This window comes from Ornithorhynchus anatinus, chromosome 2, assembly GCF_004115215.2.
Source record: "Ornithorhynchus anatinus isolate Pmale09 chromosome 2, mOrnAna1.pri.v4, whole genome shotgun sequence".
Classification (NCBI taxonomy): Eukaryota; Metazoa; Chordata; class Mammalia; order Monotremata; family Ornithorhynchidae; genus Ornithorhynchus; species Ornithorhynchus anatinus.
The window spans coordinates 75,358,013-76,470,797 of record NC_041729.1 but is presented as its reverse complement, the minus strand read 5'-3'; the positions used below and the strand labels follow the sequence as shown (position 1 = coordinate 76,470,797).

General features: G+C 41.8%; 3 protein-coding genes and 4 non-coding genes across 26 annotated transcripts; 5 read left to right on the top strand and 2 right to left on the bottom strand.

The window, feature by feature from the left end:
• Positions 1 to 41,080: 41,080 nt before the first annotated feature.
• On the top strand, positions 41,081 to 108,936 carry CCDC170 (coiled-coil domain containing 170). 2 transcript variants are annotated; one of them, XM_039911147.1, is made up of 11 exons: positions 41,081 to 41,332; positions 49,745 to 49,873; positions 51,009 to 51,184; positions 53,119 to 53,263; positions 56,172 to 56,357; positions 67,461 to 67,778; positions 83,508 to 83,708; positions 90,320 to 90,493; positions 99,064 to 99,306; positions 102,638 to 102,874; positions 108,182 to 108,936. In XM_039911147.1, exons 1-11 carry the CDS (start codon positions 41,234 to 41,236, stop codon positions 108,356 to 108,358), a joined length of 2,085 nt encoding a protein of 694 aa, XP_039767081.1. In that variant the 5' UTR covers positions 41,081 to 41,233; the 3' UTR covers positions 108,359 to 108,936. The 2 variants fall into 2 exon arrangements, with proteins under 2 accessions (XP_039767081.1, XP_028913284.1); XM_029057451.2 differs by having other exon boundaries at positions 41,082 to 41,332; positions 51,009 to 51,265.
• Positions 108,937 to 250,187: 141,251 nt separating this feature from the next.
• Positions 250,188 to 250,325, top strand: LOC114809601. The gene has a single exon (XR_003757377.1). It is a non-coding gene; the product is annotated as a small nucleolar RNA SNORA7 (small nucleolar RNA).
• Positions 250,326 to 251,069: 744 nt separating this feature from the next.
• Positions 251,070 to 527,827, top strand: ESR1 (estrogen receptor 1). 7 transcript variants are annotated; one of them, XM_029057453.2, is made up of 9 exons: positions 251,070 to 251,162; positions 264,253 to 264,793; positions 306,357 to 306,553; positions 344,478 to 344,594; positions 378,694 to 379,029; positions 451,757 to 451,895; positions 478,704 to 478,837; positions 516,809 to 516,992; positions 523,446 to 527,827. In XM_029057453.2, the coding sequence occupies exons 2-9, from the start codon at positions 264,327 to 264,329 to the stop codon at positions 523,672 to 523,674; spliced, it is 1,803 nt and encodes a 600-aa protein (XP_028913286.1). In that variant the 5' UTR covers positions 251,070 to 251,162; positions 264,253 to 264,326; the 3' UTR covers positions 523,675 to 527,827. The 7 variants fall into 7 exon arrangements, with proteins under 7 accessions (XP_028913286.1, XP_039767079.1, XP_039767080.1 ...); XM_039911144.1 differs by lacking the exon at positions 251,070 to 251,162 and adding an exon at positions 261,026 to 261,315 and having other exon boundaries at positions 344,478 to 344,591; XM_029057452.2 differs by lacking the exon at positions 251,070 to 251,162 and adding an exon at positions 261,028 to 261,315.
• A 13,328-nt stretch (positions 527,828 to 541,155) lies between these two features.
• On the bottom strand, positions 541,156 to 1,059,762 carry SYNE1 (spectrin repeat containing nuclear envelope protein 1). 13 transcript variants are annotated; one of them, XM_029048032.2, is made up of 146 exons: positions 1,059,269 to 1,059,762; positions 1,041,728 to 1,042,024; positions 970,697 to 970,758; positions 946,871 to 946,966; positions 940,790 to 940,873; positions 935,016 to 935,036; positions 934,458 to 934,550; positions 933,423 to 933,601; positions 928,873 to 929,069; positions 927,803 to 927,912; positions 918,983 to 919,090; positions 915,092 to 915,229; positions 909,532 to 909,696; positions 904,747 to 904,859; positions 904,040 to 904,208; positions 898,707 to 898,803; positions 896,870 to 897,072; positions 892,178 to 892,342; positions 885,975 to 886,127; positions 884,838 to 884,981; positions 884,059 to 884,232; positions 880,653 to 880,811; positions 880,120 to 880,284; positions 877,527 to 877,661; positions 873,200 to 873,358; positions 872,567 to 872,775; positions 871,336 to 871,444; positions 870,214 to 870,378; positions 866,583 to 866,750; positions 865,629 to 865,796; positions 863,480 to 863,620; positions 858,505 to 858,665; positions 855,112 to 855,262; positions 852,146 to 852,373; positions 851,676 to 851,774; positions 847,350 to 847,537; positions 843,292 to 843,415; positions 840,376 to 840,542; positions 838,794 to 838,947; positions 836,090 to 836,718; positions 835,017 to 835,196; positions 834,432 to 834,582; positions 833,803 to 833,961; positions 832,357 to 832,539; positions 830,239 to 830,340; positions 829,551 to 829,754; positions 828,401 to 828,608; positions 827,647 to 827,759; positions 826,937 to 827,142; positions 822,978 to 823,133; positions 817,612 to 817,903; positions 813,722 to 813,894; positions 810,636 to 810,945; positions 806,684 to 806,848; positions 804,940 to 805,296; positions 799,777 to 799,913; positions 798,311 to 798,488; positions 797,021 to 797,203; positions 794,561 to 794,704; positions 794,059 to 794,214; positions 792,859 to 793,023; positions 791,695 to 791,867; positions 787,891 to 788,044; positions 785,747 to 785,890; positions 783,317 to 783,481; positions 779,924 to 780,241; positions 776,772 to 776,927; positions 776,467 to 776,637; positions 775,368 to 775,694; positions 773,356 to 773,508; positions 772,357 to 772,524; positions 769,875 to 770,051; positions 764,312 to 764,458; positions 763,039 to 763,164; positions 760,730 to 760,906; positions 757,929 to 758,194; positions 754,039 to 756,199; positions 751,602 to 751,939; positions 751,261 to 751,405; positions 750,117 to 750,335; positions 748,285 to 748,547; positions 747,705 to 747,870; positions 747,235 to 747,390; positions 746,964 to 747,116; positions 745,421 to 745,603; positions 743,586 to 743,723; positions 740,962 to 741,147; positions 738,120 to 738,242; positions 734,619 to 734,801; positions 732,556 to 732,699; positions 729,875 to 730,057; positions 728,564 to 728,704; positions 718,836 to 719,003; positions 715,137 to 715,298; positions 711,149 to 711,343; positions 707,986 to 708,159; positions 700,226 to 700,417; positions 693,029 to 693,160; positions 691,309 to 691,415; positions 685,768 to 685,924; positions 682,060 to 682,191; positions 679,436 to 679,591; positions 678,646 to 678,855; positions 675,116 to 675,217; positions 674,240 to 674,359; positions 670,418 to 670,618; positions 666,673 to 666,846; positions 665,857 to 665,988; positions 664,833 to 665,029; positions 661,794 to 661,926; positions 661,241 to 661,423; positions 660,504 to 660,653; positions 659,232 to 659,408; positions 658,516 to 658,671; positions 655,203 to 655,358; positions 654,187 to 654,357; positions 652,568 to 652,701; positions 651,660 to 651,864; positions 650,823 to 651,005; positions 650,028 to 650,174; positions 646,422 to 646,576; positions 644,811 to 644,958; positions 641,896 to 641,990; positions 637,518 to 637,752; positions 635,745 to 635,939; positions 634,080 to 634,205; positions 628,397 to 628,552; positions 617,822 to 617,980; positions 615,167 to 615,333; positions 590,179 to 590,341; positions 578,473 to 578,660; positions 577,537 to 577,687; positions 571,189 to 571,371; positions 570,773 to 570,910; positions 569,376 to 569,567; positions 567,780 to 568,113; positions 565,659 to 565,727; positions 563,891 to 564,033; positions 562,673 to 562,799; positions 559,116 to 559,327; positions 554,265 to 554,465; positions 553,537 to 553,665; positions 552,538 to 552,750; positions 551,733 to 551,825; positions 550,205 to 550,263; positions 541,156 to 542,251 (listed from the first exon to the last, which is right to left on the bottom strand). In XM_029048032.2, the coding sequence occupies exons 2-146, from the start codon at positions 1,041,792 to 1,041,794 to the stop codon at positions 542,011 to 542,013; spliced, it is 26,421 nt and encodes an 8,806-aa protein (XP_028903865.1). In that variant the 5' UTR covers positions 1,041,795 to 1,042,024; positions 1,059,269 to 1,059,762; the 3' UTR covers positions 541,156 to 542,010. The 13 variants fall into 13 exon arrangements, with proteins under 13 accessions (XP_028903865.1, XP_028903880.1, XP_028903920.1 ...); XM_029048047.2 differs by having other exon boundaries at positions 718,836 to 718,967; XM_029048078.2 differs by lacking the exon at positions 541,156 to 542,251 and adding an exon at positions 546,451 to 548,745.
• On the top strand, positions 614,739 to 614,876 carry LOC114809548. Its single transcript, XR_003757325.1, has one exon. It is a non-coding gene; the product is annotated as a small nucleolar RNA SNORA7 (small nucleolar RNA).
• LOC114809659 lies at positions 814,818 to 814,955 on the bottom strand. The gene has a single exon (XR_003757436.1). It is a non-coding gene; the product is annotated as a small nucleolar RNA SNORA7 (small nucleolar RNA).
• Positions 1,006,752 to 1,006,888, top strand: LOC114809628. The gene has a single exon (XR_003757404.1). It is a non-coding gene; the product is annotated as a small nucleolar RNA SNORA7 (small nucleolar RNA).
• Positions 1,059,763 to 1,112,785: the final 53,023 nt, after the last annotated feature.

The following is a 1,112,785-nucleotide window of genomic DNA, read 5'->3' as shown; positions in this document are numbered from 1 at the left end:
ATTCCTTGCCCATAACAAGCTTACAGTCTAGAGGGGGAGACAGACATTAATATAAATAAGTCCTGGATATGTACATACGTTGCTGTTACATCTGATATTTTGGAGTCGCTTTGCCTGCCTAAACCTACTTTGTTTACCCTGGAATTTTCAAACGTTGGTTTTGACTGGAAAGCTTTCTTCTCATGCTTTAAGTTGAGACGAATGTACTTCTTACTTGAGGCTAGCCAATTCTTTCTTTCAGTGATGAATTTAGTTGTGTGCTGTTTAATATTGCGATTTAAAAATCTATTTTTGCTTTAAAAATGCAAACGGAAATAGAAAATATGTCTGAACATGTCTTTGTGTGGCTTAGATTAATAAAATGAATGGCAGTGAAATGGAAACAAAAGCAACTAGAATAAAACCAAATAGGGAAAGTGGCGAAAGTAAAAGGAACACTAGAACGGTACAGCGCTAACACGGTAATTCATTAGGATGGAGACTAAAAAGTGTGATAATGGGTACTGCTAAGAGTATTCCTTATTTAACATGATATAAAACTGAGGTGGTGGTTTGTTTCCTTTGCCAGAATTTTCTTTCAATGTTTTTATATAAGGTGACACACCTAGTTTATTTAAAGTATTTACTTAGGCATGTTTTGATTAACATGTTTGGCTGTCAAAGGTAATTGTAGATTATGGTCCTACAAAGTTGGAATGGAGTTAGCCAGTTCCGGTTATTCTGAGCACAGCACAGAATTTGTATTTTGCAGCTGCAGTGCAGACTGTAGAATGCCATCGATTATATTTTGCTAGAAAAAACAAAATATAGAAGGGTTGGACAGATCTATTAGAAAACCTTTGACTCATAACCTGAATTTGAGAAATAGGAGGTATTTTTCATGTTAATCTTGCATACTTTTCTATTGAGGTTTTTTAAAGCCTGCCACATAAAAGATGCTAAATTGTTAAATTCTTATATGGCTTAAATAAAATGTGATTTTTGCATCTGAAAATCAATCTAGTTTCATTTTTTTGCTTCTCTAACAAGAAACCTTTATTTTTGCTCTCCCTCAGAGTTCCTACTCTTCACTACATATCTTTAGTCGATACATGTTACAGAAACGCCAAGATGAATTTTCGTGAAGTAGAAAGGAAAGAGAATGAGTATAGGTTGGGGGAAGAGGATAATTGTTTCTCGATTAAGCTCATCGTTGGCAGGGAATGTGTCTGGATTGTACTCGTTAATTCATTCAGTCGTATTTACTGAGTGCTTGCCGTTTGCAGACCACCGTATTAATGTTTGGGTGAGTACAGTACAACAATAAGCAGACACATTCCCTGCCTACAACGAGCCTACAGTCTAGAAGGGGAGACAGACATTAATATGAATAAATAAATTGCAGATATTTGCATAAGTGCGGCAAATATAAGTAATCAGTAAATACCACTGACTAGAAAATGAAAATTCAGCTGTCATTTGGAAGCTGTTTCCCTCGAGGGTCTGAAAGGAGTCTCACTTCCCCTTCCCTTCCCACATCACATAATAACGATGATGTTGGTATTTGTTAAGTGCCTACTATGTGCAGAGCACTGTTCTAAGTGCTGGGGGAGATACAGGGTCATCAGGTCATCCCACGTGAGGCTCACAGTTAATCCCCATTTTACAGATGAGGTAAATGAGGCACAGAGAAGTGAAGTGACTCGCCCACAGTCACACAGTTGACAGGTGGCAGAGCCTGAGACTGAGACTGAGAAGCAGCGTGGCTCAGTGGAAAGAGCGTGGGCTTTGGAGTCAGGGCTCATGAGTTCGAATCCCAGCTCTGCCACTTGTCGGCTGTGTGACTGTGGGCAAGTCACTTAACTTCTCGGTGCCTCAGTTCCCTCATCTGTAAAATGGGGATGAAGACTGTGAGCCCCACGTGGGACAACCTGATTCCCCTATGTCTACCCCAGCGCTTAGAACAGTGCTCGGCACATAGTAAGCGCTTAACAAATACCAACATTATTATTATTATTAGAGCCGGGAGTCGAACCCGTGACCTCTGACTCCGAAGCCCAGGTTCTTTCCACTGAGCCACGCTGCTTCCCATATCTGCTACATATCTGCTACATAGGTAGCAGTTATTGTCCTAAAGTTCCTGAAGAGGTGGAGTTGGTTCCAGGATACTAATCCAGAGTTACAAATGGTTCCCAAACCGAACTACACTCCAGGACTTGGTCAATAATCTCCTGAACCCGAGGGAGAAGACATTCCACTGGATTTTCTTTTTGACACTGGTCTGGACCCCTGGGGCCTTGTGGCTGATAGGTCCCCAAGGGGATCCCCAGGCCAAACTGACCTTATTTTGAGAACTGCAGGAAGGGAAATGGCAACTTCATAGTTATGCAGCTATCAGTTTCCATTCACTCAATCAGTCGTATTTATTGAGCGCTTACCGTGTGCAGAGCGCTTTGCTAAGTGCTTGGGAGAAGCAACTGGTTATCTTTAGGGAAATAGTATGTTACATTGCTCGGCCTCATGCTGCACATCAGTAGTGAGGTCAGCTGGGTGATTTTTGTGCTTACTACAGTGCTCAGCACACAGTAAGTGCTCAGTAAATACTACTGATGGATGGATTTTTGTCTTTCCCAAAATTTGAAATATCGTGTTCCATTAGTGACCGTAAGGTGTTCTGCTTTTCTAAAGTTGGAATTTTCCTTATTACGGAGTTTTAAAATTTTTGTTATGCCTTTTTCTGTCGCTATTTCCTGTTTCCTTTGCAAGTTCCATCAACATATAGCACATATAGCACATTCTTCAACACACATTGTATTGGCTTCTGACACTTCTTTGAGTAGATAAAATCAAAATAGACGTTTTTGTAAAGAATTTACAGATGCTAAAGATGATTGACGTAGATATTTCATAAGGTAGTATTCGAATGCTTTGTGTAATCCAAGAAAGAAATGGCAATTATTCAAAAGGTCTTAGTTAATGGAAAGAAAAGTTAGTTCCTAAATGCTATTTATTCATTCACTCAAATGTGTTTATTGAGCACTTACTGTGTGCAGGGCACTGTACTGAGTGCTTGGGAGAGTATAATATATCAATAAACAGACACATTCCCTGACCCCAGGAAGCTATGTTTTCCTCTATTTACCTTCGTTAAAATGCCAATTTTTACATCAGATTGACAGTATATTTCTCATTCTTTCTCCCTTTTTGCATTTTATTTCCTTGTCCATTTTTCTACCATTGTTCTCTTTGTTGTTGACCTTTGCCTCTAGCCTTTTCTCCTCCCCCCGCCCCCCCCCTCCTATTTATCTCTTTTCTCTCTCTGCCTGTGATATCTTATTTGCATTTGTAGCTGTGACACTCCATGTATATCCTGGGTCTTTCTATATTCCCCGCTCTGTAGTCATCGTCGTTTGGGGTTCTAGGCATGACTCTGGATGTCTCTGCATGTGTTTCCTATGTGACTTTGTAGGTATATGTAGATGTTCGGGCTGTGTGGGAAAAGATGTGCTTATCTGGCTAAGTAGATATATGATTAGTGCTTTGGGTATTGTAGCATCATCATCATTAACGATATTCACTGAGCGTTTACTGTGTTCAGAGCATGGTAATAGATATAGAGCATGGTAATAGACGCCTGGGAGAGTACAACTAGTTGGTAGACACGTTCGCTGCCCAAAATGAGTTTACAATCCAGGGGGGAGACAGACGTTACTATTAATAACTAATTGATAATATATAATCGTACACCATTTTTGCATGATTGCCTCCACTGCATAATTTTTCCACCCCGATTTGTGAGGATGAAATGCTAGATTATTTTTATACGCACGTTGTACGCAGCGATAGTATGCACTGGGGAAAGAAGAAAAGGATCGGAAGGTGGTTTCGGTTATGTATCCTACTCTCCCAAGCACTTAGTACAATGTTCTGCCCGCAGTAAGTGCTCAATAAATACCATCGATGGATTACAGTGGAACCAGCTCGAGCCAGGGGATGGAGAATTTCTTATTTGAAACGGGTGTGCTCCAGGAGAGGATATACTTTGAGGAAGACAAGAATAGGGATTGGGTACCATAATTCACTGAGTGTACACGGAATGCCACACTTGAGAGAATGTAATAGAGGTAAGAAGATCAGTCTCATGTCCTCACCTTTCTCTTCTTTCTCCCCTCATTCTTTCCTCGTTTCTTTGCCTCTTTTTTTCTTGCCACTCTTATTGCTAGATCTAACTATTATATGACCTCATATAAGTCCCCATCCTTCCCAACAATTCATTCATTCAATAGTATTTATTGAGCGCTTACTCTGTGCAGAGCACTGTACTAAGCGCTTGGAATGTACAATTCGGCAACAGATAGAGACAATCCCTGCGCAATGACGGGCTCACGGTCTAATCGGGGGAGACAGACGGCAGAGCCAAACAGAACGAAACAAAAACAAGACAACATAATCACGATAAATAGAATCAAGGAGAGGTACACCTCAATAACAAAATAAATAAGATAATAAATAATATATACAAATGAGCCCAGTGCTGTAAAACCAGGGAATTAGCGTACCATATCTACTACCATGAATTGTATCGATTTTGGCATAATTTCTGTGGTATAAAAACAGTGGTGGGGCTCCTCTTATTGCTAGACCCCACCATTGTTTTTCTAACACAGAAATTATGCCAAAATAGATACAATTCATCCTAGTATTCATTCATTCATTCAATAGTATTTATTGAGCGCTTACTATGTGCAGAGCACTGTACTAAGCGCTTGGGATGAACAAGTCGGCAACAGATAGAGACAGTCCCTGCCGTTTGACGGGCTTACGGTCTAATCGGGGGAGACGGACAGAGTAGATATGGTATGTGTGGCGATATATGTTTGTGAAACAGGAGAAAGGTACGATTGTATGAGTGAAATCTGCTACACCTAGATCCCCTATTGAGGGAGGAATCTGCCCTTCTCCTCAGAGACCTGGAGAGGAGTACATACATTGACCCAGCCCCACGAGTTGTCTCTGAGACACCGCTTCAGCACAGAGTGGCAGGAGCAGAAGGTGAGAGAAACGTCAGGTAAGTGCAGCTTCTACCGCCAAGAGCTCCCGCCTCTGCGGTCGTTATTGTTGGGAAGGATGGGGAAAGTTCCCCCTTTCTCGAGACTAGCTTGGGAGCATAGGCTCGGCTACTTTGGAGAAAGGGGGTAGGGTGACCAGTGGTCAGTCCTCCCCATCTAGGGCTATTCATTCAATAATATTTATTGAGCGCTTACTATGTGCAGAGCACTGTACTAAGCGCTTGGAATGAACAAGTCGGCAACAGATAGAGACGGTCCCTGCCGTTTGACGGGCTTACGGTCTAATCGGGGGAGAACAATGGCAATAAATAGAGTCGAGGGGAAGAACATCTCGTAAAAACGATGGCAACTAAATAGAATCGAGGCGATGTACATTTCATTAACAAAATAAATAGGGTAATGAAAATATATACAGTTGAGCGGACGAGTGCAGTGCTGAGGGGATGGGAAGGGAGAGGGGGAGAAGCGGAGGGAAATGGGGGGAAAAGCTGCGGAGAGGTGAAGGGGGGCCGGTAGAGGGAGAAGGGGAGCTCAGTCTGGGAAGGCCTCTTGGAGGAGGTGAGTTTGAAGTAGGGTTTTGAAGAGGGGAAGAGAATCAGTTTGGCGGAGGTGAGGAGGGAGGGCGTTCCGGGACCGCGGGAGGACGTGACCCAGGGGTCGACGGCGGGACAGGCGAGACCGAGGGACGGTGAGGAGGTGGGCGCTTCTGCACACTGGTGAGAGGATTGTGTACCACCTCGGTATACTACCATGCCCTTGTCTTCCCATCTACTCACACCGGCTGAACTGTCTCTAAGAGTGATGGGGATCCAAATAGCAGGGGATCCTATTTATAGAATATATGAATTGTGTGCGGGTATCTTAGCCATCTAAATACAATTCAGCAACCAGAAGAACATCATTTTTAAAAAGTCCTTGAATAGCTATAGAGGAGATTTGGTGGTGCTGGGGATGACTATGTGCTGCTCTAGAGTAAATGAAAAAGTAAAATAAAAGACCATGTGCTCCCCTAGAGTGATAACTACATGGTAGTCTAGAGCTATATAAGAAGATAAGGAATTCCCATTATTGGGCCAGACCTTTCGAGCCTCTCCATGTTCTCACAGCCATCTATATCTCCTGAGCAGCGTGGCTCAGTGAAAAGAGCCCGGGTTGGGAGTCAGAGGTCATGGGTTCGAATCCTGGCGCTGCCACTTGTCAGCTGTGTGACTGTGGGCAAGTCACTTCACTTCTCTGGGCCTCAGTTCCTTCATCTGTAAAATGGGGATTAACTGTGAGCCTCACGGGGGACAACCTGATCACCCTGTATCTCCCCCAGCGCTTAGAACAGTGCTCTGCACATAGTAAGCGCTTAACAAATACCAACATTACTCCATTTCCTAAGCATGCACCACTTTTCTTCTTCTCCCTATGTTTAAATGCTTTTATTGCAGGGTTCTGCAACATTTTTGTGCTGATGAGTTAAAAAAAAAAAAGTGAAGCCCTGGACCTGTTGCTGCCCAAAAAGCCAGTTATTCAAATTAAACACATATAAACTTTAACAAGACTGACTTCATTGTGGAGGTGCAACTGTGATTTAATATTGGAAAGGGGAGAATATCGGGAGCAGGAGAGCCTAAAAGAAAGAGCACAGGATTGAGGAGTTGGAGTCTGTTCCTAACTCTGACACTTGCTTACTAGGTGACCTTGGGCCAGTGACTTTTCTGTGCCACAGGTTCCCTCTCTGTAAGGTGGATATAAAGCAGAGAAGCAGCGTGGCTCAGTGGAAAGAGCCCGGGCTTGGGAGTCAGAGGTCACGGATTCTAATCTCCGCTCCGCCGCTTGTCAGCTGTGTGATTTTGGGCAAGTCGCTGAACTGTGCCTCAGTTACCTCGTCTAGAAAATGGGGATTAAGACTGTGAGCCCCACGTGGGACAACCTGATCACCTTGAATTCCCCTCCACATCGCTTAAAACAGTACTTCACACATTGCGCTTAACAAATGCCATCATTATTATTATTATAAAACGCCTATTCTGTTTGTTAGATTATAAGGCCTGCCGAGACCATGTTCAGTCTGATTATCTTGTATCTATCCCAGGTCTTGGTACATCGCTTAATAGATGACAATATTGTGTATTATTAGGGTGTGGAAAAGAGAGAGGGAGAGCTTTCATTCCGTTGTATTTATTGAGAGCTTACTGTGCACAGAACACTGTACTACAAGCGCTTGGGAGAGCACAATACGACACTAAACAGACACATTCCGTGCCCGCAACGAGCAAAACAGCCGGTTTCTGTTCTGTAAGGCTCCTTCTCTCCCTCTTGGCAGGGTGGGTACCAGCGTTAAAAAGCACCGTATTTACACAGGTTTACGTGTTTCAAAGATGTTAGGATCAGTAGTGATTCAAATTGGGATCCTTCACTGTGGGAAAGTCGTTCTTGTCTATTCATTTATTGCGGTACTTTGGGTTTCAGGAAGGAAAGGCTGGCCGGCTATGATTTAAACAGTTGGCAGCAGGCATGCTTGTGGCTTCAACCGTCAAAATCATTCTGGGCTAGTTATCTTCACTGCAAGACATTTCGTGTTGGATTTTTTATTTTTTATTCTTAATATGAACTCATCTTCATCCTCCTGTTTTCCTAGCAAATCATCTGCAAAAGACAAGATTCTGATTCTTTGTGGCTGGCAAGAGGAGAATCCAAGAATACCAAAATGAGTCATAAAAAGTTAAAGGTGAGTTTGAGAGAAGAGGAATTCAACCGAGTAGAGCCGCAGTAGCATAAAAACAGGAAAGAGCATTTCTTTGGCCTCGTAAAGAGAAATACTCTCAAAAAATCTCTAGTGTATTGGTACAACAGGGAATGAAATACTATTCGCGGTTGCATAACCCTTCCTGGGTGTTGTGCATTTCAACCGTGACTGAAAAAAAGTAAGCAGAACTAAAGCTAGTTACACTACGGGCCGATCATTCTTTATTAGAATGGCTACTAAGCTGGTTTTATATCGTACAGTCCAGTTTTTTAAGGGTATTTGTTAAGCACTTACTCTGCATCAAGCAATATCCCAAGGGCTGGGGTAGATAGAGATTAATCAGGTTGTACACATCCTGTCCCTCATGGGACTCAGAGTCTAAGTAGGACGGAGTAGGATTTAATCCCCATTTTATAGATGAGGAAGCCAGGGTCACAGACACGTGGCTTGAGTCAGGATTTGAATCCAGGTCATCTGACTTCCAGGCCCGGGTTTTTTCCACTAGGTCGTGCGGCTTCTCGACTGGTCTGCCCCCCGTCTGGCGCTGATATGGCACCGGGCACCTTTATGTCAAGTATTTTTATTTGAAACTCTCCGCTTCCCTCTACCTTGGTTCCTGCCGCCGAGTTCCAAGATTTAGAAGTAGTTCCTGTGTTTCGAGGGACTGGGAGAGGAATCCAGTGACTCTGGAGCAAGGATGGGGATCAGGGTCCTCTCAGCGACCCGTTTTAGATTATCCGGCTTACCATCGGGGAACTTTTTGTGTGTCCTCAGGATGCCACGTCACGATGAATCATAACGTGCCTCCGCTGCTTCTGAATTGGCAGTATCCAGTATTCTCAACTACAGTAAGTGGTCACCTAACGCTCTTATTAAGGCATCATGGCAGCCCTGAGATTCAGTGATTCCCCCGTATCTCATTTCACGCTTGTGGTTTATGGGTCACCGCAGGAAGCCATTTATTCATTCGTTCACTATAGGCGTCCACTGGCTTACAGTCACTCTATAGGTACAATCAATGTTTGATGCCTAACCAATGCAGTTAATAGGCCCTGACATCCCTCTGAGGGCTGCAAGTAAGAAAATCCCTCCTCGTTGCCTCCCTATCTAATCCATCAATAATGAATGGATCTCGGAGAAAGCTTTGCTTGTAATTTTTATCAGATCTTTATGTCACGGTGGATAGAGCACGGACCTGAGAGTCAGAAGGTCATGGGCTCTAATCCCAGCTCTGCCACTTGTCTGCTGTGTGACCTTGGGCAAGTCACTTCACTACTCTGACCCTCCATTACCCCATCTGTAAAATGGGGATTGAGACCGGGAGCCTCACGTGGGGGCTGTGTTCAACTCCATTTGCTTGTATCCGCCGCTTAGTCCACTTAACAAATCCCACAAGTGTTATCCCGTTATTGAAGAGACTGCTGAGCCGAGAACTAAAGAGCTCCTCGAACTGGAAAGGTAACAATTTAGAAATGGATGATGCAGCTCTCAATGGGTTTATTGCATTTCGGTAAGAGGGATCATGCCCAAAATCACTTCTGAAAATCCGATGCATCACTTCTGTAAGATGCTGAAAGAGATGAAGAAGCAGTCGTAGTCTCTCCGCAATTATGTTCAGTAAAGAGGGTGAGCTTATAAATAATTGACGAGGTCCCTAACAGAGAAGTATAAAGGTGCAGAGAGGTATTCTGAAGGAGCTCACCCGCTGCAATCTGATTTAGGGAAGAAAACTGTTACCTCTCCTGTTCAAGCTAAATTGGACACATTTTTCACTAAAACAGAAAAATCAGTAACTCAGTGGTATTTATTGAGTGCTTGCTGCATACAGAGCACTTTACTAAGCTCTTGGGAGAGTACGAGATAGCAGAGTTAGCAGACAGGTTTCTGCACGAGTTTACAGGTTACAGGGACCACTACCAGTCAGTGGAACCGAGTTTCTGCAGCCTCCTGCAAAGACCCGTAATCGTATTCCACCTACGATAATATTGGGATCAGTTTTGAATTACTTTTAGTGAACATTAAGCACTAGGTTTGTGGCACTTATTATTCTAGTATGTAAAATAATTTTACCTTCCTCCTCCTATCTAAATTATTGGAGTCTGTATCCTCCACTAGGTTATAAGCTTGTCCAACTCTGTTGTGCTCTCCTAAGCGCTTGGCTCAGTACCCTGCACAAAGTAGATGCTCATTGAGTATTATTGATTGGTAGGTTTTGGAACGGATTCCAATTATTTGTTACACAGCAATCTATGGGAAAACATCCATGATATCACCATTGACAATAAAATGGAATTTTCAAGGTCCGCGACTATGTCGTATCATAGGGTATGAGTGTGAGATTTATTGAACAGCCATTGTGTGCACGGCATCTGTACCGAGGAGCGGAAAAGGTACGAGTCGGATAACTTAGACCATTCCTGAACCGCAGGGACCCACTCCAACTATGAATAAAGGGTAGGAGGGATTGCCAATTGAAATGATAGAAACACCAAAACAAAAGAAAGCAAGGTCAACAATATATTCAGTAAGAGCTCAGAACATTGCACTAAGATAGTCTTCTAGACTCTAAGTTTGTTGTGGGCCGAGAATGTGTCTGTTATACTGTACTCTCCCAAGCGCTTAGTACCATGCTCTGTACACGGGAAGTGCTCAATAAATGTGATGAACTGACTACATAGAGTCCAACAATCCCAAGAGCCAAAAAACTTCTAATGTCAGGTGGTGGAGGAGCTGTCAAGATAGTGTGCTGCACTTCCACCACCACGATCAGTGCTTTGATTTTCCTTGTTTTAGTGGGAAAACTGATGACTTCACCTGGGAGCGCTATCCCAGCACTTAGAACAGTGCTTGGCACATAGTAAGTGCTTAACAAATACCAAAATTATTATTTTCCCAACATATACCTGAGTTCAGAAATAGCAGCAGGTGGTGGATGGTGGGGAAAACCACAGCATTTATGTACGTACCTGTAATTTATTTAATCTATTTTATCTATCTATATTAATGTCAGTCTCCCCCTCTAGACTGTAAGCTCATTATGGGCAGCGAATCTGTTTATTGTTGTACTCTGCCAAGCTCTTAGTATAGTAGCTTTGCACACAGTAAGTACTCAATAAATAAGATTGGATGAATAAATGGGATGAGGCATAGATCCAAAATTATGCTTCAGGGCCCCACTAACTTTTGTCTGCTCTGAATATTTTTGGGATATGTGGTCTAGATATGCAGTTCCTTTACCAGACAGTGTTTCTAGGACTAGAAGAAGTTGCTCGCTCCATCTGAACACTCTCTTTCCAATCATCTCTGAAAGATGTTAAAATCGCTAATAGCTCCCATCTTAGCAGTACTCCAATTTTTTATTCTTGCCCATCTTCAAAAGTGGCCATTTATCGCCTCCCTTTGTTTCCTATATTTCAGCCAGTTTTCTAGCTGACTGAACAAACCCTCCAATTTCGTAATTATTCTATTTTTAAAAATGACCTTTAATGTAGCGTTCACCCGGAGTTCCACAGATTCCTCTCCGACTACCTTAAGAACGCTTGGGTGAGTGCCATTCAGTCGTAACTTGTTTATATCGAGTTTATCAGTTTGGTCTGAAACTCCTGTATGGTCACCGTAATTTGACTGAGTTCCTTCGATTCATCTGCTATTTAAAAAGCAGTTGAGGTGTGGGAGGAGGAAAATGTTAGTTTGATCACACTGATGAGACGGTTAGACCGAACTGCCGAAATCACCGAGCCTGTTGGCGATCTCCTGCTCGTCAAATGGCTCCTCTGATTCCCTAGCCTACTTCTGACTTTCGATGTTTTTGAAAAATACTTTATGAGCTTTGGCCCTCAGTGCAAATACTTGTCAACCTTCTCTTTTGGCCCACCACGTTTCCCATTTGCACCTAAGATACTGCTCCTTATGGACTTGGCTCCTAACAATCGAGATTAATGGAATTCATTTTCCAAAATTAAAAAGTCCTCATTGTTTGGCAGGTCCAAGTGTTAGATTCTACTGAGTCGTGGTGACTATTGAGGAGCGACTCTTCCACATAAATCTCCTGCCCTAGGAAAAGCCCATCCAAGAGCCGTTTCTATTTTTTGGAAGGGAAAATGTGATCACTGACATATATTTATTTATCCAGAGTGCTGTCATATCTCATTTTAGGGTCAAAACTGTACCTCATTGTTTGTACTAGACCAAGTGTTACTGATGGAAAAGATGTTTCCCTAAAAAAAATGTAGCCTACTGGTTAGCTCCTTGTAGGCAGGGATAGAATCTACCAACCCTGTTGTATTGTCCTTTCCCAAGTGTTGAGTACAGTGCTCTGCACACGGTAAGTGCTCAATAAATAAGACTGATTATTAAAGACAGTGGATGTACAGATATTTACCGAAGAGGGGCTATTGTCAGGGCATTTTTTTTTAAATAGCAGACGAACCTTTCGGAGATTTTCGGAGAGGGGGGAAATGGTTTGATGATCTCTCTCAGTGTAAAGAGAGCTGAGACTTAAAGAGAGCAGTTCCACTTCTTACCCTAAACTCTTATAAATCCCCAAAACGATTTGGATGAGGTTCCCCGTCTGCTTGTTCACAGCACAGTGTTAACTTGTCCTGCTGGCTATCAAATGATGCGGATGATGCAGAATTTTGTTATTCATATTTTTTGTTCCAGCTGGAAATTTTTGTTCTGTATGAAGGGAAAGTTTTTTAGTTGATAACTTTTCTAGAGGTATTTTGAGCCTATGTTTGTGTTTTTCTTTCTCCACCAATTCTCAGTGGACTCATTACCACAGTTTAAAATGTTAACTGCACAAAGCACTAGATTAGACTTTCTGGAAGAACTACTGACACATTTAGGTCACTGTAAGAACATGGGAGACAATTTTTTAATACAACCATTGTACGAATTATTTGACTTCCTTGGTCTGCCCTTTTCTGTTTTTCCTCAGGAAGCAATTTGACCCCACCAGATTTAGGACTAATAATAAAGCCTTACAAATAGTGTTTTTACTAAGGCCAAATTTGCACATCACCCAGAGATGAAAAGCTCTTTCCAAAATATTTAATGAGATTAATTTGTTTTTATGATGTTGTTGGAAGAAATAGATGAGTATCTCTCCATAGATAGGGTTGGCTGAACCTCAATTTGAAATAAAATCTAGGCTGGCCCGAATTTTGAAAAATCATCAAAAACTCTTCTAGTGTTTTTGCCAAAACCTCGGCAGGATGTTACAATCGACATGAAGAAGCCAGAGAAGTGCATAAGAGGAAGAAACACTCTGCCCTCCACCCCATTTTAATTTTTTATTATCGTGAATTATTCTTTTCTGAAAGGAACTTGGCTGCCTTTTAAAAGAAGCCCCAGAGCATGTCGAGCAGGGGCTCAGTAAAATCCCACACTCCCCCACAAACATGGGATTAAAAAAAAAGTATCTGGTCATCCAGAAGTTACTGAGGGCCTCCCTAATTTAGAAACAGCAATTACTTCTTGAACACGACAATACATCATACTTTTTACCTAAGCCTCTCACAGACCGTTGGGAAGCTTTATCATTAGTCTTTGAGAATTGGAACACGGTTACCGAAGAAACGACCTAAAAGGCTCATTAATTTCCTGCAGCTGGTCTTAAAGCCGATGAGCTAGGGTAGCTGAGAGATGAGTTAATCTATTCAGTCTTATATTTCCACTCCTAGATACTCCCTTCTGAAGACCTGGTTTTGAACTGCTGACTGCTTTAAGATTTAGATTTTTATAAATGACTGCAGCTTTCATTAGTGCAAACCTCTGATAGTAGCCTCCAAAATCAAAATAACCGGGAGGCAAGAATGGAGGCCAGAAAATGAACTTTTAATTTGGACACGCTCCAGTTCCCGTCCTCATGGGGATAATGCTTGATACTTTGCATCTTGAAATATATATTTCATATATATATATATAATACGTTGTAATTTTGAATAGTCTCAGGAATAGCAGTTGCATCATTATTTTTTTTTAGGGTATTTGGTAAGCGCTTAAATATGTAACAGGCTCTGTACTGAATGCTAGGGTAGAGATCACAGCGGTAGCAACAGCCAGCCACGTGTCTCTCCCTGTCCCGAGCACCAGGCGCCATTCTGCCACCAGGAACAACGCACAGAGACGGGGGTCGCGGGACGGACTGTACGCTCAATGTGGACAGTGACCATGTCTACCAACTCTGCTGTACTGTATTCTCCCGAGAGCTGTATACAGAGCTCTGCACGCGGCCCTAAGCTCCCTGTGGGCAGGGAACATGGCTACCAACTCTGCTATACTGTACTCTCCCAAGCTCAGTGCTCTGCACACATCCCAGCTCCGCCACTGAAGATGCTGTGCGACCTCGGAGGAATCACTTAACCTCTCTGGGCCTCATCTGGAAACTGGAAATTCAGCACCCGTTCTCCCTCCTACTTAGACCGCGAACCCCATGAGGGACAGGGGATGTATCTGATGATTTTGTATCTACCCCAGTGCTCGGCCCCTAGGATGTGCTTAATTAGTTACCTCATCTTTGAAATGGGGATGGAGACTGTGAGCCTCACATGGGACAGTCTGATTGCCCTGTATCTACCCCAGCACTTCGAACAGTGCTCTGCACATGGTAAGCGCTTAACAAATATCAACATTATTATTATTATTATTATATATTACGGCCCTATTTATTTTGTTAATGAGGTGTACATCCCCTTGATTCTATTTATTTCGATGATGTTGTTTTTGTTTTGTTCTGTTTTGCTTTGCTGTCTGACTCCCCCATTTAGGCTGAGAGCCCATCATTGGGCAGGGATCGTCTCTAACCGTTGCCGAATTGTACATTCCAAGCGCTTAGTACAGTGCTCTGCACATAGTAAGCGCTCAATAAATACTATTGAATGAATGAATACATGGTAGTAGGGATGATAACGTTGATTTGGAAAGTCATGTGCAGGAACCGATCTCCTGGTGCTCTTGTTTGTTGGGCGGTGAAGGGTGGTCACCGATGGCCGTTGTTGTTTTAGCTGACATTCTTTCATTCAGTCAGTCACTCGATCATATTTAGTAAGCATTTACTGTGCTAAGCGCTGGGGAGAGTACAACAGTAAAAAGACACCCAGAAGCGTGTGCTGTCACGTGCTTTACGCCGGGCCCGTAGCGTAACCTGACAGTGTTCCATGTGCCACTTGGGCGAAACACCCCGATTTTCCACGGGCCTAGAGTGTTTTTCAGGGGGACCCATGAACCGCCCGCTTGACCCAGAGCTTCCACGTTCCCCTCCCAGGCCCATATGGATTCTGGTGTCCTGCCCGAGCCGTAGAACCCAGCCGCGGGACCTGTGGCGGAGGGAAATTCGAGGCTGAACATTTTTTAGCGTCCAGTTTTGTATGAGTTCCAGGCAGGATTTCAGACCAGCCAAAAACCGGGCCGTCTCCTATAAAATTGGGTCAATGGGCACCCGAGGCTCAAATGCCCCATTCCGTGGTCAATCAGGCTGTCGGAGAGATTGGCCTTTTCAGGCCTGTAAAATCGGTGGATGATATTGCCCTCCTGCTCTTGATAGAAATTGTGAGGGTGAGGAATTATTGCCATTTTCCTCCGTTGTCGGTGTTAATATGTTAAAGTGAATTATCGACGAGTACAATAAATATCTCATTTTCGTTTTCTTCTATCTATGGACCTTCCAGAGTGCGACATGTGACTATGTGGCACTATGTGAGATAGGAAAAGACGAGTTCTTTACTTATGATCTAAATGAGAGTTAGCGATAATGAGAGGACAAAACAAAAACTGCGGCGTACGTTCGAGTAGAAATAAAGTACTACGCTAAATCTGTTTTCCTTGTTAAGACAGAAAGCCAAATCCGCCACCTGCCCAAAAAGATGGACAAATAGACCACGTTGTTATTCGTTTCAGATTCCCAAGTCAAATGTATTTTTTTGTTTTCATTTCTTCTCGTTCTTTGAACCAGCTCCTTTCTGGTACGTCACTAGAAGCAAATCAGACCCTTATGGGAGCTAATTAGTTCCACCAGGGAGGACGCAGGGTGACCATCTGCAAGCAAAGAATATTTTACTGCGGCCTTTTAGGGGACTACTAAATATTATAATGGCTCTACCCACCCGGTCACCGCTGGCTCCTAGCCCGGTACCCCGTCTTCCTCCTCGTGCCACTTCTGCCCAAGTCTGAGCAGATGCACAATTAGCACAGGGGCAGAGCTTTACGCATTTGGCCACTCTGACATGAGGCAAAAACCATCTCTCCCCGCATTTGACATGGTGCCATGGCATCACGTTGTGTATCACAGCATGCTGATCCCATCTCCCCAAGATGTACACGCGGCCAGTGTAACCTAGTGACTTTACATGCGACATTTCGTCGGTTACCGTTTCTCTATTGCCGCTCTTCTCCTGCCTGCCCCTGGGGCAGCTCGGCTCCGGGACCTCAGGCAGCACTTCCACCAACTCTGTTGTATTGGACTCTCCCAAACGCTTTGCACAGTGGTCTGCACACAGAAAGCGCTCAATAATTACGATCGACCGATTGATTGACTGATCGACTTACACCCCGGATAACTCCTGACTCTCTGTCTTCTTTGAAAAGGGCGGCGCCCCGCCAGTTTATAAAAGGGCAGTGGGGTGGCCATCTTGTTAATGAGCTGTACATCACCTTGATTCTGTTATTTTGTTAATGAGATGTACATCACCTTGATTCTGTCACGTGGCTCAGTGGAAAGAGCACGGGCTGGGGAGTCAGAGGTCATGGGTTCGGATCCTGGCTCTACAGCTGTGTGACTGTGGGCAAGTCACTTCACTTCTCTGTGCCTCAGTTCCCTCATCTGCAAAAATGAGGATGAAGACTGTGAGCCTCACGTGGGACTACCTGATTATCCTGTATCTCCCCCAGCGCTTAGAACGGTGCTCTGCACATAGTAAGCGCTTAACAAATGCCAACATTATTATTATTATTATTTATTTGCTATTGTTTTAATGAGCTGTTCATCCCCTTGATTCTATTTATTGCTATTGTTTTTGTCTGTCCGTCTCCCCCGATGAGACCGTAAGCCCGTCAGAGGGCGGGGACCGTCTCTATCTGTTACCGATTTGTCCATTCCAAGCGCTTAGTACAGTGCTCTGCACATAGTAAGCGCTCAATAAATACTATTGAATGAATGAATCTTTGAGAGAAGTTTTACGACGGCCATCTTCGAGAAGGACTGGCGGTCACACCATCTTTGAAGTTGCCCATGCAGCTGATGTCTTTGGGAGGATGTGTCTAGTACAGCGCTCTGCCCAGAGTAAGCCTCAATAAATACTATTCTTTTCCTCCTAACCTTCTCATCTTTCTCTCCCTCGTTTATCTTCTAAGAGACTCTTCAACAGCCAAGTTTGCGATAGTATTGACATTAAGTTTCACTCTACAACAGTTGTTCACGATTGCAGAGCTCCTGGCCAGGAAACTGACTTGCTGCCATCAAGTGACAGTTGACAGCAGTGATATGGGAGCGATTGTGAAGGCGGGTACCGTGGCCATAAAGAAATCCCGTCAACGCTGCCCTAAGCTGCGGTGACTACATGTGAGAAACACTGAGCTAATTAGCAGGTCGTCCAACTGGAGAACGATTCTATACGGGATGGAAAGAACTCTTGAGTTAGGAGTGTTCATATCCTGACTTAGAAAGAGCATGGCCTAGGAGAGAAATAGAGCACGGGCCTGGGAGTCGGGGGACCTGGGTTCTCTTCCTGGCTCCATCACTCGTTTGCTGTGTGGTCATGGACAAGTCACTTAATTTGTCTGTGCCTAGGTCACCTCATCTACAAAATGGGCATTGACTGAGAGCCCCAGGTGGGACATGGACTGGGTCCGATCTTATTAACTTATATCTATCCCAGCACTTAGTACAGTGCCTGGCACGTAGTAAGTGCTGGAACGCCCTCCCTCCTCACCTCCGCCAAACCAACTCTCTTCCCCTCTTCAAAGCCCTACTGAGAGCTCACCTCCCCCGAGAGGCCTTCCCAGACTGAGCTTCCCCTTTTCCCTCTGCCCCCTCCCCCTTCCCCCCTTCACCTCCCCTCAGCTAAGCCCCCTTTCCCTCTGCTCCTCCCCCTCTCCCTTCCCCTCCCCTCAGCACCGTGCTCATTTGTATAGATTTTTATTACCCTGTTTATTTTGTTAATGAGGTGTACGTCCCCTTGATTCTATCTATCGTGATGATGTCGTTTTTGACCGTCTGTCTCCCCCGATTAGACACTGAGCCCCGTCATTGGGCAGGGATGGTCTCTATCTGTTGCCGAAGTGTATGTTCGAAGCGCTTAGTACAGTGCTCTGCACATAGTAAGCTCTCAAAAAATACAATTGAATGAATGAACAAATACCATTAAATATCTCTATATACATATATATAAATGTGTATATATGTATATATATATATATAATTGAAGGCCTCTGCCCCCAAAGAGAGAGGTTCATAACCCTAAATGTTGCACTCAAGGTTCCCCTAATTCCACCGACACCTTCCCACCGCAACTCTCCGCCCCCTTTCCTCCTCACTCCGTTCCTAACCTAGTTACAGCTAGTGAGCCCCCCACGAGACCGGGTCCGTGTCTTATTCCCGTTTCAGTATTCTCTCCCAGTGCTTAGTACAGTGCTCTGCACACAGATGCTTAATAAACGCTGCTGCTTACTACTAGCGAACTCTCTTCCCGTCTTCAAAGCCCCGCCGAGAGCTCACCCCCTCCAGGAGGCCTTCCCAGACTGAGCCCTCCCTTTCCCTCTGCCCCTCCTCCCCTCCCCATTCCCCCCTTCTCCCACCCTCTGCTCTACCCCCTCCCCACAGCACTTGGGTATATTTGTATATAATGATTTATTACTCTATTAATGATGTGCATACATCTATGATTCGATCTGATCTATTTTGATGGTATTGATGCCTACCTGTTTTGTTTTGCTGTCTGTCCCCTTTTAGACTGTGAGCCCGTGGCTGGGCAGGGATGGTCTCTATCTGTTGACGAATTGTACATTCGAAGCGCTTGGTACAGTGCTCTGCACACGGTAAGCGCTCAGTAAATACGACTGAATGAATGAACAGCTCAATAGCTGCAGGCGCCGTGTTTAAAATTAGGGAGTTTGGCACAGGCCCTGAACTGTGTGACCTTGGGTAGTCAATGTGGGTTTTGTTCTCGGTAGAACAGAGATATCTATCTTCTCAAGGATGGTGTGATGATGTAATAAATATCTGTGAAAGTGATTAAGGCTCTTAGGAAGGTGCTATTTTTCTGCTGTGTGACCTTGGGCAAGTCACTTCACTTCTCTGGGCCTCAGTTACCTCATCTGTAAAATGGGGATAAAGACTGTGAGCCCCACGTGGGACAACCTGATTCCCCTGTGTCTACCCCAGCGCTTAGAACAGTGCTCTGCACATAGTAAGCGCTTAACAAATACCAACATTATTATTATTATTATTTTAATCCAGTTTATTAGTATTAGTTGCAACCGGCGAAATACCTAATATCTACTCCTGGCTTCGCCGCTCGCCTGCCAAGTGACCTTGGGCGAGTCACTTAACTGCTCTCTGCCTAGGTTACCTCATCTGTAAAGTGGGGATTTAAGACCGTGATCCCACTTGCACAGTGCGGGCAGATGATAAGCGCTTACCAAATACCATTAAGGAAAACAAAGTTGTTTTTCTTGGATTTTGTTTTTGTGTACTCCCAATTCATTCCTTCGGTATCCCCCTCAGTAACCTTATTCTCTCCCAATCGCCCTCCTACGTTCCTACTTGGTTCTTCTGTCTCCTCCTGACCGGCTTCCCTCCCGCACAGACACAAGCATTTTGCGAAGGGTGGAAGGGCAATAAAAAATTGGATTAATTATTTTGACTCTGGTGCACACTGGGTCAGGGAACGAGACCTCAGGGCCAAAGGAATCAACATGCTTCTGTCGATGTCTGACACAACTTGAAAGTGACTTTGGTGTGGGCTGACTAAAACCCACACCTTGACCCATCATCCGTGGTTAGGAATGAAAGGTTACTCCCCATTTGAAATAGAAAACGGTCAGAGAAGCGGCGTGGCTCAGTGGAAAGAGCCCGGGCTTGGGAGCCAGAGGTCACAAGTTCGAATCCCGGCTCTGCCACGTGTCAGCTGTGTGACTGTGGGCGAGTCGCTTAACTTCTCTGTGCCTCAGTTCCCCCATCTGTGAAATGGGGATGAAAACGGTGAGCTTCACATGGGGCAACCTGATCACCTTGTATCCCCCAGCGCTTAGAACAGTGCTTTGCACATAGTAAGCGCTTAACAGATACCAAATTATTATTATTATCATTATTGCTTCCTGACGGTCATGTGGTGAGCTGTAACCTTTTCTCACTAATTCTGATATGTTTGATTTAATGCACAGACTCATTGCTACTGTAAAATGTGGCTCATATTTTGATATGCGACAGTAGGTTTCATTGTGTAAAACTGGGCTGTGACCCCTAAGATTGTTTTTACACTGAGAATAATTTAGAGGGGGGAAAAAGTAGCTGAGATTCTGGGCCTTTTTTTTTTTTCTTACCAAGAGCTCATAGTGCAGTCATGAACGTTGTCCTATTTGTTCGTTTTCTCTCTCTCTCACCTTAAGGGAGATTTGAAGCAAGTATTATGTCATTTCTCGAGGTGGGGAAAGAAGGGTTTCTAATCAGGGCTCTAAACACTACTTCCTGCCTGCTTAATAAGAGAATAAATCTACTTTTGGTCTCACAAGTTCCAATTTAGAGTAAAGGTCACTTCTTTCCTTTGTCATTAGCTACAGTTGACATGATGATGATTGAAAGTGTCATGTATTCATCAATTCATTCGTTCAGTTGTATTTACTGTGCTCTTACGGTGTGCAGAGCACTGTACTAAGCCCTTGCGAAGTACAATTCAGCAACAAATAGAGACAATCCCTGCCCACAACGGGCTCACAGTCTAGAAGGGGGGGAGACAGACATCAAAAGAAGTAAGCAGGCATCAGTAGCGTCATTATAAATAAAAAGAATTATAGATATATACACATCGTAAGAACAAATAGAATTATAGTTATAAATATGTACATATATTCACAAGTGCTGTGGGGCGGGGGGGGGGTAGAGCAAAGGGAGGGAGTCGGGACAATGGGGAGGGGTGCGGGAGCTGAGGAAAAGTGGGATCTGAATCTGGGAAGGCCTCCCGGAGGAGGTGAGCTAGTACAGAGTTACTATTTTGGGCTTTGGAAATGGGGCACATTTTTGTGCAGTGTCCTCTAGATAATAACGATGATGATATTTGTTAAGCGCTTACTCTGTGCAAAACACTGTTCTAAGCGCTGGGGGCCATACAAGGTGATCAGGTTGTCCCAGGTGGGGCTCACAGTCTTAATCCCCATTTTACAGATGAGGTTACTGAGGCCCGGAGAAGTGAAGTGACCTGCCCACAGTCACCCAGCCGACAAGTGGCGGAGCAGGGATTCGAACCCGTGACTCTGTCTCCCAAGCCCGGGCTCTTGCCACTGAGCCACGCTGCTTCGAACTGGCCACGTACACAACTGAGCAAGGATGCGGTGCTGCCGTGAGCTAGAAGGCTGAAGCAACTCCAGCGTAACCACTGAATCAACCAAATGGAGGTCAGTTTTACCGGTTGTCGCTGTACTGATTAGCCTGGACCCGGAAGGAACAGTCCGTCGGGGTATCGAGATCGGTGATTAACAACTGCAATTCTTGCATATGAGGTGCGAAGAGCCGATGTGTGGCGGAAATGCTGGGTTCAGTGGGGAAGCAGCGTGGCTCGGCGGAAAGAGCCCGGGCTGGGGAGTCAGAGATCATGGGTTCGAATCCCGACTCGGCCCCTTGTCAGCTGTGTGACTGTGGGCGAGTCACTTCACTTCTCTGGGCCTCAGTGACCTCCTCTGTAAAATGGGGATGAAGACTGTGAGCCCCACCTGGGACAACCTGATCACCCTCTATCTCCCCCAGCGCTTAGAACAGTGCTCTGCCCGTAGTAAGCGCTTAAAAAAATACCAACATTATTATTATCACTCAGAAGGGGATGAAGAGCGGTTGCTGGAAAGTCAACGGAGGCTATTAATAGAGGGTCTGTGAAAGATTCTTTTAGATCAGTGCTCTGCACATAGTAAGTGCTTAACAAATACCAACATTATTATTATTATTATTATTATTGTTCAGAAGGGGATGAAGAGCGGTTGCTGGAAAGTCAACGGAGGCTATTAATAGAGGATCTGTGAAAGATTCTTTAACTTGGCGACTGTTATTCATCTTTGAAGGTGTTTATTGAATTTTCCAGTCGAGTAACAATGCAGACAAAATAAACAAAACTCTAACAAAGGTTTCAGTGCTGTTCAACCTGGCATAAACAACAGCTGTCTGAGAACTGGAGTCCTTTCAAAAATCATAACTGTTTGTTTTTATATGTGCTGCCACCAATTCTTACTGAGCTCAAATTTGCCTTATATTGAAATGCACGGAATTTCAGATTCCTGGAGGGGAAAAGTGTAATAAACTAGAACACTCTTGTAATTTCTGTGTGTTTACAACGCACTTGGCCCGTGCAATCCTATATTACTGAATCTATTATGCAAGATAAGGGAGAATGCACGATGTTAGCTATCACCCATTCTAGTCATCGAAAGACTGTTCAGCCAATAAGCTAAGAAAACCTCATGCTACTCTTTTACACGGTCATGTTGAAAATTCACATTTTAAGGACGAAATAATTTCTGTAAGTTCTGCTTGACTGCAAGGCCAAAACTTCTATAGTCTTACAGATTAAAAAAAAAAAAAAATCTCGTTTGCCTCCAGAAGTTGCTTAGGTGCTCATCTATCTCACTGGCCTCCTCACCCAAAAGTCACTTGCAGGCATAAAGACAAGCCGTTGCAATCAACCTTAGTTCTAGAGGTATTCCAGGTCTAAAACACTGCATCCGGAATTTGCGTCTGTTGAGTTTGAGCCTGTTGAGTTATAAAGTAACTGTATAAAAAATTGTAAGCTTGTTCCTCTAGACTGTAACTTGGTCGAGGGCAGGGCCCATATCTACCCACTCTGTCGTTTCGTACTCTCCCACGCGGTTCGTGCAGTGCCCTGCACACAGTGAGCGCTCCATAAATACCACCGACCGATGGATCGCCTAGGACCAAATCCAGCGGGGAGACTTGATGAAATCCTGGGGCTAAAGTCATTTTCACAATTACACCATTACCTATACACCGTGGTTCACAGAGACCTTGAGCCATCCAGGCTCTGGTGGTGTGAAATCTGGGTTTCTGCAGGACACGCAATCCCTGCACAGCAGCAGACCAGGGTTTGATTACTTGTTCATCAGGACTGAGACGCAGCATGGCCTAGTGGGCAGAGCACGGGCCTGGGAGTCAGAAGGATCTGAGTTCTAATCCCAGCTCTTCTACTTGTCTCCTGTGTGACCTTGGGCAAGGCACTGAACACCTTTGCACCTCAGTTACCTCATCTGTAACATGGGTTTTAAGACCATGAGCCCCATTCTGGACATCCACCCCAGCACTAAAAGCAACGCTTGATGTATGACAAGCACTAACCAGTACTATTATTATGATTATGATCTAGTGGAAAGAGCGAGGACTTGGGAGTCAGAGGATGTGGGTTCTAATCCCGGCTCTGCCACTTGCTTGCTGTGTGACCTTGGGCAAGTCACTTCACTTCTTTGTGCCTCAGGTTCCTCAATTGTAAAATGGGAGTTACATTCATTCAATCCTATTTATTGAGCGCTTACTGTGTGCAGAGCACTGGACTAAGCGCTTGGAAAGTACAATGCGACAACAGATAGAGACAATCCCCGCCCAACAGTGGGCTCACAGTCTAGGAGGGGGTGACGGACAAAAAACCAAAACAAGTATTCATTCATTCATTCAATAATATTTATTGAGCGCTTACATGTGCAGAGCACTGTACTAAGCGCTTGGGATGAACAAGTCGGCAACAGATAGAGACGGTCCCTGCCGTTCGACGGGCTTACGGTCTAATCGGGGGAGACGGACAGACGAGAACGGTGGCGATGAATAGAGTCGAGGGGAAGAACATCTCGTAAAAACCGATGGCAGCTAAATAGAATCGAGGCGATGTACAATGCATTAACAAAATAAATAGGGTAACGGAAATATATACAGTTGAGCGGACGAGTACGGTGCTGAGGGCATGGGAAGGGAGAGGTGGAGGAGCTGAGGGAAAAGGGGAAAAAGAGGGTTTAGCTGCGGAGTAGGCATCAATACTATCTAAATAGAATCATATATACGTATCATTAATAAATAGAGTAATCAATCATCTATACAGATATACCCAAGTGCTGAGGGGAGGGGAAGGGGTAGAGCAGAGGGAGGGAGTAGGGGCGATGGAGAGGAGGGGCAGAGGGAAGGGGAGGGCTCAGCCTGGGAAGGCCTCCCGGAGGAGGTGAGCTCTCAATAGGGTTTTGAAGAGGGGAAGAGAGTTCGTTCGGCGGAGGCGAGGAGGGAGGACGTTCCGGGCCGTTGGACAGGCGCGACTGAGGCCCAGTGAGGAGGTGAGCGGCAGAGGAGCGGAGTGTACGGGGTGGGCTGTAGACGGAGAGAAGGGAGGCGAGGTAGGAGGGGGCAAGAGGGTGGAGAGCTTTGAAGCCAACAGTGAAGAGTTTTGGCTTCACGCGCAGGAGATTGGTGAGGAGAGGAGGGACAGGCCCAGAGCGTTTCTGTAGAAAGATCATCCTGGCAGCGGAGCGAAGTATAGACCGCAGCGGGGAGAGACACAGGAGGATGGGAGATCAGAGAGGAGGCTGACGCAATAATCCAGTGGGGATATTAGGAGAGATCGTACCAGCACGGTAGCCGTTGGGATGGAGAGGAGGGGATGGAGAGGAGGGGACGGATCTTGTGGACGTCGTGAAGGTGAGACCGGCAGGTTTTGGTGACGGATTGGATGCGTGGGGTGAAGGAGAGAGCAGAGTCAAGGAGGACACCGAGGTGGCGGGCCCGGGAGACGGGAAGGACGGTCGTGCCGTCCACGGTGACGGGGGAGTCGGGGAGAGGACAGGGTTCGGGAGGGAAGATGAGGAGCTCGGCCTTGCTCCCGTCGAGTTTTAGGTGGCGGGCCGACATCCGGGTGGAGACGTCCCGGAGGCGGCAGGAGATGCGAGCCCGGAGGGAGGGGGAGAGAAGAGGGGCGGAGATGTCGATTCGGGTGTCGTCTGCGGAGAGGTGAGAGTTAAAGCCGTGGGAGCGAATGAGTTGATGCTACTCCCTCCTACTGGGACCGCGAGCCCCAGGTGCAGCAGGGACTGTGCCGGCTCTGCCGCTCGTCCGCTGCGTGACTGTGGGCGAGTCACTTCACTTCTCTGGGCCTCAGTTACCTCGTCTGTAAAATGGGGATGAAGACTGCGGGCCTCACCCGGGACAACCCGATGACCCTGGATCGCCCCCCAGCGCTTAGAACAGTGCTCGGCACTTAGTAAGCGCTTAACAGATACCAACGTTATATTCTTACAACCTCCTTTCTGAGTACGGGATTTCCTCCTGGGAGGAGCTCAGCGGGTTAGGCGGAACTTCGAAATTTTAACCACAGACAGGTTTGGGCTTTTGTCTTTCCTCCTCCTTCGTCTCTCTCGGCCTCTGTAGGGACAGGGATCACGTTTAATTCCCACCTTGGTACACTTTCTCAGTGCTTAGTACAGGGCTCTGCACACTGTAAGCACTTAAGTGCTTTTACTATTACTCCTCTCTTCCCCTCCCTCCCTTGTGTTAATCATATTGGTATTTGTTAAGCGCTTACTCGGTGCAGAGCACCGTTCTAAGCGCTGGGGTAGACACAGGGGAATCAGGTGGTCCCACGCGGGGCTCCCAGTCATCATCCCCATTTGACAGATGAGGTGACCGAGGCCCAGAGGAGTGAAGCGACTCGCCCACAGTCACCCGGCTGACAAGGGGCGGAGCGGGCGTTCGAACTCATGACCTCCGACTCCCCAGCCCGGGCTCTTTCCACTGAGCCACGCTGTTCTGATGCAGCTCTCCTTCTCCAAGCACCTGGGCTCAATTCCAGAAGGCCGGGGCAATCATTGCATTTTATGTACAGTGCTCTGCACATAGTAAGCGCTCAATAAATACTCTTGAATGAATGAATGAATGAATGAACGAATGAATATCTCTTCGGAAGGGGGAGAACGCGGATTTAGCCTCTCACTTCTCTTTCTCTCCACCTAACACGGTGAGAGATGATTTGTCCATTCCAGGCGCTTAGTACGGCGCTCTGCACGTAGGAAGCGCTCGATAAATACTATCGAATGAATGAACGCCGGGAGAACGGCGAGAGCAAACGTGAACTGTTTCCACGATTCTTCCCCCCCACCCCCCTCGTCGATCGAGGTCGATCTACTTGCACGAAATAGCACCGGGATTAAAGCCCTGATCCTGTGCGGGGGAGGCAGGGTAGGCTCAGCGGAAAGAGCCCGGGCTTTGGAGTCAGAGGTCATGGGTTCGACTCCCGGCTCGGCCCCTTGTCGGCTGTGGGACCGTGGGCGAGTCGCTTCACTTCTCTGGGCCTCAGTTCCCCCGTCTGGAAAATGGGGATGAAGACCGGGAGCCTCACAGGGGGACAACCCGATGACCCTGGATCTCCCCCAGCGCTTAGAACGGGGCTCGGCACGTAGTAAGCGCTTAACCAGTACCAACGTTATTATTATTAGAGAAGCAGCGTGGCGCAGTGGAAAGAGCACGGGCTTTGGAGTCAGGGCTCATGAGTTCGAATCCCAGCTCTGCCACTTGTCGGCTGTGTGACTGTGGGCAAGTCACTTCACTTCTCTGGGCCTCAGTTCCCTCCTCTGTAAAATGGGGATTAAGGGATTAAGACTGTGAGCCCCAAGTGGGACAACCTGATTCCCCTGTGTTTACCCCAGCGCTTAGAACAGTGCTCTGCACCTAGTAAGCGCTTAACAAATACCAACATTATTATTATTATTCTCTGTACCTCAGTTCCCTCCTCTGTAAAATGGGGGGCTTAAAACAGTGAGCGCGTAACAGGTACCAACATTCTTAAAAAGGGGGGGGGACTTAATCTGGGAAGGCCTCCTGGAGGAAGCCCACTCCCACCCGCCCCGCCCCCACAAGCCCCGCCCACCACAAGCCCGTCTCCTCCAATCGAGCGCCTCCCCCTACAGGCCCCGCCCCCTCCAAGCCCCTCCCCCAATCCGGCACCGTCCCTCCCAAGCCCCGCCCCTTACAAGCCCCTCTCCTCCAATCCGGCGCCTCCCCCTCCAAGCCCCGCCCCCACAAGCCCCGCCCCCTCCAAGCCTCTCCAGTCCGGCACCGCTTCGACAAGCCCCGCCCCCTCAACCCCCCGCCCCTTACAAGCCCCTCAACTCCAACCCGGCACCGCCTCTACAAGCCCCGCCCATGCAAGCCCCGCCCCCTCCAAGCCCTTCTCCTCCAATCCGGCGTCGCCCCTCCAAGCCCCGCCCCCTCCAAGCCCCTCTCCTCCAATCCGGAGCCTCCCCCTTCGAGCCCCGCCCACACAAGCCCCGCCCCCTCCAAGCCCCTCTCCTTCAATCCGGCATCGCCCCTCCAAGCTCCGCCCCCTCCAAGCCCCTCCCTCCAATCCGGCACCGTCCCCCCCAAGCCCCGCCCCCTCCAAGCCCCTCTCCTCCAATCCGGCGCCTCCCCCTCCAAGCCCCGCCCACACAAGCCCCGCCCCCTCCAATCCGGAGTCTCCCCCTTCAAGCCCCGCCCACTCAAGCCCCGCCCCCTCCAAACCCCTCTCCTCCAATCCGGCGTCGCCCCTCCAAGCCCCGCCCACACCAGCCCCGCCCCCTCCAAACCCCTCTCCTCCAATTCGGCGTCGCCCCTCCAAGCCCCGCCCCCTCCAAGCCCCTCTCCTCCAATCAGGCGCCTCCCCCTCCAAGCCCCGCCCCCTCCAAGCCCCTCTCCTCCAATCTGGCACCGCCCCTCCAAGCCCCGCCCCCTCCACCCCCTCCTCCAATCCGCCGCCGCCTCTCCAAACCCCGTCCGTGCAAGCCCCGCCCCCTATAACGGCCTCCTCCAATCCGGCGCCTCCATGCGAGCCCCGCCCCCCGGGCCGCCTCCTCCTCCTCCTCCTCCTCCTCCAATGGGGCGTCGTCCCCGGCCGCCCCGCCCCGCCCCGCCCCGCCCCCCCGCTCCCTCCCCGCGGGTCTCCCCGGGCTGCGGCCCGAGCGTCCGCCGCCCGTCCCCTGCCGCCCGTCCCCCGCCGCCTCCGGCCTCGGCGTCCTCCACCTCGCCGGCGACGCGCTCCTCCGAGGTAGCTGCCGGACGCCCCGCTCCGCGCCCCGACCAGCGCTTAGCACAGTGCTCGGCACCCGGGGAGTGCTCAATTTGGTATCTGTGAAGCGCTTACTACGTGCCGAGCACTGTGCTAAGCGCTGGGGGAGACACAGGGTCATCGGGTCGTCCCACGTGGGGCTCCCCGTCTTCATCCCCATTTGACAGATGAGGGAACTGAGGCCCAGAGAATAAGAATAATAATGTTGGTATCTGTGAAGCGCTTACTACGTGCCGAGCACTGTGCTAAGCGCTGGGCGGAGACACAGGGGAATCGGGTCGTCCCACGTGGGGCTCCCCGTCTTCATCCCCATTTGACAGATGAGGGAACTGAGGCACAGAGAAGTGAAGTGACTTGCCCACAGTCACACAGCCGACAAGTGGCAGAGCCGGGATTCGAACTCATGAGCCCTGACTCCAAAGCCCGGGCTCGTTCCACGGCGCCACGCTGCTTCTCAGGAACTGTATCTGTTACCCATTTGTCCATTCCGAGCGCTTAGTCCAGTGCTCTGCACACAGTAAGCGCTCAATAAATACTATTGGATGAATGAATGAATGAATGTTGCCCAATCGTCCATTCCAAGCGCTTAGTCCAGCGCTCTGCACACAGTAAGCGCTCGATAAATACTATTGGATGAATGAATGAATGTTGCCCAATCGTCCATTCCAAGCGCTTAGTCCAGTGCTCTGCACACAGTAAGCGCTCGATAAATACTATTGGATGAATGAATGAATGAATGAATGTTGCCCAATCGTCCATTCCAAGCGCTTAGTCCAGCGCTCTGCACACAGTAAGCGCTCAATAAATGCTATTGGATGAATGAATGAATGAATGAATGTTGCCCAATCGTCCATTCCAAGCGCTTAGTCCAGTGCTCTGCACACAGTAAGCGCTCAATAAATACTATTGGATGAATGAATGAATGTTGCCCAATCGTCCATTCCAAGCGCTTAGTCCAGCGCTCTGCACACAGTAAGCGCTCGATAAATACTATTGGATGAATGAATGAATGAATGTTGCCCAATCGTCCATTCCAAGCGCTTAGTCCAGCGCTCTGCACACAGTAAGCGCTCGATAAATGCTATTGGATGAATGAATGAATGAATGTTGCCCAATCGTCCATTCCAAGCGCTTAGTCCAGCGCTCTGCACACAGTAAGCGCTCGATAAATGCTATTGGATGAATGAATGAATGAATGTTGCCCAATCGTCCATTCCAAGCGCTTAGTCCAGCGCTCTGCACACAGTAAGCGCTCGATAAATGCTATTGGATGAATGAATGAATGTTGCCCAATCGTCCATTCCAAGCGCTTAGTCCAGCGCTCTGCACACAGTAAGCGCTCGATAAATGCTATTGGATGAATGAATGAATGAATGTTGCCCAATCGTCCATTCCAAGCGCTTAGTCCAGCGCTCTGCACACAGTAAGCGCTCGATAAATACTATTGGATGAATGAATGAATGAATGAATGTTGCCCAATCGTCCATTCCAAGCGCTTAGTCCAGTGCTCTGCACACAGTAAGCGCTCGATAAATGCTATTGGATGAATGAATGAATGAATGTTGCCCAATCGTCCATTCCAAGCGCTTAGTCCAGCGCTCTGCACACAGTAAGCGCTCGATAAATGCTATTGGATGAATGAATGAATGAATGTTGCCCAATCGTCCATTCCAAGCGCTTAGTCCAGTGCTCTGCACACAGTAAGCGCTCGATAAATGCTATTGGATGAATGAATGAATGAATGTTGCCCAATCGTCCATTCCAAGCGCTTAGTCCAGCGCTCTGCACACAGTAAGCGCTCGATAAATACTATTGGATGAATGAATGAATGAATGAATGTTGCCCAATCGTCCATTCCAAGCGCTTAGTCCAGCGCTCTGCACACAGTAAGCGCTCAATAAATGCTATTGGATGAATGAATGAATGAATGTTGCCCAATCGTCCATTCCAAGCGCTTAGTCCAGTGCTCTGCACACAGTAAGCGCTCAATAAATACTATTGGATGAATGAATGAATGTTGCCCAATCGTCCATTCCAAGCGCTTAGTCCAGCGCTCTGCACACAGTAAGCGCTCGATAAATACTATTGGATGAATGAATGAATGAATGAATGTTGCCCAATCGTCCATTCCAAGCGCTTAGTCCAGCGCTCTGCACACAGTAAGCGCTCGATAAATGCTATTGGATGAATGAATGAATGAATGTTGCCCAATCGTCCATTCCAAGCGCTTAGTCCAGTGCTCTGCACACAGTAAGCGCTCGATAAATGCTATTGGATGAATGAATGAATGAATGTTGCCCAATCGTCCATTCCAAGCGCTTAGTCCAGCGCTCTGCACACAGTAAGCGCTCGATAAATGCTATTGGATGAATGAATGAATGAATGTTGCCCAATCGTCCATTCCAAGCGCTTAGTCCAGCGCTCTGCACACAGTAAGCGCTCGATAAATACTATTGGATGAATGAATGAATGTTGCCCAATCGTCCATTCCAAGCGCTTAGTCCAGTGCTCTGCACACAGTAAGCGCTCGATAAATACTATTGGATGAATGAATGAATGAATGAATGTTGCCCAATCGTCCATTCCAAGCGCTTAGTCCAGCGCTCTGCACACAGTAAGCGCTCAATAAATGCTATTGGATGAATGAATGAATGAATGTTGCCCAATCGTCCATTCCAAGCGCTTAGTCCAGTGCTCTGCACACAGTAAGCGCTCAATAAATACTATTGGATGAATGAATGAATGAATGTTGCCCAATCGTCCATTCCAAACGCTTAGTCCAGCGCTCTGCACACAGTAAGCGCTCGATAAATACTATTGGATGAATGAATGAATGAATGAATGAATGAATGTTGCCCAATCGTCCATTCCAAGCGCTTAGTCCAGCGCTCTGCACACAGTAAGCGCTCAATAAATACTATTGGATGAATGAATGAATGTTGCCCAATCGTCCATTCCAAGCGCTTAGTCCAGCGCTCTGCACACAGTAAGCGCTCGATAAATATTTATTGCCGGTGTTCTCGTCTGTCCGTCTCCCCCGATTAGACCGTAAGCCCGTCGAACGGCAGGGACCGTCTCTATCTACTGCCGACTTGTTCATTCCACGCGCTTAGTCCAGTGCTCTGCACGTAGTAAGCGCTCAATAAATGCTATTGGATGAATGAATGAATAAATAGGAAGGAACGAGCGAATGGACAACGGGGCCACAGATAGAGACCATCGCTGCCCAACGACGGGCTCCCGGTCTAAACGGGGGAGGCGGACAGAAAAACCCAACAAGAAGTCAGGCATCGATACCATCGAGTTGAATAGAATCATAGATATAATAGTAATGTTGGTATTTGTGAAGCGCTTACTATGTGCCGAGCACTGTTCTAAGCGCTGGGGGAGAGACAGGGTCATCAGGTGGTCCCACGTGGGGCTCCCAGTCTTCATCCCCATTTGACAGATGAGGGAACTGAGGCCCAGAGAAGTGAAGCGACTCGCCCACAGTCACCCAGCTGACAGGGGGCAGAGCCGGGAGTCGAACCCACGACCCCTGACTCCAAAGCCCGGGCTCTTGCCACCGAGCCACGCTGCTTCCAAATATATATATGAGCATCATTAATAAAATAGAGTCGTAAATAATATATAGAAATATGCACAAGTGCTGGGGGGAGGGGAAGGGGGAAGAGTAGAGGGTGGGAGAAGGGGGGGAAATGGGGAGGGGAGGAGGGGCAGAGGGAAAGGGAGGGCTCAGTCTGGGAAGGCCTCCTGGAGGAGGTGAGCTCTCGGCGGGGCTTTGAAGAGGGGAAGAGAGTCGGTTTGTCGGAGGTGAGGAGGGAGGCCGCGGCCCAAGGGGGATGATGGTGGGACAGGCGAGGCCGAGGCCCAGTGAGCGGCTAATTCCGATTTTTGCCACTTGTCCGCTGTGGGACTTTAAGTGACTTTTCTTCCTCAATCAGTGGCATTTATGGAGCACTTACTGTGCGCAGAGCACTGGACTGAGCGCTTGGGAGAGTAGAATACGAGAGACCCAGTTCCCTGCCCGTAAGGACTTCACGGCCTAGAAGATGAGAAGCAGCGTGGCTCAGTGGAAAGAGCCCGGGCGTGGGAGTCAGAGGTCATGAGTTCGAATCCCGGCTCCGCCCCTTGTCAGCCGGGTGACTGTGGGCGAGTCACTTCGCTTCTCTGGGCCTCAGTCACCTCATCTGTAAAATGGGGATGAAGACTGGGGGCCCCACGTGGGACAACCTGATTCCCTTGTGTCTACCCCAGCGCTTAGAACGGTGCTCGGCACACGGTAAGCGCTTAATAAATACCAACGTTATTATTATTAAGTCGCTCCCCCCGATTCTCATCTAAAATGATGATGATCATGCTATTTGTTAAGCGCTTGGTAGTTGCCGAGCACTGTTCCAAGCGCTTTGCTTTGTGGAAGATGGGGCAGGTCGCTCATCTGTCAAATAAGGATTAAGACCGCGAGCCCCGTGAGGGACAGGGTCTGTGTCCAACCCCATTTGCTTGTATCCACCCCGGTGCTTAGTGATGATAATAATAACGTGGGTATTTGTTAAGCGCTTACTACGTGCAGAGCACTGTTCTAAGCGCCGGGGTGGATACAGGGGAATCGGGTTGTCCCGCGTGAGGCTCCCAGTCTTCACCCCCATCTTACAGATGAGGGAACTGAGGCCCGGAGAAGTGAAGTGACCCGCCCACAGTCACACGGCTGACGAGCGGCAGAGCCGGGAGTCGAACCCACGACCTCTGACTCCCAAGCCCGGGCTCTTTCTGCTGAGCCACGCCGCTTCCCAGTGCCTGGCACGTAGTAAGCGCTTTACAGATATCACCCACTCGTGTTGGACTCTCCCGAGTTCTTCCTACAGGGCCCTGCACATAGTAAGCGCTCACTAAATACCACTGATTGATGGATTATGAATTCGTGGCGGGCAGGGAACGACTCCGCTAACTGTTGTTTTGGACTCTCCCGAGCGCTCAGTACAGTCCTCTGCAAACAGTAAGCACTCAATAAATACCACGGATCGATTGATCCCGGCGCTTAGAACGGTGCTCGGCACCTAGGAAGCGCTTAACAAATACCGACGTTATTATTGCAAGCTCGTGGTGAAGAGGGAACGTGACTGCTAACTCTGTTTTACTGGTCTCTCCCAAGCGCTTAGTACAGTGCTCTGCACACAGCAAGCGCTCAATAAATATCACTGATTGATGGATAGCAAGTGTGCAAAAGGACAAGGTTTCTGCTCCCTCATAAATATCCGGGTGAAGACCCTGGTTTATGGGTGTGGCCCAACAGTGACATATTTTGTCATTTTCTGGGTATGAGGGTGTTTATGCTGGTTGCCTCTTATTTCACATATATATGTATTATATATAATATATTAACATATATTGATTATATATGATTCTGTTACTGATATGTGCATTACTGGTGGGCAGGACAGAATTTGGGTGGGGTAGATTAACTTCAAGGAACTCTGGCCGGGCTGTGGAGGTCGTATTTGTCAAACAGTTGTATTTATTGAGCATTTACTGTGTGCAGAGCACTGTATTGAGCGCTTGGAAAGTACAGTACGACAGAGTTGGCGGACACGGTTCCCTGCCCATGAAAGACTTTAAGGCCTAGAGGAATTTTAAAGGGAGGTTAAAGTTGCTCCTGATTCTCCTCTAAAGTGGTGTGAAGGAATTGCTTTGCGGAACATGAGGCAATGTATTTTTCTGAGATTCGTATTAAATCGGGAGGGATTGATTTTTATTGGGGTAGATTTGCTAATACTTTGGAATACAGGAATTTAAGCCAACGAATGGAAAGTAATTTGGGGAAATTAGCCCTGTGAATACACAGAATTAAATTCTTTACAGTTGAAAGATTTCAGGTCTTTTCAGGCTATCCTTTCATGGAAGTTGCTTTTGTGAGAACAGAATCATTTTACATTTTTCCTTTCCTTCATCTACTACTAATTTCAATTTATTCAATGGGAAATTAACACTGTAGCAAGTTTAAAGAATGATTAAAGGATTGAAAATAATACTAATGAATAAAACTTAGAGGCATCCGATTTGTTGTGCCGGAAAAACCCTCCGACTGAAAAACTCCTGCTACCCTCAATCAATCCTTTAATCATTTTCATTGTCCTCCTGGACACACTTTCCATATCTCACCAAAAGAGAAAAAAAGGGATTTAAAATCAGCCCGATCATTTCTGGGGGGGGAGGGGGGGCGGGGATAAAAAATTGTATTATTGTCTCTACATCCCATTTGGACCAGAATTTCATGAGACAAACCCGAATCTTAGATTTTTACACCTATTTCAAGCCCTGGCCCCTGAGGCCTCATCAGATTATTAACGCTACTAGACAACAGCGTGATCTGCTTGTATAAAACTTCACTTTTATCAAGAGTACAAGATAAGACATGTTACCTGGGTATTAAAGGGCTTTGACTGTAAGCCCGTCAAAGGGCAGGGACCGTCTCTATCTGTTGCCGACTTGTACGTTCCAAGCGCTTAGTACAGCGCTCTGCACATAGTGAGCGCTCAAGAAATACTATTGAATGAATAAAGAAGAATGAGCTGAATGGCTGGCAAGGAAAATAAGCAAACACTTCTTTTCTTAGTACTTATTCCAACCAGGTAGGGTAGAGTTAGAGCATTAACCAGCCAGATAGCAGAAATAATATGAGACGGGCACCAAATAAGATTATTCTTCTTTATCAGCAGTATCAAGCTGTCAGATTCCCAGGTCAACCGGGAGCCACGTTCCCGGATGCATTTTACAGATAAACTGGCTTTTAACATTTCGCACAAATGGGGTCCAGCTGATCCAATACACATCACGACACCCGTAACTAGCCGCGAATTCCACCCCATTGGATTGAAAATGAGACAGCTCACTTTTATGCCAATAATAATTGGATAATAATGAATTTCTGTGGCCCTTTCATTCCAAGAAAGCACTTTCGCATCCCGGATCTCAATTGATCTATACTTTTTCTCTCTGAGACAGGGAGGAGGCAGACACATTATGTTCATTTTAGGACGAAGACCCCGAGGTCCAGAGAGGTTAAACAGGCAAAGAAGTATGTTAATCGGCCGATCCATCCATCAGTGTTATTTATTGAGTACTTTCTGGGTGGCTGACACTGTACTAAGCCCTTGGGAGAGTACAGTGCACTAGATTTGGTAGGTATGACCTCTGCCCTCAAGGAATTTACAATTCATTCGTTCATTCAATAGTATTTATTGAGCGCTTACTATGTGCAGAGCACTGGACTAGGCGCTTGGAACGTACAATTCGCAAAACAGATCCCTGTGGGGCAGGGACAATCCCTGCCCAATAACGGGCTCACAATCTAGTGTGGAGGACATTAAAATAGATTATAGATAGGGAAAGTGACATTAACATTAACAAAATAAATAAGGTAATGAAAATATATACAGTCGAGCGGACGAGTACAGTGCTGAGGGGATGGCAAGGGAGGGGGGAGGAGCAGAGGGAAATGGGGGGAAAAGAGGGTTAAGCTACGGAGAGGTGAAGGGGGGGTGGTGGAGTAGAGGGAGAAGAGGAGCTCAGTCTGGGAAGGCCTCTTGGAGGAGGTGAGTTTGAAGTAGGGTTTCGAAGAGGGGAAGAGAATCAGTTTGGCGGAGGTGAGGAGGGAGGGCATTACCGGACCACGGGAGGACGCGGCCCAGGGGTCGACGGCGGGATAGGCGAGACCGAGGGACGGTGAGGAGGTGGGCGGCAGAGGAGCGGAGCGTGCGGGGTGGGCGGTAGAAAGAGAGAAGGGAGGAGAGGTAGGAAGGGGCAAGGTGACGGAGAGCCTCGAAGCCTAGAGTGAGGAGTTTTTGTTTGGAGCGGAGGTCGATAGGCAACCACTGGAGGTTTTTAAGGAGGGGAGTGACATGCCCAGAGCGTTTCTGTACTAAGCACTGAGGTAGCTACACAGGGGTCTTACACAGGGCCTGCAATCCAAGTAGGAGGTAGAACAGGTACTGAATCCCTATTTTGCAGATGAGGGAACTGAGGCACCGAGAAGTTCATAAGTGCTGTGTGGCTGGGGGTGGGGTGAGTATCAGAGTGCTTCAGACCCGTGGACTTAGGCAATGCAGAAGGGAGGATGAATAGCTTGGGGAAATGAGTGGTTAGAGGAGTCTTTTGGGAAAAATAAGATTTTAATAGGGCTTTGAAGACGGGGAGCGGCGGGGGAGGGAGTTCCAGGTAGGAGGAGGGATGTGAGCAATAGGTCGATGGCGAGAGAGACGAGATCCAGGTACAGTAAATAGGTTGGTATTAAAGAAGTGAAATATATGAGTTATAGTGGGAGATGAGTGAAGTTAGGTAGGAGGGAGGGAGCTGGTGGAGCCTTAAAGCCAGTAATTCCTATTGCAGCTGAAATGGATATAATAATGTTGGTATTTGTTAAGCACTTACTGTGTGCAGAGCTCTGTTCATTCATTCATTCATTCAATGGTATTTATTGAGCGCTCACTATGTGCAGAGCACTGTACTAAGCGCTTGGAATGTACAATTAGGCAACAGAGATATCCGATTGTCTATGGGTCCGATCGCCAAAACAAGATGACCTCATTAATTCATCCATTTAACCCTACTGAGCACTTACTGTGTGCAGAGCACTGGACTAAGCGCTTGGAACAAGGTTAGGAGACATATGTCCTGCCCACTGTTCTAAGCGCTGGGGTAGATGATAATAATGTTGGTATTTGTTAAGCGCTTACTATGTGCAGAGCACTGTTCTAAGCGCTGGGGGAGATACAGGGGAATCAGGCCGTCCCACGTGAGGCTCACAGTTAATCCTCATTTTACAGATGAGGTAACTGAGGCACAGAGAAGTGAAGTGACTCGCCCCCAGTCACACAGCTGACAAGGAGCAGAGCCGGGAGTCGAACTCATGACCTCTGACTCCAAAGCCCAGGCTCTTTTCCACTGAGCCACGCTGCTTCCCTAGATACAGGGTAATCAAGTTGTCCCATGTGAGGTTCACAGTCTTAATCCCCATTTTACAGATGAGGTAACTGGCACAGAGAAGTGAAGTGACTTGCCCACAGTCACCCAGCTGACAAGTGGCAGAGGCGGGATTCGAACCCATGACCTCTGACTCCCAAGCCCGGGCTCTTTCCACTGAGCCACGCTGCTGCTCCCTCACCCTTGCCTGTAGGCCGCCTCGGCCTCAGGTAGTCTGGGCAGACGAGGGGGTGAGGTGAGTGGATGGATGGTTTGTCCACGGCCCCAGAACCTGGTGATGGCGTGTGGCGATGTCGGCTATGTTGACCTTCCTCTCCCTTTCCTGTTTTCCCTTTCTACGCTCTCTAATTCCTTTCCCTCTAGCTCCCTTTGCCCCTCTTTTTCTCCCCTATTCTACCTCCTTACTCTGTTCCTCTGCCTCTCCAAGCTATTCCCCTCAGTGCCCCACTCCAAGTTCTTTCCCGCTCTCAGAATGAAAAGTTGGTCTCCTTTAGAGGTCCCAGAAGATGGTGTAGACTCCCGGGCCAGGCAGGAGGCCAAGAGAATAGCCTGCCAATCCCGTGCCCGAAATACACATCTGCAAATCCTCAATCAAATGAATTTCCGTCTATTTGGAAACATCACTGCCCGGGGAGCGGGTTATTTGATTGAAAACAGGGCCAGAAACATTTTCACCCCCACCCTAAAATGGGAGGATGGGAGTTCTATTTCAAACTAAGGTTACTTTTGCCCATATAAAGAGCGCCGTCAAGTCACATTTAACAGGATATTTAACTTTTCTGACTCTTAAAAGGCACCAGATTAAACAGTCGTACATTTGACTCTCAGGTGTTGGGCGGTTTTAACGGGGCTCAACTTTCTTTAAATTTTAACCATTTGTCTTTATTACTATTTAGCCCGGCACAATTGGAGATGGATGACATACTTTTGGGGCAGCGTGTCGGTCAGTCAGTGATATTTCATAAGGTAAACCAGAAGAGAGGTGCCAGAGGGTGGTCCTGCAGTGTGTCTGGGATAATTCACATTGCAACAAGAATAAGGGAGCAAAGGAGGAAAGCCTAGGCAGAGAGAAATAAGGAAGAGGGAACTATACAGAGGCTAGAAATAGTTTCTGAAATTTTGTGTGGTCCTCAGTCCCCATTCGGAAGACACAGACTGAGTCCCTTTTAGGTAGATGTGACCAGGTGTGACCTCTGGTTCACTCATTCATTCATTCAGTAGTATTTATTGAGCGCTTACTATGTGCAGAGCACTGTACTAAGCGCTTGGAATGGACAAATCGGCCACAGATAGAGACAGTCCCTGCCCACAGACGGGCTTACAGTCTAATCGACTCTGGCGATTCACAGATGGGCAGTATTCAGGATGGGGCCTTAAATCTGCGCTTCTCTTTCCGTGGTCTCCTAGCTTCTTCAGATCTGTCTTGTTGCTTTACTGAGATCACCAGTACCTGAAGTTTTTCAAAGAAAAGGGTCTATTTCCTTAATAAAGGCCCAAGAATGTGGGACTGGATCCTGCCTGGAGAACTGAGACTGAAGGAAAGCTGAATTTATTATTTAATCATATTTATGCAACAATAGAGCAGGAGCATGTTCTAGTGGATAGAGCGTGGGCCTGGGAGTCAGAGGGACCTGGGTTCTAATCCTGTCTCCGACACTGGTCTGCTGTGTGACCTCGGTCAAGTCACTCAACTTCTCTGGGCCTCAGTTCCCTCATCCGTAAAAATGAGAATTAAGACTTTGAGCCCTATGCGGGACAGGGACTGTGTCCAATTTGATTAATCTGTATCTGCCCCAGCGCTCAATACAGTGCCTGGTACAGAGTTAGTGCTTAAGGAATACCATAAAAAAAATCCAAGATAGGAAATTCTTGAATATACCCAGTACATTCCATTATTTGTGATGTGAAATAGTAATTGGAGAAAACCCTTGAAAGTACCCTTTCAATTTTGTGCCGCCTGGAGAAGTGTTAAATAACCTTTCTGAATTTGTTTTTAATGAAGAATGATTCTTGCGATGCTAAAATTAAATACTTTACAATTCTTTGGGATGAAAGCCAGCCATCTTTATTGATTGGTTTATTCATTTCAGTTGTTAATTTCAACTAACGGCCTGCATTTAATCCCCCTCGACATCCACGTATTTGTTGTTAGTTTGTAATGTGTGCGTAAGGTTGAAAAGGTACAGGTACTAGCCCAGCAATTGCAGATGTTTCCAAATGAAAACTAATATACCATTTTGTTTTTATTTTTTGACTGATGAATTTCATCAGCTCTAACAACTATCAGGTATTAAGTAGCATAAACTATAGAGATTGCTGCAATTTACATTTGAATCTGGTTTGAGCTTAAAAGCTTATTTTTTTCAAGTTCAGATCTTTTCAAGGACAACTCTTTTTTGTTCTGTTGAATTAGAGAAGGGAGTAAATTACTGGACCAAGAATTATTTACAGTATGTTGTTATCCAAGGTTTCTTTCCTTTAATTTCTTTGTTTTCCTTCCAAATTCTTTCTTTGAAATGGTAGTTTGGTGACTTTGATCTAAAGCAAAAGAGTTCCAAAGATATTGCTTAGTCATTCCCTTTTCATTCTCTCATCGACACCACCAAATTACTGAAAAACATAGCTACTGTGTAGGTTTTAGGACGTTTTCTAAATGTTTTTAAATATTGCAGTAATAATTGTGACATTTGAAAAGTCCTTACTATGTGCCGAGCACTGGGGTAGATACAGGATAAGCAGATCGGACCAATTCCTCGTCCCTTTTGGGGCTCACGGTGGCAAAGACAGAATATCAGTTTCCTGAATCCCAGGACCATGCTCTTCCCACTAGGCCACTCTACAGAATCATCTACCAACTGGAGAGCACTTAAGCTTCTGAATTACTTTTTTGGTATTTGGAGTTTATTTATTTTAGAGTTAAATTATAGGTGTTCATCGATGCTTTCTGGTCACTTCTGCTAGCTACATTTTCAATCTCGATATCCAGTGATCTAATCAAGCTTGAATGTGAGAACAGACAACATTATAATAATATTATTTTTTGAGCAACAAAGTGTGAGGACTGGGTTGTCATAGCGAGGTAAATTAAGGGGAGGTAAACTAATTGAGTACTTTAAAGCCAATAAACAGGAGTTTCTGTTTGATGTGGAGGTGAATGGGCAACCACTGGAGGTTCTCGAACAGACCTGGACGGAATTTTTTTTTAAGAAAGACGATCCAGGCAGCAGAGTGAAGTATGGACCGGAGTGGGAAGAGACAGGAGGCAGGGAGGTCAGCGAGGAGGGGGAGGCAGTAGCCAAGGCGGAATATGATAAACACTTGTATCAGCATAGCAGCAGTTTGGTTGGAAAGGAAATGGTGCATTTTAGCGATATTGTGAAGGTAGAACCCGCAGGATTTGGTGACAGATTAAGCATGTGGGTTGAGTGAGAGAGATGAGTTGAGGATATTGCCAAGGTTAGGGGGACTGTGAGATAGGGAGAGTAATGGTGTTATCTCCGGTGATGGGAAAGATAGGGAGGACAGCGTTGGGAAAGATGGGGAGTTCTGTTTTGGACGTGTGTTTGTAGTAATAGCAGATCTGCTAGAGCAAGGTTTTTTTTGCCAGTTAGAATGTAAAAAGCTAACACCATGAAAACTAAATATTGTAGTTCCATACATATAATAGTGATGGCATTTGTTAAGCTCTTACTATGTGCAAAGCACTGTTCTAAGCGCTGGATATACATATATACGTAACAGATCATTTCTTCTGACACCACCTTCTGTTGAATAGAGATAGATGTGTTTTGTCAGAAGAATGTTATGCATTTCTACCCTTTTGTGTCTCTGGGAGTCTCCAGGTGAGAAGGCTAGAATCCCCTGAGGACCCCCTACATTGAAATGGATCCAGGGAGAGCGGACTTGGGCTAGGATTTAACCACCAGAGGGCTTCACTTGCTTACATGTTGATTTAAGGATGAAGCCAATGTGCCTGCTTTATTTACACTGGGACCTTAGTGTGAAAACTGCACTGATGTAGTTGTTGTATCCAGAAACGGGGATTAAAGCTCCGCAGACACGCAGCAGTGTTTTATGGACTCGGAGGAGAACGAGGAGAGGTTGAGCTGGAAATAGAGGAAAAGAAGCTGGAGGGGTCAGCTAGGCGGGTGAAGAAGTTTACTGAGGAGTGAGGAGGGTCAGTCTGAATGCCAGACCTCAGATACTTCACTGCCCGGCAAGTCCCGGAGGTTCAAAAGAGCCCTTGGTGGAGTCTTGGAAGGTTTTCCAGCCTGGACCAGCTCCAGGTGAGTCCACGTTCACTTCTAGATTGGCTCCAGTCATTGAGCCAACTGTCTAGGAGCGACCACCCCTAGAGCTCTTTGAGTTTGACGCCCAGACTTGCCCGTCAATCCACCAGTGGTATCTAGAAGCACTTACTGTGTTCAGGGCACTGTACTACACCCGTGGCAGAGTAGACTATAACAGAGTTGGTTGACATGTCCCCCGCCCTCAAGGAGCTTACGGTCTAGAGGGAGAGACGGACATTAAAATAAATTATGAGAATGTACAGAGGTGCTGTGGGGCTGATGGAGTGGATAGACCGTAATCTCACTGTGGGCAGGGATGTGTTTACCAATTCCTTATTGTACTCTCCCAAGCATTTAGTACAGTGCTGCGCATAGAGTAACCATTCAATAAATATAATTGAGGCTGCTGCTGATGAATAGCAAGTGCTTAAAGGGTACGGATCCAACGGCATAGGTGATGCAAAAAGGAGAGGGAGTAGGGGAAAAGATGCTTTAATCGGAGAAGGGCTCTTGGAGGAGATGTGTGATTTTAATAAAGCCTTTGAAGGTGGGGAGAGTGGCGGTCTTTTGTACATGAGAAGGGTGGGAGTCCCAGGGCAGAGAGAGGACGTGGGCAGGGGCTCGGTGGCAAGATAGACAAGATGGAAACACAGCGAGTAGGTTGGCATTGGAAGAGTGAAGTGTGTGGGCTGGGTTGTAGTTGGAAAACAATAATAATAATGATGGTATTTGTTAAATGCTTGCTGTGTGCCAGGCACTGTACTAAGCCCTGGGGTAGATATAAGATAATCAGGTTCGTCACAATCACCGTCCTACACTGGACTCACAGTCTTAATCCCCGTTTTACAGATGAGGTACCTGAGGCCCAGAAAAGTGAAGTGACTTGCCCACGGTCACACAGTAGAGAAGTGGCAGAGCCGGGATTAGAACCCATGCCCTTCTGGCTCACAGACCTGTGCTCTATCCACTAGACCATGCAGTTCCTACATGCTGGGGAGCTGAGACTCCTGTGTTGCGGGTCCAGTACGTTGGAATCTTTTTTTTTTAATTGTTATTTGTTAAGTGCATACTATGTGCCAGACACTGCCCTAAACACTGGGGTAGATTCAAGAAAAGCAGGTTGGACACAGTCTGTGTCCCACAGTATTAATCCCCATTTTATAGATGAGGTAAGAGGCACAGAGAAGTTCAGTGACCTACCCAAGGTCAACAGCAGACATGTGACAGAGCTGGGATTAGAACCCAGGTCTTTTTTTTTTTTAATGGTCCAGTTAAGCTTTTATTCATTCATTCAATAGTATTTATTGAGTGCTTACTATGTGCAGAGCACTGTACTAAGCGCTTGGGATGAACAAGTCGGCAACAGATAGAGACAGTCCCTCCCGTTTGACGGGCTTACGGTCTAATCGGGGGAGACGGACAGACGAGAACAATGGCGATAAATAGAGTCGAGGGGAAGAACATCTCGTAAAAACAATAGCGACTAAATAGAATCGAGGCAATGTACAATTCATTAACAAAATAAATAGGGTAATGGAAATATATACAGTTGAGCAGACGAGTACAGTGCTGTGGGGATGGGAAGGGAGAGGGGGAGGAGCAGAGGGAAAAGGGGGCAAAAGAGGGTTAAGCTGCGGAGAGGTAAAGGAGGGGTGGCAGAGGGAGTAGAGGGAGAAGAGGAGCTCAGTCTGGGAAGGCCTCTTGGAGGAGGTGAGTTTGAAGTAGGGTTTTGAAGAGGGGAAGAGAATCAGTTTGGCGGAGGTGAGGAGGGAGGGCGTTTCAGGACCGCGGGAGGACGTGACCCGGGGGTCGACGGCGGGATGGGCGAGACCGAGAGACGGTGAGGAGGTGGGCGGCGGAGGAGCGGAGCGTGCGGGGTGGGCGGTAGAAAGAGAGAAGGGAGGAGAGGTAGGAAGGGGCAAGGTGATGGAGAGCCTAGAAGCCTAGAGTGAGGGGTTTTTGTTTGGAGCGGAGGTTGATAGGCAACCACTGGAGTTGTTTGAGAAGGGGAGTGACATGCCCAGATCGTTTCCGCGGGAAGATGAGCCGGGCAGCGGAGTAAAGAATAGACTGGAGCTTGGCGAGAGGAGGGAGATCAGAGAGAACGCTGACACAGTAGTCTAGCCGGATATAACGAGAGCCCGTAGCAGTAAGGTAGCCGTCTGGGTGGAGAGGAAAGGGCGGATCTTGGCGATATTGTAGAGGTGAAACCGGCAGGTCTCGGTGACGGATAGGATGCGTGGGGTGAACGAGAGAGACGAGTCAAGGATGACACCGAGATCGCGGGCCCGAGAGACGGGAAGGATGGTCGCGCCATCCACGATGATAGGGAAGTCTGGGAGAGGACCGGGCTTGGGAGGGAAGATGAGGAGCTCAGTCTTGCTCATGTTGAGTTTAGGTGGCGGGCCGACATCCGGGTGGAGACGTCCCGGAGGCGGGAGGAGATGCGAGCCCGAAGGGAGGGGGAGAGGACAGGGGCGGAGATGTAGATCTGCGTGTCATCTGCGTAGAGATGGTAGTCTTTTACTATGTGCCAGACATCACACAAAGTCCTTCTGACTCCCAGGCCCAAGCTCTATCCACTAGTCCACACTGCTTCCCCTGCTTCCACACCTCTTGCTGTCTTCAGCTCTGGTGTCGCTGAGGGATTTGGTTCCGACATGGGTCCCGTACACAGGAGTGTTCAGCTCTGGCGCGGCTGGTGGTTTTTACTCCTAATGATAACAGTTATAATGGCGATTGTGGTATTTGTTAAGTGCTTACGATGTGCCGGGCACTGTACCAAGCGCCGGGGTGGATCCAAGCAAATCGGGTTGGACGCAGTCCCTGTTCCACATGGGGCTCGCAGTCTCAATCCTCATTTTACAGATGAGGTAACTGAGGCACAGAGAAATGACGTGATTTGCTCGAGGTCATACAGCAGACAAGTGGTGGAGCAGGGATTAGAACCCGTGACCTCCGACTCCTAGGCCTGTGCTCTATCTGCTACGCCATGTATGGGACCTGCACAATGGAGCCTTCAGCTCTGGTATGGCTAGATGCTTCACACTGGAGTCTTTAGCTCCTTTGTGTCTGAGGGAGTTTCTGTTCCTTGTGGAGGTGGATGGGCCACCACTGGAGGTTCTTGAGGAGTGGGGAGAATGGGGAATGGATTTTTTATAGAAAAGTGATCCAGTCAGCAGAGTGAATTATGGACTGGAGTGGGGAGAAACAGAAGTCGGGGAGGTCAGTCAGCAGAGAGGTTGATAGAGCAATCCAAGTGGGAGAGGATAAGTGATTGAATTAATTTAAAGTGTGAGCCCCGTGTGTGACAGCGACCGTGTCCAACCTGATATACTTGTATCTATTCTAGAGCTTGGAACTGTTTAGAAAATAGAGTCATAGCGATTTAGAGTGGACTATTCATTTGATCACTGAGCAGGGTTGATGGAGTGCTTGGTAGGACAGGGTGGTTTTGTGGAGAAGTACAGAATACACAGAAGCATATACTTTGCGTGCACTGTGATGGGTAAACACCAGCAGTTACTAAGTAAATTGGAGGTTTTGTTTTGCTACTTTTCTATTGCGACATAACAGTCTAAAAGGCTCCTTGGAAAGCTTGAGTGGTTTCAGCGGAGATTTGCATTCATTATCCTTCAAACAATAGTTTCAGGCAGCTGAATGACTGTGCTGTCAGAAACAAATCTTACTGGTACTTCTTAGAGTGCCACTTAGATGTTTCAAGTAAACCTACCTTATGGGACTTCTTAAAGGGAAAATTATTTGCCAATTCGAAATAGTATCCCTCGTGAAATATGAGAACATTCTGGAGACCTCATGGGAGTAGGTTTAAGTGGTTGCCCAAGTTGAGAATAGACTCTTGGAGACAGTAAACGTTTTGATATCTGTGGGCTTGGGGTTATGGTTTTGTAAGGGAAAGTTGTCAAAAGAGAATGGTTCATTCATTTCTAAACCCGCAGCTCCCATTCGAAATGGCAGAAGGCGTTGTTTAGCAACCAGAAAGATGAGTTTATAGCCTCAATCTGGTGTGCTATGGGATATTTATCGTACACTGCTTCATAGCACGTTAATTGATTCCCTCAAGAACCTCGGCCAAGAATGGAGTCTGCTTCACTGATTCAGAAATAAAACACAATAATGAATCATCAACTGTAAGTCAGATTGATTTTAAAAAAAGGCACAGGCATAGAAAAAAAATATTTTAACAACCTGTAAAACTGAACATAATGTGTTCCCAACGGATCGTAAATTAGGGTATCAGCAGATACACCTGAAACATCACTAGTATTTTATTCCTCCTTTCTGACTTCTCACTCTGTTTCTCTTGTCCATTCTGAACATTTTCTTTCTCGCCTTCCACTGAAAGGTTTTCTTTTCTTAGTTGCTTCATGTCCCTCACCTCCTCCTCATTCTTAGGTCCTTTCCTCATCATCTACCTCATTTTCCATTCTCCCCCTCTGACTACCCTTTTCCTGCTCTCTCCTTTCCCAGATTCTCCAAACTCCCTCCATAACTTTTTAATAATGTCGGTATTTGTTAAGCACTTACTATGTGCAGAGCACTGTTCTAAGCGCTGGGGTAGATATGGGGGAATCAGGTTGTCCCACGTGGGGCTCACAGTCTTCATCCTCATTTTATAGATGAGGTAACTGAGGCCCAGAGAAGTGAAGTGACTTGCCCACAGTCACCCAGCTGACAAGTGGCAGAGTCGGCATTCGAACCCATGACCTCTGACTCCAAAGCCCGTGCTCTTTCCACTCAGCCACGTTGCCTCCTCTGTTCCTGAAAAACAAATATAATGTTGTCTTTCCACCCAAGATCTACCTCTTCTCCTTCTGTCTTATCCTCATTCCCCCGTCTGACTCTTCCTCTTTTATTTTCACCTTCCCAGATTTCTTCCCTCAGACCCCCTGCTCTCCTCCTCTCCCGGTTGTTTATTCCAACGCTTCTTGAGGTATTTCTGTCATTCCCTCTCCTCTGGTCCTCCTTCCCTCTTCTTCACTCTCTCCCCCTTATACAACTCCTCACTCTAGGCTTCAAGGCTCTCCATCACCTTGCCCCTTCCTACCTCTCCTCCCTTCTCTCTTTCTACCGCCCACCCCGCACGCTCCGCTCCTCCGCCGACCACCTCCTCACCGTCCCTCGGTCTCGCCTATCCCGCCGTCGACCCCTGGGCCATGTCCTCCCGCGGTCCTGGAACGCCCTCCCTCCTCACCTCCGCCAAACCGATTCTCTTTCCCTCTTCAAAACCCTACTTAAAACTCACCTCCTCCAAGAGGCCTTCCCAGACTGAGCTCCTCTTCTCCCTCTACTCCCTCTGCCATCCCCCCTTTACCTCTCCGCAGCTAAACCCTCATTTTCCCCTTTTCCCTCTGCTCCTCCACCTCTCCCTTCCCATCCCCACAGCACTGTACTTGTCCGCTCAACTGTATATATTTTCGTTACCCTATTTATTTTGTTAATGAATTGTACATCGCCTCGATTCTATTTAGTTGCCATTGTTTTTACGAGATGTTCTTCCCCTTGACTCTGTTTATTGCCATTGTTCTCGTCTGTCTGTCTCCCCCGATTAGACCGTAAGCCCGTCAAACGGGAGGGACTGTCTCTATCTGTTGCCGACTTGTTCATCCCAAGCGCTTAGTACAGTGCTCTGCACATAGTAAGCGCTCAATAAATACTATTGAATGAATGAATGAACTCTCATTTACCTACTGCAATTCACGCCCTCAATAGTTACTTCTAATAAGATTGAAATGGTGGGCACTTCAATTTCACCATTTGGTGGCACCGTTTTATGTTCTCATATGGCATTTTTTGAGTGCTTACTATGTGCCGGGCACTGTACTAAGTGCTGCGGTAGGGACAGATTAATCTGATTAGACACAGTCCCTGACCCACAGTAGGAAGCAGCATGGAGTAGTGGATAGAGCAAGGAAGGGCCTGGGAGTCATAAAGTGGTGAGTTCTAATTCCGGCTCTACCACTTGCCTGCTGTGTGACCTTCGACAAGTCACTTCACTTATCTAGGCCTCAGTTCCCTCATCTGCAAAAGGGGTTTGAGACTCTGAGCCCCATGTGGGACAGGGACTGTGTCCAACCTGATTTGCTTGAATCCACCGCAGCGCTTAATACAGTGCCTGGCACATAGTAAGCCTTAACAAATGCCATAATTATTATTAGTACTGTTAAGGCTCACAATCTTAATCCCCATTTTACAAATGAGGTAACTGAGGCACAGAGAAGTGAAGTGACTTGCCCAGGAGCACACAGCAGAGAAGAGATGGAGCTGGATTTAGAACCCAGGTCCTTCTGACTCCCAGGCTCATGCTTTATCCACAAGGACACACTGCTTCTGGTTTTGATAACCAGAGGACATCTGAATCTCAATTACATCTTTGGGTGAGTTTGAGAGGACCCCGAGACCACTGTAAAATTCAAGTATCTCTTAGGTCTTGGTCTTCATTTCCCTCCTGAAGATGAACCCTTCAGGATACCCAGGGCCTCATTTCTGACATTGGAATGAGCATGAAGAGGCTTCTCTGGCATTCACTTCAGGGTTGGAAATGGGCCTGTGAAGCCTCCATCGCTCCCATAGACTCCAAAGAAGGTCTACCAAGATTGAAGGGTGGCCCAGGGCCCCATTTCTGATTCTGGGATGGATTTCAGAATAACCCCCTCAGATTAGAAACAGGAATCAAGCAGTCCTTGGTTTTCCTGTAGCTCCAACGTCCATGGAGGGAGGAACTAGCTGGCAGGGTAGTCTTGGAGAGGTTCTCCCCAGGCTTCATTCCAAAGACAGAAATGGAATCTGCACAATATTCTAAAGAGAAACAGTGTGGCTCAGTGGAAAGAGCCCGGGCTTGGGAGTTGGGGGTCATGGGTTCAAATCCGAGCTCTGCCACCTGTCAGCTGTGTGACTGTGGACAAGTCACTTAACTTCTCTGTGCCTCAGTTCCCTCATCTGTAAAATGGGGATGAAGACTGTGAGCCTCATGTGGGACAACCTGATTGCCCTGTATCTACCCCAGCGCTTAGAACAGTGCTCTGCACATAGTAAGAGCTTAACAAATGCCAACATTATTATTATTATTATTAAATACACCAGAACAGTCCAAAATACCCTTCCAGTCAATCAGACAGTTGGTGGAATTTATCGAGCTCTTGGGAGAGCTCGAGACAGCAGAGTTGATAGACACATTCCCTGCCCACCAGGAGCTCGCCCCTTCCTACCTCACCTCGCTACTCTCCTACTACAACCCAGCCGGCACCCTTCGCTCTTCTAATGCTAACCTTCTCATTGTACCTCCACCTCGACTATCTTGCCACCGACCTCTCACCCACGTCTGCCTCTGGCCTGAAACATCCTCCCTCCTCACGTCCGACAGACAGTGACTCTCCCACCTTTCAAAGCCTTATTGAAGGCACATCTCCTCTAAGAGGCCTTCCCCAACTAAGCCCTCTTTTCCTTTTCACCCAGTCCCCTTATGCATCACCCTGACTTGCTCCCTTTATTCATCCCCCCTCCCAGTCCCACAGCACTCATGTCCACATCTATTTAATTTTTTCAATTAATGTCTGTCTCCCCCTCTAGGCTGTACGCTCGTTGTGGGCAGGGAGTGTGCCTGTTTATTTTTATATTGTACCCTCCCAAGTGCTTAGTACAGTGCACACAGTAAGCGCTCAATAAATATGATTGAATGAATGAATGGAGGGAAGAAAAAAGTCAGAAAGTGTCTGCAGGTCTCAGACTTCATTCATTCATTTTTTTTTTTTTTGAGATTTATAACCACAAAAAAAATCATGGATCGAAGTTACCTCTGAGCTAGGGACAGCCTTCCAAGTGTAAGAAAAAGTCCAAAATGGGTGTCCTTAGGTGAAAGGGAAGCAGTGGCAGGGAAGAGCAGCAGTGTCGGGGTGGGAGAGCGAGGGGGTGCTTCTGCTTACTTGGGGGTGGGATACAGCCCCGCCTCTTCCATTCCTGGGATCTTATCTAATGGCTGGAGAGGCGGGGATGTGGCAGGGGACCAAGAAGATTGAACAGAGGGCAAACTCCTCACTTCTCACCCCCTCACCATGGCTATCCCTACCACCGGTGTTCTGGATAATCACTTCTTCTTCACTTTTTGGGTCCATAGGTCTATTTGCTCCCCTGCTTTTTCTGTCTTTCCCTTTTCCCTCCCCATCCCTTTAAATCATGCACACTTTTTATTTATTCACCAGCCAATATCTTCGCGTTAGCCATTCTCTCAGAGGTTACTCACTGACCGTTGAAGAATTTTAACGTAATTAGAGCCCAAAGACTATTTTCAACCAACTTCAGGCTAATTCCAACCACACAACAAACCGAAAGTAAAAGGACACTGTGAATTTGATAGCTGGTGCCCTTATTTATGTTTTTTGTCCTACTCAGGAAAGTTATGATCATCTACTGAATGCATCTGGTACTCGTGATCAGACGAGCCACTATCGTGCTGCCGCTGAAAATGCTCGCAGTGAACTTGCCGCGTCTCTGGTCAAGTTTGAGTGTGCTCAGTCTGAGGTAAGTTTGAAAGAAGCACTTCACTGGTTTGGGCCTGATTCTAATCTTATGACTGCGAAATGATCCCACCTCATTCCTGTGGAGTAGTTGGTAAATAGGACTGGAATTAGAGGAACAGGCCCCAGAGTTTGTGGCCAGTCCTGATATAAGTGATGTTCCCCTGGGACATTAGTGCCCAGCTGGGAAGCGGTGCCAGGAGAACTTCAGGGGAGCTGTGGGCTTTTAGCCATAAATCCATTCCAAGGTTCCCTTCAGCTCAGTTCCTAGATACTGGTTCCACTCAGGTACATGCTGTGGTTTCCGAGTTCTGCCCACAGACCTGATGCACTCGAGCTGAAGATTTTGGGCGGAATTTGATCCAACATTTTTTTTTCCCCACGAAAAGCTTCTATCTTGTTTCTTTCTGGGCACTGGAGGAAAATAAGTAGTTAACGTTTGTGGGTCAACTAGTCTATGCTTATTTCATGCCAGTGAGACAGAGAATACCAGCAAAAAACATTCTTTTTCATTTTATTTAATTTTTTTAGCAGCCACTTTGACATTAATCGCATAGTTTAGATTTGCGAATTGGGTTGGCCATCACTGAACACTTTACTTGTCTGTGAATCGGTCCAAGTAGACTGACCTATTCATTTCACTTTAATAGGAAGACCAAAGTGTAGGTTTTCATTTTTTTCCCCTGATAATGCAGATTCAGCAACAAAAGGTTAGGAGTAATAATAATAATCATGTTGGTATTTGTTAGGCGCTTACTCTGTGCAGAGCACTGTTCTAAGCACTGGGGTAGATACAGGGTCATCAGGTTGTCCCACGTGAGGCTCACAGTCTTAATCCCCATTTTACAGATGAGGTAACTGAGGCACAGAGCGGTGAAGTGACTTGCCCACAGTCACCCAGCTGACAAGTGGCAGAGCCGGGATTCAAACCTATGACCTCTGACTCCCAAGCCCGTGCTCTTTCCACTGAGCCACGCTGCTTCTCAAGTGGAGTAGTAGGAGTAAGTGAGTAGGGGTAATCACTGCCAAATGAGCATGCTGTTGTTTTTTAAATAGGTGAAATTCTAGTGATGGAATACTGACAGATGTCCCCATAAATTCAGTGAGTTTAATTCTGCTGCCCTTTGTTCCTCCCGTAGATTGTAGATCTCCGGTCCAAGATGGTCTCTAAAGAAGTCTCGTGCCAAGAACTGAAGACTGAAATGGAGAGCTATAAAGAAAACAACACCAGACAGTCTTCTCTCCTCATCTCCCTCAGAGAGCGGGTTCAAGAGATGGAGGAAGAGTCAGCGGTGCTTGCTACTTCCAAAATGCGGTCAGAGAAAATAGCTCTCGCGGCACTCCAGGAGAACCAGGAATTAAAGAAAAAAATCCTGGAATTAGAAGCGAAATTATCGTAAGAGATCTTTTGAGGAAGTAGTCGTGTCTGTTGTTAAGTCCCTGATAAGTGCTTCCAAATATTTGCTAGCGCCTTAATAAGAGCAAAGACCATTGAAACCACCGTTCTCGGTCGTGATTGCAAGCGGATTAAAACGTTATTCGTCTTTCATCACTATGCAAAATTTTCACAAGTCTTTTCCAACATTGGCACTCCAAAATATAGGATTAGCGTTGCCTGCCAGATTTTGGAATTTGGTAGTCGTCATAGTAGTGGTAATGGAAGTCATTAAGAGCTTACCATGTACTAAGTGCTGGGAGCGAAAACACAGGAGCAAATTTAATTAGAATTTGTCCTTTGGCTTTGAGGCTTAAGGATTATGGAGGAAATCTTGCGTATAACTGCATACAGGTTATATCCATGAATGTTTACATCTCAGAAGGGTGCTTTCCAAGAAGAGACTCGTACTCTGGTGTAGTGGATAAAGCAAGGGCCTGGGAGTCAGACGCTCACGGGTTCTAACCCCTGCTTCACCACTTGTCTGCTGAGTGACCTTGGGCAAGTCACTTCACTTCCTCCGTGCCTCCGTTACTTCCTCTTTAAAATGGGGATCGAGACCGGGAGCCCCACGTGGGACAAGGACTGTGTCTAACCCGATTGGCTTATATCCGCCCCAGCGCTTAGTACAGTGGCCAGCACAAAGTAAGCACCTAACAAAGAAGGTTAGGTTAGAGAAGCCGTGTGGCTCAGCGGAAAGAGCACGGGCTTTGGAGTCAGAGGTCATGGGTTCGAATCCCAGCTCTACCACTTGTCAGCTGTGTGACTTTGGGCAAGTCACTTAACTTCTCCGTGCCTCAGTTAACTCATCTGTAAAATGGAGATTAATACTGTGAGTCCCATGTGGGATAACCTGATTCCCCTGTGTCTACCCCAGCGCTTAGAACAGTGCTCTGCACATAGTAAGCGCTTAACAAACACCAACATTGTTATTATTATTAACAAACACCAGAATTATCATCACTCATTTTTTAATGTGACTTCTTCTGGGTAAATAAGAAAACAAAACAACATTTGGACTGGGCTAAGATCTTAATGCATGTTTCCCATTTTTTTTAGGGAACGTTCTCTAGCTGTAAGGAGGACTAGAGGTCTGACTGAAGGACCTCCTCTTCCCCCTAGGACCATATCCTGGAATTTTGGGCCAAGGATGGGGTGGGGGGGGAACAGAGGTTATTCTCGGTTCCGCCACCAGCTGCCTCTTGCTGTCACTTTCTCACTCTGCTGATCAACCAGTAGTATTTATTAGTCACTGTACTAAGCCCTTGGGAGAGTACAAGAGGGTTAGTAGTCATGATCCTTGACCTCAAAGAGCTTATAACCTAGAGGAGGAACTGAAAATGTAATGGTGATGATGACCCCTTTAGTGCTGCTAATGAAGGAAGCAGTGTCTTCTCCAAGGTCGTAGCTGTTGAGACTGAGCCAAATGAGCAGTTTTACTGGGGGATTAATGAAAGGGATGGCACGTTGTCTCCAGACTGTAGGCTCATTTTGGGTAGGGAATGTTGTACTGTGTTTTCCCAAACACTTAGTACAGTGCTCTGCACACAGTGAGCGCTCAATAATTATGATCGAAGGAATTAATTGAGGATGGCAGCTCGGGCTTGAAGTGACCGCATAGTTCATATAGGCGATGCTGAGGACCCCAGAGACCAATCTAAGGGTGAAGGAGTGTGAGAGAGAGGAAGACACAGAGAGAAAGAGACATCCTCCCCCGACCGTGAAGTCCATGTATCAGGGGCTCTATTTTTCTGGAGAAATACTGTTTCCGAATGTGTGTTCCACTCAGGTGTGTTTGCTATTTTGCCGTCTAGAAAGTGCCTCAGGGAAAATGAAGAGAGCAAGAATCAAGCTTCTAAGAACAGCAGGAAACACATGGAATTTCTAGTTGAACTCTCTTGGTGTCTGGACATGGATATCACAAACAGAGAGGAGCCGCAGCAGGATTTAATTTCAAAGGTGCTTATCTTGAGAAATAACACATAATGGAGATCTGCAAGACAGTTTATCTCATATTCCTTTCCAGGAACATAATCTCTGCCCAAGCTGGTCTCAGAAAACTCAAATGGTTGGCCATCCACCTCTGTATCAAACAAAAACTCATCTCCGTTGGCTTTAAAGCATGCCTTCAGCTTGCCTTCTCCTACCTCACCTCGCTTCTCTCCTTCAACAACCCATCTGCACACTTTGCTTCTCTAGTGCTAACCTTCTCACTGTGCCTCGAACTCTCCTGTCTCGCCACCGATCCCTAGCCCTTGTCCTGCCTCTGGCTTGGAACGTGCTCCCTCCTCTATTCTGCCAGACAATCACTCTCCCCGGCTTTAAAGCCTTACTGAAGGCACATCTCCTCCAAGAGGCCTTCCCAGACTAAACCCCGATTTCCTCATCTCCCACTCTCTTCTGCGTCACTCTGACTCGCTCCCTTTGGTCTCCCCCACCTCCCAGCCCCAAAGCACTTATGTACATATCTGATTTTATTTACTTGTATCGATGTCTGTCTACCCCACTGTAGACTTTGAACTTTTTGTGGGCAGGGCAGGTCACTGTTTATTATTGCACTTTCCCAAGCGCTTAGTAATAATAATTATGGTATTTGTTAAATGCTTACTGTGTGCCAAGCACTGTTGTAAATGCTGGGGTAGATACGGGGTAATCAGGTTGTCTCATGTGGGGCTTGCACTTTTAATCCCCCTTTTACAGATGAGGTGACTGAGGCCCAGAGAAGTTAGGTGACTTGCCCAAGGTCACACAGCAGACAAGTGGTGGAGACGGGATTAGAACCCACGTCCTCTGACTCCCAAGCCCGTGCTCTTTCCACTAAGCTACACTGCTTCTCTGCACAGTGCTATGCACACAGTAAGCTCTCAATAAATACGATTGAATGAATAATATGAAAGAGAGAGAGAGAGATATGGGGGAGGAAAGGGACCTTGAAAAACAGGTTTCAGAGCAGGTGACCGTGCCATCACTAGCATTTTTGTCTCTTCTTCCGTGCCAGTCTCTCTGGCTCTACCTGCTGCCCTACACTCCTGGGCACTTTGCTTATAACGTTCTTGTCCAGCGAGCCCGAGGGGCCAAAGTAGTGTGCTGACATCCCCTAAGACCCTCCATTTATGAGTGGAGAGTCCCTGTCTTGGACTTGACAGGGGACTCAGCACTGTTCTTTTGATAGGGAATAGTCTGAGGGTGATCAGATATTTTCTGTATTATTTATAGGATGGTTTAAAAGTAGTAATATGGCCTTTTTCATTAGTAGTTTTTCCTTCTAGTGAAAGACAAAACTTTGTCCACATAATACAGAGATAAAACTTGACTCTGGACCTTCCGGAATTCAGGTCAAATTTTAAAAACTTTTAAGAAGTGTCTTGATGTCAGGTGGCGTGTCCACCAAAGGCAGGACAGCTAAAACATTGGCCCACATTTTCTGTTGCAACATAATTGTTCTTTAAACCGTTTCCTTTAAGATTCTTTTAGAAAATTGAAATGTTCTCATCGTCCATCAAGCCCCAACTTTCACTTAGACCTCGGGGGAGCAGTTCGTAGACTTACCCTCTCTGTGTGGGCTGTTCTTGACCTTGGTCCCCGACTCAATTTTCCGCATTCTACTTTTTCCCAAGAGGATTCTCCCCTTTGTCTCTCACACCTTACCGGCTTCCTCCCAAGCCGTTTCGCAAAAGCTTCTTCCTCCCTGGTCCGGATGAAACTCCATCCTGCAGAGTTAAGAGCGGCTCACTCACCCTTGTCTGATGCTGACATTTGGACCTTATGGGATTCTGCCTGCTGTTCAGAGAAACAAAAATATTCAGGGTCCATCCTCTTTACCTCATCTGTAAAAATGGGGATTAACTGTGAGCCTCACATGGGACAACCTGATTACCCTGTATCCACCCCAGCGCTTAGAACAGTGCTCGGCACGTAGTAAGCGCTTAACAAATACCAACATTATTATTAACAGCAACAGGGCCTGAAAAATCTCATTGCCGGCCTCTTTCTTGGCCTGGTGGTCCCAGGATGGAGGAGTGAAGCGTGACCAGACATCTTTCCCATGCACTTGACCCACGCTGCACAGCAGCTTGTGGGAGAGTGTGGCATCAATTCCCTGATTAGCTCAGGTGATGATCGCCTTTTAAGGAAATTTTCAAAACACAGTGGCCTGTCTCTGGGTTACAGCCTCTGCTATTCCCTGCATATATTCCCCTCCTCCTCTTCTCCCTCGTAAGCCACCCATACCCACACATTTTTTTTACTTCTTAATGGCAGTCTGGTGGGGAAAGAGTCCTTAATATTGGCAAGAGTCTGGACTGGTCAACTTGCCCATTCTCCTGCCCCGTGATGACCTTGGAATGGGATTACTTGCAAAGTATATTCTCCTTCCAGGTGCCCCCAACAGTAATCTACACCGCCACCATTTCCTCAATTCCCGTAGCCACTGACTTGCACAGAGTCCAGGGGGTGTCACTGCATTTCAGTGAAATCCTCGCCAAGAATCTCCAGTAACCGGAGTGTGTGTTCGGTGGTTGGAAAGCACTGCAAAGTCGTGTTGGGAAATTCCTGACATCCATGAGATTTAACCGAGGTGGTATTTGCTGTAATGTTTATTTGAACCTTAGTGACTCTGCTTTTTCCAAACTTCATTTCCCAAGAGCTACCTTGGGAGCGATTTTAATTTGGCCTTCGAGTATGCACACACACCAGGAGGATTTAGAGGCTGACTTAAAAAATATGGCCTTTGGGATTTGGGTAGAGCCTGTGTTTTTATTGCATCGATTAGGTCATGCATTGAAATGCGTACATAAAAGTTGTTTACAGGAAGCACTGTAAGAAGTTGTTAATTTTTATTGGCTAGCTTTAATTGCTCTCTGTCTAGGTTAGTGAGCTGTGCAAGGAAAATGCATTTGTGAAAGGACAGATTGTTGCTCTTGAAGAGACTATAAATGTCCATGAGATGGAGTCAAAAGCTAGCAGAGAGACCATCATGAGACTGGTTTCGGAAGTAAGCAGAGAGCAGAAAAGAGCTGCCTCATGTATCAAGGAGAAAGAAACACTAAACAAGGTATAGTATATGCAAAGTGAACATGTATCTGTGTTTGTGAAACAGAGATGGGAAAACCAGAGTATAAGTAGAGTACTATAACCTGTGAAATTCATTCATTCAGTGGTATTTATTGAGCTCTTACTGTGTGCACAGCAAATAAGGGCATCCCCTTGTTTTATAGAGAACAGTTACTGGGAAGGTGGGCCTACCTGGCAAAACTGAAGTGGATTATTATTATTATTATTATTATCGTTATTATTATTATATTTGTTGTTTACTGTGTGCCAAGCACCACATTAAATTCTGGGCAAAATATGAGTTTATTAGATGGGTCACAGCCCCTGTCCCATATGAGGCTTACAGTTTAAGAAAGAGGGAGAACAAGTATTGAATCCCCATTTCACAGATGAGGAAACCGAGGCACCATGAAGGTAAGTATTTTAATAATAATAATAATAATAATTATGGTATTTGTTAAGCACTTACTATGTGCAGAGCACTGTTCTAAGCGCTGGGGTAGATACAGGGTAATCAGATTGTCCCACATGGGGCTCACATTTTTTAATCCCCATTTTTACAGATGAGGTAATTGAGGCACAGAGAAGTGAAGTGACTTGCCCAAGGTCACCCAGCAGACAAGTGGTGGAGCAGGGATTAGAACCCAAGACCTCTGACTCCCAAGCCCGGGTTCTTTCCACTAAGCCACGCTGCTTCTCCAGTATTTTGCTCAGGGTCACACAGCATGTAACTGGCAGAGCTGAGATTAGAATCGACTCAATTCAATCAGAAATATAAATCACCTAATACTTTCTTTTGAAAGGAAATGTTTCATTTATAACTTCATTTTTTGGTAGGACTGTAAGGAAATAAGGACTATTTCTAAATTTTCATCAAGGAAGCAGAACTCAGAAACAATTACATCATATTTACTTTTTGCCTTCATAAAGTTTTGATGCACACGAATGATTTCAAAGTCGTGTTTAATGTCTTTAGGCACAGATTTTTAAAAAATAATTTTCTGAAGGAGTTTTTCTCCATCAGGATGCAAGACCCGCTTGCTTTAATAATAATAATTAGTTTTCGGAAGTACCCATCTTTAAGATGGTGTCTTTAATACCAAAACAAAAAAGAAAATGAAATAAAAGGAAAAATGGCCTGAGAGGAGCCCATTTAGCTGAAGATGACATAGATATAAGAAGAAACTGGAGGGGCCCTGGTCAGGAAGGAGTCTGCAATTTGTAAGTTTGAGGAATTTCCCCTAGCTAGGGGAAACTGAAAGCACTGAAAACATAACTTTATGACTGTCCCCACCTGACACACTGCTATCCCTGTAGATTTGGTAGAAAATGATGGTGGTGCCCAGGGATTAGTCCAAAGTATTTATCATTCATTGGAATTACTTTTTAGGATTCCCCCTGCAATAATCAACTCCTTTTTCCAGTGACCTGTACCTGTTCTCTGCCTCTTAGTTTGATTAGCAGCATCTCTTCTCCCTCTTTCGCTGGCCGGAGATGAGGAAGCCAAATAATAGGAAAATCGGTATTAAAGGAGAATCATTTTACTGCCTTTTGCATGTGTCTGTGGGATTGGATTCTTGGTAATAATGATGATATTTGTTAAGCGCTTACCATGTGCCAAGCACTGTTCTAAGCACTGGGGTAGATACAAGGTAATCAGGTTGTCCCACGGGGGGCTCACAGTCTTCGTCTCCATTTTACAGATGAGGTAACTGAGGTTCAGAGAAGTTCAGTGACTTGCCCAAAGTCACACAACTGACAAGTGGTGGACCCGGGATTAGAACCCACAACCTCTAACTCCCAAGCCCAGGCTCCTTCCACTAAGCCACGCTGCTTCCCTTGATGACATCAGCTGGGCAGAAGGTTTAGTCCAGCCCATTATATTCCACCTGCCTTTTAAAAAAAAAAATCTGCCCTCCCCCAAAACTAAATTTAAGTTTTGATAGAAGAGTAGTAGTGACAGCCATCTCTAAGTGTAAGTGATTTTACCCTAGTATTTAAAATAAACACTGTAGATACTTGGCGCAGTGGAAAGAGCACGGGCTTTGGAGTCAGGGCTCATGAGTTCGAATCCCAGCTCTGCCACTTGTCAGCTGTGTGACTGTGGGCAAGTCACTTAACTTCTCTGTGCCTCAGTTCCCTCATCTGTAAAATGGGGATTAAGACTGTGAGCCCCACGTGGGACAACCTGATTCCCCTGTGTTTACCCCAGCGCTTAGAACAGTGCTGTGCACATAGTAAGCGCTTAACAAATACCAACATTATTATTATTATTAACCATTGCTGAAGAATACCCTGGCAATAGAGCATGCAAAGCAAGTATCCGTGACAGTATTCTGTAGTTAATAAGGATGGAACTTGACCTCAATCCTTTAATTATTCAACTCTTTTTGCCTTCAAATCAGGAAGGCCTGAATATTTAATTATAAAAATCCAACTTTTGTGTTAAGATTAATGAGTCAAATATTAAAAGATGCTATATTCATGTTTAAAAAATTCAAACTTTATCCTTCCTCTCCCAACCACATTTTGTTCAAAATTACTGATGCAGCATTGTTCACACTCTGCAAATGCATTCAGATCTGGTGTGAAATTTCTGGCAAAACAGAAATTTTGTAAAAAAATCACCAGCGACCAGAAAGGTGATTTTCTGAGGTCTAGAGGAAAGTGCTCATTCATGGGATTAGGTCTGTAATGGTTTACAATAGAAAAATAGTCAAGTGGCTCCACTGACATGTTAATGAACTCAGGGCGGGTGCCCAGAGACTTTCTAAATGTTCTGTTCCTAGGATAGGAATAGTTTAATAGCTAAGAACAGAACAACTGAAGAGGCAGAAGTAACCATAAGATCTTAAAATCTGAGCTACGTTTATGTTATTACCACTAAACCCGCCAAATCTTTGTCCTAATGTCTATGCCCCAGGACATTTTATTTAAACATTTGACAGTGGTTGCAAAGAATGAAGTAAGAAAACTGTTAGTTTTTTTGACGTTTACAATGATCATTAAAATAATTTGAAAATAGTGTACTAATGGAAAATATTGGTAATTACATTTAATTGGGAATTATTTTTAATTCGTTTAAAGATTATTGCAATGTGTATAGATGAAAGACATTCTTTCTTTGACTTACACAAAATAAGGCACATCAATATCTCCAATAACACAGTGACTGTGTTCTTATAAAATGCTTTTTTAAGAAAACTCTCCCTGTGGTTTTCATTCCTTCCAATGCTGCTTGCATAGGCACAAGACCATTCCTACCAACACTCTTAGTGCTGAATCCATACACAGGCTCATTCATTCATTCAATCGTATTTATTGAGCGCTTACTGTGGGCAAAGCCCTGTACTAAGCTCCTGGGAGAGTACAGTATAGCAACAGACACATTCCTGCCCACAGCGAGTTCACAGTGTAGAGACAAGCTCACGTTATCGGATGAATATTCCCTAATTCTGTAACAGCAATCTAATCGATGTTTAATGAAAACAGGTAATGGCATAACTGAGTTTACGCTAAATATATAGAATGTCAAGCTTAAAATGAGTGCTATTGCTTCTTCAAGACCAGACAGATTTTACAATAATCCTAGACTAAGTGGCAAGTCTCCAAGGGAGGGACTTTTCTTCTTTCCTGTCCAGCCTCTGTTAGTCACGCTCATCAAATCTAAGCAACCCCCGGTTTCATTCTGGGGCAGCAAGCTCCTACCTTCTAACCAGACTTTATTTCCCTGGACACTTCCAGCTCCACGGAATGATATGCTAAACCCTTTCTTGAAGGCAGCAGGAGTGTAGAGATGGTTCACAGGTTGAAGAAGCATTCATTCATTCATTCAATCGTATTTATTGAGAACTTACTTTGTGCAGAGCACTGCACTAAGCACTTGAGAGAGTACAATATAACAATAAACAGACACCTTCCCTACTCTCAGTGAGTTTACAGTCTACGGGGGGAAGCTTACGGTATAGAGGGGGAATATAATGCAGGAGCATGATAAAAATAGCACTAATAGGGAACTTACCTGAAGATGGTTCTACTGGGCTGCTCCACCTCTGAGCACCACCAGTAGCCAGGATGGAGGCTGGACCCCAAATTTGGGGCTCCACATGGTATCTGGTCTAACTTTTCTAGTACTTATTATTCTGTCACTCAATCAATGATATTTATTGAGTACTGCGTACAGTACTGAGTACCAGGAAAAGTACAGTCTGCCAGAGTTGGTAGACACATTTCCTGACCACAAGGACTTACGTCTAGAGGGGGCGGTGAGGTAGACAAAACTGTAGTCCAGTGAATATACTGGCGTTTGAGGAGAGAAGCAAGTGGGTTGGGTTCTAAGAGGAATTTGGCCGAGTTAAGGTAGGAGGGGACAAGGTGATTAAAGCCAATGGTGAGGAGTTTCTTTTTGATGCAGAGGTGGATGGGCAACCACTGGAGGTTCTTGAGGAGTGGGAAACATGGCCTGAACGGTTTTGTAGAAAACGGGTAGCAGAGTGCAGTATGGACTGAAATGAGGAGAGGCAGGAAGCGGAGAGGTTAGCGAGGAGGCCACTACTCTACTCAGTTAGCTGTCAGTGGTATGAAGCATTCATTTTCATCAACCTTTACTCCTGGACACCTGCTAAATTTGCACAGCAAGGATGTTTAATCAATCGATCATGTTTATTGAGCGCTTACTGTGTGCCGAGCACTGTATTTTGCACTTCGGAGGGTATGATATAACAGTTGGTAGACTTTTCCCTGTCCTCAATGAGCTCGAAACTCCTCTGTGTGTGTCAGGAATTTCTGACTAACTAATGTTCACCCTGTTACTCCTCCAAGGAGCCGCAGAAGTGGGGAGAAAGCCAGCACTGGGAAGATTTGGGGAAAAGCCGCAGGACGGGCTTGAAACAGACCTGGCTAGAGAAACAGCATGGCCCAGTGGCAAGAGCATGGGCTTGAGAGTCAGAGGATGTGTGTTCTATTCCTGGTTCCATCACTTGTCTGCTGTGTGACATTAGGCAAGTGACTTAACTTCTCTGTCCTTCAGTTACCTCATCTGTAAAATGGGAATTAAGACTGTGAGCCCCATGTGAGACAGGGACGTGTCCAACCTGATTACCTGGTATCTAAGCACTTAACAAATACCATAATTATTATTATTATCTAGGGGATCCCCACAGCTCGGTCTCTCACAGAGCCATTCCATGTCTCTTCACTGGAGTATCCAAGGTAGGTTTTACGTAGCTGTCTTTCTGGGTGGATCTGGGGGAGGGTTCCCCAGGCAGAGCAGTATGAACCAACCTCTCCAGCCCCTGGGGACCCCTCAAAATAGGAAACTATTCCTGTGGCTTCTTGGGGATTGGTGCTCACCCACCCACCATCCAGGAGTCCCCAGCAGGGTTGCCTTTGGCTAGCAGGCACTCCAAGATTTTACCGATTGCTGACTCTCTCCCCTAGCTCTCCCGTCTCCCACTCTTCTTTTTAGTCTCCTCCCCCATCTTCCCTTCCCCATATCGCATCCGATTATTGTTATTATTATTATCATCATCATTCTCTTCCTTTTCCACTTTTCTTTCCCTCCCTTTTCCCATTCCTGCTGGCAGCAATAGCTGTTGCTGTGAAACATCCTGGTGGCGCAATGACATGATCACGTTGAGGCAGCATGGCCTAATGTAAAGAGCACAGGACTTGGAGTCAGGAGACTTGGGTTCTAGTTCCGGCTCCACCACTTGGCTGCTGTGGGACGTTGAGCAAGTCACTTAACTTTTATGCTCCTCAGTTCGCTCATTGGTAAAATGGGGAATAAACAGTTGTTCTCCCTTAGACTTTGGTCCTCATGAAGTTTGGGCCTTGCTAGTTTGACCCACCTCAAGAAGCGATAGTTTCTGGACGACCTTCTTTGATCACAATCCATCAATTAAAAACGTTGCATTAGGGGACACCTCTGATTGCCTCTGATTGTTGCCGACTTGTTCATCCCAAGCGCTTAGTACAGTGCTCTGCACATAGTAAGCACTCAATAAATACTATTGAATGAAATAAATACTATTGAATGAATGATTGGTTCCCCCAGACGGGATCTGTTTGTCAGGGGTGGGGGAGAGGGGAGAACATGGCGGCAGGGGCACCATCACCATACCGTTTTGGTGACAGTATCCGTCACTGTCGCCTGTCAGGTTTTTGTTTCAAAATATACATAGTGAAAATTTTGCACTATCACTGGATCGGAGCAGGAAACGGGGACTCTGCTAGCACAGTTTGGGTTCAAATCTTGCTCCCAGGGGGTGGCAATTCTCCAGATTGCAGTGGCTGCAGCATGTGCAGGGGAAGATGAGGGGTGGCTGGTATAAAAGAGGGAGAAAGAGGGAGGTTTGACCCTGCCTGCCTTCCCCTGACTTGGCCCTTCTTTTGAAGTACAGTTGAAAGCAGATGTTTAAAGGACTTGGCAGAGCACTGAGCTGTCCCGCTGTGCTGGCCTCATGGCCACCCGTCTTTAAGGGATTTACCTAATAGCAGGATTGCTGTCCAATAAGGTGCAGTTCCTTCATGGAACCATGAGGACCTGGGTTCTAATCTTACCAATCTGTTGTGTGACTTTGGGCAAGACATTTAACTTCCCATTACCTCAGTTTCCTCATCTGTAAAATGAGGACAAAACACCTGTACTCTCTCTGTTTTAGTTTATGGAGCCCCACGAGTGACAGGGATTGTGTCTGACCTGATTATCTTGTATTTATCTAGCAATTAGTGCAATGCCTGGCAGATCCCTCTAGTCTGTGCACAGGGATCACTGATACCTACTCTTTTGTACTGTACTGCCGAAGTGCTTGTACAGTACTCTGCATACAATAAATGCTCGATAAGTACCATTGATTGATTGATAGTAAGAGTTTAACAAATACAGTTATTATCGTTACACACATCTGAATATCCTTGTCCAAGTTCTTCAGCATTTAGTTCTATATTTTGCACAAAGCCAGGGCTTAACACATTTAATAAATAATAATTAAACTTTATTCACTTTTTCAAGCGTTTGTCAGAACAGTTAAGCAAAAAGTGCTTAACTTGTATGCGGATATTGAACTGTTTATAACTGAGCAGCTGTTGCATTCCCCTCTGAAAGAAAATATTCAAATTGTGCTAAAATGTCCTTGATTCTTTCCCGTAATAGTCATAATCAAATTAATACAAGAGTGGGGCTGCCAATAGTCCTGCTTTAGAGTGAAAAAGAGGAAATTAATCTTTTATCAGGAAGATATTTTTAGAAATGGTTTCTCCAATTAGCCTGTTTATTACCTTGCTAGGTTCAGCGGCGAACTGTGGCTCCTTGCCTACATTTTGAGTGAGATTTTAGATTACTATATTTATTTTTACATTTTATTTTGAGCACGAGAAACATATAACGTAAAAATCACCATATGTGAAGTACATTTATGTGATCCAAATCGAGCATTTCAATTACCTATACTGTCCAGGATTTGATAAGTAAACACGTCTTTTCTGTTTGTAATCTGTTATTGGTGGTAAAGTCATTGGTATTGGTACTGACACTGATAATAACCCAGGTATAACACATCAATTTCTAACAGCTGTCTTATAATGTCATCTGTGGTGAGGTCTTGCCTATGGGGATTGTTACCAGACCTTAATATCCCTTTAAAATAACAGGGTATTTCTACAGGTTGATTAATCAACTCTAATGATTATAGTTTGTGTTCATATATTTCATTGGAATTTAAGCATTTTTTATCCATTAATTTTTTTTAACTTTTCAATTTCTCAGAACTGCCCTGTCTCATGCAAAGGGGTAAAATAGAAGCACATAAGTGGACTTCACTGCACCATTCAGAATTTTTATGAACCATATTATACTCATTATATTCTTTGAAATTACTCTTCACAGAATGGCCCTTTATCTCTCATCCCTGTCCTTTTCTCCTTTGTGCTTTTTATCCTGACATTCACCATTTCTAGTTATTGTGTTGCCTTTCTTTAGACTCATTTTATATTAGCTGTAACTTGTGGTATGAGTGACTGAAGATGGAGTGAATATTGGAAATTATGTCTAGTTCTATTTCAAATAATGATATAATTTTTTTCAGTATGCTGTTCTTCCCTTTATCATCATCCTGGCATCATATTTACTTGGCTGATTCCTGCTGCACATTAAAGCATCTTTTTCAATGAGATAAAGGTGATCAGATTTCCCATCACTCAAGGAGGGAAGAAGGCAGGGCTGAAAAGAATATCATTGATTGATAGAGGAGACCCTCAATCAACTCTCTTCTTGACCCACTAAAATCAAGTTTTTAAACCTTCCGCTTCACTCTACCGAGATCACATTCAGCTCATCGAAGCCTTTCTCATGGCTAAGTCCAGTGGGTTGTACTCTGTACTAATCCTCCTTGACCTATTGGCCACCTTTTTTTCTTCTTTAAATGGTATTTGTTAAGTGCTTATTATGTGTCAGGCTCTATTAATAATAATCATAGTCATGGTATTTGTTAAGCACTTACTATGTGCCAAGCACTGTTCTAAGCACTGGGGTAAAAACAAGGTAATTAGGTTGTCCCTCGTGGGGCTCACAGTCTTCATTCCCATTTTACAGATGAGGTCACTGAGGCTCAAAGAAGTTAAGTGATTTGCCCAAAGTCACACAGCTGACAAGTGGTGGACTCAGGATCGGAACCCATGACCTCTGACTCCCAAGCCCGTGCTCTTTCCACTAAGCCACGCTGCTTTTCTGAGCTCTGGGGTAGATACAAGGTTGAACACAATCCCTCTCTCCACATGGGGCTCACAGTCCAAGTAGGATGGAGAATAGACACTGAATCTCCATTTTGCCGTTGAAGAAACTGAAGCAAAGAGATGTCAAATCACTTTCCCAAGGTAACACAGCAGGCAGTGGCAGAGCTGGGATTAGAACCCAGGTCCTCTGGCTCCCAGGCCTACCCTTGCTTGCTGCTTCTTTTGCGGCCATGCTGCTTCTTATGCTGCTTCAACCCTTTTGATTACTCCATCCTCCTTAGTTTCACTGATATAGCATTCACAAGTTCTCTTATTCTGACTGTTCCTTCTCAGTTTCAGTGGTTAGCTCTTCTTCCACTTCTCATTCCCAAAATATGGGTGTCCCTTGGACAACTGTTCTAGGACCCTAACGTTTCAACTCCCTCGGAGAGCTCACCCTCTTGCACGGCTTCTTGTGGAAGCAGCTTGGCTCAGTGGAAAGAGCGTGGGCTTTGGAGTCAGGGTTCATGAGTTCGAATCCCAGCTCTGCCACTTGTCAGCTGTGTGACTGTGGGCAAGTCACTTAACTTCTCTGTGCCTCAGTTCCCTCATCTGTAAAATGGGGATTAAGACTGTGAGCCCCACGTGGGACAACCTGATTCCCCTATGTCTACCCCAGCGCTTAGAACAGTGCTCGGCACATAGTAAGCGCTTAACAAATACAAACAAATACCAACATATAGATACCACCTCTTTGTGACCTACTCCCAAATCTACGTCACCAGGTGCAATCTCACATTTCCCCTTGCCTCCCAGATAGTGCCCCATCTCACAGATGCTGTCAGTCTTCCAAAGCAAGTCCTTGGAGTTTCTGGAGCAGATGGAAACCCTATCAACTGAGTTGTGCTGGAAACTCCAAATATCCTGGAATGTGCTAGAATAGTCACGGCACCATTGCTAAAGAAGAGGAGGAAGCCCGGAGCCTCTCCTCCACTCCTCCTTCCTGCCGTCATGCCACCACATCTGCTTCGGTGACTGAGGGGTGCTTTCCCACCATCCTAGCTGAAAATGGGACGGGTCCCACCTGAGCCTTTCAGGGGGTGGAACAAGCCCCTACAAACCATGTTGGTCCTGCCAAAAGCAGGATTAATCAGTCAATCGTATTTATTGAGCACTTACTCTGTGCAGAGCACTATCCTAAGCACTTGGGAGAAGACAACAGAGTTGGAAGACATTTTCCCTGCCTACAAAGAGGTTACTTTCTAGAGGAGGAGACGGACATTAAAATGAATGAGATATATTCTTAAATGCTGGGGGGCTGAGGGCGGGGTGAATAAAAGGTGCTAATCCAAATGCAAGGATGAAGCAGAAGGGGGAGGGGGCAGGGGAAATGAGGGCTAAATTGGGAAAAGCCTCTTGGAGGAGATGTGATTTTAATGTGCTTTGAAAAGGTCGGCAGTGAGATAGGATTGAAGTACAGTGAGTAGGTTGGCATCAAGGAGCAGAGTGGGCTGTGTTGTAGTAGGAAATATGTGAGGTAAAATAGGAGGGTGCAAACTGATTGAGTGCATTAAAGTTGACGGTAAGGAGTTTTTGTTTGATGTGGAGGTGTATGGACAACTATTGGAGGTTCTTGAGGAGTGGGTAGACATGGACACCTAGAAAAAGGATTCAGGCAGCAGAATGAAGTATGGACTGGAATGGAAAGAGACAGGAGGTAAGGAGGTCAGTAAGGAGGCTGATACAGTAGTCAAGGTGGGATTGGATAAGTGCTTGGATTAGCATAATGGCAGTTTGAATGGAGAAGAAAGGACATATTTTACTCATGTTGTGAATGTTGAACAGGCAGGATTTGCTGGCAAATTGAATATATGGGTTGAATAAGAGAGATGTCAGCACATTTGGTTAAATTAACTGAACTCTCTCATGTCCATCACATTAGTCGGAATTCCAAACTCATCTTTGAATGTACCATTTTGAGACTGATGATTATTTGCCATTGCCTGATTTGCTTGTAGTTAGCAGCACAATGTGAAGAACACTGTGATAGGCTTTGAGAACACCCAACAGTGTATATTTTCATTAGAATTAAGCACAGATTCTTGAATTTATATACTGACCTAATTTGGTTTCTGTGAAAGCAGATTTTCTTATCATTCTTCTTTAGTTGTCTTCTGAACTAGACACATTTCTTTGTGAATTTAATAGCCATTTCAAGGGAGGAAAATAGATTTAGGGATGCAAAAAAACAAACGAAATAGCTCAATTATTAATGAGCAAAGTCAGCATAGTATTACCAAAATCGAATTCATCCTTAAGTCACTTGCTCGTAACTCCCTGACACTTCATGCTCCCAGCTACAAGGTCCTCTCTGTTTTTGCTTGTCATGTTGTAGGATTTGGACAGTGCTGTAGCAGCCAGACAGCAGCTTGAGAGAGAAGTCAGAATCGTCCAAGAAAGGCTGGTGGCTGGGCAGCGGGTCTGGGATGCCTCCATGAGGGAGCTGAGCCTCCTAAAGAAGAGTTCTTGTGGACTGGAGGGGAGTCTGAAGAGCAGCAAGGAGGATGCTAAGGCTGCTCACAGCCTGTTCAATGTATTTAAAGAGCAAATTGCAGACCTTCTCAGCAGCAACTTGGTCACAGTCAAGCCCTCAGAGGAGGCCATTGTGGAGAGGATCCGAGAAGTGGGCAACATGGAAGAAAGCAGGAAAAACGTAAGTGGACAGGTGTTTTCTCAACTCTCCGGGCACTCTGATTTTCCAGATCCTTATTTATAATCCCATGGGGAATTATTATCATTCATTCATTCATTCATTCAATCGTATTTATTAAGTGCTTACTGTGTGCAGAGCACTCTTACTACGCTCTTGGAAAGTACAATTCAGCAATAAAAAGAGAGACAATCCCTGCTCACAGTGGGCTTGCAATCTAGAAGTGGGGAGACAGATATCAAAACAAATAAACATCAATAGCATCAGTATAAATAAAAAGAATTATAGATATATATACATCAAAACAAGTAAACAGGCATTAATATAAATAGAATTATAGGTATGTACATATACTTACAAGAGAAGAGAAGCAGCGTGGCTCAGTGGAAAGAGCACGGGTTGGGGCGTGAGAGATCATGGGTTCAATTTCCGGCTCGGCCACTTGTCAGCTGCGCGACTTTGGGCAAGTCACTTCACTTCTCTGTGCCTCAGTTACCTCATCTGTAAAATGGGGATTAAGACTGTGAGCCCCACGTGGGACAACCTGATCACCTTATATCCTCCCCAGTGCTTAGAACAGTGCTTTGCACATAGTAGGCGCTTAACAAATGCCAACATTAATTAATTAATTAATTAAGTGCTGTGGGGCAGGGAGAGGGGGTAGAGAAAGAGAGTGAATCAAGGTGATGGGGAGGGGAGGGGGAGCTGAGGAAAAGGAGGGCTTAATCTGGGAAGGCCTATAGGAGGAGGTGAGCCTTCAGTAGGGCTTTGAAAGGGGGAAAGTTTGGTGGATTGTTTGGTGGATATGAGGAGGGAAGGCATTCCAGGTCAAAGGTAGGATGTGGGCCAGGGGTTGACGGCGGGACAGGCGAGAACAAGGCACAGTGAGAAGGTTAGCACCAGAGGAGCGGAGAGTGCGGGCTGGGATGTAGAAGGAGAGAAGGGAGGTGAGATAGGAGGGGGCAAGGTGATGGAGAGGTTTGAAGCAAATAATGAAGAGTTTTTGCTTGATTTGGAAGTTGATTGGCAACCACTGGAGATTTTTGAGGAGGGGGTGGTGACATACCCAGAACGTTTCTGTAGAAAGATAATCCAGGCAGCAGAGTGAAGTACAGACTGAAGAGGGGAGAGACAGGAGGTTGGAAGGTCAGAAAGGATGCTGTTGCAATAATACAGTCGGGATAGGATGAGTGATTGTACTAACATGGTAGTGGTGTGGACGGAGGGGAAAGGGCAGATCTTGGCGATGTTGTGAAGGTGAGACCGGCAGGCTTTGGTGACAGACTGGATATGTGTGGTGAATGAGAGAGAGGAGTCAAGGATGACAGCAAGGTTTCAGGCCTGTGAAATGAGTAGGATGGTGGTGCCATCCACAGTGACGGGAAAGTCAGGGAGAGGACAGGGTTTGGGAGGGAAGATAAAGATCTCTGTCTTGGACATTTTGAGTTTTAGGTGATGGGAGGACATCCAAGTAGAGATGTCCTGAAAGCAGGAGGATATGTGAGCCTGGAGGGAAGGAGAAGGAACAGGGCAGGAGATATAGATTTGGGTGTCATCTGCTTACAGATGGTAATTGAAGCTGTGGAAGTGAATGAGTTCACCAAGAGAGTGAGCGTAGATGGCGAATAGAAGGGGACCAATAACTGACCCTTGAGGAACCCCTACAGTTAGTGGATGGGAGGGGGAGGAGGAGCCAGCAAAGGAGACTGAGAATAAATGGCCAGAGAGATAAATGGAGAACCAGGAGAGGATGGAGTCAGTGAAGCCAAGGTTGGATAATGTGTTGAGGAGAAGGGGATGGTTGACAGTGGCAAAGGCAGCCGAGAGTTCGAGGAGGATTAGGATGGAGTAGGAGCTGTTGGATTTGACAAGAAGGAGGTCATTGGTGGCCTTTGAGGGGGCGGTTTCAGTGGCGTGGAGGGGACGGAAGCCAGATTGGAGGGGGTCCAGGAGAGAGTTGGAGGAGAAGAATTTGAGACGAGTGTAGATGACTCGCTCTAGGAGTTTGGAAAAGAAGGGTAGGAGGGAGATGGGATGATAACTGGAAGGGGCTGTGGGGTCAAGGGAGGACTTTTTTTAGGATGGGGGAGACATGGGCATGTTTGAAGGCAGAGGGGAAGAAGCCGTTGGAGAGTGAGTGGTTGAAGATGGAAGTTAAGGAGGGGAGGAGGGAAGGGGTGAGAGCTTTTATAAGGTGAGAAGGAATGGGATCTGATGCGCATGTGCAGGGGGTGGCACTTGAGAGAAGAGATAAGATCTCTGAAGATACTGCTGGGAAGGACGGGAAAGTAGATGAGGGGGTTGAGAGGAGGGAGGATGGGGGAGGGGGAATTTTGGGAAGCTCAGACCTGATGATGTTAATTTTCCTAACGAAGTAGGTAGCCACATAGTTGGGGGTGAGGGATGGGGAAAGGGGAGGGATGGGGGCCTGAGGAGGGAGTTAAATGTCCGGAACAACTGATGAGGATGATGGGCATAAGGGAAGAGAAATCGTTCTGCCTGGCAGAGGAGAGGGCAGAGTTAAGGCAAGAAAGGACAAATTCAAAGTGGAAAAGGTTGGCCTGGTGTTTAGATTTCCACCAGCGGCGTTCAGCAGCTCGAGAATAAAAACTAAAGGGACAGACAATGGAGGTGATCCAGGGCTATGGGTTAGTGGTGCAAAAGCATTCCTCTCCACCCCCACACCCTGAGGCTGGTACATTTAAAATACCCTTCTAAAAACACTTCCTGGCAGGAAATAATGTGGTTTTTCCTATCTTTTCATTTTGCAAAAAAAAAAAAAAATCCTCATTACTAACTAAAGGCATAATCTTTTTCTCGGAATTACTCCTTTCCATGTGCAGAATGCCATCTAAATTGAAAGAGCTCATCCAACACCTCAGGAGTGTGAAACAAGAATATTATGATGTTTGTTCAGTTCTCTTTCCTCCCTTGAAGATGCCTCCAAGAGCCAGTTGCCTAGCCCTATTAGATATGAAAATTTGAATAGTGATTTTATTTTTTCAAGTCACTTTTGCATCTCGTCTCATTTTATCTTCACATTATCCCTGTGAGTTATAGAAAAACAGGTATTATCCCAATTTTACAAAAGGAGGAGCAGGCACGGAAAGGTTAAGTGCCTGAGGTCACCCACCTGGACACTCACTAGCAGGAATAGGACTGGATCTCAAATCGTCTGATCCCCAGACCCATGTTTATTTCCTCTTGATCATGCTGCCTTCAAATGTTGTCAAAGTGTGGCTTGATGCTATTTGTCCTTTGCTCATTTTCTTCTTTCTTTAATCTATTTCTTTTTTTTTTCTCTTTTTTCCCTGTGTGCCATTTATTACCTTCTTTCTCCAGTCCCCAGAAAAATAGGAAAAAAGCAAATCAAAGGCAGAAAACTAGAAAGTTGAAAACAAAAAAAACCACCAATCCCACCGCACAAAACTTAGTGATATGAAAACAACTCTTTGTTCGTCTAGGGCTACCAGGGTTAATTTGGATCATTTTTAGTAGGGAGGTTAAGGCTATCCAACAGCTGCCCTTAACAATCAATCACTGGTATTTGCTGAGCACTTATTGTGTACAGAGCACTTTACTAAGCGCTTAGGAGAGTACAACAGAGCTGATAGACCCATTCCCTGCCCCTAAGGAACTTACAGTCTAGCCGGGGAGACAGACAATAAAACAAATTATGTATATTTTCATTAGTGTTGTGAAGCTGAGGATGAGGTGGTATTCCATACTTAAAGGGTGCAGATTCAAGTACATAGTTGATGCAGAAGGGGGAGGGAGTAGGGGAAATGAGGGCTTGGTTGGGGAAGGTCTCTTGCAGGAGATTTGATTTTAATAAGGTTTTGAAGATAGTGAGAGTGGTGCTCTGTAGAAAGTAATAATAATAATAATGATGGTATTTGTTAAGCACCTACTCTGTGCCAAGCACTGTTCTAAGCACTGGGATAGATACAAGGTAATCAGGTTGTCCCACGTGGGGCTCACAGTCTTATTCCCCATTTCACAGATGAGGTAACTGAGACACAGAGAAGTGAAGTGACTAGCCCGAGGTCGCACAGCAGAAAAGTGGCAGAGCAGGGATTAGAACCCACATCCTCTCAAGCCCGGGTTCTTTCAGAGGGAGGATGTGGGCAAAGGAACAGAATTGAGATAGATGATACCGAGATACAGTGACTAGGTTGGCGTTAGAGGAGTGAAGTGAACCGGCTGGATTGTAGTAGGAAATCAATGAGCTAAGGTCGGAGGGCAAGCTAATTGCTTTAAAGCCAGTGGTAAGGAGTTTACCACTTTACCACGGAGGAGGACGGGCAACCACTAGAGGTTCTGGGTGAGTGGGGAAATGTGGACCCTATTTTTTTTTAGAAAAATGATCTAGGCAACAGAGTGAATTATGGAATAGAGTGGGGAGAGACAGGTTGCGGGGAGGTCAGCAAGGAGGCGGATGCAGTAGTCAAGGTGGGATATAAGTGCTTGAATCAGCTTGGTAGCAGTTTGGACGGAGAGGAAAGGCTGGATTTTAGGAATGTTGTGAAGGTAGAACCAACGGGACTTTACGACAGATGGAATATATGGGATGAACGAGAGAGATGAGTCCGAGGATAATGCCAAGCTTATGGGCTTATGAGACAGGGAGAATAAAGGTGTTGTCTACAGTGATGACAAAAACAGGGGAAAGACAGGCAGAGGACAGGGTTTGGGTAGGAGGGTGAGTTTTGTTTGGGACATGTTTGAGATGTCAGCGGATCATCCAACTAGAGCTGCCCTGAAGGCAGTAGGAAATGTGAGATTGCAGACAGTGAGAGGTCAGGGCTGAAGAGTTAGATTAGAATCATCCCCGTAGAGGTGGTAAGTGAAGCTGTGGGAGAGAATATGTTCTCCAGGGGCATCGGTGTATGTGGAGAATAGAAGGGGACCCAGAATTGAGCCTTGAGGGACTCCCACAGTCAGGGGGTGGGAGGCAGAGAGGAGGAGCCTACAGAACAGACTGCAAAAGAATGAGGGGCCAGAGAGATCAGAGAACCAAGAGAGGACAGTATTGGTAAATTCGAGGTTAGCCAATGTTTCCAGAAGGAGGGGCTGGTTTATACTGTCGGAGGCCACAGAGAGATCAAAAAAGATTAGGATGGAGAGGGGCCGCTGCATTAGGCAAGAAGGAGGTCATTGGTGACATTAGAGAGGGCAGTTTCCGTGGAGCGAAGGGAACGGAAGCCAGATTGAAGAGGGTCAAGGAGAAAACTAGAGAGGAAGTGCAACTATTTTTTACCCTTTTATCTATTCTCCTTGCCTAAGCATTTATGCCTATTCTTGACTTAAAATAACATTGACATATGTATATATCTGCATAAAATATATGCCATATTCCTTCCATCAGCAGTTGTAGCACTGTTTCCCTTTCTTCCTCTAGCTATTTGTGAATGGCTTGCATCTGCTAGTTTCTTCTCATAGATTTTAAGCATTTTACAAGAAGAAACTGCCTCTTATTCTTCCGAGAGGCCCTCCCCAATTAAGCCTTCTTTTCTCCAACTCCATCTCCCTTTCTGCATCACATGTGCACTTGGATCTGTACCCTTGAAGTACTTGTTATTCACTCCTCCCTCAGCCCCATAGCACTTATGTACATATCCTTAATTTGTTTTTTATACTAATGTCTCTTTCCTTCTCTAGAATGAAAGTTCCTTGTGCGGAGGGTACCTTTCTGCCAGCTCTCTTGAATTGTAGTCTCCCAAGAGCTTAGTATAATGCTCTGCACATAGTAAGTGCTCAATAAATGTCATTGATTGATTCGTATTATCTCAAACAGTAGAATGCTTTGTTCACAGCAGGTGCTCAGTAATTCTGTGGTTTGATTTATAGCTTGAAGTAGTCCCATCTAGATGACTCTAGTCACTCCAATCTCTCTTGGAGCCACTTAATGAACTTAATCCTCCCTCCTCTCAAGTTATTAAGCATGAAACATACATCTAGATGTATGTCTGTAATTAGGTCTGTGTTTTCTGCTTCTGTCCCTAGATTTGTTTTTACTTGGCTTGTCCCTTCATCACATTTTCAGCTTTGAGGGCAGGAACTGTGTCTTCTCTTCCTTTGAAGCTCCCATAGTGTCTACTCTGGTGCTCTGAGCACAGTGGATTTTTAATAACTATTTAGTTGCTTCTCCCATATCTTGGGTTTTCATTATGTATTTTGGATAGAACGTTCTTGGAGAATTAAGACATGCTCATCCAACATGTCTATCTTGATTGACCAGGACGCAATGTCAGAAAAAAGGCATATGAGTGCGGCGTCAGTCTGAGCTTGGGTGGCCATTGATGGTACCAAAGAATTCTAGACACTTTTTTTACAAATCCTGTAACGTGTTGTGATATGCAACCTAAGTAAGGGTGTCATGTGGACACACCCAAAAAGGGTCTTTATGAAAGTTTGTAATAATAATAATGATAGTATTTCCTAAATGCTTACTATGTGCCATGAAATGTACTAAGCGCTGGGGTGGGTACAAACAAATGGAGTTGGACACAGTCCCTGTCCTATGAGGGGCTCACCGTCTCAATTCCCATTTTACAGATGCACAGAGTGAAGTGACTTGCCCAAGATCACACAGCAGACAAGTGGCGGATCTAGGATTAGAATCCATCACCTTCTGACTCCCAGGTCATGCTCTATCCACTACACTATGCTGCTCCATATATAACATATATAGTTACTGAGTAGGCCAGGGAAAGACCTCTGGCTCTCTCTATTGCTCCAAAGCTGTTATATAATAGCTTTGGAGCCACGGGACTTGGTGTCAGGAGCTGAGGCGGATGGAGGCTCGGTGTTTAAAAATAAAATTGCTAGACATAGAAGCATCCAGTACAGGTACAGTACTAGGCAAAGGACAGACTACACACTTGGTTTTGTACCCCTAAGCATTTCTATACTCATCCCACTCAACCACCGCAACACTTGCATACATATCGGTATACTCTATTGCTTCCCCTACCTACCTAGTGGTGAGAACATGGGCCTGGGAGTCAGAAGGTCTTGGATTCTAGTCCCGGCTCCATCAGTTTTTTACTGTGTGATCTTGGGCAAGTCATTTGATTTTTCTGTGTCTGTTACCTCACCTGTAAAATGGGGATTGAGTCTGTGATCTCTATGTGGGACAGGGGCAGTGCAAAAACTGATTAGCTTGTATCTACTCCCGGGCTTAGAACAGTGCTTGACACAGAATAAATGCTAAACAAATACCGTTATTATTATTTTAATGTCTGCCCCACTAGATTGTAAGCTCCTGGAGAGCAGGGATTATTACTTTCCCAAACACTCAATTTAGTATTGGTTTAAATTTAGATGGATGATCACCACTATAAAACCAGATAACGGAAACTCAAGTTCTCTCAACTACTGTTTCTAGGAGAACTGACTTTCATTGTTTACTCTAACGATTGAACCACTATTGCTATGGGCTACGTTTTCAATTTTTATGAACGTTTTTATTTGTTCACAGCAAGATTTCTTTCAGGGATGAGTTAAGTATTTTTAAGCCACAGACCAACAGGACATGGCTTATTTGAATAGCTTTTTATATTCTAAATTTAAGTGCTTCGATAAATATATTTTTTTATGAACCAATTGGAAGAGAAACATTTTCATCAAATTATTTCCAGCAAATATCAATGGAAAAAGCTTTCCTAGGAAACATTAATATTCTCCCATATGTAGTGATTTGCTTCATTATATAGTATTAGTCCATGAACAACGGAAGAAAAGCAACCAGAACCTATTCATTTTCCTTACTTAACCTGAGTAAAATGTGTTAAAAGCCCACACGTAGGCTAGCAAGTATGTCTTTAACATTTCTGTAAATTTTATTTCACTGAGTTGTTATGAGAAATCGAGTGCAGGATGTTTTTAATGCGGTGTGATTTAAATTCAGACTTCGTTCTCCAAAGTATAGCCCTCCTGTTGTTTTCTAATCGGAATGATGACTAGGTTGTAAATATTTCTATAGTTTGCTTATAGATTTGTTCTGCCTGTCCAAGTTCAACAATTTCATTTTTCCTTTGAAAGCTTAACTTGGTTATAAAAGTTCATTCTGGGGTTACTTTATAAACGGAGAAAAAAATTGGGTTATAAACATCTTTTAATTGAGGAAAACTAATGAAATGCTTTCCTGTTCCGTTGAGTGCAGATGTCCTTCAACGTTTACTGATTTAATGTTGTTTCTATCATTTCACTCCAGTCCCATTTTTTCTCCAAGGGTTTATCTTTGAAACTATTTTTGTTCCAGTAAGTAAAATTGGCAAAAAAAAAACCCAAAACAAAAACTCATCAGCTTGATGTGTATATTTTCCAAAGCAAAATGATTTAAATTGGTTTGGCTGGTTTCTCCTGTCCTTCTCTCGTCTCCTCCTGCCCTCTGCCCATCCCCTTCAGTAAAAAATTAGAATGATTCAGTGCCATGTTATTGGCTTTCTCTAGCTTTCCTACCCAGTAATCTTTTTCAATAGCTCCTCTCCCTATTTAAAAGCCTAAAATCAAGCATATAGCTACTGTCTGTCTTGGGTGACTCATTTCCAAGTAAAATCAGGAGAAAATAAGCTTTATGTCTCATGGCTAGAGTGTTTCTCCAGGGCTGATGCTTCACAGATTTGTGATCTGTTCGATGAAGAGGCAGCACGTTCGCTTCCAGCTGCCATGGCCAATATCCAATAAAGAGCTGGGTAATACTAATGTAAAGCCCAAACAGCAGGTTCAGGCTTTATCCGGAAAACTGCAACTTCCACTAATTCCTGCTTGTTACTTTCTGAACGTTGTGTTGTCGACCTTTACAATGTCCCATGCCCCATTTATGCTTACCTCTACCTGTGGTCCACATTAAAGTAGAGGTGACTTATATTTTCTTCGCTCAGTCATATCCGTGTCATCTGGGCCTTTCTGGAAATGGCAAGTAATGATTTTTTTCAAAATGTTTCTATTCTGTTCGGGATATAGGAATCTGCTGGATGCTCTTGAATTTTGAGTGCTTGAGACTAAATTAAAATGTTTTAGGTTTCTGACTTTTTAAAGAAAAGGCTACTGATGAACTCATGTGAATTTTAAGTGCGTAGTTGAGACAATTTAAAAAAGTGGGAATTTAGCCTTACAGAGTCAGCATTATGAAAATAGGACTTGTGGCTCAGCAAGGTATAAATTAGAAAACTGCCATACTGCAGATTCCAGCTCAGATTTTTTTAGGTGAAACATTTTGTTCCTTCTACATCCAATTGTTCAAGTGCTTACTCTGTGCAGAACATTGTATTAAATGCTTGGGAGAGCGCAGTACAACTAAGGTGGTAGACACCCTTCTTGCCCCCAAGGAATCTACAGTCTAAAGTCTACATCCTTTATTAATTGCCAATCTAATGGCTTAAAGTTAATTTTTAGATAATTTAAATAACTAAGTATATTATCCTCTCTGTTATCGCTGTCGTCTTTTAAATACTGAAAAAGAGCATCTAAAAATATAGAAGCAGCGTGGCTCAGTGGAAAAAAGCCTGGGCTTCGGAATCAGAGGTCATGAGTTCGACTCCCGGCTCTGCCACTTGTTAGCTGTGTGACTGGGGGCAAGTCACTTCACTTCTCTGTGCCTCAGTTCCCTCATCTGTAAAATGGGGATTAACTGTGAGCCTCAGCGTGGGACAACCTGATTACCCTGTATCTCCCCCAGCGCTTAGAACAGTGCTCGGCACATAGTAAGCGCTTAACAAATACCAACATTATTATTAAATATATAGGTTAAGATTGTTCTTTAAGGCCTACATGGCCCGTTGTTGACAAAATAATGATCAGATGTTCAATCAATCACAAAATAAGCCCTGGGGTAGATACAAGCTAATCAGATTGGACACAATTATTCATTCAATCATATTTATTGAGTACTTACTGTGTGCAGAGCACTGTACCAAATGCTTGGGAGAGTACAGTATACAATAAACAGACATATTTCCTGCCCCTGAAATCTAGCTTACAGTCTAGATGTCCCACATGGGGCAGTCTTAATCCCCATTTTACAAATGAGGTAACAGGCACTAGAAGTTAAGTGACTTGCCCGAGGTCACATAGTCCAAGTGGCAGAGCCGGGATTAGAACCCAGGTCCCCTGCCTCCCAGACCCATACTTTCCACTTGGGCCTGCTGGACTTTCTTTTCTTTGAACTCACCCAGGATTCCAATTCATTCTATGCATCACATCAACTCATTTCAGTTGGGCTGTTTTCCATAAAAGTAAGACTGATTTGATTCCTCCCCTGTCGTAGTTTTAGAGAGATTTTATGCTAGTTGCAAAATATCTCTAAATGCTCAATGTTTTTTAGCAGCCGCGTTATTTTCTTGTGACACGAGCATCTACCCTCATGTCTGTCTGTCTCCCCCGAATAGACTGTAAGCCCGTCAAACGGCAGGGACTGTCTCTATCTGTTGCCGACTTGTTCATTCCAAGCGCTTAGTACAGTGCTCTGCACATAGTAAGCGCTCAATAAATACTATTGAATGAATGAATGAATTATTAATGATGAAACTTCAGTAACAACGAACATCACCCTGAAAATCCAGCGTCAGTTTGGGAACAAAGTCCCGTTTTCAGTTTTTGTTAAAGTGATTACTTGCTCATTCTCTTAGGCTTTGAGTTGTGGGTCAAGATAATTTGTCTGATGGGTTTGGGGATCATAAGTAGTCTTTTGGATGCAAAATAATTGGGGTTGAGATGATCTGTAGTTAGAGGAGTATTGCTTTGCGTCATTTATTCCCAAGCTCCTATATTATAGATTTGAATGTAAAGTGAGGAGAGTAGAAAACCAAGAGCCGAGCCTTGAGTAACACCCATAGTTAGGGAGTCAGAAGCAAAATGAGATCTAGTAAAAGGGCCTGAGGAGTAAGTGGAGAATCAGAAAATCTAGAAGAGAACTGTGTCATTAAAACAGATGTTGGATGATGTTTCCAGGAGAAATAATAATAATAATAGTATTTGTTAAGTGCTTACTCCGTGTCAAGCACTGTTCTAAGCGCTGGGGTAGATACAAGCTAATCAGGTTGGACACAGTCCCTGTCTCACCTGGTGCTCACCTTCTTAATCCCCATTTAATAGATGAGGTAACTGAGGTACAGAGAAATGAAGTGACTCACGCAAGGTCACACAGCAGACAAGTGGTGGAGGCAGGATTAGAATCTAGGTCCTTCTGACTCCCTGGCCCATGCTCTATCCACTAGGCCAGAAGATATTATCAATAGAAGATATTATCAATATTATCAAAGTATTATCAATAGTTCATGAGGAGCAGTGTGGCCTGGGTTCTAATGCGTGACTAATGCTTAATTAAAATCTAATGCCTTATTAAAATCACATCTCTTCCAAGAGAACTTTCCTGACTAACCCCTCATTGCTCCTACAACCTCTCCCTTCCATGTTAGGTTCTGATCCTAACTACACCATTTGCCTATTGTCTGACCTTGGGCAAGTCATCTAACTGCTCTGTGCCTCAATTTCCTCATCTGTAAAATGGGAATGAAATGCCTGTTCTCCCTCCCCCTTCAACTCTGAGCCCCAGAGTTGGAAAGGAATTGTGTCCAAACTGATTATCTTGTATTCATTCATTTTTTGAGCACTTACTGTGTGCAAAGTACTGTACTAAGCGCTTGGGAGGTTACACTATAACAATAAACAGACACATTCCCTGCCCACAGCCAGCTCACAGTGTAGAGGGACTGTATCAACCCAGCGCTTATTTCAGGGGTTGGCACATAGTAAGCATTTAGCAAGCGCTACAATTATTTTTATTATAGGCAGCCAAGATGTCAGTAGGATTATTTTGAGCATGATTTGTTCATTCATTCAATCGTATTTTTTGAGCACTTACTATGTGCAAAGCACTGAACTAAGCGCTTGTTAGAATATCAAGGTTAAATCTCATTTTACAGAGTAGGAGAACTGAATCCCATGTTATTCTTTCTCTTTCAACTCAACAGGTAAAAACAGTAAGGAGAATAAAGCCCGTTCTCTGAAATCTGCTGCTTCCTCTCTCTGAAATTTATTTTAATGTCTGTGTCCCCCTTAAGCAGGTAAACTCTACCAACTGTACTGTACTCTTCCAAGCTCTTAGTACAGTTCTCTACCCACAGTAAGAGCTCAGTAAATACCACTGATTCTTTTGAGGATCATTAGAGAAATTGAAGGGCTCATGAAAAGACTTAGGTGGGAGAAGATTTGTAGCACAGGAGAATATAGTTCACCAGAAAAGAAGCATTTATCCTCACCCCTCAGCGAGTTTTGTGTCTAGGGAACCGGAAGTTTTTAATTTTTTTAATGGTGTTTTTTAAGCGCTTACCATGTACCAGGAACTCTAATAATATAGGTATTTGGTAAACGCTTACTATGTGCTGAGCACTGTTCTAAGCGCTGGGGGAGATACAAGGTAATCAGGTTGTCCCACATAAGGCTCACAGTTTTAATCCCCATTTTACAGATGAGGTCACAGAGGCACCGAGGAGTGAAGTGACTTGCCCACAGTCACACAGCTGCCAAGTGGCAGAGCGGGGATTCGAACCCATGACCTCTGACTCCCAAGCCCGGGCTCTTTCCACCGAGCCACACTGCTTAGCAAATCAGTTTGGATACAGTCCCTCTCCCTCGTGGGGCTCACAGTCTTAATTCCCATTTTACAGATGAGGTAACAGAGGGACATAGAAGTGAAGTGACTTGTCCAAGGTCACACAGCAAACAAGTGGCAGAACTGGAATTAGAGTCCAGGTCCTCTAACTCTCAGGCTTGTGTTCTATCCACTAAGACACTCTGCTTCTCACTTGGGGTTGGAGATCTCAGAGTTGGAGCAACCGGGCTCAGAGAGGAGGGATGGACCACAAACTTGTCTTTCGGTGAAACTAAAGCGGCTCGTAGCCTGCACTAGCTCCAGAACAGCACTGCTTTTTGGCAGGAGCACTGGCTTCACTGAAGCAGTTGGTGGGGTGAAGATCGCACTCTCCTGGGGCTAGGGGAAGCCTTTTGCTTTAGTAAATTGGTTTTTCTGATTCCGGAGCAGGGCTCTGACTCCCTCCAGTTATCACCCCATTTCCCTCTTACCATTCCGGTTCAAACTCTTGTCTACACCTGCTTCCTTCAATTGCTGTCCTCCGGTTTTCTCCTTGACCCTCTCCGATCTAACTTCCGCCCCCTTCACGCCTTGGAAACTGCCCTGTCTAGGATCAGTGACTTCCTTCTTGCCTAATCTAATGGCCTCTACTCCGTCCTAATCTTTATTAAAATCACATCTCCTTCAAGAGGACTTTCCTAATTAATGCCTAATTAAAATTCTAGTACCTTATTAAAATCAAATCTTCTCCAACAGGACTTCCCTGACTAAGCCTTCATTTCTCCTACTCCCTATCCATACGATGTTACCTAAGCACTTGGATCTGTACTTGATAGTCATCTCACCCCTTATGTGTACATATCCATTATCTATTTTAACATCTGCCTCTGCCTCTAGACCATAAGCTCTTTAAGGACCAAGAATGTTTTTACCAATTTCTACTCTCTCAAGCATTTAGTACACGGTGCTCTGTACACAGTAAGCACTCAATCAATACCATTGATTGTTTGATTCCTGCTAGTGCTCTTGCCTGACATGAAGCTTGCCCTCAGAGTGGAACGGTCTGAGGAACACTGGGATGCTGCAGAGGTGAGGTCGGTCAGTCAGTCAATCGTATTTATTGAGCACTTAGTGTGTGGAGAACACTGTACTAAGCACTGGGGAAAGACCAATATAGCAGGCATATTCCCTGCCCACATTGAGTTTATAGTCTTGAGGGAGAGACAGACATTAACATAAATAAATAAAATTACAGATATGTATGTAAATGGTGTGGGGCTGGGAGGAGAAATGAAGAAAGGGAGCACGTCAAGGCAGCCCAGAAGGAAGTCGGAGAAGTGGAAAGGAGGGCTTAGGGAAGGTCTCGTGGAGGAGATGTGCCTTCAATAAGGCTTTGAAGGTGAAGAGAGTAGTTGCCTGTTGGATGTGAGGAGGGAGGGCGTTTCAGGCCAGAGGCAGGACATAGGTGAGATGTCGGTGATGAAATAGACAAGATGAAGGCATGGTGAGTAGGTTGGCCCCAGAGGAGCAAAGTGTGCAGGCTGGGTTGTAGTAGGAGAGTAGCGAGTTGAGGTAGGATGGGACAAGGTGATTTAATGATTGAAACTGATGGTAAGGAGTTTCTGTTTGATGCAGGGGGAGCCACTGTACCAGACAGTTTGGTTTTTACTGGTCTGTCCCCTTATGATATGGATTTAGTGCCCAGGTGTCTATATGACCAGTGTGTTTATTTTCAGCTCCCAGCCTGCCATCAAGTTCCTGATCCTGGAAGAGGTGCCAGGGTTCAGAGCAATCTGGAAGGGGAATGCAAAAGACTTTGGAGGAAGTGACCTTGGGCAAGTCGTTTAGCTTCTCTGTGCCGCAGTTATCTCATCTGTAAAATGGGGATTGAGACTGTAGGCCCCATGTGGGACATGGACTACGTCCAGCCTGATTAACCTGTACATGCCGCCACTGCTTACTGCCTGGCACATAGTAAGCAAATACCAAATACCATTAAAAAAAGTTTGACTGGAGAAATTGGGTAATCAAGAGGGGCTTGTCTAAGTAATGTTAGTGATCATGAATTGCTCTTTGGTTATGTTGGTTGCTTGCAATTGGATGGCTATCCTAAAACCTTGAAAGACAGATATTGAGCAGGAATATCAGAGTGAATTATTGTTCTCATTCTATTTTAAAATTAAAATAGAAATTCCTCGATTTGGAGGGCCTTTAAATGTGAAATGTCGGATAGGAGCACTTTAGTCTGTCTGGCTCACTATTGCCTAATTAAAGGAACTTTGAAGCTTCAAGCTGTCAAACTCAGCTTCAAGTTTCCACTTTAAGAAATTAGTGCCCCAAAATAAATTCACTGGGATGTGACATATTTCTTTTTTCTTCTTTCTTAAGTGCCTTTTGGTCATTATTGGTCAGATGATATAAACTTGTTTTTCTAAAAGCATTCTTCCCATAACTTGTAAAGTAAAGGCATTTCTGTCAGGCAGTAAACAGGGCCGTTGCAAAGGTTGCCCAACTGGTTTCTTTGAGGCTCTGGGCTATCGCTGCAGCAGATTTCCTTGAAACAGCCACTCTTACCGAAAACCCCCCAAAAATCTGTCATAGTGATGCAGGTCCAACTCCCCTGAGCCTCCCTGGTCCAGGAGCAGTAGTGGCCATGACACAAAAGAAAGGTTTCTGGTGATGACAGTAGAGTCCGTCCTGAGGGTTTCTAGGATTTTTAGTCCTAAAAACAGAGCCCATCGAAGGCAAAGTCATAGAAGTACCCTTGATCCTGGGGCTTCACTCTCACTTTTTCTACCAGCCCTCCTCATTCCGCTGGTGGAGGCTCTAGAAGTAAGTCTTACTGTTTAGGCGACTGTTGAGCTAAAAACCGCCCGGAAGCATTAATCGGGAAATAAGGAGCCCTACAGAGAACTGACGTGTGATGAGAAGAAAGCCCATCTTTTTCAAAGAGGTAAATCTGGTGGCTAACGGTTTGTTTTGGTTTGGTTTTTATGAATTTTTGTTTTTTTAAGGCACCAAGTGATTTAAATCTTGATGCGAATGATATAGTCTTGTTGCTGACAAGCAGCAGATTTGAACAGTTTCTTGCGACCCGGACTAAGTTCCATCTCATCGTGTTTGTTTGTTTCCAGATGGTGTCCCAGCTTGAAGCCCAGGTAGCCAAACTGATTGAACAGTTGGAGCATCAGACTGGGTTGCACCAGCAGACTCTGCAGCGGGCTCAGAATGCCGAAATCCAGTTTGAGACTCTTCGGGGTGAGGTGACCCACCTGGAGGAGGAGCTGCTATCCGGAGACGTGATGAGAGACAGCTTGAGCCTTGAAAAACAAAAAGTAATAACTTAGTTTGTATTTCAATTGGTAGAAATGTCTTTCGCAAGATAAGACTTTGCCTAAAGGTAATGTAACCTGTTCTCGGAAACTGGGTCTTCATTTTAGCTTATTGTATTATTATTGTCATTGTTATTGTAAGTGGTCACTGTGTGTCAAGCACTGTTCTAAGCAGTGAGGTTTGATACAAGTTAATCACGTTGGACACAGTCCCTGTCCCATGTGGGACTCACAGCCCAAGTAAGTCTGAGGACAAAGAATCTCCCCCTCTAGATTTTAAGCTTGGTGGGAGCAGGGAACATGTCTACCAGCTCTGTTATATTGTACTTTGTAGAGGAGCAGTGTGGCTCAGTGGAAAGAGCCCAGGCTTGGGAGTCACAGGTCATGGGTTTGAATCCCGGCTCTGCCACTTGTCAGCTGTGTGACTGTGGGCAAGTCACTTAACTTCTCTGTGCCTCAGTTCCCTCATCGGTAAAATGAGGATTAACTGTAAGCCTCACGTGGGACAACCTGATTACCCTTTATCTACCCCAGCGCTTAGAACAGTGCTCGGCACATAGTAAGCGCTTAACAAATACCAACATTATTATTATTATTACTCTCCCTAGTGCTAAGTACAGTGCTCTGCACACAATAAGCGCTCAATAAGTACAATTGATGGATTGAATGAGTCAGATCATACAGAAATCTGAAGACATTGCTTTTGGGTTCTGGATTTTCACTGAGCCTTGCTCTCCCCATCCTCAAGCAGAAAACTGGACACTTTAAAACATGGGATTATCCTCTGAGTCCTAAGGAGGTTTAAGGCTTACATCATGGCCAGGAACTGTGTGTTCAACTACTTGTCCAGGTGATGGTGGTGATTAGCTGGGGTTGGGGAAGGTGGGGCTGATTCTGCTACTGTGTAGCCTGGGCTCGAATGCTCCTTTATGCATTGTGACAGGACTCCATTTTGGGCTGCGTAGCTGGAACGTGAAGTTTCTAGAGTTCCCAACCCTCTGTTGGGCGCTGGGTATGGTACTGTCGTGATTATATGCCCCGGTAATACTTGGGAAATAGAAGTATCCTCCCTTCTCATCCCCCTTCTCTTCCCTCGCTCTCCTTGGGACAGTGGGGCTTGACAGAGACTCAGAATCCAAAGCTCTGGCTTGAGATGCATACACTTAGGGTGAGGGTGAATCAGGAGCATCGGACCAGCAAGGCCTTTCCTCTGATTCACACTTCAAATGAAGTGTCATTTCAAGAATTAGGAATGGCCGGATTGGCAAAGAGATAGGGGAAGCTTGTAGTCCCCTCTCCATCATCAGGGACATGGTGCTTTGTCCTGAGAAGTGAGGAGGGTTCAACAAAATGAAAGGTAAAAAATGTAGTGGACCTAAAGTCCTTTAATGTAGATTCAGCAGAGTTATAATGATAATTGTGGTATTTGTTATTATCATTCTTCTTCTTCTTACTACTACTACTACTATTTGTGGTACCTGGTCTAAGTGCTGGTGTGGATACTAAGAGAAGCAGCGTGGCTCAGTGGAAAGAGCCCGAGCTTGGGAGTCAGAGGTCATGAGTTCGAATCCCGGCTCTGCTACTTGTCAGCTGTGTGACTGGGGGCAAGTCACTTAACTTCTCTGTGCCTCAGTTCCCTCATCTGTAAAATGGGGATTAAGTGTGAGCCTCACATGGCTCATTGATTACCCTGTACCTACCCCAGTGCTTAGAACAGTGCTCTGCACATAGTAAGCGCTTAACAAATACCGACATTATTATTATTATTAGTTAATCAGGATGGACTCAGGCCCTGTCCCATATGGGGCTCACATTCTTAATCCCCATTTTACAGATGAGGGAATTGAGATCCAGAGAAGTGAAGTGACTTGCCCATGATCACACAGCAGGCAAGTGGTGGAGATGTGAATAGAAACCAAGTCCTTCTGACTCCCAGGCCCATGCTCTATCCACTAAGCCATGCACTTTGTGCCCAACACTGTTCTTAGAGCTGGGGAAGATGTAGGATGATCAGGTCAAGAAGCAGCATAGCTTAGTGGATAGAGCACAGGGCTGGGAATCAGAAGGACCAGGGTTCTAATCCCAGCTCTGCCACATATCAGCTGTGTGACCTTGGCCAAGTCACTTAATTTATCTGTGTCTCTGGTATCTCATCTTTAAAATGGGGTTTAAGAGAGTGAGCCCTATGTGGGACAGGAAATGTGTCCAATCTGATTAACTTGTATCTATCCTACATCTTAGAACAGTGCATAGCACATAGTAAGCACTTAACAAATACCAGAATTATTATTATTATTGTCGTCACATCAGACATAGGGGACTCACAGTCTTAACAGGAGGGAGAACAGGTATTGAATCTCCATTTTACAGATGAGGTAATTGAGGCACAGAGGTGTTATAATAATAATAATAATAATGTTGGTATTTGTTAAGCGCTTACTATGTGCAGAGCACTGTTCTAAGCGCTGGGGTAGATACAGGGTAATCAGGGTGTCCCACGTGAGGGTCACAGTTAATTCCCATTTTACAGATGAGGTAACTGAGGCACAGAGAAGTTGAGTGACTTGCCCGCAGTCACACAGCTGACAAGTTATGAAAAACTAATTTACAGGATTCTAAAATAATTGAGGGAGAATAATTATGGTAGAGGCACCTGAATGTCGAGTCTGTGAGGGGAAAAACTGGCGTCACTTTCAAAAAATTGCATGTTGTAATGATTTAATGATTATTTAATCATTATTAAATCATTAGCCTTAATGATTTCAGCTCCACTAGAGAGCGGTTGATTTAGGATTTGCTAATAGGATCTGATAAAGAAATGGCTTAAAAAGGAAGTGACTAATTTCAAGTTGTTGACAAATTACTATTGTCAGCAGGTCCAAAAATGGAAAAGTTGGCAATATTAATCCCGGCCCACCCACCCCCGACTGTAAGCTTGTTGTGGTCAGGGAATATATCTGTGTTATTATCCTATTGTACTCTCCCAAGTGCTCTGCGTGCAGTAAATGGTCAATAAATGCTATTTACTGATGGACTGACTTACTGCTGAAAGGTAAATAGAGCACTAACTGTATGCCAATATATTACTGCTGCTGATGTCTCTCCTACCCTCCTTTCCAAAGCTGCCATAGTTCCTTCTGTTCTGCCCTTGCTACTGCCATGGCTTTTCCTCTCCTGTGTTCTTCCTTTTCATCTACTTCCTCTTTTTCTGTTTCTGCTGTTGCAGTTCCTGTTCCTCCCAAAGGCTTCTGTTTCCCTTTCCTCTTCTTTTTCCTCTTCTTCTGCTGTCCTGTTACTATTACCACTTCTAATATTGCGATGACTTCTGTTCTTGTGTCAGTTTCCTTTATGCGGCACTTAAGTGGTCAGAGAAGTAGGCTGGCTTTGCGTCTCCAGCAAAGCGTCAAGAGTAGAAACCATCTCAGTATTGCAAGGAAATACAGGAGGGGGAAGAGAAGCGGAAAAATCAATCCATCAGTGATATTTATTAAGCGCTTACTATGTGCAGAGAGAATACAATACAACAGAGTTGGTAGACACATTCCCTGCTCAAATGAGCTTACAGTCTAGAGAAATGTAAAAAGAACAGAAGAAGAGCCATAGTGGCAGTGGGAGAAGGAGGAGCCATGGTGGTTTGGGGGTGTGGGCAGGGACTGGGTCTACCAAGTTTGTTATTTTGTACTTGCCAAGCATTTAGTACAGTGCGATGCACACATTTAGTGATCAAAAAATACAATTGATTGGTCAGGAAGTACTTAAAGGCTAGTTACTGGCAAATTCCAATCATCAACGCTTCCAAATTAGCTCTTTTGTATGTTTAGACTGCGAGCCCGTTATTGGGCAGGGCTTGTCTCCATCTGATGCCGAATTGTACGGTCCAAACACTTAGTACAGTGCTCTGCACAGAGTAAGCGCTCAATAAATACTATTGAATGAGTGCATCTCAGTAATTATAATTATGGTATTGGTTAAGTCCTTATTATATGTCAAGCTGTGCTAAGTGCCGTAGTAGATACAAGATAATCAGGTCAGAAACAGTTCCTGTCCAGCAAAGGGGGCTCACAGTCTGAATAGGAGCAGCAACAGATACTGAATTCCCATTTTACAGATGAGGAAACTGAAGCAAGAAAAGCTAAGCAGCATGCCCAAGGTCACACAGCAGGCAGTTGGCAAAGCTGTGATTAGAATTCAGGGCCTCTGACTCCCAGGTCCATGTTTTCTCCACTTGGTCATATTGCTCTTCTAGTATTGAAAAATCTAGGTCATCATTAATAAAGCCTGCTGTACTCCTCTCTATTGCTATTTGGGGCATGGATCCCCAACTTGGATGGATTTAAGGTAAGCCAGAGTTCCTATGTGGTCCTGATATTTTGTGTCCTGCCAGTGATCTGGATGGGGAAAATTTCCTGCTTGATATTAACTATTATTGATACAAAATTTTCCAGCACACAAAGTAGTTTCAAGTGGTTAAAAATAACACGAATAAACCACCAGTTATTTGTCTATATATGCCCAAAGAAACAACCCACAAATACAACTGATCTGTAATTCTCACTCAAAGATACAGATCATTCATTCATTCATGGATTCAATGATATTTATTGAGTGCTTACTACTACTACTACTAATGTTGGTATTTGTTAAGCGCTTACTATGTGCAGAGCACTGTTCTGAGCGCTGGGGTAGATACAGGGTAAGCAGGTTGTCCCACGTGAGGCTCACAGTCTAAATTCCCATTTTTACAGATGAGGGAACTGAGGCACAGAGAAGTTAAGTGACTTGTCCACAGTCACTCAGCTGACAAGTGGCAGAGTTACTGTGTGCAGAACACTGAACTAAGCAGTTCATTCATTCAATAGTATTTATTGAGCGCATACTATGTGCAGAGCACCGTTCTAAGCACTTGGAATGTACAAATCGGCAACAGATAGAGACAGTCCCTGCCCTTTGACGGGTTTACAGTCTAATCGACTGTTGGGAAAGTACACTACAACAATATACAGTGACACTCCCTACTCACATTTTACAGTCTAATCGACTGTTGGGAAAGTACAATACAACAATAAACAGTGACACTCCCTACTCACATGAGCTTACAGTCTAGAGGAGGGGAGTCAGGCATCAATACAAATAAATAAAATTACAGATATCAGTCACACCGCAGACAAAGTGGTAGAGCTGGGATTAGAATCCATGACCTTCTGACTCCCAGGCCCATGGTCTGTCCACTACACCATGCTGCTTCTCAAACGATGGCTCAGTACACACATGGAATTTTGGGGTGTACCTCATTTAAGTTGGAGGATTTCACCGGAAATAGTGCCCACTTCAGTCTATACTTCACTCTGCTTCCTGGATTATCTTTCTACAGAAACGCTCTGGGCATGTCACTCCCCTCCTCAAAAACCTCCAGTGGTTGCCTATCAACCTTTGCATGAAACAAAAACTCCTCACTCTTGGCTTCAAAGCTCTCCATCACCTTGCCCCCTCCTACCTCACCTCCCTTCTCTCCTTCTACAGCCCAACTCGTACACTCCGCTTCTCTGCCGCTCACCTCCCCACGGTCCCTCCTTCTCTCCTGTCCCACTGTTGACCCCTGGCCCACGTCCTACCTCTGGCCTGGAATGCCCTCCCTCCTCACATCCGCCAAACTAGCGCACTTCCCCCGCTTAAAGCCCTACTGAGAGCTCACCTTCTCCAGGAGGCCTTCCCAGACTGAGCCCTCTCTTTCCCTCTGCTCCTCCTCCCCTCCCCATCATCCTGTCTCCCTCCCTCTGCTCTACCCCCCTCCCCACCCCACGGCACTTGTGTATATATGTACATATTTATTATTCTATTTACTTTATTAATGATGTGTGTATATCTATAATTCTATTTATTTATATTGATGCTATTGATGCCTGTCTACTTGTTTTGTTTTCTATCTCCCTCCCTTATAGACCGTAAGTCCATTGTTGGGTGGGGATTGTCTCTGTTGCCGAATTGTACTTTTCAAGCGTTTAGTACAGTGCTCTGCACACAGTAAGCACTCAGTAAATACGATTGAATGAACGAATACCCCACAAGACCTCCAAAACATATAGGAGAGAGGCATCAATTCGGCAGACTTCCTAAAGACTGAAATGAAGCACAGACTGATGAGGGAACACTCACTTCTCTAAGGGACCTGGACATCCTCAGAATACAGGCAGGCATTTTGCAAGGCAGCACTTCTAAATGTTTTAATTCAGCGAAGATTGTGTTCACTGACTAACAGCTGGAGGAAAATCTCAGAGCAGCTCGGGGGGGGGGGGGGGGGGGGGGGCGGGGATGTCATTCAAAGCAAAAGAATCCATGGATCCTTGATAAAAGTTTGGTTCTTACACAGTTTTGTCTTTAGGCTAGAAAAGAATAGACGTTCCTTTCATTGAACCTCTTCCCATTTTTCTAGTTCATTTTATATTGAAGTTACTTTGCAGGTTTTTATTTTGGGTATATTACATATATTTTAACCATTACAAAATGAAAAATGCTTTAGTGACCTATCAATTTGAGAACAGGAAGGATGTGGTTCTGGTAAGGCTATCCATCCATTGACTCCCATTTCCTGTCTTCACTTTTGTTCTTGGGTTTAGTATCTCCGATTTATGGATCAGCTCTCTGAGAAGATGAAACTGGACCAGGTGGCTGCCGAACTTGGCTTTGACATGCGACTGGATGCATTTCTCGCTCGTGCAGAACAGCTGGTCCGATTAGAAAGCAGTGCAGTTATTGAAAGCAAGACCATGGCCCACAGCCTACAGAGGAAGGTAGCACAAGAAATGGTATCTTGTCTGTGTCAAAAATGCCCTTCTAGGAAACTCATATACACATAGGAAAAAACAAAAAGAAATTCTCTTTATCCTAGTTTTGATGTTTCCTGGAAAAATAGACTTGAAAAGTGCTCTTCGTCTTTGAAATATTGCAATGTTTTTTATCATATTTTTCAATTATATGGTATAAAACATTTATATTAATGCCTGTCTCCCCCTGTAGACTATAAGCTCATTGTGGGCAGTAAATATGCCTGGCGGCTCTGTTGTATTCTCCCAAATGCTTAGAATAGTACACTGCATATAGTAAGTGCTCAATGAATACCACTGATTGATTATCATTCTGCCATTGTCATTCCATAATATTACACTAATTCTTCTAGATGTCTTTAATTTTTTTTACTACTTTACAGATATGGAGCAGTTAAAAATCAGATATTAGGAAACATTTAGTGACTGTATTGCTGTATAGTCAGTCAGTCAATTATATTTACTGAGTGCTTACTATGTGCAGAACACTGTACTAAGCACTAGGGAGAGTCCAATATAACAATATAACTGACACATTCCCTGCCCATAACGAGCTTAGAGTCTAGAGGGAGAGCCAGACGTTAGTATAAATAAAACTACGGTTACGTACATAAGTACTGTGTGGCTCAGAGGTGGGATTGAATAATGGGAATAAGTGAGGGCATCACAAAAAAAAGTGGACAAAGAGGAAAGGAGCAAAGGGATATAAGCCATTTTCTGCAGCTCTGTCATTCTGTCAATCAGTTGTATTTACTGGTACCTACTCTGGCCAGAGCACTATACTCGCCTAAAATGGCATGTGAGATTAAAACCACTATCATATCACAGAGGTGCCAAATTTTTCTTTTGAGAAGGGGGTGATTTCAAAGAGTTAATGTCATAAAGCCACTATTTTTGATCTCTTCAGCCCTGACTGGAAACTCTCAAGCCTTGTCAGACACCTGGGATGAGCAAGTGTGGGAGTCTAGCTTAGAAAACTGAGGGGACGAGCTTCCCGTCGTTCTTGTGGAGTAGGCACCTAGTCCAAAAGAAATAATAATAGTGGTATTTGTTAAGCATTTCCTATGTGCCAAGCACTGTACTAAGTACTGGGGTGGATACAAGCAAAGTTGGTTTTCATATTTGTGGGTTAATATGGTTTTCTGCTGCATTTTGTTTCACTCCTATGGGGCTCAATTCTCCATCTCTTGAAGAGGGTGATTGGGTCATCGTACAACTGCTTAGAGATGTCAGAGTGTTCCTTTGCTTCTCTGTGAAGGGGGTGAGGAGTGCTCCCATGCTCTACTCCTTCACACAAAACTATGATGCTGTCCCTCTTCATGGAAGAGCAGCTGGGGCTGCTTGCTCCCCCAAATAGGGCTTTAATACCTGCTCTTCCTCCATCTTAGATTGTGACCCCCTTGTGGGATGGGGATTGGGTCAATCAATCGATCGTATTTATTGAGCACTTACTGTGTGCAGAGCACCGGTTACCTCTACATCTACACCTGCACCGGCTCTGCCACTTGTCAGCTGTGTGACTGTGGCCAAGTCACTTAACTTCTTTGTGCCTCAGTTACCTCATCTGTCAATTGGGGATTAACTGTGAGCCTCATGTGGGGCAACCTGATTCCCCTGTATCTCCCCCAGTGCTTAGAACAGTGCTCTGCACATAGTAAGCGCTTAACAACTACCAACATTATTATTATTATAGTGCCAGTGACATAGGTAACTGTTTAAAAAAAGATGCCATTTGAGGGTGTGTCCAGAGCCAGAAATGGAAGAGTGCGCCCCCGGTATTCTCTGGGATTTGCTCACCAACCTCCTTGCTCCCGCTTTTTCCTATGCACCGTTCTATGCACATCAAGCACTCTCAATTGCCTCCTGAAGCTGCCTAAGCCTGAGCCTGGTTACAGGAATTAACCTGCTGATTCACTCAATCAATTAATCAGTGGTGGTTTTTGAGTCCTTCCCGTGTGCCGAGCACTGTATAGAGTTCTCGGGAAAGTACAGTATGACAGATCGGTAAGATCGGTGCCCATAAGAAGCCACCCTAGGCTGCACTCCAGGACTGAGACTGGGGGCCTGCGGTGTCAGGGTGTGTGAGGGAAGGGACCGGTGTATCTGGACCACCGGAGCCTGTCGGACAGCGGAGCAGGGCCCCAGGACTGGTAGGGGGCAGGAGTCATTGCCCGTGGGCACGGATGTCCCTGCTGAACATCGCGGAGGTGCTCTGAAGTGACGGCAGCTCAGGCCCTTGGTGGGCACCGCAGACAAGAAGGGACGAGGGACTGGGAGTGGCTTCAGCAGCTCGGGCCACAGGAGTGACAACGCGAGGCTTGAATCTCCCCCCACCACCGTGAAGCTCAACCCCAACCACGGTGTGGACCAGATCACGGTATGGAGCCGGGGAAGGGGAAGGAGAAGGAGCAGGAAGGGGAGAAAACTGTCACAGCAGCCCAAGGACATCCTGCGACAGGACAGGCTCTTTGCTCAGTAAAAGCACCCCAGGCCTCACCTCTCTGCCACAGAGCCTGAGCCAAGGAGGACAAGGATTTTTTCTTATTATTACCTGGTATTTGTTAAGTGTTTACTATTTGCCAAGCACTCTTCTAAATGCTGGGGTAGATACAGATGAGAAACGATCCCTGTCCCATACGGCGGCTCACAGTCTAAATAGGAGGGAGAACAGGAAAGCAGACTGAGGAAACTGAAATACAGAGAAGCTAAGTGACTTAACTCAAAGTAAAAGAACAAGTAAGTGGTGGAGTAAGGATTAGAACCCAGATCTTCTGATTCCCAGGTCCATGCTCTTTCCACTAGGTCACACTGTAGAGACGGGAGGAAGGAGTTCCAGGCCCAAGGGAGAACATGGGCAAGGGGTCGGTGGCTATTAGAGGAGAGAAGTGTGAGGGCTGGGATGCAGTAGGAAATCAGCGAGATAAAATAAGAGGGGGTGAACTGAATGAGTGCTTTACAGCCGATGGTAAGGAGTTCCTTTTTGATGTGGAGGTGGATGGGCAACCAATGGAGGTTCTTCAGCTGCAGGAGAGCATTAGTTTGGCTGTGGACAGAGCACACGGGAGTGGTGTAATTCCATTTCTCTGCAGTTCCCCAGTACAAACTGCTGTGCTCCCAGAAATTACAAGAGGAAATCTGAATTATATTGAATTAATTCTTTAGGGTGCTTACATCCAGTAGTGATTCTATTACCTAGAATGCAATTTCAAGATATAAGATAGGACTAAAAATTAAAAGCTGTTATTAAAAGAAAGAAAAAGAATAAAATTTCATATCATTTTTGCTTTAACTCCCCACATCTTTTAGAAAACGATTCCTTCCCACTGTTTCTTGCAGTTTGGGCAAACATGAGGAGTGGTCTAGAGAAACGCTCCAGCGTCACTTCATTCCAGGCCCGGAGGGAAAGGGGTGGGCATGTCTGCCAGTGAAGTATGCCTGGAAATAAAAAAGATGCTCATGGATAGTCTTGGGAAAATGTATGGGAGTATGTCAGCACAATAAATAAGTGCTCAGGACTGTCAACTCACTCTGGTGTGCATGGGGAATGTTGGCTGGGAACCACTGACTTCAGTTTCTTTTTTCTTTTCATTTTCTTCCCTCCTGACCATCATCTTCAACTGTTCACTCTCCATTGCTTTCTTCCCCACTGCTTTCAAATTTGTTCATGTATTCCCTAACCTTAAAAAAAAAAAAACCTCTCCCTTGACCCCACAGCTCCCTCCAGCATATCACCTTCTCCTAAACTTCCTCTCCAAACTTCTTGAGTGAGTTGTCAACACCCGCTGCTTCCACTTCCTCTCCTCCAGTTCTCTTCTTGACTCTCTCCAATTCGACTTCTGCCCCCGTCACTTCACGGAAGCTGCCCTTTCAAAGATCTCCTTCTTGCCAAATCCAGCAACCTCTACCCCATACTAATCTTTCTCAATCTCTCAGCTGTCTTTGACACTGTGGACTACCCCCTTCTCCTAGAAACATTGTCCAATTTTGGCTTCGCTGACATTGTCCTCTCCTGATTCTCTTCCTATCTCTCTGCTTGCTCATTCACAGTCTCTTTTGCGGGCTCATCCTCTGCCTCCCATACCCTAACTGTGGGAGTCCCTCAGGGCTCAGTTCTGGGGCCCCTTCTATTCTCCGTTTACACCTACTCCCTTGGAGAACTCATTCACTCCATGGCTTCAACTACCACCTGTATGCAGATGATTCCCAAATCTACCTCTCCATCCCTGATCTTTCTCCTTCCCTTCATTCTCGTATTTCCTCATGTCTTCAGGACATCTCTACTTGGATGTCCTGCTGACACCTCAAATTTAACACATCCAAAACAAGAACTCCTCATCTTCCCACCCATCACTGACTTTCTCTGACATTCCCATCACTGTAGACAGCACCACCATTCTCCCTGCCTCACAAGCCCGTAACTTTGGTGATATCCTCAACTCATCCCTCTCATTCGACCCCAAATATTCAGTCTGTCATCGGATCCTGTCCATTTAGTACAAAATATTCCATCTGTCACCAGATCCTGCCCATTCTACTTCCACCACATAGCTAAAATCTGACCTTTCCTCTCCACTGAAACTGCTGCCATGTTGATCCAAGCACTTACCCTATTCCACCTTGATTACTCCATCAGTCTCCTTGCTGACCTCCTTACCTCTTGGCTCTCTCCAATCCAATCCATGGTTCATTCTGCTGCCTGGATCGTTTTTGTAGGAAACTGTTCAGTCTATGTTTCCCCAATTCTCAAGAACCTCCAGTGGTTGCCCATACACCTCCACATCCAACAGGAACTCCTTTCTGTAGTCTTTAATCACCTTGTCAATTACCTGGCCCCCTTCTGTCTTAACTCACTGATTTAATACTACAACCCAGCCCATATACTTTGCTCTTCTATTGCCAGCCTATTCACTCTACCTCTGTCTCATCTATCTCTCTGCTAACCCCTAGCCTACGTCCTACCGCTGTCCTGGAACTCCCTCCTCCTTCATGTCTGACAGACCATCACTCTCCCCACCTTCAAAGTCTTATTAAAATCACATCTCCTTCAAGAGGCTTTCCCCTACTAAGCTCTCATTTCCTCTACTCCCTCTCCCTTTTGCTTCTTTCTGTTCTCCTTGGATTTGCACCCTTTATTTCCCTGAACGCAGCCCCACAACAGTTATCCATAATTTATTTACATGTATGTTCATGTGTGTCTCCCCTGGTAGACGGTAACCTCCTTGTGGGCAGGGAAGGTGTCTACCAACTCTGCTTATATTGTATTCACTCAAGTGCTTAGCACAGTGCTCTGCCCAAAGTAAGCACTCAGTGAATATGCTTGATTGATTTTTTAGTCAGAGTAAAAAAAATAAAATGGAGAGTGTGCTTTTTTTTAAAAAAAGGAAATACATTTCTAACTTATTTTAGAAATGATTTATTGTTTAGCACTCCCCCCTTAAGGGCATTTTATATAAGAATCTTGGCAGTGAAGACTATAAAACATCCTGTCACTAATAAAACTAGAATGAATTACTCTCCTTTGCAGGGTAATAACCAGGTAGTATATCTTACTTTCTCAACATGCATCCACTGTTGTTTTATTTGTTTTTTTTTATCTCAAGCTACTGATTCAGATGAGGCACATTCCTCAGAATTACTTAAGAATCAGAATTTGTCTGAGGAAGTAAAGAAATAAATTTTTAACCCTACATTTCAGTGTATTTTTTCACATTTCCTAAAGCTTTCATTCTCAAATTCCTAGTACTTAGTATAGAAAGTCTGATTGCCTTCAGTGCTGGATGCCAGTTAATCAAGAGGTCTGAGGCGACTGCCATAATAATACACAGATTCTTACTTTTGAAGTGTGATGCAAGAAAGTTTGATTTCTTTTTCCCCCTTGAATATCATGATCTCTTTATTTACATCTGTGAGAATTGTTCTCACCTCATTATCTTATCTCATAAGAAAATTAGCAGAGGTCTAAAAATCAAATATTTTAGTTCCATAAATTACCTCTCAGTGAAATCCTTTTATGGTTGAAAATAATCAGATTTTCCAGTGTCAGAGATCCAATAGAAATCATTGTTTTGGAACCATAAACGTTCACATAAGAAAACTGCAAGAGAGAACCAAGCTGCTTAGGCATAGCTGGTATTGTAGAAAGTCTGTGGTTTAGCACCTATTAATTATAAAATTAATTGAAATGGCATAGCTTAGTGGAAAGAGCACGGGCTTGGGAGTCAGAGGTTGTGGGTTCTAATCCTGGCTCCGCCACTCGTCATCTGTGTGACTTTGGGCAAGTCACTTCACTTCTTCGTGCCTCAGTGACCTCATCTGTAAAATGGGAATGAAGACTGTGAGCCCCACGTGGGACAACCTGATTACCTTGTATCTATCCCAGCACTTAGAACAGTGCTTGGCACATAGTAAGTGCTTCACAAATATTACCATTATTATAAAACAAAGGTTTTTTTCTTCAAACATGACTCACTATTTAGGATCTAAGAAACCAAAACCATATGTGTACTGTTAAACAATTTTCACTGTAGCAAAATAGTGTATGGAGGCAGTAAATTGAAAGGACAAGACATGGTCTTAGGCTGCTTCCTCATTCATGGAAAATCATGAAAGCTTGACAGACAACCAGCAACCCCTTTTTCTACATGTCTTCCAGCCCAAGAAGTTAGTCTGGTAATAGACCTTGCCCTTTCCCCCGTAGTCCTAGCACTTCTTCCTTCCATCCCTATACTCTCCCTGCCCCATTCTCTTCCCTGCTCATTCATTTTGAGAAGCAGCATGGTGTAGTGGATAGAGCACAGGCCTAGGAATCAGAAAGTCATGTGTTCTGATTCTGGCTCCACCACTTGTGTGCTGTATGACCTTGGGTAAGTCACTTCACTTCTCTGGGCCTCAGTTACCTTATCTGGAAAGTGGGGATTAAGACTGAGCCCCACATGGGACAGGGACTATGTTCAACCTGATTTGCTTGTATCTACCACAGGGCTTGGCACATAGTAAGCGTTTAATGGATACCATCATTATTATTATCTTGCTATGCTGCATGCTATGTGGTGAACGGAAATCTTGTGGTCTGACTGCTGACTAGCTTTAGCTATTAAATCTACACCTGACCAGATTACACTCTCCTAAAGCATTTGCTTTTTGACCTCGCTGGGTTCCGTGCTTCACTTTACCCAAACATGTACATATTTAGATATTCTTGCCATTTGATTTATAGAAAAAGCAGCAGTGACTTGATTTGGAAGCTCTGGATAACAGATACATTAATATTCCCCTTTTCTGGAGAATGAAGATCCTGCACAATGACAGTACTTGGTCCGGGGGAAATAATCAGTCAGTCGTTCAGTAATATTTATTAAGTGCTTACACTGTGCAGAGAACTGTACCGAGGACTTTATTAAGTAAGTGCTTGGGAGAGCCCAATAGAGTTAGTAAACACAATCCCTATTCTTAAGGGGTTTACAATCTAGTGGAAAATACTTATGGCGGATGATGGTAAAGTGGTGATGATAGTATAGCATTATAGGGTCTGGACATCTCTAACTACTTTCTAATTGTAAGGTCCTTGTACTCTATTGTACTCTTCCAAGCCCTCTGTAAAGTAGTCAGAAAACCTGTAAAAATCTTAAATAATTCATGTTAGGGGCAAGTCACCACAAAATTGCTTTGATAAAACAAATCTTACAAAGTCAGTAAAAAAGAATCAGCAGCATAAAAGTAAAGCAAATATGCAAAATTGAAAAAGCATGTCAAAATCATTAGGTTTATATTATGCAGTTAAGTACAGCAAAAAAATACAATATATTTTTGCGGCTGCTTTTTCAACCCAATGGACATTTAAAATTACAGTACTTGAAACCACAACAACAAAAATCCTCCTTCACCATTCTGCACAGATTAAGCACTCAGTAAACACTACTGACTAATTAATTCATTGATGAGGAACTTTCCTGGCTAGTTTGGATGAAGACTTGATTAGGGACCTGATTCAGGATAAGATTATCCCATGAGGTCTCTTTGATAAGTACTTTTTCCCTTAAATGTGGCCTAAGCCTCTTTAAATTCAAAGAATTTCCTTAGCACTTTTAATTTTTCTGAAGCAACTGTCATTTTGGGCACCTTTTAATAAATCACTAAATTGCTCAAATAATTGGTACACAGCTGAATTCAGTTGAGTACTTTCAGTTCCTTAGTTGGGTATGGGTTTGCTGGTTGTTAGGCTATGTGTTATTATATGCTGGCTGTGAAAATCCATTTTAGTAGTTTTAAGTGCAATTTCACATTTTCATTATGATTCATCTAATCAAATGTCGAAAGCCTGTCTGCTCTGCACATTTTCTGTAGCACTTTTGTCCAGTTCTTCTCAGATGCCTAGAATAATGCCTGGAAAAAATATGAATGAAAGCGTACAATCAGGCAAAAAAAAAAATCCAATAACAAATCAGTCTTATTGAAATGTAGATAAAGATCAGCATTACAGTAATAATCCACTTAGATTTGCCGAATGTTGAGTTTTTTAAATCCTCTTTTCCAATCAGCTCAAGACGCAGAAAGAAAAACTTGAGAGCAGAGAGCTACACATGAACCTTCTGCGGCAGAAACTAGTCCAAATGGAAGAGGAGAAGCAAGGGCGAACCGCCTTAGCAGCGGAGAAGGACGAGGCCCATCTAACAGCTAGGAAGTTGCAGAAAAAGGTGGAGAGGTTACAGAAGGAGCTCGGCATGGCCAGAGAATCAGTGACAGAGCTCAAGGCCAAACTCTCTGATGCTAACGAACTCAAGGCACGTACCAACCTTACATGTCTTTACTGCTCTTTACTGGTCATGGCAAAAGTTGTTTTCTAGCTGCAGTCGCTTCCCAGTGCTCACTTGAGGAAAGAACACCATTTGGAGGAGATTGAAGCATCTCTAGAGTAGTTCCAGGTGTAGGGAAAAGCAAGACACGACTTCAACTCTTTTACTTTTCCTTCCAGACTTGATACTCAAAATATGAAATTATGGCTCTGTCTACACAAGCTAGATACAGTTCCAAAACACACTACGCTCTTAGTTGCAAAAAGTCTGCCATTCCCTCTTCCAACACTTTTCCTCATCTCTCTCTCGGTATTGTGTGCCAATAGGGAGCAATAGGGGGAGTTACAGACAGATGTGGTCCAATCCTAAGGTTTTCATTTAGGATCTTTACTCAGTTCAGCAGAGCGTACTGGTTTAAAAGTAACATTTTGATGAAACTATTTGTAGGGTAGAAGTAATACCCATATCAAAAAACACGAATTTCCTACCCACACTAATGAACTCCTTTCCAAAACATTCGTTTGCTTTTAAGTAGATTTAGCCAAACACATGATTATGATCATCAGATGTGCTTGGGTCCCTTTAAAACAGGATAATGCAGAACATCTAATTTAATTGCCTGGTCTAGTTAAATTATAATCCATAATCCACCCATAATCCTTTTCAATTGCTAGGATATTAAGTGTCCATATTCTTTCGCACCAAACTTTACTCTGATGAAGGTAGAAATAACTGTTCAATTTAGTTCTGAAAAGAGCAGCTCCATTTTAATTCTTTCCCAGCCTTTTTAGATGAAAAAAAGAGAAGCAGTAATGAAAAGTATAAGCCTGTCTGTTAAGTGGAAAAACCATAAAACATCTAATCCACGTTGGACAGCTTTCAAAGCCTTCTCTGCTTGAATCATGCAGCCGACCCTCGACTGGGGTAGAGTGCTCACGTTTGCTCACTTTCAAAATGATTTCAGTCTGGATTCTGATACCATTCTGCCGACAGAAGGAACACTGCAATCAATCAATCCATCAATAGTATTTATTGAGCACTTACCCTGTCCTGAGTACTATATTTTGAGAGTGTAGAAGGAGTTTACATTCTAGTCTATTTTCCCATTTCCATTAGAAAAAGATCCTGGATCTTTCAACTGTCCTTCCCAGTGTAAGCCCTTCTCACATTTTGAACCTAACATAAAGGCAAGTGTATTTTTCTGTCCTCTTTTATTTTATGGAATTCGTTAAGCGCTTACTATGTGCCCGACACTGTATTAAGCAGTGAGGTAGGTACAAGCTAATCAGGTTGGATACAATCCATGTCCCCATTTTAAAGATGAGGAAATTGAGGCAGACAGAATTTAAGTGATCTGCCCAAGGTCCCACAGCAGAAAGGTTGCTGAGCTGGGATTAGAAACTAGGTCTTTCTAACTTCCAGGCTAGTTCCCTATCCGTTAGGCTATGTTACTTCTCTTGAAGTACTTCTGTCTCCCCCTCAAGACAGTAACCTCATTTTGGGCAGGGAACATGACTGCTAATTCTGTTGTATTCTCCCAACCGCTTAGTACAGTGCTCTGCACATAATAAGCATCATTAAATACTACTCATTAATTACATGAAGTGGGTTCTCAGATCTGGCAACTTTTTTAGTAGCTATGAAGAGAGGGCTGAGAAGGTCACTGATGATTAGATTGTTAGATTTTCTGTTGTGTATCAGTTTTATCAAAACTTGAAGAGTACTCCTTTTATTTTCCTTTTAGCTAGAATATCCTGCTGTGTAATTTCAGTTCACTGTTAAAGCTAAAGGGAGAATGAAAAAAAAAAATCCACTTTACTATGGAGGCCACAACTGTCAGTTTAGTTCTACTAGAGTGTAGCTTTGCTAGGGTCCCTAACTTTTACCTAACTTTTAAAACCCACTTGTGGTGTTTTAACCTTCATTCATTCATTCATTCAATGGTATTTATTGAGCGCTTACTATGTGCAGAGCACTGTATTTAGCGCTTGGAATGTACAAACCGGCAACAGATAGAGACAGTCCCTGCCCAACCTTCATCTTTCTCTTTTTGGAAATGGGAGAAATCTCTGAATTACCTCTGGAGAGTTTTAAAATCTCTGGACTTCCACATTTGGGGTCTGGAGCGTTCAAGGGTGTTTGTTGGATCACGCTCAGTACTTCATATTATGACTGGGATAAAAAAATTTAAATTGTGGTCCACATGTGGGACAGAAACCATGTCAATTTTATCTTGTATCTACCCCAGGGCTTAGCACATAGTATGCCCTTACTAAATTATTAATTATAATTGTATTAATTCAGTTGTATTTATTGAGCACTTACTGTGGTGCAGAGCATTGTACTAAGAAATTGGGAGAGTACAGTGTAACAATCAACAGACACATTCCCTGCCCACAACAAGCTTACAGTCATAATATCACTGCTTTATTATTCTTACTGAGGATCTTACTCTATTCCTCACCCTGCCCTCTTTCTCCCCAATGTCAGGCTTGCTGAAGTGCTAGAATGCAGAATTTCTGCTACCTGAACTCTGTAACTGGTTCACCAGCAAGTCTTCTCTCTCCACTTCTCCAAATTTTAATTTTTGATTTTTTAATGGTATTTGTTAAGCACATACTATGTTCCAGGCACTATTCTAAGCACTGGGGTAGATACAAAGTAATCAGGTTGGACGCAGTCCATGTCCCACATGGGGTTTACAGTCTTAATACCCATTTTACAGATGAGGTAACTGAGGCACAAGAAATTAAGTGACTTGCTCAAGGTCATACAGCAGACAAGTGGCAGAGTCAGGATTAGAACTCAGGTCCTTCTGTCTCCCAGGCCCGGGATCTAACCCCTAGGCCTTGCTGCTTCTACAGAGAACCTCTTGATTTTATTCATGATTACATCTTTGGTCTACGAAAAAGGTATTTGTAGTGCTTTTGTCATCTTGGTCTTTTTAAGATTTACAGGTGAGGAAACTGAGATTCTGGGAACTTTAGTGATTTACCTAGAATCCTACATCAAGACAACTTTAAAACTCGGGCCAAGAACTTCCTTTTCATAATCCTCTCATTGGCTGAGCCAAGTTGCTTAGGGTTTATCTCGTTAATGATGGGCACAATAACACGCTAATTTTGAGATGTCTAAACACAGTACCTTGCAGATGAAAATATCAACATAGAATGTGATTAAATTTGGGAGTTCTCTGCCTTATTTCTGGGTCTGCATTATGTTTCGTTCAATAGGTGAATCTCAGTTACTCCTGATCTGACTTACTAAGCAAAGACATCCTCATTTTCCTATTTGTCTGATTATACTGGTTCATTTTTAGATTAAAACTCTCGAACAGACCAAGGCCATAGAAGATCTAAACAAGTCCAGAGACAGACTGGAAAAGATGAAGGAGAAAGCTGAGAAGAAGTTAACCTCTGTAAAATCAGAACTGGATTTTATTACGCACGAGGCTAAGGAAGATAAAGAAAGGGCCAGGAGCACGTTAGAGGTGGTGACCAGTGAAGTGAAGACCCTGAAAAGAACAATGGAAGAAATGACAAAGAGGGAAAGTCAGGTATGTATACTTTTTTGGAGAAACTGGTGTGTCTAGCGGATTTTTTTTTTATGGCTCATGATACCAAATTTGGAATAGCTACAAAGTATAGGTACCAACTCCATGAAGGAGAGAGGAACCATGGTCCCTACAGCTGTTTGAGCTGGACTCTCAGCCTTGTTCACCCCAGGTCTCTAATAAGACCGGAGAGTGGTCTAGTGGAGAGAACACGGGCCTGTGAGTCAGAAGACCCTGGGTTCCAATCCTGCCTCCACCACTTGTCTGTGGCGTGACCTTGGTCAAGTGACCTAATTCCTCTGTGCCCCAGTTACCTCATCTGTAAAATTGGGATTAAGACTGAGAGCCTTATATGGGACAGGGACTGTGTCCAACCTGATTAACTTGTATCTATTCCAGCTTTTCTTACCATGCCTAGCACAAAATAAGCGTCTTAACAAATAACCATTTTAAAAAAACCAACCCAGGATGGTTGCTTTCTGGCCCATTCTTTGAAGCCTGTCCCCTGCCAGTATCCCTTCCCCACCAAATTCCTGCTCCATTTTTAGCAGTGCATGCAAAATGAAAAGTTGGTCTTTATGCTAGAGATAAAAACTTATTAAGAAGTGTATCCTCTTCTTTCCTGTGCATATTAAAAACTTCTTAATAAACAGAAACAAAATTGAAGCTCACAGAATCAAATAGTGCATTTGAGACTGAAGTTATTCCGCATTTTACAACATTCGGAATCAGCTGTGAAGAAAACATTTGCTAACTAGGATTAGAGTTATCTGAAATGAACAAGTATTTTGTTAATTTGGTCAACGTAGATAGCTTAATTCAAATCCTAATGCGCATTTTTGGAACTAAATGGTCTTGAATTTTAACTAGACAATTGCCACCTCCTCTGGGTCACCTGGTGCAATTACACATAATGTTTTAAGTTGCAGGGGAGATTTTAGAAAACCCCAGAACCTCCTATTCAGGAAATCTGCAATTATATATGTACAATTAATCCCAAACACATAGTCTGAATGGCACCTGACTTGAAGCGAATTAGTAGTTTAAAGAAGTTATAGAGATAGGCTGATCGATAGGTGGATAGATACATTGATAGGCAGGTAAGTAAAGCCATTACGAACGAATGTACCGGAGCAGTGTACCAGCACCTCCCGTCTCTACCACTCGCCTGCTCTGTGACCTTGGGCACATCACTTAACTCCTCTCTGCCTCAGTTCCCTCATCTGCAAAATAGGGATTCAATACCTGTCCTCTCTTCCTCCTTAGACTGTGAGCTCCATGTGGGACCTGATTATCTGGTATCTACCTCAGTGCTTAGCATATAGTAAGCACTTAACAAATACTACAATTATTATAAATGAGGAAGATGAAAAAACAAGTGGCTGTGTCGAAATGAGATAAGCGCTTAGTACAGTGTTCTGCACACAGTAAGCATGCAATAAATATGGTTAAATGAATTTCATTCCTTTCTGACTTATAGCTGGTGGAAGTGAATTCCATGGTCCTACCCCAACACTTATAGGAAAAATCCCATGAAGGCAGGGTGGAGAATTTTGGCTCCACTTACCACTGGACCCCTCAGGGCCCAGCTAGAAACCAGGATGTTAGTGGCCCCACATGGCTGACAAGCGTGGCTCAGTGGAAAGAGCACGGGCTTTGGAGTCAGGGCTCATGAGTTCGAATCCCAGCTCTGCCACTTGTCAGCTGTGTGACTGTGGGCAAGTCACTTAACTTCTCTGTGCCTCAGTTCCCTCATCTGTAAAATGGGGGTTAAGACTGTGAGCCCCACGTAGGACAACCTGATTCCCCTATGTCTACCCCAGCGCTTAGAACAGTGCTCGGCACATAGTAAGCGCTTAACAAATACCAACATCATCACTTGTCAGGGACTAGTTCCTTGCTCTGCCTCGGGACCTCATTTAACCTAGACGAGCTGGTTTGGTTGGGAGCTCTTGATTTTGTCTCCATGGCATTGGAGAGGAGAAAAGAGTTGGAAGAAGGGGAAAGGAAAGGGCAAAATGAACCTAGAAATATGTAGGGAAGTGTGATTAGGCACAGGGACACTTGCACAGGAACACAGAAACAGGTTAACTCTGCATGCAAAGCTGAGAAAGTTGTTGATGGTGACTGGTTTTGTTTTGTTGTCTGTCTCTCCCTTCTAGATTGTGAGCCCATTGTTGTGTAGGGATTGTCTCATCTGTTGCCCAATTGCACTTTCCAAGCGCTTAGTACAGTGGTCTGTAAGCACTCAATAAATGCTATTGAATGAATGATAGAGTCTCCTATTTTAGAAGGACAAATCCAAATAAACAGGTGTATTTCGCTGTCCTTCCTCTGGTCTGCCTCAAGATTTAATGAACATAATAAATTAAGCAAAACCATTATGCGTCAGCACAATGGTCCATACAGCCAAATATTCTGTCTCCAGCAGTAATAATAATAATGCTGGTATTTGTTAAGTGCTTACTATGTGCAGAGCACTGTTCTGAGCGCTGGGGTAGATGCAGGGTAATCAGGTTATCCCACATGAGGCTCACAGTCTTAATCTCCATTTTACAGATGAGGTAACTGAGGCACAGAGAAGTGAAGTGACTTGCCCACAGTCACACAGCTGAGAAGTGGCAGAGCCAGGATTCGAACCCATGACCTCTGACTCCCAAGCCTGGGCTCTTTCCACTGAGCCACACTGCTTCTCTAACAAGATGCTTTCAGAATCACTGTGATGGTTTTCCCCTTGACATCCAAAGCCTAACTGAATGATTCTTTTTACTTTAGCCTTCAGAATAAGTATCTTCTTTTTATTCATCATTTTTTCCTTCTGGCACTTTTTTTGCCAGCTCAAGAGAAATTTAAGCTTAGGTAACTTTGGTGATTTTGAAGTTTGAGTGTCTATATCAGAGCTTGAGATGACTTTTTTTTTAGCAAAAATCTGATTTTTCATCCCCAGTTGTTTTTTTTTAGCTGAAAAGCATTCTCTCCTAGTGCTATTACTTTGATGTGTTCTACTACGACACATCTAAAATGATTTCCAATCCTTTTAGATAGGCAGGATAAGTGCACTGCATGACCAGAAATGGGACTAGGCAGCGAGGCGCGATCGAAGAGCTTCAGATCTGAAAGCCTGAGGCCCCAGGTTCGAGTCCTGGCTCTGATACCCGTTTCCTGTGTGTGGTTCTGGGCAGGTCACTTAACTGTCCGAAGCCTCAGTTTCCCCAGCTGTAAATTGGGGGTAATAATACCTGAACCCTATCTCGCAGGGTTGTTGCGATGAGTAAATAACTAAATAATGTAAGGCACTTCGGTAATAAAAGCACTACCTAGAAATGCTGGGAAGCATCCTGGCTTAGTGGAAAGAGCCCAGGCTTGGGAATTAGAGATCATGGCTTCTAATCCCGTCTCCACCTCTTGTCAGCTGTGTGACTTTGGTCAAATCGCTTAACTTCTCTGTGCCTCAGTTACCTTATCTGTAAAATGGGGATTAAGACTGTGAGCCCCACATGGGACAACCTGTATGTACCCCAGTGCTCAATGCTTGGCACATAGTAAGTGCTTAACAAATACCGTTATTGTGATCACTGTTATTTTATAGGTCTGTGAGATGATATTCAGTGGTCACTTCCCTTCCGTAGGAGAGAAAGGGTCTGATTTCAGTGTGAGCCTGAGAATTTGGGTCGGAATGGGACAGATTCTGGTTCAGAACTGGCTAGTCTGGGGGGATCCCTCCAGCCAGTGTTGGTTGCCTAAGACTGCTCTCCACAGACCACCCCCCCCGCCTCCCCAACACACACCCACCAAGAGGGTCCCAAATTGGTTCTGTTCCAACCTAAACCCATGTGTTAGTGCGGAACCACTCTCAATCTAAAGTTTCAGGGAAGGAAGAGACTAGCTCACAGCTGACTTTCCCTTCAGTGTTACAGAATTGATCCATTAGGTTCCTCTGAGCCTATTTGCAACAAAATGAATTACTTATGAAGAAGCTTTTGTCATAACAGAAATCTTGTTTTCCCGAGGATGGAAAAACTATGATTGCTGTCTTCTTGCTTGTATGAGGTTGCTATCGTACATTACTGTAGAGCACAGAGTGGTATTTCCATTTTTTTCTGATGTGCGTTAAGCGCTTGCTATGTTCACTGTCCTAAGCACTGGGGCAGATATAAACTAATCAGGTTGGACACCATCCATGTCCCACATGGAGCTCACAGTCTTAATAACCCATTTTACAGATGAGGTAACTGAGGCCCAGAGAAGTTGAGTGACTTGCCCAAGGTCAAACAGCAGACAAGCAACAGAGCCTGGATTCTCTGTCCATTTGAGATGCCTGCAGTAAAATGAACTCTTCCCCCGGCAGACACTGTGTAAAAATAGTGGGAAAAAGAAAGGGTAGTGGAAGCCCTCTTAATGAACTGGAAACCCTGAGGACGATCCAGTTTGGTGTGTTCTACACGCTGCATTTGAATGGTTCCATATGGGATCTTGTGACGCCTTTGATTTGATTTCTTAAGTGGCCAGGTTTTCTACAGTTAACCGATCAGGAGAGAGATGTATTCTTAACAGTGATGCACAAACAATGGAAGAGCAAGTGCATATGCAACTCATAAAAAAGCACTCACTCATTTGCTAGTTGCAAGGAAGAGAGTTTTATCTGGCCCGTACATCAGGAGGTCAGTCACAAAAAGAAACATGTACTGGGCAGCCTGACCCCCATTGTTTTTGGCTTTAATCTCTCTGCTTTGCTGAAGCTTAAAGGGCCACAGAGTGGACTGCTGATCTTAGAACTGGTCTTTTTTTCTTTGGTCGTTGGCTCTGCTTGTACTCACATGTCAGGCAGAGTAGCGAGTGTTGAGTCTCTAGACCCGAGGTGCTTCGGAAAGAAAATCTTGGAAGAAAGGATGATCTTGACCCTAAGTGATAGGGAGAGGGCTGGGGGAGAGAAGAGGCTCTGGGGAATTTCTCCCCTTTCTTCCACTTGAGTGAGTCATGTTGGCAAGAGTTCTGTGTTTCCCAAATTTGAGAGTCTGGCAGTGAAATGGAGATTGAAAGATAAGGGTACAGTCAGAAGTCTTTCTTAGTTGGCACATTTAAGCCATAAGTTATTTTATTCCTATTTTGGCTATGACAATACCCTTTGTCTCCTTCAGAAACTGTAGGTGTCATTGACTGTGATTCCCACAGGGTAGTCTGCCTATCCCTCACATTCTGTCAGTGTAGGTCCCTTGCAGATGTTCGGGTTTTCCAGAACTTACTGTTGAGTGTGACTTTGCAGTAGGATTTTTCCTCTCTGGTTGATCATTTGGTTGTTTGGAATTGCAGCTTGTGGATTTCAGGGAGGTGGTTTCCCGGATGTTGGGCCTGAATATTGCCAGTCTCGCTCTCCCCGACTATGAGATCATCAAATCTCTTGAGAAGCTGATTCATTTTCATCAGCATCACCATCTTACCTGTGGCTGCATTAAGGACATTGCTGTGTGGCAAGATGGATCCTCATAGAACCACTTTCAACTTCTTCACTGAACATCTCCTTTGTTGCAAGGTGAAAGACAGATGCCACAACACTGGTGATTTTTTTTTACTGTCCATGTCTTGTTCCCTCTTTGTACAAGATGTATCCGATATTGTGTACTGACATCTGATCTTACAGGCTCTAAAATGTCCCTGGTAAAATCCCCCAAACTTCAAACATGTCTTTAGAAATATACAAAGTCAAGTGGAGATTTCATCGTTATTCTGTAAATGAGAACCATATAGACAAACCTATCAGATAAATTCAAGCAATAAAAAAATCCTCCTTGGATCCAGAATTTGCTTGATCAGGTCCATGAATTAAAATAGTCAATCAACTGACAAATTTCTGTTTTTCTCAGGGACATATGGTTCAGCGTGTGCTGAAACATTGGACCAAAATAGTGCTGTGCCTAAGATCTAATATTTTTCTGTTTTAAAACTGCACTATTACCTGTGTGCCGTGACTTTGTGATACAGTTAATGAAGACATTTCTCCTTTCCCTCTCCATCAGTGTTTATTAATAATAATAATAATAATTACGGTATTTGTTAAGCACTTACTCTGTGCCAGGCACTGTACTAAGCTCTCTGGTGGACAAGCAGATCGGGTTGGATACAAATCCCTGTCCCACGAGGGGCTCACAGTCTCAATCCCCATTTTCCAGATGAAGTAACTGAGGCACAGAGAAGTAAACTGACTTGCCCAAGGTCACACAGCAGACGAGTGTCGGGGCCGAGATTAGAACCATGACCCTCTGACTCCCAGGCCCATGCTCTATCCACTAGGACATGCTGCTTGCTTTCTGAGGTTTAAATAGAGAAAGAGTCCAGATCTTCATCTTTTTAGTGGACAGAGGAAAAAAGCGCTGGGAAAACATTGCTCCCATTCCTACTGAAGCTCTGCTTAGCGTTCAATAAATACCACTGATTGATTAGAAGGCAAAAAGCCCTAAAATATTATTTTTAATGTGTTAATGTATTTTTAACTCAGAGAGATTCTGCAGCTCAAAATGAAAAGCAGGTTTAGCAATTTTACAATTAAATTGAACAATATAGCTGTAGTCTGGATAATTCAGATCAACGATCTAGGCCCTCTAGACTGTAAACTCGTCCCCCTAGGCAGTAGGTTTATCGCGGACAAGTAACATGTCTACTAACTCTATCATACTGTACTCTTCCAAGCACTACTGCAGTGCTCTGAACACAGTAAGCACTAAATAAATATGATTGATTTGTTGATTGATTAGGCCCCACCAAATGGATTTTTTTTCACCTGAGTTATCTGGGTTGACGGTCTTTGTTGATCAACTTTGCTAAATCTCCATTGCACTTTGAGCTTTGAAAAGCCTATAAAAGCCTATAAAAGCCTATAAAAATCTTTATAAAGTGAACACAGTTCACCAAACTTCTGTGGGTAAAAGATGGAGTTTTCAAAACCAAAGAGTTTTTATCATGACAAGGATTAATAGTAGCAATTCCATTAGTGTCATATAAGAGCCATACTCAAGATCAAATGATAAGACAAGATCACGGACAATGACATTCTAGAATGAATGCTGGAATGCTCACCTTAACACAGCTATGCTGGTTGGAACTTTAGAAGAAGCAGTGACTCTTCACTATCAGATGCAAGATACTAAATCAGTTCTTTTCCCCCCACTTATCTTCACTCCTCTCCAAGCCTGCACACATCGCTCCTCTATTATCAACTTACTCACTGTCGTCCGCAATCTCCTCACCTGACTTCAACCCTTTATTCAGTTCCTACCTCTTTTCTTTAAACCATCCCCAAATACGGCTGATGGAGCAGCTCTCTCGTGGTCTTCAAAGCTCTACTAAAAATCATACCTACTCCAGGATGCCTTCCCTGACTCATTTCTCATTCCCCTACCCTATTTTCCTTCCCTACTTTCTCACTCAAGCCCTTAGTTCCACCCCTAAGCACTTTGGTACTCACTCCACCTCCAGTCCCCACAGCACTTATGTCCATATCCTTCTACTTGGATGCTTCCCTTTGGTATAATTTATTTTAATATCTGTCTCCCGTGCTAGACTGTAAGTTTTTCGAAGGCAGCGATTGTGTCTGCCAACTGCAATGTGCTCTCCCAAACTCTTAATACGATGACCTGGACCTGGACAGGATAAGTGATTGATTGATTGACCGAGCAGTAAACCCAAACAGCTGCTGTTTGGAGAGCTTAAATTGAGAAACTGAAAACAAGTAGGGCAGAGGAAGCATTTTAAGGATACGGTAAAACCAAGCCCCTGACATGCTTCATCTCACCTGAAAACTGGGAGTCATTTGCTAAGGTGAGACAGCAAGGTGCATCATCACTAAGAAGGGAGTGTCTCTCTTTGATCAAAAGCTTGATTATCATTATTAGTATTATTATTTTTATTATTGTACTTGTTAAGCACTTACTCTGTGTCCAACACTCTTTTAAGTGCTGGGATAGACAGGAGTTAACCAGGCCGGTTACAGTCCCTGTCTCACATGGGGCTCACTGTCTAAGTAGGAAGAACAGACATTGAATCCCCATTTTGCACAGGGGATTCTGAGGAACAGAGAAGTTAAGGGAATTGCCCCAGGTACACAGTGGGCAGTTGTGGCAGAGCTGGGATCAGAACCCAGGGCCTCTAGTTCCTAGAGCTGTTCTTTCTCCTCTAGGCCAGGCTGCTTCCCCAGGAAAGAGAGACAAGAAGACAAAGCGGAAACAGTCCTAGGCACCACAGACATTAGGGATCACAAGGGGCAACCTTTTTGTTTGCCTAATGTGAAAGGGACTGTGGATCCCTCATTGGTCTTGGCAGCAACAGGCATTTATAGGTGAAGTTCACGATCAGCGTTGTCTTCTTTGAAAATGAAGAACAACAATTTATATATTTGGTATGTTGAAACCAAGTTATTTCTTTTTTTTCTTATAACTCAGCTTTTGTTTCTTTCCTAGCAACATGTGAAATTGTTAAGGAATCTCTTATCTTCATTGAAAAAGATGTCATAAGCTTTCTTTATTTTTCTTTATATGACTTCTGTATTCTGGCTGTCACGGTGATTGGGAAAGTTGCAATTAATAACCAGAGAAAATTAAACCCATTACATGACAACATTAAAACTAGAAAGGAAAACTGAAATAATTATCAAAAGAAAGGAAAGAAAAAAAATTATCAGTTGCTACAGTGTGGTGGTCTTCTGGTTAACTGATTTTTATAATTTTCCACTGGGGTAGATTACAAATTAATCAGGTTGATTACAATCCCTGGATTAGGAGGTGGCTGTTGGTGAGAGAAAGGCAGAATTGTACTCTAAGGATACCTGGCGATTGCTTGCTGGTTTGTGGTGCTAAAGCACAGCATTGGCACTGGATTGCCATAACTTTACCTCAAGTGTACTTCACAGTGTGATGTACCCTCGCCTGCTTTTTGGTTTGTTGCACTCTGTGTCCAGTAGGAACATGACTGGTAGGGACCAAATTGTGCCAGTGACACCACACAGACCATTATCATGGCCTTCAATTCCTTTGAGAAGCAGCACAGTGGAGTGGATGGAGCACGGGCCTGGGAATCATAAGGTCATGGGTTCTAATCCCAGCTCTGCCACTTGTCCGCTGTGTGACCTTGGGCAGGTCGCTTCACTTCTCTGATCCTCATTTCGCTCATATGTAAAATGGGAAGTGAGACAGTGAGACCCATGAGGGACAGGGACTGTGTCCAACCCGATTTGCTTGTAATCACCCCAGCGTTTAGTACAGTAGCTGGCACATAGTAAACCCTTAAATACATCATTACTATTACTTTGCCCAGGTTCTCAGTCATGAAATCTCTGTGATAGGACTGAGGCTAATCCATCATTCATGACAGGAGACTACCTTTCTCTGGCCAAATCAGAATATTCCTTTTTCCCAAATACCCAAATAAATGTCTTGACTGAGAACAGTGTTATATTGCAGTGAATACAACCAGTGGCCATGAGTTAGAAATGAAAGGTGACCACCAAAAGTTGGGCCATTAGCAGGCAGGAAGAATCAGATTAGTTCATTCTTTTTTTGCTCTGCTGTGTACATTGCCCATTGGGGAAATGATATCCGGGAGCCTCCTTTAGGAGTACAAATTAGCCGGGCTCTTAAAAGAGATTAAACGGGAAGATTTCACAGGCAAATGTGCTTGCATGACAGAGTGTACCGCTATTGGAGTATTTCTGGGAGTGAGGAGGTCATGGGTTCTAATCCCGACTCCACCACTTGTCTGCTGTGTGACCTTGGGCAAATCACTTCACTTCTCTGTGCCTCAGTCCCTCATCTGGAAAATGGGGATTAAAACTGTGAACCCTAGGTGGGACAGAGACTGTGTCCAACCCGATTTTCTTGTTTCTACCCTAGCGCTTAGAACAGTGCCTGACACATAGTAAGCACTTAACAAATACCATAATTATTATTATTGTTATTTCTTCATCTGTAAAGTGCAGTCAAGTCAATACTTCCATGTTTCTCTAGGACAACTGGAATTGTTTTTAAACCAAGTGAAAGTTAGAAGTCACTTCACTTCTCTGTGCTTCAGTTCCCTCATCTGGAAAATGGGGATTAAGACTCCTTATGGGGCAGGGACTGTATCCAACCTGATTGCCTCTACCCCATTGTTTCGTTCAGTGCCTTAACAAATATCATAAAGACATAGTTTCTGAACTAATTTTAGTAAATCCTTTTTACTTTTATTTACAATCCTATTGACCTTTTCTTAATGGTGTGTAGTCATCAAATGTAGAGGATATTTCTTTCCTCTGATATTTCAGATATGGACTACTTAAGGAAGCAGAAAGATTGCCTTTGGTGATCCTTCCACTTAGCATAGCAAAACTCATAATCAGTTTAAAAGAAATTAAGTGAAGGCAAGGATTTTAAACCTTTTAAAAGATTATAAAATGCCCAGGCTGGATTACATTCTAAATATGGTCCCATTGTGTCAATATACTTGTATGGTCTCAGTCAGAAGAGAGTAAAAAATTATTTCTTGCCAAAATCATGGCTTCAGATTTTTGGCAAGAATCCAAAGCGCCAGCTGCCTCGTGATGCATGATAATCATAATAAAAATAATGATTGTGGTATTTGTTAAGTGCTTACTATGTGGCAACCACTATACTAAATAGTAATAATTATGATATTTGTTAAGCATTTACTCTCCAGGCACTGTACTAAGCTCTGGAGTGGATACAAGCAAATCAGGTTGGACACAGTGCCAGTCCCATATGAGGTGCACAGTCTTAATCCCCATTTTCCAGATGAGGGAACTGAGGCCCAGAGAAGTTAAGTGGCTTGCTCAAGGTCACACAGCAGACAAGTGGCAGAGCCGGACCTAGAACCCATGTCCTCTAACTCCCAAGCCCATGCTCTTGCCACTAGGCCATGCTGTTTCTCTAAATACCGAAGAAGATACCAGTTAATCAGGTTGGACGCCGTCCCTGTCCCTCAATAGGCTCCAAGTCTAAGTAGGAGGGTGAATAGGCATCGAATCCCCTTTTACAGATGAGGAAACTGAGACGCCGACAGGTTAAGTGAGTTGCCCAAGATCACACATCAAGCAAGTGGCAGAGCTGGGATTAGAACTCAGGTCCAGGGTCTTTACACTAGGTGTTGCTGCTTATTCTGTGATGCAGGATGCCAGCAGAGCATGATATGGTGTCATCATGTGAAGTATTTTGTGGAAGAACATTTCTTAGCTAGTGACCCTCTTGTTGCATTGGTGCCGCTACCGTGCGGATTCTGTTCTGACCATCCGAGTGCCCTTACGGTCTCTCAAATCATGCTCTGCAGCCACAGAAGCAGCGTGGCTCAGTGGAAAGAGCACGGGCTTTGGAGTCAGAGGTCATGGGTTCGAATCACGGCTCGGCCACTTGTCAGCTGTGTGACTTTGGGCAAGTCACTTAACTTCTCGGTGCCTCAGTTACCTCATCTGTAAAATGGGGATGAAGACTGTGAGCCCCACGTGGGACAACCTGATTCCCCTGTGTCTACCCCAGCGCTTAGAACAGTGCTCGGCACATAGTAAGCGCTTAACAAATACCAACATTATTATTACTCCAGAGCAGCCTCCCTTCCTAGAATTGGCCAGACCACCGGGTGGGCTCCAGCCAGGCTCAAGCCGGATTCTTCTCACTCCTGACTAATCTCTCATCTCCTCACCCTGTTTTCCCTCTATCCTGTGTCAGCCAAGCATTTGAATCCTCACCTTCCTACCCTTGCAACAGTTAACAACTATGTTGCATCCCCTACCTGGAATTAATCCAGCTACAGGGAGTTAGAGCGTAAGCTTCTTGTTTATGGGGATTGTATCTACCTACACTATGGTACATTTTTCAAGTGCTCAGTACAGTGCTCTGAATATAGTAAGAATTCAACTTGTATACAGGACAGGACACATCATCCCCTCTCCCACCTGAAGTTTAGTGAGGTAGCATTTGTTCCTGGAGGGTCCTTCTTGCCTCATGGGCCAAAGTAGTCAAACCCAAAGACTGCCTGAGGGTTTTCAACTTTAGTTAACAGGTAAATAGCTCTAGGTGAATTCCTGCCTATTAATATTATTAACGGGAGGAAGTTATTGAATAAAACGGCAGAAGGGGCCTGGTTGTTTCCGAAAGATAGGCACATTTACACATTGATCTTTTTATGTTATGGCAATGTGCTAAAGACTGAGTTGCTGCAGGAAATCGAAGGAAGAGTGATTTCGGCACATTCTGAGACCAATCAGGAACCAAAACTGAAAAATACAATCGCACAGAACTAAAAGCTCTTTTCCCCTGCTGCAACCCTCATTACTCCACATCCCCCACTGCCAACCCGGGGCTTCTGACAGGGAAAGGGGAAGGGAGAAGTTCAGGGGCATTCTGATATCAACGTTGGTATCTCAGATGGACACTCCTCTTCTCCAGGGCAAGGACAACCCTACTTTGCTTCCCGCCCCCTCACTCCCTGGGTGACCTGGCCACGTGGGACTTATTGCCACTTCTCTTCCTTGCCCCCAAGGTACCTATGCCCGTGCTACCATCTTTCCATCGGTCCCTTTTTGGGCTGGAGTATGTGGTCAGTCTGTTACTGGTGGGGGCAGTGGGATGGTTGTAAACACGTCCCTCCATTCATTCTTTTAATTGTATTTATTGAGCACTTACTGTGTGCAGAGCACTGTATTAAGTACTTGGGAAAGTACAATAAACAATAAATGGTGATATTCCCTGCCCACAATGAGCTCACGGCCTAGAGTGGGGGGGACAGACATCAATACAAATAAAATCATAGATCTGTACATAAGTGGTCTGGGGCTGGGAGGGAGGAAGAGCATTGGGATAAATAAAAGGACAGATATGTACATAAGTGCTTGGGGCCTGCGTGGGGGGAAGAGCAGAGGGAACAAGTCAGGGCAACGTAGAAAGGACTAGAAGATGAGGAAAAGTGGGGCTTAGTCTGGGAAGGCCTCTTGGAGGAGATGTGCCTTCAGTAAGGCTTTGAAGCGGGTGAGAGTGGTTGTCGGATTAGAGGAGGGAGGGCATTCCGGGCCAGAGCTCGTTATGGGTGGGGAACGTGTCCACTAATTCTGTTGTATTGTAGTCTCCAAAGTGCTTAGTATGGTGCTTTACCCAGAGTAAGCGCTCAATAAATACTAATAATTGATTGAATTTTTCCCTTTCCCCAAATAGAGCAGTCCTCTTATCCCTTTATCCCCTTATCTCCCTGCTCAGAGCTATGCTGTGCTCACTGTGGGAGCAGATGGCACTGCTGAGGGTAACTGGGCTGCCCGCCTGGCCCCATTCTACCAGCATCAGACTGGAGCCGGTGTCGTGTCGGGATACAAGTCCATTCCTTTACACATACAAGTCTGTTCCTTTTCAAAGAGGGCCCCCAAACCAGCAGTGGTGAAAGTAAACCGGTCACAGTTGATCCAACTGTCACAGTTGATCCAACCCCCACTCTGCCATGGAGTCCCTGGTCCAGAGCTCTGATCAGCTGTGCGTGGAGGGAGTCTGAGTGCTAGCATCAAAAAAGCATCCGTTTTGAAATAATTCAGACCAGAAAGTACACACAGACACTTCTTTTATTACTGGTGTGTCATTCCAGTGTCATTATGACTTAGCTTCACCTTTGGTTTCAATACTAGTTCGAGACTCTGAAAATTCTTACAATACTAATGGAGGTTTTACTTTAATACGGGGTCATTCTGCTGGGAATAGAAAATCCAATGTTCAGATGTATTTGCAAGCTGGGATGTGGTTGAGTAGTTCCATTTACATGGACACATGGTTAGAGCTTAGGTTGTGAACCAAATTTATTGTCCTTTTTATATGTACCCATTTTATAAACATAGTACACTGTACTATCATAGGAGCAGCCCTTAATTTGAATTCGTGTGTGGCAACATAGATGTGTGTATCTGCATATGAGAAATATTCAAAAGGATTTTATAATGCCTGTGTTTCAAAAAACTTGATGGTTCATAGTACCATACTTGTTTTTCTTTTAGCATCTTCTTTAGCCAAAACCAATAAAAAGTAAAAGAAACAGTAGTTTAAAATGAGCAAAGTTCAGGGTGATTTTTCACCTAAGTGCTTAATTTTATTGCTTTTAGAACAAAGGTTAAGCTGACACATAAACTGACAGTGCCTATAACATATGATATTTGGGGCTTTGGTTCCTGAAAATTTGAGAAGCTGGGTTGATTTTTTTTTTTTTTGGCTAAGACAATTGGTTAATTTTAAATCCTTTGAGTCGCAGTTTTGTGTAAACCTATATTTGTGGTTTTAAAATAGAGACAGGGTGAAACACTCTTTTCTGAAGTGCATTTTACTGTTGTGTTTCAACAAAACTCTTCTTTACCAGGCATTCTTCACTGGCATAGGGTCTGTGGTGCCATGCTGGTCAAACATGTATGGAATTTCTAAGAAGTGTTGCATTTATATATAGTGAGTTGAATCCTTTAATGAACCAGTATAAAGAAGTACTTGGAGGCAGGTAAGTTCTAGTCACCTCCTCCTTTCCCACTGAAATTAGTCTTTCCTGTGCCAGTTTCTGTGGAGGGAGTTTTGGCTATATCACATCTGGTGTGACCATAATACTTAGATGAATTATTGCCGTATCTATGCTAGCATGAAATGTGTGGGTTGGAACAAACATTATTAGTAATGCTTGATCTCAAGCAAGAGATCAATATTGAGTCTCCTATTTATAAAGAAATTAAGTTAAAGATTGAGAAGGTGGAGGAGGGGAGAGAGAAGAAAAAGTAATCCTTTAAAACACTGTAAATGGAAAGCAGCTGAAGAACCATCTGCAAAATCAATGAAAACCAAATGCTGAAAAGTCAACTGTCACCAAATTCATCTGTCACCAAATCCATCATCTCACGCTCAGTCTTTGACAGTCTGATCTTCGACAAAGCCAATCCTTGCCACGTAGGTCTAACCCCATTCCCTATCCTCAGTCCTTTCAAAAGCCCTAACCTTCATGCTAATCCCTACCTTAGCCCTCACCCTGACACTATTGGCAGTTTTGGATGAGTGAGGTGAACAACAGTTTGGTTTTGAGTTTTGGAAACATCACAGTTAGACTTGGGTGTTTGGTTTTAGGCAATTTGTCGCTGCCCCCTGACCAAAGAACTGCCAGGTGAACTGGCCACTTGGAAAGCCAACAAGAGAACTTAGTGAATGTTTGAAAAACCTGGGCTAGCCTAACTTCTCCAAACCAAACTTGTGTTTCACATCAACAAGTGAAGCAAACATCTCTGACTAAGAAACATTTGCCAGTAAAGTTAGTGTTTGCAATTGGAACAAGTGTTTGAACTGTTATAATCCAGTAAAATAAAATATATGTTTGCTGAAACAAATGTTTTATTTGAAAAGTGCTCATGAAGGCAAATGTAATGTGATTTGTTTATTCAGCATGCATTTATGTTAGACATGGACCTCATAATTGCTAAACCTGGCAGAATTTGGTTCAGTGTGATAAATGTTATGCAAATAAAATATTGAGATTTATTTTTTCCTTTGATGGCTAAGTGATTATAATTGACATAATAAACTCTTGTAACCTGAAAGCTGCATTTTTTTCGGGGGAGGGGAGAAGAAGGGGGTGGCATGAAGTTGCCTTGACATAGGATGTCCCATGTTTAGAAAATAGTCTAGCAATGATGCATGCTCTCTTCTATCCTGCTTTCCTGAAAGGATTTTTAATCCCAGGGATAATGTGAAATGCGGGCAGTAGTTTGATTGCAAACCACAAATTAGAAGGTAAGTAGTTATTTATCTCAAGAATTGGGTAAAAACAATTGCAGTCAATTTTTCCCATTTTTAAAAATTGAAGTTGTCCACAAAGTTTATATGTTATACCACAAGTTTTAGCATTATACTGGTACAAAACGTATATTTTTATTTTCCATAAACAGGCAAGCAATAGACTGAAAAACATCAGTCAAGTTGTGACATAATATTTAAGAAGGCCATCCATATCAATTTATTCTCAAATCAGATGTATGAAAGGCAGTGTTCAATCAAGGGGTAATTAGCATACATATTAGGAGAGTAGCATACATATTAGGAGAGTAGCGTGGTGAGGAAGGAGGGATCAAGGTAATGGACTGCTTTAAAGCCAATGGGGAGATGCTTTTGTTTGATATGGAGTTGGATGGGCAACCACTGGAGTTTTTTGAGGAGCAGGGTGATGTGTCCTGAATGTTTTTGTAAAAAAAAAAGATCTGGGCAGCACAGCGAAGTAAGGAGCTGTACATCCCCTTGATTCTATTTATTGCTATTGTTTTTGTCTGTCTTTCTCCCCCAATTAGACTGTAAGCCCGTCAATGGGCAGGAACTGTCTCTATCTGTTGCCGATTTGTACATTCCAAGTGCTTAGTACAGTGCTCTGCACATAGTAAGTGCTCAATAAATACTATTATTGAATGAATGAATGAATGAATGAATGACTGAAGTGGGGAGAGAGAGGCTGGGAAGTCAGCAAGGAGATTGCAGCAGGAATGCAGGTGTGAGCAGATAGGTGATTGTATCAGCATGGTAACAGTTTGGATGGAGAGGAAAGGGTGATTTTAGTGATGCTGTGAAGGCAGGAGTGGCAGGATTTAGTGATGGATTGAATATGTGGGTTGAATGAGAGAGAGGAGTCAACGATAACTCCAAGGTTATGGGCTCGTGAGACAGGAAGGGGTGGTGATGCTCAGATATCAAGGGGTGCTTTCAAGAAGAACTGCTAACCCTTCAGTAATCAAGCAATGAATAATAGGCTTTCCAGTTACATGGCACTTTAGCTTATGGCTGGATCGAGACCCTTGGTGGGGAGAAAAGACTATTCTATCCTGAGGATCGGCTCAAGTTATTTTGATACTCTCAGCAAAGGAAGGAAAGAGGAAGGTAGTTAAACAGCAAAGCGAAAAGTGGAATTTAGAAAGAGAAGAGGAGTGGTCCATGATGAATAGCACCCTAGGGAATTGTCTAGTTTGGCTATCAACTGTCAAAAGATCCGGTTCCTGTTAAGCTGAATCATCCACCCGCTCAAACTCAATCCCCTTGTGACCAATAGTATATCCTTTGAAGACATCAATTATCATGTGGATAGAAGAGAAGTAAAAAAAAGCTGTTTCTACTTCCTCTTGGACTCTCTCCACCAAAGCTGAGCACAGCAACCGTGGTAACTCCCACCTTACCTCCCACCATGAGGGCCTTTGCTTCTGACACACTGTGTAATAACCATGCTGCTTGCCAGGGAACCTCCATTGGCTCTCCTCCGTGCCATGGAAGAGATTCCATCCCAGCCCACCTCCCACCACCCTATCACGAGGCCTCCAGAAATCCTTGGAAAGATGGGGGCTGCTATAGCAGTCACTGTGGCGCTGGGTGTGCTTTGGATTCTGAGACACAAGGAACCTGGATTTCTGCTCCTCTAACCACTGAACTGCTGATTTTTTTTGTGTGTGTGTGTGTGTGTGTTTGAATTTCTCTTATTGATGCATCACTCCTGATGTGTCTGGTTCCAAACCCTTCGCCTCTAATTATATTCTTAGAAGGACAGGGATCGTGTCTAAATTCCTACCTGTTTACTGTTTTCCAGTGCTTAGTACAGTGCTCTGTACACAGAAAGTGAGAAGCAGCCTGGCATAGTGGGTAGAACACTGGCCTTGGAGTCAGGAGGACCTGGGTTCTAATCCCAGCTCTGCCACTTGTCTGCTGTGTGACCTTGGGGAAGTCACATCACTTCTCTGTGCCTCAGCTTCCTCATTTGTAAAATGGAGATTGAGACTGTGATTCCAATGTGGGACATGGAGTGTCCAACCCAATTTCCTTGTATCCACCCCAGAGCTTAGTACAGTACTTGGCACATAGTAAGTACTTAACAAATGCCACACTTATTGTTAATTAATACTATTACTACTACTACAAGAATTAGTAGGCAATTGATATTTATATTTTCAAAATATATTAAACAGGGCTGCTTATCATAGACTTTAAAAATACTGAATTTTTTTTTTTTAATAAGAAAGAGGAGTTCATCTTGGAAAGAAAATTATCCAAACAGTAGGAAACAAAAGCTGGCCTCTTTTCTCGAATAGGGAGGCTTCCCAGGGATTAATGCTAAGAGTCATTCTAGTTAACATAGGGTGAAATCTCTAAGTTTGACAAACTAGTTGGTTAGTACAAGTCAATGAAATGATTTGTTGAGGAGGATATACAGCAGAAAGAATGCATAAAGCAGTTGACAGAAAAGTGGGGTAGACAAATTTTCCAGAACGTTAGGAAAAATTATGTAAGGATAAAAATAATCTAATTTGCAAAGTTAGAGCCAAAGACTCTTAGCTATGATTCTCAGGAAATAATTTTGGTATTTATTAAGTTCTTACCCTGTGCCAGGCACTGAACTAAGCACTGAGGGAAGGTAATCAGGTTGGGCACAGTCCCTGTCACAAACAGGGCTCACTGTCTTAATACCCATTTTGCAGATGAGGTAACTGACACACAGAGAAGTTAAGTGACTTATCCAAGGTCACACAGCAGACAAGTGGCAGAGCTGGGATTAGAACCCAGGTCCTCCTGACTCTCAGGTCCATGCTTTATCTACTAGGTCATGTATTTCACAAGAGCTCTTGGACTTTTTATTGAGGATCTCCTCACAGTACCAAATGGTTGTATGCTGGCTATCAAAACAACAGCTGAATGCTGGGTGTCAGCAGGAAGGGCCCTGGAAAAAACTGAGACACTGTAGTTTTAAAATGATAAAAGTACCACAGTATGTTCACCTCTGAATTGTTCTTTGCATTTCTTGTCTCTGGTTCATTCATTCTTTCATACTTTTTTGATGACGTATGAAGATTGAGTCTCTTAACAAGTGACAGACAAGTCTGGGTCCAGTTAAATAGATTTCAAGCTTGAGAACACGCACAGAGGAATGGATTAGAGCAAGAGTGGTTTGCACGGTGCCATCTCACTCTCTCATCCCTCTCAGTTGTGTCCTTGCAGTGGCTGCAACAAGCGAGTTGGCAGGCAGGAGTGCTCAACACATTGAGAAGTACAAGCAAGACTTATTTATGTAATAATAATAATAATAATTGTGGTGTTTGTTAAGCATTTATTATGTGCCAGGCACTGTACTAATCACTGGGGTGGGTACAAGCAAATCGGGTGGGATACAGTCCCTGTCCCACATGGGCCTCACAATCGCAATTCCCATTTTACAGATGAGGTAATTGAGGCCCAAGGAAGTGAAGTGATTTGCCCAAGGTCACACAGCAGACAAGTGGCGGAGCCAGAATTAGATCCCCTGACCTTACAAAATCCAGTCAACAACCAGCATGACAACATCAATTGTCACTGCTGTGCCGTAGGGCCCTAGACCTGCTGGTGGTTGACAAGACTGCCGAATGCAGGCGGCAGACTTAAAAAAAATGGAAATATGTCCTCACCCAGCAGAAATTAAGTACATAGAATTCATTTCTGCAGGAAAGTGTGCACACAAGAAACAGTCATATGTTCAAAATTGGTTAAGATAAATTCATATACAGTAGCTTGTAATGAATTGGTACGACGGAAATGTGATGGATGTTAGGAGACTCCAGAACGGTGTAGAGTCATTCATTCACTCATTCATTGAATCATTATTTACTGAGCATCCGTAGTGTGCAGGGCAGCTAAGCGCTAAGCGCTGGAGTAGATACACGATAATCAAGACCGACACAGTACCTGTCTCACAGGAAGCTCAATCTAAATAGGCCAGAGTGGGAAACTGGAATTAGCATACATGTCTCTACTAAATCCACTTTACTAAAGATCAAAATCTTCAGATTAAAGCTATTCCAACTCTAATGGGCAGACTACAATACTTTGAACTTGGGTTATATTTGTATATTAGTATTTTATGAATATTTTCTTATATTCACATGAAAGAATTGAGGTCTTTGTGCTAAATGGTGATATAACTTGGGAGGTATATGGCTTGAGAGTAGGTGATTTGGATTTATTTTGATTTTATGGCTATGTTTAAACTAGTGATTAATTGTGGATGAAGTAGACTGTAAGCTGGTTGTGGGCAAGGAATGGGTCTGTTTACTGCACTGTACTCTCCCAAGTGCTTAGTAGAATGCTCTACACAATAATAATGCTGTATTTGTTAAGCGCTTACTATGTGCAGAGCACTGTTCTAAATGCTGAGGGAGATACAGGGTAATCAAGTTGTCCCACGTGAGGCTCACAGTTAATCCCCATTTTACAGATGAGGGAATTTAGGTCCAGAGAAGTTAAGTGACTTGCCCACAGTCACACAGCTGACAAGTGGCAGAGCTGGGATTCGAACCCATGACCTCTGACTCCCAAGCTCGGGCTCTTTCCGCTGAGCCACGCTGCTTCCCAAGTAAGCACTCCTCTCCCAAGTGCTTAGTAGAGTGCTCTACACAAAGTAAGCACTCAGTAAATAAGATTGAATGAGTGAAATAGTCTGTGTTCAAAGGTGGCACCACGATGACTACAGTCATACCTAAAGGGTTAGGCTCTGTTCTCTTAAACAGCAGTTCACTTTTCATTCATTCATTCAATCATATTAATTGAGCACACACTGTGTGCGGAGCACCATACTAAGCACTTGGAAAGTACAATACAGCAATAAAGAGAGGTAATCCCTGCCCACAACAGGCTCACAGTCTAGAGGGGGAAGGTCTTCCTTCTCTTTCACCCTTCCTGGATCACGGTGATAGAATGACAAAGGAACACAATTAGAGACAACTGTGTAGCACTGGTGAATGTAAAACTCTCTTGTTCACATTATGGCATTTTTCCTTAAACTTTAGAAAAATCTAATTGCCAAAATAACACATTAATATTTGAAGTTAGATGAAAGTTTAAGAAAATATCCATAATGCAAACAAAAAAGTTTTACATTCACCAGCACTACTGAGCCGTCACAATTTTGTCCATATCTTTTCACCTAAATTCAAATATTAGTGTTGTCATTTTAGCAATTAAGAGACTTTGCTAGAATATATGGAGTTCTCAATTAGATAAAGACAAGTTTTCCCTTTAACAGTATTTCTTTTTGCCCAAACTGGACCTTTTTGGAGAGAAAAAAAATTCTATGAATATTATACTTTGCAACCTAATTTGTATATTAGAAACCTTTGAAAAATATGGATACTCTTTGAGATGTGAATTGTATAAATAAAATAGCTACTATGACCCTTGAATATCAAGTTTGGACCATCTTTCAAATGTTTCATTAGGTCTTAATGGTAAAATTACTGGGGAAATTAACTCGGCCTCACACATTTCTCCTCTCTTATTACCAAAAATATTATCCCATTATTGAAAACACTGATGCTGTGAGAAAGTAACAAAATTCTATAAAGAAAATATCACCGTACCCTTTTCGTGTAAAAACTAGGACACAATCGAAAAATCAAAGTGAGTCCTGGCATGTTGCAATCACATTAATAAATGACTGCTGTTTTGAAAGCTATGAAAGGTGACATTACCCAGAATGGCACGTAGACTAATATGTGGCTGCCGCTATGTATCACTTAGTCTGTATTGGCAAGGTATCTTCCTTTTAAATAACTTGAATACACTTTGTATTTATTACATTCATGACTATGTTATGAGATTAGTGGATATTTATAGTCTCTTTCTATCTTATGATGTACATGTATCACTGAATTTGTTGCGCTGTCAGCCGGAGATAGTTTATTAAGTTTCAGACACCTGTGACATAATGTTTCGCACATCTTAGGGAACTATTTCTGGGAGACACGGTCACAGATCATACATGGATCAATCAATCAATCAATTTTATTAAGTGCTTGCTTATTGAGGACTTACTAAGCATTTACGGTGTGCAGGGTACTGTAATAGGTGCTAGGAGAGTACAATATAACAGAGGGTACACGCATTCCCTACCCACAGGGAGCTTACAGTCTGGAGGTTGAGACGGAGACAGATATTATTATGAATAAATTCCAGATATGTACACAGTGCTGTGGGGCTGAAGGCGAGGTGACTATCAAGTGCTTGTAGGCCATAGATCCGTGTGCCTAGGTAATGGAGAGGGAGTAGGAGAAAAGAGGGCTTACTTGTGGAAGGCCACTTGGAGGATATGTAATTGTAATATGTATGACTTGGAGAAAGTTCTTAGAAATGTTTTACTCATCAACCTGTATTCAAACTTCATAAGTGTGCATGAGGCTGATCTACAAATATCTTCCCACTCTTCAAAACCCCTGATAATATTGCCCATTTCTCTCTTCTCCCATTCTTCGTCTTCCAGTGGACTCACCCTCTTCAGAAAGTCCCATATTCAATCATAAAGTCATTCTAGTATATGTATCCATACTTTACCCAGTACATATGGGATTTATTTTTATGTCTGTCTTCCCCCTAGATTGTGTGCTCCTTGAGTTAAGGGATCGTATCTGTTTGTTCTATTGTACTGTCCCCAAATAATAAATACTATTGATTGATTGATCAATTGTGCTGAAGAAATATTCTTTAGCATTTGGCTGCTGACCTCTTACTAATTTTAAGTTTACTTTGCTCAAGTGGAAATTGTTGCTTATTTTGAAATAAAAGTTGGGAATTTTTCTCCCTGGGAATGGACCTCTTTTGAAAAGAACTGCTAGGGTCAACTAACACTGTCTAATCTCTGAGTTGCTCCTAGAAGCATTTCTTTGTGTGACGAAAGTACTAATATTGAAAACCAAAATGAAAATCTGCTTGCAAATTTTGGAGGATTTAGTGTTCAAGCATTATTTTTTCTTTAAAAGTAAAAAAAAAAATCAGGCAGGAGGCTAGAAATTCAGGAGTTTTTTTCAAATAAAACATCATCATAGAGTCATTTGCTTTGAGGTTCAGTATGTGAATTGACCACTTTTAGCAATTCTTCTTTTTTTTTTTTTAGGTTAATGGTCCATCTACTGACCTTTGGAAAATAGTTACTTTTGAAAGCATTACGTGCTTTCACTCAGTAGACAGTACTTATCAGAGTGCAAAAATGACTTTTAAGGCACGTCATCAGTAGCTGAGCAACTTTCTTAGTTTTGTCCAAAAAAAATATTTGCTTAATAGATTTTTATTATGGTAGGTTTGAAACCTGAAGCTTTTGGATCCCCTTGAATCTTATCTTTTCCTCATCTGACGGGAGATTGTATTCTCTTCCAAAGAGGTAACCGATGATTTATTTTGTATTTTTCATTCAATTTGATAGTAAATTCTAGTTGCTCTGACAGTATTTTGACAAATCAAATCAGACCCATTATACTAAATGCTACAACAGAGAATAATGAGTTTCCTTTAAAAATTATGCTAAGACCTAAATGTTGAGAATTTGTAAAATATCTTACTCAGAGCCTGGACATTCCTTATTCCATCCCTCTTCCCAGTCAAAGCTATAACCTTTAGGGTGAATATTAGTGAGAGTGCATAAACTAGAAACAGATGGAAAATTAACTTCTTGGGGTGAGAATAAGATAATCAAAAGCATACTGGGGCATTTTCATCCTATCATGCCAGCAGAGAGCTATTCCTGTCCCAAACTGTAATGCTACTAATCTGTTGGATTGCATACAAGGAACTAGGCAGTCTTGCTATGATTCTTTGCAAAAGGAAATATGATTAACTTGTCCATCTGGATGTCTGACGTTAGAAATCAGACTTTATTTATGTAATTATTGACATTTCATAATTTAAAAAATATCCGCATTGGCACTTTTTATTTGAGAGTGAACAGAATACAGCTGCATCCAAAATCACAAGAAGGACCATTTTTCTAAAGAATGGGTAAAATGGACCAAACCAGGATGCCTCAAGCACAGCTATCCCTGTGAAAATCTAAATCTTAAAGCAAAGCAAAGTTCTAAAGCAGTAAAAATGACCAAAATGAAATTCCCTGACATTATCGACCCCCTGTCGAAAGAGTGATATGAATTCTAAATCAGCTAAAATATGAAGACAACTAGAACTCCTTATTGATAAAATTGGGCTTTAGACTCCTATGCCCTTTTTGAGGTCCAAAGACATTAAGTTGGTAAAGACTGTGTTGCAAAATGATCTTAGCTGCAACTTTAGAAAACCATATTGTCTTTCCAAAAAAATGCAAAAATGCCTAGCTTTCTGAAAGAATTGGTTCAAGGACCGGTGTTTCCATGATATTGACATTTTATACCAACCATCTCTATAATTTCATAAATTTCACTTTTCTATGGTTTCAGGTCTCAATTATAATGAACATCATTTCTGTAGTTCTATTTGGTTGGAATCAACATTTCCATATGAACTGGAAATTACTGAATTTAACCAAGCCCCCTTGGAGTTTGCATCTTATTTAGATGCCCTTATTGATATCATTATTATCGTAGATGTAATCAAATATCACAATTTACACACTTAGAAGCAGCATGTCCTAGTGGAAAGAGCATGGCTTGGGAGTCAGAGGACCTGGGTTCTAATTCTGGTTCCCTCATTTCCCTGCTGTGACTTGGGTAAGTCACTTATCTTCCCTATGCCTCAGTTCCCTCATCTGCAGAATGGGGATTCAATACCATTTCTCTCTCCTACTTAGACTATGAGCCCCCTGTGGAAACTGATTATCTCAAATCTCATTAGAGAAGCAGCGTGGCTCAGTGGAAAGATCATGGGCTTGGGAGTCAGAGGTCATGGGTTCAAATCCCACTTGTCAGCTGTGTGACTGTGGGCAAGTTACTTAACTTGTCTGTGCCTCAGTTACCTCATCGGTAAAATGGGGATTAAGACTGTGAGCCTCATGTGGGACAACCTGATTACCCTGCATCTAGCCCAGCGCTTAGAACAGTGCTCTGCACATAGTAAGCACTTAACAAATACCAACATTATTATTATTATATCTAGCACAATGCTTAGTACAGTGTTTAGGACATAGTAAGCACTTAATAAACACCACAATTATCATCACTGTTATTATTATCATCATCGTTATTGGGCAGAGAGCATGTCTATCAATTCTGTTGTATTGTACTCTCTGAAGTACTTAGTATAGTGCTCTGTATGTAATAGGCACTAAATAAATACCATTTATAATTATTATTTAACCATGATGATGATGATGTTTAAAAGCAGGAAATTCACCAGATGTTAAACGGAGTCTATTCCTGCACATGGTTCTGATCCTCTTCAAGTCACTCTCCTTTTAGTCTCCTGACATTTCTGGTACAAGGCACTTTCCCTATGCTGACTGTGGTCTGACTGAATAGTTTGGTCATGAACCAGCAGGCCTGGTATCAAGATGCTCATCCTTAGATAGGAGGTGACGCATCATAGAGCTCTGCCCTACTCAAATGCCAAAGGCCGAGTTCATTTGGGTCCCACGTTGCCGACGGTAGTAGGAAGCAACCCCGATAATAATAATAACTGTGGTCTTTGTTAAGCGATTACTATGTGCCAGCCTCTGTTCTAAGTGCTGGGCTGGATACAAACAAGTCAGGTTGGACCCAATCCCTGTCCCCCACAGGGCTCACAGTCTTAATCCCCATTTTACAGATGAGGAGACTGAGGCACAGAGAAGTGAACTGATTTGCCCAAGGTCACAGAGCAGACACGAGGCAGAGCCGGGATCAGAACCCAGACTCCCAGGTCAGAGCAACAGTGAAATAGTGGTGGCAGAGGCAATAGGAGAGAGAGTGGCGGAGAGGCTGCCCCGATTCTCTCTTCTATTTTCCTTGGTAGTAGCAGGAGTTGGCCCCTTTTCCAGTAATAATAATAATAATAATAATAATAGTAATGCTATTTGTTAAGCTCTTACTATGTGCCAAGAACTGTTCTAAGCCCTTAGAGTGACATTAGCCCTTTGCCTCTCTTCAGTCATACACACCTCTGGTGGAAATGATGTTTCATTGAGCAATCTGAGCAAAATATTTCAGCTGGTTTTTGAGATGCAAATTTCAATATTGGCTCCCACAATTTGCACACCTACACACAAGAGTGGTTCTAGACATGCATATTCGCACTCAGAAAGGCCCCAGTGTCTTTGCACACATGCCCTTTCACAGGTATAGCCATTCATGCCCACTCTCTTCTCCCCTGGGAAATTTGAGGGTCTGCACGAACAGGGCCTTATGCTGGAGAATGGCTCCTTGTTTTAGTGCTGAAGGAAGGGAAGATCAAGTTAGGGCTGTTGACTCTGGCCTTTCCCAGAGAATGCTGAAGCTCGGGAAATGTTATATATTATAAATAATTTATTTTACATGAATGTCTATCTCCCCTCTAGACTATAAGCTCAGTGTGGCAGGAAACATGTCTACCAACTCTATTGTATTGTGCTCTCCCAAGTGCTTAGTACAGTGCTCTGCACACAGAAGTGCTCAATAAATATGATTATTGATGCAGCTGCTGATGCCCTTGAGCCTGGTGGAGCTTCCTTTCCTTTCATTCTATGCCAGCCATACCTGCCACCATCTTTCTCAAAGGGGTTCAATTTGTTTGTGACTTGTCTAGTTAGTATTTCTCTAAAAATTGGTTTATGATTAGTCATGAATAGAGACAAATACTTTTTTTATTAAAAAAAAGCTTATGATGTTGTGTATTGAAAGTTATGTACCCAGTGCTTAGGAGGTAGTTTCTGGACCTGTACTAATAAGATGTTTTAAAAGTAACAATTGCACGATGATACTTTTCTGCAGAATTTTTAAAGTAACCCAATCTATGTGAAGTGGAATTGATGAAGGCAAGTATCAATTTCCACTCATTGAGTTCTCAGTGGCCCTAAGTAGCAAAATATTTTCTGAAAAGCAATACTCTTGAAAACAAGTAATGAAAATCACATTGGCTTTAGTTGGAAGAATAGCTCTATTCAAAGCAAAGCTGATCTAACAGGTTGATCTCAAGCCTGAGTTCAGGAAAATCAGTCTCAACACTTAAATCAAGACTGATTCATGCCTTGAGCAAGAAACGTGACTTTTCAGTGTTTCCCTGTCTCCGGTACATCTTTTCTTCTCCCTCATTTGTCATTCCCTCTATTCCTTTTCTTCTCCCTATTGCCCCGTAACACTTTCAGTTGTCATGTTTTGCAGGTGATGGAGTTTACAAAGACTGTCTATCAATCAATCAATGATATTTATTGAGTACTTAACTGTGTGCAGAGCACTCTACTAAGCACTTGGGAGAGTAGATACAACAGAACTGATAGACCAGTTCCCTGTCCGCAAGGAGCTTACTATCTGGAGGGGAGACAGACATTAATATAAATGAATAAATTTGGATGTGTACCTAAGCACTGTAGGGCTGAGAGTGGGGTGAAGGTGTATATCATGTGCTAAAAGGGTACATATCTATATTCTTAGGTGATGCAGAAGAGAGAGGGAATAGGGAAAATGAGTGTTTAGATGGGGAAGGCCCCTTGGAGGAAATACAATTTTAGTAAGGCTTTGAAGATAGGGAGAATGGTAGTTTTTCATATATGGAAGGGGAACGAGTTCCAGGTCAGAGGGAGGATGTGTCCAAGGGGTTGGTGGCAAGATAGATGAGATTAAAAAGAGTAAACTGGCATTGGAGGAGCAAAGTGTGTGGATTGGGTAGTATTAGGAAATCAGTGAGGGGCAAGGGGCAAGCTGATTAAGTTGTTTCAAGCCAATGGTAAGGAGTTTCTGTTTGATGCAGAGGTGAGTGGGCAATCACCAGAGGTCCTTGAGGAGTAGGGGGAGGTGGATGGAACATTTTTTTTTTAAATGATCCAGGCAGTAGAGTGAAGTATGGACTGAGGGGAGAGGAGATAGACGGAAGGCAGAGAGGTCAGGAAGGAGACCGATGCAGTAGTCAAGGTGGGATATGACAAGGGCTTGGATCAGCATAGTAGCAGTTTGGATGGAGAGGAAAAGGTGCATTTCAGCAATGTCGTGAAGGTAGAATGAACAGGATTTGGTGACAGCTTGAATAAGAGTGATGGGTCAGTAAAAATGCCGAGGTTATGGGTTTGTGAGACAGGGAGGACAGTGGCGTTGTCTACCGTGATGGGAAAGACAGGAAAGATAGTGGGAGGACAAGAACAGGGTCTAGAAAGTCATCAGTCAATAAATGGTATTTACTGAGTCCTTACTCTGTGCAGAGCACTGTGCTAAGTACTTGGGAGGGTACAATACAACAGAGATGGTAGGCGTGTTCCCTGCCAACAAGGAACTTACAGTCTAGAGGAGAGTGTCATGAGGACAGACTTGCCTGTGAGTGGATTCCACTGAATGTCTTCTCTCCAGCCACATCCTCTTCAGCTTTGAACTACACTGAATTAATTCTCAGGGCTTTTGCTTCTGCCTTTCTTAGAAGGGGTACTGTGAGGAGTAAGGCCTTATTGGAACTTTCCAATACATGTCCTAAGTACCAGAAATGTTCAATTCACATTGAGCTTTTGCCCTTAAATATTTAGCAAAGATATTCCTGGTTTTATCATTGTGGTTTAAGTTTCTGTCAATGATAGTTAACAAGAAGCATCATGGCTTTTTATTTTGTTAGCTTATTATGATGGTCTCTAAAAGTTTTCTGCAAAATACATATTCAACAATGAAGTATTAGTATACGGTAATCTTTCACTGAATTCATAAAGGACAAATATCATGATTATTTTTGCTAAAAACAATGACTGCATTGTTTCAATTGTCAGGAACTGAAAAAATGACTGAATTAGAAAAGGAAGTCAATAGCAATAATGCTTCATGTTGAAATATTTTAAATTTGCAGAAGAATTTAAGAAGGGAATGTATCAGTTTGAACACTGTGAGCCTATTTCAGTATTTGTCATTTATATTCATTATCATCTTTGAGGAATCATCACTGCTAATATTTATTGAGTGTTATGATGTATGAAGGAGGAACTTTTTAAAAGATATTCCAAAATGTGAGGATCATTATAACCAAAATGCAGTTATCTGGCAGGGATTCAGTGCATGTAGTTAGACTGAGACTTGCCAAGAGGAAGAGGGGAAAGAGAAGGAGGAAGAAAAAAAGAAGCAAGGGAGAGAGAGAGGAGAGGAAAAAGAGACCTCTGAGTCCCGCTTCCAATTTCCAGTGGAGATCCCAGGATCAGAAATAGGACACAAATATTCTGAGTCCCCTGCAGTTCTAGTCTCCTAGAAGGAGGTAAGTAGGCTCCTTTCTCTCATTGGATTATAGAAAGCAGGAATTCCCAGGTCCCATTTTTGACCCTTTGTGAATGTGAAGGAACCATCAAAGTCATAATCGTAATTGTGATATTTTTTAAGCGCTTACTTTGTGTCAGGCACTGTACTAAGCGCTGCGGTGGATATAAGCAAATCAGGCTGGGCACAGTTCCTGTCCCACATGGGGCTCACAGTCTCAATCCCCATTTTCAGATGAGGTAACTGAGGCATCGAGAAGCTAAGTGACTTGACCAAAGCCACACAGCAGACAAGTGGCAGAGCTGGGATTAGAATCCAAGTCCTTCTGATGCCAAGCCCCATGCTCCATCCACTGCTCCTTCTCATCAAAATGTATACTGAAAGCTTATTGAACTAAGTGCTTTGAAGAGTAGATGAGAAGCAAGATATGTCATTCCTTCTGTAATTTTTTAATTTTTTTAATTTTCTTTTAATGGAGTGGACAGATAGGAAAAAATATTTGCAAGTAATAGTAGGCAGAGAAAAAGATATAGCAGGGAATAGTACAAATCTTATGGGATTAAATGGTTGAATATGATAATATGACACAAAAAGATATGCATGGGAAATCAAATAAACATAAGGGTGAGGTCATGTTGACACAACCGGGATGGTGTGAATTAATCATGGAGGTCCCTCTGAGCCTACCCCAGAGTCAAAAATAATGTTCAGACATAATTTGGGCCTTCAGCAGCTCTGTCTCCAGGAGACCAAAAATTAGACCCCTTCCTGCACCCCTAGACTGAGGCTGAGAAGACCATGGATATGCCTGGTCCTTATCTTTAATTTTAGGGTGAAGTCTTGAGCGCTCTCTTCGGGGCCAGAGACAAGATCCAGATATGGTCTTGTTTCCCTCAGCCCCAGTTTCTAGTTAGAGATGTATTGAACAAGGCTGCAGAGAATACCTGGCTATCATTTTAAAAACTGCGTTATGATTCTTGAGAGTTGAAAATGGAACCCAACCACCCCTTTATTACAGTCATCATTTTGATTTCCCCCAAAGCAGCCTTCCAGAAGAAGTGACAACAAGCGAATCCATGGGGCTGGTTAGCATGGCAGGGGTGAGAGACAAAGAGGGTAGAGGAATCTGGAGGAGGAGTAGGAGGAATGAGAGAAATAGGTCAAGGGGATGGGTCAAGAAGAAGAAGAATGGAGGCTTAGGACAATTGGGAGGAGATAGATGTCAGAGGAGAGAAGAGATTCCTTCAGTTGTATTTACTGAGCACTTACTGTGTGCAGAGCACTCTACTAAGTGCTTCGGAGAGTACAATACAACAATAAACAGACGTAGTCCCTGCCCCAAACGAGCTTATAGTCTAAAGGGGGGAGACAGACATTAATATAAATTAATAAATTACAGATATATACATAAGTGCTTTGGGGTTGGGAGGGGGGAAGAAGGGAAGAACAAAGGGAGCAAATCACGACAATGCAGAAGGGAGTAAGAGAAGAGGAAAGGGGGACTTAGTTAGGGAAGACCTCTCCAGGGCCTTCAAAAAGGATTTGAAATGGGACAGAGTAATTGTCAGATCAGAGGAGGGAGGGAGTTCCAGGCCAGAGGCAGGACATAAGCAAGGGGTGGGAGGTGAGATAGAGGAGACTGAAGAACAGTGAGAAGGTTAGCATTAAAAAGGAAGTGTGAGGGCTGGATTGTAGTAGGAGAGTAGCTAGGTGACGTAGGAGGGGACGTGGTGATTGGAGACATGAGAGAGACTGGGAGGGAGAGGGACATGGATAGAGATAAAGGGCTGGGAAGGCATGAGGAAAGTTAGAGGAAGAGGGCTCGAGAAAAAGTCAGGGGTAGGGTTGACTGATATACTGGAACAGGGTATGGACCAGAACAATGTCTGGCCATTCTAATAAGATTGGGTGTATTATGATGGAGGCAGAGAAGTGGCAGAGCAAGGTATTTCAAACCCTAGAGACGGTGAAAGCCTCCAGCCTGGACTTGGGTCCAGGCAGGAGTCTGTGTCCCTCAGCCCAAAAGAATGGGAGCAACAGACACGACCCAGATGAGGCCTTGCCCCACTCTGTGGTCTTGTATGGGGGCCTGTGCCACCCTGGGGCCAAATCCCCAGCCCAGCTAGCCGGGCACTGAGATTCCCCTATCCCCATATGGAAAAGGTCTGCTTTAAAATGCATCCCCTGTAACAGGTGATCTGGTACTTATTCTTTTATTGGTGCTCAAAACTGGACCATTCCACCAGAATGGTCGTGGTGAAATGGATAGGCCAATATCAGAACCATTGTTCCAGACTCCTAACCCCAAGGGGTCCCTGTCTCTCCCTGGGAGTAGGGCCTCAGAGAGTTGTCGCCTTATGCTGGTATAGGAGGAGGGTGGCAGTGGTCATGGGTCCAAGTCACTAGCATATCAACCATTCATCCTCTCTCCCTGGAATCTTCTTTTTTATGTATTTGTTAAGCGCTTACTGTGTGCTATAGTGTGTTCTAAGCACTGGGGTAGATACAAGTTTAACAGGTTGGACAAAGATCATGTGCTACTTGGGGCTCACAGTCTTAGTCCTTATTTTACAAATGAGGTAACTGAGACTCAGAGAAGTTCAGTGACTTGCCCAAGGTCACTCAGCTGGCAGCTGGCAGGGCCAGGATAAGAACCCAGATTCTTCTGACTCCCAGGCCCATTCTGTACCCATTAGGCCATGTTGCTTCTCTTTCGAGTCCTGCCCCCTGCTAGGGCAAAGCTCACTAGGGCACAAGGCCTGGGGCAGTTCAGAGTCCTGCTGGAATGGGTGGGGAGGAGGTGACAACGGGTCAGTCTAGAGTGGGGGAGGGTAAATGACGACCATCCTTCCCGTCTCTCAGGCCCGCAATCTCAGTGTCATCCTTGACTCGTCTCTCTCGTTCACCCCACACATCCTATCCGTTACCAAGACCTGCCGGTTTCACCTCTACAATATCGCCAAGATCCGCCCTTTCCTCTCCACCCAAACGGCTACCTTACTGCTACGGGCTCTCGTTATATCCCGGCTAGACTACCGTGTCGGCCTTCTCTCTGACCTCCCTTCCTCCTCTCTCGCCCCGCTCCGGTCTATTCTTCACTCCGCTGCCCGGCTCATCTTCCTGCAGAAACGATCTGGGCATGTCACTCCCCTTCTTAAACAACTCCAGTGGTTGCCTATCAACCTCTGCTCCAAACAAAAACTCCTCACTCTAGGCTTCAAGGCTCTCCATCACCTTGCCCCTTCCTACCTCTCCTCCCTTCTCTCTTTCTACCGCCCACCCCGCACGCTCCTCTCCTCTGCCGCCCACCTCCTCACCGTCCCTCGGTCTCGCCTATCCCGCCGTCGACCCCTGGGTCACGTCCTCCCGTGGTCCTGGAACGCCCTCCCTCCTCACCTCCGCCAAACTGATTCTCTTTCCCTCTTCAAAACCTTACTTAAAAATCACCTCCTCCAAGAGGCCTTCCCAGACTGAGCTCCTCTTCCCCCTCTACTCCCTCTGCCATCCCCCCTTTACCTCTCCGCAGCTAAACCCTCATTTTCCCCTTTTCCCTCTGCTCCTCCACCTCTCCCTTCCCATCCCCACAGCACTGTACTCATCCGCTCAACTGTATATATTTTCGTTACCCTATTTATTTTGTTAATGAATTGTACATCGCCTTGATTCTATTTAGTTGCCATTGTTTTTACGAGATGTTCTTCCCCTTGACGCTGTTTATTGCCATTGTTCTTGTCTGTCCGTCTCCCCCAATTAGACTGTAAGCCCGTCAGACGGCAGGGACTGTCTCTATCAGTTGCCGACTTGTTCATCCCAAGCGCTTAGTACAGTGCTCTGCACATAGTAAGCGCTCAATAAATACTATTGAATGAATGAATGAATGATAGAATTTCTGTTCTTCGAACCTCCTGATTCAGTGAGGGACCCAGAGAATTGTAGTTGTCCTGCATCTACAGTTCTTCTTTCCCTCACCTCAGCCCAGTGAAGAAGAGAGTCTCAGACATGCTCAGACATCAATAAATTCTGGAAACCTCAATATTTGGTTTACTAACAGATAACTACTGAGTTTTAGTTCCAGCTCTGCCACTCGTTTGCTATGTGACCTTGGGCAAATCACATACCTTTTCTGGGCTTCAGTTACCTCATCTGTAAAATGGTGATTAAGACTTGGAGCCCCATGTGGGACAGGGACTGCGTCCAACCTGATTTGCTTGTGTTCACCCCAGCGCTTAGTATAGTGCCTGGCACATAGTAAGCACTTAACAAATACCACAGTTACTATTATTACCAGCTGGATTCAGATTTATTTTGATTGACTTTATGGCTTAGAAGAAGGTCACCCATCTGAAAGAGCAAGCAATCAGGGATATTTTTTCTGCATGTTATCAAATGAATTAATGGTATTAGCAAATCTTTGAATTACAATCTATTTTTAAATTCTCAGTGTCAGTGAAGAAGTGACTATTTAAAAATGTATCAAGACATGATAAGGATGAAGCCAGAGATAGCACATGAAGATATGTTTTCTTTATACAGAAACATACTGGACACAGATTTATCTTTGACAGAGTGACCAGAGTGAATTACTAATATTCAGCCTATCTGATAAAGATCAACTATTGAACACCCAAACCAGTTGGTACATGCAGCACCTGCTTTTCTAAAACAGTTATATTGTTTTCCTTCAGTTGAACTCTATATTTTCTTTCAAGAGACTTAAAAAAACTACTGTAAACTAAATTTCACTTCCACCAGCTTAATTTGGCATTTTTTATTTTTTACTTACACGACAAATCTTCCTTTAAACACGCCCCCCCACTAATGTAGCACTTAGAGCATTGAAATTCTTAAAATAAATCTTTCATTTCTCTTCCCTCATTTTAATCATCAAGTTCAAGCCTCAGGACTTTACAGTCCATTAATTGAAGGATGAAACTGTGAAGAAAGCTTGTGAGTCATTTTTAAAATGACTTTTTATCTAATAAATGAGATACATCTCCACACACTGGAATGTTACCAACTTCTTGTGCTTTTAAAGTAACCTTTTAGCAGACCAAGGTGATTCGAAGGTATGATCACTTTAAACCCAGTAACAATACATAGGATATAGTTCAGCAGCTGTGATTAACTCTGCCTCACTGATAAATTGAAAAAATAACCTATCATTTTGCAAAAGAATTATTCCACCCTGCCAAATTTTCTCTAGTGCTTCAAACATTATCACAGTAAAAATTCCTCTGATGGTAGTGATCACTGGGTGCCTGAAGAAATACATATCAGGATTGCAGGTCATATTTTCAGTTTTGAAAAACAAATTACCCACTCCCAATTTGATTTTATATAGTTCTAGCCTAATTCTTTTCAGGTCTTGGTCCTGAACTAATTTGTGTGGCTGGATTATCTCTCATGGACAGAGCAACCTAGAGAACGTGGTGAAGCTGGGAAATCCTTTAACTCCTAGTCCAGCATTTAGCAGCATGGCTCAGTGGAAAGAGCCTTCCCCCCATTTCCCTCTGCTCCTCCCCCTCTCCCTTCCCATCCCCTCAGCACTGTACTCGTCCGCTCAACTGTATATATTTTCATTACCCTATTTATTTTGTTAATGAAATGTACATCGCCTCGATTCTATTTAGTTGCCATTGTTTTTACGAGATGTTCTTCCCCTCGACTCTATTTATTGCCATTGTTCTCGTCTGTCCATCTCCCCTGATTAGACTGTAAGCCCATCAAAGGGCAGGAACTGTCTCTATCTGTTGCCGACTTGTTCATTCCAAGTGCTTAGTACAGTGCTCTGCACATAGTAAGCGCTCAATAAATACTATTGAATGAATGAATGAGTCAGAGGTCATGGGTTCGAATCCCAGCTCTGTCACTTGTCAGCTGTGTGACCTTGGGCAAGTCACTTAACTTCTCTGTGCCTCAGTTCCCTCGTGTGTAAAATGGAGATTAAGACTGTGAGCCTCACGTGGGACAACCTGATTCCCCTGAATCTCCCCCAGTGCTTAGAACAGTGCTCGGCACATAGTAAGCACTTAACAAATACCAACATTATTATTCTTATTTATCTATTTTGGTGGGATGTGTAGACTTAACATTTACATCACATTTAGTGTTTTTAATTAATATTAAATGGGCCCCCAGGATTATTTTATTCTAGGAAAGAAATGTAGTGAGAACAAAAGCACATGAATTTTAAGCCCTCCTTTAAACCATCTCAGTAGTTATAACTCTAGAGTGTAAGCTTGCTGTGGGCAGGGAATGTGTCTACCAATTCTGCTATACTGTAGTCTCCCAAGCACTTAGTACAGTGTTCTGCAAAGAGTAAGTGCTCAATAAATACAATTGATTGACTCATTGATTTACACAGTTCCAAACACTGCAAATCACTTCAGGAAGATTTATCAATTTTAAATGAAAGGTTTAGTATGCCTTTGAGTAGAAGGCATACTAAGAGGCTAGCCTGTTTTCATGTTATATTCTCTTTCAGGTTCGCAGGAGGCATTACTGAGAAATTATAACGGTACTGAAAAATTATTGCCCCCAGACACAAAGACGAGTACAGAATTGTCACAGCACTTTATTTTCGCATGCTTTATAGTTGTTTTATTTAATTGTGTTTTCTCTCATTTTTTTCCCACTTCCTTGGAAAGTTCTCTTAATCTATATTTTTCATCTATCACCACCCAAGATTCACATTTTCTTTATAAAGGACCAATGAATCACATTTAATGCCAAAGATTAAATTTATGGAGACCAACATCCCCTTGATTCTATTTATTGCTATTGTTCTTGTCTGTCCGTCTTCCCCGATTAGACTGTAAGCCCGTCAAAGGGCAGGAACTGTTTCTATCTGTTACCGATTTGTACATTCCAAGGGCTTACTACAGTGCTCTGCACATAGTAAGCGCTCAATAAATACTATTGAATGAATGAATGAGTGAACTCCAGCGATAAGAAGAAATAGATATAGGAATAGAAATAGGAAGCAGCGTGGCTCATTGGAAAGAGCCCGGGCTTGGGAGTCAGAGGTCTTGGGTTCTAATCCCGGCTCTGCCACTTGTCAGCTCTGTGACTTTGGGCAAGTCACTTAACTTCTCTGTGACTCAGTAAGATCATCTGTAAAATGGGGATTAAGACGGTGAGCCTCACGTGGGACAACCTGATTACCCTGTATCTACTCCAGCGCTTAGAACAGTGCTCTGCACATAGTAAGCGCTTAACAAATACCAACATTATTATCATTAGATGACTTTTAATGTATTTTTGCTCATTTAAGAAAATCATTGCAATGGATCTCTGTTGCAATTAACTGACATTATATGAAATTCATGTAACAGGCAAGTTAAAAAGAAAAACTAAACTGAAGAAAATTAGGGTTAACTCCCCAAACCCCAGAGGTAGTAAAATGTTCCGGATCTGAAATCAGGCAGGAAATCACACGACCTCAGATCCAGTTCCTTTTTTATGTGGGAGTGAGGGAAGGAAGGATGGGGGGAAAAATGACCTTGATGGGTCAGAGGAAGAGTGGCCCAATAATCTTTCTTTTAACCCTTAATCTGCTGGATCTGATTAAAAATGCAATAATATCACCCTCAACTAATATTTAAGTATACATTAATGAATTGGGTGTATTTTCAGTGGGCTTTTTTTCTATAGGAATATAAAGGAAGAAGTATTCACTGTTAAGGAAAAATATTTAATAAGATATATATCCTAGAAGTGAAATAACTGCTTTGGTCCTAAATCAAGAAACAATCAATAAGGGAGGAAGTTTTGGATGAATTATTCTACCCCTATCACCACCAAACAAGTGTTCAGTGCTCCTACTCACTGGTCCCTAAAACAAGTATTGATGAGGAATCTAACTAGTTTTGTTCACCCTTCTCTGTTTTCTCCGTTTCACAGTCGGGGTGGAGTCCTAGAGGCACTGTTTTGAAGGTTTTATTGGAGAAAAAAAGTGCTGAATTCTATTCTGTCTCTTGTATTTTATATCTATTTGTAAATGTATCTGTATTCATCTGGCTCCGCTAGTCAAGTGGAAATTTCTTGATGTCAAGAAGCATGTCAGAGAAGCAGCGTGGCCTAGTGGATAGAGCACAGGCTTGGGAGTCAGAAGGACTGGGGTTCTAATCCCAATTTTGCCACTTGTCTGCTGTGTGACCTTGGGCAAGACACATTACTTCTCTGTGCCTGTTACCTCATCTGCAAAATGGAGATTAAGACTGTGAGCCCCATGTGGGACAGGGAGCCTGTTACCTCATCTGCAAAATGGAGATTAAGATTGTGAGCCCCATGTGGGACAGGGACTGTGTCCAACCAGATTTTCCTGTATCCATCCCAGTGCTTAGTACAGTGCCTGGAGCATGGTAAGTGCTTAACAAGAACCATAATTATGATTGTTAATTATTAAATACTCATTCACCTTTTAATTCACTTGCTTTCTTCCACCTATCTATTAATTTAGTGCCTATCTCTCCCCTGCTAGATTATAAACTCCTGAAGGATAAGAATCAAGCCTGCTAACTATAGGGTTCTCTCACAAACACATAATACAGTGCTATTATTTAGTAATAGAGTGCATACAAAAGCTCTACAGTGGGTTGTATTACCTACTTAGCAGGGACGTGTTGAGGGAGAATTGGAGAGGAGAAATCAGGGAAAACTACTTGGAGGAGGTATGATTTTCGAAGGTGTTGAAGATGGGGTGTCCTGTGGTCTGGCAGATATGAAGGGAGAGGGAGCTCCAGGTAGGAGGAAGGGTGGTAAAGATAAGAATGAGGCACAGCGAATATGTTAGCTTTAGAGATAGATGAAAGCAAGCTAGATTTTAGTAGAAGAGAGCTGATAAATAGTAGGAAGAAAACTCCAAGACAGTGGTCAGGAATTTCTGCTTCATGAGAACGAAAATGGGCAACTAACCATTAGAGATTTTTGAGGAGTTGGGAGATGTTTGCAGAATGAAGTTTTAGAAAAATAGTTTGAGCAGCAGAGTGAAGTATGGACTTGAGAGGGGAGAGAGTGGAGACAGGGAAACCTGTGTGGAGGCTAATGTGCAGTAGTCACACTAGGAAACAAGTGCCCAGACTAGCATAGTGGCCTTTTGTTTGGAAAGGAAGGGGCAGGTCTTTTAAAGGTTGTGAGGAAAAACCGACTGGATTTAATGACAGATTGAATATGGGACACAAAAGAGATGGTGGAGTTAACCTATTCACACGAAAGTGCCCAAGCCAACCCACTCTCTATGCCTCGGGCTTGTCTCTCACTGGAGCGCTCACACCTGGAACTCCCTTCCCATTCACATCCTGCAGATCACTGTTTCCCCAACTTCAAAGTCCTTCTAAAATCACACCTCCTCCGAGAGGCTTTCCTTGATTAATTTATCATCTTCCCATCCTATTTCCCACATATCCAATCCGTCACCAAATCCTGTTGGCCCAACTTTCCCAACACCGCTAAAATCCACCCTTTCCTCTCCATTCAATCTGCTACCACGTTAATACAATCACTCATCCTGCCTGGATTACTGCATCAGCCTCCTTGCTGACCTGCCAGACTCTTGTCTCTCTCCACTTCAGTCAATTCTTCATTCTGTTGCCCGGATCATTTTTCTACAAAAATATTCAGGACATGTCTCTCCAATCCTCGAAAAACTCCAGTTGTTGCCCATCCACCTTCGTATCAGACAAAAACTCTTCACCATTGGCTTTAAAACACTTCATCACCTTGCCCCCTCCTACCTCACCTTGCTTCTCTCCTACAACTCAGCCAGCACACTTGGCTCCTCTAGTGCTAACCTTCTCACTGGGCCTCGATCTTACCTGTCTTGTCACCAACCCCTAGCCCACATCCTGTCTCTGGCCTGGAGACCCTCCCACCTTAAATCCAAAAGACAATTACTCTACCCCCCTTCAAAGCCTTACTGAAGGCACATCTCCAAGAGGCCTTCCCCGACTAAGCCCCACTTTTCCTCATCTCCCACTCCCTTCTGATTTGCCCTGACTTTCTCCCTTTGCTCTTCCCCCTCACCCAGTTGCATGGCACTTATGTACATATCTGTAATTTTATTCATTTATATTGATGTATGTCTCCCCCAGCCCCTCCCCAGACTGTGAGCTCGTTGTTTGGCAGGGAATGCCACTGTTTGTTGTTGTATTGTAATTTCCCACGTGCTTAATATAGTGCTCTGCACCCAGTAAGCACTCAATGCATATATTGAATGAATGAATAAATGAATGAATGAATTTCCACCCCATCTGGACATTCCAGCATTTCCACATCATTTAAAAAACTTGTGTACTAACGCCCAGCTACACCCATAGCACTTTAAATTCTGTTGCTTCCTCCCACTTATAAGTCTTTTAAAGATCTGTATCCCTCAAAAGGTTGTAAATTTCTCGGGGGATAGGGATTGTATCTACTAACTCTATTGTACTCTCCTAAGTGCCTAGTACAGTCCTCTGTCCAGAATAAGTGCTAAATACCCATTGTTGGGTAGGGATTGACACTCTCTGTTGCTGAAATGTACTTTCCAAGTGCTTAGTTTGGTGAATATGATTGAATGAAGGAAGGAAGGAAGGAATACATACTATTAATTATTTGGAGACAAGGATAGTGTCCAGTTTGTGGGGCTTCAGAGATGAGAAGAACTGTGGTGTTGTCAACTTGAGAAGTATGGCCTCTCACCTTTTAATTCACTTGCCTTCTTTCATCTATCAATTATTTTAGTGCCTGTGTCTCCCCTGCTAGATTATAAACTCCTTGAGGGTAGGGATCAGGTCTGCTAACTCTAGTGTACTCTCCCAAACACTTGGGTTCTAATCCTGGATCCAGCAAGTCACTAAACTTCTCTGGACCTCAGTTACCTCAGCTGTAAAATGGGGATTAATACCATGAGCCCCATGTGGGACATGCACTGTTTTCAACCTAACTTGTATCTACCCCAGTGGTTAGTATAGTGATTAGGACTTCAGTTTTAGACACTGTGAGCTTCAAGTAGGGATGTTCTGGAGTGAGGGTAAAGTGAGAAGAGAAGCGGTCTCAGAATAGAGTCTTGAGGGATGCCCGTAGTTAGAAGGACAGAAATGGAGGAAGTGCTAATAAGGGAGATTGAGAAGATGCTGCCTGGTAAAATGAGAACTAGCAACTTTCTGCAGGGTTGAAGCTATTAAGAAGTATCTCACTAATGCCCAGCCAGGCAGGCATAGCATTAAGGCAAATAATAATAATGATACTACTACTAATGATGATAATAATAATAACAGAAAAGTGCTTACTATATGCCAAGCACTGTTCTAGATACAAGATAATCAGGTTAGGTACAGTTTCTGTCCTACCTTGGGCTCACAGTTTAAGTAGGAAGGAGAAGTCTTCAGAGTGAAGGAGGTAAACCAGGATGTTTTAGGTTAGTCTCTAGACTGTAAGCTCGTTGTGGGCAGGGAATATGTCTGTTATATTGTTATATTGTACTCTCCCAAGCGCTTAGTATATTCATTCAATAATATTTATTGAGCACTTACTATGTGCAGAGCACTGTACTAAGTGCTGGGAATGTACAATTCGGACAGTGTTCTTCACTCTGTAAGTGCTACATAGATACAATTGACTAACTGACTGACTCTAGGGTTGAGACAATCAAATTAAAAAAGGAACACAAAAATACCACACATACTTCTAAGAATGCCTTACTGTGGGAAATTACTTGCTTGTATTGCCTTGCTTGCCTTACTGAGGGAAATTGGCAAATGGATTTTGCTCGTGCTACAGTCGCTCCCGTCTCAAAGAATCGATTCTTTTTACATAGTTCTATTTACTGCTCTTATTTTCTAGGCTTATGTATACATCTGTAATTAATTTATTTATTTCTGTGTATTAATGTCTTTCTGTCCCTCTGGACTGTGAGCTCATAATGGGCAGGGAATGTGCCTGTTTATTGTTATATTGTACTCTCCCAAGTGTTTAGTGCAGTGCTTTGCACACAGTAAGTGCTCAATTAATACGATTGAATGAATGAAGGAATTCCCATTTTACAGATGCTGAGACACAGAGAAAATAAATGACTTATCCATGGTCACATAGGTCCTCTGACTTTCAAATCCATGTTCTATCCATTAGGCCACACTGCTTCTCTTGCAACATTAGGATCAGTATCTTGGGGCATTAGCACAAATGAATATGTATGTGTGTGACTTTTGCAAGTGGGTAAAAGACTTGAGTTGACATGCCTTTTATAATCATTGCATCTACCCTTGGAGGATCAGAAGGGAAGGCAGTTAGCCCTTTTAAGGGCTAATGGCTATGGGCTGTTTCCTAAATTCTATAAAGAACCTGGGAAAAGTAGGAGCTGAATATTTTCTGTGATTGATCAATTCTGGTGTAACAGGGTCTAATTTCCTGTCCTTTGAAGCTTTTAAAAGTGCCTTCTTTGTTCAGCATATCCAATCAATTAATAAAACACTAGTAATATTTCACACTTTCAATTTTGAAAATAATAAATCAGTGGCATTTCTAGAGCACTTACTATGCAGAGAGCACTTGGTAGGTACAATATAACAGAGTTAGCAGACACGTTCCCTGCCCACAGCGAGCTCACAGTGAAGGGGGGAGACAGACATTAATAGAAAGACTACATTATAATAGAGGCATAACTCATTACTACCTGCTGTCCCATGGCCCCTATTATAAATACAAGAATTGTTTCTGTCCCGCCAAATGTTCAGGAGAACATTAAGCTTTAGAATCAATATTTGAGGATTGACTTTTGGTTAGAGTCAAAGAATCAAATTTACAGCTTTCTTCTTCCACTTCCTTGAAGCTATTTCTTCTAAGGCCAAAACACTTCTTTAAAGTCATTCCTTCTCTCTGGTGATCTGCAGTTGAAGAAATTTTGTGTTTGTCCATTTTCATTATCGTTATCATCATGCTGTGCTCATTAGTGGGCAGCCAAACACAGAGGTGAAGAGTTACTCTTCAGTCTCTGAGTTGGCACAGCTAACTGTAAGAGGATTGACTTTCACTGCCTTAGGAACCTCCTTGGTTTTGCTTTGAACCCTTTTTGGTTAAACTAGATGAAGCTACAGACCCTACCCCTTTTCCCACTCCAGTGGGGGTCCCTGGATTTCTGCAATCCAAACTCACCCCTTCTGTCCTCCTGGACCCCTTCCTCAAACTCACCCAAACAGTCCGTCAAAAGTATTTACTGAGCATTTACTGCAAGCAGAGCACTGTACTGAGTACAGTGGAATTAGTAGACATAATAATCATAGCATTTCTTTAACACTTACTATGTGGGATAGATACATTTTAAGCAGATTGGACACAGTCACCGTTCGGCATAGCCCTCACAATCTAAATGGGAGGGAGAACAGGTATTTAAGCCCATTTTACAGATGAGGAAACAGACACAAAAGAGTTAAGTGACTTGTCCAAGGTCACACAGCAAGCAAGTGGCAGAGTCAGAATTAGGACCTAGGTCCTCTGATTCCCAAGACTGTGCTCTTTCCACCAGGCCATATTGCTTCTCATATCCCTGTCTGCTATCCTCTGTCATCAGGTACTGCTTCCCCGTGAGGAAGGACTCCATTGCTGCTGCAGAGCTTGTCCCCATTGGACCCCCCTACCACCTAGTCCCCATAACCATGATAGCAAAGTGAGGGAACAACACCCAGAAAGTAAGGAAGCAGGTGGGAGAGAACAAAGAGGGTTTGAGTCCTTCCCTGCCTTCTCTCTTCTTCCTCTGAGCCCCCCTGACACTGTAGGCTTTCCACCCTCAAAACTCTCTTCCCCATTTCCTCCATCTTCCCCCGATTCTTCACAGAACCAGTGAAATGGATCAGGATCTGATAGCTGCTGGTAAAGTGGGTATCGTTGTATCCTCAATGTTTCATGACTACAAGGTATGGGGGGCTGCGCAGGGCAGGTCAAAGGCTCGGGAGAGAAAGTAGTGGCAGAGTAAATGGGAGCAACGTGGAAGGCCCTGTTTCCCTGAACTTCAACCTGCAAGAAAGGGGATGGCTGGGCTAGGAAGGATGGGGTGGGACTTGCCTCCTGATCCAATTTAATGAAGCAGATATTTCACCTACTCTGAGTCAGAAAAGAGAGGATTTCTGCCTCTATGGTGTACACACCTCTTGCTGAACAAGGAACCCCTTAGGGTTGGTATCTTGATAGGTCTTCCTTTTCACCATGGAAAGTACTGATGCTAATTACTATATTAAGTAAATGAGTGAGACAGACTTCCTAGGGGATGTTGAATATAAAATCTGTATCTTGTAAAATCTGTAAAATTGGGATTCAGTGCCAGTTCTCCCTCCTACTTAGGCTATTAGCCCCATGTGGGACAGGGGTAAGTCTGACCTGATTAACTTGTATTTACCCCAGCACTTAGAATGGTGCTTGGCAAATATGTGCCAAATACTTGGCAAATGAGTGCTTAACAAATATGATGATGATGAAAAAATACTTGGAAAATGAGTGCTTAACAAATATGATGATGATGAAAAAACATTGAGTGGGAAAGGGAGATGAGAACTGTAAGTGTGGGAAGCAAGAACAATTTCTTAATAGTGGAGTTTTAGCCATTATTTGTCCTTAAAGAGCAGTCCTCTGTAAAGGTAGGTACTCACTAAACATTGTTAAAATGATGAGGAAAAAATATATTGGATAATTTTCACAAAAAAACTTTTGTAAGAAAGTGTTTAATTGTTTAACAATTATTAGCCATGGCAGCAACAGAGTGTCAGGAATCTTGCTTTCAAGTTTTGCCTAGGCCTAAAGGCTTGTATCTGTCTAAATGCTACAGGGTTGGTGGTGGTGACAGGTCTCATTCATTCAATGTCCCATTACTAAAATGGAGATCATAGATTTCACTTATCATTCTTGCATCTATGCAATTGAAACACTTCATGCGTGACTAGTTCTGGCTGTCCTGTAAGCCACAGGGTGAAGTGAATGAGTGTGCAAACAAGCTAAAACATTTTTGTTAATAGAGTTCAGTTTGTCCAGTCTTTCTCGAGTGAATAGAACATATAACCAGGAAAATGGTCTCAATCTGTATTGTTCTGGTTGGCTATTTGTAAATCTTTTGAATGATTATATAGTATTCATTCTCTATTGTTTAAAATACTTGGCTTTAGAAATCAGACTATAGCCCTTCTTTCTCTGCTGGTATTGTTCTTTTCCACTTGGCAAAGGTTGATTGATTTCTTTTTCTTTTTTGAAGCTGGGCTCCTTAGTAGCCTGAAATGAACTTGGTTGTTTGTGCTTACCTCTTTACCAACATTGTCAATAACAAAACTGCTTTAGGGTGAGATTTGCAATATAACTTATACTTCATCATCAGCAGTGGGTGTCAGGCTAGTTATAGATCTGAAATACTGTTTTTGTCAAACACCCATTTCTTCTGGTCATGAAATCACTTCTCTAGTGTTTTGCATTTTCACTGTTAGAAATTTACATTTATCCTCTTCTAAGATCACATTTAAATAAGTTAAACATGATTTTATCAATCAAGTAGACTTTAACAACAATGTATTCGAAGTCCATTAAAGTTAGAAGCACACTGTCTTTGAGGGGGGATGAGTATTTATGAAGAAAGGGCCTGGTTTGTGGGGTAGAGATAAAGGAAAAATCACTCAATCGGTAGTATTTATTAAGCACTTACTACATGCAGAGCACTGTTGTAAAGCATTAAGAGAATGATTAGATGGGAAAGGTGAGAAAGTGGGCCTTGAAAGAAACTTCTTTCAGTAGGTTTTCTGGCACAGCTGCTGCCATTTGCCGCAATTCATTTTCCTGATACTCCTTATACTTTTGTGTTTTTTGCCCAATGAGAATGTAGCCAGCTTTAGAGCCATCTTTATACTTACTGAGGATCTGTAACTATAGGCTTTGTGGAAACAAAGAATGGAATATTATTAGGGTGAAAATATTGTTTGGAACCATAACCCTATTAAAATATCAGTACCTGATCCTTCTGTGACTGAGTACTTAACCTTAAACCCTGTGTAAGATTAATAAACTCTTCTAAGGCACTAGCATTTACCACCTTTGGAAAAAAAATTGTCAGTGTTCAGCCTTATGAGGTATTTTACTCTTATGGAGTTTCCTCTTTTCTTCCATTTGATGAAATGTGGCAGTGTAGGAAACCCCAAAATAACAACACTGATCACACAAGGAAACTGAATGATGATTCACTCTTAAAGCTTTGTTTAATAAACAAGAGAAACAAGGCCACTGAACGAGAGTTTGTCGCTCTTTCACCATGTGTGGCCAAACCCCCCACACCAAAAATACTAATTAGGCTAGTTGAAGGTTTAGACATTTAGAATTCTTCTATCTTAATAATCTAAACCAGCCTTGAAAATTAGTACACCCACATATTTTGAGAAATCAGGAAATTTGGGATCCTAAGAAATGGAATGAGCTTTGTCCTTTTCAATTCAATTCAAGTTAATTCAATTCGATCGTATATTGAGTGCTTACTGTTTGCAGAGCACTGTACTAAGTACTTGGGAGAGTACAGTACGATAGTAAGCAGACACATTCTCTGCCCGCAAGGAGCTAAAAGTCTAGAGTTGGGGAGACAGACAGTAATATAAATAAATAAATTACAGAAATGTACATAAGTGCTGTGGGGCTGGAAGGGGCGAAGAACAAAGGGAGCAAATTAGGGTGATGTAGAAGTGGGAGAAGAGGAAAATGGGGGCTTAGTCAGGGAAGGCCTCCTGGAGGACATGGGCCTTCAATAAGGTTTTGAAGTGGGGGGAGAGTAACTGTCTGTCGGATTTGAGGAGGGAGGATGTTCCAGGTCAGAGGAAGGATGTGGTCAAAGGGTTGGCGGCAAGATGGAGGCACGGTGCAAAGGTTACCATTAGAGGAGCAAAGTGTGTGGGCTGTGATGTAGTAGGAGAGTAGCAAGGTAAGGTAGGAGGGGGCAAGGTGATGGAGTGCTTTAATGCCAGTGGCGAGGATATTTTTGTTAGCTTTGAACATGTATTGTGGGTAAGGTAGTCTTTAGAGAAGCTGGAGAAGCAGCGTGGCTCAGTGGAAAGTGCACGGGCTTTCGAGTTTGGACTCATGAGTTCGAATCCCAGCTCTGCCACTTGTCAGCTGTGTGACTGTGGGCAAGTCACTTAACTTCTCTGTGCCTCAGTTTCCTCATCTGTAAAATGGGGATTAAGACTGTGAGCCCCATGTGGGACAACCTGATTCCCCTATGTCTACCCCAGCGCTTAAAACAGTGCTCTGCACATAGTAAGCGCTTAACAAATACCAACATTATTAGAAGTCTCTCCAGACTGCTCTATTCCACCTCTCCACATGTCCTTTCAAAGGGAAAAGAGATGCCTATTTTTTCATTGTCTGTGGCCCCGCCTCTGTTAGAGATAAGCTCTAGAGGAAAGTGGGAGGTGAAGGCGAAGGGAGGTAAGAAGCAGTCTGAACTAAAAGAAAAACTGTTCCTTAAATGTAGAGATAAGTGGAAGGTCTTCAAGCATATTACTTAGCGCTTTTTAAGTAGAAAACTCTTTAACTGCTTCTAAAAAGCACAGTAACCCATATTTGCCAAAGTCATCTTCATCTTCCTACAGCCTTATCTACCCTTCGTCATCAGTGGTATTTATTACATGCTTACTGTGTGCAGAACACTGTACTAAGTGCTTGGGAGAGTACAACACAGCAGAGATGGTAGATATTCCCCATCCTGTCTAGATCGGGAGACAGCACCATAGTGGGCAGAGATTGTCTCTCTTTATTGGTGCATTGTACTTTCTAAGCGTTTAGTACAGTGCCCTGCACACAATAAGTGCTCAATAAATATGACTGGATGAATGAATAAACATTAAATAAATAATTTTTACTATATAATGTATAAATATATACATAAGTGGTGTGGGGCTGAGGGTGAAGTGAGTATCATGCCCAAAGGTCACAGATTCAAGGCATAAACCATACAGTTGAATGAATGAATGAATGATTGAATGAACACAGACTACTTTCTCCTCAGCATTACCTGGGAAAGACATCAGAGGCATAAACCAGTTCTGGTATATCGATATATCAAGTTCTGGGGGCAGAGAACGTGTCTGCGAACTCCACTGTGTTGTACTGTCCCAAGCGCTTAGTACAGTGCCCTACACATGGTGAACACTTAATAAATACGATTGATTGATTGATTGAAGCAGCCTTTAGAGCTAAAGCTTTGGATATGCTGGATCTGGAAGGAACAAATCCAGCTTTTGGGATCTTTATCCATATAGGGCACTGGAGGATACTGTTTCATTCCAAGGACCCTAGATGTCTGTGGTAGGGAGTAGGGAGTCTGCATAAAAAGTTATCTTTGTGAATTCCGCCTTTTTTTTGGATCTCCATGATAAAGACAGCTGTGGGGGAAAGGGGTGACCACAGTGGCTGGGGACTGTGTTTGAACTCTTTAATATAATAGTTCATTTCGGAAAAAAAGACAAAACCCTTTCTCTTCACCCTCTGAAGTATAACTTAACTTTCTCCTGGCGATCTCTTCTCATGGACACGTAAATCATGACCAAAACCACTTTGGGGTTCTGCCTCCCTTCCTTTAGTTAGATCCACAGATCCAGCTGCCTATGTTGATCTAGGACTGAGGCTCCTCAATAATTCTCCATTCACTATTTTCACAAGAACCTTTTGTGGGCCTTCAGTGCCTGCCAAAATTAAAACCAAATTTCCATTTCATTCAAAACCCTACTTGATGTGGTTGAGGGACAAATGGGACGAGGTGGTCAGAGTGAAGCTTTGGAGTGTTAGGAATGGAAGAACTTTTGCTTGACCATGTTCTAAAGCTGGGCAATGCAATAATAATAATAAAAATAATGATAATAATGATAAATCTGTTAAGCTCTTATTATGTGCCAAGCTATTCCTTATCTATGGCACCTACCAATGAAAAATGGCAAACTGTTATTTGTATTCAGTGTATTCAGTTCCAGCCCATTCTCATTGGTGCCCTACATAATAAAAATGTTCATATTTGTTAAGGGGTTACTATGTGCCAAGCACTGTTCTAAACGCTGGGGTAGATACAAGGTCATCACATTGTCCCACATGGGGCTCACAGTCTTAATCCCCATTTTACAGATGAAGTAACTGAGGCCCAGAGAAGTTAAGTGACTAACCCAAAGTCACACAACTGACAAGTAGTGGAGTCAGGATTAGAACCCACAACCTCTGATTCCTAAGCCCAGGCTCTTTCCTCTGAGCCACGTTACGTTCCATTCTTGTTTCAGTTCATTTAGGCCTTTTGAGATGTAACTCTCTCTTTCAAGGGCAAGTATTCACTCTTAATATTCAGGAGCAAATCCAGAGTGATTTTTTCTTTTTTTTGCACAGATCAGTTTTTACCAGCTGGTTTATTGGCTGTCTTCTTGTTTCCTGAACTTTTACCTCAATAGTCATTTCTCCATTACTTTTCCGATCATTTTCTCCCAATCCCACTGACCACGCTCGTCTCCTAGAAATATCTAACCTACAGTTTTACCTTGCCTCAAGGACATTTCCCTGTAGATAATTCTTTTATACTCTCCTAAGTGCTCAGTACAGTGCTGTGCACATATCATTGACTGATTGATTGGATGTCCCACCAGCATGTTAAGTTAACATTACCAGAACCAAAATTCTCATGTTCCCTCTTAACCATACTCCTCATAATTTCCCCATCACAGTCAATCATAGCCCCATCCTTTCTGTCCTGGAAGCTCATAGCCATGGTGTCATACACTTCCCCCGGATCATGGCATCCCAATAGCCACTCTTAGCACTTTCAATCAAGGGTATTTATTCATTTCTTCAGTGATATTTATTGAACTCTTACTGTGTGCAGAGCACTGTACTAAGCATTTGGGAGAGTACAATATAACAAAACTGGTAAGCATGTTCCCTGCTCTCAGTGAGCTTACAGTCTAGAGGATTGTATGTGCAGTTTACATATTCCATTTATTTAATCATACATTTATTCATTTACTCATTTTCCCTACTCTTGCTATTACCAGTTGTATCTGTGTTTTTCTTTTTGCTTCCACTATATGTAATTGATTGTATCTGCCTCTCTCCTGTTAAATTGTAAGTTCTTCAAGTGCTGGCACCAAATCTTTTCCTTGTTATACCCTCGATCATTGGTATTTATTGAGCACTTACTGTGCGCAGAGCACTGTATTAGACACTTGGCATAGTGCTCTGCGCATGGTAGGGTAGATATAAGCAGGGTAGATACAATATACTCTGCCCCACATGGATCTCACAAACTAAGAGTAGGGAAGAACAGGTATTCTACCCCATTTTATAGCTGAGGAAGCTTAGTGGGGAAAGGACCTTTCACCCTCCAAACAACACACACTGCTAGCAGTATCAGGTGGGCAGCATGCACCCCACCTCCATGGTGAATCTCTATACTGGCCACTGCAGGTATGCCAGTCCAGAGTGGCAGCTTCATAGCCCAGGAGGAAGAAAGCCATAGTCCAGAATTTAGATAGAGCTCTGCCCTGAATCAGTGGTCCAGTAAACCTTCTGGCCAGAGCTATTTTTTCCTGAATCTCCCTTAAAGATGCTGGTGAAAACCAACATTAGGCGCTCACCCCAGCTCAGGGTCCAATGGGTAGAACACAGGCCTTGGAGTCAGAAGGATCTTGGTTCTAAACCTGACTCTGCCACTTGTCTGTTGTGTGACATGGGGCAAGTCACTTCACTTTTCTGAGCTTCAGTTACCTCATCTTTAAAATGGGGATTAAGACTGGGAGCCCCATATGGGACAGGGATTAGGGCTAATCTGATTATCTTGTGTTCATTCAATCTTGCTTATTCAGCGCTCACTATGTGCAGATATCATCTACCCCAGCACTTAGTACCATATCTGGCACACAGTAAGCACTTAACAAATACCATAAAAAATTCTGAATATCAGGAGAACAAATACTTGGGAAAAGAAAAGATTAATGGAGAAAGAGGATGTTTTCCAAGACTCTGCCCAATCCTGTGATTCCCAGACAGTTGTTCAGAGCCCCCCAAACCAACATTCTTCCCCTGTTTTCCACTCTGGTCTCATTGCTAGGCCAAAATCGAGTTCCAGTATTTTTCTGTGGGGGATGGAAAATGGGACTGCCTGCCTAAGAGACTCTAGACAAAGAGCTCTTTGTAGACAGGGAGCATCTCTCCCAACTCTGTTGTATACTCTCCCAAGCACTTAATACACAGTGCTCTGCACACAGTAAGTGCACAGTAAATACCACTGATTGATTGCCTGGCTCATGCTCAGGTCATGTGGGAGGTGAGATGGTGGTGGTGGTAGTCAATTAGAAGCAGCATGACATGGTGAATAGAGCACGGGCATGGCAGTCAGAACATCATGAGTTCTAATCCTGGCTCCGCCACTTGTCTGCTGTGTGACCTTGGGCAAGTCACTTCACTTCTCTGTGCTTCAGTTCCCTCATCTGTATAAAGGGATTGAGACTGGGAGCCCCATGTGGGACAGGGACTGAGTCCAACCCAGTTCGCTTGAATTCATCCCAGCACTTAGTACAGTGCCTGGTGTCGACTCCTGGCCCACGTCCTACCACTGACCTGGAATGCCCTCCCTCCTCACATCTGCCAAACTAACTCTTTTCCTCTCTTCAAAACCTTACTGAGAGCTCACCTCCTCCAGGAGGCCTTCCCAGACTGAGCCCTCCCTTTCCCTCTGCCCATCCTCCCCTCCCCATTGCCCCTACTCCCTCCCTCTGCTCTACCCCCTTTCCCTCCCCACACCACTTGTGTACACTTGTATATATTATTTATTACTCTATTTTATTAATGATGTGAATATATCTATGATTCTATTGATCTATATTGATGGTATTGATGTCTGACTATTTCTTTTGTTTTGCTGTCTGTCTCCTCCTTTTAGATTGCGAGCCCGTTGTTGGGCGGAGATTGTCTCTGTTGCCAAATTGTACATTCCAATCACTCAGTACAGTGCTCTGCACAAAGTATGTGCTCAATAAATACAATAGAATGAATCAGTGAATCAATGAAAGTGCTTAACAAATATCACAATTATTATTATTATTACTACGAAGAGAGAGTGCGGCCTTCTCAAGAAAATTCCTAGTCCCTTTTGTTTTTCTAATAAGAATTTCCCCAAGTGTCATTTACCTTAAAATAACAACAGCTCCATTTTATCTGAAATCCAATGTTTCTGAAGTAGGGACCTGTTTGTCAGAGAGTTAAGAAACGAATTAATCGTATTTACTGAGTGCTTACTCTGTTACACTATACTATTGCTTGGGAGAGTATGATGTAATAATGTAACAGACATATTCCCTGCCCACAAAAGTTTACAGTCTAGAGGGGGATACAGACATTATTATAAATAAATTATTGATATGTACATATGTATAGAGATACAGCATGGTGTAGTGGATAGAGCATGGGCCTGGGAGTCAGAAGGTTGTGGGTTCTAATCCTGACTCCTCCACTTGTCTGCTGTGTGACCTTGGGCAAGTCACTTAACTTCTCTGGGCCTCAGTTACCTCATCTGTAAAATGGGGAGCAAGTCTGTGAGCCCCTCATAGGACAGGACTGTGTCCAACACAATTTGCTTGTATTTACCCTAGCGCTTAGTACAGTGTCTGGCATATAGGAAGCAATTAAATAGAATTATTATTATTATTGTTATTACATAGTGCTATGGAGCTGAGGGAGGGGTGAATAAAGGGTGCAAACAGAAACAATATATTTTGTTTCCTCCAGGTAACTTCTGGTCTGATTCATGCCCTCTTCTGAGTTGCTAAACACAAATTTTGCTAGATATTGAGTATTTCTTTGGGAGATTGAATTTACTAATCTCTTTACAGGGGTGTTTTCATGGCTGGCATTGTTAATTTCATAAAGAGAGAAAATGTCTGGAGTTGAAGCTATATCTTTATATAGTCTCTCAAACTGTTATAGTCCTTGGGTACTGGCCATTGTATGAGTTGTGACTGTTTTCAAATATATGTCATTCTAGCCTAGTTCCCAGGTGTAATGTGGTTGGTGACAACATCTAAAATTGCCTCAAGTTATGTCTCATCTATGCAGAGAGATTGTACCAAAAATGCTATTAGATAGACTGGATGGAAAGCAATCTCAGAGCAACTTTGGTAGTAAAAATAGCGCTGAGCAATTGTTTTCTGCCTGGCTCTTTTGCCAGGACTGGATCATCAAAGCCAAGCAGAGGGTTGGGACAATTACAGTGCAGATTATGACTCCAAATGATGGACTCAGAACCCACCATTATCTGGGTCACTTAGACCAAAGCCCCAAGATAGCCTGAATAAAAACCCTGAGAAAGGAGGATTTGGATGGGGTGACCTGGAAATATGCCTCGGTTCTGTATTCCGCTTGGCTAATGGAGGCTTGGTCTTTGGGGAGGATCACCAATGGACTTGATGAGAGGAAGGGAACAAAAAGATGTCATAATAATTATGTAATAATATTTTCAATTGTTTACTATGTGTCAAGAATTGTACTAAGCACAGGGGTAGATGCAAGTTGACTCCCACGCCTGCCAGTTGTTTCAGATGTTTACCCTGCCACCCCTGTCCCCATCTCTTGCCCCTAGTCACCTGGCCATGTACTTTATTGAGAAAATTGAAACCATCGGGTGTGCTCTCCCTAAATTCTGCCCTGCTCTTCTCCACTCTCTCCCTCCTCCTACTCCTTATTCAACTCTCCTATCTTTGCCAGCAGTATCTCCAGAGAAGATCTGCTCCTCCTCTCAGAACCCACCCCCTCCACCGGCACCTCCGACCCCACCCCTTCATACTTTATCGAAGAGCTTGTCCCTTCCCTCCTTCCCTTCTTGACCACCATCAACTATTTACTCTTCAGTGACTTCTTCCCCATGGCTTTCAAGCATGCTAATGTGTCCCCATCCTAAAAAAACACCATAAAACACCCTTGTTTGACCCCATGGGTCCCTCCTTTTATCACCCCATCTCCCTTCTACCATTACTCTCCAAACTCCTTGAGTGAGTTGTCTACACCTGCTGTCTCCATTTCCTCTGCTCTAATTTTCTCCCCTCCAATCTGGCTTTTGCCCTCTTCAGTCCAAAGAAACTGCCCTGTCATGGATCACAAATGATCTCATTCTTGCCTCTACTCCACCCTAACCCTTCTTGACCTTTCAGCTGCCTTCAAATCTATTGACCACCCCCTTCTAGAAACAATATTCAACCTTGGCTTCACTGGCACTGTCCTCTCCTAGTGCTCCTCTTTTCTCTCTGGACGCTCATACTCAATCTCTTTTGCAGGCTCCTCCTCTGCTCCCCACTTCATTTCTCCCCACTCCTCAAAAACCTCTAGTGATTATCCATCCACCTCTGCATTAAACAGAAACTTCCTGCAGTCAGTTTTAAAGCATTCAATTTTTCATCTGGCTAATAAATGTGTATTAGGAAAGCATTCTGAGCAAGGTATTTGCCTTGAAATTGTGTTTATATGATTGCTTTTGTTCTGCAAGAATATCATAAATGTCATTACTAAATCAGATTAACAGTCCATCCAACGTACTGTTCTGTCTCTTGTAAGTGATAGATACACGATCTGACATTTCTTACTTTTCCCTGTACAGCCCTAATTTTCCCTCTAGTGACTCCATTATGGAATTCCACAATCCAAATCCAATATTCAAAACCTTTTTGAAATATCAGATATCTTTAGGCTATACAACATCCAATGTAATGGGCGTACATCTTGGTTTTTTAATGGCATTTGTTAAATAATTGCTCTCTGACAGGGATTGTACTAAGCGCTGGGGTGGATACAAGATACAAGGTGTTTATAAAGAAATCTTCCCTTGAGTTTATTTTGAATCTACCACCTTCATTTCTATAATTCTGCTCTTTCTTCCATTCAGTAGCAGTAGCAATAGTATTCATTTATTTTCAGTAGTTATTTGCTAGGTGAAGAGCACTGTACTAATTCATATTGTTTATATTCATATTAATATCTATCTCCCCCCCGAGACGTAAGCTTGTTTTGGGCAAGGAACGTGCCTGCTAATTCTGTGGTATTGTACTTTCCTAAGTGCTTAATACAGTGTTCTGCACATAGTAAGTTCTCAATAAATACGATTGATTACCATTAGCTGGGAGAGATTATACAGGTGGGAATTACACATGGTCCCTGTCTCTCAGGGAAACCCATAATCTGAGGGAAAAATTGGGAAGAAGGGACATCAGGAGACATCCGAAATGATAAAACAATAAAATAAAACACAGACATATACCCAAATAAAAACAAAAATCAGTAGGTTGTAAGACTAAGTCACACCTGTAGCGACAGTAACCGCTACAGCACTCATTAGTCTTCCGGGGGTTTTGTGGAGGCCTCATTCTGTGGGTGCTTTTCTCTTTCCTGCATGGCACTCTATTTATTTTGTTAATGATGTGTATATATCTATGATTCTATTTACCTTGAGGATATCTACACCAGACTACTTGTTTTGTTTTGTTCTGTTTTGCTTTACTGTCTGTCTCCCCAGTTTAGACTGTGAGCCCATTGTTAGGCAGGGATTGTCTCTATCTGTTGCCGAATTGTACATTCCAAGCACTTAGTACAGTGCTCTGCACATAGTAAGCACTCAATAAATACGATTGAGTGAATGAATGGTGGAGGGTCAGATGGGATGGAGTCTCCTCGATGATGTGGAGGAGAACCAGTGCTGGATCCCAGGAAGGCTGTGAGGATGGCTGTCCAGTGGAGGTGGTGCCAAGAGCACCAGGTAGCAGCTTTCCTCCTCGGCCCGATAAACACAGTAGAGGCCAGGAGGGAGGTTCTTAGTTGGTGGGAGGGAATGTGGTAGTTACCACAGGGGCCACTGAGAAGAGGTTCTTGTCATTTTCCTGATTTACTCGTAACAATTACTGTCTGTCAGGCAGGCAGACATGCTGATTCAGCATTCCTGAAATGAGCTCTGAGGTGGAACTACAGGTAAATGTCTCCAAAATGTTGCCTTGCTTCACAACATGATCCATGAAAATATAATCAATTCATTCATTCATTCAGTAGTATTTATTGAGCGTTTACTATGTGCAGAGCACTGTACTAAGTGCTTGGAATGTACAAATCGGTAACAGAGACTGTCCCTGCCCTTTGACGGGCTTACAGTCTAATCAAATCAATCATACTTATTGAGTACTTGATCTGTGCAAAGCACTGTACTAAAAGCTTGGGAGAGTACAATACAACAGAGTTGGTAGACACATTCTCTGCCCACAAGAGCTTATCGTCTAGAGGGGGAGACCAGGAAGATTAAACTCTCCCCATGCAGATATCCTGTACCAGACTATTCAACTGGAAAAATCCTTTCCCCAAAGCATGCCAGCTCAGGGCCAACTTGGACAGAGATTCAAACTATAGTCTAAGTGAAAATGCTAATAGGGATTAGAAGGCCAAATTATGTCCCCATACAACAGATCACTCCCATGTCTTAAATCATGCTGTCAGACCCAAAATGGCTATGTTCACAGATTGTGCAACTGAATAAACGAAAATACGTTTGCATAGCTCACCAATTCTTAGCTCAAAAGTTCTTGTAAGTGAAATGATTAAGGATTTGGTGCAGAACACGTTTACAATGTTGCTCTGCAAAAATTTCCTCTCAGGCATTATTACCTGACCTTTCTTAAGGAGCTCTTGCAGAGGACATAAATCAATAAAAAGCATACATCAAGTTGGGCAAGAAGAAGTCAGGCATTTCTGAGAATTGTCATAACCAGATTTTCTCCCCTGTATTGCACACAAACACATCTTCTAGGAAGTAACTTTTTGAAGGTGTGTATTTAAATGATATAAAATTCAGTGCAATTTATTTTGCATTTAAAATGTTTTGTTGCCTAGTATATCTCATGAAATTTGAGAAAGCCAGCTATGATTTTATAATACTTTAGGGGCATAAGTTTAAAACCACTGATTGTGATACATTTTAGTGATGATACAATGAATATCAATGTAAATATTATAGCATATCATAAATAATACACCCAGATAAAGAATTCCACTTATCCTTCCTTTTAACCTCAAGAGGCTGGTTTCCTTTCATTATTTCATCAGTTCCAGACACCCTTCCATTTTGATTAGCATCTCTATTTAACAGTGGCAACTTGCATTTGGAGATTCTGGGAAACAGAAAAGTTGAATAGAGGAGGCAGAAACTCATTCCCTCTAACCTATACTCCTTCCATCACTTCTGTAGTCCTCCCACCACTCCTGTTTAAAATAATTAAAAAACCCACAAAAAACCCAAAACCCAAAAAACACCCAACTCTCTTCCAACTTTTATAGAAGAATAAAGTTCATAAAAGTTTTTCAAAAGCCTTTAAAATATACACAGCCAAATCATACGTATACCACAAACAGATTATAGAAGCGGCTTAAATAGTGAGACGTTTTTTACACCACTTTCTACCTCAGGATGTTAATCTCCGTGTCAGAGGGAAACTTAAAATGTTTCAGGAAATGCCAGACAGTTATGGAAAGATCATATGACAGAGGGAAGGGCTTAAGAGTAAGGGAGAAGCTAACGTCTTCCAGGTTTACTGCTGTTAAGCATCCAATTAATCACTGACAAGAGGACTGAGAATGGATTGGTGAGTGAGTGGACACTTAAGAGATTTAAAATGCCCTCATCCAGGGTATTTTTGGCAACTTTTTAACAGCATTCAATTTTATTTTACAAAATTTGTGAGCCAAATGAAAGCATTTCTTTTAGAAGCACATCTGCTAACTCTCCAGGATTTATTAGAAGTAGAACACTAGCGGGGCTGGTTTGACAGTTTCGTAACAGATTACTAACAGGAGTAACCTACCCACTTGTATAATGTCTTTGCTAACCGAAGTCCTAAAAAAGTTAAAAATCAGGCCCTGCGTGTAGCAAGTCGGCTTCTCGAAGGCCTTCGATTGTTTTTAGAGATTTTTCCAGTCCTAGTCAAACGGTGGTGCTAGTTCTTTATTTTTGAGTTACCAAGCTTCCTCATTTCATGGTCATACCAACCTCTGGGGTTCTGCCACAATACGGATTTCATCAAAACTGAAAATGCAAGCCCACATGCACAGACGCTGTTCATTGGGCTAGAAAGGTTAATAGTCCATTTTCCTGCATGTGCTTTTACATGAGAAGACAGGCTGTGAGTCAAATCCTCCTGGTCAAGTAGGTACGCTTATTTCTTCTCTTTTTCGTGCGTGGTTGTTTACAAGCGGGTAGTAACTTTAGAGCTCACTTCGAATGTCAGAAGGGGTTCATTTCATATCGCTGAATTCACTTGAGATGAAATTTTCAGAGTTATTGCCAAGAGGATTATTTCTTTAAGAGGGTAAGACTAAACTAAGAACAGTGGAAATTCACGTTTGAAACACAATCAGCTGAGTCAGAGGGCAACAAGGGTACCTCTTCCATGCTTTTCCCCTGCCCCAGACAAAATATATTTATTAGACACAGCTCTGAGTTGGAAGCCCTGTATTCCAGAATTATACTCCTACCACATAAGCATTTTGCCTGGGGCTGATTGAGTAGTATTAATTTAAGCTCACATTAGCATACTCTTTTTTATATACAACTTATAAACAATATAACTTATGTGAGTTTACACTAATTAGGGTACCAAGCCCTTATTAGTTTATTGAAGTCAGTAAACACTACCAAGGGGCAGCATAATTTAGTAAAATACAAACAGGATAGACCTATGTCCCTGGTTTGCTACAAGACTTTAGACAAGCTATTTAGTTTTTCTTGACCTCACTTTTCCCAAGTATGAATAATATGGGAACACCAGAATTGTTCGAGTTAACTCATTAGTGAATTGGGTACAATTAGCTATAATACTGTACCTAAGGTGATCAAGAAATTGCATGGCAAGCACCAAGTAAGCAGTCTCCTTTGAGTTGAGAGGAATCCAAATAGTTTCAGGAAATACAAATTTATTTACTAAAATTGTAAATTTATAACTGCAACAAGACAATAACAGGCTTCAGTTCCATCAGATATACCCATCTAAATTGGCAAACACCTCCCAAGGGTTGGGCATTATCAGGAGTTGAAATCATGGCATTGGCTTGGGTTTGAAGTGCCAAATTTCAAAATACTTTATGGATAGGAGTTAATGGACTTGCAGAGCAACTTTGAGAACAAGGTTACTCTGTGAATGGTTTTATTCTGGCTGTGATTTCTTTCTGAAGTAGTGAGTTTATGTCAGAGAAATGGTAGAAAAGAAAGGTGGGCTAAATAGATTATCATGCCCTGCTGTTAAATGTTTGTAAGTGCACAGAAACTGTCAGAGAGGGGAAAGGCTGTGAGATTTAGGTGACAGAACATTAGACTTGAATATATGGGAATGTTTAAAAATCATTAGGGTGGTTTTTTTTTGAATTAGCAGTCTACATGTGAAATAAGAGCAATGTTCTTGATTCTGGTTTTTGTATCTGGAACCTAGGTTTTGGGGCTTTGGGGTGCTCAAATGGATTAAAATATGGATATTGAATTTCAAGGAAAAATGAAATGCATTGACCTATCTCCCAGGAATGTTTAAGCAGTGATGAATAGTAATGACAAATAATTTACTACTATCACAAGGAGTAGGGAAAGAGAAAATGGGGGGTTTTACTTAAAACAGGATCTCCAGCTTTGAAAAATAGGGTAGTGGTCTCAAGAGAGCAGAAGATATTTGTTTTGTTTTAATATTTTTGATATAATCTGGGAAAAAGGTAGAACATATGCACCTTACTAGCAAGGACTGCCCAGTTTCATAACTGCCTCTATTCATTTGAACTCTATTTACTAAAATTCGATTTGAGGACCTGTTGCTTAGGAAGCAACTGACAGAATAGAAGGAATAATTGGGCTGATAGTGACAGTAGAATAGATTCCTTGTCTGACTTTCAGTAAAATCCTCTCATTTTCTTCACATTTCTGTTTTAGATATTTTATCTGATTCTGTGACTAATTTGGTATTCTCTGAAATTATAGTGTTTTATATGTTCCTTTGTTCAGCATTTTCTTCTGGATGGGTTTGTATTTATTCTGCCTAAATTACTGTTCTTCTTCCAGCTTTTCTTTTCTCCTTCTTTGTAGCGTAAGATCCTTGAAGGCAGAAAACGTGTTTTACTACTGCTGTACTCTCCCAACTGCTTAATACAATGCTTAACACTCAATTGTTCAAAAAATGTCATCAATTTATTGATAAATGGAAGGTTCACCTCATTTATTCTAGGGCCCTAATCTAGAGAAATGGAACAAAATCATCCTCCTCCTCCCCTTCCTCCTCCTCCTCCTCCTCCTCCTCATGAAGCATCTACTGAATACTATGAAGGAGTGTGCAACTAGACACCTTGGGACAAACAAAATTTTGGTTAAATGGAATTTGTATCCATCTAGGAATTTATATTTTATTGTAGAGATAGCATGCACAAATTAAATGAATACAGTAAAAGTTTGACTGAAATTCATATATACAAAACTCAGAATGTATAAGTTAAATCAATTCCTACTAGCAAATGTACACCTTAGTGAGGATGGGGTTGAGGGTAATGGGTCAGGGTTAAACAGAGAAAGTTTCTTGGAGGACATGGGTTTTCAGCTGAATGCTAAAAGGATTGGAAAGTTTAGAAGTTTGCAAAATTTGATAGATGGAAAGGGGGCTGATTGCTACAGGCATATCAGGAAGCTTAAAATGAAGGCTCAGAGTCGACGGGGAAAGGTGTCTCCACAGAGTGGGAGACAAAAATGCTACTCTCTGTACTGCATTTTGTGGAATGAATGTTTTATGCACTCAGTGCCTACGGGAAACACTTCAAAAACCTGTCTCGCCTCACCTACTTCTAAACACACAGATGCATTTAGTCACTCTTTAAATTTTATTGAAAACAGCATTTTATTAGCCTTTTTTCAGAATTTATTGTCTTGATGCTTTTTAAGATTAATAGCAGAATCCTATGTTGAATAAAATTTTAGCTTGGAATCAGTAGGAGAAATATTATTTTTCCCAAACTATGTTTAGTATTATGGTCAGAATAAGTAAGCCTTTTATCATTCTTTAACACTTATTAAGCACCTATTGTCAGATGCATCTTTCATGTTAAATTCTCTCAACTGCATAGTTCAGTGCTCTGCACAAAGTAAGCACTCAGTGAATATGATTGATTTACTGATGTAGGACAGAACCAATATCTACCTATATAGAAAAGTTCTTCCAAAGTAGCCCATTAGATTGTCAGTTCCTTGGGAGCAGAAATTATGTCTTGCTTCTGTTGTACCATTCCAAGCACTTGGCAGAGTGTTTTGCACTCTGTAGATGATCAATAAATACCACTGACAGACTGGAGAAGCTCTTTGCCAAGAAAGACAATGGAAGGGTTTCACGTTTTATCAGAAAACTCTAGATGAAGGCTGACTTTCCCTAAGTAATTCTGACCAGCAATACTCATCTTTGTACACTATTGAGGCTCCCACATGGGATTTAGGAGCCCAGAGCATGAAGAGAAATATTGGAGAAGCAATTTTCTAGTCAGAAACTCAAGAAAAAACAAAGAAATTGTTCACCATCACGTGCACCTCTACAGACTTCTGACCTTTAACGTCACCACCTCTAAGAAGTGGAAATGAAAAAAGCTAATAGGGAAAAATAGAGACTTACTGAGGTGAATGGATTCATATTGAGCCGATTTCTCCCCTTTCTGCTCCAGAAGCTGCGGCACCGTGCTTCCCAAATCTGTGGAGGTTTGAACATCCTCCCTTCACACCTCTCATGTTTTCTCCACTTTAACACCTCCCATAGTCTCTCTACTTTAACCAGACTCACTTTATCTGAAAAGAGACTCTTCCCTTCTAGACAGTAAATTCAGTGTGGGCAGGGAACGCGTCTACCAACTCTGTTATATTGTACTTTCCCAAGAGCTTAGTACAGTGCTTTGCACACAGTAAGCACTCAATATATGATTGATTTGTCTGGTAGACTCTGCAGCTATACACAAAATAGCTTGTGTAAACAACTCACTAGATAGACACGGAAACTGGTTTAAGGGATGCACAGGGACTGTTCTCAGAGTGGATTCCCAGATGTGTGATCCCTCCACTCCATCCAAATGACACATACTAGAAGACTGTGCTTTGGTTGCATCCTTCTGTTCATAAGCAGTTCAAAGAGTAGGACTTCTTGGCCACGTCTCCATGGCCCAAGAATATTCTCTGCAAGCCATTTTTTTGCAGAAAAGTCTGATTTTGGGGCAAATCTGTAGGGCAGAGACAAAGTATGATTTGCCAAGTTGTTTTGGGGAACTCAGCTGTGCACACAAAACTTTAGTCCCATTCCAATACACCTGGCTCAAAGCTTGCTCTGGGACCCATGGCATTAACATAGGTGACTGCGCGCATTTCAGGCTTTTCTATCCCCCTCATCCAATATTCTTCCACATCCACCTTGAAGGCTCTCAGGTCACTTCCAGAGAACAGGTAGTCTAGAGGTAGGGTGGCATGGAATGTAGCTTCCTCATCTGTAAAATGGGAATCCAATAGCTATTCTCTCCCTTCTACTTAGATTCTGAGCCCCATGTGGGACAGGGACCCTGTCTGACCTGATTATCTTGCATCTGTCCCCAATGCTTAGAACAGAGTTTGACACATAATAGGTATTTAACAAATACCAGAACAACAATAAAACCAAACCAAAATGTTAACAGCCCTGCCAACACCTCAGGCATAGCTTCTACCTGTGGGTAAATACTCTCCCAAGTGCTCAGTACAGTGCTCTGCATATAATAAGTGCTTACTATTCATTCATTCAGTAGTATTTATTGAGCGCTTACTATGTGCAGAGCACTGTACTAAGCGCTTGGGATGTACAAATCAGCAACAGATAGAGACAGTCCCTGCCCTTTGACGGGCTTACAGTCTAATCGGAGGGGACAGGCAGACAAGAACAATGGCAATAAATAGAGTCAAGCTTAATAAATACCAAAAGCACGTCAGCTCATGGAGAAATACCCTGTTTGCATCAGCTCCAGTTAATATTTAAGTTCTCCGAGACTAAGAGTGATAACAAGAACCTAGATCATATTTTTCCAACTTTAGTTGGATTTTTTTTTTTTTTGGCATTTGATAAGCATTTACTGCATGCCAGGCTCTGTACTAAGTGCTGGGGTAGATACAAGCTAAATAGGTTGGACCCAGTTCATGTCCCATATGGAGCGCACAGTCTTAATCCCCATTTTAAAGATGAGGGAACTGAAATATGGAGAAGTTAAATGACTTACCCAAGGTCACACAGCAGACAAGTGGGAGAGTCAGGAATAGGGCCCAGGTCTTTCTGATTCCCAGGCCTGGGATCTATCTATCCAATAGGCCATGCTACTTCTGGATTTTAGTCTTAGATGGATTTCATGAAAGCTGCTGTGCAGACATAACTCATGCAGGGTTAAAAGAAGAAAATCCCAGGACAATATTTCTTGGTTGTAGCCTTGCGGGTTGTCCTTGCCATACATGGAATCTTCAGCCCAGCAAAAGGCAGTTTAGCTGGTTTATTTGAATTGGACTTGGCACTTGCAAGAGGCCTTGTTTCCACCACAGATTTCCCTACCACAGCCAGGGGAAAACTCATATTGGACATGGCAGACCCTTCTGCCACATAGCACCGAGGGCATTTGTGGTGGTGAAGAAGCAATATATCCATATGAAGAATCCATATCCCTAGGGACCTCTGATTGCCTCTACCAATCCCTCGACCTGATGCTTCTGGGATATGTAGTCTCAGGAAGGCAGCCTCCTTGCCAAAAAGAGTTGGGAGGTTTACCAAGAAATCAGAGTGTCCTAGCGGATAGACTATGGGCCCAGGAATCAGAAGGACCTGGATTCCAATCCCGGCTCCACTGCTTTTCTGGTGTGTGACCTTGGGCAAGTCACTTCACTACTCTGGGCCTCAGTTACCCCATCTGTAAAATGGGGATTAAGACTGTGAGCTCCACATGGGGCATGGACTGTGGTCAAATTTACTAGCTTCTAGCTACACCCAAGCTTAGTACAGTGCCTGGCATGTAGTAAGCACTTAACAAATACCCTAAATAAATTCCTAACATTCTACAAGACATTACACAAATAGAAAGTGACCTATTTTAGGATAATTTGCCTGGATTTTAATGGAGTTTTGCAACCATAAATTAATCTGTTTAGTATAGATGTGCCCTTACCTGCTTGTTTATTAATTTGCACTTTTTAATTTTTATGCTATTCACACACACACATTAAATATTCATCAATTTATTAATGCTTATCTTCCACACTAGTATGTAAGTTTCTTGAGAGCAGTGAGTATGTCTTCTACTTTTTATGTATACTCACTAAGCATCTAGAAAAGTGCATGGTGCAGTGTCAGCACTCAGTAAATACTGCTGCTGCTGCTGATAGATTTTTGGAAAATTCAGCATTTGTTTTCTTTAAACAGTTCTTGGGCCCAGATGAAATGATCAATCATCCTTCCAAACCCATTTTCAAGTCAACGGAATAGGGATTCAGAAAAATGAACACAGGTTAGGTATTAAGAAGCAGCTAATTAGAATACTTAGAATACCACCTTTTCAAATTTTTAAGCCATGTGGCCTATTGGAAGTAACATGGACCTGGGAATCGGAGAAGCTGGCTGCCATCCTGGCTCTGCTACCTGCCTGCTGATGGACCTTGGGCAGTTTCTTAACTTCTCTGTGCCTCAGTTTACTCATCTGCAAAATGGGGATTAACTACCTATTCCCCTACTAGACTGTGTGCCTCATGTAGTACGGGGACTGTTTTCAATCTGCATATACTGCAACACTCCGGTGCTTAGTACAGTGCTTAGTGCATGGAATACACTTAACAAATACCATGATAATTATTAGTATTATTATCATCATAATCATTATTATATTTGTTAAGCACTTACTAGGTGTCAAGTACTGTATTAAGTACTCAGGTAAATATAAATTAATCAGGTTGGACACAGTCCCTGTCCCACATGGGGCTCACAGTCTTAGTAGGAGGGAGAACAGCTATTGAATCCCCATTTTACAGTTGAGGAAACTGAGTCACAGAGAAGTGAAGTGACTTGCCCAAGGTCACACAGCAAGCAACTGGAAAATTCAGGATTGGAACCGCAGTCCTCTGAATCCCATACTCTTTCCACTAGCCCATGCTGGTTCTCAATCCTAGAGGAAATGTAATGTTCTGATGCCACTGAAAGCTGGTCAACCTTTGAATTCAGGATCATCTTAGTTTTATATGTTTTTCTGTCATGGCCTTATGACTAAATTGTAATCTTTCAATTTTTCACAGTGGAAAGAGCACGGGCTTTGGAGTCAGAGCTCGTGAGTTCGAATCCCAGCTCTGCCACTTGTCGGCTGTGTGACTGTGGGCAAGTCACTTAACTTCTCTGTGCCTCAGTTCCCTCATCTGTAAAATGGGGATTAAGACTGTGAGCCCCATGTGGGACAACCTGATTCCCCTATGTCTACCCCAGCGCTTAGAACAGTGCTCGGCACATAGTAAGCGCTTAACAAATACCAACATTATTATAGAGAAGCAGCGTGGCTCAGTGGAAAAAGCACGGGCTTTGGAGGCAGAGGTCATGGGTTCGAATCCCCGCACGGCCACTTGTCAGCTGTGTGACTTTGGGCAAGTCACTTAACTTCTCGGTGCCTCAGTTACCTCATCTGTAAAATGGGGATTAAGATTGTGAGCCCCACGTGGGACAACCTGATTCCCCTGTGTCTACCCCAGTGCTTAGAACAGTGCTCGGCACATAGTAAGCGCTTAACAAATACCAATATTATTATTATTATATATCCAGAAGAAATAATGAACAATGATCTAATTAATTTTGGCAGTATAAGCAACCAAATTGGATATTTCTGAATCTAAAAAGTGATTTTTCAGAGCTGATGAGGGAAAAAAAACTGGGCAAAGATCATGCTTTCCCTCTTAAATGATCCAGTCTGGCTGTCTACATAGCCAGTATTCACTAAGTAATCACCTCACTTCTTGCCATTTAATTTTGGCCTAAAGCCTAGAAGAAAAGTGATCTGTCTGCCTAATTGGTGTAGTGCTAGTGTGGATTATTCTATTGTGATATTTTTAAGGGTCTTCTGCACTCCTAGCTTTAACTAGTCCAAGGGATAGTTTTCAACCCCAGAAAGGGTAGAGATGGGGATGATGGGGAAAGGGATGATTTCACAATCTAATGTAGTATATTTGATCCTTAGAGTCTTCTTTAGGTACTAAGTAATTAACCTTCCCCAGTCCCTGTTGGAGAACCCTGCTGAAATTAAATGTGGGCTATTGCTTTTCCCATCTTCCTCTCCCTCACTCCGTTTTTCCTGCACAAACTTATGGTGTCCCTTTGCTAGAGGCTGTTTTCTTGAATTGTATTTATTCCTCACATGGAAGTTTTCCTTCTCCCTTAGATTTTAGAGGAAGATAGAGAAAGTGGTTCAAATCAGGGAAATGTGTATTCCTTGAAACCAAAATGATCTTGGGTAATGGACTAACGTGGTATTTCCTGATCTGACAAAACTGCCTCCTTGGAGCAGATGTTTCCCAGTCTCACAGATGAAGATATCAGCCCATCACTTCCTGTAAATCTGTCAGTGTGTACCTGCTAATTTTGAAGACTCCTAAATTCAATGCTAAACTTTCCATTTGTTCTTTTATTGGGAAGACATAAATTAGATCACTGCTGTCTAGATCACAGACATTCTAATGCTTCAGATGGAAAAACAAAAGTTAAGAGGCTAAACAGTCCTTTTTCTTTCACTCCCTAATGCCCTGTCCATTTGGAGGACAGCTGGAACAAGGACTCACAGTCTAAGTAGGAGGGAGACAAGGCATTGCATCCCCATTTACAGATGAGGAAACTGAGGCACAGAGCAATTAAGTGACTTGCCCAAGGTCCCAGAGCAGGAAGCGAAAGACCAGGGATTAGAACCTCTGACTCTCAGGCCTGCGTTCTTTCCATTAAGCCAGGCGGCTCCTGGTAATGTATATATCACTGTCCCATACTGCATTCAGCTGCATTCTCTGCATGCTTTTCCTTCTGGTGCCTGCACCTCCCAATGAGCATCACTTCCTTAGTCGTGCTTCTGGCCACTGAGCCTGCAAATCCCACACTGAAATGAGATGTGTTGTCAACCGCTGCAGAAAGTACATTTCTGAAGTCCTTCATGACTGGCAGAACTCTTCCTTTAAATGATGAAATCCATGTTCATGGAAGCAGACATACTTACCTGTCTGCTCTCCTGTCTCTCAAAATGTAATAATAATAATACTAATAATAATAACAACGGTGTTTGTTAAGCACTTACTGTGGCCAAGCACTGTTCTAAGTGCTGGGGAGATACAAGGTTATCAGGTTGTCCCACGTGGGGCTCACAGTCCCCATTTTCCAGATGAGGTAACTGAGGCAGAGAGAAGGTAAGTGACTTGCCCAAAGTCACACAGCTGACAAGTGGCCGAATCGGGATTAGAACCCACGACCTCTGACTCCCAAGCCCGTGCTCTCTCCAGTAAGCCATGCTGCTTCAGTGACCATGGACTGATTGAAGTACTCATAAACGCCTCTTTTAGAAACTATGGAGAAAACGTTAATGAAATTTGATCTGAACAGCCCAGTGAAAATGGATTTTTTTGCTCGTTGTGGGCTGGGAACATATCTGCCAATTTTGTTGTATTGTACTCTCCCAAGCGCTAAGTGCTCTGTGCATAGTAGGCACTCAATAAATACCACTGTTCGATTGTTTTTGCTGTTTGCTGAGAAGATGGAGACAAATCATTCTCTGAGTTGTTTGGAACACCACTGATTCATTGCCCCTCATAACAGAGAAATCAAATCAGGAATTAAGAATAGTAATCCCTTTTTTGATCAACAATAATTTTGATCATTATGTATTAATGACCTTTGTCTCTTTTCAAAAAAGAACTGAATCCAAAGCTAAAGAATGCAAGTCCTGTATTTTGGGGTGCACAAAGTAGAAATGAGGGCAGGACCGTGGCTTGTGGATGAAAAGGCAGAAGGAAATAGAAAGATAGAGAAATAAAAATTCAGGGGAAGAACTAAAGGCCAAGTGTGACGAGGAGGACAGAATGAGAGAGACACATGAAAAGAGATCAAATAGGCTGTCATATTTATTGAGTGCTTACTGTGTGCAGAGCTAAATGGTTGGGAGAGTACATTATAACAGTATAACAGGGAAAGCAGTATAGCCTAGTGGCCTATAGCACAGGACTGGGAGGCATGAGTCCTGGGTTCTAATCCTAGCTCAGCTGCTGAGTATCTTTGGGCAAGTCATTTACTTCTCTGGGCCTCAGTTTCCTCATATGCAAAATGGGGATTCAATACCTATTCTCTCTCCTCCTTAGACCAGGAGCCCTCTGTGGGACAGGGACGATGTCCATCTGATAATACTCTTTCTTCCTTAGTGCTTAACTCAGGGCTTGGTGTATAGTAAGTGCTTAACAAATACCAAAATTATTATTGTGATCATTATTAAGAGGTCAGGACTGCCACACACTACCATGGTCACTTGTGCTTAACTGTACCATCCACCGCTATCTTTTCAGGCACAACCACCTCGATTTGCTTCTAATCGTGTGGCACAAAGTGGACAGGGAAGGGCAGGGATGGCAGTAGAGAAGGATGGCATTTATTTTTGTGGCATTTGTTAAGTGCTTACCATGTGCCAGGCACTGTACTAAGTGCTGGGATAGATACAAGCTGATCAAATTGGACACAGTCCATGCCCCACATGGGGCTCGCAGTCTTAATCTCCATTTTACGACTGAGGTGACAGGCACAGAGAAGTGAAATGACTGGACCAAGGTCATACAGCAGACCAGTGGAAGAGCTGGGATTAGAACCAGTCTTCTGATTTCTCGGCCTATGCTCTTTCCATTAAGCCACACTGCCTCTCCATGTTCCTGTTAGACCCCCCATGGTGGCCAGCATGTTACCTCAACAAGTAGTTATGATCTTATGCAGCTCTATGGCTCATACAGAGCCCTCAGATTTGTAATCATAATAATGTTGGTATTTGTTAAGTGCTTACTATGTGCAGAGCACTGTTCTAAGCGCTGGATAGATACAGGGTAATCAGGTTGTCCCATGCGAAGCTCCCAGTTAATCCTCATTTTACAGATGAGGTAACTGAGGCAAAGAGAAGTTGAGTGACTTGCCCACAGTCACACAGCTGACAGATGGAGAGCCGGGATTCAAGCCCATGACCTCTGACTCCCAAGCCTGGGCTCTTTCCACCGAGTCAGGCTGTTTCTCTACCTGCCTATTCCAGGACACTTGGTCACCTTTATCTTAAAGCTCTGAAATTTTAGAGTTATAAGGAATATTTAATTGCCAAAGAACCATCAGTGTGAGCCCGGGAGCCTCGCTCATCCTTTCTTGATTCTGTCTTCCAAACTATCTTTCTCTCTTCATTATAAAGTTCACCGCTAAGTTCATCACTAAGATTAGAATTGATTCTTTTTCATCAAGGCACCTTAATTATGAAACAAAATGTTACAAAGTCTGGAAAACAGCATCTTAAAATATGCTACGTTCTATTCGATTCCCCCCCCCCCCCCCCCCCCCCCCCCCGACCCCGGAGAGAGACATGATCTCACATAAACTTAGGCTAGAATGGGGTAACCCAATAATACAAGGCAGGGGGTGGGTAGCACCTCTAAAAGAGAATTGTTTTGCAGTTCTATGTAGTTCTAGCGTAGATAGCCCCCAGTGGTGTGGGACATAGGAGGGCTAGAGCCAAAGAGAATCTTCTCCGCTCCCCCTGTCTGCTTGGACTTCCCCATCCTCTGTGATTTCACACTGTGTGAGCACAATAGTGCTTAATTTGTACTGGAATACGTGCCGGGGCACAGAACACCGACACCTCTCCCTGTGCCATCCTGCCCAAGCTCCACGGTTCTGTCGCCGAATCAGTCCTGTGGTGTGGAAGCTTTTCTGCATCTGGGATCTAGTGCTGCAGGTAGCATCTGTCCCAGCTTTGGAGCCCAGAAATCAAACGTCTTTAGGGAAGCAGCCCAGAAGCCAAGGTTCATTAGAGAAGCAGCCCAGCCTGGTGGATAGAGCGCTGCTTTCCAGTTCTTCTAATTATGTTAATAATAATGTTGGTATTTGTTAAGTGCTTACTATGTGCAGAGCACTGTTCTAAGCGCTGGGGGAGATACAGGGTCATCAGGCTGTCCCACGTGAGGCTCACAGTTAATCCCCATTTTACAGATGAGGTAACTGAGGCACAGAGAAGTGAAGTGACTTGCCCACAGTCACACAGCTGACAAGGGGCAGAGCTGGAATTCGAACTCATGACCTCTGACTCCGAAGCCCAGGCTCTTTCCACTGAGCCACGCTGCTTCCCCTACCACTCCTGTCCTCTCCATCGGAAAAGCAGAAACTGCGGAAGGGAATGAAGAGGGAGGGGAACAGTTTGAATCTGACCAGGAGGGTGTCTGAGCTGAGCCACAGTCGCTGCCACTGTGCCACAGTCGCTGCCACTGTTCCACAGTGTGCCGCAGTCATGGGTTCTCATCCTGCTCTGCCACAGATCTGCTGTGTGACCTTGGGCAAATCGCTTCACTTCTCTGTGCCTCAGTTACCTCATCTGTAAAATGAGGATTGAAACTGTGAGCCCCCATGTGGAACAGGGACTGTGTCTAGCGCTTATTAGGGTGTTTGGTACATAGTAAGTGCTTAACAAACATCACAACTATTTAGGAGCATGGGCCTATATTCTAGCACATATCACTGGGCTTTGCCTACAGGTGTCAGAGTTGAGCCCCTGAAGTGGGTTGCTGCTATCGATCAGAAGTGTGGCTCCCAGATGGTCCTGATTATTCGTCTGGGTACACAATAGGCCTGAGGTTTGCTATTGCACCACAATAGAGCACTGGCCTGGGACTCAGAAGGTCATGGGTTCTAATCCTGTTTCCGCCACTTGTCTGCTGTGTGACTTTGGACAAGTCACTTTACTTCTCTGTGCCTGTAACCTCATCTGTAAAATGGGGATTGAGACTGTGAGCCCCAAGTGAGAAAGGGACTGTGTCCAACACGATTTGCTTGCATCCACCCCAGAATTTAGTACGGTGCCTGGCACGTAGTAGGTTCTTAAACATCACAATTATTATAAATGAATGTCATTCAGAGTCTTCCGATTAAAACATTTCTTTACGATCTGCTCCTCCTCCCATTTCTGAGTGTTTCCTCCCAAGCAACATCTTATTGATGGGCAAATCTGTCTGTTAAGTTCTCGCCACAGTCTGATTGCTGGGAAAATCTGCTTATTGAGTGGCCTGTGTCGGTGATGCAATGCGCTCTCTCATTTTGAACATGGAAGGGTGGGCATAGTGGACACTCAACGTCCACTTTATCTTGGCTTCTCATGCCAGCAGACACTGCCTTTCAGGTCTTCTGACTACCACTCCATCCTCTTTCCATCGCAACAGCAGAAATTGAGGAGGGAGGGGAACAGTTTGGATCTGATCAGGAGGGTGTCTGAGTCAGGCATACTACCACTTTTCCACAATGTGCTGCAGTGACGAGAGCCCAACACAGCTTTTAGGGAGATTAGGAAAGGCTCTGGACAGCGTGGAGCTCCCTTGCACTCTTCTTCTCCCTCTCATGGGGCCTCCTTGAATCCTCCCAGCTTCCATAGGATTTCCAACTTGGTCCCCAGCCCCGTAACCATGTTCAGGGGAAGAGGAGCAAGTCTAAAATCCAAAGGGAGGCTCCTCCAGAGAGGGGAATTGAATCCCTTGGGAAATCCAGGGGGTGTCCCTTTGAACCTCCAGACACTGGTCCCAGCCCAGCTACCGCAAGTTTTACTTTGTCTCCTTCCCCTGCCCCAACCCTCGCTTGCTAGATTTGCTGAAACCAAGTCTTAGTATAATCGAGAAAGGCTATAGTTGTTTTGTAAAGCCATCTAGAAGGTGTTGGAGCTTAGGGAAGTCGCCAGACAGGGGGATCTACTTCCATAAATTCAGATTAGCTTCATGCCACTCTTCTTTTTTCTGCCGAGATGAAAATCAAGATGAAGAGGAGAATCTGGGAATCGGGCTGAGGAAGCCCAGAGAACATGTGATCTAGATGACAGTATTGTAAGCCTGGAATTGGGATGTATTTCCACTTTAAATGTGGACCAAAATCTGTTTAAAACTACCTCAATTATTTGTGCTATCAGAGAAAAGAGAGGATGAGTAACTGAAATTGACAAGATAATTTCAAATTTTCATTTCATTCATTAGTTTTCATCTCCTCCTCCAATTGTTACCAACTCCAGTTGGTAACAATTAGCAGTATTTCCTGATTTGAGTTTCATAACCTATTGCTTCCTTTGACGGATGCCTAGCACTAGAAACCAGTGCAGAGGAATATTTATCATCACCCTAAGAAAAGGGAGAGGCATGAGTCTGGTCTCTTGTTTGTCACTCAAATTTCACCCCATTTCCCTTTACAGAGAGAAACGTCTCTTATATTCTGCACCACCAGAAGGGGGTTGAATTTAATTTTAAACCTGGAAAACTTTAGAGCTGCACTTGTATAAAAAAGTCATTTAGATGGGCAAGCAGCCATTTCACTAATATTTATGTAGTGGTTGCGAAATAGCCACACTCAGTTTCTTTTTCCTTGTTCAAACGTTGTAAAAGAAAAAATTTGCTTGCAGGCAAAGACCTTGTTTATTTGTTGTACTTTTTTTCCCCTCAAAGGACATTTTTAAGACAAGGTTACAAGCCTTCAGAAAAGCAGTGTGGATTAAAATAAAAGGACTAGCACCTGTCTTGCGCTGTCCTGGTAAGCTATCCTTCATTTAACATTTTGCACATACTGTAATAGATGCATCATGATACTGCCTCTCAAAAGTCCTTCTGGTTTGTAAATGCAATTCAAATTTTCAAAGTTACAAAGAGATCTATTCCTCAATGACTGCAAGAGATGCAATTTTCTTTTCATTTAACTTGCTTTCTGCTGCATATATGTGCTTGATGTGGACATGGGCTTTACGGACATTTTTGGAAGCTGCAAACTGATCTTTCTGGGTTTAATTGGTAGTCTCTTAAGAGTAAAACTGATCTATTCTAATGAAACATTGCAGTCAAATAATTAGTTGGGGCTGGACTGTTGTAACAAAGTGAAAGGTAGTTTTCAGACCAAGTAATTAATTAGTGACTAATGAAAATGGCCCAAACTGATGCTTTGTAATTGGTGTATTGCTAGGGTAAATTTTACCAATCAGCTATCAACTGAAAAACAGCGTAACATAGTGGATTGACCATGGACCTGGAAGTCATAGGACCTAGCTGTGGCATTTGTTAAGTGCTTACTGTCAGTCACTGTTTTAAGAACTTGGATGGATATAAGCAAGTTGGGTTGGGCATAGTTCCGGTCCCATATGGGGCAGACAGTCTTAATCACCATTTCATAGATGAGATAACAGACTCAGAGAAGTTAAGTGACTTCCCCAAGGTCACATAGCAGATAAGTGGCAGAACTGGGATTAGAACTCCTTTTTGCTTCCTGGCCCAGGCTCTATCCACTACGCCCTGCTACTTCTCAAATCGCTGAAGCAGAGAAAAATTGAGCACTCATACAGAGCACGGTAATAAGGGCTTTGGAGAATCCAGTTCTCCAGAGCTAGAAGACACGTTCCCTGTCCCCAGTGAGCCAATCCTCTCCACACTGCCTCCTTGCCCCATTTACTGTTCCTGCTCCACCACCACCAACTCTGACAGTGCTCCCTGGGGCAACTACCTCACTGCATTCTTTCTTTTTCTTTTTCTGATGGTATTTTTTAAGCACTTACTATGTGCCAAGCACTGTACTAAGTGCTGGGGTAGATACAGGATAATCTGGTTGGATACAGTTAGTATCCCAGATAGGGCTCACAGTCTTAATCCCCATTTTGCAGATGAGGTAACTGAGGAATTGAGAAGTGCAGTGACATGTCCAAGGTCACACAGCAGACAAGTGGCAAAGTCAGGATTGGAACCCAGGTCCTTCCAACTCCAAGTCATATGCTCTTTCCACTAGGCCACTCTGCTTCAAGGATTAAGCTGTCTGGAACCATTCTGGAGGAGGACACAACTAGCTCCTACCCCGAGGCCTCTTCTGGAGGGAATACTGTTGGGCTGTTGGGGAGGGCTTTGAGATCTTGACGGTCCCGATTCTGAGATGGAAGCAGGGGTGGGACCGGTGCCAGCTTATTATTACACAGTACTCTCCCAAGCGCTTAGTACAGTGCTCTGCACACAGTAAGCATTCAATAAATACGATTGATTCACCGACTGGTCTGCACTGGAGAACCCGTTTGGGCAATAAGATAATTTATACAGGCAAACAATAAGCTTGCTATTTCACTGTGAAACTCGTGATAGTGAGCAAAAGAAAAAAGTGTTTGGGCTAAATAGCATTTAGATTCTTTTTTGTATAGAATGGTCAAAGAGGTAAACTGTCAAAGATGTATACATCGACAATGTATAAATGTTTTGGTAAAATATGACGTATGCAATTGTGGGCAGCAGAGTTTGATCATAAGATCTAGCTCCTCTTCTTTATCTCATCTTGTTTGAAAAACAATCATTTCTGATGAGTTGAAAATTCCTCAAGCCAAAGTTTGGGGGAACCTGTGTGGCCAATAAGAGAGGTGGCATTCTTTAACACTTTCTCCTTTCTTCCCTTGCTGTTCCCCTTCTTCACCATTCCTCTTTTCTCTTTTCCTCCTTCCCATCCTCTCCACTCTGCCTCACCAGCTCTGGGTGGACAAGCAACACAGAGGAAGAAAAGAACATTTTGGGCGAAATAAAAAAAAATTGCTTCCTTTGGGTTCTTTTTTTCCTGAAAATCATGATTTCGTTTTAAGGTCTAAATGCTTATTTGTCTGGGGACCTGGAGGACTGATCCAATGAAGCTAAAGAGTGTCTTGCACTTGTTCCTGGCTTGTGCAGCAAAGGAGAGTATTGGTTTGGTATCTCAGGGACTCTCCCTATTTAATCTTCCCATTACGCCTCCCTAAAGTGTCCCTGGTGGTCTCTAGGCCAGTATTGACTCCACTTCTTTAGTCCAAATAAACACTCCTGCTGTAGATAGCACTATTTCATTTACATGCTATGTGCTTCATTTGAATTATGGGTTTTTGAAAAATGCAAATTTGAACAAAATAGTAAGTATAAAAATGTGTGTTTGGATTTACTAGGAAAAAAATATGGCAGCCATACCCCTTGTGCCCACCTTTTCATACACTCTCTTTATTTTGTCTTTTTTTTTCCATTCTTCTTGGAATCTGTTTACTGTTCTTCCTCCAGGTGTTGACTCTAAAATGTTGCTTTAATCATGTTTCCATGTCAATTACACTCAGGGAGGTATCTTCTGGCATTGTTTATCACAATACTGTGATGATTTCTGTAACCCTGAGATAGTCTTAACTGTCCTATTTTGAAGTCCTAGAATTGGGAATAAAAAAAATTCAAGTATAAAATCTTTCAAAATCTCAGAAACCATATAAAAGGCCAAGGGCACCATTATCATGCATTTAACCGTTTCAAAATAGATTTTGTTGTTCATCTTCTTACACACTAATTTATAGTATAGCAAATCTTGGGTAGAATTACCCTCTGCATTTTATTTCAGAATTAACCCTATTGTTTCTCAATAAAAGTTAAATGTTAAGACTAAATGGGTATTTGTTTCTGAAAGTAGTGTAAGAGGTATATTATCACTTTCTGGGAAGAGACACAAATTTTCAGTAAAATTCTCTGCCTTTCACACAGATCAAGTGTGCAGACAATTTCTTCAAATTACCTTGGCAACGGAAATTAGCCTAGTTTGTAAAACTTCACCTGTGTGTTCAATGATTTTTTTTTCCCCCCTCAGCTACATGGTAGCCTGGGAGAAATGAGCAGTCTGGAATCCTAGTGCACAGCTGGGCACAAAAGTCCTTCTAAGTACTGATAACAATAATAATGATAATTGTGGTATTTGTCAAGTACTTACTCTCTGCCAAGTACTGTACTAAGCACTGAGACAATCCAGGCAAATCGGGTTGGACACAAGTGGGGCTCTCAGACTTCATCCCCATTTTACAGATGAGGTAACTGAGGTGCAGAGAAGTAAAGTGGCTTGCCTAAGGTCACACAGCAGACAAGTGGTGAAGCCGGGATTAGAAGCCCTGACCTTCTGTCTTCCAGGCCCGTACTCTATCCACTATGCTATACTGCTTCTCCTGAAGTGGGTGGAGGGGGCACTCCTTTGGGATTTACCTGGTAGCAAATAGGGTCATTTTTAGTGAAGATGTTCTGAAAGAAGAGCAGGGACTACTAGATGTCCTTGTTCTGCCTTTGGGTCTCATCAGGCAGATCCCTTTGATGCTGACTTGTTTGCTTTCTCCATGTGTGCATCCTTGCTTGGAATATCCTTTCTACCCTTTGTCAGTCAGTGGTACATGTAGTTTCCTGGTTTCCAGTTATTCAGTAGAGCTCCAGAAATCTACTGTGGCCAGAAATCTTAGTTAACAGATTAAAAAACTTTATGCAGAGGGGATAATTTTTGCACCAGCACTCGTTTTCATTTCAGGGGATCTTTTGGGTGCAGTGTCTGTGAGAGTTGCTTTTCTGAATGATGAAACTTCAGCCTTGGAATTGGGCAATTTTTAAAAATGATATTTTTTAGTGTTTGCAATGTGTCAAGCACTATAATAATAATAACTGTGATATTTGTTAAGTGCTTAGTATAAAACGGGCAATGTTCTAAGCACTGGGGAGGATACAAGCTAATCAGGTTAGACACCGTCCCTGTCCTACTTGGGGCTCACCGTCTTATTCCCCACTTTGCAGATGAGGTAGGTACCTGAGGCACAGAGAATTTAAGTGACTTTCCCAAGGTCAAACAGCAGTTATGTGGTGGAGCAGGGATTAGAACCCAGGTCCTTCTGACTCCCAGGCCTGTGCTTACCCATTAGGCAATTCTGTTCTAAATTCTGGGGTAGATACAAGTTAACCAGGTCGGACACAGTCCTTGTCCCACATGTGGTTCACGGTCTAAATGGGAGGGAGAACAGATATTGAATTTCCATTTTATAGGTGTGGAAACTGAGGCATAGAAAAGTTAAGTGACTCGTTCAAGGTTACATAATAGGCAAGTGGCAGAACTTGGATTAGAACCCAAGTCCTCTGATTCCCCGCTCTGGGCTATTTCCACTAGGCCACCCTGTTTCCCCATTGATTATACTACTTGTCTTGAGTGACACTGGCTGTCAGTCTTTAAACCATGCCTCTATTTTTATCCAGAAAATAGATGGCAGATGAAGCCCTTGTAACATGTAGTCCTGTCACTGTTGGCCCAGTGGAAAGAGCCCGAGCTTGGGAGTCAGAGTTCATGGGTTCGATTGCCGGCTCTGCCACTTGTCAGCTGTGTGTCTGTGGGCAAGTCACTTAACTTCTCTGGGCCTCAGTTACCTCATCTGTAAAATGGTGAATACCTGTGAGCCTCACGTGGGACAACCTGATTACTCTGTATCTCCCCCAGTGCTTAGAACAGTGCTTTGCACATAGTAAGTGCTTAACAAATACCAACATTATTATTATTATTATTATTCTAACTGAAAAAATTCGAGGCCAAAACTGGTCTTCTGCACATGGACTTGCCAAGGTTTGAAAGAGATTTGTCCATCCTTCTTTCAGCTTCCCTTTTAGATTTAAACAATAGAGTAGAGATAACATTTTGGAGAACTAGATGTGCTAATAATAGGCTGACCGTATTGTTTTTGTTGAAAGCCAGGACATTATCCCAAAGTTTGCACTTCTTCCCCTTTCCTCTCAGTAGTAGTGATAGTCGGGGAGGGAGAACTCAGTTAAAGTTCCCCAGCATTCTGGTATATCCGTACTGTGAATCCCCAAATTCTGTGGGACCGAAACTGTGTTCATCCAATATTTAAAGTGAACCAGAGCATCTGAGATATCAGTGTGCAAGGTAAGCTCAGAAGTTTAATCACAACAGTCCCAATCCGGGGACATTTAGGTACTATATTATTTTACATTGCAGGATTAAAATATCTAATTTATCCAGCCTAGCTAGCTAGTAAGCATTTCCAGTGGAAGAGTATTTTTTGCTTTGAAAGTCACTGGATTTTTTTTTATGAGAAAATTTATTGAGAATTCTCAGAAGGGCTATCCATTTATAAAATTCATGAAATTCCCGCCATTTATTAATAAACCTGTGGGTATAAAAATCCCACAGGGGTAAATAAAATGGATATTATAACTACTGCACCATTCTTGTCAGACTGATAACCTGAACAGTGGATTAGCTTTTCACTGCCATTCAGTTAAATCTTTCTGACTTAATAGATCTCCTGGCTAAGGAGCGTAAAGCCCTTTTACCTTTCGAAAGGGATTTAGCTTTAAATCAGTTTGTTTGCTCTAGTGTTTTATTAGCATATCCTGTTTTAGTTTTTCAGAGCTGGCTTCAGACATCTGGCCCCCTTCTTGTGTTCCATGCCACATCATAATGTTGTGCTGTGACCATACTGTTCAGTAGACACCAACATGTCACACTGCTTTGCACACACATTGCTCTGTGTGAGCAAAAGAGAATGATGCCTTATGGAAGCCTATTCAAATCCCTGACGCTGGAACCTTTATCCAGGTAAACTCCTGACTTGACCACACATTGCCTCTGCTCTTATGACTCGAGCTAATGCTTTTACATTTTCCACCCCTGCCGCGTATGGGTCCTCTCTGATATTGCACCCACACTGCCACCCACCCTCTGCCTAACGACTGATCCTCTTCCTCCCTCCCTGTCAATCAGTCAGTCAATCACTGCACTATGAGCTTGGGAGAGTACCATACAGCAAGTTCCCTGCCCAGGACATTCTTTGTTCACTTGGGCTGTGAGCCCCTGTGGGACGGACTGTGTCCAGGCTAATTAACTTGTACCTAGTGCTTAGCAGCGTGGCTCAGTGGAAAGAACCTGGGCTTTGGAGTCAGAGGTCATGGGTTCGAATCCCAGCTCTGCCACTTGTCAGCTGTGTGACTGTGGGCAAGTCACTTAACTTCTCTGTGCCTCAGTTACCTCATCTGTAAAATGGGGATTAAGACTGTGAGCCTCATGTGGGACAAGCTGCTTCCCCTGTGTCTACCCCAGCGCTTAGAACAGTGCTCTGCACATAGTAAGCGCTTAACAGATACCAACATTATTATTATTATTATTACATGGTAAGCACTTAACAAATAGCATGAAAACAGAGCTCACAGTCTAAAGGGGAAGGCAGACTTTTAATATAAGTAAATAAATTATAGATATGTATTTAAGTGCAATGGGGCTGAGGGAGAGGTGAATGAAGGGTACAAATCCAAATGCCAGGGCAATGCAGAAGGGATTGGGGGAAAAAGAGACGAAGGTTTAGTCGGGGAAGGCCTCTTGGAAGAGATGGGCCTTCAGTAAGTTTTGAAAGTGGGGAGAGTGATCTGTCAGTTATGAAGCTGTGAAATATATTCTTGTTCTTCTCTCACTACAATTCAGTCCTAACACTTCAATCCTCTTACACCTACTTTTTGTCCCTCACTCTCATCTACCTCTCTGCTGACCTCTTGCTCATGTTCTCTCTCCTGCCTGGAGATCCCTCCCGCTACTTCATATCCGATATCCACCACACTCCCCATCTTCCAAGTCCTACTAACATCTCATCTCCCTCAGACAACATTTCCTGACTAATCCTTTTATCTCCCTACCCTATTTTCCCTCCCTACTGCATCACTTATGTACATAGTACTAACTCCTCAGCACTTGGGTGCTCATCTCATCCCCATCCACAGCAATTATGTACATATCCTGAACTTGTTGTGGGCAGGGAATATGTCTGTTTATTGTCGTATTGTACTCCCCCAAGGGCTTAGTACAGTGCTTTGCACACAGTAGGCACTCAATAAATATGATTGAATTGAATTGAATTGAATAGTTGGTTGATTCCCTATCTGTAATTTATTTTTACTCTACCCCAATAGATTGAAGTGCCTTGAGGACAGGGATTATGTCTGCTTATTCTATTGTATTCTCCCAAGCACTTAGTATAGTGCTCTGCACACAGTAAGTGCTCAAAAAATGCCACTGATTGATTGCTCCGTAAGAGTTGAGTTTGAAGTTGTGAGTCTCAACAAATGGAAGAATATATAAAAACAAACAGATGTAAATGTTAATTTTTTCCAATTTTAGGTGTCTCATTTTAATTATAAAACTTGGTTTGGAACCAGAAATTTTTTTTCTCAGAATCCCCAATGTTACTAAGGGAGTTAAAAGACTTCACTTTTGGTTCACGTCATTTAAGCATCTCTATATTCAGTAATGAGGCAAAGAAACCTAGGGGAGCCTTAGTGAATACCAAAGCAATCTTCTTCCAAAACTATGTGAAGAGAGAATGAGATTAAAAGATGTACAAAATTTTAAGATTGAAGGGCTCGCTGTCACTATTTACGAGCAGGACTACATTACTAGGGGGTTTTCTATTTTGGGCTTGGAGGGTCATGTGACTCTGCCAACCAATGAATTTCACAATAATTCTCATCTTAAAACCTAGTAAAAGGAAGGGAACATTACAAAGAATTTGGGAATCACATGATTTCACTCAGCCTATTGGATTCTGTTTGGAAATCTAAGCACATTGGTATGTTTTGTGTGTATGTATAGAAAGATCTAGTTATATAAACCATAATACACAAAAGTAAAAAGTTAATACATATTTTTTGATCATGAAAGTGAGTTTCCCCTTCATAAAGAGACAGTACATTTACTGAAACATTTTTCTTTGCTTCTCTTTTAACAACTCGGGCCAATCTAATTCAGAGTCAACTATCATTAATCATGTGTGTCACTGTTTGAGAGCTAAATATAGGGATAGTAAAATCAGGACCGACCTTATTACTCATTTGGAATATGTAGAACTAGTAAAGATTTTGGAGGAACAAACTAAAATGGTGAAGATGTAGCATTTTTTGGATAAACAAGAATGTTATGAAGCATTTTTCTTTACAAAAAGGAGTGTTCTCAATGAACTGAAGGAGGTACTAGTTGCAAAGTAGCCAATAATCTAATTTTTTGCAATGAATGCGAAAAATTTTAGTGTGTTTCTGTGTTTTAGTGTTTTTCTGTGAAGCTAGAATGTTTTCTAGAGCAATACTGTGTGATTTTTCCTGACATATTCATAGGATGATTTAAAAAATATTCATACTAATATTCTCATGCTGAGTGGCCAGTCATCTTGTTTTAAACCAGACGGACCTGTTTTCAGCTGGTTTGTTCCCTGTCCAGTATTGATATGACACATGATGCCTTTTATCCTGTATTTTTATGTTAAATGCTGAACCTTCCACCACTCTGCTACCAAATTCCATGGCTAAGAAGGGGCACCAGTATATTCAGAGGCCTAAAAGAAGGATATCTGGCTCTAGAGTAAGTATGAGGCTGTCACAGGAGTCTTTCCTCCTCCTCCACCCAACCAGGAGCACACTCATGGTTCTGCAGATTTCCAAAAAAAGGTTCCCTATGAAGTCATTACTTGGCATAACCTGCACAAGTCAGGGAAAAGCAGTGTGGCCAGATGGATAGAGCATGGTTCTGGGAGTCAGAAGGACCAGGGTTCTAACCCTGGCTCCATCACTTGTCTGCCTTGGACAAGTTATTGAACTCCTCTGGGGCTCAGTTACCTCACCTGTAAAACAGGGATTAAGATTCTAAGTCCCATTAAAACTGTGTCCATCCTGTTGGATTTACTCTAGCATTTAGTTCAGTGCCTGGCACACAGTAAGTGCTTAACAACTACCATAAAAACAAACAAAACAAAACCCCAAGTAACATTATTGTAACTTCTAGGTTGGGAAAGACAAGTTTGGAATCTGCAAATGCGGTCTGTAGTCCCTCTGTTTTCAAACGAGGTGCCAGAGCCACTGTTGTATTGTCGTAAGACCCCTCTAGCAATAGGCAGGACAGTCGGGGGATGAACAAGGTGGCTCTTCACAAGCAGAGGCTTCAGGAAGAATTGAAAATAATAATAATAATAATAATAATAATGTTGGTATTTGTTAAGCGCTTACTATGTGCCGAGCACTGTTCTAAGCGCTGGGGTAGACACAGGGGAATCAGGTTGTCCCACATGGGGCTCACAGTCTTAATCCTCATTTTACAGATGAGGTAACCGAGGCACCGAGAAGTTAAGTGACTTGCCCAAAGTCACACAGCTGACAAGTGGCCGAGCCGGGATTCGAACCCATGATCTCTGACTCCAAAGCCCGTGCTTTTCCACTGAGCCACACTGCTTCTCTAAGTGGAAAACAGCACCAAGTGCTACCCAGAGCAAAACCAATCAATCATTCTGCAAATGACAATCTTCTGAATTTGATAGCATGGCAAAGACTGTGAAGGTGGCCTAGTGGATAGAGTAGAGGCTGGGAGTCAGAAGAACCTGGGTTTTAATCCCAGCATTGACACTTGGTTCTTCTGTCTCCCCGGCCCATACTGCAACAGTTGACAGGCACATTCTCTTCCCAAAGAGGGCTTACGATCCAGGGGGAGATGGGCATTAAATAAATAAATTATTTATAATATATAAAATTTGAAGATAGGTACAAAAGTGCTTTGGGGTCGATACTGGGGTGAATATAGAATGCCCTAAGGTCACAAATCCAAGTGTGTCAATGACACAGAAGGGAGAGAGCGCCAGGGAAAAGAGGACTTAATCGGGGAAGGCCTCTCAGAGGAGATGTGAACTTAATAATGCTACTAAGGTGGGGAAAGTGGTGGTTTGGCATATATGGAGGGAGAGGTAGGCTCCAGACCAGGGGAACTATTCCAGCTATTCCTATGTTGCCACTGAACATCAGTCTCACATATGTGTTGCTTTTGATACCAGCAATGTCAGTCTCAAGTATGTGGGGTTTAGTTTTGTTAGGAGCTCAGAGATTTGGAGTGGGACCCTTTGAAGCTTGCTTCCTTGACTAGATAAATGCAGGTGGAAGGATTTCTAAAATATCCCTGAGTCCACATGAGATAAGATGGATTTAATACCCTTTTTTGGCCAATAAAGCTCTTCCAAAAAGAGTATTATGGCCTGTTAGATGCTTGTGTTTGCAGGTTAAAATAAAGTTAGTTAAAATAAAGTTTCAATAGATAAATAGTTATTTCAGGGAATAACCTTCCAAATTTTTGCTTAAATGGCTGGCCTTGTGTTTGAGGAAAAAAATGCCCTTTCTTCACTGGCCTGGAAATAAAGAGACCTGGTCCTTCCTTAGATATCACATCTTAAAACCCCAAAAAACCTCACAAACTTATTAAATATATGAAACTTGTTAAAGCTTCTCACAGAAGTTCACCATCAACCTGGATATTCCTGTCAGAGAATTCCCACATTGTCCTCCAGAAGGCTCCCTAGGATCCTCTTTGGATCTCTGTTTAGTAGTGAAGTCCAAGTGACTTTATAATGGAATTGTAGCTTATCCTTAATACTCTGTCTAACCCTAGCCCTTTCAGAATTAGTACTATTAAGAGCCTTTTGAAAGATGTTATTTTCAGAGTACTGATGGTACACTTATGTGGATTTGTTCCTTTCTTTGCTTTAAGAATCCTACAGCTTAAAAACTTGGACTTTTGGCATTTGCTTTTATTGTTATTATTATTATTGTTATTACATCTGTTAAGCACTTACTATGTACCAGGCAGTGTACTAAAGTGATGGAGTAGATATAAGTTAATCTGATTGGACACAGTCCATGTTCCATTTTAGTTTCCATTTTACAGAGGAGGTAATTTAGGCACAGAGAAGTGAAGTGACTTACCCATGGTCACACAGAGGACAAGCGGCCGAGGCAGGATTAGAACCTAGGTCCTTCTGAGTCCCAGGCCCATGATCTATCCAGTAGTCATCCTGCTCCTCTACTCTATTTGCTCTCTTTGTTTTCAGTGTTTGAGTTGGGAGGTGACCCATTAATATCTTTTTATACACTGTGTGGGCCAGTGCCAATTTATCTATGCATTGGCAACAAATATGATTTTCCATGAAACTATCAAATTCTACATTTTGGTTTTCAAAGTTACTTGTATGTGATGTTGCCTTACTCTGCATCTTCCAATATTCTATTTCCCTTCTGTATCTTCATGATTCCCGAATTCTTCATCTCCAGCCCTGATCTCTTTCCTTCTTGGCAGCCTCATTACCTCATGACTTCAGGACATCTCTACTTGGATGTTCTGCCAACTCGTCAAATTTAAGATGTCCAAAACAGAACTCAGTGTCTTCCCACTCAAACCCTCTCCTCCCCATGACTTTCCCATCACTGTAGACAGCACCACTAACCTTCCTGTCTCACAAAGCCATAACCTTGGTGTTAACTTCTACTCATCTCTCTCATTCAACCCATCTATTCAAACTGTCACTAAATCCTGTCAGTAAACCTTCCCAACATCTCTAAAATCTGCCTTTTCCTCTCCATCCAAACTATTACCATGCTAATCCAAGCACTTATCTGATCCCACCTAGATTACTGTATCAGCATCTTGCTGACCTCCCTGCCTCCTTGTCTTTTCTTCTGCTGTCGAGCCATCTCTGACCCATAGCGATGTCATAGACACATCTCTTCCAGAATGCCCCACCTCCACCTGCAATCATTCTGGTAGTGTATCCTTAGAGTTTTTCTGGTAAAAATACAGAAGTGGCTTACCATTGCCCCCTTCCGCACAGTAAACTTGAGTCTCTTCCCTCGACTCTCACCCATACCTCTGCTGCCCAGCGTGGGTGAATTTTGACTTGTAGCAGATTGCCTTCCACTCACTAGACACTACCTATGATAGGAATGGAAAGGGTATCCCTCTGTTTGACTCTCCCTCCCATAGCCGAGACTGGTAGAGTACAGGAAACTTTCCAGGTGTGACCCTAAGAGGGCTCGTTGCCTCCTATCTCTCCCCGTTCCAGTCCATACTTGCATTTATCCCTGATTAATCTCCCACCTTTCCAGTTACACCATCCCATCAACCACATCAGCATTCATCTTATCACACCTCAACATGTGATCCTTGCCCTCAAGGAGCTTAATGAAGGTCAAAGTAGGCATAAATAGTCTATTAGCTATTCATTTGTATATATTCTAGTTCTTAGTTAAGGTATATTTGTCAATTTAAATTTATTTTCTCTATTACATTTTAAACTCCCTTAGTTCAAGGAGTTTCTACAAGCCCCTTATGGGTGTTCTCCAAGAACCTAGTATAGTGCCATATACTAAGGCTTCAATAAATATACTGCTCCTGATATTCATGTGTCACTTTGTGCATAAACGATTCCATCCAATCTTACAAATTAAAAATGCTACCAATACTTTTTCTAAGAACTGGAAAATTCATCATCTGGCTCCTGATGATGATGAAAATTTGCATGGCAGTACTTTTCAGCAAGTCTAATATTAATGTGAAATTATAGATCAAAGGGGATGACCAGGGCTCTAATTACATTTGGTATCCAATGTTGGTAACCCTAACCCACTAATGCAAAACTTCCCTTGCTGATTTCAAACTTATTAGGATGATGTAAGCCAATGGAGAGTCTTGAATCCCTTTCAAACATCTTAATCACATTTCCTCCTCTCTACCTTGATAGGCACTAGCTGTTCTTAGTGAGAAGAATCCTCTTCTGATTACTCCACACCAAAGTCAGGTCTACACAAGTAAGTTATCCAGATATTTAGATCAAAGAAGTCATTGCTATGAGTCCCCTGTGGGACAGGGACCATGTTTAATTTCCACACTTGTATTCTGCCCCAGCACTAAGTACGGTGCTCTGCACATAGTTAGCACTTAATAAATACTATTACAGCAGCGTGGCTTAGTGGAAAGAGCCCGGGCTTGGGAGTCAAAGGTCGTGGGTTTTAATCCCAGCTCTGCCACTTGTCTACTGTATGACCTTGGGCAAGTCACTTAACTTCTCTGTGCCTCAGTTACTTAAATGGGGATTAAAAAATGTGAGCCCCACGTGGGACAATCTGATTACCCTGTAGATCTACCCCAGCACTTAGTAAGCGCTTAACAAATACCATAATTACTATTATTATCATTACTACTACTACTGTAGACCTTGCCAAAATGTTCCCTGACCCTAGTCCTGAAAGTGGTTCCGCGGTAGTTTTGATTTACTTCATCTGAAGAACTACATTCTCACTCAGTAATTACAGCATGTCTGCTGTACCGGTCTCTTCTATTCCCATTTTTGTTTCACTTTGGTATTATATTTCTGTCTATTACTGGCAGAGAGGGAAGCTATTTAAAAACTAACAGACACTTTCTGTCTTAAATAAATCTGTGCTCACTGGAAATTATATAGATTTATGTGCTATTTTATATTTTCTGACTCCATATGAAGAGCACTATCTCAAGCCACCCAACCTGTGTTTGATGGGATGTGTCCTAATTAATCATTCATTCATTCATTCATTCAATAGTACTTCTTGATCGCTTACTATTTGCAGAGCACTGCACTAAGCGCTTGGAATGTACAAATCGGTAACAGATAGAGACAGTCCCTGCCCTTTGACGGGCTTACAGTCTAACCGGGGGAGACAATCAATCAATCAATCAATCAATCAATTGTATTTATTGGGTGCCTACTGTGTGCAGAGCACTGTACCTAGCACTTGGGAGAGTACAGTAAAACAAACAGAGTTGGTAGGCAAGTTACTTGCCCACATGGAGCTTACAGTCTAGAAGGAGAGCAGGCATTACAATAAATTTTGGATATGTATATGAATGCTGTGGGGCTGAGGGTGAGTGAATATTAAGTGCTTAAAGCATACCTTTGGATCCAAGTTCATATGTGATGCAGAAGGGTGAGGGAGAAGGGGAAATGAGGGCCTAATAGGGGAAGGCCTCTTGGAGCAGATGAGATTTTAATAAGAGATGAGTGGAAGATAATGCTAAGGTTACAAGCATGTGAGGCAGGAAGGATAGTAATGTTGTCCACAGTTATGGGAAAGTTATGGGAAGCAAAGGGTTTGGGTGGGACAATGAGGAGTTCTTTTTGGACATGTTAGGATAGGGTGACCACTGATAGTACTACAGAATTCTGGACAACAGAAGTAACTTAATATTATCAAATAGTTGCTTTACGGAATTATCAGAACCCACACAGTTGCTCAGTTATTGCCCTCATCCACACCATTGATCCAGAGATCCTTGCATACCCCTTCCAGGTCCCTGTAAATTCAGGCATCACTTATGAGTCACAGGAGGCTGAGCTTTTAAAATAAAAATATGGGGTATGAAAATATACAGTGCCATATCAGTACCAGCTATAAAATCCACATTTGGCCACCCTAGACCTGGTACTTTAAATTTGTTCTTCTCTCCATTGTTTTCTTCAGAAACAATTCCAAATGTCCTCCCAATTTCTAATTTGTCTTCACCCCTCATTTTTGCATCTTTCCTTTTCTTTGCAGTTTAGCCCAGGTGCAGTTGGTAGTCCAACTAGTCCAAAGGGAGGTTGCCAGATTTCTGAGTTCAGACCCTACTTCATGGGCAGCTGCTTCCAATCTCCACACTCTTTTCTTTTTTTTTTTGGTGGGGGTAGTGGTAGTTGATGTTTTTGTTTTAAAAAGGTATTTGTTAAGTGCTTACTATGTGCGAGGCACTGTACTAAGTTCTGGGTAGATAGAAGCTAATCAGGTTGGACACAGTCCATGTCCCACATAGGTCTCATAGTCTTAATTTCCATTTTACAGATGAGGGAACTGAGGCACAGACAAGTGAAGTGACTTGTCCAAGGTCACACAGCAGACAAGTGGCGGAGCCAGGATTAGAACCCTGGTCCTTCTGTCATCCAAGTTGGTTCTCTATCCTAGGTCATGCTGCTTTGGATCCAGGACCCCAAAATCCCCTGCTATCCTAGAGCAAGTAGAACAGTTGTAGGAAAACAGCAAAGTAAACTCAGGGTGCTGTGGGTTCCAAGAGCACGGGCAGTGGGGCTGTGGGATCCAGGATTTGAGATGATAGGTTTGGCATCGAACCTTGAAACAAGTGGTGTGGGTCCCAGAAGTTGTGGCAACAGAACCTGGATAAATCCAACCAATCAATCAGTGGTACTTACTGAGCTCTTACTCTGGGCAGAGTGCTGTACTAAGCATTTGGGAGACTACAATACAATAGGGTTAGTAGACATGTTTCCTACTCACAAGGAGCTTACAGTCTAGAGGGGCAGTCAGGCATTAATATGAATAAACAATTTATAATATATGATGCTTAGAAAGTGCATAAGTGCTGTGGAACTGAAGGTAGGGCAAATAGCAAGTGTCCAAAAGTCACAGATCCAAGTGCATAGACGATCCAGAGAGGTAGCGCAGGTAACTGAAGCTTAGCAATGAGAAGAGACTGTAGACAGGTAGGTCAAAGTTCTGGCTGTCCACCCCTGGGCATATTGGGCCTGAGATTGTTGACAGATTTATTTTAAACTTATCTCATCTCTCTTTCTTCAACCCCCTCTCTCTAGCTTGCTGTATTTTTCTCTCTCTCCTGCCAACTTTCTCTCTCCCCTACCCTACTCTTTCTCTTCTCTCTGTCATTGGCTTTTCTTTCTCCTCTTATTTTATTTTCATTTGATTGTAGTATTTTTTGAACAATCTACTCTGAGAGCACTACTCTTTGCGCATGGGAGAATACACTATGTATACAATCTATGTAAACTGGAGGAAAAATATAGATACAAAGTAATTGCTTTTCTTCTCTTCTCTGACTTCCTTTAATTTAATATTTCCTGTTTCTTCTTCCTTATCCTTGTGTATCCTCAGCTAGAATTGACTCCACTAAATGAATAATAAAAAGTTTATCAGTAAGTCAACCGTATATATTGAGTGCTTACTGTGTGCAGAGCACTGTACTAAGCACTTGGGAGAGTACAATATAATAGACACATTCCCTGCCCACAGCAAGCTTACAGTTTAGTTATCAATATTAACTACTTCCACTTTGGGTTTCATTCGGATACCTTGTTAGGGTTATGAAGTGATATTTTATTCTCAATTTTCATAGAAATGACAGAGCATCATCAATCACTAAGTTACTTAAAGTTATGAAGAACTTAACTGACTGCCATAGGATTTAGGCAAACCTTCAGGAATATAGTTACAGTTATAGTCATTCGACTCTAAGATCATGGTGGGCAGGGATCTTGTCTCTCATCTCTATTATACTGTACTCTCCAAAGCACTTAGTCCAGTGTTTTATGCATAGTAAGTGCTCAATAAATATGATTGATTGATTGATTATAGTTAATACCCAGCTCACCTAAGGGATAAAGTAGTGGAGGTGAAGGAGATTCTTCCACCTTTGGGGAAATGTTGATCCTGATTATAATCTACATTTTTAAAATGCCCTGCATATTGGGATGCTGAAACTTTAAAAAATAATTTATGTTTGCATGTTACCTGTCTCAGCAAATAATGATTATGCTGGTATTTGTTAAGCGCTTACTATGTGCCAAGCACTGTTCTAAGCACTAGGGTAGAGACAAGGTAATCAGGTTCTCCCTCATGGGGTTTACAGTCTTAATCCCCACAGTCTTAATCCCCATTTACAGATGAGGTAACTGAGGCACAGAGAAATTAAGTGACTTGCCCAAAGTCACACAGCTGACAAGTGGCGGAGCTAGAATTAGAACCCGCAACCGCTGACTCCCAGGCCTGTGCTTTTTCCACTAAGCCACACTGCTTCCCTAACAAATGTCTTCAACAAGTATTTTAAATTTAAAGTCTGCTATAGCTGCACTGGGAAAGATCTCTACATAAATACCTTATTCCTAATGGCCCTTTTTTTCTCAACAGAGATCTTGGGTGGGATGTCTATAAATGGATTTCATCCCATTATCATCTCCATTTTCAGAAAAGGAATAAGGTGGAGTTTAAATTATTGACTACCTCTAAATAGAACACAGGAGCGGTCTACAACCCTTCAACTAATCTTAAAGGTGTATTACCAGTCACCATGAAATAGGTCAAAGATGAAATGAAAGGCAAGTGATTGTCAGGGACCATGAATATTTGGAAACTTGCACAACCCAGTTCATTTGAAGTTAGGGAACGTGCCTCTTCAAATTGGCCATCAGAACATTTCCAGTGTTGTGGTTTTTAGGACTTCTTAACCTAATGCCTCAGGGCCTCTTTAAAGAGTTAGCATGTGAAAACTTAAGCAGCGTCAAGTTTCTGTTGAATTCTTTTTTTATGAAGGAATTGAAAAACAAATGTTCTTTTTCTTCTGGAACAACTCTTGTATTTCACCTATAAAACGGCCACTATAAATAGCCAAACTAACCACTGGATATTAATCTAGGTTGACCGTTCATTTAAACTGTAAAAATAGGATGAGTCAAAATAAAATGGCACAAATGTAAGCAGTATACCGTATGTTGTTTCATCACATGCATTCACTTTGACTAGAAAGGAGAACAGGGATTTTTTTTTCCTCCTCTATTTCCAGTAAATAATTGAACTAGCATATAAGTCCTATTTAAACTGTTAAATTAGGAAAAGGAAACCATTACTATTTTCCCACGTATTCAGATAAATCCAGCAATGGATCTTGCATCGACAAAACCTGGCTAATACCAGTAACAGAAAAACTTAAATTTTAAAATTTAAACAAAACTATTATTGCTTCCATTGATTTTCCATTGCTTATAATTACTTAGCACACGAGTCAAAGATTCCGTGATTAAGGTGGAGAGAGAGACTGTGGAGAGAGACTGTAAGCTCGATGGGGGCAGGGAGTGTGTCTGTTTATTGTTATATTGTACACTACCAAGCACTTAATACAGTGCTCTGCACACCAGAAGTGCTCAATAAATAGGATTGATTGATTGCCCAGAGCCTGGTAGATAACAGTTATTAGTAAGTGTCGAGGGTGATAGAGAATGATAATATAGGATTCAAAGTAAGCTTGGTATGGGCAGGGAACAGGCCTACCAACTCTTCTATATTCTACCCTCCCAAATGCTTAGTACTGTGCTCTGTACACAGTAAGTGCTCAATAAATATCATTGATTGATTCAAAGAAAGAGGAGGTGAGAGACGGAGGGGGTGTTGTAGAGCAAAAGCAGTATTAGAGTACGAGGACCAGGCCAACTCCACCCTCTGAAAGCCTGGGCATATGGGAGAAGATGAAGCCTCTTCAAGAGAGGGCAGCCGAGAAGGCTGTATTATTGGAGGAGAGTCAAGTCTCCATGATGGCAAGGGGGAGAGGTGAATGGGTCAGGAGCAGGAAGATGATGAAGGGGGTCTGCCCAAGATGGTATCGGGGTTCCACACACAGTGGAATTGAGTTGTTGAAGTGTGACGTGGGGTTGGAGAGGCAAGGGTCAGAGGCGAGGTGTTGGAGGAAATTGAGAGAGGAGGAGGGCTTAAGGCAATGGTGGGAGAAGATAGTAGAGATAGTCAATCAACTGATGGTATTAAGCCCTTACTGAATATAGAACACTGTAATAGGCCCTTGGGAGATTGCAGTAGGTAGGTAAATACAATCCTGGCTTTCAAGGAGATAAGAAGTGGGAAGAAGGAGGAGACATGCTGAGAGAGACCAATCAATGATGTTGGAGTGCTGCTGCTCTCTCTTTTTAAAAAAATGGTATTTGTTATGAATTTACAATGTTCCAGACACTGATCTAAGCTCAGGGGTAGATACAAGTTAATCAGGTTGGACACAGTCCATGTCCCACAAGAGGCCCACAGTCTTAATCCCCATTTTACAGTTGAGGTAGCCGAGGCATAGAGAAGTTACCTGACTTGCCCAGTGTCACACACAGCAGACAAGTGGCAGAGCCGGGATTAGATTTCCAGGGCAGTGGTCTATCCAATGGGTCTCCTTCTATTCTCCATCTACACCCACTCACTTGGAGAACTCATTTTCTCCTGTGGCTTCAACTACCATCTCTATGCAGATGATTCCCAAATCTACATCTCTAGTCCTGAGCTTTCTCCATCTCTGCAATCTCGCATTTCCCCTTGCCTTCAAGACATCTCTACTTGGATCTCCTCCCCTCACCTCAAGGGTAACAAGTCGAAAACAGAACTCATCTTCCCACCCAAACTCTGTCTTCTCCCTGACTTTCCCTCCACTGTAGGCGGCACTAACATCCTTCCTGTCTCACAAGCCCATAACCTTGGTGTTATCCCCGACTCCTCCCTCTTATTCAACCCACATATTCAATCCATCATTAAATCCTGTCAGTCCCACCTTAACATCCCTAACATCTGCCCTTTCCTCTCCATCCAAACTGCTACCACATTAATGAAGTCACTCATCCTATCCAGCCTGGATTACTGCATCAGTCTCCTTGCTGACCTTTTCATTCATTCATTCAATAGTATTTATTGAGCGCTTACTATGTGCAGAGCACTGTACAAAGCGCTTGGAACGTACAAATCATTGATAGATAGAGACAGTCCCTGCCCTTTGTTGGGCTTACAGTCTTATAGGGGGAGACGGACAGACAAGAACAATAGCAATAAATAGACCTTCCAGCCTCTTGTCTCTTCTCACTTCAGTTCACATTTCACTCTGTTGCCCGGATCATTTTTCTTTACCCCACTCCTCAAAACCTCCAGTGGCTGTCCATCCTCCTCTGCATCAGTCAAAAACTCCTCACCATTGGCTTTAAAGCACTCAATCATCCTGTCCCCTCCTACCTCACCTCACAACTCTCTTCCTACAATCCAGCCTGCACAGTTGGATCCTCTGCTGCTAGTCTTCTCAGTGTGCCTCAATCTCACCTATCTTGCTGCCAACCCCTCATCCACACCCTGCCTCTGGCTTGGAAAGCCAGCCCTCCTCAAATCCAACAGACAATCACTCTCCCCGCTGCTTCAAGGGTTTATTGAAGGCACATCTCCTCCAACAGGCCTTCCCTGACTTAGTTCCTCCTTTCCTCTTCTCCCACTCCCTTCTGCAGAGCCCTTACTTGCTCCCTTTGCTCTTCCTCCTCCCAGATCCAAAGCACTTACGTACCTATCTGTAGTTTAATTTACTCATATGGATGTCTGTCTCCCACCCTCGAGACTGTAAGCTCGTTGTGGGCAGGGAATGTGTCATTTATGGTTGTATTGTACTCTCCCAAGTTCTTAATACAGTACTCTGCACACAGTAAGCGCTCAATAAATACGATTGATTGAATGAATGAAAGTACTGTCCTAAGCACTGTGGGAGATATACATTAAACAGGTTGAACAATTCAAGTCCTACATGAGGCTCATAATCTAAGTAAGTGGAAAAAAAGGCATTGAATCCCCATTTTCCAGATGAGGTAACTGAGGCACAGATAAATTAAGTGACTTGCCTGAGGTCACACAGCAGACAACTGTCAGAGGCAGGATTAGAAGCCAGGTCCTCTGATTCCCAGGGCCGTGCTTTTTCCACTAGGCTACGCTGCTCCTCAATGTCAAATAAGGCAGATAGAACAAAGGAGATGCAGGAAAGATTAGCAGAGACTTTAGATAATTAATCATGAATCAAATTACATGCTGTCAAGCATATTGCAGATACGAAAGTATTCTTATTAGGCAATCCTTCATTGGGCAAGAATGGTGTCTTACCTTTGACCTGCTACTCACATTTTTATGTCCTTTACTCATATTTCCCAGTGTAATGCCTGGCTCTGGGTTGTTAATTTGGCCTGCTACTGTTGAACCTGGTTTTCTCTTGCCTATTGTCATGGCATTGGAAATATTGGTATTCCTTCAGACTCCTCTACTAGATTCTGGAAATCACTCTCTCACAAGTTGGTCCCAGGGTAGGATGTCTTCAGAAGATTTCATTTTGGAGTTTAGATTTTTTCTAATGGCAACCGTTAATCAATCAATGGGATTTTTTGAGCATTTACTATATGCAGAGCATTGTACTAAGCACTTGGAAGAGTACTCGCCATGAAAGTTAGCAGATGCATTCCCTGCCCATAATGCAGAGTGCTTACTACTGTAATGAGTACTGGGATAGATACAAGATAATTATGTTGGACACAGTTCCTGTCCCACATGAGGCTCATATCCCCATTTTACAAATGAGGAAACTAAAGCACAGAAAAGTTGTGAGTTGTCCAAGGTCACAATGGGAGCAATTGGTAGAGCTGAGATTAGAATCTAGGTCCTCTACTCCACTTCTCTACTCTACTTGAGAATATAAATTTACTGTGAGCAGGGAATGTGTTTACTGACTCTGTAAGTAGTTAGTATAGTACTCGGCACACAGCCAGCACTCAATAGATACCACTGATTGATGGACTTGGAGCAAGCAAACTTTAATAATGGCTTTAAGTAGATATTTGTACTTGGAAGTATCTCCTTCAGCACTTCACAGTTAACAGAATCGGAGACTTAGGGGTTCAAAAAAGGCACTGTTGTTAAGTTTATGCTGACAACTTTTGGTTTTATAACTGGCAAGAAGTTTGACTCATATTAACATGTTTCTTAATGGCCTAAACCAACACTGAAATTCCAAAAGGAGCTCTTTGGCAAGATGAAAGTCAGGGTTCATGATTTTTGTGCATTTCTCTATTCTCAATAAAGATTTCATCACTGACTTTATCAACTCTGAGTTTTTTTATCATTCCTTTGATGGCTTGCCTCGCCTCACCAAGGATTGTCAGAATTCCAAGAGTAACCATGGTGGTGAATTATGGGATAGAGTTGAAACTGTTTTCACTGATCACAAAACCTTTAGAAATGCTCCTTGAAGCATGTGTTGAAAAGTTCCCTCTTAATGAACAGGTCTTCTTCATCCTTAATTCCTTCAGACCAAAGGCAGCTTTGTTGGCATGCCATTTTGTTAATTTTTTTAAAAAAATTTCTTTTGTCTGGCTATTATTCATTTCACGGCTGCATCCTTGACCATTAAGTTGGCTTGCAGTTTTTCCTTTGGAATTGGTGTCATAGTCAATTGCTAAGCCATGGACATGTAGACTGTGTTTCCAGTTTCGTCATATCAGCCTTGAATTTTCTTAGGAGAGAAATCAACTGTTTTTCTGCAGGCACTGATGGCAGATTTTGGGGACACTCCAAGGACATATGACCCTCTCCCTATTTAGAAGTTATTCATATTTAATTGAAGGTTTAGTGAAAGTGATCTTTCTTGGATGGGCCCCTAACTCCTTCGTCATCAGTACCCTGCCAACATAAGTTCTTCCTTGTAGCCACCATTTTGGGATTATAAATTTAAAGGACATAACGGGGTGAATGAATCAGTGCTAATTTCTGACTGCAAGTACTAATATGAACCTTGTGTGAATAATAATTATAATAAAAAATGTGGTATTTATTAAGCACTTACTATTTGCCAGGCATCAACCAAGTGCTGGGGTAGATACAGTCAGGTTGGAAGCAGTCCCTGTCCCACAAAAGGGTCACAGTCTTAATCCCCATTTTACAAATAAGGAAACTGAGGCACAGAGAAGTTAAGTGACTTGTCCAAAGTCACACAGCAGAAATGTGGCAGAGCTGGGATAAGAACCTAGTTTCTTCTTACTCCCAGGTCCTTGCTGTATATACTAGATCAAGCTGGTAACTTCCCAAGATGTGTCCTACCAGGTGGGTGTCAACAATCAATCAATCACTTGTATTTACTGATCACTTACTGTGTGCATAGCACTGTACTAAGCACTTTGAAGAGTACACTATTACAGAGTTGATAGACATATTCCCTGCCCACAATGATCTTATAGTCTAGGGAGGATCCATTACCTAATACCACCTAGACTCATTTGAGAATGACCCAGAGATCAATGTGTTACTTGTGATGAAGCAGGTAATCCCCATACATTTGCAGGTCTTTGCACTCCAGACAGAAGGGAAGCAACCAACATTTTCTGTGACATGCAGACCAAATTTTTTTTCACAGTATTCATTAAGTGCTTGTTTTGTGCCAGACACTGTACTAAGAGCTGTAATAGATACAAGCAAATCAGGTTGGATAGAGTCCCAGTACCACACAGAGGTCACAGTCTTAATCCACATTTGACAGATGAGCTCACTGAGGCACAGAGAAGTGAAGTGACTTCCCCAAAATCACACTAGGCCAGGCCGCTTTCCAATTAAAAAACGGAAAAGCCCATGTGGTCAGAAATAGGATACAAAGGATGAAATATTGTGGGAGTCTCCAGCCTACTAACAAAATAAATCTGCCAAAGTACCATTAGGAGCTTGCCCTAGAGGAGGTTTGACTGGTATCCTGTACATTTTTCTCATATAGATTTGGAGATTTTATTCTTAAAGCTTCATTCCAATAGCAGTCCTTTTTAGCTTTATATTTTTCAGTAATCTTTTCTTGTTCAGACCCACTGCTCGTTTTGGGACTCTTTATTGTGTTCTATCTCTAGACTGTAAGTTCTTCATGGGCGGCAAACATGTCAACTAACTCTGTTATACTGTACTCTCTGAAGTGTTTAGTGTAGTGCTCTGCACCCAGTAAGAGCTCAATAAATATGATTGAATAAATGAATGAAATTTCATCCTCTATGAATGGTTCTTAAGGTAATCTTGAGTTCACTGGTTAAATGAGCATCCCCTACTTAGCCCTGGATGAGAAGACACAGACATGATCTCTGCCGAGTTTTGGCCACTTGAGAATGCAAGGAATGTTATAGCTTCAGATCTAGTTCTTGGCCACTGTTGCAAGATATTTCTATCCTAATTCCATTTTTTACTAGGGACAGGGTTGATACCAAGAAATCTGGGTCAGACGGTAGTCCAGTGAATAATTGTCTTATGCCGTCAAGTCATCTCCGACCCATAGCGACGCCATGGACACATCTCTCCCAGAACACTCTACCTCCAATGGCAATCGCTCTCGTAGTGTATCCATAACGTTTTCTAGGTAAAAATACAGAAGTGTTTTACCTTGTCTCTTTCCGCACAGTAAACCTGAGTCTTGGGCCTTGATTCTCTCCCATGCCACTGCTGCCCAGCACAGGTGAGTTTTGACTTGTAGCAGATTGCCTTCTACTTGCTAGCCACTGGCCAAGCTAGGAGTGGAATAGACAGGCCTCTGCTGGACTCTCCCTCCCATAGTCGGAAACTGATAGAGTACTGGAAACTCTCCAGGTATGACCCTGAGAGGGACCAACGAATACTGCATCTTTGAATGTGAATTAATTCAGTTCTATCATTGAAGCTGCATTAATGTTGGGAATATTCCAAATATTTATGCTTTTATTTTTGCTTTTGCTTTTGGTCTCTCCCTCCATACTTAATTTTATGTTTGATGACAAACTCATCAGTATGACAAACTCATCAGTTTTCATTCATATGAGGTGTTTTTATTTTTCAAATACCTTAGTTTTGCTCACACTGATAAAGACACCGTTAAAATTAAACAACTATGCAGATTAAAAAATTACAATTAAATAAAGTGAAGTTGGAGCCTGAAGTTATGTATGTATGTATATATATGTGCTTAGGTGAGCCAAATTTATTTCATTTATACATATATAGATATATATACATATACATCTTTATCTCTATATTTATCAGAAATTTGGCTCACATCAGTTGATAATGATAATAGAGACTAAGTATCTTCTGCATTAACTACATTGAATGGTTTAATTTCAGGTTTTATGTTTGGCTTAGACATCAGTACACAAACACATTCTGGTGCTGTTCTTCTGGCAAAAAAAATTGAGATTTTCACAAAATATAGATTGGGCTAACTTACAAACATCCTTAAACTCTTTTTCAATCATAAAGGTTGGAAACTGAGAACCCATGTGTACTTTCAGAATATTTATTGGACGTCTATATTGAAAAATGGCAAAGGATACCACTGTATTCATTAAATGGTTAAAACAATGATTTGAACTAAAAGCTTGAAACTGTATTCCCTCACATTTTGATCATTCATTTCTTCATTAATTGAGATTTAGAGTGTATGGACTTAATCAGAGTTTCATAAACAGATAATAGCCTGAATACAAAGGGAGCACCAGGAAATTCAATGACTACATTCTAAATATGTTCTTGTTTGCATGTAAGAGAGTCTCTAAATGAATGAATCATTGATTAAACAGATGGGTTGTGGGTGGTAAATCCTGACCAAGGTTCTTGTTTCTTTTACAACAGAAATGTTTCCCAAGAGTGCACACTTTAGATGCTTTACACCAACTCAGATTAGTTGTGCATTCACAGCATTGATGATTGTCTTTCTTGAAAATCTACCATTTTGCAATCCAGGTAATGAAGCTCTTAGGCTATTTTAATAATGTTGGTATTTGTTAAGCGCTTATTATGTGCCGAGCACTGTTCTAAGCGCTGGGGTAGACACAGGGGAATCAGGTTGTCCTACGTGGGGCTCACAGTCTTAACCCCCATTTTACAGATGAGGGAACTGAGGCACAGAGAAGTTAAGTGACTTGCCCACAGTCACACAGCTGACAAGTGGCAGAGCTGGGATTCGAACTCAGGACCTATGACTCCAAAGCCCGTGCTCTTTCCACTGAGCCATGCTGCTTCTCTACTCTACTCTCTACTCTATTTTGAAGCAGATTCTGTGCTAAAGGGGATTAGGAATAAAAAGATTTGTGAATTCCATGTATATTCCAACTCTGTCATTTAGCCTCCCACAAAACCTTTTATCTAAAATAGTCTCCCTTGCACCAAGAGTCACTATGATATTTTAGACACAATTTCCATCCTCAGTGGTCAGATTGCCCAATGTAAATTTTATCCTCTGATAGAGGTGCTAATGAGCAGCCAAAGGGTCAAAGGCAAGAAAGAGGAGGAGGAAAAAGTAAAGGCACTCATAATCCACAAATTGGTCAGCCAGCTTTTAGATAATCAAAAATTGATTTACTGTATAATTTGGAACATAACTATTTCCACCCATCCTCCCAAATCCTTATAGTCAATTCAAGAAAATGGTTGCAATTTTCAAAGGACTATAGTTAATCCGTTCTTAATTTCCACCCATGTATTTTCTTACAATGCTCTGTACAAAATAAGCATTAAATAAATACTATTACTAACATTCCTAACTGGAGCCCCACTTCCTTGGACAAATGTCCCCAGCATTAGTTCACCTACCAATAAGATGCTCTTTTCAGTGTTTCATATATTGACTGAAGAATTGTGTAAGCGCTTAAAGGAGATTGTAAGCTCCTTGAGAGCAGGGAGTTTGTCTTATTTCAAGTGCTTAATATATTGCTCTCACAGTAGTTACTTAAAAAATGCTATCAATTAAATTAAGCAGTACTTCCTCTCCATGTTTTTAGATCTTGGCCGGGGTGCCATGTAGAATCTCTGCTTTGTAGGGCTTCATGTTTGACAGTAGAATGCAGTTCAAAAGAATGTTTGTGAGTCACTGCCATCCATCCCTGCAAATTCCCATCGTCATGCTTAATTCCATTTATTGCATTCAGAACAGTGTATTAAGCAATTTGGAGAATATAAAAGATTTAGAAAACATGGTCTTTGCCCTGCAGGAGTGTACATTTTAGTACATACAGAGGAAATAACATGAGAGGCAGCATGGCCCAGTGTAAAGAGCATGAGCCTGGGAGTCAGAGGACCTGGGTTCTAATCCCAGCTCTGCCACTTGTCTGCTGTGTGACCTTGGGCCAACCACTTCACTTCTCTGTGCCTCAGTGTCCTCAACTGCAAAAGTGGGAGTCAATGCCTGTTCTTCCTTCTAGTTAGACTGTGAGCCCCATGAAAGACCTGATATCTTGTATCTACCCTAGGACAGTGCTTGGCACATAGTAGTTAGTAAATACTGTTATTATCATTATTATTATCCATACTATTGGCAATTGTAAAACTCTATTTGAATATATGGACTCTTTTGAATTTTTCTGCCAAAGGTATAAAATGAAATTGTTGTAAGTAGTTGTGTGAACTAATTATGGAACGTTTCCAGAAAAGTTGTAGTTTTCAAGGAGGCATCCAAGTTTAAAGAACAGACTTCCCAGTGAATGGAGGAGAGAAAAGAGAAATGAGATATCAGAACACTAGTAAAACTCAAATATTTAAGTATCAAATCAAATAAATGAATAATGGTTTAGAGATTGGGACTAAATATATGCACTATAATCATTGAATGTACAATATTAAGTTATTGTTTTAATATAATTTGCCTCTTAGGCTGTCCAATCCATTTTTTTCATGTCTATAGTTATTCATATCAGTACATTATATAAACATTCATGCTTGTATATTCAAAAGGCAGTTCTAAGAATTGAAATTTCAGTTAATCGATAATATTTACTGAGTACTTACTGCATGCAGAGCAGTACTTGGGAGAGTTCAATAGAGTTTGCATACATGGTTTCTGTGCTGAAGAGAGGGAAAAATGGATGGAGAGATAAGAGATTAGTCAAAGAGACTTCCTGAAGGAGCCGTGATTTTAGAAGTACTTTGAAGGTGGGAGAATGATACCTCTAGGCAGGATGGATGACATGAACAGAGGTTGTTGACCTAGGTGGCATGCTTCTAGGATTGGAACAGTTTGCCAGAGTAATGGAAGCATAGTCTAACACGAATGCTCTGATTTCTTCTTGCGTCCTTTCAGCATGGCAGCTTAGAATAAGTCAAATACCACCAGATCATCAGTACCCAAGGAATTAGTGTCAAGATGAGGGGAACACACAGATCTAGGGAAGAGTGAAGGAAAAGAGAAAGTCCCCAGAATTTATTTCAGGCCTTCATAAAGCATTTGCAAACAGTTAGAAGAACTGTGATATAGTGGATTAGAATTGAATTTCCATGAAAATGGTGGCCTGACAGACTCAATGCACCAATCAAAATGCCAATTTTTCCATTTAGAAAATAGCTTCATACATAGTAAAATATGACTCAAGAACTAAGTACAGGAATCATTTTTTTGATGTTTGTTAAGCATTTACTATGTGCCAGGCACTGTAGTAAGCACTGGGGTAGATAAGAGCTAATCAGGTTGGACACAATCCATGTCCCGCGTGAGGTTCACAGTCCTAATTCTCATTTAAAAAATGAAATACATGAGTCACAGAGAAGCTAAGTGACATGTTCAAGGTCACACAGCAGACAAGTAACCTTGTCTAGCAACATATATAGTAGTTCTGTCATATAGAGAAGTAGTGTGGCTCAGTGGAAAGAGCCCAGGCTTGGGAGTCAGAGGTCATGGGTTCTAATCCCGACTCTGCCACTTGTCAGCTGTGTGACTTTGGGCAAGTCACTTAACTTCTCTGGGCCTCAGTTACCTCATCTGTAAAATGGGGATTGAAACTGTGAGCCCCACGTGGGATAGGGACTGTGTCCAACCCAATCTGCTTGTATCCACCCCAGCACTTAGTATAGTGCCTGACACATAGTTAAGCGCTTAACAAATGCCATAATTATTATTATCATTATTATTACATGCTTAATACAGTGCTCTGCAAACGTGTAAGCACTCAGTAAATATGGATTCACTGATTGAAGTGGCAGAGCTGGGATTAGAACACAGGTCTTCTTTCTCCCAGTCCCGTGCTTTATCCACTAGGCCAAACTGCTTCTTCACTATAGAAAAAAAGAGTTTAATTTGGAACCTTAAATTAAATATTGCTAGAAGTGCTTTGCCTACTTTAAGCATTCAATACATTTATCAACAAAAACATTCAGTTCATGTTTCCCCACTCCTCAAGAACTCCAACTGCTGCCCATCTACCCTCACATTAAAGAGAAACTCTTTACCACTGGCTTGAAAGCACTTAATCAGCTTGCCCCATTCTATCTCTCCTCAAGAATCTCCTACTTCAACCCAGCCTGCACCCTCTGCTCCTCTAGTGTTCACTGTTCCCCTAGCTCTTCTATCTCACAACTGATCCCTTTCCTGTTTTCCCCATATTCTAGAGCTCCCTCCCCCTCCATATAGACCAGACAACCACTCTTGCAACCTTCAAAGCATTACTAAGGTCTTATCTTCTCTAAGAGGCCTTCTCCGATTAAACTCTCTTTTCCTCGGCTCGCTCTCCCTTCGTCCGTATAATTCAATCTATTACCTTTGAACATTTGATATTTGCCCCACCCCAGCCCCACAGCACTTATGTACAAGTCTTATAGTATATACTAAAAATTACTTATTAATTTATATTCTTATCTGTCTCCCCCTCTAGACTGTAAGCTCATTATGGGCTGGGAACGTGTCTGCTGATTCTGTTATTATACTCTACCAAGACCTTATTATAGTTCTGTGCATATAATAAGCACTCAATAAATATGATTGATTGATGAATGCTATATGAAAATAATAGAGTCCCTCTATCGATCAATGAATGTGATTGTATAGGAAAACAAAGTAAATAATGTACACATAATGTAATATAATTTCAGTGGGTTAATATCTAGGAATCAAAGGTTGCCACATGCTACAGATTGGGCTTTCATCTAAATGATATTAGCTATGAAAAATATTTAACATTTATTAAGGTCTGAATTCCATGTTACTACACAAAAGTAGCTATTTAAGGAGTGTTTATTTACATATATCACCCCTCCCTCAACCCCAGAGCACTTAATGTCTGTCTCCCCCTCTAGACTGTAAGCTCATTATGGGCAGGGAACATGTTTGCTAATTCTCTTCCCAAGCATTTAGAACAATACTTTGGACATAATAAGTGCTCGATAAATATTGTTCACTGATTGTTATTCAGTGATTGACCAATGGATTGATATATGGATATATGTATATACATATATACATATATTTATTGAAGGGGGGGAGTTAGCCCATGTTCTCGTTAGGCATATAGTGCTTAAAGGTTATTTTGACAAAAGACGATGTGACCCTTGCTTTACTGCTGAGGAAATTTTCCTCCAAAAGCCAGCTTTTAGCAGGTACCAAATTTGCTAAAAGCAACTCTGTCCAATTAGTAGTGAGTATTCATGCATCTGTAGCTACCAAGCACTCAACACTTCCTGAACCTTAGTCTCATCATTCTTTTTCAAAGAAAATCTTACTTTAAAAAAGAAACAAGGAGCAATTAGAATTGGCACAGAGGAAACTTTCTTAGACTCTTCATTACTCAAAATCGAAAGCATTTGTAAAAATTGCCAAGCATTCTTGAAGAGAATAGTTTTCAGCTTCTGCAGTCCTTCAGGTACTGCTTTCACACTGTTTAAGGCAAGATTCTGAATTTCATTCCCAGAGGTGTTGGTTATAGAAAGCTAGAAATAAATCTTTTTTTCTTTACAGAATTTGTTGACTTCTTCAATTTACGTATTCCTAGTCTTTCTCAACTAAGTTTAGTTCATGCAGGCAGGCAGAGGGTAGGAATTGACTGGGAAAATATTTCTTGAACTCATCTATTCATCTTTCCAGCTTGTGTCTTTTATCAAAATGAAACTGACCTGCCCTCAAAACATTATTTTTTTAAAACACAGTACATATTTTAAAGTGTTTTTTCTGCAATATTTTCCTCAAACATTTTGGCATTCTGTTTCTCCAGATATTGCTTTTTTAAAAAAAGGAGGATTCTGGGCAGGGTAGCGTTTATTTCTTACACTTTACTACTCTGCTTCTGAAGGAAATTGTAGGCGTGAGCCATCTGTCGTCAACCACTTGCTGAGCTGTGTAAAGTGAGCCCTGCTGAAGATATTGAGCAGATTTATTTAACTGGACTAGTGAGGCCTAGTGGAAAGACCATGGGCCTGGGAGTCAGAGGACCTGGGTTCTAATTTCCACTCCATCGCTTGTCTGCTGTGTGACCATGGGCAAGACACTTAACTGCTCAATTCCTCCATTACTTGACCTAGTGAGAAGTGGCATGGCCTAGTGGCAACAGCATGGGTTTGGGAGTCAAAGGACATGGATTCTAATTCCAGGTCTGCCACTTGTCTGCTGAGTGACCTTGTGCAAGTCATTTAACTACCCTGTGCTTCAGTTACCTCATCTGTAAAATGGAGATTAAGACTGTGATCCCCGTGTGGTACAGGTACTGTGTCCAACCTGATTACCTTGTATCTACCCCAGAGCATAGAACAGTGCTTGGCACATAATGAGCGCTTAACAAATACCATAATTATTATTACTCCGTCCTATTCCTTTCTACTTAGACTGTGAACCCCAATGAGAGACATGGATTGTGTCCAACTTGATTAACTTGAATCTACCCCAAGACTTAGAAGAGTGTTTGACACATAGTAAGAACTTAACAAATACCGAAAATAAAATGAAATTAGGCTTCCTCTTCTTTGTAATCTTCATTTTTCTTATAGGGCGCAGCTCATCAATTAGTGATTAATAAATCTAAATATGTAATATTGAATACTTCTATTTGCAGGATTATTTATTGAGTATCCTAAAGATTAAAAAAGCAGATAAGAAACCATGTAATAAGGGTTTCATGCTATTTGAATGCACTGAAATGTTTTATACGATGATTTGGTAGTGACCCCAAGAGTGAATAATTGAATAGTGAGCCCACAAAAATCTTTCATGATATAATGACCTAGATTTATGCATCCATGTATGGAAGGATAGTGGAAATCTAGATATGCGAAACTCCCTAAATCAGAATTTGTTAAGACTCTGAAAATATGAGATTACCACTTTGACTAAGTCCAGGTTTAAAGTGCAGCTTTGGAAGGTAGAGAAAATATATCTTCTCCATCCAGAGCTTAACTCTCAAAGTTGATACTTTTTTCACTTGCCTGCCTGTTCTTAGAATTCATTATTTTCTGCCTGTGACATCAGTCTGTTGCTGTGGGAATGGCTAGAGTTTTACAATGGCTGAGATCAAAACAGATTATGCTATCTCAGTGTGAGAAAGGAGAGAGGAATGGATGGTGGTAAAGGGAACACAGGGACTGTGATGAAAGGCAAGGAATCTGTGATTCTCCCACCTGAGCATCTGTAAGTGCTCAATAAATACGATTGAATGAAAATTGTAGAATTAGCCATCAGGAAATAAAACTGAAAGAACAAAGACAAAATTGTGGAAGGAAAACAGATTTACATTTTTGATTCCCTAATCATATTCAGAAATAGAAAAAAAAATCCATTTTCAATCCAAAAAAACAGAAAATGCTACCTTCTTAGATCTACATGAGAAAACAAAAACAATTTCTTTGAAAAATGGGTCAGTCTGGTTTCATCTAAACTTGCTGGTCTTATTTTCTTCCTCAACAAGTTAGATAAAAAATGCAGCATGGCTTAGTGGCAAAAGCCCGGGCTTGAGAGTCAGAGTACATGGGTTCTAATCCTAGCTCCACCACTTGTCTGCTGTGTCACCTTGGACAGGCTCTTAACTTTTCTGTGCCTCAGGTACCTCATCTGTAAAATGGGGATTAAGACTGTGAGTCCCATGTGGGACAACCTGCTTGCCTTGTATCTACAACAGCACTTAGAACAGTGCTTGGCATATAGTGAGCGCTGAACAAATACCAAAATTATTAATTATTATTATTATTGAATGCACTTTAGCAGCATTTGCAAGCAGTCCTGACATCCATTTTTTTCTGTAAGTTTTTTTTAACAGGATGGTCGTTGCAGAGGAAAGTGTTCACCCTTCTCTCAGCCTTTGGCTTGCAAACTGAACCTTGCTAACCAAAGGTTCATTAATGATGTTTTTATGATGTTGGGTATCCAGTCACCATGAAATGATCTAAGATCTTTGACCATGTTAACTCTAGCCCCAGTCAGACTATACTAACTTTCCTCCTTTACCTGCTTTTAGATTGCAACTGGTGATTTTTATGGTCAGGGCATAAGGCAAACAGCATCTCACAGTACGTCACCATTTTTGAAGGGCTCAGAAAAGATGGGCAAAACATATCCTCATCTGGCATTAGGTTTGGGATTGGAGAGAATAATCTGGTGCCATTAAAAGACCTGATTGTTTTCCATTAGCGATTCCCTGAGCCAAACTCAACCCTATTTACTGTGAACTAAATTGGGATCAGGACTTAGATTGGCTTTCACTAATGCTGAAGTTGTTTTAATTTAGCTTTTTCATTTAAAATGCAAAGTCAGGCAGTATTCCTTTATTTGTGACCTTGAAAAACCCCCCATTTTATAATCGCTTAAAGGAAGGGTTGAAAATGCTTGCCAGCCACAATCTTGTATTACTCATTTCTATAAAGAGACTTTAAAGTACATATTAAAATGTTTCCATTTCTCTAGACTATTTTTCCTTCTCAATTGTCCTCCTGTGCACCAGAGATGAAGAGGATGAGGCATGGAGAGTAATTCTAAGGAAATTGCTCATAGTAACACCTCAGGCTAGAAAACCCTGTTCCCCTTACATCTAGTCTGCTAAGCAAACCACTCTCTGAAACATTCAGGACAAAGAATTGGTGTCCTTCCACATATTTTAATTTCTGTTTTTTGGTGGCACTGATGCAGAAGTGATCATTTTCCCTTGACCACTTCATTCTTAAAGATGCTCAGTGGTACCTGTTGGAAGGTAAAACTTGCAGGATCCTAGAAATGAACAGGAGTTGGGAAGTCATGTGGTCATATTCCTCATCCTTGGTATAATTTATGACTATTAGGCAGTGAGGAGCAGATGGTACCCTCATAAAGGTTGGATACCTGGATGGGCAGTTGAACTAAATGCTTCACCACTGACATTGATGTGGTTGAGAAATTGCCAAGACAAGTACAGACAAGTATACTAGGTGCTTAGGAGAGTACACAGATGATCTCTGCCCTCAAGGAGCTTACAATCTAGTGAGGCACAAGCAGGAATTCAGAGGAGGATATCAAGAGCAGCAGCAGCAATGATGTCTGTTGTATCCCTCTAGGATCATAGATAGCTCATGCCCCACCCATCCCTCAACCCCCTCCAAATCCAACTCACACCTGACCACTGTGAGAACTGAAACACTCAGAATGAGGGACTAAGCAGTTCAGTACACGTGTTATCCATTCTTCTTGTAAAGCTCTCAGGGAGTAGAGACTTCTTAATCAATTATACAATCAATGGTATTGATCACTTACTATGTACAGAGCACTGTACTGAACACATGGGGAAATACAGTACAAGAGATTTAGTGGGCAAATTCCCTGCCCAAGAGGAGCTTACAGCCCTTGGTAGGTTTCTTTTTATGATAATCGTCTCTTGTTTTGCCTCATGCCAGTTTTTTTCTACTTTATATCTTCTGTGCCGTGAAAAGCAACTGATCAACATCCTCCTCCCCATAAGAACGCTTCAATTTTTTCAAGGTCTTTCTTTATCATCTTCTTTTAAACACTTACTCTACCAAGCCTTGATATAATACTCTGCATGCGTTGATTAATTGATTAATTTAAAGTCACTTTACCTTCTCTTAATGCTAAACCACCCCAGTTCTCCTAGCTTGTCCTTATATTGCCCATCCACTTGACAATTTCAGTTTCTCTTTACTGGACCTTCTGAAATTTCTTGACAGTTTGGCAGTAGGATGATCAAAACTGTGCACAGTGCTAATAAGGGTCTGACCAATGCAAAGAATAAAGGAAGGATTTCTTTTTAATTCTTGTATATCATTGTCAGATGTAATTTTCTTCAGGGTCATGCCAGGTTTCTGTCCCAGAACATTTTGAATTGGAATTCTGAAAATGTATTATTACAATTTATAAAATGTGAAGTCATAAACAAAATCACAATGTTTTGAGCATTGAAATTTTTACCATTTACTATCTAAATGGAAGAGGAAACTTTGTAATAGATCCAAATATCAAAATCCATTCTAATTCATATTACCAAACTGGGACATTTTTGAGGCTGGGGCATTTGAGATTGCTGGAATAAAGGCCAATTTAAATAATTGTTTGTAAAAACTGTCACTCAGCAATTTGAAGGGAAGGTAATGGATTGTGATCCTTCACGCCTGATGGGCAGTACTGTTTGATCTGGCTCATTTCCCTTTCCCCTCCCCCCCGGAGTGTCTACTATGTGCTAACACTAATATAATCACTGGTGTATTATAAAATAATCAAGTTAGACACTGTCACTGTTCCACATGGAGTTCACAGTCTAAGGAGGAGGGAGAATAGGTATTTAATATGTATATAGATGAGGAAATGGAGGCACAGAGAAGTTGAAGGATTTGCTAAAGGTCACACAACTTGCCAGTGGTGGAGCCAGGGATTAGAGTCCAGGTTCTCTAACTCCCAGGACCCTGCTCTTTCCACTAAACTATGCAAAGACAATCCCAGCAGTTCATATGCCTATTCATTACATTCTGGAATCATGTTGGTTTTTAAAAAATAACGACCCTGTAGTGCATTGCTGATTTTAACTAAGCATAAATTGAATATTTTCTGATGTACTTGTGGCTAAACTGGGTTTACCCCAATAAGAATTTATGTTGTTTTTTTGGCCCTAAGTGTTCTACTTTGCACTTGCTCTTATTGAATTTCATAAGCACTGAATGACATCTCCACTCCTGAAGAAGCAGTCCAAGGAACCAGAAAAAGATGTAGTCGAATCCAGTAAATGCAGCTCTCAATTTTGGGGATTTTTGGAGCTAAAAACACAACTAACTCCTAATGAATGTCAGAATCCAGTAATATGCCCTCGAATTTTCTGTCACTAAGCAGGTCTCTGCACCTGACTAATTAGCTTATCAGGCACACTTACATTCATGTTTGCTATCTCTAAGTGTTGGCTGTTTTAGAGTGTATCTCTCTCTCTGGTACTAGGAAACAGGGATGTGATTTTTTTGTAATGATATTTGTTTAGCGCTTACTATGTGCCAGGAACTATACTAAGCGCCGGGGTAGATTCTACTTAATCAGGTTGGACACAGTCCCTGTCCCACACAGGACTCATTGTCTTAATCCCCATTTTACAGGTGAGGAAACTAAGGCCCAGAGAAGTTAAGTGACTTGCCCAAGGTCACACAGCAGATACGTGGCGGAGCCAGAATTAGAACCCAGATCCCTCTGACTCCCAGGCCCATGTTCTATCCACTAAGCCATGCTGATTCTCATGTGATTATAGAAGCCCAAAGGTTGGCAAAATTTCTGATGGAGTAAGGATGTTTGGAATCCAGTATTTTTATGTAGTTTGTAATGGTGTGTCTACAGTCATTAGTAATCTCTAGGGTCATCTGCCCAATTTTGGAGTGAATGTGTTTGTCATATCTTGGCTCGACTACTGAATCAGCCTCCTTGCTGACCTTCCTGTCTTCTGCATGGATCATTTTCCTAAAACAATATTCTGAATATGTTTCCCCATTCCTCCAAAACCTCCAGTGGTTTCCCATTTCTCCCTGCATCAAGAAGAATCTTTGACCGTTGATTTTAAAGCACTCAATCAGCTCTCTTCCTCCTACTTCTTCACTGTCTTCTTCCACTGGACCCCAGTTCACACTTTTCATTTTTCTCAAGCTAACCTACTCATCATGCTTTGCTCTTGTCATTCCTTCCACTGTCTGAATTTCCCTCTTCCTTCATGTCCATCAGAACACAGATCTCACTAATATCTACATTATATATGTGAATGCAAAGTCCCAGGTCAGGTTTTTTTGCATCTATGAAGCACAGCTCCCCATAAAATGATGTATGTATCATACATATTCTATTTCTTCCTCCCATCTACAATCTACTAAAGTATCTATCTCCCCAACTAGATCTCAGGGCTCATGTCTCCTAATTTTACTGAAGCCTCCAAGCAGTTAGTACCATGCTGTACCAATGGTCGGTACCATAAACTATTAATTGATTGATTGATTTTGGAAGTTGTGTGTTTTTTAGAATGATGCAGTGAGAATATCACTGAGTGGCAAGATACTTTTGTTAGTACTGAGGCCATGAGGGGAATATTTTAAAGAAGATAAGTAGAGTGTGCTTTCTTGACAGTGGAACTTGTATTGCTTTCTTCGGATCCTTTTATGCAGGACTTTCATGTGCCCTTCAATTTGATTTACCTGTCACAGGTTTGCCATAATTCTGCAATAAGAACCTAAAAAGTATGAGCATTTTCCTGAAGATACCGCTGAAACTCTCTTCTATATATTCTGGTTATAGGTCTACATTAAAAAATGCTTTAAAAGTTGGAATAAAAAATACCATGACATATCTTGTGTGATTTGACCAGAATCATGAATGAAAGGAACAACCAAAGAGAATCTCTGTCGTGTTTTTGTTTTTTTTGTTTGTTTTTATGGTATCTGTTAAGTGCTTACTATATATCAAGCACTGTTCTAAGCACTGGGGTAAATACAAGTTAATCAGACCGGATACAGTCCCTGTTCCACATGCAGTTTAGAGTCTAGGTAGGAAGGAGATCAGGTAATGAATCCCCATATTTCAGCTGAGGAAACTGAGGCACAGATAAGCTAAATGACTTGCCCAAGGTCACACAGCAGCCAAGAGGTGGACCCAGAATTAGAACCTAGGTACTCTAGTTCTCATGTCTATATTTTATCCACTAGGCTATGCTGTTTTCCTGAAATAGTGTTCTATTTCAGCAAAGACATTATCCTGGTAAAACATTGAAAAAAATGTGCTTGTCAATTTAATTTTTCAACACAATTTGGAAGAAAAAAAACTAACAAATCATCATTTCATATTGGAGATGAGATCAGAACACCCTGAATGTTGTGCTATCACATCCTCCTTTATCCTCCACCATCAGAACACCACCTTGTAGTTGAAACCTAGGCCATGGCAGCCTCCTCAAAATGTTTGCCTCACTGGCAAAAATACACATGCACTTAAGATGAAACATGCAAACAATTTTGCATTTATAATATCCTGACACAAATATCTATTGAAATAAGGGCCATCTAAAACAACATAAAGCACCAAGTGCTCTGCACACAGTAAGCTTTCAATAAATATGACTATGTGTTGGTATTAAATATAAAAAGTTTTAGACAAGCCCAAAAAAGGGAACTTATAAATCTTGTATTTAATCAGTCTGTATGTATTTTACTCAGTTGTAAGATACTTGAATTTTAAGGAAGGTGTCATCCATTATTTAATGATGTAAAAAGTGAAGTTTTGTTTTTCCTTCTATGAAAGTTACTAGAGTACCAGAGATACATACTTAAAGATTGACAAGAAGCAGCACAAAATCATTTGCAGTATTCTCCAGTGCTGTTATTCTAAGAACAGTGTATGTCATGGTATTAAGGCTTCTGAAAGTTTTCACATACAGCAAACACAGGGAAGAGAAGGGCGGTTGAGGGAGGAAGAGAAAAGATGGCTCCCTCCAGTCACTGCCCCATGTCCCTCCTACCTGTCATCTCCAAACTCCTCTACACAGGCTCCATGTTAACCCACGCTAATCCAAACACTTATCCTACCCCACCTTGATTCCTTCATCAGCCTCCCTGCTTCCTGTCTCTCCCCACTCCAGTCCATATTTACTCTGCTGCCCAGATCATTTTTCTCACATTTCCCCACTCTTTAAGAACCTCCATTGGTTGCCCATCTACCTATGCATCTAGCCAAACCTCCTTACCATTGTCTTTAAAATACTCAATCACCTCGCCCCTTCCTACCTTACCTTACCTTTCTGGCCTCCTACTACAATCCAGCCTGCACATTTCACTCCTCTAAAGCCAACCTACTCACTGTACCTCAGTCTCATCTTTCTGGAACCCTCTGTTCACATGCAATTGACAGTTACTCTCCCCACCTTCAAAGCCTTATATAAACACATCTCCTCCAAGAGGCCTTCCCCCACTAAGCCCTCAGTTCCCTTTCTTCCACTCCCTTCTGCATCTTGGATTTGCACCCATTATTCACCCCTCCCTCAGCCCCACAGAACTTCTGTACATATCTATAATTTATTTATATTCATGCATATCTTCCCCTCTAGAATATAAGCTCCCTGTGGGCAGTGGATGTGTCTACCAAGCCTATTATAATACACTCTCCCAAGCACTTAGAACAGTGCTCTGCACACAGTAAGTGCCCAGTAAATACCAATGATTGGTTGATGGAGGTGGTTGCTTTGCTCCTGTGGGCAGACTCTGCAAGTACCTCAGAATGACATGAATGGACAACCACAATTAAGCAAACTTGCACCAGGACAGGGGCATGACTCACTTAAGCTGCATCTGGCTACATTCCCAGGTTTGACATTAGGGTTCCCACATTGATGCTAATCAAAATATAAGCAGGTAGGGGGCTACTCAGGGGAAAGAGGACCGGGCTATAGGTAGCAGATGAAATCTTATGGGAGCGAAGCTGGAAGCTGAAGTCACAGAGCAGGGTTGGAGAAGTGGTGGTGGACTTGAAAGGAGCTTGGCCATTAGGAGTGAGCAAAGAGGACATGGGGCACTGAGGAAAACTGGAGCAAGGAGAAGGCTTGGGCCAACTGAGGGGGCAGCTGGTGTAGTGAGGGAGAGATCTGGCCAGATTGGCGCAGAGAGTTCTCCAAATAATGTTCCCAGCACCTGCCCTTTTGCTAAAAATCTTCCCTTTCTAAGCTAAAGATGAAGAATTTGTGAGCAAAGAGATTGTGAGCGCTTCAAGGAGCAGGGTCCATGTCTCATTCCCATCTGCGTACCCTTTCCCAAATACAGCACTTTGTGTACATTAAGCATTTAGTAGATACTGATATTATTATTACTACTAAAGTCCCCTTCCTCTCCTGTCAGTCAATCAATGATACTTATTTAGTATGCACTTTCTGTATGCAGAGCATTGTACTAAGCCTTTGGGAGAGTACAATGTAACAGAGTAGTTAGACATGATCCCTGCCCACAAGGAAGGTCCCCTTCCACCTTCTCTTCTCTGCTGGAATATAGGAGTGGGATGGGCTGCAGATCAGAGACACATCTCCTGCAAGAGGCCTTCCCTGACTAAACCCCCCTTTCCTCTTCTCCCACTCCCTTCTGTATTGCCCTGACTTGCTCCTTTTATTCATCCCCACCTCCCAGCCCCACGGCACCTATGTACATATCTGTAATTGATTTATTTATATTAATGTCTTTCTCTCCCTCTAGACTGTAAACTCACTATGGGCAGGGAATGTGTCTGCCTATTGTTATATTGTACTCTCCCAAATGCTTAGTACAGTGCTCTGCACATGGTAAGCACTCAATAATTATGACTGAATGAATGACTCAGAGGAATATAGCAGACCTGTTGAGTTCTCCTTCTAGTACCAGATTATTGTGCCAGATTTTTCACTAACTCAGAAGGGAAGGTAGAGAGCTCAGCATTTAGGCTGATGCTTGTTATCACACATCCCCTACAACACCGAGGTAGAGCAGTTTGAACAGAGAGACTACTTAGATAAAGTTCCTCCGCTGCGGTGGCTGCTGGAGTGGAAGAGGTGGCTCCAATGGGTAAAATCCTCTTCTAATAAGAATAAATATGGTTTTTAAGGGCTATGTTCAAAGCACTGTACTGAGAGCTGGAGTAAGTGATAATCAGCATGGCTTAGTGGATAGAGCATGGACCTGGGAGTAAGAAAGACCTGGGATCTAATCTTGACTCTGCCACATGTCTGCTATTGACCTTGGGCAAGTTACTTCACTTCTCTGGGCCACAGTTCTCTCATTAGTAAAATAGGGATTAAGTCTGTGAAACCCCAGGTGGGATAGGGACAGTGTCCAACCTGATCAGCTTGTATCTACCCCAGTGCCTGGAACATAGTAAGAGCTTAAACAAGTACCCTTAAAAAAAGTGATAAAAAACCCATGACATATCATGAGGGTTCAGGGTCTCCAGGACCCAGAACACTGTGGAGAAAATAATAATAATAATGTGGTATTTGTTAAGCACTTACTGTATGCCAGGCACTGTATCAAGCACTGAGGAGGATACAAGCAAATTGGATTGGATGCAGTCCCTGTCCCCCGAGGGGCTCACAATCTCAATCCCCATTTTATTGATGAGGTAACTGAGGCACCGAGAAGTGAAGTGACATGCCAAAGGTCAGAGCAGATAAATGGCGGAGCCACGATAAGAACCCATGCTTGACCTTCTGACTCCCAGGACCATGCTCTATCCACTACACCATGCTGTTTCTCAGGGAAGGTAGGGGGAAACTGTAGGGCACCCACTTTAAAGAAGGGTGGGTTGAAGGGGGATGGGGGACAGGTGAAGGGAGTGGGGACAGGTAAATTAAAATCAAATGAATAGCCTACCTGGAAACAGCTGGCAGTGACAAAGAGATTTACACCGGGCTTACAAACTCATATCTCTTCCACTTATCTACTTAGACGAGAAGAGTGTAATAAGGGGATGGTTTCCAACACTACCAGATTCCTGATGTATTCAAAGGAAGAGAGGATGGGGAATATCAGACACCTTCCGGCTCTACTGCAGGCCTCTTCAGACAGCTGAAATATGTCTGAAGACGCAACCTCTTCACTGCAGATGGCTTAAATGATTTCTTCAGTCTGGGTAAGGTAGCAAAGCCAGGCAAGAGGCAAGAGAGTGTTGGTCCGATCCCAAATATGTCAAATTTAAAGTGAAATACTTTTTTAAATGGCTATGTTACATCATCTTTCATTTCGCCCAACTCTCATTTTGACACAAAGGATGACTAGAATGGCCAGTGAGGCTTTAAATTGTGCGCTTTGAAGGGAATTGAAGCCAGGCTAGAAACTACATCCCCAACTCCCTCCGCCCCTTCTGCCAGCATTAACCTCTCCCAGCATTTTCTTTGGGATTTCTATTTAATGTCTGAGAGAGTGAGATACGTTATCTGCCTCAACCTGAATTCTCACCCCCAAGGCTCTTTGACTTCCTACTTTCTAGAATTATTGATCAGTGGAAAACAATGTTCTCTCCAAAGGGAAACTTTCTTAATAGGAAAGAAGAGATGTTTCATTTTATATTAAAAAGGTCAAAATGAAGAGGAGCCAGTCTCAGAAATAATGAATTGTGCTGTGTCCATAGCTATGGTTTAACTTCTGTTAGCATTCATAAATTTGTAGTGTATGTATCAATATTTTGACTACTTTTGTTTATATTATTAATCAGAAATGTATATTTTCAAGCTGAAAAAATAAGTTGCTGTCTGCTTTGGAAAGTAATAAAACTAGATATTTATTAATTCCTCTAGACTGGAAGCTCAGGTGGACAGAGAATGTGTCTGTTTATTGTTCTATTGTACTTTCCCAGGTGCTTAGTACAGTGCTCTGCACACAGTAAGTGCTCAGTAATTCGATCGATTGAGTTATAATGCATTGGGTTCATCTGGTAAGGTACTGCTCATTATGTACCTGAGGATACATTTTGAGAGTCCTTGTGGCATGGTGTCTCTCTTTTACACTGTGGTTCTTTGCGTGGGAAGAAGATATATTTTTAAATTATGAGTGTCTGATTGGGGTTCGATGTTCGGCTCATTTTTTCCCTGTTTCTATTCAGAGTTAAGTCTTATTAAATCACAGATATTTTAAATGCCATTTCCATGGGGGTAAGAACTTTTTCCTTTCATGTTCTTTAGTAGTGAATTGCATCAGCTTCATTTGGCCATCGTTGTCATCCTCCTCCTTTGTGCCCTCTGTCATCATTCCACATGTTTTGATGCCAAGGTTAATCAAAAAAGACGTCCTCCAACACTCTCGGAGTAGGGACTCATACAACAGTAGCAAGGGGATGAGAATAGTGTAGCCACTGGTGGTTCTTATGAATACCGGACGAGGCTATGTACGTGATATCACGTGCATAATTTCTGGCAAGCAGTGGAACTTGATGGGATCACGTGTCATTTTGTAGAAGTATGCCAATTTTGTATGATTCTGGAGCATTTTTCTTGGGGAACCTCTGACTTTCTTTCTTGCTTCAGAGCCTTTGCATTCCCCTCCCTGGTCTTCATGAACTTTGGAGTCACATCATAGCTGTGGAACCGCGGGACAGGAACGATGATGGAGGGAAACTCAGCCCTGAAAATATAAAGAACATTCGATCAATCAATTGTATTTTTTGAGCACTTACTGTGTGCAGAACCCTGTACCAAGTTCTTAGACTAAAGGCATCCAGAATCCTATAAATCCTAGATGGGCGGTGGGCCAGATGAAACTAGACTACCCAGTCACAAACTGACAACCATAGTTGAGGAACAGAACAGACACAAAAAAGATGATGCTTTCCGGTATTAAAAAACAGGCATTTTTTTTAAACACCAGTTTTATAGATTTTTAAGATTCTTTTCCCCCTCCCCTTGCATTGTGTTTGGTCAGAGGGATTGATGAGGTGAGAAAAGGTTTATCGAGAAGAGAGCAAAGGAAGAGGTTCAGAATGTTTGGTGATTGGATGCATGAGATGTAACTATTGCAGCAGTGAGAGTGCTCAGAACCTTAATAGAGTCAAAATGAAGTTCTATTGCTTGGATTTTTTTCCTGATTGGCAGTTTTTAATCAGAGACTCCATTTCTTTAATACTTAATCTTCTTTCTTCAAATAGAATTTCAAATATAAAATTTTGGAATTATAATGCCTTTTTTGCTTGTCTTGGTTTCACAGCCCCAAAGTGCAACTTTAAGTTGTCATGGAACTTCAAAAATGTATCCTTTCAGATTCTCCCGGATCTGAACAATTTTCAGTTTCTGCAATCTTCTTGGTGATAGAGCTCTTTCATGCAAATAATAATTATGGTATTTGTTAAGTGCTTACTATGTGCCCAGCACTGTACTAAGCACTGGGGCGGATACAAGCAAATTGGGTTGGACACAGTCCCCGTCCTACATCGGGCTCACAATCTCAAGCCCCATTTTACAGATGAGGGAACTGAAGCAAAGAGAAGTGAAGTGACTTGCCCAGGGTCACACAGCAGACAGGTGGCAGAGCTGGGAGTGGAACCCATGACCTTCTGACTCCCAGCCACGTGCTCTATCCACTACACCCTGCTGCTTCTACTACGCCACGCTGCTTCTGCTGCAAACGCTACCATAATGTAAACACCAAGCTCCCCCTATTTGAAACAACTCATCTCCTTATGTGGATTTTAGGAATTATGGTCTGAGAACAATTTAATGAGTCAAATGGTTAGTTCACCTGCCATCTCAGCTCCTGTCGGCTGAGCCTGGGTCTGGCTAAACTGCAGAATGGACCCCCGTGTCCACTCTGGCCTCAGCGTTCCTGGCCCGGTGTCAAGTCTTTCCTGCTTTGTAGGGCTGCGAGGAGGCCCACTTGGACCTGGGAATAGCCCAGGTACCCCAGAGTCCTTTGCTCAGCTGAGAATGGACTTGGACCCCTGGATTAACGTGGACTCTCACCCCATGCAGACTCAGCTGTTTTGCCTGTGTATTTCCTCACTGTTTGTACAGCTGACTGTCTCTTGTGGGGTTTTCAGATTAGGGAGGTCCCAGGGCTGGTACGGGTCCTGTTGAGGCTTTTGCCCTTGGAGGTGACACCACCCCTTCCCCACAGCCAAGATTACCCCAGACTGATCCTGCACTTCAGGACGTGATCACAACTGAACTGGCTTTTGGAGGGATAGGGAAGACAGGGGCCAAGATGAATACCATTTACTATGGTCAATTTTTCTTGTCATTTTGTCCCAGCCCCACAACATTTGTCTACATATCTGTAATTTATTTATATTAATGTCTGTCTCCCCCTCTAGACTAAGCTCACTGTGGCCAGGGAATGTATCTGTTTACTGTCATATTGTTCTTTCCCAAGTGCTTAATACAGTGCCCTGCACACAGTAAACACTCAAAAAATACGATTGAATGAATGAATGAATCCTAAGGAATGTGAACCACTTGTCCCCCAGCTTGTTCTAAATCTCTGCAGCACTGATTCTTCTTTTGAAATTTTAAAGGAAATATATCTGTACAAGGATGCTCAGAGCTTCTGTAAGAGGAGCACAGTACATTCTTTTAAGTTGTTTGGTTCAAAGTTGGAAAAGGAGCTTGGATTTTTGGCCAGCACAAAATTGAATGTGAAAATGTGGTAGAGCACAGTGGATGCTCAATAAATATTTGGATGATATTTATAATGGTGATGAAATGGGCTACAAGAAGGACCATTTCTTTTTCATTCTTGGGGACTGGAGGAAGAAACTACTTCTGTGAGGTTGATACCTTTTTCCTCTACAAACTGAGAAAACTGCTAGTTTTCTTGCTCTGATGTTCACCTTTCCACTCCAGATAAAAAGCTATCAAGCTTGTTCCACTTTTTAATTCCTAGTATATCACACACTAATGGCATACAAATTCAACCCAAATTTAGAAGGATTGGTAGTTAAGATATTTGAAAATAATGAACAGAGTCACTTTGGCACCCCCTGCCCCATATTTGATTATTGATTATTTGTTTAGCAGAACGAGTTTCCATACTATCCAAATAATACAATAAACATCAGCCATGCCCTATTGTAATTTTAGGCCTTTATGCATCTTTGCACTCTAATATCAACAGATCATTTATCATTTTGAACTCCATTATAAAAGGCAGAATTTAAATCACCTACTTCTAGATATGAAAGATGTCATTGGGAAGGTAATACCATCAGTGTTATTGAAAATAATAATAATAATAATGTTGGTATTAGTTAAGCGCTTACTATGTGCAGAGAACTGTTCTAAGCACTGGGGTAGATACAGGGTAATCAGGTTGTCCCACGTGAGGCTCACAGTTAATCCCCATTTTACAGATGAGGTAACTGAGGCACAGAGAAGTGAAGTGACTTGCCCACAGTCACACAACTGACAAGTGGCAGAGCCGGGAGTCAAGCTCATGACCTCTGACTCCGAAGCCCAGGCTCTTTTCCACTGAGCCACGCTGCTTCCTGGGTACCAGAAAAGAATTGAGTGCTACCTAATAGTGCACTCTACGTCGAAGAATATTAACAGCACCATCTGTGGGCAACAATCCTGCTTTTTAGGGCAGAGAGAGAAGACAGGCTGGCAACCCACTCACTCACAACCTTTGAATGGGGTGAGTTCAGAGTTAGACTTGGTGGAGACATGAGGCAATAGAATCATGGAGAAAGCCTTCCACTTTGGCCTATCCATCGATTTCCTCTCTGGATCTACACAATGTCCTTGAGGTCAGGTTGTTGCTCTGCCTTCTCTTGCTACCTCACGGTAAGATAGTGCTCCTCACTACGTGGAGCTGTGCTGGCTGCTGTACCAATCCAATTCAGAGAGCAGTGGTCTCTGATTTCCAGTTGCTTTCTGTTGGAAATAGGCATCCTTGAAACAGATAAGCGCATAAGAGGATAGGCAGACAACTGTATAAGCAGTGAAGCAATGTATAAACAAAGTGGCTGAGGCTCCACAGGGCAGATATTGAGGAGGATTTTTCCACTTGACATTTTCATTTCTGACCCAGATCTGTCCCACTCAGACCTAACATTTGGTGACAGTAGCCGAAAGAGAACAGGACAAGCACTACTTTAGGCACAAACTCAAGTTACCACTTGCTGCCCAGGTCATTCATTCAATCGCATTTATTCATTCATTCAATAGCATTTATTGAGCGCTTATTGCAGAGCACTGTACTAAGCATTGGAATGTACAATTTGGCAACAGATAGAGACAATCCCTGCCCAATAACGGGCTCACAGTTTAAACAGGGGAGACAGACAGCAAAGCAAAACAGAACAAAACAAAAACAAGACAACATCATCAAGATATATAGAATCAAGAAGACGTACACCTCATTATCAAAATTAATAGGGTAATAAATAATATATACAAATGAGCACAGTGCTGAGGGGAGGGGAAGGGGGAGGAGTAGGAGGAGGGGGAAAGGGGAAGAGAAGGAGAGGGAAAGGGGGGGCTCAATTTGGGAAGGCCTCCTGGAGGAGGTGAGCTCTCAGTAGGGCTTTGAAGAGGGGAAGAGAGTTGGTTTGGTGGATGTGAGGAGGGAGGGCATTATTTATTGAGTATTATGTGCAGAGCACTGTACTAAGCACTTGGGAGATTACAATACAACAAACAGAAACACTCCCTGCCCACAAGTTTAGTCTCTCTTCCCCTCTTCAAAGCCCTACTGAGAGCTCACCTCCTCCAGGAGGCCTTCCCAGACTGAGCACCCCTCAGCACTCACCTCCCCTCAGCACTGTGCTCATTTGTATATATTATTTATTACCCTGTTTATTTTGATAATGAGGTGTACGTCTTCTTGATTCTATTTATCTTGATGATGTCTTGTTTTTGTTTTGTTCTGTTTTGCTTTGCTGTCTGCAGGAGTAATATTTATAGAATCATATACCACTAGCCTTACCTCAGAGACCTGCCTGGGTAACATAATACCATACCCCCTTGATTGATATAGAAGATATAGCTCCAGGCTCATCCCCTCTCTGCACCTCCCTAATCAATCAATCAATGGTATTTATTGAGGGCTTAATAATAATAATAATGATAATAATAATAATGTTGGAATTTGTTAAGTGCTTACTATGTGCTGAGCACTGTTCTAAGCACTGGGGTAGGTATAGGGTAATCAGGTTGTCCCACCTGAGGCTCACAGTCTTAATCCCCATTTTACAGATGAGGTAACTGAGGCACCGAAAGTTAAGTGACTTGCCCAAAGTCACACAGCTGACAGGTGGCGGAGTAGGAATTAGAACTCATGACCCCTGACTCCTAAACCTGTGCTCTTGCCACTGAACCACGCTGCTTCTCTGGGTCTGAGAGTAGAGTGAACATCAAATGCTTAAAGGGTGCAGATGGAAGTGTATAGGTGACACAGAAGGGAGGGTGAATAGGGGAAATGAGCATTTAGTCAGGAAAGGCCTCTTGGAGGAGATGTAATTTTAGTAGGACTCTAAAGATGAGGAGGGTGGTGGTCTATCAGATATGAAAGGTATGGAAGTTCCAGGCCAGAGAGAAGATGTGGCCAAGGCGTTAGGTGCAAAATAGACACGATTGAGAGTCAATGAATAGGTTAGTGTTAGAGGAACACAGTGTGCAAGTTTGATGTAGTAGGGGGATGAGTGAGGTCAGTAGGAGGGGAAGATCTGAATGACTTCCTTAAAGCCCATCTGTCACCAATCACTAGAACCTGGGTTTGGGGATCTGACTTTCACCCTCAGTATGAGCCAGGGTTAAACAGACCAGTCACATCTAGACGATAAGAATGCAAGAGTCTTTATTCAGCTGCTCATTTTCACAGTATCAGAAGAGCAGAAACATAGAAAGAATAAAGTTGCCGACACCCAACACAGTGGCTGACTGAAGCCACTCATAGTCGTCCTCTTCACTGGGAAGACACCAGGTTTCTAGACCTGTGAACCCCAACATTAATACTGAGAACATGGCTTTCCCAAAGAGAGAGAAACAAAAGTGAAGAGACAGAAACAAGGGTAAAGCTGACATAACCCATTACTGAGGGTAATAATAATAATAATAATAATAATGTTGGTATTTGTTAAGCGCTTACTATGTGCAGAGCACTGTTCTAAGCGCTGAGGGAGATACAGGGAAATCATGTTGTCCCATGTGAGGTTTACAATTAATCCCCATTTTACAGATGAGGTAACTGAGGCACAGAGAAGTGAAGTGACTTGCCCACAGTCACACAGCTGACAAGTGGCAGAGCCAGGATTCGAACCCATGACCTCTGATTCCAAAGCCCGGGCTCTTTCCACTGAGCCATGCTGCTTCTACTATAGGTAAACACCAACTATCAGGTCCTTAAGGGTAACAACTAATGGTTCGCACGTGTGCTCAGCCCAAGAGGGACACCTAGCTCTATTCTAGGTCAACCATAAGGGAGACTCACATTCCTAATGGGTTCCTCAGGAAGTTATAGTACTGGCCATCACAGAGCGGGAGCCCCATGCTCTGGTTAGGAGTCTCGTTCCACTATGAAGAGCTGTCTCCTGGGCACCTGTTTTATAGCATATCTGGCCCTGTTATATTTCTCACTCCGGGTGGGGTGCTGATGGTGTGCTCTCAGTCAGGGCAGGTATGGTCGAATGCTACCTCTCTGGGGTCTTTTCCATTTGCTGTCAACAATATCAGCTGAGGATTGTTCCATTGATCAGCTGACAGCACTTCTGGTGGCACATCACTTCCCATTTCCTGGGGGCCTTCCATTCACTGTCAGCAATATCGGCTGAGGGTCACTCCATCAACCTGCGAACTGTACCTAGGGATGTGATGTTCTAGCTTGGAGCTAATGGCAGGTCTGGCCGACGGAATGGAGTCGATTCTGTCAAGCCTGTTGCATAATGGCCAGGAGTTTCTGTTTGATCAGTCAATCAATCAGTTGTGTATATCGAACATTTAATATGTGCTGGGCACTTGGGTGAATTCACTAGAACAGTGTTGGTTGTTTCCCTGCTCATGAAGAGTTTACATTCTAGAGGAGGAAACTGACATAAATATAAATAAATTAATTAAATTATGGATATGTACATAAGTACTATGGGACTGAGGAAGGGGGAATAAAGGAGGCAAATCTTAGAGCAGGGGTGACGCAGAAAGGGGTGGGAGAAGAGGTCTTAGTTGGGGAAGGCCTCTTGGAGGATATATGTTTTTAGTAAGGCTTTGAAGGGATGGATGGGCAACTGTTGGAGGTTTTTGAGGAGCGGGGAGATGTGGACTGAATGTTTTATAGAAAAATGATCCATGCAGCAGAGGAAATTATGGACTGGAGAGGGGAGAGACAGGAGGCAGAGTGGTCAGCAAGGAGGCCTATGCAGTAGTCAAGGTGAGATAGAATAATGCTTGGATCAGCCTAGTAGCAGTATGGATGGAAAGAAACATCTAGAGATGCAGTGAAGGTAGAGCCAACGGGATTGGCATATTGAATGTGTGGACTGAGTGAGAACAATGAGTTGAGGTTAACGCCAAAGTTATAGGCTTGTGAGACAAGGAGGATGGTAGGGGTGGCCACATGGAGAAGTCTAGGAGAGGAAAGGGTTTGGGCGGGAAATGAGGAGTTTGTTCTGGTCATGTTAAATTTGAGGTGTTGGTGAGACATTGAAGTAGGGATGTCCTGAAGGCAGGAGGAAATGCAAGATTGCAGAAGAGAGAGGTCAGGTTTGGAGAGCTAAATTTGGAAGTCATCCACATAGAGATGGTAGTCAACTGCCATGGGAGCCATGGGAGCAAATGAGTTCTCCAAGGAAGTGATTGTAGATGGAGAATAGAAGGGGACTTAAAACTGAGCCTTGAAGGACTCCCATAGTTAAGTGGTAAAAGTCAAGGGAGGACCCAACAAAAGTGACTGAGAAGTGTCCAGAGAGCTAAAAGAGCTAGTTGAAGACAGTGAAGTCAGTTAGACAGTGTTTCCAGTAAACAGAGGTCATCCATGATAAGTCAAGGATGACTACAATGGAGTAGAGGCCTTTGTATTTGGCAAGAAGTGGCAATTTCCATGGAGTGGAATAGGTGGAAGTCAGATTGCACAGAATCAAAGAAAGAATTGGAGGAGAGGAAGTGGAATCTGAGGTGAGGTGGAGCAGGAGGTCAGTGGATTTGAGGAATGAAAGGAAGCAAGCAACAGAAAGGTAGTCAGGAACACCCATGTGACTGGTGAAGTCCCTGCAGAGCTTTCTGACTGTTCTTCTAGTCCAGGCAGGTTGGGAACTGACAGGATGGGGTGAGGGTCAGAACCAATGCTCCTGTGTAGCAGCAGCCAACTAGGTAGACTTGCAGGGCAGTCTGAAGGCATGTCTGAGCATGCCCTCACTGATCCAGAAAGCCCTGCATTCTCAGGGTCCAATCGACTGTTGCCTGATCCAAAACAATTCCAACAAATGAGCTAATTGCAAATCCCCTTTTCTTTAGGTCCATCATTAAGAAAGATTAAGGTCATGAAGAAAACATGGGCTTGGGAGTGTGAAGAGGGGGCTGAGAAAGTTGAATGATCAGACTGGGGCATAAATCAACTGATTTCCAGTTGGCAAAGATATTGAGGCAGAGATTTCAGGACTTCTCTTTATGACAGAAGGGAAGCGGCTCCATGGGAGAGTATGAGGCTCCAGCTTTGAGAAAGATAATGAAAGTATTCTCAGAGATGAGAGTGAGGTGACTGGAAGGAGCAGGGTGTGTGTCTGGAAGAAGCAAAGCAGCCAGGCCAGAAAGAAGGAGAGACAAGTGAGAGAGCCAAACTATACTTGGGAATTCCAAACGAGGTGATTGAACCAGCTGTAAAGATCTGCAGGACCAAGCCTGCTGGGCTTTTCCATTAAACTGACTGGCTAGTTGAGAAAAAAATCATGGGTTCTGACAATGTCTTACGATACTGGGAGTATCCAATTCATTAGCCAGGTGAGAGTAGGAGGATTCGCACCTAGAATCTGTGGCTGTAAATTAGGATCTGTAGCTGAAAAGCAGTGGGTTGGACAGATACAATTAAATGCAGTGTTTGCTTAGGACTGTGTCTCCTTGCATGCTTCCTTTGACCTCTGGGAGCCTGCCTTGATCCTGTTCCTGCCCAAGATTCTGGGACTGCTAGAAGGCCACCCTAAATTGTGAGAGAAGGATAGAAAGGTAAGGGTGAAGGTTGTGGGAAAAATTGCAAAATGCATCTGCCAGTCAAGTGAATGGGATCACGTCAAGGTTCCCAAGGAGGACCCAGGGAGGGCACAGAGTGGTTAACTCAATTTGCCCAGATTAGGCCCCCAAATGGATAGTTTTTTAAATGGAAAAATTCTTATTAAAAAAAATACTTGTCCTATGCTGTCACATCTTCTGTTTGGTCTTAGGTAATGCAATTCAGTTCTCCATACCCTTTATTCCTTATTCGTGAGGTGGAATGAAAACAGAAGATTTGGCACCTATTGCCTAGGAAGAGCAATGGGAGGATCGATTAAATCAATCTAGTAAAACTCTATATGATAAAAAGATCACCACAAATATTTGATCGATTCAGATGAGGCTTTCCCAAAGTGCTCATTACATATTTTTATGATTACACATCATAGAGTGTCTAGGCATAATTTGAAGATATAAAACAGTACAATAAAAGAAGGAAAAAGACAAGAAAATATAATGTTGCGGGGAATCATAAAATTACAACCCTCCTGCCAGATCTACACTAGCAGAATGAAGTCATTAATTGTGATAATTTTCCAAATATATTTTGGAACCCAAAACCTTGGCAAATCAAAGTCAAAGCAAAGTTTTAGATTTGAATAAATTAATAAATCTATCATATTTATTGAGTGCCTACTCTGTGCAAAACACTGTTCTTAGCAGCATGGTCAAGTAGATAGAGCACAGGCCTGGGAGTCAGAAAGACCTGGGTTGTAATTCAGGCTCCACCACTTATCTGCTTTGTGACTTTGGACAAGTAACTTAACTTCTCTGTGTTTCAGTTACTTCATCTGTAAAATGGGGATTAAGAATGTGAGCTCCATACAGGACAGGGACTGAGTCTAACCTGATTAGCTCATATCAACCCTAGAGCTTAGAACAGTGCCTGGAACATCGTAAGTGCTTAAGAAACACTATTATTATTACCATTATTATTATTATTATTCTGCACTTGGGAGAGTACAATATAACAGAGTTGGCAGACAAATTCCCTGCCTACAATGAGCTTACAGTCTAGAGGATATTTCAGCTAATTATTTATAACAACGCCTATTGGCAAGAGCACAGGCTTGGGAGCCAGAGGACATGGGTTCTAATCCTCACTCTGCCATTTGCTGCTGCGTGACCTTGGTCAAGTCACTTAATTTCTCTGTGTTTCAGATACCTCTTCTGTGAAATGGAGATTAAGTCTGTGAGCCTAATGTAGGACAAACTGATTACCTTGTATCTACCCCAGTGCTTGGCATGTAGTAAGCGCTTAACAAATACCATAATAATAGTTATTATTGTCGTAACAGACTCAAACCAAGTAAAAAGTGATATAGGGTCAGGACCTAAAATTTGTGTCTGTTCTGCAGCAAGCTTTGCTAGAAAAGATGTGTCCTGTGGTCAGATTTGACATTATACTTAATACTGGGGAGTGCTTAAATTTTAAGGAAGGAACAAAACCTAGTCTCTGGCCCACTCTATTAGGATATGCAGGGAAAGAGAGACTTTGGATATGAGGCTTTCTCCCAACCTGAAGTAAAAATCTGAAAACCAATAAATAGCACCTAATTTGTGCTGGGGTTGAGGCTGAAGTGCTGAAAGCTGACAAGCTGGGACTCCTTGAATCTATCAGTCAAAATAGTATTTATTGAGTGATGACTGAAGAACACTGTAAGAAGTCGTGGCTCAGCGGCAAGAGCCCGGGCTTGGGAGTCAGAGGTCATGAGTTCTAATCCTGCCTCCGCCGCTTGCCAGCTGTGTGACTTTAGGCAAGTCGCTTAACTTCTCTGTGCCTCAGTTCCCTCATCTGTAAAATGGGGATTAAATCTGTGAGCCCCACGTGGGACAACGTGATCACCTTGTATCCCCCCAGCGCTTAGAACAGTGCTCTGCACATAGTAAGCGCTTAACAAATACCAACATTAATTCAGTAGAGTCAGTAGACAGGATCCCTGCCTTTAAAGACTTAACAGTCTAGCCTGGGAGACAGACACAAAAATGAACTACAGGTAGGAGGAAGTAATAGAGTGAAAAGTTATGTACATAAGTGCAGTCATCATCATCAATGGTATTTATTGAGCATTTATTACTATGAACTAAGTGCTTGGGAAAGCAAAATACAGCAAGAGTTGGCAGATATTTTCCCTACCCACAATGAGCTGACGTGGCAGTTAAGGGGAAATAGTGTGGGGAGATGAGAGATTAATCAGGGAAGGACTCTTGGAAGCGACGTGACTTCAGAAGGGCCTGGAAAATGTGGTACAGTGGTCTGCCAGATAACAGTAATAATAGTAATAATAATTGCAATACTACTACTGCTTGTCTTATGCCATCGAGTCGTTTTCGACCCACAGTGACTCCACAGACACGGCTCTCCCAGAACACCCCACCTCCATCTGCAATCGTTCTGGTAGTGTATCCACAGTTTTCTTGGTAAAAATCCAGAAGTGGTTTACCATTGCCGCCTTCTGAGCAGTAAACTCGAGTCTCCACCCTCGACTCTCTCCCGTGCCTCTGCTGCCCAGCATGGGAGAGTTTCGGCTTGTAGCAGATTGCCTTCCACTCGCTAGCCACTGCCCGCCCAAGCTAGGAATTGAATGGGTATTGGAAGGCACGTGGCTTAGTGAAAAAAGCATGGGCTTGGGAGTCAGAGGATGTGGGTTCTAATCCCAGCTCTGCCACTTGTCTGCTGTGTGACCTTGGGTAAGTCACTTCACTTCTCTGGGCTTCAATTACCTCATCTGTAAAATGGGATTAAGAGTGAGCCCCCTGTGGGACAACCTGATTATCTTGTGTCTACCCCAGCACTTAGAACAGTGCTTGGCACATAGTAAGTGCTTAACAAATACCATAATTATTATTACAGTCCTCTGCTTGACTCTCCCTCCCCTAGCCAAGACTGGTAGAGTACTAAAAACTCTCCAGGTGCGACCGTGAGAGGGCCTAGTACTAAGAGTAATAATTGTAGTATTTGTTAAGCACTTACTGTGTAACAAGCATTGTACTAAGCACTGGGGTAGATATGAGGTAATCAGGTCCTCCATGGGGCTCACTGTCTTAGTAGGGGCTAACAGGTATTGAAACCCCACTTGCAGTTGAGGAAACTGAGGCATAGAGAAGTGATTTGCCCAAAGTCATAGAGTAAACAAGTGGCAGAGCTGGGATTAGAACTCAGGTCCTCTGGCTCCCAGGTCTGTGCTTCATCCACTAGAAGGGGAGTTTCAAGCAGTAAGGTGGCCATGAGCAAGAGGCTGACAGCAAGAGAGATGGAAGCAACACAGTAAGTTGGCTGGAAAGGAACAAAGCTGGAAAGGAAGGATGTATTGGGAGAAGAGTGAGAATAAATGGAGGGAAGAGAGCTGATTGAATGCCATAAAGCCAGTGGCCAGGAGTTTCTGCTTAATTGCAGAAAGGAAAGGGCAAGCACTGGGTCACAAGCCCCTGGTTTGTGCCAACCAGAACCTTCCTGGATCGGGGGAGCTTCAGTGACACATAGTAGAAGTCAAACCACACCTCAGATCACCATGATTAATGTGTAAACTTTTTTTACTTAGTTTTACCAACATGCAAGGGAGCAACACGTACACATACTCACTCTACATACTCACTCTACTCCACCATGGATCCAGTACCAGTCTGTGGTGAAAGGAGCCCAATCTGCCAGTGCTTCTTCTTTCTTCTTCTAAGTTCTGCTGCCTTCTGCTGCTTCTGCTGCTCCAATGCTTACTTCTCTCTCTGTCTCAGTGTGCCTCTGTTTCCATGCTTCTGCTCCTGATGCCCCAGGTACCTCTGTGATTCAAAGTGACCACCTTTTATCTGCCTAGGCGTCACAGCTGGGGCTTTAAATGTCAGTCAGTGATTGCTCCAGGCCAAGCTAGGAATGGAACGGATAGTCCTCTGCTGGACCGGATAGAATTTGGAAAGCCATGCCTCCCTCCATGTTCCACCCCCACAGGCTCACAATCCCAAGCCCTCAAAGTCCATCAGTGCCTTTGCAAAGTCTCTCCCTTGTTGTTGCTGGCAGGATCACAAACAGTCACTAAAATGGGCAGCTTGTTGTGGGCTCACCACACACTGGAGGTTTTTGAGAAATTAATCAATGGTATTTATGGAGCATTTACTACGTGTGCAGAGCACTGGGAGAGTACAGTGCAACAGAGTTGGTAGACACCTTCCCTGCCCACAAAGTGCTTACAGTCTAGAGGGGGAGACAGACAATATAAAGCCCCCCCTTTCCTCTTCCACTCTCTTCTGCATCACCCTAACTTGCTCCCTTTGTCCATCCCCCTCTCCCAGCCCCACAGCACTTATGTATATATCTGTAATTTATTTATTTATATTAATGTCTCCCCCACTTCAGGCTATAAACTCATTGTGGGCAGGGAATATATTGTTTATTGTTTTATTGAACTCTCCCAAGCACTTAATACAGGGCTAGGCACACAGTAAGTGCTCAATAAATACGATTCAATGAATGAATGAATAAATACATTAATAGGTCACTGATATGTACAAAGGGAATGGGAAGTGTGCACAGAACAACACTTTAGGAAAAATATCCAGACAGCAGACTGAAGTATGGAGAGGATAAGGGGAGGCTGGAGTCAGGAAGGTCTGGAAGGAGGCTGATGCAGAAGTCAAGTCAGGATATGATGATTCAGGATATTTCTTCCCTTGGCTTGGGAGGTTTCAGACTTGGGCAGGAAGGTAGAGGGATTTTGAAGGCTGTCCACTACTTGTAACTGCCTGAATCCCATGCAGCTTCAGAGCCTCTCACTGGCCTCGGTCCTCTGGATCATATCAGTCCTAACTCACTGCAGATCTGGGAAGCACTCCTCCTGGGGCTCAAAAGATCTGTAAACACTTGCCAAAGATTCCAGGTCTCGGGCAGAGGCTCCGCTGTTAAGTCCTGGCTTAAGCGGTTCCACCAACTAAAATTACAGTCGTCTATTACTACTTGTGAGGGAGTAATTGCATGAGTGTGTGTGCCTTTCTGGGAACTTTATTATTCAAGCCACTTGAGAACTGACATCATTTAGAAATTTTTAAATCTTGATAATGCAGAGAAAAAAAGTAATTTGGTTCTAATACAGTATATATTGTTGAAACCCCGAAAATGTAGAGAAAGACTGAATTCTTGCAAAGAGAGGTCCAGATTTCCCCACTTGGAATGACTGGAAGTAGGTTCTGGTTCAACTGCTGGCAAGAGGCATTTTCTAAGCACCCAATTCCATCTGTGATGATGGCAGAAGAGTCTCATATAGGAAACAAAGGCCCTTGTGACCCAGAATCTGTGTGAAGGAATTGATTAAAGGGAGAGAGGTATGTGCAACTTCATAGAACTCATTCACTCCTGCCAGTTGCTTTCCTGCTGGGAAAAGCAAATCAAGGGCATCTCCTGATGGTGGAAGGATAGTCTTCTCCACTCCCATGAAAAGGCAGCTCCATTTATCTTTCCTAGCTGAAGAGAGACCTTTCAACAGCACCCATGATGTCTGAGCTGCCTAATTAATATTAATATTGTAGGACCCTTTTCCTGGCCCTGAAAGGTTGAGGCCAGAAATGTGGTCCTCCTACATTAATATTGATAATGATTGGTTAGGGCATATTATGTGTCAGTAATAATAATATTTATGGTATTTGTTAAGTACTGTGTGTCAAACACTGTTCTAAATCTGGGATAGAGAAACAAGTTAATCAGGTCAGATGCAGTTAATGTCCCACGTAGGGCTCACAGTCAAAGTAGGAGGGAGAGCAAGTATTGAATCCCCATTCACAAATAAGGAAACTAAGGCACAGAGAAGTGAAGTGACTTTCCCAAGGTCACACAGAAGACAAGTGGTGGAGCTGGGATTGGAACCCAGATTCTCTGAATCCCTGGCCCATACTCTCTGCACTAATCTATGCTGCTTCTCTGTACTCAACACTGTTCTAGGCACTGGGATAGATAAATTATAAACAGACTGGATACAGTCCCTGTCCCTCATGGAACACATAGTCTTAATAGGAAAGAGCAGATATCTTACTGATGTGGAAATTGAGGCACATAGAAAGTAAGGGACTCAGCCAACATTATATAAATGGCAAATGGCAGAGCTGGGATTAGAACACAGGTCTCTCGATTCACAGTTCTGTGATTTTCCACTAGGCCATGCTTCATAGCATAGCATAGCATAGAGAAACAGCATGGCTTAGTGGATAGAGCACAGATCTGGAAGTCAGAAGGATGTGGGTTCTAATTCCAGTTCTGCCACTTGTCTGCTGTGTGACCTTGGGCAAGTCACTTTTCTGTGCCTCAGCTATCACATCTGTAAAATGGAGGTTAAGACTGTGAGCCCCATGTAGTACAGGGACTCTGTCCAACCTGGTTAACTTGCATCTAGCCCAGGGCTTAGTAGAGTGCCAGACACATAGTAATAAATGCCATCATCGTAGGTATAGTAGACAAGTGAGCAGTAAGAGATTTTCTCGCAATAGAACACAGGCATGTTTAAAAATCTCAGTGTAATCTTTGACCAAGAAATGCAGCTGATATATATATGCACACAAAGAAATGTATGCATATATATCCCACCACCTACCCCTTGCCCTCATTCTTCCTCTGGCCTGAAACTCTCTCCCCCTTCACATTCCACAGACTACCACTCTACTCGCTTTCAAAGTACTCCTAAAATCATATCTTCAAGAGACCTTTCCCGAATAAACCCTCTCACATGGCTTATGTCCTCCTTACCCTTTAAGCATTTGATATTCATCTCACCTCAGTCCATAGCACTTACGTACATATATCCATATACTTTGCCATTTCCTCTATCTACCTGCAATCTCCCTCTCTAGACTGTAAGCTCCTTGAGGGCAGGAATGTGCCTTTCAGTTCTACTGTATCATAATTGTGAGATACCATAATACCACACCATAATTATTATTACTGTACTATACTCTCCAAAGCACTTAACACACAGTAAGTGCTCAATAAAAAACAGTGATTGATGAAATGAACTGATCTACATTAATAAAACTACACATTTAATATACATATATAATAGTATAAAACAGTTGTGATTTACAAGTGATTTGCTTAACACATTCAGAGTGCATTTTGGCAGTTCTTTGCAGATGGAGATTTTGCCTTCCATGTTATTAGAGTGTCAGGGTTGTCTTTCTCTCTCTCCTACTCTGCCCAAAAGCTATAGCGCTGTATCCATTTCTGTTGTTATCAGGCTGATGGGAATTCAAGTAATCGAAAGAGTTTATATCTTTATAGCAGAAAAAAATTGGGCACTTGGAAGCATTGAAACATCCACCTTTGTCCGTAGCACAGACGATGCTGAAATCTCTGCCTTAATGGTTCTGAAATCTCTGCCTTAGCTGTTGATATTTGTCAGCACCAGAAATGAAGTGGGAATATCTTAGGGGAATGTTCAATTGAGACCATGTGGTTCCATCCTTGTTTACATCTCACTACTTCCTCGGAAAAATTTTACATTTCAAAAACAAATTGGGGAAAGGAATAACTTGAGGTGGAATCCATTTTAAATATCTAATTCACCAGCAGTTTACTCGATTCTTTTCCCCCTTTGCTAAAGTAACACTTCCCTGCCTTTCATGGGGAACTGTCTTGAAAAGGTAGAGCAAACATTTCCATCGAAGAGAACAGCTCAACCTCCCCACCTCCTGCCTAAATTCCTCATTTTGGTTTTTGTTAGTAATAAAGGCTACCTGTAGATCTTTGAGGCCCATCAGACAATGTGGGTGTTTGGAAGGATGGTGCACCCCATCATGATGAATGCAAAACATGGGTTTTAATTAAATCAGTAAAGTAGAGCAGGAAGGGAGGTATGAAACCATAAAGTGAGGTGCTTGTAGAGTTTCAGACATACTGGGCACAGTGACACGGTCACCCCAAAGTGTAATTGAAGGGTTTAAGTTTTGGTACACATAAAGGTCTCTCCCAACTTTTTTCCCTCTACAACAGTGAGAAAGGAGAAAGAGAAGGATAACCAAATTCTGCCCTGCAGGGTTATGTATCTTGTGTTATGGACATAGGGTGCTTTGAGAGACTAAATATTAGACCCATTAATCAGGACTCAGTCCCAAATTGGCATATGGTGCTGCTTTTCTGTCTGACCCTGGTTTTATTGGGTCAACAGAAATAAAATGTCTACTACAAAGCCCCCTTCTAGCCACTGAAAAGAGGGTATAGAAGGAAGAAGAGGCATAGTCCATGTTCCCTTCATTCTTGGAATTTCATCATCATCATCCTCATCAGTGGTATTTACTGAGTGCTCACTATGTGCAGAACACTGTACTAAGTGCTTGGGAGAGTACAATGCAACAGAGTTTGCAAACACGTTCCCTGCCTAAAATGAGATAGGATAAAGGCAAGTATGCAGGGTTGCAAAAAAATAGAAAAGACAAGTTAAGCATAAAAGAAATCATGTAATATACAGAAACATTTTTCATATCATTTATTGATCTATAGCTGAATGCAGTGGTTTTGGGTGGAGTGGAGTGACTGGAGCCATCTCAGGTATGTCTTGGCCAGCTTCATGGAAAAGATATGTTTTTGGTGGAGTTTTGAAGGAAGGGCAGGTGTAGGGGCTTGTCCTTTCTAGGTACCAGTTGTTTATGGAGGTGTGTGTCTCAGTGAGCTCTTTGTGGGCAGGGATTGTGTGGACCTTCTCTATTATACTATACTCACCAAACTGCTTTGCACATGTTAAAGACATGTTAACCAATATCATTGATTGATTGATTGCTCCTTCAACAGCATACCTAATCCATATAGACCACTATCTATTTCTCTCAACAGAGTCTTTTTGAAGGATATTCATGAGAAAGGATGGATGCTTCCACGTAAAGCATCATGAATCCAAATGAATCATGGAATAGTCCTACTGACTTTGGAAAGCCCAGCACAAGAAATAATCAAAAGTATCATTTTCAAATGGGTGGCAAAATATAAATAATATACATCTTAACATGATTATTATAAAGATCATCATGATAGATGTCTATAAAACACTTTGGAAATATGCAGTGCTATAGTCACACACATGCAATTGCCATGATAATGTTAATTGTAGTGGCATTTATTAAACATTTACTATGTGCCCAGAACTCTACTAAGCACTGGGTCAGATACAAAATAATCATGTTGGACAGTACCCATCTCACAGGGGACTCAACAGTCTTATGGAGCTGCAGTACAGGTATTGAATCTTCATTTTACAGATGAGTAAAATGACAGAGAAGTTAAGTGATTTGTCCAAGGTCACTCACACAGCAGACAAGTGTCAGTGTCAGAGGACTTACAGACCCATGGTCTTTTCATTTCCATGCTACTTCTCCAGGCCAGCCTGCTTTTCATGATGCAAGATGCCTTTAGAGGCTCCATGGCCGTGCTTTGAATCTGGAACAGGACTTGCGAGACTGAAGTCTATTCTTGCTTGATGTTGCTGCCAAGAAATGACAGCCTTTCTGTTCTTCTGATGCTTTTGGCCTCAAATGATCCCTTTGCCATCCCTTTGGCCTGCTCTCACTGAGTTTTAAAACTCCTTTCTACCTCTCTGCAGCAGCAAAGACTTTAGTCAGGGACCTGCAATCTTTAGACACTTAGAAAATACTGATTAACTCCCCGCCTGACTCCTGGAATAGTACTGTTTCTGATAGCACAGTTCTTGCTAATCCAGCCAAGGGAGTGGATTAGAAGAAGAAACTCCATGGGTTTAATTGTCTATCTTGTTCCATGTTGTTAGATAGACTCTAGAGAGCAAACAGGAGCTCAGTGCCTTCCCAAGGAAGGAAGAGGGAGTGCCAATCAAGAAGACAAAGACTCGGTCTAATGCTGATTGAAAGGAGTAAATCTCCTTCTCCCAAGCACTGGGTGACAAGCTCGAGGACATGATATCACCCTCTCTTCACTAATCTTTCACCTAAGAAGGAGTCTTGGCATCACCTCCTCAGATCTAAAAAAAAAGAAAAAAATGGTATTTGTTAAACGCTTATTATGTGTCAGGCTCTGTACTCAGCACTGGGATATAGATACAAGCTAATCATCTTGGACACAGTCCATGTCCTACATGGGGCTCACAATTTTAACCCCCATTTTATGGGTGAGGTACCTGAAGCACAGAGAAGTGATGTGACTTGCCCAAGTTCTCACAGCAGACAAGTAACGATTAGAACCCAGTTCCTTCTGACTCCGAGGCCTGTGCTCTTGCTTCCTGAGCGAGTCCAAGAATCTAAAGAACAACTAGATCCTGAAAAATGTCTTTTCTTCTTTTTGGACTGCAGCCATTAGGTAGAGGAATTGATCCGTGAAGTCTACTTACCCAAGTATTAATGGGTGTATCGCTGTTACCATAATTGATGTTATGCTGAGGTGTTAGGAAGCTTAGTCAAATCACCACACCTCAACCTTAGCATAATAAGAAGTATTTCAACAGAACAAAATACAGACCTAAGGAGGTTCATTGAAAGAGATGATGTATTAAAGAGTCAAAAATTGTTTCTTACTGTCATTTTTCCATCTGTACCCGTTCATTGTAATACCATCCTTGTCTGGATTCTGGAGTTTTTTCAAGTATCTCCCTTTTTTGAAAAAACAACAACAACAAACTTCATGCATTTGGGGCTGAGTAGAAGTCTCTGCTCTGGTTTCAAGTATTTGTTCAAAATACTTTCAAGTATTTGTTTCAAGTATTTGTTCAAAATCCTGTCCCCAAAATTGTGTCCCAGGCCATGTTCAGACAGTTAAGAAATTACATTTATTTCTGCCTTCAGTATGCTTTTATTACTATTCATTTTGTATGAAGATTCTGTATCTCCAAATGTTCACTCTTGGTAGCTGGCCATAGACGAAGACTTAGCTCCCAATTGTAATGCTTCCTTCTTTTCTTTCATGACTTTGGCCATGCTTCATCTAGGTAATTTTTTGTAAGGAAGCAAGAATCCTTGGCCAGAGAGAATGCTGGTCCCCTGGAAGTCTGAATTGACATTGCAAATCTTCCCACAGACTTTTGCATTCCATAGACCTTTTGCTCTAATTATGCAGCATTTGCTTATAAAGCTGAGAGTGTAATTAAAGAGAATTAAGACTTCTTTCTCCTCCCTAGATGTCAAAGTCATTGGGGATTCTGTGGAAATTTCAAGCTTTCTTAAGAAGCGCATCTAACAGTAGTGATGGAGAATGCCTTCAATCTTGCGTCTCTGATAACCTCACTATTACTTTCTGCTGGTGGGACTTGGAGTGTTATTATTCTCAGTAGTAGTTCCAGGGCAATGCCCTGGAAAAGTCAAGGTGGTAACGGCAGCCACCTCTGCATCCTCCCCAAGTCTTTGAATGAAGCGGGACACCTCAAAGCCATCTTGAGGGTCTTTTCCTGGAGGCAGACAGCTCAAGGAGGGGGAAATCCAGACTGAGATGGTTCCTGATTCAGAGACCTACCTCTGGGAGAGGGTGGACTGATTTTCCAAAACCATCCCAGCCTGGAGATTGGAATCTCCAATCAGGAACTCACATGGCCTGATTTCCCTTTGGGGCATCTGCAGTCAAGAGCAAAGCCTCTCATTGGCTTTGCAAACTTCTGGTGGGCACGGGTTCTGGGCTCTTCTAGGTGCTGGAGTTCTTAGGGACTTGTGGTGCTGTATATCCTTAGCAGCACAGTCCCCAGTTAGCTGTGTTCCGTCCCAGGGCCCACCGACCACTGCCAGCCCAGCTCGTGGTTCCTTACTTACATTCCTCCTGTTTATTTTAATATCAACTGCCAAAGATACACAAACAATAGCCATTTGAAAAAGAACGGGAGGAAACTCGCCATTTTGTCAAATTAAACATCATAAAATGGATTGTAGACACCTCCAATTACCAGAGTTTCTTGAAATTGAAATTAACCCAATTTCCACCTCAACCACCTCAATCATTCAAAAATCCAAGTGACATCAATAAGGGTGATAAGCTCGTTGTGATCAGGGAATTTCACTGTTTATTGTTGTATTGTACTTTCCCAAGTGCTTAATTCAGTGTTCTGCATATAGTAAGCATTCAATAAATATGACTGAATGAATGAGAGGAACCAGTTCTTCCCAGGGTGGTCAGTGGTAAGGGAAATGAGGAAAACCGCCACATGACTCGGCAGGCATGATTCTCTTTCAGCCAACAGATTATCACTCGTGTATTTCTGTTTATTCATTTAATTGTCTATCTTGTTTTTTTTTCAAGATTGTCATCACCTCAGTGGCATGAACAATGTCTTTTAATTCTTTTGTATGTTTCCGAGTGCCAGCGGGTGCTCCTGAACACAGACGGCACTCAGTAATTGTTGCTGCCAAAGATGAGAGAAAGGAAAGACCAGTTTCATTCCTTTCACCACCCACTCCTTCGAGTGAACCCCAAGCTGGGCATTTAATCTTTCTTCCAGTCTGGAGTAACAATAGTATTTATTAAGTGACTAACGATATGCAAAGCCCTGTACAAAGAGCAGGGAAAGAAATTCACAGTTGAGATATTGACTGATTTATATCAATGTCTGTCACCCCCCTCTAGACTGTAAGCTTGTTGTGGGCAGGGAATGTGTCTGTTATACTGTTATAATATACTCTCCCAAATGCTTAGTACGCTGCTCTGCACACAGTAAGCATTCAATTAGTACGAATGACTGACTGAAACAGTCCCTGCCACCCAAGGTACTCACGATTTAAGAGTAAGTAGAGAGTGATTGGCAGCAGACAAGTAAGGAAAGTTAGGCAAATATAAAAAGACAAAGACGACGATAATGTGAAAGGAGCAGCAGGATTTCAGGCTAGTCATAGCCCTGTTCATTCATTCATTCAATCATATTTATTGAGTGCTTACTGTGTGCAAAACACTGTACTAAGCGCTTGGGAGAGTACACTATAAAACAGACACAACAAGCTCACAGTCTGGAGGGGGAGACAGACATTAATATCAATAAACAGATTAAATAAGTAAATTGCAATAAATCACATAATAACTAAATAAATTACAATGTGGCCTACTGGAAAGAGCACAGTTCCGCGTGTCAGAGGACCTGGGTTCCAATCTAGGCTCTACCACCTGCCTGCAAGTCACTTAACTTTTGTGCCTCAGTTACTTCATTTTTAAAATGGGGATTAAGACTGTGAGCCCTGTGTGGGATAGGGACTGTGTCCAACCTCATTTCCTTGAATCTACCCCAGTGCTTGGTAGAGTGCCTGGCACATAGCACTTAATAAATACCATTTAAAAAGAAAAAAATAAAAGGGGAAGCACAGATAGGGTCTTTATAATTCAATTTGTGGCAACAACAGCATTAGTTGTAGTAGTAGTAGTAGAACTAATTATAATAATTATAGCATTTAAGCATTTACTATGTGCCAAGCACTGCGCTAAGCTCAAGATAATCAGATCCTACATGAGGTTCACATTTCAAGTAAGAGGGAGAACAGATATTGATTCCCCATTTTGAAGGTGAAGGAACTGAGGCACAGAGAAGCCAAGTGACTTGCTCAAGGTCAAACAACAGGCAAGTGATGGAGCCTGGACTGGAACCCAGGTCCTCTGACTCCCAGAGCCATACATTTTCCACTAGGGCACGCTTATTCCTGATAGTAATAATGGTACTTACTGAGCCTTCATTGGGTGCACTACACTGTACTACATGCTAAGCAAAGTACCGCAGAATTGCAGGATTAGTAGTAGCAGAAGACCAACAAAGACCAACAGCTCCAAAGACCAACATTACTGAGACTCTCTTAATGTTCTGAAAGTCGAGAAGGCCACGTGCTGTCAGTGGTCGGATCCTTCCAGAGCAGGAACAGAGACTGATGGAAGTTCCCATGTCACAGTGGTGGGGCAGCATCTCTCCCGTATGGCTGGGTCCTAAAGGTCAGGTGAAAGGGGAATGGAGGATGGCTCACGTGATTGCTGCTTCTACAGTACTGCTTCAATTTAACGTAAAGAATCAGTTATGGGCTAGACACGGCATTAAATAGCAAGGCAAGATCACATATACCTGGGAAAACTCAGAGAAGGCCAGCCCAGAGGCTGGGGAGGGGTCTTGAGAGCAAAGGATTCAGAAAGAGCAGGGAACTCATGGTCCAATCATCTCTGGGAGATGAAGCGAGGAGACCGAGTCCTAGAGAAAGACCCAGGGCCACCTGCCCAGGGTGAAGATACAGAGGGCTTCTGCTTATCAAGACCCAATCATTAACCTGCAGAGAGATCAGGATCATCTGCAAGATATAAGGGGTGAATGTATGTGGCACAGGGACTGTATCCAACCTGATTATCTTGTATCTAACCGAGCCTTTAGTACAGTGCTTGGCGCACAGTAAGCACCACACAAATACCACAGTTACTATTATTATGTGTCAGTGTGCTTGCTCATTAGGAGTCAGAGCATCACAAAAAGCAGGTTGGGTATAAATGCTGGAATGTGTGGGAAAAAAAGACCTTGTGGTCACAGGGAACTGTCCGTCATTTGGGTGCTAGCCTTCTGGTGAGGTGTCACCCGACTGGTGAAGTCTGAAGCCCTCTAAAAAGCCTAGGATCCTACTGGATGGAAAACCATACAAAACTCCATCTATGACAACTGGCTGTTGAATCTGATGGGTGAGATCAGCGCTCACTGGAGAGTCCTTGGGGTTAGCAAGGGAAAAAGGCTTGCCACCCAGCCTCATTTCCCACCAATCAGTCAATCAATGGAATTTATTGATTGCTTACTGAGTAAGCTCTTGGGAGAGTACGATAGAGTAGGTAGGCACTATCCCTGCCCACAAGGAGCTTACCAGTTAGACTGTGATGCCAGCCTTTTGTTTTTCTCAACATCTCTTAGAGTTCACCTTTCATTCAGAGGGGCACCCACCTATTGGAAAGGGTCTCTGAATGACCAGGGCCACTTTCCAGTACCCACAGGGAGCAGCGAGAGCCTGAAAAATTAGAGCGGGACTCCCACATCTTGGAGGAGGCCCATCTCTCACCTTAATGGAAATTGACAGATCCCAATCGTATGAAGCTCTACCCGTCCCTTGCCCTGAAAGCACTGTGTGGCAAGTCACCTCTTTCTAAGGCATGGGCAAGGGATTCATTCATTCATTCATTCAATAGTATTTATTGAGCGCTTACTATGTGCAGAGCACTGTACTAGGCGCTTGGGATGAACAAGTCGGCAACAGATAGAGACAGTCCCTGCCGTCTGACGGGCTTACAGTCTAATCGGGGGAGACGGACAGACGAGAACAATGGCAATAAATAGAGTCAAGGGGAAGAACATCTCGTAAAAACAATGGCAACTAGATAGAATCAAGGCGATGTACAATTCATTAACAAAATAAATAGGGTAATGAAAATATATACAGTTGAGCGGACGAGTACAGTGCTGTGGGGATGGGAAGGGAGAGGTGGAGGAGCAGAGGGAAAAGGGGAAAAAGAGGGTTTAGCTGCGGAGAGGTAAAGGGGGGATGGCAGAGGGAGTAGAGGGAGAAGAGGAGCTCAGTCTCACCTCTTGGAGGAGGTGAGTTTTAAGTAGGGTTTTGAAGAGGGAAAGAGAATCAGTTTGGCGGAGGTGAGGATGGAGGGCGTTCCAGGACCGCGGGAGGACGTGACCCGGGGGTCGACGGCGGGATAGGCGAGACCGAGGGATGGTGACGAGGTGGGCGGCAGAGGAGCGCAGAGTGCGGGGTGGGCGGTAGAAAGAGAGAAGGGAGGAGAGTAGGAAGGGGCAAGGTGATGGAGAGCCTCGAAGCCTAGAGTGAGGAGTTTTTGTTTGGAGCGGAGGTTGATAGGCAACCACTGGAGTTGTTTAAGAAGGGGAGTGACATGCCCAGATCGTTTCTGCAGGAAGATGAGCCGGGCAGCGGAGTGAAGAATAGACTGGAGCGGGGCGAGAGAGGAGGAAGGGAGGTCAGAGAGAAGGCTGATACAGTAGTCTAGCCGGGATATAACGAGAGCCCGTAACAGTAAGGTAGCCGTTTGGGTGGAGAGGAAAGGGCGGATCTTGGCGATATTGTAGAGGTGAAACCGGCAGGTCTTGGTAACGGATAGGATGCGTGGGGTGAACGAGAGAGACGAGTCAAGGATGACACCGAGATTGCGGGCCTGAGAGACGGGAAGGATGGTCGTGCCATCAACGGTGATAGAGAAGTCTGGGAGAGGACCGGGTTTGGGAGGGAAGATGAGGAGCTCAGTCTTGCTCATGTTGAGTTTTAGGTGGCGGGCCGACATCCAGGTGGAGACGTCCCGGAGGCAGGAGGAGATGCGAGCCTGAAGGGAGGGGGAGAGGACAGGGGCGGAGATGTAGATCTGCGTGTCATCTGCGTAGAGATGGTAGTCAAAGCCGTGAGAGCGAATGAGTTCACCGAGGGAGTGAGTGTAAATGGAGAACAGAAGAGGGCCAAGAACTGACCCCTGAGGAACTCCAACAGTTAAAGGATGGGAGGGGGAGGAGGCGCCAGCGAAGGAGACTGAGAATGACCGGCCAGAGAGGTAAGAGGAGAACCAGGAGAGGACAGAGTCCGTGAAGCCAAGGTGAGATAAGGTATGGAGGAGGAGGGGATGGTCGACAGTGTCAAAGGCAGCAGAGAGGTCAAGGAGGAGCAGAATGGAGTAGGAGCCATTGGATTTGGCAAGAAGGAGGTCATGGGTGACCTTAGAGAGAGCAGTCTCGGTAGAGTGGAGGGGACGGAAGCCAGATTGGAGGGGGTCTAGGAGAGAATGGGAGTTAAGGAATTCTAGGCATCGATTGTAGACGACTCATTCTAGGATTTTGGAAAGGAAGGGTAGTAGGGAGATAGGGCGATAACTGGAGGGGGAAGTGGGGTCAAGAGCGGGTTTTTTTAGGATGGGGGAGACATGGGCATGTTTGAAGGCAGAGGGGAAGGAGCTCTTGGAGATTGAGTGGTTAAAAATAGAAGTTAAGGGATGCCTGTTCAGATTATAGGACCAGGTCCAATCTCGCATCTGCTTCTGTGCCGATGACTGATTTGAATGAAAACTGGACTGTCAGCAGTTTAACATTAGTGATATGTCAACACAATCAAAAACTGGACTGTCGGCAGTTTAACATTAGTGATATGTCAACGCGATCAGTCGATACTTTAATTTGAGATGATTAGTTAGAAAACCAAATGTGTGTAGACTTTATGCTTCAGAAGAAAGACGAAAAGTCTAATCTATGATGTATATCTCATAGTTAAGTTTGTATTTTTTCTGAGGGATGACAATTTTCAGTCCTTTTTCTATTTTGTAACTGTAAAAGAAGCTCAGGGTCTGAAGAGAGGGAAGAAACTGAGAATTCTGTTTCTGGATAACATACTGTAGACACTGCCGGATACTGGAGGACATTTCACTGTAATAATAATAATAATGATAATAATAACGATGGTATTTGTTAAACGCTTACTATGTGTCAAGCACTGAACTGATGCACAAAGAAGTTAAGTGTCTTGCCCAAGGTCACACAGCAGACAAGTAGCAGAGCCGGGATTAGAATCCAGTTCCTTCTGACTCCCAGGCCTGTGCTCTATCCACTAGGCCATGCTGCTTCCCCTGCTAACCAGCCTGCAGATCAATCTTCACAGCAGACCCATTGTAGGGTTGTACTAAGTATTACCTCTTTGGGAAGGGTGCCATCTTGCAGAAAACAATGTAGGTGGGAAGGGAAAATAAATGAGTGTTCTGAAATAATGAATAACTTTGACATTTTGTTTGATGTTAAGTTGCGTCCTTTGAACTTCTCTGTCCCTGCACACGGCAACATCTGCCAAGTAAGAGCGACAGTTACTGGATCACTGGGGACCCATTTGTCACGGTTGAGAGATAACAGTGCATTGTGGTCTTCCTCTTACATCTCAAACTTTCAGCAGCCAGTAAGAGGCACTGGCTTTGGTCCAGCCTACTTAGTCAGTGTGAATTAGCATGGATGGTTGAGTTTCACCACTTCTTGTCCACGGAAGCTGCCATCTGGGCATTCTTTGGTTTTGATCGACATGCGGTTGGAGATTGCTTTGTTAAATATTACCCCGAGTGCTTCATTGAAAATATATCATCTTTATCATCAGTGTTGCGAATTTGTGGATGTTTTTAGAGAAAGAGGAAATCAACATACTTCACCATGAATCTTCTTATCTCTGTCGCTAAGAACGTTCGCTAAGCAGCGTAGAACTTGCTGAAAGAGCCATCAAACACTAAATACCTTAGGAACTCCTTCAATGATAGAATCTCGGGGCTGGAAAGGACCTTGAGAAGCCATTTATTTAGTCTGTGTATCTTCAGTTGAGATCAGGTTTCTAGAGTCATCCAAATTACAGTTGAGGGGATAGGAAAAGTATCAGAGAAGGAGATGTCAGGTGGGTGTGCATGTGTGTGTGAAAAAGAGAGGGAGATTATGTGAAAGAGAGAAACAAATGGGAAAGGAAGAAAATGCCTAGATATGTGCAAACAGACTGATCCTTCTTCCGTCTTTCTTAGAATCCCATGCCATACCTACATTGTTCTGGGAGAGGCGTGGGTGCTGAACCCTGGCACCTGGTGGATTTTCAAAGAAAATCTCTTCTCTTAGGACTAAGCACACACCTCTTCTACATAGGACTAAGGATTTAGGACTTTGCACCTGGCCCCAGATGGTGCTTCCTTAAAGCTATGTGAACCATAGAGATCTTGGAGCTCTGCCCAAAGTTGCCAGGGTTTCTAAACAAGGCCCAGGATCTGCTCTTATGTGCAGGGCTGAGCCTGGCAAAGCCCAGCAGAAGTAAGCCCTGACTGCATACTATAACTAATGAGAACAAACACCTCAATTTAATCTTCTTGGTAACACATCCCCACATAAATGAGCTGGGATGCACTATTAAAAGTGAGAATGGTAGGGCCACACAGTTCAGCAGGCTTTAGACTATGGATTAGTGGATAGATCTTGGGCATGGGAGTCAGGAGGACCTGGGTTCTAATCCCAGCTCCGTCACTGGTTTTCTGTGAGTTGGGTAAGTCACTTCTCTTCTCTGTGCCTCAGTTACCTCATCTGTAAAATGGGGATTGAGACTGTGAGCCCCAAGTGGGGCTCAGACTGTACACTGACTCAGCTGACTGTCGATCAGACTGTAAGCCCGTCAGTGGGCAGAGATTGTCTCTATGTGTCACCAAATTGTACATTCCAAGCGCTTAGTACAGTGCTCTGCACATAGTAAGTGCTTAATAAATACTATTGAATGAATGAATGAATGTGGGACATGAACTGTTTCCAACCTAATTTAGCTTGTATCCACCTCAACGCTTAGTACAGTTTCTGGCACATAGTATGCATTCAACAAATACCAAAAAAAAAGAATGCACCTTGGCATGCTGTAGAACTGGAACCTGAAAAGAACCAGTGAGAGGATCTTGAAGGATCTAGAAGCAGATTAGCCTTCTGGAGAGAGCATAGGCCTGGGAGTCAGAAGGAACTGGGTTTTAATTCTGGCTCTGCAACCTGTCTGCTGTGTGACCTTGGGCAGATCACTTCACTTCTCTGTGGCTCAGTTACCTCATCTGAAAATAGGGGTTAAGACTATGAGACCCATATGGGACATTGGGTCCAACCTGATTAGCTTCCATCTACCCAGTGCTTATTATAGTGCCTGACACATACTAAATATTTAACAAATACCATAAAATGAGAGAAAGAGAGAAAGGGGGGTGTCCTGGGAGTTTGAGGCAAACATGGTGCAGACAATTTCTGCTTATCACACCAGAGTTTCAGTTTTCAGAGAGCCTCTCTGTAGAAAGTTTGGTGCTCCAAAGTCCAAATGATGGGTTTGTCATGCCAAAGGGATTTGAGGTTACAAGTACTAAGGACCTCACCTGCTTGTTAGATATACAGGGCATTATCTGGCTCTGCCATGAGCACCTGTCTAATGAAACATGGGAAAAAGCCAATGGACATAACACTGAGAGTCTCTGGAACAAACATTTTCAGATTATTGGTTTGGTAGGTGGGGTTTTGACGTTGTATAGTCCTGATCTTTTGGAAATCAAAGACCCATGGAGATATATTCTTGCACATATCTCAAACTCTGATACTTTCTTAGGATTTGCATTGAGTCCACCTTAATTAACCAGCTTCTTCTTCAGGTTGCCATCTTGAGATCTGTGGTAACCATTGGAAACCTAGTGACATACATAATTTTAGAGTTGGGTTGGATAATTCTAAATGATCCTAAACTAAAATCACCTTAGAAATAAGCCTAAATGTATTTTCATGTTCTGTCTTCAATAGGTACAAAGTCATATCTCCTGTATAATTCATATGTTGGGAGGCCAATATTTAGTTGTCTCATCTTTTCCAGATTGCATGATCCTAGTTTCTTTAGCCTTTCCTTAAAACCTCATTCCAGTCCTTTGGTCAAGTTTATGGGCCTTTTCTGGAACATCTCCAAAATCTCCATATTCTCCATATTACTTAGCTTTGGATTGTTGAACTGGACTGTGATCCTCTAGGAAGGGTGACCAGTGCAACACTTAGGAAAGTGATCTGAATAGTAGGAGGATTGTGTGCTATACTCCCTTTTGGCATCTTAGATTTTTGCTTGAATTTATTTTACCTTGGCTCTACACTGCTGACTTGTGCTCAGCTGGTAATCTCCTTAGATACCTCGATCCCTTTCTGACAAACATATGTAAATAATGATTTTCTCTCTTGTGTTTGAGCCATTTGTTTCACATTTAAAATGTGAAATACAGTTATCCCAAATGAATCCTCTTGAAATACCAAGTATTCATATTTTTCTTTTCAGAGTGATCAAACAAAGATCCTTGTTTTAATTTTGTTTACCAGAATACTTAGCTGCCATCTCAAGGTCCTATCAGAATTTCTCCAGTGCTTCTTTTTCTGTTTCATCTCTTTTGAAACCATATATTCCCTTGCTTCTTCATACCAGAGTTTCCCCAAATGTGTACCAAATGGGTCAGAATGACTCCAATTTTTTATTTGATAAAAAGCAAGGGCATAAAGTCAGAAAAATACATTTTACAATCAAATCCTGCCAAATATGCTGTATATTATGCTGCACAAAGGATGTATTCTGGGATGGGATTTACTTCTCCAACTTAAAATTCCAGCGTAGCAACCTTACTAGCTCATGCCAATAATTGAAGTCATCATTTTGTGTGTGAATATCCTTTTTAAATAAAACAATTGGATTTTTTGTTTCCAATTTTAATCTTTCAGAGTGTGAATCAGGAGTGACTATTGAGGCAGATTTTCACACTGCCCAAGTGGCACCAGGTGGTAATTTGGGCATTTTTATGTCCACAACAACTGAAGCCCCCAGGTGATTACGCTTTAGTGATTTGCAGCAGTAAGGATCAGTTTAGGCCATAGTTTTTTAACCTTCTGAGTTTGTCATTATAGATATAAAGTTTCTTTTATTGCACATTCTGATTTTTTTAAAGAACATTATTATTGGTCTTAATTCACATCTCTCTTCTTCCATCAGTATAGCTTCTGGGGCACTTCATAGAATTGCTCTGAATTAAGAACTCCAATATGACATAGTGGTATTATCTGCATTTCCTAAACTCTGAACTTCCTCCCAGGGGAAAAATTTAGGAAAAAAACTCAGGACCTGGCACACTGTGACTTAGGAAATTTCAGAGGAAACACCAAATTTAAGATCAGTTTCATTAGTATATATTGTATTGTCTTAGATGAGTTGTGATAAAAATACTAATTAACACCTAGAAGGAAAAAGTCAACCTAGGATCTGAAAGATTAGGTATAAAAAAGTGCTATTATCAGGTATGAAGGATGAGGTGAAGTTGAATCATGTTGAATATGAAATTTAGAGATTCTAAGTTTATGACCTTTTAAAAGAAAATCCTTTACTTTGGCATGATGTCAGAGATCACTGTGACCTTTATTCATGGTGATACAGCCTTGAAAAAGTAAAGGAGATGATCTGATTGGTTTGGGCAGCAATTGCTCACTCAAGGTTATACAAATATACTGATTATTGGACCATTTCCTTTTCAAGTGTAAACAGAGTCCTAATGGAGGGTTAAATAACGTTCCAGAACATCGTAGCATAATGCCAACTGTGTGCCAGAGGAGCAACAAATAAGATTCCCACCAGGCAGTGTCAGTTCTCTTAGATAGTGAGGGGCCCTACTCTCACATCCCCAAATCACAGGAGAGCTTCAAATGTTCCTGAGAAGAGCCTGTATATGAAGGTTAAACCAGGGAGGGCCCTGATATCTGTTCTAGTGTGGAGTCTCTCTGGGGAGTCTGCTCTCAGTCTGAGCTACTTCTGGAAGTCTGGAAGATTCCCATGTGCATGTTTGGTATCTTCTCTGAGTGCTGATATCGTCAGGAGGAAGTGCATGGAAATTGGAAGAACTTCCCAGAAAGGTCTCCAGAGAACCCAGGACAAACTGGGATCCCTGCTATTTCCCTGGGGATGCCCGAGGACCCACCTACCTGCCTGGGGAAACTCCAGACCAAGACCAATCCAGTTTCAGGGTCAACTCGAATGAGGGCAACTTGACACTCGATTGAGTTTGCCCAACCCTGCTTAGGTCTAGGTCTACAAACCCCGAGACTCTCCAGATGCCTTGTCATTTATGGTTGTGCCTGGGAGGTAAAGGCAGAAGCAGCTATAGCTTCTGGGGTGCTGGTGGTTCTGTGTGGTGTTCGTGCTGGGTTGTGCCTAATGGATATTGTTGTCCTTCATATTCAAAGAAGACACCACTCACGGTGATATTCATCTGTGAATGTTTGTGTGGCTGAGAATCGTAATAATAATAATAGTAGTATTTGTTAAGTACTTACTATGTGATAGACACTGTACTAAGAGCTGTGGTAGATACAAGCAAATTGAGATGGACACAGTCCCTGTCCCATGTAGGGCTCACAGTCTCAATCTCCATTTTGCAGATGAGGTAACTGAGTCACAGAGAAGTGAGCTGACTTTCCCAAGGTCGCACAACAGACAAGTGGAAGAGCCAGGATTAGAACCTATGGCTTTCTGATCCCCAGGCCTCTGCTCTATCCACTACCACCGTGGTGCTGAAGGCCAATGCGAATATACTGTTCTGGCCACAGTGCAATCAATGAATTGAGACAGGGAGTATGGTAGTGCTGTCTACAGTGAGGAGAAAGTCTAGGGGAAGACAGGGTTCAGGTGGGTAGAGGAGGATTTCTGTTACGGACACGTTATGTTTTGCTGTTTGTTCTACTGTGTCTTCAAAGTGTTTCCTCTACCTTTCTTGCATTCGGTTTCCCACTTCAGCTCTCTATATAGCAGCAGTTTGGGCATCCTCTGTCCTTCATTCTTCTCACATGTCCCACCCAGCCGAGCTAGTTTAGAAGATGCTAGGAGACAGACTACATTCCAGAACTTCACTGTTTGAGATGTTGTCTTGTCATTTGACATTGAGTAGGGCCTGTAAATGGTGATTAAAGCTGTTCACCTGGTATGAAGCCGCTTGAATAGCCAGAAATTTCTAAAGGGCAGAGGTCCCTGGACTGTGGGCCTCCTTGTTCAAATCATGGGACTATAGGCTAGGGTCCTCTCTGAGGGACTCAATCTGTGGGTCTGTCACACCTCAGCCTCCTTCCTTTCCCATCACTCCAGGGCCAGAGGACAGGACCAAATTTCCTGGTCCCCAAATCCAAAATGATAAGTGCCCTCCTTCAAAAATAGTATTTGTGAGACCCCACCCCAAGATGCTGGACTGATTCAGAGTCTAGAACCCTTACAGACCCTTTGTCTTTGAAACTTTAAAAGAATAAGCCCTTTAAAGGATTCTCAATGAAGAACTATCTTAAGTATTTTATGTGGTAGACAGGCTCACCCCTCTCAGGGTTGCACCTAGAGAGTTTCCAGTACTCTGCCAGTCTTGGCTACGGGAGGGAGAGTCCAGCAGAGGCCTATCCATTCCATTCCTAGCTTGGGCAGTGGCTAGCGAGTGGAAGGCAATCTGCTTCAAGTCAAAACTCACCTGTGCTGGACAGCAGTGATATGGGAGAGAGTCAAGGGCGGAGACTCAAGTTTACTGCGAGGAAGGGGGCAATGGTAAACCACTTCCATGTTTTTACTAAGAAAACTCTATAGATACACTACCAGAAAGATTGCAGATGGGGGTGGGGCATTCTGGGAGAGATGTGTCCATGGCATCACAATGGGTCGGAGACGACTCGATGGCATAAGACAAGACGGTCTCACCAGGATTCCTGAAAATAGCTGGCTAATAGCAGTGAGGACTGCCTTGGCTACTGTGTCAAATTCTCATCCATGTATTATTTCCCATAACTTTGCATGGAGTAAGTGCTTAAAAATACTATAACTATTACTACTACAAGATGACTACTCTCACCACAGGCACAGAATTGGCACTATGCTGTGGTTACTTCATCTAGAAATGGGTTTTGTATGTAAAATTCTTTCATACCCTTTTTAAGATTTTATTTTATGGTCTTTGTTAAACAGCCTACTATGTGTCAAACACTGTTTTAAGCACCGGAGTAGATAGAAGTTTATCAGGTTGGATGCAGTCTCTGTACCAAATGGGTTCACAGTCTAAATTGGAGGAAGGAGGATTTAATCCCCATTTTAAAGACAGGGTAACTGAGACACAGACAAGTTGAGTGAATTGCCCAAGGTCAAATATCAACCAATTGGTAGAGTTGAGATTAGAACTCAGGTCCTGTCTCACTGGCTTGTTCTTTTTCTATTAGGCCATGTATCCTCCAGAAAGACTCACAAGGATGAGAAAATGTGGATGGTGCTGCACAAATCTAAATCACTACAACTGATACCCCGGTGCAGGTACTCATTCTTAATAGTCTCAGGACCTAGAGTGATCCCTAGTTCTTAATGTGAGACTCCATCCATCCAACTATCCTGTGACAGCAGGATACCCAACCAACTGTTGAAATTGGGAAACTGCAACAGCAGAGAGAACTGAAAAAAAATGTTTCCAGGACACAGTAAAACAAAGCCTCAGACAATGTTGCAGCCCAGCTGAAAACCTGGTAGATAATTGCCGCGGATAGACCAGCATGACATACTCCTGTACCTGCAATGGTCTTTTCAGTCACATATGCATTCCTAGGTGAATTTCAGCACCAGTAGGATGTTTTCAGCTGCAAAAAACTCTATCTATGCACCTACAAATTGAAATTATGAGAATCATGAATAATGCTGATGATTTTTAGGAGAGATGAACCATGTCAAGTGAAAAAAAGCCTGTAGGTTAAGCCAGTAGAATTTCCCAACATCTGAACTATAAAGGATTCTAGCCTGTAAGCTTGTTGTGCGCAGGGAATGTGTCTGTTTATAGTGATATTGTACTCTCGCAAGCACTTAGTACAGTGCTCTGCACATAGCTAGTGCTCAATAAATACGTTTGAATGAACGAATGAATAAAGGACTTCCATCCACTTTTATGACTACTGCTGATACTTTTGGCAGTAAGAATTAGAGATATGATCAAAGGAAAATTTCCTTGTTTAGAAATTTCCAGCATCACAGCTGGACTCTTTGTGAGAGGTCACTATTGTATCAGTAACACATTTTACAAAAACTGTCTGTGTATTTCAGCTGCACATCAAAGCAACGTGTTACTAGTCATTTGACAATTTGTTACAAAGTATTTTTCCTCTTTACAAAAGCCTAGGCCTTTTTCATGCATTGAAAGAAAAGATTGTGTCAACAATCACCCTCTTATTTACTGCGGTTTAAAATCTGGTGATGGATATTTACTTGCACTGTGTAATGGCTCAGTGGGAGAGGGGAAAGGAGTTTAACGACACTGTTAAAGGAAAGGAAAGGAACAACAGTATTCACTTGGTAAACAGGCATTTCAAAGCTTTAACTCAAAAAGCACATTGGATTAGCCAGTGACCTCTATTTATCAGCTTTAACTATCTAATGATGCCCAGGAATGCTGAATTCCATTCCTCTGCCACATTGGTTACTTGGGTCATATTTTATGGCTGGATTAAAAACACCTATTTGCCCTGAATTTCAGTGAATTTTTGTAAGCAAACACCTAGGGGTGGTCACTTAAAGACAGCTTTCTGGGATCCTCTGCAGCTCTTAAAGACAACAGTGCCGAATCTGATCTCCCACTGGTGTTTTTAACTATACTGAAAATTAGCAATGTCAATTTCACCCCTTTATTGCTCTTCACGTTGATTGAGGAATGGATGGCCAAAATTCATGTACGCAGCATACATTCGTCTCGCTATATTCAGTGTGACTCAGCCCTCTCAGGGATGAAATGTCAATCCACAATCCTATATCTAAACTTAAAAATTTGTCACAACATGACCCAGAGACAGTCAAGGTTTGATAGTTTTCAGAAAATAATAGACTTGCAAGAATTCCTAATCCCTATGGAGCTTCTGAGCCAAAGGTGAATGATGGGGTTTTGTCTGTGGTGAAAAATACGTTTTGAAATCTGTGTTCTGTGTTGTGGGTTTTTGTATTCTCCTCTGCAAATCCTGTTTCAGGAATGAAGCCTGACCAAATTGATCCAGCAAGAATTCTGTATTGTTCCATTGCATGAGAGAACATTCTGGAAAGGAGTTATTTAAGATGAACTTGACTATTCACATTTCATATATAAGTAAAACAGATGCTAATGAATGGAAGTTGTTACATTTGGGACCAAATTGTCAGCTATCTTTATATTTAAAAGAGCTTGTGGATAATTACTGTTAATAAATGTTGCAAATAAAGTAAATTTATAGGTTTTTCATGAATGGTTTAGCCTCCAGTTTCCCCTAGTGATATTTTTAAGTGCTTTTATTTTACATGTTTAAGGTTTGAACTTCCAAGGGCCAAATCTCCGCAATTCATACCTGCCTAAAACCTATGTGCTCTGATAATCACTGTATTGCCAACTCAGAAAAAGGCTCATGCATTAAGGCTAGGCCTAGAGTAAACACCCGGAAAACTCAAATCTCCCAAATCAAACAGTGGATTCATTTATCCAGCAATTCTGGACAAAGAGTTTGAATGTTGTCATGTTACTATTAAAAATCCCATCTGAAAATAACTTTTAGGTTGGGTCTTTTCTACAGAATTGTATTTAAGTCAGGTCCCCCAATTCTCCCAAACTACTTTAGCCTGAAATATCTGAAACATTTAAATATCCAGATCACTCTTGGTCTAGATTTCCTATTGGCATGTTCTTGTCATTTAATAGTTATGGGAATGATTAGAAGTTTCCTTGGGTATCACAGTTCTTTATTTAGTATTAAAGGCATATACGGTGAGGCTCAGTTTACCAGTTTATCGTTGATTATTCTTGGGAGAAAGGGAGCTTGATGAGGCCCGCATCTCTAAGTATAAACTGTCCAACAATCCCTCAACATTTGATACCATACGTTTCAGTGCCTTTCATGCCTCTTATGTTTAGGCTGTGACCTTTCTGAGTAAACCTGTTTTTCTTAATTCAGCTTCTAGTGAAACTTCACTTCCTTTATTCATTTCCATGATTTCACAGATAAAAGATCTCTATTAAAATATTTCAAAATAGTGTTGGACATCACCCTGAGTTGTCTTTATCTGACTTTTGGGACAAACGTAACATCTAAATGTCCTGTGCACATCTTCTTGGGATTGACTTTTGCGGCTGCTGTTTGCTCACCATCACACAACCATCATATAGGGGATGTTAATTTTAGATGTTAATCAATCCCAGGCTGAACAAAGCATACTCCACTCAGAAGAGTAGTCAGTAACCACTTCCCAACTTAGCCTTACTTTTAGGGTGTTTTGGACAACAGAGTCACAACTGACTTTTTCTAACTTCATTCAAAAATACAATGCAAGGCAGGACTTTCTTTCTGTAAAGACGGGACATAGCTTTCAAACTGTAGGCCCAGAAATGCTTTTGGAAGAAAAATTCATTCTCAAATGTACTGCAGAATTTTAATACAGTGAGCTATTTGCTCAGCTCACAAGGATTCTGGTTAGCGTTAAGCAGAATGGATTCCATATTTTTTAAACATCTTTCCGAGCTGTCATATTCCTCATTTAGAAAGGGAATTCATGTCAATAAAGAATCACTCTAATGATGTTAGGTGCCATTAATGCACCTTTTTTTGTAATTCTGCGACAACTATTTGCACCACAACATTTATTTATTCCTTGGCTAAGAGTTAGTGAAATAAGCTAAAATTTTTGGTTGGCAGACTGAACGTTCCCATTAGCTACTCTTGTTTATGAGTCTATGAGGAATTAGCATTCCAACTTGGAGGGCAGAGTTCACTGGGAACTCATATTATATTTTACATTCTCAGAAAAAGCCAGAATAAAGAAATATTGACAATGCTCTCTTAATAATTCAGAGTCTTTTATGTTCATATACAAGTTTACCTGAGCACAATTTATGAAATGTTTTCAGGCTAATCTCTGGAAGGTAATAGGTAAGATCAAGAATTGCAATTACTGGATTTCAAAATCCCAAAGTTCCAATGGTCTGATAAGGGGTAGAATAAACATTTTCTCATGTGTCTATTTTTTATTTCATCTCTTGTCTCTCTGGGCAGTCTCATTACAATTTGGGGGCATTATTCCTGTGCAGAAACCACAGAAAGCTTCCTAAACTCTAATTGAACATACTGGGGAAGGAGTACCTTTCTAGGGGAACTAGAGATGAGGGAAGAGAGGGGAGATGGCTACTGCAATCACTTGGAGCCCGATTTGGGTCACTCAGACTCAAACCACTGATTTTAGGGAAGCAACTCTGGGGGATCATCTGGACTTGGCATTCACATCACCAAATCCTGTGGGTGCAGGACCTCTGATGTAGCAGCTCCTATAGTCTTGAGCTACTATAGAAGCTTCTCTCTTCTCAATCAATCAATCAACAAACCAATCAATCATATTTATTGAGCACTATACTAAGCACTCAGGAGAGTACGGTATAACAGAATTGGTAGACACGTTCCCCTACCCACAGTGAGCTTACTGTCTAGAGGGGAAGACAGACATTAATAAAAATACATAAATTATAGATATGTACATAAGTACTGTGGGCCTGAGGGAGGGGAAGATTTCTCTCTCCCTGTTGTATGGAACCCAGTAGATCAACAATTAGGCTGAGAAGGGAATGGGGCATTTCCATTCTGGATGGAGACCAGGGTTTCCCACCCTGGTTTAGAACTCTGAGAGCTCTCCTGTGTTTTGCGCGGAGAAGCTGTAAGGTGAGAGCCAAGAATCCTTCCTCGTAATCAATCACTAGTATTTACTGAGCACCTTCCCTGCTAACCATCCTACCAACCACTTGGGAGATTACAAGTGAGACACAATCCTTGCCCTGAGAGAATTTACAATCTGGAGACAGACACAAAGTAATTTGCATGTAAGAAGAAACGTGGATTGGTGAATAAATTAATGTTTAAATTCCCACAGTTCGCTCTTCTAAATTGGAGCATAGAGGTATAAAGTTCCGTGCCCTGGTAATGTACCAGATCAGGGCATTCTTCCAGAGAGAGCCATTTCAGTGGCTGTGCTTACCAGGCATTAATTCAAACAGGTGCTCAAGGAAACTTTTTCTTTCATTTATACTTTTCTTAGCCTTTGGCTACCATAAGACGGCACATATTTGCAATCCTTTTCCTTTGAGGCCTAAGGAATGGTTTTCTGGAAGCCCTGTTACTGTTCAATCATCACTTTATTGTGATGATCTCCTTTTCCACAGCATTTCAAATTGTTAGAGTGGAAGCTCTTTTAGGGCAGGGAACATGTGTTTTACTTCTCTGCACTCAGAAGACACTCAATAAATACTAATAATGCATTTATAGTTTACATGACCCTGGGGAGTGGGGTCTCTTCCATTGTGCAATCCACGGCTTAGTGGAAAGAGCCTGGGCTTGGGAGTCAGAGGTCGTGGGTTCTAATCCTGGCTCTGCCACGTCAGCTGTGTGACCTTGGGCAAATCACTTAACTTCTCTGTGCCTCAGTTACCTCATCTGTAAAATGGGGATGAAGACCGTGAGCCCCACGTGAGACCACCTGATTACCTGTATCTACCCCAGTGCTTAGAACAGTGCTTGGCATATAGTAAGCGCTTAAGAAATACCAACATTGTTATTATTATTCTTACTCCCTGGGAAGGTCTGTATGAACAATGCCTGGCTGCCTAGATCCATAATTTAGAGACAGAAGAGCCATTTCCAACTGTTTTCACCATGTGCTTTAATCACAAGTGGCGAAAAGATTGGAGCCAACCATTCTGGTCACAAATTCAATTGCTAGCAGTGATACAAACAGACGTGCAGTTATGACCTCTGTTACGTCTGCCACCCCTTGGCCATTTTAGCCAACTAATTTGAGCTGCCTATTTCACAAGACTCTGTCCTATCACTCCTAGCAAGTGTTTTCTGTGTTTTACCCTATCGACTCTACTGGAGAGTGAGTTAATAGTCTACTTTCACTTGAGATATTATTTATTCAGGGCTCAGGTACCTCATTCTGATTCATTAAGTCATCACCTTTCCTGTTTTAAAAACTTCTCTGCCTCATAACGAAGTACTGCATCGTTATGATGGTATTTGTGAAGCACTTACTATGTGCCAGGCACTGTTCTAAGCACTGGGGTAGATACAAGATAATCGGGTGGGACACAGTCCCTGTCCCACATAGGGCTCACAGTCTTAATCCCCATTTTACAGATGAAGGGACTGCAGCCTGGAGATGTTAAGTTACCCACCCGAGGTCACACAGCAGACAAGTGCCAGGACGAGGATTAGAACCCAGTTCCTTCTGACTCTCGGGTCCGTGCCCTATCCATTAGGCCTTGCTGTTTCTTTACATCAATCTCTGCTGGTGCTTGGGGCTAGTCAATTTTATTAGCCCTTCTCCCCCCGACCACGTGGTGCATGGCAGCTTCATATCACACAGCACATGAGGTAGGTGGGCACTGGCAGGAGTGAAAGGGAGGATGAGAAAGAGCAAAAAGAGAGGAGAGACAGAGAGGGAGGGAGGGAGCAGGAGCTCTCTCTGGACTGGCTTTCTCTCTTCCTCAAACCCTTAAACAGATTTCACTGTGGGCAGGAAGGTGGAGCATAAAAGATTCTCTCGGACATCCAGGTTTCTCTAGCAGCCCCCTTAGCCTCAGCAGCATTCCTTTTCATCTCCCCAGGCCCAGCTCTTGAGCTCCATGAAGGGTAGATCTGCTTGCAGGCAGAACAAGTGTGGGACCACTGAATAGGACAGACTGTGTCCCCCTGGGACCATTCATTCATTCAATAGTATTTATTGAGCGCTTACTATGTGCAGACCACTATACTAAGCGCTTGGAATGGACAATTCAGCAGTAGATAGAGACAATCCCTGCCCAATGACGGGCTCACAGTCTAAATGGGGGAGACAGAAAAGCAAAACAGAACAAAACAAAAACAAGACAATATCATCAAGATAAATAGAATCAAGGGCAAGTACACCTCACTAACAAAATAGATAGCGTAATAAATAACATATACAAACGAACACAGTGCTGAGGGGAGGGGAAGGGGGAAGAGCAGAGGATGGAGGGGAAGGGGAGCAGAGGGAAAAGGGGGGCTCAGTCTGGGAAGGCCTCCTGGAGGAGGTGAATACAGACCAATAAGCCAGCCATGGTCCTCCAGCCTGCATCACCAAATTCCTGACTTGAGGAAAACATAGAGCAATGTCTTTCCCAGCTTTCTTTTCTTTCCTTTATTTCCCACTGGTCATGAATTTGTAGACCCTCCCTGGGACAGCAGCTGCTGGAGACTACCATTCTGGGAGACCAAGTGTTCCCAGGCAAGGAAGTCTCTGGATGGGAGCAATCCCAGGCAGAATATTCATAATAATAATACATAGTAATAATAACTGTGGTGTTTGTTACGTGCTTAATGTGTGCCAGGCACTGTACTACGCATTGGGGTGGATTCAAAGAAATCAGGTTGGACACAGTCCCTGTCCTGCATGGGGCTCACTGTCTTAATCCCCATTTTACAGATGAGGGAAATGAGGCACAGATAAGTGAAGTGACTTGCCCAAGGCCACACAGCAGACAAGTGGTGGAGCCAGGATTAAAACCCATGACCTTATCACTCCCAGGCCTATGCTCTACCAACTTTGCTATGTTGCTTAGGCCCCCCCACCCTGGCCAACCTGTGGCCTCTGTTGTCTCCTTTCCCAAATATGTCGCCTCCCTTACCTGTCTGCTTCTTGTATCTTCATCTCCCCATTGCCCCACCCTGCCCTTCCCTGGCCTTATATCTTCCCACCCAAGCAGGAGCCAGTCATCCGCCCATCACATGCTGGATTTGTTCCCAGAAACTGACTAAAGTTTCTTGAAGGGGAGGGAGTCCCTGCATGGGTTGGGGAGTGATTGTGGGAAAAATGCCCTCCATTTGACTGCCTTTTTATGGTATTTGTTAAGTGCTTATTCCCACATGGAGCTCATAATGTTAATCCCCATCTTACAGATGAAGTAACTTGAGGCACCGAGAAGTTAAATGACTTGCCTGAGGTCACCCAGCAGACAAGGGGAAGAGCTGGGATTACAATCCAGTTCCTTCTGCATTTGAGGACCGTTTCTGTGGAGAGTGTAGTGGAGGCAGCAGCTTGAGTGGTTGGGAAGGGGTAGGGCAAAATGTGGGATGTTCAGACACCCTAGACTTTCAGGTCCCTAAGTCCCTACCTTAAGATGGACCTGCCCTGGGCTATTGGTTTTTTGTTGGGTTTTTTTTGGTATAGCTTGGTAATACTCTTTGAAGTCTAAAAAAGAGATAGCAAGGGAAAACTTCCGATAACTGGCAGCTACTGCTAAAATTCAGGTGTTTTTATTTGGGCTGGTAGACTATTTGGAACTACCGGTTCCTCCCATTCTAACTTTGTCTTTGCTGATGGGGCTGGTTTTTCAGAAACGAAAGGCAGAATGTCACAGAAATAGTCAGCTTCTTAAACATGTATAGTGTGACTGGATGGCATCTAAAACGACGAGGGTGGTGGGCATTCTGGGAAAATTTTGAAAGTCTGGATGCTGCAATGAAAGCGCTATAAATACGGTCCATAATATGTTTTGTAAATGGTCACCCAGTCACCCAAACCACAGACTTTTTTCAAGAGGTCTTTATTGTTCTTCCATTTTAGAATAAAATTGTTGATGTCAAATAAACATTCAAGAACCAGCATTTAGATTCAGAACCGTAATTAACTTGAACAATGCCAAACCACCTGTGTGAGCGGGAAAGAACCAATTGTGATAGCATTATGATCTGTTTTAAAAATGACACCAACTCCATTTAGTCCAGTTGTAAAAGGCAATAACATTTTTAATATCACCAATAAGATTCTAATAGAGAAGAAATTGGACCTGTTTGGCTCAGAATCTCTCTAGGAGTGAAGTGGAAACCTGGTTTCAAAAGCTGCAGCCCTGAGCCTCATCTCCATCTATGCATTCTATTTGAGCCTATGGTCAAAGTCACCAAAAGGATTCATTTTTTTTTTTTTTAAACATTCTGCGATAGAGAAGACCTAGCAAAGAAGGAAATAGGTCTCTTACCTGCGAACTTAATTTTTAGAGGGGCAAGTCAGCTATAGGGAAACAATTTGAAGTGTGTAGAAAGGGTATTCCCTTTATTCTCTCCTTAAAATAAGTGAAGTGTGGTATTCATTGAAGGAAGGCATTTTTCTCTCTCTCCTCATGCAAGAGGCCGAGGAAATGATCCTCAAAGAATCACAAAGCATTGAAATGGAGGGCTAAGGGACCACAGATGGATTGGAAAAATTGCCTTTATTGGACATCCCTTACTGACTTGGACTACTTTGTTTGGAATGCACTGTGCCTATGACAAGATATCCAGGCTTCTCATGCTCCCAAATGGAAACGGGAATCTTGATGGTTCTTCTTTTTTCTTTTTTCCTAAAATCTCCATATGGTGACCACATGTCCAGAGGGGTCCTGTGCCTATTACCCAGAGGAACCCCTTTTTACTGCCTATCATTACTGTGACTTTGGGACCAGCTTGCTAAATCGACATTTGCAGGAGGCTAAGGGACATCTCTGCTCAACATCAACTCTATTTGGCGGGGCCGGTGGGGTTGGGGGGGAGGAAAATAAGATTTAAAACAATTACACCCATGCTGTCCTAAATTCCAGTCATTACTCTTCTAAGTTTTATTTCGGTTGTCTACAAGACAGTCCACTGAGTGTTTTCATGGCAAGTTTTGTGGGCTTGGAGAGAGGTGAGAGGAAAAGGAGGGAAGATTTAATTCATCTATAGGCCCATCGCTAGAATTCTGAGACATTTATTTGAAACCCTAACTGCTTGGCACAATTAGAGGCATTTTGGCACCCGGGGAAGAGTTTTTCTATATTGATTCTAGGGGAACACTCATTCAAACAGCATTGTGGAAAGCTTTTGATGTTAAATCATACTTCAGAAAAAAAAAAAGAAAAAAGAAAACCCTAAAAAGCACCCCTGTCACATTTGGCAAACTTGATTTGTTTGTCCTTTTAACTAACTTGCTTTTCTGAGCAGAGTCCATTATTGTCAGCGGGACTGTTTCTGCTCGTGCCTTCGGTAGCGGTCGAAAGCAGAGGGTACTGCCAGGTGCCAGGGGTGTGGTGTGGAGCAGAACCGGAAATGAACGGACCCCCAGTTTCTGTTCTCATTGTGCACGATTTACGATCGCTGCCCCATGTTGCTCTCCGTGGGCAGCAAGCAACCTTAAACTCACAGCTGCCATTCACTCTGCTCTGTAGAGCAGCAGAGCTGCTGTGCCTAGTGTTCAGAAAGCTGCCAGGCACCCTGCCTGCTGGCTTTCTTACAAACCCCAGCTATTTCACACAGACCCACACGCACACAAACACACACACACCCACACCGTGCAGAGACACACGTACATATACTCCTTTCCTCATCTCACTCCGAGCCCTCCCGTTCTGCACATCCATGGAACATTTCTGGAAAGACGCTCTCTATCTGGTCTGGTAGGATTGTTTTGGATTTTTTTCTTTGTTGTTATCTCAACCTGCTTTGAATAAGCCTTACCTTTTCCTATCTATATCTGGAGTGTGACAAGAAGGGGAAAACCCCATTGTGTGTGTATGTGTGTGTGTGCGCGCGCGCTGTATATATATATATATATATATATTTATGTCACCGCCAAGCTTGTAGGCATGTCAGTTTTATATCCTAGATTTTAAAGAGATGTGTGTATATTTTTAGAGTCAAAATCAATGTATTGTCAAAAATGTGAGGCATGACTTTCTGAAAGGAAACAATTTAAAGAAAGTTGCTTGGAAAAGTATTTAGAGTTAGAGGGAAAAACTTATAGGTTTAACTTTCCAGAGAATTTTAAAAACCTCTTGCTGACTGTCCTTAGCTCTTTATCCTAATTGCAGTGTGGGGTCAATTTAAAATGATTAGTACTTGTATTTTTCCAGAGTGGAGAGCTCTAAACACTGATTTTCTTGTTTGAATGATTTGATTTATACATTTATGCCTTTGCCCATAAAGTATATGGATTTTAGCGATGAGGGAGAGTAAGCTATGAATTCCATTGGACTATTTAGGTAGGGGAAGAGCGAATTGCAGAGCAGAAATGACACTAGATTTTGGCTACACGCTTTATTGTAATGCCCCCCACCCCCCACCCCCTGCTGCCGCACACCTCCACATCTTTTTTGTTATACTGAGTTTCCTTTAGATGAACTAATAATCTACAGTAACTCGGAACTTTTTCTCCGTTTCTCTATTTTGGTCTACTTAGATTTTTCTTGGTACGTCTGATTCTGGGGATAATTAATAATCAGCCTCGTATCCCAGCCCAAGTAAAATGGGTGTTAAATCGAGGATGAAGGGGATAAAATGCAAATGTCGGATTTATGATCGCGGTATTTTGTTTACGCTTAAGACCACAATTTCAGCTTCATTTTGTTTTCCACGATCTTGGCTAGTGGGCTGAGATCTCATTTCAGGGGGGAAAAAAAGTCATGTTTCATCTCAGGCTTCTTGAACTTTAAGTTGTGCAGGCTGAAAAAGTTGCGTGAACAAACTGACACGTGCAGCTGATCAAAGGTTTTTGCGACTCATCATTCACGTGAAAAAAAAATCAATCCACCAGCATTCTAGTCTGTATACTTTTTTTTTTCCCCTTCCCTGCCAAGATTTGTCCATCGATCCATGCCGCTGCCAGAGTCTAACCTCTACCTTGTGCCTGGCTGCAGGAGCAACGGCATATTCCCTTCCCTGCCTGAGCTCGGTTACAGAATAGCCCTCTCCAGGGTCATTCTATGTACACACTACATATTTCTGGCGGACGTGAAAAGTGAATCAAACAGAGAGAGAGAGACAAACAGAGATAAATTGGAGCCTGGCAGGGGCTTAAGAGGCAGTGCGTTGGAGAGGGGCTACGGGCCACTGAATTAGCCTGCCCCGTTGGGCCTACTCCCGGCTCCGCCGCTTGTCTGCTGGGTGACCTTGGGCAAGCCACTTAACTTTTCTGTGCCTCAGTTAGCTCCTCTGGAAAATGGGCACTGAGACCGTGAGACCCACGTGGGTCAACCTGATTACCTTGCATCTACCCCAGCGCTTAGAACTGTGCTTGGCACATAGTAAGCGCTTAACGAAAACCATAATGATTATTCCCTCTAGACCGTGAGCCCGCTGTGGAGCGGGATTGTCACTCTTTATAGCTGTCTTGTACTTCCCAAGCGCTTAGTACAGTGCCCGGCATGCAATAAGTGCTCATTAAGTATGACTGAATTGAATGGATGATATTATTATTATTATTACTCCCCTGACCCACCTTTCATTCATTCATTCATTCATTCAGTCAGTCAATCAGTCAGTCAGTCAGTATTTATTGAGAGCTTACTGCTTGCAGAGCACTGTACTAAACAGCGTGCCTCAGTGGAAAGAGCACGGGCTTGGGAATCAGAGGTCATGGGTTCGAATTCCAGCTCCGCCACTTGTCAGCTGTGTGACTTTGGACAAGTCACTTCACTCCTCCGTGCCCTCAGTTCCCTCAGCTGTCAAATGGGGATGAAGACTGTGAGCCCCATGTGGGACAACCTGATGACCTTGGGTCTACGCCAGCGCTGAAAACAGTGCATGGCACATAGTAAGCGCTTACTAAATACTATTATTATTATTCTTCATTCAGTCGGTCATATTTATTGAGCGCCTACTATGTGCAGAGCACCGTACTAAGCGCTTGAGATGTACCATTCGGCAACAGATAAGAGACAATCCCTGCCCCACAACGGGCTCACAGTATTATCAGACGCTCGGAAAGTACAATTTGGCAACGGAGAGAGGCAATCCCTACCTCGGGGCGAGATCCCCGGGGCTCCCCGGATCTCCCATCCGATGTCTTCCCCTCCCCGGGTCCCGAGGAAGGAACTGCAGAGCGATGGTGATGCTCTCGCTGCCCGTCTCCTGGTGTGGTCTTGTCGTCCGTCTCCCCTCCCTTCCACACCGTGAGCGTTTAGTGGGGCAGGGGTCGCCCCTATCTGTTGCCGGCTCGTCCTTCCCGAGCGCTCAGTCCACTCGGCAAGCGCTCGATAAATCCGGTGGGAGGAATGAATGGAAAAAGCCAAGTTGGGGAGAGGGGCAAACCGTCCTCTGGGCCGGTCCCTTGGGCGAGCAGTGCCCCGGGGCGACGTTTAAAGCCCCCGTCGGCGCCGGGCAACAGCCCCTGGCCCTCGGCCAGTCCTTTTGTCATGCATATTAGGTGGGATGAGGAGTACTTAAAGTAGAGCGGTCGGTGCAGCTCTCCCGGGCTTGGCCATCCCGGACTGGACTGGACGCCTCTCCATCCCCGGCCTTCGGGGTGGGCCTTCTTTCGGGGCGGGCCTTCGGGGAGGGGGGGGGGGGGTTCTCCGTCCCGGGCTGACGGCCTGCCCCTTCTGCTCTTTCCCCAGGTGGGCCTCCCACCCCCTCTCCGCCCGCGGTCGCTGAGCTCCCCGTCCCTCCCCGCCGCCCGAGGTCGTCGACCATGACCATGACCCTTCACACCAAAACGTCGGGGATGGCCCTGCTGCACCAGATGCAGGGCACCGAGCTGGAGCCCCTCGGTCGCCCGCAGCTGAAGATGCCCCTGGACCACCCTCTGGGGGATGTCTTCGGGGAAGGAGGAGGAGGAGGAGGAGGAGGAGGAGGAGGTGGCAAAGGGGCAACCTTCAGCTACCCCGAGGGTGCGGCCTACGACCTGGCGGCCGCCTCGACGCCCGTCTATGGCTCCGCCGGCCTCGGCTACGCCCCAGGCCCCGAGCCCTTCGGCCCCGCCGGCCTCGGGGGCTTCCACTCTCTCAACAACGTGTCTCCCAGCCCTCTGGTCCTCTTGCACCCCGCGCCCCAGCTGTCTCCCTTCCTCCATCACCACGGCCAGCAGCTGCCCTACTATCTGGACAACGAGCAGGGCGGCTACCCCGTCCGGGACACCGCGCCCCCGGCTTTCTACAGGTAAACCATCCCCGGAGCATTATTCATCGATATGATTAGTGATGACGTTGGTATTGGTTAAGGCTTCGCCAGGTGGTCCCACGCGAGGCTCACCGTCTTCATCCCCAGTTTCATTCACTCAATAGTATTTATTGAGCGCTTACTATGTGCCGAGCACTGTTCTAAGCGCTGGGGGAGATACAGGGTCACCAGGTGGTCCCAGGCGAGGTTCACCGTCTCTTCATCCCCATTTTCATTCATGCGATAATATTTATTGAGCGCTTACTATGTGCAGAGCACTGCTCTAAGCGCTGGGGGAGATACAGGGTCACCAGGTGGTCCCACGCGAGGCTCACCGTCTTCATCCCCGTTTGCATTCACTCAATAGTATTTATTGAGCGCTTACTATGTGCCGAGCACTGTTCTAAGCGCTGGGGGAGATACAGGGTCATCAGGTGGTCCCACGCGAGGCTCACCGTCTTCATCCCCAGTTTCATTCACTCGATAATATTTATTGAGCGCTTACTATGTGCAGAACACTGCTCTAAGCGCTGGGGGAGATACAGGGTCACCAGGTGGTCCCACGCGAGGTTCACCGTCTCTTCATCCCCATTTTCATTCATGCGATAATATTTATTGAGCGCTTACTATGTGCCGAGCACTGCTCTAAGCGCTGGGGGAGATACAGGGTCACCAGGTGGTCCCACGCGAGGCTCACCGTCTTCATCCCCAGTTTCATTCACTCAATAGTATTTATTGAGCGCTTACTATGTGCCGAGCACTGTTCTAAGCACTGGGGGAGAAGATACAGGGTCACCAGGTGGTCCCACGCGAGGTTCACCGTCTTCATCCCCATTTTCATTCATTCAATAATATTTATTGAGCGCTTACTATGTGCAGAGCATTGCTCTAAGCGCTGGGGGAGTTACAGGGTCACCAGGTGGTCCCACGCGAGGCTCACCGTCTTCATCCCCAGTTTCATTCACTCAATAGTATTTATTGAGCGCTTACTATGTGCCGAGCACTGTTCTAAGCGCTGGGGGAGATACAGGGTCACCAGGTGGTCCCAGGCGAGGTTCACCGTCTCTTCATCCCCATTTTCATTCATGCGATAATATTTATTGAGCGCTTACTATGTGCAGAGCACTGCTCTAAGCGCTGGGGGAGATACAGGGTCACCAGGTGGTCCCACGCGAGGCTCACCGTCTTCATCCCCGTTTGCATTCACTCAATAGTATTTATTGAGCGCTTACTATGTGCCGAGCACTGTTCTAAGCGCTGGGGGAGATACAGGGTCATCAGGTGGTCCCACGCGAGGCTCACCGTCTTCATCCCCAGTTTCATTCACTCGATAATATTTATTGAGCGCTTACTATGTGCAGAGCACTGCTCTAAGCGCTGGGGGAGTTACAGGGTCACCAGGTGGTCCCACGCGAGGCTCACCGTCTTCATCCCCAGTTTCATTCACTCAATAGTATTTATTGAGCGCTTACTATGTGCAGAGCACTGCTCTAAGCGCTGGGGGAGATACAGGGTCACCAGGTGGTCCCAGGCGAGGTTCACCGTCTCTTCATCCCCGTTTTCATTCATTCGATAATATTTATTGAGCGCTTACTATGTGCAGAGCACTGTTCTAAGCGCTGGGGGAGATACAGGGTCACCAGGTGGTCCCACGCGAGGTTCACCGTCTCTTCATCCCCATTTTCATTCATGCGATAATATTTATTGAGCGCTTACTATGTGCAGAGCACTGCTCTAAGCGCTGCGGGAGATACAGGGTCATCAGGTGGTCCCACGCGAGGCTCCCCGTCTTCATCCCCATTTGCATTCACTCGATAATATTTATTGAGCGCTTACTATGTGCAGAGCACTGCTCTAAGCGCTGGGGGAGATACAGGGTCACCAGGTGGTCCCACGCGAGGCTCACCGTCTTCATCCCCAGTTTCATTCACTCGATAATATTTATTGAACGCTTACTATGTGCAGAACACTGCTCTAAGCGCTGGGGGAGATACAGGGTCACCAGGTGGTCCCAGGCGAAGTTCACCGTCTCTTCATCCCCATTTTCATTCATGCGATAATATTTATTGAGCGCTTACTATGTGCAGAGCACTGCTCTAAGCGCTGGGGGAGATATAGGGTCACCAGGTGGTCCCACGCGAGGCTCCCCGTCTTCATCCCCATTTTCATTCACTCGATAATATTTATTGAGCGCTTACCATGTGCCGAGCACTGCTCTAAGCGCTGGGGGAGATACAGGGTCACCAGGTGGTCCCACGCGAGGCTCACCGTCTTCATCCCCATTTGCATTCACTCGATAATACTTATTGAGCGCTTACTATGTGCAGAGCACTGTTCTAAGCGCTGGGGGAGATACAGGGTCACCAGGTGGTCCCACGCGAGGCTCACCGTCTTCATCCCCATTTGCGTTCACTCGATAATACTTATTGAGCGCTTACTATGTGCAGAGCACTGCTCTAAGCGCTGGGGTAGATACAGGGTCATCAGGTGGTCCCACGTGAGGCTCACAGTCTTCATCCCCATTTTCGTTCACTCAGTAGTATTTATTGAGCGCTTACTATGTGCAGAGCACTGCTCTAAGCGCTGGGGGAGATACAGGGTCACCAGGTGGTCCCACGTGAGGCTCACAGTTTTCATCCCCATTTTCCAGATGAGGGAACTGAGGCCCAGAGAAGTGAAGTTCAATAGGATTTATTTAGTATTTATTTATACCTGTTATATCGTTACCGATTTGTACATTCCAAGCGCTTAGTACAGTGCTCTGCACATAGTAAGCACTCAATAAATACTATTGAATGAATGAAAGTGAAGTGACTTGCCCAGTCACACAGCTTTCAAGCGGCGGAGCTGGGATTCGAACCCATGACCTCTGACTCCCAAGCCCGGGCTCTTTCCACTGAGCCATATTATTGATGATGATAACGGTGATGGTCTTGGGGAAGCGTCCACACGGTGCCAGGCACTCTGCCAAGCGCTGGGCTGCACAGGAGCACCACGAGTTGGACGCGGTCCCCGTCCCGCAAAGGGCTCCCAGTCTTTGTACCCGTTTTACACGAGGAAACTGAGGCACGGAGAGGTTATGTGACTTTATTAGTATTGTTATTATAGTACTTAAGCGCTTATTACGTGCCAGGCACTGGGCTAAGCGCTGGGGTGGATAGGAGCACCTCGAGTTGGACACGGTCCCCGTCCCGAGGAGGGCTCCCAGTCTTTGTCCCCATTTTACTCATGAGGAAACTGAGGCACGGAGAGGTTATGTGACTTAATTATTATTATAGTACTTGTTAAGCGCTTACTATGTGCCAGGCACTGTGCTAAGCGCCGGGGTGGATAGGAGCACCTCGAGTTGGACCCGGTCCCCGTCCCGCAAAGGGCTCCCAGTCTTCGTCCTCGTTTTACACATGAGGAAACTGAGGCACGAAGAGGTTATGTGACTTTATTATTATTATTATAGTACCTGTTAAGTGCTTACTATGTGCCAGGCACTGTGCTAAGCGCTGGGGTGGGTATGAGCATACGTTGGACACGGTCCCCGTCCCCTTAAAGGACTCCCCGTCTTCATCCCCGTTTTATGCATGAGGAACCTGAGGCACGGTTATTATTATAGAATTTGTTAAGCGCTTACAAGGTGCCAGGCTCTGTGCTAAGCGCTGGGGTGGATAGGAGCACATCGAGTTGGACACGGTCCCCGTCCCACAAAAGGCCCCCAGTCTTCGTCCCCTTCCCAGTCTTGGTCCCCATTTTACACATGAGGAAACTGAGGCACGGAGAGGTCAAGTAACTTAATAATAATAATAATTATAGTATTTGTTAAGCGCTTACTATGTACCAGGCACTGTGCTAAACGTTGGGGTGGATAGGAGCACCTAGAGTTGGACACGGTCCCCGTCCCACAAAGAGCTCCCAGTCTTCGTCCCCATTTTACGTATGAGGAAACTGAGGCACGGAGAAGTTATGTGACATTATTATTATTATAGTACTTGTTAAGCGCTTACTATGTGCCAGGCATTGTGCTAAGCGCTGAGGTGGATAGGAGTACCACGAGATGGACACGGACCCCGTCCCCCAAAGGGCTCCCAGTCTTCACCCCCGTTTTATGCATGAGGAAACTGAGGCATGGAGAGGTTAAGTGACTTAATAATAATAATAATAATTATTATTATAGTATTTAAGTGCTTACTATGTGCCAGGCACTGTGCTAAGCATGGGCTACATAGGAGCACCTCGAGGTGGACACGGTCCCCGTTTTGCAAAGGGCTCCCAGTCTTCATCCCCATTTTACACATGAGGAAACTGAGGCACGGAGAAGTTATGTGACAATAATAATAATTACTACAGTATTTGTTAAGCGCTTACTAGATGCCAAGCACTGTTCTAAGCACTGGGGTAGATACAAGGTAGTCAAGTTGTCCCAACGTAGGGCTCGCAGTCTTACTCCCCATTTTCCCGATGAGGTAACTGAAGCACAGAAAAGTTAAGGGACTTGCCCAAGGTCACACAGCAGACAAGTGGCAGAGCGGGATTAGAACCCAGGTCCTCCGACTCCCAACCCCGTGCTCTTTCTACTCAGCTGCCACATGCCCAGCAGACAAGTGGTGGAGTGGAATTAGAACCCATGACCTTCTGCCTCCCAGGCCCGGGCTCTATCCACTCTGCCATGCTGGGGAGGGGGGAAGGCATGCGTGTGTTTGTGTGTCCCTCCAAAAGTGTGTCAGTGGTGTTTGTGTGACTACACAGGAGTGTATATGTGCGCCCACGTGGGCATCAGAGAAGCCGCGTGGCTCAGTGGAAAGAGCCCGGGCTTGGGAGTCAGAGGTCATGGGTTCGAGTCCCGGATCTGCCACTTGTCAGCTGTGTGATTGTGGGCAAGTCACTTCACTTCTCTGGGCCTCAATTCCCTCATCTGTAAAATGGGGATTAAGATTGTGAGCCTCACGTGGGACAACCTGATGACCCTGTATCAACCCCAGCGCTTAGAACAGTGCGCTGCACATAGTAAGCGCTTAACAAATACCAACATTATTATATTATTATGGCAGGGGCTGAGCTTACAGATCGGTAAACGGTGCGTTTGGGAGCGCATTCATTCATTCATCCCATTGTATTTATTGAGCGCTTACTATGTGCAGAGCACTGTACCAAGCGCTTGGCATGGACAGTTGGGCCACAGAGAGAGACCCTCCCTGCCCAACAACGGGCTCACAGTCTAAAAGGGGGAGACGGACAACAAAATAAAACAAGTATTCATTCCATCGTATTTATTGAGCTCTCACTATGTGCAGAGCACTGTACCAAACGCTTGGCATGGACAGTTGGGCCACAGAGAGAGACCCTCCCTGCCCAATGACGGGCTCACAGTCTAGAAGGGGGAGACGGACAACAAAACAAGAAATCATTCGATCGTATTTATTGAGCTCTCACTATGTGCAGAGTACTGTACTAAACGCTTGGCATGGACAGTTGGGCCACAGAGAGAGACCCTCCCTGCCCAATGACGGGCTCACAGTCTAAAAGGGGGAGACGGACAACAAAATAAAACAAGTATTCATTCCATCGTATTTATTGAGCTCTCACTATGGGCAGAGCACTGTACTAAACGCTTGGCATGGACAGTTGGGCCACAGAGAGAGACCCTCCCTGCCCAATGACGGGCTCACAGTCTAGAAGGGGGAGACGGACAACAAAACAAGAAATCATCCCGTCGTATTTATTGAGCGCTCACTGTGTGCACAACACTCTGCTAAGCGCTTGGAATGGATAATTGGGCCAGAGAGAGAGACCCTCCCTGCCCCAAAACGGGCTCCCAGTCCTAAAAGGGGTGAGGGTGTGTATGTGCCTGTGTGTGGGGCATATGTGTGTGTGCATAGAGAAGCAGTGTGACTCAGTGGAAAGAGCACGGGTTTAGAAGTCGGAGGTCATGGGTTCTAATCCCGGCTCCGCCACCTGTCAGCTGAGTGACTTTGGGCAAGTCACTTCGCTTCTCGGTGCCTCAGTTCCCTCATCTGTAAAATGGGGATGAAGACGGTGAGCCTCCCGTGGGACAACCTGATGACCCTGTATCTCCCCCAGCGCGTAGAACAGGGCTCGGCACAGAGTAGGCGCTTAACAAATACCAACATTATTATTATGTATGTAGGTCTGTGTGTCCGAGCTCGCCTGGGTAGACTTGGAGAGGGCCCAGCCCCCTTGGTAGGACGTGGGGACATGACAGCAGGACAGAGAGGGCACCAGGGCCACAGACGTGGGACTTCAACCCCTCCTGCCCTCCCCTCCCAAGGACCTGTAAAACGTGGGCAACTACTGTCAGGGACCCCCTCGGTGGTAATAATAGTAATAATAATGATAATGATAACATTTAAGTGCTTACTATATGAGAAGCACTGTTCTATTCGCTGGGGAGAATAGTGGGTGAGGTGACTGAGGCCCAGAGAAGTTAAGTGACTTGCCCAAAGCCACCCAGCGCTTAGAACAGTGCTTTGCACAGAGTAAGCGCTTAACAAATGCCATCATTATCATTATTCAGCGTGGCTCAGTGGAAAGAGCCCGGGCTTGGGAGTCAGAGGTCATGGGTTCGAATCCCGGCTCTGCCACTTGTCAGCTGTGTGACTTTGGGCAAGTCACTTAACTTCCCGGTGCCTCAGTTCCCTCATCTGTAAAATGGGGAGGCAGACTGTGAGCCCCACGTGGGACGACCCGATTCCCCTGTGTCTACCCCAGCGCTTAGACAGTGCTCGGCACATAGTACGCGCTTAACAAATACCAACATTATTATTATTATTATTGTTCAGTGGCGGAGGCAGGATTAGAACCCACGACCTCTGACTCCCGAGCCCGGGCTCTTTCCACTGAGCCACGCTGCTTTGCAAACCTACCGGCAGCAGTCACTAGGGGGGAAAATTGTCACACAGAAGCGCAAGCCTGAGGAGCTCTGAATGCATTCATTAAATCACTTATTCAGTCCTATTTATTGAGCGCTTACTGTGTGCAGAGCCATGTACTAAACGCTTGGGAAGTACAATACAGCAATGAAGAGAGTCCATCCCTGCCCACAACGGCCTTACGGTTTAGCAGTAATAATAATGATGGTATGTGTTAAGCCCTTACTATGTGCCGAGCACTGTTCTAAGCGCTGGGGTAATAATAATAATAATAATAATAATGTTGGTATTTGTTAAGCGCTTACTGTGTGCAGCGCACTGTTCTAAGCGCTGGGGTAGGTAGAGGGTAATCAGGTTGTCCCACGTGAGGCTCACAGTCTTCATTCCCATTTTACAGATGAGGGAACTGAGGCCCAGAGAAGTGAAGTGACTTGCCCACAATCACACAGCTGACAGGTGGCAGATCCGGGACTCGAACCCATCACCTCTGACTCCCAAGCCCGGGCTCTTTCCACTGAGCCACGCCGCTTCCCCAGTAATAATGATGATGGCATTTGTTAAGCGCTTACCATGTGCAAAGCACTGTTCTAAGCGCCGGAGGGGCTACAAGGTCAGCAGGTTGTCCCACGTGGGGCTCCCAGTCTTAATCCCCATTTTACAGATGAGGTAACCGAGGCACAGAGGAGTCAAGTGACTTGTCCAAAGCCACACAGCTGACAAGTGGCGGACACTATACCGGCAATAATAATAAGGATGGCATTTGTTAAGCGCTTACTATGTGCAAAGCACCGTTCTAAGCGGGGAGGAGCGGAATTAGAACCCACGACCTCTGACTCCCAAGCCCGTGCTCTTCCCACTAAGCCACGCTGCTCCTCAGTGTATCCATCCAGCTGTCAGAAACGTCCAGGGAATTTTACTTCTCCCAGTTATAATGGCCTGGGAAGGCGGGTTAGACCTGTATTTTATTATTTGGGGCTTTTACCGCAATTCTGCCCTCCACCCCAATTTTTATCTCTTCCCGGGCAGCCCGAGGTGGAGTAGTCGGAGGAACGCGCTTCGCACACAGTAAGAGCTCAATCAATACGACTGAAAGACTGTGGAATGGGACAGGCCCGAAAACGGAGGGAATTTATGGGGGCCTTGTGGCTTTAAAAGCATACCCCGTCATCTGTCTCTCACATAATAATAATAATAATGGTATTTATTAAGCGCTTACTATGTGCCAAGTACTGTTCTAAGCGCAGGGTAATCAGGTTGTCCCACGTGGGATGGGTTACGTTCATTCAATCGTATTTATTGAGCGCTTATGTTGGAGACTTGCACCGTTGTAGCCTCCCTCGACCACACCCCGGGAGAAGAAGTAGAATTAATAACAATAATAAGAAGGGTATTTGTTAAGCGCTTACTATGTGCCAAGCACTGTTCCAAGCGCTGGGGTAGATACAGGGTAACCAGGTTGTCCCACGTGGGGCTCACAGTTTTAATCCCCATTTTACAGATGAGGTAGCTGAGGCACAGAGAAATTAAGTGACTTGCCCAAAGTCACACAACTGACAAGGGGCGGATTCGGGATTAGAACCCACGTCCTCTGACTCCCAAGCCCGGGCTCTTTCATTCAGTCGTATTTATTGAGCGCTGTGTGCAGAGCACCGTACTAAGCGCCCTTTCAACTAAGCCTCCAACCTAACTCTCTTCCCCTCTTCTAAGCCCCGCTGAGAGCTCACCTCCTCCAGGAGGCCTTCCCAGACTGAGCCCTCCTTTTCCCTCTGCTCCTCCTCCCCTCCCCATCGCCCCGACTCCCTCCCTCTGCTCTACCCCCTTCCCCTCCCCACACCACCTGTGTATATTTGCACAGATTTGTTGCTCTATTTATTTTATTAATGATGTGCATTTATCTGTGGTTCTAGAGAAGCAGCGTGGCGCAGTGGAAAGAGCACGGGTCCTGGAGTCAGGGCTCATGAGTTCGAATCCCAGCTCTGCCACTTGTCAGCTGTGTGACTGTGGGCAAGTCACTTCACTTCTCTGGGCCTCAGTTCCCTCATCTGTAAAATGGGGATCAAGACTGTGAGCCCCACGTGGGACAACCTGATTCCCTTGTGTCTACCCCAGCGCTTAGAACAGTGCTCGGCACATAGTAAGCACTTAACAAATACCAACATTATTATTACCTATTTTGATGGTAATGATGCTTATTTTGTTGTCTGTCTCCCCCTTCTACACTGTGAGCCCGTTGTTGGGGAGGGATTGTCTCTCTCCGTTGCCGGATTGTACTTTCCAAGCGCTTAGTACAGTGCTCTGCACACAGTAAACGCCCAATAAATACGACTGAATGAATAAGCCAGGTTGCTTTTCTCTTGTGGGGGCCCGGGGGAAAATGTCTTTTCTTCTTTCTTCCCTGGGGGAGAGGAAACCTCTCCTTCCTCTCTCCTCCTCCCAAGGATTTCCTTCCCCCTTGTTCCTCCCCCGGGCGGCCCTGGAGGAGGTCGCCCAGGTGTTGCGAGGGTGGTGCTTAGTGTTAAGTGGAATAAGGTGCCACACCTGGAGAAAAAAACTCGTGCCCCTTTTCTGCCTCCGCCTCATCTTCCACTAGAGTACTGAGCAAAGCGGTGTGACCATCAGATCTGCGTCCTTCCAGGGGTTGGGGAACTGGGGTTTCCGATTCCCTCTTCCCCACCCAAAGGATCACCCCAAGAGGAGGGTGAACTCTTCCCAGCTGGGCAGTGTCCAGCCCTGGCTGGGCCTCTCGGCTCTGGGTTCAAGAGGTTCCCCCCAACTGGGGGCGGAGCAGAGGGTCAGCCAGCCCAGGCCCGTCGCCCCCTTGAAGAGGGCCATGGAGCGGTCACCACCTGAAGCCCCATTCTGGGTATTTCATGCATTTAATAATATTTTTTGAGCGCTTACTATGTGCAGATCACTGTACTAAGCGCTTGGAATTGTCTTTTTGTTCTTCCCTCGGGATAAGTGGGGCGCTCCGGTCACCCTTGGAGCCTGGTTTAATGGAGGAGGGAGGGGAAGGAAGGAATCAAAGCATCTTCCCTTACTTGAAAATCTTCAGAGGGGAAAGTAAAGGAGCAAACTTCCAGAGGGGACGAAGGAATGCCGAGAGTCGAGCCAAGCGTCTGAAGGTTTTAGGCCTCAAATCACTGCTGCCTTAATGCCTCCGACCTATTCTAGGTAGAGAAATTTTAGGAGTCTTTAGCTCTCTAACTGTCCCCATTTCCCATAGGAAGGGGATTACGGTCTTGATCTCTGTAATTTATAGCGGGCGCGTTTCCTTGGAGCTCTTGCTAAGGGGGAAGAAGCAGGGGTGATGCGAATACAATCGGGGGCTTGCATGTCGATTTTTTTCCGCTCACCGTTCCCCGTACTTCTCTGGCAAAATAAACCCACCTCATTTCAATGAACACTAATGAGAGTGCCCTTTGGAGATATTTATCTGCCGTGTGATAATTACCACGTGAACTTGGTCGAAACGAATTTTACTTTGCATTTCTGAAGCTCTTATCTTTTCTCTGACGAATCGCTCTATCTTGCCAGCCGTATCTTCTCATCTAAAACTGCTAGGGCAGTTGGTGATCATTTTAAGATTTTTGATGACGAACCGGACCGTATCGTAGGATATTCAATTTTGAGGGACTTTAAAGAAAATCAGGGTTAAGGGCTCTTGGTAAGAAACCAGAGAAATTCAGCTCAGAAAAATATTTCCCTCATATTTTTTCCATCCTTCATTCTAAGCAAATGTCTTTCATTAAGAGTGACCATTTTATTACCGCCAGAGATCACTACATATATGATTGATATGAACTAAAGGATAGATGTGGTTTGAGCTGCAGTTTCTATTCTGAATTTTAACTATTTGCATTAGTTTCATCTCTCCTTATGTCTCTGTCTCCTAACTCTTCACTTAAAGTCTTAGATTGTGAGCCCCAAGGGGGACAGGGACCAAGTCTAATTCCAATCTGCGTAGTCTCTCCCGACGTTTAGTACAGTCCTCTGCAAAGAAGTACTTAATGAATACCATTTCTAATTTTTTATTCCAGGGAATGTAAGTGAATTGATAAGATTATTTCCAACCATGTAACCTTTCAGAGGCAGGGATGAAAAGCTAACAATAAAAATGGCCACTGCAGCAATATTCTGAGTTCCCGATCCACTTTACCCCTAACTTTTTAAGTGATTCTAGGGCAAGTTACTCACTTCCTCTGCATCCTTTTTTTTCCCCCTTCTCTTCTAAAATAATTATTTGGGATATTGAGAAGATACAGGTAGGTTGAAGAACACTTGATCTTAAAATGCTCTGAACAGTTCTTTGTCTCGTACCGTGAAACCAAAGAACTTATCCAAGCTCAATTCTCACTGTTACTTGAATAGCATAGAGGAACAATGAGTGTGGCACAAGGAAAGGATGCAAAGTAAAATTCCTTAAAATTCAAAAAATATATATTAGGGGGTGAAGCAGGTAATGAGAAGCTTGATGGAGGTAAACCTGTTTTTGTTGAAGTCCATTCATTTTTAATGTTAAGGATATGATTGGGAGACAAACTCACTAGTTTCTTTCTAAAACGAAACTAAGAATAGGTTGGAGTTTAGCAAATTAAAGGATAATGAAATTAAGAATATAGCTAGACACATTCATCTTCTGTGAAATGCAGCATACTTAGCCGTAAATGGACACACACATTTTTTTTTTTATCATATCTGGTTAATTTTTTCTCTCCCCATTTGAGTAAATCTTTTGAAACTCAATTTAGGAGTATTTTTTCCAACTTGATGCTTCTTTAAAAGGTTTTTTTGCCTGTTTAGCTTAAGACTTGGAAAAGTCAAACATTTCCCCTTTTTCTTTTGACTGTATTTTTGCATTTACTGTAGTGTAGAGGGGAAAAAGTAAAATTAGGGGAAATTCAGTAAAGTTTCCTTTTATTTCCCTATTTACTACATTTTTTTTTTTGTTCCCACTCCCGGGCCCTCATTCCCCAACCATATATATTTTTCTGTAAATTTAGGGATTTATCAGCAAGGGTATATTTAACTTTTTTGAGGGAAGGAGGAGGTACAAGAGACTAAAGTGCTATACAACATCTGTCTAGATTTGTCCATAGATACAAAACTTGATTCTCAACTTTGTATGTAAAATACTCTTTAGAGCAAACTTTTACTCCAAAACCTATTCCCTTCCTTGCATTTGGAATGAGTAATCTATCATTCCTCTTATGACTCTTTAACCTTTTCCCATAATTTAAGGTATTGCTGGTTAGCTCAGACTTTTGGCTGGTTTCAGAGCAAATTGATTAAGCCCAACAATCTTACTTGAGGAGGAAGATATTCTTGGGTACGAAACTAACCACATGTATGCTCTCTCTTTCATTTTCACCTATATTATGTGGCTGGCATCTGAGGGATAACTGGGTTTTTCTTCAAAACTAATAGTCCTGATGCCACCCCACCATGAGTTAATTTATATCCTGTCTTTTAATTACATTATATTTTGCTTCTGTGAATGTTTGGTCCATAAATATAGCTGATAGAAATTTCATAATTTAGGAAAATGCAAATCCTGGACCTGCGGGTTTTTTGTTTTTTTTTTTGAAGAGTACAAGAGCTAAGTAGGAAAAAATGATAGTGGTGATGAAAGGATGATACCACTGATTGATACCAAGAGAAACTGTAAGGTCGCAGGGCAGGAGAGTCAGTTTGATGGTTTACTAATGTGTATTCTGGTGCCTGAGCAGTTAACCTGAAGAGAGATCCAGGTCTGGGTAAGCTGGTTACTCACATGTGTCCAACAAAAGCAGTAGTTGAAAAGAAGAGTTACAAGGGAAATAGATATTTTTCTTTTGCCAAATATACTTCCAAAAAGGTCCCTAAAGCTGGGCGAGCTTATCATATTGGTGGAAGTGTATCTCCGTGCCTCTTAGTTAATATTGTTTTAGAAGAGAGACAAAATATATAGGAGGAGCCAGCTCACCACCACCTACCTTTGCCTCAAGTATGAATCGTACCTTACAAAGACGTTCATTTTTCGTTTGGAGAGAGCATCAAAGCCAGAAGTTGCGAGCTCCCACTGTGGTGCCACAGCTAACTCGCTGGGCGAACTCGAACAGTTCACTTAGCCATTCTTCCTAAATCAAAAGTGATCTTCTCGAGTTAACATTATCATAATGATATTGTGGAATTTATTAGATCGTGCCTGAAAGTTTGAAGAGCTTGTCACAATGAAAGTTATCTGGAAATACAAGACATCCAGCTGTTTTGAAGCCAGCAGAAAACCAGAGGATATGCGGTGGGGGCTGATGCGTAGGCGGCCATTGGGCTCAGTAAACAGTTTCGTTTTCCCCTCCAAACTCTACTCAGGCATTACTACGGAGTAGCGGTATTTAGTCTGTTTTAGTGTGTGGCTCTATCCCTGCCTGCCTTGCCATTTTCGTACTGCTGTGCTACCCACTGCATCCCTCAACCCTCGGTCCCCATGACCTCAGGGCCACATGTGGGATGGAGGTGGTGGTAACCCACTGGAAGGCACTTACGTGGTATCTTGACATTTAAACCCTCACTTAGGGGAAACAAATCACCACTGTCATTTTAAGGCATGACTTTGGTAACCTGAGAGTTCAAGCCAGGGAGGGTACGTTATTGGGAATTGAGAGTGGAACTACACATGTAGTCATATTGAGGAACACTTTCAAAGCTTAATTCTTCTCCTTTAAAGCCTGCTCATTCAAGTGAGGCAGATGGAAAGATGTATATGGATCATGCTGCTTTTGTATCTTCAACTCCTGTCTCTCTCTCCTATATTATGATTTTAAGAAGTTTAATATTATTGTCGCATATATGGAGTGCTTACTGTGCAGAGCACTGTACTAAGCGCTTGGGATACATTTCCTGCCCACAACGAGCTTACAGTCCAGAGGATGAGCTTACGGTCTAGAGGATCACCACTGGTGTTACCGTGATTTTGTCTTTCATGCTCATTGCTGTTCGAAGCACATATAATATTTTAGAGGTAGTATAATTTGCATGAAGCTTATATGAACAGAGTTTGTTTTCACCTTGGCTTTATTAAACATGTGGTGATGAATTTCTTCCTACCAGCTTAATTTTACATCTTTTAATATCTAGAGTTTCCTGAATCTTGGATGTCAGGTAAGAGTTGCAACTCTTTCTATGATGTTGGGGGAGCAAATCCATTTATCTTTCAGCGTATTTTATTTGAATGATGCCACAGAACTGCATAATTGCTTAGTATAGTGATCTGTACATAGGAATCACTCACTAAAAGCCACTGGTTGCGAAAGAAAAAATTGCTGGACTGGGTGCATTTAGTAACTATGGTATATATTGAGCACTTTGTGGCAAAACATTTGCGATGTACTACTGTAGTTTCTGGATATTGAGTTTAGACACAGCCCTTACCCCTCACAGTGCTCATAGCTTAAGAACTAGGAGAACAGGCAGAAAAATGATATTTAAGCACGTATTATGTGCCAGACACTGTACGAAGTGCTGGGGTGAATAGAAGTAAATCAATTTGCACACAGTCCCTGTCCCATGAGCGGCTCACAGCCTCAATCCCCATATTACAAATGAGGTAACTGAGATCCAGAGAAGTGAAGTGACTTGCCCAAGGTCACATAGAAGTGGTGGATCCAGGTTAAGTGAGGAAACTGAGTCTCAGAGAGGTGATGGGACTTGCCCAAAGTCAGCAGACCAGTAGCTGAATTATAGTCTGGAGCCCTGTTCTCTGGCTTACAAGTCTCATGCTTAATCAATCAATGGTATTTATTGAACAATGAGTGAAAAACCCTCATGGGGAAGTCAGTAAAGGTAAAACATATGTTCCCAAGATGCTTACAGACTTAGGCGGGGGGCAGACATAAAATGATTTACAATTAGTTGGAGTAAGAGGGAGAAAAACGTGAGTGAAAATATGCCAGGTTCAATATCAGAATAAATATTGAATAATATAATTCAATATTTTTGTGAAAATGCAGTGTATGGGTAATCTTCCCCAACATGACACCAGAGGATGTGTGGAGGATTGGTGAAGGTTGCTTCTTTCATTTTTGGCCTTATGCTTAGGAGTGTTCCTTCCGATGGGCAATTGGCCCATTATTAATCTAAACCTTTTTGAATTCTTCAAACTTCTCTAAATTTCCCCTCTAACATAACAACCTTGCACCCCAATAACCATTATGGAAGTCTCATCTTGATTCTACTGGTTTCCGGCCTGTGTTCTGGGGGCAATTAATGTCATATGCTTACTACCTGCTGGACATTGACCTGGTTTGAACACTACATACTCTTGCCTATCCTTTGTGTGTTTTCCTTTTGTTCTGTCTCATTTTTTATTACTATATGTGACATAATGGATACTTAATGCAATATACTCTATTACAGGCGCGTTTATGGTAACAATAATTGTATTTAAGTATCTAGTATGCCTAACACTGAATTAAGAGCTGGGGTAGATACCCTGAGCTGACTGGACTCGGCTCTTCCCCTCCCATGGGGCTCACGGTCTGTGGGACTGTTCATCCACTTTAGAGTCAAAGGAACTGAGGCAGGGAAAAGTTACGTGACTCACCAGAGATTTCAGAGCAGGCAAGTGGTGGAGCTGGGATTAGAACCCAGGTTTCCAGGCTCCCAGGCATGTGCTCTTTCAACTAGCCCATGCAGCTCTGAATGCTGATGACAGAGGAGGCTTGGAAAAGGGGTGCCACCCTATGGAGCCCCTGGACCCCATTCGAGGGAGAGTTCTGGGCCAGGTAGAGGCAGGCCTATCTTTTTTCCTTGGTTCTATTTTCTTGTTTTCACCTCTCTTTCTTTCCTGTTTTTTTTTTCTTTCTCCATTATTTTTTCTTTCTTTTTTTGTATATTGGTCCCTGGCTCTCCTCCTGCCCCTTCTCCCCTCACCGCTTTACTCCATGTGCTTATTTTCAAGGCATTGTATGACGAAGGCTGGGAAAGCATGGGAAGATGAACATATTGTAATAATTTGGCCCAGCATCTACAGTTGCATGAGCTAGAATGAAAATTATAAGAACTATTAGTTCTCATATATCAGGATGTCAGGAAAAAAGGATCTTTTGGAACTGCATTACACAACTGATCAGAAGGATTGTGCACGTTTTACATCTTTCTGTTGCATCTGGCTTATAAACTATATCATATTAGATATAAATTTCCCTATTATACTATTCAGTTCCTATTTCTCACAAGACAGAACTGGGTGGGTTTATACTTGGAGGATTATAAAGTTTGACAGATTATACCTGAATTGTAAATAGGCTTATTTTTGAACAAGTATATCAAATCTTAATCCATCAAATATATGTTTGCTTCCAAAGGCAAAATGTACATTTATATTTATGTAAATTATAGAATGCTCAAGTACTCATCATTTCACTCCTAACCTGTCCTCTGAAATTAAATTATGACTACATATTTTGAGATCCATTTCTGATGATAGTATATTTACAAATAACTCTCTAACATTTGTTTTTAGAATTAGTTCTGTTCATCGCCTTGCTTTCTGTTTAATCTACTTTTGGGTTGCAGCCTTAGAACATAATTCAGAAATTTATTGGCAAGCACTGCTTGGCAGAGCTCTCTGTAAGTGTAGAGAAGAAATATATACCCAATCCCCTTCTAGACCGGGGGAAGTGTGTCTGTTATATTAGTGTGGCTTAGCAGAAAGAGCACAGGCTTGGGAATCAGAGGTCGTGGGTTCTAATCCCGGCTCTGCCACTTGTCAGCTGTGTGACTTTGGGCAAGTCACTTAACTTCTCTGGGCCTCAATTATCTCATCTGTAAAATGGGGATTAAGACTGTGAGCTCCACAGGGGACAACCTGATTACCCCGTATCTACCCCAGTGCTTAACACATAGTAAGTGCTTAAGTACCAGTACTCCACACAGTAAGCACTCAATAATACCCTATTTATACCCTATTTATACCAATAATACCCTAAATAATACCCTATTTATTTTGTTAATGAGATGTACATCACCTTGATTCTATTTATTTGCTATTGTTTTAATGAGATGTTCTTCCCCTCGATTCTATTTATTGCCATTGTTCTTGTCTGTCTGTCTCCCCCAATTAGACTGTAAGCCCGTCAAAGGGCAGGGACTGTTTCTATCTGTTACCGATTTGTACATTCCCAGCACTTAGTACAGTGCTCTGCACATAGTAAGTGCTCAATAAATACTGTTGAATGAATGAATAATACAATTGATTGAATTTAGAAGAATTCCAGAAACAAGGAGATGCAATGAGAATGGTGGAAAAGAAGATCGTTCTGGCAAGCAGGATTTTAAATGGGGTGGGTGGAGAAACAAATGTAGGCTGGTGACCTTTTCTGAGAGGAAGACTGAACCTCATGTGAGGTTCAGGGTGGCTGGGGACCAGCTTGGTGATGAGGACAAAGTACTCAGATGTCACTGACTTGATTATTCTCTTCACTGAATTAAAGGGTAGAGAGGAGAGCAACTGTATCATGAATTTTGGCTGGAACACTTAGATAATTGGAGGTAAATGTGCCTCTTTTCCATATTATCTGAACTTTGGTTTTTGGTTGAATTAGCCAGATGATTACAACTTCCTACACCTCTTTGCCTGTTTAGACATGCTCTTAGTGAACTAGATTTAGATTCTTGTCTGATCTCATTACCTTAATGAAGGAAGAGGAAAGGCATGGGAGTGAGAGAGAAATTAAATCTAGAAAATAAGGTGAAGAAGATTTGGAGAAATTTGGCAGATGAATAAATTATTCTAGCTCCTCCCCTTCCCCCTCCATGGCTGGAATATTATCCCCGATTCCTAAAGGCTTTCTAGTGGCATAAACTTTCTTTCTTTCATACTAATGGTATTTGAGTGCTTACTGGGTTCAGAGCACTGAACTAAGCACTTGGTAGAGTATGATATAAGAGATATGTTGCCCACCAGGATCTTACTGATTTCCTGTTTCTTCTTTCTAACTTTAACTAGGGCTTAACAACTGGGATTTTCCTTCCTTCCGTCCTTCCTTCCTTCCTTCCTTCCTTCCTTCCTTCCTTCCTTCCTTCCTTCCTTCCTTCCTTCCTTCCGTCCTTCCTTCCGTCCTTCCGTCCGTCCTTCCTTCCGTCCTTCCGTCCTTCCGTCCTTCCGTCCTTCCTTCCTTCCTTCCTTCCTTCCTTCCTTCCTTCCTTCCTTCCTTCCTTCCTTCCTTCCTTCCTTCCTTCCTTCCTTCCTTCCTTCCTTCCTTCCTTCCTTCCTTCCTTCCTTCCTTCCTTCCTTCCTTCCTTCCTTCCTTCCTTCCTTCCTTCCTTCCTCCCTCCCTCCCTCCCTCCCTCCCTCCCTCCCTCCCTCCCTCCCTCCCTCCCTCTCTCCCTCTCTCCCTCTCTCCCTCTCTCCCTCCTTCCCTTCCTCCCTTCCTCCCTTCCTTCTGGTATTTAAGCACTTACTATGTGCTAGGCACTGTACTAAGTGCTGGGGTGGGATATGAGCAAATTGGGTTGGATACAACCCATGTTCCATGTAGGGCTCATAGTCGTAATCCCCATTTTACAGAAGAGGAAACTGAGGCTCAGCCAAATGAAGTCACTAACCCAAGGTCACACAACATACAAGTGACGGAGCTGGGATTATAACCCAGGTCTTTCAGACTCCTAAACCTGGGGTCCATCCACTAGGCCATGCTGCTTCCTTCTCTTGCTTAACCCTCAGATGACAAAACTGACAGTAGGCGGTATTATTCAACTAATGGTCAGTGAAGGATTATAACTACGGGCAAGACCTATATTTAGCTCTGTTTTGTTTAACACCTAAGCCATCACTAATGCTCACGGAGCACTATGCCCTTCAGGTCCTGTCAGTCCCTTAGTGATGCATTTGTTCTTTCTTGAAACCTGGTTTACCACTACTAGTGCACTATATTCATATTCCCTCAAATAGCTTAGGAAGAGGCAAGGCAGATGTCTCATGTAGGCAGGACTGCTTTAATGATTCAAGAGATGGAGCAGCTGCCTGGTCAGCTCAGGAGCTTCCCTGGCCATAAGGTAGCTCACTGCAGTTTCCTGAGTCCTCCCTGACAACAGCCTCCCCTAACTTCTGTTGTTGCTGTTAGGCCACTAAAAGGAGAACACATTCCTCTTGAGAGGGCAAGAAATAGTGAAATTTGTTGTGAGGACCCTCACTGGTCTCCCTCTACCTTGTGCCCTCCAGGACTTTAATACAACCCCTTAATTTTAGATTCTGAGGAATTTTTAGATTGCGAGGCACCCCGCCCCATGAAACTGGGACTGTGTCTAATTCCCACATGGTTATTCTTTTCCAGCACTTAGTAATAATAATAATGTTGGTATTGGTTAAGTGCTTACTATGTGCTGAGCACTGTTCTAAGCACTGGGGTAGATACAGGGTAATCAGGTTGTCCCACGCAAGGCTCACAGTCAATCCCCATTTTACAGATGAGGTAGGTAACTGAGGTACAGAGAAGTTAAGTGACTTGCCCACAGTCACACAGCTGCCAAGTGGCAGAGCTGGGATTCAAACCCATGACATCTGACTCCCAAGCCCGGGCTCTTGACACTGAGCTAAGCTGCTTCAGTGCTCGATGACCAGTAAATAAATACTAACTACCTAATCTGAATCTCTGGGAGCATATACTTCTGTTTGTGGCAGACTCAGTAGTCATGCTGGCCCTGTTTCTGGCCTGCCCTGCCCTGGCAATTAGCCCTATCATGCTACGTGCTGGACCATCTGCATAACCTATCATAGTTACTCCTTATCATAGAGCCATGGAAAGGGACTTTTCTAGGCCAAGTGAGAAGTGGCAGATTTTTCCATTAGTTCAACATAAGGTAAGTGCTTTCTTTAGATTGTAAGCTCCTGGTGGGCAGGGAGCATGTCTACCAACTCTGTTGTATTGCATTCTCCCAAGCGCTTAGTATGGTGTTCTTCACACGATAATTGCTCAATAAATGCCATTTAAATGGGACTGTCTGGTTTCCGGCTGATGTGCCCCCTATTTGGAACTGGGTGTGGGGACATGGGCTTCCAAGGGGTTGGTAAAACAGTGCTGTCCGTGGCTATTCTGGGCTCATTGGTCTAAGGTGGCAAATTCTGAGACTGTGTCTACCTCTAAGAACCCCAACCACACTACCTCCCCAACCTATTCAATTTAATCATATTTACTGAGTGCTTACTATGTGAAAGCACTGTACTAAGCACTTGGGAGAGTTCAGTAAAACAATAGACACTTTCCCTGCCCACAGTGAGCTTATAGTCTAGAGACTAACCTAAGCTTCCATGGTTGGAGCCAGCAGTTTCAGAACTAAGGATGTCTGTTCGAATCCCTGAGGGTCTCTTCCTGGCATTATATCTTTTCTTTTATATCATTTTTCTTTTGGAAAGACTCACCTTATTAATGCTCCCTGGAGATGCAGTCACTACTTCAAGATCCCTGTACTACTGACCTGTGTTTTCAGTAATGGCTTGTTTAATTGTAATTATATCACTTAGAGCAGGACTTGATCTAGTCTGGCGCCTCTTGTTTTATGGACATGAAACACAACTGAAGTTTAGTAGCTTGACCTATAGTTCTAAGGGAACACCTGCCTTGAGGGACTGATTACATAACTCAATCAGTGTTGAGCACAATCTAATTACTATTAAACGTGTTTAAATGGTGCCAGAAAATGAAATGCAAGTTTAATAAGAATAGTAATTGAGGGAGCCATATGTTGTATGTTGAATTAGTTTCTATGAATCTCCTTTTGACGAACTGATGTTTTGATGGTTATATCTCTTCCTGTAGAGTTTTATATCCCGAACAAAAATATTTATGGACTGTGTGCAGCGCACTATACTAGATGCTTGGGAACTCTTAATTTGTGAATGTATATAAAATGTAATAGATATAATTCCTGTCCTCAAAGATCTTATTTAATTTGTCATAAATTTACAAACATGCCAAAATTGAGAGAAGATATAAATGATAGAAATAAGTGAATGCTTAGATTAAGTACCTGAATGGTGAAGTGCTCTGCCACTTGTCAGCTGTGTGACTGTGGGCAAGTCACTTAACTTCTCTGTTCCTCAGTTACCTCATCTGTAAAATGGGGATTAAGACTGTGAACCTCACGTGGGACAACCTGATTACCCTGAATCTACCCCAGGGCTTAGAACAGTGCTCTGCACATAGTAAGCGCTTAACAAATACCAACATTAAGTGGCTGTTGGGTTGCCAGTTGCCATGACTGAGAAGGTGAGAGTAATGATTAGGGAATGCTTCCTGGAGGAAGTGACTTTTTAGAAAATTTTTGAAGGAGGGGAGATATATTGTTTAGTAAAGGTTGATGGGAGACTTATGGGTGAGGGATATGTAGGTGGTTTGCTTGAAAGGAATGATGAGCATGAGTGAGGTATCACATGGGAGAAAAATAAGTAGAGAGCCTTTAAGCTGATAGTCTAGAGTTTTTTGTTATGTGCAAGAAGTGATGGGGAGCCTGTGAAGAAGTAATGTGCTCTTGTGCTTTGGAAAGATGATAGGTGCAGCTATGTGTGAGATATAAAAAGTAGAGGAGAGGCTTCTGGAAACAGGAAGGCCTGTGAAAAGGTTTGTACAAGAATCCACTTAGAAAAGAATAAAACCCCTGTAATAGTTTGGAGGTTGTAAGGTGAAAAGGACGAATTGGTCAATAAAAGATTAGAGGAAGAACTGGCAGGATTTAAAGAGAAACTGAAAAGGGAATTAAATGAGAGAAGAATTTAAAAAAGTACACCAAGATTGTTAGCTTGTGAAAGGATGATGGTGGTGTCAGTTACGATGCCAAAAGAAATTAAGAGGAAAGGGTAGAGCAGGGAAGATGAGTAGTTCCAGTTTGGACATTGAGGGACTTAAGGATGATCAGGGATTGGTGCAATTAAATTTGGTAGACAGGTGTTACAGTTTTGGTTCAATGAGGATTATTTGCCATCTGGTTAGGGTTGGAGAAAAAAAAATCTTTGACTTATTGCCCCAGGCCTCTGCCCCACAGGAACCATGTTGGTTTGTGACTTTAGCAGTTGGTGGCTGATGGCTCCCTAGTGTCCTCTTGTCCCACCGCTAACCTTCATCCCCCTCTCCCCGTCCAGGGCCCCGCCACCTCCTTCCCATCCAAACCCTCCCCTCCCCCCGCCCTTCCCCCCCTCCCTCCCTTGCACCCACAGCTACTTTCAAGTGTGGCCTCTGGAACCCCCGCTCTGTTACAGGTAAGCTACCTTTCATCCATGACCTTTTCCTCTCTCGCTCTCTCCTCCAGCGTGGCTCAGTGGAAAGAGCACGGGCTTTGGAGTCAGGGCTCATGAGTTCGAATCCCAGCTCTGCCACTTGTCGGCTGTGTGACTGTGGGCAAGTCACTTAACTTCTCTGGGCCTCAGTTCCCTCATCTGTAAAATGGGGATTAAGACTGTGAGCCCCACGTGGGACAACCTGATTCCCCTATGTCTACCCCAGCGCTTAGAACAGTGCTCGGCACATAGTAAGCGCTTAACAAATACCAACATTATTATTATTATTATCCTCCTCCTCGCCCTTTCGGAAACGTGGCTCTCTCCCGAAGACACGGTCTCCGCCGCTGCTCTCTCCAGCGGAGGCCTCTCCTTCTCCCACTCCCCCAGACTCACCGGTAAGGGAGGAGGCGTCGGCTTCCTCCTCTCGCCCCGTTGCCGCTTCCACACTATCCCTCCTCCCCCCTCCCTCTCCTTCCCCTCCTCCCCCCTCCCTCTCCTTCCCCTCCTTCGAAGCCCATATCATTCGCCTCTACCACCCACTCCAGTTACTTGTCGCCATCATCTACCGCCCTCCCGGTCCCACCTCCGACTTCTTCAACCACCTTGACCCCTTTCTCACCTTCTTTCTCTCCTCTCTGCCCACTCTGATCCTTGGAGACTTCAACATCCATACGGATGTACCCGATGACTCCTCTGCCGCCCGCCTGCTATCCCTCCTCGACTCTGCCGACCTCCTCCTCCACCATACCGCGCCCACTCACCGACTTGGTCACACCCTCGATCTCGTCATCTCCTACCGCTGCACTATCTCCTCCCTCACCAACTCTGAAATCCCTCTCTCTGACCATAACCTTCTCACCTGCCTCATCTCTCACACTCCCTCCCCCTGCAAATCTTCGCTACTGCCCCACAGAGACCTCCGCTCTCTCGATCCCATCCGTCTTTCCAATAGCATCTCGCCTCACCTTGCCGCCCTGTCCTCTCTTCCCACTCTCGACGAGCGGGTCTCCGCTCTCAACTCCACCCTCTCTACTCATCTCGACTCTCTCGCCCCCCTTTCCCTCCGCCGCTCTCGCTCCACTAACCCACAGCCCTGGATCACCTCCTCCGTCCGCCTCCTACGCTCCTATGCTCGAGCTGCTGAGCGCTGCTGGCGAAAGTCCAAGCACCAAGCCGACCTCACACACTTCAAATTTATCCTTTCCTGCCTTAACTCTGCCCTCTCCTCCGCCAGGCAAAGCTTCTTCTCCTCCCTCATCGACACCCATGCCCGTCACCCCCGCCGATTGTTCCGGACCTTTAACTCTCTCCTTAGGCCCCCTGTTCCTCCCCCTCCCCCATCTCTCACCCCCAATGATCTGGCCACCTATTTCCTCACGAAAATCAACACGATCAGGTCTGAGCTCCCCAAAGTCACCCCTCCGCCTCTCCCCTCCCCCCCACCAACCCCCTCCCCTACTTTCCCATCCTTCCCTGCAGTATCCTCAGAGGAGATCTCCTCCCTCCTCGCAAGTGCCACCCCCTCCACCTGCGCCTCAGACCCCATTCTCTCTCACCGTCTTAAAACCATCGCCCCTGCCCTCCTACCTTCCTTAACTTCTATTTTTAACCACTCAATCTCCAAGGGCTCCTTCCCCTCTGCCTTCAAACATGCCCACATCTCCCCCATCCTAAAAAAACCCGCTCTTGACCCCACTTCCCCCTCCAGTTATCGTCCTATCTCCCTACTACCCTTCCTTTCCAAAATCCTAGAACGAGTCGTCTACAATCGATGCTTAGAATTCCTTAACTCCCATTCTCTCCTAGACCCCCTCCAATCTGGCTTCCGTCCCCTCCACTCTACCGAGACTGCTCTCTCTAAGGTCACCCATGACCTCCTTCTTGCCAAATCCAATGGCTCCTACTCCATTCTGCTCCTCCTTGACCTCTCTGCTGCCTTTGACACTGTCGACCATCCCCTCCTCCTCCATACCTTATCTCACCTTGGCTTCACGGACTCTGTCCTCTCCCGGTTCTCCTCTTACCTCTCTGGCCAATCATTCTCGGTCTCCTTCGCTGGCGCCTCCTCCCCCTCCCATCCTTTAACTGTTGGAGTTCCTCAAGGGTCAGTTCTTGGCCCTCTTCTGTTCTCCATTTACACTCACTCCCTCGGTGAACTCATCCGCTCTCGCGGCTTTGACTACCATCTCTACGCAGATGACACGCAGATCTACATCTCCGCCCCTGGCCTCTCCCCCTCCCTTCAGGCTCACATCTCCTCCTGCCTCCGGGACGTCTCCACCTGGATGTCGGCCCGCCACCTAAAACTCAACATGAGCGAGACTGAGCTCCTCATCTTCCCTCCCAAACCCGGTCCTCTCCCAGACTTCTCTATCACCGTGGATGGCACGACCATCCTTCCCGTCTCTCAGGCCCGCGATCTCGGTGTCATCCTTGACTCGTCCCTCTCGTTCACCCCACACATCCTATCCGTTACCGAGACCTGCCGGTTTCACCTCTACAATATCGCCAAGATCTGCCCTTTCCTCTCCACCCAAATGGCTACCTTACTATTACGGGCTCTCGTTATATCCCGGCTAGACTACTGTGTCAGCCTTCTCTCTGACCTCCCTTCCTCCTCTCTCGCCCCGCTCCGGTCTATTCTTCACTCCGCTGCCCGGCTCATCTTCCTGCAGAAACGATCCGGGCATGTCACTCCCCTTCTTAAACAACTCCAGTGGTTGCCTATCGACCTCCGCTCCAAACAAAAACTCCTCACTCTAGGCTTCAAGGCTCTCCATCACCTTGCCCCTTCCTACCTCTCCTCCCTTCTCTCTTTCTACCGCCCACCCCGCATGCTCCGCTCCTCTGCCGCCCACCTCCTCACCATCCCTCGGTCTCGCCTATCCCGCCGTCGACCCCTGGGTCACGTCCTCCCGCGGTCCTGGAACGCCCTCCCTCCTCACCTCCGCCAAACTGATTCTCTTTCCCTCTTCAAAACCCTACTTAAAAATCACCTCCTCCAAGAGGCGTTCCCAGACTGAGCTCCTCTTCCCCCTCTACTCCCTCTGCCATTCCCCCTTTACCTCTCCACAGCTAAAGCCTCATTTTCCCCTTTTCCCTCTGTTCCTCCACCTCTCCCTTCCCATCCCCACAGCACTGTACTCGTCCGCTCAACTGTATATATTTTCGTTACCCTATTTATTTTGTTAATGAATTGTACATCGCCTTGATTCTATTTAGTTGCCATCGGTTTTTACGAGATGTTCTTCCCCTTGACGCTGTTTATTGCCATTGTTCTTGTCTGTCCGTCTCCCCCGATTAGACTGTAAGCCCGTCAAACGGCAGGGACTGTCTCTATCTGTTGCCGACTTGTTCATCCCAAGCGCTTAGTACAGTGCTCTGCACATAGTAAGCGCTCAATAAATACTATTGAATGAATGAATGAATGATGGCTCCCTAGTGCAGTGTGGTTTGTATCCACACTATGGACTCTGGCAGAGACCACAGTGGCCTTGGCAAGGCCAAAACGGATTTTTTTTTCCATCTGGGCGTCGGAGAAGAGGCAAGGAAAGTATGTATTTTTGTTTCCAATAGGATCCATTCTGCACCATTTTGCCTTATTTCTGCTCCTCCATCTAGTACACTTTATGATTAACTACCACTCAGCCCTCACACATTTTTTTTTTATAACGGTATTTATTAAGCACTTACTGTATGCCAGGCATTGTACTATGCCCTGATATAGATACATGTTAGTCAGGTTGGACAAAATTCATTCATTCAATAGTATTTATTGAGCGCTTACTATGTGCAGAGCACTGTACTAAGCGCTTGGAATGTACAAATCAGTAACAGATAGAGACAGTCCCTCCCCTTCGACGGGCTTACAGTCTAATCGGGGGAGACAGACAGACAAGAACAATAGCAAATAAATAGAATCAAGGTGATGTACATCTTATTAACAAAATAAATAGGGTAATGAAAATATATACAGCTGAGTGGACGAGTACAGTGCTGAGGGGATGGGAAGGGAGGGGGGAGGAGCAGAGGCTAAGGGGGGAAAGGAGGGTTTAGCTGCGGAGAGGTGAAGGGTGGGGTAGAGGGCGCAGAGGGAAAAGGGCAGCTCAGTCTGGGAAGGCCTCTTGGAGGAGGTGAGCTTTAAATAGGGTTTTGAAGAGGGGAAGAGAATTAGTTTGGCAGAGGTGAGGAGGGGGGCATTTCAGGACCGCGGGAATGCATGTCAGACATAGGACTCACAGTCTTAATCCCTATTTTTATTTTCATGGTATTTGATAAGTGCTTACTGTCAAACACTGTTCTAAGCATTGAGGTAGTTGCAGGTCAATTAGGTTGGACACAGTCCCTGCCCCGCATGGGGCTCACATTCTAAGTAGGAGGGAGAACAGATATGAATCCCCATTTTCAGATGAGGTAGCTGGGCCACAGAGAAATTAACTTGCCCAAGGTCATACAGTAGACAAGTGGAGGAGCTGGGATTAGAACCCAGGTCCTCTGATTCTCAGGCCTGTGGTCTTTTCACTAGCCAATGCTCCTTGGAATTCTGTGCTTTGAATTGTCAGCAACCTCTTGCTCACTCTCTCCCTCCTGCCTAAAACACCCTCCCCATTCATGATAGACCACTATTCTCCTCATCTTCAAAGCTCCTTCTGAAAGCCTTCTCTGACTGATCTCTCATCTCCCTACCCCATTGTCCCTCCTTTCTGCATCACGTACACACTTAAGTTTATTCTCTCTATACCCTTTAAGCACTTTGATACTCATTCAGTCCACTCAGCACTTGGGTACATTCAGCACTTGGGTACATACCCTTATACCCTGTACCTTGCCCTCAACTTGCAGTTTTTTATATATCTTCCCTGCTAGATTGTAAGCTCCTTAAGCACAGGACCATGTCTAACTCAAAAAAATTGTGGTAGTTAAGCGCTTACTAAGGGCCAAGCACCGTACTAAGCGTTGGTGTAGATACGAGTTAATCAGGTGGGACACAATCCCTTGTCCTACGTGGGGCTCAAGTCTAAGTAGGAGGGAGAGTACATTTTTAACCCTCATTTTACATAAGTAAACTCATTCAAAAGCTTACTACAGCCTGCATACAGTAATTGCTCCATAAATATCAATGACTGACTGAGACCATCTTTAGCATTCAGTAAGTGCTCAATAAGTGGATTGATTGGTTAAGGAACTGTAAGCTTAGCAACAAAGTTTTCCTTCAAACAGGTATCTCTGAGTAAGAGAACTGAGATGTTTATCTTGTCACTACCCCAAGAGCTTAGCACATACTTAACACATAGTAAGTACTTAATATCATAATTAGCAACAAGCACTCCTCCTTGCCCCCTCTCAAACGTCTACCGTGAACATGCAACCCCTGCATTTTTCCATTCCACCCTTTGTCATTCAAGCAGCATGGCCTAGTGGATGGAGCATGGACTTGGGAGTCTGTGGACCTGGATTCTAATCCTGACTCTACTATTTGTTTGCTGTGTGATGTTGGGCAAGTCATTTCACTTGTGCTTCAGTTACTTCATCTGTAAAATGGAGATTAAGACCATGAGCCCTATGTAGGACAGGGACTATGTCCAACTAGAGAAGCAGCGTGGCTCAGTGGAAAGAGCACGGGCTTTGGAGTCAGAGTTCATGGGTTCGAATCCCGGCTCGGCCACTTGTCTGCTGTGTGACTTTGGGCAAGTCACTTAACTTCTCTGTGCCTCAGTTCCCTCATCTGTAAAATGGGGATTAAGACTGTGAGCCCCACGTGGGACAACCTGATTCCCCTGTGTCTACCCCAGCGCTTAGAACAGTGCTCGGCACATAGTAAGCGCTTAACAAATACCAACATTATTATTATTATCTTATATGTACCCCAGTGTTCGGTGGAGTGCATGACAGATAGCAAGCATTTAACAAATACCAACCCCCCCCCCCCCCCACCACAAACCACCAGTATCAGCACTTTGTATATTTGCCCAGCTTTCTCAGGAAATTGGGTCCTTACTTTCTCAGGAAATTGGGTCCTAATGAACCCCTGGTCTTGTCTTATTCCGTCCAGTCATTTTCAGGCCATAGGGACTCTGTGGACACATCTCTCCCAGAACACCCCACCTCCATCTGCAGTCATTCTGTTAGTATATTCATAGAGTTTTCTTGGTAAAAATACTAAGTGGTTTATCATTGCTTCCTTCTGTGCTGTAAACTTGAATCTCAGGCCTTGACTGTTTCCCATGCCACTGCTGCCCAGTGCTGGTGAGTTTTGACTTGTAGGAGATTACTTTCAACCTGCTAACCACTGCCTAAGCTAGGAATGGAATGGGTATGCCTCTGCTTGACTCTCCCTCCCATAACCAAGAGTGATAGGTGCGATTCTGAATGGGGAGAACCCTTGGTATTCACCCCCTTTTGTTTCCTGATAAGTTGTTAAAGAACATAATCATCCATCTCTCTCATCAAGTGAAAGAGGTAGATGGTCATAATAATAATAATGATGGCATTTGTTAGGCGCTTACTATGTGCAAAGCACTGTTCTAAGCACTGGAGAGGATACAAGATGATCAGGTTGTCCCATATGGGGCTCACATTCTTAATGCCCATTTTACAGATGAGGTAACTGAGGCGCAGGGAAGTTAAGTGACTTGCCCAAAGTCACACAGCTGGCAAGCGGCGGAGCTGGAATTTGAACCCATGACCTCTGACTCCCCAGCCCTTGCTCTTTCCACTGAGCCACGCTGCTTTCTTGGTCCAAGTGTTGAGAGGAGGGTCTTTCAGGAATGTCTCTCAGAGGTGATTGAATTCTAAGGTTCCAAATAACTTCCATTCCTTGTGGTTCCCTGAACCAGTGAGAAATGGTGTGACCTAGAAGAAAGAACAAGAGCAGGAGGACCTGGGTTATAATTCCAGCTCTGCCATTGCCTGCTGTGTGACTATGGGTCATTCAGCTTCTCTGTGCCTCAGTTTTCCCATCTGTAAATTGGGAATTAAATGCTTGCTTTCTCCTCTCCTTAGATTGAATGACTTGGTTATTTTATGTCTACACCAGCACTAAATGTAGCACTAGGCATAAAGTAATCCAATCAAAGTAGGAGAGAGAGTGTTTTTAACTCTCATTTTACATCTAAGGAAACTCATCCAAAAGCTTACTACAGTCTGCACACAGGGCTCAATAAATATCAGTGACTGAGACAGTCCTTTGCATACAGTAAGTGCTCAATAAATGGATTGATTGGTTAAGGAAATGTAGGCAATAAAGTGTTCCCTCAAATAGGTACCTCTGAATAAGAGAACGGAGTTGTTTATCTTGTCTCTACCCCAAGCAATTAGTATTACTATGAATGTCTCCTTGATACTTCTGTCCAGTTTGGGGGCTTTAACAGGCCAGGATATCAAGTTTCCCTTTCTTTTCTTAGACGAAGGGCAGCCTCTCCTCTCCATCCGATATTGGGGTTATTTTGGTAACTTACAGTTTAAAGGGCCCCAGTGGAAGGAGCAGAGTTGTGTGGCTGGAGGCATTAGGAAGGCAGGAGGAAATTGTCTCCAACTTATAGAGTCATATCATTATCACTATTTTTACATGTCCAGGTTGTTATTGTCAAGCTAGGGAAGGTTTACAATGGAATCATGAACCCAAATTTGATCTTCTGCATTATTTCATAATCCCAATTCCAATCTATGCCTAAACATTCATTATTCCTCTTATGGGAATCCTGCAACCCACATACATTACTCTGTCACCTGGGGCATAACCATTATAAATAATAATGGGGAATGTAATAATAGTAATAATAAAGGTATTTACTTATGTGCCAAGCACTGGAGTAGATTATGAGTGGGGATCACAATCTAAGGAGGGAGAAGAGCTATTTTTTTTTAATGGTATTGGTTAAGCTCTTAGGCACTGTTCTAAGCACTGGGGTAGATACAAGGTAATCAGGTTGGACCCAATCCATGTCCCACATGGGTCACACAATTGTAATCCCCATTTTACAGATGAGGTAACTGAGGCACAGAGAAGTGAAGTGACTTGCCTGAGGTCACACAGCAGACAAGTAGTAGAGCTGGGATTAGAATCCATGACCTTCTGATTCCCAGGCCCATGCTCTCTCCACTATGCCATGCTGCACAGAAATGAGAAATCCAGGTGGGAGAATAGAGGAATCCACTGATTATGGGGACCACAGGAGGATGAATTAAAAAAAAAAAGGCCTGGGTTGAATTTGGATTTAAACTTGATTATCCATTGCTGTTTAGTAGCAGTTGGGGTAAACAGTGAATTCATTTCCTAAAATAACTTCCTCAAGCTGATTGTGTCTCTTCAAAGCTTCTTCTATCATGTTTTCTAGTATTACAGGCAATACCCCTAAAGTGTTTTAAAAATATGGAGAGGTTTAAAAAGAGCTGCATGGATACAGATTGAATAATATGTTAGTACAAATCAGTTCAGGAGCACCTTTGGGTGATTGTGTAGATTCAGTATGTCAAATCTGGTAGTCATTACATAGCTCCTTTTTGGTTTGCCCATGCAAATATTAGGAGTGAATTGTGAAAAATCAGTTCAAATTTTTGACAAAGGCCAGGTGAGGAATTTAGGGAAACTGATGAATTCCATAAATTAGTAATATTGAGTATACCTAATTTAATTATGGTATTTATGGTAAATCTACTCCCTCCAACTGAACCTTGCACATTATCAAAACACGTGGCCCCTCCCTTCTTCCCTTAGGATTTATGTGTATATAACCATTCTAAGAACTTATATATATATGTACATATATAGAGAGAGGGTCCCATCTTTAATACTCTTGCTACTACCACTTGTATTGGAGTGAGGGCTCGTGAGTTCGAATCCCAGCTCTGCCACTTGTCAGCTGTGTGACTGTGGGCAAGTCACTTCACTTCTCTGTGCCTCAGTTCCCTCATCTGTAAAATGGGGATTAAGACTGTGAGCCCCACGTGGGACAACCTGCTTCCCCTGTGTCTACCCCAGCGCTTAGAACAGTGCTCGGCATATAGTAAGCGCTTAACAAATACCAACATTATTATTATTATTATTATTCTTTTTCTTCCAGCTTGCACTGTTTTTAAATAATGTGTCTTTGTCCATTTCTTCCATTAAATGGTAAACACCCTCAGGGCAGGGACCATATTCATTCAATTATATTTATTGAGCATTTACTGTGTGCAGAAGACTGTACTAAGTGATTGGGAAAGTACAATAAGCAGTTACATTCCCTGTCCACAAGCTCAAAGACTAGAATGGGGGAGACAGACTTCAATACGAATAAATAAATTACAGATATGTACATAAGTACTTCCGAGCTGCGAGGGGGGAAGAGCAAAGGGGTAAATAAAATTACAGATACGTATATAAGTAATTTGGGACTGGGGGGTGGGGAAGAGCAAAGGGACCAAGTCAGGGTGACGAAGTAGGGAGTGGGAGATGAGGAAAAGTGGGACTTAGTCTAGGAAGGCCTCTTGGAGCAGATGTGCCTTCAGTAGGGCTTTGAAGCCGCGGAGAGTGGTTGTATGTCGGATTAGAGGAGGGAGGGCGTTCCAGGCCGGAAGCAGGCTGTGGGCTAGCAGCTGGCGGTGAGACAGGTGAGATCGAGGCACACTGAGAAGGTTACCACTAAAGGATTGAAGTGTGTGGGCTGGCTTGTAGAAGGAGAGAAGCGAGTGAGGTAAGAAAAGGCAGGGTGATGGAATGCCTTAAAGCCAGTGGAGAGGAGGTTTTGTTGTTGTTTTTTTGGATACGGAGGTGGAAAACCACCGGAGTTTTTTGGGAAGCGGGGACGTGTCCAGATGTTTTTGTAGAAAAAAGATCTGAGCAGCAGAGTGAAGTATGGAGTGGGGAAAGACAGGAGGGTTGGGAGGTCAGCAAGGAGGCTAATGCAGTAATCAGGAGGGGGGTTAGGATGAGTTATTGTATTAATGTGGTAGTCATATCCTTTTGCTTCTGTTTTATTTTCCCAAGTAGTGCTCTGCACATAATAGGTACTTAATAATGTTGGGATTTGTTAAGCGCTTACTATGTCCCAAGCACTGTTGTAAGCACTGGGGTAGACACAAGGGAGTCAGGTTGTCCCACTTGGGGCTCACAGTGTTAATCCCCATTTTACAGATGAGGTAACTGAGGCACCGAGAAGTTAAGTGACTTGCCCAAAGTCACACAGCTGACAAATGGCCGAGCCGGGATTTGAACCCATGACCTCTGACTCCAAAGCCCGGGCTCTTTCCACTGAGCCACGCTGCTTAATAAATCATCAATTGATAGTTTGAAAGTATTTTAATAATCTAAACTAGCCTCGGTTTGACTGATGGTTTTGGCTAGTCTACTGTGTGTTAGGTATGATTTATTATTGTGTGACCTTGGGCAGGATGATGTAATAGAGCATGGGCCTGGTAGCCAGAAGGTCCTGGGTTCTAATTCTGGCCCTGCCACTTGTCAGCTATGTGACTTTGGGCAAGTCCCTTCACTTTTCTGGGCCTCAGTTACCTCATCTGGAAAATGGGGATTTAAACTGTGAGCCCTATGTGGGACAGAGTGTGCTAAACCCAATTATCTTGTATCTACCCTAGGGTTTAGTACAGTGCCTGGCACATAGAGAGCCCTTAACAAACACCAGTATTATTATTTTGATTATTGCAAATTTTTTTTTTCTTTCTCCTCTCTGTTATTTCTTTCCCTATTACTTGCTCACTCTTTTCTCTAGTAGGAAAAACACTTATCTGTGGTGAAGTCATACTATTTGATAGACGGCCACAGAGCAATATGGACCACTGTCTCACACTGAATGCCAGTCACTGTTGACAAGATAAACCTGAACAGCTCTGAATTTGTGTCCCCCAAATTATTTTTTGTGTGTGGGTGGGAGTGGTGGGTTGGGTGGGAGAGCTCAGAAGAAAAGGGTTCACACTCTTGACACTTACATTCCAGCTGCCTCCAGATGCTGAAGCTGGTTATCCTTGCAGCAATCAATCTCACTTCATAAACACATTTAATCCTGTAATTTTTTTAAATTACAGCTCTGTGTTTCCAAATGCAGGCTATTCCCCAGCAAAAATAGACTTTTTTCCCCACTTTGTTGTTCTGGCCAACTGAGTGGATTTATTAAGTGGTCGCCTCATGTTTCTAGCCAGAGGGACCCTCTTCGGATTCCCCCATCAAAACAAAATGAAGTTCAGGAAAATGCTTCTTTTGGAATTTCAAAAGCATATGTCTTATTGTGGGTAGCCTTCAATGTGGCTGTCTACTGTTCTTGTTCCTGACTAATTTACCAAAGGCTAATATTCTCCAAAGAACCCTTGCCATAATTAACTTAAAATTCTGCATGTAAATTGGTCTAAGTTCTTCAGTTGTGATACTATAATTCATTTGGAAGTTTCTTTTTTCTCAGGGTTGTATTCAAATATCTTTTCATGTATTTGTGATCCCAAACTGCTGTCATTTCTGTAAAGTAACTATCTCATGCATGGATTAGTTATTCTCTTAATTTCTCCTTCTCCCACCCGCCTGTCTTTTAGGACATTTCATTTAACTGCTTGCAAACACTTTCACAAGTTGAGAAAAGAAGAGAGCAAAGGAAAAGCTGAATTAATCAATTTTACAATTTTTAAGTAGCTCTGATAAGACTGATATTGGATGATATTAAGTTAACTCGGGATTTCAGGCCATCTTTATCTCTTCACTAGCTTAGAAAATCAAGATTTAGTGGTATCTTTCATTGAAGACACTTTTTTCTTAAGTGAGCAAAAAACTCTAAATATCTTTACATTAGCTTTTGCCTTATGGATGATCTCTGCCCCTGTGATGACATAGCAGTGCTCTTGAATACTAACATTCTTTTTCAATTTTGCCTATTTTTTACAACAATTACAGAGTTTTAGCAGAAATGACTGTCAGTAGTTTCAGTAGCCATTCATTCACATGTACACAGCCCCTTTTTATTTTTGTTTCCTAGTTTCTAAATTTTCTTATGTAATTACATTAATTTTAGTCATTGATAGATTGTTGAAAGCAGTGGTTACAGTCTAGTTTTACTACATATTTCCTCTATTTGAGGAAATAGTACTTGGAAACTTTATTGCCTCAAGGCTAATTATATTAAGCATTCAAATCCCATTGATCAATTGATAAGCTTCCCAGCAAGGATTACAGTGAAAATTCATGTAGGGTTTCTTGAACTACACTGAGTGGAGTAGAGCAGACAAAAATCTGAAGTAGTCCAAAGAGGGTTGACTAAACTGTAAGCTCATTGTGGGTAGGGAACCTTTCTACCAACTTTGTTGTATTCTCCCAAGCACTTAGCACAGTGCTCTGCACACAGTAAGCACTCAGTAAATACCAGTGATTGACTGAGAAGAAGAGCTTTACGGCCCTGAAACAGAGGTGGATGAAGAAAGAACGCTTGTGAGAGATGTGGACTCATGTGAAGCCCCAACTCTTACTACGGGCCCTGATATATAGTGAGGGCTTAACAAATACCATTTAAAAGATACAGTGAATAACTCTGCTCACTTATTCCTACTTTAACTTCTAGGATCAGATATTCAACACTCACTGTCTACAAGATTCTTTGAGATGATAACGTTGCAAAAAGTACTTTTTTCTCAAATAGAAGTTATAGGAAAATGTTGACAGTTGCCAAGGGAAGCTTAAATTTTTCTCTTAGATTGACTAGGATGGGCATGGCTTACATTCACATTTTGGATCTTTTGACCAGGCATATATTAGAAATATGTTTATTCCATACTTCCTGAAACAAATTGGACTCTAAACATCCAGAAAGTGTGACCCCCTCCATGTAGTTATGCACAGCTGCTTCCTATTGGCATGAGTCAGTTATAGAACACAGACAAACAAGCATTAAGCCAGTTTGGGAGGTAGGAGAAGCAGAATGTGTGTGGAGTTGGAAGCCAGGACCCTCACTGGGACATTTTTAAAAACAAAAAAGTCCTATCTGATGATGCCAACATGGCATCACAATTATTTAGGGTGGACTAGATTGGCAAAACCAAACTTTGCTTATCACAAGAAGCTAGACTCTTATAAATTTCATCCGCAAAGGGAATGTAATAGTTCAGTCAAAAATTAAATTTGGCTTGTGTGTCTGGGAGTTGGGCTGGCAGACTGCTGGGCTGGAGGATGAAAAGGTGGAATTTGGGAGTGGGAGTAACAGGTAACTTCCTGGAAATTTGGGCAGGAAACTCAGCAAGAAATAAGAACCTGCTGCAGTGAAGAAGGTGAAACTGAGATATCAATGGGAAACAGCAGATGGAGAAGGCAGTTCTTTGCAAGATAATATTGCAGGAGAGAAAAGTAGTTTGAAAGAATCAATATTACACTGAGGCAGGTGACAGAATTTCCATATCCACCTCAGATGAACAAAAGACCTGGAAAAGAGGGAACCCAAGTGTTCTCATTGTAAAATACAAAAAGGGTTCAACACTTAAGTCACTTTTTTTTTTGGTCTATTATCAGCTGTTTGAGAGGAGTATAGGAAAGAACTCCAAGAAAAGATGAAACCCCAGAATAGTCCAGTGAGTCAAGGCACATATTTAGGATTTAAAGATGTGGAATTATCAGGGGGAAGGTGTATTTTTTTTCAAAGGGCTTAACCAGTTGGGAGAAGGAAAAAAAATCTGTTTTTGACCCAGTTCTGCAAGAGGGCAAAATTCTACCTTGGTGCAAAGTAGAGTTATCCTTCCTTCGAAGACAACTTTGCTGTCACGTATCCATAGATGTAGATATCGCCCTGAAAATATCTTGCGCATGTTCTGCACTGCTCCCATGAAAACCCAGTTATGTTCCTTTTCTGGCCCCTTGCTCTTCATTCAATCATGTTTTTTGAGTACTTACTGTGTACAAAGTACTGTATTAAACCCTTGGGAGAGTACAGTCTAGTAGTAGGCACAATTCCTGCCCACAACGATTCAGCTGAGCTTTGCTCAGATACCAGGAGGGGAATTTAGTTTATCCTACTGCAAGCAGAACATGTTCATCCTCGTTATGGGCAAGGACTTGGCCACTAATTCTTTTGTACTCTTCCAAGTGCGTAGTACAGGGCTTGGCACATAATAACTCAATAAATGCTACTGATCAGTTTATGTGGTAGTGATGATGGTTTACATTGAGGTATCCACAGACAATTTACTCCTCCCAGCTTCAAAGCCTTATTGAAGGCACATCTCCTCCAAGAGCCCTTCCCTAAATCCTCCTTTCCTCTCCCAATCCCTTCTCTGTTGCCTTGACTTACTCCCTTTATTCATCCCTCCTCCCAGCCCCAAAGCACTTATGTACGTATCTAATTTTATTTATATTAATGTCTGTCTACCCCTCTAGATTGTAAACTCATTGTGGGCAGGGAATGTCACTGTTATATTGTTCTTTTGTACTCAAGTGCTTAGTACCGTGCTCTGCACACAATAGATGCTCAGTAAATACAACTGACAGACTCTTTCCTGCTCCCACTATTACCAGGTGCATATATTGCATGATAGCTAAGAGGGAGAAGAGCAACAGTGTGGTCATGAAACTTCTACTGCTTCAAACACCAATTGATCATTGGTATTTATTGAGCGTTTCCTATGTGCAATGCACTGTACAAGAGCTCGGGAGAGTATAATACAACAGAATTAGCAGACACATTCCCTGCCCATAATGAATTTATGCACCACACTGCCCTCACACCAATCTATATTTTGTAAACCATCTAAGTCCTCAAAGTGGCTTAGAGTTGTAAATGGTGGTTCCTGAATCGAAGTTGTAACCCTATTTTTACTAAGATTGCCTAGAATTGTGTAGAGTATTATAATTACATTAAAAGATTTATGTTGACAAGTTTTGTCATAAAAGAGCCAACTTTTACTTAAACGGGAGTAAAATGGATATCACCCATTCCCAGTGACTCAATAGTCAACCAAGTGATCCCACTCCTTCTCTGCCCACCCCCCCACCCTCTCCTGTTTTGTTGCACCTGCCCACCCATCAAGGCTTTCAAAATGATTTTCCCCTCAACTTCCATGCATACATTTCATTTCCCCACATCGCCAGTGCCCCAGGCTTAGTGTCAGGAGGAGGCTAGTGTGAAGTTGAAACTGATGTGTTGTAAAATTGAAATATGGGCTAAATTTAGAAGTGTTCTAAGTGCTGTTTGTTATAATTTGAAATGTCTTAAGGGAACCACATGTATTCAATTACCTATTCAGTGATTTCATCCTGACAATTTGTACTGTCTGTCCTCCTCCTCCCATTATTTGTAAACAATTTTTTGTCTGCCTCCCCATGAGATTGTACTCTCCCCGAGGGCAGGAAATGTATCTTGCTTTGATTGTACACTCTTTCTAGCACTTTCTATGGTGCTTTGCATTTAGTAGGTGTTCTATAAATAGCACTGATGGATGAATTGCTGTAACTTCCTCTCTTTCCCTTTGAACAAAACAGGAACAGAGGACTTGTTTAGCCCCTTGTTTACCAAAGAAGTGTTTCTTCCTTAGAAAGATACAAATCTAAATTTTAAATGGACTTATCAATCAGCCATCAGTGGTATTTTATTGAGTGCTATCTTTGTGCCAAACACTGTACTAGGCACTTGGGAAGTAGAACTGATAAGTTCCTGCCCACAAGGAGCTAGATGGTAAAATAGACCAATAGACTAAAGCTGAGTAGGTGAGTCTCTTGGGTAGTTTAATGAGCCCCTGGTAGGGTCACAGAGCTGTAAAGTGTTCAAACAGGAATTTGGGGGTATTTTCTTTCCCTAGAGATTTATTAATCAACTGTAGCTCCCAGTTGCTCGAGGGGTAGGATTAATTGAAAACTCTGTCATCCATTTTGTAAGCCACCTGAGTAGGTCCTCAAAAAGGCTTAGCCTTATTAATGGGGAGGCTTCTGAATCAAAGTTGTAACTCTATTTTTACTAAGAATACCTAGAATTATGTACTCGATCAGTGATACAATTACTTTAAACTCATCTAGAAGACAAGAAGGACTTTAAAATAAATTACAGTTTGGGAAAATTAGATGAGTGAATGAGAACTCTCGGAATTTATTGAGCACTTATGCAAAGCAGTATACTAAGCATTTGGGAGAGTCCAATAGTTAGACATGATCCCTGCCCTTTGGGAAGGCTTCTGAAGGAGATTTGATTTTAGTAGGGCCTTGCAGATAGGGAGAGTAGTGGTTGGCTGGATGTGGAGGGAGAGGGGGTTGCAAGCAGGAGAGGGATCCTAAGTAAGAGGTTGACAGCAACACACCATGTGTAGGAATGAAGTGTCTGGGTTTGGTTTTGGTGTAAGAGGGGAGAGGGTAAGTAACAGTAGTTTTCAATTAGTCCCGCCACTGGAGCAGTTTGGGAACTGTGGATGAGGAGTCAATCTCTCAAGAAACAAAATACCTCAAATTCCTGTTGGAACACTTTACAGTTCTGGGAATCCAACAGGAGCTACACGACCCAAGAGACTTACCTACTCGGCCCGGATGAAATTAGAGTGGAAAAAAAAATCACCCCTTCCCCATCCCTTTACTACCTTTCAGGTTACAATATTTCAGTAATATGAGCTTGTTGTCAGGTTCCCGTTGAATGCATCAAGGGACTGATGTGTTTCTCCTCAATCAAATAGATTTCAGACATTCCTTGTTAAAGTGAGACGAAAAAAAAGCATTACTTACAAATTTCCCACTTGTTCAGCTGAGAATGAAGTTGAAAATATTTGTGCTGTCTAGATGTGGTTTTTGCAAAATTTTTGTCATTTATAGAATTGCTTTGCTCCATGGAGATTCTTATAATCTTACCTGTCAGTAGCTTCTTGAAGAGAGTTCCTTCCATGTCTTAATATCCTTTTCTTTAAAATGAAGCTATTAATAATAATACATTCACAGAGTGCATGCAAGATGTTATATGAAATCATTCTGGAAATTTAAAGTCATATACTTTATAGTAGGAGCTACAGAATTAGAATGTCACCTTTACAATATCACCAAGATCCGCCCTTTCCTCTCAATCCAAACGGCTATCTTACTGGTACAAACTCTCATAATATCCTGGCTGGATTGTCGTGTCAGCCTTCTCTCTGATCTCCCTCCTGTCTGTCCCTGCTCCAGTCTATTCTTTATTTCTCTGCCCAGATCATCTTCCTGCAGAAACGCTCTGGGCATGTCACTACCCTCCTTAAAATCCTCTAGTGGTTGCCCATCAACCTCCTCACGCAACAAAAACTTTTCAGTCTGGGTTTCAAGGCTCTCCATCACCTTGCCCCCTCCTACCTCACCTCCCTTCTCTCTTTCTCCTGCCCACCCCATACACTCCACTCCTCTGCTGCTCACCTCCTCACTGTCCCCCGTTCATGCCTATCCCATTGTCGATCCCTGGCCCACATCCTTCCGCTGTCTGGAACGCCCTCCCTCCTCTTCTCTGCCAAACTAACTCTCTTCCCCTCTTCAAAGCCCTACTGAGAGCTCACCTCCTCCAAGAGGCCTTCCCAGACTCAGCTTCCCCTTTTTCCCTCTGCTCCCTCTCTGCCCCCCCTTCACCTCCCCTCAACTAAACACCCTTTCTCCCCTTTCCCTCTGCTCCTCCCCCTCTCCCTTCCCGTCCCCTCGGCACTGTGATCATTTGTATATATTTTATTACCCTATTTATTTTGTTAATGAGGTGTACATCCCCTTGATTCTATTAATCGTGATTAAGTTGTCTTGTTTTTGTCCGTCTGTCTCCCCCGATTAGACTGTAAGCGCATCAATGGGCAGGGATTGTCTCTAACTGTTGCCAAATTGTACATTCCAAGCGCTTAGTACAGTGCTCTGCACATAGTAAACACTCAATAAATACTAGTGAATGAATGAATAAATGTAATAAAATTAAATCTGTAATCTTATGAGTCAAGCAAAAATTTCTTTGTGTCCATATGCTGTTGACCACGCTCAAAGAAGGCATCACCAGTGATAAAATCCAATTTCAACCAAAATTTAAGTGGTGACAACAGTATGTTGTCTGAATTATCATCTTGAAGAAATGCACTTAGATCATTTTAAAATGTAATGAATCCTTAAGTAATATTAATGCCATAGGGGTTCTTTCTTTGACCTTTATTAAATTCAGAATTCAGTCAAATTAGATAATTTTGTAAAAAGTGTAATTAGCAGTCCAGTTCTAGATAAATTAAACTTTATTGGTTTTCATAAATGAATTCCAGCCTAACTGATATCTCAGACTGCCAATTTGGGTCTGCTTTTTTGCATTCATTTGTCCTCAAGGTGCCGAAATGTCACCATTAATTGACATGAAGTTTGTTCCTTTGCATTTAAGGATGGGGTACTGCAAAATTGCCATGGGTACAAGTTTGGCTGAAAGAAATGATGTGTGATCTGGATTCCCTTCCACGGTGATCACACACAGTCTCTCCTTCTGTTGGAATATCTTCGCACTGGCTAATAGACAAATGTTATCTTGTTATCTTGCATGTAACCTTAGAAATATGAGCTTTCTCTAAAGTTGATAAACATTATAAAATTTAAGCATTAGTAGGTCCAGTTCTCTAAGCTGCAATTAAAAAAGGCAAGTATTGTAAGTTTGCATTGTTATTGTTTGCTCACGCTTTGTTTTAAGATGCAACATGACCTAGGGAAGAGAGCATGGACCTGGGATCCAGAAGGACCTGGGTTTTAATCCCGGCTCCACCATCTATCTTCTGGGTGACTTTGGGCAAGTCACTTGACTTCTCTGTGCCTCAGTAACCTCATCTGAGAAATGAGGTTTAAGAAAGTGAGCCTCAAGAGGGACAGGGACTGTTTCCAACCCAGTTTTTAAAATCCACCCTGGCACTTTGTAGAATGCCTGGCACACAGTAAGTGTTTAACAAACACCACAACTATTATTATTTACTGTTGTGATAACCCTTTAATTTACAACATTCACTGAGATAGCTAACTTGTCAAAAAGGCTTTTGAATATTTTTTAGTTTAGATTTACCAGATGATCTAATGTTGATCAAAGGCATGGATTTTGTGTTTAAATTCAATTACATCGAATGTAGGTGGTCCTCCAGTTCAAATGCAGTGTTGTTCCAAATGGTCCAGTTTTTTTTTTTGTTTCGGTCTGCTTCCTAGAACTCCCTTATGTGACCTGGGATTAGAATGTGCGTGACCTTTAGTTACTATGGAATTAATTGTGAAGCCATTAATAGAGTTCTGGGCCCAGAATCAGTTTTCTTACTAAGTCCCCAGTAAGCCATTTTCCGTCAAGGTTAATATAATAGACAAACACCTTTAATTGCAGAAGCCAGAGAGAAGCAAAGGAAGATTGTTTTATGTGATGATTCATTATTTAAAATGTCAAAAGAAAGTGGATCAGCCTCACTGTTAAGGCCTATGCTTCTTCAGGGGGAGAAAGACTTCTTTTGCTTTTTCTAATGTCAGTTGATTCATTGCATGCTTATATTTCAGGCCCAGTTCAGATACCCGGCGCCAAGGTGGCAGGGAGAGGCTGGCCAGCACCGGTGACAAGGGGAGCCTGGCAATGGAATCCACCAAGGAGACCCGCTACTGTGCGGTGTGCAACGATTACGCCTCGGGCTACCATTATGGGGTCTGGTCCTGCGAGGGCTGCAAAGCCTTTTTCAAAAGAAGCATTCAAGGTAATAGTGTGTTGAAAACAACTAGCAGATTTTTCTTTTTCCTTCAGATCTAGTTCAGGAGTGGTATGGGAAGGTCATAATCAGCTGGGTGCTTGAATTCATGTGGTCCCCCGGTTACTAGACTGGGTATTGGGAGCAGAGGTACCCTAAATTGAAAGAGCACAGGCTTGGGAGTCAGAGGGTCTGGGTTTTAATCGCAGCTCAGCCACTTATCTGCCATGTGACCTTGGGCAAGTCAGTCGATCAACCAATCAATCATTTATTGAGTGCTTACCATATGCAGAGCATTATACTAAGCACTTGGGAGAGTACAATATAACAGCAACACTCCCTGCCCACAATGACCTTACAGCTTAGCGGGAGTTTACAGTCTAGAGTCACTCTAAGAGTCACTTAACTTCTCTGTGCTTCAGTTTCCTCATCTGTAAAATGGGGATAAAGACTGTGAGCCCCACTTGACATGGCTTGTGTCCAATCTGATTATCTTGAATCTACCCCAGTGCTTAGTACAGTGCCTGGAACATAGTAAGCCCTTAACCAATACCATAAAAAAAGTAATTGGAAGCAAGAGCAGCTAGATATAGTAGGTGGAGGATGGGGACTATTTTTTGCACTCCTCTAACCCATTCACAAAATCTGCCAAGCAGGTAAGGGTTAGAATAATAATAATCATGTTATTTGTTAAGCACTTACTATGTGCCAAGCACTATTCTAAGCCCTTAGGGTAGATACAAGTTAATCAGGTTGGAAACAATCCCTGTCCCACACTGGGTTCACATTTTAGTCCCCATTTTACAGATGAGGTAACTGAGGCCCAGAAAAATTAAATGACTTGCCCAAGGTCACCCAGAAGACAAATGGTGCAGCCGGGATTAGAACCCCTGTCCTCTGACTCCCAAACCCTTGCTCTTGCCACTAGGCCATGCTGCTTGAAAGCACTCAGTGCTGTCTTTCTAGGTAAAATCCAAATAGCTCTACTTAGCAGTGGCAGAAATAAAACTACTGGATGCATGCCGACGACTTTAGGAGAACTGTAATTTTTTCGTTATCACCACAACTTTTTTGCCTATGGGATTACATAAAATCAAAATTCTGGTATTTCTATTGGAGTACATCGGAATTACTCAGTATGATTTCATAGACTCAGAAGATGAGGGAAAAAAAACCCCACCCAGCACAGGAAAAGGTAAGTAGTGCAGGTTGTTATTTTTTTTTTTTTTTAGTTTGGGTTTTTATTCATCATTACCCTGCAAATTCCAAGTAATGGCACAAAGCACTCCAATTCAGGGGTCTGGGTCTGGGCCCGCTTTGCCCATACGATAGTGGTCAGTTGCTCTGGTCAGTTCATTCAATAGTATTTATTCATTCAATAGTATTTATTGACCGCTTACTATGTGCAGAGCACTGTACTAAGCGCTTGGGATGAACAAGTCGGCAACAGATAGAGACAGTCCCTGCCGTTTGACGGGCTTACAGTCTAATCGGGGGAGACGGACAGACAAGAACAATGGCAATAAATAGAGTCAAGGGGAAGAACAACTCGTAAAAACAATGGCCACTAAATAGAATCGAGGCAATGTACATTTCATTAACAAAATAAATAGGGTAATGAAAATATATAAGTTGAGCGGACGAGTACAGTGCTGAGGGGATGGGAAGGGAGGGGGGAGGAGCAGAGGGAAATGGGGGGAAAAGAGGGTTAAGCTGCAGAGAGGTGAAGGGGGAGTGGTAGAAGGAGTAGAGGAAGAAGGGGAGCTCAGTCTGGGAAGGCCTCTTGGAGGAGGTGAGTTTTAAGTAGGGTTTTGAAGAGGGAAAGAGAATCAGTTTGGCGGAGGTGAGGAGGGAGGGCGTTCCAGGACCGCGGGAGGACGTGACCCAGGGGTCGACGGCGGGATAGGCGAGACCGAGGGACGGTGAGGAGGTGGGCGGCAGAGGAGCGGAGCGTGCGGGGTGGGCGGTAGAAAGAGAGAAGGGAGGAGAGGTAGGAAGGGGCAAGGTGATGGAGAGCCTCGAAGCCTAGAGTGAGGAGTTTTTGTTTGGAGCGGAGGTCGATAGGCAACCACTGGAGTTGTTTAAGAAGGGGAGTGACATGCCCAGATCGTTTCTGCAGGAAGATGAGCCGGGCAGCGGAGTGAAGAATAGACCAGAGCGGGGCGAGAGAGGACGAAGGGAGGTCAGAGAGAAGGCTGACACGGTAGTCTAGCCGGGATATAACGAGAGCCCGTAACAGTAAGGTAGCCGTTTGGGTGGAGAGGAAAGGGCAGATCTTGGCGATATTGTAGAGGTGAAACCGGCAGGTCTTGGTAACGGATAGGATGTGTGGGGTGAACGAGAGAAACGAGTCAAGGATGACACCGAGATTGCGGGCCTGCGGGACGGGAAGGATGGTCGTGCCATCCACGGTGATGGAGAAGTCCGGGAGAGGACCGGGTTTGGGAGGGAAGATGAGGAGCTCAGTCTTGCTCATGTTGAGTTTTAGGTGGCGGGCCGACATCCAGGTGGAGACGTCCCGGAGGCAGGAGGAGATGCGAGCCTGAAGGGAGGGCGAGAGGACAGGGGCGGAGATGTAGATCTGCGTGTCATCTGCGTAGAGATGGTAGTCAAAGCCGTGAGAGTGGATGAGTTCACCGAGGGAGTGAGTGTAAATGGAGAACAGAAGAGGGCCAAGAACTGACCCTTGAGGAACTCCAACAGTTAAAGGATGGGAGGGGGAGGAGGCTCCAGCGTAGGAGACCGAGAATGATCGGCCAGAGAGGTAAGAGGAGAACCAGGAGAGGACAGAGTCCGTGAAGCCAAGGTGAGATAAGGTATGGAGGAGGAGTGGTTGGTCGACAGTGTCAAAGGCAGCAGAGAGGTCAAGGAGGATCAGAATGGAGTAGGAGCCATTGGATTTGGCAAGAAGGAGGTCATGGGTGACCTTAGAGAGAGCAGTCTCGGTAGAGTGGAGGGGACGGAAGCCAGATTGGAGGGGGTCTAGGAGAGAATGGGAGTTAAGGAATTCTAGGCATCGATTGTAGACGACTCGTTCTAGGATTTTGGAAAGGAAGGGTAGTAGGGAGATAGGACGATAACTGGAGGGGGAAGTGGGGTCAAGAGCGGGTTTTTTTAGGATGGGGGAGACGTGGGCGGGGCAGCCCCCAGTGACCATAAGGAAGACTCTCCTCTTTAAAGGGAGGTCTTTGCGGCCATCCCATCAACACCTCTCATCTTCAACATGGTTGCTCTTCTGGCTTAAAAAGAAGACCAGCTGCTTCTTGGAGAGGTAGACTGTAAGGCTGTTGTGGGCAGGGAACATGCTTGCTAATTCTGCTTTATTGTAGTCTCCCAAGTGCTTAGTTGAGTACTCTGCACATAGTAAGTGCTCAATAAATGCCATTTACTGATTGAGAGGTGTTTATATACTCTAATAAGGATTGCTTGGTCCCTTATATCCAGGCTTCCTCTATCTTGGTCCTTCCTGATGTTCAATCCGGGCCTGTCTGGGGCCAACATAAATTTATCAATCAGTCATATTTATTAAGTGCTTCCTGTGTGCAGAACACTGTATTCTTGGGAGACTACAGTATAACAGAGTTGATAGACATATTTCCTGCCCACAAGGAGCTTACAAGTCTAGAGGAGAGCTTACAGTTGAGAGATCTTACCCCCCAACACTAATCATGCACACTAAAAAGCACTGGTTATCTTCAATTAGTATTTATTCAATACCTCCCTGTAATTCTCCCTCTTTTTTCTCCTTTTCTCTCTACTGTTCCTATGCATCCGTCATTCCAGATAATGGTACTTAGTGCTTACCATGTACAGAGCACAGTACCTGAGTGCTTGGGAGAGTACAATACGGTAGAGTTGGTAGACATGATCCCGGCCCCTTTCCTCCCTCTGAACCACATCCTTGATCTTCGGATCTCAGCGTGGCTTAGTGGAAACAGCAGGGGCTTGGGAGTCAGAGGTCGTGGGTTCTAACCCCGCCTCCGCCACTTGTCTACTGTGTGACCTTGGGCAAGTCACTTCACTTCTCTGGGCCTCAGTTACCTCATCTGTAAAATGGGGATGAAGACTGTGAACCCCGCGTGGGACAACCTAATTCCCTTGTATTTACCCCAGTGCTTAGAACGGTGCTTGGCACATAGAAAGTGCTTAACAAATACTAACATTATTATTACCTAGTCTCCTGGAGCGTGACTTACCTTATAAAATGCCATGGGCTAATCAAGTTCATTTTTACAAAAAAAAAAAAAGGGAATGAAATCTGAAGATTCTAAGTGGTTCCAAGGCTTTGTCAAATTCACCATTGTTCAGAAAGTGCCACTTTTCCTATTTTCCTCTGATATCCTATCCCAGGTACTCAGTGGGTAGGACTGTCAGTAAGTCCCTGTGATACCATTGTGTGTGTGTGTTTTTTTTCTTCTGGGACCCTTGGTTTAATAAAGACTTGCTAAGAGACAGAGCCTTAGGTAGTCCTTGAATATGCAACCAATTCCTAGAGGAGTCAGTTCCCTACTGTCTTGAGATGGGTTAGAAGTGGGGAAGTTGAACAAGAAGTCCATTTTCTTTGTGTTGGTAGTGATTTTCTACAACTGCTCATTTATAATCTCCATAGAGTTTCATGAAAGGGCAACCAAGCCCAATTTTAAAAAAGCATTTTTAATGCATTTTATGGTTTTATCATGTTTTATGAAAATTAACTGCCATAGCTATTTGACCTTTAATTGGCCATTTTCTAGTGTAACTTATGTAAAACTGACAGTAAAGCCAGGAGCTGGATTTTTTTTTTTTTTTAAGAAAATGCCAGAAAACATTATTTTACCTAAAGGACTGAGAAGTTACTAGGGAGAAAAACACTTCAAAAATGGCACAGTGCCTGCTCATTTTCACCAATGTATTTCTTAAAAAAAAAGTCATTAGTCTATCTTCAGATGGTTAAGCAGATGAGGCAATTGTCTCTGGACACCCCCATTTTGGGGGTAACCCGGAGGCAGTGGTGAGTAAAAATGTCAAAGTCCCTGCCTGTCAGAAAGTGTCTGTGTGACCAGGGAATTGAGGATAATACAAAGGTTTTGTGCAATGTGGGTGGGGTGGCTAGTCCCTCCCAAAAACATGCTCTAGTTTTGGGGACTCGAGGACTCTCATTTCACATTTTGCGACTCTGTCGTGACAGTGTGGTAAGGCATTAAAGGGGGAGTCACATTTCTGAAGCCCGGCTGAATTTAAGATCATTGGCTAGAAAATATACAAGTAAATACATGTCCCTGACAGTCCTACTGCAGCTTTTGTTGTTTTTGTTTTTTCTCACTTAAACACCTCTTGATTGCCACTTCTGCAGAATTTCCTAGATGTAATTTGGATACTCATTTTAAAATGATTGTAGAAATATTTATATGATTTGTATGCAATCCTTGGTCCTCTTTCCTAAGAGCCGCAAGAGAGGGAGTGAAATTTTCTTACTTGAGTAGGTTTTCCTTTCCTTAATTCAGTTATTGCGTTATAATGTTAAAAATCACAGACTACAGGAACTTCCATCAAATATAATCCTATCTTAGAGAGTGCTTAGTACAGCGCTCTGCAAACAGTAAGTGCTCAATCTATGCAATTGATTGGAGCATAATAATAATAATAATAATAATAATAATTTTTGTTAAGTGCTTTCTGTGTGCCAAGCACTGTTCTTAATGCTGGGGTAGATGCAAGGAAACTGGGTTGTCCCACTTTGGGTGCCCAGTCTTCATCCCCATTTTACAGATGAGGCTACTGAGGCCCAGAGAAGTTAAGTGACTTGCCCAAGGTCACACAGCTGACAAGTGGCAGAGCCGGGATTAGAACCCAAGACCCAAGCTTGGGCTCTTTCCACTAAACCAGCATCACACTGGTAGATTAAGTGACAAGCATATTCACTCCAATGAGGAAAATGTGGACATTTAGTGATATATATATATATATATATATATACACACACACATATGTAAATTATATGTATACACACATTTTCATGTTGTTTGCTACGCACTTACTATGTGTCATGCACTGTTCTAAGCAGTGGGGTAGATACAGGTTAATCGAGTTGGACACAGTCCTTGTCCCTCATGGGGCTCAGAGTCTGAGTAGGATTTAATCCCCATTTTACAGTTCAGGAAACCGAAGCACAGAGAAGTTTAGCATTTGTCCAAGGTCACGCGGCAAGCCATTGGCAGAGCCAGGATTAGAACCCACATCCTCTAATTCTCAAGCCCATGCTCTTTCCATTAGACCACATTGTTTCCCAGTGTGTTTTGACTCTATTGTTCATTTATGGGTGCAAATATTTCTATAGGTTTTTCCACCTGCTGCAGTTCGTAGTCAAAACAAATGCATATTTTATACAGAGAGTTCTTTGTTGCTCAGTTATCATTCAATGGTATTGATTGAGTGCTTACTGTGTGCAGAGCACTGTATTAAGCACTTGGGGAAAATATCATAAAACAGAGATGGTAGATTCTTTAATAATATTTGTGGTATTTGTTAAGCACATACGATTTACTCGAACTGTTCTAAGCACTGGGATAGATAAAAGATAACCAGAGCAGGCACAGTCCTTGCTCCACACAGAGTTCACAGTTTGAGTATGGGGGAGAACAGGTATTGAATCCCATTTTACAGATGTTGTAACCAAGGGATGGAGAAGTCAAGTGACTTGTCCAAGCTTACTCACCAGGCACGTGGAGGAGCAGGATTAGAACTCAGGTCATCTGACTCCCAGGCCTATGCTCTTTCCACAAGGCCATGCTGCTCTGCTTCCCTATTTTTCCCTAGACACTATCCTTGTCCACAAGGAGCTTATGGTCACAGTTCTTATGAAGGTGGTGACGTTGTTTCTCTAGTGTCCCAAACACATTTACCTCCTCTTTATATCTTGAAGCTAGGCTCTAGTGATTATTACTACCATATACAGTATATCAAACACAGATCCCAAGGATCTTATATTTAGATTGATAACTGAGGTATGGGAAGAAGAAAGAGATGTACAGACAACTAACCAAATACCTAATTAAATAAAGAATTCACTAGACTTTGTCAGCTCCATTTATTTGGTACTAATTGAAGGACTGATAGAAGTTGTTTTTGCTTTAATCCTTTCTTTGCTAAATATTCTGCTCTCTGTCCTTCACTACCCATTTTGAGAGGTTCCCGCATGCTAAATGTGGAGAATGTTGGTTCAAAACTCCCACACATTAAAAAACAACACTAATGTAAGGCCAGAAGGCTTTCAGTGGGCAGGCTTCCAGGTCATCAAATAATCCTTAAATGAAAAGACATTAAAACACTTGAAGGAAAGCTTTATATAGAAACATGCCAGTGCATTTGAAAGTGTGTCCACAAGATGTTTAGGTGCTCATTAATTCCTGAGAAAAATGTCAAAGGAGTGACTGCTCAACTGTTGTAGTTAAGACCTGAAAACGTCAACCCATGTAAGAATGCCAACCCCATTAGCACTTTCAAGTGCTCATTACTCGTAAACGCAACTGAGCAAGCAATTGCATGTGTGGGTGCTGAGCATGGGCGCAGGAAATCATAGTATTTCTACCCGTGAAATGGCAGGGCCTGTCTTTTTCTCCTTTTTTTTTCCTTTGGCAAAGTGGAATAAGTCAGTCATATCTAAGAGGTAATTAACACAAAAATACATCTGACAAATAAATATAGGACCCCTTATTTCTTGGCAACTCTTGTGGTCACAGCTAAAGCTTTCAGAGCTCTTTAAAAACCATGGCAACAAATGTCTTTGAAGGGAAAGCGGAGGTTCCAAACGTTTTTAATCCTTGGTGTTTTTGTGCTACTACTTCAAGCATTCTTCAATTTTTTTTTCATCTGAGAGAAATTAAATTTCCAATTTCCCCCCTAAGTGAGTCTCTCCTGGAGTGGCATTAGCTGTTTTCATGAGGTGGTAGAGTTTGTGCAGCCATATAGTAGGTTAAGCTGATCAACAATTCCATTAAAAAGACTCATTTACGAGTGGTGATAATTTTAGTTGCATAATTGTAGACAGACTTTACAGACACACTTTCAAGGGTAATCCACTAGTCCTGGAAATTGTATTCAGTCACTGGTTTCAAGGATTCCATTAACTGAGGACTCCTACCCCAATTTTTCTTGAATTCCTCTCTCTTTCCATACATGAACTCAACAAGTCAGACACTTAATGAGCACACTTATCAATTCAGGACTATACTAGGAGCCGGGGCTATGCAGGGACAAACCAGAAAAAAAAATTATAAACAATATAAAAATGTGCATATAGGTCCTGTATTTGAAAAGTGTGTTGGAGAGATACATGTACTGGATTGTGCTGGTGGATTTTCAAATAGGGCCAATCTCACAAAGCTTTCTGGAGATGGTGGGTCAATAGTCTGATTAAAAAGAGCGGGTGAGTTTCTGTTTATCTGCAAAGTGTCACATCCTTATAAAGGAACTCCATGAAAAAAAATGCTGTGCTTGGGGGGTTATCCTCTGTGTTACAAAACTGCATGAAGTATAATAAAGATTTGGCTTGTTCAAAACAGCCAAATCTGTTTGCAAATTATATTTGGAAACCCAGATTGTGAAAACTTACTCTTGTATTTATTACTGTCATTTAAATGTTTTATAATTTTTAATTTTATGACATGGTAAAACTTTAACTTTAAAAAGAACACAGTGGAAAAGTCTCCTGATATCTTCTCCATCTTTATCAATTACTCAGTAGCAGTTATTGAGCACCTGCTGTGTTCAAAGCACTGTACTGAGCACTTGAGAGAGTACAATAGAATTAGAAGACAGGATGCCTACCCTCAGGGAGCTTACAATTTAGTAGGGAAAGACAAACTGGAGATAGGGGAGAAATAGACAACATGAATGTAAGTGCTATAGGGTTTGTGCTTAGGTGGTTTAGTGCCATCTTTCTACAGATCAAAATGGATCTGACTTTAAAGTATCCCATGGAAAGATGATTACTTATAGAAATCCTCTGAAGAGTAGGTGCTTAGTCTCCTTTTGTTGGAGCAATAGTAGGTGAATTTTTAGTTTAATGTAATTCAACAGGTCTGGACTAGCATAGTAAATCAGAGGTAATTTGTGAGGGAACAATATGACTTCTTAGAAGAACATATCGATAGAATTAGCTAGCTATATTTTAAATATTTCTAAATATGAACTATTTAAAAATAGGAAATTACAAGGCATATTCCAATGGGGATCAAGTCCATTTAAAAAATACAGAGAACCAAAATGATTATAACTGATAAAATAACCTCTATTGCCCACTTTACACTGATAGATCCAAAAAGGTTTACTGATAATATGCATCTAGATTTTTGCATTTCATAAGTCAACGGTGGCAACAAACCTAAGGATGATACTGTAGTGCTGCACACTCATAAGTTTCTTCAGGAACACTTGCTCAGCTACTTAATCATCTACTGCCAGTGGCATAATTTCACATAGTTACAAACGTATTTGTTAGAGGCAAAATGCTTTCCTCAATTCTGACAGGAATTTCTTATGAAATCTCCAATGTGATTCATATATGCTAAATTGTCAACATTCACCCAATCTGTTATATTTATTGAGTGCTTACTGTGTGCAGATCACTGTACTGAGCGGTTGGGAGAGTACAGTATAAAAGAGATGGGAGTCACTTTCCCTTCCCACTATGGGGTTAATCTGCAGGGGAAGATAGACATTAATATAAATATATAAATTATGGCTTTGTATATAAGTACTGTGGGGCTGAGGAAGGGGTGAATAAAGGGTTGGGGGAGTTGGAGAAGAGGAAACGGGGGTTTAGTTGAGAAAGGCCTCTTGAAAGACATGTGTTTTTATTAAGGCTTTGAAGGTGGGGTGGGTGAACATCTGTTGGTTGTGAGGAGGATGGGAACTCAAGGCTAGAGGCAAGAAAAGCAGACTGAGACAAGCAGTCACTGGCAAGATAGATGGGATCGAGGTACAGTGAGTAGGGTGGCATTAGAGGGGCAAAATGTGTGGACTGTATTAGGAAATTATGGAGGTAAGGTAGGAGCGGGCAAGGTGATTGAGTGCTTTGAAGACAGTGATAAGGGGTTTCCATTTAATGCACAAGGATGGGGAACCATGAGAGGTTCACGAGGAGGGGGGAAATATGAACAATTTTTTTAGAAAAGTGGTTTAGACAGCAGAGTAAAGTATGGACCGGAGTGGGAAGACACAGGAGAATGGGAGGTCAACAAGGAGGCTGCTACAGTAATCAAGGTGGGATGGGATAAGTGCTTGGATTAACGTGGTAGCAGTTTGGATTGAGAGGAAAGGATGGATTTTAGTGTTGGTGTGAAGGTAGAACCAACAGGCTTTGGTGACAGCGTTTGGATCGAATAAGAGAGATGAGTCGAGGATAATGCCAAGGTTACAGGCTTGTGAGACGGAGGATTGTGGTGCTGTCTACAGTGATGGGAAAGTCAGGGGGAGAACAGGGTATGAGTGGGAATATGAGGAGTTCTGTTTTAAACATATTCAATTTGAGGTGTCAGTGAGATGTCCAAAGAGAGATGTTCTCAAGGCAAGAGGAAATATGAGACTGCAAAGAAGGGGAGGGATCAGAGCTGGAAATGTAGATCTGGGAATCATCCGCATAGAATAGTAGTTGAACTCACAGGAGCTAATGAGTTGTCCAAGGAAGTGGGTGGAGCTGGAGAATACAAGGGGATCCATAACTGAGAATTAAGGGATTCCCACAGTTAAAGCGTTGGAGGCAAAGCTAAGCCTGTGAATGAGACTGAGCAACCAGAGAGATAGGAAGAGGACCAGGAGAGGACAGTGTCAGTGAAGCCAGTGTTGTAAAGTGAACTCTTAGTGACTAAATTAGTGCAATGAAATTTGTGTGCTCAATATACACTTGCTATGTGTTTTGTTTTCTGTTTTTAAATGGTATTTAGGGACATATTTTGCCCAGTGGATTATAGTGTCTAATAATAATAATTTTAGAGAAGATGCATGGCTCAGAGAAGCAGCATGGCTTAATGAAAACAGCATGATCTTGGGAATCAGAGGACATGGGTTCTAATCCCGGCATCACCGCTTGGCTGCCGTGTGACCTTAGGCAAACCACTTCACTTATCTGTGCCTCAGTAACTTCATCTGTAAAGTGGGGATTAAGACTGTGAGCCCTATGTGGGACAACTCATTACCTTGTATCTACCCCAGTGCTTAGAACAGTGCTTAACACATAGTAGGTGCTTAACAAATACCATAATAATTATAATTATTATTAATATATATAAAGATTATTTTTTGTATACCTGGTAAACAGATTTCAAAAGTCAGAGTGATATTCTGTGTTTAGGCTCACTTCAATGTGGTGTTCTACTTCTCAGTTGAGTGAGGTGGGCTTACACTGCATTGCATAGTTGTAGAATTTTGGACACTTTTATTCCCATATAAGATATCATTTTAGAATGATATGGTGTCATGAAATCTATTTAAATCTTTCTTGAAAAAGGAAATCAGATAAGAACATGGATAATTTGCTTTATACAGGATGATATAGGGAGGTAATTTTGCACATTTTAGCACATGAACTATGGGCATTTTGTAAGCATAACTTGAAATTTCATGAATACTTTATGAGTCTTTAGTATTTAATAACTACAGATAAAATAAAGGTATCTGAATTTTCTGTTCATTCCATGACTGTTGTATAAAAATAAATTGGGTCCCAAGTTGATAGACTTCTTAAACTGGTAGGAGGTAGATGTTAGCTAAAAAAAAAATAAAAATAGGAATCTCAGTTGTTTATATTTCTTGATTTTGTTTTTCTGTGCCTTCTCCTCTAGCTCCTCATGGAGGTACTTTGCTAGAAATAGTGATTTCCGCTCCCAAAGATTTAATATAAATTCTCTCAAAACTGAACCTATTAGTGGTAGCTAATCCAAAGGATTCTACAGTGTGATACAATGAGATACTAGCTTGCTTCCTAAGGTGCTGCTCTCCCCGAGAAAATGAAGGAAGGAAGGAAATGGTTTGTTCTACTGTTGTTGACTTCTTTATAAGAGTAAGGGTGGGATCCGTTTCCTCTTCTCATTTTACCCATGTCCCTCACTTGATGCCACAGATTCAAAAACAAGCAAATACAGACTGTAGGGAGGCCTTGCAGTTCCTTTCCTGTTTCATTATTCCCCTTGGGGACACTTTTTATGAATGTGACAGAAGGCAGTATTCTCTGCCTGAAGGGTGCTGAAGCTCTTTAATATTTCAATGTATTTGCCACTTCTTAAACCTTAACCTGGCATTTGCTGTCCTGCAGAGCAGGGCTGAAAGATTGTTTTAATATCTCTATTATCCCAGTCTAGTTCAGACCTCCTGGCCCTGATTTTTTTTCTCTTTCTTTCTCCAAGTACAGTAGTATTCTGAGTCAGTACAGATTTTCTGTTTAGACCAATGGAACAGGTTTTCTTATGAAGTCATTTCAATAAGAATATTAGGGAGCCAAGGCCCATGTCTGTTATTTCCCTCAACTCCATAACTGGTTGGACAGTAACGTGGGATTTGAAAAGCCATCCTTCCATACCCTGCTGGTACCTGTATTAGTTAAGCTGTTGGCAGGGCCATAAGAATGAAAGGTTTTTTAGCCATCTAGGCAAATAGAGATTGTGTTACCAACCTTGTATCTTGGAGTGGAAGAGGAAGAGTTTAAACTCACTGTAGGCAGGGAATATGTTTGCTTATTGTTTTATCGTACTCTTCCAAGCTCTTAGTGCAGTGCTTTGCACACAGTAAGTGCTCAATAAATATGATTGAATTAACAAATGAAAGAGTTAGCACTCGAGATACAAGTGGGGATAGTCTGGTCTGATGGAGCCCATCCTGGCCCTCCAAAAATTTAGATCTGGCCCAATCTATATCTGAGTCACTAACTTCCGCCTGCAACAGCTCCTTCTTTGCACCGAGACAGCTGCAGATGAGTTAGCAAGCCCGTCCCCCACCCCTCCCCCGCAACTCCCCACACAAGAGTTTGTGTCATGACCTCGAGAAGAGCAGTGTGTGGGGGTTTCTGTGTCTGTGGCTGGCTCAGAGCCTGAAAGACACCAGGAAGGTGGAAGTGGCTGCACTTCCATGCTCTAAAATATCCTCCCTCTTCCTTCCTTCCTCTTGCCCCAAGGCCTCTTCACCCCTCAACAGCCTAGGCAATCTGGTGACTAGTCTTTGAGATGACATAGTTGCCCAGCCCTACCCTGAAGGCTGTGGTTTTGTCGCCTGCATTTGTAATGGAATGAACATTTATCTGGATTTCTAGAGGTAGTGAACTTTCCCCTCGATTGTAGTTCTGAAGTCCTGGCCGTTAAACACACATCTCTTTGTTTGCAAAGGATGCTGCTGCCCACCAAAATTTAATCACTCCTATGAAACAAATTTAGCAGCCACACTTTTTTAAGATTCAAATCTTCCAGAATTGCTTCTGTTTCTGGAGCCTCCAAGTGGAGTGGGCTACTTTATCTTGGTGTAACAAATAGTTAATACATGGTTTAATAGCTGAAGTTCCTGGCTCTGGCTCTGACTCTGACTCACAGCATGGTGCCCAAAAAGTCACTGTGCTTCTGTTTTGCCGTTAGCTGATTGGCATACTTCTCACCTTCCTGCAAAACAGGGGAGTTGGGAGGTTAAATGAAATGGTGTACAGAAAGTGCTTTGAGCAATTTAAAAGAAAATGAATTAAGTAAAACGGTGGATAGTTTTCTTTTTGAAAGTTTTTTATTATTACTAACTTTTTTTGAGCACCTAGAGTGTGCAAGGAACATTAAATCAATAAATACGCGTTCCCTGGATCACAAGTGGCTCACTGAAAAAGGGGAAGACCAGGCATAAAGAACAATGAGACTATAATTGTCAGCTAGAATGGAGTAAAATTCAACAGTTTACAATATCAGTAACTAAAAATGTAAGTTATTTCTTAAGAAGCAGAGTGACCTAAGAAAGAGCACAGGACTGGGAGTCAGAGGACCTGGATTCTAATCCTGTCTCTGCCACATGCCTGCTGTGTGACCTTGGGTATGTCACAACTTTTCTGTGCCTCAGTTTCCTCAACTATTAAATGGGGATTCAATATCTCTTCTCCCTAACCCTAACAAATACCATCATTATTACTGGAACAGCATGGCCTAGTGGCAATAGCACGGGCCTGGAAGTCAGAGAACGTGGGTTCTGATGCCAGGTCCATCACTTGTCTGCTGTGTGACCTTGGGCAAATCACTTAAATTCTCTGTGTTTGTTAACTCATCTGTAAAATGGGGATTGAGACTGTGAGCCCCACATGGGACAACCTGATTACCTTGTATCTTCCCCAGCGCTTAGAACAGTGCTTGATGCGTAGTAAGTGCTTAACAAATACCATAATAATAATAATAATGTAATTATTATTACTATTATTTCTGCCTGCCCAGGGCATCTCTATTTCTGGATGTCCCAACAGTACCTCAAGCTCAATATGTCCCAAACTGAACTTCTCATCTGAGCCCCCAAACCCTCTCCTCTGCCTAACTTCCCATCACAGTTGTCAACCCCATCATCCTCTGTGAAACCTTGGTAAATATCCTTGACTTTTTCCCTCTTTAAGCCCTCCTCCTGCCCCCTCATCATGATCTGGGTCTGTTAAATCCTATTGGTTTTTCTTCCTTAATATTTCCAGGATCTGGCCTTCTCCTACATTCAACCTGCCACCAGGCTGGCCCAGGTTTTATTTTTTTATGGTATTTATTAGGCCCTATGTGCCAAGAACTGTACTAAGTGCTGGGGTAAATAAAAAATAATCAGAAAATTGCCATAGTTCTTTGGATGGTCACTTCTCAGGGCTTTAAGGGTTGCAGTGTTCAGTTGTGCGTAGTCTGATGGGCTATGCCTAGGCTCTGGTGAAGGGGAGGGGAATTTCCCTGTCCTCCACCCAGCATTAGTGTAAGTGAAGATGACCTTGTGTCTGACTAATAATAATAACAATTGTGGTATTTGTTAAGTGCTAACTGTGTGCCAGGCACTATACTGAGCACTGGGGTGAATATAAGCGAATTGGGTTAGACACAGACCCTGTCCCCCTTGGGGCTCACAGTCTCAATCCCCATTTTACAGATGAGGTAGCTGAGGTCTAGAGAAGCAAAGTGACTTGCCTAAGGTCACACAGCAAACAAGAGGCAGGGCCAAGATTAGAATTCAGGTCTGGCTCAGTGGAAAGAGCCCGGGCTTCAGAGTCAGAGGCCATGGGTTTGAATCCCGGCTCGGCCTCTCGTCAGCTGTGTGACTGTGGGCGAGTCACTTCGCTTCTCGGTGCCTCAGTTCCCTCATCTGTAAAATGGGAATGAAGACTGTGAGCCCCACGTGGGACGACCTGATTCCCCTGTGTCTACCCCGGTGCTTAGAACAGTGCTCGGCACATAGTAAGCACTTAACAAATACCAACATTATTATTATTATTATTATTAGGTCCTTCTGACTGCCAGACCTGTGCTCTATTCATTAGGCCAAACTGCTTTACTTCTCTGGGGACTACTTACTCTGGGGAAAGTTGAGTATGTTAAGGAATGGCAGAAAATGCTCTAGAAAACCTGCTGATACTTTGAAGCATCTGCCTGTGGCAATGTCCAGGATCTGGACCTTTAGTACCCCTAGTAGTTCCTCTAGACTCTAAGCTCCTGGTGGGCAGGGATCATGTCTACCACCTCTATTGCATTGTAGTCTCTCAATTGCTTAGTACAGTGCTCAGCATACAGTACATGCTCAATAAATAATATTGATTAGATTAGTAGGGAGGTGAAAAACATACGACAGTGCTCATTGAGCCCCGAGTAACAAAGAAGGATTCGAGTCAGCAAAGACCTAGGCTAACAAAAGATAAGTGGAGAGAAGAGGATTGTGGAGCAGCTTCTCTCCACTGGCCACCTCCAAATTGCAGTTCCACATTCCCTCTGTTTCAGTCTTCAAGGGCATTGTATTTGAAGGTTCTTCCCCTTCTTTTCCTAGGCAGATTGGACCTCAAAGATGACCATTCCAGGACTTCTTTGGGTACAACAACATCAACAAAAAACAAACCCTAAAACACTGCCCTAGTTCCGTTTACTTATTTTCAGCGGTGGAAATAGCCCAGAAGACACCAGAGCAGGTCTGGCAAGGAAATGAGAACCGGAAATGGACTGGGTCCGCATCAGTCCAGGCTGGGGACAGTGGGCCTGGGTTGGTGGTATGGACAGCAGTGGACCGGGTTTCCGGCTGGACAGTCAGGAAGTGGCTGAAATGGACCAGGCTAGAGAAGCCCCACCCAAGACCACCCTACATTCCCAACACCATGGGTGTACAGACTAGACATTTTCCTTACTTTCACCCCTCCTTATCAGTCAGTCAGTTGTATTTATTGAGCACTAACTTTGTGCAGAGCACTGTACTAAGTTCAGGGAAGAGTACAATACAACAGACACACAGTGAATTCAAAGTCTAGAGGGGGAAACAGTACCTTCACCATCTCACCTTCACTTGAAGTTAACCCTGATGATTTTATAGATAATATTCACACCCTTGAAAAGTCCAGTTCCTGCAGCTATTTCCCAAGTTCCTTTATTTTGGTTTGCTGTAGTAGGAGAGCTATTAATGTTGGTGGTACACTTCGGATTATTGTTCTAGTGGAGCTAGGAAAGCATGTAGGTCAGTATAGTACCTGTTTAAATTTTCAAAATCAGGCAGTTTAGACACTTTAAAAATTGGCCATCTTGTTAGACCGGAAAGGATGTTGAAGTAGCACCTGGCCCTCCCTTTTGGAGCTTTTTCTTTCCAACCTGTTGCTTTGTAGTCCTGTGGACTGCAGTATATCGTTGCGGTCAGACTTGTGTTTTTGTCTGGTTTGTTTTCCTATGGAGTTAAATCCCTCTTCTTAAAACCTGGTCTGGTTGCTGCCAAGGACCACCCTCTGTCCTAAAACTATAACTGAATTAGAGGTTAATGTGCTTGATTGTTGTGTGAAGTCATTTGAAGGCAAAGGAGCAGATGGAATAAAAGCACAGAAATAAAAGAAACACTAGGTCAGGTGGCTTTATTCCTGTAGGATGCAAGTAGAGGAGGTATTCTTTGGGCATTTCAGTCCCAAAGGTTGTGTTTTAATTATCAAGTAAATGAGGTGAACAATCAGTAAAGGGGTAATGAGTCAGATTACTTTAACATTCTTCCCAGTGAAAAAAGTGCTACACACAACTGTAACACAACTATGAGCATGCCACCCATTGATATAGTGGTAAATGAGAAAAGAAAGAAAACAATGAATATGTAAAAAGTGAGCAGAGGTCTTTCAGTACAGCTAAGCCCACTCCCTACTCCATTTTTTGATTGAGTTTCTATGACGCAGATGTTTTTCAAACAGAATTTTTCATCCCTGGCCTTTTTCCTGACTTTTTTTCCCCAACCTCAGCTCTCTCCTTCCCACCTTGACCCTAGCTAGCTTTCTGATTTTGTGGAAGGAAGTGGGACAAGGAGAGATATCTTCGTGCCACCTGAAGCTTAAGCCTAGCAAATCAGTCATTTTTCTCCTTCCTAACTTTCATCTATTTAGTGTTGGATTTAACTGTTCCTCACCATCTTTCTTTACCTTCAGCTGAGCCCAGAGAAGCAAAATGATGGCCAAGTAGATAGTGAATGAATTGTCCCTCCATTTCCTTTCTTCCCAGGCTAGTCTAACATCTATCAATATATCAGGTATTTCTCTCAAAGTGGTAATTCAGCTTTATATCAATACTGTAGGCCCAAAAAATCTTGAGGTATTTCTCACAGTAATAATTGAAGAAAAGCAAAGTGACTTCAGTGTCCCAAAGTCAATTATTGGCTTAACATAGGTCCATTTAACAAATGTTTGTTGGTCTTCCATGTTCTTGGGTGATCTCTTGCTCTTCAGATAGATTCCTGGTACTGCTTGCTGAAGCTGGGCCTAAGCACTGTTCCAATAGAATTCCAATAAATTGAATGCCACTGTGATTTTTCTTACACTTCCTATTTGCGTTTTCATCCCCTAGAAATATTTTTCCATTTGTCTGTCCATTGTCAGTGGGAGAATAAAGGAGAAAAGAGGCAGAACCTTGATTCGCAGTTGATGAAAATGGTTTTATTTTGGTGTAAATCTTGCTCAGTATATTCCACAGCACATTTTAAGAAAGGATGATTGACTTCCTGCTAAGAATAATGCTAATAATGAAGGTATTTAAGCATTTACTATGTGCCAAGCACTGTTCTAAGCAATGGGGCAGATTTAAGGTAATCAGATTGTCCCACATGGGGCTCACAGTCTTAATCCCCATTTTACAGATGAGGTAATTGAGGCACAGAGAAGTTAAGTGACTAGCCCAAAGTCACACAGCTGACAAGTGGCAGAGCCAGGATTAGAACCCATGATCTCTGACTCCCAAGCCCAGGTTCTTTCGACTAAGCCACGCTGCTTTGCAAAATGATATATTAGCATATTGTTATCTGAGCACATTTTAACCCTAGGGTAATGTTTCTGAGCCTGAAATAACTTCACAATTTTCTGGGATAAAGTCCTGCATGTTGGTCATTTGGGGGTACTTTAATTTATAAACACATTTCTACACCAACACATCACAGGTCTTCCCCAAGAGAAAAAGGAAATAAAATGGAAATCAATATTCCTTTCTTCCTTTCTGCATAAACAGTGATTAAAGCTGGGTGAATACGCAAGTGTTGAATTCTAAGTTGGCCTTATCTAATGAGCAAAGTGAAATGGAAAGTGGCAGCAACTGTCTGACAATTACTTATGAGCCTCCTTTCCAGTGATGCTGACCCTGAAAAAATGGTGTAGGAAGTATTTTAACAAAACAGTAGAAGTACTGAGGAGAGGCTCATGGAGAAATAAAGGCCTATACATTCTCAGGCAAATAATAAGACTTGTGTAGTTTGAAAGTATGGCTATGTTTCCCTGTGCCTTTCTCTGTCCCAGTCTTTTTGTCTACGTGATCATTCCATCTAGAGCCACTCTTTTCTGATGATTTTCTCCCTTTTGTGACTGATGTTTGTCTCCAGGGGATACCTCTGATAGCTTTTTGCATTTCTTCCCCTCAGCCCCTGTTAACACCAATCTGAGTGAGCAGCAGTGGTGCTAGACACAGGGCTCAGTGAAAATGATTAAGGGATGTTTCCTGTGGGGCCACGTGGTATTCTTACCTGCTTTGGAACTTGCTGGAAGCCATTTAGTTAACACTGCTGTGATCATCATTGCTAGGATTTATTAAGTACAATTTTTAAAAGGACAGTCTTCTAGGAATTGAAGGAAATCTTAAAATAATAAAATGTGGATTTAATAGTGGGAAAATTAGGAAGAGTGCTTAGGAGGGGAGAAAGAGGAATTCATTGTTAGACACTGTTTGAGATGGCAGGAAGGCATCCAAGTAGAAATGTCTAGAGTCAGGAGAAAATATGATAAGAGGCCCAGGATTCAGTGGCTGAAACACAGTACTTGAAGTCTTGTGAACTGATGATTTGCCTGAGGGAGTGAGTTTAAAGTGAGAATCCAGGCAGCAACCCTGATGGACATTCACAGCTGGAGTGAGTGGAGGGAGTGAAAGTAGCAAGAGACTAAAAGGTAATCATCAGAAAACCAAAAAACCAAGGTCAGGGGGAATTCTGTGAAGGGAGAAGGTGGTCAAGAGCATGGCCAATAGCTGAGAAGACAAGAAGGATTAGGCCGGAGAAGAGATGAGTCTGTCTATTCAGAAAGAGGCCGAAGGGAACCCGAGACAAAACTGTCTTAGTAGAATGGAGAAATTCTGATGGGAGAGGACCTGGAAAATAAGTGTGTGTAGCATTTTGAGATTTAGGCAGGAAAAGGAGAAGAGACCCTCTCCCATTCTCCCTGGTAATGGCATAAACACCCAAAGCATGGGAATTTAAGGAGTGGGTTGAGAAGTGCTGGGACATGTTGCCAATTCTGGGATCCTGAGGTTTATGGGTGCTCTGCTCTTATTCTCCACTGCCATCTTCCTTTTCTGCCTACTAGATTGTCTCTGTCTTTAAGGCTAGGACACACACATAGTTGGAAAGTCGTTCTCTTCTGCTTTTATCTATCATTATTAGAATTTGAAGTGATACCAGCTGAGAAGATAGGTTTCAGGAATCTCTGCTTACAATTACATAATAGAGAGGAAGCTAGTCCAAGCGTTGGGCCAACTGTTGGATTGAGTTCAAATCTAATCATTAATGATCACACCTCTCTTTCCTTTGTTTGAATACTAATTTTCATGGAACTGTGATTTCAGAAAGTTCTATTCTGTAGTGAGGAACAGCTATAAGCATTGTTGATCAACAAGAAACATTACTGAAAATGGGCATTGTCTTTGGAGTGATTGTCATGAGATGGTGATCACTGATTTCATTATGTATTCGTTTAATGAAGCTATGGTTTGTTCATATGCCAAGTACTTCAAACAATTGGGATTTTGTAGGTGATACCTGTCCCTTCTCCCACACCACCAGTCAGTCTTTTTAGAGAAGGTTTGCCATAGCCAATGGATTGATGACAGTCTCTTTTTAAACTTTTTTTCGTTTGTTAAATGAACCCATCCTATTTTACAATCTGGACTGGAGCTCAAAAAATAATTTCTGGAAAAGTTATCTTTGTCCCTGTTTCACATGTTTTTAGAATTGTAAGTGAATGCCAAATGAGTTTTGGCGATGTTTCTTGTAGAATATTTCTGAAGTGATCATCTGTAAAAGAATTATAATTTGTTATGGATTTTCAGTTATTCTTTATTCTCTGCATTCCATTTCATTCATATGTGTATGTGACTAGTCATGATGAAATAGTTGAGATAATCCGAATCCTCATAAGGTTTTGAAGAATGTGATCACTTTTACAGTGAGTTCCATTCTAGTCCACGAGATCATTCGTGATGGATAGAAATCAAAGATAACTCTTTAATAATACAGAGCCAAACCTCATTTCCAAGTAAAATGCTTCATTTAAAAAAATTCTTTTATTAAGGTGTAAACGTACTGCCTTTATCCTCAGTCAGTCAGTCAATCTCAAGTATGTCAAAGTTGGTAGACATGCTTTTTGCTCACAACAAGCTTTTTGTGCTTATTTTGCTCCCTTATTTTCATGTTTAACACAATTTTTCCTGGTAGGGAATACAAAAATCCAGAAAGAAATCTCTTTAGTGGGACCAAATTCTAGATTCATATTTACTGAGTGTTTACTGTGTGCAGAGCACTGTACTAAGAGTTAGATTCCAGAGTCCATATGCACATGGAATAACTTTATGACTATCCCTAAAATGTTGAGGCCTAAAGTAATATTTGAAAGGATAAGGGTCAAGAGAAATTTTTAAAAATCTTACCTAGCAATCACCTTAACAAGAAATGGTTCATTGCTTTTGCATGTGAATTTACATTTAAAAGCCACAAACTCCCCACAAATACTGAAGGCTGACTGAAGTGTGAATGTTTATAGGATGTTTCTCACACAGTTGCGCTTGATACTATACTGGACTTGATTATGACTTGGCTCAGCTGGTTGTGCTTCTTCTCCTTCCCTTTTTAGGGGCCTCTCACACCCTATGAGCTCTTGGTTGCCCATCCTTCCTGTCAGCTGGTTGGTTTACTCCCAGATTCACATCTCTTCCTCCACTGCCCCTCAACTCCTTGTCTTCCCATACCCATTATTTCCCGGTCACTCAGGTTGGCAAACTCCAATCCAGCTAATGATGAGTTTTGCGCAAGGACTCTGAAAATCCTGGAAGGGCACTTCTCTTGACTATAAGCTCCTTGTTGGCAGGGATTGTAACCAAAAACTTTGTTCAGTCAATCACATTTATTGAGTGCTTACTGTGTTCTGAGCACTGTACTAAGATCTTGGGAAGGTACAATACAATAACAGTCACATTCCTTGCCCACATGAGCTTTATACAACTCTGTTGTATTGTACTTTCCTAAGAGCTTAGTACAGTGCTCTATGCATAGTGAATGCTCAATAAATACCACTAATTAATTGATTAGGAAAGTGGAGTAGGGATCCCCCAAGATGACTTTGTGACTTAAGAGTCCTGATGGCTCAGTGATAGAATTGTTAGTTTCTCAGTAGACACAATCTCCTAGTAGTAGGCTGAACAAACTCAGTCCTTTTGTGAGGCAAGCTATTTTTAGAGCACCTTTTTATCCCTTATCTTGTTTAAGAAGAGGAGTTTGCTCCTATAAAGGACAATCTAGATATCCAGGGGCTTCTGAACAGTACTACAGCCCTTTCAGAAATTGAGTGACCAATATCCCAGGCTGGCTACTTTGTACAGGACTGTTGGTTGGCCTATCTATCAATGGAAAGTGTCTCTGATTCAGTTTTATCAGTCCTTAGGGGTTAATGGGGTTCATTGCTAGATGACAGGTGAGGTTTTTAGGTACTATTTAAGGCTGATTCTCTGTGCACTCTGCTCAGTAGCAGAAACAACTGGGCTCATATTCCCTTAATATCCTACTGTTAAGTTGATCAATCAGTGATATTTATTGAGCACTTACTGTGTTAGTCACCATATCTATCGAGCTCTTACTGTGTGCAAAGCACTGTACTAAGCACTTGGGAGAGTACATTATAACAATAAACAGACACATTCCTTTCCCACAGTGAAGTTGCAGTCTAGAGTCTACTGTGTACAGAGCACTCTACTATAAGCACTTGGGAAAGTACATTATAATAAGGTTAGTAGATATGATTCCTGCTCACAGGGAGATTACAGGCTTTATGGGGAGACAGATATTAAAATGAATTACAGATTGGGGAAATAATAGAATATAAGGATAATGACAAAAGTGGGTGACTGGGGTGAATTTCAAAGTGCTTAAGGTTAAGTAAAGTTTTAAGTGTGGCATTTTCTTCTATTGTACAACTGTACAATGCCTAACATAGTATTATGTTTTGTGGATGCTTAAGAAACATTATTTCATGAGAAATTCTTGTAATGGTCCTTCAAATATAGGATGTGAAAGAATAAGAGCTTGAAATCAGAATGATTTATGTAGATAGTCCTTAGGTTTCGATGAGGTGGTTGTGGAAAAATTGGCTCACTTCAAAGGGTCAGCCCTTGCTGGAGGAGCATAAAGGAGCGAGGAAAAAGTGATCCATAGATTTGCAGTGTTGGTGTATTCTCAGGCTCCCAGCTGCTCCTGCCCCAAAATACCACTGATCAAGACCACCTTTCAGCTGGTCAGGTGGGCTTAGGTCTGGCCGCTATAAAACAATACTGCATGGATCATGGGAGAGGAGAAAAGGCAAAGAAGAAGTAATATCTTTCTCTTTGGTCCTCCCCTCCACCTTAACCTGGATAAAGATACAAAAGTTATTCTAACAGGTATTTACACTACCTCCTAGCTGGGCTACCATGATAGAGCATAACAGTCTCTGTAACCATAATGGCTTATCCCATTTTGAGTTTGATTTAATCTTGGCTCTTTCTTTTCTGGTAAAATATTGTCTACTCCAACAGAAGCCAGTAATATTGGCTATTAATAAATCTGTGACTCATTCAATAGCCCATTCCTATTTTTTTATGGCAAGAAGGTTGAAGCATTTCTGTATACAGTGAAGCAGCTCAGAACAATCCAGCTGGAGGGAAGTGTACCCTTACTGCTTTTCCCATTTCCATTGTACTCTTACATGGCCTTTCTGAAAGTCTTTTTTTTTTTCCGCCAGAAGAAATGATTGGACAATTTTGTAAGCTTGCCTGCTCAAATTGAAGCTCTGTTCAAGGGAGGGATCAGCAAGCAGTGAGGAAGTTTCCTCATAGACAAAGTCAGCTGTAGGTTCAAAGAAATTGCTCTTGCTTTATAAAGTCTCTGGCCGGGTCTTTACTCATCACTGAATTCTGAGGGCTCAGAATTTGGAGTTGGGTTATCTGGTAAAGAAACTTGAATAAAACAACTTGCTGATAAAATAGAAAAGCCTTACTGGAAAGGAACATGTCTGTGGGCGCCTGTGGTGCCATGAAAAAAATGAAAAGCTGCACTCTTAGGGTCCATTTAGAAATGGAAGATGATGCAGCTTTAGTATTCCATTTGGAAATCCAAATCAAAACAATGGAGGTTCACTGTAAAAGACTTCAAGTCTGAGATTTCAGTTGATCTTGTGCACATGGCAGATGATAAGTGTGGGAATGCAAAATGTAAGGAGTCAGAAAGGTAGACCAAAATTTTGCTTGTGAGATATGAAAGAATTACTAATGAAAAAACACAAAGTGGAATCAGCCCCTTCTTTTCCTTCCAAACTGCTACCACGCTGATCAATTACTCATCATTTCCCAACTTGACGACTGCATCAGTCTCTTCACTTACCTCCCTGCCTCCTGTCTCTCCCGTCTCCAGTCAATACTAAACTCTTCTGTCTAGGTCATTTTTCTGAAAAACTATTCAGTCCATATCTTCCCACTCTTCAAGAACCTCCAGTAGTTGCCCATCCACCTCCACATCAAACAGAAATTCCTTACCATTGGCTTTAGAGCACTCAGCTCACTCCTTCCTACCTAAAGTTGCTGATCTCCTATTACAATCCAATGTACACACTCCACTCCTTGATCACTAACATATTCTCTATACCTCAGTCACATCTATTCCATTGCTGACCCCTTGCCCACATCCTTCCTTGGGCCTGGAACTTCCTCCTCCTCCACATCAGACAGTCCACCACTCTTTCCATTTACAGAACCCTCCTAAAATCACATCTCCTTAAAGAGATTTTTCCAAAGCTCTCATTCTTCGTACCCACCCTCCCTTTGCCCACCCTCCCCTTTGGGTCAACTGTGTATTTGACTGTTTACCTCTTAAGCACTTTGATACTCACCTTAACTCCATATCACTTGTGTAAATATCTTTATACTCTACTATACTTTTAGATTATGAGCCCCAAGAAGGACAGGGGCTGCATTTAATTCACACCTGGGTATTCTCTCCCAGCACTAAGTACAGTGGTCTGCACACAATAAATGCTACTTCTACGACTTCCCTATTTGAAATTTATTTTAATGTTTTTTCCCCTCATAGAATGTAAGCTACCTGTGGGCCGGGATCATGTCTACTAGCTCTATGAGATTGTACTTACCCAAGTGCTTAGTTCAGTACTTGGTAGACATACTAACCCCTCAATAAATGCCATTGATTGATTAGACGCTTATAGGCTTTCAAAATTGGGATGGCTAAAATTGGATATTTACTTTTTGTATGACAGCTTTAAAGACTTAAAAATGAATCTATCTTGAATTTTAGGAATATAGTTTTGTCCATCTGCTGTCAAATATATGACATTAACAAAAGCATGCTGGTATTTCTGTTGATGGGAAACTTTTATATTTCCCCTTTTTAATGGTCCAAAACATTTTTCTGGTCTGATCTTTGACTTTTTGCCTGACCTTGTGAAACTTTAAATTGTTAGTAAATTTATTTTTTTGAGTAGTTTGAGTATCTTAAATGAGCTCATTTGCAATAAATAATGACACTTAAGAGCAGACATCATCTTGATTGAATTCTTGCTTTCTCACCATTCAAATCTCAGTGGATTAAATTCTGTAGAGTTAATGGTTGTCTTTGAATTCTGTCTGTTAGCAAATGAAGATAGGCAGACATCAAATTGAGGTCAGTTCTCCAGGGATATTAAACAAGATATAAGCTTGTACTGCACAATTTAATAAGTTGAATTTTGGAGTTAAATTTATATAATATTGCACACATTCACCACTTACATCCTTTTAACTCTTTTTTTTTTATTCTTCAACTAATAAAGGGCACTCTTAGATCAATTTGTCCCTTGCTTCCCGTATAAAAATGTGAGAGATTATTGAATACTTGAAGATCTTTTATTGTGGGGGAAACTACCTTGATCAGGATGTTCTATTTCTTCTCCTAAGTACTTTGTCCTTGTTGACAATACTTTTTGGAACTTATCTTCTGTCAAACAATGAGACATACCACTCCCAAACTTTAAACCTATACTTCTTTTTTGCTGAGGTGGATTTATGAAATCGCTAACACCTATTTTCTTTACGTATTTTTTTGAGTGTAAGGGATAAGATCCTCAGATTAAAATTTCTGATTCCAGTTCTCTCAGTGCTTAAATTTACTCCCTAATAATAAATTAAGCACTTTGGGTATAGTTTTAACTATTTTAGATCAAATGGATAGTTTAGTGCTTTTCTGCCCGCATCGGATAATACACAAAAGCAAGACACTACCTCATTTCTAAATGGTCCAGAAAAATTAATGCTCCTTCTAAGATACATAACCTACTACTTGGAAGTAAGCTAGTCTTGGCAGAATTGAGATCCTTGACCCTGTAGTAAATCAGGCCATATAATAAATAGCCTAATTTGATTAATTGTTGGGGCATCCACTCCATTAAAGTTAAGATGTCATTAGTCCAATCTTCAATCAAGCCAGTCACCAATCTTCAGGCAATGCTAGGTTGAGTTGCAAATATGTGATCATTTAGTACTTCACGCACATTTTAAAGACAAACGAATGTTGGTTCTGAACTGGTAGTGAATGTGTTTTTCCTAATATGAAGTTCAAAAAAAAAATGTTGTTTTGGGATTTTTTACTGAAACTCCACTACACAGGGTCTGAGAAATGTATCCTCTACTCCCTCCAGTGATCTGCTGGTGTATGTGCTTAAAACTTGCAGAAAACAATTTATAGAAAATTTTTAATAGCCACTTTTAACAAAGATATTCACCTTTATTTCTATCCTTCATCTGCTCTTTTTACCCGTTATCACCTTCTTTACTCCTTTCCCTTTGTCATCTTTTATTTCCCTTCTTTGCCCCTTCTTTATTAGCCTTTCCTCCTCTTCTCTTCATGATCCCTCTTTTAGCCTCACTCCTTTCTCCATCCTCTACCACTCTGCCCTACCCTCTCAATTCTCACAACTTTTACCCTTCTCCCTTTCCTCTTAGGAGAATATTTAAAAAAGTTTTATTTCAAAAAGCTATGGGGGAGGAAATAAGGGATCCTAGAAATGTATTGAAGGAATGTCAAACAGCTTGATACTGACTTGGGGTGTAATGTGAACACTTTTACTTTACAAAATAGGGGTTATTGTCCTCCCCAAAGAAATTACTCATTATTCCTGATTCCCCTTTCTGCTGTTCCTTAAAGCAAGTCTCATCATTTGCCCTTGTCAAGCTGCTTCATTCTTTCCCTCCCTCTGTCCCTTTTAGTAGCACTTTAAAATGAATTCAACATTTTTTGGAAGAAGGGAGAAGGAAGAGGGAAATTGGAAGGTCCAGAAGAAAAGGAAAGAAGGAGAAAAGTCTGAGAGGAGGGTAAAAAGAATAGGGGAGAGGAAAAGAAATAGAAATAAACAGCGTTGAAATTTGAGCCCAACTTTATTACTGAAAATAAAGAACATTTCTATAAAGATAAAGGAATGATCGGCTACCTCCCACAGAGAGTGTCAGGAGTAGAATATTAGGATAAATTTTGTAGATTCTGTGTAGTAGTGTTTTGCCGTTCATTTAAGAAGTGTTTTCCCATTGCAGTATTTGACGTTCTACTCACTTCTGTCAAATAGGAATGAGAGGTTCACTGTGCTCATAAATATGTCAAGAATGATAAATTTATAAGAGAATAAGTAACTATGCCTGGAAAGAAATTTACTGTGATAGTTAATATTTATGTAGAGAGAGAGGTTCTTTTTGTTACTCTCTAGTCTTAAAGATAGGCACGTTTTGTAATTTGATATTTTTTCTAATGCTGTATTTAATATTATCAAAGTAGTTTCCTTGAGGTTTTTTTGTAGCAGTCATATATAGAGCTACATTTTTGCAAATAGCTTTCAAAATTTTCAAAAATGGCCACATCCATCTCTACCAGAGACAATTTTCCTGGCTTTATTAATACCATCCCCTCAAAACATAGACTTATAAATTTCACACATTAATTATTCAAATTACAAGGGTTTTTTTAACCTTCAGTGATACTGGAATTGTCACTGTATTTGCCAACAAGCAGAGTCATTGAGGAGGTAGCTGCTGTGAATCAGTGTGTAGGATTTGCGACGCAAATTGGCAAGCTGGGATTAATTCTGCAAGTGATAGAATCCCAGTCAGTTAAATGGGCACCTGGTGCTTAAACAAAGGCATTTATTAGCTTGACCAGGTTTATTATCTTGGCAATTAGTTGCCTCATGTTGCAGGACTCAGGACTCCAGATTTGGAACTTGTTGCACCACATGGGTGTTTTCCTTTTAGTTTCCTTCTTTCCTGTCTTGCAATTTGCCACTCATTTCCTAAAGGACCTTCCAGATATTTTAATCAAAATCCTTCTCTATGCTGGGTTACAGTCTTCTCCATGCTCAGCAGCCTCTGCAGAGCAGGGGTAATGCGGGTTGTATACATGAGTTGGGGGGAGGGTGGGGGAGAAGAGGAGAGACGGGGAGTTGGGCTCAGAGCTGGAAATGACCTTCTGAGTCAGGCTGTCTCAGAGGAGGTAGGTAAATACTCTCTGCTTGTGATGGTGGTGTGGGGCCAGGGAGAAGGTGCTGGGTTGACCAGCGAAGCGGGTTTGGGCCTGGTATACATGACCAAATTTCATACCAGGCATCGCTATTACTATTTGCAACACCCTTCCTTGTGCGAGCCATTTTCACCAACTCTTGCACTTTTCATATTAAAGGCTATTAAATAGTACAACTGTCTGCAGGCAAGACTTTGGCTTACTATTTGCCCGAACAAGCCAAGCAAGGGTTTAGAAAAGAAGAAAAACCTGCTAAGCTTCCTCTCCTCCTTTCTTACTCATTTCATTAGATCCACCTTGATTTAAGAGTTGGGCCTACAGACAAGTGTGGTGTAGCCAGTAGAAGGAACATGGGCCTCAGAGTCAGAGGACTTGAGTTCTAGTTCTGACTTTGCCACTTGCCTTCTGTGTGTGACCTTGGGGAAGCCATTTAACTTCAGAGGACTTGAGTTCTAGTTCTGACTTTGCCACTTGCCTTCTGTGTGTGACCTTGGGGAAGCCATTTAACTTCTCTGGGTCTGTTTCCTCATCTGTAAAATGGGGATCCAATGCCTGTTCTCTCTTCTACTCAGACTGTGGGACAGAGACTGTGTTCGGCCTAATTATGTTGTAATCATCTTAGCACCTAATGTAGAGCTTGGCACATAGTAAGCACTTAAAAGGTATATAATTATTGTTATTAGTAATAGCATTATGGCTGTTGACATATTTTACATTCAGAAAAAACAGGGCACCTTCTGCTTCTCTTGTTAGCTTGTCCTATCAGGCTAACTCTGACTGTGTGCAGACCATTGTGCTAAGTGCCTGGGAGAATATGATAGAGTAAATAATAATAATGATATTTGTAAAGTGCTTACTACATGCCAAGCATTGTTCTAAGCGCTAGACACTATACCTCAAGGACCATACAGTCTAGTGGGGACTCACAGTCTAAACACTGGCTTAGAAATAGGGCCAGTGATCAACAGAGGTAAGAGAAATTTGACTGAAGTTCTTTGCATCCAGAACATTACTCAAAATGGCAATGGAAGCACCTTCATGTACTGCCATAAGCTAGTGTCCATATGCTCTGCTCTTCCTTGTGTTTGTGTATGTTTTTAATGATATTTAAGTGCTTATTATGAGCCAGTCACTGTACTAAGCATTGAGGTGGATACAAGCTAATCAGTTTGGATACAATCCGTGGTTCCATATGGGGCTTACAGGCTTTATCCCCATTTTACAGATGAGATAACTGAGGCATGGAGCCAGAGACAACTTATCCTCTCCTATCCTTCTGACTTTAATATTAGAGCGTCGGTGCTTTCATTATGAAACACACAGTGTCAGATAATTCAGGCTTAGACTTCAGTTTTTCTAGATTCCTAACTAATCCTAAGGCTGTTCGGAAGGGAATCATTAGGAAGTACTGATATTTATGCATTAAGCAAAAAGACTGGCTCAGTCTCCAAAGCTGTATGTTACATGAATCTACGGGAGTCTTTAAAAAAGAACATTACCTCAATGGGAGCTCTTGTTCAAGGAATTTGGGATTGGTCCCAACTGGACTGTTTGATGGGAAATGTAAGGCATTGTTCTCATACAATAAACCATTAAAGCCTTATTTATTGTTTTTTTCATTAAGGGATGTAATTACTGTAACACACACCTACTAAGTTATTTTAATAGCTGCTCCGTGTGGAAGATTTCAGAGTGCAAATTAGGTAATTACTGGGGTTTTTTTGCCTTTTAATTGGTGAACATACACAGTGAATTCCTTCAATCGTATTTATTGAGCGCTTATTGTGTGCAGAGCACTGTAATGGACTGTGTCCTTTGGTGTTTTTCTAATTTAAGGAAAATAACGTGTTTCGATTTTATATGTAGTTTTAGAGACTTTCTTGATAATTTACCAATTCTCAAGTGAAACAGGTATTATCATAAAAGTAAAAAAAATGCTCTGACTGTCTTACATTGCAAAAGTGCTTCTACTCAGCTCTGCTTGTACTTTCAGTAACTTTTGAAAATCTCTTTAATTATGCTGATCCAGAATATTTTGTGTTCTAAAATTTTATTTCATCAAACTATAAAGATGTCTATCCAGAAAAGCTATGTGAATAGCCAACTTAAACAAGCACTCTGCCAATATGCCTTTCACCTACTTCAGTACTTATATCATTTCCTTGACAAAGATAGGTTTAAGAAGAGGGAAGGCAAAGTAATAAAAATTGCTATTTACTTGAATCATTTAGTGGTTAATATTACTATAGTATATGGGGGTAATGTGCCTGGTGGAACCAAACTATTTATAACCGGGCTATTAGTCAATGGTATTAGAGCACTTACTGAGTGCCAAACACTATACTAAACATGTGGAATAGTGCAATACAGGAGTTGGTAAACAGGTTCTCTGCCCACAAAGAGCTTACAGTCTAGAGGGGAAGACATATTAAAATACATTACGTTTATGTCCATAAGTGCTGTGGGATGAATATTACACACTTTAAGATTGCAGATCCAAGTACACAGGTGACACAGAGGGAGAGGGAGTAGGGGAAGAAAGGGCTTAATCAGGGAATATCTCTTGGAGATGTGATTTTAATAATATATCATTTAATCATTATACATTTCCTTGCCTGAATTGTGTGTGTTTTCAAAAGTGTGTGTGATACTCAATACACTAGGTAAGCTTGAGCTTGTTGCCGTCTACACTCGCTGCTTAGAAATCCTTAACTCACATTCTCTCCTGGACGCCCTCCGATCTGGCTTCCGTCCCTTCCACTCTACCGAGACTGCTCTCTCTAAGGTCACCCGTGACCTCCTTCTTGCCAAATCCAATGGCTCCTACTCCATTCTAATCCTCCTTGACCTCTCAGCTGCCTTTGACACTGTTGACCATCCCCTCCTCCTCCACACCTTATCTCACCTTGGCTTCACGGACTCCATCCTCTCCTGGTTCTCCTCTTATCTTTCTGGCCGTTCATTCTCGGTCTCCTTCGCAGGTGCCTCCTCCCCCTCCCATCCTTTAACTGTTGGAGTTCCTCAAGGGTCAGTTCTTGAACCTCTTCTCTTCCCCATTTACACTCACTCCCTTGGTGAACTCATTCACTCTCGCGGCTTCGATTACCATCTCTATGCAGATGACACGCAGATCTACATCTCTGCCCCGTCCTCTCCCCCTCCCTTCAGGCTCACATCTCCTCCTGCCTCTGGGACGTCTCCACCTGGATGTCGGCCCCCCACCTAAAACTCAACATGAGCGAGACTGAGCTCCTCATCTTCCCTCCCAAACCCGGTCCTCTCCCAGGCTTCCCTATCACCGTGGATGGTACGACCATCCTTCCTGTCTCTCGGACCCGCAACCTTGGTGTCATCTTTGACTCATCTCCCTCGTTCACCCCACACATCTGATCTGTTACCGAGACCTGCCGGTGTCACCTTTACAATATCGCCAAGATCCTCCATTTTCTCTCCACCCAAACGGCTACCTTACTGCTACGGGCTCTCGTTATATCCCGGCTAGACTACCGTGTCAGCCTTCTCTCTCATCTCCCTTCCTCCTCTCTCGCCCCGCTCCGGTCTATTCTTCACCCCGCTGCCCGGCTCATCTTCCTGCAGAAACGATCTGGGCATGTCACTCCCCTTAAACACCTCCAGTGGTTGCCTATCAACCTCCGCTCCAAACAAAAACTCCTCACTCTAGGCTTCGAGGCTCTCCGTCACCTTGCCCCTTCCTACCTCTCCTCCTTTCTCTCTTTCTACCGCCCACCCCGCACGCTCCGCTCCTCTGCCGCCCACCTCCTCACCGTCCCTCGGTCTCGCCTATCCCGCTGTTGACCCCTGGGCCACATCCTCCCGCGGTCCTGGAATGCCCTCCTTCCCCACCTCAGACAATCTAATTCTCTTCCCCTCTTCAAATCCCTACTTAAAGCTCACCTCCTCCAAGAGGCCTTCCCAGACTAAGCTCCCACCTTTTTCCCTCTGCTCCCTCTACCCCCCCTTCACCTCTCCGCAGCTAAACCCTCTTCTCCCCCCTTTCCCTCCCCTCCTCCCCCTCTCCCGTCCCACCCCCTCAGCACTGTACTCATCCGCTCAACTGTATATATCTTTATCACCCTATCTATTTTATTTTGTTTAATGAGATGTACATCACCCTGATTCTATTTAGTTGCCACTGTTTTTACGAGATGTTCTTCCCCTTGACTCTATTTATTGCCCTTGTTCTTGTCTGCCTGTCTCCCCCGATTAGACTGTAAGCCCGTCAAAGGGCAGGGACTGTATCTGTTGCCGACTTGTACATTCCAAGCGCTTAGTACAGTGCTCTGCACATAGTAAGCGTTCAATAAATACTATTGAATGAATGAATGAATAGTCTGACACCAAAATGACATAACAGGTTTGGGTAGCATAAATACAAAACAACTTGTATAAGTCTAACCAATAGTTTGTCATTTTACTTTATCCCTATTAATAAGGGCAAGGATAAAACAAAAAATATGTCTGCATTTTTAAGGCAGTGTGTGTGGTCTATCACTGTAGCCACAAGCATACAATTTTGCATACTTTGCAGAATTTTATCTCTATTAGACAATGTATGACAGCTGATTTTAATTTGGTCTAAAGATAGTTCAGGCACTGTATTTTTTTAAATGTGTATGTAAAGGGTAGGGAATGAGGCTTTATGAGACCAAGACTTGGGTTAAATTCTTACTCCTCTCTACTTCAGTCTGACCCTTGAACTGAATAAAAGAACAAAAAGTTTTGCAGTTAAACATTTTCATCTCATGTTGCATCTTGCCCTCAATGGATGAGAAAATCAAGGGTTATTTGGCAAGTTTAATTGGACAGTGCAACTCATCCTCACTAACCATATTTTCTGGTTGAAAGGCAAACATTTTAAAGTGGTAGGAAAATGCCTTGAGCAAAAATCAACACATTTTATCATCAAACGTTATGAACATAAATACCTTTTAAACTGTATTGCGGTCAAATCAATTGTTTGATTTTTGCAGCTGAACTGTCATTTTGTATCTGAAAAAATACACGAAACCTCAAAGTATCTGGAAATACTTGAATGAGAGTCTGCCCAAGTTTAATTTTCATTGGCTCACTCTTCAGTATTTAATGGTTTGTAATAATCAACTCTTCATATGATATTAACCACATTCATTATCATTCAATTACTATTTTGAGTTCAGGATCTGATATTATTTAGAAATAACATTCTAACCCAATGCCATCAAAGTCACCTATTGAAATAGATTCTCCAATTGCCGCCCTAAGTGGCTTGTGTTGGGGAAGAGAGACATACCCTTCCCCAGTCTCCCCTGAATTCTCTGCCTGAACAAGCTTAAGCAAAGAGTCCCTCCTGATAATAATAATGATGGCATTTGTTAAGCGCTTACTATGTGCAAAGCACTGTTATAAGCACTGGAGCACTGTTCTCAGAACTGGATTTGCCTGCAACTCCCATCCTGCCCCCAACACAGCTCCCACAAAATACAGTGATCCTTATGAGAGTTGTTCAAAGGCAATAGAGTGACTGCAGGTAAGTTCCCAGTTGTGTGTGGCTACTACCCAGGTTCAACCTCTCCCCCGATTAGACTTTAAGCCCGTCAAACGGCAGGGACTGTCTCTATCTGTTGCCGACTTGTTCATTCCAAGCGCTTAGTACAGTGCTCTGCACATAGTAAGTGCTCAATAAATACTATTGAATGAATGAATGAACCTCTAAATAGTTTACAATCAATCAGTTCCTATTTATTGAACACTTACTATGCACGGAACACTGTACTAAGCACTTGGGAAGGCACAATACAAAAGAGTCAGTACAATTTATTTACTTTAGATGTTCTTCTAGTCAAAAGGGTAAAATGGGAAATCAACACTCATCTCCCTCTACCCCCATGACTTCTGGTTTTCTCTCCTCCAAGCTAAGCCTGCAGTACCTAGTTCTCCTCCTCCATTCCCTTCCTCCATGATCTTTTCCATGCCCGAAATGCCTTCTTTCTTCAAATTCTCTAGATAAACAGCTCTCCCCACCTACAGAGCCCTCCTGAAAGCTTATTTCTTCCAGAAGCCTTTCTCCAGTTGGATTCCAACAACTTATGGCATGTCATCCCAATAGCCACCTTTAGCACATATATCCTAGCTAGCCTTAGGCCATATGTGTATATTGTTTTGCACATTCCATTTATTTTCCTGCCTATTCACTTTTCCGTATTCTTAACACTAAAAATCCATAAGTTTATCCTCTGCTCCTTATAGTTGTAAATAAGCTGTGTGTCATTGTCAGTGCTGAGAGTTCCATGTGGGACAGAGACTGTCTGACCTGACTATTTTATACTTACCTCAGTATTTAGTACATTGATCTGCACATAGTAAGCACTAAATAATCAATGAATAATTCCTACTTCTACAGCGATTGGTACAGAGTAAGCACATATTAAATACAACAATTATCATCGTTATTATCCTCACTTTTATTTAGACCGTGAGTCCCTCACACACAAGTTGGAGAACAACTATTTTAATCCTCATTTTACACATGAGGAAACAGATACCAAGTGATGGCCCAAGGAGACACCCCACAAACATATGGCTGATTTTTAATCCCAGTTCCTCCACTTGTCTGCTGTGTGACCTTGGACAAGGCACTTAACTTCTCTGGGCCTCAGTTACCTCATCTGTTAAAAGGGGATTGAGAGTGTGAGCCCTGTGTGGGACAGGGACTGTGTCCAAACTGATTAATTTGAATCTTCCCCAGTGTTTAGAACAGTGCCTGGCACACAGAAAAGATTTAACAAGTACCATTTTTATTGCATGGTGAGTCAGAATTAGAACCCAGCTCCTCTGATTCCTAGGCATGTGCTCTTCCCAATAGGTCATATTGCTCTTTGTGTGTAGGGACAACATAGCCTACTAGAGAATCGTAGTCAGTAAGCTTTATTAAGCAGCTTCTGTTAATGATGGAGGTGGACTATTACTGTTGAGCCTGGGAAGACTTCTTGGCAGATGTGATTTCAATTACTTCTTAAGAATCATCTGGAAAGGTATTAGAGTAAGAGAGGAGAATTAAATTAATCTAGATTTTAACAAGAACTAACTCTGATATTGTGTTGAAGCCGGGTTGTATAAGAAATTATGAAACCCTAGAGTATTAAAAACCACACAGAGGAAAAGGTTCACTGAAGAGCACTTGAGACATTTTATGTTTCTCTTCATAAAATAATATTTTCCCAGGTTTAGCAGTGTGGACTAGTAGAGTCAGGAGTCTGGGAGGAAGGAGAGCTGGCTTCTAAAGCCTGATCTGCCATTTTCCTGCTCTATGACCTTGGCCAAGTCTCAACTTCTATGTGCCTTAGTTTCTTCATCCATAAAATGGGAAGTAACACCTGCTGTCTCTTATTTAGATTGTGAACCCCTGTGGAACAGGGACTGAGATGATTATTCTGTTAATGTTAATGTTAATTGCAATTCAACACAATTTTCAATCAAATTTATTGAGCACTTACTGTGGGTAGAACACTGTACTAAGTGCTTGGGAGAGTACAGTATAACAGAGTGAGTAGTCATGTTCTTTACCCACAGTGAGCTTACAGCCTAGAAGGGGAGGCAGACATTAATATAAATTAAATTATGGATATGTACATAAGTGCTGTGAGGCTGAGGGAGGGGTGAATAAAGGGTGAAAATCCAATTGTAAGAGTGATGCAGAAGGAAATAGGAGAAGACTAAAGGAGGTTTATTTGGGGAAAACTTCTTGAAGGAGATGTGCTTTTAATGAGGCATTTCAAGGTCAGAGGCAGGATGTGGGCAATGAGTCGATCGTGAGACAGATGAGATTGCGATACAGTGAGTAGGTTGGCATTAGGGGAGCAAAGTGTGCGGGCTGGGTTGAAATAGGAAATCAGGGAGGTAAGGTGTAATGGCAAGTTGATTGAGTGCCTCAAAGCTGATGGAAAGGGGCTTCTGTTTGATGCTGAGGTGAATGGTCAATCATTGAAGATTCCTGACAGGTGGGAAAACATGAACTGAACAGTTTTGTGGAAAAATGATCCAGGCAGCAGAGTCAATTATATACTGAAGTGGGGAGAGATTAGAGGCAGTGAGGTCAGCAAGGAGGCTGATAGAGTAATCAAGGTGGGATAGGATAAATGCTTGATTAATATCGTAGCAGTTTGGATGGAGAGGAAGGGGTAGATTTTAACAGTGTCGTAAAGATTGAACCATTGGGATTTGGTGACAGTTTGAATATGATTGAATTATGATTGTTATTCTCAAAAATGAAATAAACTCAAAATATGAAATTTTGATTTTTTTTAAAATTTGGCATTTCCAGTTCAAATTGAATGGTGGAATAAACTAACCAACAATCTATATCTATGTGGATATAGATTAATGTAGATATGAAACTATATATGTATAAAACTAACAAATCATTGTATATGTTTTGTTTTTTATAAATACAAATACACATATTGTGTGTGTATATATATATATATATATATATATATATATATATGATTGTTTCTATCTGTTGCCGAATTGTACATTCCAAGCGCTTAGTTCAGTGCTCTGCACATAGTAAGCACTCAGTAAATATGATTGAATGAATATATCTATGTATGTGTGTATATATATAAATAAAACGTATTATAAAGGATTGGGTTGTATTTAGCTGAGTTTCTCTTGTAACTATAGAGACATTTATATTTAGGTACCCTTCACAAAGACAATGTATCATTCTAAAATAGGATCTTAGATTACTGGGGTCTCAGATCATTAGGATTAAAATGATCACTTCACCAGGTTAAAGGAACAAATTAGGCAGGAGGCATGCAGAAATGGAAAGAGGTGAAAATAAACTAGGAGGAGGAGAAAACATAGTTTCCTGAGTCCCAGTTCATTGTAGCTAGAAATGTTATGTGCTCTGGTTGAGCACCTAGTTCCAAAGCGATCTGTGGTGGTTTGGAATGAGGGCAAGTTTCAAAATATCCTTTCAAAACCCAGTGCTCTATAAATTTTGCCTAGTGTCCTGGTATTGTCATAATTGCTTGGCTTAAGTTGAAGCCATCAATCAATCAGTCATATTCATTGATCACTTACTGTGTGCAGAGCACTATCAAAGTGCTTGGGAAAATGCAGTATAACAGAGTTGGTAGGTATGTTTCCTGCCCGTAAGCAGTATGCAGTCTAGAAGTTGAATATTGTTCTTACCTTGAGTAAGTATAATTATCTGTCCTGTTTACCGATACGCAAACCAAGGTGTCTTTGAGCTGCTATTCACAAAGATCAGTAACCTAGAAGTACCACTTGGTATATTTGCATCAGAGTCTAGTTCTGAAATGTAAAATTAACTCATTGTAGACAAAGGAGCTCTCAATGGGTCTAAGGATTTGCCTATATCAGGCTTTTTTTAAACTAAGACACGCTCTCCCCATTTGTCTTTTAATAGGGCATAATGACTACATGTGTCCTGCAACCAACCAATGCACCATTGACAAGAACAGAAGAAAAAGTTGCCAGGCCTGCAGACTGCGCAAATGCTATGAAGTGGGAATGATGAAAGGTGGTATGTACATTCAGCAGAGAGCATACATTATCATCTGAAATATCTGCTTCTCTACCTCCTTTACTGTATTTTCCAACGATTGCTCCTTCTGTGAATTTTAGTGAATCAAATGAACAAACAGTTCCCTAGTCCTAAATTTCAAAGTGTTCAATCACTGCGTTTACATTTGAATGAACTAAAAATCAAGAAAACAAAAACCGGGCACCAGTGACTTGGGAAAAAAATAGTTCTTTGTTCAGTTGTGTTTATTGAACTGTTAATGTCTGGCTCACTAATATCACAGTAATCATCTAGTGAGACTTTAGGGACTCTCAGCATGAAATATGAACAAGACAAGAAGTCAAAACCAGCCTCTTACACCCTTGGAACTCTGATTCCTGCCTGCTCTAAAATGGAATGGAGATTTAAAGTTTAGGGTAGGTAAAGGACAATTTAATTGTTCTTTTCCTTCTCCCTAAGGAAAGTGCAAAGAGCTAAAACCACACTCCTAAATCACAATTATTGATAGCATAGTTGGAAGGGAAAGAAATGTTGCACTTTATATTGCCATAGAAGGAAGAACTGCCTCATGTTGGACTATCTCTCTTGGAAATAACATCTGTATTTTTTAGCAATGAATCCCCTGAATAACATTTATGTGATTTGATGAAGTAGCTGGTGAAATTAAAATACCCGACTCACTTCTTGATGATCTCATACTTCGAAGAGGACTAGAAATGGCTGTGTTCATAAATCACAATCAGCAGGCACTTTTTGAGTCACAACAAGGTGCAGAGCCATGTATTAGACATTTGGTGGCTCAGAGTCAATATGAAACAATCTTCACTCAGTAAATTTAAAAGAGGCAGGCAAGTGAGTATAATCACTCAAAATGCAATGATTGCATGTCCAAGGGAAAGGTGAATTGGGGATGGTGGTAGATTGATTAGCTATTGGGGAATGCTTGTGGGAAGTGATTGTTGACTTGCCTTTTAAAAGAAGGGAAGGATAGTTTGGCATTTGGAGAGTATGCCTTTTAAAGCAAATGAAAAACAGCATGGGGAAAGACTGGGAAGTAGAGAGGAAACCAAGGAAGAAGAGCAACAAGAAAGCAAGCTTCCTTAGAGGAATAGAGGGAAAAGGAGAGCAGATGTATAGGGTTGGTTAGCTGTTGAATGAAAGCACTTGAGATGTCATTTTGAAATAAATATGAAATAAGTCCCCTGAAACACATAGATGAACTGTTTGTCACACATTATGCAAACTATGACTACATATTTTGAGTATATGTAAAGGCAGTTTTAATTCAAAGGGTAATTAAATCAAGGCATTTATTGCTATATTTATAAAATAATGCACTGAGTCATGGATGGTTTAAGTATTTAATCTATAGCTCCATGAATTGATGGAAAAATAGCAAGCCTTAGTCAAACTCATAAAAAAACTACTTAACTAAAGAAATTACAACCCAGACTTAAGCATTTGTAATTTGAAATAGGTCAAACCTACTGTATTTTTTCTACCCATTATTTAAATCTCCCAAATTCCCACACAGACACCCCAGTTAGTTCATTGATTGGATTTGAAGCTAATCTTTTTCTTCTTGGGCAGTCAAAGGGAAATGATGCACAAGTACCTGACTCAAAGTACTACATATTCAGAAAAGATCATGACCTCTTGACTGTAAGCTCATTGTGGGAAGGGAATATGTCCACCAACCCTCTTAATAATATACTTTCCCAAGTGTTTAGTACAGTGTTCTGCACACAGTAAGTGCTCAATAAATATGATTTATTGACCTCTTTATATTCATACTTATTTTAAAAAACTCAATTTTTTAATACTTTAGAAAATACAAGTGCAATACTCATATATATGTATATGTATATATATATATATACACACACATACTCTTGTGCATATGGTTTTATGTAATTAAAAAGTTTATATTCAACAATGATCAGTGAATAAGGAATGTCTTGCCTATGCAAGAATTTTTGTGCCTCTAAGAGTTTGTACTTGCTCAGTAGGGAAGCATGCTCTATGACTTATTAACTAATAATAAGATTTCATATATGCACATATGTATATGTAGAATGTTTTTGCAATTAAATTAAGTTTATTTCCTTTCCCAATAATTGCTACATCAGGACCAAATTCCATACCTAATGAACTCCTATATATATTCTGTTTAATATGAAAAGAGTCTTAATTTCACCTGTGTCCAAAAAGTACTTTCAGTTTTGCCCATGCCCAGTCCATCTTATATCCAGTAACCCAAGATATTGCACTGAAATGCTGGTCAAAAGCCTTCAGTTGGTCTTATTTGCTGTCCCCTTTCATTATAAACTTCTGATCACCAGTTCTAATCCAGGCTCTACCACTTGTCTCTTGTGTGACCTCGGGCAAGTCAGTTCACTTCTCTGTGTCTTAGTTACCTCATCTGTAAAATGGGGATGAAGCCTGTGAGCCTTATGTGGGACAGCTTGATTACCTTGTATCTACCCCAGCGCTTAGAACAGTGCTTGGCACCTAGTAAAAGCTTAACAAATACCAACATGGTTGTTGTTGTTGTTGTCAGTTCCCTCATCTATAAAATAAGGATTAAGACTGTGAGCCCCATGTGGGACATGGACTCTGTTCATCCTGAAGAGCTTTTATCTACCCCAGCGCACAGTACAGTCCTGGTACATGGTAAGTGCTTAGCAAATACCACTTTAAAAAAAAGTTATGAAACTCTCCATCAGTTAGCTCCCTAATACTTAGTTTGCATCTTTTCCTGCCATCCACCAGCTCATAGCTTCTCATGTCCCCTATTAAATCCTCTCATTGCTTCTTTTCCTACTTACAAGTCTTTGCTCAGACCATTCACCCTCCTGGAAAAGCCCACTTCACTAGACTTCCTCAAAACACTCCCTCTCGCCCCTCTTTCTCTTGTTTTTTTTTTTTTAATAAACCTATCACCTGTATGAAACTTTCTCAACAGCAGAGTATGTTTTTTGCTGGTTTTGCTTCCCCAGGTGCCTTGTACAGTGCTTTGTGTATTCTGTGGATGCTCAGTTAGTGCCATTGCTACTTCTAACATCCTGCTATCCTGGTCCCTATATCATTTGTGAAAATAGCAGTTTACTTACTTGATTCATATTTCCACCAATAGTTATAAGCTTATTAATGACTGGAACCTTGCTTTATGCTTCTCTGGCAATACCTCACTGACTCTACAGTGCATTCATTCATTTTGTGTTCATTCATTCAGTCATATTTATTGAGTGTTTACTGTGTGCAGAGCACTGTACTAAGCGCTTGGGAGAGTGCAATGCAACAATAAACACACATTCCATGTCCATGAGTTTACATTCTAAAGGACGAGATTATGCAAAGTAGATGCTAAATCTGAGCACTTGCTCAATAAATACCACTAAGTTTGGCTGAAAGGAACTTGTGATGGCATTTTTCAAACTAGCTTCTTTTTAGAATTTTTGATCTCTTATAATATTTAAAAAATATTTGCTGAAACTAACCTATTTTAAGGTATTTGAATAGAATTTGCATAGTAAATTTGACACTGAACATGATCTCATCACTCCTAAATTCTCAGAATACAAGCCCTCCAAACTGGTAGATTCAGTTCTGCTAGAATAAATGTATTCATTGTATGATTTGGAGAGGGCTCTACTGAAAAGTCAGAGAAAATTATTCCCCCAAAGTACTCTGTTCTGGAAACAAGAGGATCTACTTTTATGGCACTAGATCTAGTGTTGGAAAAATGGTTGGGTACATATATGTGGTGTTAGTCCAAACTGAATACCAGATTGCAATTTATTCATAATACAAGGTTTTTGGGAATGCTAGTATTTTATAGCATTAATGCTGAAATTATTACTGTCCAGGTAACCTCAATTTTTTAATGGTACTTCATATTTCTTTTTCCTGAATTTTTCTAAAAATTAAGCTGTCAACATTCTACCCTCCAAGATAACTAAAGGTTGATCCCAGTATCACCTTTTTGCAATAGGTGTTCTTATGTTGATTTGGCCTGGAGAAATTATGCCGGATAATCATGGAATCATTTATGTAGTTAGGCAAATCAATTCGTCTCTATTAGTAAAATGAGGATGATAAAGATAGCATTGGCTAATCATATTATGGATAAGCAGTCATAACTGATCCAGCAGTTATCTCCTTCTCTCTTTCTGTTGCCTCGCATTTCCTCCTACCTTCAGTTCATTTATGCTTGCTTGTCCTGCTGACACCTCAAACTTAGCATGTCTGAAACAGAACTCCTCATCTTCTTATCCAAACTCTCTACTCCCCTTGACTTTCCCATCACCGCAGACAGCACCACAATCCTTCATGTCTCTCAAACTCATACTCTTGGCATTATCCTCAACTTGTCCCTCTCATTCAACCCACTTATTCAGTCTGTCATCAAATCCTGTCAGTTCAGCCTTCACAACATGCTAAAATACAGCCTTTCCTCTCCATCCCAATGGCTATCATGTTAATCCAAGTATTTATTCTATCCCATCATGATAACTGCATCAGCCTCCTTGCTGACCTCCCTGCCTCCTACCTCTCCCCAGTCCAGTCCATATTTTACTCTACTGCCTGGATCATTTTTTATAAAACCATTCAGTCCATGTTTCCCCACTCCTCAAGAGCCTCTAGTGGTTGTCCATCTGCATCAAACAGAAACTCTTTACCATCGGCTTTAAGGTGCTCATTCCCCTTGCCCCCTCCTACCTTACTAGTCTGCTCTCCTACTACAACCCAGCCCACCCATTTAACTCCTCTAATGCCAACTTACTCATTGTACTTCAGTCTTGTCTGTCATGCTACTGACTTCTCACCCACATCCTGCTTCTGGCCTGGAGTATCCTCCCTCTTCATATCCGACAGAAAATCACTCTTCCCCACCTACAAAACCTTATTAATAGCACATCTCATCTGAGGGACCTACCCCAACTAAGCTCTCATTTGCTCTTCCTCCATCCCCTTCCGTGTCACCCTTGTACTTGGATTTACCCCTTTAATTTCACCCTTCCCTCAACCCCACAGCACCCATGTATATATCTGTAATGTATTCATTTCTATTAATATGTGTATTCCCCTCTAGACTAAGCTCGTTGTGAGCATGGAACATGTCTGTCAAGTCTGTTATATTGTCCTTTCCCAAGTCCTGAATATAGTGCTCTGCACAAAGTGCCAAATAAATATGATTAATTATGTTGGTTTGTGAAAAAGCTGAGTTTATAATGTCTGGTTACTCTTTTCACTTTGAGATGAATGAAGTAAAGAGATAAAATCACTACTATGCAGTAAATTAAAAGAAAGAGAAGACAGGGGTATAATTTTTCAGCCAGCAAAGATGGAGATCAGATGGAATTGGGCTTCGAAGACTCTAATATGAATGTATTCAGTAATCCTCTGTGGATTCAGGCAAAGAAGGAACATTACCACATTATGTGTTCCAGATAATCTACTACTCTCAGAAATTGGAATAAGAAGGTCTCAGCATCTTGTCTGAGCTCAGTAGTGACTCCTGTGGTCCTCTAGGGTATGCTTCAAAGCATAGGATGAGTTCCTTGAGGGCTGGGAATGTGTCTATACCTCTGTTGTATTGTACTCTCCTAAATACTTAATACGGTGCTCTGGACACAATAAGTGCTGAATAAATACTATTGCTTGATTCCATCATTTATTGACTTTCCAAAAACATGTCCTTTGCTAACAGAACTACCAAAGCAAAAGTACAATAATGTGATAATTAAAACAATAAAACACCTAGAGGAGTTAGAAGGAAAGCTAGCAGCAGTAACAACAAAAACAATCCAACAATAAACTTGCAAATCTAGTTAGTCATTTGTCACCAAATCACAGGGACTTAACACACCATGGATACCTGTTTTATTTTATTAATATATTTGTAAATGATTTGTATAATGAAAATTAAACACCCCTTTTCTTTTTTTTTTCTTTTTCCTGTCACAGGGCAGTTGCTCTTCTAAACTGCTTATTCCTTTGCTGGCAGGAGCAGATTTGGAAAAAAAAAATGATATAGAAAAATAGATCCAGCATGGGTTGTGAGAAGCAATTTGGCTTAATGGCAAGAACACAGGCTTGGGAGTTAGAGGCTGTGGATTCTAATCCTGGCTCCACCACTTGTCTGCTGTATGACCTTGGGCAAGTACTTAACTTTTCTGTGCCTCAGTTACCTCAACTGAAAAATGGGGATTAAGACTGTGAGCTCCATGTGGAACAAGGACTGTGTTAACCTGATTACCTTGTATTTACCCCATTACTTAGAACAGTGCTTTGACATTGTAAATACTTAAAACAAATACCGTATTATTATTATTATCCAGTTAAATCAGTGAATACTCCAGTCTTAAGAGAACTGCAGAATTCCTTCCCTGCCCTCAAAACTCTGCCAGGCTAATTGAATTGTATGATAATAAAAGGATCCCTAAAATAATAGTTCTAGTTTAACCCAACTATAATTAAACATTTCTGAAAATTTACATTTTCCCTATTAATCAATGATACAATGCAGATCCCTGTACTAAGTGCTTGAAAGAGTACAATTCAACAGAGTTGGTAGACACATTCCTTGCCCACAGAGATTACATTCCAGAGATTGTAATAAACTTAGTAAATTTACTACCCTTTTTATGATAGGAGCAGATGGAAACCCTATGGGCTAAGTATAAAATAAGGGAAGAAGGGGACTTAGAACACTGAGTTCTTATTAATATTATTATCATTAGTAAAAAGTATTTGCTACGTGCCAAGCACTGTACTAAGCACTGTAGTAGATAAAATATAATCAGGTTGGACACGGTCCTTGTCCTACTGGGACTCACAGTCTTAAGTAGAAGGGAGTAGGATTTAATCCCCATTTTTACAGATGAGGAAATTGAGGCACAGAGAAGTTAAGTGACTTATCCACAGTCACACAGCAGGCAAGTGACAGCTGGGATTAGAATCCAGGTGTACTGACCCCCCAGGCCTGTGATTTTTTCCACTAGGCCATGATGCCTTCTCACATGAGAGGTGAAAGTGAAGGTGGAAGAAGCTCTGGATTTGGAGATAAAGCTCTGAAGTTAATTTTTAACTGATATAGAATCACTTGAAAAACAGCAATAGTGGCTCCTTCAGGAAGAGAGAATAGAGGTAGTATTTTGGGGTCAGACATAAAAGAAATAAGATAAGTGTAATATTTTTTCTGTGGTTTTGATAAATGTCTGTTTTATAATGAAGGTGACAGATAAATACCATGTTTTGAAGTTTAAATGAAAACACTCTTGGATTTTTCATTTTAGGAGGTGAAAGCTCAAAAGAAGACATTATTGAAGTTTACAAAAATCACAAGGGGCAATCATAAAACGGTTGTTACCCAAGTTCCATAAGACTAGAATTAGGATGCACCAATTAAAGTTTGAAGGTGGAAGATTCAGGGCAATAAAAGAAATGAACACTTTCTTACACACATGTGGTGAGCAAGAAATTGTCAGGCCCAATTCTCAAGAAGGTTTGACAAAATGACAGACAAGAGGTTTATAATGGTTTACTGGAGGGAAAGTCGGGGGTGTTAGCTGGCATGTGAATTCGCATTAAAGAGATATCAACCAGAACAACAATCACACCATTCTAAGCATCCTTTGGTGTCACTGTTGGAGAAAGAATACTGAACTGGATGTATTATTGCATAGTTTATGTCCTTATGCTGTTTGGCTTCCAATCTACATATAATTTTAATCCTGTTTTTCTATTTATTAGGCTGGCTTCAAACAGACCATCTTGTGAAAGTCTGAATTTAGTTTAGAATCTAGAATGCAGGAGAGCTTATTGAAAGACAGAATCTCTGGGAAAGATTGAATAAAAAAAAAATATTTACGGCAATGCCTGTCTTCTTCTCTAGACTCCGCCAAACTGATTCTCATCCCCTCTTCAAAACCCTACTTAAAACTCACCTCCTCCAAGAGGCCTTCCCAGACTGAGCTCCCCTTCTCCCTCTACTCCACCCCCCCCTTCACCTCTCTGCAGCTTAACCCTCTTTTCCCCCCATTTCCCTCTGCTCCTCCCCCTCTCCCTTCCCATCCCCTCAGCACTGTACTTGTCCGCTCAACTGTATATATTTTCATTACCCTATTTATTTTGTTAATGAAATGTACATTGCCTCGATTCTATTTAGTGGCCATTGTTTTTACGAGTTGTTCTTCCCCTTGACTCTATTTATTGCCATTGTTCTTGTCTGTCCGTCTCCCCCGATTAGACTGTAAGCCCGTCAAACGGCAGGGACTGTCTCTATCTGTTGCCGACTTGTTCATTCCAAGTGCTTAGTACAGTGCTCTGCACATAGTAAGCGCTCAATAAATACTATTGAATGGAACATGTCTACTGACTCTGTTGTACTCTCCCAAATGCTTAGTACACTGCTCTGCACACCGTAAGCGCTCAATAAAAGCCACTGATGATGATAAAAAGTATAAAAAAGTATATTTTAAAATAGGTCACTCTCTGGCACTCTTTTGATTAAGGCAGGAGAAGAGGTGTTGAGTATCTTATTGCCTATGGATATAAGCACTGCTATTGCTTGGCCTAACCTGTGGTCCATCCAGCCCAGTGTTCTGTCTCCTGTAGGCGCTATCTGATGCAGGGGGTGGTTGTTTATTCAGTCATATTTATTGAGCACTTGCTGTGCGCAGAGCACTGTACTAAGAGCTTGGGAGGTACAATTTGGCAACAGAGACAATCCCTACCCAACAGTGGGCTCACAGTCTTGAAGGGGGAGACAGACAACAAAACAAGTAGACAGGTTGTTGTGTCTTTGTCTATTCTAGTCATTTTAAATGTTGCTGTGGCAGCAAAGAGTGCAGATGCAGTTAGGGAACTGAAAGGGACTCTCCCAATGAGTCTAGGTCCCCTGGACCTGGGGCAAGTAGGGGAATATAAAGAAGCTGGCCCATCTGTGACTGTTTTTAATCTAGCACAGCTGGGACCCAGCTTGTCTGGAAGTCCTCACTTCAGCCCCTGTTGGGACTTCAGACATAGGTCTTACATTGGAAGGCTGGATGACTCCTAAGGGGATAAAGGTGATAAACAGTGGACGTTCAGAGGTGGGCAGGAGAGCTGTTTAGCCATATTTGGATGAAAATTATATGGCTTATTTTTCATATTTCAAAATGTACTTTCTGATGAGATCCCAGGTGGGTAGGTAGATGCTAGTTTTATGGCATGTTTATTGAAGAAATGAGCTCAATCCACATATCTGATTTTCTTTTTAATGGGAATCAGCTATGCACTTTTTAAAGGTCTGGATAGGAAGATAAAGTATTTTTTGTACATACCAGAAATAGTTAAATGGATGAACAAAACAGAGGCTGAAAAAGCAGGGAACTATTAAAAGCTTTCTCAAAAGTAGAGAGGATTCATTATTTAATGCAAAAAGTGGTATTATTCCAAACATGCTAGATTCTATATAATTATCTTCTGAATAGTTTTTGGTCCAGCAGTATTACTGGTAATGAGTGAAGTACAAATCCCGTGCCCTCCCTCTGCCTCTCCCCACAAAAAAAAAAACTGCAAAGCATGAAGCAGTTTTTCTGTGTTGTGGCTAAACTGTTCTGGTACCCATTTTACTTATAGAAGCAGCTACCGGTGATGGGGAATGATTGAAACATTTGCACTTGTTTATTCAGAATTAGAATGTGATTAAATTCATGTTTGGGAACTAATTGTCTTTTTGGCAATTGATAGGAAATTGTAGGGGAAGGGGAGAGAAGTCTTTCCTCCATCCTAGAATGATCAAATTTCCTAATGATCCTCTTGAAACGCCAGAAAAGACAGATTAGTGGTGTTAGAATGGTACTCAGGCTTTAAATCTCAGGAGTTTAAATTTCAGGAAAATGTCTATTTGGCATTAAACAGCATAGAAAGCATGAAAAAATGACAAAATGCTAAAGTGGAATTTGATGTTACCTTGGTTCAAATTATGTCTAGGGGAGAGAGTTACAAATCACATGAACAAGGACTCTTCTTTGGGAAACATATTTCCCTTCTTTAAAAAGCTCAAACACTTTACGTAAACTCAACTACAGGGCAATAGTGCTGACAGAAATCACTGACAAATAGAGATGGGGACATGTGTTTTTAGAGATTAAGCACATTGATAATAAAGTTTGGGAGAAATACAATTTTATTTCTGGGCCACCTATTTACTCCCAGAAAACAGATCAATTTTCTTGTCCATAAAAAAATTAGACCCTAGAGCAATAATGTTGATGCAGTAGTCAAACTACACACAGAAACTTCATCACATAAACTATAAATTCAGCTGTGTCAGGAAAGGGTCAGTTATTTATAACTGACTTTTAATGATTATTTAATCAAATCGAGACCTAAATTACCAGGTCCCATAATACTAAATATATTTCATACAAATTTGCAGACCCATTCCTTCCTATCTGACCCTTCACACTGCTTAGACTAGTGTTAGTCTGCAGTGGACATGAGAAGATCCTAGAAGGCATCATCCATTTATAGTATTACATATTAATCCCGGCTCTGCCCCTTGTCTTGTGTGACTTGGGTCACTTCACTTCACTTCTTTGGGCCTCAGTTACCTCATCTGTATAATGGGGATTGAAACTATGAGCCCCACATGGGATAGGAACTATGTCTAACCTGATTTGCTCATATCCACCCCAGTGTTTAGTACTTTGCTTGTTAAGCATTTAACAAATACCATAATTATTATATTACCCTCTTCCTCTGGTAAACAGTAAGTGTTTGAAAATTAACATTTTGTCAAAGCCTCTTGGCAAACACTATAATCTCCATTTTACAAATGCAGCCTGAATGGTTAAAAAGAATGGCTAAATAAATATGAAAGATAATAATGGAAGCTTAACTTCCATGAGAAGCAGTGTGGCTTAGTAGGAGGAGCCCAGGCTTGGGGTCTAATCCCGACCCCACCACTTGTCAGCTGTGTGACTTTGGGCAAGTCACTTAACTTCTCTGGGCCTCAGTTACCTCATCTGTAAAATGGGGATTGAGACTGTGAGCCCTTTGTGGGACAGGGACTTTGTCCAACCCGATCTGTTTGTATCCACCCCAGCGCTTAGTACAGTGCCTGGCACATAGTTAAGTGCTTAACAAATCATAATTATTATTTTTAATGACTCCCATTTTGAATTTTCCCCTTTTCCAGTTTATTTTGATTCATTGGCATTCAGTAGATAAGCACATGCAATTAGAAGATTGAACTTGGATAGTTTAGTGGAAAATAAATCAATAAGAAAAGGAATCATATACTGACCTAAGTATTCTAAAGGTTTATCATCTTTGCTGCCTGGTAAAAAAAACTGATTCTGTTAGAATCACTGTTTCATTTTTTTTCTTTTCATTTTTTCTTAACCTGATTGTTTACTCTTAAGATTGACATATTCAGCCTCCATCAGCAGTGTGTCTATTATGACCAACTCGTAAACCTTATGATTGTAATCATTTTCCCCCAGAAATAATTGTCCTAAACTGAACAACTACTTTGTACTTAAACTCCGAAGAGAGATTAACTGGTATTGATGTTTTTGCTATCTTGCAACCGTAGTATGATTTCAGGGTTTTTGGTGATGCTGGAATTACTCCAGCCATGGAGAAAGATATTTCTTTTAAAAAGGATGATGTTTCTTGACATGATTTATGAAGAAAGAACATGATTTACTGAAGCCAGGGAGAGATTTTAAAACTTTGTCAGTTTATCAAGGTGCTTCTAACTTCATCCTGAAGGAAGGAAAAACCACAGTTAAATGAGCAGAAGACTTTTTTGAAATTTAGATTTTCTAAAATACAATTAGGAAAATCATTGCAGAAGCAATGCTTTTTAATCTATTTTTATTTGCTTTTTTTCTTTAAAGGGAATGAAAAAAGATTACAAAAATCAGTTTGTATTTTTCAAAGATTTTTTTTTTTCATTTCACAATTTAAAGTAATTGCTTTCTCAGCAGGGCCTTACTCTTTATTCAAGTTTCCATTGAGAGCTTCTGTAACTGAGTACTAGCTATCCAGTACAGCATTCTGATTTTCTGTTTCATATCCAGTCGTAGTACACATTGTTCCATAAATTTCACAACTGAAATGTGTTTATTGGATTGACTTCTAGCTTCTTATATCCAGAGTGAAATGGAAAAAGAGAGCTATCTGAAAGCTTTGATTTTTAAACCTTTTGAGAACTGCTGAAATGAATGCAGAAGTATGTTTTAGACCCAAGAGATCTTTAATGGCTTTCAAGAATCACATCTTTGTAGTAATATAAATTAATTATGAGAATAAAATTTATCGGCAGAATTTCATGTATTATTTTTAAACCAGGTAAAATTTATTGGTGACCTGTAACATGGGAAGTCAGAAGGTAGCTCAAGGAAATTAAATATGAATGAAAAAGTGTGTGAAACTAGGAATTCTGAGTTATTTTCTATGTTTCTTCATTAACCTGACCTGTGCCTTAGTTTAACCTTCTGTGAAATGGTAATAAAATGTATAGCCATTTCTCTTCAACACAGTAGTTGTGTTTCTGCAAAAACAACATGTTATCCAAAATCTAGGTATGTCAAGGACTGTTCCAGTGGGAGGTTAGGGGATTAAGAGCATTTACAAACAATTTCTATCTCATTAGTTGAAATTCAAGAAGGCTATGGCAGATGAAAAAACCTTTTAAAGGCTTATTTCATTTATAAGTTTAGCCTTATGAAACTTGATACTATTGTAATTGTTTCTTTGGCATTACTTTGACACCAAGGGAAATAATTGGCACTATTTAAAGTTAGTTTCTAGTAAATGGTGACTTTTCAATGGTTGCAATTGGTTCTTTTTGATATGCTTATGAACAATTGAAAATAGGTTTTCTACACATTCACCTGAAATACTCCTGGCTAAAGCCATTAGATATAACAATTTACATGTCGTAGGAGCTGTGTTTCTCTGTTGCTCCCTGTATCTAAATCTCAAATAGAAAACAGGGAATAAAGCAGAAATGACAATATATTTCAACTATTTTACTTTGGTATTGGGAGGGTGACTGAGTTTAATGGTTAATTGTACACTCGTTTTTCCTAACTCTATTTTTTATTCCTATTAGTTACTGGGGTGACTGTGTGGTTGGGGTTGAGCATAAGGGTTCAGCGTTTACCAAACATTTTGAAAACTCTGAAGATTGAAAGGCTGGATAAAAAGTCATCTAAAACAAAGCCATTAAAATTTTCTCCTTATTCAAATTTTCTGGGGGAAAAAAAAATGATAAAATAAGTCAAATCTCCTAATGCCGCTCTTGAAATGTCAGCAAAGACTGATTAGTGGTGTTAGAATGGTACTCAGCCTTTTAATCTCAGGGGTTTAAGCTTCAGGAGAAGGGATATTTGATAATAAACAGTAGAGTATGAAAAATGGCAAAATATTAATATAGAATATGATGTTACCTTGGCACAAATTGTTTCTAAGGGAGAGAGAGCTCCCACTAACTTGAACAAGGAATTCTCTTCAGGGAATGTTTCCCTTTTTTTGAAAAAAAAAAATTCCAAAACTCAAACACTTAGAATGTATTTGCGCCAACTAGAGAACCTTAGTACTGAAAGAAAACATCATCTTCTTCATGATTTTTAGTTTAGCTGATTTTGATGTTTGGATCATTAAAAAGTTTCTGTTTTTAGCTTATTTGACTTTGATTATTTTGGTTTATGAATTTTTTTATTCTTAGAAGAAATTTAAAACTAATTTTCAAACAATATGTATTAGGTGGAAAAATAAGCATTGGGAGCAATCCAGTATGGCTTTGAAAATAGCAAATGATGTTGTCTTCTGTCCCGGCTCGGCCACTTGTCAGCTGTGTGACTTTGGGCAAGTCACTTAACTTCTCTGTGCCTCAGTTACCTCATCTGTAAAATGGGGATTAAGACTGTGAGCCCCACGTGGGACAACCTGATTCCCCTGTGTCTACCCCAGCGCTTAGAACAGTGCTCGGTACATAGTAAGCGCTTAACAAATACCAACATTATTATTATTATTATTATTATTAAATGTGACTGATCTCCAGGTGAAAGTGTAGATACATTTAGATTTGATTTGTCTTTTAAATCTTTTCCACATAATATCCTCATTGACAAGCTGGGAAACATAATCTTGATCACATATAAGTGCTCAATTGACTTGAGGATGATTTCCAAAGGGAAATCACCTATAGTTTAGTTTCAAATTGATGGAATGAATTGAGTGGTGTTCCACAGGAATTGCTTCTTAGGCCAGTTATTTCAATATATTTATTCATGTCCTGGTTCAGAGCCTTGATGATCTATCTTGTTAATTTGCATCCTATTAAATTGGGTGGAAATGAAAGCATTTTGTCAGTCATCTTTAATTTATTCTTGTCTTCCGAAGTGGAAAAAACAGTTATGCAGAAATTGTATAGGTTTCAGTGGGCGGTGGGGGGGCGGCATGGAGGAAACAAAGCAGTGAATTTGTGGACCAGAAATAAGCACAGAAATGGGAAGACTAGGTAGAACAACTATGAAAATCATAGTTGACCAGGAGGTAAATATAAGTACAAATGTCCTGCTGCTTTTAAAAAACCCAACATAGTTGGCATCAACCAGAAGGGAAGGCTTCTTGGAGGAGATGTGCCCATGCTGTCATCTCCTGCTTCCATTACCAACCACACCGCCCTGGCTGTAGCATCCTACTTAGGAAGAGCCAGCTGAGCCAGGTTGATTGCTCTTCAGATGGAAACAGCAGAAGATGGTGACTCAGAATTGAGAGTAGCATGATGCTTAGCAGGCTGGCTCTGGGGGAGATGTGGAGACTGTTTTTTTAGGGACACTTGTCAGGTTGACTGTTTGGACTGGAGGTGAGGCAGGTTCTGTCCTTATCTTCTTTGGGTCCTGGGATTCTGTCAGGGAGGATAAGAGGGGAAAGTTTGAGAGAAACCCTCAGGTTCTGCAGCCAAACTAGGGAGCCATGTCTGCCTCCTGTCTCCAAGGGACAGGGTGAGCTGGCTAAATTGTCTACTCTGATCAAATAGCTGTGAAGGCCCTTCTTGCCTCTGTGCAGTAAAGACCCTGATCGAGGGTCCCCATAACATGGAGGCTGAGCACCTGTCCCCAGCATTTCTCCTCTAATTTGGTATTATAATAATGTTGGTATTTGTTAAGCGCTTACTATATGCAGAGCACTGTTCTAAGCGCTGGGGTAGACATAGGGGAATCAGGTTGTCCCACGTGGGGCTCACAGTCTTAATCCCCATTTTACAGATGAGGGAACTGAGGCACAGAGAAGTTAAGTGACTTGCCCACAGTCACACAGCTGACAAGTGGCAGAGCTGGGATTCAAACTCATGAGCCCTGACTCCAAAGCCCGTGCTCTTTCCACTGCGCCACGCTGCTTCTCAATGGGATCAGGTGATCCCTTAAGAACTCTTCTTCCTTTATGATGCTATGGCTATTTGAAAAAAGGCACCATCTAGGTAAATTATTCCAATATATTGTTAGTGTATTTAAGTATTAATTATTAATCATGATCAATAATTTATTATTAGGCATTCTTTTTGACTTTCTGCTTCATTAAGTTTTGCATCATAAATGCTTCGTTTAAATGGCTAAAACTTTGCAGGTTTTTTCTACTTACATTCAGAATTAAAAATTGAAGTTTCAGTTTCTTTCCAGAAATCATCCACCCAATTCTCCGTAATCACATGGGTGAATTTCTTTGGAAATATATGTTGTCTTGGTGAGGAAGTGAACCACTGGTGAAAATAATTTTTAAGTATGTAAATCTACTAATGGGAAGCATGTCAGGGGTTTAGCAATTATTATGTACTGTGAATTTTGTAAAGCTTAATGTGCTAAAGTGAAGGTTGAAATGATATACTATTATCCCACATAATGTACTAACATTACAGATATCGCCTATCAGAAAAGCTAGGCAATGGGGACGCTTGACTGTAGTATCATTTTAATTTGCTTTTTCCTTAGTGAACATCAGTTGGCTTTTGGCAGCAAACACAGTTGTATAATATGCAAATTCTACATCTTATCCCTAGTACCCTGAATCATGTTTATTTCTAATCCTACCCCAGGCTATAAATGCTCTCTAGATATTTATGTCACTTTACTGAAGTTCCTTCCACACTCGCAAACAAAACACACTGGTGTAATGGAAGTCATGTCCATTTATCGCTGCCAGGGACTACTGAAAATAACTACAAATTAATATGTAATTTTAATTAAGGTCTTGTAGATGGATACAGTTTATTTTTAACAAGTTCATTTTGTAAAGTTTCACCGTATTTGGAATAGTGACATGCAAAAACACAAATTATTAAAATGACAGTTTAACTGTGAGGTATGCTGGTTATTGTATTTGATCATTGCAATTATTAGCTCATAATGCACAGATATTAACTTTAAGAGGTTTATTATATCATTGGAGCATGTGGGAAAAGAGTGCATCAATACGTTTAATGGATTTGTTCTGATAGCACCTGTTTACTGAAGTGGTCTTTTTCATTCAGCCCAAATCTCTTCAATTTTAATTTCATCCTCAAATGAGACTGAATCCTACCCAGCATATTTCAGATTTTGTTCACTGTAACATTATTAAGAGGAATAACAGGCTCTCAGTCCCACTCCCTTCACTGTTCATAAAATGATAAGCATTATAAAGGACCTGGGAAATCATTCTTGTAAGAATCAGTTCTTGGCTCAGAGATGATTGCATTTTAAGAGTTTTGATAATCTGGTAATTTCAGAAGTAGCATCTCTAGAAACTTTTTCATTATTCTTGTTTCCATTCAAGATATTTCATCGAAACTTAAATTTGTCTTGCCTTGACTGTACATGATCTTTCTCTGCTGTCAGGCTGAGGAATAAATTCTTTAGTTTCAGTAGCTCCACGTCCTATTTCTCCACTTTAAAGACTTGGGCAAAATAACTGTCATTTCCTTATCCCTGTATCCAATTCCCTCATCATTTTCATTGGACCAATTTTCTCCTTTTTCTTCTGTCTACAGTGAAGAACTTTTTACTCTACAGTGTTCTCTGCAATTCAAGGCTCACAATTTCTTTGAGCATTTCATATTATCCTTTTACTTATATTTCTTTCATTTTAAAAAAACCAGTCCCATTCTTCCTTCTATTCCATTTTCAGTGTATTACACTTAACCCTGTGCTTATAGCCTGGCTTAATCACACCAGTGCCTCCCAAGTGTAAAACTGTAGAATTGCATGTATAGTGAAATAATTTTCCAAAAGCTTCAAGTTACTGTAGCAAGAGCAACTGATATGTAAGTATATTATGTAAATTATGTAAGTGTAATTAACACTATATGTTATTTTATTGATGAACAATGTAAATAGTGATGTAGTGAAATTCAGTTATAAACCCAGTAAAATCACCAACTCAATTGAAAATTAAGAAAGAACTCATTTGAGAAAAAATTGAGTGCATTTCGGTAAAGATGATTGGAAGGTAATTATCTGCTTAATTGAGAATATTTATTTTTGATTTTTCAATCATGGGCAATTTATTCCCAAATTAGGAGAAAACAAGAGCGCCTAAAGAGCCCACTGGGCGGTAGAGGGGGAGAGGGTGTTATGAGTCTGAGATAGAAATCAAGTAGGCACTCTTGCCTGAGAAGTACAGGTCCCTTGGAAAAGCTACTGAAATTGGAATGTTTCACATCTCTTGGGAGTTTTTATCCCATGGCTTATATTTCTTCACACTCTAAACTATGAACTTTTTGAGGGCAGTGAACATGTCAAGTAACTCTGTAGTACTCTCTCCCAAGCACTTAGTACAGTGTTGTGCACACAGTAAGTGTCCAAATGCCATTGAATGATTGATTTCACTTTGATTTTAAACAATTACAAGAGCAAGGACACTGGAATGGATGTGAAGACTTGGACTTATATTTATGGGTTCCCAGTGGAACTCAGGTGGCTTCCCTACCGCTTGGTTATTCAGAACCTTTTCTTGATAGATGTGGAGGAGGTGGATGGAATTAGGAAGGAGAGGCTACTGAAGCTCTCTTACTTATACTTATCCACTGACTGTTTAGTCTAGTTCATAGACCTTTCAGTCCATGGACAACATTAATGGATCTTAATGGGTTTTTTTCCTCCAGTCATATTATCGATCAATCAATATCCATGGTATTTATTGACTGCTTGCAGCATTTTAATCTATGCTTGCCTGTTCATAGTTGGTAACATGTTATTCAGCAGATCTGTCACCTGGTATCAACAGATTGCTTAAGCAATTTTCACAAAACTGGGCATGTTAGTCATTAGCTAGCAGGTGTGCCTCCCATAACTTTGGGAGTCAGTAGAAACCAGACCTCCTATCTGGACCACAGGATTCATTAAGGGCATGCTATAAGGAAAACATTTGTTACAGAAAACTCAATATATGAATAGAGACTGGAAGTAATAATAATAATAATGATGTTGGTATTTGTTAAGCACTTACTATGTGCCGAGCACTGTTCTAAGCGCTGGGGTAGACACAGGGGAGTCAGGTTGTCCCACGTGGGGCTCACAGTCTTAATCCCCATTTTACAGATGAGGGAACTGAGGCACCGAGAAGTTAAGTGACTTGCCCAAAGTCACACAGCTGACAAGTGGCCGAGCCAGGATTTGAACCCGTGACCTCTGACTCCAAAGCCTGTGCTCTTTCCACTGAGCCACGCTACCTCTCTAGTCTTTTCCCCTTGCATGATGCTGGTGGTGTCTTCCACTGTAAATGGCAAATAAGCCTCATCCTAGTGGTACTGGAAAATGTGAGAAGCAGCATGGATAGAGCATGAGCCTGGGAGTCAGAAGGTCCTGGGTTCTAATTCTGGCTCCTCCACTTGCCGGCTGTGTGATCTTGGACAAGTCACTTCACTTCTCTGTGCCTCAGTTAACTCATCTGTAAAATGGGGATTAAAACTGAGCCCCAAGCAGGATAGTGACTGTGTCTAACCTGAATTGCTTATATAATAATAATAGTAAGAATTATGGTATTTAAGTGCTTACTGTGTGCAACACACTGTTCACCCCAGCACCTAGTAAGCATTTAACAAATACCATAATTATTAATTGATTACAGTGCTAGCAGTTTGAGGCATTGTTCACACTCTGTCATTCCTTCGAATGTGAGGCAAAAGGCCCTGCCCTTAACCATTTAACCATGATCCAACTTCTTTAGTTCAGGAGGTCTCACTACTCACTAGGACCAAGAGCAGAGGTGTTCAAGACCATTGCCAGGGAAATTCCTTTGCAACCTGGATTGGACTGTCCCCTCAAGCTCATTCCATCTTTCTCCTGGCTTTGTCCCTGATCCAGTCCTTAGTACAGTGCTTGCTATTTTTTTACTCCTCCTTGTTCTGATCTTCATCATTTAGTTCCTTCTTTACTTCCTCCTTTTTTTTCCTTGTCCTCTTCATCTAACTGCTCCTCCTCCTCATCACTGATATTAACAATGTGCACTTAAAGGATTTAGAGGTCACATGACTGGCATCTCTTCATTGCTGTAGTTGCAAGGAGTACAGTCTCTTTTTCCCAAGTGGTTAGGACTCAGACCTACTCCTTGGCCTAGGGCTTCTGCTGTTTGAAATATTCTGGAGAGATGATCTTTTTCTCATCTCCTCTCTCTTACCCTTACCTGCTCAACTGGTTCAACCTTCACAACATCATTAAAATCCACACTTTCCTCTCCATCCAAACTGCTACTATGCAATCCAAGCACTTATGCTATTTCATATTATTTATTTCATCAGATTCCTTGCTGACCTCCCTGCCTGCTGTCTCTTCCTTCTCGAGTCATCTCTCCCCTCTCCAGTCAACTTCACTCTGCTGCCTGGAACACTTTTCCAAAAAACAACATTTAGTCCATATTTCCACACTCCTCAAGAACCTCCAGTTGTTTCCCATCCATCTCACCGTCAAACAGAAATCGTAATAATTGTGATAAATAAGCAATTACTATGTGCCAAACACTGTACAAAGCACTGGAGTAGATACATGATAATCGGGTCCCACAAGGGATTCACAGTCTCAGTAGGAGGGAGAACAGGACTTGAACCCTTTTTTTTTTTGCAGATGAGGGAGCTGAGAAGCAGCATGTCCTAATGGATAGACCCCAGGCCTGGGAGTCAGAAGGATCTGGGCTATAATCTCTCCTCTGCCACTTAATTGTCTGCTGTGTGACCTTGGCCAAGTCACTTAACTTCTCTGTGTCAACTACCTCATCTGTAAAACAGGGATTGAGACTGCGAGTCCCATGCGGGACATGAAATGTGTCTAAATTGATTTATTTGAAACTATCCCGGTGCTTAGTACAGTGCCTGGCACATGGTAAGCGCTTAACAAATAGCATTTAGGAAAAACAACAACCCCCCAAACCAGAGAAGTTAAGTGACTTGCCCAAGTTCACACAACAAATAAATACTAGAGCCAGGATTAAAATCCAGGTCCTCTACTCCCCGGCCTGTGTTCTTTCTCTTCTCAGAAATTCCTTAATGCTAGCTTTAAAGCACTCTATTACCTTTCTCCCTCCTATCTTATCTCAATGAATTCCTACTACATCCCAGCACACTCACTTGGCTTCTCTAATACCAACTCATCCCCAGTACTACATTCTCATCTGTTTCTCACCACAAACCCCTTCCCCGTGTCCTGCCTCTGGCTTTCAACTCCCTCCCCCTTCGTATCCTGTCGGCCACCATTCTCCCCACCTGTAAAGCCTTTTTAAAATCGCTTCTCCAAGAGGTTTCCCATAACTAAACCCTCATTTCCCTTACTCCCGCACCCATCTACATCACTCTTGCACTTGGATTTGCACCCTTTATTCACCTCTAGACTGAGAGGTCGTTGGCAGGGAATGTGCCACCTCTTTTATATTGTACTCTCCCAAGTGCTAAGTACAGTGCTCTGCACACAGTAAACAATAAAAATGACTGATTGATTGACCCACAGCACTTATGTACATATCCATAATTTATTTTAATGTCTGTCTCCACCTCTAGACTGTAAACTCTTTTTGGGCAGGGAATATGTCCACCAGCTCTGTTTTATTGTACTCTGCCAAATGCTTGGTATACTGAGTGCTCTGTACACAGTAAATGCTTAATGAAAGCTCTTGATTGATTGATAGTGCTCCATTTATGGCAGAGGAAGTGAAGGTAAACCCCTCCCCTAATGAATTAATGTCTTATGGGAAATGTAGGCACCAAATCCTATCTTTTCTGGGTCATGTAGTTCTTGTCCTTTTCTTCCTGCAATTTGCTTCCCTGCTTTCAATCAGACCCGATTAGTGTGGTTTAAAGCACATTGCTTTGGCTGTGACCTAGTCATCTAGTGTTAGAGGTGGGCCATTAAAGTGACCCTAAAGAAAATCACAGACTTTTCCTAATGCAGGCCTAATGCCATTTTTCTCTAGAAATTTGCTTTTTTAAATGTAGGATTAATATCACTGGTTTGGATTTGGCATTTTTGTTAATGTGAATATATTTTTCTTGTGACAGAATTTCTGTCTCCATTTTCCCTCAAGCAGTAAAGCGGGTGCTTTATAAGAAACTAATGGTTAAATATCTGTTCATTAAAGAACAAGTATTCTAGAGCAGTACATATTTAGGGTATGACATTTGATAACAAGCTTAAGACACTATCAGTGAAGTTTCAGCTCTGACCATTGCAAACGGAGATGATTGAGTTGGAACTGGGTGAAGTAAACAGATGTGGACCCACCATTTGCATGAAAATTTCTTAATTTTGCTGGCGAGTGGATAAGAACTTAAAAGAATGCCTAGTGTAATTCAAGTCGGTGGGAGAGTTGAAGTGATGTTCAGAAGAGAAATTTGGGATAATGAATGTGCATTTTTGCTGCAATGAATGTAAGATTGCAAATGGTGAAATATGGTGGGTGAAGACTGTGGATTCTTTACAAGAGAGTATGGCTCCTTGATGATATGGTTTCATCATCGAGGTATTGCTATTTGCACAACACTGAAGGTGGTGAATAGAAGGATGGAAGCTTCCCCAGATTCTGTTGCCTTTCCTTCTCCTGATACAAGTATGGATGAACAGTTCTGAGGAGTAAGATCCAATACGCTTCCTGATCCTCCCTCTTCTCATTTGCCTTTCTCTCCTCTTCTCATCCACAGTGGAGGCATTACACATTTCCCTTACATCTCCAGGGGTGCTAGCATCTTTTGGAAGCTAATGCTGTTACTTTCTGGCTAAATGCTTTCAGCATGGCTGGTAATAGATGATTAGATCGACTTGCACTTGGATTTATATCGTTTAAGCACTTGATATTCACTCCGCCCTCAGTCCCACAGCACTTATGTACATATCTGTAATTTATTTTAATGTCTGTCTCCCCTTCTAGACTGTAAGCTTCCTGTCGGCAGGGAATGTTTCTACCAACTCAGTTATGTTGTTCTCTCCCAAGCTCTTAATACAGTGGTCTATACATAGAAAGTGCTCAATAAAAGTGATAGATTGGCTATATTTAATACATGTTCTAGAATATTGTTGACTTTAGGCATTTGGAAGTGGTACTGCTATCCATGGAAGGAAAGAAACGTGTAGCTTTTTTGCATTTTCCCTCTACACTCTTTGATTTACCTAAGTTCACATGGGAGGTTCGGTTATTAGGGAAAAGCAGGTCCTGAAGGGTCTCCTTCAAAGCCTAGCCCTCTTATGGGATCAGAGAGCTGATGGAAGGGAAAGGGAAGCATCCAGCAGACAAGAGTTACCTCATGTGCCAACAGACAAGTGTTACCTCAGGAACAACCTCGTGAATGATATAGGAGGTGAAAATTCACTGACACTGATCCTTGGTGTTGGTTCTACTCTCTGGGCTCCACCATGGTGCTAGACTGTAAAGTCAGTTTGAGAAGGGAATGTATCCATTATGTTGCTATATCTTACTCTCCCAAGTGCTTAGTACAGTGCTCTGCATGCAGTAAGCATTTAATAAATACAATTGACTGACTAGAGCAGTAGCCCATACAGATGTGGGGAACTGCTCTTCCTCCCTAATATTGAGTATATGTAAAAGCCTATCCATTTGCCTATGACACATTTGATAAACAGAGAAGCAGCGTGGCTCAGTGGAAAGAGCATGGGCTTTGGAGTCAGAGGTCATGAGTTCGAATCCCAGCTCTGCCACTTGTCAGCTGTGTGACTGTGGGCAAGTCACTTAACTTCTCTGGGCCTCAGTTACCTCATCTGTAAAATGGGGATTAAGATTGTGAGCCCCATGTGGGACAACCTGATTCCCCCGTGTCTCCCCCAGCGCTTAGAACAGTGCTCTGCACATAGTAAGCGCTTAACAAATACCAACATTATTATTATAAATAGGTAAATGGACTATTTTTATTAAGTTCCCCCTGGAACAGGAAGTGTATTGGCAATGTGAAACTATAAGATTTGAATGAAATCAATCTATTCATGATATTTGAGCACTTACTATGTGTAGAACATTTTACTAAATACTTGGGAGATACAGTATAATAGAGCTGGTATGCACAGCCCCTGCCCACAAGGCGCATACGGTCTCAGGATTAGTCTACATCCATTAAAATACAGCTAAGGAAAATAGTAAGAGTATAAGTTATGTACCTAAGTGCTGTGGGGTTTACCCCAGCCCCACAGCACCCAACAGGCTGGGGCGAGTATCACAGTGCTTTAGGGGTACAGATCCAATTGTATAGTCAGTATAGAAGGGAATTCGGATAGGGGAAATAAGGGCTTGGTTAGAGGAGGCCTCTTGGAGAGTGTGTGGTTTGGGGGGAGGGTTTTGAAGGTTTTGGTCAGCATGATACCTGTCCCCAAGGAGCTTACAAGTTCAAAAATGAGGATTCTGCCCAAATTCATTCATTCCTTCAACCATATTCATTGAGTGCTTAGTATGTGCAGACCACTGTAACTAAGCACTTGGGGGAGTACAACACAACAATAAGCAGACACATTCCCCGCCCACAAGCTTACAGTCTAGAGTGTGGGAGAGACATCATTATAAAGAAATAAATTACAGATATGTAGGTAAATGCTGTGTGGCTGGGGTGCTGGGAGGAGAACAAAGGGAACAACTCAGAGCAATGCAGAAGGGAATGGAAGAAGAGAAAAGGTGGAGCTTAGTTTGAGAAGGCCCTTTTGGAGGAGATGTGCCCTCAGTAAGGGTTTGAGGTGGGGAAGAGTAATTGTCAGATTTGAAGAGGGAGGGTGTTCCAGGCCAGAGGCAGGATGTGGGCTAGGGGTCGGCGTCAAGATAGGCAAGGTCGAGGCACAGTGAATAGGTTGGCCGTACAGGAGCGAAGTGTGCAGGCTCGGTTATAGGAGAGTAGTGAGATGAGGTAGGAGAGGGTAAGATGGTGGAATGCTTTAAAGCCAATGTGAGGAATGTTGGTTTGATGCGGAGTTGGATGGGCAACCACTGGAGTTTTTTGAAGAGTGGGGTGACATGTCCTGAACTTTTTGTAGAAAATGATCCAGACAGCAGAGTGAGTATGGACTGGAGTGGGGAGAGACAGAAGGCTGGGAATTCAGCAAGGAGACTGATGCAGTAATCCAGGCAGGTTAGGATGAGTGACTGTATTAATGTAGTAATAGTCAGGGCAAATTTTGATAATGTTGTGAAGATGGGATGGGCAGAATTTAGTGATGGATTGAATATTTGGGTTGAACGAGAGGAGTCAAGAACAATGCCAAGGTTACAGGCTTTTGAGACAGGAAGGATGGTGGCGCCATCTACAGTGATGGGACAATTTCTTGTCTCTGGTTACCTTAGATTTTAAGGAAGTAGGAGAGCCATGCACACATCTCTAAGAATATTTTCTTTTGGATTCCTGGGCTATAAATTCATGCACAGCTTTTGCTTTATGCTGGGACTCCAGAAAATGTGAGAAGAGAGCTGAGAAAGGGAGGAACCTAAAGGACAAATATAGGAGTAGGGAGAATGAGAGAGAGCTGAATGGGCTTGGAAACAAGATAAGGGAAGCACCCCAGAATTCAGATAGATTGAGAAGCAGGACAGTGTTTCCTTAGGATGGGAAGTTAAAGGAAGGGAAGAAAAGTTTTCAAATATTGAGCAAAGGAGGATTGTATGAGCTGGAGGGGTTGAGAGAACCCCTAAGTGAATAGGAATCAGGGGACCTGAGTTTTAATGCTAGGTTTTTAAAATTGTATTTAACCTTTTACTATGTGCCAGGCACTGTACTGGACTGAGCACTGGGGTAGATACAAGTTAGTTGGACCCAGTCCCTGTGTTAAGTAGTGCTCACAGTCTTAATCCCCATTTTACAGATGAGGCAACTGAGGCCAGAGAAGTGAAGTTGGAGCTGAAAAAACAGTGGGGCTGGAGCAAACCTGACGGGTCAGCCAGAAGACCTGGGGAGGATGGAGACAGAACTGGAAGACACCGCTAATTGGGAAAGATAAAGTAGAACAGATAAGGAGACTGCCCATGTGAAAGGCAGGAAGCCAAAAAGGCCTGAGATACAAACCCAGTGACGTCTTCCAGAACAGAAGTCTCAGAGCAGACATCATATGGAGATTCATTCAAACTCCTGAATCCAGAGAGTTGTTCTGGGGCAGGGGTTGGCATGGGAGATGGATAGACCCCTGACCTGCCCTGCCTCACTCCAGAGTCATTGCTTTTTCCCCTCCCAGGTCCCAGTAAACACATGCCTTAGTGGCTAGAGCAAGGGCCTGGAAGTCAGCAGGTTCTAATTCTGGCTCCACCAATTGTCTGCTGTGTTCTTAGCCAAGTTACTTCACTTCTCTGTGCTTCAGTTATCTCATCTGTAAATTGAAGATTAAGACTGTGACCCCCATGCGGGGAGAGACTGCGTCTAACCTGATTTACTTGTATCCACCCAAGATCTTAATATAGTGCCTGGCACAAAGCAAGCACTTCACAAATATCATGATTATTATTATTACTATTATTAGCGGTGCTTCCAACTCGGGCTGGCGTCTCCTGGCTGCTTTCCCCTGGTGCTTCCCCCTGGGTCATTTGTCTCAGTTATACGTCATTCTGCCCCACAACTTTATATCACTATACATGAAAAACATAGCTGGAATTTGCTGGGTTTTTCACTGTAGGATGATCCTGTGTTCATTACTGTCTTTACAGCCATTTTTAAATGAGTCTCAGAAGTAGAAATTGCATTTATCTATGATTCTATTTATCTATTTTGGTGGTATTGATGCCTGTCTACTTATTTTGTTTTGTTGTCTGTCTCCCCATTCTAGGCTGTGAGCCCATTTTGGGGTAGGGATTGTCTCTATCGGTTGCCAAATTGTACTTTCCAAGCCCTTAGTACAGTGCTCTGCACACAGTAAGCGCTCAATAAATAAATACGATTGAGTGTATTGAGTGATTATTGGGGACATTGCTCTGGGCTTTGGAGGTACTAAACAAGCAATTGGCAAGGCTCTTACACTAAATTTCGTTGATTGGGTCATGCAACTCCTTGTATCTGGGGTAAACAGAAGCAGCATGAGTCGGTGATCAGTATGGTGCCCTGCACCCCGTGAGCATTCAATAAATACCATGGATTGATGAAGTCTGTGCTAGATTGCGTGTTTTCTTCTGTTTTGCTTTGCTGGCTGTCTCCCCCGTTTAGACTGTGACCCAGCAGCAGGGATGGTTTCGATCTGTGGCCGAATTGTGCACTCCAAGCGCTTAGTACAATGCTCTGCACATAGTAAGTGCTCAATAAATACTATTGAATGAATATATTTCATAAACATATTTACCAAGTAGTCAAAGTGAATTATTGAATGAATGAAAATGCATAAGTGCTGAGGATGGGTAAACACAAGCATCTGAGTGCTATAGAGATGGCTGATTAATTTATATGACATGAGATTCTGGGAACTAATTGGTGAAGGCATAATGGAAGAGGTGGGTTTCAAGAGCCTGTGATCTGGCAGATGTGGGGAGGGAGGGAGAGAGTTTCAAGCTAGGAGGAGCAGCCTGATGGACGGGATGGAGGTAGGAGAGCAAGGTCAATCAATGGTATTTGTTTAACATTTACTGTGTGCAGAGCACTATACTAAGCACTTGGGAGAGTATGACATCATAAAGTTGGTAGGCACGATCCCTGCCCACAAGGATCTTAGAGTTAGAAAGAAAGGTGAATAAGAAAATAAATTACAAATAGGGGAAATGGCAGAGTCTAGGGATAGGTAGATAATTTCTTTGGGGTTGAGGGTGGGATGGCTATCAGATGCTTAAGAGGTACAGAGTCATTCATACATTCAGTCATATTTATTGAGTATTTACTGTGTGCAAAGAACTGTAGTAAGCACTTGGGAGAGTAGTGTACAACAACAGACAGTCCCTGCTCGTAATGAGCTCACAGAATTAAGTGTATAAGGAAGGCCTCTTGGAGGAAATATGATTTTAGGATGGTTTTGAATAATAATAATAATAATGGTCATGGTGGTATTTGTTAAGCACTTACTTTGTGTCAAGCACTGTACTTAGCTCTGTGATAGATAAAAGATAATCAAGTCCCATATGGGAAGCAGCACGCTTAGTGCATGGAGCATGGGCCTGGGAGTCAGAAGGACCTGGGTTCTAATCCCAATTCTGCCACTTGTCTGCTGTGTGACCTAGGGCAAGTCACTCAGCTTCTCTGTGCCTTAGTTACCGTATCTGTAAAATGGGGATTAAAACTGAGCCCCATGTAGGTCAGGGTGTTTGTCCAACCCAATTTGCTTGTATCCAGCCCAGTGCATAGTACAGCACCTGATACATAATAAGTGCTTAACAAAGAACACAGTTATTTTGTCTCTTTAGATTGTAAGCTTATTTTGGGCAGGGAATGTGTCTGTTATACAGTACTTGTCTGTCATATTGTACTATCTCAAGCATGTAGAACAGTGGTCCGCACGCAGTAAGTGCTCAAATATGATTAACTGACATGGGGTTCACAGTTTAAGTAGGAGGGAGAATAGGTATTGAAACACCCCCCCCCTTTTTTTTTACATGAGGGAACTGAGGCATAGAGAAGTTAAGTGATTTGCCCAAGGTCACACAGCAGACAAATGGCAGAGCCAGGATTAGAGACCAAATCCTCTGATTCCCAGGCCTATGCTCTTTTCGCTAAACCACACTTGTTTAAAGTTCATAGAGTGGTTGTCTGTCTTGTGTGAAACGGGAGAGCATTCCAAAACTGAGAGAGAACTTTGGAGGAAGGATCAGTGGTAGGATAAACAAAATCAAGGGACAGTAAGAAGGTTGGTGTTGGAGGAGTTGAGTAGGAGCTGCTACTGAGAAGCAGCATGGCTTAGTGGATAGAGCACAGTCCTGGGAGTCAGGTCATGGGTTCTAATCCCCACTCTGCTACTTATCTGCTCTGTGTGACCTTGGGCAAATCACTTCACTTCTCTGTGCCTCAGTTACCTCATCTGTAAAATGGGGATTGAAACGGTGAGTCCCACGTGGGACAGGGACTGTGTCCAACCCAATTTGCTTGTATCCTCCCCAGTGCTTAATTCAGTGCCTCACACGTAGTAAGTGCTTAATAAATACCATTATTATTATTAGGAGCTAAATGTGCAAGGTCCAGCTAGAAGGCTAGGTTCTGGTGATTTCAACAAGATTGGGGGGTATTCTTCCTTGACTAAATCATAGATGACATTGTCTTTATTAGTCACTAATCTGGAACTAAGCCAAAGGGAGGATTTCATCTAGAGATGAGAGAGACACAATCTGTTGCTTTGTAAGAATCTAGAGAGAATGTCTGGACTGTAGAAGTGCTGTGGGTTGGGATAGAAGAGGAAACTTCATAGCCTGGACTTTTGGTATCTTATTTATTCCTCTTGGTCATGGAATACCTGCCAGCAGGAGACTCATCAGTAAGATATTATGGGGAAGCAAAGCCAGACAAAAAAAAAATGCTGCCTTTTCCCTCTCCATCTCATAAATTTTGTTATTAATAAATCAAATTTTTATAGAACAATGTGTTTCAGCTGCCTTAATGCAAGATTTTATTTTCCACTAAATCACAAAGGAGTTTGGACGAACAAACGTGATATCTTCTAAGTGTTTTTGTGTGGTTTATTCATACTTTCTGAACATCCTGTAAAAATGAAGGGACACTGTGAGGACGTGCAAAAGTCAGTCATTGCTTTCCGTTTTCTTCAGTTTGGATCTAGTCCCTTCTGGATTTTATCATTGGAGTAAGAATCATCTGATGTGTGGGTAAAAGGCTTAGTAGATGATAATTGAGTTCTTCTGTAGAGATGATTTTGCACATTCATAATAGTTCCACAAAGGTTTTTTAAACAGAAATTTCTTATTTAATGCTTATGTTTTCTATCATGAATAAGGCACCCCTTCTTGTTGGAAAGGGACAATCTTCAATTAATGTCAAGAAAGAAAGCAGAGAATTTGAATTTGAAATCAAAGGTGGATATTATGTTGATTGTATTTTTTTCAAAAGAATTTGACCAGGACAGAATCTTTAATTTATTTTTGACTTGTTTCAGGGAAACAAATCATTCTTCTTTAGCAAATTTACATTACAAATTACAATCACTCTGCTCATACTTAGAGCATTGCCTGAAAGTTGGAGAGTCACCCCAAAACCTGAACCTGGGGTACTTGTAATACAGAACCCCATTGGTTTTGCTACGTTACCACAGATTTGGCAAGGACATTAATATCCTATTTGAATCAGTCAAAGGACAAGTTAAAGAGCCTCGGTTAAGTCTACATATACATATATTGCTTTGTCAAGCAATAGTAAGGTGGGAAAATGAGTCATTTATTCTGAAGACTCTTACCTCCCCTATGAGAAGCAATTATTATATGATTGAAACATAGCTATGAATACAGTTTTGACCAGTAAGTGTTTGCCACCCACCCACTTAAGGGTTTTGAGAACAAATGTGAGTTTTGCCTCGAGGTTATGCTGGGATCTTTGTAAAGTTACAGGGCTCATTTTCTTGGAAGCACCAGTCGATCTTCCTGTGCTTCAATCATTCAAAAAACAGGACTAAGAAAAATAACCTAAGGCATAGCTATAAGCTTGCTAACAGTGCTCTGCACACATTAAGTGCTCAATGAATGCGATTGAATGAGTGAATTAAATAATAAGAATTTTATAGTCACTGTCTATTAGTCACGACAGGCCAGCAACTTCACCCTTCCATCCCCACATACTGCAGCTTTTAATTAGTAGTCATCTGGACCAATCAGTGGCACATGCTGAGAAGTGGCTGCAGGGGAAGAAAAAAATCATCATCTCATTATAATTTTAATAATAATAATAATAATAACTGTGTTATTTGTTACATGCTTACTATGTGCCAGGCACTGTACTAAGCACTGGAGTGGATACAAGCAAATCTGGTAGGACACAGTCCCTGTCCCACATGGGACTCACAGTCTTAAGCCCCATTTACAGATGAGGTAACTGAGGCACAGAGAAATGAAGTGATTTGCCCAAGTCCACACAGCAGACAAGTGGTAGAGCCGGGATTAGAACCCATGACCTTCTGACTCCCAGGTCTGTGCTCTATCCACTATGCCACTGCCTAAGGGGTCATAGAGTTGGAACCATCAATAGGCAGATGGATCCCGAAAAGTCTCAATTACTTTCTGTTAACTTTGCCCTGGGCCCCGGATCATGAAGAGCATAAGTACCAGCATTTTTGCCCATCCAGCCTATGCCAAATCCATAGGATGAAGGCAAGAGCTGTTTGCACTTTAGAATGAAGGGTATTCTCCACATGTGGGTCACTGGATAATTGTGGCATGGCAGAAGACTCTTGTGGCCTTCATCACCTGTCTTTAATCTTCTTCTTGCTCTGTTGAAGCTCTGCTCTCTACATTTTGTGTCCTAAGGGATTTGGGTTCATGATTAATGATTTGATGGGAAGGAAAAGACAAAAAAAAAATTCACAATACTTAGAGTTTGAATAGTAAAATTATGCTTGAAAACTGAATAAGTGGCAGAATCTGGATAAGTGTCTAAAACAATATGCAGATTCTTATATGACCCTTCTAATAATTTCCTACATCTCAAAAAAAATCTGAAGGAGGATCTATCTATAGAGTCCTTTGATTCAGGATGAGAAGTGTGGCTTAGTAGAAAGAGCCCAAGCCTGGGAGTCAAAAGAACCTGGGTTCTAAATTCGCTCCACCACTTATATGCTGTGTGACCTTGTGCAAGTAACTTCACTATGCCTCAGTTCCTTCATCTGCAGTATGGAGATTAAGACTGTGAGCCCCATCTGGGACAGGGATGGACTGTGTCCAACCTGATTATGAGAAACAGATTGGCTAAGTGGAAAGAGCATGGGCTTGAGAGTCAGAGGTCATGGGTTCTAATGCTGACTCTGCCACTTGTTAGCTGGGTGACTTTGGGCAAGTCATTTAACTTTTCTGGGCCTCAGTTACCTCATCTGTAAAATGGGGATTAAGACTATGAGTCCCATGTGGGACAACCTGATTACCTTGTATCTTCCCCAGTTCTTAGAACAGTGCTTGGCACATAGTAAGTGCTTAACAAATGTCATCATTATTATTATTAGCTTGTACCTACCCCAGCATTTAATACAGTGCCTGGCACATCATAAGTGCCCTTTCTAATAGGCCATGCTGCTTCTCCTCTTTGTCCATCCTACTGATAGTGAGATAACTTGTTGCTTGCTAGAATGTTTGTCAAAGGATAGACAAGAGGTAATTCTCTTCTGTAAATTTTACAGCATCTGGAAGCTCACATTCCCTTACTCCCTGTTGCCATTTGCAGTTCTGTTAATTACCTTGAAGGTCAATATTGACTCCTTTAGATCAAAGACTGCCTTTATTTGTCAGTAGAAGAAAGGACAAAGGGAAGAAATAGGCTTTAAATACTGGTTCAAGTTGTCATAAATTCTAAAACAGAGGGTTTGGAACTTCAAATGAGTTATGTTTCCTCATAAAATCTGTCAGATTCCCTACCTTTGTGCTTTGAATCTACAACATGCAACACATGTATATGTAGTGAAGGCAAAGCTGAAAAGGGATTAAAGATATTTAAACCTGGCCAATGAATTCAAAATCAGATGAGTATTTATACTGCTTTAAAACACCTGCAGAAAGGGAGGTTGAACAACTTCCCTAAATAAATTGCTTCAGCACAAGACATCTTCCACTGCCAAGAACTATTTCCTGTATCTATCCTGGATCCCTTCTCTTTGATTTTTAAAACAGTGCATTTTTTCACTGATATCACATCACATTTGAAGACTATCCCCCTTCAGTCTTTTCTTGTGAGCCCCACGTGGGATGGAGACTCTGTCCACCATGGTTATCTTATATCTGCTTTAGTACTTAGTACAGTGCTTGGCACACAATAAGACCTTAATGAATACCACTATTATTTTATTATTATTATTGATTATTGTTGTTTTTATTATTTCCTTGTAGAATTGCTATTCAATGTTTGAGACTCCAAACCTGAACACTGTATTTTAGTTAAGGGCCTGACCTGTGTTTAGAACAAATATGTAAGTGTGTATATAAAAACATGCACACATAATAATAATAATGTTGGTATTTGTTAAGCGCTTACTATGTGCAGAGCACTGTTCTAAGCGCTGGGGTAGACAAAGGGGAATCAGGTTGTCCCACGTGGGGCTCACAGTCTTAATCCCCATTTTACAGATGAGGGAACTGAGGCACAGAGAAGTGAAGTGACTTGCCCACAGTCACACAGCTGACAAGTACAGAGCTGGGATTCAAACTCATGAGCCCTGACTCCAAAGCCCGTGCTCTTTCCACTGCGCCACGCACAGGAGGGCATATTCTAAAATGTAATTGTAGTGGGAGTTGATCCCTGATTGACCCCAGGATTCAGGCACCTGGCCATTGGTTTCCAATTAGCATATAAGACCAGATGTGGTCTCTGCATTTTATCTACTTCATCTAATCTGTCATTTTGAGACCACTGTTTTAGTCTTTGCAGATTTTATTCTTGAATAGAAAGAGAGTAGTAGTTTTCCTTCAAATGCTCAAGCAGGATCATTTATCTTCTTAAATCAACTCAACTAAGTGTGCATGGAGAAGAAGTTAGTGGATGAAGACATTTTCCAAAAAAAGAAAAAAACAAACAGTTTGCCAGGCTACTTAAACAAAACCAATGAGTCCCTGATCTTATTTCTATTAGTAATATATATATAAGAGAGGAATGTTGAGGTATGTATGTGGTATCCTTAACTTCAATGGCAGACTTGTCAATTAAGAGTAGAGTAATGAATTGACTCTTTACTAAAATGAACATCACTGTCAGCTGATTCCTTAAAGCTAAATCAGATCCTCATAGCAGTTGCCATCCCCCAGGATGTGGTGAAATTAAAAGTCCTCTTTGAGTAGTTCTTGCTTATTTAGGATCTGTTTCTTGTTCAGAGAACTAGGATTCAGAGACGCAACCAAAAGGGGCAATAGGAGAGAGATTGTATTTTTACCAATAATTCAATTAGTGAGAACCACAGCTGGGAAGAGTTTGGCAAAATATTTTGTCAACTACGTGGAAACTTTGGGATAGGAAAAATAGAAGTACATATGTGAAAAATCAGGGCCAGATATATTTCTTTAAGAACCTGAGTAATTCAACTATTCTTTGAGCTAACGGAAAATCAAAATAAATGGTGAGGTGCCAGTTTTAACTGTCAGGGTAATATGTATCAGGATCTGGAAATATACGAAGTGCAGCAGAAAACTGAGAGCAGTTTCGCTTCTGATCTGTTCATTTACTGGTGATGATTATTGCTGCTTTGTTTTTTGTCTGCAAAGTGGATAATAGGGGGGAGGTGTCTGAGTGCCATTGCCTAAACAAAATGTCAGCTCCACTGGAGTTAAAGTATTCATTTTGGTACAGGAATTACTAAGACCAGCCCACCATCTACTAAGAATAATCAGTTAATCATCCCTTGTTTAGCTTGTGTCCACTACAGAAATAGCTTTCTCTTTTCAAGTGTATTCTTACCAGCCTGGAAGCCTGGTTTAGGTGGGTGGGAGATCTATTCTAAAAAACAAAACAAACCAAAAAAACCCCAAACTAACCAGTTTATTTCTCTTTCCCTAGGGATCAGAAAGGATAGACGAGGGGGGCGAATGCTGAAACACAAGCGTCAGAGGGAGGATCAGGATGGCAGAAATGAAGCGGGATCCTCTACTGACATGAGAGCCTCCACCCTTTGGCCAAGCCCCCTGGTGATTAAACACACCAAGAAGAACAGCCCTGCCTTGTCCCTGACGGCTGATCAGATGGTCAGTGCCTTGCTGGAAGCTGAGCCACCAATACTCTATTCCGAATATGACCCTAATAGACCTTTCAGTGAAGCTTCAATGATGACCTTACTCACCAACCTGGCAGATCGGGAACTGGTGCACATGATCAACTGGGCAAAGAGGGTGCCAGGTAAGAGAATAAACTTCGTGATGTAGCAGCCTCAACAATTCATAGACCACTAGTGAGGAAAATATCACCTTCTCAACCACTTGAGTTTCCGTATTTAATTCAGCTGTAGTCTCTTTAGGCAGTCACTTCTGCTTGTAAAGTTTATAATTCTCCTGGAAATAAGAAAAATGAGAAACAACTAACAGTAGGGAAAATCAAAGCCCTTTCACTACAAATGTTATCCACTCAGATTAAAATCTTTTTTCAGTATATGCTTATGTTCAGGCAAATTCGCCCTCATGCCTAGATCACTCACTTTCTGCTAGTAAATAAGATCTGTTCGGCTCAGAAGGTTTCCCATTTTGACAGATTTACTTTTTATCACACTCAAATTATTTTCAGTGATGTGCGGAATGTGTAATTTCATTAGGCAGCACCGGCTTCTATGCTACTAAACTCATGTCTGAGACTAGTTTTGTTATTGTTGTGGTCTAAAGTTCTCTTGATTTCCTTTTTTTTTTGTTTCTTGGAAATTGCCTACAGTTTGATCATTGAATAATAATAAGGTGGGCCCAGAAGAATCTTGAGATTCAGTTAAGGCATAGCACCAACATAAATTGTGCTTAATTTGTACAGGGAGAGGTTCTAGGGCACCAAATATCCACATCCCTCCCAACCTCTTGATTCTATTTATTGCTATTGTTCTTGTCTGTCCGTCAGTAAGCCCGTCAAAGAGCAGGGACTGTCTCTATCTGTTACCGATTTGTACATTCCAAGTGCTTAGTACAGTGCTCTGCACATAGTAAGCGCTCAATAAATACTATTGAATGAATGAATGAATGAACCTCCACCCAACATTGAACTGTAAAGCTCAGGAAATGGTAAGAGGGGTTGAGAGTTTTCTCCTCTTCAATGCCCAAGGTCCATGTGTCTCAGACTATGCATTCTTTTCTCCAAATGGGAGTAAACTGAGCTGTGTAGAGTTAAGCTCCTTTTAATAATCCTGAGAAGTTATACTGATTGCTTTGTTGCCTTTTTAAAGAAAGTTTACATTTTGGAGATCTTGGGGCTTCAGTCCAGCTCTAGAAGCCCCTCTTTTAAGCCCTGAATCTGGGACAGCTGGTCGGGGACTTTTTTTTTTTTTTTTTTAAAGCTAGTCTCTAGAGATGGGAACTCCCAACCACCTTTGGGAGCCCAACTCAGAGCTTTATCATCTGTTATTCTTTAAGAAACCATTCTTTAAAAAGATTAATAATGTCTCATTAGAATTTAAATAAACTTCTTCTTGTTTTGCCAGGTATTCTGTATTCTTTCAGGTCATTTTTATAGAAGCTTTTGGGTTCTTGAAGAATATTTTCGCCCCTTAGCATGCTCTTCTCTAGATTTACTCCTTTAACCTTCCCTCATTTCAGGTTTCCTCACTTTAGAGATTTTTGCTATTCCCATTTAGAACCTCTGTAGTTTCTCCACTTCCTATTTAAAGTCTAATGACTGAAGCCTGAACAATGTTCCAGTACGGGGATAGCAGAAGGATTACTTACCATCCATTGCATTTAAAAATGTCTTCTATCCATCTCTTTCTCACTCATATCTGTCTTTCATATTTTTGAGAGAGAGAACATGTGTGTCTTTTATTACTTCCCAAGATGGCACTGCTAACATGAATTCCTATCCATGCTTGTGAATATGGAGCTGAAAAGACTGATGTCAGACCAAGCCACATTCCTGTGTTGTTTTCACATAAGGCAAGATCCCAGCTGTGCTATTAGATTTATCCCCTCCAGGACCTGCCTCTGTGTTTGATCCTGCCTCTTGGTATCCCCAGGAGAGCAATCATATTTTGATTGCTGTCTGCTGGGTCAGTCTATTTGTCAGCAGTGGTCTTCCAAAGTCCACTGCTCATAATAAAATATCCCATAACCAAACTGGTCTTAGGATGCTGATATCTGAAAGAAGAACTAAAAGTAAAATTACTTTTTAATTAGAATTACTTCAGTGGCAGCAATAAGGCATTGTGTGGTGGTGGGTGGGCAGAGAGAAAGAAGGGGAGAGGTAAAGACGTGGGGCGTGGAGGGGGGTGGGGGGCACTCAATCTTTCTTGATTGTCCCCGCAGCAGGAGCCGAGCTGAGGGCGGGTTCAGGCCCTTCAGCCGCTCTCTGGCCTGGGCCCATGTGGGTAGGTTGCAGGACCGCTGCCTGACTGGACCACTGTCACTCTAGTAGCAGTGAAATAACATTCATAGTGGAAAGGGGGTCCTGTGACATTTTCTTCTACTAGAATCAAGTCTGGTCCATTCTGGTTTGCTACCGTCTTACCAAGGGACCTGATTTAACATATGGATTACTATGATCCTTAAACCTTTTCTTACAGAACTTGTGTTTAGTGTAGATACGTGCTGCTTTTGTGATAATTTTCAGTTTTGCCTCCTGGCTTCTAAACTAGCCAAAATCTTTGCTTGAGGAGAGAAGCCTCTTACGTGACCGTCTTCTGTCCTCATCTATCACTGTCACTTAAATGTACTTCTCCTTATTGAAAGTTATCTTGCTTTTGCTGGAATGTTTTTCTAATCTATTTAAATCTCTTTGAATTCTATGCCTGCTTTTCAAAGTGTGCACGACCACACTCGATTTTGCAGCCTCCACATGCTTGATAAACAGTAATTGATAATTTATTTACCCATATCATCAATACAGATATAGAAGAGAACCAATTCCCAGAAAAATCCTGTGGAACTATTAGAATCTTGGGAAATTTTCACCCTCCCGTGTTGAATCTGGGGCCACCTTAAGAGCACGGGCCTGGGAGTCTGAGGACCTGGATTCTAATCCTTATTCCACCACTTGCCTGTTGTGTAACCTTGGGTAAGTCATTTAACTTATCTGGGCCTCAGTTTCCTCATCTGTAAAGTGCAGATTCAGTACAATAATTCTTCTCCCTCCTAATTAGACTGTGAGCCCCATGTGGCACAGAGATTAACTTGTATGTATCCCAGTGCTTAGAACAGTCCTTACCACATAGGAAATGCTTAACAGATATCATCATCATCATTATTATTATTATGCTCACAAACCAGGACCAAGATGAGCCACCCTATATTTCAAAATATCAAGGGGAAGGCATGAAATAATAATGTTGGTATTTATTTGTTAAGCACTTACTAAGTGCCAAGCACTGTTCTAAGCACTGGGGTAGATGAAAGGTAATCAGGTTGTCCCACATAGGGCTCACAGTCTTCATCCCCATTTTCCAGATGAGGTAACTAAGGCATAGAGAAGTTAAGTGACTTGCCCAAGGTCACACAGCTGACAAGCGGCAGAGCGGCATTAAAACTCATGACCTCTGACTCTCAAACCTGTGCTCTTTCCACTAAGCCACGCTGCTTTACTAAGACTTCCCATCAGCAACGAATGGATAGGGGGCTAAAGAGACCCTCGAAACCATGATTGAACTACTCCCCCAAACTCAGCAAGATTGCAATCAGGGTTTAATTAACAACACAAATAGATCCTAATAGAATAGGAAGGAGAGGTTGGCAAGGTAATTATTTACAATTTCAGCCCATGTGGGTGGGCCAGGCTTAATTCACCCCCAAATCATTCTGAAAGTCAAATTAATCCCCACCCACCTTACATTTTATCCCAGATATAACTCAGAGCAAGAAAAATACCTTACCAAGTGCAGTTAGTTCTGGCTGGGCCTCAGAGGCAGGAATCAGGCTGGCAGGCCCAGTCTCAACAGTGCCAGAAAGAACAAGCTTCCCCTATTCAGCCCCTCTAGAGCTCAGCTCCACTCTGTTGGCCAAAAACCAATCCCCTTCCCAGAATTTTCCCAAAAGAACCTTTAAGAGTGGAGGGCTGGCCTGAACTAATTTATGACCTGGCTAACAGGAACATCACTTCCTGAGGAGCAGCGTGGCTCAGTGGAAAGAGCACGGGCTTTGGAGTCAGAGATCATGGGTTCAAATCCCGGCTCGGCCATTTGTCAGCTGTGTGACTTTGGGCAAGTCACTTAACTTCTCGGTGCCTCAGTTACCTCATCTGTAAAATGGGGATTAAGACTGTGAGCCTCACGTGGGACAACCTGATTCCCTTATGTCTACCCCAGCGCTTAGAACAGTGCTCGGCACATAGTAAGCGCTTAACAAATACCAACATTATTATCACTTGATTCATCTGTCTAAGTTGACACTGAATCTTTAATAAATAACCTGTGTTGTGACCCTCAAGCAAATTGTGCACTTATATAACATTAGTACATTTAAGACCATAGTTTCCCAGTTTTGTCAGTGGATATGGCACGTGGATTGTGACCCAAAACTTTAATGAGGTAGGGAAGGGGGAAGTGATGAAGGAAATCCCTGAGTCCTGTAACACTAATGTAAAAGGATAGTGAGTTGGTCCAGCATGATTTTCTCCTCACAAAGCCAAATAGATTGTTTTCTAGAGTTCTATTGCTTTTCAAATGTTTGCAGATTGATAGTTGACCATTTGTTCTAATGAACAGCCGAGTTCCTCATTTTGAACAATATCAATTGATATATATGTATGTATCTTATATATTGTACAAAAATACCAACATTATTATATAGCATACATTTATTGGCAGTTTTATGTATATGCATATATATAATATATATATCATTCATCATATGAATAAACCAACAAACTAAAAATGTGAGTAACCGCATAAAGTTTTATATAGCAAAGGCTACATAGTACTGTTAAAGGACTTTAGTTTTCAGAATTCTATCCATAAAACTGCATTAATAAATGGTCATAAAATGTAAAGAGACTTTGACAGTCACCTAACCTAATCTCCACCTGTAAGCACAAACATTTACACATTCTTGAAGCGATAGGTGACTAATCTTCTCAAAGTTCTTGTGTTCAGCTAAGTGTGTGTTCAATTGGCTTATCCAGCTGAGACCTTATGGCAGGATGGAACGCAAGCACTCTTCATTTTCCGTTTTTCTTCCATTATTCTCTGCCTTTCATTCATTTTGAAACATTGGTATTTCAGTTAATTTGTATTCTTTAAAAGAATGTTTCAGAAATATGAGAGAGAATGTTGAAATACTTGGTGAAAGTCTTCAACCAATTGTCAGCTGTGTGACTGTAGACAAATCACTTAACTTCTCTGTGCCTCAGTTACCTCATTTGTAAAATGGGGATTAAGACTGTGAGCCTCACGTGGGACAACCTGATTCCCCTTTGTCTACCCCAGTGCTTAGAACAGTGCTCTGCACATAGTAAGCGCTTAACAAATACCAACATTATTATTATTATTATTAATTGGATATGTTTTCAATATTTTAATGGTATTTATTAAGCACTTACCATGTGCCAAAGTTTTGAGCTACTACTTATGTTAGATTATAAAATAATTATATCCTAGTGTCTGTCCCACATGGGGCTCAAAGTCTAAGAGATTTAAGTCAAGTAAAAATCTGTTACCAGAAGTTTGGAATGAAAAACAGCATGGTGTAGTGAATAAAGCATGGGCCTCAGAGTCAGAAGATCATGAGTTCAGATCTCACTTGTGACCTGTCTGCTGTGTGACCTTGGGCAAGCCACTTCACTTCCCTGGGTCTCAGTTCCCTCATCTGTAAAATGGGGATTGAGATTGTGAGCCCCCTGTGGGACACGGACTCTGTCCAACCTGATTACTTGTGTCCAACCTGATTACTTGTATCCACCCCAGTATTTAGTTCAGTGCCTGGCACATAGTAAGCACTTAAATATCACAATTTATCGTTATTTTTATCAAGAACACAATAGGTTTGTGGCTTGCCATTCTACGAAACTCATGATAAAGAAAACCACATAATAAAGTGCTCTGGACACAATAAGCACTCAAATACCATTGATCAATAGGCTTCAAAAAACTTTTCATTATTATAGTATTTATCAAGCACTCTTTCAAGTTCTGGGGTAGATACAGGTTAATCTGGCCGGACACAGTCCCTATCCTACATGGGTCTCATAATCTAAGTAGTTTAAAAGTCTAACCACATAAACTTTTTTGTTTGGGATCTTTCACTTAAAACAATGTTTTAAGGTCAACCCCCTTCCTGGCACCTTCTCTGATCACTTTCCCCAGGCAGGATCTGATGGGTGAGTAAATCTGCCTTTCAGTTTCTTGCAACAGTGATAAAAATTCATGCTGGTTCTCAGTTTAAAAGGATACTTAGAGTGGTCTCTTGGAACCCATTGTATCTTGCTTCTCCTGGCAATGTCTCCTGACTTTTAAGGCCCAGGTCCTTTCCCTACTTACCAAAAGAAAAATTCTGAGAAAAGGGATATCAGCAACTGTGGGATACTGGAAGTGTTGGTGACATGGGTAGAGGAAAGTTTAGATGGGAGACTCTGAGGGTATTATAATAATGGTGTAGCATCTTTCAGTACTTACTATGTACCAAGTACTGGGATACATAGAAGATAACCAAATTGGACACAGTCCCTGTTATACATGGCATTCCCAGTGGAAGTTGGGGGAAAACCCGTATTGAATCCTCATTTTATAAATGAGGAAACTGAGGCACAGAGAATTAAGTCATATGCCCAAGGTCACACAGCACACAAGAGGCAGAACTGGGATTACAACTCAAGTCCTCTAGATCCCGGGCCTGTGCTCTTTCCACTAGGCATGTTGTTTTCCACGCTGCTTCTGGTATCTGAGCTGAGCCACAGTCGCTCAGGACCCAGCCGGCTCTGGGAAAATTAGGAGTAAAAGGGTAGTCTCCAGGAAGGGAGGAAGAAAGGGTGGAAGAGGGGACTCTCATTAGGGACATCTTGGAGGGCTTTGTGAATTGGGCTTTGTGAATTGTGCTGGCAGTGTTTCTTCTGCTTCTCTGTAAATCCCTGACTGTCTTCCCTGCTGGGAGCAAGGCAGAGGGAATTAAGCAGTTAGGACCTAGACTTCCAGCTCCAGGGTAATTGGGAGTACATGGGTAAGTCTCTGAGGATATGTGGGAGGGCCCTACGGAAGCTATGTGCTGGTAGTGGTTCTCTTGCTTACCCATAAATTTCCACAAAAAAACCAGAGAGGATTCTGATCCACCCTACTTCTTTCCCCAACTCCATCTACTTTTTGCTAGCCATGCTGGAAGCAAACTTTAGTAGACTTGAGAAAGGGATTGTTTGCTTTGTAAAGGCCCCTAAAAAATGATCCATCTTGGGGAGTTCACCAAACATGAAGACTGTTCATAAAGTCAGATTACCTTCATGATACTGTAAGGTAAAAGTCCAGGCTCTTGTAAAAGAAATCTGTAGGCTAAGTCCGGCCTTCTAGGTCCAGCCTATCCATGTAGGCCGGTCCTGGCAGGAGTTAAAATTTAGGGTTCCATATTGACACTTTAAATCTCCAAGCGTCCTGGAATGGAGCAGATCACTGAGGACAGATTGCAGTAGGCATTCTGGCTGCTTTACTTTCCCTTGCATTTCTTTTTGAATATCTCTATTTGGGAGGGGAGGATAAAGTTGACAGCTCATCCCATCCAACTACTGACATGAGTAACTGTTGGACCCAGCAGTAAAGCCTGCTGCCCTCTGGCACACCTATTTATTTCTCCTTTTGGGCTCTTAATGATATCGGTCAAAGAGCCCTCATGGACACAGTATATTGTTTCCCTCCCTGCTTGTCAGAAGATATTCATCTTTAATTTTTTCCATTGAGTGAGTACATGAGAAACAGTTGGTATTGAGCTCAGTCATCTCTTTAGGTTGACAGTAGGTGAGAGAGACCTCCAAAAATGATACGGTCCATTTTATGTAGGAGATAATTGAGAAGAATTTGAAACAAAAGTTCTTTGCTTTTTCATGATGTTCCCCATTACTAAACATATTAGTTCTAATAGGAAAGTAGTTGGTGGTTTGACACTGTTAGTTTAAAAGGCACAAATGATTCTGGAATGCGTAGCACTTATTACATGATTTACTTTTTTTAAGAACTTTTAATTTCTTGTAAAGGCCCAAATGAAAAATAATAATAAATCACATACAGCTATTAAAAGAATTTTGTCAGCCTTTGGTTGTTTTAAACACTTTCTTCCCATAGTTGATCTGTCTCAGGTTTTATCCAAGTGCTTAGTACAGTGTTTTGCACACAGTAAGTGCTCAATAAATACAATTGAAAAATTGAATGAATTAATTAAAAATCAAATAAACTTGCCTGACCAAATTGAAAGTAACATATTTTATCAATTTTTTTTTTCTGAAGCTAAAAATTCTACAATGGAGTTGTCACCTTCTGTAAGCAAAGTACTAAAAAGAACTTTTTTCTAAACACGATGTTCCCATTTAAGGGGTCAGCTCATATAGAAAGTGGCAATAATTTTAATAATGTGACTCAGAGAATAAAAATCAGCAGTATTCAGATTACAGCACTGTTGAAAAAATATTTCTGTCAAGGAGACCTTTTGAAATGACCTTTGAGTCAAATTGATTCTCTTTTCATATTGGGTCTGGGGTATGCCTTAGGGTTTCCACTGACTCATCAACAATATCCTCAGAAAGTCAATGGAAACCCTTAAAAAAAATATCAGGGTGTGGAGGGAAATGAGAACAGTACTCTGTGTCTAGGGCATTGTGGCATTGCATTTCGTAATCAAGTAAATATATTGTGGTCAAATTCTAATCAGAAAACCAGGCTGCTTACTAATATCCAAGATGGCCAAATTGGAAAACAACCTTATTTTCCCCAAAACTACCATGGGACTCTCTTCTTTAACCCATATTATGTCTCTACAGAAACAAGTAACTTAGAAATACATAATTCAAAACCATGTACTTTAACCATCATTCCTTCAGCTTTTGAGCTTTATAAAGGGAAAGATTGTTAAAAAATATTCAAAGATTTGACATGGCATTAGTATTGCATTTTGTACTAAAGAGGGATATGAGCTCCAGTGCTATTCAAAGCTGCTTAAATCTTTATATTGAATTATGTTTCTCACAGCAAAAATTTTCAATTGGTTAACAAAGCATATTGTTAAATCTTTACCCAAAATATTTCTATTCTCTAATGTCTGCATCAAATTTTAATATGTAGTTAAATCATGAATCCTGAATTGATTATGATATATGTATATTATTATTCTCCCAGAAGCTTGAATTCTGTCTCTGGACTACTATTCTCATTTGTTACAACCAATTCATTTTCTCTTGAACTGTATTTCTGCAGGGTTCAAGAGCAATTTCATGCTTGAAATATATGATCTTGCTCCATTTTCTTAATTAATAATTAGGTAAGTGCCTAGTAATAGGCTTTCATTTCCTGTTGAAGATTGGGAACTAAAACTAGGACCCAGATTGCCCGTCTTGCAGTTAAATCAATAACCTACCATTTTGTACTATGGAAATAGTGATATAATGCATGGATTCTTCATAAAAGACAGCTTTGATGGTGAGATTCTATTCATTTGTGCGTGGGGCTGAAGAAAACACTGTTCACCAAGATGCTTTTCACATTATGAGGCTGCAGAGATAATCTTCAGCTAGGATGGCTCAGTCGCCTCCTGAAGTAGTGCCTTCTGCATTTTTCAGATTTGCTTCTTGGCTTCTCAAGCTGCCCAGGGTAATAATGATTAATAGTAACAATTATGGTACTTGTTAAGCACTTACTATGTGCCTAGCACTGTTCAAAGCACTGGGGTGGATACAAGTTAATCAGAGTGGACATAGTCCCTGTCCCGCAGGGGGTTCACAGTCTGAATTGCCATTTTACGGATGAGGCAACTGAGGCAGAGAGAAGTTATGTGATTTGCCCAAGATTACACAGCAGATAAGTGGTCGAGCCAGAATTAGAACCCAGGTCCTTTGGATTACCAGGTCTATGCTTTATCTACCAGGCTACATAGGGTAGTTAGGAGAGAGCAGAGCTTTCTTAGCTGCTGCTCTCTCCCAGTTGCCAGAGCCATGCTGCATCAATTGAGGCTGAGTTCTCTTTTGCCTGTAAGATGTTTCTTCTGCCTTTCTTGGCTACCTTCCCATTTATCACCTCAGCATACAACTGCGGTTGGGTGAGCTGAACGGTCATCCATTCTCCTCACGTGCTCAGCCCATTGAAGCAGTGATGAGGGAAGTGTTGTTGCAAAGCTGGTAGACTGAGTCCCAGGAACTCACTGTTCATTATCTTGGTTTGTTCTTAACTGAGTAAGGTATATAGATGACACTGGCATAAACTGCAGAAAATCAGCTAAAGCAGCTGTGGAAGTTCAGGTCTTGAAGCTGCATACAAAGTTAGATGTTACGAGTATTTTGAAAAGACCTTCAGTTAGGTCTTAAGGCATGCAGTGTACTTAGAACAGTGCTCAGCACTTAGAACAGTGCTCAGCACATAGTAAGGACTTCACAAATACTATCATTATTATTATTACTTTTCTCCATCATTCAAACTAAGATAGTTGCTGACAGTACTCAAGAATGCCAGAGGCCCCTTTACAGACCCGTAATCAATTGATAGTCAATCTGTTTACTACTTGATTATGAAATGCAATAATATCAGCAAAGTACATAAAAAAGTTCTTTGCCGAAATCAACATCACCTAGAACATGTCACCTTAGAGGACCCAGACCCCCGCCCATGATCTGGAGTCATTATATTCCTCTCCCAGGTCTCTCTAGTCACAGGTGCTGCATCTGTTACAGCAGATTCACCCCAAGGCAGAGGATGAAAAGGCATCTGTTGCCAGATCAGTTCCACACAGGATAGTTCAGATTGAAAATAGGACTACACAGGATGAAACTGGGTAATGGCCAATGCTCTTACTCAATTTTCCTGTTGTATGTTTGCAGTTTGGGCCTGTTTGTCTCCTCCTTTAAGTTGTAAGCACCTCCACTTTTTCTTCTTTTGTATATTCCACACCATGGCACCCATGTATGCTAATGATAATAGTGATAGTTAAGTGCTTATTGTATGCCAAGCACTGTACTAAGCACTGGGGTAGTTAGTCAAGTTAAATCAGACACAATCCCTGTCCCACAGGGGGCTCACAGTCTAGGAGGGAGAACAGGCAATTAATTCCCAATTTATAGAAACTGTCATAGAGAAGTTAAGTGACTTGATCGAGGTTACACAGAAAACAAATATAGAGGCAGTGGAAAGGTGTAAACCTCTAGGATGGATTTTCAAAGAACTGTTTGACTCAAGGAAAGATGAACTTCAAAATGCGAGCCACTCCAATGTGATTTAGCCTTTCGGAGGAAGTGATGGGATTTCCAGCCCTTGAATAATTTCAAATATGGCTTCATCATTTCCTGTCCAAAGCAAGTGTGTGAAGTTTGTCAGCATTCCTCCCAGCTGTAGGTTTAAGGGTGAATGAAGTAATTCCTACATACTATCTAGTAGAAAGTATACTGTGCTTTCTTGATAACTTGGGTTCAAAATTCCTAAATGTCTTTAACGCCTTTATGAGAAAAATGTCTTTGCCACCTTTATGAGCAAATTTAAAGGACCTGTGAAAAATGTTAGGGCTTCTCCTTTGCTTCTCTCACCATCCCAGCTCTGCATTACTGAATGCATTATCCCAGCATTTTAACTCTACCACTGTAGGAGGGCGGGGAGTAGAATTGTTTAGCAACTTTAACTCAATCCCCTTCCCTCCCGAACCAGAGAGATTTACTGTGCTACTGCTTTGTTGTAGTAGTAATAGTTCTGAGAAATTGCTTACTGTGTGCAAAGCACTGAACTAAGTCCTGGGAAAGATATACAAGGATGAGGTATGCATAGATTCCTAGCCCCATAAGTGGTTCTCAAGCTAAGAATGAGGAAGATGGGGTGGTAGGGTGGGAGACTGGCTTCAGATGCCCAAGAAAAGGTGAACAAAAATATGAAAGCAGAGATAATAGTATTTATGAAGAGGTGCTTGTTTAGCCTCACTTGGGGATGGAGTCCCTGCACTGCTGTCTACAATCTTTTTGGGAATAGAGGGAAGTGGTGAGCATCTAGGATTGTCTGGGATTGTCTGTGATGATTAATAAGTGCCATTAATTGATGTTTTATGACTTCATTCCCTTTTGGCATTCCAAATACCTTGTTAGATACATTACTAGTCATTATTCATTGAAAAGTGGTGATTAGTGGATTTCATTTCTTAGCCTAAATTTTGGTTTTTGTGAACCATAGATTAGAGGATTAAAATATGGTTGTGCCGAAAATTAAAAAAAAAAAGACTATCAATGAGGTAAAATCATTTTGGATGAAGATTAATTTTACAAGTGTGGGTTTGGACTAAGGTTCATCCAAAAGGAATATTTTGAAGCAGCATGGTCTAGTGGAAAGAACTCACGACTGGGAGCCAGGGCACCTGGGTTCTAATCCTTGCTCTTCCATTTACTTGCAGACTGCTTAGGACAACTTGTTTCTGCCTCAGTTTCCTCATCCATAACATAGAAACTAAATGTCAGTTCTCCTTCTTCCTTAAACAGTGAGCCCTGCATAGGATAGAGGCTCCATCAGTCAATCAATCAATGGCATTTATTTTTCTCTGAGCAAAACATGGTGCTAAGCACTTGGGAGAGTACAGTACAGCAAAATTAGCAGACACATTCTGAGCCCCTAACAAGTTTACAGACTAGAGACCTATCTGATCTGATTTTCCTTCCTAGCACATCTTTCCTCGGGCTTTGGACAATGCTTGGCACAAAGTCATTGCATAGCCAATGCCACAGGTATTTTTAGGACAGATCTAGGCCACTCACGTTTCAAAAGATGTCTGAGGGGATGAACAGATATATCAAAGGACAGACACCAAGATTTGGCTTTTCTGTAGCCAATAGGCACCCTTAAAAACTGATCTGGCTTTGAAGTAAACGGAATCTGAAGGAAAGAGCATGAACTGGGAGTCAGAGAACTTGAGTTCTAAACCTGGCTCTGCCACTTACCTGCTGTGTAACCTTGAAAAAGTCACTTAACTTCTCTTTGCCTCAGTTTCCTCATTGGTAAATGGGGACTAAATAGCTGTTCTCCTCAGACTGTTAGCCCCTTATGGGACAGGGATGGTGCCTGACCTGATGATCTTGTATCTATCCCAGTTCTTAGTTCAGTGCTTGGTACATAATGAGCACTCAACAAACATGACAATTATTATTACCTGGTCTCTTTATCAATCAATCAAAGGTATTTATTGAGCACTTAATGTGCAGAGAACACTGTTCTAAATGCTTGGAAGAATACAGTAGAGTAGGTAGACCCAATCTCTGTCCACAAGGTGCATAAAGACTAGAGGAGAGATGGACATTAAAATGCATTACAGATGAATGTTTACAAAAGTGCTGTGGGGATCAGTTGGTCCACCCCCCTACTTTAACTGGGAGCTCCATGTGGGACAGGGACTATGTCTGATATAATTAACTTGTGTCTACCCCAGTGCTTAGAGCACTGTTTGACACACAGTATGTGCCTAACAAATACCATCATTATTAAGGATTACAAATCGAACTGCATGACAACATAGAAGGGAGGGCCAAAAGGGAATTGAGGGCTTAGTCAGGGAAGGCCTCTTGAAGGAGATGTGATTTTTAGGAGGATCTTGAAGAGTGGAGGAGTGGTGGTCTGTTGTATATAAATGGAGAGGGTCTTCCAGGAAAGAGGGAGAACATGGACAAGTAGTGGGTGGTGAGAGAGACAAAATCACACAATCACAGTGTTCTAGACTGTAAATTCGTTGTGAGCAGGAAACATGTCTCCCAACTCTGTTATTCTGTACTCTCCCAAGCGCTTAGTAGAGTGTTTAGTACACAATAAATACCATTGAGTTATTGATCAAGGTACAGTGAGTAGATTGGCATTAGAGGAGCAATGTGTGTGGGTTAGGTTGTAGTAAGAGATCAGTGAGGTAAGATAGGAAGGAGAGCTGACTGACTATCTTAAAATCGATGGTAAGGAGTTTCTCTTTGATATGGAAATAGATGGGCAGCCTTTGGAGGTTTTTGAAGAGAGGGGAGGCTTGGAGCTTTTTTTGTTTTGTTTTTAGAAAAATTACCTTGACTTCACTGACACTGTCCTGCTCTCTGGCCTACCTCAATCTCTTTCACAAGCTCCTCCACTGCCTCCCACCCTCTAAGTATGTGAGTTTTTCAAGGCTCAGTTTTGGGTTCCCTTCTATTTTCCATCAACACCCACTGCCTTGAAGAATTTACTCACTCCTTCAGTTTCAGTTCCATCTGTCCATGGATGTTTCCCAAATTTACCTCTCCAGCCTGATTTCTATCCATCTCTGCAGTTTCTCATTCCCTCTACCTTCAGCACATCTCAATTTGGATGCCATGAGAAGCAGCATGGCTTGCCACTTGTCAGCTGTGTGACTGTGGACAAGTCACTTAACTTCTCTGTGCCTCAGTTACCTCATCTGTAAAATGGGGATGAAAACTGTGAGCCCCACGTGGGACAGCTGATTCCCCTGTGTCTATCCCAGCACTTAGAACAGTGCTCTGCACATAGTAAGCGCTTAACAAATACCAACATTATTATTAGTGGAAAAAGCACAGGCTTGGGAGTCAGAGGTCACAGGTTCTAATCCCGGATCCACCACTTGTCAGCTGTGTGACTCTGGGCAAGTTACTTAACTTCTCTGTTCCTCAGTTACCCCATCTGTAAAATGGGGATTAAGATTGTGAAGCCCACACAGGGCAACCTGATCATCTTGTATCCTCCCAGGGCTTAGAACAGTGCTTTGCACATAGTAAGTGCTTAACAAATGCCATCATCAGTATTATTAACTCAAAACCTAACATATCTAAAACAGAACTCCTCATTTTCCCTCCTTCTTCCAGATTTTCCCATCATGGTAGACAACATCAAGTTTGTGTCCCTATATCACAAGCCCATAAACTTAGCAGTATCCTCGACTCATCTCTCTCATTCAGCATTTACTATATGTGAAGCACTGTTCTAAGTGCTGGGGTAGATACAAGTTAAGCAGGTTGGACACAGTCCCTGTCCCACATGGGGCTCACACTTTTAATCCCCATTTTACAGATAAGGTAACTGAGGCCCAGAGAAGTTAAGTAACTTGCCCAAGGTGACGCAGAAGACAAGTGGCATAGGCAGGATTAGAACCCAGGTCCTCCTGACTCCCAGGCCTGTGCTCTATCCACTAAACCATGCTGCATCCCCATATTCAGTCTGTTACTAAATCTAGTCCATTCTACCTTCATAGCATCTCTAAAATCTGCCCCTTCCTCTCCATCCAAGCTTTCATCATATCCCATCTTAACTGTTGCATCAGCCTCCTCGGTGACATGCCTACCTCCTGTCTCTTCTCCACTCCAGTCCATATTTCACTTGCCTGCTTGGACCATTTTTTCTAAAGAGTCTGCTCCATCTATGTCTTCTCTCTCCTCAAAACCCTCCAATGGCTGTCTACCTCTGCATCAAATAGAACATTCTTCACATTGGAATTGGGGCACTCAGCACTCCCACTCCTATCTTAACTCTCTGATTTCCTAGAATGAAATAGAATGAACCTAGATTAAACCTCTGGGGGCTAACTGGAATAGTCTTTCATGTCTCATGTATGTTCTCAAGCACCTAATATAGAGTACTGCACATAATATTCATATTCACTCAATGAATGCGATGATGAATAAACACATTTGTCCCAACCAAACCCTATTTAATGTTTCCCTGGATTAATTTATTAAATTATATGTATTGAGCACTTACTGTGTGCAAAGTACTGTACTAAGCACTTGGGAGCGTACAATATAACAACAATCATCCATTCATGGATCCATGGATGATTTTACTTATTGGAGTGAGCTGTGTATGTAGTGTCTTGGATTGATGTGTGGCCTGGTTTAGGTTTGCTATATTACAGTGTCAACTCCTCGAGGGCAGTGTACTACACAGGGTAAACACTTAATAAGTACAGTTGATTGATTGATACTTCACATCTACAGCCCAGTGCTACCTGACCTTGCATCTGAGATGTCACTTTCTGAATTTTCCTGTTATCCCCTGCCAAGGCCTGTGAAGTTACTGTAGGGCAATTGGACAAGTTTTCATCCTCTTGTAGGGTACAAATCCAGGAGAAGCAAAGAGGGGAAAGAACCACCAGTGCAGTTAATGAGTTCAAAATGCACTGGGCATTGGGAACAGTGAGAGCCCATAACCTAGTGAGGATTTTGTGTCTTTGAAAGTGAGAAACATTAATCGCTAACTGGATAAAATGAAGAGAAAAGAAAAGAAAATATAACTTAATAGGTCTAATCAGTAACTTTCCAGAGAAAGTAGTCACATTCCATAAAATTGGACCAATGGTAAGTTATGCCTGATCTCCAGGACTTCAGTTATTCATATGTATGTTTGCTACCATTTTGTTTTCATATTCTCTATGGGGCAGAGCCTACACTGGCAACAAATAGCAAGGAAATAATTGTACTTTCAAAGGGGTTAATATCAAGTAAATTTGTGACTCCAATTAATTGAAGCCTAGTATCCATAATCTGAACAAATTAAGTTGAACTAAGGGAAGAATTAGAAACATGACTAGGGACAAAACATCCAGAGGCACCCCAAATTTGCTGCATTGTACTTTGATTTTTAATCATTTGAATGGCTATAGGTGGTGAATAATGTCACATATTACTACGTATTGCAATCACAGTATTGTTCCCTTTTCTAACATACATTGAGCACTTTGGGCATAGTAAATCATAGTGCATAACATATTACATAGCAGATGGATGAGTAAATTTAAATACAATTTTAAGTTAAAAGCTCTGCTACTGCTAAACTGTTCTTGCAAAGTAGAGACCGACTAGTGTTTTTTCCTACTGCCCAGTCTCACCTGGGTATCACATGACTCTCCTCAGTATTCAGTTCATCTACTTGAGAAAGATGAGTGACTGAATTAACTGTTCCTGGTTAGAACCTGTGGTTCCTGAGAGTCTGAATGTTTCAATCATGTTGCCTAGGGAACTAAACTGTTCCCTGCAGTTTAGTGAACTTTTAATGGGGACTCCTCTTTGGAACTATTCTTCCTTTAGAGCCACCTGCTTAATGTGCTGAGATTCAGAGAAAGAGTTTAAAAATACTTGAGGCAAATGATGATGCCTGATTTAATCAAGAATAAATGAAATCCATTGTGATTTAATCTCAAAAAGAAAAAAAAGCCTTGCTCTTTTAGGCTAGAATTTACCACTTAGTTGTAATATAATTTTCCCCATTACTGACATAACATTTAAATGTCAAATGGTAATGTTTAGAAAAGTCTTCTGTTGAGTCTAATATTCTCAGAAATAATCACTAAGATCAATTTTTTTTATATGATGGAAAAAGGAAAGTTGGAGAGATCTCTAGAAATTAATAAAAGCTGGTGAATTTGGTCCAGTAGTTATAAGGCTAAGTACACGGTAACCATATCCTCTGGAAGTAAAATCATAAGCATGGTAACTACTTATTTCCAACAAGATTCTGAATTGATACTATTTGCAAGATTTGGAGAACCTTCTTCTCTAATAAATATTATTTGTTATCAATTTTATTTATCCATTTATGTGTCCATTACACTGCCAACTCCTCAAGGGCAGCAATTGCATCTGTAATTCTTCTGAATGGTCCCCACATACCTAATTCAGTGCTCTGCACACAGTAGATTAATACATACTAATAGTGGTGTTACTTATAACAAGGATGTTGCAAAGACATGGGGTGTTAATCAGAAACTCATGTGTCCGACTTCCTGGAGAGGAGCAGAAAAACTCAGGTTAGAGAAAACAGGCTAAGGGAGACTTAGGAGAGGAGTGGGTGGGTTGCGAGGTAGAGACCCCAGCAAGTCAAAGAGAGTTGGGATCCCCATAGATAAGGCTCTTCTTAGCCTTCTTGCTAAGCTCTTTGAGCTTAGCCTTTGAGCTCTTTGTCTTGCCTCACTCAAGTCACTTCTCTGACTGCTCCCATCATGATTCTCATCTCTGCTACAGCTCTCCTTCCCTATCCATCCCCTCTTCCCCCCAGCACCGCATCCCACCTTCCCTGTCATGCTTTGGGATATGGGTAGGTAGAGAAGATAATGAGCAATTTAAAATCTATTCTTTGGATCTTTAAGATTTCAGGTTCGCAAAGTTTCTGAGGTGAAACTTATCAGAGTGAAATGCAGTTCTCGAGAGAATAAAACAGAACTGAGATTTATGATTATTACTTAAGTGGGACATGTGACCAATGGAAAATAAAATGGTAGCATGACCCTTCTCTAGAGGCAACTTAAAGCTTTTATTCCAACAATACAAACCAATAGCCCTCTAGACTTTAAGCGCCTTGTGGGCAGAGAATGTTTCCACCAACTCTGTTGTGCTTTACAGTGCTCTGCACAGAGTAATCACTCAGGAAATACCATTGATTGAAACTACCATTGATTGATATGTGCAAAACAAATTTCTATCTCAATGTTCATCTCTCTGATCACGATGTTTCTCTCAAACTATCATTGGTCCTCAGAAAGGTGGTTTATAGTCTACTGGAAAAAAATGTTTCTACTTCATGTACCTGAAGACCTTGAATTATAGATAGGAGACTCTTAGGAACGTATATTCTTCATCGGTATTAATAATTGCCTTTTGACCAAATAGTAGAGGTAGATGTGGAAGCAATAAAATTCTGTTCTTCTCTGATCCTCACCAATTTCTTACTTTAAGAGACATGAACTGAAATATAGAATATCCCTTTTTGAACAAAACATGACCCAGGAAAAATTGATAGCACTGCTTTCAGCCATGAAGTTGTAGTAATGAAAAATCTCATTGGAACTGGCGAAATAGACTTTTAGGTTCAGAGGAATGAAAGTACTTATTGTTAGGAGACTTTAAATCGGGGATAACCAATTGGTAGCCCATGGTCCAGATGTATTCCCTGAGATGATCTTGCATAGCTTCTTTTGGATTTTAAAAATGTATTTTTCCCAATCAAATTGGAATGCAAGCAAAATGATATTTATGTAGGCTCCAACCCTAAGAAGTTGTTCCTTCTTGCAGAAATTCTTTAGTTAGCTTTAAAGCATTTAGCTGTTCCTTTCCCCAACCGCTCATGCTGAAAATTCTCATACTAGGAAATGATCATATATCCATATGCATATTAGCATCTGAAATTTATTCAGTCATTTATTGAGCACTTTACTGTGTGCAAAGCTCTGTATTAAGCACTTGGAAGAGCACAGTTCAACAAAAGACACATTCCTTGCCCACAATGAGCTCACAGTCTAGAGGGGGAGACAAATCTTACATCCTAAACCTACCTCACTGCCTAATCATTCAAAAATATGTGAATCTAAAATTAATTTTAAGAACATGAAGCAAATATTTTGTGAATAATAGCCATTATTATGGGAAAATTTTAAATTATGAAAGCACTGAGATGTTTTGGTATCACTTTCTCTGCTAAATTACAGGCTTAATTTTTTTAGATGAAAAGGAGTGTTAGAATCAAAGTGGAAAAAAAAGTCAGTCAAGAGTGTTTTGAGTGTACAGAACACTAAGCTAAGCTCTTGAGAGAATATGGTGGAAGGAAAATATGCAAACCTTGCCCTCAAGGAGTTTTCAGTCCAATGGAAGACAGAGTGATTATATAAATTGATGTCATGTAAGCAGATAATCTTGTGCCTCATCCTTATATAGTCTTACTCCTAAGAACTCAAAACATTTTACCAATATTTTTTATTCTCATAACATCTTCATGAGGTTGATAGTTGCGGTTATAATTAACACCTTTAATTTAGACCTGAAAAAATTAAAGGCAAGATAAATTAATAAAAACTAATCCTAGAGTCAGGACTAAAATTCCAATCTCTTCATTCCAAGTATGTTATCCCTTATGTACTGTCAAATCCTGTTACTCATGCCACAGTCTCCATCAGCCTAGAATGGTCATTGGTCTTGCTCCCAAGAATACCTTAAGAATCCCAAACACCCCTTGGCCAACCTAGAAGAAACAGACATATGAATGTTGCATGACAACACTTACTGGTGTCCTAAGGACAAGTAAAAGGATTCTTTGTGGAAATCCTCAGTAATGGGTTCCCTGCTTCCAAACCAAAGAAGGATGGGAGTTTCAAATAAAATTACCAAGCAAAGGCATCCAGTCTGGTTTAGTGCCAGATGGCATAGAGACCAAATGAAAACTCGACAGTCCAGTATGAAATTGGATGAAAGACCACCCTAGGCATAACTCTATAGAGGGATCAGCTAAGAAGATCCCTGTTTTAGAGACTTGAACCTCTTCCCCAAGGAAAAAGTGAAGCAGCATGAGTAGCAGCTAGATATATAATGTTGTCTGCTAAAGTGCTCCATAAGCTTGGATCACCCTAAGGATCTCAAATTGTCTGACGTGGATAATGGCTCCGAAATAGCGTCCAAGTGAACTCAGGCAGCACAATATCACTGCTGTTGGAGAAACTGCTTCTGCACGTGTACATGGCATCAGAGCAACTGAGTCCTCCAGCCCAACATCTCCTTAATTTAGTAAGGTTTTGCAAGCCCGCAACTCTCGTGTGCTAGCAGAACTGAATGTACTAGCTATCTTTGAACTCGACTGTCAGTCTGGATTACTATCTGCTCAAATACTGAACTTTTACTTATAGTCCTCGGTATTGAATTTTTGGTGGTGCCAACTTTTTCTCTCCAGGATTTTCTTTGAACTTTTGGAAACAATCCATAGGAGAATTAGAACTATACTGGTGGCATAAGATCAAATTTTGATCAAAGAAAATATGCTAGGATTCATAACTGAATGCCTTTGAAATAGTCTTAACTGGAATGCCAGATACAAAAGGAAAGATGTGTTCATTTTTGCATTTATTCTACAGTTTCATGCAAGTAGTAGAAAATGTATAGCAGTAGAGATTTCAGTGCAAAATGTCAAATCTCACCCTTTGTCCCAGTAAGATTGGAAAGTATTGGTGCCTAAAGTATTTGGTTATTATATTCTGTTTCTTCATAAACCAAGTATGGTATTCTTAATCATTGCCTACATCAGGGGCTAGTAACCTTTTTGTGCAGAAGATGTAAACACAGTTACGTCATGCAACATTATCTAAAGTGTGGTGAGACAGCATCATCCCGGCCCCACCACGTCAGCTGTGTGACTTTGGGCAAGTCACTTAACTTCTCTGTGCCTCAGTTACCTCATCTGTAAAATGGGGATTAAGACCGTGAGCCCCATGTGGGACAACCTGATTACCTTGTATTCCTCCCAGCAGGTAGAACAATGCTTGACACATTGTAAGCGCTTAACAAATACCATCATTATTATATCACACTGACTACTTCTTAGCAACAGCTGCTGCTGCCAGCGTGATTCACTTTATCACGTCACTCTGCCCCACCGACCAGCCCAGCGCCTAGCCGGAAAGGTGACTCTGTCCACCCTGATAATCTAAATTATCCCAACGCTTAGCACAGCACCTGGCACATAATAAGCACTTAACAAATACCAAAATTGTTGTTAAAAGTGGGGCAACAGGAGCAGTGAGATGGGCCAATGCATGGGTATCTGCTGCTCCCATCCTGCCATAGTCAGTCCCTGTCTCCCACAGCTGGGCTAGGGAGGGAATGATGATGGTATTTGTTAAGCTCATACTATATGCCAAACATTGTTCTAAGCTCTGATAGATGCAGGGCTATCAGGTTGTCCCACGTGGGGCTCACAGTCTTAATCCCCATTTTATGGATGAGGTAACTGAGGCAGAGAAGTTAAGTGACTTGCCCAAAGTCACACAGCTGACAGGTGGTGGAGCGGGAATAGAACCCACGACCTCTCACTCCCAAGCCTTGCTCTTTTCACTGAGTCACGCTGAGGGAACTGGGGTGGTACCACACCTTAAGTACTTGGAGCCCTGGGCAAACTACAGCATTGCTCCAGCCCTCAGAAGGTAGAGCACCCCCTTCTCTGATCCTACTGACTCGCTTTTCCCAGGGAGTACAATGAGATGTATCACAGTGGGGTGACGCAGGGTGAGGGGCTGGTGAGGGTCTGACTTGAAAAGCACACTCTGTCCCAAAAAGGAGGAGCAGCTTTTTTCCTGGGAGCAGCCTGGCTCCAGCACTCTTACAACCACAGGCCAGATTTGATGGTGCTTTTCATGTCCTCAATCTCAGGATAAACTTGAATAGTGGGACAGAGGGAACTGTCCCACTAGCCAGCCCATTTCTCCCCACTTCAGCAAGCCCCTAGAGTCACTTCCCAACAGGTATGTGGACTCCTGCTCCTGCAGGGAAATAGGCATTTCCCTGCCCCAGTTCCATCTTGTGGAGGAGCCAGTATCAGTTTGAGGCTGGGCACCCGGGGTGGACTTCATACTGGTTCTGAGAAGCATGACCTCCCTCACCCCAAATGCACAGCATGGCCTATTGGCTAGAGGACATGCCCGAGAGTCAGAAAGACCTGGGTTCTAATCCCGAATTCACCACTTGTCTGCTGAGTGACCTTGGGCAAGTCACTTAACTTCTCTGTGCCTCAGTGCCTTCATCTGAAAATGGGGATAAAGACAATTAGCCCTCTGTGGGACAATGATTGTGTCCAGTCTGATTATTTTTTATCTATCCCAGCACTTAGAACAGTGCCTGGCACATGCTAAGCACTTAACAAATGGCATTATTCCTCTAGACTGTAAGCTCATTGTGGGCAGGGAATATGTCTGTTTATTTTTATATTGTATTCTCCCAAGCACTCAGTACAGTGCTTGGCACACAGTGAGTGCTTAATAAATCCAATTGAATGAATGAACATGCCTCTCTCCCCCTGATGTGGTCACTTGGGGCAAAATCACAGCTGACCTCTCAAATCCCTCTTCTCCATTAACCCTGGGAGCAAATCCTACAGGGCCAGTGGGATCTGAAGGCTCTGGACTGGCCACCCACTCCCTAGATCGGTGGCTCTTCTTGAGAGCGGGATGGACTGGGGATGGACGAGCCTCCTTTGGCTCCAGCAAGAACCAGATTTGGCTCAAAAGCCACACACTGATCACCCCCTGGAACTGTGATTTCGGCTACTAGTTTTTTTTATTTTTAATTTTTATAAAAATTCTTGTGTTTGAGAAGGAGCCATGAAGTCCTTATTTTGGGGAGGCCGAGAGTCCTCCATTTTTCAGAGAGAAGCCCTTGAGGTTTCTTGAAAATAAAGATCCTACTGCTTACATGAACACTGGCTGCTATTAATGTCAAATTATTGTCATCTGAAATCATTCAGCATTCATTCTCTCCTGGAGACTATTTCACACCACAAGGACCCATTACGAGGCAGAAGAAGTGACAGATTGACTAATATAAATGAACCAGCATGGTGAATTGCTGTAAGAGGAGAAGTGCAGGGGTGGATATATCCTTTCTGTGACTTTTCTTTTACCTAATAGCAGAAGAAAAACAGAGGAGAGATTTGAGATTTTCATCTTATTGCAAACTGTACTATCCAAACTCGTATGTGCAATTTCATCCCAGAAAATAAGTAGTTGGAATGCCTTCCTGGAAGGGGACATCAAACTTTTTTCTCCGAGCCACAACAAACAGATGTTGGTTAATAGGAGGCCACATAAACATATAAGTGCTATTGATAGTTGGAGATGGGACCAGGAGATGAGGGTGTTTGAAGAGCAGAATTACTTTTCAGTGCTAGCGTTTGTCCTTAAAATTGCTCCCTCTGTAACAAACCCCTGGAAAACTCATTCTGGGGACCAACTTGAACCCATATTGAATGACTTTGTCACTTCCTGAGAGTCATGAGCTTCTGAGTTAGAGAAGTACTCTAGATATCACTGCTTTATGGTTACAAATCTAAATTTATAAGTTTTGGCAGATTTTAAGTTATCTGGTGAAAGGAATGGAAACTATAGCATTTCCATTTATTAGATTTAGAGTACCAGGTAATAATAATAATAGTGCTATTTGTTAAAGTGTTTGTTGTGTACCAGACACTGTACTAAGCATTGGGGTGGATACAAGGAAAATGAGTTCGACACACTTCCTATCCCACATGTGGCTCACAATCTTAATCCCCATTTTACAGATGAGGTAACTGAGCCACAGAGAAGTAAAGCAACTTTCCCAAAGTCACACAGCAGACAAAGGACAGAGCCAGGGTTAGAACCCAGGTCCTCTGACTCCCGAGCCCCTGCTCCGTCCACTAGGCCATATGACAAAAGAAAATGGAAGAATCTTTTGCTTTCTTTTTGTATTCATAGAGTTCTTGTATAAGTGTTTTGTAATAAATAATAAGCTAGTACTATAGGCAGAGAATCCTAAAAGTATAATTATCCTAAAGCATAATTAAGGAAACTAGAATGATCAAAAGGTGAAATATTAATACTTTTAAAGTGCTGCTGATGATTTCAGGCAAGTCTGTTTGGAAGGAAAGGTGGCCTTTAAATAGTGATCTTGAATGTCACATCATCATGTACCCTGGAAAGACATCTGTTCTTACCATGTCATCTTTAGCTGTGATTCTGAACACGGCTTCCACTGTGGCCCTCTTGTTTGGATACTCCAAACCCACCTTTTCCTCCCAACATACACTTTTCCTTTTTCATTCTGTCCTTATGATAGCTGAAGGATGAGAGGTGCTTCTCACTCTACATGTTCTGAAGTAATGATAAATATCAGAAAGGGCTTAAAAGTTGATAAATATCAGAAAAAGCTTAAAAGTTTTTTTTCAGTAAGTTGTGTATCCTTACCAAGAATGCCAGCTGCAAATTCATTTCCAGCCTTCCTGCCTCCTCTGCTTCTTGTTCTCTAAATCTGAATCTGCATTTCTGTGTTTTCATCTTTTTTGTGTCCCAATCCTGAGTGTTTCCTAGTGTCTGTCATTAAGCAGATTCATCCTGGTGCAGAAACTTTGTTGAGAGGGTAGGCTTGTCCAAAGGGAAGCAACTGCCTATGCCCACAGATCTACAGGGGCCACAAATTTTGCCTTGCGTGGGGTCCCCCAGAGCCTTAATCAGGCCTTGCTATGAAGATTGATGAGGGTTTTAGATTCATTAAGCAAGTCATATAATTATCCCTTCCATTTTAAAAGATATTCCTGGAATTAAAGCATACTCCAAAGCAGCGTGGAAAGAGCACAGGCCTGGGTGTCAGAGGACCTTGGATCTATTCCCACCTCTGCCACTTATCTGCTCTGTGACCTTGGGTAAGCCACCTCACTTCTCTGTGCCTCAGTTTCCTTATCTGTAAAATGGCAGTTGAGGCTGTTTGAGCCCTATATGGGACAGGGACTTGTCCAACTTGATTACCTTGTATCTTCCCCAATATTTAGGACAGTGCTTGGCACATAGTAAACACTCAATAAATTTCATTGACTGATTGAATCCACTATAAAGATAATAGGAATAGTAGTGGGAAGATACAAAATATTTAGATTGATTAAACACCTTTCCCACATGTGGCTCACAATTTGAGGAAGGGAGAACAAGTATGTTATCCCCATTTTATGGATGAGGAAATAGAGGCAAAAAGGCATTAAGTGACTTGCTCCAGGTCATACAAAAGGCAAATGGTGGACCTAGGATTAGAACCTGAGCCGTATGACTACCAGTCCTGTGATCTTTCAGTTAGACTACACTGTTTCCCTATTTTTCACATGATTCCATTTTCCTTGCACCCTATTGGCATAGACTATGAAGTCCATGTGGGAATGGGACTGTGTCCAACCTAATTAACTTGTATCTGTGCCAGCACTTAGAAAACAGTCCTTGGTATCTAAAAAAGTGGTTAACAAATACAATAATAAATGAATAACAGATGAATAGATAAATCTCTTAAATCTTATTTTTTGTCTTTATACATGTTTTCTTTCTTCAAAGCAGTTCATCGACTTTAGCTTTCATTGTGGAATATGGCTCAATCTGTTAATCTACATTTTTTGTGACTAGTTCATTCACTTTAAGATCAAAAGTCTCCTTTCCCATATAGCTCGGTGTCAATAAAATGCCTTGAGTAATAGCACATTGTCAGTTTTCTAATAAAATCTTCCTTCTGCCCTTCTCATTATTACCCATCTTGGCACAGCCCTGCGCAGTTTTTAAAGCATTTGTTTATTCCATTTTTATATTGTCTATAAATAAATACAAGATGTTTTCAGAAGCCTTTAAAAATGAGATTCTAATGTGTAGTAACTAGTGATTTGAGTTAGTTTCAATACATGTGGAAGCAGAGGATTTTGATATTTAGGAATCATCAAATAATTCTCTAATGTGATTTTTGGCATAATTTGCAGATGTGATTTAAATGAACCCTTCTGCTCTGCTGGTAGGTTCAGGACAAAGGAAACACCAAATTTTTTGTACTGAAGGGTTGAAAGCATATGTCACTGTTAACCACAGGATAAATTCATGGATGAAAGAGAGAAAAGTTAGGGGTTTACAAGGGTTTCATATATTTCTGAATGGAGGTATTTGTAGGATACTAGAGGGAAAAAGTCATCCATGTTAGCTGATAGAAAGGTAACTACAAAGCTGCCGACTTTTCACTTTGATCTGGAAACGATTTGAGGCAGACCATTGAGGGACAAGGGAGAAAAAGAAAAGGACTGGGGTGAAAAGGAAGAATTTGAAGGAAGAAAGAGAAAAGAACAGAGAAAAAGGAGAGTGGGAAAGGGAGGAAATTAGTTCTATCATCAGCTTCCTCTCCAGCCCCTTTCAGGGTCCTAGTAGAGGTGGGAAAGGGTTGCCAGAAAGCTATTGAGTGTGCTTGCCTCCTTTGTTCTGTGAGGTTGGTTCCTACTGGCAGACTACTGACTAGCTGGAGATTTCCAAAATCCACAAAAATTATAAAATCAAATTGGTTAGAACCTTGAGAGCTCATCTTGTCCAACTTCTCCCTCCAGATAGGTGAATCCCAAAATTCTCAAGAATGGATCATCTGTTCTTTCCAGGAATAGAGACTCAACTATGTATCTTGGGAGCCTCTTTAATTAATAGCTTTTATTTTCAACATTTTCTCTCTTATAACGTGGGAAAAACTGAATTGGTAATGAGAAACAGCTTGACCTGGTGAAAGGAGCATGAGCCTGGGAGCCTGAGTTCCTGGGTTCTAATTCTGGTACTGCCACTTGTCTGCTGTGTGACCTTGGGCAAATTACTCAAATTATCAGGGTCTCAGTTTCCTCATCTGTAAAATGGGGATTCAGTACTATTCCCCTTCATTCTTAGATTGTTGGATAGTGACTGTGTCCAACTTGGTTATCTTGTATCTACTCCAGTGCTTAATATTAGTACTTGACACAGAGTAACAATAATAACTATAATTGATCCTTCAGATGCAGGCAATGGCTTATAACTGCACTTATAATCATTTATGATAGCCATTGAATGGTCACATTTATTTCTAATCGATCTCTTGGAAAAATATAATACATTTATCTTTTTAAATTGCATAAATGCAGCAAATTTTAAATTGGTGTGGTGTTAATTAGACACTAAAATATATTATTTAATGTCATAAACAACTATAAGTAGATATGATCCAAAAATATGTTACCTTCATTTCAATGTTGCCCAAACTTTCCACTATTCTGAAAGAGGGTAAAAAAAAGAAACCATTCCTTCAAAATTTCTAGATTTATTTTATCTTTTCATGAGAGAAATATTTGTGGATCCATCTAACACTAGCCCCAACTCGTGGTTCACATGGGGAATGTTGACATCTGCACAGGGGTCTGATTGAAGCAAGGCATAGTGGATAGAGCCCCGGACTGGGAGTCCGAAGATCATGGGTTCTAATCCCGGCTCTGCCACTTGTCTGCTCTGTGACCTTCAGCAAGTCACTTCACTTCTCTGGGCCTCAGTTGCCTCATCTGTAAAATGAGGATTGAGACTGTGAGCCCCAAATGGCATGGGGACTGTGTCTAAACTGATTTGCTTGTATCCAGCCCATAACTTAGTACAGTTTCTGGCACATAGTAAGTGCTTAACAAGTACCAGGGCAGTCCCCAGAGTCCCCTAGTCCCCAGAAAGTAGGGCAACAGGTTGCCAGCACAAAGTTACAACCAGTGTGAAGTGCCAATCAGGCAGGCTGTCGGGAAATGGGGGGGGGGGGGGTCATGAATGAGCATGTGTAGCCTTATGTGAAAAGGCCAAAGGCAGGTGCCTTTGGTCTAGGTTTTTCGGTCCTTTATGCTAAAATTGCGGTATTAAGGTATTATAGCAAATCATCTGGCTAAATTTCAAAAGGGTTGTTTAAAAAATATTTCAACATAACATTAGGATTACTCTAATTTTTAGCTAAAAGTGTCTTTTTTGAGATAGTTTCCAGGGGAAATATAAGGTCTTGATCTGAATTTGCACAGAGAAAAACAAACCTCTTTGTTAAGCACATTTCCAGTTGGATATATACCCTTTGCAGACAAACCTAGTAATTTTGGATCATGAGCCATTTCGGGACAAACCTGGCCACATACATCCCTCCTCCATATTTGAAGGCAGTGGCGCCTAGCATGATAGAATTTGTGAATTGGAATCAGGAGATTCAGGCTCTATTCCCAGCTCTGCCACTTAATAACAATAATACTAATATAATAATAATTGTGGTATTTGTTAATTGCTTACTATGCACTGAACTAACTGCTGGGGTAGATACAAGATAATTGGTTTGGACACAGTTCCTGTCTCACATAAGGGCCCACAGTCTTAATCCCCTTTTTGAAGATGAGGGAACTGAGCAACAGAGAAGTTAAGTGACTTACCCAAGGTCACACAGCAGACTAGTGAAGGACCCATTAGGATTAGAACCCAGGTCCTCTGATTCCTAGGGCCGTGTTCTTTCCAATAGGCCACTTGTATACTGTGGGACGAGTCACAACCTCTGTGCCTCAGTTTCCTCATTTGTAAAATGGAGATAAGATACATTTTCTACCTACTTCTTAGATTGTAAACGCCATTTGAATCAGGGACTCAGTCTTCCCTGCTTAACTTCTATCTACCTCAGCTCTTGACTTGTCTTATGCTCTCAAGTCATCTCTAACCTGTAGTAACTCCATGGACACATCTCTCCCAGAATACCCCACCTCCCTCTGCAGTCATCTGGTAGTGTATTCATAGAGTTTTCTTGGTAAAAATATGGAAGTGGTTTATCATTGCCTTCTTCTGTGCAGTAAACTGGAGTACCCACCCTCGACTCTCTCCGATGTCGCTGCTGCCCAGCAAAGGTGAATTCTACCTTGCCACTAGTCACTGCCCAGCTAGGAATAGAATGGATAGGCCTCTGCTTGGCTCTCCCTTCCACAGCTGAGATTGGTAGAGTACTGGAAACTCTTCAGGTGCTATCCTGAGAGGGGCTCCAGCCTTTAGTACTTCATAATGTTTAATAGACACATAATTATAGCAAACAGGAGTTGCGGTGGGGGGTGCGAGTGGAGTGGGCTCTCTCAGTCATTTAACCTTGCGGGTGAAGAACCAATTTGTTTGGTCCCTCATCTCTTGGCTTGATACCCTACTAATCAGCAAATTCCTAATCAAGTTTAGAATAACACATATAGAGAAAAAGCAGGGCTACACAGGGAGGGTGTTTATCAGTGGGGATCATGAGGATGAGAAACATCTTCAATGGAAAATGGCATCTACCACAAGGAAAACAAGGTTGTTCTGACCTTGTTAGCCAAAAGAAATAGCAAATAAGATCAGATAAAAGCAATTAGCCAATTACAGGAGCAGATCTAGACCTTTATTTCCGGGGGTGGTGAAGAGATTAAATACTAGCTTCACTCTGGGGACAATTTCATGTAGTTGGAAAGTGTCCGGAAATGGTTTGAAGAGAGGCTCCCTTCTCCAGCATTTTCCTCCCTCCCATCCCCAAAGGAGTCTCACAGAGCCTTGCAGAGATTGGAAATGGCCAGGAGTTTGCCCTTCTTTATCACCAGCAAACCTGTTACCTCCCCATACTGTCTGATTCTTCTGTAAAGGCAGTGGAGGCAGTTATACTTCAGGCTTTCTGCCTCTTCAATTTGTAAAGGTGGGACTGTGTGTGTGTGTGTGTGTGTGTGTATGTATATGTGCGAGTGCACACATGCACATGTGTCTGTGAGTCCACCCCAGTTGTCATGGAATCATCCTCCAGTGTCAATAAGGCACACTTCTGGGCCTGTCCAAGAACACAGTTTCACAGGGAAACCAAAAAAGGTCTTGACTTGGTCAATCTCAAAAGGCTGTTTCCAGATCCCCAAAGTTATTGCAAAAAGAACTAGTTGCAAATCTGCCTTTGGTTTATTGGAAAAGGAGTGACTTTTATTTGCACCATTAGAAAATTTTTGTTGTTGTTGGTTCTTAAAATTTATCTCTTTCTAATTTTGCCCAGAATAGACACTGCTTCAGGTGAACTTAAGGGAATTAAAAAAGATTCTTCTTGTCTTGTATGCATTTTTATGTAGTCCAAATGCTGTAAATCCAATTCTTGTTGGTTTGAAAAAGGAACTGAAAAAGTCTCATGAGAGTAGCATTTTTTGTAAATTTTCCAGAATTCCTTGGTATCTGGTTCAGTTGGGAAACCTTGCAGCAATAACCCTTTCCCTTGAATTTTTTTTTCCATTTCCTGTTCAAGACCAACCCAGATCTGAGGGGAAAAACACATCATAAACACCATTAATAGCACTTCAAGAAAATAGTTCATTAATCCACTTTATAAAATAGTTCAAATATTTAACCAGTTTAGGCAATACTTGTTCTTCTTTGTCTTTTTCATCTCTCCATTTTCCATCATAAGTTTGAGCATTCTATCAACACAGTCTCAGGATGAAGTGAAAGAGCTAAAAGGAATGCCAGAGTACATAGTAATCACAGTAGGTTTCAGTGAAAGCCCTCATTAAAAAGGCAAGAGAGTTGTGACAAGATTGGAAGCCTTTGAGAAGCCAGATTTCTTGGAAGGCTTTTCAAGAACTGATTCTGCTTAAGGAAGACATATGTTTGGAGAGGGAAATCTGTTATTGACTCATATCTACCCAGAACAGTCTTAATGTTCATTACCAGGTTCATGTTAACATGCAGTTTTTGCAGCCGTGAAACATTAGTTCCACAACTGGCCATCCGCAGAAGTTCGGGCTGGCATTAGCTTTCATCTTTATCACCTAGTATTATCCCTGTTCCTTTTCCAGGGGAAAAATTAAAAAAATAAAATGAACCCACCTGTTTACTAAGACTTACCCTGTTCTCTGATATCTGTGTTGCAGATCTTCAAATCCTTAGCAGATAAGAGCCAAAGACATTAACACACATTTCTGATTCATAGGTCCTTTCCTTATTCTGAAATTTAACACTAAATTTTCCTGCCATACTTGAGGTGATCTGCTTACATCCAGTAACCCTGAAAAAAAACCTGTCAACTAGACAGTCTCCCAGCCCAGTCAGGAAACAACTTCAAGGGTAAAACTTCACCAAAAAAAGTCTACTCCACATAATCAGATTTCTAGTCATTGCTTATGATAAAAAAAAAAACCCAAAACACATTAGATTGCATTTGCCCCTTTTTGTCTGTTTGTATTCACACACAGTTAAGAAATAGTTTCTGTCCTTTTTTTTGCAAAAAGACATTATGTCCTATGAAAATCCAGCTAAAAATTTTATCTGTGTGTTTTAGGGAGAGGAAAGTGCTATATTGCTGACTGAAGGGTCTATAGGTGTTGGCGATGCTAATTCAGCAATAAAGGTTGTAATGGTTCAGACTTTTCATGTGTGAATTTACCCATCCCTGACACTAATATCATTGAGGAGCAATCTGGCCTCTGTTTGTCACTGATTTGTACATGGATAAATAATTACTTTAGAGAAGCAGAGTGGCTTAGTGGATAGCCCATGGGCCTGGGAGTCAGAAAGACCTGGGTTTTAATCCTGGCTCCACCGCATGTGTGCTGTGTGACCTTGGGGATTCAGAGTGTGACCCCATGTGGGACAGGGACTGTATCCAACCTGATTAACTTGTATCTACCTCAGCACTTAGAACAGTGCTTGGCACACAGTAAGTACTTAACAAGTACCATTATTATTATTATTATGTTTATCACACAAAAAGTTGTAAACTTGTTGTGAGCAGGGAATGTATCTACCAAATTCGTTATATTGTACTCTCCTGAACGCTGTTTGCAGAGCACTGTACGTTAAGTGCTCAATAAATATGTTCAATTCACAGTATAAATATTTGATAAAGTGATCATAAAGCAAGTTTTCTCCATTGATGTAGTACCATAGTGTAGATATGAGCAACTGTGTAGTGAAATGTCATTAAAAATTTGTTTGTGGTTTGAAGCTAGCAGATAAATGGGAAAGTAATGCACTTTTAGGCAGTCTTACTCTTTTGGAGAGAGTTAGTGTTTGCAAAAAGAATTCTGGCTTCTTAGATAAGGGATGTGTTTTCTGAGAAGGTGCTGCTTGTTAACTCATTACATTTCATCAGACAGGAAAATAATACAAATGGTCAGCTACATTCCAATTTAGAGTTCTCCCCGTAAAGTCCTCCCTTGCTTTTCTGGATTCTGAAACTCCTACACAACAATGAAAAAACACTTGTATTATTATACTACTCAGGAAATTGTTGCAGTTAGTTTTACTGTCTTTCCCCAACTTTGATATGTCACCTCAATGCCTTGAATAATTCTTCAGTCTGGCATTTATTCAGGATCAGTAATTTGGTGTGGGGAAAGGGACATGGTAATAGATGATAAAAGGAATATGCATTATAGTTTTTATAAACTGGTGACAAGACTGATCCCTATCTAACTGACTCACGCCTCCCCATTATTTCATTACTGCAGTATTTTCTGCTTTTGGTGAAGGGATGCAAGCCAGTGAAGTTAGAATCAGATAAAGCAGTAAGTAATGTCCAGTATGTCTGGATTGTATTGCCCAACAGAAAATTAAGATAGGATTCTGTTCCAAACTGAAGCCATCTGAAGAGTTAAAATGGCTGCCAGGTGTCTTTGGAGACAGATTTTATTTTCTGATGATCAGAAAGAATAATCAGACCATGAACTCTGAGTTTCAGCTCCATTTCTCATGTATAGCACATTATGTTCTATTTGGAGCCATGAAGTGGCTTTACCCTTCATATTCTTTCTATGTTTAAGTCTTTTAAAGTTTAAATTATGTTGCTTTCAAAGAAAGGGGGTACCCTGCCCTCTGTGTTGTCATTCCTGAAGTAATGATATTTTTTTCAATAGGCAGTGTAGGAAGGAAGTAACCAGGAAATCAGGGGTTTCCTTATTCACTCTAGTCTTTCCACAAATTAGACTAATGAGAAAAAAAATTGTGAAGTAAAACTCCTACTGCCCAGAGAAGGAGCAAGGCTGAGGAATTCTACATTTCCCTTTTGTGGAAAGGAAATGGATTATTCTCAATGGGCGTAAAAAAGCCTATCATACTGGATTTTGAGAGTTTTGGGTAAAACATCTCTGAAGATGACCCAGAATCCATGGGCCTTATGATAGTGACACAGTGGGAGGAAGGGAGATTTTTCTGACTCTGGAAATTGGTTTTTCTCGTTTACTATTTAATGGACATTTTTAGAGTGCTAGGACAGGATAGAATGTACAAAAGAAACATTACCTAAAGTGTTCTGCAGTCTCTCTTTATGCAAATCAGATCCTCTTTCCTTTAAATTTTTAGTATAGCCAGACTTTCCTTAAGTATTTGATGGGGGATTTGGTATATGTGGAGAGGAAGATGGGGGAGGGAGGAATCTAGGTATTTTGTGAAATAGGAAACCCAGAATAACTTAAAATTTAAAATTACACCAAGTACCTTTCGATCTTATTCTTCATTTTTCAAGCTTGTTTAACAGACTCATCCTAATATATTTTGCCTTCTTGTGTATTTTTGGAAATTTGGGATATTTGCCCCATCTGTTGCTCCCAGGTGACCTTGTTTTTGACATTTTACAGACTAACATGTAATGATTTCTTTAAGACTTTTTGTCCTATGTCAGTTAAAAAAAAGATCATGATTTCTTCAGCAGCAGGCACTTTTCACCAGCTCAAGTGCCTGCACATTTGTTTATTCTTTGGCATCATAAATTCTCTTATATTACCAACAGTATTTTAGCTTCTAAATTCTAAGACCATCTTTCTCTTTTTAATAACTCTTTTGAAGGATGGAATTTCTGTCCTGTCTTCCATTTGGTCAGTTTGTCCATTTCCTGAGACCTCTGGATATTTATGGACAAGCTGTGAGTGATTTAGATTCTGAAACCCTACTCTCTCACATAACCTTTATTTAGACCAACCACTTAGTGGCTTTGAGCTTTCAGAAGGAATCAGGTAAACTTCCAAGCGTCTAGATTTTTATCTGATTGAACCAGTGGACCATTTGGATTTTTTCCCAGAACATTACACAAAGAATATTGAAAAAAGATTATAGGATTGGAAGGAATCTCAAGAGGGCCTCTAGCCCATTCTACACTTTGGCAAGGACTATATTCAGACCACCCCCAAAAGGACAGCTGTCCAGTCTTACAATCCTCTAGAGAAAGAGATTCCACAACTTTCCTCTTACAATCCACACAGAGTCCTTCCCAGCATCTAAAGTGAATCCTATATCCTGCTATTTAAGATCATTTTTCAACAATGTTATTAAGTGCATACTTCATGTCAGTCTCTGTAGTAACTGTTTAGAGGCACAAACTGCCCATCCACTTTGGATTAGCATTAAGGTGCAACTCACAGTGAACACAACAGTTAGGTACATCAGCTCCTGCCATAATTCATGTTTTGGCTAGAATACTATTTAGGCAATGTTCTTCCAACAACACAAACCTGTTTGAGCTCTGGAAACTGCATTATCAGCAGCAAATGCTTTGGAGCGGTTGAATACTACAGCTATGACTTTCTTAAAGGGAAGTTTTTCAGGAAGACAGCCCTTATGTTACAGGAGAATTGAGCGAAGAAATATGAACAGCATTTAAAAAAATGAAAAAGGACATATGAACCCATTCTGATACCAGCTTTCTAATTCAGCTCTGGCTGAATAAGATCGGTGGGCAAACACTGAACCTAGTCCACTGCTTGGCTTCACTCCTTTGAAGATGAGAGCATTTCTTGTGTGATACCATTGGCTCTAATGCATGATATTCAGTTGCTTACTTAGCAGTAGCTATGTACACTTAAGAAACCCTTATGGTCATCCAAACTCATTGGTGTCTTCATGCAGTACTTTCTGGTAACCATCTCACAGGCTTAATAAAGAGCTTTACACAGTGTAAGCACTAAATAAATTCAGTTTGACTACACCTGCCAAGGGCCAGCCATATTTTAGTAAACCCCTCAACAGCTGTCAGATGTGATGATTGGCTTGCTCTACAATGAAGTAGAGCCAAATACCTGCAGTAAAAGTTAAAAGCTTCAGGTCCAATTTCCAGCTGTCTGATACTTCTAGTCCCCTTAGCAAAAGTCTTTAAAAGGTAAAATGCCAGAGCTAGTGTTTGAAAATTAGGTCATATTCTATTTAGCCATTTTGATTCTTTACCTTGTGGAATTTACAAGGAGAAGCAGCATGGCTCAGTGGAAAGAGCACGGGCTTGAGAGTCAGAGGGCATGGGTTCTAATCCTGGCTCCACTGCTTGTCAGCTGTGTGACTTTGGGCAAGTCACTTAACTCTCTGTGCCTCAGTTACCTCATCTGTAAAATGGGGATTAAGACTGTGAGCCCCACATGGCACAACCTGATCACCTTATATCCCCTCCAGCACTTAGAACAGTGCTTTGCACATAGTAAGCACTTAAATACCATCATCATTATTATTATTATTTGCAAAGGTAGAGCCTAAACGTTTGCTCACTATCAAGTAGTGAAGCTTCCTTCATTCGATCAGTATTAGTTTAGTGTTCAGGGGCAACATATTAACTAATTTAACATTGATTTTTCAGTGCTGTGACAGAATTTTTTTTTCTATGTGGATAAAGTGCCCACTTTTTTGGCAGAGTTCCTGAGTTCAAAAGTTAGAGGGAGAAAGAGGGTCACTTTTTAATCCTTGATTCCTGTCTCTGATATTAATTGTAGATTGAATGTAACATTTCCCACAGTTAGCACGGATAAGCCTTCATCTCCTTTTCATCTTAGCTCTCTATGAGAATGCAGTTTCATACAAAACAGTAAAAAATGCAACAAACTAAATATTTTCATCCCAGTCCTAAATACCAGTATACACTGGGAAATGAACTAGGAAAAATTATTAGTTCAACCCAAGATTCATATCACTTTCACCATAATCATTTACAGAATACTGTAATAGATTCTGTGAGAAGTCACAGAACAATGAGGAATGGTCCCTGCCCTAAAAGAATTAAAAATTCAATGGTCAAGACAGAAAAGGCAAAAAAGCACATAAAGAACACATGCAAAGTGATGGCACTGATTTATATTGATGCTATTGATGTGTCTTTACCTGTTTTGATATCTGTCTCTCCCCTTCTAGACTGTGAGCCCATTGTGGGCAGGGACTGTCTCTCTTTGTTGCTGAATTGTACTTTCCAAGCACCTAATACAGTGCTCTGAACACACTAAGCACTCAAATACAGTTGAACGAATGAATGAAATAAAAGTATAAAGTACAGAAACAAGTTCCAGTAATTTAGAGCTCTATTTGGAAGGAACTGCATTGATTAGAATGGTTAGTCATTTGGGCTAGCCTGAGGGGCCTCCATGGAGGAGTTAGGTTTTTAGAAGGGATTTGAAGGAGAAGGGCATGGTTGGGTAAGGAGAAAGGGGATAGTATTCCAGGGATTGATGCAGAATCAGGGGAGTCATGTGCAGGGAACAATAATCAGGTTCGCCACAGTGAAGGGGAGAAGACGAACAGCGGTGTTTTGGAGGATAATGATGTTGAGATAAGGGAGGTGTCACGTGGTGGAGGAGCTTGAAGCTTAAGGTTAATCAAGAGTATTCAAGTGTTCATGCAAAGTAAGATCATTCTTGATGCATGCACCTCACTGGATATTTTGGGCTAAAAAATTGCTTAACTTGAGGTCTTCAAAGTCATCTTGTCATTACACATAAGTATATTGTTAGTATTTTTTTTATGGTAATAAATGGTTAGTATATGTTTGACACTGCACTTAAGTGCTGGGGTAGATACAAAATAGACAAGTTGGACACATGAGGCTCCCTGAATTGGAGGGAATAGTAACTGAGGCACAGAGAAATTTTGACTTGTCCAAGGTCACATGGCTGACAGTGGCCGAGGTGGGAATACAACTCAGATCCTCTGACTCCCATGTGTATGATCTTTCCAGGAGGATACACTGCTTCTACAGTTGCCTTCTTAGTGTAAATTTAGTAGGGATAATTTGAGAAGGCTGAGTTCTAATCCCAGCTTCGTCACTTGTCTGCTGTGTGACCTTGGTCAAGTCACTTAACTTCCCTGTGCCTCAGTTACCTCATCTGTAAAATAGGGATTAAAATTGTGAGCCTCGTGTGGGACATGAACTGTGTCCAAACTGATTAGGTTGTATCTACCTCAGTGCTTAGTACAGTGCCTGGCACATAGCATGTAAGAAATACCATTTTTAAAAAAGGTCCCGGTCATTTTTTGTTTTCTAAGGTCATATCCTTTTGATGGCCTTAAAATAATGGTTAGAACTTTTGCTTTTTATTTCATATCATCTTTGAATTATATTTGTCACCTACAAATATTTGTTTAAAATACTTAAATATATCCCTTTATCAAAGAATAAAAACAATGACCTGGACTAACCTTATTGAATTCTTGCATGCTGTCCCATTTTATTCATTTTCATTAATATATTTGGTTTGTGATAATTAAGTACATCTCTCTTGCTTTAATTGGAAAAAATATAACAGTGAGGCTTATCCTTTGTACTTTGCAGAAACTGAGAAGTTTCCATTAATTTCAACAACAAAAATAAACTGATTAAAATCATTATATTTAGCCTACTTATAAAAAGGAGGAAAGAGAGATTCAGAGGGGGTTAATGTAACTTGCCCAAGGCAACAGAACAAGCTGGTGGTGAACTGAAAATTAGACTGTAATGGTCTTGATGGACATTATTTTTCTAAGACCATGCTGCTGCCCTGACAATTCTAGTTTGTATGTCTTAGTGTTTAAATTATCTATAGATCTCAAATCAATCAATCAGTGGTATTTATTGAGCACTTACTATGTGCAGAGCATTACAATAAGTACTCAGGAGAGTACAGTACAACAAAGTTAACAGTCACATTCCCTGCCAACGACATGTTAACAGTCGAGGTGGGTCTCTTTTAAAGTCAAATCCTTTTACTCCTTTATTTGCTTTAATTTATTTAACATAAGTCCATTATCCTGGATCCAGTGGTAACACATAAGGATTAGACAACTGAACTATTATTATTTTGTGTATAAAGGTCTTTCACAAAACACTTACTAAACTGGCAGCAAATCCTTTCATGACCCCAAATAATGTGCATACTTAGACTTTACCTCCTACCTTTGATAAATCACTGGGTAACTGCCTTTTACCCACATAGCCTCAGATTTTCCTGGTGGGGAATTCTTAATGTGGATATATATTACAGGCGAGAAGCAGCAAGACCTAGTGGAAAGAGCACAGGCCTGGGTGTCAGAAAATCCCAGCTCTGTCACTTGTCTGCTATGTGACCTTGGGCAAGTCATTTAATTTCTCTATACCTCAGTTTCCTCAGCTGTAAAATGGGGATTGAATACCTCTAGACAGTAATCTCCTTGGGGACAGGGAATGTGTTTACTAACTCTGTTATAATGTACTCTCTCAAGTGCTTAGCACAGTGCTCTGCACACAGAAGCATTCAATAAATATGATTGATTGTTTTCCCACTTATACTGTGGGCCACATGTGGGACAGGGATTGTGTACAACCTGATTATCTAGTGTCTATACCAGTGCTTAGTACAGTGCTTGGCATCTAGTCGCACTTAATAAATGCCGTCATCATTATTAGGTGCAAAATTGTCATCGCTGAAAAATATGATTGATATGTGAGTCCCTGGAAAGCTGAAGAGGAAGAAAGCCTTGCTATCTCCCAGCCCAATTCAATGACTTAGACTGGCACTGGCTATTCAACCACTGGCCCTAGAGGAGAACAGTCTTCTGTAGCAATACAGGCCTGAATCATCTATACTCCTGAAGAGAGCAGTTTTGGACGCTGCAGCTGGCCTTCCTGGGATTGTAAATTACCTGAGTTGAGACTGAGTGACCCAGATTATAGGTCAGTTTGGTCATGAGGGCAAATCACTTAACTTCTCCGTGCCTCAGTTACCTCATTTGTCAAAAAATGGATGTTAAGAGTGTGAGCCCAGTGTGGGACAGATGCTGCGCCCAACCTGATTAACTTGTATCTACTACAGCGCTTAGAAGAATGCTTGGCACATAATAAGCATATGACAAGTACCATTATTATTATTTTGAGTAATGAGAGCTTATAGGCTTCCTCTAGACTGTAAGCTCATTATGGGCAGGGAATGTATCTACCAACTCTGTATTATATTCTCCCAAATGCTTAGTTCATTGCTGTGCACACGGTAAGTGCTCAATAAATACGATTGAGGATCTGGCCTGTTTGGGACATTTTTCCTGTTTGGGGAATTTCAGGAAGTCACAGCACTCTGCAAGTTATGTGAAACAGAACAATGGACCCATGTTGGTTCTAGTCTCTCTAGGGGTCTCTAATGCTAGCTTGTACATGTAGATCTAGGTGTGCACAAAAAAGACAGATGTCTGTATGAGAGTTTTTTTCTACATTTGTGCATAGTAGTAGTTCTAGGCTCCTAGCTAATATGGAATAGCGATGTGACATGTTCTCTGCCTTCAAGGAATTTACACCCTTAAAGGGGAACAGTTACATAGAAATATTTCCAGCTGCCTAGATCAAAAATAAAGAGAACATATAAAAGGGTACAAATAAGTTTCTATGAGAGTTTTTTTTAAGGCACTGGGAAGTTAATCAGGGGAAGCCTATTAAAGTGAGATTTTTAGAAGGGATTTGAATGTGGGGAAAGCTGTGATCTGTCTCTGGGGAGCGAGAAAGTTCCAAGTCAGGAGAAGAGAGTGAGAATGGGATAGAGGTGGGAGAATCGAGAGCAAGGGAACCACTAGGTTGGCTTAGGAGGAAAGAGTTGGAAAATAGGGCAGAGGGTGGATAAATAGCCAAACTGCAAGACCTAAGAAAGATTTGTCTTTTAATACTTACCAAGACTTTGCTAATGAGTAACAGTGTGGCCTGAGAAGCAGTGTGAGCTAGTGCTTAAAGCATGGGAAGTCAAAAGGTTTTAATCCTGGCTCCTCCACTTGTCTGCTGTGGGAGCCCCAGGTAGGACAGGGACTGTGCCCAACTCAATTTGCTTGTTCCCACTCCAGAGCTTAGTACAGTACCTGGCACTTAGTAAGTGCTTAACAAATACCACAATTATTATTATTATTAAAGTCTAAAAATAAAATATGACATCAATTTATACAACTGTACTTCTTTTCAAATGTTTAATGGTTCCTAAAACAGGTAGCGCCAGTGATACCAGCCTTCAGACAGGTTAGCAACAATTGAATGCTTACTTTATCTCTAGACTCCCGTTTTAAATGCCCCATTTTTCCAGTCCTGTAAATTTATCATTCATGAAATGATACAAAGCTAAGTAGTAGCCCGAGTTGAGTTTCCTGGCATTGCTTATTAGTGAAGAACAATTTTCAAAATTAAAGATTGTGACTCTGTGAGCTTTAATATTAACTCAGGCTGATTCATCATTAAAACTTATGTTAGTGTACCAATAGTTTCCTGTGACTTGAAAGAGTTAATTCATCTACACCACTCCCTCCTCCTCCCCACCCCCCCATCCCTAATTTGTTAATTGGGATCATCGGATCCAATGGGCCTTCAGAGAAGCATTTAAGCACAAGTGTAGTAGCCCTTTTACCATATTAAGGCTGGAGACCTTTACTACGAAAGCTGTGGCAACTGGATTCTCAGTCTGTACTGAGTTTTCCATAAAAGCCCTGCTGGCATATCCTCTAGAAATTTCTAACCAACAAGAAATTAAACAGTAGGTGACTTCCTTGTATCATGTTATGTTCTTTGGATCTGACTTAGATATCTGACAAAGATGCTCCTGGTGTTGTGTGGAAGGATGGGGCCTCGCCTGTCTGGCTTAAAAGCAATTGCTTCCCAACTGGGTATAAGTAAAAAAGACAACATTCAACACCAAGAAAAAAGTCAAAAGGGTGGGGGAACACATTCTTGACCCCACAGGGAGCCTCTAACATTTGCTGCTGCTACACACTTGGATTGAGGGCCTCTCAATAGTGAACAAACTGAAACAGAAACACTGGCCAGCTCAGAAAATAGGAGAAGAGTAAAACAGTATGTCATTTCTCACATTTTGTTGTGTGCAGAGACCTGACCCAAAAAGGAATCTTTCAACTTCTTCTGCTCCTGGCTGGTGTGCTGAACTTTTAGCCATTTTTAGGGTCTCTCTTTAACTTTTTCTACTCCATCCCTTCCCTTTCATGTGAGCCTGGATCATATCCTGGTAGGGGAGCCGAGTGATGCAGTGAGAAGTCATTACCTAGAAAGGATGTTCTCCCTTGACATAGGTGGGAGGCCCAGATATAGGGGCAATTTCACAGCACTGGCAATGTTGGAGGATTGTGCTGGAAGCCTCTTGTTGTGGAGCAGATCTTTCTTCATGGGACCATTTGCTGTCAGAACGGGGTGAGGGGGGAAGGGGTAGTTTCATGTTCCTTATACATCTACCCAGAAGCAAATTGATGCTTCAATCAGTATTATTTATTTAGCTCTTGCTGAGTGCAGAGCGCTGAACTAAGCATGTGGGAAAGTAATAATAATTGTAATATTTGTGAAGTGCTTATTGTGTGCCAAACTCCTATACTAAGCACCGAGGTACATACGAGTTGATCAGATCCTACTTGGGGCTCACAGTCCATATAGGAAGGAAAACAAACATTGAATCTCCACTTTTCTAGATGAGTGAACTGAGGCACAGAGAAGTGAAATGACTTGCAAAAGGTCATGTAGCAGATGAAGCCAGGATTAGAACCCAGGTTCTTTGACTCCCAAGCCTGTGCTCATTCCACAAGGTTATGCTGCCTCTCTTGGCAACAGTATAACAGTTGAATTAGTAGACATGATCCCTGTCCTAAAGGAGCTTTATAGTCTAGAGGAGGAAGTAGAAATAGCTGGAAAGCCGCCCTCCCCCCTGAAAACCTGACTCTTGTCTGCCTGTGCTCCTGTGGTTATCAAGCTCTGATTTGTCTAGTTGAGTGGAGGACAACTACATCATTTCTTTGGTTATTGTTGTTCCTTGTTTTGTTTTTCTTTTCATGATTTTACAAGAAAAAGTAAAGGACTCCTTGGCCCGTATGATGATCCGTCTGTCATGACCTCACGTAACACAGGAGCAGTTTTTGCCAATGAGAAGCAGAAGAGGAGGCAGATTTGGTTATAAGAGGAAATCCATCTGCTGCCTGGCCTGCCAGTAATTATTGGAGCAGTGGGCTCACCTGGTGACATCACAAGGAGCTCAGCTAATTTTAAGGAAGGACTGGAACAAAAGCAGTGGAAAATAGATGGGTTTAAAAGAACACACAGGAGACACATTTCACTCTCTGCCTCCCTACTCCAAACTGAATAAATGTGCTTTGGCTGGAGAAATCTAGCCAAAGAAATTGCTAAGCTGAAGGATGTTCTACAAGGAGAAAAAGTAAGAAAAAAAGGATAGCTTTATAAAATTTACTATCTGACCAGTTGAGCAATTGAATTATTTCATAGTGAGGGAATAGATTTTCATCATTTATTTTACTTTCTGACATGTAAGCTCATTGCGGGTAAGAAACATACCTTCTAAATCCATTGTAATGTACCCTCCCAAGGACTTAGTACACTGTACATGGTAAGCACTCAATACATACCATTCATCTGTATAATAAACTCTACCAGCCTAGCATGATGGCAGTTAAAGTTCAGTCTCATTAGCAGACTTTCTTCTCAATGTAGCTCTTCACAATCACTTATTCCTGTCTTTTTTGTTGGGTAGAGTTCTCTCCTTTCACCTTTGGAGACAGGATTTTGGCTTAATTCATCCTTTGCTCCTATGGGGAAGCAGGACTTGTTCCACTCAAGTCTGGGACAATTCTGCATTTCCCCCAACCAGTCTTTCTGAGGGAAAGGAAGTAAAGTAGGAGGCAATCCTGTCTTTTAGGGATTCTCACAACCCTACCCTACCTTTAGGGAAAGATTGAAATAACTAGGGAAAAAATGGAATCCCAATTCCAAGTGCTATCACAGCCAATTCGGTTATAATCAGTTGAATCTGTGTTAAGTGGCCAGTATTTCCAGTTTCCAGTGGAGCACCTCAGAGCCGTAAGACTTTCGAATTTTTCCCTTTAAGGTAAGGATAAGTTTAGCCCTTTCGGTTGAGTCAGTAAAAGTCAGGCATGTTTCCTATTTTTGCATAGTTTACATAGGTAATGATTTCAAAGGTAGCCTGATATCTTGAATGATTTTTAGAAAATATTGTAGGATCCATTTTTGAAGTCCTGAACTCCTTGGAACCAGATATTGCAAATATTGTGAATATTTTGCATTGGCACATTTCCTTTCCTAAAAGGATTTTATCCATCAGATAACTATATCAGGACTCCCTTGGAAGTAGCTGGTGAAAACATCACAGTCAAAACAGAACAAAAATTGGGAAGCTTTGTTTTTAACTCCAGGAATTCAAAGTTTTGATATTCTTCAGTGTGAAATTTTATGGAAATTCAAAATCTGTTCATTGTAAATAAGGAATGGAATGGCCCATTGTATAAAATCCTTCCTTAGTCACATTTATACCCAGGCAGATACATGAATCTTTTGACTAAGTTTAGCAGTCTCTCTTCCCAAAGGGTTAATAAATTGCCATATATTTTTATCCTTCCATCCTATGCAATTGATTTCTTCCATTCTGTGCAAAATGTGGGAAAAGAAAGCATTAAATTCATTATATTTTCAGGAGAATTAATGTTGCAGTCGGAGTAGCTTCAAGTAGACAAGTAGAGTTCATTTCAAATTGATGCAGCTGTTAACACTGATAAGTGGGAAAAAGACATTTTGGAAAGCATTGTGTAGAATGGGCATGATTGCTGAAAGCCCAGAAGGCCTGTAGATTGTTGTTCTCTCTTAACAATTCTCCTTCCCCATTTTTCCTTCTCTTCTGGTATTAACTGTGCTTTCAGTGAGGAAAATGTGAATTAACATTTATTTTAGAGTTGGAGACTTAAATCATCTTAATCTTTCCAAGTCCATATCATGGAGGAGTGGAACATAAAGAGACAAAAGGAATGGAAGTGGAAATAATACTGAATCTAGAAAGCAAAACAGAGGGGAGTGGAAATACTACCGAAGGGGAGGAAGAGGCCAGTATGCTTGAAACTGTGCAAGAAGGTAGCATTAATTTGAAGCCATTTCTCAGAGGTCCGAGAAAATTCTAATGATGCCAAGCCACTCGATAAAGCTTGAAAGGAACATGATAGCACAACTATCTCATTATAGGATATGTGGGCTGTCAGAGTCTGGAAGTGTTACAGCTTGCCATTCCAATGCTCCTAACAAGCAGTATCTTGTTTTCCTGCAACATCAAGGCAACACCTTAGAAATACAATAATAATAATAATGTTGGTATTTGTTAAGCACTTACTAAGTGCAGAGCACTGTTCTAAGCGCTGGGGTAGATACAGGGTAATCAGGTGGTCCCACGTGAGGCTCACAGTTAATCCCCATTTTATAGAAGAGGTAACTGAGTCACAGAGATGTGAAGTGACTTGCCCACAGTCACACAGCTGATAAGTGGCAGAGCCGGGAATCGAACCCATGACCTCTGACTCCGAAGCCCAGGCTCTTTCCACTGAGCCACGCTGCTTCCCCAACTCACATCATGCTGAATTAAAATAGAGTAATGCATGTACAGAAATTGTATTTTGCTGGCTGATGTCCTGTGGCAGGGAATGAAGACTGTAAGCTCATTTTGGGCAGGGAATGTGTCTGTTTATTGTTGCATTGTACTCTCACAGGTGCTCAATGCAGTGCTCTGCCCACAGTGAGCACTCAGTAAATATGACTGAATGAATGAATGACTTCCTGAAACAAGAGGGAGTAGCCTTATTGCTGCTGCTGAGCAGAGATAGTGTCTATATACTTAATTGTATCGTACAGTCCCAAGTGCTTAGTACAGTGCTCTGCACATAAGGTAAGCACTCAAATATCACTGATTGATTGAGCTGATGGGAGTGTTGAAGGGGGCAACAGGGAAGATCAGAGGAAACACAAGAAAGACACAAGAGCCTTTACATCTGGATAAACATAATGGTTGTTGCCACTGGTGTCCACTTCTGATTTTCTACTAATCAGTGTTCTAGAGGAATCCAGAATGACCTCCTGTGTAGGCTACCTATATTTGATAAATGTATAAACCCATACAGCCATTTCTATTTTAACATATGTTTTCATTACACCATTTGGATATAAAATAATAGAAGCATTAGGGAAAGTTCTGCTTGCCTGAGTCTAATTTGGTCATAAACTGGCAAAAGTGTATTTGGTACAGGAAGAAAGAATTGTACAGGAAAGAATTTTGCCCATTCATGTGGTGTTGGCCAGAGTGTGATGCTGCTTACACTCCCATTCTCTGCCTCAGCTTTACTGTACTGTACCATTCAGTACTTAGTGTTTCTTGGTGTACTTTTTCAACTTGATAATATTTCATGCAGTAAAAAAGTGAGTGGGAAAAGTATAAAATATTCTACTAGTGGTGAATATACTTCTAACACAAGCATTTATGTAGAAAAATGTCAGCCTAATGGAATCTTCAAACCACTTGTCCCCAAACTTATAAAATCCCACTGAACCATAACATTAGGTTTTTCAAGAGCACAACTACACAACTACTACATTTCAGCAGAAATGCTGTATGTTTGTGTGTGTGTATATATGTAGAGAGGGAGAGAATGTGAGCAGATCCTATTCTTGCTGCATGACATGCTTTCTAGTCATAGCACACTAGTGCATTATTTCAGGATTAGATGTTCTTTTTACAAAGTTGGAGTTTTTTTCCCTTTAAATGGTACTTTCTAAGCACTGACTAAGTGCCAGGCACTGGACTAAGTGCTGGAGTAGATACAAGCAAATCAGGTTGGACACAGTCCATGTCCCACGGGTGGCTCACAGCCTTAATCCCCATTTTACAGATGAGGTAACTGAGGCACAGAGAAATTAAGTGACTTGCCAAAAGTCACACAGCAAACAAGGGCTGGAGCTGGGATTAGAACCCAGGTCATTCTGACACCCATGTTCTCTATCCATTAGACCATGCTACTTCTCAGTGTGGACTTGATAGGTGGAATGTCAGACACCATTTCTTGAATTGGAAATTTGAAATTGTTGATCACTTCTCAAAGCTTTTTTGGCTTTCCATCTCCAATGATTGTACCATAGTTTAGGTGGGGGTAAAAAACATGAATTTTGCTAATAATATGAGATAAAAAGTGGACTCCAAGTATTCTCAGGGTATTCTTCAGCATGAAAATTTTGGGGCTTGGTATTTTGTATGCCTGGGGACATAAGCATGTTGTGCTGATAAATGGTTGCCTGTGGAAAACCTTTTAGAGATCCCATAAAAATAGGCAGGACATTTGTTCAAGAGTGTCCTCAGTTCTGTACAAGGAGAGTTGGCCAGATATACTTCAGTGCAGATGTAGCTACCATTCATAGGGTCATATATTTAGTTTATAAGGCACAACTGAGGTAGAAATCTTCTTTTTTTAAATCTTCTTTTTTTTAAATCAGTTGGGAATTCAAGTAAATGTTGCTATATACATGGTATTCAATTGATGAGGCTTTAATAGATTATAGCACCCCTTTAAATATTATAACAAGTATTACTCATGTTGTTTCACCCTTTGGGACTCTTCAGAGTGATGCTGACCTCCTTTCTCTTCAGAAAATCAACCCCTTACTATTTCTTGCTCCTTTGAAAAATATTGTTTTAATTTTGAGTAAAGTTTCTCAGTTTCTTTGTGAAATTGTGATTTCCACTTTGGGAATTTCCATCACATTTTCATTTGATTGTGAATTGGATATGTTTTCATTCACTTTGAGCACTCTTTATTTGATATTTTGTTTTCAGAGAGAGCCAAACAAGGAAAAATAAATACATACCTGGTCTTAATAATTAAGTGCAGCTATTCTAACTTAAATGATATTAGTAGTGACATTACCTATTAAAGGTGTTTTTGTGGGCTATGACCCATTTTCAAAGAGTAATTGATGAGAAATGTTTATTTTCCTATATTACTTTATCTTTACAGACACATATCTGGCTATTTTTCCCATCTCCCTTGCAGTCCCATTCCTTCTCTTCTTAGACTCAATTTGATGTTTGTGAAAGAGATTGTTCCTGAGAGTTCTATCCCTTTCCACCCTCTATTTCTTGCCCTTAACAACACAGTATCAGCAGTATTTATTGAGCAACTTTGTACATGTTCACTAAATGTTTCGTTTATGTTACTTGTCAACTTTTTGTATGGAAATTTATCCAATGGGATGTAGTGAGTACCTACTTACCATTTTTTAGCTGATTTTCCTTGGGTGTAATACTGACGTTTGCGGGGGGCATCATACTTTTCTAAACCTACTTCAACTGCCTGAGAAAAATGATTTTTAAAAACAATGAAGGGATGCAGGTCTCAAGGCAGTATGTCAACTTTTAAACTTAAACTTCATGCCATCCTTGCCCACTGAACAGAGTACATCAAATGGCAGGAATACTTAGGTATTGTACCCACTGAAGATAATTTTATCATGAAGTAAGCTTACTTCATTCACCACTTTTTGTTTCCAATATTCCATAACTTTATGGCTCCCAAGAAATTTCTATTCTCCCCCCCTTGCAAAAAATCATTAATGGTTTGTGGCGTTTGCTTAACATTTCCCTAATTGCTTAAAAAAAAATCAGGTCAAACAAACTGGCTCCACTATATCAGTAAATATTTCCCAAGTTCTGGGCAAGCATTTCATCAATAGTTGCTTTTCCAAAATTTCACTGCTTCTTAATTGTCCAGATTTTTTTGCTTCTGATGAACCAAATGATTATCCTAATTAATAGCACTTGTTTTAACTCTACACAATTTGATAGAGCATTCCAGAAAACCACTGTATTTGTGGCAACTCTTTTCCTGTTGAAATCATCTGTCACACGAGTCAGATGTTTTAAGTTTAATATATAACCTCGGGATTTATTCAGCCAATCAGATTACTGAGTGGAATGTTCCTCACATCTTTCTATAAAGGAACATCTTGTCTTTGTCAGACATCTTTTAAAAATTATATCATCATTTTGGGATGAGATTTACTCCCAACATTTCTCCTTAGGCATCCCAACCTATCTAGTTTTTAGCCTGAGTAATTTCCTAGAAACAAAACCTAGAGTATCATACTTCCTTAGGGTCCAGGATTCAGAACAGCCACTATGAACCGCTTCATTTCTTTTTCCCACTGATCTTACTTATTATTGAACTCTTGATTATTTTATTCCTGCCAAGAGCAAAGCAAGAGCAGCTGCACCATACATAGCAGGAATGGTCCAATCTGTTTTCCTGCCTGCCTGATCTGTGTCTCCCATTATCTTCTAGAAGATGCTAAATAACAGTAATAACAAAATCTTGCCACGTACTGGAGGAATATACCCATTTTTTTGTTTTTTGAGGGTGTAGGAAAATATGTTTGCGTGGAGGGGGAAAAAAACCCTCCATACTGATAGACTGTTTCTATATGTTTTTTTTCATGATGAGCAGAGTTTGGCCTTTCCTCAGACATCCTACGGTGCCCCTGGGATGGCTATTCTTCTGGTCTTGACTCAGGTCTCTCTTTAGTCACTCCATTCATTCATTCAATCATATTTACTGACACTTACTGTGTGCAAAGCGCTGTACTAAGCACTTGGAATGTACAATTCAGCAACAGATAGAGACAATCCCTGCCCAACAACAGGCTCACAGTCTAAAAGGGGGAGACAGACAACAAAACAAAACAAGAAGTCAGTCATCAATACCATCAAGATAAATGGAATCATAGATATGTGCACAGCATTAATAAAATAGAGTCATAAGTAGTATATGTAAATATACACAAGTGCTATGGGGAGGGGAAGGGGGTAGAACAGAGGGAGAGAGGAGAGGGAATGGTGAGGGGAGGAGGGGCAGAAGGAAAGGGAGGGCTTAGTCTGGGAAGGCCTCCTGGAGGTGAGTTCTCAGTAGGGCTTTGAAGATGGGAAGAGAGTTAGTTTGGCGGATGTGAGGAAGGAGGGCATTCCAGGTCAGTGGTAGGGTGCGGGCCAGGGGTTGACGGCGGGACAGGCAACAACAAGGCACTGTGAGGAGATTAGTGGCAGAGGAGTGGAGTGTACGGGGTGGGCTGTAGAAGGAGAGAAGGGAGATGAGGTAGGAGTGGTCCAAGTGATGGAGAGCTTTGAATCCAGGAGTGAGGAGTTTTTGTTTCATGTGAAGGTTAATAGGCAACCACTGGAGGTTTTTGAGGAAGGTAGTGACATGCCCAGAGAGTTTCTGTAGAAAGATAATCTGGGCAGTGGAATGAAGTATAGACTGGAGCAGGAAGAGATAGGAGGATGGGGGATCAGAGAGCATTCTGCTCTTTGGAGATATTTGACTGGATACAAGTGTTTGTCAGGGCAAACTGATACATAGCTTTGGTAGGCTTAGATTCTGGAAGCAAAATGAGGTCATCAGCAGCAGTAGCCATTATCTTCATTGCAGATCTAAAGATGATAGCCATTGTTGTTGTTCAAGCTTTGCTCCCTACTAACCTTTTGGGTTGCCCCCATCTCCTCATCAGCTCCAAACGTCCACAGAACTAAACTTGCTCTGCCTGGCATTCACTAAGCTATTGTATCTGAAGCATGATCTGAACTATATTTATGAGGCAAGGCTTTGCTAAAGCATGCAGAGAATTAATAATACTAATTGAGGCATTGGTTAAGTATCACATGCTAAGCACTATAATAGATATAATGCAGTCATATTAGAAACACTCCCTGTCTCAAATAGAGTTTACAGTTTAGCAGTCTAGTGGGTATTTAATCCTCATTTTGCAGATGAGCAAATGGAGGCACAAGATTAGAACCCAGGTTTTCTGACTGCCAGTCCTTTGCTCCTATCACGAGGCTACGCTGCTTAGTTTTGGACTCCTCAGAATTGTAGGGTCCTAATTACTGTCAATCTGAACATATATGTATGCATACACTCTCACTCAAATGGCACTTTTTGAATAAGGTCAATAATTGAACACCTTAGATGATATGCTGTATTTCTCACTGAAGCATCGTACTGCAGCCAGTAGCACTAAGTAGACATATTTGTCCATCGTACCCGAGCCCAGTCACCTAAAATATAAGGTCACAATTAGTAGTTGTGAAAGTTTATGGCAGATGTAAAGGTTCATTGACCTTAACCTCAGTGGTACTTTGTTACTAACGCAGGTTGATGTCTTTTAGGCTTTGCTTAGTGATTGATTTATTGTTCACAGCTCTTTAAATTCGCATCAGCTTTCTCAGGTTTTCTATCCTTGGCATCATATTAAACTAGGAATTTCTGCTATGTGCTAATCTGATTTGTTTTATATGCAGTCATAAAAAAAATCCTAATAAAAAGCCCAGGCTCCTCTGTGTCCCACTTAGGGCTTTGCAAGCAGTTTAAGACCATGTGTCCAGATGGCAGGAACAACCAGAGTCAAGTTATTGTAATCCAATCCTAATCCCCACAGTTTAGATTTTTTTCCCCTCCCTTAGTTCTGTGGCCTTTCACTGCCCTCCACTTTCTGCAAGCAAACCTGCCCACCTACCTCAGCTCTACACTCTGATGCCCCATCTTTCTTCCCTCCATAATCCTCGTTGTGGGCATGGAACGCGACTACCAACTTTGTTACACTGTACTCTCCCAAGAGCTTAGTATAGTGCTCTGCATACAGTTAGCACTCAATAAATACAATTAATTGATTGATCCATCCCTGTTAGTCATTCTTCGTGTTCTGCAAGCAGCCTTGAACCCCAGCTCCTCCTCCAGCCCACTGCACCTTGAAATTCCCTCCTCTCTGACATTCTGAGTATCAGGGAGAAAAAGGGGGTGAGACTTTTATGTGGATAAGCAAGTAGTAGGAAAACGTTTAAGTGGTAGTAGATAAAATTTGCAGGGCTTATTATCTCTACTCAGAAAACTTGTCTTTTTAACTCTGCTTGAAAGCTCTCAGGTCTTGCCCAAGACCTGGGATGAGCAAAGCTGGAATCTGTCCCCCAAATCATGGGGATGGAGACAACAGCTTCATCCCTATGGCTGACACCAGCCTCCATTACACTATGGCGTCAGACTATGGTGACTTCTTTCTGCTTCCTCCCTGCCTTTCTGTGGCACCCTGACATTTTTCTCTTCCCCTATTAGTACCCCAAGGCTTGCCTTAGCTCTCCTGATGACCATAGATTTGGGGTCTCAGTTCTCTTTCCCTATTCCTACCCTACCCAGACCATTCAAAGTGGGCCCCAAGAATCAGTTCATCACCACTGCTTATAAGGAGCTGCATGGCTTAGTAGAAAGAGCATCGTCTCGAGAATCAGAGGAACTGGGTTTTAATCCCAGCTCTGCCACTTGTCTGTTGTGTGACCTTGGGCAGATCACTTCACTTTTCTGTGCCTCAGTTTTCTCATCAGTAAAATGGAGATTAGCCCATGTGGGACAGGGACTATCTGACCTAATTAACTTGCATCTACACCTGTGCTTAGTACAGTGCCTGGCATATATTAAGTGTTTAACCAATATCACTTAAAAAAAAAAAAAGGGAAAGGGGGAAACTGTCAGGTTCCTCAAGACCTTAATGTCAACTCCTCTAATCACTGGGTTTGTGAGATTCCTAGATCATCCAGTTAACTGACGGTGATTGATTCCTTTATTTAAAAAAAAAACCAGCATCCACTAATTCCTCATAAAACCTGGATTATGGACTGATGGTACCGATTTAAAAATCAACTAAAACATGACATTAGCCATGTTTTATGAGATGGGAATTTTGAAGCAGAAGCTACAAAGGCAGGAGTGGTGCTAATGTTTCACCTATGTCTGGTGGCCAAAGGGAATTTATGCAATTCTGGATGACTGATTTTCCCTCAAAGTTCAGTAACATATTCCTCTTCTTCATCCCCCTCTTCCTATTCATTTTAAATATAGAACTCTTGTTTAATCCAAGGAGTTAAATGATTTCATTAAATATCAGACAGTTTAGAGTTTCGGTCTGTTTGGAATTAAGCCAGATAAAATATTAATATATGACAGGAGATTAAAATTAAGTAATGCACAAATTACATAAGCCTATGCAATTTACACAGTGTCCTGGGATTGGACGAAAGGACATGTTGGCTTAGTTGTGAATTAACTCTGGGAACAGTCTGCATGTAGATGTTCATCAGAAATTCATTAAAATGTTCAGAATATGCATGATCATCTGATGGGTAGGACTCGGAAAAAAGAAGGTAGCATCCTCAAAATTTAAAACAAACTTCTAATGGTGACTGGTATAACGTGATAGATAAAAATTCAAGTATTTGATGTAGAATCAGAATCCAGAGATAATAGTGGGAGCTTAATCCCAGCGGTCAGACTGGGAGGACTAATTAAAAATTTTTCTTAGAGGAGGATTTGGGCCAGAGAACTCCCTTTCTTGGAAGAACTTACTCAGTGCTGATCTTTAAGAGTTCAGAAATAGAAATGCTTTCTGTCTCTTCCCTAAAGACTTCCAGGAATCCTTGTACAGACAGTCTGAAGTGTCTCAGGGCTGGTGGCCTTCATCTACTTATCTCTTATCCTAAGCAGCTCCAAGGGACTGGAGGCAAGACAAAAGTGCCTCCCCTTCATTCCTATTCTTTTTTTATTTTTGGAGAATAATCAGGCTCTCAATAGATATCATAAAAATGAAAAATAACACTCTCTAAAATTGATTCCCAGTCACCATAGCGGTAGGCTGACTGCAGCTGTGAATTTCCCTGACTCTGGTGGCCACAGGGAAAACATCTTCTCAAGCCTAAAATTACAAGTCCCATGAAAGATGAATTTCCTGGAAGTTGATGGAGTACTTTGCTGTAATATATTTGGAAGGATAACTGGCTGTGGTGAAGTTTAATTTTGCCTAGATAAGCATTCATTCATTTGGAAATGTGTCCAAGCTCATCTGGACCTTGTAAAGACTTGAATTATGAGCACTTCCCGGGGCTGAAAATCTAAGAAGTGTGGACTTTGTCCCAAATTTTCTAATTCTTGACCTTCCCTGGCTGGCAAACTGTTGGAATAAAATATTCTCTTATTTATCCTCTCTTCTTTGTGCCCAAAAGTACAGAGAAACAAGTCAAATACATTAATATATTTAGGAAGTTCAAGTAGGAGGTTTATTTTTGAAGTTTGGAGGCTGGAGATCAGTTACTGCTTCACATTTCTCATTGATCAGGGTTTATATTCACTCCTCTTTTTTATGGTATTTGATCAGTGCCTGACACATAATAAGCACTTTACTAAGTGCTGGGTGGGGTAAATACAAGATAATTAATTTGGACATAGTCCATGTCTCACATGGGGCTCACAACCTTAATCCGCAATTTTACGAATGAGGTAATGGAGGCCCAGAGAAGTTAAGTGACTTGTCCAAGGTCACACAGCTGAAAAGTGGCAGAGCAGGATTAGAATTCAAGTCCTTCTGACTCCCAGGCCTATGCTTTATCCACTAGGCCAGGCTTCTTCTCAATTCAAATATCACTCTTTAATATTTATCCACTTCCTCTCCTCCAATTCTCTCCTTGACCCTATTGTAATCTGACTTCTACCACCCTAACTCCGCAGAAATGACCCTCTCTAATATTTGCCACTGACCTCCTTCTTTCCAAATCCAATAGCCTTTCCTCCTTCCTAATTCTCCTCAACCTCTCCGCTGCCTTCGACATTGTGGACCACCCCCTTTTTTCGGAAACATTGTCTAATTGATTTCCAAGGAGGTGCCACTTCTCTCCAGGCTTGGCCCTGTGAGCCCACAGACTTGGACTTCAGCCATCTCCACTGTTTGTCCCACACTGGCCAACCCCTTTTTCCAGGGGCCCTGCAGGGGAGGGAGGTGTGGCGAGATCCTTGGGGAGGATCCTGGGAAGCAGCATGGCCTAGTGGATAGGGCATGGGCCTGGAACTCAGGAGGACATGGGTTCTAAACCCGGATCCACCATTTGTCTGCTGGGTGCCCTCAGGCAAATCACTTCACTTCTCTGTGCCTAGTTACCTCATCTATAAAATGGGAATTAAGACTGTGAGCCTTATGTGGAACAGGGACTGTGTCCAACCTGATTACCTTGTATCTACCCCAGCACATAGTACAGACATAGTAAGCACTTAACAAATGCCACAATTATTATTATTACGCATTGTCAATGTTCTCTCCTGTTTGTCTTCCTATCTCTCTGGTTGCTCCTCATTCTCCTTCACAGGCTCCTCCTCTTCTCCCACTCTCTAAATTTGGAGTTACCTCTAGGCTCAGTTCTGAGTTTCCCTTCTATTCTCCATCTACACCTACTTCCTTAGAGAACTCATTTACTCCCACAGCTTCAACTACCATCTCTCTGCAAATGATTCCCAAATCTAGATCTCCAGTCCTGACTTCTGTCCTTCCCTGCAGTTCCACATTTCCTTCTGCCTGTAGAACATCTCTATTTGGCTGTCGCATTGACACCTCAAATTTAACATGTCTCAAACAGACCACCACCATTCCCACCCAATCCCTTCCCACCCAATGCCAACCTTGGCATTATCCTCAATACATCTATCTTATTCAACCCACATTTTCCATCTGTCACCAATTTCTGTCGGCCCTACCTTCACAACATCGCTAGAATCTGCCTTTTCCTCCCCATCCAAACTGCCACCATCTAAGCACTTATATCCTGCCTTGTCTGCTTCATCAGTCTCCTCACTGACTTCCCTGCCTCCTGTCTCTCCTCTGTCTAGTCTGTAATTCACTCGGCCTCCCAGATCATTTTTACCTTAGAAAACGGTTTTGGTTTTCAGTAAACCAAACAAATGCTTATCTTACTTCACTGATCTTCCTACTACAACCCAATCCATACACTTTGCTTCCCTAATGCCAACCTGTTCTCTGACCTTAATCTCATCTATCCTGCTACTCATCCCTCATCCACATCTTCCAATGGCCTGAAATTCCCTGCCCCTTTATATCCAACAGACCACCACTCTCCCTACTTTCAAAGCCCTCCTAATATCACATCTTCCTCAGGAGACTTTCCTTGATTAAGCCTTCATTTCTACTAACTGCTCCCTTCTCTTCATCACCTTTGTACTCAGATCTGTACCCTTTAAGCACTTGTTAGTCACCTACCTTGAGCCCACAGTACATGTGGACATATCTTTATACTCTATCATTTCTCCTATCTGTAATTTGTTTTAATGTCTGTCTCCTCCTCTCGGCTGTAAACTCCTTGAGGGGAGAGATTGTGTCTAATAATGCTATTGTATTGTACTTTCCCAAGTATTTAGTAGAGTGCTGTGCACACAGTAAGCACTCAGTAAATACTGTTGATTGATAAGAAAGTAAGGAGATTATGAAATGACAAGAAATATGAAGAGCTTGAGTCTTGGCTAAATTTTAACTACTGCAGAACTGGACATGATAATGATAAACAATCTGGTAGAAGTATTTTTTTTAAAGAACTGAAAGAGTATGTGAGCATACAAGTGATTCTGTCAAAATAGATGAGGGCTCAGAGTAGCAGCTTGTCTTTCGAGGTCTTTGAAGCATAATATTTTTTTCTCCCCCCTTCACATGAGTTTGATTGTCCCAGGCATGGTGGTTTGTGGCAGTTGTTATTTCTAAAACTGACCAATACGAACATAGTGTGCTATTTGGCATAAATGAATATGAAGTGTCATGTTTGCAAGCTCTCCTTTTTAGAACTATATTATGCCACCTGAAATGTCTTTTATTTAAGGGAGCTGTTTGGTTATGACTCTGAATTAGGCTCTTTCAGGAATGAATTGATTTACTCTTTTAGTTTCTTGTTCAGGACATTTCAAACCCAGGAATAATAATTTATTAATAATAATGATAATAATGGGGTCCCAGCACCCTGACTGAGAAACCATACCTCTGAGTTTGGCTAGGGCTAGGGAATGATAGTGCGGTCTTATTTTCTATGAGCATCAGGGCCTTTACTATGATTTTATGAAAAAATTTAGAGTTGGATAATTTTCAGTGTGGAGAAAGTGAATTGAATTCTTCAATTCATTGAGCCACATGTATTCTCTAGGATGGGCTTTTTATTTTTCAACATAAATGTAGAGAGGTAGCGGGAAATGTAGAGAGACAGTGGGGAGAGAGGAGAAGCAGTTTCTTTGCCTTCCCTCAGACTTCCCCCACCCTGGCTGGCAGGGTTCATGACTAAAGCAGTGCAGGTTGAGAAGCAGCAAGGCTCAGCAGAAAGAGCACGGGCTTGGGAGTCAGAGGTCATGGGTTCGTATCCTGACTCTGCCACTTGTAAGCTGTGTGACTGTGGGCAAGTCAGTTAATTTCTCTGTGCCTCAGTTCCGTCATCTGTAAAATGGGGATGAAGACTGTGTACCTCACGTGGGACAACCTGATTACCCTGTATCTACCCCAGCGCTTAGAACAGTGCTCGGCACATAGTAAGTGCTTAACAAATACCAACATTATTATTTCAGCTCTTCTCTTGAGTTTTGTTGTCTGATTTTGTTTTGAATGTTTTTGTTGCCTCAGTGATATCTCTTGGCCAGTGGCTTTTGCCTTATAAAACCTGCATTGCAACATTTTATTGGAGATTTAGGATCCTTTTCCCCTCCCACCCTTCCCCTTCAGCATTGGCTTCATCCATGGCTCTAGAAACAGATGTTGTACTGGAAGAAAAATGAGGTGCTCACTGTGGTTACTGAAAAGCAAACCCAAGGCTGGGAGTCAACTAGCAAATATTCTGCTCACTGCAAGAGAGCAGAGAAAAAACTCCATTGTCCCCATCCATTTATTATCCAGTGTTTTAGGGATTAATTTTGAAAAAGATACCGTTTCCTTCGCATCCCTCTGCAGCCTTGGTGATTGCCACATTGGCTGTGTTTGCAGGAGTCTGTGCAGTACTGGAAAAGCTTTGATAGCAACAGAATTTGAGCCTCTATGCTTGTTTCTAGGAGTGGACGAGGAAATGTATGTTCCAGTGTTCAAGTGGTTGTTGACTTATAAAACAGAGTGAGCCGCTGCTCTTTGTCAGGGGACTAGGAATTGGCCAGGAGTCACCAGTCTTGGTTGGTGTCTATTTGACAGATGCTTAAAAGGATAGTCTTAAGTATTTTTTATAATTTAATGATTTCCTCACATCCCTGCCCTGCATCTCTAGCTGAGAGCTTTTTGTTTAGCCTTTTTTCATTTAGCCAACGTTGATTTCATTTTTACATCTCTTGAGCATTTAAGGAAAAATAATTTGTGGTTAATACAATTGACTGATGATAAAATGCTAGATTTTCCTTGTGCAGTTCTTTTTCTCAGCCAATTTGCTTTCTACCGCTCCACTGTCTCGTAACATTAAAATGCTGATTCTGGAGGGGGGCAGAGGGGAGGGAATAGTAGGATTTTGGTGTTTGATTTTTGGGATGCTTCAGGGAGAGGAGTCACTCCTGAATCCATCCAGCTCTCCCCTAAGCTTCTCAAATGCTTATTGTCATAGCAACCATCTCTTCAGGGTAGCGTCCAGATGGGGTTGATGAAATGAGGTAGGGTTGGCCATCTGCTTTGTTTTAGTTTAGACGACATGTTTTTTGATCCCCAAATCTTGGGCCTGAAGGTCTTTGTCTTTTTTTTTTTTATTGTGGTCCCCATTCTGGCTGAGGGGTTTGCTGTTCCTTTTGCACAAAAGGGCCTGAAAATTTTGGCTTCTGGGCCTGAGCCTTAGTCTGAGTCCAGGGATGGGGACTGGTTATGTGGTGATGCAAGCAGAGAGAAGGGGAGCTGTGCCTGCTTAAGATTCCTTGGTATTAGTGGTCATAGAGAAAAGGAAGTGTGGAAAAGCCCTGTGGTGATAGTAGGAGGAAGATAGTCCTTTTTTTAAAAAAAAAAAAAGCAAAACCCAAAAGCTCTCCTTCCCTTTATTTTTTTCAAGCCTCCCCTGCACACATATTTTTGATAGATTGACTTTGACTATTGAGAATTTACTGAGTATTTTTCCCCTCCTTCATTAAAAGTAGTACTAGAGCAAAGTTCTGGGGCATTTCTAAAAACAAAAAAAGTTGCCCAAGCTCCTCAAATTCCTCCTCTCGGGAAGGCCTACTTTAACAGTAGTAGAAGTAAAATAATGATAATAATAATATTTAAGGATTTATTATGTACTGAGTACTAGGATAGATACCAACAGGATAATCAAGTCAGATTCAGCCCCTGTCCCGCATGAATTTAATTCATATTTACAGATTAGGAAACCGAGGAACAGAGCAGTTAAGACTTGACCAAAGTCACCCAACAGGCAAGTTACAATGTAATGCGATTACAGTGAATTACAAAAATAACTTTATGTTAAGTGGTAGGTTTGAAAAGGGAGGACAGGTGTTAAAGTTTGAAATATGGAAGTTCCTTCCTCAAATTACAATTTTTTTTTAGATCTGCTAAAGTGTACTACCTGGTGACATATTACTCTATTAAAGCTGGGTGCAAGGATATATACTTAGTTCTTAATGGCCATGGAGTCTGGGTAGCCTTCTCTCCCAGCCAGCAGACCTTGGAGCACTGATGGTAGAAGGGATCAGCAGGGGCCTCACCCTGCTGCTGTTTTCTCATCCTTCCTGGGCTGAAAAAGGCTTTACATATTCTATATGTAACATATAGCATATATAGTATATATTTACATATTTAAACCCTCAGCATCTATGAATAGATATTTGGGGAAGCAATGGGGCACAGTGAAAAGAGCACAAGCCTGGGAGTCAGAGGACCTGGGTAATAATTCCTGCTCTGCCATTTACCTGCTGTGTGACCTTGGGCAAGTCACTTCCCTTCTCTGAGCCTCAAGTGCCTCATCTGAAAAATAGGGATTCAATGCTGCCTGTTCTCCCTCCTACTTACTATGAGCCCCACATGGGACCTGATTACCTTGTATCTACTTGAGAATTTAGTACAGTGCTTGGCACAAAGTAAGTACTTAACAAATACTGTTATTATTATTATTATTACTAATATTATAATTATAATTTCTCCAGTTATTCTGATGAATTCTATTTTATCTGGACAATATGTTAATGTCTGTCTCCCCCTCTGGAATGTAAGCTTATTATGAGCAGGGACCATGTCTGCTAATTCTGCTGCATTGTACTCTCCTGAATACTTAGTACAGTGCTCAGCACATAGAAAGAGCTCAGTACCATTGATTGATCTGTATTTCACTCCCAAGATGATAATAATAATGTTGGTATTTGTTAAGTGCTTACTATGTGCCGAGCACTGTTCTGAGTGCTGGGGTAGATACAGGGTCATCAGGTTGTCCCACATGAGGCTCACAGTCTTAATCCCCATTTTACAGATGAGGGAACTGAGGCACCGAGAAGACTGTGACTTGTGACTTGCCCAAAGCCACACAGCTGACAGGTGGTGGAGCAGGAATTAGCACCCATGACCTCTGACTCCTAAGCCCGTGCTCTTTCCACTGAGCCACGCTGCTTCCTCCTTCATCCTACTGCTCCCAATATTTGTAAATATTTTTAGGTCCGTCTTCTTCGTTAAACTTCAAGCCCCCGTGGGCAGGAAACATGTCTATAGCTGCTGTTGTGAATTCCTAAGTGCTTGTTACAGTGTATTGCACCCAGGAGAGTCTCAGTAATAACATTACTAGTACTTCCCCTTGTTTTAAAGTATTCTTATGGATTTAGAGTGATTATAGTCCATTTCAATATCTACTAAATAAAAATGACTACTGCTTATGATAGTACTAGTTTGTCAACATAAGATGGCTTTTGTCTGAAAAGACTGTGAAAATCCTTTGAATATGGAGTACTCTAAGAGCACATACAAAAATTCCTTTAGGACCTTTCATTTTTGGTCCATATTCATACTGCTATGTGATCACTGGAGTATATTTATTGTGTTTTCAAGTGCTGATCTTGTTCAGCTTTTTAGATCTTAGTAATGCATTAGTTCACTTTATACTATTTCCTGGGGGAAAGTTTAGTTCATTCAGCACCCTGTGGTTTAAACTACTGTTTTCATGGACCAATTTAGAGCACAAACAGCAGCGTGGCCTACTTTGATAAAGCATGGGTCTAGGATCCCAAGGACCTGGGTTCTATTCCTGGCTCTGCTACTTGCCTGCTCTGTGACCTTGGGCAAGTCACTTAATTTCTTTGTGCCTCAAGTTCCTCAAATGCTAAATGGGAATTCAGTAACTGTTCTCCCTCCTATTTTGACTTTGAGCCCTAGGTGGGACTGGGACCATATTCGGCCTGATTAACTTGTATCTACCCCAGCACTTAGAATAGTGCTCAACACCGAGTAAGTGCTTAACAAGTACCAACTGAGAAAAAGAATAAAAAAGACTATATCTAATTGTTGAGTGTCCGGTTTTGTCACCTCTCTGCTGCAGTGACAGCTGCAGTTTAACCTGCTAGACAGATAGCTCCTGTCTCTCCCCACTTCAGTCCATACTTCACTCCGCTGCCCAGATCATTTTTCTACAAAAACGTTCGGGACATGTTACCGCCCCCGCCCTCAAAAATCTCCAGGGGTTGCTTACCCACCTCCATATCAAACAAAACTCCTCACCACTGGCTTTGAAACACTCCATCACCTTGCTGCCTCCTACCTCACCTCGCTTCTCTCCTTCTACAACCCAGCCTGCACACATTGCTCTAGTGCTAACCTTCTCACTGTGCCTCCGTCTCATCTGTCTCGCCGCCGACAACTGGCCCACATCCTATCTCTGGCCTGGAATTCCCTCCCTCTTCAAATCTGACAGAAAATTGCTCTCCCCACCTTCAAAGCCTTACTGAAGTCAGTTCTCTTCCAAGAGACCTTCCCAGACCAAGCCCCAGTTTTCCTCATCTCCCACCCCTTCTGCATCACCCTGACTTGCTTCCTTTGTTCTTTCCCTCTCTCCCAGCCCCTAAGCATTACATATATATATATACACAAATATATATATATATTTGTACTATCGCCATGCTTCTGGACTGTGAGCTCGTTGTGGGCAGGGAATGTCACTTTTTATTGTTGTATTGTACTTTCCCAAATGCTTAATACAGTGCTCTGCACACAGTCAGCGCTTAATAAATATGATTGAATGAATGAATGAATTTTGCTCCTTGGAAATAAGACATTGAGCTACAGGAACTCTTTGGGCTCCAGTGGAATGGTTCCTGAATCTTAGTAATAATAATAATAATGTTGGTATTTGTTAAGCGCTTACTATGTGCAGAGCACTGTTCTAAGCGCTGGGGTAAACACAGGGGAATCAGGTTCTCCCACGTGGGGCTCACAGTCTTAATCCCCATTTTACAGATGAGGGAACTGAGGCCCAGAGAAGTTAAGTGACTTGCCCACAGTCACACAGCTGACAAGTGGCAGAGCCGGGATTTGAACTCATGAGCCCTGACTCCAAAGTATTTCTCCAAGGTCACACAGGGCAAGCCTCCACTTGGTATTCATGGCCTAGTGTATAGAGCACAGGCCTGGGAGTCAGAAGCACCTGGGTTCTAATCCCGTCTTGCCACTGCTGTGTGACATTGGCGAAGTCATTTAACTTCTTTGGTTCTGTTACCTCATCTGTAAAATGGGGACTATCACTAGGCTGGTGTCCTGCAATGAGAGAGACTGGGACTCTGTCTAACCCAATTATCTTGTATCTTGTATCTGAGCTCAGTACAGTACCTGGCACACAGTAAGCCCTTAACAAATACAACAATTATTATCATGGAACCTGTGGGAGTCCTGGCTCCTAATGGTTTCTAATGGCTTCTGATCAGGTCCATGGATTTAGAGCATGGGAGGGATGGTCTAGTTCCAGCTGTACCCTCTAGGGCTTTTTCAGACCTAAAAAGCCTCCCTGAGAAAAGCCAGGAAGTACTCTGGAGTTTGGAAACTCAGGTAGGGTCAGCAGCAGCTTAATTTTGGACTCTTGAATAGCCAGCCAGTCAGTCAATTTTATTTATTAAGTGCTTACTGTGTGCAGAGCACTAGAATCCTGACTCTGCCCCTTGTCAGCAGTGTGACTGTGGGCAAGTCACTTCACTTCTCGGTGCCTCAGTTCCCTCATCTGTAAAATGGGGATGAAGACTGTGAGCCTCACGTGGGACAACCTCATTCCCCTGTATCTACCCCAGCACTTAGAACAGTGCTCTGCACATAGTAAGCGCTTAACAAATACCAACGTTTTTATTATTACTATGCTCTTGGGACACATTCCCTGCCCTCATTGACCTTATGTTCTAAAGTCTACAGTCTAGAGCTTACAGTCTAACCATCGTTAACTGGCTACCCAGAATGTGGCTAGCTGATATACAGGCAGCAGCCAATGGTGGCTCTCTGGGAACTGGTCTAGACATATTCTCCCAATTTCTATCGCTACACAGTGAGCATACAGGCAGCATGTGTGGTCTTTCTTGTCAAAAGCAATTGAAGAATGCCATCCAGTATTTTTCTGCAAGTTCATTTCAGACAGTTGCCAGTAGTTTTATTTGTACTTCTGGACCAACTCCCTTCTTGGAAAATGGCTGTCTGGCTGTGGAATCTCCCACTATGGCACCAAGGGCAGAGGAAGTAGAAACTCTGTTTTACAATGAAGTGACTTGGGACAGTTGTAGCAAGTCAGATTCCTTTGGGCTTTTTGATTAGTTGGAAAATGTTCTAGTAGGTGTAGCAGAGAAACAATGATAAGATGGTACTTTAATTGGCTTTTAATTTATTGAATGTAACATTGAAACGTTGATCATTTTTCAGGTTCCTTTCTGAAGAGGGGAGTGACATGATCAAGTTGCTGTTTAGAAAAATGTCTTGCTATATGTGCATGGAATAGATCTCGGGCTGTAAGTAAACTGGATTGATCTGGAACTTGACTCCCTTAAAAGAAAATGGTCCAGCCATTTCAGCCAGTGGGAGATGACATTGAATAAAATTGATTGGTTCTCACCAATAAGGTACCCAACCTCGTCCCCAGCCCCTACAGTCTCTTGGTCACCAGTTGATCGAGCTGGACGGAGCGGAGCTTGGATTCACATTCACTGTCAAGTCAAGGATACGGTTCCACATCTTCACCTCTTCTGGCAGGATGTGTCCCGTAGCCTGGCCTGGGAATCTGTGGGTGTTAGCCGCCTAGTGGCTAGAGCTTGGGCCTGGAAGTCAGAAGGTCATGGGTTCTAATCCCAGCTCCACCATTTGTCTGCTGTGTGACCTTGAGCACTTCACTTCTCTGTGCCTCAGTTACCATATAACTGTAAAATGGGAGTTAAGTCTGTGAGCTTGATTTGGGACAGGGACTGTGTCCAACCTGATTAGCTTGTATTCTCTCCCAGGACTTAGTACAGTGCCTAGCGCAGATTAAGAGCTTAACAAATACCATGATTATTATTATTACTTGCTCTGAAAAATGTTGCTACAAAGCCATACTGAGAAGGTGCTCAGAAGTGCAAGAAACCTTTACATTCTCTGGTGATGGGGCATTGCAAGGCTATAATGAGGAGGTGCTCAGAAGCAATAATTGTAGCTCTCTGGCCAACATTTCAAGGAAGGATGCCACATCAATCTTGATCCAATGGGTAATCTCTATCTGGGACAGGGTCAACTAAAGAGAATCTCACCAACCTTATGTACACCCTTCTTTAGGTCCATTCTTCTGCTATTGGTCCTCTTCTTCATCTATGAACTACTATGATTAGTTGGTTGGGTGGACTGGTGTCTGCTCCTCTCTGTGGGTGCCCATCTTCTGGTCTCACCCAGTTTCAGCGAGGGTTTGCAGTAGCTTCTTGATTCCATGCCCCCATGGAGTCTTTTCTTCTGTCAGTAGATACTTTGCAAGCCTAGCTTTTCTCCTTATACCTGGCCTTCCACCTTACATCCTTATTTGAATTTCTGTCATTCCTCCCAAATCCTTTGATATTCCCTGCCTTTCAGTGCATAAATCTATATCCCCTTGCCATTGTCAGTATATACCCCTGCAGTGGGTATAGTCCCAGCCCTTCCCCTTCCACTGGCCTTGTGCCCACCTTCTGTGCTCCCCCGGCCTCTTCTGTCCCCAGCACAAGGCTTTCTGACTACTTCAGATCCAAAACCAGTCTATCAGGAGTGGGGTTCTAGTTAGAATTTTTTTTTTACTTTCAGCCCTGAATATTTCAAAGGAGAAGGACCTGAGGAAATAGAATACGAAGGGTAGTTATGGAAAATACTGTAGAAGAAGAATCAGTAGCAGTAACAAAATCTTAATCTCAAATTCAGTAATGTGAAAATTAAAATTAAGAATGTTTAAAACTATTTTAACAAAGTGAACTGCATCTGTAAAAATTTAGATCTGCAAAAATGGCAGGATGGGATATCAAGCATGTCACAGCCAACAACAAATCAGTAAGCAAATCTCCAAACCCGGAGTTGTATTCAAATGCAGGATTATTGTTTGTGTGCACAGCCGAGATTTAGTCCTGTCATGTAGCTTCTTGAGTCACAAAACCTGGCCACAGAACTATCTCCTCCAATTCCTACCCTTAATGTCATTTGTGGCGAATATGAACACTTTGGGAGTGTTTACCCTAATTAAATGACATCTAATTGAAAGAAGAAGAACAAGGTACAGAGTTTTATATTGTTTTTTTCTTCCCCGATCAGTAGGACCTGTTCACTCTGAACCAATCTGCACCTTGTAATGAGAAGAGATTTCTCATTCTAAATGGGTAATTATTATTTCCTGAGATTGAAATGGCCTATTGGTCTGGCTCTTTGTTGCTTTGTTGTGCTTCATGAAATGTAAATGTCCAGTACAGCACTTGCCGATTGATTGATGAGGAATGTGGACAAACCTCTCAGTCCCTGGCCTGTTAAGGAAGTACTAATTGGGTTTTGCAGGATTGTTTTTCCAGAGGAACAGTTTTGAGCTTCTCTGGTTTTGTTTTGAGAGTCAACGTTTAAAAAGATTGTTGGCATGGACAGTCCTGTATTTAGAACCTGGATCAAAACCATGCCTGTGGAACTGTATATTGAAGCAAAGAATGCAGTACCCTTGGCTATATTTGACTTAATAACACCGTCATTATTAGTAGTAGCAAAGTAGTAATAGCAGTAGTAAATGCTTGCTATATAGCAAACACTTGGCTGAATGTTGGGATAGGTACAAGTTAATAAATCACACACTGTTCCTGTTCTGGTGGGTGTACATCTATGAGATAGGAACAGCAGGTATCTTCTTCCCACTTTAAAGATGAGGTAAAGAGAGGTTAGGTAAATGCCCAAGTCACACAGGGGAAGAGCTGGAATTCAAATTCAGATCTCCTGACTCTGAGACCTACGTTCTTCCCCTTTGGCAAAAGTACAGTGAGTCATTTATATAAAAAAATGGAATTTGGTATTACACTTCAGCTATTCTTATTCCAAGATGCTCTGGCCTGTGGATTAGAGACCAGACTGTAGAACTGAGATTGGTACTGTAGAGGTAAAGAGAGAGTACATTGAGCTAAAGGAAGACCTACTTTTTTTGTGGTTTTATTTTTCTTGTTCTGAATGCTCCAATTCTTGGTCCTGTTAGAATGGTTAATAACTATACAGATTTTTTGAAGTTGTTACAGTAAATTGCACAGTCATACACTACAATTAAGTTAGCATTCAGTTTGAATCTACAGGTGAGGATGACTTCCCCCTGAAGAATGTGTCTGCAGGGCTGTATTGCCTCCCAATGTGTGTGTGAGTGAGAGAGAGAGAGCGTGAGCATGAGAGAGAGAATGTGCACACAAGTGTGTGTGTAAAGAGGCTTGTGGTCATGCATGAGAAGGAATACTTGAAGCAGCTACTGCAGTTTGGAATGGTTGTGCTCCTTCTAGAATCACAGAAATCTGTTTTTATCAGCCAGTAGTGGAAAACCAGTGGCTAGCAGAGAAGGAAGCTGTTCTTCTAGCAGGTGTAAAGGGACAAAAAGATTATTCTTCATTCCACTCCTAGAGGGCATAAAATTAGTGTTTGAGAAATCTTGATTATTGCATTGTTAAGCTTAATCATTATGCCCAAATCACCTACGTCATTGCACAAGTCAAATAATTGCTATTTGGTAATAGATTTAATTCTTTACATAATGATACTTTCAGAGTTAGCAACTGTCAAGTGAAGTGCTGCTAAAAGCAAAACCAGTCCACTGACTATTTGCATTAGGGATGGGTGAACATCAGCTGCACTTTGGGTCCATCACACATCTTGAAATACTTTGGGTGCAACATAGCCTGAATTACGCTTTCTTGACTGTTTTTCTCGATAATTAGTTTCATGCCAATGTATTTAGGAGAAATATACTCCACATGTTCTGATTCCTTCTCTATTAAATCATGAATGTTTTGCTGTTCAGAACTGTTTGATGTTTAATCCTTTTCTATTATATCTTTTTGAAAAGGGAAAGACCCAGAAAGAGCAACAGGAAGTCATATTTTATCAAAACTAAGCACATCAAGCACAAATGGTCCAAATATGATGTAAAGCTTTGAATTGAATGAAATTAAGTGGGTTCTCATTTTGGCAAAAACTTTTCTCTCCTACACTCAATTCTCTGTGTTACTGGGAGTTTCTACTCATTCATCACTCCTGATGCATTTGCCCCAATCCGTTTCCCTATTTAAACTCTTAAATGGTAAGCCCCTGAGAGATCGGGTCCATGTCTAATTCTCAGGCATGCATTCTCTCCCAGAGCTTAGTACAGTCCTCTACACACAGCAAACACTTAACAGGTACTATAACTACTATAACCCATGAGACTTGCCCAGCCAGGAGAAGGCAACGTTGTTCATTTAGTTGAGGGTGAATGTCAGGAAGGGGCAAAACATTTGCAAGCGTATGATTTGGGATCTTCTCATCATGATTCCTTCCTTCCCTTGTCCTGTGAGGAAGATTGAAAATCTTCAAGTATTCCTTAAAAATGAAGAGATGCTCAGGAACGCTTCTTGGCTGTAAAATTATTCTTCTGGCTGAAAATTTTCCTTTTATCAGACAAGAGTTGTGAATTAGATTACCTCTTGGATTTCTGGTTAAACCGACATATCTTATCAAGGTGGGGTATTTGAGGTTATCCTTACCCTGAAGTGATTTTACTTGAGCAGAACTTTTTTTTTTGGTGGTGGGAGAGTTTGATGGGGTAAAGTAAGGGAGTTGGGTAGTAATTTACTACGCATTGTGATTTTCTGGGGTAATCCCATATGAATTTTTCTGAAATAGGAAGTCCAAGCCCCCAATATTTATTTTCACTAGCTACTTATTTTTATTAGTTTGGATATGAATTACTAAGAGACATTAGAATAATAGTCTTACATAATTAATCACATGGACATAGATGAACATATTAGCTAAAGAGCAAATGTATATATATATAGATGAAGAGAACCAATTTTATACAACTATGATGGTTATTATAGAGTATGCATTGCCAGACATAATTGAAGCTTGGGATAATATTTGTACTTTTCTAGTGTGAGTATTGAGAGGAGGTGATAGTGAGGAGTTGAGATGCTCTTATGTCCAACAAAATGTCACAAATGTGCCTCGTAGATTGCAAATGCTATTGTACTGTCTCAAAGGTTTAGCACAGTGCTCTGCACACAGTGCTTTGCACACAGAAGGTGCTTGAGAAATACTATTGATTAACTGCAAAATTTTGTAACCAAAAGTAGGTATTTGATTTGTAAACCAAGAAGACATCATTTATGGGCTTTCTTGATCTTCACCAAGGGCAAGGCAGCAGCTCTATATGGTGGTTAGTCAAGATTTGATTAGAATATAGAAAATATCCTTTATGTTAGGCTACCTGATCTATTAAGGGGAAATAATCCATATCTGCAAGGTTGGAATGCATTTCTCAATTAGGAAAAATAAAAGAAAATGGAGGAACAGATTGAAGTGAGAAAATTGAATCTTAGAGTTTGTGGCCAGGTGACATGTCACCTACCAGACCTCCAACCTTTTTTCTGAGCTCCACCTTGTACAAGCCAGACCTCACCTGCATCTACTACTGATCTTGTAACTTTTTCCTACCTCAGGGCTCCCCAGTATTGCACCCTACTCTGTTTTTGCAGAGGGTCATAGGAATAGGCGAGGGGAAAGATGTGATATTCCAATTTCCTCCCACTGAGTAATAAGACAGGCCAGAAAAAATGCAGCTAGCAATTTCATAACTGACATTTGGTAGAGAACATCAGGGTCATCACATCAACAAGGACAGGATTTATTTTTTTGAAGGTCAGGGGACCAATATTTTCAGTTGATTTACTGAGGGAACCAACCACCTGGTTTCAGGCTTTATATCCAGAGCTCAATGAAGAACAGTTGTGTTTTACTTTTCAAGGGCTTCTTTCCCAAGAGCTTGAGAGAGTATGGGGTTTTTATTTGGTGAAACTTCAGAAATACAGTTATTGCAGCATTTTGTTTTCCCGGTTATCTTTGCTGAATGACTATGAATTTTCTTTCAAGATTCTCAACATGGAATTTATAGAGTTTGTGAGAGGCTGCCAGTTTTAATCCAAAGATCTCAGTTTAATTTTCAAATGTAATTGTATTAAATTTCATCATTGCTCAGGTGACGCATCAAGTATATCCTTGCTTTTCCTGGGGTCACTTAAGTTACTTAGACCGTGAGCTCCATGAAGGACAGAGACTGTGTCCAGCCTGATTATCTTCATTCAGTCAATCAGTCAGTTGTATTTATTGAGCACTTACTATGTGCAGAGTACTGTACTAAGTACTTGGGAGAGCACAATACAACAAAATTAGCATATACGTTCCCTGACAATAGTGAGTTTACAGTTTAGCAGGGGAGACAAACATTATTATGGATAAATAAGTAATTTATGATATATAATTAAATTTAATTCAAATATAATTTAATTATATCTACCTCAGTGCTCATTACGTTTGGCACATAGTAAATGCTTAACAAATACCATCATTATCATTATTATTACTACTACTATGACTAGTAATAATAAATGTGATTTAGGAATAGTGCCAGAATCCCAGACACATAGAGGGCAATTGGCCCAGTATGTTTCTGGTTTATGGTCAGTGTTTTTTTTCACATTTTCATCTGCTTCAGTAAACTCTTGTGCAGACAGCAAGCCTAAATCTAATTTGTGCACATCAGACACAGTCAGTGTGCAAAGACAGAAGCTTCTGGCTGGGTGCAAACCAGAGTATTGGGGCACCTTTGATCTGGGTTCTTATTGTGCTTGTGAAGGGCTGTTGTTTATCAACCAGAGTTTGGGAGAGGTCCTGTGGACCTCCACTTTTTATTAACTGCCCAACTGGGTCCCTGCATGTTTGAGAGAACCTAGCTAGGTGTGAATATGGTGGGAAATGCTAGAATAGCTTGGTTCAGTCCCCAAGTGATGCACCCTGCCACTCTGAGGTGTCCACTACATCTACCAAGCACAGAACTGAGCAGTTTCCCAATTTCCTGAAAAAGCTTTTTGCCCACAAATTTACAAGGTACAAATCTACTTCCGTCAAGTGCAGAGGTACAGATTTTTCTAGTTGTACTTGTACCTGTACTTCATATCTTTCTTCCTCTTTGAGGGATTAAACTCCTCATACACAGATGAAATAACCATATTTGAAGGATAGCTACATCCCACTTCCTAAATTATTTTAAAGTTTTTCCCACCAACCCTGCTGTTTGTAAAAGAATAGGCAAAGCTTATATTTATGGTTGTCCTGACTGCTTGATTGTGTGTTTCAAGATTCAGTTTAATTCAGCTAATATTTATTGAGCACCCTCAAGGAGCATTAGGGCTAGACCAGGTCCAGTGTCATTGGTAGAATGTCTGACCCAATCATGGATAGATATTGAAGCATACGTCTAGCGAGTCAACACTTTATCAAATTTTATCATTAAGACCTCACACTGGGTTGATTAGTGCATTGTGCTTCCTGCCCCTGCTAGTCTTCCTGAAGAAACTGTTCAGGACAGGCAGGTAAAGTAAATCCCTGTATGCAGGCCATAAACACAGCTGGAGCAGGTAATTAAATAGCTACCTTCCTCTGGGGAGGTTACATTTCAGCGCAAGTCACATACTGATTTTAGTTTGGAAACAGGCACTTTACAGATGGATTCCATTGTCATTATGCTTATTTCAGATATATTATTGAAATGGTTTATATGCTTAAGATAGTTCAGCAGCCACTGTCAGACTTGGTGGCCCTGAATTTACAAAGTAAAAATTAAGGACTCTGCTAGACATAGAATTACCATCCAAAATTACAACTTTGGTTGTATTTTATTAGAGGGCTGCAGTTTCAGCTATAAATCTGTGCTATCCAAACCGTAGTAACTCTTGGTGGTCCAGCCTGAATTTTCTCATCTTGTATAATTTCCATAGGTTTACCTAGCATGGAAACTGGAACAGGTCACAGACTAGGATGAGAAGCAGCATCGCCTAGTGGCAAGAGCACGGGCTTGGGAGTCAGAAGTTGTGGATTTTAATCCAGCTTCTGCCACTTGTCTGCTGTGTGACTTTGGGCAAGTCACTTCACTTCTCTGTACCTGTTTCTTTATCTGTAAAATGGAAATTGAGACTATGAGCCCCATGTGACTATATACAAACTATGATTATCATTATTATTTTTACTAGGTAGCTTAATGCCATGCACATGTGGTTTTTACACATCACAAAAATAACATCAAAGGCAAAAGGGGAAGTTTGCTGCATTTCAAATTTTGGCTATTTTAGAAAGTTGAAACAGCAGATAAGAAATTCCAGTGGAAATTTGCAATTTTGTTTTGATATCTTCAAAAAGGTTTGGAACAAATTTTCTTGGTTTGAAATTCATTAATGAGCTTTCAGTTCAGTGAATATTGTTTCTGCTCAGTTCATCTTTGCAAGCCCAGAGAGAAGAAACCTGGCCTGATGGAAAGAGCATGAGCAAGGACCTGGGTTCTCTTCCTGATTCTGCCACTTTATCTGCTGTGTGACTTTGGGCAAGTCACTTACCTTCTCTGTGCTTCATTTTCCTCCTCTGTAAAATGGGGATTCTCCTTATGAGTTAGACTTTGAGCCCTAGGTGATACCTGATTAGCTTGTAAATAGCACTTAGAACAGTGCTTATTAGATAGAAAGTGCTTAACAAATATCTCAATAATTATTGTTATTAAAATGGTGGTAAAAGTCTAGTTATCCTTCCCTCTTGGACTATGAGCCCCATGTTATCATCATTATCATCATTAATAGTATTTATTTGAGTGTTTACCATATGTAGAAAATTGTAATGAGCCCTTAGGAGAATATAATACAAGCAGATTAGAATTTAATTCTGGGCTCATTAAATTAAATATTAATTTAATTTAATAAATTTATTTACAATAAAATAAACACTGTATCAGTTATGAAAGTCCATTTTTGCCAGCCTGTAGCTGCGAAGGATCCAGTCCCACCTTCTTTATCTGTACCACAATATCAAACAAATAGTCACAGCACTCATATATGTATCTGACCTGATAAACTTGTCTCTACCCCCAGAGACACTAAGCTACACTACACTACACTACTACACTACACTACTACACTACACTAAGACACTACAGTGCTTAGTACATAATGAGTGTTTAATAAATACCACTGTGGGTATCCTCTTGGACCCCTTCAGAATTGTCCCATAGAGCTGTGCAACAACTAGAGAAAGTCACGGAGCAGAAGCAGAAGAACTCAATTTCTCTCTGAATTAGTTCTGGGTCCCTTTGAACTAGATCTCTGACTTGGACCAAGACCTCTTTCAGGACCCCAAGGCTTGAAAAATGCACAGATCCAGCAACACTTGCATTCATTTTATTTATTAGTATCAGTTGAGTCAACTACTCATGCAGAGCCCTAAATTTGAGCGCTTACAGTGCGGGAAGAAGTCACAGTCTCTGAACCAGAGCTGCAGCCCTGGTTGGTGGCCAGCAAATGCCCCCAGCCCATGCTTACCCAGGAGCCCTGAATTTGGATCGTGATTTTCCTATCTTTTCTGTGATCGTTGGGCAATCTCTTCAGTTTTCACAATGACATAAGAAATGCCATTACTGGGTTAGATCAAGGATCCATTACACTTCTAATCTGTCAAAGGGATGTTTGAAGAAGAATGATGGTTGAAAACCATTGTAAACTTGAAAGAAGCCTGCCAACGGCAACTGTAGAGATCAATCTTCCAGGCTTGTGAGGAATAATTTAACCAACAAAGTGTGAAAATTTTGCACATCTATGATGTCACAGGAATGTGAAACTTTAACAGAAAATAGGATGGGTGGCAAATATTGTCATTTTCCACTGTTCAGATAGGAAATTTAAGTGCAAATCACTGTTATGCCAGAAATCATTGAGGGTTCTAGAAATAAAACTTGAACCACTTGACAACTCCCTCAAGCATCTGCTCTGGTAAATCACACTCTGCCAGTTATTCACCTCACACTCACTTATTACATCCTAGGCCTCTTTCCTCCTGGCAGGAGTAAGGAGAATTTCAATTCAAGCAATTGTTTCACTTTCTATCGTTCCAGGCTTTGTGGATTTGACACTCCATGACCAGGTACACCTTCTAGAATGTGCCTGGTTAGAGATCCTGATGATTGGCTTGGTCTGGCGGTCAGTGGAGCATCCAGGAAAACTTTTATTTGCTCCCAATCTACTACTGGACAGGTGAGTGAGCCTCTTTGGGAACCATATCTGTTATAGTTATATAATAGATATGTGTGTGTGTGTTTGTGTGTACACTCATAGGTTCAAAGTTGCTTCAGCTGATAGTTGAAATTACTATAATGTGGTCAGTTGTCCTTTCTCCTTTCATCATCAGTGGTGTTTGAGTGCTCACTGTGTGAAAAGGACTGGGCTAAGTGCTTGGGATAGTACAGTACCATGGAGTTGGTAGACACATTTCCTGCCCACAACAAGTTTACAGAGGGAGCTGCATGCATGAGTGATAAAAATGAACAATGTGCCAATTTAAAAACATGCTGAAGCAAAACCACTGTTTAGGTCTCTGCATTCTTGTCTTAAAGATCGTCTGTCACCCCTGGTGTCTGTCTCCCCCCTCTAGCCTGTCGTGGGCAGGGATTGTCTCTCTTTATTGCTGAATTGTACTTTCCCACTGCTTAGTACAGTGCTCTGCACAAAATAAGTGCTCAATAAATATTGAATTATGAATGATCAAAGTGAACCTCCCCATCTCTGACTAACTAACCTATCTAACTAACTAACCTAACTAACCTATCAACTGCTGTCATTTTTTAGCAGGAAGGAGCAGTGCTTCACTGCCTAGTTTAAACATTGGCTACAAGAGTCTCATAGCAGTAGTAATGGTTATTGAATAAAGCACTGTACTCCACCCTGTGAAAGAAGTAGACAGATATGATATAGGTGCAGTCCCTGGCCTTCGGTGGGCTTGCACTCTAAGAATGAGGGTGGGGAAGAGGTTGGCCACAGAAACACAAAGAAAGATGATACCAAATTATGAGATAGAGATGGTGACAAATATGACAGTCTCATAATATCAAACATGAAAATTGTGCATGGATATCTTATACACTCTCCTTTTGAATCTGATTTAAACAAAGGCAGTTTTTGTTACTGATGATGTTGTTTATTAAGTGATTATTATATGATGATGACAGTAGATATGCAGGTTAGACACAGTCCCTGTCCCACCTGGGACACACAATATAAGCAGGAGAGAGAACAAGTATGCAACTATTCCAGGAGGAGGGAAGTGAAGAAAACATCTGAAGCCATTCTAGTTCAAGCTAGATCAAGCTCCCTTCTGGGCGGTCCCAGCCGGTGTCCCTGGATCAAGGCGCTGAGCACATGTTGCCTGAAAGTCTTGTCTGTTATTTCTGTATACATATAAATATATGTAACAAGTGAGAAGCATCATGGCTTAGTGGATATAGCACAGGCCTGGGAGTCAGAAGATCATGGGTTCTAATCCTGGCTCCACCTCTTGGCTGCTGTGTGACCTTGGGCAAGTCATTTAACTTCTCTGTGCCTCCTTACCTCATCTGAAAAATGGAGATTGAAACTCTGAGCCCCACGTGGCTTGTATCCACCTCAGTTTTTAGTACAGTGCCTTAGCATATAGTTAATGCTTAACAAATACACAGTTAATGTTATTATTATTATTATTATTTTTTGCTGTGTGACCTTGGACAAGCCATTTAACTTCTCTGGATCCCCATCTCATGATCTGTAAAATGGGTTTTTAAGACTATGAGCCCTTTGTGAGACAGGGATTGTGTCCAACCTGATTAACTTGTATCTGCCCCAGTCTTAGTAAGCACTTAACAGATACCATTTAAAAAAAAAATGCCAGAGCTAGGACTGGAACCCATGTCTCCTGACTTCCATATCCATGCTTCCAAACTTTTAAGTAATTGAAAGGGACATTTTCTCCTTTAGTACAAAGTGCATCTCCCCCATTAGCATTTCCAACAAGTAGGAAAATTGACTCTTTCCCCCATTTTACCTCCTACCATTTAGTGAAGCACTAAGAAGCAATTAAAGCAGAAGCAGGCATTTTCCCACTAGACCAAAATAGCCCCTGCCTTTTTCTGAACTGTGAAAGGCATACATTTCATACCTCCCTCTTATAAGGCAATAATACAAGCAAGGTCTTAGATTGTTTGCTCTTCTGCAACCTGGAAAATACTGTGCTTCAGTCAATTTTTTCCTCGTTTGACTAGAAATAGCATGGGGTAATGGAAAAGAGCAAGGGCCTGGGAGTAAGAGGACCTGGATTCTAATCCTGGCTCCATCACTTCTCTGCTATGTGACCTTGGGCAAGTCACATCTTTTTTTTACTTTTTTCTACTCCTGTGCTTACTTAGTACCGTGCCTGACACAGATAAGAGCTTAACAAATACCATTACCTTTAAAAAAAATGAAGGAAAGTGGAAGAAATGCTGAACTACAGTTGAATGCTGGTGACTCTTTCCACTCACCAAGGAGGTAGCTCTTTCCTTCCTCAGAGTAGAGGGCAAGAATGAAGCCCTGCTTCCACCATTTTTTGGAATCTTGGTGGGGAGCTGGTAGAATTTAGCCTGGAGTTGAAGAACTGGGGTTTTTCTTATAGTGCCTGCCACAGTCAGAGCAAATTTTCATTGTTAAATTAGTTAACTTCCTTTTTCTTGGAAGAACTTTTCATTTTTAAATCCATTTTATCTTCTCTGTTTGTCACTTCACTCCATGTAGACTGTAACCTTCTTTTAGGCCAGGAATTCAGTTTTTATTGCTTTCCTCGTACCGTCCCTTTGTGCTAAGACTGTGATGAAGAAATTATAAAATGCAGCATGACTGAGATAGTCACTGGAATAATAATTAAACTGTCTTCATAATCAAAAGGGAAAGCAGTAGTCTGTCAAGATGGACTGGGAGTCCAGATATTTATGGGTAATATTGTTGCACCACTGCTGATACAGAATAATAATAAAAAGCTAATTCTGCTGATACTCTTTTTTAACATGGTATCCATTAAGTGCTCACTATCTGCCAAACACTGTTCTAAACATTGAAATATCTTTGAAATATTGTGGCTGTACTTAGGGACTGTAAATATTGGAGGGAAGCCCATGCAGTCATTTTAAGCAGACTCTTCCATTCTTGCTTGAACAAACTCAGCATGTGTCCTGAGGTGATGGAATTAAAGTTGAAATACATCACTCCACTAACCAAAGCAAGTGAAAGAAAGAGGCAAACAGAGTATATTTATGTGCATCCGTCCTTTATGGGAAATGTTATAGCTTTATGGGAAAAGCTATAGAACAAAATGGTTGTCAAAGGAGAGACAGATAATCTCATGTGGAATTCTGCCAGGTGGTGTGATACCCTGGGTTTGTCACCTAAAACCATAGCCCCATTATGTTCCTTATTAATTGTGCTCTGCAAGGCCAAGATTTACTCCCTGTTGACAAGTCATGGTGCTCTTTATCCTAATAGTTTACAAGTTTCCTGGTAGTCATCTGCTTGCAGCCTAATTTTATCCTGTTGATCTAGCTGTCATGCTAAACTTAACCTCTCCACATCCCCAGCTTTTACTGCCTCGTACATCAGTGAGTTCAAAGTGAAAAGTGAAGAATGAAGAGAGAAGAAAAGCAAAATTCAAGGGGCAGAAGTAGTCCCTCAAATTATTTTTCTTCTCCTTTTCATGATTAAAAAAAGATGATAGGAGTTCTTGGGAAAACAGACAAAATTGATCATGTCCACTGGGTGCAATGCTCTATACTAAGCAAAACCAGGAGGTGACACACACGCTGCCCACAAGGAGCTTACACTCTAAGGGGAAACACAAACATAAAATTGTTTACAAAATGCACTTAAAAATTTTTTTTGATATTTGTTAAGCACTTACTCTGTACCAGGCGCTATTCTAAGCACTGGGGTACATACAGGCTAGTCAGGTTGGACACAGTCCCTGTCCCATAGAGGGCTCACAGTTTTAGTCCCCATTTTACAGATGAGATAACTGAGGCACAAAGAAGTTTAGTGACTTGTCCAAGGTCACACAGCAGACAAGTGGTGGAGCTAGTGGAATTATAAACCATATCCTCTGACTCCCAGGCCTGTGCTCTTTCCACCAGACCAGTTGATGGTATTTAAGCTCTTGCTATGTGTTAAGCACTGTTCTAAGTGCTGGGATAGATATAATTTAATCAGTCCACACACATTCCTTCTCCTGGATGTCCTTGCCACATAGTTTAAGTAGGAGGGAGAACAGGTATTGAATCCCCATTCTTACATTGAGGAAACTAAGGCATAGAGAAGTTAAGTGACTTATCCAAGGTCTCCCAGCAAGGAAATGGCAGAGCTGAAATTGGAACCCAGGTTTTCTAGTTCATACATTCAGTAATATTTATTGAGCACTTACTATGTGCAGAGCACTGTACTAAGCTCTTGGAATGTACAATTTGGTAACAGAGACAATCCCTGCCCAATAACGGGCTCACAGTCTAAACAGGGGAGACAGTTGAATATAGTTGAATATAGAATTGAAAAAATAGGCAAAATAAGTAGCTTAAATAATTGCAGAGTGTTTATTTCCCAGCTTGGAAAAATCCCTAGTCATTGTTACATTACTTGTAACATCTAATCCTTTGGTGTGATTTGGCATTTCCTTCTGCTTCTCCCTGACTTGCTTCTTTGTTCTTCCTCCCACTCTCAGCCCCACAGCTCTTCTGAATATATCTATAGTTTTATTTATTTGTACTGATGTCTGTCTCCCCCTTCTAGACTGTAAACTTGTTGTGGGCAGAGACTCTTTATTGTTGCATTGTACTTTCCCAAGTGCTTAGTACAGTGCTCCGCACACAGTAAGTGCTTAATAAATATGATTGAATGAATGAATGGGAAAGCTCTTAAAATATTTTCCCCACCCAAAACTAGGAATGTATTTTCTCATTTATATCTGTCTTAGTACTCATATTGGAAAAACATAGAAAAAAACAAAAGCAAGACATGCATAATGTCTCTTTCCTTAAGGGGAACTCCTCATTTCATCAGGAGCACAACTGACTGCAGCTGGACAGCTAGTGTCATTTTGTGGGGAAACATAAATTTCTTGTCCAGTCAGACGAGCAGCTTCCAAGGAGCCGCTTCTTTTTGTTGGGTGCTTCAGGAGCCTCAAATGCTAAAAAATCCCCAAGAAATATTTGCGGATGGCTAAGGGTAGCCAAAGTACTCTTGAAACTTCCCTTAACTCCAAGGAAAAACTATTTATCCAACTGAAAAGCAGGCTTGACTAGACAGGCAGAGTATTCTCTCCCCCGAGTCTCCAGCGGAGGTCTTGTTGATGCAGCTCTTTCCACAATTCTCCCCATCGTGAGGCCAGTCTCTCAGCTGCCTGCAGGAAATACTCCTGGACAACAGACAAGATCTTTCACTTGAAGGGATGGAATAGTAATAAGCTTTCTTCCTTAAGACAAAAGCAGGTTGTTGTGGTAGTGAGGGCAGCTCATCTGTTCGACCTAATAATAATAATAATGTTGGTATTTGTTAAGCGCTTACTATGGGCCGAGCCCTGTTCTAAGCGCTGGGATAGACAAAGGGGAATCAGGTTGTCCCACGTGGGGCTCACAGTCGTAATCCCCATTTTACACATGAGGTAACTGAGGCACAGAGAAGTGAAGTGACTTGCCCATAGTCACACAGCTGACAAGTGACTGAGCCAGGATTCGAACCCATAACCTCCGACTCCAAAGCCCGTGCTCTTTCCACTGAGCCACAATCTGTTTCCAGGTGACAGATTAATTTTAAAAGGAAAAAGAAATCATTTTCTTCTGCATGTGTATTTTTACTCTTTGTTCTGCTTAGCACAGAAATTTTCCAGTGTAGTAGAGATAAATTTGCAAATGTTGCATTTCCTACGGCAATAATTGTGCTTTATTACTTTTTTGATACTTGTCCATTCCTAATAATGCTTGCCCGCATGATAGGATTTACATGTAGGTTCTCCTCAAGGTATCTCTACCCACACAAAATGAAATAAAGGAGAGAGGCAATTATACAGATAATTCTGTCCAATAAGCCTGCTGCTGAGAGAAAAGATGACTTCTAGGCTTGGAGGTGCCAACTTATTATTGAGAGCGGAGGGAACAAAAAGAGGAAAGAGGGTGTAGAGGACTAGGAGAGAATAGGAATCAAAGAATAAACAAATCAGAAATCCACAAACCTGGATTTTTTTTTAAACCTTATTAGAAACTCTCAGGTCTTGCCAAAGGCCTAGGAAAAGCTAGTCTGACAATCCCTTTTGAAAACCCGTGGGGGGGCGGGGGTCATAGCTCCCTTAAAAAATGGGAATCTCTGTTTTGGGGCCTGAATTTTTCAGATCAGCTGACCTCTTTGGGTTCCAAGGTAATTGTTCAACTCTCCCCTCACTGCCTGCTTTTTGGCTTCAGTGACCAACAAATTTGGAGGCAAAGAGCATCTTTGGGCCAAATGATGACCTGAAGAAAGGTGAGATGTATCCAAGTTGTCATAATTACACTGCAGTAGATTGTCTTTGAGGGCAAGGATCATGTTGACCAATTCTGTAGTATTGTACTTTCCCAAGCACTTAGGGCAGAATTCCACACATAGTAAATGCTCCATAAATATCACTGGGTGATTGATTTTCATTACTGTTATGTAATTACCCATTGTTGGGTAGGGAATGTCTCTATTTGTTGCTGAATTGTACTTTCCAAGTGCTTAGTACAGTGCTCTGCACACACTAAGTGCTCAATAAATTCAATTGAATGAATGAATTATTGAGTGCTTACTGTGTGCAGAGTACTGTACTAAGTGCTTGGGAAAGTAAAATGTTCGAGGACAAGATCCATGCCCTCAAGGAACTTAAAGTTTAGTCGGGAGAAACAGATAATTAAATTACAGATAAGAAGTAATAGAATATATTAAATATGTACAGAGGACTCTGTAAACTGTGTGTAGAGGAGCACTGAGGTGGCAGTTTTGGAGAGATACATGGTGGTAAAATAAGAGATTAGTGCTGTAGGGGATGTGATTGCAGCCATACTCAGATAGGAAGGGGAAGGGATTCCAGAAAGAGTGGAGGCATGAACAAGAGGTTGGCAATGGGAGATGCGATAATGATGCATGGTTAGTAGGCTATCTTGAAAAAAGTGAAGATTGTGAGCTGAGATGTAGTGGGAAGAGAGGACAGCTAAGTAGGAGTAAGAGATGATTAATCATTGGAGGTTTTTGAGGAGTGGGGAGAAGTGTGCAGGGAGAGAAGTGTGCAGGTTAATGTTTTAGAAGAGTGGCATGGAGGTAGAGTGAAATATGAATTAGAGACAGAAGAGATTAGGGGCCAGGAAATGAGCCAGGAGACTTATCTAGTATTCAAACTGGGATATCACAGCCACCTGGAAAAGTTTGATGGCCATTTGGATGGAGAGGAAGGGTCGGATTCTGGAAATGTTGTAGAGGAAGAACCGACAAGATGTAGTGACAGATTGGACGTATGGTTTGAAGGAGTGGGAGTAGTTAATAATTTGAAGTAGTTAATAGTTTAAAGGCTTAAGATCCAAGGAGGATGGTGGGAGTGTTTTGACTGTGATCAGAAAGTGAGGAGGAAGCTTCAGAAGATTTGCAGGGGAAGATAAAGAGTTCTGATTTAGACATTTTGATCTTGAGTTACCAGGAAAACATCCATGCAGAGGTATTTTTGAAGCAGGAGGAAATGTGGGGTTGCAAAGAAGAGAGGTCATAGCTAGGACTATAGATCGGGGACTCATCTATGGAGTTGAGGCCATGGAAGTGGATGAGCCTCCCATGGAAAAGAGTGTGAATTGAGAAAAGGGTACCCAGAATAGAACCTTGAGACACACCCACAGATGGGGATGAGGACAGAGATGGAAAATAATAGGCCAAAGAAGGTAAAGGAGAACCAGGAAAGAAATGTGTCAGAAAAATCAAGGTTAGATAAAGTTTTTTTGGAATCAATGGGCTAGCTGAACCTAAATATGAAAATAAAAGCTCTGCTTACCCTAGCAAAACCTTACTGCCATCTGAATGCCAAACATAATTTAATTTACTTAACTGAACTTTGGATTATCTGAGCTAGCCTTGATCCCTCAGAAAATTGAATAATGACTCCATTTGAGATGAATGAGAAGTACCAATTAGATTCCGTAAAGCTCAGCATATTAAGGATCATCAATCAATTGTATTTACTGAGCATTTACTATGTATGGAGCATTGTACTAAGTTCTTGGGAGAGTACAATATAATGAAGTTGGTAGATACATTCTGTGCCCACAACGAGCTTAGTCTAGAGGGGGAAACAAACATTAATATGAATAAATTGTGGGTATGTATGCTGTGGGCTTGCGGGAGGAGTGAATAATAATAATAATGTTGGTATTTGTTAAGCTCTTACTATGTGCAGAGCACTGTTCTAAGCGCTGGGGTAGATACAGGGTAGCAGGTTGTCCCACGTGAGGCTCACAGTTAATCCCCATTTTACAGATGAGGTAACTGGGGCACAGAGAGGTGAAGTGACTTGCCCACAGTCACACAGCTAACAAGTGGCAGAATTGGTGCAAAGGTGATACAGTAGGAAATGGGAGAAGAGAAAATGAGGGCTCAGTTGGGGAAAACCTCTTGGAGGAGATGTGCTTTTAATAAAACTTTGAAGGTGGGGTGAGTGATCGTCTGTGGTATATGAACAGGGAGGGCGTTCCAGGCAAGAGTCATGATGTGGGTGACAGGTCAACGGCAAGATAGATGAGATCAAGGTACAGTGAGTAGGTTGGCATTAGAGGAGTGAAATGTGCAGGTTGAGTTGTAGTAGGAAAGTAGAGAGGTGAGGTAGGAGGGGGAAAGGTGACTGAGTGCTTTAAAGCCAATGGTGAGGAGTTTCTGTTCAATGTGAAGGTGGATGGACAACCACTGAAGGTTCTTGAGAAGTGGAGAAACATGGACTGATTGGTTGGAAGAAAAATGATCTGGGCATCAGAGTGAGCTGTGAACTGGAGTGGGGAGAGACAGAAGGCAGTTAGGTCCGCAGCAAGGCTGATGCAGTAATTAAGGTGGAAAAAGATAAGTGCTTGGATTAATGAGGTAGCAGTTTGGTGGCTCTGTGGTGCAATGGATAGTGCATTGGACTTCTAATATGGTGGGATTGTGGGTTGAAGTCCCACCAGTGTTGCCTTGAAGCAGCATGGTCTAGTGGATAGAGCATGGGCCGGAGTCAGAAGGACCTGGGTTCTAATTCTGGCTCTGCCACTTGTCTGCTGGGTGACCTTGGCAAGTCACTTAACTTCTCTGTGCCTAAAAGAACTCATCTGCAAAATGGGGATTAAAATTGTGAGCCCCGTGTGGGACCTGGATTGTGTCCAATTTGATTTGCTTGTATTTAAACCAGCACTTATTACAGTGCCTGGGAAATAGTGAATGCTTAACAAATACCATAAAAAGTATGGATTTTAGCAAAGTTGTGAGGGTTGAGCTAACAGGAATGGGAGAGGTGAGTTGAAGATAATGTCAAGATTATAGGCTTGTGAGACATGAAGGTGTGGTGCTGTCTACAAGGAGGGGAAACTCAGGGAGAGCAGAGTTTCAGTGGAAAGATAAGGAGTTCTGTTTTGGACATGTTAAGTTTGAAGTGTCAGTGGGTCATCCAAGTTGAGATGTCCTGAAGGCAGGAGGAAAGGGTAGACTGTAGAGGAAGAGATCGATGGACTGGAGATGTAGATTTAGAAGTCATCTGCACAGAGATGGTAGTTGAAGCCATGGGAATGAATGAGTTCTCCAAGGGAGTGAGTGTAGGTGGAAAATAGAAGGGGATCCAGAACTGAGCCTTGAGGGACTCTCACTGTTAGGAGATGGGAGACAGAGGAGGATCCCACAAAAGAGACTTAAAAAGAAGTGGCTAGAGAGATAGAAGGAGAACCAGAAGAAGACAGTGTCAGTAAAACCAAAGTTAGATAATGTTTCTAGAAGGGATTGGTCCACAGTGTTAAAGGCAGCTGAGAGGTCTAGGAGGTTTAGGATGGAGTAGAGGCAATTGGATTGGTTTGTGTGGAGTAAAATGGTGAAAGCCAGATTGGAAAGGGTCAAGGAGAGAATTGGAGGCAAAGAAGTAGAGACAGTGGTTGTAGAGAAGTTTGGAGAGGAATGATTGAAGGGAGACTAAATGGGCATGATGACTTAAGAAAATTGGATCAGGTCAAAAGATCAGAGATCTCTGTGGCAAACAGGAGAGATTTTCAGGGAGGGCATGGGTGGAAGAACAGGCAGGTGAGGAGGTTGTGATTGATTAGAGGGATTTCAGAATTGGTGAGGGTAGAGATTGTTCAGTGACTAGAGACGATGAGATTGAGTGGTAAATGGGTGAGGTGGGGTGGAGCAGGAGGTCAAGTGGAGTTGAGGAGTGATAGAAAGCAGGCAGTGGAAGCATCATCAGAAACATCCACATGGATAGGGAAGTCCCCAAGGATCGATGAAGGGATGGAGAAAGAGAAGGAATGTGAGAAAACGATCATAATGGTTCAGAAAGTAGGGGGTGGGGCCTGGTGGGTGGTAAATGACCATGACTAGTAATTAAAGACAGGGAATATGGGCTTCAAAGGAAGGGAAAGAGAGGAATGGAGGAAGTGAAATGGTGCAAACGAAGCACTGGGGAGTGAGAAGGAAGCCTACTCCTTCCCCTTTCCCAGTGAGTCAGAGGGAGTAGGAGAAGATGAGCACAACCCTCTCCCCCCACTGTCACCCCCACCCCCTACCCTCCCTCCTTAGAGAAAGAGCAGCAGAGGAGACAGTATCATCTGGGGAAAGCCAAGTTTCAGTAATGGTGAGAAGGAGCAGATCCTTATGATTATAACTCTCTGATCATTTTCCATGCAAGTTTTTGTGAGCCAGCTTTGCAATGCCAAGTGTTGTGTGAAAGAGGTATGTTTGAATTTCTCTTAAAAACAAAAGCAGACGAGACCAATATTAGCATGCTTCCTAAGCCACAAATCTACAATCCCTCAGGAAAATTAAGCCTGTGCACAGGAAGGAACCACCCTGTACTAGATTCCCAACTAGAGTACTAGACATAAATTCACAACTTAGAATGAATCTTTGTAGTAATTTTTCTTACATTTAATGCATCACCTTATTTCCACCCTTGTCATTTTTCAGTAATTGTAACATTAATTCAGTGCTCTAAAATATAACTTAAATGTTTATAAGAAAATTTAATTCATAAGCAACTTGGTGTGGATAAAGTTACACAAACTATTGCATGACAACTAAACATTTTCCCCATTATTGCATTTTTAAATAATTCGGCTCTTCTCATTGTGTGGAATTGGTAACAACTTTACTTATTCTAATAATTAGATCATTGTTCAGTTTTCCAAATTAAGGGAATCTGTCATTTCTCCATATCCCTATTTCTGAATTTTTCTTATTCAATATCCTGGTCATTATGGTTACAGTGAGCATCTATTTCTTGTGGATACTTAGTTTGAACTGCCACACTTATAGAGTGTTAATTTTCTCACTCCATTTCCAACAGAAGAGGGATGTTGTGTGAAGAAATACACTTGATCCTAACAGGCGATTTAGATATAAAGACTGACCCTAAAACCAGAGGCATCTACATACAGTTTTTGAGAGAGAAAATGGTTCAAACATTTTAAAATGTTAAAAGCCAAGCCATTAACAGCAAACTGGCTGTGGTTTCCAGAAAAATGAGAAAGTTTAGTCAGGTAGATGAGCAAAAAACAAGACTCTTAAGTTTCTTTAAACTATTGCTGGCTAGGGTTGCTCAGTTTAGATTGATTTTTCTGTGACCATAGGTCTTCACTTTTATGAATAATCAGAGGTTTGATTTAAATACAATGAGGATGTTTTCTTCCTTAGTGAAAATTTAAAGCCATCTTAGATGCAGATGCTCTTATGATCTGGAATTAGTCAATTAATGGTGTATACTGAATGCTTACTATGTGCAGAGTACTATACTAAGTGCATGGGAGAGTACAGTATAACAGAGTTGATTGATATGTTCTCTGTCCAAAATGAGCGTAGAGTGTAGAAGGGGAGACTGACATGAATAAAAATAAACTGCACATCTATACATTAGTCCTGCGGACTGAGGGTGGAGTGAATAAATGGCAAAAAAATCCAAGTGGAAGGGAATTGCAGAAGGGAGAGGGAGTAGGGGAAATTAGGCGGGGAAAGCCTCTTGGAGGAGATGTGATTTTAATCAGGTTTTGAAGGTGGGGAGGATGATGGATGTGAGGGGGGAGGTTGTTCCAGGCCAGAGGTGAGGGTTTGGCCTTGAGGTAGATGAGCTCGAGATACAGTGAGTTGGTTGTCACTAGAGGAGAGCAGTGTGTGGTCTGGGTTATAGTAGCAAATCAAGGAGAAAAGTTAAGAGAGGTCAAGGTGATTGAAAGCTTTAAAGCCAGTGGTAAGGAGTTTCTGTTGGAGGAGGTGGATGGGAAATCACTGAAAATTCTTGAGATGTAGAAAAACATGGGTTGAATTTTTTTAGAAAAAACGATCCAGTCAGCAGAGTGAATTATGAACTGGAGTGGGGAAAGACAGGAGGCAGGAAAGTCAGCAAGGAGGCTGATTCAGTAATCAAGGCAGGATAGGATTAGTGCTTGGAACAATGTAGTGGTTTGGATGGAGAGCAAAGAGCAGATTTTAGCGATATTATGAAGGTAGAACTGACAGGATTTGATGACATATTGAATATGTGGGTTGTATGAAAGAGATGTTAAGGATAATTCCCAAGTTACCGGCTTGTGAGTCGAGGAGGATGGTGGTGCTGTCCACAGTGAAAAGTCAGGGAAAGACAAGGGAGGAGGACAAGGCTTGGATGGAAAGATGACAAATTCTGTTTTGAGCATGTTAAATTTGAGGTGTCAGTGGGACATCTAAATTGAGATGTACTGAGGACTGGAGGAAATGCAGAGAAGGAGAAAGATAAGGATTGGCGAAAGAGATTTTGGAATCATCTGCAAAGAGATGGTAGTTGAAGCCATGGGAGCAAATGAGAAGCAGCGTGGCTTAGTGGCAAGAGCACCGGCTTGGGAGTCAGAGGATGTAGGTTCTAATCCCGGCACTCCCACCTGTCTGCCGTGTGACCTTGGGCAAGGCATTTAACTTCTCTGTGCCTGTTACCTCATCTGTAAAATGGGGATTAAGACTGTGAGCCCCACGTGGGACAAACTGATTACCTTGTATCTATCCCAGTGCTTAGAACAGTGCTTGGCACATAGTAACCGCTTAACAAATACCATCATCATCATCATCATCATCATTATTATTATTATTATTAAATGAGTTCTCCCAGGTAGTGGGTGTAAAATAAAATAAACTACAGATGGATATGTACATAAGTGCTATTGGGGGGCAGTGAATATCAAATTATCAAATGTTTAGGCAATACAGAAGGAATTAGACAGGAAAGTGAGGGCTTAGTCAAGTAAGGCCATACGCAAAGTACTGGCAGCAGGAAAGATGAGATCAAAGTTAAAAGGATATGTTGGTGTTAGCGTAGCAGAGTGTGCGGATTGGGTTGTAGTAGGACTTAACAAGGTATGAGGGAAGGAGCTGATTCAGTCTTTTAAGCCAATAGTAAGGAGCTTCCATTTGATGCAGAGGTGGATGAACAACTGTTGCAGTTCTTTGAGGAGTGGGGAGATAAGAACTGAATGATAATTGATCCAGGCAGCAGGGTTAAGTATCAACTGAAGAGGGGAGAGACAGAAGTCAAGGAAAATCAGCAGTGCAGTAGTAAAGGCGGGATATGAAAGTGCTTGGCTCAGAGTGGTAGCAGTTTGGGTGGAGAAGAAGTTGCTAGGTTCCAAATATGTCTGGAAGGTAGAACTGACAGGATTTGGTGACAGACTGAATCAATTCTGCTGTGACACTAATTGACACTTCCCTGAAGATCTAGAAAATGAGGAAAACCTCAGCCTTATGTTTCAGCAACCAACATTGTTTGCAGTACTATCATAGGAGGCTTCCAAGTTAAAGGAGTTGAGTCTGTGCTGGATTCTCAGGTGCAGATTAGGTTTGCTGCTCCCAAGACATACCTGCCCAATCCTAGACCCCTCTCATGGACCCTATTTCTGAGACTGAGGAGTAGGTAGTGTGATCGCTGCTCATTCCTTGGGAGCACTGATGTGCAGTGAAGCAGCAGCAAGTCAAGATGTCACCAAAAAATAGTGCAGCATGTGGAATGGTCATTTTTCACCCACCCAGGACAGGGGTAGGTGGGCCTGCTAGAGTGACTTGGTGTGTCAGTAGGCATACTGGTGATCTGGATGTCTGATCAATTTCATAGGTCTGCTGATCGTATTGATTATCATTATTATTATTAAAAATGATAACAATCATAATAATTTTGGTATTTATTCAGCTCTTACTATGTGCCAGGCAGTATACTAAATGCTGGAGTAGATACAAGATAATTGGGTTGGACACAGTCCCTTTCCCACATAGGGCTCCCTGTCTCAATTCCCATTTTATAGATGAGGTAACTCAGGCACAGAGATTTGCCCAAGTGACTTGCTCAAGGTCACACAGCAGACAAGTGATGGAGGCAGGATTAGAACCCAGCTTCTTTTGACTCTCACCCCATACTCTTATCTACTGAGGCACACTGCTTCTCTAAAGAGGAAAACACTAAAAATGGAAAAAAATTCATCTCAGGGTTTTTGGGCACTCGCAATCATGAGATAAGGGAAAATTCACAGCAGATATGTTGGGGGTGTGTTTGTGTCTGCACTGTGTTCCACCTTTCATTGGAAGAAACAATATATCAAATTGCTCCATTTTTTATCTAAAGTTTGTACAGATTGATATCTCACTTACTGGCAATAAATGACAAAAGGTGAAAACAAAAACAAACAAACTAAAAAAAGCAAATTCTCTCTCTGGTTGTAAACCTTTTACGAGGCAGGAGAGTAGAGTTAGTCATTTGGGTGCAGTTACAAGAAGATAGTAGTGATCAAAACAGCAAAACACCCACTGATAGGTCAGATAGAAGATAGGACAAAGTCAGGGGATAAACAGTTCCACGATGCAGCAATATCAAAGAATTGATCAGTGACCACATGGTTTATGGTCAAGATTTACCAGCTCAGTGTCTCAGGCCATTTGTGTGGAACTCAGCAACGGCCTTTCCTCTTACCAGAAAAAGAAGCTTTTTGTCAGATATAGGAAAGAAAATGTGAAATTGCACTTGCAATTTCATTATATTTGACAGTACGGATAAACTTTTTGACCAAAAATACTGCACGAAAGCCCTCTATTCAGAGCAGATTACAATAAAATCAATTGAAAAGCAACTAAATAATACTCCAAAAAGCAGGAATTGTGTTGTTGTCATTCTGAAGCAGAGCTACATATACTCTTTATAAACAAGCAGCATTTTAATGACACTACCGCTATGCCCATCATCAACCAAACCATCAGCCAGAGTTACTTCAAGTTACCTGAATAGCGAAACTGAAATACTTCTGAAGAGTACTCACTGCTGCATTTAGAGGCTGTGTGTTCAAGTAAACAGGATTGAAATCTTTTAGCAAGAGTCATGGGCCCTATCCTTGAAACAGATGTTTATCTAGCTCTTCTATAGCATATAATTGCAATACAATAATAAGCCTCACAAGCATTTCAGTAAAGTGACAGTGCAAGAGATGCTAGTCTTTTCAAGAGCTTCATTAGCTCTCCGTAGATTTGTGCACTCCATACCCCTAAGTAAGAGACTTGTTTATCTTGTTTTAGACTCACTTTTTAATGGTCAACTAAGTTTTGGTCTTTCCTGAGGGTGATATGGAACTCTTATGTGTAGCTGGTGGGGGAGTTATTAGGGGAAGAAAATTGCTTTTCTAAAAGCACAGCATTCAATTCAGTTTGTGTTTATGGGTTTGTTTCCTAGGTAATAAATATGAAATGCCAATCACTGAAGAAATAGTAGGATTCCATCTCTGTATCCCCTTAATTTTCCCATTTAAGCTACCGGTAAATGAGAACCATGACATTTACTCTGGTCTGGGTCAGGGTTCTGCCATGTTGTTCCTCTGATCTAGTGACAGACTTGCTAGAAGAGCCACGTCCTGAGGTTTTGGGAACATTTATCAAGAGAAAGGAGAAAGGCAGTAGAATAAATTGCCCCCTAAGGTCATGATACATTTTACCAGAAAAACTATCATAAATGGCTTTCTTTTTTCCATCATGTTTAGCATGAAAATCTGGTAAATTTAAGAAAACAAATCAACCTTGTCTGAGTTACATGGCCCTAGAACTAACCTACCAGGCACTTAGGGTAACATATACTTTATAATATCACTAGAGTCTGTCTACTTGGGGAAGCAGGTGAATAATTTATTAACTGGCCTTTTTTATTTTTCAACTTATAAACAATGCTCATCAATCTGAAGACCACGAATCCAATTAAGCATCAAAAAAGGCAAAGGAGAAACAATCAATTCTTCACTCATCTCCATATTTACTCTAGTGAAGTTGTGCCTTATCAGGAGGGCTGAGTAAAATGATTCATCAAATATCAGCAAGATAGTTTTAAGTTCTAAGCATCGTATTTTTGCTAGTCACACAGTTCTTAATTACAAGCCCATTTCTAACCTGAAAGATGAACAGTCCAAAAGTTGCTTCACCTCCATGAAGGTCCCTTTAATTGTTTTGTTTTCCCTTTCACCAAAATTTATAAATAAGAAATAAGGAACCTGAATGGCAAATGATGAATGAGAGAAAAGAGTGAAAAATATAAAGGAAAAACAAAGTACTCTGGAGAAAACAATGAAATTGTTTTTGGTACTTGTTAGACAGTGCCAGGCACTGTAGTAAGTGCTGGGAAAGATACAAGCTAATCAGGTTGAACACGATCCGTGACCCACATGGGGCTCACAATCTTAAATCCCCATTTTATAGAAGTAACCGAGGATCAAAGAAGTTAATTGACTTGCCCAAGGTCACTCAGCAGACAAATGGCAGAGCTAGGATTAGAAGCAAGGTCCTTCTGACTCCCAAGCCTATGCTCTGTGCCATGCTGCTTCACTTTGGAAAGATTGAAAAGACTGAAAAATAAAAGAATGGTGAAGCAAGTATTTTAGATTGCTTCATATTGAAACTAAGCAATTCCAGAGTCCATTCACAGTGGATCTCTTTTTCAGGAGCAGTTCCAGAATTTGAGATACTATGGAAAATGTTAATCTCATGGGCTATTGTCCAACACAAGAAGAATTGGGAAATATTGGAAGTCTCAGGAGGAAGAGAGTTATGTTATTTCAAGTTACACTTTACCACTTCAAGTTCTTTGGATAGCTGGATATTTATATCACTTGGCCTTTCCTGTTAGTAAGGTTTGTAGATTTAGGCTTTTACTATATTTAACCCTATTCATAGTCGCTAAATCACTTTTGAAAATTTAGTGTTAATGTTAGTGTTAATTTAGTGTTAGTGTTCAGTGTTCAAAAGTTGGAAAATTAGCATTTAAATTATTTGTCTTAATATTTTTATTGTTGAAATGGGCCTAAGTCAATTTATTAATCTATACTGTCTGCATAGTGACATCGATTTATGACATTGCGTGGGATATAGTCATAACTCCCTGCTCTCTGGAGTATGATATCTAGAAGGTTTGGTCATCTTTAAATGCAAGATAGCATATATTTTATAAGGGACTTCAATTCATTCATTCATTCAGTCGTATTTATTGAGCACATACTGTGTGCAGATCACTGTACTAAGCACTTGGGAGAGTACAGTATAACAATAAGCAGACACATTCCTTGCCCACATTGAGCTTACAGCTTCTCTACTCTGTACCCACTCTGTAAAGAGTCTGAATTTACCTAATCTCTAATACCTGTTTTTACATATCACTTGATAACTCTTGGGATGCTTTTTTGATCCATTATAGAAGCCCCTCTTCTAAACTAAGCCTGGGTTACTGTTAAGTTTTGGCCTGATGCTGATGTCTCATATACTTAATTTGGAAGATTTCCTTGATATGATTAGGTATGGCAACAGGTAAGTGCTTGCGATGTCAAGCAAGAATTGTTAGTGTCACTTGCCCATGTTGGAAAGGTAATATTTATGGGAAACCTTGTTCTGTAGATAACAAGAATGATTTTAAAAAGCCTTAATATTTGAAATTTAAACCTCCTGTTTCCCCAAATTTTAGAACGAATGCTAAAGTCTGATCACTATCTCCCAATTAAAAAGTCCCTCAAATCTATTTCCTACCTATTAGGTTTAACAATAACACCCGCATGCTCTCACAGGTACATGTCACCATTAGTGGTGACAGTCTGTAGCTGTCCTTCATATTTGAAGAAGACATCACTGACAGGGAAGCTTACTCATGACTGCATGTATGGATGATAAGTCCAATGTACTATCCACGGTCCTGCCACTTGGGCACAGAAAATGATGTATTTTTGTCTGGTGCTTAATGCTTGAAGTGTCTGGTGCTGTTTTCTTTTTTGCCTCCTTGTCTCTCTTTACATTTGAAGTTTTTGCTTAGAAAGCCATTCCCTTCTTGATGACAGTGCATCATGCAGGTCTAACCTAACATTTGACTCCCAATTCTCTGTTGGAAACTAGCATTGGCTGAAGGTTTGTTTTAGTCTGTCTCTAAACCACTATTTCCTCCCTCCTTTCTTTTGACTTGCTAATTTCAACTCTCCATATAGCAACTGTCTGGGTATCCTGCTGTCTTTCATTCTCCTTAGATTCCCACCCAGCATACCTGTATGGGGGTGAGTATAATTTCGAACCTAGGGGATTGCCTCATCTTGCCATTTGTTCATTTGTTGAGTGGAGATGACCTGTAAGTGACATTGGTAGAACTCATCAAGGAGCTAGATGTGGCCCCTCTTGTGTGACCCAGGTCTTATGGCTGTAGAGAAGGTTGAACGACATTACTAATCTGCAGACCTTTAGTTTGGTCTGGAGGTAAACTGTCTCTTGTCTCCTGTCTCTTAAAGGTTGTACTGTTCTACAAGGATGTTCTACTTGATTCTGTTTTCTATTTCTTGACTGATTGCATCATTGGTCATTGTGCTGGTTAGGTAGCAGAATTCTGTCATAGATTTTAGCTTTGTGCTGACAGTTTTTAAAATCAAATAACAGAGAATACACCAGTCTTAACATTATTACACACTTATTAGTCCATTTTCTTTCTAATTAAGACTTGGCTTACCTGGGAAAGAGTGTGAGTTTTTCTGGGTAAAGATAAGGATTCACTTCTATTCATGCCTATCCTGCAGTTGGTGCATTGGGCGTAATAGTGGTTGATAGAGTAAATCCTTGATACAGATTGAGAGGGATGTCTTAAAATGTATGTGATCATTGAACTAACCACAGCTGCTATTCTTTTTTATTGTTCATTTTTGTGCTTTTGAATGTGAGTCCAAATTTGCATTGTACAATTAACAGCTTGTCCCAAAACGTTGCTTTTTTTCCTGTTCTGTAGATCCAGATAATATATTTTATATTCTTACCTCTAAACTAATTAGTTCTCTTTCCAACTGGGAATTGGCCTTGGCCTCGACCTCCGACTGAACATCTAGTTTTCCTCTATCAGCATTATCAAGTGACAGGTTGTGGAGTATAGGTTCTAAATACAAGGAAAGACAGAAATAAAATGAATGAATGAACAGCACCTCTGGAAATAGATAATTATATATAACTGTGTAAATCAGTCAAGCAATGGAGAAGTTTCTGTTTCAGCCATTTTTACAGGAATAATAGTCAACCACAATCCTCCTTTCTGCCACTTTTGCGGTGGAAACCACATTAAAGATTATTTCCTCCTTTTCAAAACAATCTTTGGCTTCAAAATCCCTTTGGCCATCATCTCCCACTAATATGACAAAAGTAAGCAGCTGGGATTTCCCTCGACTGTTGTTTTTAATTCCCCAGTTTCACTGTATGCGATCCATACCTTAACAAATGTAATTTAACATCAAATGAATCCATGTTTGGAGCTGTCATTTTGAAAACCACTAAGGTAGGGTCAAAGTAATGTTCCTCAGGTAATTTTAGCCACAACCATTTGCGCCACAGCAGGAATAAGTGAGAACTGAAACCTTTTAGGTAGTAGTTATACATTTATTGATGTTGCTTGCTTTTTCATTGCACAGGAAGATCATTTTGAAGGGCATAGCACCCATTTTTCCCTCATATATTCCCTAATTCTGCCAATAAAGGGAAATGAAGAAAGTCCAAATGTTGATCAAAGCCAAGGAAAGAAAAAACACCTGAAAAAAAAGTTTCTTCCTGTAGTTTTTCAACAAGGTCTCCTTGACTTGGAATATGCCTCCTGAGAACTTTCCATTTCTAAAATGCTGTCTAAATTGCTTAAAGCTTTTATTCCTCAAACTTCCAGTAAAGATAGCCTGGTTTTATTGTCACTGTGAATCCCTTCAGGGTAATAAGACGAAAAATCATTTCCATTTAAAGATGTATTATTTTCCTTATTGAAACGTACCACTTGTTTTTTATTCTTGTTCTCAAAATAAGCAAAAAAATATTAGGAAGATGGTACTCTTGTCGTGCATTAGCAATTCTTTTTTATTATATCTATTCTCCATAAAAGTGTGAACATTTATGCTGCTAGCTGACTTATCAAACTAGCCTGGTTGTTCTTACCAGTTACCTATTAATGATGTACTAAAATCCCTTAAACATAGAGAGTATAGAACTAGAAAAGCTCCCTAAGTGGAGGAATTACAGGTTGACAAATAGACAAACACTATTATGCATGAAGCCTGGACATGAGGGTGAAGAAACCAGCTACTATTCCTTAGCCCAATTCAATAACAACGATTCCATCCTTGTTATCTCTGAGGATCCCAAATTGTTGAAGAGTCTTCCAGGAGGCAGGATTTTAAAGGAGGAAATTACTCTAGGGAAATTAATCTAGAAAATATAAGTAGTCATTACCGTTTGGTAAGAATTCTTTTAATTTTTAATGTAAAGAACTTTGCCATAAAACATAAATAAAATGCAGCACCATAGAAATGCTGGTAACGTTTAGTTTTCTTGATACCTTTCAAGAAAGGGAAGAAAATATTTTAAGCTCAGTGGAAGAAAAACAGACTGCAAACTTAACCATTTTTGCTACATTAAGGACTGTATATGGGCAGGGAATGACACTGTTTATTGTTGTATTGTACTTTCCCGAGCTCATAGTACAGTGCTCTGCACACAGTAAGCGCTCAATAAATATGATTGAATTAATGAATTCATTGGACAAATATCACCAGTCAGATTTTCAAGTCTAAGTCTCTTCCAGTTAATGAGAGAGCACTTGTAGAAATGGCAATTTCCTCTTGTTTCTACAAGTTCTCATTGAGCCTAAGTCACATGTAGCAATGACAATCTAGCAGACACATCAACAGAAGGAAAATTGTCTGGCAGCCAGAAGAATGTAAAGGAATCTGTAGGATCCTGTATGCTTCTTAATAGTGCTAATGTCATTTTCAACTTAATGAAATAAGGTTTTGGAAGTAGTTATGTCTTGTCACAGTTCAGCTTGGTGAGGCTAGAAAGAATTAGACAAGCTCACGGAGACAGACTTTATTATAAAACTGGCTGCTTGAGCTTAACTCCTAAGTGGGCTGGGAATTTGCCCAATTAATCAATCCTGACCAGAGGTCTTGGCAGTACTACAAGCCTATTCTCATCCAATCACCAGCTTGTCTCATCTCCACAGAGTAGTCACTACTGTAGAGTTGGCTTAAGGCTTCCATCCTGTGACCCTTTAAATTTTGAATCTATGTGTATATTTACACATATGCAATTATGGTATTTGTTCAGCACTTATTATGTGTCGTGCACTGTTCTAAGCATTGGGGTAGATACAGGTTATTCTGGTCGGACACAGGATCTGTCCCTCATGGGGTTAGCAGTCTAAGTCAGAGAGAGAGCAGGTATTGAACCCCTGTTTTGCAGATGAGGAAACTGAGACACTGAGAAGTTAAGTGACCTGCCCCAGGTCACACAATAGAGCCAGGAATAGCCATGTTGGAAAAAGCATGGTTCTGGGAGTCAGAGGACCTGTGTCCTATTCCCGGCTCTGGCAACTGTTTGCTATGTGACCATGGGCAAATCACTTAAATTATCTGTGCCTCAGTTTCTGCAACTATACAATGGGAATTGAATCCTCCTCCCTCTGATTTAAACTATGGGCCCCATGTTGCACGTGGACTCTGTCCTTCCTGACTGACCTGTATCTATCCCAGGACAAATATAATAATAGTAATATAACATAATATAAATAATATAACGTTGTGCTCCTTTCTAGCATATTTTTTCACTTTTTTCCTTCCCTAAACATCTTTCCCAAAGTTATATAGACACTCTCCCGATTATTAACCATTTGTGAATCTATAACCTGCCTTTGGTTACATAGGTATGTTTTTACTCTAGGGGAATTGATGGTTCCCCAGACAGTATAATTAATACTATCCCAACTGACTTTTATAAAGCATATGAACTGTAAATATTTTCAGTCTATACTTTCATTCAGTAAAGAATTAACTCTCTTAAGCCTATACCCTCTAAATTAACTAACTTGTTCCCAATTTTTCAATCTCCTTTTATTCAGTGCTGATGATCCATATATTTATCTCTTATTGGGCACCCTTTCAGTTCTTGTTGCCCAGTGGTGGCATGCATATATATGTGTGTACTGGTATATGTGTTTATGTAGGGTCCTTTTGCCCCATATGGACCAATAGTTGACTGAGTGCTTCTGAAGAACAGACAAATTGACTTCGTCTCTGCAGAGAAGAGACTTTCTGTACGTGCCAAGAACAAATGCACCTTCAAATCCTGTTCCTGTGGGCCTTCTGCCATCACTTAAGAGCAAATCGACTACATTTGAGAGGATGAGTACTAGAACAAGGTTCTCCCACAAGGGGATTTTTAGATTCTCTCAAAACCAGACTGATAGAATACGTGAAGGATTTAATCATTCCTGGCTGTCACGTCTCACAGTAGGAGTTAAGGCTGTCCTGCCTGGCAAATCTCTGTTCTTCCAATCCTCGGCTGAAGCAGTGTTTCCTTTAAAATAAATCCCATGTTTTTCTCAGCTTTGTTAGAACTTCATAATGTGAGAGAGAATCCTCTAGATTTATTATCGTCACTTCTACTGAAGAATTAGGGTTCTTTGGTAATTACCTCCTTTCTGAACTGTTGCTTTAACAATTCCACCCCAAACTTATTTATTCATTTCATTTCAACTTGGATTTTTGAGTTGCGATTGGATATTAAGTTGTTGGACTTTTAAGTGAAGCCCTAGCAACAACAGATTCCTTCTGTGGCTTGCATACCAATTCCATCATTTTGTGTGTCTGCCGAGACCTGGAGAAAGGAGTAAGAGCCCACAGGAACTCAGCCTCAGATCTGCTTGGTCCCTTCAGTATTCAAATGGTTGAACAGTAATTCATCCTGGAGTCTCAGAATAAATAATTTCCACTGCCACTTTGGGTGCCAAGAGAAATATTGTCAGTATTGCACTTGGACCAACTTTGAATTTTACCTTGCTGTAGCCTGATGCGGAATAGTGTGTCAGTGCCCTTGGCAGAGACATACAAAGCCTTTCAGGACGTTATGGTTTCACTTAGTGAACTGACTGGAAATTCCTCAGACATCACACATCTCCAATATTTGTTCAGTGTACTTCCTTCTGTCCGGAGTTATGCAGGTTATGTTAATGAAGATGTAATGGCAAATCCCATTGGATGTTCATAAAACAGGATGGGAACAGTTTTCTGCAAATGCATTCCTTCAGAGCAGATGAAGTAGTATTAATAATGATAATGGCATTTGTTAAGTGCTTACTATGTGCCAAGCACTGTTCTAAGATCTGGGGAGACAAGGTAATCAGATTGTCCCACATGGGGCTCACAGTCTTAATCCCCATTTTCCAGATGAGGTAACTGAGGCACAGAGAAATTAATAATAATAACCATGTTGGTATTTGTTAAGCACTTACTATGTGCTGAGCACTGTTCTAAGCGATGGAGTAAAGTAAAGTTGGTATTTGTTAAGCGCTTACTATGTGCAGAGCATTGTTCTAAGCGCTGGGGGAGATACAGGGTAATCAGATTGTCCCATGTGAGGCTCACAGGCTTAATCCCCATTTTACAGATGAGATAACCGAGGCACCGAGAAGTGAAGTGACTTGCCCAAAGTCACACAGCTAACAAGTGGTGGAGGCAGGGGGCTGAGTATCTTTTATCTGCCAGAGTGCTTAGAGCACTTTGCACGTGATAAGCACTTAACAAAAACCACAATTATCATTATATGGGGGTTTTATTAGTTTTGAAGAGCATTCATTACACTCATCTTTAAAATGGGACTCAATACAAGTTCTCTCTCCATTTTAGACTGTGAGTGCCATGTGAGACAGGGACAGTGTCCAATCTGATTATCTGGTATCTACTCCAGGTGTTTTGTGTCATGATTATTATTATTATTATTATCATCAATAGTAATAGTAATACACGGTTGGGCCCTTAGTAGGGATCAACAAGTCATGACTGTAAAGCCACTGATCAACAAATAGAAAAGAACTGAAAAAAGGAAACTGTTGATGGGGGAAATAATGAAAAAAAATTTTCCTTAAAGGGAAAGCAGGGAGCTATTCAAAAGATAGAAAAAAAAGAGATTATTAAGAAAGATCTTTCTCAGTTTTTAAAGTGAACTTTTGGTCACAGCAGGTGAATGTTGATTTCTTCCCACACTTACACTTTCTCCCCTGCCGGCGTACAGTCTGTTAAGTAAACGGAGATGCAATACTGAGAAAGGAACATTTCTCTATTTTGACTGTGAGATGTTATTTTTAAAGCTTCATTCTCCAAACATTTTCCCTCCATTTTTTTGTTTTTCACTAAAAAGGAAATGTCCTTCTTTAAAAAAAATAATATACTTATAATGTTCACTGTCCATAGAAGCAGCGTGGCTCAGTGGAAAGAGCACGGGCTTTGGAGTCAGGGCTCATGAGTTCGAATCCCAGCTCTGCCACTTGTCGGCTGTGTGACTGTGGGCAAGTCACTTAACTTCTCTGGGCCTCAGTTCCCTCATCTGTAAAATGGGGATTAAGACTGTGAGCCCCACGTGGGACAACCTGATTCCCCTATGTCTACCCCAGCGCTTAGAACAGTGCTCGGCACATAGTAAGCGCTTAACAAATACCAACATTATTATTATTATTAAGGCTGGGTTGCTGGGAAAAGTGAAAGATTTATTTTATTCAAAGCAATTTACCTTCCCCTAATGCTTGGACTATGCATTCCCCTCCTCCGTCCTCCCATTTGGTAGATAGTATATAGACAGGCAAAGGATTTTGCAGTGAAACTGAAGAGGATTGAGATAATGTCTGGGATAATTCAATATAAAAATTCCACTTTGGCCCTGAATAGTAGGAGAAAATTATTTAGACTTTTCTGAATTCCCCAGTTCATTTCTATAAGTCTCCAAAAATTAATCAAGAAAGTAGGGGTTATCAGGAGTGGGAAATGTGAACTTTGCTGGAGCTGTGCACTTGTTCTCACTTGTATGCAGAACCCATGCTGTGGCCAAGTCTCCACAGTCAAAACAAGCTGAGAGCTCAGGCTCTCTGGGTGGATTTGGGTGAATGTGGAAGAAAAAAATGTTTTTCTTGGATTGTTCAAACTAATTTATTAGTTTTCTTAATTTATTCACTTTTTTTGCCTGAATTTTCTGGATAATTACCTTATCTCTTGAACGTATTGTTTAGACCTAGCCATAGAGTCCGTTCTTTAGAGAACAGGAAACAAAATCATATTGCCCATCCGTAGGCCGGGAGTGGTATTCCTTGTTTAGTAACATGAGAAGAAGTATGGCCTAGTGGAAAGAACACAAGCCTTGGAGTCAGAGGACTTGGGTTCTAATTCCGGCTTTGCCACTTACTTACTGTTTGATCTTGGGTGAGTCATTTCTCTCTGTCTCACTTCAGCTGAAAATGGGGATTAAATATCTGTGTTCTCTTCTTAGTCTATGAGCCCTATCTGGGACGGGGACTGTGCCTGATCTGCTTACATCAACCCCTGCACTTAGTAAATGCTGAACAAATAATATTTTTTATTACTCCTTGGTCATATACAAAATACCACCTTAGCATTTAATGCACACACAACCCTACATAAAATATTTGTATGAATTGATTAATGTATTCTGCTATTTAAACACTTATTTGACTATCCACTTTTCCATTCTACCCTGTTAGATTGTGAACTTCTTGAGGACAGAAGTTGCCACAGTACACTCCTAAGTGCATTACACACAGTAGGCTGCTGTTTGATGAACTGGTGGTGGCATTGTTAATGGTATTCGTTAAACACTTACAAGGTGCCAGACACTGTACTAAGTGCTGGGGTAGATACAAGATAATTGGGTTGGACACATTGTCCCATATGGAGTGCAGAGTCTCAATCCCCATTTTACAGATGAGGTAACTGAAGCAAAGAGAAGTGAAGTGACTTGCCCAAGTTCACACGGCAGACAAATGGCAGAGCCGGGATTAGAACCAAAGTTGTTTCGACTCCCAGGCCCATGCTCTATCCACTAGGCCATCCTCCTTCTCATCATGCTATAAAATATGCTGTAAAATATTTAAATTGGTTCATCATCAATGAACTGTTGAGTAAATTAACATTAGAGGGAAAGTTTCCTTTAGCGCCTCATTGTAAGAATGTTTTGCTCCTGCTAGAATTCCAAACTTTTGATCACCTGTACACTGTGGAAACTGATAAATTATCAATATAAAGGTTTGATATTACGTTTTTAATCATATGGAAATCTTTATGTAGTACTTTGCCATTGCAATTCAAATAAACTTTTCCTCCTCCTGGGTAAAATTTCTGAGATTAAATTCAACTCCAGTAGAGTGCTATGGAATCTTGTGCTGCACTCTGTGAATGAAAGCGCTTCTCTTATATACCTGTGACTGTATTTTAGGAACCAGGGGAAATGCGTGGAAGGCATGGTGGAGATCTTTGACATGCTCCTGGCTACATCCTCCCGATTCCGCATGATGAATCTCCAGGGGGAAGAATTTGTGTGCCTCAAATCCATCATCTTGCTCAATTCTGGTAGGTAACATGGACAACTTTAACACTGGGTCACCTATGGTCATTTTATCTTTTAATCAGATAGTCTTCCATTTAAGTGAGAAAGGGAAATTATAGAATCAATGGTAGGTTCTCACGAGGAACTCTGGCTGCAATATCTAAAGCAGGACACACAAGAGCTGGAAAAGGGACAGATAAATTTGATCTAAATGATCAAGTGGATAGAAAATCTTCTGGATGAGGTTAGGTTGAAAAGATTAGGACTATTCAGTTTGGAAAAGTAAAACCTGCAAGGAGAAATTATTGGAAGTCTTCTAAGCATGTTTAAAATAAACACAGAATTGCTTTTATGAAATTCTAGTCATGGGGTGCCCATTGAAGCTTGAAGATGGTTGGTTCAAGTTAAACAAAAGATACTTTAAAAAATAAAGTGAGTTAAAGTTGCAAGTAGAAAGTATGAAAAGGTTCAAGAAGGGCTTGGTTATATTCATGAATATGAGGTCCAGAACAGGGTAGAAGCTGAAAAGGGTAGGGAAGTTGAGTGACTCAAGAAAGATTTAAATAGCTTTGATGGTAATATATATCAGCTTCGGATCAATCAATCAATCAATGGTATTTATTGAGTGCTTACTCTGTGCAGAGTACTGTAGTAAGCACGTATACTACAACACAACAGAGTTGGGATTCATGGTCCCAGCCCACAAGAAACTTTCAGTCTACGGGCGGGGGGGACTGGATATGGAAGGTACATCCCTAGCCGTGTGATTGGTTATCGAGGAAGAGCGGCTAACTTGCTGTAAATTATAATAATGATGGTATTTGTTAACCACTTACTATGTGCCAGGGACTGTTCTAAGCACTGGAGTAGATACAAGGTAATCAGGTGGGACTCACAGTCTGAATCCCCAGTTTACAGTTGAGGTAACTGAGACCCAGAGAAATGAAGTGACTTGCTCAAGGTCACATAGACAAGTGGCAGAGCCGAGATTAGAACCCATGACTTTCTGACTCCAAGGCCCTTGCTCTACCACTATGCCATGCTGCTTCTTTCAAGGAGCTTCTGTCACCTCTGTCAGGGATTGAATATGGAATTGGCTGCGGCATTTTTCTGTTCTAAGTATTGCATTTATGTTGAAAGAGCCAACTGTGAGGAAATCAAAGGAACGTACATTTGTGACTTGGAGGAGAATTGATTAAATGGAAAAAAAGCAATATGGATATCTAGGATTGAAAAACCAAGAGCAAACCACTTGGTTAGATGAACAAGTCAAAGGATAATTTATGCTCCTGATAAAGTTTCCCTTTGCAAGTTATTGGTAATGAATATAAAGACTAATTTGAGAGACTCCATTCTTGATCAAAATCAATGAAAAGCATAGCTGGCCCAGAGGAAAACAAGTTTTAGGAACCTGGACCTAGAAGGCTGGAATTCAGTGAATTAGTCCATCTTAAGGAGGAGTGTTTTTCATTTTGTCTATGGAAACACTAATTCCCATCCTCTACAGTTTATTCATTTTAGCAAGCTTAGCTCAGAGGCAGCAGGGATGTTGGGTTGTCTAAAAAGGTTACTCCAGGTCAGTGCCCACCAACTCCTCCCCCACCATCTAACCCTCCCCCCCCAAAAAAATAGATGGCTCAGTCTAAATTAGCTTCCATGCCCTTGCAACATCTGCTACTTCAATGCAAGCCCTAAATCTCCAGCTTTTAGAAGTCAGCAATCCAATTCAAAATGGTCTGATTTCTTACTTTCTAGATCAGTGTTATTCTACTTTAGATTTCTGTGTAAAAGGAAACTCAAAAATTCCAAATCAATCAGTTTCTGGTCACACTCCACTCACTAGGTAGCATTAATACTACACTAAAAGCTGGTATTTATCTCCATTTACATAAAGTTCAGAATGTGAAATTGTTTAAAAAATGCAGCAGATGCCTCCATGTTGCCGCCTTTTTCTATTGCCTTATATCTCTCCATTCCCCACCAATGCCTCCTCACATCTCCTGAACCCTTTCAGAATGCGGGAAAACAATTTTCTATTTCTACTCCCAGCCAACACAGGCAGCATACTTTGCTTAGGGGTAATCATGACCATTTATTACCTGTTAAATAGAAATCTGCACTATTACCTCAGTGGAGGACTGAAGTTACGTGTACAGATCTGATCTGCGTTAAGGAAGTGATTGCCACTTCAATCAAGTTTTGGTCCCACTCACGTTTATTGTGCCTTTCATTTTGATCATTTGTCCTGCATTTTGAAGGGTCCAGCTTCCACAATTGCTCTTTAGTGGAACGAGAGTTCTGGGAGCAGTGCCATTCGGCTAGCTAGTGCCAGGGCCTGAACCTGCACCTCCTTAGATGGACGCGCTGGCAGGCAGTGTTGGGCAATCTGGCTAACTTTTGTTTAAACGTGCTTTTGAAGTGTTCTGCTCTTTTTTTTCCCTTTAACCAGGAAATGATCTTCAAACAGGAAGCATAAATGTGCTCAGAACTAGAAACCCGAAGCTATCTTATGTTCTTGTATGGGACATTGAAAAAAAATTGATCAGGGCACAAAGATCCTTGTATGAATTATTGAACTGTTGACCCAGAGCTTCTTTAGGTTAATCAGAATAAGGAAAGATACTCAAAAGGCAGGATAAGATTTTATTGGTTTTATATTGACCACATGCCTTGAGGCTGACCCTCAATTTTCCTTCTAAGAAATCCATTCATTAGAGTGCTCATTAAGCCCCATATTCTTTTAATACTGATCAAAGCCATTTCCTTATTTTACAGTACTTTTCTCCTGCTTCTGTTCCTTCTCCATCCACTGTCTCCCACTCAAAGGGAAAGCAGGAGCTATTATGAACTTTTCTTTCCTTGGTTCAGAGGGGTTGGAAGTTTGTATAGGAGATGGAAGATACTGTACATTGACACCCTTTGCAAACTTTTTTCCCGAGATATCACGGCGACAGCTTGTCTCTCGTATCAAGGACGACGCTGGTGTTTCCACCGGCTCAATAACAAAACAGATTCTGCCCCGCCGGCCCTGTAGAAAATGAAATGAACCTTTCCACTAGAAAACAGAGCTGTGTTTTTGAAAAACAGATCAGCTACAGAACACTGCTCCAAGTGCCTCATGCTGTTCCTGAAAATCAGGGTCAAGGAGAACAAGTGAAACACACGGGCAGCCACATGGTATGGAACCACTTTTTGTTGAAAAGCAACTGTCATTTGAGGGCTGAGGTGTCAGACCACATATTTCCCACCTGTAGAAGCCAGTTCCTAAAATTAATCCAGAAAATAGCTCTCTGAGAGGCTCTGCTATTCGTGCATTTTTACCCCTAACTTTCAGGCAGGAAGGCAGCCAGAGAAATTCTTTCCCTCAGGGTCCATGGCACTTACCATTGATTATTCCAAGTAATAATCAAAATATTCAGTGCCCATTGAGTGCAGTGCGCTGTGCTAATCACTTTGGGAAGTAGAAAATAAGTAAATGACTCATCCCTGCTTACAAGGAGCTTACACACCAATGGGGAAGACAGACCTAAGAGGATTTGTAGACAGTATAATCCGAATAAAACATTGAATGGACAATGGAATGGATTTGGTAAATTTTTAATTTCACCCTAGGGCCTACTATCCTGAACACTTTATTGATCTTCCCTGGAGGCAGGGAACAGAGAAAGTTGCCATGGGAAGTTGATATTTACAGAATGCATGCTTCTTGATAGGCCAGTATCTAGGGAAAATGTGCTAAATAATTTCTCCAGGCACCAAAACCAATATTCTTTATACGGCCTCCTCTACTCCAAAGAAGTGTTTCTGATCATAACTGAAGTACATTGGTAGAGTGTATTGACATCCACATACCTAGTGGCTCTAATTAGTCACAATAAGGCTTTTTTTTAAAGTTATGGTATTTATTACCTACTATATACTAAGCACTGTTCTAAGCACTGAGGTAGATAAAAGTTGTGGGCAGGGAATGTGTCTGTTTATTATTGTTTTGTACTCTCCCAAGTGCTCAGTACAGTGCTCTGCACACAGTAAGTGCAATGGGAAGCAGCGTGGCTCAGTGGAAAAGAGCCTGGGCTTCGGAGTCAGAGGTCATGAGTTTGACTCCCAGCTCTGCCACTTGTCAGCTGTGTGACTGTGGGCAAGTCACTTCACTTCTCTGTGCCTCAGTTACCTCATCTGTAAAATGGGGATTAAAAGTGTGTGAGCCCCACGTGGGACTACCTGATTACCCTGTATCTACCCCAGCGCTTAGAACAGTTCTCTGCACATAGTAAGCACTTAACAAATACCAACATTATTATTATTATTAGTAAGCTCTCAATAAATATGATTTAAGGAATGAATGAATAAAAGATAATCAAGTTGGACACAGTTCCTGACCCTTGTGGGTCTCACAGTCTAAGTAGGAGGGAGTAAGATTTAATTCCCATTTTACAGATGAGGCACCTATGGCACAGAGAAATTAAGTTACTTACCCAAAGTCACATAACAGGCAGTTGAAAAGCCTAGATTAGAACCCAGATCTTCAGACTCCCAGGCCCATGCTCTTTCCACTAGGCCTCGTGGCCTTTATGGGCATACATTCTTCCTCTGTTCCATACTCTCCTGAACACAATATTTAAGTGTCTTTCCCTTGTTCCATTGTTTTTCATACCACATATGAATGATAAACACAGTTGTAACTGAGAAAACAAGACTGAAGCTGTGCTTTATTGGGCAAATGAGAAACTTTATTGGAACATAAGTAAACTCCCTAGCCCAGTCATGTTTAAATGTGAAGTAAGCTTTTCGGGGGAAAAATGACATAACATAAGGTGGAGTTATAATTAATTGTTACAATTAATGTTAGTGTCTTATGGATGCTACTTTGGCCATCTCTTCCCCACTACCCCTCTCCCCCCACCCACTGTTTAACCTACACTAGTTATCTAGTTATGTAACCTACACTTTCTGTCTACTTCCCTTGCTTCCATCCTTGCATTTACTTCTTCTCCCACCAATGGTGAAGTTATTCACCAATTAAGAATTGACACCACTTATACTTCCACAAACTCACTTAATCTTTCTCCATCACTAGTGGGTGAACACTCCTTGTTCTCTTTCAACTCTTCTCACTACTTATTCATATCACTTCTTCCTTTCTTTTTTATTGTTCCTTTCCTCATTCTTTTTTCTCAATCTTTGTTTTGCCAGTCTTCATTTTTCTCTCTCCTTTCTTTTTCTAGACAAGGTAACTTTTAGGTTTGGGAGTAGGTATTTATGTATTTGTATTTGTGTGGGATAAATTCCAGTTACTTAGAAGTATACCCTCCCAATGATTAGTACAGTGCTCTGCATGCAGTAATTACTCAGTAAATATCACTGATTGACAAAGAACCACTGATCACCCTCTGGAAAGGGGGAGATTCCCCAGATCCAGATTGAGATATGGGCATTCAGTGATTGGCTGGCTTCTCAGAATAAGTAGAGTCAGAGTGGAAAGAAAAGCTAGAGTAAGAGAGGGTATTCAGTGAAAACAAATAGTTGGTAGGCTGCGGGAGACTTTAGGGAATATTGCACAACTGGCTGAATCTTAGAGGAATTTATTTGACTGCCAGGAGTAAACTTTGTTCATTCTCAGACCCTGTGATAATCAGAATCCCTCCCCCACCCACCTTCCTATAACTTCAGATAGGCCAATAGGGGTTTTCTGCTCCCACCACTACCTTGGTCTCTCTTCAGACCTCCTCAACCCTCCCCCTCTTCCTCCTTCCTCCTTTTGCTTCTTACCACCCATCCTTGGGTTAGCCCTCTAGCATCTCCATCACCAATATTCCAATTTATGTTGATTTCAACTTCATTACTGAATCCCATCCTTAATTGCTTCACACTCACAAACCTCCCACTAGCTTCTATCTCCCAACTCATTTCCCCTCATCTGCATGCTTCCAGATAGTTTTCCTTTCCTTGACCTATCAATCAATCAGTTGTATTTATTGAGCACTTACTGTGTGCAGCATGCTCTACTAAGCAATTGGGGGAGAACAATACAATAGAGTTGGTAGACAGGATCCCTGCCCACAAGAACTTTACAATCTAGACTACCCTTCTCAGGACCAAACCCCTCACTGCTTTCAGACTACTGAAGATTCAAATATTTGATTTGGTCTGCTGATAGACAAGTCCATCAACTCAACCCCATGACCTCTCTTCTCTCCTTGACACCCTTAGTGCTCTTCCTCCAGGTTCCACCCTTCCTATTCTGTGCATCTCAATAACATTTCATTTTTATTTTGAGAAATGAGAAGGGCAGTGGGAAGGGCAGAACTGAGAGCATGGAAATAAAGGAAGTGGTGATTGGTGAACTGGGGCGACACTGCCCAGAAGGGACAACTCCTGACATTCTACCGTGAAGCAGGAAATTATAGAGAAACTTCTCAGGTTTTTTGAGTCAGCCAATCTTTTGCTGTTCTTTCACACTTTTCATTTATTGACTTTTATCATTTCAACTTTCTGCTGTGATACCAAAGCTAATAAAAGCTATGTTTTGCTTTTAGATTTTTCCTTATAGACTAGTTACTCACAAGATTATTTAATATTTAATCATAGCCAACTTTCAACACACAAAATATTTTCTCACTCCAGCTCTAGCTCCATGCCCATTCTCTGCATCTGTAGCCCATTTTCTTAGAGCATTTATGTAATTTAGTTTCATAATTTGTCAGTGATTCAAAAAGACCCTGAATGGGATGCACAAAGAAGGTGCCAATTGCCTAGGTGCTTTTTATTGGATTATGGGGGTACCTGGGTACCCCTAGCTGAGTGTCCTTAACCCAGTTGAAGGGGTTGATTTACCACACACTGAGTCACTCACTTCTGCTGGTTCCTGCATACAGGAACTGATTCGTTTGGAACATCTGTCAATGATATGATGCAATTTGATGCAGATAAATTGATGGTGAAGTTGGGGTGGGGAGGAATCTGAGCAATTTCCCCACGAGGTTCACATGCCCTAGCAAGCCTCACAATGCTACATCCTGGATACTTGGGTTGGGAGAGGAGATTAGCAGGGACACAATGCTGTGTCCCGCCTACTTGGGGGTTGGGTGTCATATATGCCCCCAGCCCCCACACCTCTAGAGGATAGAGAGGAGGTGCAGGGGTGTCCTGGGAGTGTCAGTTCACTGCTCTTCTGGGGCACTGAGACACTGCAAGAAGGGTAGGAACAGAGGAGGAGCAGGGATCATAGAATGTCTCACCCTTTCTCTTGGTTGATTCCATCCCCTTGTTATTATGATGGTGACCACATAGTTTAAACCACTTATACACTAGATGACTCCCCAAGATAAAGCAGTTGTTTATCAGGATATCATCAACCAATGAATCATATTTATTGAGCATAATAATTATTGTGGTATTCGTTAAGCTCTTATTATGTGGCAGGCACTGTACTAAGTGCTGCAGTGGACACAAGAAAATCAAGTTGGGCACAGGTCCTGTCCCCCATGAGGTTCACAGTCTCATCCCCCATTTTGCAGCTGACATAACTGAGGCACAGAGATGTGTAGTGACTTTCCCACAGTTGTACAGCACTTACTATGGGCAGAGCACTGTACTAAGCGCTTGGAAGAATACAATATAGTGGAGTTGGTAGACATGTTCCCGGCTCAAAATAAGCTTACAGTCTACAGTGGGGAGGAACAGACACTAATATGAATAAATAAATTATGGATATGTATACAATTGCTGTAGTGCTGAGAGATGACTGAATGAAGGATGCAAAACCAAATGAAAGGACACTGCAGAAGGAAGTGGAAAAAGGGAAAATAAGAGCCTTTTGGAAGACATGTGCTTTCAATTAGGCTTTGAAGGTGGGGAGAGTGATCATCTGTTGGATGTGAAGAGGGAGGGCATTGAAAGTTAGGGTCAGAATGTGGGGTCATCGGCGTGACAGATGAGATCATGGTACAGTGATCTGGTTGGCACTAGAGGAGTGAATTGTGTGGGCTGTCTTGTAGTAGGAAATCAGGGAGGTAAGATAGAAGGGGGCAAAATGATGGAGTGCTTTAATGTCAACGGTGAAGAGTTTCGGCAACGCTGGAGGTTCTTGAGGAGTGGGGAAACATGGACCAAATGGTTTTGTAGAAAAGTGATCTGAGTAGCAGAATGGGGAGAGACATCTTGAAGGACTTAGCCTGATAAATGGTTTGCCACTCAACATGGCAATAATCCTTTGTGGAACCCTCACATGATGCAAGAGCATGTTAGAAAGCTCTTTAATATAAAACTCCTCTGCCGCTCAGCCAAAGTCGTGCAGGGCTGATCATTTTTCTTTCACTGAAGTTTTCAGAATCGGTACCAGGCCAAGAGAATCTCAGGAGGGCATGTTGTCACGTTTTCTCTTGTATCAGAGGAAAAGTTGTGGCTGGGCATCCTCTCACACCAAGTTTCTTCCCTTTATAGGAAGCTTATTGTCAGTATTTGCCACTGAACAAGCATTTCATCAGTCAATCAATCAGTGATATTTATTGAGTTCTCACGGTGTACAGTGAACTGTACTAAGGGCTTAGGAGCATCTCTGCTGTGTGACCTTGGGTAAATCACTTAACTTCTCTGTGCCTCAGTTACCTCATTTCTAAAATGGGGTTTAATAATAATGATGATATTTGTTAAGCACTTACTATGTGCCACGCACTGTTCTAAGCGCTGGGCGAGAATCAAGGTAGTCAGGTTGTCCCATGTGGGGCTCACAGTCTTATTCCCTATTTTATAGATGAGGTAACTGAGGCATAGAGAAGTTAAGTGACTTGCCCAAAGTCACACAGCTGACAAGTGGCAGAGGCAGGATTAGAACCCATGACCTCTGACTCCCAAGCCCAGGCTCTTTACACTAAGCCACGTTGCTTCTCCTTTACAGTTCACAGTTTGACTGTGAGCCCCATGTAAGACAGAGACTATATCCAACCTGATGAACTTGTGTCTACCCCAGAGCTTAGTACAGTGCATAGCACAATGTAAGCACTTAAATATCACAATTATTATTATTACAATATAACAGAGTTGGTAGACATGTTCCTTGCCCACAACATTTGTGTGTATAAATGCTTTAAGACCACTTTTATGTGGAACACAGCCAGGAAATTTAGTGAATGGAAAATTGTATACCTCTCCTGCCTTGAATGTCATGGGTCTTGGGTGAAATACTTACTCTTAGTCCTCTAAATTTTCTCATCTGTAAGGGGAAAAAGTTCCACAAGCCTTATTTTGGAGCTTGTCTTTTTTTTCCTCTGAAGCTGCCCATAGGCCACTACTCTTCGCCACACTCACAGATGATGGGGGATCCTCACTGCACCACTCAATTTTAGAAGAAACCGCATGGCATAGTGGATAGAGTACGGGCCTGGGAGTCAGAAGGTCATGGGCTCTAATCCCAGCTCCTTCACATATCTGCTGTAGAAACTTGGGCAAGTCACTTCACACCTCAGTTACCACACCTATAAAATGGGGATTGAGACTGTGAGCCTCACGTGGGACAACAACTGTGTCCAACCCAATTTGCCTTTCCACCCTAGTGCTTACTACAGTGTCTGGCACATAGGAAGCACTTAACAAATGCCATCATCATCATCCGAAGATTGGGATTGGAGCGAACCCCAGGTCCACCCTTTGTCCTTGGAATTTCCTGCAACTGTGAAAGGCTGCTACAATCCCATTAGTTATGCATCCATGCCAATTTCTAGTCAAGTTGGCAGCGTTACAGCTTCCAACTTCCAGCTCTCCTCGGCCCAAGGTCCTGTCCCTTAGCTCAGGCACAGAAATACCCACTCACTTATAGATGTTCTTCATTGGACAGTGAGAAAACTTTCCCAGGGACTCCCTGGAGATGATTTCTTACCTCTTCCACTTCCCTAAGACCCCTATTCCTGCACTAGCGCCTTGTCCTGGTCACTTCCCTCTTCCCCATAACTCATCCTGCCTTTATTTTCCACTGGAGTTGGGCAGTGGAAAAGGGAACATCATGACTCTGGGCATCCTTCCAATATCTCCCCCTGCCCTCTGGCTCCACTGAACTCCCATCTTACTTTAACGTAGATCAGTCCTGCCCCCAACCCTGGTAAGGGATTACTGTACTGTGGGAGGAAACCCTTTGGGTGATCAGTAGACTGACTGCCTAAAACAAAAATGTCCCTCAACACTAGCTCAATACCTGCTTGGGGTTCTTTCTCTGACTTACTTCCCATTGACAGAACTAGGCCCTGTGGAGTTTGATAGCCATCATTTGTATTCTTCCAACCTTGCCATGCTATTCTCTTGCTAAAATGCAGCATATTAAATTACTTCTTAAAAAAGGGCTCATGTTTTAGGCTTACTTCTTCCCCTGCCAAAGTGTTCAAAATATTTTATGAGCTATGAATCCCAAGGAGAGAATGACAGTATAGTGTCTGCATTTTAGCCGCCAGCAATACTCACTGAGACTGAATTTTACTATTCAGGTGTAGTTTCTTCCTCTGCTAAGGCTCCATGATGGTTAATTTGGGAAGTTTATTGAGGAGCAGTATACCAAGTGGGAAGAACACAGGCTTGGATAAGAATACCTGGATTCTAATTCTGGCTCTGCCAGTTGCCTGCTGTGTGACCTTGGGCAAGTCACTTAACTGCTCTGTGCTTCAGATTCTTCATTTGTAAAATGGCTATTCAATGCTATTCTCCCTCCTACTTAGATTATAGGCCCCATGAGGGATAGGGACTGTGCCCAACCTGACTAACTTGCATCTGCCACAGTGCTTAGAACACATAGTAAGCACTTAACAAATACAATAATGATATTTTTTGAACTTTTTAAAGGGAAGAGTAAAATGATAGCTTGGCTCCTAGAATGGACTTTCATTGACTGATGCTTATTTTACTTCCAGTTCCTGGCTTGCCCTTTCTCCTGCAATAATGAGCCCAAACATTTCTTCCTTACTATGCAGAAAATCATTGCCCAGTTATGTTTTGAAATATCTCAGTACCAAAGTAATTACATATGATGAAAAAAGTCATTTTTCATTAGGCAAGAAATAATACTTTCAAGGAGGCCTTCTGATTCAAAGAAGCAAGAAGCAGGTTTTGAGATTGGAAGTTTATGAAGTAGAGCAGCAGAAAGCAAGATGGTTCCTGTGTGCTTATTAAGACCAGGACAGCTCTGGGAATGATGCAAGCTAATCAAGTTGGACACAGTCTATGTTCCACATGGTGCTCACAGTGTAAGTTCCCATTTTACAGATTATGCAACTGAGGTCCAAAGAAGTTGTGACATGCCCAGTGAAGCACACTTCCCACTGGGTAGGGAGAGGCAGCATAGCCTAGTGGAAAAAGCCCAGGCCTGGGATCCAGGAAACCTGAGTTATAATCTCACTCTAGGCTTCAAGGCTGTCCATCACCTTGCCCCCTCCTACCTCTCCTCCCTTCTCTCTTTCTACTGCCCACCCTGCACGTTCCGCTCCTCTGCCACCCACCTCCTCACCGTCCCCCGTTCTCGCCTATCCCGCCGTCGACACCTGGGCCACGTCCTCCCGCAGTCCTGGAATGCCCTCCCTCCTCACTAATTCTCTTCCCCTCTTCAAAACCCTACTTAAACCTCACCTCCTCCAAGAGGCCTTCCCAGACTGAGCTCCCCTTTTCCCTCTGCTCCCTCTGCACCCCCTCTACCCCCCCTTCACCTCTCCTCAGCTAAGCCCTCTTTTCCCCTCTTTCCCTCTGCTCCTCCCCCTCTCCCTTCCCCTCCCCTCCCCTCAGCACTGTACTCGTCCGCTCAACTGTATATATTTTTATTAACCTATTTATTTTGTTAATGAGATGTACATCACCTTGATTCTATTTATTTGCTATTGTTTTAATGAGATGTTCATCCCCTTGATTCTATTTATTGCTATTGTTCTTGTCTGTCTGTCTCCCCCGATTAGACTGTAAGCCCGTCAAAGGGCAAACTGTCTCTGTTACCGATCTGTACATTCCAAGTGCTTAGTACAGTGCTCTGCACATAGTAAGCACTCAATAAATACTATTGAATGACTGAATGAATCTTAGCTCCCCCGCATATCTGCTGTTGACCTTGGTCAAGTCACTTAAGTTCTCTATCCCACAGTTACCTCATCTGTAAAATGGGGATAAAACTGTGAACCCTACAGTGAAGGGACTGTACCCAACCTGATTATCTTCTCTCTACCCCCAGCCCTTAGTACAGTACCTGGCACATAGTAACACTTAAAAAATAATATAAAATAAATAAATAGGGATTATTGAAAAGAGATTCCGTAGGGATAATACTCAAATGTTAAAAATAAGAGTGGAAGAGGAATGAGAGTTTTGCCATCTGCCTTCCCCTCCAGACTGTAAACTTGTTATGGCAGGGAATGTGTCTGCTAATTCTGTTGTACTCTACCAAGTAGTTAGCACAGTGCATATAGTAATCATTCAATAAATACTATTGATTGATTGAGTCCATCAAACATCACTCAAAAGCAGTGAGGAAATGATATATCTGAGAAACCCATGCAGCCCATCAGGTGCAAGAATAGTCCATTTAGTTCTCCTAAAATGCAGGAGTTACACTACTTGGATGTCCTCCCGTCACCTCAAACCTAACATGTCTAAAACAGAACTTCTTATCTTCTGACCCGAACCCTAACCTCCCCATGACTTCCCCAAGACTGTAGATGGCACCATCATCTTTTGTGTCTCACAATCCCATAACCTTAGGCTTATCCTTGACTCCTCTCTCTCATTCAACCCACATATTGAATCCATCACTAAATCCTGTGGGCTCCACCTCCACAATATGGCTAAAATCCACCTTTTCCCAACCCAAACTGTTACCATGTTAATCCAACCATTTATCTAATCCCACCTTTATTACTTTATCACCCTTCTAGCTGAACTTCCGACTTCCTGTCTCTCCCCACTGAAGTCCATGATTCATTCTTTGCCCAGTTCATTTTTCTACAGAAATGTTCAGGACATGTTTCCCTACTCCTCAAGACACTCCAGTGGTTGCCCAGTTCCGCATCAAACAAAAACTCTTCATCATTGGCTTTCATTCATTCAATAGTATTTATTGAGCGCAGAGAAGCAGCGTGGCTCAGTGGAAAGAGCACGGGCTTGGGAGTCAGAGGTAATGAGTTCGAATCCCAGCTCTGTCACCTGTCAGCTGTGTGACTGTGGGCAAGTCACTTAACTTCTCTGTGCCTCAGTGACCTCATCTGTAAAATGGGGATTAACTGTGAGCCTTATGTGGGACAACCTGATTACCCTGTATCTACCCCAGCGCTTAGAACAGTACTCGGCACATAGTAAGCGCTTAACAAATACCAACATTATTATTACTATGTGCAGAGCACTTTAAAACACTTAATCATCTTGCCCACTCCTACCTCACCTCACTACTCTCCTACTACAACCCAGCCCATAAACCTTGCCAACCTTCTCACTATATCTTCATCTTGTCTACCTCACCACTAACAATTCACTCACATCCTGCCTCTAGCCTGAAATGCCCTCCCTCCTCCTATCCAACAGAAAATTACTCTCCCCCATTTAAAGTCTTCATTCATTCAATCAATCATATTTATTGAGTGCTTACTGTGTGCAAAGCATTGTACTAAACACTTGGGAGAGTTCAGTATAACAATAAACAGACATATTCCCTGCCCACAACAAGATTACAGTCTAGAGGGGAAGGACCAACATTAATATAAATAATTAAATTACAGATACGTGGGGCTGTGAGTGGGGGATGAATAAAGGAAACAAGTCAGGGTGACACAGAAGGGAATGAGAGAAGAGGAAAGGAGGGCTTAGTCAGGGAAGGCCTCTTGGAGGAAACGTGCCTTCAGTTAGGCTTTGATGGAGGGAGAAAGTAATTGCTCGATCTACTAGGCCACACTCCTTCCCCAGCATGGGAACACTTACACTGTGTCCTTTCTGGTAAGTATATGCAAAACAGTTCCTTTTGACACCATGTCATGCTCTATCCAGACTGATGAGTTCTGTTGGCTGTCTTAATTCTGCTTTGGCATTTAAGCCAGAATTATTGTAAAAACACAAGATTTAGTGGAATTGAGTTTATTTGCCTGCTATTAATGCATTTCCTACTTTACTTGTGACCTGGCCCCAACTTCCTTGCTCCCTTACACTGATATATTATTATATCTTGGGGGCCTGGCTTTTGCAAACAAATCAATTTGGCCTCATTTTCAGGGGCAATTGAAACATTTTTCCTTGTCTGCTTTCAGTCAGTTCATATGGGTACTCATACTGGTTAATTACTTGAGCTTTCATGTGGCAGCTTTCAGCTTCATGTGATCAGCGTACAATTCTTCCCTAGGATGGGAGCCAACTGCTCTCACTTCCAGGATGAAGTAGCCACTTGAATGTGGAGGAGGCAGTGACCTCAGGGTCAGAGTGAAGAAGGGGCTACCTGCCCTCCTAATGCTCCATCTGTCTTTGATAACTCCTAGGTGGCCTGTGTAAATGGCTCCTTTCTGAGTTAAGACACTGAGTCTACTTCTCTCACTTTACAACAGCCAGAGAAATGCTCATTAAAGAAGAGGAGGGAAGGACAGGAGAGTTGCCTAAGAAATTAGTAGGTGTCTCTCGTCACACACAGAGAAAACAGTGACCAATGGAAAGTTCCAGGTACTGTTCAACTGGTGTAACAAAACAGCAGACACAAAGGGGGGGAGGTGAGAGATAGTTTAGGGAAGGGCCCCTGGTGTTGCCTGAAGAGCACAGGCCTGGGAGTCAGAGGATCTGGGTTCTAATCTTTGCTATGGCACTTCTTTTTTTTTAATGGCATTTGTTAAGCACTTTGTCCAAGCTGATTCTGGTTCTGGCACTTATCTGCTGTGTGACCTTGGGTAAGTCACTTCACTTTTCTGTGCCTCAGTTACCTCATCTATAAAATGGGGATTAAGACTGTGAGCCTTATGTGGGACATGGACTGTATCCAACCTGATTAGCATGTGTTAGTCCTAATACAGTGCCTGGAACAAAGCAATCAACAAATACCATAAATAAACTCCAAAGAACAAAAGTAAGTCAGGTTGGACATAAGATGGTTGCTTGGGTCTGAGGGCATAAGCCTACAGTAGTGAACTTTCCACTGTCACTGGGATATGGATGGTGGTGGCTTTTCTAGAAGCAGACTGGTTCATCAATAAGTTGCACACAGTTTGCTAGAGCTGGATCAATCCCCCAAGTTGTGCTGAAATTATCAGAACCAAATTGCTCCCTTGGTTATATCCAATTGTTAAACTGAAACACCTCTCTCTTCCCTTTAGTCTTGATCCTGTAGGCAGGAAGCACACCAATACAACGATTTCATAAACTAATTACCAGCAGGGTCTGTGATACTCTTCAAATATTACTACGTCGGTAAAGATCACCCTAACAATTATATAAAACCAAAAATGTTCTTGTGGTCCTGAGGAATTCAAGTTTACCAAAATTATGCTAATGTCTCTTCACTTGGACCAGGTGGCCCACTAGTGCTGAAACTTTCTGAAAGTCAGAGTTTTCTGTTATGGCCTCTGAACCTGGATAGAAAATCTAGGAAAATACACTCTTAAACATATAATCATTAGACACAGAAGTACCTATCTGGATCAGACATCTGGACTCAATTGTAAAATCTGAACTAGCCATTTCCCAATAATTTTCAACAACACATATTCCAGATTATTATTAAAATAATAATAGTACTTAAGTGTTTACTGTGTACTGAGCACTGCATTAAGCACAGGGGTAGATACAGGATCATCAAGGGGAACTCAGACCCTGTCTCACATAAGGCTCACAGTCTAAGAGGGAGGAAAAACAGGAATTTAATTACTATTTTTCAGATGAAGAAACTGAGGCACAGAGATGTTAAGTAACTTACCTAAGGTCACATAGCAGACAAGTGAAAACTCTGGGATTGGAAAGCAAGTCCTGTTTCTGCTAGGCCATGTTGCTTATCTTTCCTAAATCCTTGGGATCTGAGGCCTAAAACTTTTCTCAGCCCTTTTAGAGGAAACACAATTGCTAAGACAGATATATAGAGATATCCAGACATTTTTCTTTATGTATGACCAGATATCTGACTGGCTCACAGCATCACAAGCTTACCAACCTCTCCCCTATTGGAAACTGTCACTAGCCACTAGCCCCATATCCCAGCATAGATTCTTACTTGTTACATATACACCTTGTGCTAAAGCAGGGACACCACACAGGACTTGCAGTCCCTCTAGACTATAAGCTCATTGTGGGCAGAGAATGTGTGTGCTTATTGTTTTATTGTACTCTCCCAAGCACTTACTACAGTGCTCTGCACATAGTAAGCACTCAATAAATATGACTGAGTGAATGAATGAATAATTTCTTCCCTTCTGCCCTGACTACTCTCTACACTGTTATTAACCCCCCCTCCCCATTTTGGAATGTATAAACACAAATTGTCAGAATGTTTGTAGTAAATTCCACTTGTGATAAAATCACAATTCCCCAAGATTGTGAAGTCAATAAAACTTAGCCAAGTCCCTTTCCAATTAACCCTTAAAATATATTTTAATATATGGGATTTTAGGTGAGTCCAAAACTTCCTGCAAATGAGAAGATGCCATGTTCCCTGGGGCGGTTACCCAAGGCACTAACCTCGCACTTTAATTTCTCCCCTGTGAGTTGCTTTGTTTTTTTGGCCCCAACGATCTTTATTTGACCTCCTCATTCCTTCCTGCTATGCAGACTCCTTTATCCAGATTCACTCCCCCAGTATCTTTCTGGAGATCAAACTTTAAGCCTTTCTCTCCCCACCCTTTTCCATCTTTATAGACAGTATTCAAAAAATCTTTTCCACATTTCTGCCTCATCCAAAGCCATATGCACAGCATCTCTCTATAGGCATCGTCTCAAATATTTACTACTTGGGACTCCCAGAAAATAAACGTATACAATGCCTGGTACATAGTAAGCATTTAACAAATACCATAAGAAAAAAGATCAAGGCAAGTTGCTTTCATTCACACTATCACTTTTATACCACATGGATATAAAGGTTAGAGTCAACACCAAACCTGCTTGAATATCCCTTTTACCACTTCAGTAAATCTATGCAATTTCTGAAATCCTAAATGCAGAGCAATCAAATCCCCACCCCAGAAGGCATTCCTAACCTGTAAGAGCATTGGCAAACTCTCCTCTCCCATTGAACTCTTTTGAACTGTGGAGTTATCAGCTGAACAGCTATCTGACTGATGCAGAGATTGCCTGCTGAATAGCTTTAACCTCTGGGAAGGGCTCTGACCTCCTCCTTTAAATCTTTATTTTTGTTTCTGCACATCACCGTTATTTCCTCACAGAGTGCCTCCAGTATAACTACCCATACTTCTTAATCAATTTGATCACCATGTCCTCCCGGTGGTCCTCACTTGCAGAACGTCAGGCCTGCTGATCCTGCCAAAGCAGTTGATCAAGTCAGTGTAGCGTAGTGGACAAAGCACAGGCCTGGAAGTCAGAGGACCTGGGTTCTAATCCAGGCTATGCCACCTGTTTGCTGTGTGACCTCGGGTAAGCCACTTAACTTCTCTGTGCCTCATTTACCTCATCTGTAAAATGGGGATTAAGACTGGGAACCCCATGTGGGACATGGGCTGTGTCCAACCTGATTAGCACCCCAGTGCTCTGTGCAATGTCTGGCACATAGCACTTAACAAATACCATTTTTTTAAAAAAAGTCACAATCTGAAGTCCCGATCTCAGCATTCAGGAAGGGTGCTGATGGATTTCTCTGGTTTCTAATTAGGATTCCAAATTCCTACTCTAGTGAGAAAATGTTTCTTGCTAGGGGGCGTCAATCAGTGGAGGAGACAAACCTAATGACCACGACCCCAATTCAAACCTTGCACAGTCATACCGCTTCCCAGACACCCATACTGGGAGGTCTTCTTAATGGACAAACCCTTCTTTGCACCCAGTGCCTGAATAGCTCAGGACTGTGCCAACTCCTACTCCAGCTCGTGATGCCAAGATGTTCTTGGCCTATCCGGTTCTCTCATGGCCAGGGTTATTTCCAAGACCAGGCCGAGTATGACCCACTCGAAATGCCAGGATGTTCCAGGCCTACCTGATTCTCGTGGGGCTGAGCCTATTTCCTGGACTAGGCTGAGTTCCAACCCTGCTCGTGATGCCAGTGTGTTCTGGGCCTACCCGATTTCTGTGGTTGAGTTTATTTGCAGGACTACACTGTGTTCACCCCAGCTCGTGATGCCAGTGTACCCCGGGCCGTCTCGGTTCTCGAGGCTGAGCCTATTTACTGGACTGAGCTGAGTCCCATACTGCTCATGAGGCCAAAGTGTTCTGGGCCTACCCAGTTCTCGTGGCTGAGCTTACTCCGGGATTAATGAGTCCAACCCTGCTGCAGTGCCAGGATGTTCCAGGCCTCCCTGATTCTAATGTCTGAGTCTTTTCAAAGACTATGCTGAGTCCAACCCACCCAGATTGGCAAGATGTTCCAGCCCTACCCGCTTCTTGTGGTTAAGCTTAGTTCCAGAACTCTGCCCAGTCAACCCTGCTCGTGGTGCCACGATGTTCTGCCCAGTTCCCATGGTTGAGCCTTATCCAGTACTATGTTGCGTCCAACCCTTCTTGTGATATCAAGGCATTCCGGGTCTACCCTCTCTTCTCACGGATGAGCTAATTTGCAGGACTACACCGAATCCGACTGCACTTGTGATGCCAGGTTGTTCCGGGCCTATCTGGTTCTCGTGGTGAGCTTTTTTCAGGACTACGGTGAGTCCAACCCTACTCATAATGCCAAGATTTTCTGGGCCTACCCAATTCTCATAGCTGAGCTTTTTTCAGGACTATGCTGAGTCCATCCCTGCTTGTGATGTCAAGGTATCCGGGCTGATCTGGTTCTTGTGGCTGAGCTTATTTTGAGAACCACATCGAGTCTTACTCTGCTCGTGACACCAGCATGTTCTGGGACTAACTGGTTCGTTTGGCTGAGCTTATTTCCAGGACTACAACGAGTCCTACTCTGCTTGCGATGTCAGCATGTTCTGGAACTAACCAGTTTTTGTGGGTGAGCTTATTTCCAGGACTATGATGAGTCCTACTCTACTTGTGATGCCAGCGTGCTCTGGAACTAACCAGTTTTTTGTGGCTGAGCTTATTTCCAGGACTGCGACGAGTCCTACTCTACTCGCGATGCTAGCTTGCTATGGAACTAACCAGTTTTTGTGGCTGAGCTTATTTACAGGACTACAACGAGTCCTACTCTGCTTGTGATGTCAGGATGTTCCGGGCCTACCTGGATTTTGTGGCTGAGATTTTTCCAGTATTATGAGGAGGCCAATTACTCTTGTGATGCCAGGATGTTCTGGGCCTACCCATTTATCATGGCTGAGTTTATTTCCAGAACTATGCCAAGCCCAATCCAGCTCATGATGCCAGGACATTCCGGACCTATCCGGTTCTCATGGCTGAGCTTTTACCAAGATCTTGGTGAACCCAGCCTTGCTCCTGTGAGGCCAGGATGTTCTGGGCCTATCCAGTTGTCTTGGCTGAGCTTTTTCCAGGACTAGGCCAAGTCCAAACCAGCTCATGATTCCAGGATGTTCTGGGTCTCCTCGGTTCTCATGGCTGAGCCTATCTCCTGGACTGTGCCATATCCAATCGTGCTTGTGATACCTGGGTGTTTCAGGCCTACCCGTTCTTGTCTCTGAGCTTATTTCCAGGACTACACTACATGGAGAACAACCATGTTTGTGATGCCAGGATGTTCCAGGCCTTCGTGGTATTCGTGGCTGAGCTTATTTCCAGGACTACACCAAGACCAACTGGCTCGTGATGTTAAGATGTTCTGGGGTTACCCTGTTCATGTAGCTGATCTTGTTTCAAGGAGTATACCAAATCCTACTCTGCTCATGATCCCAGGATTTGTGACAGCACCAACTCCACCACCGCTGATGATTCCAAGATGTTCCAGGCCTACCCAGGTCTCGTGGCTGAGTTTTTTTCCAGGACTAGGCCAAGGCCATACAGACTCATGATGTCATGATGTTCTGGGCCTACCTCGTTCTCTTGGCTGAGCCTTTTCAAAGACTATGCCAACTCCTATCCTGCTCAGGATGTCAGAATGTTCTGAGCCTAGCCAGTTCTCATGGCTGAGCTTTTTCCAGGACTAAACTAAGTCCTACCATACTCATGATGCCAGGATGTTCCGGGCATACCTGGTTCTTGTGGCTGGGCCTGTTTCCTGGACTACACTGAGCCCAATCCTGCTTGTGATGTCAAGATGTCCTAGACCTACCCAGTTCTCACGGCTCAGGCCATCATGATCCCATTTGTGATGCCAAGATGTTCCAGACCTACCTTGTTCTTGTGGATGAGGCCAGAACTATAACGAGACCAACCAACCCTGCTTGTGATGCCCAGTTTTTCTGGACCTACCCTGTTCACATGGCTGACCTTGTTTCCAGGACAGCGAGTCCTACCGTGCTCAAGATGCCAGATATTGCCGGGTCTACCCAGTTCTCGTGGTTGAACTTATTTCCAGAACTGTGCCAGGTCCAACTTTGCTCCTGATGCCAAGATGTTCCAGGCCTTAATCACTCTGAGTCCTAACCACACTGAGCCCTAATACTTCTGAACCCCAATAGCTCCTAGCTCTATCCAATCCAAGTCCTATCACATCCTAACCTTTTCCTTCCCAGCTCTAGTCCTTCCAGTTCTCTTATCACCAAGATGTTACAGGTATACCTATTCCCGATGATCGAAAGCTGTCATATCATTCCCCTCTGTAGCAAACAGAGCCCCCATGGTTGCCACAAGAATAACCTTATTAGTATGTTCCCTCCCCAACCCCCAACTTCGGGAGGGAGCCGCTTCACCAGTTTTCCTACCGGTGAGTAGACATGATGACAATTGAATGATTTCATTAATTATGCATTTGTAACCCTTGGTCCAATCCTTCCATGACAGTGGCTTCTCATGGATTTTTCCAAGAAGTTTCCCATTCTTCCCAAAGAAACAGGGTGTCAAGAGGCAGGTAGGTCCAATGGGTGGTCACTGGTCATTGTCCTGTCTGCGGGACTCCTCCCATCATGCATTACCTAGTCTCCACCAGTTTCAACTAGAAGCTTGTGGTGGAAACTTACTTCTGGGCTTCCTGACTTAGCATCTCGCTTTCTTCCCGTGGTTTGTCTTTTCACAGCAGCTGACCTTTCACCTATTTTGCAAGCTTCGCTTTTCACCTTACATTTGTTAAGTAAACCTAGTATTCCACTTTGCATCCTTAAATAAACCTGGCAGTCCACCTTACATTCTGTAGCCCTACTGGGGTTGTGTAGGACCTGATGCCTACAGCTTCCCACTACTTCCCACCCCAACCCCCCAACCCGCTTCCTTTTGAACCCAACCCCAGTTTTCCACTGAGGTCATGTTACCTCCAGCAACAATAATGCCAGGTTTACAGGTTTGTGATGGGGGGTGTTGTTAATTGTGAGTAGAAAGTTAGGTAGAAGAGAAGATTTGGGAGAGAAGATGAAGTATTCAGTTTGTCATGTAGAATCTGAGTCACCAGTGGGTCATCCATGAAGAGATGTTCTGGAAGCAGGAGATACTAGATTCGTGATCAGGACAAAGAGATTTTGGTTAGTGATGTAGCTTCGGGAAACAAACTCTGAGAGGGAATAGTTTGAAGTCAAGGGAGCAGATGAGCTCCCCAAGGGAGTGAGAATAGAAGAAAACCAGAACTGAGCCTTGAGGGGCACTCCTAGTTAGGGAGTGGGAGACAGAGGAAGAGCTGCTGAAAGGGACTTAGAAGGAGCAGTCAGAGAAGTAGGAAGAGTAACAGGATAGGAAAGTGACAGAGAAATTGACATGAGTAGTGGGTAGGTCACGGTACCAAAAGCAAATGAAAGGTCCAAGAGCCATAAGGATGGAATAGAGTGGAAATGGCGTAAAACAACAAATAATTTGTCCAGTAAGGCAAATGCTGAAGTTGGAAGGTGCTGGACAGCAAGTTTTTTCACTGGTCAAGACAAGCAATGGGCACAGAATTTTCACTTGGTAAACTTTGTGGCCATAAGAAAAGGTATCTGTCAAGACACGAATGCAACTGACAAAGATTTCAATTTTGTGGGAGAAGAGAAGAAAATGACATGGTGGTTTTTTCAATGATTGAAAATTGGGATTTTTAGATAGGGGACAGATATAGATTGCAGCTTTCAGATGAACCAAAAATAGGGGGTAATTTAGGTAACGACCCAAGACTACTTGACAATAATCAGGTTTCCACATTCAGGGAGAGTCCCCAGCCTTTTCTCATTTTTCTGTTCTGCTTGGTGTTTTGCTGACATTTTTCCAATTCCAGGTCTTGAGAATGCCTCCCCTGAACATGTCGAGTCTTGCTCTGTTGACAGGAGAGCCTCAGATGACCAATCCCAAAGCCCATTTTGGTTTGGAACTGCTAGGAGAGGCACCCAGTCCTAACCAGTAGATCCTGACCTCAGAGCCCAAAACTGCTGGGTGAGGCATGGTGTGAAACCCTGAGACACACTGACATCTGGAGGATTTGTTGATTTGAAAGAGGGTAGGGAGGGTAGCTAAGTGCTAAGTGCCAAGCACTGTACTAAGTGCTGGGGTAGATAGAAAATAAACAGCTGTACTAAGTGCTAGGGTAGATAGAAGATAAAGTCCCACATGGGGTTGACAGTCCCAGTAGGAGGAAGAACAGGTATTGAATCTCCATTTTGTACATGAGGGGAACTGAAGCCCAGAGAAGTTGTGACTTGCCTGAGGTCATACAGCAAGTTTTTGGCAGAACTGGGATTAGAGCCCAGGTCCTCTGACTCCCAGGCCTGTCCTCTTTCCACGAAGCCACACTGCTTCAAGCTACTGGATGATTCCATGGCTCCCAGCCTGCAACTTTATAGCCAGGACCCTCAGTGTCCATCCTCATTAGATTTATTCACCTTTATTATTTTGTATGCATTTCATAATTTTTATTAGGATAAGGGAAAGGGTCTGCTTTTGGACCTCTTTCCTTCAATTTTGTTTAAAAAGATCCATCTGCTTATTTTATCTCTATTCATTTTGGAAGCATAAAGCTTGATCTTGCCTTATGCGTCAACGCCCCACAGCGATCGAATGTATCTTGTATTTCTCATGGCCTTCCTGAGGAATATCTTGTTCATTGCCTGAATCTTTTTCTTCCCTCAGTGGTATTTATTGGACACTTACTGTGTGCAGAGCTCCCTTTTGTCATGATGCCATGTTGCCAACTAGTGTGTGGTTAGGACCCAGCAGCAAGATAAAGCTTGCAGCAATAGCAGGAATAGGAGTTGCAGTTCCTCTGCCTAGCAGGGCTGAGATGAGCCTCTGTCATGGTGGAGGATCCTTTCTGGGGGTGAGATGATGAGAGGCAGTCCTTCTCATCCAGTGATGATCCTTGACCCTAATTTGAAACTCGTACCGACGTGGCAATTTCTCACAGCAGTGGTAGTAATAGTAGCATTTATTGAGGATCTACTGGGTGTGGTAGGAAATGGAGAATAATGAGATGATATTTTGTCTTTCCACAGAGGCTTACACTCAAATGGGAGAGACAAACAAAAGAATACATACAGTTTGAGCGGTCAAATGAATACATATGTGACTTCTGAGGAATGTATAAATAAATTCCTAAGTGCTGGAGTTGGGTAAATGATTAATATGGCCCCGAGTGGTGAGAAGTCAATTGGGGAAAGCTTGTTGGAGCAGATGGAATTTTAGGAGGGCTTTGATTGGGTGGAGAGCTGTAGCCTGCCTAATGTGAGAAAGGAGGGAGGAAATTCCAGTGTGAGCAAGGGGATGGAAGTGGGAGGGTTGAGAGCAAAGTATAGCTGGAAGGTTGGCTTCTTGGGAGAAAGGAAGACGGGAAGGAAGTAGGGAAACAATAAGTGAAGGGAGCAAATAGGTAAGGTAGAACCAAATAGTAAAAAACGTTGAAGCCAACTGTGAGGAGTTTTTGTTGGATGCGGAGAGAATTAGGATGCCATTGGAGGCTTTTGATGAGAAATGTGAGCTGAGCAGTGCTTCAGGAACATAATCCAGACAGAGGTGTGGGGTAGAGATTGGAGTGGTGAAAGTCTGGAAGCTAGGTCCAGCAAGGCAGGTAATGCAATAGTCTAGCCATGCCAGGAGAAGATTCTGTGCCAGGGTGGTTGCAGATTGGGTGGAGAGGAAGGAGCAGATCCGGGAAATGTGTAGGAAAAATGAGTGGGACTTGGCAGTGGAATGAATGTGAGTTGGATGGTTGAAAAGATATCAGGGATGAAATCCAAATTGTGCAGGTGTGGGATGGGGAGGATGGTGCAGTTGTCTACTGAGATGAAAAAGCTAATGGCAGGGAGTGGGTTTAGGGGTAAAAATAATGAGCTGTACTTTAGATATGTTGAGTTTGAGGTGCCAGCAGGGCATCCAAGTGGAGATGTTCTGGAGACAAGAGAAGATGTGGAATGGCAAATCAGCTGAGAGGTCAGGCCTATATTGATAGATTTGGGAGTCATCTGTATAAAGGTGGTAGCTGAAGCCATGTGAGCAGAGGAACTCCATGAGAGAGTGATTGTAAAGCAAGAATAGAAGAGGACCCAGAATGGAGCCTTGGGGGTATGTCCACAGTAAGTGGATGAAAAGCTGAGGAGTGCACAGAGAGATAGAAGAAGAACCAGGTTAGCACTGTGCCAGCAAAATCAAGACCCAGTAGTGCTACAAGCAGAAGAGAGTGGCCCGTGGTGTCAAAAGCAGCCGAGAGTTTGAGGAGAATCAGAATGGAGTATTGCACTTTGGACTTGGCTGTAAGGAAACCATTGGAAGTGAGCAGTCTTAGTGGAGTAAAGTCAGAGGACAGAGGATCAAGAACTGAGTTGGAGGTGAAAAAAATTAAGGCAGCAGGTATGTATGACCTACTCAAGGAGATTAGATAGGAATGGGAGAAGAGCTAAAAGCTGGAGGGGACTATGAAATCAGGAGGACTTTTAAAAATGAGGGAAACATGCATATTTGAAGGGAGAGGAATCAATCAGTCCATTAGTGATATTTACTGAGCACTTTTTTATGGTGTTTGTTAAACATCTACTATGAACCAGGGACTGTGCTAAACACTGGGATAGATGCAGGCTAATCAGGTTGGACACAGTCCATTTCCCACATGGGGCTCACAATCTTAATCTCAACTTTACACATGAGTTACCCGAGGCACAGAGAAGTGAAGTGACTTGTCCAAGATCACACAGCAGACCAATGGCAGAGCCAAAATTAGAACTCAGGTCCTTCTGACTCCCAGGCCCATGCTCTATCCGCTAGGCCACGCTGCTTCTCTTTGCAGAGCACTACACTAATCACATGGAAGAGTGAAGTAAAGTAAGCAGACACAATCCCTACTGTCAAGGAGCTGATGGTCTAGCTGGGGAGGCAGACATTAAATTATGAGAAGGGGAAGCAGCAAAGTATAAGAATACCCATATAATACTGGAGGTAAGGAGGTGTGAGTATCTAATTGCTCAGTCAGTGGGACTAAGTGCGTAGGTGAGGCATCAGGAAGGGAACATAGAGCAGGGGCATGAGAACTTAGGGAAGGCATCCTGGAGGAGATCTGATTTTTGTAGATGTAGATTTTGAAGATGAGAAGGGTGCTGCTCTGGTGGATATGAAGGAGGAGGGAGTACCAGACTGGAGAGGGGGGGCATGAGCAAGAGATTGATAGAGAGAGATGAGTGAGGCACAGTGAGTAGGTTGGTGTTAGAGGAGTGAAATATGTAGGCTAAGTTGTAAAAGGTGAAGAGTAAGACTAAGTAGGGGGAAGAGATTCTTGAATTCGATATTGAAGAGTTTCTGCTTGAAGCAGAGATGGGTGGGCAACCACTGGAGGTATTTGAGGAGTGGGGAGGTGTGTGCAGAATATTTTTGTTTGTTTTTTAAAGAAAAATGAGAAGGGCAGCAGAGTGAATTATGGACTGAGGATAGAAGAGATTGGAGGCAGAAAGATCAATGAGGACCTTAATAAATCCTATAAAAATAAAAGAAAAGGAGGTGGTGCATTAGTAGAAGTGGAATATGACAAGTGCTTGAGCCAGTGACCTGTGTAGTAGCAGTTTTGATGAAGAGGAAGGAACAAGTGTTACGAAGATAGAATTGACAGGATATAATGACCGACAGAATACATAATTTGTAGGAGAGAGATGAGTCAAAGAGGTGGCTTTTTGTGATGGAGAGTGGTGGTGTCCTCAACATTGATGGAAAAGTTTTGGGGGAGGGGTTTGGGAGCGAAGATGAGTTCAGTTTTAGACAGGTTGAGTTTGAGCTGTTCATGAGACATCCAGATAGTTGAGATGTCCTAAAGAAAGGAGGAAATGTGAGAATGAAAAGGTGGGGAGAGGACAGGGCTGCAGAAGTAAATTTGGAAGCCATCCTCTTGAGATAGTAATTGAGGCCATGTGAGTAAATGAGTTCTCCAAAGGCAAGAAGTAGATGGAGAATATAGGGGAACCCCAAACTGAACCTTGAGGGGCTCCCACAGTTGGTTGTGGGGAGGGGGCATGTCAGAGGAGGAGCTGGTGAAGGAGACTGAGAAGGAGCAGTCAGAGAAATAGGAGGAGAACCAGGAAATGATGGTGTTAGTGAAACCAACATTTGATAGCGTTTCCAAAAGAAGGGGATAGTCCACAGTGTCAAAAGCAGCTGAGAGGCCAAGGAGAAATGGGATTGAAGGGAGTCAATTGGACTGGGCAAGGAGGAGGTCATTGATGACTTTGTAAAGAGTGACGTCAATGGAATGCAGAGGGAATGAGGCAATGGAGAGAATGGCTGAAAATGGCAGTGAGGAAAGGGAGGGAGGTGGGAGCAAGTGATTTTTGGAGGTGAGAGGAATTATGTTCTGAGGTAATGGATTTATAGAGCAGGTGGGAGATCTCTTGGGAGATAGCTGAGAAGCAGGAAAAAGTTGAAGAAACAGGAAGGTTTAGGTGGACTTTGAAGTTCATGCCTGATGACTTTAATATGGCCAACAAAGTTCCTCTCCCCTTCAACCAACTGTGGGAGCCCCTCAAGGCTCACTTTTGGGTTCCCTTATATTTTCCTTCTACTTCTACTCCTTTGGAGAGCTCATTTACTTGCACAGCCTCAATTACTATTTCTATGAAGATGGCTTCCAGTATTTAAGGGGAGAGATTGAAGGGGTGTAGGGGTTTCAGAAGGTATGGAAGGGTGGGTGGAGGTTGTGGTCATGCAAATCAATGAAGAAATAGTAGAGTAGTTGAGCAAAAATCATAGCTGAGTTATAGCATGGAAGTGTGGATGTGTGGTGGGAGAAGTCAGCTTAGAGCCTGGATTTCCACCCGCTTCACTCAGTTGAACGAGCACAGAAATGGAGGAAGTGGACTGTGAAAATGATCCAGGTCTTGGCAGGAAGGTGCAAGGGAGATGGGTAGATGTTAGGCCAGGTTGTGGGACAGAGTAGACTTGAGGGTGTGTATTTCTAAGGATCTACATATGGGAGGTGTGGAAGGCAGTCCAGATGAGGTGAGATGGATTGTGATAGGCAGAGTAGGTCTAGAATACAGCCGTACCAAATGAGGACTGAATTTGTGAGTTAAGTGGCAGATTAAAAAGTTGTGGTCCGAAAGTGGTTGCCAGAAATGGTGAGGTTAGGGATGAAATATTGTTAGGAGATGATTAGATTAAGTCTATCACATATGTCCATGCTGATCAGTCCCCATTTCTTCTCATATTCTGCCTCTCCCCTCCCTGCCATCTCTCTTCCTATCCCTGACCATTTTTAAGCCCTGTGTATTAGAGACTTTTGGTCTTGCAAAAAGAGCCCTGAAGGGAGGGCTCAGGTGCCCAACAGTATCCAGTTTTCCCTTTTAAGATTGGGTAAGAGTAAAGGACCTTGGCAAATAGCAGACAGCAAGGAGCACCACCTCTGGCCCTCGTCAGCTCCAACTCCAGCCACCCTTCTGCCCTAAAATTTGGAGGACCAAGCTAATGGCATCACCACCCCTTCCCCCACTGCTGAGTACACAGGGGCCATTACCCCATGGTCCCCACAGATTGGACGCTGAAGACAGGGGCCTCCTTGGACCTTCCCCAAGATGAGATATGCCCAGATGCGTTACTGTAGGCAAGCTTGCCCTTCTGAGTGTTCACAGGATTTTAAAGCTCTCCAGTTTTCCCCTTCCAGGAATGGGAGATAATTTTTTTCATTGTATTTGTTAAGCACTAACTATGTGGCAGGTACTCTACTAAGCACTGGGGTAGGTAGAAGCTGATCAGGTTGGACACAGTCCCTGTCCAACATGGGGCTCTTTATCTTAATCCCCATTTTACAGATAAGGTAAGTGAGGTACAGAGAAGTAGACTTGCCCTGGGTCACACAACAGATAAGTGGCAAAGCCAGGATTATAACCCAGGTCTTTCTCTCAGGCATCTCCTGTATCCCCTAGGCCATGCTTCTCAGACCCATCAAGTAGACCCCAATTCCACCACCCTTTGGCTCTCGGGTGCATTTGAGGTCTAGCCAGCAGCCCTCCCTACCAGTGTTGGATGCAGGAAGACTGGAGGAGTTTCTTCTCCCACTGTGAACCTCAGCATCCTGAGCAAATGCATTAATCCAGCAGCTTCTCCCCATTTCCTAACTCTCCTGTTTTCCCAATTTACCCACTGTGATTGGCTGTATTCCAGGCCAAATCACCAGTTAAAGTACCTGCTATTTAAACAGATTAGCTTTCCCTTGAGGAAGGGAATTTTCAGGAGTTTGTACCTGTTCTAGCCAAAAACCTAGAAGGGTTTTCCTATGAGGCTTAAAAATGGGGCTAGTTTGAATAATTCTCACAAAATCCTATCTGCCCTAAGTGACCAGAAATAGTCACCTTAAGGGCAGTCAAGCTCAGTGTGGCCAGGGAATGTGTCTGCTTATTGTTATCTTGTACTATCCTAAGTGCTTAGTTCAGTGCTCTGCACACAGTAAGCACTCAATAAATGAATGAATGAATCATATTTATTGAGTGCTTACTGTGTGTAGAGCACTGTACTAAACACGAGTGAGTACAACAGAGTGGGCAGGCAAGTTTCCCTATCCACACAGGCTTACAGTCTAGATGGGGAGGCAGTCTTGTCCACTGCCTCTTCCCTGGGCTGGGTCTTAGTTCCCTATTACCCCCACCTTTCTTCCCCTCCTAAAGGGGTTCCATAGCATAATAGTAGTATAAAGTAAAGCGCTAAACACTGGGATAGATAAAGTACAATCCGATCGGACACAATCTTTGGCCAACATGAGGTTCCCAGTCTAAGGTGGAGACATAAATCAGGGCATCAGACTAACCCGTCCACAAGCACCTTGCTTGGACCTGCGCACACTTTCTGCATGTGCCCTAACCTGCTTAACATAGCATAACTTGAACTGTATTTATAACACAGTTTTATTGATTGTCAAATAGTGTTGGAAGCATTGAAAAGGCAGGCAGAGTTTGATTTAGCATTATCTGAGATGAAGGTGCATACTTGGGCCCCCTTGGTCCAAAGATTAAGTAAGCATAATGAGTGAACATTTTAATGAAACAAATTCTGTATGGTGCTGTTGCCACTCTTTCATATCTGTGGTTGGTCGTGGCTAGCATTCTGGGTTTGCACATTTTCAACTCAGTATAAGCAGGCCAGAGGGCAACCGGTAGTGCTCTGAGACTACAATAGGGAGGGTCAGCTTCTGAAGCATATTATCTCTAAATGGTCACGGCAGGCTGCCAAATGTGGAATGAAGTTTGCTGGCATGCAGGCTTAAGAACCTCCGATGGCCAAATTTTATACAGCACCCAGGGCTAGTCTTGGACCTTTCCCTCTTGCTGCTTGTGCTGTTTACTGGTATATCTTTCCCACCTCCATTTATTTCCCTCCTGTCACAGAGATAGAAGCAGTGGGATAAACAGGTAATATGATCACAAGACAGGTTCTTAGTGTAACCACTATCCAGGGCTTTTTGTCCTCAGATTAATTGATTTGCATGACCCTGGATGAGTTTCCCTTCTGAGTCAACTGCTCCAGATTTTTAGGCTTCTGGGACAGAGAGAGGCTCTCAGGAAAGATTACTCCAAACCTGTAAATGTCACTGAATCAGAAACATATGGATTTGCTAGCAGTGTGGAGCAAGGAGCACTCAGGCAGTTGTGTAGTCGTGCCAAACTAAACAGGATGATCATATCGCCACAGCGCATTTTGGCAACAAAAATGATCTCTGATTTGAAGCTTTGAATGAGCTTTGAGGTTGTTTGACAGAGGACCTGCATGCACAAATCAGCTTGTAAACTGAGTCATGCCAGCAGGCTGGAAAAACCTGTGTGACAGTGGCATACGTTTTCATGATTCAGGAGCTGCTTAGAGGCATGTAATCCCCATTTCAGGTTGTGTCACTGAGTGGGGGAAACAGACTTTGGAGAAGAATTTTCTTCCCAGAAGCCTTCTTTTTTGCCTTGCCACTCATTCCGTCAAGACAGTTGAGTCAGTTCCTGAAAAGAACTGCAGCACACTGTCATTATTATTCTGAAAGATTTGAAACTCTGACTCGGAACAAGGACACCTTCAAAATTATGATGGTCTTTCTCTCTCCAGTCTTGTCTTTCTGGCCTTTAAATCCCATTAGCCACTTCTCATTAAGTTTGTGTTGTGAATTAAAGGTTAATATTGGCAGGAGATGGCCAAGTAGGCCTTGGATTGGGGCTTTTCTGAGAAAACCCAGTGCTGTCGGCATTGTGGAAGTGAAACCTCTCAAAGATAAATCACATATGTGACCTGAAGCTTTACGAAGAATGAATAAGACCCCAGGAGGAAGCAGACTCCATGAGGTAAATGGAGTCTTAGACCTTTCCTCCTAATTCAAAAGAACAACTCTGGAAAAAAGTTTTAACTGAAAAAAACTCCACGTGGTAGGATAATGGGCGGCAACATTATGATAACCTAAACAGGAAAGAGGTCTTCTAGGAGTGTCTACCAACTCTCTTATATTGTACTCTCCCAAGTGCTTAGTACAGTCTTCTGCACAATGTAAGCATGCAATAAATTTGATTGATTAATTGGGTGAGTGGAAGACGATAGCCTCTCTGACAACTGAAATGGCACCTCAGTTTTCAGAATCCAGAGAAGACCTAGTCTCTGCCCTTCTGGTACTATCTCACACTGCTTCTACTGCAGGGCAACCCAGATCCTAGAGTGTTGAGGTTTGGGGGTATTTCCAGTTTTAATCTGATGGTCTGGAGGGGATGAAGTTGGTTACTGGATTTGGGAAGGCTGTTTGAAAACATTCAGGACCAGCTTCATGGTGGAGGAAGACCTAAACGGAAGATCCAAGGAAGGGAGCTTTAAAAGTAGAGTGGTAAGAAATGGCATCAGAGGTGGAAGAATCAGGCAAAGAGTCTCCTGGATATGATTTTCATAACAGTCGGTCCCCAAGCACCATCAGTTCTGGTAGCCTGTAGTGCTGTTTCCCAGAGCTGAGGCTGCCAAATGGCTCCTAGTGAAAGAGTGCACAGTTTTCCTCCTCCTTTACACTAGTTGAAAAGTCTATGAGAAACTACATTGGTCTCGAAAAGAAAACACAATTTTAAAAATATAGCAGCTGATCTTATTCGTTGAGCACTTACTGAATGCAGAGCAATGTATTAATCGCTTGGGAGAGTACAGTGTAACAATAAACAGGCACATTCCCTGCCCACAGCGAGCTTACAGAAAAAACTCCAGAAAGAAGCTAGAGTGGGAAGATACTTTTTGTTCAGTTTCTAGCCCTGACAAAAAGAATCTGTCCTTGCCCATCTTGAGGTGCTTACTAGTTCAGAAGAATTCAGGAGGTGTCCTGGCATGGGTGCTGCCTGAGGCAGAGACAACTCTCAGTGACTCTCTTGGAACTGTTGACTTTGCTGAGCAGGCTTGGGTAAATACTTGGGCTGGGCCAGTAAGCAATTCCAGTTTAAAGGTTCAGGAGAGCAAATATGTTTGATTGCTGCCACATCCTCCCAGCCAAATGGAGTAGGAGGTTCTTTTTACCTGAACAAGAGCTTCTTGGCAGAGTGCTTTTGGCAAAATAGTTCTGCCCTTTCCTCTATTTTACTCCTTTTGTTCAATGATGGTATCCTTGAAAATAAGGAATCTTACATGGTCATGAGCTTGTCTAGTCCATTCCAAGGGAACAGCTCCACCTTTTCTTCTTAATAAAAATACTTTTGACCCCAGATTATTTTCTCAAGCACTGAGCAAGCATCCTGTCTTATTCCCAACAATTCCCTGAATTAGTTGGACGGTGTTGAGAAGGGAACAAGCCAACTTGTTCCAAGAGACTGACTCTCCGTTTACATTCCTTTGCTTTCATCAGTGGTTTCTCTTAGGCATTTAGATTGAGTGCTGTCATATTTCTTTAGAACGGTGTATTCAGTGGTGCTACAGAAATGTTTAAAACCATGTTCCTGAGTGTTTTCCTTCCTCTCCATTTATCTCCAGGTATTACGTTACAATAATTCCATTCCCTGCAAACATTTCTTCCAATCATAATAATTATGGAATTCATTTATTAAGGACTATTATGCTAAGTGCTGGAGTAGGTACAAGGTTATGAAACTGGACATAGCCCCCGATCCACCCAGGGCTCACAGTCTATCTTATCCTCCCCAGTTTATAGATGAGGAAACTGAGATTTAGGTCAAATGACATGTCCAAGGTCACACCCCTGGCCAATGGAGGAGCTCATACCTGAATCCAGGTCTCTTGACTTCCCATTCTGTGATCTTATCACTAGGGCATGCTGTTCAAGATAAGAAAAAAAACCTGGTTACTAAAAACCAGGATAGTTACAGCCAGACTTTTCATTCAGTTCTTCTGAAATCAGCGCTATAGCCAAAGCCTTAGAAGCTTTTGCTGCCTACCTTGTTGTATGACTATTTCACAAGACCTTTCATGGTGTGAGAGCTGGCACTCGGGCTCCTGGAGGTACTGTTTGATGATCCAGAGTGGCAGAAAACAAACGAAGCATGGAAATTACTGGCAACCTTATTTTTCTCTCTGGTGTAGCAGCTGCCAGAGTACCTGCAGAACTCATGAGTTTAGTGGTTTTTATTTTTTTGAACAGCCGTGGGAAAGACATCAATCTATAAGCAGTAATCATATAATGTGGGAACACATGAAAAGATGAAAGCTGCTGTCCTCAATCCATATTTCAAAATGCGTGAGCATGGTGTATTTCATTTCTCGAGCGTTTGTTGTGCGTGGAAGCATCTGCTGACAAGTACGAGTTTATAAGGCAAGCACTGGGACTCTGAACAGACCTTTTCATGAGTCTGAGTTGAGAAATTAATCTACCTCTAAAAATCCATCTTCACACAATAACAGTTTTTTCATCAGCAGAGCTCTGCCACTGAAGGTGGAGCTTCATTTGCGCAAGAGAACACTCCTGCTACTGTCTGTATACCAATCCCAAGTCTTGCACAACTACTGAAAGGATGCATTTTGAAACCGTGGCCCTCAATAATGTGGAGCAAGTAACATCCCACACACTTCAAAGTGCTCCAGGGCTGGGCAGACACAGAGAGGCAGCAACTGCCAGCAGCTTGGCTGCCATCTTCTTTGGATTGTGAAGACTGGGCTTCACAGTTAAATATCAGCCATGAAGCAAATACATAGTGTGTTTTAATTAAGTAGAAAGATAAGGTTGGTCACATGGGTGAATTAGGGACAGGCTACTTCCACCCAGAAGGGCAAACCAATTCTGGAGTAGTTTCTGATGGATGGAATTGGCTGGGGCAGGCGAGCTGAGATTTGTGACTTTCTAAGTTGTATCACAGTGGAAAGAGGAAGGAGTGGAAGTGAAACTCAAGGGCTAGTACTTCGGTTCTCACCCTTTCCATTACCTCTAGAAAGGGCTTGGCTAGCCTGAAGCTCACCAAGTACCGATTAAGCTTCCTGATGGACTAGTCTGATTGTTTAACCAATACCTGGGCTCTTCAACAAGCTCCCAAAGAGAAACTCAGAAAATCACCATTCTTTGCTGAAATTTCCCTACCTAGAAATCAGGGTTAAGAACAACTTCTTGGGGTTTTTTTTCTTTATGACACTTGTTAAGCACCTACTATACACCAGGTACTGTAATTAGCACTAGGGTAGACACAAGGTAATCAGGTAAGACACAGTCCATGTCCCCCATGGGACATGGAGCCTTAATCCCCATTTTACAGATAAGGTAATTGAGGCACAAAGAAGTGAAGTGAGTTGCCCAAGGTCACACAGCAAAGAAGTGTTGGAGTCAGAATTAGAACCCAGGTCCTTCTGATTCCCAGGCCCATGCTCCATCCACTGGGCCATGCTGCTTGCGTTATCTGAGCCTGGTTTAAAGGAACTTTATATACCTAAAACCAAATTGTTCTGTCTCAGTACATGTAGACTAAGATTCTGGCCACTCGTGGTATGAAAGTGCCAAAGAGATATTTTTCCTCAGCCATTTTCCATTCTGGGTAATTACACTGTGCTTGTTTACTATGAATTCCTATCTGAAGGTTCACTCATTTCCTGGTCAGAGTTTTGCAGCAACATTTCTATGTGGCCATTAGCCCCCCGCCACCTCTTACCTCCAAGATTCTGCAATTCTGTGGATGCCAGGAAAAAAGTCTGCTAGCTTTAAACCAGAGAAGCAGTTGGCCAAGTGAAAAGAGCATGGGCCTGGGCAACCAGGCATCTTCCCCTCTAGACTGTAAAATCATTGTAGGCAAAGAATGTGCCTGTTATATTGTTGTGTTGTACTCTCCCAAGCGCTTAGTACAGTGCCCTGCACACAGTAAGCGCTCAATAAAGACAATTGCTTGATTGCCTTCTAATCCCACTTCTGCCACTTGCCTGTTGTGACCTTGATCAAATGGCTTCACCTCTCTGCCTCAGTTTCCTCATCTGTAAAATGAAGACTTAGTATCTGTTCTTTTTCCTGCTTAGACTGCGAACCCCACTGGGGATAGGGATTGGGTCTGACCTGATTATCTTGTACCTATCACAGTAGTTAGTACAGTGGCACAGAGTAAGCACTTTACAAAGGCCACAACTATTATTTTTAATGAGGGGATTTATGGGTATGTGGAGATCTGGTGGGCAGGTGATGGAAATGTCACTCTTGAATAAACAAATGGGCTGAAGGAAAAATACTTGTAACAACTCTTATTTCTCCTGATCAGGCTTTATTGGACTCTGTATTTTTATGGTGTTTAAGTACTTACTATATGTCAAGTACTGTTCTAAGCTCTGGGATAGATACAAGCTTATCAAATGGGACACACTCCCATGGGACTCACAGTCTAAACTGGGGTGGAGATGACAACTGAGGCACAGATAAGTTCAAGAGGATTTAATTCCCATTTTATAGATGAGGTAACTGAGGCACAGAGAAGTTTTGACTTGCCCAAGAACACACAACAAGCAATTGGCAGACCCAGAATTAGAACTTAGGTCCAGGCTTTTTCTATTAGCACATGCTGCTTCTGTAAGTTTCCCATTTGAACTCATCAGATGCTAACATTACACTCCTATGGCTGCAGGTACTGTATTCTCTTTGGCTAATCCGATGTAGCCACTGGCAGTGTAGGTGATTTTAGGCAAAGTATCTTTGTTCTGCTTCTGAAAACTCCTCTGGGGAGTAGTCATTGTCTGCCTTGCAAGTGACAGAGTCACTTCTCTCATAAAGCCATTAGCTGTGACCCTCAATTTGATCCCACTTGTCACTGAGGGCCAGGTCGAAGCTAGAACATTGATTTCTGTTTTGGTTACCAGTTTTTATGAATTGGGGAAATCTTCTTGGGGCATGTGGGAGAGTAAATCCTCTCTCTCGTCTTTTTCAGCCATATCTCAAGGGGATTTTGCCCACTGGCTTTTTGAAATCTACCTCTTTTCTCTGTATACCTAAACACTGGTGTATGTACTCAAAACTGTCTGTAATGGTTATGTACACAGCACAAACCCAATGATAATAATGATGGTATTTAAGTGCTTACTCTGTGCAAAGCAAGGTAGTAAGTGCTAGAGTAAATATAAGATAATCAGGTGAGACACAGACCCTGTACCCCATGGGAACTAACTTCTTTTCCTTCTTCGTTTTAACTGTAAGCGTTAATGTCTGTGTCCTCTGTTAGATTATAAATTCTTTGAGGGCAGGGATCATATGTATTTACTTGATTGTATTCTCCGTGGCTCAGTGGAAAGAGCCCGGGCTTGGGAGTCAGAGGTCATGGGTTTGAATCCCGGATCTGCCACTTGTCAGCTATGTGACTGTGGGCAAGTCACTTAACTTATTTGTGCCTCAGTTACCTCATCTGCACAATGGGGATTCAGACTGTGAGCCCCACATGTGGGACAACCTAATTACCCTGTGTCTACCCCAGCGCTTAGAACAGTGCTGTGCACATAGTAAGTGCTTAACGAAGACCAACATTATTATTATTATTATTCTCCCAAGTATAGTGCCTCCTGCATACTGATTGATTAAAGGCCTCTGACCCCCACCTCCTCTGACCTGCCATGACTGCCTTCCTCAGCCACTAGTTCTCTGATGGCTTCTTCTCTCCTCACATCAAACATGTCTTCTCTATACTAAATACATCTTCTCTGGATCCCATCCAACTCTACACCTACTGCTAATCTCCCTGCTCCCATTTCTGTCCAAATTTCTTGAATAGGTTGGATACATCCACTCCCTCTCCTCCAACTCCTTTTTTCTCCCTCCACAGTCTGGTTTCCTCTCACTGCATTATCTGAGATAATCAGTGATCTCATTGTCCCTGATTTACCTTGACCATTTTCTTGCTTTTTTTAAAAAAATGGTCTTTTTTGTTGGCACTTACTATGAAAAGCAGCATGGCCTTATGGATAGAGCACAGGGCTGGGAGTCACAAGGTCATGGGTTCTAATCCCGGCTCTGTCCCTTGTCTGCTGTGTGCCCATGGGCAAGTCAGTTCACTTCTCTGTGCCTCAGTTACCTGGTCTGTAAAATGGGGATTGAAACTGTGAGCCCCATGTGGGATAGGGACTATGTCCAACCTGATTTGTTTGTATCCACCTCAGTGCTTAGTGCAGTGCCTGGCACATAGTAAGCGCTTAGCAAATACCATAATTATTATTATTATATGTCAAGGACCATCCTTAAGCACTGGAGTAAATATAAGATAATCAGGTGGGACCTAGTCCCTGTCCCAAATAGATTTTAATCTGAGGGAGGAGGATTTAATGTCCATTTTCCTCAAACTTCTCTGAACCTACCATGTCCCCTCAGTCCTCTCCCTCAAATCAGCCCATCCCTGTCATTCCTTCAGAGCACCCCCAACATCCTCATCCATCCAAGCTCTGGTTTCACTGACATAGTCCTCTCGTTTCTTCTCCTATGTCTTTGGCCACTCAGTCTCGGTTATTTTCACAGGTTGCTCCTCTGCTTCCCACTCCCTAACTACGGGAGTCCCTCAAGGCTCAGTTCTGGACCCCTTCTAGTCTGCATCTACACCCACTCCCTTGGAGAACTTATTCCCCATCAGCCTCCAGTTACCAGGGTTTCCCCCTCCAGCACATGCCTAGCTCTACAGCTCAGGTCATTTTTCTAAAATGGTATTCTGCACAAACCTCTGCTCTTATCAGAAAGTTTCAATGGTTACCCATTGCTTCTTGGGAGCAATTGAGATGAGGATGTTTGGGTGAGTAAAGCATAGCAAAGCAGCTTTCTTGATTGGAATGTTGGGTGTGAACTGGGCCTCACTGAGAGTTGGAAGTAACTTGTTAGGGTGGGCCCAGCTTTTAGACTAAATGCTTGGCAGGAGCCATCAACAGAGGTGTTTGGTTTCAAACAGTCTGTAGAGCCTCTCTATTCCTTAAGGAAAGACATTTATTTACCCTTCATTTTACAGTGCCTTGAGTTTCCACAGTTTCACTCTCTGTGTGTTTTTTCCCTCAACATCCAGGTGTGTATACATTTCTTTCCAGCACCTTAAAGTCTCTGGAAGAGAAGGACCATATTCACCGTGTTCTGGACAAAATCACAGACACTCTGATTCACCTGATGGCCAAAGCTGGTCTCTCTCTACAGCAACAACATAGACGCCTGGCTCAGCTCCTGCTTATCCTCTCCCACATCAGGCACATGAGGTGAGAGAATAGACCACCATCTGTTTGAGTTATTTCCTTTGGTATTCACATTGGGCATGAAAGTAAAATCAATTCCAGCGGAGTTGCCAGTAATAGCAGTGCTCCATTGCAACATGGGAGAACTACATAAACCCCCATTTAAATTGCTGCTTATGTAACTGTGTTTCTTGCTGAGGTCTATATTAACAATAATAACAAAAATAGCATCTATGTATCTAAGTGCTTACAATGTGCCAAGCACTATACTAAACACTGGGGTAAATGCAAGATAAGCTGGCCGGACACTGTCCCTTTCCCATCTGGGGCTCACACTCGGAGGAGGAGGAGGGAGTAAAACTTAATCCCCATTTTACAGAGGAGAAAACTGAGGCACAGAAAAGTTAAGTGACTTATTCAAGGTCTCACAGTAAGCACGTGGTAGAGCCAGGATTAGAACTCAGATTCTCTGACTCCTAGACCTGTGTTTGTTCCATTTGGCCATGATGCTTCTCTGTTGGTCGGCAACCCTTCTAGGAGTTGATAGACTTCTACTGGCAAAATACAAAGTGCAATGCCAGAAGACTTCCAACTCTTAATTCAGAAATCTTCCACTTGATCTACCTCAAGGGGATCTGAGGACCATATCTCCTTCCATGGTTGGAGTGATCCTGATGGGGCACTATACTGGGCTGGAACTCTCTTTCGCCCAGTACTGGAGACTGTCATATGGCCAGGAGTGCCAACAATATGGTCCAGCCAATGCAGAGTGGCACAATATGGTCCGAGTAAATTTCCTGGTGGAGAAAAGGCCCGAGTGTGTTTTGTGGAGGAAAGGATAGGGAAGAAAAAAGACTACTTTCCTTGGAAAAGTCAACTCTTGAGGAACTCTCTCTAGGAAATATTATGGGCGGGTACCTTTGTAAAATAAACATCAGTTCTTTGGGATCATTGCTGGCAGTGATCCAAGGCACCAGGCTGACTTTGCCACTTCAACATCATCCTCACCAGTGAAAACCCTGTCCCTTTTTCCACTTAGCAATGCTAATTTTCCACTCTCAGACTTGTGTATGCCCCTGGCCCCCATCAACTCTTCCCAAATGCATCAATCCCACCTCACACTTCTGACTTTGTTGACAAAATTGAAATCCTAAAATCCCCAACTTCCCAAGGGAGTGAGTGTAAACTGAGAGTGGAAGGTGATCCAAGGACCCTCAGTTAAATGTCCCTCAGTTAGAAAGGAAGGAGCAGAACCGTGAGAGAATTGTGTCAGTAATACCAAGGATAGTATTTCCAGGATGAGGGTCTGGTCTATAATGTTGAAGGGAGCTGGGAGTTTGAGGATGATTAGATAGAGTAGAATCCGTTGGATTTAGCAAAGGTCAGCCTTGGGAGACCTTGGGGAATGAAGGGAGATGGAAACCAGATAGTAGCATGTCAAAAAGTAAGTCAGAAGAGAGGAAGTGAAGGTGAAAGGTGTTTACAATTTGTTTGAAGATTTTAGACAGCAGTAGGAGGGTGAAAGGTGATACAGCAGGGTGATAGGTGGATGCTACAGCAGAGCCCAGATAAATAAGTGGAAGTTAAGGGATCATGGAGAACATCATCTGCTTTAGATTTTTTTACATTTGTCATCTACCAAAAGCCTCTATGGGTTAGGGGCGATCAAGGACTTTCTATTATATTGACTCCATTTGGGATGAGGCAGTGATTGGGCGGGGAGTGTGTCTGTTTGTTGTTATATTGTACTCTCCCTAGTGCTTACTACAGTGCTTTTCATACAGTAAGTGCTCAATAAATACTATTGAATGAACGAATGTAGAGAAAAGCATTCTCTCTTTTACATTTTGGCTAGGGTTCGAAACATGTACTATTCTGACCTCAAGCTTAATTTTCTCATCCAAATCCATTTGCAATATGGGGAAATAACCCCTGCAGAGAATGGGCTAATTTCACCTTCACTTGATCACACCCAATATTTATGAGAAAACTTGCAAATTGATTCTGCTTATGTTGGGAATGCTGCATTTTGTGGCTCTAAATGCATATACTACATTTAATTGCATAACTGATTTTATCATGCAATCCCACCCTCAATTTTTGAGGAGGGAAAAAAGCTTATTTTGTAAACAGTGAGAATGGTGTGTGTCAGTAAGAAGAAGACTTGAGTCAGAACACTGGGATACAGATTTGGGACATCAAGTTTTCTTTCTTGAAATGTGAGTCAGGGTAGAAAGATGGAAGAAAATAGAGAACAGAAGTTTAGTTTTTGAGAGGTGTTTTTAAGTATTTTTAGCTCTATTCCTTATCCCTAGTCTAGTTTAATATCTGTCTCTCCCACTAGGCTGTCTAAGCTCCTTGTGGGCAGGGAATGTGTCTACCAACTTTGTCATATTGTATTCTCCCAATTGCTTAGCACAGTGCTCTGCACACAGTAAGCCCTCAATAAATATGATTGATTAATGTTATAATAGGAAGAGAAGGAAGGGGGGGATTACTGCAATTCATTGAGAGCTTCTTAGATGCAAAATTTGGCAAGTGAGATAGAAGAGAGGTAGTTTCAATCTTTTTGCCTTTCTTTCTCACCCCCCTTTTATTTCCTTCTGCTCCCCTTAAATGTTTAATTCCCTGCTAGTAATCCCTCTGCTGTCTTTTGGGTTGTAAAAATTCTGCAAAAAAGTGGGGCAATTATTGCAAGCAAATATGGCATATCAGTATTCCTACAACCTTAGAACTGATCTAAGAAATTAGGCCAGGAGGGTGCATAGTCTTTTAAGTTCAACCTTTGTGTTACTTCTTAAAACCAAGGCCAATCAAAACGTTATATGTTTTTCATTGTAAAAACTACAAACCAATCAGTCATATTTTCTGGGCACTTACTGTGGGTAGAGTTCTGTACTAAGCACTTGGGAGAGTACATTATAATAGAGTTGGAAGATATGTTCCCCACCCACAAAGAGCTTACAGTCCAGAAGAAATGATCACTGTGGTGGGAGTTGCGAGGGAGAAGCTATGAAGGCAGTGCAAAAGGCAGATAAACTGCATTTTGGAAGCCACAATGGCTGTCTAAGACCTCTAACTTTCAGACAAGCCATACATCGAATCTCAGGAGTAACTGCAAGATTGTGCTGCTCCTATGCCTTACATTGAGCCCATTTATAATAATAATAATGTTGGTATTTGTTAAGCGCTTACTATGTGCCAAGCACTGTTCTAAGCTCTGGGGTAGACACAGGGGAATCAGGTTGTCCCACGTGGGGCTCACAGTCTTAATCCCCATTTTACAGATGAGGTAACTGAGGCACTGAGAAGTTAAGTGACTTGCCCAAAGTCACACAGCTGACAATTCACTGAGCTGGGATTCGAACCCATGACCTCTGACTCCAAAGCCTGTGCTCTTTCCACTGAGCCACGCTGCTTCTCTAAGTGTATCTAAGTTTATCCCAGTGTAGATCTAGGGAGTGATCTACAATTGGACAACTGATGCCCCCAGACCTGGTAAATGGTGAATGCCACCCTTGCCAACTTCTCTGATGGAAGCAGTGCCCGAGATGTGGGTGGCTACATCCTTCAGCTGCACCATGCTCAATGCCTACCCCAATTAATGATGTCCATTTACTCTATATTCTCAGATTACCTGGTGGCAGTCAGAATAATTGAGTCCTGTGGTAGGTTGAGAGAGTGCCCAGTAGCATGGGCCTGGGAGTCAGAAAGACCTGGGTTCTAACCCCAGCTCTGCCACAAGTCTGCTCTGTGACCTTGGGCAAGTCACTTAACTTCTCTGGGCCTCAGTAACCTCATCTGTAAAATGGGGAGTGAGAGTGTGAGCCCCCTGTGGGACAAGGACTGTTTCCACCCTGATTACCTTGCATCTACCCCATTGCTCAGAATAGTTCGTGGCACATAGTAAGTGCTTAACTCGTACCATTATTATTATTATTATTGTTATTATCATCCCCCACAGGCTCTCCACATCCCCCCCATCCCAGCATCTGTGAAATGAAGAGCAGGCAGGCTGGAGTCCCCGGAGACAGTGATCAGAGTGGGTAGTGCCAGTATCTCAAGCTGCCAAAATGCTTGGTAGCTCTGGGTCCCATGCACTTAGCCAATGTTCCCCAGATATGGCTGGCTAGAGGCTCAAGTTGCCACTTTCTCCCAATAATTGTCATCCTTCAGCTCACATGCTCCCACAGCAAAAAATGTGCCACTGAGGATGCAGAGACTGGTACCCAGAGAGGCTGCAGAGAGGGCGATAGGTGGGGGCCATTTCATGGCCCCTAGTCTCTGACCCATCATGCAGGCCCAGCAGCTTTAGTCCATATAAAATTCATTTTTTAGTCTGGATAGTGGATGAACTATGAGCAATTTGTGTAGTCAGTGACTTCTCGCTCAGCAGTGGAAAATTCTTATTTTCCATGCACAGGCTGATTTTTCCTCTTCTGAAAATGCAGATTTTTTCTGCAGAAGTCCCTTATGACATTCGGTCCCCTCTGAGTGTTTATGTCGTTTAATTTTAGGCTGGTAATCTCAACTCCCAATTCCAGAAATCAATGCTACTCATTTATTGTAGTAGAGAAAGCATCCATGCAGTGGAAGAAAGTTATTTGTCAAAACTAGCTAATTGCTTTTAGACTTAGGTACCAGGAAGAACAACTGCCTTATCTGGTGGCTGCTGGAGTGTGAGGAGCAAGAAAACAAAAGCTCCATGCATAGCAGCATGGCCTAGTGGAAAGTGCATGGGCTGGGGAGTCAGTGGACCTGGGTTCTAATCCTGCCTCTGCTACTTACCTGCTGTATGACTTTGGGCAAGTCACTTAATTTCTCTGTCCCCGAGTTCTCTCATCTGCAAAATAGGGATTCAATACCAGTTCGCCTTCCAACTTAGACTGTGAGCCCAATGTGGGACTTGATTATTTTGTATCTACCCCAGTTTTTAATGAATGGCTTGGCACATAGTAAGTGCTTAACAAATACCATTATTATTATTATTATCATTATCATCTATAGCATAAACTACTGGTTGGGTGTTCACTGGAGTTTCCTCATCTTATGGCTGCGGTATGGTGGCCAGTCTGGAGAATTATTGCAACACTGAGGCTGGGCTCTACTCCATCCTAATCCTCCTCGATCACTCAGCTGCCTTCGGCACTGTCAACCACCCCTTTCTCCTGGAAACATTATGTAACCTAGGCTTCACTAACACTGTCTTCTCCTGGTTCTATTCCTATCTCTCTGGCCACTCATTCTCAGTCCCTTTCATGGGCATCTCCTCTACCTCCCACCCTAACTGTGGGTATCCCCCAAGCTTCAGTTCTGGATCCCCTTCTATTCTCCATCTACACCCACTCCCTTGGAGAACTCATTTACTCCCATGGCTTCAACTACCACCTCTATGCGGATGATAGCCAAATCTCCATCCCTGATCTCTCTCCCTCTCACATTTCCTCTTGCCTTCAAGGCATCTCTATCTGGATATCCTCCCATCACCTCAAACTTAACATGTCTAAAGCAGAGCTACTTGTCTTCTCACCCAAACGCTGTCCTCCCCATGCTTTCCCATCACTGTAGATAGCACCACCTTCCTTCCTGTCTCACAAGCCCATAACCTTGGCATTATCCTTGACTCTACTCGCTCATTCAAGCTATGTATTCAATCCATAACTAGATCCTGTCAGTTCAACCTTCACAATGTTGCTAACATCTGCCCATTCCTTTTCATTGAAACTGCTACCATGTTAATCCAGTCACTTATCTTTTCCTGCCTTGATTACTGTATCAGCCTTCTTGCTCACCTCCCAGCATCCTCTCTTCTCCCCACTCCAGTCCATAGTTCACTCTGCTACCCAGATCATTTTTCTACAAAAACATTCTGGCCATGTTTTCCCACCACTCAAGAACCTCCGGTGGTTGCCCATCCACCTCCACATCAGAGAGAAACTTCTCACTCTTGGGTTTACAGCACTCAGTCACCTTGCCTGCTCCTACCTCACCTTACTACTCTCCTACTACAACCCAGCCTGCACATTTTGCTCCTTTAATACTAACCATATCACTGTACCTCAATCTCATTTCTCTTGCTGCCCATGTCCTGCCTCTGGCCTGGAACACCCTTCTTCCTCCTATCCCACAATTACTCCCCCCTTCTTGGTAGCATTATTGAAAGCACATCTCCTCCAAGAGCCCTTCCCTAAGCCCTCCTTTCCTCTTCTCCCATTCTCTTCTCCTGACTTGCCTCTCTTATTCATTCCCCTCCCAGCCCGACAGCACTTATGTCTGTATCTGTAATTTATTTACATTAATGTCTGTCTCCCCCTCTAGACTATAAGCTCGCTGTGGGCAGGGAATGTGTCTTTTATACTGTACCCTCTCAAGTGCTTAGTACAGAACTCTGCACACAGCAAGCACTTGATCAAAAAGATTGACTGGGATGGGATTGTGTCCGAAGGTGCTGATTTTTTTCTCTCTTCAATCCCATAGTAATAAGGGCATGGAGCATCTGTACAGCATGAAGTGCAAGAATGTGGTCCCTCTGTATGACCTGCTCCTGGAGATGCTGGACGCCCACCGGTTACACGCCCCAGGCAGGAGCAACGCTCCGATGGAAGAGGAGACCCAGAACCAGTTGGCCACCGCATCCACTTCGTCCCATTCCTTGCAGTCTTATTACATAACTAGGGAAGATGAGAATTTCCCCACCACAATATGAAAATTCACTTTTACCAGTTTGCAAGATCCTGAGAATCCCAGCCGCTTACTTCCTAGTTCATGCATCACTTTAGCTGAATTACATCACATGAACACACTCCAATATGCATCGATCACCAGTGATTTCTTCTCTGAGTATTCATTAATTTTCTTGCTAAAATTTTTAATGGCAGAGGTGCCATCGTTGCAGATAGCCAAAAGGGATTTCAGGGCTAAATTAATTTGAATTTTGCAATGGCTTTTCTTTTTTTTTCACCCCCTTTACAGCATTAATTAGGATGAGTCAACAGGTAGCCCCTTCTGTGTGAAACTCAAATATTTTGGCCTCACCTGACACTTGGCTTTCACAATTTGTTCAAGCCCTATTCTAGGATCAGGTGCAGAGCTGTTTTATTGAACTGGCTCTGAGTGGAACCTACAAGCCAAAAGGGAAAGCAAAACAGCTGCCATGTGTAAATTTTAACTTCTTCTATTCCTATAGTAATTTATGTCATATTAGAAAGCACTTGCTGTACTGAATAATCTTAGTAAAATAGTCACTGTCTGTTCCTCTAGATTTCCACTTTAAGGATACAAGATACATTGTCATATACATTTATCCTACTTGACAAAGCCATGTAGACCTAATGTATTGCATCCTAAGTTTACTGAGAACTGCATCATTGCAATCATTGTTTTAAAGGGAATCTACAGGGCACATGGACATAATCTCCTGTCTACCTATGCATGTGCGACTGCCCTTCAACATATGACAGTTCTGAGACTGGTGGATCACTCATACACGTTCCGATCTCAATTGACAATGGACTGTCTCATTTTTAACCAGACCCAATTCTCCTAATAACTTGTGGTGACATTGGCAGAGATTGGCTTCCTGAGTTCCACATCCACATGAAGAAGATTCCCTGCGGCAGAGTTGCCTTTTCAAGGTCAGCAAGATTTCCACAGAGAGTAAAGGGTCCCAGAAGTAAGGTAGGAACTTTTGGTCCAGGAATCTCTAGCTGACCATCATGGAAGCAAATTTGCCCTAAGCATTATGCAGGATAGAGAAATGAAGGAAATATTAGCTAAGTAGCAAAATCAAGTATGGAATTTGTCTACTCCACCTGTGGTGGTCCCCAGAGTTCCAAAAAGGTTGCCCTGTGAGCAAGTTTACCCATATGCTCCAGGTCCGTACTGGGGCAGGCCCAGTGGGGGATCCATTGTTCCTGCCTCTGCTCATGGAGCACTCCCCTCCTTCCCCCCAAAATTGGGGTTTATTCTCCCAGGGTCTGTCCTGTCTGGGTTGTGAAAGTCTTGTACCTTGCACCTTTCGTTCAGTAAGCTTCAGGCCCCTTGAAGCCGGCCTCAGGAAAACCTCTCACAAAAGCCAAGCAAGACACGCTCATCCTGCTACAGGGCACCCAGAGGGATTCTGTTTTTGTGCCAGTAGGCTGCACAGAAATAAAGGCTAGAGTTCATCTACCATGAAATCTGAGATAGCTAAATGCCTTTATGGTTCTTCTGCTTGTCTAGAATTCAAAAGGAAACAGGTGATTTGGCTGTTAGAGGGTAAGGACAGAAGCCAAGGAAGCTTTTTACTGATGTGGCATCATGGCTGGGCTGAGAAGAGTTCAATTCTTTAGAGAAAGCCATTGCACGTGGTCATAAAAAAGTGGAATATTTGAGAGAAAAAAAGATGTTTTCTGATATATCTGCATTTACCTTTGAGCTCCATTTTATTTGTTTGCATCACTAATTTGTCTAGATGATTTTTGTTGTTGTTTAAAAAGCACCTTATATAGTGGTAATTTCTTTTTAAAGTGCATTGCTCGCTTATTGGACAATTGAATGTAGCAATTCTGTTATAGATTGTGGTTGCCTGGATTAACCTGCTAAGCCAACCAACAAAATATTTAATGTTTATATGCTTTGAAGCTACCTTATCACATATGCAGTCACTGATGCCTAGGACTTTGTGATTGTTACATTACATGATCACATTTCATATCAACTTTTCTAGTCACAGTAGACAAAACAGCACTTCTCTAACTGTCTTTTGGATACTGGAAGCAAGACAATATCCTGTAGCAGAGAATATACCTGGGCAGGAAGAATATTCAGGGCAGCTAATTATGCTTTAACCAAAACATTAGTACAGATACTTGTGGGCAGTTAGTAATGGGGACAGTAGATTGTTTTTAATGTTTGTACTGGATTTTCTTTTCGAAGAGCATAACTCCCCAAGGACTATAGGCAATGTAATACCAGCAGAATCCAAACAAATAGAACAGAGGAATTTGCTTTATCCAAAGAGTTCGTATTCATTTAAAGATCCCAGCATGCTTGAAGCAATGGGAAGAGAAGATAGGTTGAGCTGTTTAACATCTCTCAATATCAGAAATGTATTCTTGTTTGAGGGAGCAACTCAGGAGTAAGTTTGCCAGCTGAAAGTCCTTACGAATTGTGAGATACACTCTGGTTAACTCCTTGATTCATTTTTTTTAGGGTGGGATAGGGAAGGGAGATTTAGCAAGTGAAAGATAAGATTTATGATAATTTTTTAAAAATTCATTTCTTTGAATTTACTGAAAAATTTGAAGTGCTGATCTAGTTGATTTGCTTCTGAACAGAGCAATAATTGAGCACTCTCCAAGAGCTCAATGCATTTTAATTGAAAAAGTGTATGGAATTTGCTCTAGGGTTCTTGATTGGAGTCATTAGCACAGGATACCACATACACTATCACTTGTTCAATTAACATAGAAATTGATTTAGGAAAATTGGGTTTTATTGAGATGTTTTAGGGGGCCTGCTAACTGAGGAAGAGCAGGGCTGGCTTCTGGCACAGCAAAGAGCTAATGATCAGACTAGTAGGGTAGCTACAGTGAGATACAATGTGACTACAGGGCACCAAAAAACAAATGCTTGTGCCAGCTCCTGCTCGGCAAAAAGTCTTTAATTTGATTTCCCTAGACCACTTTCTAACATTTGTAACAATGTACAATTTCTTGTGCTAGAGGAGCTGGGAGAAGAAAGCACTTATTTTTAATTCAATTTGAAATTCAAAAATATAACTACTACTTCTGTTTATGGAGAAAGGATGTGCTGCAGTTGGGGTTGTTATTCATTTGACGAATTTGTTGATTTAAAGATTATTTGTAAAATTAACATCCAGTTCTAATTCCTAGTTTGGCTGCCTTTAAAAATAATTTTTCTAATTGAATCATCTGCCAGACTCCCTATGGGGAGTGAGACCTATCAGCAGGGTTAAATATGCTGGGCAAAAGAAAATTTGCATTATGCAAAGAACAATTTTGAAAGGAATATTTGTTCATATTAAAGCTTAAATTCTTCAGTAACACCTTGGGATTGGAACCAGATCTCACTGCACAAATTTCTTTGCTAAAATTCAACGAAAATATATCCCACCTTTGGCTGGAGTCCAATGAATTAAATTGTGGGTACCAAAAATCCTTCTTTCCATTACTGCAACTTTCTTCTCTTTCTATAGTCATCTTTTCATCTTTATGTTTTAATTAAAAGTGTGGGCTCTTTTTAAGTCATAAAGATTACTTTCTACGTGACTGCTGCCTCTTATTATGGCACTTCGATTTTGCACTGTCCTTCAGAGATTAAAAAAAAATTCTACTATCTTTTTTGCATCCAAATGTGCCTGAACTTTTAAAATACACAAATGCAGCCATGTCTCCAAATCCATAGTGAATGTGTCTGTGCTGCCCAACAGGTAGCGTGGAAATCCGCAGTCCATTCTGTGAAATAGATGCCTCTTTCCGTGTCCCTCTAAGAATGAAGAGAGGGCATTGGTCACAGAGACTTGAATTCACAAGTGACTTTATGCCAGTTCTTGTATGACCACTGCTTACAATGATGCTTTTTGTGTACTGCATATCCTTTCAGTATAGAGCCTTTGTTTTATGGTATGAGGCTCAAAAAATGCCATGCTATGTTTGCTAGATTATCCTGCTTTTTTGCTGATGCCGCTTACTGGTCTGTGATTTTGTTTCGTTGAAGCTTTGCTTTGTTAAATGAAACACATATGTAAACCTCTTTTGCACCTTTCAGAAGAAAAAAAATCTGGTGGGATACCTGAGAACTTGTACAAGATTCTCTCAGCTTATTTGGTGTTCAAATAAACAATTGAGCAGAATGTAGTAGGCTTGGTTTGTACTTGGCTCGGATCTCTGTCTCCCATCCACTGTCCTTTATTTCTGACTACAGGTGGCTTTGACCAATTCAAATTCAAAGGAAGGAGGGCATTCTTTTGGTGCCAATGAGTTTTGTGGCAAACGCTGCTGGTTTCTTAAATCTCAACTACATATAGCACCTAGGAAGAAGGGAATGAAAGGGTATTTCTTATAGTGATGCAGTCTCTATCACAAACAAGGACTAAGGGAAGAACACATGATCGTTAAAACTAAGGATTTGAAAATGCTTCCTTTAGTCCAGTCAACAAATTTAGGGCTGAACCCCACCCCATCAGCCCACCTCCTGGGTTAAAGGAGAACCTGCTGGGGGGAAGGGGTGTTAGAGCCCTGGGGGAACACAGAAGGAAAGATTTAATGATGACAAGTAGAGGAAGTGCACATTACAGAGCTAAGGAGCATAAAACCAATGTCTCATATAACTCTGGACCTCCAAGAAACACTCAGGAGATTATTTTTGTGGTATTCTCACAGTAACTTTTTAAAACTTTTAAAGAAAGCTTTAACCTGAACCCAGAAGCCCGGTGCTCGAGTCCCTGAGGGCAGGGGTCTTATCAGAGACCAATAGATAATTTCATTTGACTAGAAAAGTAAGTCTGTTGCTATACATTATTTTAAACTTTGCAAAAAATGTAAATAAACCACTTCTTTTTAGAAATTGTGCCAGCAGTAGGCCTCTCTCATTCATCAGCATCCTGTGCACATGTAGACTTATCTAACTTCACTATACATTCACTTATTTATTCTGACTCCATGAGATGTAAATGCATTTGGGACCCATCTGCATAGTGTTGTTGTATCTTGCTAGTCCCAAACTGTTCCCCCAGCCCTCCACCCCCAATTGCAAGCATGCATTTCCTCGTGCCTCCAAGGTGTTTCCATATAAATATTCCATTGGGCATCTTCACCTCAAAATGTCAATTTGAACTCACCTTCCTTCCTTTGTATATATTTTCTTTTGCAGTTTCTGAAGCTGGTAACCTTAGCATTATATTTGATTTCTCACTCTTTCTAAATTCCACTGGGTTTTTCCTCCACAATAGTCGCCAGATTTGCCTTTTGATCTCCATACAAATGGCCACCACCCTTTTCCAGAGGCTCAGCCTATGCCAGGTTCAGCACTGTATCAGCCAAATCCACTCTTCAGAAACTTCCAATTATCTTTGCAACAAAGGGAAACTACTGGTCAACACTTCTGAGTTAGTCTGTCAGCTTTCTCCCTTCCCTATCTGCTCTCCTTTTCTGCCCCATCCCAGCTCCCAGGATCAGTTATGCCCGGCTCCCCCGGGCTTCATTCCTGACTCCCCTGTTGCAAATGCCTGGCTCATGCCCTTCATTCTTCTGGAATTTCTTTCCCACTCAAAACTCCCAAACCACAGCCCTCTCTGGTGAAATCACAGCTACTCCAGGTGGGTCCAGATTCACTCATGCTATAATAATAAATTAAGTACACATTCTTTACCCAGCCCGTGCTAAGCATGTCCAATTCAGAACTCTTACACTTACTACACTTTTGAACTTACCAATATTATATATTCTACTACTTGAGCACACTTTCCCCTCTTTGCCCTCAAGCTTATGGTCGATCAGGGGAGATGCATAAAATAATGTACAGAGATGTGTCTTTTACTGTATTCAGCTAAGCACTTAGTATAGTGTTCTGCATAAGGTCAAGAATGGTCAGTAGTATTCTACAGATTGATTGGTTGGACAGTTCATAGTATAAGCTCCTTATGGACAGGTAATATGTCTCATCATTCTTTGTACTTTCCCCAGTGCTCGATTCAGTGCATCACATCCAGGGAATACTCAAAAAATACCAGTACTAATTAATCAGTGGCACTTACTGAGTGCTGACTGTGCAGAGCACTATACTAAGCATTTGAGAGAATACAATAGAGGTGTAGGCATGATCTCTGCCTTCAGTGAGCTTTCAATTTAGCTCATTGTTAAAGTAATTACTCTATTGCTTCTATTTATTGAGCACTGGAATGCAGAGCAATGTGTAAAGTACTTGGGGAAATACAATGAGATCAAAAGACAGAGTCTCTTACACCAAGACTCTGATCCCTCTTGAGTAGGGAACAAGGGGCAATAAGAATGAATCAAATCAGAGTATTGCTGCACAGTGAAAAAGCCTGGGCTGAAACAAAAAGGCATTCGAAAAACCTCCTACTCTTAAAACTTTTTTTGTGACATGACTGGATTTGGGATAGGTGAGGTAAAATAATGATAATTTTGGTACTTGTTAAGCACTTACTATGTGCCAAGCACTATTCTAAGTGCTGGATATACCAGGTCACCAGGTTGTCCCACACAGGGCTCACAGTCTTCATCCCCATTTTCCAGATAAGGTAACTGAAGCACAGAGAAGTTAAGTGACTTGCCCAAGGTCACACAGCTGATAAGTGGTATTTCCGGATTAGAACCCATGACCTCTGACTCTCAAGACCAGGCTCTTACCCACAGTCACACAGCTGACAAGTGGCAGAGCTGGGATTCAAACCCATGGCCGCTGACTCCCAAGCCCTGGCTCTTTCCACTGAGCCACGCTGCTTCTCTCAGAGGAGGCTCCCAGACCTCTATCTGGTAAAGCTGATTTCTCTTATTACATCCTGATTTATCCACTCTGACAAGAATTTGAGACTCAATGTTCTTTCCACTGGCCTCTCCCTCTTCTTAGCTTTTCAAATGCTCAGTCTCCAAACCTCCTGGCCCTTGGCCTTAGCCATCAAAGGCATAAAATTCTACAGTGAACAATCACTGTGAACAACCCAATGGAAAGAGAATTTGGACCCCAGTAGAATGTTCCACCTCCTAACAATCCTCCATAATCTCTGTCCTCAGCCATACCATTTCCAAACTCATAGAGTGAACAGTCATTCACTTCTCTCGCCAGCAAAGTGTGCCCAGCACAGGGCAGGAGGGACAGCTCAGACATCTGAATCTGAAAATCCCATTCCCGTTACTGATCTCAGACCAGGAAATGATGCTCAATGTTAAGCGTGGTATGATGTTTCTGAGGTCCCTGTTCCCCCACTAGACAATAAGATTATTATGTATAGGGAACATGTCTACCAACTCCGCTGCACTATACTCTCCCAAGCTCTTAGTACAGTGCTCTGCACACATTAAGTATTCAACAAATACCACTGATGATGATAACTCTTCCCAGTATTTTACAATTGACAAAACTCACAATTACCACTAAAACTATGAAGAAGGAAAGATCATTATTATTTTATTGGGAGCCTTTCAGTGCTTGAAAGTTTTTTCCAGAATTTTCCCCCTACAGGTATTTAAAATAGATTCTCCATCTGATCACATGGTTATGACTAAGAAGGTAGTCAGGAAGAGGAACTATTTACCAGGAAAGCATTGGGGGAAGGGGAAAGGTGGAAAATGAAGGAACTCTAGAGATTTAAAATCAAGATTATGATCTATCTCCTTCAGGAATGGGGAATAGGTTCCACAACGACTAAAATAATTGAAAACTCTCAGTCTTTTCTGGTGGAACAAAAAATCAGTGATTTCTGGAAAGATTTGAACCCATGGTAGGTAGTTAGGAATTTCAAAATGAGTGCCTTCTTAGCTCTGTGGTGATCAAAAGAGCCCAACCAGCTCACAGAGCAAAATACAGCCCTAGCAGATTTGGATGTAGGCTGAGTACACACATCTGTAAAAGATGACATTAATAAATATATCAGCCTTTATTTGACCTCTTTATGAACACCTGTGGCAGTAAATGTTGAAATATTTCTTCATCTGGTATGACTTTATAGCTCTCTAACTGATGGCTGCTGCATACAAGGAGGCCTGAATCCTTCCCTTCTTCATCCTTGACTTGTTCCTGATCCAGTCACGATTCCTCTTCGCCATCACTGAAATCTGGCTCTTCCCAGGTGACACTGGCCTGGCCTGCTTTAACTCTGCTCGTCACCTCTTCCCGGCAACAATATTTCTTCCTACTTATCGACTTCCATGCCCTCTTCCCCCATCAGTGGTTTCAAACATTAACTCACTCTTCAAATCCCCTAGTCCCCCACCTCCTCCATCTTCTGACTGGAACACATACTTTACTGAGAAAATTGAAACCATCCCACTTGATCTCCCTAAAATCTACCCTGCTCCTTCCCAGTCTTTCCCTCCTCCTTCTCCTTCAACTCTCCCAACTTTCCCAGCAGTATCTCAAGAGAAAATTTCCCACCTCCTCTCAAAATTCACACCCTTCGCCTGCACCTCCAACCCCATTCCTTCACACTTTGTGAAAGCACTTTCCCATTTCCTTTTTCTCTCCCTGACCGCCAATTTCAACTGTTCATTCTACAATGGCTTCTTCCTCACCGCTTTCAAATGTGTTCCTGTCTCCCCATCCTAAAAGAACCTCCCTTGAACTCATGGCTTCTTCCAATTATTGCCCCATCTCCCTTCTCCCATTTCTCCCCAAACTCCTTGAGTGAGTTGCCTCCACTTCCTCTCCCAATTCTCTCCTGGACCCCATCTAATCAGGTTCTGCCCACTTCACTCCACCAAAACTGCCTTCTTAAAGGTCACCAATGATCTCTTACCTCCAAATCCAACAGCCTCTACTCCATCGTAATCCTCTTAGACCTTTCAACTGCCCTCAACACTGCCGATCAACACCTTCTCCTGGAAACATTATCCAACCCTGACTTCACTGAAACTGTCATCTTCTGGTTCTTTCCCTATCAGGCTGCTCATTCTCATTCCTCTTGTGGGCTCCTCTCTGCCTCCCACCTCCTTGTAGGAGTCCCTCAAGGTTATGTTCTGGGTCCCCTTCTATTCTCCATCTGCACCAACTCCCTTGGAAAGCTCATTTGTTCCCATGGCTTCAACTACCATCTCTATGCGGATGATTCCCAAATGTACATCTCCAGCTCTTATCTCTCTCCTTCTCTGCCATCTCATAATTTTTCCTGCTTTCAGGCCACCAACTTCTGCCAGTTCAACCTTCAAACATTACTAAAATCTGCACTTTCTTCTCCATCCAAACTACCATGTTAATCCAAGGACTTATCTATCTTCATTCATCTTTCCCTCAGCCTCAGAGCACTTAGGTACATAACTCTATTTATATTAATGTCACTCTCCATCTCAACTGCAAGCTCACTGTCGGCAGGGAACATATCTACCAACTCTGTTATACTATGCTCTCCCAATCACTTAGCCCAGTGCTCTGCACACAATAAGCACTAAATACATGTGATTGATTGAGCCCAATTATATATCTTAGCAGAAAAGTTTTGTCTACAGAATTGTCCAGTAATGAAGATTGGACAATATGACTTCATTTTGTGTTTAATCAACATCACTCTCCTGGATCACATTTTGGATGACTGTCTACAACTGTCTACTCACCTTCCTAATAACCTCCTGGTGAATTTGTGAAACTTCGATAGAAAAGGTTAACAAGAAAACAAAAGGTTGATGGGAGGAAAAAAGGCCAAAAATCATTCCTTAAATTTCTGGGCTACATTAAGTATGACACTTACCTTTGGAGATCATGATATGTTATTAAATATAACATTTCAGTGGCCCCTCAGCATCTCCTGAAGGAAATTATATATCATTAAGCTAAATTTTACTCTTGTAACCTCTTAAATATAGTAGTCATTCAGGGCATCAAGAAAATGCCTTTCAAAACTCTCATCCCAGTGCACATTATGTAAGTTGAGGGAAAAACAGCAGGAAGATCCAGGAAGAAGCATGTTCTAGTGAATAGAGCATGGGCCTGGGAGTCAAAAGGACCTGGATTCTAATCCTCCCTCTGCCACTTGTCTGTGTGTGACCTTGGGTAAATCGATTAAATTCTCTGTGCCTCAGTTACCACATCTGTAAAATGAGGATTAAGACTGGGAGCCCCAGGTGGGACAGGGACTGTGTACAATCTGATTAGCTTGTATCTACCCCAGTGCTTAGAACAGTGCTTGACACATAGTAAGCACTTAAATACTATCATTATTAATATCATTATCAGAACAATGGTAGTTAATTGAATTGCCTATGTGTGAGTGTATTTGTGTTTTACAAAAAAAAAGTTTCCCTGATATTCTCATTCTTTGATCATATAGTCTATACTGCTTCCTCTAAAATTTGGAGTTTCAATGGCAACAAAGAAACAGCAATAGCTCTTAAGTCCTGTGGCAGACTTCCCATTCCTCTAAATCCAGACCCTATGGAAGGACAGAACCTTATTGCAAGTTCTTGGAAAATACTCCTTGGATCAAACAAATTGACTCCTCTAACCCAAACATTGTCTTTTCTCAGTAACTGCTCCTTTCACCTCGTTTTCTGCGTAAACTCTTTCATCTCAGTATCTCTACTCTCCACCTTTCCCCCTTGATCAAGCCCTCCTCCACAGTCCTGCAGCTCCTCTGGACCTTTTCTTGTTGTCCCTCCAACTCACTTTCTATCACTGTACATGCACATTTCAGGTCCACTTCTTGTATTTTGCCCCAATGCATCACTTTTTCCTCCATGAAACATTAGTATAGCTCTCCAGCCGTGTGGCCTAGTGGAAAGAGCCTGGACCTGGAGTTGGAGTTGGAGGACTCTGCCAGTTGCCTGCTGTGTAACCTTGGGCAAGTCACTTAACTTATCTGCGCTTCAGTTTCCTCATCTGTATAATAGGGATCCAGTGCCTGTTCTCTCTCCTTCCGAGACTACAAGCCCCAACTGAGGGAGGGACTTTGTCCAAGCTGATTAACTTATATTTACCCCATTGCTTAGAATAGTGCTTGATACATAGTTGGTGCTTAAGAAATATAATGATAATGTTTTTTGATATTTTTATCCTTTCTATATCCCCTCAAAATTTCCCAAACACTAATATCAAGTCTATTTTGTATACTAATTTTCAGAAAATACTTGCACTGTCATTTTCTCCTTCTTAAAAAATCCAATCACCAGCTAATCAGCCAAGCCTAGTCAATACAGCCCCCACAAGATAACAATCTCCTCTCCTGGAACATCATGCCATTGCAGCCTACAACATCAGCTCTTCTCCCTAGCTTGTAGTTGTAGTTCATTCAATAATAGTACAGTGCTCTGCACATAATAAGCACTCAGTAAATAAGTGCTTGGAATGTACAATTCGGCAACAGATAGAGACAATCCCTGCCCAATAATGGGCTCACAGTCTAGTTAATTTCATCCTAATTAACATATGTAATGTCTAACGTAATCTCATTCAAAATGCCTCCAACCACTTTAAAAAAATCATGTTTCATGAAATACTTTGGTGGCCCTTGCATATTTCTAAGTTACCCCAACCTTGTGTATCCTCAAGAATTTCGGGTTTCAAAGGAAATGTCTTAGTTCTTGATTACAGACGTGTTTTTGAGGTGATGATGTAACATGCCTTCTGCATTATTAAAAATACCGTAACTGAAAATGTGGCTCACTGACGAGTCAATTGTTTTTAACTCCAGATTTTAGATGTAGCTTTTTGCCTATTGTTTGTTTCAGTGTTCTGCCCCTTTAAACAAAAAAAGTATGTGTTACTAATTAATGGGAAACAACATCAGCCTTTTTGTGAGGATGTTATTCATTTTGAGTGGGTTGCCCAGTGATATTGTCGGAGCTATACCCTGCAATTTCTCTTAACCAAAACCAAAATTCTTCTAAAAATGTTTATCTTCTGACTCATCAGCAATGTGAAATGCTTGCCACTACACAAACTGCCAGTTTCTCACACTGTGGCTAAGAAACATCCCACATTTTCATCTGGGGCAACTTTTTCTATCCTTTGTGCTTAATTTGAGGGCACTTTCCATTGTATTACTCCTGTGGTTGCTACGGCTCAATGTCTCTCAACAGGCAGAGCTACTGTGTCACAGGTTTGACTGTTCACAAACTCAAGGGTGTGGGATTCCCTAGGGATAGAGGGTAAACATTCCAAAATCCAACCTGAGCCACCTACCCAGTAAAGCCAGATTTTGAGAAGCCACCTTCTACCAGGCTTCTCCACCTCTCTTGAAGCAAGAAAGTTTTTGTCTTATGCTGCCAAGTCGTCTCTGACCTATAGCAACACCATGGACATATCTCTCCCAGATGTCCCACCTTCATCTGTCATCGTTCTGGTAGTATATCCATAGAGTTTCCTTGGTAAAAATGTGGAAGTGGTTTACCACTGCCTCCTTCTGTGCAGTAAACCTGAGTCTCCACCCTCAATTCTCTCCTGTGCTGCTGCTGCTGCCCAGCACAGTGGAATCTTGACTTGTAGCAGATTGCCTTGATTAGCAGATTGCTGGTCAAGTGGACCCCAGTGCCGCTTCCACACTATTCCTCCTCCCTCTTTCCTCTCCTTCCCCTTCTTTGAAGCCTGTATTATTCGCCTCTACCACTCCCTCCAGATTCTTGCTGCTGTCATCTACCTCCACCCTGGTCCCACCTCCCACTTCTTTAACCACCTTGACCCCTTTCTCACCTTCCTTCTCTCCTTCATCCTCCACACTCTGATCCTCGGAGACTTCAATATCCACATGGATGTACCTGGTGACCCCTCTGCCACTCGCCTATCACTCCTTGACTCTGCCAACCTCCTGCTCCACCACACCTCGCCCACTCACCAACTCGGTCACACCCTCAATTTCATCATCTCTCACCGCTGCACTATCTCCGCCCTCACTAATTCTGAAATCCCTCTCGCTGACCATAACTTTCTCACCTGCCTCCTCTCTCACACTCTCTCCCCCTGCAAATCTGTATTACTCCCCCACAGAGACCTCCACTCTCGTGACCCCATCCGTCTCTCCAAAAGCATCTCTCCCCACTTTGCCTCCTTATCCTCTCTTCCCACTTGCGATGATCAGTTTACCTCTCTCAACTCCACCCTCTACTCATCTCAGCTCATTTGCCCCTCTTTTCCTCCGCCAATCTCGCTCTACTAACCCGTAGCCCTGGATCTCTGCCTCTGTCTGCCTTCTTTGCTCTTATGCTCGAGCTGCTGAGCTCTGCTGGCAAAAGCCTAAGCACCAAGCTAGCCTTATTCACTGAAAATTTATTCTTTCCTGCCTTAACTCTGCCCTTTCCTCTGCCAGGAAGAACTATTTTTCTTCCCTCATTGACGCCCATGCCCATCACCCCCGCCAATTGTTCCGGACTTTTAACTCTCTCCTCAGGCCCCCTGTTCCTCCCTCTCCCCATCCCTCACCCCCAACGATCTGGCCACCTACTTCATTATGAAAATTAACACTATCAGGTCTGAGCTCCCCAAAGTCACCCCTCCCTTTCTCCATCCCCCCAGCTCCAAACCCTCTCCCCCACTTTCCCATCCTTTAATGCAGTATCCTCAGAGGAGACCTCTTCCCTCCTGGCAAGTGCCACACACACCACCTGTGCTTTGTACCCCATTCTCGCTCATCTTAAAAAAGTCACCCCTTCCCCCTCCCCTCAACTTCTATCTTTAACCACTCACTCTTCAAAGGCTTCTTCCCCTCTGCATTCAAACATGCCCGTGTCTCCCCATCCTAAAAAAACCTCTATCGACCCCACTTCCCCTTCCAGTTATCCTCCTATCTCCCTCCTACCCTTCCTTTTCAAAATCCTAGAACAAGTCATCTAAACTCGCTGTCTTGAGTTCCTCAACTCCAACTCTCTTCTGGACCCCCTCCAATCTGGCTTCCGTCCCCTCCACTCAACCAAAACTGCCCTCTCAAAGGTCACCCATGACCTCCTTCTTGCCAAATCCAATGGCTCCTACTCTATCCTAATCCTCCTCGACCTCTTAGCTGCCTTTGACACTGTCGACCATCCCCCTCTCCTGCACACTTTATCGCACCTTGGCTTCAAGGACTCTGTCCTCTCCTGGTTCTCCTCTTATCTTTCTGGCCATTCATTCTAGGTCTCCTTCATGGGCTCCTCCTCCCCCTCCCATCCACTAATTATAGGGGTTCCTCAAGGACCAATTCTTGGCCCTCTTCAGTTCTCCATCTATACTCATTCCCTTGGTGAACTCATTCGCTCCCACGGCTTCAACTATCATCTCTATGCAGATGACACCCAAATCTACATCTCCTCCCCTATTCTCTCCTCCCTCCAGGCTCGTATCTTCTCCTGCCTCCAGGACATCTCCACCTGGATGTCTGCCCACCACCTAAAACTCAACATGTCTAAAACTCCTTATCTTCTCTCCCAAATTCTGTCCTCTCTCTCCCTGACTTCCCTGTCACTGTGGACAGCACTACCATCCTTCCCGTCTCACAGGCCCGCAACCTTGGTGTCATCCTTGACCCAGCTCTCTCATTCACCCCAAACATCCAATTCATCATCAACACTTGCCAGACTCACCTTTACAATATCGCCAGGATCCACCCTTTCCTCTCCATCCAAACTGCTACCGTGCTGGTACAAGCTCTCATAATATCCTGAATGGATTATTGTGTTAGCCTCCTCTCTGATCTCCCTTCCTCCTGTCTTTCCCCACTCTATTCTTCGTTCCGCTGCCCAGATCATCTTCCTTCAGAAATGCTCTGGGTGTGTCACTCCCCTCCTCAAAAACCTCCAGGGGTTGCCTATCAATCTTCACATGAAACAAAAACTCCTCACTCTTGGCTTCAAAGCTCTCCATCACCTTGCCCCCTCCTACCTCTCCTCCCTTCTGTCTTTTTACTGCCCACCCCGTGCACTCTGCTCTTCTGCCGCTCATCTCCTCATGGTCTTCTTCGTGCCTGTCCCGCTGTCGACCCTGGCCCACTTCCTACCACCATCCTGGAATGCCCTCCCTCTTCACCTCCACCAAACTCTCTTCCCCTCTTCAAAGTCCTACTGAGAGCTCACCTCCTCCAGGAGGCCTTCTCAGACTGAGACTCTCCCTTTCCCTCTGCTCCTCGTCCCCTCCCCTTCCCCCCTCCTGCCCTCTGCTCTTCCCCTTCCCCTCCCTTCAGCACTGTGCTTATTTGTAGATATTACCCTATTTATTTTGTTAATGAGGTGTAAATCTCCATTATTCTATTTATCTTGATGTTGTCTTGTTTTGTTCTGTTTTGCTTTGCTGTCTGTCTCCCCTATTTAGACTGTGAGCCCTTTATTGGGCAGAGATTGTCTCTACCTGTTGCTGAATTGTACATTTCAAGTGCTTAGTACAGTGCTCTGCACATAATAAGCACTCAATAAATACTATTGAATGGTCATTGGCCACTAGGAATGGAATGGGTATGCCTTGAGTGACTCTCCCTCCCATAACTGAGACAGGTAAAGTACTGGAAACTGTCGAGGTGCAATCCTGAGAGGGTAAGAAGGTTCTTACCAGATTGGAAAAAGGCATTTAATAATAATGTTGGTATTTGTTAAGCGCTTACTATGTGCAGAGCACTGTTCTAAGCGCTGGGGTAGACATAGGGGAATCAGGTTGTCCCACGTGGGGCTCACAGTTAATCCCCATTTTACAGATGAGGTAACTGAGGCACAGAGAAGTGAAGTGACTTGCCCACAGTCACACAGCTGACAAGTGGCAGAGCCGGGAGTCGAACTCATGACCTCTGACTCCGAAGCCCAGGCTCTTTTCCACTGAGCCACGCTGATTTCTCCCTTCATACAGAATGAAGGTGTGTCAGGTTGATACTATTTCTTCAGGTTACCAGGAGTGGGAATAGAGGGTAATCCTGGCTGAATCCTGAACTAGTGGAAAGAGCACAGATCTAGGAATCAGAGGAGCTGGCTTCTAATCCTGGCTCTGCCAATTACTTTTTGTGTGACCCTGGGTAAGTCATTAACTTCACTGTGCCTCAGTTTCCTCAACTGTAAAATGGGGATTAAATGCCTGTTCTTCCTCCTATTTAAGACTGTGAGTTCCATGTAGGACAGGGGCTTTGTCTAACTTGAATGTACCCCAGCATTCAGAACACACTGTAAGCCCTTAAATACTATAATAATAATAATAATAATATAATATATAATGAAATAATTATCATATATAACAATAGTAATAAAAACTTGGTGAGAGGGGAAGATAAACTAACTTAGAGAAACTAAGTATTGAGACATGGGAAGGGGTGATTTTTTTTTTTAACCCCATCCCCAAAATGAGATTTGCTTGTGTGGTGTGCGACCCCTAGTGGATTTTCAGCTGAGACGCTCATCATACAGATGGTCTATCATTAGTAAACAATTTTTGATCCTGATTCTCTCCATGCCTTAATCGCTCAGTGGTAGAAAACTCTTAGAATCATTCTGCAAATCAGTATATCTCACTAGAGGTTCAAAAGGGTTGGGCAATACATACTCAGAATTTAAACTGCTCAAACCAAATCTTCTAAACACTGAAATCCTGTAAAACCTCAGGAATCAAAATTAGGCCAATTAAAAAATTGCACAAAAATGGGATAGGCAATTTCATTTTTTGAGATGAATTGATTAATTATAATGATCTGTCATGAAACCATATGAAAATGTTTTCTGTTTCCAGAGGTGTTGCATGTGTTCCAGATTATAGTTTGGACTCAGAGAATCTAGCCCTGGATTTATAAGTGTTTCTCTTCTTGATGAGAGGACTCTTCTTGGTGCTTGAAAAAAGCCTAAAAGGTCTGGGGACTTTCTGATTTCTATATCTTGGCTCCTATTACTAAAAGCAGTAATAATAATAATGGTATTTGTTGAGTGCTTCCCATATGCCATGAACTGTACTATGCACTGGGGAAGAAACAAGATCATCAGATGGGACACAGTCCCTGTCCCACACAGGACTCGTAGATGTGCTCACTCTGTCTAAATCCTTCTGCAAGTCTCACATTATTGCCCTTCTGCTCCCCATCCTAATTCATGGGTGGCAAATAGCAAAGGAAATTTAGCAAGGACTGCATACCTGGGCTAACATTTTAGGGGCCTATTGAAAATTGAAAACTAAGAGAAACTCATGACCTATTATTCATGGTATTTTGAAATACATTCACCATGTATCTGTCTGCCTGTATCTTTTAGTGGCCCGAGCTTCTCTCTGTGGCTGTGTGAAAGCCTCTGTTGTTGCATGCATCCATGAACATTTTGGAATCACTGCTCTGGAGCCTATAATAATCACAGAAAATGAATGTGACTGGCATTTAAATACATATATATACACACACAGTGTGAACAGAACAACTGACTAGGCTCTGGGACAAACGGTTATTGCAGTAGTATAGACTAAGGCAGCCTGTTTGTTACTTTTAACTGTCCCTTTAAAAAACTTAAAAAACCTAGGCCACATTTGTTTTCTCATGAATGTTCTTCCTGGATTGATCATTTTGTGAATTTTTCAAAGGAACTAAATGAGGCATATATATTACTATATGTGGTTATATTTTACCATTCACGGCTTAAAAATTAAAATTAGATCCTTCTATATTTTCATTAAAAAACACAGACAAAATATTTTACGGTATCTCTAATAAATGCAAAGAAATCAATACAAATAAAATTTGGCTTTAGCAAACTGTACATACATAAATATGTTCTTTATATACTTAACACTCAATAGTTTTCTTCATGAAACCTTCGGTGACCTTATTACATCCAGGTTTTTGTTTTTTTTTTAAACCATAAAAATGTGCCTTTAAGATTTACAGCCTGGGCATCACGAGCAGAGGTTAGAGAGTCATGCTGAAACAAAACCAAGGGAAAAGTAAGCTGCCATATAAGCTCTTTAAAAGTGTATGTTACAAGGTTCTAAAATCTTCTTCGCGCTGGTTGGTTGGCTTGTAGATTGTTCAATACTGATAGGGGACTTTATGAAGGATTGACTAACAGATCAGTAGAGCAGCACATAGGAAAGCCACTCGGACAGACCTGACAACTAAAGTCGGTTGGCCCTTCAGAAGCCCAGAACTCAAGTGGCTCAGGACCCAGAGACCAGAGGTTCTTACTCCGTGTCTGAACCTGGCCTCTGTGATTTGAACTGAACTGTTGCCCAGAATGGTTTAAGCACTTTGGGTCTGATACCTCATTAATATTCACCTGCTGCCGGTGTGATCCTAGGCCCACCGAGGCTACAGGACAGGGAGAAAGCTGCCACTGTTAAGTGCATTCGAACTCGATAAAGGTCCATTTTTGATATGGCTTTTGCCAGACATTCCTCGTGCCAGTACCGCGGTACTGCTAGAAAAACAGAGGGGAAGTGGGGGAGTCTTTCTGCTAATTCACAGAGGAGGGGGGCCATTTGTATATCTGAGCATAGGATGGAAGGACCGGGCAAAGTTGTTGGAGAGGGCACAACTGTAGTCTTCCTCGGTCATTGGCACGAGGCAGGCAAGACCGACCAAGAGCAGCAGGAAAAGCTGGAGTGGCAGAGCAGCCCGTAGGACCCGGAGGAAGAAGGACTGACGTGGTCGAACTGGCTGGGGCTCAGAACGGAAGGAATCTGAGCCATCTCTTGTGAACCTGAGAAAAGACATCAACACACACAGTGAACTCAGGCACTTGTCCTCTAGGAAGTTCTTTCATTTGGTATCTCTTTCTGGAATCTAAAGAGACATGCAAAGTAGAATTCAACTTGTAATTAACTGTCAACCGAGTCCATTTTGCAGGGTCTTTGCTTTTTCCCCCATGTGAATAAAAGAGTTGTTTGCAAACTGCACTCATGGAAAATACACATTTAGTCAATCAACTAATTAGGGACTAAAATGATCGTTTTTGTCTTCATTTCATATAACATTTTTCAATAACAGAGGTAATTGCTTTTCACAAATTCATCCAAAGGAATGAACAAGATGTAGCATATTTAAAAGGTGAATGCTTGATACATCTCCCACATTTGGTCCACACACACAAGGCATTCACCATTAGGAAAGGGCTATTCACAGTTACATCTGTTAAGCAAACTCCAACTCATCGCAAATGCATTAGAAACCCATGCAACAAGTATAAGAAAATATCCCTGTTTGTTTGAAAAGACCCTTCCATAGCCTACTCAATCTTAGCGAGCAGACCATGGCTTCATTTTGCACTGAATCAGCAGTGAGCCTTGGGCGGTTTAATGGCTTCCTAACACCTCTGACCCAAGGAATAACCTTTCTTTATCCTGCAAAAAATATCTTCCACCAGTGAGGTGATGATAATTAAGCACCCTACAAGCAGTGGCTACAATGTAATCTGAAGTCTGACTAGGGAGTAAAGAATATGTTCACACCCTTGAACGTTCAATAGGAAAACACTTCTATGCGGTATAAATTTCATAAGAACAATCTAGTGACTACTACAAGATCTGACTGTTTCTTCAAAAACAAGAATGAGACCATTTTAGGTGCTGCTGCTTCCAATGATGTTTTTGAAGCTCCCTGAAAAGAAGAGGGAAGTTAAGCAATCTGGAAAAGTCTTGCCAGAAAATTAAACAATGCAAAAGCATCACTGTTTATACCTTCAAAAAATGCCACCTTACTCCAGAGTATACATTTTTAGTTGGTAGATTCTCCCAATTTGGGTTTGCTTTGGGCTATTGGAAGATTAAGGAAGTGTGATGAGGATGTGCAAGGTGCCACTCCATTAAGAGAGAGAAGAAAAATGATCAAGACTGCCTCTTTTACTCAGTTCTCTCTAGGCCCATGTAAAAGGAAAAAACATTAGTTTGTGGTGTGTTTTTCATTCATGGTCACCTCACATGGAAAGGACTTAGGGAAGAAGTGAACCAGAGAATACCTATTAAGCAATACTCAAAAGAGCACAAAAAAGCCTTGCTTTATTCCACAAGGATAGCTTGAGACCATAACCATGATGAATGGACTTAGTCAATCATATTTATTGCTTACTGAATGTGCAGCACTGTACTAAGGGCTTCGGAGAATACAGTGTAACAGACATTCCCTGACCACAATGAGTTTATAGTCTAGAGAGGGCATACAGTATCAACTGATGAGTGAAGGGGTCATTGGATCCTGACATCCTAACCTCTCACACTTGGATTTCTCTCCTGCAGGTAGTCTTCAGACTCAAAATCAGATTCTGCGGCTTCTAATTGAACTGTCCCTCAGCTGGGATGTAGACCCAAGGTAAAGGGCTTTGAGAGTAAAGCCCGCTGCTAACATCAGGAGATTAACTCGCTGGCTGGAATTTGCAACCGGTGCAAATAATAATAATAGTAAATAATGTTGGTATTTGTTAAGCACTTACTATGTGCAAAGCACTGTTCTAAGCACCGGTGTAGATACAGGGTAATCAGGTTGTCCCACGTGAGGCTCACAGTCAATCCCCATTTTACAGATGAGGTAACTGAGGCACAGAGAAGTTAAGTGACTTGCCCACAGTCACATAGCTGCCAAGTGGCAGAGCTGGGATTCATTCAACCACTTGGCAACACATACACACATTTTCTCTATACTAACTGCATCTTACACTCCCCTACCACATGACCTGTTGGAGACCAAATGAGCCCAATGATGGGTTCTGAGGAAAGCTCCACTGCTCAAGTGGCGAACAAGGGATTGTCACCTGAAGGGGTCCTACATATCTTGCTATATACTCGGCTGTCTTTCCTCCCTGGAGCAGCAAATTCTCTCGTTTTTAATCTCCTTTTAGGCCCCCTTATTGATGAAGGGACCTCTTTAAGGTCTCTAGGGTGAACAAATTTATGTACATAATTGATGAGTAGAAAGCAAAATGCTGCTTGGCTTCTCTAAATGTTAAACTTCCTGGAAGGACTAGGTCAAAGTTCAAGATCAAAACAAAGGTTACACATTAAACACACGGCACTTGAGATAGCATGGAAAGCTACTTATTCTTGCCATTATGTTAAAGTCATAAATTATCAAGAGTCCATGAAAGGACATGGGACATTTAACGGCATCAGAGCATTCCTTTTTTTAGTTCAATTTTACCAGGCCTTCCAATGTCTAAGAAAGCCAACCCAGGAAATTAATGGGCTGAAGAAGAAGGAACAAAAGGAACACGTAGTGCTTAACTGCCTTCAAAGCAGTTGGCTGCTCTTGAAAATGTGCAATATACCTAGGAATAACACTTGCCTCTTCACACCGAAATAAGCACTGATGACCAAAGCCATCTCCTGCAAATGGTGAATCCAACTTGCCCACTGGTGTGAAAAGTGGGATTTTGATGTTTTATCTGGTGGTTTGAAAAAGCACCTGGGTTAAAACTGAGATCTGAGGGAATTTCCAAGTGCCAGAACACAGGCAACTAGCCACTTGTCTTGCCCTGCTTGTTCCTTGGCATTCTTGTCATTGTCCCTCAGTTAGCCCATGCCGACACAGGTAAAGTGAAGCACAGAGCTAAGTAGTTAACCAGCAAATTGAACAGATGTGTAGGGACAGTCTGATTATCTAGACCTTTCTATTTTCTCAAGTGTAAATTTTCTGGCCTAAACTCTCTGGATAATTGATCCAACCCCTCACATCACTTGTCCGGTGTATACAATGCTACAGTGACTATACAAAAGAAATAGAAGGAAGTGGTATACAGCCAGAGAGAAGTGCTTTTACAATTTGGGAACTCAAGCGGAATCAGTGGAAATAAGATTAAGAATTCTCCAGAGAAGTTAGAGCCTAACAAAAGTGAATGGCTCTCATGAGCACACAAATGGGATGGGATCGAGAAAAAAATACATTTAGCTGTTTTTGGAAGAGCATTAGCTTGAGAATTTAGTCTGAAGGCAAGAACACACTCAAATGTGTGCGATAATATGGATTTGCCCCTTCATCCCCACCCTGGAAGCTAATCTGCTTCTAGGCTAGCTCTAAGACTGTAGTCCAGGATGGCTGTAGCCAGGCACAAAAGCAGCATGGGTCTGGGAATCAGGAGGACCCGGGTTCTAATGCTACTCCGCCACTTGTCTATGTGACCTTAGGCAGATAACTTGACTTCTCTGTGCTTCAGTTCCCTCATCTGTTTATCCTGGATCTACTTCAGTGCTTAGAACACTGCCTGGCACAGAATAAGCACTTAACAAATACCATTAGAAAAACAAGACTGAAGGGAATGTATGAGGAGAGTCATGACTATCCTGAAGGACCCCAAAAGCAGACTTGTTCCAAGATCTAACCAAAGGAATGGCATCAAGCTCAGGCGGGTTGTCTGAAGTAGGTGAATCTTTGCATTCTAGATCACTTAGTGCTTGGCACATAGTAAGTGCTTAACAAATAACATCATTATTATTATGTGCCATGCAGCTCAGAACTGAATTGCCGCTCCTCCAGGAAGGGAGACATGTTTGTACCTATGGTTCTACAACTGAAGTGGCCTCTTGGGGAGACCATCAAAACTACCACCTCGACGCAGGTGTGGAGTTATGCGCAGCTGGAGACAGCAGCACACACAGATCGGAGGCAAGGTCGGGAAACCAGGAGGGAAAGGCAAAAATGACTTCAGGTATTGAGGTAATAGAAGCAGTGTGACCTAATAGAAAGTACATGGGTTAGGGAATCAGAGGACCTGGGATCTAATGCCTTCTGGCACTTGCCTGCTAGGTGACCTTGGGTGAGTCATGACTTCTCTGTGAGTCAGTTTCCTCATCTGTAAAAAGGGGATTCAATTCCTGTCCTCCTTTCTACTTAATTTTTAGTCCGCATGGGGTTCACAGTCTATGTCAGACCTGATTATCACGTATGTACCTCAGTACTTAGTACAGTGGTCTGCACATAGTAAGCCCTTAATAAATACAACAATAATTATTAAATGCAACAGTGCAAAAAGAAAACTTTACATGCATCCCATCTGCCAGGGTATTGTTGGTGACATCGATCAATCAACTGTATTTACTGAGTGCTTATTGGTTGCAGAGCACTGTACTAAGCACTTGGGAAAGAACACTATAACCATATAACAGACACATTCCCAGACCAGAACAAGCTTCCAGCCTAGAGGATGAGCTATCGATCACCTCCAAACTTACACACACTGATAAAAGTCCACTCTCAACAGCTTCATCCTCAAAGGATAGCTCTAGATATTATTTAACACTTGCTGTTCTTCAGGATGTTACTGACAGGGAGATTTTTATTGTTGTGTATCAGTGTGACTAATAGAACCAATGCATAGTCGACAGTCCTTTTTACATCACATGCATGGAAAGACTGGATTTTGCTGCACTACTGCACTTATTCCCATTATCTTTCCAAAGTCTCTGTACAGGTCACTCCCTCCAATTCACCAGTTTAACAGACACTATTATTACCATTACTATAACCACCACCACCACTTGGACCCTAGTCCGGGAGTTACTGTGCCCCTAAACGGACCTAGATGTTGGGTAAACTTACTCATCTGTCAGCTTCTAACCAACTGGAATGGATATTAAAGAGCAAAACAGAGATACACTAGATTGTTTCCTCCTTAGCATGAACAGCTGTCTATGTTCACCTGCATTTTAAACCACGCCAAAAGTTTTTGCCATCTAAATTGGATCGCCGCTCCGTTCCTTTTTATCTTTTTTTCTTAATGTCAAAGAGGCCAATTGGGAATCGGATGTTAAGCTCCTAGCCTTGTCTGCAGGGAACAAGGATGAGGAAAATCTTTTCCCTCGCTCAGTCCCTTTACTTTAACACTGCTCATATCATGGAACTAGATGCTGGAGAAAGCAGAGTTGCTAGGTACCAAAATCCAATTACTTATGGAAAAAGGCTAATGAATTATTTACTGTTCTGTCTAATGCTTATTTTCCCTGAAAAATGGAAATGTATTCAGCTGGATTTTAACTGTCAATTTATGCAAATGTGGTGGAGAGCAGAAAATCACTATCTGAAAGGGGGAGGCAAAGAAATGCTTATACAATTTGTGGCGGCAGGACTTGATATGAGCAATCCAAGGGAGACAACATAAGTTGATCAGGACATTAGCCACAATGCCACAATGCTTACAAAAGGCCTGATTTTTAAAAAATCATCTTTCAAAAATTAGGTGTGTGTATATTTTCTGAGGACTCAGAAGCTGAGTAGCCTGGGCGCTAATCTTCTCACGAGTAATAAAGGAAGAGGGGCATGTCTTGCACGTACTCACTTGGAATCACAGCTTTATATCTTCCTCTACATAGCTAGGGCCTGTTTAATACCATGTTAAATAAACTAACAAAGATGAGTTACTGTAACACCAAATTGCAGTATACAGTGGTATAAAACACATCTAAAAGACTTTCCCCCCCCCTTTAACCACCTTACCCAATAAGGGTTTTAAACTTTTTATTCCAGACTTGTGAGGTTCAACATTTCTAATTTATGGGGCTGCCTCATTATCCTCTAACCTCACCGGTTAGCTGATCCATTGTAAGATCAAACACAAAGTACTCTGATGTTGACCATTAAAAGAATCACCACGACAGCTCGTGGTGACAGCTTGAACAATTTAATGAGTTACTCCTTTCCCAGTGGAAATCAGATTTTTCACCCGCAGCATTCCTTGCAGGCACAGAGTACAGCAAAAAACCCCGGCACCAAGGAGTTAAAAAACACATTACACATTAACCATAACCTGTCTGCCTGGTGGATTTGATGAAGTTTACCATTCAGAAGAAGCTCATTTGTATTCCATGCTTGTCTGAGTCGCAAATTGAACATTGTACTGGACTGCTAAGAGATATGTTAATACACAGTGCTGGGGGGAGGGCAGCGGGCGGGGAGAGGCAATCTGAAAGGTGCATTTCGAGGAGGGCGCTGTTAGAACGTGGGTTGGTCCCAAAGCTGCAAAGCACGGCTGAGATGAGGAGTGAACCACCTGCTCAGTCCTGCAGAAAGGGATTTCTGTGGGAGACTGTGGGCGGGTGAGCAAGTGGGGCAGACTGATAAGCATTGCTAGTAAAAATGTGTTTATCGGCCTGAAATTGGTAGCCTTTATTCTTCCAACAAGTCGAGAAAAGGACAACAGGTTAGAGCTGCTTCTGGTCTTAGATTGTGATTCCTCTTCTTCTATGTGATCCCTGAATATTGCTCTCTTGGAACCTAAGAGAAGTTAGTACAACTTGTACTATCAATAGCACATTACCACTCTGGCCCATAGTGAGGAATGGGAAGGAAGGAGAACTCAGGTAACAAAACAAGATCAGCTAATGACCTCACCCATCATATCACTGCATTCTTTAATTTGGAGAACATATTTTGGGTGATGCAAATGCAGTACCAACTAGGAATAATTTTTAATTAGATATTACTTTAATATCTACTCTAAAAGGTGGAAGGATTATTTGGACAGGTCATACTTGGTTCTCATTAGATCAGAAAAAAAAACCCCAGGTTTGAAAAAACAGAAATGGCAGACAAAGTAAAGGCACATTCAACTTTCTGTCCGATTTCTAAACCTTTTGTCACCTGAATGAAAAATGCCTTTTATAATAAGTACTTCATGCCGACTGGACAACTGGCAAACCCAAAATTGCAAATAGAAGTTGTTTCCAGCTGTATACTTCCTCATTCCTCTCCTCTTAGGAGTTTAGACTCCTGCTGCTGCTAGGCTGAGAAGCTAATGGTGAGGCAAGCCAGCTCTAAAGGTGACCATTCCAGCCTGGACTTGAAAATGAGCTCTTAAAACAGTATTTTCCGTGGTCTAGGGAAATGTGAGCTGATCGGGGCAAAGCGTGACAGAACATAGACAAATCACACCAACAACAAGGAATGAACAAGCACTGTTAGCTGCAGAAATGATGGGTGGCTGGAGACAAGGTGGAAAGCAGTAAGCGGCAATTGCAAGTCTACTTTCTAGTGGTCACGACAATGGGCACTAGTTTTATTCCCAAAGCAACATAGATATAAGCCTCGGTCAAGTGTCAAAGCAGGCTAGTGGCTTTGTGTGTTATCCGCAGAGAAGTTTTGGACAGGCGGAAGAGAAAGGTGCTACTGATTTTTAGAGAAAATACTCAAATTCTGACTTCATATAGAAAATTGCTAGAATCCAAAACCCACAAACTGAATGAAAAATTAAAATTAAAAAGAGAAGCCAAGATGTTAGTGTGTTTCATTCACATTTGTGGGTCCTGTGTACGGTAAAATATTGCAATAATCTATCACCTGTCTTAATGAAAAATCTAGAAATAAAGAGGATGATAAAAGTCTTTGCCATGAATCAAATGGAGTATGTGCTAATCAGCTCCCCCAGTCTCATCATGCACATAAATGAGCACCATCTGATGAAATGTATCAAAATGGCTCATGTGTAGGGGTAAGAAATTTTTCCTAGAGGTAAAAACACCACTTTTGGAATTTCGATTTAACAAATAAATGCAGCGCTTTGGCAAAGTCATCCAAAGTTTTGCCAACCTCCTTTCCCAGATAAGTGTGTGACCAAAATACTTAATTCTTCTTCTTTGCCAGAAGACAAATTACATATAGATGGATCCATTCATGGGAGATTTTCATCATCCTCTTAGAGTTCTAGAACAGTGTGGAAACCAGGAGAATAAGGTACCTGCTATGTGGACTGCTGACAGAGGGTCCAGGCTGTGAGACACTACATTTGCCCCGTGGCTGTTTGCAATGAACAGGGGGTAAAGAAAGAAGAATGTTCAGTCCAGGCAAATAAAGACAAGCTACTGATGAAAATTAAAAGTGCAGCAAAGAAAAACAAAACAAAACAAAAAAAAAAAACAAATGGAGGGATTGATACCCATGAACTAAGGAAACTGGCTTTTCTTCCACTGAACAATGAAATGAATTTCCAACTATATTACTAATCTTAAACGGCCCCTTAACGGCCCTTTTTGCTTTGAGTGTCAAGTCTTTGTAGAGCACATAAATTACTTCACTTTACTCAAGTGGTTTGGTATTTTCTTTATTCAGAATTTCAGGGCTCCTCTCAGGAATTTTACACATGTATAATACAGACACCAACTGTCAATGCTGGAGATGATTACTTCAGATGGACTTCTGTTAAGGAATGTCCATTAACATGTTTATATGTTACTTTATCATTCTCTGTAATGGCCCTTCTAGTCTCCTAAAGAGCTCTGTTTTTCTTGGAATTTTAAAAACAACAAGATGGCTTCTTCCAGAGACAGATTAGTCAACCCCATGACCAAATACTATAATGGAAATTTTACATTTGATTCTCTGAAAAGCCAGTGTTCCTTCACATTCTGAAACTAGGATCTACAGGAAACTAGTGAATGTAGCCAAAAAATCAATTTTTAAAAGATCATGAAGTTCATTAAGACAGAACTTGGACAACTATAAAAAGTGCAAACGAAATCAATAGTTCCAAGAACTAAGGAAAATGGGATAATAATAGGAACCAACAGAACTGTAAAGGCCAAAAAAACTTCAGTTACACACAGGAATCAAAGTGTGGAAGGCAGCAGAGATGAAATTTTTTTTCTTTGTCTTATTTTTGCAAATGGGAAATCACAAGCCTTTGTCCTCTTCACATGAAGGGTCCTGGCTCTGTGTTCTCAACTCTGAGTCCTATAAACCTTCTAGGGCAAAAGCCTCAAGGGCTGCTCTCCCAAGAGAACCACTGTCTGATCCACAGACTCCACAGTCCTGTTATAGCCAGAAAGGCTAGTTAAATTTCTGGGTGGAGCTGCTCCTAGCTGCTTTACTAGGAAAATGGGAAGAGCATGGCGAGAGGTGTAGACAGGACTGCCAGAAGGTGGTGATCAAGACTTTAGATCACTCTGTCAATCAATCAATGGTATTTACTGCGCACTTACTGTAAGCACAGCATTGGACTAATGTGTAAGAACAGTTACTGTCTAATCCTCTGCATGCCAGCCACACTTTGAGCTCCGGGGATTTTTTCCCATACCGTTTACATGCGGGAGGGGAATGCGGCACAGCTGAGCGTATGGCATTATATTGTATAATGCGAACTCTTTTGGGCATGAGCTCTTGCTTTTCTCCAGGGAAATTCTGTGGACCTCATAGTTGGCTGGACATATGCACACCTCACTAAATGCTTTGCCCCATCAGTAGCCTGAAAAAGACCAACACAAAATTACCGTTTTCTGTCTGTTGGGGGTGCTCCTTCCAGATCCAGGGCTCACAGATCCTGAGGTGTCCAATTCATCAGCTGATGACCAAGATGACAAATCCTACATCATAGGAGATAGAGAAACCTCAGGATTTTTACAAGAGCACTGTGCTTCAAAAGAGAAAGCTAACTTCCTCTGTTTCAAGTGCATCTGTTAGTATTCTTGAACGATTCTTGAATAATTAAGTGACGGTGCAGGGAAAAAAGAAATCATAGTGCTACAAGATCAAATAATTACCAGCTGGAAATGTCAAGACAAATTCTCTAGTTTCTAAGCACTTTCCTGGCTTTGAGTTACACTAACTCTTTCAGGCATCTAGACGTCCATTAAGTACCCTGGAGATGTACCCGACGGACCAAGAAAGTAACTTGGAAAAGTACCTAACTTACAAGCAGGAAAGAGTTAAGGCCCAGAAGGGATATTGCTGATGGAGATCTAAAGCCAAAAAAAAGTAAGGGTGGCCTAGTGGAAAGAGCATGGGCCTGGGAGTCAGAGGACCTGGGTTCTAATCCCACTTCTGCCACATCTGCTGTTGTTGAGCAAAGACTTGCTGAGCTCTTTATTTTGACAAATATGAAATGAATGGTACTTAAATTGGATGGAGATTATGCCTCAGATTGGACGGAGATTATGCTTCATTAATGTACATTATAAAGCAAATTACTGTACAATTGAAAGGCCTGACTGTTCTTTCCTGATTCTGGAATAAAATGCAAAATTGAAAGGGAAGCTGCAAGGAAACTGAATTGCATGAAAATCAGTGGTAACTTACCAGCTGGCTGCTTGACAGGTCTAAAATCTTCTCCAGGTCTTTAATATGGTGGCTAACCTCCTTCAAGAGAAGCTTAAGCCGATTTCCAATGACGTGCACTTTTTCTTTGGCTTCTAAGCAGTCCTGGCCTTCGGCATTGACCAGCAATTGGCAGGACATGTCCTGAAGTAACGCCACCTTCAGTTGGGACTCCAGCAACTCACGCCTGATTTGCTATTTACATAGCAAAATGTCACATTTTCCATGATTTTTCAGAGATACTAGAAAGCATAACCCTAAAGCTTAAAAAATATTACTTTTACTTAGTTCATACATGACCAATTGTCATGATTCTGAAGAGCAGATTTTGATTTGTACATGAACTTTCCATTAAAATGTCCCATCATTAGACATGTGTAAGTCTAATGCACATGTGAAAATGTTTTTAAGAAGTGTGAGATCCACCATTCACATAAATAATGCAGAATAGAGGGAAATAGATTCATGAAGCAAGACTGAAGGAGGGTAAAGACATACTCTACATTTCCCAGCTCTTCAAGCTTTGGAATAGCACTGATACTTCCCAATTCTCTAGGATATTTAACAAATCAAGAAGGAATTGTACATTTAAAAAATGCATTACTATTATTATCATTAAATGCCCTCGAGTCATTTCTGATTCATAGCAACTCAAAGGATATACTCTCCAGAAAGTATGAAAAAAATTCTGAGAGCTGCTAAAATACAGTTCTCTGCTCCCATTCTAATGGCAAATAAAGATGAGCTGTTGTATCCCTCTTTGTTTGCAAATGCTGTAGAGCTAAATACATCTCCAATCACCACCTTAATACTGGTCCTGGGCACTGACTTCTGGAAAGGAAATGTTTGATGAAGAAAACTGCAGTCTGGAATGTCAACTTCAGTTTCAGTGTACAAGTGCTGAACAGATCATCAGCACCCTCTTATTCTCAAGCCTAGAATCTTCTTTTACATCATTTAAGCTGCTGTTAGGTCTCCTACCGTAAGCATTTTGTGATGGTCCTGTAAGGTATCTGAGTCCAGGCTTGGATTGATGGGCACAATTTCATTTTTTCGTCTGTCAATGTTCTCCAACCAAAGCAGCAGCCCATGGCTCATCTCATGGAAATCCTATAAATAGCATGAGAAGATAGGAGAAAAGCTATTTTCTTCATCTCAGCTGGATGTCATACTTCTGTTTTCGACAATAGCTTCACTAGTGGCTCTAAATTCAAAGTCAGGTCCAACGGATGCCTAAATTGTGTGGGGGGATGGGAGGATGTTAACTGGAATTTTAGGAGGTCACCTTTGTTGTGTAAATGACCTAGTAATAACACCACTTTATGTCTCTATGGTGCTTTTATGAACCAAAAGTAGGAAGAAGAAGGCATTCCCATTTCAGAGATCAGAAAACTGAAGCCCGGAGATGTTAAGTGACTTGCCCAAGGTCACATAGCAGGCCAATAGTAGAGCTGGACTCTAACTCTCAGTATCATGCCCCTTCCTCTAGGTGTTGCTCTCTCTGGAACCAGATGTGCTCTGATTTCTGATTAGATCTAGTTTCCTAACATATCTAATAACACTTGAGTTAAGTAGGATTTTGAGCTGGAAATGTAATTTTAAATGACTTGGAGAGAATTTAAAAATGTTTCATTACATCAATAGCACATCTAGCTGGGGGGCGGGGACTATTGTTTGTGCAGCTGGGAGAAGGTCCTCAAGGTTACTACCTGACATTGCATTAATGCGTCTTGCAGCGAGCCTCTCCATTCTTCCAGCATGCTGCACACTCGGTCCCAACGTCCATTCATCTGGGTCAGGCGCTCCTGAAGGTCCTTGCTTTCTTCACTGTCAGACTGGGTGAACTCTGAGCTGCACAAGTTAATGGAAAGGATAATGGCTTTCCGGTGATCGACTGCTTTCTGAAGTTCCTGTGAAGTTTGAGAACCAAATCAATCAATCAATGGTAATTATTGAGTGCATATTGTATGTAGAACACTATACTAAGCGGTTGGGACAGCACAATACAATGCAGTTAGTAGTCACGTTCCCTGCCCACGAGGAGTTTACAGATTAGGGGGAGACGGACATTAATAGAAATAATTAGGGATAAATAAGTGCTGTAGGGCTGAGGGTGGGGTGAATATTAAGGCCTTAAAGGGTACAAATCCAAGTCCAAGGGTGATGCAGACCTGATGGAGTGCTTTACATTCAATGGTAAGGAGTTTCTGTTTCAATTAATCTATCACATTTATTGAGCATTTAGTGTGTGCACAGCACTGTAGCAAGTACTTGGGAGAGTAAAACATAACAGCTGATGGACACGTTTCCTGCTCACGATGAGCTTACGGTCTAGAGGGATGTGGAGGAGGATATAAACCGATACTGTCAGAATTAAAATGGTCACTAGAGCAGACTTGAAAGTAATTTCAGAGATTAGAGCTACAAAAATCCTTCTGAGCATGTGAAACCCATACTGGCCTCATCCACATTTATAATACCATAGTCCCTTCACTTCTAGGCTGAGATCACAAATTTCCCACAGAAAATGCACCTAGATATCACAATACATCCAGAACCCAATAAAAAACCAAGCAAGAAGGCAGGGAAGGGAGAGGTAGAATACAGATATAACTCATGGTACATCTCATTTTCATCAGCATCATCAATAGTATTTATTGAGCACTGTGTGCAGAGCACTGTGCTAAGCGCTTGGAAGAGTACAATAAAACAGAGTTGATAGACACATTCCATACGTATAACAATCTGTAAAGTTACCTTGAACAAATGGATGAAGGGTAAGAATAATAATAATAATCGGGCATTTGTTAAGAAGTTGCTATGTGATAGGCACTCTCCTAAGCGTTGGGGTAGATACAAACAAATCGGGTTGGACACAGTCCCTATCCCATGTGAGGCTCTGTCTCAATCCCCATTTTACAGATGAGGTAACTGAGGCAAAGAGAAGTGAAGTGGCTTGCCCAAGGTCACACAGCAGACAAGTGGTGGAGCCAGGATTAGAATCCATAACCTCCTGACTTCCAGGCCCATGAACTATCCACTACGCCATGCTCCCTCTCCTGAATCATGCTGAATCACAACCAGCCATATTTTTGGATAGGCTAGAGAAGTCAACTTCCAGTTTATGTTCAGGGACAGGTTGGGGAGGTTGGGGAGAGCTGAACTGGGTAGCCGCTGAACAGAGGCATCCCCCATTTCAACCAATCAATGGTATTCATTGAGCACTTACTGTGTTCAGAGCACTGTACTAAACACTTGAGAAACGACATTACAAAAGAGTCCACAGGTACACGGAACTTACAGTCTAGAGTTGGGGACAGACTAAAATAAATTTAGGGGAAATTTTAGAGAATAAGTCGCAAAGAATAGGGGTGGAGAATGAAGGGCAGAAGTTTTAGTCAGATTTACTAGTCTCTTCTACCTTGCCATGATAGAATCTGGATAGAACAGAGAAGCAAGCTTTCAGTTTCTGTTAGGGAAGGGGTAGAAGAGGAGGGAAGGGAGGGTATTGACTAAATCAGCAATAGTGCATGATCTAACTCTGGATTTTATGCACTGTAGGACAGGGGGCCACGTGTATTAATCTGGCAAAAAGCTCACTATTCAGCTTGTTTTAGACTCTGAGCACAAGGACCCATGGCTACATCTCAATGAGAGGGAAGGACCCTGGGCAGGACCAAACAAGTACCAGATGGAATTTGTAGTCACAGAAACAAAACAGCAGCACCATTAAACATTAAAGACCTGCTGGTCTGCACTGGAAGCTGTATTTTAAAAGACCAAATTATCTTGTGTTTCAAGAGGCAGTGTAGTCTAGTGGATATAAGCTCAGGGTTTGGAGTCAGAAGACCAGGTCGGAAGACTAGTCCCAAGTCTGTCACTGGCCTTAGGGAAGTCACTTAACCTCTCTGAGCCTCATCTATAAAACCTCAGTTTCCTCATCTGTAAAATAAGGATAAAATGCCTGTTCTCTCTTAGATTGCGAGCCTGACGTGGGACAGGGATTGTGTCCGATCTGATTATCTTGCATGTATTCTGGTGCTTGGCACATAGTAAGTCATTAAAAATAGGATTAGGTAGACTTAGATTAGTTAAAAGAAATCAGAATTTTTTTCAAGTTTCCAAATACACTGCAATTTCACCAGAAACACTACTTAACAATAGGGGAGTTTTTCATCTGGGTAGTGTTTGTTTGAAGGTGATGTAGTTTGTCTGAAAGGGCCTCTGCTTAAGCAGGGGATATACGGTCTTCTGTGGAGTTAGGTGGAGGGTCCTATAGAGTTCAGATCACGTGTGCCTAAACAAATGAATTCCTTGAGGAATCAAGCCCCATGTTCCGGAGAACTCTCCACTCTCTAGCAGGGTTGCCCGCTGCTAGCAATGATTACAAACAATATTAATAAAACTACTGACTTTCCAATTTTTACATTTCCATAACTTTACATAGAAGATGATAAGATGATTGAGCATTGCATGGCATCCATTTGGTCCATGGAAAAATGGTGCCTCGTGCCTGGCAAATAGGCGTAGAACTTGTCAGGACAGGCAAACCCCGGTGCAGGTAAAGGGCAAGGATGTAGGAGCAAGTAGAAATGGTCTAAAAGCAACAGCTCCCTGTTCCATTCCTCCCCCTACCTGTAGATCCACCTTCTCCTGCCACAGAACTCAAATGGCAGCCTCTGGGCCATCTCTGCTGGGCAAATGGACCCGGGGTCATGGGGAAAAAAAAAATATTACGGAGGAGAGCGAGGCAGAGAGCAGGGTTTGGGGAGGGGTGGGAGTGGAAGAAAGATGGCCAAGAGGATGGGGAGGAAGACGGGGGAAAAGAACTAGAAGGGGGAGAAAAAGGGAAGAAGGGAGGGGGGAAGTTGAGAAGGGGATGGAAGAGTGAATGTGAAGGAGGAAGGAGGGGATAGGGAATGGGCAGAAGGAAGGAAATGGAAAAAGTGGGGAGAAGAAAGCAGGAAGGAAGGGAAGGTGAGAGTGAAAGATTCTTTTCCCTCCTCCCATCTCTGCTCTAGCCCGTCCTGCCCCATCCAACTGCACAGCCAGGCGGGTACATATCCCCAGGTACATCAGGTGAAGAACGAGTTTCAGTGCCTAAATAAATCTCCATGAGGCGTTCCTAGAATATTCATGACATATTCATTTAGTTTGTCTTTCATTTTTTGATAACATGAAAGATGGAATTTTGCTAGAAATATGACAAACTAAATATATACTTCAAATTTCCATTTTCATAATTTGACCAGGTGTCACAGAGAAAGGAATACTCAGCTTCCCCGCTTTATCTAGATTCCCCTCCTCTGATTGGGCCCTGGAGCGATGACTGATTTTTCAGGGGACAGTCCTCAGGAGATAATCTAGAAACAGGCGGTGGGAATAAAACTCTCAGCCTTACATTTTTGGCTACCAACTTCCACTGGAAAGAGACTGAAAACATGGGCAGGATGAAAACTCACAAACCAAGCTTTTCAAACTGTTATGTAACCACAAGCATCAGTTTGAGAACTTCATGTCTTTATTACAACCCAATCACCTTCACTCCTGATCCCTTCCTCGGGGGATCAGGAGAAGTGGGAGATGATCAGGAAGACCTAACCTAATGTTCAAGTCAATAGAAAGACAAAGTTTGATAAATGGAATTTTGATTCATGAGCAACTTTTAAAGAACAAACCTATTCTGTTTAATAAGGGATGGTTGTACTTGGCTTTATTCCCTAATCTTCAGATCATTAAATTAATTAGTATTGTACTTTGGGAAATGACTTCAGGATATGATTCACATTTCCTTTTTCACCAACTTTATTTTCCCGTAAAATTTTCTTTATTTGCAAATGAATCAGTAATCAGAAAGCTTGACTTTTTTTTTAAAGGAGAACAAATTGTCCTTTTAGCCAAATCTGGACAATTTACCTGCACGTCTCCTGCAAGAGGCCTTCCCCAATTAAACCCTCATTTCCTCTTCTCCCACTCCCTTCTCCGTCACCTCTGCACTTGGATTTGCACCCTTTATCCACTCCACAGCATTTATGTACATATCTGGAACTCATTCATTTATATTAATGTCGGTATCCCCCTCTAGACCATAAAGCTCTTTGTGGGCAGGGAATGTGTTTATCAATACTCTTATATTATACCTCCCCAAGTGCTTAGTACAGTGCTCTGCATATAATGAGAGCTCAATAGAAATAATGGTATATGTTAAGTGCTTGCTATGTGCCAGGCACTGTACCGAACCAGGGGTGGATACAATATATTGGGTAGGACACAGTTCCTGTCCCACATTGGGATCACAATCTCAATCCCCATTTTACAGAAGAGGTAACTGAGGCACAGAGAAGTAAAGTGATTTGCCCGAGGTCACACAGCAGACACGTGGCAGAGCTGGAATTAGAACGCATGACCTTCTGATTCCCAGGCCCGTGCTCTTCGCGTGATCGATTGATTGGGCTCTTTGCCCAAAAGGTGCTAAAGGAGTATTGGAACCACATCTCAAAACACTGGAACAGTGAGTTGTGGCTTTCTAGTTCTCTGTGGGTCACGTCGAAGAAAGTTACCTTGAGCTTCTTAATTCGGAGCTCGATGGTTTGAATGTCTGTGCTGAGATCCAAGCGCTGCAGCTGCTCCAGCTCTTCTCCGGTTTCTCCCAGCCAGGTCCAAATGCTGGCCAGATCGGCATTGAACTGCTGCCACTGCTGGAGGTTTTGCTTCATCCTCAGTTCCTTGCTAAGTGCCTGAGCCTGGATCAGCTCCCATCGATCAATCACACCTAGGAAGATGGGTTTGGCCATGCTTTTCACAACTTACTAACACAAAGCAGGAGGCTCTGAGGTTTCACCTCTTTGGTGAATATATTTTCAGTCCTCCAACCCCAGGAAACCTTTCACCTTAACAAGCTATGAAGATTATCAAAAGTGGCACATATAAAAGAAGTCATGAAAACAATTACTTCAGATCTGTCCCAATTCTATTAACTGATAACTCCTAAGAAAACCTAAGTTATATAAAAGCCCCCACTGGCAAACCTCATGCACAGCACAGGCTATTGTAGTGGTCAATCTATATTCAAAATCAAACGATGGGACCTGGTCACAAACAACAAGGTCCTGGGACAGTCAGTGCACCAACTTCGAAACAACACTTTTGTCAACACAGCTTGGCTGGGCAGGTAGTGTGAGAATGGATGACAGGAGGATAACCAAGCAGCTAAAAGAGGACACCGAAAGTAAACCGAAAGGGCCACCTGCAGACCAGGTGGACAGAATTAATTATTTAAAGCCTCAAACAATGAGACATGAGAGACGGCTGCTGGGAGATCACTACAACACACCCACCATCCTGGTGTGTAGGAATTGGGAGAGTTTTTCTCCCTGAGCAAAGGCTTCACCAACTAGGAGGCAAGTGCAAAACCAGAGATAGGCCGCAAATGGGGAAAATGCATCAGTGAATTAGTGTTGTGGTCAGTCAGTCAATTGTATTTACTGAACATCTACTGTGTGCTGAGCACTCTAAGAACTTGGGAGAGTTCAATATAACAGACACATTCCCTCCACTCTACCGAGACTGCTCTCTCTAAGGTCACCCATGACCTCCTTCTTGCCAAATCCAATGGCTCCTATTCCATTCTAATCCTCCTTGACCTCTCTGCTGCCTTTGACACTGTCGACCATCCCCTCCTCCTCCATACCTTATCTCACCTTGGCTTCACGGACTCTGTCCTCTCCTGGTTCTCCTCTTCTCTCTCTGGCTGGTCATTCTCAGTCTCCTTCGCTGGAGCCTCCTCCCCCTCCCATCCTTTAACTGTTGGAGTTCCTCAAGGGTCAGTTCTCGGCCCTCTTCTGTTCTCCATTTACACTCACTCCCTCGGTGAACTCATTCGCTCTCACGGCTTTGACTACCATCTCTACGCAGATGACACGCAGATCTACATCTCTGCCCCTGTTCTCTCCCCCTCCCTTCAGGCTCACATCTCCTCCTGCCTCCGGGACGTCTCCACCTGGATGTCGGCCCGCCACCTAAAACTCAACATGAGCAAGACTGAGCTCATCTTTCCTCCCAAACCCGGTCCTGTCCCAGACTTCTCTATCACCGTGGATGGCACGACCATCCTTCCCGTCTCTCGGGCCCGCAATCTCGGTGTCATCCTTGACTCGTCTCTCTCGTTCACCCCACACATCCTATCCGTTAGCAAGACCTGCCGGTTTCACCTCTACAATATCGCCAAGATCCGCCCTTTCCTCTCCACCCAAACGGCTACCTTACTGTTATGGGCTCTCGTTATATCCCGGCTAGACTACTGTGTCAGCCTTCTCTCTGACCTCCCTTCCTCCTCTCTCGCCCCGCTCCAGTCTATTCTTCACTCCGCTGCCCGGCTCATCTTCCTGCAGAAACGATCTGGACATGTCACTCCCCTTTTTAAACAACTCCAGTGGTTGCCTATCAACCTCCGCTCCAAACAAAAACTCCTCACTCTAGGCTTCAAGGCTCTCCATCACCTTGCCCCTTCCTACCTCTCCTCCCTTCTCTCTTTCTACCACCCACCCCGCACGCTCCGCTCCTCTGCCGCCCACCTCCTCACCGTCCCTCGGTCTCGCCTATCCCGCCGTCGACCCCTGGGTCACGTCCTCCCGCGGCCCTGGAACGCCCTCCCTCCTCTCCTCCGCCAAACTGATTCTCTTTCCCTCTTCAAAACCCTACTTAAAACTCACCTCCTCCAAGAGGCGTTCCCAGACTGAGCTCTTCTTCTCCCTCTACTCCCTCTGCCATCCCCCCTTTACCTCTCCGCAGCTAAACCCTCATTTTCCCCTTTTCCCTCTGTTCCTCCACCTCTCCCTTCACATTCCCACAGCACTGTACTCGTCCGCTCAATTGTATATATTTTCATTACCCTATTTATTTTATTAATGAATTCTACATCGCCTTGATTCTATTTAGTTGCCATTGTTTTTACGAGATGTTCTTCCCCTTGACTCTGTTTATTGCCATTGTTCTTGTCTGTCCATCTCCCCCAATTAGACTGTAAGCCCGTCAAACGGCAGGGACTGTCTCTATCTGTTGCCGACTTGTTCATCCCAAGCGCTTAGTACAGTGCTCTGCACATAGTAAGCGCTCAATAAATACTATTGAATTGAATGAATGCATATAATGAGCTTACATCAAGGGTCTCTTCTTAAATGTGCACAATGTGGAAGGGAGGACTGGTCACAAAGTGGCCTCTTTAGCTTCACTTGCCCATGGATATGATCCCCAGTGCCAGTATCATCAGCTTCAAAAATTAAGGACAGTTTACTCTATATCATACCTGTTCCTAGATTGTAAGCTCATTGTGGGAAGGGAATGTGTCTGTTTTTTGTTCTATTGTACTCTCCCAAGTGTTTAATACAGTGCTCTGCACACAGTAAGCACTCAATAAATCCGATTGAATGAATGAATGATCCCTTCCTCTCTCCTTCACTTTCCATTCTTTCTCACCCTTCACTCACACTTAACTGAGCCATAGGAGGAGAGAGAAGGAGCTTATGCTAGGGTAGCATTTATTGAAATAATTTACAGGTTAATGTTAAATGTTTGTCTCCTCCTCCATGATACTGCCAGAGATGGATGCTGGTGATTTCGGTGGCTGTGAATATATTAGTATACATCAATTATTATTATAAATGTTGCTATTATTAACAGCTATAGTGGCGCTAACTTAAGACTATAGTAGTCAGTACTAGTAATTTTACTGGTAATGCCAGTACAATAGGTTTCGAGTTACAAAAAACATAAAAAAAACTCATTCTCCTGTTTCAGTAGGTCTTTCCGTGGATGCATGAACAATATGTTCTAGTACAAGGATAGAGGAATTGCATAAAAGTTATTGTTATGTGAAAAAGAACAATAGCTAGCCCTTTACACACCCTCATGCCCCTGCCCTCTGCACCAGAAGCATATGGAAATCTGATTCATGATGCTCTCTGACTGCTGGCTGAATACTGCAAAACAGTCCAGGTGGCAAAATGAACACTTGAACTTACAAGCCACTTTTTCTTCTAAAAGCTGCAAGTGCCTCAATACATATGATTTCACTTCCACCACCACCCCCACGGCTCTCCCTGAATGAAACTCAACTTACCTGCTGTTTGTGTTTCCGTACTGTCCAGGTTAATAAAACCAGAGAACTTCTCCTCCTCCTCTTTCAGTTTGAACCCCAGTCTCTTTACTGCATCTATACTGCCACTGCACTCGCCAAGAAGTTTCAACTGTTTAAAGCACACACAGAGACAAACTCAAAACCCACAGAACTCATTAATTTATGCTTTTCCAGAAAAAAGGAGAAAAAACACTGGTGCATCACATTCTTTACTCCTAAAACACCTTTATCAATCAATTAATAGCATTTGTTGAATTACTATTCCCTGTTCCCTACTATTCCCTAATCGCTACTATTCCCTGATCCACAAGGAGCTTACAGTCTAGAGGAGGAGCTTAGTCGAGAGGCCTGCTAAAAACATTCACAAATTGGTTTGAACATTGTTGGTAGATCATTCAAGGATCCAGAGGTTAAGCAGCATGTATGTCTACATTTGTAGGGGCCTAGTAACACATGGTTACCTGATAATGATAATAATCATAATTAATAATGATAACTATGGTACTTGTTAAGTGCTTACTATTTGCCAAGCACTGTTTTAAGCACTGGGATAGATTCAAGTTAATCAGGTTGGATGCAGTCCCTGTCCCACATGAGGCTCACATTCATAATCCCCATTTTACAGATAAGGTAACTGAGGCCCAGAGAAGTTAAACGACTTGCCCAAGGTCATACGGCAGACATGTGTCTGAGCTGGGATAAGAACCCAGGTCCCTCTGGCTCCCAGGCCCATGTTCTATCCACTAAGCCATGCTGTTTCTTCCGAAAACTTAAGGTGAGAGGTTAGAGTTCCAGCTGAGAAGTTACAAGTCTTCAGCCCAATGCCAAACTCAAGAACCTACCCTGCCCTTTAAGGATGTACCTAATTTAAGAAATCATAAGTTAAATTGGGAAATGAGCCCAATAGTATTTTAATGCCAAGACTCCCTGAATCATTAACTTTCACTAAAGCAAGCTTCACACTATTAAGTGTGTGAGGAGGGAACAAGGAGCGAATATGTGTTAGTGGGATTGAAAGCAAAATAGGTCTACTAAAAAGATCACCAAATAACAGTGTTTTGTACTCTGTGTCCTTGGTTTTCAAGGGCAGCATGGCATTCAGCATCCTGGTTTGAGTGCTTGAATTCCAAACATACTGTACTAGGTTACGGATCTGTGATTTAAAGGAACAGCTTAAGCAGGGAAAGTTACGGTACTTACGTATCCTTTGTAACTGGAGTCCAGCTCAGGACCGGTGGGCGTTTTGCTGCGGATGATATTTTCTGTCTGCTGCATCTGGAGACGGCTGGCATCTAGGGCTTTGTCGAGTTGTCGGATGTGTGTTTCTAAGGAGCTTGGCTCCCCTGGATAAGAATTGTATAAAAAAAAAAAGTGACTTCCCATGCTGGCTTTTCCTGTTCGAGCTGTGCATTCAAGGTGAAGTGTATGGAATTATGTTGGTGGTGTGGAAAAAGCATGTGTGAGGATATTATAAAGCAAATTTAGTACTAATGGGCCAGTGGGTTAGATGTTTCTCAAATAACAAATGGTTAAATTGGTGAATAGGCTTGCCATGAGCGCACCGGCAAAGCTTGGAAATTTGCAAATAGGCTTGCACTCTGTTCAGAAAAGGCTTGGAGGTCCTCTTCTCTCGTCCTTTTCATCTGGTCCCCTGAGAGATGCATTCAGAATGAGTTTTGTAGGTGGTTTTTCTTAAACATGTAATATCCTGTCAGGATGGATTTCTCTACCTCTCTCCTACCTTAGGGACTTTTAGAATGACTTCTCTCCAACAATTTAAGGAGTAGAAGAGTCCTGATATTGATTCTTTCTATTCAGTCCCCAGGAACCCATGAAAATCTTAGGAAACTGTTTTCAATTGTTTAAAAGAAAGAGCCAGGGGCAACCAAAGAGAGGTTTTTGCAATTTATCATTTGAAAAGGGATCAATAACTAGGGGATCCATTACGTGTTTGAAAATCTGGAGGGATGACAGCAGGGTGTGAAGCTTGGACAATGTTCTTAAGCAAACTCCCACATGCTTTTCTGACCTTTTGGCTTCATGTACTCTCAGAGTGGCAGCCTTTATTTGCAAAGACAAAGAAAGGGGCAGGTCTTGGCAGAGATAATGGTAGCCTCGCCCATCACCACAAGATGATGGCATGGCAAATGTCTGTGATGACAAGACACTGTTCATTTTGAAAAGTTCTTTTTTGTTTGTTTTTTTAAAGTGTGGAATGCTCTCTGGACAAATAGTCTCCTACCACTGAGTCAAGCAGCCCATCTCTTCATAACGCTCCTGGGGACTTTGTACTCTTGAGTCTGTTCTCAAAATATTCCCCCTTTAGGCTGTAACCTTGCAGTGGGCAGGGACCGTGTCTACCAACTCTGTAATACTGCAGTCTCCCAAGAGCTTAGTACAGTACTCTGCACAAAATAAGTGCTCTATAAATATGACTGATTGATTGAAATGTCAGCAATTACCAACCCATTGTACAAGTATTGGATTTCAAATCTTCCCTGCCCTCCCAGGAAATTGTTGACTTTGAAAGAGTCAGTGTCTCATGCATTGAGGAGAAATCTTTTATTTTCCCCCAGGAACTCTCGAGGATGTTGTAAGTTTCCTGACAGGAAAAGTCAAGGATCTCAATGATCTGGAAAGTAGCCCTTACCCTGAATTCTTGGCTAGGTGAATAGAGCCCTACTGAATTAGCCCGAAAGCTGATTTGTATCCAATATGTGTGATTAGCATTTAACAAGCGGAGAAGCTATTGTACCTCTGTATGATTGTTAAATAACTCCAGCAAGTGAAAGTGTTTTCAACAATCAATTATTCTCTTCCAGCCAGGAATAAAGGAGGAAAGTTTTGCATTAACATGCTTTTGCCATAAGCTGAGACAGGTAACAGCAGATGTGCTAAGAGAGGAGGATTGTTATAGGTATGGGTTGAGTACTTGATTCTGGCTACCCTTAGGCTTTTTAGTGCCTACCAGAGATATGTCTGATTGCATTTTCAGTGAGTTTTACAAAGGCATCGGGGCTTTCAGGTATCACTATATCTGCAAAAATAAAACACAGTCTAAGTTGAGATGTGAGCATCAAAAACGTTGGTCTTTTGTGGCAGGAAAATGGTCTCCTTGGGAAGGGGAAAAAAAAAGCAAGGAACCAAAAACAGTTGCAGGTGGTATCCTTCTGAATGGAGAGAGAAAAATTAAGGGAGATCACAGGCTGCATGCCGGAAGGAAAAACGTTACAGGAGAACAGGGAATGCCAAGCAGTTGGCACAACTATGGTTTGCAAGCTGTGTATCTAGCTTTCCTTGGAACCAAATTCATTCATTCATTCATTCAATTTTGTCTATTGAGCACTTACAGGGTGCAAAGCACCGTACTGAGCGCTTAGGAGAGGACAAAATAAGGATAAGTGGACACATTCCCTGCCCACAACGAGCTTACAGTCTAGAGGGGGAGACAGACATTAATATAAATAAATTACAGATATGGACACAAGTGCTGTGGGTGTGAATAAAGGGATCAAGTCAGGGTGACACAGAGGGAATGGAAGAAGAGGAAAGTAGGAGCTTAGTCAGGGAAGGCCTCTTGGAGATGTGCCTTCAATAAGGCTTTGAAGTATGCTTTTGAACACAGGAGGCCCAATCTGAGGGGTAGATGGCCTTCACAGCCTCAGCATCATGGGAGCTAGTCCATTGGCTTCACACCCACAGGCTTTTGAATGGGATGGAGCCAATGGGGAACCAAAAAGGTGGCTCCACTCCTTGCCTTCTGTCAGCGGAATGCGGTTCCAACCTGACCCAGGGATTGATGGGGTTCCTGTCGTCTCACTGGACGGCAGGGTGAACTGGAGTTGCTCCTGCTCTCCTGTTCTCCACCCAGCAGCATCTGTCCCCTTCTCTAAAGGTGAACTGTCTTTTGAGCACTCCCTCTCCCCTGACTGCTCACTACCTACCCACCGCCACCACTGGCGAGCAGCAGAAACATCAAGGTGGGCCAGATAAGTGGGCTAGGAAGAGGATAGTTCACTCTCCCACACAGGTGCAGTGCAGAAGGCAAAAACAGCCTCATGCCAGTCACTGGGTGCACTGGGAGGAGCAGCAGATGGCCTGAAATTGGTCAGGAAAGGGAGGAAAAGAGTGCACGTATCATGCACACTGATCACAATTCCCACGGGTTCTGGGGAAGAGGAAGATTCAACCTCACGTGCACTGGGTTCAGACCATCTGAGTTAAGTGGCAGTTGCAGTGTGTACTGTGTCACTTTGGGCAAGTCACTTAACTTCTCGGTGTCTCAGTTATCTCATCTGTAATACGGAACTTAAGACTGTGAGCCCTAAGTGGGACCATGTCCACCCTGAATAACTTGTATCTACCCCAGGACTTAGTATAGTGGCTGGCATAGAGTAAGCACTTAACAAGTACCATAAAAAAGGAAGAGGAGGAGGAGAAGGCACTGGCAGATGACAGGGAAACAGTGGCAATGTAGTGGCACAGAGCTTTGCAAGATTGGTTTTCATTTGTTCCGCTTTCAACATGAAAACAACAAGGAATAAATTTTCACTCACTCTGCTACCACTTTTTTCTTCCTTCTCTTTTTCCTCCTTTTCCTTCTCCCCATTTTCTCTCTCTCTTATCCTAAGTCCCATTAGAAAATGGCAAATTATATTGGCTTTCAATTATTCTTTTGTTCTTTCATAATTTCACTCCTCAATGATTATGTGTTTAAATTGTACTATTGGCTCTTTGTACATCAACTGCTCAAGGGTTTCATTTCGCCTAGCTCCTCTGCACAAAATGATTGCCAACCTCAGCTTGAGGACAATGCCCTACACTGGCAGTAGCGGTCAAACTAGATATTTAAAATGGTCTCTCCGTGAATGAACAGGTCATTCATATAAGCCACAAATGGTCATCCTAGTTAGAATCTGCTAAAATAGACACACAATATTGTCTTCTTACCCCTACACAGTTCCCAGGCTCTTACAGAACAGAACATGATCCTTGGTTTCTTCTACATATGAGTATATTCATGCAACTCTAATAAATAGGCGGACCACTTCACTCTTCCAACAGGAATATAACTGACACTCTCACCCACCTGCTAATCCAGCAGCTCCCTTAATATAGAACTCTTTGTCGTCTTGACCTTCTTCATCCTCTGAGTGCAGATTTCTGGAAACAGCTGATTCCAGGTCACGACTTAGATCATAGTCATGATCCCATTCCAGGGGGATGGAGTCCACGCTCGCAGGGGTATCTCGTCCCGACCTCTCACTCCGGAGAGGCTGGGCAAGGGAGAGGGACAGGTTGGAAGACGGATGAGGGGAGAGAACATTGTCTGTGGATTTGTCAGGCCAGTGGAGGTCGGAAAGATCTGCTGATTCGTCCATATCCATTTCTCTGTCAGACAGGTCGGGCTCATCATCGGTTAACTAGATGCACACATGAACTCAAATGTTTTAAATCAGTTCTCAGACCTCCCTCAATCATTGTATGGCATTTATTGGATGCAAAGTTTTCAGAGCACTATACTAAGCACTTGGACTCATATACCTTCCTACTCAGAATGTGAAGCAGTGTGGTTTAGTGGAAAAAGACAGGTCTGGGAGTCAGAGGACCTGGATTCTAATCCCAGCCTCAACACTTGCCTGCTGTGTGACTTCAGATGAGTCATTTCACTTTTCTGAGCATCAGATTTCTCAGTGGTAAAATGGGGATTCAATACCTGTTCTCCCTCAGACTTAGACTGCGAGTCCTGTGTGGGACAGGGACTGTGTCCAATCTTATTAACCTGTACCTACCCCAGTGCTTAGAACAATGCTTGACACATAGTAAATGCTTAATGAATACCATTTTAAAAAAAGCAAGCCCTTAGTGGAAAGGAAACTGGGTCCAACCTGATTATTTTGTGTCTACCCCAGTGCTTAGGGCAATGTGCTTAGTGCTCATAGGAAGTACCTGACAAGCTTGTTTATTATTATTATTATTTTCATTATTATCATTGCATCAGAGGCAAAATACATGGTTTGTGCTCTTAAGGGATTTGCAATCTAATAGAGGAGACTAGGAAATATCCAATATTTACAAATAAGGATTCCAAGGGTAGCAACAATAGCATGCCAGGATTGACTAGTTAATAACTGAAGGATTTTACAACTGAGCATGAATATATACAAATGGGCTAAGTTTGGATGGAAGGACAAATGGTATAGGAGGCTGCTGGACTGACAGAACTTGGGGTGTTAGGAAGTCTTGGAGGAGTCGGGATTTCAGGAGGACTCTGAAGATGGTGAGTTGTGGTCTGGCAGATTTGAAAGGGGAGGGAGATCAAAACTAAAGTGAAAATGAGACTTTGCAGCATGATCATTTTTTAAAAAATCCAGAGTAAAGGTCTTTTATGCCTAAAAAGATTCTAACAATATCAATGCTTGCATATAAAGCTTCAGCATCTTCCATGCTTCCTATAATTTCCACTAATACTCACAGTTATGATAGTATTTGGACAAGACAACAGTGGAAGAGAAGCAAAAAGGAAACAAACCTTTATCTCATCCATTACTTTTCATTCCCTGAGTCACAGCCATCACCATCTTTTTCTGCCTACCTGTTGACTTAAACATACTCCTCCTAACAAAGCCTATAACCCACATAACTAAAGTAACAGTGGACTGAGCCATAAAATGGTGCTACTTACTGGTAGGCGTATCAGTTTCTTGTGATACCGCTCCACACGACCAAAGACCTCCTGGCAGTACCTCCAGAGCTCATCCAGTTCCTCTTCAATGATGGCTGCATCCATTGGTTCGCTCTTTTCAATCAGCTGCTCACCTTGGACAATTATCTGGTCAATTTTATTTTGGTTCAGTGAAATTTCTTGCTGGAAGGCCTGGATAAAAAAAGCCCATATATTTGTTGGCTCCCTTTCAAATATGAATACCAAATGATTTATTTGCTGTTTAACTCAGAATTTTGACACTTCAGAGGATATATAACTCACTGGGTTCAATCACCTGTAACTAATGCATTTAGAATGTCAGAGATGATTTTTAAATTTTCTTGCTTAGTTTTGAGAAATTTACACATCCTAAATGAAGCAACACTAAAATAGATATCAGCTGGAAGACAACGCAACAAATGTTAATTAAAATCTATTTAAAAAATTGAAAATAGACTAAACTCCATCAGTTACTCTATGCATCAACTATATAATCTGGCAATATTAGGGGCTCCTACAATTTTGTATAGAGCAAAAGACATTCTTTGAGTAGAGAACAATTCAATTTGGAGGCATGTGGGCTTGGAAAATGACTCAGAGGTCATCGGGCTAACTCCTTTGTCTCCAGGTAGTTTTTATACAGTCCAGACCATCTTTCTGAATACCTATTTTATTGTTTAAGATTTCCAGGAGCTAAGGACTCCAAAATTCCCCTCCATAACTCTTGGTTGCACATAATAATTTTACTAATTTTTATTTTCTCTTGTAGTGTCCTTAGTGCTGCTAGAGAGTGGCTGAGTCCCACCTTTATCAGACTGATCTAACAAGATGATGAACATTTTAAATATTATATATGGCTTTCCTAAAAGTGGGTAAGAAGTGAGTAAAAATAGCATACAACTCAGGTGCAGAAAGTAATTTGGAAGATTAGCACCAATCACATTTATTGATCATTTACTTTGTGCAGAGCCCAGTTCTAAGAACTTTGGAATATTTTCCAATACAATACATTTAGTGTACATTAGCCACGCCTTCAAGGAGTTTATAATCTAGTGAGGGAGATAGATAATTTACAATATAGATGGGAATTAGTAAGAGAGTATATAAAATAAGTATTTAAGTGCCATGGAGGTTTAATGAAGCAATTCATTAATTGATAGCTGATTTCTGGGCTAGAATTTTAGCAGTTACTTAATGGTAAAAAAAAAAAAAAAGGAGCACATTGTCTCACTTCCTCTTGTCCTCTCTCCCACAAACCAACTCACCAGATTCTTCTCTGCCACCCAACAGTGTTGACAATCACTTTTCTTTCTCTTCCACTTTCCAGCCCTCGACCCCATGATGGATCCCTGGATGGTAGTACTATCCTTACTTACCTTAAGTTGTTTTATTTTAGCTTGAACATCACATTCTGAAAAGTGTTCAATATTGGTCAACTGCAAGTCCATCTCTGTTAGCCAGACCAAAATGCTGTCACGTGCTGTTTCAAACTCCTCACGCTGGCCAATAAAATGCTGGGAGGGGCAGGAGGAAAGGTGGGAGGGAAACAGGTCATGTTAGTGCTCATCATTTCTATTTTTGTGGCCTAGAACCAACTCCCCACCCCCCGATTAATCGACAGTGAGAACCCTACAGATATTCTGACTCCAGCTTTCCTTCCATACTCCATCCCAGTTCCATCACAAGCCCTCTGAGGTAGTTAATGTCAAAGGGCAGGTACCAGGATTTCCTTTTTTTGGGTAGTGAGTTACTTAGCCAGGTTTCCAATGCCATCCAAGATGTGAAAAATCACCTTGAGCCTGCGCAGGATGGATGTGACACGTCTCTGGAGGTTGTCCCATCTCTGGTTGCCTTCATGAACCATCTGTTTTAGTCTGCAGGAAGAATCTGTGCGGTTCTCTCGGGCCAAACGACGATACTGTTTGTTGATCAGTTCCAGTTGGGTTAGGCTTTCATGAACTTGTCGCTGGAAGCCCTGAAATCCCAGGGAATAAGAAACCGAATTGGGGGAATTGCAGTGTCAATAACATCATCTTGGAAAAATGAAGTTAAACCACATATACATCCAGTTCTCCTAAAATGCAGGAGTAGCTTTCTCATAATCTCCTCATTAATTTTGCTCTAGCATTCCCAATATCTGGTTCCACAAACACACACGTCCACATAAGTCGTTCCTTCTAACACCATAGGATGCCATATCCAAACAAGTTTGAGTTGTTGAGCCAACATACTCTAATTTCCAACAATGTCCCTGCCAAAACAATGAAAGCACACATTCTGCAGAATTGGGTGTGTACAGCACCCATATAGGAGTGCCAGAATGGCCAGGGTACTCAGGTGGTGTGAGAGATCCCATCTATCACCCCCTCTCCCCAGTCCCAGATCTACCATCTGGGATCCTTTGCTTTCTACAAAGATGAGCAACCATTGCGATTTTGTAAACTTCAAGGTCCTTGAGAAGAACTGAAAGCATACAGTTCTAGAGGATTCAGCTACACATTAACCAAAAAGGAATATGGTGGCAACCAGGGAGAAATACAACAAGAAATGAAAATGCAGTGAATGATAGTAATATTACATACTAAGGGCTAATTACAAAGTACCTTGGTATTGTTCTTATAGCTGGGGTAGGTACAAGATAATCGGATCAAGAATAGTTCCTATCCCACATGGAGATCATTATTTAAAAGGCAGGGAGAGCCGGAACCTGAGAGCCAGTGAGATTCTTGCCCATGGTTACAGCAGACCAATGGCAGAGTGGGAACTAGAACTAGAATATGGATTTACTGACACCCAGAATCCACACTTGACCCCTCAGGTCTTTCTTCTTTGATATTCAGAACAATGAGTTTTTCTAAATACTGCTGTCTTCAGAGTTTTAAAGATTGCATCTGAATCCACAAGAGTGGCTAAAAAGACCAATCCATGACTATCACTTGCACGCTAGGTGCATGGACAGACTTTCCCTTGCTGTGCTGCTACATTTGATTCTTGAGGTGTCTGGTGCTAGTGTTCATTCTATCTCGATGTCATGATCTTTGCACAAACCTCTGCTCTAAGGACCATCCCTTTATTAAACGCCCCATATTAAGCTAGTTTCTGTCTGCGGCTTTCTCCCACCTATCCACAGCTATACTACCTTGTTTGAGACTTGGCTTTATAGGATTTTTAAAACTGTTTTGTTTGATGCCTTAGTTTCACAGTTTGGAAGGTGTCTGGCTAGGATTCTTCCAGAGATGGAAAAGTAAATTAGGTAGAGCACAGGAAGGGAATGGGTGATGATGGTACAATACCCAAAGCTCCGCTGCAGGGTGATATGATAAAAGGAAACCAAAAGTAGGGGGGCAGAGAAAACATTGAAGGATGTGGTCAACCACAACTTCAAATAATGGAGCTTCACAGCTTTAAGCTAGGAGAAACTGTGGCCCACAGCCCAGCAAAGCACATGCAGTCATTTAGACTGTAAGCCCAACAAAGGGCAGGGACTGTTTCTATCTGTTGCCAACTTGTTCATTCCAAGCGCTTAGTACAGTGCTCTGCACATAGTAAGCGCTCAATAAATACTATTGAATGAATGAAAAGGGTCGCCCTACTGAGAAGCAGCACGATGTAATGGAAACAGCCCAGGCCGGAGAGTCAGAAGGACCTGGTTTCTAATTCTGGCTCTGCCATTTATCTGCTGTGTGAACTTGGGCAAGTCACTTCACTTCTCTGTGGCTCAGTTACCTCATCTGTAAAATGGGGATTAAGACTGTGAGCCCCATGTGACACAGGGACTCTGTCCAACCCAACTTGCATATATCCACCTCAGCACTTACACACAGTTGGGCCTTAATAAATATCACAATTATTATCATTATTATTATTGTTATTCTTGGCAAGAGCCTTCAGAGGGCTGCAGGACAGAGACGCCAAAGCTTAAACAGCAGTGCAATGAATAAGTACAATAGGACAAGAGGCTAATAAGGACAGCAATAATTATAATGGTATTTGTTAAGCGCTTATTATGAACCAAGCATTGTCCTAAGAGCTGGGGTAGATACAAGATAATCAAGGGCTCCCAGTTTGAGTAGATGAAAACCTTTATGAGTGTGTAGTACAGATTCGATCATTGGTCCCATTTTGTTTCTTTCAGCCACACAGCACTCACAGGGAAGCTTTAATATCAATGACATCTTGAGTATAAAGAATGACTATGTCTAGGTGAATGAAGTGCCTGTTCCCTCTCCTCTTTGAAGAGAGCAATATCATCATATTTAAGAATTGTACCATTCCATAGGATTATTGTTGCATAATGACCTTGTGAGCAAAGCCTTGTTTCACAATTTGTCAACTATTCTTCATGGGTTCTCATCCTCTATGATAACGGAAAGTATGCTGTGGATAACCCTGAAATGTCAGTGCCTTTTCTTTAAGACTCCTTCCTTGTTTGGGTGGAGGGTGGAGCCACTGATGGTCTTCAGATGGGCAGTGATAGACTGGGTCTATTACATACTTTTAGGGTTTGCATAGAGTCTTTGGTTTAGTTTTGGTCTGGACAGTCTTGGTTCTCTTCATCCTTGATATTCCACCACTAACTTTACATGCTCCTTAACTTACTCTATATATCCCGAAGCAGGCTTCAAAAACATCCTTTTTTGAAAGCGTGAATATAGTAAAGATGACAGAAGCAGCATTAACTCCTTCCAAAATATAGTAAAAATTTAACTTCCCAAAAATGGTACAGTGGAATTGAACTCACAGGTGAGCACATTTTCAGATGGCTGCATCCAGCAATATTTTTGTAAATTTTGACATTTTTCATTATATAATTTATTACCCTACTAATCCTCACTTGTTCCTTAAAAAAAGGCCATCAGAACTGCCCCCTTTTATTCTTAGTTTTCCACCTAGATGGTTTAAGTAAGTAGCATCATACTGGGAAGATCAACCACACAGCTCGGTATTCTGTTGCCAACAACAATGCCATCAAATGGTGCTCCTAGTCCAGGAGGCCCATCTATTGTTCACCTGCAAGTTAGAGAAGCAGCGTGGCACAGTGGAAAGAGCACGGGCTTTGGAGTCAGGGCTCATGAGTTCAAATCCCAGCTCTGCCACTTGTCAGCTGTGTGACTGTGGGCAAGTCACTTAACTTCTCTGTGCCTCAGTTCCCTCATCTGTAAAATGGGGATTAAGACTGTGAGCCCCACGTGGTACAACCTGATTCCCCTGTGTTTACCCCAGCGCTTAGAACAGTGCTCTGCACATAGTAAGCGCTTAACAAATACCAACATTATTAAGTTCACATGGCCCATCTACATCTTTGCTCAGTGATGCATCCTAATTTTTTAAAATGATATTTCTTAAGTGCTTTCTATGTTTCATGCAGGCACTGTACTAAGTGCTGAGGCAGATACAAGATTATCAGGTTGCCCCACAAGGAGCTCAAAGCCTTAATTCCTATGTTACAGATGAGGTAATTGAGGCCCAGAGAAGAGAAGTGACTTGTCTAAGGTCAAAGAGCAGATAAATGGCAAAACTGGGATTAGAACTCAGATCCTCTGACTCCCAGGCCCAGGCTCTTTCAACTAGGCCACACTGCTTCTACTTCTCATTTGGAATATGTTCTAGAGGCTTGATTTTGTGCATGTATTGCTCAGCGCTCTTTTGAGTTACAGTCATTAACTCTTCCTTAGCATGAGTGAAGTCTAATCTATTTATCTAAGAGTTGAAAAAAAATTTAATTAATATATTAATTAAATATATGATTTAATTTAAATCATATATTCTATGATTTCCACACTCTCACAAAAACCTTCTCCCTCCAAAAGCAAACCAAAAAGAGTGGTAAGGTAAGTGACTTTAGTTTCACTCCTCCTCACTGAACCTTGATTTCTGCTTCAGGTCGCTTGTGTTCTTGTGGTTCCAGCATAAAAAAATAAAAGTTTCACAAAATACACAGTTTAGTATATGTGACCATGGACAGTTTTCAGATGCTCCATTTGCACATTTTCTAATGCAATGTGCTTCCACAATTGTCTGCCTTTATAGAAAACATCCTTCTACTATTTATATTGGTTTTCATATTCAATCCCTGCATTGCATCCAGTTTTACCCTCTCTAGATTTAATTAGTTCCCCTACACAGAAGTGGGAGAAAAAAATAAATGTTTACATACACTCTCATATTAAAAGAATCTAGGGAGGCAGGGCTTCCTAGTGGAAAGAACCCAGCACTTGGAGTCAGGACACCCAGGTTCTAGTTCCATTTCAGTCACTAGCCGGTTCTGAGACCTTGGGCAAGATCCTTCTCCTCTTAGGGCCTCAGTTTCATCCTCTGTAAAATGGTAATATCATACAATGTGAGCCCTGTGTGGGACAAGGATTGTATCTAATCTGATAACTTTATATCTACCACTGCATTTGATAAAGGCCACTATTGTGTAATATCATTTTATAAAATCAATAGAGCAATGACTCTTTTCCCCCCCACACCACAGGGAATTACGGGGAATGCTTACTGATATTTTATTTTGAATCTTTTATAAACAATCATTCATTCTTGTTTCCTCTGTCTTCAATTTACTGGATTCCTAATTTGTGCTTATTATTTAAAAAAGCCCTAGGGCTCAAGCATAATAAAATCATTAATCAAAAATATTTAAACAAGCTAACCACAGAATATAGTATGTTGCAACCAATACCAAGAGCAGAACACCATAAAAGCATTACGTTTGCCTCATATAACTACTTCATCTGGATGGGCCAATCACATAAGGTTTTATCTTGTGGGAAAGCTGAACTGCAATGTGATTTTGTAAAGATGATTGAACACTATCCAGAAAATGACAATTAGATTAGTGTCTTTTTCGAGTATTTTGTTCTTGTAGGTGGTTCGTGTTTTTAGGAAAAAGTGCTATAATTTTTTATGGTATTTGTTAAGCACTTACTATGTGCCAGGCACTGTTCTACGTGCTGGGGTAGATACAGAGCAGTCAGGTTGGACACAGTCCATACCCCGCAAGACACTCACAGTCTTAATCCCAATTTTACAGGTTAGGTAAATGAGGCACAGAGAAATTAAGTGACTTGTCCAAGGTCACACAGCAGACAAGTGGTGGAGCCAGGATCAGAACCCAGGTTCTTCTGGTTCCCAGGCCCGGGCTCTATCCACTAAGCAATGCTGCTTCCCCCAATTCAGGGGTTAGCCTCAGGAAAATATTAAGGCCCCTGGGGCTGAATTTTTGGTCATGGTTTTCAACATCCTAAGAAGGCATAAGCCATAATAAGAACTCCATCTAGGTTTTACAAAACTTTTCCATCTAGGGCTTCCCTAATATTATTCTTGTCTACATGATCTATCCACTTAAGATTAAAATGAACAAAGGGGAATGTCAGAAACTGTTGCTTTGGGTTATGTAAGGTCATCATCTGTGAAGATCAGACAGCTGAAAGATAAAAGATTGCCTCATTAAAAGACAACTAATGAATCATAAGGAGCTGGAACAATCTGCTGAGTTAGTTGTTCCTCAATTCATTTTATATATAATGTTGATTTTGGCTTAACCAGGCTGAAAAGTTGACAATATTTTGTGATGACTCTATTCTTTAAGGTACATGCACTACAATTAAAAAAATACTATCAATGGAAACAATTCATACTTCTCATTATGCCACATTAATGCTGTTACATATTCAATTTAGAAACTAGTAATGCTGAAATCAGATGAATCATGTTTTTCTTTGGAATTTTTGTAGTCATGAAACTGAAAAGCTTCCAATTTTATTGTAGAAAAGGAAGGTAAAAGGACCTTATTCAAGAATTGATCTGAATCAGGGACTCAAAGGTGTTAGAAAAAAAGCATAGTTGATTTATGTTTCATTTTGCTTTTACTACAATACTTTCTTCTATTGACCTATTTAACATTAACTTTCCCTGACCCAACTGAAAAGGGGCTTTGCTAATTTTAGGAAAGATTAATGGAAAAATGTGATTTCCAACTTTTAATAAATTTCCAAGTAGTGATAGGAATGTTTTCAGGATTGTCTACTTCTTGTATTAACAGTGTATGTGCTGAGCGGTTCGTGTCCTGGAACAGAGACTACCAGTTGGCGGCTGAAATAGGATCAGGAGATATTAAATTTCAAGTCTTATAAGTCACCTCGAATTTCTTTAGCTCTTCCTTAGCAACCGTATACAGCACCCCTGAAGAGCTGGGGAAGGCAGCCGTGCTCTCCGCAGTCTTTAACCAATCTTCGAAGCGAGAATAGTCATCCAGGAACTTCTGCCACAATCGCCACGTCTCTTCAATTCTGGGATGGAAAAATCAAAAGACAGGGCATTTTTGTTTGAGATTGTTCCCTTTCCAAAAAATGGCTTAGTGAGAGCAGAAGGATTAAGAGTGCCTAAACCAGAAACAGTTGTGCCAAACAATAACTGTCTTAGCCCAATTTTGAACACGTTGATATAAGGACAACTGTTTAAGATAAAATAGAGCAGCTGGGCTTTTTTAAACGTCTTGCAGTCCTTGATTTGGAAGTGGTATAACAGAATATTATGAGCCTGTAATATGAACTCTGCTGGTTATGTGCAAAAAGGTTAGAAATGTTACACCATGTTGACCGTGTCCACTTGGGCCAGTGTTCCAAAGAAATAAAACTGAGGTTTTGATGAAAACATTCAAACCCTCCCTTGCAGAGTTCATGCAATTACAGTAAGTTTTCAAGGCATTCATTAATCTTAGAGCAAGGGCAGAGTTATAAATTAGGACCCTTCTGCGATGCCTCACAGTTCAACAGTCTAAATTTTTTAACAGTTTGAAGATAAAGCAAGTTGAATACATTTTCAAGTCTTTATATTAATGAGGGAAGCTTCCTTTAGAGCAATGTAATTTAAAAAAAAAATCTAGGAGAGGATAGCGGGGCTTGATTTATTCAACATATATTAGCAAATTAAACTTCTAGTTCAGGAAGGGTAAAGCATCAAGACCTTTCTCTCACAGAAACAGAGAGGAAACGGTTAATGCTTTTGGGTTTTGGTACGGAGTACAGCTTTATTTACACTCTCTTCTCTTTGACACAGCTGATATCCGGCTTACTTGAGTCTCCTTTCCATAGACATTGCACAGATGTTTCTCCATCGCCTGTCCAGGTTGCGGGTGGCCTGCTGAATGGAGTCACACTCGGTTTCTGTAGCACAGGCATCACAGTCATGGAGCAGCACTTCACACAGGTTAAGAACAGAAGCAACACCAGTGCTGTGTTTTTCTATGTCTCTCTGAAGTTCCTAGAGAGGAACACACTGTGTTTTACACAATAAGAACAACAAATGCACTTTTCAGGTTGGTTATTGGAAAAAAATCAATCAAGGCTATTTACTGAATGCTTAATGTGTGCAGAGGACCATACTTTCATGGGGTCTTTTTTAAAGGAATGCAGTCCGTTGAAGTCAAGAGTCAATCAGTAATTCAATTATTGAGTGTTATCAGGTGCAGAGCACTGTACTAAGCACTTGGGAGAGTACAGTATGATAGACGATCCCTGCTTTCAAGAGCTTATGATCTAATGGGGAAGACAGACATTAGAAGAAATTACAGGTAGGGGAAGTAACAGAGTATAAGGATACGCACATCAATGCTGTGGGGTGGTGGGAGTAGGTGAGTATCAAAGTACTTAGGTGGTATGGAGACAACTGTGGAGGTGATACAGAAGGGATGGAGAACTGGATAGGGAGATGAGAGATTAGTCAGCAAAGGCTTCTTGGAAGAGATATGATTTTTGTAGGGCTTGGAAGATGGGGAGAGTGTGGTCTGTTGAATGTGAATCGAGAGGTAATGCCAAGCCGGAGACACGGTGAGAGCAAGGAGTCAAAAGCAAAGGACACAAGACTGAAGCACAGTAAACAGTCTAATGTTAGAGGAGCAAAGCATGCAGGCTGGGTTGTAGCAGAATAGGGGTGAGTGAGGTTATGTAGGTAGGAGGAAGCTGAGTGAAAGATCAAATGAATGATCAAATAAAAAATCATCAGTCTGTGCAATGCCAAAATAAACTCAGAATTAATTACACTTATTATGTAATGTAATTTTCTCCAAATGCTGAAACAAGTACCATTTATCAGCATTGAGAACTTTACCCCATTATTCTATTCTAAATGGTAAGAAAATTTTTAAAAATGATATGTACTTGGCTGAATTACTATAGTGTGCAAAAGAGCAACATCACAACCTGTTCTAAACTAAATTATAAGAGCACAGCTCACAATCCTTCTCCACTAAATGATTTTATTGAAGTTTTTCCCCCAGAATTTAGAGAGCATCAGGAATAAAGAATCATAATACACCTTCTGTGAAATGGGAAAAAGAACAAAAAAAGAGATGCCAAAGCCACAGTCCTTTTTAACCACTTTCCACTTCAGGAAAAGGGTCCATATTGTAAACCATGAACTATGCACAGAAGCAGAAATAATAGCGAGGGAATGCCTGGTTTTATTTATGACCAAAAAAATGGATTTAGTGTTCACTGAACCCTATCATTAAAAATACACATATGATAAAGGAATGCACAAAAAAGCACACACACTTGGAATTGAGCATTTCACAGACATTTACTATTCCAATATTTGAGCTTCACCATTTAAGAGACACTTGGAAAACATGGAGAAGTTTAGGAATGATTCAGAAAAGAACCCTGAAGATCATTAATAGATAGGGGAAATAGCTCTAAAAGGAAAATCCCATGGATCCTTTAAGACAGGAACCATATCTTTTACCTGCTTTTTACCTCCCCCACTGATGGCCAAAACCGTGTTTCTTCGTATCACCAAAAAAAAACCAGTGTGGCCTAATGGTTAGAGCACAGGCCTGGGAATCAGAAGAACCTGGGTGTGAGATGAACCTGGGTTTCAATTCCAATTACTACTTACCTGCTGTGTGACCTCTTCACTTCTTTTTGCCTCAGTTACCACATATGTAAAATGGGGATTGAGACTGTGAGTCCTATACCAATATCTGCCCTTTCCTCTCCATCCAAATGGCTATCATGCTGGTACAAGCTCTCATAATATTCCAACTGGATTATTGTGTCAGCCTTCTCCCTGATCTCCCTTCCCCCTGTCTCTCCCCACTCCAGTCTATTCTTCATTCCGCTGCCCGGATCATCTTCCTACAGAAATGCTCTGGCCATGTCACTCCCCACCTCAAAAATCTCCAGTGGTTGCCTATCAACCTTCGCATGAAACAAAAACTCCTCACTCTTGGCTTCAAAGCTCTCCATCACCTTGCCCCCTCCTACCTCACCTCCCTTCTCTCTTTCTACTGCCCACCCTATATACTCCGCTCCTCTACTGCTCACTTCCTCACTGTCCCCCAGTCATGCCTATCCCGCCGTCGACTCCTGGCTGACATCCTCCCTCTGTCCTGGAATGCCCTCCCTCTTCACCTCCGCCAAACTAACTCTCTTCCCTTCTTCAAAGCCCCCTTCACCTCCTCCAGGAGGCCTTCCCAGACTGAGCCCCCTTTCCCTCTTCTCTCCTTTCCCTCTTCGCCCCCTTCCCTCTCCCCCCACCTTCTGCTCTGCCCCCATCCCCTCCCCTTAGCACTGTGTTCATTTGTATATATCATTTATTACCCTATTTATTTTAATAAGGTGTACATCTCCTTGATTCTATTTATCTTGATGATATTATCTTGTTCTTCTTTTGCTCTGTTTTGCTTAGCTGTCTCCCCCATTTAGACTGGGAGCCCATCATTAGGCAGGGATTGTCTCTATCTGTGGCCGAATTGTACACTCCAAGTGCTTAGTGCAGTGCTTTGCACATAGTAAGCACTCAATAAATACTATGAATGTATGAATGAATGACAGGGACTATGCCCAAACTGATTAGCCTGTATCTACCCCAGTGCTTAGTTCAGTGTCTGGCATGTAATAATAATAGTACTGTTGGTATTTGTTAAGCGTTTACTATGTGCAGAGCACTGTTTTAAGCGCTGGGATAGATACAGGGTAATCAGGTTGTCCCTCATGAGGCTCACAGTCTTCATCCCCATTTTACAGATGAGGTAACTGAGGCACAGAGAAGTTAAGTGACTAGACCACAGTCACACAGCTGACTAGTGGCAGAGCCAGGATTCGAACACATGACCTCTGACTCCCAAGCTCAGGCTCTTTCCACTGAGCCACGCTGCTTCTCTATAGTAAGTGCTTAACAAATACCATAAAAAATCCTAAAGAAATTCAAACCTCTGACATATTGGAGGGAAGATGATTTAAGGGGTGACCTGTTAATGGTGTTGATGAAGGGTTACTGGACAATGATAAGTGACTATGCTGTCTCCATTTCTTCTTGAGAATAAAAATGAAAGGGGTTTATATTGAAGCCCAAGGGTAATTTGATGAACTGGAAATCATAGAGTTTTTTTAAAATCCAAAGTTTCCTTTGCAAGTATGGACTTCAGCCACATTTGAAAATAATATTCTTTCTGCCTCACAATTTAATAAAATTGCTTAAGCAAGTGCATCCCTCCCCAGTACTAATAATAAGAATATTGGTATTTTTTCAGGCTTGTTGTCAACCCCTGTGCTATGTGCTGAGGTAAATATAATTTATTCATTCAACTGTATTTATTGAGCACTTACTGTGTGCAGAGCTCTGTACTGGGGAGAGAGCAGTATAACAATAAACTGACGCATTCCCGGCTCACAATGAGCTTACAGTCTAGAGAACGACCATACAGTAAAGATAATCAGACCGGACCCAATCCCTGTCCCTACGTGGGTCTCTCAGTCTAAAAAAGAGGAAGAACAGGGATTTCATCCCCATTTTACAGATGAGAAAAATGAGGCACAGCAAAGTTATGTGATTTATACAAGGTCAAACAGCAGGCATGCTGCAGAGTTGAAACAAGAAGATGCGTGTCCTAACTCCCAGTGCCATGCTGTTTCCAACTAACCTACTGAAAAGTTATACTTTGCTGATATCAAAGAGTCAGAGAAACTTATGGCCCCTTCTTGTCTTCAACCTTAGTTCCTCAAAATGTCATTTAGTTATTTAGTTTAGTTCCTCAAATGTCAGAATAACAATTCTGATCAATCAATGGTATTTACTGAGCTCTTGCTATAATAATAATAATGTTGGTATTTGTTAAGCGCTTACTATGTCCCGAGCACTGTTCTAAGCACTGGGGTAGATAAAGGCTAATCAGGTTGTCCCACGTGAGGCTCACGGTCTTAATCCCCATTTTACAGATGAGGTAACTGAGGCACCGAGAAGTTAAGTGACTTGCCCAAAGTCACACAGCTGACAAGTGGCAGAGCCGGAATTAGAACCCCTGACTCCTGACTCCTAAGCCCGTGCTCCTTCCACTGAGCCACACTGCTACTATGTGCAGAGCACTGTACTAAGTGCTAGGGAAAGTACAATAAAACAGAATTAGCAGACACGTTCCCTGCGTTTAATAACGATGAACTGAAAAGGGGAAGTACGAGGTGCCTCCTAGACATTTGTTTATGAAAATATCTTCCAAACAACTGGCCTCCTTGTGGTGTCTCATATTGTGATTCAAATCATACGACTGCTCTTACTGTCCACACGGCATTTAAGTGATGGTCAGTCAGGGTTATTGGGAGAGGGGCCTGTGAGGATTCCGCCAGACATTTCTTTGACACTCAGAACTGAAACAATGATGTTTGATGACATTTTCAGGAAGAGGAAATGGGGAACGCTAAAGCAAATCGAAGTGAATACACAGCTCTAAGTACACAGACTTTCTATGTAGACACAAACTTTACAGGCAAAATTCCTTAGGTAGACTGTAAGATCTCTCTGACCTGAGTTCCTGAGTCCCTGCCCTCAAGGAACATGTCAACTCAGCTGTACTGTACTTTCCAAAATGCTTAGTACAGTGCTCTGCACACAGCAAGCACTCAATAGAATTGACTGATTGATTACACCGACAAATTTTTCACAGCAAATGGATGGATCTTTAACAAAACTATTAGAATCGCTCAACAACAAGACCTAAAGAGAGATGAAGAAGCAGTGTGGCCTAGTGGATGAGAAGCAGCATCCAAGCTCTGCCACTTATTTTCTGTATGTCCTTTTGCAAGTCACTTTACTTCTCTGTGCCTCTGTTACCTCATGTGTAAAATGAGGATTAAGACTATGAACCCTGTGTAGGACATGGATTGTGTCCAACGTGATTAGCTTGTATATAACCCAGTGCTTAGTTCAGTGCCTGGTACATAGTAAGTGCTTAACAAATAATAATAATAATCATGGTACTTGTTATGTGTTTACTATGTGCCAAACACTGTTTTAAGCACTATGGTAGATACAAATTAATCAGATTGGACACAGTTCCTGCCCACATGGGGCTCACACTCTTATCCTCACTTTATAGATGAGCTAACTGAGGCACAGAGAAGTGAAGTGATGTGCCCAAGGTCACACAGCAGATATGTGGCATAGCCAGGATTAGAACCCGGGTTCTTCTAATTCCCAGGCCTGAGCTCTATCGACTAAACCACGCTGTTTCTAAATACCTTTGCGGGGGGGAGGGTAGTGGGGGAAGAGAGGGAAGAAAACAGGAAGAGAGGATGAGAGGGAGAGAGGGAAGGAGAATGGGAGAGGGAGAGAGAGTTCTCCCCTAATTTTAAAAGACTCTGGCAGGCTTCATTGGCTCTCTTTCCTAGGTGACCCTGGGAATTTTAGGTTTGGATTTCTGGGAAATGTACTTTTCGGCAAGTTTCTTGCTTCTCCTTCAGACTTGTGACTTTACTCTGCTGCCCATACACACCTAAACATTGTCACACCAGGCTGTGCCAACATATTGGAATTTATAGATTTGGGGGAAGCTTCTTTGCTACTCTTCCAATACAGTGTGGTACACATATGGTATTGTAAAAGGAGTTTGGGACTAGCAGTTGGGAGACTGGGTTTTCTCCCCAGCTTTGCCAATGCCCTACTGTGTGACATGGTGGGCAAGTCTTTTGAACTGACTATGATTCAGTGTCCTCATCTGTAAAATGGGGATAAGATACCTGTTCTCTCTACCACTCAGATTGGGACCCCAGTGTGAGACAGGAAATATATCTGATCATCTTGTATCACCTTCAATGCTTGGCATTTAGTAAAGGTTTAATGAATGCTATCACTAACAAAAAGCGTTATATTACTCCACTGTGTAGGTATACTAAATGGTATCAATCTGTTCTTGATCTCACTACTATTTTTCCCTACAAGGTGAACCCTGACATTCCAACCTTTCTGCTTTAGCACCATGCCAGTTTATCTCACCTAACAAACACCCCAAACAACGAAATAAAAATACCCACACAACATGACATTAGAAAAAGCAGAGGATACAACCAGCAGGCCTGCTAAAGCAAAAGAAGCAGAGATGGGCCTGAAAAACACACTCTTGTGAGCTGGGAACTGAAGGCCTGGACACTTCGGAGTACATCCTCTTAAGCCTGGAAGCCATAAAGAGACCTAAGTGCAGGTCTCTGCACTTAATTCTACAAAATACACTAATATGTTGATGGATATTTTCTCAGCTGGGTCATTTTTATTACAGCTGGGTCAACGAGATCAGTGAATCCATTAACCAAACAATCGCTGCAGTGAAGTGTTTTTCCGCTGTGGTGGAGGGATGCAGATATGTGTTCAGGTGGGGTCACGGAGCCCTGATCTGCTGTTGGGGGCTACCTGAATGGAGTATTGGGCCTTCTCTTCCTCCCAGGGTCTTTCTCTTGAATGGTCTCCCTTCCAATTTTTGACAACTGCAGTGATGTCCACTTTTGTGAACATTTTTAGGGTGTCGGGGAGAGCATAATAAAGAATGCTGAGAAGACTGACCAACTCTTGAAGAGGATAACAGTATGAAAAAAGTGTGAGAACCACCGCTATATGGTAATATTCAATTCACTATTAACTTGAGCTCCTAGCATATATTTGGCACATTATTTCATCATATTTACTTTTCAGCCCTTTATTGAACAAGTTATATTCTTGCCCAACTTGCACATAATAAAAAAAAATGCGGCTTCACATTTAAAAGGCCACTACTTTGAGGAGTTCCAAGTTATAACAGTTTTTCATTAACATTACTGTAGTCCTAGAAGAGAGTATTCCAATTACTTAGAGAAACAGAAACACAGAACAATTAAATTAATGAATTAGTTGTAAAGGGTGGAAAAAATGATCTTGAATTTCTGATTTCTGTCCTTTGGATTAAAATACTTAAAGTGGATGCTCCCAAATACAATACCACTTTCCTGAAAGCAAAAAGCACTTAAATTCCTTTAAATTCCTAGCTGCTAGCTCATTTTCAATGTTCATTATTCATACGATTAAACATTCCTTCAGCTATCTTTGTTTTTGCACATTTATAAGTATTTTCATTTCCTCCTGCTTCCAGGTCATCTTCAGTAAGTCAGTAAATAGTATTATGGAGCACTTACTGTGTGAAGAGCATTATATTAAGCATTAGGGAGAATGCAACACAATAGGAATACTACACAATTTTATTTGCTAGATTCAACAGGGAGGTAAAATAGATGGAGTCCAGTACAGTTTGCTATATAGGGGGAATCATGTTTCAGAAAGCTACAGGCTTCACAGACAGTGAAGCCCTTGTGTGTCAGCAAATAATAATAATAATAATAATAATAATGTTGGTATTTGTTAAGCGCTTACTATGTGCCAAGCACTGTTCTAAGCGCTGGGGTACATACAGGGTAATCAGATTGTCCCACATGAGGCTCACAGTCTTCATCCCCATTTTACAGATGAGGTAACTGAGGCACAGAGGAGTTAAGTGACTTGCCCACAGTCACACAGCTGACAAGCGGCGGAGCCGGGATTCAAACCCATGACCTCTGACTCCCAAGCCCGTGCTCTTTCCACTGAGCCACGCTGCTTCTCTAACCTTTCAAACACACCAGTATTTAAACCCAGTCTACTCTTTCTATCCTTTCTCCCTCTAGACTGAAGCTCCCTTTGGGCAGGGAATGTCTCTAGCATCTCTAGTTCATTGTATTCTCCAAGTACTTAGTACACTGCCCTGCACAGAGTAAGTGCTCAATATATACCGCTGATTGCTGATCTGCAATGGTCAATAATTCCAGCAGATGACTGAATCCTGATTAGGACTCACATTAGCACCTTGTGTTCTTCCCACTGGTCTGAGTAAAGGGACTATTTAGTCTTCTTGCTGCATCTTCTGACGAAGCTGATGAACACCAGTTTCCTGATAAAATCTTGATCATAATAAATACCTTATTTATTAAGTGCTTACTTTGTGCCAGGCACTGTACTGTATCGGGCTGGACACAGGCTAAATAAGGTTGAACACGGTTCCTGTCCCAATCTTAATCCCCATTTAACAGATGAGGAAACTGAGGTCCAGAAAACTGAAGTGACTTGCCCAAGGTCAAGCAGCAGACATGTGACAGAGCTGGGATTAGAATCCAGGGCTGTGCTCTACCCATTATGCCATGCTGCTTCTCAGGATTTTACTAGTCATGGCTCCCTAGCTCACCTTCTCCAAGAGGTCTTCCCAGACTGAGCTTCCCCTTTTCCCTCTGCTCCCTTTGCTGCCCCTCTACCCCCCCTTCAACTCCCCTCAGATAAGCCCCCTTCCCTCCGCTCCTCCCCCTCCCCTCAGCACTGTGCTCATCTGCTCATTTGTATATATTTTTTATTACCCTATTTATTTTGTTAATGAGATGTACACCCCCTTGATTCTATTTATTGCTATTGCTTTTGTCTGTCTCCCCTGATTAGACTGTAAGCCCGTCAAAGGGCAGGGGTTGTCTCTGTTACCGAATTGTACATTCCAAAAACTCAGTACAGTGCTGTGCACATAGTAAGTGCTCAATAAATACTATTAAATGAATGAATGGATTCCTCCCCTAAACTGCTCTGGGCTGGCTGCTTCTGGTGTTGACAAGTGCTTTGTGCTAAATTGGTGGTCTTCAGCTGGGCAGGGGGAAATTCATTAACCACACATCCACAGTCTTATCAAACTATAGAACCTTGCCTTCAAAGGGTGGGGAAATAAAAAAAGGAAGACCAAAGACCAATTCACCTCTTTTAGACTCAAATGATATCACCTTTTTTGAAAAATAATTCAAATGCCATGGTATGTTTTCACCATCAATAATATTTTCCCCTGGGATAATTTAAAAGAAATATACTTCCAGTAGATTCACTGAGAAGTTGCAGATTCATTACAACTTAGTTTAGGTTCTTTAAATTTCAAAACTAATATGGAACTTGCATGAAGAAATTTGAATTTCCAGGAGTCTTAAAAAAGTTTGTTATATTTGCTAGATTTCTCTTGGGTAATTCTAACTTTTTTCAGAATTGACTAGGCTTAACATAAAGGAATAGAGACACTGCATTACAATCTCCTCATTTCACCTCTATATGCACAGTCATAAAAAATTTGACAATTTAGGATAGAAAAAACAGTGGCTCAGGTTCACTTTAAGATACCAATTTTTTAAAATGGTATTTGTTAACCACTTACTGTGTGTGTATATAAACTACTTTTCTAAGCATTCGTATCGATACAAGACAATCAGATTGAACACAGTCTCTGTCCCACATGGGGCTCACAGTCTTAATCCCTATTTAAAAGATGAGGGACCTGAGGCACAGAGAAGTTATCAGTGATTTGCCCAAAGTCACAAAGCAGATAAGTGGTGGAGCTGGGATTAGAACTCAAGCCCATGCTCTTTACATTAGGCCACTCATTTCTTTTTCTAAATTGCTTAAATGGCTTCAGGGATTCCTGTAATATTTTACATCTTCACATTCAACTCTCAATAATTCTGAATTTTCTGCCTGTCCACTCAGATTACGGAAGAGAACTAGATTCATTACTTGGAATTACGAGAGCATTCACAAGTACTATTCATTTTTTCAAATCCTGGTTCATTCATGGTTGTTCTGTAGGTTACTTTTCCATAGCTTGATTCTTATGCTGAACATCACTAGCCTTCATCTAAAATTTCCCCAAATTTCTTCAGAATGCTGTTTATTCCATATGTTCTTGTTTGATTCATTTTCTCTTACTTTTTTTTATTTCCCTTGAGCACTATGTGCCAACCTGTTCCAATCTATCTGGTTAGTTTCAAACCCAATTACACAATGTTTGCTTTATTTGGGGACTTTATAATGTAAAGGAGGCAGTCTTTTCAAACATTTTTTCTCAGCATTATAGTCAAATACAATTGCGAATGCACTTTATTTAGCAAAATCACACTGAACTCTAATAGAAAGCATCAGTATTTATTGAGTGCTTAGTGTGCTAAGTTCTTGGAAGAATACAACAGAATTACTATACATTCCCTGCCCACAATGAGATTAAGTCTATTTTTGCAACAGTATACACAACCAAAAATAAAATTAAAAATTCTCTTGATTGAAGGGTGAAAATCTACTCTCTCTGTAACTTTACCTCACCGAGAAAAATGTTATATCAATTTGTGTGAATGTTTAAACAGAGCTTTCACCGAGAATCCAAAAGATCCAATTTGATGAAAATGGAGATCATAGCACTTATGAAAACTTGGCAGGAAAACCAGTCTGCAACGCTTATGTTCTAACAAAAGGTGGGAAGAGAGTTTTTGGGGGGGTTTTTTGTTCTTTTTTTTAAACGGTATGTTAAGTACTATGTGCTTAACACGCTGGGGAAGCAACGTGGCTCAGTGGAAAAAGCCTGGGCTTCGGAGTCAGGGGTCATGGGTTCGACTCCCAGCTCTGCCACTTATCAGCTGTGTGACTGTGGGCAAGTCACTTCACTTCTCTGTGCCTCAGTTACCTCATCTGTAAAATGGGGATTAACTGTGAGCCTCACGTGGGACAACCTGATTACCCTGTATCTACTCCAGCGCTTAGAACAGTGCTCTGCACATAATAAGCGCTTAACAAATACCAACATTATTATCATTATTATTATTATGTGCTAGGTATTGTACAAAGTGCTGGGATGGATACAAGCTAATCAGGTTGGACCCAGTCCATGTCCCAAATGGGGCTCAAAGTCTTATTCCCCATTTTTCAGATGAGGTAACTGAGGCAAAGAGAAGTTAAGTGATTTACCCAAGGTCACACACAAGACAAGTGGTGGAGCCAGGATTAGAACCCAGGCCCTTCTGACTCCCAGGCCCGAAAAGGGTTCTAGAATTCAACTCACCTATGTCCCTTCATAATACTGCTGATAATTAGTTGTGGCTATTTTTGACATTTATAGGGACGAGCCTTGCAGTCCAGAGCTGAATTCTGGTTTTTCCAGTCACACACCCATGGAAAACCTAATGTGAGCCTGGCCTAACTCATGCAACTTCCTCATGCAAGAGAAATCAGACATATTTAAAAAGGACAAATCAGAAAATGATTATTTTTCAAGCTGTCCCCAAGTCTTGCAGGATAGCAAAAGCTGATTGAAGCCTGTGGAAACTGGCATTAAATCCATGGCCCATGAAAAAAATGCACAAAGGTAACTATTGTTCTGGGACACTCCACCACAGACAGAGACTTACCTCTCATTTGGCCCAGCAAGAAATTCCCTGATGATCCGACGATAAGAGCTGGGCAGCAGACGCTCTGAGAATGATGCCAAAAGCACCATCTGTTTAAGCCCTTCTTCTCTGCCCTAGGGCACTCTCTCAGCAGCAGGCTGCTTTTTCTGCCCAAACACATACCTTGCTGTGGTTACCCCACACCAATGCATCTCTGCCAGGACTTTGGTTATTTTGTAGGCCATTTTTCAATTCTTCTACTCATTTTTTTTTTTTACCTGCTGCTCATTCAGCTTCCTTTGTATTTCCTCAGAATCGCAGGTTTCGTAGACAATGGGCTTGGACAGCTCTGACTCGATGTGGGAGAGCCAGGATCTCAAGATGCTCATGTTCTTATCCAGCTGCTGCACGGCGACCAACGTCTCCTTCAGTTTCTTCACCCTTTCAGAGGAGACACATAAACAAGTGGCTTCATAAAGGGACATCATTTTCACATAACACTTAAGAGATTGGGAAAACTGACATGTTAGGCCTGGACAAACCCCTAATGAAAAAAAAAATGTTGCATCTTAACTTTGGAAAATTTAGGTGCCTGTCAGAGTAAAAGAAACTGGGATATTTTAATTTGACTTTTGGTGAAACAGGGCTCCAAAATCATAGAGCATCTCTAGTAATATGACACTTATAAAACCCCAACAATAATTAAATTTAAATGGCATAACCTAAGTTAAGCCTAGACTTTAAGTTCTTATGGCCAGAGAATGTGTCTGGTAATTCTGTTGTATTGTACTCTCCCAATAATAATAATAATGGTATTTGTTAAGTGTTATGTGCCAGGCAGTGTACTAAGCACTGGGGTGGATACAAGCAAATCAGATTGGACACAGTCCCTGTCCCAAATGGGGCACAGATGAGGAAACTGAGGCACAGAAAAGTGAAGTGACATGCCCAAAGCCATACAGAAGACAAATGACGGAGATGGGATTAGAATCCATCACCTTCTGACTCCCGGTTCCATGCATTTTCCACTCACTACACCATGCTGCTTTCTAAGAACTTAGTACAGTGCTCTGCACAAAGTAAGTGCTCAATAAATGACTGAGTGATAGACAATAAAATTAATTTAAAAGGCAACGTGTTTGTGTATTTTTTTTAAAAAGAACTCTATTGGAGTTGAAACAATTCACTAAGCCTCAGTGGGCTCCGTTTCAGAAATTCACCATTACCCTCACCGATCCATGGCATCACACCAACTGAAGTTCATCACAATTCTCTCATTTTGTGTGTATATGCTAATAAATATTTACATTAAAAATGCCTTCTCATCTCAGCTAAATCAACTTAACTTTTTAATCTATTTCTTTCATTAGACCTGTTCTTACCATATTGATTCATTACCAGATTGCAAGCTATATAAGGGCGTTTCCAGAAAGAATGTGGTGACTGAGAAGCATATTGTGACCAAGAAAATCTCTGATTTTTAGTCATGATTTATTCCTAAACGTTTTAATGGAAAATTAAGCTCTAGTTTAACCTCCACACAGTTTATTGCAGTGGGATAAAGCACTAGGATATTTCCATATGAATTTACAGATGAAATGGGAGGAGAGGAAAGAGAAGCAGCAGTTTGGTTCTGTATTATCCCAGTTTCGAATCTGGATTTCTCAGCACGGTCAACAGAGGCACCCCCCCGCCTATAAAACCAACACAACATGAAGTAGGTCACTGTACTGTTTTGACCAGAGACCCAGGAGCAAAGCCGGAGAGACAACCTTCACTGCTTCTTAAAATACTTAACTATAGGGCCTTCGTGTTTTCCCACTTCCTGCAAAGTTTGATTTTTTTCAATGCTATGGAAAATCATTATTTTCATCATCCATTAACTGAAAGATGGCAAGGTGATGACCTTGTACCCAGCTTCCTGGAGTTTACCCATGTTAAGGTTAGATTTATTTATATTTATGTCTGTCTCCCCCCTCTAGACTGTAAGTTTGTGAGCAGGCTACATATCTTCCAACTTCGTTTTATTGTACTCTCCCAAGCACTTAGTACAGTGCTCTCTACAGAGTAAATGCTCAATAAATATGATTGATAGACTGCAAGTTCACTTTTGGAAGGGAATGTGTCTATCAGCTCTGTTGTATTCTCCCACATGCTTAGTACAGTGCTCTGCACACAGTACACACTCAATAAATACCATTGATGAAGATGATGTGAAGCTGTGTTCTAGGGGATAAGCACTTAAGTTCTTTCATATTCACTCCAGCCCCACATTTCTTACTTAAACATTCTTATTCTTTAATAATTCCTGTATCTGGAATCTCCCTCTGTATACTGTGGGAAGGGATAACATCAACCAACTTTATTGTACTGTACTTTCCCCAAGTGCTTAGTACAGTGCTCTGCCCATTATACCAGGCACTAACTTGGCCAGGACATGAATTAAACATGGAAAGGAATCAATCGTAGTTCAAGTAAGTCACCAACTTGGTGCCAGTGCATGTAAATTCAGCTGGAATTGGTCAGTTATGTCATGCTAAACTCAAGGTGCAGAACCATCTCAACAGTGCAGAAGAAGGTCCACTTTAGGGCACAGATGAACAAACTGGCAGGCTGGATTACATCGACTGCATGCTGTATCTGATTTTGCCAGATGCATTTTGCCCACATGCATCATAACTGCATTGTGTACCACAGCCTATATTTCTTTTGGGAATGAGTGATATGGGTTAGGAAACAATATGGACATTTGTAAAGTTTCCACAAGTGAAAATTATTTGATTCTGACATGGCGATTTAAAATCAAAACTTTTCATCAGGATATGCCTGAAAACAATCCACGATGAAAATAAAAGCTCCTCCATTTTGTTATCGGGCTTCTTGAGTTCTACTACTATTTTACTGCTCTGTCTTGAAAATCCACTATTTGTTTCCTTACCCTTCCAAATTTATCTCTCCAGCCCTGACCTCCTTGGCAGTCTCACATTTCCTCCTAGCAGGACATCGCTACCCGGATGTCCTGCTGACACTTGAAACTAAACCCATCCAAAACAAAACTCATCTTCCCTCCCAAAGCCTGTCCCCTCTCTGCCTTACTCATCACTGTTTACAGTACCACTATCCTCCCTATTTCACAAGTCCATAACCATGGCATCATCTTCAACTCATCTCTCTCAAAGAACCCACATATTCAATCTGTACGAAATGCTCTCTGTTTTACCTTCCCAACATCGCTAAAATCTGCCCTTTCCTCTCCATCTGAACTGCCTCTATGCTGATCCAAGTACTTATCCTATCCTGCTATGCCTCCTCACTGAGTCTCCCTACTCCAGTTCACACTTCACTCTGCTACTCAGATTATTTTCAAGAACCTTCAGTTGTTCCCCATCTACCTCCTCATCAAACAGAAACTCTTTAACATTAGCTTTAAAGCACTCAATCAGATTTCTCCCTCCCACCTTACCTCGCTGATCTACTACGGCCCAGCCCATGTACTTAGCTCCTCTAGCATTTCCTTGTACACTGTGCCCTGATCTTGTCTATCTCACCACTAATCCCTTCCCAAATCCTCCTGCTGGACTGGTCCTCCCTCCCCCCTCCACATAGCAGCATGGCTCAGTGGAAAAAGCATGGGCTTGGGAGTCAGAGTCACGGGTTCTAATCCTGACTCCGCCACTTGTCAGCTGTGTGACTTTGGGCAAGTCACTTAACTTCTCTGTGCCTCAGTTTCCTCATCTGTAAAATGAGGATTATGACTGTGAGCCCCACTTAGGACAACCTGATCACCTTGTATCCCCCCAGCACTTAGAACAGTGCTTTGCACATAGTAAGTGATTAACAAATATCATTATTATTATTATATGCCAGACCACCACTCTCCCCCCTTCAAAGCCTTATTAAGGTCACATCTCCTCCAAAAGGCCTTCCCCAATTAAGCCCTGGTTTCCCCAGCTCCCTCCTTCTCCCTTGTGCCCTAGGATCTGTACCCTTTGGGCACTTAGTATTCACACCATCATCAGCACTTACATATATTCCAAAATTTATTTATTTACATTAATGACTGTCTCTCCCTCTAGATTATAAGATTCTTGTGGGCAGGGAATTTGTCTACCAACTCTGTTATACTCTACTCTTCCAAGTGCTAAGTACAGTGCTCTGCACATAGTAAACGCTCAATAAATACTATTAACTGATAAGGAGCATTTGTTTGAATGGAGGTTAAAAAAAGCACCATTTACATAATGCATGGCCTTATAACACTACTGTGTTGAAAAGCTAAGTCTACAAATTAAGCACACTTGTACATTCTACAATTCCTTTCAAATTTCATGGCAGCTCAATCAATATATGCTAATCTTAGTGTGAAAATCTCTATTCAAAATAATTTTATATAAAACACCAAGGTCATGGGTTCTAATTTTGGCTCTGCCACTTGTCTGCTGTGTGGCCTTGGGCAAGCCATTTCACTTCTCTGTGCTTCATATCTGTAAAATGCGGATGAAGAGTGTGAGCCCTTTGTGGGACAGGGACTGTGTCCAACCTGATTTGCTTGTATCTACTCCAGCACTTAGCACAGGGCCTGGCACATGGTAGGTGCTTAACAAATACCTTAATTATCATTATTATTATTATTATTATCATGAAATGATGAGATTTTAATGAGTTCAAAGACAGATATGAATGGCCAAGAAAGGGCAGGTATGAACAAGGAAGAAGATTAGAGAAGAAGCATGGCCCAGTAGCTATAATATGGGGCTAGGAGTCAGAAGGACCTGGGTTCTAATCCCAGCTCTGCCACTTGTTGCGGTACTGACCTTGGGCAAATCACTGAACTTCTCTGTACCTCTATTTCCTCATCTGTAAAATATGGGTCAAGACTTTGAGCCCCATGTGGGTCAAGGTGTGAGTCCAACCTGATTAACTTGTATCTACCCCAGTGCTTAGTACAGGACCTGGAGTATAGTAAATGCTTAACAAATAACATAAAAAATGCAGAAAGATAGAGAATAGAGGCAAACAGAGACGAAACCAAAAAGACAGACTCCAATAATTAATGACTGTCCTAACTAAAAATCAACCAACCAACCAATGAGGTCACATTAGCATTATTACATTTCAAATTAATTAAAATCCTTTTTGCGACAAATAAAATCTATTCATGCAAATCTATTTATTTTGTTCTCTTAAAGGCAGGTATTTCAGAAAAGACAGTTAAGGGTTTTAAATAAACAGAATAGAACTAATTTTTAGAAAGAAATGAAATAATTTCAGTCTTGCATGCTAATGTTACTGAGTCTCCTTCCTTTCCACTTGGCAATTCCATGAACCAATATTTTAAAAATGCATGGGGAACTTATGCAGATCAACATGTTCAACACAAACAGATCAATCACTGTTATACACTTTCCAATCTCAACTGGACTGAAAAGCACCTCCAAGAGTCTTTCTTAGCCAAATGAGGTTGATAAAGAGAATTCGCACACTGGCAATTCACACTGGTTTAACACCATTTGCTTATGTTATTCAGATGAGTCTTGCAAATGTAGGTGAACTATTCCCTTCAACATAGTTGACAAACACAGTCCTGAATAACTGATCCGCTCTCCAATGAATCATCTTTTTTCCATTTATACAATTGAGCCAAACAACTAAGTAGAGAAACCTTGAAGTAACATGGGCTGCATAATTCAAGTATTTTTCTTCTTTCAACTAACTGCTTTTTAGGTACCTCGTGAAGCCAATCCATCTTTATAGACAGCAACCCTCTTGTTCGGAGAATTCCTCAGATTGCCCATCTTTGAGCTCCCTTATTAAAGCAACTCTCCCTTTCCTCAAGTACATTAAGGCTCAGTTTTGTCATTAATAGAGAGGAATGGGTGGGTGAGGGGAGGGGGCAGGTTGGGCCACTCCCCATTTACCATCACTTTCCTGGTCTGAAAGTCTGGGTCCAGACTGCTCTCAACAAGGAAAAGAAGCACAACTGAGCCAACCCTCCCACCACTTGCTGGAAGACTTGTGAGGAAGATGAGAAAAAGCTGCCAGCTAACAGGTCCCAGACCCTTCCTGCTTTACCAGAAATCACCCTGCACCCACCATTCCTTCCACCATTCGCAGCAATTCCTTCCTGCTCTTTCTGCAACTCAAGGCATTTTCTCAAGGCAGCACGCCCCATTTAGCCTCCTTATCCAAACTACCTTTCCTTGATGACTGAATTTATACCCTCAATGCCATCCTCTTTCCTGAACTCAACTCACTTGCCCCCTACCCCTTTCTTAATCTCATACCACTAACCTACAGCCCTAGATCACCTCCATATTCTGCTTCTTTCACTCCTGTATACAAGCTGCAGAGCATTGCTGGCAGAAATTTAGATATCAGGCCAACCTCATCCACCTTAAGATCATTCTTGCCTGCTTAACTCTGCCCAGCAAAATTATTTCTCCAACATTACTGACACCCAAGACCACTGCCCTCACCAGTCGTTCCAGATATTTAACTTCTTCCTCTAACCCATCCCCTGCCTCCTCCATCTCTTGCCCCTAATGACCTGGCTACCTACTTCATTGAGAAACTTGAAACTATTAGGTGAGATCTCCCTAAAACCTCCCTTGCTCTTCTCCAGTCCCTCCCTCCTCCTGCCCCTTCTTCAACTCTCCCATCTTTCCCTGAAGTACCTCAAGAGATCTCCTGCCTTCTCTCAAAATTTACCACCTCCACATGGTTATCCCCCATCCTTTCATACCTTATCAAAGTACTTGCCTTTTTCCCTCCCTGACAGCTATCTTCAACTGTTCACTCTCCAGTGGCTTCTTCCACACTGCTTTTAAACATGTTCATGTCTCCCCTCTAAAAAAAACTCTCCCTTGTCCCCAAGGCTCCCTCCAGTTGTCACCCCCATCTCCCTCCTACCAGTCTTCTCTAAGATCCTTGAGTGAGTTGTCTACATACATCATTCCAAGTTCCTCTCCTCCAATTCTTTCCTTGAACCCCTCCAATCTGGCTTCAGTACCCTTCACTCCACAGAAACCACCCTCTCAAAGATCACAAATCATCTCCTTCTTGTCAAATCAACAGCCTCTACTCCTTCTTAATCCTCTTCAGCCTCTCACCTGCCTTCAACCTTGTCGACAACCTCGGCTACACTGACAGTGTTCTCTCCTGGTTCTCCTACCTCTCCAGCCATTCTTTCTCAATCTCTTTGCGGGATCCCCCTCTGCCTCCCACCCCCCAATTGTGGGTGTTCCTCAAGGCTTTTTCCTGGGTCTCCTCCTCTTCTCCATCTGCATCCACCCCCATATTCATAATTAATTTATATATATCAGTGCCTGTCTCCCCCACTAGACTGTAAGCTCACTGACGACAGAGAATGTGTCTACCAACTCTGTTATATTGTACTCTCCCAAGCACTTAGTAAAGTGCGATACACACGGTAAGTGCTCAATAAATACAACTGATTGATTGATTGATCCGGCACTGGTTTTCTCCAAGGTCATCAAGGATATTAATGTCAAGTCCTCAAAAAGAACCGAGGAGTCCTCCAGACGTTTCCTCTCAGCAGTCCTTTCCCCACCCACTCCACCACAGATGCTCCCTGGTACCGAGCTCAGACGTTGTGGCCGACGTGCTGCCTGACACCAAGTGCTGCTGTTACTGCCATCACCACCTCTCCCAACACACCCTGCAGAAAGGTTGCCTCAGATGTGGCAGGCAACCAAGAGGCATATTTTTATAGTTACTGAGTTACGCGATCCCCAAGAGGAGGGCTCTGGGTTACGTGACCTCCAAGCAGAGATTTTACAGAGTTACATGACCCCTGAGCAGAGACCTCACAGAGTTACTTGACCCCAGAGCAGAGGCTTCACAGAGTTATGCAACCCCCGAGCAGAGGCCTTACAAAGTTACCCCCAAGCAGGAGATTTCCAGGCTTTCCTCGACTAGATCTTCATTTCCTTTCTCCCATGCCCTTCTGAGCCACCCTTGCCCTTGGATTTGTACCCTTTATTTACCCCTCACAGCACTGAAGTACATATTTGTAATTCACTACTTTATATTAATGTCTGTGTTCCCTTACAGACTATAAACTCCTTGTGGGCAGGGGATGTATCGCCCAACTCTGTTATATTGTACTCGCCCAAGCCCTGCACAGAATAAGTGCCACTAATGAGAGGGAGGGCACAGAGGGGTAGCTCGTAGAACAACAAGGCTTTCTCAGAAGCCATGCAAATATTCAATCACTGCTGCATTGGAAGATCTTCGAAGGCAGGGATTGTCTCTACAGCTCGACTGCATTGTCTCAAGTGCTTAGTACAGTGCTCTGCACTAAGTATTCAACACATGAGAAGAAACATGGCCTAGTGGAAAGGGCACAGCACGTAGAGTCAGAGTTCTTGAGTTCTAATCCCCGCTCTGCCATTTGTCTGCTGTGTGACCTTCTCTGGGCCTCAGCATCCTCATCTGTAAAATGAGGAGTAAATCTTACTCAGATTGTGAGCCCCATTAGGGATAAGGACTGTATCCAATGTGACTATCTTGTATCTACCACAGCATTTAGTACAGTGTTTGCCACATAATAAATCCCATTGATAACAACAGTAAATGTAGACAGAATAGATTAGCAAACCAATTCCTGTCATGTACCCGTTGTTTAATCCAAATGATTATGTAGTACAAGTGAAAGATCGGTTAACAATAATATTCCTTACTCTTACCCTCCAAATCCATTCCTTAAATATTGTTCCCTTATGAAATTCATAATATTTATTTAGGTTGAGAAAATAGCAGGCCTTTCACAAAGCAAAGTTCCTCACCAATTACTGCCACAAAAACCTCACCCACCAGCTGTACTAAAGGCATATTTGTAATTTAAAAAAAAACTTTATGCAATATTTATTCATTCATTTAGAATTCACATAGTCTATTTTCAGTTAATTTAATATTTACTAAACACTCATGGATGCTTGGCCCAACTATAAGGTGCACAGCACAAATTAAAACTTGAGAATTCCTGCCCTTGAGGAGGATATGCGCTAACTGAGATACAGCTGTTGTACACAAGCAAAGTAGAGGACAGCCAGATAATAGGGTGTCAAATGAGCTACAGTCCTCTAGATTGTAAGCTCGTTGTGGGCAGGGAACATGTATACCAACTCTTTTATATTGTACACTGCTAGGTGCTTAGTACAATGCTCCACATACAATAAGTGCTCAATAAATATGATTGACTGATGGATACATAAGCCTCTTCCCTCACCTTTTCCCAGAAGCAAATTCCCTGCTCAAAGTATCCCAGAGTACCACAGCTAGTGTTGCCAGGTGATGCTCTCAGGGCGGGGGCTGTTCTCCCCAAGTGGGGATGGGGACGGGGTGGAGGTGGGTTGCTCTTCACACAGCTGCTCCAGGCCATGGCTAATGACACCAGCTGCGGTGATCCTGCATCTCAAGATAGATGCCAGGAGCAGTACTGGGGAGAGGATGGATGTTAGCTGACTGCTATGACTGACCAGTGGTCCGAAAGGATGGTCAATTAGGCGAAGGCATAAGAGGGACCGGACATAAGTTTGCCCGCCTGCCTCTCTTCTTGGTTTCTCCCCTTCCCTGTCTTTTTTTCTCCTCTGATCTCAGACTAGTGTCCTTGGCTCATAGAAACCCTGCCCTTTAGCAATGTATGTGCAAAAAATGAATAGGGATTACTCTACTCATCAATTTAATTTTCTTTTGTTACAACTAACAATAATCAATTGGGTTCCCAATTATTTTTCAAGGAATTAATAATCTGCAGCTTTTTAAAAAAGCCTGCATGCCTGCAAGCAAATGTATAACTACATAAGAAAATCATTCACAGGAATGAGTTTGTTATTCTTGATGAAAATGACTTGGAAAGATTTACCTGGTTTAAACCCTACACTGTGTTCATTTTCATAATAGTATTTATTTCATGCTTTCTTCATGTTGAGCACTGTAGTAAGGCCATTGTGACATGGTGCCTGTCCTCAGGAGTTCATAATCTCATTGGCTGCACCAACATTAGCAACAGAAGTAAAGTGAGAACAGATAATCCCATAGCTTTTTTTCGTAAATTAAATGTGCATCCACTTAATAAGTAATGAAAAAATATCTGTTTTGCTGCTGAAATCTATGGATAACTTGGATATCTACCATACCCTAATTTGCAATGAACATAAAATGAACGGAAAAAAGTGATCCATTAAAATTAATTTAATAACCATTCTCTGTTTACCTGCACTGCGGGAGAAAATGTATCCCATATGTTTTCCACTCTGTTTGCTTCAATTTACATTCTTTATTATCCTAATTTATTCAATTTTTTCCACTGATATTTGTTGATGTTGATTAACTTTGAGGTACATGCAATTTGTTTTCAAAAATGTATTCACAATCTAGTCCCGGCTTTATTAGTAGGAAGTTGAAAATAACACTACAACATGCTTCCTCATGATTCATGATTCCATTAATATGAGACTTCTGAAACCAACTAGCTTTAGAAGTACAAATTGTACCCTGTTCTTGATTGCCTTGAAAATTCATTTATGCATCCCAGCCCAATCAAACGTCATTCATTTTTGCTTTTTCGTTTAGGTGTGCAGCATTCTGTCCATAATAACAAATGAATTTGGTTTTCAAATATGCATTCTAAACCTTTGGTAAGGACAGAATCTATGCAAACAACTCATCATCCTCAACAGCGGCATTTAGTGAATGCCTACTGGGTGTAAAGTACTGTACCAGGTGCTTGGGAAATACGCATTTCAAAGAAAAAATAAAGTTCATGGTCAGGGAGTGGGACCAGCCTTCCAAATGAACAGATGAGCAGGAATAGAAGCAAAGCTACAGATCAAGAATAGAAGAGATTTAATAAACAGATGTATGCTGGAGCACTAACCTGGAGGACGGGAAGGCACAGCTAGGACAGTGGAACATTAGTCAAAGAATAACTTTTTTAGAAGGACTTTAAAGGGGTAGAGGGATACGTTATGGGTTGTGTTTTGAAGGGATAGGGTGTTTCATACAGGGGGGAAGCATGAACAATGAATTAGAGATGGAGACAATCATGCTTTGCCTTGCAGGCTTGGCCCCAAATCCTTTTCGTTGCACTTTGGGCCCTGCAGCTTTTGCCTTGCAGATTTGGCCCTGAAACCTTTTCGTCCAGTTTGGGCCTCACAGCCTTTGCCATACAGGTTTGCCCCCCTAGCCATTGCCTTGCAGGTTTGGCCCCAAACCCTTTTCGTTCCAGTTTGGGCACCACGGGGTATGCCTTTCATGTTTGGCCCCGAATGTTTTTCTTTCCAGTTTGGACCTCCCCTTTCGCCTTGCAGCTTTGACCCCGAACCCTTTTCATTCCAGTTTGGGCCCCACAGTCTTTGCCTTGCAGGTTTCCCCCACCAGCCTTTGCCTTGCAGGTTTGACCCAAACCCTTTTTGTTCCAGTTTGGGCCCCACAGCCTTTGCCTTGAAGGTTGAGCCCCAAACCCTTTTTATTCCAGTTTGGGCCCCACAGACTTTGCCTTGCAGGTTGGGCCCTGAATCCCTCTCGTTCCAGTTTGGGCCAGTCAGCCTTTGCCTTGAAGGTCTGGACCTGAACACTTTTGGTACCAGCTTGGTCCCCCCAGAGCTTGCCTTGCAGGTAACTGTATGGGTTCCTCAAGGGTCAGTTCTTAGCCCTCTTATGTTCTCCACCTATACTCACTCCCTTGGTAAGCTCATTCGCTCCCACGGCTTCAACTATCATCTCTATGCTGATGACACCCAAATCTACATCTCCTCCCCTCTTCTCTCCTCCTCCCTTCAGGCTTGTATCTCCTCCTGCCTCCAGGACGTCTCCATCTGGATGTCTGCCCGCCACCTAAAACTCAACATGTCCAAAACTGAGCTCCTTATCTTTCCTCCCAAACCCTGTCTTCTCTCTGAGTTCCCTGTCACTGTGGACGCCCGCAGCCTTGGTGTCATCCTTGACTTAGCTCTTTCATTCACCCCACACATCCAATCCATCACCAATACCTGCTGGTCTCACCATTACAATATTGCCAAGATCCACTCTTTCCTCTCCATCCAAATGGCTATCGTGCTGGCACAAGCTCTCATAATATCCTGGCTGGATTACTGTGTTCAGCCTTCTCTCTGATCTCCCTTCCTCCTGTTTCTCCCCACTCCAGTCTATTCTTCATTCTGCTGATGGATCATCTTCCTGCAGAAACACTCTGGGCATGTCACTCCCTTCCTTAAAAACCTCCAGTGGTTGCCTATCAACCTCTGCAAGAAACAAAAACTCCTCACTCTTAGCTTCAAGGCTCTCCATCACCTTGCCCCCTCCTACCTCACCTCCCTTCTCTCTTTCTACTGCCCACCCTGCATGCTCTGCTCCTGTGCTGCTCACCTCCTCACTATCCCCCATTCATGCCTATCCCGCCGTCGACCTCTGGCCCAGGTCCTCCCGCTGACCTGGAATGCCCTCCCTCTTCACCTCCGCCAAACTAATTCTCTTCCCCTCTTCAAAGCCCTACTGAGAGCTCACCTCCTCTGAGAGGCCTTCCCAGATGAGCTACCCCTTTTCCCTCTGCTCCCTTTCTGCTCCCCATCTGCCCTCTGCTCCTCCCCCTTCCCCCTTCACCTCCCCTCAGCAAAGCCTCCTTTCCCTCTGCTCCTCCCCCTCCCTTTTCCCCTCCCCTCAGCACTGTGCTCATTTGTATATATTTTATTACCCTATTTATTTTGCTAATGAAGTGTCCATCCCCTTGATTCTATTTATCATGATTATGTTGTCTTGTTTTTGTCCGTCTGTCTCCCCCGATTAGACTGAGAGCCTGTCACTGGGCAGGGATTGCCTCTATCTGTGGCAAATTGTACATTCCAAGCACTTAGTACAGTGCTCTGCACATAGTAAGCACTCAATAAGTACTATTGAATGAATGATCGAGCTAGTTAGGAGGTTATCTTGTAAGGGTAAAGACCGTGAATTAGTTAAAACTCATCTGTCTTGCAAGAGTAAACAAATTCATAAGAATCTTGCATTATGAAAAACTGTTCGAAGCCCTGAGAGCTCACCTCCTCCAGGAAGCCTTCCTACACTGACTCCTCCCTTTCCCTCTGCCCCTCCTTCCCTCCCCATTGCCCCTATGCCCTCCTCCTGCTCTACCCCCTTCCCCTCTCCGCAGCACTTGTGTACATTTGTATATATTATTTATTACTCTAGCTTATTAATGATGTATATATATCTACGACTCTATTTATTTATTTTGATGGCATTGATGCCTGACTACTTGTTTTGTTTAGCTGTCTGTCTCCCCCTTTTAAACTGTGAGCCTGTTGTTGGGCAGGGATTGTCTCTATCTGTTGCCGAGTTGTACATTTCAAGCGCTTAGTACAGTGCTCTGCACACAGTAAGCACTCAATAAATACGATTCAATGAGTGAATGAAAGAGAGGTCTTAATTGAGGAAAGTCTCTTGGAGATGTGACCTTAACCTTGACATTACACTCCCTTCCTACATCAAATCTACTTGTAACAGTAAGTAGTCATATTCTAATCTGTCAGAGGTACACTGTGGGCATAACATTCCCTGAATAGTGTTCTGCCCATGTTGTGCCATGAAAACACAGTGTAGCAGACTTGATGGAGATATGTACATAGAACTGTGTGCACATTCATGAGGACATAACTATACTAGACATTCAATATACAATTTTGAACATTTCTTTTCATCTGCATCTGTGGGAATGAACTCTCATGAGACCTGGCAACATGAAAAGTAGAAAAATCAAGGCCTAAACTTAGGCACTCAGCTGTCAGAAGCTTAAAATTCTACACCTGCTTGTTGTGAGCAGAAGCATGTCTACCAAATCTGGCATATTGTACCTTCCCAAGTGCTTAGTACAGTGTCCTGCACACAGTAAGCACTCAGTAAATGTGATTGACTGATTAATAGATCAGGAGCACTCTACACCCAAGTAGAGGAGTACCCTTCTTATACAAAAGGGTTTCCTTTGGGACTAGTCACAGAATAACCTTTACCCTCCTTGATAAAGGACAATGATGGAGTCTCCTGAAGAGAATGATAGACAAGTCGTGGTCCTGAGACCCCACCCACAGGAGAGAAGCAGCGTGGCTCGGTGGAAAGAGCTCGGGCTTGGGAGTCAGAGGTCATGGGTTCGAATCCCAGCTCTGCCACTTAGCTGTGTGACTATGGGCAAGGCACTTCACTTCTCTGTGCCTCAGTTACCTCATCTGTAAAATGGGGATTAACTGTGAGTCCCATGTGGGACAACCTGATTACCCTGTATCTACCCCAGCGCTTAGAACAGTGCTTTGCACATAGTAAGCATTTAACAAATACCAACATTATAATTTCAGTGCTTCTGGCTTAGGCAGTACCACTCACACTCTCTCTTTCTGGGAGCTCAGTTGGCTAAGAGTTCAAAGTTCATTTTCAGCTCACTTAGAGAAAGCGCAGAATGGAAGCATGTCTTATTCACTAGTCAAATAAATAATGTGCCACCCACATTGGCCAAATCAATTCCATGATTCAGTAATATTGTGCAGTGCCCAAATTGTACTTTCCAAGCGCTTAGTATACTGCTCTGCACACAGTAAGCAATCAATGAATACCACTGACTGGATTGACTGAGGAAGCCTGCATGTGACTTGTTGGCACTGATGCTATCTGATTGGCAGAAGAGCAGCTGGAGCCAGAAGGAAGTGCCATTCAGTCTCAGCAAATCTGACAGGGCTGGGCAGCAGAGGTGTACAAGTGGCACCCTGGGCAGCAGAACAGGAAGAAGTAAATCTCCTAATTACCTGCCCTTATCTCTCCTTTGTTCTTTTCACTCCTTTTCTCATTCTCCCTCACTTTCTGCCCACCCTTTCCTCCTTTCTGTCTCCTTCCCTAAGGGAGCCAGGCATAGCCTCTATAAATCCCACAGTAATGACTGGAAAGCTGACCTGCTTCATTTCATAATTTTTAATTTGTACCAAACTGAATAATCTGCTGTTAATAAAAACCCAGAACAGAAAATCAACACTTAAAATACCCTTTGGGTGCTCTCAACCAGGTATTCCTTCATTGCCATAATCCCCCATCACTGTAGACAATACCACCATCCTCCTTGTTTTACAAGGCCACAACCATCAGTCACATCAGTCATGACTCATGCCTCTCATTTAACTCACATATTCAGTCTGTCACCAAATCCTGACCATTCTATCTTCACAGCATCTCTAAAATTTGCCCCTTGATCTCCATCCAAACTGCTAGTTCAGTGATCCAAACACTTTAATTCCATTCCAACTAATGTATCAGCCTCTTCACTGACCTCCTTACCTCCGTTCCCTATTACTCCTTACTTCACTTTGCTGCCTGGATCATTTTCAAAAAAAAAAAAATCATTCTGCATGCATCTCCCCACTCCTCAAATACCTCCAATGGATGCCCATCCATAACCACATCAAACAGAAGCCCTCACCAAAGGCTTCAAGGCACCCAACCAACTCTCTCTTTCTTAGTTTCATTCCTCTCCCACCACAAGCCAGTTCACGCACATTACCCTTCTCATACCAACCTACTTACTGCACTTCACTCTTGTGTCTCTTTCCATTGACACCTTGCACCTGCCCTTCTTCCTGCTTACAACTCCCTCACCTTCAAAATCCTACTAAAATCAAATCTCCTCAAGGAAGGCTTCCCTGACTATCTTTTCATCTCCCAATCCTATTCTCCTTTCATTCATTCATTCAATCATATGTATTGAGCACTTACTGTTTACAAAGCACTTGGGAGAGTACAAAATAACAATAAACACACACATTCCCCGCCCATAACGGAGACTAATGCACTTTGTTACCTAACTCTTTCCCCCATAGCATCTATGTAGATATCCTTATACTACCACTGCTTCTCCTATATGTAATTAATTTTAACGTCTGCCTCCCCTGCTAGATTGTGAAGTCCTTAAAGGCAGAGATTATGCTTAAGTGCAGAATACTTAGCATAGTAAGTGTTAAAGCACTGAGTGACATTTATTGAGTCCTTACTGTGTGCAGAGTCGGTAGGCACAATTCCTGCCTACAAGGAGTTTACAGACTAGGAGGAATTTATAAACACTACTAATTGATTGATAGGTTAAAATGAGCCCTTTCACATTGCATTTCAAGTCAGTTTTTTGGGATGAAATTATTTTGGGAAAATGTTCAGTGTACTTAAACAAATGACTGTAAAAGGTAAGCGGTGCATTTCTTTTAGCTGCACAAGATCCAGAATGGCAATTCAAAATAGATACTTGTAATGTCACAAGGCTGGGTAAATTTAGCAAGTCTGATAAATCCGTCAGTCCTTGCAGATTACACCTCCCTTAGGAAACGTAGTCTAGTGAACGTGGCAAAAGAATGATCTGGGAAGAATACAGTATGATATACAATTATCTAATTCGTTAATGTAAATCTAGTTGTTTCATGTACCCGTATTTTTAAATATTGGACTAGTCTTCGCATTAATTCCTTTCATAAAATGTTATAAAATTGTGAAACTCTTATACTTAGTTGGCTGTAAAAGGAAAACAAAACAAAACATTGATATGTTTTGCATTAGACTGTGAACTCCATGTGAGACAGGGATTGTGTCTGACCTGATTAACTTGTCAGTTCTTATAACAGTGCTTGACACATAGTAAGCACTTACAAATAACATAACAATAATGATCCACAAGCAGAAAAATAACAAATTCCAACCACACAAATGAAAGGATGATTATATTCTGTCACTAAAGTAAAAATTACTGTTTATAAACTCTATTAATGTATAAACAGACATTACTACCTCTATTTGAGAAGAGCAATTTTTAAAACCAAACAAAACAATTCAAAAAACCTAAGTAAAATTCCCACCCTCATAATTTTATTAAAACTGATATAAACACACATTTAACTCTTTAGAAATAAATGTGTGCTAAATATCGGAAGAAAATAGATTTTAATTATTTTACAAGAAAAAAATTTCAGATCCCAACTGTAAGAGTTGTATAAAACTCCTTCACAAGTTTTTACTGACCCATCCTTTTCAAAGCAGAGGAGGGGCTACTTTAGCAACCCTAAATATTTGAATGCTTTCAAATGTCCCTGCCCCTTCACTGTAGCCATATCGATTGCATGACACATGCGGTATAAAGGCAATTGCAACATTAAGATATCATCAAAGTAGGCAACATTTGTATTCATGCTCTCAATTCTAATAGGGGAAATGTGTTCCACCAGTGCAACAATTTCTAAACCTTGCTGCAAAATAACCACATATTAATGCTTCTGAAGCTAGTTTGCTCTATCTACTGCAAATGCTCCCATGAAAGCTATGCACAATGGAAGAAACTCAAGTAGATGCCTGCCTTGTGACATCGCAGTTACATTCAGGGAGGTCTGCATCCACACCGCCGTCATCAGCCATCCTTGTGACACACAAATCTTTCACCAGCACCATGAAAATTTCCAGTATTCCAAGCAAAAACAGGCAGACCAAAAGCCCGCAGAGACTGAGTCCGGATGCAAGTTTGCTTTTGTTGACGTAGAGAACTATGAGCATGTTCACACTAAACAAATGTTGGTAGACCCTGACTGATAACATGAGACTGAACAGTGACAAGTGGTCATGTTTCTAAATAAAACTTACATTCATCAACATGTGCCAGGACTGAGCTCCTGGAATGTAGGCCATGAGTGTCCAAAGAAGGGGAAGGGGAAAAAAAAATTCAAATGAAACCACAAGCCATCAGGCACGCCCTCACGAAGGAGAGGAAATCCCAAAAATAAGTCAAATAGCCACATACTGGTCTTTGGCTGCATGGATGCTTCATTTTTCCTGCAGTTGGTCTTATATTCAGGAAAGAAGAGTTGGAGAAAAAGATTCACTCTAATACCCAGAAGCTAGGAATGGAAAATTACAGCAGAAAGGAGCAGCTGCTATTTTCTGAGTGCTCTACTACTTGCTGCACCAGCTGAGAGACAGAGAGAGTGAAAAAGTGAGAGAGAGAAAATGGCAGAGGCTGGCAGACTTTCAGGGTCTGTGTAAAAATTGAGATCTCTGCCTCTGCAAAGTATTTCAGACAGCAAGAACCTTTAGACTATTTGAATGCACAAATGTAGACAAACAGTAGTGTAGGACTATATGTAGAATATAGGAAAGAGAAGAGAAGAAAGTGACTATTGGTGAGAATTACAGTTTGCTTACTTAAAGGGATCTTGTACTGAACTCCAGTATGGAGATAGGAATAGTTTTAATATTTTTTAAGGTTTTCTCTATTATTCAATTTTGGCTTTTTTTGATCACTTTATTTCAATTATTTTGTTCTCTTGATTTTACCTCCAAATAACCTTATCATTTTTTAACATATTATGTACTTTTGTTTTAATTTTTGTCTCATCTTCTCAAGCCTAATTTTTCATCTTTTACTTTCATATTTAGGTTTACATTTTTTCAATCAATAGCACTGATTAAGCTCCTACTGTGTGGTAGGCACTATGTTGAGCATTTGGGCAGAGAATGTGTCTTGAGCAGGAAATGTGTCGGTTGTGTTGTACTCTCCCAAAGCGCTCAGTACAGTGACCTGCACAGAGTAAGCATTAATAAATATGATTGATTGGGAGAGTAGGACAGAGGTTAAAGGGTACAGTCTGCTCCCTCAGGGAGCGTACTATGGAACAAAGATGACAGACTGTAAAATAACTTACAGATAGAAGGTAAAAGACAAGGTAAAGATGGATAAGTGAAAAAGTAAACTCTTAAATAGTAAATAGAAAGATGTGAGCAAAGTGCTGACGTAGTAACTGGAAGGAATTTACGTAGGGAGAAGATAATTTAGACAGGGGTGGGATTTCAGGAGGGTTTTTTTTGAGGGGAAGGCTGGGGGGTTGTTAAACACTTACTATGTGTCAGGCAGTGTACTAATTACTGGGGTAGAATCAAAATAATCTGGTTCCATATTCCACTTGGGGCTCACAGTTTTAATTCCCAGTTTACAGATGAGGTAGCTGAGGCACAGTGCAGTTAAGTGATTTACCCAAGGACACGCAACAGACAAGTGGCAGAACTGGGATTAAACTCAGGCTTTCTGAATCCTAAGCTTTTTCTATCAGACCACATGGCTTTGGTGAGGAAAGCTGAGGCCTGGCAGGTGTGAAAGTGAACAAATAATTTCAGGCAGGGTAAGGGATGTGAACTAAAGGCTGGAGAATTGAAGATGAGATTCAGTGAGAAGGTTAGCTTGGGAGAAGAGACTTGATTCATAATAAGGACAGTTCATGGAGTTCCTAAAAGCCAGTGCTCAGAAGTTTAACCTTGATAAACAGAGGATGGGGGGCCATGGAAGGTTTTTGAAGAGTTGGGTTCAATGTGCCGAATGATATTTTAGATCAATGATCCTGGAAGCAGAGTGAACTAAGGAATAGAGAGGGGAGATGCTGGAATTATGGAGACCAGTGAGAAGGCTGATAATGGTAGTTAAGCCAGGATATGATGACAGCTTGGGAGACGGTATAGTTACTTTGGTAGACTGAAAGGGATATATCTGGGAGAAAATACTAGCAGGGTTTAGCAACAGCCTGAATTCATTCATTCATTCAATAGTATTTATTGAGCGCTTACTATGTGCAGAGCACTGTACTAAGCGCTTGGGATGAACAAGTCGGCAACAGATAGAGACAGTCCCTGCCATTTGACGGGCTTACAGTCTGAATGTGAGAGTTGAAGCAGACAATGCCAAGACTTCAGGATTTGGTGAGAGAGTGAATGGTGGTGAGATGCTATGGGAAAATTAGGGAAGAGAAGGAGCATGACCTAATGGAAAGAGTATGGGCCTCGGAGTCAGAGGACCTGGGTTCTAATCTTGTCAGTCACTTGTCTTTGTGACCTTGAGCAAGTCACATAACTTCTCTGTGTCCAACTTGATTATCTTGTATCTCTCCTAGCACTTAGTACAGTGCCCGACATATAGTAAGAGCTTAACGAATACCTTAAGAAAAGGAGTGGATTTGGGAGGATGAGGAGCTCAGTTTTAGACATATTAAGCTCAAAATACAGTGGAACGTATCAGGAGACGTCAATCGATCACTCATATTTACTGAGTGCTTATTATGTGCAGAGCACTGGACTAAGTCCTAGGGAGAATACAAAATGATAATAATAATGATGATTATGGTATTTGTTAAGCGCTTACTATGTGCCAAGCACTGTTCTAAGCGCTGGGGGAGATACAAGGTCATCAGGTTGTCCCACGTGGGGCTCACAGTCTTAATCCCCATTTTACAGAGGAGGTAAATGAGGCCCAGAGAGGTTAAGCGACTTGCCCAAAGTCACACAGCTGACAAGTGGGGGAGCCGGCATTCGAACCCATGACCTCTGACTCCCAAGCCTGGGCTCTTTCCACTAAGCCAAGCTGCTTCCCAATAATAATAATAATGTTGGTATTTTTTAAGCACTATGGGCAGAGCACTGTTCTAAGCGCTGGGGTAGATACAGGGTAATCAGGTTGTCCCACGTGAGACTCAAAGTTCATCCCCATTTTACAGATGAGGTAACTGAGGCGCAGAGAAGTTAAGTGACTTGCCCACAGTCACACAGCTGACAAGTGGCAGAGCTGGGATTTGAACCCATGACCTCTGACTCCCAAGCCCGGGCTCTTTCCACTGAGCCACGCTTCTTTGCTCACAGTCAGCAGCCAAGAAGAGGATTTTCAGAGCCCTCAAAATGCTCACTGGACTATAGTGCCCCTTAGTGCTAATCAATACTATTTTCTGGGTACCTCCAATAGGCTGAGCACTGTATTAAGCACTTGGGAAAGTAAACCTGAGTAAGAGACATGGTCCCTGCCCTCAACCTAATGTGGGTATCTGATAGAGAATCAATTAATTAGAAGAGAAACAATGTTATTTTTAGATTTTATGCCCAACCCCCTCCTCCCCCCAAGGGACAGGGACTGGGTATGAGTCCCAGCTGTGTGCTCATTCCCAGTGCTCAGTACAGTGCTCTGCACACAGTGAGTTATTAATATTACTATTGCAGTAATTGATTACAGAAGAATGGAAGGCTAAATTGATGAATATATAAATGTAGGCTGAGTAGTATAAGTCAAGAGCAGGCCTAAGGAGCTGAGGGCAGATGAAGAAACCTAAATGATTAGGGCTGATCTGAATCTTAATCAGGGAAGCCTGCAGAGGAGGTGGAGTTTTAGGGGGGGGCTCTACAGATGGGAAGACAGCGGAGAGGTGCATAAACTATAGCTACTACATCGTATAATTGAGACTGTAAGTCCCATGTGGGACAGGGACTTTGCCCAACCCTATTTGCTGTACCACCCCAGCGCTTAATACAATGCATGGCATATAGTAAGTGCTTAACAAATACCACAATTATCATTACTGAGATGCTGAGAAAGGCATTCTCCCATACAAGGTACACCCCCAAGAAGGGCTTGTCTTTCCAGGTGATTGTAAGGGAGAGGGGAAGAGAGGAGGCGATAAAGTATCTCCCCATATCAATCAATTGTATTTACTGAGTTCTCACTGTGTGCAGAGCACTGTACTAAGAGCTCAGAAGAGTACAGTACAACAGAGTTGGTAGACAAATTCCCTGCCCACAACGAGTTTACAGTCTCAGATGATTTAATAAGCACTTACTATGTTACATATACAAGACTAATCACTGGGGTAGATACACAACAACCAGGCTGGACACAGTCCCTTGTTCCAATATGGGCTCACGGTCTATGCCGGAGGGGGGAGACGGTATTCATTGTGTGGCCAGGCGGTTGAAGAGCAAGAGATTAGATGGCTTGAGATCTACTGCTGACATCGGCTCAATCTGCACAGGCAAAAACAAGGCTAATTTGGAAAAACAAAAATTCCAAAACCCATGTTTTAATGGCCCACACTGAAGTGTCCTTATATTCCAACGAAAGGAGGATTTTCCAGCAGTTTGTTTTAGTGAAATTCCTGTCTTATCAATTAGAAGTCCTATGTACCTATGCAGACTTAACCTTTGGCTGTGTAATTATGTCCTTGAGCATATCATTTTATATATTGTGTTACAAATGAAAACTTTGAAGTCCTATTAAGTAACAGTGTTTAGTACACGCTTACTCTGTGCTAATGAATGGTTGCTAAAAACTGGGATAGAGAAAAGAGGCAATGCCTGTTCCACACAAGTTTACAATCTCACTGGGTAGATGGAACAGATATCCTCACTTTAGACAGAAGGAAATGAGATACAGAGAAATTAAGTGACCTGCCCGAGAACAGTATGACCGAGTGGAAAGAACACGTACCTGAGAATCAGAGGACCTGGATTCTAATCCCAGTGCTGCCACTTGCCTGATGTTTGACCTTGGGCAACTCACTTCACCTCTCTGTGCCTCAGTTCCCTCATCTGCAAAATGGGATGTCTGTTCTCCCTCCCTCTTAGACTGTGAATTCTATGTGGAACCTTATCTTGTATCTACCCAGGTTTAGTACAGCGCTTGGCACATAGTAAGCACTTAATACCACTATTATCATTATTATCTCACAGTCGGCTAGTGGTAGAGCTGGGACTAGAAGCCACGTCTCCTGTGTTCCACACCTAGGCTCTTTGCACTGGGCCAGTTGTGAATACATATCCTATTTGCCATACTAGAAAAAACATTTTTTTCTTTGGGTATTAATGAGTGGCCTAGCTCTTCTTTAAAAACAGTTGGGAAAGCTTTTGAAAATGGTGATAAGCATTTAGAGGAAATATGATGTTTATTAAAAAAAATGCTTTCAAGAGAGTAGCAAGAAATTCATCTATGAATAATGAGAAATTGTTAAACATTTTTAAAGATAAAATTATCTAACTCTTTCGGCTTCTATGACATACAGTATGCCTATTCTCAAAACCAAGGAGTGTCTGGCTTTAAATACTATTCCCTGGGTATTTTAGTTCTATTTCTCTAATCCGGAATTCTAGTTTGTTCCTGCTTAGGAATGGTGTTAGGAATGCTTAGGAAGAAGTAGTTTCTTCTCTACTTCTCCAAGGATGAGTGGAGGGAGTCCAATTTTTAGAAGTCAGTTTTTGTTCCATCTTACATGGCAATGAAATGCAAATACACACAGCAGCAATCTCCAGTGCTCTTAAATATTTAGCAAGATTTGACAACACCATATATTAATGAAGTGCCAGAAAATGGTACCAAATAGCATCCACTCCACTAAAGTCTCCTCCACAAACCATTAACTCCAGCTGATTTTCCTATTTTAGGAGGGAGTTTCTATGCACCTCGTTGTGGGCAGGGAATGTGTCAGTTATTATAGTGTACTCTCCCAAGCACTTAGTACAGTGCTCTGCACAGAGTAAGTGCTCAATAAATATGACTGACTTTCCTATCCTATATATATTATCAGACTCAGAAATCCCGAAATAACTTTGCTCTTCACTGGGTTCTAATCTAGATCTGTCACTATTCTGCTGTGACAACTTGGGCAAGTCACTTAATTTCTCTGTGCTTCAGTTCCCTCACCTGTAAAATGGGGATTAAAGCTTTAAATTCCTTGTGGGACATGGACTGTGTTCAACCTGATTATCTTGTATCTCTGTCAGTATTTACAGCAGTGCCTGACACGTAGTAAACACTTTGCAAATACCATTAAAAACATTCATCCCCTCCTAAATTAGTGTTTTACAATAAAAGAAACATTTATAAGAATAAGACATTTTGAGTGTCTTTGAACATAGAGGGATACTGGTCATTATAGTTGGAACTGTCTGGAAATACTTTCTATGTTCTCTGCTCCTATTTCATCTTTCTAAAGGCTGAGTGGAGGAGCTCAGATCATTAACAGAACTAAAAGAATCAGAAAAGCATTAGCACCACTACTACTCTCCTGTTATTGTGAAAAGCATCTCACTAGAAACAATACATGTCTAAATTCCAATAATATCCTTTAACATAGGCATTTGTATACGTATATGTATTATGCTACATAATTTGCTATATGCAAATTACTTAGCTACTTCTTTAAATTACAAAAGACACCAAAGCTTTGTTTCAGTCCTCTGACATAATCTATTCCTACAGCTTTTCACCTCTCTTACTGACACTGTCTTTTGGTAAGAACAATTACCCATCATCTTTTCCAAAGGCATTAATCAAATTTCACAGCTAACAGAAAGGTGGAGAGTTAAAAATAAAATGAAAAATACTGCAGCAGTCACAGTTAGTTTTACAAAATGCACTGAGTGACTGTCAGTAATACGTTTTGTTTCTTCACATTTCTAATGAGTGGCATTTGACAAAGATAATCCCCTCTCTTTTCCACTTCAGAGCATAGGAAAAAGGCTCTTTAGTACCAGTGAGTTCTTCAATACTTTCTTTCTAGCTCAGAAGTAAATGAAGCCCCAACAAGGGCATCGGGTTTGATTTGAGTTCTCTCACCTGATTCATCTGACTTGCACATCAATCTTGGAGACATTTAAGAACAAGGGGGTGAAAGTTCACCTCACGAAATTTATATTGTAGAAGAAAACAATATGGATTAGGATTTAGGGATGAAGAGAGAAGATAAAGTTCTTCGCATTTACTTGCAGTGAGAAACTGAAATCTGCTGCCTATGTTAACTCTATACTGAGACAGGAGTGGCGTAGACCCAGTTCCACCATTTACCTGCTGTGTGAACTTGGGCAAGTCACTTAAAACCACTGTGCCTCAGTTCCCTAATCTACAAAATGGGGATTCAATACCTGTTCTCTTTCCTACTTAGACTGAGTCCCATAATGGACTTGATTATCTTATACCTACCCCAGCACTTTGTACTTGGCACACAGTAAGGACTTAACACTCCTCTCAGGATTACATTTGGAGAGTTTCCAGTACTCTACCAGTCTCAACTACAGGAGGGAGAGTCAAGCAGAGGCCTATCCATTCCATTCCTAGCTTGGACAGTGGTTAGCGAGTGGAAGGCAATCTGCTACAAGTCAAAACTCACCTGTGCTGGGTAGCAGCAGCATGGGAGAGAGTCGAGGGCGGAGACTCAAGTTTACTGAGTGGAAGGAGGCAAGGGTAAATCATTTCCATATTTTTACCAAGAAAAGTCTTTGGATAAACTACCAGAACGACTGCAGATGGAGGTGGGGCATTCTGGAAGAGATGTGTCCAAGGCATCTCTATGGGTCAGAGACAACTTGACAGCATAAGACAAGGATTTACCAAATATCACAATTATTTATATAATTATTATGGGGGGTGATATGACAAATATTTTTTACCTGGCTGCAATCAGATCTAGTAGATGTTGCCATCTGTCATTCACCTTTCCAAGTTTGTACTCAATTTCTGATGCTTTGCTCTCATGGCTGGCTCTTGCAAGTCGTTCTCCCATTTGCTGGAGTTGGATTTTATTCTCCTGGGCAACTGCAATTTCCTCTTGGTAATCCTGAGAGATAAATTACAAATCATACAGGTCAAAACAAATTCTGACTGCGTTCTGCTCAGCCCTATTACAAAACTAATCATGGGAATATTATTTTCACTCGGGAATAACTCCATGCCTGATCAAATCCAGATGAATGTCAATTTAAACTTTCAACTACAATAAGGTAGAAAGAAATTGGTTAGCAGAAATCCACTACTGCAGTTTGTGACCAAGAGACATGGACCTGCTGCTCCCATGAAGAAGGATGCATTGTAATCAATTATATTTACTGAGTGCTTACTATGTGTAGAGACTGTACTAAGGGCTTGGAAGAGTAAAATATAACAGATTGCTAGACATGTTCTCTGCCTACAATAATCTGACCGTCTAGAGGGAGAGATAGACATTAATAAATAAATTACGGATAAGTACATAAGTGCTGTGGAACTGAGGGAGGGGAATAGAAGGTGCAAATCCAGGTGCAAGAAAGATCATCTGTGGGATATGAAGAGGGATTGCAATCCAGGCCAGTGGCAAGACATGGATGAGGGGTCATTTGTGAGATAGACGAGACTGAGGTACAGTAAGTAGGCTGGCATTAAAGAAGCAGAGTGTGTGGACAAGATTGTAGTAGGAGAGCAGCAAGGTGAGGTAGGAGAGGGCTAGGTGATTGAGTGCTTTAACTCCATGTTTGATGCAGAGGTCAGTGGGCAATCACTGGAGGTTCTTGAGGCATGGGAAAACATGGACCGGCTGTTTTTGTAGAAAAATGATCCTTGCAACAGAGTGATTTATAGACTGGAGTGTGGAGAGACTGGAGGCAGGGAGGTCAGCAAGGAGTTTGTTGCAGTATTCAAGGCAGGACAGGATAAGTGCTTATGGTAATGTGTTAGCAGTTTGGATGGAGAGGAAAGGGTGGGTTTTAATGATGTTTTGAAGGTTGAACAGACAGGATTAGTGATAGATTGAATATGTGTGTAGAATCAAAGACATGATAATGATGGCATTTGTTAAGCGCTTACTATGTGCAAAGCACTGTTCTAAGCACTGGGGAGGATACAAGGTGATCAGGTTGTCCCACGTGCAGCTCACAGTCTTAATTCCCATTTTACAGATGGAGTAACTGAGTCCCAGAAAAATTAAGTGACTTGCCCAAAGTCACCCAGCTGACAAGTGGCAGGGCTGGGATTTGAACCCGTGACCTCTGACTCCTAAGCCCGGGCTCTTTCCACATGAGTTGAGTATAACACCAAGGTTACAGACTTGTGAGGGTGGTAGTGCTGTCTACAGTGACAGGAGAGCCATGGAGAGGACAGGGTTTCAGGGGAGAAGATAAGGAGTTTTGTTTTTGACATGTGCACCTCATTCAGTTTATTCCACACAACCACTTTGGAGGATGCAGTGAGAGACTTAAACACTAGTGTTAGAATTCACATCACATGCTGTAGAAGAACACATTTCTGATCATTTAACCCAAAAGGTTACATGCAGCATCCAAAGTCCTAGAGGCAAGCATCAGGACTGCTCCTAAAATGCCTATAGACAGGAAGACATGCAAAAGATTGTGAACTGTTTTGAAGAATAAGCTTATCTCTATGGGATGATGATAAATCAGGAAGAAAACCAATGTGATGTGTGCCATGCTGGCACCAGGGAATAACTGCAGACTACCCAAGGTCCGCACTGGCAATACAGAACTGAATATTTTTATTTTATGGTATTTGTTAAGCATTTACTATGTGCCAGGCACTGTACTATGCACTGGGGTAGATTCAAGCTGATCAGGGTGGACATGGTCCCTGTCTCGCATGAGGCTCGCAGTTTCAATCCCCACTTTACAGATGAGGTAACTGAGGCAAAAAAAGTTAAGTGACTTGTCCAAGGTCACACTGCAGACAAGTGGTAGAGTCAGAATTAGAACCCAAGTCCTTCTGACACACAAATCTGTGCGAATGGAATCCATAGTATGCTATCCTTACAATTTCCTTGTTATGTACACCTCCTTTGTAGCAAGGAAGTACAATTTTTAACATTTTTTAAGTGATTATTATGTGTCAAGCACTGTTCTAAGTAGATACAAGTAAATTGGGTTGGACATAGTCCCTGTCCCTCGTGAGTCTCACGGTTTAAATTGGGAGGGAGGAGGATTTAATCCCCATTATACAGATGAGGCAACTGAGGCACAGAGAAGTTGAGTAACTTCCTCAAGGCCAAACAGCAAGCAACTGGCAGAGCTGGGATTAAAACCCAGCTCCTCTGATTTGCAAGCCCGTGCTCTTTCCACTAAGCACCACTGCTTCTCATAATACTTAACTATGGAGAACAGCATAAACCTGCTGGAGACTGTCAGAGAGAGTGTGTATTATTAGGCAAAGCAGCAGCCAGGCACTGAAAACAACCCCACACCTTTGATAAAAATGTAGTTGTGGGCCATATGTGTATTTATTGCACATACAAAGACTCTTACATTAAATAAACCAGGAATTTCAAGCAAATTTAGTCCTCATACCTTCCTGAGCTTCTCTATCATTTCTTCAATAAGGATGTCTCCATTTTGTGAAACTTTACTTTCCATTTGAGTCAGCCACTCACAGAGTTCCTTGTTCTTCTCGCTGAAGACTGCCCACTCATTCAATCTCTCACTCACTTGCTGACGCCGTAAGGAGACCTGGTAACATTTGAAGAGCATAGTTACAGGAGAGAAAGAGATTCTACTTGAGAAAATACTGATATTCCCCCTTCAGTTTCCATAAATTTGACTGGAGTTTTTTTCCACCTAGGTCCTAGAAGGAGGACTTGATAGAGTTCGACAGTCTTCTTTCCACGTTGAGGCTTGCTAGTTAATGGGTGGTTCAATCAGGGAACAGGGTGGGAAGGAGGAAAGAAAGGGTCGATAATCTTCTGAATCTCGGAAATATTCATTTGAAGTAGGGTGTCGTCTAAGATGGTAAACCTGATAGACCTGAATGCTCCCCCTAGGATAATTTGAAAGATGCTAGATGAGTAACAACCCTAAATTGCTAGTCTGAAGATTGCAGGCTCAACATCATTTCACATTATGGTAGCTCTTCTCTGCCCATCAAATTTTATACCTCGGGTGGGAGCCGAGAGTCAAAGATACCGGCTTATTCCTAAAGTGATAGCAAGCCTGTTCATCTAGTGGTTATGACATTTATTAGGTACAAATAATGGGCATAACACTGCGCTCAATGCAAGGAAGAAATATGAAGCTATCGCTTCATTAATCGTCTCTGCCCCACAGGGGTGTCAGAATTTAGAGTTCCGGAGAGAGAAGATGGCCACCCAAGGAAAGGATCCTGGTAAATTCCACAAAAAGTTCAGCAGTAGAAGTAGCAGAACATTACTGTGGGAAGGGAATGCTCCTCACATCACCAGGCTCCAACTGAAATCCATAATTTCTAGGTGGGTTTTAATAAGACTGATACATCATGTGTCTTTCCAAGCTGCCGCTCAGATGAACATTAAAAAGGATGTAAAATCCTAGAAAATCATTTCTATTTCTCTAAGGGTTAAGAAACACTGCTCGGCAAAACTAGGCAAGTGCAGGCTTAAACTGACAGGGTATCACTGCAAAAGGAAATGTACTTCTCAATTTCCAACATCTGTCACACATCAAGAGTTTCAAAAACAAAATACAATATATATGGTCAACCACAGTAACATTTACATTCCAAGCTGTGAATTACACACATATTCAGGTTTCAAACAGAAAAAAAAAGCAAGACATGGTTGAAATACAACAAACCATTTTACCGGACTGGTTGGGAAAATGAAAATTTAACATATATTAACAGCACAATGCAACAACATGTCACTTACAACATCTTATCCTCCTTGTTATCACCTGCAGTCTCATTCACTCCTTACTTTCCACCAACCATTTCAAATAGGTGCATAAACACAGCTCCTGCTCTTAACATATGGACACTTCTTTTCTGACTAACCCTTTCTTTTTTTTTTAAACGGAGGCACGAACACAAACACATTTCCTTTTGCGATTTTAAAATTGATAGCAGCTCAACGGAAATCCCCGAACAGTCGAACTACTGAAAAAAAAATGCAATTCTTCCTACTCAGTTACATGCTGAAATATTAGGTATGCAAATCACCACCTAAAATGGCAGTTCTTAAAACAACCATTTCATGTAGCTGAAGGGTTGTGTAACAGAGAGATGTAAAAAATAAAAAAAAATAAAAATAAAACTATGATTCTAGCTTTGGTCTCCAAACATGGATGCTAGATTTTCCAAGAAATACTCATCACTCCTAGATTTTTCTCTGTCTTTGATCGATCACAGCCTATATCCAGAAAGTGTCAGGTACTGTGGCTAAGCCCCAGCACGTTCTCTATAATACATTACATAACTGTTTCAGAAGCAGCCGTCTTAATCTGTTTCCAAAAAATCAGTACCTTCATTTCAAAATGCCTGATGCGCAAATACGGATCATATTCTCCTTGAAGCTATCTCCTCCTAATAGCATGTTTACCATAACTCCTCTCATCCTAATAACTACAATTAATTAACACCAAAAATGACAGCAAGGTAAACAGCTGCTGAGAATTTTTTTTTTATAAACAGTGGGGAAAAATATTGATTTTCCTGACTTTTCTACTGATATGTTTTCTATGAGTTGGTAATAAAGTATTAGTTGGGGCACCAAACATGGGCACTAAATAAGGCCCGAGTTAGGGGATGTTGAGTGCCCAGCAGGCACAGAGCTTTTCGAGCATGCAAACTCAGGTTCAGAGTGAGGGACTTTGGGGGCAACTAGAAAGTGTCCAGAAATCAGAGTTCCCTGGCCTCTTCCTCCCTGTTTCCTCCTACCCCTAAGCTCACAAACAGCAGTCACAAGACAAACCAACCCTCAAAGCAGGAGGGGAAGTGAGGTGATGGACAGAACAGATGAGAGGGAGAAGGAAAAGGGAGAGAGGAGAAGAAAAGGGAGGAGAAAAGGAGAGGCAGGGGGAAATGGGAAAGGAAGAAGGTAAGAAAAGAAACAAGATATAGCGGGGAGCAGGGGAGAGAGGAAGGGGAGAAGAAAAGGGGAGACTGTAACATCTAATGTTCATTCATTCAATCATACTTATTGAGTGCTTACTATATGCAGACCACTCTACTAAGCTGAGTAAAAAAAAATAGACATTCCTTACTGTTCTCTTCTCACCTCTCCCCTTCGCCTCTATTGATGTCTCTTCTCCTGCCTTGTAGCCAGACATTTTCTTATAGTATTTGTTAAGCACTTACTATCTGTCAAACTGTTTTAAGTACTGGAAGTACATACAAAATAATCAGGTAATACACACTTCACTTCCTGTACTACATGGGGCTGACAGTCTAATAGGAGGGAGGAGGATTTAATCCCCATTTTACAGTTGAAGAAACTGAGGCACAAGGAAGTTAACTGACTTGCCCAAGGTCACACAGCAAGCAATTGGAAGAGCTGAGTTTAGAACCCAGTTCCTCTGAATCCCAGGCCCATGCTCTTTCTACTAGACCTTGCTGCTTCTCATTGTGCATCATTTGTAAAATGGGGTGAGGAAGGGGGAGTCAGGACCCCTCTATGTGGAGAGGAGAGGTACATCCACTCAGAGTAAGGACCCTGATGGCACATGGAAGCTCACAGCTGGGGTGCAGGGGGTGCAGGAATTAAGGCACAGGAGCAAGCAGCTCATCCATTGTGGCTGAGGCCACTATTACACAGCAAGGAAACAAGTCCGACAGCAGTCCCCACCAGAATGGTTGGGAACATTCTTGGAGGGGCCCGATATCTCTGCCAATTAGGGGAAAACTACATCCCCTTGAAGGGGAAGGTGGGAGATGAGCAAAAGGAAGTGAGGTGGTTGGAGATGGATGTTGACTGTGATGAATTCCACTGATCAATCCCTGTGAACGCCCTGAAAAGATCATCATTTGGTGAGTCACTTATCTCTATCTAAACTACACCTGGGGTGAAAAGGAAGACAGAGTTGTTTGATTTGGACACTGTCTTAGATGACCCTGGTTCTCATTCTTTTCACCATGCAGTGCTTTCGGGCAAGTCACATTGCTGCCTTGCATGGCTCGGGAGTCAGAGGTCATGGGTTCGAATTCCTGCTCTGCCACTCGTCAGCTGTGTGATTGTGGGCAAGTCACTTCACTTCTCTGTGCCTCAGTTACCTCATCTGTAAAATGGGGATTAACTGTATGAGCCTCACGTGGGACAACCTAATTACCCTGTATCTACCCCAGTGCTTAGAACAGGGCTCTGCACATAGTAAGCGCTTAACAAATACCAACATTAGTATTATTATGACTTTCATTAATCAAATCCCCAGCTTGCCCCTGATACTATCCAACCTCAGTGGCTGTGTCTTTCTTTCCATTGTGCTCTTCCCAAATTGATTACTAATTAAATTTCGATATTGATCTTGTCTGGTTTGAAAGTTTTGTTTAGTCATGGCCACTATGGCCTACACAGAAATATCCACCAGGTCTGGGTTCGAGTTCTTAATTCTATACCTGTCTTCGATAACAGTGAATTAATCAATCAATCAATGGTATTTATTGAGCATGTACTGTTTGTAGAGCACTGTACTAGATCTCTGGGAGAGTACAATAAAATAGAATTGCTAAGTCTAAGTTCTGTCCACAAGGATTTTATAACCCAGTTGGGAAGACAGATGTTAAGGGATGGGGATGAGGGTGGGTAGCAAAGTGCTTAGGGGATACAGACCCAAGTGCATAGGTGATGTAGAGGGCTGGGGAATAGGGTGGGGAAAAGAAAGGTTAATCAGGGAAGGCTCCAGGCAAGAAAGAAGACTTGGGCAAGAGATCAATGGCGAGAGAGATGGTATCTAGTTACAGTACATAGGTTGGTGTTAGAAGAACAAAGTACGCTGGCTGGGTAATAGAGGGAGAAGAGTGAGGTTAGTTAGGAGCAGGTAATAGAGTCCCTCTCTACTATAAGCTCCTTGTGGGCAGGGGACAAATCTACGAACTCTTTTTTACTGTACTCTCCCAAGTGCTTAATACAGTGCTCTGCACACAGAAAGCACTCAACAGGTCAACTTTCTATCAAGACTATCTATCAAGACTATCAAGACTGAGTGCCTTGATACTGACAGTGAGGGGTTTCTGTTTGATGCGGAGATGGATGGGAGACCAGTGGAGGTTGTTGAGGCATGGGGAAAACATACCTTGGTTAGTAATTTTAACTGTAGTTTATTGATAAGCAGTGAAGCAGACCCAGTTTTGATCTGCCTAATAATGATTGCTGTATTTTGGAAAAAAAAAAGGGATTTGGCTCATTTTAATAAATCTCTGGAGGTCCTGTTTAAAAATCTGGGAAAATGGAAAGACACTGCTTTTAGAGCAGGAGCTACCAGCTATTAGCACCTCTCCCAAGAGTTCTCAGCCAGCTCTAGAGTTAACAGAACATTAACACCACCAGACTTTTAGCACAGCTTCAGATCAGCTCAGAGCTGTTGAAGACCAAATTGTTTTCTAAATGACAATGTAAAATAGATCAAAGGCTAAACGAACTGCAATTCAATCTAGCTAGGATATTAAAGAACATGGAGATCCAATTCCGCAGAACAATTGGAAAACTCTTGATTCTAAGTTAGAGAGAACTGAGTAGGCAAAATGCAGACTTAGCCAGGTAAAGCCTGGAGTGAGAGACACCCTTTCAGAGGGTGGAGAAGGAATGAGGCCATTAGGGACATTTGCACTTCATCACCTTCAGGGATGCATCTGAAGAGACTGAAAACTCAGGCACAAACTATGGGCATAGGTCATGAAGGGGGGTTTTCAGTTCTAGTTCTCCTCAAGGGGTTATCGTGCCAACCCCTGCCCAGTTGGATAAAAGCATTCCACAACAAGAATTCTAAACTTCCTCAGAAACCCCAAGTCAAGGACACCACGATATAAAACTCCATTGAAATTTATTCCTCATTGGATTAAAACTGTGGTCTCTCTTTGGTATAGCAAGGATCAAAATAAGCCACCTTGCATTCAGGACTAAGGAAGGTAATGGATTAGAAATTCCATGCAGGAACCAATTGAGGGTTTTGTGTAGACCCCGGGGGCCATGACTGAACCCAGACAAGAAAAGGTCAAAGCTGGGATTGAATTTGTTACCCAAATGGGAGAAGATCACAACAGAACACATTAAAATCACAGTTTGCAAGATAATATTTATAATCACTGAGATTTAAGATTGTAGAGAACACTCAAGTTAGTCTGGAAGAATCAGGGAAAAGTTTTATTTTTACATGTAATAGAATGAAAATTAGAGATGATTAGTATTGCGAGAATGTTTCCAAACTCTATCATATCACTTATTTAGTTTAATATTCCCTCCTAATCATTCATTCATTCATTCAATAGTATTTATTGAGTGCTTACTATGTGCAGAGCACTGTACTAAGCGCTTGGAATGAACAAGTCAGCAACAGATAGAGACAGTCCCTGCCGTCTGACGGGCTTACAGTCTAATCGGGGGAGACGGACAGACGAGAACAATGGCAATAAATAGAGTCGAGGGGAAGAACATCTCGTAAAAACAATGGCAACTAAATAGAATCAAGGCGATGTACATTTCATTAACAAAATAAATACGGTAATAAATATAAACAGTTGAGCAGACGAGTACAGTGCTGAGGGGATGGGAAGGGAGAGGGGGAGGAGCAGAGGGAAATGGGGGAAAAAGGGTTAAGCTGCGGAGAGGTGAAGGTGTGGTGGTAGAGGGAGTAGAGGGAGAAGAGGAGCTCAGTCTGGGAAGGCCTCTTGGAGGAGGTGAGTTTGAAGTAGGGTTTTGAAGAGGGGAAGAGAATCAGTTTGGCGGAGGTGAGGAGGGAGGGCGTTCCGGGACCGCGGGAGGATGCGGCCCGGGGGTCGACGGCGGGATAGGCGAGACCAAGGGACGGTGAGGAGTGGGCGGCAGAGGAGCGGAGCGTGCGGGGTGGCCGGTAGAAAGAGAGAAGGGAGGAGAGGTAGGAAGGGGCAAGGTGATGGAGAACCTCGAAGCCTAGAGTGAGGAGTTTTTGTTTGGAGCAGAGGTTGATAGGCAACCACTGGAGGTGTTTAAGAAGGGGAGTGACATGCCCAGATCGTTTCTGCAGGAAGATGAGCCGGGCAGCAGAGTGAAGAATAGACCCGAGCGGGGCGAGAGAGGAGGAAGGGAGATCAGAGAGAAGGCTGACACAGTAGTCTAGCCGGGATATAACGAGAGCCCGTAGCAGTAAGGTAGCCATTTGGGTGGAGAGGAAAGGGCGGGTAATGCATTAATTCACATATATTCTATTCTTTTAAAAAAAAAAAATTATCGTGTTTGTTTAGGGTTTACTATGGGCTAGGCATTATACTAAATGCTGGGTTAAATACTAGCTAATGAGGTTGGAGAGAATCCATGTCCCGCTTGGGCTCAAAGCCTTAACCCTCATTTTACAGAAGAGATAACTGCGGCACAGAGAAGTTAAGTTACTTGCCCATGGTCACACACCAGTTGAGTGGCAGAGTCCAAATTAGAACTCAGATCCTCTGACTCCCACACCCATGCTCTATGTCATGCTCTTTTATCTATTTCCTGACATTTCTATTACTAAAGAGATAGCCGATTTGTACTCTCCCAAGCGCTTAGAACAGTACACTACACATACTAAGCACACAATACATACCATTGATTGGTTGATTGCTGTACAATCATGCTAATGAACCAAATTAAATATTTTCAGTGTCAACAAAAGATTTTCCACAGGAAAACAATTTCACAAGTCTTCATCCCTTGTATATATAATAAATACATAAGGGTAAGAGAGCTGAACTAACCTTAAGTGCTAACAATGAGGTGATGAAGTTCAATTATACTCATGCTTAATTCTTTGGAGCCTGCCCAACTTTGTGGCAAATGTACCGCTCCTTGGAATATAATCTCCTTGGCCTATAATCTGTACATGTTTGTAATTTATACTGATGTCTGCTTCCCCCTCTAGACTATAAGCTCCTTGTGGGCAAGAAACATGACTACCGACTCTGTCATTATGTACTCTTTCCAAGCTCCTAGTTCAATCCTCTGCACTCTGTAAAAAGCTCAATAAACATGATCGATTGACTTTACTGGTTGTGTATAAAAAAATGAAACCCATAAAGATAGCTAAATTTCAATGTTAAAAGCTATTCATTCATTCAGTGGTATTTGAGTGCTTACTGTGTGCAGAGCACTGTACTAAGGGCTTGGGAAGTACAATTCAGCAACAGAGACAATCCCTGCCCACAACAGGCTCACAGTCTAGAAGTGAGGGGGTGGGGGGAAACATCAAAACAAGTAAACTGGCATCAGTATCAGCATTGTAAGTAGAATAATAGATATATACACATCATTAATAAAATAAATGGAAATATAGTTATAAATATGTACATATATACACAAGTGCTGTGGAGTGGGGAGGGGGTAGAGCAAAGGGAGCGAACTGGGGAGATTGGGAGGGGGAGCAGAGAAAAAGTGGGGCTTAGTCTGAGAAGTTGCTAGTCTATGTAATGCTTAAGGAAGCACTGAGGTGAATATTATTAAAGGCAGAACAGGTGTGGAAAATGTATGTTGACAAATATCCAGACAGCTGGTGGAGACACAGGCCCATGAGCAGAGCCAGCAAACAGAAATGCCACCAAAACATACTGAGGCCAAACTTCAGGCAGGACAGCACAGCGGTGGAAGGCTGAGAGACAGCAGCAGATCCCAGCATTTAGATCCCACAACATAAAGAATATAAGTGACCTGCCCAAGGCCACAGAGCAGACAAGTGGCAGAGCCAGGATTTGAACCCATGAACTTCAGACTTCCAGCCCTGTGCTCTATTACACCATATTGCTTGCCATAAAGTGGAGCAACTTACATCTGAGCCCAGTGTACACATTTTTGAAAATGATGCTGCTACGAGAGTTCTTAACTCTTTGCATTGATGTGGTTGTAAGGCAGCTCTTTCACCAATGGACACGAGTAAGAATTGCCCTTTGTTTTGAGTTTTTTGTACTACTGCTTTGCTTTTTTATGTATTTGTATTTGGGGCTCATGGCCATGGGATCTCTTTACTGACCAAAGACAAAGCCGCCTCTGATGATAGCATGTCAAATTGCATCTGTTGCCCAGATAAATTTTCTACATAAATGTTTAGGACATATCACCCTACTATTCAAAAAATTCCAGTGGTTGCCCAACCACTTCCACATCAAAAAAACTCACCATTGGCTTTAAAGCACTCAATCACCTTGCCCCCTCCTACCTCACCACACTACTCTTCTACTATAACCCAGCCCTCAAACTTCACTCCTCTAATGCTTACCTTCTCACTGTGCCTCAATCTCGCCTATCTTGCCACCGACCTCTAGCTCACATCCTTCCTCTGGCCTGGAATGCCCTCCCTCCTCAAATCCAACAGGCAATTAGTCACTCATCCCCCCTTCGAAGACTTATTGAAGGCACATCTCCTCCAAGAGGCCTTCCCTGACTAAGCACCCCCCCCTTCCTCTTCTCCCACTCCCTTCTGAATCACCCCAACTTGCTTCTTGCCAACTTGCTCCAGCCCCACAGCATTTATGTATATATCTGTAATTTATTTATATTAATGTCTGTCTCCCCACCTCTAAACTGTAAACTCACTGTGGGCAGGAAATGTGTCTGTTTAATGTTGTATTGTTTTCTCTCAAGCATTTAGTTCAGTGCTCTGTACACAGTAAGCACTCAGTACAAACGACTGAATGATCTAGGTTTATATCCACTCTTATGTGTTTGGTTGAAAGATTTCAAATAATTTATCCTGCACTGGGACCACCTCATTGATCTGAAGCCATTAATATGTCAGTTGATCAATGGCATTGAGTGCTCACTATTTGCAGAGCACTGTTTAAAGCCCTTTGGAGAGTACAATACATCAGAGTTGATAGACATGTTCCCTGCCCACAACCAGCTTACAGTCTAGAGGGGGAGACAGACATTAACATAAACAACTAATTTACAATATATAATTCAAAGATATGCACATAAGTATTGTGAGGTTGAGATTGGGGTGAATATCAAGTGCCCAAATATCTAAATGCATACATGATGCAGAAGGGAAAGGGACCCAGGGAAACTAGGGCTTAATTGGGGAATGCCTCTTGGAGGAGATATGACCTCAAAATTGCTTTGAAAGTGGGAAGTGGGAAGTGGGAAGACTGCTCTGAAAGTGGGAGGCCTTCCCTTGGGGAAGGGTGAGGGGCGGTGCCCCCCCACCACCCTCTGGGGCTGGGGAAGGGGTGTGGGGGTGTCAGGGTGGGGGGGAAGGGGCACATGTGCGTGCAGAGGTGGTGACTTCTGTCTGGATGATCCGGGGCATCCTGGTGAGCAGAGTTGGCCGGTCCGTGAAGGGTGAACTGTGCCATCTGTCACGGTGGGCGTCCCCCGCCCACCCAAGGCCAATAGCGCTCCTCTCCCTTCCCAACCTCGAGTGGAGTGCAGGCAACCTCATCAGGAAAGTGGGAAGACTGGTGGTCTGGTGTATATGGAGGGGGAGAGAGTTCCAGGATAGAGGGAGGACATGGGAAAGGGGTCAACAGCATGATCATCAAGATTGGGGCACAGTGAGTACTATGAGTTCAGCGTCCAGTGAAGATAGGTTATGCAGCTAAAACTACTAAATAACCCTATTTTCCCCTATCATGTCTCAGCTTACATTTTCACAGACAATTATTCTCTCCCCATTGAAAGCCTTACTAAAGCACACCTCCTTTAAGAGGCCTTCCCAGCCTAAGTTCCACTTTTCCTCATATCCCACTCCCTTCTGTGTCACCCTGACTTGCTTCCTTTGCTATTCCCCACTCCCAGCCCCAGAGCACTTATATATATATCTGTAATTTTATTTATTTGTATTGATGTCTGTCTCCCCAGCTCTAGACTGTACGTTGGTTGTGGGCAGGGAATGTCACCATTTATTTTTGTATCGTATTCTCCCAAGTGGTTAGTACAATGCTCTGCACACAGTAAGCACTCAAATACAATTGAAGGAATGAATTTTCACGAGAAAAAGTAAAATCAGGATCAACCTTACCTGATGACACAGCTCTTCCCACTGCCTGTGCAACAGTTCGATGCGTTCACTGAGGATGGAAATATCATCAGGACTGATGTAAGTGGACAAAGTCTCCTTCAGAAGGGCCAGATGTGTCAAGTCTTCAGTCCAACCTCCAACGGCATTTTCCAACTCCTGCATGTGCACAAACCAACACCATTACTCCATGAACACCCAAGCTTTCTTTCTCAAGGATAAATTGGTTTTCTTTTAACTAGCTGTGGGTTTCCTGCCTCTTCCCACTCCATTTGAGCCCTCTACCCTCATCCAATGATTCATCTCAGTTAAGCACCGTGGCCTAGTGGAAAAAGCACATCCCTGGAAGTGAGAAGATCTGGGTTCGTTCATTCAATCATTCGTATTTATTGAGCACTTACTGTGTGCAAAACACTGTACTAAGTGCTTGGAATGTACAGTTCGGCAACAGACAGAGATAATCGCTGCCTAACAACAGGCTCACAGTTTAAAAGGGGGAGACAAACCACAAAACAAGTAGTCAGGCATCAATGCCATCGAGATGAATAGAATCACAGATATATACACATCATTAATAAAATAAAGTAATAAATAATATATACAAATATACACAAATGCTGTGGGGAGAAAAAGGGGTAGAGCAGAGGGAGGGAGTAGGGGGAATGGTGAGGGGAGGAGGGGCAGAGGGAAAGGGAGGGCTCAGTCTGGGAAGGCCTCCTGGAGGAGGTGAGCTCTCAGTAGGGCTTGAAGAGGGGAAGAGAGTTAGTTCGGCAGACGTGAGGAGGGAGGGCATTCCAGGTCAGTGGTAGGATGTGGGCCAGGGGTCGACAACAGGACAGGAGAGAATGAGGCACTGTGAGGAGGTTATCGGCAGAGGAGAGGAGTGTATGGGGTGGGCTGTAGAAGGAGAGAAGGGAGGTGAGGTAGGAGGGGGCCAGGTGATGGAGAGCTTTGAAGCCAAGAGTGAGGAGTTTTTGTTTCATATGAAGGTTGATAGGCAACCACTGGAGGTTTTTGAGGAGGGGAGTGATATGCTCTGAGCATTTCTGTAGATAATCTGGACAGTGGAATGAATTATAGACTGGAGCAGGGAGAGAAAGGAGGATGGGAGATCAGAGTGGAGGCTGATGCAATAATCCAATTGGGATTCTGGGTTCTAATCCTGGCTCTGCCACTCTGCTGTATGACCTTGGGCAAATCACTTAATAATAATTATGGCATTGGTTAAGTACTTATTATGTGCCAGGCACTGTACTAAGCGCTGGAGTATATACAAGGTAATCAGGTTGGACACAGTCCCTGTCCCACAGTCTTAATCCCCATTTTACAGATGAGGTAACTGAGGCACAGAGAAGTGAAGGTCACACAGCAGAGAACTGGTGGTGGCTGGATTAGATCCAAGGTCCTTCCAACTCCAAGGCCTGTACTCTATCCAATATGCCACACTGCTTCTCTGTGCCTCAGTTCCCTCATTTGCAAAATGGGGATTCAATACCTGTTCTCCCTCCTAAATTCTTTATGGACAGGAAACCTATCTGCTGATTCTTTTTATTCTACTCTCCCAAGCGCTTAGCACAGTGCTCTGCACATAATAACCGCCCAATAAATATCATTGATTGATCTAACCCAGTGCTTAGGACAATGCTTGGCACATGCTAAGAGCTTAACAAAAATCAAAATTATTATGATTAACAGATTTCTATTATCTGCCTATTCCTCCACTACCTACTCTCAGTTTTCTCTTATTCCTGAGATTCCCTCATCCAAGGCAGCAGTCCTGTTCTTTCTGCAGAGTCTAAACAAGAAGGAGTCAGATATCTGGCCAGTGTCTGCAGCAGAAACAGGAAAGGAGGAGATGGAGAGCAAGGAGGAAAAAGAGGAGAAGAAAAAAAGGAAAAGAGAGCCTAAACTACAACTCTAGAGAGTAGGGGGTGGGAGTAATTCTCACCTCCATAAGGGCAGGACTTTGCACCTGTGAATGGATGCTAGCCATTACTAAATTAAGAACAGCTGCCAGTGTTCCTGAAGCACAAGTGGCTCAAGCAGAGAGCTGAGTCGGGGAACAAGCAAGGTCCTTGTGTAAACTTGCTAGCTGCTTGGGAAATTGAACATTCTAAGCCTAAACTTGAAACTAATAATTTAACCTTAAAGACAATAGAAAAACTCATCAAACAACAAGAAAATGGAGATAGAAGTCCAGTTTCAGGCACACTGCAAGAGCAGTCCTGATGGAACTTTCTGCCAAAGACAGAAAAATAGCCAAAAGAAATGTATCGAGGAGGGATGAATGACTACTTTTCTAGGTAGAGAAGGATAAATAGTAGAGTTCTCATGGGACTGGTATTAGGACTAGTTTTATTTAACATTTATAAATTATCTGGAAGAGGGAGTGCAGAGTGAAATGTCCATGTGTACACAGAAAACTAAGCTCCTGGTGTTACTATTAGCATTCCTCACAAATCAATGATCCAATGTGCAGAGGTAGTCAAAATGTCAACCAAATGCTGGGGACGATCAGGAAGGTAACTGGAAAAAAAAGGCATTATTTTGCCACCATATAAAACCATGGTCTGCCAACCCTGAAAACATTGGACATAATGGGGCTGGAGATAACGGGCTAGGGCTGCTTCCTGAGCAGAGTCAGAAAAGATTAAGCCTTCATGTTAGAGAAAGATGAAGGCTGAAAGGAAACAAACTTAGAGATTTGCACTATCATGAAGGGTGTGGACAGTGAATAAGGGACGCATATCATGGAAAGTTTTAGGGGATCTAACCACATTTGGTTTTTAAGAAAATGCAAGACACCATCAATCTTGAATGATTTAGTCTTTCATCTACCTGGAGTCAGAGGGCTGGGCTCTTTCAAAGTTCCTGTCAGTTTCAAGACTTGTGATTCTGTATTGCGCTAATACAGAGGTAGGTACAAAATAGTCAGTGGGGACACAGTCCCCGTCCCACAAGGGGCTCACAGTCTAAGTAGGAGAGAGAAGAGAAGAGAAGCAGCGTGGCTAGAGAAGTAGCGTGGCTCAGTGGAAAGAGCCTGGGCTTTGGAGTCAGAGGTCATGGGTTCGAATCCCAGCTCGGCCACTTGTCGGCTGTGTGACTTTGGGCAAGTCACTTAACTTCTCAGTGCCTCAGTTACCTCATCTGTAAAATGGGGATTAAGACTGTGAGCCCCACGTGGGACAACCTGATTCCCCTGTGTCTACCCCAGCGCTTAGAACAGTGCTCGGCACATAGTAAGCGCTTAACAAATACCAACATTATTATTATTATTAGGTATTGAATCTCTATTTTACAGATGAGGAAACTGAGGTTCAGAGAAGCGACTTGCCCAAAATCACATTCATTCATTCATTCATTCATTCGTATCTACTGAGCGCTTACTGTGTGCACAGCACTGTAGTAAGCGCTTGGAAAATACAATTTAGCAACAGATAGAGACCATCCCTACCCAACAATGGGCTCACAGTCTATAAGGTGGGAGACAGAAAACAAAAGTAGACAGGCATCTACTGAATCAAAATAAATAGAATTATAGATATATACACAGCATTTATAAAATAGAGTAATGAATATGCACAAATATACACAAGTGCTGTGGGGAGGGGAAGGGGATAGAGCAGAGGGAGGGAGTAGGGGCAATGGGGAGGGGAGGAGGAGCAGAGGAAAAGCGGGGGCTCAAAAAGAAGCCAAGTGGAACAGCAGCGATTAACAGCTCCAACAGGCACCCTAAGGTCCAGATAACCCAATCATATAAGGACCGCTAATGACAATCATATCAATTCCTAGTCTTCTCAGGTTCTGAAGCAACTCTATTGGATCAGTAGCTAATGAGATTACAGAGTTGAAGAGATTAGAACACTTGTGGCAGCCATCTCGCTGTAAATAGCTGCATAAAGAGTGGCAACAGAGAAAACAAAGAATGCATACTGTCTTCACCACTAGGGATATGGAGGATAGGGAAGCCATGTGACCTAGTGGAAAAAGTATGGGCCTGGGAATCTGGGTTGTAATCCCAGAATCTGCCACTTGCCTGCTGTGTGACCTTATACAGTCACTTAACTTCACTGTGACTCAGTTTCATTACCTGTAAAATGGGGATTGAATAAGTGTTCTCCTTCCTCTTAAGACTGTAAGGTCCATATGGGACAGGGACTTTGTCCAACCTGATGATCTTGTATCCACCCCAGTGCTTAGTACAGTATTTGGCACCTAGTAAGCACTTTACCATAATTAACAATGAGCGAGAGAGAGAGAATAACAGTTGATTTCTGCTCTCCTGCCATGGGTAATGCTGGGTTGCAATGCCCATCATAAGAAAGCTCCTTGAAGTTACACACTATTCAGGAATGCTTCTAAACTGCACACATAGTGCTTAACAATAATAATAGTATTAATAATGACAACAACAATGGCATTTGTTAAGGGTTTATTATGTTCCAGGCACTGTTCTAAGTGCAGGGTGGATACAAGTCAAACAGGTTGCACACAATCCCAGTCCCTCATGGGGCTCACAGTCTTAATCCCCATTTTACAGACGAAGTAACTAAGGCACAGAGAAGTTAAGTGATTTGTCCAAGGCCACACAGTAGATAAATGGTGGAGCTGGGATTAGAACCCAGATCCTTCTGACTCCAGGCTCATGCTCTAGGCACTAGGCCATGCTGCTTCTGGCAGCTGTACATCCATGGCAGCTCTGTTGGAGGGGTAGAAGTGGCTCTTCTTAAGATGGTTCTTTTGGGAATCTCAGAAAAGCATATTAATCAGTGGTATTTATTAAGTGCTTACTGTGTGCTGAGCACTCTTAAGCACTGCGAGAGTACAACAGCTGCTAGACACGTTCGCTGCTCACAATGAGTTTATAGTTTAGAGAGGGAGTTTTGTTATGGACAGCTACTCTCTGAAGCTAAAAATGGAGAAAAGAACAGCTTCAACTCTATTTTCTCACTATTCCTATGGCCTCAATTGAAGGTGGGTAAGTGGAAGGGGAGAGAATGTGTTTTATACTCATAGCTTATTTTCAAAAGTTATACTGGCAAGGCTCCATAAAGGCCCTAAAGCAAGGCTCAAACAAAGAATCAAAGAGGCAGCAGACTCACTTTAGTTAAGGCTGGGTCCCTAATATGAGAAAAATATGAGCAGCAGCATGGTCTAGTAGATACAGCATGGGCCTGGGAGTCAGAGGAAATGGGTTCTAACCCCGGCCCTGTCACTTGTCTGCCCTTTGGACCTTGAAAATCACTTAGCTTCTCTCTGTGTATCAGTTATCTCATTTGTAAAATGGGGATTAAGACTGTAAGCCCTATGGAACCGTGTCCAACCTGATTAGCTTGTATCTACCCCAACACTTAGTAGGGTGCCTGGCACGTAGTAAGCATTCATATACCATTAAAAAAAATTCCATTAAAAATAGATTATTGATCAATCTGGTTAGACTTTATTTTTAATGCTTCACTATTAAACACGCCATACATCATATGAGAACCTGAGAAATATGATGCCAGTGTTTTTTTCCAGCCCATTACTGTCTCTAGTAGTGGCAGGAAAAAGTGCTTGGGTGAACAGTGTGACAATCAATTCTTCTCCTCGGCATCCATTTTCAAGATTAGGGATGCACTTTCTAAAATCCCACATTCTTCCTCTCTAAACTCTAAAGGTGAAAAGATCCCCCCAATCATTTTACCTTGCAGCGCATTTGCTCGATATGCAGTTCATCATGGTGATCTGGTAATGGCTGGGAAAGCTTTTTTTTGAAAGCTCTTAGTTTTTCCAGGGAATCGGCTATTCCTTTTTCACATTTTTCCCAGTCCTATATGGAAGAAGGGAGAAGCAGCATGAGTCTTTCCCTGGAGGGTTTGAGGAGTGAAGCAACAACCCCTCACAAAAAAAACAGTGTTCAATCAATGTAATGCAACAGGGGAAAAGAAACCTGCATGACAATGTTCCCCTATGATCCTTAAACAAAACATCTAATATTCAAATTATGGATGCTACTTGGTGAAAGTGGTACCCAAAATCACCCTCAGTTGCTGAATTGTTCTGGCAACATTTTCCCCTTCAACCATTCCATTCTGCATCATCTAAGCACTTGATATGTATCCTTTCAGCACTTGATATTCACTCCACCCCCACAGCACTTGTGTACATATCCATAATCTACTTATATTAATGTCTCTTTCCCCCCCGTAGAATGTAAGCTTCTTATGTGCAGGAAACATGTCTACCAGATCTATTTTACTGGACTCTCCCAAGCACTTTATACAATAATCATTGAATACAACGATTGTCTGATTTATGGTAAATAATTGTCAGATTTCCAAATTTTGGTTTCTCTTTGAGAAGCACTCAAATTGGCCTAATGCTCTCATCAGAAGACAGGAGGAAGTAAAGTGACACTTCATCACTGTAATTTTCAGTCAGAATGCTGATCTGTGATGGTACTTGGTTGTGTGCCCGTAGAATACTATGAAGAGGGCATGCTGAATAGTGGGAAATCTCCAAGCTATCATTCTCGTTGGAAATTTCTGATCTTATTGCCAAACTATGCTTCCCACTTACAGAAGTGTATTTCTATTGTGTATAATTTTGTAAATGGCACGCATTTGAAAATACAATCCAAACCTCTTTCCCACTGTTGGGAGATCATTAATCCATCACCTTTCTAAATTAGTGCTTCTGCAGCCCTGACTAATTTCTCCTTCTAGCAAACAACAAACACAATCACTTTACTGGTTCTCTTAGTCTCTCTGACCGGCAGCACAGTCTACCATATTTCTCCCATATGCCAAAATTAACTTTCCTAATTAAATATTATTTAACTGCACGTGAAGCATTCTTGGCTATAGAAACTCAAATGTGAATGTCCAGGAGTGAAATGGCCCTCTTAAAGGGAAATAATATTCCAGCATGGTAGGCAAATGTTCTGGGTCTTGACATGACACAGGACATTTTAGGCAGGAAATGTGTCTGCTAAACCTGTTCTTTCATTCAGTAGTATCTATTGAGTGCTTACTATGTGCAGAGCACTGTACTAAGCACTTGGAATGTACAATTCAGCAACAGAGACAATCCCTGCCCATTGAAGGGCTTACAGTCCTGTTGTACCGTTTTCTCCCAAGTGTTAATAGAGTGCTGTGCGCATAGTAAGCACTCAAATAGAACTGATTAACTGACTGATTATAGGGCAAAGCCATCATAAGCATCCCTCTTAGAAAGCTGCATTGGATACATTCATAAATTCAATATAACAATGTGATGAAGCAATTCATCAGTTTCTGAAGTCCCCTAAATAATTCTGATCCATTGACACCTCCCTAGTAGCCTCACACCACAGAATGGAGACACTCACTTTGAGGAGAAAGGAAAGCTTTTTCTTCTGTTGGTCCAGGCGAGTGCTGGCTGACTTCCACCTATCCTGGATTTCAGTGAGCTCTGCCTGGAGGGCTTCCTCCGCCCCACTGTCGGCAGAGAGCAGCAGCTGCTTTCCAGCTTCCACGGTTAGAATGTAGCTCCCTTGTTGCCGTAAGAGAACTTTTTCTTTGAGCTGAAAAGACAAACAGTTCTTCAGGTCCTTAGCCTTTCCTTTATTAGGTGAAAAGGACTCCAAATGTAGAGAAGCAGTGTGGTCTAGTGGATAGACCATGGGCATGGGAATCAGAAATACCTGGGTTCTAATCTCAACTCTGCCCTTTACTTGGTGGATGACCTTGAGCAAGTCCCTGAACTTCTCAGTGTCTCAATTAACTCATGAGTAAAATGGGTATTGAGACTGTGAGCCCTATGAAGGACAGGGACTGTGTCCAACCTGTTTAGCTTGTATCTACCCCAGTGCTTAGTATGATGCCTGGCACATAGTAAGTGCTTAACAGGTACCATAAAATAAATGAATTAAATAACTCCCCTTATTTTATATCTGAAAGATCAAGTCAACGTACTATCCGCCCAAGATTAATATAGACTACAGCCCTTTTAGTTGCATTTTAAGGGAAAAAAAATTAAGCTCTGCCCACACTTTTCATTTTGGCCTCATGCCCTTTGCATTTCCACATTCTGCAATTTCAAGTTATGTAATGATCAGTTTTCCTCTAGACTGTAAACTCCTTGTGGGCAGGAATCATATCTTCCAACTCTATTTTATTATACTCTCTCAAGTGTGTAGCACAGGGCTTGAACACAGTAAGTAATCAATAAATACCATTGATTGATTGAATGAACAGTTATGAACCTTGATATGGAAGGTGATCTGGGCAATAGGCTGTGTTTCAATTCAGTTATTGCCAATGAAATAATAATGATGGTAGTTGTTAAGCGCTCATTATGTACCAAGCATTGTTCTAAGCGCTGGGGTAGATACAAGGTATTCATTCATTCATTCATTCAATAGTATTTATTGAGCGCTTACTATGTGCAGAGCACTGTACTAAGCGCTTGGGATGAACAAGTCGGCAACAGATAGAGACAGTCCCTGCCGTTTGACGGGCTTACAGTCTAATCGGGGTAATCAGGTTATCCCATGTGGGGCTCACAGTCCTTATCTCCATTTTACAGATGAGGTAACTGAGGCCCAGAGAAGTTAAGTGACTTGCCCAAAGTCAACAGCTGACAAGTGGAGGAGCTGGGATTAGAATCCACCACCTCTGACTCCTAAGCCCGTGCTCTACACTGTCAAAGAAACGCTTTTCTTCATTTTTAACAGTCACCTGTGGGTTCACTTTGATGACACAACCCATTGGAATTTGTGGTATTTGTTAAAACCCTATGAGCCAAGAATTGTGCTAAATGTTGGAGCATATCTAACATAACCAGGACAGAAATAGGCTCTGTCCCACATGGGGCTCAAAGTCTTAGCAGGAGGGAGAACAGGTATCTCATCCCTATTTTACAGATGAGGAAAGCAAGGCACAGATAACTTAAGTGACTTTGCCCAGGGTCACAGAACAGATAAGTGGCGAGGCAGGGCTGAGAACTCAGGTCCTCTGACTCCCAGACTTGTGCTCTTTCTACTAAACCATGATGCTTCCTTTCCCTTTAGCAGAAATACAGAAATATTATAGAGGAAGTGGGAGAAGGGTGAACAGAGAGAAGAAAGAGGGGCAGGATAAAATAAATGTTTTACACATACCTGTATTTCATCGAGCAGGGTTCTGGCTTGCTGCAGTGGGATAGGAACACTTCCCAAACCTGTAACTGGTTGGTAAGAGACTTCCACCAACCATTTACGAAGTTTCTCTGCCATTTCTCTATAGCGCTGCCACTGACGGATCTGGCTGTCAATGATTCCCCTCCTCTGTTGGGCCCGGCGAATCACTCCCTGCCACTGATTGCTGAGTAGTGTCAACTTCAGATTGAACTCATCCCTATTCAAATGAACAGTTATACTTTTATTCTGGGTCTTCTTAAATATATGTGTGTATACATATACATATATATATATATATATATTTACACATATACACACACACACACATCCTTCTAGGCCCAAAGATGACCCTCAATTCAGTGCTCTGTACATAGCAAGCATTCAGTAAGTACCACTGACTAACTGACCCAAGTAATGGTGGGATTTTATCCATGGGAACTACTTTTAGTATGCTAAAAGGGCTTGGTCAGGCTGGCCAAGAGCTAAACAAGTCAGGGTTGAACTCCCCTTTTGCAACTGAAGTCCCCAATCCATTTTGGTGGTCTCACAATGGGACAGTCTCGGCATAATACCTGGAGTACCAGGGACAGGACTGCAAAGGAGTCACATTTTGCATTCATAATGAAAACATGGGCTACCAAAATTTCAAGTCCCAGCAGTTCAATAGGACAACCACATATATGTAAAAAATACCAAATACAAGCAACGATTTTCCTGGAAATAGGGTCCAGAAGAACCTTCCCTAGATCCCATAGCTTACTCCAATCATTCCCCTCCAAACCTCTTGAGCAAATTGTCTATACCTGCTGTCTCCACTTCCTCTCTAATTCTCTCCGGGACCCCCTCCAATCTGGCTTCCACCCCCTTCACTCCACGATACGTGCCCTCTCAAGAGTGACCAATGACCTCCTTATTGACAAATCCAACAACCTCTGTTCCATCCTCCTCAACCTCTCAGCTGCCTTTAATGCTGTTGACCACTCCTTTCTCCTGGAAATAGTGTAACAATAATAATGGTATTTGTTAAGTGCTTACTATGTGCCAAGCACTGTTCTAAGCACTGGGGTAGATACAAGATAATCAGGTTGCCCTATATGGGGCTCACAGTCTTAATCCCCATTTTAAAAGATGAGGTAACTGAGAACCAGAGAAGTGAAGTGACTTGCTCAAAGTTAGACAGCTGACAAATGGCAGAGCCAGAATTAGAACCCATGACTTCTGACTCCCAAGCCCGGGCTCTTTCCACTAAGCCACGCTAACCTTGGCTTCATTGACATTGTCCTCTCCTGGTTCTCCTCCTATTCCTCTGGTAGCTCATTCTCAATCTCTTTTGCAAAGTCCTCCTCTGCCTCCCACCCTGTAATAGTGGAAGTCCCTTAAGGCTCAGTTCTGGGTCCCCTTCTATTCTCCATCTAAACCTACTTCCTTGGAGAACTCATTTACTCTGACATCTTCAACTACCATTTCTATTTGGATGATTCCCAAATTTATATCTCCAGCCCTGATCTTTCTCCTTTTCTGCAGTCTCATATTTCCTTCTGCCTTCTAGATATAACTACTTGGATGTCGCACCGACACCTCAAAATTAACAGACCTCCTCATCTTCCTACCCAAATCCTATCCTCCCGTGACTGTAGACAGTACCACCATTCTCCCTCTCACAAACCCGTAACCCTGGCATTATTCTTGACTCATCTCTCATTCAGCCCATACATTCAATCTGTCACCAGATCCTGTTGATTTGACCTTCACAACATCACTAAAATCTATTCTTACCTCTCCATCCAAACTATTTTAACGTTAATCTAAGCACTGACCTATCCCACCTTGATTACTGCATCAGCCTCCTTGCTGTTCATCCTCTCTCCCTACTTCCTTCCATACTTCACTCTGCTGCCCAGATCATTTTTCTACAGAACTTTCTGGTCCATCTTTCCCCATTCCTTAGGGCTCTTCACTGGTTGCTCATCCACCTCCACATCAAGCAGAAACTCCTTACAAAAGACTTTTAAGTACACATTAGCAATGCTTTGCACACAGTAAGTGTTCAATAAATACAACTGAATGAATTACTTTGTCCCCTTCCACCTTACCTCTCCAATTTCCTACTACAACCTACAGATTTCACTCTCTAATGAAGCCTATTCACTGTACTTCGAGCTTGTCTATCCCGCCACCGACCTCCTGGCCACATCCTTCCTCGGGTCTGTAGTGCCCTCCCTCTGCACATTCAAAAGATGATCACTCCCCCCCTTCAAAGCCTTATTAAAATCATAACGCTTCCATGAGGTCTTCCCCAATTAAGCTCTCATTTCTTTTCCCAAAGCTCTCCATGGATACCATGGATTAACTGTCCTAACTGAATTTTCTATGAACCTTTTCCAAACCCTCTATTATCCCATTCATTTGTGGAGCATTGCACTGGACACGGGGCTCAAAAAGGGCTGAGAGGAATCTCAAAATTCCTTCATTCTATACTCATAACTGTGCATGCCATTGTGAGATGGGTTTCAATCAACATCCTAATTCCAAATTTTTATAGTCATTTTGACTTTTCATCCTATCCTCTGAGATGTAGTTTTGTCTTCTCCTCTGCCTGTCTCTCTCTATTGGATAAGTGTAAACTAACCATACGCATTCCATCCCATCATCCACATTCAGGATTGAGCCTGGTAGAACACTACTTCTGAGAATTCCTCAGGTTGACTATGGTCATGGTACTCAGTCTACACTTCTGCTATTGCCTTTATTGTAAGTGGGTTTTTTCCCCTCAAACGGAAATGCTGGTTTATGTCGAGGTGTCTGTGGCTCGTGTAACTGTGTAAATTGGGTGTGTTGACAAAAGTGAATAGTATATCTCCTCCAGTGTACTTCCCCTCCCCTGAGTGGCTTTCTGATAGTAGGGGGCTCCCATCCCATCAATGCACTGCCTTCGGTGATCCCCATTGAATTTTTGAGCACAGTCATCAGCCCCTGACCGGATAACACGTTTAGAGATTTCCCCCGTCCCATCAGAAACCCCTTGGAGGTGTTCACTACTGTGCTCTGTGTCCTTTAGTGCCAGTGATAGCTTGTGTCCGGCCGATCCCCTTGATTCTATTTATTGTGATTAGTCGTCTTGTTTTTGTCCGTCTGTCTCCCCCAATTAGACTGTAAGCCCATCCATGGGCAGGGATTATCTCTATCTGTTGCCGATTTGTATATTCCAAGCACTTAGTACAGTGCTCTGCACATAGTAAGTGCTCAATAAATACTATTGAATGAATGAATGAATGAACGAATTGATAAATACGCGCTAGTCTTATAACAGAAGAGGTTGAAAAAATACCCCCACTGACAACAAATCTCTGAAGATGATGGAAAGCACTTGGATTTTAAGTTTAGTCTTTACAGATTTGGGCTCTCCCTTTCTTCATCCTGTGTTTTCTTTTGGTCACAGCTTGAAATCAAAAATCTTTTGGTTTATACATGAATTCAATTATTTATTTCATTTAGTGACATAAATGGCTCTTCCCCTTTAAGTCTTCTAGACTGTAAATTCATTTTGAGTAGGGAACGTGTCTATGAACTCTGTTATGTTGTACTCTCCCTAGCACTTAGTATAGCGGTCTGCACACAGTAAGTGCTCAATAAATACCATTGGTTAAGTTAATGTTTTGGCATTTGATGAAAGGCGAGGGGAAACAAAACAAGGGAGAAAATTGCATTGCTTCGGAAATCTTTTTTTCATTTTGGAGGCACATGACCACAACCACATAACCAAAGTAGTATTTAGGCTACGTTAGAATAGAATGAATGTGTTATCATATTTTATTGAAACAGCCTTAACCTCAGAATGCTTAAAGTACTTTTTCCAAGAAAGTTCTGGTTTGAAGTGGAATTACTGGCCAAATGAAAAAGTCCAATGAGAGTTCATGTTTTTGGATTTTGGTGGGGACAGTGCTTAGTTATTCATAGCCACTATAATTCTAAAAAAGGGAAAATACATAATAGTTATAATTATGGCAATTGCTAAGTGCTTTCTATGTGTCAGGAACTGTACTAAGCACCAGGGTAGATTTAATCAGGTTGGACACAATGCCTGTCTCATATGGGGCTCACAGCCTATTTAGGAGGGAGCAGAATTTAATCTCCATTCAACAGATGAGGTAACTGAGGCACAGAAAAGTTAAGTGAGTTGCCCCAGGTCACATTTCATACTAAGGTACAAATCACTGAAGTGGGGAGTTCCGGTGATAGTAGGTATTGACAAATATTATCAGAACATATATGTCCTTGGGGATTTCATTTATCTTCTCAATGAAGTGAAATTATTTCATTCACTAGCAACATTTTCAGAATAATAAACAGGGAAAATCACCTGTCGTCCACTTGTCCTTGTTCTAGTAGGCGCTGCCCATCAATGATGATTGAATGCAAAATCTGCTGACGACTGAACATCTCTGCTTGGAACAACTAGTAGAAAAAGACACAAAACAGGGCCAAGAATTACTCAGCAACTCCTACGAGGTTGAAGTACATCTGAAAATTTCCTGGGCTCTTATTTTCCCAGATACTCACTTCTTTTAATTTGCTGGGTTCATCCAAGGGCAGGAAGAAGCTTCCCAAACTTTTCCATTAAAAAGTATCTAACCAGACATTCTGACACACTGTACCGGCCTGTTTACTACAGACAAACTTTATGAATTTAGCTCCAAAGAAATCAGCAGTAACCCATGGGCCAGGACCCCATGTTGAAACATAATTTGGAACAATTTGGTGAGGGAACAGTAAGGCTGTTTTTATCACCAGAGGATACACTTAACAGAGAAAAGACAGAATTTGGGTTTAATTGGAGGCTAATTATGATGTAACCTTAAATCAAGACTGATAATATTGTACATTCTTCCAATAGCTAAATTAAATACCCAACTTTGAAATGAACTTATACAATTTGCTTTTCACTTGAGCATGAATACTGTAGGGCTGGGTGGCTCACAGACTAGAGGAGCAGCATGGCCGAGCAGAAAGAGTACGGGCCTGAGGGTTGGAGGACTTGGGTTCTAATCCTGGTTCCACCATTGCCTGCTGTTAACCTGTGCTTCAGTTTCCTCATGTGTAAAAAAGGGGATTCAACAAGTGTTCTCTCTCCCTTAAACTATGAGCCCCATGTGGGACAGGGACTGTATCAGACCTGATTACCTTGTATCTAACTCCAGTGTTTAGTACAGTGGTCAAGTAATGCTACCTCTTGTCATGAAGGGCCTATGTCTGCTAGATGTATCTGTAAAGCCTCAGATAAGGCCTGGACAATTTTAAACCCCAGTGCTCAGTAAGGGCTTGGCACATAGTAAGTGCTTAAAAAAACAAAATTATTATTATTATTATTACTGACCTAAAGGATACTGGGTTGAATAAGGGGCTGGGGAAGAGTCTGTGGCTCCAAGGCCTGTCAGGCGATTAGTTTCACTGTGCTACTTTTGAAACACCTGGCAATGATTTTTTGTTGTTTTGTTTTGTTTTGCCCAAGCAACCACCAGCAACAGCGGAGAGACATTCCTTCAGCTAGGACAGGAGCAGGCAAACACTGCTCAGTTGAGTTAATCCAGCATGGGGGGGCCAGACCCTGGCAACCAATTTATTTATGGATGACACTGCCCTCCTGCCCTGGTGGTTTCTATGTGGCACTGAGCCTGCCACGGATCCCATCAGCAATGTGTTGCTGGCTTGGAGCCAGGTAGGTACTGCCACAGGAAGAAATGTAGCCAATTCCACTTTTCAAAATCCTTTTCTGGGTGACATCTGTGTAAAGCCCTCCACATACACTAAAAGCATGACATTCCTGCTAAAATAATTGTCCAGACCTGATCTGGGGCTTAAAAGGTACATCTGGTAGATATAGGCCCTGCTTGAAAGGAGGTAGCATTACTTGTGCCAAGCACTGTACTGAATACTGGAGTAGATACAAAAATACAAAGAAGCAGCGTGGCTCAGTGGAAAAAGCCTGGGCTTTGGAGTCAGAGGTCATGGGTTCGAATCCCGGCTCTGTTACTTGTCAGCTGTGCGACTGTGGGCAAGTCAGTTAACTTCTCTGGGCCTCAGTTACCTCATCTGTAAAATGGGGATTAACTGTGAGCCTTACGTGGGACAATCTGATTACCCTGTATCTACCCCAGCGCTTAGAACAGTGCTCTGCACAGAGTAAGCGCTTAACAAATACCAACATTATCATTATTATTCTTACAAGGTAATCAGGTCGAACACACTCCCTGTCCCGCATGGGGCTCACAGTCTAAGTAGGAAGGAGAACAGATATTGAATCCCCATTTTGCAGATGAGGAAACTGAGGCACAGAGCAGCTAAGTGAGAGCAGGTAATTGGCAGAACCAGGATTAGTTCACAATCTCTCTACTAGGACACACTACTTATTCATCATGGGAAAAATAAGTCTTAGTGTGCTCCTGAACATAAAGACCTAGATACAACCACATATGTATATAACTCTAGATTGTAATCTCATTGTGGGCAGGGAACCTGTCTACCAATTCTGGTGCTCTGTATTCTCCCAAGTGCTTAGTACTGTGATCTGCATATAGTAAGTGTTCAATAAATATCATTTATTGCTTGATATCCATTTGAGGAATAAAGAATTGGCATGGAGAACTTCAAACACTAAATTTTCTAAAGAAATTTAGAATGTTAACTTAGACACAAATAGCATTTTGTGTTATTCTCCTTTTTTCAAATATATTTTAGGGCCATGGGTGATTCCTCTATTCCTCAATATATATCCCAGGAATCAGGGATGTGGGATTGAACTAGACCACTGCATGGATTAGAGGCCTGAAACATAAATTTGACTAGACCACAGATGTAAATATGCATTGGATAGAAGACAAGATGATCCACACCCTTTTTTTTTTTTAATGGTATTTGTTAAAATGTTACCATGTATCAAGCACTGTTATAAATGATTCTGGGGGAGATACAAGTTAATTCAATCAGACATAGGTCCTGTCACAAACGGGGCTCACAGGCTAAATAGGAGGAAGAACAGGTACTGAATCCCCATTTTAAGGTTGAGGAATCTGAGGCTCAGAGACATTAAATGCTTGCCCAAGGTTACACAGCAGGCAAACAACAGAGCTGGGTTTGGAATCCAAGTCCTTTGACTCCCAGGCCCATGCTCTTTGCACTAGGTCACTCTGCTTCCATTTCATTCCCACTCTGCTTCCCTTTCATTCTTCCAAAGAGCTCTGAACTCTCAATATAAACCATCTTATTGATACTACTTGCCTCATGTGCCCTCTGCTGTTCTAAAAGATGCTGGAAATTGCCAGAAATTTCCACCGCCAACTTCTGTTCTGTCTGAATCAAGAACTCCATCCATGTTTCACATTTCTCCAGGAACGTCTGGTGCTGCAGCAGGAATGACTGCAATTTGCTGAAGGAGCATAAGTAATACTTTATTATTACTTTACAGAGAGCTGCATTTTGTGAAACCAAAGTGACTGTTTCCTTTACCACCTCAAGATGCCTTTTAGGGTTTAGTAGTATTTATGGATTTCTGCAGCTTTAAGAAAATACATTAAAAGAGAATATGTTTGGCCATAATGGAAGGATTTATGAATTACTTAAATCTTTGCTTCTTTATCTAATAGAAAAAAAATCACTTATAAAATTCTGATTTCCATTACGTTTCTGGTAAAAAAAAAAATACTGACAAATGTGCAAACCCATAAAGCTACATACAGACAAACCCTGGGGTTATAGCCAACTCTGTGAAACATACAACCTGAAAAGTCAGGCAATATGATTGAATACCTTATTCCCTGTATAGCCACCCCTTGATACATTCAACTCATGGATACGGCTATTATTTTGGACACTTTGACAATCCAGTGCATCACTGTACGATGCTGCCCCAAAGCAGATGAAGGAATTATCGTCTCCCCACTTCCAACTACATTTGGAAAACCATTATCCCAGTCACCAGAAAAAACTTTTGCAATCTCTTGCAAAGATTCCCTTCAGTTAATGCTGTGATGTTATGCTTTGATATAATTAAAGATTAAACAATAGTTCAGTGATACTTAATTTAGAGCTTGGAATAGTATTTCCAATGGTTTTGGAAGTGACACCAATTTATATGTAAGTCTATGGAAAAATGCAGCCCACAATACTGACACAAAGTGCCTAGTACAATCAATAGTATTCATTGAGCACTAACTCTGTGCCTAGTACAGATAGTATTCATTGATAGGCACAGAGTTAGTGCTCAATGAATACTATTGATTGATTTCAAGGAACATAGCACCGCCATGCTCTGAGGTACTCCTATATTGGAGCATGACAGTGGTCTAACAGGGGAGAACTGTACTTTCCAAGCACTTAATACAGTGTTCTGCACACAGTAAGCGCTCAATAAATATGAATGAATGAATGAATGAGAAGAGATATGGCTTTGGAAGACTGTAAGCTCATTTTGGGCAGGGAATGTGTCTACCAACTCTGCTGTATTGTACCCACCCAAGCGCTTAGTATAGAGCTATATACACAGAGAGTGCTCAACAAATGCCACTGACTGACTGAAAAGCGGGGAGGAGGAAAGCTATAGGAACAAGAGATGGGAATAAGTGATGGAAGGTGGGGCATCATGGAGGGATTTACAGTATGATTTTAATTTTTCCCTAGGACCCAGCCATAATGTTAAGGCTGATGTTGTAATGGAACCCTACAAGTGGCAGGTAAGCCTTTGGGAGAACGTACTCCATAATAAAGCCATTGACAATAAATGTGTGTTCTTATAGAACATGTTATGGTTGTATCATGGGCTTCGCCTGTCCTCAAACCCTGCTAATTCCTGACACTCAATGCAAAAACTAAGGAAACTCTTGGCTACTATACCTGAATCTTTCTGTGGTGTTAGAAGAGATGAGGGACCAGTGTCTGTTCAAATTCTGCATCCTTTTGATTTCCTTATCACTCAGGGGTAGTCGGTATCCCAGCTCATTTAGACGATCCAAATCTGGAACCATGCTACTGAATTTTAACATCTGTCCCTGAAACAAACAAACATAGGATTAGGATCATAGACAGTAAAGTGAGGCCTTATGCAAATGCAGCACTAACCCTCAACAATCTGAGGGTCAATTGTCTGGATTTTACATTTTTCAGGTTCCTTGCTTCTCTTCCTTTTCTATCTTGATGCCCTCATTTCACTAGTAATTAATCAATCAATAGTATTTACTGAACTCATACTGTGTGCAGAGATGTTGGTATTTGTTAAGCGCTTACTATGTGCAGAGCACTGTTCTAAGTGCTGGGGTAAATACAGGGTAATCAGGTTGACCCACGTGAGGCTCACAGTCTTAATCCCCATTTTACAGATGAGGTAACTGAGGCACAGAGAAGTTAAGTGACTTGCCCACAGTCACACAGCTGACAAGTGACAGAGCACTGTACTAAGCACTTGGGAAAGTGCAATACAAGAGAGTTGATAGACATAGTCACTGCCTATAATGAACTCCACCAGAGGATGAAATGGAGAAGATGAAACCCCCAAATAAGTAGATTTTACTACTTATTAGCACATGACAGGTGAGACTGAAGCTATGGGCCACAATAAAGTAGAGAAAGACCCATGGATATCATTTCTCCTTTCATTCTTGTCCCCCAATATGATGAATAATGAAGAGTTTGCTGAATCCTCAAAATCTGGGAAACCTTTGGGATGAACGCTCATGGGAGAGTTCCATATGAAATTCAAATTGTATTACGGCTGGTGAAAGCTAGATGCCCATGGAAAAAAAGCTATATGACCCTCTAAGATGGAGTGGGAAGCTATATAATAACAATAAAGATAATAATAAATAATGATAACATTTGTTAAACACTCCGTGCCAGGCACTTTTCTAAGCACTGGCGTAGTTACAAGATAATCGGGTTGGACAAAGTTCCTTTCCTACATAAGGCTCACGGTCTTCACAGAAACTGAGGGAACTGAGGTACAGAGAAGTTAAGTGACTTGCCCAAGGCCACACAGCAGACTCATGGTGGAGCTGGGATTAGAACCCATGACCTTCTGACTCCCAGGCCTGTGCTGTATCCACTAGGCCATGCTGCTTCTCTTAGATCTTATGTCTGGTTTAGAAGAATATTAGGGCAGCTTCGACAGCCTGTTTACTGTATCTGTAGGCTTTTATGGCTGACAGAATGTTCATTCATTCAATAGTATTTATTGAGCGCTTACTATGTGCAGAGCACTGTACTAAGCGCTTGGAATGAACAAGTCGGCAACAGATAGAGACAGTCCCTGCCGTTTGACAGGCTTACAGTCTAATGGGGGGAGACAGACAGACTAGAACAATGGCAATAAATAGAGTCAAGGGGAAGAACATCTTGTAAAAACAATGGCAACTAAATAGAATCAAGGTCTTCATTCACCTTACAGTGACAAGAAATCACAGGTTTTCATTGGTAGCCCTGGAAGGAGTAGAGCTACTGGATTGTGGAAATGCCATTTACCCCTGGACCACTTCAAATCAAACATCTGTCTGCGCTCCACATAATGGTAGAAAGCAAAAGTCGGATAAGGAACTCCTCCCATGATTTGAAAAGGTACATGTCTTTGGTATAACTCACAACCATACAGAAGGGATAATAGTAACTGATAATCAGTAAGTAGCATTAATTTGTTACTTCCCATCCTAATCTTCAATCTTGACCTTCCCACCTCTGTTTCCTCACTTATGCTATTCTACCAGTCTGGACCTCTCTCCTTCTTCTAATCTGAGATTCCACAACCCTTCCCAACTTCAAAGCCCTCCTAAAATGTCACCTCCTCCAACGATCCTTCTCTGATTAACTCCCAACAACCATTAACTCATTGGCCACCCCTAAGTGCTTACGTATTTATTTATGCCTGTAAGTACCTGGTTATATACGTATATAGATTGAACCGTCAATTTATCCATTTTGATGATACCATTTGTAAATATTTTTATGTCTGTCTCTCCCATTATAATGTAAGATTATTTAGGGTAGGGAATGTGTCTCCTTTTGGACTTTACATTAGTACAGTGCACTGTACCCAATGGGTGCTAAACAGATACCTTTACTACTTTTTTTTTTTGATTACCTACTATGTGCTACTGTAACTACATGCTTGGGAGAGTATAACAGAATTTGTGGATATTATCCCTGCTCAAGGAACTTACAGTCTAGTGGGGGAGTGAAGCAGAAAACAAAGTATAGATAAGGAGGAAGAAGGAAAGGGGGGTACATATAAATGAGTAACAGGGTATGCAATACATATACAAAAATACTGAGCGTACTTGTGAGTACTTAAGTATGTAACTGGTACGGAAGTGCTATAAGACAATTATGAGGGATAAAAGCAAGGCGATTCAAAATAGTTAGGGAAGGCCTCCTAGATGAGAGGCGATTTCAGGAGAGCTTTGAGAAGGGGGAAAGCTGTGATCTATTGGTCACAGCTCAGTGAGAAAAACCATCTGGGTAGCAGAGTATGGAATGAAGTATGGAATGAAGAGTATGGAATGAAGAGGGGACTGTAGATAGAGGCACCAGTAAGAGGCTGATGCAACAGTCTAGTCAGTATATGACAAGTGCCAGGACAGTCTAGTCAGTATATGACAAGTGCCAGGACCAGATGATGGCTGTTTGGATGGGGAAGAAGCAAAGTTCTTCACATAGGGAAGTTTGCAGGTGTGTGTGACATACCTTTAAACTTTACCAGAAAAGTGTCTACCAACTCTAGTACAGTGCTCTGCAAACAGTAAGCGCTTAATAAATGATTGACTAACTGCTCTATAATCAATAATAAAGGAAATAGCCTAGAAATACGCCAATGATTAAATGTTAGGAAGATTAGCTATGAAGAGCCTGGAAATAGTTATGAAACGTGCTGATGTAACGATTGCCACAAAAATATAAATTGTCAATTCTACAGTACTTCCAGTGACAATATACGGATCTGAAAGCTGGACAGTGAAAAAAACAGGATAGAAAGAACATCGATTCTTTTGAAATGTGGTACTGGAGAAGGCTTTTGCAAATACCATGGACTGCCTGAAAGACAAACAAATGAATTTTAGAGCAAATTAAGCCAAAGTGGTTTTTAGAAGGCCAAATGACTCGACTTATATTAGCATATTTTGGACAAATAATCAGGAGGACTAATTCTCTGGAGATGACACTAATGCTAGGAAAAGTCCAGGGGAAACGTGGAAGAGGCAGACCAGCAGCTAGATAGATAGAGACCATAATAACGATAATGGAAGAACCATTAGAAAGGTTGCAGATTATGGCAGAGGACAGGACGTTCTGAAGAAAGTATATCCATGGACTTGCTATGAATCAGACACAACTTGATGGCACTTAATAATAACTGCTCTTCTCACAGTAAGTGCTCAATAAATGCCACTGATGATGATATTGATTTTATACACACTCCATAGAAGAACAGGAATAATACTCGCAACAGCCACTTACTTTAAGTTCTTCCATCCTATCCTGAATTGCAGAGAGATCAGATGAGTGGCTGGGGTCCTGCTCTGTTAACACTTCTTCAGCTTCCACAATCCAAGCCTCCAGGCCATCCAGACTCTTGGAAAATGTCTCATAGTCAAGAACGCCAGTCTTTTGCATAAAATAAAACACTCAAAATTTAGATCCACAGAATACTTATTTCTTCATTCAACTCTATTTGATTCAGACATTACTGCTCCTTTAAAGTACATTTCCTTGTAACTCTATCATGAAATTCACGCTTTAATTCATGATTTCTTTCTTTTCCTAGTATCAGTGTTCTGAAATAATGTTATGATAATATACTAACATTAAAATACTTTTTACACATTGTTATTTATAGCACTCTCTGTGCAATTCATTTGTTGCTTGAAGGACATATCTGGAAAAGGAAATCAATCCAGTTCCCAAGTGCATCTTAATCTTTCTTACTCTGAAAATACCATTAAATAATATATAGTTTAGAAAAACAATTTTTACTGACTGTCCAAAAATGCCATGCAGAAGGCACTAAATAAGAAATAAAACTGTAGTTCAGAATTCTAGGATTAGAGTCTTTAAAGATATATATAATGTCTGTCTGGTATTTAGGGATTTGGCAAATAATGTATACACAATTTTGGCTTGACCGCAGGCTTTGAAGCTAAAGCACTGCCTCAATGATGAATCAGTTTCCTATTCATTTACAAGTCATTTGGATGATGGATCATTTGTAAAAGCGATTACCCACAACACTGAATACAACTGAAATCTTTGCACCTGTAACATAGTTTGCTGTCTGCTAAGAGCCTGTTCTAAGGCTGACAAGCGTTGACTCAAAGACAATCGGTCAGATTGGATGGCTGAGGCTGCAGAAGAATCCACTTGTTGCTTGAGTTGATCTCCTAGTTCTTGAAGGACAAACAGGGAATCTTGGACTGTCTTCTGGCTTTTTAGGAGTTCCTAAAGTGGATGAAAACATTGGGGACTTAAGAAACACTCATGGTGAGACATGCAAAAGGACCCATAATTCATTTCCCACAAAACAAGGATGTGGATTCTTTCCATAAGCTCTAGAAAGGAACCACAACATTTTTTTTTGTTTTGAAAAGTAAAATTTATTTTGTAAGGAGAATTTCCTTGAGAATTTTCCCTGGAACCCCAGCTCCTCAGGAAAAAGTCTCTGAAAAACCAAACTGCATTTTACAAAAATGCTGGGACTTGTCCCATCCTCTTCCTCTCCATTCCCCTCCTGCAAATTGGTCTCCACTTAATAATAGTCTAATCAACTAAATGTGATATTCCTTGTGATAATTAAAGAGGTTTGTAACATTATTCAGATAGAAGCAATTTATCAACGAAGAAAATAGCCCTAAGAGACCAACCCTTTGATGCATAATTTTACAAGCTGAGGAAAAATATCCTTGAAAAAAACAAGGTTAAGGGCCCCCTTCGTTTGATACAAAAGGTCTTTTGTGAGCAATTTCTCCCACTCATTTCTTGCTATTCTCCATAGAGTTTGGTAGAATTCCTCTAACATCAACCAAAGGTAGCAAACAAAGCATTTGATCTGATTGTTATGAGTAGTGTTGGGGGAAAACCACTGATTGAACATACATTACAATTTTGAATCCAAATAGCAACTTCATCATCAGCAATATCCTTGTTAGTAGCTGTCTTCAATAGCTCATTGCTTCGATCTTCGTGCTGCAGTATCGTAGAAGCACACTGCTTATAGTAGTCTTTGTACCTCTGCCACAGCTGGAATAAGGCTTTACTGGAATGAAGCTGCTCTGTAATCTCTTCTAGCAAGTTACTCCACCTGAGAAGAGCAGCAAAGACTATGTAGGTAGGTTAACATAGTAGGGAATTTTTGGAAGACTTTAGAGAATGCCATCCTAACAACTGACTATTTTAAATGGCACTACCAAAGTGATTTAGCTTTTCGATTTACACTACATTATCTCAGAATAGGCAGGCCTGACAAGATTTTTTGAGGGGTGTTTGTTTCTAAAATAAATTATTTGCAGTAGGGATTTACAAATCATTCAAAATATCTAAAAGAATATTAGTCAAGGCTCCTTTAATACATTTGCATTGCTTTAAGACCCAAATGAATATTCTCCTTAAGTGTCCACTATTTTTGAACTCTTTTTTTTTTTAATGGTAATAGCACTTGTAAAGTGCTTACTATGTCCCAGGCACTCAATGGGTAGATACAAGCTAATTAAGTCCTTGTCCCACATGGGACTCATGGTTAATCCCTCTTTTACAGGTGATGTAATTGAGGCACAGAGAAGTTAAGTTACTCACCCAAGATCACACAGCAGTCGGTGGATCCAGGATTAGATTCCCAGGCCTGTGCTCTTTCCTCTAGGCTATGCTGTTTCTCATTTTGAAACAGTGCAAATCAGTATTTATCAATATTATCTATTAAATTCAAATTATAAATCCTGGAGATTGTCTTTTCTTTCAATAAAATGACCTGATCTAAAGGTCAACATTAAAATGAGCTTTCAGCATACCTCATGTTGACTTCTTTCAGGATATTGGTTAGAGTTTCAGTTACTGGGGGGTGACATTCCTTTAATAGCTGATTGGTCACAGAGCCGAATTTCTGTAAACTGTTCTCCTGATTTTCTAGTTCATCTTGAAGGCCCTAAAATAAAGTGGGAAAACAGAAGCAATGACATGAGGGGTTCTAATGTATTTACTTTGTAGAGCCAGTAAAATGTATGCTCAACCCATTAACACTTTGTAAAACTATCTTCTATTCAAGACAAAGAAAATGTTCTAAATGGGAAAAAACAGTCAGTGGCTAATTAATCAAAAGTGTTCACTGAGTACTTACCCTGTGTAAAGAACCTTACTAAGCACTTGGGAAAGTGCAATAAAGTTAGTAAAGGCAATTCCTGCCTTCAAGGAGCTTATAATGTAGAAGTGGCTGAAAAATACTAAGAAAGTTACCAACCACTTTATTAAGCCACCAGTGTGAGGAAGGTCTCCCTTCCATCTGAGTATTTCTTTCCTCTCTAGGCAGTAAGCTGCTTGTGGGCAGAGGTCGTGTCCACCTTCTCTACTGTATTGTACTCTCTTAAGTGCTCAATATAGTGCTCTAACCATAGTAAGTACACACTGATGGATCCCACCCACTGCAGCAACTTCTGACCTGCTGTTCTGTTGGGCCGAGACCATTATTCAGGCTGAGCACCTCACCTTGCTCAACATTATGAGGGCAGAGCTCTTATGAGAGGTTAGTCAGTCAATCATATTTATTGAGCACTTACTTTGTGCACAGCATGCTTGGGAGAGTACAGTATAATGATATAACAGATACATTCCCTGCCCACAAATACAAGCTGAGGCTCCTGTTCCCCATGGTTCTATTGGTGAAGTGATGTCCTACAAGCTACCCAGGTTTAGTATGCCATTTTGCATGTCAGACAGGCAGCCCAAAACTTATCACCTGTAGTATTACTTGTGCTTACTGCACACAAAGCACAGTATTAAGTGCTTGGGAGAGTACAACACAACAATTTGGCAGACATATTCCCTCCCCACAAGGAGCTTATAGTCTAGATGATGTATGCCTAGTACTGTTGACCATTCTGGAGCTAAAAATGCGTTGACATTCTAAATAGGCAGGGGGCTGATAGTCTAGCCAAACAACTCATATGCAACAAGCAAGAAAATCAGTTTTGACAAAGTCATGGGATATTGTCCAAGGCATTTCTGTGTAATGACAAAGACACTGACATATATCCCTTGAAAATACATTTCTGCCCATTTTATTTTATTTCATTTTGGCTTATTTAATATCATATAATTACAAGGGGAACTAGGATAGAAAGAGAAAGGGGAGTCATGAAACGATGCCAAAGAAAAAAGAATAGCAAGTATAGCCCAAATGCATATCCAAAACACATACCAAATATTAAATAGGGCTGAAGTGAAAACTATGAGAAAATTTTATGAAGATATATAAATAAATAAATTCAAAATCCAAGCTCAGGCCTGCAGCAACATAAATGTTTGGTTCAGCAGCAAAGAAAATATATATAAAAAAATACATTTTAAAAATCTTGACCAAGATTACTGGGCTGTTAAAGTAACTTCACTCTTGTGCCTAATGCCCATTCCTTACCTGGAGGTTTTCTACTTGCACTTTGACAGCTTCCATGGACCCAGTGAGAAGACGGAAACGGGACAGAGAATATCTGGCTTCCATCAGGTAACTATTCAACTCATCATAAGCTACTTTGTAAATGCCCCACTGATCAAGCATGGACTGTAAAAATATCTTTAACTGTGCAACCTTTAAAAAAAAAAGCAGAAAGCCTTTTTAACCATTCATAATTTTAAAATGTATAGCACAAGTTCAATTGTTGTAGGACTGAAACATTATTTATTGCTACTGAAGACCAGTATTGCATATACTTCACATTACACAGAAATATGATCATGGGCCATTAATATAAAGTTTTAAATATGTTTCAACCACTTTGAAGTTAGTACATTATAAATTTTAAAATTTACTTTGATCAATGGAGTGTTCAGATTTTTCAGCCCTGTATTCGTATAGGTCAGGGCAAATCTTTGACTCTCTATGAAGCCCTTGTCAAAAGAACAATGTGAGCAGGATTTCATTTATGTAACAATGTATCTTTTTTCATAAAGGGTGCATTTGATTTGCAGTTATAAAAGGTGTAGAAAGAGCAAAATGTTTAATATTACTATTATTTGTTAGAAGTAACATGAAGATTTAAAATTTTACATATATTTTAGGGCAATATTTGAAATCCCCATGTGTTATATCCATACCCCATATTACCATTTATTTGACTCTTTGCCTGCATCACTTTAATGGTGTCCTTACACCCCAGTATTTCAATGCTATATCAATATATCATATTGATCATATAATTTACAGTTAGGGCAATTAGGCCCAGAGAAGTTTAAGTGACTTGTCCAAGGTCACACAACAGACAAGTGGCAGAGTCAGGATTAGAAGCCAGGTCTTCTGACTCCCAGGCCCAGGCTGTTTGCTCTAGGCCATGCTATTTCTATATAATATAGTGAGAGAAAAGATTGGCGAGCTGGTTAAGTTCCTTAAAGACAAGAGGATGCAGGTACTACAAATTTTAATACAAATAGTATTACCTGATGATCCAAATTTGCCCAGCAGTGGTTGAGTTCTCCTAAGGTATTTATGACAATAGCAGAGGCTCCTTCTTTCTTGTTCTGGACCAGGGAAAGTCCATTCTGTTCTACTTTCTCTATTTCCTTTTCCTTTGCTTTAATTAACTCTTCAAGTTCCTGAAAGATAAACATGTAGGGTTAGGAAAATATCTTGGGGAAAAAACAACTAACCCTAAAACACATTCCACTATTAAATTTGAAATGTTTTAACACAAACATCTAACAGTGATGAATGTTTATTTTTCAAAATGAATCCCAGTAGACTATATTTTTTCCAGCTTTAAAACAACACTGTACAAAAATATTCAATAGGGGAAGTATTTGCATAAGAGCACTGTGGCCTAGTGGAAAATGAATAATACTAATACTTATTATTTTGGTATTTGTTAAGCACTACTCTGTGCCAAGCACTGTTCTAAGCACTGGGGTAGATACAAGCTAACCAGGTTGTCCCACATGGGGCTCAGAATCTTAATCCCATTTTACAGATGAGGTAAGTGAGGCATAGAGAAGTTAAGTGACTTGTCCAAAGTCACATAGCTGATAAGCGGCGGAGCTGGGATTAGAACCCACAACCTCTGACTCCCGAGCCTGAGATATTTCCATGAAGCCACGCCGCTTCTCAGCAGAATCCCAACACCTATATATTTTCCTGCTTTAAAACAACACTTCTACAAAAACATTCAACAGGGGAAGTGAATACATAGAAGCACTGTGGCCAAGTGGCGCAGCATGGCCTAGTGGCAAGAGCATGGGCTTGGGAGTCAGAGCTCATGGGTTCTAATCCCGGTTCTGATTCTTGTCTGCAGTGTGACCTTGAGCAAGTCATTTAACTTCTCTGTGCTTCAGTTACCTCATCTGCAAAATGGGGATTGAGACTGTGAGCCCCATGTGGGACAATCTGATTACCTTGTATTTACCCCAGCACTTCGAATAGTGCTTGGCACATAGGCAGTGCTTAACAGATACCATAATTACCATTAAGTAGGAAATGAATCCCAATAGCTATATTTTTTCTGTTTTAAAACAACACTTTTACAAAAATATTCAATAGGGGAAGTGAGTGCATAGGAGCACTGTGGCCTAGTGGAAAAGAACTTGGGCCTGGGAGTCAGAGGATCTGGGTTCTAATTCCAGCTCTGCCCCTTGCCCATTTTATGACCTTGGGCAAGTCACTTAATTTCTCTGTAGCTAAGTTTCCTCATTATAAAATGGGGATTCAATGTCTGTTCTCATACTTAGACTATGACCCCCACATGGGCCAGGAACTGTGTCTGACCTGATTATCTTTTATCTACTCCAGCATTTAGAACAGTGCTTGACGCATAGTAAGTGCTTAACAAATTCCATAATTTGCAATTTATTATAAGTGACAAATTAACAAAACTAAATGACAAAATTATTCATTACTATGAAATAGTTCCATGTAATCATCAAGGAATTAAATAAAGTTGTACTACAGTTCCAAAGCTACATTGTGGTTAGCAAGACTCTACCCAGATTTCAAAGGGATATTCTAATGCAAAAAACATTAGCATTGTTCCTCTGCATTTACAGGGTCATTAAGTTAATATGTTGATGTTTGAAATACAACAAACTAAATGACTGAGTGGAGACCACAACTGAAAGAAAGTGAGCAGTAAAAGCTTACCTTGACCATTACCCCCATTTTCACAAAAAGCTACATAACCTAAAATATATTTTTAATTGTGTTGCTAAAATAAAAGTTATAAAAGCTGAAAATGTTCAAAGAGTTTATCTAGTTTCTGTCATGTGAGTAATATTATTCATCACCGTGGCTCAGTGGAAAGAGCACGGACTTGGGAGTCAGAGGTCATGAGTTCGAATCCCAGGTCTGCCACTTGTCAGCTGTGTGACTGTGGGCAAGTCACTTAACTTCTCTGTGCCTCAGTTACCTCATCTGCAAAATGGGGATTAACTGTGAGCCTCATGTGGGACATCCTGATTACCCTGTATCTACCCCAGCACTTAAAACAGTGCTCTGCACATAGTAAGCGCTTAACAAATACCAACATTATTATTATTATTATTATAACAGTTGTACTAGTTATGTCTAGATATACCTGCTTATAGCCTGCCCCCAAAATTCCAGACAAATATTACGGCACAACAGCATGGTATAGTGGATACCACGGGGCATGGGGCATAGGGCATGGGTCTGGAGTGTCAGAAGGACATGGATTCTAATCCTGGCTCCACCACATGTCTGCTGTGTGACCTTGGGTAAGTCACTTCACTTCTTTGTGCCTCAGTAATCTCATCTGTAAAATGGGGATTGAGATTGTGAGCTCCATTTGGGACAGGGACTCTGTCCAACCCCATTTGCTTGTAAACACTCCTGTGTTTAAAAGGACATAGTAAGTGCTTAACAAATATCACTGTTATCATTATTATTAAAACCATGTAATTCACTACAAAGTCATTTCTGGGTTTGAGCAATGAAAGGGAAATGGATTTTATTTTCCAATATATTCTTATATAAGTAATATGTGGAAAGGGCATGGACCTGGGGGTCTGAAGGTCTGGGTTCTATTTCCACCTCTGCCACTCATCTGCTGTGTGTCCTTGGGCAAGTCACTTCACTTCTCTGTGCCTCAGTTACCTCATCTGTAAAATGGGGATTAAGACTGTGAGGCCCATGTGGGAAATGGATTGTGTGCAACCTGATTATCTAGTACTTACCCCACTGCTTAGTACAGTGCCAGGCATATACTAAGTGCTTAACATATGCCATTTAAAAAACAAAATCTAACAACATATAATGAATAGCTCCTATTAATTCATAAGCACTAGCTTCAGGATGAGTTTAGATGAAGGTAATTTATGATGGTCTGGAAAAATGATTACATATTTTAATTAACATCAAAGCACTACATCTAGGTAGCTGACTCCAGTGTTCTGACCCACTGGAAGTATTTTTGAAAGAAGAGAAATAAATCTTAACGAGGACTAAGATTGTGCCAAGAGGAGACTGTTGGTTCTGCCATGTTACACCAAATTAAATGATGTGGTCTATTTTCTTTGCATTACTTATTTTCAAAGAAATGCATCTCAATTGAGTGGTAACTAAAAATTATGGCCTCTCCACAGAACTTGAAACTTCCGATTCCAGTACAGCCAAACACATAAATCATTTGAATTTAATGAAAATATGGCTTAAGTTGTGAAATTAATTTTGGCAAGGATTAGGCATCTCATTTTGATTTGATTTAGGTTCACAGAAGAAATTCTTTGAGTATTCCAATCATATTACCTGACAGTCTTTCAACGTATTCTGGACTGAAGCCTGATCTCCAATTCTGTGGTGTTCCTTAAGTCTCTTTTCTTGGGTTTCAAACCAGATTTTCAAACACTTCACATTATTATCATATTCTGTCCAAGATTCCAATAAACCCTCCAGCAACTGGATCTGCAGAAAATACATGAAGAATTTCACTACAAAAAGCTATTTTTTATTCCAGGGGCTATGTACTTTGGTCAATATTTTCTCAGAATGCTTAGACTGAGCCTCCTGTGGGGCAGGGACTGTGACTGACCTGATTTGCTCATATCCACCCCAGCACTCAAAACAGTGCTTGGCACATAGTAAGTACTTAATACCATAAAAAAATGTGTACTCACAATTTTATCTTTTGTAAAATTTGTGAAATTCAAAGTCAAATAAATGCAAAAGTATGAAAGCAAATTATCGCTGGGTAACAGTTTGGATTGCAAACTGCATATTCTAATATTTAAACCCCAAAGATGAAAACAAAGTCAGAATTAACAGCAGTGTAAGAATACATTGCAAGAAAAAATGTAAATCTGCTTTAAGATGTTGTGTTATGAAATAGGTTACAGTCACATACTCAGGACTGTTTGTGTGGCTGTTAACAGCTGCAATGATCATGGAATGGTGATCCTGACTGACTTGCACCTGTTATTGATGCTTTTACAAGAACATCAACAGCTGCTGGCCATTTGGATTACCTTTTCAGTTACCAAACCCTGCAAAATCTGCCAGCGTCTATTCATCGTTCCAAGCTGCTCAGCAAAATCAGTCTTATCACTGCGTTTACTCTCCACATCCTGACTGCTGATCTGTAGCACTGATTGGTTCACAAAGTCAACAGTCAACTGCTTACAATTTATGTCAATCTTGAAACCCTAAAAAAAGAGAAAACAGAAAGAGCACGAAGAAAATACTGATGAATTTATCTCTCAGAAAGGCAGTGGGGCTTGAGAATCGGGAGACCCAGCTTCTTATCACAGCTCTTCCTTCCCTGATTCCACTCATCCCAAGTCACATAAACCCATCAGGTTTGTCTAGCACTTATGTACTTACTAGTACCCATCATTAGAATTGGGTTGTGGGGCATCAGAGCTGTGTCTGTGTGACTCACAATCTTTCATTCCACTGGTTAGCAGAGCAAAATCACTGGGAAACCTTGCCATTTCCCACTGCAACACCCAAGGCCTCCATCCCAAATGCACCTCATATACAAGGTTATAATAATAATTATCGTATTTATTAAGTGCTTACTATGTGCCAGGCACTGTTCTAAGTGCTGGGGTACATACAAGGTAATCAGGTTGGACACAATTGGGGTTCACAGTCTTAATCCTAATTTTACAGATGAGGTAACAGGCATAGAAAAGTGCCGTGCACAAGGTCACATAGCACACAAGTGGCAGATTCAGGATTAGAACCTATGTCCTCTGACTCCCAAGCCTGTGCTCTTGCCACTAAGCAGGAATTTAGGCAGTGACAGCACACAGTCTCTACAAATTTCAGAACCATGGGAAGCTTCAGATGTGACTGCATTAGACTGTAAGCTCCTTGAATGCAGGGATCGCATCTAATAATTGTGGTAATAATTGTAGTCTACCACTCTCCCCTTTTTCAGACTACTCCTCTTATTTCCCCTATCTTCCCTCCCATCAGTATCTTCTAAGCACTTGGCTGTGTACCCTTAAGCACTTTGAAACAACCCAGCCTCAAAATACCAGTATAAATATTCACATGCTATTTCCCCAAACCCTAATCTATTTTTTTCCCTGTAAGCTTCTTGTGGGGAGGCATTGTATCTACCAACTCTGCTCTATTATACTTTCCCAGGAACTTAGTACACTGTTCTGCACACTGTAAGTGCTCAAAAATAACACTGATGGATATTGTGTGTCAAAAGTTTGTAAATTATTTCCAAATATATGGATCAAATTACAAGAATAAATAATTTCAAAGCCAGCAAGAATGATTACCTTATACTTCTGCAGATACTCATGAATTGCCTTGTAGCCTACTATATTTGTAATGTTTTCTTCATCCTGCTGAATAACACTTTCCATAAGAGAAATCCAACTCATGACTTCAGCAATAGCATGGCGAGAAGGCAATTTATCCATTTGGAGCTATTAAAGTAGGAATTAGAGGAGGTTACCAAATTTTTAAGGTTAAACTAATTTCTCTACCTTTACAGTACACCACTAATATTGATTTATGTACTAACTTTTCCTTAGGGAGTTGTGAATTTCAGTCCCCTTAACTTGAGAATCATCAGGATAATACCACAAGAAAACCATCCCAGGCTCACTCCCAGAATTTTAAGTTCTTTAATTCTTTTGGGCACGGGGTAGATAATATCCCAACCTGAAGCAATGAAGTAGCTATTAATCTCCATTTAGAGTGTTTAAAACTATTTTTAGAAGGCTCAAAAGATATTGTAGTTTATTTTCATTTAATAAAATCAGTGTGCTATTAAGCCTCAGTAAAGTAAAAAACAAATGCCACTTGCTAAATATTGGCAGTTCTGGCCAAACACTATTCTACTCATCTCCGCTACTGAATCTCAGGAACAGTTTGATCTTATTAAAGGTGATTTTTTCAAAGACTATAGAGCTACAATGATAGAATCATCCCTTTTCCCAACTCCCCGGGCCCCAACTCCAACCCAGAGCAACTACTTCTTTGTCCTAGAAAGGTTAGTCTGGTTCCTTACCTGGTGCAGTTTTTCCTGAACAACTGGAATATGAGTAAGCAGTTCCGTCCACTGGCTGTCAATTTGGGACAGCCCAGATCGCAGTGCAGCAGTATCCACTTTTTTCAGTCGAAGGAGTTGGTTTCCAGTACTCAAAACAGCTGATTTCTGAGATGACTTGGCATCAACTTCTTTAGAAAATTCCTATAAGGGTCATCAATTCAAACAACACTTCTAAACAACTAAAAACAAATTAAAATAATAGACTCTAAAAAAAGATATTAACTTTTTATCAGCAACAATTTAGGTATCCACAGGTCAATAGTACTTGGTAGTCTATTTGTATAAACAAATAACACACATGACTGCCACCCTCTTATGAAGAGTTGGCAGAAATGCAAACATCTTACATTAAATGCCTAGGACATGTCTAAATGAAGGGAAAGATTAATTTTATCTTTGCAGAATTGGCAGATTCACAATTTAACTCCTTGTGGAAATTAGGGATGTGGAACAGATATTGGATACTTATTTTAGATAAGATTTAAATTCCTCACTTCCTTTATTTACTTACCAAAAAAGCATTCAGATGGTCTCGGACCGTTTCAAGTTCTTGTGGGAATGTCACAGATTGTTGGGACCAGAATTCCAACCTGTCCATTGCACTTTGCAACCAACGAGTAAGTTCAGCAGATTCACTTTGGTATCTATATGGATATTAATGGACATAAAAAAATAATCTTCCTCTGGTTTTAGCCATCATTTAACTCAAGGACAACTAACTCAAGTTCAGTACACAGTTTAATCTAGTAAACAGAGTACCAGACTGGAACACAAAAAAATCCAGTCTCTAGTCCTGGTTGCATGACCCTGGGCAAGTCAATGCATCTGCTTGACCCTCAGTTGCTTCATCTGTAGAATGGCAATAATAATATCTGGTATACTAAGTAATATAGTTATGATCAAACTTGGTAACAGAAAAAGAGAATTTACATTTAGAGAGGTAACATAAAATACAAAAGAAATTTATTTTCCCGTCTCCACCTCCAACCTCTTCTACTCTTTCTCCAGTTCCCAAACTGCACTTATCATATGCATCTGGGCAAAATCCTCCTCCTCTTTTATTAAGCTGCTTCTTTTCTCCATTAGATTGTAAGCTCCTCAAGGGCTTATAAGGGCTTACAAGGGCTTACAGTGTAAAAAAAAAATCTACTAAACTGTACTCTCTCAAGCACTTAGTAAAGGGCTCTGCACACAGTAAATTCTCAATAAATGCTGCTGACAGAGTCCCACTTTGCCTTCTTTATTTTGGGAGGCAGCACAGTCTAGTGGAAAGAACATTGAAAAATTAGTCAGGAGGTGTGAGTACTGGCTTGGTCACTTGCATATTATGCAACCTTGGGCATATCATTCAACATCTGCTGTACCTCATTGTTCATAATCTGTACAATGGCTTAAAATACTTGTTCTCCCTTGTTTGCCCTCCCTCTGTGGATCAGGGACTATGCCTGATCTGAGAATTTTGTATCTTTCCTAGTGCCCAACTAATCACCCTACCATTCTTCCCAGTCAGATTTCAAAAGATCTTCCACCATCTCTTAAAATCTACCCCCTTCATCCTCCCCTTCGAACCCCTCCCGTTGCACTTTATTAAAACTCTTGCCCTGTTATCTTAATAATACTTGTGGTGCTTGTTAAAAGTGTACTATGTACTAAGCACTGGGGTAGATACAATATAATCAAATCCCACATGAGGCTCACAGTCTTATTATGAGGGAGAACAGGTATTGAATTTTCATTTTGCAGATGGGAAACCAGACACAGAGAAGTTGCCCAAGGTCACATAGCAGGTAAATGATGGAGCTGGTATTAGAATCCAGGTCCATGTTCTTTTTGCTAGGCCATGCTGCTTCATCCACTCTCTCTCTCTCCTTCCCAACTGATTTCAAACATGGCCATATATCCCCTATCCTAAAAAAAATCCCATCATGGCCCCACAGCACCTTTCAGTTATCACCCCAGCTTCCTCTTACTTTTCCTTCCCAAACTCTTCAATCTAGTTGTTTACATCTGCTGTCTCCAACTCCTTTCTTACAATTCTTTCCCTGACCATTTCCTTGCCCTTTACAGAAACTGCCCTGTCTAATAGGGTCGCCAATGACCTTCTTATTGCTAAATTCAGTGGCTTAATCTTCCTATACTTTTAGCTGCCTTTGACAATGTGGATCACTTCCTTCTCCTGGAAACTTCTAACCTTGTCTTCACTGATATTGCCCTCTTCATTTTCAAAGCCTTATTAAAGTCACATCACCTCCAAAAGACCATCCCTGATTAGGCCCACTTTCCCCAACTCCCTCTCCCCTTCTGTTCAACTAAACACTTAGATCTGTACCCTTTGGGCATTTGGTATTCAGCCCACCAACAGTTGTATAATATTTATGTCTGTATTTTATTTATTCATAGTACTCTCTTTCTCCCACTCCAGACTGTAAGCTCTATGTGGGCAGGGAACATGTCTACAACTCTGTTGTACTGAACTCTCCCAAGCACTTAGTATGATGCCCTGTACAATGTAAGCACTCAAACAGCTGAGAGAAGCAGCATGGTTTAGTGGATACAACATGGGCCTGAAAGTCCAATATTCTAATTCTGGCTCCATCATTTGTCTGCTGTGTGACCTTAGTCAAGTCACTTAACATCTCTGGGCCTCAGTTATTTCATCCATAACATGGGGATTAAACACTGAGCCTCTTTGGGACAGGGACTGTGTCTAATCTAATTAGCTTTTATCTACTCCAGCGCTTAGTATAGACCCTGGTACACAGTAAGGGCTTAACAAATACCATAAAAAAAAGTACCACTGATTGATGTATTCTGGTTCTCTTATGTCTTCAGCTGCTCCTTTTCAGTTCCTTTTATGGTCACTTCCTCTGCCTTCTGTGTCCTTCCTCTAGTCTAGAATTCCCTCTCCCTTCCTATATGACAGATCACCACTCTTCCCACCTTCAAAGCCCTATTAAATCAAACCTCTGCACACAGAGAACACTCAGTTAATACAACTGATGATCTCTAAGAAGCCTTGCTCGACTAAACCTTCATCTCCCTTACTCCCTCTTCCTTCTGCATCACCTGCGCACTTGAATCTGTACCCTTTAAGCACTTGATATTCATCCCACCCTCAACCCCACAGCACTTATGTAGTACATAGGCACAATTTATTTTAATATCTGTCTTCCCCTCTACAACGTAAGCTCCTTGAGGGTAGGAAACATTTCTATCAACTCTGTTATACTGTTCTCTCCAAAGTGTTTCATACCATTTATTGATTGATAACCATTATTTTTTCAAAGGCCAAAAGAAGTTCTACTTTATACACTAGGAAGATGAAGGTGCAGACTCACATCTAATTTTAACTGGCTTTGTGCCTTACCTCTAAAATATTATATTCAGAGAAAAATGTTCTATATATACTTTTTTTATCTGCATTGCCAAATAGTCAGGGGCCATGGCTTTTCCAACTTCTGAACCTTTTTTTTCCTAATGAACTGAGCATATATGCTCAAATAACACTAAATTCACTAGAAAATTTTAAAACTCATAATGCATTCATTACCTTGTCCAGTGTTTCAGTATTGTCTCCAACCTGTGCAATTCCTTGGAAACCTTGTTGGTATTATTTAACCAATGTTCTCCAAGCTTGTTCAGCTGGCTTTCAAGATCTGAACAGCTAATGGAAATTAACAGTCTTTTCCCGTCATCCAATACTTGGTACAATTTGGGTTGGTATTCAGTTAAACTTGATTTAAGCCGCTAAAATAATAGAAGAAAAGTTTGGTAACATCCTTTTGAAATTGTATTTCATTTATTCCTCAAAATCAGAATAATTGCCCCCTACTTAATGTCACTGCCATTACATTATAAACCTAAATTTAGGGGTTCTTTCTAAGCTAAGGAATACCCATCTTTTTTCAAAATTAATCAAATACATTTTAGTCAAAAATTCAATGACTCAAAAATTATTTGTAAAAATGCTTCTAGGTGTTAAAGAAATTCACCCATTTGTTAGGTAGTGAGATCCAGTGTCAGAATGATGGAAAACACCTTCATTAAAGATAACATTAAGTGGAAATTTATGATAAAAAGTATAAATAATTCTAGCAAACTAATAAAGATATATTCTAAAACTTCCTGACTAGTAACATATACTGGTGTTCTCTCAAGATAACAAACAACCACCCTTGGCTCATTCTTTTGTTGAATTACAATCTAGAGTTTTACAACCTGGGTAATTTTATACTTATAATTGAAACTTTAAATGATAAAATAACTTAGCTTAAAGGATAAAGAATAGAATGCAATCTATAATTCTAAAACATAAAAAATAATTAACACACATTTGAAAATCCTAAGTTAAAATGTGACCATCTATAAATTCACCTTGAAATCATCAATTATTTATTTGACTATTTATTTATTTGACTAGTCCCCCTCTAGACTATAAACTCATTGTAGGCAGAGAACATGTCTACAACTCTGTTGTGTTGTACTCTCCCAAGCACTTAGCACAGTGTGCTGCACACTGAAGGTGCTCCTGAAATATGACATATTGATTAATTGATTGATCAGCATTCACTGACCATGTAGAGAGCAATCCTATCAGTTAGCCTTTCCTCTGTCTCCTCCACCAAACCAACACTTGGGATGCTACTTTCAACAGCTTCCAGTTGTCGTATGAGTTCCTGATAATCATCATCAAGATGGGACCAGGTCTGTAAACAAAAAAACAAAAAAAACTATTTGTGGACTATAAATAACTCATTATATAAAGAACTTCATTTTTCCTTAAATACTCCGATGACCATTTATCTGAGTATTTTGGGATGTGTATTTTAAATACTTTGGAAATACAATTTGAGGCATATTTATTAAAATATAACTATTTGTTATGTTTTATTTACAGAAGACATCACTGATGGTAAACCAGTGACTGTCAGAAGGCTTTGCATGGTGACAGAAAACAATGAGTCAGCTAAGTAAACAGAAGAAGCATCAGACACACACTTGTGAATACTACCTTAAATTGGGAATATTACCTTCAATTTCTTATGCAAATCAGCTATCAAATTTTATCACAGAGTCCAGAGTGTAAACCTCCTATTAACAAAGAAGCCTATAATTCCAAACCTCTAAAAAGTACAATTGATATTGGTCTAAATTTAAAATGTGATTTCTCCATAGGGAAAGTCTAGCTGAAGATAATTTGCAGACATTAGATATTTTTTCATTTAGCATGATATATATATAAAAATGCAGGCAAAATCCAATTGGAAAAGTGAGAAAAATGAAGGTACCCTAAGTCCCAAGGAACACAGAATCTAGGATACCTCCTCTAGTGTCTTGATGGGGACAGGTCTAATTCAATGATGAAAATTAAATAGTTTCAAGATTCTCACCTCTAGAATATACTCCAGTTCCACTCCCCTCTTGTGAGCTCGTTTCAACACCACAGATGCCTGATCCATCAATTCTGAATGGAACTGGGTTTCCTTTGGAAGTGCAAAACTGATAATCTTTCTGTATAGTGTTTCAGTCAGGATCATGTGAGATTCAAGGCCCTGAAAATACTCCTGAAATATCATAAAAGAGCAAAATCACTTTCCTTTCTTCATTCCCTCCTTCAGAGGGTGTATTGAAAAAAGGCTGGTTAATATTTTATAATGTTGAATTTTAGCAGAGTAATAACATTTTCCATGGAAAGTTGTTTGAAGAAATGTGAGTTTTGGGGTGGTTTTTGAGACGACCACAGGTAAAGCACTTACAAAATTTAAATCCCCCCATACAAATATCTCTCTTAATGATGAGGAAGCTGTCTTCAAAGATTTCTTTAGTTCTTCTTTATTGTCTTCCCATTTAACCTCACCATTAAGTATCTGTGAGTGGCCTTTGATCACATTCTCCACACATGACCTCTCTAGTGAAAGTCTCATGTAACAAGCATGACTTTGAAGCTGATGTGGTCCTGAAGCTAACCATGACCTTGTCTTATTATCTGACCTGAACCTAATAATAATAATAATGTTGGTATTTGTTAAGCGCTTACTATGTGCCGAGCACTGTTCTAAGCGCTGGGGTAGATACAGGGTAATCAGGTTGTCCCAAGTGAGGCTCACAGTTAATCCCCATTTCACAGATGAGGTAACTGAGGCACAGAGAAGTTGTGACTTGCCCACAGTCACACAGCTGACAAGTGGCAGAGCTGGGATTCGAACTCATGACCTCTGACTCCCAAGCCCATGCTCTTTCCACTGTGCCACGCTGCTTCTCTAATATGCTTGGCACCCCTGGAGTTGCTCTAGAAATCAGGTATGCTGCTATCAGAGTAGTCCAAACTTCACATACAAAAACAAGGTCACCTACTGTGATTGCTCTGTAAATTTATATATTTGACTTAATGTCATTTTGAGACACATCTGTCAATCACCCTTCCAAAAAACATGTTGGCCTTCTTTTCTGCTTCTCTGTTTATCCTTATGTCTCTTAATAATGTGCTACCTCAGTGCAGAATTCACTGAAAACATTCACTTCTACATCACTTTTTTTGCTAGTTCCAGGCTGATCCATAACTTCAGTCCTCATCAGCCTGAAGCAGCATGGCCTAGTGTGTAGAGCATGGGCCTGGGAGTCAGAAGGACCTGGGTTCTAATCCCAGCTATACCACTTGTCTGTTGTGTGACCTTGGGCAAATCACTTAACTTCTCTGGGATTCAGTTACCTCAACTGTAAAATGGGGATTAAGACTAAGTCCCATATAGGACAGGGACTATGCCCAAACTGAATAGTTTGTATGTACCCCAGCACTTAGAACAGTGTTTGACACATAGTAAGTGCTTAAATATCATCATCAGGCTAATATTCAGGTACAGGTATAAGAAAAATGATCTTGAGGTACAGTGAGTAGGTTGATATTACAGGAATGAAGTTGGCATACCGGGCTACAGTAGGAAAACAGGGAGGTAAAATAGGAGGGGGTAAAGTGATTGAGTGCCTTAAGGCCAATGGAAAGGAGTTTTTGTTTGATGGGTACAAGGATGGGCAAGAAATGGAGCTTCTTAAGAAGTAGGGAATTATGGACTGAATTTTTTTTTAGAAAAAATGATCCAGGCAGCAGAGTGAAGTATGGACTGGAGTGGGGAAGGATGGGAGGCAGGAAAGACAAAATGAAGGCTGGTGCAATAATCAAAGTAAAATAGGATAAGGGCTTAGATCAACATAGCAGTTTGGATGGAGAGGAAAAGGAAGATTTTTAGCAATGTTGTAAAGGTAGAACCAACAGGACCTGGTGAAAGACTTAGTATGTGGATAGAATTAGAGTCAAGACTAGTGCTAAGATTTGGGGCTTATGAGACCGGGAGGATGATGGTGCTTCCGTCAGTGCTAAAATAGTCATGGGGAGGACAGGGTTTGAGTGGGAAGATGAGATGTTCTGTTTTGGATATGTTATGCCTGAGGTGTTGGTGAGACACCCAAGTTGAGATGTCCTGAAGGCAGGAAGAAATATGAGATGGCAGAGAAGGAGAGAGATCAGGGCTGGAGATGTAAATTTGGGAACCATCTGGATAGAGATGGTAGCTGAAGCCATGGGAGAGAATGCGTTTTCCAAGCAAGTGGGTATAGATGGAGAATGGAAGGGGTTCCAGAACTGAACCTTAAGGGACTCCCACAATCAGGTGGTGGGAAGCAGGGGAAGAGCCTACAAAAGAGCGGCCAGAGAGATGGAAGGAAAACCAGTAGGGGACAGTGACAGTGAAGCCGAGGTGCTTCACTGACAAGCACTGTGACCTAGTGGATAGAGCTCGGGCCTGGGAGTCAGAAGGACCTAGGTTCTAACCCTAGATCCGCCACTTATCTGTGTGACCTTGGGCAGGTCATTTAAGTTCTCTGTGCCTCAGTTAATCCTCTGTAAAAGGGGGATTAAAACTGTGATCCCCATGTGGGACATGGACTGTGTTCAATTTGATTAGCTTGTATTTACTCATAGTAAGAACTTAACAAATGCCATAAAAATAGCTATGCAAAACTAATAATAATAATTATTACTATGGCATTTGTTAGGCACTTACTATGTGCCAAGCACTGTTCTAAGCACTGTGGTAGATCCAACCTAATCGGGTTGTCCTATGTGGGGCTCACAGTCTTACTCCCCATTTTACAGATGAGGTAACTGAGGCACAGAGAGGTTAAGTGGCTTGCCCAAGGTCACACAGAAAAAAGGGGCAGAGCTGGGATTAGAACCCACATCGTCTTACTCACAGGCCCGTGCTCTTTCCATTAAGCCATGCTGCTTCTCAACTACAACTATCTTATTGGTTTTGCGCGAGACAGAGACTTCTGGAAAAACTAAACTATATCCATGAATCTGGGTGGGACTGTGAGGCCCATGCGAGACAGGGGCTATGTCCAACCTGATTATTTTGTAACTACCTCAGCACTTAGAACAGTGCTTGACACAAAGTAAGTGCTTAACGACTACAATCATTATTATAAAAGTCCACTAAGCTAAACCGGTTAATTAAGACTTCACCAGTGATCAGGATGATGGAATCTCACATAAACAACTGAAGACCACTGGTCTGGAGACCTATAGGCTGAAAACATGCAGAGGGGAATTGATTATAGGACTAGGTTTATCACAAAGCTACTCAAACTCTCTTGACTCTGCCAAACATGCCCTAATTGGGGCAAGAGATATGAGAAGTGAATAAGTGGTCAGGGATGCAGCATCATTTTTTTAGGGTATTTGTTAAGTGCTTACTATGTGCCGGTCACTGTACTAAGCACTGGGGTAGACGCAAGCTAATGAGGTTGGACACAGTCCATGTCGTACATGGGGCTCATAGTCTTAATTTCCATTTTACAAGTGAAGTAACTGAGGAAGAGAGAAGTAAAGTGACTTGCAAAAGGTCACAGAGATAAATGGCAGAGCCAGGATTAGAACCCACATCCTTCTGAATCCCAGGCCCATGCTCTATCCACTAGACCATACTGCTTCTCCATAATTTGTATTTCTAATTAAGAACTGGAAATAGCAAAGTAAGTAGCAGTCCTTGATGTACTAGGGTGCCGTCTTTTACAGAACAAATAATATTTAAATCAGAATTTTTTTTTCTCCAATGTGTACACAAATTTTTTTTTTCTAACCTTGTGCTTGTCAAGGGCTTGTTGAACTTCTTCTTTGGAAGAAACGATCATTTTTTGACCTCCTGCCATCTTTTCTTGACCAGTTTCCGATAGGTCAGCAAGATCCTGGAGCAGTCGTTCATACTGCTTTTTACGTGCCAGATTTTGGTTCAGTCCACTACGTCTTGAGCCAATGGTCATCATCAGTTCATCATACATGTCCTGAAGGGACAGAAGCATCAATAGTGAACCTTGCATAGGGTATATAGTCCAACAATCATATTTTTTGAGCATTTATTGTGTGCAGAGCACTGTCCTAAGCATTGGGAGAGTACAGTGTAACAGGGTTTGTAGACACATTCTCCGCCTACAACAAACTTACTGTTTAGAGGAGCACAAGGTACATCTTCTTGAAAACCTATTATCTTGATTGCAATCTTCCAAACAGTAAAGGTGTTTATATATGCTGACTTCATACATCCCAAACCTAACAGCCCATAATATACAGAAGCAGAGCTATAAAACTGCCAAGAGGGGGAATTTAACAATTCAACCCTTGACAATATTTAAATATCCAACTCTTTGGGAAACTGGCAGAGTTAGACTGATGAAATGCTAATGCATACATGTTTTAGGGATTCATATCAGAAAAGACAATTCAGCTGAATATGGTTTCGCTGAACCTTTGAGACATTTCTAAATAGAATCTAAAGGGAGCCAATGGTGACGAAAAAAGAGTTTAGAGCAACAGAAAGATACTTTAACACAATAGAAAAGGGAGTCAACTAAATCTTGAGGAGAGAACACTAACTCAAATGACAGTGTATGAGATAAGTAACATTCAGAGGATTTATTTGAAAACATATTAATAATATATTTTCAGGTCAGTGGAGAAAACAGAGCCCAATTTGGAAAAGTACAACTTTAATGGTTAGTTATAACTATAATACTTATTTCAAGGGTCCTAAGTTTAAAGAACTGAAAGATAACACTAGAGAGTGGGAGGTGAAATTTTGGAAGAGTATATTAAATGGAATGTTATTTTCTTCTCACTGACTATGCTTAGAAAAGAGCACGTTAAATTCCGGTTTTCTTTGTAAGTTAAAAGACTATTTTAATCACCTAAATTGAGTTTGATGGGATGCTTCTCATAATTAAAATGTTAAATACTTATTTTTGGCTCTAAGGAGCTATATTCATCAGACCCCATGGGAATATAAAAATGCTCATCAGTCTCACACCAACATATGATTGCCAGCATCAACACCAGTTCACGGCAACCCCTTATAGATACTCACATCCTCCTTCTGCCTCTTTGTATGTTCAGCTAAGTAGATTCCTATCCCCAGAAAAACTTTCTATGAAAATTTAGTAATAATAATATTTGTTGCTATTTGCTAAGCATTTACTATGTGCCAGGCACTATACTAAGCACGGGGGTGGATACAAGCAAATCAGGTTGGACAAAGTCCTTGTCCCACATGAAGCTCACAGTCTCAATCCCCATTTTACAGATGGGGGAACTATGTACGGCACAGAGAAGTGAAACAACTTGCCCAAGGTCACATAGCAGATAAGTAGCCTAGTCGGAACTGGAACCCATGACCTTCTGACTCCCAGGCCCGTGCTGCTTCTCAAACTAAACGGTAATAGCAGATTTTATGTTTTCCTGATCTTTCTATATTATTTAGGGCCTTATTTTTTCTTATGGTATTTGTTACGCACTTACTATATGCCAGGAACTTTATGAGGAGCTGGGGCAGATACAAACTAGGCAGGTTGGACACAGTCGATATCTCACATGGGACTCAGTCTTAGTCCCCATATTTCAGATATGATAACTGGGACACAAAGTTAAATGCCTTACTAGGGTCACACAGCATATAAGCGGTGGAGGATGGATTAGAACCCAGTTCTTTCTGACTCTCAGGTCTGTGCTCTATCCACTGCTTCTTGATCATATGATATGTCTACCAACTCTGTTATATTGTACTCTCCTAAGTGCTTAGTAGAGTACTCTACACACAGTAAGCGCTCAATAAATACAATTGATTGATGTTACTTGCAGTAGAGAAGTGGTGAGGCCTAGTGGACAGACAATAGGCCTGGGAGTCAGAGAACCCAGATAGTAATCTCACTCTGCCACTTGTCTATGTGACCTTGGGCAAACCACTTAACTTCTCTGTGCCTCAGTTTCCTCCTCTATGAAATGGGAATTCAATACCTGTTCTTCCCCTATTTAGATACAAACCCCATGTGTGTGGGACAGGGACAGTGTGTGACCTGATTATCTTGTATAGAACCCAGCGTTTAGTACAGTGTTTAGCTGTAAATGCTTAATACCATAATAATACTAAATATCACTGTGAATAGTTATAGTTACCAATGGTATTCAGGGGGAAACAATCTATTCTGCTCACAAGATGAAATAAAATTCAAATCAATCGTTGCTATTTGTGGAGAGCTTATCATATGCAGAGTATTTGGAACAGTACAAGACAACAGAGTTGGTAGTCACATTCCCTGCCTGCAAAGAGTTTACAGTTTAGATGGGGACCTTCACAATGAATCACTGCATTCAATTTGTAGTAGTGAATTATGAAAATATCTAGATATTTAAAGCAAAAGAGCTTGTTCTATTGATTCTCATGAATTTTTCATACATTGTGGAATAAAATGAACAGGACAGATGGGTTTATAGAATTCTTAACTTTTACTGTACTCATCTTTTCTCTTTCTTGTTCTATTAAGGTTCTTTGAGACTGAGACAAAAAACATTGTTTCTCTTCAAATGAAAGTTTGCTTTTTTCCCCTCAAATGGATGCCCTGGAATGCCCCTGCTTCACTGCTCTTCTTCAGACCTCCTTAATTCAAATTATGGCATCTTTATTAAATGAGGTAGTTCTACCCAGTATTACTGAAAAATCTCTCTCTCTCCAGTGGGGTTCCAGCTTAATGTCCTGTGCTTTCTGCATCAATTTCTTCCCCCCACTTCTCTTTTATCAAATTTTAATTTAATCCTATCCTTGCGTGTTCCTTGGGATTTGCCATGGTTTTTGTGGAAGAGCAGTGTTTGATGTTCAGTCAAATTTCATGTCAAGACTGTATCAGTCCTTAAAGGCAAAGCACCCTGTGAATACTCTCAAAGCATTTGAAGGGACAAATGGAAAACAATAGTGAATGGTGGACAGAAATAACCTCCTCTCTGATTTTCTATGACTCATCACATTATTTGGACCTATTTAACTACTAACATCTTTTAAACAAGGATCAAGACGGGGCTTACATTTCTGATAGCAATGTAAAAAAAAATACCCTATGAAACTAGTGTGATTTTATCTGGTTGTTCTGTGTGGAAGATGGGGGAATGCGAAAGGAAAAAAGTGCTGATTACATATTTCAGAGAACAAATGTACAATCTATTTTAGAACATGGCAGTGTTTCACACAGAGTCCAGTAAAAATAGAAAAATAAATCCTAATGATGAGCCAGATGAAGAAAAGTTTGAGGAAAACGTGATGAAAGCGAGCTTGAAGTGAAGACAGGTACTAAATAAGCTACATTTTCAAGGGTTATTTAAATAAGCATCATATATCAAATATCTATCTGTTTTGCAAATGTGTATTGCTTGTATATTGCTTTGGGAAGGGTGCAAAACTCATTGACTACATAACTGTTGATGAATAGGGTAAGAATTTTTCAGCCCTTTGCAACATTAACATAGTCCACTAGAGGCCCACCCAAGTTGAAATGCTTCCCTTAACATCTAATATACAACCAAAAGTTAGTTGGGAATGAGATAAATAGAATTTAATAGCCACTTATTTGGTTGACATATTTTACCTGGAGTTTGGAGAGTTCTTGCGTGGATGGTTGGTCAACCTGAAGTTTATCACCACGTCTCTTTAATTCAACAATCACTGCATCTAATTCCTTCAGACCATCTTCAGCCTGTTGCATTGCCTATATGATATTTGTGATATTCAGTTAAAATTTATGGAAAGTTGTTCAAAAAAAGTGATTTTTCTTCCTTCTATTCCTTTCCCTTACCATAAGAATTTGTTACTTATGTCTATGATTAAAGGAGTCATTTCAATAAAAAGTAAAATATACAACCACATCCAAATTATTCTAGAATAAACACTGTGGCAATTACATTTTCAACATGTTTGAATGCTAGATAATTATGCATAAATGTTCTGAATTTGATGGAATTTTCTCATTTGCTTGTTTTCTCTTCTAATCTCATATAGTCACATCAATTGAATTACCTAATTGTTAGTATTTTATTCAAAAAACATGGGGCAAAGAGTAACATAGCTATAAATAAGGGAAGATTGAATATTTTGCAAAGAACATGATAGTACCTGAAAAAAACAACAACATTATTTTGGGTTCTGGGGGAAAAAAAAGGAGGAATGCATTACTCATAAGAGTTCAAATATATTATATAGTTCTACTGGTTCCAAGAAAGCCTAATTTGTTCAGAATGAGTTGGAAACAAACTTCTTGTTCTTGCCACAAAGTTTGCTGGTTCACAAAAGTGTGTTCTTGGAAACGCACATGCTGTATCTATCACCCAGTAAGCTAGGTACATATCCTCCTACAGACCATTCACTTATCTTCGGGGACCACTTGATGGGTAAGTGGTCAATCAGATCTACTCTATTTGTCGCATTTGTTCTGCTTTCTTTTTCAGGAATAGATTTCTCTAAATACCTCTATTTGTTCTGCTGCAGGTTGTTCAGCCACATCTGCCAGTTTTTGTAGAATGATGTATTTATTATCTGCCAGTGAGGTAAAGAGTACCTTCAGATCATTCTGAAAGAGAAGACAAAACAGTGAAATGAAAATTAACCAGAGAAACATAATTCGTGGGACACTAAAGTGCTCATTCTTAATAGTAAATTAGGGTTCAATTTCTAGAATAAGGTCTGGTACTTACAGTTTTGGGATATATAAAAGCACAGATCTACCTGTTCAGAATTAAGACATGCAAGACACTTTTAACTTCAAGGCAAATATGTGTTAAAATTGTGCAAACAAGAACTGAAGCATGTCTTTTTCAGGCCACCAGCAATGAATGTGCATTTTCAATATTTCCAGAGGGTTGTAGCAACCATTAATGGCAGCTACAAAGATGCCAGCAGTGAGTAGATTATAGGAAGATGGGCCTCGCACAGGTTGGAAATCTGTTATCTGAATAGGCACTTACTGTTCCAGTTCAGGATCAGGCTGTGAGGTAAATGGAAAAACATTAAGAGGAAAGGAGTCTTGCTGACAGATGGAGCAACAACTATCTCTTCTAGTAGAAGACTCAGATCCTCTGACCTAAGCGCTTGGGAGAGTATAATAGAGTAGGTACATATGAGACTTGCCCTCAAATAGATTACAAGTGGGGATTCACTCTCCAGTCCTTCATCCATACCATCTTCTCAGAATCAGGGTTTCAGGGCTAGACAACTCAGAAATACTAAGAAGAGGAGATGGGAGTTTCAGAAGGGCTTCAAAGATGCATAGAAATGTGGTCTGGCAGATTTGAAGTGGGAGGGAGTTGGAGGCTCGAGCCAGGGCATGAGCAAGGGACTGGGGGCAGTAGAGACAAAAATGAAGAACATAAGTAGACTGTAAGATCCTTGTAGGCAGGGAATGTGTCTACCAACTCTGTTGTACTGTGTTCTCCCAAGCGCTTAGTATTGTGCTCTACATGTAGTAAGCTCTTCATAAATACAATTGATTCACTGACTGATAAATAGGTCTTGTTTGAGAGAAATGAAAAGTTCAAGCTGGGGTTTAGTGGAAGAAAAGAATCGATAAGTGGAGGGAGAGATTGAGTATCTTGAAGCCGATGGTTTGGAGTTTCTGTTTAATTTGGAGAGGTAACCACTGGAAGTTTGAGGGGAGTGATGAGATGTGTACAGGATGATGTTTTAAAAGATTATTTGGCAGCAAGTTGAAGTGTGGCTTTAAGTATGGATTGCAACGGGGGAGGCAAGGAGTCCAATAAAGAGGTTGATATCAGTTTTATAGTTTTACATAAGGAAAAAGCTCCATTTCATTTACAGTCACTGGACTTGGGCATGGTGGATGAAACTTCATATAACGGAAGCCTCTTAGTTCTGTGGGGGTGGGTGGTGTACGACTGGTACAGTGCTTTGCAAACTGTAAGTGCTCAATAAATACAACTGAATGAATGAATGACATACAGAAAGCCTGGAGCTGTTAACTGTGCAGACTCCCACATCGACTAGGCTGCTGCAGGATGCAGTGTGCGAAGGAGCTGGCCCCACTGTAACCAGTAATAACAGACATCAAGGGAGAAACAGACTAAAATGTCAACTTCAAATGCTTCCACCCTATCACAGTCTCAGCATGCATCTGAGACTGCCGGGGAAGCATTTTAATCAAAGTGTTATTTTCTGCCTACATTTAGTTATATGATCCCATTTGCCATTGCTTAGGTTTTAGGGATGGAGGAGAAAGAGAGATTAGGGGTAGAGTCCTGGTCCAACCCAATCTGAACACAGAGCAGTGGCAGCAACAGCACCCTCAACACCACTCTCTCTACGGAACCATATTCACTTGGTTCAACTACCTTTCTGCCAGTCTCATTCCACTAATCCACAGCCCTCATTCACCTCCACAGAAGTTGTGGAGTGCTAATCAGGCTCAACTTGTCCCCCTGAAATTTATCTTTGCTTTCTTTAATTCCTACCTCTCCTGTGCCTGGAAGAAAAATTTTCTTTCTCCTTCTTGACTCCCATGCCCACTGCCCACGTTAGTTGTTCCAGACATTTAGCTCCCTCCTCAAACCCGCTGCAACCTCACTCCCATCTCTTGCCCCTAGTTGTACTTTCCAAGTGCTCAGTACAGTGCTCTGCAAACAGTAAGCACTCAATAAATACAATTGAATGAACGAATGAATAATGACCTGGACACATATTTTATCGATAAATTTGAAACCATCAGGCGTGAACTCCCTAAAATCTCTCCTGCCCCTTCTTCAACTCTCCCTTCCTTCCCAGCAGTATCTCAAGAGGAGATCTCCCATCCCTTCTCAAAATCTACCCTAAAACTCTCGCTCTTTCCCTCCTTAGCTACCATCCTCAACCGCTCACTCTCCAGTGGCTTCTTTCCCACAGTCTTCAAACATGCCCACATCTCCCCCATCCTAAAAAAATTCACCCTTGCCCACACAGCCTTCATGGGCTCCTCAGCCCCCTCCCATTCCTTAACTGTAGGGGTCCCTCAGGGTTCAGTTCTTGGTCCCCTTCTATTCTCCAACTACACTCACTCCCTTGGAGAACTCATTTGGTCCCATGACTTTAACTATCATCTCTATGCAGATGACACCCAAACTATATCTCCTCCCCCATTCTCTCTCCCTCCCTCCAGGCTCACATCTCCTCCTGCCTTCAGGACATCTCTACTTGGATGTCCTCCCACCACCTAAAACTCAACATGTCCAAAACTGAGCTCCTTATCTTCCCTCCCAAATCCTGTCCTCTCCTGAACTTTCCCGTCACTGTGGACGGCACAACCATCCTTCCCGTCTCACAAGCCCGCAACCTTGGTGTCATCCTTGACTCAGCTCCCTCATTACCCCACATATCCAATCCGTCATCAAATTCTGCCGGTCTCACCTTCACAACGTCGCCCAGATCCGCCCTGTCCTCTCCATCCAAACTGCTACCACATTAGTACAATCACTCATCCTATCCTGTCTGCATATGGCATCAGCCTCCTTTCTGACCTCCCAACCTCCTGCCTCTCCCCACTTCAGTCTATACTTCACTCTGCTGCTCAAATTATCTTTCTACAGAAACGTTCAGGGCATGTCAAGCCCCCATTCTCAAAAATCTCCAGCAGTTTCCTGTTAACCTCCATCTCAAACAAAAACTCTGCACCTTAATAATAATAATAATGTTGGTATTTGTTAAGCGCTTACTATGTGCAGAGCACTGTTCTAAGCGCTGGGGTAGATACAGGGTAATCAGGTTGTCCCACGTGAGGCTCACAATCTTAATCCCCATTTTCCAGATGAGGTAACTAAGCACAGAGAAGTTAAGTGACTTGCCCACAGTCACACAGCTGACAAGTGGCAGAGCTGGGATTCGAACCGATAACCTCTGACTCCCAAGCCCGGGCTCTTTCCACTGAGCCATGCTCCTTCTTAAAACCACTCTATTACAACTACAAGCCAGGGTTAGAGAAACCTTTCAAGAATTCAATGAGAACAATGTTCCTACCTGAAAATTCAGTATCTGCTGTAGTCTTTCCTTCATCTGATGACATCTTTGGTTTACCACAGAATCCAACAAGGATAATCTCCCCAAAAGACAACCCAAAGTATCTTCTATAACATCTCGATTTTCACCTTGCTCAGGAAATGCTTGGGAAAACAAGTTTTTGTTCTTATCCATTTCTTCAGACATCTCCTTAATATCTTTGGCGAGGGTCTGAATGGGGTAAAGAAAGAGCACACTTACCAATGTAGATATCTTAATCAGTCAACTGGAAATAAGAGTCATTGTCTCAATGACAGAATGCTAGAGAGGGTTGCCTGGACCCTCTTCTGAAATCAGTTACTACTCTTACTGCTCAATGATAATTTCTACAAGTTTTCTGATTATTTTTTTTTACTACTTTAATAGTCATAGCATACTGAATTAGAAGGAAAGCTTCCTTTAGTGTCTAAACAAAAGCATTTACTTATCATGTGGTTTTCTGCAATCATTCTAAAATACAACTTATACATTCAAACATGCCTATCCTTCATCTATATGTTAATTACATGGGAGATCTACACTGTACTCCAATATTTTTGTGAAGAACTGTCACATTTTCTTTTCTACCTTCTATGTAAAATAGATATGGGGATGCAAAAATTAATGCTCTTGAAAGTTGTGTAGGTTCTTAATTTCTTAGAACTATTGTGCATTTCCTTTTGCGGTAAATTTTGCTCATAAATAAAATTAATTTTCTAAAACATAAACTGGCAATACAGAGTAAAATATCAATGTGAGTTATCAAACTTACTTCCTGGTTATAGAGGCAAGTTTCTGTTTCTTCTGGTAAGAGGGCTGTAGCAACAAAGAGGTGCTCTTCAACATCATCTAACCAAGTAGATGTAGCTGAGACACCATCATATAGTTTTTGTTCCAAGTGAACATTTTGCCCCTCTGCCCCTCCATTCTGGATGTAGAAGCCAAAAAGGAGAAACAAATGTGTCAAATTACATTTATTCAGGAATAAGCATATTCAGACAGAAGCCAGATATTCATACCCAAACTACTTTGAGCATCTTTACCAATAAGCATAACAACTTGAGGACTTAAAGGGTCATTTTCCACCTCACCAACTTGACACTGCCTTAGGAATCTGCCCTGGCCTACATCATCCCTCTGAGATCAAGAACAAACCCTACCATGAGGAGTCAAGGATAGAAGGAAGCTGGCTGTGCAGATTAAATCATGCTAAATTGTAAACCCTTTGATGGATGGATCATATCTATTTACTTTACCCTCCCAAGTGCTTAGTATAGTGATATACACTGAGCAAGCACTCAATAAACACTATTTATTTATGGGTTACCACCACCAAGCTCATCACCTGGAGAAATCTGGGGGCCTCGCTCCCAGCCCAACAAGCCTCATCCCTGGAAGAGCCCTCTAGACTGTATGTTTATTGTGGGCAAGGAGCAGGTCTGTCAACTCTGTTATATTGTATTCTCCCAAGTGCTTAGTACAGTGCTTGGCACACAGTAAGCACTCAATGAATACCATTCATTCATTCATTCAATAGTATTTATTGAGCGCTTACTATGTGCAGAGAACTACTAAGCGCTTGGAATGAACAAGTCGGCAACAGATAGAGACAGTCCCTGCCCTTTGACGGGCTTACAGTCTAATCGGGGGAGACAGACAGAGAAGAACAATGGCAATAAATAGAGGCAAGGGGAAGACCAATAAAAACATCGTAAAAACAATGGCAACTAAATAGAATCAAGGGGATGTACATTTCATTAACAAAATAAATATGGTAATGTAAATCTATACAGTTGAGCAGACAAGTACAGTGCTGAGGGGATGGGAAGGGAGAGGGGGAGGAGCAGAGGGAGATGGGGGGAAAAGAGGGTTAAGCTGCGGAGAGGTGAAGGAGCCACTGATTGACTGAATGATCGACCCAAGAAGAAGTGGAAATCTCACATAATTTTAGGCTTCATTTCCAGCACAGGTATGATATGTATCTATCCATAATTTTTTGTCTGTCTTCTTTCTGGACTGAAAGCTTGTTATGAAAAGGAGACTTATCTATTAACCCTGTTATATTGGACTCTCCCAAGTACTTAGTACAGTGCTCGGCACACAGTAAGCACTCAATAAATAGGATTGACTATGTCTTGGAATTTCTTACAAACCTGGGTAGTCATACAAAACATTAAGGACATTTTGAAATTAATAATAAAAATAACAATGATAATAATTAGGGTATTTGTTAAGTGCTTACTTTGTGCCAAGCACTGTTCTAAGCACTGGGGTAGACATAATGTAATCAGGTTATCCCACGTGGGACTCAGTCTCAATCCCCATTTTACAGCTGAGGTAACTGAGGCACAGAGAAGTTAAATGGCTTGCCCAAAGACACACAGCTGACAAGTGGTGGAGCCAGGATTAAAATCCATGACCTCTGACTGTCAAGCCTGGGCTCTTTCCACTGAGCCACACTGCAGGAAATCAGGTTGTCCCATGTGGCGCTAAGTGTCTTAATCCTCATTTTACAGATGAGGCAACTGAGGCACAGAGAAGTGAAGTGGCTTGCCCAGACTTGTTCATCCCAAGCGCTTAGTACAGTGCTCTGCACATAGTAAGCGCTCAATAAATACTATTGAATGAATGAATGAAAGGTCAAACAGCAGAGAAGTGGCAGAGCCGGGATTAGAACCCACATCCTCTGACTCCCAGGCTTGTGCTCTTTCCACTAAGCCACACTGTTTCCCCTCAGCAATTCATGTAATGAGCAATCAGGTAATAGACTGGTTGCTTTCTTTTCCTGTTAGTGCTTGCATGTGTTGACTATTGAATTTTTACATCTTAAAGGACTGATTTTCTGTGTATCTCTTTCCATCTCCTGGCCAACTGCCTTCTAGCTAATAAGCAATTTGTGAGCAGGTTTTACATCTAGTTCATTCCCACATGTCAACTACAGTGGGTAGAGCACAGGCCTGGCAATCAGAAGGATCTGAGTTCTAATCCTGGCTCCAGCACTTGACTGCTGTGTGACCTTGGGCAAGTCACTTAACTTCTCTGTGCCTCAGTTCTCTCATCTGTAAAATGGGGATTAAAACTGTGCGCCTCATATAAGACATGGACTGTGTCCAACCTGATTAGCTTATATCTTCCCCAGGACTTAGAAAAGTGCTTGACACATAGTAAAGCACTTAAATACCATCATAGTATTATTATTACAACAATACACTGTACCATGCAGTAATAGTGGATGAAGGCAAGGAGAGAAATCCCAAGCAATCATGATGCCCTGAGACTCAATGTTTACTTCAGGAGTGTTTGCAGCTGGCTGTCTGGAAAGCCAAGGAGAGTATTCTGGAGACTCTGGGCAAGACTGAAATGAGATTTCGAAGCACACGAACAGTGCCACAGTACCTGGGATGAGACCTCTTCAAATGCCTGGTTCAATCCATCCAGCAAAGATGCTACTGAAGACTTATCTTGGGCCTGTCCTTCTCCTTTGTAGAGTGGCACGCCAGCTAGCAGTCTATTGGGTCTGCTGTACAGCTGTTGTAAAACAAGGGCTGGTTACATGCCAGTATTATTACTGCATTAGAAATGCCACATTTGGAAAACCTTCCTAGTAACTTCAAGTATTCATTTACGCACTTCTTAAAACGATGAACAAATTGTGACATAGGTGTATGCTTAGCAAATGAAATATTGCAATAAAGGATAACCACCAAAAAAGTCAAAATTTGTTATGCCTCAAATATTTGAAGGTCTTTTGATCCATCGAATATGATCCTGAAATTGTGAATTTACAAACGACAGATGGAATGATTAATGCTCACATGAACCCAGCTCAGTGGAGACATTTGAATCCCTCCAGGCAAGTTAACACCCTTATATCACCTGTCCCTACCTCCATGGACAATACAGCCACTAACTCTGCCTAAAGAATTCCTTTCTCCACATTGTTGGAACTATTTTTCATTCACTTATGGCCCAGAGATGCATGGAAAGTCCTTGAATTGCACATATAGGCACTCATATCCTGATGACTGTGCTTGGGAAACACACCCCCCAGGCACAGGATGGCATTTAAATGATCCTGTCTTTCCTCCTTTAGACTGTAAATTTGTTATGCGCATTGAATGTGCCTGCCAACTCCCCCAGGTGCTTAATACAGTGCTCTGCATATAGTAAGCGATCGATAAATACCATTGATGATGATGATTCTAGGCAAAGTACTTGCAACTGACAATTATTCGGACCAAGACAGAGGCTATGTATTTGCCTGCAACTGACAAATCCTCTGCACACACAAGCCCCCACTCCCCCAAACCCAAGGACTAGTCCAGTACTAAGTATGCAAAATTTGGTACAGTGCTTTGCACACAGTAAGAGCTTAATAAATAGTATTACTATTACTTCTACTATGCTGATCTAAGCACTTATATCTCAAGCCTTGACTACTGCATCAGTATCCTCCCTCTCTCCTGTCTCTCCCCACTCCCACTGCTGCTCAGATCATTATTCTAAAAAATAAATCAGTCCACATCTCCTCAATCTTAAAAACCTCCAGTGGTTGCCCATCCATCTCCACATCAAACAGAAATTCCTTACCATAAGTTTTTCAGCACTCAACTGGCTCTTCCCCTTCTGCCGTACCTCACAGATCTTCTACTACAATCAGCCTTCACACTTCACTCTTCTCATGCCAACCTACTCACTGCATCTCAATCTCATCTGTGTAGCCCCCGTTCCCCTGCCCACATCCTCTTTCTGGCCTGGAACTCCCTCTCCGTTCATATCTGACAGGCCACTATTCTCTCCATCTTGTAAACCTACAAAAATTACATGTCCTCCAAGAAGCTTTCCCTGATTAAATCCCCACTTCACCTATTTGCTCTTCATTCTGCATTGCCCACACACTTGGGATTTTACCCCTGAAGCAGGTCACCCTACCTCCAGCCTCAGAGAACTTACTGATATTCTTATACTCTGCCACTTCCCCATCTATAATTTATTTTAATATCTGTCTCCCCTCAAGTCTGTAACCTCCTTGTGAGAAGGGATCATTCTACCAACTCTATTGTATTGTACTCTCCAAAGTTTGTGCTTAGGACAGTGCTCTGCACAAAGTAAGCATTCAATAAATACCATAGACTGTTTGACCACTATTGGTCACACAAAGCCAGGATTAAAACCTTGCAGGGATAGTATGGCACATCCAAAAATAGTATGGCACATCCAACGGGAAACACTTTACTTTTGGACCTCTTTAAAACAGCTTCCCAGCATTGTTCTATAATTTCAGGTTTCATGACTGCCCTTTAACAATCTTGCCTTACTGCTCAGCATGACCACATCAGACTAAAGACTCACAGTTAGTATAAATCTCTCCCTGCTGAGGGGCTATACTGTCAATTTTTCTAGCTTGCAGGTTTTGACGATGTGCTTTGCAAAGAATATGATAGCAGAATTGGGGACCTTCTGAGACAGTGCGTTTGTCTGGAAAGAGTGCAAAGGTGCTGGAAAAAATGCTTGTGCACATGTTCATGGCATCAGACATAGATAACTTCAATGAGCACTTTCCTCAACCCCGAGTTGTGCAAGAATGCAAGATATACATTATAGGACCTGTGTTGGTATTCATAAACTTCATAATAATGGGGTAAATTTCCTGCACTACAGGGACCTCAGACTGTGCATAGTCCAGTTTTATAAAATAACTGAAATTCAACTATTGCAATTTTGAACTACTATTTATTCCAATTTATGTGTGAATTCCTAGAGAACAAGGACGGAGCTTAATTCAAGTTTGCTGTATATGCCCAAAGTACAGTGTTTTGTATTAATAAAAAGACTGAATGGTTTTGATGACGATCCTTGGAGAGTTTTGCTGGTGTGCAAAATATAGAATAAGTGGAATTAAATATGTTTAATAGTGGCAAAGCCTTGAAATTGACTTGCTCTTTCCTTATATCAAAATGGTTTTTATATCACAACCTAATCAAATTTTGTCTTCACAGCATAGCTTCTGTTTATTTGCAAGTCAAATTCACCATTCTGTCGATCATAACTGAGAAAATGAGGCCTATGGAAACAGCATGGGACTAGGAGTCAAGAGACCTGGGTTCTAATAACACTACAGATACTGGCCTGTTATGTGACTTTGGTTAATTCTCTTTCCCTCTCTGCACCCCTACTTCCTCATCTATCAAATGGAGATAAGAACCTGCTTTCCCTACCACTTAGATTCTGATCCCTGTGTGGGACAGAGACTGTGTGATCAAATACTATACACTTCCTAAATACCATTACTATTACCCTATAATTATTCCTAATAATCAGGTTTTTGGTTTTGATAGAGGTCCCAAGGTCATTATCATTCAGTGCTACTTTATTTCACTTTTGAGAGTTTTGAAAAAGGTATTTATTTGTGCAATGTCCTCAAAATCTTCCTCTAAGCATTATGTATTTTACATCTTTCTTGGAAAGTTATAAAAAAATTTAAGACCTAAAATAAAGGCTATGGAAACTTAACTGCCATCAAGTATATGAAGGTTTACTTATGGGGACTACACTGTAGACTAACCAAGAAAAATGGACATAAAACAAGAGATTTGGGTTAGATATAAGAACATTTGATTATCTGGGTGATAAAACACTGAAATAAAGATATAAAGGGAGACTGGAAGGTTTTTATCTCTGGAAAGCCTTAATATTATTGGTGAAAATATTAATAACTCAAATGTTTTCACATTACCTGTATCTTGTTGTTTTCACAATGTCTTCACAAAACAGAGGTAGGCATTATCGCCATTTTGCAGATGAAGAAACTGAGGCACAAAGAGCTTAAATAATTTACCCAGAGTCCCACAACAGACCTGGCAGAGCGAGGACTAAAATTCAGTTCTCAGCTTTTAAACATGTTCTCTTCTCCTAAGCCATGTTGTCCCGGTAGACAATCACCTGATCAGGATGGCTTAAGCACTAACTTACAGGCTGGACACAGATGACTGGACCAAATGATCTCTTGTGCTCCTTCCAACCAGAGGATTTGGGGTTTATTCAAGTCTGTCTACCTTCAATACCAAGATAATAGGCAAAGAACTGAAAAATAAAAATAGATACCAGTTGGTCTTGTTCTTGTTCTAAAGCATCCTTTAGGAGTTTTTCCTTGGTACTGAATTCCTGATGCAAACTTTCCCACTTCATTCTCATTTGGTCTTCAGTGGAGGTCTTCTCACTTTCAGAACCCAACTCCTGAGAAAGCACATCAGGCTTTTCACTAGAAGTAGAATAAATCACCTAAGGTTACAGTGTGCAGGGCAAAAGTGATCAGTATGAGAAATTGATGTTCAATGTTCGCAAATCAGAATTGACATCAAAATTTGGCAATGAATATTTTTAGTTTTTATACTCTAAAACCATAAACATTTAAAAAGAGACTAACACAATTACACTTTATTTCATAATGGCACAGAGTAATAAACAGGGCTAAACAACTTTAAAATAAAGTACTGGTGAAGGCCCAGAACTGGATAAAGCTAAATTAGGGTCAAATGTAAAATTTAGGTCCTTAGTGCATTTAAATGAAGAACATTTCATTTCTCTACTGGCTTGGTCTCAGGGCCCAAGGTAAATCTTTGCTTTTCCTGATGTATGTTGTGAAACAATGGAAACAATGCTTGTACATAACTCAGTGGAAATCTTCCAAGGTCTTTTGGATCAGAATTCATTATCCAAGTCTTTCCAGGGCTTCCCAGAAAATGTGGGATGCAGGTTTAAGTAGTTCCCTAAACTCTTAGCACAGGCAGATGGGACTTGATCACAAGGCTATTTTAACAACTGAGCAAAAACTCCCAGGGTCCCTCTATCTTAACCCTCCAATGTTCTCTCCACTGGCCCTGCCACCCACTCAACTTCAACCACTGTTATGAGGTAAAAGCAGACCTCACAGTCAGAAAAGAGAGAAGGTAGGCACTGACATGGGAACTGGATAGTTTGAAAAGAAAAATCTTGGCCTGAATAGCTTTTTCTAAAGAATTCTGATCTCACTACATCAGGACGACCAAAGCCTGAATGTGATCTTGCCTTTTTATCTGGATAAAAGTTCACCAATTCAGCACTCTAGTTACACATTTCCATTACCCATATCCATCCAGTTAGTACTGGGTGGGTGTGAACCAATACCAAAGTCCAAACATCACAAATTTTTAACAGAAAATCACTTGATCCCCAAATTCCAGTGTCAATAATTAGCAATATTTCTTGAGTATAGTCTGTGCTGACCACTGCATCTAGACACTTGAAGATCCTATTACCAAGTAGAAGGTGCAAGCTCAGCCTCAAGGAGCTTACCAATAAATCATATTTGAGAGCTTACTGTGTGCAGAACACAGTACTGAGCACTTGGGAGAGTATAATATAAAGAGTTGGTAGATACATTTCCTCCCCACAACCAGCTTACGGTCTAGAGGGGGAAGAAAGACATTACTATAAATAAATTCCAGATATGTACATAAGTGCTGTGGGGCTGAGGGAGGGCCAAATAAAGGGAGCAAATTCAAGTTCAAGGGTGATGCAGAAGCAAGTGGGAGAAGACAAAATGAAGGCTTAATCAAGGAAGGCCTCAGTTTACAATCTAAGCAAGACAGTTATACTTCTGATTTCACTGTGCATATAACTTACATTTAGCTTTCTTCCCTAAGAACCTTTCTTAATTTTTTGATGGGGCTGTCATTGTAGATACTATTCTATTTTTATTTGCACTTTTTCATTTTATTTTTGAACCATGCTGTATAGTACTTTATTTTTTCAAAGCACTTCTACAACAATCATTGTCTCATTTAACCTTCACAACAAAGCTGTGAGGTGTAGAAAATGAATTATTAATACATTCATTTTACAAATAAGGAAACTGAGGCACAGAAAAATGAGGTGACTTGCTCAAGGCCATACAGCAGGCCAGTGGCAGAATGGGCTCAGGATCCCATGCTTCTGACTCCTGGGCCCAGACTCTTTCCACTAAACCAAGCTGATGCCAATATTTCTAAAAAATAAAAATAAACATATTGAACTCCCCTCACCTGTCCCTCACTTCACCATCTCCTGGATTAATATGGTAGGAAGGTTGACCTAAAATGGAATGGAGCTCGGGTGTATCTCCAGCTTTCATTTTCCAGATGGTACATGGAAATTACTTGTTTGCTCAGGAATGTTTGTACATACTTCCCCCTACGCCCTCCAATTAGTGTTAATAATAATTCTGGGAGGAAAACCTCCAGTAATTTTCCTCCCCAGATCACCCAAATACATGCCCTCATTTCACTGGATTGCAGCTGGAGGATAGACTTCACCACCGGAAAGAAGATGTTCTTACAAAATGGGTTTAAATTTGAACTGTGCTCTCGAACTGAAAGGCCAACAGTGACGGATTGCCAGAAAACCTCTTTATTTCTTTTCTTTCATGGGAGATTTTATTTCTTGGCCACTGGATTTAATTACTTCATTTTTTTTTGGATGTATGCCTGGAGTTTTGTGGGCAGTGGATGGATAATACTCTTCTCTACAAATAAAAACGTTTTTTCCTAAAAAAGCAGTGTAATAAATTAAACACTCTACTTGTCTGATCTCTAAAGTACTTTGCAGAATGCCAGTTTCTGACCACACAGTTATTTAAAAGGTACAAATATTTTCATATTTGCAAATGTAATTTATAATCACTTGCATTCTTCCCCTGGACAATTTCCCACAATGGTAGAGAGGAGAGAGAGAAAATGAAGTCTTTGCAAGAAAGTCACAGGAAAGAGGCAGCAAAAGAAACTTATTCAAGTATTTGGTGAACAGATCTGTGTGGTTCTGGCTTTTAACTTTCAGTGTTTCATTGGGAAAAGACATAATCCTGAAAGGAACAGGCAGTCCTTGTAAAACTCAGCTTTGGCCACAAATATTTGGAAGGTCTTCAGTCAATCAGTAAATCATATTTATGAAGCACTTATTGTGTGCAGAGCACTGTACTAAGTGCTTGAGGAAAGCATAATGTAACAATATAACAGACATATTCCCTGCCCACAATGAGCCTATAGTCTAGAGGGTCTTGATGTATAAGTCACAGTTGCTAATACCTTACTTTTTATTCACTTCCTCAAACATGGTCAGCATGATTTTTAAACATGAAGGACAAAAATATATAATTTGAGGCTCCATGGCTACAAATTCAGGCTCATCTCCTTTTATCCTCTCAGTACAATTTTCTCTAATTTCTCTCCATCTCTTTTTTCTTATATTTTTCAAGCCCTTACTAAATTACTAGGTTGGAGTACTGTGCTAAACTCTGGGGTGAATACATGGCAAACAGTTCAGATAATGGCCCTGTCACACAGGGGTTCACAATCTAGGGAAGGTAGAAAACTTTGTCTTTGTTTCATTTCCCCTTATTCATCTAACTGTATTTATGACTGCTTTATCTTCTTGTTCCCAAGGGACTCTCTCCTGCCCAAACTTCTCCTTGAAGGAATGAGGACATGTCCATCTAAAGTTCTCCCATAAACAAAGGAAGGGACTAATAATAATAATTATTATTATGGTATATGTTAAGCATTTACTATAATGTTGGTATTTGTTAAGCACTTACTATGTGCCGAGCACTGTTCTAAGCACTGGGGTAGACACAGGGGAATCAGGTATCCCTGATCAGGTATTTAAGCCCTACTTAAAACTCACCTCCTCCAAGAGGCGTTCCCAGACTGAGCTCCTCTTCTCCCTCTACTCCCTCTGCCATCCCCCCTTTACCTCTCCGCAGCTAAACCCTCTTTTTCCCCTTTTCCCTCTGCTCCTCCACCTCTCCCTTCCCATCCCCACAGCACTGTACTCGTCCGCTCAACTGTATATATTTTCGTTACCCTATTTATTTTGTTAATGAATTGTACATCGCCTTGATTCTATTTAGTTGCCATTGTTTTTACGAGATGTTCTTCCCCTTGACTCTATTTATTGCCATTGTTCTTGTCTGTCCGTCTCCCCCAATTAGACTGTAAGCCCGTCAAACGGCAGGGACTGTCTCTATCTGTTGCCGACTTGTTCATCCCAAGCGCTTAGTACAGTGCTCTGCACATAGTAAGCGCTCAATAAATACTATTGAATGAATGAATGAATGAAAGGTTGTCCCACGTGGGGCTCACAGTCTTAATCCCCATCTTACAGATGAGGTAACTGAGGCACCGAGAAGTCAAGTGACTTGCCCAAAGTCACACAGCTGACATGTGGCCGAGCAGGGATTCGAACCCATGACCTCTGACTCCAAAGCCCATGCTCTTTCCACTGAGCCACGTTGCTTCTATGTGCCAGCACCGTTCTAAGTGCTGGGGTTGATACAAGGTAATCAGATTGCCCCACGTGGGACTCACAGTGTTAATCTCCATTTTACAGATGAGGTAACTGAGGCACAGAAAAGAAAAGTGACTTGCCCACAGTCACACAGCTGATAAGTGGCGGAGCCAGGATTAGAACCCATGACCTCTGACTCCAAAGCCCGGGTTATTTCCACTAAACCACGCTGTTTCCCTAATAGTAAGGGAAGAATATTTCCTTTAATCTGCAACTCTCTAGGAGGCAGTAGCACCTACCTTCATCACTGAGGATGTTGCAGGCAGTGCCTCTGGATCCCTTCTATTTGTCAAGCTGGTTTGGACTGAGATGTGAGGGATTAGCAATTCAGTCAAACTTTCCAGTTTTATACATTATGTGCATCAATGAATGCATAAATCATTATCAGAAGTTCACATAAGTGTACAGGATGCAGCATATTCTAGTGTAAAGAATGTGGGCCTGGGAATCTGAGGTCCTGAGCTCTAATCCTGGCTCTGCCACTTTTCTGCTGCGTGATCTTAAGCAAGTCACTTTAGTTCTCAGTGCCTCAGTTACCTCATCTGTAAAATGAGAATTAAGACTAATATTGTACTCTCCATACAGTACTTGGACTGTGTCCAATCTGATTAGCTGGTATCTACCCCAGCACTTATCAATCTTTCAATTGTATTTATTGAGCACTTACTGTGTGTATTAAGTAACCATTTGGGAGAATACAATATAACAGAGTTGGTAGACACAGTCCCTGAGCAAAACAAGCTTGGAGTCTGAGGGCGAGACAGACATTAATATAAATGAACTACAGATAAGTACATAAGTGCTTTGGGGCTGCTGGAGGGGTGAATGAAGGGTGCAAATCCAAGTGCAAGGGTGACAGAAGGGAGAGGGAGAAGAGGAAATGAGGGCTTAGTCGGGGAAGGCGTCGTGGAGGAGATGTGCTTTTAGTAAAGCTTCCAAGGTGAGGAAAGTGATTGTCTGCCTGATGATATGAAGAGGGAGGGTGTTTCAGGTCAGAGGCAAGATAAAGAGTTCTGTTTTGCACATGTTGGGCTTGAGATGTAGGCGGGACATCCAAGTATAGATGTTCCAAAGGCAGGAGAAACGTGAAACTGTAAAGGAGGAGGAAGATCAGGGCAGGAGATGTAGATTTGGAAATCATCTGCATAGAGATGGTAGTTGAAGCCACAGGAGCTTAGCACAGTGCCTGGCATAAACTAAATGGTTAACAAACACTAATGAAAAAAGGGATGGTTGAAAAATGAAAGGAGGGGAAACAGGAAATGATAAAATCTCCAAACACACCTAAGGGAAGAGCCATCTATCGATGTATGTTGGGTTAAGATTTCTTCTCCACGGCTTGCAACCGATCGAAGGAGGTTCTTCTGTTCTGCAAGCTCTTGTTCTAGTTCCTAGTCAAAAATAAACAAACACTGTAAGCATCTTTTTAATGAACATACTATTTATATTTCTGCACTTACTGATCCTTAAAGAACTTCAAAACAAATGTGTTGTCAAAGTATCAATTTGTTTACAAAAGTAAATGCAAATGTTTTGCTTCAGTCTGTCCTAATTTTAGCTCTTCAGTTGTAATGAAAGACAGGCACTTCTGAAAATAATAAAAATGTCTGTTCCAGGGATTAGGGATAACTGCTGGGCTATGGTGCCCCCAAGTGGCTCAGGTGTAAATGTAAAATAATTTTTGATCCTAGATAGAAATCAAAGTGCTGAGCACGATTTGGTCTGCTCTTTGAATGAAGTATACATAGAGTCCATTCTCCTGTAATCAATCAAGGACTTATTGGGTGTAGAGTACTGTACTAAACGCTTGGGAGAGTACAACACAACAGAGTTGAGAGATAACTACCCTGCCCACTAGGAGAGCTTACAGTGCTTACAAAGGGGGATTCACTCATTATTCATTCATTCATTCATTCAATTGTACTAATCACACTACAATTGAATGTACAATTCATTCAATTGTACTAATCCTAAGCGCTTAGGAGAGTACAATATAACAGACACATTCACTGCTCACAACGAGCTTACACTCTATAAAGGAGTTATGTATTTGAAGAACCTCATATCCCCCGCGCTTAGAACAGTGCTTTGCACATAGTAAGTGCTTACCAAATACCATTATTATTATGTTAAAAAAAAAACCCTCACATTATGGGACTCCTCTCGACTGTAAAATCCTTGTGGTCAGGAAATGTGTCTACCAACTCTGTAATAATGTACTCTCCCAAATGCTTAACTCAGTGCTGTGTACACAGTAAGTGTTCAATAGATAGCATTGATTGATCATATCTTAACTAGCATAGCCTAGTGGAAAGAGCACAGGCCTGGTAGTCAAAAAACAAGGGATTTAATCCAGGCTCTACCACTTGCCTGCTGTGTGACCTTGGGCAAGTTACTTAACTTCTCTTTGCCTCAGTTTCCTCAATTGTAAAATGGGGATTCTAAACCCATTCTCCCTTCTACTTAGACTGTGAGCCCCATGGGAGACAGGAACTGTGTATGACCTGACTGCTTTGCATGTAGCTCAGTGCTTAAAACAGTATTTTATATAAACACACATACATACACACACACATGCTGTGTTTGTCTGCCCAACTATTTCTACCACATTATGTTCTAAAGGTAGATACCCTCAGATGGAAGAATGTTTCCTAATTCCAAAGTAATCTTCTCTCAAAAAACCTTAGTGAACCTGTTAGAGTACTGACTCTACCAATTTAATACTTAGTAGAAGAAAAGATGAGGAATCATTTATCAATAAGGTATTGAAACTACTGGTGCAGCTCTTTTACAAAGTAAGAGCTTAATAAATACTATCACTACTACTAGTTTAGAAACTGACTATAGGGTGAAATGTAAAAATGGAGAAAGCAATCCAAGGGGATAAATGTTCTTTCCACAGGCCCCTTCTGTAGCCATTGCTTAGATAATCTGGAGTGAACAATGATTCTCCCAAAAAGGCATGTCTAGTCTGCAGATTAGAGGGTGGCAGAAGATACTTTACTTTTTGTCGCTGGAGACTGCTCTGTTGCTGCTGGCTTCGTGTTGTTCGAGCTTGTGCCAACCATTCCTGGACACTTGGACTTTGTGCGGCTGCTAACTCTGCTTCACATTCCTCCTTCTCCTGTGATGTCCCCTGTTGGGAATAAAGCAGAAATAAGCACATGACACCAGGTGGAAATGGGAGTCTTGAGAAAGTGAACTGGAATGATTGACCTGATAGTCTTTCCAAGTGAGAAGGCAGCATGGATAAAGCACAGGCCTGGGATTCGGAAGGACCTGGGTTTTGATCCCGGCTCGGTCACTTGCCTGCTATGTGACCTTGGGCAAGTCAAAACTTCTCTGTGCCTCAGTTATTTCATCTATAAAATAGGGATAGACTGTGAGCCCATGTGGGACAGGGAATATGTCCAACCTGATTAACTTGTGTCTATCAAAGCCTTTAGTACAGTGCTTGGTTTAACAAATACCATTTAAAAAATAAGGAAAGGAACTGGAATCTCACTGCTATGAGTAGTATATTCAAAATCAAAAAGGAAAGATATGGGTTTATGCAGAAGGCCAAAACTTTCTCTTTTTTTCCTCTCTATTTTATATAGCTATGAAAAATTACTAATTTTGAAGGTAGTGTCTGCAAACACTCTGCTTAACACCAGGGCAACTTCAAGAAAGGAGATTGCTATAACAGTCCTACCATGCTTAATCACTAGGAGAGTACACTTATGACTATATGAGGGAAGGGAGGACTGATAGCTTCTCTCTCCTTGCCAAATTGCCAGTGAGACTGCTAGAGCCTCAAACTCACAATGGAGCCAGAATAGTAGCCAAGGAGATCAGACTGACAGAGGTCCTTACTGACAGTTATGGCAGTCATACTGGTGACGGCAGAGACAACAGGAACCCAGTGAAGACCCTCACAGCACTTACCTTCCTATCTATAATTAATTCTTAATGTGTGTCTCTGCCTCTAGAGTGTAAGCTCTTTATGGGCAGAGAGTGTATCTGTCAACTCTGTTGTTTTGTACTCTCCCAACCACTTAGTTCAGTGCTCTGCACATGGTAAGCACTCAATAAACATATGATTGATTGATTTCTCTTTCACATCATAAGCAGCAATCTCTCTCAATTTATATCCTTGCTATTTTTATTTGACCTGAATAGAACTGAGATTTCTATTACGAAGCTTGTAAGAAACAACTCTGAGGACTCCTTATAAGGTATTATTAACAAGATTATTATATCCTGACTTGACTTCACACTGAAGACCCAATAATAATGGAATCATTTATGGCTTTTTCCTAAAGTAAACCAGAATGCAACTGGACTTATGTAGAGGGCTTGGATCCCACACTTCTGAATTTAAAGTCAATTCTAAAAGCAAAAACGTCCAATTAGATTGTCTGGATGGTTTAATTACAAAGCACTCAAAAGATCAAAGAGTCCCTCCCTCTTGCCAGGCTCCCTTTTATCCCTTCTCCCTGATGATGGTGATAATGGTATTTGTTAAGGGCTTAGTATGTGCCAAGCACTATTCTAAGCACTAGGATAGACACAAGGTAATCAGGCTGTCACAAATGGGGCTCAGAGTCAATCCCCAATTTACAGACAAGGTAACTGAGGCACAGAGAAGTTGCCCAAAGTCACACAGCTGACAAGTGGCAGAGCAAGATTAGAGCACACGACCTCTGATTCCCAAGCCCATGCTCCTTCCACTAAGCCACGCTGCTTCTCCATGTACGTCTCTTGGATCCAGGCCCACATGTCCAGTAAACTCTAAGCATCAGAGTTTTTAAAATTCCCATAGGTCTTTTGACATAAGAAGCTGCATTATGCTCATCTGAGGGTTGAGGAGTTATCTGAAGTTTTCCTACTTCAGAGAAAGCAGAGAGTAAAGTAATTTAATTAATGTTGGTGTTTGTTAAGTGCTTACTATTTGCAGAGCACTGTTCTAAGCGCGGGGGTAGATACAGGGTCATCAGGTTGTCCCAAGTGAGGCTCACAGTCTTAATCCCCACTTTGCAGATGAGGGAACTGAGGCATTGAGAAGTGAAGTGACTTGCCCACAGTCAGCTGACAGTGGCAGAGCTGGGATTCGAACTCATGACCTCTGACTCCCAAGCCTGTGCTCTTTCCACTGAGCCACGCTGCTTCTCTTTAGGAAACTGAGGCCCTTCCTCTTAATTCCACTATTTGTCATACTCAATTTTATGCCAAATCCTCACCAATTACAAATCAATGTGGTAGTTGGTTCATATTAATTTTGCTTCTATAGATTGAATTCAACCTAAATAAATTCTCACCATGATTGCAGAGTAACTTCAATAGCAGGTATGTAGGCATCTGCATAATCAATAGGAGTTGTAAACTCTTCCCTTATACAATACTTAAATTCCTGCTTACATATAAAGCTGCGTGTCAGCTGGGACTCTTCTCGGAGAATCACTAAGAGAAACTTCTAACGGAACCCAAAAACCAAGGAAAACCACTATACATTTAGAAAGACCCTTTTTTCCCTCCCTGCCTAACAGTCATCCTCAGAGAGAGAAGGGTCTCTGTTCTCCCAGGTGTGATCTGTTAAATATCTATCCAAGGTCAACACACCTCCTTCTGCTGATTCCAGGTTACATGGTTTCCAATGAAAACCCAAGTGAAATGAGAGGAAGAGGATAGGCAATATCCATCAGATTTGGCTACCTGGTTTCCTTCAGGCCTGTTTTGTTTTACTTCAAGCCCAGGTTGTTTTGGCAGTATTTTATTTTAAAAGCCACAGTAATACATATAGGACTCCCAGGAACTGTGTCTACCAACTGTTATACTGTACTCTCTCTAGGGCTTAGTGCATTACTCTACACAAACTAAGCACTCAATAAATAGGTTTGACTGATTCTTTAAAAATATGAAGAATGGGTTACCTTCAATCTCCTATATTTTAATCTCCTCTCAAGTAACCTTCTCCAATTAACTCAAACAACTGAAGTCATGTCAATCCAATAGTCACCTTTAGCACTTATGTATTATACCTACCCTCAGCACTTACGCATATTCAATTATTTATTCACCTATTTCACCCTAACATGTTTGTGTTAATTTCTGTTCTTTCCTTGTTCTTTGTTTTACTCCCAGTATTTGAACTGAGAGTCTCCCCTTCTCTGACTGTTCTTTCTCAGTCTTTTTGTATTGGCTCTTCTTGCTCTGCCTCCAGCTCCCTAATTATAGGTGTACCTCAAGACTCAGTTCTGGATCTCCTTCTATTCTCAATCTAGAGAAGCAGCATGGCTCAGTGGAAAGAGCCCGGGTTTGGGAGTCAGAGGTCATGGGATCTAATCCCGGCTTCCCCACTTGTCAGCTGTGTGACTTTGGGCAAGTTACTTAGCTTCTCTCTGCCTCAGTAACCTCATTTATAAAATGGGGATTACGACTGTGAGCCCCAAGTGGGATAATCTGATCACCTTGTATCTCCGCCAGCGCTTAGAACAGTGCCTTAACAAATACCATTATTATTATCATTAATCTACTTCCACACCCTTGAGGAGCTTTTGCTCTCGCAAAGCTTTAACTACCACCTCTACGTAGATGACCCCCAAATATACCTCACTAGCCATGACTTCTCTCCTTTTCTGCAAACTTGCCTCTTCTGCTGTCTCCAGGACTATGTCAACATGGATGTCTTGCCAGCACCTAAAACTCCACATCTAAAACTGAACTCATCTTCCTTTCAAAGTCCTCTCTCCACCTAACTTTCTCATCACTGTTGACAACTCCACAATCGTCCCTGTCTCACAAATCCACAACCTTTGCCTTATCCTTGTCTCTCATATTGATGTGGTGACTAAATCCTGATGATTCTTTCTTCACAACACCTCCAGAATCTGCTCCTTCTTCTCTATCGAAACTGCCACAACACTGATGTTCTTCCCATTGACGCTGTTTAGTGCCATTGTTCTTGTCTGTCCGTCTCCCCCGATTAGACTGTAAGCCCGTCAAACGGCAGGGACTGTCTCTATCTGTTGCCGACTTGTTCATCCCAAGCGCTTAGTACAGTGCTCTGCACATAGTAAGCGCTCAATAAATACTATTGAATGAATGAATGATCCTAACTCTACTATTGCACCAGACTCCTCGCTGACGTCCCTGCCTCTCATCTCTCCTCTCTCCGGTCCGTGCTTAATTTTGTTGCCTGAATCATTTTTCAAAACAATGTTCTGTGCATGTCTACCCACTCCTTAAAGCCTTCCAATGTTGCCTAAAATTCTCTAACACCAACCCATTCATTTTGCCTAGCTCTGGTCTCTCTCACCACCAGTCAGTCAATCGTATTTACTGAGCACTTCCTATGTGCGGAGCATTGTACTAAGAGCTTGGGAGAGCATAATATAACAGTATAATGGATACATTTCCTAGCTTCAATGAGCTTACAATCTAGAGGGGGATACATGCATTAAATACATAAATTAGAGATATGTTCTTAAGTGCTGTGGGTCTAGGAGGGGAGATGAATAAAGGGAGCAAGTCAGGGTGATGCAGAAGGGAATGGAAAAAGGGGAAAGGAGGGCTTAGTCAGGGAAGGCATTTTGGAGGAGATGGGCCTTTAACATGAGTTTGAAGGGTGGGGAGAGCAACTGTCTACTCTCTGTCAAATATGAGGAGGGAGGGCATTCCAAGCCAGAGGCAGGTTGTGGGTGAGAGGTCAGATGGGAGATAAGTGAGACTAGGGTACAGTGAGAAGGTTAGCATTAGAGGAGCGAAGTGTGCGGGCTGGTTCGGGCTGGTTTGCAGTTGGAGACTAGCCAAGTGAGGTAGGAGGGGGCAAGGTGATTAAGTGCCTTAAAGATGATGATGAGGAGTTTCTGTCTGATGCAGAGGTGGATGGGCAACCACTGGGGTTTCTTGGGGAGAGGTGAAACATGGTCAGAACATTTTTGTAGAACAATGATCTGGGCAGCAGAGGAAGTTTGGACTGGAATGGGGAGAGACATGAGGCTGGGCAGGGGGCAGGGGCAGTCAGCAAGGAGACTGATGTAATAATCAAGGAGGGATAAGTGATTGGATTAATGTGGTAGCAGGGGCACCAACTACTTGCTCACACCCTCCCTTCTTCCTGGAAATCCCTCCCTCTGCACCAGAAAAACAACTGTTGTTCCCAACTTCAAAACCCTTCTGAAATAACATCTCCCTTCCCTGATTAATCTAGACTGCAAATTCCTTCTGCACAGGGATCATGCTACCAACTCTACTGTGTAGACATGTATTCATTCATTCATTCAATAGTATTTACTGAGCGCTTATTATGTGCAGAGCACTGTACTAAACGCTTGGAATGTACAAATCGGTAACAGATAGAGACAGTCCCTGCCCTCTGATGGGCTTACAGTCTAATTGGGGGATAAATAATAATGTTGGTATTTGTTAAGCGCTTACTATGTGCAGAGCACTGTTCTAAGCCCTGGGGTAGATACAGGGTCAACAGATTGCCCCATGTGAGGCTCACAGTCTTAATCCCCATTTTACAGATGAGGGATCTGAGGCACAAAGAAGAAGTGACTTGCCCACGGTCATACAGCTGACAAGTGGCAGAGGCGGGATTCAAACCCATGACCTCTGACTCCCAAGTCCATGCTCTTTCCACTGAGCCACACTGCTTCTCATGTGTATTGCTCTACACTAAGTACAGCACTGTGCACACAGTATCTGCTCACTATATACCACTGATTGATTCATTCATTCATTCATTCAATCGATTCCTTCATCTCTCTCGTATCAGCCCCTCCACTGACCCCTCAGCCCTTCCATATTACCTAAGCACTGGGTACTTGTCTAGTAACTCTACTCACCGAAGTGGCTAGCACAGTGCTCCACCCTAAGAACTCACTAAATACTCTTGATTGCTTGTTAGAGCGAACTTCTGGAGGGTATCTGGTGTATTCTCCCAAGAGCTTAGTACGGTGTTCTGCACACAGTAAGGCTGATGAAGATTCATTTATTCAACTGTATTTATTGAGCACTTACTATGCACAATGCACTGTCTAAGCACTTAGGGAGTACAATATGACAATAAACAGACACATTCCATGCCCACAGTGAGCTCACAGTCTAGAGGGGGAGAAGATGACAACAACAGTTGAAATTCGTACCCAGTCCCTGGAACTGTGTTTCCAAAACTGAGAAACAGGGTAAGATAAAGGCTCCTTCTTCTCTGGACCATCATCCTTATGGTTAGAGCGGTCCCATTGAACATCCCTAACTTTCCTCCTGCAAATATCTTTAACTACTGCCCTAAATTGCAAGCTCTTTGTGGGCAGGAAACTTATCTGTTAACTGTGTTGTATTGCACTTTCCCAGGTGCCTAGAACAATGATCTGCATTCCATATATACCACTCACTCATTGATTACTCCCTCTTACTGCCTACTATGTACTGTCATCTATCCCAACTATTAGAATCTTTTCACATTTTATGCACTATCATTGCAGCAATCAAATGTTTAAAAATTGCTCAAATAAAAAAAAAACCTGCTGCCTTTTTAAATTCTCTTTTCAGGGACTGCAAAAATGTATTGGAACTTTGTTTTAAATTTAAAGAATCTAAAACTCTCATTCCAAAAAAGATTTAGTATTTCTTAATTCCTCCACAACAGTCTTAATTGCTTAATGTTAATAAGAATGTCACTGGGTAAATGAAGAATAAAAATCAACTCAGCACTGGATTTGCTCTTCAAAACTGGGAAAGTAATCTTTTAAGTGTTTAAAAATAGCAAAAGAAATTACAAGAAAAAATTTTGTGATAGAAAGAGATTAATGATATAAGTTCAAAGAGTAATTAGCACTTAATAAGGTGTTATACCCACCTTGAGCATCAATAAGTAGCACTGGTTGATACTATACCATTTGTTTAGGGATGACCTATGCCTTAATAAAACCTTGCTATTACTCTATACTATGCCATGGTAAATACTAAGCATTCATTTGCCAAAACACTTTGCCAGTGTATCTCCCAGGGCCCATCCTTTTACAAAGAAAGAGAAAAGAGGAGTTAGAGAGGTGTGTGCTCTTGTGTACGCATTTGCACATGCCTAAGAGTTAAAGTACACTGCTTTTTGTTTCCTACCCTCTGAATGCCCTTGAAACACTCAGCCAGAAAAGGCATTAAAATATTCAGCCAAGAGCTGCTTCTTTTTAAAGTTAGTGACCCCCAAAATGCTTACTTGAATGTTGATCTGCTTATCATACAGGGCTCTTTGCAGTTCCAGAAGACTCCCCTTTAGCGTCCTCAGTTTAACCGCCAGATGCTCTGCCTCGTCCTTGGTGTGAGCCTTTCCTTCCATGAGCAGGTTTTCATTGTGAACGGACAGCTCTGACAAGGCCACTACCTTCTGTTCGATTTCCACCAGCATATTCTGAAGCAGCAAAAACAAACAGCAAATTCATACATTTCCTAGCATCCAGTGCAAGGTTTCACTCAAGCCCTACTTCGTCCTTTGCCAATCTATCAGCTGAGCTGTTTTTCACTGTTACTCTCTCTCATTATTGTGAGATTGGGATCCTTTAGAAACTTGTGGATATTTGGCTTTTCCCAACTGCCAGCTGGGAGCTTCTCAAAATTCAGGAGAAGTCCCCTGAATGAAGAATGTATCATTTGCATAGCTAAAATAAAAGCCTGACTGCTCAGCTGCTATTCCATTCTTTCAGGACTAGACTATGACACTCCTGGATCCAGACAATGAAGAGATCACATCAAGACAGAACGGGATTGCCCTGTCTTGTCATTCAGAGCTGCCCCTTCTCCCACCCACGATGTTACAATGGAATTGATAGCCTTTCTTCTGCTTGCTTGTTCTTTCAGATTGGTGCCTAAATAGCCCTGAAATCCCATGAATAATCCTCTTTAGCCCAGGCACCAATTACAGAAACCAATCAGATTCTTATTTTCCCCAGTCTTTTGCAGATAGGCAAATTAATGCTCCAGGGTTCACAAACATGCATTGTGGACTTCGCTTCACTAAAAGCATAAACCATTTGACTATACAATTTTCAAAGACATAAATCTGAATGAATCTGAGTATCATTTCCCTAGCAATTCTAGGGCTGCAGAGACACTTTGCCTGGAAAGAAATGTGTGCTAAACACAAAAGAGCAAAGCATTAAAATAAGAGTATTTCTAATAACCCTGTAAAGAAATAAGTGGTTATTCTGCTTATGGGATACCCAATACTAAATTCTCTGAACCATGTTCTGCATAGATTTTACTCTCAAATAATATGAAGCAGCATGGACCAAGTTCATTGTGGGCAGGGAACGTGTCCGTTATATTGCACTCTTCCAAGGGCTTAGAACAGTGCTCTGCACACTGTAAGCACTTAACTATGATTGACTGATTGGAAAGACCATGCACCTGGGAGTCCCAGCTCTGCCATTTGCTTGCAGAGTGACCTTGGGCAAGTCACTTAATTTCTCTGTGCCTCAATTTCTTCATTTGATAAATGAGGATTCAATACCTGTTCTCCCTCCCACTTAGACGGCGAGCCCCTTGTGGGATGGGGGCAGGCTCCATGCTCAGCTCCATGTGCACTCACAGTGACCATGGACGGCCTAAGCACTGGGGAGGAAAGTGCTGGGGCAGGGGGCAAGTTCAGCAACTCTTCTGGGGGCTGCAAACACTTAACCCAGGAATGTGTGCTTTCCAGAACAGGGAAGAGGGACAGAAACTCAGGCTCCAGGTTGGCTCCTTCCCTCTGGCTCAGCAACTTTATGCAGCAGAGGGAAGGAAAGTGATTTGGAGGTTGGTATGTGAGAAGCTATTTTTTTATGGTATTTGTTAAGCACTTACTCTAGACTGTAAGCTTGTTGTGAGAAGGGACTGTGTGTCTGTTGTTCTACTGTACTCTCCCAAACAGTTAGTACAGTGTTCTGCAGACAGTAAGTGCTCAATAAATACAACTGAATGAAATAATAATAATAATTCTGGTATTTAAGCTCTTACTTCGTGCCAGACACTGTACTAAGTGCTGGGGTGAATACAAGCAAATTGGGTTGGACAGTCCCTCTCCCACATAGGGCTCATAGTCTCAATTCCCATTTTAGAGATGTGGTAACTGAGGCACAGAAGTAAAGTGACTTGCCCAAGGTCACACAGCAGACAAGTGGCAAGGCCAGGCACTGTACTAAGCACTGCGGCATATACAAGATGCCCCACAAGAGGCTCACAATGTTCATCCCCATTTTACAGATGAGGTAACTGAGGCACAGAGAAGTAAAGTGACTTGCCCAAGTTTTCACAGCAGACAAAGGGTGGAGCCGGGATTAGAACTCAGGTCCTCTGACTCCCAGGCCATGCTTTAAACATTAGGCTGTGTTGTGCTGCTGAGTACACAGGAGTACCCAGACTGGGTGGGGCTTCCCTTCCTGCCCACTGGCACAAAGGGTAGGGCAGGGGGAGGATTCCCCAGTCAGAGCAGCCCAATTCTGGGCCCAGATCTTCCTGGGGCATCTGGGATAAATATGTACTGGTGTAAGAAACCCTGATCTTTTCATTGGTCACGACACCATGGGTTCTTAGATCAGGAAGAGTTGCCAGCAGAGCTGTTACTGTCCAACTCACTTTATGCAGGATGGCAGGCCATGATTTGGGGGTTTACGTGCTCCCACCCCAAGGGTCTTGGCTGCTGCTTTGGGCCAGACTGGTAGGAGGGCAGTCCCAACAGCAGCACTAGGGGTGGCACAGCAACAGGAAGGACAGAGCAAAAGGAAAACTCCCCCATTTCTTTTATGGTTTTTGATACATGCTTACTACGTGTCAAGCACTGTTCTAAGCACTGGGGGACATACAAGTTAATCAGGTCAAAGAAAGTTCATGGGACTCCCAGGCTAAGTAGATGGGAGAACAGGTACTAAATTCACATTTTGTAGTTGAGGAAACTGAGACACAGAGAAGTTAAGTGATGTGCCCAAGGTCACACAGCAGGCAAGCAGCAGAGATTAGAACCCATATCCTCTGGCTCCCAGACCTGTGCTCTATCCACTAGACCACACCACCTTCTGTGAAACTCACCCAACCCCTACTCCTCTTAAGAGGAAGCAACAGCAGTCACTTCTGCTATTAGTGTCACCTCTCTGCCTTACATGAACCCATTCCCAACTTTTGGGTGGTTCTGGCATGGTAGTAAATACATTACGTGGTCATGTCAGGAGCACCCAGGAGTGGTTCCTAAGCAGTTGAGGACATGGTGGCGGTGACAAGAGGAAAAGGAAGAGGAGGTGAAGAGCTGGAAGCTTCTAGATTGTAAACTCACTGTAGGCAGGGATTGTGTCTTTTATTGTTATATTGTACTCTCCCAAGTGCTTAGTATAGTGCTTTCTACACGGTAAGGGCTCAATAAATATGATGGAATGAATGAATGGAGTTTCTACTCAGTCCCTTTTCCTGTCTTCCATTCCTCCTCATATGCATTTTGCTATTTACAGCAATGTCTTTCACCTCTCTCTGACATTCCACATTACATGATACCTGAGCATCCTACATTGTTCAACCTTCCCTTTCTCTTCTCACTAGTGCACTCCTAATCAGCCTAATGCAGATTAATTGCACTGTGGATTAAGATTAAAGTCATCTCAGACTGTTTTCCTCCGACTGCTCACTAAAACCCCTGGGCTTCCTTGGTGCCCTGAATTTCCCTTCCACAGAAAAAAAAACAAACCCTCCCCTCCTCACTTATCAGGCTGGTTTCCATTGTCTCCCATCCAAATCTGGATTCTTCTCTTCTATCCCATTCCTCCAGCTACCAGACTCTCAGGAAGAAGATCTGGGCCCCAGTCCAAGGGAATGAACCCCGTGGTAGCAAATTCATGATGCACTCCAACCTCCATCACTGGCCCAAAGTAGGAAAAATGACCTAATTGTGTTGACAAGTTTGCCCCGCCCCCCACATAGGAGAACTATTACTGGACAAGTATCTCTCTGCTGTCTTCCACCAACACTCCTACCTCTGTCACCTGTAAATCACCATTTTTCTCTTCCACCCCATTCCTCCAACTACCACACTCTCAGGGAAAAGATCTTTTTTTCCTCCCCCCCTCAAAAAAAGGTAATCCTCCCATGTTCCCTGCACAAGAACTGAGGACAGACAGGGGAGAAAGAGACTATGTGAGCTCTTTGTGGGCAGGGAATGTTTCTACCAACTCTGTTATACTGTACTCTCCCAAGTGTGGCGCAGTGGAAAGAGCACGGGCTTTGGAGTCAGGGCTCATGAGTTCGAATCCCAGCTCTGCCACTTGTCGGCTGTGTGACTGTGGGCAAGTCACTTAACTTCTCTGTGCCTCAGTTCCCTCATCTGTAAAATGGGATTTAAGACTGTGAGCCCCACGTGGGACAACCTGATTCCCCTATGTCTACCCCAGCGCTTAGAACAGTGCTCGACACATAGTAAGCGCTTAACAAATACCAACATTAATTAATTAAGTGCTTAGTACAGTGTTCTTCACACAGTAAGCGCTCCCAGAGAGCAGCAGTGAAGCCCAAGAGCCCTGGCTGGCGACAAGCTGGACAAATACATCTGAGCCCAGAAAAATCACACAAGAAAGGTAAAACAAAAAGAACAGATGAGAAGACACAAAAGGGAAAAATATTCAAGCATAAATTAGCAAGGGTCGACATTATTTGGGAAATTTAAGATTACCATAGTAGCTCCTGACAGAGCAGCTCCACAACCACACAAGAAATGGCATCAGCTAGGCTGTGCCCTAAAGTTCATTGCCAAATGACTCTCCTTCTCCCCAGGACTTTCTAAAATCCAGCAAAGTACCGCTAATGATCACAAAGTAACAATAGAGGGGTTCTATTAGAAGCAGCGTGGCCTAGTGAAAAGAGCATGGTCCTGCGAGCCAGAGATCTTTGTACTAATCCTGGCTCCACCACTTGTCTGCTGAATGATCTTGGACTGGTCACTTCACCTCTCTATGCCTCAGTTTCCTCACCTATAAAATGGGGATTAAATCCTACTCCCTCCTACTTAGTCTATGAGCCCCATGTGAACAGGCAGTGTGTCCAAAATTATTATCTTGTATCTACTCCAGCATTTAGAACAGTGCTTGGCACATCGTAAGTGCTTAACAAATACCACTATTATTATCATTATTATTATTATCCACTCATTTGGTCACAGCAAAATGAAACTACAAAGGTGATCTCTCCCATCATCATTTTGTTTGAGTTTCTGTCAATTATATGCAAGTGTCATCTCAAAATGCATTCCAAAATCAAATGAAAATTATCTTGATTTTTCTGCTATTTTGGATTATTCACATACTGCCACTTTCAGACCAGAGGATGGATAACTGAAAGACTGTAGTGTTGAAAAATATCTAGAATGGAAATACCCCATGTGTTTGTCCCCACATTAAGCTTAATTCCATATAAAAAATGAAGGAAGCAAACCCTGGGGGTTATCACATTTCAAACACCAGTCACCAAACTTGTGTTTATTCATTTTTCCAAATTCACATAATTTATTTGTCAAAGGTGATCATTATTCAGGGCTCCAAGAGACTGGCTATATAAACAGTAGGCAGACATTATTCATAAAGGCATTTTCCTAGAGAAAATTACGTTTTTTGCCCTAAATGAGCACAGGGCAATCAGGGCCAACTGAACACTATTGAGAACAGCATAGCGTAGACAGGACCAATGGTTTTAGCATCACAAACCACTGAGCCCATCCTGGGAAGCCTGGTTTCATCACCTATGCCAGCTGAGAGGTTTTCTTAATAAGAATGATAATGATGGCTCTTACTATGTGTCAGCACTATTCTAAGAACTGAGGTAGATAAAAGCTAATCAGGTTGGACAGAGTCCCTGTCCCATCTGGGGTTCACAGTCTTAATCCCCATTTTACAGATGAGGTGATTGAGGAACGAGAAGTGAAGTGACTTGACCAAGGTCACACAGCAGACAAGTGGCAGAGCCGGATTTAGAACCCAGGTCCTTCTGACTCCCAGGCCCGTGCTCTATCCACTAGGCCATGCTGCTTCCTATGTGTTTTTTGCCCCTCCTATCCCTGCCTTCCTTCCCTCTCTGTTGCCTGAAGATGGTCACTCTCCAGAGTCTGGCAGCAGGAGGAGGAAAGCAAAGCAGAACACAGAGCAATTCCATGCCCCATGGAAAGATCTTAATTGGGCAGATTCCAGGGTCAATCAGGAAGTTCACTGGACAGTACAATCACCAGGGAGAAAATACCCTGTTAAACTGCCTGAAAAGTAAATATGTAAAAGTCTTCTTAAAATGCATGAAATATTAGTACAGTCACTGAGACTCATGGAAGTTCTTATAATTATAACATTTGTTAAGCACTTAGGTGTCAAGAACTGTTCTAATAAAAATGACGTTACTTGGTGAGTGCTAACTATGTATCAAGCTAAATGCTGGGTTAAATCAAACTATCCAGGCTAGACAAAATCAATGTCCCATGGGGCTCACACTCTAAATCTCCATTTTACAGATGAGGCCCAGAGAATTCAAATGACTTGCCCAAGTTCACACAGCAGTGAAGTGCCGGATTCAGAATTAGAACCCAGGTCCTTCTGACTCCCAAGCCTGTGCTCTACCCACTTGGCAATGTTGCATCTATCAGGTTGGACAATGTCCCTAAACCATATGGGGTTCACAGTCTAAATAGGGGGAAGAAGAAGTGTTTAGCCTCCATTTTACAGTTGAGGAAACTAATGCCCAGAGAAATTGAGGGATTTCTCCAAAGTCAGAAGTTGGCAGAGTCGAAATTAGAACCTAAGTCCTCTGACTCCCCAGCCCATGTTTTTTCCAACTCATTAATAATAATTATTATTATTACTATTATTATTACTATGCCAAGCACATAGTAAGTGTCAAGCATCATTCTAAATACTGAGGAAATGCAAGGAAATCAGGTTGTCCCCCATGGGGCTCACAGTCTTAATCCCCATTTTACAGATGAGGTAATTTAGGCCCAGAGAAGTTAAGTGACTTGCCCAAAGTCACACAGCTGATAAGTGGCGGGGTCGGTATTAGAAACCATGACCTATGACTCCCAAGCCCATGCTCTTTGCACTAAGTCACACTGCTTCTCATTATGTTGAGGAAACATGTCTACAAACTCTGTTGTATTCCCACAAGCAGTTAGTAATAATAATAATAACGTTGGTATTTGTTAAGCGCTTACTATGTGCCGAGCACTGTTCTAAGCGCTGGGGTAGACATAGGGGAATCAGGTTGTCCCACGTGGGGCTCACAGTTTTCATCCCCATTTTACAGATGAGGGAACTGAGGCACAGAGAAGTTAAGTGACTTGCCCACAGTCACACAGCCGACAAGTGGCAGAGCTGGGATTCGAACTCATGAGCCCTGACTCCAAAGCCCGTGCTCTTTCCACTGAGCCACGCTGCTTCTCCTATACTCAACACACAGCATTCAAAGATGGATTGATAGGCCATGCTGCTTCTCATGTCTCAAGGTTTTTGAAATCTTTTCAAACAGCCATCAGTTGTCCCATGCAGAAATGACATGCTTTTTCCCCCCACCTCACTTTAAGCCGACTATAAGGATACATTACAGTACTTTCATTTTTTCCTTTCTTCACTGTCAGGTGTCACCTGAGGAGACTGTGGGAAGTCTACAGAACTATTTGTTCTGTTCTCTTCTTAAAAACAGAGATGTGACCAAACAAGACTTTTTCTCTTGCCGATTTTGGCTAGGAGAAACTTTACATAAAATGAAAACTAAGATAGCTTTTATAGCTCTAATTAAGAATGCACATTCCCATTCTCAGTCTGAAATGCTATGCTCTAATTTTGAGGTCATCATTTTTTCCCCACTGTCAGAATTTGAACACAACAGTTTTTGACCATTTTAGATTATTCCTTTGCTTTTAAAGTAACCATTTAATTATGTCATAATATTCACCCATGAGACTGTTCATTCAAATAGCTATCATTTTTCTACCTGGCAGTCAACGAGCTGATCTTCCATGTCCATCGGCTCCTCGGATGTAACCAAACTGGTATCCAAAGTAGCCTTAGTATTCAATAACCAATGGTCCAGTTCATCAGCCTCACAGCGATATCTCTGCAGAGCCTGTTCTTGTCTCTGCTCTTCCAGTTGCTCGTTCAATTTCTCCTAATGGATAAAAGGGGAAGGTTAACAGGTGTGCTCTTTAATGATCCGGATATGATACTTACTCATGAGGAAGCAGCACCTTAGAGAATCAACCTATGTTGGTCACACCATTTATGGATATGGCAATTTAGTGAAGAATTTACTAGGGGGATTACGGGAAATCATAATGATGATGAGGTCCCAGTGCTTAGAACAGTACTTTACACATAGTAAGCATTTAACAAATACCATTATTATTATTATTTGTTAAGTGTTTACTATGTGTCAAGTACTGTTTGAAGTGCTGGGGCAGATACAAGGTAACAGTAATAATAATTATGGTATTTGTTAACCGCCATGTGCCAAGCACTGTTCTAAGCGCTATGGTAGATACCAGGTAATTGGGTTGTCCCATGTGGGGCTAGTCAGGTTGGATACAGCCAGGCAAATTTTGGGAAAGGGTAAAGTGTCATAAATTGGGATTTGACCTAATATAGTAATATCAATTCTATTTTTAATATTGATGCCTCTTTACTTGTTTTGATGTCTGTCTTCCCCTTCTAGACTGTAAGTCCAGTGTGGGCAGGAATTGTCTCTTTTTGCTGAATTGTACTTTTCAAGTGCCTAGTACAGTGCTCTGCACATAGTAAGCACTCAATAAATACAATTGAATGAATAATCCTGGCTCAACCATGTTTGCTGTGTGACTTTGGGTATGTAACTTAACTTCTCTGGGCCACAGTTACCCCATCTGTAAAATGAAGATTAAATCCTACTCCTTCCTGTTTAGATTGTAAGCCCCATGTGGGACAGGGACCGTGTCCAACGTGATTAACTTGTATCGGTCCCAGTGCTTAGAACACATAGAAAGCACTTTAAACACCATAATTAATAAATAAAACTGATTCCAACTCTCCCAGGGCAAGCAGTTACTCCCCCTTATAAATTTTGGAAGGAGCAGAGGACAGAGAGTAGAGCTAGATGGTTGGCTTGAAAGGAACAGAGTTGGGGTATTGAGGGTGAAGAGAGCAGAGAGGTAATAAATTCCCAGATGGTTAAAACTCAAAGCCAACTTTGAGTTTTTGTTTGATGCCGAGAGGGAGAAGGCTGCTGAGGAGAGGAGATGGGAACTGGTAGACTTGGGCTCTGTAGTCACAATGATAAACCCCCAATCTCTCTCCACCAAGCCAAATCCAAGGAAACTGCAGTATTACCAGGGCTTTGAGGAGGCAGCAGTCTAAATCCCGGTATTCATCTTGAAGATGAACCAATATTCACTAGCAGGAGTTCTATTTAGAAAAACTCAGAAATTGACAGAAAAGAAGCAGCTAAATGAAAGTTCTAATTCCCTCAATGCCTCGTGTAAATTTCTCCCACAAAAGTTACATCTTTAATGAGGTGAGATGGAGTATGATGCAGAAGTAGTGTGGGTTAGTGAAAAGAGCCGGAACCTGGGTTCTAATCCCAGATCTGCCAACTGCTTGCTGTGTGACGTTGGGCAAGATACTTAACTTTTCCGTGCCTCAGGTTCCTCAGCTGTAAAATGAGGGTTAAATCCTACTTCCTCCAGCTTAATCTATGAGCCCCTGTGAGGCAGGGACTGTGTCTGACCCAATTAACTTGTACCCACCTCAGGATTTAGAACAGTGTTTGACACATAGCAAGTGCTTAACAAATACCATTTAAAGACATTACTCATCCATGTAGAAAGGTTACCTGCAGAGACAGACAGGGTACTAACTTCTTCAAGCAGATACCTCCCACCCATCTCAGATACAAGAAGACAGGAAAAAGGCCTATTTTTAAAGTTCCCAGGGTCTTCTAGGAAGTGTAGTCTCTCTGAAGGCAGGTTTGATCATTCTGGTTTGTGTTCAGGAGCTGAAATGTCCTTTGTTTTCTGGGTTATCAGCTACTTAGTGAGGCTGCCCTAGTCCAGATTCTTCTTTCCTGTGTCTCCCCCAGCACTTAGAACAGTGCTCGGCACATAGTAAGCACTTAATCAATACCAACATTTTAGAGAAGCAGCATGGCTCAGTGGAAAGAGCATGGGCTTTGAAGTCAGAGGTCATGATTTCGAATCCCAGCTCTGCCACTTGTCAGCTGTTTGACTGTGGGCAAGTCACTTAACTTCGCTATGCCTCAGTTCCCTCATCTGTAAAATGGGGATGAGCCCCACGTGGGACAACCTGATTCCCCTGTGTCTACCCCAGCGCTTAGAACAGTGCTCTGCACATAGTAAGCGCTTAACAAATACCAACATTATTACCTTACAACCACCTAAAGAGGATGAGTGTTTGTTTTTAAAGCAGATCTGTGCCAAAATAACTAATGATAATTACTGATATAAGACTTTTACAATCAATTCTAGATGTGACCAAAGTGAAATACCCACAGTATATTTTTAAAACTCTTAATAGCTGCTAGCCTATCATTCTTTTTGCCTTCTTCCAAGGTATAATACCTGTAAATTGCAACTGTGCCTTTTTCCAGACTCCACCACCAACTTGGATCCACCATACTCCACCTCTCTTTAGCTCAAGCCCATTTTAAATCCTGTCCAATTAGTGTCCCACCCGCCTCCCTAATTTTGTACTACATTGTATCAGTAGCATGTGACATACTGAAAATGAACAGTGAATGACCTGAAAACATTTTAATACTAAGTTCATCCTCTAGACTGTAAACTCATCCTGAGCAGGACCACATCTACCAACTCTGTCATATTGTACTCCCCCAAGCCCTTAATACTGTGCTCTGTACACAGTAACTGCTCAATCAATATGACTGAATATTTGTTAAGCATTTACTGTGCCCCAGGCAAGCACTGTAGGAAGATCTAAGGCAGATAAAATAATTAGGTTAGGCAGGGCCCCTGTCCCATGTGGGGCTCACAGTCTAAGTATTTCACAAATACTAGGTGAAGGGGACGGTGTGAGGTGAAAAGAAATCTGGTATAATCAATTCAATGTGCACCCTAGAGGGCCAGGACAAGTTCATCATTATCTGTTACCTCCAGCAGCTGCCGTTTGCCTGAAGCTTTCATTTTGATAGTGGACATTCTCTCAGCTAAGACAGTGAGTGTCGACTGCAAGGCCAACTGATCAGCGGCATCCATCTCCAGGGATTCGGACACCAACTCTTCTGCTAACGATGTCTGAAGTTCATTGATTTCATCTTGTAACATGAGGATCTCATCCATCAAAGCCTGGGTTAAGGATGTAAGAATAGCCACCGCTGATTCATTTTCCACGAGCAAATGAAATCTTATGCCACCAAATGTGTTAGGCAGATAACCGGCTCTCCCCTGGCCCTTATCCTGTTGCCCTGGCGGTTGAGAAGAACATCGCTTACTCTGCCCCTTTGCACAAAGCTAATGGTCCTTAGAGGCAGCAACTGCATGCAGCTGATACCTCTTTTCTGAAGCTACAGTCTGATGCAAGATGAAGATTAGCACCAGGTGTCATACTTGTGATTCAGTGTTTGCCCTAATTTGACAGCCGTTTAATTACTACATGCCAATGAGTTTTAATTACCAGACCTGAACTCAGTAATGATAATAATAACAATGATATGTGTTAAGCACTTACTATAAGCCAATCAGTGTACTAATCCCTGGGACAGATGAAAGACAATCAGATAGGATCCAAGTCCCTGTCACATTTGGGGTTCACAGACTCTAAAATGGAGAACAGGTATCTAATCCTCATTTGGCAGATAGGGAAACTGAGGCCCCAAGAAATTAAACTAAGGTGCAGAGCCAACACAAGAATCCAGGTCCTCTGACTCCCAGGCCCCTGCTCTTTCTGCTAGGCCTCTCTACTTCCAGCGTGCATTTTTGGGCTTTAGAGACTGCCAGTTTTGATCTCTCTGATACTCTGTTTTCCCAGCAGCAGACAGGCCAAGCACTGATAACCAATCAATCGACAATTATATTGAGCTTTTACTGTGTGCACAGCACTGTACTTTGTGTTTGGGAGAGTACAATATAACAGTTGAAGGCTCAGAGACAAACTCTTCACAATCAAACATCTGTCCGAGGCATTACTGAATGTCTGGTGACCCTAAAATAGGAGTGGAGGTCATAATCATCACTGTACACTGCCCTCTACAATGACTGTCACCAGTGATGAGAAATTGTCTTGTTTTTTTACAAATCTAGTCAAAATTATTACAACACTACCAATATCATATAAGTGGATTTTCATTAGAAGCCGCAAGGCATAGTGGATAGAGCATGGGCCTGGGAGTCAGAAGGTCATGGGTGTGAATTCTGGGCTCCACCACTTGTCTGCTGTGTGGCCTTGGGCAAATCACTTTACTTCTCTATGCCTCAGTTACTTTATCTGTAAAATGGGATTGAGACTGTGAGTGCCATGTGGGTCAGGGACTGTGTCCCACACAAATTGCTTGTATCCATCCCAGTGCTTAGTACAATGTCTGGCACATAATAAACACCCAACAAATACCATTATTATTATTTATTATTATCTGGCCACACTTGTATATAGCAATAGAAATCTTAAGATCAGTTGAAACATCGTCAAACTCAAATGGCAGCTACAGATAATGATGGTGTTTATTAAGTAATAATGATGGCATTTGTTAAGCGCTTACTACGTGCAAAGCACTGTCCTTAAGTGCTGGGGTAGATACAAGGTAATCAAGGTGTTCCCATGTAGGGCTCACAGACTTTATCCCCATTTTATAGATGAGGGAACTGAGGCCCAGAGAAGTTAAGTGATTTGTCCAAAGTCACATAGCTGACAAGTGGCAAAAGTGGGATTAGAACCCACAACTTCTAACACCCAAGCCCGGGCTCTTTCCCCTAAGCCATGCTGCTTCTCCTTAAGTGCTTACTGTGTGCCAAGTACTGAACTCAACACTATGATATATACGGTACCATCAGATTGGACAAGTCCCAGTCCAAAATGGGGCTCCCAGCCTAAGTGGGAGGGAGGACAGGCATTTAATGTGCATTTGGCAAACAAGGGAAATGAGGTACTGAGAAGTTAAATGTCTTGGCCAAATTCATACAGCAGATGAGTGGCAAATCTGAAATTAGAACCAGGGTTTCCTGAGTTCCGGGCCCATGCTCTTTTCACTAGGTTATAATGGTGGTATTTGTTAAGCACTTAGTATGTGCAAAGCACTGTTCTAAGCGCTGGGAGGATACAAGGTGATCAGGTTGTCCCACGTGGGGCTCACAGTCTTAATCCCCATTTTACAGATGAGGTAACTGAGGCCCAGAGAAGTTAAGTGACTTGCACACAGTCACACAGCTGGCAAGCGGCAGAGCGGGGATTCGAACCCATGACCTTTGACTCCCAACCCCGGGCTCTTGCCACTGAGTCATGCTGCTTCTCTGAACAACAGAGAAGCTGTTATGCTGCTTCAATGAACAACAATATAAAATACGCTCATTACTAATTTATTAACTTTTGCCCATGAAACATACTGAGATAGTGACAATATATAGTACAAAGATACACATTTATTCTAAATAGCCACTAAGGAGATAAGCAGTGTGATTTAGTGGATAGAACAACGGCCTGGGAGTCAAAAGGATCTGGTTCTAATTCTGGCCCTACCACTTGTCTCCTGAGTGATCTTGGGCAAGTCACTTCACTTCTCTGACCTTCAGTTATATCATTTGTAAAATGGGGATTAAGACTTTGAGCCCCATGTGGGACACAGACTGTGTCCAACCTGATTATTTTGTATCTACTCCAGGGCTTAGCACATAGTAAGCACTTAAATACCATCAACAACAACCAAAAATACTAGTAGTAAGAATGTTTTAGTTGCTTACCCTAAAGAGGCACTCCAAAGATGGAATGAGAACTACAATTTCAAAATGTTAGTTATTGTTGCAAATTACATGTTCCTGATTTTACATTTTGAGGTGAACATATACTGCATTTGACTGTTCTGGGTCCTTTGCTCCTCCACAATATAGAGAACATTAATATGCTAAGGATCAGAATTAGAAATATACATTTCTAGAGTTTTTGTTAAGCATATTTTAATTGTATTTAAGTGCTCTTTTCCAGGCACTGTAATAAGCACTGGGATAGATACAAGCTAATTAGGGTGGACACAGTCCATGACCCATATGGGACTCAAAGTCTTAATCCCCATTTTACATGAGGTAACTGAGGCACAGAGAAGTGAAGTGACTTGCCCAAGGACACACAGCAGACCAGTGGCAGAGATGGAAATAGAACCCAGATCCCCCAGGCCCATGCCCTCTCCACATATTACTAATATATAAGAATATATTGGAAAAACAATCCATTTCCCTTTCATTGCTCAAACCCAGAAATGACTTTGTAGTGAATTACATTACACCTTGGCACATAATAAGCACTTAACAAGTAGCAAAATAATCATTATAAAAGAGAATACCAGTGAACACATGTTAAAACTATACATCAGGCATTAAAAAGTTTTAATATTTTAAAAGACAAATGCAGTAACATTTATTGTGCATGTCTCACAATGAACCTGAGTGGAAGGATAATGTTATTTTTAGATATGGATAACAAGAACACATCAGATCTGACATTATTGAAGTCAGTAGCAGCACTATATGCAGATGAATATTAAAGTGAATCAGCATATCACATACAAAAGTACTTACAGTAACAGTTCCATGTTACAATAACCTAACCCCTGCACCTAATTTTATTTCTATTTGTGGCAGAAAATAATGAACACAGAAACAACACATGAGTAACCCAAGCAATTGCTATTTTCTTTTTTCTGTCTGAAATACAACAAAACAGAAAACACCAAAGAGATGGTATTGGTTTTCCTTTTTGAATTTTTTGAAGCTCCATTACCCATGACAAGGAGAGAATGAAGAACTTCTGAATGTTCTTATTATGACAAACAGACATGAAAATAAAATCCAACTTAGACCCCAGAGCTTAAACTTGGGTGGCAGACAAAGAATCCATTTAATTACACCAGTAGCAAAAGCTTTAACTACTTTTTACCTGATGCTCGGCCATCTGACTTTCTGGGCTCTTGCCAGGTTCTAGACTTTCATTCAGTTTCACCTCAACAGCTTCCATTTTTGAGGAGATGGACTGAAGGGAGTCCTGGTATTTCTGTTGGCGTTCAAGAGCTTCATAAAGAGTTCGTTGCTTTTCACTGATCTGAGCGAAAAAAGGGATATTACCAAATGACCCTTATCTTCAGGATTACAATATGCTTCTCTTCTCACTTAGGTCAGCCATTCATCCAGTTTTATACTGGACAGTTGGTTTTCGGTGCATCTATCCCCAGTCTGGTATTGATATGCCTCTCAATCAATAATATTTGAGGGCTTACTCTGTACAGAGAACTATTAAGTGCCTCTGACAGGACAAGAGATTAGAAGACATGACTCCTGCCCTCAAGGAGTTTACATCTAGGTAAGTAGGGTGGGGAGGGAGGAGACACACTAAATTACAAGTAGGGGAAGCTACTGGGTTTTTTAAATGTGCAAATAAGTGCTGTGGGGGTGAGGGGTAAAGGAATTGCCTAATTGCTTAGTGGGTAAGGAATCAATGCATAAGTGATAGTAGGGAAGAAAATCACATGGAGAGATGACATTAGTGAGGGAAGGTTTCCTGCAGATGTGATTTTAGTAGAGCTCTGAAGATAGGAAAAGCAGTGGTCTGTGAAGGTGAAGTAACCTGCCCAAGCAGTGATCAGAACAAATAGGGAGGAAGTATCAGGGGGTAGGTGAATACATGAGAATGGAGAACTTTAGCATAAATTCATTCAATTGTATTTATTGAGCGCTTACAGTGTGCAAAGCACTGTACCAAGTGATTGGGAGAGTAGAAAAAACAGTAGACACATTCCCTGCCCACAACTAGTTTAGAGTCTAAAGCTGAGCTTAAAAGAATACAAAAGCAAATTAAATGCAAAATGAGATGCAATTCTATTACTTTTGAAGTCAGGGATAGCATAAGGGTTAGATCCAAGATATGGTTCAAGCCAAGATAAGGGTGCTCTCCATGGGTGCTCTAGGAATGCTATATTGTTGGAAAATGAAAAAAAGACCTGAGTGGGATCCTTGGGTGGGGTGGTGGTTTTGGGGGAGGAGAAGCAGCTTCCTTCTTCTGCTGGACCTAACCACTCTCTTCTCTCACTGCACACTCTCAGAACCACACTAATTTAAGTTGGGGCCTGGATTGGACTGTCTAGTGGGAGCCCCCTTTATGTGACCCTCAATGATGTCATTACAGAGCCATCAACTAGAATGGCGGCAGAGATGTAGCAGGCTGCGGGAAGTCTCAGTAATATGGGCTTGGAGGCCTTCAGTCTGGGGAGCAAGAGCGGGGGCAAGGGGAGGTCAGAGGGACCTGGAATCAGAAAGCCCTCTCCCACCCACTTGTGACCCACGGGGCATTTCCTGAGGCACCACTCCATTTAGTCTTGAGGCTTGTACTTGATGATGTTGGTATTTGTTAAGCACTTACTATGTGCCGAGCACTGTTCTAAGCGCTAGGGTAGATACAGGGTAATCAGGTTGTCCCATGTGAGGCTCACAGTTAATCCCCATTTTACAGATGAGGTACCTGAGGCACAGAGAAGTTAAGTGACTTGCCCAAAGTCACACAGCTGACAAGTGGCAGAGCTGGGATTCGAACTCATGACCTCTGACTCCCAAGCCCGTGCTCTTTCCACTGAGCCGCGCTGCTTCTTGAAAGAGGAGGCAGCTAAGAGGGAGGGAATTCTTCTCCTCCCTCCAAACATACTGACACCCAACAGCAAAGGGGGCAGCACTCGATAAGAAAGTAATCTCTCTCTCCTCCTTCTTCTTCTTCTCTTTCTTTCTCTCTCCCTCCCTCCCTCTCTAAATGCAAGTGGCACCTCTACATCCCTTAAGCGCACTTTTCCCCTTTCTATTCACAATTAGCCCAATGACCTCTCCCAATCAAGGAATCAATAGGACTCCTCCTGGAGATGAAGAAGGAAGGGCAGGGGATGCACCTATTTGTATAATCACTACTCCCTCAGGTGGGCAAACTGAGAAGAGGGAGGAGGCTTGAATTTGAAGAGTTCCTGAAGACAAGCCTGCACCCTCTCCTGCTACCCTGTTCCCTGCGATTTAAAGGGCAGAGTCCTCTTCAAGACTCAGCTATGCCCATGCAGGCTGCCTTAATAATAATAATTTGGGTATTTATTATGTGTTTGCTATGTGCCAGGAACTGTTCTAAGCGCTGGGATAGATACAAGTTAATGAGTTTGCACATAGTCCCCGCCCCACATGGGGCTCACACTCTTAAATCCCATTTTACACATGAGGTAATGGGACCCCAGAGAAACGAAGTGACTTGCTCAAGGACATACAGCAGACATGTGGCGGAGCCAGAATTAGAACCCACATCCTTCTGACTCCCAGGCCCATGCTCCATCCACTAAGAGACACTGCTTCTACTAGGCCACTAAACCTTGCAGTTTTGAGAACTCCATCTTCTCAATGCCCCAAGCAGGGTTACGTTGGGGTAAGGTTTTGGGGATAGGCCAAGGCTCCTGTAAACCGAGTGCTTTGTTAAGCACTTAGAAGAGAGAGAGCACAGAGAAGCAGCGTGGCTCAGTGGAAAGAGCATGGGCTTTGGAGTCAGAGGTCATGAGTTCAAATCCCAGCTCTGCCACTTGTCAGCTGTGTGACTGTGGGCAAGTCACTTAACTTCTCTGGGCCTCAGTTACCTCATCTGTAAAATGGGGATTAAGACTGTGAGCCCCACGTGGGACATCCTGATTCCCCTGTGTCTACCCCAGCGCTTAGAACAGTGCTCGGCACATAGTAAGCGCTTAACAAATACCAACACTTACTATGTGTCAGGCACTGTACTAGGTGCTGGAGCAAATACAGGCTAATCAGGTTGGACATAGTTCACGTCCTTCATGGGGCTCACAGCCTTGACCCCCATTTTACAGATAAGGTAACTACGACCCAGAGAAGTTAAATTACTTGCCCAAGGTCACACAGAAGACAAGTGGCATACTTGGAATCAGAACCCACGATCTTCTGACTTCCAGGCCAGTGCTCTACCCACTAGGCCACATTGCTTCTTGCTGCTTAAGCCCTTCAAGCCGATGCATCGATCTGGCCCCGCTCATGCTCTTCATGCCTCTCAACCCAACCCAATCACTGTGCTTTGTTCTCATTTCTTCCAATGCTGACCATTTACTCACACTCTCCCCTCTGTCTAGACCTTCTTCTCATTTCATATTTGACAAACCACAGCTCTCCCCTTTTGCAACAGCTTGCTGAAGTCACCACTGCCCAGCCTTCCTCAGCTTTGGCTCCTGCCAACCAAGGACCACAACTTGGCACCCAGGTTTAGAGGGACCCGGGAGAGGAACTCAATAGGACCAGAGCAAGGCAAGGGGCTGAGGGGAAGTTAGAAGTTTCCCTCCATCACCATGCGGGTCTGCAGATTTCAGCTAAGAGTCTTTCTCTGTGTCACTGTAATGCATTTGCGTTACAAATGTGGGCATCGTTCTTGTTGCTTATGCGTTGGCAGAGTGATTCCTGGTATTTTTGAGTACTGTCAGTAGTCAAGCTCTCTTTCACCCTGGCAGCCCACCAGGACTTCTTAAAATTGGACGCTTGGCAAGAAAAAAATATTCAGCAATGACAATATTTGGTGGTTAGTGGGTGTGGGTTTTACTTTTAAGATTAAAAGACTTACCACATTCTTCAGTGTTTCCCAGGAACGCTGCAAATCATCCAGTTTAGCACTGGCAGTTGATTCCAGCCCTGGTTCATAGGACTCTTGGGTTGAGGATGTGCTGGGTTGAATCTTGGCAGCATCTGTCTGCAACTGTTCGGCAGATAAGGCTTGGTAATAAGCAATGTCCTACAAGCATGAAGCACAATATTGTATTCAAAAGAAAAAAAAAGAGCACATGGATAACATCCCCTTAAACACTAGTGACTGGAGAAATGATGCAGGATTTTCACCATTGTGTTGATTTCTAAAAAGTAATCAAGTTACTTTCCACCCTCTGGGGGTTGAATATTTTAGTGCTAAACAGGGTTACTCTGCCCTCTATTTTGAAGGATTGTCAAGTATTTAAGAAATACTATCTGATAATCACAATTATTCTTCTGATTGTATAGCTACAGAACTGAAAGTGCTGGACAACTAAACTAGATTACTTCTTAGTCTTGTAGGAGAAAGCACAGATAAAATTTCCTCTTAACTTATTGCTTTTATAGAGTACACTGATCCTGGAGAATCTGTCATCCAGGGAGAGGAGTGAGTCCCCGAGGGGCAGGACAAAAAAAGGAATTTTTCCGTGTAAACTACTATATTACAAAAACTCCACTGGGAAAATACCTGGACAAAACATTTTACCTATCGAGAACCTTAGCTATCAGCTATCTTTAGCCAACTGTTAGCTTTGAGTTTGTGAGCTAACAAACTCTCTATAAAATCCCATAAATTCTGATCTTAGAATCTTATTGATGGTAACAAATGTTTCTGTACAATTTTTTCCTGTTACTGAATATTCACATTGCCAAAGGCACTGACGCAGTGGGGACAAGAGGATCATCACCTCAATGGCTTTAGTACTGTAAGGGCAAAGCCCCCTATTTCCTTTCCCTCTTCCTTCCACCCCTCAAAGCCCACTCACAGTACTCCATCCAAAAGGCCCAGCCCCATAATATTCAGGCCTAAATTAATGCCATGCTCAAAATTGAAAAAACTGATTTGGGACTGATACTTCCTCGGATGCTTTATAAGTAGGGCAGATTCTTGCTGTGCCATTGGATTTTTCCTATTTAGAGCCTGTCCTTAATTTGAACTGGCCTTTTTGGTAACCTAATCTTCACAAACCTTTTCTCAAGGAGGCCAAATTGGTCACTGGCAGGCTGGTCTGCTGTGTTAGTGACCTGTCCAAACAGTTCACAGGTCTATCGCACTGTGTGTCAGTCAATTGTTTTTACTGTATGCAGATCACTGTACTAAGCATTTGGGAGAATACGGTATAATAGACACAATATGTCACTCTGTCAAGTTCCTTAAACAGTAGCTGCTTGAGTTTTACTGTCATCCATTCCCCTCATACATCCCACCCAGCAGAGCTGTGTTGCCACGGATATTATTTCAACGATGGTGAGCCAACTACCTTCTAGGATGACATCATTGATAATGCTTTTTTTAATGGTATTTTGTTAAACACTATATGTCTGGCAATACACTAAGCACTGAAGTAGATACAAGATAACCAGCTGGTCACAGTTCCTGTTCCACACAGGGCTCATAGTCTATTGGCAGCGGGGAGAACAGATATTAATAATAATAATAATTGTGGTATTTGTTAAGCACTTACTATGTGCTATGCACTGTTCTAAGCGCTGAGGTAGATACAGGGTAATCAGGTTGTCCTATGTGGGACTCACAGTTTTAATCCCCATCTTACAGATGAAGTAACTGAGGCCCAGAGAAGTTGAGTGACTTGCCCAAAGTCACACGGCTGACAAGTAGTGGAGGCGGGATTAGAACCCACGACCTCTGACTCCCAAGCCTGCAGTCTTGCCACCAAGCCACGCTGCTTCTCTATTGAATGTCCCTTTTTACATATTAAGAAAATGAAGCATAGAAAACTTAAGTGACTTGCCCGAGGAAACAGAGCAGACAAGTGGTAGATCTGGGATTAGAACCCAGGTCCACTACATCCAAGGCCCGTGTTCCTTGTACTTGGCCATGCTGCTTCTTGTTGACCTGCCACACAGTGAGGATGGTTTGTAAGTGATGGTGGAAATTGTGGTCCTAGAGCTGGATATCCTCCGTCTTAAATCTCACAGGCATACAGCAAGTCAGACTCAGGAACTATAGGCTCATGGTAGTGAGCTTGTCACCGTTTTCTTGCAGCATCCTGTCTTGCGGTCTTCTGAAAGCTAGGATAGCCTTTTTGATTTTGTTTTCTGCCTATCCAAGCATCTTTAGCTAGTGATCCCTGAGGTAGAAGAATTTGGCGAGTGCTTTAAGTTCTGTTTTACCACAGTAGCAGAAGCAGTAGTAATGTTTTTAAGCACTTACTGTGAGCAAAGAACTGAGAAAGAATTCATGGGTGACAAGACAGGGTTGCTAGCTCTCAGGGAGCTAAAAAATTGATGAATAAAGGGGATAAGGGGGCTGGTGACAGACATTAAAAAAATTGAATGGTAAGAACACAGAATATCATAGAAGACGAGAACAGAAATAGGTAGGGAACTTAACTACCAAATCTGCTATTTTGCATTACCCAAGGACTTAGTTCAGTGCTCTGCACACAGTAAGTGTTCAATAAATACGACATTGACAAAAGAGCAGAATTTCAGACTTCTTATGGGTCAAAGTCTAATAGTCACAACCACAGGAACTACTACAAGGACCTCCCCCTCTGAACTCTAAGCTCTCTGTGGGCAGGGAATGTATCAGCTTATTGTTATATTGTACTCTCCCAAGTGCTTAATACAGTGCTCTGCGCATGATTAATTAACTGACCTTTCTCTCAGGATTCTGGTAGTATACAGGAGACCATTTTCTTCTCTAGTTTGTTCAGAGCTTTTTTTTTTAATGGTATTTATTAAGCACTCACTATGTGTTAAATACAGTTCTAAGCTCTGGCGTAGATACAGACTAATTAGTTACCCAATGCCTGTCCTGCATGGGCCTCACGGTCTAAGAAGGAGGGAGAACAGTTATTAAATCCCCATTTGCAGTTGAGGAAACTGAGGCTCAGAGTAAAGTGACTTGCCCAAGGTCACACAGAAAGCAACTGGAAGAGTCAGAATTAGAACCCTGGTCCTCTGAGTCCCAGGCCTGTGATCTTCCCACTAAGCCACTCTGCTTCCCAATGGTTCTGGCTAGAAGTCTGCTGGCAAAGTAAAAGGCAGAGTTTCCCCAATCAACTCTCTTTCCTTTCTTTTAGAAGGTGTTGATTATGGTGACATCTTTGAGATCTCATGGCACTTTCTCAGTGTTTCATAAGTTGAGCACAAGCCTGACTGGACGTCTGAGGATTCGGTCACCTCCTTGTGAAGTTACCTCCTCAGAAGTTGAAGCGAAGGCCATGTATTCATGTTTTAGCTACTTTTCTATGTTTTGAAGGGCTTCTTCCTCCTCCTCAATGGTGGAAAGTAGGTCCAAAGCTTACTATAGTGTTTTTGAATGTGTTTCTTATATTGTACCTCCCAAGCAATTAGTAGAGTGCTCTACCTCCCAAGCAATTAGTACAGTGCTCTGCACACAGTAAGCACCCAAAAAATGCAATTTACTGACTGGTCTGTGTAAGATTCCCTCTTTGTTAAAAGTAGTTCCATTTGTTCTCTTCAGTGGCACTGTTGTAGCATGTATGGGACCATACAGGTTCTCAATTATGAAAGTCCTTTGGTGATGGTCAGCATATCCCTGGATCTCTTCATATTTAGATTCCCGCCATTAGTGACAAAGGTTTCTTAACTTGATCTGCATGCTTCATTAGTGCTTTTGTAGGCCTCCATTTTGTTATGAGCCCAAGAAGCTTCAAGATATTAGTGAATTTCTGGTTTAAATTGAAATTTTTTGATTTAAAAATTACATATGTAGCTATAAATTACATATAAATTATTCATATTAATATCTGTCTCCTGTGGGCAGGGAACAATGTCTATCAATTCTGTTGTATTGTAGTCTCCCAAGGGCTTAGTATAGTGCACTGCACACAGTAAGCACTCAATTTATACCAATTATAATAATAATAATGGTAATAGTGGTATTTGTTAAGCACTTACTGTGAGCCAGGCCCTGTACTAGGCGCTAGGGTGGATACAGGCAAAACAGGTAAACACAGTCCTTGTCCCACATGGGGCTCCCAGTCTCAATCCCCATTTTACTGATGAGGTAACTGAGGCACAGAGAAGTGAAGTGACATTCACTCAGTAGTATTTACAGAGTGCTTACTGTGTGCAGAACATTGTACTAAGCACCTGGGAGAGTACAACCCAGTAAGAAACAAGATTCCCTGCTCAAAACAACCTTACGGTCTAGAAGGGGGGTGAGACAGATATAAATATAATAAAAAAAATTAGAGATATGCATATAAGTACTGTGGGGCTGGGAGGGGGTAAGAACAGAGAGAGCAAGTCAGGGCAATGCAGAAGGGAGTGGGAGAAGAGGAAAGGGGGGGGCTTAGTCAGGGAAGGCCTCCTGGAGGAGATGTGCCCTCAATAAGGCTTTGAAGCAGGAGAGAGTAACTGTCTGTTGGATTTGAGGCAGGAGGGCGCTGTAGGCCAGAGGCAGGACATGGGCGAGGGGCTGGCAGCAAGATAGGCGAGATTGAGGTACAGTGAGAAGGTTGGCATTAGAGGAGTGATGTGTGCGGGCTGGGTTGTAGTAGGAGAGTAGCGAGGGGAGGTAGGAGGGGGCAAGGTGATGGAGTGTTTTAAAGACAATGGTGAGGACCCGTCAAAAGTCACAAAGCAGACAAGTGGCAGAGTCAGGATAAGAACACCCATGATCTTCTGACTCCCAGGTCCGTGCTCTAGTCACTATACCATATGATTACCAAGTCATTTACCTCAGCCCTGAAGGCTGGCTGATCGGCAGGGTCTCTGAGAAGCTGTTGGTATCGTTACTTGTAGCTGGGGTTTCTTACACCATCAGAACTGCATAGCTATGGTGAAATGATAGAGCACCTTGCAGGTTTCACTTCTTTGCTAGGAACTTGATACTTGGTCTTCTTGATGATATGGCTGCCACTTTTTGATGCACTGGTTGCATGACAGCTCGAAGTATGGGGCATATGAGCCGACTGTCAGTAGCCAGCCTTAAAGGGTGGGATTTGGAAAAACAGAAATTCTGTGTTTACCCTCCAGTTAAATGGTGTCCTTCCTAAGAAGTGTCAACCCAAACTCCCCATGATATTCCATGTGAGAGTGTCATATGGTTTAATATAACAGCAAAGCAGCATGGCCTAACGGACAGAGCATGGGTCTGGGAGACAGAAGGACCTGGACTCTAATCCTGGCTTCGCCACTTGTCTGCTGTGTGACCTAGGGTAAGTCGCTTCACTTACCTTGTATACCCCCCAGTACTTAGAACAGTGCTTGGCACATAGTAAGTGCTTAACAAATACCATCATTATTATTAGAGAAGCAGCATAGCTCAGTGGAAAGAGCATGGGTTTGGGAGTCAGAGGTCAGGGTTCAAATCCCAGCTCTGCCACTTGTCAGCTGTGAGACTGTGGATAAGTCACTTAAACTTCTCTGTGCCTCAGTTACCTCATCTGTAAAATGGGGATTAAGACTGTGAGCCTCATGTGGGACAACCTGATTACCCTGTATACCCTAGCGCTTAGAACAGTGCTCTGCACATAGTAAGCGCTTAACAAATAACATATTACTATTATTATTCTCTGAGCCTCAGTTACCTCATCTGTAAACTGGGGATTAAGACTGAGTCCTTTGTGAGATAGGGACTGTGTCCAAATTGATAAGCTTGTATCTCTCTGAGTGCTTAGAAAAGTGCTTGATAGTAAGCACTTAATGAATATCATCATTATTTTTAGTTCTTTCTTCTTTCTTAGTGCATCTCTGATGAGACCCAGTATTGTGTTGGCTTTTTAGGCTACTGTTACATGTTTGCTCCCTTGAAGTCCCTGGTCTCATTCATCTACCCCTCTTCAGGGCAGAACAAATGAGCAATCCAAGACAACTTTAGGGCCAGGATGGCTCTCCCATTTTCAAGTTTCTAGACTCACAACCCTTTTCTCTGGCAGTTACAGTGACACTCACATGTATGGTCTGAGCAGACCTTCTCATCACATCCAGTGGAAAATAGGCCAATACACTCAATATAAGGCACCGCTATATACACCCCTAAATTACCTGAGTAAAATTGAATAAAATCATTTTTATATGATATTTTACGCCACTAATCACTGAATAATGGTGATGTGGCCATGTTCTGAATATAAAAAAGAAACATCACTCTATCATGGACTATCTAATCCTTGAAATCCAGACTTTTGGTTGGGCCAATTTTATATATTTGAAGCCACTTAAGTAAAGCCATTACTGGGTCAGATCAGTAGTACAGTTTAGTATTCTACTTCCAGCAAAGGCAATAGAATAACCATTCGGGTCCTCTCATCCAAGAATCTCCTGATATAATTTGGTCTCCACAACATTCCATGATAAGGCATTTCACATGCTGTCCATTTTCTGTATAGGAAATTGTTTCTTTTGGTTTGAATCCACCACTGCGATAGTGTGGCCCAGTGGAAGGAACACAGCATTTGGTGTCAGGAGATCCAGGCTTTAATCCTGGTTCTGTCATTGGTCTGCTGAGTAAATTTGGGCAAATCACTTCACTGTAACTCAGTTTTTTTATCTATGAAATGAGAATCAAATGCCTTGTTTACTTCCCCCTTTGACTGTGAACCCCACATGGGATAAGGCTGTGTCTGCTCTGCTATTTTCTATCTACCCCAGTGCTTTGCACAATGCTCAGCATAAAGTGTTTAAATACCACACCTTTTTAACCACATCTTTTAAATAATAATAATAATAGTAAGTATTTGTTAAGGGCTTACTACCTGTCAAACACTGTACTAACTGTTGAGGTAGATAAAAGACAATCAGGTCAGGCTTGGGCACTATTCCTGTGATTTTTAAGCATTAACTGGTGTCCTCCTCATCCTGTTGTTACGGAATATGATATAGTGATTCCACATTCAAATTCTTTATGTTGCTTCTCAGACTGTTCCAAATTGAAGAGCTCTAAACTTTTCAGAGTAATGATATTAAAAATCTTAATGTAGTTTACTAAAACATTTGAGAGAGAGTTAATTCCCTTCCACAGAGGGAAATGAGGACTGGACGGAAATAATATTTCAATTCAAGGAAACTCCACCTATGGCCATTAACTACGTCATAATGAACCAGGAATAGCAACGATTTATGAACAAAAGGTTTGTCTTTAAAACTTCCTACAGGTGCTTCAAGATATTAGCGAATTTCTGGTTTAAATTAAATTTTTTATATATAAAGGAATTTTCTGAAAAATTATGCTTCTTCTGGACTTTAGATCCAACCCAGAATTGCTTTCTAACTCCAGTTAGAAAATTTTGCCATTTCTTAGGTTAAGCCTTCTTAGTGATTCACTAAAGATGGATGAGCTCCTCAAATATTTTATTTTTAGCTACAAGAAGCTATTCATATCATACTATCACTCGTATCAACAGTTCTTACTTTAAAATCAAGAAATAGAGATGTACATAGTTTGAGCCTTTTCTACCTATATCTGTGTATTTAGAAGTAGAGTTCTTGTTTATAGTTCATTGTCTTGAATAGAAGTTCTGACCATATAGCCAAAGCAAAGCAGGTTCGTGCAATTATCCAGTAAATTTGAATTTTGCTTTCACCATGAAAATGATGAACACAACCTGTCTACCACTCAAATGGGAAAACATTGGCAGATCAATAAAGCTGAATGAATACAGTCCCTATTAGACTGTAAGCCTGTCAAAGGGCAGGGACTGTTTCTATCTGTTACCGATTTGTACATTCCAAGCGCTTAGTACAGAGCTCTGCACATAGTAAGCACTCAATAAATACTACTGAATGAATGAATGAATGTTATAAAATGTCCAAATACTGTTTTCTTTGGTCTGAGTAAACAGATTTAAAATAGTCAATTTCTCCCAAAGTTTCCATCACTTAATTTCTGCTTGACAGTTTCAATTTCCTAGGTTAATTCTTGAAAGAAGGAAATATGATTTCAATTTCCTTTTCCTTTATTCTTTCCAAACTCTTTCCCTAATGATCACAGAGCTGTGAACATGTTATTATTGACAGATGGCAGTAAAGTTTTTGAAGATAGTTTCTTTTCTTCCTTAAGCTTAGTATACATTTATTTCTTGCTCTTGCCCCTGCAGTTTTTGATATACAATCATTACCTAGTCACAGAAGAGCTGGGGGTCTAGAACAAATCAGCCTGGGTCGAAACCCCTTAATACACTTTACAGGTGAAATTTGGCTACAGCAAACCTCAAGGGTGGCTGCAGCCAGCATGTCACAGATTGATGGTGTCTAGCTAGATATAACTCCAATAAAATTCCTATAATTAAGGAAAAAAAAAACCACCCTCTCAATCATCACCATCAATATGTGTATCCCAGATAAAGTGCAAAGGCCCAATGCTTGGAGTCAAACTTGGAGTTTCATGGCCTGCTAGTTAAATATTTTCTGATCTTAGCTGTCCATTTTTCTCTTCCCCGATTCATGGAGACCCCCAGGTCTACAAAACTGAAAATGATTCTATTCAATAGAATTAGATTTTTGCTGGGGATCTTGCGATTCCAGGTGAAAGACCCTATATCCACTATATCCTTGGGGCAGTTCTAGAAAATATCTTGTATGTAAAAGCCTGAGAAAAGTTTTACTAAATAAGAAAATAAATGAAGAAAATTCCAAAGATGGGTAAGACTGTTCCTAAAGTAAAAAGAAAATAAGTCTTCGAATAGAAATTGACAGCTCTAAGAATGTTTGTACCTAGTATTTCTATTAAATCTGAAAATTGGTCATTCATCAATCCAGTCTCTGGGCTTCTCCCCACTTCATAGATAATGAAACTGACTAATGGATGTGATAAATTGGAAGTTTCACAACAAGACAGGAGTGTAACATCTCAAGGCCAACACAACCCCTCCAAACACAGGCAGGTAAAGTAGTATTATGACTCTGGCAAGCTGAAATAGAAAAACAACCTTCACACATTAACAGTGTGGAAGAAATGGTTACACACTGGTCTTTTCAACCATATCTGCACAGAGAAAATCTCAGTGTCAGTAGTATCATCTTTAAATTTTGAGGACCAGCTACTGCTATTTTTTACAACTGTAAATGATTAAAAGGATGAAACCTATGAAGGGTCATTCATAATACACCAATTTGCCATGCTTTCAGTTGGGGAAGCCATGACTCAAAATGGGTTAGTCTATTTCAAAACATTTTAGTCATATTTTAGAATGCCTTCAGTTCCATATAAAATAGAAAGGTGACAATTAATGCTTGAAACACAAGAACGGTGTCAAGCATTAAGCCACAAACACCACACTATTGATTCGAACACACAGATTGTTATATCACATGGCACATTTTGAGTTCTGCAGGATGCAGCACACCATTCTGCCAAGAATTAAGAACACAAAGGTTTATTTAGGAACTTCTCAAGCCTAATAATTGCAAAATCTCCCATCTCATCTGCAACAAATGTGCTGAAGATATAAACGGGATACTGAGTTCACCACTGGGTCTCAAAACAGTAGCCATAATTCGCACTAATAAATCAGGATGTGGCCACCTGGGAAACTGAAACAGTGTGCAGAATGGGGTCCTGCATCTTTCCAGAGATTACGGATGAGGGAAGGCCAAGTGGCAGGGTACCTGGTTAACAGAAGCATCTGTATTAGCCACAGGTGAAGGAGAGCGACAGGCAGGTGGAGAGGAAATCTCACTGTTGGTTCCCTCCTCCCCAGACTCCTCAGTGACAGGTGAAAGCAGTGTGTGGCAGCGACCCGCAGTCATCTACCACAGTAACCAGCCCCAAAGGACAGGAAGAAGATCAGTCAACAATGTCAACGAGAGGGTCCATCAGTTGCAGACCAAAACATAATCTATTCTCAAAATGGCATTGCTGAGAGCCAATTTGGGGAATGTATTCATTCCTGATTAAGGAGTTAGAAGCTTTTCAGTCTGTGCTGAATGTGACGTAAGTAAGGCCCAATGCTTGGAGTCAAACTTGGAGTTTCATGGCCTGCTAGTTAAATATTTTCTGATCTTAGCTGTCCATTTTTCTCTTCCCCGATTCATGGAGACCCCCAGGTCTACAAAACTGAAAATGATTCTATTCAATAGAATTAGATTTTTGCTGGGGATCTTGCGATTCCAACAATAATCTAGGAAACCAAAGCACCTGAAAGCACAATAGAACGGATATGTCAGGAGGCAGGCCAAATGTCACTTGATGTATGGTGCATCCAAAGGTTATCATGAAGTTTGGCAAATTAAACTTGGATGTTCTCTCTCTCTATTTTTTGGATGTAGGGCATGATTGTGAGGGAATGAGTGTTGCAGAACAGAATTGGACCATTTTAATAGAACAAAATATAAATGTACTTATAAAAACAATTTTTTTCTTCAAAGTTTCAATATTCACATGTGTCTATGCCATAGGTACAGACACCCAGGCATACAAACAGCATATAGTTAAAAAAAACTGTTCTCTAGCCCTAAAATCAAAATTTCACATCTTAAAATCTTCTTCTGAAATTAATTTGTCAATGCATAGCAAAACATGCAGAAGATTAATCTCAGGTTACTCTTTGAAAATTATATTACATCACTGTGAATTTTACCCTATCTTAAAAATCTGGATGCATGCTCAAGAACAAGACAGTTTTCATCATGCTAAATAATGCTTTAGAGCTTATTTCAATCAATGATCATGCTTTCTGTAAATAACGCACGTCACTTTCAAGCCCTTTGACTACATACAAAGCTGTCGTGATACACAAATGCTGCTTTCGAAAGTTAATGAAGAAAAACACTATGTTCTAATCTGCAACACCCCAGTTGTATTAGTGAAGCCAGGCATACAAAGTGAACTGTGGCAGTTGGCTATATTTTAGCAAAGCAGCAGAATGGAAGAGAACAGCACTGAGGAGGAAAGGGAGATGATACCAGTTTGGTCCATACCATAACCACGGAAGGATGAGCCGAGTGTGTTGAAAGGAGTTCTGTATCCAAATCCTCCATTCCTTCTACTTCAGTAACTGTCAGCAGCATAGTGGCATGCTTAGCTTTCATTGTTAACATCTTGCACTTGGAATTCAGAGAGGCTATCTGCTCCTGGTAACCCTTGATTTTCTGAGCCAGCTCCTAAGAAAACATTTTTTTTTTGGCCATGTATCAGAGCACAGTCAAGAGGAAACAGAAGTAGTAGCATTCATCTTCCTTAGAGCAGGCAACCTATCATTCTCCAGGGCCAGCCAATGAAATCACTGATCTGAGTCTCAGAAACCAGACATCATCATCAGCCAGTAGCTGAAAGGCAGGATGTGGGACTGTGCAAGAGAACAAGTCAGGCTGCATCTCACAGCAGTGTTAAACCACAAGAGCTATGCAGGGAAACCGGAAAAGTCTTATGAAGCCAGACTCTAGGTTGCACTGACACAACAGGAATGATCTGCTGCTCATTAATGATTTCTAAATGTTGAGCTTTGTACTATTTGCCCTACGAGAAATCTTTATCTTTTGACACTAGGGAGAAGGAAAATATTTTTACAGATACTAATGAGCTGAAATTTCCCAGATGGTTCATGCCATGGAAATGAGGTCATGTGATGACTAAAACTATAAAAAATGCGACTCAGCTCTCACTACTGTGAATACAATGAACAGAGAAAATAGAAATATAGTGCACGGTGAGTAATCAGCAAAGTGATTCCTTTTGGGCACGAGTTTTTTTTTTGTTGTTTATTTTACATGCAAATTGAACACAGGGCTGTCGGTTTATAGAAGTGGTGCTTCAGTGAGGCCTGGAGCAACTCTCAGCAGCAGAGAGCCTCAGTTTTCATACAGCAATTTTATGATCTCATGCCACTGTCACCATAGGTTCTTCCGTCTGGGGATGTTCCTGAGATGGAGGACATGCCTGGGAGTCAGAACAGTTGGGTTCTAATTCCAGCACTGACAGTTGTCCGCTGTGTGTCCTTCAGCAAGTCACAAGTAAGTTTTCTGTGCCTTAGTTTCCTCCACCGTAAAGTAAGGATTCAATACTTGTTCTCCCTTCTACTTAGACTGTGAACTCCCTGTGGGACAAGGACTGTGTCTGAATGATAATTTGTATCTACCCCAGTGCTAAGTACAGTGCTTGACACAAAGTAAGCGCTTAACAAATAGCAAAATTATTATTACTGCTATTGTTATTATCTAGACTGTAAACTCGTCTCTGGATTGTAAACTCACCGTGGGCAGGGAATGTGTCTACCGACACTGTTGAACTGTACTCTCCCAAGTGCTTAGTATAGTGCTCTGCACACAGTAAGTGCTCAATAAATACCACTGATGATTATTTCTCAGTACCCAAATTGCTCTTGTACTCTAGAAACCATTTGTGCTTCTCCCCAAGTCTCTCTCTGCTTTTATGCTTTAGATGCTGACACCACAATGAAACAGTTAAATTTAATCATGCAAGGCCTGCATTTCAAATTTGAATTTTTCACCGGAAAATTCTAAACATGAGTCACACTTCCTTACAGCTGCTTGAAGACACATAAATTCTCTATTTTAAATTTATAAAAGGATGCATTTTAACCATAATCTTTTTCACTTCCAAGCTAATTTCAAGACAATTTGGACAAAGGTGTTTGTAATTTAAGGGGTGATTGTTAATAATAATAATAATTATAGCATTTGTTAAGCACTTACTATGTGCCATGTACTGTATGAAGCTTTGGGGTGGATACGAGCAAATCAGGTTGGACACAGTCCCTGTCCCACATGGAGCTCACAGTCTCAATCCCCATTTTACAGATGAGGTAACTTAGGTCCAGAGAAGTGAAGTGACTTGCCTGAGGTCACACAGCAGACAAGTGGCGGAGCCAGGATTAGAACTCATGACCTTCTGACTCCAAGGCCCATGTTCTATCCACTAAGCCATGCTGCTACTCACTACTGCCACTGTGGCTATTAAATTCACAAGATGTTATAATGGTCAATAAACAACAAGGCTACCAACACCAGAAGTCTTAGCCCCTATTTTTTTTTTAATCCAAGGGTTTTGCTCCTTGATTTTTTAAATGGTATTTGTTAAGTGCTTCTTTTGTGTCAAGCACCATTCTAAGTGTTAGGTTAGATGCAAATTAATTAGGCCACATACAATTCCTGTCCCACACGGGTCTCACAGTCTAAGTAGGAGGGAGAACAGCTACTGAATCTTCATTTTGCAGTTGAGGAAATTGAGGCACAGTCAGGATTAGAACACAGGGAGAGCACTTGGGAGAGTACAATATAACAGAGTTGGTAGACAAGTACCCCGACCACAACAAGATTACAGTCTCAATATTTGTTCTCCCTCCTACTTTAGACTGTAAGCCCCACACGGAACCTCATATCTACCCAGCACTTAGTACAGTGCTTGGCACATAATAAAGCATTTAAATATCACGATTATTATATAGCTATAATGAGAAAACAAATCCAGTTACTAAACTTTTACCTACAATTTCAGTTTTTCAACTTCTTTCACACATTATATATATCTTTGGCTGATGCTGATTTTCACGCATGTTGAGCAATGACTGGAAGAGATGTCGATGAACATTTCTTACCAATAACCTAAGCCAGTATCCTAAACATTTTAACCAAAGGCTTACCTCATGGCGGGAAATCTGGGCCTGCAGTTCCTGGATATTACTAGTTGCCACCGGTTTATCCTGAATTTCACGGTGGGCCTCCTCTATCAGTTGCTGTAGGTGCTTCATTTCTTGTTCGTATTGCTCATATTGGACCACTGCTTCCTTTAAAGAGAAGATGCCCAGAAAAAAAAAAAAACTAGTCCCTCAGTAAATCTCTTTACAAACCAATTACAAGCAGTAAAAGAAATGGGATTATATCTTTGCAAACTGCTTTAACTTTCGCAGCATTTCTATGGGAGGCGCTGAGCAATTGTTTTACTACAGAAACGAGACAAAGGGATGGCCATTTCTTAAGCAAGTCACATTTTGGCCACTGCTCAGATACAACGGCCAAACCCAACCTGCATAGATCACTCCTATGTTCTCTGTGCTCAGGAAGGAATGGTGACTGGAACAGCTGCTCTCCAGGAAGAGAGGATAGGTTAGGCACAGGATCCAAAACAACCATCACCGCTTTTCCATCTTTTCTTCCCTTCTTCTTTCTTTCCACCCAGTCCCTAGTTAATCTGGCAGAAGTCTCTTGTTGTTAAAGCAGTTGGAGTGGGGAAAGGGGACACCTGAGCACACACTAAGTGCTTAACAAATGCCATAAAAAAGAGAGAGAAAAAAGAGAGGGAAGAATGATGGGGGAGAGAGAGAAGGAGAAAGGGACAGGGGGAGAGATAGAGAGAGGAAAGAGGGAAAGAGAGGGAGAGATGGGGGGAGAGAGAGATGGAGAAAGGGGTAGAGCGGGGGAGAGAGTGAGAGAGCATACACCCAAATTCTACAGTGCTAAAGGAAAGGGAAAGAGGGTGGAGGTTGGCAGCAGTGAAGGGAATAATTTATTTTGTGTGAGGGAAAAACTGAAGTGTTCCAGTGGACATGCTTTAGAAACTGGGGGACCAAAAAAGGATGAGGAGTGACAGAGGTGGTGTAATGCCTTTCTGCATGGACAGTGTACATGCCAAGATCACCCCAGACTCCTGATTGTCCACTGATTTGGATATGCAAGGTAGAGGATTATTTGGAAGTTGAAGGAAAATTTGGGTGACAGGCAGCATAACTGTTAATCACATTTATTTATTTCACTGAAAAAGAAATCAAAGTACTATTTTTTGACTTGGAAATATATTCCTTGGAACAGAGATCTCTGTTGTATGGAATTTATGATATTTCACTTGTAGCTTCAATCTCATCTCCCATCATATGATTTGCGTGGCCTAGTGGCAAGAGCACGGGCTTGGGAGTCAGAGGTTGTGGGTTCTAATCCCACCTCCACCACACTTGTCTGCTGTGTGACCTTGGGCAAGTCACATAATTTCTCTGTGCCTCAGTTACCTCATCTGTAAAATGAGGATGGAGACTGTGAGCCCACATGGGACAGGGACTGTGTCCAACCCGATTTGCTTGAATCCACCGCAATGCTTAGTATAATGCCTGGCACATAGTAAGCACTTAACAAATACCATAATTATCTATTATTAAAAATTACATAACTATCTTGTTTGACTATTATTTCCTCTCTCTGTCCTGCTCAATTTCTAAGACACATATATTAAATAAAAATTGCTTCACACAATTTTCAGAGTTTTGTGCCTCTGGATGGGTTAGCAGACAATCTATTTCCAATTTTCCACATTCATCAATTTTAAGTATATCCTTGGACTACTTATTATCCTAAGATCATCTGTTTATCTGAATAGAAATAATGATAATATTCTAGAGGGAAAATAAAAATGGATTAAAATTGCAACTCCTTAGAGATGAATGATGTCATACTAATTTTCAGTACTCCTCTTTACCTAGACATCATAGTGTATCAGTGAAAGATTATTTTCTACAGAATGCACTTAAATTCTTTCCCAGTCTACTCTCATTGCTCTAGATACCAGAGATTTAATATTTGCTATTTTAGCTATACTACCTGGCTGAAACAAGGACAAAGCAACCAAAGAAAAGAAATGTGGAACTCATTATGTTCTGCTATGGCATGCATTCAAATTTCATTACGGATTTAACTGAACTCCTCATTATACACTTACCTGCATTATGTTACACTGCTGGATAGCTGTGTGCTGTAGACGACTGGCTTCCTCCTGGAGTCTGAGAGCTGTGTGGCATATGGGTAAACTGGTAACCATCTCTTCTGGGATGCGGAGTGCAACTTGACAGATTTGCACAGCCTGAACTTTAGGCTTCAATGATTCCATTTCTGACAGCAGATGCTAGAATAAAAATTAAGGTTTTTTTTTAAAAAAATCATTTATTTTTGTGAACAAAAAAATCCCATTTTACAGAGTTATAGATAAATTGGGCTCTCAAAGTTGAAGAATAACTGGGTTTCCTCCGTTAGTACCCTATTAGAAACCCATAGTGTGGGAAAAGTCTTCCCTGACAACTTCTCCCATCCATCTCTATTGGTCAGTCCAACCGTTAAGCTACCTCAGTCCATAATGAACAAATCTGTAATCTTATATATTTAATTCTCTCATACTGTTTAATAGCATCTCTTCTACTACTTCATTATATTCTCCCCCGATTAGACTGTAAGCCCGTCAAACGGCAGGGACTGTCTCTATCTGTTGCCGACTTGTTCATCCCAAGCGCTTAGTACAGTGCTCTGCACATAGTAAGCACTCAATAAATACTATTGAATGAATTATTCAAAGTAGGTGCTGTTAAATATCATACTGCCTCCACTTTTTTCCTATATTCCCTGCAGTCTGGCTTCTGCCCATTTCACTCCATGAAAACTGCCCTCTAAAGTCACTAATGACCTCCTGATGGGCATATCCAATAGCTTCTCCTATATCCTAATCCTCCTTGGCCTATCAACTACCTCTGACACTGTGGACTAACACCTCTTTGGAACACTAACTTTAGTTTCACTGACACTGATTTCTCCTGGTTCTCCTCCTACCTCTCTCACAACTCCGCAGTGTCTTTTTTTGGCTCCTACCCCCTAATTATGAGAATACTTAAAGGCTCAGTTCTGGGTCCCCTTCGACTTTCCATCTACACTCACTGCCTTGGAAAACTCATTCACTCCCATGGCTCCAACTACCCATTCTAGTGGATGATTCACAAATCTCTCTCTTCAGCCCTGACCTCTCTCCTTCTCTACAGTCTCATGTTTCATCCTGTCTTTTGTACATCTCTACTTGGAAGATACTCAGATACCTCAAACTTAACATGTCCAAAACAGAACTCTTTCTCTTCTCTAGTCTTAAAGCTTGTGGACAGGAAACGGGTATACCAACTCTGTTGTATTGAACTTTCCCAAGAGCTTAGTACAGTGCTCTGCACACAGTATATGCTTAATAAATACCATTGATTGACAAAATTTCAAAGCAGTTTTGCATTCATTTTTCATGCATGTTTAATGCATGTTTCTCAGGAATGTGTTTTCTATGTTGTATTGTACTTTTCCAAGCATTTAATACAGTGCTGTGCACATAGTAAGCACTCAGTAAACACTACTGATCGATTGATTTGCAATTTTATTTTTCATGAAACTTATATTTTAAGATTAAAACATTTGGTGCAGTTATTTTCAAGTAATTTCATTAAGCAACCAACTCAATTTTTGAATTCCAGTCATTTATTTACCTAACTTCAGGGGCACCCCCATTTTTTTACCTTTAATCTAAAATCCCCCACAGATTTAGGGCTCTATAATCTGGTTCCCACCCTCTTACACTCTTCTGAGACTACTCTTTCTCCAGAATCACCAATGATCTCCTCTTTGCTCAATCTACTGGATACTCTCTGCTCCATCCTAATCCTCCTAGACCTCTCAGCTGCCTTTGACACTACAAATCATTCCTTTCTCCTGGAAACACCATCTTCTGTTGGTTTTAATGGCATGGCTCCCTCCTCATTCTATTCTCTGTCTGCTGCTTCTCAATCTCTTTCACCTCAAGAATTCTTCAAGACTTGTTCTGGATCTCCTCTTCTCACTTTACACTCATTCCTTTGATGATCTCACATCCTCCCAACTACCTCTCTGTAGTTGACTCCCAAATTTATCTTGTGAGCACTGACTCTCTCCTTCCATGCAATCTCATACTGCCTTCTGCATCCTGGACCTTCCCTCTAGACTGTAAACTCATTATGGGCAGAGAACATGGCTACCAACTCTGTTGTATTGTACTCTCCCAAGAGCTTAGTGGCCTTAGAACCAGTGTGTCCCAGGGGATAAAGCACAGATCTGCAAGTCAGAAGGAACTGGGTTCTAATCTCAGGTCCAACCACTTGTCTGCTGTTGGGCTTGGGAAATCACTTAACTTCTCTGTGCCTCAATTACCTCATCTGTAAAAAGGAATTTAAGACTGGGAGCCCCATATGGGGCCTGGACTGTGTCCAATTTGACTAGTTTATATCTACCCCAGCACTTGGTACAGTAGTGGAAAGAGCACAGGCTTGGGAATCAGGGGTCGTGGGTTCTAATCCTGACTCTGCCACTTTTCTGTTGTGTGACCTTGGGAAAGCCACTTAAATTCTCTGTGCCTCAGTTACCTCATCTGTAAAATTGGGATTAAGACTATGAGTCCCGTGTGGGACAACCTGATTACTCTGGATCTACCCCAGTGCTTAGAACAGTGCTTGGCACATAGTACGCACTTAATACATATTTATAATTATTATAATTATAGAAAGTGCGTAACAAATTACAAAAAAAAGAAACAGATTTTCCTCACTGCATTCCAAATTCCAAATTCTACACTAGACTGTAGATAGATGTGTAAGATCTATCAGTCATATTTATTGCATGCTTACAGTGTGTAAAGCACTGTACTAAGTACTTGGGAGAGAATGATATAGTAATAATAATAATGGTATTTGTTAAGCCCTTACTATGTGCTCACTGTTCTAAGCGCTGAGGTAGATACAAGGTAATCAGGTTGTTCCACGTGGGGCTCACAGTCTTAATTCCCATTTTCCAGTAGAGGTAACTGAGGCACAGATAAGATAAGTGATTTGCCCAAAGTCACACAGCTGAAAGTGGCAGAGGCGGAATTGGAATCCACGACCTCTGACTCTTAAACCCGTGCTCCTCCCCCTAAGCCATGCTGCTTCTACAGAGTTGGTAGGTATTATCCCTGTCCACAAGAAGCTTGCAGTCTAGAAGGGGAGAGGAAAACAGAGTAGCCCAAACTATTTATGTTTATCACACTTGAATAAGAGCAAAACTCATAACCCATCCAGAAATATATGTATAATGATTTTGTTGATCAGCACACTTCTACACGTATTTCTTAGAGTGCATTTACAATAATGATATAGGCAGAGGATGACACGTGTGCATGATAATTCATATAAAATAAATGTAATGAATGTCAAATTCCTGACAAATGCTGGAACAACCGATTTCAACTCTTAAGTCTTGTGAATGCAGTTGGAGGCTCACCCCTTATCAAAAATATATTTTTTAAAGTAACATTGATCCTTAAACTGAAGGCTAAAGCTATTTGTCAAAAGGGTCCTCATCCCCTATAACATGACCTAATTGGTATGGGTTTTGATCCACTGTTTTTTTTAACCTGTCGATGAGAAAGCTGTTCTTTTAGACTTAGCCGTCCAAACTCAGGAGATGTCAGTGTCATCTGTGCTTGTTCCAAAGCATTCTGAAGGGTTTTCAACTCTATTTCAAACTTTTTCATATCCTGGAAAAAATACAAAAGTGACACCAATGTTAAAAAGGGTGACTGAGAGTTCATATAATCATTGCTTGTTAGTAGTTTTTAATCTAATAACTACTTGGTACTACTACTTTAATCTAATACTACATTGGTATTTGAGAACGTAATAATTTTGGTATTTGTTAAGCACTTACTATGTGCCAAGCACTGCATTAAGAGCTGGGGTAGATCCAAAGTAACCAGGTTGGACACAGTCCCTGGCCCACGTGGGGCTCACAGTCTAAGAAGGAAGAACAGAAATTGCTTCCCCGTTTTACAGTTGGGAAACTGAGGCACAGGGAAGTTAAGTAATTTCCCCGCATCCTATAGCAGGCAGGTGGCAGAACTAGGATTAGAACCCAGGTCTATGCAATTTCCTCTAGGACAAACCGCTCCTCTAGAACAGGACTTTGAATATAAATATCTGACTGATTGAAACATTTCTATAATTAGATAGTAAAAGGAAAATTTCTTCCTTCACATCACATACAACTCTTCCCTTACAGGAATTATTTTTGCTGCCTTTAAGCATCTATTTTTTTTTTTTACACCAGACTGAAGTCAGGTTGAGAAATACTAGCCATACTAGCCATGCCATGGATTCTATTCTGTCTGTGTTACCTATAAATATACAAATAAGTTGCACTTGAAGTGAATGCTGCCAAGGAACTTAAAGAATAATGAAACCCCAAAACTAATTTCAGCCTTAATTTTGAACTTTTTAACACCTACTGCATTCTCACAAATATAAGTTTTTTTAAAGCACCTGAGCAAAACAGTTCCTGCCACATTTTTCACTAGGCTCCCCCATTTTCAATCACTCTATGCCATATCAGATAATCAATGAGCCTAACACAATCCATGGTAATTTTACATGATATTACAGAACAAACATGAGCTCCTACAGAATCACATATGGGTAAGTGAACGTTAGCCCACTTTTTTTTCCCTGTGAATTGATTTTTAGGAGCTGTAAAATGGGCCAAAAGAAACTGGTAAACATTTGAAATATTTGGTAAGCCTATGGAGGGGCCTGAACAGCTAGAGCAAGTGCTGGCAACCCAGCGTCCACAGGGTTAGAAGGTGAATGGCCTGGAGCCAGAGACTACTGGAACAGAACTGGGTCACTCTGAGTGGCGGCCCCTAGGAACAACTCTTCTAAGAAGTGTGGAGAAGGGCAGACGTGCGATACTGAGGAGGAAAATGGAAAACCAAGCCCCTCAAAATTCTATATGGTTTGTTAAATTTGCATTAGTTTTATCCATAAAAGATTACTCTCTCTTGATCATATCTATCTCCTTCTACCGCATTAAGAGATGACAGCAGCTTTCATCACCAGCAAATAAACTATTCTACAGACTCATGACCCAAGCAATAAGAAAATAGGATCCAGACACATTGAACACTATGTATTTAGTCCAAAAATATGAGTTTCATCAAGTCCAATCTAATGTTTCATTATGCCACAGGCACACAGGCCAGTGTTTATTTAAATGTTGCTATAGCCCCATGCCTGAATTGTTGTCCTTTATCCTGATGATGATGATGACTGTGGTATTTGTTAAGCACTTACTATGAGTCAGGCACTGTACTAAGCACTGTACACAGTCCCTGTCCCACATGGGGCTCACAGTCTTAATCTCCATTTGACAGATGAGGTAACTGAGGCACAGATAAGTTAAGTGAATTCCCCAAAGTCACACAGCAGATAAGTGACAGAGCCAGGAAAAAAACCCAGGTCCTTCTAACTCCCAGGCCCACACTCTAACCACTAAGCCATGTTGCTTCTCTATACAGTGTTATTACAACTAATAGGGTACACTTAGTACAGTGTTCTGCATATAGTAAGGACTCAATAAATCCCAATGACAGATCACTCAATCAATGGTATATATGTAGGCTTATTACCTGCAGAGCACTGTATTAAGCTCTTGGTCTCCACACAATTAGCAGTTACATTCTCTGGGCATAACTGATTTGCCTTTATTTTATTCTTTCAGCTATAAGCTTTTAAAAATACTTGAGCTTGGAATGAAAACTGCCAAGGTCCAGGGCACAGGGTTCTATACTACCTTACATCTCAGGGTCACTGGCTCAAGTACAGGCAATACAGCTTGGCATTTTTCCTCTGAGCTTTAAGGGAGACAGCCCGGGGCAATCAAAAATGGAGACTACATTGAAGTGACAGGACTACAAAGTTATACTGTAGTTTATTTTTTAATAATAATTATTATTATTATTGAGCACTTACTATGTGCCAGGTACTATTCTAAACGCTGGTGTGAATACAAGCAAATCGGGTTGGAAAAGTTCCTGTCCCATGTGGTGTTCACAGTTTTAATCCCCATTTTACACATAAAGTAGGTAATTGAGGCACAGAAAAGTGAAGTGACCTGACCAAGGTCCCACAGCAAACAAGTAGCAGAACCGGGATTATATCTCATCACCTTCTCAACTCCCTGGCCCATGTTCTATCCCTACACCCTACTGCTTCTCATAGGCCAACACCAGGATGGGAGAAAGGTGGGATAACCCGAGCTCTTCTTAGGAGCCCCCCCAAAACTTTAATCGCAGATATGCAATTGTTTATGAACAACACATTATTTTGTGGGAAATAAAATTCCTCAACAAGGCCGCTTAACATTAGATCAAGAAATCCACATAATTTTCACATAGCTGACTATTCAAAGGGCTCTCAATTTACCTTGGCAGCATCCTGGAGATTCTGCATCCGCAATCTGATAACTTGCCGTAACTCCTCAGTCTCCCGGCCCAGTTCTGACAACTGCTGGGACATTTCTTCTGTACAGTATACACTAGCCAGGTATTCAAGCTTCTCATTCATGGCCTCCAGATCACTATGGATTTCTCCAGACTCTTCCAACATGGACTGAGGTGGATAAAAAGAAAAATCTTCCCATTAAATTTACCACATATTTCATATATTACAAATTATTTAATTATATTAGTGTCTATCTCCCCTCAAGACTGTAAGTTCATTATGGGCAGGGCACATGTCTGCTAATTCTGTTGTACTGTATTCTCCCAAGTGCTTAATACAGTGCTGCGCACATAGTAAGTGCTCAATAAATACCACTGATTGAATTCAATTCTTCAAAATTTTTATATGTGAACTGCTTAGTGATATGAAGATATTCATAACAAATGTGGGGAGTTTGAATTCCTTGTGCTTTCCACGGAAATGAAACAAGTAACTGTGCACATTTTCTGTGCATTGGGTGGTCCTGGGCCCTGAGGTCTAACTTCCTTCCTAATCCTATTATGACCTAGAAGGACCCCAAAACTACCAGTCAAGCAGTATGGCAAAGTGGATAGAGTACAGACCGGGGAGTCAGAAAGTATGGGTTCTAATTCTGGCTCCACCACTTGTCTGCTGTGTGACCTTGAGCAAGTCACTTGACTTCTCTGGGCCTCAGTTACCTCATCTGTACAATGGGGATCAAGACTGTGAGCCCACATGGGACAGGGACTGTGTCCAACCCGAATTGCTTGAATCCACCGCAGCACTATGCCTGGCACATAGTAAGCACTTAACAAATACCGCAATTACTATTATTATTAACTCTCAGTCTCTCCCTCACCACAACACCCTTTCAATAACCAAAGAAACAGAGGAGCAGTCTATTGGCCCTAGCTCTTCCCTCCCATCACACACTCCAGGTCTAGCCCTCTCTCACTTCTGGCATAAATTGGAAAGACCACTAATAAATTTCTTAGAGCCATTAAAACCTTGAGTTGGGCCTAACCATGTATTCCTGGGGCTTAGTGGTAGTTACAGTACTACTCTCCCAAGGACTTGGAACAGTGCTCTGCACAAAGAAAGAACCCAATAAATGTCACTGATTATTTGGTAGCAGTAATAAATAATAATAATGGTATTTGTTCAGCACTTACTATGTGCCAAGCACTGTTCTAAGCACTGGGGTAGATACAAGGTAATCAAGTCATCCCACTAGGGCTCACAGTCTTCATCCCCATTTTACAGATAAGGTAGCTGAGGCACAGAGAAGTGAAGTGACTTGTCCAAGGTCACACAGCAGACAGGAGGCAGAGCCGGAATTAGAACCCACATTCTCTGATTCCCAAGCCCAGTGGTCTTGCCACTAGGTCATGCTGCTTCTGTCGTAGCTATGCACTATACTGTCTGACTATCTTGAGACTGGACCTGGTACCCAAAGCTAAAGAAATAAATGAATCCCGCCTAGAAATCAGTAGCCACTGTTATTCTTTCCAAACAAAAATGGACTGTACAAATTGGAATAGTTTGTGAACCTGAGGCCTCCAAGCCACCGTCACTCTAACTGCACAGCTACTTATACTGCCTTCCTGTCTGGTATTTTAGAGGCTACTCAGAGAGTTGAATAGGCTGTTGGTGACTGTGGAATTAGGAAGTTCATAAATAGTTAGCCACTGAAATGAGTCAGACATGCCTTTATTCAGTGGCTTTTTCCCCAGAGTTTAAGGAAGGAATATGGTAATAGAAATATTTTCCACCATCATTGTCATAACTAAAAGTAGCAATTTAAAACTACCCTAAGGGCTAGATGCTTGTACTTTGAGATCTACTGGAGTACAACTGAATTGTCTTTCTACTCTTCTCTGGGTGAATATAAAGATAACAATAATTATAATAATAACAAAAACAACAACAACAACATATAGAGCATGGGACTGGGAGACAGGAGAACCTAGGTTCTAATCCTGCCTCCACCACTTGTCTGCTGTGACCTCAGTTACCTCTCTCACTCCTAAAATCTTAGATCCAAGGTTCGTTTGTTGTTCTTGGCAGTAGACTCTAACATCACTATTCATTCATTCATTCAGTTCATTCAATCATATTTATTGAGCAATTACTGTGTGAAAAGCACTGTACAAAGCACTTGGGAGAGTATAACAGTAAACAAACACATTCCCTGTCCACAGTGAGCTTATTTCTGTGCACAATATGTGTGGGGCAAACAAGCACTTAAGGAAATTAACAGGATCAATAACAGAAGGGGTTCCTATGAACAAATTTACTGTCACACTCATGTGGTGGCCCTAATTTCATATGCCTCTTTCCCTCCCTCACTGGCACTTCCTGATAGAACAGAAGAGGGAAATTGGGGATAACCCTTAGCACCTCATCCCTACTTCTACTAGAACACCCTTCTTCATTCTTGCTTAGTGTCCCAGATATTCACCTTCTGAAACCAAGCAATGAAATATGAAATACTAAGGATATTGTTTATGGGAAGAAGTTTTGGAAGTGAACTGCCTTCATCAAATCTAACTGAAATTCAATTCCTTTCTGAAAATTACAGTTACCTGATGGGAAATGAATTGATCTCGAAGCTGACTGGCAGAATTCCATGTGATGTTACCATGTATCAGTACCTTTGCTTTCTCAATCCACTTTAATATAAATTCCAGCATCTCATTGTATTCTTCCAGATGTGCAGCTGCCTGAAAATTGAACAAAAGCAATAGGTGACCTGAGACCAAAGGCCATAAGGGGTAGCATTATGTTTTTAAAATGAACTTAAAAAAGGAATTGTAACTCTGTTACAATGTAAATTCAAAGGAATCTCAATTTTAAGGTAATTTCAGGGGAAATGATAATAGTAATTGTGGCATTTGTTAAGCTGAATGATTAGTCCAGTGTCACTGACATGGCACAATTAATTTTATTTGAAAAATGCTTAGGCAAATATTGGGACATTTTAAATATCTGCTTCTTTTCATCATGTCATCAGACTCTAATTTCAATATCATTTAGGGTTATTTTTTTTTCCAATTGGTAATAAAATTCCATCCAGAGTGCCTTTTGCAATTTGTGTTTTAGGTAAATCTATTTCAGCATTCCATATCATTTTTTAATTTTATCACTATTTTTACAGTTTTGTTCGTTACTTTCCTGTAAAATTCCATTTCATGAAGATATGTTTGTTTATGCCTTATATTACTTTCAATTATTTTCAGATCTGTCAGTTTCATATCTTTGAAACAGAAATTTTGTAGGTTTGGTGACAACTTGATTACCAAGTACTTTTAATTTGAATAATTCAAGATTTGGGGGTGATTTTATATAGTTATTCTTTGTAATCAGTGATGTCACTGAGAGGGACATTTACATATGAGTGTGGCTGAAAAGGCCCAAGGACCTGACCACATTGTGTGTGGACAAAGATTAGAGTTCATAATTGATTTTTCATTGCTTGGTCTTGTGTCTGCATTTTTGTCTCCATCTCACAACAAAGATACCTAAGGAAAAAGGTCTTATCTTCACACATATAGGAATGAACATACTTCAGAGTCACAGAACTAGCTGGTACAATGGGAGAAAAACAGACAATGGATATTATCTTTAGTTTTCAAATACAAACACACTGACTGGTTACTAAAAGAGGCACACATGTTGAAAAGGAAACGTACAAAAAGTAAGGACACCCAATCAATAAATCAATGGTATTCACTGATTGCTTATTGTGTGTAGAGCATTAAACTTAGCACTTGGGAGAGTACAATATAATGAAGTTGGTAAACATATTCCCTGCACAAACTAAACAGTTAAGTACTTTTGTTTCCTTGTTTGATGCTCTTACTTTTGGATTGGTATCTTTTGCATTGCTCTTATATATATAACTTTTTTGCATGCAATTTATTTTTGTTTTCTAGTACACTAATGCTACTTAAATTATGAGCCTCTTTATGGCACATGGAACTGAACTCAACTCAACTGGAACTCAACTGAACTGGAATTCAGCCATGAACTGGACTCAACTCAACTGAAAATCTTATATATTCCCCCAGTGTTTAGAGAAGCGGTGTGTTAGAAAACCTGGGTTCTAATCCTAGCCCTGCCACTTGCCTGCTGTGTGATCTCGGGAAGTAACCTTTCTGGGCTTCAGTTTCCTCATTTGTATAATGGGGATTAAATAGCTGTTCTCCTTCACCATAGCCTGTAAACCCCATGTGGGACAGGAGCTGTGTCGGACTTCATTATCTTGTATCTGCCTCAGCGTTTACTACACTGCTTGGCATATAGTGTTTAACAGATGCTATATTAACAACAATGATAGTAATTATTAGCATTATTATTATTGATAATATTGTTACAATGCTTGACGTAGTAAAATGCCCTAATAATATTAATTGGTCACCTGATTGAGTTTGGAGAGTCGGTACTCAGCCTGCCGGATTGTCTGTTGGTGCAGCTCAGTCAGTTTCCCTATTTTCTTAGACAGCTTCTTAGCCAGTTGGCTGTTCTGCTCTGTAAAATCCCGTACTGCCACATCTAACTCTATCAGCTTTACATTGCAGGCGTCCAATTCCTCTCCCAGGATCTGGAATGGGGAGAAAAAATGAGAGAACACTTCACTTTCCAAATCAGAAATACTTCTGATTATTGAACTGCATTTAAACATTTTACATATGTTCAGGAATATTTCTGCACTTTCACTAAGTGGGAAAGTGAAGCAGGAAATGTGATCATTCTTGTTTCCCATAAACCCTGAATAAGATGGATAACATTTTCCTTTCTTTCCTTCTGCAGCAGCCAAGATGAGCATTAGTCAGTCACTTCACAGGGGCTCATCCAAACAGTCCTGGCTAAGGTCCTACTTTTGAGTGATCACAACGGCTGCATAGCCTAATGGAAAGAACACAGGCCTCAGAGTCAGAAGGATGTGGGTTCTAATTCTGACTCTGCCACCTATCTGTTGTGTGATTCTGGGTAAGTCACTTCTCTGTACCTCACTTAACTCATATGTAAAATGAGAATTAAGACTGTGACCCCCACGTGGGACATAGGAACCGTATCCAACCTTTTATCTACCCCAGTGTTTAAAGGAAATCATTAAAAACATCACAAAATGTCATGTTAGGTTGACTGAAGCACAAGGTATGTACCATTTCAGAAGGTTTGTTACATAATACATGTTATACAGCCTGTGTGGCTGACTTTTCAGTGACAGCAGCCATATTAGGCTGCATGGGAAAATAAGGTCAATTCTATATGTACAACAGAATTGGCAGACACCTTTTCTGCCTGGTCTTTCCAACCCCATATGACAAACTCAAACTCTGCTCCACACCCTGAACTTTCCTTCCACTGCCACCTCCCTCAACTCCCACATAATTTTCCCCCCTTTTTACCTTGCCCTTTACTTTTTCTTTTAACTTTGTGCGGCCACTTTCCCTTTCCCTGGCTTATAACCCTGGCCTGTAACTGGGAAGGGGGATAACATCCGCAGCAGGGCTCGGTGTGAAAAATAGAAAAAGAAAAGTGGAGGGTGGTGCCATTAGTGCTGGCCAAGGAGGCAGAAGGGATAGAGAAGGCACATTTGGAATGTTGGGAGGGGATCGGCAAGGGGCTGGGGAGACCACAGGGTAGGACGATAGGAGCAGGGAAGACACAGGGAATGGGAACTTTCAGTGAATTGGGATGATGGGGCAGGAGTGGAGAAGGGGCAGAGAGGGGCTTATCTGGCTGAGGAAAGGAAACCTCAAACATAGTCCACTCCACCAGGAAGAAAACCAAATGATCCCATGCTGTCGGGCAAATCTTTTTAACCTGGTTGATATGAACGATGATGGGTATCTGTGTCATACAGTGAGACAAAATGTTCCCGAAGCCATTCCATTCAATTTCGCTATTATTAAGCTTATTACACACCTGCCTTGTGGAAGATACTTTATTCTTACCTTTTGGTCAATTTTAGCTTGAGCTAAATTATTTGTCTTGGTTTTCAGCTTAGTCAAAATAGTGGTGAGTTCTTTAGTTACTCCTTGAATTTTCTGGCTGAATTCTTGGTTCATTGCTTTGCTTTGCTGACCTTCCTTTACCTTGGCTTGGATCTGAGTGGTCAAAGACAGCACAACGAACCATTAACTCATACCTGTGTACTCTCATTCGATAACAGAAAACCCTGCCCCCAATATGAGGGATAAATGCCTTTTTTTCCAGTAGGCGTACCTGATCATTGGTAGCTCCTAAGTCCAAAGCTACTTCTGCTAATTGCAAAGAGAGCTCAGAGGGCAATATTGCAAAGAGACCCAGATACTTATTCTGCTGTTCTTCAGCGATTTTCTCAATGGCTTGGCGGTGCGTTCCTGCTTCTGTGAGTAAAGCCTAGAGACAGCAAGAATTCAGGATTTAAGATAGGAAATGATTTATTCTCTGTGTATCAGAGATGGGGTCTGTTGCAAGAGAGTTCAGTGTGGAATGAGAAACATTTTTCTCTTTTGTTTTTGGTTTATGGCTACTAGACACTACAAGTCCTTCTGTTTAACCCTCTCCCTGAAAATGCTCAAATGAATTCCATGTTTTCTCCACAGGACAACTGGAGACAATTGGAAACAGTTCTAATTTTTCAAAAAGGTATATAGTGAAAATGCATACAGAATATGTTTGAATGTCATATAAACAATAGAAAGCTTTCATACCTGCAGCTCATCAAGCTGAGCATCTATTTCCATTGTAGGATTCATCAAATACTCCTTTGCTTCCTGAATCCATGACTTCACTGAATTAATCTCAGCTTCTACAACTTCCCGCTCCTTGAGCTCTTGCTTTACCAATTTACCACTCTTCTTCACCTTCTCCTGAATGCTTCAGAAACATCACAGGGAGACATTTTAATTGAATCTCAATGAAAAGAAACCCTTAATATTTGAAATCTACAATAAATATTTTTGCTTTTGAACTGAAAACTCAGACACACAATTTGGTTGTATGGTATACTCCTAAGCACTCAGTACAGTGTTCTCCACACAATATGCATTCAATACCACTGAAAGACCCCCTAATTTCAAGTCAACAACTCCAATTCTTATGGGAAAATGATAGAAGCTGAATAATACAAAGGCAAATCTCATCTCATTTGTATTTTATAAGAACTGTCAAAAGGAACTAAAACTGGAGGTGCTAGGGATAATCAAATTTGGTAAAGAACCAGAAGGAGGGGAGAGAAGAAAAGGGAGCGGGGCATGCTTAGGGCCAATATGATTGATAACATTCACGTACTTGTGGCATCGATCTTGCATTGCTGTGATTTCTTGCATGACAGGTGGCTTTTTTCCAGCAGCTGGCTCCATTTCCACATCCCTCAGCATGTTCACTGCCTGCTGTTTTAGCAGACCAAGAGCTGATTGCTGTTGTTCCACCTCCAGAACAAATGTGTCATGATGGTCCAGAAGCACAGAGAGCTCTGCTTTGGAGGCTTTCTCAGCTGAGCTTCCAGGCAAATTATCTTGTAGTTGGTCTATCCTCTCTGTAGCTTTTTGGACCTAATGGCACAAATGTAGACATCATATATATCATTGGAACCTATAGTATAGCAATAATCAAATGGAGGCAATTCCAGCAAAGGCAAAACTTGATATTTATATCCTGGGGTTTGTTTCTTGGTCAACCAATCCATCGTCCGTATTTATTGTACTGTATAAGGTACTTGGGACAGTGCAATACAAACACACTAGGCTGGCACAATCACTACCCACAAGGACTCTACAGACTAGAGAAGGGACAGACAGCGGAATAAATTATGGATGGATGCGTATATAAGTGCTGTGAGGGTGGGGTGAAAATCAAAGTGCTTAAAAGATTCAGAAGGTTGTAGGTTCTAATCCTGGCTTCACCACTTGTCTGCTGTGTGACCTGGGGCAAGTCACTTCACTTCTCTGGGCCTCAGTTTCCTCATCTGTAAAATAGGGATTACAAATGTGAGCTCCACGATTATGAATGTGAGCTTCACGTAGGACAGGGACTGTGTCCAACCCAATTTGCTTGTACCCATCCCACTGCTTAGTACAGTGCTTAACAAATACCACATTATCATTATTATTTTTATTAAGGGGTACATACTCAGGTTCATAGGTGTCATAGAAGAAAGGGAAAGTGAGGGATTAGTCGGGGAAGGGTTTTGGGAGGATATGTGATTTTAGAAGGGCTTGGAAAGTAGCAAAAGTGGTGGTTTGCATATATGGAAGGGGAGGGAGACCCAGGCCAGAGGAAGGAGACTGTAATCTAATTATAGCAGGGACATGTCTGCTAGCTCTGTTGTACTGTACTCTCCCAAGTACTTAATACAGTTCTGTGCACAAAGTAAGTGCTCAATAAATACCACTGATTGATTGATTGATGTGAGAAAGGGTCACCAGTAAGAAAAATAACATTGAGAGATGATGAGTAAATTGGTTTTAGAAGAGCAAAGTGTGTGGGTTAGGTTGTATTAGGAGATCAGCTAGGTGAGGAAGGAGGGGGGAAATGTCAAGCTTTCAATGACAAGTCATCTTGAGTTCTGTGCTTGGTCCCACCTCATCTTACATGTGTTGAAGAGGAAGGAGAAACACTTCTTGTCATAATGGTGACTAATACTTTAACTCTCTAGACTGTAAACTCGTTGTGAGCAGAGAATATCCCTGCTTACTGATGTATTAAACTTTCCCAAGCAATTAGTACAGTGCTCTGCACACAGTAAGTGCTCAATAAATACAACTGAATGAATGAATGATTATTTGAGAAAGTGGAAACTACAAGATGAGCGGGATCTTATATCCAACTGTCTTAAGTTAGCATCCCCGATCAACTCCATGTGGGCTGAGGAGAAGTCAACTTTGAGCACTCAATGAAGAAGGTGAAACACATTCAGTTTTATAAACTTGCTTCTAGGCAATCTTTGGATTAAAAATAGTCAAAGAAAAAAGATAAACACAAATGATACAATACAAAGCACCTCCCAAAATAAATTACAATATTTATTCTTATTACAATATCACTTTTAATTATAAAACACTTTTTCACTGACTGTTATTTAAGACCGATGGAGTGGAAATCATATAAATAATAAAATCTACCTTGCTATTGAAGGCTTGCCATTCATCCCTTGCATCTTTCAAAATGTTTTCTTGGTCTCTGGTGACACTGCATAAACGATTCCACCGCTGCCAGACGGTTGTCATTGATCTACTTATGGTTGCTTTGCTGGCATCATTTCCAATTTGTTCTAATTGAGAAGCTCTTTCCTCCAGGGCAGTAATCCTCTCCTGGAAGGAGTTCACTACAGACACCAGTGACTGGTAAATAAGGGAAACATGTGAGTTTGTGCTTAGAAAAGTAACGATGGAGCTAGTTCTCATTCCAAAACATCTAAACCTTATTTATAAATGCTTATCTTGGGACAAATGTTAATTCCATTAATAATCATTTTAGTATCCACTTTTTCCAAGAACCAGGATGGAATAAAAATCAATTTAAACATTGAGATAAAAATAAGGGATTAGTTCTTGACAAAGGTAATACTCCAATTTGTGGTCTTGATATTATATAATAATCATGATAATAGTGCTATTTGTTAAGCACTTACTATATGAGCACACTGTACTAAGCACTGGAGTAGATACAAGTTAATCAGATGGGCCGCAGTCCCTTTCCCTGACAGGGCTCACAATCAAAGTAGGAGGGACAACAGGAATTTATTTCTCATTGTATAGATGAGGAAACTGAAGCACCGAGAAGGTAACTTGTCCAGGATGACACAACTGGCAAATGTGGCAGGGATGTGATAGAACCCAGGTCTCCTGATTCCTAGGCTCATGCTCTTTCTACTAGACCTGATTGGTCCTCCTATAAGTTTTCTTAGGTTGCTGTAACAAGAAAACTCTCTATGAACTTCAATTAGCTCCTTAAACAATGTTTAACCATCATCAAGCTAATCATCAACAAATATTTGTGCTCCACCTACTGTGTGTAGAGCACGGAACTGCAATTCCCTCTACTTTCCCTCATTGGTAAAGGAAATCCCACTGCTTTGAATTTTTAACTTCTGAAACTGTGTTTCAGAAATTCTGATGATAAACTGTAGTTCAGGAACACTGGTGATAAATTATGACTAAACTCACCTTCTCTTCTTCCCAGGAGGAAGCACAATAACATTTGAAGGACCCTCAGTATGAAATCTGCACACAAACCCAAAACATAAAAACAGTACTGCAACCTTACCTTGTGTTCTAATAATTTTTCTTCTGCTTCTTGGCTAGAAGAAGCTCTGGACACAGAGAATTCAGATAATTTTTTTTCAGCTTCATTCATCAGTTCTATAACTTCTTCCCTTGCTTTCTGGTAATCCTGCCACTGCGTTGCACAGCTTGAGAAATGAAAGATTTGATACAGAAAATGCAAATCCACAAATTTCTAGACAGTGTTCTAATTTTTAATTAGTCATAGTAAAATGGTGACATAAAGAATTAAAAGTGCCAATTTCAAATTTAGTGTTTTCCTATTTCCACTATGAAAATTTACATCTGTTGATCAAATTTGAAAGATAAAAATACAGATGATACCTCTGGAGCAGCTCCAATTGGGCTTGTGATTCACGTTTTATTCCCTTGCCCTTTTGTTCCAAACATGCCACATTCTTCTTCAGCTCTTCTTTTCCAGAAGATTTGATGAAAGGTTCCAGTTTGGACATCAGATCCTGTAACTCTTCCAGGAAACCATGGAACTGTGGTTTTGTGTTGAAAAATTCCACGTGATTTTTAAGATTCTCTTCGGAGCTCTCTACATCCAGGCCGTTGCCTGCCAGCTGTAACAACTCCTGGGCATCCTCAAGCCAGTCGCTACCAGCCTGGATAACCTGATAGTATTTCTGGCACAGACTATAGGTTTCAGTCAATGTGGCCTGGAAAACAACAATTACACATAAAATGAAGTACATCATTTTCAAAGGGAGTGACTAATTAGTGTATAATGGAAAAATGATCTTGGGTGAAACTGATAACAAAATCTGGTCCTGAATATTTCAAAGTAATAATCGTTGCAGCAGATTCACAACTGGACACTTGAACATTATTCTCTCCCTCTGGAGGAGTTTTCTGGGTTAAGCAGCAAAGAGATTATCAATGTATCCCTCCATGGCTGAATGTAAAATGTATGAAATCTGTTCACAAGAATGTTGTGCAGGCAAGAAATCCAAGAATTAGATAAACTAGTGGAACCATCAGTCCACAAAGAGATATTTGAGGGATGCCATCTAAGAATGTAAGAAGGTTGGCAGTGCTTAGCTGTTAAAGATAATAACTATCACATTATTTCTCCAAGCTTCCCTTATTACCATAGGTAAAATCAGACTGCTCTGTTAAATGAATCATTGTTCTGACACAATATATTCCTTATGTTCTTATGCTAGCAGACTTTCTCCATCTATCAATAGTATTATCTAGCACTGTGTGCTCAGCATTTTACTAAGCAGTTGGGAGAACACAACAGAGTTGGTAAATATGATGTCTTCCCTCTAGGATTTACAACTGTGTGCAGTATAGAGACATTAAAATAAATAACAGATAGGGGAAGTAGTAAAGTATAAGGACCTGTATACAGTGCTGTCACGTAGCATGAGTATCAGAGTATCACCAACTGTATAGTATTACATTCTCCCAAGCGCATAGCACAACCTTCTGCACATGGTAAATGCTCAGTAAACAGCATTGATCAAACAATTGATCTCCCCATCCTATATTCCCCTTCACTATTTCTGTGCCAACTAAATCCTTAAGTAATGTACTACTCATATTTGTTAAGCACTTACTATGTGCCAAGCACTGTTCTAAGCACTGGGGTAGATGCAGGGTAATCAGGTTATCCCACGTGAGGCTCACAGTCTTAATCCCCATTTTACAGATGAGGTAACTGAGGCACCAAGAAGTTAAGTGATGATGATGTTGGTATTTGTTAAGGCTTATTCTTTGCAGAGCACTGTTCTAAGCACTGGGGTAGATACAGGGTGATCAGGTTGTCCCACTATGGCTCACAGTTTAAATCCCCATTTTACAGATGAGGTAACTGAGGCACAGAGAAGTTAAGTGACTTGCCCACAGTCACACAACTGAAAAGTGGTGAAACAGGATTAGAACCCATGACCTCTGACTCCTAAGCCTGTGCTCTTTCCACTAAGCCACGCTGCTTCTCACCCCCTCACTGCTTCCATACATACCTTCACAGTTGCTTCTATGTACTTGTAATTTATTTTAATATCCTGTTCTCCGGCTTGAGTGTAAGCTCCTTGAGAGTAGGCATTATGTCTACTAACTCCATTGCACTCTCCCAAGAGCCTAGAACAGTGCTCTGCACAAAGTAAGCACTCAACAAATACTACTGATTGTGAACAGAATGGCTAACGGGGTTACTACGGGAGGTGGCTAAGCAATCTTTGCCCTAACAGTTGAATGCTCTCCAAATTCATACTCAGTCGCTGCTGCAAAATATGCTTCCTTTATAGTTTCATTCACACATTTGCACTCCTGTAGCTGTTAAAAGGAGTGAGGTCCTATATATTTCCCATACTATTACTATATAACAAAATACATTCCGAAATCATTATTACCCACTGAAGATTAACTATTATTTTCTATAGGGGAAAAACAGTCGTCATCACATTAAATAAAAATTAAAAACCAAAAAAAAGTGAAAAAATATTCTTGGAGATTATATGTAAGGGACACCAGAAAATAATTTTAAAAGGATGCTTTAATCATAGTACAAATGTAAACCCCAAACTTACTCTCCCAAGTTCTTAGTACAGTGCTCTGTAGACAGTAAGCATCAATAAAAACAATCACTCAAATTAGTCATATTTATTGAGCACTTACTATGTGCAGAGCACTGTACTATGCATTTGGGAGAATACAATCTAATAGAGTCACTAGGTTCCCTTCCCATTAGGAGTTATGTTTGCTTCTAATGGACATTGCAAAAATGAGCTGAGGGGCAAATTTTCCTAACCTGTCTAATGCGAATGGCCTCCTGAACTTCAGCATCCAGTTCTGAGAGCTCAGCGAGTGTATTTTCCAAATCAGCAGAAATCAGTTCCTTTGCTTTCATGAACTTTTCCTTTTCTTTGCTGCTCAAGGCATTCATTATTCGCAGGCTGGATTGCACTTCTTCTTGATGTATCTGGACCTTTCGGATCTCTTCTTGAATATTCTGAAGTTTTAGATCCAAGCTCAGTGTTCCACTCAGTTCTGCTTTCACCCGTCTCAGCCAATCAAGGGAGCGGCAGATTTCTGTCTGGAAGTCTATGCTTTGAACCAGCCGGTTTTCACACTCCATTACCGTTTCCCCAATAGTAGCAGTCAATGACTTCAGCTCCTCTTGCCACAGCTGGACCTGGTGGCTTGCCGCTTCATAGACTTCAGGGTCAAGGTGTGGAGAAAGGTCTTCAAGATGTTCATTCACTTGCTTCAGGAGAATTCCTGAATCTTGCAGGCTACCCGCCAGGGCATGATACGCTTTCAGCTTCTCCTCCACAGGTAATGTCTCCTCATTCACTTGAATCTGCTCTTTCCTCACAGACTCCAGTTGTTTCTTCAGTTGTTGACACAAATCCTCGTACTTCTGGCATGCAGTGGTGGTGTCTTCTAACAAACTCAATCGCTGTTCTACTTGTCTTTTCAGCTTGTGATACAGGGTAACCAGCTGAAGCATCTCTTCTGGCTCCCATGGTTGGCCCGTGCTGCGGAAACCCTCTTTCTTTTGGTTGAGTTCATCGACTGCTGCCCCCAGGCTCAAGGCTTCTCCAAGAAGAGCTTTGCACCCCTCCTGAAGTGTAAAGGCCTCCTCAGCTAACAAGCTTTTGGGGGCTTTATCCATGGTCAGAAACTGATCCTCAAGCTCACTCAGAGCCTGGATCGTCAGAACAATCAGAGAAGCATATTCTTTCCGAGCAAGAATTGCTTCCTGAACCTTGTAGAACTTGTCTTTAGCTAGCGCAACAACAACACTGAATTGTTGGGGAAGGGAACTCAGCTTTTCTTCAAGGTAGGGATGGTCCACTTCGTTGAGTGTTGGTAGGATCTCCTGACCACTTCTCTGCAGTGTCAGGAGAAGGTTTTCGTACTCAGGAGACTGTTCAAGAATCTGCTGGTACTTTGCCAGCTGGGAGTAAAGCCCATTATTGCCATTCATTAAGTTAATTTCAGGAAAAGTAACAATATCTGCTTGCTTCAACCAGTGGCACATTTTATCAAAATCTTCTTTAAAATACTTCCTGGAAACCATATTTTTCTCCAGTTCTTGCAGTCGTTGGCTGCATTTTTGCAAAACCGTGTCATAGACACTCTGGAGTTCCTGCAGCTTGCTTAGCACTTCGTACTTCTCTTGCTCTGTTGCTTCTTTCATTAACTCTCGCCCTTGAGCCCAAAGTCCAGTAATTTCATTCTGATAGGTCTTTAAACTGGCTTGGGTACTTTTACAAGTTTTAACCTGTTTACCCACATCATCTGGTAGCAGGCAGATGTGTTCGTGGAATGTTATCTTTCTCTCATGCTGCTGAATTTGACTGGTAGCCTGAAACACTGCTATGAGAAACTGAGTCTTCTCAGATACAGCTTTATTTAAGAATTTTCTCTTCTGGTCTACTAAGTTGGTGAGGCTATGCATGTGACTTTGAGCATCAGAGAGTACCTTCTGGATCAACTGTCTTTCATTAAGGCCCAGGTCAGCCATGACCCTATCAGCATCCTTGATGAGAGACTTTAGATGCATCTGTTTTGTCTCCAGTTCGCTGCAAATGGCAAGATGATCCATGAGAAGATTTTGGGCTAAATCTGGAGGAGGGCTATGTTGGAGGGCCTCAGAAATACTAGGCTGTTGTTCTTCTGCCCACTCCATTAAATCTTGAAATCTGGACTGGACCAAATTTAACTCTTCCAACGTGGTGACGGACACTTGGATTTTCTTTTTGATGAGGTCTTCCAGCTGAAACCATCGCTGCTCAAAATGCCTAGTCTGTTCCTTGACTAGTTCTTTATCATCCAGATTCAAGTGATCCATCATTTTCTGCTTCTGGTCTTTCAAGTCTCCAATTGCATACCTTTTTTCTTCCAGGGCCTCTGCCAATTTTTTCAAAGCCTCAAGATGCACAGTTGTACTGTCAGCATCTGACCTGAAAATGAAATTCAGAATGGACAATGAAGTTTCCATGTTTATATAACATGATTTTAATTACAAGAAAAATGTTCAAATACTTTCAGTATATGGAATCATCCTTATTGAATTTTCTAAGGGCTTTTATCCTTTAGTTGCCCAGTCCAAATGTAAATAGGTAGAGAAAACCTCATTGGATTGAGAAATTTCCCCACATTAGAATGCATTTTCATAAACATTGTGACAATCATAGTGCTAGTAGTATTTACTGAGTGTTCACTTGACGCAGTGCTCTATAGTAGGGACTTGGGAAATTCAGGAAACAAAAAGTGACACTTCATAAAAATATTACAGCCTTTCTCCGATTTCTTTTTAACCCATTAACTTTGTCCCTCAGGTACACTCCTGTGGCCACATATTTACATCCACCTCATAGAGAATGCTCCCAGGGATAGCCTGTTGGGAGTCCATGGAGGCTATCCTCCATTGAGTACTCTGAATTGGGAGAATACTCTCCACCATTCTACTGGGAATTTAAGGCCCAATGATAAGGCCTTGTGCCCCTATGATAATGACAGAGCCTAGCCAATTTGGGAGTGTTTTCTGTATAGTGATGGAACTGTGTTCAGTTAGGGAAAGTCTAGGTTTGTTTCTATGACAAATTGTTCCTGTGGGATTAGTGCTGGAATGTCACCTCATGTCAGAACTTGAGAACTAGAAGCAAAGTGACAGGAGTTAGAGATTAATAGAGAGTGGCAGGATATGAGGAAACTGCCACCAGGTAATTGAATAAACCGCAGGCATCCAGAAACCCTACACATCTGTTACGGTTGGACTACACAGCAAATTAACTTTTCCTGCTGTAACTCTTTTGTCATCACACCTGACCAAAGATCCAGGACTAGCTTAAGGTAATATGCAAATGAGGGAACTTCCTTACCCATAGTTAAAAAACTAAAATGTCCAACTGTAAGAAGCTGAGTCCGTCCAGACAGAAACTAAGAGGTGAGGTTAGAGTTGGAAGAGAGGAGGTGGAGGCAGTAGGTGTAAACAACTTGTTTGAGGAGCTAAGAAAAGTTTGGTAGGAAGGAGATGAGGCAGTAAATGGAGGGTCCAGGGATCAAGACAAGTATTTTGAGGATAAGGGATTCGTGAACAAGTTTGAAAGCAGAGGGGAAGGAGCCACTGAGAGTGAGCAGTTGAAGATGCTGGTCAGGAGAAAGGGAAAATGTTTTTAATAAAGGCATGAAAGGGTGTGATCAGTGGCATAGATGGAGGAAATAGATTTCAAAAGAAGGTGGGAAATCTCCTCTTGAGGTACTCCTGTGAAGGATGAGAAAACCAACAAGAGGCAGGACAAAGCATAGGGTTGACAGGTGCAAAGGAGATTTTAGGGAGTTCATGCCTGATGATTTCAGTTCTGACAACGAAAGAGATGGCCCAGTCAACACCTCCATCCCACACATTCCCCATAGAGGAATGAAGAGCAATTTGGCATAGGAGTGTATATGGAGATGCATTGATCTGCTGCATGCCAAGTCCTTCAGTATCCTCAGAATAGGGCTGGTAGGTGAACTCCCTTTGAATGATCTCTTGCTTTTCTGAGCATGCAGAGTCAGCCAGGTTCTCAGTTTAGCAATTATGAACATGTACAATGAATATTTAGATTCAACATACAAAATTATTAGCTGTAGAATGAATCTGCCTAATAGAACATTTTGGCTTAAAGAAAGTGAGGTCAGCTTTACCTGGCCAAGTTGTCCCATTCCTTGGTAAATTTTTCTAAGAAGACTTCCACGACATTCAAGCAATCGTGGTAATCCCTTGTCCTCTGAAGATCTTCCTCTCTTTGTAAGAGCAAACTATTAGTCTGTAGGCATAGGTCCATCCACTGGTTTCTTAAATGACCTATTTCACTGTGCTCAGGGGACTCCTGTCCTTGAGTCAGCTTGTTCACCTTTTCAGTGACAGCTGTGACAGATGTTTGCTTGGACTGCAGCTTTTGAACAAATTCCTGGAGAAAAAACAGAGAAGCATGAGCACTCTCTAAAGAATACAAAACATATAGATTTAAACATGTAGCAGAATTGAGTCTGATGCTTTATGATTATTTTTGTTGGTGAAATCACAGAAAGCTAGAGACTTGGTGGGTTGGTGAGGGGTTTTAGAAAGGGTCTCCAAGTTAAGCCGTCTACCTGAAGGTGCAGGAAAAGGAAGTGAAATGATTTTTCTACTAGCAAAATTCATTCACATCTAAGTCAAATGAATGGTACATCTTAGGGTTTCTGAGCCTGGCTCTGAAGGTGTCCTGGGATATCTCCACTCCATCACAATTAATCAAAATGGTCTAAAAATGAAAGGGCAAAAGAGTAAACAACAAATGGGAATGTTTACCTTCCTTATGAAGGTAAAGGCAGGAACAGAGATATTAGTATAACAGTGAACAGTGAGTCAGATCAAAGAACCTTCTAGATAAGATGGAGAATTATAAAGAGCAAGGACAAGCAGGCATGTACAGAACTACAGGGTGAGCATGTTAGGCACAAGGAGATAAGAGGGCTCAGGTCAAGACTACCCCTTTGTCTCCTTCCCAACATGGTGCATTTTTAGGTTTTGTTGCTCTTGTGAAACCCCAGTTCCTCCTTTGCCTTCCAATCACTGAACCCCTACAAAATACAGAAACTTAGTATCCGAGTTGGAGTTGCCCAGTAGACAAAGGATAGCTTTGATGCTAGGATTTTCTGAATGAGAGCAATGAAATCAATTCCCTTGGAAACCTTAACCTCACTGCGACTGAAGCGATCACTTGTAATCATACATTTCCTTAAAACATCTTGCAGTACTTCAGTTGATTTCTGTGGCCGACAGTTTATTTATTTAGCTCCCAATATGAGCAGAGAACAGTGCAAGGCATTTCATCAATTTCAGGGGTCAAACAAAATGGTCCCTTCTACCTGTTTATAATCTAATGGAGAACAGCACCTTCTAACATATGAACTGGACTGATTCTGGAGTTCTGCCCCTAAGTCAACCCAGGCTTACTGAAATGAATGGTTTGTGGGTCTTGTGCAGACATTAAAGGTTTTGTAGCAACGGCTGCAGATGGGAAGAATCTAACTCGAGAGCAGACACCACAGTGGCAGGCAATAGGATCAGGTGGGGAGGGATGGAAAGAACCAGTAGCAAGAAGGGGAAGGGGTCACTTTGAAGTCAACAAAATCATTTGGCCTATTAATAAGGGAAATGTCCTGGGTAACATACTGCAAACATGTTTAGCTCTGATTGTAAAAGACTCTTCTGACCTTAAAAAAAATTAGACAACTTTCTTTGCAGTTCTCTGTAAAATTCTAAAACTAAACAGAGCTTAATTAATAATAATAATAATAATAATGTTGGTATTTGTTAAGCGCTATGTGCTGTTCTAAGCGATGGGGGAGATACAGGGTAATCAGGTTGTCCCACGCGAGGCTCACAGTTAATCCCCATTTTCCAGATGAGGTAACTAAGGCACAGAGAAGTGAAGTGACTTGCCCACAGTCACACAACTGACAAGTGGCAGAGCCGGGAGTCGAACCCATGACCTCTGACTCCGAAGCCCAAGCTCTTTCCACTGAGCCATGCTGCTTCCGCATAATTACTGATGCCACCCAAAGATTCTGGACACTATTGATATTAAAAGTCATTAGCCACAAGCAAGTTGGCTTAGAGAAGCAGTGTGGCTCAGTGGAAAGAGCCCGGGCTTGTGAGTCAGAGGTCATGGGTTCGAATGCCGGCTCTGCCACTTGGCAGCTGTGTGACTGTGGGCAAGTCCCTTAACTTCTCTGTGCCTCAGTTCCTCATCTGTAAAATAGGGATTAACTGTGACCCTCCCGTGGGACAATCTGATTACCCTGTATCTACCCCAGTGCTTAGAACAGTGCTCTGCACATAGTAAGCACTTAACACATACCAACATTATCATTATTATTATTTTAGGAGGCTAGGGGAGGGATTCATCTGAGGATGGATTTCCCTGATAGGTTTTTGGCTACCACACTCTTACAGCATTTCACTTCATTCATTCAATCGTTTTTACTGAGTGCTTACTCTGTGCCAAGGACTGTACTAAGTGCTTGGGAGAGTACACTATAAGAACAGACACATACCCTGTCCACAATGGACTAACAGTCACTTCTCACACTATTACAGCATTTCACTCCAGCATCAAGAAAAGCTGCTTTCTCCCATCCAAGTTTTCTTATGTATAGCTGCTCTGGCCCTTTAGAAATAGCAGCTAACACCTGGGACAGTGTAAGCACGGGATCTTGTGAATACATTAATAGTCTGGTCTTCTTAATATCATTTCAGCACCATTGTTACAGCTAATGGAAAATCACTATCTTAAGCACATATCTTTATATAAATTATTTATATTAACATCTGCCTACCCCAGTAGATTGCAAGCTGGTTGAGGGCAGGGAACATGAGTGCTAAGTATTCTCCCAAGTGATTAGTACAGTGCTCTGCATATAGTAAGCATTCAGTAAATACCATTGTTGTTATTACTTACTTTGACTTGGGAAACAATGTTCTGTGCGATGTTTAGCTCCAGTTCTGCCTGCCTTCGTTTCATATTCTGTAGCTGCTGATCTGCATCCTGGAAATATATCCAGAGTTCTGTCTTCATTTGTTTAATCTCCTCCCAGCCTTGATTCAAATTCTGTGAGCGATTTATCTCTTGTTCAATCTATTTAGGGGGAAAAATGGGCAAGGTAAACCACACACAGTAGGCAACCTACTCTACGATACAAACCAGGCAACTTCAGTTAAAAGATTTTTAGTGGGGTGGAAAAGGAGGGAAATATATATATATATATATATAAATACATTTATAGTAACATTAAAATGACATTGTAGATCATTACGTTTGCATCAGTGAGCAAGTTGGAAAATAATTTTATTTCAGTTTTATCTTGGTAAAGGAAAACTACCCAATGAATATGACACAATAAGATTACATTTTGTGATTTAAGAACATTTGCTTTAATTCTGTCACCACTGATCTCCTTGTCACCACATCCAACAGCCTCTATTCCATCCCAATCCTCCTTGACCTCTCAGCTGCTTTCGACACTGTGGACCACCCCCTTCCGGAAATGTTATCCAACCTTGGATTCACTGACGATGTCTTCTCCCGGTTTTCCTCTATCTCTCTGTCTCCTTCGCAGGCACTCTCTGTCTCATTCTCAATCTCCTCCGTGGGCTCCTTCTCTGCCTCTCCCTCCAAACGTGAGGGTTCCTCAAGGTTCAGTTTTGGGTTCCTTTCTATTCTCCATCTATAGCTACTCCCTTGGAAAACTCATTCACTCCTATGACTCCCACACCCACTGCCACCACCTCTAAGCAGATGGTATCGAAATCTACTTCTCCAGCCCTGATCTCTCTTCCTCTCTGCAGGCTCACATTTCTTCTTGCCATCAAGACATCTCTACTTGGATGTCCTTCCGTCACCTCATGCTTAACATTTCCAAAACAGAACTCCTTATCTTCCCACCCAAACCCTGTTCTCCCTCTGACTTTCCCAACAATGTAGATGGCAGCACCATCCCTCCAGTCTCTTAAGCCCATAACCTTGGTGTTATGACAATAACCTGGAGTAGATTCAAGCTCATTTGGTTGGACACAGACCATGTCCCATGCAACAATGTTAATCCCCATTTCACAGATGAGGTAACTGAGGCACAGAGAGGTTAAATGACTTGCCTAAGGTTAAACAGCAGACAAGTGGCAGAGGCAGGATTCCAGGTCCTCTAACACCCAGGCCCGTGCTTTAACCACTAGGGCAGGCTGCTTTTCAAATTGAATATCATATTATAATTGTAGGGCAATGAGATGTGCCATGGAAATTGATAATGGAAAAACTAAGTGATTCATTCATAGATATTACTTTCAGGGTATATTTCATTCTAATGCATTTTTTTCAAATTATTTCACCTGCTTATAAAAAAGGAATAGATTTATAGATTTTGCAAAAGGTTGAAATAAATATAATCATCCTAGGATAACATCGTTGAAGTATTCTCTGCAGTAGGAAAAGGGCAACCCAGGACTCATATACTTTACAATAATTTAAGCACTTTTTTTGCAAATTATCTGAAAATAGAGGATGTGCACATAACTAAGAACAATAAACAGTTTTCAAAAGCTGGACCTGTGCAATCCCACACTCAATTGTGCCATGATGCATATTTCCTATACACATTTTGGCTACAATACAATGAGGAAATGTTAATACTAATGAGGCAACATTTTTAAATTATTATAAAATATATATTTGAATATGCATGTACACTATGAATTACTTATATTAATGTCTGTCGCTCTATCTAGATTTAGTTCAGTGTAATCAGGGAATGTGTCTGCCAACTCTGCTGTATTGTACTCTCCCAAGCACATAGCACTCAATAAATACCACTGATTGATTGGAAGTTCTTCCAACAGGGTATATTGGTTCAGGATGGGCGTGTCATGCTACCAAAGAAATTCTTGTGTGTCTGCAGGTGGCATCAGAGCACATTAACATACTACAGTTCATCTTTCCTTAATCCCTGGACAAGAATGCCATACTCAAGTTATAGAACTGAATGTGATGCAAAAATGCTCAGGGTTGCTTGAAACTCATTTATTGTATTTGTAAAGCAAAAAGTCAAGTGATGGCTTACCATCTGCAAATGAAGCAGAATGGCAAGAATTTAGGCCACTTAAAATGACAAAAACAGCTGATAAGCCATTTAGACATATATAGTGACTGTCTTAGAATCTTCTGTGCATGCTTGTTCTTAAACATGGAATAGGATGACTTCTGCAGTTATTCCTTACCATTTGCTTTGTTTGTTGAATGCTTTTTGCTGTAGTCTTCACTTCAGGATTGGACAAATCACACATTGAGCATAAAAGATCTAAATAGGTTCTCGCCTGTTCCTGTAGAGCTCGGAATTGTTTGACCTAAAAAAAAAAAAAGGAACATTACTAAATGGTAAATGAACAACATACTTTAGTTTTCCAAATTTTTTTTTACAATTTTATGCCTACAACACTACTTAATTGAAGTGAAGGGAAAAAACAGCAATGCTATGATATTTTTTTTCTATCCTAGTAAATTAAAATGTAACAAATGAAAATGAAATGAAAGAAATACAGCAATAAGATATACATATGACTTCCTTCCAAAAACTCAGAGCATTTTTGCATCCCTTTTGTAATCTGCCTTTACAAAAATCTTGGTGGGCTTTTATTCTGATCTGCCACGTGCTTGCTTTGTGACCTTGAGAAGCAGCAGGACCTGGTGAAAAAAGCACAAGCCTGGGAGTCAGAGGACCTGAGTTCTAAACCCAGCTCTGGCATCTGATGTATGACCTTGGGCAAGTCACTTCACTTCTCTGTGCCTCAGATACCTCTTCTGTAAAATTGGGCATGAAATGTGCCCAATCTGATTATCTTGTTATCAATCCCCAGAATTTAATACCGTACTTGGCACATAGTAAGGATTTCCACAAATACTCTTAAAATAATTCAAAACTTCTCTGTGCTTCAGTTTCCACATCTATAAAATGGAATGTAGTACCTATTCCCCTCTCTACTTAGACTGTGAATTCTGTGGGACAAGGACTGAGACAGGCCTGATTATTTGTATTCACACCAGCACTTAGTACAGTGTCTGGAACACAGTAAATGCCTAACAAATACCATAAAAAAGTTACTTAACTTCTCTGTGTCTCGGTTTCCTCATCTGTAAAATGGAAGTTGATGTTTGCTAATTCTGTTGTATTGCACTCTCCCAAATCCTTAATACAGTGCTTTGCACATAGAAATCGCTCAATAAACGCCACTGATAGATTGACTGAAAAAGAGTGAATTTTAGCCGTGTTGTGAAGGTTGAATTGATGGGATTTGGTGACAGACTGAATATGTCAATTGAATGAGAGAGATAAGTAAGGAAGAATGCCAAAGTTATGGACTTGTGATACAGGGTGGTGCTGTGGTGTGATGGTGCTGTCCAAAGTGATGGGAAAGTCAGAAAATTTAGAAAAACCTATATTACTGTAATGTAAAAGCAATAAAGCTCCTGTTACCTGTACAGAGATGCTATTACCTGCTTAGCTGCATCTGCTCGGCAAAAAGGTGGCTGAGGGTTTGGTTTTATATCTGGCTGAACTGCAGAAAGCCATGCCTGGCACTGTTGTAGCGTATCTTGCCGGCTGACGTGCTTCTGGAGTTCATGCTCCAAACTCTGATATACCTGAAACAAGAGGATCAAAGAACTATACTGATACTGCAAGAAAAACATTCATTTTCTCAAAAATGGCTGGGCTCCAATATAAGAAATTAAAGCCCATTGTTGATAACCATTTTTACTCAACTCCAAACTTTATCCACAAGTGTCATTTTAGTGTCATTTATCGTTTTAAATACTTTTCTAAATACACTCCATGTGTTCCTGGAATTGGACCTTCCTCATCCCATCAGAAATAAATGGTGTCATATATAAACCAGGGGCACATGAGTCCACGTGTCTAAATAAGTGCCCAAGTGTATATATTATTGTTTACCAACACATAGTTGGTGTATACACTGAACTGCATAAAATAGGAGTACTAAAACTATAAATTATGGAAATAATCTCAGTGTAGCAGAAACAATACTCCATCATTTCATGACCTTTTACAGAGAAAGGTGCATATAGACAGGAGATGGACTTGGAACATTATTTAGTATGAAACTTTCCAAGTGGGGGTTCTCTGGTGACATCTCCAGTATCTCCTGGGAAATCTTGGGCACTGCTCTGTTTTAGTTTCCTCCACTTGGACTTCCCAAACTGTTCAAGCATGTTCCATGCACTGGTGCACCAGTAATTCAGGATCCAGGAGTCACAAATAAACAGGACTTCTGTATGCTTAACCCTTATGTATATAGATTACTGCTTCTCCCTGCATTGCTTTGTGAATGCAGAATGGCAGCAGTAGGCAGACCCAACATTGCAAGTCAGAAAGCATAGCTCCAATACATCCTCCTGCTTTACAGGTAATAATTATAATATTTGTTAAGTGTTTACTATGTGCTAGGCACTGTACTAAGCACTGGGGTGGATACAAGCAAATTGGGTTGGACACAGTTCCTGTCCCCTGTGGAGATCATAGTCTCAATCCCCATTTTACAGAAAAGGTAATTTAGGCCCAGAGAAGTAAAGTGTTAGTACAGTGCTCTGCACATAGTAAGCTTTCAATAAATACAACTGAATAAATCAGTAAAGTGACTTGACAGCAAATAAGTAGCAGAGCCGTGATTAAAACCTATGACCTTCTGACTCCCATACCCGTGCTCTATACACTACAATGTACTGCTTCTCCTATAACTATAGCAGAATTATAGTCTCTCTGGGCTCACTAGTCACACACCAAAAAAGCCACAAACATTTGAAATTTCTATTTCCACTCTTTATTCTCCAACTGTGAGAAATAAAGCAGCTTAAATATACAGAAAACCTTCATGCATGCCAACGAGCTGCCCTGAGAATGAGGTTGATCTGTATCTGCAGGTGGGTTCTATTGGTGAACTGAGCATGATATGACTGAACAACTGTAACCCACACCAGTCTGTGCTGGTGTCAGCTGACTTACCTGAGCTACATTTCATTATGCCAAGGTTAAGCAGTTGAGCTTAATAGCCACAATACCAATTAGCAAGTACTTTCTCTCTTTAAATAACAGGCAAGGTAGAAGGAAAAGAGATGGAACCAAGCACATATTTCTTTACCAGCAAGGCTTGGGAGCTTGGACTCCATATAGTAGACAGAGAGGGGATCCTTGAAGACTTCAACATTCAAGTGCTCATTCCCAATGACCCTTCCACTACTTGCTTCCTCAAATTCCTCAACTCTAATGACCTTCTACTTCACCCCTCCTTACTCACTCGCCAACCTAAACTATTTGCTTGATCTCATAACCAAAGTTACTGCAAAATCTCTGTTCTCACCAACTCTGAAATCCCTCTATGTGACCACAACCTCTTCACGTGCTTCTCTCGCACACACTCACTCTCTGCAAATTTGTCCTGTTCCCTTTCAGAGATCTCCAATCTTTTAAACCCCTCTAATTTTCCCAAGTTATCATGCCATATCTGGTCTATTCCCCAACTACCTTCTCTTGAGACACAAACTGATGCTTTTAATTTTACCATCTCCACTAAACTCAACTCCTTCGCTCCCCTGTCCTTTTGCCAGTCTCATACCCTAACCAGCAGTTCTGGATCACCTATTCAGAATGCTTCCTCCACTCCTTGGCTTGAGCTGCAGAGCACTGCTGTTGGAAATCCAGATATAAGGTGAACCTCAAGTGCCTCAAATTCATTCTCACCTGCTTTAAACTGTGCTCTCTCCTCTATCCAGCATATTATTTCTCCACCCTTTTGAATGCCCATACCCATTACCCACTCTAGCTGTTTTGGACTCCCTCCTCAAATCTTCTGTCTTCCCCTGTCCACCATCTCTTGCCCTAGTAATCTGGCCATGTACATTATTGAAAAAATTGAAACCATCAGGTGTGATCTCCCTAAAATATCCCCTTCTCCTCTCCAGTCCCTTCCTCCTCCTGCCCCTTCTTTGACACTCCCATCTTTTCCATCACTATCTCAAGAGGAAATCAACTGCATCCTCTCAAAATCTACCCCTTCCACCTGTGCCTCTGACCCCATCCCTTCACACTTTATCAAAACACTTGCCTCCTACTTCTCTCCCTGAAGGTAATTTTCAATCGATCACTTTCCAATGGTTTCATGCCCACTACTTTCAAAGATGCTCATGCATCTCCTATTCTATTCTGAAATTATTCATTTGTATCTACCTCACCCCCAGTGCTTTCAACAGTGCTTGACAAACAGTAAGTGCTTAGCAAATACCGTAATCACCATAATTATCATCCTAAAAACACCCTCGTTGGACCCCATAGTTCTTTCTGATTACTGTCCCATTTCCCACTGTCATCTATCTCATTTCATTCATTCATTCATTCAATAGTATTTATTGAGCGCTTACTATGTGCAGAGCACTGTACTAAGCGCTTGGGATGAACAAGTCGGCAACAGATAGAGACAGTCCCTGCCGTTTGACGGGCTTACAGTCTAATCGGGGGAGACAGACAGACAAGAACAATGGCACTAAACAGCGTCAAGGGGAAGAACATCTCGTAAAAACAATGGCAACTAAATAGAATCAAGGCAATGTACAATTCATTAACAAAATAAATAGGGTAACGAAAATATATACAGTTGAGCGGACGAGTACAGTGCTGTGGGGATGGGAAGGGAGAGGTGGAGGAGCAGAGGGAAAAGGGGAAAATGAGGCTTTAGCTGCGGAGAGGTAAAGGGGGGATGGCAGAGGGAGTAGAGGGGTTTGTTATCTGTCTTCAGACTCCTTGAGCAAGTTGTCTACATCCACTATCTCCTACTTCCTCTCTTTGATGCCCTACAACCTGGATTTCAGCTCCTTTACTCCACACACTGACTTTTGTAAATGGCTTTTACTCCATCCTACTCCTACTTGACTCAACTGCCTTTGACACTGTGGCCCATTCCCCTTTCCTTGAAGCATTATCTAACCTTGGCTTCACTGACACTGTCCTCTCCCAAATCTCCTCCTCTCTGGCTGCACCTTCTCAGTTTCTTTCACTGACTTCTCCTTTGCCTCCCACCCTAAAACTGTGGGAATCCCCCTAAGTTCATTTCTGGGTACCCTTCAATTCTCCAACTATACCCACTCCCTTGGAGAACTGACCCATTCCCAAGGCTTCAACCACCATCTATACACTACACTGGATAGTGAAGTAAAAGCAGCATGGTTTAGTGGAAATAGCACAAGCCTAGGAGTCAGAGGATGTGGGTACTAATCCAAGGACTGTCACTGCTTGCTGTGCAACTCTGGATAGGTCACTTAACTTCTCTGTCCTTCAATTTTCTAGGCTGTATATGACTATGAGCCCCATGTGGGAAGGGGGTTATGCCTGTCTTGAAGATCTTATATCTACCCCAGAACTTAGTACAATGCTTGGCACACAGTAGGTGCTTAATAAATACTATAATTATTATTATTCTATAGATGATTCCCAAATCTACCTCTCCAGCCCTGACCTCTCTCCCTCTCAGCAGGCTTACATTTCCTCCTGCCTTCAGTAAATCTCTACTTGGAAGTCCCTCCAATCCCTTAAACTTAACATGTCCAAAACAGAACTCTTCATCTTCCCACCTACACCCTAACTTTCCCCCATCCTCCCCCATCCTTCCCATCAATGTAGACTGTACCACTGTCTCACAATGTAGACTATCCTCCCTGTCTCACAAGCCCATAATCTTGGCATTTTTCTTGACTCATTTCTCATTCAACACACATATCAATCAATCTTATCTATTGAGCACTTACTATGTGCAGAGCACTGTATTAAGTGTTTGGGAGATTACGACAAAATTAGCAGATACATTCCTTTCCAATAATGAACTTACAGTTTAGAGGAACATATTCAATCCACCACTAAATCCTGTCGGTTTTACCTTCACAACATCGCTAAACAAAGCCCTTTCCTTGCCATTCAAACTGCTACTATTATATTCTGCCTTGGCTACTACATCAGCCTCTGTGCTGTCCTACCTGCCTCTTCCCACTCCAGTCCTTACTTTACTACTCTACCCAAGTTATTTTTCTAGAATATTATTCAGTCCACATCTCCCCACTCCTCAAGAACATCCAGTGGTTGCCTGTCCATCTCCACATCAAATAGAAACTCCTAACCATGGCTTTAAAGCACTCAGGCAGCTCACCATCTCCTACCTTACCTACCTAATTTCCTACAAAAACCCAGTCTACACACTTTGCTCCAATAACTCCAACCTACTCACTGTGCCTCCTCTCATCTATTTAGCCACTGACACCTTCACCATTTCCTCTATCTGACCTGGAACTTTCTCCCCTTAATATGACAGACCTCTACTCTCCTCACCTTCAAAATCTTATTAAAATCACACCTACTCCCAGAGGCCCCTACTCCCTCTCCATGATGCATCACCCTTGTATTTGAATCTGTACCCCTTAATCACTTTTTTTAAAAAATGGTATTTATTAAGCACTTACTATGGCCTAGACACTGTTCTAAGCACTGGGGTAGATACAAGCTAATCAGGTAGGACACAGTCCATGTCCAGATGGGACTCTCAGTCTTCATTTCCATTTCCATTCATCACACCCTCAGCCCCAGAGCATGCATGTGTACATATTTATGTTAAGTCTGTCTCCCCCTCTAGACTGTAAGCACCTTGAGGTCAGGGAATATGCCTAATAATTCTCTTTTATTGTACTCTTCCAAGTGCTTAGTATGGTGGTCTGTACACAGTATGCACTAAGTACCACTGATTTATTGATTCTCAGGTGTAAGGATAGAAAGGGTTATCTATAGGGCAGTAGGGGTTGGGAGAGGGGAGATGTTGGAAAGCCTGTGAGATGAAGCCCGCATCCTACATCCCCATTCCAACATTTCAAAGTCAGATTTTGCCAAAACTACAATAAAAAACATTTCACAAAAATGAAGGTCTTCACCAAGACCTACAAAAGAGAAATGCCATACTCTCCCTCAATAATCCATGAATTTTACACAATATCACTGAAGTAAACTTACCCTCTGAGCTGTGCTGCAGATTGCTGAGTAACTATCCTTGATCCCCTGGAGGTGTGCTTGCACATTTTGTTTAAGTTTAGCTTGAAGATGATCAGCACACTGGTTGATCAAACAGTCTCCTTTATTTTTAAGGCTATCCAAACGATCTTCAAACCCAGCAATATCTTCCATCATTGCCTAGAGGGAAGAAAAAAAATAATTAGTCTTACAGATAAAAATTCCAATGAATTAAAATGGAAAATGTTTTGAAATGATAAGCACTTTTAAAAAAATCTTTGGGCAGAAAAACCTGGGCTCTTGTACAACCAGCAGAGCCAGATTCTTTTGATGGGCCTAGATCATTTAGGTAGAGGCAATTCTTTTTATCCAGAAGTAATTTCAGCTGCAGTATTAGCTAGCTAGTACATACAGTTCTTCCATAATGAATGCTTTTACTCTGTTTTGGATCCATAAAGCACAGTTGGAAAATGTTGGAGAATGTTCTTCCAACAACACAACATTATCTGGTTAGAAAACAATGTGATGTTAGAATAACAATAATAATTTTTATATTTATTAAGCACTTACTATGTGCCAAGCACTGGGGTAGAAACGAGATAATCAGATTGGATAATCAGATTGGACACATCCTCTTTCTCCCACAGGGTTCACAGTTTTAAGAAGGAGGGAGAACAGGCATTTAATCCTCTTTTTTCAGGTAGGGAAACTGAAGCACAGAGAAATTAAGTAATTTTCCCAAGATCACACAAAAGGCAAGTAGCAGAGATGAGATTAGATAAGATGAGATTTTCTGACTCCCAGGCACATGATCTTTCCACTAGGCCAGGCAGCTTCCCTTATGCACGATGAGAGTTCTCTAATTCCAACTAGATCCTTAAACAATGTTTAACTATCTTCAAGCTAATTATCAACAAATGTTTACTGACCACCGAACTATGTGTAAAATATGGAATTGCATTTTCCTCTACTTGCCCTGTTGGTAAAGAATATCCAACTGTTTTAATTTTGTAACTGGAAGAAACTGCTGTATGCATTTGTGGGTTTGACCAAGGAGTATGTACTAGAAACATGAGTTTTTCCTAATGTGGACTCTGTGAAGTCTTAACTGCCAAGTCTTAATAGAACTGAGGGGTGCCTAAAAGACTGCATTTTTCTGCAAATTTTGAACTTGCTTTCAGGAACCAATTAAGAATAAGTAGGGAGGTTTACCTGATGCACTTGTTCCTTGGTCATGATAAATGGTGTCCACTTGTCTATATTTGGTAGTAGTTTTCAGAGGATATTTCATATGAAGCATTGTGGCTAAGTAGGAAGAGGACAGGGGATAGAGTCGGGGGACCTGGGTTCTAATTTTACCTCTGCCCATTGCCTACTGTGTGTCATTTGGCAAGTCACGTAACTTCTCTGTGCTTCAGTTTCTTCAACAGCAATATCCTGGATTCGATGCCTGTTCTCTCTCCCCCTTAGACTGTGAACCCACTGGGGTGGGGCAGGGACTGTGTCCAATCTGATTATCCTGTACATACCCAAGGGTTTGGTATAGTGCTGGGCAAACAGTAATATTTAAATATCATAATTTGTATTATTATTATTATTATTTGATATAAGCAGCATGGTTTAGTGGAAAGAGCACAGGCTTGGGAGTCAGAGATCATGAGTTCTACTCCTGCTCCACCACTTGTCAGCTGTGTGACTTTGGGCAAGTCACTTAACTTCTCTGTGCCTCAGTTACCTCATCTGTAAAATCGGGATTAAAACTGTGAGACCTGGGACAACCTGATAACCTTGTACCTCCCTTGTACCAAATATAATCCTCCAAATTAGAAAACCTCACAGATTTCTAATCTGGAAATCTGTCAGTTTCCAGATGAGGTCACTGAGGCCCCGAGAAGTGAAGCCATTTGCCTCAGGTTAGACAGTAGACAAGCGGTGGCGGCGGGATTGGAACCCACGACCTTGGACTCACAAGTGCCACTCAACCCCAGTGGTCTCTAATGTCAGCAGTGCTTAGAACAGTGCTTGGCACATAGTAAGTGCTTAACAAATACCATCATTATTATTAGTATTACTACCCTTGCATTAATTTCTTTCCTTGATATTTCTCAGAACATTATGAAGAAGAATGCTCAATAACAAAAAAGTTCAGATTCAAATTCCAATACTTATAATTTGTCTTTAAAGAGACAGGTAATATGGAAACTGAATAGCCAGTGGACACCTTCACAGATTCAACTTTGAGTAGAAATGACCATTTCTGATAATCTACATTTTCTTAACTAATTGAGAACACAAAAAGCTGTCAGCAAATATCCAATGCAATGACTTCAAACCCATAGTTAAGTGCATCATGCAAGGTCACTAGGTAGGTAACTTGCCAAGACAGGATTAGAATCCAGGTCCTCGGACTCACAAGCCTCTTTCCACTAAGCCATGTTGTTTCCCAGAAAAAATACTTACATGCTGGTTCAGGTCCCAAACATACCTTGTGATTGGCCAATTGCTGTGTAATTGTCTCTAAGCTGCTGATCTCCATGAGGTCTGGGGTGACCAACCTGCCCGACATCTGCAAAAGCCATTTTTCCACTTCCTGCAGTTCACTGTTGTAATCCTCATGTTCTTTTACTTTTAGCTCCAGGCTAGAAACATGTTCCTGTGGATTCATAATGCCAAAATATAAAAGATGCATTAAATCTTGAAACAACACAGCACTTCAACCATGGTGGGTACACATACAAAGTTCTTTTTATGGTATTTGTTAAGTGTTTAATATGTGCCTGGCACAGTTCTAAATGCTGGGATAGATAGAGAAGCAGCGTGGCTCAGTGGAAAGAGCACGGGCTGGGGAGTCAGAGGTCATAGGTTCAAATCCCAGCTCAGCCGCTTGTCAGCTGTGACTTTGGGCAAGTCACTTAACTTCTCTGTGCCTCAGTTCCCTCAACTGTAAAATGGGGATTAAGACTGTAAGCCCCACATGGGACAACCTGATCATCTTGTATCCTCCCCAGCGCTTAGAACAGTGCTTTGTACATAGTAAGCACTTAACAAATGCCATTGTCATCATCACACAAGGTAATCAAGTTGGACACAGTCTCTGGCCCCATGGGGCTCACAGTCTTAATCCCCATTTTACAGATGAGGGAACTGAGGCACAGAGAAGTGAATTGACTTGTCCAAGGTCAACCAGCAAAGAAGGTACGGAGCTAGAACTCTAGCCGGAACCCAGGTCCTTCTAACTCCCGGGCCAGTACTCTACCCATGAGGCCACACTGCTTCTCATGGCCTAGTGCAGAGAGCTTGAAACTTGAAACAAAACACACGGCAAGAAATGGTGGCAGAAGATGGAGTGAGTACAGGCTTCCCCAGTGAGTTACAGGGTTCCCCAAATTTCTACATTTACCATCCATATGGGAAGAAAGGGAAGTTTGTCTTATAACAAACTACTACATTAGCAACATTTTATAGTGTGCTTGGTTTCCCGTACCTTTCCAGCATTGCACAGTTCCTGATAATCAGTCTGAAGCTTCTGAATTTTGTCCCGTAGGGTAGCATCATGCACCATCTCCAGAAGGGCTTCTCCTTTCTCATTCACTGATTTTACTGAAGGTTCATGTGACAGCACCATCTGTTGTATTGACTGAAGTGCCAAAAAAAATCACCCTTAGATAAAAATTAATGATGTGAAGAGCTAAATTTATTTGAACACCTTCGAACTACTGGCTATGATTATGATTGCAGAGTTTGGAGATGGCAGGACATTTTAAAATCCATAGTACAGTTTTTCACTGGGGTTTGGGGGAATTTAATAACTCCAGCCTGCTTATAGTTTATTGGAAACAATACACAATCTTCTCTCTAGCCCCTAGAAATGGAGACTACAATCCCTATCTACCAAGTTATGACACATCTAGTGTTCCTTCCTTCACTCCTACCACCCATCTTTCCCCAACACACACATTTCCCTATCCCAACCCCTTTCTCATCCCCAATATCTCCTGCATTAGAAACATCATGAAGTTATAATAGGTCCCAGTCATTAAAGTCAGCCAGCTGAATCCCAGAAGCCCTTGTAGGACAAAACAGCTAATTACAAATAAACTCTCCTAAATGTTTAATAATTTCTACTGCCAGAATTTGTTCCATTGAGACAAAAATACCCTTCCACAATTTAAGCTCATTTCACATTTTATTTTCTGTCCTTTGGAGTCTTACAGGACAGATGGTCAGAGTGACCCAGCGTGGCCTAGTGGAAAGAGCCCGGGCTTGAGAGTCAGAGGTCATGTGTTCTAATCCCAGCTCTTCCACTTATCAGCTGTGTGACTTTGGACAAGTCACTTAACTTCTCTGTGTCTCAGTTACCTCATCTGTAAAATGGGGATTAAGACTGTGAGCCCCACACGGGACAACCTGATTACCTCCTATCTCCCCCAGCACTTAGAACACTGCCTGATACATAGTAAGAGCTTTACTAACACCATAATTATTATCATTATTATTATTATAATCCTAATAAACAATCAGTCATTTCTGCATGGGGCAAAACCAATACTCATACTAGGGCTGTTTGGAAAAAATCTCAAATCCACATTTCTTAAACTCCCCAACATTTGAAGTCTTTCAATTTAATACAGGAGAATTTTCAACTTGGTTTTTTTTTTTCTGGTCTCTGATTACATCCATGCTTGAATAAGGCCATCTCAGAATTTTGTAAGTTGTCTTATGCAAATTAAACCAAAGGACATGAAAAGCAGCACAGCATAGTGAATAGCACAAGTCTGGGAGTCAGAGGACCTAGTTTTTAATCCCTGCTCTGCTGCTCGTCTGCTGTATAACCAGGGGCAATTCACTCAACTACTCTGTTATCATTACCATTACAGTTATTGTGCAATTTGTCACCTCACATCTATTGCTTCTGTTTAGCTTTAATATTTAATACCCTATTTACAGAAGGGAATCAAGTGATTCTGGTAATGATTCACTCTTTTTTTAAATGGGATTTGTTCATCCCTTACAGTGTGCCAGGCCCTGTACTAACTGCTGGGGAGGATACAAGCTAATTAGGTTGGACCCAGTCCCTGTCCCACATGAGGCTCATAGTCTTAATTCCCATTTTACAGATGAGGTAACAGGCACAGAGAAGTTAAGTTACTTGCCCAAGATCACACAACAGACAAATAGCAAAATCAGGTTTAGAACCTCAGGTCCTGCATCTCAAAATAAGAATAGTGCCATAAATAAGAAAACTTTCCCCCTCTTACTAATAAAGAGATAAAAACAACATTCAAAAGTATAAGAAACTAGACCGTACGCTCTTATAGGGCAGGGATCATGTTTACTAACTCTACTGTACTCTTCAAAGGTCTTAGTAGAGTGCTTGGCAAACAGGAAGCACTCTATAATACCACTGATTAATCAAGGGCATCATAACTTTCCCCCGAGAATTGGAGCACAGCAATTCATTTCTCATATTTACAAGAGAGAAAAATCATTCCATACCTTATATTTGGATAACTGGGCTTTTTTCTCATACAACTCAGTTTTGGGCTCCTCTGGAGTCTGCAGTATTGCTTGGTATTCTGCTAACCACTGAGTTTGAACTTTATATTTATCTGAGAATTCCTTTGCTAGATGAAGACATTTCTCCAAAATCGTATGCTCCCTCCGGACAGTGCTGGCCAGCTCTTCCAGTTGCTCCATGTGAACATGGAGCTCGCTCTTCAGTTTTTCTCTTTCACCATCCTCCAGATACTTGACAGCTCTCTCACCCTTCTCCCGAGCAGACTTAAGTAAGCTGTGACCTTTCTCCATGTCACTCAAAAGCAACTAGAAAACATTTTGAAACAATATTAAGCAAGGCAAACAATGTGCTACACATTTTTCCTGGACTATTTTCATTTCTACTGATGTTTCTCAAAAGAGTATTTTTTTCACTACAAAGTTCAAAACATAAATAGGCCCAAAAACTGCAATTCCATTTAACCTTTATCCGTGTTCCCTGGGAATAGTTAAAGACTCGCGGTAGGGTCAAATTCAATGTAACAATACCTTGTTTCGTATTGTTCACGCAAGAGGAAAATGACAGCAATTATATTTATTGGGCACTTATTCATTGAATCACATTTATTGAATGCTTACTTTGTACAGAGCACTGTACTAAGTGCTTTGAAAAGTACAATATAACAATAAACAGACATATCCCCTGCCCACAGTGATCTTACTGTGCTAGGCACTTGGAAAAATACAATACACAGCTGTTGGTAAACAAGTTCTCTTCCCACAAGGAGCTTACAGTGTAGAAAGGGAGACAGAAATTAATATAAATTATGGGCATGTACATAAGCATTGTGGGGCTAAGGGTGGATGAATAAAATGCACAAATCCAAATGTAAGGGTTTTGCAGAAGGGAAGATTAGGGGAAATGAAAGTTTAGTTTGGAAAGGTCTCTTGGAGAAGTTGTGAATTTAATAAGGCTTTGAATGTAGGGAGAGTGATTGTCTATCCATCCTTATTAAAATACATTTCAGTATGTCTGTAAGGAACAAATACAATGATATGGTTACACCATTGTTTTTACATAATTCTTGTTCTTGCCTACCTCTAACGTTTTCATTTTTTTCCCCATCATGATTTTATCCACTTTATCAATTTCAGAAGACACATTTTTGAAATTCTTGTGAGTGGATCCATACCACTCAACATAAGAAGTGAAGGCCTGTTCAGATTCCTCCAAACTCTGGATTTCTTCTTCCAGGAACTTGATTTGCTCCTTTTGAAAATGAAAGTGGACATTTTATTAAGCTCTGAGAGACTTTTGACTCATATGTAAGGTATACATATACTCTGTCTAATCATCAGTGTTATTGCTAGACAATTTCAAAACAAATACAATCTACTCCTTACCAAGACATGAAGAATTAGGGTTTGGTAGCGAGAAGTTAACTGGGTAGCTTGACACCCCATTCTGCTGCTAACGTGACTCTCCTCTAATAACTCCTGAGCTCGTGTTCCAACTTCCTCAACCTCATCTTTGTAGGACGTGATTTCTTCATGCCATTTCTGTCACAAAGAGAGAGGCACAATTTTTTTTTTAACTTTGAATCGATATCTAACACAAAAGAGAGATCGCTATATATACAGAGACCTCTTTATACAAAATTAGATCAACATCTCAGAGAACTAAGAATATTAATGCTTACATTTTGAAATCATTGAACAAAAGTCTGTTTGCAGCACTTTCAACTTAAAATGTTCACAGTGACCATGAAATGTAAACACTTCCGAAGTTATTTTTGAAATATTTTAAAAGCTTATATTTTGATTAAAATGAATAAAATTTACAAATCTTCAATATTGATATAATGCTAAAATTGAAAAGATTGGCAATTTTGCATACTGTTCACCATTTCCAGTCAAGCAAGATCACGGTTATGCTAATGAAACACTAGTACATGAATGATTTTAAAAAGCAGTTAGCATCACGGATAAGGAACAGGTAAATAAATAAAATGCACTCATAATGAAGATGATGATGGTAGTTTGGTGTCCCACTAAAATTGTAATTTGATGAGTGCTCTGCCATCAGATTTTCTCATGCAAAATGTAATTTTGTATATATGTGTGGCTATTCTAATTCAGAGAGAATATTTCACTGAAACTTCATTCTGCTAAGGTAAGGCACCAGCTCGCTCATTGTACCCCGATCTTGTCTACCTTACCGCCAAACCCTTTCCTCTGTCCTCAAACTCCCTCTCTGCCAGTATACACCAGATCTCCACTCTCCCTATCTTCAAAGCCTTATAAGTTCACACCTCCTTCAGAAAGCCTTCCCTGATTAAATCCTCCTTCCCTACGACTTCCTCTCTCTTCTGCATCATCTATGCTCTTGAAGTTGTACTCTTTGGGCATTTAGTATTCACCCCACTCTCAGACCCACTACATTTATTTACAGAGATATAAATTATTTCTGATTTATACTTACGTCTGTCTCCCCACCAGACAGTAAGCATATCTGTTGCCGACTTGTTCATTCCAAGCGCTTAGTACAGTGCTCTGCACATAGTAAGCGCTCAATAAATACTATTGAATGAATGAATTTCTACCAACTCTAATGTATTATACTCTTCCAAGTACTTAGTACAGTGTTATGCCCACAGTAAGCCCTCAATCAATCAATCAGTGGCATTTATTGAGCACTTATTATGAGCAGAGCTCTCTACTAAGCGCTTGAGAGAGTACAATAAAACGAAGTTGGCAGACAGGTTCCCCCTTACAACCAAGAGGGGGAGACAGACAATAATATAAACAAATGATTTATAATAGAGAATTTAAAGGTATGTACATAAGTGAGGTTGGGAGTGGGGCAAACATCAAATGCCCCAAATTGACAGTTCCAAGTGCATAGACAATGCAGAAGGAAGAGAGAGCCGGGCAAAAGGGGCTCAATTGGGCAAGACCTCTTGGAGGAAATGGTAAAGCTTTGAAAGTGGGAGAGTAATGGTCTGGCCTATATGGAGGGGGAGGGAACGCCAGGCTAGGGTGAGGATGTGGGAAAGCAGTCAGTGGCGAAATAGACAAGATTGGGACTTAGTGAATAAGCTGGTGCTATAAGAGTGAAGTGTGGAGGCAGGGCTATAGTAGATCAGTGAAGTGAGGTAAGCAAGCTGATTAGGGAGTTTCTCTTTGTTGCGGGGGTGGGTGGGCAAAAATTGGAGGTTCTCGGGGAGTGTGGAGATGAATTTAATTTTTTTTTAAAAAAGAATTCATGCAGCATATTGAAGAAAGGAGTGCGGTGGGGAGAGACAGGAGGCAGATAAATCACTGAAGAGGAAGATGTAGTAGTCAAGGAGGGATAGGATAATTGCGCGGTCAGTGACCTAGCAGTTTAGATGGAAAGAAAAGGATGGATTTTAGTAATGTTGGGAAGACAGAACTGACAGGATATAGTGACAAACTGAATATGTGGGTGGAATGAGAGAGATGAGTCAAGGACAATGTCAAGATTATAGGATTGTGAGATGAGGATACTGGCACTGTCTACAGTGATGCTAAAGACAGAAGGAGAATAGGGTTTGGGTGGAAAGATGAGGACAGGAAACATATAAGCAGGTTTGAAAGCAGTGGGGATGAAGTTGTTGGAAAGTGAATGGTTGAAAATGGCAGTGAAGGAGGGAAGAAAGAAGGCAGTGAGCATTTTAAAAAGGTATAAATGTATGGAGTTAGAAGTCCACAGGGAAATTTGAAGAGGAGGCAGAACATCTCTTCCTGAATTAACGCACTGAATATAGTGAGAGTCGAAGAGGGTGGAGGAGGAGTGGGGATTGCAGAGGAGTAGGGGAGATTTTATGGATATCGCACCTGATAGTTTCAATGTTGTTGACAAAGTATGAGTCCAAGCCACTGGGAAAGAGATGGTCAAGGCAGGGAAACAGGAGGCTTGAGGAGGGAGTTAAATGCCTGGAGCAGCTGCTGGGAGCAGTGGGCATGTGAGTGACTTAGGAAGGAGAAATATTTTTGTTGGCAGAGAAGAGGGCCAAACTGAAGCAGGTAAGACTGAATTTAAGGTGGAACAAGGTCAGAGAGATGTCTGGATTTCCTCCAACAGCGTTCCGCAGCTCTTGCACAGGAGTAGAGGACGCTTACTGTAGAAGCAATCCAGGGTTATGGGTTAGGGGTACAAGATTGGCAGAGAGACAGGGGAGCAAGGGACTTGAGTTCAGTGGAGTGAGCCTGTTACTGGGCAGGAATTGCCTCTGTCTGTTGTCAAATTGTACATTCCAAGTGCTTAGTACAGTGCTCTGCATATAGTAAGAGCTCAATAAATACTACTGAATGAATACAGGAATGAATGAATGAGGGCATCTATTTGTGCATCAAGAGAAGGTAATTTGGGTATGGTGACCAAATAGGTTAGGATAGTTGCAGAATATTGGAAGGGGTTAAGAGAACGGAGCTTTCTGTGGAGGAACAAGAAAAATCTGATAAATACCACTGATTGGTAAGGCTACAGAATTCACCTTGCCTAAGCAGCTATTTTCAAAATAATTATTGATTACCTTCATTTGCTGTAGCTGCATCTCCTTGGTTGCTCTATTTGACTGCCGCCCAGCCCTGATAGAGCCTTTATCCTCCATTGTCTTCAGCCATTCATCAACTTGCTGAAACTTTTGCTCCATCACCCTCAGTTTGTTCACTGTGCTGTTGAATTGAGTTCGGATCTCAGAGAGCCTCTGTTGGTAAGTGTGCCAGTCCTGTCTAACGGACTCTAAGATCCGATCCTCAACTTGAGGAATGCCCCAGGGTAGCACTTCTTCTCTTGTATGCAGGACTGTGTTCAGTAATGCCTGTCCCTCTGCACAGCGCACCTGCAACTCCTATAAGGACACAACAATAAGACTTACATTCACTGTAGACTCTAGACTGTAAGCTACTTGTGGGCAGAGAATGTGTCTGCCAATTTTGCTGTGTTATACTATCTCATATGATTCGTACAGTTGTCTGCTCACAGAATTTTTTTTATGGTATTTGTTAAGCATTCCCTATGTGCCAGGGACTGTTCTACGTGCTGGGGTAGGTACGAGGTAATCAGGTTGGACTCAGTCCTTGTCGCACATGAGGCTCACGGTCTTAATCCCCGTTTCATAAATTTGGTAACTGAGACCCAAAAAAGCGAAGTGACTGGACCAAGGTCCCACAGAAGACAAGGGGTGGAGCCAGACTAGAACTCAGGTCATTCTGACTCTCAGGCCTGTGCTCTATCCTTAGGCCACACTGCTTCTCTGATTGCTCAATAAATACTATTAATTTACTTCATTCATGTTTCATACTCATGTTGTAATCAAGTCTGCTGCAGGCCAATATGTTTCCGCTAATTTCATATTATGCAATTTTTTTCTGGTAGACTAAAAACATCATTTGCAAAGTAGCTGACTCTATTGTCCAGTGAATCCAGAGGGAGACAGTGAAAAAGACAGAATAGATGTTCCTTTTGTGAACACGCAGTGGAACTGAAAGTCAGATGAGTTGCTAGGCAACTATTTCTGAAAAATGGCATCTTTTCATTTGTACTATCATTTTGCCAATGGTTCCTCACCTCATGCTTGATCCATTATCTCAAATTTGTTTTTCAAAGAACATTTATATTAGTTTAGAACATTTACTGTTTCTAAAATATCCAAAATAATAACAACATTTACTAAATAATAATTATGGCATTTGTTAAAAACTATGTGCCAAGTACTGAACTAATGTGTGAAGTATCTGGGGTAGTGTATGGGGTAGACACTAGGTTATGAGAGTTGACAAATTCCCTGTGACACAGGGGTGTTCTTAATCAATGCTACCCCCATCTTCCAGATGAGGAAACTGAGGTTTATATCATCCATAAACTGAAACCATGCTTGTAATTTACTTTAATGTCTGTCTCTCTCTCTTCACCCTAAGCTCCTTCTGGGCAAGGACTGTGTCTACTAACTCTGTTATACTGTGCTCTCCCAAGCTCTTAATACAATGCTCTGCACACAGTAAATGCTCAATAAATACCACTGATTGATTAGTTTAGAGGGGTTAAAGTGACTTGCTCAAAAACACACAGTAGCCCAGTGGAGAAGCTGAGATATAAACTCAGGTCTCCTAACTCCCAGTCCTGTGCTGTTGCCACCAGTCCACACTGCCTCTCCATACCTAAAATAACCTCACAGAAAAAAAAAATTAGGAAAAAATGATTAACTAGCATCAAGTAACACAAATCACTGGTTTTTTTCTATCTATAACCATTATGTCTCTATGATCATAAAAGTTTAGGAATATCCTAATTTTATTCCACCAATAACCCCATAAAGTCTTATAGTAGTTAAAATATGTTATTAAGTGATGAATTTCTTGTAAAAATAAAAAAGTCAATTCAATTTACAAGGAATTTATGGGGAAATCTCTTTGAGAAAGGGCTATAGGTCTATATTATTTCACATTATGCCATATACTATATTAGCTATACCTACAAAAAGAACAAGACTAAATTTTGTGCCAAATGAATTGATCAGAGTCTCCCAAGAGAAGTACTTTAAAGAAAAAATACATATATATTATATATTACATATATATTTCTCCCATTGAAATGTCATTTTCCCAATGTTATATCAATTTCATTAACGAAACCTGGATTTAGTTATCTAGTGAGGCAAATTGGGCAGCAGTATCTAGTTGGAAGAAGTTCCCCAAGGCCAAGATTCTCCCTATCTGTCTTCGCTCACATTCCTAAATTCCCTTACACAGCTTAGGTGCCTCTCTTTCTGATTCTCAAGTATTCTGAAATGACCATGGGCCTATAAGTCAGGAGGACTTGGGCTCTAATTCGGGCTCTGCCACTTGTCTGCTGTGCAAAGACTTATCTGATCTTGAGCAAGTCACTTCACTTCTCTGTGCCTCACTTACCTCATCTGTAAAATGGGAATTATGACTGTGAGCTTCATGTGGGATATGGACTGTGCCCAACCCAATTAGCTTATATCTAATACTCCAGCACTTAGTACAGTGTCTGGTACCTAGAAAGCACTTAAGTGCCATTAAAAAAGAAATAACACTTTTCCCAAAAAAACTACCTTACCACTACCAGATAGTACCTTTAGACCCTGGGAGAATTAGGCTCACTCTGATTATCATTTTACAAGAAGACATTTTCTCAAAGCTTAAATTAGAAATTAACTAATTATATGTACACTCCTCCCTTCACCAGCATTTACCAGTGGTTGCAGGGACCTTAATCATATTTTTAAACCCTTGCAGTGGCCAAAATAATCCATTACAATCATTGGTTTAATGAAATGATATGAGAATTGGATTCAGTCCATACTGACATTTGATGTTTAAGGGAAGTAAATCCAACTGCTAGTCACAAGTTATTGGCAGAACTCCTAAGTCTAGAAGATTTCAGTGCTCCTCTGTTTGCCAAGAATGGCTACAGTAGTACTAACTAAAGAAAGGGCGTGCAAGCTAGGTAGGGTGGGGAATGGGGAACGAGGAAGGGCTGCTTACAGAATACCAAGTTAATGCTTTCGTCATCTAAACTTTGCAGGGACACAGGGCAGGGATGGGCAGAAGAGCCTTGAAGTCAAGAATGGATCATTAGGTGATCAGTGAATTAAGATTCACACATATCTAGCTTCTTTAGTTTCTAAATTCCCATTTCTATTGTCCATGACTATGAGGCTGACAAATTAACTGCCCCAACATATGCTATTTTTAGAAGGAAAGGGACTGTAAACTCCTTGTGGGCAAGGATCATGCAATCAGCTCTACTGTACTGGGCTCTCTCAAGCACTTAATACAGTATTCTGCATACAGTGAGCCCTCCATAAATACCACTGATTGACTTGAACAATTAAGTGTCTTGTGACAATTATATTTTCAGTACGGAATGAGCCTTGGTTTCCAAATCAAGAAGTCCATACCTGTAGCTCCCGAAGTGCTGTGTCATGAGTCTGAGCGTCACCTTCGAGAAGAGAAAAACGGTCAAGTTTTTCCTGCTCTTGCTGCAGCCACACTTCAAAGACCTTTAGATCGTTTTGGTACTCTTGATGAAGACGAACGATTCGCTCAGACTTGGTTACTGCTTCCTATTTATAAACAAAGATGGTCAGTTCCGGCTTCATAATGCAACATGAATTTTGTAACATGAAGTTAAAATTTATTGTTCTATTTAGCCAACACTTGCTTCCAGAATTACTCAGAAAAAAAAAGAGCATAATCACAAAAATCATCTGTACTCCAAAGATGTTTTGGAGAATCGTCCTGAAAATTCATTCATTCATTCATTCAATAGTATTTATTGAGTGCTTACTATGTGCAGAGCACTGTACTAAGCGCTTGGGATGAACAGGTCGGCAACAGATAGAGACAGTCCCTGCCATTTGACGGGCTTACAGTCGAATCGGGGGAGATGGACAGACAAGAACAATGGCAATAAATAGAGTCAAGGGGAAGAACATCTCGTAAAAACAATGGCAACTAAATAGAATCAAGGCGATGTACAATTCGTTAACAAAATAAATAGGGTAATGGAAATATATACAGTTGAGCGGACGAGTACAGTGCTGAGGGGATGGGAAGGGAGAGGGGGAGGAGCAGAGGGAAATGGGGGGAAAAGAGGGTTAAGCTGCAGAGAGGTGGGGGGGGTGGTAGAGGGAGTAGAGGGAGAAGGGAGCTCAGTCTGGGAAGGCCTCTTGGAGAAGGTGAGTTTTAAGTAGGGTTTTGAAGAGGGGAAGAGAATCAGTTTGGCGGAGGTGAGGAGGGAGGGCATTCCCGGACCACAGGAGGACGCGGCCCAGGGGTCGACGGCGGGATAGGCGAGACTGAGGGACGGTGAGGAGGTGGGCGGCAGAGGAGCAGAGCGTGCGGGGTGGGCGGTAGAAAGAGAGAAGGGAGGAGAGGTAGGAAGGGGCAAGGTGATGGAGAGCCTTGAAGCCTAGAGTGAGGAGTTTTTGTTTGGAGCGGAGGTTGATAGGCAACCACTGGAGGTGTTTAAGAAGGGGAGTGACATGCCCAGATCGTTTCTGCAGGAAGATGAGCTGGGCAGCGGAGTGAAGAATAGACTGGAGCAGGGCGAGAGAGGAGGAAGGGAGGTCAGAGAGAAGGCCGACACAGTAGTCTAGCCGGGATATAACGAGAGCCTGTAGCAGTAAGGTAGCCGTTTGGGTGGAGAGGAAAGGGCGGATCTTGGCGATATTGTATCGGTGAAACCGGCAGGTCTTGGTAACGGATAGGATGTGTGGGGTGAACGAGAGAGACGAGTCAAGGATGACAATTAAAATTAAAAGAGACAACACTTCCACTGTAGTCTCATCAGAGGAAATAAGTTAAACAGTCGTTTTAGACTGTGAGCCCGTTGTAGGGCACGGATTGTCTCTATCTATTGCCGAATTGTACATTCCAAGAGCTTAATACAGTGCTGTGCACACAGTAAGCACTCAATAAATATGACTGAATGAATAATGCAGCATCTTCCATATTATTCAAAAACAACTTGTTGGCTATGATGTGTGCTTTAGGGAATGTGTAACAAATGTGTTCTCCAAATAAAGCAATAAAATTTCCAAAGCAGTTGTTGGTGGCCTTTAAGTCAAGGAAAGCTGACTACCCTTGTCGGTGAGTCAAGGAGGCCTGTCCCTGGCATTGGATTCCTTGCATAAGTCTGAATCTCAGATTTTAAACAGCACACAGCTGCTGCCATGTGTTGTCCTTTTTTAACTGAGGTAACCTATTCATGATCCATGATTCATGAAACCTTTGTTTCTGGGTTAGCATGACCAGGAAAGTGAGATAAGACACCAGGGCAATCCCTTAGAGTGATCTAATAACACTGTAGATATTAAAGACAGATTGAATTTTAGAAGTTTTTATTATGAATCAAGGCAGAGAGAGAAGCCTGTGCTTGAATTTAGCCTTAGTGGGTCCTTCAATTGTTATAAAACTAATAATGCTTGAGATTTCAGGGGATAATAAATCTAATTTGTGGATTTTACAAGTTCTTGGTAACTTCTTTTTCTCCTAAACCCTTTAGAGATTCCACTGTTAATTAGTGTTGCACCAAAGGGTGGGAAAGGTAAGAGAAAAAAATCAATTTTGCTACTTGACAGTTCAGATGAATACTTCATGGAAGGAATTTTGAAACTACAAGCTAAAACTCAGATACTCATTTGTGAACAGCCTTAATATTAATGTTCTCTGGATTATCCATTTTCAAAGCTAAGTGAAACAATGTTTACCAAGATGATTTTCCAAGAATTTTAAACCAGTTTACAAAGAATAGAGTACTAAAAGGAAACACAAATCATAAAGCCCAAGTACCCTTCTCTTTCCAATATGATAAAGATCAACATTACCTTCGTCCTGTCTTTAATAGCACTGTACCGCTCTTGGAGATCTTGAAGTTCTAACTGGGTTACATAATGTTCTGTCATGCCAACACCTTTCATTTCAATGGTCTCTAGCAGATTGTCGTGACTTAACACTTCCTCACTCAATAACTGTATAATACAAATAACCACACGAGAAGCTCATTAATGTTATAAGTTTAATCATGTGTAACATTTAAAAAGTATTAAGCAAAATACTCTAGAAGACTCAACAAAAGAAGATACTGAAATACTACATCGCCGGGTCTATCAAATCAAGATATAATTAAAAATAATCAATGACTAAGAATAATGGCGTAGTAGATTGTATGCTCCAAGTGGAATAGGAATGGTTATGATTGTATTGAATTGACCTTAATGCTTAGCACAGTGCTTGGTAATAAGGCATTTCTTGATGAACTTGTGTTTACTAAATTTATGCCATTCTACATCATTAACAGTTTGGAGTTCACATCAGTGTTGACACCACTACCATTCTCCCTGTCTCACAAGCTCGACTCCGCCACTTGTCTGCTGTGTGACCTTGGGCAAGTCAATTAACTTCTTTGTGCCTCAGTTACCTCATCTGTAAAAATGGGGAATAAAAAAATGTATATATGTATCTGTAATTTATTTATTCATCTATTTATATTAATATCTGTCTTCTCTAGACTGTGAGCTCGTTGTGAGCAGGAATGTGTCTGTTTGCTACATTGTACTCTCCCAAGCACTTAGTAGTACTTTACATAGAGTAAGCACTCAATAAATGTGATTGAGTGAATTATCACTGACTCTTCTTTCTCATTTAATCTGTCACCAAATCCTGTCTATTCCACCTTCACAGCATCACCAAAATTACCCTTTCCTCTCCATCTAAATTGCTACTACACCGATCCAAGCATTTATCATATCCTATCTTTACTGGATCAACTTCCTCATTCACCTTCCTGCCTCTCTTCACTTTAATCCTTACTTTACTTTGCCGCCTGGATCAATTTATAAAAAACATTTAGTCCATGTTTCCCTACTACTCAAAAACAACCAGTGGTTGCCTATCCACCTGCACATCAAACAGACACCCTTTACCATTGGCTTTAAAGCTCTCAATCAGTTAGTTCCCTCCGAAATTATTTTGCTTATTTCCTACTACAACCCAGCTCACTGACTTCACTCCTGTAATGCCAACCTACTCACTGAATCTCAATCTGATCTATATAATCATCGATCCCTTCCCCACATCTTTCATCTGGCCTGGAAATCCATCTCCTTTCATTTAGGACAGACCACCACTCTCCCCGTCTTCAACACCCTGCTAAAATCACATCATTTGCAAGATGCCCTTTCTGATTAAGCCCAAATTTCCTCTTCTCCCTCTCCATTCTGAGTAGTCTTTGCACTTGGATTTCTAACCTTTAAGCAGTTGATATTCACCCCTCTCTCAGTCCCACAGCTTTTACATATGTATCTGTAATTTATTTTAATGGCTATCTCCCCCTCTAGACTATAAGCTTCCTGTGGGCAGAGAATGTTGTCCACCAACTCTGTTGGATTGTACTCTGCTGAGGGTTTAGTGTTCTGTATACAGTCAGTGCTCAATAACTACTATTGACTGACTGAAGACATTGCAGTGGTATCTTCACAGTATTAGTGGCAATCTTTTAAAGAGCCTCTGAAAGGTCTGAAGAAGTGATGCTCCTTTGGAATGCCTTACACTATAGTGGAGAAAGTAACCTCTAGCACTGGGATAACAACTCAAATGCAATCAGTCATCAGATTAATTGATAAAGAGTCATGTGCCTATATGAAGGTTAAATTCTGAGATCATATACAAATAACCAGAGTTCAATTTGAGTTTAACCTAATGGCAGCTTTGTTCAGTTCCTCAAATAAATCAATTTCATGGACTCCTAAAAGTCTTCAGTGAAAGATCTAAAGGTGTGCCAGAAAGGATCATTTCTTTTCCACTCATTTTTTCAATCTCTATTGAAGCAAACCTTAAATTAAAATGAAATTAGTATATCATCCTCAGCAAGCAAAACATAAGGTAACAAAGAGATGCTGAATGATCAGAGTAGTTGCACAAAAGTTTAACCCTGTATTTTGTAGGTTAAAGTACAAATTTTAAAACACACCTTCACTTTTCCAAGGGCTGTAGTTTTATCCCGGAGTTCTGCACATTGCCGCTCACAAGCAGTGATACTTGCTTCAACACTGTCCATCCAATTGGAAAACTGTCGGACATCATCTTGGTAACTTGTCCACTTGGAAAGAGCTCCTTCCAGCTGACTGAAATTTTTTAAAATATCAAGTTAAAAATGGTAGTTGTGCCTGATAGCTATCATAATTTTCAGAGAAAGACAAAGAAGGATAAATAATAGATGCTGAATATGGTAAGAGACAATGGGAAGTTAAAAGGATCTCAATATATAAACTAGAGCATTGAAATGAAAATTAGGTAGCTTTCTATGATCAACCTGAAAGCTGAAGAACCTGATCGGTTAAAAACAACTGCAGACATTCACTGATATCAAAACAATACTCCTACATGATGGTTCATGAGGAGAAATTCTGGAAATCAAAGAATACATATAGCTTGGAGAAATTCTTATATTGAGAAAGGGAATAATCTCAGATTCACACTTTCCTACATGTGAATTTACCATAATGACTATTAAATAATAGGAAGCAGCATGGCCTAGTGGATAGAACATGATCCTGGGAGTCAGAAGGATCTGGGTTCTAATCCTGGCTCAGCCACCTGTCTGCTGTGAGAGACCTTGGGCAAGTCAATTAACTTCTCTGTGCCTCACTTCCCTCATTTGTAAAAGGGGGAGTAAGACTGTGAGCTCCATGTGGGACAGGGACTGCGTGCAACCCAATCTTCTCATATTTACCCAGTGCTTAGTACAGTGCCTGGCATACAGTAAGCACTTCAGAAATATCACAATTGTTATTTATTATTATCTCTCAAATTTTAGGAATGTTGAGAAATTCATGTATTAAAATGCTACAGAGATATGGTAAGCACAATATATGAATTTAATAAAGTTTCATTCAAGATCAAATATACTTGTAAAAATTTATAAGCAGGAAATGTGATTTCAACTCTGTTTACAAGAACACCAAATTAACCACTTTAACTTTGCCATATCAAGCACCTGGCAACAATACTGACTCCTATATAATAATAATAATAGTGACAACATTTGTTAAGCACTTACTATGTGCCAAGCTAAGTGCTAAGTGCTGGGGAGGTACCAGGTAATGAGGTTGTCCCACGTGGGGCTCAAAGTTTTAATCCTAATTTTACAGATGAGGGAACTGAGGCCCAGAGAAGTTAAGTGACTTGCCCAAGGTCACACAGCTGAAAAGTGGTAGAGGTGGGATTAGAACTCATAGTCTCTGAATCCCAAGCCTGGGCTCTTGCCACTGAGTCATGCTGCTTCTCTTGCTTCTGCTATTTTCAACCTTTAACTCCCTCCTCAAACCTCCTGTTCCCCCACATCTTGCCCCAAATGTTCTTGCCACAGACCTCACCGAAAAACTTAAAACCATCAGGCATGGTCTCCTTAAAATCTCTCCTACATCTCTCAAGTCCTACGCTCCTCTTGCCCATCTCTCCAACTCTTCCATCCTTCCTAGAAGTATCAAGAGAGATCTCACACCTCCTCTTAAAATCTACCCCTCCACCTGCACCAATGCCATCCCTTCAGACCCAATAATAATGATAATGATAATAATCAACATAGCCTAGTGGATAGAGCATGGACCTGGGAGACAGAAGGACCTAGTTCCTAATCCCAGCTCCACCATTTGTCTGCTATGTGACCTTGGACAAGTCACTTAACTTCTCGGTTCCTCAGTTCACTCATCTGTAAAATGGGATGAAGACTGTGAGCCCCATGTGGCACAGCGACTGTGTCCAACCTGATTAGCTTGTGTCTACCCTAACACTTAGAACAGTGCTTGACACATAGTAAGTGCTTAATAAATATAAGTATGTTATGATTATTATTGTTCATATGTGCCAGGCACTGTATTAAGCACTACTCTCTTCACTCCAGGGAAATGACACTAAGATAACCAATGATCTGCTTCTTGCTAAATCAAAAGGACTGTACTCTATCCTAATTCTCCTCAAAGTCTCGGCTGCGTTTGACATGGAGGACCATTCATTTCCCCTGACTTTGGTTTCACTGACAATGTCCTCTCCTGGTTCTCCTCCAATCTCTCTGGCTACTTCTTCTCAGGGCCTTCCATAGGTTCCTCATATGCTTCACACCCTCTTACTGGGGGAGGCCCTCAAAGTTCAGTTCTATTCTACATCTACATCTATTCCCTTGGAGAACTCATTCACTCTCATGGCTTTAACTACCTTTTCTATTTGGATGCTTCCCAGCTTTACATCTTGTCGTGATCTCTCTCTTCTGCAATCTCTTATTTCCTCCTGCCTTCAGGACAACTCTACTAGGATGTCCCACCAACACTTCAAATTTAACATGTCCAAAAACAGACCATCAAATCTTTCCAGTCACACTCTGTTCTACCTTGGCCTTTCCCATCACTGCAGACTAGACTTTCCCATCACTGTAGACAACACCACCATCCTCCCTGTTTCACAAGCCCTTAACTTTGTCATTATCCTTTTCTCATTTCTCTCATCCATCTGCCACCAAATCCTGTCTGGTCTATCTTCACAACATCTCTAGAATCCATGCTTTCCACTCCATCCAAACTGATCCAACCCCTTATTATAGTCCTCCTCAAATCAGCCCCTTCACTGACCTTCTTGCCTCCTATATCATCTTTCACCCATATTTTATTCTGCTGCCCAGATAATTTTTCTAAAAAAATGTTTAGTCCTCAAAAACTTCTAGTGGTTGCCCGTCCATATCCACAACAAACAGAAACTCCTTACCATCATGGGTAAAGCACTCACTCAGCTCTTCCTTACCTCACTGAAATCCTTCAACCATCCATCCTTCACACTGCTCTCCTTTAACACCAACCACTCAGTGTACCTCGATATCATCTAGCTAGTCACTAATTCTGTGCCCAGGCCCTGCCTCTGACCTGGAACTCTCTCCCTCTTCATATATGATAGACCATCATTCCCCTTACCTTCAAAGCCATAATAAAATCACATCTCTGGCAAGAGGTCTTCCCTGATTAAACCCTAATTTCCCCTATTTGCTCTCCCTTTTATATTATCTATACATTTGGATCTCTAGCCCTTGACATTTACTCCACCCCTACCGACCCCCAGGACAGTCATTATATTCACATACTAATACTTTTCCATTTCTGCTATCCATAATTTAATGTCTGCCTCCCCCGTAAACTCTAAGCTCCTTGACAGTTGGGATTGTGTCTAGCAACTATTATATTGCACTTTTCCAAATAGTTAGTTCAATGCTCTACACATATTAAGTGCTCAATAAGTAGCATCAATTAATCACTGATTATGACATCTATTATACATAACTGAATAAATATTTCTTAACAGTTGCATTTTTTGAATTTCATGGATCTCAATTTTATTTTGATATTCTAAGTCAATGGCATTTACTATGTGTTTACTGAGTGCTGAGCACTGAATTAAGCGCTTGGGGCAGTTCAATACAATAGAGTTGGTATGAAAGACCCCTTGCACTAAAGGAGCTCACAGTATTAGAAGGAGTGTATATGTTTCCGTTCCTCAACTTTAAAGGGTAAAAGTACATTCTCCTGAAAATAACTTTTCTAAAGCCTTTCAGTATGGGGAAAACATAGGGAGGCCAGATCAGCATCAGAAGCAGCAGCTCCATTTTCAGGCAAAATAACATCTGCTATTTTACTTTAAAATACATCTGAGTTAATGAGTGCAATAGGTTAATGAGGTCTTTAAATGCCAAATTCCAATGACTATTTTTCCTTCTATCCTCAACACTGCTTACCTTTTACAGCGAATGCCCGTGGTCAAAAGAGCAGCCCACATATCTTTAACAGCTTGTAGCTGCCCCTGAATGGTGGGGACCCCTTCTGGAGAGGTGTTTTGCAGGACCAATTCTCCTCTTGTCAGCACCATTCTCATCTGGATCTCTTTTTCCTGCTTCACTGAGAGGAGAGCCTATAAAGCAAAGGAACTTTACTCCCCTCTTCTTTTGAAGAAATTGCCCCAACTAAAGCTTCTGGCCTATACCTACTGCTATAGTTGAGAAAAGCAAGTTCAGATCATGTGGAATGCTATGGGAGCAAGCTGTGTGAAAAATCAAAGAAGAACACTGGTCATCTGGTTCCCACTGTCATTCTGCCCAGCATCATCATTTCCAGTTTCCTGGACTGAGAATCTCCCAGAGTCATTACAGAGACACAACTTCCTTTACAATGTATTGTATGTGCCTTATTCTTTGGTTAATACATTGTTGAAGGTATCGGAGGGCAGGGAGTGTATGAGGGCAAGTATGGGTGTTGTTTTTTTAAGAATGGGATGTCTCTGAGGATAGACAGAGCTTTGTATAATTGGAGTCTTCCATAAAACAGAATCTGTGGGGAGCCAGAAAGTCAGAAGTTCAATTTTCCATTGCACAAGAGTCACGATCCTAAAAATGTCTTCCAAATAAGAAGTACTTCAATAGGGCAATGAAAATGATGCAAGTTATGAGCGGTCTGGGCACATAGGTACATATAACAAATTTCAGTTTCAAATTGTAGATCAGGATGCAAATACATGTCCAATCAAATTCAAAAAAATTAAAATTTTCCAGATGGATCCTCTTTGAACAAGTGTGGTATCTGACGTATACATACATGAATAAAGGATGCAATAACTACATATTTACATTCACAGATGCTCATCTATATGGAAACAACTTGTTGGTTGAATTAGTATTTCTGTACCTTTAGCAGCCACAGAATTAAGCCTGATAATACTATATGCTCATAGCATGTGTTCTTTATCAAAGAATACAGGATATTAATTTATAATTTTCATTAACTTTTAGGTGTCTAGTCCAAGTCAAAACAGTATCAGTGATCTTCAAGCTTGACTAATCCACCTCCCCTATAATAAATACCCCTGGGAGAGTTTAAGAAAGAGAATTCCAGATTCCTGTACCTACCTCCAGCTTTAGCATTCGGCTGTCTAGAACACTTTTGTCAGAAGTGGGATGACAGTATGATTCCAGCATATGGATTGCATCAGCCATCCAGTCTTGTAATTCTTTAATACCAACAGAAAACTGAGTGTGCTCTGCAACAACTCTATCGAGTCTTGAAACTTTCTCCTGAAAGTCAAAATATATGCTCATCTACCCTTTCCAAGAGAGCTTTGCCACTATTATTGAGAACAAAGAAATGCCATCCTATTTGCAAATAAATATACTGCAAAAAGAGAAACTGTTTTATTTGGCCCACAAATTTAAAGACCACCTGGCAAATAAGCAGTTTACTTTTCAGACATTCTCATTTAATTTTATATTAGATTTATATGACATGCAGAATTACATTTCAGGAAGAGTTCAAAACCACTTTTGGTCGGTGAGGTCAATATATATATACTGATTTCTGAGCTAAGCTTAACAACTATCAGTGCTGGTTTTCATTTCAGTATTTGCCACCTAAAACTGAATGGGTCTTAGAGATGGACATATTGAATTATTATACTTTATGGGCTATTAATAAAAATTATACTTAAAAAGCCTACTTTATGTACTGACTTTTAAACTAATATCTTAAAATTCCTCATTGTAAATTGCTTGTTAGTTTTAAACTTTTGATCATTTATACAATCCAAGTAATTTTACTCCACATAGCGATAAATTGCTTCAATATTCATGCTGTTCTAAAGCAAGGAAGTTTTAATTTGGAATGGGAAATAACTTGTAAATGCAATCATATAATCAGGAGTAGTGCCTTCGGAGCCAGAACCTTTGTTGAGTACCTGTACAAAATATTTTTACGAATATTATGAGCAAATAGATCCCAATTTTATGCAACAGAATCTCTCCTTTGTTCTCCTCAGACAACTGCAGTAAGGAGATGAAACAAGCCATTAGCTCAGCATACACCGCATGGACACAACACCTGTCTCTTTGGCATACATGGCATAAGCATGACACATCTCTACTGCAAACATAACATAAACAGAACACTTTTCTCTTCCCCTGGTAGTAGCGCACTGTAGGCTAGGTAGACCAGACACACTGTACGGCACAACAGCAGGAATCAGTTGCACTGTTCCAGATTTTAAAAATTATATTTTCTCAATAAGGTTATAGTACGATCATATTCACAGCTTGTAGGCACACGGGGTGCTTTACCTTAGTTAAATTGCTTAGCGCTAGGTACTGAGAAGACAGCTGAGACACTCTGTGCATAAAGCTTTTGCTGGCAGCTTGTCCTTCCCACAGCTGCTGAGCTTTTTCTTTTAGCCTGTGGAGCTGAGGCTCGTGGCAGTTTATTTCTTCAAGAACAGACTGTAAAGCACAAGCAAGTTACTATTAAGGGGTACAGAGCAGCACGCCACAAAAAAGCAACAGCCCAAATAACATGTAACTTAACATCTTAGCAAGCAACAAATACAGTGAGATCCTCTTGCTTACAAACCTGTATTACATATAATTCAGCACCCACAGGACTGGAAGAGTTGTAGCCTGAAGCAAAATCAGTAAACTTAAACTTGCCTGAAGCCAATAAAATATACCCAAGTTTCAGGCATGTGTAAAGTTTAAGGAAGTGGAACTCCACTGCGATCAGCATGCATTATTTTATCTCGCCTTGATTGAACATGTGATCAGGACAGAAGATAATGTCTTTTATCACCTGAAGTTTCTGCTGTTCTCTCCTCTTTCCAGGTAGGTCATGGAGCCTACTGCTACTGTCCCGTACCATCTTCTCTGTTTTGTTCAGCCAATCCTGCAAAGGCTCAGCTGTTACTTCAAAATCTTTCATCTGAATCTTTAAATTCTATAAAAAAGATACGTAGTGAGATGACAAAAAAAAGGCATTGCTGAAGGATGGTCCTGCAACTTTTCCTTGAGAACACACAAAGCTTACAGCCACATGTTGGTCTGCTAGGCTCAGGGATCACTGGGACAGCCACTGTAGCAAGTTTAGGGAGCATCCCTGACCCATAACTTCTTGAATAACTTCTTGGTTCTGGGCTAGGCTGGTCCCTTCTTGTCCAGAAAACCACTGGATGGTGAGCTTCTTTATCTACTCTCAGGGGTCTCCCAAAGACTTGGAAATTCTGGAAAGTACTGCAGATCAGAACAGAGCTGACTCTTCCCTGTGACTCCCAAAATCCTTCCAGAAGCCACTAAGCAAACTATAAACCCTCCTAATCTCCTGATCTCTAGGGATCAGTCAGATTGAGAGCCAGCTTGAAGAGAGAAGTGAATTCTGATTTTCTTTACCTGTGGATCCACAAAGTAGAATACGATTTAACATTAGAGGGTTGGCTTGATTTTTATCAAGTCCTTAAAGGATGATTTTCCTCCTTGTATTACATCTTGTCTTGTCATCTCCAACCCATAGCAACACCATGGATACATCTTTCAGATAATCCCAACTCCATCTGTAATCATTCTGGTAGAGTATCCACAGCATTTTCTTGATAGAAATAAGGAAGTGGTTTGACTCCTTCCACACAGTGAACTTGAGTATCCACCCTTACTGCTCTCCTTTGCCGCTGCTGGCCAGCACAGGTGGGTTTTGACTTTTAGCAATTGCCTTCTACTCGCCCACTGCTACCCAAGCTAGGAATGGAATGGGTAGGGCTCTGCTTGACTCTCCCTTCTATAGTCAACACTGATAGAGTACTGGAAATAGGAAACTCTCCAGGTGTAACCCTGAGAGGCGGTGTATTACAACACCTTGGTTTAAACCTTCACATAACCAACTCCATAGCTACATTTCAGTATGCTAACATCCTCCTTTGTGGCTTCTTATCTCTGTTCTCAAAAGTTCCCGGGTTCTTCTTCAGGACCCCCAGGAGTGGCCTCCTCAATCTCTTTCTTTCCCCTTTTTTTAATGGTATTTAAGCACTTACTATATATGTGCCAGTCACTGTACTAAGCAATGGGGTAGAAAAAAGACAATCAGGTTGAACACAGTCCATGTTCCACATAAGGCTCACAGTCTTAATCCCCATTTTACATATGAGGCAACTGAGGCAAGGAGAAGTGAAGTGACTTGCCCAGAGTCACATAGCAGACAATAGGCAGAGCAGGAATTAGAACCTGAGTCTTCTGACTCCCAAGCCTGTACTCTTTCCATTAGACCATACAGCTTCTCTCTCTCTCACTGCCTAATTGTGTGAGTGTTCTACAAGACTCATCCCGATTCGCTTTCTCTTCACACTTGGCACTCACTCATTAAAGAACTCATCCATTTCCATGACTTCAGCTACCAGCCCTAGGAGATTGACTCCCAAATCTACCCCACTAGCCCCAGCTGTTCATCTCTCTGCAATCTTGCATTTCATCTTGCATAAATACAAGTAAATGAATGAACGAATCTTTCTTCCAGAACATCTTTATATAGATGTAGAGATGTCAATGCCCACTCTCCACTCTTCTGTTGATCTTGTACCATCAACCCCCAGTCCTGGATTACTTTGACAGACTCCTTCTCCCTCTGGTCTTGTAACATAGAGGACAGCTGGTGGAAATAAGGACATCACGCCCACCTTGTCCATCTCAAACTCATTCTCACCTGCTATAAATCTCACTCCCCTCTTCTTCCAGAAGACCTTTGATTCTCTCCTAAACTCCCCCTGCCTCAACTTGGGCTTGGGAACCATGGCCAGACTCTGCAGCCTGATTCAGTTACAGAAATGAAGAAAGGTTGAGCGATACTACAAAAGGGAGATAAAACATTCCCTGTCCACACAAAGCTTACACACTAATGGGGTCCCAAGCTTACCAACATGACTTAGTAGTAATAGTATTTATGAAGTGCTGTGTGCAGAGCATTGTACTAAGCACTAGGAAAGAATATATAGATGGGAATTAGATAGGACCTCTGGCCCTTAGGGGCTCACAATTTAATTTCTTTCTGTACATAACTTCTCCGACTCACTGTTGGCTGTCCATACACTTTTTAAATTCTACTCAGATGGTGTCTGATTGGTTAGGATCCTCTTGTCCCTCCAACTGGTAACAGTTAAATCTGGGTTCTGTAGGAAATTACCAATAATAATCAAGGAGGGGACCTGGAAACACTGAACGTGAAGTTTCCCTCAATATGTGGAAAAGATGTTCCATTTGATGGGTTCATTACCTCCAGAGTAGATTCTTTTTGGTGGAGATGAGAGTGGAAATTTTTCCAGTCTTCTTTTGCCCTGTCAACTTTGGTCTGGACATCTTTAGCCTTCTCTTCTGAAAGAAGACCATTCAGCATCTCTCCTTTAGACACCACCATGTTTAGTTTGTGTTGACCGTTTTCACTTTCAGATAAAAATTCCTAGAAAGAAAATAACCATAACAGGTATACATGTGGCCTTCTGAAATCACAAATGTTTTAATACCACTAATGTTTTTCAGTCTATCTTACTTCATCACCAACAAAATCAGAGAAATGAAAATAAAGGTTCTCTAGCACCTCTCTGTTTCTGGTCTTAGACAATGCTCCCTGATAGAATTAACAAGTGCTACATCATCACCCTTATTTGCCTTGAAGCTACGATATTTTCACATAACCTGGGATGTCCCTGGATGGTTTTGTTCCACTCTTATTCTTTTAACCTACACCACAAAGATTGTGGCCTCACTGCTTCCATGATACAGGGAATTGGGAACATTGTACAAGGAAAGGACCTAACAGTCATGACCATGACTCTGTTTACAGGTACCTTTAGCACTAAAGACCACAATGGCCAATGTAGAAATTGTAAACATAAGTTCCATTTCATGGACTCTTGCAGAACCCTCCCAGTTTACCTTCAATAATAATGTTGGAAGGATGAAGACTGATCAAGGGAGATGAGGAATACTGGGTGTTCAATGTGAAAAAAGTATATATGGTACAAGTTTTTCCAAATGGACTATGGAGTAGTGCCTTATATCGGTGAGCAGAAACTCTAAATGACTGACCCAGAAAAAAAAACACATGCAAAACATGTGCACCTGCATAAATGGAGATGTGCACACAACAGCTAGAGGCCTCAGAGGGCTGCCAAACCTGCGCTGTGTATCCTTGATCGCAAAGTGATTATGACAGCAACCCTAGACTAAGTTAACGCAAAGCAGTAAAACGGAGGGTGCAGCATGCAGGAGGGAGAGAACTCAAGCAACAAGCACAATAGCTAATCAAAATTCCCACAACTAATTCTGGAAGTATAAGTGACTCTTTTTTTCAGGGACTTTTTTCTGTCAAGCTTTTGGGAGGAGTCAGGTTTCTTTGAGTCAAGTGCCTAAATATCCAACTTGCTTAGTACAAGACTTAGAGGGGGTTGTTCTGCATGAGCATACATTAGGTCAGGTCATGGGGTTACTGTTCCTTGTGCTCTGCACACAGTAAGTGCTCGATAAATACCACCTACTTGTTTCAATTGATGAATCACACTATTACCTGTATTTTCTGCAGACTTGCTGATGCTTCATTTATACTTTGAGGTAAATCAAAACATTTGGCTGTGGTGATTTTGGCATTGATCACCCACTGTTGGAAGTCTCTGAGGGCTTTCCGAAATCTTTGCTGCAGGGTCTGTTCCTTATTCTGACATCTCTTGGAGGCTTGTAAACAAAGACTAAACCCATCATGTTAGGGAGAAAAAATTAAGAGAAAAATGAAGGAAAGTCAAATATTGATAAAAGTAACACTCCACCTGTTGGCAGGAAACATGTCCACCAACTCTGTTATACTGTACATGGTCACATGGCTTCGATTATCATCACTCTATGCTGATGACACCCAAATCTACATCTCCAGCCCTGATCTCTCTCTCTCTCTCTGCAGTCTTGCATTTCCTCCTGCTTTCAAGACATCTCTACTTGGATGTCCTCCCATCACCTCAAATTTAATATAGCTAAAATTAAACTTATCTTCCCACCCAAACCAGCTCACTCCTGCTCACTTTTCCATCACTGTTGACAGTACCACAATCCTTCCTGTCTCACAAGCCTATAACATTGGCATTATCCTTGACTCCTCTTTCTCGTTTCACCCACACTTTCAAGCTGGCACTGAATCCTGTCAGATCTACCTTCACATCACCAAAATCCGCCCCTTCCCCTTCGTACAAACTGCTACCAAATTACTGCAAGCACTTATACTATTCCACTTTGATTACTGTATCGGCCTCCTTGCTGACCTCCCTCTCTCCTGTCTCTGCCCACTTCAGTCCTTACTCCATTCTGCTGCCCAAATCAATTTCCTTCAAAAACGTTCAGAACATGTTTCCCCACTCCTCAAGAAACTCCAGTGGTTGCCCATACACCTCCTCATCAAAAAAAACTCCTCACCATTGGCTTTAAAGCACTTAATCATTTTTCCCCCTCCTATGTCACCTCACTATTCTCTTACTACAACCCTGCCCACACACTTCACTCCTCTAATGCTAACCTTCTCACTGTACCACAGTCTCGCCTATCTCACCACCAACATTTCACCCACGTAGTAGTTCTGGTCTGGAACACCTTCTCTCTTCATATCAGACAGACAATTGCCCTCACCCACTTCAAAACCTTACTGAAGGCACATCTTCTCCAAGAAGCCTTCCCTGACTAAGCCATCCTCTCTTTCTCCCACTCACATCTGCACTGCTCTTACTTGCTCCTTCATTCATCCTCCTTCCCCTCCCCACAGCACATATGTATGTATCTGTAATTTATCTATTCATTTATTTATACTAATGTCTGTCTCCCGCTTTAGAGTAGAAGTTCGATGTGGCCAGGAATGTGTGTTTGTTATATTGTACTCTCCCAAGAACTTAGTACAGTGCTCTGCACACAGTAAATGCTCAATATGATTAATTGAGTGATTGATTTTGAGGAAATAAATGAGAGAAATTGTTTTAACAATGAATACCCACTTACCTATTATATTCTTTAATTAATCCAGAAACCTTTGTACTGTATGGACTCAGGTCTCTGGAAAATCTACAAAGATCATTTAAATGAGCCTTGAGCTCATCAGTCATGGGTTCTGCTTTCCTCAGAGCCTCCAGTATGTCCTGTTAGAAAGCACCAGAAGAGAAAAATAATTTAAATTGGGTAATAAGCAGAGTGGCTTAAGTGGAAAGAGCACGGGCTTGGGAGCCAGAGGATGTGGGTTCTAATCCCACTTCTGCCACTTGTCTACTGTGTGACCTTGGGCAAATCACTTAACTTCTCTGTGCCTCAGTTATCTCATCTGTAAAATGGGAATTAAAACTGTGAGCCCCATGTAGGACAACCTGATTACTCTGTATCTACTCCAGTGCTTAGAACAGTGTTTGGCACATAGAAAGTACTTAACAAATACCATAATTATTAATTATTATTATCAATGCCCATTCAGATCAATTTCATTGATATAGAGCATTCTCAAATATGTTTACCAATAGAGATCATAGGTAAATGAAATACACTGATACTACAAAAACCTCTTCCCTAATGCCATCTTTGCAAGGACTGATGACATCTTCTGAATGCATTCTTGCATTAGCTGCCAATCAACCATAAGTGGTGAGAGTTGGAAGAAAACAGGGAAACAGAAAAGTACCCGGAGGAAGGCAGAGAGGTACCAGACTGGAAGAACACTGCAACTAAATCGAGAACTGACTGAAATCTTAGATCCTAATATGATAAACATGGCTCCACCAGGGGCCCAGAAGGGCATTCACAATGTGCACCCATGTGAAGAATGGAGGATGCCTCATGAAGCTCAACCCTCCAAACCGTAAGCTCACTGAGGGCAGGGAACATTTCTACAAATTCTCTGAAGTACTGCATTCATTCATTCAATCGAATTTATTCAGTGCTTACTGTGTGCAGAGCACTGTACTAAGTGCTTGAAAAGTACAATTTGGGAATCATATATCATAAACTATTTATTTATATTAATGTCTGTCCCCTTCTAGACTGTGAACTCATTTTTAATGGTATTTCTTAAGTGCTTTCTATGTGCCAGGCACTGTACTAAGCACTGTGGGTAGATACAAGCTAATCAGTTTGGACACACTCCCTGTCCCACATGGGGCTCACAGACTTAATCTCCATTTTATAGATGAGGTAACTGAGGCACAGAGAAGTTAAGTGACTTGCCAGAGGTCACACAGCAGACAAGTAGCAGAGCTGGGATTAGACCCCACACCCTCTGAATCCCAGGCCCATGCCATCCACTAGTCAGCTGGTTTCCCCTGCAGGCAGGGGAATGTCAATTCTGTTGTACTATATTCTCCCAAGTGCTCTGTGGTAAGTGCTCAATAAATGCTATTGTTGATGATGACGATAGCGTTGATGCTATGGAAGTAGTGGAGTAGACTATAAACTCCTTGTGGGCAATGATCATGCCTACTAACTACTGTGTTATACTCTCCCAAGTGTTTAGTACAGTGCTCTGTGCACAGTAAGCACTCAATAATACTGATTAATTAAAAGAACTGGGAAGGGTACAGCATGGGCCCGGGAGCCAAAGAACCTGGTTTCTAATCCCAGCTCTGCCACTGGTCTGTTGTGTGACCTTGAACTAGTCACCTCACATCTCTGTGTCTTAGTTACCGCATGTGTAAAATGGATATTATGATTGTGAGCCCCATGTGGGACATGGATTGGGTTCAACCTGATTATCTTTTTTTTCCCTAGTACTTAGTACAGTATGGGGTACATAGTAAAGTACAAGAAAGTACTGGGTACATTTAACAAATACTGCAATTATTTATTTTTTTAAAGAAAGATGAGGAGTTTGATTATGGACATTTTGACTTTGGTATGCCAGTGAGTTACACATAAAGAGAGTTCCTGGAGGGAAAAGCAAACACAAGATTTCAGAAAAGGAGAGAGATCAGGACTACCACGGTAGATTTGGAAGCCACCTGGGAAGACATAGTAGTTGAATCTGTGGGAATGGTTCAACTCAAGGGATTTTATGGCTAATCAACAAGTCCACCAGATAAATGATGCTGCTTGTTACAATACAATTCTGTCATGTTTGGACAATGGATGACAGTAGAATATGAAAACACCTGCTAAATGAGAGCTGTAGTGAGCCACTTCCACTCCCAAGCATAGAGACAAAAGAAAAGTAGAAATGCCTTCAGGAGAGACCAACTTCAAATGATAAGCACAGTGAAGGTAGTGGTAGGGAGGCAAAACTGGGATGTGGTAATCAAAATGTGGTATTAAATATGGGGTGCTAATTTAAAACAAAAATGATAGATTGAGGCAGAGTCCAATAAAGGACAGACTCTATTGATATTTAAAGCTGAAAAACATTTGGGCATTGCCCTGGAAAGGAAGCTTTTTACACAGAGAAGCAGCATGGCATAATGGATAGAAAACAGGCCTGGGAGTCATAAGGTCATGGGTTCTAATCCTAGCTCCACCACATGCCTGCTATGACCTTGGGCAAGTCACTTCACTTCTCTGTGCCTTAGTTACCTCATCTGTAAAATGGGGATTGAGACTGTGAGCCCCATATGGGACAGGGACTGTGTCCAACCCCACTGGCTTATATCCAACCAATGCTTAGTATGGTGCCCGGCACACAGTAAGTACTTAACAAATACCACAGTTATTATTATCACATCAGTCTTTTCCGTTAAACCAGCACTACTGAATAGTCAATAGCAATGAGAACAATACTGTCTTCTTCAATGAAAAGGACATATCATCATCATCATCAGTGGTATTTAGTGAGCCCTTACTATGTGCAGAGCACTATACTAAGTGCTTGGAAGAGTACAATACACCCAAGTTAACAGACATGTTCCCTATCCCAAAATAGCTTACAGTCTTGAGGTGAAGACAGACATTGATATAAATAATTTATAATGCATAATTTAAAATACACTTTGGTTTGTAATCCTTAAATCATAATGATTTTATTATATTCAGATAATTAACATTAATGTTTTGATTGTAATAAATTATTTGGGGACATTGTCTAACAATACTATGTATCTCAGAAATCTCTAGGTAAATAAGTAAAGCCAGTTTTGCCAGAATTTATCTCAAAAATGTATTGCCTTCTAAAATAGCATCAACAATAGGTTAACACATTATCACCCAGAGCATGATGAGGTCAGAAAGTGTTATGTGCTATCTTTATATTATAAGGACTTATATTAAGAACTTGGGTTTCCTTTTGAAATGAAAAGATGTAATGTATGATACATTTTTTCTCTAAAATATTTTGGGGATTGTATTAAATGAAACTTGAATGTGAAATTTAAAGGTTTTTGTACAATACATAATTTAAGGAAACCATTTAAAATTTTTAGTCACATTAGTTGGATGAAGACATTGAAACCCAAATGGAATAAAAATGAATCTTATTTTGGTTGAATGTACTTCTTTCCACACCACTGAAATTGCTTATCCTAGATTGGAACTGAGGAGGAAAATGGTAAACGTTTCTGATTCACTTAATGGCAGACAGATGGTCCATAGAGATGCATAAATGGTAGTATAGTCAGGAAATATTCATTATAAAAATGCTTTGTACCTGACCCTTTTTTCTACATGCCATAAATTGTGTTTCTTCCTAAAGGCAATGGTTTGGCTCCAAGAAAAAAAATCAAAGGTATAAATCATGTTAAATCAAATGAAGTTGAAAACAGCAATATGAATGGAAACAATATGTATTTGGAAATGAATTAGTCTTATTTTCCTAAATATGTAAAAAATGTGACATCCAATTCTATTTTAAAACTGAAGTGATGTGGAAGTAAAACTAACATTGGGAAATTTCCTTACATCTGCTCTTTCTGGTGCACACTTCTTGAGAAAGATTAATTTTAGTAACTTTAACTTTTAATACTTTAAGTAAAATCTAAGAACATTCCTTGCATTATTTGATATCAATTACTAAATTATAATTCTCCCATAATCCAATAATATAAAAAAATTCCCCCCAAAGTCATATTATTTATATTTTGTGATTATAATGTCAATATTTGGAAAATTTATTAGATTTTTAGAAGTTTTCCTCTTTGGTGTTCCCAATGCTACCCTGTTGACATTTAAACAAAGGAAAGAAAACATCCTGAGCACAAGGTACTTTTTTCCAGATTATGGTACCCTAATACTGACCATATGGTGCTGCTATTATTTCCTTATTCCTGCTTCAAAGTACGGATTGATGCAAGCCATTTTGATAGTTTAATGTGATGAGAAGTGGATAATGTGAAAGGGGATTAGTAAGAGACAAATAATGAGTTTTATTTGGCGGTTAAGAAGAACGAGATGTCCTGTTGATTTGTTGGACATTTGATTCGCTGATCGACAAACAATGCTTCAAATATTGCATCGCTCTCTTTGCAAGAAACTACTTTGAAGTAATGCAACAGAAATAGAAACCAGTTTACTCTGCAACCTTATAAGGGAATCAATGATTCAGCTACATAAACTGATTTTTTTTTAATCCAAAAGTTGTTTGGTTAAAAAAAAAAAGAAAATGTAGGACTTCTAACCAGATCTTCTCCGTCCCTCAATCATAAGTACTGCCTTTAATAAAGTGAAAGGTAGGAGGCGAAAAACATTGGTAAGGGGGTGAGAGAGTAAGAGGGATGGTTCCTCCTAATAAAAAGTTGTAATAAACCGATACATGTAGAAAAATGTCAAGGACAAACTGGGCATAAGCCCAAATAGGGAAAGGCACCAGTGCAATGACTATTAACTGGAACAGTCAATGTTGCTTTGCAGTAATATAGCTGTTTAAAATACAAAGCAAGCGGGAAAAGAGCTGATGACGGTTTGTTTATTTCTGCCTCCGAGGCCATTTTTTCAGAGTCTGAAAGGCTGAATCCAATATTACAACCTATTGCACTACAAAAGTATAAAATGCCCCCCTCACAAATGACTTTTCTTCAAGTAAATAATCTCTTTACCCAATGATTCCTCAAAATGAACGTTTGCCAGGAGAAGGAAATAAAAGAAAATAAACTATGTTTCCTAAGTTTTGCTATTGCAGTTTTTCTGTTAACAAGTATTATTTTCCTCCAAGCAGTATTTGAGTTCAAAATAGAAAGAGCAGTGAGAAAAAGAAACCACACTTACTTTTTCTTGGTGCCAACATTCCACTATTTCATTGTCAGTGTTTTTGCCTTCCAGAAGGGTTAGTTGCTGGGACCAGGTTTCCAGAAGAGCACTAAAATCCTGCAGGGCCTTTTCCAACTGAGCCACTTGGGCTGAGAACTCCTGCTCTGAAAGGGCCATTTGGCTGACAAGCTCCTCCAAGCAGCTCTGAGTTTGGAATACGCTGTCTTCCCAATGCTTCCAGTCGGACTGAAGGGCCTGCATCTCTGTGTCTAGGAGTTCGCACCCGCTGGCAGTTGTGTTCTGTTTCACTGTCGGAGCCAGAGACTCTACTCTGTTTAGGCGGCTCGCACCAATCTGTCTGGAATCTATCAACTCCTGTAATGGAACGTTGCCATAGTAACCAAGGCGGCTGTGATTCACTTGGGCCGAATGCTTCTAAATGTGTGCACTGAGGGACCCCGTTCGGCTATGGAGTTCCAACGAGTGTAGCATAGCAAACCAGTAGCAGTTTGGGGATGAAAAACAATACAACTACATATCGTCTTCCCTCTTTGTTTTCCTCAAATGGTGCTGCCTCAAACCAAAACTTGAGCGATTGTAACATGTGTGGGAAAGCTTTTGGAAGAATATAAAATATATAAAGATATCAGTATCCTTAAAAAGACATAGGAAGGCCCCTTAAACTAGACTATCGAAATGCCTCTGATGAGGATTAAGAAGTTTCCCTTGTGATATTTTGTACCAGCAAAAACAGAGTAATTTGCCCACAGAGAATGGATGGGAAAGGGCAGTGCTCAACAGTACAGATGGTTTGTGTTACCTTTCCATCTTGCTTCAGGAGACACAGACAACTCAAGTTTCACTATATTACAGGAAAGAGGCCTTATATAGCATCACATGTTGATAAGCAAATATCCTTAGAGATTGGTAATTATCTCTCCAAACCCTGAAAGGCAAAACTTTTCCCCCCCTCTCAATTTTTTGCTAAATGAACTCAAAAGTGGCTTAGGATGAATAGAGGCAGTTCTCCGTTTCAGATGTTTTGAATTATAAGAAATGGCACTTAATATTTACACCCTGCTTCCGTTTACCACATATAGGTTTTGACTTTACAACACTAGTGTCTTTCATAGCAACAGTTTCAGAGGCACAGGCACTACTGATTTAACTGGCAACACTCCTAGGAAATCCGATTCTCTCTTCCATGAACCAACCAATTCTGTTGCACTCATCATTCTGGTTCAGATGTATGTCCTTGCTTTTATATTCGGTTTATTTTTCTGTCTGGCACTATTAACTCAAAAAAGGGCTTTAGTAAGTTTTTCCAATCTTGTAAAATGTGTGAGAACTTCTTTTACCCCATGTTTAAACTGAGTGCTGTCCTCTATTTTATTGGTGCATTTTTGTACAACAAAGCTCAACAAGTGGCTTTCCTTTCTTCATATTCAGATTCCCTCATTAGAAATAGCTTTGCCTCCAAGAATGTCTGAATTTCTCAGCCAATTGCCTTTCCTGTACAGTTATGCAAATGCCACTGTCATTACACTTTGCAGAAAACAAAGAAACTTTATAGTGTTTGGTCAAAAGACTAATGTGTTCTTGATTTCTTTCTTCCTCTTGGATATTTAGCAGAGGGCAATAAAATCATAGGATGAGCTGCTTTTAAGCATTCAGGTTTTAAAAACAAATTTTTTTCCATCTTGTATACTATAGGAACTGCATCCTTTATGCTGCAGGTGCTGTTATCAATGCATCCTCTAACCTTAATTTTGGATAATTTTCTCTGGGTAGCACATGAATCTCCAGACACATCTGACCAGCGTTGAAGTTCTTCCTTTGCTGAGTGGAGCCAATCTGTATATTCATGAACTGCATCCAGGTACATCAGGTGGTCCTTCACGATCTCTTCTACCTTTCTCATTTTCTCCTATTTAAAAAAGGGAAATCATTCATTCATTCAATTGTATTTATTGAGCACTTAATGTGTGCAGAGCACTGTACTGACCACTTGGAAAGTACAATTCGACAACAGATAGAGACAATCCCTACCCAACAACGGGCTCAGAAGGGGGGACACAGACAAAACAAAGCAAATAAACAGGCATCAATAGCATCAATATAGATAGAATTATAGCTATGTACACATCATTAATAAAATAGAATATGTACTTGTGTATACAAGTGCTGAGGGGCAGGAAGGGTGGTAGAGTAGAGGAAGCGAGTAGGGGCAATGGGGAGGGGGAGCAGAGGAAATGGAGGGGGCTTAGTCTGGGAAGGCCTCCTGGAGGAGGTAGGATTTCAGTAGGGCTTTGAAGGGGCCAATATCGCCAAGATCCGCCCTTTCCTCTCCACCCAAACGGCTACCTTACTATTACGGGCTCTCGTTATATCCCGGCTAGACTACTGTGTCAGCCTTCTCTCTGACCTCCCTTCCTCCTCTCTCGCCCCGCTCCGGTCTATTCTTCACTCCGCTGCCCGGCTCATCTTCCTGCAGAAACGATCTGGGCATGTCACTCCCCTTCTTAAACAACTCCAGTGGTTGCCTATCGACCTCCGCTCCAAACAAAAACTCCTCACTCTAGGCTTCAAGGCTCTCCATCACCTTGCCCCTTCCTACCTCTCCTCCCTTCTCTCTTTCTACCGCCCACCCCGCACGCTCCGCTCCTCTGCCGCCCACCTCCTCGCCGTCCCTCGGTCTCGCCTATCCCGCCGTCGACCCCTGGGTCACGTCCTCCCGCGGTCCTGGAACGCCCTCCCTCCTCACCTCCGCCAAACTGATTCTCTTTCCCTCTTCAAAACCTTACTTAAAAATCACCTCCTCCAAGAGGCCTTCCCAGACTGAGCTCCTCTTCCCCCTCTACTCCCTCTGCCATCCCCCCTTCACCTCTCCGCAGCTAAAGCCTCATTTTCCCCTTTTCCCTCTGCTCCTCCACCTCTCCCTTCCCATCCCCACAGCACTGTACCCGTCCGCTCAACTGTATATATTTTCGTTACCCTATTTATTTTGTTAATGAATTGTACATCGCCTTGATTCTATTTAGTTGCCATTGTTTTTACGAGATGTTCTTCCCCTTGATGCTGTTTAGTGCCATTGTTCTTGTCTATCCGTCTCCCCCGATTAGACTGTAAGCCCGTCAAACGGCAGGGACTGTCTCTATCTGTTGCCGACTTGTTCATCCCAAGCGCTTAGTACAGTGCTCTGCACATAGTAAGCGCTCAATAAATACTATTGAATGAATGAATGAAAGGGGGGAGGATTTGTGTTAGATTGGCAGATATGAGGACGGAGGGCATTCCAAGACTGAAGCAGGCCGTGAGCCATGGGTCGGCGGCGAGATAGGCAAGAACGAGGCACAGTGAGAAGGGTAGCAAGAGAGGAGCAAAGCATGTGGGCTGGGTTGTAGAAGGAGAATAGTGATGTGACCTAGAAGGGGGCAATATGGTGGAGTGCTTTAAAGCCAATGGTGAGGAGCTTTTGTTTGATGCGGAGGTGGAAAGGCAAACCCTGGAATTTTTGAGGAGCGGGGTTACATGTCCTGAACATTTTTGTATAAAAATGATCCAGGCAGCAGAGTGAAGTATGGACTGGTGTGGGCAAAGACAGGTGGCTGGGAGGTCAGCAAAGAGGCTGATGCATTAATCCAGGATGGATACGATGAGATTGTATTAGCATGGTAGCAGTTTGGATGAAGAGGAAAGCGTGGATTTTAGCGATGTTGTGAAGGTAGGACCAACAGGATTTAGTTGTGGATTGAATATGTGGGTTGAATGACAGAGAGGAGTCAAGAATAATGCCAAGGTTAAGGGCTTGTGAGACAGGAAGGATGTCTGTCTACAGTCAGTGATGGGAAAGTCAGGGAGAGGACAAGCTTGGGTGGGAAGATAAGGAGTTCAGTTTTGAACATGTTAACCATGTGGTGACAGGAGGAAATCCAAATAGAGATGTCTTGAAGGCAAGAGGAAGTACTACAGAGAGGAAGAGAGATCAGGGCTGGAGATGTAGATTTGGGTATTATCTGCTTAGAGGTGGTAGTTGAAGACATGGGAGTGAATGAATTCTCCAAGGGAATGGGTGTAGTTGGAAAATAAAAGGGGACCCAGAACTGAACTTTGAGGGCCACCTCCCCCTTCCCCCCCAAGTTAGGGGGTGGGAGGCAGAGGAGAAGCCCGCAAAGGAGATGGAGAAGGAACAGCCAGAGAGATAAGAGGAGAACTAGCAGAGGACAGAGTCAGTGAAGCCAAGGAATGTTTCCAGAAGAAGGGTGTGGTCCACAGTGTTGAAGGCAGCTTAGTGGTCACGGATGATTAGGATGGAGTAGAAGCCTTTGGATTTGACAAGAAGGAGATCATTGGTGACCTTTGAGAGGGCAGTTTCTGTGGAGTGAAGGGGATGGAAGCCAGATTGAAGGGAGTCAAGGAGAGGAATGGAAGTGAGGAATTTGAGGGTTTGGGTGTAGATTACTTGCTCAAGGAGTTTGGAAAAGAATGGTAGGAGGGAAATAGGGCAATACCTGGAGGGAGTAGTGGGATCAAGGAAGGGTTTTTTTTTTTAACAATAGGGGAGACATGGGCATGTTTAGGGAAGAAGCCACTGTAAAGTGAATAGCTGAAGTCAGCTGTTAGAGAGGGAAGAAGGGAGGAGGCAGGAGTGTTGATGAGGTCTGAAGGAATGGGTTTGGATACAGAAGTTGGAGGGGGTGGCTTTTGAGAGGAGGCAGAAGATTTCCTCTAGAGATACTGCTATGAAGGATGGGAGAGTAGAAGATGGAGTCAGAAGGAAGAGGGACTGGAGAGGGGCAGGGGTGATTTTAAGGAGCTCATGCCTGATGTAGCAATTTTCTTAATAAAGTAGGTGGCCAGGTCATTGGGGGCGACACCACCACCTTTTATTAACATTGGACAGACTTGGAGCTTGAACCTTCAGGAAGAGCCAAAACTCCACCTATAGTATGTATTCCATCAATGAATCAATGGTACTTATTGTGTGCTTACTGTGTACAGAACACTCTAAGAAGTACTTGGGAGGGTTCAAGTGACTTGGTAGGTTGTTTCCTGTCGACAAGGAGCTTAAAGTCTATTCAGTGCCTAAAATACCAGCCTAACCCCAGTAAATCTGATCACCACCACTTACAATATAATTTTCTAAAATATGTTTAACAGAATAGAACAGAGAAATAAATGAAAAAAGTCATGGTTCATATATTGGAAAATGAATTTACAGATGACTAGTCAATAATTATTTTTATGGTATTTGTTACGCCCTTACTATGCGCCAGGCACTGAACTAAAAGCTGGGGTAGATACAAGCTAGTAAGATTGGACACAGTCCATGTCCCACATGGGTCTCAGTTCACATTTTACAGCTGAGCTGAGGCACAGAGAAGTTAATGGCTCACATAAAAGTAAAAGATACTACTTGCTAAGGTGCTATATAAAGCCATGGCACAGACAGATGGCTATCTGGTGCAGCTGAATAAATGCTCTGTTCCAGAATGCTTTTCTACGATTTTTTCACCTAAAGAGCTTGTATAGAGCTCAAAATTATTTCAAACCGAATTGAGACATTGAATAAGTATTCCCCTATTAAAACCTCAGGTGCACAGGAAAGGGGAACACAGAGGGAATTCCCCAAACCAGGATTCAGGCAGTACATTACTGTCAGAGACCTACCCTTTGTCTTGTCTGCTGTTTCTCCTTTAGTTTGAGGCACTTACCTTGGCAATGGTTGTGATGTCATTAAATTGAGTTTTGAGTTCCTCTTGAATAGCTTCCTTGAATGAATCATCCTCTGTCTTCTCGTAGAGCTCCTTGGACTTTTCTGTGAGTCGATGAAGAGCCCCTGTGTGTTCCTCAGCCTCGGATACAATGGCCTGGCAGTAGTCTAACTGGGAAAACTTCTCTTTTAGGCTTGCTTTCCTCTGTATGGGCTCTGCCACTCTGCGATCGATTGATTCCATCCACTGCTCCAGCTGGCTTTTCCTTTCCAGATGGTCATTCCATTGGCTAATCACAGACTCCAAACAGCTTAAATTAAAGGCATATGTATTTTGTACAAGTAAGTTACTCTGCCAGCTTAAAATGAAAACCAATTAAGATTCAGTGGGTTTTCATTTAAAGGATGATTAAATGATAGGAAAATTACATTAAAATATTATTTCTGCTGGTTTAGAACAGTGCTCTGAACAGAACAGGCCTCAATGAATCTCCCCCTTTTAGACTGTGAGCCTGTTGTTGGGCAGGGATTGTCTCTATCTGTTGCCAAATTGTACATTCCAAGAACTTAGAACAGTGCTCTGCACACAGTGCTCAATAAATAAGATTGAATGAACGATTCATTTGCTGATTCAAGGCAGAATAAAAAACAAAGAAAGGCTGAAATATGACCACTACAGTTTCAATTTAAAGTAAAGAAGTTCACTAGTTTCATCATTCACCTGTTTCAAGATGCAAACAGTAAATTTAAGATCATATTTCAATTGATCCTTCTACATATAGGCAATATATTTTACAGAAACAAAACATTTGCTAAATTTTGTAGAGATAAAGAATAGTACATTTCTATTCACATATTAGAATAGATATGCATATTTCTCCATTAAATATCAACAGATACAGTAGGTCTAATTTAATTAATGGACTCTATCTCACTACTAAAATTTTTTATGATCCTTTAGTGACCCAAAGCAATGTGAAACAAGCAAGCTCTTCACAAATATAAGATTTGGAAAAATCGCACTGAATACTAATTTCCATTCATTCCTGCAGGAGTTGTTAAAAATAAAACCAACGCTGTTGTCCTACCTTGGCCTTATATTCCTCTAAATAGCAGCTGTTCTGGGGAGGTAATTCCAAGTAATCGTCCTGGTTATCAATCCATAATCTAAATGACTTTACTGATTTGCTATTTATTGAGTTTAGAATAATAGTAATTATTAATAATAATTATTGTGGTTTCTTTAAGTGCTATGTGCCAAGCTCTTGTCCTAAGTGCTGGGGTAATATGAGATTGTCGGGTCCCATATGGGGTTCACAGTCAAAGTAGGAGGGAGAACAGGTACTGAACACCCATTTTGCAGATGATGGAACTGAGGCACTAAGAAGTTATATGATTTGTCCAAAGTTACACAGCAGGCAAGGAGCAGAGCTGGGATTAGAACTCAGGTTCTCTAACTCCCCAGACCCATGCTCTTCCCACTAAGCAGCACTGCTTCTCTAGTCCTTTCTCAGAATGGATCATATGCTGTTCTGCAATCATACAAGTTCACCACTCCCTTCCACCACACATTCTGAAGAACCAGGACAAAGAAATATGGGCAACTTTCCATTTCTTTCTATTTCTTGTCCTGTAAATTTTTAAATAAGAGGAGTAGAGAGGCAAGGAGGATTGAGAAAGGGAGTATATAATGTGGTGCACTGATGAGTTTTCATATGGTTACATTAATTTTATTTGTACACCAGTAGCCATGTACTGTAATAGTACTATGAACTATAGCTTACTACACACAGAAGATTTACCTTGTGCAGAATGCCATGCTCTACTGAAGGTATTCTTGAGCTGAGGTCAGATTATACCTCTGCTCCAAAACTGGTTACCTTGCTTTTGGATAATACAGGCCTCCAATCAATCAATGGTATTCACTGAGTGTTTACTACATGCAGAGCTCTGCACTAAGCGTTTTGAAGAGCACAATTCAACAGAGTTGTAGAAATGTTGCCTGCCCAGAAATTACTCCTTCTATGCATTAATGCTGCAACAAAGATATGGTAGTATTTTACACAGAGGTGCAAGCAGAAACGTTTACGGATATCCAACTGTATGACATTCAGAATTTGATGCCAACAATATCTTTAAATTCCAGTTTTGACTAGAGGAAACATTACTGATAATTCACTATCTTTATTTAGTAAACATCATAACTAAATGCCTTCAGAAGATGAACAAATTATTTATCAATGGTATTTATTGTGATTACTGTTTGCAGAGTACTGTACTAAGTGCAGTGAATGTACAATAGAGTTGGTAGACATGATTCCTGCCCACAAGGAACTCATAGTCAAGACGGGGAGACAGACATTAAAAAAGTTAGAGAGAGGGGAAATGGAAGAATATAAGGATATGTATGTAAGTGCTGTGGGGCTGGGGGTGAGGTGAATATCAAAGTGTTTAAGGGGTACATACCTAAGTGCATAGATGACACAGAGGGGATGATGAAAAAGGTGGGGAAATGAGAAGTAGGTCAGGGAAGGCTCCTTGAAAGAGATATGATTTTAATAGGGCTCTGAAGATCTAACAGTGTTTATTTATTGAGCTCTCACTATGTGCAGGGCACTGTACTAAGTGCTGGGGTAGATATAAGATAATCACTGGACACAGTCCATGACCCACATGAGACTCACAGCTTTAATCCCCATTCTACAGAAGAGGTTACGGTGCAGAGTGACTTGCCCAAAGTCACATAGCAGACAAGTGGTGGAGCCGGTACTAGAAATAAGGTTTCATTTATTATTTCCCAGCATTTGGTCCAGTACTTTGCAAACAAAAGATAATTAATAAATACAATTAAATGAATGTATACAAGCAAAAAAACAAATGTTTGCAAGGGAATTGCTAATTCTCCACTTTATCAGTCCCGGTAATTCACTGCAGGTCCACTCCTGGGCAGAGAAATGGATTTTTATCTATGGCATTGTTGTGCTCTAAAATATCTGCCTTTTTATCTAAAATAAAACCATTAATTTGCCACTCCCACAAACTCTTTGGTCACATTTCTTAGAGTTACAAGAGAAATACAGTGAGTACCTCTGAGCATGGGTAGATGAACTTGTGATATTGGCCCATACATCTCGCAGTGTCTGGAGCTGGGCTTGAATCACCTTCTGACCTTCTCTGTTGCTGCTTCTCAGAGCCTGCTCCCCTTTGCCAATAGCCATATTCAACTTAACATCCCCTTCACCTTTCATTAAGATGATCTCCTGTGAGGTAGAAGGAATCTTTAGATGAGTAGACATTTTTCTTCAACAATAGCCTCAGATACCAGTCATCTAGATAATTAACCAGTGTAGACCTGTGCTTGCCAACGTGACAGAAGAGAAACAGACAATTTATTATCTATACAAAAATCTTTGACTTGCACAGATCTCTGGAATGTCAGAGATTTGTTGATTCTTTAGAACAAAAAAAATAATCTTTGATACAATCAGCTCGCGTTTTGTCTCTGACAGATGGCAACAAAGGTTACTTGAATGAGCAAAGAGATATTAGCCTGCCTGGCACCTAATCTCAAGGTTTGGAAGTGCTGCCTAAAATCCAGAAATTCTGCAGATTAGCCCACCACAGGCCTCTCATTCACGTTCAATAATAATTATTGTGGTATTTGCTAAATGTCTACTATGTGCCAGGCACTCTACTAAGCACTGGGGTGAATACAAGCAAATCAGTTGGACACAGTGCCTGTCCCACATTTGGCTCACAGTCTCAAGCCCCATTTTACAGATGAGGTAACTGAGGCACAAAGAAGTAAAGGGACTTGTCCAAGGTCACAGCAGACAAGTGGCAGAGCCAGCATTAGAACCCAGGTCCTCTGACTCCAGGGCTCGGGCTCTACCCACTAAGTCAAAAGTTCCATGACAGATCTCTTTCTTCTACTTCATGTTCCTAAAGAAAGGATAACTATTTAATTTTGTCTTGTCTTATACTTTCAAGTTGTCTCTGACCCATAGCGATGTCACTGACACATATCTCCCAGGGCTGCTTCACCTCCATCTGCAATCGTTCTGGTAGTGTATTCATAGAGTTTTCTTGGTAAAAATCTGTAAGTGGTTTACAGTTGCCTTCTTCCATGTAGTAAACCTGAGCCTCCACCCTTAACTCTCTCCCATGCCACTGGTGAGTTCTGACTTGTAGCAAATTGCCTTCCACTCGCTAGCCACTGCCCAAGCTAGAAATGGAATGGGTTTGTGTCTGCTTGACTCTCCCTCCCATAGCTGAGACTGGTAAAGTACTGGAAACTCTCCAGCTGCCATCCTGAGAGGGGAAACTATTTAGTAAATATATAAAATAATGGTATATTTGTTTTACCCTTTACAAACTCTCAAATATTTTGAGGCTGTTAATAATTGTTTCTACTGCATAACTTCCTAGGATAACTAGTTCATATGCTTATTATCTGTTGTGTGCAAAAAGAAAATAATTATTTTATTAAATCTGAACTAAACAGTTTTGAGCTTTAACGGGTATCCCCAGACTTTGTATTATGGAATTTCAGAAGCAAGAATGTCATATCCAACCAGTTTGCATCCTTCATGACTTTGTAACTTCAAACCATATTACCTTTCAACTTTCATCTTTCCATATGAGAGCCCTTATCTTTTCAGTCTAACCTTACCCTTCGATAATTTTTAATGCCTTTTTATTCTTATATCTGCCTCCTACATTAGGACATAAGTAATAATGAATAATAATAATGTTGGTATTTGTTAAGTGCTTACTATGTGCCGAGCACTGTTCTAAACGCTGGGGTAGACACAGGGGAATCAGGTTGTCCCACGTGGGGCTCACAGTCTTCATCCCCATTTTACAGATGAGGTAACTGAGGCACCGAGAAGTGAAGTGACTTGCCCAAAGTCACACAGCTGACGAGTGGCTGAGCCGGAATTCAAACCCATGACCTCTGACTCCAAAGCCCGTGCTCTTTCCGCTGAGCCACGCATAAGTTCCTGTGGGCAGGGAACATTTCCTATTCTTCTGCTTTATTTTTCCAATCTCTTAGTTAAATGCATTGCATCAGGTAGTACCCGATGAATAGCAATACTTCCTATTTGTTGTAAAATCCTTGCACGGACGTAGGAGTCTGTGCTAACACTGACCCAGACCCAGCTCTGCCACTAACCTGCTATTTCACCTTGGTTAAGTTACTTAGTCTCTCTGTACCCCAGTTTCTTCTCCTAGAAAATGAGAATAGGAAATTGGAATTTATTGTGTATTTTCTGTGGGTCAGAGATTGGGTAAATTCTTATAATATTGCCCTTATTTCAGTATTCTGCACATAGAAGGGGCTTGATGCCACAATCAGAATCTTTCTTCAAATGTGGCCATTCCCAGCTTTTAGCTATGAAGACCATAATGAAAATGTTCTGCAATCAAACCAGCTATCTTACATACTAATCCTAAAGCAAGGAGCAGCCCATCAATCATAAGAGGTGGGTGGGGATTTGCGTGTGTGTGTGTGTGTTTGTCTGTGCATGCATACATGGGCACCAGTGTATTTGAAAGAATACATCACTAATCACTTTCACAATGAAGTGCAGTTCACTTTATTTTTAATTTCAATAACTTATTAGCACATATAAGTCTAGTCGATATGATTAATCTTTGGAGTGCCAGATTATTTAACTTCTTGAATGACCAATTTATGAATATTGAATCTTGTCTTTTAGTTAAGACAAATACCTAAAAGGGAAATGAGCACCATACAGCTCCACTGCCCTACAGAAAGAAGCAAGGCTGGGCAGTAGCAAAGTTCCCAGGTGGCATGGAATTCCCAGGAGACAGGAGTTCTGGGGTTCCTCTTGCCATCCAATGATGGTCCAGCATATGTGCCTCCTGTCAGAGTGTCCTGAGAGACAGAGGTCTCCGTGGGAGATGTAAAACTGATCAAAGGGTGGGGAGGCTCTGGCTATTTGTAATCAAAACCTTTGTTGAGCATCATGGGGGAGTGACAAGACTGCTCCTTCCAATAATTGTATTTAGCTACTTTCAATCAATCCATCATATTTATTGTGTGTTTACTATGTGAAGAGTACTGTACTAAGTACTTGGCAGAGTACAAAATAATAGAGTTGGTAGACCCCTTCGCTGCTTACAAGCTCAAAGTCTAGAGAGTTTACAGTCCACAGTCTACTTTGTCAGTGTTATCTTGGTTTGTTGAGATTGCTTTTTATTTATTCTAATGTAATTGTTCTGTGAATCACTTTATCTTGTAATTACCCCATCGTTTAAGCAAGATGCTTCCCACAGTAATTGCTTAGTAAATACTATTACTATTACTGCTATAGCTCAATCAATCAACTGCATTTACTGAGCCCTTATTTTGTGCAGAGGACTGTATCCTAGTACCTTAGCCCTTGGGAGAGGACAATTCAAGAGTTGGCAGACACATTTTCTGCCCAAAACAAGTTCATAGTCTAGAGGGAGGGGTGTGTCCTGGGTGACAGGGCTGGGGTGAGGGGGCACAGGAGGAGAGCACCGAGAGGGGCCCAGCTGGGGTGTGAGGGTCATGAGGAGGGAGCCTGGCCAGGGTGAAAGGACATGAAGGGGGCCTGGCTATTTTCCCACTCCCAGCCCTAGCCCCACACACCTGTGTGACCCTGCAAGACAGACTCACAAAGATACTGCTACTCTGAAAATCACTGATGGTCCAGACATTGAGGAGCTTTTATGCAGCATCTTATCTGATTAACCTCTTTTCTAAATGTGGTATGATGGATATAAAAGATAGTTTTTTAATGCAGCTGAGAGCCCAAAGCCAGCTCTTATTTTACAAAGAAAAATGTCTTCAGGATCAGTTCTTCCAGTTGACCCCTCCACTTATTCAACAGTAGATACAAAAGAACTTTAGAATTAAGTGAGCCAACTATAATATTAACCTGATTATTCCTTTAAATCTGACACTGTACCTGCTCAGCACTTACCTGAATTTGAAATAGTCTCTTCTCCAGGGTAGCTTTGCTGCCTACCATGCTCTCAGCAGAGGCCAGCTTCTCTTGAATATCTTTTATCCAGGACCACATGCTCTGCAAAGCAGCTTCTAAAGCTTGATGCTCCTGGAGAGCATTCTGGCATGATCGGAGTTTCTCCTTTGTGATTTTGACTAAGTTTTGATATCCAGTAAGGAGTTGGGCAGCTAGGCGTACTTCTTTCCCTGCACCATGGCCTTCTTCACTTAAAATCTGCCCTCGCTGAGAAAGCTTATCAAGGGATTCTCTAAAGAAAATGAAAAGTGGAAGATTTATGTCCAATTTATGTCCAATATTTTAGGGGCAACTTGCTATTACCGTTTTAATGAACAGGAACAAAGAAAGGATATGGCTGACCACACAAAGCCCCAATCTCCATCTTCCCCAACTAGACTGTAAGCTTCTTGAAGTCAGGGATATTTACTATCAACTCTATTGTACTGTACTCTGCCTTCTCAAGCACTTAGCACACTGCTCTGCACTCAGTGAGTGATCAATAAATAATATTAAACAATTGATTGGGTTCTGACCAACCCTTCGATATCATGGAAGTGGGTGGATTGCCTCTCCCTACCACTGTTTTAGAGAAAGGGTAGGAAACACCCAGGGACAAATGGGCCCAAGATTCTACATGTCTGGGCTCCAGTTCAATGCTCCCAACCACCAGACAGTCAGCCCTCACGCTCCTGGAGTCACTGACCACACCTCCTTAACCTCCACACCTTTCAGAAGCAAAGAGAGAAGATGACTACCTTCGCATCATTTTGAACAGCGAGAAGACAGTAATCTAGTGAATATAAATTACAGGCAGGAAGAAGGAACAGGGCATAAAGATATATTCCAAAGTACCACTGTGGCTTGTGAATGCTTAAGTGGCATGGACATTCTGAAATATTTGGTGGGTGTGAAATCAGAAGAACAGAAATTTATTGAGGAAGGCATCCTTGGAGGAGAGGCAATTTCAAAAGGCTTTGACAATGAGGAGAGCACTTGTTGGTGAAATGTAGAGAAGCAGATGACTTAGTGGAAAGAGCATGGGCTAGGGAGTCAGAGGATCTGGTTTCTAATCCCAGCTCCGCCATTTGTCTGTGTGACCTTGGGCAAGTCACTTCACTCCTCTGTGCCTCAGTTACCTCATCTGTAAAACAGGGATTAAGACTATGAGCCCCACATGGGACAACCTGATTACCCTGAATCTACCCCAGGGCTTAGAATATGGTCTGGTATACAGTAAGGGCTTTACAAATACCATACTTGTTATTTCGTAAATGAGAGGAAGTTCTAGGTGGAAGGGAGGATATGAACAAGAGGTCAGTGGTGAGAGAGAGAAGAACAAAGTACAAAGAGTAAGTTGAGGGGAAAGAAGGGTGTGAACTGGGGTGCAGTAAGAGAAGAGAGTAGGTAAATAGGAGGGAGATCACTGTTTGAGGGCTTCAAAGCCAATGGTTAGTCAGTCAATTGTATTTATTGAGTACTCACTGTGTATAGAGCACTGTACTAAGAGCTTGGGAGAGTACAATATAACAGACACATTCCCTGCCCGCAACAAGCTTACCATTAGTTCTTGCTTAGTGTGGAGAAGAATGGTCAAACATTGGAGCTTTCTGAGGCACTGGGAGATGTAAGAACCATGATATTTTAGAAAAATGATCCTGGCAGCAGAGTGAAGTACTGCCAGGAGAGAGGAGAAGCTAAAGGCAAGGAGACCAGGATTCTCACTAATAGAGCAGTTTAGTGAGCGATGACTGGTGTTCTTGGTGGTTTTGCTTGGTCTCACCCCTTGCAACTTCTGTTAAACTAGACCTTTTGTTTCTCCCAACCCCACCAGCACGCCTTCCACTGAGTGACCTTTCCCCTTAGTCCCCCAACCACCATATTCAATTTCAATCACAAGCCCTGGGGTGGCCTCCTCACTCAGTAGCTGGCACACACACTGTACCCTTTGATGCCCATCACACTGTCCTTCACATTTCTGTTTGCCTAACAAACCATCCACTCCAGGGATGAAAGTAAAAATAAATTTCTAACTGGAATGTCAGTAGCCTCTGTCCCCAACACTGTCTCCTCATCACCTCCTCTATGCTCTCTGATCTCCCCTACCACCCTTGAGGCCTGGGGACTTTTAGGGTGCAACGAACTGCTAAGAAGATGGTAAGTATGGAGTCCAGGGAATAATCAATTGTATTTCTTGAGTGCTTAATGTGTGCAGAGCACTGTGCTAAGTGCTTCAGAGAGTACAAAATAACAATAAACAGACACATTCCCTGTCCACAACGAGCTTAGAGAGTTACAGTCTACAGTGTAGATTTGAGGAGGAGAAAAGTGAAGAGGAGAGGCACTGACTGCTAATTACTAAAGACAACTTGGCCGCAGAGTCTAGGAGAGGATCTAGGCAGCTCACCTCCCCTCCGGTCTTGCACCCCGATCTACCTACCACCACCACTGACTCCCCTCAGCAACCCTCCACTGTCCACACTTAAATTGCCATTATGACTTCTGGGGACTTCAATAACCCCATGTATCACCACGATAGGCCCCAGCCACCGGCTTTCACATCCTACTCGACCCTGCTAACCATCTTCTCCTCCCCTCATTAGCCACACACCAACTTGGACAAACACTGGATGCCATCATCCTAAGACACTGCTCCACCTCTAGCCACAAGTCCAAACTGCCACTCTCTTACCACAACCTCCTTTCCAAGTTCTCCTACCTCCACACCCCCAATAAACTCTCTTCTTCACCGAGAGAGGCCTCTGAAAGAGACTCTATCACGCCCCTCTTGGATCCTCTACCCACCCTTCCCAGATATAAAGACTTCTGTGCTCATCACCAAACTCTATTCACTTGCCTCCCTGTCTCTCCTTTGTTCTTATATCACTTGCAGCTTTGTTCATTCTTCTGCTCCCTCCATTTGCAAATAATCTGTGTCTGCCTGTCTTTTCCTTGAAATTGGAGGCTTTTTTATAATGATAATAACGCTGGTACTTGTTAAGCGCTTACTATGTGCCAAGCACTGTTCTAAGCACTGGGGTAGATACAAGGTAATCAGTTTGTCCCATGTAGGGCTCACAGTCTTCATCCACATTCTACAGATGAGGTAACTGAGGCAGAGATAAGTAACTTGCCCAAGGTCACACAGCTGACTAGCGGCAGAACTAGGATTAGAACCCATGACCTCTGACTCCCAAGTCCGGGCTCTTTCCACTGAGCCACGCTGCTTCTCTTTTATGCAGAGACTGAGTTGTTCACATTTACTGTACTCTCAGTCAAACGTATTTATTAAGAGCTTACTGTGTGCGGAGAACTGTACTAAGTGCTTGGGAAAGTTCAATATAACACTATAAGAGATACATTCCCTGCCCACAGTGAGCTTTACGCACACAGAGGAGGCTCCCAAATAATACTACTGACAGTGATCAGCCAATCACTAATATTTATTGGACACGTGTGCAGAAAACTGAACAAAATTCTTGGGAAAGTTCAACAAAATTTGTAGGTGTTATCCCAGCTCCCAAGAAGCTTAGAGACTACTTGAGGAAACAGACATTAAAATTAATTACAGATAGGAAGACGTTATAAGGTACTGAACAACAGGTGACACTGTTTTTTGTAAGAAGAGTTCAACAAAATGAAAATTTTGAGCAGCTGATGCAAAAATCCATAAACCTTCTGGCCACCCCACCACCACGTGACATGAGACATCAATATGTGACACTGAATACATAATAATGTGATAATGAAATCATCAATAATGTCATTGCTACATGTGGAAGCTTCTTCACCACTTTGCTGCCATGAGGACTGGGAAAGCACAGGGGAAGGGAAAGGAAGGAGAAATCAGAAAGCAGGGAAGAGGAATGAAAGGGAGAAAAGAGGAGTAGAAGATCAGTAATACAACGGGCCAGCACTGACAGTGGTCCACCAGGGACCAGAGAGATAGGGGTCTCTCCTTGGGGGGGTCACCACCCACTCACCCTGCTCAGCAGAGGGACCCAGTTGGTCTGCCTTTGTGGGGATGTTGGTCATCCCCACACATCCTCTTTCTCTCCCAACTCCTGCAGGTCATGGGATGGACAGAGCCCCAGGGGTCCTTGTCCTTTTCCATCTGCCTCAGGTTTTAGGTAGGTTGTGGTTTGGTGCTGGGCATGTTAGTAGTACCGTGACCTACTGGAAAAGGCATGGGCCTGGAAATCAGGATTCTAATCCTGGCTCAGCCACTTGCTGGCTGTATGACCTTAGGCAAGTAACTTAACTTCTCTTGCTTCAGTTTCTCCCACTGTAAAATGGGGATTCAATACCTGTTGTCCTTCACACATAGACTGTAAGCTCCATGTGGAACAGGGACTGCTTGAATTGATTAACTGGTAACTACCCCAGAGCTTAGAGAAGGGGCTGACACAAGTTCATGCATAATACCATTGTTATAATTATTAACAGGGAGCCAGACCCTTTTCAAGAGCAATAATAATGATAAAAAAATCGCTGTGGTATTATTAAGCACTTACTATGTGCCTAGCACTGGAATAAGTGATGGGGTAAATACAAATTAATCAGGTTAGACCAGTCTCTGTTCCACATGGTTAATCACAGTCTAAGTGTGAAGGAGAACAGATACTGAATGCCCATTTTGCAACTGGGGAAACTGAAGCAAGAAAAGTTAAGTTACTGGTGATTCAGACTCTAAGTAAGAGGAAGAACAGATTTTAAAACCCCATTTTACAGATAAGGAAAATGAGGCACAAAAAAGTTAAGTGGCTTGCCCAAAAACAGCCAGATTGAACTCAAGAGCCAAAGGTTATAGACAGCATTGTATACACACACACTCATACACATACATATATACATATATATAGCATTTATTGTGTATGCATATACAATGTATATATATATGCATGTATATACACTATATGTATATATGTATATATATACACAGAATGTATCTATATATATATGTATACATATATATGCATGTGTGTGCATAAGTATACATATATGCATACATGTTTTTGCATACATATATATATATATATATATATATAATCAGAGTGACGGCAGGGTATCACTACTTAAATGTTTCAGTGGAGTAGAAATAATGAAGTGGCAGTTGAAGGATAAATGTTGGGGACATCAAAAATTAATTAAGGATGGTCTCCTGAATGAGGCCATATGAGATATTACAGAGCCCAAAATATCAATAAGCTCAGTGAACAAAGAACTCGTGGCTATTTCATAATGCCATTTAACTATATTGTAGATATGCAAGACAAAAGAGGTATCACACACATTAAAAAAACAGCCAACAATACATAACAGCGCACCTTGCAGCTAGAAGTTCCCCCAGAAACATTTCAACTTTATGGAATTCATTTTTCTTCTCAGGAATGTGCTGTTTGTTCTCCCCCAAAGATTCTGTGCTTAATCTTTCTTCCATTTCATGAATCCACAAACTCAGTTTCTTATGCTGATCTTCAAAGCTATGGGACGAAAGACAATCTCACTGAGATACATGTTAAACATTTGCAGTTATAATCCCGAAAGCCTATGGTATAATTCCACAAAATACCAATAAGCTCAGCAAACACAGAACTCACGGCTATTTCCTAATGTCATTTAACTGTATTGTAGCTCTGCAAGAAAAAAAAGATATCACACACACACATACACAAAGTTCATCTTGCAGCTAGAAATTCCAAGTTAAAGTTCCAAGTTCCAGGCTATCCCAGTTAAATTTGTTTTTAGTAAGAGGAAGTTATTAATGATAATCAAGAAGGGGGACTCTGAAGCCTTAACTAATTTCTGAATAATGACCCCTATTTTCTCCATGTACAGTGGTCAAGGGGCAAGTGTCTTGTCAATCAACGTTATGATACTTCCCTAAATACATGGGAAGGATTTTAATGAAATCACAGTTAAATTTCCAGATTGTAAACTTCATTCATTTATTCACATTTATTGAACATCTACTGTGTGCAAAGCACTGTACTAAGCACTTGGGAGACTAAGGGCAGGGACCAGGCCTAATTCCTACCTGTGTACTCATTCCCAGCCCTTACTCCAGTACTCTGCACACAGTAAGCACTCAATAAATAGTATTTACTACTCATAAGAAGCAGCATGGCACAGTGGATACAGCATGGGCTTGGAAGTCAGAAGGTCATGGGTTCTAATCCCGACTCTGTCTGCTGTGTGACTTTGGGCAGGGTACTTAATTTCTCTGGGGGCCTCAGGTACCTCATCTGTAAAATGGGGACTGAGACTGTGAGCCCCATGTGGGACAGGAACTGTGCCCGATCTGTGACTGTGCACCCGTTGTTGGGCAGGGATTGTCTCTATCTGTTGCCGAATTGTACATTCCAAGGGCTTAGGACAGTGCTCTGCACACAGTAAGCGCATGATTGAATGAATGAACTTGTATCTACCCCAGCATTTAGAACAGTGCTTGGCACACAGTGAGCAATTAACAAGTACTATTATTATTTTGGTTATTACTACTATTGTTGTTATAAGATTTTGAAAAATAGATCCCCTTTATACTTTGCAAGGTGCCCTTACTGGTCACTTAATCTATTTTACAGTTAAATAATAATAATGATGGTATTTGTTAAGCGTTTACTATGTTCCATGCACCATTCTAAGCACTGGAGTAGATGCAAGGTAGTCAAGTTGTCCCACGTGGGGCTCACAATCTTAATCCCCATTTTACAGATGAGGTAACTGAGGCACAGAGAATTTAACTGACTTGCCCAAAGTCACATAGCTGATAAGTGGTGGAGCTGGGATTAGAACCCACAACCTCTGACTCCCAAGCCCATGCTCTTTCCACGTAGCCACGCTGCTTCTGTAAAGTTAAAGAAGATGTGACACTTTTAAAAGTGTGAAGGAGTGGAACAAGCTTGACACTGTCTTCCAACAGAAATCTATGCAGGGCTCTAGCTGTGTATCTAGCTGTGTATTGAGTGCTTTCTTTCTGCTGAACACTGTACTAAGTGCTTGGAAAAGTACAGTGCAACAGGATTAGCAGACACATGCCCTGCCCATAACAAGCTTATAGTCTAGAGGACTAAAAATAATGATGATAAGAATAATAGTTATGTACTTACTTTCTGCCAAGCACTATATACTAAGCACTGGGGTAGATACAGGATAATCAGGTGGGACACAGTCCCTGACCCATACATGCCTTACAGTGTAAAGGGGAAGGAAAACAGGTATCGAATATCTACTATACAGATGAGGAAACTGAGGCTCAGACAAGTGAAGTGACTTTCCCAAGTTCATACAACAATCAAGTGGTGGAGACATGATTAAGAACCCCCAGGTCCTCTGACTCCCAGGCCCAGGCTCTGCCCACTAAGCTTCTCTGCCCATCTGACAGCTCTCCAATGCACCTATTTTTAGCACAGCAGAGAATTCTCAGAAGGTCAGTGAAGCAGTGGTGGCAATGTCTGCTACCCTCTCTGTGGGCCAAAACTAGGCACATCCCTAAATAGCCACACACAAGACCTCACACCATTGCCACCTCAGGGGGATAAGCCAGGAGATGTAGCATTCTCCCAGAGTCAGGGTGGAAAGCATTTCCCCACTATTCGTGAAATGGCCAGATGTAGGCTTCCAAGTACCCATCCTTTCAGCAGCAAAGTATCCTGTCACTGGGCAGAGATTATCTCTATCTGTTGCTGAATTGTACATTCCAAGCACTGAGTACAGTGCTCTGCACATAGTAAGCTCTCAATAAATACTTTTGAATGAATGAAAGTATGGCTCGAATCATTTTAAACAGTAAAAAGGGATGAACTAAACTCAAACCTAGATATCTCCAGCCTTGTTTCTGTTCCTTATTTCTGGATAAGCAGCGTGACCAAGTGGATAGAGTCGGAAGGACCTGAGTTCTAATCCTGGTTCTGTCAGTTGTCTGCTATGTGACCTTGGGTAAGTCACTTCACTTCCCTATGCCTCAGTTCCCTCATCTGTAAAATGGATATTAAGACTGTCAGCCCCATAAGGGACATGAACTGTGACTAACCAGATTTGCTTGTATACTTCCCAGCGCTTAGTACAGTGCCTGGCACACAGTAAGTGCTTAACAAATACCACAGTTATTATTATTGTTATTCCCATCTAAACCCAGCCTTCACCTTTGAAGCCTTAACTTACATCTGAATAAAGACCCCTATTTTCTCCATGCACAGTGGGCATGGAGCAAGTCTTTTGTCAATCATTATTTCATGAGTGCTCACTGTGTGCCGAGTACTGTACTAAAATCTAAGACGAATACAATGGAATTAGTAGAATGGATCCCCACCCTCGAGGATCTCACCATCTATCGGGGAACGTCATGGGACAAATATCAGTTCCCCATCCTGAGCAGGGTCCATCTCCAAGTGCTTCCAACAGTATGTCGGGCAGTTGGTCGATTGCAATTATTGAGCACTTATTGTGTGCAAAGCACTATACTAAGCTTTTGGGAGAGTATAATGTAACAATGAACTGACCCACTCCCTGCCCTCACTGCGTTTACAGTCTAGAGTATGCCATTCCACATGTTGGTGGGGTGGCTGAAGTTGCCAGCAACAATCCTGCTGCCAGACAACAGGAACTGATTGGGACATGGCCTGTACCTCCTTTGACAAGGCCCCTTTCAATGGTGTGTGCTTTTGAAGCAGGCACACAAGACGAAGAAGCCCCCGCCAGGAATTTGGGGTATTCTCAGAGATACTACAGGGCAGCTAAGACTGTAGCAGGTCCATGGCAGTACTCTGGTAACCTCCTGCAGGCTTCTGATGCTTACGGACAAGATTAGCTCTACTTTGCAGTCACCTTGGCTTTGTATGTACAACTCCTGGACAGCTTTGTAAATACGCCAAAACCCTGCCCACTTACTCACTGGTTGCACCAATTGCTCCAATGTGAATATGACTGACAGGGACAAGAGGGTGTGAGTGGCTCTGCATAGTCCCCAACACTAAAATTGATTCTTCAATGCAGGTTCTCCAACCCGATATATTTGTGATTGGACTCACGACGACTCAGCTGTCACTTAAATCAGACGTCTCTGTCATCACACAAAGCCAGGAAGATCCAGTCTGGATTGGGTCAATTCCTGGCTTTGTTACCAATGGGGGCTGAGTAGGACCTGCCAGGATCTTACACATCTCTATGATCATTCAAATTTCCACCATTTAGATCTTTCCTTCTCCATTCACAATGCCCTATCTCTCCAACTCATTTTAAAATGAAGTGTGTATTGCATTCAATGTACTCTAAGAAATTAACCTACCTTCCAAGCTCCGAGGCACAATCCTGAAGAGCCTGTTTGTCTTTGAGGCACTGTTTCAGAAATGCTTGAAACTCTTCATTGGCTGTGGTTATCTGTTCCTGAATAGTACTCACAATTTGTTTGGGTAAATACGCAAACAATTTTTGCCCTTCTTGGGTGACAGTATCAAGTTTATTCTGCCCCTCATTGATCGAATCAAGAATCCTCTGTTTAAAGGAAAGAAAACTGTATTCAATTCTGAACTGAAAAACAGAAACAGCTAAAACAAACTTGGTAAAAGTGTCCCTTCATTATATGGGACACTATTAAAATGATGATGAATGTGACATTATTTGAACAGTATATGGACAACCACATGAGGGAAGAGGAAACTAGAGGAAAGAGAGGTCATGCAAGATAATATTTCACTGGGAGTCTGACTTCCCAATGTAAGGAAGCTACAGAGGTTATTGCTGGAATTAAGAAAGCAGAATAAGCATATTATGGTTAGGAGGGTGTGGAGAAAGCTCCCATTGGGATTGGGCAAAGAGTGAAACTGGGAAATTAGGGGATGGATGAACAGACAAGCTCTTGCTTCATAGGATAGACAGAAAAATCTAGGTTTCCCAGATGGAGAAGGGAAAATGTGGCTGAGTCTTATTTTAAAGCAACCAATGAGATTCATGTGATAGAAACATTTGAAGAACTGTTCATTTGGGATAATCTTATACCTGAAGGTCATGGAGCTTGGCTTCTATGGCTTTGCTGTCCCCAGATCTATCCGATGACTCTCTAACTGCTGCTTTAATACCAGAAAACCACTCCTGGAATTCTTGCATAGATGCTTTGGAGTGAAAAAAAAAATCAAGAATGAACTTCAGAATACACCAGTGAGATAAGATAAACTTAAGACAGTACAAAATAAAAAGATTCTGATCAATCTGATTGTAAAATCACCTTTCAACACAAAACTGTTCTGGGTAAAAAAACAACATTAAAGGGATAGTTTCTAGAATCATAATGACATATGAGACAGGGAGTACCCAACCTGATTAGCTTTTATCTACCCCAACACTTAGAACAGTGTTTGGTATATAGTAAGGGCTTAACAAATACTGTGATTATTCATCATCATCATTATTATTATTATTATTGTTATATATATAGGGAAAAAAGCCTGGGATTAGAGATGACATTAAACTGGGAAGTTTTAAAGCTAAAAATATTCTTTTCTATTGTGTGCAAGTTATTTAAAAATATATATTTTGGGATGCAATGCTGACACCATTTCTTAGAAAAGAATCTCAGTTCAAAAATAAATAGCAAACGACTTCATCATTACTTTTTCACTTAGAGACTCTCAATTCAAAAATAAATAGCAAATGATGTCCCTTGAACCCCTCCCAGCTTCCAAATAGCTGTGTCTTAAAGTATAGTTGGGTTCTTTACAGCAAACTAAGTGCACCTGCTCAAATGATGGCTCACCATTGAATCGCCGATCCAGAGTGTCCTGCAGGCTGGCCTGGGTTTTGGAACCCAGCTGGCTTACAGTTTCGAACTTCTTTACCAGCTCTGTCATTGTGGCTCCCAGACTCTCCAACTCCACTGAGTGGTACTTGCGGCACAAGCCGTTGAGTGTTTCCTGCGCTGAATCGATGCTGCTCTGTTGAATTTGGAGCTCTTTCTGTATTTCCTAAACAGTAAAATTATAACATCAAGGCTAATATATCTAGTGGAGAGAGCACAGGGCTGGGAGTCAGAAGGACTTGGATTCTAATCCCAGCTCCACCACTTGTCTACTGTGTGACCTCAGGCAAGTCACTTCCCTGTGCCTCTAGTTACCTCATCTGAAAAATGGGGATTCGGACTGAAAGCCTTATGTGGGACTGGGCCTGTGTCCCATCTGATTAGGTTTTATCTACCTCAGTGCTTAGAACAATGCTTGACACATAGTAAGCACATAACAAAAACCATCATCATCATCAATAACATCCCTATAAGCAGGGAGGCCTAGTTGAAAGAGCATGAGCATTGGGACTCAAAGGACCTGGGTTCTAAGTCCAGCTCCTCCATTTGTATGCTGTGTGACCTTAGGCAAGCCACTTAACATCTGCAAACGGGGATTCAATACCTGTTCTCCCTTGTACTTAGTCTGTGAACACCGGCCTTAATAGGTACCATTAAAAATAATAATAATAATGAGATAGTAAAGGGGACTCTTAGGATGACTTTGCTGATTGTGGCTCAGAATACTCATGTCACCAGGATCCCAGTAGTACTGATTGAGTGCTTACTCTGTGTTCACTGTGCTAAGAACTTGGGTGAATGCAATCGAGCTAATAGAATTGATGCCTGAGTCTGTCATTGGGAGTGAAGCGCCTTCCCCGCCTCACAAAAGGACCAGATGTTTACAGCCAAGCAGCCTGCAGTCTTCATGATACAGTGACTTGGGAGTGATTGTGGCCCAAGACCACTTATCATTCCCCATTTCGTACCCATCCCTGCACCAGCAAGGTTCCTCCCCCACCTTGGGAGCCTCATAGGAAAGGATCACTCTCATTACTGCATATTTTATCAATGGAACACTAATTACTGACAGCATTTAGAAAGACTTTTGTTATCGTTCATCACTCACTCTCATTTTTTTCAAGCTTTCACAATTTGGAGTTTGCGCACAACACAACAGTGTGTCTTCCATTTTTGTCAGCCAGGCTGTTGTGTCATGAATACACTTTTCTAATTGTGTTGTCTGTGCACTGAAATCTTTCAGGGTTCCTTTGGCTATTTCAGACATTTCTTTGGCATGCTCCAGTTTCTGCCTTAAATCTGCTTCTATAAACTAAAAGCAAAGAGACAGGACAGTATCAGAACAATCCGCATTTTCTTTGATATTATTTCTTCTTTTTAAAATAGTTCAAACACCAACAATGAACAATAGAAAAAAAAACAGTTGAATGGCAAACTCATATATGTGCGGGTTATTTCTCTAATTTAGAAAAGAAAAAAATTTGAAATTTTATTAGCAAATACATTTTTCTTAAAATATACTAGAAACCCTAACTCATAGCTGGGACCATGATTGATAGTAAACATAGAGATAAATCTTAAAATGTAAAACAGTGCATTTTAGAGTTTATAGCTCAGATATACTTTTATCTTAGGCTAGAAAATTATCACTTCCTTTAAAGACTGGACCACATTTAAATCTATAGTCACCCTATAGATTTTCAACAAATACCTCTTGATTGGCAAGAATATGCTTTAAGAAAGATGCCTTTTTTCTTCCTTCACCATGGAGTTATGATGAAGGAGATATAACTCACCTGAAGATCTGCTGGTGTTTCTGGATTCTTGGTTAATTCTTTAAGGTCTAAAACTTTCGAATGAAGTTCTTCTAATTTCAGTCCTTTGTTTTTAACTTCAGACTGTCAAAAAATTCATCAAAAAACTAATCAACATATCATGTGGTGATAGTCTGCTTTAATTTCTCACACACATTGGTTTCCCTCTTTTGAATTAAGAAGATACTTGTTATAAATTGATTCACATAGCATTTCAAAATAAATTTTTGTTGTCTTAATTTATAAATAAACAAAATGAGCTCTGTGTATACAAGCTTGGGGAATCCTCTTCTGCTGTTAGTTTTTACCTAACATCCTGTAAGGCAGTGTGTGGACTTCCCTTTTCGGTTGTTTGGTTTTTGGTTGTTTTTTTTTATTTATTTATTTCAAGAGATAAAAGATCTTGCAAGAATGACACCAACCACAAACCTTTATTAGGGGAAATCTTAAATAGGGCTGTTCTCTCTTCTTCATTGACTTTCATTTCATTACAGTAGTTATGTAAAGAAAAAAAATCTAAGCACCTCGAAAGGGATGCATAAACAACTGCAACCAATTTATCTTCTCCAACTCCCTTCTTGCTCTCTCAAACTCGTTTCCACTCCTTCATTCCACCAAGCCATACTATCTAAATCTAGTGTACCTTACCCTTTCTTAGTCATCCTTGGCTGCCTTTGCCTGAGATCCTGACTTCTCCTGGAAACACAATCTAACCCTAGTTTACTGACAAATTAGAAAGGTTTACTTCTAATTCTCTTATTCTCTGCCTGATTCATCTCAGTCTTCCCTGGGGCTTCCTCTGGCGCTGATCTTCTTCTCACTGTGGATGTTTCTCAAGATTTTCACGTTGGGTCCACTTTTCTCACTTTACATTAACTCTCTCAGAGAATTTAGCTACTTTCTTAGTTTCAACCATACCTTTATAAGGATGATATTATTATAAGTGTTTAATTACACTAGTACTCCATTCGGCATACCAGAAACACATCCTGGCACATTTTTTACCTTTTTTTAATGGCATCTGTTAAGCTCCTACTTTGTGCCAGGCACTGTATTAAGTGCTGGAGTAGATACAAGTTAATCAAGTCAGACACAGTCCATGTCCCACATAGGGCTCACAGTCTTAATCCCCATTTTAAAGAAGAGGTAACTGAGGCACAAAGAAGTGATATGACTTGCTCAAGATCACACAGTAGACAAGTGGTAGAGCCATCATTAGAAACCAGATCCTTCTGCCTCCCAGGTCTGTGCTCTATCCACTAGGAAACATTGCTTCTAATATTGAGATATTTTTTGAAATACAGTAGTATAACTACTAATTTAAAATTCAAGGGTGCCAGGATTGTTTTACTTAGAAAAGACCTAGGTACAGGAAGAATCTGAATTATTAATTAAAACATATCCACCAAAATTATATGCTACATTGGTTCAACTGATATTTACGGTTCATTTTGAGTCAGTAGAAATATTTATTAATGCAGTGCACAGTACCTCCATTTCACTTTTATGTGGATATTTTTGAGCCAAGTTGGCCTTAAAAATTAGAAACTTGAAAATATAACACCTTATTTTAGTACATAATGCTCTGGCTGAACCTCTCATGGCAACAAGGGGTGACAATATGTGCTTTTCAGTCACACTACCAAATTCCTGCTTCACTTGCAGTCTTTAAAGAGAATAAGGAAAGGTAACAATTCTCCATTTTAGGGTTTTCTGCCTCCCCTCAAAATGGAAAGGGAGAGTGGAACAGAATGACAAAATGGACAATATACCTTGGTGATTAGGAAGCAGAAGGTGGAGAGAAATTTATTTTCTCAAATTTGGGACAACTACTGATTCACTTTAGAGAGTAAAAGGGTGGTGTCTGCAGAGTCTCCCTTTCCAACAGACAACCTTCAGGAGTGATGGAGAGGAGAGGGGAAAAAAGGAGGGGAAGGTTGCTATCTAGTGCCTGGCTTCCCCAGCCTAAATCCATATAGAGGCTTAAAGGAATCTTAGTTACAAGAGTTTCTGGAAACAGAAGTAATTCATAAAAAGAAGATATAAAACACCCACATTCCTTTAAGTCCAAGTCAAATTAACTGAGCTAGTTCTGTTTACCTCAAATTCTTTAAGGAATGTTTCTGTTTTGATGCTGCTATTGAGGTTACTAATACTCTCATTCAACTGTGGAATAGAGTTGTTGGTCCATCCATCTATTTCATCTCTAGCTGTAAGCACATCTTCCCATATGGACAGGCTTACACTTAATCTATCCACGTTTTCTTCAATCTTTTCTGATACCTGAAGAAGAGGGAATATTAGTAGAGGCACTGCATTTGCTCAGTAATAACTAAAAAAAGCTTAGCAAACAACACACATAAAAATCCAAATATTTATATTTTAAATCAGAAAGCCACATATTTAAAATATTTGTTAATTATAATTAATAAGTGCCTGGGTTTGGGAGTCAAGGATCATTACCATGGCTCTCAGACTTGTACCATCAGGCAAATTGCTTGAGAGTTGTAGGATTTGGTTCCTAATTTGAAAGGAAGGATGTTGACCCTGATTTAATTCAGAAAGATCGCTCAAAAATGAAACAACTCCATCATAAGCTCCCTGCAATTCCAGAGGATGCAACAAAGTCTTCCAAAGAATTGCAGAGGAGAGAATAGTATGTCTAACTTCCTCTTGCTTCCAACATTCCCAAGCCCAACCAGGTTAATGTCTGATTACCACTGAGGGCTGCAAAATCTGGTGGGTGCCTAAAAGAAGTTTAGGGAGCTGCTAAAATAAAAATTGATTGAAAATTTGCCTAAGAAAATCACTGTCTTTCTCTTCTCACCAGGACTTGATTGACTGATGACTTTTCTCTGGCTGTCTGCCAAATGGCTGCTATCCAGAAGTATGCAAACATTTGATGTGGCATAAATTTGCCCGGACTTTTTTCTAAAGAATTGGGAATGCTTTCCTTTGTCCCATTCCCATTCAAACACTTAGAAGACCCCTAAGTCTCTGTACTGGTTTACAACAACCCAGGCACCCTTCCCAGGCACCTTTTTATCTGAGTGGAGAATTAGATCTAATGGTAATTTGTTGATAACTGCAGAATAGTCCTTGTCAAAGATGACACTCAAAATGCAAGGACTGGTCTAGATTAACTTTAAATGAATCACTCTATATATGTTCAACTGTTGCAAATAGATACAATTACATTATTTCATTATGGACTACAAAGTGTTTCCAAATATATACCATTTTTATCTCAAAATTACCCTAGGAGGAAAATACTTTTAATGGATGCAAAAAGGAAAATATATTGTAATAGTTTTAAATTATTTTTATTCCTTTTCAGATAATTTCAATAAAACCAGAAAAAGAAAGCTAATCCAAGCTTGTTAAAACTTTTATAAATCTATTTCCTTGAGAAAACGTCTGCTAATGGATATACCAGGACCTTAAAACACACTGACAGATATTAAAAAAGCTTTTACATAAGCTGATAAATGTTGAAAATGTGAATTTCCGATATAGGGTAAGGTGTTAAGAATCTCATGCCCTCACATCAAGCCATTTGTCCACAGTACTGTCCATATCTGTTTTCACCAGGAGGACATCACTGCTGCGAATTCTTTTCAGCTCAGATAACAAGCGTTTTCCTTTACTTGTGAAGTCATTGAGATCCTTCTGCTTCTCATTCATCTCATTCTTGGCCATTTCATGCTGTGGACATAAACATTTTCTTGTTCAATGGAATGTTTGTGGTTTAAAAAAACCCTCAGCTTCTAAATACATTGGTCAATTTAATTATCTCTAGAAGTGAATGATTTTGATGCTTTGATTCATCCTGACAAACTTCTCTGGCCTCAATAAAATTGATGAAACAAAAATTCTCTTATGGGGGAGCAGGGTGGGAACAAGGGTCATGAGGCTTCAAGTGCTTTGAAACAGCTTATAGATGATCACCCTGCTTGCTACGAGGATCTCCATTTCATTAGAACTGAAGAAAAAAGCAAAAGACTGAATCATAACCAGCTCCTTAACTAGTGTGATAAGCCAAAGCATTTCTGCACTGTAGAAAGAAACTGACAACAAAAGGGAACCCCAGTAAAAAATGCAGAGGTATTTTTTTGTTTATGGTAAGAAGATAGATCAGTAATCTATATTATTTTAAGTATCAATGAAAGCAATACCTTTGATATTGTCCATCTAATGTCCTCCTGATCCTTTACAGTGGGTCTGATCACAGTCACATTGCTGGCATTCTCCAGGACCTTAGATACTGCTGACTTCAAGCTCTGATATTCTCTCATTAGATCAATGAGTCCACAACACTGTCCTTGACTACAACCAATAGACTAAATTAGGCAAGCACCACCCTTGGTCACATTTTCAATGAAAGCAAGTATGAAGAGATACTGTTTTATGGGTAGGTGTGGGAAAGCCATGCACCTTTTTTTAAAAAATAATCACTAAGGGGATGGAGAGGGGTGAACATGATTTTGCCTCTATTTTGTTCAAGTTCTACAATTACCTTTTTGTCACTAGATTTTTAAGCAATTGCTGGATCGCCATCATTTTACATGATGGAGGATTGTGCATGTTTCTATTAAATGTACTCAATTAAAAAAAAGAAGATAGAAAAAAGGAAGAAGGTGATCTCAAGCCTAAAATTCTCAATCCAATTAGAAAAATCACTTTGAATTTTTGAGGGCTGAAATTTTACTTTGCTTTGAAGAGAATGAATGAAAAGATGCTGCTCCAAATGATTCACTTACTTTTCATGAATCAGTGTCTTGGTATCATCCCAGGTGACTTCCAAACGATTTATCTCTCTGTCAATTTCAGGGGCCAAAGATATATCTTTCTGGGCTATTTGTTTAGCTTTGTCCTTCAACCACGATAGCTCATGCTCATGAGAATTCAACTCATCTTCCAATTGATTAAAGGCTCTTAACCTACATGTTAAGATGTTCAGATTTGTGAAAAAGGCACTGGAAAAAGTAGCACAATAAGGGCTGACACTTCAATACCAGCTGATAAAGGGCATGGGAACACCATCAGAGTTCTCCATTCCAGCCCCCTGCCAACTTGTTCTGAGCCAGTAACTCAATCCAAAATAAACAACTCACCCTCATCGTCTGTATCACAAACACTATACATTCACAGCGGGCAAGCAGGATGCACAGCACTCCATTAGGTGCACAAATTGGGGAAAATTTGAAGATAGTCACAGATGAGTAGATGTAGAATGCACTTAAAGCAGTCTATGATGTAGAGTTCATCACCCTTTCTAATTCTAGCTACATTTCTCTCCTTCCTTTAGTAGGAAAATGTTTTGAATTGAAAACAGTCAGCAGTGCTGTTATATTTGTTTAGTTATGGTATTTTTTAAGCACTTAATATGTGCCAGGCACTGGGGTAGATACAAGCAAATCAGGTTGGACACAGTCCCTGTCACACATGGGGTTCACAGTCTTAATCCCCATTTTATGATGAGATAACTGATGCAAAGAGAAGTGAAGTGACTTGCCCAAGGTCACAGAGAAGACAAGTGGCAGAGCCAGGATTAGAACTCAGGACCTTCTGACTCCCAAACCGGTGCTCTAACCACTAGGCCAGTGCTCTGAACAAAGTAAGCAATTAATGAACACCATTACTACTCCTGGAAAAAAAAAAAGTCAAGGAGAACATGACCCTACAGAGTTAAATCAATTAACTTCCCTGTTAATTTCTTCATCATTTAGGATTACATGGTCATATATGCACAGTAATACATGAGCACTGTAATCCATAGGAACAGCTAACCCCGAAAAGAAAGTGAAAAGGAGACCTGCACAAGTCTTTTTACCTTTGCTGAAGAGCTTGGCGTGTTGGTTCTTTCAACCTTTCTTTATCAGTCCTTTCTTCAATATCCTCAATGCACTTCAGTAGCTCTTCTTTGTGGTCCATAAAAGCCTTTTTTAGTAGTCCAAGGGCTTCTGCCTCACCCTGCTTGGTTCCTAGCAGATTTTGGATTGCTTCTAATTGTAAACTGAGTTGGTCAGCTGTTGCTCTGCAGGATGTCCTTTGCTCAGAGGTGCTGCTTTTAAGATGGTACTGGGCTTTAGAAAGAACCCCATCCAAACCAATTGCAGTAGATTCTAATTTTTTAGTGTCCTGAATAGCAGCATTTAAGTCCTTCTTCAATAAATCTGACTGTGCCTTATCCATACTGCTAGTTGCTTCTACTGTCTGTCTCAGCCTTTGGAGAACACCTGATAATGAAGCATGGAGCTGCAGGAAATTCCCAATCTGGGTCAATGCAAGTTGCCTCCTCTCAGTGATCTGACAAGCCTCTTGAAAGAGTTGAAAGCAGTCTTCCGTTTTGCTTTGGAGAATGTGGTGATCTTCTCCTCTGCTAAAGGAACATAACTTTCCCAAGTGACCTTTCAAACAAAGCATCTCTTCTTTCTTGCCTTCCACTTCCACTGAATGATCCTAACAGAAAAAGGAAAATCGAGGATGATGATTTTTACTTATTTTCAAAGTTTACTTTGTCCCCCTATCTCTGAAGAGGCCAAGGTTATTTGCAGAATGCAGCTATGATCAATCAATCAAGGGTAATTACTGAGCACTTACTGGAAGCAGAGAATAATAACAATAATGTTGGTTTTTGTTAAGCGCTTACTATGTGCCGAGCACTGTTCTAAGCGCTGGGGTAGACACAAGGTAATCAGGTTGTCCCACGTGGGGCTCACAGTTTTAATCCCCATTTTACAGATGAGGTAACTGAGACACAGAGAAGTTAAGTGACTTGCCCAAAGTCACACAGCTGACAAGTGGCAGAGCAGGGATTCGAACCCATGATCTCTGACTCCAAAGCCCGTGATCTTTCCACTGATCCACTCTGCTGAGACAAGACAGTTGGCAAACACAATCCCTGCCTCCATGGAGTTTATAGTCTACAGACCTCATCTCTGTGACAAAACACAGCAATATCCTCCTGAAGTGCTGTCCTTCTCTGGAAGGGACTGTGACTACCAACTCTACTGTAATGTACCTCCCCAAGTGTTTAGTACAGTGCTTTGCACAGTAAGCACTCAATAAATACCACTGATTGACTGATGAAGTGGATCACTAAAATTGCTCCACATCTTAGTATGAGTTTTATGTGGCTATAAAAGATTATAATCAGATTATACTCATACTTTGACCCTATCAAACTTTTCTAAGGGTATTAAAGTGAAAAATGGAATTCTTTCCATTTATAAGACCTAATCAATGTGCAGCAAATGCCTCGTGATCCACATTACCTCTCTCTAAGGTAGCATGGAATCAGATCTAGAAACTTTCACAGGTGTCAGAACAAGAATCTTGGTAACAGCCACCCCGCCTACATCTGCTCAGGACCCATCAATCAATTGTATTTACTGAGCCCTTGCTATGTACTGAGTACTGTACAAAGGAGAGAGAGTACAATATAACAGGGTTGGTAGAAGTGTTCTCTTCCCACAATAAGCATCAAATCATACTCAGCCTATTTTCGCTTCTATCTTCCAATACCCACTCCAAAAGACAGATAGACTGGCCTGCTACCAACATGAACATCCACCAATGCTAAGAGGCTAAGGGCTTTTCATGTCTGTGGCCAAGAGGCCTGGGGTTGCACTGCTTGTCTTCCCTCAGTGAAATTGTTACTGGGCAGATATGTCTGTGTGAGCACTGCCCCTATTATCATTCCAGCCTTTGATGACAATAATAATAATGATGATGGTATTTGTTACTTTGGCACTTACTACGTATCAAGCACTGTTCTAAACACTGGAGGAGATACAAGCTAATCAGGTTGTCCTATGTGGGGCTCACAGTCTTAATCCCCATTTTACAGCTGAGGTAACTGAGGCATAGAGAAGTTAAGTGACTCCCAAAGTCACACAGCTGACAAGTGGTGTGGCCAGGATTAGAACCCATGACCTCTGACTCTCTCAGCACCTTTACCAACAGGTCCTGAGTCCTTCAGTATCTTGGCTATATTGTCTTCCCTGATTAATTCCCTGAATTCCCAACTCATATAAACCCACTGACTACATCTAAGATTAACATAGTTATTTATACCCATCAGCAGCACTTACATACACACACACATTTACTGAATTGTACATTCAGTCAATTAGATTATTCTGCATGTAAATTATTTTATGCTTGACTCCTCCTTAAACCTTCTACAGGCCATTTCTTTGTTTTGCATAGCCTCAGAAACTAGAACAGTCCACTATACCCAGTGAGTGCTAATAAATTCTATTACTACTTCTATGAGAATACTCGTCACCCTGTTACATAGGAAAGTTGAATACCTAATATTATGAACTCCAAGCGAGCTGGAGTCATATCTGTTTCACTTATTTTGAACAGCCCCATCCAGCACACAAAGGAGCTTAATATAATTTTACTGAAAATTATTCTTCTGGAGTCCTTACTGCAACACGAATTGTACCTTCAGGCTTTGATTCATAAAATAAAATGCTTTCATTTATGGCTGAACTTTTTACATTTTTAAATAATTTGAACTTTACCTTGCAGCGAACTAGAGTAGCTTGATGATCCACAATATTTATCTCTGAAGAGCTGTGTAATTCAGCAAGGAACTGCTTAATCCAAACAGAAAAATGGAGTAGCAGTTCATCAAATTGCTGGTGTTCAGCAACCACAGACTGAAGAAAACTAATCCTATTCAGAAATAGATTTTACAGATGAAAAGTTAATTTAATGAATGAAAGCTCTCAATGATCATATAAGAGCAAAAATACATTTTGGATCATAGGCTTTGCTTAAAATAAAGAACTGCTAAACAGAAATTACTTTGCTTTAAAAAAATGCAAATTTCAGTTCACCAATACAAGTCAAAATCGAGAATACTGAAATAAATTTGTAGCCACAATGCATATATCATTCTAATGAACTTTCTCTATTTCTTACATCAGCTCTTTAGAACAGTATCATGCATACACTTTAGCATGATGCTGTGTACAATAGTCTAATCCTGTTACATTAAATCATGAATATATTTGCAAGAAGAAATTTTCACTTCCTGCCTCATGTAGGATCAGAATGAGTTGGTTTTAATCACTAAAATTGGCAACCTCTTTTTCTTTTGCAGATGAGAAAAAACTACTGATAGCAAAATACTGAAGGTAAAATGTCTACAAAATGTTTCTTCATCCCTGTCGTCTCAAAATCCAATCACTCTGAAACTAATTTTCATAAAAAATTATATTTAACAGAATGTCAAAAATCACTTTAGCTTCCCTGAGTTATACTTATTTTTTCTTAAAAGTTCTCAAAAATATATTTGAGGAGTGAGATATATAAACCACAGTCAACCTTCAAATCTAATACATTATTTTAAATACCAAACCTTTGCAAAAGTTAATAATGAGAAACAGAAATTTGTTGGGAGTGTCACAATATCTCACTTTGCTGGCCCAGGTGCTGATGAGAGAAATTAATCAAGAGTATTTATTGAGAACTACTATGTAAAGAATATTATATAAAGCAATTGAGAGATACAATAGATGTAGGAGACAAGATCCTTGCCTAAAATGGCCAAAAGAAACAAAGAAATTACTTAAGCAAGAAGTCTGAATACTTCACAAACTTAATAACAATCGAAGAGTTGAGCAATCAAAGAATTGACTGGAATGTGACTTCTGATTTACCTTTTAAACATGATAAAATAATAGCAACTTTAAGTGCTTACTATGTGCCAAACACTGTAAATACAGGATGAGGGAAGACACAGTCATTGTCCCTCTAGACTCTTGGCTCATTGTGGGCAGGGAATGTACCTGTTAATTGTTATTTTGTACTCCCCCAAGCACTTAGTATTGTGTTCTGCACACAGTAAGCATAAGATAAATATGACTGAATGAACGAATGCCACATGGGGGTCACAGACTAGGTGGGAGGGAGAACAGATATATCCCTATTTTACAGATGAAGAAACTGAGCCACAGAGAATTTAATGACTTGCCCAAGGTCACAGAGCAGTCAAATGGTAGAGCCAGGATTAGAACCCAGGCTGGTTCTCTTTCTACTAAGCCATGCTCCTTCTCAACTATCACGTAAATATTATGAAAGGTATCTGGAAAAACAAACCTCTTGCTAATTATTTGTGGCAAAACTCTCCATCTCTCCTCGAGTTGCTCCATCTGCAGTTTAATGACTTTCACATCATCTTTGGAAGCCACTGAGAATAGAGATTCTTTCATTTGCAGTAGGCTACTGTACAGTGAAGCATGGCCTACCACTTCATCTTGCAGTGTCTAAAACAAGAATACATTTTCAATTGTCAACTCCACAGGAAAAGCACAACAACAGAAAACTTAAGTGAAGGGAATGGAATGTAGGACCTTGGTTGTCCTAAGTGGTGAAGTCCCCTTAAAGAGTAGAAGTCTAGCAACACATAATTTTCTCTACAGGGATCTTAGGCAAGTGAACTAAGACACCATATTTTCTCAGGGTGAATGGTCTTTATATTGAGCACCTGTTGGTGTTTTTCGAAATCATAGATGCTCTTTTCAGTTGGTAAATAGCATTAAATAAATTAATGGTTCAATGGCCTAAAAGAGTTGTGTGATTATAACACCATCCTTCTCACTGTACCTCAATCTCATCTTTCTCACCTCTGCCCCACTGCACACATTCTTCCTCTGCCTTGGAACTCCCTCCCCCTTCCTATTTGATGGACGATCTCCCCATCTTCAAAGCCCTACTATAATTTCACTGACTGAGTCCTCACTTCTCTGCCTTAGCCCTTCCTTCTGCATCCCCTGTGCACTTGGGTCTGTTTCCCTTAAGCAGTTTGATATTCACCCTTTCCCAACCTCAAACCACTTCTGTACATATCCACCTGTAATCCACTTTCTAAAATGTAAGATTATAGGCAGGGAACATGCTGCACTCTCCCAAGTGCTTAGTACAGTGCTCTGCACATAGTAAGTGCTCAAATGCCATCAATTGATGGTTCTTCTCCTAACTGATTTTAATGTCTGTCTCGCCTTTTAATCTGTAAACTCCTTATGGGCAGAGATGATCGATACCCACTCTTTTGTGCTGTGCTCTCCCAAGAGCTTAGTACAGTGCTCTTCACATAGTAAACAATCAATACCACTGATTGATCGATCTAAAAATATGATGATGATGGCATTTGTTAAGCGCTTACTATGTGCAAAGCACTGTTCTAAGCGCTGAGGGGATACAAGGTGATCAGGTTGTCCCACGTGGGGCTCACAGTCTTCATCCCCATTTTACAGATGAGGTAACTGAGGCAGAGAGAAGTTAAGTGACTCGTCCAAAGTCACACAGCTGACAAGTGGCAGAGCCGGGATTAGAACCATGACCTCTGACTCCCAAGCCCAGGCTCTTTCCACTGAGCCACGCTGCTTCTTATAAATAAAACCTGTAACCAGGAAATAACCTGTGTTGCAGAAAATCTGGCCCAAGGCTTGTATATAATGTAGTAATTTCAGAAGTTGTGATGGGGAGACTTCTGCCGAAAAGAACAAAACTATTCTTCCCTACCAAATTTTCTCTTAGAAACTGATTTATACTCAATCCTAGCTCATAATTGCCTCAGACACATCTCCAAATTTCTTCTAGCTATTTCTATGTTGCTTTTGCTGAAGACTCTAAACCGCATTGCAACTTCCTATACTCCAGCAATGCTTGGGGAGAGGGATCAAAATCTCCTGTGGTTTTTCAACAGTTTGACATTTCCTATTTCAGGGTATCAGATTAAAGAATAATGAATAAGTAGCATCTTTTGGATTTTACAAACTTAAACTTTCAAAAGGTACTGATACTACCTCCAGTTTAAATGCTTATATAACTAAATTACCATTCTTAAACCAAAGGACAATAATCTTGATTCAAACAGAGAGTTGGGTGGTAATGAGAACCTAGGACATGCCATGGGGTGGAGTAGAGCTGTGGAGTTTATTCTTTTCAAAGGGCCCAATGATCCAGAGCCTGCAGCGAGAGTGCGAGCAGAGGTGGGGAGGTGGAAATAATAATAACAATAATGGCATTTGTTAAGAGTTTACTATGTGCCAAGCACTGTTCTAAGCACTGGATGTTCCTTCATCACCTACAGAGTGATTCATGGGGATTGTTGTACCCCATTTTACCTGGTGGAGCTTCGGGGAAAAGGCAGGGTGCAAGAGATAGAGAGAAGAGGGACCAGAAAAGAGAGGAGGATGCCAGATAAGTGACATTTCATGAAACAACTGGCAAGTCACTGTTTATGTCTTGCAACTGACCTAGCATATCAAAACTCTGTAATGACAAAAACAAGAGCCAGAAGACAGAGGCAGAGTGACTTTTAAGGGGAATATAATTTTTTTAGGGTTTTGTTTTTTTTGGGTCCTAAACCTCTTCTAGATGAGTATCTTTTAAGTAGGAGAAACCTTTCCACTGGTGGATTTGCAGCAATAATGTGCTACAACACAGAGTAGAGTCTTTCCTGGCCCCAAGGCAGAGGGCAGGAAGACATTTTAGAGCTTAGAATGGGCAAAGATTGAGACTTTTTTCTGTCAGTAAGATCTCTGCACTAAGAAAAAGTGAGGGAGAGTTAGCTGAGTGAGACCTCTTATCCTTGGCAGAGTTGTTTTTAAGGGAGGCCTCCTACTATAGAAGGAGCCAGATAAAATGTTAGTCTACCAAATTTAGCTCAATAAATTAGTCTTACAGAGCTATAAATGGCTGTCAACTTCCATTTAGTTGCTCCTATCTGTCCTTTACACTGTTCCCTTTGCTTTCTTTAGTAGTTTTACGCTATGAAATACACTGCTTCATTCTTCTTCAAATACGTTCTTTGCCTTCTTCTCCAGGAATCCTAAAATCCCAAAATAGTCAAAAGAGACAATGCTCACAAGTATAATTTTCAGTAGTTTAAAAAGTGCTAGACCCAATTTAGGGAGGTTTTTTTGAACACTGCTTGGGTCTTCAGAGGAAGACCCAATAAGAGGCTTCCTATTCTTTACATTGTATTTCTTTCTAGGTCCTGAAACTTGCCTGAACTAACTGAAGTTCCCCTTCCAGTTTGACTCTGTCAGCAGAAATATCCTTTTCTGGTGAACTGGCTGAAGCTTCACACCTCTCTAACCAGGTCAGAAAAGTAGACAGCTCCTTCTCCAGCCTAAAGAAACAAATGAAAAAAGACATCAATTTTAAATAATCACACTAGGAAAGTTATCATTCCTGAATACTGTGGCCCATATTTTAACGTAAGGGGAAAAGGGTGGGAAAGGAGGATGGTGGAGTATGACGGAGAAAGAGAAAAAGTAGAAAGGAGTGTGTGACCATGTAAAAGAGGATAATCCATTCTTAAAATGAGACAAAACATTCTAGGCTAAATTCTCCTAGCTGCGAATTCAGCAATCAAATTAAAGATCTGAACTTCACTATGGATGGGAAAGCCTTTTCAAGATAGAACTAAATCTGAGTTAAACTACAAGACTGAAGAGAAAGCTGTCTTTGTCTCCCATCAGAATCAGTTAATATAACTTTGTTTCCTTACCAAAATCTGATTTTCCTTCACATGTCACTGCCACCAATTTTCCTTCTCTGGACCTTTATTACTTTTCCCAGTTCAGGCTATTTTAAAACAGGCTTTTCAATTTACAGAGAATCAATTTCCTAATTACCTAGTAATGTGGTCAAAAAAAAATCGATCAATGGCATTGTGTTCAGAAACTGCATAAAGTGCTTGGGAGAGTATGACAGAGTAAATAGGCACAATGGCTGCCCTCAGTCTAGTTGGGGAGGCATATGTTAAAATGAATTAAAAGGAGCTGGAGGTTCATCTATTGAGGAAGCCTGGGATGAAACTCATCCAAGGGAAGGTGAGTTTGCACCTAGTAGTAGCAGCAGCAGCAGTAGTCGTAGTATGACAGTATTTATAATAATAATAATAATTATGGTATTCGTTAACCCTTACTATGTGCCAAGCACATTCTAAGTGCTGGGGTTGATACAAGATACTCAGGTTGTCCCACGTGGGGCTCACAGTCTTAATCCCCATTTTACAGATGTGGTAACTGTGGCATAGAGAAGTTAAATGGCTTGCCCAAGGTCACACAGCTGACTAGTTTATTAGGCACTAACTGTGCACAAAGCACTGTTCTAATGCTTGAAAACAATATAGGGGTAGCCCCTGTTCCCCAAGGGGCTCATGATCTAAGAATAAAGGGAAGAAAGGGGATTTGCTATAGGCAGTGGAGTAAGAATACAATAAAAAACACTACCTCATCTGTGAAATGGGAATTAAGACAGTTATGCTTATGTGGGACATAGACAATGTCAACACTAATTAGCTTGTACCCACTCCAGCGCTTAGAACATTGATTAAGGAGTACCTTTATCATCATCATTGTTATTATTCCACCATTTAGCATAATGTTTGGCACATTGTAAGCACTGGGCAACTCACTTAACTTCTCTGTGCCTCAATTCCCTCATCTGAAAAATGAGGCTTAAGAATGAGAGTCCCATGTGGGACAGGGACTGTGTTCAACCTGATTAGGTGGTATCTACCCCAGTGCTTAGAACAGTGCCTGGCACATAGTAAGCACTTGATACCATTAAAAAAACCACTAAGATCTTTTGCTGTCTAGCAAACATCCTCTTCCCTCATTGCACATTGGCCACTCTCTAAACTTCTTGTAACCTTTTGAGTTTAACACAAATCCAGTAAATACCTAGATACATTTCCCTTTGTGCCCCCATTTTTTAAAATGGAATTTGTTAAGCACTTACTATGTGTTAAACATTGTTCTAAGTGCTGGAGTAGATACATTCTGCAGAGGTTGGTTGGGTAGTAGCCAAAGGAGGCCAATCCAAGCAGAAGTCATCTTACAAAGTCTGGGCAAAATCCCACTACTAATGACCCAGGACAAAGGAGACAAGATTGATCTTGAGCAGATTTAAGATAATAATAATGCTGGTATTTGTTAAGCGCTTACTATGTTCAGAGCACTGTTCTAAGTGCTGAGGTAGATACAGGGTAATCAAGCTGTCCCACGTGAGGCTCACAGTTAATCCTCATTTTACAGATGAGGGAATTTAGGCCCAGAGAAGTTAAGTGACTCGCCCACAGTCACACAGCTGACAAGTGGTGGAGCCAGGATTTGAACCCATGACCTCTGACTCCCAAGCTCGGGCTCTTTCCACTGAGCCACGCTGCTTCCCAGATGCCTTCCAAAGTCCTAAGGCCCACTCAGTTTGGTAAATGTTTCAAAACCTCTGGCATTCTGGAACTGCCCTGGGCCAAGGAGTAAGAGCCTTTGGGCTTATGGGAGGTAGGGAAGTGTACACCCAAGCATTCATTTAGGTCCATTCTTCTAAACATTGGATTAGGGAACACCAATAAAAATTGAACATATATTCTTCACACTCACCAAATGAGGATGACTTTATGTGAATTTTGGAAAGGATATATTTTCCATTTTCCCCTTTTTGACTTCAGGAAGATAATGATAAGTGTGGGAGGAGAGCAGGACAAAGCCAGGGAATCTTTAGAGGCCAAGAATGAAAACTGGCAAAAGAGCCTGCTTCCCACCATGAATTCTTCCCTGGAAATTATAGCTATCCAGGAAAGTATGAAATAATTGTTCTAGACAAGATGTACAGACTTTGGGTAGTATATAGGATGTTGGAAAGTTGGTCTGATTTTTTTCAGTCAAATAATTTCAGAATTAAAAACGTGACAGACTTTATTTACTTTTCATTACAAATATAATTCTATATTTATAAAATTCATGACATTTATTTGGGGTCTTTTGGGGTCTTTAAATAGTTGGACTAATTGTTCTATATTTAATTGCTGATTTTAATTAAAAACCTTCTGAATTTTCAGAATTACTTTTCACTTTATTTCAATCTAGTAAAAAAACTCACATGAACTGAATGAATTTTGATTTAATTTTGATTTATTCTGACCGTTTTAGGTTGCTCATTGAGAACTGAGCAATGTTAAAGATTCATTTCCTATTACCCTATAGCAAATCTCAGGATTATTGCATTCAGTCAAGCAACCATATTTACTGAGCACTTACTTTGGGCAGAGCTCAGTACTAAGCACTTGGGAGTACAACTGAATTAGCAAACATGTTCCCTGCCCTTAATGAGCTTACAGTCTAGAGCACTTTCCCTTTGGCTCAGAATTAATGGGGAGAGAAAAGACTTTTCTTCACCACCTCTTAGATTTCCATGACCCATTACAGGAGAGAATAGATGAGGAGAGAGAAGTGGGGAAGAAGGGAAGGAAGGGGGTGGGGACTAGGAAAGGAAAGAGGGAGATGAAGGCAAAGAGAAGGCAGTGGCTTTCACTACAGACTCACTAAGGTCAAAATGCCAAATAGCACACATGGGATCTGCTTGAGGGGGACCATCAGTTGAGCAACTCACAACAGAAATGCTTAATATGCATGAAAACTCAACCTCCATATCTCCAGTCATGTCTCTTTCATGAGCCTAGCCAGGCTTTGTGTTGTCATTAAATGGTGACATAATAATAATAATTAAAAAAAATAGTGTTTAAGTGCTTATTATGTGCCAGGCACTCAATCAATCAGTGATATTTATTGAGCATTTATTACACGCAGAGCACTGAACTAAGTGCTTGGGCGAGTTACCAACCAGTAATGAGCTGACAATCTAGAGGGACTCACAGACTGACTGAATAAGCATTTTATAATATATTATTTAAAGGTTGTATAGATATGTTCATAACTTAGATATTTTATATATGTATATAATTTAAAGATGTGTTTTGCGGGGTTGGGGGTGGGGTGAGTATTAAATACCCAATAGTCACAGTTCCAAGTACACTGAATCAAGCACCGTGATACATATGATATATAATATATAATCAAACGGGACAAAGTTCCTGTCTCAGGACTCACAGTCTAAGGGGAGGGAGAACAGTTATTTTATCCCCATTTTACAGATGAAGATACTGAGGCACATAGCAACTAAATGACTCATCCAAGGTCATACAGCAGGCAAATGGGGGAGTTGGGATTAGAATCCAGGTGAAACAAACAATTAACAATTAAGAATAATCTACTCACCTCTGCCAGTGCAGCAGGAGATTTTCTAGCATAGTTTGTCTCTCCTTAGCTTTACCAATTGTTCTCTCGTATCTCTGTTGGAGATTTGTGGCCTCCTGAAAAGCTGTGTCTTTGTTGATGACTTTACGGGCACTAGCTGAGAAAGAGGTAATTGTGTTGTTCATTGATGCCAGAGCCTGACAGAGATCCTGCCCATCAAGGGAAAGAGAGATAAAAGGGGGAAACGTCAAACACCAGATGACCTAATTACCATTTTCAAGAAAAGGAGATGCTGCTTATTTTAGAAACTTCTTCAGTATCTGATTTCCATTACTGGCTAGAATCTAGCCAAAGTGGCTTTTTGATCAAAGGTATGCCATCAGATATGATCTTTACAATGTGACAGGCCAAGGGGAAGTGTAGAGAGCAATCAATTGATCAATCATATTAGAATGTTTACTAGGTGTCAATATAATTTAACAAATTTGGTAGATACGTTCCCTGCCCACAAAGAGTTTGGACGGCAACAACAACTTCTTTGGCACCATTAATAGATCAGGGCTTTGAAAGTTGCTTGCTATGCACTAGATTACTAGGTAATTCTATGATGGAATGGTTGGTCAAGTGAGAATTGAAGGTGGCCTGATTGATCCCTTCCCTGTCACCATGGGAGTCAAGAAGGTCTATGTGAAAGGTCCAGTCCTGTTTAACTAATCTTTTGTTACCATCCTTGAGGATACGATGATGGATTTGAAAACTGAAACCCGAATATGTTTTTAAGCCAGCACAATATTCTAACAGCGTAACAGGCTACTTGCACCATGAAATGTTTAAGAGACATACTGTAAGCTCCATGTGACTGTGGACAGTGTCTGATCTATCTTGTGGCTAGAATAGTGCTTTGGATTACAAAACACAATGTGTTTAAACACCATTATTACTAAATGCAGATGACTGGGTTCTTGAGGTACATGAACAAGTAGATTTGCAAATAACTACAATTGGCTATGCAGATTCAGCAGTGAGCATTCCACTGACAATACATCTGAAAAAAAATCAAAGTTATCTATGCCCAGGAAACCCCTACATACAACCCAAAATGGTCATGGCAGGAGCAAGAAGTTCAGCATGGCTTTTGACAAGCCAGCCAGACATTTCTAAGTGTTTTCTACAGTGCTCTGCACTCATGTGCTCAATCATCGTTGATTGAGTGATTGATATGACTGAGAGACCTGATTCTGCTCCAAGAGACAGATTTGGGTTCTGGAGTCACTGCACAAGAATAATTAATGTACGATATCAAAATACCAATTCATTCCAATTTAGGAACCAATCACGAGACTAATTCCAAACCAGCAATGAAGGAATGCTTATACCAACAGTGTATCTCCACTGCATGGTTTTATGAGGAGAATGGAATACAACTCTCTGGACTGTAAACTCCTTGTGGGAATATGTCTACCAAATCTGTCATATGTAATGATGATAATAATCATCATCATCATCATAATAATAGTATTTGTTAAGTGCTTATTTATAGGCCAAACACTGTTATAAGTGCTGGGGTAGATACAAGTTAATCAGGTTGGACATAGCCCCTGCCCTACATGAGACTTGGAGTTTAAGCAGGAGGGAGTAGGATTGAATTTCCATTTTACAGATAACTGAGGCATAGAGAAGTTAAATTATTTGTCCAAGGTCACACAGCAGACACGTGGCAGAACCAGTCAATCACTCATATTCATTGAGCACTTACTGTGTAAAAAGTACTATACTAAGCACTTGGGAGAGTACAATATAAAAAACACATTCCCTGCCGACAACAAGCTTACAGTCTAGAGAGGATTAGAACCCAGGTCCTCTGACTCCCAGTCCCATGCTATTTCTACTATGCCATACCGCTTCTCTCCCAAAAACTTACTACAGTGCTCTGAAAATTCTAAGTGCTCAATAAATAAAACTGATTGATTACAACAGTTCCAACTCTGTTATACTGTACTCTCCCAAGATCTTAGTAGTGTTCTGTATAGAGCAAGTGTTCCGTATGACATATTGATGGATAGAACAGTATATCTAAACAGCTGGTAAGGGCCATGTACAAAGCCATGGAGCATAATGAAGAATTTAAAGATGGGGGGAAGTCCATTCCTAAACAATGAAACAAAGCTGTGAAAGGCCACTAAAGCAGCAGACCAGCCTCAAGGAAAGCAAACAGGAGCAGGTTTGCTTCCCTAAAGCAAAGGCTTCACAAAGATCAGATATGAAGAGACAGGCTAAAAGACAGACATAGGCCTCATGAATCAATCAATGGTATTTATTAAGTGCTTACTGTAGGCAGAGCACTGTACTAAATGCTTGGGAAAGTACAATTCAGCAGAGTTGGTGGATGTGAACCCAATCCACCCTGAGCTTAGAATCTACAGGGGGCGACAGTCATTAAAATAGCATGGCCTAATGGTAAGAGCATGGGCTTGGGATAAAGGGGATGTGGGTTCCAATCCTGGTTCTGCCACTTGTCTGCTCTGTGACCTAGGGCAAGTCACTTCATTTATCTGGGCCTCAGTTACCTCACCTGTAAAATGGGAATTAAGACTGAGAGCCCCACGTGGGACAATCTGATTACTTTGTATCTAACCCAACTCTAAGAATAGTGCTTTGAACTCAGTAAGTGCTTAACAAATGCCATAATTATTATTATTACAGCTAGGGGAAGCAGCATGGCCTAGTGGATACAGCATGGGCAGCTCGGGACTGGAAATCAGAAGGATCTGGGTTCTAATCCAGATCCACCACTTATAGCTTGTGTGACAAGTTTGTACTATGCCTGGCATTTAACATGGTAAGAATTTAATAAATACCATTAAAAAAAGCATAGGGATATGTACATAAGTGCTGTGGGGCTGTGGTAAGCATCACAGTAATAATAATAATAGAAATTGTGGTTTTGTTAAGCGCTTACTATGTGCCACGCATTGTGCCACACACTGTACTAAATCCTGGGGAGGATACAAGCAAATCGGGTTGGATACAAACCCGTCCTATGTGGGACTCACAGTGCCATTCCTCATTTTGCAGATGAGGTAACTGAAGCCCCTAGAAGTAAAGATTTGCCCAAGGTTACACAGCAGGCAAGTGGTTGAGTCAGGATTAGAGCCCATGACCTTCTGAGTTCCCAGTGCTCCTGCTCTATCCATTAAGACAGGGGTACGCAGCTAAGTGCTTAGTTGATGCAGGGAGAGGGTGGATGAGGAAACCAAGGGCTTAGTCTGGGAAGACTATTTGGAGCAGACGTGATTTTAGAAGGGTTTTGAAGGTGCAGAGAGTAGTGACCTGTCAAATATGAAAGGGGAGAGAATTCCAGAACAGAGAGAGAGGATGTGAGCAAAGGTTCAGCAGAGGGATAGGTGAAATCCAGTAGGTTGGTGTTAGTTGAGCAGTTGTAGTAGGTTAGGAATTTGTCCTCATATGGGACAAATCCACTTGTGCAGCAAGAATCAATTCTCATATGCAAACACTGTGGAAAAAAGTGTCAGTCCTACATTGGACTTTTCAGCCACTTGCCTGCCAGTATGGAATCTCTTGTCACCTTTGGGAAAAAAAAGGATACTTATATGCATATTTCTTAGCTAAAACATTTTTAAGACCTTTCAAATTATCTTATGGTATCTGTTAACTGCTTACTAGGTATTAAGGACTTTCTAAGAACTGGGGTAATAATAGTAACAATTATGGTATTTGTTAAGCAGTTACTATGGGCCAGGCACTGTACTAAGCGCCAGAGTAGATACGAGATCATAAGGTTGGACTCGGTCCTCTCCCAGGTAGGGCTCACAGTCTTGATCCCCACTTTACAGATGAGATAACCGAGGCATAGAAAAGTGAAGTGACTTGCCCAGGATCACACAGAAGACAAGTGACCCCATGACCTTCTGACTCCCAAGCTCGTGTTCTGTCCACTACGCCACAAATACAAGATAATTAGGTGGGACACGGTCCCCTATCCCACATGGAGACTCACAATCTAAATCTGAGGGAGGAAGATTTAATCTCCATTTTACAGAAGAGTTAATTAGGCACAGAGAAGTTAAGTGACTTGCCCAAATTAACACAACAGAGAAGTGACAGAGCCGAGATTAGAATCCAGATCCTCTGATATCCAGGCCCATGTTCTTTCCACTAGGCCACATTGCCTTTCATAACATTTCTCAGCTCTAATATGACCTCAATTTAAGGTTATTTGTTGCATTTTCCTCTATAAAATGCTTATCAGAACATGCCTTACGTAAAAAGCACATCACACTAATGTATGCTCCATATATGTAAGAGTGGTTATAATAATAGTCTTACCATGTGCTCTTGGAGGACCTTGTAGGTTTCTGTGGCTGAAGAACATATGATAACTGGCTCTTCCAGTTTAGCGTCAAATTCAGACAGACATTGCTGGATCTGAAATATGGGTTGAGAGGCAAAATTGAACTTCCTATGTTATGGAATCTACAGGACCAGTTTATAAATTGATTGTAAAAAATGAAAAATGGAAAAAATCTACAATACAATAGGATGGATTATTTTAGTATTACAACTACATTCAAAGAGATATTACAACTACATTCAAAGAGTTATACCACGCTAATGCAATCTGGCTAAAACACTATAGAATGAAATTATATTGTTTTATATCAGCGAAGTTACTTTCTAAATTATTTTAAACAACTAAATAACTGGTCAACTTTTTTGTCAAACTTCAATCACTTCAGGCTTTTCTTTAAGAATCTATAGGATAATAAACTTCAACTTGAAGCAATGGTGCTTTGTACCTTTGTCAAGCTTTCATCAAACTTTTGCTGTTGTGAAGCATTTCCCAATATCATTCCTTCTAGACACTGTCCATGCTCTCTGAGCTCTTCCCAATATCTTCTTATTTGTGTCAACTTGGCTTTAATGCGAGCGGATTCTCCAGTGGTGATATACTGGGCAAAAGATTGTGTTGCCTCTTCTAGATCTGGAATTCCACTGGTTCTATCATTTATGTCTTTAATTATACCCTAAAATTTAAAATGGCAATAGGTTTAGTGTTACAAATGAAATCCTCAACATTTAAAGATGTGGAGAAGAGGTTAAAGGTTGCTTTTTATCAATACCATGCACAGGGAATATTCTAGGTTTCATCATTACTAAACACCATTCTTTCCCAAGCTTCTTTTTAGAATAAAGACACGTGAACTACGCAGTGCATGAAAAAGAACATATGGCAAGTAGGTAGACCGGCTGTTGATGATTTACAACATCTGCTTCTGCGTGGTTCAGAAGAAAAAACTATTGGCATTTGAAATTCCAAAGCCATCCTAGAGCATGTGGATGATTTGATTCTCAGCCACAGAAATAATTCCGCAGAATCTGCTGGTTAATGGATTTTGAGAAAAGCCAGGTTGCCACTATCCCATCACTATGCGATATGATCAGTTGGCTGCATCTTTAAGGGACATACTTATTAAAGTGTAATCATTTTATAGGCTTTGATAGTCACTGACTCTCCCTTTAGCAAGAGACACTACTGTGTATACCCTGCAACCAGAAATTTTGTTTTTAATGAACATGTGATACTTTATGGCTGAAACATATGTGTAGACACTAACTCATAATTCTAGAAAAGTAGTTATGCTCAAGGGAATAAAGCAGATCTTCTTTGCAAATAGACAGACGTGAAACACAACTGTCTGGAAGAAACCCTATTTTTAGTTAATATAGATGTAAAGAACTTTTGCATCAACTATTGAGATTACCTCCTGAATTCTACACCTTGCAGAACTAATGTTGAATTAATGTTGAACTAATGTTCAACAATTAAAAAAGGTAGATGTGGGTCTCCACAAAGAAAGTGCTTAATATTAAAGAAATGGGTGCTGGTGTATTAAATTATGACATCTGAAAAAAAGCATTCTTGATGGTTGAAGCAAGGTATTTTTGAGGTGGTAGTTTTGACTGTGGAAATAGTCAAATATGTAGTATAATAGTATATCAATTGCTATTATGATTTGCATCATTTCATGAAAAAATAACCGGAGCAAGACACACTTGGAGGAGGCACTTGTCTGCAAACGTGGGAAACAGGCACATGGAAGCATTCGCTGAAATGGAATGCATTTATATCAAGTGTTGGACATGCAGTGGGTTTTATATTTATTCTTTTATTATGTCTACTTATTTGTGGAATACCTTAACCACCTTTCCTTTGAGAGTTTTGGATAAGCTATTTCCAACTCAGTATTCAGGTATTGTTCAGGACCTTAGGAGTTTCAAAAAGAATATCCTAGGGTGATTCTTAGGTGATTCAGCTCTATACAATCCGGGATCTGTATAACTTCGAATTGAGACATGAGTAAAGGAGCGGAAATGCTTTAATTTTTTTCATAAAACTAACAGTAGATTGGCCAATTTGGAAGTGCTGATGAAAAGCCTAGTTCGATGTCCAAATCACATATGGAAATGTATGTTTTGTTCAAAGTTTAGATTAATTTTATTCTTTATGAGAAACAAAGAAAATTGAAAAAATGGAATGTGCACTTTGAAATAGAAAGTTAACTATTTGTTGTTATGTTTTCTTTGCCTCAACCACGTAATTCAAACCAGTAAGCTTGTGTTATATTTTTCATAGCAATAAAGATTAAAATTCTTTCAAGAATCTTCATCTTTGAATTGGAAACAATTTTTGTCCCAGGAAACTGGCAGGTACATTTGGTCTACATGTTTCATACTGTATCTTCCAAGCACTCAGAACAGTGCTCTGCAAATAGTAAATGCTCAGTAAATACCATTATTTGATTGATAACTTGGTCCTTAAAGAATGTCAGGTTGGGAAACAAGCTGGAGTAACCTTGGCAATGCTTCCCATTCCCTCCCCCTTCATGTACATGTCCAACAACTCCTCTTGGACTGTGAATGTGAAACGTTCCTTCATCCAAGACTCTTCTTTGCCCACATAAAACTTGAATCGACAGTAAGAAGTTTTTCACTGAGTAGCTCCCACCGAGCTTATGTACATATCCTTATATTCTGTTGCTTCTACTTCTTGTAATTAATTTCAGTATCTGACTCCCCTGCTAGACTGTAAGCTTCTTGAGTGCAAGGATCCTGACTACTTACTATACTGTACTCTCTCAAGTGTTCAGAACAGTGTTCGGCACGCAGTGAGAACTCAAATGCCATTGACCGATTGCTTAGGAAACTAGGAACAACTGGAAATAAAAGGGAAGGACTAAACTTTAAAATATGTAAAAAAATGTTGTCCAAGGTTCATTTATGACAAGGAAATTATTTTAAAAGGTTGCTTGAATCTATACCCTAAAGGCCAGCACCTCTTTGTGGGGGGAATGCACATGACAGATACTTTTGTAGTGATGACCTATCTTAAGGGATGAATTCTTTCCTTATGCTGCATAATGGAATGAGCAGAGTTGCTTCAATAATCCAGTGGACTTCATTTTTAAAAAAATCAAGAAAAAGAATTAAGCAACCATGAAAACATTTTAATAACATAGCTTACAATATTAAAAATTTAATATATAAACCAAACACTAATAACACAGTTTTATATCTATCAGGTTCTTTCATATCCAGAAAAACCTGCTGACTTGGGATCTTTATATGAATGCAATAAGCAACATCCGTTGAGTCACATAGGCCAGAAACATCTGCTTTAAGCCTGAGAAGCGCATTAAAAATTCAGTAAAGGGAATTTTTTTAAGATTCATATAAATTATAAATGAATATGGGAACTGGTCACCTTAATTTGACTGATTTGCATATCCAGGGGAGATGATGAAGTTTCCAGGCCATCCAGCTCTTTTTCTTTTTCAGTTATCCAGACGGACAGGGACTCAAAATTATTGCCAAAATTTTCCCATTTCTTTTTCACCATTTCCATGGTTTTAATACTAAAATTAACCAAATTAAATGAACAAATGAAATTTAATACAGCAACACTTTTTTAAAAATATATTTCCAATTGATATGATGCACTTTTCACTTTTCAGAGTGCACGGGACCCTAACCTTTCCCAGGTTAACTGCTAAAACATGCATAACAAATAGAAGCATTACAAGATTTCCTTATCTATGGAAGCTTTCTGCTGGAACAACAATGTTGCTAAATCCAACAGATTTTGATCTATGTCAAATAAGAAAATACCAATCAATGGAATTAAATTCCACACATGAACAGTGGCAAATGGGACATATACATTTTATACATAGCAAATTGAGGAATTCTCCACACCTCACAAATAAAACAATCCACTTTTCATAGGCCATATGTTGGCTCAGTCTTAATGTTGAGAAAAACAGAAATAGAAGGCTTTGTCTAAAATAGACTGAAAAAGATTGTAGTTTAGATGAACTGCTAGCTTGCCATGGATAAAATTTTCCCTATTATGTCAAAATCTGAGGTAAAATCAACCCTTTATAATTCATCCTTTGCATTATCCTCAACATCTCTTTCATTCAACCCACATATTCAGTCTATCACCAAATTGGGTCAGTTCTTCCTTCAAAACACCTCTAGAATCCACCCCTCCTCCTCCATCCAAACTGCAAACATGCTGGTCCAAGCAGTTACCCTGCCTAGACTACTGCATCAGCCTCCTTGCTGACCTCTCTGGCTCCAGTCTCTCCCTACTCCTGTCCATACTCCATTTGGCTAACTGGATCATTTTTCTAACAAAAATCACTCAGTCCACATCTCCCCACTCCTCCAAATCTTTCAATGGTTGCCCATCCATTTTGACAATAAACTCCTTATCATTGGTTTAAGGCACTCGATCACCTCCCTCTTTCCTACTTAATTTCACTAAGCTCCCACTACAACCCAACCTACACACTTCACTCTACCAACCCCAACCTGCTCACTGTAGCTTGATCTCATCTGTCGCAACAACTACCCCTTGCATATGTTCTCCTTCTATCCTTGAACTGCACCCTTCCTTCATATCTGATAGACCCCCACTCTCCCCCATCTTCAAAGCCTTATTAAAAATCCAACCTCTTTCAAGAGGTCTTTCCTTATTAACCACTTATTTCCCCACCTATTTATGCTCCCTTCTTCATCACCTATACACTTAGGGTTAAGCACTCTAATTCTCTCCTGCCTCCGGCTCCCCATAATTATTAAGCACTTTGATACTCCACAGCACTTATTCTGTAATTCATTTTAATGACTGCCTCCCCTGACCAGAAGCTCTTTAAGGGAATGTTTCTTGTCTACCAGATTTATTGTACTGAGCTCTGCATGTAGAAAGTGCTCAATGAATGTAATTGATGGATTAATTCATGAAAACTATCCACATAGCTGTTTTCCCACCTCGCTCCTTAGAGAAACTGCTTGTCTGAATTGCTTTGGGATATTTCTAAAAAAACACACTGAATTTTCACCCACAAATGTCTAGTTACTTCGGCAAGAGAATGTAAGCAAGTGAAATGTGCTAAAAATTGTATTTCTTTTTTAAAAGATGACTGTGAGCCCCAAGTGAGATAGAGACCTTATCCAACCTGACTTGTACCAATCCCAGCACTTAGAACAGTGTTCAACACATAGTAAGCGCTTACCAAATACCATAATAATGCAATAATAATTATAATAATAGTGAAGAGACCAATCGTATTTCATGAAGAAAAATTAAGATTAAAGGACTTCCCAGTTTACCAGAAAGCTCTAGAAAATGTCAAGAAAAGTGAAGAGGCATCAGATGCTGGTGGGTGAAATGGTGACAGAGTCTCAATTAAGCACTCTATATGTGTGGATCACTCCCACAGAGAATAGAAAATTATGGAAGTGAAAGATAGAGGAACAGATCTCTAAATGTGAAGGACACTACAGCTATCAAGTTCTTAAAGAATAAATGACTACTACACTGTAAGAGCAGCACATCCTGGCTAGAATATTTAAAATAGAAACTACCATAATGTAGTAGTAGCCAATAATTATCTGATTTAAAAGAAACCAAATAAATTAGCAAAATTAATCAAAAAACATCAAAATCAGTTTGCTAAATGTTTCTTGGGAAATTAAATTACTTATCAAATTATGAGGGATGTGTCAAAACATATTTAGCCCAGCAAAATTTTAATATTTCAATTTAATTTAGCATGTATTCAGACTGACACATTTATATCAAGTGTCATTTACTTATGAAAATAAACTGCTTTCAGTTGTATTAAACTGTCTTATAATATCAAAACTTTTTAAAATGCGAAGTCAACACACCAATTTTTTTACATCATTCAAATGTGGTGACAACATATTAATCAAAGTGAAAATATTCTAATTACAGCTCCATCTCAAGAACCAGACTACAGAATGCAGGTTTAAAAGGCTCTTGGCTATATATGGCTTTTTAAATATGAAATAATTTAAAAATTATAAATGTGGATGAGCTGTCTTTAAAATTCTGAAATATTAGTTTCAATATATGATGACAGTTCTTCTGAATGTGTTACCTGTCACGGGTAAACAAGGCAAACTTAACAACAGGTTAAACCACTTTATGGACCCCTGTCAAAGTAACACAACAAATGTCTATTTCACTAGCTGTCAGGAGGATTTCTATTTGCACTCTCTATCAAAACAGAATTATAGGGCTGAAAGACATTGCTTTCCGCTCACATGGTGTTCTTAGTTTAAAGCATGCATTGTAAAAAATGTGATTGATTGACTGTTAAATGGTTCAGGAAGATTGACTGATCTATATTTACTGCCAGGGCTAGTGGAGATTTTTTGCTCCTTCAACCTGCCAGTGGCTAGCCTACATTTCAGGGACTGCTCTAAACTCACTCAGGGGCACTGTGAAGTGGCTGGAAAACATAAAATCCTGAAATTTAATTCATCAGTCCAGCTTACATGCAGACACTGTGGAAGAAGAAGAGAGGCAGACTTGAAGGGGAGATGAGTGGGGTTCTTTTCCTATCTGCAAAGTATGTGTAGATTACTCTGTGCATTTTCTATCCTAAAGATTTGGATCAAAATTGGATTTCTATAAAGAAAAAGTTCTTTAGAAGCAGCCTAAATCTCACGGTTTGAAGACAAGCACAGAAACTTGTGAGATTTAAAAGGGGTATATGGAAAACAAAGAATATAGTAGGTTTTTATCTCAGATAATAAATTCTAGGACTTGTCAAGCACATACTCTTCTTCAAGCGTATCTTCCAACTTTTTAACTTGTTCCTGGATTGACGTGGCCTGCTGTTGAAGGACTTCCTTATTTTTACAGCCAAGTTGAATCTCCGAGGCTTCCTTCACAAGATTCTGAGCTTGAACTGCAACTGCTTCTGTCCGTTTCGAAAATTCCTGGAAAAAGGTGCTATCATTATTAGACAAGCAACTTATTAAGTATTCCTCAGCTGGATCATACATGTTCTAGAACCAACTTTGTTCTCATTTTAATTTCCACAGAAAGCACTTAAACCACCCCCATGATACCCAAATACAATATAATTTTCTTAGTCAAAATCTTGATTTTCTTGGCATTTGGAATTTTAATGTTTATATTCCAGGATGATTAATAGGGCATGCACAGACTATTCACTTATAAAAGTTTGATTTTGAAGGTATATTGTTTCTACTTTAATGAAAGTTAGTAATATTTTTGAACACTGTTTTGAAAATCATATTGCTTCAATAGGAATTTGATGAGTCATATGTCTCATCATGATGGACATTTTTCAGTGCAAATTTTCATATCCACCACTAGCGGAACACTTTATAATCTTGCCACTTGCTGAATGGTTACAAGAATACAAAGCAACACAGTGAGAAGCAGTGTGGCCTAGTGGACTGAGCATAGGCCTGGGAGTCAGAAGATCTGGGTTCTAATCTCAGCTCCACCAGCTGTCTGCTGTGTTACTTTGAGCATGTTGCTTAACTTCTTTGGACCTCAGTTACCTCATTTGTAAAATGGGAATTGAGACTGCAAGCCCCAAGGTCATTATGGGCAGGGAATGTGCCTGTTTATTGTTATATTGTACTCTCCCAAGCACTTAGTACAGTGCTCTGCACAAAGCGCCCAATAAATGCAATTGACAGACTGACATGGAATGTGTCCATCCTTTATCTACCCCAGAGTTTAGTTCAGTATTCGGCACATATATAATATAATACAGAAAAATAAGTAAGGCTGAAGTTAAGACAGAGGCTGGAAAGATTTGCTTCCCTCCCCCGCCATCCCCAGAACACAGGTCCTTCTGACTCCCAGACCCATTCTCTATCCACTAGGTCTTGCTGGTTCTCAATGACAAAATGACCACTTGCACAACTGTTTTCTCCAGTACAGAATCAATCTGCACCAATCTGTGGATCTTTTAACATCAGAAGAGACTGGTATTCTGGGAAAATGTCCTAATTCTTCCATCATGTTTTACCTAAATTTTGCAGTGAAAACACACATTGTAGCATATATGACTATACTTTACACACTCTACTTCACACTAATAGCACAAAAAAAAGTCATTTTACAACCAGCTGGCCAAAAAATAAAGTGATATAATTTTTGAATAATCACATACCTGAATTTAATAAGATCAGTTGTTCTTTTACTCTGACTTAAAAATTTCTTATTTAGTAAAGTAATATCTTTGCCAGTAAATAGTTGATATGGAGCAATCACAATGGGACTAAATGGATACCTTTTCTTATACAATAATGGTTATCTACCACACTAAAGACAAAAGCTAGCAGGATCAATAGAATATTAATTTTTATTTCATGATGATACATACCCTATAGATACAGCAGATATAGTCTCTCTACTAAATGACAGACAAAACTGTCAAAAAACAAGAGTTTATGGCATGCTTTTTAACGACAGTGAAAAACCACCATCCACCTGATGTTTGGGAATAGGTAAAACAATAACTTTTAGCATTAGATTAACCAACAAATGAGAGAAGCAGCATGGCTCAGTGGAAAGAGCCCGGGCCTGGGAGTCAGCGGTCATGGGTTCGAATCCCAGCTCTGCCACTTGTCAGCTGTGTGACCTTGGGCAAGTCACTTAACTTCTCTGTGCCTCAGTTACCTCATCTGTAAAATGGGGATTAACTGTAAGACTCATGTGGGACAACCTGATTACCCTTTATCTAACCCAGCACCTAGAACAGTGTTCTGCACATAGTAAGAGCTTAACAAATTCCAACATTATTATTATTATTATAAAGACTACTTAAATATCACTAGCTAAGAATGAGCCTTTGCTATATCTCCCAAATAAAACCCCGAATTGGGAGTCAGGCAATCTACGTCTCGTTTTCTCCCTACCAAGATCCATGTGTGTGGCCCTGAGCAAAGTATGTAGCATCCCTGTACCTCAACCTCTCCAAATATTGAAAAAAAATAATGTCATCCTAGTCAGAGGCTGGATGAGAATCAGGTACAGGGCAAACTGTCACTTCTACTAGCCATTTATGCCTTATGCTTCAAAAAGATGAAATTCAATATTCTTCATTTAAAGAAATTTAAAAAAATGAAAATCAACTCCTACACAATGGGCTTCCACCAGATTCTGGGAGGTAGAATCCCCACTAAGTAATTCTGAAGGACATATCAGCATAAATAAAAGTAGAGTATCTTTTATTAATTTTTACTGCAGAATGCTAAACAATACCCTGGTTATTCAGGGACCACACAGTTAACTAAAATGGGGAGTAGTCTGTGCAGGGTTAACCTAGGATGTGGTAGGGCCAACATAATTTTCACAGCTAAACACATACAAGAAAATGACAGCAGTCATTATTAGAAGCTAGTCATAATGCCATCAACTACAGGATCAATTCATTCATTTATCTACTCATCAATGAAGGCATGTGATCCAAATGTCACCACAAGAAACCAGGGACCCTAAAAAAGTGTTTCATACAATCGGGAGAAACTGAGTCTGGCAGCTTGGCTTCCGATAGTTCACAAAGATCATGAAGTTATTTGACAAAGACATTCCTAACATGCCAAGAGTTGATTGGGCTCTGTTCAACCCACTACATAGCGATGGAATGAGGTAGGATTTGTAACAGGTTCAATTTTTATTCAGCCTCTTTCATGCAGTGATTCTTGCAGATATAAAAAGGAAGCTGGAAATCCAATAACAAATTCTCCCAAACCAAAATTCCACAAGCATTATCAAAAGTTGTGGCTGAATTTTTAACTATGATTGGAAACACAAATAACACCAGAGATCACATAGTCACTAGAAAACTGTAGACTTCAAACAAGCCTAAGGGATGAGATTGTGTGAATATGGGCTGCTACTAAGTTGTTTTGTACCCAGTAAACTGTCCAGAGATGCATGACAATCAGAGAAATAGCAAACCACAGGAAGAAAATGGGAATGTCTTTTATGAAACTTGATATCTGTATGTGACACCAAAATATATCTGGATATTTTGAAGACTCTGAATTTAATCTGAAGTCCTCCAAAAGTCCTACTTGTTCAACCTTGCTATGATTGTGAAGCTTATCTCTTCTACTATTTCATTAGCATTTTCTATGAATTTTTCACAACAGTGAGGCCTTAGAAAATGTCCAGACCATCAGCTTAAAAGCTAGTCAAATTTCAACTCAAATTTATAAGACCAATTAATTCATTCAACTACTCATCAGTGATGTGAATGTGATGAAAGAGTATGTATGTCTTATTCACAAACCCTGCAGTGAGAAACATATTATTGGAATATGTTAAAATACAAAACAAAACAAACCCAATTTAAGCAAGTAGCTCATAAGGTGAAGATGGCTTGTCTAGGGGACTGGACCAAAACTTCTTATTTTCTACACAAGAACCACAGCCAGTACATGTGGAAAGGATGAATAATGAGACAACGGGATGGAAAAGCACCTACTAAACTGTGAGTTAAAATGGAAAAACTACAAGTGAGCAAAATAAATGCTAGAGAGAGAATCAATCACAACTTTCAGGACTTAGACTTTAAAAAAAAATACAACCAAAAACTGAAGGCTACCAAATTTGTGTGCATCAGAGATTGAATGGCTGCTTTTGAGCAAAGGCCTCATGCAGCTTTTGAAACAGGGCTATAATGATATGTACTAGAAGAAGCAGCTGTGTCCACACACCAAACAGCAGTCACAGCACAGTGAAGAAATGACCCTCCTCACACAGCTCTTTCAACATTACCCACACACATCGCAAAGAACACTATTAGAACTGTAACACTAAATAACAAAACTTAAACACAACTCATAATACAGTCCCATGTAACAAAGGATGCAACACCCAAATGATATTGGTAAGATTAGTGACAATTATGGAAAATTTTGAGGCTACTAATGCTAAGTATATAAATCTTTGAAATGCATCTGTAGAGCTAATATAATCTATCATAGCATAAGTGAATGAAAAAAGAGTCATAATCAAGGACTTTCAGATAGATTTAGCAGGGATACAAGGTGAATAAGGTAGAATCAGGATTGGAAAGAAAAAGGTAAATTTTGGAATGATCATTTAATAAAGCAGATAATTTAATCTTTTTTTATTTGTTTGGGTTTAAGTAGCAAACTAAACATTTATGATTTGGGAAGACAGGCATAACCTAATCCAACACAGAAAAGACATAAGATGATGTGACACAAGGGAATGATAACATGACATCCTATATATATATATATATATATATATATATATGTTTTAGCATAAATTTTTTGTGGTTTGAGAATAGCGTATTCATTTACTCACCAAGAACAACAGTTGTGAAGGCAAGCTTGTTACATGCTTTCTACTGGAGAAGAAACTGAGGCACAAAGGATCTGATTTGCTACCAGACACAACTGAATTAGAAGATGTGCTGAGAAAATCTCAAGTACTGATTCTAAAGTGCCTACTCCACATAAACTGTTTAGGTATGAAGTGCTGTGGGTACGTATAGCCAAATAAAATGCACAAACTAGAAATGGACAAACAGTATTCCTGGACAAATATTTTAAAGACATACTATGCAGATCCTTGGAACCATCCTGGTGAAATCTTTGTAAGTGCAAGTATTTACCTTCTTGCTCTTGATACGCTCAAACTATTCCTCCATACTAATGAATAAAAGCAGATACTGTGGCTTAAGACATTAATACACAGGATGAACGTCATAATAATTGCATCTTCAACAAACCTTAGTCTGATCCAGTTCAGAGGACAGGCTCTCCAAGCTGCTAAAACTCAGGAACCGTTCATGATGGGAGCCTGTTTGAAAAAGATATCTGACCACTGTTTCTTTGTTTGCTTCAAAGCGTTCCCATTTTCTTATTGTGACCTAGATTAAAAAGAATCAATAACGCATAATGCTAGAGCAAATATCAAATAAACATACTCATTTACTTGAATGCAAATGTTAGATAATGTGCTAAAATCAGTTACTTTGCAATTGCAAATTTTACATGCCTTAAAAACCTAACCAAAAGCTCCCTAGAGGGATCACTGTTCAGTAACATTCATTAATACTACAAAAGACTGTATTCAATTATTTTTGGAAATTCCATTTCCTTTCATACTCAGGAAGTTCAGTATTCACAATAATAATAATAATAGTAGTGGTATTTGTTAAGCGCTTACTACTTGCCAAACACTGTTATAAGCACTAGGGTAGATACAAAGTCATCAGGTTGTCTCATGTGGGGTTCATACTTTAAATCCCCATTTTACAGATGGGGGAACTGAGGTACAGAGAAGTTAAATGACTTGCCCAAGGTCATATAGCAGACAAGTGGCAGAGCCGGAATTAGAACCCATGACCTCTGACTCCCAAGCCCGGGTTCTTTCCACTGAGCCATGACCCTAGTAATATGCTCACTTATATTTGGAGAGAAGAAAACCTTTCCTCTACCCATTTCCTGCTTTTTCTCAATTGCAGACCAGCTTTCCATCTGTAACAGGTCTTTAAAGCTTTTGAAGGTACATGGCCTAAAGGAAAGAGCACAAGCCTGGGAGTCAGAGGACTTGGGTTCCAATCCCAGGTCTTCCACTTACCTTCGAATGACTTCGCCTCTCAGGGCCTCTGTTCTCTTAACTGTAAAATGGGGATTCAATACCTAGGCTCCCTCCTCCTTAGACTGTGAGTTCCATGTGCGACCGGATAATCTTGTATCCACTCCAGCGCTTAGTATAGTGCTTGGCCCACGTTAAGTGCTTAAGAAATATTACTGTTATTATTTATTATTATTATTATTATTAAGCAGCACAGCATGCTGCTACATGAAAAGCAGAATAACCATTTGGGTAGAACTTCTGGACTGTGAGCCTGTTGTTGGGTAGGGATTGTCTCTATTTGTTGCCCAACTCTACTTTCCAAGCGCTTAGTACAGTGCTCTGCACTTAGTAAGTACTCAGTAAATACAACTGAATGAATGAATGCCCCCCCCCAAAACCAAATCCAGGCTTGACCTATTTTTGCTGGACTTCTCAAGAAAGAGGAACAGCAGGATGGGGAATGAAAGTAGTAATGGTAATACTGAACTTTCCCAAGAGCTTAGTATAGTGCTCTGCACACAGTTAGCACTTAATAAATACCATACAGTAAGCACTCAATAAATACTGTGATAGCAGCAGCAACAGTAGTAATTACTGAGTTCTCAATGGTGCAGAATTCTTTACAAAATGCTTGGGAAGTATAGAATAACAAACTGATGCATTCCTACCCATAAAGAGGTTACCCTCCAATGCGAAAGGTAGGAAGGGAGAGATTGGATACAATCTCTTATCTCTAGAGAACAGTAATTGAAGCTGGGAAAGGCTTCAGCATTTCATTTTTCTTTTCTTTATCGTCTTCTCAGCAATTTTCCCTATAGAACCTCTACCCTAAAGGAAACCTCCCACCATTTTAAAAAGATCCAGAAAAAGCAGGATTAAATTTAGACAAAGAAACACAGAAGATGGGATGGGCTATTTTCCACACCATGTCCACAGAAAGGCATCCCTGTGAAAATTTGCTATGGTGTGGTCTTCTCACAATGGGGAGAACTGTTCTGACTCCACTCATACTTTTCAAAACCCAAGAGTACTGCAAATAAAAGAAATGCTTCACTTTCCTTATTCCCTCACCAGTACTCTAAGGTTACGATATCACAAACAGACCTGAAACCAGTCATAATTTTTAAATGCAATTAAACGAATCTTGTATAGTGTCATAAAGTGGAGAAAGGACTCATGGTTCATCTGGATGCACAGTAAAATTTAAGCAAAGGCCTGTTCTCAGTTGAAATTAAGATAGTAATCCTTTAAAGGTATAAAATTATAAGATGCAGGCTGCATTTCCATGTTCTCACTTGAAGCCGGCGTTCCTGTCTTTCTGTGGTCTGCTCCATATGATCCATTGTACCCTCCAGCTTCTTTAATTCCTCTTGGACTCTCCTAGGCATTTCACCCTCACCCTGAGCTCTGGCAAGTTGTTGTTGTACATCTTTCTTCTTTGCTTGGATCATCTTTGTCTTTTGCTGGAAACATTCAACAAACAGATCGGTATAAATGTTGTATCCACCCTCCAGAGATTCACTTAGTTCAAAAGTGTAAAAGGAATCATATATACTTAAAGGATCATCTTAAAATGATCAGGAAGTAACCGTATGTTTAAATATTGTCCATTTTCATTGGTTGCCTGACTTGTTCTACTTTCTTCAAATTTGCCTTCCACATAAAGCTTCATGATCTAGGCACAAAATTTCATTAAGTCACTTTAATCATAGACAAAGTTGCTTTTATTTATAAGCTAGAAATCAGGCCCATTTTAGCTATACTTTTTTTTCCTCAAAGTACAAATGAGAAGGCATGATAAGACTTCTGTGAGGCAAAGAATCACAAGATAGGCACTTAGATCTCAGGAAAGCAGACAAAAAAATTCACCTTCAACTCCCACCTGTTACCGAGTTGGAAGAAAACTATTTTCCTTTAATATTGTGATTCTTCCTACAAACCATGTTTCATTTATTTTCTAACTATAGTTTCCTCTCAATAAGCTCGGAATACAAGACAGTAATTTTCAATGTACATGAAACTATTACCTTTAACATGGAGAAACTCAAAATCACAATGTTCAGTGGCATATAATCTCTCCAGAGGGATCTATCCTGAGATTGAGAGCTATTTCCCAAATTTGTTTGCCCACCCAATCTTTGCTTTCTCAAGCAGCACACAAGCCACATTCAACTTGGGCTTCACATCTCTGTGTATGCCAACTCATAATGAGTCAATGCCAACTTAAGTTTAGTAGAGGACCGTCCTACCTGATGATGCAGAAGCAATTGCTGGGCTTCGAATAAATTTTCAGAATCCAAGATTGCTTCAGCTTGCTCCTGGACTTTTTTGGAACTGGAAATTAACTCCTCAAGGGAGTATTTTACTATTTCCTTGTACTGGACACAATCTCCAAGGCTGCTTAACATCTTTTCAACCTACATTTTCACACAAAAATAAAATTCACCCGATTTATGTAATTTTTCATACAAATTCACATCAGTAATAGTAACAAACTACTACTCTGCTACTAATCATCAGCCAAGCTCATACTGAGTAGAGTACTACCAAAAATTTCCCAGGTGCCTCACAATTTGGAATGCCAATTACTGCACATAGCATCAGCCCAAACTTTCAGTTCCCTTATTTTGTTAATGAGATGTAAATCACCTTGATTCTATTTATTCGCTATTGTTTTAATGAGATGAACTTCCCCTTGATTCTATTTATTGCCATTGTTCTTATCTGTCTGTCTCCCCCGATTAGACTGTAAGCCCGTTAAAGGGCAGGGACTGTCTCTATCTGTTACCAATTTGTACATTCCAAGTGCTTAGTACAGTGCTCTGCACATAGTAAATGCTCAATAAATACTCTTGAATGAATGAATGAATGAATTATTTAAAAAAGTTAATATCATTAGGAATAGTTTCCCCTTAAGAAGAAGAAAGATGGAGAGAAACTACAAATAAAAAAGGGATTTAAAAATAAAAAAAATCAGGACATCATTTTTCGATATAAAAAAAATCTTAGCCTACACCTTTCTCCACAGGGGGAGTAGTATAATCAAGTGGAAAGAGTACAGGCCTGGAAGTCAAATAACTTTGGTTCTAAACCTGTCTCTGCCAACTGCTTGCTGTGTGACCTTGGGCAAGTTACTCAAATTCTCTGTCCCTCAGTTTCCCTCAGCTAAGCTACCTCAACTCCCTAAATGCCTGTTCTCCCTCTTACTCAGGCTGTGATCTCCGTGTGGGACAAGGACTGTGCCTGACCTAATTAATCTGTATCTACCCCAACACTTAGAGCAGTGTTTGACAAATAGTAAGTGCTTAAAATATATAATAAAAACCCCTCCAAGGCTGCCCATTAATCTCTGCATCAAGCAGAGACTCCTCAATTTCATTGACTTTAAAGTACTTAATCAGTTTCCATGATCTTTGTTCAGTCAATCGTATTTACTGAGTGCTTAGTGCGTGCAGAGCACTTGGGGGGAGTACAATATAACAATAAACAAATTCCCGGCCTTTTTATCTCACTGGTCTCCTATTACCACCCAGACTGTATATTTCACTTCGCTAACATTAACCTACTCACTGAACCTTGATTTCATATTTCTCATTGCTGACCATTTGCCCACAACCTCCCTCTGGTCTGGCACTCCCTCCCCTTTCATATGTAACTAAATCCTCTCTTCTAAGAGGCCTTTCCTGACATAAGTTCTTACTTCCCCTATTTGCCTCGCTTCTGCATCACCTATGCACTTGGGTCTGTAACCCTTAGCACTTTGATTTTCACTTCACCCTCAAAGCACATATGTACATATCCACCTGAAATTTTTTAAATTTATGTCTCCACCTCTAATCTGGAAACTCCTCCTGTCTACTACTTCTGTGCTGTACTCTCTCAAGCACTTAATACAGTGCTCTGCACACAGTAGGCACTCTACATAGCACTAATGGATTGATTTGTTTCCACAGCTTTTTTAATGGAAATAAAGGAAAATCCCTATCATGTCTCAAATATTTATTGAAAGTCTTTGAATTTAGTTTTCTTCTCTTCTTTAGTCTACCATTTCTTACTACTTTCCTTTATTAACTTCTCTCTATTGTAGTTTCAGATGGTTTTCTATCATTACATTTCCCTTTCCCCCTGCATTTTCTTCCTGCCTATCACTGCATAACAAGTAGATTTTTCTCTCTGATTTCTCAAGGTTTTGCTCCCCATCCCACACTATATTTAAATTTAGTTTTTTAAAATCTGGAATACAAAGAAGGGACTCTTCTCTGAAGAGAACAATATATCAGTAGAAGTTAGGGGAATTCCCTCAGCTTTGTAATACAAATTTCTAAATGCCAAAAAGGGTATATATCTTTACAGTAAGACAGTGAAAATTCTATTCTTAGATTTTGAGCTCCCAAATATCAGAGACCACATCTAATTTCTGCCTTTTTTAATGATATTTGTTAAGTGCTTACTATGGGTCAGGCACTGTTCTAAGCTCTAGGGTAAATACAAGCTAATCAGGTTAGACAAAGTCCATGTCCCACATGTAGCTCAAAGTCTTAATCCCCATTTTACAAATGAGGCATCTGAGGTGCCGATAAGTGAAGTGATTTGCCCAAGTGACTTGTCCACCTAGCAGACAAGTGGTGGAGCTGGGATTAGAACCCAGGTCCTTTTGACCCTCAAGCCTGTGCTCTATCCACTAAGCCATGCTGCTTCTTTCTCAGCACATGGAAAACCAAATGATTTCAAAATATACCACTATCATCTCTCTAAAGATGGTTGAAAACTGCTTAGATCTAGCTTCTGTCTACTTCTGGCCAGAACCTAGTCAACCTCCTTCTGCCCTGACTACTGAAGGGCATTGTTAACTCCATGCTCCCAAATTCAGAATGGACGCATTTTTTGCAGTATATCAGATATAAGAGAAGTTTACGGAATACAAATACCCATAAGTGGTGTTCATAGGTCTTACAAAAGTATTTCACCACTTGTACAACTGGGCTTTGGGCACTATTAAGAAATCTGGACTGCCCAGAACACCAAGACCCCAGGATTATGGGGATAGAGCAAGGTAGAGAAGCAGCATGGCTGCTTGGGAGTCAGAGGTCTGCCACTTGCCAGCTATGTGACTTTGGGCAAGTCACTTAACATCTCTGTGCCCCAGTTACCTCATCTGTAAAATGGGGATTAAAACTGTGAGCCCCACGTGGGCCAACCGGATTACCTTGTATCCCCCCAGCGCTTAGAACAGTGCTTTGCACATAGTAAGCACTTAACAAATACCACCGTTATTATTATTATTATTAAAAGAGCCTGGAACCTGGAGACAGGATACCATTGTTTTAGCCCTGGATCCAATAACCACCCTGCTGTGTGACCTTGGGCAAATCACGAAACTTTTCTGTGTCTCCGTTTCCTAAACTATAAACCCCACGTAGGACGGGGACTTTGTCCAATGTGATTATCTTGCACCTCCCCTAGTTGTAGAAACAATGCTTGACACATAGTAAGAACTTAATAAACACTTTAACTGTGATTATTCCACAATGATATGGCTGATCATGTCAGAATTGGAGAACGCTGGGTGGGGAAAGATTTCAGGAAAATCAAAACATTAAGAGGAAGAAATAAAAACAAAGCCGAACACAATGGGTTAAAAAGACAAGAAAGCACCAAAGGTGAATTCTTGTATGCATGTGAATCAAAGGGCTACTTTAGTCTCACATGCAAATAAAAATCTCAGTCAGGGGTGTCCACTTGAAATCCAAGTCAAATTCAAGTCAACTCAGGTTCAGCTATAACTTTCATTAAAGCATTTCCTTTTAAATCCTCTGTACATTCATAGAAATACACCACAGTCTATTCATAGAATAGAGTTGATTTAGTTTCACGATATACCTCTGCCAGTAAAGTTACGAGTTTCTTGAAGTCACTGGATACTTTAGAAAGCTCATCGGCTTGCTTCTCTGCTTCCATTGCTGTCGAAACCTCCGTCAGAAATTTAAGTCTGGATTTTAGCCAACTGAGACACTCTCCCTGTTTGCTGACCTCATCTCTTATTCCCTAGACAAATACAAGATTTGAATACGAAAAAATGCATCCTTGAATCACAGTCCATAATCATTCTCCAACAGAATTCATAAATCCTGACGCTAGCAAGCTCTACATGACTCAGAGTCTGGGATAGGAGCTATAATGGAGGTATAAAATGTCCACATATCTGAATAGTTCCGCTGTCTACCCACATAAGATTATTGATTGTGGATTCTGCCAAAATAAATAACCAGTACTTATATAATCTCTTCTGCTTATCATCTCTATATGGAAATTAGTCCAAAACCAGAAATAGTTATGCCCCTTCTTGAGGGTAGTCTGGTTCCTCAGACTTTTTTCTTAGTTTACTGAAACATAGCATCTAAATTGCAGCTACAAATGATATCATTGTGCATATATGAAAGTTAAAAATTAGAAATTACTGAACCTAAATAATTTGCTGCTATGTACGGCTTCTTTACAGAGTCACTAAATTTTAGTGAGAAGAGGCAGAGTATAACCTGGCTATTTTTAAAGTATGATTGCTTTAAAGACTACTTTGAGTTTTATAGAGAGTTAGATTTTCATAAAATGGTTACTTATTAAAGTCCTTGAACTCTATAGATAGGGAGAGGAAAAACACATTTTAGACTGTGAGCCCATTGTTGGGCAGTGATTGTCTCTACGGGTTGCCAAATTGTACATTCCAAGTACTTAGTACAGTTCTCTGCACACAGTGAGCACTCAATAAATACAATTGAATACATTTTTGAGGCAGAAAACACTAAAATACACATTAAGGTCATCTTTTTTTCTCTCTCCAAGAAAAGTGCCAGAAGAATACCCCATAATTACATACTAATTGCAACAGTTTATACATAGTTTTATATTGCTATTATGAAATTTTTAGGAAGAAAAAGAGACAATAGCTATATTATCTAAAGTTTTTTAAAAAAGAAATCTATGCAAATTAGGTCAAAGACTAACCTCTGCAGCAGGCTTAATATCTCCATATTTGGTAGTATCCTTGGCTTCACGTTTAATCTGTTTTAACTGCTGCTCTTTTGATGATATCCAAGAAGATAAATCCAAAAATCTGAAATGGCACATTTACCTTCTTAGGATGAGAAAAAAATCGCAATATGCAAAAGCTTTAAGAACTTTAACCATTAATGAGAATTATTAAATCAGAATAATTAGTTCATTTTTATATCAGTGACCTTGTGATCTTTCTTTCCATAATCTTCATAAGATTACAGCAAACTATAGGAGAAACCCCAATATACCAAATATGGCCTTTAAGAGGACCTTATATTAGCTACCCTACAGGAGAGAGGTGTACCAACAGGATGCCCAAAGATTTTTCAGCTCCAGGCTGGAAAACAGCTGAGGTCCCCTCAAATTCTATAAGGTTGGACGGCTGTGGTAAAGGCTGGGACTTTGGTTTCTGTTGGGCAGAACCACAAGGAATCTGAAACTCTGCTCGCCTAGCCAAAATTGCCTTATTTCTCTTGTCATATACATCATTATCCTTGTCTCACAAAAAAGCAACAGGGCCTAGTAGAAAGAGCACGGCCCTGGGACTCAGTATACCTGGGTTCTGATTCCACCTCTGCCATCTGCCTGCAGTGTGACCTTGGGCAAGTCATGTAACTGCTTTGCACCTCTGTTTCCTCATTTGCAAAATGGGGATTCAATACCTGATTTCCTTCCTACCTGAACTGTGAGTGTCCTGTCAGAAAGAAACTGTGCCGATGCAATTAACTTGTATCCACCCCTATGCTTAGGACAGTGCTTGAAACATAATATGTACCTAACAAATAATAAGTTTTATTCATTCTTCCTTATGTGTATTTTGCTAACCACCTCCCCATCCTTACTCTTAGACTGTGAGACCATTGGGAACCAGGCACTGGGCCTATATTTCATCTGTACTCTTTTCCCTGGTAATTTGGACAGTAGTTGCTGAATAGCAATTACTGTTAATAAATACTGCCACAAAGAAAATAAGACATTTTAGAAATATGTGGTCTGAAATTATCTATGTGAATAAATCTTCAAATAAAAATGTGACTAAAGAATTTTAGAAACCCTAACAACATTAGACATTACGGCTGAAGTGGACCTTTAATAACTTTGGCATAAAATCATTAACAGCTCCACTATTTTCTTTCAATCAGGACCCTTGACCAAACTCAATTAGGTGCCCTAGTAATACCTAATCTTGTAGTCCTTCCATTTATCTGGGTGCTCCATTAATTTCGCCGAAGTCTTGTCTATCTGGGCTTTAAGATTTCGGAGAGTTTTTCGACAACTTTCTGGTGCTGTCCTCCCTGGGTCCCGTTCTGGAAGCTTGAGACACAGTTCTTCAATTAACTGTAATCTTTTCTCACAGAGATGCTGGGGTCCATTTTCACTGAAGAAAACCTAATGAAAAACAAGTGAATCTATAACCATGGGAAGCAGCATGGCTCATTGGAAAGAGCACAGGCTTGGGAGTCAGAGATCATGGGTTCGAATCCTGGCTCTGCCACTTGTCAGCTGTGTGACTGTGGGCAAGTCATTTAACTTCTCTGTGCCTCAGTTACCTCATCTGTAAAATTACCCCAGTGTTTAGAAAAGTGCTCAGCACATAGTAAGCGCTTAACAAATACCGATATTATTATTATAAAACCAATTCATTTCACAGAGAAAAAAACCTCCAATACCCGAGTGATTAAATTATATTTTTGCATCTAGCCCAGATCCCGAGGCTAGTAATTACAGAATTTTACTTCACATCTTAGTTTTAAATCTTTTTGTAATTACACATGTTTTCACTACTATCCACTTGGTGGTGCAGGAGACATACCCTGTGCTCCTTGATGATCCTTTCACTGCTTTCCTGGAGCAGAAGCTTGGTCTCTCTTGCCAGTTCTGCTCTGCATTCTTCCACTGTAGCTTGGAATCTGTTTGTCTCCACTTCTACCTTCAAGTGAAGTAAATGATATGGGGCTTCCGCTTGGAGATCCTGTGTTGAACACAAGAAAAAGAGGAATTCCACAGGAAATGAAAAATACTGTATACCCACAAAACATTTGCCCATACATTTCACTCCTCTAGCACCAGTTTATTCACTGTGATCTGATCTCACTTATCTTGCCACCAAACCCTTCCCCACATCCTCCCCACTAGCCTGGAACTCCATCACCCTTCATGTATGCACGACCACAACTCTCCCCACTTTCAAAGCGTTATTAAGGACATATCTCCTCCAAGAGCCCTTCCCTGATTAAGCCCTCTTTTCCTCAGCTCCCCCTGCCTTCTGCATCATCTATGCACTTGGATCTGTGACCTTTGGATATTTGATATTTGTCCCACCCTCAACCCCACAGCACTTATACACATACAATCACTCATCCTATCCTGAGTGGACTATTGCATCAGCAACCTTTCTGATCTCTCAACCTTCTGTCTCTCCCCACTTCAGTCAATACTTTATTCTGCTGCCCGGATTATCTTTCTATAGAAATGTTCTAGGCATGTCACCGCCCCCACCTGAAAAAACTCCAGTGGTTGTCTATCAATCCTTCGCATTAAGCAAAAACTCCTCACAATTGGCTTCAAAGGTATCCATCACCTTGCCCACTCCTACCTCACCTCCCTTCTCTCCTTCTACAGCTCAGACCGCACACTCTGCTCCTCTGCTGCTAACCTCCTCACTGGGCCTCATTCTCCCCTGCCCCGCCGTTGACTCCGACGCACATCCTACCTCTGGCCTGGAATGGCCTCCCTCCTCAAATCTGCCAATCACACTTCTTCCCTTCAAAGCCCAACTGAAAGCTCACCTCCTCCAAGAGGCCTTGCCAGACTAAGTCACCCTTTTCCTCAGCTCCCCCTCCACTCCCCATCACCCCGACTTTCTCCTTTTTGCACTACCCCCCACCCCACCCCACAGCACTTGTGTACATATTTATAATTCTATCTATACTAATCCCTAATTACTTTTGACATGTATATATCTACAATTCTATGTATTTATTTTGATGCTATTGATGCCTGTTTACTTGTTTTTGGTGTTTGTCTCCCCCATTCTAGATTGTAAGCCCATTGTGGGCACGGACTGTCTCTATTGCCGAACTGTACTTTCCAAGCACTTAGTACAGTGATCTGTACACAGTAAGCGCTCAATACATAAGAATGGATGAATATCTTTAAATTATATACTATAAATTACTTATTTATGCTAATCTCTGCCTCCCCCTCTAGGCTGTATCTTATTGTGGGCAGGAAACAACTCTACTAACTCTGTTGTATTATACCCTCCCAATTGCTTAATACAGTGTTCTTCACAAGGTAAGTGCTCAAGAAATAACATCGATTAAATTATTTCCCTTTAAAAAAGCAGTTTATGTACAAGGTCTTCAGGGAAATCAATGATAAAATCTTGAACATATTCTCTATGGATGTGTGTGTTTGTGTGTGTGTGTATTATGTTCATTCACTCTTCAATCTCATTTATTCAGCCCTTACTATGTGCAGAACACTATACTAAGTGCTTGGAAGAGTACACAGTAACAAAAAACAGACACACTCCCTGACCACAACAAGTTTATGGTCTAGAAGGGGAGACAAACATTAATATAAATAAATTACAGATATGTACATAATTACAGATATGTACATATTGCCTACAAAGCACTGAAAAAACCCTGATGGTATGGCTGAAGCCACTCAATCAATGGTACTTATTCAGCCCTTACTGTGTGCTGAGCCCCCTACTAAGCTCTCCATTTAGGGGCCATCTTGCTACACAATCATGTTCCTTGCTACTTTTTTTTTTAAGGTAGTGATACCTCCTTGTCACCTGCTTGAATCATTTCCATAGCAATGATGAATGGTGCTGACGGTCTCTTTGGGACAACCCCATTCATATGGCATATTAGTGGCTGGATCAGGATCTGGCAAAGGTGTAGCCTGTGGCTATGGGTCAGAATGGCTGAGGAGCAGAACTCACCGTACCATCATCTGATTTATACACTACTGTTGCAGGAGACATATCCACTGTAAAAATCATTGGGGTCTGCACTGGAGTTCGTTAACATATTCATCTAAATTTAATGCAGACATACCACTAGGTTATTTACCAAATTTAGTGCATTTGGTACTTTAATCCAACCATTAATAGTTACACTTGAACACCTACTATTCCAGGCACTGTACTAGTAGCTCTGGAGAGCAAATATATTAGCAATCAAACAGTCATACAGTTACTGAGAGCTTCCTGTATGCAGCTCACTGTACTAAGCACTTGGGAGATTACAATGTAACAAAAGTTGGTAGATGCATTCCCTGGTTACAAGGAGCTTACAGTCTAGAGGGGGAGACAGACATAAGTATAAATTATGGGTATGTACTTATGTGCTCTGAGGGCTGACTGTCCTTAATTTATACTTATGTCTGTCTTCCCCTCTAGACTGTAAGCTCCATGCAAATCCAAGTGTAAAGGTGACACAGACGGGAGTGGGAGAAGAATTGAGGGTTTAATAGGGGAAAGCCTCTTGGAGATGATGTGTTTCCAATAAGACTTTGAAGATAAAAAGAGTGATCGTTTGTCGAATGTGAAGAGGGAGGGCACTCCAGGGCAGAGGCAGGATGAAGGCAAGAGGTCAGTGGTGAGATAGATGAGATCAAGGTACAGTGAGTAGGTGTGTGGGCTAGGTTGTCAGGGAAGTAAGGTAGGAAGGGGCACTGTGATTACCAAGACACAGGTTTCCTGGCCTCAGAGTTTATAATCTAAAGGTTTTTGGTAATAGGTAAGGTTGTAGTTAATTTATAGACTAATGTTGAAACTATAATAGGGAAGCGGCAAAACCTAGTGGAATGAATGTGGGCCTCCGAGTCGAAGAACCTGTGCTCCACCACTTGTCTTCTGCGTGACCTTGGGCAAGTCACTTAACTTCTCTGTGCCTCAGTTACCTCATCTGTAACTGGAGACGGAGAGTCCAAACTTGTATCTACCCCAGTACTTATTACAGCATAAGGCAAAACAGTAAGCTACTGTTTAATTTGCTATATTCTTAGATGAAAAATATTTAATTGAAAAGGCATCTGCATGAATAACTGCCAAACAGCACAATGCAGGTAAGTGCTACCTACAACCACACTGGAGTCCCATTATTTCTATTTCACTGCCTTGATGTTATTACAAAGTATGATTACAAAATTGAATTCTTAATAGATGACCAAAATGTAGCCTTTTCAATAGATTTATTGAAATAAATCTATATAATACATACATTTATGTAATAAATGTAGATTTAGTGTGACAGTACTGAGGAACTAAAAAAGAAGAGGAGACACAGATGAGTTCTAATAAAGCCCTCCATTTCTCTCCATAGGAATACCTGCTCCTATTGAATGATGAAAAAGAATGTTTGATATCAATATGATTTTCAAATTATGTGCAAGATTTGCTGGTTTTGAAGTGAATAAATGATACAATATAGGAGAAGCAGATGCCTAGTGGATAGAGCATGGGCCTGGGTGTCTGAAGGACTTGGGTTCTAATCTCAGCTCTGCTACTTGTCTGCTGTGACCTCAGGCAAGTCACTTAATTTATCTGTGCCTCAGTTACATCATCTGGTTAATAACTGTGAGCCTTATTCGGGAACTGTACTGTGTCCAACCTGATCAGTTTTTATCTAGCCCAGCATTTAGTAGAGTGCCTGGCACAGAGTAAGCATTTAACAAACACCATTAAAAAAATAATAATTTTTTTTAAAAAAACACTGACGACATCATCTCGTGGGTAGGGAAATCGAGTAAAATGAGACTGGAGAAAGGGAGTGAAATATTGAGGCAAAAAAAGGGGTAAAAACTGGAGATGAGATAAAATGAAGAGAAAATGGATGGCAGCTCCAGAAAAAAAAGTGATGTACAGCAACTTTATATTAAACTTTCAATTAAAAACATTTTTTCTAAACCCAGATGGAAAATCTAAATAGATGACTCACTATCTCTAAAGAAATAGATGGCATGCCATTTTTATTACTCTCATTCTAAGTTTGTAAAGAACTTTTCCAAGCATTTATTTCTGAACTTAATTCTCTGAATTTTCAATGCCACAGATACGTACACTTCCCATGTGCACTTCCTTCAGCCATGGAGCATGAAGCTATTGGAGTTAAGCTACTCACCTTCCACTGTTTATGGAGTTTTCTAACAGCTTCCTGCAGACTTTGTTGTTCTTGCTCAGGGAGGATGTCAGTGAGTTCATCACAGGCTTTCAGGAAGGCATTAAGCACCCTCTGATCCAGCTGACTGAAAAATTCCTGACAGCAGGGGAAAAAAAGGTTAATACCTCCACTTGTTTGACACTTAATATGGAAACCAGATTGAACAGAACTCAGCATCACAGATTCCATAATGAAGTAAATTAGTCTCTTTGAAATAACTGAAACCTTCCTTGCACTTGCAGAGTTGTTTAAGGATTGAACTTGGACAAAGTCAAAGTTATAACCAGAAACTGCAGCATTCCTAGATATTATATAATACTTGATATTTTATGCCACTACAAAATTACCTATCTGCAAAATATTCAGTAGATGTGTATTAGATAATCTTTGTGTCCCAGATGACACTTAGGTCTTTGCACAGTTTCCAAGTTCAGCAGTTTGGAATGGCTAGAATTAGATCTCTCAACTCTTCACTATTCATAACACAGGGTTAGGGCAATTGGAATATCACTGCTCATCGACCAGGTAAACTCATAGTAAACTAGGCCTGTGGGAAAACCTATGATCTGTGGACTGGTGACACCTTGGGTGGCATTATTTACTTAATCATTCAATTGCATTTATTGAGCATTTATTGTGTGCAGAGACTATATTAAGAGCTTGGGAGAGTCCAATATAACAATAAACAGACACATTCCCTACCCACAATGAGCTTATAGTTTAGAGGAGCTTACATCCTAAGGGACTGGGAAGAGGTGTTGCCTTTCCCTACTCCTCCGCGAAAATGCTTTAAAAGACACTTTCCCTAGAGGACACAGCCAATATTACTGCTATTATCATTGTCATTATTATATTTGCTAAGCACTTACTATGTATCTGCCAGGCACTCTTCTAAGCGCTGAGATAGATACCAAGTTTATCAGCTTGGACACAGTCCCTGTCCCACATGCTGCTTACTGAATACATTGTGAGCTCTTTGTGGGCAGGAAATATGTCTAACATCTACTGTATTGCATTCTCCCAAGCACTTAGTATCATGATCTGCACACAGTAAGTGCCCAATAAATATCACTGATTAACTGTTGAATATTTAGACTCTACCTAGTTGTATATGAGATTGTCTAAATTGGGTACCTTTCCAGCTTGATTTCTAAAGTTGTGTTCTCCCACTTTAGGCCATACAAACAATTAGTTATCATTCCCATGTTTTGGAATTTAGTCAAATGCACTTTTAAATTATGAATGTCCAAAAATTATGAAGTTCTGCAATGCTAACATATACAAATGCTCTAGAGCTCTACAAACAGTACAGCTGAAGATAAACCACAGAGATGATTTTAACACTGGTAAAGTTCCTCATCGATAACAGCTTAATATTTTATGAGGTCATTTATATGGCTGCCCATTATTAGCAACAAAAACAGCAGCACAACTTCCATTCCTTCATTTGTTGATGTAGGAACAGTTTAAAAGACAGCTGGGTTAAAAACAAAATAAAAAACAATATAGTGAGTGCTATAACCCGACTAAACATATTGGTAGTAAATATTCTGTAAATTCACTCTGTGATTACCAACTTTATCCTGATATATGTGCTTACTGTGTGTTAAAACAGCATGCATTAGAGCAAGAGAAAAATTAAACTGCATATTCAATTATTTACCAAACAATATTTTTATGTCTCTCTCTCTCATCACAGAATAAGTCCTTATGGCAAAGGAATAAGTCACTTCTTTACACTTTTGAAGTCATGAGCATGGTGTATTGAATCAAAGAGGCACTCAATAAATGCTATTGCTACAACCACTGCTACTATTTACCTGATCAAACCTACATATTATCAACAATAATAATAATAATAATGGTATTTCTTAAGTGCTTACGATGCACCAGGCACTGCACTAAGCACTGGGGTGAATACAAGTAAATCAGGTTGGACACAGTCCCTGTCCCACGTGAGGGACCCAGTCTCAATCCCCATATTACAGTTGAGGGAACTGAGGCACAGAAATGAAGTGACTTGCCCAAGGTCAAACAGCGGTCATGTGGTGGAGCCAAGATTAGAACCCAGGTCCTTCTGACTCCCAGGCCTGTACTCTATCCACTAAAAGCCACACTGCTTAGATCCAAGTGAATCAGGTTGGACACAGTCCCTGTCATCCATGGGGCTCACAGTCTTATCCCCATTTTACAGGTGACGGAATTGAGGAACCGAGTTAAGTGACTAGCCCAAAGTAATACAGCAGATGAGTGGTGGGGCCGAGATGAGAATCCAGGATCCTGTGGCTCCCAGACCCGGACTCCATCTGCTCAGCGGCCCAGCTGGGGGAACAGGCTGTGGGGTGAAGGGTGGGTGGGCAGGCACATACATCTAATCCAACCTTATCCCAATCCTGTTTGCCAACAAGTTTGTACTGTTTGACTTTTTTTTTCCAAAATTCAAAATACCCCAGGATGACATCTCTAGGCATTAGGTTTAACACTCTCATTCAATTTTTCTTTTTTAATTTTATGTATTTATGCTATACATTTCCACAGCAAGGCATTTACTTACGGTATGTTTCTTTAGAAGTGCTTCAGGATTTCCTTTCTCATTTATGCAAGACTGAGCATTCTGAAGTACCTTCTCCAGTTCTGACCTGGACTCTTCAAATTTGTTCATCAGGCGACTATTTGTTTCTACATTCTTTCTCCAATCAGTGGTTTTCTTTGTCATATTCTTGACAACAGAGTTTAAAGAAAGACCATTATTTTTATTTGCTCATTAGTGAATGGCATAGTGCCTCTGGCTGAACTCTACTAATGAACCATTTAAATATCTAAAAAAATACTTTCTGCAATAAGTGTTCAAGATAGGCCTAATTAAATACTCAATGCTTACTTTAATTAGCTTTCAAAATATACACAGGACTTTTCTTTGGGGAAATTTAAATGCTTTAACATTTTCATCTTATTGATGCTCACCAAAAATTTAGAGTTACCAATATTTATGAATGTTCAAAACTAAAACTTCTTTTTCTCTACCACAGTAAAATACTAGCATAAAGAAAATAAAATATAAGTTATTTAACAGTACAGTGAATTTACCTGAAAAGCAACATGGACTTCTGCAACCTTCCTCTGAAGTGCTGTCTGATCAAAATGCTTTATCACTTTGCTCAGAGCCACAAATCTTTGGATGGTTTGACTACCTTCTTCAATGAGTGTCAAGGTTACCTTGCACTTCTCTTGACAAGTTGACAGTTCCTGAAAGGAAAAATAATCACATAACCAAGCTTATTATCAAAATCAAGAACAACCTATGAACTAGTATTATTCTATTTATCAGAGGCACTGAAACACTTCCTTTTCCTCTTAAGAATTTAATAGCCCATGTACTGTAAGGCCTATGTGCTACCTCTCATTAAGGATAATATTTTGCACTTTAAAATTCCAGAAGACTATGAAGAGCTATTTTGACCACAGCCTACATTACAACATTGTAATATCTGTAGTGGTGACTACCTTTTAAAGTAACCATTTATGTGTGTTTGTTCCTGTGATGTTGAGCCTAGCATATCATAGGATATGACTTCATTCTCCCATCAAAGAGAGCTCATAATATGAATAGCAGGAGAGTGGTGAGTTATTAAGGTGCTTTTTCAGCTGTGGTGCAATAAAAGGATTCCATGACAGCAACACTGCTCTTCTCCTCAGGGGATCCAGTAGCCGTCAATATGTCTCAAACTAAGATTCATAGCATTAGAATTAGATGTGGTTAGAATTTCAGATCACTATACATCTTTTTATTTCTCATTTACCAGATGAATTTATTTTGGTGCATGTCAATTAAATATAATTTAGCTTCGCAGAAGGAAGCTAAAACACTTAGACAATATAGATCTATTGTTACAAAATGCAAAACATAGATTCTCATAGTCTCCAGAGTTTAAACAAAACCAGCTGATTGTCCAGAAAAGGCATGATCCAAGTGAAATCAAAGGAATAATAGTGTAGGAAAAGAGGAAAAAGAGAAACAACTATTTTGGTAGAGACTTGCATGGAAAGAAAAGGAATTACTAGATTCATCCATTCAAATAGTCTGTGAGGAAAGTGAGTGCAAGTGAAACAGCTCAAAGGCAACTGAGGATATTATCTTGCTTAGTTTGTTTCTGTTTTAGCAAACCCAAATAAATAATTCCCCAAGTCACCAAAAATAACAGCAAGCAATAACAAAATAATGATAATAATAACAATAATACCTGTGATATTCGTTAAGCTCTTACTACATGCCAGGGACTGTACTAAGCAAATAGGGTTGGACAAAGTCCCTGTGCCACATGAGTCTCACAGCCTTAATCCCCATTTTACAGATAAGGTAGCCAAGGCAGAGAGAAGTGAAGTGACTTGCTCAAGGTCACAAGGACTTCACAGAGCAGAGGTCATTCTGACTTCTAGGCCCATATTCTATCCACTAGGCCATGCTTAGGTCCAAATGTAAAATGAGGAGAGAAATGAAAACTTGAAAGGTGCCAATAGATATTAAAATCTCAATACTGAAAAATTTTAAGTGTCATGTTCTTTAAAAATATTTACCTTCACTTACCTTCATCATTAGTCACAATCATAATGAGCTTTTTCTAACTGCCAAGAAAACCATTTCATGGCAACCAATCATATACATGGTTTGAACAATTCCTTGTTTTGCAAAGATGTTCACTTTCTCTTTAATTATAGCTATTAATTTTAGTTTGATTTTTAAAAAATATACTTTTCTAGAAATCAGCTTAACTCCAGCCTGGTTCAGTGGAAAGAGACTGGGTTTGGGAGAGGTCATGGATTCTAATCCCGACTCCTCTGCTTGTCAGCTGTGGGACTTTGGGCAAGTCACAACTTCTCTTTGCCTCAGTTAGCTCACCTGTAAAATGGGGATTAAGACTGAGAGCCCCACGTGGGACAACCTGATTACCTTGTATTCCCCCAGCGCTTAGAACAGTGCTTTGCACATACAATCGCTTAACAAATACCAGCATTATTATTAACTATTTCAGTAACAAATATTTTGTTAACCTAGTAAAACGTTGATAAGGTTCTAGGTTTAGTAAATATAAAATGAAAATAATTTAGAAACGATTATTAATAATGATAATGATAATAATTATGATATTTGTTAATCACTTCCTTTATGCCAATCACTGTACTAGGTGATGGCCTCATACAAGATAAAAAAGTTGGACATAATCCCTGTCCCACATGGGTCTTATAGTCTAAGTAGGATTTAATTGTTTGACAAAGAAAGGTGATAAATAAAACTAAGAATGACTTGCTTTTAAAGGACTTATAATAAATTGGTTCTAATTGTTATCTGTTGAGGTATATGGTAGTCTAAAATAATTAATGACATTAAATATTAGTTAAATTTTGAAATCTTATAATTCATAATTGTGGCATTTGTTAAGTACTTACTATGTGCCAATCACTATAGTCAGTCAGCCTCAATCATATTTATTGAGGCTTACTGTGTGCAAGCACTTGGGAGTGTACAATATAACAATAAACAGACACATTTCCTGCCCACAATAAGTTTTTTGACTACTAAGGCACTAAGGTAGATAAAAGGCCATCAGGTCCCATACGGGGATCACAGTCTAAGTAGAAGGGAGAACAGATACTGACCCATTCTACTGGTTTTGGGCAAGGGATGTGTCGGCTTACTGTTGCACTGTTCTCTCCCAAGCACTTAGTAAACTTCTGCACACAGTAAGCACTCAATAAATACAACTGGCTGAGAGTGACAGACTTTAGTGCTTGGCACAAAGTAAGTACTTGACACAACAATTGAATGAATGAATTCCAAGACTGTGAGCCCCTAGAGGGCCAGAGACCAATCCGTGTTTTTTTTTCCCCATGTTTAGTACACTACTTTGCACACAGTAGGAGCTTAAATAGTACTACTGATATTAATACTACATCTATTACTACTACTAATACTATTACAGCGCGTTTTGAGGTAGAACAGTGATTCATTCAATCGTATTTACTGAGCGCTTACTGTGTGCACAGCACTGTACTAAGTGCTTGGAAGAGTAAAATACAAACAGACATATCCCATGCCCACAGTGCCCAAAATCCAGATCTGTTCCGTATTCCTTCCAGGTGCTTGGAACTATTTCTTAGCCACAAAGCCCAGTAGCAGGAGCCACAGCAGAGGGAGACTGAGCATTTAAATTAAAAATAAAGGTCAGAAAGGCATCTACTGTCATATGAACGCTGGACAGGTGACAGATCACCTGGAAACTGGACTAACGGTGGCCTAATAATGCTCCACATTTCATTTACGTTGCTTGAGAACAACCTGTTCTTCCTATTTACAATCTGCACATGTACATTATAGAGTACCCTTTTTTCCAAGAAACAACTTTCTCTCTCCAACTCTGAAATTCTCACCACATAAAGGATTCTCACCACATCTTCTACACACATACTACGTATACACACTTCCAGTTTTCCTTACCTGGTATTTTTGCTTAAAAATGACTGTAGACTGTGCTTCATGATCTAAGAGTGAAATTATCTCATTGATCTTTTCAAGCGACTCATAGAACGATGTAATCTGCTTTTCTAAGTCTTCTAGTGGAATCAGCAATTGTTGAGATTCATAGAGTAGTGGAGGATAATATTCTTTGACCTTTAAAATGTGATGACAAAATCTAATTACACATCTAAAACCGAAGTTCAGGCACTATGCAATCTTTTGTTACCTCTGCATTTCTCACTATGAGCACTTGCATTTGCAAATATGAACCTTTACCATTATACTGATTTCATGGTTAAAGTTCTTAATTTTAAAATTAAAACCTCCAAATTCTCTGAAATAAGGTCTACAAAGACAAAGTGAAATGGAAGCTGCTTTATGGTTTGAGTTCATATGATATTCAAGTCACATAAAAAACAAATTTTGAATATCCCTCTGGTTTACTCTGACTTTCTGTTCCAATGCAAGATCATTTACATAGTCTTTCTTAAATAGACATTTACATTATTCATGTTAAAATACTGAGTCACAAATATTTTGATCCTTTTAGACCACTGGGGTGGTGTTAAATGTAAATCAGCAGCTCTACATAGATAAAATTGAGAGTGTAGTTTTAAACAAGACTAAGATAACTAGAACTCTTTCTTTGTCACTTGGGGTGTGAAAGTGGTCATTTTAAGCAGATCCATATTAATCATATTCAGCTGAATGTTTTTAATGTGCATGGACATCAAAGAAAAAAAAACTTATTTTGGAACCTTATTTAGCTGATCTTTGATTCCTGATAGAGTTGCAAGCATTTCATTGACTTCTTCTTGAGGGCTTTCCTTTGTGATGATCTGTGCAGTCTTGGTGATCTTTTTATATTGTGCTTCCATCACAGGCACTCTCTGTTTGATATCCTGTATGGATTGTTTCAATAGATGCATTAATACAGGCAACACCAGCTTATTTTCAGTGTAAAGGTGGTAGAATGTACTAAGAGAACGTAATAATAAACTTTTAGGGTCATCATTTCCCTTCGATTTCTAAGGAGACCTATTCACATGGAATGGAATAAAAGTTGTTACTTGTGCCTGAAAAAGTTACCCAAAAATATAAATACTCAGTTTATCTTGAATCATATTTTAATTTCCAAACTATTTGCATGGAAAGATTTTTTTTTATAAATGGATCATACTGTGTAATCTCTTAGAGTCAGAAATGGTTGACATATTCCCAAATACTGGAGTACTGTTATTTACCCCACATAAAGGAAATATCTAAATCATTTCATTTCCCATTCAAATTTACACAATCTTGCTTTAGAATCTCCAGTCAAGTCTCCAAACAGTGTTAGTAAGAAGTAAATTATGACTAGTTGTGGTGTTTGTTAAACAGTTTCTATGTGCCAAGTACTAGGGGAGATACAAGATCATCAGGTCAGATACAGTCCCTGTTCCACATGGGGCATTTATATGATGGGTTTGCTGTTCTTATATCATGGGTTTGTGACGGAGGCTTTGTTAATGCAGTTTAGTGACACATAGCAACAGTGCTAAGCACTGCTAATACTAAGCACAAGACATTTTGTATGCATAATGTGTCTGGGATTCCGTACCTTTTTGGCTTTTCAGCTATACCCACACACTTTTAGGTAAACTTTACTGCTACTGAAGTCTGCTTCAAATCAAAGGACAACTACGCATAGACGTCCTTTCATCTGAAGCACACTTCACTGACAATATTAGTGATACCACCTTTTCAGAGATATCTGTTCCAAAAGCATAGAAACTGGAACGGAAGGACATAAGGGTGTCTTCTGAATTGACTGTCTTTTATCATCCCATAAAAACATTGAAATTTTTACAAGTGCCCCCTCAACCCAACATAATCTCAGGAAATTACCAGCTCACCTCCAAATCTTGGATAAAAATTCTGACATTCAGAGAAGATATTTCTAAAAATTCAGAAAGTTTCCCAATGGCACCAGCAGTGTAAATTGACAAGGTGGTAACATGATCTAGATACTCTTTCTTCATTCGCTCCACCTCATCTGCACGAGCATACTGTAAAAAAACAAAAAAAACAAAAAAATAGAACCCCTTCGGCTTTACTGAAAATATTAGAAGATAGCAATAATTTCAACAAACATTTTATTTTTAAGGAAACACTATATTTTTAAGAAAAAATATACTGTCGTTCAAAAATTTAGCCATAGAAGAAACAAATCATTTTCAGGATTATTACTATTGTATTTGTTATGCACTTCTATGTGTGAGGCCGTGGGGTAAATACAAGCAAATTGGGTTGGATATTGTCCCTGTTCCATGTGGGGCTCACAGTCTTAATCCCCATTTTACAGATGAGGTAACAGGCACAGAGAGGTAAAGTGACTCACCCAAGGTAAGTGGGTAATGGTAGAGTCAGGATTAGAACCCATGACCTTCTGACTCCCAGTCCCGTGCTCTATCCACTACGCCACGCTGCTTAGACAAAGATCTCTTTCAACACCTAAAGATCTCTAGTACCTATCATGAGTACACTCAAAATCAATGTGCTGGAACTGACTTTATGTAAACAGGGAGGGAAATCTCATATAAATCTTAAAATTCTAAGAAAACCACCAAAGTTGAAGTCTCTGGAGGTGATGCCTTCCTTTACATGCATTACTGTGCCCAGCTGAATAATGTACCTTGCATTCTTTTCTCTTTTCTGTCCATTACTCCTATTTTCTTCTAGCATTTTGCATCTGGCCTTATATTCTCTGTTATATAAAGTGTCTGACTTTATGGGCATATTTGTGCATCAGTCACTTGGGAGATTGATACTTATTTCTTACTAATCATTAATCACTTGGGAGAGGGCAGTAGAATTAGAAGACATGTTCTCTCCAGTCAAGTAGAAGACACAGACACTGAAAAGTAAACTGCATATCACAGGAAATATAGTACTTAAGATATGTATTTAAGTGTAATAGAGTGTTACGGCACAAAAGTGATGTGGTGGTAGACCAATTAGAAATAAATCGGGTAAGGCCTCAGAGTATATGCGATTTCAAAGGTGCTTTGAAATGGGGAGAGAAGTGGTAATACCCAGGTTTACTTTAGTCATTAATTTTCATTAAAGGTTAGGGATAGGACTTATTAAGGAGAGGTGGAGGGGGGGGCTCCAAGTATTGAGAAAACATGAGCAAAGAGGAGGAAGAAACACTGTAATTAGGTTGCTAGAAAGAAACAAAGAGCAAGCTGGGGTGTGGTGAGCGAAGGTAATGGATAAATAAGTAGGAAAGGCAAAGCTGATCAAGTTCTTTAGAATTTCAGAATTTTTGCTTGAGGAATGGGCAACCATTTGTTTGAGGAATGGAAATATGTATATGGAATGATTTAAAAATGATCCAGAAGGCAGAGTGAAGTATGGACTGGAGAGGGGAAAGGCAAGGCAGGGAGGTGAGCAAAGGGAATGATGCAGTAGTCAGCCAAGACATTAAAACTGCCTAGGCCAGCACAGTGATCACTTGGATGGTGAGCAGTGAGCTAACCCTGGAAATACTGTGGAGGAAGAAAGAACAGCATTTGGTCACAGACCATATATGAGGGTTGGGGGAAGCAGTGTGGCCTTGTGGAAAGATCATGGACGTGGGAGTCAGATGATCCCTGCTCTGCACCCTGGCTCTGCCACTTAACTACTGTGTAATCTTGGGCAAGTCACTTCTTTGTGCCTCAGTTTCCTCATCTGTAAAATGGGGATTGTCTGTTATCTCTCCAACTTAATCTGTGAGCCCCATATGGAACAGGGACTCTTTCTCTGCTGCATATACTGAATGTACCCCAGCTCTTGCTCCAGTGCTTGCCACATAGTAAATGCTTAACAAATACTACAATTATTATTATTGTTGAACTGGAGGAGTTGAAGATTATGCCAAGGTTACAAGCTTCAGACACATGGAGGATGGTGGTGGTGTCAACTTTGATGGGAAAGGTATGTGGAGAAGAAGATTTAGAAGGGGGCTGAGAGGTTCATCTTAGGACACGGTGAACTTGAGGTGCTGGTAGGACATCCATGTAGAGAGATCCTCAAGCAAGGATAAAAATATGAGTTTTTAAGGAAGGAAAGAGGTCAGGGTTAAAGGTGCACAACAGTGCAAGTCATTTAGCTTCCCTGTGCGTCCAATACATCTGTATAATGGGGATTAAAACTGTGAGCCCAGTGTGGGACATGGACTGTGTCCTATCTGATTAGTATGTAACTGCTAAGTACAGTTCCTGGCATAGGAGACGCAGCATGGCAGAGTGGATAAAGCATGGGCTTGGGAGTCAGAAAGTCATGGGTTCTGATCCCAGTTCCACCACTTGTCTGCTTTGTGACCTTGGGCAAGTACCTTCACTTCTCTGTGCCTCAGTTACCTCATCTGTAAAATAGGGATTGAAACTGTGAGCCCCATGTGGGATAGGGACTGTGTCCAATCCAATTTGCTTGTATCCACCCCAGCGCTTAGTACAGTGCTTCACACGTAGTAAGCGGTTAACAAATACCATCATTATTATGATGATGATTATATATCATATAGAAATATATATATAGAAATATCGCTTTAAAAAAGATGGTAGTAGAAACATATGAACTCGTCAAGGAAATGATGGTAAATGAGAAGATAAGGAGGAAACATGAATTTCATTCATTCATTCAGTCATATTTACTGAGCACTTACTGTGTGCAGAGCACTGTACTAACCGCTTGGAAAGTACAATTTGGCAACAGATAGAGACAATTCCTACCTAACAACAGGCTCTGTGACTTGGCCTACGTCACATGCAGATACCCTCTTGAAAATCACAGGAGATGAAGGACAAACTGATTTGACCCCTAAGCGGGTGGATCCAACATGGAAAGGTGCAGGCTATGTTCACCCCAATGGCGGCACACACCAAATTTTATTTTACCCAAATATTTGATTGATCTCACTGAGTGTGGGAAGAAGCAGCTGTGGAAAAACCACAGGTTCTTGGATTGAAGTGCTCAGCAGATTGCTTTAGGAATTCCTTAGGAATAGGAGAAAGTAGCTTTTAAGAAATAAAGACATTGATTAAAAAGGATTAAGAAGGAAAGTGTAAAGTCACAGTCGAGTTAAAGGAGAATACGTAGCGTGAGATATAGGATGAAACAACAGAACATCAGACAGATAGAGAACCATGAACTCACAAAAGACTATTTGCATATTGGAAAAAGCAAAGCATGGGAGTCAGAGGAGCGGGGTTCTAATCCTTTCTAATCCTTGGAAAAGTCACAACTTCTCTGTGTCTCAGTCTCCTCATCTGTAAAATGGGAATGTAATGCCTGTACTCCCTCTTAGACTGTGAGCCCCTTGGGGGACAGGGATTGGGTCTGACCTGATAATCTTGCATCTACCACAGGGCTTAGTAAAGTGCTTGGCACATAGTAATTGCTTAACAAAAACCACACTTTTTAATAAGTGTCAAATCTTCCTTCCAGGAAGATTATCTAAGCTTGGCTTCACTGACACTGTAGTCTCCTGGGTCTCCTCCTATCTCTCTGGCCACTCATTCTCATTCTCGTTTGCAGGCTCCTCCTCTACCTCCCACCCCTTAACTGTGGGAGTCCCTCTAAGTGCAGTTCTGGGTCCCCTTCTATTCTACACCTACATCCAGTCCCTTGGAGAACTAATTCACCTTCATGGTTTTAACTACCATGGACAGGTAACAGGTCTACCAACTCTGTAATATTGTACTCTTCCAAATGCTTAGTTCTGTGTTCTGCCCAGAGTAAACACTCAATAAATTTGACTGATTCATTATGCAGATGCTTCCCAAATCTGTATCTCCAGTTCTGATCACTCTTCTTCTCTGCAAGTCTACTATTTCCTCCTGCCTTTGAGACATTTCTACTCGAAAGTCATTCATTCATTCAATCAATTCTATTTACTGAGTTCTTACTCTGTGCAAAGCACTAATATAGTACTAATACTGTATTAATTCAGGACTAATGCTGTATTAATACAGGGAGAGTACAATACAACAATAAACACATTCCCTGCCCACAGAGAGCATGTCATGCTGACACCTCAAACCTAACATGTCCAAAACAGAACTCCTCATCTTCCCATCCAACCCTATTCTGCCCATGACTTCCCCATTATTGTAGACAACAGCACTATCCTCCCTGACACAGATCTGTAACTTAGGCATTATCTTGGACTCATCTCTCTCATTCAACCCACATAGTCAATCTGTTCTGTAGGTTCTACCTTCACATCACCAAAATCCACCCTTTCCTCTCCAAACTGCTACCCCATTGATCTGAATCACTCATCCTATCCCACTTTGACTAGTGCCTCCCTGCTGACCTCTAGGCCTCCTTTCTTTCCCCACCACAGTCCATATTTTACTCTGCTGCCTGGATCATTTTTCTAAAAAACATTAAGCATGTGTTTCCCCACTCCTCAAGAACTTCCAGTGGTTTCCTATCCACATAAAACAGAAAATCCTCAACCAATGACTTCAAAGCACTCTCTCCTTGTCCCCTCCTATCTTATCTCACTGATTTCCTACTACAATCCAGCATGTTCACTTTGCTCCTCTAATATAAATTTACTCACTATCCCTGGATCTTATCAACCTCACTGCCACACCCCTCATCCATGTCCTACCTCTGGCTTGGAATTTTCCCTCTCCCTAACCCCCCATTCTATACACACTCTCCTCACCCCCAAAAACTTATTTAAATCATATCTCTAAGAGGCCTTCCCATTCTAAGTTCTCATTTACCCTACTTCCTCCCTTCTGCATCTCCCTTGCTCTTGGATTTGTACTCCTTATTCAACCCACCTTCAGCACTTATGCACATAACTATCAATTTATTTTAATGTCTGTCTCCCCCGCTAGACTATACGATTCTTATCGGTAGGGAATGTTGTCTACCAATCAATCAATTGTATTTATTGAGCACTAACTCTGTGCAGAGCACTGTACTATGCATTTGGGAGAGTAATATGTAACAGATTTAGTAGATCTACATCAACTCTGTTATATTGTACTCTCTCTCCCTTGAAATATTCACAGATGCTGCAGGCTGCAGACCAATCAAATAATAGTATTTATTGGACACTTACTGTGTGCAGATAACTGTACTAACTGCTTAGGGAAGTACAATACAACATACTTGGTAGACACGATTCCTGCCCACAATGATGACCCCACACTAACAAAATTCAGGTCTCCCTAGTAAGAAAGGCTGTGCAGAAGGGATAAATCCAGTGTTCCACTGTAGTAATTCAAGATTGCATTATCTGCCTTAGCTAAGGAGAGGGAGAATTTATCAGGACTCCTGCTACGATGCTATCACAAGAAATACACTTTAATTATTCTAGGCACATAAACAGTAAAGCCGGCTATACCTTAACCACTTTTTTAGAAAAAAGCAGAATATAGATCCAGGCTGATGGAAGGGATACACTATGTAGAGCCTAAAAGGGGAGGGACACTGGCCAAATCCTTTCTGATCCAGCAGGAGAACCCACCCCAAAATGGAGAAATACTGGACAGGAGCTCAAAGATCTCCTGGCTTCTGGTGGCAGTAAGATTTGGTGATGAGTTTGGGGATACGGGTGGTGGCCTCCTGAAAACTGTCCATGACCCTAGAAGGGTACGTACTCTAAGCATTTCCGGTCACTCCCAGAAGTCCACAAACTCTCAGCCCAGTGGGCCCCTGCGATTCTCTTATCTGAGAGAGAACCTTGGAGAAGCCCAAAAGCCATACCATCTTCCAAGTTAGCCAAACCTGATTAAATCTACATATCCAAGCCTTTTGCAGAGGGCATAGTCAGTCAGTCAGCTGTATTTACTGAGAACTTAAGGTATGCAGAGCACTTTACTAAGGGTTTGGGAAACTACAATGTAACAAATGACAGATATATTCCCAGACCACAGCGAATGTACAGTCTAGAGGGCGTAGGGATGCATCATGCAGTCTGTGTGAGACCTCTCGTCTACCACAAAGTCTTTAAGGGGTGACTTATATGGCAACATCTGCTCTTTTTATGCATGAGCTAAAAATATTCTCATTTAAAATACACTTAACATTAAACATTCAAAATACATACTTGCTTAACTTCCATAAACAGCTCTCTCCATCTCCCATTTAGCAAAAGTAACTGCTGTTTCAGGTCACGGGATACAGTCTCATCACAGGTTTCAATAAGAAAATTACCGGCATCATTCATAGCTGTGTGCTGCTGAATCCAATGAGGCAAATTTCGGAAAAAATCCTTTAAGGGGGGAGAAAAAAAAGAATACTCACAATGTTGTTGCACTTATTGTAAAAAAGAAAAAAATCAATGTCTTATTTCCCAAGTGTAACACTTTCAGTAAAGTTTAAAGAATTTTCTTTCCATTAGTAAAAATGAAATATTAAATAATTGAGTCCTCTACAAGTAGGGATTAAATATTGCTCACATGTAGGATCAAAAACAGATACCAGATTTAATTATTCGATGATGAGGCTAAATATAGTACATTATCAGATCCCTAAAAGATGTTTAATAGCTATATTAAATGTTAATTCTCTCACTTTTATTACCAAGGATCACCAATATTCTATCAAAGCACTGTTCACAGTTCCAAGAGAAGATTCTTCTTTACTGAACATTCTTCTTAAAAGATCAATTCTTTGAATAAATTCTACACCTAGCTTTTATTTTCAAAACTGGTTTCCGAATATAAATCCCAATTAAATTAGATTACGTCTTTTTATTAGATTAGATTATTCATTCATTCATTCAATAGTATTTATTGAGCGCTTACTATGTGCAGAGCACTGTACTAAGCGCTTGGGATGAACAAGTCGGCAACAGATAGAGACAGTCCCTGCCGTTTGACGGGCTTACAGTATAATCGGGGGAGACGGACAGACAAGAACAATGGCACTTATCAGCGTCAAGGGGAAGAACATCTCGTAAAAACAATGGCAACTAAATAGAATCAAGGCGATGTACAATTCATTAACAAAATAAATAGGGTAACGGAAATATATACAGTTGAGCGGACAAGTACAGTGCTGTGGGGATGGGAAGGGAGAGGTGGAGGAGCAGAGGGAAAAGGGGAAAATGAGGCTTTAGCTGCGGAGAGGTAAAGGGGGGATGGCAGAGGGAGTAGAGGGGGAAGAGGAGCTCAGTCTGGGAACGCCTCTTGGAGGAGGTGATTTTTAAATAAGGTTTTGAAGAGGGAAAGAAAATCAGTTTGGCGGAGGTGAGGAGGGAGGGCGTTCCAGGACCGCGGGAGGACGTGACCCAGGGGTCGACGGCGGGATAGGCGAGACCGAGGGACGGTGAGGAGGTGGGCGGCAGAGGAGCGGAGCGTGCGGGGTGGGCGGTAGAAAGAGAGAAGGGAGGAGAGGTAGGAAGGGGCAAGGTGATGGAGAGCCTTGAAGCCTAGAGTGAGGAGTTTTTGTTTGGAGCGGAGGTCGATAGGCAACCACTGGAGTTGTTTAAGAAGGGGAGTGACATGCCCAGATCGTTTCTGCAGGAAGATGAGCCGGGCAGCGGAGTGAAGAATAGACCGGAGCGGGGCGAGAGAGGAGGAAGGGAGGTCAGAGAGAAGGCTGACACAGTAGTCTAGCCGGGATATAACGAGAGCCCGTAATAGTAAGGTAGCCGTTTGGGTGGAGAGGAAAGGGCGGATCTTGGCGATATTGTAGAGGTGAAACCGGCAGGTCTTGGTAACGGATAGGATGTGTGGGGTGAACGAGAGGGACGAGTCAAGGATGACACCGAGATTGCGGGACTGCGGGACGGGAAGGATGGTCGTGCCATCCACGGTGATAGAGATTACATCTTTTATATTACAGTAAGATATGAGTTAAGAACTATTCTCCTTTTTGTGTACAGCCTTCAGTATTTTAGGGATGGGGAAGAGGGTGGCAGAGGGGAGAGAGGAATCAAGCATACCAAACTTGGGGTACATGAACTGTAAAACTCTTTCTAAACAAAGAATAACTCTCTTTATCCTGAAAAATATGTCAGGGTAGTTTCATAGATATTTTAAGCAAATTAAATGTATTTTAATAATAAACTCTGTGTAGGAGGTACTCTTATGAAAATAGAAAAGAACATTTATGTTTCTGGTGAAGCTATTTTCACTTTGAAAAAAAACCATCACCACATTAATTGGGCTGCTGACAATTTTATCAGAAAACCAAAAAAAAAAACTGAATGGATATGAAAATTCTCCCATTTTCAGACAGTCCAAATATGTGCAGTAGGTATTCTCAATGGTACCTACTGAGAGCATACTGTGTGCAGAGCACTCACTATACTTAGCACTTGGGAGAGAGCAATATAACAGATTTGGTAGACACGCTCCCTACTCACAATGAGCTTACATGTAGAGAATTCAATGTATATGAAGGTTGAGGCAAATTAGAAGGATAAGGAAAACTGCTTCTACCATGGGTCATCAGTGGATTATTTCACCTGCCTCCAACCTGGTCAGGGCAAACTGAAATAGTTAAGAATGAGACAAAATCTTATGGTCAAAAATTAACTCTCCGGTCCTGCTGAGTGTGAGAACCGTGACATCTTTCAGGGTTGTATCAATCCATGACTAGTACTTACTGAGTGTTTACTGTGTGCAGAGCACTGAAGGAGGCTCTTGGAGAGAACTAGATAATAGAATTGGTAAATACAATCCTTTCCCACAGTGAGCTGAGGGGAGAGTCAGACATTAAAATGAATTGCTGATGAGGGAATATGTGCTATGAGGCTGAGGATAGGGGAATAGCCAGTTCTTAAGTAGTACAGATCTGCTTGTGACACCTTGAGCAAGCTACTTAACGTCTCTCTGCCTCACTTCCTTCATCCTCAAAATCATCTATTCAACACCTGTTCTACCTCTCACTTAGACTATGAGCCCCATGTGGGATTTGATTATCTTTTATGTACCCCAGTACTTAGTATTCAATAGTATTTATTGAGCGCTTACTATGTGCAGAGCACTGTACTAAGCACTTGGAATGAACAAGTCAGCAACAGATAGAGACAGTCCCTGCCGTATGATGGGCTTACAGTCTAGCTTGCACGCTGAAGAAGCAGCGTGGCTCAGTGGAAAGTGCATGGGCTTTGGAGTCAGGGCTCATGAGTTCGAATCCCAGCTCTGCCACTTGTCGGCTGTGTGACTGTGGGCAAGTCACTTAACTTCTCTGTGCCTCAGTTCCCTCATCTGTAAAATGGGGATTAAGACTGTGAGCCCCACGAGGGACAACCTGATTCCCCTATGTCTACCCCAGCACTTAGAACAGTGCTCGGCACATAGTAAGCGCTTAACAAATACCAACATTATTAGCTTGGCACATAGAAAACACTTAAATACTGAAATTATTATGATTAGTTATCATTATTATTTGTACAGGTAACATTAAAGGGAAGGTGAATGGGAAAAAATGAGGACCTAGTTGGTGAAGGCCTCTTGAATGAGGTGTAATTTTTAGGAGGGCTGTAAAAGTGGGGAGAGAGATGATCTGTCGGATATGAATGGAGAGTTAGTTCCCAACCAGAGGAAGTTTACCCACATGGTATATGGAAATTTGCCTGGTATACTGGGGGTGAATGGAAATTTGGGAATTAATTTGACCCAATCTCATACATATATATGGTTAAAAGAGCAGCAAGCACTTCTGATCAACTCCAACCCCTTTGAGATCATGGAGGCTGTCACTGATCCCTTGATTTTTCCATAAGGTTGACCTCTTGAGAATCTGCTTGCAATCCATCATTTATTGAGCTTTTTGTGCTAAGCATTGGGAGTGTACAATATAACAGAGTTGGTAGAAATAAGGAGCTTACAATCTAGCATGATAAGTGTTTGTTGTCACAAGATGCCTGATTAGTGGAGGGAGCTCTCACCCACAGTGAAGGGTGGGTTCAGTTCAACGGTAACCATTTCTTTATCAGCTGACAGATTTCTCCATTCTCAGCAGTCACAAAGTCATCAGGGAATCTGCTGCTTAGCTAACCATTCTACAACTGGTGGGGAGAATAGTTCGAGAGATGTAGCTCCTTCAGCAACCTCTTTCCAGCCAGAAGGCCATATATTTAAGGCTCTCCTATGTGCAGTAAGAACCACATTTAATCATTCTTACTGTATACAAAAAGAAGGAAACGGCATGGACTAGTAGAGCACAGGCCTACGAGTCATGAGGACCTGGGTTCTAATTACGACTCTGCCACTTGTCTGCTGTATGACTTCAGGCAAGTCACTTCACTTCTCTGTTCCTCAGTTAACTCATCTGGAAAATATAGGGATTAAGACTGTGAACCCCATGTGGGACAAGGACTGTGTCCAACCTGATTACCTTGTACTTACCCCAGTGCTTAGAACAGTACTTGCAACACAGTAAGCACTTAATAATAATAACTGTGGTATTTGTTATTACTATTATTAACTTCTCTGCTTCAGTGGCCTCATCTGAGAAACGGAGATCAAGACTATAGGACAGGAACAGTGTTGGACCTGATTAGTTTGTATTCACCCCAGCATTTAGTACAGTGCCTGGCATATAGTAAGCACTTAACCAGTGCCATTAAAAAAAAAAAGAGGAGGATCAGTCTTTCTATAAAAACTGTTCATTCTTGATTATATAAAAATGCAAACAATCTGAAGCATCAATCATTCTTGAATGCCATTTTCAAAGCATATTAAGACTCCACATGCAATATAATCTGAAACTGTGCACTGCACTGTGACTTGATTCTTTTCATAAATCCTCACAAAGTTTATTTGATTATATGAATTGATCTTACCTTTCTGGCATATTCTGATTGATTTAACATTTTTTCAGCATCCTCTAGCCACGCTTGCAGACTGGCTACAATACTGCTATACCTGTCCCAGTTAGAAATGACTTCTTCCAACATGCTCCTTACACTTCTTACTTCTACTGACAGGTTCCTCCACTGCGCAGTAGTTTCATTCATAAACTTCATCACGTTCTCTGCTTCTTCCACTGAAATAAAAGCAGCAAAATTGAATGTCTAAACAGGATTGATATTTTTTGACGCCTGCAGGGATCACACGAACATAGTCTAAATGACCATTATGTCATGAAATCTTAAATAAGACTTTTTTCACCCTTAAAGTCCATCTTCTTCAGGTTTACAATATTGTTATACATAAAAAATAATATTTTATCAATTTTCCAAATTTGTATCTGATATTGAATTATCTAGAAAGGAATTGAGATATATCAGATCTATCATTAAAGGCCAATTAGGATTACTGAGGCATAATTTCTAGTGATGTATATCAGAATACTGCATTAGATTCTCCGGGAGATTACCGAAGTACAATACATATATCTGCCCTCAAGGAAAACCTTATCTATCTTAATCTTTGCCCCAAACATGTCACCTCTCACTAATTTTCAATTCAGTTTTCATAAAAATCATAGCCTTTCTTCTCTATATTAGAAAATGAATACAAAAGCATGCTAAAAAAGGACACTTCTGTGATTCATGTTTTTCTTTTTCATAATCTGGGGCAAGATTTCCCTGAAATTGGTACACTGATTTGTCCCAAGTATTCCAACCACAAAATATACAGAGGCATTTGTCTTATGCTGTCGAGTTGCCTCTGACCCATAGTGATTCCCTGGAAACGTCTCCCAGAACGCCCCACCTCCATCTGCAATCGTTCTGGTATTGTATCCATAGAGTTTTCTTGGTAAAAATATGGAAGTGGCTTACCACTGCCTCCTTCCATGCAGTAAACTCTCTCCCATGCCGCTATGGCCCAGCATAGGGGAGCTTTGACTTGTAGCAGATTGCTTTTCCTTGCTAGCCACTGTCCAAGCTAGGAATGGAAAGGGCATGCCTCTGGCTCAACTCTCCCTCCCATAGTCAAGACTGGTAGAGTATTGGAAACTCGCCAGATGAGACCCTAAAAGGGGATACAGGAGCTCACAGGGGTCTAATTTTGTCAGATCCCAGAAGAGTTAACTATAGATCAATCACTGGCATTTATTAAGTGTTTAATGTGTGCAGAGCACTGAACTATTCACAGCAGCACTCAATCATATTTATTAAATATTTACTGTGTCCAACACACTGTACTAAATATAGTACACTAAGTACAGGAGTGGCCTAGAAGCTGCATGGAAACAGACAGGACCTGGGAGTCATAGAATCTGGGTTCTAATCCCAGCTCTGCCACCTATCTGCTCTGTGACCACAGGGAAGTGGCTTAACTACTATGTTGCTTAGCTGCTTCAGCTACAAAATGGTTACTCAATAGCTCTGCTCCCTCCAACTTGAAATGTGAGTCCCATGTTTTCTACTCCTATGCTTAGTAAAGAGCTTGGCGCATGGTAAGCATTTAATCATATACCACAAGTATTAGTGGTGGTTGACACAATTCCTGCTAGGGGAGGAGATAGACATCAAAATGTATGAAAAATAGAGAAGGCAGTAGAGTATGAGTATATATAAGTGCTGTGGGGCTGGCACAGCAAATCCAATTTTAAGACACCAGTGGAACTAGGTTCCAAATCTGTTATCTGCAAAGCATCATGAAGGTAGATTAAGGTCACAACAGATTACCATCCTGTTCATCCCAGAAGATAGATATTCTCTTTATATTTACCTGAGCCATCTGCTTTGACATACATGTCAGCTGCCCGTTTCAAGATCTGGTACGTTACTTCATACTGCTCAAAGAATTTGCTATTTTCTATAAAAGACTGGAAAAGGGGAAATTAGTCAGGAAATGGTACAAGAACATTATTGTGGGAGATTTAAAAAAAAGGTTATTTTTCTGAAGATTTGGGATTTTAAGGTGTCTCTTGTTTTGAGGAGGGAACTGAAAAGAGGTTAAGTACACTACTGCTTTTTTCCTACTCCATATCAAAATATTTCTATTTGTATTTTCATGTGCTCATGTGCCCACTGGTTGAATTCAATTCAGCAAGAAACCTCTGCTTGCTTCAATGACAGGAAAAGGTTGAAATTTCCTAGGCCTTGCAATTAAACACCACCAAAATGAGGGTACATTTCCAACTTCTTCCACTGAGTTTTAACAGCAGTATTCATATTGATTCCCAAATGTCTGTGTGCTCTGAACATTTATTCATTCTAAGCTACTCCTCGGTGGACTACTGATATCATAAACAAAATGCTGCAGTGCACAAACATTTCCCTTACCACAAAATACAGCTTTATATATGGAATATATAGAGAAGCAGCGTGGCTCAGTGGAAAGAACCAGGGCTTGGGAGTCAGATGTCATGGGTTTGAATCCTGACTCTGTCACCTGGCAGCTGTGTGACTGTGGGCAAGTCACTTAACTTCTCTGTGCCTCAGTTCCCTCATCTGAAAAATGGGGATTAAGACTGTGAGCCTCACGTGGGACAACCCGATTACCCTGTATCTACCCCAGTGCTTAGAACAGTGCTCTGCACATAGTAATCGCTTAACAAATACCAACATTATTATTATTATTATTAAATATGTAAAAAATGTGTGGACTACATTTCTCTATTATATTATTAGTATGATATTTCTAGTATTCCAAATATCAGAGTCACTAAACCCAGATGTATTTCTGAAAATCAGTGGAGCATTATAGGCCATAATATCACTCTAAGAAATAATTACAGTGGTTTTCAGTAACCATATATCATATATTCGATCAAAACCATGTAGGGCATGATTATTCAGATCCAAATGCATTATGTGCCCCAGATAATCACTGTCTTATGGAAAGAACTAAATAACGAGGATATTGAACCAATTTGATAGTATCAATCAATCATGGCATTTATTGAATGGTTACTCTGTGCAGAGCACTGTACAAAAGCTTGAGAGAATATGATAAAATTGGTAATCATACTCCCTACCCACAAGGAGTTTAATGGCTAGAGGGGGAGAAAAATTAAAACTTAACAAGTCATATACCATTTTAGTTTTGGCATTCACTCAAGTCAGAATTGGAATATGAGAGCACACTGAATCAATCAATCAGCAGCATTCATTGAACACCGTACTAAGTGCTTAGGGGAGTGCAAAAGAATTAGTAGACATGATCCCTGTCCTCAAGGAGGTTACAGCCTAGCATGGAGACAGACTATAAATCACAGATAGGAGGAAGGAATAGTAGATAAGGTCAGTACACAAGTGTGAAAGAGGTGATGAGTACTTGAGGATGCAATGTGAAATTGCTAACATCTCAGTTAGGGATATATAGAGTGGGGAGATTAGAAATCAGTTGGTGAAGGCCTCTTGGAGAAACTGATTTCAGAAGAGCTTTGAGGATGGGGCAAGCAGTGAGAATTGTAGATATGAAGGAGGAGGTTGTTCCAGGTAGTAGACAGGAACAGGGTGGGAGAGACAAGAAAGAAACCTAGTGAGTACGTTAGCTTGAGAGAACAAAGAGTGTGATCTGGGTTTTAATGGAAAGAAAAATAGAAGATTTTAATGGAAGAAGGGAGTTGGAAGGCTAAGTCAGGGGGCTGATTTCTTAAAACCAATTGTCAGGAGTTTCTGCTTTAAGGGGAGATAATTAGATAATTCGAGCAGGGGGTTAAGAAGAAAGGAGACATCAATCACGTGCAGATGTTACATTTTTCAAAAGGAAATCCGGAGAAGAGTTAGATATGGACTGGAGAGGGAAATGACTGGGATCAAGGATATTAGCAATAAGAATGATTCAGTAGTCAAGCCTGTGACAGATAGTGAACAGTCAGAAATCTGAGAATGTATTTCCATAACTTTTGTTCCTCCATGAAATAGAAAGAACTTATGATATGCAGGATCTTAAGGGTAAAGATAATCAAAAAGGAAGAAATTACATGCCTTCTAGATTAACCTTGGTTCAGATGATTCTCAGAGATGTGCTTCTGAGAATGTCATCATCTTTGAAAGGATACACTGAGAATGTGGAGTTCTCTTTTTAGAAGCTATAGTAATTCATTAAACAAAGAATTGTTGGCATATATACTGGGTTCATTTAAAAAAAATGTATAGGACACTGCAAAGGAAATAGTAGGCTTTGGATATCTCTATTTGTCTATTTGTCTATTTAGGGATCTACTAAAACTAGGGAGTTTGGGGGATGTCTTACATAGCTCTAGATACCCTTTGTCTTTGAAATTCTTAGTTGTTAACCTTCAGATTCAGTTTCTTTTACCCAGATCTAAAGAAACCATTAATTATGTGAAATTCATATTCATGCATAAATGATAAATGTAATGAGGCTTGTATATATTTCCTACCTTTGAGATACCCTCAATACATCTTATCCTATTAATCCTCGACCATTTAACTTCTGTGTCTTGGGAAACTGTGAGTCCTATGTAGGACAGGGACTATGTCTGATCTGTTTATATTTGAATCTTCCCCTCCATTTAACAAAGGGCTTCACAAACAGTAAGTTTTTTTTTTCCATATGTGAAACAACTTGAACAAGTGATCAATATTCAATTAATTTTCTAAATAGGAAAATGGTTTTGTGCCAATGTTAACCCATATTTTCTGAATTTCACTGTTGGTGTTCATAGAGTAGCTTCACTATAGGGCTGAATAGTTTTTGAAACTGGAAAAATATATTGATTACACTTATGGGTGGTCATTCTCAGGATATCTCTTGAAAATATGCTAGGGGTCCAAGAAAATTCATAGAACACGACGTGTGATCTTCAGTAGGAATTGCTTGTATTGTTAAGGCAGTTTAATAAGGCTGCACGTATCATTCAGGCTTGATTCAGTAAGCAAGCACTGAATGAACATGCCACTAATGGAAAACCCGTTCATTGGCCTCTATGGTTATAGTAGCTTGAATTTTCTCATTAGAAAAATGGTTCTGTGCCAAGCCCTAAAATAGATGAAAATACCTGAAACACCTTGTTGTGATTCAGGAATGAGGAACTGCCAGAAGTAAAGCTTTCTTTATATTCCTTAAGCACAAGAATTCTTAAATGCTATGTGAATTAGAGATTGGAAAAAAGGCTAGGAAAAATATTGTGGCTCTCTGAATTATTATGATATGCATAAAGCCACTCTTGAATTTAGATAATGATTTTGAGGAAACAAAGTAATTTAAAATTCCATGTCCCACTGGGAGAAAGGTAGCCATTCTAGTATACCATATTATGACTGGTGAACAAAAGTATTATTTTTACAATAATAATGAATTTATAAAGGCATCTGTTATTTTGTTAAGGTTTTATTTTCTTTATGGTATTTGTTGAGTGCTTATTATGTGTCATTCATTCAATAGTATTTATTGAGCGCTTACTATGTGTAGAGCACTGTACTAAGCACTTGGAATGTACTGTACTAAGCACTAGGTTGGATGCAGGCTAATTAGGTTAGATGCAGTCCATGCCCCACATGGGGCTCACAGTCTTAATCCACATCTTACAGATGAAGTAAATGAGGAACAGAGAAGTTAACTGACTTGCCCAGGTCACAGAGCCAACAAGTGGCAGAGTCAGGATTAGAACCCAGATCCTTCTGACTCCCAGGACCATGCTCTATCCACTAGACCATGCTGCTCCTCTATCAGATTATCATATTTTATTATCTTGGTGTTATATTCTTATTATCTTCTTAACCATTCATTGTGCTAATAGTTAAAGTGAAACAAAAGGTTGTAAAAGTATCCAGTGAATTTAGAATAAACCCACTTCCTCTATGAGCTATGGAACAGGAAAAGCCTCCCTTCCCCCTTTCCCCTTTCCAAATTATCTCCCAGAATTGGTAGCCTCTGTTGCCAGCCAACACCACTCCCCTATATGTCTTAGAAAAAGACAAACAGCAGCTTCAGCTATTCAATCCACCTGCAACCACTATCGTTCTTGCTCTCAGCTCTACTTTCAAACAGAGATGTGTTATTATAGATGTGTATTAGGACAGGCCTGTAAAAAGTGGCTAAGTCCTTCCTTCTGCTCAATTTTTTAAACGCTTTCTTCAAGATTTATGTACCTTGTTGATTCTTTTGAAAAGCCACTTTAGGGTCACCAGTTGAGTATTGGAAAAGTGGGATTTGGGCCATGACAGACTCATGGACAATGATAGGAATCTTCTGAAATTTAACCATAACCAAAGAGAATTATCCTGACAGTATTTTTCCCTTATAAATGATCCAAATTGACAAATAGGACATTCATGAAATTAACTAGGAATTGTTCAGTCCAGGCTGATGATGTTTATAGAGAAAACAAACGCCAACAATTCAAGCATTGTCTCTAAGTAAGTAGGTACATTAGTAATGTGTTGCCAATTAAAACCACTTCGAAACCCAATATTGAAACCCATTTTCATTGAGCTAAATGGCCTCTTCCCAGGTTTTCATGGAAATTTACTTGACCAAATATTTTAAAAGCTGCATGTCTTAATTAAAATTCATATTTTTAACCAACTTCTGCTGATGGCCTTAAAATGTTTTTATGACTAAATTTGAAATGGACATGTTCTTTTGATAAAATGGGGAAGTGAAAATTAACACTACAGAAGCTACTTCAATTTGTGGAAATGAATATTGAGTAGATCGTAAATAATAGCATTAGGTATTAGGAATACAGCACCATTTTGGTTATAGAAAGATATGGACATGACTTTTAATTATATTTACTCAATCTATATAATATATTGGCAATTGGTGCTTCCTAATTTTTTACCTACTATCTTTTAGGATATATAATAGACACACCTTTTTTGAAATTTGGGTGGCGCAACATTAAACTGTAATATAGTACATGCATACATATCCAAGGCACTTGAGGTCATCATTTTCATTTTTGAACATTTCCAAGGGATTAAAAGTCAATTTTACTTAAAAGCATTCTTAAATGGCCTTCTTATAATTCACCTGGAATTCTTTTTTCCATCAGGCATTCAGAAAGGTTGAAAGTTGAAGATGATATTGTGCTTACGAACTTAATCTGAGTGTGGAATGAATACTATTTTAATACAACTTACAATGTAATTTTGTAAAAGTAGCTCCACAGACTCTCTTCTTCCATACTTAATGATCCAGGATTTTAACTTTGACTCTGCAAGCACTAACAGGGAGAGCAGACGGTACTTTAATTCGAGAAACTCCATTTTCTTTAGGTGCAATTCAGATGTAGACGAAACAATATTGAACCTAAAATTGAAACATATTACAATTTAAAGTATGTACCCTCATGCAGACAGAATGATGCTGCACTACCTGTTACATCTTAAACATGACCAATCGTTAATCTGGTGCAATGATTTAAGAAATATTTTATTACAGTTAATCAGTTTTGAGGATCAAGAATTAGTTGTATTCCTAATTCAGGTCTGCCTATTTAAAGGCACAAATAATCAATTCAGATCTCTAATTTGGTTTGTCTCCCTGCCAACTCATCCTTCATCTGTTTCTTTCATAAGCAGCTTTTGCAATGTTACATAATGTTCTTTGCAGTACAGAGGAATAATGCAGCACATGAAAAATCATATCCATATTTTTCATTATGACTTTTTATATTCCCTCTTTTAAGTTATTCACATATTTGCTATTTCTTTCATTGATATCTGCTCCTGTTCCCCCATTTTCATTCTGATTTTTCAAGAGATGTGCTAAAAAAACCCACCAAGCAACAAGCATTTCCTTGTTCTGTAGGAGACAAGAGTTTCATTTAAAGCCAAATATTTCTTACCTCTCAGCCATGTCCTCTAGCTGCTCAGGTGGAATGGGGACTCCATTAACAGACCGAGTCCGGTAGATCTCCTGGAATACCTTTTTGTGGCCATCTACGTGTTTAAGCAGATCCTGATACAATGCAAAGAAAAAAAATGCTCACAGTAGGCTAAGAAGACTGTTTGTTAAGCCTGCATCGATGAGTCAATGCATGCGAAAATTTGATCATGTTGCCACATATGCCTGCAGTCTAATTCCTATCTTAAAAAACCTTGTGCAGAAGCTTGAACACTTACTGTGTTAGAACACTGTGCTAAAGCTGGGTCTAATAATTATGGCACCCTTTAATACACATGACACTTGCACAGCACTACATTTCAGAATTTTAAAGAAACATGATCTAGTTTACGATCGTGTGACTAAACAAGAGGAAAATACGATAGCCAAAAAGAATTCTAATTTTTCTTTTGTTTTTCCCTCACTGTGGCTTACTGAGTATTTGTAACATTTATATCCACGCAAAAGTTAACTCCTTATTGTAATGTTTTCATAATTCTTCCCACTAGTGCTTTTAAGATGTTTGTAAATGTGGATTGTTGGGGAATCTATCAGAATATATATATGAAAATGAAAATACAATACAGAATCTGATTCCTATTTAACTCTATTTGGCAATATTCTTATATTTTACCCTCCCAAAAGCTCAGCATAGTGCTCTGCACCCAGTAAGTGCTCAAAAAATATGACTGAATGATGAACGAACCCTGACAGGGTCATTACTGCTGTATCATATGTATTTCAGTCATCAAGGTTTTGATGCTTATTACAGTGATTGCTCTCACTTATTTCATTATTCACATCTATCTTGCCCATGGAATAAGGATCCAGGGAGAGGAATTAGACAGTATTCTACCTTCATTCTTATAATCAGCATCCTTACTGCATCAGCATCCTTTCTGACCTCCCAACCTCCTGTCTCTCCCCACTAAAGTCTATACTTCATTCTGCTGCTCAGATTATCTTTCTATAGAAGTGTTCTGGGCATTTCACCCCCCTCCTCAAAAATCTTCAACCTCTGTATCATCAAAAAGTCCTCACTATTGGCTTCAAAGCTCTCCATCACCTTGCCCCCTCCTACCTCACCTCCCTTCTCTCCCTCTACATCCCAGGGAGCACACTCCACTCCTCTGGTGCTAACCCTCTCACTGGGCCTCATTCTCGCCTGTTCCGCGGTCAACCCCTGGCCCACATCCTATCTCTGGCCTGAAACACCCTCCTTCCTCAAATCCACCAATCACACTTCCCTCTCTTCAAAGCCCTACTCAAGGCTCACCTCTGCCAAGAGGCCTTCCCAGACTAAGCCCCCCTTTTACTCAGCTCCCCCTTCCCTCCCCATCGCCCCTACTCGCTCCCTTTGCTCAACGCCCCCCCGTCCCATAGCACTTGTGTATATAGGCACATATCTATAATTATATTTATTTACACTAATGCCTGTTTACTTGTTTTAATGTGCATATGTCTATAATTCTATTTATAATGATACCTGCTTACTTGTTTTGATGTCTGTCTCCCCCTTTCTAGACTTTAACCTCTTTGTGGGCAGAAACTGTCTCTCTTTATTGCTGAATTGTACTTTCCAAGTGCTTAGTACAGTGCTCTGCACACAGTAAGCACTCAATAAATAGTACTGACTGAATGAATGAATGTAGTCTGTGGGCCCCATATTACGACAATAAAGATCCACAGTGCGTTTGGGACTACATGTTCACTTTGGCCATTTCAGTCACATGCATTGATGAATTTCACAGTCTAGCTGTCTGTTTTGAATTCAAAAGAAATTATTTATTTGTGTGTATGTATGTGGGTGTTTGTTGACAGAGAGAAACCAGGGGTGCACCTATTTTCTATACCATGGTAAGGTGAGGTGCTTATATACACAAAAAATGGATGTAATTAGAGTCTTGGCCTCTAACCTAGTAGTAAAGGAATAAGAGTGTTTTGAGGAACAATACCTCAAAAAATGGAATCAAATCAATCAATGCTATTTACTGGGCCCTTTCTAGATGCAAAGCACTGTGCTAAGCACTTGGGAGATTACACTACATTAGAACTGATAGTAGACGTATTCCCTGCCCACAAGGATTTTGAATGAGCAGAGCTTGCTTGTAAAGCAAATTTTTAAACTAAAAGCCTGTAAATTCCCACACAACATTAAAATGTTTAAATTCTATTTCACTACAAGAACCATGCTTATTTATCTCATGTAATAATGTTTATCTTAAAAATAGATTCCATCTGAATATTTTGTTAAGAACACAATTCCAGCCAGGTGTCATTATCAACCTAATAGATGTAATAGATAAGACTCCCTATTTAATCCAAGGGAATATATCTGCCATCTATCAATAGACTTAGTCTCAGGACCATGGATTGCCTGACTTGGACAGGACAGAAGAGTACAGTATTTGGAAGCACTTATTTTTTGCACTGTTTTACATGCTGAAGTAGATAAAAGTTTATAAGGTTGGACACAGTCCCTGTCTCATATGGGCCCCACAGTGTCAGTAGGAGGGAATAGGAATAAATCCCCATTTTATAGTTGAGAAACAGAGAGGTTAAGTCATTTTCCCAAGGTCACACAGCAAGTAAATATTACAGGTGAGATTAGAACCCAGGTGCTCTAAGTCCCACACCTGTGCTCTTTCCAATAGGCCACACTGCTTCTCAGGGAGCATCTGCCAGAGTTCACAAGGGGCCAGCCCTACAAAAGAGGAAGAATCACAAGGAACTCTCCACAGTCACAGTTTGTGCTTCTTCATTCACCTTTCAAGAACAGTCAGAGCAATGAGAGTTTGGGGTTTGCTCACTCAGAGAAGCTGCAATGTTGATGAGGCAATATTCACTTGTTATCTACCTCAGCACTTAGTACAGGGCATGGCACATAGTAAGTGCTTAACGTATACCACAATTATTGACAGATGATTCCCTGAAAGGGTTGCAGTTGCTCTGAGAAGAACTAACAGTCTGTGGTATTTCTGTACCTGTAAAATAATTCCTGCCACCTTAACATTGGAATTATGAAAATATTAGGAATCCAGGACTAGAACACAAAATTTTCCATTACCTACTTATAATGTTTACCTATATGAAGATCTAGTTGATCACTTTCAAGCATCTTACCATTTTTTCCACAAACAAAATACCTATAAAGCACCAACTTTTTATGGTAGTTGTTAGTGCTTCCTAGATACCAGGCACTAAAGATATGGAAAAAGACAACACACCACATGTTTATGTTACAATATCCCTCATACTTGTGATTTAGAATAATTTTCAGAGATGTCCACAAGGAGAACTATCTGAAGGGTACAGAGACAAAAAATATCTTTCCTCAAGATTCCTTCAGAAACAATCCAACAGTTCCGGACAAGAAGGAAGTAATCACAGTCTCTTCCGTTTCCTGAAGAGTTGTGACTTTCTAAGAGAAATAGTTTTACTCAATCAATTTAGCTTTTATCTATAGTTGCTGAGTTATACAAACTTCTAAGTGCCTGCACTTGATGCTGAGAGTGTGAAGTTAACAGGGTATAGATTTTCTGGAAAGAATTTGTACACACCAAGTAAGCAAGAGCTTACTGAGCACCCAGAGAGTATATAGATTCATACCACCTCCTAAGGTACAACTTCAGACCCTGCTTTTGAGGTATATATGATCTATAAAAGCCAGAAAGCCATATATTTTTTTCTCAATTATGCATATCAAGATTTGTGATCTTTGTATAGTCGGAGAGCAAGAGAAGGTGTTCATCACATTTCATTGATTGATTTGACTAAATCCACATTATTATTATTTAGGCTTTCTTTGAAGATTCTGAAAGTCCTTGCTTGGGCTCCAGAGTACCACATTAAAATGTAAGTTTCTCAAATGAATTATGAGTTTCGAGGAAAACCAGAGTTTTAGTCCACCTGTTCATCTTTTACAATTTCAGAACACCACAGATCATCTATCTCTTACACTGTTTAAATGAATTCAGTGCTTCTGTCAGGATCCACCATATCAAAATAGTATTTTACCTTTGAAGTAAATCTAGTGTTAGGATAAGTCCTTTACTACATGGCAATTGAACATGAGCCCATGCCATGAATGTTGGCATATTCAACACAAAGGTAAAGGTTTCCTTCTTTTCAGTTAATTTTCTGCAGTTCTTCAATCATGAGGATAGTCTCAAATATAAAAATCACAATAGGGCTAACAGAGAAAAGAACCTCCTTTGAAAACACAATCAGGCTGCTTCAGAAAGTGGTAAAAAATAAATCATCTAAAGACCAGGACGATCGTAAAAGAGAGCAAGGAGCAGCATAAATTTGAAAAAGGAGTGTCCCCCATCCATTACCCATATATGGATACAGTTTTGTGTCATGGTACATTTTTATGGTATTTGTTAAGTACTTACTATGTGCTAGGCACTGTACTAAGTATTGGGGTAGAAACAAGGTAATCAGGTTGGACACAGGCCACGTCCCACACGGGGCTCATATTCTTAATCCCCATTTTACAGATGAGATAACTGAGGCACAGAGAATTCAAGTGAGTTGCCCAAGACCACACAGCAGATAAGTGGCAGAGGCAAAATTAGAACTCAGGTCCTTCAGACTCCTAGGTCCATGCTCTATCAAGCGCTTAGTACAGTGCTCTGCACATAGTAAGCGCTCAATAAATACTATTGAATGAATGAATGAATGAATCCACTAGGCCATACTTCTGGTGAGCTCATTCTTCAACTTGTTGGGTTTATGACTGTACCTTATGCTGTTCGAGCTTGCGATGTATTGTGTTTGCAGTTTCCTCATGGACCTGCTGAATGACTATATCTTCTCTAAGGGCAATCTCTGTTCGATAAAGCCAGGTTCCAATAGTCCCCAACGGCACAGGAAGAGATTTATCAAGCTGTATGTGCCAGTCAAAGAGCTGAAGTGAAAAATTGAAAAGTGTGAGTAGAGAGACATCTTAGATACATTTTAAACAAATATGAAAATAAACACTAATTTCAACTGATTTTAAAGGCATATATACATATTGGGCATAAAGAAAGCAATTTAGCAGAAGTTTTCAAGCGACCATATTTAATTAATACATACTGTGCATAGAGCACTGTACTAAAGGATTGGGAGAGTATAGTAAAATAGAATTGGCAGACACATTCCCTGACCACAAGGAGCTTACCAACTAAAGGGGGATATAGACATTAAAATAATTGATCAATCATTTGATCAATTACGTTTACTCAGTGCCTCTGTTGTCATAGCACTGTATTAACTGCTTGGGAGAGCACAATACAACAGAATTGGTTGGTATGCACGTTCCATGTCCACAGTGAGCTTATAGTCTAGAGGGGGATAAAGGGATTAATACAAATAAATAAATTATGGATATGTACATAAATGCTTTGGGGCTGAGGAAAGGGTGCATATACAAGTTATTCATAAGGGTGCATATCCAAGTTCAAGAGTGACACAAGAGAGTGGGAGAAGAGGAAACCAGAACATAGCCGGGGAAGGCCTTTTGGAGATGTGCTCTTAATAAAGCGTAATAATAAAGTGATCGTCTGTCGGGTACAAAGAGGGAGAGCAAACCTGGCCAGACGCAGCACGTGGGCGAGAGATTGTCCGTGAAATTGACAAGATCGAGGTATGCGGAGTAGGTTGGCATTAGAAGAGAGAAGTGTGTGGGGTGAGTTCTAGTAAGAAATCAGGGAGGTAAAGTTAGATGGGGTAAGGTGAATGAGAGCTTTAATGCCTGTGGTAAGAAGGCATTTCTCTTTGATGCAGAGTGGATGGGCAACTACTGGAGGTTCTTGAGGAGTGGGTAAACATGGACTGAACAGTTTTGTAGCTTAGTGATCTGGGGAGCAAAGTGAAGTATGGACTGAAGTGGAGAGATAGGAAGCAAGAAGCTCAGCAAGGAGGTTGATGTAGGAATCAAGGCAGGAAAGGATAAGTGCCTGGATTAACATGGTAGCAGTTTCGATGGAGAGAAAAGGGTGGACTTTAGTGATATTGTGAACCTACAGGATCTGGTGACAAGTTAAATATTTGGTTTAAGAGAGATGAGTCAAGGATAATGCCAATGTTACAGGCTTGTGAAACAGGGAGAATGGTGGTACTGTCTACAATGATGGGAAAGTCACGGGGAGGACAGAACTTCAGTGTGAAGATTAGAAGTTCTGATTTGGACATGTTAAGTTTGAGGTTTCATCAGCACATCCAAATAGCAGTATCTGAAGATGAGAGGAAATAATGAGATTGTAGAGGGGAGAGATCTGGGCTGGAGATGTAGATTCGAGAGTCATCTGCATAGAGATGGTAGTTGAAGTCATGGGAACAAATATGTGCATTTTCAATATGTTCTCTCAAGTGCTTAGTACAATGCTCTGCATACAGCTAGTACTCAATAAATATGATTGATTGATTGAATGAGCTCGCCAAGGGAATGGGTGTAGACGGAGAAGAGATGGGGACTCAGAACTGAACCCTGAGGAACTCCCACTCTCAGGAGGTAGTAAAAAGAGGAGAAGCCCACGAGAGAAACTAAGAATGAGTGGCCAGAGAGATAGGAAGAGAAGCAGGACAGTGTCAGTGAAGTCAAGATTGCATAATGTTTCCAAGAAAAGGGGACGGTCAACTATGTCAAAGGCAGTTGAGAAGTCAAGAAGGATTAGGATTAGAGGCCATTGGATTTGGCAAGAAGGAAATCATTGGGGACCTTTGAGAGGGTAGTTTCTGTGGAGTGAAGAGGACAGAATAAATTAATGGTATGCACATAAGTGATGCAGGGCTGAGAGCAAGATGATTATCAAGCACTTAAACACTTCACATCCAAATGCATTGGTGACAAAGAAGGGGGCGAAGAAAAGATGCCTTAACTGGGGAAGGCCTCTTGGAGGAGACATGATTTTGATAAACCTTTGAAGGTGGGAAGAATGATGATTTGTCATATATGAAGGGAGAGGGAGTTCCAGAACAGAGGATGTGGGCAAGGGGTCAGACGTGAGATAGACAAGATTGAGGTAAATTGGCATTAGAGGAATGAAATGTGTCGACTGAGTTGTAGTAAGAAATCAGCGAGGTAGATAGGAGAGGGTGAGCTGATAGAGCGCTTTCATGACAATGATGATGGTATTTGTTAAGGGCTTACTATGTGCCAAGCACTATTCTAAGTGCTGGTGTAGATATATGGTGATCAGGTTGTTCCACATAGGGCTCACAGTCTTAATCCCCATTTTACAGATGAGGTAACAGAGGCACAGAGAAGTTAAGTCACTTGCCCAAACTAACACAGCTATTAAAAGGAGGAACTGGGATTAGAACCCACAACCTGTGACTCCCAAGCCTGAGCTTTTCCACTAAGCCACGCTTTTCCCATAATGGTAATGCAAATATTCATTTGACTACTGCTATCCTTAAGGTGTAGGGCTTTTTGCTCATGAATTTTAAAATTGTATTCTTAACAAAATATATGACTTTATTAGTTTACAAAAATATTAAGGAGCCTACATGAAGAACAATTCAGAGTTCTAGTGGAGAGTTTATATGGCTCATAATTTTTAGAGTTAAATATTCCTTGAATTAACTGTACTGATGTTGCACATGCAAGTGCGGGAGAAAAATACTCAAAATTATTCCAGCCAACAGGTGTGTACAGAAATCATTACTGATGATACTTAACAGAATAATAACCATAAAAGAATAAGAAGACTATCACAAAGTCATAGCTTGGGAAAAAATATGTATATATTTCAAAATACAAACTAAAGATTTTGGCTAATATAGCACAGGTATGACATACACAAATTATATGTTAAAAATCTCACCGCAACAGCTATATAATGGAAAATTGGCCAGGTCTTTCATAATGGTTCAAAGGGGAACAGATCTCTACTCTACCTTTTAGACTACGTCTGTCTTGCTTATGGAGAAAAATCCACCTTATATTCAACCTCTAAAATTTGCTTAGATCCTTCATTAAAAGCAGGAGCTGGCAATCACAGACTAAAGCCTGAAAAGATCACTGGTTTTTGTTAATTGGCATCATTTCTACATATCTGGAGAAGAGTCTTTGGTCACTAAGGATATGACCCTTTTTCCCCTACAGGTTACTTTTAGTTTCCTCCTCTGTCCCAAAGAGTATCTTTCTGTTCCCCTCAGAGAACAAAATATTCCAAAAGCTCTCACAACTTCCAGTCCAGGCTACTTCACTGCTTTGGATAAATGAGTTATCCGCATTCTCTAAGCCTTGGCTTTCCTTTGTTTTTCCTTAATTAATCTAATCAATCATTGGTAATTACTGAGTGCTTTCTGTGTGCAGAGCATTCTACTAAACTCTTGGGAGAATACAACAGTTGGTAGACAGGTTACACAAAGTGCTTACATTCTAGAGGGGGAGAAAGATGTTACTATAAATAACTTAAGGATATGTACATAAGTGCTGTGGGGTCGAAGGAGGGGTGAATATCAAGTGCTCAAAGAGTAGAAATGTATTTGGAGAGGGAGGGAGTTCCAGGCCAGAGGGAAAATGTGAGACAGTGGTCAGCAATGACAGAGATGAGATCGTGGAACAGTGATAAAGTTGGTGCTATAGGAGTGAGGTGTGCATGATGGAACACAGTAGGAAATCAGAGAGGTAAATTAGGAGGTGGTGAACTGATCGAGTGCTTGAAAGCCAATTGTAACGAGTTTGTTTGATGCAAAGGTAGATAGGCAACTGGAGGTCCTTGTGGAGTGATGAGATGCAGACTGAATGGTTTTATAGAAAATGATTCCAGGCAGCAGAGTGAATTATGGAAGGAGAGACTAAAGGTAGGGAGGTAACCAAGGAGGCAGATGCAATAGTCAAGAGGGATATGATAAGCACTTGGATCAATGTAATAGCACTTTGGATCAAAAGAGCATATTTTAGTGAAGATGTAAAGATAGAATTGACAGGATTCTATGACGGACTGAATAATAATAATAATGATGGCATTTGTTAAGCATTTCTTATATGTGAAGCAATGTTCTAAGTGCTGGGGAGGATACAAGGTGATCAGGTTATCCCACGTGGTGCTCACAGTCTTAATCTCTATTTTACAGATGAGGCAATTGAGGTTCAGAGAAGTGAAGTGACTTGACCGAGGTCACAACAGCTGACAAGTGGCGGAGCCAGAATTAGAACCCAAGCCAGTGTTCTTTCCACTAAGCCACGCTGCATCTCATATGTGGGTTGAGTGAGAGAGATGAGTCCAGTATAATGCTAAGGCTATGAGATAGGTAGCACTGTGGTATTGTTTATACTGATGGAACAGACAGGGGAAGACAGGGTTTGGGCAGGAAGATAAGGAGTTATGATTCAAACATGTTTAGTTTGAGGTGTTGGAGAGACATCCAGGTAGAGAAGTCCTGAAGGCACAAGGAAATGAGAGACTGCAGAGAAGGAGACGGGTCAGGGCTGGAGGGGTTATATTTGGAGATCATCCACATAAATCTGATTTATGCCCAAATCTTATGTCTACCTCTTATGCCCGGTGGGGATTAAGAGGATGTTGGAGTCTGGAGTCTGGAGTCTGAGTCTACACCTGACCTATGAGTCAAGTAAGAAGCAGGGAAGGTTAAGTGCTATGATTTGGTATTATGCCATCTAATAAGACTTACCCCAGAGAATTCTTGATTAGAAGATTGAATCCATGGGGCTCTAAAGCACTAGGAAGTGCTCCTAAAAACCCGAAACAATCATTCGCCTTGGAGATCCTGCAGAATCTGAGGGCTGATCAAATGCTCATGGCTCTGGACTCAAGTAGACTACCTGGATCAACACTGGTCTTGACTAAAATCTGGACAGAGTCCCAGGAGCCCTGATTTCAGAGATGCAGGCAAAGATACTCCCTGAACTTGAGAGTGACTGTTGGAGGAGCATTCCACTCTACTCCAAGAGTACCAGTATCTAGTATTAACTGTCAGGTGGGATCCTCAATGTCTTCTCATCATCTTCCCCATATCACTTTCCCCACAATTCAAGGCAAAAATCTTTTGAAGTCCCTTCCCAAGGCACCCACCAAAAACACTTTCATATTTCAAGCCCTCAGTGGACTGGAATTTCTGGGAGATCCTGCCTGATTAAAGTGCTGACAATAAGAATATATAGTTGGTCTCAGCTTTTGATCTTCCTGGTTTAAATAATTCAACAATTAAGTGCATCCTGACCTATTCTTTTTGATGGTTGCAGTGGGACCCGTTAATGAAATAGCTAGAAAGGTTATAGACATGTAACCCAGAAATAAAGAGATGCTGTCAGAACTGTCATTAACAACATGCACATTTGAGGAACTTACTCTTGAGGTAACTCTATCCCACGCCTGCTTCACCATAGCTTGATCAAGAGACAATTTACCATCTTTACGTAATGGCTGTATTGCAAGTTCAATCTGTTTCCTCTTCACTTCATACTGGACTCTAAAGTGTTTAAATGCCTAAGAAAAGAAAACAGCATCCATAGAACGATGAGTCAAAAACATGAATAGCGAGGGAAGGTGATCGATTCATAAATTTGCATTGAGAAGGAGAATCAGTGTTTTGTTAATGAAAGCAGTTCTAGAGTTCCAATACGATAATTTTATTTACTGTTTAAGTGGTTGGAGATCGAGTACTTTATAGCTAAAGCAGCAAATGTAAAGATGACGAGGCGCACAGAAATCAAATAGCAATGCTAAAAGTGCTGACTCTGATTTTACAATCATGGTGAAAAAATGTACAGGCATCGTTTCTAATAACAGTTTTTAATACACCACATCGGCAGTACATCCTTTGTGTGAGATTTAGTAAAGGCTTGGAAAGGTTTTTCATTACATCAATGTTCAAGCTTTCTCCAGATGCAGAATAGATGCAGTAAATTAAGTTTGTGTAAGCCATTTTAATGTTGAAGCTGCAACAGCTAGTGTTTATGTGTGTGACCATTTCACACTGTACTGTCCTATAATACAATACACAATACCATCACTCTAAGTCCGAAACTTTATCAAAATCTTCTCTTTTGGCAGTGTGGCTCAGTGGAAAGAGCCCAGGCTTGGGAGTCAGAGGTCATGGGTTCTAATCCCGGCTCCGCCGCTTGCCAGCTGTGTGACTTTGGGCAAGTCACTTCACTTCTCTGGGCCTCAGTTCCCTATCTGTAAAATGGGGATGAAAACTGTGAGCCCCACGTGGGACAACCTCATCACCTTGTATCCCCCAGAGATTAGAACAGTGCTTTGCACATAGTAAGCGCTTAACAAATACCACTATTATTATTATTAAACCATGCTGAGTATCTTTAATAACTCTGACATTTGTTCTTATATCAACTGAGGACTACTAGTAAACAAGCATTTGGCAAAGAAAAAAATTCTCCTGAAAACTGGATGGTGATGCTGCATAAAATCTACCCATTTTTTTTTTCTTTCCAAGCATGCTCAAACTCAAAAATTGAATAAAAATGTATCTTTAAAAGCTTGTGGGTGCAAGAAGTGACATGAGGGGAATTGCGAGAAATTTAAGAAAGGGTAGGAAAAATGAGGAACTTTCAGGGGTGGTGGGTGGGAAGAACCTTGTAGGATATAGGCTGGAGACACCAATGCCCATGCTCTGGCCCAAACCTGGACTGATCTCTTTTTCTTCCTCCCAGCAACACTACAGGAATGAAGAGCTCTGTAAGAGTATTTGACTTTCCAAGATTTAGAACATTGGACAGTTGTATCCACAGCAAGGAGGAGGCTGAGCAATAACTTCAAGTACAGTGGATGCTCTTTTTGAATTTTTTTTTTTTTTACCTTTCATTGTGCATGCATGTTACACTTTGCTCTATGTACCTGTTGTTCTCGCATTGATTGTGAGCCAAATTTAGGCCAAGAGGATGCCTTCATTTATTTCTTTATAGTTCCTACTAGGAAGAAATGGTTAATGCTAATAAATGTTTTTGGTGGTAATAATAATTATTCCCAAAAGCTCATCATATGTTTTACATATGCAGACATACAGGAACATGTCTACCAACTATGTTATATTATACTCTCCCAAGCACTTAGTAATAACAATAATTAATTATGGCACTAGTTAATCATTTACTATGTGCCAAGCACTCTTCTAAGTACTGGGATTGAGACAAGTTAATTAGGTCAGACACAGTCCTTGTCCCACATGGGGCTCCCACTATTGTCCCCATTCTACAGATGAGGTAACTGAGGCCCAGAGAAGTTAAGTGACTTGCCCAAGGGCTCACAGCACACATGTGGCAGAGCCGGGATTAGAACCCAGATCTTTCTGACACCCAGGCCCAAGCTCTTAGCCACTAATTATACTTAATGCTCTGAACATTATAAGTTCTCAATAAATACAATTGATTGAACAAGTGGCTTACAATAGCATTTGTGCAATCCAGTCTGCTAGAAGCACACCTATACTACTCCAATAATGATTTATTCCTTTACCTCTTTTTCCTTCTGCTCCATCTGTTGATGCATTCATCACATCAAACATGCATCTTACTCCTAAATTCAACACTGCGATCTAATTTTCATATAATTCAAGCAAAAGCAGTGTGTCTTAGTGGATAGAGCATAGGCCTGGAAGTCAGAAGGTTGTGAGTTCTAATTCCAGCTCCACCACATGTCTGGTGTATGACCTTGGCAAGTCACTTAATTTCTTTGGGCCTCAGTTACCTCATCTGTAAAATGAGGATTTAGACCGTGAGCCCCAGCTGGGACACGGACGGTGTCCAACCTGATTAACTTGTATCTACGCCAGTGCTTAGAACAGTGCTTGGCATATAGTAATCACTTAAGTACCATTATTATTATTACATCAAACTAATAATAACATTGTGTGACAGCAACAAAATACTGGGCTTCATTAGAAAGGCAGAATGGGGCTGTGATTGAAATTTTCTAAATTACGAATGACGAGGACAAGATTAATCTGAAATGGCTGCTCATCAATCCTGCGAGACCAGGACTAAGGGTCTTCACTGAAGCATATAGGTAATAGGTACCAAACAAATGAAAGGAAACACCTAGTTTTATACAGTCAATAAAAATAAGGATTTGTTTTGATAGCAGATGTCAATAAATTTATAAACTGCTTGGATAAACAGTAGTCCAAAATTAGCATTCCACAATACTACTAATACTAATTCCACAATAAGATCCCAAATTTAGGGATCTTAGATATTAGAAAGTTAGATTCAAATATGTTTCCTGGCCACAGGGATCACAATCAATAGTGGGAGAATAATAGACATACAGAGGAAAGATAACAGAACAAATAAAACAAAAATGATGACAATAAAAATAATCAATGGTATTAACTTGTATCTATTCCAGCACTTACAAGAGTGCTTGACACATAGTTAGCATTTAAACACCAGAATAATAGTCATTTACTGAATGTTTACTATATGCAAAGCCTTTACTAAGAGCTTGGAGGAGTACAACACAGTAGAGTTTGTAAACAAAGAGCTAACACTTTACAGGGGAGACAAACATTAAAATAAATTACAGATAGGGAAACTGACAGAGTAGAGGGATGTCTACATAATAATTACTATTATTATGGTATTTTCTAAATGCTTACTACGTACCAGGCACTGTACTAAGCGTTGGTGAAGATAAAAGATAGTCATGTTGGACACAGTCCATGTCCCACATGGGGCTCATAGACTTAATTCCCATTTTACAGATGGAAGAACTGAGGCACAGAGGAGTAAACTGACCTGCCCAAGATCACAGAGCAGACAAGTGGCAGAGCCAGAATGGAACCCAAGTCCTTCTGACTCCCAGGTCCAGGCCATAGTAGAGACTCACTAAGCCATACAGCTGGAGGTGGGATGAATATCAAAGTGCTTAAGAGGTACAGACCCAAGTGTGTAGATGATGCAGAGGAGAAGGTGAATATGGTTGGAAAATGAAGGTTTAGTCATATCTCCTTTAGAAGGGGATTTGCTTTTTGCAGGACTAAACACCAGTTTATAACTACCAGATTTTAAATGCTTACAGGAACTAGTTCTCAGCCTCCTCTGTGTTCTGGACACTTGTCCACAAGTCTGGAAGCCCATTTTTGAAATCATAAACATCCTCTAAACTGTAAACTCCTTGTGGGTAGGGGACATATCTACCAACTTTGACAACTGTACTTAGTAGAGTGTGCTGGACATAGTAAGTACTCAATAAATATAACTGGTTGCTTGCAGTAATTACCTGGTATCTGTCCCGGAAACTTGTTTCAACCACCTGCGCTCTTGTCAAGTCTCTTTCAAATTGTTCCACCCAGACCTTCAGATCCCTCAGCATAAGTCGGTCTTCCCTCTGGAAAACAGAAGAACATTTGAAAATTTTCAACAAAATCAAATGGAATCCATGTTCTCATTTCTTTTGGTTTTTTTTTTTAAAGTGATGTGTAACCCAATAAAATGCATTACTGACAGTAGCTCTGTTCCACCTATTTCTTAATGGCTTGTAAGTTTCTAGGGTCAGTCCTGTGTTGCATATAGTGAATTGCTGGAAAAGAATAAAGTGTTGGTAGAGAAAGTATTCCATATTGGAAAGAGAGATTTTGGGGGTGTTTTTTTTTTGTTTTTTTGTTTGTTTTTTTAAGAAGAATGGGTTTGTGGACCAGTGGAAGAAACCTCAGTAGAATAATTTTGTCCCTTGGTGAGGTCGTGAGTGGTGGGTATATCATATTGAGGGTGAGTGGTTTTCTAGGTTGAATAATCCCTGTATTTCTCCCCAGCCCTTAAATATTGTACCTCACATATTGTAGCACTAAATAAATAGCATTTCTACTATTTTATTTAATCAAAAAGATAAGTCTGTAAGCTCATTATGGGCAAGGAAAGTGTCTGCCAACTCTGATCTACTGTGCACTCCCAAAAAGTGAATACAGTGCTCTGCACACAGTAAGTGCTCAATAAATACAATTTATTGATAATGCCCATTGTATAATGTTACCATATATATTTTCAACACTCAAAAAATGTTCTGTCTTTAAATTCTGACATGTTGTTGAGGTACTGTTTATGAAGTAAATCAGCCAGTATTCCCAGTCCTGGGTACAAAATTAGATTCAAGAGTCTTGGCTAAAGGCATTTCACTAAAAGCATTAGGTTTGGGGAAAAAAAAAAGTTACTTTCAAAACTTGGTCTAAATTCTCCTCTTGGTCCTGTTCTGGATCACCTTCATTTATGGAAAATAATAATTATAATAGCATTGATTAAGCACTTACTATGTGTGATTATTGTACTAATCACTAGGGTATTTACAAGATAATCATGTCCCATATGGGGTTCATAGTCTGTGTAGGAGGAAGAACAGGTATGAATTCCCATTTTGAGGCACAGAAAATTTAAGGCAGGATAGAAACCAGGTCCTCAGATTCCCAGGCCCCTGCTCTTTCCACTAGACTATGATGTTTCCCAAAAGTACCAGAAAGATCATTGTTTCAAATAATTATCTTGTTAAAGCGTACCTGATATTATCGTAACTGATTTCCAGGGTTCAATGAATACTCCTACAACATCAGTCCCACAGTTGAAGAAATTCTACCATTAAAAGCCCTTTCTTGAGGCTCAGAATCATGCACTCTCATTAGTTGGAAAAGCAAAGAGATATTCCAAGGTGGCACAGCAAAAAATATATTACAAAAAATAATCTTATGTGGAGTTACAAAAAATTCTTAAAATGTGCTTTTGAAATGGGATAAAAGCGGTCCATTTCTCCCACAAATATGAGCTCATGTTCTGTGATTAGACAGAAGGACACACTAACCAGCTTTATATGCCCGCTGTCACTGGGGGGGGGAAACAAATATCACACTCTTCTCCATATGTGAAGTGTCACTTCAGCAGTGTCCTACTGTGATGGCTTCCCCTCACCAAGGAATTTTCCAGCAGAGCAGGGGAGGGTGGCTGTGATAACTGCCCTCAGCTGGAAGCTGATATGCCAAAGGCTCTCTCCAAGAGAGAAAGCCTCAAACGAACAGAATATTAGCTTAGCAAAGCATTTCTTAGACTGAGTCTGCATGACTGGACTGATACTTTCTGCTCAAACTGGCCTTCTCCTAAAGAACGAGGTGTGAGTACCAATGAGAGAGGTGGAAGCTCAGTGCAGCTATTCTCCTCTCCTTAGCTAGAAAATCATATAGCTAGTTCAGTTTCTTTTGTCATGGAGAATAATACTTTCATAATAGCTTTCTTTAAGTTCATAAGTTTCTCTTTTATATGCTTACCACCACCAACTAGGTCCTTGCTTTTCCTCCTGTTCCCTCTATTTAAATAAGTATGTAAATACTTTAGCATGTATCCTCCATTAGATTATATGGTCTTTGAGGGCAGAAACTGTGGCTTTTGCTTCTGTTGTCTTTCCCAAACTCTGAACAAGCACCATTAATTGATCAATTAATCCATGGATCGCAGAACATTTTAGAAGAGTGATCTCATTCATCCTGGTAACATTTTTTTGAGGCAAGGAGGTTAGAGATGATATGTTATTTGGTTCATATACTTTGCACAAGGGGAAACTAAGTGAGAAATTAAGTGTGCCAAATGTCATCCAAATCAATGAATAACATTTATTGAGCACAGCACTGTAACAACTGCAATAAGTACAAGAGTAAAATAAGATTAGCAGATTAGTGCCTTGCCTTCAAGGATCTTACAATTCACTGGGAGAAAGACACTAAAGTAAATTACAAATAGCTGGGATCCAAATACCAGAACAAAATTTTATCAATCAATCATATTTATTGAGTGCTTACTGTGTGCAGAACACTGTGATAAGCACTTGGGAGAGTCCATTATCACAGAATCTGTAGGCACATTCCTTGCTTATGGTCTAGTGGGGGAGATGAACATTAATATAAATAAATTCCAGATTTGTATTTAAGTGCTGTGGGGCTGAGGGAGGGGTGAATGAAGGGTGGAAATCTGTGCTAAAGACTACTAGACTACTAGAGACCAGTGAATCTCTAATTGCAAACAATACTGAAATATTCAGAACATCTCATACACCCAGTGCATTCAATATTTTGCATATCTACAAGTACAGTACATATATTCTTATTTGTAGGGCATGAAATGATATTTTATTCAACCCGAAATTTTAAAAATCAACATATTTCATTGCAGAGACAATATGTTGGAAGTCAAATTCTTAAATGATCTTAGAATCAGATCCCTAGGATTATTGATTCATAAAAAGGAAAAGCTAAGGAAAATATAGATATACAAGTACAATTCCTAAAACACAACACAAGCAAACACATCCAAAAGTGAGTACACTTTAGAATTCAGATTGTTAACTTCCTAAAAGAAGTATCTTAAATTCTGTCTAATTGTTGTATTTCATTTCCAAGTATTGATACTAAACAATTGATACTAAACAATTAAAATATTAAAACAATTCCTAGCAGTATTATAAATTTGTTATGGAATAAAGGAAAAATAACATTTAACTGGCTTCCCCTTGAATGCTATCAGCTATTATCTATAAAATATATTATATTTTATTATATATATAAAATATATTATATTTTCTATTGGAAAAGAGCACAGGAAAAGAAAAGGACAGCAGAAAGTAAATTTAGTGCAAATAGTATAGTCCTTTCAAAAGCAATCACAAGCAGTACAAAATTACTACCAAGCTGTGGAATTTGGGAGATGTGGCAGGGGAAAACTATTCTAGAGACTTAACCCTTACCTTAAGTTTAGGAATAGAAATGGCAAATGTTGGGATTGCTTGCAATGGGTCCTAGCAGTAAAGAGAGAATGAATAGGAGAAAAGCAAACAAAATCAAGCCAACCAGAAAAAGTAAGATAACTGAGATAAGAGGAAAATAGCATGTGACCTAGTCATCTACAAAAAGACAAGCAGCTTTCTGAAAGGAAATCAGTTTTCTATGTTCTATTCAGATAACTTGTTAAATATTAAAAGGTTCATTTCCAATAATGTAGGCTGGTTTTCTAATAAAAAAACACAATTTGTCTTGAATAATCATGCATAGCTGCATAATTTATAAGCCTATCTTGCAAAGAAGCAGTTTTAAAACACCTCTTCTATTTTAGATTTCCAATTTAGGAACCTTGTACGTAGATAACTAAAGAAGTTACTTAGCATTTGAGAAAAAGTGAAATTTTCATTTTTCATATTATGCATATGGTGGAAGCTCAATCCCTTGTCTAACTGCAAAATATAAGAAGATTTCTCTGGAAGAGAAATAAACTTCCTGAAGAAGTAGTTTATCAGACAGCTTTCCTGGTTGGAGAAATGCTACTCTGAAGCCTCTTCAAAGGTGGAGACACCAACATTAACAGGAATGCAAAAATCATGTTTGTGAAATAATAAACTGATACATTTAATCAATTGATCAATCAATGGTATTTACTGAGTGCTCAGTGTGTGAATAGCAATGAACTAAGTTTAGGGGAGAAGTGCAACAAAATACAGTTGGTAGACATGTTCCCTATCTCCAAGAAGCTTTAAGGTCTAGTGAGGGAGATAGACATTAAAATAAATTTCATTTAGGGGAAATGATAGGGTATTAGGATATGTACATAAGCCCAGAGGGGCTGATGGTGGGGTGATTATCAAGAGCTTAAAGCATATAAATCCAAGTGCAAAGGTAATGCCGATAAAGAAGGGAGAAGGAGTGGGGGAACTGAGGGCTTAGTTGGGTAAGGCCTCTTGGAGGAGATGTTCTTATATTAATGCTTTGAAGGTGGGGAGAATTGTGGTTTGTCAGAGATGAAGAGGGAATAATAATAATAATAATGTTGGTATTTGTTAAGCGCTTACTATGTGCAGAGCACTGTTCTAAGCGCTGGGATAGACAGGGTAATCAGGTTGTCCCACGTGAGGCTCACAGTTAATCCCCATTTTACAGATGGGATAACTGAGGCACAGAGAAGTGAAGTGACTTGCCCACAGTCACACAGCTGACAAGTGGCAGAGCCGGGAGCCGAACCCATGACCTCTGACTCCGAAGCCCAGGCTCTTTCCACTGAGCCACGCTGGAAGGAGTTTCAGGCCAGAGGGAGGACATGGGCAGTGGGTAAGAGGTGGAGTCGATGAGATCGAGGTACAGGTTGGGGTTAGAGAAGCAAAGTGAGCAGACTGGGTTGCAGTAGGAAATCAGTAAGGAAAGTAGTTAGGAAGAGCTGACTATCTTTGAGCCAATGGTAAATATTTTGTTTGATGTGGAAATGAATGGGCAACCACTGGAGGATTTCGAGGAATGTGGAAACTTGAACTAAATGTTTTTGGTTTTTTTTACAAAAATTATCCAGGCAGCAGAGTGAAGTATTGGCTGGACTGGGGAGAGACAGGAGGCAGGGAGGCCATCAAGAAGCTAATGCAGGAGTAAAGGCAGAATATAAGTGCTTAGATTAGTGTGGTAGCATTTTGGATGGAGAGAGATGAATTTTAGCTATGTTGTGAAGGTCGAACCAATAGAATTTGGTGACAGACTGAATAAGTGTATTGAGAGAGAGAGATGAATTAATGAGTCAATTGAGAAGCACATGGCCTAATGGATACAGCATGGGTCTGGGAGTCTGAAGGACCTAGGTTCTAATCCCAGCTCTGCCACTTGTCTGCTCTGTGACCTTGAGCAAGTCACTTCACTTCTCTGAGCCTCAGTAACCTCATCTGCAAATTGGGGATTTAGAATGTAAGCCCCACTTGGAATATGGATTGTATCCAATCCAATCTGCTTGTTCACTGAGATCAACTGATAGATAAATGGAGGAGCAAGGATTACAGTCCAGGTCTCCTGACTCCCAGGCCTGTGCTCTTTCCACTAGACCAAAAATAAATGGAACCCTAGTGGGAGAAGGAATGAGAGACAAGGAATTTTTTTGCACTTGGAAAAATAGATACTGAACTCTTCTTATGAAGTGCATCTGGCTGTGATAAGTGGATCCTAACAGATCCAATGTGCTACACAATTAGGTCTGACAATTTTTCAAAGGTTTTCTTTTTTTCCTCCCCTCTGCAATCTCTAAGCAGATGTTTCTTTAGCATCTTAACCAAAATATAACAAAATATTGTAAATATTCTCTCCTCCATCTAACTTTCTCATCCCATGTGAAAATACTACCATTTTCTCTATTTTTCAAGTATGTGACTTTGGCATTATCTTCAAGTCCTTCCTCTCTTCCAACCCCCATATTCAATATGTTGTCAAATCTTGTCAGTTCTTCCTCTACATTCTAAAATTAGCCCTATCCTCTATATCCAGGAGGCCACCACAATAAACACACATTCCAAGCACTTACCATGTGCTCAGTTATGCACATGGCCTCCTCACTGATCTACCTGCCTCCAGTCTTCCCCCTCTCCAGGCCATACTACACCTGCTTCCCGGATCATTCTTCTAAACCTCTGTTCTCCTCATTTCCCCTTTCAAACATCTCCCATAGTTGCCTATTTCCTTTTGTATCAAGGAGAAACTCCTGACTATTGGCTTTAAGGCACTCAACATGCTCTTCTCCCATTACTTAACCACTATTTTCTCACTTCACCCTAGGTTGCAAGCTCCTCTCCTTTCAACTCAACACTCACTGTGTCCTGCTGTCAGTTCTCCTGCTCCCAACTTCTTGTTCACACCGTTGTCCCTGCCATGAACTTCCTCTTCAAATACAATAGACTAGTCCTCTTTCCAACCTCAAAGGCCTCCTCCATTCACACCTCCTCTAGGAGGTCCTCCTCAATCTGGAATCTCCCTATGGTCCATACAGCACTTCTGCATAATTTTATCAGTAGGTATTCACATTCCTCTCTTCTGTACATATCTATATACTCCATTATTTCTTCATATTTGATATTGTTATAGCATTTATCACCTCTACTACACTGTAAGCAGCAAAGGCAGGAATAATGTCTACTAATTCTATTGTATTCTTCCAAGCACTTAGTATAGTGCTCTGCACACAATAGGTGGCTCAATATATTCTTGCAACTGATTCAAAGTAATAGGTTCAATGTGCACAGAATCTACAAGGCAGAAAATGTTGATTAAAAAGTAACACAAACACCCGCTAATTGACTGAAGAATCTCAATAAATATTCTTCAGTAGCAGCTCTGCCCTCCCCTAGGAAAAAAATGTGTTTCTTTTCTGGTTCCAATGAAAGAGCCAGAGTCAGAATCGCCTAGGAAAGATAACATCTGCATTGCGGAATAAGTTATACCTTGGGCTGTGTATTCCCTCTTTCAATTCTCTAGAGTGTCATTTAGTAAATTATTGCTCAAGAAAATTAACTAACCCACATCCTTAAGTGCTTTTCATTTGCACCAGTGTACTGAGATCATGGAAGGCTTTAATTTTAAGATAATCACAATCCCAGAAATTCAGAAAGAGGAACAAAAACACATTCCATTTAAAAGAATATAAGGAATTTTGTGCCAAATGAGGCCGAATCTTTTATACGTTATATGTGTTTGAGGTAGCATATATGTATCTGCAGCAGTCCAGTACATACAATACTTTTATAATTAATATAGCAAGTGTATAGAGTTGCTAAATGTCAAAATTTAATGGAGCTGACATACATTTGTGACAGTACAGTCACACGACATAAAATACCAACAGCCATCAACATCAAATGAAGATTTCTGTGACTTCAATCAGTAAAATTCAGTCTCCTTCCTTATCTCTTTCTCTGATTTTTAAGAGGAGTGTTAGAATTTGGGGATAGAAGTTGTGTAACATTTCTATGAAGGCAGAAAAATAGAAATTCTGTACTTCCTGCTCCAGTTTTAATGTCAGAGTTAATTATAAGCATTAACTACGCATCAATAATTTATACTGGATAAAGTATGTTTCAAGCAATAGAAATGTGCCCAATTCACGTGACTTCAGAACCAAGGAATCAATGTGTCTGCCTAAGTTTTAGTAAGAAAAACACTGGCCTAAAAAAATCTGAGTCTCCCTATGAATGTATGTTAAGAAATGAAGAGTACATGTTTTTATCCTTTTTACATGTTTTTATCCTTTTTACATGTTTTTATCCTTTTCAGATGCAGAGATACAGAATCCATAGCTCCTTGATCTATAAACCATTTTATAGTAAATCTATCATTTAACAAAAATTCCACTAAGGTTTACAAAATAAATAATGTTGACTTGTATACTCTTGTAAAGAATCATGGTATCAGAGGAAAACAGGCTGAAAGATTCATCGAGTCTGATTACCCCAAACAATCTCACTGCTAAGTTATTTTAGTGTTCCAGGACAAAAGAAAATACATGTTTAGCCACTGATTCACTTAATCTATTTAGCTATATGATTTGAGGCACTTGTTTGTTGTCCTAATAAAATGAACAAGCAGCGACCTGAGTCCATTAAATTTTTTTTGTAGACTGTGGAAATTAACACATCACATATGTTACCATTTCTTAGTCTCAACCTTTCATAGTCTTGCAGAATGACATGATTTCTAATTTTCACATTATTCTTTGATTACTTTGCATCATATTAAAAAAATATCTAAAAGACTTTTGAAGTAAGGTATTTCAAACTGCACAAAGTATTCCACCAGCAATAATGGGTGAAGAACATGTCTTCCTTTAAATTTCATAACCATAAAGCAAATATGTGCAAATATTCTTGAATCTAATTGGGCTAACATAAAAATATGTATTTTACTCAGTTATGCAGCTGAGCAACCCAGAAGTTACTCAATTAGAGTAGCCCAACTGTGATTCTAATATAACATTTCCCAAGCAATTGCCTCTCAATTGATCATTCAATGATATTTGTTGAGCCCTTACTTTGTGCAGAGCACTTAGTGAATGTGAAAATTAAACTACGTAACTCATAAATTTGTTTCTGAACTATCCTTTATATTACAAAAAAAACACACAAAGGATCAACAGGAAACAATGTCATTAAGAGAATAACTATATCGATTTCTTCCTTGCACTAATAACCTGGCAAAATGGTGCTAAGAGTAAGCTCTTGATGAACATAGAGAGTACTGAATTTTGAGAAGTCCTAGTCATAATATATAATAAGAAAACCTACATCATTTTCTTGTCCATCCATTGCTGTATTATGAGGATCGGGATAATGCTTCAAGAACTGTGCGACATAGGTCATAACAGATTTTTCGTCTGGTTTGTCCACATCCACATCTGGAAGAACAAAATTTAAAAAAACAAAGTAACAGAGTTTCTACGTGTGAATCACAGTATAAGAAATTTGAGAACTAAGGATGAAAAAACAAAAATTAAAATAATTAAGCTTGTCTTGTACAGTCAACATTTACTGTCAAATTTGGGTGTTTACCAGAAATATCAGTTCCCAAGTAAAAAGTAAAAAGGACTATGATTTCCAAGATTAAAAAATATGTATGAGAGTTTGTTGTTAAGAGAACGATCAATTTTCAAAAGTTAAAAAATTCACTGGAAAAAGTCTGCAAGTAAGAGCAAATGATAAATGTCTTTGCTCTATTTAAATAATGACCCATTAACAATTCAATGGTATTTATTACACAAAATATGATACTAAGAGTTTTAGGGAATACAGGAGAATAGGTAGATTGGATTCCCTATCCTTGAGGAGTTTACAATCTAATGGGCTGAAAGCATGAAATCCTGGGAATCAAATAAGCAAATTTCCAAATAATCAATTAATCAATCATAGTTACTGACCCTTTACTGAGTGCAGAGCACTGTACTAAGCACTTGGGAGAGTACAATATAACAGAGTTACTAGACATGTTCCCTGCCAACAACAAGATTACCATCTAGAGGGGAAGACAGACAATAATATAAAGAAAGAGGTTTTAGATCGGTACATAAGTGTTGTGGGGATGAGAATGGGATGAATAAAGCATGCGAATCCAACTACAAGGGCGAAGGAGAAGAGAGAGGGAGAAGGGGAAAAGAAGACTTGGTCAGGGAAGACCTCTTTGCAAGAGGTATGATTTTAACAAGGTTCGAAGGTAGGAAGAGATCATGCCTAAAACACTTTAGCTACTTCAGAAAATCTGTTCTGTCGAAAACCTCGGGGCAGACTTGCCACGGATTTTACAATTTGGAACACAGTACCAAAGAAAAGGCTAGTGGTTACAACTGCACATCGTCGCATACCTTCAGCATCAAGGAGTCTTGGAATGCCTAACTCCACTTCAGCAATAGTAAATGCTTCTTCTAGATTTTCCCTATTAGATCTTCTTTTGACTTTCTCCAAGTCCACCAATTCTGGTCGAATAGCATGGATAACTGAATGAAAAGCAACACCACTTCTCCAGCTCCGGCCAAAATCTTTTACTTCAATTCCAGCCTGCCTTGAAACACAGTTAAAAAACAGATGGCATCTGTCAGTCCATTGATATGAAAATGTAAAGTATACTGTCAACTGACACAATATCCTAGATGCTTTAAGGAAAATACATCAGCCCACACACTTGGCTCCTATAATGGAAACCTAATCCCTGTATCTACCTGCTGACCCCTAGCCCACATCCTGCCTCCGATCCGGATCACCCTTCCTCTTCATAGCCAACAGACAATTACTCTCCCCATCTTCAAAGCCTTATTAAAAGCCCCATCGTTCCCCAAAGGCTTTGAGGCACTAAATCCTCATTTCCTTTTCTTTCACTCCCTTCTGCATCACCCTCATATTTGGATTAGCACCTTTTACTCTCTCCACCATCCTCAGTCTCATAGCATTTATGTACTTATACTTTATATTAATGTGTGTTTCCTCCCTAGACTGTAAACTTGTGGGCAGGGCACATGCCTAACAACTTTGTTATACTGTACTATAATAATAATAATGTTGGTGTTGTTGAGCACTTACTATGTGCCGAGCACTGTTTTAAGCACTGGGGTAGATACAGGGTAATCAGGTTCCACGTGGGACTCACAGTCTTAATCCCCATTTTCCAGATGAGGTAAATGAGGCACAGAGAAGTTAAGTGACTTGCCCAAAGTCATACAGTTGACAAGCTGCGGAGCCGGGATTAGAACCCATGACCTCTGACTCCTAAGACCGTGCTCTTTCCACTTAGCCACGCTGTACTATACCAAGCTCTTAGTACAGTGCCCTGCACAGTAAGCACTCAGTAAGTACAGGTGATTGGTTGATAATGATTAATGATATGAAACCCACCTCACTAGGTAGTTGATTCAGTCAGTTCTGTGAAATAATAATAATAATAATGAAGCTGATAATTATAGTATTTGTTTAGCACTTACTATGTGCCAAGCACAATTCTAAGCATTAGGGTAGATAAAAGGTTAACAGTTTTATCAGAGAAAATAAGGCAGTTTACATTCTTATAAAACGAAACCCCTCAAAATCATTGGGGGCAGGGAATGTCTGCTAATTCTGTTCTATGGTACTCTCCCAAATGCTTAGTACAGTGTACAGAGTAAGCATTCAAATATGATTGATTGATCTACCAAAATGTACATTAATGAACTTCTGTTTAGGTTTTCTAATCATTGACCTATTAACAGTAGTTTAAACAATACAAAAGGCAGATACTTAAACATTTTTAAGGCAAGATAAAGAAAAAGGTAGAAGCTTAGATCAAAAACAGAAGCTATCAAAAATAAGAGTAGAGGAAATAACTCCAAATGTTTTTCTTAATGAACAGGAGTAGATCTAAAGGTGCTTAAAAGATTCCAGGTATTACATGTGTGTGGGAAAATGTAAGCATGAGTGAAGAGATGATTTTTCCTTGAGACATGTTAAAAAGACTAATAGACATGTATTTGGGTTATATGTCCTCCATGAGGCCTTCCCCGATTAAGCACCCATTTCCCCTGCTCACTCTCCCTCCTGTGTTGGCTATGAACATAGATTTGAGACCTTGGGTCATGCGATATTTGCCCAACCAACAACCTCACAACACTTATGTACATATTTTTAAATGATATATTGTGAATTATTTATTCATAATAATGTCAGTCTCCCACTCTGGAATGTTAGCTCATTATAGGCAGGCCACCTTTCTAACTTTGTTGCGTTATACTTTCCAAAGGGCTTAGTACAGTCCTCTGCATACAGTAAGGACTCAATAAATACGATGAAGTCATTCTAAATCATGTTATAAAAGAGATTACTACTTTACCAAAACTTTTCTTTTGTCTTATTCAATGTCATCAACTCTGGGTGTACGACAGGGGTATAAGAAACAAAGAGTGGTCAGAGATGTTTTCACTTCTAACATGACTGGAAATCTTTGGGCATATTTTCCAAATAGGGAACTCTTTTTTTCTTCACTTGATCAATTTGAACTATGAAATTCAATTATTTTTCATAATTGCAAAAGCTGTGAATAAAAGTTCACTACTGATATGGTTCATCAGAGACATTCCTATCTCTTTTTTCCTCTTCTGTAAGTTTACTAAATCTATATATTTCACAATGTTCCAAGTAGTCAATCATCACTGAAGTGGTTCTGAATGTTGAAACATTTTACTAACATGATTTGGAAGCATATATCAACCCGTGTATAGAGGTAATTTTATATTAACATTTATGGAAAAAAATAGGTGCACTGAAAAATTCACCCATAAAATGGAAGTCACCTCTATATTATGACAATAATAGAACATTTTCAGTCCCCAAATAAAATCAATCATTGTCATTTATTGACCACTCTGTGCACAGCACTCTACTAAGCACTTGGAGGAGAGTACAATATAGAAAAATAAACTGAATGGACAAAGAAAAGCCAATTCAACTTTACAAAAATACTTGCTTGAAGGAATGGCTTGGGACACTCATTACAACTCTGCACAACACTGAAGTGTAATCAATGATGCATGGGGTAAGCCCACGAAAGAAAATGGTAACAGCATTAAATTGAAGGCTGTCTCAAGCCACAGCAATTCAAATAGAGTATTTGTAATTTAAAGGCATCAATATAAATTACTTAGTATTCGGTATATTGAATTTTGATTGACCCACCTCCAAAATAATAGTTATGGCCCTTGTAATGTTATTCCAGTTTTCACTATATCATGCCTGTCTCCTTCCACACATTTAAAATTTACATTAATTAATGCCTGGGTTACTATTGTAATAGTATTCTGTTAAGCCCTTACTATGTGTCAAACACTATTCTAAGCATGGGGTAAATACAGAATAATCAGTTTGGACACAACCCTTGTACCATATGGGGTGTACAGTTTTAACTGGAGGGAGGAGGATATACTCCCCATTTTACACATGAGGTAACAGAGAAGTTAAATGACTTGCCCAAGGTCACACAGCAAACAAGTGGAGGAACTTGGATTAGAACTCAGGTCCTCTGACTTCCAGAGTGGATATGTGAGGCTACAGAAGCAGCCTGGCCTAGTGGATAATCATGGGCCTGGAAACCAAAAAACCTGGGAAATAATTCAGGCTCCACCACTTATCTACTTTATTACTTTGGACAAGTCACTTTATTTCTCTGGACCTCAGTTTCCTCAACTGCAAAATGGGGATGAAATATCTATTTTCCCTCCTACTTGACTGTTAGCACCATGGGGGATATGGACTGTATCTGGCCTGATTAACTTGTATCCACCCAGCACTTAAAACAGTGCTTAACACCCAGTAAGCACTTAACAAATACCATTATAAAAAGTATTGACAATTTGCCAGTAATTTTCATTAGTGATTAAGGCAAAACTTAGAGGTAATCATTAAACTTGCTTTTCAAAGGTATCACCAACCTTTTGCCAAGTCAAACGTCTCACATGGAAATCGCAAAATAGTTTCATATATTAATATACACACCCTTGTAATTAATCTACTATATTACTTTATTACTAATCACCTATGCACAAGTCAAAAACTTATTGCATTCTCTATTGCTCCTTTAAAAAATACTTGACAAATATTAACATTTCAGAAGGGCAAACTAGCAAGTGAAGGTATTTAAGTATATTTCATTTACCCCTAACTCAATCAATATGTCAATCTATCGTATTTATTGAGTGTTTATTGTGTGCAGAGCATGATACAAAGTGCTTGAGAGAGTACAGTATTACCGAGTTGTTAGACACATTCCCTGGCCCTAACAACCTTATAGCCTACAGTGGGAGATAGATGTTAACATAAATCAATATGTTGCAGGTATGTGCTGGGGAGCTGCTGCCACAAACATCATTTTAAAATTCCATCATACTTATTCAGCTAAGCTGGTTCAGATGGTTCATGAAAAAGGAGCCCACACATCCCCAAAGGTCACGTTTCCAGGACACACAGTAAATACTTAATAAATATGAATGAATGAAATTTTAAAGTCATTATGAAAGAGAAAAAACATTAACAAGAGAGATGAACTAAACAATGTATCAAAAAATCAAGAATGAAACTTTAAATTACTAAAACAATTCCAAAAGGTAAAATAGAATTGGAAAAAAAGGATGACAATACAAAAATTGAGAGCAATGATGCCAACTACAGTATAATTAACTGCAAAAAATAAAATAAGTTTTGGAGATCAAATTTAAAGCCAACAGATAACAATTCTATTTCTCCAAATAGTAAAGGCTAAAAGAACCTAACAGGAAAGTCTAATATAACACCACTCAACTACTTCTTGAAGCTTTTGCCTTCTCTAGGCATTTTCAAGATATTTTAATTGCTTTGGAAACTATTCACACAGACACACACAAACATATTTGGTACTTACTTTGCTGCTGTGTGCTGAACCCATTTCAGTAAAGCCTTCTTAGCATTTCCTTGGATTTTGGTTCCCACCTTCCTTTTATTTGGTGGACTGCTGGTCTCTGAGCTGACTAGACTGTCCACAGAAGATGTACTGCTGGATAACGACTGCAGCTGGGGCAGGTTGCTTGTCAACTCCTCAATCTGTTCACAGATCAAACAAATTATTTGGGCAACACTGGCATTAGTCAACCCTTTTCTGGGTATTTTTATTTCATCTATTTATACAATGGAAATAATCTAAAATTAGAATGCCCTTTCACATTCAATTTTCCTGGAGCTGCACTCTAATGAAGACATGAGACCTATAACTGTAAGGTTTATCAAGAGAAGTAATCACTTTTATATTTAACTACTAACAAATTTCAAGCCTAATACATTTAATGTATGAGATCTTACCCTCCAGTCATATTAGGATAGTGTACAATTCTACAGTAATAAAATCAAAATAAGCGTTTCAACTTTGCGATCAGAGTAGTTGAGGTTCTGGAATGTCTCATACGAATCTGCATGATCAATTATCACATTCAGTAATCAACTTCAGAATGTCTTGATTATTGAAGATTTAAGTTAACACACTCTCACTTTGGATTTTTGAATTATACGATCAATTAAAAACAATAGCCATACAAAAAATGATGTTCCCTGTATCTCTAGATATAGAAGCATTTGCAAGATAGCAGTGAGTGCCCTCTGGAAGGGCATGCCTGGGGAGGACTTTCGCGGACACAGAGACAAATGGTCCTGGTGGTTCTACAAAGAGCACAGAGGTCATTTCTGTACTCTTTTATCATATCTCCCAAAGATGCACTTCAGACGTGCACTGTGGGCAACACAGCAAACTGCCACCCACGACATAAGCTTAAATGAAAAGAAACTCCCTCTTAGGAGGGAGAGTCTAATATGAAACTCTTCTCTTCAGAGTTGGAGGACACATGTTGTAATAAGTTTAACTTTGTCTTGTACAAAATCTTATATTCAAATAGAAAAGGAACTGCACCTGAAAATACAAAATGATGGTCCACATCAAGCCCAGCACAATGGACGGTCTACCATCAGCAATGTCCGTAGAGTTGATGTTAACAAGCTTAATCTGTTTAGAAAAGAAGCAGTATTTTAGAACCACAGGTATTTGAATACTTGATGTAATCTAGAATCTAGATCTAGAATGTCATTAATACCAATAAATACAAGCATGCCCAAAGAATGCATAAGTATAACTAGCCCTAAAAAAAATCAGCAGACCTATGATTTTAGTAGAACTTTCCAGAATATTCTTTAGGTGCAAACTAATATTTTTAAATCCATCTAAATGGTTGCTAAATTTCAAATTAAATGAAAAAAAAGTGCCATGCTAGGACCAACAATAAAATTATTACATGATTTACTTTTTCCATTCATGTTCCTATGGAACTGAATCATTTCTGTGAAAAGCAATTAAGAAAAATGCACTTACTTTGGAGTTTGTTATGAAATATTCTATCATGTAACTTAAGATTTTCTTTACCTATAAAAATCAGTTCAGGAATTTAAAATTCTACAATATCTTTGTACTAACCGGTGATCCTCTGTACATGGACTGACATGAAAAGTAAAGGGAGAAGGTGATACATACAACATAGAAATCAGTATTGTTAGATCATAGGAAAATTTAAATTAGGGTTAGTTAACAATTATAAAATAATTCAAGATTTTCTGTTTCATAATCATTTTTTCAAATTTAGGAGATATTTTAAGTCAATACTGGAGAATAAGAAAGAGAACATAATCTAATGGTCATTTCCTTAACAAAACACGTTTCATTAGAAGATTCTCAAAATACCTAAGAAAAATTCTAAAACAAACTCTCTGAAGTTCCTTACAATGAAAAATAGTTCAATAAAAGATGCTAGTGAGCTCAAGAAAGCATCTTAAATTGATTCAAATAAAACAGAATATTGAAAATTGTGCTACAGTTTCAAGGGTAGGGATCGTGTTCTATCTAGAATAGGTGATGAATAAATATTTTTTAATTGATTAGTCAATCTACTCTAACCCAGGAGGTGCTCAATGAATTCCACTAATTTTCATCTGTTTTGAAATCTTGTATCAGATCCATGGAAAATGGAACTGATTATTACCTACTGAACAGTAAAACAATACAAAAAATTCACCTGGTAATTGAACTGAAAAGTAAATCCTTTGGTTACTCTAGAAAATCAGTATGCCAATATTGCAACAACAGACATACTCGACAGACCACTTAACCTATCCCACCTTGATTACTGCATCTGCCACCTGTCTCTCCCCACTCCAGCCCATACTTCACTCTGCTGCCTGGATCATTCTTCTAAGAAAATAAATAAATAAAATGTTTGGTCCAAGATGTCCTTCTCCTCAAGAACCTCCAGTGACCATCCATCCACCCCCACATCAAAAAAGAACAAAAACAAAAAAAAGCTCCCTACCATTTACTTTAAAACTTTCAATCACCTTGCCCCCTCCTATCTTACCTCGCTGCTCTCCTATTACAACCAAACTCGTACGCTTTGCTCTTCTAATACCAATCTACTCACTGTACCTTGATATCTATCTCTCCACCAACCTTTCACCCATGTCCTGTCTCTGGCCTAAAAGGTCCTCCCTCTTCATATCCAACAGAGGATCCCTCTCCCCACCTTCAAAGCCTAACTGAAGGCATATTTCCTCCAAGAGGTCTTCCCTAAGCCATCATTTCTAATTTTCCCACTCCCTTCTGTGTTGCCCTTGCACTTGGCTTTACTCCCTTTATTCACCTCTCCCTCAGCCCCACAGCACTTATGTACATATCTGTAATTTATTTATATTTTTCAGCCTCCTTTTCTAGACTGTAAGATCATTGTGGGCAGAGAAGGGTCTGCCAACTGCTACACTGTACTCTCCCAAGCTCTTAGTACAGTGTTCTGTTCTGTTCCCAAGTACCCGGCTCTGCCACTTGTTTGCTGTGTGACCTTGGGCAAAATTACTTGACTTCTCTGTGTCTCAGTTACCTCATCTGTAAAATGGGGATTGAAACTGTGAAACCTATATGGGACAAGGCCTGTGTCCTACCCGATTTGCTTTTATCAACCCCAACACTTAGTACATTGCCTGGCACATAGTAAGTGCTTAACAAATGCCATAATTATTATTACTTAGTACATGTATTCTGCACACAGTAAGCGCTCAATGAATACAATTGATTGATCTACCTTAGCATAAGAATGTCCAATTTTACCTTACTAAAAACACCATTTCAGATGGATTTTTCTGATCAAAGACTAACATTGCGAAGCAGTATGGTCTGGTGGAAAGATCATAGGCCTGGGAGTCAGAGGACCTCAAATGCTCAGTCACTCAATCAGACCATGGTACTAAACACTTGGGAGAGGAGAATACTGTTGAAAGACATGATCCCCACCCTCAAGAAGTTAAAAGTCTAATAGGGGAAGCAGACATTAAAATAAACTACAAGTAAGGGAAGCAAGTATAAGGATATGTACATAAATGCTGCAAGGGTGGGAATGGGTTCTAATCCTGGCTATGCCACTTGCCTGCCATGTGGCCTTGGGCAAGTCACTTTACTTCTCTGGACTTCATTTTCTTCATCCATAAAATAGAGATTAAATACCTGTTCTTTCTCCTACTTGGACTGTGAGCCCTATGTGGGATAGGTACTGTGCCCGATCTGATTATTTTGCTTTACAGCAGTGCTTAGTACAGTTTTTGGTACATAACAGCAATTAAATACCACTATTATCAATCCTTTTCTTAGAAAAGTAGTAAGCAATTCCCAAATGGTAACCAGCATGTATGGTCAAATAGAGACTCTCAGATTTTTTTAAAAAAAACTGTTCTAAGCACTGAGATAGATACAAGCTAATCACGTTGGACACATTCTTTGACCCACCTGGCTCATAATCTTAATCCCCATTTTACAGATGAGGTAGATGAGGCACAGAGAATTTAAGTGAACTGCCCAAAGTCACAGAGCAAACAAGTGAAGGATCTGGGATTAGAACCCAGGTCCTGCTGACTCCCAAATTTAACAGATAAGTTTTCACTCTTTCCCTATTCCTCTTACCAATGAAATAACTTGGCACAACATGAATGCCCGGCCCTCTCTGAAGTTCTTTCTATTTGATCAATGAATCTGTGATGTCTCCTAGGTGAAAAAAGAAATACTACTTTTGAGGAGTGTCCATATGACAGGACAACAAAGTTTAAAAATGCAGTTACATTCTCCAAGACTATCAGATATTGGAAATAGTATAAATCCTAACCTTGATTTGTAATCATTCACTAATGAGAGGCATGAGTTTAAGCAGTTTTCATTTGGATACTCTCTTGCTAACCACTTAAAGCCACACTTAATCCAACATGTCAAGGTTGATGGATTAGACTTGTTCTATTCATCCAACAGCATCATGAAGGGAATTTTATCCCATGAGTCAAAATTGAAGCCTTTGTAAAAGAAAACTTTTGAATCATATCACTTTCTTCAAAGCTGAATAAAAATGACAACCTGTGCTTTTTTTTTCTGTTTAGTGATACTACTATAACTGAATGAAGGACAGGAATAGAATATTTGACAAGGAGGTACTAATATTTTCCTAATAATTGCTGCTGAAACTAGAAGGCAAAAAATGCAGTGATAATAAGATTCCATGAAATAACAAAATAAAAATTTAAGTCAACAGATTAGAGTAGAAACCTCCTAAAATAGGAGACATGTAAATATGATCTAGAATGAAATGTAAATAATACAATAAAACTGGAAATTATTTTTCATACTATGCTTAAAAGTCTAAAAAACTTCAAAACATGAAATGTAAGAGTGCAATATGTGAAGAAGAAAAAATGAGCAGTAAGAGACACGTAGGACACTTTTTTTAATAAATGCGGTGGGAGGGTTATTAGTTTCTCATGATTTAAAGTTCTTGATTTCTCCAGAGTTTGGGAGCATGGTCTAGCTTCAGAAAAAGGGGACGTGAATTCCCTAGGGAAAATGTACATTTTGGATATTTTTTTTTTGTTGTTAAGGAATATATTCTCTATGTAAAAATATCTTGAGCTCATAAGAATATTTAAAAGGTTTTGGTAGAGAGTCCACTATTTTTGTCTAGCACATGAAATGATGGAATTCCCATATTCTGTATACATAAGCTTATGAATTATAATTCAGTCACAATAAATAAAAAATTTCTATTTTAGTAATTATGGTACTTGTTAAGTACCAAGCACTATACTAAGCCCTGGGTAGTGACAAGATAAAGAGGTTGGACACAGTCCCTGTCCACATGGGGCACACAGTCTTTGTTAAGTACCAAGCACTATACTAAGCCCTGAGTAGTGACAAGATAAATAGGTTGGACACAGTCCCTGTCCACATGGGGCACACAGTCTATTTTAACATATAAATCATACCTTAAAACACTGATGATAATATATGAACTTACTGACACAGCTAAAGTACATATGTGAAGGAGGGTGGGGAAACCCGACAGGGTTGTGGCTTGCTAATCTACAATTCCCTCATCTATTGAAAGGCCTCTGGGAAACTTGTTTTGTGGATTCTTCCACTGAAACATTGGTTTACAAGCCACACCTCCCAGGCCCTCCTCTGACGGGTTACAAAAGGCTGGATCTGACTGGTGGACAAATCCACCAGTTACATGGAGAACCAATCAGAAGAGGTGGGATGCTGGGCATGCAATTTAGCATGCTCCTTAGCAGCTCCTTCTTTTAATAATATGGTAATAAGGTTTTTGTTAAGCGCTTACTATGTTCCAAACATGGTTCCAAGCACTGAGGTAGACACTAGTTGATCAGGCCGGACACAGTCCCTGTCCCAGATGAACCTCACATTGTAAGTAAGAGAAGCAGGATGGCATAGTGAATTGAGCACAGGCCTGGGAATCAGAAGGTCACGGGTTCTAATCCCAGCTCTGCCACCTGTCTGCTGTGTGACCCTGGGCAAGTCACTTGACTTCTCTGTGTCTCAGTTACCTCATCTTTAAATGGGGATTGATACTTTGATCCCCATATGCAATAGGGACTATAACCAACTCGATTTGCTTGTATCCACCCCGGCGCTTAGTCTCCATGGCACAGAGTCTCCATGGAGGGTGGGCCCTATTATCTGGCCACTTTTTGTCCTACTTCTTCGCAAATCCCCTTGCAAACTCTGGGTGGTCTGTTGGCTGCAGTTTTCTTCCTTGCTGAGGACTGACTGGGAGGAGCCGGGCAGTCTGGAATCCTGGCTTCCAACTCCAAGTGCAACATGGAACAGCAGGACCCTATTTCACCTGGCCCCCTTTCCCCACCTTTGCCAGCCATGCCAAAATTGAGTCTTAGTTTTCCTTTTTTTGTTGGTTTTTTTATGGTATTTCTTAAGCACTTGCTATGTGCCAGGCACTGTAAAAAGTGCTGGGGCAGACACAAGCTAATCAGGTTGGACACCATCCATGTCCCACATGGGACTCACAGTCTTAATCCCCATTTAATAGATGAGGTTACCGAGGCACCTTGAGGTGATTTGCCCAAGGTCACGCACCCAACAAATGGAGGAACTGGGATTAAAACCCAGGTCCTCTTGACTCCCAGGCCCAAGCTCTATCCACTAGGGAATGCTGCTTCTTAGTTGAGTAGAGGAAGGGTTGTAAAGTCGCCTTTAATATGATCAATTTGAGGGAATTTTCCAGCCCTGAGGATCGTTGTCCATCAAGTCAGATTAGCTTCACAGTACCAAACTGGAATGTTTGCTGTTCCATCCTGACTCAACCAGATGGCCTACAGGGCCATGACAAATGGCAGAAAAGAACTCTGAAAAGAGCAATATTAGGAATCACCATCCAAAATTTCACTAAGAAATTATTTTACTTGAATAATGTGTGTTTGTAAATAAAGTCTTGCATCATTTCTGCTATTTCACAGCAGATGCAGAAATGTCTGGAATAGCTATCTACACTGTCACTCATTAGATATTTAGAATGATGGCATTATCTGGATGAATGATTCCTCTAACTGGTGTTTCTGTAAACTGCTCATCTCTTTCCCAAGAAATCGGAAAACCCAAGAGCACTGTTGAAATATGCCTTTTAATGTTCCAAAGCACCTCCTGCAGTATTTTGCACACAACAGACACTCAGATATAGCTACTCTAAGAAATGGTGTGCCACTATACAGCTACAGTATTTGCTATGTTCCTACAACATTTAGTACAGAAGTCTGCCCACAATGTTTCTCATAGTTGATCAAAATAGATACAATTTCCCACACAAATCACAAAGTACAGGATAAACAAGGTATAATCCTCCTTATAAATCCACTTACCCTCCTTCCTTCCAGGAATTTTAGGGCTGTGCCAATGTTGGCCACTGAATGAATTCGCTTCATGTGGCGTCCTTGCTCATAAGGCTTAAAAAGAAAAGAATGGCAAAATCAGATCTCAACTTTAGAACTTAAGTGCTCTCCCAAGCGCTTAGTACAGTACTCTGCGCATAGTAAGCACTCAAATAAAATTAACTGATTGATATTCCTCAATTAATGATTTAGGTAATCTGAATTGCAATATTTCCATAGAATTTTAACTAAATGCTTCAGCCAATATGAACCTACATTGGCTAATCAGGGCAGATTGTGCCCAAATATGTAAACCAAGAAAAAAAAAATCTCTTTTGGTAATGTGAATTCATTGTGGGCAAGAAACGTGTCTACCAACTCTATTATATTGTACTCTGCTTGGTAAAGTGCTCAGCATAGGGCGAGCACTCAATATATACAAATTGATTGATTTTTCACTTTGTGTAGTAGAGTTTTGGTGCCTTGGCTTTTTTATTAAACAATTAAAAATAGTTATCTAATCTCAAAATAAATGAGATTTGATCAATAATTTCTGCTGCTAAAGGTTTACAAAAAGATCGTTTTATACTCCAAAGCTTGGATTCCATTCTAATAAGTGAATGGTAAAACCCTTCATTACACTGTAACCCCTTACGGATACTCTCAAAGGTTTAGAACAGTGCTTTGCCCACAGTAGGTGCACATTCAAGATCAGTGATTATTTATATTTTCATACTTATAAATGAGGTAAAAATCAATCCTATGTATTGAGTGCTTACTGCATGTAGAGCACCATTCTAAGTGTTGGGAGAGTACGATATAACAAAACAAGCTCATTGGCAGCAGGGAACTTGCTATCAAATCTGTTATACTGTACTCTCCCAAGTGCTTAGAATAGTGCTTGCAAACAGTAAGTGCTCAGTAAATACAATGGATTGACTGAAGTTGGTAGTCACATTCCCTGCCCACAAGGAGGTAAAATGCATATTAGAAAGTCTTTCATATTTATACCATCAAAACAATCCCTAGATGATGCTGCCAATACAGAAGGCAGAGCAACAAGAGGTACTTAGTAACCTTTCTAGAAATCAATAGTATATTGATCTTAACTTATATGCATTTATCATCCCAATTGGTATCCAAATATACATTCTGGGCTACATGGTTTTAGAGTACTAAGTATTGGTTTGTTTCTTTTAAACCAATGGATTAAAACATATTTTCTCAAATAGAATGCAAATGGAGTCGTTATCCTTCAGTTTTTTTCCTTTTTAGGTAGATAAGAATTAGCTAAAACCAAGACCATGATTTGGTATTCAAATTGTCAACAATTTGTACTTCCTCCTTGAAAATGCACTGCACCCCCACAATGACTTTCTCCTACTATATTAGCTAAATTCAAATTACTTTATATGCATCATGTGCAACTGCAGATATGTCATTTCAGATATATGCTGAGGCAAATGCTTCCTTACTAATTGCCAAGAAACCTGAATACCCCTAATAAACATCAGTACAGTTTCAGATATGATGGTGTAGTGGATAGAGCATAGGTTTGGAAGTCAGAAGGTTATGGGTTCTAATTCCGCCTCTGTCACTTGTCTGCTGTGTGACCTTGGGCAAATCATTTCACTCTTCTGTGCCTCAGTTACCTCATCTGTAAAAGGGGGATTGAGAGTATTAGCCCCACATAGGACAGGGACTGTATCCTGTACAATTAGCTTGTATTCACCCCAGCACTTAAAATAAGGACAATAAGTCCTTAACAAACACCACAATTATTATTATTATTATTATTAATCCTTTAAACATATCATTTAAGTCTCCTGCACTTTACTGCTCGAGTGAAGTGCCCTCCTCCAGATATCTCTTTTGAAAAGCTCAAAAAAGATGCAGTTGGTAGGTGATCCAGAGACCAGCCAGTGAAAGGAGGATGCACTGCTTTCTTCATCTGATCTCTTATCATAGCACCTTTTCCTTTTGCCCTCTGCTCTGCAAGGGAATACCCCAGAATATATACATTTCTAGTTTCTTTAAAAATTTGCAATAGTATTTATACAAATTTCAAGCTCAAAATACTCGAAGTAACTCTCTGATAGACCTGAGGATCAACACGTTTAAGGTTCTGGGAAAGACAGGAGGGTAGGATTCTAATTCTAATTTTTTGTCCTATTTTTTTTTTTACCCACCCCCCATTTCATCTCCTCTAGGGATGAATAGCTAGTCCTGCACTTAAAATATATGCATGTGTTACACACAGGCACGTTTATGAAGGACTAATTATTACACTTTTAAGATGGATTAACAGAGGCAGTTTATTGATTTTTACCTAGATCACTGTGGCCATGAAGTCTGGGTAACAGATTGAGTAATGAAGGCAGAGAAAGAACTATTAACTATTTCATTTAAATTTGGACTCTAACACAAAGATTACCTAAAATTTCTCAAGTCAAAAAAGGTATCACTTATAGTTTATAAAACAATATATTTCCTACTCTCAATTAATAAACTTAGAAAAGGGAGTGGAAAGAGGATGGAAGTAGTAATCAATCAATCAATTGCATTTATTGACTGCTTAATGTGTACAGAGTGCTGTTCTAAGCACTTGGGAGAGTAAACCACAACAGAATTGGTAAACATGTTCCCTGCCCACCAAGAGATAGGTTCTTGTTCTGGTTTTTGACCCTTGCCTCCTATGTGACCCCAGGCAAATTACTTAAACTCTCTAAACTGGGTCTCCATTTTCCTTATCTCAAATATGCATTAAATTTCATTCTCCCACCTTCAGACTGTAAGCCCTCCATGGGACAGAAATTGTAACAATATTACCATTTTGTATTTTCCCCAGGGCTTAGTATAATCCTTGGCATATAGTAAGCATTTAACTAATACCATTATCATTATTAGTAGTAGTGGTTGGATGTTTTATGTTATCTAAAGTGCACAATACTCCAAGAGATGCTGTTATGTATTTATATAGTTGTATTGTCAGTATTCTTTTTATTTTTTGCTGGCTGTTGTGCAATTGTGCGTCAGGGGCACCCTGCAACTGTTATCAAGCAAATAATCAATGACATTATTATTATTATTACATTTGTTAAGCACTTACTATGTGTCAAGCACTGTTCTAAGTGCTGGGATAGATACAAGGTAATCAGGTTGAACCCAGTCCATGTCCCATATGGGGCTCACAGTCTGTAGGAGGGAGAACAGGTATTCAATTCCCATTTTACAGTTGAGGAAACTGAGGCCAAGAGAAGTTAAGTGACTTGCCCAACTTCATACAGCAGGCAAGACTCTGAGTCCATTGTTGGGCAGGGACTGTCTTTATCTGTTGCTGAACTGTACACTCAAAGTGCTTAGTTCAGTGCTCTGCACACAGTAAATGCTCAATAAATACGATTGAATGAATGAATGAAGTGGCAGACCCGAGGTTAGAACCCAATTCCTCTGACTCCCCAGCCTGTGCTTTTTTCCACTAGGCCACGCTGCTTCCTATGCTTACTTTGTGCAGAGCACTGTACTATGTGCTTGGGAGAAGACAATGCAATAGAGTTGGTAAGACACATTCCCTCTCTACAAGGAGCTTACAGACTGGAGGAGGAGACAGACAATAAATTATGGATATGTTCATAAGTGCTGGGGGCTGAGAGTGAATATCAGGTGATAATAATAATAACAGTCGTATCTGTTAAGCACTTAATATGAGTTAAGCACCAGGGTAGATACAAGATTATCAGGTTCCATATTAGGCTCACAGTCTGTGTAGGAGGAAGAACAGGTATTGAATCACCTTTTGGCAGATGAGGGAACTGAGACACAGGGAAGTTAAGTGACTTGTCCAGGGTCACACAGCAGAGAAGTGACATGAGCTGGAATTAGAACTCATGTCCTTTTCACTCTTAAAGAGAAAAGCACCAAATGCATCAGCGATGTGGCAGGGAGAAAGAATAGGAGAAATGAGGTCTCTGTAGGGGAAGGCCTCTTGGAGGAGGTGTGGCTTTAATACGGCTTTGAAAGCAAGGCGAGTGTTCGTTTGTTGTATAAGAAAGGGTAGGGAGTTCCAAGCCACTGGGAGGACACAGGCAAGAAGCTGGTGGTAAAACAGACAATACTGAGGTATAGTGAGTAGGTTGGCATTAGAGAAACAAAGTGCATGGGCTGGGTTGTGGTAGATAATCATGTTTCAGATGATTGATGATGATGGTGCATACAAAAGGGCATGAAAAATGCCAAATTCATTTCAAATACCACTTGCAAGAAACACACACCCACTTAGATCTCTACTGGCAAGGCTTTGCAGATGTAAAAAAAAGCATCATTGGATGCTGTTCAATAGGTTACAAATAATTCAAAAGTGATTTAAAAAACATAATGCTAATGGGCTTTGAGAAAGACAGATCCTACTAAGTTTCTCAGGGAGTACATAAATTCTGTGCTCAGTTTTTTTTTTTCAGCTCTTGCAATTTTTATTGAGTTCTATTCTTTCAGCCCAAAGAAAGGGAATGAGACAATTTGAAATTTCAGATGGTGTTCTCTGTGCCCTTCTAAAATAGTTTTCTTGTGGGGAGAGAGAAGAAGATCATACCGTGCTTTCCTGCCCTGCAGTCCTCTGCTCCCTCCCGTATCCAGACCTATTTGTTGGGCCAGGACTACTGGAAGCGATTCTAATAATAATAATGATGGTATTTGTTAAATGCTTACTATGTGCAGAGCATTGTTCTAAGCGCTGGGGTAGTTACAGGGTAATCAGGTTGTCCCACATGAGGTTCACAGTCTTCATCTCCATTTTATAGATGAGGTAACTGAGGCACAGAGAAGTTAAGTGACTTGCCCACAGTCACACAGCTGACAAGTGGCAGATCCAGGATTCGAACCCATGGCTTCTGACTCCCAAGCCTGGGCTCTTTCCACTGAGCCATGCTGTAATAGTAGCATAGTCCTGTTCTAAAAGTGCTCAAAGTGCACTGTACTAAGTACTTGGGAGAGTTCAATATAAGGGAGTAGACAGTCTGAGTCCTTTGACAGCCACTTTCTCCTAGCAAAGCCTTACTTATGCTTGCTCTCATGTTCACAGCTCTGGGTTGGTTTGGGAGTAGAAGGTCAGGGCGAAGCCTAAAGCTCCAGGAACTTCTAAGATTCACAATCAATTGGAGAAGCAGCGTGGCTCAGTGGAAAGAGCATGGGCTTTGGAGTCAGGGCTCATGTGTTCGAATCCCAGCTCTGCCACTTGTCGGCTGTGTGACTGTGGGCAAGTCACTTAACTTCTCTGTGCCTCGGTTCCCTCATCTGTAAAATGGGGATTAAGACTGTGAGCCCCATGTGGGACAACCTGATTCCCCTATGTCTACCCCAGCGCTTAGAACAGTGCTCGGCACATAGTAAGCGCTTAACAAATACCAACATTATTATTATTATTATTAATCAATCCCAGAAATAGAGCATATGCATTCTAGGTTTCCAGTGCCTTATGTTCCAAATCCTGAACTTGGAAGTTTCAATACTCTTAAAGGCTGACTGGATCTCACGTTTCAGGGAAGTCCACTCAGGGCTCTTTGGGTCATGCCACTCTAAAGGAACATGGATCAGACTGCCTCATCTTCAGAGTTCTGGTGTTAATCCCCCCCTACCCCGGTGACACGGGAGAGAACTTTCCTCAGGACAAGACACAACAGCATTCAGTAATGCTGCATTCTGTTTGCTGAACCACACACTTCTAAAAAGGGCTGTGCCACTGGATATTTGAGGGCCTGGACAGAGCCTCAAGGAGGGTTGCTGAGGTGATTTTTCCAACCCATCATACACACATACAACATATATGCCTATATTTAGGCAGCCATGAGGCCTTAGAGCAGCTGCTTAATTATTCTACTCTCTACCCAGCCCAGAAGAGAGAATTGGGTGAGGAGAAAGGGCAGAGTACAGGAAAGTTCAAGACCACTCTACATACACATGAAGATCTGAGAGAAACTGATCTTGTTGGTCACAGAAAAGATCCCTTCTTTCCACAAGAGATCTATATTCTTTTTCCCAGGCACTACTTGTTCTTTTAGAAGTGGACAAAAACCTTACCAATTTTTGCCCAGAGAGAACTTCCAGTAGAGCAAGAAGCTTTATCCCATCTTTCATATCTTCAAACAAATCATCAACCATCATTGGGGGATTCCGCTGAAAAAAGAATAAGAAATAATTAATCAAAATCCCTGTCTTTTGAATCCTATTAGCTACTAACTGCTCAATAAAGTTGATCAATTAATTGGGGTAAAATGCATAAATCGTTTAATTTTGTGTTTCTGGCTTCTTACGGGTAAATACAGTATAAGTTCACATTTCAGTTAGTAGGAATTCTTTGGGTCACCTACCTAAGCCCATCAAAATGAAGAACTCTGTTTTACCCATACAACCTAATCATCATTCACTATCTGGCCCGAAATGCAGTTCAAGTGTGCAGTGCATTTATCAATTCCTCTAAGGTTCAGCTTTACCAGACAGCTTTGTTTTAGCTTAACTAAGCAATGCTGCTTCTGCAGCAGCTCCATAGGAATGAGGAAATCTCTACTTCAGAACCAACATGAAAGGCACATGGTCCTTCTCTGCCTGTAGGGGAACAATGGTTGCCTGTGTATACCATGGAAACAACACTTACCCTGACATATATCTATTCCAGCGTTTGGAATAGCGTTTGACCCATAAGAAGCGTTTAACAAATGTCACAATACTAATAATCATCATCATAGTAATAATGGGATATCTCTCTTCCCTCTCAAGAATTTCTGCCTTGTATTCTTCCATTGATTTCTGCTGCAGGGCTCGATAATTCCTCTGACCTCTCTCTCCAAAGTCCTTGCCAGTGTCTTTTTTTTAAAATGGTATTTAAGTGCTCACTATGTGCCAGGCATCCTACTAAGAAAAGTGCTTGACACAGTACACATAGTAAGCACTTAACAAATACCACTATTATTAGTAAGATCTGGAATAGATACACAGTAAACCAGGTTGGACACAGTCCATGTCCCATAAGAGGCTCACAACCTTAATCCTCATTTTACAGATGAGGCAACTGAGGCACAGAGAAGTTGTTACCTGCCTACAGTCACACAGCAGACAAGTGACTGAGCTAGGTCACATAGCTGGTTTTTGTGTCTTGTCAATATTGCTATTCTACAGTGCCAATTCCTCAATGAATTAATTGTACTAAGAGATGTTTCTATGTTCTGATTCAAAATGAGTAATAATAATAATATGGCATTGGTTAAGCACTTACTATGTACCAGGCACTGTACTAAGCACGGGGGTGGATACAAACAAATCGGGTTGGACAGAGTCTCACAGACTTAATCCCCATTTTTTGGATGAGGTAACTGAGGCAAAGAGAATTGAAGTGACTTGCACAGGGTCACAGAGCAGACCAGTAATTAGGACACTCTAAATCCTACATTTAGAATAGCTTCAAAGTAGAACCCTTACAAAGGCCAGCATAAAAGACATTATAAAAATGCATGCCACAATGCTAAAACACTTATAGTGTTTTGCTAGCGCTTACAAGACTTTTTAATATCATCAGTTCATCAGGTTCTTTCAACTGCTAAGCAAATTTGTCTCTCCGGAGAAGCTTGGCCTACTTCATGATGGCAGATGGAATTGAGGGTGCCCAATCTGACGTTTTTCCTTCACAATTGTAGAAAATCAGAGCTATGGAGTAGACATTTGACTGCAATCAGAATGTCACAATATAATGTCAACAACAGAGGCTAGCCCTGTATAGGCCAAGCAAACCGATGCTACAGTCAATAATCAATCAATAGGTGAACAAAGTGTTGGTAACCTACAGGTCTTTTCAGCCACACCAGCCCACATGAAATTCTATTTTCAGTAGCATCACCCTTAAGGACATCTGGAAAAATGTCTGGGCTTAATAAAGAAAATAATGCAAGTATCCCTGGATTCCTTACTACCTATTCCTTGATCTTTCAAGATTCACTGAATAGATACTAAAAAAGAAGGGAAGGAAGAATGAAAAAACAAAAACACCTGGCCAAACTTGGTGGAAACTGTCAACACTACTGGATGAGTATACTTCTGGGTTTTAATATCAGAGTCGTTCCAAATTGCAGCCCCTAATCATCCCTATTATACTGCAAACTTGTGCTCTCCAAACTCTAGACAGGTGAACATTACTAGCCAGTTATCATCACTGGTAGGCCTTGATAGTCTTCAATTCCTCCTGTCTTTCAAGCATTCCCTCTCTCTACTGAACACTGACATTATGGGTCATTGCCAGTGAGGGAGGATAAGAAAATTAAGGAAATAACATTCCTGCAACAATCACATCATCTAATGAATTAAAAGTATTTACTGAGAGCTTCCTGTGCCTCAAGATGTTGGGAGAGTACAATAGAAAACATAAACTCTGCCCACAGATATCTTATAATCTTAATAGGAGGGGAAGATACATACTTTAAAATACAAGGACTCAGAATATGTAAAAGAGCATGAAAAGAGTGCAACTGAAAGTCTTCAGTGCACAAATAATGCACAAATCCCATACTCTCGCTATAATTTCCCAAGTACTTCACTTAATGCATTACACCCAGTGGGCATTTGATCAAGAATTTACTATTACTAAGATGGTGCAGAAGTGCCGAGACTATAGTCAGCAGGCTATGACCTGGGGAAAAGAAAAAGTAATCAGAAAAAGCCTCATGGAATACGTGGAATTTCAGGAAGACTTTCAGATGGGGAGAGCTGCGATCTGAAGTGGGATAGAATTCCCATTCCCATTCCCAAGCGGGTGGGAGGCAGGCATTGGAGATCCTGTAGACTGTGAGCTCATAGTCATAGTCATAGCTCAGTGCGCTGGAGACAGTAAGCACTCAGTAAATACGACTGAATAATGGAGAGTGTAGAACAAAGCACAGGGAGTAGATTAGCTTGAGAGGAGTGAAGACTGTGAGCTAGGGTTTAATGGAAGAAGACCATGAACAGGGAGGTAGGGGGAAACTGATGGATGCTGTCCTCTCCCAATCGTATCTTTGCCGTGGGCTTCCAATTCCCACTAAAATTACTCCTTTGAGGGCCAGAGAGGAGGAACATAGATCTGTGGGTGTCACAGTAATAATGATGAGATTTGTAATATGAGGCATTTACTCAGCAATTAGTATACACTAATAAGTGCTGGGATATTTACAATATATAAAGATCATATACAATCTCTGCCCTTCCCCAAACTCACTGAACAGGAGAACAGGTACTTTGTTGCCCTTTTACAAGTGAGGAAACAGAGGCCCAGAAAGGTAAAAAGGCCTTTCTGGATCCTATAGCAGAAAAGGGCAGAGCCGAGACAAGAACCCAGGTCTCCTGACTCCCAGTTCATGCTCCTTCCATTAGGACATGGCTGCAACCTGAAATATACCCAGGGGAAATGAGACATGAGACTGTGTTTCATGGTAGAACATGTAAGGGTATGATGGTACACAGCCCCTGAGAATGACAGCTCTATTCCAAGAACACTGACAGATTTTTCAGGTCAGCATCTTTCCTCTATTTTCTAGCTAGATTCAAGGACTTTTCGGGTTGGAACTTGTGATGTCTGTTAGTTGCTACTCATGCTTTACCTCCCAATTCCAAATCCCAAAATAAAAGTGGCTTTTTTAATATTATTAGTATTAAACTATCTAAAGAATCAAAATTGCTTCATGTTGACTATAAAACAAGATCTTCAGGATAGACCTATATTTTTGAATGAGGACTTACTAATTATGTCCACTTTAACAAGAGTTCAACTCCAATTTTGATTCTCCAAAATGTAAACCACTGATCATAAATTTGCTTCACGTTATATAAATGCCGTTTGTAGGACAATAAACATCTTTGCTTTCAGGAAGCTTTGAATTTTCAAGTTTTCAAAATTGCAAAACCAATTTAGCATTCAGTGCATTTGTGAATTTTTTGGGAAAAAAATACAATAGCTGATTTTAAAAGAAAAAATATTTTACAGTGAGAAGTTTCATTAACACTGAAAAAGAAAAATCACAGCTCTGGAGACTGACATAATCTTCAAAATTGAAAGCATGTTATTCACTACTGGTATGATAAAATATTTTAGCACCACCCCTGTTAAATTCTAAAAGTCTTTGTTCAAAAAGATATAAAATTTTTCAGTATCCACAAAATAAAGACATATTTTTGTTAGATTGTTGACAACTTTATAAATTCAGTAACAGACCCAGAGAAATAAAGAGGACCACAGACTGTTACAACTAGCAAAGCTAATAGCTAATACCAAAGGTAAAGCTTCACACCCCAGAAAGGTTTAATGAAGCAATTTCCTAGAGTGTCTTTTGTTAGATTTTAATATATCATTTAACTAATGGTTACATATGGCAAACTAACTCCTTGGTTAGCTTAGAGCCACAGACCTCAGTGAGACTAGAAAACGGACAGGACTAAAAAAGGGGAGAATGATTTAATTCAAGCCATTAAAAATAACTCATATCCAAAACTTACTGCAAAGACGGCATCCTGAAATGGCAATAAAGCTTTGGTGAGGATCCATGTCATTCCCCAGAGTAAAGTTTCCATTAAAAAAAGTTCTAACATGCACTGCAGATACAATCCAAAAACTAGACTACTTAAATGAAACATCCATCCTCTAGGCTGCCCCCTCTTTCAGCTGCAAATAATTCTGTCAAAGGCACCATCTTCTTATGAGAAGAGCAAAAATGTGAGAAGCATGAAATCCTGCTGCTCCTGTCACATTTATTGTCATCCTCATTTTTTATACTTTTGCTTTATGCTTCCTTATGGATCCATTGCCAACCCCCTGCCCTGCCTTACTCTTCAACTGCGAGCTCTCTATGGGCCAGGCATAGTGTCCTAGTTCACCCATGTATTTCTTGTCCAGTGCTCAGTACAGTGATTTGTACATAGTAGGGGTTTAATAAATACTAATACTACCAAGAGTCAGGCAGCTGGGTTCTAGTTCTGTCATTTGCCTGCTGTGCATTCTTGGGCAAAGATGCAACTTCTCTGTGCTTAGGTTTCTCATCTCTAAAATGGGAAAAAACAACTGTTCTTCCCTCTTAGACTGTGAGACCGGGACTATGTCTCATGGGGTTACTTTGTATCAAGCTCAGCACTTGACACATAGTAAGTACTTAATAAAGACCACCATTTACTTTGTATCAAGCTCACCACTTGACACATAGTAAGTACTTAATAAAGACCACCATTATTATTAGAAAGGATTTTAAACTGTAGTATCGTCATCAAAAATGAAAGTGGTTTGAAAAATGTAGCTATTATCTAGAATAGTAAATGGACAAGACTGTAAACTCATTGTGGGCAGGGAATGTGTCTTTTTATTGTTATACTGTACTCTCCCAAGCACTTAGTACAGATCCTTGCACACAGTAAGCACTGAGTAAATACGATCGAATGAATGAATGAAATTATACTGAAATCTAGCAGCTACCAAAGAGCAAGATGTTATAATGCATTAAATTATAATTTGAGACAGTGAAGATTCAGAGTCAAGCCCTCTTGGATTATTATAACTGAATAATTACAAAAAGAGGTGAAAATATATTTTTGAATTTGCATATACAAACAATGGTTAACACAAAGCACACCATGCAGGTTACACTGTAGCAAAAATATCACCTGCTCCTTCTAGACAGTAAGCTTGCTGTGGGCAGGGAACGTATCTGCCAACTCTATTATATCATACTCTCTCAATCGCAAAGTTCAGTGCTCCACACATAGTAAGTACTCAATAAATATCACTGATTCTGCTCTAAAAGTACACAACGCTAGTGAGTAAAATAAACCATAGGTCCATTAGCTCAGCCAATAAAGGGAACTAATAAATACTTGAAAAGGTCTGGCACCCCATCCAGAGTAGGAGAGGAATTCAGATGCAACAGTCCTCCAAGCCCCATTGTGAGCAACATATTCAGTTGTGGGATCTCAAGACCTGGATTTCTAATGCTAATCTGTCACATGTTTGTACTTGGTAAACTGTCGCTGAAAATGTTGTTCCTGCCATCAAGACAAAGTCCTGCAGAACACTTCTTGCGGGGAATGTCAAGTCAGAAAACCCAATGCAAAAAAATACTGGAAAAATAGGAGATTTGGGAAGGATTACCACATGGTGGGGAATTCATAAATACATGACTGGTAATTGGGAAATGAGAGAAAACAGAACATTCCTTTAGGTGAAGGAATTTAAAGAGAAAAGTGAGGACCTGGCAGGGGATGAGACAAGAGGCATACATAAAATCCAGGCTAACCCAGTTAGCATTAATTTGTGATTGGGTGGCTGAAAATAGCATTCTCCCCTCTGCATCCCAAGTGAAGCAGTCCTGATGGGAAGCTGCTCTGCCCAGCCAGAGCTGGCTCTCTGCCCCAGAAACGAAAGACTGAAAAGCCACCTGCATTTGGCAAAACCCAGATTACTCAGCAACCATTCCTCAGACTCTGCTAAAGCAATTTTTAACAGGCCACTTTTCTAGCATTTCTAATTAGAGAGTCCATCGCTCACAAGAATATGGCTTCCAGCCAGAGACCAGTTCACAGGAACCATGCAGAGAAAGAGGAAATGTATTCCCTCCCGAGTATGGAAAAACACACTGTTTATGCAAGTTCAGCTCTACGAAGTACAATGGTGGATAATTGAATTCTATGATGTTTTTCCAGAAGTCATAACTCCTTATTTTTAACTCATTCAGGAATATGGAATTTTTAAATGAGGTTTCCAGGACCTTCCTTCAGAAAAACCCACTACCTGGATTGATGGAAAGAGCACAGGCCTGGGAGTCAGAGTATCTCAGGTTCTAATCCCGGCTCTGCCACCTGTGTGACTTTGGGCAAGTCAATTAATTTCTCTGGGCCTCAGTTTCTTCATCTGTAAAATGGGGATTAAGACTGTGAGCCCTATGGGGTACAGGGACTGTGTCCAACTCAATTATCATGTATCTACCCCAGAGCTTAGTATAGTGCCTGGCACATAGTAAGCGTTTACCAAATACCATTATTATTATTACCAAACATAACTTCTTTCCACTAGCAAAATAAAACATATCAAAATCTAATTCTGCCCATTGGGAAGGAAGACAAAGTAAGGAGAAGGCAGAGAAAGCATCACTCCTCTGTGCTCCATCGTAAAACAGAGAGGCCCAGGCCTGGCAAGAGAATTGCAGGGCAGGAAGCAGAGACACAATGTCCCCTTGCCACCTTGAAGCTATCGGAGCATTTTGGGAGGAGGCTGGCTCCTCTGCCAATAGTAGGAAAGCCCCACCGTGCAAGAAGAGGGCCAAACTTTCTAGGCTAGAAGCTAGAAGAACTCAGATATTTGGTTTTCCTGGGCTGGGTTTTTCAGATGAGCTCCTGACTGCAACCACACTATTAAGAGGATTGGTCTAGTGGGCAGAACATGGGCCTGGGAGTCAGAAAGACCTGGGTTCTATTCATGGCTCCTCTACTTATCTGCTGTGTGACCTTGGGCAAGTCAGTTAACTTCTCTGGGTCTCAGTTACCTCATCCATAAATGAGGATTAAATCCTCCTCCCTCCAGGTTAGATTGAGCCCTTTGTGGGACAGGGATTGTGTCCAACCTGATTAACCTGTATTCATTCATTCAATAGTATTTATTGAGTGCTTACTATGTGCAGAGCACTGTACTAAGCGCTTGGAATGTATAATTCGGCAACAGATAGAGACAATCCCTGTCCATTGATGGGCTTACAGTCTAATCGGGGGAGACAGACAACAAAAACGATAGCAATAAATAGAATCAAGGGGATGTACATCTCATTAACAAAATAAATAGGGTAATAAAAATATATACAAATGAGCAGACGAGCACAGTGCTGAGAGGAGGGGAAAGGAGAGAGGGAGGAGCAGAGGGAAAGGGGGGAAGGGGGCTTAGCTGAGGGGAGGTGAAGGAGGGGCAGAGAGGCAGCAGAGGGAGCAGAGGGAATAGAGGAAGCGCAGTCTGGGAAGGCCTCTTGGAGAAGGTGAGCTCTCAGTAGGGCTTTGAAGAGGGGAAGAGAGCTAGTTTGGCGGAGGTGAGGAGGGAGGGCATTCCAGGACAGCAGGAGGACGTGGCCCAGGGGTCGACGGCGGGATAGGCGAGAACGGGGGATGGTGAGGAGGTGGGCGGCAGAGGAGCATACGGGGTGGGCAGTATAAAGAGAGAAGGGAGGAGAGGTAGGAGGGGGCATGGCGATGGAGAGCTTTGAAGCCTAGAGTGAGAAGTTTTTGTTTCATGCGGAGGTTGATAGGCAACCACTGGAGGTTTTTAAGAAGGGGAGTGACATGCCCAGAGCGTTTCTGCAGGAAGATGAGCCGGGCAGCGGAATGGAGAATAGACTGGAGCAGGGAGAGACAGGAGGAAGGGAGATCAGAGAGAAGGCTGACACAATAATCCAGCCGGGATATTATGAGAGCCTGTGCCAGTAAGATAACCGTTTGGGTGGAGAGGAAAGGGCAGATCTTGGTGATATTATAAAGATGAGACCGGCAGGTCTTGGTGACGGATTGGATGTATCTACCCCAGTGCTTAGAAGAGTGTTTGACATATAAGCACTCAACAGATACCATAAAAATATATAGGCAGTGACCCCAAATCTAATTTCATAAAGCAGTATCAATCAGGTACCCAAACTACTGTATTGTACTCTTCCAAGAATTTAGTACTGGAAACATGTCCGCTAATTCTGTTGTACTGTACTCTCCCAAGTGCTAACTACAGTGCTCTTTCTGCTCAGAGAAAGTGCTCAATAAATACCACTGATTGACTGATTCCAGCTATGCTGTCTGCCCTCAGGGACCTTACATTCTAGCAGAGTTAATCTAAAATGCTTGGTTTAGTCATAATGATGGACGTAAAGAAGACCCACTTCATGCAGTTCCTCTAAGTATTCTTGCTGGTACTGTAACAGAAAGATTACTGGGTTGTATGGTCCCATTTTGACCCAGAAATAATCTTTCGAAACTCTCTGCTTGATACCAGCATGAACTTGTGGAGGAATATAAGCTTGTTTCCTGCTGAGAAGTAGAACTGAACTAGAGGGAGGGAATGTGGTCTAATGACTACAGCGTGGGTATAGAAGTCAAGATTCCTGAGCTCTATTCTCTGCTCTGCCTCGGGACAGCTGTGTTGTGGGCAGGAAATGTATTTGTTATATTGTTACATTGTACTCTCCCAAGCACATAGTATAGTGCTCTGCAAAGAGTAAGCACTCAATAAAATGCGATTGACTGACTGTGCCCCCAGACAAACCACTTGATTGCTCTAGGCCTCAGCTCACCCACAAAATTTTATATTAATGCCAGACTTTCCTTATAGCCTAGGAATCCTGTGAAAATAAAGTGGGATAATAAAAAAACTTAAAACTATTAAAATTTAAGGTACCATTATCATCATTAGAATTACTATTTTCATTTTATTTTATTATGGTACTTGATAAGTGCTTTCTATGTACCAAGCATTGTTCTAAGCTCTGGGGTACACAGAAGTGAATCAGGTTGGACACAGTCTCTGTATCACTGTGTGGTTCACAGTGAGAAGGAGTAGAATTTAATACCCATTTTATCGATGAGATAACTGAGGCACAGAGAAGTTAAGTCACCTGCCCAAGGTCACATAGCAGAAACATGGCAGAATCAGGATTAGAACACAAGTCTTCTTGACTACCAGGGCCATGCTCTTTCCACCAGGCCATGCTGCTTTTCTATCATTACTATTTCCCTTCTGCAGCTTGTGTGGTGTGTAGCAGCACCCTCAAGAGGTCTAACAGAGAAAAGGGGATTGTTCAAAACTGATGAATAATTTGCAAATAAACAGCTAAATTCTCCTGTACTCTAGTAAATGTTTCACTTAAAAAGCAACTAAACAGCTATGTCTAAAGTTTTCTCTTTAAATGAAAGAGAACTCTAACTGAATTGTTTTAAAATCTCAACAACTGTGGAAACATTGCTTATACAGTGCAACAAAAAAGAAGGAACTTGTATTGATTTAATATGATAGCCAATGTGAAATCACTGCAATGCTTTGATAAATGAGGGGCCCGTGAATACTGATTCATTAAACTGACACTTTATTTTATTAAGTCTCAGACAGAACATAGGGGGTTCATGACCGTACAGTACTACTGTTCCTGAGTCATCTGGCTAATTCCCACTACCTGAAATCACCCCACAGTCCCTGACCCACATGGGACTGAGTCCAAGAGAGCAGGAAAACAAGGTACTTCATCCCCAATTTACAGATGACAAAACTGAGACACACAGAAGTTACAGGACTGGTTCAAGATCTCACAGCTGCTAAATAGAGCCAGAACTAGAACCCAGGTATGGTTCATCATCAGGTAAAATCTTGGGATTGGAAAGTATTGTATGACTTTTCAAAAAAGTGGATATAGTTACAAATGTGACTCAAGGCACTGATGGAGAGAGGAATTCAAAGATGTGAAGAAGTGTACAGTGTTAGCTTGCTACAAGGAACTTTAAAAAGGAAAGAAAGGAAAGATGGCAAATGTTCAATCTGCATTGAGCAGATTCTATTCAAAAGTTTAAAAACCAAAAATACCATCAAAAGAACTAATATAACCTAGGATCAAACTGCCAAAGCACACAATTCTTATTGAAATTACTCTGCAGAACAACACAGTGGTGGGACATACAAACACTATGATACTGTTGCTTCAAAATGTCCTTGGAAACACATCTGAAAATCTAAGTTGCTAGGGAGCTTTCATTAGATAATATTAAACAATGCAACACATTCATATTGAGTCTTTTGTAGGCTGTCCTATATCAACAAACCAGTTACCTAAATAGAATGAAAAGTTAAAAAATCATAGTGCGCTTAACAATAGGAATGCAGAAAGTATTTAAAACCATTAAGTACAGAAACTGTCCTAATCAAATCAATGAATCAATAGTTCAGGCAGAGTAGTGTATTAAGTGTTCATTTGCTTCTATGGTTTCATCTATCATCACTACATGGATGATTCCCAAAGCTCCAGCTCCTGCCTTGATCCTCTGCAGTTTCATATTTCATCCTGCCTTCAGGACATCTCTCTGTATATGTTCCAGGTACTTCAAATTTAACATGACCAAATGAGAATTCCTCTTCTTCCCATTCAAACCCATTTCTCCCCAGTGACTTTGCCACTGCTGTATACAACACCACCTTCCACCTGTCTCACATTCCCATAACCTTGGCTTCATCCTCTACTCATCTCTCTCACTCAATCCACATAGTCAATCTGCCACCAAATCGTGTCAGGTCTACCTTCACACCATTTCTAATATCTGTCCTTTCCCCTCCATCCAAACTGCTACCATGCTGATCCAAGTACTTATCCTACCCTGACTACTGCATCAGCCCCTCATTAACCATTCTGTCTCCTACTTCTCTCCACTCCAGCCCATACTTCACTCTGTTGCCTGGATCATTTTCCTTAAATATAAAAAAACAACCACCCCTCAAAAACCTCCCATGGTTGTATATGCACCTCCACATCAGACACAAACTCCTTATTATCAGCGTTAATGAACTCAATCAGCTTTCTCACTCCTAACTTACCTCGCTGCTCTACTATAATCCAGCCCCACACATTTTGCTCCTCCCACAGTAACTCACTATTCGCCAACCTTATCTACCTTGCATTCAACCCCTTGCCCACATTCTCCCTCTGGCCCAGAACACGCTGCTTTTCACATCCAACACACCACCACCACTCTCCCCATGGTCAAAACTCTCTTAAAAATCACATCTCCTCTAAGAGCCTTTCTCAGACTAACTCCTCACTTCCACCCTAGACTGACCCTTCCTTCTGTCTTCCCTAGGCACATGAGTCTGTACTTTTTAAGCTCTCTTTGATATTCATTCCTCAGGGCTTATATCCAGAGCTTAATACAATTCATTCCACAGGGCTTCACACAATCACTCATCCTTTCCCATCTGATTACTGCATCAGCCTCCTTGTCGACCTCTCAGCTTCCTGTCTCTCCCCAAGCCAGTCTAAACTTCACTCGGCTACCCACATCATTTTTCTACAAAAACGATCAGGACATGTTTTCCCACTCTTCAAGAAACTCCAGTGGTTGTCCATCCACTTCTGCATCAAACAGAAACTCCTTACCATTGGCTTTAAAGCACTCAATCACCTTGCTCCCTCCTACCTCCTGGATACTTTCCTACTACAACCCAGCCTGCACACTTCACTCCTCTAATGCTAACCTTCTTACTATGCCTCAAGATGACCCCTCACCCTCCTGCCTCAGCCTTGGAGCACCCTCCCTCCTCAAATCTGAAAGACAGTTTCTCTCCCCCCTCTTCAAAGCCTTATTAAGGGCACATCTCCAAGAGGCCTTCCCTGACTAAGCCCACTTTTTCCTCTTCTCCCACTCCCTTCTGACTTGCTCCCTTTGTCCATCCCCTCTCCCAGCTCCACAGAATTTACATATTTTAGAATTTACATATGCACATATCTGCAATTTATTTATATTGACTGTCTCCCCCACCCCAGGCTGTAAGCTCACTGTGGGCAGGAAATGTGTCTGTTTATTGTTGTACTGTTCCCTCCCACTGCTAAGTACAGTGCTTTGCACATAGTAGGTGCTCAATAAATGTGGCTGACTGAATGAATGAATACATAGCTTTATTCCATGCCATTTCCTCTATCTGTATTTATTTCAGTGTCTTTCTCCCCCTCTAGACTGTAAGCTCCTAATGGACAGCTACCAGTTCCATTGTAATTCATTCTCCCTAGCAAATAATATAGTGCTATGCACACAGTTAACACTCAGTAATAACAATAATAATAATAATTGTGGCATTTGTTAAGTGTTTACTATGTGCCAGGCACTGTAATAATCATAATGATAATAATTATGGCATTTGTTAAGCGCTTAACTATGTGCCAGGCACTGTACTAAGCGCTGGGGCAGATAAAACAGATCGGGTTGGATACAGTCCCTGTCCCAAGTGGGACTCACAATCTCAATCCCCATTTTACAAATGAGGAAACTGAGGCCCAGAGAAGTTAAGTGACTTGCCCAAAGTCACACAGCTGACAAGTGGCGGAGTCGGGATTAGAACCCATGACCTCTGACTCCCAAGTCCGGGCTCCTTCCAATGAGCCAAGTTGCTTCTCACAATACTAAGCGCTGGGGTGAATACAAGCTAATTGGGTTGGACACAGTGCGTCCCCCACATGGGGCTCACAGTCTTAATCCCCATTTTACAGATGAGGTAACTGAGGCCCAGAGAAGTGAAGTGACCTGCCCAATGACACACAGCAGACAAGTGGTGGAGCCAGGATTAGAAGCCACAATGTTCTGACTCCCAGGCCAGTGCTCTATCCACTTGGCCATGCTAATATCATTGACTGACTGGAGTAAGTATCCTCCCTTCAAGGAGTTTTCAATCTAAAGGAGGAAGTAGATACTGAAATAATTTAAAGCTTGTAGGAAAGAAAAAAGGGGATATGTACATGAGTTAAAGTAATAGGGAAGATTTTTATGTCAGAGCTACTGAAGGTTCTAAGTACACAAATGTTCAGGCTGAGCTGAAGTACTGAAGGAGCAGATGGCTGGGATATAACCTGGGTGAGAATAAAAATTAATCTGGAAAGGCCTTCTGGTGGTAGTGTGAGATTTCAAGAGAGCTTTGATGAGGTAGACAGTCCTTTCTATGGCTGATTTGAAGGGGGACCAAGCTAATAACTATGGTCAGTCAACCAAACCATGATATTTATTGAGCACTTACTAAGCAATTACTAAGCACTTAGGAGAGCAAAATACAGTTGGTAGAAATGATCCCTGCCCACAAGGACCTTAAAGTCTAGTTCTCTAGAGAAGAGAAAACTAGCTCCTTGTGGGCAGAGTATGTGCTTGCAATATTGGGACATTGTTATATTGTACCAATTTGTACGTTCCAAGCCCTTAGTATAGTGCTCTGCACATAGTAAGCGCTCAATAAATACTATTGAATGAATGAATGAACGCTCCCAAGTGCTTAGTACAGTGCTCTTCACTAAGTAAGTGCTCAATAAATATGCCTGAATGACTGACCAGAATAATAATTGAGTTTTGTTTTGTTAAGTGCTCACTATGTGCCAAACATTGTGTTAAATGGGAAGGTAATAATAATCAAATACGTTATTATTATTATGGTATTTGTTAAGCGCCATGTGCCAGACACTGTACTAAGTGCTGGGGTGGATACAACCAAATCAGGGTGGACAGTCCCTTGTCCTACATGGGGTTCACAGTCTCAATCCCCATTTTACAATTGAGGTAACTGAGGCACAGAGAAGTTAAGTGGCGTGCCCTAGGTCACATAGCAGACAAGTGGCAGAACCGGGATTAGAACCTGTGACCTTCTGACTCCCAGGCCTGTGCTCTATCCATTACACTGTGCTTATATCAGACGCAGTCCCTGTCTCATAAGGGGCTCACACTCTAAGGAGGAAGGAAAAATCCAGGCAGGTGGAATGGTGTTGCAAGGCAGTCAGAGGCAGGAGAGATGAGAATTCGGGCCAGTGAGAAGGTGAGCTGGAAGAGTGAAGAGGGCAAACGGGGTGCAGTGAGGAAGCAGTCAGAGGCAGGAGAGATGAGAATATGATAAAATGAGAAAATTAGCTGTAGGAGTGAAGAAGGCAAATTGGGCTGTAATGGGAGAACAGTGATTAGGTAGGAAGGTAAGAACTGATTTCCTGAAAGCCAAAGTTGCTGCCTAATATGGAGAGGAATTGGTAACCATTGGAAGATTTTGAGTAGTGCAGAATAATCTTCTAGAAAAAATGATTCCAATAGCAGAGTGGAGAATTAGCAGCAGATGTGATTAAAGGGAAGCAGATCAGAGAAGAGGCTAAAGCATTAGTCAAGCTGGATGTGACAAGTGCCCAAACCAGTATGGTGGCCTTTAGGATGGACAGGAAAGAATGAAGAGGAAGGAGAAGATTTGGGAAATGGGGTGAAGGAAAAACTGACAGTAAAAACTTCCTGACATCTGAAAGCCGCAATTTACGCAACTTTAGAGGCTTGCTGAATATATACAGCCCAGTTAGTGAACAAATGGGTTTAAGAATTGAGATGTCCACCTATCAACTGCACTCTTGCTTTCTTCAGTTCAGCCATTCACCGACAGAGGCTTCTCTGAACTGCTTCTCAGTGAATACCCAGCCTACAGGTTCCCCAGATCAAGATTGTGTAACCTTCCCATCCAGCAAAAATCTGAATTAAGCATTGTTTCTGGGAACAGTTTGTCAATTTCCAGAGGAGCCAATGCCCAGATCTGTCATGCTCACTTTCAGCTAAATGAGTAGGCACAAGCCTGGAACCAGAGGAGATGTGCAACGTGACTAGCTAATCAGGTTGGATACAGGTCAAGACCCACAGGGAACTCCCAGTTTTAATCCCCATTTTACAGATGAGGTACCTGAAGCACAGAGAAGTGAAGTGACTTGCCCAAGGTCACAGAGCAGACGAATGACAGAGCTGGATTAGAACCTAGGTCCTTCTGGCACTCTGCCTCGTGCTCTATCCACTAAACCACACTGCTTTCTGGCAAGTTTGCTGGCTAAAAGAAAATTAGGGAGGACAGTTAAAAATGTTCTGACATTTTTTTCCTCAAAATTAAAAGTTTTGGATGCATTTATGTTTAGAATGATACATCTATTGGAGGGGGGAGGAGAGGAGAGGGAATGGTTAGGACTTTTATCTCGTGATAAACTTGCAGGATGATCATTTTCCATCATCAGTTGGCAAGAGATGTTTCGGGTTTTTTTTTTTCCTCTGACATCTAGAATAATTATTTCCTCATCCTCAATTACTGGAGCCCTTATCACCAATTTACTAATTGAGAAAAACACCTAAAAGGAAACTGTGGGAATAACTGTATTTAGGTTTATTTTAGATCACTTGTAAAATTAGATAGTAAAGCTTCTTAGCACTCATGTTATACATTAAGAGAAAAAGTCAGTTATCAGAAAGAAACACTCTAAAATTTCTTTTTCGGGGGCAGCAATTTAAAATTACATTTCTTAAAAAGTTCTAATGATCCAGAGGAATGATTTGAAGGATTTTACTGCCATTAGTTAAACTGTTCAATGATATTATTAGAAGTGCTAGTTGGAACCTATTAAAAACATTATGGGTGTAACACACATAAACACACTATTGAAGAAAATACCAAGGACAGTTTAAATCGAGCATGAGTGCATGTGTGACTGGAAAAAACAAAGTGGCACCCTTTATCCCAACCACACTAAAAAAGACTGCCCCTTGTGTTGTTGCATTTAATGTGGGCAAAACCTGGAGTTGTTTTCTTTTTGGTCTTCTTGTCTAGTCTATAATTCTTTATGAAGTTTTTGTTTGATAAGAGTGGCTACTTTTTTAAAAGCAATGGGCTTTGCTGGTCTATCCTCAGCAACTGACTCTGAGCACTGTCTGAAGTTTTATCATGTTCTTAAAATGTTTTCTCTTTCAGTTTCCCAATTACAACCTTCCATTCGCCGGTTCCTTTGGTAACCTGAGGTCATGTAGTCTTCTCATGTTTACTGCTCAGCATAGATGTTTAGAGTGAGCATAGAGTCAACCTTAGCAGACCGGCTTCATTCCAGAACTTTGTTGTCTGTGATCCTACCCAGTCATGTGAGGTTGAGTATAACCCATAAACGACAATGATAGACCTCCTCAAATGGCTGCGGTGAGATTTATTGGGAGAGCTTTACCTTGATCTCCTCAGAACTCTAACACTGCCCCTAATACACTCACTCTCTACTGCCTCTTAAGAGAACTGAGGAGCTCTAGACTGTAAGCGTCCTGTAGACTGTAAATTGTGGTGGATGGGGAACATGTCCACCCACTTGATTATACTGTACTCTCCCAAGCATTTAGTATAGTGCTCTGCATAGAGTAAGTGCTCAATAAATACCATTGACAGATTGATTGAGAAGCTGCCTACCATTGTTTCCACATTTCCTTTCATCCTACCACTACTATAGGTAAAAGTCACCCAACACTATAGCCTTCTTTTATTTTGTAAGAATGGGTGTCTCTAGGATGTCACATTAGCCGGTGTGGACAAGAGTAGTAGTACATACAGTAGGCATTCAAATTCCACTGATTGATTGATATTAGTAGTAATAATAGAAATATTTGAGTGCCTAACCTTAGTAATACAGTGTACTTGGGGAATGGAATACAAAGAATAAAGGATAAAGAGATACAATCTCTTCCCACAAGAAACTTAATCTGATGAGACAGACTAATAATAATAACAATAACAACAATAATAATAATTATGCTTGTGGTATTTTTTAAGGGCTTACTATGTGCCAAGCACCGTACTAAATGCTGGACTAGATACAAGATAATCAGGTCCAACATGGGACTTCAATTCTAAGTAGAAAGGAGAATAGGAATTGAATCCCCATTCTACGGATGTGGGAACTGAGGCAACAGATAAGTTAAGTGACTTGCTCAAAGTCATACAACAGATATGTGGGAGAGCCGAGATTAGAAACTAAGTCTTCTGACTCCCAGGTCCACACTCTTTGCCCTAAGCCATGCTAAGAGTAATATGAAATATAAAACAATCTAAAAATCTCTCCAATTTAAATGTACACTTGAATAGCTAGGTACACAAGAGCACAGAAGGTGGTGTAAATGAGTTCATGGGTACTAGCATTGGATAACATTTATACGGCCCAGAGTACTTGGAAAATGAACCGGAAAGTCCTGTTGGAGCAGGTGGAGGACTTTGAATGTAAGCAGATTTGGAGGAGGGAGTTCCAAGTTGGATGGAGAAACCTAAACAGAGGGATAGAGGCACGAGAGTTGAGAGCAAAGAACAAGTACAAGGGAACAAAGAAATGGGGAGAGCAGGTAAACAGAGAAGATTGGGGTGGAAAGCCTTGAAGTTGACTATGAGGTGTTTTTGTTTGAGGTGAAGAGTCACAGGAAGGTAATGGAATGTTTTGAGAAGCAGAGCGGCCTAATGGAGACAGCATGAGCCTGGGAGTCAGAATGACCTAGGTTCTAACCCCAGCTCTGCCAATTGCTTGCTGTGTGACCTTAAGTAGGTCACACACAGTAAGCGCTCAATAAATACAATTGAATGAACTTCACTTCTCTTTGCCTCAGTTTTCTCAACTGTAAAATGGGGATACCTGTTCTCCCTCCTACTTACACTGAGCCCCAGGCAGGACAGGGACTGTGTCCAACCTACCCCAGAACTTGGAACACAGTTTGACACATAAGTGCTCAACAAATATTATTATTTAAAAAAAAAACATGTTGGCTGAGACATGCTGCAAGAAGGTGATCTGTACAGCACAGTATAGTACATACAGGAGAGGGGAGACATGGACATTATGGAGAACAGGGAGGAAGTGGAGGTGAATAGTTTGGTTAAACTATGACCAGAGCTAGCACCTCGTGCATCTCTGTGAGATAGTCCCTGAAAAGAAAAAAGTAAAGTGTCTAATTAATTAATGTTGGTATTTGTTAAGCACTTACTATGTGCCGAGCACTGTTCTAAGCGCTGGGGTAGACATAGGGGAATCAGGTTGTCCCACGTGGGACTCACAGTCTTAATCCCCATTTTACAGATGAGGGAACTGAGGCCCAGAGAAGTTAAGTGACTTGCCCACAGTCACACAGCCGACAAGTGGCAGAGCTGGGATTCGAACTCATGAGCCCTGACTCCAAAGCCCGTGCTCTTTCCACTGAGCTCTGGGAGTATATTTTACTCCCATGAATATTTTTAAATTAACATTTCCAGGTAATATTTGGAAGTGATATGCAAAACAATGATGAGTAATGTGTTTTAAATTCTGTGGAGAGAGAAAAATTCAGTCTAAGTACTGTCATCCTGATTATTCAACAGTTGATTATCCATTTGGCTGATACACACTCTTCTTCTCCCCTTTCATCTTTTGCCCATCTTAGAGACTTTGTCCAGAGCATTTTCAATTTGTCTGAGAGTGAATGACAGAACTGAAACTCAACTTTGCTACAAATTATTTGGAAGAGGGTAGTGGACCATTGGCTAAAATGAGTTCTTGGGGTGACGGGATGAAGTTTTTGCTATCCTTGTATCCAGGAACCTCTATTATCAGGATTTCAGGGTAGAACTGTGATGATGGTCACAACACATGAAGAGTAAAAAAATCAAGAAGACCATGACCTGAGAGTGGAAAGAATGTATGATGATCATTCATTCATTCAATAGTATTTATTGAGCGCTTACTATGTGCAGAGCACTGTACTAAGCGCTTGGAATGTACAAATCGGTGACAGATAGAGACAGTCCCTGCCCTTTGATGGGCTTACAGTCTAATCGGGGGAGACGGACAGACAAGAACAATAGCAATAAATAGAATCAAGGGGATGAACATCTCATTAAAACAATAGCAATAATAAATAAATAAATGATCATGTGTGGGCCAAGCAAGAGGGAGGTCCCTCTGGTTTTTTTTCCTTTTTTTATGGTATTTGTTAGCACTCACTACATGCCACACACTGTTCTGAGTGCTGGGGTAGGTACAGGTTAATTACGTCAGACACAGTTCCTGTAGTGTATGGGGCTCATAGTATAAGTAGGAGGGAGAATAGGTATCCCCATTTTACAGTTAAGGAAACTGAGACCACTCAGGGGAGATGGAAACTTGATCTATAAGGAATGGAAAATGTGGCCTACTGATCTCTCATACTCCTGGATAAGTACTGTTACCTACATCAATCAATAAATCATATTTATTGAGCATTTACTGTGTACACAGCACTGTACTAAGCGATTAGAACTGTACAATATGCGAGTTGATAGACATATTCCCTGCCCACAGGGGGATGCAGACAATACTATAAATGAATACATTATAGATATGTACATAAGTGCTGAGGGGCTGAGGGAGGGATGGATAAGGGGGCAGATCCAATTGATGCAGAAAGGAGTGAGAGAAGAAGAAAAGTCTCTAAGAAGGGGATACAGGGGCACCTGCTTTTAATCAGGCTTTGAAGATAAGAAGAATAATCGTTTGTGGGATATGAAGATGGAGGGAGTTCCAAGCCAAAGGAAGGACGTGGGCAAGAGATGAGCAGCAAGGTAGATGGGATCGAGGTACAATGAGTATGGTGGGAGAAAAGTGGGTGGGCTGGGTTATAGTAGGAAATCAGGGCGGTAAGGTAGGAGGAGACAAGATAATTGAATGCTTTAAAACTGATGGAAAGGGCTTTCTGTTTGATGTGGCGATGGTTGGACAACCCCTGGGGTGTCTTGAGGAGTGGGAAAACATAGACTCAACTGTATTGAGGAACAATGAAAAATGTTTTTCAGAAAAGTCAAGCAGGTAGCAGAGTGAAGTATGGACTGGAGTGAGGAGACACAGGAGGCACGAAGGTGAGCAAGGAGGCTGATGCAGGAGGACTAGGATAAGTGGTTGGATTAACATGGTAGCATTTTGGATGGAGAGGAAAGGATGGATTTTACCAATGTCATGAAGGTTTAATACACAGGATTTGGTGACAGATCAAATATGTGGGTTGAATCACAGAGATACATTGAAGATAACACCAAAGTTACTGACTTTAAGAGAAAGGGATTGTATTGTATTATTTTCTAGTCTTGTCTCTTTGTACTGTTGTCATAACATTCGTACACATAATTTACAATGTGATGTCACAAATAAGTCGATGTCTTACCATAAGCATGATTTTAATGTTCAACATCACTTTAGAAGACAGGACCAAGAACAAAATTACAACGCTTCATGAAAAGTCTCTTTTTTCTTCATATTCCAACATCTTCAAAGAAAAAAGGAACTAAATAAAATAGGATTTCAGAGAACAGAATGTCCAACTAAGTCTGAGATCTTAGTGAAAGAGCGATGGATATTCAGATGAGGCCCATTGATTGGGAGATCTCATTAGTACATGGCTGAACTGTGGGCAAATGTTTCTATTTTCAAGCTACCATAGCAATGAGAACAATGAGGTGAATGTCCAAGTTGTCCCCCTGTGCCCTGTTAGCTGGCTTAGCTCTGGGCCATCATTGGAGTGGATGTGAGAAGAATAGGGGATAAGCTGAGGCAGGTCACTCCACTCCATGTACAACAGCCCCAGAACTATGGCTTAGCCCTGGATCCACCATGGTCTGTAAAATCCTAGCTTCAGGTTGTGGATGTGGTAGAGGGGGGAGGAGACAGGGAGGGGAAGGGAAAGGAGGAGGGGATTGGAGGGAAAGGGGATGGGAAAGTAAGAGGAGGGAGGAGGGGGAAGAGGGAGGGTGGGGAAGTGGGAAGAGAGGGGAAAGGGGGAGAGATGGAGGGAAGAGGAGAGGGGAAGAAGGAAGGGAGGAGGGGAAAGGAAGGAGAGGGGAGAGAAGGGGAAAGGGAGGAAAGGGGAGAAGAAAGGGAGGGGAGAAGAAAGGGAGGGGAGAAGAAAAGGAGGGGAGAAGGATGGGAGGGGGAGGGTAGAAAGAGAAGGAGGAAAGGAAGAAAAAGAGGAAGGCAGCATAAGTGTCTTTCCTCTCAGAAAACAGCCTGTCCTCTCCTATTCTATCCATGTCACCTTGTACATTGTTGCAAAAGTGTACTAATATTAATGGATGAGAGAGAGATAAATTTCTGGCTGGAAGTCCTAAGGGCAGTGTATCTGGTTCATACAAACCAGACCCCTGAATCTGATGAGGAATCCACCATTCAGTGGCCTTAGTTGTTCATGTTCCTACGAGGGTGGTTGGTGAAGCTTCTCTATCTACCCTGCTGCCTAGTCACTGGGGCCTCTGCCCTGCATATTTCTGAGACAGAAAATTCTAGAAGTTCAGCCCATGTCCTGCACAATGGTACTAGATCTAGGTGCCTCAATTCCAAGTCTAGAATCCTCACAACCGTACTCCTGCCCCACCTCCTGCCCTCACACTCCACACCAGTGCTGATATTCCATGGAAAAAGCCCTGATCAGAAGTAAGAACCTCCTTAGAAGAATGGCATATTAGTAGCTTAACTGTCTCCCGATTAGACTGTAAGCCCGTCAAACGGCAGGGACTGTCTCTATGTGTTACCGACTTGTTCATTCCAAGCGCTTAGTACAGTGCTCTGCACATAGTAAGCGCTCAATAAATACTATTGAACGAATGAATGAATGAATAGCTTAAAGAACTTGCAAGGTCTAGAAAAGCCTGATGGCTCTCCATCAAGCCGATCAACAGAATGAGGAGTAACAAATACTGGATACTGCAGCATAATAGAAAATGGTGATCAGGGAAAGTGACTATAAATTTAGGAAAATATGAAAGTGCCTAGCAAATATGAAGTTCAGTACAATGCCTTCTAGATAACAGTGGTAAAGGCAGCATGAACATTTTAAAAAGTATTATGGGAAAGGAATTTGAAAGTAGAAGAATCCAAAGCTCTTTTCTACAGGATAAATATTATGCCAGATTGCACATAGTTATCCCATTCTTCCTGTCTCTTAACTGTGCTATCATCAACAAATCAATCATATTTGAGAGCTTATCGTTTGCAGAGCACTGTACCAAGTGTTTGGGAGTGTACAATACAACAGAGTTAAAAGGCACATTCCCTGCCCACAATGAGCTAACAGTCATGGCCTGATTTATTAGCCAGTTAATGAAAGGGAGCACTGTGGCCAATACTTTTGGGGTATAGGTGAGGTAAATTGTACTGGAACATCATGAGTCTGAAGCAGACCAGGGACAAATGGCAAGATGATTCTGCCTTGTGCATTAGTCCTAATTAATAAGCTCGTTGTGGGCAGCAAATGTGTTCTTTGAATACTGTACTCTTGCAAGTGCTAAGTATAATGCTTTGCACACAGTAAGCACTCAATGAATATGACTGAATGAATGAAAGAAATGGCCATGCCCAATGGACAGCCACTACTACCTTCTGGTTCCTACCTTAGGGGCCAGTAGTTTGACTGGACTCTAGGGTCAACCTTGAAATCACGCAAGTGGGTATTTGGCTGGGGGAGCTGAGGAGGGAGAGAAGATATGACTAAGGGGTGATGGTGGAGAGAGCAAGGCTGAGGAAGCCGGGCTAGTTTTGCAATACTCTCTGCCAGTTCACTGAAGGTGCTGATGTCAGTGTTTCTGAGATGGACTGAATGCAGAATCAGGGCAAGTGGCTCCTCTGCCTGGTTCGAACTTCAATACTTTTGCATATCACTCTCCCCACCTTCAAAGCCTTATTAAAATCACATCTCCTCCAAGATGGCTTCCTCAATTAAGCCCTCATTTCCTCTACTCCCTCTTCCTTCCAAGAAGTCCTTGCACACCTGGATTTGTACCCTTTATTCATCCCAACCTCTTCGCACAGAACTTAAAATATCCATCATTTTTTTAATGTATGTCTCTCATTCTAGACTGTAAACTCCTTGTGGGCAGGGAATGTGTCTATCAACTCTGTTATACTGTACTCTTCCAGGGGCTCTGTACAGTGTTCTGCACATAGTAAGTGCTCAATGAATAAGCTTGATTGATTTTTGGGGGGGAGGGGGAGTACACAACAGAAAGCAATCAGCTCCTGAGACCATGTAGAACAAAAAATCAAAAATCATTTATTTTAGAAAATAAACTTCAAGAAACACATTCCCCAAAGAGCTAAATCATTTGAATGCAATTCAACAGAATGAGTGTGGAAAATTTGTATTACTGGAAGAGAATCAGTCATTAAAATCCACAAGGCCTGAAGAACAGAGGAAGAGATCTAACTCCTCCTCCTCCAAACATTTGAACTCTTCGATGGTTTCTGCTGGAAAGGCAAGGACTAAATATAAATAAAAAGTGAGACTTGGAATGAGAAACTTCAGAAGAATAGCTGGCTAGAATTGAATACAAATTTCAGTGGTCTTGGTTACCTTGGCCAGATGAGAATTGATCCATTTAGTGAAAGTCCGTTTTTGCACTATCTCTTGTTCATCTAGAAAATAAATCAAGACATTGATTAAATATCATTGGCAATTACTGAGACATTTGATCATGGAAAAATGATATTTGCTACATTACAGGTCACTAAGGAAACAACATAAGATTTTATTTCTTCAAGTAATTTGATTCACTTCTTTCCAAATATTATTTATGAAAAGGAATGTAGTGCAACCCCAAAAGACTGTGTTCATCAATAAATCCATAATATTAATGCCATCAGTACTTCAAAAGTATTTTAGTAACTCAGGCTATAGCATACTACCAAATTTCTAAAGAATTCAGAAGCAAATTTAAGATGATGGGGTCAAAATTAAAATGTTAAAATACCCAACCCACCAAAAAGAAAAAAAATCCTAATCGCTATATAAGACCAAAGAGTAGTTTCCAAATTATTTTTGTCTGGAGGTACACAAATTCCTTCTTTCTCTTTCACAGCATGCTTCCTTCCCTGATAAAATTGGACAGATCTGAGAAAAAAAAAAGGCTTGATAGTGGCTTTTTAAAACTATTGCTAGATTTTGTGCTTTCACACATTTTCAAAAACAAATTATCATGAATATCAAGAAAATCAAAATCAAAATTATTACATATTAATTCGTTCATTCATTCAATAGTATTATTGAGTGCTTACCATGTGCAGAGCATTGAACTAAGCGCTTGGAGTGTACAATTCGGCAACACAGACAATCGCTGCCCGATGAAGGGCTCACAGTCTAACTGGGGGAGACAGCACAGCAAAACTGAACAAAACCAAAACAAGACAACATTATCATGATAAATAGAATCAAGGGGATGTACACCTCATTAACAAAATTAATAGAGTAATAAATAGAAATGAATGAATACTATCCTAGAGTTTTTAGTCAGTCATGAGAGATTGAGGCTGTGGGGCTTTATTGTTGTTGTTTTTTGGGTTCTGTTTTTTTTTTTTTTTAAGTCAAATGCTCTCACATTTTATCAACTGTTTGTAAACATCCTCTTTTTATAGATGCGGTAGTCAGCCACCCAAGTTCCTTTGCCATTTTAAGTAACTCTTCAAATTTCTGCCCATGACCTGGCTCACTCAAAATAAAAAAGGACTTTTAGGAATTCAGTGCAGTTTTGGCATAGAAGTAACTCACACTAATGTGCTAAAAGAAACTGTCTTAGAAAACAACTAGTGAAGAGATCAGAGTCTATATATTTGTCCAACTCTATGAAAAACTCCAGTTCTAAATTAAATATGTTCCCTCAATAGTTTCTTCCAAGAGGATCCCTAACAAAGCACTATCCAACAAGCCTAAAGCGTAACCAAGTGGCGGTATTGAGGGCTTACTGTATGCAGAGAATTGTACTAAGATCTTGGGAGACTACAACAGCATTGGTAAACATGATCCCCACTCTCAATGGGTTTACACTGCAATAAACTGCCCTGAACAGCAGCAAATTTGGTGGTAGAATCTCAGATTTCCATATTTCTCATCAATTTAGTTCATTCTCTGAGAGTTTCTCTGCAAGGCCATCATCCATTTAGACAAGTTCACTGTTTACTCATCTTGTGATAAATGCAAGATTGTTGAGCAACTAACTGTTAGACTGAACTTTTCATGTGTCAGAGTCCTTACCAAAGAATTATAGTTACAAGCCAATCCGTATAGCCTATCAGGGTTAATGGTGGAAGAACCAGGGAGAAATTATTGGTTGCTCTCAAGTTACCAGAATAAATAAGACATATCATGGGACTTCTCCAAGTTTGGAGTAACAGACCGAACCTTTCACTAGGAAGCAGGCTGAAATTATAAGAAGCAATGTACTATATATGAGCTTATTATCCAGATTATTTAGGTTCACAATATTTACAATATGTTTTAGTAGGCAGAAAAACATGTAACAAAATTCTCATTGTCACTATTTTGTAAATAGTAAATTTCCCCTCCCCATTCCCCCTACTCCCTCCCTCTGTTCTAACCCCTTCCCCTCCCCACAACATATATATATTTGTATATATTATTTATTAATCAATTTATTTTATTAATGATTTGCTTATATCTATGATTCTATTTATCTATTTCGATTGTTTTGATGCCTAACTTCTTGTTTTGCTTTGCTGTCTCCCCTCTTAGACCGTGAGCCCGTTGTGGGGCAGGGATTGTCTCTATCTGTTGCCAAATTGTACATTCCAAGGGCTTAGTACAGTGCTCTGCACATAGTAAGCACTCAATAAATACGATTGAATGAATGAATGAATGATGATTTTGACTTTAAAATTCCTTCTAATTTAAGATTAGCATATTATTACACTGAGATTTAAGAGTCACAAATTGTACAACTAAATTTGCAAATATTAAAAATCATGTCAAATGTTGCCTTTTATGGTCACTGCCTTTGTAGTGAGCCACTAATGCTACTGCTAATACACTAGGAAATTGACCTTTTGCATTTATATTTATACCTTCCTTCACTAAATGGCCTCTTGAGAAAATGCAGTTATTTCCTCTTGCATCAGTGCATACCTCTAAATGCCATTAATCCCATTACCTTTTTTTCATTTAAGATGAGACTTCTGAAAACAGACTTTAATGACTTTCCAAATATAAATATCTACACATATATTTATTGCATTATTTTGTATTCAATGCATGAGCTACACTATTTTTATAAGGCAGGTTCCAACATTCCTTACCTTCAAGGCAAACCTCACACACACACACTTGTGTGCATCTATTTTTTTTTAAGATTTGCTACTGTGAAAATATTCCATCCCAATGACTTTATTCCTATTATTTCACATGACTGATTAAGTAAACCACCAGAACAGTGTATGTGTCATGCTGGGATCCTGCTACAGCCCATATGTTTACTTAGGCACAGAGCCTTTCATTCTGCAATATACCCATATGAGAATGGCTAAAAGACAGCTACCTGATCGTAATCAAGTGAAAAGGATTAATGGAAACTACACTGTTTATCCTGGAAAAAAAACTAATGAAACATGCAATGTAACTTCTGAAAGAGAAGGTTACTGAAATCTAGCCAGAGGTTAGGTTTGTTTCAGGGGTGATAAGTGTTGGGAAAGTGGGAAGTAGAGCCACTCATGGGAAATATTTTCTAGTTCTGGGCCAACTGGGATCTGGGTTGCTAAGTCCAGCCTGAGTCCAACAGAGACTGGATTCCAGTCCTGGGCCAACTAGGATCCTGGTGGCTAAGTCCATCCTGAGTCCAATCAAAACTGGATTCCAGTCCTGTCCCAACTGGGATACTGGTAGCTAAATCCTGGATTAGTTCCATAAAAACTGGAAAGATTAGGCCTCACTTTCAGAAGCAACTGCTCTGCCTGCAAAGTACATTCATGTGCAAACAGTAATTCTACAGATGCTTGGGTCCCTTGGGGGGAATGGAGGGAGATGAAAGCCAACCAAACCTGGCCTAATGTTTTGGGGAAAGACATAGGCTGATCTGACCCAGGACAATGGGAGCAACAGACATCTGTGAAAAGATGGTGGAGAGAGAGGAGGGGGAGAATAGATACTGACTGCTGTAGTTGTTCCACTCTTCAAATCTAATTACTATTTAATTTTATAATGGTGAGTTAAATAGATGTGTTGCTTTAGTTCTTGTTCAGGCGCTGATCATCTTTGCTTCAATCATAGTTAAAACTGAGGGAACTATTATCTTATTGTAGTAATGTCTTCGGTCAGAAAAACAGACAAAAATGCTAAAAGATTTTCAGAGAATACAATGAATGCAAGGCAGGGAAAATGACAGGGCTGGCCAACTTTTCATTGGATAAGTAATTCTGAGAGATTACCTTATACTCCCAAGAGCCTAGTATAGTGCCCTGCAAACAGCAGGCCCTCAATTAATACAGATGAAGATAAATATTTTTGAAAGGGATAATATTTCACTGCTACAATCCACTGCTATACTAAGGATTAGGCTCTCACCCTCAAGGAAACTAGAGAAATGGTTTTTGCTAACCATTTTGGCTAAATGGTTAGCCAAAACCAACCAGTTAGCTTAAACTATTACTGACTACTATTGCTATTCTTTCAAAACATATGTTGGACTCCCTCTTGTTGCCAGAAGAACACTTCTCTCTTCCTCTCCATCAGCTTGGGAAATGAGTGTTTTGTTCCAAACTGTATGCCTGGCTCCCAAGATGGATGTGAGCACAGAGACAGTTGTGAAGGCATTCCAAAGTTTCTATATTAATAGCAATATTAATGTAGGAAGAAAGGCCATCTACATAGGATTCTGAAGACTATAAGAAAAACCTGGTTGGTTAATAATGAATGCCATATAAAATGCATCCATGCAAAAGTAAGGCTGGAGAATTGTCACTATATACTTTGGGGATCTATACTTTCAGAACCTGTCCTGTGGAAGACAGTTTACAGCCTGTTCTGGCTCATCTGTCCACTTACTCTTCCACTCAGCCAATGCTGCTATTATTGGAGTCAGAGGTCATGGATTCGAATCCAGGCTCTGCCACTTGTCAGCAGTGTGACTGTGGGCAAGTCACTTAACTTCTCTGTGCCTCAGTTCCCTCATCTGTAAAATGGGGATTAAGATTGTGAGCCTTACATAGGACACCTGATTACCCTGTATCTACCCCAGCGCTCAGAACAGTGCTCTGCACATAGTAAGCACTTAACAAATACCAACATTATTATTATTATTATTGCAGAGTTCTACATAAGTGTTACTATAACTGTGAAATATCTTTGTGTTATTTCTTGCAAATGTCAGTACCCCAGAAGGGAACAAAGCATTGAAAAATGGCATATGACTTCCAGGCTTTAAAAAATATATATATTTTAATAAGTAATTTAGATACTAGTTTCATTGACTGTACCTTTCTTAAATCTAATCCAAATTTCATTTATTTTAATTTGTGAAATTTGACCAATTTGGCATTAGCATAGCTACTGGAAAATTAAAATATATATATATATATATTTTAATAAGTAATTGATATACTAGTTTCATTGCCTGTACCTTTCTTATATCTAATCCAAATTTCATTTATTTTAATTTGTGAAATTTGACTAATTTGGCATTAGCATAGCTACTGGAAAATTTTCTAAAGGTATATTTAATACCTCCAATTATAATTCTCTTTCACTAGCTTGTGTTTTTCCAGTTTTCAACTGTGAACAAGATCTTCATTTTAAATGAACATCTAGGAAACATGCCTACTCACAAGTATTCTTTGAGCAAAATACAATATACTGTACTTTGTATAAGTACACCTTTATACAGTATCTTTAGTCTGAAGTGAGCTAATCATACCAGCTACATCCTCAGGAGTCTAATGAAAGCTCACCTCCTCCAGGAGGCCTTCCTAGACTGAGCCCCCCTTTTCCTCTGCTCCTCATCCCCTTCCCATCACCCCAACTCCCTCCCTCTGCTCTACGCCCCCCACCCCACAGCACTTGTGTATACATGTGCATATTTATTATTCTACTTATTTTAATACGTATATATCTATAATTCTATTAATTTATATTGATGCCTGTCTACTTGTTTCATTTTGTTGTCTGCCTCCCCCCTTGTGGGGATTGCCTCTACTTGTTGCCAAATTGTACTTTCCAAGCGCTTAGTACAGTGCTCTGCACACAGTAAGTGCTCAACAAATATGATTGAATGAATGAATGAATGAATGAATGAATGAATGGAAGGAGGGTCCAGGAATCAATGCCAGTCCTGTGGAATTCCATAAGTAGCCTGATCTCCAAACCACTAAGCCTCCTAAATGACAGTGACCTGGGACTGGGCAGGAATCTCCAATCTTTCAGCCTAGCCAGACCAAAATCCATCAATCAATAGTATTTATTGAGTGCTAAGTGCACAGTACTGTACTAAACACTCAGTAGAGCACACATTCATCTCCAAGGTGGGACCCTAAAGACCAGGATCTAGACTGCAAGGGTGTCTCATTTTTCTTTAATCCAGTTCAGCTCAAAATTAACCAGAAAGGATTGCCTACTAATTCCTAAAAATTAGTTTTCCAATCCCCAGAATGCTCCTTCCAAAGCAAATCAATCAATGGTATTTATTGATTACTAACTTCATGCAGAGCACTGTACTAAGTTCTTGAGAGTGTATAATATAGAGTTGGTTAGACATTCCTTGCCCACAGTGAGTTTAGTCTCTTGATCTTTATGAATATTTTGCTAATCTTCCATCAACAAAGCAATTTTTCTTTAGTGATCAATCATATTTACTGAACCCTTACTATGTGCAGAACACTATACTAAGCATTTGGAAGAGTACAATATATAAGAGTACAGTATTTGGTAGACATGTTCCCTTCCCACAAGAAGCTTACAGTCTGGAATGATAGATTCATTCATTTAATCATATTTATTGAGAACTTACTGTGTGCATAGCTCTGTATTAAGCACTTGGGAAAGTACAATACAGCAATAGAGACAATCTCTGCCCATCACGAGCTCACAGTCTGGGAGGAGGGAGGTAGACAGATTCATTAATTCAATAGTATTTATTGAGCACTTACTATGTGCAGAGCACTATACTAAGCACTTGGAATGTACAAATAGGTAACAGATAGAAACAGTCCCTGCCCTTTGATGGGCTTACAGTCTCATTAGTACTGTCAACTGTATTGACAGATATCAATACAATTAACAGACACCAATATAAATACATAAAATTACAGATATATACATAAGTGCTGTGGGGTGGTGTGGGGGTGGGGGCGGGAGGGAACAAAGGGATCGAGTCAGGGCAATACAGAAGGGAGTGGGAGATGAGGAAAAGTGGGGCTTAGTCTGGGAAGGCCTCTTGGAGGAGATGTGCCTTCATTAAGGCCTTGAAGGGGGGAAGAGTAATTGTCTGGCAGATTTGAGGAGGGAGGGCATTTTAGGCCAGAGGTAGGGTATAGGCAGGGGTCGGCAGTGATAGAGGCGAGATTGAGGCACAGTGAAAAGATTAGCACCAGAAGAGCATAGTGTGCGGGCTGGGTTGTAAGAGAGAAGCGAGGTGAGGTAGGAGGGGGCGAGCTGATGGACTGCTTTACAGCCAGTGGTGAGGAATTTTAAAGCCAATGGTGAGGATACAGAGGTGGGGATAGACACCCACTGGAGGTTTTTGAGGAGGGGGTGACATATCCTGAATGTTTTTGTAGAAAGATAATCCAGGCAGCAGAGTGAAACATGGACTGGAGTGGGGAGAGGCAGGAGGTTGGGAGGTCAGAAAGGAGGCTGATGCAGTAATCTAGGTGGGATAGGATGAGTGACTGTATTAACATGGTAGCAGTTTGGATGGAAAGAGTGAACTCTAGCCATATCATAACAGTTAGGTATCACACAGCATAAAAAACACTGATTTTCATACCTCTTCAAATTTCAGTTTTAAGTGGAGTGGATACATTCTTGGGAATATAGATTGATATACATGTCTTATCATAACTATCGTTTTTCACATTATTATGCAAAAACCCACCCTGAGGCAGAGCTGGGAGGAAATCCTAAGCAAATGGGAAAAAAATCCAGTATACCTTATTTCTTGTTGTGAGTCCTGGGGTTTATTTTCAACATGTTCCACCTGTTATGCTGACTTTTGAAAGCTGCCCTAATTCAATAAGGATCTAAGCCAAACAGGTTTTCACCAAGGAAACCTCTAACCAATCCACCAACATCATCCACTAAGCATTGCTATAGCAACATGTTAACATAAGCCCTTGTTTTTCCTATTCTTCTTATCTACCCCCTGCTTACTGACCAACTGGTCAGCTTCCTTGACGCCAGTCGCTAGCAAAGCTATAATTTTCATGCTGTTTCAAAGAACGAGCACTTGAACAATTTACGTATTAGCAACAAAGAAGGTTACACAAGATCCTGTCATTTGAACGAAAAGCATAGGCTTTTTAAAAGATAAATTCAACACTTGGTGATGCTTGAAAGTGCCAAAATATTCTTAGAAGAGTGTCTGTAACTTTAAATGGCAAGGTTATTAAAATTGGGGAAATATCCAAACAACTAGTATTATCTATTATCTGAAATAATTCACACATAAAGAGTTCTTTTCAGAATTAGGGAAGGACCAGCTAAATAATTCCTTGTTAGTACTCTGGGAACATGCTGAATTTCTGATAATATTTTTTTCACAAGTGACTACTTGCTTTATTAGAAATTTTGGTGACTTTGCAAATTCTTTTACCAAGACAAATATTTTCTTATATTTATCATGATATAAATATGAGGCACAGGTGACTACTGTGACAGATAATAGTTTGGGGGCTTTTTTTGGTGAGTAATGTATGAGTATTTTAGATTTATGGTACATACATAAATGGACTAAATTTGCAGGATTAAGACTGTGAACCCCTTGAAGCAGCATCATTTAGTAAGGCAGAGCACTGGGAGTCAGAAGGACCTGGGTCTAATCCCGGCTTCACCATGTCTGGAGTGTGACCTTGGACAAGTCACTTCAATTCTCTTGGCCTCAGTTATCTCATCTGTAAAATGGGGATTAAGAATATGAGTCCCATATGGAACAGAGATTGTGTCCAACCTGATTAACTTGTAACCACCCCAGCACTTAGAACAGTGCTTAGCACATAATAAGCACTTAACAAGTACCATTATTATTATTACAGGGACTGTGTCTAACCTAATTAGACACTGTACCTACCTCAGCATGTAGTACACTGCCTGGCACATAGTAAGTGCTTAACAAATGCCATTAAAAACAAAAAACAGGAGAGAAACATCAGACAACAAATGTAATATTATTCTCCAATTCTAGTCACAATGAATTTTGTTTCTCTAGTATGAAATGCCCCACTAACAGCAGGACTTAAATTAGACTTGTTTTTCAGTTGTAATTATGGTTTACGCAGAGTCTCAGCAAGGTCTAGTGGAAAGATAACGAGCCTGGGAGTTAGATGATTTGGATTCTGATCCTGGCTATGGCAGCTGCCTGCTAGGGGAACCCAATACAAGCCACTTAACGTCTCTGGGCTTCAGTGTCCTCAACAATAAAATGGGGATTAAATCTGTTTTCCCTCTCTCTTAGATTGTGAGGACCATGTGGGCCATGGACTGTATCCAATCTGATTAATTTGTATATACCTCAGCACTTAGAATGGTAATTGAAACACAGTAGACGTTCATAATTATTAGCCATCCATACTCTTTAACATGTTCCCTCTAAAGCCAAGATTCTGCTATATCAACCAATTCATCAATGGAATTTATACAGCACTTGATGAATATTAGGCACCAACCTAGGCATATTAGGAATTTGGAGGGGTATGCAATAGCAAGATACATGTTCCCTAGACTCAAGGAGCTTACAATGAAATGAGAGAAAACAGTTCACAGAAATTGTAATGAACTGTGAAAAGCAGAGGAATAATTAGCTGCTAACTAGAAACTTAAACCAAGAACTGGAATGATGACTATGTAATCCTATTCTTAGATTATGAGTCCCTGCAAGAGAGAGGGTCCATGTCTAATTTCCACATGTGTATTCCCTCCCAGCACTTAGTACAGTGCTCTGCATATAGTAAGCATTTAATAAATACTGCTACCACAGTTTGTGATAAAGATAACTCATGTTTCACATTTCTTTACCAAGGCTTGGATTGTGAAATAAATTACTGTGCCTTAAAACATGTCCTGATGCGGTATGAACCAAATAATGACATATTTTGGTCTGTGTCCCACCCAGAATTAGATTATCTTTAACAGGAAACAGAATTTATTAATACACATGCAGTTTCCTCTCATTCATTTTTAGCCTTTGCAGGGTCCTTGGAATTATGTTTTCTATTTTTTCTGGGGTAGATACAAGTTAATCAGGTTAGACACCATCCTTATTCCACATGGAACTCACATTCTTAATCCCATTTTACAGATGAGTTAAATGAGGCCCAGAGAAATTAAATGACTTGTCTAAGGTCACACACCAGATGTGGTGGGGCCGGGATTAGACCTAGGTCCCTCTGATTCCCAGGCCTGTGTTCTAACCACTAAATCAAAAGGGACACACTAGCATTCTGTGACATTTTATCTTTTTGTACTCAGAGTACTGGGGAAAGGTAAATCAGTAAGTCAATTGTATTCACTGAGCAGTTAATGTGTGCAGAGCACTGTACTAAGCACTTGGGAGAATACACTATGACAATAAACACATTCCCTGCCCACAACAAGCTTGCAGTCTAGAGGCAACTTTGAGCACCCCCTTTTTCTCCAGTGTCCTCAGCCATGGATAGAGGAGGAGATGCTACAGAGTGGAGCATCCCGGGCTTCCTCTCTCCAAACTGGCCCTGAACTGGAAGCCAGACGCCGCTTCAGCCAACAGGTCACAAATCGGGCAGGGAGGCTGCAGGGAAGAAAGCAATAGGGGGAAAGCCCTATGACCCTTTAGAGTTGGGTTGAGTTCTCCTGAGGCAGAACACGCTGGGAGAATTCAGGCAGTCCGGCACTTCCTCTGGTTGTTCCGTGCCTGACTACCTGCTTTTTTTATGGTATTTGTTAATGGCTTACTACGTACCAATCACTGCACTAAGCACTAGAGTAGAAAAACCCCAATCAAGTTGGACACAGTCTAGTTCCCAAATGGGGTGCGTCTTAACCCCGTTTTACATATGAGGTAACTGAGGCACATAGAGGTAAGGAAGGCCCACGTGCCCAAGGTCACCCAGCAGACAAGTGGCTGAGGTGAGATCAGAAACCAGGTCCTTCTGATTCCTGGTCTGTGCTCTAACCACTAGGAAATACTGCTTCCCGAGTACCCTGCCAGGAGATCAATTGATGGCATTTATGTTGGTATTTGTTAAGTGCTTCCTATGTGCCGAGCACTGTTCTAAGCGCTGGGGTAGACATAGGGGAATCAGGTTGTCCCACGTGGGGCTCACAGTCTTAATCCCCATTTTACAGATGAGGGAACTGAGGCACAGAGAAGTTAAGTGACTCGCCCACAGTCACACAGCCGACAAGTGGCAGAGCTGGGATTCAAACTCATGAGCCCTGACTCCAAAGCCCGTGCTCTTTCCACTGAGCCACGCTGCTTCTCTACTGAAAGCCAACTGTGTGCAGAGCACTGTACTGAGCACTTTGAAGAGTATAGTACCATAGAGTTAGTAGACATATTCCCTGCCCACTAGGAGTTCACAGTCTAGAGATCAAGAAAACATAAAGCACTACAAATTGAAGGGAGAACTTCAAAGAGCTTAAAAGCTCAAGAAACAGCCTTTCCAATTACTTCACAGTTGAAGTAAAATTTTTTGGCAAAGATTCTTGGATTCCATGATCCTAAAGTGATACTGAGCATCAGGGGGCATGTACAAAGAAAGGGGGAGTTCTGGACAAAAGAGCAGGAGGCAGAAGAGAAACCCTAACCTCTTGTTTCCTCAAGATGACTGGACATGATTAATACAGCCAAAGCATTTGACCTGATTCAGAATTCTGCTCATGTGGTACTTGTCTTCCTGACTTTAGAAAAAATATCCACTTCAATATGAGGATTTTCTTATTCACTCATTTTCTTTCAGCATTCTAGCAACACACAACAGCACATCCTAAAATCTGAAAATCTTGACTCTTTGTTCAAAGATAACACAGCTAACATGGAGATTTTATTCTTAAATGAAGGTGTGGCTGAAAAGGTCAACATGCAACTGACCACCCATTAGACTGTGTACATATAAAAATAGTCCTTTGTTGTGCTGATGTGTTTATTATGAAATGTCTTTCTTTGACCTTTAATAACATTTGGCTAACTTCACATCAACAGAGCATATTTTTTTTCAGTGACATAATAGCATGAAACAATGGCTCCATCTATTATCTTCCCAATTCCACTTTTGTTAATTTTCTAAAGCAAAAGTTCTTACCCAAAATAGACAGTTTATCAGGTACTTAAAAAGGAGGTATAGCTTATAGCCAGAGTATCATAAAACTAAATATAGCTTTTTGGAGGGACCCTCTTCTCTTCGCCAAGGTGGAAATCAATTCTCTTTGAATTATTTAGAATTATTTAAATGTGTCCAATTTCTTCCTATCCCAACACCCTGGAAGACTGGAAGCAGTGTGGCTCAGTGGAAAGAGCACAGGCTTTGGAGTCAGAGGTCATGAGTTCGAATCCCAGCTCCACCACTTGTCAGCTGTGTGACTGTGGGCAAGTCACTTAACTTCTCTGTGCCTCAGTTACCTCATCTGTAAAATGGGGATTAAGACTGTGAGCCCCACGTGGGACATCCTGATTCCCCTGTGTCTACCCCAGCGCTTAGAACAGTGCTCGGCACATAGTAAGCGCTTAACAAATACCAACATTATTATTATTATTACTATAAAGAAGCAATGGAAGAAGAAGGAGATGTGGATTATTTTCATTTATCTTATTCTCACAGGTAGTCAGTGTTTAATGATGCGGGAGTTCAAAGTACCAGCCATCAGATCACATAGGACACATCACAACGTTCCCAGGAAAAAACCTCATGGCTTTCATCACACAGAGGGCCAAATGACATCAAATTGCGCTGCCTTAACACGTTACCAAATAAGAATTTCCAGATTTAGTCATCTCCTCCTAACTTTAACCCCAGAAGAGGGAAGGGGGGTGGAGGAGAAATAGAAGGCCATGGTGACTTTAAATAAGTATGAAGGCTACCTTGTTAAGGTCTGGTAAGGGTGTCATATTGAATAGCCCAAGTGGTGACCATCTTGGGAGAGTCAGAAAGCATGTTGCTGCCTCTTCCACTTGCCTCCAAGGCAGTGGTCCTGGATTCACCCATCATCACCCCTCTCCACTTCTAAACATTTGAGGCCATCAACAAATGTTCTCAGCAACCACTTCTTGGACATAAGATTTTCCTTTCAATGGGAATTTTTTATATACACATTATAAGCCAATATGAGACCAACAAAGTTTGGGATCATTTATATATCTTGCCCCATGCCCTCCTCCTAAGACCTAATGTTGAGGAAGAAATTCTAGAGGTAATATAACTGTGAGAGTACTCAAGAAAGGAGATAGATCTGACTGGAAATTCCAGAGGTATTGCTCTGTTTTTTTATCACATGGTAATGGTGATCTACTGGAAATCCAGAAATAGAGGCCCTCCACATGCAATTTCATTTGTTCTTCACTGCTCCCCTACTGCAGGAGAAATGCTAAGAATAAAATCAGCCTCCACTGCCTTTCCCAGTCTCAGAAAACCTTTGACAAACAAAGGTGAAAAATACTGTCGAAGAGTCAACAAAATTTTCCAAAAGAGAAAAATTCCAAAACTTTTTCTACCTTCTTTATGATAGCACGTGAACAATGGTCCACTTTAATTGATAGGATACAGGTCCCTTAATGTAAAATGTAAGTTAAACAGACCTCGTCTCAATATTTCTCTGTATGTTGCCACTACTGACCACCAATAAATTCCAAACTGGAGAAAAATTAAATTGCTCTCCTGAGGAAATGTTCAAGCTCAGTTACCTTTGATCTAAAATTAGAATGTTCTCACTCCCAATCATTTGACTCCACCAGACAGAGGCTATTGTCAAAAACAATGGATTATCCTCAGCCCTGGGACTTTAGCATTGAGAATCTGCCCAAAGGAATTGACTACAGCACTAGTGTCTTGCACAACACTATTCTCACTCTCTTATCTCTGTCCATCATGTTCCTGCCGGGCAAAGAGTTCAACAACTGAACAGATGAGCAGGGATGCAATGTTCTGACCTTATTAGCCAATTACAGCTAGAACCAGTAGCATGACCTAGTAGACAGAGCACAGGCCTGGGAGTTAGGGGACCTGGGCACTAACCCAGCTCCACCAGTCATCTGCTGTGTGACCTTGGGCAAGTCACTTAATTTCTGTGGGCCTCATCTTCCTCATCTGTAAAATGGGGATTAAATGCTAATTCCTCCTGTTTGGACTATGAGCCCCATATGTGATGGAACTGTGTCCCACCTGAGTAGCCTGCACCTATCCCATGCTTAGTACATTGCTTGGAGCATAGTAACTATGAAATAAATCATATTTAAAGAGTGCTTACTGTGTGCAGAGCACTGTACTAAAAGCACTTGGGAGAGTACAGTACAATAGAGTTGGCAGACATGTTGCCTGCCCTTAGTGAGCTTAGTTGAGAGTGGGAGACAGAGATAAAAGTGCCTATCTGGCAACCCCACACCGCCCTTGAAACAACCACCCTTCCCTGCATATGCTCTGCTCTGATTTCCAGTAATTTTCAGGCTCTAGTCTGTCCAGGAGAGTGGAGGACTACTTTATATATTTCATGGCTGTTTCCGCTTTTCCCCCGGCTGTCTCATGACAGAGATGACTGTCCTTACTCTAAATCACTCTGAGTAGTGTACTCAGAAATAAGAAGCAGTTTGGCCTAGTGGTTGGAACATAGACCTGGGAGTCAGAAGAACCTGGGTTCTAATCTTGGCTCTGCCACTTGACTGCTTTGTGACCTTGGGAAAGTCACTTTTACTTCTCTGGGCCTCAGTTACCTCATCTGTAAAATGGAGCTGAAGATTGTGAGCCGCACAGGGGGCATGTGGGCAGATACAATTAGCTAACTAAGAGAAGCAGCGTGTCTCAGTGGCAAGAGCCTGGGCTTGGAAGTCAGAGGTCATGGGTTCGAATCCCAGATCTGCCACTTGTCAGCAGCTGTGTGATTATGGGCAAGTCACTTATCTTCTCTGCGCCTCAGTTCCCTCATCTGTAAAATGGGGATTAAGACTGTGAGCCTCACATGGGCCAATCTGATTACCCTGTATCTACCCCAGCACTTAGAACCAGTGCTCTGCACTTAGTAAGCGCTTAACAAATACCAACATTATTATTACCCCAGAATGCAATACAGTGCCTGGTACATAGTAAGCACATAAATACCCTTAAAAAAATCTTTAGGAAACTGGTGATAAAATAAATTATTCTAATGCCCTTTTCCAGCTGCTGAGATCCAATGAGATCAAAACAGCTCATCCTGTCACAGTCTCTCTCTCCCACTGTGTTAGAAAACAATGCCTTTCAGCTTACTTCATTTTGATGCGAAGGTTAATTTTTTAGTATGGAAAAATCCTTACTGCACTTTCTTATCTTAATAAGAAAAACATAGAACAAAATAAGGAAAGATTTATAGTCCATTTCAATAAGCACTGACATTGAGTCTTCTTTTTGTTTCTAGCTAGGGCTTTAAAATAACAGAACATTCATGAATCAGAAAAACATAGACAAGGCTGTCCTACACCAAAGTAATACTGTATAGTAGATTAAGTACCACTCAGGTACTTAAGCTCAGAAGCAGCGTGGCTCAGTGGAAAGAGCACGGGCTTTGGAGTCAGAGGTCATGGGTTCAAATCCCGGCTCGGGCACTTGTCAGCTGTGTGACTTTGGGCAAGTCACTTAACTTCTCGGTGCCTCAGTTACCTCATCTGTAAAATGGGGATTAAGACTGTGAGCCCCACGTGGGACAACCTGATTCTCCTGTGTCTACCCCAGCGCTTAGAACAGTGCTCGGCACATAGTAAGCGCTTAACAAATACCAACATTATTATCATTATTATTATTATTCAGGTTTCTGCTATATAACCACAAACTAAACTGGGCATTCCCTAATAGGAAAGGGTGTGATATATGCCTATATTTCTATTAGTAAAGAACTGCAGAAAGGGCAGGCAATACAAACTGATGAGGGTGAACAAACCCTTCATTTACTCACACCTATTAGCATAATTTAATTTCTCTAGACATACTCTCATAGTGGACAGCAAATGTGTCTATCAACTCCTTTGCACCGTACTCTCCCAAGCACTTAGTACAGTGTTCCGCACACAGTAAAAACTCATAAATATGACTGATTGATTTCATTCATGCTACTACATGTGAAGAGGAGAGAGCTGAAACAGCATGTAAATGCCAGATCCTGTTGATCTCGCCCCAAACACTTTCCTGGCTTGACCTAACCAGTGAAAGCATATAATAATAATAATAATAATAATAACAATGTTGGTATTTGTTAAGTGTTTACTACGTGCAGAGCACTGTTCTAAGCGCTGGGGTAGATACAGTGGAATGAGGTTGTCCCACATGAGGCTCACAGTCTTCATCCCCATTTTACAGATGAGGGAACTGAGGCCCACAATCACACAGCTGACAAGGGGCGGAGTCGGGATACAAACCCATGACCTCTGACTCCCAAGCCCGGCCTCTATCCACTGAGCCATGCCAGGAAAATATCTACTGCACTACTAATTCCTTATTAGTTCTTAGGTCATTCTTTCATTAAAATTTATCTAACAAGAAGAGTTCTTTTTACAACTCCACCATCCATCTGAATATATTGTCACTTGTGGGACACCTGTATTATTTTTTTAAAAATAAATAGTAAATATCCCATTTAATGCAGATAAGTACATGACAGAGAGTCTTCAAAATGTCAGTGCCGAGGATATTATCACCTCAGTACATAAAATGACACATAAAGTTACCCCATCCATTTCCTGGGCAACCATATTAAAACCACACTTTTGGATAGAGCTCCTCCAGAGAAGTGCATTTGGAAGGAAGAGCAACGATGGAGAGCTGGATGGAGGAGGAGAGGGTTTTTTTAATGGTATTTGTTAAGAGTTTACTATGTGCCAGTACATTCTGGAATAGATACAGGCTAATCAGATTGGACATAGTCTCTGTCCCACATATGGCTCACAGTTGCGTGTGTGTGGTTGGTTATTGAATGAATACTTAAAATGTAGCTTCTCCTCTACTATGGAGACCCTCTTGAGCTCACTGTGGACAGGAAACTTGTCTACTATGTTGTATTGTCACAAACGCTTAACACAGTGCTCTGATCAATAAACATGATTGACTGACTGATCGACTGATGAAGATGTTTTAATTTTCCTACTACTGAAATGCCCACGAGCAAAGTCTTCTGAAGGTTCTGGTTCCTCAGGGGTTGCACCTAGGGGAAAGCTCACTTTCATGCCTAATGCAACACACCCACACTTTTGTGGGCAGGAAATGTGTCTGTGTCCTGTTGTACTGTACTCTCTATACAAAGCGCTTAACACAGTGCTCTGCATACGGTAAGTGCTCAATAAATATGACTGAATGAAATGAATAGGCTAGCACTCTGGGCCCACAACTCTCTTAATTCCCTTGAGACAGGGTGTCTTACTGTGTATCTTTGTGGCAAGACTTCAGCACTGAATAGCTCAGTGGTTTAATAGGTGATCAGTCAGATGGTTAACAACGAACTAATAATTATCCAGGAATACTTGGAAGTCTTTGTTTCATTGTATCATTGAAAGTTTACTTTAAATCTTCAAACTCACCTCTACACTTAGATCTCTACCCTTTAAGCACTTGATACTTACCCAATAGTACTTATGTAAATATCTATAATTTACTTATATTATTGTCTGTCTCCTCCTCTAGACTGTAAGCTCCTTGTGGGCAAGGAATGTGTCTACCAACTAACTCTGTTATACTCTCCCAATTGCTTAGCACATTGCTCTACACATAGTAAGCACTTCATAAATATCACTGATTGATTGTACTTTCCTACGTACATGGAACGGTGCTCAGCACACAGGTAAGCACTTAATACTAATGGTTAATTGATTTCATTTGAATCGATGTGTTTAATTCTGCAAATCCATTTTTCCCTCCAACAAAAATAATCATCTAATGAAAAGAAACTGATGGTGAGTTGCTAATCTTGAGTTTGCATATTATTGGGAAAAAAGAGTATGTAATATAGATACATATTCTCCACTTGTGATTGCTGAGAGCTCAGTCCAGCACTTAGCCTCTGCTGACCTGCTGCGGTCCAGTGCTGAGCAGATGCCCTAAATTCCTGGCACACCTAGACAGTGGCACCTCCCCACCTCCATCCAATATGGTCTGGGGTTGATGTGGCCCCCAACACACAGTACAGCGACATAGTAAGTGCTCAATAAATACTACTGAATGAACACACTACAAGGGCCATTGTTAATAAGGAGGTACCTAGACTGTAAACTTGTTGTGGGATGGGAATGTGTCTGTTATACTGTTGTGCTGTACCCTCTCAAGCAATTAGTCCAGTGCCCTGCACACATTAAATGCTCAATAAATAGCATTGATTGACTGATTTCCAGTGGCTGCTGTGCTGACAGCATAACTTCTACCAGTATGTTAGAAGTGAATGCCCTGTCTCACCTATAATGATCTGTACACAACTGATAAAAAATGCTGTGTAGCATCCATGGACAGGCCATGGAGTATAGAACTATACTCTCTCCCCCTTCCCAGATTTGCTATATCCCAGTCTTCCCTCAATGCACAAAAAAAAAAAGATCAGATATAACCAAAATGAGATTAAGGAGGTTAAAGCTCATTAAATAATAAACACACCCAACTACCCATTATACTGTAAGCTCCTTGAGGGAAGGGTGATGTTATCTGCTTCTCTTGTACTCTCCCAAGCACTTAAACCAGTTCTCTACACAGAGCAGACACTCAAAAAATTATATTTACGGATTGACTGAGTGCCTGCCCTAAAACAAGCTCATCAGATAGGACATCATTCTTGACGGAAATGGGGCTCACAGTCTATGAGCAGGAAAGCAGGTATCTTATTCCACTTTTACAGATGAAGAAACTGAGACACAGAGAAATAAAATGACTTGTCTACAATCACACAGTAGAAAAGTGACAGAGCCAGGATTAGAACCTGGTCTTCTGTCCATCAGTTCCATGTTCTTTCCAATAGGAAGCATCATGTGCTCTGTTGGAATGTAAAATAAGCAAGTATACTTTTTTTAAATGGTATTTGTTCAGCGCTTACTATGTGCCAGGCACTGTACTAAGAGCTGGGGTAGACACAAGCTAAACACAATTCATGATACATAAGGGACTCTCAGTCTTAATCCCCATTTTATAGATGAGGTAAGTGAAGCACAGAGTAGTTAGGTGACTTGCCCAAGATCACACAGCAGCCAAGTGCCAGACCTGGCATTAGAACCCAGGTCCTTCTCATTCTTAGGCCCATGCTCTATCCACTAGCCCACACTGGTTCTTGAAGAAAGGAAAAAGGAAAAATAATACACTTGATGGAAAAATAATATCTGCTGGGGTATTCTTTTCATCCATACCAATGTGCACAGATATGATGAAATTATCTATGGGGCCACCTTTAAATACAAAGGTTAACCTCCATGCTTTCTCTCTGTGTGTGTCTCTTATTGGTTAATAATTGAACTACATCTCTTAGTTTGTGAAACATCTAACTTCTTAACTTTATCAATATAAATTTAATGACAGTCAATTCCACAAGACGACTCCTGTAATTCTGTTAGTATGACCATTAAATCTGGGACAGGGATATTTCATCATTTGCCAACAGGAACAAATCAAAGACTTATGAATAACAAACATGCCCAAACATGTCTTTCTGAAAGTAGAACAACAATGTGGTCAAACACTTTATTCAGCTGTTATGTTTCACTTTCTGAATTTAGATCCTAGCCCTAGAACATTCAGATTCCAGCCCTAGAACCTTATGCAATGCTTTAACTCAACCTAAATTTAAATATTTAATATTTAAACTTATTTACCTGTATTTACAGACCATATAATAGGCTTAAAATAAAGGAAAATAAGTTCCCTGGGTCCTTGTCAGCCTAGATTTAAGCTCCTCCACTAGCTGACAAGATCTCCCTGATCAGCTGACGAGGAAGCAAGAACTCAGAAATCAAACTTCCTTTGAGCTTGCCCTGGGATTGGTTTCAAGTCTTGATAGTTATAAGAATGATGGATCGAGTGAGCACTGATGGCAGTGTCAAATGCTATCCGTAAGACTTATCATAATTTGTGAATTGTGGCTTGATGGCAGAATAAATCAGTGGTATTTATTAAGCATTCATTGAGTGTAGGGCACCATTCTAAGCACAGTGTCTTCAATAACTTTGCTTAGATCAATGCATTAAAAGTATTCTGAAAATACTCTGAATTTTCATAAAAAAGAGTCACCCGCTTAATGCTAAAAATAATTTCTCCATTTGAAATTGAAAAAAATAATAGTAAACAGGATCAATCAATTGTATTTATTGAGCACTTACTGTGTACGGGGTACTGTCCTAAGCTCTTGGGAGAGTACAATGTAACCAAGTTGGTAGGAATGATCCCAGCCCACAATGAGATTACTATCTAGAGGATAACATTTTATGAGCCAACATATCAAGAGTACTTATTGAGCACCTAATTAAGCACTTGGGCTACATACATAAATCAATCAATCAATCATATTTAGGAGTTTTACATGATGCTATCCATGTGCTTAAGGTCCTTGCTATCTATGGGAAGAAAGATTAGACAAACTGAAGAAAACTGAATAGCTAAGAATGAGAGAAACTAAAGCCATAGGAAAATACAGTGCAAACAGATGAATATGTGAATGTTAAAATGGCTATGGACTTACATGATCAGGAAGTTTGATATCCATGTCCAATTAATGCAAATCTACATTTGTCTTTATTATAAAAGTTTCTCCTGGGTGACCTGCCTTTGGAGCCGTTTCTATTTAAATAAGGATAATGCTGCCCTCAGAGTAGATAGGATTGTAGAAATTGAAAATTCTTCTACCTTTTGTGAGGAAAAGCCCTTTAAAATTGGAATGATTTTGTCACCAAAAAATTTTTTGATTCATCACTGGAAAAAACAACACTCCAGGTTTTGAGGTATTCTTTTCAAGCAAGAACTATCCTATAAACATACTTATCTAACCCACAGGTCTTAATTGTATTGACACTGAAAGTCATGACAATAGGTAATGATTGGCTGGGCATGGGAACTAGAGCAGAACTGCTGCTCAGGGTTTGAAAACAAAAGAATAAAAATGTGATTTCAAGGGCTGCCAATGTCATGAACTAGAAACACGGGCTTATGGAATTAAAGTTTCTAAAAGACTTCATGGCATTAATTATCCTTGGCAGATTTAGGCTTGGGCCAACAGGGTCATAGGCAGTACATTTTGATTGGGACACATTTTGTGACATTTTTTTTCATGCCCTTCCCCTGAGCACCATGGTGCAGTGAACATATAAGGCAGCGGGGAAGCTGAGTAGAAGGGGGTAGCTAGAGGAGGGTGGAGGCAGGGAAAGAAAACAGGACGCGAAGGGCCAGAGCTGTTGCTCTGAAGCGGGCTTCACACAGCCTGTTCTTTAACCCCGAAAGTTACACTCTATTTCTCTTTATACTCTAAGGCTCTCCATACCTGTAATTTATTTGAATATGTGTCTTCCCTACAAGATTCCAAGCTCCTTGAGGGCAGGGATGGTGTCTATTCACTTCATTGTTCTCTCCCCAGCACTCAGTACAGTGCTCTGTGCGGAGAAAGCACTAAATCAATGCCATCGACTGAGTAATTGAAGTGTAGGGTCCTGATTATCTTCAGGAGCCTCAGTGATGATGACTGCAGCCACAACTGAGGTTTCTGGTTGCTGAGCAAGAGTGAACAGCCAAGCTCCACAGACTGAAGAAGGAAGAAGCAGGATGAAGAGGAGACACAACAGGAAGAGAAAGCAGAAGAGATGGGTAAAGGAAGAGGAGTAAGAGAAGAAGAAAGGTGACTGGCCAAAGGTGGCCTCCTCTTTTTAATTGTATTTAAGCGCATACTATGTGACGGACATTATACTAAATGTTGTGGTAGATACACGCTAATCATGTTAACAACAGTCCATGTTCCACATGAGACTTCATCACCATTTTACAAATGAGGCACAAAGAAGTTAAGTGACTTGCTTAAGGCCACAGAGCAAACAAGTGGCAGAGTTGGAATTAGAAGCCAGGTTAATCAATAAGTCAATGGTATTTATTGAGTGCTTACTAAGTACAGAACACTGTACTAAGCACTTGGGTGAGTACAATACAACAAAAATGGCTGATGTGTCTGACTCCCAGGCCCCTGCTCTATCCACTAAGCCACGCCGTTTCTCAAGTTCTAAGAAAGATCCAACTACTTCCCTATGAACATGTCCTTGTACTCATTTGCTTCTCCTACATGTAATTTATTTTAGTACTGTCCCCCGAACTGCATTATAAGCTCCTAGGTGGCACAGATTATGTCTCCCAAGTGGTATTCATTGAGCACCACTGCTTGACAGAGTAAAAAAAATTTTTAAATCCGTCAGACATACACCAGTGGTGGGGTGGTTTATAAAATATTTTCCCAGCATGACAAGAGACATTAGGAAGTCAAGATTAAAAGGAAGGTGTAGTTGAATCAGGCCTGTCAACTCTGTCAAGTTCACCTAACCATGATGTTCTTAGGGAGTCCTCTTTTCCTGCCAGCTGAAAGCTTGGCTATCTATACATACTACTCTATATAGTATGTAATATTTAACTGATGCTCTGATCCATGATATTCTAGAAGCACTAAAGGGATACAGAATGGATGAAGTTTTAAAATTTTTAAAAACTGCATTCTTAAACTATGGCCCAAATTAGAAATGGATAAAAATTAGTCTTATGTACCCCTTGGTCAGATAAAAATAGTAGAATAGAAATTCAGTTCTATTGCATTTTCAATTTTCCAAATTTGTGGGATTATTCTACCCCAGCAATCTCATCTCAGATAGTAAGTTTACTGACAGCCTTAAATCATCCATATTATTTCAGCTGAAACCTGGAACATCTGGACATCCTCACCTAGTGCACTCTTTCTTCACTAGTGGGCAGGGAACATGTCTACCAACTTTGTTGTAATGTACTCTAGCACAGTGTTCTGCATGCAGTAAGTGCTCAATAAATATCATTCATTGTTTTGGACTTCTTTTGTTTTGTTTCTTTGTTAAGTGCTTACTATGTGCCAGGCACTCTACTATGAGCTGGGTAAATACAAGTTAATCAGTTCGAACCCAATCCAAGTTCCACATGGGGCTCGCAGTTTTAATCCCCATTTCATAGTTGAGGTAACTGAGGCACAGAAAAGTTAACTGCCTACAGTCATACAGTAGATAAGTGGCAGAGCCAAGATTAAAATCAATCACTCAATAAAACCCTCCCCTCCCCCCACCCTTCCCCCCCTCCCCCCCTTGCACCCACAGCTACTTTCAAGTGTGGCCTCTGGAACCCCCGCTCTATTACAGGTAAGCTACCTTTCATCCATGACCTTTTCCTCTCTCGCTCTCTCCTCCTCCTCGCCCTTTCGGAAACGTGGCTCTCTCCCGAAGACACGGTCTCCGCCGCCGCTCTCTCCAGCGGAGGCCTCTCCTTCTCCCACTCCCCCAGACTCACCGGTAAGGGAGGAGGCGTCGGCTTCCTCCTCTCGCCCCGTTGCCGCTTCCGCACTATCCCTCCTCCCCCCTCCCTCTCTTTCCCCTCCTTCGAAGCCCATATCATTCGCCTCTACCACCCACTCCAGTTACTTGTCGCTGTCATCTACCGCCCTCCCCGTCCCACCTCCGACTTCTTCAACCACCTTGACCCCTTTCTCACCTTCCTTCTCTCCTTCTCTCTGCCCACTCTGATCCTCGGAGACTTCAACATCCATATGGAGGTACCCGACGACTCCTCTGCTGCCCGCCTGCTATCCCTCCTCGACTCTGCCGACCTCCTCCTCCACCATACCGCGCCCACTCACCGACTCGGTCACACCCTCGATCTCGTCATCTCCTACCGCTGCACTATGTCCTCCCTCACCAACTCTGAAATCCCTCTCTCTGACCATAACCTTCTCACCTGCCTCATCTCTCACACTCCCTCCCCCTGCAAATCTTCGCTACTGCCCCACAGAGACCTCCGCTCTCTCGATCCCATCCATCTTTCCAATAGCATCTCTCCTCACCTTGCCGCCCTGTCCTCTCTTCCCACTCTCGACGATCAGGTCTCCCCTCTCAACTCCACCCTCTCTACTCATCTCGACTCTCTCGCCCCCCTTTCCCTCCGCCGCTCTCGCTCCACTAACCCACAGCCCTGGATCACCTCCTCCGTCCGCCTCCTACGCCTATGCTGAGCGCTGCTGGCGAAAGTCCAAGCACCAAGCCGACCTCACACACTTCAAATTTATCCTTTCCTGCCTTAACTCTGCCCTCTCCTCCGCCAGGCAAAGCTTCTTCTCCTCCCTCATCGACACCCATGCCCGTCACCCCCACCGATTGTTCCGGACCTTTAACTCTCTCCTTAGACCCCCTGTTCCTCCCCCTCCCCCATCTCTCACCCCCAATGATCTGGCCACCTATTTCCTCACGAAAATCAACACGATCAGGTCTGAGCTCCCCAAAGTCACCCCTCCGCCTCTCCCCTCCCCCCCAACAACCCCCTCCCCTACTTTCCCATCCTCCCCTGCAGTATCCTCAGAGGAGATCTCCTCCCTCCTCGCAGGTGCCACCCCCTCCACCTGCGCCTCGGACCCCATTCCCTCTCACCTTCTTAAAACCATCACCCCTGCCCTCCTACCTTCCTTAACTTCTATTTTTAACCACTCAATCTCCAAGGGCTCCTTCCCCTCTGCCTTCAAACATGCCCACGTCTCCCCCATCCTAAAAAAACCCGCTCTTGACCCCACTTCCCCCTCCAGTTATCGCCCTATCTCCCTACTACCCTTCCTTTCCAAAATCCTAGAACGAGTCGTCTACAATCGATGCTTAGAATTCCTTAACTCCCATTCTCTCCTAGACCCCCTCCAATCTGGCTTCCGTCCCCTCCACTCTACCGAGACTGCTCTCTCTAAGGTCACCCATGACCTCCTTCTTGCCAAATCCAATGGCTCCTACTCCATTCTAATCCTCCTCGACCTCTCTGCTGCCTTTGACACTGTCGACTATCCCCTCCTCCTCCATACCTTATCTCACCTTGGTTTCACGGCCTCTGTCCTCTCCTGGTTCTCCTCTTACCTCTCTGGCCGGTCATTCTCGGTCTCCTTCGCTGGAGCCTCCTCCCCCTCCCATCCTTTAACTGTTGGAGTTCCTCAAGGGTCAGTTCTCGGCCCTCTTCTGTTCTCCATTTACACTCACTCCCTCGGTGAACTCATTAGCTCTCATGGCTTTGACTACCATCTCTACGCAGATGACACGCAGATCTACATCTCCACCCCTGTCCTCTCCCCCTCCCTTCAGGCTCGCATCTCCTCCTGCCTCCGGGACGTCTCCACCTGGATGTCGGCCCGCCACCTAAAACTCAACATGAGCAAGACTGAGCTCCTCATCTTCCCTCCCAAACCCGGTCCTCTCCCAGACTTCTCTATCACCGTCGATGGCACGACCATCCTTCCCGTCTCTCGGGCCCGCAATCTCGGTGTCATCCTTGACTTGTCTCTCTCGTTCACCCCACGCATCCTATCCGTTAGCAAGACCTGCCGGTTTCACCTCTACAATATCGCCAAGATCCGCCCTTTCCTCTCCACCCAAACGGCTACCTTACTGTTACAGGCTCTCGTTATATCCCGGCTAGACTACTGTGTCAGCCTTCTCTCTGACCTCCCTTCCTCCTCTCTCGCCCCGCACCAGTCTTTTCTTCACTCCGCTGCCCGGCTCATCTTCCTGCAGAAACGATCTGGGCATGTCACTCCCCTTCTTAAACAACTCCAGTGGTTGCCTATCGACCTCCGCTCCAAACAAAAACTCCTCACTCTAGGCTTCAAGGCTCTCCATCACCTTGCCCCTTCCTACCTCTCCTCCCTTCTCTCTTTCTACCGCCCACCCCGCACGCTCCGCTCCTCTGCCGCCCACCTCCTCACCGTCCCTCGGTCTCGCCTATCCCGCCGTCAACCCCTGGGTCACGTCCTCCCGCGGTCCTGGAACGCCCTCCCTCCTCACCTCCGCCAAACTGATTCTCTTTCCCTCTTCAAAACCCTACTTAAAAATCACCTCCTCCAAGAGGCGTTCCCAGACTGAGCTCCTCTTCCCCCTCTACTCCCTCTGCCATCCCCCATTTACCTCTCCGCAGCTAAAGCCTCATTTTCCCCTTTTCCCTCTGCTCCTCCACCTCTCCCTTCCCATCCCCACAGCACTGTACTTGTCCGCTCAACTGTATATATTTTCGTTACCCTATTTATTTTGTTAATGAATTGTACATCGCCTTGATTCTATTTAGTTGCCATTGTTTTTACGAGATGTTCTTCCCCTTGACTCTATTTATTGCCATTGTTCTTGTCTGTCCGTCTCCCCCGATTAGACTGTAAGCCCGTCAAACGGCAGGGACTGTCTCTATCTGTTGCCGACTTGTTCATCCCAAGCACTTAGTACAGTGCTCTGCACATAGTAAGCGCTCAATAAATACTATTGAATGAATGAATGAAATGAATTGTATTTATTGAGCGATAATCCCAGGTCCTTCCAACTCCTGGGCCGTGCTCCTTCCACTAGGCCATGCTATTTCTCTGGTGACCAAATGAGTGAGAAACAGGGGAGAAAACCTGGAATTAAAGTTCACCCAGCCTTCTGGAATATCCAAACAACAAAACCCAGCTTGCCTTGTATAGATCATGCTCCAGCCTGGATTTGGGAGCACCAGCATTTATAGTGAACAGGGGCAGCAGGAGGTTGGTACCAAGTAGCTGGGACAGTGCCATTCAGTTCTATGGCGGGAATGTCCCCCACTGCTCTGAGCTGACGCCAAGCCTCATTAATCTCAAAACTCTAACAAGGTCTCAGAATTTCCAATCAGCCCTGAAAATACTTCAAATAGGTGCTCTCTGGCTTGGGTGGCTCTTTGATATCCCATTTCCCACCACCACCCCTACCCAGGACCCCTACCCCCTTTTTAGTACCGCATTCACAATAACAAGTTGGCACCTATGCTTTGGATTTTTTTTCTCAAGATGGCCTATAACACAAATATATTTGGTATTGTCCCAGCTAAATCTCACTATAGCTTCCAGTTCCAGTGTTTAGAAACAGAGCACAGATAAAAACAAGAATGTCTCTAACAGATTAATCCTAGGACCAGGAGTGTTTGCATTTTGAAATGAAATGAAAGGCAGGGCAGAAACAGTGTCCACTTGGTCCTGCAACATTTAAAGTGACCTTAGCAAATTAGTTCATGGCTTACATCTAGTTCTGTCAGATCAAGGCTCCATTGAGCCACTAGTGGCCCCCAAGTAAATGAACCAAAATACTTGTGAACAGAGCATGATCTAGTGGAAAGACCACAGACTTGGAAGTCATGGGACCTGGGTTCTAATCCAGCCTCTGCCATTTGCTTGATCTGTGCATCTGCATCACTTAACTTCTCTGTGCCTCAGTTTCCCCATCTGTGAAATGAAGATAAGATTTTTGTCCTCCCTCCCTCAATCAGTAACATTTATTGAGCATTTACTGGGTGCAATGCACTATACTAAGTACTTGGGAGAATACTATATAATAGAGTACAATATAACAATATAACAAAAACTCCTCGCCATTAGCTTTAAAGCACTCCATCACTTTGCACCCTCCTACCTCACCTCGCTTCTCTCTTCTACAACCCAGCCCACACACTTCGCTCCTCTAGTGCTAACCTTCTCATTGTGCTTCGATCTCACCTGTCTCACCATCCACTCCAAGCACACCTCCTGCCTATGGCCTGGAACACCCTCCCTCCTCAAATAAATAAGACAATTCCTCTCCTCCACTTCAGAGCCTTACTGAAGGCACATCTCCTCTCCCAAGAGGGTTTTCCAGCCTAAGTTCCACTTTTTCTCATCTCCCACTCCCTTCTGTGTCACCTTGACTTGCTCCCTTTGCTCTTTCCCACCTAACCAGCCCCTAGCACTTATGTATATATCTGTAATTTTATTTGTTTACATTGATGTCTGCCTCCCCCAGTCTAGACTGAGCTCATTGTGGGCAAGGTATGTCACTGTTTACTGTTGTATTGTACTCTCAGCACACAGTAAGTATTTAATAAGTACAACTGAATGAACAGAGTTATAAGCCCACAGTGACTTTACAGTCTAGCAGGAAAACACAAATTAAAGATACCGGGAATCAAACCAGAGGCCTCAAATTTGCAAAGCATGAGCTCTACCACCAAGCTGTGTGTCCCATGTAGAACAGGGACTGTGTCTGCCCTGATTACCTTGTATCTACCTCAGCACTTAGCACAGTTCTCGGCATACTGCAAGCATTTAAAGTACCACAATTGTGATTTTTACCAACTCCACACAAATTAAGGAAAATGTAGCTGTTGAATGATTTAGCAATGTACTGCTTCAATTTTAATGCTAGTGCAACACTGCTCCAGCTAGGAGTAGGTTTTATTCTCCCGTTATGGAATGGATGCCCAAAAGGCTAAGCAGTCCCAACCACCAGAATTTGGACATATCTGATGGTCAGTGACAGCTCTCCCAAATATAAGGAGATTCATGTGACATCACACATTATTGCACCTATATATGCGGTGTGTGGGCATTTGATACTCACCCCAACATCAATTCCATAGCACTTATGTTCATATCTGCATATTAAAAAAGTTATACTACTAATAATAATGATATTTGCCAAGCATTATTCTAAACGCTGGAGTAGATACAAGCTAATCAGGTTGGACACAGTCCCTGTCCTGCACAGAGCTGACAGTCTTAATCCCTATTTTATAGATGAGGTAAATTAAGTGACTTGCCCAAGGTCACACAGCAGACACATGGCAGAGCTAAGATTAAAAGCCAGACCCTTCTGACTCCCAGGCTCATGCTCTATCCACTAGGACATGCTGCTTCACATTAATAGTTATTACATTAACTGTATTCTGCTCTAGACTGTAAGCTCGTTGTGGCCATGGAATGTGTCTAGCAAGTCTATTGCACTGTACACTCCCAAGTGCTTATTACAGCGCTCTGCACACAGCAAGGCTCAATACCATTGATAATGATGATGCCAGGAACCCAATGCAACATGGGTATGTCAAAATCAACATATGCAAAACCTGTGAATATTCCTCTGGGGTACATTCTGGGGGATAGTCCTGAACCCGTCATTTGTTCAAGACTCTCACTTTCCCTACAAAATCTGGATGTCTGAGTCACACAACTTTGGAGGCAAAAGCCACATCAGAGGTAGTTCAGTGTTGAAAATTAATGACATAGAAATAACAGCACTGGGTACCAAATTGGAACCACACGGCCAGCTAAAACCCGACTATCTGTTCTAAAACTAGACACCTGGCTTCCCTACTGGGAGGTAGCTGCCCCAGCCTGCAGACAAGTCCCAGGGCAAGAAGGCCAGGAACTGAACTGGATCTTTCTGATTTTCCCACAGGCATCTATAGCTTGGGGGCAGCATCAATATCTAGGTTTCTTGGTAGACCAGGATAATATTAGAACCATAAATTGTCACAACGCTCAACACCTTCATAACCTATAAGGTACAACAATAGGTATATATGAGGGGGAATACAGAGGTGACCCTCTCAGGCCTCAACATCAGTCTTGCAACCATTTTCCACCCTATGCCCTGCCCCATACAATGTTTTGCCCTTGAATAAAATGCAGAAGGCAATGGTCTATCTTCTTCCCTCCGCCCCCCAACACTCTGTGGGTTGCAGGAGATGCAGAGACCACGAAGAGGGAGTGACCGGTTTATGAGAACAGCTACAGCAAAACCAGATAAGGAAACTAGGCTAGGATGGGAAATTGTAGACATATGTGTGGAGGGGTAGACATACGATTAAGTTGAAAGAGCTATGAAGCCAAAGACAAACTCAGCAGAAAAATCAGGACGAGAGGTTGCCCTTAGTTTCACCCGCAAGTGGTGACCTTAATTGGACCGAGAACATGGCTTAACATATGAACTGTAAAACCAGAAGAGGGATGGAAGAGGAGGAACTGCGTCGATAAAGGAGCTTCCCAAAGATGATGAAGGGGAGGTAAGGGATGCCAACTTTAGTACTGCATGCCTGTAACTCGTTATCCTCAGGGCAGCTACCTGTGTAATAAGCCTTTGATACTGAGTGCAATGTGCAGAGCCATGGACCAAGCCTGAGGTCTGCAGGAGATTGGCCAGCTTGTCTTGGTCTTTCTTCACAGGAAAATTTGTCGCGGCCAAGTTTTCAGGCCCCACATGGACTTGGGCAGAGAACACCTTTCACAGGCTTCCCAGTTTCCTGTTCTCTCACTTGGGGCAGAGAATGGGCTTAGTATCATGAGCAAAGTTGCTCATTTCCCTATCTTCACATTAAAGCACCTTGGCCTAGTGGAGCGGAGCACTGGGATTCAGAAGGATCTGCATTTTAATCCCGGCCCCACCATTTGTCTGCTGTGTGACCTTGGTCAAATCATTTGACTTCTTTGTACCTCAGTTACCTCATCTGTAATATGCAGATTAAAACTGTGAGCCCCATGTGGGACAGGGACTGTGTCCAACCTGATTAGCTTGCACCTATGCCAGTACTTAGAACAGTGCTTGACACAAAGTAAGCACTTAACAAATACCATCATTATTAAATGCACATGCCTTTGTTTCTACTACCTCTAACCCCCAATACTCATATTGTGCCATTCAGCATTAGGTCTGTGCACTGATCTTGATTTCCTACAACTGGTCATCCAATGGCCAAAATAACAGTCAGGATTTTAGTCCTGCTTAAGCAGACAGGAAATTGTGTAGAGAAAGAGTGAATCATTGGTACAAAAGCCTTGCGTCACCCCTTCCCCCGAAAACATACACAAACACACCCACCAACACGCACATTTCCACCTGAGGCAGCTACAGAGTGCTCCAAGTGTTGTCAAATGCCTGGCAGACTACTGAGGGAAACAGCTAAATGATAGTACATAGCCAAATCTTTGACCTTTCTGTGGAAAAACAGCTCTATGAAATTGAGAATGTTACTTTATACACTCTGCTGAAATTCATTAATTAATGACAGGTTCATGCTTTATTCCTAGTGTTTACTTGCGACTAACTCTTCAATTCAAGGTAACAAAGAATTTTGACAGTGAAAACTAGTGAGATGACCTTAAAATTTCTTCAACCGATACTAATTACAAAACAATTTTACATGTAGAAAATAGACCCTGTACCTTTCATGGAGTGTCAACTAAGCTTTTTTTTCTCCATAAGATTTAAAATTATAAAATACAGCTCTTGATATGAAGGACAGAGAGCCAATGTCACCTTTCAATCAGAACTATTCAGTCTGGGCCAAGATGGGGAAATTCTAGATTAAGAAAAGAAAGCTCATTTCTAGTCACTGGGGATGACTAAGAGTTTCAATTCCTTGCCAAGAAAAAAAGTGGTAACAAATTCAGTGATGCATAAGAACTTTAAAAGAAGCTGCAATTTGTGTAAGACCTTAGTCACCTCAAATAGTCACTACTGTCACGGCGTTTCATTCTGATAGAGGGTAAACACTGCCTCATTCCTGGATAGCTATTACGAAGTTTTAACTTGGTAAAATTGAGAAGACTAACTTCCCTAAGAACAGTAATTTTTTTAAACAAAAGAGTATTTGCGCTTACAGTATTTCTCATTTCAAAACAGTTCAGTAACTATTTATGTTTAAAGCAATGAAAAGAGCAAGGGCCTATGAGTCAGAGGTCTTGGGTTCTAACCCCAGGTCCACCCCGTGTCTGCTGTGTGACCTTGGGCAAGTCACTTAACTTCTCTGTGCCTCAGTTACCTCATCTTTAAAATGGGGCTGCAGACAGTGAGCCCCATGTGTTACACGGACTCTGTCCAACCTGATTAGCTTATATCTACCCCAACACTTAGTACGATGCCTGGCACGCAATAAATGTTTAATAATAATAATGGTATTTACTAAGCACTTACTATGTGCCATGCACTGTTCTAAGCGCTAAAGTACCATAAACAAAATGTCACCCACTTATATTTGTTCAAGTGGAATTTGGTGAAAAAGCCAAAATTCCCTTTAGTATGTGCAGGGCTCTGTCATTATTCTAGACCTCAGTGAACATCACCCAATCAAGAATATACAAGGATGAAAATAATGAAGCTTTTGTTAGGAACATTAAGATAGCTCTTGTTTTAATAAATCTGGATTGCCCATCTTTTGGAGTTATAATCAGTTCTGTCTAAAGACTAACTGCAGGAACTGTGCATTTGTAAATGGAATGGATTACAGTAATTTACTAATCTTTTATGGCATTTGTTTAAGGGCTTACTATGTACTAGGAGCTAAACTAACCACTGGGGGAGATACAAGATAGTCAGGTTTGGACACAGCCCATGTCTCACATGGGGCTTCCAGTCTTAATTCCCATTTTACAGATGAAGTAACTGACAAACAAAGAAGTTAAGTGACTTGCCCAAGGTCACACAGCATACAAGTGGCAGAGTCTGGATTAGAATCCAGGTCCTTCTGACTCTAAGGCCCGTGATCTTGCCACTACGTCACGCTGCTTCTCGTGGAAGCAGCAGATGTAAACCTATTAATCCTATTTCTACTGTTCGCTCACTTCCTTGTAAAAGAAATAATACTCCAGTAGGCTTCCAGCATATTAAACTGAAACTTCTTAAATTTTCTGCTTGCCAGGGCAGTTTGCGGTAAGATGTCAAGTATGTAAAATGTTCAGCAGTTCATTATCCCAAAGGTTAGATGGGTGCCAAGTCTCCAGTTAGTTTAGTCCTAAGGCGCTCTTTCTTCAAACAGGCTTTTGAAATGTAAATAGGCACTTTGATTCAGAAATCATATAGTGTGAAACATCATTCCAAGCTAAAATTATTACAATTAGGCAATGATTTACCACTCAGTCTGAGAAGACTGTACTCCCTATGGGCATCCCAGTGATGCAGACAATTTGGTACAGTATTTGCATGATTATTTAGAAGTCAAATTGCCAGGACTATTCTGTATACTCCTAAATATATACTCAAAAAATGTTTTTGGCACCACACTTCTGTTTTGCAGTGTTAATAATCGGTCCCCTAAGGACTAACTGTAGCAAGCCTGTTGTTGCCAACAAATGCTGAGGTGTATAATTTATAAGGAAAATTGTTATTTACTACACTAAAAGTAATTTTAATAATCATTCAAACAAGCTAACATTTAAGTTCTCAGGTGACATTGGGAATTAAGTGCATACATCCTATTGTATTTAACCAATACAAAAATTCATTTGACACTGTTGAACATGTCGTTTAAACATGTAGTTTAAGACTGCAAGCTCGTTGTGGGCAAGGAAAGTGCCTAACACCTCTGTTGCATAGTACTCTCCTGAGCGCTTAGTACAGTGCTCTGCACCCAGTAAGCACTCAATAAATACCACTGATGATGTAATACAGGCTCTCCTAACAGTGTAGCCATAATATATTTCTTGAGAAAATGGATGTAAACAAACAGCTCTACCAACGGATATATTTTCCCACAGACTAGTATGTTATAAATTGGGATTCATTCCAAATCATCTGGAAAAATACAAATTTCCTTTATATGCAATATTCTGAAAACATTAAACATGAGTTTGATTTATTCTATATTGAAGTAGTTTAAAGCTTATCACAATACTAACTAAATGAGTTTTGAAACAATTCTTATTCCTGTTATAAGGTGGTGGAAGTAGAGGCTTGATCTGTTACCTATGATAAAGGTTTTTCACCTTTCACCTTTAGTGAAAATACTTTCCAATTTAGGGTCTTCATAAATCCCCTTGTGGTAAGTTAATTCCTTCTGAATGGCTCTGCACATCTTTGACTTTCTTTTTCATCAAGCAATTTAGTCATTTTTATAAATGAATTTATAAAATTTCTAATCCCAAAGTGAAGAGCTTCTCTGTTTCAAACCAAAGTAATACAGAATCAGGATGAGAAAGAAGGAGCAGAGATCTTGAGCTGATTTAATCAGCGTCTTCAACCTCGACTGTAAGATGCTTGTGGGCAGGAACCGTGTGTCTACCAACTCTGTTGTATCGTGTCTACCAACTCTGTTGTATCGTTTCTCCCACACACTTACTTAGTACAGTGCCCTGCCCTCAATAAATACCACTGATTACCTGAAAACCATAAAATGTATTAGGGTTGTGAGTGGTTTTGTTTTTTTAACTCAGGGTTATTAGAAAAATATAACCATATAAATTTTACTGACAAATGTGTTCTGTCCATTTATAAATATATCTTAGAAAAAAATGTATTTAAGAAAAACGTATTTTATTCATTCATTCGTATTTATTGAGTGCTTAATGTGTGCACAGCACTATACCAAGCACTTGGAAAGTACAATTCAGCAACAAATAGAGACAATCCCTGTCCATAACGGATGCATTTTCACTTCCTATTCACTATTTTGACACTATTGTTTTTCAGCAATTTGGATACCCAATATGGCCCAAATGAGAAAACAATTGAAATGTCTCTGAAATCAAACCAATTGTATTCATGATCAGATTAGCAAATGTGTCTATTTCAAGGGTTTACTTTAGGCTAGTGAGCCAGCGGTTTTCAGTAAGGGCTGCCCAGAAAAGGGGAGATCTGGTGAAAGAATGGCCACAAATTTGAGCCTGATAAACCTCAACTATTTTATGAAAATCTACTGTAGAAGAAGCCTGCAGTTTCTAGGCAACAAAAAATAAAGTCAAAACTTATAAGAAAATGATAATAATCATGAGAACAATGACAGCCGAACTTATTCCCTGAACATTTTCCCCATTTCCATAGCACTCCTATTTAATTCTATAAAAGCTTTACAAATGAATATATACACAAATATATGTATATACTCACATAATTGCCTCTACCACAAAAATCCCCACATCCCCTCAATCTGAAAAGGAGATTCTTGTTTTCTAAAGTGATAGCAGCATGTGCTGAATTTAAAAGAAAGGGGGGACAGGATTCCCTTGATACAATCTCAAACCTCCCTGATTTCTTTTCTGAAACTTGAGGAGGTGGTGAGGGGTGGGGGAAATGAGAAAGATGGGGGAGGTTACTGTAATTAATTGAGTGTGCAGCGTTGGCAAGAATGTAATAGCAATAAGTGCCCTTACCTTCCTGTTCCTTCTCCCCTATTTTTTTTCTTTTCCTCTCTACTCCTTCTGCTCCCCGCCTGGCTAGACAATTCGTCCTGTAATATCCCCATTTTGGGGTTGCAAAAATTATGCAAAATATTTGAGACAATTATGGGAGCAACTTCAGAATTCAGCTTCATCAAAGAGCAGGACAAGCACAGTTTAGGAAAAATAGTAGAAGAACCATAATAATGATAATAATAATAATGTTGGCATTTGTTAAGCGCTTACTATGTGCAGAGCACTGTTCTAAGCGCTGGGGGAGATACAGGGGAAGCAGGTTGTCCCACGTGAGGCTAACAGTTAATCCCCATTTTACAGATGAGGTAACTGCGGCACAGAGAAGTGAAGTGACTTGCCCACAGTCACACAGCTGACAAGTGGCAGAGCCCGGATTCGAACCCATAACCTCTGACTCCCAAACCCAGGCTCTTTCCACTGAGCCACACTGCTTCTCCAAATAATAATAATGTTGGTATTTGTTAAGCGCTTACTATGTGCAGAGCACTGTTCTAAGTGCTGGGGTAGATACAGTGTAATCAGACTGTTCCACATGAGGCTTACAATCTTAATCCCCATTTTACAGATGAGGGAACTGAGGCACAGAGAAGTTTAGTGACTTGCCCACAGTCACACAGCTGACCAGTGGCAGAGTCTGGATTAGAATCCATGACCTCTGACTCCCAAGCCCAGGCTCTTTCCACTGAGCCATGCTGCTTCCCATGTTTGCGACTTCCCATGCCATGCTTCCTATGAAATAACGTATTTCATCAGAAAAATGGCAGCAGCTAATTTTGATACAGACAATCATATCTAACAACCTTAACTTCAATGAAACCTTAACTCCAAAATGGCAAGGATATAGCAATCATATCAGCAAAGCAAGTGCATCTCTTGGTACCCTAGATATACGGTAACAATGAGGCTGGAGGTTCTTCACTAAAGTCATGCTTAGGAAACACCTGGGCCATCCACTTTGTATGTATGAATAAACCTCCTCCTGGTGTCAAAATAAGGTAATGGAAAGTTCCTTCAATGTCACCATGTGGAGTGGTTGAGTTTTCCACCATTACAATGTATTACATATTTGTTGAAGACTATACATCCTCTCTCAGGATCACACCTGGAGAGTTTCCAGTACTCTACCAGTCTCAGCTACGGGAGGGAGAGTCAAGCAGAGGCATCCCATTCCATTCCTAGCTTGGGCAGTGGCTAGCGAGTGGAAGGCAACCTGCTACAAGTCAAAACTCACCTGAACTGGGCAGCAGAAGCATGGGAGAGAGTCGACACATGGGAGAGAGTCGACACCAGAGACTCAAGTTTACTGCGTGGAAGAAGGCAATGGTAAACCACTTCCATACTTATACCAAGAAAACTCTATGGATACACTACCAGAACAATTATAGATGGAGGTGGAGCGCATTGGGAGAGATGTGTCCATGGTGTCGCTATTGGTCGGAGATGATTCAACAGCACAAGACAAGATAAGGTTATACTTAACGTATATATTCCTGGAAAACTGTCACTATGTGCTAAGGCATGCCGAGTACACTACCACAACTATTAAAATATGAACAATGCCTAACTGCATATTTTTATTTTTACATTTTTTGCCTAGATCTAATGTAAACATAAAGTCAGGCCCTTCCCTCATACTCATGGAGGTTCATGGACCAACTACATACTACTTGTCTGCCTTGGAGTTTCCTCTAGAGTCTTGATGCTCCAAGTTCCGTTAACTTTCAAAAATGACTTCAGAGTTTTCTACTCTAAACTCCCTCTAGTCTGTAAGCTCATCATGGGCAGTGAACGTGTCTAATTCTGTTGCATTGTACTCTCCCAAGCACTTAGTACAGTGCTCTGCACATAGGAAGTGCTCATTATCACTGTTTTACTACTCCAATGAAGCCCAGAGAGCCTCTGGGACATTCCCAAAGCCCAAGCATATTGGCAGCAGAGGAAAATAGTGCCTAACTACCAGCATCACTAGGCAATTGCTGCAATAAGAAATGAGAATTATGGTATCTGCTAAGTGCATATGATATGCCAATGATTATGCCAAGTGCTAGGGTGGATACAGGATGATGAGGTCTACCAGAGTCCTTATCCTGTATGGGACTCACATTCTAAAGGGGAGGGAGAACAAATACTTAATCCCCCTTTTATAGAAGAGAAAAATGAGGCACAGAGAAGTTAACTGATTTGCCCCAGGTCACTCAGCAGGCAAATGGCAGAGCTGGAACTAGAACCCAGGTCTCGGGACTTCCAATCCTGTAAGCTCATTAGGGGCAGGGAGCATATCTGCTAATTCTGTTGTACTGTAGTCAGTCTTCCAAGCGCTTAGTACAGGGCTCTGTACATAGTAAGTGCTCAGTAAATACCTTCGATGATTGACCTACATCTACTGGGACACACTGTTGACTGTCAACTGTCCTGAGCCCTGGGCCAAGTGGGGAAGACGCTGTGTGAAGATACACTCACATGAAAAGATGTCCCATGCTACTACCACCTTGGGAATTTTACTGTTTGCCAAAAGTCAAAGGACAGTAATGTCTGAGTATATCATATAGGATACCATTAGAATGCATGTGTATCACATTACTTTTTTCAAGCTGCTGCTAAATTTTCCCTGGGCAAACACCACCATCATTTTCTTCAAAAATAGACTTAACAACATTTAATTTTGGTGAGATTTCAAACTGTGTGAGTCATAAAGAAAAATCTTCTTTCAAAGGTGTAAATAGAGTGAAGGAGCAGAGCTTCATTTGAAATTATAAGGATGGATAGTAAAAGTTTACAGGTTCAGTTTTGTATAACGCACATTTTCCTTTGAACTCTATTTGACACAAATACATAGAGATAAAATAACTGAACATATTTTCTAATTGAAATATATCCTTTGAAGATTTTAGTAACCTTCCAAATTTTCTACCAGGACCACAACCATACTTTTTGATTTACTTTGCAAACTTGATAAAGAAACTTGTCCATTGTGTACCCTTCTCTCAATGTAACCTAAGCCTTCGTTTTATTGTCTACTCTCCTGTTGAGTACTTTCCAGACTAAATGCAGATGTCTCATATTGTAAATGGTCTAAATTTTTAAAATTTCATCTTCAGTACAAACTCGTTTTCTACCAGGTTATTGTTAATAGAGTGAACGATGTCTTTGCACCAAGCAAGGTAAACTAATAAGGGCTGTTGTCTATTAATTACATTCTTAAATCACTCCAGTGAAGGCACCAAAATCTTCCCTGTGTCTGAACCCCACAACCCTGAAGTTACCCCTCAACTCCCTCCTCTTTTTCATGTACTGTACTAAGGACCAGGGAAGACACAAACGAATCAGGGTAGACACAATGAATCAGGCTGGACACAGTCCCTGACGCACATCGGGTTCCCAGTCTTAATCCCCATTATACACGAGGGAAACGTAGACAGAGATAAGTGAAGTGATTTACCCAAAGTCACACAGCAGACAGGTGGCAAGCCAGGATTAGAATCTAGGTCCTGCTGACTACCAGGCCTGTGCTCTGTCCATTAGGCCACACAGTTTCTTCCTCTCTTTATCAAGCAGAAATTCCTAACCACTGGCTTTATGGTAACCCAGCGGCTCTTCTCCTCCTAATTATCCACTTATTATTCTCTCAATACACACCCCTTCACAATCTTCATTCCTCTCATGCTAGCATAATCACTGTGTTCATTCTAGTTTCTCCATCACTAATCTCCCGCTCACTCTCTTTCCCCTTGCATGAAACTGCTTCCAAATCTGACAGATCAGAGCTTGAGAAGATCTTCAAAGTCTTTCTGGAATCACAGCTTCTCAAAAGGTCTTTCCCGATTAATTTCTAATATCCCGATATTATATCTCACCCCAACTGCCACTTCAGCCCTGGGACATGCATATAATTGTGACTCACAACCATGGGAACCTCTTATGTAAACATTGTACGCATCTAAAGTGTCAATTACCCATAACATTATAATGTCAATGGGAAACTATGAGAGGTTGAGGAGAATGGATGGTCTAGAATTGGAAGATGGCCTGCCGAAGGGGCTATAAACAATGGAGATCAGAGGCAAGCTGAATATTTTTGCAGAATGATGACCAAAATATCTATGAGGACCAATCTGTTTAGGCAAAAAAGAACACAAAGAGAACTTAATAATTTAGGCAAGTTCCTCTTATTTCATGTCCTCTTCCCCTTTTTTCTTCCCACATCCTTTCTTACTTGGATCTATTTGGGCAATATCACTTTGAGAAAGAGATGACCACATATCTATCTCTCTTCCCCCTGCCTCTTACACTTAAGCAATGAATTAGTTAAATCCCATCTCAAAACACTAGTCCACCTCTCCTCCACCCTCTTGCCCTTACAGAGACAGTCCTCTGTATTGGAATGAGGCTACAGAAGCCATCAAAGGAGGGCACATTCATTCAATCATATTTATTGAGCACTTACTGTGTGCAGATCACTGTATTAAGAGCCTGGAAAGTACAATTTGGCAACAGATAGAGACAATCTCTACTCAACAACGGGCTCACAGTCTAGAAGGGGGTCTGCTTTTATCTTTTTCCATCCTTCTTCGGGATGTGTTGAGGTATAATTGACTACTGGGCTCTGACCTTAAAAGGATGAAGATAGTAATAGTGACAATGATGATGATAATAATAATAATAATAATAACAAAATATCCCCTAGAAATCCAGGAACATATCTGTTGTCCACATTCTTACGTAGAGAGATAGGAACAAGCTCTATGAGAAAAAGCTTACAACTCAGACTCCATGAGATTCCAATTGCTCAACTCATATTTTGAACATGACGACTACACTGGCATTTACCAGGATACGTCTGCAAGGTGAACTATTATAGCATGGGCCACTTTTCCAATAGGTTTAAATGTAATTTGTCAGTTTCCCATTTCAGAAACAGTCACAAGATGAACAGGCTCTACAGGTAATTCAAAATTATACTGTATGTCCCTCCCTGTTGCCCTCAACCTTGTTCATTCATTAGATCGTATTTATTGAGCGCTTCCTGCGCGCAGAGTACTGTACTAAGTGCTTGGAAAGTACAATTCAGCAACAAATGGAGACAATCCCTACCCAACTATAGATTCAGACTAGAAGGGGCGAGACAGACAACAAAACAAGTAGACAGGCAACAATAGCATCAATATAAACTAAAAGAATTATAAATATATACACATCATTAATTAAATAAATGGAATAATAAATATGTACATATACACAAGTGCTGTGGGGCAGGGAGGGAGGTGGAGCAGAGTAATATTTTTGGTAAACCAATGAGGTGAGCAGTGTACCTCCCATCTACCCAGAGCAAACTTCACAGCCAGCTGCTTCTGGGCAAAGAAAGTGCTGCAGTGGACTCCCCTTGGGGGTCGGACATCATGGGTCCCACCTCACTTTCTTTCATGAAAGGTCAGGGAGGCAGCGCTATTCAGCATGGCTGCTTTGGTGCTCTCCGCCTGGCTCCAGTCTCTCGCTCCCAGCACCCAAGCTCTGCCACCCCCTTCCTGGGTCCTTGCTCTGTCCCCAGGTCCAATCCACTAGTATAACCACCAACATTCCTGTCCCAGGGACTGATCAGTGATAGTGGTTTGGGCAGTGATACTGTCACTCTGCCATCCCAGCCAGCTGTTAGGTTGCCACTAGATTACCATCAACAGTATTTATCGGGCACTGCTTGTGGCCAGAGAACTGTACTAAGCCCTTGGGAGAGTCCAATACAACAGAGTTGGTAGACATGATCCCTGACCAGGGCAGCAGATGAGTAGGTGGACAGGACACACAAGGTGAAACGCACACACAAAGTTCGTTTTTAAGAGCCATTTATGGCCAAAGTGATCTCAGACTAGGGTCAAGGCTGGGCCATATTTTCACCACCCAGGAAGTAGTTGCCTTGGTAGAAACCCTCTAGACTGTAAGCTCATTGTGCACAGGGAATGTGTCTGCTTATTGTTATACTATATTCTCTGAAGTGCTCAGTACAGTGCTCTGCACACTGTAAGCACTCAATAAATAAGATTAAATGAATGAATGAACAATAATTTTCTTCTCCCAACATTAGCCTACTATTATTTAGGATCCTTGCAGACCTCCACTTGACACTCCCTTAGAACCCAGGTCTCTTGATTTGCAGGGCTACGGACAGCAGAACTTCTGGCACACACCACACAAGGGAGTGGTGTCAAGCAGTGTGGCTCAGTGGAGAGAGCACAGGCTTGGGAGTCAGAGGTTATGGGTTCTAATCCTGGCTCCACCACTTGCCAGCTGTGTGACTTTGGGCAAGTCACTTAACTTCTCTGTGCCTCAGTTACTTCATCTGTAAAATGGGGATTAAGACTGTGAGCCCTATGTGGGACAACCTGATTACCTTGTATACCCCCAGCACCTAGAACAGTGCTGGGCACATAGTAAGCACTTAACAAATGCCATCACTATTATTACTATGCGTCACTTGACTACATAACTAAGTGCCACACTGCTCATGTGACATTTAACGTAATAGGAAAGAGCTCTGGGGATTCAGAAGGATTCAGAAGGTTCTAGCCCCAGCTCTGTCACTTGCCTGCTGTGTGAGCTTGGGCGAGTCAGTTACATCTTTTCCTGTCTCAGCTTCCACATATGTAAACTGGGGATAAGATCTCTGCACTTTCTTCCTCTTAGACAGTGAGTCCCATACTGGACTGGGACTCTGTCCAATCTCATTAATGTATATCTATCACAGGCCTTAGCCCAATGCTAGGCACATAGTACCTGCTTAACAAAGACCACCCTGCGGCACTTACCCAACACACTTCACTGCTCTAATGCCAACCTACTCATCGTACCTCGATCTCATCTATCTCACCATCTTCCTCTCACCCACATCCTGCCTCTGGCCTGGAACGCCCTCCCTCAATGTCTGACAGGCAAATACTCTCTCCTACTTCAAAGCCTTACTGAAATCACATCTCCAAGAAGCTTTCCCTGACTAATCTCTCATTTCTTTTTCTCCCACTCCCTTCTGTGTCTCCCTTATTTGCTCCCCCTCCCACAGCCTCTCAGCAGTTATATACATACCCGTAATCTTTTCAGATTAATCTCTGTCTTCCCCTCTAGACTGTAAGCTCATTGTGGGCAGGGAGTGTTTGTTACATTGTTATAGTGTACTCTCACAAGCACTTAGTACAGTGCTTTGCACGCAATAAGCACTCAATAAATACAATTGATTGATTGAATATAGGCTTAGACAATTTTGCTGGAAGATGGCTCAAAAAGAATATATGCACTTCAGACTTTTCTCCAAAATGAATAAACTATCATATTACAATATCATTCTTTGAATGAAATGGTATGCATGGCTCTGGTAGCACTGTGGATAAAACACTTTGATCAAGCTGAAATGACATGAATCCTCAAAAGGAAAAAACAATAAATATAACCTGTGTAGGAAACATGCTACAAAATACTTTGGCACTTTAGCAGATTTGGGAGTTCAAATACTAATGCATTACATCATTTCAGATAAAGGTTATTTATTGGAAAGAGCCCTTTTGGAGGCTGTCAGGATCAATGGTCTAATATTTAATCTTTGCTATTACATATTGAAACAAGGTGGGTATATTCAGCCTCAAAAAGTAATATCTTCTCAGCTCCCGGGGGACACAAGGATAAAATATTGGGTCTTCACCAAGGACAAGCTTTTCAAATGTCAACCAGAGCCTTTCCAACATAGATGATATTTTTCCTCTAAATCATTTAAATTCTTAGAAGGTAAATACACAAAAGCAGTCTAGTGACACTGTATTGGCATTCAAGCTGAGATTCCATTTAGTCCCCATACTTCAACTGTACTTCTCAAGCACTTCAATATACTGCATTCAGCAGGCACTCAAATACCATTACAACTACCAGTGGTGGGAAGGATACTTTTTAAAAAATTTCACAAGATTTACCCACATCTCTATAAAATGTTTTACCCCATTCACTCTCCAAGTAGTCCAATACCCATTCTTTTACTTTTTTAAATGCCCTCTAATCAGTATAATGTAAGACTTACTCTGTTCACAGCACTGTACTAAGCACTTGGGAGTACAACAGAGTTGGAAGACACATTTCCTTCCCACAATGAGCTTACAGCCTAGAGGGGGAGATAGATATGAATATGAATAAATTATGGATAGATACATAAGTACTGTGGACCTGGGAGGAGGTACAAAATTAGGTACCAAATGCCTAAAGGGTACAGATCCAAATGAAGGGAGTTGGAACCAAGATGTCCACAATTTAGATGACCCTCTAGGCTCTTGCAAGCACTATGTCCTTCACTCAGAAGAGTCACAGATATTGTGGGAGAGGAGCTCTGCTACAGGGTTTACATTCACTGCGGTAATCATCTCAAAACTGAAGATAATACTGCTGCTGTTGAAGATTAGGTCAGGTGCATGCACTTGCTCCAGTAAAGGGAAGACAAAGAGGGTAATATGAGCCCATCCTACTACTCTAATACCCAGAGAGCAAGCTCTGCCACTTGAATCAGCATTCTCACTATTAACTGACGGTTTACTATGTGCAGAGCACTGTACTAAGCACTTGGGAGAGTCCAATATAACAAAGTTGGAAGAAACATTCCCTGCCCACAACTAGCTTATATTCTACAGGGGGAGAGAGACACAGAAACCGCCTAAGGTTACAAATGATCTCCTTTTTGAAAAATCCAATAGGCTCTACTCCATCCTAATCCTCCTCAGCCTCTCAGCTGCCTGAGATAGAAATAGGACAATATCCTCCCCAGGTTCTCCTCCTCTATCTCTCTGGCCATGCCTTCTCAGTTTCTTTCCGGGGGCTCCTCCTCTGCCTCCTATCTTCATGGCTCAGTTCTGGGTTTCCTTCTATTCTCCATCTACACCTACTCTCTTGGAGAACTCATTCACTCCCAAGGCTTCAACTATCATCTCTATGCAGAAGTTTCCCAAATCTACATCTCCAGCCCTGATCTCACCTGACGTTTCCTCCTGCAATCTGATGTTTCCTCCTGCCTTCCAGACAGCTCCTTGGATGTCCTTCCATCATCTCAAATTTAAAATGTCTGAAACAGAACTCCTTATGTTCCCACCTAAATCCTATCCTCCCTTTGACTTTCCACATCACTACAGATAGTACCACCACCCTTCCTGTCTCAAAAGCCCGTAACCTTGTTGTTATCCTCAACTCATCTATCTCTTTAAACCCACATATTCAATCTGTCATTAATTCCTGTCAGTTCAACCTTCACAACACCACTAAAATCTGCTCTTTCCTCTCCACCCAAACTGCAACCACTTATCTTGCCCCACCTTAATTACTATATCAGCCTCCTTGCTGATCTCCCTACTTTCCGTCTCTCCCCACTCCAGTCTGTACTTCACTCTGCTGCCCGGATCACAATTCTATAAAAGCATTCAAAAGGCTCATCAATCTACAAGGGAGAGAGAAATCAGGTATTTCATCCCCATTTTCGGAGTAGGATAATAAGGCACAGAGATTTAAAGTCTGAATCCCCCTCTTAGTGAGCTCCTTGTGGGCAGGGAGTTTGCATACTAACTCTGTTGTTCTGTCCCAAGTGCATAAGCCCATGCTTTGCACAAATTAAGCACCCACAGACCATTGATTGATACACCCAAAATCACAGCAGGCAAGTGGAGGAGCTGGGTTTAGAACACTGGCACCTTGTGATTTATTCACTAGGCCATACTGTACTTTACCAAATGCTGCATACAATAGGCACTCCAACGACCCCACTTTATTCCTCTTTCTACCAGAGTTCAGTTGTTTCACTGAAGAAGGATCTTCCCTGACATAACCTGGCATCTGCGGGATTAACACATTCTAACCGTTCTCTTCTTCCTGTCCCAGCACATACCACTATGACTTATTTCCTCCTCAAAAACTAAGGGTGGGGGAAGAAGACTGAAGAGAAACTTTGTGGTGGGACAATTATGCAAGTAGCAGTGTGGCTTAATGAACTGAGCATGGGCTGGGAGTCAGAAGGACCTGGGATCTAATGTCAGTTCTGCCACTTGTATGCTATATGACCTTGACCAAGTCACTTAACTTCCCTATGCCTCAGGTACCTCAACTGCAAAATGGGGATTTAAGACTGTGAGCCCTGTGTGGGACACGGACAGTGACGAACTTGATTAGCTTGTATCCACCCTAGTGCTTAGTACAGTGCTTTCTATTACAACTGAATAAGAGATCATTATGGGAGACTGGATATATACTTCATGATGCTTGCCTTCGTGTGTTCTGACATACAGTTACAAATACAGTAATAGCTGGATAGTGTGGCCTTTTAATGTGATTCAGTAGGCATAAATCTCTCGGGAATTTGTAGTTCTGTTGCTGAGAAAAAAAGTAAGTGAACTTTGAAGGAGAAGAACAAGTCTTTTACTCAGTTTAATTCTCCTAAGCACTATGCTATGCACATTGTAGACATTAAATATCTCTGACTGAAAACAAAGAATCTCTGAAGTGGGGTCTGAGGAAACATAGGGTATTGTTTTGAATGGCATTTGTTAAGGGCTTACTATGTGTCAGGAACTGTACTAAGTACTGGGGTTTCACAGACTTAACCCCATTCTACAAATGATGTAACTGAGTCACAGTTAAGTGACTTGGTAAAGGTCACATAGCAGTCACAAAGCAGAGGCAGGATTAGAACCCAGGTCCTTCTAACCCTCAGGACCATCCTTTATCCACTAGGCCACACTGCCGCTGCTGTTTCTTGTTCCACCTCCACTTCATCTGACTTGCTAAGCAATAAACAGATCAATATGGAGCAGCCTGAAAGTGTGAATGGCTCTCCTAAAATGCTTAACTTATAAATAGGGTGGTGTCCAATGGTCCTCCCAAAGACTGTACAGAGACACCCATGATGTCACACAGCAGAAGGTGATGGCGTTCCAGCCATTTCCTGGGACTCTACTATCTGAACCCTTCTGATTTAGCACAAAGCTAGTGTTTCTTCAGAGGGACATCTGAACTGCCATTGCTCCAGAATCTTTGCATTTCCTTGCAAGATCCTTAACTCTGCTGCTACTTTTGATCCACAGAACTAGGTGGCAAGAGCCATGGTTGAGTAGTTCGGGTGTTGAAATTTTTTTTTAAACTGAAATAAGCGAATGCAGAACCATAACAAAACAAGAAAGGGGAAGAGTAAGCTAAAACCTAAAACATATGGCATTAAAAAAAAAAATCAGACAACTGGCCACCCTCCGTACTACCCAGGGAATAAATTTAGGTACTTGGGAAAGTTGGGCCCTTTCTATTATCATAATCTATTAATGTAATTAAAAATAGAAAACTGTCCTCATTAAATTTGCAATATGCCCCATGTTATACACGTAAACTGCAAATGGCAAAACTGCTGAACAATTTACACCTTCCGTGCCAGGAAAGGAGGCATATTTAATTGATTCTGTGTGTCTTGAGAAATGTGGGTGCCAGACTGATAGTTAAAATAAAATGCTATAAAACTAGTTGAGCTGCTTTCTTATTAAGCTTGGGAGACGGGGGTGGAGGTGGGGGGAGCAGACACGTGGGGCAGAAGTAGTTATGAGGAATATGAAAAAGGAAGCTGATCTTATGTGAGAGGACATAGGGAAATTCTAGACATGCACATCTGGCATACCTGGAACTTGCCTATGCCTTCAAATAAAATCAGCTGCATTCTTCATGATTCTTCTTCATAAATTCCCCATTTATCCTAATCCAAGAAACTTTTCAGTGAGGGCAAATATCCATAGGTAAACTCACCTGTTGGGCAGCACCGGCATGTGAGAGGGTTAAGGGTGGAGACTCAAGTTTATTAATAATGATAATAATAATAATGGTATTTGTTAACCGCTTACTATGTGGCAAGCACTGTCCTAAGCACTGGGGTAGATACAAAGTAAGCAGGTTGTCTCACGTGGGGCTCAATCTTAATCTTCATTTTACAGATGAAGTAATTGAAGCCCAGGGAATAAGAAGAAGAAGAAGAAGAAGAAAGATATTTGTTAAGCATTTACTATGTGCCTGTTCTAAGCGCTGGGATAGATACAAAGTAAGCAGGTTATCCCATGTGGGGCTCACAATCTTAATCACCATTTTACAGATGAGGTAACTGAAGCCCAGGGAACAATAATAATAAAAATAATAATAATAATGGTATTTGTTAAGTGTTTACTATGTGCCAAGCACTGGTCTAAGCGCTAAGATAGATACAAGGTAATGAGGTTGTCCCACGTGGGGCTCACAGTCTTCATCACCATTTTACAGATGAGATAACTGAGGCCCAGAGAAGTTGAGTGACTTGCCCAAAGTCACACAGCTAACAAGTGGCGGAGCCAGGATTAAAACACATGACCTCAACTCCCAAGCCCGTTCTCTTTCCACAGAGCCACATTTACTGCGCAAAAAGAGCAATGGTAAATCACTTCTGTATTTTTACCAAGAAAACTCTATGGATATATTACCAGAACAACTGCAGATGGACGTGGAGCATTCTGGGAGAGATGTGTCCATGGCATCACTATGGGTCAGAGACGACTCGACAGCATAAAACAAGTCAAAATTTGTCAAAGTAAAGCAAATCTCAGGACATTTACAAAACACTAAAACACTAAAATCACTAGAAATTGCTTGCAGCTTTCTCCCCTTGAGAACTGTGAATGGGGCCTGAGACAGTGTTATATTCCCAACTTTGTATTTGACGTTTTTGGGGACTTACTATGAAATACTGCTAGAGGAAATATTTCTGGACAATATTTAGGATTACCCCTCCTAGAACACTGCCCCTCTCAAAGTGTCCTATGGAACTACTACACTAATTGAGGTCCAGTCATTACAAATACCAATATTATTAATGGAATCAACACCATTAAACACACATCTGGTGACATAGTGCAGCCTATAGGTCAGTGACTATCTCCATGTTTCTGTCCTGTCTTATGCTGTCAAGTTGTCTCCCACCCATGGTGACAACATGGACACACCTCTCCCACACAACCCACCTCCATCTGCAATCATTCTGGTAGTATTTCCTTGGTAAAAATACCCAAATGGTTTACCATTGCCTCTTTCCATGCAGTAAACTTGAGTCTCCACCCTTTACTCTCTCCCATGCCACTACTGCCCAGTCGAGGGTAGTTCTGACTGGTAGCAGATTGCCTTCCACTCACTAGCCACTGGCCAAGCTAGGAATGAAATGGGTATGCCTCTGCTTGAGTCTCCCTCCCAGAGTCAAGACTAGTAGAGAAGCAGCGTGGATCAGCGGAAAGAGCCCGGCTTGGAAGTCAGAGGTCATGGGTTCGAATCCCGGCTCTGGCACTTGTCAGCTGTGTGACTTTGGGCAAGTCACTTAACTTCTCTGTGCCTCAGTTACCTCATCTGTAAAATGGGGATTAAGCCTGTGAGCCTCACGTGGGACAACCTGATTACCTTGTATCTACCCCAGCGTTTAGAACAGTGCTCTGCACATAGTAAGTGCTTAACAAATACCAACATTATTATTATTATAGAGTACTGGAAACTCTCCAGGTGCGACCCTGAGAGGGCTCTTCATGTTCTAGAGATGTCCTTTCCACATGAGTGCTCAATTTATTTTAATCGAGGTCATTTCCAGTTGCCCAGAACACAGAGGAAGAACGTTTCTTGTATAATTCTATTTGGGATCAACTTATCTGATGTTCCTGCCTGCAAGACTCTTCCCAAACTCCCCCTACTTCCCTTTCCTCTGCAAGATGCAGAGGGCCTTCATGTGAAGCATTGTTTGAAAGAGCAACATCTCCCAAATGGAACACCAAAAGGTTTACTGACTCTCCCAAAAATAAGGACAAGAACTGGGACACGACTAATCCTTGGAATTAATGCTCTGCTTTTTTTTAATGCTTACTCCCCAATCTCCCTTCAGGAATGGGAGTATTTCTCCATTTAAGGATTAACTGATAAGAAACAATATGTAACTCTGGCCAGCATCTGGGCTGGAAATTTGGCAAGACCTCAATAGATGCTGTTTCCCAACACTTGGTCTTTGATATTTTACTTGGAAATCTTGTATGATAATGAAAATTGTGAACTGGTTCAGTATTTTTTTTATTTTCCTTTCTCATAGGCGTTTTTTTTTTTTTACAATTTTTTCAAAAAATGACATGGCTCTACTGGGTATTTGTTTTCCATCAAGCTCTATTCTCCCCTCCTAACATCATCATCATCATCATCAATGTTATTTACTGAGCTCTTACTATGTGTAAAGCTCTATACTAAGCACTTGGGAGATTACAGTACAAGAGAGGTGGCAGATATGCTCCCTGTCCACAGCGAGTTTACATTCTAGAGAAGGATAAAGACAGTAATATAAAGAATTTGTAATATATAATTTAAAAAATCAGCAACCAGGAATTAGGAGCCTCAAGAGGCACTGTGAGGCCTGTGACTACAAAGTTTCTAGATGAATTTCAAAGCGCTCTTTATTGGAAATAATTTGAGAAACTGCTACTTAAGGTATTCACACTCGCCTTCAGCATTTATCCATTCTCATTTATCCCATCTTTTAATACTCTTACTACCAGTTCACCCTCTTTCTTTCCTTATTTTTAAATAATTTACATCTGCCTGTCCCCACTATTGAATTTTACACTCCTTGACGATACAGATGACATCTTTTGCTTCTATTTTACTCTCTAGATCTCTATTTTACAGGTCTCTTCACAGAGTAGACACTCAAATACCCTTGACAGTCACCTCCAAACAGAAAAAAATTATACCATATTACACTGATGACTCAACCTGCCTTTGTCACTAGAGACTTGAAGTTTTGCAACACAAATTGAATTCAAAGATTTAATACATGGGTAATAGCTCTAATTCTTAATACTCACTAAGCACTATGATGCTCACCTCTTCCCCACAGCACTTATGTACAAAGTCTTATACTCTGTTATTTCCTCTATCTGTATTTTTTTAAGCATCTGTCTCCCCTATTAGATTGTAGGATCCTTGAGGGCAGGGACGAAGTGTACCAACTCCATTAAGTGCTAAATAAATACCAATGATTAGTTGATTGAACGCCATCATTTTAATCACTTAATAATGAAGAAAAGATATCAAGTTTTGCTTTGGGTTTAGATGCTTTCTCCATAAAATGGGAATATATACATTTTTATATCTGGAGGTTTTTATGACTGAGTTCAGAATTTTAGTTATAGTAATCATTAAATAGAAAGCATAATGGAAATAAAATTAGGTTTGTCTCCTTGTAGACAATTTGTAGACAATTCCCTCCCAGATTGTAAGTCGCGTGTGGGCAGGGAATGTGTCTGTTATACTATAGTCTCCCAAGCATTTAGTAAAGTGCTCTGTACATAGTAAGTGCTCAATAAATGACTGATTAAACCAGAAAGAGAGTACTCCATTGATGGGATGCTAGTGACTGATATTCCTTATCTGATATATACAGTTATTTTGGGAAATAGAACATTTTTAGGTTTATCAAATATATAAAAGCCCTGATTAATGAGAATCTAGAAGAGGAATTTTTTTATGGCCAACATAAAATGCACCATGAAAATAAACCTGGTGGTCTGTACTTAAGGCTGAGTCAACATTTCCATTTTGAACCCTGCTTTTGAGACAATTACTGAGCCAGTGAAAACTAATCTCTGGTTGAAACTGGGCATACTCATCAGAGGAAAGAAAAATGCTTTTTACTTTAAAGGCTTAAAACAGCACAATACCTTTTTAGCTTCAGAACCTTTAAGATGTACTTGAGAAAAGCAAGGCTACATTTCTCAGCAAAATATCAATGACCAAATAACCAGTAGGTTTAACACTAGAATGGTGCTTTTCTTTAAAAAAACTGCAAAACAGCTGAAACATTAAATTTGGAAATGTACTGTTCAAAGGCTATTTTGTTATTCCATAGGTGACTTGCATTACTGGGATAGTTTAAAGGACACTTCTGAATCGGTACTTTTGCAATGTCAAGATATTTAAGGTCACATCCGATAGTTCATCAGGCCCAGTGTTGCCTTTAACAGTGGTTTTAAGCTGCTTAGAACACTGTGATGGAACTAAGAAGTAGCATGGCCTAGTGTGGAGAGAGAATGGGCCTGGGAGTCAGAAGGAACTGGATTCTAATCTCTGCTCTGTCACATGACTGCTGTATGACCTTGGGAAGTCACTTAACTTCTCTGTACCTTAGTTTCTTCATCTGTAAAATGGGGATTAAGACTGTGAGCCCCATGAGGGACAGGGACTGTGCCCCTGTATCTACCCAGTGCTTAATACAGTGCCTGGCACAAAGTAAGCACTGAACAAATATTACTATCATCATTAATTGTAGTAGTAGAATTTGTGCTGGTACTTCTCAACAGCTTACTGCTATCTCAAATCAACTGACCTTAGGTACCTTATGTATTTAAATATTTTATTTATCCACTTTATTTACAGTTTCCCCATTTCAGTTCACCATGGAGCAACTATTTGGTTATAATGCAGTCACGCAGCTTCTTATATATCTTGGTAAATCTATGTTGTATTGATACTGGTGCCATTTCTACACCACTGTGGTAGTCTTGACTGTGTTTTAGGACTTCCTTATTTGTGATCCTGCTTTGCCTTTTGATATTAATTATTGCACATGGGTGGAATAAAGTGTTTTGGTAGAAGAATGTGGTAGACCTAGGACACACTTAAGCTCTTAATTTGGTTTTCCACCTTCCTGTTTAATCTCGTATCATTGGAAAGTATGTTGCAAATGCAGAATCAAGAGGCTGCCTTCAGCTCTGAATTACAATACAAATTTCTTTGGGCTAATGTAGCACTAAAATGCTACACAATCTCATAGAATCAATCAATCAAATGGTGATATCTGTTGAGCACTTACTGTGTGCAGACCTCTGTACTAAGTACCTGGGAGAGTACAATACAACAGAGTTGGAAAACATTATCTGAGCACAAGATTACAGTTTACAGGGATTTCAGCATGCCTTTTATTTTTTTATTACCTTTTTTGCTCAGTCAAAGCCCTACCTTAGTTCAAAGAAATACAAGTCAAACCATGCTATGTTAAATGAGCATGTGCAGATGAGTGACAACTTGTAGGTTGTCACTGCAACCTGAGCAGGAAAGTTGGGATCCCCGACCCTCAGCTTCAGCATAGGCTTTTAACACTACTTGAAAATCTACCACAGTTTCAGGATTTTTCAATTACCTATGTTATTTTTGACATTTTACAGGCTCCTCTAGACTGTAAACTCACGGTGGGCAGGGAAATTGTCTACCAATTCTATTATACCGCACTCTCCCAAGCACTTAGTACAGTGCTCTGCACACAGTAAGTGCTCAATAAATATGACTGATGTCTAATTCTGTTGTACTGTGCTCTCGCAAAAGCTTAGTTCAGTGCTCTGCACATTGTAAGTGCTCAATATATATGATTGACTGAGTGACTCACTGAATGCAAAATGCAAGACAAATGAGAGGCACCATTTCTCAAGGTCAAATAAGCGATTTTCTGGCTTATTTTCTGCTTCTCAAAGATATGTACCTAAATAAAATGAAATGGTCTCTGTTAGGCCTAGAACTTAAAATATTTTAAGATGCTGGCAAGAACATGCAGATTTCAATGGATTGACAAAGCATGTGATTTAAAATTTAATTTGTCAGATTCCAAAATTAGTGCTTCATGTCCTGATTCCCAAAAGAGGCAGGCTGGAATAAAATACTGTTTCAGCAGATTTACAAATGAAGTTCACAGAAAAGAAACTCATGGTTACATGACCAAATACAGCTGTCAACAATTGTTACATGTGAGGAGTGTTATTTGGATAAACATACTTTATACTGTTTTCAAGTATATCCATCACACTGTAATTAAAGTTCATTAACAGAACTGAAGTGATGAATTTTCACAAATGTGAAAGAACTTCAGTATTCTGCGCCTTCTGGAGTATCCTATCTTGCAGCTAAAGTGTTTGTTTTTAATGTCCTCTATTCTACACCCTGCAGAGTGGCCTCTCTGTGGGAGCTGGGAAGAATACTTTCATCTACAGCAGAAGGAGGCAGCATGGCCCATGGATAAAGCATGGGCCTGGGAGGCAGGCACCCTGGGTTCTAATCCCAGCTCCACCACTTGCCTTATGTGTGATCTTGGGCAAGGCTTTTAGGGTTTCTGTGCCTCAGTTTCCTAAGCTGCAAAATGGGGATTCAATACCCGTTCTCCCCCCTACTTAGACTTTGAGCCAATGTGGGATGGAGACCATGGCCGAGCTCATTCATTCAATAGTATTTACTGAGCGCTTACTATGTGCAGAGCACTGTACTAAGCGCTTGGGATGAACAAGTCGGCAACAGATAGAGACAGTCCCTGCCGTTTGACGGGCTTACAGTCTAATTGGACGGGCTTACAGTCTAATCGGAGCTGATTAACCAGTATCTACCCCAGCACTTAGAACAGTGCTTGACATATATTAAGCACTGATCAAATACCATAAAAAATAAGTAATTAAAACCACATAACCCCCTTCGGATTTGTGGCCAGGTTAAGGCTAGCAAGTACGTGACCCTGCTTATTCAGTTTTCAGGCCTCTGGGCTCTGCTGCAATGATGACCATATGAGAGGCAGGAGGTGGGGAGAGTAAAGAGGGTTTTGGTGCACGGATCTATGTCACATCCACCCACTGCTTCGGACTGATTCTGGGTTGGCTGTGCCACACAAACTCTGACACACTTACAGGAGGATCAGCATACTGGAAAAGCAGCATATCTTAGTGGATAGAGCAGGGGCCTGTGAGTCAGGAGTTCATGGATTCTAATTCCAGCTCTACTACTTTCCTGCTGTGTGACCTTGGGCAAGTCATTTCATTTCTTTGTGCCTGAGTTACCTCACCTGTAAAATGGGGATTGAGACTGTGAGCCCCACATAGGACAGGGGCTGTGTCCAACTCGATTTTCTTTTATCCTCCCCAGCACTTAGAACAGAGCTTGGCACATAGTAAGTACTTAACAAATACCATCATTATTTTTATTTTAAACTCTGAGAAGTCTAGGATGTTACAACACTAACCAAGCACTCTTTAGTAAGCTCCCTGCCACTCCTCCCTCTGTGCTGCCACCCAAGGAGTAGTTATATAGAGGACAATTCCAGCAGTTCCCATGTCTTTGTCCTTTTCCTTTCACTACAAGGCAGAGCTGTAACATAGAGGGTAAGGGAACGGTCCCTCAAACTCTAATGTTGCTCCAGATGAACGAAAAGAAGCAACAATCACCACCTACTCCCCAGAGAGATATCCAGGCAGAGAATAGAGAAAACACTGAAATAAGAACTGTAATCGTCATGGGAAAAAATGATGGGGCATAACAATATATAACCAAAAGGTTAATATCAGTAGGGAAATGAAGTGAGTATGTATGTGGGTTTGGGGGGTGGAGGTGTTAGAGATGGAGGGTAGGAAAGTATGAGAGGGAGTCATTTGTGTTTAATAGTTTAAGTACATTACAATCAATGAATGTTATTATAGAAAACATTTAACTGGACCTCCTGGCATCACTGCATTCAACAAGCATGAAAAGATTTGTGTTCTGTGACCTAATCCTCTCTAGGCCCTGAGTTGCCCAGTGATGGGCAACAGTTTATATATCCATCTCCATGCTGTTTCATTTAATCATCCCAATAGAAAGAAGGCAGAAATTAGTGTGTTCATCCCTCTCTGTTATCGCACAACTGACTTCAAGTATCAGAAGATCAGGCATTACCATTTTCTTATTACTCTGCTTCTAATTTACTAAATTTTCCTTATTTAACTAAGAATTTTTTTTGTCATCTACTTTGAATAGCTTTGCCTTGCTTTTGGACAGTCTTAAATATCTCTAGACTGTAAGCTCGTTGTGGGCAGGGAATATGTCTGTTTACTGTTGTACTGTACACTCCCAAGTGCTTAGTACAGTGCTCTGCACACAGTAAGCACTCAATAAATACAAATGAATTGGATGAATTAATATTGTCATAGCCATAACAAAAAAGGATTGCAAGAACGGAATAAATCGATAATGACAAAAAAAAAATCCAGCCACTAAAAAGATAAAGAATCCTAATATTAATTTCACCTCCACTTCCTTCTCTTTCACTATTTGAAGAAGTGCTACTAACTACAAAGGTGGAGAGAAGTAAAGTGAGACACCACCATTTTGGAAGGGTGGGGAAACATGATGAGAGAGGATACTGCCCTCTCAAAGGTCACTAATGATCTCCTTCTTGCCAAATCCAAAGGCCTCTACTCCATCCTAATCCTCCTCGAACTTTCAGCTGCCTTTGACACTTTGAACCACCCCCTTTTCCTGGAAAGGTTATGCAACCTAGGCTTCACTGACTCCATTCTCTCCTGGTTTCCCTCTTCTTTCTCTGGCTATTCATTCTCAGTCTCCTTCATGGGCTCCTCCTCTGCCTCTAGCCCCTAACTATGGGGGTGTCTCAGTTCAGTTCTGTCCCCTTCTATTCTCCACCTACACTCACTCCCTTGCAGAACTCTCTCATTTCCATGGTACCATCTCTTTGCAGATGATACTCAAATCTACATCTCCCATGACCTCTCTCCCCCTCCGCAGCTCACATCTCCTCCTGCCTTCAAAACGTCTCTACCTGGATATCCTACCGTCACCTCAAACTTAGCATACCCAAAACAGAGCTCCTTTTCTTCCCACCCAAACCCTATCCTCTCCCTGACTTTTCCATCACTGTAGATGGGACCACCATTCGTCCAGTCCCACAGGCCTGCAACCTTGGCATTTTTCTTAACTCCTCTCTCTCATTCAACCTACATATTCACACCGTCACCAAATTCTGTCAGTCCTACCTTCACAACATCGCTAAAATCCAACCTTTCCTCTCCATTCAAGCTGCTACCTCGTTAATACAATCACTCATCCTATCTCACCTAGATTACTGTATCAGCCTCCTTGCTGACCTCCCAACCTCCTGTCTCTCCCCCGTCCAGTCCATTCTTCATTCCGGTACCCGGATCATCTTTCTATAAAAATGTTCAGGACATGTCACCCCCTTCGTCAAAAATCTCCAGTGGTTACCCATCTACCTCCATATCAAACAAAAACTCCTCACCATTGGCTTTAGAGCACTCCATCACCTTGCCCCCTCCTACCTCACTTTCTCTCCAACTCCTGGCCTACATCCTATCTCTTGGCCTGAAACACCCTCCCTCCTCAAATCCAATAGACAATTACTCTCCCCTATCTTCAAAGCCTTACTGAAGGTACATCTCCTCCAAGAGGCCTTCCCAGGCTAAGCCCCACTTTTCCTTATTCCCACTCCCTTCTGCATCACCATGACTTGTTCCCTATGCACTCCCACAGCCCCACAGCACTTATGTATATATCTATAATTTTATTTATTTGTACTGATGTCTGTCTCCCCCACCCCAGACTGTGAGCTCATTGTGGGCAGGGATGTCACTGTTTATTGTTATACTGCACTTTCCGAAGTGCTTAGTACAGTACAATGCATACAGTAAGCACTTGTGAGCCCATTATTGGGCAGGGATTGTCTCTGTTGCCAAATTGTACATTCCAAGCGCTTAGTACAGTGTTCTGCACATAGTAAGTGCTCAATAAATACTACTGAATGAATGAATAAATATGACTGAATGAACAAATGATACAATAAAACAAATCCAATATGATGCTTGAGGGGAGGAAGGGAGCATGAGAACCAATTTCTGTGACTCTCCCATGTCCCCACGAAATGAGAAGTTCTTATCTAGAATTCTTTGGCAATGGGGCTTCAAGAGTTCCTCAAATGATAGACCTTTTGCTAACAAGGTTTGATGGTTTATGGGGCTCTGGGCTACAACTTGCTTATCATGCAGCATAGATATATTAACTGTCATTTGGTAATCCAAGAAAAATGTATTTATCATCACCTAGTCAGGTAGAAACAATGCATTGAATAGCTCCACAAAGTCCCCTTGAATGTTAGACTGTGGACTAACAACTCCTCTAGATTGTAAACTCACTGCGGACAGGGAAGATATCTACCAACTCTGTTGTGCTGTATCCTCCCAAGCACTTAGTACAGTGCTCTGCACACAGTAAACAATAAATTACACATTAATGAGATTCTACTTACACAAACCCAATTATAAATTATTTGTTAAACACTTACTATGTGGCAACCACTGGGGTAGATAAAACACAATCCGACCAGAAGAGTCCCTATCCCTATCCCACATGAGTCTCACATTCTGAAAGGGAACAAGAACAGGTATTTGGTCCCCATTTTACAGATGAGGATATTGAACCAAAATGAAATTAAGTGACTTGCCCAAGATCACAGCAGAAAAGCAGAGATGGAAAGTGGTTGATCAATTAAGTATTGATCACACACACACACAGAAACATAATGGATATGCATCTAACTGACCTCTGTTCAAAGATGACTGTTGCTAAGATGCTATCTACTGTGACTAAAAACAGACAAGTACTCAGCAGTCCTTCCCACACTGTCCACATGCAAAAAGTGTTCTCTGATAAACATGACACATTTGCAATGAGTATTCTCTGATCTTTCTGATTCTGACTTCTTTTCTTCCTGAGGTTTCTTCTCTAAAAGACCATTGATTGCATTACTGATTACAACATGCCAGGCTAGTCTACCAGTTATTGATAGTGCCTGCTAGTCTAGATCATTTAAAGTTGTGGTTCTATTATTTTTTCTTTTTTTACAATACCCTTGATGCATCACACAAGTCACTGTTTGTCTACCCATATGTGATCCATCTCATACTTCTTGCCCAGATAAGCAAGATTAAAACAAGAAAGGCTGCCAGCATAGGGGTCCCATCCTGTGCTAATGGGTCTAGAGGGTGAAAGAGGGGTTATGCCATTCTGGAGGATAAGGAGGTGAGTGGAAGGGCAAGTAATGGGCAGGGTTAGTCTTTTTCCCCTGCAGGGAGCAGGGTGAAAGAGGGGTTATGCCATTGCTCCCTGCAGGGGAAAAAGACTAACCCTGCCCATTACTTGCCCTTCCACTCACCTCTTATCTTCCTTTTGGCTTTCTTCTCTCCCTTTCTCTCTCCTCATCTTCCCCTCACTTTCCCTCGCTTTCCCTCCTCACTTTCCCTCACTTTTACCCTCCCTCTTAGTATCTCCAATAGCAGCAAAATCAGTCGAATTTATTGAGCACTTACTGTATACAAAGCACTGTACTAAGTGCTTAGGAGAGTACAATATAACAACAGAAAATAAATTCCCTGCCCACAACAAGCTTATGGTCTAGAGTCAGAGCCAGGCATTGAAATAAATGAATAAAAGAGCTGTGGGGCTCGGAGCGGGAGATGATTAATGGCACTTGCTATGAAAGCAGTTGTGCGGTGCATGATATCATCACATCATATCCCTTCATATCCAACAGACCACCACTCTCCTCACTTTCAAAGCCTTATTAAAATCACATCTCTTCCAAGAGGCTTTCCTAAGACCTTATTTCCCCTCCTGCTCCTCCTTTCTAGTTTGCCCCTGCACTTTTATCTCTTTCCTTTATTCACTCCACCGTCTCACAGCACTTATGTCCACATCCATAATTTATTATAATATAATAATAATAATGTTGGTATTTGTTAAGCGCTTACTATGTGCAGAGCACTGTTCTAAGCGCTGGGGTAGATAAAGGGTAATCAGGTTGTCCCATGTGAGGCTCACAGTTAATCCCCATTTTACAGATGAGGTAACTGAGGCACAGAGAAGTTAAGTGACTTGCCCACAGTCACACAGCTGACCCCTTCTAGACTGTAGGCTCCTTGTGAGCAGGGAACATATCTACCAACTCTGTTATATCATACTCTCCCAAGCATTGAATACAGTGCTCTGCACACAGTGAGCACTCAAAGATTTGACTAATTGACACACTAAATTCTAAGATCTCATTACTTGTGATCCTGTCATGCTGTTTTATGTTAACGATGGTATCTGGGTAACATTGATGAAACAGAAATCCAACATTGTTTCTTTGAGAAATCTCAGGTCCCTGAGTCACTCTGAGGGTTTGCATAACAAAACATCTTTAAGTTTCGCTGATGATATGTTGCAAATGTAGTACAATGCTGAGGCTGCCTTCAGCTCTATATTATAATGATTTCTTTTGAGCCACTGTAGCACAAAAATGCTCAAGAGAAATTTGGTTTCCATCTCAGACGGTTTGACAGTCGACCAGCCAGTGGTATTTATTGAGCAACAAGAAGAAGCGTGGCTGAGTGGAAAGGGCCCAGGCTTGGGAGTCAGAGGTCATGGGTTTGAATCCCAGCTCTGCCACTTGTCAGCTGTGTGACTTTGGGCAAGTCACTCAATTTCTCTGTGCCTCAGTTACCTCTTCTGTAAAACGGGGACTAAGACTGTGAGCCCCACGTGGGACAACCTGATAAAGTTGTATCCACCCCAGTGCTTAGAACAGTGCTTGGCACATGGTAAGTGCTTAACAAATACCATCACTATTATTATTATCATTATGTGCAGAGCACTGTATTAAGCATTTGGGAGCATGCAATACCACTTAACAAATACCAACATTATTATATATATTAATAAATTATGGTTATTATAATGGTAACTGTTGGGAAAGATCACACAGGGAAGAATTAGGCACATTCTATGTATAAAGTGGGGATGTGCTGGCAGATCCAAAAGGAAAGATAAAAACAATGAGAACGCAAAGGCAACAAAAATGAGGACACGGATTAAATATAAAAATTACAGTCAAAACAGCAGTAGGACACTGCAGCTAGAAGAGCAGAGTTTTTTACTTGTGATGGGCTCTACCAACAACAGTAGGAGATCGGGCCCCAATTCCCTTAGCTCAGGCTCAGCCATCTAGAAGTTGGGGGGCAAATTTTGCCAGATGGAACAGATCTCAGCTTCCCAAGCAACCAAATGTTTGCTTGAAAATTTAACCGGACCAATGACAGACTTCAATCTAATGTTTTGCAGTTTTATGGACTTTATTGACACAGGGTTTTCACATTTTTCAAAGACCCTCCGGATGTTCCTGGACTCCTTGAAAATATCAATTGGTTTCTTTGGATTGGGGAACAGAAAACAACCATGGGGGTGCTCATCTCCTTCATGAAGCTTTCCCTGACCAATCCCTCATTTCCACTGTTCACCCTTCTTTCTTCATCACCTGTGTCCTTGGATCTGTGCCCCTTAAATACTTTGATGTTTACCCAAGCCCCTCAGCACTTATGTGCATATACCCTCATACTCCGCCATTCCCCCATCTGCAATTTATTTTAATGTCGGTCTCCCTATCTAAACTCTAAACTCCTTGAGAGTAGCGACTGTACCTACCAACATTACTGTATTGTCCTCTCACTAGTGCTCTGCACATAGTGCTTGTTGCCCTTGCACTTGGATTAGTACCCTATAATAATAATTATAACATTTGTTAAACATTTAATATGTGCCAGGCACTGCACTAAGAGCTGGGGTGGATTCAGGCAAAATGGGATGGACACAGTCCCTGCCCCACATGGGTCTCACGGTCTCAGTCCCCATTTTGCAGATGAGGTAATTGAGGTACAGAGAAGTGAAGCAGCGTGGCTCAGTGGAGAGAGCCCGGGCTTGGGAGTCAGAGGTCATGGGTTCTAATCCCAGCTCCACCGCTTGTCAGCTGTGTGACTTTGGGCAGGACACTTAACTTCTCTGGACCTCAGTTACCTCATCTGTATAATAGGGATGGAGACTGTGAGCCCCACATGGGACAAACTGATCACCTTGTATCCCCACCAGTGCTTAGAACAGTGCTTTGCATATAGTAAGCACTTAACGAATACCATCATTTTTACTATTATTACTTGCCCTAGGCCACACAAAAGACAAGTGGCGGGTCCAGGATTGGAACCCAGGTCCTTCTGACTCTCAGGCCTGTGCTCTATCCACTACACTATGTTGAATTATCCACCCCACCTTCAACCCCACAGCACCTATGTACATATTTATTTATTTTACTATCTCCCACTCAAGACTGGAAGCTTCCTGTGGGCAGAGAGCATATCTCCCAACAGAGAAACAGCGTGGCTCAGTGGAAAGAGAACGGGCCTAGGAGTCAGAGGTCATGGGTTCTAATCCCAGCTCTGCCACCTGTGAGCTGTGTGACTTTGGGCAAGTCACTTAACTTCTCTGTGCTTCAGTTCCCTCATCTGTAAAATGGGGATTAAGACTGTAAGCCTCACAAGGGACAACCTGATGACCCCGTATCTACCCCAGCGCTTAGAACAGTGCTCGGCACATAGTAAGCGCTTAACAAATACCAACCAACAACAACAGAATTAGCAAACACATTCCCTGCTCAATCTCCCAAAGGACCTACTAGCCTTCTTGGTTCAGTTTTCTACTTCCTTGTCTATCCATGCATCACTGAACAATAAGATGCCTAGGTAAGTGAAACCAGTGGCAGAATCAGTTTTATACTGCCAATGAAGAGTTTGGTTCTATGTACGGGTTGGCTTATCAGTTTAGTTATCTTCAGTTATTTTAATTTTCTGAAAATTTAAAGCATTTCATAATCATCTATATATTTTCTTCCACAGAATTATCCTTAGGAACATGGAGTTCCTGCATGACTGTCGGTTGTGTAATGATGATGTGAAGATGTCTCTGCGTGACCTTGCACAAGTCACTTAACCTCTCTGTGCCTCAGTTCCTTCATCTGAAAAATGGGAATTCAGTAACTGTTCTCCCTCCATGCGGGACCTGATGATCTTGTATCTACCTCATTGCTTAGTACAGTACCTGGCACCTCGTAAGCACTTAAATATTATTATTATTATTTCTCCAGGTCTTTCCATTATTCTTGTAGCTTGACAAATTAGAAAAGTTGCTCTAAAGATAGGCTCATAGTTTAATACCAATTCTTTAATTCTTTATTACTGTATCCTTAAGCCTGGAAGTGCAGAGAAGGTTGAAAAAGATAACCTGATTACCCAACCTTATTTTATACCATTGGTAATGGAAAAATTGGACGGGGAAATCAGCCTCTGCTATTATGGAACTTTAGGGTCTTAATATACCTCTCTGAGTCATCAAATTGGTTTAGCAACTACCAAAGACTGGGTATTCTGTTAATGTCCAAAACCTTTATACGGTCTATGGTTAAATAATGAGGACTACACGTTTTTAGTATTTGACATGCTTCCAAGTCTAGGTCTACTATGCTACATTCCAATTAAAGTCATGCTGCAATTTTGGAAGCATGCACATAATATTCTTTAGGAGTTTGTGCAGAAGAATTCTGGCTAAAATCTTGTCAAAGATAGGTGAGAGAGACATCACCAGTTTCCATTACCAGATTCCCTGAATTTCTTCTTAAAAGTTGGTGATGATAGCCAGTGTGAATAATTCAGGGTCCAAGCTGTATTTCTTATTGGGTTTTCTGATCAATTTATCTGGAAAACTGTCAAGCCCAATTTCCTTTGTATAGCCCCAACCATAGCCAAAGGCAAGATACTCATGAACAGCTGGAGCACTGAAGATAAATATATTTTTGAATGCGCGATACCTCCCCATTGTAGAATTGTAGGATCTGAAACCAAGTGAGAGACAGAGCAAGCTACTGAGAGAGTGAGTGTAAAGCAAAAAGATTAGAGCCCAGATTAGTGAGTCCAGAGGGCCACCCATGGTAAAAGGACAAGGCACAGAGTAAGAGCCAGCGAATAAAACAGAGAAGGTGCAGTCAGAGGTAGGGGGAGAACCAGTGTAGGTCTGTGTCAGAAAATCCTATTCCTGACAGTGTTTCAAGGAGGTGGTAGTGTTCCATAGTGTCAAAAGCAACAGAGCTATCTAGGAGAATCAGGATGATTATAGATGTTTATTTTTTTTCTTTTCCATTTTTACTGAAAAATCTTGACTCAAAATCCATTTGAAGTTTAGTTTGGGGGCAATAATAATCATCTCCCTGCTCTCAATCTCACTCAAACGCTGCCTCCGGCCTGGAACTCCCTCCCTCTTCATATCTGACTGCCATCACTCTCCCCTTTCAAAGCTTTACTGAAGGCACATCTCCAAGAGGCCGTCCCTAACTAAGCCCTCATTTCCTCTTCTCCCTCTCCCTTCTGCATCACCCTTGCATTTGAATTTACATCCTTCTTTCATCCCTCCCTCAGACCCACAGTACTTAGTAGAGATCTGTAATTTATTTAATAATAATAATGATGTTGGTATTTGTTAAGCACTTACTATGTGTAGAGCACTGTTCTAAGCGCTGGGGTAGATCCAGGGTAATCAGGCTGTCCCGCGTGAGGCTCACAGTTAATCCCCATTTTACAGATGAGGTAACTGAGGCACAGAGAACTTAAGTGACTTGCCCACAGTCACACAGCTGACAAGTGGCAGAGCTGGGATTCGAACCCATGACCTCTGACTCCCAAGCCCGGGCTCTTTCCACTGAGCCACACTGCTTCTCATTATTATATATATATATTATTAGAGACATTATTTATATTAATGTCTCTCTCCATCCAGACTTTAAGTTCGTTGTGGGCAGGGAACATGACTACCAACTCTGTTATAGTATACTCTCCCAAGTGCTTAGTACGGTGTTCTGCACACACAGTAAGTGCTCAATAAATGTGACTGATTGAGTTCCTATCCTGTAGGCAAGAATGCTTTATGATTAATCCTTATAAAAAATAAGAAGAATATACTTGCAAATTCTACCTCAAGAGTCTACCTTCAGACTTAAAAAAAATTCCTTTTCTGTTTTTCATACATTTATCCTTTGGGTATAGGCACATAGTATTTTAAAATAAAATAAAATCCATAATATAATTGATCACTTTCTCCTTTATCACAAATTCTCCATTGGGTTTCACTGAAAGTTCTTGGTAATGATTAATTTTGGTGGAACTTAATCAATCCTGTTTCACTGTTCAGTGTCACAATGGAAAACTGAAATTAAATGTTTCAAGTAACGTATTTACTATCAAGGGAAGATTTTGGCATACCTATTCTATAACCTAAATTACTTGCAATCAAAACCCTAAGAGTTTCATGTAATTCTCCCTGCCCAAACCTGTGACTCTGATTACACTGATTAAAATGAGTGTTACAAGATCATTTTCATTCTTTGGTCTGAAGAGTCTGCATTGCAGGTCGACTCCTCATCCATAATGCAAGACCATAGCTAAGAGATTCAGCTTAGACTGCTTTAAATCTGTGAAAAGGTGAAGTGCTGAAAAATGGCTTCAGAGGCTAAATCACAGCAACGGGCTGGGTATGCTCTTAAAATGTAGTGGAATTAAAAACAAAAAAACTCCAGCCCCCAAATATACACTCGTGTATCTGAATAGAGAACTTTATATAATATTCACTATGTATTATATATGTATCTTGTATAATATACAACTTCAAAAGGGAAGTTAAAATTCATTATAAAGACCAAGATTATACTTTTCTAAATTTCCTCCATTCATAATAAGAATATAATACTACACTATGAGTTATTTATCCAGCCATAAATAGGAATTCCTTCTAGCCCCTTTACACCCCCTTGTTCTCACAATGACCCTAGGCACCTCCCAAACTCACTTCCTATCTTGATTTCAACTCTCCTATCCTGAGCCCCCTTCAAATCCAACAGATCACAGCTCTCTCCACCTTTAAAACCCTCCTGAAAGCCACCTCTTCCAGGAGGTTTTCCATGATTAATTCTTACCCTCCCATGTCCTATCAATACCAAAAATCCCCTTGGCATACATGTATTAACATCCATCCACATCACATGCATATAAATATATGAAACAACAGTATTCATTTAGAATTTACTATGTATAAAGCAATGTGCCAAAAACTTGGGAGAGTACAATAAAGAGCAGACACATTCCCTGCCAACAGTGACGTTACAATCTAGAGGAGAAGACAGACATTAAAATAAACAATTTATATAAACAATATAAACAATTAATATCATATTAACAAGATACAATTTATGTATATATGTGCATAAGAGATGTAGGGTTGAGGGTGGGGAGAATATCAAATAATAATAATAATTATGGCATTTGTTAAGTGCTGGAATAGATACAAGCAAATCCAGTTCGACACAGTCCCTTGTCCCACAGTAGCAGAAGCAGCAAGGCTTAGTAGAAAGAGCACAGGTTTGGGAGTCAGAGGATGTGGATTCGAAACACAGCTCCGCCGCTTATCGCTGTGTGACCTTGAGCAAGCCACTTATCTTCTCTGTGCCTCAGTTACCTCATCTGTACAATGGGGATTAGGACTGTGAGTCCCAAGTGGACCCAAGCTGATAACTTTGTATCTAACCCAGTGCTTAGAACAGTGCTTGGCACATAGTAAGCACTTAAATGCCATTATCATTATTATGGGGCTCACAGTCTCAATCCCCATTTTACAGATGAGGTCACTGAGGCACAGAGAAGTGAAGTGACTTGCCCAGGGTCACAGAGAAGACAAGTGGCAGAGCCAGGATCAGAACCCATGACTTTCTGACTCCAGACCGTGCTCAGTCTACTAAGCAATGCTGATCCAAGGTCATAGATGATGAAGGGAGCAGGAGCTGGAGAAAATAGGGTTTAATCCAGGAGGATCACTTGGAATTGTGATCTTAACTTTTTTATGGTATTTGTTAAGCCCTTACTATGTACCAAGGACTATACTAAGCGATAGGGCTGATACAAGCTAATCAGGTTGGACACAATTCCTGTCCGACACAGGGCTCCCAGTCTTAATCCCCATTTTACGGAGGAGGTAACTGAGGCCCAGAGAAGTAAAATGACTTGCCTAAAGTCTCAAAGTAGATAAGTGGCATATCTGGTATTACAGCCCAAGTCATTTTTGACTCCTAAACCTGTGTTCTATCCACTAGGCAATGCTGTAATGCTTTGAAGGTGCGGAGGGTGGTGATCTGGTGTTTATGGAGAGAGAGGGAGTACCAGGTTAGGAGGATTCATTCATTCAATCATTTTTATTAAGTGCTTACTGTTTGCAGAATACTGTATTAAGAGCTTATTTTGGAAAGGGATCAGTGGTTAGATAGACAAGATCAGGGCATAGTGGACTGAAGTGTGCAGGATGGGCTGTAGTAGGAAACCAGAGAGGTGAGGTAGGATGGGTCAAGCTGAGAGTGCTTTACAACCGATGGTAAGAAGTTTGTCTTTGATACAGAGATGGATGGGCAGTCACTGGAGTTCTTGAGGAATGGGGAGACATGAACTGAAATCTCTTTTAGGAAAATGATCAGTGCAATAAGTGAAGTATGGCTTGAAGTGGGAAGAGACAGGAGGCAGAGAGGACAGTGAAGAGGCAGATGCAGTAATCAAGGAAGGATAGGATAAATGCTTGGATCAGCATGGTACCCATTTGGATGTTGTGAAGAAAGACTCAACAGGATTTAAAGACAGATGGAAATGTGGATGGAATGAGAGATGAGTCAGGGAAAACTTCAAGGTTATGGGCTTGTGAGATAGGGAGGATAGTGGTATTATCAACAGTGATGGGAAAGAGAGCAGATCAAGGTTTGGTGGGGAAGATAAGTAGTTCAGTTTTGGTAATGTTTAGTTTGAGCTGTCAGCAGGACATCTAGGTAGGGATGTCCTGAAGGGAGGAGGAAATGTGTGACTGCAGAGAGGGACAGCAGACAGGGCTGAAGATGAGGATTTGGGAATCATTCATGTAGAACTGGTAGTTGAAGTCATAGTAGCAAATGAGTTCTCTAGGGGAGTGGGTGTAAATGAGGAATAGAAGGGGACCCAGAACTGAACCTTGAAGGACCCCCACAATGTCTGAGGGTGGGAGACAAAGGAAGAGCCAGCAAAAGAACTTAGAAGAGGTCAGAGAGATAAAAAGAGAAGCAAGAGAGGACTGTCAGTGAAGACAAAGTTGTATAAAATTTCAAGGAGAAGAGGGTAGTCTACAGTGTTGAAAGTAAATAAGAGGTTTAAGAGGATTCCGATAGAGTAGAGGCAATCAGATTTGGCAAGAAGAAGGTCACTGGTTACCTTAGAGAGGTATATTTCCATGGAGTGAAGGGGTGGGGAGAAAATCAAAGAGAGAATTGGAAGTAAGACAGTAGTGACAGGGATATCAACAACTCTCAAGAAGTTTGGAGAAGAATGGTAGGAGGTAGCGGGGGCGATAACTGGAGGGAACCGTGAGATTAAGGGAAGATTTTTTTTTAGGATAGGGAATATGTAAGCATGTCAGTAGGGAAGAAACAGTTGGAAAGTGAAGAGTTGAAGATGGCAATCAAGGAGGAAAGAAGGGTGGGAACAAGTGTTTTAAAAAAATATGAAAGGTTGGTGTCAGAAGCATGGGTTGCCAGAGGAAGGGGGTGGAGGGACAGGGAACGACCCTTCCCTTTTCACAGTTCTCAGGCACCCAAGTGTAGAGGGCAACCTTTCCTTCAGGCATCACCCTAGACCTCTGCTGTGACCAGGAGGGACAGGAGGACGAGGCATCCCTTCCCTCCAGAGTAATAGATTGGTTATTACATATATGACTGTTTACGCTACTTTTTTCTTCAACTAAATAGGAAGCAGTGCAATCTGGCAGAAAGATCCCAGATGTGGAAACTGGGGGACCAGGTTCTAGTCACAGTTCAGCCACCCATTGGCTGCATAACCTTCAATCAGTTACTTTATCTCTATGGGACAAAATTTCCCCATCTGTAACCTGCGGGTAAGATACCTGGTCTCTTTCCCTTTGACATTGTCAATCACATGTTAGACTGGGGCTCCTTGAGTATCCTAAATTAACACATTTCTTAGAACTGAGTTTGGCTTAATGGCATCTGTTAAGCAGTTACTATGTGTCAGACAATTTTTAACTACTATATTTACTTGCATAATTGCCTTTTTTTTACATAAAGGTTGCAACTCAAAAATGGGGAGGACTGGGGAATTACTCAAGTTTATAAGAATGCCTAGCAATATGGGAAGCATGAGAAAAAACAGAAAATAGGAGGAGGAAAGGAGTGAAAAATATTAAAAGAAAGGTAGGAGGGCACTAGAGACAGTCTTTTATATTGCCTTCTCTCAAGTGCGCCACACAATAGGTAATGAATTAAACACACTCATGTCTTCTCTTCCTCCACTGTGGACAGCACATCTCAATAAATACATTTTTGCCTGCCTGTGTCCCTCAGTAAATTATAAGCTCCTTGAAGGAAGGAAAAAGTGTATTTGGTTTATTTTGTACTCACTGAAGCACATAATACAGTGTTCCATATGTATTGCATGCCCAAATAAACACCACTGATGGTGAGGATTATGGTTATTAATCAATGGTATTTGAGACCTTACTATGTACAGAGTGTTATATTAAGTGCTTGGGAGAGTGAAATCCAACAAAATCTGCCTCCCTTCCCTTTATATAATAACAGGACTACATCTGAATGACCATTCTTGTGCTTTCCTCAGCCCATTAGTAGAGTATTTTGCACAAAGTAAATAATGATAATAATAAATCTTTTAATATAATCTGCATTACCACATTATCAACAGCATTTACTAATCACCATTGAATGGGCTTCGCCCACAAAACCACAGGTTTTATGACCATATTTCAAGTGTAAAATGGCTGAGATGAAGCTTGCAATACAAACTGGTCTAATATTTTTAGCCAAACCCACGAGCCTGATGTCAGCGATTCTGGAGAGCCATGATATTATTTGCTACACTGCTTTGCCAACAGACTGTAGACATGAGGTTAGTGCTCTTACAGTTGCAGAAATAAAAGCCTACAGTAACTCCCTTGGGATGTCAGGTGAAAAGTAATACTTTCAGATGTAAATAAAAGTAGACACCATTAGAGGCATCTTTTTTTTGAATCTGAAGGATAACTTACACCCAAAAGTAGAAATGACTCTTCCCACTCAACCAGGTCACTTTTCCAATGCAGAAAGCAGTCAGATTATGAATAAACAATAAGGAATCTCCTTATATAATGTGCATCCTAACTACTTATCTTACACCAGGTACCACAAAATGAACAACATTTGTCATATTCTTACCATTATTGGAATTGCTTCACGCCCTCTACTTAAAGATGTTTCTCAAAAGTCTCACATATATTATCAGGAGCTTGAATTTCGTAAGGGAATCCTTTAAAATGTCATTGAATTCTCTCTCACACAAAGATAGAAAATTATTTCTTCAAAGATTCTCAAACTAAACCCACTCACTGCACCTCAATCTTCTCTCTCCCACCACCAACACCCTGCTCGTATCCTCACCTCTGCCTGGAACTTCCCCTTCATATCCAACCAACCACTTTTTTCTCCACCTTCACAACCCTTCTAAAAATCATATCTCAAGGAGGCCTTCCCAGATTAATTTATTTCCCCACCTTATATCCCCCCATATCTCAATCAGCCCCTTCATGGCTCCTTAAGTATTTAAGTACTCGCAATACGCCATAGAATTATATGTCTGTCAATCGCATTTATTGATCGTTTCCTGGGTGCAGAGCACTGTATTAAGCTCTTGGAAGAATACATTAGAATGATAAAACAGAGTTGGTAGACATGTTCCCTGCCCACAACTATCTTACAGTCTAGAGGGGGAGACAAATATTAATATAAATTATGAGGAAGTATATAAGTGTTATGGGGCTGAGGGAGGGGTGAATAAACAGAGTAAATCAGGGCAAAGCAGAAGTGAGTGGGAGAAGACAAAATGAGGGCTTTATCAGGGAAGGCAACTTGGAGATTTGCCTTCAATAAGGTTTTGAGGGTGGGGAGAGTAATTCTCTGATGGGTATGAAGAAGGAGGGTATTCCAGGCCAAAGGTAGGATATAAGTGAGAGGTCAGTAGCAAGATCAATCGATTTAGAGCAAGTAGATTGGCACTAGAAGAGCAAAATGTGCAGGTTGGGTTGTAGCTGGACAGCAGAAAGGTGAGGTAGGAGGGGACAAGGTAATTGAGTGCTTTAAAGCCAATGGCAAGGAATATGTTTGATGCGGCCATAGACGGACAACCACTGGCGTTTCTTGAGGAGTGGGGAAACAGACTGAACATTTTTGTAGAAAAATGATCCAGGCAGCAGAGTGAAGTAGAGACTGGAGTGGGGAGAGACAGGAGGCAGGGAAGCCAGTTAACAAGGCTGATACAGTAATCATGACAGGATAGGGTAAGTGGTTGGATTAGCATGGTAGCAGTTTGGATGGAGCAGCATGGCTCAGTGGAAAGAGTGCAGGCTTGGGAGTCAGAGGTTACGGGTTCTAATCCTGGCTCTGCCGCTGGTCAGCTATGTGACCTTGGGCAAGTCAGTTAACTTCTCTGTGCCTCAGTTACCTCATCTGTCAGATGGGGATTAAAACTGTGAGCCCCACGTGGGACAACCTGATCACCTTGTATCCTCCAGTGCTTAGAACAGTGCTTTGCACATAGCGCTTAACAAATACCACAATTTATTTATTTTTATGGAGAGAAAATGACAGATTTAGCCATGTTGTGAAGGTTAAATGGAAGGAATTTAGTGACAGATTGAGTATGTGTGTTGAAATAGAAGAGATGAGTCAAGGATACCATCAAGGTTAAGGGCCTGGGAAACAGGAAGAATGGTGGTGCTGACTATAGTGATGGGAAAATAAAGTGGAGGACAGACTTTATATACTCTATTACTTCTCCCATCTGTAATTTACTGTAGTGTATCTCCCTTTCTTTATTGTGACCTCTTTGAGGCCAGGGGTCACATTTTTTGATCCTAGTGCACATTCCCATATATTTAATACAGAGCACTGCACCACGTTGGGACTCTATACATGCAAAAGCACTTGCATATAACTGGTTCTAAGTTAATCCAAACCTTCTACCCATAAAGTCCACAAGAAGCTTTATGCTGGCACAGTAAGGCATCAATAAGAACAAAATATTTTCATTATTACAGCTTCTGTATGTCAGACCAGAAGGTTATCGCCAGTTAGGACAATGGGGAGGAAGCAGGTGCAAAGGATTGCTTTGTTGCATTTCTGAGAAAACTGAAGCTTGGCATCTAGAGGTCAGACTTAGGAATCAAGGTTTCAGCCCTTACCTTGCAGTCGTTGCATTACATTAGCAATGTCTCGAGGGGACCTAGCTGTCATTCTGGAGGTAGCCATGATCCTTCAGTAGTCTGGACTTTTCACCCAGAAAATTCTCCCTTGGAACAGCAGATTCTGGTGGGATGAAGACACCAAACTATGCCCACCTAGGAAGCATCCTTCAGCTGCTGCTCAGACAGAGGGCCATGAATCAATACCTTATTGATGCCCGCCATGTGAAGCCAACACTACTAACGAGCTAGCGTTGCTTCTGTTATGAAGAGGACAGACATCTCGATCACAGCAGTCTGGAAAGAAAAAGACAAACAGGCTTTAGAAGAAACCTACAGGAATCTTTGCAAAGCTAAAACCCATAATCGTATTAGCTATTCTAATTCATAAAGACATAAACAACTGGGTATGACGTAGTATCAATCAAGGCAAAGCACGATCAATTCAGAAACCCGGTTTAGCAATGGATTGCTGAACTTTTTTAAGACGAATGACAAAAGAGTTAACCAAAAATCAGCCGTGTTCAGGACTGTGGTTTACAGCATCAATGCTATTTAATAAGGGGCTATTTAAGAGATGGACAGCTTGAGAATCAAATGGGGACAAAAATATTTGCCCAAAAATGTGTTTCATTAAAGCTTGCTCTGATAAATGAAATTGTTCTTCATAGGTGAAGATAGTAATAATAACAATAATAATAAATTTGTTAATGCTCACTACATTCCAAGCGCTGTGCTAAGCAATGGGGTAGATAAAAAATAATCAAGTCCCACATGGGGCTCCCAGTTTAAGCAGGAGAAAGAACAGGTACTGAACCCCATTTTAAAAAGGAGAAGACTGAGGTACAAAGGAAATTAAATGACTTGTCCAAGGTCACACAGCAGGCAGAGAGCAGAGCCAGGATTAGAACTTAGCTCCTCTGACTGCATGATCTTTCGACTAGGCCATGACAGTGAGATTTTAACCATATAGGTGGGTAGGTATGTGTGGCTGGGGGGCCGAGGGGAACTGCAAGTTCAACACCAGCTTAGTTGGTCATGAAATCTGCAACCAGGCAACCAATATCCTGGGCTACTTTGCTGAGATTAGTCAGTGTAATGTACACATTTTTCCCATGATGATGAATAGCACTGAGCCGTCCTTGCACTCTCTCTGAACACACTCAAGTTTTGCAGGTCATGCAAAAAAAAGTGACTTGTGGAAGACAATGGGTTTCTTCCTCTCCCCCACTTGCATCCTCCCAAACTGCTCTGCTTCCAACTATGGAGATGGAAGGAAGCTTATGTTACCTTCCCTCTGAAACAGCAAACTAGTGCCGGGGTTGGGGGGGGGCTCTTCCTTCAGCAGACCTTAGTACAGGCAACCCCCTCCCCAACCAAAACAACCACCACCCAAGAGGATGCTGTGGCACTGGCTCTCCCCCCAGCTCAGAAACCCCCCTGATTAGTTCCGAGGCATCTGAACCCTCATTCCCATCCCTAATTTGTACCATCCATTGCTGCTCTTAACAAAGTTGCAGGGATAATGGCCAGTTTTTGCTTGATCGCTTAAAACTCCAAGCAGGGAGGCTCTTTCTCCAACCTAGGGATAGGAGGCATAACAGCCCACAATCCAGGTACCCCATGAGACCAACCAGAGAAAGTGTTAGCTTTTGATGGAATATAAATTCTTCTTATTAATCATAAATTAGCCAATTCTGTATTCAAAAATAGCTCATTCTGACTTGTATATTTGATTTCCTCAGAATTTGGCTGAGAAATCTATGGTTGTAAAATCAAATTTTGGCCACAAATTGTAAATTGAGATCTGTTTATAGTTTATTTAAAAAGCAAAATACTACTTTACTACACATGATTTAACTTACCATCTCTAGTCTAAAAATTACCCTTGCTGCCAAATCATAGGGAAAAAAAATTGAAACACTGCAGAAGTCAGCCTTTATTTCATCAACAGAAATATATCAGAGACTCCTGACTTGTTCTTTAATCATATTAAACATTTCTCCTTCAACTTTGCAACTGTAAAGTTTTTAAATTAAAAAAAGTTCATCATAGTTTAAAACCTAATTATCTTTCAAGTGTAAGTGTATTATTCCTTTAAAATAAAAATACTTTTGAAAAAAGTATCCCAATAGAAATGAACAGATCTATGAGAGAATTATAATCCTCTTCATTTTCTCAAGTCCCACTTTCATTGGTTTGTGTTTTTTGAGTCCACCACCCAGAATACATCCATGATTTAATACAGCTCAAGTGGATTATATCCTAGCATCTTTGAATACCTTTCAGAGAAGCAGTGTGGCCTAGTAGAGCATGAACCTGGAAATCAGAAGGACCTGGGTTCTAATCCCCTCTCAGCCACTTGTCTGCTGTGTGACCTTGGCGAAGTCACTTCACTTCTCTGTACCTCAGTGACCTCAACTGTAAAATGGAGATTAAGACTGAGCCCCATATGGGACATGAACTCTGACCAACCAGATTATCTTGTATCTACCCCAGTGCTTAGAACAGTGCCTGGTACATAGTGCTTACAAATACCGTTTTAAGAACTACAGAACTTCCTCCTCTCTCGCCCCGCTCCAGTCTATTCTTCACTCCGCTGCCCGGCTCATCTTCCTGCAGAAACGATCTGGACATGTCACTCCCCTTCTTAAACAACTCCAGTGGTTGCCTATCGACCTCCGCTCCAAACAAAAACTCCTCACTCTAGGCTTCAAGGCTCTCCATCACCTTGCCCCTTCCTACCTCTCCTCCCTTCTCTCTTTCTACCACCCACCCCGCACGCTCCGCTCCTCTGCCGCCCACCTCCTCACCGTCCCTCGGTCTCGCCTATCCCGCCGTCGACCCCTGGGTCACGTCCTCCCGCGGTCCCGGAACGCCCTCCCTCCTCACCTCCGCCAAACTGATTCTCTTTCCCTCTTCAAAACCCTACTTAAAACTCACCTCCTCCAAGAGGCGTTCCCAGACTGAGCTCCTCTTCTCCCTCTACTCCCTCTGCCACCCCCCTTTACCTCTCCGCAGCTAAACCCTCTTTTCCCCCTTTCCCTCTGCTCCTCCACCTCTCCCTTCCCATCCCCACAGCACTGTACTCGTCCGCTCAACTGTATATATTTCCATTACCCTATTCATTTTGTTAATGAATTGTACATCGCCTTGATTCTATTTAGTTGCCATTGTTTTTACGAGATGTTCTTCCCCTCGACTCTATTTATTGCCATTGTTCTTGTCTGTCCGTCTCCCCCGATTAGACTGTAAGCCCGTCAAACGGCAGGGACTGTCTCTATCTGTTGCTGACTTGTTCATTCCAAGCGCTTAGTACAGTGCTCTGCACATAGTAAGCGCTCAATAAATACTATTGAATGAATTGAATGAACTACAGAGGCCTTGGATACATATGGGAATCTGTCACATGGAAATCTGCCCCACTGTGACACACAGGATGTCCTCTATTCCCAACATGTCCTGTGCACACTTCTTGGGGGATTTAAGCTGCAGCAGCTTGCTCCAGCAGCTGTTCTCCACTGGCCTCATTGTCTATCAACTCTGTTATATTGTATTCTCCCAAGTGCTTAGTACAGTGCTCTGCATTCAGTACGTGCTCAAAAAATACGACCGTGGAACCTTGTACATGCCGGGCTGTGGGAGACTTATTTTTTTTTGTAAATCAATTAATCACTGGTATTTATCGAGTGCTTCCAATGTCCAGAGCACTGTATTAAGTGCTTGGGAGAGTATAATAAGAATTTAAGCTCTTACTACATTTTAAGCACTGTTCTAAGCACTGGTGTAGAGACAATTGATCAGGCTAGATAGAATTCCTGTCCCGCATGGGGCACCTAACCTAAATAGGACCAAGAACAGGTTTTGTTGACCCCCCCCGCCCCATTTTAGAATTGAGAAAACTGAGTAACAGAGAAGTGTCTTGTCCAAACTCACAGAACAGGAAATTGGCAGAGCTAGAATTAGAACCCAGGTCCTGCCTCCCAGGCCTGTGCTCTTTCCAATAGGTCACACTGCTTCTCAAGAACTAAGTGATAGAAGCATGCAGCCCCCCAAATTTTAGAAGTCGCTAACAGATCCCTTTGCCACTGAATGTTTCACACTCTGCGCTGTGGGTTGTTTTCTGTGTTGTTCTGCAGTTAGGGAAGCAGCATGGCCTAGTGAAAAGAGCATGGGTCCTGGTGTCTAAGGACCTGGATTCTAATTCCAGCTCTGCCACTTGCCAGCTGTGAGACCCTGGGAAAGTCACTTAACTTCTCTGTGCCTCCATTTCCTCACCTCTGAATTGGGGATTCAGCACCTGCTCTCCCTACTTAAACTGTGAAACCCATGTGGGATGGAGCTGTTTCCCAAATGATTATCTTGATTATCTACCCCAGTGCTTAGTACAGTGCTGAATACCACAATTATAATAGTTATATTATTTTATCATTCCTTTTGTGTCTGTCATCAAATTCTGTTCTACCCTATTTTTAGATGGTGAGCACCAGGTGGGCCAGTGACCATGTCTAGGTTTTACCTGTGTATTTTTTCCCCAGCAGTTAATACTGATCTCTGTACACAGTAAGTGCTTAAGACTATTACTCTACTACATGCACACACAAATATAACTTTCATAGTGCAAAAATAAAAGTGTTATAAATGATTTTTTCTGGCTTAGTTTATCTAGTCTTGATTCCAACCACCAACCTGGAAGGTTGACAAGCTAAATCTACTCATTAAAGTGCTATTTAACCCAAACATTACTTTTTATTTAACACTTGCCAAATGCAGTTGAATTTATCCAGTGGAAATGAATGCTTCATATTCATTCATTCATTCAAGCTTACTGAGCACTTACCCACATGCTGGGAGTTTAGGCCAAAAAATAAATTTGATATAGAGTGGCCACTGATGAGCCACCCTAGACAAAATGATGTATACAACACATTTTCTACTGTATCAATCGCACAGTTTAACAGAATGACATTACACATGCCACTTTGTAGAAGTATAATTATTTCACACAATTCACAAGCAGCTTGGCCAAGTGGATAGAGTTCAGACCTAGGAGTCATTAGAGTCTGGGTTCTAATCCCCGACTCCATTACTTGTCTACTGTGTGACACTAGGCAAGTCACTTCACTTATCTGGGCCTCATTACCTCATCTATAAAATGGGGATTAAGACTGTGAGCCCCCTGTGGGACAGGGACTGTGACAAATCTGATTTGCTTGTATCTACCCCAGCACTTAGAACAATGCCTGGCACAGAGTAAGTGCTTAACATATACCACATTTATTATTACTAGTATTATCATCATCATCATCATAACAGGCCTGGGAGTCAGAGGCCCTGCATCCTAATCTTACCTCTGCCACTTGCTTTCTGTGTGACCTTGGGCATGTCACTTTATTTCTCCATGCCTCACTCTCCTCATCTATAAAATGGTGTTAAATATCTGTTGTTGTTCCTTGTTCGACTGCGAACTCCATGTAGGACAGGGACCGTGTCCAACCTTATTACCTTGTATCTTTCCCTTAGAATATATCAAGTGTTTACATATCACCATTACCAGTACTTAAGTACAGTGCTCTGAACAGAATAAGCACTCAATGAGTAACAATGGCGGATAGTTAGCTAGGGGACCCCAAACCCTCGAATTCGTTCCAAAACCTTTGATTTCCCCTCCCAGGTTAATCCTTGACTCCTCTAATTCAACCCACATATTCAATCCATCACCAAATCCTGACATCCCACTTTCAGAACATCGCTAAAATCTGCCCTCTCCCCTCCATCCAAACTGCTACCACATTAATATAATCATTCATTCTATCCCACCTGGATTACTGCATCAGCCTCCTTGCTGGATTCCCAGCCTCCTGTAGCTTCCCACTCAAGGTAATACTTCACTCTGCTGCCCAGATTATTTTTCTACAGAAATGCTCAGGACATCTCTACTCCTCAAGAAACTCCAGTGATTGCCCCTCCAGCTTTGCAAACAAAAACTCTTCATCATAGGCTTTAAAGTACTTTATCACCTTGCCCCCAATGTGCCTGGATCTCACCTGTCTAGCCCCTAGCATTTCTCCAGCCTCTGGCCTGGAATGTCCTCCCTCCTCTAATCTGACAGACAACCACTCTCCCAGGCTTCAAAGCCTTACTGAAGGCACATCTCCTCCAAGAGGCCTTCCCTAAGTCCCATTTTTCCTCATTTCCCACTCCCTTCTGGGTCTCTCTGACTTGCTCTGTTTGCTCTTCCACCATCCCAGCCCCAAAGCATTTATGTACATATCTGCAATTTTATCTCTTTGCTCTTCCCTGCTCCCAGCCCCAAAGCACTAATGTATATATAATTTTATTTGTATTGATGTCTCTCTCCCCCACTCTAGACTGTGAGCTCATTGTGGGCAGGGAATGTAACTGTTTATTGTTGTATTGTACTTTCCCAAGCGCTTAGTACACTGCCCTGTACACAGTAAGCGCTCAATAAGATTGAATGAGTGAGTGAATGAATGAATATAATCTCTGGGGCTACATTCAGACTGCAGAACTCAGCGGCAGGAATCACAATAGGGAGAGGCTTGGAGGTGAAATTATTTTTAAAATGGGTATAAAAGCCTTTATTCTCAAATAGGTTCCTGGTAGGGGAAGGGCCAGCTGAAAACTGGGCCATAACCGTATTACCAAACTTGATACTGAGGAAACTAAGAGGCTCTAGTTAAAGACAAAGGAACTACGATGGAGTTATTAATAAGAATAATTTCTGGTATTTGTCAAGCACTTTCTGTGTGCCAGGCACTGTATTTAAACACTGGGGTGGATACATGCAAAGCTGGTTGAACACTGTCCCTATCCCACATCGGGCTCACGATCCTAATCTCCATTTTACAGTTGAGGAAACTGAGGCATGGAAGTGAAGTGACTTACTCAAAGTCACATAGCAGACAAATGGCAGAGCAAGGATTAGAACCCAGGTCTTCTGACTCCGAGACCCAGACTTCTTCCACTAGGCCAAGCCGCTTGCCATATAGGTTGTTCCCTTTGCTCTTCTTTCCTCCCAGCACCATATCACTTATGTACAGATCTGTACTTATCTGTAATTTTACTTATTTGTATTGATATCTGTCTGCCCCCTCCAGGCTCTAAGATTGTTGTGGGTAGGGAATGTCAGTTTACTGTTGTATTGTACTTTCCAAAGCGCTTAGTACAGTGCTCTGCACACAGTAAGCGCTCAATAAATACGACTGGATGAGTATAGTTTATATTCAGCTATCTTATATACCTCTTTTACAAATTTAGCAAAATCTAATGCAGTAGAATTTCAGACATCGTGATTAAATTGCCACCCCTAAAGGCATTTCTAGCTTGGGAGAGGGATTGCAAATTCTTTCTCAATTACCTCCTTTGCAGTTTCACACTTAACTATTTGATTGAGGAAGGCAACTATTTACTTGTGGGAGGCAACCCTTTGTTTGAAGAAGGTGTCTTTTTTCACACAAATTATTTTCAGATCTTCTAAACTGACAGCTCCAACCCCCTAGTGTTTTCTTATTCCCAATAAGGCCCTGAAGGGAAGTTGGTTAGGTTTCCTGCAACTGAGCAGGTGACTTCCAAGAACAGCTAAGAAAAGAGAAAAGAAGTAAAATCACCAGACCAACAAAAGGAGACAATCTGTGTACCTACCTAAATTCAGTTAGGAATTTCTCTTCACTTTAAAGAAAAGTAGACACCAGTCACAACAAAGATTTAGGAATGTAAAGATAAATTAATTTCCTTCTCAGGGCCGTTCATTTTTACCAGATTAGGAGACTAATTTGGATACCCACCTCCTGAATGCCAACCAAGGCCACTTTCTCTTGTTCTTTAAACCAGAGAGAGGGAGAGACTGAAAGCAGAGCTCGTGACAGCCTTTGGGATCTAACTCAATTAAATACCCTGCTTGCCCTGAAGCAAAAAGTTTTATTGGCAGCAAATGAATTATTCAATTAAAAAAAAACTTGCTGTAACAGACAGTAGGTTCTTCGGCCTCATGAGGTACACGGTTGAGTTAGGGAATGAAGACAAAAGGAAAAAACTATGTGACTTGATTGGAGGATGGGACTGTGTTAGCCACTGGATAGCCAGATATTTTAAAAGGAACATATGGAGAAGAGAACACTACTTCAAGAATAGCAGGATTGAAAATGACCTTTGAGATATAAGGACTCAATCATAAGGATGGAAAAACACCAAAAGGATGCTGATTCTATATGCAAACTTGAGTGCCAGACTGGCAGGTTTCAGGTCATAGTAACACAAACAGGAATGGTCATGGAAAAAGGGGGGACCAGTATAACAATTAACCAGGAAATACTTCCTGAAGGTGGGCTGGGGAGCAGCTGTACACTCCTCAGTGTGGGCTGAAAAGTCTCTGTGGGCAGCGAACGTGTCTACCAACTCTGTTGTGTGTTCTAAAGCACTTAATATAACGCTCCACACTAAGTAAGAACTCAATAAATATGATTGGTTGCTTGTGGAAGGAAAGGACTGGTTTGGTGAAGCTGAGAGGAGCACTCTCCTGGAAGGGCAATAAACTACGGGCAGGACCTGGGACACATTGGGGTCAATTCTCGGGGGATAGCCTAACTTCAAATTCCAGGCCTAGAAAGCTGTGAACTATTCCTAAACTCAAACCTATTAGATGATAAACCCAGAGAGGCAGGGATCAGGGTTAATTCGCACCTATGTAGTCTTTCCCAGTGCTTATAGTACAGTGCTCTGCACACAGTAAGTGCTTAATAAATATTACTGCTGCTACACACTTAAGGAAGCACAATTTTCTGATAACCAATCAAGACCTCCCTTGCCACTCTAGGAAGGTAGAAAACTTTGGATAGTCCCTCCTACCCTATCCCATGCGGCTCCCGGGAAAGGGCTAAGATGCTTTCATCTGTCACAGCTGAGGAGTCTAAGGTTTGACGAAAGCTGTCAAGGTTTGATGACTCCAGAGCTGCTGCTACAGAGGCTGGATTGTGGCTGCCGCAGGCTGGATGCTATTTCCCACTGACTTTGTTGCACATATCAGAAACGACTAGACCATAAATGAAATGGACATGGCCTCGTTATCATCCCTTGCCAGAAATAGTTCCCCAGTTGGATACATAAATCTCTCACAAAAGTCCAATGAAGGCCATTTTTGAATTTAAAAAACAGATTGAGCTAATGTTTGGGGTTTTTTTGCTTTGAGGTTAAATTAGGTCACGTTACAGGCCCAAGCAGTGCTTTAAAAAGATATTATCACTTAGCGATATTTAATATCTTTCAGAAAAATTTAAATTTGAAATGTATTAAGTGAATGCAGGGATTCAAGGACAGATGCCAACAGAGCTTTGTCCATACAGTATAAGTGATTAAATCCCATATTTAGGCTCATATTTGAACCTGTAACATAGATTGAATTGGAAAAAAAATCCATACTTCCCACCAAAGGTCCACTGTGTTTTCAGCATAGCCTCAGTGGGTAGCACATACTTATATATTATCTGCTCAAGTAAAAAGAGACAAAGGGTAAATGCATAGTCAGTCAGGGGGACTGAATGTCTTGAGCTATGAATGACTACAGGAAAACCAGCTATATATTCCCTGGGGATAAGGGCCATGTGTACTCTTTAACAGGCACCCCAAGTGTGTACCCCAAGTGTGTACCACAATGTTCTGCACCCTTTGCCTTGCAAGATAGTCTCAGCATGGCTGGAAATGCACAGAGACTCTCTTGTTCAGTTAATTTATAGGCCTCAAAACTTAGCTAATTCACCTTCCTGGATCAGGATACAGAGGCATACGGATATGATAATAAGACACCAAAATATTGCTTAGTAAATTGAAAGGAACAAGAAACCTGATGGACAAAGGAAATGGACACTGCAGTGGCTAACTCTAAATGTAATTTAGATAGTGGTAGCTAGGAAACAACTGCGGACAAAGCCAGACGGAAATTAGAAATCAGATGAATCAATTTAGCACTCAATCCCTTTCTCAACTGGAAAAAAAATAAGTATTGTGAGGAAAACAGCCTACAAGAATACTGTCTGAAATGCTAATGTCTTTTTTAAAGGTAGAATTGAGAAATCAAGGATTAGGGAACTCCAGAGACTATCCAAATTTGTGTATTACATGCTCATGTATTTTATAGAGATTATAAAAACCCAAACAACGATTTCAATCTCATGACCAGAATTTATCTGAGAGGCTAAGTACCATCATTGGCAGCATGACAAAATTGGGAAAAACAATGATAATCATGGCATGTATTAAGAGCTCACTATGTGCTGAACACTGGGACACAGTTATCACATGGGACACAGCCTCTGCCCCACACAGGGATCACCACATAGGTTATCCCCATTTTATAGATGGAGAAATTGGGGCCACAAGAAGTTAAGTGACTTCTTAGGTCAGAAAACAGGCCAGTGGCAGAGCTGGGATTGATCTAGGTCATACAGTCTCCCAAAGCTCATCATGTGATTCCAAGTCCTGTAAAAACTTAGCAGACATATTAACCAATGGTATTTACTGGGTATTTACTATGCAGAGAGCACTGTACTTAGCACTTGGGAGAATACAATACAGTAGATTTGATAAACACAATTCCTGCCCTCAAAAAGCTTAGTCTAGGAGATGAGAAAGACATTAAAATAGATTACAGAGAGGGTAAAAGGCAGAATATAATGCTTTTTACATAATGATAGAGTATAATGCTATTTACCTAAGTGTAGGGGTGAGCATCAAAAAATCCAAGTGCTTAAGGGTGATGGGGACTGCTGGGGTGGGAAAAAAAATCAAAGTGCTTAAGGGGTACAGGCATCACAGATGGGAGGGTGAAGAGGTCTTTGTTAGGAAAGGCCTCTTGGAGGAGATGTGATTTTAGTAAGGCTTTGAAGGTGGGGAGAGTGATGGTCTATCAGATATGATGGGGGAGGAAGTTCCAGGTCAGAGGGAAGAAGTGATCAAGGGGTTGGTGGCAACACAAATGAGATTGAGGTACACCGAGTACCGTTGGCATTAGAAGTAGGAAGTGTGCGGGCTGGGTTGTAGTAGGTCATCAGCAAGATAAGATAGGAGGAGGGTAATGATGTGCATATAATTCTATTAGTTTATATTGATGCTATTGATGCCTGTCTACTTGCTTTGTTTTGTTGTCTGTCTCCCCCCTTCTAGACTGTGAATCAGTTGTTGGGTAGGGATTGTCTCTATCTGTTGCTGAATTGTACTTTTCAAGTGCTTAGTACAGTACTCTGCACAAAGTAAGCGCTCAATAAATACCACTGAATGAATGAATGAGAGTTGACTGAGTGACTTAAAGCCCATCACAAGGAGTTTCTGTTTGAAACAGAAATGAATGGGCAACCACTGGAGGTTTTTGAGGGCTGGGGAGATGTAACCTAAACAATTTTTTTAGAAAAATGATTAGGGCAGAAAAGGAAAGTTTTGACTGGAGAGTGGAGAGCCCAGGGGTAGGAGCATCAAAGAGGAAGGTAGTGCAGTAATCAAGGTGAAATATAACTGCTTGGACCAGGTTGGGACAATTCCAGGGATTCTTTCCTCAGCTCATGAGAAACAGGGTCAAACTATGTTTTAGGTTTTTTAATATGGTATTTGTTAAAAGTTTGATTATATATATATATTATATATATATTGATTATATATATATAACAATCTAGCTAGGAGACAAATGTAAATGGCAAAACACTGAGCAAACAAACCTATTATTCATCAAAGTTAAAAACCCTCTTTCACACCTTCTAAACTGAAACTAAAAGATTACTCTTACAGCACAATAACAACACTGACCCTTAAAATCACTTTATTAATCTAAACAGCATTTATTTCCTTGATGGCATGTTTGTATGCCTTGGTTATTAGATTATATTTATTATATTATATTAGATTTAGAGAAGCAGCGTGGCTCACTGGAAAGAGCCCAGGCTTGGGAGTCAGAGGTCATGGGTTCGAATCTGGGCTCTGCCACTTGGCAGCTGTGTGACTGTGGGCAAGTCTCTTGACTTCTCTGTGCCTCAGTTAGCTCATCTGTAAAATGGGGCTTAACTATGAGCCTCATGTGGGACAACCTGATTACCCTGTATCTATCCCAGCACTTAGAACAGTGCTCTGCACATAGTAAGCACTTAACAAATACCATTATTATTATTATATTCATTCCCTGGAGTTAGAGGCCATGTGTACTCTTTAAAGGGCACCCCAAATGTGTACTAGAGTGCCCTGCATGCTTTGACATGCAAGATAGTCTCACCATAGCTGGAAATGCACAGACTCCATGAATTTCCTCAGCTCATGGGAAAATGGGTCAAACTATGTTTTGGGTTTTTTTTTAATATGGTATTTGTTAAATGCTTATTATGTATCAAGCACTATTCTAAGTACTGGGGTAGATATAAGTTTGTCAGGGTAGACAGTCCCTGTCCCAAATGGGGCTCACATTTTAAATATTTGGGAATAGGATTTAATCCTCATTTTACAGTTGAGGAAACCAAGGCACAGAGAGGTAACTTGCCCAAGATTATATGGCAAGCAACTGGAAGAGTCGGGATTAGAACCCAAGTCCTCTAACTCAGGTCTGTGTTCTTTCCACTAGGCCATGCTGCTTCCCACTCATTTAATCATATTTATTGAGTGCTTACTATGTGCAGAGCACTATACTAAGCACTTAGAATGTACAATTTGGCAACAGATAGAGACAATCCCAGATATTAGGTTGTCTCTGAATAAAATACTCCCACAGGGTCCAGGACATTGCCAGTATCCCCCTTAATATCCAAAGGGAATTAGAGATTTTGGAATAAAATTGCCATTTATTAGTCAGTGGTATTTAACCTCTGTTCCCTCCCCCTCCCACCCCAGTTCCTGCAGGTGGACATCCCAGATCTATAGAGGATCACCAACCCAGGTGACTTGTCTGACTTGTCTAATTCCAACAACCTGGAATGAATCCCCTGGTGGTCCAGGACTTTCCAAAGCAGGCTTGAGGTTCAGGAACTCACCCTCTAACCTTTTCCAGCAATGGAGGGACTTCCTTCTTCTGGATGTGGTAACCAATAAGTGATCGGGACAAGAACTGTGCAGCAGGAAGGCACAAGAAACATGAGAAATTCGACCAACTTGACTGTCTATGTTACTTTGGGCCTGAAATGTCCACCCCCTCAACCCTTGTCACATACTATCCTGACTATTGTTTCAGCCTCTTTACTGGTTTCCCTGCCTCCAACCTCTCTCCAGGTTCAGATCATTCTGCTGAAACATCAATCTTTCCTCTCCTCAAAAACCTCTAATGGAACAGAATCGCTTCACCCTGGCTTTAAGGCACTCCACCTTCCTTCCTCATTCCTATGCACATTCCTACTACACCCCAGCTCCCTCTCTTTTCCCCCTCAAATGCATGGCCTCCATAATAATAATAATAATGGTATTTGCTAAGTGCTTACTTATGTGTGAAGCACAGTTCTAAACACTGGGGGGGGGGGGGAAATACAAGGTGATCAGGTTGTCCCACGTGGGGCTCACAGTCTTAATCCCCGTTTTACAGATGGGGTAACTGAGGCACAGAGAATAATGATAATAATGTTGTTATTTGTCAAGCACTTACTATGTGCAGAGCACTGTTCTAAGCCCTGGGGTAGATACAGGGTAATCAGGTTGTCCCACATGAGGCTCACAGTCTTCATCCCCATTTTACAGATGAGGTCACTGAGGCACAGTGAAGTGACTTGCCCACAGTCTCACAGCTGTCAAGTGGCAGAGCCGGAATTCGAACCCATGACCTCTGACTCCCAAGCCCGGGCTCTTTCCACTGAGCCACCCTGCTTCTCTGAGAGAAGTTAAGTAACTTGCCCAAAGTCACATAGCTGACTAAGTGCTGGTGCTGAAATTAGAACCCATGACCTCTGACTCGAGCCACGCTGCTTCTCGATGCCCCACCCCCCCAAATTACAGTTCTTCCTATCTTCAAAATGGTTGTGAAATCGCACCTCGTTCAGGAGACTTTCCTCGATTAATTTTTTCTTCTCCCCAGGTTACATTTTCCCTATTTTCTCAGCACTTCTGCCCCACCTGGCAAATATTTGACTCACTACTTCTCCCTGCACTTCTGTAAAACTTATTTTATACTTGAAAACTTCCCCTTCCTCCTTATACAGTTATTCTGTCTGTGCCCCTTTCTATAGACAGATTCGTTTGGGGCAGGAATTGTGTCTTCCATTATACTCTCCCAAATACTTAGTGTTGTGGTCTATGTGCTCAATAAACACAATTGGTTAATGACACCGATCTAAGGCCAGAGATCAGAGATTATTTTCAGTCCCTGGCCTCGAGGGGTTTACCATGTAGAGGAGAGGAAAGTAAGATTTACATATTTGGTTAGTGTAACAAGGAACAACAAAGCTCGGTCTTGTGGCCACGCACAGCTTTTTACATACCTAAGGTAAGAAATGTATCAATTTAAAAATGAAAAAACTACCAATGACCAATCTCGATTCCTTCCACTCCAAATTTAAGCCATCCTGGTCCACAAGCATAAAAACGCAACAATGAGGATTTCTGGCTCCACAGAGACCAATAAATCACCAGGGTTGATTTTCCTTATGGTAGGATGTACGTGGGCTCATTAAGGGTTCATTCATTCATTCAATAGTATTTATTGAGCGCTTACTATGTGCAGAGCACTGTACTAAGCGCTTGGGATGAACAAGTCGGCAACAGATAGAGACAGTCCCTGTCGTTTGACAGGCTTACAGTCTAATCGGGGGAGACGGACAGACGAGAACAATGGCAATAAACAGAGTCAAGGGGAAGAACATCTCGTAAAAACAATGGCAACTAAATAGAATCAAGGCGATGTACAATTCATTAACAAAATAAATAGGGTAACGAAAATATATACAGTTCCAGATCTACTTTCCACCTCCATAATGGTGTGGCATCCACATTCCCTGTTCCTCATAGCTCCAATTTGGAGTGAAGTAGGGATCAGAGAAGGTGTAACACCAAAGCAGTCAGTCAATTGTATTTATGGAGTGCTTACTGTGTGCAAAGCATTGTACTACACGTTTGGGAGAGCACAATGTAAGAGGCACATTTCCTGGCCACAACGAGCTTACGGTCTAGGCCATTAATATAAAGCAATGAATTACAGATCTGCCCATAAGTGTTGTGGGGCTGGAAGGGGTGGATAAATGAAGGAAGCAAGTCAGGGTGACGCAGAAGGGAGAGGGAGAAGAAGAAAGGAGAGTTTAGTTTGGGAAAATATTGCTCAGGTGATTACTTCCACATTACCAAGGCCTTAGCAAGAACCCGGGAGCAGAAATAAACCTCTCACCTGAGGAAGGTGAAAGTTAAACTGTTCTCAGGAGACCACAATATTAATTTTTTTTCTTTAGAAGCTCAGAGCCCAGCTAACTCACCATCCCTTATATCATCCCAGTTACTAGAGGAGTAAATATTATGTTACACTTCCCTCATAAGTATTATACATTAAAAGCAAAATAATTCATAAGGTCTCTGGCTTTTAGAAAAGGCATATTCTGTAGGATTTCATTGACAGTTAAGATTTTTACAGTCATTTTTGGAAGTGGGTAACTCAGAGGATCAAGCCACAAGAATGGTTATAAAACATGAACTAAGAGAGATCCTACAGAAGAGAAAGCCAATAAGGTCAAACGTAGGACACCAAAAGAATACCACAACTTTGTCAAGTCATGGGCCTATACACATCCTGTTTCAGTTATTGGCCACTCAATTAGATGATTATACTGCAGGATCCAGTGCACATTACTCTAAATATTTGTAGCTTGCATATTTAGCTGATTTTAAAAGCTTATATGCTTTTCCTTCTTGCAGAAATCCATAGAAAAGTGGAGTAGAATTACTAGACAGGGGAAAGGAAGGTCAAGTTGATGAGAATCTTTAGGAAACACAAAAATAAGGAAGAACATAAGCTATATGAGAAGTAAACTGCATATTCATTTAGAAAGTTGGGGATGACATAAAAATATGCCAGCAAGCACGACATGAATGAAAATGATACATCTACATGATACATCATGTGAACTGATTTACGTTCATGTTAACTACGGGATATTTTGTTCCTCTAAGCAGAAAAGATACAAGACATCCTGAGAATGAAAAAAAAATCCATGTAACAATTTACCAGGTTAAGGAGTGTATCAGCAAAGTGGCTTTTTTTCATAATAAACATTTCTAACCTCTTTTAAAGGTGGACTATTAAAATGTTTTTGGACAGCCCCAAATTCTGATTTTCTCTTTCTGAAAACCCTTCTGTGTAAAATATATTGGGATTACTAAATTCATAAAAGAGGCGGTGCCCTCTAATTTTCTTCTAGTCCTCATTAGGAGACACATTCAGGGGAAATGCTGAACAAATCACATGTTTCTCCTAAACTGCCAGGCACAGAAACTAAATATCAAACATTCTGAAGTGTGCTCACCTCATTAAGTTTAACTGGCTCAAATCTGAGCTCAGGAGAGCACTTAAATGTCGTTATATAAAAGTTCTCCTGTACCCAAAAGCTACGGACCACCTCTGGTACTGTTAGTGTCTTTTTCCTTGGGATTACTTCAATGTCATTTGCAGTGCACCTGCCCCCAGTGAATCAACACTCTGCACTGATGTATAATTAGTCTGAAAACATGCCTTTCCCTCCATGAAAGTTATTTTGCCCTCTGGTGTAGGCTCTTATTGTAACACATTGATTTTGTTACAGTGCTTCGAGATGGATTCAGTTCCTACAAAATCCAAGCATTTATCTTGGCTACCTACGCCCCCACCCTCTCCTAAAATGTTTACAGGATGGGAGAGGAGAAGGAGCCTAGATCGCTCATTTCTCCCATCTGATAGTGATGATCACCACCATTATTACGAAAATAGGGCACCGCCTGCTTGCCTCAGCTCCATCATTTGAACACCGGCTCGGGAGATGTGCTACCCGCGAAATGATCAATCGGCGCGGAAATGATCAATCGGAAACGGGGGGGGGAAGGGGGGAATTAGAGACGTTTTCGCACAGGCTGCAAACGCAAATCACTCGGTCCCTTCTCTTCGCTCCTTCTTAAGCCCCCAGCTGCACCTAAATTGAGGGGTCACCTCCTCCAGGAGGCCTTCCCAGACTGAGCCCCCCTTTCCCTCTGCTTCCCCCCCTCCCGCCCTCTGCTCTTCCCCCTTCCCCTCAGCACTGTGCATATTTGTATATATTATTACCCTATTTATTCTGTGAAGGAGGTGCACATCTCTATGATTCTACTTATCTCGATGATGTCTGCGCCACACTGCTTGTTTTGTTTTCTGTTTTGCTTTGCCGTCTGTCTCCCCCGTTTAGCCTGTGAGCCCGTTATTGGGCAGGGATGGTCCCTGGGGCCGAATTGTACACTCCAAGCGCTTAGTCCAGTGCTCTGCACAGGGTGAGCGCTCAATAAAGACTACTGAATGAATGAGGGATGCAAACTTGCTGGAGATTCGACCTGATTTTGCCTCTTTTTTGTTTTCTTTTTTACCTCTTCCCCAGCAGGGCTGGGAGCAGGGCTGGGTGCAGGGCTGGATGCAGGGTTGGCTGGAGGGCTGGATGCAGGGTTGGATGCAGGGTTGGCTGGAGGGCTGGATGCAGGGTTGGATGCAGGGCTGGATGCAGGGCTGGCTTTGCCCCACTGGAGCTGGGCGAGCAGGCAGGACGATCCTCCGGGATGCCCTCGCCCGGACTCTGCGGAGGATGCTCTGATGGGGGTCGGTGAGGCTGCTGCAGGGCTCCTGCAGCTGATGCAGCTGCAGCTGCTGCAGCTGGCAGGGCTGTCGGGAAGCGCTGGCAGCCTTGGTTACCCAATGCAACAATCCCACCAAGGCTGCAGCACGTACACAGAGGCGGCACCTAGCAGCGCAGGAGAGGTTCTCACGCTCCCGGCTCCTGCTTGGCAGCTCGTGGGCTCTCTCTTCTTCTTCTTCTTCTTCTTTCTCACCTCTCCGGCGGCATCCGAAGCACTGACGTTTGCCGGCCCGTCCCTTTGCCGTCCTCTTTCCCACGGGCCGCCGGGCGGAGCAGAGAACCTCCTGGGGGCGGGGGCAATGCCGGGGGGGCGGGGGCAATGCCAGGCAGGCGGGGGTAATGCCAGGGGCGGGGCAATGCCAAGGGAGGGGGCAATGCCAAGAGGGGCGGGGGCAATGTCAGGGGAAGGGGGCAATGGCAGGGGGAGGGGAGCAATGGCAGGGGGAGGGGGAAATGCCAGGGGGAGGGGCAATGCCAGGGGGCGGGGGCAATGCCAGGGGGAGGGGCAATGCCAGGGGGAGGGGAAAGTGCCAAGAGGAGTGGGCAATGCCAGGCGCGAAAGCAATGCCGGGATGAGGGCAATGCCAGGGGAGTGAGGGCAATGCCAGGGGAGTGGGGGCAATGCCAGGGGAGTGGGGGCAATGCCAGGGGACGGGGGAAATGCCAGGGGGAAGGGGCAATACCAGGGGACGGAGGCAATGCCAGGGGGAAGGGGCAATACCGGAGGAGACAAGGCCAGGGGGAAGGGGCAATACCAGGGGGAGGAGGCAATGTCACGGGGCGTTGGCAATGCCAGGGGGAGGGGACAATGCCAGGGGGAAAGGGGCAAGGCAAGGCGGGAGGGGGCAATGCCAGGGGGAAGGGGCAATGCCAGGGGCGGGGGCAATGCCATTCATTCACTAGTATTTATTGAGCGCTTACTATGTGCAGAGCACTATACTAAGCGCTTGGACGGTATAATTCGGCAACAGATAGAGACCATCCCTGCCCAATGACGGGCTCACAATCTCATGCCAGGGGAGCGAGGCCTGCTCCCACCTGTCGGAGAAGGGGAGGTGCAGGTTGGAGCCTCGCGGCGTTAATAATACTTCCATCGTATTTATCGAGCGCTTACTCTGTGCAGAGCACTGTGCGAAGCGTTTGGAAGGGACCGTGCGGCAGCAGAGACAGATCATCTCTGCCCAACAACGGGCTCACAGTCTAAACGGAGACAGCAAAGCAAAACAGAACAAAACAAGTAGTCTGGCGGCTAGTACTAATGCTAGCATCTGTTAAGCGCTTACTATGTGCCAAGCGCTGTGCTAAGCGCTTGGAATGGACAGTTCGGCAACAGAGAGAGACCATCCCTGCCCAATGACGGGCTCACAGTCTAAACCGGGGGAGACAGACCGCAAAGCAAAACAGAACAAAACAAAACAACAATAATAATAATAATGGTGGTATTTGTTAAGCGCTTACTATGTGCAGAGCACTGTTCTAAGCGCTGGGGGAGATACAGGTTGTCCCACGTGAGGCTCACAGTTAATCCCCATTTTACAGATGAGGTAACTGAGGCCCAGAGAAGTGAAGTGACTTGCCCACAGTCACCCAGCTGACAAGGGGCAGAGTCAGGATTCGAACCCATGATCTGTGGCTGCCAAGCCCGGGCTCTTTCCACTGAGCCACGCTACTTCTCAAGCGCTTACTATGTGCCAAGCGCTGTGGTAAGCGCTTGGGATGGACAATTTGGCAACAGGGAGAGACAATCCCTGCCCAACGACGGGCTCACAGTCTAATTGGGGGAAACAGCAAAGCAAAACAGAAGAAAACAAGTAGTCTGGCCACTACTAATAATGATAATTCTTGTTAAGCGCTTACTATGTGCCAAGCGCTGTTTTGAGCGCTGCAGTGGGGGGCATAGAATAATAATAATAATAATGTTGGTATTTGTTAAGCACTTACTATGTGCCAAGCACTGTTCTAAGTGCTGGGGTAGTTACAGGATAATCAGGTTGTCCCACGTGAGGCTCACAGTCTTAATCCCCATTTTACAGATGAGGTAACTGAGGCACAGAGAAGTAAAGTGACTTGCCCGCAGTCACACAGCTGACAAGTGGCAGAGACGGGATTCGAACTCATGACCTCTGACTCCCAAGCCCGTGCTCTTTCCATTGAGCCACGCTGCTTCTCTAGATAGAAGATAATCAGGATGTCCCATATGGGGCTCACAGTCTTCATTCATTCTTTCATTCATTCCATCCTATTTATTGAGCGCTTACTATGTTCAGAGCACTGGACTAAGCGCTTGGAATGGACAATTTGGCAACAGATAGAGACAGTCTCTGCTCAATGACGAGCTCACAGTCTAAACGGGTGAGACAGACTGCAAAGCAAAACAAGTGCTCCTTCAATCGTATTTATTGAGCGCTCACTGTGTGCAGAGCACTGTACTAAGCGCTTGGAATGGACAATTTGGCAACAGATAGAGACAATCCCTGCCCAACAACAGGCTCACTGTCTCAACGGGGGGGACAGACAACAAAACCAAACAAGTATTCCTTCCATCGCATTTATTGAGCACTCACTGTGTGCAGAGCACTGTACTAAGCGCTTGGAATGGACAATTTGGCAACAGAGACCATCCCTGCCCAACAACGGACTCACAGTCTAAACGGGGGAGACAGATGGCAGAGCAAAAAAAGTATTCCTTCCACCGTATTTATTGAGCGTTATGTGCAGAGCACTGTACTAAGCGCTTGGAATGGACAGTTCGGCCACAGATAGAGACAATCCCTGCCCCACGACGGAGTCTTAATCCCCATTTTACGGATGAGGGAACTGAGGCCCAGAGAAGTGAAGTGACTTGCCCAAAGTCACACAGCTGACAGGTGGCGGAGGCGGGATTAGAACCCATGACCCTCTGACACCCAAGCCCGGGAGTCTATCCACTGGGCCACGCTACTTAATGATAATAATGTTGGCATTTGTTAAGCGCTTACTACGTGCAAAGCACTGTTCTAAGCGCTGGGGTAGATCCAGAGGTTGTTCCACGTGAGGCTCCCAGTCTTCATCCCCATTTTACAGATGAGGGAACTGAGGCTCAGAGGAAGTGAAGTGACTTGCCCACAGTCACACAGCTGGTAAGTGGCAGAGTCGGAATTCGAACCCATGACCTCTGACTCCCAAGCCCGGACTCTTGCCACTGAGCCATGCTGCTTCTCAGTTTGGGGCGGGGCTGGTGGGCGGTCGGGTCCTTGCTGAGGCCAGAGCGTGTGAATGTTTCGCTCTGTTTTGCTCTCCCCTCTATCTCCCCCTTCCCCCCTTCACCTCTCCTCAACTAAGCCCCCTTTCCCTTCCCTTCCCCTCCCCTCAGCACTGTGCTCATTTGCGTATATTTTTATTACCCTAATTACTTTGCTAATTTGTCTTGTTTTTATCCATCTTTGCTAATTTGTCTTGTTTTTGTCCATCTGTCTCCCCCGATTAGACTGTGAGCCCGTCGTGGGGCAGGGATGGTCTCTCTCTGTTGCCCAATTGTCCATTCCAAGCGCTTAGTACAGTGCTCTGCACAGAGTAAGCGCTCAATAAATACTATTGGGTGAATGAATGAATGAATCCTGCGTTGGTGGGCTGCAGCCGCAGGGCTGTCACGCGCGCAGCTCACGTGCTTCCAGGCCACGCCCCCTCCGCATCCAGGCAACGCCCGTCCGTATCCAGGCAACGCCCATCCGCATCCCTGCAGCGCCCCAAAGCCACGCCCAGGCCACACCCCTAAACCACGCCCCTCCCACGCAGAGCACTGTTCGAAGCGCTGGGGTAGATAGAGGGTAATCAGGTTGTCCCACGTGAGGCTCACAGTCTTCATCCTCATTTTACAGATGAGGGAATTGAGGCACAGAGAGGTGAAGTGACTTGCCGCCAGTCACACAGCTGACAAGTGCCAGAGGCGGGATTAGAACCCATGACCTCTGCCTCTTAAGCCCATGCTCTTTCCACTGACCCACGCTGTTTCTCCATTAGGAGATATGCTCTCTGCCCACGGGGAGCTTCCAGTCTTGAGTGGGAGATAGTAAAATAAATAAATATGTACATAGGTGCTTTGGGGGTGAAGGTAGGGCGGATAAAGCAACCTGGTGTAGTGGATAGAGCATAGGCCTGGGAGTCAAAAGGACCTGGGTTCTAATCCTGGCCCTGCCACTTGTGGCTTGGGCAAGTAATAATGATGGTATTTGTTAATCGCTTACTATATGGAAACACTGTTCTAAGCGCCCGTGGAGATACAAGGTGAACAGGTTGTCCCATGTGGGGCTCACAGTCTTCATCCCCATTTTACAGATGAGGTAATTGAGGCCCAGAGAAGTTGTGACCTGCCCAAAGTCACACAGCTGATAAGCGGCAGAGCTGGGATTAGAACCCATGATCTCTGACTCCCAAACCCGGGCTCTTTCCACTGAGCCACATGGCTTCACTCCTCAGTACCTCAATTACCCTATCTGCAAAATGGAGATTGAGACCGTGAGCCCCACGTGGGGCAGGGACTGTGTCCAACCCATTTTGCCTGAATCCACTCCAGCTCTTAGTACAGTGCCTGGCACATACTAAATGTTTAACAAATATTATTATTATTATAGGGTACTAATCCAAGTGCAAGGGCAACAAGCACTCTGTGCAGAGCACTAGTGAGAGGACAATACAGTAGTGTTGGTAGGCACAGTTCCTACTCTCAAGGAGTTTAGAGTTAGATAGGGAGACCGACATTAAAATGAATTTCAGTTGGGGGAATGGCGGAGTACGAGGATATATGTACGTAAGTGCTGAGGGGCTTGGGTAAACATCAAAGTACTTAAGGGGTACAGATCCAAGGACACAGGTGATGAAAAGAAAGAAGGGTGAACAGTGGAAATGAGGGATTGGTCAGGGAAAGCTTCATGAAGGAGATGAGCACCACCATGGTTGTTTTCTGTTCCCCAATCCAAAGAAACCAATTGATATTTTCAAGGAGTCCAGGAACATCTGGAAGGTCTTTGAAAAATGTGAAACCCCCGCGTCAGTTAAGTCCATAAAATTGCAAAGCATTAGATTGAGTCTGTCATTGGTCTGGTTAAATTTTCAAGCAAATATTTGGTCGCTTTGGAAGCTTGAGATCTCTTCCATCTGGCAAAATCTGCCCCCCAACTTCTAGATGGCTCAGTCTGAGCCAAGGGAATTGGGGCCCGATCTCCTACCACTGTTGGTAGAACCTATCACAAGTAGAAAACTCTGCTCTTCTAGCTGCAGTGTCCTACTGCTGTTTTGATTGTATTTTTTATATTTCATCCGTGTCCTCATTTTTGTTGCCTTTGCGTTCTCATTGTTTTTATCTTTCCTTTTGGATCTGCCAGCAGCATAGAATGTGTCTAATTCTTCCCTGTGTATTCTTTCCCAACACTTAGTTACCATTATAATAACCATAATTTATTAATATATATATATATCCATGCCTGTCTCCCTCTCTAGACTGTAAGCTCCTTGTGGGCAGGGAACATGCCTACCAACTCTGTGATATTATACTTTCTGTTGCCGAATTGTACAAGTGCTCAGTACAGTGCTCAGCACATAGTAAGCACTCAATAAATACTATTTAATGAATGAGATTTTCAGGGGGCTTTGAAGATGGGGAGAGTGATGGTCTATCCAATATGAATGGGGAGGGAATTTGAGGCCAGAGGGAAGATGTGAGCCAAGGGTGGGCAATGAGATAGACGAGATTAGGGTGCAGTGAAAGTAGATGGGCATGTGAGCCCTATGTTGGACAGGGACTGTGTTCAACCTGGTTTCCTTGTATCCACCCCAGCGCTTAGTACAGTGCCTGACACATAGTAAATGCTTAATAAATACCACAATTATTACTAGAGGAGTGAAGCGTGCAGGTTGCATTGAGAGAGTGGATCAGGGATGTAAGATAGGAAGGGAAGAGCTGATTGAGTGGCCAGTGGTAAAGAATTTCCATTTGATGCAGAGATGGATGGAAAACCATTGGAAAATTTTGAGGAGAAGGAGTAATAATAATATTTATTAAGCACTTATTGTGGGCAAAACACTGTACTAAGTGCTGGGAGAAAATACACAGGAGGGAATTAGATATGGTCCCTGTCCCTCCAGCGGGGCTCCCAATTTGAGAGTGTAAGTGGGAAGAAGGGACTGGAGACAGTTATATCAGGAACGTTGAAACATTAAAACACAACACAGACAATTTCATAAAATAAAAACAAAATGAGTAGGGTGCTGGGACTAGAGGAAGAGAATTTCAGGCTTCTAGGGGCTGAGTTCAGAACACACCCACAGCCATCACTCTTCCCAGGATTTTGTGGCGGTTCATGAAGCATGGTGCATTGGATAGAGCATTAATTCATTCATTCACTAGTATTTACTGAGCACTTACTGTGTGAAGAGCACTGTACTAAGTGCTTGGAAATACAATACAGCAATAAAGAGAGACAATCACTGCCCACAACGGGCTTACAATGTAGAAGGGAGTGGGAGATGAGGAAAAGCGGGGCTTAGTCTGGGAAGGCCTCTTGGAGGAGTGTCCAACTCAATTCGCTTGTATCTACCCCAGCGTTTAGTACAGTGCCTAGCATGTAGTAAGCGTTTAACAAATACCACATTTATTATCATCCTTGGTCCAGCGAGCATGGAGCACACCAGGAGTAGCTTTCCCTCAGGATTGGGAGGGAAGATGATGCCTACCATGGTGCTTGACTCGACAGTGATGGAGGGGTCTTAGAGTAGGTGGGAGAAGCTGTTTTCCCTGGCTGGGCAGGCATGGAGCAGGCCAGGAGCACTAAGCCTCAGTAACAGGTGAGAATGGCAGCAATTACCATGGATGCTTTTATCAGCAGACTGAACATTTTTTTCAAACATGTTCCTGTTGGGAGAGTAAATTAAAGATTGGAGAGGGGAGAGACAGCAAGCAGGGAGGTCAGCGAAGAGGCTGACGCAGTTATCAAGGTGGGATCAAATTTGTGTTTCTAGAGAAGCAGCATCGCCTGTGAGTAATGGATAGAGCACGGGCCTGGGGGTCATGGGTTCTAGTCCCAGCTCCACCGCATATCTAATGGGTGACCATGGGCAAATCATTTCACTTCTCTATGCCTTAGTTATCTTGATGGTATTGATGCCTGACTAGTTGTTTTGTTTTGCTGTCTGTCTCCCCCTTTTAGACTGTGAGCCCATTGTTGGGCAGGGATGGTCTCTATCTGTTGCCGAATTGTACATTCCAACTGCTTAGTACAGTGCTCTGCACACAGTAAGCGCTCAATAAATATGATTGAATGAATGAATGAATACCTCACCTGTAAAATGGGAATTGAGACTGTGAGCCCAACATGGGAAAGGGACTGTGTCCAACCTGATTAACTTGTATCCACCACAGTGCTTAGTATAGTGCCTGCTACATAGTACGTGCTTAACAAATACCACAGTCATTAGTATTATTATTATTATCCTAAGAGAAGCAGCATGGCCTAGTGGATAGAGCATGGGCTTGGGAGTCAAAAGGACATGGGTTCTAATCCCAACTCCACCACTTGTCTGCTGTGTGACCACAGGCAAGTCACTTAACTTCTCTGTAATTCAGTTGTCTCATCTATAAAATGGGGATTAAGACTGAGCCTCATGTGGGACAGGGACTGGGTCCAGCCTGATTACCTTGTATCTACCCCAGGGTTTAGAACAGTGCTTAGCACATAGTTTTTTTTTAGTGCTTAAGAAGCACCACATTAGAGAATGGAGTGGAGTGGCTGGAAACCAGATAGCAGAGGTCAAAGAGAGAGTTGGAGGTGAGGAAGTGAAGGCAGCAGGTGCAAACAACTTGCTGGAGGATTTTGGAAAGGAGCAGTAGGAGGGAGATGGAGCAATAACTGGAGCAGAAGGTTTTTTTTAGGATACAGGACATATGAGTGTGTTTGAAAACAGTGGGGAAGGAGCTACTACAGGAAGAGCACTTGAAGATGGCAGTCAGTGAAGTTTTAAGGATAGGTTTTAAGAGAAGTTGGGAGATCTCTTGAGATACTGCTGGGAAGGATGGGAGAGTCAAAGATGGGGAAAGTAAGAGGGTGAGACTGGAGAAGTGCAGGGAAGATTTTAGGGAGATCATACCTGATTATTTCAATTTTATAGATGAAATAGGTGGCAAGGTTGTTAGAGACAAGAGATGGGGGAGGTACGGAGTCAGAGCACACGTTGTGTCCAGGCCAGCATATATTCATCCATTCATTTATTCAATTGTATTTATTGAGCACTTACTGTGTGCAAAGCACTGTACTAAATGCTTATCCCCTAATCCTTCTTCAAACTACATTTCATCCTTCAAAAGTTTCATTTCTTTGTCGTTAGGAAAGACAGGAAGAATCAGCTCTACTGACCTCTATCTGACTTTAGTGAGAAATGAAACACCAAACACAAAGTTATTACCAACTCGGGTTTCCAAGGCAGTGGAATGGGGTAACTGATTAGAAGGAAATTAAAATAGATAATATAAAATAGATAAATTGGAGGTAGGAAAAGGGAAAGGAAGGTATTTTGCCCTGGACTCAACATCAAGCTATATATTGGGGCCACTAGGCACTACAGCAGAGCTGATCTCTCTTTAGTGATTTATTGTCTTTAAGGTGTTGATCTTTAGAATTCTTCTATTTTAATAAGGCAATAGTTACTGTGTGTACTATTCACCTGTCAGAAAGTAAACTCCTTCAGAGAAGGAGCTTGTAACTTGGAGGTAACTTCCCCAGAGCCCCAAGGCCTAATAAAATGCTCCACAATAATGAGTATAAGTTCGCTGCTAAAGATAATTAAATTGGGACATATCCAGGAACGCTTCTGTTATATCCTATTTGGTATCATTCGATATTTCCAGGACTTTGTCATTAACATTATTTTTGTGTTTTGCGTAACAGAAATTTTTTTAAAAAAGTCTATTTTGAAGGATCCTGTTGTTTACTTGATGACAAAAAGTGGAATCCCAATCACAAGAAGCAGCCAGGCCTAGAAGAAAGAACACAGGCCTGGGACTCAGGAAACCTGGTTTCTAATCCCAGCTCCTCCACCTGCCTGCTCTGTGACCTTGGGGAAGTCACTTAACTCCTCTGTGCCTCAGTTATCGCATCAGTAAAATAATACTACTATGAGGCCCCATGTGGGACAAGGACTGTGTTCAACCTGATTAATGGGTACCTACCCCAGTTCTTAGTTCAATGCCTAACAGATACTTAACAAATACCATAAAAAGTAGTTTCCAAACAAAATTCAATACATTTTTTTTTAGGAAAAATGAAGCCAAGTCCAAACAAAGGCTGCCACTGTGACACTTGAGACACTGTTTTGAACATCTTCTGAGATGTTTTTCAGTTCCTCTTTGCTTCTCAAAGCAGGCAGATAAACTTTTTACCTTTCACTTTCTTCAGCTTAGCTGGTTCTCCTCTGTTACTAATACTTTCTTTAATGTCAGAAATTTATCAGTGTCTAATAAACTTCTGCTCTCCTCAGCAAAACTACTTCATTGTCTTAGTTAACTAACGCCCACTAACCATTTCTAGAAGTTAAATCCTTTCCGAAGCTTCCAATGCCCTCCCAACTCCTCCCTATGTAATTCATGCAGAGCTCTTTCTCAAGAGGAGGGTCTCCTACCTTTTCTTAAAATCTACCCCCTCTACCTGTGCCTAAACCCCACCTCTGTCTCACGTCTTAACAAACATTTGCTCTCACCCTATTCCCAAGGCTAGTACTCTCCTGTTGTACTCTCCCAAGTGTGTGGAACATTGCTTTGCACAAAGTAAGCTTTCAATAAATATGACTGACTAAATGAACGAATGAAAGTCTGTTGGGAGGGCCTGTATAATGATGTCATTGCATCAAGAGTAGGACTCTATGGACTCAAAGCTGAAAATCTTCCCACACCCTCGGACCAGTGTTAACTGGTTGACAGCCACAGCCCTTGGGTCCCTGGTCAAATTTCCATGGCCGCCTCCCTTAACATGGATGGATTACGAGAGACTACATGGGGGAAATTAATAATTATAGTAATTTGTTAATAGCTTACTCTGTGCCAGGCACTGTTCTAAGCACTGGAGGTAGGGGGGAAGCTGGAAACAGGACTTCTTTCTCAATCTACTACAATCCGGTCTTCTCCCTAACATTCTACTGAGGCCACTTTTAACTTCTCTTATACCTAGTTGCCTCTTCTTCAGCTAGACGCCAGCCTGTATTCTCTTCTCCAAAATGAATTGCTAGTTATACCCTCACTCAGCTCTCCCATCTCAATGAATCCTCATTCCATTCCCCTTGTTTAAAATTCGTCCTTTCCCCACATCATAGAGTCACGAGGTTCATCTAAATTTCACCTCTTTGTAAAATCTTCCATGATTAACCTCTACTTTAAACAAATCAAGCCATCCTTAATTCCGCTGTGGTCTTCAGGTGTGAATGTATTCACATGCATTTATTTATGCTCGCAGGTTGTAAACTCTTCATGGGCAGGGAACCGTGTTTACCAACTCTCTGTTACACTCTTCCAAGCATTTAGTACAGTGATCTGCAAACATTAAGCACTCAAATACCATTGCTTGATTGATATGTGCACATCAATTGCATGTTCATTTTCTTGTTGGCTTGATTTTCCCACTAGATTGTGCACTGATTGAGAGCCAGCACTCTCTATCCATCTTTAAATTCCTTATGCCCCTAGCAAAATACTTTGTATCATGTACACACCCAACAAATGTTACTAATGAAAATATGGGAAAGAGGAAACCTACCCAAAGATGAAATCAGTTGGAACCAAAATCTTGTCTTCATGATCTGCTTCCAAAATTTTTCAGTACTTTCAAACTGCATTGTGATTAAAAAGAGAAGCAGTGTGGTGTAATGGATAGAGCACAGACCTCAATGTCAGAAGGACCTAGGTCCTAATTCCAACTCCTCCATTTGTCTGCTTTGACACGGTGGCCAAGCGTCCCAAGGACAAGCGGGGTACCCACCATCTCAGGGTCAAATGCTATCTCGTGACTGTCCGAGACAGCAAAGTGGAACTCAGAGGTGCAGATGGGACAGTACCCCAACAACTGAAACCGCTAGATTGACAGCCCAGGCCAAGAATACAGAATGTGCCCCTCGCTCCCGTGCCAATTCCCCTCTTCAAAGCCCTACTGAGGGCTCACGTCCTCCAGGAGGTCTTCCCAGATTGGGCCCTCCCGTTCCTTCTGCTCCTCCTCCCCTCCCCATTGCCCCTACTCCCTCCCTCTGCTCTACCCCCTTCCCCTATCCACACCACTTGTATATATTTGTACATATTTATTACTCTATTTTATTCACGATGTGCATTTATCTATGATTCTATTTATCTATTTTGATGGTACTGATGCCTGTCTTCTTGTTGTTGTTTTTTGTCAGGTTGTCTGTCTCCCCCTTCCAGACTGTGAGCCCGTTAATGGGTAGGGATTGTCTTTATCTGTTGCCAAATTGTACTTTCTAAGTGCTTAGTAAAGTACTCTGCCCACAGTAAGCACTCTATAAATACGAATGAATGAATGAATGAATGAATGAATGAATGAATGAGGGCAAAGAACAGACAAGTGGAGGCGGAAAGTTGAAACGGGCACATGGAATATATACCTGTGACCTCTAACCTCCTGGGTAACAATAATAATAATAATAATAATAATGATGGTATTTGTTAAGCACTTAACTATGAGCCAGGCACTGTACTAAGTGCTGAGGTGTATAAAAGCAAATCGGGTTGGACACAATCCCCATCCCATGTGGGGCTCCCAGTCTCAATCCCCATTTTACAGATGAAGTAACTGAGGCCCAGAGAAGTGAAGTGATTTGCCCAAGGTCACACAGCAGGCAAGTGGACAAGCCGGGATTAGAACCCATGATCTTCTGACTTCCAGGCCCAGGCTCTAGCCACTACACCATGCTTGCAGCAGCCAGCTGTGCGTCACCTCTGCCCAGAACTTGGGATGCCCACTCAGTCTGCACCTAATGAGCATCCGTGGGATGGATGAGCATCTCGCTGAACATTCGAGGGGCCGGAAACTAGGTGGTTTCTCCACTTGCGTGTAATGCATAAAAGGTTCCCTCCCGAGTAGGAAGTATAGTGTGTGGGAGTGAGGTGCTTTGCCATGTGTGAGCGAGGCATAAGTGGATTCCTCTCAGGTGGGAAGCATTTCTGGGAGGGAGCTAGCTTTTTCGCCACACGCAAGTAATACATAACTTAATTCTTTCCGACAGGGAAGATTCAATATAATTAAATAATCATATTCCTCCAGAAAGGGAAGTTCAATTGGCCAAGTCCAAAATAATGAAATAATTATATCCTTCTCAAAAGGGAAGTTCCCTTTGCCACGCAGAATCAATTTTTTATAAACTCAGCCTTTCTGACCTCAGTGTTTCAGTCTCCCCACCCTGATTCCTGAACCCGTCCCCTGGCGATGGGTGACCCCTTCCTGGGCTCTGCCAACATGACTGCTTCCAGAGAAGCAGCATGGCCTAGTGGATACAGCCCAGGCCTAGGAGTCAGAAGGACCTGGATTCTAATCCTGGCTCCGCCACATATCTGTTGTGCGGCCATGGACATGTCACTTAACTTCTCTGGAACTCAGTCCCCTTATCCATTAAATGGGGATTAATAGTGTGAGCCCAGGGTGGGATGGGGACTGTGTCCAATCTGATTAACTTGTAGGTACTTCATTGCTTAGAACAGTGCTTGGCAGATAGTAATCACTTAACAAGTTCCATAATTATAATTAATTATTATTATAATTATTACACCAGAGGCATCACCTACTGCTTCCATGTGTCTAGTCAGTATTTTCCTTTCCTTTGGGTTTTACAAAACCAACTCCCACCTAAAGAGTCTGCCGCTCTCCTTCCCTGGGCAGCGCCAACTCTGCCCCTGAGGCACCAGGAGTGCGACACAGGCTAAGTGAAGTTTGCCAAGTGGAAGGAGATGAACCAGGGACTGCCCGGGGCCCAGAGAAGCCTTTCCCCAACCCGCTGTCCACCTGGCTTTAGGTCCACGTTGCCTGTCCCCAAGAGAGCCCAAGCAATCTCGAAAGCAGCTTGGTGTAGTGGACACAGCACGAGCCTGGGAGTCATAAAGTCTTGGGTTCGAGTCCCAGTTCTGTCACTTGTCTGCTATGTAACCTTGGGCAAGTCACTTCACTTCTCTGTGCCTCTGTTACCTCATCTGCAAAATGGGGATTGAGACTGTGAGCCTCATGTGGGACAGTAGCTCTGTCTAACCTAATTTGTTTGTATCTACCTAGTGCTTAGTACAGAAACTGGTACACAGTAAGCACTCAACAAATACCACAATTGTTATTATTATTATTATTTCTGTACCCAGAAACTCAAAGGCAGCCGGAATCCAGAGGCTATGTTTTAGGACTTGATTGGGTCTCCTTAAATAGCTGTGGGTGAGAGGGAGCTGCCAAGGGGGCTCTCACCTCACATCTCCCCAAGTAGCCCAAATGGTTTGTATAAGGTCAGATGGGGGCAAGGTCTCTGCCTGGAACTGGACTGGTGGTAGTGATGCCCTCGGGTGGATTTGGTCAGCTGTGTCAATGCGGCTTTGTTTGGGGGGCAAATTTGCCTGCTCCTATCCCTGTCTCTCTTCTACATCCTTTGTCCATGGGCTTGGGAGGTTGGGACCATTTAAGCAGGAAATGTGAGCATTGCTCCCACCACGGGTATGAAGGAATTGGTCACAGTGCCGAGACCGAGGAGTAAGTGAGCTCACAGTCTTAATCTCCATTTTATAGGTGAGGGAACTAAAGGGGACTCAGAGAAGTTAAGAGAATTGTCCAAGTCCACAGAGCAGATACAGCAGGTATTTGTTAAGTGCTTGCGCGCCAGGCACTAGATCATGGGTTCGAATCCCGGCTCTGCCACTTGTCAGCTGTGTGACTGTGGGCAAGTCACTTGACTTCTCTGAGCCTCAGTTACCTCATCTGTAAAATGGGGATGACGACTGTGAGCCTCATGTGGAACAACCTGATGACCCTGTGTCTACCCCAGTGCTTAGAACAGTGCTCTGCACATAGTAAGCACTTAACAAATACCAACATCATTATTATTATTATTTTAAGTGCTGGGGTATTTATAAAATAATCAGGTTGGCCATAGTCCTTGTCCCCAGTATGGCTCACAGTTTTAATCCCCATTTTAGAGATGAGGTAACTGAGGTGCAGAGAAGTGAATAGACTTGCCCAAGGTCACACAGCAGACTGAGAAGTAAGGGGGTATGGAAGAGTTTAGGAGTCACACTGTGTCCTGGAACAGTTTCCCCAGCAACCATCACGATGGATGTTCTCTGTCAGCAGACTGCCTGCTGAGGTTGAGAAGCCAGGCTTAGCTTAGGCTTCCTTTGCATCTGGCTGAGAGCTCAAACCCTTGGAGGCAACAGGAAGAGGATGTCCTGTGCTTCCCTGCCTGATGTATGCCTTAAAACAGTTTGCACATACCCAAATTGTGCCTGGGAGAAGCTGATGACTTTTGCATCAGCCTGCTATACAAACAGAAATCTCTTCAAACTTCGCAACCAAGTGGTGGGTGAAGAGAAAAGGGTGAACAAACAAAAGTCCCTTTGGGTGGACTTTTGTGGTCAATCCCTTTTTTATTTTGTCCTGCTTTTTATTTCCCACTCCTCTCCTGCCTCCAGTGTTGGTTGGGTATGTGCAGTTCTCCCAGTAGGATTGCTTAGAAATGATGTGTCATCCTCTGCCTTGACACTTTTGCTAAAGAAGTAGGGTACTTTTTGTTTTGTTTGTTTGAAGGGGTCTGGGTGGAGTGCTTTGGCATTTCTGTTAAATAAACATTTAAACTCCTGGTCAAATTGTTCACAGTGTGAGAACAGGGATCCTTTCTCTCTCTTAAGATTCACCTCCTTTTCTTTTTATTGTCATAATCATTTCTGTGGCTCCTTGTTTTGCCACCCTATTACAGAAGAAAAGGGGCATGTTTCCTGTGTCCATTCTCCTTATCTTAATAGTAATAATAATAATGTTGGTATTTGTTAAGCACTTACTATGTGCAGAGCACTGTTCTAAGTGCTGGAGTAGATACCAGGTAATCAGTTCGTCCCGCATAGGGCTCACAGTCTTCATCCCCATATTACGGATGAGGTAACTGAGGCACAGAGAAGTTAAGTGATTTGCCCAAGGTCACACAGCTGACAAGTGGAGGAGCTGGGATAAGAACCCATGACCTCTGGCTCCCAAGCCTGTGCTCTTTCCACTAAGCCATGTTTATCACAAGTAATAATGCATTCCATTCCTAGCTTGTGTGGTGGCTAGCAAATGGAAGGCAATCTGCTACATGTCAAAACGCACCTGTGCTGGGCAGCAGCAGCAGGGGAGACAGTCGAGGGCGGAGACTCAAATTTACTGCGCAGAAGGAGGCAATGGTAAACCACTTCCAGATTTTTACCAAGAAAACTCTGTGGATACACTACCGGAACATTTGCAGATGGAGGTGGGGTGTTCTGGGAGAGACGGGTCCGTGGAATCACTATGGGTCGGAGATGACTCGACAGCATAAGACAAATAAATGCCTTGGATTTATGTAGAACTTTTTTCTTCCAAAGAGTTCAGTGCCCTCAGGGAAAGCAGGGCTGACTGAGGGTTAGGTTGTCTTGACCCAACGATTACACTATCGTCTAGGAAAGCACTCAATTAATTACCTTGCCTCTGCCTACCTCACCTTGCTACTCTCTTAATGCAACCCAGATCGCACACTTCACTTTTCCAGCCTTTTCACTATACCTCAATCTCATTGATCTCACTGCCAATCTCTGGCCCACATCCTGCAACATCCTCCATTCTTATATTTGACAATTACTCTCCCCGATTTCAAAGCCTCATTGAAGGCACATCTCCTTCAAGAGGCCTTTCCAGACTAAGTGCTCCTTTCTGCATCTCCCACTCCCTGGCTTGCTCCCTTTGTTTAACTCCCCTCTCAGCCCCACAACACTTACATACATATCTGCAATTTATTTATCTATATTAATGTCTGTCTCCCCCTCTAGACTGTAAACTCACTGTGTGCAGGGAAAATATCTGTTATATTGTTTCGGTGTACTCCCAAGGACTTAGTACAGTGCTCTTCACGCAGTAAGTGCCCAATAAATATGATTGAATGAATGAATGAAATGAAAGGCAAGAGATGCCTTGGGGCTCTTTCCTTTCATCAGGAAGACAAATGTGCTAATCATTAAACTTTTTGAAATTGTGGTAATTAAAACAAGATAAACCAAATTCCATTTGCTCCACCCCTCTACAGTGGGTGAGCTGTAAGGAATAACAAGTGCCACTGCAAAGTTCTCTCTCATGGTTAGGTGCAAAGTACATGGAAGCACAAAGTATTCATTCATTCAATAGTATTTATTGAGCGCTTACTATGTGCAGAGCACTGTACTAAGCGCTTGGAATGAACAAGTCAGCAACAGATAGAGACAGTCCCTGCCATTTGACGGGCTTACAGTCTAATCGGGGGAGACGGACAGACAAGAACAATGGCAATAAATAGAGTCAAGGGGAAGAACATCTCGTAAAAACAATGGCAACTCAATAGAATCAAGGCGATGTACATTTCATTAACAAAATAAATAGGATAATGTAAATATATACAGTTGAGCAGATGAATACGGTGCTGAGGGGATGGGAAGGGAGAGGGGCAGTAGCGGAGGGAGATGGGGGGAAAAGAGGGTTAAGCTCCGGAGAGGTGAAGGGGGGGCGGTAGAGGGAGTAGAGGGAGAAGGGGAGCTCAGTCTGGGAAGGCCTCTTGGAGGAGGTGAGTTTTAAGTAGGGTTTTGAAGAGGGGGAGAGAATTAGCCTGGCAGAGGTGAGGAGGGAGGGCATTCCAGGACCGCGGGAGGATGTGGCCCGGGGGTCGACGGCGGGATAGGCGAGACCGAGGGACGGTGAGGAGGTGGGTGGCAGAGGAGCGGAGCGTGCGGGGTGGGCGGTAGAAAGAGAGAAGGGAGGAGAGGTAGGAAGGGGCAAGGTGATGGAGAGCCTTGAAGCCTAGAGTGAGGAGTTTTTGTTTGGAGCGGAGATTGATAGGCAACCACTGGAGGTGTTTAAGAAGGGGAGTGACATGCCCAGAGCGTTTCTGCAGGAAGATGAGCCCGGCAGCGGAGTGAAGAATAGACTGGAGCAGGGCTAGAGAGGTACCATTACTGGCAGGAATTGGTGTCACTACCCATGTCATACAGACACGTAGCACCCTCTACGGCCCTCGGCACCTGTTCAGGAAAGACCACTTTCTCGAAAAGAAAATTCTGCCAGATCAAAATCCCAGCTCTGCCACTTGTCTGCTGCATGACCTTAGGCAAATCGCTTCACTTCTCTGTGCCTCAGGTACCCCATCTGTAAAATAGGGATAGCGATGGTAAGCCCCAAGTGGCTTACTACAGTGCTTGGCACAAAGCATACACTTAAAAATGCCATAATAATTATTGAAAACTATAGCAAGGCAACAAGAGGACAAGACAGGTAACAAGATGTCAAGTTAGCTAAGCTGATAACTCTCGAGGGTCCTATAAACAGGAAACTCTTAAAACACGGAATCTTTGTGAAATCACTTGAGACAACTAAAAGAAACAGTGTGGTTAGGTAGGAACGTGACTAGGAAAGCAAAGGCTATAATTCATTCATTCATTCAATAGTATTTATTGAGCGCTTACTATGTGCAGAGCACTGTACTAAGCGCTTGGGATGAACAAGTCGGCAACAGATAGAGACAGTCCCTGACGTTTGACGGGCTTACGGTCTAATCAGGGGAGACGGACAGACAAGAACAATGGCAATAAACAGCGTTAAGGGGAAGAACATCTCGTAAAAACAATGGCAACTAAATAGAATCGAGGCGATGTACAATTTATTAACAAAATAAATAGGGTAATGGAAATATATACAGTTGAGCGGACGAGTACAGTGCTGTGGGGATGGGAAGGGAGAGGTGGAGGAGCAGAGGGAAAAGGGGAAAATGAGGCTTTAGCTGCGGAGAGGTAAAGGGGGGATGGCAGAGGGAGTAGAGGGAGAAGAGGAGCTCAGTCTGGGAACGCCTCTTGGAGGAGGTGATTTTTAAGTAGGGTTTTGAAGAGGGAAAGAGAATCAGTTTGGCGGAGGTGAGGAGGGAGGGCGTTCCAGGACCGCGGGAGGACGTGACCCAGGGGTCGATGGCGGGATAGGCGAGACCGAGGGACGGTGAGGAGGTGGGCGGCAGAGGAGCGGAGCATGCGGGGTGGGCGGTAGAAAGAGAGAAGGGAGGAGAGATAGGAAGGGGCAAGGTGATGGAGAGCCTTGAAGCCTAGAGTGAGGAGTTTTTGTTTGGAGCGGAGGTCGATAGGCAACCACTGGAGTTGTTTAAGAAGGGGAGTGACATGCCCAGATCGTTTCTGCAGGAAGATGAGCCGGGCAGCGGAGTGAAGAATAGACCGGAGCGGGGCGAGAGAGGAGGAAGGGAGGTCAGAGAGAAGGCTGACACAGTAGTCTAGCCGGGATATAACGAGAGCCCGTAATAGTAAGGTAGCCTTCTATAAAGGAAGTGCAAATAGCACCAGTCACTGAAGAGAATATAAAAAGTGACAGTAGGCATAAAGGAGCAGAGAAAGCACCAACCAACAAAGGGGAGACAGGTATAGTCCCTAAGAATTGGAAAAGGTCACCAATTGCATCTATCTTTATAAAAGGGAAAAAGGGAGATCATTTTTTCATCATTACCTGGAAAGATAGTAGAACAAATAATCAAGCCTTTAATTTGCAACCGTGCAGGAGAACACTGAGGTCTTAGGGAGCCATGAACATGACTTGTATCAATCATATCATGATAGAAATATCCAATGATAGTGATCAGCCATATAGACAAGGTAGATACAATCATTAGGGGCTTTAGAAGCCTCTTAATTCCATCCTGGGTGACATTCTTTTAGTCACATTGAGAAAATACATATTACTGATCATATTACTGTTTGGTAGAAACCAATCTTCAGTATCGAAATAGGGGTAGATAATGAATGACTTTTCCACAGGAATCAATCCTAGAACCAATTCTCTTCTTTAATTTTTATTATTTGCTTAAAAGATTCAAGAGCATGCTCATCTAATTTTTAAATGGTACTAAATAGGGTGAGATTGCAGATCCTTTGGAAGATGAGTGAAATTCCAAGTGACTGAAACCCATCAGGAAAATGGTCTTTTTTTCTTTAATGGTATTCATGAAGTGCTTAATATATGCTAGGTATGGTACTAAGTGCTGGGGTAGATACAAGACAATCAAGTTGGACTCAGTGCACGTCCCACATGGGACTTAATCCCCATTTTACAGGTGAGGTAACTGAGACATGGAGAAGTTAAGAGAATTGCCCAAGGCCACAGAGCATCCAAGAGGGTTTTGAGTTTTTTAATGGTATTTATTAAGTGCTGACTACGAACCCGGCACTGTTCTAAGCGTTGGGGTAGATATAAAGTAATCAGGTTGAACACGGTTCCTGTCCTCAGTGGGACTCACAGTCTTAATCCCCATTTTCCATATGAGAAAATGAGGCACAGAGAAGTGAAGTGATTTGCCCAAGGTCACATAGCAGACAAGTAGCAGAGCTAGGTTTAGAATCCAGATTCTCCTGACTCCCAGGCCCATGCTCTAGCCATTAGGCTACCCTGCTTCTTCCAGTCTAGCAGATTCCCTAAGGGTTGGACCGGCTCCAGCTTGCCCATCTTCCAGTGACCTTTCCCTCTGCAGGCTTGGGGAGGAGAAGAAGTAGAACCGAAGTTAGAACCCAGGTTCTCTGACTCGCAGGCCCATGCTCTTTCTGCTAGGCCAAGCTGTTTCTTACCAAAATAGATTGAAATTGAAGAAGGACCAGATGGAATGCAAAATAAAGGATGGAAAAAGATGAGCTAGGAACTAGTGGAGCCAAAAAAGTGCTGGAAGATCAGAGTTGAGGGGATGTCGATGCCATAGAAGGTTATTAAAGTCATGCTTTTGAGATGTCTCAACAGGTGTCTGACCAGAAAGACCTGGGAAGTATTCTTTCTACTATACTGTGCACGAGATAGACCCTTATTACTGCACTGTGTCTGGTTTTGGTCACCAAGGACTGTAAAGACACTAGGGCAAATCTAGAGAAAAGTGATGATAAAAACAACTCAAGGAAGAAAGTGGTCGCTATGAAGAAAGGTTAAAGGGGCTGGAACTGTTTAGTCCTGAGAAAGCAAAGCAGTAATTTAATAATTTGCCAATGATTATTTTTATGGGGAGACTGTGAACAAGGTTCCATGTCACCAGGAGACTAAGAAAGAGAACATTGTAGTTGAATGTAAGACTACCTCTCCTATTTCAGGTCTTCCTGAATTGAAAATTTTGGAATGAATATCCAGTGGGCGTTGAGGAGTCTCCAGTCTTGGAGTTCTTTTAAAGAATAATAGAATACCATCTGGCAGGATTTAGAAGAAGCAGTGTGGCCTAGTGGAAAGAACAAGGTCCTGGGAGTCAGGAGGATCTAGGTTCTAATCCCTGCTCTGCCACTTCTCTGCTGTGAGACTTGAGGCAAGTTATTTCACTTGGATAGAGCACAAGACTGGGAATCAGATGAACTGGGTGCTAAACCTCGCATGTCACTTGTCTGCTGTGTGACTTTGGGTGAGTCACTTCTCTCTGCCTCAGTTACCTCATCTGTGAAATGGGGATTAAGACTGTGAGCCTCATGGGGGACATGGAATGTTTCCAACCTGATTAGCTTGTATGTAACCAAGCTTTTAGTACAGTGCTTGGCACAGCAAAATCTTTTAAAAAAAGTGAGCCATACCAAGGTAACATTTGAGAGGTCAGTCAGCCCCTGTCTGCATGGTACTGAGCCCAAGCCACTGATCGAGTAAAAACCAAAATGTGTTCTCTGGATTCTGACACTTCCTCCATGGCTGCCACTTAATAATAACAATGATAATAATGAATATGGTATTTGTTAAGTGCTTACTATGTACTAAACACTGTTCAAAGGTCTGGGGTAGATACAAGGTAATCAGACTGGACACAGTCCCAGTCCCATGAGGGGCTCACAGTCTTAATACTCATTTTCCAAATGAGGTAACTGAGGACCAGAGAAGTGAAGTGACTTGCCTGTTCCCTGCTTATTCCCAAGAGATCTGCTGTGCAGATCTGATACAGACAACTGCCCCATGGGCTCACAGACCTCCTGTTCCCAGTTGTACATTAGTGCAGAGTTGGTCTCCCTTGCTAGATTGTAAGCTCTATGAGGGCAAGAGCTTGCCCGCGCTTAGTATAGTGATCTGCATGGAGTACCTGCGCAAATGTTCCACATCAATGGATTGATCAAGATTCAAACGCCACACCCCCACTCTTCCTCACCCTCCAGGCTTAAATGGAAAGGATGGAAATTCTAGCCACATTTCTCCTTATCTCATTCCGTCTTCTTCCACTCCTTGTTTGTCACCTTTGTATCCTTTATTCACCTCTTAGTCCCATAGCACTTATGTCCATGTCTATAATTTATCTGTATTAATGTCTCCCCACCCTTAGACTGCAAGGTTGTTGTGGCCAGGAAACATGTCTTCCAACTCTGTTTATATTGTCCCTTCCCCAGCATTTAGGACAGTGCTCTGCACACAGTAAGTGCTCAATGAAAACACCTGATGGATTTCTCCTGCAGACAGTCACTGGCTCGATAACTCTGAGAGCAGGTGCCAAGAACTCTCTGTTAGCTGTCAACACTGCAAGCTCACCAAGGTTTGTGCTTCTGTTGTCTCAGCAGAGATGGGAGCACTGGGGTTAGGCAGGGGACATGGGAGAAGGAAGAGAAGGAGAATAATAATAATAGTGTTGGTATTTGTTAAGCGCTTACTATGTGCAGAGCACTGTTCTAAACGCTGGGGTAGATATAGGGTAATCAGGTTGTCTCATATGAGGCTCACAGTCTTAATCCCCATTTTACAGATGAGATAACTGAAGCACAGAGAAGTGAAGTGACTTGCCCAGAGTCACACAGCTGACAAGTGGCAGAGTCAGGATTTGTATCCATGACCTCTGACTCCCAAGCCCGGGCTCTTTCCACTGGGGGGTGGGCAGGGGAGGAGGTGGAGGAGGAGGAGGAAGAGCAGCAGTTGTCCAACGGTTTTCATGGTGCCATTGCTGCTCCCCTGCCTCAGACTCCCCCCTCATCTTGGAGGTTTCCCACACTGTCATTCGGTTCCCTGCTCCACAAACTGAGGTTCTCAACCCCCCTGCCACAATCGAAAACTTGGTCTTTGCTAACAATCAAATCAGTGGACTGAAACCTTTTTTCTTAAATATTCAATTTCTTACGTGGCTGGAGATTTTGTCTGCCAGCTCCTTGTGGGCAAGGCACATGCCCATCAACTCAGTAGCTTACTCCTCCAGCATGTCCTACAGTGCTCTGCATACAGTAAGTGCTCCATAAATACCATTATGTTTACACCTCATTCTCTCCTCCCAGCTACCCCGTCCTTGCTCACACACATTTCTGTCCACATAATATGTAGTTTACAGAGATGCACATAAATGCTGCAGGGCAAATATCGAATGTCCAAAGGTCACAGGTCCAAGGAAGGGGGTAGACATTGCAGAAGGGAGAAGAAGTCAGGGGGGAAGGGGAGAGGGACAGAAAGAAGGCTTAATCAGAGAAGGCCTCTTCGTGGAGTTGTGATCTTAATAATGCACTGAAGAGGAGGAGAGTGGTGCTCTGTCATCTGTGGAGGGGGAGACAGTTTCGGGCCAGGGGAAGGCCATGGGAAAGGAAAAGGAGGAGAGAGAGACGAGTTGGAAACGAAGAGAGTATATATATTGAGAAACAGCGTGGCTCAGTGGAAGGACCCCGGGTTTAGGAGTCAGAGGTCATGGGTTGTAATCTCAGCTCCGCCACTTGTCAGCTGGGTGACTTTGGACAAGTCACTTCACTTCTCGGTGCCTCAGTTACCTCATCTGTAAAATGGGGATGATGACTGTGAGCCTCACGTGTGAGGAAGGGTGGCCATGGGCAAATACAGAGGGACGGCCCAAAAGCAGCCAGTGGACAGTCCAAGGCAGGTAAACTGACTTTGCGAGAGGACATTAGGGGGGCTTCAAGCCCCAAGCGCAAGGTTTCCCCCAGCACCTAACAGCGAATAACGGTTCGTCATCATTAGAGAAGCAGCGTGGCGCAGTGGAAAGAGCACGGGCTTTGGAGTCAGGGCTCATGAGTTCGAAACCCAGCTCTGCCACTTGTCGGCTGTGTGACTGTGGGCGAATCACTTCACTTCTCTGTGCCTCAGTTCCCTCATCTGTAAAATGGGGATGAAGACTGTGAGCCCCACGTGGGACAACCCGATTCCCCTGTGTCTACCCCAGCGCTTAGAACAGTGCTCTGCACATAGTAAGCGCTTAACAAATACCAACATTATTAAAAGGTGAGCTGATCTGGAGTAGCCACAAACACTCAGGCTAATCAGGAAGCGAGACAATGCCTACGGGCATGGTAACAAAGTATAAAAGGAGAAGAACAAAGGACGGGGGTGCGCTTCCCTTCCCTCGAGGGATCGCCAGACACTTTCAAATTCCTGGCGTTATAAGTCGGAGAGGGGGCTGGGAGTTGGGAGTGAAATAAACTTGTTTTGACCTTGTTTATCCCCTCGGGGTAATTCTTTACTCACCAAGGTTCTGTACCGTGGTAGTCGGTTGCGGATCGCCAACACGTGGAACAATCTGATTGCCCTGTACCTACCCCAACGCTTAGGACAGTGCTCTGCACATAGTAAGCGTTTAACAAATACCAACATTAGTATTATTATTATTATTATATATCTATGATTCTATTTATCTATTTTGATGGTATTGATGCCTGTCAACTTGTTTTGTTTTGCTGTCTCCCCTTTTAGACTGTGAGCCAGTTGTTGGGCAGCGATTGTTTCTGTTAACGAATTGTACATTCCAGGTGGTCAGTACAGTGCTCTGCACACAGTAAGCGCTCAATAAATACGATTGAATGAAAGAATGCAAGAGAAGCAACGTGGCTAAGTGGAAAGAGCCCGGACTTGGGAGTCAGAGGTCATGGGTTTGAATCCCGGCTCTGCCACGTTGCAGCTGTGTGACTGTGGACAAGTCACTTCACTTCTCTGTGCTTCAGTTCCCTCATCTGGAAAACGGGGATGAAGACTGTGAGCACGTGGGACAACCTGATCATCCTGTATCTATCCCAGCGCTTAGAACAGTGCTCTGCACATAGTAAGCGCTTAACAAATACCAACATTATTGAGAGTAAGCCGGCGCAGGAGGAGCAAAATGCCACCAGGTGGCGGTAGAGAGGCGCGGCCACCCAGAATCACGTTCTGGGCGAGAAGCAGCGCCCTCTAGTGGATAAAATCCGGCCCTGCGGGACAGAAAGCCCGGGCTTCTAACCCTCTCTTGGCCACTTTCATTCCATAGTATTTATTGAGCGCTTATTATGCGCAGAGCACTGTACTAAGCGCTTGGAATGGACAAATCGGCAACAGATAGAGGCAGTCCCTGCCCTTTGACGGGCTCACAGTCTAATCGGGGGAGACGGACAGACAAGAACAATAGCAATACATAGAATCAAAGGGATGAACATCTTATTAAAACAATAGCTAATAAACAGAATCAAGGTGATGTACATCTCATTAACAAAATAAATTGGGTAATGAAAATATGGGTGACCCTGGGTGACCCTGGGCAAGTCATTTCCCTTCTCTGAGCCTCAGTTACCTCACCTGTAAAATGGGGATTTAGGCTGGGAACCCCAGGTGAGACGTGGACTGCGTCCAACCTGATGAACTAAGTACAGTGCCTGGCACATAGTATATCACAAACACCAGGGGAAAAAATGATCAGCGCCATCAGGGCTGGTGATATTCATTCATTCAATAGTATTTATTGAGTGCTTACTATGTGCAGAGCACTGGACTAAGTGCTTGGAATGGACAATTCGGCAACAGATGATAGAAAGGTGCACCATTCCGGGGTTGATAGAGAAGGACAGCCTCCCAGATCTGGTAGCAGGGAGCGATAAGGAAGCACAGCTACCCAGACTGCCTATTAATAATAACAATACCATACAAATACAAATACCAAATAATAATGTTGGTATTTGTTAAGCGCTTACTATGGGCAGAGCACTGTTCTAAGCGCTGGGGTATATACAGGGTAATCAGGTTGTCCCATGTGAGGCTCAAAGTCTTAATCCCCATTTTACAGATGAAGGAACTGAGGCACAGAGAAGTTAAGTGACTTGCCTACAGTCACACAGCTGACAAGTGGTGGAGCCGGGATTAGAATCCATGACCTCTGACTCCCAAGACCAGGCTCTTTCCACTGAGCCACACTGCTGCTACCAGGGAGCAATAAGGAGGCACAGCTACCCAGAGCGACGTCTAATCATGGTAATAATACTTATGGTAATAATAATCTTAATAATTCTGGTATTTGTTAAACCCTTACTATTGCCAGGTACTGTACTAAGCGCTGAGGTGGATAAAAGGAAATCGGGGTGGACACAGTCTCTGTCCCACGAGGGGCTCACAGTCTCATTCCCCAATGTACAGATGAGGTGGCAATAATAGTAATAATAATAATAATAATAGTATCTCTTAAGCGCTTACTCTGTGCCAGGCACTGTGCTAAGCGCTGGGGTAGATACAAGATAACCGGGTTGGACGCAGTCCCTGTCCCACGTGGAGCCGACCGCAGGCCAATCCCTCTGGATGTCTTCTGTGGCCTGCGGTTGTCTCTGACCCCTCCTAGACCCACCCCTCCCCTTTCTGTATATTCCAAAAAAATCCTTTCTGCCCCAAATCACTGTTAACCCATAAAAGTTCTTAAAATCCAATCTCAAACCTGATGATCTTCCTTTTTGTATGGATTGGGCTTTTGTGTGACTCAAAGAGGTGGTGTATGCACAGGTTAATCAAGACTAGAGAAGCAGCGTGGCTCAGTGGAAAGAGCCCAGGCTTGGGAGTCAGAGGTCTTGGGTTCTAATCCCGGCTCTGCCACTAGTCTGCTCTTTGAACTTGGGCAAGTCACTTAACTTCTCTGTGCCTCAGTGACCTCATCTGGAAAAATGGGGATTAAAAAAGGTGAGCCCCACGTGGAACAGTCTGATTACCCTGTATCTCTCCCAGTGTTTAGAACAGTGCTCAGCACATAGTAAGCGTTTAACAAATACCATAATTATTATTATTATTATTACAAGACTAAGATGGCTAAGAACTCCTTGTACAAAGGAAAGAGAAGGTGGCAGCCCTGCGTGAGAGCTTTACATTAAGTAGACCAGTGGGAACTCATGAGATAGCAAAAGGTGTGACAGTTCCTTGGGGAAAGTGGAGTGGTGATCTCTGGCCTCCTCTTCCTCAGAATTTTTTTTTTCTCTGCCAGCTCCCAGGAAAACTGCTGTGCCCCAAATCCAGAAGGAGACTTTTCCAAGATACAGTGTTACAGGGAAAGTAACAATTCAAGAGAGTTGGTAAATAATAATAATAATGTTGGTATTTGTTAAGCGCTTACTATGTGCCGAGCACTGTTCTAAGCTCTGGGGGAGATACAGAGTGATCAGGTTGTCCCACGTGAGGCTCACAGTCTTAATCCCCATTTTACAGATGTGGTCACTGAGGCCCAGAGAAGTTAAGTGACTTGCCCACAGTCACAGAGCTGACAAGTGGCAGAGGAGGGATTCGAACCCACGACCTCTGACTCCCAAACCCGGGATCTTTCCACTGAGCCACGGACACCTAATAATAATGATAATGATGATGGTATTTGTTCAGCGCTTACTAAGTGCCAAGCACAGTTTTAAGCACCAGGTAGATACAAGGTAATCAGGTTGTCCCATGTGGGGCTCACAGTTTTCATCCTCATTTTATAGATGAGGGAACTGAGGCACAGAGAAGTTGTGACTGGCCCTAAGTCACATCACACAGTTGATAAGGGGCAGAGTCAGGATTAGAACACACAGCTTTCTTGGATTAATGGACCAAGAATTAGACAACAAAAATCATACATCATTGTACTACTGGAGAAGCAGCGTGGCCTAGTGGAAAGAGCCCGGGCTTAGGAGTCAGAGGTCGTGGGTTCTAATTCTGGCTCTGCCACGTGTCTGCTGTGTGACCGTGGGCAAGTCACTTAACTTCTCTGTGCCTCAATTACCTCATCTGTAAAAATGGGGATTAAAAAAAATGTGAACCCCACATGGGACAATCTGATTACCCTGTAACTAAGCAGCATGGCTCAGTGGAAAGAGCCCGGGCTTGGGAGTCATAGGTCATGGGTTTGAATCCCTGCTCTACCACTTGTCAGCTCTGTGACTGTGGGCAAGTCACTTCACTTCTCTGTGCCTCAGTTACCTCATCTGTAAAATGGGGATTAAGATTGTGAGCCTCACATGGGACAACCTGATGACTCTGTATCTCCCCCAGCGTTTAGAACAGTGCTCTGCACATAGTAAGCGCTTAACAAATACCAACATTATTATTATTATTAGAACAGTGCTTTGCACATAGTAAGCGCTTAACACACACCATAATTATTATTATTAGTCTAAACCACAGCTTTCCACCGATACACATCCCTAGCCCTCCCCACAGACATATCCCTAATTCCTTTTTACCAAGCTTTCCACCGATACACATCCCTAGCATATCCCTAATCCCTTTTTACCAACTTCTAAGTGAACATAAAGCACAGGGTTTGTGTTTATATTAGTGAGGAACTCATCTAAATCCTTTTGAGATTAAATTCTTATCAAGGAATACGCGAAGCTCTTTTATAATAATAATAAAAACAAATCCCGATAGTTTTCTACCAGTAGGGGGCGCCTATCTACTAGTCTTCAGAACACGTGGAAATGGATAATAATAATAATAATGTTGGTATTTGTTAAGCTTTTACTACGTGCAGAGCACTGTTCTAAGCCCTGGGGGAGATACAGGGTCATCAGGTTGTCCCACGTGAGGCTCACAGTATTAATCCCCATTTTACAGATGAGGGAACTGAGGCACAGAGAAGTGAAGTGACTTGCCCACAATCACACAGCTGACAAGTGGCAGAGCCGGGATTCGAACCCCTGACCTCTGACTCCCAGGCCCGGGCTCTTTCCACTGAGCAACAGATAATTAAGATGAATTCGGGACCAGCTTCAGGGAGAGAATTCATCAATATCCTGAGACCAAACTATCACTTAATCAATCAATATTATTTATTGAGCCCTTACTGTCTGCAAAACACTGTACTAAGTGCTTGGGAAAGTAACAATTCAACAGAGTTGGTAGGCACCTAATAATAATGATAATGAAGATGGTATTTGTTCAGCGTTTACTAAGTGCCAAACACTGTTCTCAGCGTCGCGGTAGATACAAGGTAGTCAGGTTGTCCCTCGTGGAGCTCACAGTGTTCATCCCCACTTTACAGATGAGGGAAGTGAGGCACAGAGAAGTTGTGACTGGCCCAAAGTCACACAGTTGATAAGAGGCAAAGTCAGGATTAGAACCCATGACCTCTGCCTCCCAAGCCCGTGTTCTTTCCACTAAGCTACGCTGCTTCTCTTTTCCTGCCAACCTGAAGCTTACAGTCTAGAGGGGGAGACAGACTTTAATATAAATAAGTAAACTATGGATAATAATAATAATGATGATGATGGTATTTGTTAAACACTTACTATGTGCCAGGTACTGTTCTAAGCACTGGGGTAGATACAAGGTAATCAGGTGTCCCACATGGGGCTCACAGTCTTAGTCCCCATTTTACAGATGAGGTAACTGGGGCACAGAGAAGTTAAGTGACTTGCCTAAAGTCAGACAGCTGACTTGTCGCAGAACAGGGATTAGAACCCATGACCTCTGACTCCCACGCCTGGGCTCTTTCCATTAAGCCACAATGCTTCTCATATGTACATAAGTGCCATAGTGCTGAGGGTGAGATACAGATGCAAGTGGGTTAGGCGACATAGAAGGGAGAGATAGTTGGAGATAATCGGGGAAGGAATCTTCGAGGAGATGCGATTTTAATAAGGCTTTGAAGGTGAGACACTTGGTCTGCAGTATTTAGAAGGCAAGGGAGGTCCAGATCAGAGGAGGATGTAGGAAAGAGTTTTGCGGTGAGATAGATGAGATCGAGGCACAGTGAGCAAGCTGGTGTTTGAGGAGTGAAGTATGTCGGCTAACCTATAGTAATAATAATAATAATGGTGGTATTTCTTAAGTGCTTATTATGTGCCAAGCACTGTTCTAAGCACTGGAGAGGTACAAGGTAATCAGGTTGTGCCACATGGGGCTCACAGCCTTCAGCTCCAGATTCAGATGAGATAACTGAGGCACAGAGAAGTTAAGTGACTTGCCTGTGGTCACACAGCAGACAAGTGACAGAGTCGGGATTAATAATAATAACGTTGGTATTTGTTAAGCGCTTACTATGTGCAGAGCACTGTTTTAAGCGCTGGGGTAGATACTGGGTAATCAGGTTGTCCACATGAGGCTCACAGTCTTCATCCCCATTTTACAGATGAGGTAAGTGAAGCACAGAGAAGTCAAGTGATTTGCCCACAGTCACACAGTTGACAACTCCAGTGGTTGCCTATCGACCTCCGCTCCAAACAAAAACTCCTCACTCTAGGCTTCAAGGCTCTCCATCACCTTGCCCCTTCCTACCTCTCCTCCCTTCTCTCTTTCTACCGCCCACCCCGCACGCTCCGCTCCTCTGCCGCCCACCTCCTCGCCGTCCCTCGGTCTCGCCTATCCCGCCGTCGACCCCTGGGTCACGTCCTCCCGCGGTCCTGGAACGCCCTCCCTCCTCACCTCCGCCAAACTGATTCTCTTTCCCTCTTCAAAACCTTACTTAAAAATCACCTCCTCCAAGAGGCCTTCCCAGACTGAGCTCCTCTTCCCCCTCTACTCCCTCTGCCATCCCACTTTACCTCTCCGCAGCTAAAGCCTCATTTTCCCCTTTTCCCTCTGCTCCTCCACCTCTCCCTTCCCATCCCCACAGCACTGTACTCGTCCGCTCAACTGTATATATTTCCATTACCCTATTTATTTTGTTAATGAATTGTACATTGCCTTGATTCTATTTAGTTGCCATTGTTTTTATGAGATGTTCTTCCCCTTGACGCTGTTTAGTGCCATTGTTCTTGTCTGTCCGTCTCCCCCGATTAGACTGTAAGCCCGTCAAACGGCAGGGACTGTCTCTATCTGTTGCCGACTTGTTCATCCCAAGCGCTTAGTACAGTGCTCTGCACATAGTAAGCGCTCAATAAATACTATTGAAGTGGCAGAGTCAGGATTTGAACCCATGACCTCTGACTCCCAAGCCCGGGCTCTTTCCACTGAGCCACCCTACTCAGGTAGGAGGGGGGCAACCTGATTGAGTGCTTTAAAGCAGGTGCTTTGGGGTTTCCACTTAATGCAGAGGTGGAAGGGCAACCACTGGAGGTTTTTGAGGAGTGGGGTGACATGTATTGAATTTTTTTTTAAGAAAAATTATCCGGGTATCAGAATGAAGTTTGGACTGGAGACAGGCGATCTTATTGATTGATCATCATTATCATTATTATTATCATTATTGGTCAATCTTATTGATTACAGGTAGAAGCAGTGTGTCTAGTGGATGGAGCATGGGCCTGGGAGGCAGAAGGACCTGGGTTCTAATCCCAGCTCTGCCATGCTGATAGAAGCAGGGTGTCTAGCGGATGCAGCATGGGTCTGGGAGGCAAAAGGACCTGGGTTCTAATCCTGTCTCTGTCACCTGTCTGCTGTGTGATCTTGGACAAGTCACCTCACTTCTTTGTGTCTCAGTTATCTCCCTGTAAAATGGGGATTAAGACTGTGAGTCCCATGAGGGATGTGAACCTTGTCCAACCTGATTATCTTGTGTCTATCCCAGTGCTTAGTACAGTGCTGGGCACATAAGTTGTGAGCTCACTGTGGGCAGGGAATGTGTCTGTTGTCGTACTCTCCCAAGCACTTAGTACAGTGCTTTGCACGCAGTAAGCCCTCAATAAATATGATTGATGGAATGAATGAATAATAAGCGCTAACAAATACCATGAAAAAATGGGAGGTAGGGAGGTCAGTGAGGAGGTTGATGATGATGATGTTGGTATTTGTTAAGCACTTACTATGTGCAGAGCACTGTTCTAAGCGCTGGGGGAGATACAGGGTAATCAGGTTGTACCACGTAGGGCTCACAGTCTTCACCCCCAATTTACAGATGAGGTAACTGAGGCACAGAGAAGTTAAGTGACTTGCCCACAGTCACAGAACTGACAAGTGGCAGAGCAGGGATTTGAACCTATGACCTCTGACTCCCAAGTCCGTGCTCTTTCCAATGAGCCACACTGCTTCTTCAATGTAGTAGTCAAGGTGGGATAGAAATGTTTGGGTCAATGAGTAAAGCAGCAGTTTGGATAGAGAGGAAAGGGGAGATTTTAGGAATGTCTTAAGGTAGAATCAAGAAGACTGGATGGCAGATTGAATATATGGGTCTAGAATGTAAACTCATTGTGGGCAAGGAACGTCTACCAAATCTGTTATACTGTACTCTCCCAAGCACTTAGTACAATGCTCTGGACACAATAAGCATCATAAATACGATTGATAGCTCCTCCAAGAGACCTTCCCTGTTAAGCCTTCTTTTTCCTGACTTCCTCTCCCTTCTACGTCATCTACAAACTCAGATATTTGGGCACCTGGCATTCACCCCACCTCAGCCCCACAGACCTTTATGTACAGATCTGGAAATGATCTAAGTGAATGTCGGTCTCCCCTTTAGGCTGAAAACTCCACGTGAGCAGGAACGTGTCTACCAACTCTGCTGTATTGTACTCTCCCAACTGCTTAGTACAGTGCTCCCCACACAGTAAGTGCTGGAAATAGAATTCAAACCCAACATGTATGAATTCTAGCCCATCAGTCCACTTCACCCACAGAGTCCCTAAATGAGTTTTGACTCCATGAGCGTACTTAGTTATCTAATCCCGGCTCTGCCACCTGTATGTTGTGTGACCTTGGACAAGTTACTTAACTTCTCTGTGCCTCAGTTACCTCATCTGTAAAATGGGGAATAAGACTGAGTCCTATGTGGGGCATGGACTATGTCCAACCTGATTATCTTGTACCTAACCCAGCATTTAATGGGGGGAGTAGGGAAAGGGGTAGCTTTAATAATTAATTAATTAATTCATTCGTTCAGTTATATTTATTGATCACTTACTGTGTGCATAGCACTGTACTAAGTGCTTGGGAGAGTACACTATAACAATGAATGGACACATTCCCTGCCCACAACAAGCTTACAGTCTAGAGGGAATAATTATGGTACTTGTTAATAATAACAATAATAATAATAATAATGATAATAATAATAATGGTATTTGTTCAGTGCTTATTATGTGCCAAGCACTGTTCGAAACACTGGGGTAGATATAAATTGATCAGGTTGGACACAGTTCCTGCCCCACATGGGGCTCACACTCTTAATCCCCATTTTCCAGATGAGGAAACTGAGGCACAGAGAAATGACTTGACTAGACCAAAGTCACACAGCAGACATATGGCAGGGTTGGGATTAGAACCCAGGTCCTTCTGACTCACAGGCCTGTACTCTAGCCACTAAGATAGGCTACCACATTAATTGTTCCTGTATCGGCCTCTTCTCCTAGACTCTAAGCTTCTTTTGGGCAGGAACATACAAAAACCATCCACTGAAGGCCCACAAGAAGTCTACCAATGACCAGGGAGACTTCTGTGATGTCACCTGCGATATACGGGGCATGCAATATGACATAATGACATCATAGATGTCATTTTGTGTCTACATGCAGAACCACCCTAACCTAGGATGCTAGAAGCAGCATGGCTCAGTGGAAAGAGCCCGGGCTTGGGAGACAGAGGTCATGGGCTTGCATCCGGGCTCTGCCACTTGTCAGCTATGTGACCATGGGCAAGTCACTTAATTTCTCTGTACCTCAGTTACCTCATCTGTAAAATGGGGATTAAGATTGTGAGCCTCAGGTGGGACAACCTGATGACCCTGTATCTACCCCAGTGCTTAGAACAGTGCTCTGCACATAGTAAGCGCTTAACAAATACCAACATTATCATTATTATTACTCCAGGGGAACCTCTGAATCCCTACTTGATCCATAGTGCCTCTGTTCTCTTCCCAAGTCCGTGTTAAATAGGTTAAGTAAAAATACCATATACAAAGGTATCTGGGAACATGTCTGTACTGGACAGGGATATATCAGCTGATGCTGCAAGACTGATTGATTGGTCACCTTTTGCCTGAAGCGGATCCTTCCATCAAACAGAAAGTCCTACACCAGCCAATCTTGTGCCCTATAAAGAGGGGCAGGAAGCAGTCACAAGTTAAAGTTTCTGCCTGCGGCCATGGCATAAAGAGAACGAGCATGGCTTAGTGGAATGAATGAATGAATGAATGAATGAATGAATGAATGAATGAATGAACTTGCCCAAGGTCACGCAGCAGAAAAGTCAGGATTACAACCCAGATCCTCTGATTCCCAGACCCCTGCTTTTTCAATAGTATTTATTGAGCGCTTACTATGTGCAGACCACTGTACTAAATGCTTGGAATGGACAATTCGGCAACAGGTAGAGACCATCCCTGTCCACTGATGGGCTCACAATCTAAACCGGGGAGACAGACAGCAAAGCGAAACAGAACAAAATAAAAACAATATCATCAAGATAAATAATAATAATAATGATGTTGGTATTTGTTAAGCGCTTACAATGTGCCGAGCACTGTTCTAAGCGCTGGGGTAGACACAGGGGAATCAGGTTGTCCCACGTGGGGCTCACAGTCTTCATCCCCATTTTACAGATGAGGTAACTGAGGCACCGAGAAGTGAAGTGACTTGCCCAAAGTCACACAGCTGACGAGTGGCAGAGCCGGGTTCGAACCCATGACCTCTGAATAAATAGAATCAAGGGGATGTTCACCTCATTAACAAAATAAATAGGGTAATAAATAATATATACAAATGAGCACAGTGCTGAGGGGAGGGGAAGGGGAAAGGGGGAGGAGCGGAGGGTGGAGGGAGGGGAGGAGGGGGGAGCAGAGGGAAAGGGGGTGCTCAGTCTGGGAAGGCCTCTTGGAGGAGGTGAGCTCTCAATAGAGCTTTGAAGAGGGGAAGAGAGTTAGTTGGCGGAGGTGAGGAGGGAGGGCGTTCCAGGACAGCGGTAGGTTGTGGGCCAGGGGTCAACTGATAGGCGAGAACAGGGGATGGTGAGGAAGTGAGCGGCAGAGGAGCGGAATGTACGGTGTGGGCAGTAGAAAGAGAGAAAGGAGATGAGGTAGGAGGGGATAAGGAGATGGAGAGCTTTGAAGCCAAATCTTCACTTTAACTTCTCTGTGCCTCATTTTCCTCATCTGCAAACTGGGGATTCAGTACCTGTTCTCCCTTCGACTAAAACTGAGAGCCAATATGGGACTGGATTACCTTGTACCTACCCCAGCATCTACTACCATGTTTGATACATAGTAAACATTTAACAAATACCACAATTATTATCTGAGAAGCAGTGTGACGTAGTGTATAGAGCATGGGCCTGAGCAATAAAAGGACCTGGGTTCTATTCCTGGCTCTGCTACTTGTTTGCTGGGTGACCTTGGGCAAGTCACTTCTCTTCTGTGGGTCTCTGTTACCTCATCTGTAAAATGGGAATTAAAACTTTAAATCCGTGTAGGACATGGACTGTGTCCAAACTGATTAGCTTGTATCTTCTCCAGTGCTTAGTAGAGTGCCTGGCATATGGTAAGCGCTTAACAAATACCATAAAATAAAAATCCACAAGTTCTCCTCAGGTGGAAGCTTATGATCCTGGGATTCTTTCTTCTGTGGACATATTGTCATTCTCAAAGGTCTTTACTTGGTATACACCAGGTGTACATTAGAAATTAAAAATTTCCTCTAATTCCCAATCAAAATACATAGGTTTTTTTTAACAAATGGTCTCTTACTCCATTTTCTCCTTTAGGGTCACTCAAATCTTTGGTTTTAGGTGAAGTTTTGAATTCTGCCCTGCAGGGTGGGTCTCTGGATCTCTGAAATGGTCAGGGAGCAAAAGAGGGAAAGAGAGAAAACACAGAGCACCTGTATGAAATATGAGAATTGGTGGGAATCTGAGGCTTCAGGTCTGGTGGAGAAGCTGAGGGTCAGACCCAGGGGGAGGTCATTCTCCTCAACAGTAGGATTAGGACAAGCAGTGTGGTTTAGGCACAAGCCTGAGAGTTAGAGAACCTGGGTTCTAATCTCGGCTCTGCCAATTGGGCAAATCAATTTTAATAATAATGTTGGTATTTGTTAAGCGCTTACTATGTGCCGAGCACTGTTCTAAGCGCTGGGGTAAACACAGGGGAATCAGGTTGACCCACGTGGGGCTCACAGTCTTAATCCCCATTTTACAGATGAGGGAACTGAGGCACAGAGAAGTTAAGTGACTTGCCCACAGTCACACAGCCGACAAGTGGCAGAGCTGGGATTCGAACTCATGAGCCCTGACTCCAAAGCCCGTGCTCTTTCCACTGAGCCACGCTGCTTCTCCAGCCACAGTATTTTCTGTGCCACAGTTCCCTCATCTGTAAAATGAGCACTATGTGGGATAGGTACTGTATCCAACCTTATCATCTTGTATTTACCCCAGTGCTTAGCCTGGCATTTTCATAGTAAATTCTTAACAAATACCATTTAAAAAAAGTTGCCAAACAAGCTGAGTGACTTAATGGTCTCTGATTTGTGTGTTATCTGAAATCTCATTGGTCTTGCAGGTTCTGCAGCAATAGGCAAAACTCTAATGTAGAACTCCTTTAAAGTACACATAAATGCCAATTCCACAGGGAAAAACTATCCTATTCACCTTCCATCTTGATTCCCAGAAGTTATTTTGAATAGAAATTACCTTTTAGAAATTAAATTTTCCCCACACTGGTTCTTAGTACAGTGCCTTGCACATGAGCACTCAACAAGTAACACATACTCAACCCACATATTCAATTTCTCACTAAATCCTGTCGGTCCCAACTTCTCAACATTGGTAAAATCTGTCCTTTCCTCCCCATCTAAATTGCTACCATGTTAATACAATCACTCATCCTATCTCGCCTGGATTACTTCATCAGCCACCTTGCTGACCTCTCAGTCTCCCATATCTTCCCACTCCATACTTCACTCTGCTGCCTGGATTATATTCCCACAAAAATGCTCAGGACATCTCCACTCCTCGAGAAACTCCAGTGATTGCCCATCCACCTCCGCATCAAACAAAAATTCTTCACCATTGGCTTTAAAGAACTCCATCACCTTATCCCCTCCTACCTCACCTCACTGTAACCCAGTCCACACACTTTGCTCCTCTAATACTGACCTTCTTACTGTGCCTCGATCTTATCTATCTCATCACCGACTCCTCACCCACATCCTGCCTCTGGCCTGGAACACCCTCCGTCCTCAAATCCAACGGACAATTACTCTTCTTGCATTAAAAGCCTTACTAAAAGCACATCTCCTTCCCTGACTAAGGCCTCTTTCCACTTCTCCTTCTCCCTTCTGTGTCACTCTGACTTGCTCCCTTCATTCATCTCCCCTCCTAGTACATATCTGTAATTTATTTATTCGTATTAATTTCTCTTTCCCCCTCTAGCTTGTAAATTTGTTGTGGGCAGGTAATGTGTTCATTTATTATTATATTGTACTCTCCCAAGCTCTTAGTTGAGTGTTCTGCACACAGTAAGAACTCAATAAATATAATTGAATAAATAAACCACAATTATGGTAATTATTACTATAGGTGCCTGGACCTCAGTGTGGCCCAGTGGATAGGGCATGGACCTGGGAATTGGAAGGATCTGGTGTCTAAGCCTGGCTCCTTCACTTGTCTATTGTGTGATCTTGAGGGAATCACTTCACTTCTCTGGGTCTCAGTTACCAGATATAAAATGTGGATTAAGATTGGGAGCCCCATGTGGGACATGGACTAGGTCCAATCAGGTTATCTTGTATTGACCCCAGCACTTAGAACAGTGTCTGGCACATAGTAGTCACTTAACAAATTCCACAATCATTATTATCATTGTTAGGGGGCAGTGAGTTGGGGGGGATCCAACAATTCTCAGGGGGGCTTGGTGGGGGATAGCAGACCTAACCAGGCCCACCCCTCTTGCAGTCAGGCCCGGATTGGAGCTGAGTTTCTCTCCATGAGTTTCCGGTTTGAGTTGCTGCCCCTGCTGATCCTCAAAGAGAAAATGGAGCTGGATATTTGGATTGGAAGGATCTCTGGGGGCTCCAGGTGGTACTGCTCCACCTAAAGGGCTGGAACTCTTTGATGGAAGATCTGAAAATGGTTCACATCCAAGCTGCTCAGTTCCCTATAGCCTTTTGGCAGTGGCAGTAGTGAGATCTTTTATAACCTCTTATGAAAAACAGGGTGAACCAGCTGTGAGTGCCCTGGGTCCTTCCTCCAGCCTCCCTTGCTCTGGGGTCCTCCATCTCCCACCAGCTTCCCATGCCCCTTGGGTCCTGCAGCCTTCCCCACCCCTAGGTTTTCCACCCTCTCTCCAGCCTTCTCTGCCCCTCAGGTCCTCCTGCTTCCCCTGCCCCTCGAGTGCTCAGGCTTCCCCTGCCTCTACTATGCTCTAGCCTCCCCTGACCCTCAGGTCCTCCTCACCCACTCTAGCTTCTCCTGCCCCTGGGTCCCCCCACCTGGCTCCTTTCTTCCTGAATTTTAAGATCTGGAATGTCCAGTGGGGCATGAGTGCTTCATTTCTCCCCTCTGTCGTTTGGTGTGTTGACAACCACTGGAAGGCAAACTGAGAGTTGGTGGTGTCTTTTTGTGTTAGGGCAATGAGCTCTGAAAATGCACAAAGTAACTTCATTCCACTATCTTTCATGCGCATCTCCTCTTAAAAGCCAAGTATTGAACTGGGGGAAGGATGATGTGGGCTGTTGTGGCCGAAGCATTACAGCACGGAAAAATCTGAGAACGACTGCCCTGATGCTATTTTAGTTTGCTCTTGTGTTCGCTTTTTGGAAACCATCTGTGTTCATATGTCAAACTCATTACCTGTGGCCTTTCAGGTTGTGATCTCTTGGAACAGAAATGTGGGCCAAGAAAAGTTAGAGGCGATTAAGCCCGAAAACCCAGAATTCCAAAACAACTAGTTTGAACATGGTGCGGGAGTTCAGGACCTAGAGTGTTAGTCCTGGGATCCTTCTGGAAGTGAGATACCCAGGCCACTGCCTTCATGATCAATCAGTACATCAGTGGTAGTTATTGAGAGCCAACTGTGTGCAGAGCACTGTACTAAGCTCATGGGGGAGTGCAATGCAACAATGTTAATATTAATAATAATAATAATAATAATAATAATGGCATTTGTTAAGTGCTTATGTTTCAAGCCCTGTTCTAAGCAGTGGGGTAGATACAAGCTAATCAGTTTGGACACAGTCTCTGTCCCATATGGGGCTCACAGTCTTCATCCCCATTTTATAGATGAGGGAACTGAGGTACAGAGCAGTGAAGTGACTTGTCCAAGGTAACACAGCAGACAAGTGGTCCTTCTGACTCCCAGGCCTATGCTCTATACACTAGGCTATGCTGCTTGTATTTACCCCAGCACTTAGTACAGTGCCTGGCATATAGTAAGCGCTTAACATACCATAAAAAAACAAACAAAAGAAAACCCTGTTCCCCTACATTTCCTGCATGGCTCATGTTCAGAGCCACCTATCTAGCTGTAGAGTGACTGGTGGATGATTGAACAGGTGAGTTTTTAAAGAACTTAAATGCTACATTTGCAGAAATGAAAGCAGCATGGCTTAGTGGAAAAATCACATTTTCAAAACTTAGACAGTGAACCCCATGTGGGACAGACACTGTGTCTGACTCGATTAAAGAGAAGCAGCATGATATAGTGGAAAGAGCACGGGCTTGGGAGTCACAGGTATTGGGTTCTAATCCTGACCCCCGCTTTTGTCAGCTGTGTGACTCTGGGCAAGTCATTTAACCTCTCTGTGATTCAGCTACCTCATCTTTAAAATAGGGATAAAAACTATGAGCCCCATGTGGGACAACCCGATTACCTTGTATCTACCCCAGTGCTTAGAACAGTGCTTGGGACATAGTAAGCACTTCACAAATACCATTATTATTATTATTATTGTTATTATTATTGTATCTACCCAGTGCTTAGAACAGAACTTGACCCATCATAAGCTCTTAACAAATATCATTATAAAAAGGAGAGGGTTAGAATCAATCAATGGTATTTATTTAGTGCTTAAGGTGTGCAGAACACTGCATTAAATACTTGGGAGAGTACAACAGAGTTGGTAGGACACTTTCCCTGCCCAAAGGTAGAGAAGCAAAGTAGACTAATGGAAAGAGCATGGGCTAGGGAATCAGAGGACCTGGGTTCTAATTCCAGATCTTCCAATTGTTGATTGCATAGCCTTGGATAAATCATTTAATTTCTCTATGCCTCATTTTTCTCAACTAGAAAATAGGGATTAAATATCTGTTCTCCCTCCTACTTAGACTGTGAGCCCCATGCGGGACAGGGATTGTGTCCAATCTAATTAATTTGTACCTACCCCACAACTTAGAATAGTGTTTGACATATAGTAAGTGCTTAATCATAAAAAAAATTAACACCTCCGCCCTCCCCAAGCTCACAGAACAGAGCCTTGCATCAGCAGCCAGAAGCAGGCTTTGGCAGATTGACACAGATTGAAATGTATATGACAGAATCCTCTATCCTGTCTGCTAATGGAAAAGTAGGTGTCTACCAGGCTGACCTCAACAGCAGACGTTTCCACTGTCCTCAAAGTCAAGTATCTAAAAACAGGGTCTCCAAATAGAACATGCCAGTTACAAATAGGGTACAGGTCTTTGAATAGTTATGTAAATATCAGGTTCAATTGCACAGAGAGAGAGAGAGAGAGAGAGAGAGAGAGAGAGAGAGAGAATTGTATTGGTGAGCCTTAAAGACAGACAAGTGTGAAAGTGTAAGGAGAGTTGTTGGCTTCATTATTTGTGGTGAAAATTTCAGTTGAAACATGCATGAACTGCATAGATCCATTGAAGAAAGAGAGGGAGAATGACCAGGGCAGAGAGAGGCATTGGGGATGAGGAGGGAAAGAGAAAAGGAAACAATTAAAACCTAAGAAGAGAAAATTACGCTGGCAATTTCCATCATTTACGAAGCAAGAGTTTGATCAACCAATTGTTAAAATATGAGATGGTATTGTTCAACACTTAATGGGTACAATGCACCATACTAAGCACTTAGGAAAGTACAGTTGAAAGAAGAGTCCGTCCCCATACTACAAAGAGTTTATGTGCTAATGTGAGAGACAGACATGAAAATATTTAGAAATTGAAATATCAGTGCAAATAATTGAACATGAATAAACATATATGTACAAATGCTTTACACTCACTCCCTCGGTGAACTCATCCGCTCTCACGGCTTTGACTACCATCTCTACGCAGATGACACGCAGATCTACATCTCCGCCCCTGTCCTCTCCCCCTCCCTTCAGGCTCGCATCTCCTCCTGCCTCCGGGACGTCTCCACCTGGATGTCTGCCCGCCACCTAAAACTCAACATGAGCAAGACTGAGCTCCTCATCTTCCCTCCCAAGCCCGGTCCGCTCCCAGACTTCTCCATCACCGTGGATGGCACGACCATCCTTCCCGTCCCGCAGGCCCGCAATCTCGGTGTCATCCTTGACTCGTCCCTCTCGTTCACCCCACACATCCTATCCGTTACCAAGACCTGCCGGTTTCACCTCTACAATATCGCCAAGATCCGCCCTTTCCTCTCCACCCAAACGGCTACCTTACTATTACGGGCTCTCGTTATATCCCGGCTAGACTACTGTGTCAGCCTTCTCTCTGACCTCCCTTCCTCCTCTCTCGCCCCGCTCCGGTCTATTCTTCACTCCGCTGCCCGGCTCATCTTCCTGCAGAAACGATCTGGGCATGTCACTCCCCTTCTTAAACAACTCCAGTGGTTGCCTATCGACCTCCGCTCCAAACAAAAACTCCTCACTCTAGGCTTCAAGGCTCTCCATCACCTTGCCCCTTCCTACCTCTCCTCCCTTCTCTCTTTCTACCGCCCACCCCGCACGCTCCGCTCCTCTGCCGCCCACCTCCTCGCCGTCCCTCGGTCTCGCCTATCCCGCCGTCGACCCCTGGGTCACGTCCTCCCGCGGTCCTGGAACGCCCTCCCTCCTCACCTCCGCCAAACTGATTCTCTTTCCCTCTTCAAAACCTTACTTAAAAATCACCTCCTCCAAGAGGCCTTCCCAGACTGAGCTCCTCTTCCCCCTCTACTCCCTCTGCCATCCCCCCTTTACCTCTCCGCAGCTAAAGCCTCATTTTCCCCTTTTCCCTCTGCTCCTCCACCTCTCCCTTCCCATCCCCACAGCACTGTACCCGTCCGCTCAACTGTATATATTTTCGTTACCCTATTTATTTTGTTAATGAATTGTACATCGCCTTGATTCTATTTAGTTGCCATTGTTTTTATGAGATGTTCTTCCCCTTGACGCTGTTTAGTGCCATTGTTCTTGTCTGTCCGTCTCCCCCGATTAGACTGTAAGCCCGTCAAACGGCAGGGACTGTCTCTATCTGTTGCCGACTTGTTCATCCCAAGCGCTTAGTACAGTGCTCTGCACATAGTAAGCGCTCAATAAATACTATTGAATGAATGAAATGCTGAGGATGCAGAGAAATAAATACATAAGCGCTAGAGATGCTTAGTGGGCTGATGTGACAGTTTGAGGAATTGGATGGCTTTAAAGAGGTGGGATTATTAATAATTACTGGGGATCCACAAATGACAACTCAAATAAACTCCAATTAAATCATGAACAGAAATATTCATTATTTCACCTCAACTCCTCTGTCATTGATAGGGTTGGCACTTCAGCTCGAAAAAAGAAGCTGGAATGTAACATGCTGTGTTTTTTTAGAAATATAAGTGAGTGGAGTTACCTTGCTCTTCTCTATTATTAGGTCAGAGTGGGAAGAGGAAATAGTTCAGTTGTTTTCATAAAGTTTGAAGAGATCAAGTCAGAGGCTCAGTTGGAGGGTGTATATTTTGAAAACTGATGGGAGGTGGCCTCATGAGAGAAGGAAAAGAAGGATGAAAGAGTGGATGGGAAGTTGGAAGGAGGTGGAGAGGTGAAGGGGAGATTTGGAGGAGTTCATACCAGATGGATGTGATTTTTGTCAATAAAGTAGTTGGTGAAGTATTGGGAGACAAGAGTAAGGGAAAGGGGAGAACAGAGAGCTAAAGATCTGGAGTAGTTGGCATGGGAGTCCATGGGGGAGAATTCATCCTTGCTGAGGATGAATTTGAGATGGCTGAAGTCCACCATGTGCCTGGATTTCCGCTAAAAGCGCTCCGTAGTATAAGCACAGGAGTGGAAGAAGTGCACTGTGGAGGTGATCCAGGGCTGGAGGAAGGTAGTGCAAGTGTGATGGAGGTAGGTTGACATAGAGAATAGAGTTAAGAGCATAAATTTATGCATCAAGAGAGGGAAGATTTGGTAAGGAATGTGATGGCCTGGGATGAGTAGAAAGAGTCAAGAGATCGGAGGTCTGTGTAATGGGACAGGACAGTTCTGTGGGGAGAGGGTGGGTGAGAGAGAAGGCAGGCAGGACAGGTAGTTGTGCTCCTGGCGGTTGAAAAGCAGTGTGGCCTAGAGGAAAAAGCACAGGCTTAGGAGTCAGAGGTTATGGGTTCTAATTCTGACTCCACCACTTGTCAGCTGTATGACTTTGGGCAAGTCACTTAACTTCTCTGTGCCTCAGTTACCTCATCTGTAAAATGGGGATTAAGACTGTGAGCCCCATGTCGGACAATCTGATAGCCTTGTATCTACCTCAGTGCTTAAAACAGTGCTTGGCACCTAGTAAGCACTTAACAAATACGTCATTATCATTATTATCGGAGGTTAGGATTTTGGAGTTGGTGAGGCTAGAGATTGTACAATGCTTAGACACGATGAAGTCCAGCTTGTATCCAACTTGTTTTATGGGAGAGGAAGGGAGGAGAGGAGTTGAGGTGTGAGAGGAATTGGGCAAATGGGGTCAGGGATATCAACAGGAACATTCCCACGGAGGTCAAAATCCATGAGGATCAATATAGGGATGGAGAATGAGAGAAGGAAAACTCTAGACTGTAAGTTCCTTGTGGGCTCGGAACATGTCTACCAACTCTGTTATACTGTACTCTCCCAAGGGCTTAGTACAGTGCTTTGCACACACTAAGTGCTCAATAAATATCATTGATTGAAGAAGATCATCAATACCACTCAGAAAATTGGAGGTAGGGGCATGAGGGGAGTAGATGATGACAATTACGAATTTTAGTGGGTGGTAGAAGACGGTGACTAAGGCTTCAAAGGAAAGTGGAGGTGAGGGATGGGGTGGAATGGTGTGAAAGCAATATTTGGGCAAGAAGTAGACCGGCTCCTCCCCCTCTCCCAGTGAGTCAAACAGTCATGGTGAGTCTGCCCTCTTGCAAGAAAGCAGAAAGAGAGATGGAGGAGGTCACGGATCACGGCTTCCAGTCTCTAGTCTGGGGTGATCACAGATTCCGGCCCCCATCCAGAGTGACCCCATGACCTTGCCAGCAGCCACCAACTATTCGGGGCTCTCAGTTCTGGATTCATAATAATAATAATTGTGGGTTTTGTTAAGCCCTTACTATGTGCCAAGCACTGCACTAAGTTCTGGGGTAGACACAAGATAATCAGGTTGGGCACATGGAGCTCACAGTATTAATCCCCATTTTACAGATGAGGGAACTGAGGCCCAGAGAAGTTAAGTGACTTCCTGAGTACCCAATTCTGGAAATGTTCCACAGCCGATTTTCAAAGCCAAGCTTGGATCTGCAGAAGAATAGTTTCCGGAGCACCACTTCAAAATAAAATTTAATCAAGAACTGCTGCCACTATCTTAGCGTTCAAAGACAGTGCTATTGGTGGTGTGGCTGACCACGTGAGAGCACGTAAGGGAAAAGACTTGATCCATTACCTCACCCTGTAAAATGGGTATTAAGACTGTGAGCCCTATGTGGGACAGGGATTATGTCCAACCCAATTATCTTGTATCTACCCCAGCGCTCAGTACAGTGCTTGGCACATAGTAAGTACTTAACAAATACACAATTATTATTATTATTTTATTACTCTTGTCTGAGACCTCTGCTGGTTAGTGCTTAAATCACTGATATAAAGGAAAAACAATGGGAAACTGACAGTAGGGATGCAGGGCTTATTATTATCATCATTATTATTAACTTCCATTAGTATCGTTAATATTGATAATTATAATAATAGTATTTGTTAAGTGCTCACTATATGACAAGCACTGTATACTAAGCAATGGAGTAGATACACGATAACCAGGTCCCACGTGGGGTTCCAGTCTAAGTAGGAGGGAAAACAGATATTGAATCTCCATTCTGCAGGTGAGATAACAGGCACAGAGAAGTGAAGTGACTTGCCCAAGGACACACAGCAGACAACTGGTCCACTCTACCGAGACTGCTCTCTCTAAGGTCACCCATGACCTCCTTCTTGCCAAATCCAATGGCTCCTACTCCATTCTAATCCTCCTTGATCTCTCTGCTGCCTGCTGCCTTTGACACTGTCAACCATCCCCTCCTCCTCCATACCTTATCTCACCTTGGCTTCACGGACTCCGTCCTCTCCCGGTTCTCCTCTTACCTCTCTGGCCGGTCATTCTCGGTCTCCTTCGCTGGCGCCTCCTCCCCCTCCCATCCTTTAACTGTTGGAGTTCCTCAAGGGTCAGTTCTCGGCCCTCTTCTGTTCTCCATTTACACTCACTCCGTCGGTGAACTCATTCGCTCTCACGGCTTTGACTACCATCTCTACGCAGATGACACGCAGATCTACATCTCTGCCCCGTCCTCTCCCCCTCCCTTCAGGCTCGCATCTCCTCCTGCCTCCAGGACGTCTCCACCTGGATGTCGGCCCGCCACCTAAAACTCAACATGAGCAAGACTGAGCTCCTCATCTTCCCTCCCAAACCCGGTCCTCTCCCAGACTTCTCTATCACCGTGGACGGCACGACCATCCTTCAAGTCTCTCAGGCCCGCAATCTCGGTGTCATCCTTGACTCGTCTCTCTCGTTCACCCCACACATCCTATCCGTTACCGAGACCTGCCGGTTTCACCTCTACAATATCGCTAAGATCCGCCCTTTCCTCTCCACCCAAACGGCTTCCTTACTGCTACGGGCTCTCGTTATATCCCGGCTAGACTACTGTGTCGGCCTTCTCTCTGACCTCCCTTCCTCCTCTCTCGCCCCGCTCCGGTCTATTCTTCACTCCGTTGCCCGGTTTATCTTCCTGCAGAAACGATCTGGGCATGTCACTCCCCTTCTTAAACACCTCCAGTGGTTGCCTATCAACCTCCGCTCCAAACAAAAACTCCTCACTCTAGGCTTCAAGGCTCTCCATCACCTTGCCCCTTCCTACCTCTCCTCCCTTCTCTCTTTCTACCACCCACCCCGCACGCTCCGCTCCTCTGCCACCCACCTCCTCACCGTCCCTCGGTCTCGCCTATCCCGCCGTCGACCCCCGGGCCACGTCCTCCCGCGGTCCCGGAACACCCTCCCTCCTCACCTCCGCCAAACTGATTCTCTTCCCCTCTTCAAAACCCTACTTAAAACTCACCTTCTCCAAGAGGCCTTCCCAGACTGAGCTCCTCTTCTACCTCTACTCCCTCTGCCACCCCCCCTTTACCTCTCCGCAGCTAAACCCTCTTTTCCCCCCTTTCCCTCTGCTCCTCCCCCTCTCCCTTCCCATCCCCTCAGCACTGTACTCGTCCGCTCAACTGTATATATTTTCATTACCCTATTTATTTTGTTAATGAAATGTACATCGCCTCGATTCTATTTAGTTGCCATTGTTTTTACGAGATGTTCTTCCCCTTGACTCTATTTATTGCCATTGTTCTTGTCCATCTGTCTCCCCCGATTAGACTGTAAGCCCGTCAAACGGCAGGGACTGTCTCTATCTGTTGCCGACTTGTTCATTCCAAGCGCTTAGTACAGTGCTCTGCACATAGTAAGCGCTCAATAAATACTATTGAATGAATGAATGAACTGGTGGAGCTGGGTTAAGAATCCAGGTCCTCTGACTCCCAGGTCCGTGCTCATTCCACTAGGCCACGCTGGTTCCCCTGTTTAGTTGCAGGGATGTTATTATATGCCAAATGCTATCATGATGTCCAAATGTACCTTTGTTTTTGGATTATATTCACTAATTTGGGACAGTGAGGGGGAAATTAGGTCAGGAGTGAAGACCTTTCACATCTCCTTGTATGATTCAAGAATGACGCATGAGACTTCAGGACAGAGAATCTGCACACAGGACTTAATTACAGTGATACTAGTTTGTGCTGCCTTTTTCCCATGGGAAACAGGATGGCCTAGGGGAAGGAGCATGGACCTGGGTGTCAGAGGACCTGGGTTCTAATGCCAACTCCTCCATTGTCTATTGAATGACCTTGGGCAAGTCACTTAACTTGACTGTCGCTCAGTTATCTGATCTGTCAAATGGGGCTTAAATCCTACTCCCTCATACTTAGACTGTGAGTGGGACAGGAACTATGACCAACCTGATGAACTCGTACCTACCCCAGTGCTTATCTACCCCAGTGCTTAGTACAGTGCATGGCACACAGGACCTGGATTCTAATCCTGGTTCTGACACTTGTCTCGTGTGTGACCTTGGGCAAGTCACTTAAGTTCTCTGTGCTTCAGTTCCCTCACCTATTAAATGGAGATTAAGACTGTGAGCCTCATGTGGGACAAGGACTGTGTCAAACCTGATGATCTTGTATCTACCTCAGGGTTTAGAAGAGTTCTTGACTCATAGTAAGTGCTTAACAAATACCATCATTACATAGTAAGTACTTAACAAATGCTGCAGCAGCTATTTTTCAGAACTGTTGCCATTTGTGTCTCTGCCACTTCTCCTCAATCTTTTTTCCATTGTTAAGCACTTAAACACCATCATCATCATTATTAGGCCACTATGCCCGAAACTGCCTAGCCAGGGAAAGGAAGAATTGGAAGGCTTTTAGACCCAAGTGAGGCGGATCCAGGCACCTAGGTAGGAGGAGAGGGAGGGAGAGACTATCTCTGCCCGAATTTAGCATTGAGAGACCCATGGAAAGTCACAGCCTGAAAAGGGCAGGAGAACTAACTTTGAGCAAACTAATGGTTTGAACTCCTGATGGTATGGATATGACTGTGGTTTCTCACCATTCTACAGCTCTACTGATGTGCAAGAGATGTGCTATCGAAAATAGCAGGATAGTCAAACAGTAGCTATGCTGAAAACTGAAATGAGGTCACTGAAAGTTAGACAGGCACAAGACACTCGGAAATGATTTCGTGAGTCTTTCCTTTAGTCGACTGGCCTAGTGGATAGAGCACGGGCCCGGGAGTCAGAAGGACCTGGGTTCTAATTCTGGCTCCTCCATTTGTCTTCTGTGTGACCTCAGATGAGTCACTTGACTTTTCTGTGACTCAGTTACCTCATCTGTGAAATGGGGATTAAGACTGTGAGCCCCATGTGGGACAACCTGATTACCTTGTATCTACCCCAGCACTTAGAACAGTGCTTGGGACATAGTAAGCGCTTAACAAAACCAACATTATTATTATTATGTGGGAACGGGGACTGTGTCCAACCCGATTAGCTTATATCTACCTCAGTGCTTAGAAGAGTACTTGACACATATTAAGTGCTTAACATATACCATTATCATCATCATTAAGCAGTCAGTCAAAACATTTTCTGTGGTATTCATTAAGCACTTTTCTGTGTGCCAGGCACCGTACTAAGCACTGGGATAGATGTAAGCTAATCAGATTGGAGACAGGGCATGTACCAGTCATAGTTCCCATTTTGCAGATGAGGCAACTGAGTCACAGAGAAGTTAAGTGATTTGCCCAAGATAACAATTAAGTGATTTGCCCAAGATAACACAACAGAGAAGTGGCAGAACTGGGAAAGGAACCCACATCCTTCTGAACCCCAGGCCCGTGCTATATCCACTAGGCCATGCTGTTTCTCATTTACTGGGCACATATATATAACACTGTACCTGGGAGAATGCAATAAATTAGGTGACAAGATCCCTGCCTTCAAGGAGCTTGTAGTCAAGCAATGCTATTTATGAGCACTTACTCCAGAAGGCCTTCCCCAATTAATTTATCTTCTTTCCAGATGTGATCCACAAACTACCACTTCAGCACTGCTGTGCACATAGCTTTTGTGGCATATTGCTTAAGCATTCATCTTTTCCTTCTTCCTCCTAAATTTAAATCATTTTAGTGTCTGTCTCCCCTACGAGATGTAAAATCCACAAGGATTGGCATTGTATTCTCCCAAGTGTTTATTAAAGTGCTGTGCACTCAGTACCCCTTTAATATATCCAAGCACTTAGTACAGTGCTCTGCACATAGTAAGCACTCAATAAATACTATTGAATGAATAATTTATTGATTAATTGCTCTGTACTGGGTAGTGATCTAAACACTTGGAGAGTACTGAAGCAAAAGGCATGATTTCAGCCCTCAAAGTTGGTTTACAGCCTAAAAGAGAGCGTGCAGTTCAATGGAGAATGCCCTAGATGAGAAGGACCCTCTTCCCTGGAAACTAGGGAATAAATCCAATTGATCAATAGATTGAAATGGATAAATTTATAAATATTCATTTATTTTAATGCCTGTCTACTTTTCTAGACTGTAAGCTTGTTATGGGCAGGGAACTGCTAATTCTGCTAATTGTACTCTCCTAAATGCTTAGTTTAGTGCTCTGCACATAGTAAACTCTTAATAAATGATTGATTGATTGATGGAATGATTGACTGATATATGGATGTAGTCTGCAAATCCCCCTTCAGTTCCAATCAAATGTATCTTGTGTTTCTCTCACAGTCCCCATTTGAGAAGAGAATATTTCATGGCAAGTCCAATTCTCTCTGACACAGCCAATGTACTGTATTTCCGTGATGGAATATAGGGAAACTGCACTCTGAGGAGCTGAAATGAGATAATCCTAGAAAAGGAGGGCACAAGAAATGCTCTGAACATGCAATGAAGGAAAGCCTCCAACAATGGGAAGCAGCATGGCCTAGCGGATAGGCCGCAGACCTGGGAGTCAGAAAGACCTGAGTTCTAATCTCAGCTCTGCTACTTCTAATCTCAGTTCTGCTACTTGTCTGCTGCATGACCTAGGGCAAGTAATAATAACAATAATGATAATTATGATATTTGTTAAGCACTTACCGTATGCCAGGTGCTGCACCAAGCATTGGGGTGAATACAAGCAAATCAGGTTAGACACAGTCTGTGTCCCACATGGAGCTGACAGTCTCAATCCCCATTTTACAGATGAGGAAATTGAGGCACAGAGAAGTGAAGCGACTTTCCCAAGGTCACCCAGCAGACAAGTGACAGAGCTGAGATTAGAACCCATGAATTTCTGACTTCCAGGCACATGCTCTTTCCACTACACCAAGTGGTGAGTCACTTCACTTCTGTATGCCTCAGTTATTTCATCTGAAAAATGGAGATTAAGACCAAGAATCCCATGTGGAACATGGACTGCATCTAACTCAATTAATTTGTGCCTACCCCAGCACTTAGTACAGTACTTGTAACGTAGTAAACGTTTAAAGAATACCATAAAAAAATGGTTTAGCTGTGGACAGTTGAGGACCTGCCGCAGGAGACAGGTCAGTGTGGATCTTTGCCCCACCCCAACTGCACATTACTTATGTATATATCTTTTAATGATATATATAACTTATTTATTCATATTAATGTCTGTCTCCCTCTCTAGACTGTATGGGCAGGGAACATGTCTGCTAATTCTGCTGTATTGTACTCTCCTAAGGACTGTAGTGCAGTGCTCTGCACATAGTAAGTATTCAATCGATACTATCTATCGATTGATTGATAGATCAATCCCCAATTTAAAGATAAGGGAATGGAGACACAGAAAAGTAAAGTGACTTGCCCAAGGTCACATAGCAGTCAAGTGGATGAGCTGGAATTAGAACTCAGATCATCTGACTCTCAGGTCCATTCTATTTCCACTAGGCTATGCTGCTAGTCAGTTGCACCATCTGTTAACCCAAGGGAAGCTACGCATTTATAGTCATATACTTGCTTTTATACAAATGTAAATATTCTCATGACAAACCAAAACATTTCAACTTTATCCTTTAGAACTCAACAGAAATGCTCAGTAGAATCAAAGCCTCCAGCATTGGCTTTTTTATGCTATTTGTTAGGAACTTACTAAGTGTTAAATGCTTTTCTAAGCACTGGGGTAGGTACAAAGTGAATTAGGTCAGAGTCAGTCCCTATCCGGTATGGGGCTCACAGTCTAAGTAGAAAAGAGAACAGGTATTGAATCCCCACTTTACAGTTGAGGAAACTGAGGTTCTGGCAGCACTGTCACATCCACAGCAGGCAAAAGGGACTTTCTCATTTGTTTAGCTTCCCACGAAAGGAGATTTCCAGCTATGTGAACTGGAGACACATGAAACGCTTAGGGAAGTTCTGCACTGAGGCAAAAACAAAATCAGGTCACGATATTCTGACGCTAATCCACACTTTCACCCTGAGAAGCCACAGTTACTATCCCCTGTCAAGTGGAAAGCCATTACAGCACAGCAAGGTAAGCGAGTTTCCATTTAGCTAGGTTTTAAAAGACAGTGACTGCTTCCTGTGGGAGGGAGGAGAAAATTAACCCTCTAGATTTTAGCTCCAGGAGCCAGGTGCTTCAGACAGACTATCCTGCTGTGTGAACTGTTCCGCACTGCATCCCACAAAACACATTTGTGGTTTGTAAATGTGCAGAGGTAACACAGCATCAAAAGGAACACAGAAAGCACTCTATTCCAGGACTGTGGCCTTTCAAGGGGGAGCAGAGAAGAGGAAAAAAAACGTTTTAAAGGACTGCTTGGGAGATGATCAGAGTCAACATCTTGGCTACCAAGCAAGCCAGCCAGTCCACCATGAGAGTAGAAGCACTCTTCTATTCATTCATTCAATAGTATTTATTGAGCGCTTACTATGTGCAGAGCACTGTACTAAGCGCTTCCAATGACCTGGCTGCACTGACTTCAAAGAAGAGATTGGATAAATAGAGAACATATGTCTTTTTGTAACCAATGTAAGGTCTCTGAGCAGATCAAGCAAATCATCTCCAGCTATCCCTGAAACTATTTGCTTTATTATTATTAGTAGTAGAAGAAGTATTTATAGAGCACTTACTGTGTGCAAAGCACTGTACTAAGTGCTTGGGAGTACAATATAATATCAAACACATTCCCTACCCACAATGATCTCAGTCTAGAGGGGGAGACAGACATTAATATAAATAAATAAGTAAATTACAGATATATAATATGTGCCTTGGAGAAGGGAGAGAGGATGAATGAAGGAGCAAATAAAAGTGGTGCAGAAGGGGGTGGGAAAAGAAGAGAGGAGGGCTCAGTTAGGGAAGTCTTCCTGGAGGAGATGTACCTTCAATAAAGCTACGAAGTAAGGAAGAGCAATTATCTCTCTCATATGAGGAGGGAGGGCATTCCAAGCCAGAGGTAGGATGTGGGTGAGAGGTCGGCGGCGAGATAGATGAGATAGAGGTACAGTAAGAAGGTTAGCAGCAGAGGAATGAAGTGTGAAGGCTGGGTTTTAGGAGATGAGCAGCGAGGTGAGGTGAAGGGGCAGGGGCGTTGGGGGGCGGTGAGGTGGTTAAGTACTTTAAAGCCAATGTGAGGAGTTTTTGCTTGAAGCGGAGGTGGATGGGCAACCACTGCAATTTCTTGAGGAGTGGGGAAACAGGATCTGAACGTTTTTGAAGGAAAATGATTCGTGCACTAGAGTGGAGTATGGGCTGGAGTGGAAAGAGACAGGAGGAAGGGAGGTCAGCCAGGAGGCTGATACAGTAATCAAGGTGGGATAAGATAAGTGCTTGCATTAATAATAATGATAGTATTTGTTAAGTGCTGTTCTAAGTGCTGGAGTAGAGACAAGGTAATCAGGTTGTCCCACATGAGGCTCACAGTTCTTAATCCCCATTTTACAGATGAGGTAACTGAGGCAAAAAGAAGTAAAGTGACTTGCCCAAGGCTCCAGAGCAGACAAGTGGCAGAGTCGGGATTAGAACCCACATTCTCTGACTCCCAGGCCCATGCTCTTCCTACAAGGCCAAGCTGCATTAATGTGGTAGCAGTTTGGATGGAGAGGAAGGGGTGGATTTTGATGATGTTGTGAAGGTAGAACTGACAGGATTTAGTGATGGCTTGAATATGTGGGTGGAATGAAAGAAAGGAGTCTTTGTTTCAGAAGTCAAATGATTTTGCCCATCTTCAAGTTGCATACCTCTTTTTAAATGGTACTTGTTAAGCACTTACTATGTCCCTAATAAAAATAATAGAAATAACAATAATAATACTAGAATAACAAATAATAGATAGAATAACAATAATAGAAAAATAATGGAAAAACAATAATAATAATAATAATTTTGATATTTGCTAAGAGCTTACTATGTGCCAAGCTAGACTGTAAACTCATTGTGGGCAAGAAGTGAAATTACCATCTCTGTTGTTCTGTACTCTCCCTGGTATAGTGCTATGCACACAGTAAGTGCTCATTAAATACCACTGATGATGTCAAACACTGTTCTAAGCTCTGGGGTAGATAAAAGTTAATCAGATCTGACACAGTTCCTGTCCCACCTGGGGCTCACAGTCTAAGTAGGAGGGAGAACAGGTTTTGAATCCCCACTTTGCAGATGAGGGAACTGAGGCACAGAGAATTTAAGTGACTTTCCCAAGGTCAAACAGCAGGTCTGTGATAGAGCAGGGATTAGAACCCAAGTTCTCTGACTCTCAGACCCTTGCTCTTTCCTCTACACTGCTTCTCACAGGTGGTGATTGTGTTTTATATCACTTCTGTAAACCCCCCATCCCAACATCCCTCTCTATTTCTTCCCCAACCTAATCCCCTGCTCCCAAGCAGTACTGAGGTCAAGGTTCAGTTCTGGGTCCCCTTCTATTCTCCATCTACAGCCACTCCCATGAAAGGCTCTTTCGCTCACATGGCTTCAATTACCACCTCTATGC

Excerpts from the sequence above, each read along its gene's own strand:
- CCDC170 (XM_029057451.2), top strand. The coding sequence starts at position 41,234 with ATGCCAGACCTCAGATACTTCACTGCCCGGCAAGTCCCGGAGGTTCAA. Across the intron at positions 49,874-51,008 it reads TTGAGTGTGCTCAGTCTGAG|ATTGTAGATCTCCGGTCCAA; the intron begins GTAAGTTTGAAA and ends TTCCTCCCGTAG. Across the intron at positions 53,264-56,171 it reads AGCAGGATTTAATTTCAAAG|GTTAGTGAGCTGTGCAAGGA; the intron begins GTGCTTATCTTG and ends CTCTCTGTCTAG.
- ESR1 (XM_029057453.2), top strand. The coding sequence starts at position 264,327 with ATGACCATGACCCTTCACACCAAAACGTCGGGGATGGCCCTGCTGCAC. Across the intron at positions 264,794-306,356 it reads GCGCCCCCGGCTTTCTACAG|GCCCAGTTCAGATACCCGGC; the intron begins GTAAACCATCCC and ends CTTATATTTCAG. Across the intron at positions 516,993-523,445 it reads TCCCACATCAGGCACATGAG|TAATAAGGGCATGGAGCATC; the intron begins GTGAGAGAATAG and ends TCAATCCCATAG.
- SYNE1 (XM_029048032.2), bottom strand. The coding sequence starts at position 1,041,794 with ATGGCTACCTCCAGAATGACAGCTAGGTCCCCTCGAGACATTGCTAAT. Across the intron at positions 863,621-865,628 it reads GACAGGAACGCCGGCTTCAA|GTCACAATAAGAAAATGGGA; the intron begins GTGAGAACATGG and ends TTTTTAATCTAG. Across the intron at positions 651,865-652,567 it reads CTGAAAGAAGTCAACATGAG|GTGGAGTAACTTGCTAGAAG; the intron begins GTATGCTGAAAG and ends TGCTCTTCTCAG.